The 1,153,433-nt window shown below is 41.1% G+C and overlaps 5 protein-coding genes, 1 non-coding gene and 2 pseudogenes across 7 annotated transcripts; 4 read left to right on the forward strand and 4 right to left on the reverse strand.

Annotated features, from left to right (window-relative positions):
- The first annotated feature begins 103,398 nt into the window (after positions 1 to 103,398).
- On the forward strand, positions 103,399 to 791,997 carry CTNND2 (catenin delta 2). 2 transcript variants are annotated; one of them, XM_087815345.1, is made up of 23 exons: positions 103,399 to 103,598; positions 217,901 to 218,037; positions 351,380 to 351,492; positions 472,663 to 472,697; positions 473,078 to 473,194; positions 487,872 to 488,044; positions 500,920 to 501,484; positions 524,789 to 524,983; positions 537,774 to 538,029; positions 596,885 to 597,017; positions 624,367 to 624,580; positions 658,735 to 658,918; positions 688,314 to 688,431; positions 693,615 to 693,800; positions 707,997 to 708,170; positions 716,569 to 716,643; positions 717,701 to 717,851; positions 750,285 to 750,495; positions 755,335 to 755,419; positions 775,219 to 775,345; positions 779,091 to 779,222; positions 784,692 to 784,765; positions 790,806 to 791,997. In XM_087815345.1, the coding sequence occupies exons 1-23, from the start codon at positions 103,562 to 103,564 to the stop codon at positions 791,064 to 791,066; spliced, it is 3,753 nt and encodes a 1,250-aa protein (XP_087671471.1). In that variant the 5' UTR covers positions 103,399 to 103,561; the 3' UTR covers positions 791,067 to 791,997. The 2 variants fall into 2 exon arrangements, with proteins under 2 accessions (XP_087671471.1, XP_087671472.1); XM_087815346.1 differs by lacking the exons at positions 103,399 to 103,598; positions 217,901 to 218,037; positions 351,380 to 351,492; positions 487,872 to 488,044; positions 500,920 to 501,484 and having other exon boundaries at positions 472,643 to 472,697.
- A 104,199-nt stretch (positions 791,998 to 896,196) lies between these two features.
- On the forward strand, positions 896,197 to 944,801 carry DAP (death associated protein). Its single transcript, XM_087815347.1, has 4 exons — positions 896,197 to 896,368; positions 908,181 to 908,280; positions 941,424 to 941,466; positions 942,822 to 944,801. Exons 1-4 carry the CDS (start codon positions 896,314 to 896,316, stop codon positions 942,933 to 942,935), a joined length of 312 nt encoding a protein of 103 aa, XP_087671473.1. The 5' UTR covers positions 896,197 to 896,313; the 3' UTR covers positions 942,936 to 944,801.
- A 13,003-nt stretch (positions 944,802 to 957,804) lies between these two features.
- Positions 957,805 to 1,012,291, reverse strand: ANKRD33B (ankyrin repeat domain 33B). Its single transcript, XM_087815059.1, has 4 exons — positions 1,011,926 to 1,012,291; positions 977,320 to 977,449; positions 966,318 to 966,458; positions 957,805 to 958,628 (listed from the first exon to the last, which is right to left on the reverse strand). Exons 1-4 carry the CDS (start codon positions 1,012,289 to 1,012,291, stop codon positions 957,805 to 957,807), a joined length of 1,461 nt encoding a protein of 486 aa, XP_087671185.1.
- On the forward strand, positions 995,037 to 997,728 carry LOC107540529 (proteasome subunit beta type-5 pseudogene; annotated as a pseudogene).
- A 53,222-nt stretch (positions 1,012,292 to 1,065,513) lies between the features above and the next one.
- On the forward strand, positions 1,065,514 to 1,065,941 carry LOC148093443 (small ribosomal subunit protein uS8 pseudogene; annotated as a pseudogene).
- Positions 1,065,942 to 1,067,810: 1,869 nt separating this feature from the next.
- Positions 1,067,811 to 1,083,384, reverse strand: ROPN1L (rhophilin associated tail protein 1 like). Its single transcript, XM_016217322.2, has 6 exons — positions 1,083,322 to 1,083,384; positions 1,082,975 to 1,083,145; positions 1,079,437 to 1,079,560; positions 1,077,961 to 1,078,122; positions 1,070,802 to 1,070,977; positions 1,067,811 to 1,067,990 (listed from the first exon to the last, which is right to left on the reverse strand). Exons 2-6 carry the CDS (start codon positions 1,083,103 to 1,083,105, stop codon positions 1,067,927 to 1,067,929), a joined length of 657 nt encoding a protein of 218 aa, XP_016072808.2. The 5' UTR covers positions 1,083,106 to 1,083,145; positions 1,083,322 to 1,083,384; the 3' UTR covers positions 1,067,811 to 1,067,926.
- Positions 1,083,385 to 1,088,917: 5,533 nt separating this feature from the next.
- On the reverse strand, positions 1,088,918 to 1,150,611 carry MARCHF6 (membrane associated ring-CH-type finger 6). Its single transcript, XM_087815348.1, has 26 exons — positions 1,150,511 to 1,150,611; positions 1,135,900 to 1,135,996; positions 1,135,001 to 1,135,074; positions 1,132,637 to 1,132,780; positions 1,130,128 to 1,130,200; positions 1,125,166 to 1,125,334; positions 1,123,514 to 1,123,703; positions 1,121,583 to 1,121,644; positions 1,120,701 to 1,120,733; positions 1,118,473 to 1,118,524; positions 1,114,857 to 1,114,915; positions 1,113,550 to 1,113,630; positions 1,113,229 to 1,113,297; positions 1,113,075 to 1,113,149; positions 1,112,110 to 1,112,244; positions 1,109,593 to 1,109,712; positions 1,108,776 to 1,108,876; positions 1,107,373 to 1,107,510; positions 1,105,370 to 1,105,574; positions 1,103,591 to 1,103,660; positions 1,100,390 to 1,100,571; positions 1,098,670 to 1,098,804; positions 1,097,899 to 1,097,988; positions 1,095,493 to 1,095,625; positions 1,094,321 to 1,094,456; positions 1,088,918 to 1,091,778 (listed from the first exon to the last, which is right to left on the reverse strand). Exons 1-26 carry the CDS (start codon positions 1,150,527 to 1,150,529, stop codon positions 1,091,688 to 1,091,690), a joined length of 2,733 nt encoding a protein of 910 aa, XP_087671474.1. The 5' UTR covers positions 1,150,530 to 1,150,611; the 3' UTR covers positions 1,088,918 to 1,091,687.
- LOC148093444 (U1 spliceosomal RNA) lies at positions 1,128,330 to 1,128,496 on the reverse strand. The gene has a single exon (XR_015714317.1). It is a non-coding gene; the product is annotated as a U1 spliceosomal RNA (small nuclear RNA).
- Positions 1,150,612 to 1,153,433: the final 2,822 nt, after the last annotated feature.

The following is a 1,153,433-nucleotide window of genomic DNA, read 5'->3' on the forward strand; positions in this document are numbered from 1 at the left end:
GAGAGTCTTGGCAAGGTCCACTTTCCTCTGCCAAGGTTCAGAAGGCATCTCTGCACTGTCTACATGTGTCACATAATTTGTTCTTTACTTAATTCCTGAGCAACTCTAAGAGAAGATATTATTGTCACCATCTGGAACTCTGGGAATCAAACATTTACCAGACTAAGGTCCCCAAGTTGAAAAGTGGCCCAGCCAACACTTCAAACATGTTTTCTGATCCCCTGCTCCCATTTTTATAAGCAAGACAACATTTAATGTGTTGGACGCATTGGCATATGTGAGTTTTGTATACAGAAAAAAAAGTTTTCAAAAATGAGAACTTTAAAGCGTACAATAATTATAGCTTATCAATATTAACATGCTATTAACTCAAATGTAATCTAATGACAACCAGAGAAAATCAGCCAAATCCCAGGCAAAGCAGACAGTCTGCAGTTAGACTGGAGTCTTCTGACTCACCTCCCACAGGAGCCCTTAAAGTAAAAGCAATGTTTCTGTGTCATGATTATTTATTTAGTACCATCTAATTTGTCTTACCCACTTCCTCATCATTTCCCCTCTCTTTAGGTTTATTCCCCCATATAAATGTTTCTTTGGAGATGTGGCTGATAGGGGAATTACACTTAGAAAATAAAAGACTCTAATTAACTATAAATTATTTTGTCCTATAATAAGCCTGGAATCATAAAACCAGCTCTGGGTTATACAAATAAAAGGATTAAAGTGTATGTATGCATAAGTAGTGAGGTGTGAGAGCACCGACTTTAGGTCAAGGACATTTAGCCCGTAACTACACTGAATAGCAAATACTAGGGGAAAACCCAAATGATTAAGTGTATTATATATTTTTTAATGATGGGATGTGATTTTAAGCTTTCCTTTGTAGGAATATATGCCCTTAACATTTGTAAATTATACACCTTCCAGAATCACCATAGCTCATTTCATGTCTGTATTTTAAGAACTTTTTGCCTCCAAGAATCTTTGAATTTTTGAAAATGAGATCAATATGTTTCTGTGGATTAGATCTTCATAATTTATATGTTTTTGATAATTTCTAAGCAAACAAATTCCGCTCTAGGGTAGACATAATGATGAATTTCACATCCCAGAGAATATTAGTAATTTAAGCTCTCTGCACACTGAAGTTCTTTATTGATTTTACTTAACCCTTAGGATTCAATTTAAAATGAAATCTTCAGTTCTAATAGAGATATGGAAAGAATTTTGGAATAAAGGAATCATTGTAGAACATACCCAAAGATAATTTATTTTTTATTTCTCATTTATTTCTTAATTCTCGCATCTAGTATTTCTTCTGTTTTAGGCAGGAATGGGGCCCAGGTGCCATTTTAAGGACCTTGGAAAAATTAGAATGAACGTAGGAAACCCATGCTCTTCCTGAGCTTCAGTCATGATTTCTCTGGGCTTCAGTAATTCTCAAGAAGATGGAAGATCTAAGAAAAGTCAGCACATTTGGGGAGTTCTTAGGCCTGAAGTTATTTCTAGGACAGAAGGGGAGTACCTGTTGATTCCTTGTAATACTGAAATTTATTCTTTGCACGTGGAATCATAATTTCCCCCACAATGCATTGTAGTTATGCTTATTTAACAAGGACTCTATAGTCACTGTTCTAAGTGCTTTATGTATAAGAGCAAGCTTGGTGATCACTTTTTGAAGTAGGCACTACTATATCCCCATTTTACAGATTAAAAACATGAGGAGCAGAGACATTGGGTCATTCATCACCAGGTCATATAGATGGTTAGAATAAAATCCAGGCATTCTGCCCCTAGAACTTGTGCCCATGACTACTTGTGATGCTAATACAGGTGCAGAATCTTACCTGAGCTTTTGGTGCACAATGTTGTCCACGATATTGGAATGGCCTCTGAATGACCTAAAAATAAAGCATTCTCCATGTTTTAAGAATTTTTAAATTTTACTTAATTTTGCCCCATTTATAAAAGTGATACTTTCTCATCTGCTAAGAATATGGTCATTGGCCCCTCTGTCTTTTTGGACTATAACACTGTCAATCCTCCCATCCTTCATGATGATCAGAGCATGGGAAAAAATGATGCCTGTTCTTCTGCGATGTGTTCAAACTTAATCACTTTGTATTTATTTCTGCCACCCAGTATTCTGTTCATTTTATTTTTCTGTTTGCCAAGTCTCCCTCCATCTATTATGGCTCCCTCTTGTGCAAAAACAACTTTAAATACCAATGCTTAGTTCCTTCTCACTTCAAAAATGATTGATTTTTCCTGACAAAAGTCTGCAACACACCTAGCCTCACCTTTTATTGCTATTCTTAGTGCCAATCCTGGTGAAGACAATACTATACAAAGAAGACTTATCTTTGAGATCCTTCACCCGGACCCAAACTCCAGTTCCAGTGGAAACACAATACTTTAAACATGGTCTTCTTTTCACTGGTCATCCCATCATATCTGTCTGTTGTCTGACCTTTGCAGACCCACTCTTTTTCTAGCATGATCTCAAGCTAATCCAAGAAACTAATCTCATGAATGTGTAAACATTGGTAGAACTTACATCCCTTTCATTCCAGGTAGAGCCTTCCTTCTTTTCTCTATGAATAATTTCATAAATATCTGGTTAGAGAATTCTGACCCACTTTTAAGCATTGTCCTTTTTTTGATGTCTATTTAGTTACTAATTCATAAAAAGTATACATTTAAAATCCCTCTCTATTCTATTTCCAGATTTTATTATGTCTCTCCTGCACTCTTATCATAGTTTTTAACAGATGTTTTAAGGCATTCTAACTCAATCTAACCATCTAATATTTTAACAAATATTTTCAATACCTATTTATGCTCATATCCAAACAAAGTTCTGGTAAAACAAAGTCAAATTGTATATTATTTCTTTCCTTTATAAAGCTTGATGGCCTAATAATGTGTGCTTCTCTATGTGTGTCTGTGAGTGTATGTGTGTGTACATGTATGTTCATCCTTTACCACTGCAGCCATATTAACCTTTTTTTAAAATATGTCTTTATTGACTTCAGAGAGAAGAAGAGAGGAGAGAGAGAGATAGAAACATCAATGATGAGAGAGTCATTGATCCGCTGCTTCCTGCATACCACCCCCCACATTGGGGATCAAGCCCACAACCCCAGGCATGTGCCCTGACCGGGAATCACCTGGATCCTACGTCAGTGCTCAACCACTGAGCCATGCTGGCTGGGCCACATTAACCTTCTTGAAGCATAGATTTGATTATTATATCCCCCTGCTTAAAAACATTAACCCACACGTATGCCATCAACTAATCTTTGACAACACTGCCAAGAATACACAATAGGGGAAATGATAGCCTATTCAATACATAGTGTTTGAAAAACCATACAGCCACATACAAAAGAGTGAAATTGGAACCTTAGCTTACACCTAGCACAGTAATCAAGTCAACATGGATTAAAGACTTAAATGTAAGACCTGAAAGCATAAAACTTCCAGAAGAAAACATAGGTGGGAAAACTCTTTGACAGTGGACTTCACAATGATTGGGTTTGACACAAAAATCACAGGTCACACACAAAAAATAGACAAGGAGGGCTACTTTAAACTAAAATGTTTCTGCACAGCAAAGGAAGTACTCAGCACAGCGAAAAAGGCAACCTACAAAATTGGAGAAAACATTCACAAACTATATACCCAATTAAGGGTTAATATTCAAAATATATAAGGAACTCATACAACTCAATAGCAAGCAAATAAATAAATAAATAAATAAATAAACCTGATTTAAACATGAGCAAAGGATATGAATAGACATTTTTCCAAAACAATGAAAAGACAAACAAATAGCCAAAAGGTGTGTGAAAATGTGCTCCACATCACTAACCATCAGAGAAATGCAAATCAAAACCACAATGAGATTCACCTTACACCTATTAGGATGGCTATTAAGTACAACAGTGTGGTGATTGCTGGGGGGGGGGGGACTGAGGTGAGGTGGAGGAGGGATAAATGTTGATGGACAGAGACTTGACTTGGGGTGATGAAAACACAATACAGTGTACAGATCATGTGCTGTAGAATTGTGCACCTGAAACATGAATAATTTTGTTAACCAGTGTCCCTCCAATAAATTCAATCAAAAGGGGAAAATGACTATTATAAAAAAGTTAAAAGATACGTGTTGTTGAAGATGTAGAGAAAAGGAAACCCTTATACATTGTTGGTGCAACACTTAACTTTTCAGGGAACCTGATTCCGCCAGGGACAGTGAACATGCAGGAGCAGCATTACTGCTGGCATAGGGAGGGGCCCACCTTAACCTGTCCTTTGTCTAATGTTGTCATGTGCCACTTTGTGGGAAGACGGTCAGCAGCTTATCTTTGCATGCAGACACATCTGTGCACGTAAATAAACATATGAACACACACACAGGCCGAACACTTACTTGGACTTTACTTTGGAGCTGAAAGCACTTTACCATTAATCTCTCATTTCTGGGTTGTACCTGGGTAAATCACAAGGATCTCCATACCCCGTGAAAACACTCATGACTCATTAAGAGTATGTGTGTTTTTCTCAACAATTATTATTGTAGTCATTTATATAGATAAACCCATTTGGAAAGATTTCCTTCTTTTTCTTGCGCAATTTTTAAAAATCATTAGCCATCTTTGAAAATAACCAACTAGATGTGTAATTGGAAAGAAAGAAGGATACTCCTAACTCATGTTTCTGAGAATAACAGGCTGGTTGTATTATTTGGTTGTGAAACCAAATGAGTAGTTCCTTGCCGATTCAGTCCAGCCTTTTATGGCTAGCACTAGGGCTGAGAGATAACAAAAACGAAGAGATTTACTCATTAATTTGACCATAAAATCCACAGCATCTTTCCATCCAAGAGAAATTAAACAGCCCAATCTTCCCAATGTATTGGGAAATACTGTGGCTCAGGGACTGAGGTGATTTAATGCAACTGGAATTAAATCTAGGCTACCTGACATTCTTTTGCATCAATAGTTAGTAATGTTTATAAAAGATAATTAAGTACACATTTAGACTGATTCATTTGAATTCCTTTGCTCTGCATAATTATTTCATTGTTTTGTGAGTTTTTTGATGTACATACACTGAGTTTTCTATAAGTGTGATCAGATTTACTCTGCAATCTGCTACCAACATGGTATACAAGACTTGTACTATTTTTCAGTTTTGTAAAATTTACCCAATCATATATGGATAGTGTAATGTCAATGAGATTTTAAAATAGAGACATCTCCTCTCTGAATTTTAAAATATTCTCTCTGTAAAGCAGGAGAAGTTTCATTGTTATAGAGCCAAATGTCTTAGTTATAAATACATTACTAAAATAATTTTAACTGCACAGAGTCACTTAAAAAACAAATTGTGCTTAAAATCCAGTGAATTGTTTACCTTGGAGATGGATAAAGAAATATTGGTGATTGCTTCGTGAAAATTGCAAAGGAAATAAAAACAATTTGAAAAAAATCTAAGTGCACTAAACAAGCACTAAATCAAAAGTTAATTATCAAAATTAATGAAGTGTAGACATATGAATGGAGACGTGTTCTATATACTGGTGGTCCAGTTGCACTGGTTTAGAATGACTTGTGTAAACCTTTAACAATGAAGAAGTTTAAAATGATATATTATTAGTTTCTTATAGATGCTTTAACAGATTACCAAAAATTTGGTGGCTTAAAATCACACAAATTTAGTATGTTACAGTTTCCGAGGCCAGAAGTCTGAACTCAATTTCACTGGGTTAAAGTCAAGGTCTTAGCAGTTGTTGTTCTGTCTAGAGGCTCTAGAGAGGAATCTGGTCTGGTTTCTCCCATTTCTAGTGGCTGCCCACATTCCTTGGCTCCGGCTGCCTCACCACAATCTCTGTTTCCATAGTCATTTGTCTCCTGCCCTGCTGTAGTCAAATCTCCCTCTGGCTCTCTTTAAAGGACCTTGTGATTGCATCTAGAGTCCACTTGGACACTTCAGGATAATCTCATCATCTCAAGAAACCGAATCATATCCCTTTTGTGGTATAGGGTAACAGATTCCAGAGATTAGGATGTGGGTATCTTTGGGGCAATTATTTAGTCTACCACGGAAATGCTGGGATTCTTCCTGATGAACAGGTTAGCAAATGCAGTTAGAATTTTCTTAAATCTCTAGACTAATAAGACATTAAGCCCTGTCTGTCTCCATCAGTTCTCAGAATGGGTAATGTTGGAAAATCTTACCTTAGGTTATGTCAATAATTTATTTAACTTGTACTATCACTAGAAACAAGTTTTGTCTAGAAAATAGATTATTTATCTATGAATCTTTTCCTAGACAAGCCCTTGACAGGGACTTTTAAACTACATTAAGAGAATGCTAACATTGATCCTTAAAGCTATTCATTAGTGAATTCATTATTGGCATGTAACCACCCCCTAATTGAAATTATAAGCCCTAAATGCTGGGCAAAAGTAGCCAAATGATAGCAAAGAATGAGAGATAATCTAGGCTTTGGATAAATAGATCAATGGCAGATGCCTGATTACCTTGCTTTTTTTTAAATTAAAGCATCATCTAATTATATTATTTGATTATGTGGATGGGTGAGAGATAAAAGGCATTTACTCCATATAAATATATACTAAAATGAAGCAAGTATTTGAATAATTGGGAAATTATGTTGAAAATTAATCTTTTTGATAAATATAAAATGTAAATGATTAACTCAAGAGGGAGGGAGGGAGGGAGGGAGGGAGGGAGGGAGGGAGGGAGGGAGGGAGGGAGGGAGGGAGGGAGGAAGGGAGGGAGGGAGGGGAGGGGAGGAAAAAGGAAAGAAGGAAGGAAACTCATGATTATGAAATTAACTAAATTGGAATCCTCCAAAAACACAATTATCTGACTCATTAAAAAATGATGGCATCTTTAATGACTCTAAGCAGCCAAATCCCCAGAGATGAATGCCTTTTTCTACAAGGATGGTAGATGATTCTCTCTACTGACTGAGTATAGAGACATAATTCATAGATTACCCATATGCTATGTTAATTTGGGGTTGAATCCATCCAAAATGTTCAGGTGAATCATTTCTGTGTATTTACTATATGAAACATATGGCTCTATCAACACTGATAAAACAGTCATATCTTTCAGTTATATAATAAAAGGTAAAAATATAACTCTTTCAGATCACTTAAATGTAAAAATTTTTTAGAGTAATAAGTATGGTTCTTTACAATTAGCATTTTCCCCAAGCACAGCACTTTATCAAAATTTGTAGGCATCACATTACTTTAGAGAAAAACAATGGTGAGTCATTTTCTTGCCTACATCTTAAATGTCTGGTTTAGTTCATTGCAATTACCCAGAATGTTCCAAATTACAACAGAAAAGTGTGAGATTTATATCAAAGAAAAACTACCACAATGGTCTCAATGCTCAAAACAATCATTACCAAAAAATATTAATAACATGATAGGTTGTTTTTCAAAACATTCCATTTTGTCTAGCTTAACAAATGAAATATGATTCAAGTCTTTAAATACGGAAAGATCAGACGTAATTATGAGCTCCTATAGTGTTGTAAGCAGAGGTATATTTTACTTATGGCTTTCCTTCATGAACCACCACAAACAACTAAATTCCACACTTTTTAAAGTTTAATTTATTGTTCCTTAAGGTAGGAAAAGGAAAAATGGGACATTTTTTCTCTAAAAATCAACAGCTTCACAATAAATATGAGCTGAATTGTCTTTTCCTCTCTTATTTCCCCCAGGCATGTTGATGAATATTGTAAAGGTGTGTGAAGACGCACCCTGATCTAACTTCCTTCCCCAGAGCTTAGTATATCACCTTCCTGTTATCCTACAGAAATTAGGGTCCCCATGGCTCTTGAGAGCATTAAATTAATTGTTGGTAAAGTACTTAGAAGATCATAAGCCCTTAAGTGCTAACTATTAATTAGTATTTCTATTATAATTATGACCTTGAAAGATGAAAATCGTAGCTCACACAATTAAATATGACTATATGTAGCAGCTATAAACAAACCAAGTGAAGAATCAGATTTTAGACTGAACAAAGATAAAATACGTTACCTAAATGCATTTCATTTTTATCTTGAGAAATAACAAACTATCCTATATGTATAATATGCCTATGTGGTATTTACACCATGTTTATATATACACATATTTCAGCCACGATAATTAATATTTTATCAGATGGTAATTGTCTAAGGACTGAGATAAATTAGCCAAACTATAGCTAAGCCAAATTATAAAAAAAATGGGGTGAAAAACATAAACTGTAACAAACACAAATATTGGTTCACAAAATCATCTCTACAATAATATTATTTCATGATTTTCTGTAGTGGAACTTAAGTTCTGTTTTATAATGATTTTTTTGGACAGTTTTTGAAATTCATTTTTAGAAAGAGAGGGAGGGAGAAGGAGAGAAAGAAAGAAACATCCACATGAGAGTGAAGCATCGATTGGCTGCCTCTCAGGCGCAGTAATTAGCCAGCAAACTCTCTGTGCGTGTTGCGGTGCCCGACCCACCGAGCCACACCCGCCAGGGCTGATCCCTGTCTTTCGTCAATTTATATTCCTCCCATCCTACCCAAGTTCTAAAAGACCTAACAGAAGCAGCCTGCCGCGTCTATGCGGTGCACTTTTCTGTTCGTAACCCTCCAATCTTGGCATATTGGCATATTGGCATATTGACCCTGCTTTCTACCCTCTGGCCTATGAAGGCTTCTTCTGAGCATGCTGGTTCCTGCTGAATATAACTCACCCTTAAGGAGAGGGCAGGGAGCGTTCTGCTCCAGGAATTGCCAGCCCCTCTTTTGTTCATTTATTATTTGTAACAATTACATAAGAATTTGAGAAGAGGCTTGCAAAGAAAAACATCATTGCATTTTCTAATGGTTATTTGTGGGATAAAAATATTAATCATTTTTGTTTGTCTTCCTGTATTCATATATTTATTGAAGTCACTTATTGTTATTATTTTGTGGATTTTCTTGAATTTTATATCACTTATAATTCCATTTTAATATTTGCCTCCGATTTTTCTAACTTCATTAGATTGCTAATATTTTAATACTGTTGAAATAGCTTAATATTTAATAATGTAAATTGAAAAAGTATTCAATATTAGATATCAAGCATCATTTCCTGTTTCTGACCTTAATGGAAATGTTAGTATATTTCAGCACATTTATTAACTACTGTTTTAAGAAAAAAATTAATTTATGATGCACAATTTTGCCTTATAGGACAGTCATCTTGAGAATGTCATGGCAATATTTTTTGAAAGTTATCAGAATTATTTATATTTTTATCCTTATTTGAAAGTTATCAGAATTATTTATATTTTTATCCTTATTTTGAATATATATATATTCATATATATATGAAGAGCTTGCATCACAAACCTTACTTAACAAACTGGTAAAAAATTCTAAGTATTTTACATTTTTTCTATTCATTGTATAGATGCTGTCTAAAATAAAATGTTAATGCTATTCAAAAACGCATGTCTATACCCATTTAGTACATTTCCCTGATTGAGTTCAATTGTACCTTTTCCCGTAAGTGTTTTGCCTTAGGCTTTGTTCCACTTCATGTAAGATTTAATGTGCAAACAAATATACTACCTGTCTAATATTCTGTGCTAAAATGACATGCTTTTTTAGATGGCCTAATTATAGAACTACAGTAATAACCTATAGATAAAAAGAGCCTTTGGGGTCATAAAAATTTACACTATCAAGCCTCTCATTTCAATGCTTCGTAAATGGAAATGTGACACCCTTTGAATTCTGATCATTCTTTCCATAAGTACAGTACAGAAGCAATTTATTCAAATGCACTCCCATAGAATTGCATTTTCAAAACACAACGTGTAAGGAGTTCATAAAGGTAATGCACATTTCAGTGTTAAGCAGTGAGTAACTAGCCAAGATGTAGCCCATTTGGCATTATAAAGCATCGGTGTCTTAAACATGTTAAATTGCTTTCGAGCTGCTTCGGTGGTCTGGAGGATATCTCCCGTGCTAAACCAGTGGGTCTCTAGGGAACAAAACTCTATTCCAAATTCTCCTTTGAATATAAATATGAGGATACTGGCCAAAATAAGATTTCTACGTAAGTAAATTTAGATTATAATTCAAGTCCAAGATTTTTAAATAGTGGTGTTAAAATGGAAATGAATAGTATGCTAAAAGGGTTTTCTGCTCCTACATGTGAAACAATGTAAATTAATTTTCAGGACAAATTACACAATTATTTAATGTATAATATTTATCAAAAATATTTATTGTTTAATTAATGTCTAAATAAGAAAGTTTAAATTCCATTGGTTTGTCCAAATCTATTTTGCCACCTTTATTTCCTTTCCGCTTTGATGTATTCTAGCAAATCTACAATCAATTGGAATACTAATCACCCTGGAACAATTCCCAATAAATTCCTGTCTGTGTTTATTTGCTCCCAATCTTCCCTCCACCAAAAATACTTTTCTCTTTCCCAATATTTGCCAGACTGGCTTTACACAAATGCATTGCATTCATGAATATTATTAACCAATTTTATCAGACTGACTTACTTGCAAACTACTTGAGGTCAAATTTTAGTAAATAGTAGATATATTTTTTAAATGTTATTTTAGAAAATATTAATATGAATTAAGAACTTTATTTCCCCCTAAGACACTCAGGTTCTTTTCACTTACATCATTAGACCCTTTTCTTCTCGCTCTCAGCAGCCCCCCTTTCACTGATGCCAAAATGGTCCATCTCCTAGTCACCCCTGACATTTCCCAAGAGCCCCAGGTCCCCCAGATCCATATGTTTGCTAGGTTGCTGCAGTTCCACTGGCAACACCAAGTTAATTAGCCTAAACCTGAGTTCACTGCTCTCCTCCCATATTATATCTGCTGTTGGTGGTGCCACTCTATTTTTAGTAAACAAACCCCCTAACTTGGAAGCCATTCTATAGTCCCCACCTTTCTACCCTACTTTGTTCACTTCACCACCAAAGCTTCTGCATTTTCCTTCTTGTCTAATTATCTCACATTTATTATTTTTCTTCATTATCACTATTGCCACTGCTTAACTCAGAGCCACAGTATGTTTTTTATGTGACCACAGTAGCCTTTTACCTTCATTTTTATCTTCACTCTACACCAATGTATGCTACAAACTGCTTTTAGTTCAGCCTGTTTCCCAGATGCCAATCTGTCATTTGAGAGATCAGCCTCAATTATTGACTTTCTGTTGTCCTCAGAAAATATTTAACACCGAACTAGTATGCATGGCTCTTTATAATCTGACTTCTCACTTTTGCTAACTGCTTTCACAAACACTCACACATAACTAGTAATTTTCTCATTTTAAAATACAATTTGATAGAAGTTAGAGTACAGCTTAAAAATCATGTTTCTATTCACGGGTATGAAGTACAGACCATCAGTGTTGCTGATTAAGGACAATTCCTCTTCCGTTTAATGTCACAAAGAAATATAGTCAATAAGGTTGGAACTATGTCAACAACAATTAACAACAGTAATCATGATTTTCAGATAAGTGTATGACCCTCTACACATCTTCAGTAGTGAGATAGATGGATGACCTTTCTGGGTCCATACAAACTAAGCGAATGACTGAAATCCCAAAGGTTTCACACCTGACACCACTACTTAGAGCACCTGAGCCTGGAAAACTTCCCAGCAGGCGAAATCTGTCTAGAGACCTGGCACTAGAACAATCTCATTAATGATCTCGTTTAAGTTCAGATTTTGCTCAGGGTAGCTGGAAGAGTAATTCAGCAGTGTTATTTACTTGACAGCTATACAGATGTACTTAGACTAGATATATAGTAAGAAATGTGGGGCAACTTTTACCATTCTGTTCCTTTGGGGTTAGCTCATTTTGATACACTCTTGCTGAAAATATTTAGATAAAGTTATTTATTGAGACCATTCCTCTCTTATCAATATATACAATAGGATTTATATTTTAACCCCATAATACTGGAATGTAAAACCATATAACCTCAAACCATTTTCAAATGATAAAGATACATGCCAAAAGAATGGGGGGGGGGGGGGCTTTGTTACAACCTTAAAATAATAAAGAAAATATATTTACCCTCCACCTGTCTGCAAACAGTGAAAACTATGAGGGAATGACAAAAAAGGGAAACTTATAACCAAAACTACAATATCTATGTAGAGGGACTGCCAAGGGTGTTGACCATATAGTCAAGAGATAGAGGACACAAGAGAAGCTCCCTGGCTTACGGGATGCAGTAAAATCCCGGAGCAGAGAGCTGCCCAGTAGGTGGCCTCATCTTAAGGATAAAAGCGAAGAAGACCTGTTGTTGGAAGCAAGGCCTGTACAGAGAGAATGCTATGTGACCTCCCCTGAACCCTGTTGGATAGCGTGGCGTATTTAGGGAGGCAAGTATGAGCCTGGAAATCTCTGGGCGAGCCAACTTTGCAAACCACAAGGCAAGGAAGACCCCAGGTGGTTGTGCACAGCACTGCACAGCTCATCTCGGTCGGCTGAAGTTTATCAAAGCTAATTCCTTTGCTCACTCAACACATACTTATTTAAATGTGCATTATTTGCCAAGCATTTGTCTTTGGGGTGACAAGAATGAACACAGCAGACCAATATCTCTGCCTCTGTGATCTCTCTGCCCCGCGCCCACCCACCCACCCACACACACAGACACAGACACACTCACATTATACTGGGTTTTAATGAAAGGCTTGGGATCTTTCCACAGGCATTCCTGTACATTCCTGTTCTTTCAATATCTGTTCCCATACGAACTCCTCTCATTTAAATACAAATAATGAAACAGGGAACAGTCTTGAAGCTTATAAATTTAAGGAAAAATTGATACTGAAGAGAAAAAATAAAAATCAAGGTACATTTTAAGGAAAAAGCATACTTTGTCATGGAGCAAACAGGCTCCCTAATCAAATCCCCTGAGTCAAAAAATAATAAAAGTGACCTCTGTAAATAGAATTCAAAACAAAGGCTTAAATAAGAAATTATAAAGCAATATTAAGGGATTTTAAAAATAAGAGGGCAGTACTCAGGAAAGAAGTCTAATTAAAATATAAAACTTTTAGAAAACTGCTAGCCACACTGGAAGAATGACAAGGAGAACAGGTGCTTCATCTGAAAAAGACCCAGCAGAGGAGAGTAAGAAAGTCTGTGAAATGCAAAGAAACACACAAGTAGAATAGATTCAATATATGCTTCACTGATACCCTAAAGATACAATTCAAAGAAACTTGTTTAAAATAAAAGAAGTCTTGACTCCACTAATAGAAAGATGCTCCAATATCTCTCACACAACTGACACACAGTTACCCTTACTGAGTCATATCTCATATTTACCAGATGTCAAAGGTAAAATAAAAATCACTATGAATCAATAAAGTCATTATAAAGAAATATAATAAAAACAAAATAGTTTATGTCATCTTTTTGATGGTCAAGTTTTTGCAGATTCTCTGCCTTGCCGATAACACCTTGGGCGGTTCTCTTGTCTCCAAAAGAAGAAAGTATGTTCATGAAATTAGCGATCACTTGCCATCTTGGATTTGCTCAGCAGGGAAGAGTTCCACAGCTGGAATTAGTAATTGCAGGTCCTCTTCTGACCAGTTTTTGCTGCCATTTCTGTCGCCAGTGTCTGGCAGGACAAAGAGGGGCTGCATGAAACGATATAAGGAACTTGTCGAGATGGTAAAAGGAAAGAGAGCTGCTCAAGAGCAAGTGCTGAATGCAGTAGAGACAAGAAATGACTTAAGACAATCTTCATTGTGTGTGAATTTTTATAATTAAACTGAAAATACTTTACCAAAACAAAGGTTAAAAATCTACAAAGAAATAAAAATCAGGCCGAATCTAAGCTTCTATGCACCATCACGTAGAAGTCATTGTATCACCTACAATGACTTTATTGAAAAATGAGTTTGGTGAATTTTCTATATTTCTAAATCAGAGCTAGAAAACAAAGAATTTGGCAAAAGGCAGATACTTCTAGGCTTTTATCAACTCAAGAACTATGGCTGCCATGAGTAATTTTGTAAAAAACAATTAAGGACAATATTTTCCAAGCAAGGAAATAAGTAGAAATGTGTGTTCATTAACTGGCAGCAAGTCAGATCTACTTAAGTGTGACACTGAGGCATCACTGGGAGAATTATGAATAAAAGACAGAAAGTAGATGTCACACCAATTTAAATATAATAGCATAGCTAAAATAGTTTTCAGACGAAAAAAGGTGAGAAAGTGAGCATGCCAGGCTGTGGCTTTCAGCCCGGCCTGTGTGGCTCATTGGTTGTGAGCGTCATCGCGTACACCTAAAGGTCACCGGTTCGATTCCCTGTTGGGGCACTTGCTTAGGTAGCAGGTTCGATGCCCAGCACGTTGCCGAGGCACCTGGATGGATGTTTCTCTCTCACATTGATGCCTCTCTCCCTCTTTCTCTCTCTCTCTCACCCCCCTCTCTTTAAAAATCAATGAAAATGTCCTCTGGTGAGGATTTTTTTGAAAAAGATTGTGACTTTCTGGCACGAGAACAAAAACAAAACAAAACAATTAAGAGGAACTTACCTACATTGAGCTTGTGCAGCTCAACTAAAGACATTCTCAACCTTGAACCTGTATTGTAAAATGTTCAGAACAGAGTTTTTTGTTATTAATAAGAGAACATGCCTCGCTATTTAATGTTTCTGTCATTTCACACAGCTACGAGACGTGTTTTTTTGGAATATTAAATCCACAATTTTGGGCTTATATTTTATTATTCCTACAGAATATTGCTGCGCACCATCTTTTGCATAAGGTTTGTCCTCTCTTTAAAAAATGCAGCTGTCACATTTTCCTCTCTAAATGTGCATATAATTCTACTGTATTACATATCATGCTGGATTTTGAAATAGATTTAAATTTTTCTCCCCTATTAAATCCATCCATTCTATTCTGTACCTGACACTGATTCAGATGCTGCAGACACAGCAGTGAAGAAGCAAAGTCTCTGCCATCCTGAAACCACATTCTGCTTTCACGTGGCATCCTGTGATACTCCCGTTGGCATCGCAACCCCGGCTCGTTCATGTGAAAAGGGCAGAAGGGGAGACTCTGGAATCCTATCACCTGATGACATAAATGCCAATTGCTCTTCATTGAACTGTTATGTGTCTATGAAAAGGGGAGGGTATCTTTATTTAGTATTTAAACCAGTAACATTATCTATTTATTTAGTATTTATTGTCACCTTATTATATGTCATATATTAAATTCTGTAAACACATGTATAATATTAAATAATAGGGAATATGGATATTTGTGAAATTAAAAGGTACTCTAATACCCCAAAGATGTGTGTGTGTGTGTGTGTGTGTGTGTGTGTGTGTGTGTGTTCTCCAAAGTACTTACACTTAACTGGGTAGAAAAGTTAGGTGTGAAAACATTAAATGATAGAATGCTAAGGTTTATAGCCAACTGTTAAAAACACAATATAGTTGAAAAATACAGGCTTATGACATGAATTTTTTCACTCAATTGCATATTTATTTATTTAGGGATTTTCTGTGGATCCCAAATGCCCTTGTTATACCTCTTCCTCCTGTTTGCCATTTGGTCATTTTATAGTTTCTCAGCTCCTTGAGGATAAGGGGCTTGAAGCACTGGGGACACTTCTTTTCTAACTGCCAGCAGCTCTAGCTAAAGGTTAGCAGGTAGAGACATTTAATATACTGACCAAAATATGACTAGGGAATCACTTGTGAATTTCAGTTCATCCTATTCTCATATCCCATCATCTTGGATAATTAGAGTTAGCTGTGTTTATGTGATCAAGGATTTTGATTGTGTTGTTGGTAAAGTTATTATACAACAAGAGATATATACTAATAGAATTTGAAATTTATTACATATATACTACATTTACTAATTTCTGGAAGTGTGTTTCCTTTACATATATTCTAAAAATATACCAATAGTGTTTAATTGTTCATATTATGTTGAAAACTATGTTTCACAAGATAAAGAGCTGGGAATAACAAATTGTTCATTGAGATGAAGATATAGAAAAGTAAACTACCATTTATTCAACATCCACTTAAATTTTATTTTGCTTCTCCTGGATACCAAGTGCTCTTCTAGGAGGTATGGATACAGCCCTGGATTAGAGATAGTCTCTTTAGTCATAGTTGGGACATTGTGGTGGAAGCAACACATGGACAGATTAGATAAATAATTGATAGATGATAGATGATGATAGATAGATGATAGATAGATAGATAGATAGATAGATAGATAGATAGATAGATAGAGATTATAGATAGATGATAGATAGATAGATAGATAGATAGATAGATAGATAGATAGATAGATAGATAGATAGATGATAGATAGATAGATAGATAGATAGATGATAGATAGATGATAGATGATGATAGATGATAGATAGATAGATGATAGATGATAGATAGATAGATGATAGATAGATAGATAGATAGATAGATAGATAGATAGATAGATAGATAGATAGATAGATGATAGATAGATGATAGATAGATGATAGATGATGATAGATAGATAGATAGATAGATGATAGATAGATGATAGATGATGATAGATGATAGATAGATAGATGATAGATTGATAGATAGATAGATAGATAGATAGATAGATAGATAGATAGATAGATAGATGATAGATAGATGATAGATAGATAGATAGATAGATAGATAGATAGATAGATAGATAGATAGATATAGACAGACAAACAGGCACACCTTTCCTAGAATGTGGCATGTGAGTGAAAAGCAGAAATTCTAAAAGAGATCAGGAAAAACAGTTGCTGTTATCTACATCATGACCACAATTTAAGTAGTTCAAAACAAACTATGGATACCTAAGATATTAATGAATATTAAAATAACCCGTGGTGGGGTAATTAAATATCTAATAAAATTTAATGTACAGGATTAGCTCTTTACACAATAAATGTTTCCTATAGCTATATAAAAATATGCAAAGCCAGAAAAAGCTATTTCTATTTCATTTTATAAAATGTTAATTAGGGGATAAAATGTAGAAGTGATCCAATTATATAGGTTGTTTTCAATTTCTGTGAGTAGAATAAGGGAAACTTAAAAACTTAGAAGAACAAGTGAACTTATACCAAATATGACTGCAGCAAAATTTCAGAATGTCTATTAGGACAAAATACAAAACACTTAACTATTGCTTGCAAGCAAAACTATGATTCCTACTTAGATAATTGTAGCTAACAGTCATGGAACACTCAATATGTCCTAGGTGCTGTGCCATGCTACATGCACCATCTCCTTCAATCTTTCCAGAACATAAGATCGGGTACTATCTTTTCCATATTTTATATGAGAAAATTGAGAATTCATTAGGATTTGTAACTTCCTCATGGGAAAACAACTATTAAGTAGCAGAACAGAAATATTAACCCAGTCAGTCTGACCCAAGATCCACTTACCCATCATGAAATATTATCTAGAGGTAATGCGATTTTATATCCCAGTGAACATCAGCTACTCCAACATTATTAATAGTGCCCTACTTTACTCTCAAAATTGCACAAATTTGGGCCATATATAATATGTTCACCATAACTAGAGATCTTCCTCCAGACCAATGGGTTAATGAAGAACACGTGCCCCTTGGGAAATGGGATTCTGTCTTAAACACTGAGGAATACCACATGCCTAGAACCATGCCTTCTACACAATAACAGCAACACCAACAAAATTGGTTCAATTAACAAGTAACGTCCTTAAAAATAGCCTCAAATTAGAGTAAATAATAAAGTGGATCAAAATTTAGTTTAAACTCATGATTTTAACACTCAACCATAATTCAGTACAAACAATTCTTTGTGTGTGCAGTGCACTTGTGTGTGTGGATATGCATGTTTGTGCACACATGTGTGTTTATATGGGACAGAAGGAATTCAATAAGAAACCGTCCTATTATCTCTTTTAAAATCTACTTTGATACAGGATTATGATTTAATCACCTGGAGTATTAAATGTATTTCAATAATCTTAATTATGGTTTCTCTCAAATGAATGCTGGTTAATATGATTGGCAATGACTTTTAGAATCAAGAGTACTGCCCTTCTGTGTGATGAATTGAGTTTAAATTTCTTAACATAGAATGGATCTTGAACAAAGATGAATAATAAGTGTTAAAGGCTTTTTATTAGAATTCTTTAATAATGGAGAAATTATTTTCTTTACATGCAGAAGCAATACTTTGTGTTCTACTAAAATGTTTTCTAAAACTAAAGGATTTGGGGCTTTTTGTTTTCTTTGACCCTTTATATACATTATAATGAAACCATTCAGAAGAGCTGGGGGCAATAAGAAAAGGAAGTGGCAGAGATTGTTAAATGTAAGGAAAATTAATAAAAGTTCATAATCAGCTCAAATTTTAAGAATTATGTTTCCTTAAAACTGGTAGTGTTGCCTAAACCTAACTAATCTGTTTTAATCTATTAGAATGGTATAAAATTGTCACACCCAGAAATACTACTCTAAGGGCAACTGGCTTTCAATTAAATGCAACAAAATGTCTTCACTCACATCTTTCTCTCTGAGAATTTCATCTAGGATGGTATGAGTCACCTTAAGGAAGCCCATTTAAAATTTAAATAGTAGAGAAATGCTAAGTCTTCTCAAAAACACACACAAAAGAGGAGTGTTTCCCTTTCTGAGTGGCACATCTTTTCCCAGGGGGACTTAAACGGAGAGGCAAGTGTAGGCCAAGCCCAGGATAGGAGCTGACTCATTCAAAAGGCTCCGACGGCCTTGGTTGGTGTTGCTCAAGCGGTTGAGAGCATTTGCCCACACACCAAAGGGTCGTGGGTTCGATTCCCTGTCAGGGGCACATACCTGGGTTGCAGGTTTGATTTCCTCCCTGGCCCCAGGCCTGGCATGTGGGGGCAACCAGCCGATGTGTCTCTCTCACATTGATGTCTCTCTCTCTCCCTCTCTCCCCTTTTTCCCTCTCTCTCTAAAAATCAATGGAAAAAATATCTTTCTGTGAGTATTAACAACAACAACAACAAAAAGCCCAGACACCTTTCTTCTAGACAGTTTGCCTTTATCAAAGGGTGGTGACAAGACGTTCTTCCATTCCTAACAACCGACCCGGAGCATGTGATGTGAGGTGCGCAGTGGGGGAAAACTGGTCAGACAGAACCCAAAGCCTGAAAGCACCTGTGGCATACACAGGGCAACACTCAAAACACGCAGGAGCTGTCTACACCCCCAGCAGTGGGTGCCAGCATGGCCCTGTCTCCAGAATCAACAGTATGTTTCCAGTGCAGGGACTGCCTCCAGGACTTACGGTTGGAAAGGGTAGGAGGGATGGTTCCCAGGAGCAGCAGACAGGATATCCTAGGCCCACAGATATCACTGTGACCTCTCAGGTAAATGAAACGTTGGTTGAAAGAGTTTCTCTGACAATTAATAAAAAGAATACAGGCTTATTTCCATATTGAGAATCAAAGAGTGATTGTGTGTACCTTCTCATGTGGGTTTCAATTTATGTCTAACCACCTGCAGAAGTGTATTGCAAGTTTCATTGCTTGAAAAAGAAGCTGATGACTATCATGTTGAAAATTGGTGCCTGTCTACAGGCTGTTATAAACTAGGCAGTAATATAATGAGTCTGTCACCTAAAGTCATCTATCACCTGTCTCATCATTAAGATAGCTTAATTTTCATAATTGCTAAATTGCATAATCACTTCTCAATGCATAATTATCAAATGGAGTTAAGCATTGCCTAGGCACTGTCTGGATTATCAGCCTCAGGCATTTTGATGCCTTAAAGATGAAGCCACTGGCTGGCTGTGTCAGGCCGGCAGCTGTATGTTTCTAGAAAGAATTAGTAAATTGAACATGTATCATAGATTGCATGGTTTTCTGTGAGCTCCAAATTGGTACATTTTGGTAATTTTACACATCACTTCTTCTTTTCGTGATCATTAAAACCCACTGACATAATCATTCTACAAATCCCTGGAAATCCACAGCTCTCGCCTGCATGAAAATTTAAGTAAACTCATCTTTCAAAAGTTAAAAGGCAGTAATAAAATATGAAACCTATACATCTTTGAAATTTTAGGGATTGTCTGAATATGATTAGTAAAATAGATTTGTGATAATACTATGTTCAAAATATGCACTGTGTCATAAAATAGGCAATTTACTTAAAAGTTATATGGTCCATTTCCTTTAATCATAGGATCACAGAAGACCCTAAGGCTTTAAAGTGTGATGTTAAGACATGACGGTTAATGGCCATTATTTTGCAGGACATCTCTAAGGCCTTACATTTTGAATCTAGACCATCATTTCTTACTAACTTCTGATGCTTTCTGAAGAAGAAAAAATTATTTTCCTCATGATTTATTCTGCCTGTTTAATATACAATTCTAACTCTGAGTTTTTATGAGGGCTTTTTCAGCCATCCATTGGTACAGTGGATGATGAACTGGTTTTTAGACTAACAACTTTTTGTGGCTTTATATAAAATGATTGGGTTCTAGAGTTTTCCATTTGGTAAAATACTGAAATGATGGTCTGTATAAGTTGGTGGGGTTTGGGAGAGATAGCTTAAATTAAAAACATCAATTAAGAAATGCTATAAAAGGCATGCTCTTCCGCAGCATTGTGTGAAACTTCTTACATACCAGTGGATAACATCTGGATGTACCAACCCTAATTAAGCAGACACAGCGGGAAAAGACCCCTTTATTGCTACCCATCTGACACCTGCATATTCCTCATCTAATTATACATACAATGAGAAGGTTCTAGCATTACCAAAACCTACCTCCTAGCATTACCAAAACCCACCTTCACTGCTAAACCTAAGGCAAGTGTGTGAAATGAAAAATCCTATGTATTAAAATGCAGACTCTCAGTTGCCTTGCTTTACTGTAAAGAGTTAGCACTGACTCAGTTTTCTTTAATGCATAAAGATACTCCACATTTTGCATACTAATTTTATTATGTAACTGTCAAATTCAGTATATAACTTTTTATTCAAATGTACATGATGTCTTTTAAGCTTTGAGTTTTAATAAAATAAGAAATAAGGCCAATTATTTTTCCCTTTAGAATGTGTTATCTCTCCTTCAAGAAAATTAGTCCGAAGAGAGCCCACATAACTCTGTACTTGAGGAATATTTCCTGGGGGGGGGGGGGGGGGGGGAAGAGATGTTTTATCTACAAATAAGTTAGTTAACACTAAATTCTTTTCTGTCTTGAATGGTCACATTTCATACCAACATATTACTGTCTCAGAATTGCTGCAGCAGACTCCTGTTTTCTTTTATGATGGAACCTTTTTGTGTCCCGCTGAAATACCTATTCCTATAAATTCTTGTGCAACCTGTCTTAGACTAGTCACTGATCTTAGTTTAATTTAGTATTTGCAAAGAAGAATCTCGTGTCAGAAAGCTAAATAGCCCCTCCTGGCATACCAAGACCCTATCCACTTGAAGAGTTCGCATGTCTGGGACAATATGCCAACATTTGGAAGGCAAATAAATATGAAATCATATCCATAAGGATAGTTTGAGGGCAGTTAATGAGAAAGTATCCCAAGGAAAGTTAGTTTACCAAGTCATCAGAGAATTTGGAGGAGACAATTGAAAGATCAGTAGACAACATCTCCAGGAGCCTTGCACCAGGGGAAACAACTGGTAAGCAGCAAATAAGTCCAGTTGTGTGGGTTAAACAAAGCCATGCAAAGAGAGAATTCAACTGGGCCAGGTCACCTTGAGCTCTCCAACTGCTACTTAGTTGTAGGATACATCCTAAAATGATGCATCTATGTGCACTAGGCGAATCATTTTCATCATATCTACTATTAAAAAGTATTTGACACTGAGCAAGATAACACAGATATTCCTATCTCTAATTAATGATGAAGAAACCAAAGCTCACTCACTTGCCAAGTTTATAAATTCTAGAAACAGAGCTCAAACTCAGTTCTTTGAACTTCAAATGAAGTGCTTTTGCCCTTTACCAAATTGTTCCTTATTTGATAAATTCTGGAAACACAGCTAATTCTTAATGTAGAATTAATTCATTATTGAGATGTCTGTGCTGCCACATTTAATTAACTTCGTGTGTGAGCAGGAAGGAGTGGTAAAATCTTAGAGTGCTGATACTTTTAATTTTTAACTTAGCTGGTGCTTGGGGGGGCCTTAAATTGATTGCCCACAAGACGCAATACCTTGATGTCCAGGGTTAACATTGAGATTGTGATGAAATTAAAGCAGTTTCAGTAATCCAAAGTCTAAACTATGAATTCCTTTTTTTATGATATCTGCTTTTGTTTTGCATTTCCTGGGAAATTTAATATAACCCCAGTAGTTTCTCTGTCAGTTACACATATGTATACATTTGTGATTAATCGAATGTATTTCATTGAATATTCTTATTTTGTATATGAGCTTATTTGTACGGTGACAGTACCGTGTCCTCAGCGTGGCTCAGCAAACTTGCTCAGCCTCAGCCTCCAGCATCTAACCAGATGAAACCGCCGAGGTTATTCCCGGGAACTGAGTGTTGGCTGGCAACGGCCGCCTGCTCTGGGGTGTCCTCTCTCTCACCTGAGAGGCTGCACACTTGTCACATGAGCTCTAGTAGGTTTGTGATTCAGTTTGTGCTGAAAAATTGTATAGGGAAAATTATATAGGAAATTATATAATTTCCAAATTCTTTACATAACCCAATAGCACATATGTATGTGTAAGTTATTCCTTAAGTCTAAATCAGTACTTAGGTACTCTGAGATTATTCAGGTCGTGAAATAACACATTAAGTAGGAAAGGGCGGTAATTCAAAACAAAACTGCTATGATTCTATAAAATCCACTGATCTCTGGGTTTAATAATTGTATGTCCTCTAAGCAAGTGAGAAGTTGTGGAGTAGCCAATCAAAGCACATTTATACTTGCCCTTTTTTTAAAAAAAATTAAAGTGAAACTGTGTTTTTACTCTATCTATTATTCTTTCAATCACTTTTTTGGTGAAATAGCCAGATAATAACTTGCATGCAACTTATACTTTAGAAAACTTTAAATATACTTCTAATTTCATGAGATAAGCTAAATTCTCAAAAGTATCAAACTTATTGATGTTATGTAATGGATGCTTTTTCAAAAAACTGAGAAGTAGCCAGACATGTAATTTGTCATTTTCTTGCTCAAAATTAAAAGTCACATCTTAGGTATATTATACATTTTCTCACTGACATTTTCAAAACACCCTGTGAATTTAGAATATCAAAGCAATCACTCTATATTGCTAACAACTTCATTACTTTTTTAACCTGAATTCTTATTTTTCATGTAAGAAAGACAGTTTAGTGTCTAATAGTTAACATTATTGATAAAAACATTATTGAACACCTGCATTTATTACAAGAGAACATAAATCAGATTCCATTTTAACATATAAATGTGTTAACTTTTGTGGACATTTTATTTTTATGAGTGGACACATAAAATTGGATGTGTTTCAAATATATTCCTTCACTTTTTGTGTGAAAATATGATAAACTGAAACAGTAAATCCATCATTTTCTATGTTTTGAATGATAAAACACTTTGTAGGAGTAGCTGGATGAAAATGTGAGATGTCTAAGTCAATAAACGTTATTTAATAATAATGAAGTTGTAAATATTAATACTTTACTGAATTATAGTTTGTTTTCTTATTACTTTTGTAACTAGTGATTACTTGATTAGACATCCTTTAAACTGGTAATGTTACTTATAAAAATTTATATAACTTTTGTGTCTAAAAAAAATTTTAGAAAAGAAATTGTGTAGCAGAGGAAATACTCAAATCATACCAAATGAAAATGAGATTCCAACCATAAGTTAGAAGAAAGAAAATGTAAAAGTGTGTTTCTTCTGCAAGTTCCTGAACTTTGTGGTTTTACTCCTGCTGGGCAGAAGGCAAATTGACCTAAATTGTACAGGCCCTCCAATTCTGTGTAGCAGAGAAAGGCTTGGAAAAATAAAGTTAGAGAATTATCATTCAATTTCTTGGGGGAACATGCCTTCGATTGCTGTATTTGATTTATTAATATTGACTTTTGGAACAACTTCATAAAGCCACATATTTATTTTGCACATCGAAATAAATGATCCTTTTTTCGGGAGAGGAGAATTTCATTTTAAGTTTTACAGATGGATTGGTATCAAGAAAATATTGAGCTGATAGTTTATAAAATCTACAATGTTAAGCCCTAGAGAAAAGAAGAGTAATTTCCTATCAAGAAGCATGTAAATTAAGGCAACATGAGGAGTGGGAGCAAGAAGTAGCATAGAGACCACTGTCCAGAGATAGAACCTGCTGGACTTTCCTGAATAAATGCAGACACCGTTGTAGGATGAGTGCTGGGAAACCACACGCCTGCACCCATTTTTACATCTGCTCCAGCTTTCTACAGTCCCTTGGCCTCTTTTTATCAGACTTCACATATTCAAACTACTTTCCTCCCAAAATTCCATATGTGAGGTCCAAAATTCAAACCCACCTATAGTACCTATGCCTCTAACAATGTGTGAAATTAAATCACGTGCGGGGAAAAAGTGAAGAAAATAAAGAACTTACACCTTTCCCTCCTTTCCATTCTGCTGTAATAATTGCAAAGGAATCTTCCTTCCAGGAGACCTTTCTGGCTGAAAGTTGCAATGAGGTCAAAATGCGCTCCAGCCGACTTGTCATTTCCTCTGAGTAAACATCACCTCTGGGCCTTTCAGCCGTAATTCCCGCTCCTTGGCCTTTGCTGGCTGAGGAGAGATCATCTTCTGGTCTTACATAATCAATCACCAAAATGGCCAAAGTGTCAACATATTAAGACTAGGAAGATAGTGCAGTTTACCAAGAAACACAAGAAGCAGCAAAGAGAAGGAATGGGAAAGCGAAGGAGAGGTTGGAAATGTGAAGGGAAGGCATGACTGTTGAGTGTTCTTGGAGCAGACTCAGAGCAGGAGGGGGTCCGGGTGTAGGGAGCCAGGTTCAGAGCTCGGGGGCCCTGTGCAGTGAGCCTCGGTGACACTCTCATTCACCAGAGAGCTAACATTTGCCTTAAATCAGCAGAAAGATGCCTGTCTGCTTGTGTGGGACAAAGAAGCCGCCTCCTTTAGATTTCTCTAAGAACATACAATGATATGTTAGGCTCTTGGTTCTTCGATATCTTTTATTTTTTTTAGAATTGATAACGTTTGCATTTGATATAAATAAGGGTAGTGATTTTTTAAAAAGATCTCAAGTTTTGGCTGGGTGGCTCAGTTGGTTGCGGTGTAGTCCCATACACCAAATGGTTGTGGGTTCGATTCCAGGGCAGGGCAAATACCTAGGTTGTGGGTTCGATCACTGACTGGGGTGCATGCGACAGTGTCGACCTTAAAATTTGTTCTCTAAATCTGTTCAAGTCCATGTTACCATTACTTCAGTTTAATTGTACTTTATAATTTTATGGGAAAGTTCTCATTAAAATATTAATACTGAACAACAAATAGTTGGTACTTCCAGATTTCTCATTTGGCCAAGTTCAATTTCAGTCATAATGGGAGTCAGTGAAGCACCGTTACTGAGAGTCTCAAAATCCTGAAGTGCACTGAGCAGAAGCTTGACAAAGGAGAAACAGCAATAAAAAATTCAGATGCTTGAAAAGCTACAATACAACTTTCATTAATTAGAAGTTTAAATGATGTCATTAAAACCTTGGGATACATTCTTCATAATTTATAACTAGTTAATAATGCACTAAACTATTATGTTATACCAGATACACATATCTGCCACAAACAAGTGCCTACTAAGGCAATTAATGCTAAATTCACACTATTGGTAAGGCAGTGTGCTGTACCAGTAATGATTATAAGATAATATAATAAATATCATTTGCTAGTTTCTAGTCTAAGCACTTCATATATGAATTCACAATGATAACTCTGAAGTAGGTAATATTAGTATCCTCTCTTTTCAGATGAGAAATTGAAGTTTGAAGAGTTTAATTTGCTTGTCTAAAGTCACTTAGCTATCACGTTTCCAGGATTGGATTCCAAGTGTCTGGTTTCCAAGTCCAAGCTACTACAATGTCTCATTGTGCCTAGACTACTTATTTTTCTATTCAAAAAGGTTAATTAATTCTGCTATCCTTTATTCATATAACAAATTAAAATACAAATTAAAGTTTTGGAAGAGATTATTTTGATGGTATCTCTCAATAATGATATTTTCTTTCTGAGAGGAATTGATATAATTAATTTTAAGAGTTTTGGATGATAATTATTCACATAAATATAATTTAAATTTAGAGAGCTAAATCTCATAGATTACAAGTTTATTCATGAGATTTCTTGTTAATACTGAATCAATATTCCTTTTCTCATCTAAATCAGCATATTATAATGGCAGTTGCAGATATTCATTTATTCAAGAGTATTACTGAATATTTTTTATGTACCAACATAATTTCTAGGAATATCCAGCTGGATTGGACAATGAATCTTTAGATATATAGATGGAGGGTAAAGGACTTACTGAGAATTTAGAGGAAAAGATAAATATATCAGTGCTTTGTAATTCACAAATTGTTTGCCATAAAAATTAGACAAACATATTTGAAATGTTTCACTTTCATTTCTCAATAACAACAGAAAGTCATGCAATGAGACTTCAGAATGCAGGGGTTTGAAGCGGCATCTCATGTCCTCCAATGGGTGACACTTTCAGCTCTCCTGACAAAATAATACAACTATAATTGTTTCAAAAGATGCTCCTCAGTCTAGTTATTTATAATGATCCTTGTGAAATTCAAGAATTCTTTAAAAAAGTGCACAATGAATATTTTTATCAAATATTAACTTCAAACTATATCAATCTAACATAAAATAACTACACTTCTATGACTTTCCTTACAGCATTTTGTTCCTGTTGGTTGGTTGCTTTTCTTACTACTAATACTACCAAGAGTTTGAACTAAACAGTAGACCAATGCAAACAAACAAAAAAATTCCAGTGTGCACCCAAAGTATTTGCTGCAGCTAACTCTACGGTTTAAAAATAAATAATAAATAAATAAATAAATAAATAAATAAATAAATAAATAAATAAATAAATAAAAAGAGTTTAAAAATAAGTGCCTGTGATTTCTCATCTTGTGCCCAAGCTACAAAAAACAAGACAGCGTGGAGTGCAAGAACTGCTCTGAACTGGGACAAAATGACTCTCAAGTCACTTTCTCTTGAATAATTTACTTTTCTGCTAAGTTAAGCATAGCAAAATCAACATTTCTTCATCTTTTCTCTGGAGCAGACCAGTTCCTAGAGCTCTCACAAATGTCTTTAAAAACAAAAAGCAGGAAAAAAACATTGGGGCAAACCTGTATAAAACTACACAGCTTATCTGTGATTTGATGGGATTAACACACAAGGCAAGTAAATCTCTCAATGAAACTTTCCAAACTCATAAACTTGGTTTATAGGGAGTCAGAAAAAATAGTAGAACAATCACCCAAATGAATAAAAAATTGAGTGTTATAAATACTAGGAAGGAAAAATGTCTGGGATCATAAGTGCTTATAAAATGGGTTCCCCCTGTCCTGAGGTATTTGGGAAGGATGTCCCTCTGAAAGGGATATTAGATGAGGGAACTGAAAGATGAGGTTATTTACTTGCTTTGACCAATATGACACTATAAATATGCTGTACACCTTTCCCTGGATATGTCACAGCGTTGCTGCAGTAGGGTGCCTACTGGTGTAATTTCAGGGTTTAAGGCGATGCATATTTTTCAGTTACTAGATTTTGCCAAGTGATTTTCCAGAGTGTATTCCAATTTATCTTAACATTTCCACAATGCATTTTACATTTCTACAATCATTCCCATGGTTCCACATCCTCATTAATTCTTGATATTATCTATTTTTTTATTTTTGGCCAATATGATAAACATGAAATGATGTTTTCTTACGGCTGCTTCTCCCTGAGTACCTCTGCATCTGAGAATCTTTCATATGTTCATTGGCCATCTTATATTCTATCCTTTAAATTCCTTGTTCATTTTTGTCTCTTATTTTCTTTTTAAGTTATTATATTTTTATTTTTATTTGACCCTTTCTATCTTATGAATATTGTTTATTGTGTTGATGTTTTGCAGTGACAACTCTGGTTCCCAAATTAATTCTACTCCATATGTAATGTTGTTTCAGACTTTCTAATTCCATGTCATTAACAACAAAAAATTTACCAAACAAATTCCAAAGTTTTCTGTTCTGTATTTTTTCTTTTTGTCTTTACAATATTTTACCCTAAATGTATATGTGACTGAAGCTATAGACTATTCAAAAGTTGCATAGATTAGTTCTGTATTTTTCTTTTTTAAACAGCTTTATTGAGAGATAATTTACATACCACAAAATTTCTTCGTTTTATATGTCCAACTCAATAATTTGTATTAAATTACAGAATTGCACAATTACCATCACAACCCAATTATGGAATATTTTCATCATTCTAAAAATAAACTTTATGGGGAGAAAAGGGGACATCTGTAATATTTTGAACAAAAAAAGTAAATAAATAAACTTCATGAGTATTTGTGTCCATTCCCACTCCCAACTCCAACCCCAGGTAACCAAAAATCTACCTTTGCTCTCTATGCTTATTCTGAACTAGAACAAAAGTCAACTCTATGAAGAAAAATATATTTACTAAATATTAATATTTTAAATGCATGACATCAAATAAATTAATTATAAACAAAATTGTCGAATCACTTAAAAATTATGATACAGCAAAATATGTGCTTTATTATTAATGTATTAAATAACAAAGCTTAGTATTGGCTCTAATAACTACCATAATTTTAAAGCAATGATGAACATTAATGGTAATTTTCATATTACAACATGTATGATATAAAAGAAAGATTTTTACTGGTAATAAAAATCTCATAATTCTTATGATGGTTTTCTACTTACAATAATAATTGAAGGAAATGCTAAATTACAGAAAAGGACATATGTATTTTCTGTCCATGTTCAATGTAGATCTCGTAAGTTATCTCCATGGCAACACTGTGGGCCCTAAATAAAGAATTCCAGTTTTAGAGAAAGAAAAGACAGTTTGATATGGTTCAGTCATTGAATATGACTGTGTGTGTGCGTGTGCATGTACATGCACACATGTGCACATAACATGAAATACACAATGGATACCAAGGCTAAAAACATTGAGGAAACAATATCCTGAAGGGTCTGATTCCAATAAGAAGGATTCAAGATTTTAACCAAAAGATCATAGAAAACAGTTATAAGCTACTGCGTATAGTAAAGTCATGGTAGTTTCTTTCTTTTTAGAAAGTTCTCTACATGTTCAAAAGCCCCTGGGAAGCTCAGTAGGTGATATTTTCTCCAGGTAAAAATATAAAGCATTTTCATCGCACCCCCTAGCAGTCATTTGTCTTTTAAAAGAAACTGATACAATTAATAGTCCAGTCTCTTAGGAAGTTCAATAAATATAGCTCTACTTATGATAGGACTTTATTGGATTGACATATTTCAAAAAAATTTTTAGTAAAATATTCTAGCAGGGGAAAAATCCTCACCAAAAACCACCTATGAGCATCCACTTTCAGGTTAGAGAAATTACTTAATCAAAAAAAAGTCAACAAAATCTATTTTCAGAGAAGAATCATGGCCACACTATCAGGTGCTTCTTTGCTCTAGTTGGAGGACGTCTATGTTGCATCCTCAGTTTTCACAAGAGGGTGTCAATACTACCTTAGTTCAACTAATTTTTAAAAATTCGTTGAGTACCTATCAAGTCCATAGAATATCATTATATGTCCCTATAAAGGGACTATGATATAGAAATGACTGCTATTCTGTATCTTCTAAAAGTTTGGTTGAGATAAATGTATATGAATATATATTAATATGATGTGCAAGATTAATAAAGACATGAACTTCCTTAGATTTTACATCATTGAAACTACATAGAAAAATATGTTGTGTGTTATATGCCACCTTTCAATGTTCTCACAGAAGATGCTGATCATAAATTCTTTCAGTTTGTTCCAAATCAATTTTTAAATTTACTAATAAAATGAATTATACTGTTCAATAGTTATTCAATATTACTTACAGTTTATGTTTATGAGCACACTGATATTGGTACTGAACATTTGTCTTTTAGATTAAAAGGTAATAACATAATCAGGGATGGTATTAATTTCTAAAACCTCTGCCCTACGTTGAAACAGAGTAAGGAGAAAAGGAGAAGTTCACTTCGCAGGCCCTCACTGATCGCTTACAGAAAGTATAACTAAAAGCAACCAATGTTCTATCACCATCCAAATATGAACTGACCATAAAGAACTAAAGTTATGAACAAAATAAAGGTATAAATGAAAGATATTATTATTCTCATCCAGCCTCCTAAGCACCAACTCAAATAAAAAATTCTTGAAATTAATTCCAAACTGGCTTTAATTTAATCATCATGTACGTAGTTTATTATACAAGGTACCAGTTATCTTTCATATCTTTAAGCCCCAAAAGGATGGAAGAATATCACATTCAAACCAAAGAATGTATTTGTTCAAAATGGGAATATAAAGAAGTAAAAATGTCTATACAAAGATGCCAAAGATTTTCATATTTTATGATAATATTTCTCAGCCTCTTCAGCTTAAAAAAATATCAGGGTAATGAAATTTGAATTGTTTGTTTTATATATATTCTCTACCAAGCTACTCTTAAGTAATTAGAAATCCATTAATAAATAAGATTTTTCTTCACCCAGTAGAGGGCAGTGCTACATATGGAAACCAATACATTAACTAAGTTCTTCCACAGTTTGTGAAAGAATGACCCCATTAACTTTTGTGCCTAGAATGACTTAATTTTGCTTCTTGAAACATAGAATCAAATCCAAAGGAATTAAGTGGCAATAGCAATATAAAGAATTAAAATGTGTACATAGCTAAGCAATAACTACAAAGCTGGGCAGCACTGATAACACTAATTTTATTTTTAATATGAGTTATAAAGGTGTTTTCAAATAACGGGTCAAATAGATATGAACACAAGTCATAAATTTGACAGTTCTTCAAAATTAATATTCAAGAGTACTACAAAATATGTAAATTATCTTTGTTTTCCTCCTGCTTACTAGAATTAAGACGGGCAAAGTCCTTGAAGACTAATGTTCTGAATGAATCATAATTTGGTAAGATGTAAATTCCAGCTATTGAAGTTCTTACTACATTTGGATCTCCACAATGAGTGATTCATTCTTTCAAATCAAAAATCCCAAATTCATGATCTAGTTTTACTTCACTATGTCTCTTGTGATGACATCAACATCCTAACATCAAAAATTGAAGTAATATTTCCTGACAAACCTCCTTCTCAAAGATATAGAAATAAAAACAAGATATTTTTTAGCCTCTGCACATCTTACTTTAATAATCCAGGAGCTGCAATATCTGTGTCTGATCCTCAGGGGAAAATAAAATCTAGTCTTTTCTACTATATATAGTTTCATTTATTTTTACTCAGTATAAATATCAAACCAGCTCTTAAATATTGCTACTGATTTGTCATACAACTTTGATACATCTTGTGTATAATGTTTACCTTTAAACATTTCCACCGTATTTCTTTACTAAAATTATTCTTTAAAAAATTATTTTATTTTTTATTTGTAAACTTTATTCTGGATGCTTAGTTTTTACACTGACCTCTTTTCAGACTTTAAGTTTAAGAAGAAGGAATTTTACCTTCTTTATTTTTGTAAAGTGCTTAGAAATATTTGATGATGATGATGATGATGATGACCATGAAGCCTCCATGGGATTTGTTCTCTAGTCCATTATTTACTCCAGATCTCACAGCTGATACATGGGAGTGCAAAGACTTGAACCCAGGCAGTGTCTGGCTCCAGAGCCCAGGGAGTTAACCACCATGCTATTTGCCTCCTTAGTCCATTACTTAAATCTCAACTAAGTGGAATATCTGAAGAAAAGAGTTCATTAACATGAGCGTGATTTCAACATCCCCAACTAATTTATGTTGCAGCACCTCGGTCAACACTGCCGTATGCTTCCTCTCCTATTGAAGCGCTCTGCAGGCAGGAGAAGAAATTGGTCATTTGACGGAAAATTATTATTCAAAATAGTTACTTAAAAAACATACTGTCTACCAGAATCTCCAGGAACCAACTATAAAATATTTTATGTTTAATTATTTGACCTGAAAAATATGAACCCAAATTATTCTGCTATCATAAAGAATTCATTGGCATAACTATTAAATGAAGAGGAAAGAAGCTAATGTGAATGAGGGAAAACTATCTCGTGACAGTGAAATGCTCTTAGTTTAGTTCTAAATGCTGCCACTTAGCTGAATTAACCTCAGTTCTTATGTCATTTAATTGGTGGCAGCATTATTTGCCTTGGAAGATTGATGCTGGCGTTACAGGCAAGGGGCTAGGGAGCACCTATCTTACTGGACAGGCTGTGCTTGTTGCTTAGTAAATGCTAATGACTCTTATTAGCCCTGCAAATCACTCTTGGTTTGGTGTTGGGCAAATTATTGACTTCACTGAATCTCTTCTGCAACCCTCAAATTGGAATAATAATACCCACCTCTCTTACCAAGGAGTGTTGTTCATTTGAAAAGAGGTAATAAATGAGTAAGTGTGAAAACACTTTGCAAGTGATAAAAGTGCAGCATAAATATTAGGATATATCAGTAATTGGGAATATATGCAGGAATTAAACCGGCATAAGAAAAGCTCTTTTGCATACTCCATCATCTGGAGAAATTGTGCAGGGAGATTATTTCCGATGAAAAGTTTACATTGGTTTGTAGAGCGCAGGTTATTATTTATAGCACTGTTAGAATTTTTGTTTGTTTTGTGGAAATCATGTTTACATGTTTCAGACTTTTGCCTGAATGCTGATGGATTGATTTAATGGGTCAGAACTAACCGTGTTGATAATGTGCTTAAAGTGCAAGACTCCCAAGATGCATTTACAATTACCTTTTTAAAATAAATTTTATTTTATGAAGAGGCAAGTTCCTTATTTTCATTCAAGAAAAATTTCGTTATGACATTTTACTCATAAGAAAACCCTGGTCAATATTACAAGGATTTTATATTCAGAATTACTGTATAGATCTATTACTTGGGAGTTTCTTAAGGAACTAAGGACATGGATGCCTTAAGCCTATTGTCTCCGAAGAAAGCCATGCATGTGGGAAAATTCTATCTTAGGTCCCCCTGTGAGGGTCATTGCATCATCAAGAGCTAAGACCTTCTGAGGACCATGGTAGAAGGAAGGTGTTGAAAAGCCTTTAGAGCTGCTCTTAGTTCCTCTCCCCACAGACAGCCATGGCTCCCGTGTCCTCCAAATGCCCATTCACTCTGTCTGCCTCAGAGGACAGGAAAAGACTATTTCTATGCTCGCACAAGCATTACTAGTAGTTATGAGAATATTGGTAACATCTAATTATCTGCCCACTAGTTTATCTACGATTCCCCAACCTCCTAAACACATGCACTTCTCGAATTAACATTTAGATAGAGATAGATAATTTGAAACCTATGGAATTGTCAAGCCAAAAACTTTATTTTTATCTTGTAATTGGTAGTGACTAATCCCTCTAATGGTCCATATTCATAAGAACAAATGGAGTATGTGAGAGGTATGCTCTGATGAGAAAATGCCCTAGCCAATGATAACTTTAGAGACCTGATGTTTCAACTGGTTGGTCAATATACACATGAGTGAACATCATTTCCCATGGTAAGTCCAGCTGCCAAATAAATCAGAGCACTGTAATTTAATACACACATATTTTATAGTTTTCCCTCTTTCATACCTACAAATTCTCTTTTGTCCGTTCCCAAAACATACCATGCTACTTTCTACCACAGGCCCTTTTCACATCCTATTTGATCAACCAGGTCAGGTTCCTCTCCGATGGGCTGTCATAAAACTGAGCCCCTTTCCCTGTCTGTAAACCCATACCGTGTGACTGTTACGTCTATCAATGTCTTTCCCACGTGAAAAGCGGGGCTGGTGTCTATTTTCTCATTACTGTGCCTAGGGACCCTTGCACAGCATTGTGTTCACAGTAGACGCCCAGTAATTATTGCTGGATAAATGAAGTTGAGAGGTGTAAGCAATTTAAGCAGAGAAGCAGGCATTCAATTTTGTAAGACTTTTGGATTATTGTGTCTCATTTTAAAAAGCAAAAGATATTATGGGACTGGCTTATGGTGAGACTGTAGGAAAGAGAAAGAAAACCTGAGAAAAATGAGGTATCAGCATCCCTTAGATGCTGTGGGCAGCGGCATCAAATGACACAAAGCGATGGGAGACTATGGCAACTGAGGGGGGCTAACAATGTGGCAAAATTAAGTACCTTCTGCTGAGAATTTTCAAAACAGCATCTGGAACAGAAAGTACATGGAAAGTTGCTCCTTGAAAAGTGAGAGGCGATTTTGGAGTATTAATGGATCCCTGCACATTAGAGAAGACGGTAGCAGAGGGTGATTATGAAGGACAGATGATAAAATAACACTTGCCAGAGGATCCTTGCTACTGTGAAGTCAGGGACTTTTTCTCATACAGCTAAACAGGTGCTTGTTTAGTGGATGTTTTAACCAATTGAAAATAATATCATGATTACGCCTGAACAATATAGAACAAAACAACCATAGAATGTAACCTGTGGAAAGTCGGCTAGTTCAATCCCCACTTGTTATGGTAAGAAAACTCGGAGCCAGAGAGCTCAGTGTTTCCTTCCAGGTAACCAAGCACTTTAAGGGCAGAAATGGGACTAGAACAAAGGTCAACTTTTTCCACCCCATTTTACAAAGGCTTATTAGCATTAGTGTAATATATGCTTTCAGCATGTGATAAGGGAATGCAAAGTGAAATGCCCTTGTTCTACAAAAACTGCTTCTACTAATTAAATCATAATTAGTTAAAACCATGTAATTCTATTTAATTTTGATGATACGATATGTCTTTATTCTTAAGCAGAAAGAGGGCTTCTATAGTTATGCATACATTTTTCACTTGGTAGGTGTCCAAGTATAGCTCTTTGCAAGTTATGTCCCATATAGGCTAAGAATAATGTCTGGGTATTTGTTTCAGAATAGAAGCAGTTCCAGACTAATGTGATAAATGGCACTCCCCCAACTCCACCCATAATGATTCCACTTTGGTTATACAGTCAGCTCCAAGACTAGATGGAGCCCAGCATGTCTATCTTAATGCACTTTAAATCTGTGACATTCAGAATTTCAGGGATGGAAATACATTTGCTTCTTTGTGCTTTAATTCATAAGCATAATGGTAAATTCTAACTCATTTGTTTCATTTTATTTATTTGAGCAGTAGTTGAATGGCAACGTCCAGGAGGTGCAAAATATTAAAATAGGAGCCATAGGGAAAACAAAAGTGTGTGCGTGCGTGTGTGTGCATGTATATGATATAGTCCTGGTGTCCAAATTGTCTTATACTCCAGTAAGGGAGAATGCCATGCTATATATTTTTACCCATTTAAAAAATTTATTTATATGTTCTTGAAACCCACGTAGATATTGTTGCTATGCTAAGTATAAGTATAAAATTGTTATTACGTAGCCAGCTAAAAATTCCATAACAGTACAATTACATTATTAATGGTCATAATTAAATTATTCCTTTTCAATATTTTCTTCCACTACAATAATGTTTTCAAATAGAATCACAGAAATAATTTTAAATGGTGAGGATTAGATTCTAAAGAATATAAAAAAGAACAATAAAAAAATTCCAAAATTCCTTTCACAGGTCCGTACTTTTTTTAAAAAAAATATCTTTATTGTTGAAAGTAATACTAATGTGCCCTTTTTTCCCCAATTGATCCCCTCCACCCTGCACCCATTTCCCCAGGCTTTAACCACACTATTGTCTGTGTCCATGGGTTATGCATATACGCACATAAATTCTTAGGTTAATCTCTCCCCACCCACCCACCTCTGCCTTCCCTCTGAGATTCATCAGTCTGTTCCATGCTTCTATGCCTCTGGATCTATTTTGTTCATTGGTTTATTTTGTTCATTAGATTTCACATATGCGTAAGATCTTGTGATACTTGTCTTTCTCTGACTGGATTATTTCACTGAGCATAATACTCTCCAGGTCCCACCATGTTGTCTCATAGGGTAAGGGATCCTTCATTTTTACAGCTGCATAGTGTTCCATGGTGTAAATGTCTGAGAAGATGCTTGATGTGATTTCAGTCTTCTTGAACTTGTAGAGACTTGTTTGTGTCCTAACATGTGGTCTATCTTTGAGAATGTCCCATGTGTACATGAGGAGATTTTATATTCTGCAGCTTTGGGGTGAAATGTTCTATAAATGTCATTTAAATCCATCTGATCTAGTGTGTCATTTAGAGTCACTGTTTCCTTGTTGATTTTTTGTCTGGAAGATTTATCCAGTAAAGTCAATGGGGTGTTAAATTCCCCTATTATGACTGTATTGCTATCTCTCCTTTAAAGTCCTCCAGAGGTTGTTTTTTTCTTCAGCCTTCATGATTCTGTTGTCCTGAGGTGGTTCTCTTGTAAAAGCATATATTGGTCTTGTTTTCTTATCCATTCAGCTACTTTATGCCCTTTGATTGGAGAATTTAATCCATTTATATTTAAGGTTATTATTGATGGGTACTTATCTATTGCCATTTAATTTCTTTATGCCTATGTTTCTCATTCTCTCTATTTCAACTTCTTACAGCCGTCCCTTAACATTTCTTGCAATGCTGGTTTGGTAATAATAAGCTCCTTTAGCCTTTTTTTGTCTGGGAAGCTCTTTATTTCACCATCTGTTTTTAATGATAGCCTTGCTGGATAGCGGAGTCTTGGCTTCAGATCCTTGCTTTGCATTACCTTGAATACTTCATGCCATTACCTTCTGGACTGTAGAGTTTCTGATGAGAAATCAGCTGACAGCCTTATGGGAGCTCCTTTGTAGGTAACATTGCTTTTCTCTAGCTTCCTTTAAGATTCTCTGTCTTGAATTTTTGGCATTTTAATTATGATGTGTCTGTCTGGTGTGGGGCCCTTTGGGTTCTTCTTGCTTGGGGCTCCCTGTGCCTCCCGAACTTGTGTGACTTTTTCTTGACCTGGTTAGGGAAGTTTTCTGCCATCATTTCTTCAAACAGGTTCTCTAACCTTTGCTTACTTTCTAGGTTTTATGGCACTCCTATGATGTGAATATTGTTACATTGCATGTTATCCCACAACTCCCTTAAACTGCCCTCCTGTTTTTAAATTGTTTTTTCTTTTTGGTTCTCTGGTTGAATGATTTTTCTACATTTTCTTCTAATTCACTGACCCAATCTTCAGCTTTCTCTAATCTGCTGTTTATTTCTTCCAATGTTGTGGGTTTTTTTTTTAAATTTCTACTATGCCATTCTTAATTTCTTTCATAGTTTCCATTTCTTTTTTCATGCTATTGAGCATCCTTATGATCAGTATTCTGAACTCTATATCTGATAGATTGCTTATCTCTATTTCACTTAGCTCTTCTTCTGGAGAATTCTTTTGTTCTTTCATTTGAGGCTTGTTTTTTGTTTCCCCATTTTGATGGCCTGTTTGGGTTTGTGTCTATGTATTCGGTAAATCTGCTAGGACTCTCAGTCTTTTGGGAGGGTCTCTGGTGTAGGCCAATGTCAGATGCAGTTTGTGACTGGCCTTGAGTACCCTGTTTGAAGTTTTCCACACTCCACAGCTTGTGGGTCCCTCTACTGGGGCTGGGTGTGTTTGGACAGGATCCAGATACGCACCAAGGTCTGTTTTTCCAAGCCCTGGGTCCAGAAGCAAATCAGGCAAAGACTCAAAGCACCCAGAGGCTGACTGTTGTTTAATCTCTTAATGAGCCTCAGGCTGTAGAAACTCCACTGGGTGGGGCAGCTGATAGTTATCAGTCTCTTAACAGCCTCAATCTATAGAAACTCCACAGGGTGGGAGGAGAGGTTTTCCAACAGGGTGTGGCAATTGCTTCCCCTCTCCCTCCCAGGCAAAAGCTGCTTGGAAGGTAAATGTCTGCCTGGGAAAGGCGTCCTCTGCAGTATGGAGGAATTACTCAGCACAGGAATCCAGATGGCTCCCTCTGAGCTCTATTCCCACTTCCAGCAATCCAGGACTCTCCTCACTGGCTCTAGTCCACTCTGCCCTCCCTCAGTGGAGCACAAGGTAAGTGGCTGAACATGAAGCTTTGTGTGTTGGCTCTTTAGAGGTGTGCCTGCATTTCTAGCCATCTCTCCCTGGCAGACAAACGCGGCTGCTTTTCACAGCCAGATGTTATGTGGGCACCTTTCTCAGTTCTGGTGCCCTGGACTGGGATGCCCAATCTGGGGTTTAGGCCCCAGAGTCCTCTGTGGGAACCCCCACAGCTGAGATATCCCTCAGGACCTTCAGCTGCTGCCTGTGGGAGCCCAGCCAGCCCTCTCACGCCTCCACACTTCCTACCAGTCTCTATGAGGTCTCCACTTTTCTCTTTGGTTATGGGGGTGCTCTCCAGCTCATCTTCAGTTGCAGTTGATTATTCAGGATGTTTTTCTATATTTTAGTTGTAATTCCAGTTTGGTCCTGGGAGAGTGTCAGTGTAACTTCCACTCAGTCGCCGCTATCTTTAGATCCATCCTTTTAAACGTTGTTGTTTGCAAAACATATGTTTTCCACAGTTTCAAATAAATCTTTCCAGACAACCCAGAACTATTTCATTATCTGCAGTTGGAATAAGCATTATTATAGCACCCTGAAATGTACCATCCTGTGGGTCAAAGCTATGGCTGCGAAATGGTTTCTTATTTTCACCAAGTCCATGGGGTAATAGCGGGGGCTGGTGTTGAGGAATCACTGGCAGTGATGAAGAGCTCTGCAAACATTTGCTGACTGTGACAGAGGCTTTGTCCAAAAAAAAGAATATTTGACTTTGGTTAGAGATGGGTTGGCAAGAACTCAACTCTGAACTAGCAGCCCATGGATATTCATTAATTTTAATTGAATGAATTGAATGTCCAGTCTAGATACAATTTTTCAAGCCCAATTAATAAGGTACTTAAGGTGTTGGCAAAAGTCACTGCAAGGCTTCTAGCTATAATTTTAAGAATTTGAAAGATGGGCAAGATGCCTACGAATTATACAGGAGTCAGTGCAGTAATTCTGGTTGGTGGCAGGGAGGGGAATGATGCTGTGTGCACTAGAAAGCTCAATTTACTTATGTACTTGTACACAAACAATTTAAATAAGTATGTCAGTTTTAAAACACCTGGATGAGAGCGGTGTTAGGGAGCAAACAATGCTGCTCAAAGAAAGAAAAAGACATCCGATTTATTGTATTTCTCCCTGTGGATAGGAGCCAAAATTAACATCTTGTGCTGGGAATTTAATAAAATTAAATTTTAGGAGAGAATTTAATAAGAACTGGAAGGCCAAGTGTTAAAAGTTATGTTTTATCTTCTCAAGTATTATCTGACTTGTTAAGAATATTTATAAATTTTCTTCCTTTAGCAAAATTTTAATGTTTTCTCACCTAAATGGACCATCGCTTATGTTGAATCATCACAGTCCAGGCCACATTGTCCTGAAAGACTGACTGAATACACTGTGGCAACCATTTTTAAAACTTGTATCACAATACATGCCAAGGCTACATGTCATTCTACCCAAAATAAATACCTTCACCCTGATCTTTACAGTGTTCTTGCATGCAGAGCAGTGTTGGTTTTGCTAAGTTCATTCTAAAGAAGAGAAACTTCTCTGGGGAAAGGAGGGGCAGTCACTGCGGTGAGTTCAGGAAGATTCAGAGCTAAATGCTGCAGGTGAGGGATTGATCCGGAGCAGATGCGATGAGGGTTTGTCGAGAAAGAAGCTGGAAAGACAGAGCCGGTGCCGAATGAGAGGCTGATGCACTGTGTCAAGTCCACCAGGCAGCAGGAAGCTGTGAAGGGCAGGTCGGGTCAGCTGCTGAGACTGGCAGGTCAGGGTGCTGTGTGTGCAAGTCCGGGTGGACATGTGGGACTCAAGTGGAGAGTGGTGTGTGTGCAACAAAGACTGTGAATAGTGGGAGGGTACAGAGTGATTGTTTTATGTTGCCCCGGCTCCGGGCGTTAGGGTAGAGTTAATGATCTAGGAGACCCTCAGAGGACAGACAGAAACAGAGGCAAACAGAAGTGAAAATGTTCACTATTAACTTATGGATTATGCATATTATATTAATATATATTACTGTATGTTGTTATAGTAATATATTTCACATATGGAGAGACAGAGATAGAGACAGAACCTGCTGTGCACATAGTGATGTGTTAGATTTTGATCACTTAGAAATAAAAGCCTACATTTCCAATGTGTATGTCTGAGATTGAATCTAATTATAATCCCTTTGAGAATGAAAGCGAGGCAGTGTGTAATGAGCTCAGTCCTGTGGAGCTGGCCTGACCCGAACAGGGGGACATATTCAGAGGAGACCAAGTGTCTCTGGGACTCAGAGGGAGGGGGGCAGCCCCCCCTCTGAAAGGGACTGAGCACAAGGTCTGGAATCCTTTCTGATTTCCCTCCTCTCAACAGCTCCCCTTAGCTCCATGTATTTAATCTTCTTTATCGGGGCTTGCTTCTATTTTTCCTGCCATATGGAAGAGAGAACAAATGTTTTCTCCAAACCTCAAGACGCAGACGAAGTAAGTGCCGAAGAAACACCGCTCAGCTGAGCTCAGTCTAGTCAGCTCTGCACAGGGCTGGGTCCAGGGCATAAAACACTGCGTAGCCTCTGCTGTGTGGGAGGAGAGAATTTAATAAAAACCGGAAGGTCAAGTTTTAAAAGTTATGTTTTTATATGTATCTCGCCTGTTATAAATTTGGTTCAGAAGTTGATATGTCTGGATTATGAAGTCATATGTAGAAGTGAAGGGGTCAAACGCTGCTCAGAAACTTGTGGTACCTGGGGTGAGGGGACACTGTCAACTGCCACACTATTAGGGACACAGCTGCAAAGTTGCAGGATCACTAAAACGGATCATTATAGACATCTCTATCTGGGGGTGTTCCTTTTCTGTTTTTCCTGAGTGTAGACTCCTGATTTCTGCTGTTTGAGAAAGGACTGGATCTGGAGGACTGTGGGCTAGATTTCTTTACTCCAATTTCTCCTCCAGGTACTGGTGTTATTACTGTCTCTTGTATCTGGCACCTGCCAGCCCTGAGCTGCCTGGGGAGCCAGAGGGACTGGGATTAGCAAGGCTGTCAACTCCTTCCTGCTCTGCACCCAGCTTTCTCCACCATGCTTTGTAAGTGACCCCTCACTGCACACCTTCCTCCTGCCCAAAGAAGAGTCATATTGCTCTTCTGCTCATGTGCCACTCCCAGGCCCTTTCCTGTCATTGGGAGATGATACCTAGTTTACACCTTGACTGTCATTTTAACAGCATTTCAGGTAGTGCTCTGGGTCCCAGCTATCAATCACTAAAGACACAAAGGACTCCTGTCCTTTGTACTCACAACTATAGTTTATTACCACACAAAGAATGCACAACAGCACCAGAAAAGGCGGGGGAAAATGTTGGAGGAAGTCATCAAGAAGACACTGGACCCTGAGCTGGACCCCAAATATCATAGACTCCTCTCCCCCACCTGTCCTTACAATGTGTGCTCTGCCCACAGTTCCCGCAGTGGGGGCCATTTTCAAGGTCACAGCCTCAAGGGAGCAGAGTGTTGTGAGACCATCTGGACAGTATACATGAGTGAACTCAGTTAAGGCCTCAATATAAACTTTTAAGATTCTGGTTGTTGGATGTAGAGATCTATACATCTTGTGGTTGCCCAAAACAAGCTTCATCAGTAAGTCTCGGGCTGCTGCTCCCTAGGGAACTAGGGGTGAGGGTTGGGGTCCTCTCTGGACTGCAGTGTCCTCTGGCCTTGGCCTGGGAAGGGCAGTGCAGGAGCCAGCTGCTAGCGGACAGCACAGGCCTGGGTGCCAGCTGGGTCCCGACAGGCATCGCCCTCTCATGCAGGAGGCTTCTGAAACCTGCCCCTCTGGACCTGGAGTGGTCTCACTCTTCCTTCACTCTTCTTGCCCTCCACACACACGGACAGTTTCAGATTTCACCCAGGAAATCCCAAGGTTTGCTAACCAACAGAAACCGCAGACAGATGCTGTAGATATGCACACGCAGGATCCCTGTGTCCTCTCCCCTCCAGCATGAAACATGTCCCACCAAGTGTGTTTTTTCCAGCAGCGAAAACGCAGCAGCACCTTTGCACTGTTTCTTTCTGCACAGAGAAGTCAGTTCAAGAATCAGAGCACAGGGAATTTTATTGGGAGCTGGTCATGTAGACACCCTCTGCCACATGCACACTGTAAATCACATCATTTGGACAAACAAACTGGGCACAAGAAACAAACTTATCAGTTAGGAACAGAGAGGACATTCTGAGAAACAGGTTCCCAGAGGCCAGCCACAGGCCAGCCCTGCAAAAGGACCCTCTAAAGTTCAATACTGCTATGTTAACTCTTTCCGGCACAGGAGATAAAGAGAGGCAAATATATAAGGAAACAATATTGGTAAAAAACTAAAAACCCTTTTGGTCTAGGCAGCCACTCAAAAGGGAGGTTTATGCTACAATAAATTCATGCTAAAACCCATGCTTCAGGTAATAAATAATACTGGAAGCCAGAGAAGTCTGTAATTATTTTTTCTTTGGCCAGCTGAGTTAAATCTCAGGTTTTTATTTGGATTTTGAAGCATGGGTGGAGGGTAAGTGAATTTAGGAAAGCCTAAAACTGCATGAATTAGCATGTAAGTTTCTAAATAAATGTTCATTATGAGGCAAAAAATAAAAGCACCTATTTCTCTAGAAATGGAATCACATTAGGAACCATATGGAGGTAAGAATTTACAGGTACAATAGTGGACAATGTTGAGCAATAAATGTCAGCATTCTGCTATTAGCCAAGAGAAGTATGGAGCTTTTTTCAGGAGAGGGGCATGATGCGATTGATATTATTGGTAGAGAAGCATCTGTGGCTGGACCCTATGATTGTTCTTCTTGGTGGTTCTGAACATGCGCAGCCACCTGAGCTAAGGCTGTTAAGAATTAAAAGGTAAAGTATTATTCTTTTTTCTTTTTTTTTAATTTAATTTTTATTTTTGTTTAAAGTATTACAGATGTCCCTTTTTCTCCCCAATGCCCCGTTCCCCCCACGTTCCTTCCCCCTCCCCAGTCCCTCTCCCCACCATTGTCCGTGTCCTTGGGTTGTGCATATATACATATAAATTCTTTGGTTACTCTTTCCCCCTCCACCCACCTGCCCTCCTCCATCCCTCTGACATTCGTCAGTCTCATCTATGCTTCCATGTCATTGAATCTATTCTGCTCATCAGTTTATTAAGTTCTTTAGATTCCACGTATAAGCGAGATCATGTGATATTTGTCTTTCGCTGCCTGGCTTATTTCACTTAGCATAATATTCTCCAGGACCATCCATACTGTCCAAAAGGGTACGAGATTCTCTTCTTTACAGCTGCATAGTATTCCATGGTGTGAATGTCCCACAGCTTTTTGATCCACTTATCTACTGATGGGCACTTGGGCTGTTTCCAGATCTTAGCTATTGTAAACTGTGCTGCTATGAACATCGGGGTACATATATCCTTTCTGATGAATGTTTCAGGATTCTTAGGATACATTCCTAGGAGTGGAATCACTGGGTCAAACGGCAGCTCCATTTTTAATTTTTTGAGGAACTTCCATACTGTTTTCCACAGTGGTTGCACCAGTCTGCATTCCCACCGGCAGTGCACTAGGTCCCCTCTCCACACCCTCGCCAGCACCTGTAGTTTGTTGATTTGTTGATGGTGCCATTCTGACAGGTGTGAGGTGATACCTCATTGTGGTTTTGATTTGCATCTCTCTGATGATTAGCATTTTCTCATGTGTCTCTTGGCCATCCGGAGAACTGTCTATTTAAGTCCTTTGCCCATTTCTTAATTGGGTTGTTTGTCCTCTTGCTGAGTGCTATGAGTTCTTTGTACACTTTGGAGATTAGCCCCTTATCAGATTCATCCTTGGCAAATATGTTTTCCCAGACCGTGGGGTTCCTTTGTATTTTGAGGCTGTTTTCTTTTGCTGTGCAGAAGCTTTTTAGTTTGATGTAGTCCCATATGTTTATTTTTTCCTTTGTTTCTCTCGCCCTAGGAGTTGTATCAATGAAAAGTCCACTACATGGGACGTCTGTGACTTTACTGCCTGTTTTCTTCCAGGATTTTTATGGTTTCGTGACTCACATTTAAGTCTTTTATCCATTTTGAGTTTATTTTTGTGTATGGTGAAAGTTGGTGGTCTAGTTTCATTCTTTTGCATGTATCTGTCCAATTTTATTCTAACTTCGATGCTAGAATGAAAGTATGCATTAAAATAACTGACTGTAACTATGGGGTTGGGGGAGGGAAGAAAGTGATTGAAGGTAAAAAGGGAGTTTGAAGGAATGACAATCAGAGAACGGTCCAAATTTTGGTTCTAAGCTCCCTAACTGCTCGTTTAACTCTAGGTTCAACATTTTCACTTCTAACGTTGATAAATGAGCAAACAAAATCTGGTATATCCACAGACTGGAGAATTAGTTGGCAATAAAAAAATGAGGTACTGGTAGATGCTACAACGTGGATGAACCTAACTGCTCGTTTAATCCTCGTGGTTATTGAAGAGGAGATATCCTCCAGCAGGAAAACTCTCCCTGTAGTTATGGTGATGGAGCATTCTCCCAGCCCGTCTCATGCGCCAGGGCACGACTGCTAACCCGAGCCCTTCGAAGGCTCGCAGTGCTGCCCCCCACAGCAGCCTCATGCGAGCCGAGCCCACGCAAACCCCCCCCCAACAGCCGCAGTTCTGCAGCACCAAGTGGGACCCAGTGCGACGCTCAGGTCACCCGACTTAGTTAATGAGGAAACCTCAAGGGACTGGCAGTCAGCTTGGTCTTCCCTGATCACCCACAATTACAACTTCTCCCAGATCACCCTCTGATGCTGCTAGACAGCGACAGTCCCGGGTTGTGTTCTTTGGTGAAGGATTGGGCTATAGGTTAAACGAATCTACCCATTGATAGTTAGCTTTATTTTATATCATTTTTAATGATTTTTATATTATAATATATATTTTTAAAATATGTTTTTACTGATTTCAGAGAGGGGAAGGGAGAGGGAGAGAGAGAGAGAAACATCAATGATGAGAGTCATCGATCGGCTGCCTCCTGCACGCCCCCACTGGGGACCGAGCCCGCAACCCGGGCATGTGCCCTGACGGGGAATCGAACCCCCATTGCCTGGATCCTAGGTCGATGCTCAACCTCTGAGCCACGCCGGCCAGGCTATAATAATTTTTAAAATGTATCCAAGAGAACGTGATTACTTCCCTTGAAAGTGGGATCCATACTTTTTCTACCAAGGTTACCAATCACTCTTTACCTGTCCCCTCCTAGGTGTACCCTACCCTTGCTCTGGGGCTATGCCCAGAGGGGCCTCTGACCATGTCTCTAGATGGGACTACTAATCTCAGGGTAGGAAATTCAGGGTACAGAAGAAAAAGCTACACAAAGTCACAGGCAAACCCAGATTGTGGTAAAATTTATAGCTCAAACAATCTGATTTCTTCTAACCCATAAACTGCAGGATAAATAAAATTAAAAAGGTAAATACTGGGAAAGGAAAAACAAAACTATTTTATTTGCAGATAAAATGACTCCCTACATAAGAAATCCGAGACTCTATCTACCAAGTATTATGAATGATGGGGGCTGGAGAGAATATCAATAGAAAAGTGGTAATTCTCTTCAAAGTAATAAACAGAATCTAATTAAAAATGCCCTCTTCTCATAGCAACAAAAGTACAGTGTTCATAGGAAGAAATAAAATGGAAAATTGGCCAAGGATTCTAGATAATAACTTTCAAAAGACCAGAAAAGAGAAGTTGTTTAGTCAGAGGTTAGATTCAATTGTTTATTTTATTTTTATTATTTTTATATTTTTTACATTTAATTTATCTTTATTGTTGAAAGTATTACAGTCCCCCCCCCTTTTTTTTCAATTTTCTTTAAAACAAAACTCAAAATGTGTTCTGTGGGTTGAAAGCAGTTTTGACTCAGGTCTGACATAAAATTTGAAGAGTGAGCTGTAAACGGAGTATGAATATTCAGAAGCTCTCAGCTGGCCCAGATACTTCTAAGGGAAGCAAGTGGGTGGGTTTGCCTGTCAGGCACTGAAATATACTACAGATCTGTAGTCCAGAGAGGAACAAATGATAACAGAGTGCGGGAAGGAAACATGCAGTGCAGAAACCATGAGAGACCCAGCATTTTCAGTACACAAGGGTGCTGAGGCCTATATAAAAAACAATGCTGAGGTGATTTGATGGACATTTTAGGTTTATTTCATTTTTTTGGTGTTATAATAGTGCTGCTTATGAACAATTGTGTGCATGGACATATGTAATAAGTTATTTTGGTTATGCACTTGGGAATGGAATTGTTGGGTCATATAACTCTGTTCAACATTTTTACTTCTGATGTTGATAAATGAGTAAACAAGATCTGGTATATCCGCAGTCTGGAGAATTATTTGGCAATAAAAAAATGAGGCACTGGTAGATACTACAACGTGAATGAACCTGAATGAACCTTAAAAACACTGTCCTCTGTGGAAAAAAGCCAGTCACAAAAGACTACATGGTGTGTGATCCCTTTTACATGGCACCCTTGCATGGCAAATCCTTAGGGACAGAATACACAGCAGTGGTTCTGAGGGGCTGAGGGGGTGGGCGATGGAGAGTGACTACTAGTGAGCATCAGGTTTATTTGGGGGTGTTGGGAATGTTCTGAAATCAGAGCGGTGACTGCACAAGTCTGTGCATGTGCAAAAATCCCCACCAAACTGTACGTTTTTCAAAGGCAATTTGAGGTTATGTTAATTTCTTAGAAGCCGGAATAAGAAGAATATTATCCCTGTGGAATTTTTAGACACAGAGTGGGGCGTCTTTATCTTTTCATTTATTGAATTGTCCATTTTAGAATTAGCACTCTCTGAACTGAGATAAATTTGATTTGGAGATGAATGAGTCAAAGTCAAGTGAAAGAAATTGGAACTTTTAAACGATATGCAAACTTTAAATTATAAAACGATGATATTACCCATTTTTTAAAACTATCATTTTATGTTCCTTTCATGTTATTGTACTTTTAGATTATGAATAAGGCTAACAAACCAAGGAAAAATACTAACTATATCTCAACAGAAAGAAAAAGGAGTATTCTGTGCTGATTGTAAATTGCTAATTATAACACAGTCGTCCTTTATAATCATGCAAATTCTAGTTTTTATTAATTAATATTGGACAGATTCTGCTCACTTTGATATATTAGAATGTTTTGAACAAGGATGATCTGCTCACTGCACTTTTTTTTTTAAGCTAGCATAAGGAAGAAATTTAAAATAGATTACCACTTCATCTTTGTAAGTTGTAAATAAAATTCGACACAGGATAACTGTATTGCTGGAACTAAACAAATGACACGTTAAATAGGTTGGGATTGTCTTTGGAGTGATTTATGAATATGCTTAGAGATAACTGGGATGTTTTCAACATGAGTGCATTGTATAAAAATAATAGGATATACAGTTATAAAAAACAAAACCACCGTCAAGGTTTACTACATTTAAATTCCCTTTTGAAACCATAATTTTCATAGTTGTTTAATTTTTGTATATAGTTAAAAAAGTTTAGTGATGCTCCCACCATGTTTTATTGACTTTGGATTTTTAAAAAAATAATTTCTAATTGGTGGATGTTACAATCAACAGAATTATTTATTTATTTATTTAATGTTGCTTTTTTTTTTTTTTTTTTTTTTTTATTTGCTTCTGTTTGTTGTGCCCTTGAGGGTCCCATTGATAGTCCAAGTTTCATTCTGTTTTAAAGCATCCACTTAGTGCATACATTATATTTGACTAATATGTTGGCTTGGGTAAAAATAAATATTTCCACCTCTATTTTGTGTTAGCTGGATAAAAAATTGGGGGAGGGGAGTCATACATTTTCCCCTCAGAATTTTAAACATTATTATTTTTTCACACCTAAAATTGCTGAGTGGAAATCCTTTTATGATGAAAAACAAAGCACCACAAAAACAAAAATATCTTCTAGAAACAAAGAAACTTTCTTACTGATGAAAAACATTACAGCTTATATTATACTTAATAATTGCAAAGAACAAGGAGACCAAAATAAATTTAATAAAAGATGTGCTAGAACCCTACGGAGAAGATTATCAAACTTTATTGAATGATATTAAGGAAAGCCTAAATAAACAGAAAGCTAATTTCTCAAGATTGTTTCATTCTTTGCATAAAATGAGGAGGGGTTTGCATTCCCAAATGCTCAGCCTGCTGCTTCTTCTAGGACATTTTGCTCGGCTGGTGCTGAAGGGCTATCTATTCCAGGATGAAGGAAATTGACACAAGGACTTAAAAAAAAAAAAAAAAAAAGGTACAGTCTCAGTCAAACTTGCATAGTATGATTTTTAAAAATTATGAAGTGAATTGCTAAAACACAAATTTTTATTTTTGATGATTTAAAGAGCCCCTGCATTTAATACCTCCACCTCCTCCAGCAGGCTGGGTTACGACCTGGGCATGTTAGAAGCATGACAGTTTAGGAATAGTGACTAGGTTCTGTCCTGCTGCACCGGGACAGGCTCCACTGAGGGCAAGAACCCTTTCGTATTTGCCCAGCAAAGAATAGGTGCTAAATAAAAGGATGTTAAAAAAAAAAAAAGTCCTAGATTGTATCTCTGTCTTAACAACTACATATGTGAGTTAATTACCAAATATGCAGATTTAAATGTTCTCATTTGTAAGATGGGGTCACTGATCCTGCTGTCCCCACACTGCAGCTTGGGTTCAAGAAATGAGATCATATGTGAAGGTGAGCTGTAGACGGCCAGTCACTCCCCACAGGCAGAGGCCGGGTATTATCCATTGTAATCTTTGTTATTTATTTATTATTTATTCTTTTAACCCTCACCCAGAGATATGGGTTTTTTTATTGATTAGAGGGGGAGAGAGAGAAACATGCATGTGAGAGAGAAACATGGGTTGGTTGCCTCCCGTATGCACCCAAGCAGGGCATCAAACCTGCATCCTGGGCATGTGCCCTGGCCTGGACTTGAACATGCAGCCCTTCGGTGCACAAGACAATGAGCCACACCAGCCATGGCTTGTACCTCATTTTACAAGTTTATTAGTGTTGGTTTTATTGCTGTTGATGACATGCACTCCAGTGATTAAAACTTACATAACCATTTCACTTGGTTTTTTACAAATGATTCTTTTCAATGTAAATCACCTCTAAACTTTTTAAAATATCATGTATGTTCTGATTCCCTCCTCTTGTGATTTCCCAAGGGTGACACATTTAAAAAGACATACAGTGGCACGCTGGACAATATCACAACATGCCAGACACTATCCTGACAGGCAGCGGCAGGCCAGACGTTCCGGCGACGTGCCTGACAATAGAGAGACCGCGAACAGGACAGGGCAGGTGGGGGGAGATGGACTCAGCACAGGACACTGACACAGCGCAGTTAGGGGGCAAGCAGAAGGGGCGGTTGCTCAAAGGGTGGCATTAGGCATTTATACGCAATCGGGATTTTTAAATCATTTTTTATTTTCAGTTAGAGTTGACCTACATCATTATATTAGTTTTTAAGCTTTAAAAGTGAAGCAGAAGGAAGGGAACTGGGAAGGGAGAATGGGGCAGGGGCTCAGTTTATCTCCATTCACCAAAGAAACACACTGTTCAGCCACCTGAGAAGTGGAGGGTGAGCCTGACTACATAGCCCTCAAATACTACGAGCAAGTGCCAAGGCAGTCAGGTCTAGGCGTTGATGTCGCGACAGGCTAAAAAGGCACCCTGATTCCACCATCAGCCTGGGCTCCTGTCGCACACCTACAGGCAGGACAGCGTGGCCATACCCAGCGACACGGCCATGCCCCTGAGGGTAATAGCAATGAGGGGGAAAACATTCACATTATAGTCTGGGATGGAAACAGCCTAATTGGTTTTTAACCCAATATTCATTTATTTACGTTATATTTACTGTATCAATGCATAGCAAAAAGTTTGTAAGGAAAAGCACAAAAAATGTTGCAGGATCATGTATCAATAAAAATGTACAAAAATAAATTAGGAAAAGGTACAACAGCAGGAGTGAAGGGCCATTGATGAAATGGTATAGACGATCAGAGTTTTGCCTTCTGTATTTAGTAATTCATAAATTATTATATAAAGACCATCAGATGTTTGTGCTGGTTCTGAGTCTTGAAATTTCACTGCTACAGAGGAACTTGGAGCATGTTCTAGAAGATATCGACATCTTTATTTTCATGAACCACTAACTAAAATATTCCATTTCTTCAGTTACCAACATGGGCAACAAACCGCAATGGTATCAATAGTACTTGTGACTGTCACAAATAGAAGTCACAGATATTTTCATATCCTACTGTGGACATCAGGCATCTCAAAATATCATTATGTTGAAATTTCAAAACTTATTAGACACAGTTTTTAGGCCTTGATACTTAATTCATTAATAGTGAAGCGCACATATTGCTGAACAGCAAAGTCTTACATAATAGTTTGACACTGGTATTTACAGTGCTCCTTTTGTAATCTTACGTATTTTGTGGATTTCATTACATTAGTTTGAGAAAAGTCCATAGGCTTTGTAAACTTCTCAATGGAGCCTATGAGACGTATATTTTTTAAATGATTAAGAGCCCCTGCCTTGGAGGATATCGAATTCTCTGCCCACCCTCTATGGCCTTCCTACTCCAAGGGGTGACCAGCAGCGTCCGCATCACCTGGTAACTTAGAAACGCAGAACCTCCAGCCCCAGCCCAAAACTACTCAAGCAGAATCTGCACTTCACCAATATCCTTTGGTGATTTTTCACTGTATTATTCTGTAATATTAACATATTTCCTATAGTAGGACCCCGTTTAGTACATATACACTTTTTGTGACATTACTTAAAAAAATTTTTTTTTTTTATATCTTTATTGATTTCAGAGAGAGGAAAGGAGAGGGAGAGAGAGACAGAAACATCAATGATGAGAGAGGCATTGATCGAGCCCACAATCTGGGCATGTGCCCTGACCGGGAATCGAACCCTGATCACCTGGATCCTAGGTCAACGCTCAACTGCTGAGCCTCGCCCGGCCGGGCTTACCTTTAAATATTAGTCAATTTACCAGCATCAAAATGAAGGAAGGATGGGAGGGAGGGAGGGAAAAGAAATACCCATTCTACTGCCTATAAACAATGGACTTTCTGGATTTAATTAGAAACAGACACTATTTATCTAAAGTAATTATTATATTAAATCCATGTAGGCAATAATCTTTCTAGGTCCCAAAAGATAAGACTCTGGAATTACCCCCCAAAAAGTAAATGCCTCTTGCTTCTTTTTAGCCCTGTTTTGGAATTTAAAAATCTATGAAAATATGTGTTTATCTTGGAGGCAGGGAAGGAGGAAGGAGAAATGTCACCAGGGAACACTGCGAGCATGTGATGAGCAATAGCATCTATATTTAAGGCTTGTGCTATGAGAAACAAGAAAGGAAAGAGATGACTAAAGGAAAGCAGGCACTGGCATATTACTACACTTTATTTACCACCTAGTTGTGAAATTTAAACAGATATTTTAATATATGCATTAGCTTAAAGGGTGCTGAGAAAATAGTGGTAATACCTACTTTGATTTTTCAAAGAACTCCAAAATAATGCTGAACTTTCAGAATTCCAAGTTCTTAAAGTAAATGATGCAATATCTTTCTTTGAAAGTTTTGACTCAGTAATTTCCTGCCAAAAACCTTTTTAGCAGTACTGCCTTCCAAGAATATAAATAAAATGATTAAGCACAGAATACCTTCAAAATGTGAGATAAGGCTGCATGCTTATGTAATGACACTTTCTGCAATGAAATTAAATGTGCAGTTTTTATGATTCCTTTCAGCAATATTTATTGACTACAATGTCAAAATTCTGAGCGGTTTATTAAGAAATGAGCGGGCGAGCAAACACTAATGCAGCAACTTTCACTTTTTAATTCCATTGATTAAAGTTTAAAGAGCGATATTCAGCCAGTTGTTTTTTTAAATACCCCCCAACACACACACACCCATACTATTTACCAGTAGACCTAAGTGAGGGTTATTTTTTTCTAACTGCAAATGTAGCATAGGAAAGAGTATATTATACTTTTAAAAGAACATTTTTCCTAAGAGAACCATAATTTATCACACCAGAGCCTAACGCGAACTTTTTCTTCTAAGAAAAAGTGAAAAATACAGCTGAAAGGGATGAAAGAGACTCATTTGCAAAATAGAATTAAATATTTATTGCCAATTTTACTATCAGAAGAACAGCTGCTTAAATAAACATAAACAATGAGTGAATTTAGTTAGTTCTTTCCAGGGGAGAGAATTCAAGATTCATTGTCACAGGAAACGGGCTTGCATTAAACAGGGGCACTTGGAAGCTGGACACTGATACAAAAATCACTGATCTCAGGGAAGCAATAGTTACCCAGGTGCCAAGAGCGATCGCAACAGCGGCCTCTTTCCCACCTCATGGTGGTACCCTATGCCCTCAGGCCTGGGAAGTTTCTAACTGCCATCTGGAACTCCTCTCTCAACCCCTGCTCCTACCTTCCCAGCACACAATTTTACATCTTTTCCTTTACAATTGTTTTGCTGTAATTTGTTGAATATTTACTGTTTTCGAGATTTTGAAACTCATGGGGACACAAGGCAAGTAACATCTGTGCTTGTGGTGGGACATGCTGATGTGCTGTGGAGACTTCCCATCAAGAGAGGACATTTTCCACAGCTGGTGTTTGGCAAAGACATTGAGCTGAGCGCCACTTCAGGGATTGCCTCAGCTACAGGAAGCCTTCTGTCCCAAGACCTGGGCCTTTGTGTGCTGGTTCTTAATTCAAAGAAAGACTCATGTGGCTGGGCTAGAAAGTCTTGGCCATTGCATCCAACCTGGAACTGCTCCCCAGGCCACTGCAGCTCCAGAGCCCCCATGGGAGTTGCCAAGATTCTGCCAGTCTCCAGGCACCTTCACCTTTCCCTTTGCCCAGCCCTACTTGCTTCCCTTGCCATGGGTGACTCTGAACCCCAGGGAACTCCCTCATATGCACCTTGCAGCTTTGCCAACTCCTTTGTCTCAGAACCTGCTTTCTGCGGACCCCACTGAGGCACCGCTGCTTTGGAAAACCAAATAGGCAAGAGTGGTCTTTGTTCCTTTTTTTTTTTTTCCTTTCTTCTATTAAATTCTCTCTGTCTAGAAGTCTATTATTTCAGATTATTTCAGTTAGCTGCCAATTTAGTTGATGGTTAAGCAACTCCCAAAAGTGCATTTTAATAAAGAGCTTTTTGATGATGACATTGCCTTGACAACCCAAAGGAATGAAGCAAAAAAAAAATTATGGGAAAAGAGGCAGGGGTTAATATTTTAACCCAGTCGACTTCATAGCATCAGGCCAATGACATCATTAAGGAACAACTGGTTTAAATGCTAGAAAAGCCAATGCCCAGGGGTTCTCTGACCTCAAAATTAACCCCCATGGAACCGGCCAAAAGCACTGTATTAGAGCACAAAGCAGCACCCCCATGGATCCTTGAGGATCACTGGGGGATCCTCTTGTCTTTCTCCTTATGTTTTTCTAAAACATCTCACCACCCTCGCCTCTTCCAAAACCACTTAGGAGGATGTTCTAGTGCCTGTTTGGAAATGTTAATAGATCACAGATGCTTGAATGCTTGCTGGCTTTTCCAGAATTGTCATCGGGAATTTATATGCCTTACATAAATCATACAAAATTACAGAAACAATTTTGGATTTGTTAAAGAGCTTTTCAGTATTTCTAATCTGTCTAAACTCTCCTTAAATCCATGAACACACTGACAGATCTGTTTAAACCCCAGTCCTGGGTACCCGCGAGTCAGCCGTTAAAGCAAACTCACCCTCAACTACTCTTTCGCTTGTCTTTGTATTTCCGACCTGGAGGCAGCAGGAGTGCAGGGAAACCGAATTTCCTTCTGAACCCAAACACTTTTCTGTTGCACGGTGTTCCCTTTGCTTTTGTCTTTTTACTTTTTCTCCCATCTTTTCTCTGTCCTTCCACTTCTTTCCCACAGGCAGAGCTGGGGGGAGCTGGAACGCAAAGCAGCAGACCAAGGCTTTTTCATAACCAGTTGCATTTACACACCTAGAGACAAGGGACATGTGCTTGCCCACCGACCACACATATTGCAAGTTCCTAACTCAGTTAGTGGGTGCACAGGTGGGTCCTAAGTATAGCCACAGTCCCCAAAGATTTGCCTCTTGAAATTGGTTGCATAAACAAGGTCTCTAGCACACTGCTTTATACCAGGACTGCTGAAATATATAAAGAGCTGGAACTGGTAAAAATACTTGCAGGTGTTTGTAAGCGATGGCATCACAGTAGTGAAAAGAAGAAATCACTGTATTAAGGTTAACTTACAGTACACTGGGTTGTGTGTGCAGCCTCTCTGTAATCTGGTATAAAATTCAAATACAGCCAATTCACAGAACCATTTTTTTACACCATCTGACACCTGAATTATGCATATTATTTTTTAGCAATATAATTAGTTTTATTTCTTGCTAATATAAAGAGATGATAACAAAATTGTATTTTTTATTTCTTGAGAATTCATGGATAATATTTAGTAATGGATTTAAATAATTGTTGGAATTTTAATAACCCATGTGACAGCAGCAGTAGAATATTTTATACATTTATGTATATACTTAATGCACAGTTTATGCACCTATCTTTATTAAGTAATAAAGCTTTTTTTTTTTTAAATCTTTATTGATTTCAGAGAGAGGAAAGGAGGGGGAGAGAGAGAGACAGAAACATCAATGATGAGAGAGTCATTGATCGAGCCCACAACCCCGGCATGTGCCCTGACCGGGAATCGAACCCCGACCGCCTGGATCCTAGGTCGACGCTCAACCGCTGAGCCACGCCCGGCCGGGCTAAGTAATAAAGCTTAAATGCCATAGATGTTTAGGACTTGGTTTGTAATTTCAAACTGATATCTATCCAGTTATTTTTACTCATAGTAAAACATTTACTTTAGTGTAGAGTCAACCCCAGTATGTTATAAACTATCATTGGAATACTCATCCTCTTTTATAAAAATTCACTCTTGTGAATAATTAGCGTGTTAGACACTACTGGATACCATAATGAAAAAATACAAAGGCTAGAAGGCCGAGTATTTTATAAATAAACTCTCTACAGGGCCTTAAAAATGTCTCTCCCACTTCATCTTTTTTCTTGCAAGATCAAATATTCTCATCAGCACAAGCTAAAATTTTAATGCACTAAATGAGTTCTAAGTTCCCTTGGTTGCTTCCAAAAATATCATTATTCCAGTGCATTCGTTTCAGTCTATTTTGGAATATTCTAAATATCTATCGCTTCTCAGACCTATAAATAACATATATGAAATACAGCCGTTTGTATTCAGTATGTTATGTGATAAATGTATACCATATATAAACTCTTCAGCAAAAAGTGCCGTTACATGGAATAAAATGTTTTGTCATATTGTAAAAATAGTTATGATTCTTTTATTTTTATATTGGAAATAAATGCTAATATTGCTTTATATGCCAAAGCAATAGAAATTCATTACATTTAACCATCTAATTTTTCATTCAATATTTGTTAAAGCTCTGAGTTTTTTATACTGACTAATAAGTGAGTCGGTAGATTTCTTTCTAAGTCTTCTCATAACCTTGAAAAATATAAGTGGCATATATATCACTGAGGCCACTTAACTTTCAAAAGTATACCTAACAGATGTTTTTAAAGAAATTTATGCTATGACCACTTTTCAACTTAAAGTAGGAACTATTCCCTTTTATGTGGCAAAAGAAATGAAGTAATTTATTGAATTAATTCAACATAAATAAAAATTCTGATTTTACTTGAAATGTCAAAACTCCAAAAAGTAAGATACTTTTTTTTTTCATGGCTATTTCATTTGGAGATGGTTTCCCAAAAATAATCAGTCAGACATACATAGTAACATAGGAAAGTATGTCGCATACCTTTAAAATAGTATTCTTAGTGACTTTAGAGGTAATTGTATTAATTTTACTTAGTCCTTGACATAATTCTTACTATTAGTAGAATCTTTGCTATAGAAGAAGTGAGTCTTATCTACTCTCAAGTTAAAATTAATGTGCAGAAAAATTAATCCGAAAAATACTGAAGAAAGTTTTGAGGTCTTTTGTTGGAATAAGAGTCAGGAACAATCCCAAGCGGACTTGATTAAAGCCCAACTAAATCCAAATGACGATGGTACTAATATCTGGGCTTGTGTGGTCCAGCGAGGGGTGGGTAGTGAGAGGCTGAGCAAGCAGAATGGCTGATACAATCACAAAAGCACACTTTTTGTTATTCTGTTTACTGTCTCCCCCTGCCCATCTGAGATGTGTGCCTAGCATATGGTTTCCTTCTGCTGGTGGGTGAGAGCGCAGCTGGGCCCTGTGGTGATGTATCCATTGTTGGAAGTAGATCTTTCTACAGTCACTTTCCATTGTCAGTAGTCTCTATTCCATAACTAGAAGATCATTCATTCCAGCACCTTAATAAGCCCAGTAGCACAGGGAAGCTTTACATCTTCTCCCACCCCAGAAATGAGCCTGGCTTCAGGCTAAAAAAAGTCTTGGGACAGGGAAGGTGCGGGCTGTATTTAAGTCATCTTCTTTGCCTCTCCCTCCCCTCACGCCTGTCCTCAGCTTGTGGTCCATTCAGACCCCAGAAGATCTCTTGACTTGGGTGGTTTCGTCTTTATTTCAAGTGATCATCTCTCTATTCCAGGGGCTGTTTAGGTCTTTCCACAACCCTCTACAATCCAGGCTGCAGCTTGAGTGTGTTGTCAGTCCTTAGACTCCTGTTTTTCTAGGAGTCTCTATTTTAAAGAAGGTTAGACATTATCATATGCAAAGTATTAGCCCCATGAATAGCTGCCTCACTGGATTTGAGGAGAGAGAACTGCAAGGAGCAGGAGAGGGTGGCTCATGGCACAGCTGCTCTGAATATCTCTTTATAAAATCCCCACCCTCCACCATTCTAAATATACATGTATATACATACTAAGCACAGGTATTCAAGTGTCCTGGGACATATCTATTTGTTTTTAATAATAATATCTCCCTACAGTGACTTGTATCTCATACACTTTGGGGTCTAATATATTTTTTATTTAACCCAAGCCAAAAATAAAACAAGAAGAGACCATGTCCAATTTACTATATCAGTTATCTATTACCATAATAAAGCTGCAATACAAACCACCAAAAATCTCTAGAGCTTATTATCATAATTATGTTCTCATTTATGTGTGCAAGCTGGCTGGGGTTTGCATGATTTGGGCTGGGCTCCTCGGGGGCTTGTCTCTAAGCTCCAGGCCAAGTCTGTCCCATGTGGCTCCCATAGTCTCAGGACCAGAGGACCAGCTGGAGCATGTTCTTGGCATGACCATGGCAAAAATGCAGGGAAACAGCCCAATACACAAAGCATATTTCAATCTTCACTTTTGTAATGTTTTCAAACATTCAGTTGGCCAAAGAAAGTCTTAAGTGAGGAATTACAGCACACCCACCTCTAATCAGAGGAAAGCAGAGTCACATGGAAAAAGATAAAGGGAGGGATAAAGTACTGTAGACAGCAATTCAACCTACAAGTAGTCTCTGAAAATTGTGATAAAGTCAGAAGATTCAAGTCAGTATCCAATGTCACTGAGTGATACTCATGGTTGCTGTCTTCGGAGAGGAAGAAAAAAAAAAATTAAGAGGTTGAGGTATTCTAATACTATCCTCATAGTTTTCCATGATATTATCATGAATGAAAATGAAAATCCTGCTTTACAAATTACTCTGCTATATTTTCATTTTGAATTCCATTTCTTTCCTGTCTTAAATTTTACTCTCTACATGATGTCCCTTAGAACTTGTGTTCCAATTTATAGCAACTTACTGTGTTAATGTTTTATCTTGGAATGTAAGAACATAGTATCTATCAAGTTCAGAATATAATTAAAATACTGTTTCCTACATGTAATTATTTTTTGGCCTCTAACCACTCATTCAGGATACTATTTGTCTTTTCTAAATATCCTTTGTCTTTTCCTTGTATCTTTTATACATACTTTAATTAGGTACTATTTTAAGTCCTGGGCTCAATCATTATGTTATCACACTGCATAGTTTAGATCATTAATTTTTTTCAATTCTATTCCATTGCCTCCTTACATGTAATTTATAGGTGACAATTAAAGCTCCACAGAGTGTTGAAAGACTATGCACTTGACCCTAGATCAATATGTATTTTTTTAAAAATATGTTTAGTTTTATTAACTTTTAGCTTGAAATCAATTTAGACTTACAAATCAGTTGCAAAGATAATACAGAGATTTCCTAAAAATATTTTACTCAGATTCCACTCATGTAACAGCTTACATTCATGATATAATGATTAAAAATATGAAATAAACATTGACACAACATTACTATCTAAACTGTTGAGCTTATTCAGATTCCCCCAGATTTTCCACAAATGTCCTTCTGTTTCAGAATTCAAGGCTGGATATCACATTGCATTTAGTTGTCCTTTCCTCTTGGTCTTCTCCAATCTGTGACAGTTCCTGAGACATTCCTCGGTGTTATCAACTGCTACTCATTGTCAGGAGCCTGAAACTAAACTCTATTGTGTGATTTTTATACTTTTGGATTTAGAACTTGGCTGTTGGCTAAAAATTCCACATAGATATTCACTCAACCACTTCATCCAACCTGTGACAGTTATTTTTCATATCTGAGCTTTTCTTTCATTGCATTGTTTGCTCACTGGCTTGAGAATATGCAAAATTGGTCCCATAGAATATCATATTTGTTTTTCAGCAGCTATCCTACTTTTCATTTCCCAAGTCAGCCCAACAACTAAAAACAAAACAAGCAAACAAATTATTCCCCTATAGAACCAAGAATACATAGTCCTTTGATAAATTCCAGAAGTTTTCATTTCTTTGATCCCAGAAAAGTTTGTTTACTTGTTTTGCTTTTTCCTGTATTTTGAGTTGCCAATGGCCTTATCTTACTCTCTAAAGGCAGTCCTACTGCATGAAATATGTAGATAATGATAATTTTCCTTCTAACTATCTACTGGCCATTGCTCTCTTCGTGTTAATAGTGGGAAAGATTTTCTTCTTAAAGATATTTTCTTTTACTTTTCTTTTGACATATATATGAGTCAATGTATTATGATGATTAGATTTAGCTAAAGATAAATGAGTGGAAATCATGTTTTATTTCTAACTTATGATACATGATGGGATTTTAATTATACAGCACTTATTTAGTTTCTAATTTAATTAAACTAGGAACCACATTCAGATTCAGTTTATTTGAAAACAATACCATTTATTTATATATTTACCTTAGAGTTTTCTTTTTAAGTTTTATTTTCCATATTATTTTTGCATACACATCAATATGATTTTACTTTCCCATACAGATAACAGAAGATCTGAGCCAAGAAATACATATATCTCCCTCTCTGCCTGTCACCTCTCTGCTACTTTCCAAGGCTTATGAGGAGCTATACTAGCAAGTTTGTCATGTGTCACTTTTCAGTTGCCTTTTAAAATGTAGCACCATTTTCTGCATTGGCTCTTAACTGTTAAGACATTACACAATATAGGCAAGTTCCTCCAATGTAAAACTCTTGCTTCCACATCCAGTTTAAATCAGCAGTGTCAGGTGTGAGGGCCAGTGCTTGGTCCAGATAAGAAGAAAGAGGGAAATAAATGTGAAAATCAACCATTCTGTATTAAGCCATAGCTTGACTCAATCATAAGAGTTATACTTACATCCCAAAGCACACTTGGCAAAATATAATTATCTGTTACTCTTTCTAGGATCTCCCTTTCCATAGTCTCAGTCCAACAGAGTCCTGAATTATTTGCAAAATGGAAGATTTAGATCTATGGTGTGACAGTAATTTAAAGATCTTATTTTGCTTCTCAGAGTCCCCAAAGCCTATATAATTCATGCATGTATTTAAATGAGTCTACAGTCATCATTAAGTTATCATCCTTTCAAAGCCATAAACTTATATATTATCACGCTTGGGTGGAAGATAGGAAGTAATTTGGAAAGCATTATAAGAAAGATAAAATAAATCAGCTCGCCTCTGTAACATCAGCATGTTGTCCTGGCAATTTCTCCCCAAACTTCATGTGATCTCCTAGCATTTAATGACTCACTATATGCATCAAGGTCTTCCCTGACATGTGGCACCAAAATTTTGGGTAATTCCCATATCTAAAATCATCAGACCTACATAGTATTAATGTTTTATAGATCTTACAGGAAACCATGGGAAGAGTACAATTACTATGATAAAAATAAGAATATAGGGGAAAATGTCATCACACAGACATTAGATAAGGAAATACAAAGTGATATCCAACTCTAATACCTTACTAGTTGGAATATTATAACTCTAAACTTCTGAGGCTAACAAAGGACTCTCAGAAGAATGTTACAACCCAATTAAATCGTCAGATGCTGACTGTTCTCAGAAACAACACCAGTCAATGATCGCACTGTCCAGGAGACAGTGATACAGAAGTGACAAACACTGGGTGGTTTTCAGAGGTTAGTGAATTCCACTGGCAACACTTTAGCATATATATTAAAGTTCCATCTTACTCCTGATTGGGGAAAAAAAAAAAACAGAGCAGTGCAAGACAGAGGAAAGAGAAAAGGTAGCCTCTGGAGAAGAGAGGTATAAAAATATAAAGAGGAAGGGGGGTTGGTGGAAGCTGGTAAAAATGAATAGAGCCATGGAGCTAAGCAATAACACAGAAAGATAGTGAATTTTGATATATCATATTTTGGCCAGCGATGGAAGTTGGCTTACTGAGGAAGAGATGAAGATGGCCTTGGGGAGTAATAAAAGCAAATAAGCAGGGAAAGAAAATGTGCTGTGTATAGGCTCATAGTTTGGAGCCTGAGTTTAATTTTTTAAAAGTCAGGTTTCATAGGACATAGACGTACAGAAGCAAGTAAAAATAAAATTTTGTAACGTACAGTTGAGTGTATCCGAAAGTCTGCAACTCTGCTACTCTGTTTTATTTTTTTTTTATTAAATCCAATCTCAAGTTAGATATAATTCTAGACCTCACTACACAACACAAATTTTTAAAGGAAAAAACTAAAACTACCCCTCAGCATTTTCAGGAAGACTTAGGAAAAGTATGTAAAGACACCGTGTAGCTACTCTTATTAATAATGCCGATAAACCTGAAGAGAAATGCATGATGAATTATCCACTTGCTTTGGTTCAGTACTGTCAGGAAATAAAATGTGTGGGCCTTCGTAAGAGAGAACCACCACCGTTTGTGTTCGGACTGCCAGCTGTCCATCCCTGAAGCACAGCAGACATCCCTATCTCTGCTGTACGATTCCTACGTCCCTACCCCGTTCCTCATCCCCAGGCTCCACATCCAACCTAAAGACATTTTCTTATCCGGTCTTCTGTGCTGACAACTACATTTCCACTCCCATTGCATTTCTGATTTCAGGCTTGGAGCATCCAGCTCTTTCTTGATGCTCTGCATTGATAATATTGGCCAGGCACTGTGTGAGTACATGATAAATATTTATTCCCATTCAGAGAGCGTGACAGGGACCAGTATTCTTGTACCACCTGCCACCAGACAGAAAGAACCTCCTTTACAGAATAATTTTTTAAATGTTCATCGTCCACCTGAACTTTGAGTCATTATACAAATTCGTATGCAATTTTCCATCACATTGTAAGTCAAAGGTCAAAAGCCACGTTTGTCCTTCACGATACATCATGGATATTATTCCATTTTGTAGAGAATTTATTTTCTTATCACCTATGTAAGTTATCCATTGCTGCATAACAAATCGCCGTAAGTCTCAGCAGCTCCAAGCAACAAATATTTCTTATAGCATAGGATCTGTGGCTCAGGAGTCTGGGCGCAGGTTATCTGAATCCAGTGGCTCAGGCTCTTTCAAGGCTGCAGTCAAGGTGTCAGCGGGGGCTGCAGTGCCTTCCGAAGGCTCAGCTGGGGGAGGAGCCGCTTCTAAGCTCAGGCACGTGGTGGAAGGCAAATTCATTTTCTTTTGGGTTTTGGACTAAGTGTCCTAGTTTGTCACCGACTGTTGATTGAAGGTCTTCCTCTTTGTCTGTGGGACGCTAAATAGGGAAAGCCACAACCTGGCAACTACCTTCCATTCGAATGAGTAATTAAATGAACAAGACAGGTGTGCAAGATGTCGCTTTATAACCTAATCCCAGAAGAAACACGCTACTCTTTTTTCCATATTCTGATTGTTAGAAGCAAGTCACTAGGTCCAGTTCACACCTGAGGTGAGAAGATTACATGAGGGCATGAACATTAGATGATGGAGATCTTGGAGGCCATCTCAGGGGCTGCCTACCACATCATATTAATCGCTGATGCCCCAAAGCCACTAGTAGACAAAAACAAAAACTGAAATGACCTAATGACTCTGGCCTGTGTAAGTTCCTCCTCTTTGAGTATGGGTAGAACCTGTGAATGTAGTGAAATGCAAATCCAGTGATTATGTCCCATTACCTGACAGCTGACTGTAAGAAAGGGAGGTTATCTGCAAGGACCTATCTGAATCACAAGCCCTTTCATAGCAGAGCATTTTCTGCATTTGGTGGCAGAAGAGGAAGTCAGAGAGTGTAGACATTTGAGAGAAATTCAAAAAACAAAGGGGGATTATTTATTGTTGACTTTGAAGATGAAGGGGCCACATGGAAAGAGAGAGAACAGCCCCTAAGACCTGGGAGAAACCCCAGGCTTACAGCCATCAAGTGAGCAAGGATCGCTGTCCTACAGCCACAGGGAAGTGAATTCTTTCAACAACAAGAATGAGCTTTGAAGCAGGTACTTCCCCGGAGCCTCCAGATGAAAACTTAACTCAGCCAACACCTTGATTTCAACCTTGAGATACCTGCAGAGGAGAACAGACTCACAACGTGCGGGATTTCTGACTTACAGAATGGGAGGTGATAAATGGGTGTTGCTTTAAGCCACTTAGTTTGTGGTAATTACTGTGCAGCAACAAAAAAGAATATACCCGGGTAACAAATGCTAGGTTTCTGAGGCAAACTCTCCGTAGAGAGTCTCTGGTGTTAAGGCCATTTTATACAAACAAAAACATTTGGGGAGTAGTTCTGTCTTTTTGGATTTTTTAAGTTATATTTAATAGTATGTATTACTAATACAGACATGCGTATATGCATATACATACAAGCATTAATGCATATATATACACATATACAACAATAGACTCAATATCTTCTATAAATAAATGTATATTTAATTTTTTAAATTAATCTCTGAATATTGCTTTCTCATTTATTGCAGCCAGGCCATACCCCCAAGCTTGTAGCTAATAATCTCAATCAGTATCTCTCTAGTTTTGTGGGTGGTTGACAGCAAGCTCAAAAATATTTTCATGATAATACTAAGACTTTAGTTACTTTCTTCACTCTCATTCTCTCAAAAGTACATGGTAGTTTTCCCTAAGCTACATAAGGTGTGATATCACAGCAGGTTGGATGCAGAAGCAGCTATGACAATCCAGGTATTTTCTATTTAGGAAGACAACCTTAAAGAGATTTTAAAAATTAAAACAATGCCACTCTTCTAGCTAAATATCTCACTTTCTTTTTTCTTTGCATGTATCCACATTTGTCTTTTATATCAGTTAAATTTTCAGAGAAATGTATTTTAGACAGAAGATTTTGAATGTTGTTCAAAAATAACATTTTTACAGAATTGCTTTGACAAATAATTAGATTTGAAATGTACATTAAAGTTTCAGACTAGCAGTTGCTGCCTAGCAGACTTTTTTAAGGCAATAGAGCACAAGAAAATTTCACAGATGACAAATCTAAAAGTTCTTAACTTTTTTCATCTAACAGTCTATTGTAGGTACAAGGGAAAGTGGATGACATATTTTGAGCAGTGGAAAGTTTTTCAGAACATGGGATTTTCAATTATTTTTTATCTAAAATTCCACCTTAAGGTGGAAGAAAGATTTCAACACCGTTTTTCCTGAGAGTTTGAATATGTGAGTTGGATGCTCAAATGTGAAAGTAATTCACTAATGACATTTACATAAATTTTTTAAAAAAGATAATCCCCTCAAAATTCTAGATTTCCAAACTAAAGCATACAAATTAGTTAGAAGCATTGTATCGATGTTAATTTCCTGGTTTTACTCATTTTACTATGGTTAGATAAGATTTTTGAACATTTGGGAAGACTAGGTGAAGGCTACAAGGGAAGTCTTTGCGTTATTTTTTAAACTTTATTTGAAATTATTTCACAATGTACTTTCTTTTGGAACTAGGTAAGAATAAGCAGAGAGAAAAATGAAATGAAGGTAAATGCAAACAAATAAAAGTTAAACATGATGAAATAGACTATTCTAACCAGTGGGGGAAATTAGTTCATGGGGTTTAGAAAATGCACTTGCTGTTTAGAAAGGAAAAAAAGATTAATTACTACCAGATTTAAATGCGTAAAATTCACTGTGATTATAAGAAGTATTTAGAATGTGAGGTAGACAGGCCTTTCTGAGCAGGACAAAGAAATGAGAAAGGAAAACAGAGACTATGGAAAACAAAGTTTATTGACAGACTATTAGAAAAAACAAAGTAAGACAATTGAAGATAAATACAAGGCTAAAGGCTGTGAATAGGTAGATCCAAAAGAATAAAGGACTTAATCCCCCCCAGGCTGTCACCCTAGCCAGGCCCAGGTGCAGTGAGTACAGGGGGACGGAGGCTTGGGGGGAGGTAGGAGAGGGTAAAGAGAAGATAAATGGTGATGGAAGGAAACTTGATTTGGTGCAGTGAGCACACAATACAATATACACATGATGTATTATAGAACTGAATCCCTGAAACCTATATAATGTTATTAACCAATGTCACCCCAACAAATTCAATTAAAAAAAATAAAACTTCACAGAAAAAAAATGAATATAGCAAATAAATTTATGAAACGACATCCAAATGCACTCCTAGTTAAATAAATGCAAAGTAAAATAACATCAACAGGCTAGTTTTAGGAATCGAATTGGCCAAGATTTAAAAAGATGTGTAAGTTGCAGTGTGGGGGAGCTGCTGGGAATGAGACCATCCCTTAAGTGATCGATGGGTCTGTCAACAGCAGTGACCATTTCGGAGGGCAATTTGGGAGTATCTAGCAGAATTTTAATGCACATACTCTTTATTTTAATAATTTCCTGGCTGAAAATGTACAATATTTTCTCCTCTCGGCAGGCCCCTAAGGGTGTTTATTTTCCGATAGCAGAAACTCCATGAGCAAAAGGATTGTCTGTTTATACCTTGCCAAATCCTAGAACCAGAGATCAACATTTTATGGAACCAATGAATCAATGGACGGATCAATCCATCAACTGTAGCATGTTCGTATAGCAAAGGCTCAAAACAAATGCCTATGAAATAATCTAAGGAAACTTACATAATATCATGCATTGGTTTTGGTTATTTTTTTAAGGAGAAAGATGTGTGCATCGTCAAGTTAAATGCAGAGCCATCTATTAACCTACTGAAAACGCTTTACTCAACAGTGTGCCATCAACATCTTCTGTTTTCGTTTCCCTGTCCCTTCAATGTATAAAGTGGGTGATTTCTTCCCCAGGTTTTGCATGAACATTTGAGTAGGTCTTCATGACTTCTCCAGTCACTCACAAATAATCAGAAGGCCTCAGGTCATTTTCAGACCAGTGACTTTGTTTCTGAATTAAAACCCCCAATCAAAAGTCATACTGAGCTAATTTCACGCCTCTTTCCCACTTTGCTCCCCTCTCTCCCAGCCTGGGGAGTATGTGTGTGGGGGGGGGGTGGGGAGGGGGGTGCAGGAGAGGGGGCAAGTGTGGCGCTTCTCCTTTTCCCAGCCCCACACCCTGAGATACCTTCTGCCTCTCCCCACCTCCATCCCAGCGTCCGAAAGGGCCACACTCGCTCCTATTGATCAAGGAAAAGAGACAACCAGCTGCCTCCTCGTAGAACTAAATCTTGGTCCAGAGTAAAGTGCAGAGTGAAGTTTATTTGGGGCGCTGTAAAAAACCAGACATTAAAAGTGACGTAAGACTTGCCGTGGGCTCCTGAAATACCTGGGGTCTCATCTGGATCAGTTCTTTTCAAGCTCTTTCGCTTCCTTCAGGCTCAGTCCAGTTAAAACAGTTGTTAAATGTAACGTATGTAGCCAGTGTTGATAGACGAAAAGGCATTTCAGCAATAATCCATATAATAATTTAAAGACTTGAGAAGGGCTAGCAAAAACACTTTTAAATGTAAATTTCTTAATTATTAATAAATTAATTATTCTAAAATACAGGTTTTGCTTTTTAAGGTAATAATAAGCATCATGCTCTATATGAATTTTTAATTTATGTATTGTATTTTGATAAGGATTTTATAAAAATAAAGGACATTTTTATAGTACTACGCATTTATAGTTGGCACTGTGCCTACTGGACATTGCTACAGAAGGAAGTGTAGGATGGCATGTTTCTGAAAATCTATTTCCAGCAGCACTGCAATAATAGACAAACACAGTGTGTCTGAAGCTCTTCCTTCTTGTGGACAGTCCCAGCCTACACATCACCTCTGTGCACAACCGGCGACGAGGGCAGAGACTAAGTAGATATTTTTAATTACATTTAATTTTAATGTTTTTCATTTATAGTATGCCTAGCAACTAAGGGCCACAGAGTCAATTAATTAATAAAATGAATGATTGATTTTACATCGTAAGCAAGCACGTACCTTGGTAAAATATTTAGCAGAAGGATCAAAATATAAAACAACATAAAGTTAAGCAATATACAGATCCTTTTAAAATAAATGCATGACTTTTATGTAATTTCCAAAGTTTGTACAATGAATATATATGGCTTCATTCTATGGATAACATTTCCAAACATTAGCCCTAATATATGAGAGATAGAGGCGACCACAAAGCCAACACCCCTTCTAGAAAAAAGTATTACTAGATGAAAACAGTAAACCCAACTTCTAATTCAATAGGCCTTAGTGTCTCAATGAAAAAAAGAATACTTCCTACATGAATGTTACATAGAAGTCCTATTTCTAGCAATGTCGCAGGTGACATACTCAGAAAATCCTTTCCTGAAGTGCTGGAGGCTATATTCAAATGTGATGCTAGTCCGGCCTGCGTGGCTCAGCAGTTGAGCTTCGACCTAGGATCCAGGTGATCGGGGTTCGATTCCCAGTCAGGGCACATGCCCGGGTTGCGGGCTCCATCCCCAGTCGGGGGCGTGCAGGAGGCAGCCGATCAATGACTCTCATCATTGATGTTTCTCTCTCTCTCTCCCTCTCCTTTTCTCTCTCTGAAATCAATAGATATAAAAAAAACAACCCACAAATGTGATATTAAATTAACTGCAGAGCTAAAGAAGTAGGATAACTATCACGTACCCCAAATTCATAGGAAACTGGGAACGAGAAGGAGAAGCCTGAGTGTGGTGTTGCTGCGGCCTCTCTGTGCCTATAACGAAAAGGCTGGAATTCGAATTGCCTGGGAACAGAGGTGACATAGCCATGGGCGTGCCAAACTGGGACTTGGACCTGTAACTCCACATAAAGCTGGTTTAGTACTTTCCTTGAAAGGATGGGTTTTAGGGAGAAAAAGTTACCCTTTCAGAAAGGGAGATAAGACGTTTTTCTAAGTCTATGTAGAAAAACAAAATAGAGTCTCCCCTGAGACCTCCTCCCCAAACCACTCTCTCTCGCCTCAATCTGGACCCTGATGGAGGTTAGCAACGCTCCGAGTGCTCTGAGCGACAAACAGGTCCTTCTTGGAGGGACACAGTCAAGTCTGGCCACGCTGATCCCCACAGCTGAACCCCACTGCATATAAGATCACAATAAAAAATAAATTTAAAAAGCGAAAGAAAATAAACCATTAGGGAGAATCTATAGAAATAATAAAGAACAGAGCCAGATACCCCCCCACACACACACAAACTTCAGGTGATGATATTTTTCAGATGAAAAATGTAAAATGTTTTAAAAAATCTGAAAGAATGGGAAAAGAATACTATCTTAGTGGAGCGGTGAGGATTGAGCAATGTTTGCTCAATTGGAGTGACTTGAGTCACCCCAGCACCAAGTCTAAAGTCCAAAGTTTCATCCAAATAGCAACTAAATCAGGTGTGGGTGAGACTCAAGTTATTCATCCTCAAGCAAAATTTCTCCCCAGCTGTGGACCTGGAAAGCCAGACAGGTTATGTGCTTCCAGAAATGCAACGGTGGGACGGGCAGAAAACATGAGATACTCTCTCCCCCAAAGGGAGAAAGAGGAAAGCAGGAAAGGGCGATGGGGCCCCAGCAAGTCCAAAGCCCGGCAAAGAGAATTTCTTTGAGAGCTTGAAAGCTCAAGACTAAACCTCTTTGGTTCAGTGCTCCGTCCTCCAGGCCCAGGGGGTGGCAGGACCTCCCCCACAGCTCTGAAGGGCTGCCCTGTCCCTTCAGCTTGAGGTGCCAGCCCTGAGCCTCAGTGAGGGCCTTGGCCCTGAGCACAGGGTGAGGGCACCTGGCCCATCCAACCCCAAACCGGGAGGCAGCCCCACACTTTGAAACCAGGAGGGACCGGCCCCGCCTTTATGCCAGCGCAGGGAATGGCCTGAGATCTGGGAGCGGGCTAAGGCCTCGGTCCTGCTCTGCAGAGCAGCTGGCAGCCCAGCTGACCCAGGGGCCTGCCCCGGGGGATCCGAGAGTCCAGCAGCCCTTTAGGTTTTCTCCCACGTTCTCTCTTCTCTTTCGTCCCAGACGGCAGTGTCTCTGTCGATACGGTCACATCTCTGTCCCTGGTGTTTGCTGAGAACAACATAAATATGAAGAAATACTTTATCTTCAAATGTTTTAGAAGTCACTATAATTTTCATTATGACTTATTTTTTTCTAATAAAAGACAATAATCTCTTGTCCTTTTTCCATGGATATTCAGACATTAAAACAGTAAAATTATTTCATTGTAAACAGCATTGAATATTACTAAAATCAAGCTCTACTCCAGCTACTGGAAAGAAAATAAGCCATGATTTTGACAATTGTAAAATAAGAATGTATATTTTCCTGGTAACAAATTAATAATTATAAATTAGTGCCATTTTGTGTGCAAAATGATATAATTGAGTATAATTTTTATTCACATCTATGAATTATATAAATATTGATTATTTATACACTATCTAAATTTGAAATTTAAAGTAACATGAGACGTAAACCTGAAAGATATTAATTAAATTATATAATATTCAGTTGAGCATACATTCATGGTTTTTTAGCCACACATGGTAAATAAAAATCTGTTTCTCTAAAATCAGTAAAACGCCAATAAAATGATGAGCTATATTCCCAATTAGCAGTGATTCAGCAATATATCTGAAAGCAAATTGGTAAATTATTAACTTTGTTTTTAAATATGTATGTGACATTTTCTCAAATTAGTAGATAGAGAAATGAGAATCAACTTACAGTATAGGTTATTATAGCTCTATGGACTTACTGTTACATTCTACTTTATTACATTTAGTCTCAATTTCAAAAATTTTGAAAATACTTAGTTTTGATAATATATGTTCACTTTTATCTTTTGCAATAAAGTATGTATTATTCCAAATTTATTCATGTAACATTTACCATGTTCCACCTTAAAACAGTTAATAAATTAAAAGTTTTTTAATTATCTTTAAAACTTGGGACAAATAATATCCAGCAGAATATTTCCTCATCACTAAACATTTACTAAGCATGTTATATAGTTTTCAATATGTAAAAAAATTGCTGTGCAAATTACTTTTAGACTGTTAAATGTTTAGACCTGTTTATCTCCAGTATAAAACTGTAACCTCTTCAAAACATGAAGGATAAGAACTTCCAGTTAATTTTGTAACTAAAGACACTTCCACTCTTTTCTCTGAAACAAAGGAGAGCAATTAAGAGCCTGCAGAGTAGGAGAGGAAGAGGAGAGCCTATAATCGGTGTAACTAGGAAACACTATTAATTTTTAATATTGAAGAAGTCCTCCCAGCGCCCAGTGGGAACAGGGTAAGAGAGCAGGCCACAGGGGCACAGTGACCTCACCTCTCAATTTCTGTCCCTGGAGACTGTGGAGCAAAGCCTGCGGGCAGGTGGTCTCTGTCGCAGCTCACGGACTCTAAGCAGGAGCTGGGGAACGAGGGGTGGAATGAGAAACAGAAAGATATTGCACTTTTACCAAAAAAAAAAAAAAAAGGCTACTGACATAGCCATGTGGAGAGGGAGCTGGGTTTCCGCGCTGGTCATTTGGGTTAGCTGGAGAGGAGAAATGTTCCACCGACCCCGAGATACCAGAGCGAGAGAGAGAAAGAAAGAGAGACTGACTGTGTTGCACAGTGAGCCAAAAAAATAACTCTTTCTTTCTGGACTAAATTCAAATCTACTAATGCAATTAATCATATTTACACATTAAATAGGAAAAAAAACCTCATGAAAAGAATAATAATAAACCCCTCAGGAGAGGTGGGAAAAGTACTTGGAAATGTTCAGCACATTTATGATAAGTTGCAGGGGAAGACACTAGGATAGTTCCTTTCAAGGATAAGTGTATTCATTGAAAATCTGCAGCAACTCCATACTAAATGGGAAAATAGCAGCATTTATTTGAAAGTCAGGAACCAAACACAGGTGACCACTTGGACCAACAGTGACAACATAAAAACATGACAAAGACTATTCTGTACAAGACAAAAATGATAAAATGTCTGAGATGCAAGGAAAAAGGAAGCGATCGTTGTTCAAAGAAAATATGTTTATTTAGGAGAGTATCAGATACAAACTGCATTAGGAAATTATTAGAGACAAAATTCATATATTTCAACAGTGTTGCTGGTTGCAAGACTAATATGTAAAAATAGGTAGCTTTTGATGAAACAACTATAACAATTAGAACATTATTCAATAAAATAAAAATCTCATTTTGATAGCAAAATGAACTAGAGGTACCTAAGTGTAAATCTTAACAAATGATGCATAAAATTTCCGTGAAAGAAATGATAAAGTCTACGTGTAAAGATGACTATGACATCAGGATTTATACTCTTGTATTCTGTGTTCTTAGAATTAGAATATGTGCATTTAAAAACCACACTGCGTACCTTGAGCTAGATTTTAAGTATCTACTTATGCCAATATCCAAACATTTTAAGATTGAAAATAGTCCCTAATTTTAGTCCCAGGTTCACATTCCTGAATATCCCCAGATCAGATTGACAGTTCCTCCTGTAATGTCGGCTTTATCTACAGCATACATGCGGGGCATCCACCATTCTGTGGTCCCCCTTCCTCTTTACATTTTGCCTTTGCCATTTGGCAGTTTGGCTACTGCTCCCAACCTGCTCTCTGAACTTCTGTCTCCAAGCCAAATTCCACACTTAATGAGCAAAACTTCCCAAGTCCTAAATACTTAAGCTTCAAAGACCATTTGCAGGAAAAACATGTAAAGAGAGGATTAACCATTGGATTAAAAGCACAGGATTTAAAGGTGGCCTTTTTAAAGGGACAATGCTTTGGATGGGTAATGCGACTCCAGGCCAATAAATATTTTTGGAGTGCTTCCTGTTGAAAGGAAGTAAGAAATTCTCCACCTCTGCCCAGTATAATCTTTTTAAATGCATTATTTTTAAGTCACCATTGATTATTATTATTTTTTTAAACTAAACTTGCCCATGTGTAGGCAAAGACAGCTACATCACCTGCTACTTGGCTGATGGCATTTGTAAGCTATATCTTGAATTCAGAGATGTTAAAATTGAAAACACGCACACAAACATACACTTCGTCTTAAAATCTACAGAAATATAGTTACTCCCAAATTTGTTCAACCAAAAAATCATGGGGGAAAAATCCCTTACTTTTTATTTATTTATTTATTTTATTATTTTTTTATTTTTAAAGTTTATCTTTATTGTTGAAAATATTACAGATGTCACCTTTTTACCCCCATTGATCCCCTCCACCCTGCATCCACCCCACTCCCAGGTCTTTACCAATATCTGTGTCCTTGGGTTATGCATATAAGCATATAAGTTCTTTGATTAATCTCTCCCCACCCTCTCCCCCCTCCCCACCTTCCCTCTGAAATCCCTCAGTCTGTTCCCTGCTTCTATGTCTCTGGGCCCATTTTCTTCGTCAGTTTATTTTGTTTATTTCACTCCACATATAAGTGAGATCCCGTGGTACTTGTCCTTCTCTGATTGGCTTATTTCACTTAGCATAATACTTTCTAGTTCCCTCCATGCTGTGCCAAAGGATAAAAGATTCTTTTTTATAGCTGCGTAGTACTCCATGGTGTCAATGTCCCACAGCTTTTTTATCCACTCATCTACTGCTGGGCACTTGGGCTGTTTCCAGATCTTAGCTATTATGAATTGCACTGCTATGAACATAGGTGTACTTATATTCTTTCTGATTAGTGTTTCAGGATTCTTAGGATATATTGCTAGAAGTGGGATCACTGGGTCAAATGGCAGGTCAATTTTTAATTTTTTGAGGAAACTCCACACTGCTTTCCATAGTGGCTGCACCAGTCTGCATTCCCACCAGCAGTGTACTAGGGGGCCCTTTTCTCCACACCCCCGCCAGCGCTTGTTGTTCATTGATTTGTTGATGGCAGCCATTCTGACAGGTGTGAAGTGATACCTCATTGTGATTTTTAAATTTAATTTCTTGTGTAAATATTTATTTGTTTATGTTTCATGGAAATCAAGGTGTGTTTATTCGTAAAATACTGCAAGAAAAACTCATGCATCTGGATACAGAACTGTGATGTTCTTAGGTCCAAATCAACTTGGACTAAAAATATCTATTATAACATTAAAATATATAAAATAAAATCAATCCCAAGATTGCCATCCATATTCATTTTGCTATTTAATTCATCTCCTCTAAATTATTAAGCTGTTTAGAGGGCCAATTTCAGCTAACAGAAGGCTTTGGAGGTGATGAAGGACAGATAAAACCCCATGAGGCCCCTTCACCAACAGGACTCTCTGAGGTCTGCAAACCAGTCACATAGGGCCTCTCTCCTGAGAGAATTGTTCTTCAGCTGCTCTTCCTGCTATCCCTTCCAAAATTTCTTATCTAAATTAACTAGAGAAATGCATCCTCTAGTGAAGTGGCTAATACTAAACAATAAGGAACAATAAAAGTGGAAATAAATGAACTATAAAGAAAAAAACAGTAATATGTGTGTGCTTTGAGACCAGTGATGCCTCCAGTCTTTAATAGTCTGTTAAATGTTTTAATGAAAATCCAGGAACTCATTTATTGGAAGTGGGTTTTTACAGGTTTACATACTTGTAATTCTGTCAAAAGCAAAATTAATGAGTTTCAACTAAAACACCATGTAAACTAGAAAATAAAGTTTATATGTTCATACATGTATTGACACACTTGAACACGAATAGTTTTTTATGTGAAGGGAGTGTGGAAATTTAGCATGTGGTTAGGCAGAATATTTTCAAATGATCTCACACTAGTTTGGAGCACCTTGGAAGGGATTGTCATTTAGAGTTAGAGTGATTTTCTTGTTTTTAGAAGAGAACAGATTCACTCTTTACCCTCATTGCAGCTAATATTTCTGCACAAATAGGTCTGTAAAGCAATGAGAGGGCTCTAACAAAATTCTTCCAAAAATGTGACTATTCAGGAAAGTGTTCCAATAATTGACTTTTTTTTCCTTCATAAATTACATTTTAAGACTCCTTTGTCATCTTCCACCAGTGGTGCCTAATGTGCTTCCACCCTAAATAACAGGGTGCCAGTGTGGCGAAGAGTTCATTAGTCTCAAATGCTCTTGCTCAAAATTTACAAATGGTATAATAGCATTACTAATTGCTTATGTTCGGTTTTCTTAATCATGTGAATATTATTTTTGAAGCCATGAAAAATAAAACTTCTTCATAAATAATTTACTTTTTTTTCACATAGGTAACCTCAAATGATAGTGAGAGCTAAGTGTACATAAAAGGTGCATAACCTACAAATACTTCTGGTCAATTTACATTTACTCAGTTGGTTTAGAGTCCTCTGATTTGATTTTTAATTTAGAGAAAATGTTGGATTTCAAGAAAATAAATAAACATGATTCCCTTGAGATAAGCTGATACCCACGACATATTCTACTCTATTTGTTACGTCTGACTTTTCTTTTCCACAAGAGAAAGTATTTGTTTCTAATTTTCCACATGTAGGGAGTATTTACAAGCTCACAAATGACTTTTACTTCCCTTGTTTTATGTTTTTTGTTCACTCTTTCCCAACTGATGGGGCCCAATGCATGGTATGTTAAGGCTGTTGGTCATGACACCCCCTGCTGCAGGCAGGGTTGGTGCGGGTGCGTGTGACTTTTTAACTACAGCACAAAGAAAACATTCAAAAATATTTTAATGAATTATAAATCTTAAAATTCAAAACATTCATATCCCAGAAATCTAAAAACAGTGGCCCTCAAGTATAGCACCAGCTATCTAAAGGAGTTGGCCATGGTGTGCAAACGTCAAAAGGAAATGAAAACAATTACAGTCAAATGGAAGGGACATTAAAAGGTGATGAAAATTTATACCTATAGGTGATTCTAGAGAAAATAAATCTTGTGGAGATGCTTTAATCATCAGTCTTGATGAATATTGTGATGATTCTTCAATAACCTTTCATATGAAAAATGTGAAGGAAAACTTTGATTCAAACTGTTTTAAAAATTAGATGATTAGTATTATCATCTAATATATTATTTCATGGACCACTCATTAATCTTTTCATGTGCGGAATTACATTTAAAAAAACCTAGAATTTTTTAAAAGTCCTAAAACTGTTATATTATTTGCAAAGACCTTAAAAATTCTAGTCATTAAACATGCTAGTCTTCTACTTGGTCTAAATAAAATGGTATCATAAACCTAAACAGAGATATTATTATTTTAATAAGACAGACATTTTCGTAACAGCAGTATTGAGAACCATATAGAAGTAAACAAATAAATGATTCTCATGGATGAGCAGAGATTGAAATTGAGAGATTATAATGAGAAATTAAAGTCCATGGAGAGAGGGTTATTCGTATATTTTGAAATTTGGAGTAATAATATATTGTGTTTTGGTGATATTACAGAGAAAGACACTTCTAATAAGTTTACATCTTTACAATTTAAAGTAAAAAATTATGGTTGTCATAGGGAAGGGGTGGGAATTAAAAAAAATAAAATCTACATTAAGATACCACTTCTCATCTGCCAGCAAAAAATCAAAAGTCTGACAACAGATTCTGTGGACAATGCTTTAGGGAAATAGGCATGTATTGCTTGTGCAAGTGAAACATGGTACACATTAAAAAAAGAGATATAAAATAAATTTTAAAACTCCACCTATAAAAAAATTATTATGCAGAAGACCTATAAAATATGCCCAAATGATAACTAAAATGTTAGTGTGCCCAGCTCTCTGGGGTAAAGTGACCTGCTCCCCCCAAGCCTAATTAGCACTACTGTGTTCAAATTCCTGTGGCAGCTCTTCCAATTCTTGTCCTTCTGCCTGATGCTCTACGTGACTGGCTGGCATCTCTGAAAATTTAGAGTTCCTTTCACAACTCAAAAACAGAAATCAATTTATTGACACACAGCAAGGAGTGCCTCCTTCAGGCCCCCCAAACTTAGCTGCTTCAGTGATTACCAGTTAACTGATCTTTTCTCCTCTGTGGAAAACCAGCCTAAATCTACCGTTTTCTCTCAGGAAGCTATAGTGAGAAATGCTCTTCTCTCTATGGAAGCACATATTTTTAGCCAGTCTTCTGAAAAAGATTTTAAGTGTAAAAGCCCCCATTATTTCAAGTATACAGTTAATTCTCTCAATAATTTTATTTAAATCAAACCTTAGAAATATTCTCCTCACAAGGTACTTTTAAAATACCTTGTTTCTAAGAAAGATTTTAAGGGGGAGAGGAAACTATCCACAGGAGTATACAACTTGGATTTTTAGTGTTTTCTTTCATGTTTCTTTTGTGGAAAGAAATGAAACGGCGGCCGTAGAGAGTTGTTCTATCGAGAGTTGGGGTGTGAGATTTATACGTTTGTTTCATCCCTTTGAGCAGTGGCAATAGAGGAAAAGTTATCAAAAACTTCCTTGTGCATGGTTTCATGTGAGAGAATTTAATCTGAGTACCAGATAGCATCAGGCTCGCAAGAGTCTAGACATTTCTGCCCCACGGCTGTTTTTAAGCAATTTCCCCTTTTCCTGTCAATAAAATTTGGCACATAGTTCTACATGCTCCCTTAATAAAAAAGGGGGATGGGTAAATGGAAAGCCATTCTCCCATCTAATTAGACGTCAAAGGTAAAATCGCCAAGACAAATCAAGTTCTGACTTCCATGTAGAAGCTGATGACATATTTTACATGGAAGTTTCGTGTTACTCAGACTCTCTTCATCAAAGTTATATATGTCACAAAAAATCATGGATTGGATTTGTTTGCTTTTCTGTGAATTATCTAAGTCCTGATATTTTCCTTTATAGAAACATGTGAGCATTATCAGTATTGCAATTTCTCCTTTAATGATATTGTGGGAAAAACAGTTTTCGTTCCATGATTTCTGCTAAGAGGAAATAACACAATGGAGCTGCACCAAGAGCCATATGTGAAATACATGAGTAACTTTTCAGAAATGACTCCAGCTGTAATGTTTCGGATGTTTTAAATACGGCCCTTAAACAGAAAATGTTCTTTACATCCAAAGACAAAATGTCTCTGATATTTGTTTAATAGTTCTACTTGTTTATTTCAATAGCAGATTGAGGTTTTCTAAGAAATGTCCTTTTAGCTGATGATGTAACTTAAATTATGTGCTATCAGCTTTTTATTTTATTTATTAAAACAAATTCATACCCACACACCATCCTTGAAGATTTGTGGGCAGAAATACTGCCCTCAAAATGCTGCCCTAAAACAATTATTTTATTGTTAGAAAAACTGAAACATAAAGATACCAAATGACCTGCATTTGTACTAACAGACACTTCTACAACAATGTTCACTTTATAGTTCAATGGTAATGGCTGTTGCCAATGAAATACTTGCTATTTTGGTATTTTTGCTAAGTTGGTAATTATTAATTAGAAGAGTCATAATAATTTGTTTCATGTCATTTGTTTTTTGTGTTTTGTTTCAAAGTATTTCACAAACGTCCTCGAAATGAAAATGTCGATTGTCTAATGTCAGAGATGGAAAAAATGCAACAATAACTAAAGATGCAAGTCAGAAATACAACTTAGATCTCTCAAAAAGAAATGTAATTCTAAGCTACCTATAAGATAGTGTCACTGTCCATAAAATTATTTTTCTGTTTAACATCTTCACTTATCAGATTTGCTTTCAGTGGAATGTGCCATGTTTGTTAAGGTTGCACGCAATAATAGATACAAATACCATTAAGATAAACATTGATTCTGTCTCACTGATTTATTTCATAACTCCTGCTTATGTGAGCCAGACCATGCAATCTTTCTTTAAATTAAAAATTTAAGTCCACCAAACACACTGACCCTTCATGAATACCAGCATGACATTAAATAGAATTCATGGGGTTGTTTCATGATATTGTCAGTGTTCATAAAGTAGCACATATGACAGGAGGTTACAGGATCTAAAATTAATAATCGGCAATCAGTTCAAAACCATACTTAGATTCCCAGGTGTAATGGTGCAATATCGTCTGACTCCAGTTCCTGAAAGGATTAGGACACATTTGCAGCAATTAAACAACACTCCCTTTTAGCTCATGAAAGGGCGAAAATCTATTTTTGCAATCAACTGCAATTACTGGTCCATTACCCCCTTTCCCTCTGAGGACTGCATATGATCTTGGACCTCCTTAAACACATGTGCTCCCAACACTTCAGCCTTGAGGAAACAGCCATCAAAATGTAAAGACTGCTCCGCAGTGGCCAATCGTGAGATAAAGATGGAGCGTTCAAGCCAGGTGGCCGCAGAATGTTCGAGTAAATAAGCCAAGCTAATACAACAATTCTGAAAATGCCCATCATAAAATATATAAGCAAACATATACTGACTGTATTAGTATAAATTGTATTTGGAGAGTTGTGAGAAGAGTCACGAGAATTAAGATTTGGCATTTCAAACGCAGAAAGCGGAGGGAGTACCTATCATGTGCGGAGGGAGTACCTATCATGTGTGGAGGGGGTACCTATCATGTGCAGAGCACCACTGGGTGCTGGCGCTGCCGTCATCTCAAAGTGAAAAGCAGAACTCTGCCTGTCACGAGATTTAGTGAGGAGGCCCGACAGGTAATGGCTTCAAGGTGAGATGTGACTAACATCCCATAAGTGGTACAAGCCATGCTGGACAGTTATAGCCTCTTAAATCACTCCTGCCGGGAGTAGCCAGGGAACATTTAGTAAAAAAAGGAACATTTCATCTGATTTTTATCCTTTCTGGGGGAACCTCAAATTTATCTGGGCAAGTTAAATTTATGCCAATGCATTTTCTGTTCCAGGGCAGGGTGGAAAGGCATCCCTAAGATCTGTACACCTCTGTCTCAGGATAGTATGAAAGAGTAGAGAGATATTAACGGTAGGAAACATGCATAGCTACAATTCTCGAGCCAGTAAGTGGTAAATAACAGGGAATCCTTTGGTTCTGACAGAGCTGAAGATTGTTCTGTTCCCTGATGTGCTAAACTACTTGACCTTCCTTGGGACAAAGCAAGAATGATTTGAGGTTCAATGGCTTAGAGCCACTTCTTACCTCTAGGAGAAGGGACTGCGTTTTCATAAAAGAAATGGAGCCACCTGGGTAAGTGCTGGCTGAGTTCATCTGAGTCATAGCCATTTCCTCATTTCCTGGAATGTGATTCCGTTGGTTAAAAATTCCCAAGATGGGAAAACAATCTGAGATATCACAGCTATGCATTTTGTTTTTACCCAAGAACTTCCTCTCCAGATATTGATCTGCTGGTTTCTCATCTCTCCCTGGAGCCAGCTTGGTTAAAAATCATTACAGGGCACAGTAACAATGGTTTCCAGCGCACAGGAGAAAGCAAATGTTGTTAGGAAGGCAAAAAATTTCTTATTTTCAATGTAATAGCAAGCTTACCCATTCATTTATGAGTTAATATTCTGGTTAGTCCAGGTTTACTTAAACAACCCTTTGGAACATTTCCTTCGTACTAAATTAAAGAAGAAAGGAGATGGGTTAGTCTTGCATACATATTTTGTTTATGCCAAAGTAAAACCCAGATCTCATCAGAAAGGTTCTAAAGTGATGCCTTGAAGCCTCTTTCTTACCAAACTTTCCACAGTAAACAAGTTTTAACTTCATTCTGAACTCAGGTCAGGAAGAAACTCATGTCTTACACCTGCTTTATTCTCTCTTTGTCACTGCCAAGTCATAGTTATTTTTTACAATTTTAATTACTAATGTTTCTCACATTGAATGCAAAATATTTAAATTTGAATCACAGGTACAAATTATTGCACCACTTAATTTATAGTTTATTCAAACTATACTCAGATTCTCTATTATCTAACTAGATTAAGATGCACCCTCTGTTGTCGAAAACTTTTCTGAAGTTATTTCTTCTCACCAGCATGCTGTTTTTTCTCATTCCTGTGTAGAAAATCCAAGATTCATCTCAAATCCAAGCCCTGGTCAACATCTTCATTATAAAAATGAAGCGATGTGATACCAGAGCATATGACTTTGCCACAATTGTAACATTTATCAAAGTTTGCATTTTGCCACTGCCATTGCATTTTTTTATGATTTCTACAAAAATATTTGTTTATTGACTCAATTATTCAGTCTGCTGTTTAATAAATGCCATCGAGTATTCTAAATTCTGCAAAGAAGAACAGATGACACCGACATGGACATGCCACTCATAAATCTTTCTGTTCCACGCGAAAGGGGGGACAGTTGCTCAGATATCTTTGGCGTGGAACTGAGCATATAAAGGAACATGAGAGGCCCAGGTGAAGAGTTATAGCAGCTACCAACAGGAAAAGGGAGCGTGAGAAGAAGGCGATGCTGAGAGCAGGGTTCCACAGGGCTGGGAAGTTGACAGGGAGCTCATAAAAGGGAAAAATGACTGTCAGGTGAAGACTTACTAATTACAATGAAAGATAAACTGGAGTCAGACACATTTCTGCCCTATAAACCTAGCATAATAATATTTAAAACCTATTGTATTTTTACTAATAAATTAAATTTAAATATGGGTTTATAACACAATTATCATGTTAACATTGAAATTTTATTTATTAAAGTAAGCCTGAGGATTGATACTATGCAGCGTGCATTAAATAAGTGCAAATGTTTCCCATTTATTTATTTATTGTTCGCTGGTATTAAAGATTGCAAAAATCTATTATGAAAGGTATTGTGTCACCTAGTACTCATTTTCAATCATTGTGACTACTTTTACCAAATTATATTGAAACGATAACATTGAATAAAAGCTGAAAATAATTTCATGCGAAAAATCAATTTAATAACTGTCATAGTTTTATAAACCTTGGTTTTGTATTCATGTTAATAATAAAAGTCTGTGTCAAAGATTTCCTTTGTTTACAATAATCCGATTTGCTGTAGGATTGAGAGCAAAAGTACAACACTAACATTTATCATTTGTTCCAAGTGTTCCTTTTGATTATGTTGCTTTTTTGGTAATTTATATTAATAGAAATAATATTGAATTTCAACAGTTTTTATTGTTTTTTTTTACTAGTTGGATTTTTAAAATCTAACCCAAAAGCATATTTTAGTCTATTTTAAAAGCATTCCCTCACTTAATAATTTTTAAAAAAATTAATAAATGTGATCTAACTTTCATTTTATACCAAGATCAAGTTCAAATATATGTATGTAAAGTATGATCTTTCAGATTCCCACAAAGTTATGAACACTTTGAAACCCTTACTCCCAAGCCAATTTATATGGAAAGGCAATCGAAGCCAATAAACACATTAAGAGCTTGTAAATAATTCCTTGATAATGAAGGGAATAATATTATTGATAACTTTTAAAACCACTTAAAGGGCACTTTATATAAAACACTTTTCAAAGCATTCCACTGTACTGAATCTTCATAGCATGATGTGATCAGGTCAGTACTATTGCTGTCCTTAGTAGGAAAAGGAAACCTAGGTCCAGCAAGATTTTTGTTTTAATAAGTTGACCATGGTCATGCAGCTGCTCTACATAGTCAAGCTAATTTCAGCCTGAATAATTTGTATTAAGGGTAATACCTATTATATCTATTGTAAAGCACAATTATCTATATAATTCAATTTGAGCTTCACACAAAAACCATACATTAGACAAGGTATTATAAACATTAGAAAGATCAGATTCAGTTTCAATAAGTTTGTCATCCACAGGTATTAAGAGACTCATGCAGAATTAGACTGTCATCTCTTTGTAGACTAGTTCATTTTAGGTCAAAAGAAAATATCCTGATGGAATGGGATTTAAAAAATTGGTATTTATACACTTTTTACCACCTACTTAGTGCTGATGACCCTGGACTTTCATCTTTTTCTGAAATTCACTCAATTTCCTTATTATTAAAAAACGAAGCAAAACAAAACAAAACAAAAAACCAACACTGAAATAGATAATTTCTAAAGTTATTTATCAGTGGCAAAACCTTTCTATTTGCATTAATATCTATAAAATATTTTTATAAATAGTAGCTAACTGCTAGGTAATTTCTGATCATGCTACACCTAATGAGGAAAATAACTTTATTCTTTTAACTATAGAATATTAATGCATCTAATTTGCTTTCAACAGCACCTGCTACATATGAAACACAAAATATAATTTAATTGTAATATTAACTTCCTATAAGTGTATTAAAATGCTTTAGACTTCAACATAAAATCTCCTGACACAGGAGGGGAGTTTTCCTTTTAATTATAAATTGCCCATCTGACTTCCCATTGTCCAAGAGAACCATTAAACATAGTGAAAATATCGTATCGAAACAATTTTTAAATAATAGTTGATATAAAGCCATGAACTTTTCCAAACTTGTTACATAGCTTGTTTATGGAGCACCTTTCATTCCCTGTCTCAAGGCCTCATATTAAAAATTCCCAGCTGCCTCTTACCCAGGAGATGACAACGCATGCACAGGTCAAGGCTCCACTTGGGAGAGTCTGGACCCCTATTTGTCAGTGTTCCCTGGGAAGATGCTCACTGAAGAATGGAAGGGAAGAGGTGATTTAAGGGAATCATCGTTTTCTAGTTATAGATACCAACAGGATTTTAATACAGGCCCCTTGAAATGTACTGTTGAAGCCCTGGTGTTATAATTGTTTTTAAAAAACAGCTTTTAGATTCCAAGATGACAGCAGATTGAGTGGAAGCTACCCTGCCACTCTCCCAGGACCAAACTGGAATTACAACTAAAATATAGAAAAAACATCTTGAATAATCAACTGCAATTGAAGACGAGCTGGAGAGCACCGCAATAACCAAGGAGGAAAAGTGGAGACGGCATACAGATGGGTAGGAAATGTGGACATGAGAGGGCTGGCTGGGCTCCCACAGGCAGCAGCTGAAGGTCCAAAGGGATAGCTCAGCTGTGGGGGTTCCCACTGAGGACTCTGGGGCCTAAACCACAAGCTGGGCTTCCCAGCCCAGAGCATCAGAACAGAAAGGTGCCCACATACCATCTGGCTGCCAGGTTTCTGTCTGCCAGGGAGACATGGCTGGAAATGCAGGCACCCTCTTAAAAGACAAAAGCAAAAGTTTCGTGTGCAACCACTCGCCTTGGGCTCCAGCAGAGGGAGGGCAGAGTGGACTGCAGCTGTGTGAGGAGAGTCTAGGGTGGTGGGCTCTGGAGACAGGGATCAGAGGGCACTCCTCTGGATTCCTGTGTCTAGTCAGTCCCCCATACTGCACAGGACATCTTTCACAGGCAGTCATTTACCTTTCAAGCAGCTTTTGCCTGAGGGGGAAGCAACTGCCCTACCCTGTTGAAAAACCCTTCAACCCACCCTCTGGAGTTTCTACAGCCTGAGGCTCATTAAGAGACTTAATAACAATTAGCCTCTGGGTGCTTTGAGTCTTTGACTGATTTCCTTCTGGACCCAGGGCCTGGAAAAGCAGACCTTGGTGCGCATCTGGGTCCTCTCCAAACACACCCAGCCCCAGCAAAGGGAACCACAAGCCATAGAGTTTGGAAAACTTCATACAGGGTACTCAAGGCCGGTCACAAATAGTATCTGACATTGGCCTGCACCAGAGATTATCCAAAAGCCTGGGAGTCCTAGTAGATCTACCTAATATATCAAAACAAATCTAAACAGGCTGCCAAAATGGGGAGGCAAAAAACAAACCCCAAATGAAAGAACAGAATTCTCCAGAAGAGCTAAATGAAATGGAGATAAGCAAACTATCAGATACAGAGTTCATAATACTCATCATAAGGATGCTCAACAGCATGAGAAAAGAAATGGAAACTATGAAGGAAATTAAGAATGACAGTAGAAATTAAAAAAAAAACACACACACATTGGAAGGAATAAACAACAGATTAGGGGAAGCTGAGGATCATATCAGTGAATTAGAAGACAGAGCAGAAAAAATCAATCAGAGAACCAAAAAGAAAAAACTATTTGAAAACAGGAGGACAGTGTAAGGGAGCTGTGGGACAACATCAAATGTAACAACATTTTCATCATAGGAGTGCCAGAAAATCTAGAAAGTAAGCAAGGTTAATAGAACCTGTTTGAAGAAATGATGGCAGAAAACTTCCCTAACCAGGTCAAGAAAAAGTCACACAAGTTCGGGAGGCACAGAGAGCCCCAAGCAAGAAGAAACCAAGGAAGCCCACACCCAGACACATCATAATTAAAATGCCAAAAATTCAAGACAAAAAGAGAATCTTCAAGGCAGCAAGAGAAAAACAATGTTTCCTACAAAGGAGTTTCCATAAGGCTGTCAGCTGATTTTTCATCAGAAACTCTATAGGAGAGAGGGAATGACATGAAGTATTCAAGATAATGAAAAGCAAGGATCTGAAACCAAGACTACTCTATCCAGCAAGGCTATCATTAAAAATAGATGGTGAAATAAAGAGCTTCCCAGACCAAAAAAAAAAAGACCAAAGGAGTTTATCACCACCACACCAGCATTGTAAGAAATGTTAAAGGGACTGCTGTAATAAGAAGGTGAAATAGAAAGAAACAGAAACATAGGCATAATGAAATTAAATGGCAATAGATAAGTACCTATCAATAATAATTTTAAATATAAATGGATTAAATTCTCCAATCAAAGGGCATGGGGTAACTGAATGGATAAGAAAATGGCCCAAATATATGCTGTCTATAAGAGAACTACCTCAGAACAAAAGACTCATGAAGGCTGAAATAAAAAACAATCGCTGGAGGACTTTAAAGGAGAAATTGATGGCAATACAGTAATAGTAGGGGACTTTAACACCCACTAACTTTACTGGAGAGATCTTCCAGACAAAAAATCAACAAGGAAACAGTGATTCTAAATGACACATGAGATCAGATGGATTTAATTGACATTTATAGAACATTTCACCCCAAAGCTACAGAATAGGCATTCTCCTCAAGTGCACATGGGACATTCTCAAAAATAGACCACATATTGGAATACAAAACAAGCCTCTACAAGTTCAAGAAGACTGAAATCATATCAAGCATCTTCTCAAACATTTACACCATAGAATACTATGCAGCTGTAAAAACGAAGGATTCTTTACCCTATGAGACAGCATGGTGGGACCTGGAGAGTATTATGCTAAGTGAAATAATCCAGTCAGAGAATGACAAGCATCACACAATCTTACTCATATGTGGAATCTAATGAAAAAAATAAACCAAAGAACAAAATAGATCCAGAGACATAGAAGCATGGAACAGGCTGACGAATCTCAGAGGGATGGCAGGGGTGGATGGATGAGGGGGGAGAGATTATCCTAAGAATTTATATGCATATATGCATAATCCATGGACACAGGCAATAGTGTGGTGAAGGCTTGGGAGGATGGGTGCAAGGGGGAGGGGATCGATGGGGGAAACGGGGGACATTTGTAATACTTTCAACAGTAAAGATAAGTTAGAAAAATAATAATAAAATAAAAAACAGCTTTTGATAGGCACTTGTGTTGCTTCCATATCTTGGCTATTGTAAATAATGCTGTAATAAATATAGGGGTGCATATATTCTTTCAAATTAGTGTTTTGGGTTTCTTCAGATATGTACCCAGAAGTGAAATCACTAGCTCATAAAAAAGTTGTGGTACATATATACAATGGAATATTACTCAGCCAGAAAAGAAAGTGAAATCTTGCCATTTGCAACAGCATGGATGGACCTAGAGAATATTATGCTAAGTGAAATAAGTCAGTCAAAGAAAGACAAATACCATATGATTTCACTTATTGTGGAATCCAAAGAACAAAATAAACAAACAAAATTGAAACAGACTTATAGACACAGAGAACAGACTCATGGTTAGAGTAGAGAGAATTTGGGGGCCTGGGTGAAAAGGTGAAGGGATTAAGAAGTAGAAATTGATAGTTACACAATAGTCATGGGGATGTAAAGTTTAGCATAGGGAATATAGTCAATAATATTGTCATAATTAGGTATGGTGCCAGGTGGGTCCTAGAAATTTTGGAGGGCACACTTTGTAAAGTACATGATGGTTTAACCACTATGTTGCACACCTGAAACTGATACAAAATAATATTGAATGTAAACTGTAATTGAAAATAAAATTTTAAGAACAAAAAATGAAAATAAATACCTTAAATGCTTTATTGAGATATAATTGACAAACAATAAGATATAATCATTTAAAGTATATGGATCAATAGTTTTTAGTATATTCGGAGAATTTCATCACCTCAGAGAAACCCTTTACGATCATCCCTTCCCCACCCTTCCCTGCATCTGAGTCCCCAGACTTAGGCATTCACTGGTCTACTTTCTGTCTAGATAGATTTCCCTGTTCTCCCCATTTCAAATAAATGGAATCATGCAACATGTGGTCTTTTGTGTCTGGCTTGTTTTACTTAGCAGGTTTTCATAATTTGTCCATGGTGTAGCATGTATCAGTACCTTATTTCTTTTTATTGCTGAATAATGTTCTGTTGTATGTACGTCTGATATTTTGCTTGTCAGCTGATGGACTTTGGGTTGTTCCCACTTCATAGCTGTTATGAGTAAGGCCACGATAAATATTTGTACACAGGTTTTTGTGTGGACAAAAACTTGTTTGGGATACTGAAGATTGGTCCTCTTATCTAGAGTCCTAGACCTACAGGTTGCTAGATCATAGGGTAACTCTATGACCACATATTGCACACAAGAAATCTGTGTGTGTGTGTTCTGTGGCGGGGGGATAGTATCCATGGATGTGATAGGCTGTTTGTTTTATGAGATGAAAGAAAAAGAAGAGAAATTACTCAATGGACATTAAATGTGAATATCGTCTCAGACTTTAACGACAAATGTGTTCATTTTGTATTTCTTTACCCACAAAATAAACATATAGATATGGTATTTATAGTTGTGATATGTTTTAAAATATTGTTAAAAGTACGATTCCTAACTTGACTCTGTCATCTAAATATCCAATGCCTAAATTCCACTAATTACTTATTCTAGTGAACATCAAAACGTCATGGCATTGAAGTCTTCTTCATTCTCTTATATTATACGAGCCTTTGATATCAAACAATAATTATGCCATTGTTTCTTCAACCAGCTGGCAATCCATTCCTGGTCGCATGCTTCGTTGGATGAGAAAGACCAGCCTGCCCACTGACTGCAGAATGAGCGGGAGTAGCCTCAGGTTCCTTTAGCCCCAGAGTGGACGTGGTGAAGCAAAGCCCAAGGGAGGGAGAACACACCTTAGTGTCAGTTTATCCATCATTGCTCGACAAGCAGAGGAGAAGGAGTACCTGGAGAGTGGAACGTGGTAAGATGACCTTTGAGGAGCTAGTAAGGTGAGTTAGTATGTTAATAAATTCACTATTTCAGAGAGCAGATCAATAAACAAATTATATAACAATGCCATTCAATGGGAATTTCCAGCAGCATTAGCCAGGCTTTCAAAAGATAAGCTCCTCTTTTAAATCCTTTCACTTACCTGTTAGTTGAAAATGCAAATCCAAGTCACTGATGGTTTTCATTTTGCCTCCTCTCTCCTACGGTGGGCTTCAAAACCCTGTTTCTGTTCACCATCCACTTTAACTCTATTTTCCTCTTTTAACCTCCAATCCACATTTTTCTGGTTATTTTTACATTATATGGAAATAGAATTCATGAGTTCTAAGTATGAGAAAATTATGCTTGGAAGAAAAACTTATATTTCTTCCATATATGAAAGATCATTGATCCAATTGCCCAGTGATTCTGAAGAGCCTGAAAAGACACCTGTATCAGTCGCCTTGGGATGTTATAACAATACCACAGGCTAAATGGCTCAAGCAACAAACATTTATTTTCTCACAGTTCTGGAGATTGTGGTCCCAGATCATGGTCCAGAGGAGCCTGTTTCTCGCGACAACTCTCTTCCTGACTTATATCTTCTTGCAGTGCATTTTTATGGCCTTTTTTCTGTTCATGTGCAGGTATGGATGCACACACGAGAGAGAAAGAGAGAGAGAGAGAGAGAGAGAGAGACACTGATGCCATTGATCCGTTGCCTCCCAAACACAACCAGGGCTGGACCTGCAACCTGAATATGTGCCCTGACTGGGGATCGAACACATGACCCGTCGGTGGTGCAGGGATGATGCTCCAACCAACTGAGCCACATGAGCTGGAGCGATTCATAGTATTATAATTATTCATAGGTGCAGGATATGATTAAGGTTTGAAGAGTGATGTTTCTTTAAAAGAATTTTGTAGAAAAGTGTGAGGAGAATTAGTGATTAGTAGAAAATGCGTAAAGCTTTTTGTATTTCGCTCTGTTTTGTTTTTCAATTCTGACAAACCCAGAGTATAAGTTTTCCAGCCCAGAGAGAAATGAAAACAACAACAGGTCATGTTTCAGAATCCCTCTCACCGTGAAGTTGAAAGGCACGCACCACCTATGATCCTGATTATTCTGAGTATTGAACCCTCACTCCCAGCGCGCAGTGCTGTACACAGATTCCTCATTTCCTTCGCTCAACAGGCAAAGGAACTTTTTAAGATTCCAGGAACAAAATCATAAATACATGGAGCATAATGCTAAAAATATGAAATATATATAATAGTCAAAATGCAGGATTTTCCTGAAGACATCAAAAAACACTTTTCCAAAGAGGGGGAAATAGAACATTGGCCTGGATCTGAAAGAAGCATAGGTGTTGGCCCAGGCAACCATGTAGCATAGAGGAGACACTAAGTTGAATTCTATACAAAGAGAAGTGATTTTTTAAAAAGGACACAGGAAATTGTGACCCCAAAATGCAAAATCTGATAGGAAAATCTTATTCGGAACATCATACTTCATGGTAGAATTTTAGAAGTATTACAATTCAGTGCAATGGCTTTTTAAAAAGTGTGTGAGATTAAGACACCAAACAGTGATTATTTGTTGACAATACAGTTGCCTACTTAGAAAATCCAAAGGAAAAATCCACAAACTATTAGAAGTACTGAGATAATTTAGCCAGGTTGCTGCCTCATGCTGTTACTTTGTGATTCGTGGTGCTGGGTAACATTCCTTCTCCTAACTCTAATCCTCCCTCAATTCACTATTTCCTCTCCTCACCACATTATCTGGAAGATAAAGCTTAATTTTCCATATAGATTTTTATTTGGGTATCACCATTACTCTAACTTTCTGTATATCAGGAAACCATTTGTGGGAGTTATGACTCCATTTTCCTCTTATATGGAAGTGAAATTATCATGCCCTAACTTATAAAGATATGTGTGTCATTTACTTGACTTTCCCAACAGTTTCTACCTTGTCTCTTATGCCAGATACATTGAACAGGGTTCCCCTTCGGGACCACAGCTCTGCAAATTCTGCATTTTACTGCATTTGGGGAAGGAAATACTCTAGTTAAGGTTCAACTTGACCGAACGGAAGCAGGTCTCCACTCAGTGGGCAGTACTGTCCCCCTCCCAATAGGCTTGGTTCTAATCTCATGGTTTTATCAGAATGTTCCAACCAGGAGAATGTCAGGCTAGACTTTGGCTATTTAAGAATAATCAATAATCTTATATAAAATATCATACTCAGTCTCTAACACCCAGTAGTGTCCTAGCTTGTTTCAGGAGTCCCAGATTGCTCCCTGTGCATGAAGTTCAGAACCCTTGTCTCTTTCGGTAGGGTTTAGTGACCAACAACAGAGAAAACACAATTAGATTTGTGTACAGCATATTTTCATATGCACTGTCTTTGTTTACTGGGGCTGCCTAACAAAGTACCACCGGTTGGGGGGGCCCTAAACAACAGAAATGTATTTTATCACAATTCTGGAGGCTGGAAGTCTGAGATCAAGATGTCAGCAAGGTGTAGTCTTCCAGGGCCTTCTCCTTGGCTTGAGATGGTCATCTTCTCCCTGTGTCTTCCCATGGTCTTTCCCTGCTTGCGTCTGTGTCCTAATCTCCTCTTCTTGTAAGGACACTAGTCCTGTTGGATTGAGGTTCATCCTAATGACCTCATTTTAGTTGTAATTACCTCTTTAAAGACCCTATCTCCAAAAACACTCACTAGGGGTTTGGACTTCAACATATGAATGGGGGGGGGGGGGGGCGGCGCAATTCACCAAGTAAACATCTCACAAAATATCTGTATTTTACATGAAATTGTCATAGGTTGTTTTGTGTTGACTGATTCCTATGCATTCTGCAGACTTCAAATTCTGGTCTCCTGAATGTTTCCCAGCATGTTTTGCTCCCGATCTCTCAAAAGAACCAACAGTGATTACAGATCTCACTATGCCCAAGGCACAGCTAATGTATTATAAGTACTTTGTCTTGAGGATGGTCCTCAATGACCCTTCAGCACTTCCATCTAATTTGCTAAACTGAATTTGGCTTCAAGTTTCAAAGTTTGATGCTTTGGGGACATTTAAATTCAGATAAATCACCATATGAATTTGTTATGCTTTTATACTTATATTTATTTATCCTGACAAGAAATACAAGGTCTGGGTCATAAACAGAGCAACCTTCCTGCTGGTTCCCCTTGCCCCAGTTCCCCCTGGGGCAATTCAATATTGGCTGATATCACTTGCACATGCAAGAGAATAACCTCAAAGTCATGAAATTCAGAACCTATATGGGGTGGCTATCTTATTGCATCTTTCCAGAGATAGAGAGAGAAAGAGAGAGAGAGGCTTTGACAATACAAAATTTCTATCTTCCCAGAAATGCTTTCTATTCAACCATTGTTTGACCCAGGTTGCCAGTAACTTTTGCTCAGAAAGCCCTGACTATGCTGAAACATGTGAGGATTCATGGAGAATTCTCTCCAAGCAGAAACATCTCCCCTTCTTACCACCAGCCGCTGACCATGATTGGAAACATTGGAAAGTATTGCAGTAGGACCACCTTATTGAACCCAAGGATGATTCCAGCGTTTCTGCCATCACTGCTTTTGCCCACATATAGTCAGTTTAGGTTACGTTGTTTCCTGACAAAAGGAAGAATTTTGGGTTCTAATTCAGTGCCATAACACAACATGCAGAACTAACATAGCTACCGTCTTTGTCAGTTTGGGCTACTATCATGAATGACCTTGGTCTGGGTGGCTTAAATGACTAACACTTCTCACAGTTCTGGAGTCTGGAAGTCCAAGATGAGGGTGCCAGCATGGTTGTGTTCTTAGTGAGTACCGTCTTCTTGGTTTATAGATGGTGATCTTCCCACTGTGTCCTCACAATGAAGAAAAAGAGCAAGCTCTCTGCCCTCTTCTTATAAGGCTCTAGTCCCATTCAGGAGGACTCCACCTTTGTGACTTGATGACCTCCCAAAGGCTCCATTTCCTAATACCATTCCATTGGGATTAGGGTTTCAACAGGAATTTTTTCCAGCTTTATTGAGATATATAATTGCCTCCCCTATATGCAGGGGGATATGTTCCTAGACCCCCAGTGGATGCCTAAAACCACAGATAGAACCAAACCCTACATATAGATACATACTATGTTTGTCTTATACATACACTTTACAGCTTTTTTTCGACATATCCAAATTGCAAGTATTATTACTCTTTGCTTTGGGCCATTACGTAAAGTAAGGGTTACTTGAACACAAGCACTGCCAACTGGGACGGTTGCTCTGACAACAAAGCTGGCTACAAAGTGACTGATGGGCAGGGAGCGTCTGTAATGTGGACATGCTGGAAGAAGGGGTGACTCGCGTCCCAGGCCAGGCAGCTTGAGGTTTCACCTCACTACTCAGAACAGCATGCAACTCAAAACTGCTGAATTGTTTATCTCTGGAATTTTCCATTTAATATTTTTTTCACCACAATTAACTGTAGGTAACTGAATCCATACAAAGTGAGACTGCAGATAAAGGGAGGCTTCTCTACTTGTCACACGGACTTGTTCATGCCATTGTTTTCACCTAAGGGAAGAGCTTCATGTTCCCCTCTACAGAATTGCATTTTGTTAATGTTAGACCATTGCACTCATCTCCTGGAATATGTTTTGATGTTTTGTGTTGACCTTCAATTCTTTAACTTTCTTTTCTTCCATGTCCAAAGGTTTTCTGTGCCTTTATTATGTTTATCAGTTGATAGTATGACACATGGCAAGGCCACTTACAAACTACTGAATGGCCTCTTTTCAGGTTGATGTCTGTCCCTTAAATAAACCTAGAAATCCATTTCACAAAATTATTCTTCTCAGTATTTTCCATTCTTTTTTCGGGGCGGGGGGGGGACCTGGAAGTTTTTTGCAAAATATTTTATTATATGTCCTGTAAAAATAAAGACAGTCGAGCTCTAAGGAAGTCTACTGAATTCTACCTGTGCAGGGTCTGTGTTACAAAAGGCGAAAGGAATCTTGACAGTGTGTGTGTGTGTTTAGCTTGAAAGCAGAGGCACTCGAGTAACCCATATAGATAAGATAAACTCTTGCTTGGTAATGGCTAAGTGCTCAGAGACCAGGGTCATTAATATGGGGCAAGAGGCACTATAATGATACCTGAGACTATCATGGTATCAAAGTGCATTAACATTTATATTATTGCTCTGAGTTACCAAGGAAAGGTTTAGCTGTATTTCCCATGCTCTGCTTAATAAACAGAAAATGAGTCCTTCACAAACACTGTACATAAACTAGAGGAAGGTTTGAATGCTTTTCAGAATCTTGACATATATTGCAAACTAACCACTAAAACTCCTATGATGATGTGTATTTCATTAGCATTTCTCCATTCCAACCGACTGACTATTATATGTGAAAAAGACTTAGCAAATTTGATCGGGAAATATTGACATTGCAATGCTGTTTAAATGGTTATGTCTATTATTACTAAACTTATTTCTATGATTTCATGTTTCATATTTTATGTGTTTTTACGTACTTACATTTAGGTATTATAATTATTCCATAACCACATGCACAATCAGTAATTTTAATATTAAATCAAGATATAGCTTATTTATAAGTTAAAAAGAATAAAATAGCAAACTTCATTTACTCAACAGTCAGCTCAGGAATGGGCACATGAAGATGGCCATGGGAAGCTCCCTGGGTAAACCAGTAGTCTCCACCTGGGACACTTTAACTCCTGCTGGCACCATTCAGTTTAAGAAGATCCCTTACCACACGGTAAACTTTTATATGTACTCTTCCCCTAAAATGTATGTCCCCCATCACATTCTGTGATAGCAGAGTTTCCTCCCTTACTCCCCTTTCAAAATTTCTTCCTTTACCAACCTTATTAATAAAGACACGTCACTGTCACTCAGCAATCCTAATCTTTTTATCATGGTAGAATGTCCCTCCCGAACTCAGTAAATTTTCTTGTCTTGAAGTTTACTTTATCTGACATTAATATAGACACACTAGCATCCTTTTGCTTGTTTTTGCACGGTAGATCTTTCCCCATTCTTTACTTTCAATATATTTGTGCCTTTTCATTTAGCCTCTAGGAGGCATCATACACTAGAACCTTCTGTGTTATTTACACTGTCAATATCTGTCTTTTAAATGTCTAAATTATTAACGTTTAACATAATTATGAATAAGGCTGGATTCAGACCTACCAATTTATTCCATTTTTCTGATTGTCCCTTCTTTTCAGTTCCTCTCTTTTGCCTTGCCGGCCTTGCTTTGGGTTGCTTGAATATTTTTAATATTATAATTTAATTTGTCTATTATTTTTCGAACAATATCTCCTTGTATTATTTGTATTGTATGTTGCTAGAGGACATAATGCACCCCCTCAATGAAGTTACAGAAGACTTGCCACTATACGAGTCCCTTTACCTTACTGCCAATTGACATATATGCACAGTTGCTCAGTGTTGTATTCATGTGTATGAGAGATCACACCAGAAAATGTTTAAAATTTTGCTTTTAACAGTCATAAATACTATATGTAACCAAACTTAAGAGAAGAATATTTTATATTTATCTAGATACTTACTATTTCTGTTGCTCTTCCTTACTTCCTAAAGTTCCAAGTTTTCCTCTGGTATCATTCCCAATCAAATGAAGAACTTCGCTGAAGGGTATTTTCAATGGACTTCAAATTCTGTGTTGATGTTCTTTTTTTTCCTGCCCAGTGAAACCACTTCTCTGGTTTGCCTGCTATAGAAATGCACCAGACCCCAGACGTTTTTCCTAGGAAGAAAGCCCGTGTAAAAGTAGGGCACCCTTTGCATGCCCCCTCTCTCAAGGAGAGCAGCCTCACATTGGCGGCTGTCCAATGCCTGCAACTTACTGCAGTTATATATTGTGTACTAGACATAATAGGTTTTATAAATATTGTTTTAGTTGCATCTCACAGGTTTTGATACACATATATTGTCTATCTTTTATGTGAAAGTAATTAAACTTTCTTAGGTAGATTTCTATTGAAGCAGTATAGGTCAAGTTCATAACAGGAAGACATTTTTTATTTTCCATATCTTCTCAGTTACTAGTTTCTGACTTAATTCCACTGTTGTCTGAGAATATGTTCTGAATGATTCTAGTCATTTTACACTTGTGAGTTGTTTCATAACCCAGCATATGATTGATCTTGTCAAATGTTACATGTGCACTTTATAATAATTTGTATGTAATGGGTTAAACAAAATTTATTAATAGAATTAATTTCAATTATTATATTTTTAAGTTCTGAAATTCCTAATGGATTGTTTCTCATAGATTCCAGTTCTGTGGTGAATTTCTTCATCTTTTCATGTTTTCTTTTTTCTCTATCATTTCCTACATTCCTATTTTCTTTTGAACATATTGGTCACTGTTATTTTAAATATCTTGTCTGCTAATTCCAGTATCTGGTTGTAATTCTATTATATGTTTGTTGATTGGTTATTGGCCATTTGCTCCTTTACTTGCATAATAAATGTTACTGATGCTGGAGACTCTATATTAAATAATTGTGGGAGTTTTCGTCTGTTAGGGAGATTGGATGACCTACTCACCTCCAATCCAGTCAGGGACTCATTTGAGTTGAGCTGGAGCCACTGTATTGATAAATGTTCACATACCTCTGTTTTCCCAGCTCTCAGAGAGCAGCCTCCTAGGGATTTCAACTGAGAATCTGATATATTTCCCAAGGCCACTGTCTCTGGAAAGTCCTGAATGTAAAGACTCTTCTCTTTCTCTTCTGCACAGCAAGACTGTTAAAGTTATATTCTGATTTTCAAAGGCTTTTTTAAAAAAAAAAACACTTTTTAGTCCTTTGTGGCTTCAGAAACCAGCAAATTTTGGAAGAGAAATCCAGCAATTTTCAGCCTCAGTCTGTTTCTCTCTTCTCACTGGGATCTTGATCAGGTTTTAATTTGAAGCCCTATGAGAGCAGCAAAACCTCTAGTGACATCTGTCTCAAACAGGAAAGTCTCAACACTCAGTCTCTTTCATTGCATCTCGAGTTGGCAAAGGTTCCCAGGAAAAAAGCAGCTATACAGCATCAGTTCAACCTCTAAATCTCCTCTGTGTGGAATCTTGGGTCATCTGTTTTTTCTGTGTATCAACAGATTCTGATACTTTAGAGAAATATCTTTGCATTTTTATTCAAGAATTCTAATTAATTTCAGTAGAAATGTGGGGCTGCCACAAGTCATTCCATCTTACCCAGAAACAGAAGTTTGGTACATTTCTCAATTGGGATGTTTATTGTTTCCAAGAATTTGAAAAAACAATCTTGATTGAACCTTTATTATCATGGAAGGAATCACTTAATTGCAGCCAAAGTGTATAAATAGAAAATTGGTTACACAAAGAATAACCTAACCTTAGAACAGAAAATTGTCGTAAAAAATGGAATGGGAAAATCACAGAAATAGACTTTTAACCAAATGAAAGAATGCACATTTGTAGACTACAATTAATCCAAAATGCTTTAGTTCCAGATCATGAGATAATAAATTTCCCCCGCATAATTTTCTGAATTTTCAAATTTATTTGTGATGAGAGTTTCTTACTTTCATAAGCAAAAGTAAATATTTAACAAAATGCTTATAAAAACTTAATGTTCCATTATTTGGAAATTTCTTTAAAAGTTCTTACCCCTAACAATTCTGCAAGGGTGAAACATGTATATAAAATAAAATTTGACTGCAAGAAATATAAAATATAACTAGCCATCTACATATTCCATGTACACAGAAAAATTCTTAGACAATATGGGAACTATTTGATAATATCATTATGAACAGAAAAATAAAATGATAAATTGTAATTAACAGCCAATTAAAGCATATACAGAGCTATATCATCCTGAAATATAATAAATAGGGAAGCCAGTTGACTCTGGTATGCATGTTATGCATTTTTAAGTTCCTAAAATTTTATTTTATTTTATTATTAATTTATTTTAATATATCTTTATTGATTTCAGAGAGAGGAAAGGAGAGGGAGAGAGAGAGAGATAGATAGAAACATCAATGATGAGAAAGTCATTGATCGAGCCCGCAAACCGGGCATGTGCCCTGACTGGGAATCGAACCCCGATCGCCTGGATCCCAGGTTGACGCTCAACCGCTGAGCCACGCCTGGCCAGGCAAGTTCCTAAAATTTAGCAATAATACAACCAGTTTGCAAAATGATGATCAGTGTAAACTCTCTTCATTAGAGAGTTTGGTACATTTAGTCTGCAAGATATAATTATCTGCATGGGGGAGAAATTCAGTTAATGCTTACTAGGAAATAATAGCTATGAAAAGTATTCATTGGCAATGTTGGCATCACCTCTCTGTTTTGATGACTGAGCAAGACACAGTGCAATCAGATAATAACTGTGCTTTGGTACCATGGCTAAACCAGCAGAATTAAAGGGGCATTTTATTGATTTATTTTTTTAAATATATCTGTATTGATTTCAGAGAGAAGAAAGGAGAGGGAGAGAGAGAGATAGAAACATCAATGATAAGAGAGTCATTGATGGAGCCTGCAACCCGGGCATGTGCCCTGACCGGGAATCAAACCCCGATCGCCTGGATCCTAGGTCGACGCTCAACCGCTGAGCCACGCCCTGCCGGGCAAAGGGGCATTTTAATGGCATCACTAATATTAGCCATAATTTATTAGTTGTTCATTACATACAAGACATAATTCCATTTGTTTTCCATAGTGTGATTGATTCACTCAGTTCACACAACAATCTAAGATATAAGATTTTGCATATTTTATAGGAAATAAAAATAGAAGCTTAATGAGTAAGCTGACTTCAGAATGTGCACCATTTCCTGGAAAACACTGAGGAGACCAGTGACTGAAAATGAGTTATTCATTTTGGGAGATAGTAAAAATCATGAGTGATGGAGGGTGGACTCATGCGAAACTTCAAACATGATTTCATTTACTGGTCCATGACAAAAATCTCTTGTCATTCACTTTGTTATCTTCTAACACACGTGATTTCAGACTATATTCATGTATTCATTTCATTGAAAAAAATCTTTAAAATTTTTTCTAGAAAATATAAAACAAAAGAATAAAGTGATACAGCTGTAGTGAGCAGCGGAAAGAGATTATAGGATATATACAGCAGAGATTACATTTGGCTGCACATAACAGAAACCAACCACCATGGCTTCACCAAATAAAGGTTAAGTCTTCTCAATAATAAAAAGCTCAGGGAGCAGAAGTCCCAAGCTGGTACAGGGACTCCAGGAAAATTTCAGAATTTTGGGCTCGTTCTCTCTTAGGCTCAGCCACTTTTGGTCTATGGCTCTCATTTTCAGGGGCAATTCACAGTTGCAATGTGGCAGGTCCAAGTCCAGCCTGCAGTCTGCATTTCAGACTGTGGGAAGGAAGGACCACGCAGCAGCAGGGGCTCCCCTTTTACACAAACAAACTGCTCTCTGAACACTCATGAGACATTCGTGTGTCGCTGACTGATTACCTGTAGCAGCAAGACAGGCTGGGAATTGTCGTGTTATAGTTGGTCACAGGCCTCTCTATAGAAAGGAAGGCAGATATTGGGAAGGCAACCAGCAGTGATTTGGGCCTACCGCAGTGTGTTGGCTTAATCAGAAGAGAGAATTGGAAAAGTGGAAGGTAAGTGAATCTAAAAGGCCAAATCAAAATTCTAAAGCAAAACAACACAATAAGATGGTGACACGGACAAATGTTTAGGATTAACGGGAAAAGCTGAATCTGAGGGTATAAGACTGAGGAAGAATTAGCACCAATTTGTAGATTTATCCTGTGTACACAGGCCAGTTTTGAGGCCTGCCTATGTAATTTAATCAATTGCTATTTTTTTGCAGACTACCCGATAAGTGGTGAGGTCAAGGCTTGTTGAAGATCCCAGCTTTTGTTCCTGGAGCTACAGTAAATATTATCATAATAGATTATATTAATTTTCTTAAGTGAATCACTTTGGTATTTTATTCTCAAGGCTATTGAAACCCAGTGCCTCATTTTTGTAGCAGATACCGTATAATGCTCGCTTTGCTATCCTGAAAAGAAATTCACAGATAGTAACTGATTTTTAAGGACCTACACAATACCCCTACAAAAATATAAAGAAGAGATAAAAGGAGAGACACCTAAAATATTATGTTTTTCTTTGTGTAAATATGGGGTCACCACTTCGCTAGCAGAGCTAACCAAGTACTCATATACTTGCCCACGTACATAGTATCACCCAAAGGCAATGGCTACAAAAACAGGCTGATATAGGAGCGTTCTTTGGGTCGGTTGTATAATACTGGTGATGTTGCTCTTAACATTATGAACAAACCTGGGTCAATTTCTGAACAAACTGATGTTACATCTTTCTGAAATTTATATCTTAGCGGCATTCCTGCAAAATTCAGTGTATATTAAAACTGTGCAGAAATGTTTCTTGCGTATATGTAAAATGCAGTAATGTAACCTTAGATATTAGTGAACAGGTTCTTAATAACCATGGATGATGGCTGAGAGCCTTCCAAAGCCCTGAAGCATACAGGCAACTTTTCCTCCCGTGGGACTGTCCTACATGCTGCAGAATGTTTAGAATATGTGGTTTGTGACCATGGAATCCTAGTGACAATAAGAAAATATCCTCGCACACATTTCTAAAATGCTTCCTGAGGAGGCAGTGTCCCTTACATTAAGAACCATTGACCTAGATGTTTGGTGCAAAAACCAAAATTTTGTTGGTGAAATTTTTATAGCATATCAACTGTCCATGAAAATTGAACTACAAAGTCTAGATGAACCTTCATAAAAAGTCTCTGCTCCACTCCTTGGATCTCATTTTTATGCAGTTTCTCTTTCCTATTCTTGTCTGTAGACATCAAGCCAGTCAATTTGGGGAGTCAACACCTTCATCCACTAGAAGCCCATTAACTCTGTAAGCTTTGCTGATAAATCATAGCATAGAGTTTATTTTTCCTTCTGCCAATGCCTGTTATTGAGATTCTGTGCCAACCTCACACTCCATTATTTGATGTCTTCTTTATATGTATATGCGATTCATCAATGTCTGTCAACCCAGACTTCTGACCCCACTGTCCAATTCTGATCAATAATGTCCCTTCCTCTCCTTGCTTTGCCTCCGCACATTAGGTCCTATTTCCTCACCATGTTGCCTCTGCCCCGGCATAAAAAGCAAAAGTCCTTGAAGAATAAAAATCATGGAAGAAAAGGGATTGAATAAAAGAATCGTTAACACCATACAGCACATAGACAATTAGAAAGAAATGAGGTATCGGGGTGGTTACCCCCTCGGTGAGCTCTCTTTTCTTCCATCACCCAAGAATCCCAACTTACAATTAAACCCCACAAGGGCAGGGATTTGGTCTTATCTACTGTTTGCTATTGACTCTCCAAATTTAACCCAGGGTCTGAAGCCCAATAAACATTTGCTGGTGAATGAATAAAGGAATGAATGATACCATCATTTGAGCAGTAGCTGTACTAAAAATTTTTGTGTGAAAGCATGAAGTTTTTAATCAAATAGTGAAATGACCCACACATTGATCTTAATATGCTTAATTCAAATTAGTGAAGTACCTGGAAAGTCTTTAAAAACAGAGTGAAGCCCTCTAGTATGAAATAAAAACCTTTTATGGCCAACAACAGTGTTTATTAGCCCCCCAATATATATGCATATACATGCATAATTATTATGACACTACTGGGTTAATATTCTAGAAACTTTGATTTAAAATTTAAGTTGTATATTCTAAGGGAGTGTCATTACTCCCCTTACTTAGATGTGGGCCAGCAACAATGATCACTAACATAGTTTAATATCCCAACCTGAGAAATTTCCATTTGTTTATCAGTGGGTCATTCACATCAAGCATTTCAGAAATATTACCTTCTTTTTGAACTTCACCAATATGATGCAGCACTATATTTACGTTGCTTTGAATTGAACAAGGGTGCACTCTCCTAAAATTGGTATTTTTTAAACTATAAAACATAATACATAAATTTATAAAAATATTTTGATTATGGGGTTTTATTCCTAAAATTAAGTAAAACTTCCACATAAAAATATATTTGCTTCAAATTTTGGAAAGTTATTTGAAAAATCGAGACATACAGGCCTTTGTAGTTGTGATTTCTGTATCACATAACTGTATTGGTACATACACAGAAGAAACAAAAAAGATTTCTCAATTAGCATTGAGATCTATAATTTTAAAATAATAGGCTAATAATTTCCTGGTCTCAGTGAACTGGGGAATTCAGAACATTCCTTTTTACAGGAACTATCAGAAGCAGGAGGCAAAAGATGGCAGCAGTGAGTCATTCCAAGGTCTAACAGTACACATGATCTTTTTACTTTAATTTTTCGATATTATCTTACTGTGCATTTAATAATATCTTAAGTTACAGATTATTTTAGAAGAACAGAAACCACAAATGTCCCAGTGAAATCAGGCACAGGGCAAAATAAATCAAAGTAGTCCTGGGCATTACTGATTTCCTTAAATACCCACCTCACCCTCCCTCTAAAAAAGTCTACAGGGACTGGCTATGGGTCATTTTTAAGGACTGCAATCAGAAAACTGGGTGTGTCGTGGCTCATCTCAAAAATAACTCTAAAAGAACTTTAGAAAACAAGTTTATTTACTTAGCATAAAAGACATATGCTTTCTGTGTGTAGAATCTATGCACCTACTTCTAATTTAATCCTAAGTGTAACTGACTCCCGTGCAAATGACTTCATGAGTTAAAACATGCAAAGAGGAGGTTTTTTGTTTTTTATTCTGATTGAAGCTAAGGTGGGAACAGAGAGCATCCTTTAAAATGTAATGTGGCCTAATGGGTACAGTGCTGCTAATCCATCTCGTACCAAGTACTCCACAGTAATCGAACTGCCTTTCTGACAACTAAAATAACAAATATAGTGCAACCCCTGCTGGAAAATGGCCCTGCAGTGTCTTTGCTCACAGGAATCGGGGCTGTTTCAACGTGGAGCTGGATTTCAAACTTGGAGGCAGGCTGGAGAACTACTTTGGGAGGTGAGACCAAGCCCTGCTATCAAAAGCCCTGGTGTAATCTGCTGCTCCTTGCTTTTACCTATTTAACCTGTCTGAAAGTTTCCTCCTTTGCTCCTACTTCAAATTATATTTTAACTTACTTCAAAGTATAATGAAGAATAGCCCTGAATACATATTCAAGTCATGTGACTGTTGAAGAATGTTTTCTGACAGGGGAAGCACTTTGCTGCTGAGACTCAGCCCCCAAGTCCCTCTGATACCCATTTCCTGTATTCTGTCTGCTTTCCCGGGTCTAGAACCCAGCTCTGGGGGTGTAGGGTAGGGGGACAGGGGGGTGGCGTTGTGGAGACATCACAACCCGGGCAGTCTCGGCCCTCCAGGATGAGGGACAGTGAGCCGTGAGCTCATCAGGAGGCCCCTGCCTTGGGCCCTGGGCCGGCTGCGCTCTGCAGGGTGAAGGCGCAGGTGAAGGCCCTGAGGCCTTCCTTGGCACACGGCATGGGGCTTGTTTCCTAACGAGACTTTCGCCCTTCACTGCGGTGACCCCACTCTCTGTATTTCACAGCAAGGGAGGCATGGAGACGTCCCGATGGAGTCGGTGAGCTGCCGAACCATGAGATGATGGAGAAAACCCGCCTGAAGATGAAGAAAACGGCACAGGGCGCATAGAGAGGCTATGGGAAAAGAGCAAGGGGAGGGCTCCATTTTCGCCCCGAGAAGGGAAGGGGGGTGGCAGAGGAGGTGCGGGAGCAGAAAGAGGGGCGGGCGCGGAGGAGGGGGAGCCCATGGCTGCAACCTGTTCCAGTTCCAGACTAGACGGGGGGCTTTGTTGCCGAAAGTTTACATCCATTCCAGATTGAAAACCAGGGGGACTTGGTTTAGGGAGAAAGTCTTCCCACCTGCGAGTAGCATGTGTCACCTAAGCCCTGGAGGTGACCTCCGCGGAAGACTGCGGCTGGGTGCCCTGCCTTCTCTGATCTAGAACCACAGGACGGGGGGCACCGTCTGGGCCAGCGGCAGGCACAGTCACGAGCTATTGGAGGGCCCCTCCGCCCCGGCCCCTTTGTTTGCAGGGTGACAGCTGCTCCCCACAATCAGCCGAGAGCCACGCGGATGAGGGCGCGGCGGTCAGCGCGGGTCCCGGGCCTCCCGCGCCGCCCGCGCCCGCCGGCTCTCCAGCATCCCCGCGCGTCAGGCCGCGCGCGCTCCCAGGGAGGCTCGGGCCGCTCCCAGCCGCGTCCTCCGCCCCTCTCCGTGCCGCCGCCGCTGCTGCCGCGAAAACCAGGAGAAGTGGAGCGCGCGCGGCGAGGCGCTGCGCTCTGGCGGCGGCACTGGGCATGCTCGGCGCCCGGGGCAGGCTCGCGCGGCGGGGCGGACGCGTCCTCACTCGCCGGGCGCCCGAGCCGGCCGCCGAGGCTTAGGTGGAGGCTGAGGCTGCGGCGCGCCGCGGGAGGAGCCTCGCCCTCGGCGGCGGCCGCACAGGTGGCGCGGGCCGCGCGCGGGGCGCAGCTCGGGAGCGCTCGGCGCCGGGCGCCGCGTTGGCTCCAGGCTCGCGCCCGCGGCGGCAGCCGGCCGAGCGGAGCGCCGGGCGCGGCGGCGGCGGCGGCGGCGGCGGCTCTTTCAGCCCGGCCGGCGGCGGCGGCGGCGCACGGAGCCCGGACGCGCCCGCGGGAGCCTCGCGTCCGCGGAGCCCGCGCAGCCCGCCGAGCCGGGCAGGGGGCGCTGCGCTCGCCGCGCTCGGAGGGGCGGCCGGGCCGGGCGCCGCGCACTCGCGTCGGGAGCCGCCTCTCCCTCGCGGCGCTCGCCCCGCGCCCCGCCGGCATCCCTCGTCCCGCGGCCGCGCTCAGACAACAAAAGCGGAGGATGCTGCAGTTGGGCAAGGTCAGGACCTTGCCCTGAAGCCGGGCCGCGGCGCGCACGCCTTCCCGCCGACTGAGGAGCTGCCTCTGGTGCGGGTGCATGTTCGCCAGGAAGCAGTCGGGCGCCGCGCCGTTCGGTGAGTGGCCCGCGCGGGGCGGCCGGGGCCGGGCGCGTCCCCCGCGCCGCCCGCTCGCCCTCCGCCTCCTCGCCGCCGGTGGGGGCTGGTCCTCGGCTCCCGGCCGGCTGGCGGCGGCGGCGCGGTCCCGCCAGCCCCGGGAGGACCGCGACCGCCCCGGGCCCCCTCTGGGAAGACGCTGCGCCTGGAGTGGGGCCGGGGCCAGTGCGTTCCCGGAGCGGCGAGCCAGCGGCTTCTCCGCGCGCTCCCCTCCCTGCCGCCCACCTGCCCCGAGGAGGCGTCGATCGGGCACCGCCAGCGATACCCCTCCCTGCCGCCCCAGAACATACCCGCTGCATGTATGACGTCCCTGAGACAGAGGCGGCGGCGGGTGGGGGTGGGGAGGGCTTCCCTCCAGGCTTTTGCCCTTACGTTCAATGTCATTACGATGTTTGGCTAGAACAACATGGAAATACTTAGTCACAAGCATCCATGGCCGCGTCCTCCGTCTCCCGCCGCCCGCCGGACCCGCCGCCCGGGGGTCTGTATCTAGCGGTTCCCGAGCGAGCCCTTTCCGCTCGGTTCACGGGTTTCGGGGGCTCTGCGCGCTGACAATAGATCGCGAGGCTCGGGGGAGCGCCGCCCGACACGCGGCTGGGGGAGCGGCGGCCGCGTGCGGGGGACGATGCGACGCGCGGGTGACCCGTGATGAGCGGCCGGGAGGGCTGCGGCTCCCGCGCGCCCACCTGCCTCCGCTCGGGCGTGTAATGTGTTCCCATCGATCGCTGCTCGGCGGCTCGGAGCCACTACGCTCAGAATTAAGTCATTGGATGTGGTGCAGCCTCCCTGGTCTGTGTGGTAGGAAAGCAGTCTCAGGGATTGTTGGGGTGTGTGTGTGGGGGGGGGGGGGGGGTTCCCACAAAAGACAGTTACTTCCAAAATGCCTGAAGTTGTGTTTGGCTGTACATGTGGGGGCGATGAAGGGTGTGGAAAGCGAGGAGCAGGTTGTGGCTCCGAGGGGTTTAACCCCCTTGCGTGCTTCGGTTGAACTGATCCGGTTTGCTTTGGCTTTGAGAGCTGTTGTTAACATGCACGCCTGATGTTAGCAAGTGACTGTGTCGGTGTAAGAAAAGGGATACGTTGTACACACAGTCCTGGGCCTGGCATGCATAGGTTTTCACTTTTAGGAACTATGTGACGAATTCGAAAGGCTGGGAATTTTCTGCAACGACTTCCATGGAAATAGGGAGGTGCTGAAACTGCCTAAGTTCCCTCCTTGTGCATCCCTGCACGAGTAGCTTGGGCTCGGGCTGGGAGTCCACTTCTTCTCTCTGCTGTTACTAATTCACCGACAGGATTAAAAGGCTTTGGAGCTGTACCACTTCTAAAATCCCACGAAGTGTCTGATATGACCAGTATGGAATTGCAGGGATGAAACTGCAGGATTCTGGGGACTTGCTCTCGGAGAGGGGTGGGCATCCTCAAATACGGACTCGCTGCTTTCAACTGCTATAAAATCCCTTTGCCACATGCAGAATCCATTTTCACCGTTTTCGGGAGAATGCTAAGTGGCATCCTTAGTGGTCTGTGGGTTACAGGATCCCAGGGCTTGAATGAAGATGACTGCATTTGGAGTCTGATGGTGAGATTTGGGAGGCCTATAATTACACTGCTAACGAGTCTCAGCACTGCAGGAAGATTAGGAAGGTCTACAGAGCTTGAGTTAAGTGGGCAGTGTGATTAGGTTTTGCCAGTGCTGCTTGGTTTCACCTTCCTCACATCCAGAGAACTTTAAAGAGCACTTTGAACGCGCTGTTTCACTCAGTGCATTGTTTTAATATAAAATTTCTTTCAAAAACAAGCAATATGTGAAGTAGACGTTCGCCTTGTTCTCTTTTCTCCTTCTGAGTCTACTGTTACAGTTTTAAACACGATTCTTAAGACTAGCAGATATGGGTCTGTGCCTATAGGTGCAGACAGAGAGCAGCCGAGAGGCATGGGGAAAATGACACATATTGTATATGTGAGTTCAGTGTTATGTTGTGGATTGAAAATGGTAGTACCCAATTGAATGGCAATTGTGGTAAATACGTGAGGTTGTTGCTCTAATAAAATTATCACAGTCTTGTGGAAAGGACTTATTTAATTTGTTGTATGTTTGTATAGTTGTATAACGTAATCATTATAGATGTCACTAATGTTTTCTTTGTAATAAAAGTCATGCACTGTCAAATTACAGCCTTTCCATCAACTTCCCTTCTTTCACAGTAGAATACAGGCCAGTTCCTTCTCCCAGTGAAATGATTCATCAGAGAGAAAAGTGACATTCAAATGATATTAGTTGGAAAATGCAATTTATATTTTTATTAAATAATTTCTAAGGATAATATCACTTTTGTAATGACCTTTAAAATTAAAAATGAAGCGATACTATTCTGAAATATAACATTACTTTTGACATATAATTGAACATGCAGTGCTCTTCCTGAAAATGTTAAAGAACTTGCTAGTTACTGTTGTGCTTTATCAAAGTTCAATTTTGTGTCGCATGCATGGGTGTGGAATTGGTGGAGAGTGCTCCAGAGTCATTTTATCAGGTTGTCCTTATGTAAGAAACATTAAACTTCCATTTAAGATAATTTATTGTAATTTTTACATAAAGTCAGGTAGACTTTGTATGAACCAATATATCTGGATGTAACAGGCCAGTTGAACTAAAATAGGAACTGTTGGGAAGTAAGTGTTCTTTTATTTTCTTTTACTGATGACTAACCATAAGATAAGGAACACCCACTTATGCTTGTTGCTTTGTGAAAGTTATTTTCACTTCACAAGTGGGGAACTGGTTATGCTAGTATCACTCTTTCTAAAAGTTTCAACTTCTAAGTACAGATTGGTTGGGGGGCCTTTCACCTGAACACTGTTTCAGAGGATAAATAGACACCAGGAGAAAATGGGCAGATACCTTTAAATCCAGTACTTCTGTGGAAGATGCGGTACCATGGGCCTTTGCTGACTGGTTTCAAGTTAGAAGTACGCGTTCTAGCCCAGTTCTTCCGCTGGTTCCCATGATGGTTTCCTTCATTCATATTGCGAAAGTGTCCTTGGGGCCACCGTTCTTTGATGGTTTTGTGATAAGCATTACGTAGGTATGGGTGGAAAGTTAATTTGAGTGGGAATAGTTCGTGATACTTGTTGCTGGCTTCAAGTTTATCTGATTATGTGCCAAAGCAACAGCTTTTTATATTAATGTAAAATATTAAACGTGTCATAGATAAATAGTTTCTATCACATTGTCTGCCAATCTAGCTTACTGATTAAATAAACTGCCTGGCTGGGTTTAATGAATCCAATTATAGTCACAAACAGTACTTTCAACACAGGAAACTCAAAGAAGTATTTTATCATACTGTGCTTTTAGTCCATTAAAAATGTTAAGACTGATAACAAAAATGTGCAGTCTTGACACCTCCAGTTGTTTATCTTTTGATCACATAGCAGTTAAGTGTAATTTCAAGCTCCGTATCATGGTTAATTGATTTGTAGGAAATGTCTTAGCTATATTAGAATATCGAAGTTATACTCTGTATCAATTAGTTTTTGACAAATTGGAAAAAATGACTAAATAAGTGAAACAGTGCTTCCTAGAAGATCACCATCTTAGACAAATATGCACCTGTATCCCTTGATGAGCTTTTTGAAAAGCTGTCTGTAAAAGGAATTACATATAAAGATAGTCCTTATTCAATTAATCATCATTTCAAGTCACAAATATATTTCTAGAGAAAGAGCTCAGCTCTGCCCTACTGTGCATATATATATAATATTGTAAAATATATATAAATATTGGAATACATATAAGTGCTTTGGATTCTTCTTCACGTAGGTGCCAAGATGTGGAGAGAGTACTGGCTTTGGATAGATCCTAGCTCTGTCTTTTCTTAACTCAGCTCTGGGCCATTTATGTGATGCTCAGATTTTTGTATAGTATTTTAGCTATAAAATGGACACAAAATGACAGAAAATCTCAAAAGATAGGTTTTGGGATAAAGCAAGTGAGTATATAAGTGGCTTGTAAATTGTAAACATTTGTAGAAACACGAGATATGTATCTACATTTTAAGATGGATACTATGCTTCATTTATGTATTATAAAAATATGTTATATAGGCCACTGCTCTCCAACAAAGGCTACTAACTGGATATATTCTCATCCTGTTCTTATTGTAATGTTACTTTATTATGTAGATTTGCATGTAAAATGTATTGAATTTTCTACTCTACAATATAACAGTCCTTTATGTATATAACAGTTAAGGTAAAAGAGAAGTAAATTTTATCTCCCAGCACCCTTATTAAGAGGGTGGTGGTGGGTGGGACGGGATTAACAAAGAATTTATATGCACATACAAATAGCACCTGGACAGACAATAGCTCAGGAAAGGCCTGGGGACAGGGTGGGGGTGGAGAGGAGGGAGACCTCTGTAATACTGTCAATAATAAAGATAAATTTAAAAAAGATTCTAATCTAATAGAAATGGCAGAACTTTGATACTCTTTTTTTTTTTTTTTTTTTTTTAATCCTCACTCAAGGATATGTTTCCATTGATTTTAGAGAGAGAGACAAAGAGGGGGGGCATCAGTGTGAGAGAGAAATATCAATTAGTTGCTTCTGGCACAACACCCTAACCTGGATTGAACCTGCAGCCTAGGTATGTGCCCTGAGTGGAAATCAGACCCACCACCTTTGGATATAAGGGATGACACTCCAACCAACTGAGTCACCTGGCCAGGGCAGAACTTTGATACTGATTAAGATTACATCTTCTACAAAAATCTATATTGTACAAAGGATATTATAGACAATTTAATAAGCATCACTCTTAGTGAGGTCAAATGTTAAATATCTGCTCTATCACCACAGGACGTGTGTTCCATCGTACTATCATTGTAACAAAGAAAAGGAACCTTAAATAGCTAATTTTATTACATAAATAGAAGGCCCCCAGCATCCTGCTCCACTCTACCCCACTTCCAATTAAAATCAATTTCTTGGGGGGAAAAAGTGTGTGCATTGGTACTTTTTTGAAAATAAGTGGTCATTTTCAAATGTCATTTCACTCTTAGTAGCTTCAGTGAAATACTCAACTCCTCTGGGTTTGATTATGTCCAGCTCCTGCAAGGAAGAGCTCTGATCTTCAGCAACGTGATTTTATGATAATAACACTTGGGTGGATCTTAGAATTTGTTATAGAATGTGACCTGTGTAACAGGAGACTAATTTATCTTCAGTCAGAAAAACATTTTGACAATAAATGTGGTTACTTATATTCAAATTTATGTGTTGCTGTGGGAACCACCAATTATATGTTACCAGAGTAAAATACATGTTATAATAAAAGAAAGACCTTTCTGGTTTTTTGGATAACATAGGCAGGTGAGCCAATTGTGTTTTGTTAAATAATATAAGTGTCAAAATTACTACAAGTTTTGAATGATACGGAACAGACTAGTAAATGGGTTGTTTGGTTTATTGCATTAGATTAGGGAAATAGTTAATTCTGTCATTAAAATTAGTAAGTCCATTTGTCTTGCATAGGTTAGGGTTGGAGTTTTCTCATTAATGACAGTTTTTCCTTAATGTGGTTATCACAACTGTCCTTAGACATTTGATCAAATAGATATGCATTAAGAAAAATGCGTTTGGCATACAGGTTTTATATAATTTGTTCTTTTGGTTTAGGAGCCTCTTCATAATCTTCTCATACTTGTTGTAATCTTTTCTCACTTAAATATGCAACAACATAAACCGCAGAAAGGTATATAGTTACCTTAAATCATAAAATGTGCAGAAATGTGGATGGTTTGGTATGTTTAAGGATCTCAATAAATATCACCCCCACTAACCCTCCCAGGTTTTGAAAAAGTTGGCATATTGGAAGAAAAAAATATAAAGGAGTGGCCACCAGAGGTGAAATGTTAGTTTTGATTAGATGCAGGTTGGTGTGAGGCCAGATGACACCCCAGGACCTTGGCCTTCCCTCCCCACAGGGACAGAGCTGCTCTGGGCCCTCGAGCCCAAGCCTTGCTCCCTCGAGGCAGGGAGAGCCCCCGAGGGAGCAGGAAGAGCAGCCACCCTGCTTCCCTCATTCTGCAGAGGCCGGGAAAGTGCAGGGCTGGAGAGAGGCCAGAAGTGCTGTCAGTTAAGTTCCCTTCACCTGGAAGGAAGCATCACAAGTAGGGACGTGTTCCTCCTGACATGGTGAATACGGAATTCTAGCTCTGGAATTCCGGATGTAAGAGCTTTCACAGTATTTTGCTTAGTACTTGAGCTCTTTAAATATTTCATGGTATTTTGACTCTATATCAGGAATTATCAGGGGAGTGTCTAATGCCCAGGCTGATTTATAGAGAGTATGGTCCATGAAATCCAGCTGATTTATGTATTGCCAGCTTTAAAATAACTCACTCCCAGTATTTCTTCCTCACTCCCCATGCTAGATTTTGACTGCCAGTCATTGGATGGCTTTGGAAGTGGTGAGAATTGGGTGTAAAAAGAGCAAAGTCTAAATCTTACTTCCTAAACCACAGTACACGGTGACCTGTGCTGGCGTTTAGGCACAGCGTTTTCTCTCTCAATGTCAACAATCAGGGTTTGGCTGTCGTTTCATGTTTTAACTTTTAATAGGAGCAATCATGGACACTGTCAATAAAGAAGAAAAAACTGAATTTCCAAATAGACAGGATGTTTTATTTGACGCCGAGCATGACTACTCAACCTAAAAAAACCTCACTTCTTAAAATAAATTTTATTCTTCCCTCTCAAATATTTTATTTGGGCTTTCAAACATTAGAGTAACATAGCAGTTATTACCTTCAGTATCACAGAATAATTTAATTTCCAGGAAGAGCAACTTCTTTGGCAGCAAACCAAGTCTCCCAAACATAAAGGAGCCAAAATCCAGTCTCTCCTCTCTAACACAGTCCTCACGGGTGCTGAGCATGGTTTCTGGAGAGTCCCTGCATGAGGAGGTGGAGGAATTCTCCAGAAAGTCACACAGGTGTAACGGGCCATCTCAGAGACAGTAGAAACCATGTCACATTCGCCCAGGACTTCAGGTGGTGCAGGAAGCCGAGGGCACATCCCGTGTGTCTGAGATTGTCTGGCTGGAGTTCGGCCGGAAAGGCTAATGTGAAAGCGATAGTAGGTGCCTAGACATATCATGGCACCTCTATCCAAAGAAGTGTTGTGCAGCTATGAATTATCTTCTCAAAGAATAATTGTATGGGACGTATTTGTGGTACTGAAGGTTAAGAAGAAAGTCAAGGCAGGAAACTGTACCGCATGTGAAACCCAGAGCACATAGCCGCACCCGCACGGACACAGAGCAGCGCTTTCACTGCAGGCTTTCAAGCGGCTTGTTCCTTTCATATTACATTTTCATCAAATATATCATAGTTGGATATCTCATACACAGAAAAAAGCATGCCTTTGAATTTCTGAAAATAATACTATATATTTGCTTTGGGATGAATTTCATTAATGATCTGGATGCCTGCCATGGAGTGCATCTTCCCCATACTCAAATCAGTGCCATCCCTAGGTTTTCTTTCTTAATTTGAGATGGGCTGAGTATGTTTAGCAAGCTGGTGTCTTCTTGAGAACTCAACGGCACACGAGTGAAATATTCTTTTTTCAAAAAAAATTTGTTTTTTCTGTTTTCAGAAGTAATGCATACTCATTAAAAATTTGAAAATATAGAAATGATAAAAATGAATTAAAGTTCATGCATGAACTCAAGCCCCAGAAATGACTCTATTTTTATCATCAGAAATGCTGACTCTACATTTAGCATTTAAAAGATTTATCATATTCTGTTTTGTTACTTTTTTAACGTGTAAGAGGGCTTTTCATTGGTATTCATTTTTAGTGTCTGTTTTTCATACCTTTGTAACATCTTTTACTTAAATAGCTTGCTGTTCTGGGATATTGATGACATTTTCATTTTTTTGTCAGTATATACAATGCTGTGATTAAAGCTAAGTAGTTTTCAGCAGGTTATTTCTCTAGGTTAATTCCAAGAACTCAGTATTTTCAAGGCTGTTGATACATGTTGTCAAATTGTCCTTCAGAAAGGTTATATAATTTATATTTCTTTCAGCAAGGTAGGCGTATGCCAATTTTCCCACAATTTCGACAGCACTGGGTATTATAATTAAAAAAACAAACTCAAGCAACAAATTCAAATTAGATAGGGGGGAAAGCGTGTTTTCCTGTGACTTAATTTGCACTGAGGTTAAATATTACTTAAGTTCACGAGGCATTCCCAATTCTTTCGTGAATTGTCTCCATATTTCTCAACTGGTTTATTTGCCTTGATATTGATTTGTATTATTTGTCTATAGTAATTACATTAGCATTTGCCATGTTTTATCAACTTATTCCTCATTTTATTAATTTATATTTTAAAGCATAATTTTAAAGCCTGCCTGTAGTATATCATTTTCCTAGGGACGGCCTTCTTGGATGGAGCATTCTGTAGTTCCCTGATTTTGTGGGTCATACACAAAGGAGAGAGAGAGAAACATTGATGAGAGAGCGAACATCTTACATCTTTCAGCTGCTTCCCCCACGACAGTGGAGCCAATGGTAGAGGGAATATTTGTATGATACAAATATGAATATTTGTATTCATATTTGTATCACAGATTCATATTTGTATCACAGCTTGATTGAGTTCCTGTATCAACTTTTCCATATTTTTTAAGCAAGTGGTTAAATTACTACTGTCATTGTTGGTAGAGGGAAAGTAATAATTCCTGTGTCTTCAGGTTGTTATGAGGACAGATTAAGAGTCAGTGTGGTGATGGTGGTGGGGGACGGGGTAGAGGTGGAGATGGGTATATGAGGGATAAATGGTGATGGAAGAAAATAAGACAAAATAAAGAAAAAAAGAGAGACTCTGCCCTAAAATACATAGCAGAGAACCCAGTGTATTAGTGGACTGAAAACACCTTAGCTGCTTGTACTGTTAAATAATCAAGATGACATACCTTTTTCTCTAATTCTGACCTTTGCTTTCCCCACATGAAGCATAATTGTGCACCTGCACAGGCTTAGGGACCTCTGTGTGAGACGAAGGTGTTTGCAACAGTCTGGGGCTCACAGGTGGAAACTTTTTGTGCATTGTACTCACTTCGCTGTGTGGCCTCTGGTCATGTCCAACCTTCTCTCTGTGTTTTAAATTCATTGAGAACAGTAAGTTAGGATGCTGTTCTTAAGCAAATGTATGCTTTTCTATATCATACACATAGGTAGATATAAACATGCATCATATATCCAATGGACATCTTCACACAGGACCAAGCTTCTCCCCACCCCCACCCCATATTGGAATCTGTCTTCTTTTTCCTGTGGCCCTAAAATCCTAGGTCAATAATTAGCACGTAGTAAATATACTCAGCTCATCATTGTGAGCTCTGTGTGCAATTTTGCTCTCATTGTCAAAAATGGTTCACCAACTAAGATTTGCTTGTTTACTTTGGGCTTGTTTTGGGTTCTTGCCTCTGCCTCTCTCTGGAGGGAGCATGAGATTAGGATTCTGAGTTCTGGGATCTAAATTGTGCTTGGTACCAGCTTTTTCTTGGGGCCTTGCATCTGCGCCTATGTTGTCTTTTGTTCATTGAGATCAAAATTCACAATTTTTGTGTGTGAATGGGATGTGATAATTCACATGAAAATACTTTGGAGGCATAATCATGATGAGCATTTAAATATAAAATATATTCCTTGGGACTTACGATTTGCTCCAAAAATAGGGTGTTTTTAAAAGATTTTTTAATTGATTCTTAGAGAGGAAGGGAAAAGGAGAGAGAGAGAAACACTGATGTGAGAGCGAACATCTTACATCTTTCAGCTGCCTCCCACACGACCCCTACTGGGGATCGAGCCCACAACCCAGGCATGTGCCCTGACCGAGAATGGAACCAGTGGCCTCTTGGTTCATGAGTTGATGCTCAACCACAACTGAGCCACACCAGCCAGGGCTATTTTATTTTATTTTATTTTATTTTTTTGGTATGAGTTGGAGTCAAAGCTTTTCTTGTCTGTAAAACTAAATCTCTGAACTCCATTACTAAGTGGTTGTAAAATAGCCCATGGTTGTAAAGCTCTGCCATTGGGTGTTGCCCATAGGAAGCATTTTCCTTTATCCGTTGGTGGAATATGTCCTATTATTTCTTTATACCACTTCAAAAATTATGTCCTACCAAACAGGATCAAAAAAGGTCCTTCTGATTTTTTGTTTCCTTTTTTGGAGATATTAGCTATTTAAAATGGGAGTGGGATGAAGCCCTATTGTTCCTCAGAGATTGAAGTCTGTATGAATGTCCCCAGAATATTATTTTCCCTCCTGGTGGGCTGCTGAGTCTGGCACCTGGAAGGCTTTATCAGAACAGTTTTAGAAGTGTGAACCGTCACTGGCTCCCATTTTTTGAGCATATTTCCTTAAATACTTTGAACGGAATTTCAGAGAATTCTGATCACTACAGCTACAGCCTGCCAATAGAAAGAAGTCATGTGTAAGTCATGAAAATAATCTTTTTTTCGTTTCTATCTCACAACTTTTGAAGAAAGCACAGAAGGGACATTAATATCCCTCACTGCATATGTCTCTCTTTTTAAAAAAAAAATATCTTTATTGTTGGAAGTATTACAGACGTCCCCTTTTTTCTTAATATAGTAGTGTTAGGCACTCAGGAGATGCTAATCATGGGTTTGCTCTCTGTTTATAGGAGTTTCAGATACAGTTGTTTTTTCTAATAAACCTAAAATCTTCTTTCTGTGGCTGAGGGCGTGTTGTGTGATAAATCGTATCATGATTCCATAGTTCTGTTTTCAGCAGTTGAGAAGATTCATGGGGCCCCTTAGCTTGTACATGTGAACCCCAGAAAGAAATAGCGTGAAGGGAGAGGCGCAGGAGGATGGCAGGGGGAAATTGACACTTGCTTGGGTGGCAGGTGACAACCCTTCTGCCTCGTCAGATACAGGCTGTGGGCACAGAAGACTCTTCTGCTGAGTCTGATAGAGACTCTGGGAGTCTGATTAACGCCTAGTGAAAAGTGTGGAAATTTTAAGTGAGAAGAAGCTGGTAGCTTGAATTAGTTTCGGCAACAAAACTTTTTTAATGGGCTGGTTGATCGCTCATTGACTAATCCATTCACTCATAAGCTGGGCTGAAGATAAGTTTTAAATAGTAGCAAACAGCATGCTTCTCCAGAGCTTGAAAATCCGGCCGCATCCGAGTGGCCTAGCCGTTTCCCCTAGTTGAAGGGTAGCTAGCTGCTCCTGTCCTTGTCAAACTAGGATTTCAAACCCGGATGATGGCCATTGCCCATCACAGGTCTCAAATTCTTTCCTTTCTCCTATGTGTCTACTCTATTCAAATGAATCAATTGCTGCTAGGACTCAAGCTCTGTTCTCACTGTACCCAAACACTTTACACGTACACAGTGCAATATGTGAGTGTATGTGCCTTCTTCCTGGTGGCCTGGCAGATTATGGATTTTACAGGGGTGCAGTTATACAGACAGAATGGCAGGTGACACACAGACGCAAGCAGGAGAGCAGGGAGACAGCCGATAAAGTGCCAGCTGGACTTGAACAGGGTGCGGGAGGAAACATGAGCGAAGTTATTCCTTTGAGTTTCATAGCATGCTAGTCGTGGCACCTGTCTGCCCATATCTTATCTTTTGAAAGTGAGGATCAGAATCTTGAAAGCAACATAACAGATATTTGAGCCCATAGTAGTAGTTGCCATGTCTAGATATCCTGAGAAGCTCCTTAGGTGATGTTCACCCGAGTTTAAACACACGTGCTATTTCTCTTACGTATTCACCGTTCTAGCTAATTGAAGTGTGGCAGGTCCAGGATTTGGTGGCTGGATGCATTTTTCAGTTCCCGCCCAAAGAAGATGCTCTTTTCCAGTTTCTGTCCGTGTCCTTTATGCTTACACAGCTCTGTTGGCTGCCCATGGACTTTCCTTCTTTTTACTTTTTAGATGGAATTGCTTGGTGATTTACAGGGGAAAATCCTATTTCTTATTTATAACTTACTAGGTTTCGATTAGCGTGCCGGCGCTTTATGTTAAATAGCTGCCCATATACTGTAGGAGTAATTTAAATTTTCCTGCTGAATAGCTTTTGTATAAGTAGAGCATTATTACCTGTACATTCCCTGCTAATGTATCTTCAGAGATAGATATTGCTGATTGTATGGCAACAGGTAGGGCTGCTTCTACATCCAGTACAAGGCACTGAGAGGGGCAGTCAAGGCAGGTGGGCCATCCCTGTATGTGCACATGGTACTCAACCCTTTGCACGTGGAAAAGTTTGCTGTCATCATCAAGAAGCTAAGCTGCCTGTGCATAGTAAGCTAAAAATATAGTGGCAATGTGAGCTTTCAGGTGTTGCGATATGCAGATGTGTGATGTTATACGGAATATCATTATGTCAGCAGAATTTATGAAGCTGTTTGTGGATCACCAGGAGAAGATGATGGAACATTACGACAGCAGGTCTATAGACTGCTCTGTAGCACTGAGTGGATAATTGAGTACCATGCTGTGGGGCATAAATACTACCTAAATCCAAATGTAGGAACATGCCATGTTCCCCTCAGGCACAGAAGTTAGGGAAAACATGTCCAGTGGCTTGTCTGTGGTGATGGTGCAACCTGACTTTGGAAGGGAATGAAAACACCGTAAGAAACTGTCTTAGCTCAGGTTGCCATAACTATATACCACAGACTGGGAGCTTAGACAACAGATATTTATTTATCACTATTCTCTAGCCTGGGAAGTCTAAGACCAAGGTGCCTGCTGATGTGGTTCCTGGTGAGAGCCTTCTCCCTGTTTCCCTACCCCCTTCCCTCCCTCCCTCTCTCCCTCCCCCCCTCCCTCCCTCTTTCTCATAGGGCCACCAATCCCCTCATGAAGGCCTCATCTGACATAATTTAACTGTAATTACCTCTACAGTCCCCCATCTCCTATTTGAAGATTGGTCATTAAAATGCATTTAAAATTCATCTATACTGATGTACAAATAGGAACTCACATACCTGGCTTCTGAATGCCCATGTAAAATAAAATTTTAATACACAATGATCATTGAATCATATCACAGAATATGTTGAAATGGGAAGATGGAAGACATAATCTGTCACTGATTGAATGTCAGAGGTCAGAGTGATTAGTTAACAAGCTGGTGCATTTCCATGTGCAGATCGGATAGAATGCTTCCACCTATCAAGTCAGCTGTTGCTTCATTTCCTGGCGTCCTCAAGTATAGCACATTGTTTTTCAAAGGCTGATTGTCTCATAGTAAATGAAATACAAATATGCCAGGAATTTTGCTGCAGGAGGATATTAAACTTACTTTTAGAATAAAAAATAGAGCTGTACAAAGTTTAGGTTTTCATGGAACAGTAATTATCATCTTAAAGGAAAGTAGTGGACTATAAAACAAAGGGAAATGTTGATTTAAATGGGAACTTTCTGGATTTTTTAAAATCAACATTATCTTAAGAGAAAATATTGGTAAAAATAGGGAAAAGTGTGAAAAATATCTTATTTAATGATCAGAAATAAATTTATTTTCTCAAGGTGAATTTATAGTACACTTCCCATTATGTTTAAATTGAAGATGTTATCTATGATTTCGAATATTGCCAACTGAAAGAAAAGTTAATTATTTGGAGTTACTACAAAATTATCCAAATGCCACACTTGACATAAGACCTTGAATGATATATGTTGGAAATTTTGTTACTTGTTTTATAAGGAGTAAATATTAGTGCATCAGGGATATGTAATTTTTTAATAGCTACATAATAAAATATCAGAAGCCAATTTATGTGGCTTCAAGAGCAGTATTTTAGTAATTGCATATTTACTTTTATTTCATCTCATACAGGAAATGTCAGAGCTAATATAATCAGGAAAGAAGTATTTGCTTTTATAAACTTTCGTATTTCACATTTGGACACTGCTTTCAAAAAAATCCCATCCCCTTCTTTTAAATCCCATTTTGATTTAAATTAGCTATGTCATTAGTCAAATTATGTTTTTGGATTATAAAGCCTCCACACAGAAAATTCTTGCAGTTAGTGAACTAGTGTCGTTAGATTGGGGAGGTTCCTCTTACCTAACAAGACTATTTTAAGTTGGTTCCTTTGATGCTTAATATGTTTTCACTTAGTAACAATTTGGATTAAATTGTTTATTTCCTGGAGCACTGCATTGGCTACATATTTCAGCCTCTTAAACTTTGAATCTCTCTGTAAATCATCACTGACACAGGTTAGTCTTAGAGAGCAGTTTGGAGGTTTGTCACTGAAAATGTCATCTGTGTCCTCCCAGATGCTGGTCACCCCGTGAGCTCAGCGGAAGGTGGCATTTTGGCCCCTTGTCACCATACTCACCTGCACTGTTGATGTTCAGCACAGTGTATAGTAACTTCAGCTTTGGGCTCTGAGTCTTATGCAAAGAAAGAAATGGGAACCACACTTGATAGTTTACCAAGAGTGGTACACTTTTTGAAAAGTCTTTCATTTACAAGTCATTCTGGGAAATTGAAAAATATAGATCCAGGCCTACACAGCTATGTTGCTGAGAGTGTTGATTGGGACCATTTGAAATTGCTAACTTGCAACTAACTGCTTTTGACCTACAAAAATGGCAATTTAAATCTAATCATTAATCTCATTAATTGAGGAGCTAATTAATAATTGCAAAATTACATCTGTACTTTTCCCCTGAAATTCATGAGTTAGTGGGCTAATAACAAATAAGAGATTCAAATTCTCTGGTGTTTCTAGTACTATGGGACACGTGCCAACTCTTGGGTCATGGGGGAAATCATAGATTGGATTAAGGTTGGCAAGGCTGGAAAGAATTAACGTAAGTCCCTGAGACACTTAAAGAACTGTCAGCTGGCATGTTGGCCCTGGGCAGTGGGATGCGGGCTGTGACTCTGTGTCACTGGTAGCTGCTCTCCTTATCTGCATCAGTGATTCTCTGTCCTGTTTTCTTCACCTAGCTCTAGACTTGTAACTTTGGTCTTTAAGCTACATAGAATTCACTTAAAGGACAAATAAATGTAATGTTCTGATATTTTCATGAAACTCGTTTTTTCTACTTTAAAATGTCATATGTTCATTGTAAATGATATTAGAACCCATATTGGAATGTAATTCATTTATATGATTGAAGCTCCAGAGTCTTGGCCAGATGTTTACTTTAGACTGCATGTGCTGGTAATGCTAAATTGGAGTCATTAAAATATAATTCAGTTTCCAAGAATATAAGTAAGCAATTCATTAAAAGTGTCCATTAAAAAATCTAGTTTATACCCTTGATATTATGTGTTAAAAATGGCAGTTGATGTTTGTGACTTCCTCCTAAAAACCTGGAGCCCAGTCAGTCATGAGAAGAACATGAGGCAAATCCTAAATAAGGGGCATTCTACAAAATATCTGATCAGCACTTTTCAGAACTTCTCAGGTCACGAAAAATAAGGGAAGTCTGAGAAACGGCCAGAGCTCAGAGGAGCTCCAGGAGACATGAGGATGCATGTAGTGTGTCCCTTAGGTGGGATCCTGGAACAGACAAAGGACTCCAGGGAAAAGTGAAGTAAATCTGAAAACAGCGCGGCCTTTATTTAATAATAATGTATTGATACTGTTTCATTAATGGTAACAAATATATTTTACTCATATAAGATGTTCGTAATAAGGGAAATTGGGTGTGAGGTATATGGGACTACTCTCCCTCATTTTTGCAATTTTTTTGTAAAACTAAAACTATACGAAAAGATAAAGGTCATTTTTCAAATTTAATTTTTAACACTAGAAGTTTTTTAAATGTTTGCTCAAAGTTTTCAGAGATCTCAGTAAAGGAGAGGGCATATAAGTTTGATGTTAATAAGCTCGAATGGTTATTAAATTGATTTGTTAATAAATAGCATGTCAGCATTAACTATTTTTTTTTTTTATCATCCATCTCCGGGATTTATGATTAAGGTAGGGGAAGGGGTATTATTTTCTCAAAATCACAAAAAAGCAGTAAAAGAGAAAACCCACTTTATTTTGGCTGAACGAAGGCTTACAGTCGTAAGATATGAAAAACTCAGAATTTGCAAAATTGCTCACTTAATGCATTTTGTTTCATGTCTGGGTTTTAGGGAAGTAAAAAACATTTCCATCAGCTGTTTTGAAAATATTTTAACAAATAAGTGGGACCCTTTATCTTCTTCCATTTACAACCCCCCAAAAAACATCATTAGTTTTTATTTTATGAATCATCTTAACTGACTCATAAGCGCCTAGCCACTGGCCAGCTTGCACAACCTGAGCTACCCTCAGATGCACCCATGGTTTCTAGATTCAGCAAGTGAAAATACAGGACACCTAGTTAAATTCGAATCGCAGATAAACAGTAGTTCTTATTTTTTCCGTGTAAGTATGCCCCAGTATTACAAAGGACACATACTGAAAAAATTTTGGTTGTTTTTCTGCAGTTCACATCCTGTTGGGCCTACTCAGGCAGAGTCTCTTGGACACTATAGGCCCTGCAGTTTTCTCACGTTAATAATAATAATAATGATAATAGTTGGCGAGCCTTTATTGTATGTCATAGAATGTCGGTCACGCCTTATCTGTGGTAGAACGCTGCCTTCTTGATATATTAATTCTTCAACATCATTATTCTTAAATGCCACTTTCTTGCACTAAAACTGCTAGTCTTAATCTCAGCCCAAAGTGAACTCTTAAAATTTTATTCTCTATTTACTATGGAGTATTTCACAAATTGTCCTTTATATTAATCATCTGCTAATTTGTCAGACTGTGACCTTGAATAGAAAACCTGTCATAATTCTCTAGGTGCCTCATACAAATGAGCGTAATGTCTGAATTACAGTATTTTATGGTTGAACGAGGAGGTTGTCTATCCACTGGGATAAGCTAGATTACGCTGCTTTAACAAACAGCTCCCAAATTTCAGCAGTCCTTGCATTCCTCTCGCTATGATCTTTCCTTTTCCATCCTAAGCCCTTCCTTTATTTCACTGTTCCTAGCTTTAATAAACGTCCTCTCAGAATAAAAATGAAATCAGAAAGTGTAGAAGTTGGTCTGTCTTCAGCGCGGGCTGGCGGAAGGTGGGAATGGAAGCTTGGACGATACTAGTCTCTGGGACCCAGGCTGATGTTAGCCTCCCACACCTTAGTGCATCCTTCCCAGATCACGGAGGTAGGGAAAGGGAAGCGGAAAGCTGGGTCACCTGTCACTCAGTCCTGTCCCAGGAAGCAGAGTGAATTATGCGGCCATGCTCCACTTCAGAGGGAGAGGGAAGCCCCATCCTGCCGCATGCTTAGAGGTCGGGAAGGACGGGACCCCGGCGGACAGCCCTAAACGCATCACAGAGAAGTGTTGGCCGGCCCTTTGCACGGGGGTTGGACAGCTTGCATATATACTTTCACTAGGAGTTCGCCTTGGCGAGCCTACGGGGCTATCAGTGGACCCAACTTGCTTCAGAAGTAGTGTACAAAAAATAAAAACAGGATTTTGTATCCATGTAGGAAGAGATGAATAGCAAAGTCTCAGTAGCACAGAACGAAGCGTGAATGGCTCTCAGATAAAGTGGTTGCACACTCCAGAGGCATCTTGCTGGCTTTCGATATTTCCATGAGAATGAACTTTACTGGAAATGCTGTCCCCAGATGTTAAGAGAAGAACCCATCTTCCCTGTATAGACTCACGCACGTGCATGCACATGTAGCATCTTTTAAATAAACCCGAAGACCTGATAGCCTTGCATTTGGCGGACGCAGTGCGCGTCACATCCAGAGACACCTGCCAGTTTTAAACGTCCCTCTTTGGCATCTCAGACACTCCCTTGTTCCCTTCGTCTGCTCGTTGACATCCGAGGACCTCGGGAGCCGGCTCTGCAGCCAGGTCGGGCCGCTGCGCTTGGCATTTGCCTCTCCATCGCTTCCTGCGGACACCGTCTCCATGGAAACCGCAGGCTGCTCTGCAGGCAGCTCTGCTGCGCCAGGCTGCTGGCGCTGGCAGAGGCAATCAGAGAGTGAGGAGGCCTTGAAGAGCCCTGGAAAAAGCTTCCAGTGTAATTGCCGAGACAGAAATGAAAAATGTTATTAATTTGAGACATCCAGGCTAGCGGCGGAACTCCCCGGAGGCCGCATCTCTCCTAGCACCTTGCAGATGTGGCCCTGCCTCACCCGCGCCTGCCTGCTCCCTAGGGGGGCAGCTTGTTCTCTCCTGGGGTGTGAGAAGTTTGGGGGAGGGCGGCACGGAGGCTGGGCGGGAGAGAGCCTCGGCTGGGCAGCTGCCTACGCGCCGTGGCGCTTAGGAAATAATATCTGAAAGAAAACACAGACGCCGAGTTTTGGGGTTAGTGCATCTCAGGCTGCAAACTTCAGCTCAGGGTCCTGGAAATAACTCCCAGTCACTTTTGCAGGTGCACAAGCTGCAGGGGAGTTTTCTCCTGTAATCGCAGGCATTGTGATTTTTAGATCTGGGTGCTGGGACACTGCCAAACATTTGCTTCCCCTGCACTCTCTATGCACTGACCTTCCCCGAGATGGGAATAAACAGAAGTACAGGTGCCGTTTGTTTCTTGGGCTCCTCTGAACCCTGCCTAACATGGACCTGACCTTCTCTCTGGGGAGCTCATCCCAGGGAAAGGTGAGTGGGGTTTTACAAGAAATAGCACATAGTGGCGAGGCGAGGGCGCACGGAAGACAGGGAAGAAATTCTTTAGGGAACAGAACCGAGGAAAATATTTATACTAGAGTACTTTAAAACTCTGTTATACCATGTTTGTTCATACACACTAATGTAGTTTTTGATTGGATTTATTGGGGTGACATTGGTTCCCAAAACCATATAGGTTTCAAGTGTATGACTCAATGAAACATCATCGGCACACTGCGTCACCCGCCCATCGCCCCAAGCAAAGCCCCTTTCTGTCCCCGTCTTTCCCCACTAATGCAGTTTTTCAAATATAAAATGAAAAACAATTCAGAAAAGATACAACCACAGCTCTGACTGTGTTTTTGATGGCTTCCAAAATTTCTGTTCCTTTTGTGTTCCTCTTTCTTAGTGTGTATGAAATTAAGTTATTCTGTAAGGTGCTTTTAAAAGAAGAAAGCATGAAAAAAGAAGCTTCTGCATTTCTTTTCTTATAGAAAAGATGTATTTATTTGATTCTGTCAAACAGAAAGTCTCACAGTTCTGCGTGCCGCTCTTTGGTGCTTACATATGTTTAGTTGTTCAGTGGATTTATATATAGTTGTATAGAATTTGATGTCCGTAGTTTGAAATTGTGTTTTTTCTTCCCTTTGTACCATAGCACTTCTCCCAAACAAAACAAGCATTAGTCCTTCCCATTTTGATTCTCTCATGTCTTTGAATTTAAGATCAGCAATACTTTCCAACAGAATACGATGATGATGATTATTTTTCTTGAAAGTGAGGAATTTTTGTTTCAAACTTATTTTCCAGCTGTGAACTGGGCAGTAATATGAAGTACAAACTTCTCAATAATAGGTACCTTAGACATTGGGGAATATTTCCAAGCATACTCAACTATTAGTAATACTGAGAGTTAAAAATTACTTCCTTATCTTTTGAAAGTTGCTTCTTTTGCAGATTAAATATGGATAATTTATTATATGCTTGATTTATAAGGATAGTTCAAAATTACTTTCAAAAGTTAACTTTGAGATATCATAATAAATTTTAGAAAATGATTATAACAATACCAATTAAAACAGCAAATGGTAAAACTCAAAGAATATAGCCAGTGTAGTACATAGAGATTAATATTTAGCATTTAATGCATATATTGGGAGACAATAATAACTGATAATTAATGACTCATGTGTTCATCTCAAGAAATTAGACAAAAAGGGAGGCAACAGAGTAAAATGAAAGGAAGCAGATAAAAGCCAGCTGTTACAATATGCATCTAAAGTCATTCCTAAGAATACGAGCATGATTTAGTCATAGAAATTTGTTTTCTCAGTCACAGATGACATCAGCATTTACAGCAGAGAGAATTTAATGTAGGGTATTGGTTATATAGTTGAGAGAAAAGCTGAGAATTCAAACAAGAGAGCAAAGAAGTAACTGAGGAACAACACAAAGAATTATGTGGTCCCAAAATGTCAGTAGTGCTGAGACTGAGAAATGGCCTCAAGAATCCTAGCTCTGGATTTTTCCAGTGGGAGAGACCCATCCAGCAGGTTATAGAGCCATGGATGGGATGCAGCAACTGCCAGAGAGGCTGTGGGAGATGAGAGGAGGGAGAGCAATACTCTGCAGTCTTCTCCTACACAGCCTATCGCCTATTGCCAGGGACTCTGGTTGGCTGAACTCGGAAGCTTGGGGCTACAGATGCACAGAAAACTGCCTCCAAGGCAACTCCATGAAACAGGACAGAACTGGAAAGGTAGAGGGTGGTTCTGAGGACACAAAGAGGGGGCCAGCCAATGGTTACTATAATTTCCCCACAGTAACAGATGGAGAGAAATAAATGGTCATTTCAATCAGTGTTTTAAATTTTTCAATAAATTTCAATACTAGGTCATAATTAATAATTCTTAGTAAACTAGGAATTAAAGAGAATATTCTGAACCCAACTAATACTGAATATCTAGGTTTATAGTGCCATTTTAATCATGAAACAAAAGAATATGCTTTCTCACCACTTCTGTGTTCTCGCCACTTTTCCTCAGCCATCGCAATAAGATAAGAAAAGACAGAAGAAACAAAGAATTGGAAAAGAAGAAAAATGTTTAAAAATATCTTCAGATAACATAAATGTTTACATATAAATCCTAAAGGAATTTTAGGATTAACTATCAAAACTATAAGGGGATTTCAGCGTGTGTTCTGGATCAAATATCAGCATGTTCAATATGGCTTGTTTCTTTCATGCTTGAGTTATAGTGACAATTTAATTTACTTTTAAAAGTTAACTTAGAGACACCATAATAAACTTTAGAAAATGTTTACAACTCAAGGTCAACTAAAATGGTAAAGGTACAAAGCAAAACAACGCTAGCTTTGAGTATTTGTTTCAATCCATAGCATTATTAAATGCTTACAAATATATGGTATGTTTTTAAGATAATCTTTTATCAAAATCACACTCTTGGGCTATTTCTCTCAGCTTCACTTTCTATGTAAAGTTATCTTATTATTTTGTTTAAATATGTATATGCTTTTAAATGATATGTATATGTGTGCTGAGAATCAATTTGTTGAAGAAATATGATTATATTAATTTTAGCTGTATGATTGTGTTAAACTTGTAGACTTGTAGAAGTAGAATTCTTCTCTGTGAAATGCATTTGTGACCCAAGTCACCTTGTTGAAAGATTATAATATAACCTCTCATATATATATATGTGTGTGTGTATATATATGTATATGTATATATATTTACTTTTATATATATATATATATATATATATATATATACATATATATACAATCATAAACATGACATAGTTTTCCCAGGGGAATAGAGCTGACCATTGAGCTCTAGCAGCAAATAAGAAGATGCTATATTTTTAGTTCCATCCAATCTTTTAAAATTGTTTTAGAATGGAGAGGTGACTTATATGCAATATGTTTATTTTGATTTAAATTTTTGATTAGATGATAAACTCATAGAGAGTCAATGAAATCTCCTTGTGACCTAATTCACATTGAAAGATAAACATATAGCAGTTAGTGAGAAGAAACCTTAGCTTTCCCAGGATAAGTCTCTGTCCATGCCCTGGTCATGGGAGCAAGTGCACCACAGTTCACTGTTTGCCGGCTTCTTGCTTGGTTTGGAAAAGGTGGTCATGGATTAGAGTAACTGTTTCCATGTTAAAGTGTCAATTCAGGTCATTTCAGGTAGCATCTTGATATTAATTAACTTCTAAATACTTGTGGATGAGTGTGCTCTTCCTCACACATTATAAACATTTTGGAACTACCCTTTGGTTTTTGTTTATTGCATATGAGTTTTGAACAAATAGGCAAGAGATCATTGAATAACTATTGAGGAATGAATAGATTTTCTGCAGAAAATATCTAGAAATTATCAAATCAAATCATACTACTTCTTTACCCACCCCCTCTAAAAAATGTTTAATCATTTCTCCTTCCCAATAATAAACCAGGAAAATTTCCAGTGAAAATTCTTACTATTGCCATTGACCTTTATTCTTATTTGACTTCAAGTCTCATAAGTTGTGAAGACTGGTTTCATTTTAAATTACTAAGACATTAACCACATTGCAAGGAAGCAGCAACTATTCCATGGAGATCACTCAGAGACACAAATTGAGCCTCTAGAGGGTGCCAGAAAGTCTATCTTTGGTACAGTTTATGAGAACTTGGTAAATTGTCAGTTCAGCTTCTAAAGATTTCACAGTATTTTCTCTTTAAAAAAATATGGACTGTTACAAATTAGATAGTTCTAAAAGAAGTTAAATGGTAAACAGAAAGGAGGGCATCCATGAATTAAGCCTTCATTGAATATATTTTGTAGATTTGCTTCAAAGTAATACAGAGAATGAGCTAGTTCAAAGTAGGTCACTGGTTATGAAACCAAAGCTACAATCAAATGACTAACTTAGCCTAGTCAGGTTACTTCATATTGTCACATTCACTCTACTTGTGGGTTTGAGAATAAAGACTATTATTTGGTCATAAACTTTAGAAATATTACTTTGACATTGATAAGCTTGGTTAATTATTTCAAATTATAGTGGGCTTACCACTGCTTATATATTCTATGCAATATGAATATTTTTGATGAAAAGTGAACATTTTTAATGTTAAAATATTTTCTTCCCCGAAGGCAATATATATAGATATTTTGTGATATATGTATCACAAAGAACACTTTGTGAGATTGAGTGGTCAGATTCTAGTGACTCAGCATTTCCATTTTGATATTGACCTTAGATAATCTATAGGAACTTGGGCATCATATTTAACTTTTCTGAGCCTCAGATTCCTTCTCTAAAATGGGGAGGGGGTTACAGCCTCTAAGATTAAGTACTATTTATAGTCTGATAAGAACCAATTTTCTTGTTCATAGCCAGCCATCTTCTTGCTGTACCCTCACATGGCAGAAGAGGTGAGGTAGTTCCCTGGGGTTTCTTTTATAAGCCCATTTCATGAAGGCTCCACCATCATATAATCACCTCCAAAAGGCCCAACCTCTAAATATTATCATATTGGGGCTAGGATTTCAACACATGCGTTTTTAGGGGACACAAACATTCAGTCCATTATTGTTGGCTTACATGGCAGCCTCATTTCTGAGTCTCCACCAAAGGTTAATTTTCTGTAAGTCGATGTGACAAACTTAGGTCTCGAGCAGTCAGTAGTAAATTTGGCCTCTGTATCTGACTTGGAATTTGTGGAAGTTTCCCTCCTGGCACTGACTTTCATTGTCCTCCCAGTTCTTGCCCCAGCAGATCCTGGGCCAATTCCCCAGGACAGGATGCTGCAGAGGGGTAGCTGTTAGCAGACAGAGAGATACGAAGATGACAGGTTTTCTTGCTCTGCTTTGTCTAAGCCAGTCTAGCACTTGATGCATTTTTAACACATCCTTTTCATAGGAGATTGAGCTAAGGGAACTTTTAATTTATCATCCAGTTTATTGAATTCAGAGAACTTTGCAAAAGCATGTTCATGGTTAGCAGATCTGGGTCTCCAATATTTTTGCCTGCACAGCGAAGTCATGAGAGTCACTGTCTTTCCATTTCAATGGCGGTACTGGCCACCAAGCTCAGCCAGCTTTCAGGTGGAGCAGGGTTTCTCTCCCTCAGCACTGTTGGCATTATGGGCCGGATAACTCTTGCTTGTGGGGAGCAGTCCTTCAGGCCCTCTATGTGAGGCCACTTGATCGGCGCAGTGGACTCCAGCATGGCCACTTTCCACTCACAGTCAATCTGTGTGTGGGTATTTGCACAGTGGTTATCATGTCCCAGCAAGGTCTCCCCAACATTCTAAAGGCAGGCATCCTGGGGTTTTCATCCTAACATCGATTAGCTGCTGTGTGATCATAAATATCAAAGGCAGTCTCCATCCTGATAGTCTGTTCATGCTGCTCCAGTTCTGCCCAGTTGGTTTTTCCTGGCTGATTAAAGATGAGACCCTGTACATGGTACTGACTCTGGTGGTTCAGAAAGACTCTGATGTGAGTCAAATCAGGAAATGAGAAATTTTAGATGTCCAGAACTACTTGGGTTCTACTTCTGTTCTTAATATATTCTTCTGACTTATAAATAGATTATTTTCTTAAGTCACAGTATAAGTTGGCAATGCTCTGATCTGTGAAAGTTCTTGGCTTAGGATCACAGCTTTGCAGCTGACTTGCTGTGTGATTCAGGAGTCCATGTCTGACTGTCTGATACTCACACAGGCTTATTGAGTGTAGATGTTGAATGAATGAATAACTCACGAGTCTCCCTGTCTGTCACTAAGGGAAAAAGGTGATTGGTCTTCCAAGTTACTCTCAGTTCTAATACACAATAATTCTAAAAATGAGGATTGTTTGTCTCTCAAATAGTTATCTCCAAGTTTTCTGCCAGTGTGACAGAGCATCCTGTTAATGGAACAGAGCTGCCCGACTTCACGGATGCGAGAGTCTTCAACAACTCATTAAGGTTCTGATTGGCTGATTATAATAATCTGCGGTCCTCTTCTTCGCCTGTAATATTTTTCGGTGATTTTGTGTTTTCTTCCCACAAATAAAAACAAAAGCAGCAATTACTTATTGCCTCAAATAATTATTGAATTTTTTTTCTTTTCTGAAATCAATCCAAAGTCTGAGCAAAGGGCAATTTTCCTGGCTAGAATTAACATGATGTAAAATTAGCACTGCAGCTTCTAGCAAGTTCATGCTTCTCTGGAATAACAACTTGTTGAAACCATCCCAGGATTCACCATATATTCTGCACTAGGCAGCCAGCTGCATCTCCTAGGCAAGGTCATTTGGCCTTGGCAGCCCAGGAGGCATTAAACTGCGAGCTTGAATCAGCATCATGTGGTATTACATACAGACTTGTGATGTTGAAAGGAGGCTAGGTAGAAAAATTTAATGCTGGATCATGCATTTGTCACAATGATAGATGTGCTTGCAGATACCCAGAAAAATTGTTACAGCTTATCTGCTGCTCCTGATAAGGTGTCAGGGAAGCAGTGACTTAGAGTGAGTTCATGATGACTGGAATCATATATCGATTGGGACCACACAGAATAGCACACAGTTATTGATCATTCTTAGGATTCTAAGAGAGACCTAATGGCACGTGATCCCTCTCTCTCCCTGTGCATTTTGCATGAGCAGTAGTGCAGCTTGTTATCAGGCCAGCACAGGAAAGATTATTCCATTATGGCCAGAGCTCTTTTATTTGTTCATAGGGAAACTGCAGTATGATATCCATGATAAACATTTATTGAGCACTTAGGGTGTGCCAGGCACTGTGCTCCACACATTATATACAAAATCTCCTTAACTTCTCCCAATGGGTCTCTGAGATGGATTTATTTTTTAATTTCCTGTATCATAGATGTCATCTAGGGCCTCCTGATTTTCATAGATGGTTTACCTTGGCTGTACTCCCATTTATATGACCATTGAGCCATGAGTGTCTTCCACTGTATAGTCCTTGATAGTTTTCTTGCTCAAGCTTCCCTGTGACCAGGCCCTGTGCCCTCACATACTGTATCAGTTATAACTGATTAAATTAGTTTTCTATTGCTGCTGTAACAAATTACTCTATCTTTAGTTGCTTAAACAACACAAATCTATTGTCTTACAGTTCTTTAGGTTAGAAGTCCAGCATGGGTCCCACTTAGCTGAAATCAAGGTTTCAGAAAGGTCTGTGTTCCTTTCCGGAGGTTCTAGGATGTATCCATTTTTTGTCTCTTTCAGTGTCTAGAGGCTCCCACATTCTTTGGCTTGGGGACCCATCATCCGTCTTCAAAACCAGTGACACCTGGTTGACTCCTCATATCACATCTGCTTGACCTCTTCCTCTGCCTCCTCTGTTCACTTTTCAGGACCCTTGTGAGTTGCTTGGGATAATCCAGGATGATTTCCCTATTTCAACATCAGCTGGTTAGCAACCTTTATTCTATCTGCAACCTCAACTCCCTTTTGCATGTAACGTGAAATATTCACAGGTTCCCAGATTCAGGATGTAGACATCCCTGAGGGGTATCTCTGCCTTCCATAGTGGTTCTCTGTTCATAAGCTATTTTCAATTATATCAGGAGTTTCTTCAGTTTATTGAAGGCTAAAGAAGTTGATGATTATACCACTTCTCTGCACCTTTCTTTCATTTTCCTTTTTCTCAAGAGTTATTGGCAAACTTCCCTCCTTTCTCTTCCCATCTCAAGCCTCTTGAAATCTCCCTCTGCCAGTAACAGATGGACTATAAAAAAACCAAACGAACCGAAGCAAAACAAAAGGGAACTTTAGAACAATAGAGTATTATTCCTGAAAGGAACCTTAGTGAATATGGCTTTCTCCATCTCCTGTTAGCCCCATTTATAGATTACTAACAACAGCAACAACAACAACTGTTCCTTTACAGGTTAGTAACTCACCATAGACCAGGGGTTTTCATCTGTGGATGATTTTGCCTCCATGGGATACTTGGCACTGACTGGAGACTTGCTCATCACAACTAGGGGAGGATGGGTAGTGATGCTACTGGCATCTAGTCTGTAGAGTTAAGGGGCGCTTCTGTCATCTTTCAGTGCACAGGAGAGCCCCACAACGAAGAGTTATCTGTCCCTAATGTCAGCAGCCTCATGGTTGAGAAGATCTGCTGAAGACGATACGGCTACAGGGTAGAACCAGGAAAGTCGGCCTGAGTGCCAGTCCCAGCTCTGCAGAGAGCCAGGCAGGGGCTGAGACTAGTAAGTAGAGCTATCATCCTGGATAAGCAAGATGACACTTTTGGGTAAACTTTTCACTTTCCTTGGTTGTAAGATTCTATGCATTTGTTTTACATGAGTCCTATTCAGAGAATTTGTAAGCATCCAAATGCAATCTCTCACTTGTGTTTGGCTTCCACATTTCTTGGTGTACAATAATGATTTCTCCTAAAAAACTGCAGAATCCATTTGAAGAAGAGGCGTCACTTGTCTCCCTTTAAAATTAAATGATGATTTGACACTGTGAGTTAAGCCTTTTTTTTCTTGACTTGGATTTCAGCGAAGACCCTTGCTGGTGGCATCCCTGAGTCAGCTCGTAGCTCCCCTCTCTCGTTTTGGAGGTGTGTGTTTCTGTGTTTGATGGAGACAGATCAAACCAGGGAATAATTAGGAAGTGGAGGTGCTGACCTGAGCAGTGAAATAAAAAGTTGCAAGTATTTTATGATCCAGTTGTGATGAATAAATAGAGAAGGCTCAAACCATGGAGGAACCTAGTTTGTTTTAGATGGACCACAAATTAGACCTTAGATAAGAATATGTTAGCCCTGGGTATACATCTTCTGATCTCAAATACCTACCATGCCTATTTCATAGAGGATGGCGGAGGGAGTTCGAGACTTTGGAGATATGAAACCATCCCTTTGTCTCAGACAGCTGTAAATCAGACTATTCTTCATTGTGTGTCAACTTCTATAGAAAAATATGATTATAATATTCTCAAATTTAGGCAGAAGTGGTGTTTTGGTAGAAGAAGCAAAGTATGGATGGGAATTACAATTTTATGCTGCTTATGTACTTAAAGCACATTGATATTTACCTAGATATTGTTAAGTTGAGCTTCTAGGGCTCAGATTTTTTTATTTTCATAAAAATCAGCATAGAAAGAAAGCTTCTCTCCCCTCCTGCTTTGCCCATGTAACACGTATGCAAGCACCTGTTGTCCTAATAATTGAATTTACTGCTGGAAGTTATTAATGATTTCATTGTCCTAGTAGCATCTTTCCATGTAATGCTTTTATCAATCAAAACTAATTGGCTTGGAAGCTAGGGCAGCTGTTGTGCATGGGATCCCATCGTGATATATCTGGCCCCATAATTTTATTTATTCCCATTAAGTAAAATCCTTTGCAATCCACAGCCCTCAAGTTCTGAAAGATAATAGTTTTCAGGATGTATTATTTATGCTAAGGAACAGCAATTTCTAGGCAATCAACAGTTTTATTATTGAATATCTATTTGCATAACACTGTGTTGGGTACCACAGAAAATGTACATTAACATTAATATATGATTTATTTGGTTTAAGAGAAAACTTTCAACTGTATTAGGAAATCGTGATTTAAACACATTAATCTTTTCGTATAAGTTTAAGGGTAAAATGAAATGTGAGAAAACAGAGTTGCTAAAGCAGGGAGCCCTAGGCAGTATAGAGCCTCCAGATCCTATCTGAGCTGCATAACTAAGTCTTGAAGTCTGACCAGCCTTTATATTTTATTTTAGCCCTGATTTTTCTGTTGTACTAGATATGGAAGACTGTTTTTATCTTGTGTCTTGAGATAATATTCACTCTATTTTATTCATATTCTATTTTCATATTCAATTTAATTTTGCCCTTATTTGTATTACCTTATTTCTATTCAAAAATGGATTGGCAATAAATATGAAGGAGTTTGAGAAATGTCAGAAGCTAAAAATGGGAGAGATGGTCATGTGCCAAAGGAAATATATTGAAGCAATACCAAGAAACAATATTCTAATCATTGTGATGAAATGAAGACTCCTTTTTGAGGGAAGGGTAGTAACTCTTCAAAATGTCATCTGTTTAGGATTATAAGGTAACACATTAAAATTTCTCTTTTGGTACTCATGCTAAGAAGTGTGTCATTTTTATCAGTTTTCAAGTGCCATACTGTAGAAATGCACTTTGGGGGTGGGCTCTTTGAATAGATAGAATATAAGTTTATTTCAAAACTGTAGTGCTTTTAAAGTATGAAAAGGTCACATTAGTGAATACTTTGATGGATTCCATGATTATTAAGGAAACTTCTACAAAATTTGACCAGCTGTCCTTAAAATACTAAAGCAAACATGAATTATTGTAGCAAGTACCATCATACTTACTAGTTTCTTGTGATTAAAGCAGAACAGTCTTTGAGAAAAGTTTCATAGCAACTGGTTCATATTTATATGATATAAATGTAGATATCTGTTTAAATCGGCATTTAGAAAAAAAAGTGTTGACTTTTATTTTCCATTTAATCCCATCTCACCCTAGAATAGAAGGTGATAAAAGCTATGGGGAAAAACAGAGCTAAGTTAGAAGGATAGGTATGAAAAGACAGGATGAACTATTTGAAATTCAAAACAGGGTGGTCAGGGTAGGCTACACTGAGGAGGGGTCTGCTGAGCTAAAGCTTCAAGAAGATGGGGCAGTTAGCCTTGGATACCTGGGAGAGGAGCTAGGAAACAGGCGAGGAGGCCCCTAGGTATGAGAATGCCTCATATTCTCGAGTTATAACACGGAAGCTAATTGTGGCTGGAGCACAGGGGCATATACCATAGGCGATGAAGTCATGACGTTAGAGTGGTAATGGGGGACAAATCCCGTGTTTTGTGGACCGCTGGGAGGGCACTTTGGCTTTCACTGTGCAGAGTTTTGAGAAGATACATGATTCCAGTCCACATTTTAAAAGGATTCTCTGATTGCCCTGCCAGATTGTGTGCAGGTGAGGGTGGAAGCTGGGGCTCAGATGGGAGGCTATTGTAGGGATCCACACAAGAGATGCTGGACTGAACAATGCTACAGAGATGGTGATCATGTTTTGGATATGTTCTGAAGGTCAAAGGGTTTGCTGACAAATTGGACAGTAGTGTTAGAAACAGAGGGACAAAAGATGACTCCAAGTTGTTGACGTAGCAACTGGAAGGATAGAGTTGCCATCCATTGAGGGGAGAGAGTGAAGTTTGGCGGGGGGGTTCAGCAGATCACTTTTGTTCTGTTAGGATGTTGCAGCTATGTTGTGTTATGTGTCAGCAGTTTATTAGCCATTGAAGTGGAGGTGTCTGGAGCTGAGCAGAGAGGGCTGAATGGGACTCTAAAATGTGAAAGCGTGTAGTTGGTAATCATATTATATACACATCAAAGTGGACAACGTATGTGTTGAGAATTGTGTTGGAGTCTGTTTTCAAGTTATTTTCTATGGTGTACAATGCAGAGGGCAGTAACAGGAAGAACATTCCAGTACCTTTTGGGAAACTATCCTTTAACAATGCTATTTAATTGTGATTTGCCACAGAGAGATTTCTGAAGACACGATCTTTGCCCTTTAGCAACAAAAGGAAACCTTATGTTTTATGGGGAGAAAAATTTTACTGCAGTAGTAAGATATGGATGATGATTCAGGCAGACTCTGTGCCATGCTCCGTACTTACAGCACCTACAGAGATGTAGAGTTTGACAGGAGATCTTGGAGAAGTGGGGATTTCCCGGTCTTCTTCAAAAACTCTGAAATTTAAATGCCATGTCACAGTAGCTGAGGCCACTGCTTGAACTAAAGTCAGTGAAAAGTTCTAATTTGTATCTAAATCAACTGGTTTAGCTTATTTATAAATGTGTTATGAAGTAAATTATAGCATGTGTTTAAAAGATGGACAACCAACCCAGCTTTGGCTTCCATAGGACGTAATTGTTTCCAGTGGTAAAGTTCTGTGCATGTTTTAAATTTTTCCTCTTTTTTAACTGCAATAGAGCTTATGCATATCATAGAATTTTAGATAGGATTACTGGAAACCCAATAAAGATGCTAAAAAGGTATAATTTACAGATGAGCTTAAAAGTACTTAGCTCTAATAGAGAATTGGTTATTAGCCTCTTTGTTAAAACATCATTGATTATGCATCTCTTGAAATGTTACAAAATACGATGTTATTAAAACAATAGCATTCACAACTATGCTTTCAGATTTACTAAGAAGGGAGTTGGCCAGCAAAAGAGATAACAGAATTGACCAGTGGTTGAAACATTAGTAAATCTGCAGAAAGTCATTGCATGGAGGGAAGGGTAAGTGCTGTTTTGCTTAGAATATGTACTGCTTCTCAGCAGAGGAACTGAACACGAGATTGAAATATTTTTATAGCCAGTGGGCCTTGGTTATAAAACATCCCTATTTAAAAACAGGAACTTAAAAAATATTACAAATACACCATCAATACATTCATATTCTCTAAGCATTTACTTTATAATATGTAATGAAATCACTTGCCAGTTAATTCCAGTGTGAGCAAGCAGGTATAATAGAGTAAGAACACTGCTTGAAAAATAAGCTTTAGAGTCAGAATTGCTTGCAAGAAGTAGCAATTTTCTCATTCTCGGTACTTCTGCAATTTCTGTTTTCATGGGAAAGTGAAGTGGAGGCGCTGAAATACTCATCGAGTCGCTGTTCCTTTGGCATTTCCTCGCAGATTAGAAACCCAGGACATGCGACGTGGGCTCCAGCCTCTGAATGAATTTTCACTTCAAATTTACTGTCCAACAAAGTTGTTGAGTTTTTACATTTTATGTTGTAGCACGATCAGATCGAACCATCGGTATTTTAGAGATTTAACCTGGTTGGTTGTGATTCATGAGACGAACCAACATGTGATTGGCATTTGTATAAAAATAGAGCAACAGTTCAAAATAGATTATTTTCTTTTCTTGTTGTGACAGTTCTGTGCATATATGGCAATTTAAAGACTCGAGAAAATCTACCGTCTGTGTCTGGTACTATCTACACTGCACTTTGCTGTGGTAAGAGCAGTTACTGAGGACAGAGTGCTTAATACAAAATAGATAAGCTACCAGCTGTCAGGGTGCTGGGTCTTATGGGAGAGATGTGCTGCTGAGGGAAAGGCTAAGAGAGAAGAAGTCAGGATGCTGGGAGAGGGAATATTGGCACAGAGGCTATAATGTGTGAGGTGCACATGAGTGACAGAGACGTAAGTGGGTCTAAGAGATGAACACTAATTATCAAGGGACAGAGAGTTATGGAGAAGGGGGTATGTAAAGACTGGGACAAGAATAAAGTTTGGACCCTTCCCTGAATTGAAAGAAGGCCAGTGAGAAGCAGGATGGTGACCAGTAGAGGCCCTCAAGGTCCATGTAGAGATTCAAGGGCTAGATCATGCAAGACCTGAGAGTCCTCTTTTTTCTAAGAACTGAGGATTCGTTCTTTCTGTATTAATTTCATGATCACTGGGTCTGAGGATTGATGAAAAGGTGTTTTAATTATTATTGTCATTGCTATTGTCATTGACATTGTTTAGTGTATCCTGTTTCGTTTTGTTTTTCCAGACTTGTCTCCCTGTGAAGATGTGCATGTGGAATTTGACTTGGGTGGAGATAGAGCAAATTGCAGTCCCAGGCACTGTGTGTTCAGTATAATACATATGGCACAGAAATGAACTGCTTCCATCATTCACAGGAAAGAGATGTCAGTGAAAGGAGAGCAAGGGTTCCATACAGGATGGAGCGTGGGCTGCATCTTAGCAGACAGTCCTGAAGGAGATGCTGTTGTAGTGGTTCTGAGTGTCGCCTGGGGTTAGGCTGGATTCCGATATATTAGCTTTGCAAACTTGGAGACCCTCTAAGTCTTAGTTGTGAAACAGGGACCATCACTGAGCTACTTCATTAGGTTTAAAAATAAATAATACAGTACATGTAAAGCATGTCACCTGGGGGTGGCATATCTAACTAAGCTGGCTGAAATAGGAGCTGTTATTGTTGCTGCTCCTCCCACTTTTTTGTTGTTATTTGATTAAATTAGTAACAAGTAGGGTGGGCGGGCACAGAGTAATTAATGCTTTGGAACTACAAATATGCACCAATGATAAATCCATAAACTGGATACAGGATTCACGTTGAGCAGCACTAGAAGGTACAATTAGAAAAATAGGACAAATATTGGTGTTTTATTTCTTATATTATAAACTAACATTGCAAATGGCAAGTAGAAGCAATTCTGAGTATATTCACTTAGCAAACACTTCAAATTTCCCATGTCACCCAACCCTCCACTCCTTCGCTGCACTCCTACCAATTGGGTGTTGACTACCTGTAAAATGTGGGTATCTCTTTGTGTGCATCCATACTGACATCATTATCCAGAGGGACTCAGTAAAACTGGCCATGCCCCTATTCATGTTCTTAGACAGTCCAGGGTTGTTTTAGAAAATGATTGGGAAGGCTTATAGGGATGCACTGGTAACAAGGAACATTGAATTAAAGCTGAAGGGGAAAGTGTAGAAGATAACCATGAGCAAATCTAGTGTAAAGTGATTTTCAAAGGAGTACAGGGCTGGGTTTGAGCCCCATCATTTAACTTTATTCAACCACAATCGTTTTGTGGGAGTAAGTCCAACACCAAGAGCATGCTGTAAGGAGACCCAGACTTGTGTGGGCTCCAAGCAGGTCTTCCTGAGGACCCCACAGTGTCCATGCCCCCCATCAGGAAATTTCTCTCCCCTTCAGCCTTGTGCTGGCCATGAGCAGCCTTTGTCAGACTTTTGTGGATCCGGGTGGAAGATTTGTGTTGAAATCATGTTACATTTGTTTCCTTCCTTTTACTACATGCTATGCCCCTTTTCAAAACATATAAGAGAGCAGGCAGGCATAATCCCCCATCTATGGAAATGATATTTTTTCTTTAATAGCATAGGTAGTCAGTGATTAAATATGTGCATTTGTAGCTTAGTTCCCAATTTGTTAAATATGACATTAAGTAGGTTAACCCATACTTAATGTGTATTAGCTCTTGTGCTTATGGACCCCAAAGATCAAAGATACCCTTATGAGTCAGGAGCTTTTTACATTACTCTGGATGCAGATGATAAGATTTACATTACTCATTAGAATACAAGTACATTCATTAGCAAAGGGTGGTTGGATCATATGAGCCTCCTGCTTACACCCTCCCACCAGTCCCATGCACTAGGAAGAGCATCTCTACCATGGTCAGCAAGGACATGCCCCTTTGACCACTGTACCTCAAGCCCCCTTCTCACATAGACCGGGCGTGTCCTTGCCTCAGTGCCTTTGCATCTGCCACATGTGCCTTCCTAAATGTTTGGACAGAGCTTCATACCTTGATACAGCTGCCTCATCCTAATCATTCTGCTCCTTATTATGAGGTTTTCTCCACAGGGAGGCCCATTCTGTATCTGTTTTCTTACATAAGATTTAAATGAATCATATGAGAGTAAATAACATTGAAATATGAAAACAGGGTTTTTTTAATTATTATTTAAAAATGAACTTTAGAATTTAGGAATCTTGGCCTGATGTCAGTATAATAGGAATGGTTTTCAGGTACAGATAGCTAATGAAGGATGTGGAATTTTTTAAAAGCTACATTTTCAAATCAACTAATTGGCCATTGATATGTCTTTATCACTGACTAATTTTAACTATTTAGGAGTTTGGGAATTTGTTAAATATGAGAATAAACATAATCTTATGTCATATTAAAGGAATCTCCATAACCATATGTCTATTTGGGTTTGAGTCTCTAAAGTGCAGTGATTGTGATTTCGTTTCTGTGAGAGTGACTGGTCATATACAGCTCAGTTCATCCTGTCCAGATATAGATTTCAATCATGTTACATATAGCTCAGCTTCAGCCACGTTATCAGTAAATGCATCATACCCCATGTACCTGCTGAAGGAAGATTATCTCTATCTCTATCTATCTATCTATCTATCTATCTATCTATCTATCTATCTATCTATCTATCTATCTATCATCCATCTATCCATCCATCTATCTATCATCATCTATCTATCTATCTATCTATCTATCTATCTATCTATCTATCTATCTATCTATCTATCTATCTATCTATCTATCTATCTATCATCTATCTATATCTATCTATCTATCTATCTATCTATCTATCTATCTATCTATCTATCTATCTATCATCTATCTATATATCTATCTATCTATCTATCTATCTATCTATCTATCTATCTATATCTATCATCTATCTATCTATCTAATATATCATCTATCTATATCTATCTATCATCTATCTATCTATCTATCTATCTATCTATCTATCTATCTATCATCTATCTATCATCTATCTATCTATCTATCTATCTATCATCATCTATCATCTATCATCTATCTATATCTATCATCTATCTATCTATATCTATCTATCATCTATCTATCATCTATCATCTATCATCATCATCTATCTTTATCTATCTATCACCTATCCCCCCCACATACACATCCACACACACATCCACACACACACATATATATATGTATGTATATATTTTAGTTTTAAACCTAGGGCCATATTTGACTCACCTGTTAATTCATCCTGCAGATCTGGTCACAGATGCCCCTGTCCATTCTGTCCTAAGTACGCTTACTCCAGTTTCATGCTCATCGCTTCTCTTTTCCACATAGTTGTCTGTCCTTCCAGCCTCTGTGTAGCCTCTTTCCTCTCTGAGGCTCAAATTCTTGCTAAGTCATCACCCTGAGCTGAGTTTGGTGGATATAGAGAAATGCAACCTTTCTCTAAAACTTTCAACAATTCTGTACCAAAAAAATAATAAAGACCAAACTCCTCACAGTGACACTCATGTCCCAATTACATGCCCAGCTTTCTTCTTTCACAACATCCCCTGTTACCTCCTTCCCTCTGGCCATGCCTGACCAACTGCTGTTGAGATCCTTCCTTGCATAGTTAACCTCCCAGAACTATACTTAGCTGCTTCTCCGTGGTGACAGCAGGCCCTGCATTTGGCTTCCTGTTTTTGGTCGTCTTTCCAGGTCTCAATACCTCCTGATTTGATAAACTCCCAGGGAGCAAGCCTCGTGTTTTATTCTCACTGTCTCCCCCAGTTAATAGCATGGTGGCTGACACATAGTTATTGCTGGGTAGATACTTGTGAGTTGAAGATTGTGTCCTGCCAAACACAGTGCAATTTACCAATGAATACTGTATTTACTCAGTGTTTTCTAGGATGTTTTCTTGCAGCCAAACCTTATAAAGTAGTCACTCAGACAAAGCAGTAATGAGTCAAGTTTGCTTCTCCATCAGTGTCTTTTTCTCTTGGGAGTTGATGGCGCAGGACAGTGGTTCTCAGACTTTGGTTCATTTCCCCGGCACTTGGGGGTTTGTTGTAACTCACACTGGGGAGTCCCAGACCAACAGTTTCTGACTCGTTAGTTTGGCTGAGGTCCAAGAAGGTGCATGTCTAACAGGTGTCCAGGGGATGTGGTTGCTGCTGTGCCAGAACCCCACTGAGAGAACCTCAGGTTCAGGGGGAACAGGAATTGCTTGGCACTCTGTCCTGAAGTTACTGAATCAGAGAGTGCACACTCTGTGGATAATCAGATCATGTATATTTCATATGCCCCCATGGTTTTAGAGTTGCTTTGTTCCCCGCCTCCGCTCCCCTGGCCTTTACCTAATTGGCAGGGAACATGCTTCAACCTACTGAATGCATATTGGAACATTGCTTTTGTTTGTTTCCCCACACTTGGTTGCCTAAAAGAATTTCTGTTGAGCGCAGATCTTCTAAGTGCTTCCCAGGTGGTAGCTCTGTTAATCCTTACAATATTTCTAGGGGTTGACTCCATTTTCCCAATGAGGGGAGGTTAGGCATTACACAGTAAAGGTAGGTGAACCAGGGGTCAAACCCGGGCACCCCACCACCTCCTTTGGTTTCTCTGTAGGTAAAAAGAGCTGCTGTTGTCCTTGTTTCAGCCTGTGGCTTGATGCCTTCCCCACAAATCCTTTTGGCATCTCCTGTTAATCCCTGGTTTAAGGTGCCTTCTGGGAGTCACTGGATTTCTACGCTTGAGTGCAAAAACCCAAGGAACCATCACTCTAAGAAAGTGTGTCTTAATCAGATTTATTTTGGTCTGTGAGTGCAGCTGCACTTTACAATTACAGTATATTTTTACCACTTGCTTTATAAAAAATGACAGCACACGGCAAATGGCCCAGTTCAGGAGAAAAGAGTGGCTCCTCTAATCATGTGATCTCGCACTTTTGAATTTATAGTTTTTTGTGCATCATCATATTTGGTTTTAAACATAAAAGCAATAACAAAAAACTGTGAGACATTGTCCTGATTTCACAGAGAAGGAGCTGAGTCTCAGGGAGGTTGAAGAAATTATTCAAGGCCAGATCATAACGCAGAATCCAGGCTCAGCTTGAGGTTTTTAATTCTCAGTTCAGTGTGGATTTCCCTTCATATTAGGAACTTACATTACAATGAAGTATGTATTATCTGTAAAATCTAGGGGAAATTTTGCAAATATTGAGTACAATTTTTAAGCTAGATTTTTGAATATTCATCTATTCAACAAATGTTTACTGAGCCACTCCTTTGAACCAGGTACTCTTCTAGGTGCTTGGAATATATTATGAACAAAACACGGAGACACCTATTAATGTGGAGTTTACACTGCAATGGTGGGAGATGGACAATAAGCAGTAAACATAAATCTGTGAACTGCATTATATGTTAGAAGCCAACAAGTTTTGCAGAACACAAAAGCGAAGTAGAACAGGGCAAGGGAGAAGGGAGAGCAGATGAGGGGATGTCATTGAAATTTTACTTTGGGTAGTTAGGCAGAAGTGGCAGTTAACCAAGAGGCAGAGGAGGTGAGGGAGTGGACCACTAACCTATCTGGGGGAAGACTGGCCTAAGCTCTGAGAGCAGCAGGTGTAAAGGGCCATGTATGGGAGTGTGCCTGGAAAATAGCAGGAAGGGTGATGTGGCAATATGTTTCCAAAAAGGGGAACATATTAGGGAACTGAGGCTCAGCCAGGTTTTCCAGGGCCTTGCATACCATTAAAAGTGCTGAGCTAAGGCAAGACGATCCGATGTAGACTTAGATCCGTCTGGTGGCCCTGTTGAGAATAGACTGTAGAGAAGCAATGGTGGAAGCAGGGAGAGCAGTTAGGAGACTTTGTCATAAGCCGTGTGGGTAAAGATGGGGTTCAGACTAGGGAGAGGGAACAGTGCTTGTAGCAAGAGGTGCCTGAATTCTAGATATATCTGTGCCACAGAGGCACTCAGTGACCTGATGGGCTATGTGTAGGGAACAAGCTGAGTCAGGAATGACTCCCAAGATTTTGACCCGAGCAGCTGTGAAGGATGGATTTGGCTTCAAATGAGAAGAATGTAGCTGGAGCAGGCTGGAGAGGTGAATAAGCTTGAGAAAGCAGTGTTTAGTCCAGAAGGCTTCTTGGGGACCGGAACAGACACATCTCCCAAGAAGACATAGGAATGGCCAACAGATATATGAAAAGATGTTCAACTTCACTAGCTCTCAGTGAAATAAAAATACGTGGTGATGGAAGGTGATTTGACTTTGGGTGATGGGAACACAATGCGATATACAGATTGTGTATCATAGAAATGTACTCTTTAAACCTATATGATCATATTAACCAATGCCACTCCAATAAACTTAATTTAAAAAAAGAGGGTCTCTTGGGCATCCAGGTGTCAGTGCTGAGTCAGCAGGGAGACGGGAGTCTGGATGCCTTCATATTTATCAGCATGTGCATGTTATTTAAAGCCACCAGACTGGATGAGATCCCCAAGGAAGTGAGTGTAAAGATAGAAGAGGGCACAGGGCCACTGAGCTCTGGTGCAAGTCCTATGCGGAGGTCAGGGAGAGGAAGAAACGGCAGAAGGAGAGGAGAGGCCAGTGAAGAGGGAGGAAAACCAGCCGAGTGTGATGTCCATGAAGCCAAACAGGACCGGGCAAGACCTTGGTTGTGATGAAGACTGCAATGCTGTGGTAGCTAAAGGAACCAGGCCTGAGAACTGGCCGTGAGTTTGGCACAGGTATGGTCACTGGGGATACAGAGAAAAGCAGTTGTCATGGGGTGGCAGGAGTAAAAGCCTGAATGGAGTGTTTTCCATAGAATGGGAGCCACAAGGGGAGGTTGGGGAACGTGGATTCTTCGCAGAAATTTGCTCTGTAAAGTAGTAAGTAAACCAGATTTGAGCTGCTTTGATTAGGTTTCCCTAATTCCATTCTTTGGGGGACATTCAAAAAGACAAAAAAACACCACCACCACAAAAAACAAAAAAAAACACTGAAAGAGAGACACAGAGAAACAGCTAAAACAAAGACAGGAGAAAGAAAGGAGAGACACAACTGAATGAATGACTCAGAGAGAGCACCGGGGCACCGCTGCGAAAGTGCACATGTTAAGGGCAGACACATTATGAAATCTGTTCATTTCCAGCCTCGTCTTTTCTTTCTGATGAATAATTAATTGGCTCTTCTGTGAACAAGTGCCTCAAATACACGTTTTTAGCCCTCCATTACATTTCTTACCTTAGATTTCAGATATTGCAATTTCAAAATCTAGAAAAGCCTATTTTCTAACACCATTTAAATAAAATTTTGAGGTTTTAAAATTGTAAATGTACAGTAGCTTTTCCCTAGATGTGTGTGGGTGTACTCAGGACTGTGTGCATCACCCCTAGCGTCGTTTCTTCAGCTAGCCTCCTTTCAGGAGAGGGGGCTGTCGGCTGTTTCCTTTTCATGCCCATGTTGACTCAAATATGTTTTCTCACAATATCTTCCTCAGTTCTCTGCTGATTCTTGCTGTTGCTCTTTAATGCCATTGGACCATGACTTAGTTTCAAGACAGGAAAATAATGGTTCAGGATAACACTGATCATGTTTTGTGTATTATTACTGAACAAAGATCCCACTATTGTTTTTTCTTTTTTCTTTTTTTAAATATATCTTTATTGATTTCAGAGAGGAAAGGAGAGGGAGAGAGAGAAACATCAATGATGAGAGAGTCATGGGTTGGCTGCCTCCTGCACACCCCCGACTGGGGATCGAGCCCGCAACCCGGGCATGTGCCCCGACCGGGAATCGAACCCCAATCGCCTGGATCCTAGGTTGACGCTCAACCGCTGAGCCACGCCCGGCCGGGCCCACTATTGTTTTTTTCTAATTTGAAGAATATACCTTTCTTTGTAGCCTCCTCTGGACTTTAAAAATCACCTTTGATTGTAATGAATAGCTTTTCTGTGAGCATTTTGAGGTCAGTTGCTGGGGGAACTACTCCGGCTGAGCACAGCGCCATTGACCACAATGGACACTAAGAAACATGAAATTAATAACTGAAAGGTAATGAATCATCAGGAGGAAAGAGGGAAAAAACAGTGAGTGACATTGGGTAGGGTTAAGAATGGAGCAAGGTTAAGATATATAAGCTGATTTTTAAGGGAGAACAGACCGCGATGGAGTGGGAAACAAAGCATGTGGCTGACTTGAGCTGGAAGGAGAAACTCCACCATGACTGTTTGACTGGAAAGCCTGCTCAGGCCAAACCTTCCACTGGTCCTCTCTGGCCAGCGTGGAATGCACTCAGCTGCCCTCTGCCCTAACCAGCCTGTCTTCTGCTGACCGAAATGGAAATAGCTTATTCTGGCTATGTCTTTGGATCTCAAGACTTAGATTTTTGAGATTATTTTTACTATCAGCACGTTATGGAACATATGTGTTTACCAAAATCACAAATGGAATTATCCAGTGCCAAAGTGGAGACTTGGCAGCAAAACGTAGGCCAAGCACAGTCCCAGAATTCGGAACTCAGTTTCTCCTTGACTTGGTACCACAGGCAGGACAGCTCTGTGAGGAGGTCCTGCACGCACTCTGTGGAATGACTTGAAAATCGACCCTGTGTTGATCAACAGGGCAGCACAAAGCCAGCTGCTTCTGTTGACTGCGGGGGGGTGGAGGTGGGGTGAAACCAGTCACCATTGGGCCCCAGAGCGGTGTCAGGGAATATTTTTAAGAAATAACTATAAGAAAACAGCGTCATTTCTTTCAGTCATACAGAGTAAAGACTTTTCTCCTGAAAGGTAGACTTTAAGCCAGTATCTTTTGGGTGGCATTTAAATATCATTCAAATAAATGAATCCACTCCATGATAACACTCCGTGCTAAACCATATGTGCAGAAATTCTGCTATAGTTTAATCTTAAAGATGTACATTGTTATTGGTAAATGTATTAGCGTTCTCCTGAGCAGCAGATCTCGTAAAGCAGAGAGAGAGAGGGAGGGGAGGGAGAGAAAGATGACAGAATATGAGAGAATTCATTTTAAGGAATTGGCTCATGAGATTATGGAGACTAACAAATCTAAAATCTGTAAGGCAGGCCGGCAGACTGGAAATTTAGGTAAGAGTTGATGTTTCTGTCTTACTCCATTTGGACTGCTATAACAAAATACCACAGACTGCATAGCTTATAACAACAGACATTTATTTCTCACAGTTCCCGGAAGCCAGAGGTCTCAGATCAAGGCATCAGCATTGTCGGGTGAGAGCCATCTCCCCAGTCTCTGACTTGCACACTTCTTGCTGTGTCCTCACATGGTGTGTGGGGCAAGGGAGCTCTCTCAGGTCCCTTTTATAAGGACATTACTCTCATCCATGAGGGCTTTGTCTTCATGACCTGATTATCTTCCACAGGCCCACCTCTTAATGCCTTCATATTGGGGGTTAGGATTCCAACATGAGAAATTTGGGGGGATGCAAATATTGAGACCATAGCTGTTGTAGTCTTAAGCCCAAAAACCTGCATGGCAAGTTAGCAGGCTGGGTTCTCAGGATGGATTTCTGTGGTGTAGTCCTGAAACTGAATTCCTTCTTTTTGGGACACCTCAGCCTTTTCTCCTAAGGCCTTCAGCTGATTGGGTGAGGCCCCCCCCACACACACACATTATAGAGGTAATCTGCTTTACTTAAAGTCAACTGACTGTAAATGTCCATCACATCCACAGATACCTTCACAACGACGTTTATACCAATGCTGGACCAAAGAACTGTGCAATGTAGCCTAGCCTATTTGACACTTAAAATTAACCACAGTAAATAGGGAATTTAAGGTATTTATTTTCTTTTTTAAAAAAATAATGTTTAAAGACATTTATCTCTGATAATATGAAAGAGTATTACATTTACTTCAAATAGAAACTTCTGTTCTTCATTAATGAGATGCAAATGTGGGTGAATGAAATACTGTGATCTTGGATTTTCACTCCAGGTATTATTATCTCTGTTGGTGCTCAGTAGTAGATGGATTTGAAAACAAATGAACAAACTAATTACCATTACTTTGAGAAAAATTATGTTTTTATATTAATAATATTGGCTTCTTCCTCATTCCCCAATCTTGTTTCTTCTGTCAGTTTAAAATGTACAGTAGGGATAATAATATTCATAAAATACATAAAGCTGTATATTTGGATTAAATAATGTGAATGAGTCCATGCTTTCTATATAAATGAGCTGATTGTTAGTAGCGATTTTATTGCCAATCTTTTACCTTAGAATTTCATATCTAGGGAATATATTTGTCTTTACAAAACAAGTATGTTTATAATTTTTAATTTGATACAAAATTTAAGCCTATTTTTTCCATTTATGTTTTCCATTACCTTAGAGTTTTGGGCAAAGTGGAGTGAAACATCTTTTATGTTGCTACTCTCTTGTCTTTGGATGTGGAGTTTAAATAAGAATTCTGCATTAGCACCTTGGCTCACCTGTGTCTTTATCTGCCTTTCTCCCAGCTGCCCCCTGTGTTTTAAAGCATATGTCTTCTAGCCAGACTTCTGCAGAAAAAGAGATGTGTGTGACACTGGCCTAGACTTGGCTTTTCCAACCCTGCGAGGCTCATGGTTTTCTGACTTGGACATTCTGGGTTGCTGGACATGGATAGAACATGGCCCTGGGGTCATAAGTTTAGTTTCTTCTCTGTTTCCCTCTGTACTAGTCTGTACATCAGATTTCCTGGAAGGACTTCACTAAAGGCTCTGAGAAGCATCTGGCACGCCCCATCAAGTCGTCTGAACCTCCAGCCCCAGGTCTGAAGCTGCCTTGCTAACATAGTCAAGAGTTTGATAGCTGTCTTGCTAGCAGAGAGTGATTATCTTCCTTTTCAGTCAAGGATAAAACATCTTAATCTGTAAGCTCTCCACCCAGATCAACCAACCAGGTCTGAGCATGGCAGTGACTGCTGGGGCTGGATTTCTGATTAGGTGGGACTCTCTTTGCAAATCATGGAAAACCAACTTAATGTGCCTTAATGGGAAACTAATGGGATTTATTGACTCTCAAGTGAAAGTTCTAAAGGTTTGCCTAGGTCCAGGCGCTCTACTCATGACACGTGTCCCTCTCTTTCCATCTCTTAATTCTGCTTTCTTCTTTATTATATTTGGCAGGCTCTTTTCACATAGTGCCAATTGCCAATGGGAGTTTCCATTTTACATTCCAGGAGTTGAGCCGTGCTAGGAAAGAGTATGCCTTTCCCCGATGGTTCTAGAAGACTAACGACTGACTCTGCTTGGTCCCGTTTAAGTCTCATGGGCATCATGCTGACCAAGAGGATGCAATGTTCTGACTGAGCAGACTTGGGTCGGAATTCTCCTCACACTCCCCGCGCACCGCATGTACCATATGACGCCCCCAGTCAGTGCCTGGATTCATTGCAGGTGGAGACAGGGACAGAAGCGGTTGGTGACAGAAGCTTTGGGTGTGGAAGACATGGCCTGAGCAAACGGTGGAAAGCACAGCACGGCGCAGGACTGGGACAGCTCAGTACTCAGAGCAGATGTGGAAGGGTGACCCGGCAATGAGAGAGAAAGGAGGCCGGGAGAGGAAGGGTGACAAACCAGCAGGAAGGGGCGGCCCTTGAAGCCAAGAGAAAGCGTTTCAAGGGGAGCATTTTGGGAATGTCTGAATTCTAAACAATGGCCAGGAGACGCGTAGAAAGAATGAAAATGTGTGTATTGGGTTTAGTGGCACGGTGCCCAACAGTGTCATCAGCAGAAGTCACCCTGGTGAAGTGGTGTCAGGGGAAGCCCGACAGGAGTGGGCTGAACAGGAGTTCACACCCTGTGTGTATATCAGTGTTTATGAACACGGACACGATGACATTTGTTGTTGGCAAGAATAAGGATGGGCTTCTGTACATTAATAAGCATTTATGCAAAGCAAAGGCGATCTGTCTATAGGAAGTAAGGCTTGGCATTGTGTGAATAAAGGCAGAGTAAAATTGAGTCATCCTATGACACAGAAAATTCAAAAAGATCTACACCCTACTGGTCCTAAACTTGTGGTGTGAGTGGTAACTTATTTTCCTAAGCATCATCATCAAACACACTATATTGATGCTGTTAATTTGAATTTTATTTATTTAACAATAGTTTATGTTTTTTTATAACTTTAAAATTTATAAAAATGTGTAATTTATGTAAACTTAAGGATTTTTTAGCCTAGTTGTATATCTATGTTAAAGTAACTTTACAATAAATTAATTTAAAACTGGATGTCCTTTTTTTTCCCTTGAAAGATACATCCTTTAGATTAGGTTTTGGGGGTTTTCTACCATAGGACCTAGCAGTGTTTGAACACAGGAAACAGTTTGGTAAATAGCTTACCATTCATTTTTGAACAAAATAAATTAAAAGTAGAAAGATAGATGGCAAAAATTTACCTTGCATAGGATGAAATCTGTGAAAATTATGTGTGGAAGTGTGGAAAAATCCTAATGACTATAAGATTCTTACTGGTATCTTAACATATATTAAAGATTCACATAAAGAACTTGTTTACAGAATTCTAAATCAGTGTTTATCATAATTACTATTATTATGAAAATATTTTAATATACTATTTAACAATATAACCCACAAGTAATTATTTAAGGAAGATATCTGTGGATATGTTGGCATAATTGTGCTTTTCATTTAAAAGTTTCTGTATCGTTTTCCACATTGTTTATTTCCAGTCACCCCTTAAAAACACAGCAACTTTGCCATCTGCACAGCATGAGGCAGAAATTTGATAAATAGTTCTTGACATGTTGAAATGTCATTTTACTGGTATTTTCCCCAAGCTGATGACATATGGCATATTTCTAATTTTTATACTAGGATTTCCTTTTTAGTCAGTGACATATATTTGTGTGTTTTTAAATCGCAAAATTCCTCAAGTAGAACTGTTAAAAAAACAACTGCTTTTTATTTTTTGCTTTTTATATAAACCTATTTCTGTTTTTAATTTTTAGTTTTTAACATTTTATTAAGCATGTCCACCAGTTTGCTTCTGTATTTTGAATTAGACAGGGTGGGGCAAAAGTAGGTTTACAGTTGTTTGTATGAAAACATAATACAATAATTAATAAATAATAATACAAAAATCTGTTTCAACTACTCACAACTGTAAACTTACTTTTGTCGCACCCTGTACTTTTCTGTATTACCCAATCACTCATTCTCATTCATTCACTCATTTAAAAATCATGATGGTTTATGGTCCTAATGAGCTAGACTGTGTTTTAGGGACTGGGGATATGTCAGTGGAAAAATGAAAGTTTCTTTTTCCAAAGGGCTTATGTTTTAGACAGTCTGATTTAATTTAGATGCTCTGTCTGTGCTTTTCTAAATGCAGACAAAGTACAGTTTTTAGGGATCTGAACATTAAATGTAGTCATGGACACCTCTTGAAAGATCTTTTCCTAGTTTTGATATTTTATTGATTTTATTTGGATTTAAACGTTTCATGTTTGTATCAAGTCGTAGGTTGTCTTGATTACTCTTTTAGTTTGCTAGGTTTGTTGTAACAAACTACCACAGACTGAATGGCTTAAATGACAGAAATGTATTATTTCACACTTCTGGAGGCCAGAAGTTCTAGCTCCAGATGTCCTATTGAAGGCTGGGAGGGGGAATCTGTTTTGCAAGCACCAGCATCTATGGTTGCTGGCAACCGTTAGTGGTCCTTGGCTTCTATTGAATCACCCAGACTCTGTGTTCACATGGCATTCTCCCTGTGTGTATGTCACCTCTTTAAATGCTGTTCCTGTGTGAAGGCACCGGTCACATTGGATTAGAGGCTCACTGTCCTTCAGTAGAACATCATCTTGACTAATTACATCTGCAAAGATTCTGTTTTTCAAATGAAGTCACATTCTGAGATTCTGAGGGTCAGGACTTCAACACATGAATTTGGGGGAGATGCAATTGCACCCATAATAGCCACTGTGGGGTAGATGAAAATTATTTGTTTGCTTAGTAAATATTTATTATATACCTACTAAACTGTAGCACTGTGTAAGGGATAAGTGATAAAGTTATTGGAATAAGTGATACAAAATTATTATTATTTTTTAAACCACATGTTAAGGCCCTGATTTTATAAATCTGACTGACAGGTCAAACTCAAAATGGTGGTAAGACCAGTGTTGACATCCCTGAATGTTCCATGTATTAAAGTTGATGACAGAAAGCTGCTGTCCACTTTGGAACTGCTCTCCTAGCACAGTCCTCAGCCATGAGGCCACTGGAGAGTCAGGCCCTTTGCATGTCACATTAGGTGATACAGTTCAGGGCATATCCCAGCTCCTGTTCACTGAGGCCATAGCTCCCTGGGTGTCCAGTCAGTTAGAGGATAAGTCCTTGATCCTTGATCCTAGCCTTCCTGCTGCTCCTTATAGAAGCCTAGTCACATGCAGATTTGACCCTGACACTGCTCATGAGTCTTGACTAAGGACACTAACAAGACTTCCCACACATAGGGTTTACTCTTATAAAAGTAGCTTCCTACGTGAATATAGTGATTAACAAGAAAAAGGACCTAGCTTTGAGATATTTTAAAATCCATCAATGTGTTAAAAACCTGGCAACAGGATAAACATGGCATCTCTGAGAGGTGAGATTCAAGTAAATAACAGGTACTCCCTGAATGCATCAGTTCCACAATGAAAAACAAAATGATATGGATATTCTGGGCTATCCCGCTTTACACCATAACAGATTTCCCAATTTGCAGAGTGAGTGAAATAATTATTGCTTTCATTTTAATGGGAATCTGCAAGTGCAAATCCTAATTTGCTTCAGGAGTTGCATTATTAGACTTTAAAATCTGGCAAGGAGTGGTGTGTGTGTGTGCATGCACGCATGTATATGAGCCTGTGCATGCATGTGTGTGTATGTGTGTGTATGCACATGCACACTCATGTATTTCAGCCTATCTATCACTTACTTAGAAGTACTCATAATGCATTCAAGATAGATGGCTTTATAAATTTTAAAAAGCCTTTGGGGAGCTATTACATATCCTTCTTAGGAATATGTATTAAAATATTTCTGTAAGGATATTCATTCTTAAATACACCTAGGTTTTTTATGGGAAAATATGGATTTTCTTTGGTTAAATAGGAAATTCCCTGTTTTCCCTTCCATTTACAAAATACTATGCAAAGTGGAAAGGTAAAGCTGGGAGTCATGGAAGCACAGCAGCCAATACCCTCATTAAGCACAGAGCAAACTAAAATCTCAATAATATGACCATGATGAGAACAAGGATTCAGCCTGAATTATTTTGAATCTAAATGAGACAGCAGTGTTTGAACCCCTCTGGGCCACTGAAATTTCATGATTTGAAGATAGATCCAACTACTCTTAAGGTTCTCTCTGCCAGATCAAATAACATAATTTTTTTTTCTTCCCTTTAAAACCCTGGTTCTATTAAAACCAAAACCAAATAAACAATCCTTGAAAACATTTACTTTTTGAGATTTCATTGATCCCTATAGGGTCAGAGTCAATCTCTTAGGACCATAAATGTTTAGCATTTTTAATGGGCATTTAGAAGATGAACTACTTAGAGCTAGTGAGGTAGGAGCCAGCATTTAGTAGCTTTATCTTGGAATCAAGACATGGTACTTATTTTCTTTGGTATTATCTTCAGTATCATCATGGTGAGATAGATATTGCTTGCTCAACTGTTGTCAGTCCTGATTAAATTTTGTTGAGATCAGGCTAATGGAGACAGGGAGGCTTTGTTTACTTATTTTTCCCCCTGCAATACTCAAGCAGGCTGGCTGGGAAGCTTGACAGTCTTGGCAATATTTGTTCTAATAGATGATATGTAATTTATCCATGAAGATGTTTAGCAAGGGTAAGTGGCACCCTCAAGAAAATATGCATCTGCAAGCATGAATGTCAGTTCCTCTGATCATGTGTCTGCCTGGATTTCCACCATTCATTCTCTAAAGAGAAAATGAAATGTTGTGATTCTTTTCTGGAGGAAAAGAGAGTGCATTGGAGACTGCTCATGAGGCAGTGCTTGTTACAGGTTTTTATAGGTCATTAGGTTTTCTTGTTACTTTTTCATTGCCATATTTTCAGATTACTTTGTAAGACAAGAAATCCAACCTTTTCATGTCTCTCAGACTCAGTGATGACTTTGTGGGACTGATGACATTCCCTGCTGGGCAACTTTGGAAAACAAGTTAAGATTCTTTACCTGCCCTCATATGACACTAAGGCCTGGTTCCAGTGCTTGGCTCTGGACTGTGCTAGGTTAAGGTTTCTTCCATACAATGGCTCTCCGTATGTTTGAAAAGAACTGCCATGCCTACTCCTGGTGATCTCTAAAGCAGCACTTCCCAGTCAAAATAAAACAAGAACCACACAGGTAATTAAAATTTTTACAGTAACCATGTTAAAAAATGTGAATAGAATCAGGTGAAATTAATTTTAGTAACAGATTTGAGTTAAACGAACACATCCAATTGCAACATGTTCAAACATATTGAAAATAAAATTATTGCCTGACGTGGCTCAGTGATTGAGTGTTGACCTGTGAACCTGGAGATCACAGTTCGGTTCCCATTCAGGCCACATGTCCAGGTTTCCGGCTGGATCCCCAGTGGGGGGCGTGCAGGAGGCAGCCGATCAATGACTCTCTCTCATCATTGCTGTTTCTATGGTGGGGGTGGTAGGCAAAATGGTGAAGGGGCTCAAAAGGTACAGAGTTCTGTTATAAAATGAATAGGTCATAGGGATGTGAAAAAAAAAAAAAAGGAAGAAAGATTGGGTCTATTGCACAGCAGTGTTTTCTAAACAGCCTCCTTAGATTCCGAAGAGAGCAGACGTTGCCTCTAGAGGGGAAATGTTCACAAGGGAATGCAGCGTAGTGATAGGCGGGCACCCTGGTTCCAGGATGGGGGGGGGGGGGTCTTTAGATAAGCTAATGGGGCAGCCTCTTCACTGTGACGCTTTCTTTGAATGGAAGGCCTCAGAGTCAGAGGGCTTCAGAGCGTGTCGTTCTATTAAATGCCATTCCAGTCCAATTCTTAATTTTACAGAGCAGGGAACTTGGACATAAAGAGGTTACATGATTTTTCCAGGGAAAGCAGGGCAGTTTCTAGACAAGCTGTAATGTCTAATGTCACCTCTGCTGAAATGTCACCACCCCAGAGAGCCATTCCCTGCCAGGGCCACTCTGCACACCTTGCCCCGCTTCATTTTTCTTTCTTACCACTACCACTTAGCTATTTGTTTCCTGTCCAACTCAGCCTCTAGAAATGGGAGCTCCAAGAGAACAGCCATTTCGTGTTTTAACTCTTTTCTTCTGGGTGCCTGGCACAAGAGGGTATGGCCAGTAAGTATTTTTACTGACTTAATCAATTTAAGGCTTAAATTCAGTGATCCATATTTTGAGTTTAATTAATTCTTTAACTGCGGTGATTTATGGGGTATGGGGTGTTGCAATGTCTCTAGTTTTTGGTTTTATTTTTGTGTTGTTACAGTTGATATTTTGTCTGGGATTAGTTAATTGCTGATCTGGGAGTTAAATGTCCTGAAAGGCTGGTGGTAATGCTATAGGGAATGGCATGAGAAAAAGGGGTTTCTAAAACAGGCTCGTGAGAAACGAGAGGGAGAAAATTGCATGGTGGAAGGTTATTTTTTTCATTCATTGTTGTTTGTTGTGAGGAAATGATTCCTTGACCATTTGTAGAAAATTGGGTGATTTGTACAGTAGGTTTCTCAGATCTGAAATGGAACAGATATGATCAGGCTTAGAGGTTTATGGTGAGAGTTAAATGAAATAATTCATAGCGGGCACTCATGATGGTGTTTAAAATACCATTTCTTATATTAATACCATTAACATGAAAATATGATTTAAACACATATTTTGCGTAATCAATTCCTCTATTATATTGGAAACATTTTTATACCTTGTCAGTGGCTGCCTGTTAGGATAGGTATGGACATTTAGAAAATTGGAGTTTCTAAATCACCTTAATCCATTACACATGGGCAGGCAGATTTGGGGTGTTTCTTGTTTTAAAGTTGAGTACGCCATTTACCAATATAACTGCCTATTAAATAAATTGATAATTTCCCCTTGTCCATACCGCCCACTGAAAATTAACCTCAGAATGCTAACTCTGAAGACTCTTTGTCCTAAAGACCTGGGAGTCCTATGCACAGGCACTCACTGTACGTAAAGAACATGAAGTAACGCAGAGTTGTCTGGATGGATTCAGTTTGCCGTGTTCAGTCCAGATGTGTATGTCTTACCGTTGAGTCCAAGTCACAGACAATAACGTTTACTTCACTGAAAAATGTACAGCTGATAGTGCGTGGTATTGTTTTGACTCTTCAGGTCACGAGGCTTCTCATTTCTCTGGGTGCAGTTCATAAATAAAAAATAAAATCGCCCACTAACCTGTGATAATTAATTTTGAGGGACACGAATCTTTTCACAATGCTTTTTAAAAATGATCTTCAACACATGGTAGTAAACAATGAGTATTTCATAAAGAAATATTATTTCTGCTGTTTTAAGCAACTTTGTTGAGAGATTTTGTATTGATCCAGTTTCTTTAGGAAAGACATGCATTGTATATCTGTGGGTGATTTTGTTTTGTTTTTGGTTTTTTCGAGTTCTGATTACCTCAGCAGAGTACTTACATGTAGTTATGGTAGTTATGAATTTTTTCCTACTAATCAAAAATATTGCAGTAATTTTAATAACATTTTAATTAAAATACCAGAATTTTTAGAGATTAACTTTCCCAGTGGAGATTATTTAAAATAGAAGAGTTGACTTTAATATTCAAAGAATGATCACTTATATTTAAAATGCCTCTTTGTGGCAGTTGTAAAACATATCCATAAATTTAATTATCTTTCCCTTGAATATAGACTAGCTTTAGTGACTTAATTCTAACAGGATGCAACAGACTTGTGACTGCCTAGGCTAGGTCATAAAGTGCTGAGCCATTTCCATAGGCTCTCTCTGTCTCTGTCTGTCTCTCTGTCTCTCTGGAGACACTCAACCATTAGAGCCCCGAGCCCACCTGTAAGAAATCTAATTATTGTGAAGACAGGATCTTGGAGAGACCTGGTGAACAGGCCACATAGGGACTGAGAGAGGTGTGCAAGGATCCCACTTATTCCAGCCCCCAGTTGTTTGTGTCTCCTTATTTCAGGCATTAGACATGTGAGATGCCTGTAGCCCAGTCACTAATGATCTGATTGCAACTACATGAAAGATCCCCAACAAACCTCACTTTGCTGAGCCCAAGTAACCCTTGGAACCATGATAGAAAGCAATACACACACACACACGTATGTATGTATGTATATGTATGTGTGTGTGTGTGTGTGTGTGTGTGTGTATATATATATATATATATATACACATATAATCATTTTTTTAATTGTCTTGTTTTATACCACTGAGTGTGGGGCAGTTTGTCACAGAAATGGAAATCTCAGGAACACTATATTTTCTAAAAGGTTCTCATGATGAACCTGAGTTTGGTGACACAAGTCAAGAAGTGCAAAACTGGAATGGGGTCCCTGCCTCACCTTTTATCACTTCTGGAAGGAAAGACTTCAGTTCTCTAGGAAATCAGATACTAGGTCAGCTGGAAGGAATGGCATCACAAGAAGCATAAGTGAATCCCAGGAGTTGTGATGTGCAGTGGAAGCAAAAGGGCGGAGCTGTGGAGAATTAGGGGGGAATATATGAGCTATGAGGCTCCATCTGGGATGTTGGGAAGGGCAGGTTCTCTAAGAAAGGAACATGGAAATAGAAAGGAAAGAAAGCACAAAGAACATGCGTGGTGTTTTCAGAACAGAAGCTGTGTGTGAAGTTCGTTGTCCCAGCACAGTGAGAGACCAGAGTCAGTGATGAATGTCTGGCGGTACTTCACAGCTCAAGGCGATGAGTTTGTCATAGGGTAGTGGCTGTTCTGATGGAGAAGGGTAGAGGGCCTGGAAATATTAATAACATCGTAAGTATATCTATTTAACTGTTTTCAGAATGGATTTCTTCTCAAAGTATGACACAAAAATCCAATAACCAACCACTATTTTGTGGATATTTGTGACCAGAAGTTTTATACATTATTTCCTTACTCTAGATGATGCTCGTGAGCCTTTGGGGTGAAAGAACAGATTAAAGAAAAGATTCAGAAACCTTTGAGCTGGGAAAAACAAAAACAAAAACTTCAGAGCTCTTGTCCAAAGTAGCTGATTAGACCTCAAAGGTACTCACAATAAAAAAGCTGAGAAACATACAGATCCAGTTACTGAAAACCAACAGCTGGGGCAGTGGCTTAACCGTCCAGCTATCCACTGAGATTCCAGATTGCCACCTCTTCAGTGACCAGTCCTTGACTAGTATTCCCTGCCTTATCATACTCTGTAAAACAAAAAATAAAGAATTGCTAAAAATTTCATAAAAGCATGGAAGTCATGAGGTCTTATCAATTCCGTTCCTCAGATTTTGACTACTGGCAATAATGTATATTTGTATACATTTAATGTGTATTTATAGTTCGTAAAGTATTGTAGAAAGAAGCCAAGCTCAGAAGGTTACATCTTCATTTATATGATATTTACGCAAGGATAGAACTCTAAGTGATAGAGCACACATCAGTGGTTGCCAGTACTTAAAGGTGAGAGGAAGATAGACTGTAAGGGGACTGGGAGTATTTTGGGTGCCAGATATGTTCTATGTCTTTAGTGTGGTGGTGGTTACATGAATTTATGCATGTGTTAAAATTCATAGAACTGTACATAAAAAGTTAATTTTACTGTCTGTTAATTTAAACATAAAAATTTTTAAATGTGAAACCTAAAAGTAAGGGAGAAAATGGACTCTTGGTAAAAGCTAAACAAAAACTTACTCCATGGAGAGGATAAGGGTGCCTGGGTGGGGGTATCCACAAAGTGAATTTCCAAAATTCTTCCTGGACTTACAAAAATGGAATGTCGTGGACAGATAGATAGATAGATAGATAAATAGGTAGGGATATGTGTGTCTATATATGCTATATGTATGTGTATACATACCTATAAATGCATATATGTATACGTATTTATAGTTGGATTACAGTTGATGAAAATGGTGCTACTTCGAAAATATAAAATTTTACAATCAGTATTAGAAACGTATCATAACTTCTGAGATGTATCATATCATGCTTCTGAGATGATCACATGGTTTCTCTGTTGTTCCCTGGGAATGGATCTGTGGCATGAACTGCCCTGTATTACCTGAGAAATAATCAGATAAAAATTCTACACTAACCAGGAATGACATACAAAGAGGAAGTGCTGCCGAAGTTCTAGCCACTGGTGTGATTTTACTTCTGCCTAAGTACACAGCTTTCTTCACCAGTTTCTATCTTAAATATTAGATTAAGTTAATTTAATTTAAATGGGCCCCTATTAGATATCCTGTCAGAACAATTGGTTGGAAAGGAATTGTTTTAAACAGGTAAATTAATTTATCTTCCAGTGGTGGTGTTATCTTTTTATTATTATCAATTACCGTTATTAAACTGCCATTTGTTACGATCAGTGCATAGTATGTATTGAGTGGGTTCTGGGAGTACTGGAGCTTCATCTGAGAGCCAGGAGGCGCAGGGAGGCCACTGATGGGGGGCGGACACTGACACAGGGTAGGATGAGCCGAGAGCCCGCACAGAGAGAGCAGGAGAGAGCACTCAGCATAGTTTTATGCTTTTCTTTCTTCATGCTTCTACTTGAAAATGCTCTTTAGTCCTATGTTTCCTATAAGGGATCTCACCTTGAAAGGGGGCAACTTGAAAGGCACGTGCAATTAGGAGATTGGGAAGGTCTTGTATTTGTAGTTCCGGTTCCTCCAATGAGGGAGGCAGGATTTTTTACTCTGTGATGTAATAAAAGATCATTCATAACTGTATCCAATGCAGGCCCTGTAGGGTACAAGTGTTCATGTACATATCCCATTAACTGAGTGCTTTCAGATCACCTTTGATCTTACTTAGAAATCAACATGGTAGAATGACTTGTTTTAACTTCTCATGTTATCCAGGGAAGAAAAATCAGAATGCACAGGAAGAAAGTCTGTCTGTCCATGGCTGTGTTTGCACGTGTTGTGGAGAAAAGTAAACATGGGTGCGGTGGCAGAGAGAAGCAGAGGGAAAGACCATGATGTCATTTTGTAAAGCATTTTTTCTTTTTTCAAATGCATAGGTTTACTAAAGGGCATGTCTTATTTTTGCAAGCATTTGATGGTGCAAGTAATAAGAGTATTAGTTCTTTGTCATTGGGTGTGTGCCTTCATTTTATTCCTTAAATTTCTCTTTTCTTAGATTTCACCCACTCCCTGGCTGCTCCAAGACACACGACTCCCACACCTCCTGGGCTCACCTGCCTCTCCCACAAATGTTTAATTTGTCATGACATTAGTTCTTTGATTCTGTCATATGGTTAACATTTTTCAGAATCCAGGTTTGTTCAGGATGCTTTGAGGGTTTGGTGTATCAATACACAATTTCAGAGAGATGTGTTTTGGACATACCTTCTCCCAACCTGTGGCTTGTCTTTGTTTTCATGACAGTACATTTCAAGGAGCAGAACTTTTATATTTTAGTGACATTCTGTTTGTTAATTTTTTCTCTCGGATGACTCACACCTTTTGTGAGCATGAAGTCCTTGCATAACTCAGGGTTACAAAGAGTTTCTCATATTTTTTTCTAAAATTTTTACACGTTGTTTTACATTAGGTCTGAGATCCCTTTAAGTTGATTTGTTTTTGTATATGGTGTGAGATTCTTTTTATGCATATTTTCACAAATATGTCCAGTTCTGGTATCAATTGTTGGGAAGACTTTCCTATGTCCAGTGAATTGTGTTCACACATTTGTTAAAAAGCAGTTGACTCCCATATATGAGGGAGCATATTTCTAAACTCTTTTCTTCCCTCATTCATCACGTACATACTTATGTCAAAGGCACTGCCTTGATTACTCTAGCTTCATATTAGGCCTTTATTGAGGTGGCATAAGTCTTTCAACTTTATTCTTATTTTTTTTCAAAAAAATAATTCTTTTGGTCCTCTCTTTACAATGTAAAATGTAGTTAACTTGTCAATTTCTACAGAAATGACTGCTGTAATTTTGATTAGGATTGCATTGATAATTTGGATACATCTTAATAATGTGGAGTCTTTCAATCCAGGAACAAAATACATACCTTTTCTTTATTTTCTCACGTGTAGCTCTTTAGCGCTTCTCATTTTAATTAATGTTTTACTTCTGAACATAATTCTCATTAATTTGGTTCAATATGTATTTGAATTGTTGACACAAGTACTAAAATTATGCTCAGAATATAGATTTAAGGCAATCAGAATTAAATATAAATTATCAATGGTTAGAATAATTGAATCATTTTAACATAGCAATATTAAGTATATTATTATTGTTTTGTAAAACAAAAAAACCAAACATTTAGCAGCTAATGTTATGTAGCATAAAGAACAGTTGATCTGTAATCAGAAGAACTCAGTTTGAGTCTCATAAGGACTTTATAAGATAAAATTCATTAGTAGCTCTCAATTGCTGAAAGCTGAATTTGTCAAATGACATTTTTCATTTAAACATTTGCTATTATTAGCATAATTATGTAAGTAGGTATATGATGACAGTATTTTCTCCAAGTTTAATATGTAGAGTAAGTAAAATAATATAGGTGAATGTTCTACATTGATGCCGATTTTAAGCAACATTACATTTTAATTTATTGGCACAGAAACTTCACATTTCTCTGTGGTTTTGAATTAATTTAAATTTACTTATTTTCATTTCATTCTTGGCAGTCTTCATGTCATTTCTGCATCTGGCTGTATATCACTCCTTAGTGAAATCTGTCCTCTCTTAATGAGCCTACATTTTGTAGAGATTTTGATTTTTAGATATAATTTGCCGATATAACTCTTTTAGCAGGTAGGATCCTGGCGTCCACAAAATTCTCATTAATGAAAATCCTACAAAATCAATGGAGAGCTTAAAAATAAGTCCTTCAAATAGTATTTACTTTTTATAATATAAATCTGTTAAATCAGCCCTGGGCAATAATAATTTAGTTCCAGTTTATTGTAATAATGAAAATACCAACTCACTAATCATGCTCAGAAATCTTCAGTATAAGTCTATACTGTAGCCTCACAACCAGAATTGCATTGTTATCTCTGCAGTACTTTTATTTGATATTTTATTTTAATCAAGTGGAGAAAGCCTTGTATTTGGGTGACTTTGCGGTGACCTTCACTGAGTGAGACATGGGCATTTCCAGCAAGATCCCATTAAAACTGCAGCTTGGATCTGATTCATAGTAGCTTAGTGTTAACCGTCAGTGGCTTTTCCTTTGCTGTGTAGCTCTCTCCCTTTTCAGCTGGCTGGGTGCCATTCACTTGGCTTTTCCAGTGTACTGTGGAGCTCTTCATCTCACCAGCCCATGTGCTGTCACCATTACTTGCAAACTTTAAGCACACTTTGGACAGACCTGCCTTACTGTCACAGAACTATTTAAGTTAGCAACCTATTACAGTGTTCATACATCTGTCAGTGAATTCCCCCACACGGACGTGAACTGCCATCATCTACCACACGTTTTAGTTAAATGTGTGTCCACTGGGAACTCAATGTTCTGCAGTGTCAAGATATCTTCACTACTTATATGTGAGATTTCTGATTGAGCTGCATAGGTACACAAAAATGCATTCTGTTTGGCCCGGCCAGGTGTGGCTCAGCGCTTGAGCATCGACCTAGGAACCAGGAGATCACAGTTCAATTCCTCAGGGCACGTGCCCCGGTTTCTGGCTCGATCCCCAGCAGGGGGCGTGTAGGAGGCAGCCGATCAATGACTCTGTCATCATTGATGTTTCTCTCTCTATCTCTCTCCCTTCCTCTCTCTGAAATCAATAAAAAAATATTTTTAAAAAAATGCATTTTGTTTCAAAGTATACACACATTGAATACTCATTTTAAATCTGCATTAGCATGATTTAAAATGTTTTAGGTACCACCTGATTGGATTTTCAAATATTTGACTTTCATCATTGTTAAAAAGGCATGCGATGGAAAATAATAGATTATATAAAATATAGTACATAGGTGATGAAAACATGTTAGCAATAAGTAAGCAAGCATAAATTTTAACAGTCCAAAAATTAACATAATTAGTTAATTCTGTTAGGAATTTTATGGTAGCTATAATAGATTATACTTCTCAAATAATTATGCTATTACACAATTTACCTGGAGCAGTGAGGGCGCCCATCAATGACTTGTGGTAAAGCATGAAAATGATAGCTTCATATTATAGCCTTGTTAACATTTCTATTAAAATACTTATGAAAAGTGTTTGTTCTAGAAAAGATGTGGACTATTTTAGAAAGTAGATGCTGACTTAAAGGAAATATATGTATCACTAAAAATATTAGTTGCTAGGGAAATATTTGGATATGTATATGAATTCATTCAAAACCCAATTAAGAGAAGAACTAGTTGAATACGCTTCTGTAACAAGTAGTAGGGAGGTGAGAGTTATTCAAGCTTTTAAAATAATAAATTAACAGAGAACATTTCAGGTTGGGAAGACATTCCAGGGTTTGGGTGGCTGAAGAATGTAGTACAAGTAAGATTCTAAAAAAGCCCAATTATATGGCTTCATGAAGGTGTATATCTGAGTATGTGTGTAGATATGTGTGTACGTGGGGAGGTGGTAGTTCAGATTGCTTTGGTTTCATAAAGCAGGTGAAAAAAAAATTAAATAACCATGGAAATTTATTTGACATATCTGAAAAAGTTAATGGTATAATGGGCTTCAGGCATGATTTGATCAGGGCTCCATAACATGCCTATGTGATTGCCTTCACTTTGTCTTCTCCTAAGAGGAAGCTTGATCCCAGGTTATCTTCTAGTATCATAAAACAAAGGCTGCAATAGTTGTGGGTGTCACATTTCTAAATACATCACCCAGAGAAAGGAATCTTTTTCTTCTCCAAATGAAAGTGCTCAACTTCACTCTTATTTTCCTGTCTTTAGGTTTTGCCCACATCTGAGGTCAGTAGAATGACCTGCTTGGATTATCTTAGGTTTGGGATACCTGCCCATCCCTATCCCAAGTTTTGTTTCAAGGTAACAAAGGTAGTTCAGTGAGATACCCAGGGCTACTGAAAAATGACTAGAAAGGGAATAAATGCTGGGGCAAACCCCACAGTGTCTGCTATTGGGGAGACTGTGTAAATGTGTAACAGGAAGCTGGAAGGATAAATAGGGGCCATGTCATGTCAGCCTCAGGGTAGTTTCCAGGCTTATAGTTGTAAAGGACAGAACAGATTTCGACCTATTTCTAAACAACTTCTTAACTAAAGAGTATGCTTTGCACAGAATTAAACATATTTTACTATAACCTAAGAATAAAAATAGAGCTAGAATATCAAGGATTGCAAACACAGAGTAATGATAATGATACGTGTTTGTAATTAATATAATTAATTTGGTTCCTGCCCCTCTCGTGACTTCTCTTCTTTATTCATGTCAGTGGTCTCATCTTGATCCACTCCATATAAAAGAGAACTATCTCACCCAGCAATTCCAATTCACTTTCTCTGTTTGATTTCCCCGACATGACTGGACATCTGTCATGTACTAATTTTATTTCTGTTTAGTGTTTATTTCTTTTGTCTAGAATGAAGCTCCATGAGAGCAGAGATTTTGGACTGTTTTAAACATTGAATTGGAATCACTATTTCATTTGGTAGGTGTTTAATAAATACTTGATGGATACATTACCATATATCCTTATGTTATAGTAGCACTAAAAGTTTATGAAAATGGCATCTTACTAAAGATTTTTAAAGAATGTATTGACTAGAAAAGAACATACCTTTCTCACATATCTTTCTCAGGACACCATGTCTGATGCTGTTCCTTACCTAACTTTCCTCTGTCCAGCCAAGGGCAGTGTATTAGTTAGCTCAGGCTGCAATAACAAAATACCACAGGCAGGGTAGCTTAAACAACAGTTATATTTTGTCACAGTTCTGGAGTCTAGAAGTCCAAGATCAAGGTTCTAGTCAATTCAGTTTCTGGTGAGGGCTCCCTCCCTCCCTCCCTCCCTCCCTCCCTCCCTCCCTCCCTCCCTCCCTCCCTCCCTCCCTCCCTTCCTCCCTTCCTTCCTCCCTCCCTCCCTCCCTTCCTCCCTTCCTTCCTGATGGCCACCTTCTTGCTATGTCCTCACAAGGTCCCATTCTTACGACCTCATTTAACCTTTATTACTTCTTTCCTCCAAATACATCCACACTGGGGGGTTAGGGCTTCAACATACAACTTTAGTGCAGGGAGTGGAGATGGGAACAAATATTCAGTCCATAACAGACAGCTTACCTGTAGGTCCATTGTCTAGAAGGTAGTTGGGCTACTAAGCCTTAAATTATAGAATGACAGTGGAACTTAATATCATGTGATTTTACTGAACAGATACTCCCATTATTGAAATTGGGGATTCTTGAATAGTTTTTCCTTTATCTATAAATGACAAAATGAAAATAAATCAGAAGCTTAAATCACCTTTAAGCACTAAGCAATGCATAGTATAAATTGAGGGCTTCAGTTGGACCCTGTCTCATACAAATTGATGTCAGGTGCATCTGGCTTTTAAATGCACAAAATGGAATTTTTGGCCACTTACATTTTGACTTATGCAAAAAAGCACTTCTGATGGCCTATTAGATTTATTTGTGTTAATACATCATCTTATTTCATGGCAGTCCTTTAAAAAATCCAATCTAGGATCAGTCAGTTGTATAACATGTGCACTCAGTCAGGGAAGTCAAGATGGCAGTGCATTGGCCAGATATAATCAGTGATGGTACTGACCCATTGAACTGAGCACTGGAGTTAGTGTTTCAAGTTCCCAAGGCAATACTTAACCACTTTCTCAGTATTTAATACTGTCTACTGAGTTCTCAATTAAGCACCAGTGTTAGGCTATGGAGAGAGCATGGCATTTGGGGTTGGAAGGCCAAGATCAGATTTGAGCTCTACTGCAAATTGTGTGAGGAGGTTTGCACAAATTATGATCAGGTCAGTTCCATCAGGCTCAATTTCCTCAGTATCTCTTACACACCCCAAGTGCACCTGCTTCCTAGGAAACCCAATAAATATTTGTTGGCTGAAAACTCCTCATATACTTCGAGTAATGTTTCTTCAATGCAAACTTTTCATTTTTAAGATAATTTCTTATGGCTTAAATTGTAATGAGCATATCTAACTCATAACACAAACTATAGTCAAGTTCAGATGATCTGTATAAAATATAATATTATGGGTATAGATATAGGAAACATTTTAACTGTTGAACATCATAAAGTATATCTTTCTTTAAAAATAGGTCCATAAGTCCTGACTCCAGGTGTTAACTAATTTACCCTAGGATTTGAAACTCACATTTAAGGTGATATGATAACACTTAATTAGTTGATTGGAGAGGTTCATTGCTTTTCATTTTAACCAGTAGCATACCACACACACACACACACACATACACACACACACACCCCAGTAATTTGGTTGCTCTCCAAATTATAATCGTGCTGTATGCTAAGCATTAGAAACAAAGTTGTTTTTCACGTTAATGAATTTTCTGACACAATACGATTGATGTAATTGCAAATTATATTTTATAGTAAGTGGAAAATATGCTCATTTTTAATTTAGAAATCAACATTTGTTAAAAGTAGTAATCTACGTTTTAAAATGTAATGCAATGCACATTTACTTTTCAAAACATTGCTTGAGGCAGTTGTTTGACATTTCTTATAATTTATCAGATTGCATTTTAAGATTAAGCTGAAAAATTAATTTGTTATAGTAAATCTTTAAAAAAATTATGAATATTTTCCCAAACGCCACAACCATCTTTAATGAAGGCCTTTCTTTGTTTTCATCATCAGCGTCACAGTTATTGTTAATTGCTTTTTAAGCTTATGTCATAATCTTAGCAATTTAACTTCAATTAACATGGTAGCTCAGATGGCATCTTTAGCAAATGCTTGGAAATGTACATCACACCATCTAAATCTACTGCGCTTGATACCAGATACAGGCTTTCTTTATAAAACATAGCATATTATATGCAAATATTTCATATATTCAAGAATATGAAGTTCAACTTGGGTACATCTCGTCTTACATTTAGTTCTTGTATTTAGGATGCCAAGTTTTTCTTTGCACATGGTTTTCTCAATATTTAAAGCGTAGGGTATTATCAGCTTCCATGCTTTTGCTTAAGAGACTGACACTTTCTTTGATCCACTTACAGGATCATTAAGGCCAGCATCTGTAGCTGATGAATCTCTCAAGCTCTGCTTTTCCATTGAGAACTGGTGCAAACCCACCCTCCCGATGCACTGACTTTTTACAATAAGGCTCCAGGGACCTCCCTCACACCCTGCACTCTTTTAATTGTTATTGACTGGACTATGCATTTGACAGATACTGTGAATTGTTGCTTACAGTTGTTTTTTTTGGTTCTATCCAACTAAATCGTGAGCCTCCTAAGAGCTATGTCCCGTTCCTGTGTCTTGGTATAGAATGAAGCGTTACCTCCTCACTGTACACCTGTGATAAATCCATATTTGGTCACGCTAAGTAAGCATCTCTTGATGTTGGAGATCTGTGAGTCCATCCAGCCTCAGTTAGCCCTTTCCCTGGCACCACACATGAACTTCTACCGTGATTCACTATTTCTTTATCATACATTAGATTAATTTTTAAGGGTATCTGATAAAGGTGAATAAATTCAGAGTTAGGTAATTAAATTATGGGCATGTTCCTTGATTTATGATATAACCCTCTCAATATATGGGCTAAGAAAAGAGGACTACGTTAGAATCCTACCAATTTATTGTGACATATTTTTTTTTTGGAGCTTGGAAATCTGTAACAGTCGCTCAAAATTTATCTTTTATATTCTATTGTGTGAGTATGGCTTTACACCACTGTGAAAGTGATATAATTATATGGAATGCTAGAATGAACAGCACATTCATAATTCAGTTCCTAGACTTAAAATCAGGATGCCATAGTTAAAAACCTGGTTATGAAAACCTGGTCTAGATTCCCATCCTGATTGCAGGAAAGCTTGTGCTTTCATGTTTTACATAAACATTTGGAATTCAGCTCAGTGCTCAACCTGCACCCTTCCTAGGGAGTTGCATTCTGGGAATCTTCTTTCCCTGATAATCACAGATTGAAGTCTCCCCAAGCAGTCTCCGTGGTGACAGCTGTGACACCCTTCCCTGCTTATGGGACTTGCACCATCAGTGGATCAAGTTAATGTCCATAGCATCTTCTTGAATGATTTATTGGCAATCAGAAATACTCTCATCTCCATTTTCGACATCTTTTGTGATAATACATAGAATGGATTTTATTTATAACCACGGATCTTCTGGTCACATAAATACGGTGGTGAAATGTGCTGTTCATTTCATTATAACTTAGTCGTGCTGAAAGGTTTTTAAACCATGGCCCCATGTTTTGATGGACTGGAATGGATAAGTAAAGAAGGTTAAAATTATTTTAAAGGAGTCTCGGCATCAGAGTTAGCATGTTTAGATGACTGTTCAGAGGACAAAGAGTGTGGCGTGTGCAAGTCCTCAGTGCCTGACCTGCAGTTTGCATGTGTACAGAACGGCTCTGCAGATTGAAAGCTCTGCCATGTGTTCATGGAAAAGTCACTGGTGGCCAAATTGGGGCTGGACTGACACCATGTCTGCAGTCATGGCTCATCCCAGTTAATGGGACTATTCCTATTTTTGCCTTAGAAATATCATGTTTGGTTACAAATACCACCCCAGATGCTGCTGGTAGATGAATCTTTCTAAATCCACAAGAATTTAAAAATAGGAACATATGCAATGCTGAGGATTTAGATCACCAGCTGAGGAGCCTGAAGAAGATAAGGGTTCATTGTTTTTATTAAGAAGACGATGAGGTCATGGTCAGGCATAGAGAAATGTTGCTATGCTTAGGAAAAGGTTGGTTCATGTTGCTAACCTGCAGGCAATGGCTGCGATTTATGTTTTTGTTGGTGGTGGTGCCTGTAATAGAGAGATGATGGAAACCAGATGCAGGTGAGTCCAAGGTGGTGGGCAGACCAGCTAGAAGGGGGAAACTCTTTAATTAGGAGCTGTCTGGCTGTAACAGATGAACGTCTGGCAGCCATGAAAAGCACCACAGAACAGTTGGCATGAAACTGCTTGAAAGCCCAGAGCTACAGAAAAGCCCTGGGAGGATCTGATTCTACATTAAAGAATTCCCAGTGAAAGTTAGGGTTGGTTTAAGTGATAATGGATCTTAGTACCCATTGAGCTGCATTGTTATTGCCTGTTAATGTCTCTGTGCCCCCTCTAGACTGAGGGGGTACATCTATATTGTTGAGGGAGGGGTTCTCAGCTCCAGGCACATGGCCTGCCAGGTGGTGAGTGTTCATTAAATATTCGGCAATAAGTGAATGAAGTGTGTGTAGTTATGCCTCAGTGACTGTACGTCTGTCTGCACATTATGTTTCAAATCTATGATGTTGAATGTGTGGTAGAGGCAGAGAGAGGAAGAAAGGGGCCACGTGCTTTCAGAATCCCTGTGGATGGAGAAGTGGGACTTATTTTCAACTATGGGCCTCATGCCATCCCGTCCAAATTCTATTAAATCACAGTCCCCTCCATATGATGAGGATTTGCCTATTTTTCTTTATACCAAACTGGAAAATCAGAGTGACAACCATGTGAGCAAACAGCACATAACTTACTCAAATACAATCATGAATAATACAATTAATTTATAGGCTTAGCAGTTCAGATATTAATGGCCATTTTAATATATATGTCATAGAAAACCATGGCATGCATTTCATCTGAGCTAAGTAAGCCTATGGGAACATGCATGGGTGGTCGTGGTGCATGCAAATTGCAGACAAAGTTCCAAGGAGAAATGTCTAGTGTTTTACAATTGGCTTTGCCACATCTTTCATGGTCACACAGCTAACAATTCTCAAGTTATATTAGAGATTAAGTCTACATTTTCCAAGGTTGCCAAAAAACTGCACCATGTAGATCTCAACTATGAACTGTGGACTTGGTGACGTTGGTACCATATTTGCTGACGTAATGCTGGGGACCATTAATGGCAAAAGAAACAGAGGCTTATGAACATTATTTAAATTTAAAAGCCTAATGAATGCAGGGATTTAAAGTTATGATATTAGTACCAAATACTGGGAAGCAGATGATAGTAAGGATGGTTTAAATGAGCTAAATTTTCATTTATTAAAGTAGGAAGTCAAAAGACAATGTCTAATTTGATACGCAAGCATTCCTGATACATTATTTAGAAATGTGGAAATAACCATTAGGAGAAGCACAAATAGGAAAATGTTAACATCACCAGCACTGAGTGAGGAACTGAATGTGGAAATGAGGAGGAAGAAAACAGTTGGTTTACAAAATAAATCCTACTGAACATTTAACATTGAAGGTGTATGTATATTGTCTTAATCATATGAAACTTCAAAGGTGACATGAGCATTGGCTTAATATATCAAATTGATTTAGGATTTTTAATATTTTATTACAAGTTAGTGCCTATTTCTTAGTAATTTGAGAAATACAGAAAAGCATGAAAAGAAAAGCCACCTCTGAACCATCCTGTCAAAGGTAATTGCTACTAGCAGTGCAGTGTCTATCCTAGCAAACACCCCCCCCCCCCCAACCCCCACAAAGATTCCTTAGTACGAATGAAATTAGGAGGGCAATTACCGATCATCTTTTTAAGGGATGATTTCTTCACCATTGTAAACATGATCATAATGATGCCTGGTGCTTGTCTTTGTCATGGTCGGTATCCTTATGTGGTTTATGTATGTTCATCCCTTTTATTTCCCTGTGCCCCACGAGATAAGTGCTTTCACACTCTCCATGTTAGAAATGATGTAACCAGAACCCAGAGTGTTAAGAACTTAATCAGGACCCATTGCTAGTGAGTGAGCGGCAGACTTGGGGAAGGAGCCCTGGATGTGAATAAATAGGAGTAACAAAAGCTCATCCATGACGTTTTGATTGAATATGTTCTGCCTTATGAAATGTAAATGAGATACTAAGATGCCTTTGATCTTAAAATTCCTTCAGGTACTCACTCAGAGTATGATGTAGACTCTGGCTATCGGTTCCTATTGCTTTTCTTTGCTTTAAATTGTTAGAGGTATGCTGTACTTTTTATTTTTTTATTTTTACTTTTGTGAAATTTAAAGATTGTGAAGATTGGTTTATTGTAAAAGCAATTCAAGAATCCCCAGCTAAAATCTTATCCAAATGCTCCCCAGAACAACCAAGAAGCCTTGAAACACTTTTGCATTAGGAACAAGGCCATATAACAAGAACGGCCACCTTGAAGCTGTGATTAAACTCGGAAGAGAAAGGACCCTCAGGTCCCCTCAGGTCAATACAGGGGGTATGACAAGGTCAGAGCGCTGTGTCTGTCAGGCACCAGAGCTGCTGCAACATTGAGGTATCACTGGGCAAGTGAAAGTCGAGGGGAAATGAAGAACTCCATAGTCTTATTTTGTGGGTGTATTTAAGAGATTGAAATTTCAGGAACAACTGCCTTTAATGACAGCAAGATGCAAGATAAGTCTTTATTGAAGAAAAAGGTTATAAAGTTTCCCATCAAAGTCCCACTAAATCTTCACAACCGCCCCTCTCCCTTATCTGGAGCTGCTCTGCTGATATATAAGATACTATCTTCATTTTCAGCTTACTGGCAGATTGTAGGCACTCCTTCCAAGTAGCTTTGATCTTCTGCACATTAAAAACCCGACATACTACATCCACATACTCAATTATGCATTCTAGGTAGAATTTCATTATTGCTCTAAAAAATAATCGATGCATCTGCACAGTGGCCATTTTCTCCCAGACTTAATTCAAGATTTAATCTTTCTGCTGTTTTCCTAATAAAAGCCTTAGAGTCAATTATTATGAGTGACCCACCTATGAATCACTATACACAACACAGTGATTGCATTTTTTGAGCACTGAAAATACTTAATATAAAACTTCTTACTTCCAACTTTTTGCACTCCTCTAAATTGCAGTGTCAAAATACTTATCTTTTGTAATTAGAAAAAAATGTCTGTCTTCCCAAGCTGAGGCTTTTGATAGCAGTTTTAGACTTGCTTCTACTCCTGTATACTGAGAATTGACCCTGGACAGTATGATACTGTAGGGTCATGCTTTAGCTGGTAAAATGATCAGATTAATAAGTGTATATTGGCAGTTGAATCTAGCAAAGAAGTAGAATTGCGATTACACTTTTATTTTTACAGGAAGAGATATAACTAGAGTATATGTCTACAGGAGTACTGATGGTTTCCAAAGAATATTTTTTAAAGGGGAAATATGAGCATGAATCAACTCTTCAGTATAAGCTATGAAGTAATAGTTGGTTGCGAATTACAGTGGCACCAGGTAGCACTTCTGTGATTAAGGGCCTCCCGGTATTTCTAGGGTAAACCCTTATTTTCAAGGGTTTATAACAGGCCTGCGATCTCTTTTTTGAGGTATAATGTATTTTTAACAAATACATTACAAATACAGAAAAGCTAGTACAGAGAGTTTCCATATTCCCCACAACTGGTTCCCCCTATTATTCATATCTTGTATTCATATGGCATATTTATTACAATTGAAGAGTCGGTATTGATTCATTATTATGAACTGAAGTCTGCACTTTATGCTGATTTCCGTAGGATTTACCGAATGCCCTTTCCTATTCCAGGATTGCGTTTAAGATACCACATTACATTTAGGCTCCTCTGGGCTGTGGGCATTGCTCCAGCTTCTTTTGTTTTTGTGAACTGTGGCAGTTTTGTGGAGTGCTGGTCAGGTATTTTGTAGGATGCCCTTCTCCTGATGTTTTCCTCACGTGTCGGCTAACTTCAGTGTGCATGTTCATGTGACTTCTCATTGGTGACATTGACCGATCACCTGGCTGAGGTGGGGTCTGTCATGTTCCTCCGCTGGGAAGTGACTCTCTCCCCCTCTCTGGCCTCTGCTGGTCAGTGTGGTCAGCCCGTCCTCGGAGACGAGGAGCCCTGCTGTACTCATTGTGAGGCTGGTGTATCTATAGGAATTCATGGAATTCTTCCGAATGGGGAATTTGCCTTTTATCCCGTTTACTTATGCATTTAATCCTTTGTTTATATTATGATGAACACCTGGATATTTTACACTGGGTTATAATCCAATACTATTTTGCTTATTTTGTTGCTCAAATTGTTTCAGCTTTGGTCAAAGTGGCTCCCACATCCCCTTGGGATACCCCTACTTTTTTTTTTTTTTTTATCTTTTTAGTACTTTCTTACTTTCTGGCGCTACAAGGCACTCCAGACTCATTTGTATTTCCCCTGTCACTGTCCTAATATCAGCCATTCTTTAAAGCACTCTGATCCCTTTTATTGAAGCAGTGTTAGAAACCAACAGTACTAGGTTTGCTCATTGCTACAGGGCTGCCCTTGTCTTTAGGGCCTCTCAGCTGACAGAGCAAGGTAATGTATGTGGGTATACTACCCTGAGTAATAGAATTCTCTATAAATGTTTCGTAGGCTGTGTATATACATCTATCTAAATGTTTCTATATGTAGCCGTCTCTGTCTGTATGAAGCTATACATGAGTTCGTTTGATGTCTCCAACTCTAGTCCCTTACCATATGGATCATTCTAGCTTCCTCCTCTTGCTTATGTAATTCCCCACTCGAATATGAGAAATCTGGTTCAAACCATCTGCACCATTTACCTAACTGTTCTATTTCAGTTTACACGTATAGCAGGAGCAGAATTGTTCATCTGTACCCTGCGGAAAAGAAAACTTGAATGGCTTGTTTTCCCCTTAGTCTTGCAGACGCCACTCATCTCCAGAGTTACTGAGGTCACCGTCTCTTTACCCCCGTGCTTCAGCGAGATGAGTTCACACAGTTGTAACAGTTACCCTGCTTTGTCATAGTCTGCATTCCATCCCAGATTCCTTATCTCCTAAATTACTTCTGAAATTTGCATAGGAGCCTCACTGTTTGTGCTGTGAAGTTCTGTGGGTTTTGAAAAATGCATAATGTAATATCCATCATTACAGTTTTATGTGGAATCGTTTTCTCACTCTGAAATATCCCCTGTGCTTCGCTCCCCATTCCTTTTTTTTCTAGCTCCCAAACTCTGGCAAACCACTGATCTTTTTATGGTCTCTATAGTTTTGCCTTTCCTAGAATATCAGGGAGTTGGAATCAGACAGTATGTAGCCTTTTTAAACTGGCTTCTTTTGTTTAACAATAGGCTTTTAAGAACCATCCATGTCTTTTTATGGCATGATAGCTCTTTTTTCCCCCCCACTCTGAATAGTATTCCATTGTGTAGATATACCTCAGCTTATTCATTCACCTACTGAGGCAAATCTTGGTTTTTTCCAATTTTGGTAATAATGTATAAAGCTCCTATAAACATTCACATGCAGGTTTTATTTCCCCAGGTTTATTGAGATAAAATTGACATGCAGCATTGTGGAGGTTTAACGTCTACAATGTGATTGGGACACATGGTCTTCCATCACATTCCCATCAACAATGAATGAGACTTACTGTTGTTCTTTACCCTCAACAGCATTGGTATGGTCAGGTTTTTAACAAAGTCATTCTAATAGATACCTAGTGGTTATTTCATTGTTTCAAGGTGTAATGAATTTTTATAAAGAAGCCATGATTTCTACTTGAAATAGCGTCTACTGAGAAGTCCCTGCATCGGTCTTTGCAAATCTTCCTCCAGAAAGTATGGAGACGGAAAAACTCGTATGAATCCTCAGAATAAAGACCAGGAGTTAGAATTTAGTAACTTTTTTTTTTTCCTGGTTAGATTAGAGCAGAAAAATGAGTTAGAAAAGAAAAACAAACACAGCAATATAGCAAGAACAGATGTGGGGAGGAGCGGACACCGGCCATAAAATGTAGATACGTAGGAGGAGTGGCATAAAATTGTATCTCCCTTTGAAACAGAAAGAGAAGCAGGCTGTAGAATAGGAAACCCACTCCTCACACTGGACAGTGACAGCCTGCAAAACCCCAGGAGAAGAGCTGTGTAAGTCATATGGCAGGAAAAGCGTTAATTTCCCTAATATTTCACTAGCCTTAAATTCAGTGGCTCTTGTCTTTCTTTCACCCCATTCATTGAATCACTAAGAAGTCCTATTGAGTCCACCTCTGAAACTAATTTATGTCACCCAGTCATAAATGGGTAATAATAAACCAGCCTGCTGTATTCAGTCTTGTATACTTCTGATCGATTATTTTCATTGAAACCAAAATAATCTGTTAAAAACACAAAATTAAGTATCTCCATAGCTCCTCTTCCTCTGAATGTTGAATTATTTAATTTTGTTAAAAGCCTTGCATGAGCTCATTCCTTCTTAATAAACCTTTTATACATCAAGATTCCCTCTTCCTTCTCTTTCTGCTCTAGGGATCTTGAAGTGTGTCAAGGTCTCTGATGTTTGCTGTTTTAGAGCAGATCTGGGACACTGGACTAGAAGTTTGTGAGAACAAACATTGCATTTATTACCCATTGTTCATACATAGTGTTCAGAGTTTATTAGTTGAATGGATACATATCCGATAAAATGGGTTTCATTATCATGCAATTAATAATTAAAATTATATTATCCAAGAAGGTAATAGTAGGAACTTTTTAAATAAATTAGGATAGAACCATGTAGTGGACAACTCTGTACAATTAAAATCATGTTTGGGTTGCATCCAAACTGGTATAATATTTATCCTGTAGCAAACAATAAATAAAGCTGCATTATATAGTATGATTCCAATGTCAGACACATATGTACATAGAGAGGAGTTTGGAAAAAAATGTATCAAAACATTAACATCTCATGAATTTCAGGATTATTTTTGTGTGTGTGCTTTTTCTATATTTTCCAAATATCTTATAATTTTCAAAATTCATTGTAAAATATATTTTTGTTATTTAGATCACTCTTTCAACTCAAAACAATGGATTATTGTTTAGTGATTTGCTATTGTAGTGTTACTTTTTAAAAAAATAAGTTTTTATTGATTTCAGAGAGAGGAAGGGAGAGGGAGATAGAGATAGAAGCATCAATGATGAGTGTCCTTGATCAGCTGCCTCCTGCAAGCTGCCTGCTGGGGATCGAGCCCGCAACCCGGGCTGGTGCCCTCGAACCATGACCCCCAGGTTCATGGGTCACTACTCAGCCACTGAGCCACGCTGGCCTGGCAATTGTAGTGTTACTTTTAACTTTGACAGTAGTTATTGTGAAATAGTTATTGGTGTTATATTTATGCAAAAACCAAAACCTAAACCAAACCAAACAAAAAACAATTGCCGGCTATTGCGATTCCCCAATTACTTACCTGGAATGTACCAGCCATTCTCATTTCAAATGCTGTGAGGTACCATGTCCCCCTAGAAGCACTGCAAAAATGGAAACTATAATTACTGAATTATCTTGTACAAGAAAAAGCTAGCACTGACTTTAAGCATCTCTGTGCCTACTCAAATTAGGTCATTTACAACTGAACAAAAGCCCAGGTTTTGTTTTCTGAGCCAGTGTGTTGGCTCAGAAAATAAAACCACTGTGCGAACTTACACAACAGCTCCGTGCTTAACTGGTACCTCTCAGCTACGAAGGCGTTTTGCCAGCGCGCTGTTTATTTAACTCAGGGAACCACAGCAACAAAAGACTATATTCATTTTGGGAGATAAAAGTTTAAAAGATCATTGTGGAAGAACACAGCGGAAAGTGTCCAAACCATGTTTATTCCTCTAGGAAATTAGCTTCTTGCATACCTTTTTCTTTTTTTTCCTATGTATTTTTAAATGTTTCAAAATTTATTTATTTTTTTAGCACCAATAGATTTAAAGAACACCCTCATGAGAAACAGTCACGAAACACTGCGCACCTGCTTATTTGGTAATTGGTATGTTACGACTGGTGCCCTCGAACCATGACCCCCAGGTTCATGGGTCAACACTCAGCCACTGAGCCACGCTGGCCTGACAATTGTAGTGTTACTTTTAACTTTGACAGTAGTTATTGTCAAATAACTACTGTCACTTTCAGCGTTTTCTGAAAGTGAGGAAAGTATGAGAAGGGAATTCCAAAATGTACTTTTATGATTTATAAATACTGTAAAGTATCTACTACTGTACCTTTAGGCTTCAAATATAATACTTAACTTTAAATAAGAATGATCCAATTTCTCATTAGCTGAAGATACTATGACAAAGGCTATTATTCTCCTAAAAGGAACTGTTTCTGCCTGGTGATCTCACTTGATTCCATTTTTATCAATCATTATTACACGTATGCAGAAGAGTCAGGTGAAATATTGTTATTAAAGCTTCTTTAGTGGACTGATGGTCATGCCATTTTCTCAGTTGTCACCTGAATACCCAGCAAAGCGTCTGGCACACAGTAGGATCACAGCAAATGTCTGACACACGGATGAATAAATTAAGGAATTTATGCTGATCGTCTTTCCTTATTTAGTAAGCTATGTATATCATCAGGCCCAATGACATGCTTAGTGTGTATTATGTGGTCCCATGACGATGATACTGAGTGTATCACATCTACATTGAATTTAGAATTACACGTCTCCAGGTGTTTTTGTCATTAAGCACTTCGAGCCACACGGACAGCAGCCAGTGTGAGGGGCCCGGGTATCTGTATGCGGTGCCTCGCTGAATCGTCTTGGCCTTCAGCTCCCCTCGAGAGCTCTGCATCTGCTAGTAGGTGCTACACGGGGAAAGGCAAAACTGATACTCTGGGACATCAGTCATTATGTGAAGATTTAAATTCTACTCAACACTCAGCGTCGATTTGTATCAGGCTTTTCCACATGCTTTATTTCATTTAGTTGTCACCATATGTTACTGTATGGACTGAAAGTTTGCTTTCAATCTTTTAACAATATATTGCTTTTAAAAATCTTTTTTTGAGGATGAGATTATTTTTCTGCGGCAATGGATTTCTAAAATATAAGCCTTTTTGAAAATACGTTGTCCAGTTTATCAGGAATAACTATCATACATTTAAGACTTCTTCTGATGGATTTTATTGAAGCAAAGGCTTTTCAAAAATTTTGTCTCTTCCTCTGAGTTATTCTCTAAAATCCTATGCTTTAAAATAAATTGCTTATTCAGATTCTTCTGGGTAAAAATCATTGATATTCTAACCTACTCATTTGCCATTTGAACCAGCATCCACAATTATGTTGCCCATTTGTTAGTGATATTCTAATTAGTGTACCTATTTAAGATGTATTGTTTCCTGAAAATATTGAATTGTAAATATGATTTTCTATTTAATTGAACACATTAGGATAATATATTTCATAATTCATATTACCTAGAAATTCTCCCTTGAAATGGTTTTGCATTATAATTCAAATTTAAAAATAAATGCTAGCACTGCACTGAAGATTTTACAACGAAATAAATTGAGGTTTATAGAGGTTAACTTACTCAAAGAACACTCAGAAAGGAGAAATATTGAAAAGGCAAGATTTTGTCTCAGGTGTTTCCAGTTTCTGAAACAGGATTCTTATCTCTGTGAATGAAACTGCCAGTTACCTGCCCTAAATTCTGCAGATGGAAATAATGATGATTTATGCCATGAGAGAGACAAACATTTTCTAACCATGATTTATACTACTTTATATGCCAAATAGAATGCATCCAGTATGTTTTAATTCCAAGCCTTTTATTTTATTTTTTTCATGTTAACTTTCTTTTGAATACTTGTTCTACTATATTTGTGGAAAACATCATTAAAATGTGTGGTGGTACTTCACACACACACAAGCACACATGCACACATATCAGTTAGAATATAAATGCATATATATTTATATTATAAATGCATATATATTTTAAATATAAATGCATATGATTCTATGCATTTATATTTAGATTATTTGGGTAAATAATGCAGAAACATAAGTTTAGAGATGAGTTTCTTGAGTGTAAAATTTTATACTGAATGTTTAATTTAGGGTAGGATGTTTACAAGTGATTATTAAATAAAATATTTATGCGTTTTTATCTTTGGTCATAAATTTTTCTATTTCAACCATGCCATGGAAACCTAAATCTTGAGCTACATTCAAAATGAAAGAAAAACTACTCCCTCTTATTGTGCCCCATTTTGGTCACCCTGGCTCTGGGTGGGGGGGCAGGACCCTACTCCAGCTTGTGAGACGTGGCCAGGTGCAAGGCTATGAGGATGACAGCAATGCAGTGTCCCTAATGCCCTGGGTCTGCAATCAGATGACTTGAACTGCAGTGATCCATGATCTTTTTTTTTTCTTTCCAGTTTAGGTGAATGTAAGATCCTTTTAAATACCTCTTCACAGTTGTTTCATCAAAAGAACTCATTTAAGAAAAATATTTGCACCCAGCTGGGCATGACTCAGCAGTTGAGCGTCGACCTAGGATCCAAGCGATCGGGGTTCGATTCCCGGTCAGGGCACATGCCCGGGTTGCGGGCTCGATTCCCTATGACTCTCTCATCATTGATGTTTCTATCTCTCTCTCCCCGTCTTCCTTCTTCTCTCTGAACTTAATAAAGATGTACTTTAAAAAACATATATATATTTGCCTTTTTCACCCAGCTTCTTAACCCCCCTCTCTGACAGCTGTCAGTCTGTTCTCTGTATCTGTGAGCCTATTTCTGTTTTCTTTGTTAGTTTATTTTGTTCATTAGATTCCACATATAAGCAAAATCATCTGGTGTTTGTCTTTCTCTGACTGGCTTACTACACTTAGCATAATACTCTCGAGGCCCATCCATGCAGGTGCGAATGGTCAGATTTCCTTCTTATGGCCGAGTCGTACTCCACTGTGTACATGCAACGCAGCTTTTTACCCACTCATCTGCTGATGGGCACTTGGGCTGCATATAAAAAGATGCTCAGTGTCGCTCATCATCAGAGAGATGCATATTAAAACCACAATGAGATATCACTTCACACCTGTCAGAATGGTTATTGTCAATCAATCAACAAGTGTTGACAAGGGTGCAGAGAAAAGGGAACCCTTGTGCACTGTTGTTGGGAATGCAGATTGGTGTACCACCATGGAAAACAGTATGGAGTTACTTTAAAATATTAAAAATGGAGCTGCCTTGTGACCCAGCAATTCCACTTCTAGGAACATATCTAAAGAAGCCCAAAACAATAATTCGAAAATATATATATACCCCTGTGTTCACCGCAGTGTTATTTACAACAGCCAAACTATTTTTCTAAGTTTAGCTCAGCTTCTTTTTCAACAGACTGGTATAAAAATATAAACCCAGTGCTTGTATTAAAATACATTGAGAAATGATAGTGCAAAGTAACTTCATTTGACTTTTTTGCTCATGCAAACAAGTATTAATATTGAAACAGTATTAATGTTGAAAGCTTAACTGTGAATAAAAATGGCTAGACCCTGATATTGGGCTGTTGAAAGCACAGCCTCTCCAAGGTGGGGTGTTTGATGTGTTGTTGACCTGCAGCCAGGTAGACAGGCTTCCCTGTTGTCAGCAGGTGAGGGTGGAAGACACAGCAGAACAAGCTTTACACCTTTTACAGTATTTCTAATCAGTCAATTTAAAATAACTATATGTCATGAGTATTGAAGTCCAGGTAAAACTAATACTATTTCTACAAAAATTCCCTCACAGGAAATAAATCTAGGAATAATTCTCGTGTTAGAAGAAAAATATTTGCAAGTAATTTCATAGGTATATAGAGCCAGTAGAACTGGCTGATGGATTGAATATAGATTGTTAGGGTCACTGTGACAAAATAGCACAAAGTAGTTGGCTTCAAACAACAGACATTTATTTTCTCAGGGTTCTGGAGGCCAAGTCTGAAACCCAGGTGTCAGCAGGGCTGTGCTCCCTCTGAAGCCTGAGCGGAGGATCTGTTCTAGGCCTTTCCTGAGCTTCTGGTGGTAGTTCTTTGTCTGGTGGCAGCATAAATTCAGTGATCACATAACATTCTCCCTGTGTGCATGTCTGTGTCCAATTTCTCCTTTTCATAAAGATCCCAGTCATATTTGATTGGAGCTCACCCTACTCTAATATGACTGCAACTAATGACATCTACAGTGACACTATTTCCAAATAAGGCCACATTTGGACACTTGGGTTAGGACCTCAGCATATGAATTGGGGTACACAATTTAACCCATAACTGATGCTGAATGTGAAAATAAGAAAAAACTCAAGAATGAGCCCATGTTTTTTGAACTGAGCAGTCAGAGAAATGGAATTGCCATTTACTGAGAAGGGGAAGACTGAGGGGATCAGGGGGTGGGAAAAATCAGGTGTGGGGCCCCAGAAAGATTGATTTTGAGAGGCTCATGTGAAAAGTGTAGGTTTAGAGTTAGGATCAGGGGTCCCAGAAACAATTTTTTTAAAAAAAATGCACCCTCATTAATCATGGTATGTATTAAAGAGTTCTGTATATATGTGGACTGTTTTTTCCCCCTAACCAAATTTAGCTTATGCATTTTATCCCTGAGTTAGTTTATAATTTCAAGTCTTTGTTGGCAAGAGTTTGCTGGCTGTGAATGGGCCTTGGCAAGGAAGCTTTCCTTAGGGCACGCGGAAATGGAGCAGAATCGAAGCATTGTGCGGTGCTAGAATATTTTTCTTTCAAGAGGACATTGCTGTTTTATTGGTGGAAGTAACCATGGAATTTGGTAATTAAAAGAAAGAATAAGTAAAACTCTAGGCGACCAGAAGTGAGAATTTTATAAAAAGCCATGTCAAGCATGAATAATATCTTGAACACTCTATTCATTGGCTTTGATATGCTTCCTCTTAGACCCCTGCTGTAATCATATTTAAGTTTCTGAAAGCTTTCACGCTTGCACAAAAAGACACAGGAAGAAGTCTCTCCGGATGCTTTTTCCCCCCCTTTTACAGTAACATACATACCATGTGATAACACAATATTTACTCATTGATTCATTGAGTTGAACAATATTTTTGGATTATTTGAAAATGGAAAGCAAAACATAAGGTTCAGAACTAATTTAATAGTAACAGCTTTGTGCTAAGAATCATTAAGGATGGATTTTTCAATTATAACATATTTAGACAGTTAAAAATATATGTGCATATATGTTTTTAAGAAAATTGGACCTTGGCATCTAAATCAATCAGCATTGCCTGATAATTTTGGGGGGTAGAACATTGCAATAATTATCATCAGCCCATCCTTACTGTGTAATTAGAGCATTGGGTTTGGCAGCAGTTCTCTCATTTAAACTGATTATCATCAGAGAATGAAAAATTTGAGACCGCCTGGTCTGGAGAAGAGAAAAGAGAATTGATGGTGAGAAATTCTGGTGCCATTCCCAGAGTTAGAATAGCTCCATCATCTGACTTGGAGAGCAAGTCAATTAATTCTATTTGTAGAATATTAAATGCAGTCACCCACTTTCCTGGCGTGACATCCACATCTTTGATTTTGTTTGACCAGAGTGAAAGCAGAATGGCAGCCTTTTGTTTGCCTAGAGTCTCTGATCAGATAATGGTAATGATCAGGTTAGTTTTAGTCATCAGTCAGAAAATGAGGGTGATGACGAAGATGAGATCCAAAGATTGAAGCTGGCACTATCTAAGAAAGATTATAGATCTGAAAGTTTGGCGTTAATGAATTGAGAGCGTAAATGTGAGTTACAAGGCAAGAAAGAGCCTCAGTGCCCAAGATGCTTTTTTATCTTTTGTGATAAAGTTACATTGGAGAATGTGGCCTGTCTAGTGTCACTTTGCCCCAAGGAATTGTGTATCTATGGCAATGTGTGGTAAACATATTCTTATCAAATATAGTCTCGCAGTTACAGCTATTACCCAAAGAAGAGCATCCTATGTGATGTTAGTAACTCTTTACCACGATTAGTCATTATGGTGTAAATGGCGGTTTTCTCTGTTCCTTTCAGCCATTATGGGCATTAAATACGAAATGGATGACAAAATAAAGTAAGGAGAAATTTGACCATATCAATCACTTAATCGTCTGGAGAGAGAAAAAACTGTCTTCATAACTAAGCTTAAAAGTCAAAGGACCTACAAATTGAGGCAACAGTGAGATACCATTGTGCACCTATAAGAAAGACCAAATCTCAGAATACTAACACCACCCCTTGCTGGTGAAGAGGTGGGGCCAAATCACCCCTATTTTGTTGCTGATGGGAATGCAAAGTGATGCAGCCACTTTGGAAGATGGTTTGGCAGTTTCTTACAAAACTAAACGTACTCTTAGCATATGACCCTTCGGCTGTGCTCTTTGGTGTTTGCCAAAAGGGGTTGGCAATGTATGCTCACACAAAACCTGCATGCAGACATTTATAGCAGCTTTGTTCATAATTTCTCCAAAATGGAAGCAAGCAAGCTGCCTTCAGTAAGTGAATGGATAAGCTGTAGTACATGCAGACAGTGGAATATTATTCAGGGCTCAAAAGAAATCTAGTGTGAAAAGGCAGGGAGGAAACTTAAACACAGATTGCTACGTGAAAGAAGCCGATCTGAAAAGGCAATATACTGTCTGATTCTAATTATGTGACAGTGTGGAAAAGACAAAACTATGGGAACAGTAAAAGGATCAGTGATTTCCAGGGTGCCTGGGGGGGGGGGGGAGGGCATGTTAAATAGTTCAGGGGATTCTTAGGGCAGTGAAACTATTTTGTATGACATGCATTATACATTTGTCCAATCCCATAGAATGTACACCACCAAGAGTGAACCACAATGTAATCTGTGGACTTCGATTATAATGTGTCAGTGTAGATGATTGTGACCAATGTATAACTCTGGTGGGAGATTATTGATACTGGGGGAGACTGTGCGTATGGAGGGCAGAAGATGTATGGGGAATCTCTATGCCTTCTCGTCACTTTTGCTGTGAACCTTAAACTGCTCTAAAAATTTAACTATGGACTGAAACAGGGCCTCTGCTTGTTCTCTACGTCAGATATCCTTATTTGTAGGACAGTGATCATCAGGGGGATGATATGGAATTCTTTAATGCAATAATGTGCCCCAAGACTGTTTATTGCCCTCAGTTTTTTCAGTTTAAATGGTTTTATGGAACATGTTCTTTTAATATCACAGAAATTTGATGATACTTTGTAATGGCTACTAAGGTTAAGAAATTGTATTAGATATTTACAGGTTAAACTTGCAGATGTTAAAAGTTGCAAACTGCAGATTTGCCTAAGAAAACTATTCCTAATTTTTCTCAATTTTTCTGTGATGATAGGTGGCTGCCAACAATATGCTACATATTTTTTAAAAAGTAGGTATTTCCAGGTGGCCTTTAAGAGAGAGAGTAAGGTAACTGCTTTTATAAATGCATTATGCTCTGAAAAGAACATTTTGAATGTTTGGATGAGTTTGGAATTGTTTAAAGAATTGTTATGTGATCTTGTAGCTGAAATCACATCAGCCACCATGTATTTTTTTCATCTTTGCTCATTTAACAACACCAAGGAAAACAAATGTACACATTTTTTTATTATTCAAACAGTTTTATTGGTATTTGGACCCATCTGTTCAAAAATAGAAACACAAAACAACTGGAGAGTTGGATGACAGGAATGGATATAAGAAAATTACAACCTCAAGTACAACAAAATATACCTTAATGATAATTAACTTTAGTCAATTATAAGTGTAACTGATCAGTCCCCTGCAAAAAGGAGCACCCCTCCTCTGACTGCTGCAGGGGTTCAGCTCTCACTCTGCTACCTGCTTCAAGACTAATTCCTAATAATTCTGTGCTCTCTTCCAAAAGCTCCCTTTTCCTCTCCTTGCCTCTCGTACTCATGCTTCTCCCGCTGTGGCTGACTTTATGGAAGCTGTTGGGAGGGCACTGCGGTCCTGCGCGTAAGTGCGGTGCAGGGAGCTGTGTGAGAGCAGCAGTGGTCGCCTGTCGGGGCTTCAGTGTCTCCTTTCCTGCACACGTGCTCTAGGATGAAATCATTAACTTTTCATGAAGTTTCTTTCATTCATTCAAGTTTTCAAACATTAACACCTATAGGGTACTAGCAAAACTAAGTTCAACAAAATATAGTTTCTTCTGTCAAAGAACCAGCAAGCTAGGGCGGAAGACAGTTACCTAGAACACAGTCAGCACAGAGATGGGGAGAGACTGGAGGTCATACGGCTCATCTGCCCAGCCAGGAGGAGAAAGACATGAAGGAAAGCTTCCAGGAGAAGTAGGCTTAGCCAGGAAGCAGCAGGATGTTCTAGAGACCAGCAAAGGCGGGCAGTAAAAACTGAGTTTAGTTTTGAGGGGAAATTTCTGCAGTTTGCTTTTTTCTGGTGGGAAGCTGGGCAGCAGCTGATGAAATCTCTTGGTTTTACAAAATTTTCATCACTAAATTATAAATCTTGTTCTTATCCCTGGGTGTGTATCAAAATTGTCTGGGACTCAACCCTAATACTCCTGAGTCACAGACTTCAGGCGGGGGACCCAGGCACTGGGTGTTTTACAAGATGGGTTCATTCGGAGGGTCTGAGTTTGTAGGGTGTGTGTATTTAATGCTCTTTTGGTATAGCAAGGCCATCCTCCATTGACACTCATCGATCTCAGCAGATATTCATGGCATCCTAAGTTAGTTGCTTGCAGGCCTTGGTCTTTACTCAAGTTGAACGCAGTCCTGTTATAAACTGGAACAGAGTGCTAAGGATACTTAACATGGTGTTGAGCATAAAGTTCTTAGGCTGATTTAATGTGCAGAAATAACTTTCATAGCTAAACCGTCAAAGTCCTGAATACCACACTAAGTTGTTTAAAATTTGAATTGTTTAAAAAGGCAGATCATCAAACTGAGCAAAACCAACTAGAGTTAAATTTAGATGTGACCATTCATGTAATGACTTCAGGTTTGAAATCTCTGGGAAATTTTGAAAAATAGCCTTTGAACAAGAGAAATATTATTGGATTTTTAAAAGCATATCTTCTTTTGTATTTGTTGGGAAATCAGTCATTAATTTATAGAATTCACTTAATATTAAGTATTAATATCTGTACACTTCTGTGTAAAAGTGCATTAAAATTAATATCTGTGCACTTCTGTGTAGAAGTGCATTAAAAATTGAACACATTCTCAATAGGAGTGGGAATGCCCCCCTCAACTAAATGCAACTGTATTTTAGAATTGCTTTCGCCTTTCTTATTTAAATTCCCAAAATAGCTGTATAAAATGATCTTCCTAGACATAATCCTTCCTAATCCATCTTAAATTTAGAATTCGGATTGTTAGACACACACACACGCACACACACACGCGCGCACACATTACACACACACAGCCCTGTAAATAAGTGGTGGGAATTTGTACAAAGTCCAATTAATTTTAATAGAAAGCACAGAAATTCAGATGGAATTTTAATAATCCTTCATGTTAATTAAAAATTTTAAAATGATTCAAATCCAGCCTACTAAAAAATACAAAGTCAACTTTACAAATGTTCTATGTAATTAGATGGATGGCAGATAAGATTAGAATAGTCCTAACTCGAGACCTATTTCGTAGCATGGCTGTGGTGGCTGCATGGTGGCATATTAACAAGTCCCTGGAAACATGGCTGAGATATAGGATTTGATAAATCAACAATTATATTTATTACTAATAAATATGATTTATGTTCACTCTCAAATCTTTTTCTAAGTCACTAATGTAGTTGGAAACCTTCAATATAACTTATTACGAGCAGACGGTTCAGTCTAGGTGTACATATGCATAACAATTTTGCTTAGGTCTATTTAACCAGAAAATTGTGTAAAGATACCACTGTTTAAGTTAAGAAAATGTATTCATATTAATGAAGACTTGCGTTAAAAGAAATTTCAGGGTCTTTTATAATTTGTCCACAGTTGCATAGCTCAGAAGTCCTACATCAGGGGTGTGGGATCCTTGTAACCAAAGCCTGTCACAGACACAGAGCTGATTTCATCTCTGAGGACATCTGAGCTGTTGCTATGATGTGACTTTATTGTTTAAGCAATTTTGCATCTTTGTGGAGGCCAAGCATTAGGAAGGTAAAGATTCCCTTTCCCCAACATTTTCATGATCTGAACTTTGGCCCCTCAACTCAATTCCAGTATTTAGAAAAAATGAAACTCTTGTGCAATAATAAAATAAAATGTCAGTAAACCCTAAAATATCATTGGGTATCATAAATTTAGTGTATTAGCACAGTGAGATCTTTGGAAATTGAAGATAAATGCTAATTTATGAAAGTTATTAAGGAAAAACATGCCAAACTTAGAAGGAGAGAGATCTTGAGGAAAACTTTATTTTTTTACTTCAGTTCAATTTCTTTAGGCCAAAATAAACTAATTTACATCAATGGTCCTAGGATAGTTTCACATTGCCTCTGTTACTTTGCTTTTGTTCTAACATCTGAACTATAGGGAAAAAGTGAATTTTCAACATCACTTACTTTCATAACATCTCTCTGAAAAATCAGTAGCATTTATTTTTGTGTGTTAGGTACCGAGGGAGTCAAGGTGTGATGCTTTATTTATAACCACCGCAGTGATTTATTGGACAGAGAGCACCCTGGGAAGCTGCATCACTTTAAAAAGTGTTAATAAATTAATAGAGTAATGGAAAAAGGTCTCCAGGAAATATGCAAATTGAAGACTTCCCTTAGGAGAGGGTTGTCTTACACTCTACTTTTCTAAAATGCAATCATGACAGCTGTAGAAGTGGCTTGTGATTCCTGAGAAAGAAAGAGCAGCCTCTGGCCTGGCTGCTGGCCCGGTGCCCAGGGCTCCGCCTGGGTGCTCACCGGGTGCTCATCAGCACTCCCAGGATGGGTGCTCTGCTTAGGGAGCGTCAGGCAGGCCAGGCTCAGCAGTGATCTGGGCACCCTGGAGATGCCCCAGGGAGCACAGTGGCTGAGGGTGACAGCTGTGGGACATCCATTCCTGACTGTCAGCTTGAGAGGCTGTTCATGCTGCAGGGGCAGTTTCCTTCCCTGCCTGGTAGCTGAGAACCAGGGAGGGGCTGAAGTTCAGACACCCTGACCCGTTACCGGCGTGCCCTCCTTCCTCTATGGACAGAGTTCTCCCCTCTTGAGAAAGTTGGGAGAGATGCTAGTAGCCCATCCCTAAAATTCAACCATGGCACTTCCTTCTGCGAGTAAATTCTATACTGGTTGTTAGGGACTTTTTCACTATCTAACCAGCAAGCTTGGGATACTATTATATGTTCTCTTTTGCAGTTTCCTTTTAATTACATTAGCAATATGTTCTTAGCATATTTTCATTTCACTCTTTCTTTTGAGTGAAATTATTTGTTAAGTAATTTAGATTATTTTTGTAGAACACACATTAAGCAACCAAATCATATTTTATTCACTTTCAAGTGAAACTGAACTTAAAAGAATAGCTTTTAATATTTGATGTTCAAGTGACTGAACAGTATTTTAAAATGGTTATCTTGTTTTTTGAATATATCTTTATTGATTTCAGAGAGAGGAAAGGAGAGGGAGAGAGAGAGATAGAAACATCAATGATGAGAGAGTCATTGATCGGCTGCAGCCTGCAACCCGGGCATGTGCCCTGACCGGGAATCGAACCCTGATCGCCTGGATCCTAGGTCGATGCTTAACCGCTGAGCCACGCCCGGCCGGGCTAAAATGGTTATCTTGTTAAAAATCATGATGATTAGCCTTTCTCTACTTCATCGTTATTTATGATATTTCTCTTAAACATCTTTACTTGTCCTACTTCCAAAGAGTTGGCTTGTAAAATAATTAGTATTTTTGACCAACACTAGCCTCTTTTAGGTATATGTGAATACTATAATATTGGCACACATTAATTATGGTTCACTGTACTATAATTCTCAAAATACACTGTAACTCCTTTGCATTTTGTTGTGAGAAAAAACTATGCATAAAATATTGTGATTAGAGAAACAACTATAAATAACCAGGAGAAATTTTTCATTTGTAATGTGTGTGTGCATATGGGCAAGTCTAAACATACATGTTGTCACTTAATTTGCATTAACATTGGAAGAAAATTGTGGTACAAATTATCCCTATATTCATTGTATACATCAAGCTGCATATCAAGTACCACAAAGTTAGCAGCTTGAAGCAGCACTCATCTATTTTCTGACAATTTCCATAGGCCCGTGTTCCAGGCACTGCTTAGCCAGTCCTTCGCTCAGCATGTCACCAGGCTCAAGTGAGGGCACTGACCAGGCTGCAGTCTCATCTGCAAGTTCAACAATGAAATGACCCACTTTCAAGGGCTTTCAGATTGTTGGCAGAACTCAGTTCCATTTGGCTGTAGGATTTAGGAGTCTAGCTTCTTCAAAGCTAACAGAGAAAGACAATCTGCGCCTTAAAGCCTCTCATCTCCAGACCTGCTTTTTATTTTAAAGACTGACTTAAAGTTATTTACGATAGCCTTATATTACATGCTTAAATGATCTCTCTAATAGACCTGCTTAAAGAGCGCGCCTGGTTAGGTCAGCCCTACCAGGGTCATATTCCTTTTGATGAGCTATAAGTCAGTTGGTTAGAGGCCTTAAAAAAAAAATCCTTTTGCCTTGGCCATATAATGTAGCCTAGTTAGTGGAGTGTCATCCATTATATTTACAAGTTTTGCCCACTCCAAAGAGGAGGGAATAACAAAAGGACATGGATAATTGGAGGTCATTTTAGAGTTCTGAACTACCATGTCCCCAAAAACCCAGAAAAACCTCCCAATTCTGTTATCACTGGCATTCTTTGAGTCACTAGTATATGATAGAACCTCTGTTATTTTCACTTAATAAGCTCTTAAAAGCAAGTTATTTTTCACAAAATTTTAAATGTTACGTATCTTTCATTTGTCTTTTTTCCCAATGTCCGGTTGACATTCATGAGCGTTTGTTTGATTTCCTGTGTGCTTTTGAGTAGGTCAGCTATTATCATTTTGCCATAGCTTATGTCGTTTTCAACGAGGGGACACTAATCTTCACAGTATCAAGTGTGTGCTTGTCCACTGATTCCAAATGGAGAGTCTGCTTATCCCAGTGGCTTGTTGGGCACTCTCTCAATACCAGAAGGCCTGCTGCTCGCCCTTCGCTGGGGGAATTGGAGTCAAGAAGGCTTGTCTCCACTCCTGTCTGTCCCCGTTGTGTTATCACAGACAGGTAATTTAGCTGAATGGCATCTAAACCAATGGAATAGGAGGGCGAAGTGCAAGACTGTTAACATTTAAATGAAAGCTATGGTAAATTCTGGAATTAAAAGATAGCTGTTGGATTAGTATGGTAAAAAATTGTTCTGCTCTCCTATTTCAGTTTTGTTTTTCTAATTCCCCTCCCTCTTTCAGCTAACTGAGATAGAGGTCAGAGGATGTGCATATGTCACATACCATGCGTGAGGATGATGCATGCGGGCTTTGGATCTGAGGCCCAGACCCAAAAAGGCCTGTTCTGCCATGAAAAGATGGGAGACTGAGTGTATATTATGTTTTGTGTTTTAAAAAAGGGAGTAAGGGCTATATCAATTTTATCAGGTTTTAATTTATTTTTATTTTTTTGCTTTAACTGTTTTTGGGGGTTTTCTTGGAAATATTTTAACAAACTTTCATATTTTAGAATAGTTTTAGATTTATAGGATTATTGTGAAAATAGTACAGAGAGCTTCCATATGCCTTACACTTAATTTTCCATATTATTAATATCTTACATTCCTGTATTACATTTGTCATAATTATTGAACCTCTATTGATGTATTACTACTAATTAAAGTCCATAGTTTATTCACATTTCTTCAGTGTTTTTCTATTGTTCGTTTTCTGTGCCAGGATCCCATTTCTGTGCCAAGAGACCGTGTTGCATTTAGTAGTTCTGTCTCAGGCTCCTCTGGGCTGTGCGGTTTTTCTGACCGTCCTTATTTTTGATGACCTTGTCAGTTTTGAGGAGTACTGGTCAGGTGTTTTTTAGAATATTTTTCTACTGGGGTTTGTCTGATGTTTTCTTCATGATTAGACTGGGGTTTATGGGTTTTGGAAGAAACACCCCAGAGATAACCTGCCATTCCCATCACATCATATTAAGGATGTGTACTGTCAACATGACTTATCTCTGTTGATGTTGACCTTGCTCCCCTGGCTGAGGTTGCTGCTCAGAATCACTTGGATAACTGACCAATCACATCCTTGGATCTGGAGATTTTGATTCTAAAATTAAAAGATACAGCTGGCAGGTGGTTGGTACAGGTAGTTCATGGGCTGGCATGCAGCAACCTCTGTCTTTGGGCTCTGAAATTCTTTTCTTCTGGTCCCATCTTAGAACCAAATACCAGGTGCCGAAATGTATAAATTTATGTCATAGACCAGTGGTATATCAGAATCACCTAGGAGAGCTAATAAAGAACACATGGGGCCTAGGGTCATGGAAAGAGCCAGGGCCTGGGCGTTTGTATTTTTCACCAAGTTTTTCAGGTGAATTCTGATATGACTGATATTTGAGAACTAAAAATAAAAATGTTGGATGCAGGATAACTTTTCTGTGGGTGATTCGTGTTGTTTTTTGCTAACAAGCATCCAATTTCCTAATAGGCACAGTCCCTAACACTTATTAGGGATACTTGCCCTTCCCAATTTTATGGTGGCCTCTGTCCAAGATTCAGGAGCAAAGCTTTGACCCATGCCTGGCCAATAAACCAACTCCATTTTCCTGGTCTCACACCTTGATCCATGGCTGGAAACATGATTCAAATCAACCTCAGTCACTGGAGTGAAACATATGATTGGGAAATAGGAATGTAAACCTTGCATCTAGCAAACTCAGTGTATTGAATGCTGACATATGAAATGCCAAGGTCAACTAGATTCAAGAGTGTTTTGTAATCAATGGTCAATGAACTGATTATCTAGTCATGGGCAATATGCTGTCTTTGGATGAATGATAGATGAGTATTGTTAAAGTAACTGAGTACAAAGACCCTGTTTATTGAAGAGAAAGTTGATTCATTTGTAGCTGAAAGGCAAATTCACATGTCAGGGATGAGGCTTGACATTTTGCTCAGGTGAAGGTCAATTATGGTAATTTATTTAAACAATTCATTAAGTATATTAAAACAAAGTAAATGAAAGTGAGAATGTGCTTATACAATTAATTTTTTGAAATGACAAAATTATACCATACCTATATGTCTCAAGTATTACATATTTGTTGAGACTTTCTTAACGAAGATGAATACTATTTAACAAATAATCATCCTGTAGATTATTCTTTTTGAAAAACTGGGTTTTGTCTATTGCTTTCATTGAAAGCACTGATAGCCAGTAGTACAACTTGCCTAATTATTTATTGTAGGATGCTTCCTAGGTCTCAACTATTTTGATCACTATTATCAAAGACTTGTAACTACAGAATGTTTAAAAGTATTTCCTCTGGTGTGCAAGGTTATGCCTTTTTTTTAAAGGAACATGCTGTTTTTGTTTGCTACATGATTAATTTGGGAATGACTCCCTGGGATAAAGCATCATGTAATAGCTATAATCAGATATATTTTATGTGGAATTCCCAGATCAGTCATTCATCAGCTGTTTGTGATGTTGAGTATGTTAATTAATCTTTCTAAGGCTCAGTTTTCCTATCTATAAAGTAATTGGCATTTCAATATTACATTTCTGATTCTGTGGATAAAAATAATATATGCAATACGCCTAGCATGCAGTGCATATTCGAATAATGGTGCCTATTTTAGACTCTCCTAGATGGCATCTGTTACTTTTTTCCATCTCCTTCCCTACAGAAACACTAGTATTCTCAGCAGAGACTTATGATTAGGAATTCAATTAACAAAATATTCTTTAAAAGGCATTGTTGGTAGATATCCTATGGAAGTTGACAATTTTGTTTTTAACATTTTTTGCCTTTCTTACTAGCCAATGAGGTTGAAGTCTTTGCCCTCTGCACCCAAACCCTTTCTTCTGTATCATCATTACCACAGCAAAACCAAGACTCAGATGCCCTCCTATCTCCAGGTGTATTTTTTTTTTTATCTGACAGTGATTTTATTATTTATTTATTTATTATTTTTCCATTACTTTATCCCCTCTGTGCTTTCTTCCACCTCCTCTCACCCTCCCCAGGTGTACTTGATTCCTAAGGCTGCCGTAACAAATTACCACAAATTAAAACAATAGAAATTTATTCGCCTAAATCAGGATGTCAGAAGGGCCAGCCATGCTTCCTCCAGAAGCTCCAAGGAGACCCCTTCCTTGCCCTCTCTGGCTCTAGCAGGTTGCCAGCAAGCCTTGGCATTCCTTGGCTTGTGGCAGCATATGCTGATCTCTGCCTCTATCACCACGCGGACAGCTTCCTTGCATGTGTGTCTGTGTCCAAATTGCCCTCTTTTTATAAGAACACCAATCATTGGATTAGCTCTACCCTAGTTCAATATGACCTCTTCTTAATCCGTTTACATCTACAATAACCTTATTTACAAATAAGGTCTCATTTGTAGGTTCTGGGTGAACATACATTTTGGGGGACATGATTCAAGCCAGTACACCAAGGCTACAGACATATGCATGCTTCATCCCTAGTCCCTTCTGGAAACCAGGGCTTTTCTCATGCTTTGCCTCTTTGACTCCTCTGCAATCAGCAGCACCCGTCAGAACAACCCACAGCCCTCCATGCGATTCTCTAGGAAGGGAAGGAGCCAAGCTCTCCTTGAGATATTTTCCATGTCAACCCATTAGGTAAAATGTCACAGCTGTAAGTCCTCCATGGGGAGATATTGTCCTTGAGAAAGTGTTAAGTTGAATAGCAAGAGAGTAGTGGAGGGACTGGTGACAGTTACTGGATGGTCACCATTGTGATAACCTAAACGCTCCAGGCTTATCCCATCTCAGGATGCAGGGTGGGGGCAAAAGTAGGTTTACAGTAGTTTATATGGAAAAATAATACAATAACTAATAAATAATAGTATAACAATAAACTGTTTCCTGTACTCACAACTGTGAACCTACCCTGTAGTATTAAGTGTTATTTCCACTGTACAAGCTCCTGCCACTGAAACATGGCAGAGGAGATTTTTCTGTCCAGTTTTCTCCAACTCGAACATCCACGTTCTTTTCTGTTCTCCAGGAACTTAGGCTATTTCTGTTTCTCTTCTGCTTCACTGCCCACTGGGTTTTTACCATCTTTTCTTGCATGAGTGCAGAATGGTGGAGTCTTCTGAGAAGACCATGTGACACAAACTGTACTCTCGTCGCTCCTTGAGAACGGGATGTGGCATCCACACATTGGCTTGTGGCCCAAGACACATGTCCCCTGCGTGCTCTTTCTCTGTCTTTGATGAAAACCTGTTCTGAATATTTGTTAAAAGTCAGACAAGATGTACATTTTGAAGGACAGAAGCAAAACTAGGGTGGCTTGAAGAAGTGAGGAGCTGGTGACTACCTTGCCAGCTGAACAGTGTGGAGGGTGGGACATCGCCAGCATTGGAAGACAGTTGGGAACTGTCCCTTCTACCTGCAGAAACGCCCGATTAGCCAGACTGCATGCTAGTTTGGCTGTTTGGATTAAGGACCACAGCCATTTTTATTTGAATCCTTTAACAAAGTTGTACTAATTAAATAGTATCAATGAGGTAACAGAAAATTGAGTGGTAGTCTACAGTTGAAAAAATATATCCTTTAGATCAAGGCTGAGATGTATTTTTTCCATTTTGCGAATGAAAATGTAAATGGCTCTAACAATCAGCAGGGCTAACATAAAAACCAGTGTTTCAGACAAAAGCCAGTATTGTTTTTTTTCTCTATCAACAAATAAGCAAATTGATTTAGGCTTGAAATATATTCCAGTGGAGTATTCTGTATATTTACTGAATAATAAATGACACAGTAATTTTAAGGTTTAGCCAGGGCTTTTTAAACTACTACTAGAATTTCCTTCAGCTCAACATTATTTGATAACCAGTTTCCATCCTACAGATTAATGTACTAATTAATCTCTTCTTGTTTGACAACATGTTCAGTTCAGTATTTTATCTCCTCTAACAAATTGTTCAGAACAGCAAGTGCAAAATTTAAAAGATAATGTCTATGGATCAACCCTATTGTTCATTCTCTTATTATAAAAAATAGAATTTAATGGCTTCTACATGATGATTTCCTTTTAGAATTGATTGGGTATAAATTTGCATGTTTTTTCATGTGCTTTTTTGTTAGATTCTGATATATGAAAACTAGTTGTAAATCAAAAACAGAATTATTAGCATTCTGTTCTTAAATAGCTTCTGGGGCTAAGGCTAAGCTTGGCATAATTAAATCTGCATCACAATAATTTCCAAATTAATTGGCTATATTATTCATTAAATAAAAATTCACTGTTTTGAGGAATGTTATTAATATTGCACAAAATATGAAAGCTAAAAATAACAGTTTTACTGCTTGAAAAAAAATCATTGCATTTGTGTGGGCTTACAGACATGTTTAAATTTACACGCGGCTGGGTTTTTTTCCTGTCGCATTTTAAATGCATTAATGAACCCTAGCATATTATTGAGAGGAAGTTGGGGTTTTCAGTCGCCTCCACTGGTATTTGAGATTGATTTCATGGTGGGCAGTCATCGCTCAGCACAGAAAGCTCCCTCTGTGATAGTGTCAATCCAGCTTTTCCCCATGACACTATTTAATTTTTTTCAGATTCTATCATCACAAACCTGAGTTAGGATGAGTCATTCTGAGAACTTCTATTTGAAAAGGTAGAAGATGAATTCATATGACACATATTTTACCCCCTTGAACTATATTCTAATACAATATTTTCAAATTGTCCAAGTTTTCAGGCTCCCCGATTCCTGCTTTAACAGAAGAATTTTGCCTTTTATCTGTTGGGCTTTGTGTGAACAAAGGATTCAGTGGCAAGAAGATCAGACAGCTATTGTGTGCTCTCTGTAATTGAAAGGGGCTTAAAACCTTTTAAAGAAAAGGACCACTGTGCGCTTTATATTTTACTCTTTATAGCAAAGTCCTTCACCATTTAGGGTTCGTAGTCCTCTTTGAGAACTTATATAACTGTTGAGATGTCTTAGTGAAATTCACAAATGCAGAGGCACCCAACTATCCAGAGGCAACTTAAAATACTCCAAGTCTACTGTAAGCCCTTGGACCCCAGGTTAAGAACTGTTATCTTATGTAAATTTTAGACCGTTGTTATGAATACCACCAGAAAACCTGAGACAAAAAAGCCCTACAACTTGACTTTATAGTCTTCATCAAAATAAATTCAGGAGAGGTGTAATTTTCAGTCTAAAAATAAAACTACACAAATAGTTCAGAGAAAATATAAGTATTTATAAAATGTCAGAAAAGCATGGGCAGAAATACTAAGAAAAAAAGTCCAAGACTGAGTCAAGCTTAAAATGTCACATTTCTAAACGGCGAAACCATTGTGAAATGCGCTGCGTATGACATTCATATGCTAGTTAGAGCATTGGCTTCTCACCTATGTAAGGAGCGGTCTGTTAAGGAAAATCCTGTCCCACAGCAGAAACATGGGCAAGACCATAAATGTGCAAACCGTGAAGTCAGGAATAAAAATGGTAAAAGCAGGGATATATTTATATTCTCTCCTGATCGGAGCTATTAGGTACCTTTTTGTTCTTCAGATAACAAACGTGACGGAAGAACCCTGGTATCCAGCGTGGCCTCCTGAAGTGCCTACTGAGCCCATAGATTGACCATCCTGCCTGGAGCCAGATTCTCCAGTATGTTCCGAAGCCCCTGAAGTGGTACAGGGCTTGAGGCAATAATCCCACCCCAAGGAGTTTATTTAAGAAAATGGACAAAGCAAGCAGAGATATCTATGGAGCCTCTTTTAATAGTGGAAAATTGGAGACAAGTTAAATATTTAAAACAGCAGATGGAATGGGTAACTTATAGTGCATCAGCTAATCAGATATAATGAAGTCTTTAAAATGACGCTGAATAAGTTATTGCTGGTATAGAAGGGGGTCAGTGGAAGATATTGTTGAAGACGCCATGTTATAAAGTAACATAGAATTTTATTTGTAAGTATGTGTGTGTTGAAAATATCATATACATATATATATAAACATTTTAATATTGGTTTTCTCTAAATGATGGTGTTTTAAGTATTTTATCTTTATTCCTTTTAAAATATATTGCTTATCTGTATTTTGTTTTATGCTACAGCCCTGCATTAATGGGATAAATTTAAAACTGAAGAAACTTTATATCAAATTCTAGAAATAATGCTGAAAATGTGGATCTGTGAAAATTGTACATATTTCCAGGATGATAAAAAGTCTGTATCTCTTTCCTTTTTATCTTGTAAAAGCTTCCAATATCACATATAAATGTGAATCTGTAATTTCATAGGTATATTCATATGTAGTGATATTATAAGTACATTAATGGGAATATTTAATTCTGATAGGATCCAACTCTCATACATGTTTAAGGAAAGAAGTGGTTCATATTTTATTCGTAAGGATACAGTTGTGTCTTCCATAACCCAAGAGGAACATGGCTGAGTCTCAGGAAATAAATGAAGCCGGTCATCTCCATGGTCCTTTCTGGGCACTTGCTGGCTCTAGGGGAGGGATTTAGCTTTGTATAAAAGCATGTCAACCCCTTCCGACTCCTCCCGGATCATGGGGCACACAGGGATAACTCCCTGCTTATATCAGGAACAGTCCAACCGAATTAAAAATGCGTCTACCGTATTGAAGCCTTTTCTTTTTCATAACCGTTGGTAAACTAAATCTGAGTCTTCACCAGCATTTCAAGACTTTTTATATATTCTAGTTATGTTTACATCATGTAATATTAGTTCAGTACTGAGGATTCCAATTAAAAATAATAAGTTGCTGGCTTAGCTGGGTAGCTCAGTTGGATGGAGAGTCATCTTGATATTCCAAGGTTGCGGGTTCAGTCCCCAGTCAGGGAACATACAAGGAACAACAAATTGACGTTTCTCTCTTTCTCTCTCTTTGTCTCTCTCAAATCAATAAATGAAAAATGAAAAATGAAAGAATAATAAGTTGCTATCAAAATCCATGAGTAGCAGGTCTGTGCTTTGAAAAGTATGGAGATTTGGTTTCAGTGCTTTTTCTGTGTCTCTCTAAGTCTGTGATGCTGGTGAGATCTCCTAAGCTCCAGGGTGTCTCTGTTTCTTCTCTAATATGTGACTGGGGCTTCTCCTTTCTGAAGCCTCTCTAGAGACTGAAAGCATAGGCTATTCTTAAAAATTGAACCTATCCTGGTAGCTGACTTGAATAGTTCTTTCTCACAGGCTGATTATATTCCTTTAAATTTATTAGCTATTTCAAATTTCATAAGCTCCCCCAGAATTCTAGCAGAATATAGTCCTAAATAATAGAAAGTTATTAAACTTGGAATTAGACTGCCAACGTATTTTCAAATTGAATGTTTAATTTCATAATTGGAAAATGATAACATCTGCCTGCAGAAAATCAGTGGGGCTGGAAAACAAATTATTTGTCAACAGTGTTGGTACAGAAAAAGTATACATCTTTATGAATGGCCAAATTATCTTATTTTTGGAATTTGAAAATATAATTACCATTCATTTATAAGGTAATGATTTTAGTTTAATTCCTTATCCTGGGGCATGTAATTTGTGTGTGTGAGTTTACACATATATGCTGTCCACTCTGCAGCATCTCTAGGTACTATTTCCTTTGATGTTTAAACTTTTATTGATGTAATTCAGATGCTAGGCAATCAAGTATCTACTCAGTGCTGTAGGTAAATGGATACTATATAAATGATTAGCAAAATAAATTGCCACTTTTAAGCTCTAGAAGAATTCTGTTTTACTGTATTTTAATATTTATGTATAACATACACTTTAAGTACCTTGTATGAATTATTCAAAGACCATATTAAGCTAAGCTCCTTTATGGATTTAGTTGGGCAGCCATAAACGTGAAAGGATTGTCTTCCATTCATATGCCGTTACTGTGGCTCCTTGTCACTGTAAGTGTCCATATCACTTCCTGTTCGTCCTGTTGGAACCAGGCGGCGTCAGCCTTCAGAGAGACACCCTGGAGTTCCCACCACTGGGCCCCACAAAGTTACCATGGAAACAGCCTCACTGCAGTGTCTGTGCCTGGGGTTTGAAAGAGAGGTACAGGGCAGGTGGTCCCTGAAGTCACCCAGCACTAGATCCTTGAAGGAAATCCAGAACTTGTCAATTAGATTTTCTGTTGTGCTGCCTAGAATTCCACATTTTTACCAAGGTATCCAGGAGATTCTGCTGCGTCTTGAAGGTTGAGACCCACTGACTTGATTCAGAGGGGAAAGGCATCCATTATACAGTATATGGAAGTCAAAGGAAAAGAAAAATATCTTCTTTCCCCTTTAAGAGAAATTGGCTTTATTATGTTAGCCGAGTGAGCTGCTTCCTGCAGAAGCAAATCCGGGCAGAATGACTCCTTGCAGCATTCCCTCACGGAGTTCTCCAAGCCTCTGAAAGGCAGAGAAGGACCTGGGATCCTGAAGACGTGGGCTCAGTGTCCTTAGGGACAGTCTGCTTCTCTTGGGAGCATCTCAGTGATTTCTCTCTGGCACTGGTTTGTCCTTAGAAATGCCTGCAGGTCAGGTTTGTCAGGCAGCTTGAGATAGTTTGTGTTTGTGAGCGGCAGGTGCTAGTTGCTGAGCACACTGAATGCTCAGTCAGGCAGCTAGGTTCTGGGTCTCCTGAGTCACTCATTGGTTATGTGAACTTTGGAAATTCTTAGGGTTCCGCATGTCTTGGCTCTTTACTAACATCCTGACCGAGGGGGAGGCTCTTTGGGTTCTGGGTGGCCCTCTCCGCCCCTGATTTAGTCCATGTCTATGCTATAGCACTGTGCTTGTCAGAAGGACCGTAGACTAACTGAGAGTCCACAGAAAACTTGGACCATTCAGTTTTCCAAAGCGTCGTGCAAGAGCTTTTTCATGCTTAAAAAAGAATCGGTATGACCAGGCATGTCAGCCTGCATTTTGGATTATTAATAGAAATGAAGGAGTCTGTTATTTCAACCTAGAATTTTTATATTTTTGTTAAGAATTTAGTGAAATGTTATTATTGAAGTAGTATCTTAACTGACCAATAAAATGGCGAGTTATTATGCATAATATTTGCATGTCACATATTTTTCTTCGTACTTAATTTGACAAATATTACCCAAAGAATACACAGTGAAGTAGCCAGGGCCACAACAGAGACTCTGTCCACAGAACTCACAGCGCTGTTTATCAGATGTTTGCCACGTAACAAGCTGCTTCAAGAGGCCTTCACTCCTTCACAAGCAGCATCCACAGTTGGTCAGTGGGAGACTCAGGCAGACTCAGGAAGAACTGTGCCGTGTGGCAGTCGCCTTGATATGCATCCTCCAGGAGTCCATTGTCTATGTGCTGACAGAGAGACTGAAAACGTTATGTTGCAGGTTTACCAAAAGACAGCAAGATAGAAATGGGCATTCATCTGACTCATCCTGCAGAGGGGACGTAATTATTGTGCGTGGCTCACTTTTAAATCATATCTTGAGTGTTCCATCTGCTTAGTGGTCTTTTGTTTTCGAGGTGCTCAGGCGTGAGCTATGAATTTCTGGGAGTGGAATTGGAGAAATTCAGTGGGTGTGTAGGAACAGATGGAGATATAGGCAGAGCACACACGCGCACTCACACCTGCAGTCACATTGCACCTTAGTAATGAACAGACATTGTGTAGGCAGTGGTTTTCCTGCCAGTCAAGGCCGCAGTGCTGGTATTGAGGCTGCCGTATGCAGCTGGACAGGTTGTACACCGCACAACTCTAGGGGACATTATTCATCTATACCTGTGCTCCTCCAGTGTGCTTACGATCTTGTTACAGTGCTAATTCCATTCAACTTCTGGGTGATAGCCAGTGCTGCTGTGTACTGACCACACTGAGTAGCAAGCACCCAGATATCAATGTGGACGCTGCCCCCTAGAGTTGTGTAGTGGAGCAGCTCTGGGCTCAAGTTAGGCTGTCAGTGAAATGCCACACTCCTGGCCACAACTGTGTGTTACGTTGATTGGCCAGTTTCTTGGCTCTTCTCACCTCTAGAGTCTATAACTGTGAATACTCTAACTCACAAACATTACCCTGGAATACAGGGTGTATTTGAGAATTATATTAACATACTTTAAAAACGAGGAAAGGAGAAGAGAAATAGAACACATCAGTCCCTGGGTAACAAAACTAAATAGCTTTTCTTCATGACGTGTGTGGAGCTCAGGACAATTCCCTGGTCTGAACTGAGGGTCAGTGAAGTGTCCAGCAGGCTACCCATTCTGAACATCAATAGCTTCAAGCTGCCAACACTAATATTATTGTAACTTGCATTATTCCTACGCAGTGCTTTTTACTTATCTATAGGACTTGCATTCACTCAGCCAGCCAATGACAGGTTGAATACACAAGTATATGTGAATAATTTATTACTGGAATGTGATTTAATTATTCAGTTTAAATTTAATGGGAAATTAATAATCATCTGTAACTTGAGTTCTCGTTACAGGAGTGAAACAGTTAAAATGCCTGGTATATATGCTATGGGCTTTCCCAGTATTAAATTATATAGTGCTGGCCTTATGATATGTCTTTTAGAAAATCCAAGGCTTTGTTTTCTATCTCTTTGTGACCATAGTTATCAAGAAATCATGCAAAATCCACAATGTATAATGGATCTATTCTGATGCAATGAACAGATAACACTTTACTATTTTAATAATAGTTTTAATTGAAATATTTTAATAAATATTGTAATAATTCATTATTAATAGATTATTTAAGTCACGCTCTGACCCTAAGTAGTTTTGAATCACTTTGACAATCCCACAATCCCGTGTCTGTCAAATTAGCTACTTGATGCTATTTCCTGGCATCTCTCATCTTTGCCCTACTGTTACCTCCTTATTTGAGCCATTTGCACACAGATGATGAGAAGAGCCTCTGTTGCAAGTCCTATACTTTTTAAAAAATAATTTTTAGGCTGCATTTAGAACAAGAAATTTGAGATGTTAAAATCTGATTCTGAAGGTCATTACCATGTGCATGAAATCTTTTAATTCATCACTAGGTTCTTTGGGCTATCTAAAGAGAGCAAATTCAAAAGTGTGGACACAAGACCCACCCTCTCTGGCCTAGACCTCCCTTTCTTTCCTTCACAACTTCTAGGGTTCTTTCCTTCAGGCCTTTGCTCCAGTTTTCTGATCCATTTGGCAGCCGTATTGTTTGTGTTACTGCCTCAGACCAGCACACATGCTCCCTGTGACTGGAACTCACCTGTCCTCCACCCTCCTGCTGTTGGCTTCTGCCTGTCCTGCAGGACTCTGCTTGGCATCCTGTTCCCCAGGCAAGCTCCTGACCTCGCTGTCCCTGCCTGACTCTGACAGAACATCAGTCTCACTGTAGCCACTGTCTGTTCATCTGCACTACCTGTCCCCCAATCCCCCCACCCCTGCCCTGTGACTTGACTCCTATGCCTGTATTCCATGTGCTCGGTGCATAAAAGAGGGGCTTCATGCACACCTGTTGTGTGAGTAAATGGAAGGAAAAAGGAGAGGGAGGGAGGGAGGGAGGGAGGGAAGCCCTACCTGAAGGGAGATTTAGTGACTCACTTCTTGAGAATAGATCTTACAATATTTAGAGTACCCTACAGCCAAAAGAATCTTGACAGATTTACAGTCTGAGTTTGTGCCAGTGAGATGACATCCTTTGCTTTATATCTGGACATATTTTTCTTGGTATAACTTTTATCCCCACGAACTGGATCTGGCTACGAGATTCTACGCACTCTGTAGTAGATGCTGCTTTTCTTGTTCACTTCTTGATCAGTAGCACCTAGCACAGTGTCTGATCCTTGGAAAATAATTTTTTTTAATAGCACAGTGAAACAAATGCATCTGTACAACTAGTGGAAGTAGCTGACTGAATGAACTGTATGAGTTAAGGTCATCGGTTACAGTCTAAGAACCACAAATTTGCTTCAGGGGAAAAGGTGTTTGTTGGAACAATAGGAGATGACCATGAAAGAAAAGGAAATGTCCAAAAGCCACGGTTTAGGAGGGACAGGACCCAGGGGAACTCCAAAGATATAAGTTACAGGGACTAGTAATCAGTGACTACCGGGTGTCCCCTTCGGCAGAATCAAATTCAACTGTTTTCATCCCTTGCATTGCTTTCCTTAAACTTCAGATCCCAGGGGAAACCAGTCCATAAGAGACATGATCATGATTGGCTAGGAAGACATGGTGTGTTAGTTTCCTATCTCTACTCTAACACATTATGGCACATTCAGTGGCTGAAAACAACATAAAATTTATTGTTTTGTAATTCTAGAGGTCAGGAGTCTAAAATGGATCTCACTAAGCTAGAATCAAGGTGTTGATACCTTTATGGCTCCTGGAAGATCTAGAGATGAATCCATTTCCTTGCCTTTTCCAACTTCTAGAGGTTGCCCAAATTCCTTTGGCTCATGACTCCCTTCCATCTTCAAAACCAGCAACTGCATCGCTCATCTTCTGTTGTCACATCTCTTTCTCTGACTCTGACCCGATTGCCTCCCTCTTCCAGTGATAAGGATCCTTGTCACTATATTGGGCCACCTGGATAACCCAGGATAATCTTCCCAGTTCAGGATAGCCAATTAGGGACATTACTTCCATCTGTACCAATTCCCCTTTGTCATGTAATGTCACATATTTATCAGTTCTAGGGATTGGAGTATGGACATCTTTGAGGACCATTATTCTGCCTGCCACAGGTGGAAATTCTAGATTGTGAGGCCAAGAAACTTCATGCACCCTAAGATGGATAACATAACTCATTTTAGAAAGCCAAGGTTCAACAAACAAAAGCAGAGAGAAGGGCTACTGATCAGACAAAAACAATAGATTTCCACTGCACATGTTGAAGTTCTCTTTTCATGTTTAGCACTAAAAGTTGCATTCTAAAGATGTTTCACCATGCAGTGAGGATGTGTGAAGTCAGATGAATGGATTTGCCAATATAAAATGTTTGACATAGTATTCAAGCAAGCTACTACCTCCTTCCTCCTTGCTCTCTTTGAAAACTCTTGTAATGCCAACTGCCCAAGTTTGGCAGACGATTAAAGCCAAGCCAGTGTCGTGTTTTTTTTCCTACAAAAGAGTTACCCTAGTCAGTTGACCCATAGGCAGGTTAAAAAACTACTACAGAATAGGTTACCATACTACAATGAAATGGTCTAAATGATTTTTAGTCAGTTACCTTGCTTTCATAGGATTGGGTTGGCTTGAGTAACTGGGGAGAGTGTAATAGCTCTGAATGAAAGTATGTTTCTCCCATTTGTGTTGCCTTTCACAAGCTTTTCTGACAGCAGGTGGAAATGGGGTTCTGTACCTTAGATTAACAACAGTTGTCCAGGCAAGATTCAATTGATGAATTCTCCTTCTTTTGTACAGTTAAATGTGTGATTTCAGATTCAAACCCACAGAGAAGCAGGAGAAAAGAGGACACTGGTCAGTGTTTGGTGTTGACTGGCCCTTGCAGAAGATGTACTTCCTGTCTGGAGTTGCTCCTGGCCATTCAAAGACAGCTAATTCATTATGCCCTAGATTAAACTCACAAGGTCATGGCAAAGTCCAGGAAAAAAGCAAGCGAAGAAGATATATGTTTGAACACTGTACTTTATCTTAAAGCATGCTCTCATTTGGAAATTGTAATGCACCTTTATTTCGTCTTTCATTTACTTTTTGAAATAATTCCTTTTTGGATCATTTCATATCTTGAATAAGGAAGTGTTTCATATTACACATAAGAGGGCTGTCCAGTGCCAGGTTCTTTCTTTTGGTTCATTGTGCAGGATTGGAAGCTTGCTCTAGACATTACAGTATGTATCTAATAGCCAAAACTTACGGTTTTATTCTCTGCTCTATTAAAGATGTAGAGTATGACCTTGAAAATGTTATTTAATTCCTTTATGCCTCATTACCCTCCCATTTATAAAATGTATCTGCAGAGAGTCCTTGCTCTCCTTAAGGGCTGCTCCTGGGCTTCTGTAGATTTGCTCTGTGCCAGGAAGGAACAGAATGGTTGTCATTGTAGAGGACTCGAGGCTTGATGAAGTGAAATTGAGATTTTACCTAGTTTTACCAACAAACATATTTTTCATATTTAAAGGGTCAATTTATTTTACAAATAACTAAACACTAAGTATAATAGAAATCACACATATATGTGGATAACAGGTTTTCTTCTTACTAATTCAGCCAATACTACTTGTTCTACGTGATTCAGTCCTTCAATTTTTTAGTTCCCACTTTCTTCTAATCATGATAGAGTCCAGTTCTCTAAAATTTCCTAATGTGTAAACTAATGTGGTCGATTTAAATTTTGAATTGGAAGTTTTCTTGGTGACCAATATATAAGCTACACTTTTTTTAGGGGGCGTGCTCAGGGTATAGAATAATGTACATAGGAGACTTTGGTTTTAGATCCTGTGCATGTCTAAATGGCAACTAGATGAGGTCTTAGCGAAGCAGAGTGACTCTAATAACTTGAATTTAATGATGTAGCTGTGTGATATGATACAAGTTTAAATGTGTAAAATTAAATTCATTGCTTTATTATTCAGTTTTCTCTAGGTACCTATACAATGAGTAGATGTATATGACCTTGAAATAAAATCTACAAGTTAATTTAAGATTAATATTCTTCACCCTGTTATCTGTTCAATTTGTTCAGTGTATCAGTGGAACTTTAATCCTGTGCTCAAAGTTCAGAGAGATTAAAAAAAAGTTAACTGAGAGACGTTTTTTCTCAATTGTGCAAATTATATGTGTGCTACACAGAAGTTAGATAATGATTTTCCAATAAGATGATGTGTAGATTTGTTATTCTAAATTGAAATTCAGTCACTTGAACAATTTAAATTTGGCCTCATTCTCAGAGTAATTACTGTTTCATAAAAGCAGTCTATCAGACGGATTGCCTCATGCAGATGCCACCTACAGACACAAATCACAGGGGAGCAGAGGCAGGATCTGGTGAAACAAAAGGTTCTTTCTAAACTGGCCATCGTTTTCTTTGGTGGAATTGTTGACGTCAACAAGTACCGGTAGCCACTTGTTTCTTAATTAAATTAATACATGAGTAATTGATCTGGTAAGTAAATGATTCAAGCCAAACAAATGCTCATACAATGAAAAGACCAATTAAGTAATCACATAACAGACAGAATAGGTTAAACATTACAGTTCACTTAACAATCATTCGTGCATTCATTCACTATATAAATATTGAGGAACTGACTGGTTAAAAAAAATAGAAAGATAGGAAAAGAAAACACAAAAAAACACTTTCAACCAAAAGATAAGGACCAGTCAGTAAAGCTAAATCATTTAAAATTAGGGAATCATTAAAAAAATACATGAAAGATACATTCATTTGACTTTTGACTTGATTGTACCTGTGTTCACTAATTTTATAGGATGTAGGTAATTTATGTAATATGAGCCTGCCCATAAGAGTGCCAGATAAACATTCTTGCAGACCCGACCCTCATCCTGGTCTCCCCTCATTGCATTCTTTACGATTTCTAATTTCCATTTCTTTAAAGTGAGTAAGGAATCTAAGATACTTGTGAAGCACTTTGAAGGAAGAATCCTTCTAGATGTTTATAAATTTTCCCTAGCCTCTTGTAGTTATCTATAATTAATTCCACGGCATTTTTAAATGGGCTATCTTAAAGGGGTTTCCCCAAAGCATTCATAAAGAAACAAAAAACTCTTATTCTTGATGCAATTACGTCTCTTTGGTTTGCACATGTTTAATTAAATAATATAGTTATAGGTTAAACTGGAATGAATGGATTTGGCTGTAACACGGCTAGCTCCTGGAAAGCTGCTCTGTAACTAGGGAGGGCCGGAGAGCCCCAGGAAGCTGTGGAGTGGACAGCTGACCGCAGGTGCAGTCGGGGCCAGTCACTACCAAATGGAGCCAGTTAAAAGCGCTTCTAGAAAGTATGCTGGTCATTGTGCTAGGCACTGGGACACCAAAATAATAAGTCCTCTAAACACAGTCCGACTTGTAAACTTTCCATCTTTCCAACAAAGGTCCACACTTCAGCTCCAATGTCCATATTTATTATCTTCCCCCAGATCACCTGCTAAGTGAGAGGAGACCATATCCCATTTATTTCTATATCCACTATCCAATGCCTAGTTGTGGACCTAGCTCACACTGTGGCCCGTGCATTATTTTTAAATTAACAAACTCTTTCAAAGTTGGTGTCAGCATTGAGGGATTCTATAATTAAGACAGTATGGTGATTGAGAACCAGAGGCGGTATGGCTTTAAAGAATAGCTCTTCCCTTGGTACCTTAGGGAAGTTAACTTCTCTGGACCCAGTTTAATCATCTGGGAAATGGGGATAGTAATAGATGTGCAGCCTAGAGTTTCGTATTATTGCGCCAGTACTGGTGCAAAGTTTAGAAGAATGCCTATTGCAGAGTAAATACATGCTAATATTATTGTTTTGCCTTGTAACAATAGTTTTTCAGTTGTAACTTAGAAAGGTAGATATAACTGCATAGCTATTTAAATATAACTGCATAGCTACTTCCTCATTTGAGTAAGAATATGGTTAAGTTGTTTAGGGTACCTATTAGGACTGGTATGACAATTGTATGCATTTTTATTACTTTTTCATCTAAGAACTATAGAAATTAATAGATAGGGAATTTGATTATATAGGAAAGACAAATATAAGGGAAAAATTTTGTAGTTGGTTATTTATAGTTTTTCTAACCAACATCTGTATACCTTGTGTTTACATAATTGAGATTTTAAATAAATATTTTAAATAAATATCTTTGGGTAGTATTTCCTTAACAGCCTTGGGCATTTGTATTTAAAAAAATCAATCTCAAATGCTTGCAACTATGCTTTTAATAACCTCTACATGTTAATAAGGTTTTCACATTCACTAGAAATTAAAAACATTTTTCCCCCTTTTTGAAAAAAATGTCATTCTTGATTGAAATTTCATCTACCAATCATCTTTTGGGGGTAGTAAAAAGATTGACATAAAGAGAGACATAAAAAGATAGATTACAATCAGGTTTACTCTTAGGCCTCTCCCTTCAGAAAGACCAATAACACCACCAAAATATTGCCACATAAAAAGTATGAACTTTTTACCTAATTGGCAAAAACTTTATTTTTCTCTTTGGACCTAATGCCACAATTCTTTTTTATAAGGGGTAGGCTTATTTTCTTTAATTTTTTAAAAACACTTGAAGTCTTATTATCAACTAATTTTATAACAACTACATATTAAAATTTTTGACATTTTGTTCAGGAATAATTTGTGCATTAGAGATTGGCCATTGCTGATCGCGAGGGATATTATAAATATTTAGGGAAAAGAGAAAGAAGAGAGGAGAAAGAGATGTTGGAAAGAGACTTGTCCTCATACACAGAATACTTTAAATGTGAAAGAAATTATTTTTAAAAATGCAGTGGATAAATGGTACAAGTGAATTTTAAAATGTTAACTATTATCATTTTGCATCAGGAATATAATGTGTCATAACCAAACGTATTTATTTATATCTGAGATTTAAAATATGTGATTGCATAGAATACTGGAAACATATAGAGAAATTTCTTCAAACAATTTTGGTCACATTTGCCTTTGGAGATTTGAACAAGCTTCGCCTCATAGAAGATAATGGAATTCATACACATTAAAAAATGTCAGCATCATGATGACTTAAAAAGATGACATTCTATCTTCAAGATTTAGGTTTATCTAAAACTATGAAAAAAGGTTTTCCCCCATACTGATGAATATTTGTTTTACAATTATATTTTAATGAGTAAAAAAAAAATATTGCATCCAAACCTTGAGAATATTGAAGGCTAATCAAAATGATATATGAGAAGATGTCAGATAGTTGGCTTAAAATCCATGACCACTGTTGACTTCTGACTTCTGACACTGAATTTGCTGTTCATTTTTATTTTTTTGTTCTCATTATTATTCTTTTATGAAAGAAAGTTTCTAATAATTACTTTATGCATTTGATGTGAGAGTCAGAAAATTTTCATCTGTAATCTCAGTAAAGTTTAAAAAAAATGCTATAAGAGAAACATAACAACACTCACCTGAAAAGTATAGAGTGGAAGATGGCATATTTTCCTGTGGTTGGACTTAGTGTTTTGTCTGATGTATAGGTTAAAATGTCATTTATGGGCAGAGGCACTGATAGACATTTTTTCCAAGGAAAACATGTAAGTAGCCAAATACATGAAAAGGTGCTTAGCATGCTAATCATAAGGGAAATGCAAATAAAAATCATATAACCTCATACCTGTTAGAATGGCTGTCATAAAAACGACAAGAGGTAAGTGTTGGCAAGAGTGTGGAGAAAAGGGAACCCTCATACACTGTTTTTGGGGATGTAATTTGGTGCAGCCACTATGGAAAACAGCATGGAGGTTCATAAAAAAATTGAAAATAGAACTACCATATGATCCAGCTATTTGACTTCTGGGTATATAGTCTAAGAAAATGTAATCAGCATATTGAAGAGGTATCTGCACCCCCATGTTCATTGCAGCATTATCCACAGTAGCCAAGATATAAAAGCAACCTAAGTGTCCATCAGCGGATGAGTGGTTAAAGAAGAGTGGTATATATACATATGCAGTGGAATATTATTCAACCATGGTAAAAAAGGAAATCCTGCTACTTGTGACTACATGGATGGACCTTGAAGGCATCATGCTAAGTAAAATAAATCATACAGAGAAAAACACACACTGTATGATCTCACAGATATGTAGGATCTAAAAAAGCCAAATTCATAAAAACAAAGACTAGAAAACCCAAAAACAAATCGGCAAAAACTAGTTTAGGGATTGATAATCTCTTTTCATAATATTTAATCATTCATCCATTTAAAATTATTTATTGATCAAATACCAGGATATTTGAACACCCAAAGTGTAATATTTAATGAACATATGTACAGAAAAATAAGAGGTACTTTGCTGCATAGCCTTCACAAGTACAATAAAACGTCTTGTGCAGATATAATTTAGATTTTACTTGCTAAGCAAAGAAATTGTGGGTTGTAACAAGCTAATTATATCACTTAAAATTTCAAAATTTCTTGTCTCTGGGTAAAAAACGTCGACATATCTTGGCAACTATCAAAAATTATTCTGGCCCTCACTCAGTTTTGGCTTTATTCTTGTTCTTTTAAAGCCAGTAGAAATATTTATTTTAAAAAGTTTCCAAGTCATTGGAAGTTGTTTAAGAGTAGGAAACTCTGCGTTATCTGATTAAATGTAAAGCGCTGCCGTTCCCCTGTTGTGGTGGGTTGTGCGTATTGGCTAAGGCTGTGGACATTATAGTGTGAGATTTTGTTCCTGAGTGCCCATTGGTAGTAATTCTGGGGTCAGGGAAAGACTGGCTGAGCTCCAGTATCTTGAGAAATTGTGAAGTGGCAGGCACATATTTAGAATCAATATGAAGGGCAAATTGCCATAATCTGAGTAGATACTTTCAAGTACTATGAAATGAGGACATGGTGCAGGCCAGTGTGTGGCTGGCACTGGGGACTTTTTGTCTAATAGATTGTGTCAGTCAGAGTTGGACTTCACAATAGTTAAACTGTGGACTGGCTTGAGTGCATTTTTTTTTTTTTTTTTTTTGGTACCAGACTTTATTGTGTCAGGCTATGATTAGCAGAGGAATATAAAAGGGAAAACTGAATATTTATATAAACTATTATTAGGAAGAATACTTTGGAAGACAGGTTGCTTTTCATTTATAAGCTAAAAAGCTTTGTTCGGTGTCTCACACAGACACGATATAGGAGATGGATGGCAAGGCTTTAGAAGCTGTGGGAAGGGAGACTCCAGTGCCAGGCACATTTGGCAGTGACAGTGTGTTCCGGGCAGTTGCTGTGTGTGAATGCACTGGATTAGAGGCCGTATGAAGCATGCTTCTCTGAAGTTCCAGCCAAAAGAATAGTCAGTCTACCACTGGGCCTCGTTATTATAGAATGAATTCCAGTTGCCCTTCCTGTTCCCAGAGAGTAAAGTGCATGGTATTGTGCCCGTGTCAATTTCTGCTCAACTTCCTATCATCGTGATGGATCTCTAATTGCAGCATCTAAGACTTTATTTCTCTGGCATAAGAAGAAATGTTCCTGTGGCTTACTGAACTCATGAAATCAGCTGTTAAAACATATTCATGGGATCTGGGGGAGCCTGGGTGGTAACTGATTCCAGAGTTGGGTCACCGTCTTTTTAAATTTTAGTCAAGATGAGCCCTGAAATTGTATACTGTTATTATCATAGTCATTCATTTCATCCAGATATATTCCCACCGGAAATGTAGACACATGTGTAGTTAGTAAAATTATACATGGTTTGGCTACTTTAATATTATATATTACCCAAACTGATTAATTTGAATATTTCTGTTTTATAAACTTGGGAATATTTACAGGACTTTTATATACCAGTCACTGTTGTAAGTGTAAAATATCATGATAATTTTAAGTAGAGCTGATGATGAATTATAAATGTTCCTTCATTATAAATTATTCAATAAGCATTTAATGATGCCATCTCTTTACCAGGCACTATTCTAGGCACTGCGGTTATAGATACAAACAAAACAGTTCATGTGCTCAAAGAATTCATAACTAATTAGGAGACATAATGTAAAATATATGATGTTTCCATAAATCTAAGATAGTGGGTGGTACACCATTGATGTAATACTTTTAGTTGCAGGTGACAGAAAATCCATCCCAAATGGTGTAAAGGAAAAGGGTACAACAGTCACATTAAGAAGCATCATAATTTCAGAAACAATAAAAGATATTTTTAAATCCCAAAAGAGATTGCAACTTGCAATGCTTGAGGAAGTTTCAAGTTATAGGAGTAACGGTGAGATGGAAGGGATTTGTATTGTGGAATTGATCAAAAAGGCTGCAGAGAAGAAGAAATGCATGTATGGGACATGAGAAAGGAAGAGTTTGACAGCCAAGCAAGTCTCGGAGATGATAAGAGCCTCCAGGGAGGGAACTCTGACTCAGTAAGATGTGTTGGGACCACATGGAGGTTGGTGTATCTGTGCTGTAAGGTGTGAGGGGAGGAGCGACGGGACTTGAGAGTGGAGTTTATGTGGCCCTAAGTCTGTAGTGATATTTAGGTTGGTCCCATTTTCTTCAACAATTCACAGCTCTTGCAGTGACACAAAATGGGTTTCCTGACCTTCCGTGTAAGTAGGTTCAACCTGCTAACATTCCCACTTCTCTGAACACACAGAACAACCATCCTCTTGTGCTTGACATGTGAACACACACTCAGATCCCATAGCTGTCCCCCTGCCATCATATCTCGCACCCCAGCAACAAGGAACTTGTGCCTCTGCCGCCATGACTAGCATCTCAGGCTCCCCCTCGACTTCTCCGGTGGGGTGGGACATTCCCCCGCTTCCTGGCTTTGAGGCCGGGCTGGCACTGCTGTGGTTGCATATTCCAGATGCGGCTCGGTGCTGCTGCTTCCCATCCACGCACAGTGCTCTTCATGAATTTTCCAAGATTCCCTTTGCAAGCTGTCAAGTCCCAGAAGCCCCAGAGACCACTTGATTGATGGCTCTACCTTAGAAGCCAAGAACCCGGGGTGTCCCTGCTCGGGCAGGACTAAGGCAAAAACCTTGTACTAATCCTATGCTTTCAGAAAGCAACTTTCTTGAGTCTAAATAAATAGGTGTCATTTCAAATGCCGTTTAGAGAAATGCTCCTAATGCAAAGCCCATTTTACTTATGTTACATGCTCTGCTAAGCAACCATTATTGATTTTACACTAATAGTCCATACATTAACTCAACAAACATTTATTAACTGGCTGCTATATATTAGATAGTGAGCTAGGTGTGGGAAACTGAACACAGACTGAGACAGATTGAGTTGCTGCCCTAATTGTATTGAGTTATGACAACCATTAATTATTATATTGTTTACATTATTAGGAAAAGCTATAATTTTTAATTTCTCTTTGAAAGGAAGAAACAAGGACTGATATATTTTTATGTGAGCAGAGAATGATACTGTGCCATTTTTTCTTGGTAGTGACATGCTAGTTACAGTACAGAATAACAGTTTTGGTGACCAGAGTGATTGCACAAATGAGGTATTCAATATTGTTGTTCATGTCACTAATTTATAGTAATCTGCACAGCCTCTGCACCCTAATATTAATTATAATAAGGTGTTTATGCTTATTTAATTTTCCATAATCGTGGTCTTTTAAATGTCACCAGTGGAGTGGTGGGTTGTAAAAATACAATATGTTAAAGTATTCTATTTTAATACATTAAATTGCATATGTACATAGATATTTAATGGCATAAAATAAAATAAAATAATATGCATTATTCTCTTGGGGGTGAAGTGATGATGAATTATGCCTAACAATGGGAGTAAAACTAAAGGTCAGTCTATTGTGCTAATATTTCTGTTTTAGAAAATAGGTTTGAGAACTGGGAGGGGGATTGTCTGGAAGGGGATGGGACACAGTAGAGCAGATAAGGCTAGGTGTGGCAGATAAGGGGCTTGCTTGTTGGTTTGGTGTGAGGGACAGGAAACCAAGGAAGTTAACACCAGAGAGTCTTCATTTGAAGCTATCAGCTAAAGGTAAGGGAAGAAAAGAAGAGTTCTAGATGTTTCTAGCAAATGTAAAGTAAAAGATAAAAGGGGAACTGCCTGCAGATAAGAGAAAAAATAACATTTGACAAGCAGTGTTTAGAAATCCTCAATCTTTACATTCCCCCATTTACATCAGAGTGTAGTTTCTGCCTAGAGCTGCTATCAGCTGCCCATATGTTAACAGCATAGACAAGTCATGGATAAGATATATGTTGGGTTGTAGGTTTACTGGCCAGATCACCTTCCCCTGCCCCAAATCTGTTCCAACACCGACAGTGTTGACATCTTGACTGATGGCCAGTTACTCAGACCAAATCCTGGAATCATCTGGACTCCTTTTTGTTTGCCTCAGATAACACATGCAAGCCTCACAGCTCTCCTTTTAAATTACATTCATAATCTGACTACTTCTCCCAATCTCTCTTGCCCAAGATTAAAGTTACAGATAGAAGATTACATTAAAGGGTTGACTATTTGGTATAGATCAAGGCCATCAACAGAACTTCCTGCATTGATGGAAAGTTTTACATTTTCACTGTTCAGCATTTTAGCCACTGACCACGTATGGCTATTGGGTACTGGAAATGTACATAGTGCAACTAATGAACTGTTTAATGTTAATATTTAAACAGCCACATGATGCTAGGGGCTACCACATTGGACAGTGCAAGCTTAGCTAAGGAAATATCTACTGAATCCCACAGTATGGCAGGAATTTAGAAATTCTGGAATGCGAAGCAGTTAGGACCTGCTAGTTTGTGAGGGGAAAAAAATAGGTGAGTGCGACAACAGAGTGTGAGGGCCTTGGGAGTGACCGAATGAGAAGACTTGAAACAGCAAGAGGCCATTGGGTTATAGGCGCGGGTAGCTCGAAAGGAGCAAAGACCGTATCATGGCCAAAGGAACTTGTTCTCGAGTCAAAGGAGGGAGGTGAAGTAATGATGGCACTAGAACGCTGGGTGAGTCCCTGAGCTGGACGATCGTGTGACACAGGCGTCCATCAGGTATTTTGTTGAAGATCGCTATATCCTGGTGCGAAAGTCACCAGCTGCTGGACAGAAATGGCTAAAGAATGAACAAATTTGAATCATTTAATATAAGTAAGACTTTTGCTTTCTGTGGGATGGAAGTCGGTAAAGTATAACCTGGAATGTGGTCCTTGATTTGGGAGCAAGAGAGTTTGGCCTTCCAAAACACAGATAAGACTTTAACATGTTGCAAGTAGAATGTAAATTTATAGTACTCATGTTTCAGAAGTATAAGTTCAGAATATTCACTTGAACCTCATAAAAATCTGATTACATGCGAATGCAAGAGGTCAAATGGAAAAGGAGGCTGACTGCGTGCAGGCGACCTCCCTTTGCTATCACGATATTATTGTAACCCCAGCCCAACTTTCTGAATTTCTTTGTTGTACCCCCACGAAAGTGGTAGTAATGTGGGTGTTGTCCAGACAGCTCTGTGTCCTCCAGGCTTATTTTACACCAGCGGGCACGTCCTTTCCTGAGCTTTGATGTATGCAGGTTGCTGATTTGAAGTGGCACAGGCCTTTTCCTGACGCCTGCAGTTTATGTCCAATGTCGGTGTCAATAGAAAGCTGTTCTAAATAGTGCCACCCTGCTACTATCATCAGGTACCAACCCTCTCATGCCACCACCTGGGGCAGTTAAAGGAATAACACTGAGAAGAATCGAACCCTGGCCATACCAGACTCTTTGGGCAGCCATAACAAGATCTCATAGACTAGGTGGCTTAAACGACAGAAATGTCTTTTCTCACAGTTCTGGAGGCTGGAAGTCCATGACCAGCAGGGCACATTTATGGTGAGAGCCCTCTTCCTGGCAGCCACCTGTTCTCTGTGTCCGCACATGGCCAGAGAGACCTCTTGTCTCTTCTTCTTGGAAGGACAGCAGGCCTGTGGGATTAGGACCTCACCCTATGATCTCATTTCACCTTCGTTACCTCCCCAAAGGCCCCATCTACAAATATAGCCACATTGGGGATTAGAGCTTCAACATCAACGTATGTGTTTGGGGGTGGGTAGAGGTGGAGGTGGGCATGAGTGGCCAGGAGTTGAGCCCACATGCTCATGCGTGTGAGGGCATAGGACAGCATTACTCGGGTCCAGGAACTGCTATTTTTTTGTTCTGTATTTTCTAGACCTAGAGCTTGTTAGTATCAAGTTCCACTAGAGAATTACCCACGCACCCCCCCCCAAATTGACACTGTTCTTCCCTTGTTGTCTCCTTTCCTCATGTCGACAGTGGTTCTGTCTAAAACACAGTTTGCGTATTTGTGGATTACCATTCGACTATAGATAGAAAGACAGGAATTATATAAAGAATATGAAGATGTGTTGTATGCAGGACGGGAAATACGTAGGTGTTGTATGTGGGAAAGTGTTCACTGTACTCGTCAAGTAAAAACAAAATCAAAGGGATGGATTTTTCTGTATCGAGTTGGTGAAAGCAGACACAGGATTGTAAATGCCAGTGTTGTTACTGAGGTGCGGAGGGGACAGCAGGGCAGTTTGCTTTGGGTTTTGGCTCCCAAAAGTCTGAAATATACACAGCTCCCTCATCCCATCAACACCAAGTCTAGGAATTTATCTATTAAAAATATTATAAATGGAAAAGTGGGATAAAAATTGCAAACAAAGATAGAGAAATTACGATGCCTATGGTTATTGAATACTATTTGTTACATTACTACACTGTAGAATAATTTTTGTTGACATAAGAAGTAGTTCATGATATGTTGCTGAGAAAACGTTTTTAAAATAAAAACCATTGGCCCTGGTCTGTTTGGCTCAGTGGTTAGAGCGTTGGCCCTCGGACCGAAGGGTCCTGGTTTTGATTCTGACCAAGGACAGGTACCTGGGTTGCAGGCTCGATCCCCGGGGCAGGTCGGGTCACATGCAGGAGGCAACCAATGGATGTCCCCCCCTCCCCGCCCTTCCACTCTCTCTGAGAAAGCAATGGAAAAATATCCTCAGGTGAGGACTACAAACAAACAAATAAAATAAAAACCATTGCATTGAGACCCCATTACGTGAAACTTCCTATGCAGAATGAGCCATATCAGAAAGTAAATGTATCAGAAAAACCTGGACCAAAATATCAAAGTACTTATACAGTCTGGGAGGGTGGGTTTACTGCTGATTGCTCTTACGCTGCTTTTTTTTTTTTTTTTTTTTTATCTCCCTACATTTTCAGATTTAGCATAGATTAACTACTAATTTTTAGCATATTAGCTCTAATTAGAATTAAAATACTTAACCATAGGCTGTGAAGTCAGGAGGCTCCTTTATACCCACCATTAGGCGACCCAGGGCTTGGCCCTGGCAGTCTTTTCACGCCTCCCTCTTTTTCCTGGGCTCTGAGATAAGAAGATTGGGAGTGGAGGTTCACAGCCTTCACCATCCGTACACAGTGAAGGCCAGTGGTTCAATTAAATCTGAATGTTAAAAATTATGAACCATGAAAATTATTCCAAGCCATTTTTATTCAGCCACAGAGGGTGCCTTGGGTCACGGTAGCTCTGTATGGGGGGGATAAGCCTTATGGATTTCACTTCTCTTTCTGTTACTGCCATAAGGAGAAAGGAGGGTAGCTAAGCAGACTAAATTATTATTTATATTCTGAGGGTCAGAATTGTCAAGTGCCTAAGGATATACCTTGATTCATTGCCTATAAATCACATATTTTGTTATGACAGGTCACTGTCACACTTTTAAGACTTACATTTTATATAAATTGGCGTGCAGAGTAGCATTTAGGAGGCAGTACAGGTTATGAAAAATAGGTTGATGCCTCAAAGAACACTAAAATAGGAATAAAAAGGGAGAAAACCTGGGTTCTAGGCCCACTTACGTTACCTAATAACTTTGGGACCTTACACAATTTCCTTGCCAAAATATATGTTGATAATAATACTGGCCCAGAGCCTGGATTCACATAGGCCCAGGAAAATTTAGAAAGCACAAAAGTTAGAAGAGTAATTTAAAACATGTGACACTCCTCCTTTCTCAGCTTTAGGCTGTCTCTAGGTAGAGTCCCCTTTGGCAGCCGCTGGCATGGCTGTAGGTGCAGATCGCCAGGGGTGGATGTTCCATTGTCCACAGGCGACTGCGCACAAGAATTGCCATCTTCCTTTATTTTTATTATCTGCTCCTGCCCCCTTCCTTTGTCCCTCAAACCTCTCCTGAACATAAGGTCATGACTTTCAGGCTATTTTACCTAGGTATAGCATTTGTTCATCTGTTTTTCCTATCCTTATAATTATGAAACTTGATCAAATAAAAAAAAAGTGAAAGCGAGTTGAATACACTAATGTATTTTATTATTGTCTTCTTGGTCCCACCACCAAGATTTAAGATAATTACTTAAATCTGTTTGTTTCTTCCTATTAGCATCAATCACCTAAAATACTTTCAACATTTTAGCCATGGTTGCATTTTACTGATCATATTTAATTGTATCCTTACTCTTTTCTCAAATTCTGCTTACTGTCCCCAAATGCTCCCATATATTTTGTTTGTAACAGACTAATCTTTCCAGTGCTGTTCCAATCCCTATTGATAATGGTAACAGGAACTTCCAAAAAATAAAAACAAGTTAAAATTAAGTGGGAATCTCCCATTCCAAATTAGATGACCACTTATTATATATTTGTAGACATAAGAAAAGGCCAAACCTATAGAGAATTTTATAAGAGTTTATTTGAGCCAAACTGACCACATATGCTGGGGTGCAAGACCTCAAATGCTCCAAAGAATAAGTTTTAGAGCTTCTTTATGCGTTCGAAATTAAAGAGTGACATAAGGAAAATTGGAGAAACCAAGACGAGGATTGAATTACAGGAGAGCTAACAAGATTATGTATTCTCTTGAGGGTTAATACTCTCTTCAAGGGGTAGTACTTCTGGTATTCAAAGGCATGTTAACCTATGTGCACAAGAACAATGGACAGGGCTGGCTTAAAACCTTTCACTAACGTTATTGGCTTGGGGCGTGACTATCCCCCATGCCTAGTTAGGAATTTATGATCAGATTACACTGTGAGTTTACTTTCCATAGGATTCCTTTTTTTTCTGTACATGTACTTTAAGGAAAATTCGTATTGGATCCCTTTGAGTTTGGATATCCCTAAATTACTAACTAAATATATCTAAGAATATAGTGTTAGGGCAGCTATGAAAATTATGGCACTTAGTGTAAAACCCAGGATGCGCAGACACAGTATACAATAAAATAAGAAATGCCTTATAACATTCACAGAGCACTGGTTCCTGGAGGGACATGAAATTTGGTAGCTTTAGGTAAGAAAATAACCTTAACTTACTCCCAGCCTTTTATTTGAATAGTGATTTTGTAATGCCTTGGTAAAAAAATACCGTGAGTTAATTATTATTCCCTCTGCTGACAAGCATTGCTAGATAATATATATAACAAATATTTTGGTCTTATTTATTTGAGTAGGGCAAACGCAATGGAACACAATTATGTTTTGGGATCCTGTTTTTAACCTTTACATGTGTGTCTGCTCATGAACTGCACCAGTGTTATGAATTTCTCCTTTCTTTCATGCATGAACTCAGGCAAAACAGACTGCGGCAAATGAGCTTTGCCAGATTTAAGGGGATTTTGTTTGCTGTCAATCACAGAGCAAGAACTTGGTATATATTTGTGGAGTTGGCTAGTTATTTACTATATTTTACAACCAACCAAGTTTCTTATGTTAATTGTGGTATTTCTTAATTACTTCAAAATTACTGACCATTTATTTTCTGTGATTTCTGTGTAAAGGAGAATCTAACAGATTTTCTTTTTTAGCAGGAAATATACCAATGCCCAAGTAATAAATTTACCTAACACAGATGTGCAAAGGTGGTTCCACTAGCTTCTTTTTAAACTCAGTACTTCTTTATATCTTTACTCTGTCTTGTAATCTTACTTTCATTTTCCTTCCCCCATTTATCTCAAAGTCAAAACACAAAGTTTTGCCCCTGTGGATTTGGCTGGGGATGCTATAGGAGAAACACTTCTATTTACTGTTTCCCCTTCTACCAGTATGTCATGAGCTTTCTCTGTAGTTCATAGTTTTCATTTTGCCAACATGTATGGCTTAGAGTTGCCTGATAGTTGTGTCTGTTGACAGTGACAACATCAGATTGCATTGAGCATCTCCTCTTCATTGCAGGAGCTATGCCTGTCCCTGACCAGCCTTCGTCAGCCTCAGAGAAGACCAGCTCCCTGAGTCCTGGCCTAACCACCTCCAATGGGGATGGCTCAGAAACAGAAACCACCTCCGCCATCCTTGCCTCGGTCAAAGAACAGGTAGAAACATTCCGCTTTCCTGACATACTTATGGGGACATTAAAAAAAAAAAGTTCTTTCCTGAGGAACAATGATGATTGGAAAAAACCCATGATTTACTAGTGGATTGTTGGTATTTATTATCAAATTAATATTAAGATGATTATGATTGCTTTTGACTCCATATTTTTATTCATAATTTAGGCAGATAGTCTTGAAATAATAGCCCATAGGACAAAAAATAAAAACTTTGCAGTCAAACTTACATATAGATGAAGTTCTAGCAGATTCGGTGATGCACCTGTTTTAATACTATTAAATGCACAAAGTCAAATAATTGGTCTTTAGAAAATATGGAGTCTAATAAACTGTTAAAATGTATCCACTGGCTGAAACATTAGTACATGTACAGCAGGTGAATGAGATGTCGCATCAACGCGAAGTGTTTCTGAGATGATGGATCTGTAAGAATGCGTTACAGAACTTTCCCTTTAAAACTAATCAATGTTTTGAATGTTTTCTCCTCCAGCATTAGTTTGCCATAAAAATGGATAAATAAATAAAATCTGGTCTTAGATCTAAACAGTTTCTTAAAAGTCATGTTTCTTGTAAATAAAAGGTAGTAAGTAATGAAAGCTGGAAAGTCAGTATTTTTTATTCACTTCTTCTAGCACGTGCTAGGATATAAATGGATATTTTTATTGAAAAAGCACCCTGTGTTTGGATTATATGATTAGGGATGTCGAATTAACAGCAACAGTGGTGAGAGCGACATCACTTACCTGCTTTCAGGAACATCTCAACAGAGCAATAGTCTGAATGGGGCAATGAAGGACAGTTACTCTACTGAAAAAAAACCTCTAGTTTTTTGTTTGTTGGTTTGTTTTTTATAACGAGGGACTAATTTAGGTAAAAGTAGGAAACCACCTTGATGGTCAAGCTGTCAATAGAGAAGCTGAAGGAAGAGCCGTTGACAGAAGGGATCAATGATGCTATTAATCAAAAGTGTGCCACCAGGTTGGGAAGTGTGCAGCTAAGTAGGTACCCAAAAGAAAGTTGAATAACTTGATTGGATCGTCTAGTTTGTGGAAATGTAAGAGGAGATTGGGTTGAGGTATAGGCTGTATTGCTTGATTAGTTTGCTTCCAAGTGACAACTTGGGTGAATTTTCTGATTATTTTTAAGGAGCAGTGGAAAAGGAGAGCAAACGTTCATGCCACTCGTATCCATACACAGGATACTGCTTTGTTATGGTTGGGTTATGTCATGGTTTCTTATTTTGGTATGATTTGGAAGCCCCGCTAAGCCACTAAATTTAGAGTAATGACAAAATATAAAACACAAGGCATAAATTTAACAAGAAAACTCCCAGACCCGTCTGATGAAAGCTATAACATTTTGTTAAAGGACATAAAGTGATACAGAATAAATGGTCCTGTGTGGAAAACCTTGATATCGTAACATTACCCTCTCCCAAATCAATATATAACATGTAGGCAGTTGTAATTCAGAAGCTATGGCTGATGGTTCATTTGTTTGGCAGACTGGATCAGACTATTTTAAAGATTACGTGGAAGCACAAATATATAAGAGTCCAAGGAAATTTTTGATAAGAGAGATTTTCACTTTACCAAATATACCAGTCACAGTAGTGTCCAACTGCCTCACCATAGAAAGAATGATCTCTTTGTGGAATATAACTGAGGGTTCAGAACAGATTCAAATATATATAGGGGTTATATGTATTTAAAGTATTTTCATTTATTACAAAGCAGTGGTTTAGATGGTGCTAACATAATTGGCTAACCATCTGGAAGAAAATTGAAGCCCTTAACTCACAATGTATGCAGAAATAAATCTCAAAGGTAAGCGATGTATCCATATAAATTAAACTATAAACATATTAGTAGAAACATTGGGAAGATATTTATAAATTACAGGTGGGAGAGGAAACTAAGAAACCACACATGAACTGTTGATGCAGGTTGGCAAAAGGAACACCAAGAGTAATAAAAAACAAAGGAAAATGGCATGAAAAGTTGAAAAATGGGCCAAGAGAAAATATGTGCCACAAATAGGACAGTGCTGATATCATTAATATTGTAAGATTTCCCAATGTTGATGAGAAAAAGAGAAATGAAAGAATAGAAAACTAGGCAAAAAATGTGAATGAGCAATTCACAGAAGAAAAATGCAAATAACCAACGAGTGGTTTTCACCCTAATGTACTAATCAGGGACATAAAATTCAAAACGAATTTATGGCTTTCCTTAATCTACCAAATAATAAACATTGAAAAGTAGTATATATTGTAAGCGAGCTAAGAGTCAAGGTTTGAGGAAATTCACATTCTCTTACATTCCAAATGGGAATGTGCATTGCTGCAATGTTTTTGTAAAATGATATTTTACTATGAATTGGCATTTAAAACATTCACTAGCCTTTGAATTGTCATTTTTGGACATGTTTTATAAAAACGAGTCACCTAGAACAAAAGATTTTTATGCATAGGAGTATTTGTTGTAAAATTATTTGGAATAGAAAAATATGAAACAATATTGATTGATGAAGAATAAAAAAATGATATATATCTTTTATGTAAAATCCTTCATATAAAAGATATATACTTTCTATGAGGTTATTAATAAAAATGAATTGGAGCCACACATCTACACTTTGAAAAAATTCACGAGGATTTTAGAAAGGAAATAACATAGTATTGTATTGCCCTATTTTAAAAACATAGTATGTTTTGTTTGTACGTGTTTATGAGCTTCTACAAAAGAATAGAAGGAGATCACTCAGACTATTAGCATTGGTTACCATATGTGTTTTCAATTAGATGGAGGTGGGAGTGGGCAGAGGACATAGAGAATTAGGGAGAGAAACAACAATGGAGAAAAGAGTTGGGAGACTGGAATATATACTAGTTGGATAAGAGAAACTATTCCTTTAGCTGAAATAGTGACGTCTGCAGTTGAGAGAGTGGATAAGCTGCTTAAAGCAAAAATACATTTCAGGCAATAAAATGGACTCTCCAACTCCTCGGTGGGAATTTAATAAAAATTTGTTGTGAAAAGTATTTTTTTCTAGTAATTAAAATGTTTATGTTTGGACAGCAAAGGTATGAGGTTCTTTGTGGTAGATAAGTAATGTGAGGAGAAATGACAGTGTGTCCTGGGAAACTGAGACAGAGCAACTTGAAACACCCAAATCCGAGGTGTGGGCGTCAGCCCCTGTGAGTGGCGGCTGCCCCTTCACAGGCAGAAATCAACAAGCGGCCACGTCCGTAGACTTTGTTGGTGTGCCCCAATACAAACCACCACTCTCTTCCTTTACTGGGTTTTTTTTTGTCCTAAATCATTTGTAAAGTTTCCATCTTCTCTTTTTCTCAGATATAGACTATCATCTTTGGAGTTAAAGCTAAGTTAAATATATTTTTAAAAGAGATAAGCCAAGGTTAAGGAAAAGTGACTTTGCAAATTAATACCGTCTATGATTCTTAATGGTTATATGCATCATATATTTATAAATCTGTTCACTTAAAGAATACTGTTTACCTGGTCCTCTTAGGTACTAATGAGAACTAGCTTTCTTGAGTAAAAATCCTATTTATTAATTTAGGGAATTTCAAGTAAAATTTTTCTTGGCATCATCCTTTTGTACTACTGTAGTCCTGTCTCCTCGGAGGTTAGTTTTGCAGGACGAAATCATCTTTGTTCATAACAAGCATGTATCCTGAGCTGACTGACATGTAATAGGTTACATAATTGATTTGCTCATTCATTAAACATACAGAGCAACTTATGTAGGCAGAGCAAGAAAAAGGATTATAAAAGGAATGTATATATAAAGAAAACTGATGGAGTTGATTGGAATAAGTTGCTAATGAGACTAAGAACACACTTATTCCAGTAAGTTCTTAGGCAGATAGTTAACAATGCATGGGAATAAATTTAGTTTACCACCATACAATAAAACTTAAGTCATGCAAACCCTAGGCCATGAAATGCATCCCACATAGTGTTGTATGGCAGGACTAAGATATTTGTAAATTGAGCCTTACTATCTTTGAATTCAGCAGCTCTGGATTGCTCAGTGAAGAGCTGTTCATTGATTTTTTTCTTTGTTCTAATTTCCCATTTTGATTACTTTTTAACTGGTGAATTTTACACCATTATATCAACAGAAATAGAACCATGCATTCTGCTACACTCTGTGGGTAATTTCCTGTGTTTGAACCATCTCATTTCTAACAGTTCCTAAGTCTCTCCTCCTATGGGGCTTTAGGAGAGAGACACCAGTCCCCATTTCCTGTCCTGTAAGTGAATGTCCTTCACCAGAAGAGGGGGGGACAGAGGTGGGGTATGCGATAATCCCGGTTAGATTATTTGTATAAATAACTGAGAAAGTTGATGGATAACCATTTATCACAGATATGGAGGCTAAAGGGGTGAGACAAGTTGAGGGATTTATTTTTAAGGACAGGAGATACCCTTACGATGGCAGTGACGGAGAAGAAGAGAAATGAATGATGCTTGGGAAAGCAGGGATGATTTCAGGGGAAAAGTCACTGAGTAGGTGAGAGTGAACAGGATCCAGTACACCAGTGAAGGGAATGATATTTAGAACAATGATCATTCATTCATGAGAGCAGGAGAGATGCAAAGTACATGGTCACAGGTAGACTGATTACTCGGTACTGGGAATGTATGGTATTTCTCTTCCACTATCAGCAGATAGGCATAGGGGCCTGTTTGGAGTCTGTGGAGAGCTGGGCTGAGCCAAGGTGAAGAGGCGGAGGCAATGAAGGTGAGGGACACAGGAGAGTGATTATAATGATGGATCTTGAAATGACATTGATTGGAAAGGGATATAGACAGAAAAATTGATAAATTGATAGGGACAGTGGATTCACAGAGTGAATACATGCAGATGGTGGTAGCTGGAGAGCCTTGGGCTTCACATCAAGAATTTGAAAGTAATTATAGAATGTCAAGACCTGGGTTATGACCCTGGGAGATGAGACCAAATCAAGAAATGAGAGAGAAAGCTTTTTGTGGGCTGTGTGAAAGCCAGTGTGAGGATGATGACAGGGCAGTGGTGGTGAGAGTAACAGTGGCTCCGATCACCCATCAGGGCCGAGACCTTAAGTAGCCTCATGAGTGGGTTAAGTACAAACACACTTGCTTGTGATTGGTCTGGAAGTAGACATCCTGATCTTCATTTGTGTGTTTACACTCTTTCAAAAATTCTTATAATGTTGGACAAGAATTTACATTCTTTCATGCTGTGAAACATTGGTCTTTGTACTTTATCTTAAATAAATATGTGTACTACTTTATTCTTAAGAAAACCATGACTTCCCTAAAAATATACTTGTTTCAAAATAATATTTCTCTTCCTTCAGTTGATCAGTGTTTCATTTGATCACCAGTTCTTCCAAAATTAGCATCTAATGGGTCTTCATACATAAGCTAGAAAAATTACTGGGGCATTTTTAAAATCTTGAGGTTTTCTCTGGTTCATTGATATTTGTAAATTATTATGGCACAGGTAAATGTTTGTAATAATTCTACCAGCCAAGTATATTTAATAATGAATAGATTAAATAGCAAATATCTGGGCATATAACACTGTATGTAAATGTGTCTAATCATTGCATTTATTCAATTGTGTTTATTGGGTGTCTACTGTAAGCCTGAAACTGTTCTTCCTCTGGGTGATACATGGATTTAGAGTTTGCCTTAAAGCAGTTAGCAATGGAGTTAAAACTAAACATAACAAACATATAAAAAGTGCCATAAACTCTTTAAAAACTGTACATAAAAGCTGAAGAAAACTCACTAGTCCTTAAATGATCAAACTCCAAGTAATTTATACTGATAAAAACATTCCTTAAAATTGACAGCACTTATAACCACAGACGCACTATTGCTACAGTAATTTCTCTTGTTCTTTAAATCCCGCAAAGATTGTAAATCATACTCTTGATTTTAGAGGAACTTTTTAGTACCATTATTTAGGATATTGATGCTTGCTAGGTGGTAAAGCAGAAGTCCTCCTGCTTTTAATCATTTTTATTATTACACTTACTACAGGAAAGCAAGAGGAAAGGCATTGCTGAGCCTTCACTATTGGCAAAACTGTCGCACCAAGTACTTTGCATATGTTGTGTCATAAGAAGGCACTAAACATATAAAAAAAAATGCATCTTACATAAAAATCTAATGAAATCTTGATCTTTTGCATGGACTCAAGTGAGACAAGCATGCCTTTAATTCTATTTAGCTTCTACATTTATAATTTTTAAAATGCATTAGCTCTGTATAACAAGAGGAAAGGAACATGCTATAAAAAGCTTCCTTAATTAGTATTCCTCCAGTGCCACATATCACTGCAAAATCTTTCAGCTTTATTAGTGTTACCATAATGTGCAGCAACAGTTTCTGATAAAGAAATGAGGAAAATGACCTATGACTATTAATCAATTTCCAGACTATATTTTGGAAAGCATCTTATGAAAGTAATGACAGAATTATCATTCATGAAAAAAGGAAATTAAAACACCTTTAAGAAAGGTCAAGAAGATAGAGAAGGATTATGAACAGAGACTAGTGAACTTTATATTCATTTAGTCAGAGAAGAAAAGAATTACACACATCATAATGCCACAAGTTGAACTTTTTCCATGTATCAAAATTACAATGAGAATTACTTCATTGATGACTTTTGAACTTGTTTCAAGCCACAAGTACATTGAAAATATTTTAAGAAAAACATAATTTTCCCTAATTTTTATTACTGAAACATAGACTATATTAGGAGCAGTCATTGTTGGTTTCAAGATGGATTGAGATATGAAGGCACAAGGTAGAACTACAGTTAGAAGCTGTAGAACTGGGTCCTGGTAAATAACATAGTTCATAACAAGGAAGGGACAGAGCCAGTAAAGCTCAGAAAGCCTCGTGAGTATCACAGGCACAGGTCGGTGGGCAGGGGTAGATAGACTGACCAGACTGGGTGCTGAGACATCCAGCAGGGCAAAGAAAGCCAGGTGGTTTATGTTGAGTTATGGAGTTCCAAGTAGGAAGATTGATGAGGCTTGCTGGGTTTGAAGTGGATCTATTTCTTTGTAGATCTTTTTGCATCACAAAAATGATGGTTGAAACTAGAGATCAAGGAAAAACAAGGGTCATAAACCACTTGTATAAGATCTTGGGAATTAATTTAAGAGTTTAGTCATGAGTGAATAATTCTGGAAATGTGGTAGATCATCTTCTTTCCTCCCAACCCTCATACTCCCTTTTGTGTTCTCTGTTCTTGCTGGTAAATTATTTTAACTTTTCTCCTAAAACATAATTTTTCCCTTAAAATTTTAGTTTGTAACTGTTCTTAAAACATATATGTCTTATCTATCTTTTTAATCAGCCCAAGCTCTCTATTAAGAATTAATTTCCTGTCTGCTGTTTCTCCTTTAAAGGTATTTCTTGTTGGGTTTTTAGGGGACTAGAGACTATGATGGGAAAAGTAAAAATAGGCTAAGTGTTTATATGCTAAGTTAGAAGGTAAGCTTTTAATATATGGGGGTTTGTAACATGACATTAGAGTGCATTTCTAATGCCTCTTTCATAACTATCATTAGAACTCATAGTTCAGTACTTACATGTGAAATCATATTGAATATTTTAAATGTGGCATTTTAATATTTTTATGAATTTTTCATTATAAAATAATTCATACTCATTGTAGAAAAGTTTAAAATCTCAGAAAGGAATGAAATTGGGCATGTTATTTAGAATAATACTGGAACTAGAGATTGTTGCAAAGATTCAGGGATATTTCCTTCTCAGATTTTTATATTACTATATAATCATTTGTATAATGTTATATTTTCCTTTATAAATATTTATATTTTATATATTTAACATTATATCAAGGGTAGTTTTTAATATCATTAAATATTATTTTTAAACATTTTTCTGATAGCTATGAACAGTGATTCACTGTGAATTAATTAATATTGCAATGTTATCTAAATTTTCCATCTTTGTTGATCTCTTAGGCAGATTTGATTTTCTCAAAATGAAAAAAAAAAATTACATGTCATACTTCCTGGTACATAAATCATTGGGTCAACTTTGACAGAAGCTGCCTGGAGCAAAGTTTTGAGAAAGAGTTTAAAGACCCTTACAAACTCACCAGGAAAATATGTCCTACTTAATTGCTGATAAGAGCCACAGGCAGGATGTAGAAAGCAGGCGCTCCTGGGTATAACAGTCAGTATCCTGTATATGGTTTGCATAGAGTAAGAAATTAACAAACAGAATATTCTAGAGGGAGTAAATGGGGAAAACATGTTCACTATTCAGAGAAACTAAACCAAATATGGTAGGAATTATCAAAGAACAAGAAACAATGTTAAATAGTATCTCAACATAACAAAAACAGTTTTTAACAGGACAGATACTAAATTTCTTTACAATCTATATCTTTTTACAAAATATATATTTACACATTTCTATAAGATCTATATGTAAAACATTTAATCAGATATATAATGATTTTTTTCTTTAATTATTTTGTGTAATATTTTCCATTTGTGGTCAAAGAAACTGATGATTTAAAAAAAAAATCAATTTACCTACCTAATGCCATATAGGAAATTGCTGTACAATTGAAAAGTTAGATGGTTTTACTCTGAATCTAGCACTCTTTTCATTATATTACATTGTCTCATAATTTATATATAAAGTGGGTTTATGATACATTTATTATATTATCTTTTTCTAAAGAGAAAAATTTCTCTATGATCAAGGTTTTTGCTCATTTCAAGTTAAATGGTTCCCCTGCCTGTCTAGGTCTTGTTTAACTTAGAAAAAGGAGGTGTGTAACTTTACATCAATTTGATCTGCCATATATTTTTGGAGTCTGAAAGAATTGTTAATGAGTCTAAACAAAAAGAATTCAAGGAGCTCATACACCTCACTGTTAATGTCTGCAGAGAAGATGTGCTAGGAAGGGAGTTCTGTGGGTTAAATCCGCAGCGTTGCTTTGGCCAGCATTCCTGTTCCTGAGAGTCGGTGGCTTGGCTGGAAGTTATCTCCAGCCTGCATCAGGGCCACAGGTACACAGGCCGCCCTCATCCATCATGTTCAAGTTGCTCTTGCTCAGCTGCAGTCTTTAAAGGAATGTGCTCTGAAGGGGCCAGCTATGGGCCCCTTCCATAGAAGAGTGGAGATCAGCACCCTGTTCTTGACTAATGACAAGTTCTGACTTTCGCACTCTACTCATGGCCTCCGGAAACAACAATAAATAGCTCTGTTCACCAAGTCCAAGTATGTAGTTATCTGGGGATGTCTTTTGCAGCTTGCACATCCTGGAAGGTCTGCTGGATGAAGTTATGTACACAGTTAAAACTAAGAATGACACAGAAGCCCATCTGAGGTGACTCCACAGTTGTTTTAGGCAAGTACAGGCAATTCCATGCATATTTTGAGATTGCCGTCTCTTTTGCTCTGGGAAGTAGAGCTCTGAGATATCAACCCAGGGTGTTTAAATTTGAGTTGAGTTGTAGTTTCTAAAGTACAGTTGTAGCCCCTGTTAGCCTGTACCATCCTGACCATCTGAACAGAGGAGAAGCCCCCATGCAAACAAAAAATCAGCTTTGGACCCAACCCGCCTATCAGCTAACACAGACCCTTTTCATAAATAATACCATGAGCTCCACTACTTGTCAGACACCTGAATTTGCTTGCTGTAGACATCTTGTCAAAAGCCAGAGGAAATTTATTTTTAAAATTAATAATCAAGAGTCTAAATCCTCTGAATTTGAGCACTCAGTTTATATCAGGAACAACACTGCAGCCCTGCCCTGGAACACCTCCCAACGACTCAGCCTTAATGATGATGTAGTTATGTGATGACTCTACCTTTGTGGGGACAGAAGATAGGAAATGACCATACTGGGAACTTTTCTGGATTGTGTGGAAACCTGACACTGAAAACCTTTCCCTCGCTGTGACTTGATTTAAGAGAAGTGAAATGTTTTAGTCCTCGGTATATAGCACTGCTATCACTACTACTAACAATGAGCAAATATAATATACTCTTCTGAAAAACACCGAAACTTAGTGAATTATTTATGGAGTGGGGTTGTGGCCAGGGGAGCCTCCTAACATTTGGTTGCCAGCCCCTAGAGCAGCCCCGGACACAAACAACAGGTTCCATGTATTTGTAGTGGGGGTGTGAGTTTATGAGTTAACTTACTGTGTTTTCCTATTTTATTTTAGTTCAGAAGTAAAGGCTTTGCTTAATTGTGATAAAAATCCTTAGTTTAGTTGTGTGGAGCAAGGGTCTCATCGCTACTGTTATATTGAGCATATTCTTCTGCCCTTATTTTAATGGTCGTATTGGATCTCTGTCTAACCCTGGGAGCTACCTTCACATGGTTTCAGAATTAGCCCATTTACATTGATGAATCCTAGGCCCCCAAATTGCAGTTTCCTCTGTAAACAACCTGAATCGAAGCTCATTTAATTGGAATGAGGTATTTTCAGCTCAAAATGAGGTACATTAGCTTAAACCTATCCTTCATTAATAAAATATATAGGCCAGTGTCTTTGCAAACTAAACTGTGTGCCTTATTTTAGCAAAAGGAACAAAATAAACAACTGCCATGTTAGCACATGAATCACCAACTTCACAGAAAAACACACAAATACCCAATCCTTTGTGTTTATATGCAATTGTGCCAAATATTTGTTGAATATCTTTTTCAATAATTTTTAACTACCCTTTGAAAACATACTGTTTCTCTGAGTATTGAACAGTCCAACTGTTTGCTTACTATTTGTTTATCTTGTATTTCCCTTGTATTTGGGATTTTTTTACATAGTTTTACTTTATTTATATTTGTGAGTATGTAGAACCATCTGAACTCCCAGCTGACACCAGCACCAACTTGCCCACATTTCCAATGAGTCATCTTGAGCCCAGCCCCTGGTCAAGTGGCCCCAACTGATGCCATAGGGAGGAAAGAATCTGTCTTCACTGTTAGTTGTAGATTGATAACCAAAATAAACCATTATTATAGTTTTAAGCCAGTAAGTTTTGAGGTAATTTGCTGCATCAAAGTTGATAACTAACTTACTCGTTTTAACATGTTTATAAAAGTCAGTTGTATTAGACCATCCCTATAGTTTTTTCTACTACTGTCATGATTCTATATATCCTGAAGTAACTTTTAAAAACCAGCTTATTGAAATATACCTCCCACACCATACACTTCACCCAATTCTATGGTTTCCAGTATATTCACAGAATTGTGCAACCATCACCATGATCTAATTTTGAAAACTTTTATCCCCACAAAAAGGAACTGCCCATTCCCTTCTCCCCAAACTCCACAGTCCTAGGAAAAAGCTAATATACTTCCTGTCTCTATAGATTTTCTTAATGTGGATGTTTCTTATAAATGGAATTGTGAAATGTGGTCTTTTGTGAATGGCTTGTTTCACTTATCATAATGTTTCAGGCTTCATCCATGTGGTAGCATGCATCATTAGTTCATTCCTTTTTATTTCCAAATAATATGCCATTATATTGCTACATCTTATTTCATTATCCATTTATCTCTTGATGGCCTTTTGGGCTGTTTCTACTTTGGGGCTACTAGGAATGATGTTATTATAAATAGTTGTGTACGAGTTTTTGTGTGGACATTGTCTTTATTTCCCTTGGGCAAATACCTAGGAATAGAAATGCTGGGTCATGTGATCATTCTGGGCTGCACATTTTGAGAAACTGCCAAACTGTTTTGCAAAGATGATGCACCTATAAGTGTTTCAATTTTGTCACATCTTTGCCAATACTTACTATTGTCTATCTCTTTTAGTATAGCCATCATAATGGGCTGAGGTAATCTTTTGAAATGGACTGTTAAACCAGAGCAAAAGGAGACATACCAAAAATCCTATGGCAAATTGATAACATCCTAAAAAAATATTTAAACATTACATTTAAAAATATTTATCATTATATTTACATTGTAGGTAAAATAAGCTCCCTACCCTGAGTTGTTATAAGCTTCAGCATTCCTGGTCCAGCCTACCCATAGCTGTAAAGAGTCTAGAAGCCAAATTATAAAGGGTAGAGCAGAAGTAGGCTAACAGTTGTTCATGGGGAAAAGAATACAATAATTAATAAATAAGAATATAAGAATAAACTCTGTTTCATGTACTCACAGCTGTAATTGCCCCACCCTGTATACGTTTCAGATGGAATAACCAATGATGTTTGGCTTGCAAATTGTGGTGGGAGGTGGGACGGGTGGGTAGGATGGGAAGGGGAGCTGAAGGAGATGTCTTCAAATGCTTGCTATGGAAAAGAAGGCGCGAACTTCTATCGGTCAGCTGTTGGACAAATGAGAAGGGAATTGGGTAGGATAAAGAATCAGACTTTGGAGGAGGCAGCTTTCAGATTTGTGTCAGACATGATTCCTGGTTGCAAACTTAGCTTCAAGCAGAAATGGAATAACGGAAAGACTTAAATAATTCACAAAATATTTGGAAGGTCCGAATAGCCAGGCTTGGGGTTCATATTGCTAAGGACATTGGCCAGTTTTATTCAAAGTCTACTTTGGGAATGGGTTTCAAAGGTGGGAATTTTCAAAAGTGGAAGAAACATTTTCAAAGATGCTAAATGCTAGCAAATGACAAATTTAGAAAACTATAGCTGGTTCCTGCTATCTCTTCAGGAAATAAGCCGTGATCAATAGCAGACCTTTGACCAGTGGGTGGCAGCACAAGAAATGTACAGTGGCCACCTGTAACTGGTCACTTGTGGTCCCTGCAACCCCGGGTGGTGCTGGGGCGCCTTTGCTGCATCCATTGCCATTCCTTCCATATCATATTTAAAAATATTATTCTTTTCTCTCTAGGTTATGAAACTAGAAGATGAAAAAAGTTAGGAAGGATAGTGCTTAGTATTACCTAACTTCTCCCCACCCAGCCCCCCTCAAATCAGAGCTGCCCATCAATTTAAAGAAATAGTGAACTTGTAGTCATTAGAATTCAGCAAGGAAATCTGAATGATTATCTGTAGGGACTGACATTGGATAGAGGTTTAACTAAATGAACTCAGATCTCCTCCAAATGTTAAATATTTTTGAAGCCTAGCATTCAACTTGTTAGTAAGGGAAATCTGATTATTAGCGTTCCATCCCTAAATATAAATATTAAAAATTATTTTTAATATTGGCAAATTTTAAATACAGGGTGGGACAAAAGTAGGTTTACAGTTGTGAGTACACAAAACACAGTTTATTCTTGAATTCTTATTTAATTAATAATTATTTAATTATTTAATTAAGTATTTAATTATTTTCCACACGAACAACTGTAAGCCTACTTTTGCCCCACCTTAGAAATTTATGAAAATTTCTTATACCTATTTAGATTCTTTTCTTGGTGGTCTGAGATATTCATAATTTCTAAATGTTTGGTATCTGTGAATAGACCAGTATCATATGTAGTATTAGAAACTATTGCCTCCATATGAACCCAGTTAAAGACTTGAGCTAAGACATTTGATGAACCTTTGATAATTAGGGAAATCTTTGGCATTCTTGGGCTGAAAACATTTCTTCCAGTTAAAATTTTAGAGCTTCTGCCATGACACAAAGTAAACTAGTAGTGGCTCCTGAAGGAAAAATGTGTCCTCATGTTTTAAGGATTTATTTTTAAATTGATATGAGGTTTAGGCCAATATTGAACATGGTGGGAAATGTAATATATTTGGGATTGGTAGATTTTATTCCAGTTACTCCGGTATTTTCTTACTGAATAGCTTTGGTTAAAGTAACATCTCCCAGAAAATGAGTTTGGTTATCTAATAAAGTAAAGACAATCAGATCTGAGTTATGATGGAATGTATGCAAATTAGAATACAGATTGTACAAATACATTAGTAAGTTAGTTTAATACAATCCTATGGAAATCTATGCTCCTTAATTAGTTTATATTGGCTTGATGAATTGTTCTTCATTGGTCTTTCTTAGAAAATTAAACATATATGCAACCTTAAACTCAGGATGGTTTCATGAAACCCAAAGGTAAATCTAGGCTTTTTTTTCCAGTTTGGAAATTGGGAGATAGGAAGGGGATATTTGGCTGAGATAAAACAATAATATATTAGCCTTTAGAATTTTATTTGTCAGATTCTTACATGAGATGATCTATAAATATAATGTTGAAGAGAGAATGTGGGAGGTGTTTTGAAGCTCCTTGATTACACTTAACTATGTTAAATTTCAACTTTCTGGGAGAATATGTAGATCATTTTTTCTCACTTTTCTTAATTAAACTCTTCATAGAGAAATAAAGGAATATGTGTCTAGAAAATCAGGGCATTTGTGTTGTGGTGATTTAAAATCCTCTGAAATCACAAGTGTGTAGGCAAGTCCCCTAACATACCAATGTCTGACATCAGAAGTCTGGGGGGAAGCAAAAAAAGCAAGTTGCCTTCTTGTCTTGTTCTGTACATGGGACAGTTGAATTTGCGAGAAGAGGAGATAGTTCCTGCAGAAGAGTGAGCTTAATAGTGACTATAGTGAAACTCATTTTATACTTTTCCCAAAAATCTCTATTTGATAATCAAATTCCTAGTATCCAGACTTCATTCCTTACCAATTTCCTAACTTGATGGTTATTCAATTTTAGGTTGAATGAATGCATGAATACTTAAATGAATAAATGTTAGGAATTGTAAACAGAGAAAATATAAGTAAATGAAATTTAATACATTTAGAGTCAAGAGTTGTAAGAGAGAAGAATATTTCAGTAGCAATAATACCTTACATTTAATTTTAAAATGATTTAACCCATGTAAATCATATCCCTTATTTACAATACTGTGATGTCCCTGGGTATTTCCTTGAATTTTCCCTTTTTGATACAAAGTGCACAAAGGAATGAGTGATAAACTGTATTTTTTTCTTGTTAACACCCCTCATTTATGATTTCATTATTTAAACTAGCCCATTAGCTGTGTGCATAACTAAATTGCCCTTCTCTCTCTTTTGTTGCTGGGATTTACATTTTTTTAAGTGTTATGACTTTATATAATGTAATGTCACTTCAGGCCTGGTACAAAGGAATCCAGAGTGTACCCTGAGAGACAAGACCCCTTGGGGGTGGCTGCCAGGCTCACCCTAAGCCCCTTCTCTTTGTACAGACCCAGACACCCAGTGTTTGTGCTGGCCACAGAGAATTGATGGCCTCAGAGTGGTGTAAATATCGGCATATTTCTCAGTCTTTTAGTCTCAGCAGAGTTTTTTGAGTGAAGTCTGATAGTCTAGCATGTGAAGGTTGGGTAACTGGGGGCCTTGTTTTCTGCCCAGTGAAGCAGTCTACAATGGTTGGCTGTTCAACTTTTTGAGAAATTCATTGAGATTTCCCAATATCCTCCCAATAAATTATTTTTTTGTTGTTTGTTTTTTGTCATTGTTTTTTGCTAAACTAGTTCATTTTGAGTATCTGTCACAACCAAATGTGTCCTAGCTAAATCATGTATTTGGGACTTTATGAGTAAGCTTTTTAAAGGTTGACCTATGACTTTTCCTTTTCTAAAGACACATACAAGATGCTTTAAAAAAGCTATGAATGAGTTGAAGCATTATAGGATATTGACTCCTGGCAAAACCGTCAAGAACTGAATTTCTAAAGAGCAGATAGAGAAATCTGCTTTCCACATGTTGTGATTCGGACATTGTTGTTGGTTATAGGATCTCCTTAGGTGAAAAGACTTGATTGACTAATTAGAGAGTACTGGAATTAACTATTAAGTCAATTATTTGTGAATACTTATTAAGAAGTCATCACAAGGAGCCTGCCAGAGTTCACTAAGAAGAAACTATTACAACTTATTTTCTGCCCCCTTTTTTTAAATTACTGTACAGATAAGAGCTGTGACAACCTGAAGATGTAACACTTTGTGATTTCACTAGTCTTTGGCAGTCTCTGGGGATGATATTCTTGTATAAATGAGTAAATAAGGAGTGTGCCTGATAGTACAGTTCACATCTGCAGTGGTCAAGAGAAAATAAACCCTTGCCCAGAGAGTGTTGGATATTAAATTGGGGCTTTTTTTTGGTCTTTTTATAATCAGTCTGCCTGGACACAGGCAGTAGAGGGAAATTCAATCTAAGAAACCCTGCCTCCCCAAAACTTAACATATTTTATTTTTACGTAGCTACTGCTGTTGCCCTTAGTAATAATAATAACAGCTAAAAATTATATACCACAATACAAATAAGTTTTCATTCTTTATCTTCCTGAATTCCTACAACTTACATGTAAAGGAAGTTGTATGATCCTCATGTTAAAACGAAGATGAGACCAAGAGAGATTTTACAACCTGCTTAGGGTTTATCAAATTTCAGAGTGGGATACAAACCTAAATTTCTTGCCTTTAAAGTGAGTTTGCTTCCACACTACTCTATGAATTTATATGAACGAAGTTCACAACCAAGGCTACAAATGTTATGCTCTGTAACTAGTCGAATAAGGTATTGTAGAGAAAAAAGAGAACTTCTGGCAGTGACCTCCAGAAAATCGTATTTTCCTAGAAATTAGTCATTATCCCTGGGAAGAGCAAAGCGTTTAAAGATTGTCGAGGCGTTTGCTTCTGTCTCTGGAAGATGGGCTCCAGTCCCTCTCGGCTGGCGCCTTCTCCCTCCCCACTGCCACTTGGAGCCACCAGAGCTCTCCACCGGCTCACCCACCCCCTTTGTTTGCAGATCCAATCGGCACAAAATCTTCCAAGTTCTCTTTAGAAATAAATTAAGCCATCACTCACAGCAAACATACACTCCTCATGCAACAAAATTGAACATGGAGTAATTTACAGTTAAACGAATGCTTAACTGGCTGGTAAAGCTGCAGTCTTGTTACAGACGCGACAGGACTGGGTGTGACACGGAGTCCTGGGGGCCCGGCCCCCTCTGCCATCCCCTAGGAGGGCGGGAGGTGAGGTTTTGTGGACTTGTTCAAGCCACTCATTTTAGTCTTCAGTTCATCACAAATTTGCTTGTATTTTTGTACCCTAACAAAGATTCAGAATTATAGATTATGTTAAATTTTATTTCTTTTGATTAAAATGGAGCTGATTTTTAAATATTCTAATGATACTGAGGTTGTTGGTGTAGAGTCTTATCTTCCTGATGAAATTACTAGGAAATAACAGTTCTGTGTTTGTGCTTCTTTTTATTTCTTATTGGCTGGGTGCTAAATATCTCTACAGAGAGTAAGTTTATAAGCCTTTATAATAATAATCGTAATAATAACACAATGACAGCATATGATGTTGGGGAAATACTCCATTCATCTTTATTTTTCTTATCCTAAAATAAGAAAATAAAATGCTAAGTATATTTACTATTTCTGTCTAGTCCTAGTCAGTATTACTTTTCCTAGGAAGAAATAAATATGTTCTCACTTTTTTCCTTCTTTTACTCAATCTGCAACACTATGTACATACCATTTTTGCAGCAAATGGGATTATAACATTTTTTTAAAATTTATCTTAAGCATGGCTCCAAGACTCATATAGAAGACTTTATCATCAAGAAATAACCCTTCTGTTACATGCTGCTGTTCAGTACCATTTCCCCATTTTCACTATGACATATAATTAATTTAAAAAATAGCATTATAAAAACTTTCCTTTTCAAACTAGCATATTTTTTTAAAAATTACTTTAAGCCATCAAGTATAGTGATTGTGGGATGCTCCTAAACTTCAGTTTTAGGAATGGCTTTTTTAATGTTATTTTACTCTCTGTTTTCTGTATGGAAAGGAGAATAAAATTATATCCCAAATTTATTTTTAAAATATTATTTAAATTATACCATTTGCTCCGCATTAATTGTTAAATGAGTTTCAAATAGATAAGAGAATTTACATTTCATTAAACTTTGACCTTTATTAGTACTCTGATATTATTATTTAAATTAGCCTCATAAATTATTTTTATCTTAACATTGCTCTGTGTGCTTTAGTGAATTGAAAACAAACACTGAAAACATTCGAACATTTTCTTGATGTCTTGGTGTTGTTAGTGGGGATAGTAAATTCACTGAGTTTCACCCACAATTATTGAAGCAAAGTCTATGAAACTTCAGATAGAAGGGCCTATATCCCAGAAAATCTCTGAGAGTTCTTGGTTTAATATATTCCCAAAAGTGATTTTTTTTTAAAGACATCTACCACTTTGTCATAAAAAAATGTAGTGAAAGCATTTAGCTGAGTGAGCTCAGGGACCCTGAAACTTTCTCAAGTAGTAATTATAGAATAAAAGGTCAATGCATTTTTCTCCCAGTTGATATTTAAAAAGTGATAGTTTGTATGTGCATAGGTCTTTACATTTTTCTGACTACTTCTGCAAACATTTTTTTTATTTAACCTTGCACTACATAATGTGGATCGCAGGGGACATTTAGTTAATTTTACACCACAGGTAAAGAAACTGGGGAAGCAGAGGGCTTAAGTGTCTTCTCCAACATTACACAAATTATAAGCACCAGATCCAAGATTACAAGTCATGTTTGAATTTCTAGTAATAATAGTCATAACTGAAAGTCACTGGGGACTTACTCTGAGCCAAGCACCTGTACTGCACACATTATCTTATTTAATCCTGCTCACATAGAAGCATATATGATTGCAATGCCCATCTGATATATGAGTAAACTGAGACTTAATGCGATAAGTTGCCTAATGCCATCTGGATAGTGTGTGGCAAAGAATGAATGCTTAAGATGTGAAGTTACTCATAACTGAAAGTGTTATAAAATATATTTTTATTACAGTATTTAAATTCTCTATGCATCAGTTTCCATATCTGTTCATGTATCATTAATAATATTGTCTACCTTAAGAGGGTTGTGAGAATTTCAGAGTTAATTAAGCCAATTGGTATTAAGCCAACTGAAACTATCAAATACATTTCCACATAAAAGTGGCAAGTAACAAGAGTGTCTCACAGGTTAAAAATAGGACCATGCCAACTACATTACAAACAATGTCATCAAAATAGGATGGGTCATTGGTGAGAAGAATGTGAATCTCAGTGACACCCCTTTGAAGGTGACAAGTCGTATCTGTGTGGAGTGACAGGTGATCAAAACTTGTTTTCCTTTATACGTTTGCTTCAAGTTAATTGGCAAGGAATCAGGTTGCCCTGGATTCTGTTTGGCCGTGACAAAGAATAAAAGAGTAGTTTAGCAGAAGTGTTAATGTTTAGGTTAGCTCAACCCTAACCTTCTCCTGTGCGCTGACAGTGTTGCCCAATGTTCTCCTGCACCTCAGCTGCAGCTGCAGGACCAGGGAGCAGGCTAGGTATTCAGTGAGACTGGATACATAGAGTTAAAGTTTATGACTGATCTTCATCAATTGCTTCTTCCTTGACCTGCCCTTGAGAACTTGTGTTAATAAACAATGAAGGACAAGTTTAGACATCCTTCTTGTTGTTTTTGCTATGTCTGAGATCAGTTTGCAGGGAAACTATTTAGGCTTCTTTCACAACTGTTTAACCAACAACTGCATTTTCTTTAACTTCCAAGTAGTATTTCATATATCATATATACACAGTCTTGGATTCATGTCTCAAAGCTGGAGAATAAATTCCTTTAGAAGTAGGGAAGTCTCCACCCAGCTAAAATTAGACATAATCCCTGTATCTCTCCAGATTTATCGGGCTGTGAATTTGAGACGTCTGTTGTGGAGCATTGCAAGAGACATGCTAAATGCGATCATTCACAGCATGTAGGAAAGGGTACCACAAATTAGGTATACAACATGGTCTTAAGAAAATTTATTCATTTGTTCATTCAACTATATATAGATTTATCCAGTCAACAAACATTTATCAAGCTATTGTATGCCATGACTGGGAAAATTAATGAAAAATTGTACTGTTTCAAAAAGTTTAAATATTAGAGCAGGAGAGTATGTAATGACTGTCAAAATTGTAGGATGAAAGTCATAGCAGATGTGCTGTATGACAACATAGAAAGGGAAATAAATGGTGAGTCCTAGTCTGATAGTTGAGAAGAGAGAGCCATCATGGAATCTGGGTCTTGATGACTTGTAGAAGCAAAAAGTAAGGGAACACCAGCGACAGAGTAGCCCAGGTGCCTTCCTAATTTGTTTCTTCTCTAGTTGCCACCCAGACCATAGAGATTTCCTCTTCTCTATGGGTTTGCTGAAATCAAAGAAATAATCCTAGCCATACTATCAGAGAGGATTATTACTTTTACCTATAAGTGGGCCTGTTACAACAATAAATCCATATGTGTCACTGATGGATAATGTTCCCCTTGAAGTTGGTTGACTCTGAAAGTTTCCCCAAATAACCCTCTCTCTTTCTCACTGGCGAGTCGTTAAGGCTGCAGTTTCCAGCCTCCAGAACAGAGCCACTGCTGTGAGCTCAGAGACGGGTGATCTAAGGATAAAGTCTGTAGTCCCCAGACAGCAAGCAATTGCTCTGAAGTTGCCAGCAGACATGGGGAAAGGGGGGGGGGGGGGGGTTGCTGTCTGCATCAGGAGAAATTCTGGGACCAGTGTTGAATGGTGTCACTGCAGGCATGAGGATCAGAGATGAGATTACCCAGGAATAGGGGGCTTAGAACCACCATTCATTTTGTATCTCAGCTTTCTGGGTCATCCTCTCTGTCACTCCAAATTGAAAACTGGACCATTTTCTTAGTGATAATGAAAGACAGTGTGTTCAAACAGAGAGAGTTTTGATTCTGTTCTGTAGAGAGTGGAAAATCACATTAGGAGGTGGTAGTGGTTGTTAAGGCAATACTGGTTGTGTTTTAAAATAGGGCGGTGTTATAATCAGATAATCCTTTGAGAAAAAATGGCCCCAGCAGTCTTGTTGAGAATCAAATTGAGAAGTTAAGAAATTTTTCAAAACTCCGGGAAAGAGAAAATGGTAGCTTAACCCCAGGAGGAAGCCTGGGGAATGGACAAGATATGAGATAGCTGGGTGACAGGATTTGGTCCCTGGTTGAATGTTGACAGTCACAGGCAGGAGTCAGTGCATCTTTCTAGACTAAACCTTCATGTGACTTAGGAAATGGAGACAAAGCAAAGCAGTGTTTTTGACTACACCACACCTAAGGCCTCCCCCGGAAATAGTCACCTCTCCTTTGCCTGCACCTCTCTTGGAACTTTTAGTAATCTCTAACTCATATTAGAATTATCTGTGTGTGTCTTTTCTCCCTAACTTCACTGAAAGATCCCTACGGGTTTAGGTTAATCTCTAAAATGAAAAGGGTTTTATATCCCATGTATCACAGACTACATTGCACTCATGGATTGCAAGTGAAGCACTGCAGGCATTTGCCTAAAAAGGTACCTCTTGGTAATAATCTACCAATATGATTTTTATAGTATCTTTATTGAATTTTCTTTAACTGGGCATATTTTCTATTTATAAAATATACTTAGATGCAAGTTTCACTATAGTATGTTTTAGGTAACAAAACATGAGTTTAATATTAAAATATAGCTCTTTATAAAATAACTCTGTATGAAAAAGATTCCAATCTTGTATTTACTGACAACATCAATTGCATTCTTTTTGCATAATCTGGATACTTTGCTACCATTTCAGAAATGATGGAAGCAATTCTCTCTGAGCTGTGCTTTTTGCTTTCTGCATAACTTAGAACTTTGTGCGTTGTTTCTGCAGTTCATCATATGTTCTTAGTAAACAGGAAAAAATAAAATAACTCAGAAAGCGCTTGGCATTATTGTGTACAATTTTAGAGTACAGCATTAGCTCATCAACTTATTTTATCTGACATTTTGACAAGTATCTTAATAGAGCAGAGAAAAGAGAAGGTTTTACGTGATTAAATTGTACTAAGAAACACACACACATCATGTCACGGTGCACTTGAGACTTTTCCTAGAATCGGTAATCACCGAGTAAGAGGCAATTCACTCCCCTCTGTAACTGGGCCTGGGAGCTAACTGTAGCTGCTAACGTCCTCAAAGAGTACTGGCTACGAAAGCACTGTGAACTCCTAGGTCTGCCGGACCTGCACATTGGCCAAGTTCAACTACCTCTCCCTTTCCCATCTCTGTTCTAAAAATAGAAGAGATGATTTTATCTTTCTGTGTCTTCTGTATCCTGGTGTGCCCCGAGTTATAGATCTGACAAATAAAAGCAGAAACCAACTGGGTTTTGTGAGACAGTTCTCGCTTTCCTGAAAATGCTCAGTGCACTGTGCTTCCCCATGGTCCCTGCCTCAAAAATGGACCGATGCCCAGAACTACAGTAGCAGCTCATGGCCCTGAGCTGGCCAGCGATGCACCCGGAGGGGGAAGCATCAAGGAAGGTGGAGCCTGGGTCTCAGCACCCTGAACTACACCATGAAGTCCTGGACTGATCACCTCGAGACTCACCATGCAAGAAAAATAAACCTAGTTTCAGATGTTGTTATTCAGATTGTACAGATGGACATCCTAGCAGTTACACTAGTATGTAAAGGAAAGAGGCACTGTTGGTGCTGTTATAATTATTAGAGGTACCCGAATCTCTCTAATGTCTAGAGAGAACCCCTATTAAACCCTTTGCCGAAGGATGTAAACTTTTCTTAGGTAAAGCCGTTCACTGTAGGAGTATTTTCAGCCCCCTTAAGTAATGATTAGTGGCTCCCTTTAAAGGGCGAGGCACATTTATACTATTCTACAGCTGATTACTCTTCACTGGACATTTTTATTTTTTACCACTGATGAATCTACTCAACTGTGCCTTAGGTTTAAAATGTCACCTTTTAAAACAGATTTTTAATCATGTCAGTGTATCTCGCCTAAACATACAGGAGCTACAGTTTAAGGATAACACCTCTGAAGAAGATTCTAGGAAGAAGGACCTGTAATTCTAGAAATGCAGTGAACGCTGCCCTGAATGTGTTGAGAAGAAATAACTCACCAGGTGTAGAAGGGATACTGATAGATTTATTTATTTTATTTTATTTATTTTTGTTGTTAATCCTCATGTGGGATATTTTTTCCATTGATTTTTTTTTTTTGGAGAGAGAGTAGAAGAGAGGGAAAGAGGGGGAAGGAGAGAGAAACATCGATGTGAGAGAGACACATAGATTGGTTGCTTCCCAGAGGTACCCCAACAGGGACGAGGGATTGAATCTGAAAGCCAGGTACGTGCCCTTGACCAGGAATTCAACCAGTGACCCTTTGGTATGCAGACTGACACTCTACCCACTGAGCCATGCAGGCCAGGGCCTGAGAGATTTATTTTAAGCCACAGAGACTCCATCTGTCAAAATCTCAACAAGAACATGTCAACAAATGTGGGAAACAAAACAATAGCCTACAGACTGGAAACATTCAATATACATCTCAGTCTTCAACAAAGGTGATGCCCAGTGGTGCAGTAACTATAGGACCATTGTTCTAATTTCCCACACAAGTGAAGTCTTGCTCAAGGTGATGCAGCAAAGGCTTCTACCCTGCATGGAGCAAGAAATGCTGGATGTTCAAGCTGGATTCAGAAAAAAGGCACTGGAGATCTAATTGTGAGCATCTGCTGAATATTGGGAGTGCTCCGGAGAATTTCAGAAGGTTAGTCTACATTTTATAGACGACAGTAAAGACTTTGTGTGGATCATGAAAAGCTACGAGTTGCTCTGAAAGAAGCAGGCATGCCTCAGCAATTGCTTATCCTGACGCATAACCTGCACTGTGAAAAGGAAGCGGTTGTCAGGACAGAATATGGAAAGACAGAAGGTTTCCTATGGGCAAAGGTGTCAGACAAGGGTGCATTTTATTTCCCTATTTAATCTGTATGTAGAACATTTTGTGACAAAAACTGGGCTAGGCTCGGGAAGTAGGAGTGAAAATTGGTGGAAAAAATATTAATAACTTAGAAGATATGGAGAAGTCGCCATCTTGCAGAAAGTAGCAATGACCTGAAAAGACATGATGAAAGTGAAAGAAGAAAGTGTGAAAGCAGGGCTGCATCTGAACACCAAGAAGACAAAAATCATGACCAGAGAAGAAACGCACAACTTTAACATAGACAATGAAAAACTGAAATTGTTAAAGATTTTAGCTACCTTGATTCAGTTATCAGTTCAAATGGAGACTCAGCCAAGAAATCAAGAGAAGGCTGAGACTCTGATGAGCAGCAATGGAAGAATTAGGAAAGACACCAAGAGCAAAGATGTGTTATTGGAGACTAAGGCTAAGATCATCCGCAGTCTCATATTCCCAGTTACTATGTACAGGTGCTAAAGCTGGACAGCAAAGAAGGCTGATAGGGGAAAAAAATAGATTCATTTGAAATACGGTATTGGAGGAGAGCTCTACAAATACCCTAGACCACCAGAAAAATGAACAAGTGTGTTCCTAGAAAAAATTAAGCCTGGAACATCGCTGGAGGCCAGAATGGCAGAGCTGCAGCTGTCCTACTTCAGGCACGTCATGAGAAGTCAGGGTTCTTTGGAAAAGGCAATTATGCTGAGAAAAATAGAAAGCAGCAGGAAAAGAGGAAGACCAGATACGGGATGGATTGACTCCATGCAAGAAGCCACAGGCATGAGCCTATGGGACCTGAACAGGGCTGCTGAGGACAGGATGTTGTAGAAATCGCTCATTCATAAGGTCACCGGGAGTTGGAGCCAACTCAGTGTCATGTAACACACAGGTTGAAAAATCCCACCTTTTAAAAAATATTTTTGAACATGTTAATGTATTTTCTCTGAAAATGTATGAGTTACCATTTAGTGTCATAACTAATGTCCTAGAATTAACAAAATGCAGAAATTTAGAGTTGAAAGGTTCTTAAAAATATTTAACTTTCTTTGAAGATGTAGAAATGAAGGCTTCACAAGGTTAATGAAAGTCAGACAGTGAGAGTTATCTACAATGGAGACATTGAAGACCTTCAAGGCTTTTTTGAAGCTTTTCTTCTTTCTGGGGAACAGGGGAAATTTAATTTATGGATTTTGTAATCATAAGTTGTTGCTATTCTAAAATATTACTTATAACATGTTATTTCCATAACAGAGAGAGTAGGAAGAAAACATTTCTATTTCTATTTAGGTTTTATCTAAAAAATAATCGAACTTTTAACATTTACTCTGAACTGTGGCAGTCACTGTCCTTTGTTCCTGGTTTGGGCATGGTGGATTGTCACGCATCATCTGTTGTAGGCTTTAAAAAAAAAAAAATCTCCCTTGACTACAAAGGCTGGTAAAAAAAACATTTTCCAAACTCCTTTTCATTTTGACTTTTGGATTTGTTTGAGGCTTTTACCAGTTGGATCACTTGCATGAGATTAAGAAGACAGAAATGAGATGGGGTCATCCTTCTGCCTCTGAATGGAAATTGGGGGAATTTTGTTCAGGAACATTATTAGGTTTGTGCATATCAAGGGGAGGATGGTTCTAGAAGGCCTGCTCTGTTTCTGAAGTTACAAATTGTCCAAATTCACAGTGATGGAATATTTAGTTTTCACCTTTTTACTGTAGTAGCTACCCTGGTGAGCAAGTTCAGAACTAAAAAGTAGCTGGCTACTAATACACGCAATGTCTGGGTGAATCTCAAAAGCATTATGTTAAGTGAAAGAAGACAGACATAAGAGGACACATAGTATATAATTCCACTTATAAGATAATCACAAAAAAAACTCAAACTATGGGCAGATATCATGTCATTGGATGCCTGGGGTCAGGGGAGGGGCTTGATGACAAAGGGGCAGGAGGATACTCTTGGGGTGATAAAATTATTCTATATCTTTTTTGTCATGGTGCTTACACACTTGCAGACTTTTGTCTAAATTTGTTAAACTTTATACGTAAGAAGGGTAAATTTTACTGAATGTAAAATTTGCCTCTGTAAACTAAACTTTTTAAAAATGTTTGGAGAATTGTGGTCTTGGTAAGTCTACCTCTCACCTGTCCATGTTTTAATGTCATGGTTCAGACCACACCAAGGGAAATGGTTTTGTTTTGGGCCTAAAACAACACACATTATTTCACAATTTCTGTGGGTCTGAAGTCCAGGCACTGTTTATCTAGGTTCTCTGCTCAGGATCCACATGGCTGCAATCCAAGTGTGGGCTGGGCCAGGTTTTCGTCTGAAAGCTACCCGAGGAGGAATCTGCTTACATGTTCACTCCAGTTGTTGGCAGAATTTATTTCCTTGCACCTTTAGGTCTGAGGGCCCAGGCTACTTGTTGGTTAGAAGCTGGAGGCTGCCCTTAGCTCTTAGAGGCAGTCTTGGTTCCACGAGGTTGCCCACAGTTCCCAGCCATCTGGGCTTTCCCAATGCGGCTACTTACCTCATCAAGCCAGCAGGAGAGCCTCTCCAGTGGGTTTGTCAGCAGGATGGAGTCTTAGGTGATGTAGCGTAATCACAGGTATGACATCCCTTCGTTTTGCCATATTCTGTTCCTTAGAAGCAAGTCACAGCTCCCGCCTACACTTGAGGCGAGGATAACACAAGGTTGTGAATGCCAGGAGACAGACATACGTATGTGTATGCTGGGAGAGAGGGGACCTAAAATCTGCACCGCAGTCAGGAAGACAATGTAGGGGAACTTGCTGGTTATTGTAGGGGAGCAGTTCAAGGCACGGTGGGAACAGGTGGGAAAATGGGGGAAGTTGGGAGGAGTGGGAGCTGGGTCAGGGGCAGGGAATTGCTGAGCATGTGAGGATGAGGGTTTGCCAGGGGGTGGATATTACAAAGGTTCAGATTTGACACTACATTGCAGTACTTCCCTGGAGAGAGATTCATTCTCTCCAGAGGCCAGCTCAACTCAGAAATTGTTTTTAAATGATAATTTAAGAGAATCAAAATATATCTATATGAATAAAGTAGAGAGTTGAAGTTTCACATTCCTTCCTCTAGCTCACCCCTCAGATATCTACCTGTTATGTTTTCAGAGGTCTCATCCCAAATATCACTTTATTTATATGCCTATATACATATATTTTTGCATTCATGGGATCTGGCTCTATATATGGCTTTGCAGCTTATTGAGTTGTTTCCCTCATCTGCCTTTTGCCTTTTCCATTTTATATAACTTATTTTTCTTTGTCTAGTAATTATTCTTGTTATTCCTGTTTGAGGCGAGGACGGGCTCAATGTGGGCTCAGGCATGGAAATGGGGGTAGGTCGTTGGGGCTGGCGCGCTCCTCAGAGGTGGTCTGTTCCCACGTGCACAATCCGAAGCATCCTCAGACTAGGGGCAGAGGAGTGGCGTGTGCCCCTCAATAGTTTGATCGACTATTTGGAGATAACTTATTCCTGTACTATTGACAAATGTCAGTTCTTCAAATGCCTGTAGCTGTTTTCTTTCTTTACTTTCTGACTTCATCTTCAGTTTCTCTAGTTTAGTTATCAGAAAATAGATCATTGGTTGAGACACTGAGGATTCTCTCACTTAATTGCAGAGAAATCTGCCTTCTGCTCGAGCTCTGGAAAGAAACACATTGGCCTTGGTTATCCTCATTTGAGTTTCACTGGGTTTGCATTCATGCTGTAGATATTTTCCATTTTTTCTTATTGTGATTACATTAATTATTTTCTTTAATTCCAGCACATTTCAGGGAAGGAGGCCAAGGAAATATACTTTTCTCAGGCAGCTTTCCCCTTTTAACTATGAGCCACAACTAAACTGCAACAGCTATATCATAATTAGGCTGGACAGAGATTCCAACAAGCTGAGTGTATACTTATTTAGATTGTAAGCTTAAGTGTATTTGTCTTGTTGTGGGTTAAAGTTTGGAACGCATCCCTTAGAGCCGATATAAATGGATTCTCTAGGACTAAAGCATTCAGTTCTAAACCTAAGTGACCTCCACTCGCGTTTGCTGTCACCTGGGCACCGGAACTTGAGCTGCATCCCAATGCTCAGGGCTTGGGTCCAGATCCCTGTGTGATGGCGGTGCCTTCAGCACTTGACCATGTGAGAACTGAGAGGCACTCACTCATATTTTCATCAGGCGGATGTTAAAGTTAACCATCTGCTATTCTCCGTCATCTGTTCCTTGACCTAAGTGAAAAATGGTACGTGTCACTTCAGCCCTCATTAGGTAGGCATCAGTATTCCGACGCGGCTTCGTAATTAATCTTCATGTAGTGAGTGTCAGCCAAGGCCACGCGTGGAATTGTTCTGAACTGTGAGCTGTCTTCACACCTTTGTAGGTGGTCCTTTGAGGTCAAGCTTGAACAAGATTGATAGGACGAGCACCACTGAGGACTCTTGGATAATTAATTTCAAAGGAGTTTGACTACATCTAGTCTTCTGGTCATTGCGATTAAAACAACATATTCACATTTTGGTTCAAAAGTAATTTTTTCCTTCTTTTATATCCTCTTTATGAAAGATGCAAAAATTGTAGGAGGCCTTGAGATAAAGGTTCTAGTACACGTACTAAGATGCTATATAAAGATTCCACGAGAACCTCTCAGACAAGAGATGGTTCTTTCAGTTTCTCCTCCAGGATAATCACTCCCTGCTTTTCCTAGTTCAGTTTCTAATTGATTCTGATCAAAGACATTTGATTCTGATCAAAATATTTTGTATCTTTATTCCAAATTATAATTATTTGGCAAATATATAAATACCTAGGTAAACAATTTAAACCCAGTTTTTTAAAAAACTATCCTCAGACACAAAAGACTGAAAGTCACATGTTTATTTATTTACTAAATACCCCTTAAGAAGCTGTCTGCTCCCTGAGGGTAGAGACAATGTGTTTTTTATTTTTTCCCCTCTAAATCCTTGAAACAACTAGAGAAATACTTTGAGCATAGCATTTGCTCAATAAACATTACAGTGAGAGATAAGATGATATTATCAAGATATACTTAATGTTGGCAGTAGATGTAACTCTGTAGTGACAGTGCCCATTGGCCTGTGGAGCCTGTGAGTGCTTCTGTGTTACACTCTGACTCTACAAAACGCAGTTAAAAGCAAGGTAGGAGCGTGTAGCTTTCAATACATAGCACGGTCCATGTGCCACTCAGGTTTTCTGATTGTAAGAACACTGTCTTCCTCCTGGGAAAATCCACCAAATAGATTGAACATTTATGGTTAATTGCACTCTCCTGAGTCAAAGGTAGCAAAAGTGTAGCCTAGATATATATACTGTATTATATATTTTTTGTTTGAACCATATTAAGATTTTAAAAAAATCAGTTGTTAACTATATAGTTTTTATTTCTTTTGAAAATTTGGAAGATTAAACGATATTATTCTTGGGAAAGATGGACTAGAGCAGAGTTGGTGTTACCCCCTTTGAATGTGGCTTGCAGATTGTATGAAACTCTAGCCCCAGTCAGCCCACTGCACTCATCTTTACTACTTGTTTGATTCTGTAGGAATTTGCTCCTTTGGCCCCTGAATGCTTCATGCTAGAAATTCCGTGTCAGGTTTTCTCTGTTGTCATGTTTGAGGGTGACATGTACACATCTGCGCATCAGGGAACTTGGTCACTAAAGTTGCCATGATCGGATACCCAGCCTCTCCTCAACTTAAGCTGGGAGCTTGGTTCTCTGGTGCATGGTAGGGTCAGAAGTCAGGACTGATTTGCAGCATCTGCAGAGACTAGAGCAAGGGTAAATTGAAAAAAGCATCTCAGGAAAAGGGGACTCAGTACCTCTGATTAGAGACAGAGAGAAATGGAGTTGGTGACCTCATTGTTTTTGAAGCGTGCCCAAGGGAAGCCCTCCCTATAGGAAAGGGGGTGCGTTCTCATCTAGGCAGAAAAGCCAGACAAGATCTTCTCAGATTTCCACCCCCAGGATTCAATGTAATAAACAGCCCTGTCCTTGCAAGCCTGTGACATGTAGTTGTCTTAGTGATTGTCTGTGGAAGGAGGAAGAGAAGATGAGTGATACTGGTGGGTGGAAAGAAGAATTAAATAATATGGAAGAAGACCAGACCTGGGCCAAGGACAATGAGGCATCATGTTGGCAGGAAATACGCTGCAGCAAGTGCTGTCTGAATACCCCCTTCACGTATTCCATTTAAGTCTTGGGCTGTGCATTGGAGAAACTGACATGTAGATGTGAATCTGAAGTTAATTTTAAACAGTGTCCGTCAAAGCAGGGAAATAAAGCGGGAGCTACCATCAGATGCTGAAGGGTTGACAGCTGTAGTAGCTATCCCTTACCACAGTGATGCTGTGTAACAAACAACCACAAGCCTCAGTGATATGCAAGAGGAAGCAGGTATCACTCACAGCCCAGTTCTGCTGATCTGGGCTGTACTCCCTCGTGTGTCTGAGGTCAGCTGGGTGTCAGCTGGGACAACTGGATACCCAGGTTCTGCTCACTGTGTTTCATCCCTCCCTAGGCTTGTCCTTGTATATTCTCATAACAGTGAGAGAGAGGACACACCTAACTGCACAAGTGCTTTTTATGCCTTTGCTTGTGTCATTTTTGCCATTACCAGTTACGGGGTCAAGCCCAGAGACAGAGTGAGAGGACACTGCAAAACAATTCTTACTAAACCCTTGTTGAGTTAAACCACTAAGATTTTTAGGGTGTTTTTTTACTGCAGCATAACCTAGCCTACTTTGACCGATAAAGCCATGAAATATTTTCTGGCATAATTTTTGTGTCACAGATGACAAATTATACAAATGACAGATAGTTATGGCCATACATTTTCCAAGGTTTTAGAACAGAAATTCTATACTTACACCGTAGGGGGCTTATATACTTTATCGGGGGTTATAATACTTCTTTATTATACTTTCTTATAATTTCATTCTTATCTGCATGTATAAGTATATATGTTTGTGAATTTTAATGGACGGATTGTTACAGTAGATGGAGTGGATACAATTGCATCCCCATACGTTATCATCGCATATACAACCGCATAGGAGACTCATCCACGATAATTCTCTCTCTCTCAATATAATTCCAGCAGGCTCGCGTAAAGTAAAGTAAATATAAATACTGAGTGCATAAAAATCCTTTGAGGTGTCTGTATAATCACTTTGTCGAAGACGCCTATTGACTGAATTTGCTGCTGTCATTAGGCTGTCAGTTGAGTTCCATTTGGACTCACTTATACGTCCCCTGCTTTTCCCTTGGCCTTCAGCTACCCATTCCCCTTCTGGCAGCAGCCTGGTGGGACTGCAGCCACTGGCTCTGCATTGCATCCAGGGAGGGAATTCTCCACATGGAGGGCTTCCAGGTGATGGTGGAGTGCTGGGGGCTCCTCTTAGGAGCTTTCCTGATGGGAACTTCAGTCTTACTAAAGCAGGAATAGACACTCAGAAAGCCTGTTGCACCTTCAAATAAAGAGGAGAAATCCCCACCCCTGAGTGGACATGTGTCAGAGAAAGGATGCCAGCCCCAGAGGATGGCACAACATACAACTTTACAGTGCAGGCTGGAAGCTCGCAAATGTTCATCACTGTGTGGCAGATTTTCACTATCGGTCGTTACCCATTCACACTTAGTAAGACCAAATAGGAGTTTGACTCTTTAAGTCCTTCATCCCATAGTAAACATTAAGTCCTGTAAGGTCAGGGCCCATCACCTTCAATGATTAAGTCTTTGAATCAAAAATTAACTTTCAGTAGATATATTGATGTGATATTGTACGTGCACACACACATTTAAAACCCAACATATAAGTGATCTGGACAAAAGCTCCGAGATCAGTGAAGTGGAGCTGCTTCTACAAAGCACCCCGTTTCCTCTGCTATAAAAGAGTGAGGCTGGGCCAGAGAGAAGCCACTCTTTAGGAATTGGATTAAATTTGTAGTCTGGTCCATTGTATTCATTCCATGCTCATTTTTAGAATTTCTAACTTCATAAAGAAATAATTAAAATTTTTCTGAAGCAGATATTTTTGTTTTGGAAAAATGCTCATGGGCTGTACGTAGGTCCTTGTGGCAAGAGCTTGAAGAGAGAGCAGTAGGAGAATTGGGCCTAAGTATTTTTTGGAGGCTCCTCCTTCTCTTCTCGTTTCTGAAATACTCGTTTCATCTTGGCCCCTTTCTGTTCCTCTCACTGTACCTTGGTACCTGAAGGATAACATTCCTTCTCCTTGTTTTCACTTGCATTGCTGAAAATTTGCAGAAGTGTTACCCAGCACTCTCTTCATTGATTTAGACTTTTTCGCTCAAGTGCTTGCTCCCCAAGGGTAACTTAAACTTAGCACCCCTGTGACTAGTGCCATTTTTCCTTTTTCTCCAACCTTCTCCTCTTGTCACCCTTACTCGGAGTTCCCAGATGACTCAGTCGTCCTGCCACTTCCCAAGAAACAGCCCAGGGGCTGTGCCACGCTCCTTTCTTCATTGCACACAGCCGATTAGTTACCAAGTCCCGAGTCTCCTCTTACCTCTTGGACACCTGCTCCCCTCCATCCCTCCCTCCACTTAGTTTATGCTTTATGACTTCCACTCCTCCACTTTGTCTCCCAGTGGGCTCTTGGCCTTTACTCTGATTTGTTCCAGCCTCGTCACGCGATGTCAGAGCAATGTTTTTGAAATGTAAGCCTGGCCATATTGTCTCAATGCTTAATAGTAAGATTGAGTGTAACAAACCTATTCCACACATATTTACTTGAAATTTGTTAACAGAATTTGTGGCAATTTTAAACAGGTTGCTCTTTTAAAAGAATAATTACATACTTCTAAATAGTGCATAAGTCAAGAAGAAATCTCAAGAGAAATTTAAAAATATTTTTAACTAAATGAAAATGAAAACAATGTATCAAAATTTGTGGAATTCAGCAAAAGCAGTGACTAGATGTAAATGTATGGCATGCGATGCATATATTAAAAAAGAAGAATGGTCCAAAATCAATAATCTAAGTTTCCATCTTAGGAAAGTATAAAAACAGGGAAATTAAATCAAAGTAAGCAGAGGAAAATAAATAATAAGAATTAGAGCAGAAATCAATGAAATTAGAAGCAGGAAATCAATGTAGAAAATCAGTGAAACCAAAAACTGCTTGTTTTTTTAAAGATCAATAACATCGATAAGCCTTTAGCCAGGATAACTAAGAAAATAAGAGAGAGGACACAAATTAGTAATATCAGAAGTGGAAGAGGGGACATCACTATAGATCCTATGGAAATTAAAAAGATAATAAAGGAATATTATGAACAAGTCTGTGCCCAGAAATTTGACAACATAGATGAAATGGACCAATTTCTTGAAAGATAAATCTGTCAAAACTCAGTCAAGAAGAAATGATGATCTGAATAGCCATATATCTGTGAAAGAATGTAATCAATAATTAATAACATTAAAAACAGAAAAACCCTGGCCCATGTTGGTTCAGTGGTGAATTCCACCAAAGTTCTAAGGAAGAAACTTTACCAGTTCTCTACAATCTCTTTCAGAGGCTAGAGTCAAAGGGAATACTTTCTAACTCATTCTGCGAGGCCAGCATTACCCAAATACCATCATTAGACAAACACATTGCAAGAAAGGCAAACGGACCAATATCTCTCATGAACATAGATACAAATATCCTCAACAAAATATTAGCAAGTTGAATTAGAAAAGTATGTAAATAATTAAACACCACGACCAAGCGTGATCCATCCCATGCATGCAAGGCTAGTTCATGATCAATTAATGTAACCCGTCACATCAACAGACTGCAAAAGTCACATGATCATATCAATAAATGCAGAAAAAGCATTTGACAAAATCCAACACTCATCCATGATGAGAATTAAGTGTAAACTAGGAATAGGAGGGAACTTTCTCAAAATGGTAGAAATTATCTACAGAAATTTACAGCTCACATCATACTTGATGGTGAGAAACTTGAAGCTTCCCCACTAAGATCAGGAACAAGACAGAGATGTCCCGTTCCACAAGTGTTTTTTAACATCCTACTGGAAGCCTTTGCCTGTTAGACATGCTCTGTTTGGAATGCTGACCTTTTTTCATGGATGCATCTTTCCCGTCCTTCAGGCTTTGATTTAAATTATCCCAACTAAGACAGGCCTTCCTTCACAGCCCACCTGAGTAACCCTCACTCTCCACCCAGAGTTCCTCTACCACACCTGGAAGTACAGAGGTTAAGAGCACAGACTGGCCTCAGATTGCCCAGGTTAAAATCCAAAACCACCACTTTAAGGTTATATTACATCAAGAGATTCATTACCCCTCTATCTCTGAGTTTCCTCATCTGAAAGGTAGAGCTAATATTATCAAGTATAACTTACCTGCTAAGGTTGTGGTTTTGGGTTTTAAATGGGTTGAGATATGTCATGCATAAAGGACAGTGCCTGGCACATAGAAATGACTATGTTAGTGATTACTATAGTATCTTAATGTTATCTTATAAAATAGAGAGGAATGTTTAATACAGTTTAATTGTGTATTATTTATTTCCTCTTCTATAATAACACTGTCAGGGCAGGAACCATAGCTGCCTTTTATAACCACTATGGCCCCAGCTATTCCTGGCACATGAGAGAACCTCAGGAAATATTTTCTCAAAGAACTGTGAATTCAAGTTAGACTTTTGCAAATTAAATTAAACTGTATTGCTAAGACAGAGTGCTTTTTTGTGTTTTTTGTTTGTTTGTTTTTGTGGGGGGTTTTGGCAATGTATGACAGCTGCTAATGGGGGGAATTGGGTGAGGCTTAGCCACTTCCAGCCTCTATATAGCAGCTAAAAGTGAAAGCAGTTCTCAGAACAAAGCCTGCCGTGGTGGTGGGCATTTTTAGGGCAAGCATTAATCCTCAAGGAGACACAAAAGAGTTTGTCCAGTTGTCTATGAGATCAGAGAGAATCCTTTTCAGCATAGCTTATCTTCATTGGGTGCACCGGCACAACCATAGAGGTTGTTAAATACTAGTCCTTCATGCCAGTTGGTATATAATTCCTGTCCTGGTTCCCAGAGTGCCTGTGACAGCCTTTAGGGTCTGCAGGAGGTCAACTTGAAGGCCCCCCCAAAAAAGTTAAAACCTGGCACTTGAATGCCATTAATTTCAACAATGGCAGCTCATTTCTAACATCTGTTGTGATGCTAACAAGCCACCAATTTCAACCATGCAAATTTATTGTGATGCAGATTATTAAAATATCTGCTGTTGATTAGCTGTAAAGTAGCCTCCCCCTGGAGGAAGGAACTTCAGCTTGGGAAGGGAGTTGACGGGTCCTGGAGCAGGAAGTCCTCACTAGGCCAACTGGTCACCTTTCAGTGTGGCCTTGACCAGGACTGCAAAGTGCAGCCTGGGCGCTAAATCCCGCCCACTGCCTGATTTTCTAGGGCCCGGGAGCTAAGAATTATTTTCACATTTTTAAATAATTGGAAAATATTCAAAAATAATAATATTCTGGTGTGAAAATTATGTAAAACTCAACTTTTAGCATCTACACATTTTTATTGGAACATGGAATGCTTATTTGTTTCCTCACTGTGTGTCACAGCTGTGGTATTGCCCTGATGGAGAAGACTACTGGGACAGGGACCTTATGACCCACAAATCTGAAAATATTTACTATTTGTCCCTTTATGGAGAGTTTGTTGATCCTGGCTTTAACTAAAATGTGGACAGTGTCACACTATCCATGCTCAGTATTTTAAATTATAGGTATCCATTAAAAAGTATAAAAATATTTATAGTAAATGTGGTAAATGCTTAAATAATTCATCCATTACAAGTGATGTGAACTGTCTTGTGAGATTGTTTAATGACACTGGACAATACTTATGCATTAAATATTTATAACAATGCAAGACTAAATATAAAATATGACCACAGTGTTAATATTTAATATATGTATATGTAACATTACATATATTTACAATGAGAAAGAGGTGGAACAGGTTAAGGGACAATGGATGATACTTTTCTGTATTGCCTAAATAAACCTATATTTATTCTAAAAAAAAACTTGCATCAGTTTCGTGGTTTTTAAAATATATGTATCTTTTGATTTCAGGGAGAGGAAGGGAGAGGGAGAAAGAGAGAAACATCAGTGATGAGAGAGTCATTGATCGGCTGCCTCCCGCACGCCCCTCACTGGGGACTGAACCAGCAACCCGGGCATGTGCCCTGAGTGGGAATTGAACCTCGATCTCCAGGATCCTAGGTCGATGCTCAACCGCTGAGCCATGCCGGCCGGGCAGCTTGCATCAGTTTTAAAATAACAATATGGAATAATATAGAGCATCAAACTTATGCCAAGTCTACATAAAAGGAAGAGTGAAATAGTCCTCCTTAGTGAATTAAACATGAACATGCCATTATTATGGAATGAAAATATTCCATTACTCTCAGGAGATAAAAAAACATCATTATAATACATAAACAGGAAAACATCACTTAATTGGTCCTATTTATCCATCCCATTATAAAAGAAAAAAAGAGAGAAATGGTGGGTGCTCTTTCCCTAGATCTTAATGATTCTGTGGGGGATAATTTTACTCCGGAGCTTCAATGGGATCGGAAGGCCTAATCCAATATGCAGGACACAGAGCTGTCAAGACAAAAATCTTTTCCCCTCACAGCTTGCCACTGAGCAATAGCTTGGATAGATTATGATGGGTGTTCACTTCCTCTGAGACCAGTTTCTAGACACTCGTCATGAACAATAAGCAGTGTGACAGGATGCGACAGAATTGGCATTTCTGGTAACATCCTATATAAACGGCTTCCTCCTTTGTGCGATCTCTCTTTTTCAGGCTACCTCTTCCTGGTCTGACCTTTTTATGGTTACAACCTGCCTGCAGTCCTGCAGCTCCAGAGCCCAGTAATGTTCACTTAAGGCCATACTTCTTTAGGTAACATCTTTCACAGTGAACTGCTGAATACATTATTTTTGGAGACTACTCTACCATGTATATTTAAGGTGACAAGCAAAGTTGTGAGGTGCTAAGTCCTATTTTGTTTCCATTGGACTGCAAATCTCCAAAAACACTCGATTTTCCTATTCAGCCAGCACTGATTGGGTGTTTACTGCTTGAAAAGCTGTACTCAAGATACTGCTGAACAGAGGGAGAGGGAGCTGGGGAAGGTAAACAGAATTAGAAAGTGTAATCCTTACGTATTTTATATTCTCTCGGATAAACAGGCAATCCTCATTATTTGCAGATTCTATATTTGTGAATTTGCCTACTTGCTAAATTTTATTGGGAGCCCCAAAATCAATATTCACATTTCCTTGGCAGTCATTCACATGACTTAAACAGAGTGGTGATAAATTTTAGTCACTGGACATGCACATTTCCAGCTGAGGTTAAACAAGGTGACGCTTTACCTTCTGGGTCCAGCTCTCCCAGTATAAACAAGTGTTCTTTTTGCAGTGTACTTTGTGATCTTTTTTTTCACCTTTGGATTTTTTTTGTATTGGCGATTTTGGTATTTAAAATGGCCCCAAGCATAGTGCTTAAGTGCTGTGTAATGTGCCCCAATGAAGCAAGGCTGTGATTTGCCTTAAATGGAACATACGTGTATTTAGTAAGCTTCATTCAGGCTTGAATTAGAGTGCTGTTGGCTGTGGGTTCAATCTTAATGAATCAAAAATATGTATTAAGCCCGGCCAGGCATGGCTCAGCGGTTGAGCATCGGCCTAGGATCCAGGTGATCAGGGTTCGATTCCCGGTCAGGGCACACGCCCAGGTTGTGGGCTCGGTCAGTGACTCTCTCATCATTGATGTTTCTAGCTCTCTCTCCTTTCCTCTGTCTGAAACCAATAAAGATATATTAAAAATATATATATTAAAAAGAAAAGTATTAAATAAGTGCCTTTAAAGAGAAACATGCATGAAACAAGGTTATGTGTTGATAGGTTGATGACCTAACCCTTTACTTTCCCTGTGAGCAGGTTCATTTTTTCACTAACTCAGGGCTCACATTGACTGTGTTGAACATAACTACTGTGAATTATGAGAATCTACTCTATTATGTTTAGGCTGGAACTTTAAGGAAAATTCTTGGGATAATTACTGATAATAATAGCTATTCATTTATTCAACAAGTATGAAAGCACAGTTTGTGGTGAGAAGACCTGTGGAGTCCCTTGTTCCTTTGAACTTCGTTTCAGTTCTCTGTGTTACTGGAAACATAAGGAAGTGCTTGAGGACCATGCAGTGTTCACTAAGTATGCTTTTTTATTAGTTTGTAATATTGTTTGATAGTTTTTTTGCTATTTTCCTGTTTAGTTGTACATTTAAGCTGCTGCATAAATATTTGTCAACAGTTACATGGTTCAGAAGCCCTGTGCCAGTGGCTGATACATGGGATGCCGCTCCCTTCCAGCTAACTCCTGGCACAGATTTTATTTCCCCATCAAAATGCAGTTTTCTCTGACTTTGTCACTTTCACTTAAGTCACTTTACAAATGTGACAATTTGAAAATTTCCAAACTTGGAATGATAACCTTTTCAAACTCCTACTCAGGTTATTGCGTTTAAAAGAAACAGATGCCTGATGTTTGGCTAGTGCTAAATACTCCCAACTTTGTGTAAGGAGGAGGAAGATGGTGATTCATTCATAGTGTCCATTTGCTACCCCAGACTCCACGCCCGGGATCGTAGTGCTGCTATGACAAAGAAACCGTCGCTGTATTGCAGTTACTCTATTCAAAAGCAATGATAGGATCAGTCAGCCTCCTATTAAGTTGGAGGAAGTAAATTTCCTTACTTTCGCTTTCCAGGTAATTTGATGTAACTTATCCTTCATTTCTTTATGATCACATACTCTTACAGCTTCTTTCGTCAAATGTCACAATATCATCATAATAGAATATGGAAGTGGTATTGCCGAATACAATACCTTTTTTACTATTTCTGCAATACAGGATTATTAGCTGCATGAAACAGTAGCATGGTATATGTAGGAAAATAGTAAGTTTCAATCTTTTCTACAATGGCATTTGCAGATTGATTTACTCAAAAGTGACATTAAGATGGGAATGGGTGTGGAGTGTGATTCCGTTTCATGCGCCTATATAACTATTTACATGATAGAAAAATTTAATATTTATTTGGTAATTATAGTAAAATCTTAATGAAATAGCAACACAGTTATCTGCAGGTATACGTGGAGATTTTTATTTTCTCTGACCTTCACAGAACACATCATCGTGTTTAATATTCTACCATATTATTTGTAACAGATCTTTAAAATATAAATTGTTATCTTTATTTGAAAAAAATTTGAGTCCCAGGATTGAAATAAGTAAGCATGTCTAAGATCTCATGTGTAGTAAATGCAGAGTCTCTCCTGGGTCCAAGCACCATGTTCATTAGTCTTTGCTGTTCTACTTCATATGTTACAGATGTTAACACTATGTTAGCATTAGAATTTGATGAAATTGCAATGTAATAAAACAGTGATATGGAGCATAGATGCCATAGGTAGTGATTTTGGTGTAAATACTGTTCACTCAAGCCACCTTGGCAGCACTTCTTGTTTTGTGGTTCTCACCATCTCATCAAAAGGGTGATTCCATCTGTGATTAGAGAGTGTAGAAGGGAATTATTTCCTGCTTATGTTCTACCCTGTCACTCCCCAGTCTTGCTTCATTGTCTCAATCTCTGGTAAGATTTTCTGCGGACATCTGCTCACCCTGCTGCAGCCTAATCAGATGCGGATGCTCCACCCACTGCGCTCTCTGGGCTGGGAGAAGCCACGCTGTTCCTGGCAAGCAGCAGGGTCCTCCCCACAGGGCAGCTTTCCCAGGTTCTAAGCCTGAGTCTGCCACTGGCTGCTCCTGATGTTGGGCCTCAATTTCCTTACTTGGAAAATGGAGATACTTAAATCTGAAAAGCAAAGCATTATATTGGAGACAGATTTAGATAACGCATGCAAGAACTCTAAAAATGAAACAAAATGATTTTAGCAAAGTAGCCTAGCATCTCTGAACCTTATTGCTGAAAGTACTGAAACTTCAAACATGATGTCAGTGGAAGGCATGTGTTTGCTGCCCATCGTTTTTCTCAGAATCTGATGCAGTGTGCTCAGCTTGCTGTGGCGTGGACACTTTTTGTTGATCTGAAAGTATATTGCTTACTTTTCATTTCTTCAACATTTTTTTATTCATTTTTTGAACCATTTCTGCATGCTCAGCACCCCACGATCACAGGGGATACTGAGATGAATACCTGAGCCTGTTCAGCTGGGGAACTGGGAGGGCTGCTGTAATAAGTACCGTGATGTAATAAGTGCCAATAAGCTGCCCTATGGGAGCAGAGACAAAGGGCTTCTGACTCACCTTGGAAGGTTTGGGTAAAATTTCACAGAAAGTGAAATAGCCTAAGTGATAATAGCCAGCAATAGAGTAAAAACCAACATCCTTAAAGTGAACCCCAACCTACAATACAATCTATTTATACACGACTTTGCTCTCTGATTTCATTCTGACACTCACCCAGGCACACTAGGCTTCAGCCTCACTGGTCTCCCTGATAATCCCCAAACTCTCCAGGCGCGTTCCCACTCAGTGCTCTTCCTCTGCCAGAATTCCTTGCCCAGATGTCCACGCGACTCACTTCTCACCTCCTTTGCTTCTTTGGTCAAATGCCACTTTCTCAATAAGATCTTCCCTACCTCCCCTATTTAACATGACACCCCTGGCCAGCTTACTTCAGTTTATTTCATGGGAGTTTTTACTTTCATCATACTGTATAATACATTTGTCAATTGTTAAAATTGTCTATCTCCACTGGAACTTGTGCTCTGTGAGGGATGAGGTTTCCCCTCTTGTTCTGTTAAGCAGTATTAGCTCTCAGCATTGGGCCCTGAAAGTATTAGCCATGCATGAGCCAAGCACTGCGGGAAGCTTCAAGTGCATTGTCTCATCTCATCCATGCAGCTAAGCTCTGAGTTGGGTCCCATCGCCTCCTCCATGTTATAGCAGAAACTACCACCTGACGAGGTGTGGTAGCTTGCCCAGGCCTCAGCTGCTGAGTGGTAGGCGTAGGTTTTCAATCTAGACTGCTGCTAGAGTGCTTCATCTCTACCCTTGAGTTTAGATAGGAAAGAGATCACGGTGTTTTGGGGCATGGAAATAGCTTCCTGTGATGGTGTGATGGCTATGGGGAGGGAGGGCCCAGAATCCAGGTTGTGCAGTGGGCAGGAGGCCAGTGATAAAGGCCCAGTGTTGGCTCTATGCTGCTCTTTGGCTTTTATGTGTGAGTTATTGAAGAATGGTAAACGGGGTGATATGATGGAACTTGTGTTTTAGGATGACCACTCTGGCTCTGGTATGAAGAATACACGGGAAGGAATCAGTGTTGAGTTTGGGAAGACAGGTAGGAGGTTATCAGAGTAGTCCAGGCAAAAAATTGACAAAGAACTTAACTAGGTGAATGCCAGTGGAAATGGAGAGAGAGGGTGAATTTAAAAGACTTTTTAAAGGCAAAATGGACTGAACTGTGATAAAAGATAGAAGGCATGTGAAAGTCTTAGATGACACGTTTCTAGGAGGGACAGGATGTGAAAAGTTCCATTTTCTTCTTGACAAAGTTTCTACTTTTCTCTATATTAAAAAAATTACTGTATTTTATGTAATGCATATTATTATATAATATTAAATATTATATATTCCTTTCAATAACCATATTGTTAAATATTTTAATGTGCTAACATTTAGTCATGTATTACCCTCACACAATTCATTAGTGAGAGCTGACACCTATCTGGAGATTACAAATGCTCCTGGAAGAGCCCTAGAGTCCCTTGAATATGGCAAATACATATATATATACACACACACATATATATATAGTTTATTCATTAGTAATAGTATTATCATCATTATATAATTTTAAAACACACCCTCCCCCACCAACTAGCAGCTCACCCCTCCAAAAGATTGCTTTCCTAACTCTGCCTGGAAAAGAAAAATCCTAATTATGAAGACAGGCTGCTGATGATAGTAAATGCAGTAGCCTGCTGTTGGCAGGTTCTCTCGCCATGTCTAGCAAAGTTATTCATGATCTCTTGTTACATGCTTTGCTTTTGTAACACAGGAGAATTTTCAGAATGCAATGCTTCTGGGGAGTTGTTTTTATTTAATGCACTAAGCTTATTTACATAGTGGATGTAAATGTTAAGGGGACTTCTTATTAGAGAATATGAGATTTAAGGATTTCATCTCTGATCTTCATTGACTTAACTCTCAACTACAGAAAATAACTCCCATGTAGGTTTGATGTGTGGGCATAACATGACACAGTGTTTGTAGAGTTTTGGAGAACAGAGATTGATAATATCACAAGTGTTCATTAAATTGCAATTAGTTATAATAAGACTGGTATTATCATTTAAATGATTATCGTATTAATTATTGATGTAATTTAACCTAGAAAAACCTTCAGTGTCTACATGCAAAGCTTGCTGTCTTTAGAGTTTATATATTAAGAAGTGAAAGGTTTAATTTAAGAGTGTAATCTTTGTGTGCTAAAGTAAGCCATAATTAGAAGAAATTGCTTTGTTTGAATTAATTCTTACATCCCAAACCCCAAATCTGTGTTGCAGTCACTAGTATTCCATTCTGATCCTGGTTTGATTTTTTTACATGCAATCAAATATTGCCAGGCACTTCAATAACCAGAAAGTTCTAGTAATTTTAAATTTGTTGTAAGAAAGTCATAAGACATGAGACTGTGAACTGCCTGGGAGCTTACGATGGCTGCCATTTTGCTTTCACTTTTTTAAAAAAAGTTGAGCCAGTTTTGGCTCAACATGGGTTCTTTAGATCACTTTGGTCCCCATGATTCCCTTAGTTCTTATGCTCATCAATGTCACACACACACTTCATTTTCTTCCCCTTATTTGAATGTGTGACTCCAAGTATATACGATACAAAGAAAATGCCTTAAGCGTCACTGTAGTATTGCTATTTCTGTAGATTATCCTCTGGTTTTTGTAATAATCTACTCTTTTAAAAATAATAATCCACTTATGCTGACCCATGTGGAATTGGTATTAGCCTTTTTTAGACCCAGGAAATGGCAGTTTTATTAGGTTCCATCATTATTGAGATGAAGGTAATAAGTTAAAAAATATTAGTCTAATGATAGTTTCATGAGGACAATGAGGTCGTCATTCACCAAGGAAGAGGGGAGCCTTAGTGGATCGTTCTTTGTTCTTATTTGACTATAGATGTAGGAAGGATTCTAAAGACGGAAGTTAAAGGAGTTTCAGAAATGGAGTTAAATAAGGAGATAATTCACATAAAACTCTCGAGAAGTAGGGATGAGATGCCTTCTCATACTGATTGTCCAAGCACAGTGAGTGTAGGAATAATCGGCAGATCACTTAGGAGGACCCCAGTAACAAAGCAGCGCAGTACTTTTCTACTTCGTGACATCAAGCCTTTGTAGCCCCCTTGATTGTGTTTTAACTCATTATTTATAATAAGCCTAATATGTTATTCCTTCTTTTTGTCTTTATGTAGTTTGTGGTTTTTATACTGGGGTTTTCCAGTCTTCATTCTGTCCTGTTCAGATGACCTACTTAATAGAATCAAAACTGTAAATGTACAAAAGAGTTGTTAGTTACTCCTCCCCTATCCTTGGTCAGCCAGGCAAACACCACTGTGGTTGTGAAGCCATCTTGATGTTCATAATTAGAAAGAACCTTTCTGGGGGGGTGGTTCTCATATCTAAGAAAGTGCAGGCTCTAAGATCACAGCTTTTCTCTGAAATCAAAATTGCCATGAAAAGCCTACCATTCCTTGGGACATAGGAACGTGGGTCAATGTGAGCCAATCAAACCAACAAAACCAAGCAAACCAAGGCAATGTTCCTTTGCCAGCTCTTTGCCCCAGAGGTGGCACAGCTGCAGAAATCTTTTCACAGTGCCTGTCTCTTCCCTGAAATCTTGCAACCCTAGTACTTTTACTGTGGCAACCGTTTAGAACCAGTGAGAACTCAGAATTTATTTCCTCTGAACCCTTCATGCTACACATGAGGATGTGGAGACAAAGGCAGAATATAGTGACTTGGAGCTTCGACCTAGTCTGTCGCTCAATCATCATGATGGAAATACACCGTCATGCTGCCTGGAGCTCTGTGCTGTTTCTCCGTGGGGTTTCAACAGAGATTTCTGATTTGCCCTCTGTGATTTCAACTGGCTTTTTGAAGGAGAGAGATTGGAAACTCATTGTTGCTGATTAGGGCCATCTGTTCCCTGGACCATTTTAACCATGACATTTCCACTTCCCGGTGTATATTTACCTCTAACTAAAAGTTTAAGAAGATATGCATTCATTCTCTCTCTGAGCACTTTATAAAGAGCAGTCTTCTAAGAAAGAAAAGGAAAATACTAATTATTGGTGAAGTGCCATGAAATGCAAAGACAGTCTTCAATAATTACAGGACCATTACCTTAGGTTGTGCTATGAACCATTAAAAAAAAGGTAAATCTTGGTTTGAGGGGAAAATCATCTTTATACTGGATTATGAGTATTATATTGATGACTTTACCATGGATTATAAATCCAAGTTCATATATTTGACTTAGGAGAAAGTAAATATTAAATGCAAGTGAAACCTGTATGTTTTCTGCTGCTTTTTGATAAGAGTTTGTGCAATGCTGAGAATACTTAAAATTGTTTTGGTGAATTTTAAACACCTCATTGGAGTTTACATTCTGACATGGAAGCTTAATATTCTGGTTAAAGCACTGCATTTAAATGACTATTTAAATGTCTTGAGGCTCCCCTGTGTGTCTGTGGATTTCTAAGTGATGTGCAGAAATGACTTAGAGATAACCCAGATGCATAAAAGTTAGCAGGACAAACCGGCCCATAAACACACAAGTGGCATTATAAATCAGTGCATGACTGGCAAATAAACGCTGTTCTAAGAAATTTAATAGCCATCCTTATTTAATTGTTACGCTTTCCACAGATGTAGTTTGTATATTCTCACTCTCTCCCTTTCTTTTTCTCTTGTCTGTAGGTGTCTATTTCTGTGATGTTTTAAGTGGCAGGATTGTTTCCCTTAGTTTTTAATCGCATTCTGAACAGCAGACGGCATGCTAACATATTGAGCGTTTTGGCCTCGTTATTTGCTGCATTTCTAAGAACAAGGACTCTTTGATTTACCTGCACTTAACACAGCTTTTGATGCATTTTAGTTGCTAATAATTTCAGTGGTGCCATTAGTACAGTAACTGTCCCCTTCTACTGTTCACCTTCTGTTTGTTGTGGAGCGTGTGGGAATTTACATAGCCCCAAGCCTGTTGACCTTTATGAATATAGCGAAAGGATTATTAAGAAAGAAATTAAAAGACAACCTTATATTTTTCTTTAAATTTATACATAGGAATGTCCGTTCGGTGTACATTCTACAGCATCTTTTTATTTCAAACACACTTAGCATTCGAGTAGACATGCTCACATTTTTATGAGTGTGTCCAGATGTCATTGGCATACTGTGCAAATAGCTCTGAGTAAATTGTGTCTGGATCACCTATGGAATGTCGCATGTTAGGGTACAAGAGCAGTCCTCAGCACCTGGGTCTGCCTCTGTCACCTTACTTCCATCTGTTGGTTTCTGATCAGTATTGTCCGCAGCCCAGGAGAAGTGCCCAGGGCTCAGGTACAGAGAATAGCTTCAGTGTAAAGATCTGCGTTCCTGGGAAGAGAATATGAAACTGCCATATGTTAAACCAGAGCGCAACCTCACATATCTTCTTTATAGAAACCAGAGAGAATTCGGATGCTACATAACTTTGTGCTATTACTCAACGGCAGGGAGTTACAGATAGGCTGTGGGCTGTTTCCAGGTCCCTGGGGGCAGACAAGCAGTGCTCTTACCTGTACAGAAGGACAGCAAGCTGTTCCAGTCACTGCATATGTGGGCAGTTTGTATGCTTCTTACTATATTGTGATAATTGCTTCAAAGGGTGGCCAAGGGAATGCCGCTGAGAAAAATTAACTCTTTCCTGAGAGGTCAGTGGGATTTCATAACAGGTAATTAGTAAACTTGCAGGTAGCTGGCAAGATCAGCCTTTCTGATGGGTTTAAGCGGATTTGTTTTCAGGAATTAAGCTTAAAATTATAGCGTGCATCTGCATGGAATGGTCAGTATAATTACCTTGTGATAAATGTCTCTGTAATTAAGATTACTGTGTAGTAATAAAAAGTGTTGTCTTGTACTAATAAATTAGTCTTTACTTTCTGTTGTGTGTTTTCTCCTGTCATTAACTTTACCCACTGGAAATGGAAAGAGAATGTTTTGTTACCTCAAGAGCCAGGAGGGCCCTTTAGCAGGTATGTGGCAGAAACCCTGTGAAATAGGTAGCAGGGTCACATTCGTTTACAAAGCTAATCCAATGCTGTGTGGTACCAGTTATATGTGGAATCTAAAAAATGATGAACTCTTAGAAACAAAGACAAAAACGGTGGCTACCAGAGGCTGAGTGGTAAGAGAAAATGGGAGATGCTGGTCAAGGAGTAAAGACTTCCAACAAGATGGGTAAGTTCTGGGGGCCTCAGAGCAGCATAGTGCGTATACATAATGATGCTGTAATACATGCTTTAAAGACACTAAGACAGTAGATGTTAAATGTTCTCCTCGCAAAAAGAAATGGAAATTATGTGATGTCAATACAGATGTTAGTTAACACTGCGGTAGTAACCCTTCTGCAATATTTGGGCGTATCGAATCAGCACCTAATACGCCTTAAACTTACTCAGTGTTATGAGTCAGTTATATTTCAATAAAGCGAGCAGGGGGAAAACAAAGCAAACCAAGAAAGGAGAAAGTAAACGGAAAGGGCAGGACTTAGATGTCAATGTGGACGCCGCTTTTGACTTTAAAAAAGTAAAAATTTTTATTAAGTTCCTAAGACTTTACTCTGCAATCACTTAGAGTCATTCATTTGAGTCTCAGCTGGATCTGGTCGTGCTCCCTTTTTCCTTCATCTCCAGACCCTGTTCTTATAATAACAGTGTCCTGTACAGCTGAGCAGCCCATCTTTGTTGAAGTACTTGCCTGGTTCAGTACAAATATTCCTCTTCTCTAGGTGTCCTCTTACTCTCCTGGCTACTCCTTCGGTTTTCTTTACCAGCTTATTGTTTCCTCCCCAGCATTAAATGTGGGACAGGATAGGGCTCAGCTGACCTCTCTCCCTGAGCAGTGACGGGAGCGTGGGTGGGCATTATTTCTGGAAGGACCGATCAGAGTCCCTCCGTGGAATGTGGGTATAAGGATGCTGGGAAACTACAGCCCCTCTGCTGGAGGATGAATGTTTTGTGCCCTCCCCAAAATTCATATGCTGAAATCTAATCCTCAATGAGATCAGATTTGGAGATGAAGACTTTGGGAGGTGAGAGGGCCGTGAGGATGGAGCTCTTATGAATGGGATTAGTGCCCTTATAAAGAGACGGCAGAGAGAGCCCTCACCCCATCTACCATGTGAGGACACAGTGTGAAGGCTGCTATCTGTGAACTAGGAAGCAGCCCTACCAGACACTGGCTCTGCCAGCACCTTGGTTTTGGACATCTCAACCTCCAGAACTGTGAGAAATATATTTGTTCTGTTTATAAGCCACCCAGTCTATGGTATTTTGGTATAGCAGTGTGAATGGATGATGTAACCCCCTAATCATTGGTGTCCGTCTTGCTATTGTGTGGACTATATGTGTCTGTCAACGTGACAAGCACAGGGCCCTCAAGAAAAGAATGGTAGTGAGGGATTGATGGAAAGAAGGATCACGCACACCTCTCTCCTTGGTTCCTGGAGACATCTGTGCCACAAAAGCACATACCCTGGCCTTCTCACTTATAGGCGCCAGCAAATTTTATCTTCCTTAAATTAAGCTATAACTTGCTTTAGTCTTAGCACAGTACATTAAAGTAGTGTTTGTTACTTTTTGCTAAAGGAAGAATAGCCTTACTCTCTGTTCACGATCTGCATGGCTTGCATTATTTTAGCCCGATTAATTCATGGGGTGATGCAAAGATGCAGAACCTCATGTTAAACTTAATCCACTGCTCATATCAATGGTGACTGGTGCCAGAGGGCTTTGCCTGAATAACGTTTAATTTCCGAACCCAGGCTGATGGTTGTCACAGCATTAACTAATCTTCCTAATTTCATTTGAAATCTTTCAAAGACTGCCCCCCATCTGCATGGTGGCAGCCTGAGCTGTCTAGATGAAAGATGGCTGGCTGGGTGGGGAGTTTCACTTTAACTCTTGACGCAGCAGGTGGATAGCTGTAGCCACTCTGTTAATGGAAAATGCAGTCCTGAAGTTCCGAAGTCACGTATCTTTTTGTTAAGCTGTTGCTGTTTGAATGGTAAATTAAAGCATGTTTCTATCATGTTGGCATCCAGAGGATTGATCCGATACATTAGTTGTCTAAAATACCTACCTAGATTATTTTTCTGATAGTGAAAGGAATTCTGACGTTATATATATGCTTACTCCCTCTGCCAAGTAAATGTTTAATTGCTTATTGTCAGTTCTGGTCTGATATTTGTTATTCTCTAAAGGTCGATGGTAGAGTGGGTATTTTTCCTGCTATGATGAAGGAAATTTTCCCCACTTTTTTGAGTTCACTACCTATTTATGGGACAATGGACCAGAATGATACTTTGAAAAGGCAGAAAATAAGGACAGAAGTACATTTCCAACATTGTAAGACTACTGCAGTGCTCTGCTCAAAATCTCAGGTTAACTTGACCTTTGCCACAAATCCGTACTTCCGGTTAGAAATGCCAGTGATGTCATTAGATAAGCACGGATGAAATCTAGGGCTTTTGTGAGGAAACTACACACACTGATGGTCAAAACAGAATTCACTTGTTCATTCCTTTTCACGTTGTTAACAGCAACTGGGAAAATACAAACTTGAATTCAAGGGTTTGTATAAGACCATGTGTACATTTTTGAATTACCCCCATTTCTTTTGTGTTTTTTAAAAATATCTTTATTGATTTCAGAGAGAGGAAGGGAGAGGGAGAGAGAGAGATAGAAACATCAATGATGAGAGTCATTGATCGGCTGCCTCCCGCACGCCCCCGACCGGTGATCGAGCCCGCAACCCGGTCATGTGCCCTGACCAGGAATCGAACCCTGATCTCCTGGATCCTAGGTCAATGCCCAACCGCTGAGCCACCCCCGGCCGGGCACCCACATTTCTTAAATACATTATTATACATCAGAGGTTTAAATATTTCTACTCCAAGCCATATCCTTTTCCACCTCTTACTAAGTCTTCATAGGGAATGGCAATCACTGTAATAGCCTGTCTGATATCTCTTTACTGGGAAACCACTTAGAACCAGACAGTAACCATAGACTCCATCGGGCAAGCCAGGAGAGAAAGGAAGATTGGCTTACAATGCAAGCAGCGAATTGAGAATGAGATCATTTTGAGAAAGTGACACGTTTGATATACTTAAAATGTACTGCTAATACATTAACTTACACAGAAGGGAAACAATGTTAATCGAAATAGTATGTATCATAAGAACCATTCTGGGACTAAGAATCAGAAGCCAAGAAAAATACTAGAAAACCTCAACCGAACATAAAACATAGTTTATTGACACCAAAGGGAATGGTTTAATCATTCGGGATGAAAAGTTTCTCAGCATGGAAGAACGAAATGGCTCTGAGAGGTTTGGAAGATGCCTGTGTCGTTTTCTTTCGCTTTTGTGAGCATCCAAAGACTGTAAGGACAGCTCGGTTTTCTCACTGCTGTTCTCCAACTGGGGAGATTTCCATCACTCACAAGGACTCACCCATTGTGTCCGTTGGGAGCTGCTGCCCACTGCGTTTAATCACTGAATTTCGCCGCGCTCTTCGCCCCCGGGGCTCCTGTCCCGTGAATTGGGCCCACACGCCCAGGGTTGACCGGGCCGAGGCTGTGCGGCACTCGTCCTGCTGCTGCATTTCCTGACTCTAAGAATGCCTCACCTCTTTTCTCAGCATCTGTGACCCAGTTGAAAGTAAGAAAACTGGCGATAATATTAAGCGACGATGTAGGATTTCTTACCACATCTAATAAGGCCCTTGTCTTTAGAAAGCAAGGCACTAAATAAAGCTCCCCTATACCTGAGAGGCAAGAGAAAAAAAAGAGAAATTACATGTAAGCAATTGAAAAAGGGTTTATATGCTGCGTAGGACTTCTATTCTTTTAAAAATTGGTATTTAGTGAACATATGAGTGTTTCATTCACAGGGAAAAGTTCTCATTGGGGAGGGGTGTGGTTACACAGAGGCCCGAGAGGAGGTGGGGGTGGGGGGAATCGGAGCTGGCCCCCCAGTTTCTCTGTGACCACTCACGCTCCCCCCTTTCCCAGCGCCGTCCTAGCCGGCAGCACTCGAAATGTCTCTGCTCACCTGGCAGACACAGGCCCTGTTCAGATCAGCCTCTGTTGGCTGCCTCAGTGGATGTTTCAAAAACGGGCTATCAGAAGGCTACACTTTATTTCACCCTGCTTGGCCTGTTTCCCATCCCCGGGGGGAGCATGGTGATCAGGGGCTCTCCCCCCTCCCCGCCTCTTCCTCCTCCCCCTCCTTCTTCATCATCTTCTCTTTCTTTTTTCTTTTTAGCAAATGCTGTGCCTTCTTCAGTACTCTGTCTTACAGAATAGTTCTATCTACAGTATTACTCTGAATATTTGAATCAACTCAAAAGTCCTGCCTTCCCTAAGTAGCTTACAAAGCACCTAATGAAACTTGGTACATGTTGTATCCAATCAGCTCTTTGATACTCACTATCATTTTGGAAGGCAGTGGATAATTTCATTAAGAAAAACACTCTAGCTTGGCCCACATGGCTCAGCGGTTGAGCATCAACCTAGGATCCAGGAGACTGCGGTTCGATTCCCGGTCAGGGCACATGCCCGGGTTGCGGGCTCGATCCCCAGTTGGGGGTGTGCAGGAGGCAGCTGATCAATGGCTCTCATCATTGATGTTTCTCTCTCTTTCCCTCTCCCTTCCTCTCTCTGAAATCAATAAAGATATATTTTTAAAAAAAGGAACTGCCTTAAAAAAAATAAAAAAATAATAAATAAAGAAAATAAAGAAAGAAAAATGCTCTAGATAGCATTTTACTTTAACATCTAGTGATATACCTTATGTTTGACATGAGAGAAAAAAAGGACATTCAAAAGAGCCAACATATAAACTAACCAAACTATATAGTTGTTTTGGACCCAAAAATTCACTACATCTACTCATTTTAATTTTCAGATAACTTTTTCTTGTAATTACACACTTACATCTATTTCCTAACCTCTGCAGATAAATATGGCTTCCTTTTGTAAAAATGGGGGTAAATATGCCTGAGTTTGGTCAAAATGGTTTAAATTGAATTGATCTTCCTCACATCTTGAACTTCTCCAGTCATAACTGTGGATTGGGGTGATGCACAGATCGATAGCCCCACCCCAGGCCAACACCTGGGATGGGCCACTGCCCCTTTTTGTGGTTCTGATTTAGAACTTATGTTGATCAATGGCAGAGCCTTTAGCTAACATCAAGTTACAAATATTTTTTTTTGGTTTTGTATCTCATTTTCTCTCTTACCTGAAGGTAAGTCCTGCCTGAAGTGTCACTTCACTTCTGATGTCCAAATCAGCTAATTTCCTGATATTAAGTGTGTAAATCAGCATGCTGATATCACTGGAATGCTCAGTGCTCTCAGCTTGAGGCCAGTGCAGAACTTCCCAGACAATAAAACACCATCCTTAGAATGAGATTTTAAAATATGAGAAAAAGAAGGTTAGACTGAATTCCCAAACATAAAGCAACAACGTCTCAACTTCATTTTAACTCATAAAAACCAAAGCATCTGAAAAATTATTTACTGTAATTTGAAATGTCTTAGCTCAATGTTTGAAGCAGCTTTTTATAAATAAAAAAAGATTGCAAAATCCACAAACATACATTTGAATACAGTGGCATTTATATCTGTATCCCTATATATAGTGAGAGCTACATCTATAAATATATGGAGAGAAAAATATATAGTGAGATAACTACAGGCTGTAAAAATCAACAGCAGATAGCTTCTTTCCTCCTGCTGCTCCTTACTTGGGTGGGAAAACTATATTGATCCCACCTAAGCTACAGAGTTTCTGGAAAATTCAAAAGAGTGATGTGTTCCCAACATGGAGGTCCTGGATTTCGTGATTGTATACCTGTCAGTATTGAAATGATCAACAAAAACATTAGAGGAGATTGAGCATTACTTGCATCCCAAATTTGTGGACTTCCCATCAGCTTCATGGAAATCAGATTCTCTCCACGGGAACTGAGGAAACCATTCACTTTACATTACAAAGGAGTCCTTCAGACTCTCGGGTGCTTTTCGTTTTTGCATAGTACAGAAGCGGCCATGCGACAAGCTTTGCCTCTACTACTCTTGCAAAAACAGAACAATTCCAGTGATGAAGCACAATTAGTTCCATTTTCTGTTCACATTACAGTGCACTTTTATTTTTATCCAAACAAATTTCTCCATCTTAATCTTCTAAAAACTTTTTTTAAAATTTTGTAATTTCTGACTATTGAAACGATTCCGTGTAAGAAAACTCTTTGTAAAACTTCTTTTCTGAAGGATGTGTTGATCTTTCTAGGCAAAGCAATTCTTTCTATGGTCTTTGTCCTGTTCTTAAAGTACTTGCTCCATTCTGGGTTTGTAAGGTTTGGTTTCCCCTCTGAGTTGATGCAAACCTGCTGACTTCAGATGTTCCTTCTGGGAAGACGGAGACCAGGGTGTGTAGCTCAGCCAGGCCGTGAGGGTCAGATTGCAACCTCTCATGCCCAAGGGGAGCTATGATTTTAATCTCAGGTTGCAAATTGTCTATGTGCTTTTATCCCCCTAAAGCTTATGTTTGGGAGTTAAGTCTCGTTTTTTTGTCTCCACCCTTCTGTAATACAAATTCAGTTTGTTTGAGGTAAATTTAATAATCATATGGCCACAAGCTCAGATCTTTGGAAATTGTTTATATTTCTCAGCTCATAATACATATGATTCCTAAGTGGTGACTAAGAAAAATATGCTTCATTTTGTTTTCTTCTGACATATTTTAGCTGTCACATCTTAAGCATGTCACTGTACGTGTGAAGTAGAAACTGGTACATTTGGAAGGATGAAAGCCAAGGGATTCCCGCAAGGTGAGGCGGGCAAGGCTGAGGGCAGTGACTGCCAAGAACCCTCACTCGTCATTTAGCAGGTCTCTGAACTCACATCTTACTCAGTTCTCAATTCTACATCCATTTTAAGATAGAGGAAAGAAGAGGAATTGATACTTCATTTAATATGTGTGAAATTATATAAATCTGCCATTCTGGAAAGTTTAAACTATCCAGGAAATAGCCACGCTGGATGCAATATCCATATAGCATTAAAATATAAAACCAAATTATACCACCTGCAAAGAGAGAAAGCCCTTTTGTCATTTAGTCTATTTTCCTCTCAAGTGAGATCCCTAAAGACAGCAAAATTGTGTCTGAGGAAATGTAGTAAGAATTACACGCAGGTCTCAGGAGTTCTGTCTTATTAAGTAACAGGCTTTGTGCTAGAACTAGATGCCATGCAGAGCAATTTATATCAACCTTTAGAACAGTTCTATAATACAGGTGTCATTTCCCCAGTTCCACAATAAAACAACCAGTTGGAATGCCTTGCTCACTGTCTCCTAGCTGCTCAGCAGCCGAGCTGAGATTTGCAGGCTGGGCTCCCAGCCGGCCTGGGTACTCAGCACCGTGTCTGTGATTTACACGTTTCACTGCTGAGCTCTAGACGGACACACACTCTGCACCAGTCAGAAATATGTACCCGGTTATCTGTGAGCTCACCCAGGACTTCAGTTATTCAGAGGAAATCTGTTTGGGAGAAATTTACTTAAATTTATCCTCACACTTATCACCTAAAGAGGACCGGCACCTTGATAGGAGAAAACCGGGTGACACCAAACGTAACCATTTCAGGGATTTCTCATTCAAAGGAGCCATTCCTTTATCAGGGGCTTCTTTCTTCAAAGCGATCACTTCACAATGCAGTTAATTTGCTTTCATTCTATAATCACATGCTTCATACTTCATTCCCTGAACATACTTCATAGTTCATTCAGTGCAGAATAGAAAACTAAGTCGTCACCCAGTTTTCCCCCGTCGGTGTCCATGGGGGGAAGTAGGAAGTCAACTAAATTGAGCTGATAATGTGGAGGAAACTAATCTCAGCCACCTGAGACTCAGGAAATGAGCAAATGTTTTCCTGTGATAAATTATTTTAATACATCATGAGTTTATGTTATGGAATTTAAAATAAGCTATCTATTTTGATTTTTAAAGTCTCCATAATACAATCAGGCCTGAAAAATTCCTCTTTTTTTTTTTCATTGTTTCTCAAAGTATGACACAGAAGCAATTTTCTTTGCAAATGCTGTTTTGCTAATAATATGGTATGTGCACACATGTTTGATAGACATATGACATTTTGAATAAAGATATCAACGTTGGCAACCAATTTCTGTTATTATGGAACAGCATTTTCATTAGCAGCTTCAACTGAAGCATTCGGATCTGAATGAATTTCCAGACTAAACCTTTTTAATTAACTCCTCTGTCGCTCTGAAATATGTTGGCAGCTAATGGAATTTGAAGATGGGGTAGCATCTGGTCTTAGGATGGTTTCTACCTCCTTGGCTCGCTAAGAAATGCTCCTTTGGAGTGTTGCCAATCAAATCCCTTCTACCATCATTAAAATTAATTCCACAAACTAATATAATTCAAGGACATAATAACTTAAGTTACTTAATGTTATTAGCCATGAATGCATTGGTAAAAATAAAGAATATCTTTAAACACTGTTATTATGCATATCTTAACATTGTATAATCATCATCTAATTCTTCCTATGTCCAATTCTGAACCCCTTCTGGATTATTTTATTAGAAATAATCTTACATTTATATAGAGTCTTTGAGTTGAATGCACATGTTTTACCATTGTGTGTGAGTTTTAAATTAGGCTTTATTAGTCTCCCATTCCTAAGACTGCATTAGAATATAGTATTTGAAAATGATAGTTGGTCAAGAAGGATTGTTCTTCTGTTTTCACTGAAAACACATACATTTTATATACACATGGAGGAGTTTATGGAGGAGTACCTCATAGGTCATGGTTTTTCTGGTTGTTATTGTAAACAAAAAGACCATTTGATTTGCCAGCAATAGATATCTCTTCTTTCAGGAATATCTCTATACTACTCATTAATCACCTTAATAATTTGACTCTGTTTTCCACTGCATACAGCGACAAGATGTATATGTTAAAATATTAATTGCAGATAGGAATGGAAACTTAAGTTCATGGTTGACTATTTCCTCTTTAATGGGAAATGCGATTCTCTTTTCACTGTAGATCAATATGTAGATAAGTAGAGAACATTAGGATAATATAATTTTTATTAGAAGTTTACATTTCAAATCAATTATGTAGATATGTTTTCAACAATGACATGGTCATTTTAGCTCTAGAAAGTCCAAATGCACAGAAGGCTATCTGAATGACTGGGTGGGTACTATGCTTGATTGAGGCTTGCCTTTACTAAGACCCATATTTAAGGCATTTCTTTGACATGAAAATTTAAAATATAATTAGGAACCATTTGGTGCCTTCCTCACTTCCATAACTTCCTTTAACTCATTACTTAATGCAGTCTTAGCTTTGACATAATTCTCTGGTGCTTTTCCTCTCAAATAAGTGCAGACTGGAAATATTTTGTCTACTTTATTTATTTGCTGGTGGCTTTTGTCTAAGCAGTTGTCTGATAATCGTATTTAAGCTTGTAGAATGAATTAAAGTAAAAGCTTTAGTTTACTTTTTCCATTATTTACATCAATTAGGACTTACTCTTTACTTTGAATTTATTTCTGTCTCTGGAAAGCAGTAAGGAAAAGAAAAAGTACCTATTTCCATCTCTGAGGCAGAAACCTAAACTTTTTTCTTATTTGGTCTTTCCAATCAGAAAGAAGCAATTGCTTTTTAAAGAGAAGGAAAATAGCTCTCTTTCCATTTTTCCACTGTATCCACAGTGGCTCTCTCAATGGCCTGGCAAAGATAAAATTGCCAGAAGCTTTAGATATGTACTTTTATGAAACTCATTGTCTTCACATTTTTAACATCACACCAGAATAATTTCAAGATGATTTACTCAGGTTTTGGAAAAGCAAATTTTAAGAAATATAAACTTCTGAAGAAATAACACTAAAGGAAATTCACAAGATTAAAAAAGGTTGGTATTTGAAATGTCTTCATTTAACAAATTAGGAGCTAAGTTTCTAAAGTGTCCAAGAGGGAGTTAGTAAAAACTGAGAATTGTAGTTTTGGTTCTGCTACTTTTTCAGGGCAAACTTTTGCAGTTTCCTTACCTTTCTGAACCTCAGATTTTTATCTCTCGCTTGAGTGATTTCTAAGATGCCCTCCAAGTAATATATTAGGATTTATGTGGCAAAATAAAGAGCTTCTTGCCTTTGCTTAGCACACTTTTCAAATCTAGAGGTTCCTGCTCATGTCTAACTCCTTACTATAATTATAACCTATCACTTAAAAAATCTTTGATTTTCTAGTAACTTGTGTAACAAGTGGTTTCTTTGGGATTGGTAAAACAACCAACCAACCAAAAAACAATCACCATACATTTGCATTTCAATCCCTATGAGCTTAATTTTCAGATAAATGGGACTGACGTTTCTTTATATTTTCCTCTTAGTTTATATATTTTTTGGGTAAAAAGTTGTCATTGTTAGTAAATAAATGTTATTTGAATATTTCTGTCATGCAGTAGTTGGCTACCCTTATTTCAGATATTTAGCTACATTTTCAACTGCCACTAACATTCTTCCTTTAAATTTTCCATTTGTTTTTCCCCCAAGATTTTTAAATTAAATGTTTCCTTTTTCCCCTTTTTATTAAATTTATTGGGGTATCAGTGGTTAACAAAATTATATAAGTTACAAGTGCACAATTCCACAAAACATCATCTGTATATTGTATTGTATGTTCACCACCCTAAGTCAAGTCTCCTTCCATCATCATTTGTCCCCTCCAATACCCTCCTCCACCTCCACCCCCTGGTGATCACCACATTGTTGTTTGTGTCCATGAGTTTCCATCAGAGAAAGACAAGTACCATATGATTTCACTCATATGTGGAATTAAATGAACAAAGTGAACTACCAAGCAAAATAGAGACAAATTCATAGATAGAGAGTAGGCTGACAACTGTCGGGGTGGGGACCCAGTGTGTGTGGGGGGTGAGGGATTGAGTATATTTTGTTTCTAATGATATTAATTTTGCATATATTTGTGTGTTTTAACTTTATTTTACTTTTATTATCACCTGGATAATTTTGTGTCATTACAACCAAAACAGTTTTAAGATTTAATATGTCAGCTTGGGACACACACATATGCACTAACACTCAAACTAGATTAATAGTTTAAATATGCAAATGTTTAATAGTCCCAGACAATGTATGAATAATTGAAACAATGTAAATATTACCATCTTCTATTTCTCAATTTGGATTTTTTCCCAAATTCTCTCTTATACTAACAACCCATTTCCCTTCCTTATATAACTCACTTATCTCCTACATATATTCAGATATCCTCAAATTTCTATACAGGACTCAGTCCTCTCAAGAGGCTCTAGACCCGTATTTTTAGCTGTTTATTGTCATTTCATCTGGGTGGTCTCCTTTTTCAACATATGTTTTCTTGGCAACCCTCACACTTAAAACGATAGAGTGATATAATTGTTCCTGAAATCAGCTACTCTTCTCCAAATCCCTTATTTCTCGTGATTGTCCTCCCCTCTTATCCCCAAATCCGGGAGGCTTCAAACCTTTGACTGATCTTTGACTTATACTTGCCTCGCACTGCACTAACCCAGCAGCAGACCTTCCTAACACGCCTTCCTTCTGTCCTTGCATTAACTTCCCCGGTGCTCCATCTTCCTTCTTGACCTTGCCACCTCAGGTGGCAGCATCTTGACTAGTCTCTCTATGCAGAGGTCATCCCATTGCCATTCACTGTCCGATTAAAATTCCTCAAGTACAGACTGCTGATTCCGTCTCATCAGCTCAGAATTCTTCAAAACCTTCCCTTTGCCAGTCTCATGAAGACTCTTTATTGGCAGCTAAAGAAGTCCAAAAGATTCCGTCCAATTTTTCACTACTTCAGTACGATTACCCAGTATTCTAACTTGGTTAGTGTTTACTGTCCCCCTGAAAGTGTTCATTAATGTTAGTTAGATACTATTACTGCAATAGTAACGGTTACTCTCAACTTGCATTTGACTGGAATTATGTTTCTGGCCATAAAGAAGTAGCTGGTAGAAGATGGACACTTCTGACATAAGTAACTATGACGCTGAATAAACCTAGGAGGCACTTGTTTTCAGGCTTTGGAAAACAGCACGTGCAGGCCTTGACTCTTGAGAGAAAAGCAGCGTATGAGGAGTCCAGCTTTCTGCCTAGGAGTCATTTCCCAACACTGACACAGGGAGGAGAGGTAGAGGTCTCCCTAAATTAAGGAGCAGATAGAGTTCGGTGCTTCTGAAGAAACTAGAATTTGAGCTACAGGTATCAGTGAACAGGAGACGTAAAATTTCCATGGGGAGGTCCCTCAGGGCCTTGGCTGAGTGCTCATGCACAGAATGAGTCACCAAAAGTCTCAGGTAGAAGGGCTCATGGAAAACTATTAACTTACTGTTACTGGTTTACTAAAATGGAAAACTATTAACTTACTGTTACTGGTTTACTAAAATGGATACAACTCAGGAGCAACCAAATGGAAGAGATGCCTAGGGTAAGGTCCTGGGGGGAGAGGAGTGCACGGAGATTTTACGCCTTCTCTGGGCACACCGCTCTCCCAGCGCCTCCATGTGTTTGCCAACTGGGAAGCTCTCTGAACCCAATCACTTAGGGGGTCAGAAGGTCTTATGGAGGTTATATGGCATAGGCGTCCTTGAGTGAATCAGTGGCTGCTGGTGCTAACTCAGCCACCAGCTCCTCTTCCTCCCCTGCCCTCAGCTGGGGCGACACTTCCAAGTTTATAATAAAGGCTTGGTCTTTCCACCAACCAGCCCCATCCTTGTTTCAGGAACATCCTTGTTTCTGTGATGATGGAAATCAGATACTGGTGGAGCACTGAGTACAAAGGGGTGTGAGGAAACTTTTAGAGGAGATCGAAGTGTTCTGTATCTTGATTTGGGTGTGAATTACCTGCTTGTATGAATATGTGTGTGTATATATATAGAGAGAGAATGAGAGAGAAAGAACCTTATCAAGTTGTATACTTTTATGTATTTCACTGTAGGCATATTTTATCTAACATTTTCAAAAGTAACTACTTCAATAAATTCCATTTGAACTGGAGAAAAAAAGCCAAAGAATAAGAAAAAATTACCTTTGAACTTCACCTCTTCTGCTTTTTGGTTTACTTTATTATTTTAATTTATTTTCTCCTACTTAAATCTTATCAGTCTCCCAACCCTGTTTCAGATGACCTCTCGAAGAATTGCACTAGATAGAGATGCATTTACATAGCAAGTGCCAGCAAATATTGTGCCTTACAGTTATCCGTGTAAATGATATACCTGCAGATATAAATGTAACACTGCCTACGGCAAATAATATACCCGATCATTCAAGAAAATAATGATTGAACCAAGCATTAGGCTGCAAAATCTAAGAAGGAAAGTTACTGTCTTGGTCTTCAAGGCTATTTTTGTTTTGAGTTATTTTGTTCACTAAATGAATCTGTTATTAGAATTTAACCTTCAACATTTATTTGACAAATATGGAAATATTACCTAAGACACTCACTAAAATATTACCAGGCATTAAAGATAACAACGATGTCCAATAAACTGTGACTCATGACTTCAAGGTCTCACAGACAATGTCCAAATCAAGAAACTGAGTAAGTAACTTATAAAAATTCAGCCAAGTGCCAAATGTTACATAAGGCTAAAGGAAGCAGCCTAAGGAAATGCCCTGGAGGGGGGCCTTTAACTAGAGATCTGAAGAAAGAATATTGGGTTCAACCTTACAACCTCACAATATTGCTGAGATTCCATCATTTTTGACCTGCAGAAATGCTGGTTACCTATGGCTCAGGCTAATATCTACAAGAGCAATGTTTCTGGCAAGAGGAGGACATGTGGAAAGGCCCCAAAGGAAAACCAAATTGTGATGTATTCAAAGAACTGAACAATTCAGTTCAGCTCCAGAAAGACTAACCTCTAGGGTGAGAGTTGAAACTGGAGCAACATACAAGGTAAAAATTATAGAATCAGACACCCAATATTTCAGAATGGCAATGACATGAGAGAAATATGAGGGGTGGGGAGAAAGAGAGAGTGACAGAGAGACAGAGCCCAAACACAACAAAGGATGACTCTGATCAAAGCTGCATTTGGTCTTCACATTCCTAAGCAAGGTATTTTGGAGGGGCCACTACACCTGTTGGGGAGAGTCTGCTCACGCACTACAAGTCTTTGTCCCATGTTCTCTGTTTCAGTCCTGGCTGTAGAGCTGTTTGCCAGCTGCTACTCTTGCATTAATATACCTGCTAACTCTGGAAAGCGATAATGCACTAGAAAGCATGAGAATTATGCTTGGATGTGTATAGTCCACACCCAAGCTTATTCTTCTACAGGTATTAAGGGTTCATTCTAAATAGCATCTCCTATGTTCAGAATATTTGCAACAAAACAGCCTACTATTTGTGTACAGTCGACTGAAATGAATGTTTTAACTCTTTATTAAAGTTTTAAGTGATTCTTAAATGCTATCTGGTTATACTAACCATCTTATGATAATATTTAATTCATTATAGATCTCTGAATTCCTTTCATTATCTATTGTGCACTACATAAAAAATGTGACTTGTTTTTATTACACGGATCTTCAACATATAAAATCTCAAATTCTGTAACTCTCTTTGAAACACATTTTAGCAGCCAATAATGCTAATTGTCAGGAAATGCATTCGTATAGCGCAGTGTAAATTTTTAATTCACTCATTTGTCACTTCCTCCCGCCAGCACTTCGCCGTCATTTGTGGAGAGCTCACATGCTGAGTGCACAGAGCTGGAGGGCTTAAGGGACTTTCAGACATTGACTGTGCTGTGTTTAGGGCTTTGACAAAGATGAGGGATGTCAGGCTTATCAGTTCAGTGAGTTTCCCACGGAATGCAGCAACACGCAGTAGCACAGGGAGACAGGAAATAGGGCTTTCCAATGATGGATCCTGTTCATTTGTTGGTTGTCAGTAACTTGACTTGACTCCATTTGATCAGCTCTCAGATGGCAGATGAACCCAGAATGCTTCACCACCATGGAGCAACTGTCATGTTCCTGATGTTCCGACCACTTTCCTTAATTCAAGTTTCTTTATTTCTTCTCTTTGCTCTTGGTCTAGACCTCCTCCCCCCAGTGATCTATTCAATGTCATATGTGGAAGGTTAGGTGGACCAGACTCATGTAGTAGAGCCATGTTTATGTACACACAACAAATATCCATACAAGACATTTTCAGTAAAAATGTGTTATTCTCACGGGGTGAAAAAGGTATAATAACCCAAGTTTCACAATCTTTATAAAACTTGAAGAGGAAGCTTACTGTAAGTTGTGGATATAGACACTCAGAAAATATTTATTGTGGAGCTAATAAAAATAGATGAATGTAGTAGTTTTTGAAAAATAAAAATTTTACTTTAGTAATAAACAACCTTTTCCTGGACGATGATTTTGGGGACATGATTTTTAGCTTCATTAAAGACAGTTATGCAAATGTATTTGACAGAAGTCATAGAGTTAAGAAATGACCCAGGTTTTTGTCATTTAAAATGTAAAGCATTAAATTTATGAGCATTTGAAAGTTATGTGCAAAAGGCTTATAAATGATTTAAAAATATTTCAGTTAGTGTCACAATTAAATAAAGGCATTTAAAATGTACTTGTAAAAATATATTTGAAATATGAAGAATTGCTTTCATACTGTCTGTCCTTAGACTGTCATTAATTTGGTGACTAAATGTCAGAGTCACTGTCGCTACTTAAATTATTGCCCCATTTCATAAAATCTGAGACATGTTTAAGTTAGCACACACCGCTATTTTATTACCACTAAGAGAGAAAGGATGGAAAGAAGAAAAAAAGGAACAAGGGAGGGAAGGGAGGAAGGAAGGGAAAGGAGGGAAGGAGTAAAGGGGAGAGGAAGGAAAGGAAGGAAGGAAGGGAAAGGGGAAGGGGAAGGGGAAGGGGAAGGGGAAGGGGAAGGGGAAGGGGGGAGGGAAGAGCCAGGTAGAATACAAAACTTTTTTGTTATTTAAAATCTTCATTTTATACCTATTAAAAAAGTTCTTTTAAACTCATCTAGATATAGATTTTTCTTTATTGTATATTATTATTATACATTCTTAAAAAATGAAAACACAAGTTTATTAAAGTGGCTAAGTATTCCCAAAACTTTGCCACAGTTTTTCTCTTCTGACTCACATTTGGTGCTGTGTCATCAGCATCTCAGCTTTTCACACACCACCATCCTTGGTGACGTCGAAGTGGCGAGGGTGCAGCGCAGTTTAAGAAGTGTTTCACAGTCTCCTCTGTGACTGTCTTTCGACCTGTTGTGACACATTATGCAAGTCTTGTTTTCTTGACCTCACCAGAATATGTCACTGGAAGGTTTTCAAACAACAGCCGGAATTAAAGCTCCATCCTCAAAGTCCTTTACGAGTTTTTTGTGCCCGCCACCCAAAGTCAGCTCATCTTCCACCGGCATATATTTGACCCCTTTGCCCTTTACTACCCCTCCCTTAGGTGGTGGGCTCACAGTGCAATATACGGAACATGTATCACGGAAATGTACACCTGAAACCTACATTATCTTAGTAACCAGTGGATTGGTCTTGATGAGGGCTATCGTGCCCAGATCTCCCACTGCAGTGACTGTATAGACAGATAAGAAAACCAGGACGAGTGGAAGCTGGAGTTCTGGATCATCTGAAAAACCCAGGAGGGTAAAAGTGGGTGTGTAACTTCGATTTCCTTCAGATAACATCTTGATTCCTGCTGAATGAAGAGCCAAGTTTTTCCTGAAAAGTAGAGCTGAATAGAAAAGAGAAACAAAGAGGAGAAAGAGGCATATGTGGCCCTTCGAAGTTAATAACAGCGATTCTTAAAGTAGGGCCCCCAAACCAGGAGCAGCGGGAACACGTGAGACGTCCTTAGAGATACAGATTCTCCAGCCCCGTCACTGACTTTCTGAGGTGAGGGCCTCAGTTTGGAAATTAACCAGCCCTCCGCGTGATCTTCATGCGTGCGAAATGGTGAGACCCAGTGGTAGAGAAAACATATAATAATCATTGTATTGGCTAAGGTTCAGCCCTTGGTGGTGGTGTTGATGTAGAACTGAAATATAAATTATGCCCACAGAAGAAGGTCTGAAACACGGAAGCAAGAAAAGTGGGACAGAGCACAGAGTGCCTTGTTACGATTCTAAGAATTACAGGAAGGATCAAGGAGATTGCTTGGCATTGCACATAGTGCCACTTAAATCTTAGTATTAATTTTTTTTTTTTTTACATTTTCAATCTTTTCTAGGCATCATCCCAAAGTAAATACCCATTGAATTGATGAGTTGAAATAAATCTTAAAATGTATCTATAAGACTGATGCAATATACAGGTGATGTAGTATAGAACTGTACACTTGAAACCTATATAATTTTATTAACTAGTGTCACCCCAATGAATTTAATAAAGTTTTTGAAAAGGAAAAAAAAAAGAATTTTTTGAATGAAATGTGGAGGGGCCAGTTTCCTACACATGCAGGGCTTGCGGACTGTGACATGACCACCATCTGCCTGGAAGGGATTGTAGGAAGCTGATTTCAAGGATGGCAAAATGTGAGAAACTGTGCCTCTCAGAATTATTGGAATGCGCTATTTTATCATTCACCTCTTTTCGTGTTATTATTGAGCTTATGTAGTTAATTCAAAGATAGTAATTGTGTGTGTTATGGGGCTCTGCTTTAAAGCTCAGCGGGTGGTTGAAAGCTTGAAGGCTTTGCCTTATTTCGATTTCCACCTTTCAAGAGTCAGTAGGAGCAAAAGTTATCTCTTGAGATAGGGAGCTAGGGGGTTTGTTGGCGGTGACTTCACAATGTCAGTTTGGAATAACCTCTGTGGTAGTGACTGGGACAGAGAATCCGGGCAACAAACAGCCTTGAACAGATACTGTGAAGACCAAAAATGTGGTCGGTGTAGTCTCTCCAGCCTGCATTAGTATGGAATTTTTCTCTGGTCATGCTCAGCATAGAGTATAGAAGCAGAGATCAAAGGTAGGGAGGTTTTATAGAGAAAGCTTTGAAGGAAAGTCTCCAAAGGCCAACACTGCTCTTGCTTTCTTGAGTGATAGATAAGATCACTGCAAAGGATGACATTGCAGACAGAACTATGCAAAAAGCAGAGGCGTAAAATCACTTACGGGTTTTATTTCTGGGTAACGTGCATGTGAATTAAAACTGGAAAAAAATCAAACAAAAAAACATACATACATAGAGATTAAAAGATCCGGCTTCATCTTGCTCCACATGTTGGTCTTCTCTGACTGCAGTTTGTACTCCATGCGGATTGATAGGTGTCAGTCTTTTGCATAATTACATCTAAGTTCTAAAATCCATAAAAAACCCTGGAATAGAATACTTAGAGCTACTTTAAATCCTAAATGATTTATTTTTAACTAAATTAGAGAATAATCCGCCTCAAGTACAGCCTTTACAATCCTGATACAGAAATAAGTGAAAGATCGTTGACTCAGTACCTCCCATAGTAAAAACCAAATGAGTGTATGTCATCGTCATCAAAAGAAAAAGAAAAAACCTGGGAACCTTGAGACACATCAGTGCCATTTCAGTTACTGACACCACAAATGCATGTGTGTGTGTGTGTGTGTGTGCGCGCTTCGTGGGTAACCTTACAAGAAATACATGAAAGCTGCTTAGGATTGCTTCTGGTCCATTCGGGTGGGTTTCATTAGACTCCTAAGCCCTGAATGAAAATAGTCAATGCATGTAGCCAAGCTTTCTGCCGTTCGAATTGTCACTTATTTCAATAAAATCCACATGGCTTTGAGCTGAACAATGCATGTCTTCTTTAAAAATGACGCATTACATAATATCAGGGAATACTTTGAAGTGAACTTGAAGGATTAATCATGACAGGAAAAAGAGAAATAAAGCCTTTCTCACACTTCTCCCTTTTTATTCACAATTACTAGTATTATATCCATATTGTGGAAAGCAGAGTTCTGCTTGGTGATGCGCATCTCAGTTGAATGTGGGTAGCCTGTTTTGCTGGATGTGGAAGAGCTCTGACACCCTTTAGTAATAGAAGATCCAGGAAATTATAACCAGTAGCTGACAATATCAGAATCTCAGAGCCCAGTGTTTCCCTAACAGGTTAGGCATTTACCCACCTGATCAAAACTAATAGCAGAAGCTCTCTTACTGTTAAAAGCTAGAGACATTTCCAGTAAAGGGGAATATGGGACACATATGTCTAATGAAATATTTATTTAAAATTGTTCAGAAAGTGCTAACCAAAACATTTTTTTAAAAGAATATAAAATGATAATTTTGGATACTGAGAAACAAAACCTAGGTATATTTTTATGACCTCCCTAAATAACCCAGGATAATCGACCAACAAAAAAATTGGAATTTATAACTTTTTAACAGGGTAGCAAGATAATATTAAAAAATGCTTTCCTGTAGACTAGTGGGAACAAGAGAGAAATGGAATTAAAAGTTCCTATTCTCAAATAATAATATATGAATAGGTAGAAACATACTTTCTCCATGATTTGAGAGGTAGTCTGAGAGCTCAGTGACCAACTGTCATGGGTTCTGAGGCGAGACAGTGTACAGAAATCCAGGCTTTGCCGCTCACTGGCTCTGTGATATGAAGTCATTTCAAATTTAAAGAGACACCTCTTTGCCTTGGTACTTTGTGAAAACAAAATAATAATGTCAATGACGTAGGGTTGTGGTGAGAATTAGTTAATATTTGTAAAGCTTTAAATGATGTCTACAATGTATTACTCTATAAATGTTTGTTATATTAACAATATAATGTTTTAATGAAAAATATAAACAAATAATTGGATGAAGAATCATCATAATATACAGGAAGGCTTAGTATTTAGCACTCTCAGTTCTCCCCCCAAGAAACCTATAGATTTATCCCAAATTTGAGCCCAATCTCAACAAGAGATTTTTGTTTTGTTTTGTTAGTTTTGTAGGATGGAGATAGTGTATTATAATCACATTGGGTACAAGTTTCAGAATCAGGCAGCCTGGGTCTCTCACTTAATGGTTCCAGTCTTCATTCTCTGAACTTCACATGATTAAATCAGATTATCTGTGTCTATAAAGTCCTAAGTAATATCATTCCTGACTCATAGAAAGCAATTGTTAAATTATAGTTGGCTGTTATTGTTAAGATTTGCAACAAGATTATTAAAAATAAGAGGAAGTGGGTGGGAGGACTGAGGGGAGAGGTGATGACGGGGATGGTTCTCTGGATGTGGGGACATGCGATCCTCTACAGCACTTAGCGCAGTGTGGCCCAGGCTCAGCAGTGAAAGGTGAGTGGAGTTGGCGATGAAGTATAAAACAGATGACAACGATAACACACAGTAGCACATAGAAGTCTGTTTTATATCTGCACTCCTTGAAGCATTTTGCACAGAAATTAACCATAACCCTGAAAGACAGTGACTGTGGTTACCCCTGAACTACAGAGGCAAAGGGACGTTAAATGACCTTCCAAGAGTATTGGCCTGGAGTTGAATCTGGGCAGCTGGTTCTAGAGTCCACACTATTCTCAATGGCAGTGGGAGATTTTACTATTTAGCAGAGTTGAAATTTTAGATCACTGGGAAATATTCGAAGAGTTCATTAAACAGTGCTAGGGTAATTTAGCCAACTAGAAAAATATATATATCCTTATTTCTAGGAATATAAATTCCAGATCAATGAAAAATTTCAATATGCTAAATAAATCTAAATAAACCTGAGGGAAGACTTTTCAAAGCGTAGCAATGTGTAAAGCCAAACCCAGATGGATCTACAGGTTCCTCTTTTCTGAAAAAATGGTTGAGTCAGTGGCTTCATTTGCACCATTTAGCAAGACTTGATGAGCTTGGTGTAGGGGCTTTTGAGGAAGATATCTGGGCAACCATCCCTGAAAAGTGACAGCTGAGACCTGGAGATTAACAGGGCGGGCACACAGCCTAGCTTTGGTGACCTACATGTGAAGAGGGAACCCAGGCAGATTATATTCTGTTCAGTTCATCTCAGTAATAGAAGCGCCTGCAGAGTGCACTGTGCTAAGTAAGGATTGTAAATTCAGTAGTGGGAAAATAAGCAGTGTTTTCTCTGTCCTCATGGAGCCAGTTTACAGTCAACTGGGAGACAGAGGTAATTGTATAAAAATGATGATACAGTTGCTAAGCACATGGTAGAAGTCAGAGGGCCCTGATACAGAGTTAGCATTTACAGAAGGCTTCCCAGACAAAACACCATCTAGGCTAAGACCTAAAAGTTAAGTAAAATGTAGCCAAGACCCCCTGCTCCTGTTCCCATGTCTGTGAGCAGGATTATAGTCCATCGGGAGGCGGAGGGAGAAACCGGGGCTCGCACTTCTCAGGAACAGGCTGCTGAGCAACTAGAAGTGTAGGCTCAGAAGCAAGAGCAAGAGCTCGGCCGGGTTTTCTCTTCGCTTATGTTTTCATAAAACCAGAAGCCTTTTAAAAAATACATTTCTGGGCATGATCCTCATTTGATTGTTACCGTTGTTAGAATTAACCATTATAGTTGTTAATACATCCAGCCAAGCCCTTGCTCCTGATTCCGAGCCTAATACACGCTCCAGAGGTTCAAAGCAAGAATATAAATTAATTTGTTGCCATGCATATTACGTAAAGTGACAGTTCCGTATCTGTGTCCTATATCTGGCATGACACGTTCCTATCGGCCTTTAAAATCCTATTATCTAGGTTGTTTTCACTTATTCTTATTGATCCATTTATTGATTCAGTTATTAATGAAACTGTCCCACGGTGGAGAAAACAGCCAAAGTAATAAAGGCAGCCTCTGGACTAAGTGAGTGGACTGGGCTTCCGTGCACTGAATATTTAAGAAACAAAATCGGGGTTGCCTGATCACTGGACTGCCTGTGGAATGGGTCACTTCGTAGCATTCCCTCCTCTGTGCAAAAACTCATTCCGAATAATTATCATGCACCTGAGGAATAACTTCCTGAAGAAAAGATGAAAATGAAATTTTCTTTGATTATACCTTGTATGTATCTTCGGGCTGATAAAGACAAACAAACAGATATTACAGTACGAGAAAGGAAATAAGCAATGGCTTAATAGTCCTTAGTACATTAGTGTATTTTTGGAGGGAAATTAGACAAAAACATTACTTTTCGGCATCTCACAGTAATGCGTAATAACATTGCAGTTTAATAAGAGGTTACAATTATAAAAGATGAATAACAATTAATTTTTTTATTTGGAAGTTGTAATTGAAAACAAGTAAAGTATTATATGTATGGACTAAAATTTACATGCCTATACACAGCATTACAGCTTGCAGTCTGCAGTCTCTTTTGCTGTTTCAAATTTGAAATGCAAGTAAAAGGCCCCATGCGTATACAGAGTGTAACTCAAGGCCTGCTTCTTTGTTACAGTCACTGCACTCTCCTGACTTCCACTCTGAAGTCGGGACTCTGGTTCCACAGGGGACTGGAGACACTGACTGCAAGCTCAAGCGAGCTGGACCACCGCAAACGTCCTCCAGAAACGAGTGCCGGTAGCTGGGTCGGCAGGTTTCGGGGGGCGGGTGACTGTATAGCAGGAAGTTGTATTATATATATTACATACAATTGAAATTTCACAGTAACCACAACAATTAATTAGAACTTAGACCAAGAGAGACTTTAGGGATTGAGCAGTATTTTATCTGTGACATGACTTAAGAGTTGAACATTGTGTGAAAGAAAAGCAGGAGAGTTTCCACTTGGTTTCTTACTATCCTTAAATTCTCCAAGGACCAAGGGTACCCTTATTGCCTGCGCCCGGGTGCCCTGCCCTCAGTGCCCCACCTCTGGGCACCCTGCTCCCTCTCCCTTTAAGACCTGGCAGTGACAACTGGTCTGCCAGCACTCAGCCCTCCGTCACTTTCCCCAGCTTCACCGCCTGGCTTGTGTGCACCGTGGTTTGTTCCACCACAGGGCTTTTGCATCGCTCCTTTGTCTGCCCAGAGATCTCATCCCTCAGCAATCCACGGGGCTGGCTCCCTCACCTCCTTCAACTCTCTGCCCAGTGTCCCCTTCTCAAGGACACCACTTTGGCTACACTGCTTTCCTTTGCAGCCTTCCTATCCCTCACAGTTTACTAATCTTTTTAAAAATACATAATTACCAGCTTCCAACAGAATATGTAATTTGTAGATTTATTATAATAATCATTTTCTGCCTCCTGCTGCTAGAGCCTAAGTTCTGTGAGGACAGAGGCTTCTGCGTGTCATCACTGAGACAGCCAGACACCTGGCAGTACCTGGCGTGAATGGCGCTCAGTCAATAGTCCTGGAACAGCTACACCTAGAGTTTTACTGTGTGTCACGGGGGTGCAGAGCTTTCAAAACTTTGCATCTTTTTTTTTTTTTTTTTACTTTTGAAAAACAACTTCCCAATTTTCCCATGTCAAGCTTGTACAGTTTAGTATCCCTGGAGAACACACACAGTTACCCTCAGCCCCGAGGGAGAAGTGTGGTTATGTTTGCGCCACAGGGGAAGGCTACTGGTATGCAGTGGAACCAGTGAGCAGCTTTATCATCTTAAACAGATGAATTGTTTGATATTACCTAAAGGAATTCTTTCAATAAGCTTGTGAGCGAGGCGAAAAAATAAAATAAAGAATTCCTTTTCCTCTTTTTCTGTGAAGGGAATAGATGCTAAAATAGATTAAATGACTTTTCCTCTGGGACATGGAGAGTCGTAGTAGAAGGAGGTGGGAGTGCAGTTTATCTTGTTTCTGGACCAGTGATGTTTCTGGTTTTCATACTTAACTCCTGCATTGCACACATTAGAGCAAAAGGCCTGATTGGATTAAAAGGTTCCTGCTTGATGTTTTTATACTGTTAAAGAAACAAAATGATTCAATAACTTTACAGGGAATCACAAAAGGGGAGGATGGCTCACCTTTTCTAAAATCCTGCACTTGGCGAGGGGTCTTGAATGCATGCAGGGGACCTTTAGAAGAACTTCTGTCCAACACTGTGAACTCACCCCGTGTCTCATAGTAAACCCCGGATTTTGTTGTTGTTGTTAATGAACGCTACACTCAGTAAAAGTGAAATGCTTTTAAGGTATGCTCTTAATGTGTGTGTCCCTGGCATGAGCCATTCCTTTGATCAGCAGAATTGATTGGGCCCATAATTCCTTTTTCACACCATTAATTGGCAGAGGTTGTTGGGCTCATTACTCCTTCAGGAGCTCGGTCCAAGAGAACAGCTTTGATGAAATAAAATGACTGTTTTTGACTCAACAGTGTCTGAGTAGCTCGGCAGCCTTAAAAATGTAAATATTAAATATGACAATAGAAATTGCTGACAGAGTGATTTCCTTACTATGTACCAAACCCTGTGCTCTGCCTTTCACACGTCACAGATCTCATACCACAATCGGCACAAGCATTTGAAGAGGAAGGTATGGCCCTTTCCTTCAGTTGTTGGGGATCCTGGGCATGGGGGATTTGCAGCCCTTAATAAGTGGGGGTTGTTGAACCCAGATATGTGTTACTCCAAGTGCTTCTTTTTTTTTAAAAAAAAAAAAAGTCTTTATTGATTTCAGAGAGAGGAAGGGAGAGAAAGATAGAAACATCAACGATGAGAGAGTCATTGATCGGCTGCCTCCTGCACGCCCCCAACTGGGGATCGAGCCCACAACCCGGGCATGTGCCCTGACCAGGAATTGAACAGCGATCGCCTGGATCCGAGGTCGATGCTCAACCGCTGAGCCACGCCGGCTTGGCCAAATGCCATCTTTTAATTATTAGTCACAGTTATAAAGCTACACATTGTTCCCTTGATAGCTTAACACTATGTTTATAGATATCTACATAAAAATAAATGACAGAGATTTGAACTTCGTCTGTGGCAACCCTAAGGAATTATTCATTGCTGAGAACATGTTCAGAGTTTTCAAAGCTGCCACATCATGGTGATTCTGTTCATCAAGTGAATCTTAACTGTTAATATAATTAGCGATGAAAAGAGACAGTCTGTGACTCCATATAATTTATGTGCATAATAAAGCCACCATTGGCATTGAATTACTTATTTTTTTCCTTCTGTTTTGCAATTTGCTCTCAAGAATTGCTCATTAAATGTTGTTTTTTCCCCTTTTACATACTGAAGAAACCATCATATCACTAAAGCAGTAAGATAATGTGAGGAAAGCATGTGTCTTTTACATGATTTCTGAATGAAGATTTCTGAGAATTTATTCCCAGGCCTACACTTGGTTTGACCTTGCAACATTCTATGACACCCAAGAGATTGTTCTGTACTTTCATGTGTAAGGAATTTCATCAGCAAGATTCTCCTTGGGCATGGACTTGATAAGAGTTTGCTCTTGTTGAGGTTCCATAGGGTTTCCAGTCAACTTTCACTGTCAAGGTAGAACTGCGTTCTGTATTTTGTTGAAACAACATGTACCTTAGGTAATAAATAATTCAAGATTCTGTTGAGAGAGATCTTATTTTAACCAGTTCTTCTTTAGTTTCCATGCTGAGAAAGGGAAAATGTACCCTGTGAAAACTTGGGTCTATTAAATAATCTGAGGAAAAATAGGTCCTCTAGTTAAATAATTTGTGAAAATGGTACATATAAGAGCTCTTTCTGGGAGATTCTTAAGGTGCATTAGCTTATTAGAGTTCCCAATGCATTTAAGTTTGCCCTACATAGAGTTTTCCATTCTGTTTAACAATGGATTTTTTTGTATGTAGCAGTTACTAATATACAGTGGAATTCGTGGTAATAATAATATTGTATTCGAGACTGGGTGCTATAACAGTTAAGCACTGGGTGCTTAACTTAAACTCTTATTTAAGTTAAGAATATTCTTTTGGGCTATAGGACAGATGAACTTTTAGAACACTTAAGGCTTGCCTAAGTGTTGTATAATCAGGGCTTCTCAAACCCGACTGTCCTAAGTGTTGTATAATCAGGGCTTCTCAAATCCGACTGTCCACATGAATCACCTGATGGTCTTACTAATATAAATTGATTCTGTAGGTCTGTAATGGGGCTCAAGTTTCTAATAAGCTCTTAGAGAAGGCCAAAGCTTCCAGGAAGAAGGCAACACTCTGAGTAACAAGAATTTAGATCAGGTTTCTCACCCTTGGCACTATTGACATTTTGTGCTGGATAATTCTTTGTTGCGTATGATGTCCTGTGCATTTTAGCATGTTCAGTTGCATTACTGGTCTCTACCCATTAGATGACTATATGGCACTAGGCAGCACCTCTGCAACCCAGTTTTGACTACTAAAAATGTATCCAGACTTGCCAAATGCCCCTTGGAGCCAGAATCAGTCTTGTTTGAAAACCACCAATTAAAATGGTTTGTATTGAGATGACCTGTCTCTTTGATTTCTGAAATTCCTTCTCAGCTTTGATGAAAATGATTGACCAGAACCAGAAGGATATTTAAATTGTCACAAATCATGGATTTTTTTTTCTTAAAAAGCAGTAAGAAAATAGCCTGTTCCAAAATCGGGGTTATTGGAAAGTAGTGGATGCCCATGGTTCTATTCAATTTATAGGGGTAGTTGCTGTGCACTTACTGACGTTTTTCCAGCAAACATATTTATAACTCAAAGGGACTTTCTCGAACCAGAGGGTGAAATGGAGTTCAGAGAATTTAAGGGCTCATGCAGAGCCAGCAAGGAAAATGAAGGCATCCAGTCTATTACTGGAGTACCAGTTATTTCTTACACTAATGCTAATGACCCTTGCTATTTTTTTAAGTAAAAGTAGAATTAAGGCATAAAAATGTTCGCAAACATAAAATAAAATAACAAGAATAAATGTTGCGAGCTTTCTGAGGAGCTGAGTTCTCTAGTGAGAGAGCCAGGGGCAGAATGCTTGGGAACGGAGCACTCAGTCAGGAGGCATGTGCACTGTAGCTCCCTGTGCAAGAGGCTAACTCCAGCCAGGTGGACACAAGCCCTTGCTTTCCCGAGAGGCCGCTGGTGGCAGGAAGATGCTACTCCCTCATCTGGCTCAACTAATCTAGAGTTCTAAGCATGTATTAACAAAACTTTCATAAATCTAAAACTCATTTATTTGACTTAAGCAAAAAGAGGCTATTATCTTTTCTCATTAAAAGCAAAGACTTGGGAGACGAGTCCTTTGCATTAAATTTTACATTTGACTTGTTATATGGTATTACTTTTCTTAAACAGATTAAACGTATGTCCAATTTATATTACTTCCAGGGCCCCAGTGGCTTTATCGATAAAGTGAAGGCTTTCGATTAGATGATCACTTTGATCTCCTTCAGGTACAAGGTAGCATGTTTCAGTAATTCTAGAATAGGTTTTGAATGGGGGGAGGAGAAACCAAGGCGGGTTTGAAATGAATCATAAATAATAATTTTAAAAACATAAATGTTTATATTTTACAGTTAGTTTTTGCTGAACAGATTGATGGGCTGGTTCTTAGGGTGTCTTTTTATGTTGTTAACAACATTTCAAGGTCATTATCATCATTTTCAAAATGAGCACCAAGGCGTTTATGTGAGTTAGAAATTGGTACCTGGGATGTTGTGTGTGTCAGCTTAACTTTTAGTAGCATTATTCTGAGGCTAACGAAATGAGGTTCTGTACTAGGACATTTGAGAAACAAATGAGAAGCAATTCCAGAAAGAATAATTTGACATAAAATTTTGCAAGAAAGGGAACTGGGAGAAAATTAACCACAAGGTGTATTGATTTGCAAATTCTCAAGATGAAAATATTTCTAAAGTACATTATGTTTGAGCAAAATCCAACGTCCCAACTGGTTTGAGGTATTTGTACTGATTTTTTTCAAGGGAGCTGTTAGCAAGACTGTCTTTTAATACATCTGTGCAGCCCATTAACTGGCAGGAACTCAGTCTACTCGGGAGCATACAATTTCCCTCTATTATTTAAAAAAAACTCACTGGGCTTTTACAAATAGAAAACATTAAATAAATATCTTCCAAGATCATAACTGTATTATGAAGGTGGTAATTTTCTTTTAAAATCTCACAGCTACTAAGTGAAATGGTTGTCTTGTCATTGGGAAATTGACATCTGTCTGTGTAGTAACTCCTTTTACTTTAGGTAACCTTTTTTTTTAAAGCTTTTCTGGATCATGATATTATTTATTCCTAGTACAATCCACCTGCACCTTGGAACCCAGAGAAATAAATTCTAAAGCATAAAAGCCCATGTGAGGAATTGCCTCCAACTTCTAAGGGAAGGTCATTGCGTAAAATTTATGTGGTCTCCACTGCTCTTTTTTCATGCTCCATTCAACACCAGCGTGCAGGTCTTAAGTTTGCTCTCCGCGTGTATTGATAAATAGATCTGCTCCAAATGGTTGCACTCCAGCTGGTTGTCAGGATGACACACTTTATAATGTTTCAGAAGCGTCTTCCAGATTTGAGCATTGGACCTGATTTCCTTTGATTAACAGCGTTCCATTTTTTCAGGCAGTGGATGGAGGTAGCTGGCTTGCCAAGTTGTATGGGAAACTGGGAAATAATTGAGAGGGAATAGAAATTCTCACCGATGGTGGTCTGCACTTTTGTAACTGCCTGTTATTAGTGTATATTAGTCATTTGTACAAGTTTCCATCCCCCGAGTGTACATTTTGTTTCCAGTAAAAGTTTTATTCCTTACTTACTGAGGACATGATGTCTCTGCTATCACTAGGATCTGGATGGATAGAGCAAAGCACTATATATACTGCTTCACAAAATTGCTTCCTAATTTAACAGATACTTTATTCCAGAATGGGAGAAAAGGGAAGAAAAGCTTATATTTCCTGTAGAATGACCCTGGGGTGAGAATAGATTTGAGATTGGCTGTAGTTACATCTACAAAATATTCTATAGCAAACCTATAAACTGATTGTGCGTGTGTTTAATTTCCATTGGGAGTATGATATATGTGCTAAATGGGATAGGATGGAATAGGTTGCTTTCCTCCCATCTACTGTCTTGGTGCTGTTTTTGTCAAATATGTTATATTTATATATGCTATAGGAGCAGTATTACAATGATATACATACTGTTTTATGCCATAGCTTTTCAAGTCAATTAAGGGAAGCTGAAGAAGAAATATGCATTTACACTGCCTTTTATAAGTACATAATTACCTTGACTGGTTTTTTTTTTTTTTTTTTTTTTTTTTTTTTTTATGGTGATTTGAATTAATGTCCGCTGTCCCATAGTTTTCAGCCAGAAGAACTTTCCTTAGTATTTCTTGTAAGATGGAGGTGCTAGCAATCAACCTCTTAGTTTCTGTTTATTTGAGAGTGTATTTACTTCACCTTCAGTTTTGAAAAATGGGTTTGATGAATATAAAGTTCTTGGTTGACAGTTTATTTTCTTTTAGTGCGTTGAATATTTCATCCTACTCTTCTTCTCGCTTGTGTTGTTTTTGTTAAGAAGTCAGCGGATAGCTTTTGGTGTTCCCTTGTAAATATGGAGTCACTTTTCTCCTGCTGCTTTCAAGATTTCCCATTGTCTTTTCTTTTAACATGTTTTCTGGGTGTAAACTTTGTGTTTATCTTACTTGAAATTTATTGAGCTTCTGGGGTGTGTAGATTAATGTTTTCCATTGAATTTGGGAAGTTTACAGTCATATATTTTACATTTTTCAAAATTACAGTAGATTTTCTCTAAATATCTAGAGAAACTCTATTTTGTCCAAAAGTAAAACCGGTATCATTGTAAGTTACCTGTATTCTCTTAAGTCATATTACATATAATATTATTGAAATAATAACATGTTCCAAAAATGATAAACCATTCTGCCCCCGAGATCTCAAAAAGAAAAATTTCAAAAACATGTTCTATAATGTTTAGATATAGGAGGGTGTCCTTTTGTACCTACATAAAAGTGATTCTTAAGGACATTATTTGGACAGTACCGTTTTCAGTATACCAATTTTATTTGATGAGGTACTTCTAATCCTTTCAGCTCATATTTTATTAAAAATTACTCACCTTCAGTCTTAAAGCATGTTACATTACTAGGTATTAATTTAACATAAAATTCCATTTTCTGTGTTACTTTTGCTCTTTAATTTTCAAGCAGCCTACCATGGAACAAAGGATGTTTCTGTATCCTCAGTTGGCTTACATATGATCTTCTGTTTGAAACAAGGCATGAAGGTGAATGCACGAGTAAAGTCTACCTTCTAGGAAATTTGTCCAGAAATAGAAACATCAAAACTGCCTTTTTCACTGAAATTTATATTTGGGTGGTTTTTATGGGCTCACAAAATTTTTTAGAGCTTAAACAGACCTTCAACAATATCTTGTCCATTCACTTTATTTTAGAAATGAAAAGACTGTGTCTTGGCATCAGATTTTAGTTGTAGAAAACCCTGAAATTTAAACTTTTCCAGATATGAAAAATAAACATTTATTCATAGGAGTAAATATGTTGAAGAGAGTCTAATAAATGACTATGTATGGATGTTTTTGTGGTAACTTAACAACATGTTCCCTAATCTAGTTTGAATATTATTAGTAACTTAATGTATTTTTTCTATGTTATAAAATACAGAATAGAATGTTTTCTTTAAACAGATATGTTATCTTCAATATATATTTAAATAGTAAGGCCTGTCTTTGTCAAATAATAATAACTATTTCATAGTAATAAAATCTGTGTATTCTTGTTCAAGAAAAGACAAACACACCATGACTGCAGAGGAGACCAGAAAGAATTTCCAAGAAATATGTGATGACCTTGATATGTGATCAAAGTAGCATAACTTGCTAAGAATCTTACTTTTCTATGGGAAGGGCATATAAAACTTCAGATATTTTGAAGACCTAAATATGAAGATAGTCCTAAAAAATGTATAGAATAAAGTATTGGCAAATATATTAATGACATCAAGATAGGAAAAGCTTTTGTGAACAAGTTGTTTTTTCAAAAAAGCCAAAATCATAAGGAAAAAACATTCACATTATAAGTCTATATCAGAATTAATATTTCTGCTCAGGGGAGGCCAACATGGAAAGTAAAGAGATGCGTGAAATAGGTGACTGGGAGAAATCGTGTTTATTTACAAGCAGAGAATTAGTAACAAAATTTTAAGGAGACAATATAAATAAAACTTAAAAAGGAAGAGCTTATTCTTTTAGAAAAATGGGTAAAGCACATAACTGGACAAGTTGTGGAAGTAGAAACCGGAAACCCTTCTTAGTAACTTGTGCATGACATTTAAGGAAAATATTACCTCTTTATACCAGTGAGTTTGGCAAGAGAAGACTCTACCAAGCGCTGTCCAGAATAGAATGGGGGACACAGCACCCCGCCAGGCTCCTGGTTGGCTCGAGTACTTCCAGTGCCGCTGCGAGCCGTGGGAACTAAGTGGATGCCAGTCAGTCTGCATGTTGCCCATCTACTAATGCAGCAAGCCACCCTGGCATGCATCAGGGACAGGCTCCTGGCTCCCAAGGAGACCTGTGTGGCAGGCACACATCACAGCATTGTTCGGTGGCAGAGAGTGGCAAAGCTCTCAGGAGGAATGGATAAGCGAAGTGCGGCCCATGGATAACTCTGCATCAGCCCAGAGTGATGAACTGAATTTCTATATAGGCAGAGGGACTCAGAAGCATAATATGGGGTGAAAAAACTAGGGAACAGAATTAGAATTAGAAGACACAATATCTACTTTTCAAAGATAAACATATAAGTAGATAACCATATAGAGATGGGATTAGAAGAACATATATTAATACACTGGTGAGTTACTATGGCGACTGAATTGAGGATGGAAGGTGAAGGGGAGGATGACTGAAACAAACAAAAGCAAATATTAAATAAAAAAAGAGTGACCTTCCATAGAGCAACAATAAGAGTTTCAGTGGGGTGAAATACACAGATTTCAATTTTTTTCTCCTATTAAAAAATGAGATATTTTAACTTACAGTTGATTATAATTAGCTCTTTTCTCAACAATTAAATTAAGCATGGTATATTATGTCCTGTTTGATTTGGGGAGCAAATATATTTTAAAATAGAAATCAAACAAGTGCTCAGATTTAAGCAATGTGCAACTACAAATAAAACACACAGTGGATGACACTATAAATGGGTAAAATGGCCAGTGGTAACTCAGTGCTTGATGGTCTCCCCTAATTGCTGCCAGTTTTTATTTGATGAGTTCAAACTGCTCTGTTTCAGAAGTGGAAATACTTAGATTCTTTTCTAAACAAATACCATTATCACTCTTAGAGATCTGAGAACTCCGGGGAATTTTAAGGAGATGCCAGGGACTCCTGGGCCACCTGTGGAGAACAGCTGTTGTATTGCTCCCCGAACAGATCTGGCCCATCTCCTTCTGTTTTCACTGGCTTCAGGCTTATTGACTCTCATGAGTTTTTTTACTTTTCAGGATTAGGCAATGGGAATATAGCTAATGTTCAGGAATTCAAAGAGATGCTTAATGTGCATTTTTAAAAATATTGACAGGGAACATAGTTTTTGCATCTAACTTTAATAGTTTCATGCTAACTAGGTCATTGATAAATACAGAATTATAGCTACTTAGAGTAGGAAGGAAACTTTGTGGTCACCTGATCAAATCTACTGGCCTGGACCAGCTCCCTGAACTTACATCATCCACCTTCCAAAGAAATGCTCTTCTGCATAGAGGAATCTCCCATCTCACAAAATAGCCTGTTCTATTTTCAGACACTTGCAGTTGTTAAATCATTTTTCCCATCAGCTTTTCTCCCACTTTCTGGAGCCATGCCAAAAAGTAAAATTCAATTTGCAAATAACAGTTCTCCAGACATTTCAAGATATCAGCCCTGTCCTTCCAAGTCTTCTCAAAACTCGTAATCACTCCTTCTTTTATGGACTCTTTACCACCCTAAAGATGCTGTCATTTCAACAACCGTAAATTTTTAATAAGTAGAAAAAGTGGTGAAGAATCATAAACCCCTTAGTTTGGACTTAACACACCTACCAATGCAGTGTAAGGTCTTACTGATATTTTTAGGGACCAAGTCATACCTACACCTCCTCCAATCAATTAGTGTAGTGTGTTGGGCAAGAGCATGGCTTTAGCCCCAGAGAGCCCAGGATCTGACTCCATGTTGTGTTGCATATTATCTGTATGACCTTGAGTAGGTTACTTAAGCCCTCCCAGTTGCCAGTGACTTCATCTTTTACTTGGGGATTTGGATATCACTACCTTGTATTGAGCTAAATGATACCTGTAAAATGCTTAACACTTAAACTAACACAGAACAAATGCTTAATAAATATTTCCTATTAATTTATGATCTTCTATGCATGTTATTAAGCTTCAGTGTGTTCATCCCAGACTATAAAATATTTTCACCTGAAATTAGGACTTTTTATTTTTTCTGTTTAAATTTCATCTTTTAGGATTTAATTTATTGTTCCAGCATAATGAAAACTTATTGAATTCCTCTGTCATCTGAATAATAGCTACCCCTATGCAAATCACAAATTTAATAAGAAAGGCAGTTGGGTGCTTTAAGATAACATCCTTTCATTTGAAATGGTAAATACTATTTTCACGTTGTCATTAAGTATCTATGTATACCTACTGTTACCCATAGTGAATTTTTTTTCATTTTGTCTGCAGGACTTCATCTACAGCCTTCCTCAAATATTTGTTGATATGTTAATGCAGGCAAACATTATGTTATATTAAGGATCGTGTTCAAGTAGAGGAGGGTGGTGTTAAAACAAATTTTTACAAGCCCTATGATGCACAAGTAGTAAAATGACAGAATAGAGAAAATCTGTTCTGTGGAACTACTGAGCAGCTGCCAGGGACTCTACCTGGATTAACTTTGATCTGCTATGCAGAGCTGGTGACTTCTGGATAGGTCATAAAGAATGAGCAGATATGATGAGAGTTAGAAGGGCATTCCAGGATACAGTGGTCCTCCCTTATCCTCGGTTTCACTTCTCATGGCTTCAGTTTTCCTTGGTCAACTGTGATCCAAATATTAAATGGAAAATTCCAGAAATAAACAATTTATAAGTTTTAAACTGTACAGCTCTCTGAGTAGTGTGATGAAATCTTGAGCCATCCCACTCCTTTCCCCCTGGTACTTGAATCATCCCTTTGTTGAGAGTGTTCACACTGTGTATGCTCCCTACCCACTAGTCACTTAGTAACCATCTCAGTTAATCAGATTGACTGTCTCAATATCACTGTACTTGTGTTCAAGTAACCCTTATATTACTTAATAATGTCCCCAAAGTGCAAGAGCAGTGATGCTGGTAATTTGGATATGTCAAAGAGAAGTCATCAAGCGTATGTATGTCTAGGAAAAAACATATATAGGCTTCTGTACTGTCTGTGATTTCAGACATCCACTGGGCGTCTTGAAATGTATCCCCAGTGGATAAGGGGGGACTACTGTACGAAGAACAGCCTTCTCAAGTCCAGAAGCATTATTTCCACAGATTTTCCTAGTTCTCCCAGTGCTAATAAATCTATCAAAAAGACAAAAGATCTGTCTTATGGGACTTGTTCTTGATGACCCAATTTTGGAACCTAGTGGTCATCAGTAATTTTTCAAATGCTTTCCAAACATCTCTGCAAATTAACTCAAATTTTATTCACCATCTGTGCTCTACCTGGCAGCTAAAATAGATGAAACCTGAAACCGGCTTAGCAGAAATAGTGAAAGAGCTCCCAGCACACCAAGTAAGGAGAAAGATACACACTTTTGCAAGATTTTTACAACTTAGATTAAATACCAATGGGCTAGTTCTTCAGTGTTGTGTGTGTGTAAAACCCTTTCCATACTTTTACTTTCCTATTTGCATATAAAGTTTAATGTATAGTCTAGAGTACATACTTCATTTTGTAAAAAGCATGAACCAGTGAATCTGGTGTGTGGAATATGGGGTGTCATAGCTTCCTATATCTGAGGTAGTGGTAAACTCACTGTCTTAGCTCTGCTAAAGAGAGAACATTCATTACACAGCCACAGCCACCAGAGACAAAGTTGGAGAGTTTAGCAAAATGGAAAACACATTCCAAGACCCAGCCACTTAATGACTTAAGTGACTTAAATACCCCGACTCTTCAAGTTGTGATGGTTGAACATAATTTTGTAATTAGCAATGTGTATGTTTCTAATATGGTAGTGTTTTATATAATTTCAATCAATTATGTAAATGTCTTACCGGTATGCCTATATTTTAGTTTTTACCTCATTACTAAATATCACACATGCTATAGTGTTCACTTTTAAGACAATGCAATTACAAACTTTAAATGAGATAATCAGGAGGCCATAACAAGCAATCAGTCTGAAATATGCAATCAAATGAAATAAGAGGTAAACAGCGCTGAGTGTTTGTTGTGACGTAGACAGGTGGTGTCACCATGTAACAAAAGACTTGGGTGGAAAAAACATGTCCTTTTGCTTCACTTGCAAAGAAAACCTTCATAGCCAATTTGTTGTTGGAATTTAGTTGGGTTGTACTTCCATTATGGCCTCAAGGTTTATTTTACATCAGGGATCTGATATATAGTAGTTCCCCTTATCTGCTTGGGATATGTTCAAAGACCACCAGTGGATGGCCTGAAACCACAGGTAATACCAAACCCTATATCATCTATCTATCTATCTATCTATCTATCTATCTATCTATCTATCTATCTATCTATCTATCTGTCTGTCTGTCTGTCTGTCTGTCTGTCTGTCTGTCTATCTATCTATCATCATCTATCTATCTATCATCTATCTATCATCTATCTATCTATATCTATCATCTATCTAATCATCTATCATCTATATATCTATCTATTTACCTATCTACCTGTCTATATGGTTGTTTTCTCCTACAGGTGTGTACTTTATGGCAACTTTTTGGCATATCCAAATTACCAGCATCACTACTCTTACACTTTGGGGTCATTAATAAATAATGTAAGGGTAACGTGACACAGTGCTGCCACACCAGCACAATTGATCTGATAACTGAGATGACTGCTGAGTGACTAATGGGTGGTAGCATCTACTTGGAGTTTCTAGACAAAGGGATGGTTCACATACCAGGTGGACAGAGTTGGAGAACAAGAAATTTTATCACACTATTCAGAATGGTGCATAATTGAAAATTTATGCATTGTTTATTTCTAAAATTTTTATTTAATGCTTTTGGACTGAGCTTGGCCTCAGCTAAGTGAAACCATTGAAAGGGAAACCGCAGATAACGGGACCACTGTATCTAGTACTTTGTACTAAGTTTTTGAAAGAAGATACCACCATTCTATACCGGTCAGAAGATTTTTTTTTTTCATTTAGAGTTCTGGTCATCACTTGGCTTCACGTTATTTCTGTATTATTAGGTTTTGGCTTTGCATTTATATTTTTTTATGACTTCTTGGATCACCCATTACTTCATGCCATGAGCATCTTTGACTCAAAGTGTCATTTGTAGAGCTCGTATGAAATAACTGATGTTCTTGGAATTGTGTCTACAACAAAAGTCATATATATGGTAGTGGAGGCGGGTGTCTTGTACTGATCTAAGAGTTACATGCCATTCATGGTTGGATTTTTGTGAGATCCATTTTGACCACTCAGCATTTTTGTATTGTATCTAGGATAGTGTCATTCAAAGCAGTGGGCTGGTAGCAAAAAAAATCCCCAAATGGGATCAGTTTATCTTATTTCAAAAGTTCCTTTGGATGGTTAGTTGATTCCTATGGCAGAAGCTTCCTCAAATGAAGAGAGCTTGGGAAAGATATACTGACTCAGAGCTTAGATGAGAACAGTTTTTCCTGCCATGGTGTCATAAGCAAGACCCTGAACACTAAAGATAGAAACCTAGAGGTTCTGGTTCTTCAAGCAGAACCATCAAGAGATGGACGCCAATATTAGAGATTGGTAAGGTCCCATTGTAAAGCTTAAACCATCTTATTCCTGAGGTTATCCTCTCACCAGTCTTCTCACCATCCTCACTGTGCTCGTCCTTCCGCATGATCACAGAATTCTCAACCACCCCCCACACCCTCGCCTGTGGGCGTGCTGCTGATGTTCACTCGGCATGGGGGTGAGCCTGTTGATTCCCAGGGGGCCAGCACACTCATCTTCATCTCATTCTGTGCTTTGGCTGAATTTTAAATCTGAGGCTCAGTACTTCGAGGGGACCAATTCCTGGTCCTCCTAATATTTTCATTTCTTTCCTCTCCATAGTATATTGCTGAAAGAAGTTGCATTTTTTCCATATTGTCCTCCATTGGCAGTAGCTGACTGACTAGAGGATACATCCACCAAGGAGAATGTAGATGATCATGTTTATGTTCACACTAATGATGGTTTCGCTCAGAATGCATTAAACTGAGCTCCTTGTACTCCTCTGGAATATATAGTTGGAGTGAAAAGAATATGCTTGTAATTTTAAAGTTTAATTTATAGTTTGTATCTAACCTCTGTGGCAAACACCAATGCTGTTCAGTTGTTTTGCTGGCTTAATTTAGGTATAATTACAAATCATAAAACTGACCACTTTTAAGAGTATAATTCAATGAGTTTGACAAATGTAGTCGGTCATGTAACCACCACCTGGATCATGAAAGGAAACCTTCCCATCATCCTGGAAAGTTCCCTTGTGCCCCTTTGAAATCAACTCCTTCTTCCCTACATCCCCTTACCTCTGGCAACGACTGATCTATGTTCAATCACTGTAGTTGTGTTTTTCCTAGAATTCCATATAAACAGAGTAGTCAGTCTTTTGTGTCTGATTTCTTTTAGTTAGCATAATACTTTTGAGATTCATTCATGTTACTGAGTATATCAGTACTGTATTTGTTTTTTATTTTTTGACTAGCATTTTATTGTATTTATCCAATCACCAGCTGTTTCTATTTTTTGTGATTATGAATAAAGTTGTTATGAACTTCCAAGTACAAGACTTAGTATGGGCATATGTTCATCCTCTTGTGAAGATATGTAGAGATAGAATGGCTAAGTTATATGTATGATTTTTTAAGGAAACCATCAAACTGGGCCCCCCCCAAGTGCCTCTCTCCTTTGCTTTCCTTGGCGGTGGGAGGTTCAGATGCTCCACATTCTCACCAACAATTGGTTTTATCAATTTTTTCTGTTTTAGCATTTCTAAGAGTTGTAGTGGTATCTCATTGTGTTTTTAATTTACATTTCTCCAGTGACTAAATAATCATTTTATATGCATATTTTATCATCTGTATAGCTTACATTTTGAAGTGCTCATTTAAATTATCTGCCCATCTTTTTGAGTCTTTATTATTATTATTATTACTGTTATTATTAGTCCTTTATAAAAGTTTCATACATTTTGGAGACAAGTCCTATATTTGAGGTGTTTTTTTGCATATATGTTCTTCCAGTTTGTGGCTCTTCTTTTCATTTTTTTAACAACGGTTTGTAATTTTGATGAATTTTAATACATGCATATTTTCATTGTTTATTTCATGTATGTTATTTTAAAGAAACCTTTATCTAACCCAGAATCACAAATATTTTCTCATATTTTTTTAGAAGTTTTATAGGCTCTACATTTAAATCTATGATTGATTTAAAGTTAATTTTCGTAATGGTGTGAAATAAGGGTCAGGTAGCAATGTATTTTTTATGCTGTATTTTTCAATTAAAGCTGACATACAATATTATAGTTTCAGGTGAGAAATGTACTATTTTTATTTTATGTTTTTGTGTATGGTTCCCTAAACATTTCAGCATAATTTATTGAAACTTTATTCTTTCCCCCATTGAAATTGGGTGACCCTTTGTTGACAATTGACCATGTATATGCAACATTCTATTACTAGTTTTAGAAAAAAATGTTTTCCCTTGATCATTCTAACAGGAAGGGTGGTGGGCTGAATTTTTGAGGACTGATTCCCATCCCTATGAAGACTAAAAGCAAGAAACAAAGGACATACTGATTCATGGCTATTTTGTGAAATGTCAGTGATTGAATATTCTTATCTCACTTTATGCAGTAACACTTTCAGCCATGTGGTTATTTTTCTGTGTGCATTTTGTTGACATTACTGTAATTTTGGTTTTCTGTTGTTGCTGTTGTTGTTGCTGGATTTTTGTTTATTTTTGTTTTACAGATAGTTGCTTCTAAAATATAAACCACAACTTGTAGTAGATTGCGTGCAGTTTTAAGTAATGCACCTGACATAGAGTAGACTCTAGATAATTATCCATTAAATGAATGCACAACTGACAGATACAGTTTTTACAATGTTAGTTATATCATTGAATTTTATTTTGGAATTGATTTTCGTTTTTGTCAAACATTTAAATGCCTCTCATTATGGGGAGGGAAATGGGCTATCATTATGAAAGATCCTAAAGTTAAATTCCTTTGACTTGAGATGGATCCATTTTTTATAAGCCCAAATTACAAAAAAAATACTTTTAAAAAGAAATTACTCTTAATAAATATAAATTTTTTTCTGATTATTACTGCTCTATATCTTTCAAGTCTTGTTTTAATTTTGAATTTGAAATTACATCTGTTTAACAAAAATCACATCTGAAATTAAATCTGTTTAACAAAATACAACCTACAGAGTATGTATATCTAGAATGATTATTGTCACTGAATAAAATGACATCATTGTCACCAAGTCTTAGAAGGAATTCCATGTTATTTTATGGAAATGAAACAGCAAGGTTACTTTTTTATATTTTTACTCATCTGTAGAACTGCATTTCACATGTGTGTCTTTTTTTTTTCTAGACAAGCCTGATGAGTTATTTTGTGAGCTATTGATGTGAGCTGCTTCTTTAGAATAAAGGTGATGGCCTGAGAGTTCTCATATTTCTGAGTGTTCAGTCTGAGTCAAGAAATAATCTTTTTTAATCCTAAGTATTGCTAACATAGTATTCCTTTGTACCATTCCTACCTAATTTATCAGAAGATTATATTCTAAATATATATGCTTTATGTTACTTACATTTTCTTTCATTCTCCTGAACACCAAGGTTTTTTGTTTGTTTGAGTTCATTACTGAACCAAATTCCTATTAAAATTTATTCATATCACATACACACAAACACACACACTTAGGAATTAAACACAATTTTATAGCAAGCAAGGTCATCTAGTTCTAAACTGGTGGGAATTAAGCAATATATTTGCCTTTTGTCAGCTTAAGTGCTAGCTCCTCAAAAGACTTTGCTAGGCCAGATCTTTCTATTCTAGTTCACGGTGACTTAAAGGCTTTCTCCATGCATTTATTCAAATATGTAATTTTAAAACTGTATGTAATTGTTATTTTCGGTCTCTTCTAATAAAATACAAGCTTCAATAAGGTAGGAACCATTTCTGTCTTTGTGGTTTTATATGCTCTTCACATAGAATTGTGCCAAACACATTGTAGAGTTAAAAAAAGGTATTAATGAGTGGATTAAAAACAAAGATATGTCAACTCTCTGGCCTCTAGAATCTTTTTCAGGAAAACAGAGAGAAAACAGACTCACCCTGAGCATCCAGTGAGATCTACTCTAATATATACATGTGTATTTTTAATCCTCACTGGAGGACACGCTTAGAGAGAGGACAGGAGAGAGAGGCATTGGTCCGTATGCCCCGACCAGGACCAGGGAACCTGCAACCCAGGAACAGCCCTGACCGGGAATCGATCTCGAAACTTTTGTGGTGCGCGGGACTGTGCTCTACCAACTGGGCCCCTGCGGCGGCTCCGGTGGGGCCTGTTCCAAAGCCCTCAGCACTTTATGGCAGGCTGCATCCCTTCATTGCACACTTCTTCACCAGCTTATAGTGGGAATAAAAATAACCTAGTGCAGATTCGTGGATGCATGCATCTCCTGATTAGGCATCTCCCCCGCAAGAGAAGGGCCAGTCCGCCTGGAGGGTGCAAGTCTCGCCCATTGTGCGGGGAAGGAGTATCCGCGGGGAGCTTTCAGACCAGCGGCGCAATTTAAGTGCCACCCCTCATCCAGCGGGAGCAGTTTGCCCGTAAATGTTCTTATGGTGCCAAAAAAGCCTCTCATTTCATTAATGTTACTCTGAAGGACATAGTCATAGTAGACTAAGAATATCAGCAATGAACAAAAAGGTTTTATGAAGTGGAAATCTTACATGTTTGAGAGTAAAATGGCTATTTTAATCATTCTGAAGGTAACGTGAAAGATATTAGTTATTTGCTGGTTGGCTTTTTATCCCTTCAGGGTTTTTTTCTCCCTTGATATAACTGTCTCAACTTCAGTCTGAATGTAAATAAATGCTTCAGAAGACATTGTTGTATGAAGGTGGGAAAGTTCTGGGATCCCTGCCATTTCGGGGACAGTTCTTCCCCTGTAAAGGGCATTGAAAGGTTAAGGTCGGAGGGGCTCAGGCCGGCTAAATAGCCATCTCAGACGGTGAATAAAGAAAAATTGAATTTATTTAAGGGGATATCCAAAGGGAAGGGCTACACAGCACTGAGCCAAAGGGTACTGGGCCCATGAAGGCAGCAAATATACTTAGGACGGTCAAACAAGGAAGGTGGATAGAAGTAACAGGAGAGCCTGGCTGGGCTGCTCTGGCCCTCTGAGGAGTCAGGGAGGGGAGGGGCCCTGGAGACAGGTTCAGGGGTAGGCCTGGGATGGCCTTTCGCTGCCCATTGCTCCCCTGGCTGCAAGTCTTGTGGGGTCCCCTCGGAAGGAAGAAGAGGGAAGTAGATGGCACTGGCTTTCTCCCCTGGGGAAGGATGTGCACTGGGTCCTTTCTCCTGAGCTTTTTTATCTCTTTCTTGTAGGTGGAAATGTTAGGGAAGGTCTCAGGGGAGGGTCTCAATAGAATATTCATCAGCTCTCCAGGTGCGCTCTTTCAGGGTCCTGGTCTCTACTGATGGGTCAGTGCCAGGGCAGGGGTCATTAGTCAATGTCGCTGGTCCTGAGGCAGCCGTGCCGCCACTTGTCTGGTTTTGCTGCTTTTCTGGGCCTAGAGCTGAAATACTACTGGGGCCTAGATGTTATCTTTAGGGAGGAAACATACTCAGGGGTCTAAACCGCATGACCAGCGATATGCTGGGGAGGACAGGTTACCTGGGGACAAGGTTCCTGTTTTCCCAGTTTTGCCCCTTGCTAGGCATCTGGGGCTTTCTGCCCTAATGAGTTTCTGTACCTGGCCCATTGTCCTTGCTCCGCTCATGTCTGTCTAACCGGCATGTTTTTCTAGAACGCACTGGGCAGAGCTGAAGTCAATATCATCATTTTAGCCATTTTAACTGCATGGCTAGTCTAATCAATGGTGCCATTTAGGATGATTGAAATAAAACCAAATCAACAAAACCTGTTCAATTTATGAGCCAACATGAATACAATTGTGACCTCTATTTTGACAGGGGCTCTTTACAAGAAAATAGTCCAAACTATCCTGTATATTATCATTATTGTGTTTACTGCAAAGTTCCTTAGATGTATTTGCTTTCTATTGATGTTTTCTGTTAAGCTGGCTAGTCTTTTATCTCCAATCGATGGTATATTCATCATGTTTTATGTTGGTAAGAAAATAAGTTCATTTAATTTTTGGTCTTCATTTGAAGTAAATCTTCACTTGGGAGATAGAACCTATGTAATATAAATTCCTATAAAAATTATAATTTTAAAGTATATTGAGAGCTTGTGGAACAAATTACACGATTCTTTACCAAAATTTTATGTTAGGTAATTATTGGCAAGTCTGCAAATAGGCACGGGTGTTGTTCCGTTCTATAAGTAAGCGTAATGATTTAAACTCTGTATTCGGGGCCCAGGCACTCATATTTAGAGACTGTTGGATTTTAAAGGATCCATTGAACAAATTTGTATTTAGTTTTATTTTTGAGTCATTTACCATCTCTGGGATTTGACTAACCCTGGGAGGGGCAGTCTCTCCAAGGTCAGCAAGACCCTAAGACATCAAAGCATCAGAAGTACAGAAAATATGAAGTGATGATTAATGCACCCGTGAAATATGACATTTTTGAGAATGACAAATGTAATGATAGAAGCTGCTATTTAAGAAGTATTTATTTAAGACAGGAGATTTTAAAAATCTAGGACTGCAAAGGGTCGTTAACATTTTCTTTTTGTTGACATTGATATATGTTATCTTAAACATTTTTCAAAAGCATATTCAAAAGCAAATTTAAAACTCAATGTTTAGCTTCAAATCCAACGTAATATAAACTGTAGATGAGCTTTGCCACCAATTATAGTGCCCAGACAAGAAATGAAGCATGCCTTGTAAGAATAGAAATGTAAACAAAACTAAGAAATATGACAGTAACTTCAAAATTCAAATAATAATATGACTCGTGATTTTTCTTCTGTGAAATATCCAAATATCCTCCAATACATATGCCCATTCCCTAAGTACCAACAGATGGCACCAGTAGTTAATGGAGAAGGGTTATGACTCTTGCTGAGGTAAGTGCAGGAATCGGAGATTTTCAGCTACTTCTGCAGCATTAAGAAACTGGGATATTTTGAAAACGTCATTTTTATGTACTGACCTGAGCCAAAATGCTTCCACCTTCAGTTTGCAATGTTTATCTAAACTCTGCTGTCATGGAAACATTAAAATTTCTTAATTGTGCCCCACGTCCAAGGTGCACTGGTTCTGATCAGCAGAAACTCCTGCAGCTGGGGTTAAAAAAGGCTGAATATTGAATAACCCCCCAGGACCACAAGTCAGCTGTACTTTCAGGTGACCCACAGAGCAAGGCAAAGGAGGAACTACGCTGGGAATATATTTTGAGTTGTTTTCATATCTAAGATTCTTAAGTTTGTAGCGCTTAATAACAAAAGTCATACACCAGAAAACCCCGAAAAGAAGACATTGGCTTTTAAAATTGACTGTCTACTAATTTTGCAAAATTTTTATTTAGATTCATACATCTCCTGATGTTATATAATTTACTAAAAATATTGGAGATAAACATAGTTTCCAGTTAATCAATACTACGTTTACTAAAATTTATTTTCAGCAAAAAAAAAAGAACTTTTGAGAGATAAAATAATGCACTGTTCAAATGAGTAGGTAAATGATGCCGGTTATATGTCAAGGCTCATCTAATTCATGAACGATTGCTTGAATGGTAGTCATAATGTATCTGTTTGTTTTTAAACTGGAATAGCCATAAGGATTTGAGTATGGAAAAAGGCTATTGTTAACTGTGCAACTGAATGAGAATTTTTTCTTACTACTATATCAGGTGGTCAGAAGTATGGAAAAGGTGAGATGACTTAAGCAATAATTTTACCAAATACCTTTATTATCATTTAACTCCAAAATCTATGAGGGGGGTTGTGTATAGATATAGGTATGGTGAATGATGTGTTGCCAAGATGTTTCTTGGAAAGAATTAGCGGTGTATTGTCAGCAATGTGTTAAGGAGAGAAGTAACCAGAAGCTTTTTGCTTTTGAATCCGAACTGGAACCAAACTAACATAACGCTATGTATAGTCTTATTAATCTCACTAAATGTGAGTTATTGTGTGTATTTTTGTAGAAACCATAATGTGTTGATTCAGTGTGTTTCTCCAGATTCCACAGTATAGTATAGTAATCTAGTTATATATATAGTAGTATAGTAATATAGCATTCAGAAACTCATCTAGCCCCAAGTGTTTTGTATAGGGGTTGTCAAAGAGCATGCTTTGACATTTTCAAATGATGTGAAATGAACATAAAAACTCAAGCAACTGGTGTGGTCAGATATGATAGGGTTTAAGCAGAGAGGGACAGGAAAGAAGGTCAAAGTATAGAGCAGGTTGTCAAAGTGCTATAAAAAAGATAGGCGTTAATTCAGCAAGCCAAACAGAATAAAGGAGAAAAAATGTTTAGCAACATAGGAGGAGCTATATTAGCCATAATTTTATAGTCTATTATAATAATTATTTAAGTTCTACTAAGGTTAGTTTCCCTATCCATAAAATGGGGGCAGCCATACTACTTTACCACTCTGAGTTGTTCCCATGTGCCAAGGGTCAGAAACCTTTGTCTGGCATAATAGTTAAAGGTTCTATATCCCTCCTTCCTTTCTGGAAATTTACAGTGTCTATCAGCATATCAGTGGGACTGAGAACATGTAACCAAGACCCTTGTTTAACTTTGGCCCAGTGTATGCCAGAATTCTTTTTCCTAAACACTTGTGGAAATATTGTTCCACAGAAGACTTTTTTAGAAATGGCTCATGTTTTTTAGCATACCAATATTACACAGGGATGAAGGTCATGAGCCATAAAAAGGCTAGCATAACAGCTGCTCAGTAAATGTTTGTTGAGTGATTACATGAAAAAAATATCAAAGTACGGAACAGTATACATGTCATAAATGATGAATGAATGATGGGTGAGCTAAAAAAAGGTAGAGTAGAAGGTAAAACGTAACTCAAGCTTGGGGACTATGATATCAAGTGCCTTGTGGGTGTTAGATGAGATGAGAATGAAATGGTACCAGGGGCCCAGCTAGTGAGAAACGCCCAGGAATTTCTCTCCTGGGTAGAGAAATAATGAATTGAAGATGGTATCACTAGAGGTAAATGGAGGATCGTATTTGACAGACACTCTTGAACTTGGAAATAAATGTAGGAGGCGAATGAACAAGAAGAGTTGGGGCTAACATTGTGGTTTTGAACCTGGATGACAGGAAGAATGTAATGTTGTAAACCAAGGTTTTGACAAACTTTTTGTCAAAATACTCAAACTTTATCAACTGACATGTATTTGTTTTTCTCTGCACAAATACATGTATATTTTCAATATAGTCTGGCAAGTCATTATGGATGCAAAGACATAAGGCTGAAAGGAGTTGATAAATCTAATAAAGTGGAAATGGGGATTTTGTTGATAAGTCAGAGTAAGAGACTGAGCAGCAACAGTTACTGTACTCTGGTCAGTTGATATTAAGCTACAGATATGTACTATTATGGAAACACAGATTAAGTTCAGTCATAACTCTTATCCTACCAAGCCTATGGAGAAGAGGGGAGCTGGTGGAAAAGATGTAACTCAGGCACTGAAATTTCATTAGGAAACAGCCTAATTCCATGGTCTGCTCACATATGGTCTCTGGGAAATGTGTGCACACCGATATTTAATTAAACCCAGACAATAAATTGCCTGAAATAGAAAGATCAAATTAATATATAAAAACTAAATTCAGGCCTTATCAATTATGATGGCTTTGAATGCCCTGGTTGGGCCTCAGGTTTGGCTAGCTCCTTAGGTCCTAGCAGTGGTTCATCACTGGGATTTTCTATATCTTGGTGGTTTGGGTGATATTTTCTAATAATTTTGAAGGAAGCTTCAGGATTTGCTTACATCTTTCATAAATGTCTTAAGAAATTTTAATAAGAAGGACTTTTAAAAGATTATTTTAATTTAAGCTTCAGCAAGTGGCGTAGACATATATACACACATGTCTTCACTGTTGTGGGGGAAAAAGGAAGTCAATCCATAATTTCACTGCTGATACAGTACTTTAAACAGGATAATTGCTATCTAAATGCCATCTTGACATTAAAATAAAAACAACTTCAAAGCAAAATGGTTTTGATTAAGAAATTTTGACATTGGCAATAATTTATTAGAAAATGTGACAAAGAAGCAGATGGTAACACACTTCATGTGTATCTCATTGACAACATTATTCAGTTCAAAGGGGAAAGTGTGTGCTCAAGAGCTGAAGACATGCCCAGGACAGGAATTTTATGACTATTAAATATGGGAATTAATGGGAGCTATTGTTAACAACCCCTAGAAAAGACTGAAAGTTTTTATATTTGTTTTTGTTTTTAGCAGTAGGTAACACCTTGGTCTTGTTAAGAAATATAACCTCTTAAAGCCATACTTTCTATGAAGAGTCTTTCTTTACATTTAAATTTACTGTATAACACATATCTTGAAAAAAAAGGAAGGTGCAAAGCTGGAATTCAGTGTATCTTGGCATAGATTGATTTGTTTAGGTTATTAGTAATTTAATTATATTTCAGGGATACTGAATTGCTTAGTACTATTTTAAGACGATTAACTATTACTTCTGATAATTTCTGGTTTCCATAAAGACAAAACTTCCAACTAAGAAGGCATGAATAATAATATACTGGAATATAGGGATTATAATCAAGCAAAAAATTTTGCTTTCAAAAGTTTCTTTTGTAAAATCACATCTCTTATTACCCAAAGTCAACCCCACTGAAGGGAAAGGACACAATGCGCGCTCTCTGGTGTTTGGGATTTCCTATCAGACTGCTCATCTGTATATATATTGTTAGGTTTAAAGCACTCTACTTGTCACCTTTTGTGACTTTCCCTTGGAGTCTAGTTCTTTTGAATACCTAATATTGGGATTTTATGTCAGTAGAAATGAAAAGGATATGTTTTGCTTTTAGGGAGAATTATTTCCTGATCACTTATTTTTCTTAGGAACACAGTTAGGAATAACTTACAGTCCTTGCCCTCCAAGAACTCAGAGTCTGAAGAGGGTTGGCAGTCAGAGACAAATGTTTATCAGACACTGGAGTGAGAGTTGGAAAAGAACATCTGCCAGGTGAGCTGAGCACATGTTGTTCTCTCTTTGTGGGAGGAGCAAGGGAAGCTTCCTATGGCAGTTGACCCCTGAACTACAGATGAGCAAAGGTTTGCCAAGGTGGCAATGGAGTGGTGATTGGTAGGTGATTGGAAAGAACCATACTGTGAAAGGCTGCAAAGCAGGGATGAGTGTTTATGTGAGTGATACTGTTATTGTAAAGACTAGCTGGGAGCTCAGGGCCTGTGTGCTGACCAGGGTGCAGGAAGAGAATATCTGGGCGAGGTGTCCACCTCATCTTTTCTGGATTCAAGAAGACCTTTATCATTGCATCCTGATTGTATTGACTGAAAACACCAAGACTCCATGATTAAGGGCAGATGAACAATGATGGTCCTAAATCTTGCTTCACATGAAATACTTGTAAATTCTACTTGTAGAAATTTTGTCCAGAAAGAATTTTTCTACCAACTTAGACCTTAGATTTGTATCTCAGCTTTTGGTTCTCAATTACAGTCTACCTCTAATCTATTTGCCTTAGATAGAATGTCTTCTCACTTTAGCAGACAAGAGCTTCCTTTGATAGTTTGCAGCAGTGTTTTTTCCCTAGACGTATATGCAGCTAAATTTCAACAGTCTAGCCAAATATGTAATATATCACTCATATGAGAAATATGAAGTTATCATACTTCTTTGAGATAAATAGAACTCTGAATATTTTTGTATTGACATATTTTTGCTATGATTGATTTGGGCAACGTTCATGGTAATGTTCTGTCGCTTAAAAGTTATGGACCATCAGCTAGAAACCAAAGGGTTTGCTTTTATAAGCAGAGGAAGAAAAGTGGCTTATTGGATGGTGGGTACTCTGGGCTGAGAGTAAAATTCAAGAAGACCCTCTGGCATAAAAATTTAGTGGCTTGTAAACCTGGGAAATTCAGGTCCCTTCTCTGAGCCTCAGTTTCTCACTTCTGAATGGGAATGCTATTGTTCTCATACATGCCTTAAGGAGTGTGATGAATATCACATCAGGCTTATCTTTTAAGTATTTTGGAATGTTCAGCTATTTTTTGTAAATAAATTCAACAACTTTTCATCTGAACAGTTTGAACTCTTTAGTATTTTAAAATACAGTGCACAAAACAAGATGAATGTCATTTCCTTGGTGGTACAAACCAAATGTTTGTCCTTTCCAGCCTCACAAGGAATGCCTTGTTTTGCTTGGGTTCCATTTATGAAAGGCATTGCTTTCCTCGGGTTAGATGGGCATTATGCAGCTCCACTCCAGTGGGATGGCCCTGTAACTGTCCTCTGTGCATTTAGAGGGAATTCAAAGTACTGAAAGCTAAAATCAAACTTTGTGTCTGGATGTAGTCATAAAACTCTTTGTCATGGACACTTACATTGTTATCATAAATCAACATAACAAATACTAGGACTCAAACCAAATTGCTGTCAAATAAATCAGTTCTAAATTTCTCTTCGTGTTTAAAGGAGGTCATTGTGTAAGTTAAAAGATTCTCAATGTGATTTTGTTAGTAAGAAATTATAATGATGAAAGGTTAATAGAGTCTGGCCAAGTAAAGAAAGTTTATTATCACTGAGTTGTGAGGTCATGATCCCAACCTTGGGTGTGAAGATGGGGGGCTCTCATGTTCAAACCTCCCCTTGGAAGTTCACCTTAAACCTCAAGACACCTGGGTTCAGGCCAGGGTTTGTCTAGATACATCTTCCCAGGACTCCAACACCATCAGATTGACAGACAAAGCATTCATTTCTTCCTCTCGTAACACTGGTCAGTGTTGGGCATTATCAGTCTCTACTAGACCAAAAAATAAGTTTTGAAATTTTGTCCATTATTGGTATTTATAAAATATACTATTGTTCTCCCAAAAGATCAAAAAATGTCTTTCTTTCATTAACAGCAAACAGCACCAGATATTAGACCTCGGTCCTTGAGTTCTGGCTAAGAAAGAATTCAGAGTCAAGACTCAAATACAAGCAAAAGTTTATTTAGAAGGTCACAGAGATAGAAGAATTAAGCCACAGAAAAAGAGAGCCAGCTGGGCTGCATGGACTCAGGAAACAAGTTCCGGAGGCCGAAGAAGGGCCTTTGGAGCTTAGGAGAAAAAAAGGCAAAGAAAACATGCCTGGGGGAAGGAAAGAGGGAAAGGCACTGGTGTACTCTTGAGAGAGACCCATACTGGGTCCTTCCTCTTAAGAGCTTTTATCTGGAGGTCTCAGTGGAGAAGCTCAATAGAATTTTCATCAGCTTTCCAGGTATGTCTCTTCAGGGTCTTGGCCACCACTGGTTGGTTGGTGCCAGGGCAGGGGATCAAAAAGAAAAAATAGCTTCATGTTTTGTGAAAAGTAAATGGAAACTAAACCATACTGACTTACTGAGGGAGACAAACAATAAATATGTAAGAAAAAAAACAATAACCAAAGATAAAAAAACAAGTGTGGAATACATATAATTTTAGGTAGTGGCCTATGGTAGGAAGAAAATAAAAAGCATGGGACAATGAAATTGAGAGTGAGTTGGGGGTGTGTGTGGCAAGATTAGCTGTGGTAAGGGTTCTCTGGTCCAGAAGCCCTTCTATGTTTTTGTTCGCAAGGCCTAGTCGTTCCATTTACAGAGATGAGAAAATATTTGGAGTAATAGGATGGGGATAGTGGGATAATGGAAAGTTCTATTCTGGATATGTGAACTTAGAGATGTAAATAAATACTCAGTGGGCCTGTGAAGTAGGTGGCTGCCTAGCTGTGTGTGGAGCTCAGTCGGGAGGGCAGAGCTGGGATGAAAGCATTGGGAATCATCAGCATACAGATGACGTTTAATGCCTTGGGTCTGGACCAGATAACATTGTATTAATTTCATCTTTCCACTCTCATGCTCTCCGCGTTTCTATGAATCATTGTTTTCTAGGATTTAACAGGACTCTTTATAGCTTCCATTGCTCTGGGTAGGTCCACATTACGTTCAGCATAATACATAAAGTTGGCAGCTTCTATTTTTAGGTTTGTGGCAAATTGTTGACAAAATTTACAAGTGCTATATTTTATAAGAGTATTTTTTCCCGGAATCTTTTTTTATGGTTGTTAATGAGTTTGAGAGTCCCGTATTATGCTAGTGTCAACCTCAAGCACATTTCTTGTTTGGGGCCTAATTAGGTACAGTAGTCTTCCCTTATCAGAGGGGGGTAGGTTCCAAGAACCCCCAGCGGATCCCTGAAACCACAGATAGTATCAAACCCCAAATATACTGCTCTTTCTTGTACACTCATAACTGTGATAAAGTTTAATGTATGAATTAGGCATAGTAAGAAATTAACACAACTAGTAATAAAATAGAATAAATATAGCCATATACTATAACAAAAGTTATGTGATTGTGGTCTCTCTCCCTCTCCCTCCCTCTCTCTCTTCCTCTCTCTCTCTCTCAAAATATCTTATGGTACTGTATGCATGGCTTGAATATAATGGACATAGGGATGAGTCACGTCCCACGCAGGACAGACTGGGGTAATGTGAGACTATCAGAGGACTCAGAATGGCGTGCAATTTAAAACTTATGAATTGTTTATTTCTGGAACTTTCCATTTAGTATTTTCAGACTGTGGTTTACCACAGGTAACTGAAACAAGAATATGGACCTCGGGTGAGGGGAGGACTCTTTTTTAATTTTCCTTATGGCAGAAGGCATGCGCCCTTTGAAGTTGGAGGGTATTTATCAAACCTGCCTCCTTCATAGATATTCAAGTCAGTTTCTGAGTTTCTCCCACTTAGAATGTGGATAGTTTGACATTTGTAATGTGTCTAAGTTAAATAAACCAGTACTTGAGTGAACACAGGAATGTCTTGGAGAAGTGGTTTCATAACTAAGACTGTTGAGCAGCTTTCTTTCCATAATTTTTATGGGGTATTAATATTTGAATAATAGTGACTTATGTCAATTGAATTGCAGTAGATTTTAATATCATCTAACAAAATAACCTTAACTTCTGAGTGACTTTATAATGTTTGATAATATGTTCGCTGTTTCTTAAAAAACTGAATAATTGTATGATTACTGTTGCAATTATCTTTTTTTCTCTTTTTGGGCACTGAGGAGATAGGGTTAGATTTAGGGCTAGTGCTAGGGATAGGGTTAGGTCTATGCCCAGGGATAGGGTCCGGGTTAGGGATAGGTATAGATTTAGGGGAAGGACTAGCGCTAGGCTTAGGGTTAGTGTTAGGGACAGGGTTAGATTTAGGGTCCTATTGCAATTATTTTTAATAGATCATCTTTCTTGGCATAGGTTCATCTATTTTATTTACTTCAAATAGCTGATAATATTATATACGTCACCTATGGAGACTGTATTGCTCAAAATATTTCTGCGTACCGGCCTCAGTGGTCAGTGTCACAGTATTATGTGTGTGAGTTAGCTACGGCTACTGTAACAAAGTACCATGAGCTGGGTGGGTTAAACAAAAAACTTTCTTGTTTCTCAGTTCTGGAAGCTAAACATCAAAGATTGAGGTGTGATCCCTTCTGAGGCTGTGACAGGCAGTCTGTTTCATGCCCTCCCCTGGCTTCTGGTGGTTTGCTGGCCATCTTTGGTGTTCCTTGGCTTACAGACATATCACCCTCATCTCTGCCTTATCTTCAGAGATGGTTTATCTCTGTGCTTGTCTATCCAAATTTCCCCTTTTCCTGAGGACACCAGTCATTTTGGATTAGGGACCATCCTAATGACCCCATTTTATCCTGATTACTTCCCTGAAGACCCTGTCTCCCATTATAATCATATTGACATGTTCTGGGAATTAGGATGCCAGTATATCTTTTTGAGAGAATACAGTTCTACCCATAAAAATGCGTATTCTCCTGTCCTTCCTAACATTTCTGATTTCCCTTAGACATTATTAATGAACAGATCCTGAGGATGTTCTCTCTTTACCTAGATGTCTAGTCATAGAAGCACACATGTAGCCTGATTTATGTGTTTATGACACATTTATGAAGCTGATTTACATCTCCAGCCCTGACCACTCTTCTGAGCTTCAAATTTATATTTTCACCTGCCTTTTAGTCACCTCCAAATGGAATAATGATAGATATCTCAAGCTTAATATGTTCAAAACAAATTTTTATTTTCTCTTTCCTTCCTCAAATGTTTTTCTATCATTTTTTTCCATCTCAATAAATGTTCCCTTTGTTCCCCTAAACTCCATTGAAAAAGCTAAGTCATCCTGACAGGTCTCTTTCAAAGCCTTATTCCCTTTGAATACCCGTCCCGTTGCGGTATTAGTTTTGTATTGCTGCTGTGACAAATCACCACAACTCAGTGGCTTAGAGCAACACACATGTATTTATCTCACTGCCTCAGAAGGCCGACATGGGTCTCACTGGGCTAAAAGCAAGGTATCAGCAAGTCTGTATTCCTTTTTGGAGGCTCTGGGGGAGAATCTGCTTCCAAGTTTATTCAGGTCGTTGGGCACATTCAGTGCCATGCAGTCCCTGGGTTGAAACTTCCATTCCTTTGCTGGCTGGTGTCTGTGAATCATCCTCAGCTTCCAGAGTTCACCTGTGCTCCTTGGCACATGGCTTTCTCTCTTCATTTTCAAAGCCATGGCTTCTAAGCTTGCTGACCTCCTCTCTGTCTGTCTGTCTCGAGCCAGAGAAAATTCTGGGTGCTTAAGAGCTCATGTAACTAAGTTGGGCCAAACCTGGATAACCCAGCATAGCCTCCAGATTTTTAGGTTGACTTGTGTGTAACCTCAAGTCCATTTTCAGGGTCTCTTCACAGTAACACTTACTTGAATGCTTGGTGGGATAATCAGAGCACAGGAATTCGGGGTGGAGGAGGGCACGTCTCTAGAGTTCCCGTCACAACTGTCCTGTTACCGTATCCCGTTAGCTCCGTTTCAGGACACGCGCGTTTTTCTTCCACCGCTGCATTCCGATGGCCAGGCAGCGCCACCGCCTCAGCTTACTGCCTTACCCTCCTCTCTGATCGCTCTCTTGCATGATTTCTATGAATGGGGTTTTCTCACATCCAAACAGAACTATTTGTTCGTAGCTTGTGTTGTTCCAGACAGTTCCTTGGTAAATTTAGCATGGTCTATTAAGTTGATTTTTCTAAAAACAGTCCCTCACAGATTGTGTCACGTAGATCTCTCCCATCGCTTCCTTTTAAATAAAATCCAAACCTTGAAATGATCCACAAGGTCCTGGTAAGTCCTGCGAAGGCTTGCCCGCCTCGCCAGACATCCTGTTTCCTTCGTAGTGTTTTGCACCGTGAGAAGCCAGCGTTTCCATTGAGTGAGGATGCCAAGTGCCTGTGACTCCATCGGGATGGGAGGCCCTCGCCCTCAGCGCCAGACCTCCAGCTCCTGCAACGCATCGGTGTGGCCGTCATTCTGCACGTTTACACTGCTGTAGAGCTTAAATTACTTTCTCATGTAGACATTTATTTCATAGCTCGTGCGTGTCTGCTGTGAGGGTGTCACTGCTGGGTGCACTTCCCAATGAGGGGTTCCCCTAGAAACGGTGCCGAGTATAAATATGTATCAGGCAAGCCCTCCACCCCACAGAACTTGCAGCTTTAATCTCCTTGCAGCTCTATCACCTTTCTCTGAGCTAGGCTGGCTGTGTAAATGTTACTCTGATTTTGCAAAGAAAGGGACTTTATTTACAAGTTGAGTGGCTTCCCCAAGGAAACCTGGCCCTGTCACTAGAACTCAGAGCAGTGTTCCTACGCCCGACTCCTTTCTGAATCGCAGCAGCGTTGGACTGTATCCCAGCGTCCTTGAACACAGGTGTGGTTCAGGTTGAATGCCTGTACTTAGAATCTATTTGGGAAACTGGAATCGACAACTTCCATATTTATTGCCAAAGTAGGTGGCCACCTTTTTAACATACTAAATGCAGATGAAAGTTTGTTCAGGACGTTTATGCAGCTGTGATGTTACTCATGCTGATGGTGAGCACGTTGCATTTGGAGGTGAGGGTGTGAAGACTCAACAGTTTGTTTGGTTGTTAAGTATGTGTTGTGAAGTACCCTCCTCTAAATGCCTCGTTACTCTGGAATAGGGTAGAGAAAAGCCCAAGGGACATTTTTACTTTTAAATTACCAAATGATTAATATAGGTTGTATTTATCAAAATAGTTTAATAAATCCTTCACAGTGTTGCAGTGCTCGGGATCTATCCACCCATTGATTTTAGGCTGCCACTGGCACGGGAGAGTTCTAGGACAAGGAGTGTTTCAATCTACCATTATGCATCAGAATTATTAGCTTAAAAAGTGAAAAGCAGTGTTCTAGAGTATTGATCTTTTTCTGGTAAATATTTAATGAGAAAGTGGAACTGTGTCGTGGTTTCTGTCTTTTTCAAACCTGGGGTTGTAAGGTTATTCCATCAGTGCCCCCCCCTCCGGCTCAGCCTGTCACTCTTCCATCTGGACAGACACTGGGTGAGATGCTCTTGTCTCCATGGCCAAAGGGCAGTGCCCTGGTTTCTTGCTGTGACTGCCCAGAAAGTGTGTGAACAGGGCTATGGAATGCCGTCATGCTTACTGCGCACACTGACACTTGTCCATGAGGAACTTGCCTGAAAAGTAATATTCATTTGTGTTGCTTTGGGTTCTCGAATCTTCCCAGATGGCAAAAACCACGGAGCTATTGTTGGTACCAAAAGTGAAATAAAAAATACTTCTAATTTTCTCTACCTATAATTTTCTAATTATGATAATATTAATATTGAAGTGGTGGTACTAATGCATTGTTCTGAGCCGTTCTCGGTGTTAAAAATAAAATTATTATTATTATGGTGGTTAAGTTACAGTAATAAAATAGATAAAAAAGAAATTCTGTCAATTTCCACAAGAGAAACTGAGTAGCATAGTGGCGTAGTGCTTCGTGCCCCTTTATTATTAAAGGGCCTTAATTACCACTCCCTTGGAGGAGTGGCCCTGCCTGCCTGAGCCTTGGGAACAAAGGGTAATAGGAACAGGCCACCTTTTCCCATTTGGCAAAACCGCCCAGAGAGCTGGGTGGGGAGAGAAGGGTTGAAGGGTTCAGTGCTTTCTTTAACGAGTATTACCTCAGTATATTTTAATATTTGCCTGAGTAATTTTTTGTAATTAGTTTGGTAATTTAACTTACCAAGTAAGAATTTTGATACAAATTAGCTCTCTGTTATTAAATTTAGAATAGCTTTCTGGTTTTAGATATTAATATCTAATTAAGTGACTATTAAGATCAAAAGTGATAATTTATATAAAATCATTTTGTAAACTGTAAGGCAATAGATATGTTTATGTGGTTATTATTATGATATATTTTCTCATTTAGAAAAGCATGAGTTATTAAAATCTTAATGACTCATGAGAAGTGAACAATTAAATATTAACAATTAAATCTAATGAAATAATTTCAATAAACTCACAATGACCAAGGATATTCAGACAGATCACATTAGAATTTAGAAACCTAAGTTTTACTTTTAATGACTTGAATTCAATCTGTTCCAATTATTTATGGTTTATTACGTTGTCACTTCCATTCAGGGAAATTTTCTGCACAAGGGAATAAAATTCATATTAGAGCAATATACCATTTTCTATAGCATTGTAAGAGGGAGCCTGAAAAATGGACCATAGTGGTAGAGGACCATTTCAGTTAAGTCATAAACAGAAAAAAAGATGAAAATTTTGCTGTGGAAAAAGGAAGCAAAATATATATGAGACTAGCTTTCCTTTAGTTGTCATATCATGTGTTGCTCAGGATTATATGCCTGTGAAATGCATGCATGTGTGTTCTTGTTCATACATGTATCGATACAAATACATAGCCACATAATTCACTTTCTTTTGTTTCAGTGATGAAATATTCTCAGGTATTTCTGCATCCACATATAGTATTACTACAATAGTGTATATCACTCATAAAGAAATGCCCTTGTTGCTTTACAAAAGTTGAATTCCTGTGTTTGTTAGATTTAGAATTCTTTAGTCTTTCATTTAATTCAGCTATTTATCTGTGAGCTTTCATTCTGCCCAGTAGACAGCCCTCATGGATGCTTTCATATTATTGTTCCTATTGCCTGTTTATCACCAATACTCTCATTACCTCCGACTTCTGTGCTATTACTGCTGGGCTAATTGCTGGCATTTCTTTCCAGATAAAACCTTTCATTACCAACACCATTGTCTGGAAGTGTTCTTCCCAATAATTTTGAAATACTATTTCCTGCACTAGTCTTTATTTTAAAAGATATGTGCACATACATTGGTTCAAATGTTGACATATTTTTTTTCAACTTAGAAAAATAAAATCTACAATGGACTTAATGTATTCATAGAAAATATTTGGTAGATGTTATACATAGATTTTTTTTTTATAGCTGTAGGATGATCTAAATCTCACCTAGAATTTAAATATCAGCAAATACTTTTCACACACAGATCCAAAAAACAATGGGCTCCCATATTGATATATTAATATTAATGTAAATATGTAATCTTCTTAGTAGATAAACACCTCAGTGATTGTCCTGGACATCTAACAATATCAAATGAGGGAAATGATGATGATTGATGGAGAAGTGGACGTTGTAGTCATGTGTTTTAATTGTAGGTCATTAAGCTCAGTTTTGTATTTATATCTGTGCTTCATAATTGGATAACAAACATTTATGGTCCCAATATTTGGGATTTCCTGAAAGTAGGTACACTGATGCATTTTGAACTACTTCTTCATTTTGACATTTCTCAGCATGTAATTCAAGTATCAATTTGATGGTAATAGAATGCCATCAGAATATCAGAAGAAACTTGTATACCTTTGATGTTCCATGTTACAGTAAGACCCTCAAGAAAATGGATAGCTACTTCCATGTACCAGTTCTTATGAAAATAATAACTATGTGCCTGTGAACCCCAGTGGAATGTCTAGACTATATTTCATTCATCCCCTTTCTATTGCCTTGATCCATCACTGACTTGTCTTCTCAGGCATAAATGTCCCTTTGATCCACAATGACCTCATAGATAAGCAGTTTCCAAACTTTTTGGATTTAGGAACTAGCAAAAATAAAACAAAAAGCAAATACAACAACAACCAAAAGACTGAAATATTTTTCCAGGCATGGATATTACATTTGGGAGGAAATACTATATTTGGTAAAAACTGGTGGCAAGTTTAAGATTTCATTCACAAATGGGGTTAATGGGGAAAAAACAAAAACAAAAATGTTATTAAATAAGTATAACAATATGTTGTTGAACTTCTACAAAAATGTTTCAGAAGACACAAGCTTCCACAAAGATGTATTAGAAATAAACTACCTATTTGAGATAAAATTTGCTGTGATAGTTAACTTCTCTCCTTCAGCACTTTTCTCTCTTTTAGTTTTCCAGGACATTGCTGGGGCATCCTGATCTATTCAAGCTGGTTGACCCATACATTTTTGTTGTTATATACATTGTACTTACTTTTGATGTTTATGAGCCAGTCCTTAATTAATATTAACTTTAGTGAATATTAAAGTTTTACATTTGCACTTACTGGTGAAATGTTTTAGTTAAGCCAGTACTTTTCATAAATTATCATGGTAACTGAAGTTCAGCATTTTCAGCTCTTGGTCTTAAGAGACTGTAAAAGTAATAGCCATTTCCTCTCTCCCCTCCACCTGTAAATCTTACCATAGGAGGTTTAGTGAAAGGGAAAGTGATTTGTGTTTCCTTTCATTTAAGGAAGTGCAACTAAATCATCCAAATGTAAGCAGATAAAGGATTTTTAAATCTTTGTATACAGTATGGACCTTAAATGACCTTTAAAATGATAAGCAAAACCATAGTTGGTGAAGGATTACTTAGTAGGTAGAGTGGAGGGGAAACAGTTTTGGGATGCTGGCCCCTCTAGGAACCCAGCTGATTCTTAGGGCTGGAATTACTCATCAGAATTTTTGCCCTTGAGCAGGGGAACAGAGGCAGACTGTCTGATTTTACATAGTTGTGCAAACTCCATAAAAACATGATGTGGTTTTTAGGCATGATTCCTAGAAAACAAACTTAAAACCTCGTAAATGATTATAGGCACGTCTAGTGGTTCAGAACATAGTTCTGAAGTCAAACCGCCCAAGTTCAAATTCAGGTTTCACTACTTACAATCTGTGCTACTTGGGGCAAATTATTTAATCTCTCTGAATCTCTTTCCCTATCTATAAATGAGATAAAAACTCGCTCCATTTGGATATGGTAAAATTTCACACTATGCTTAAGCTGCCTTTTTAGTAAAACACAAAAGACACCTATTCCTTATCACATGAGGGTGTGGACAAAGGCATTTCAGGGGTGTGGCAAGTGAGTTCTTGTTACCGATGGTGAGTTCCCTACCCAATATAATGCCATCTCTCTAATCGTCATTATTGTTTTCAGATTCTCCAGTCTAGAGGGGAATTGAGGAAGATCACATTATTGGTAGAGGCCAAACTGTGAACTTAGAACAAAAAAAGGTAACAGCAGAAATCTACAGAGCCGAGTGTTAAATTTTCATCAGTCCATCAGATGACAAGAGTAGTTGCAAAAATGCCAAGGAACCATTTCATTCCAGGTGGGCTACAGTTAGGAAGAGAGCAATGTCCTTCTTTAGCAGAATTTTTTAAACTTAATTTTTATTTTTATTTAGGAGATTTTAAGAGGTATAAGCACAGCCTATAGATATCCAAACAAACACTAGTTTCAAATATGCAATATCAATTCTAGAACCATCTTAAGTTGTATCATAGAGACAAGGCCTCCATCTTTTGGGGACCATATTTGGGAAATGTTGATAAATAGAGGTGTTTTCCAAACATCTTGTAGAAAAGACTTCAAAATTCTCAACAGAGAACGTAACATTATGAAAAATGATAAGGCACTGCGCTTGTTGTGATTCACATCTGTTTAATATACAGTTACAGAGTCTGCAAGCACAGCCCTTTTATTAAAGTTCAACTTGGACTTGTTAAGCTAGTTCCCTGCCCTGCTCCACATACATCCAATCCCAGCATAGGACAGAGAACAAACTCAGAGATTATCCTCAGGCATTCAAGAAGAAATGGAACAAATATACTATAATTCATAAAATATTGCTAACCAAATATTTAAATACTGCTATCAGTTTAAAAAAATGTTGACAAACAAAAAGCATAAAGAGAGCGGTAGAATCTAGAGTTATGGGAATGCCAGCCTCATGGAGCCTGGCCCTCTGCCTGTCACCCCAGTCTTCCATGATGGAGTACCAGCAGCCACTGTCCTTTATAACTTCCTAAGACACAAGTTACATCTTGAAAATAAGAGGACAATGTTCCAGACTAAATGTAAGAAATTGTGATGCTACCCAAGGAGAACCTATCCGACAGGGAATCATTACACCAAAATATTGACGTAGCTACGATTGGACGTATTGAAATGTCTCACATTTTTCAGAATTTACTCCTGTTTGTTTTAAATGCACCCCTGTGATTTTTTTTGAACCTTAGTATATATATATGTTGTGGGATGTTTTTGCAAAGAAATATTTTTAAAGTGTTCTCTTTGGCTAGTGGTTTAGCCAAACACATTGTGGGAAGAACTTAAAATGCTTAGTCATGTGCGCTTCCTTATTGGTATTCCTGGCGTGTCTCAGCCTAGGGCCGTGGCATAATACCTAAGTCCCAAAGACACAGGGCCCACTTTGTTTTGACAGAGTATCATTCATGATCGCCACTTCACATAAATGTTAAAGAATATCAAATAAAGACATGAGCTAATTATGCAAAGAACTGAAACAAATGCTTCTCTTAATAGTGTGAGATTAAGATGCAATATTTTTAGTAGTCAGATAAAATGAGTTATCTCTTCAAAGATAGTGTGTTCAGTATGGGACTGAGATATAGAGAGGGGTAAAATATGATAGACACTTCCCATCTGAGTTCTGCCATAAGGAAACTCTCCTTTCTAATTTAAAATTGTGCATTTGGCCAAGGCATGTGAGTGTGTGTGTGTGTGTATGTGTGTGAGAGAGAGAGACAGAGAGAGACAGAGAACTTTAAAAATGTGTATCTGCATTTGTTGTTATTAATATTATTTGGAAAGTGCATATTTTTGTAGTAAAACTGATGCATTGTGGCATTTTAAGGGTATTCCATAGAGCAGATGTGTTTCAACCTCTGATGAACTAATGCATTTTACGAATTGTGTCCTAAATTCACTCTCTAGCAATCATTGCCTTCATGCATTTGGTAACTGGGGATTCCTGCCTTCGAGCTTTGTTTATGCCAAAAATACACACTCACATGCATTTCACGGATTGATAATTTACACCGTCAGGAAAGGCAAGGGGTTTGCTGAACTGTTACCGCACGGTCAACTACACATCCTATTTGAGAATCCAAGGGTGCTTTGAATGCAGTGAAATTCATTTCACGCCAGGGTAGAGCACTGCCCCCGAAATCCTTTGGTCGTCTTAATCTGTCATTGCATGAGCTTTAACTTAAGGCACAGAGTGAATGAAAGCTTGTGACTTGCCCTGTGTAAAAAGTCCCAAGTAAGAATTTTATACTCTGATAGGGCAAGTCATAACCAAAATACATTTTATTAATGGGATTTAGTATAGCCTACACTCCTAGTTACGGGGTTCAAATTTACACCGGTTCTAGAATAAGTGCTAATGTGTGCTGCCATATATTTCCATAAGTACCAGGTGTCCTATTTCTGAGGGTATGCGACACCAGATCATGCTTGGCGGCAGGCAGCACAGGGGTTCAGTTTTATCCGAGGAGAGTAGCTGTCACTACCAGGGCTCGCGGCAAAAGTCCAGCATTGTTTGTTTCACTTCCTTCCTCCTGCTTTTCTCTTCTTCTTTCCTCTCCCACGGCCTACAATCCATTCTCGCCGTGGACAGCAGAGATAACTGCGGACTACAAATGAAAAGCTGAGCTGGCCCTAAAAATATTACTCCTTGCAGCTATTTAATTGCAAAAGAATCTGCGCTGGAGCTTCACTGTGCCCCTTGGAAGGCAGACTCGGTAATTTGGCTGTCAATCATTTGTAATTTTATACCTTCGAGTCTGGAGGGATAATAAATAGAATTACAGAGTTTTACACTGGAATGCTGATTCTTAGAAAATGAAAAGCCAAAATTTTAGGAGAGGCAAGTCTTTAAAAAATAGCTTGTAAAGATCGAGTTTTATTAAAATAACAAATCTAAACTTTTCACATTAAACTTATTTGGAAATCATTCTAAAGTTGGTCACTTATTTATAGTGTTAAAGCTTTCTACATTAGTGCTACTTATCTTTCTATCTTGCTGTCCCTGTTAGTAGATAAAAATGGCCAGTACATTAAATGCATTTTTTATTTATTTTTAAATTTTCCCCCAGCAATTAGATTATTTGTCCAAAAGGACCACAACATAGTGAATTATTTTAGAATTGATGATGCCACGCCAATAGTGATTTCTTCATACTTTAGTACTACTCGTACTTTGTAAGACTTAAAAATTCTTGTGGTGTTTTTTTTTTAAACAAAATTGATAAGGATATTGCTGAAAACCTCTGAAGTTAAAATGGTATATATTTATTTTTAAATCAAGAACATTAGTAGGTAAATCTAGGATTGTAAATAATTTAGAGTTTATTTTTTAAGTGTAACATACATATGGAAAAGGGCATACATCAGGTATGTAGCTTGCTTAAGATTATGTGTGTAAAGACTCAGCCATAATAACTGCATTTGGTTATTGGTTTATTTTCTTTGCTGAATAGAATTGCATTTTGCGCACGTACCATACTATCATCCATTGTCATCACTGGGCGTGTCTGTAGTGTCCAGTGGGGCTGATATGAATATTGCTGGTATGAGCATCACAGGAGACATCTTCTGGTGTACTTATGTGCACATTTCTGTGGGGTGATGTCTAGGAGCAGAATTGCTGAGACAGAGTATGCATATGAAGAGCTTTAAAAGAGATTGACAAACATCAGATTTCTTTTGCCATTGTACATTCCCACTCACAGTTCATAAAAATTCTGGGAACACCCAATACGTGCTAATATTTGACATTGTTTCTTCTCTCTCTTTTTTATTTTAACTATTCTGATGGGTATATTTTGACATCCCGTGGCAGTTTAAACTTGCATATTCTCTTATGAGTAATGAAGCTGATCATCTTTGCATTTGTTTATTGGATGTCACACAATATTCAGTTCCTTCTCATTCTTTGCTAGAAACACTAAATGGAATCAAAAATGCAAGAAATTGGAAATCCAATTTTATTTACAATAATACTAAGAGCAGAATCATCAGCAACAAACTCATCAAACGGAGTTATACAGAGTTTAAACATCACTTTTCAGATATCATACAGTGTACAAATTTAGTTAAAACAAAAATAAGGAGGAAAGAGGGAAAGATGGAAAGGAGGGAGGCAGAGAGAGAGAGGAGGGAGGCAGGGAGGGAGGCAGGGAGGGAGGGAGGGGCTATGACTCTCAGTCCTTCCCTGAACCCTGAGCTCTGAGGACAGGAGGGGACGGGGGAGACAAGAAGCCCACAAGGATGAGCTCCAACAAGAGGAAGTAGTGTGGAGCAGGTGTTACAAGAACTGCATTTTTCGTTTCTACTTCCTTCACACTCAGCACCCCTCTCCTCCTCAATCTATTATTAAGCAAAAGTCAGGCCAAGATAAAGTTGTCATAATTCAAAAATAAGTAATTAACAGAAGGGTATAAATATAAGACAGTGAGTTGACATTAAAAAATAGTAAAAAACAAAGAAATCAGAAAGGGGAGAAAGTAACATGACAATAATATACAAAAGGCACAGACAGGAAAACTCCAGAAAAATAAAATTACTCCCAAGTAACATAAGAAGAAGTTAGCCATATACTACTTTTATATATATATATATATATATATATATATATATATATATATATATATATATATATATATAGCTTAAAGGCATTTAAGATAATGAAACAAACATTGACTCTAAGACAAAAGAAGCATCAGGGACTAACAGGGGGCTGGCAGTGCTCATGGGAAAGTGGGGACAGATGAAGCCATTGCTGGAACAAAGTCCTATCGGAAGCATCCAGAAGGACAGCTAATGCAGAAGTAGAGAGGGCTGCTGTGAGGAAGTAAAACAGAAGACAACAAAAGGACATGAAAACAAATAAAAAGAAGGTAGTAGATATAGAAGAGAGAATGGATCTAATGCATGGGTGGTGGTGATTCTCACCTGGAAAAGTAATTTTCCTAAAAGAGTAATATCAGCCTGGCTTTTGAATTCTCTCCCTCACTTTTCAGTGCCAGAAGGGTCTGAATGATTTATTTGTAAATACTGTGTAATTGACTGAGTAGGGCCATGAGTTGGCCAACCCTAAGGTGGGCTGTGTTTCTGGAGGCACCATGAGCATCCCTTTCTGGGTGGATCAAGTATCCTGGGGTTGTGGATCAGGGATATTTTCCTACCTTGCAGGCAACAGAAAATCTTATCAAATATGCACTGACAGGAAATACAAGGTGCCCAAGAGCCTTTCTTGCATAATCATCTTTAAAATGATATTGGCTCAAGTAGGGCCTAGATCAAAGTGCATGATTTCAATCTAGACGTGCAGCTGTATTAAAGGAGAGTGGGACTGGCATTGGGAGGTATGTACTGTTTGAATTTTTAATAAAAGCTTGTATTGTTTTAAACATAACCAAAACCTAATTGTTAAAGTCTCCTTGTTATTATTTGAGCTAATACTTTTAGGATACTTTTCAAATGACAGCTAGTAATGCTTCTTTTCAACATCATCAAATGTTATGAAGAAAATATTTCTTCAATAAGATATCTTATTAATACTTATAATAACCTAATTACTTTGGGGGGTTGTCACTGTTTTAAAAAGCTTGCCCCAGGTCACCTAATTATAAAATGTGGATCTGGGGAGCACTTGGTACACAGTTCAAGAAAACAGTTCTAAAATACTTTGCTGAATTTATGTTTTTAGAAGTCATAGTTAAAAGAGAGGATCAGGTAAAAGACTCAGAAGTTGATTGAGGTACTAGAATAGCTGGGGTGGCCAGGGTCGATATCACTGTTAAAGTTTAGCTTCAAAGTCAGCATCTAGACAGTTTCTCTCCTCTGTGAGCCTTTTGTTGGTTAGATTTTGCCACATTCTATCTTTTTGAATTACAATGTCATTTCAAAAAATTGAAATAATTTCAGCAAAATGGTGTTTGTCACACCGTCGGTCTTTGAGATAAAAACAAGACTAGTTTTGACTATGAACTTCAAACAATTTTGAATCTATTTCCTGCTTTTGAGTTCACCAAGGAAAAAAAGTCTTGTTTCAGTTTGGGGAAAATTTTGTAATCTTGTGGGATTTCTTTTTTTTTTTTAACTGTTGAGATAGAGCTAAGGATCCAGATACAAATTTAGGGCAAAGGAATGGAAGATTAGAAAACTAGAATTTGCTAGGCAGGCTAGTGGGAGGGTCCTTTTGTGATGAAATGTTGCATAAATAATGCCAATGGGGGTCTAAATCCACTGTTGCCATGGAGACCTTTGTGCCTGGCTGAACTCCATTCTTTTCTCTTTTAAGAAGGCAACCAGTAGGCTTGTGGTAGCTCCGATGCTTCTCGCTTTGCTTTCCCTTAAACTGGTTGCAAGTGCAAGCAGAAATTAAACTATGATAATTCGGCGTCCTGACTTGTTCCAGGCTGTTCTTCCAGTCCTTTCGTGATTTGGGGGCTCCTCCGGGGTCCCCTGAGCCCTGGCGCGGGGTAGGAGCAGGTGGGAGAGGAGTGGAACCGCCGGCACCACTGCCTGGGCCGCAGGGACAAAGTCACCCGCCTCTTTGCGACTAGTCGACTTGTTTGCCTAGACTACAGTTTTGAAGTATTTAAGGACCGTTTGTTTCCAAAGGTAAAAGAGAAAAAGTGAAAACGAAACATGTCTTTTTGTTTCAATCCTTTCATTATAAATGTTGTTTTTGTGATGCTTTTAGCTAAAGTTTTAAAACTGCAGGTTGAGCATTCTGTGTAGAAAACATGGGTGGGATTGATTTCTGGCCTCACGCTTGTCAGTTTGCTCAGTGCATTAATGTTGAAATTGTAAATGCAGGATAACCGAATTAAAGGGAAAGCAGTCATGTGGATCCACGTGCCATTTCCTATCAACTAACCCTCATAACTGCTTAATAATTGTTTTAGTAAAACTTAGTTTGTCATAGATATATCCTCTCGATTTTATGAAAGTTATGATCATCCATGTAAATAGCCATTTATAATTATTAAGTAATTAAAAGTTGATTTGGAAACTGTAGGCCTTTTTTCTCACTCGGTACACAATTAAATGAATAACCTCATCTAGAAATAAATTATTCATTGAGAGTAAAGGCATAAAAATCCCCCGACCAGTGTCACCGTGTAAAGTCACTGCCAAGATTCAATGTTGGACAGCTAACTTGTTGCATTGACTTCCCATTCTTAGAGAGATTAGTTGGTTCTCAATTATGAGCTTTATATTAGAAATAGAATACAGTACAATAATTGTGTGTTTTGATGATTTTAAATGGTGCAGGTGTAAATGGGATGTACATCTCATAATTATAGAGAACCTTCACCGTATAAGTTTTTCTAGATTGCTTTTATTCAGATATCTCAATGAGAAAATCATTGACCAAAAGTTATGACTTCATAGATATCAACTGTGTCGCCTTCAGAGTTAACAATATTTGTGATTTATGCTCAACAGATTAAAAAAACAAATTGACTTCAAAACTTCAGGAAACTTGTGATTATAAAGATTACAATCTCTGGGAATGGTATATTTTATTGTTATGTATTTGTACGATAGGTGCATATTGGAGAATTATAGGCAATATGGAATGCCTGGAAAGTTTTTAGGATTTTATCCCTTGAGTGTTTACAAATGGATGACAAAGGACAGAATAATTTTCAACCTAATTATGACAAGCACAAGATAAAATTTCTACTTGATTAAAATTATTTGAAATTTGAATGACTTCATAACTCATATACTAAGTACAAATAATGACCATGTTGACATAAAGAAATGATTTATTTTTATCAGAAGCATACCACGTTTTAGAATTTTAATTGCCTAGCATGAATATGATTTATTTTAAAAAGATACTAACAAGGAATCTCTCACTTATTTTCTGGGAGTACCTCTTAGTAAATATTTTATTTCAATTAATTAGAAGTTACAAGTTTATGTTAATCCTATTAAGGCTCGGAGACCTTTTCATTTTTTATGGATGAAAGTAAACCTTAATGGTATAGATTGAAAACTTTGACCTTTGAAAGTATTTTTCATGCATGACTGTTATTTATTATACTGCCAAAATATAATGGTAATGACTGTAGAGCTCTACTTTAGGAGCTCATACCTTGTGTATCATCAATGTAATGGGTTCAAGAGACATTACATCTTCATAAACTATTGGGTAAATTATCATGCATATGATTCAAATAAAGAATTTTGTTCTTTAAATAAAAGGTTAACTAGATAGCCCATTACCCCCACATTACCAGATATAAATATTTTATGTGGGTAGGAAATTTAAACTTTTTTCAAGTTGTTCTTTGTTTGTTTTTTAATTTAGTATGTATGTCATGTGGGTACATCCAAAGGTTCTTCAGGTTGTATTCTAACACGTAAGCAGAAAATCAGAGAAAATTTGACTTAAAAGAAATATGCATTTTAGAGATTTCCAAATGCCTCACTGCAAAATCCTTTCTGGGCTATTTTCCTCACAAGTTTTACGCACACAGTTAAAAATATAGTTTCAATTGTTTAAAAATATATTTACCCAGAAAATCTCAAATTGGGTTCCACTTCAGCTGATTATATTGTCAAGTTGCAGAATTATAGCTAAAAGGCTAATCAAAAGTTTTAGTTGGCATGGTTTAGGTATAAAAATTTGTGTTTGTGTTTTTACAAGTGGCTTACTAACTTGGAAATTTTGATTTAGCGTCCTCTTTTATAGTTTTATAATTCTTATATTTTGCAATGCCTTATATTCAGCAAATTTTTTTGAGTCCTTCCTATGTGCTAAACATTGTATGAGGTGTGGTGTACAAAAATAGAACAGTATTCCCCAGGGTCCAAGCGCTAAAAAACCTGGTGGGGATGCAGATGTGAGAGCTAGTGACTGTAATGCAGTAAAATAATTGCTGTAACTGGGGCTTGGCCAAGGAGAGCGTGAGACAATGCTCTAGTTTATACAGTGTATTGAAATATGTTTATATGCTCCTCCCAACCTAACCAAGAAGAAGAAAGGTTAAGAGACTTGCATGAAATAACTGTTAATGAAAGACTTTGAAGATTATTTCCAGGTGGTAGCCAGAGAAATCTCATGAAAATGTAAATCCTATCCTGTTACTACTTTGTGCAGAGAACCTACAAGCGCCTTTGTGATCTGCAGCTCTGTCTATCCCACATCTCCTAAGAGCCTTCCTTCCCTCTTGTTCCCTTTGCTCCATCATACAAAACCCCTTGTTTCTAGAACATGATCCCAGGACATGGCCTTTGTATTTGCCATTTACCTCTGCTTAAAACACTACCTCACCTCCCCCAAGCCCAGCCCAGAGATACGCAGGCCTCCCTCCTTCATTTCTTTATGATTTTGGCTCCCATGTCACTTGTCAGTGAGTTCATTCTTGGTCACCCAACTTAAATCATCTCCCCCTTCATTTTTTCCTGCATTATTTTCTTCCATTGCCTCTACCTTGGATGGTGCTTTGTCTAATCATTAGTCTACTTTGTTTAACATCTTTTTTCTCCACTAGAATGTAAACTCCATGAGGGCAGGAATTTTTTTGGTCAAATACAAATAACAGATTTATACTTGCTTATATACGAACACTCTTAGCTCAGTCCACTGTATTATCACAGAATAGGAGTTAAGAATTTCTCTCCTCTGTCACGGTCTGTGACAATAGATGGACTGTTAGGGAGAAGACCCACTGTCTTCTCCACTCTTATCACTCTCTAGCTGTAGAAACTTGACCAATGCCTTCAGCTTCTATAGCTGTCTGTTGCCTCCACCATAAAAGGTATGCCTGTTACTGTAACACCCTAGCTCAGAATATCCATATCAGACTTAGCTTGAGCAGCTGTTAGAAATGCAGCTTCCTTCTCACTGTCTCAAAGGCTAGAGTTGGACATCTACATTTTTAATGGGTTCCCTAGAGGACTGCTAGACCCATCGGCCTTTGAAAACCAACTGTCTGATTTTACAGATGCAGAACTGGCTGTGAGGTAGGAGGACGGACAAGTTCAAGGGTGATCTGAGAGTTCTCTACAGACAGTTGGTAGCCGGATAGGGATTGGAGCAGCCCTGTCTGCTGCACTGGAGACTCATGCAGGTGTCAGGTGCAAGGTGATAAGAGATTAAAGGGGTCAGTGGAACACAATTAATCTCAATCTTGTATTATTCCAGTCCTACTTTCTGCCATGCTGTATCTGTGCATGCCCTCATAAGATAAAGAGAGAGGGAGGGAAGTAGACCAAGGGAAGGTACTGTTAGCCTGGGTACAAGAACAGGCCATTTAGTACAAGAAGGTGAATGCTAGGACACATGGGTCAAGGTCTAATCTTCTGATGTCTTCCTCAGTCCTCAGTCTACTTCTTCATTCCCTCTCCACAGCTTTCATTTGCTGCCATTGTGTTGCTTGTTTTATTTGTGCAGCATTTTTATCCTATCTCATAAGTCTATGGATGCTAATGTTTCCAAAACATCTCATAAGGATGTTTTAAATTAAGTGGTGTAACCACATAGTTATTAGTACATCATAATTTACTGAGCTTCTACCCAGCCCCTGTTCTAAAAGCCAGGAAGAAAGAGATCTAAAGCCAGTGCCTTCAGGGAGCTGTCACTGCAGTAAGGACCAGAAGATAAATCAATGACTATTATTGCTCTCATTCCTCTCCCAAAATAACAACAATCTGGGAGTAGAGTGTGTTATGGTGACATAGAGGCTCCTAATGACACCAGACAAGTTTGTCACTATCAATGTTCTGTAAGCTGGACAACATTCTTATCACCCTGTTTGCAGATAACATTGAGGTTTGGGCGAAACTTTGAGAATATGTGAGTTTTTAGTGGAGACAAAGTTCTTAGTGTATTTAACCGGGTATGAAACAGGCCCCTTAGCTGTGGTGTCGTGGGTAAAACAAGGGCCTGTAGTTTTCCCCCACTTAGTTTTATAGGTTCCCAGTGCGTTCCAATTGTAGGATCTAAAGAAAATGTGGACATGCTTTGTGCAGACTTCCTCTCCATAAGAACAGTGACGTTCAAAGCTCTGTGGTTCAGGTGCAGTGTGATGTCATTTATAAAGTGCATGGTGACTCCCCTTTCCATATATAGAACATGTAACACCGGTCAAGACGATTAGTGGATGGTCCTGTGTTGTAGACCTTTATTTTTTTGGTAATGTGTTACTCTTAGAACAATGTGAATTCACTTCTTTTGAAGGCAGAACTATAAAGGGGCTTAAAGTTAGAAGATGACCGGGCTGCACTGAGGAATGCAGCCAAGTTTCATAAAGTTCAGTGCTGGAATTACGCTCCTTGCTTAATGCTGTCACTAGAAGATTGGTCAATGCAAGGGCGGTTCTAAGAGATGCAGTTGAGTGGCTCTTGCCTTCAAATACCTTCTTTCTTGGCTGCTGTTTTTGACTTTGGGTTTCCTGGTTTGTTCGCTTGTTTGTTTCCTTACTGGGGTAACATATTTTGAGAAAGAGTTCTGGTATTAACTTTACTTCATTACATTTTCTTTTCCCTTGGATGTCCCCAAAGAGCTTTGAGGTGGCTCAGCCTAGTCACTTAATCCCTCTGCACCTCAGTTTCTGACCTGCAAAATTAAAGGCTTCAGCTCTGTGATCCCCTCCAAATGAAGTGAACAGGATTTTGTTATTTCTTCTGTAGGGTTTCCCAGTGTGACTTAGGGGTACACAGTTTAGCTTTGCAGCGGAGCAGACCGGCTAGGGTGCGGCCTCACCTGGGTCCCTGCGCTAGCCTATGTGGGTCTCTCCCCCAGGGTCTCCAGCCTGTGCTAATTCCACTCCTCTATCAGTAAGTCTTTTAAGCCAGAACATCTATTATGTGCTCATTTACTTGTACACGATAGCAATATACCACTATACAAAAGTTTATATTTTATAAAATATAATAAAAATCTCATTTTTAATAGTGAGAACAGTAAATGTAAAGATAAGTCAAACTTTACTTCCCCTACGCCAGTGGGTTATCTGAGAGACCTCTGCTGTCCTAACCGAACTGCCCAGCTCAGCACAATGTGGGGAAGTTAACAAATAATTGAGATTCAAACCTGAGATATGAGAAATAAGTACATTTGTTAAGCTCCATCATCTGTTCTTATGAATCTCTCTGTCTTGATTCTAACCAGATCTAGGGATCGTTGATAAAGATGATCACGTAATCATGACTATTCATCATTTGTAAAATGAGTGCCTAATAGGCACCAGCCATTCTGATTGGCCCAGAAGTGGGGCCAGTAAGACAATGTTGACTTCATGGTGCATCACATGTAGTTACTAGAAGACAAACCAAGGCTTTGCTTATCTTTGCATGCCGATGACATGAATTTGGCATGTGTTAATACATCTCTTTGGATCCACTCTTTAGATTATTATAAACATAAAAAAGAGTCTGTAGTGAAAGAGCATTGAGGTAGGTACTTTCTATTAAAACTGTAATCAAAGAATTGGGCTAAAGTCTTCAAAGCAAGTTTATGGAATTTTCAGACTATCCAAAGCTAAGAAAATTACATGTGGGTGATATTAAGGTTCCAAGAAAAACCTGAGGTTAAAAGCAAAAAGTTAAAATTTAGGATCCATCCAGTCTTGTCCATACATTCAAAGGTGTCAGCTGCAGAGGTGTATTGTGTATGGATACATGGTTCAACAGCAGTTTGGGAAAAAGGTGCTAGAGGTTTACCTAAATTCATGTTTCATTTATGGCAACTATTGAACAAGGTTAAGAAAGCTAACCCAACCCGAGGCTATACTGATGGAAGTTCTGTTTCAATGCTACAAGTCATTCTTAAAAGTACTTGACACTTTTCAGACTGTGTGGAATAGTGTATGAAATGTTGGGTATTTTGATTAAAGTTTATGGGGGGGAATCAACAAATGAGATATGGTCAGAGGAGTGGCCAGAATGAGGAGACCCCTACAGACAATGCTGAGGCCTCTGAACTGCCCCTGTTGAGATCACAAAAATGAAGATGTGGTTTTAGATATTGGGTGGTATATTATGTCATTGAAAAGCATCATTGTAATGCTTTGGTTAATCAGAAGACACAACTGTAAGAGAAGTCAGAGTCAGAATCAATGATTAGATTTTTATAAGAAGGACTATTACGGTTTTGACAACCAGAGTGGTCCTTCAGTGAAATGGTGTGCATCTGAGTTTGAGGGGTTGTCCCCCTAGCTCTCAGGCAGAGACTGTCAGAGCAGAGAGGTGGACTCTTCAAGGGGGGCTGACGATGAATGAAATGACCTTCCAGATCCCATCCACAGATGAAATTGCAAGATTTTCAAGGCTTAGGAACTAGATTGATTAGAGTGAGATGCAGTGTGGGTGTTTAAAAATCTAGAAAACCTATCATGATACTGGCAGCTCCATTTTTCTGCATGCAAAAGTTTCTGGAGATAGGAGGAGGGGGTTCAGTTTTGAAAACACTGCCCAAGTGCTTCATGCACACCCATTGTTTAAGGTAGAACCAGAATAGGAAAGTTAAATTATTCATATAAATATTTATTCATCCTATACCTAAAACTCCATGGAAGTACCTTAAATCACATCTTGGATGTTTGTTCCTTTATCTTAGCAACCAGTTAACCATGGGTGATTTATTCCTCTATTTCCTCATATGTAAAACAGAAATAATGATTATTATAATAGTGATACTATTAATATTATTTCCTGAGTCCCTAAGGGTATCCACTCCACCATGGGAAGAGAAGGAGGACAGTGTTTTATAAGGGGAAAATGGCCTAAGTTTATTAAAAGAGAGAGGTTCTCTGTGTTGAGTTTAGTAGGATACAATTCAAGTCATTTAGCTTAGCTAAATACAAGTTCTACAATATTTATTAGATATACATATCTTGTTGGCTATTTAATTTCTGATTAGATTATTGGTTTTCCAACTAGAATAGCAAAGGGAAATTGTTTGGGAGAAAATTGGCCTAATATGTACAAAACAGCTGCTGGAATCCTGAGCAGCTTGCTGCCCAGCTCTGCAGCCATGGGGGCTGACGGTGATCAGCTCTGCCCTCTATCAGGTAATACTGCAGCTGACGGAAATTACAGTCTCTCATTTCAGGGGACATGAGGATAATTTGGTTGTTCCTAAGAAGGCATAAACAAAATATTGGCTAAGCTCAGACAGATGTTAAGGTTATACTCTGCACATGAATTCATGTACTGGAATTCACTTTAATGGAGTCGAGCTTATGGTGTAAGATCTTGGAGCTCATTATAACTAAGTTGTTATGGGCTGCTAATTTGCTGGAAGCTGCTGTATCATGAGCTAGCCCAACTGCCTTGATGGGTCTCCTGGTAGTTAATATGGATTAAATGTGAATCTTTTATTTTTTCCCCTGTGGTCTCACATAATGATGTTAGCTTGTCTACAGTGTGACAAATTCAGTGTACCAGGAACATCTGGTACACTATTCTTTATGAGAGAAAAGAAGCTTGCAAACTTGATAATGCTCACCCATTAAGGCACTTCTACGTATTGGGGAGATGTAGAAGGATGACGACCAGAGAAGCAATTTATTGGTCACAGTTCATTTTGCTTCGACATGCAGAAACTCTTTCGGCAGTGGTATGATCATCAGTGCTACGTTCCAACAGGCTCTCGTTGGATGCAGATATGGATATACGCCTTGTTAAGCTGTATGCAGTTCATTCCCAGACGAGGGGTTTCAAAACGGAAAAAAAAAAAAAAATAGAAGGAAAGGAAACTAAAACCTTCACGAAACTTGAAGATTGGTATAAATTCATTCCTTTGAAGTTGATCTGAGAACGGGTCACTCTAAAATGTTCAAGTCGTGAAGCCACTTGAATGAACAGGGTATTTTTTAATTGAATGTGTAAGGTTATAAGAAATGAAAAGTGGAATCAAATACTGCTATCCCATTTTGATTTTCTCGAGTTGATATAAGAACGTTTATGTTCACAGATGAAACAAAGGAGTTGGCATGTATGTGACATTCATATACCTTATCAAGAATAGGAAGGTCCCCGGGATGGCTGTCACTGTGTTATTGTCTCTGCCATACCACCAGATGAGTAATCTTGAGTTACTCACGTAACCTCTCTGATTGCCAGTTTCCTCATCTTTACACAAATGAATTATATTTCATATACTAAATTTTTCATTGGGTCATTTGAAGATAAAATAGATAATACAACTATTTTATAGAAGTAGGAAAGCCATTATATTCTTAGGGTACAGTTATAATAATAACTCCCTCTTATCTGATGTCAGCCCTCTGGTAACCTAAGTTCCCTGAACAGTAGATGTAGCAGTAGCAATTAAAAACCACTCTGGAGGCAATGAGGAAGGGGAGTTCTGAAAGGTACACACACGAAATAATCACCAGGAAGAAATGTCAACATTATAAATGAAGCAGAAGAGAAATGAGACTGTTTCTTTGGTTGTAGGCACTGATAGCTGTCTGTGTTCACAGTCAGAGGATTTACTCTGTTCACCTAATTATGAAAAGCTGTGCAGTTCACAATGACATTTAGGGACAGGCAAACAAATATCCTGGCAGTGTAATATCCTTGTAATGTAGTACAAGATCCACTGTTGACCACATGTCAAAAAACAGTTAAGGCTCTAGCCAGTGTGGCTTAGTTGCTTGGGTGTTGTCCGGGGCACGGAAAGGTTGCTGGTTGGATTCCCAGTCAGGGCACATGCCTGGGTTGTGGGCTCGATTTCCCAGTAGGGGGCCTGCAGGAGGCAGCCAATTGATGTTTCACTCTCACATCAACGTTTATCTCTCTCTCACTCTCCCTTCTTCTCCCTCTAAAAATTAAAAAAACAGCTAAGTTTTATTAACTATTTTCTTAATAAAACAAATGACTTCAGTGAAATGTCAAAGGTTTTCTTACTTGGAGTATAGAAATAGATGAGATGATGCATCACATTCAATAACTGAGGAAAATCAGTTCATTGTTGAATAGTAATCTTTAACTTAAGTCACAACTTCCAGTCTAATTTGCCTGATGTTCAACCCGGCTCTACACTCCAACCAAACTGAGCTCTAATTACCTTGTGAAACAACACATGCACACATTCAGTATTTGCCTAATTCAGCGCCTTACCTCATGTTGTTTCTTCCCTCTGTAATGCTTTCCCTCCACCCTTTCACATGGTGAAATAGCCAGCTCTCATTGTACATCCCTGATACTTCCTTCAGCATGTGCCATTGTCCCCGATTTCGTTGTCCTCCCCACCCCTTCTATCTTCCCTAACTTGACGTCATCTTTTAAACTCACTTATATCTCTCTCATCACAATTTTGCATTTTACTTTGTATTCTATTAATGGTGCACAGATTTCCACTCATTTACTACCAACAGGATCTGTATTAGTCAGTGTTCTCTGAAGAAAAAGAATTGATAGGATATATAGAGATATATAGAAAGAGATTTATTATGAGGGGTTGGGTCTGGCAACTGTGGAGGGTGAGAAGTTCTACAGTCTGCCATCTGTAATCTAGAGGCCCAGAAAAGCTGCTGGTGTAGTTTCAGGCCAAACACAAAGACCTGAGAACTAGGGGAGCCAAGGCACAGAGAACCATGAGTGCCGATGCCTGGAGGCAGGAGAAGATGGATGTCTCTGCTCAAGCAGAGAGAGCAATTTGCCTTTCCTCTGCCTTTTCCTCTATGCAGGCCTTTAAGGAATTGGATGGTGCCCACCAGCATTGCTGAAGGTGATCTTCTTTATTCAGTCTACTGGTACAAATGTTAATCTCTTCCTGAAACATTCTCACAGGCACACCGAGAAATAATGTTTTACCAGCTATCTGAGTATCTCTTAGCTCAGTCAAGTGGACACACAAAATTAACCATCACAGGATTCATAGCTGAACTAATTTTGTACCATGTCTTTTCTGTCTGTCATTCAGCATCTTGCAGAATGCTTTCCACTTAATATCTGTTGCCTTACTGTTGTCTTATTCATTCATTCCCTAAATGTTTATTTGGCACCTACCGTGTGGTGGGCACTACAGATTCGGATGAAAAAGATAGCATTGTCCTTGCCTTTAAATCAAACATAATAACTCCAAAAATAATTGTGACTTGTGGTTTGCTGCAAGGCAAGTAAGCATGGATGGCTCAATCTTCACCTGTGGTTTCTGTTAGTGAGAAGATGGTATTCCTTTTTCATTTCATTTACATTCCAGAGAAATTTGATATTGTAGTACTGAAAGCAGCAATATCAGAAGAGCAAAAATTAAGCAGAAAGTCACCATTCTTTTGGGGAATAATTTTGATTTCTAAGGATTTAGTGAGAGAGTGCTCTGGGAATTTAGGGACCCCTGAAGAAACTTGAGACATATTCTAGTCCTGAAATACTGATAGATGCTCAGTTGTCAAAGAGCTACCAGTAAAATGTGTTAGCAAATTTTATGTTAGAAACAAAGAAAATCATGGGAAAATTGATTACTCTGCCATGCAAATGATATAGCACAAATGTATAGGAAAATGTCACCTTTACAATTGACTTTTTTTTTTTTTAAATGTGGATTTCATGAGCCTAGAGTTTTGGTACTTTCTTTTGCCAAATGACTTATTATAAATATATGTACCATAGTAACATAGGTAAGGAGGTTGGAACACAATGCCTCCGCATTCTCATTGCCTTCATTGGGCATATCTGAATTTGGCAGTGCCCCATAAAATTAAGGATCATTATTACAAAAGCATATTTCAGTTATAGTGTGAACTTGAAGAGTACAATGAGTGTAATTATTCCTGTGCTTGAACATAATAATTCCAGTATTTTATTCATAGGAAGGCAAGGAAAACTAAAATAAGTGTGTGTGAAATAATAAACTATAGTCATTCCTCATTAAGGAAATTTGTGTTATTTTAACTGTAATTTTCCTGGTTTTATAGCCTCTCTTATAACAGTGAGAAAAAAGAGTTATAGTGTTTTGAGACAGTGGGGTTCTCAAGAGTTAGTTTGATTAGACTTCCTAGTTCTAGTCCCAGCTCACCTTTGGGGAAGCTACTTAAACTCTTTAGGTGTGAAGTATCTCAGACAATAAAATCCTACCTGATTGGGTCTGTAAGAGGAATGAGTAAGTTAAAGTATGTAAAGTACTTAGAAGAATATATGATACATGCTAAGTAAATACTTAACATATCAATTTCCATTATTGTGTGCTATTGTCACAAATAGTCATTCCCAAGCAGTTATGGATATAAACATCACAGGTAGAATTTTTTTTCAAAATGTACCTATCAGGGCCCCATTACCTATAACATTTCATTCTGTAGTTCTGGATTATGTACCAGGGGCATTAAAATGAGTTTGAGAGATTATCATGATGTAGCCAAGAGTCACTAATGTAATAGCATCGCTAAATTCTTTATCAAATCTAATGGCTTTTTAAAAAATATATCTTTATTGATTTCAGAGAGGAAGGGAGAGGGAGAGAGATAGAAACATCAATGATGAGAGAGTCATTGATCCGCTGCCTCGTGCACGCCACTCACTGAGGATCAAGCCAGCAAACCCAGGCATGTATCCTGACCGGGAATCGAACCGTGATCTCCTGGATCATAGGTCAAGGCTCAACTGCTGAGCCACGCAGGCCAGGCAGACCTAATGGGTTTTTGTATCATCTTAAGCTACCAGGGAATGTTACCTACTCTATCACGTGGAGTCTTTGTCTCATTTAGATGAATTAAATAAACTATAGTAAATGTGTTTTATTTGGATAACAAGGCATTTGCCAGGATAAAATGGCAGAGCCAAGCAAATGGAGTCCTACAGCTTGAAGGATTGAGTCAGAAAGACTTGTTTTGTTATATTTTTATTTTATTGAAACTGCTCTGGAAAGGGGCCTATGATTCCACGTCAGGGGGCTGATTCCTGTCATCTTCTATCTTGCCAGGCGACCCAGGATGACATTGCGGTTGTTTAAAATATTTACCTGTCAGTTCTGTGAACTTTCGCAGAGCGCTCTTTGCCACCGTTTTTGACTCCGCAGTGAGGCCTGCGTAGCTGCACAGCTGACATTGAGTTGTTCAGTCCCATCTCGACATCGTGGCTTGTTCTTTCCAGATTTGTTGGACACTTCGCTGTAGGCTTCCTGTTATTACCCTGTCACTTGTGCCACCTTCCCCTCGCATTTGGCTTCCCTTCATGTCTCAGCGGTATGAAATTAACACTACCAGGAGGTTGTGGTTGTGAAGCCAACTCATCCATGTTAAATGGGAATGAAAGGCACTGTGAGGAAAAAATGCCACCCGGGATCAAGCCCTTGATGAGTGCAGGCATGAGGTACACCAGGGGGCAAATTCCATCTCCCCAGTGGGAAACTGGTCTTTCACCCTTTATGCAGAGCCATGAGCCAGAGGCCAGAGAACCACAGCCCTAGGTTCTGATCCTCTCCCAGGTAGAGGGACATCTGAGGACATCATTTAAACAACAATACCAACCGTAGTTCACGTCGTAATAAAACACGTGGAAACATTTGAGTAGTCATTTAGCTCCAGTGTTGCAAGCACAGTCACAAAGTCAGATTCCCTAAAATCTTTGAATCTTAGAGCCTGCAGTCATAGCAGAAATGATCGTCCATCGTCTCATTTTACACAGAACGGTGTTGCTAATGGTGCTTCTAAGAACAAGGTCTTAGAACCTGATGTGGGATATGGTTTTGCTTGGAGGGAAAGTAGGAGGGCCAACCTGTGTAACTTAGAGTGTTCTAGCTCAGGGCACTCGCAGCTGCTACGAAGGCCAGGGGCATTTTAGGTTCACTCTTACTCAGGTATGCACTCCTTTCTCTGTGGTTTCCAAGTTCTTTTTGAAAATGACTTGACCTCCAAATAAAGAAGGTGAATTGGACCCTTACATTAACCCCAGCACCCTCCACAAAATGGCAATGAGACTTTTTAAATGGGATGACCCCATAAACCTAGAGAATGGGTGAATAAAGAACTATATTTCATCAAGCTTGAAAGGGATAAACTATTAGAATTACTTTGTACTACGAAGAAAGCAGCGATGCTTTTTAAGCTATCACATGTAAGTCATCACAGTTCAAGAGAGAGTAAACCCAGAGATGTTAAATATTAAAAAAAAAAAAAAAAATCTTAGAACTGATAAAAGAAAATCTTAGAACAGATCAGTTTTAGAACTGACAAAATATGGAAAATAATGTGCTAAATAATTTATGACACCCAAGAAAATGGAGTTGTAAGCAGAAGAAGTAAACACATGGGCCAGTTTATAAGGAACATCTTCCAAGGTTTGTAGGTGTGGCTGTGAGGCATGAAGCACACCTAGAAGCAGGAGATTAGCTGAAAATCTGTTTAAATAGCAGTTTGACCCCCAAGTTGCTGACCCCACCGTACACAGCTGGTTGACTGTTTTTTCTCCACACTGTCAAGACTAGAGGTTTATTCTCTGGATGGGATGAAATTAGCTTCTCAACTCCAGGAAGTGGGGTGTTGCAAGTTGAGAGTGGGGAAAAGTGAAATTTTACTTACTACATTTTGAACAACCCCCCCGCCCCTGGCCTCTGCTCTACACAGTTTTTAAAATAGGGGCGACCAAATGGAAAAGGGGCAGCCAAATGTTTACACTTAAACCTGGAGCTTGGGAGAGTCTCCTCTGGGAGCTTTGCATGTGCACACCTAGTGATTCTCCTGCAAGGGCACAGCTAACAAGGCCCATTTATGCTGAGAGTCTGACAGCCCTCAAACCCTCTCCCCCTGCCCCCCAAATAAAAGCAGACTGCCAGGGAACTTAGATGTTTCAAAATGCCTATTACATGAAAGATAGTTTCTAAACAAACGAAATCTTTATAAAATAGTTACTGTGCTGAGAGAAGGAAACAATAACATCATTGAGAGAGAAAAGAGATGGTTTCACATCTATAAAATAAATACTGGAATGATAAAAGAAATATTCAGAGGTCTTAGAGATCAAAAGTATAACAACAACAGTGAACCACTTGCTAGAGATCTATATGATTAAATAGAGGAAACTTTCCAGAAAATAAAGCAAAACATAAAGAGACTGGAAACTAGAAGAGAAAAAAAGATTAAAGGAAGAAAGTTAGAGAACTGAAGCGGATTTTGGCGTCCAAATGATAAGTTAAAGGAAAAACAGTAATAAGAAAAATTGAAAGCAAAGGAAAGAAAAGTATGAATTTTCTTTTCACTAGAATAGGCTAGGATTGAGCAACATAACTTTCCCGATTGGAAGGTCCCACCAAATGTCCAGAAAATGTTTAAAAATAGATTTATATCAAGACACATCACAATTAAATTTTAGAACACTGGGGACCAATAGAAGACACTACACGTTTTATGGGAGGAAGTAAAATCAGATTTCATACAAAAATAATAAAAACTCAGGACGTTTCACGCTTCTCAGCAGCGGCACTGGAAGGCAGAAAATAACGACTGTGTATCTCAAAGCCCCGAGAGGATGTTATTTCCAACCTAGAATTCTGTTTCTATACCGAGCCATAGAACTACATGTGAGAGTAGAATAAAAACATAACTGACATACAAAGCCTCAAAAAGCTGCCTCCCATCCAGTCTCTCTCTGAAAAGGTATTTTCACTATAAAAAGAAATACAGGAAAGTGAAGACAACAGGTCCCGCGAAGAGGGAAACCACATAGGAGGAACAGAAAATGGCATGGAGGTGAAGGGAGGCCCCCGGTGACAGCTGTGAAGAGAGGCCAGGTGAGAGCCGATTGGAAGGCGCCAGAAGCGGCTCCCTCAGGAGATGAAATTGGCGTATTTCTGGTGTTTATGTTGAGAGAAGTTTATACAAATTGAAGGAAATTTTTGGTTGGATTCATGATAAGTACAAAGACAACTGAACAGATCAATAATAACAAAAAAGGCAAGCTACTCACATGGGAAAAACAAAATATTGTATGTTGATGTTAAAGAAATGATGCAGTAAAGCATTTCCATCGTGATACTGTTCTACCTGAAATTGCAAGCCATCTACATGGGGAACGTGGGGGGAGAGGGGAAATGTGTACGTGCATGGTGGCAGATGGGAAAGTGGGGCTGAATGCACGTCTTCCATGGTGGGGATCCAGCGGGTGAGGCCTGTAACTAACAACTCAGGGAATAGTAATATTAGAAAGTTAGTAGGGATATGGAAATACAAATCAGAAAATGCAGTTGAAAGCACTTGCCTCTGGAGAAGAGACAACGAGAAGGAAGGGACTCTGCTGTTTTTCAAATACACTTGAGAAATATCGGACCCATTTCAATTTGTGTATGTACAGTGGGATTTGAAAACAACTAGGACAGTTTTCCTTTATAGAGTTAGACATATAAATGACTGTGATATAAATATTTTACGTATATTTATATATTTTATAGTATATATATATGATTAGACATACACTGATTCAAAAGGAAAAAGCAAAGCAGAGGAAATTCAAACAAGACATCACCTAGACAAAAATCTTTAACAATTCTTTCAAGTAGGGATCACACATCTTTATTCTCACAATTGATTAGAGTAATGAATTCTGAGAATAACATGATGAGGAGGACTTTTCATAGAACTACTGATTTTTTTAAATTTTCGAGAAGTATTCTCACATGCCATTGAGATCTTGGATTACCTTCTTTGAAAAAGATTATTGCATAACCAACAACTTGGCCATCCCATTCCAAGGAGCTGTGACACCCGGACTGTGGGCCACTCACTGATAAACAAACATTTACCTAACTCCAATTAAATATCAGGCGCTTCGCTTACAGATAAAATGATAAGGTTGGACTCATCTCTTCTTTAAGCGGTTTACAATCTAGGAGGACTACACATGCTTGAACAGATAATCGTAATAAAATACGTAAAGTACAAGAACAGAGGTGTAAGTTGATTACCATTGGATCACAAATAATGGCATTGTACACACTTGAGAAGTCATGAGAATGGTGGGCCTTCTATTGCTCATCGATAGAGTTTCCTTTCTCATTTAACTTAACTCAGCAGGAGGAAGGACTTTTCCGTGAGACCTCATCGTGGAGGAGCCTGGAGTCCTCCCTACAGTGGGTAAACCTGGGAAGTCCCATGCCCTTTGCTCGGCCCTGTCACGCCTCTCACTGCTCTGCTCACCTACATGAACACTTTGCTCAGGACCCCTCCCTTGTGTCTGAGTGGGTGCTGGCCTCAATACTCCCTTTTTCTCTGGGAGGAGAGGTTCACAAAGAAGCATGGATGCCCGAGCATGTGGAGTCCACGCAGTCTCAGGATGTGTTGTGGGCCCACTTTCCCATTTTGTCCTGCTGACGTGGACAGTTTGAATCTTGTCCTTGGAGTCCAGCAATCAGAGGCACAGCTGTAGAAATCCTGGTGTCTCCCACTGTCTAGCATCTCATCCATCTTCTCCATTCTCCACTTTTGCCCAGTCTCTTCCCCACCTTCTCATAATAGTGAAATCATGGCAAGTCTATTTTTACGTAATTCACTCTTTATTCTGAGGTTTTATATTTTTTCAAGTCCAGCTTGTATGATCCTAACTGATGCTGTTCCATAATGTTAAACTAAGTATTATTTATTTGAGGAATTAATGGAACTGTGAGTGTTTTCTGATTTAGTTTTCATACTGAGTTAGCTAAGCCTTTGTAAGAGAGTTACATGCTTTTATCCATTTAAAAATATTTAATAAACAATTTAATTAAGCCAAATTAATTATTAATTTAGTCTACTTAGGACAAAGTTAGAAAACTGTATAATTTTTCCTTATGATCCTAATGTATTATGTGACTCAGTGTGCTATTCTAGGAGAGACAGTCATTTAAATCTGGCTCTTCATAAATTTTAATGAGCTTTGGCATCATATATTTGCTGCTTTTATAAATTTTTATGATCTCTGAAACAAGACAATTTCTACATGATGAGGAGATTTAGGTCTAACACTACTTTGCATTTTCCTCGGCCTTCCTTCACTACAGGATGTCCTCTCTAACCCAGCCACTGTTCTTGATTCCCGTGAACTCTCAATTTCTCTGGACAGTTTCTGGATCACATTTTTGGGTATTTTAAAAGCAATTTTATTTAAGTATACTTGATACACCAAAAAACTTGCATATATTTAATGTATGCAATTTGATAAGTTCAGATATATACCTTCATAATCATCACCATAAGCAAGGCTAATCCTTTCACCTTAATTACCCTAACATTTTTGTAAAGTGGGGGGGGGGGGGAAAGGACCCTAGAAAATAGCTGTTTTAAGATGTTCACACAAGGTAACAAAGAAAAAGCACTTAGCTCAGTGCACATGCATTTATTTAAGAGATATTGATTAAGCACCTACTATGTGCCAGGACCACTCTAGACACTATATACAGTAAAAACCAAGCAAGAAAAATTTCTGCCATATACACCATCCTAGTAATTAAGCACTCAATAGTCAGCACTCAATAAACATTTTAGTCTATGATTTTATTATGGTTTGTGTTATTATATTAATAAAATATAGCATTTTAGATGAAGAAGAGAAATTTCCTTGTTCCTTAAGGACCTGCCATTTACTGTGTACTCTTTAGGGAGGCTCAGAGGGATAACCCACTTAATTGCTTGCTTGTTTCACATACACAATGACAAAGTAAGCATCTATTGAATGGACATTTTTAAAAGGCACATTGATTCAGTTTCCTTAATAAAGAAAATGTCAATTCAATTAAAAAGTCATCAGACAAATAAGAGAAACAACCCAAAGGTAGCCTCAATTTTTAGTACTGTAAAAACGTAAGTACTTAGCTAGTTACCTATTCATTTAGTGCGAATTTTTAAATAAGGTGGAAAATATGCTTTTAAATATCAAGCATAGAGGGAAAATTGTTAATTCTTAAAAACCTGCAACTTTCAGCAAAGATACAGTAACAGGACCTGGAAATACCTTCCACGTGAAACAGCAACAAAAAACATACAGAAGATATAAACCACCAGTTTTCGAGACCTGAACTTTAGGCATTGAAGGATGGAAATTCCTTAGAGGCACCAAGCAAATACCCTGAGCCCTGCCGCTGTCCCGGTTTCCTGCCTTGAGAGAGTTTCCTCGGGACAGCATAGAAGGGGGACCCAGGCAGGGCCCAGAGCCTCCCTGAGGTGTGGAGGCAGCACCGAGAGTCCGGGAAGGTGCCGGTGGGAAGGCTGGGCTTTGCAGGGCAAGACAGAAGACAGGCTAGTGCTGCTCTGAGAACCCGGAGACCTGCAGAGGGTCGCCTTGTCCTCTTCAGTAGGGAACCGGGCCGCCCCTGTGCATAAGGAAGCCGCCAGGGACAGGGAAAGAACCAGCGGACAGAATGGGAGGAAATCCCACCTGCTGCTCACACCAAGGCCAGGACACGTATCCGCACCCAGCAGCCGCTGGACAGAGCCGTAGTTCACAGGGTGCCCAGCAGGGTACCCAGAAGGTGCTGCCTGGGCCGCGTAATTAGCCCGACTCCAAACGCTGCTCGGTTGCCCACACCAATCAATACGAGACTCAAGTGTGTCAAATTGCGTCCAAGTAACTGCCCCAGAACAGAGTTTATGATGTTTGTAGGAATATGAAGGTAACCAGAACATAACAAGGTAAAATTAAAAGTGATCTGTGTTCAAAGATCACCATGTGTGCAGACGAGCAGAGAAAGGGTCCATACAAGGAAGAAAATCAGTTGAAACTGACACAGATGCTAGATCAGGACATTTAAACAGTTTTTATGTGTGTGTTCTATGTGTTCAAAGAGTTAAACAGAGAGGGAAGATATAAAAAATTCTCAAATGAAACTTCTGGAGATGTTTGATTCGCCTGGGGTAAAAATACATTCAGTCGGATGGGTGGCAGATTCAACATTGCAGAAGGAAAGGTTGGTTAACGCAGAGACACCAATAGAAATTATTCTAAATGAAACACAAAGGGAAAGATAAAGAATTTTAAAATGGGAAAGTAATTCATGAGCTGTGGGACAATTCCAAGTGGTCTAATATACACTGAATGTAGTCACAAGAAGAAGAGATAGTGGGGGAGAGAAAGAATTTTTTGAAGAGGTAATGGCTAAAAATGTTTAAGATTTGAGGGAAACCATAAATCCACACATTGAAGAAGCCCAGTGAACCCCAAGCATAAGAAACAAGAAAACTCCAAGGAACATGAAAACCAAGTGGTTCAGCACCAGTAGAGAAAAATCTTAAAAGGAGTCAGAGAAAATAGACATGTAGAGAAGTAAACAAAGATAAATAATACCATAGATTTTTTTGATAAGAAACAATGGAGCAAAATTGTCTTTAAAAATGAGGGCCAATAAAGACTCCTGCGAACCATGTCAAGCTGGAGGAAATACTGAGGGAAGTGGTTCAGACAGAAGGAAATGATGCCAGATGGAAATGCAGACCCATACAAAGTGATGAGGAGCACTGGGAATTGTGACTGTATTTAAAAGGCAGCCTGCAAAAGAAAAACTGTCCTGTCACCTCCCACCCATAAGACTGAAGTGGAGAAAGTATGTAGTGAGGTCACAGCCTTGAGCAGACACAGCCACAGACGGTGTCTGCCCAGCAGAAGCCGAGAAGGGTTTTGAGTCCCGACTCAGAACGCTGCGCTGTCTTGCAGTGTTGGGCTATTTTAACAAATGCAAACGTGCAGCCCATTAAAGTCCTTTAAAGAATACCAATAGTGAATTATCGATAGTCCTCAGCTATTATGTTTTTAAGGTGTTATCAAGTCAGAGGTAAAAGTTGGTTTCCTGTTCTACACAGAAATTTAAGATGATATGTTATAAAACCTGGGAATGAAAAATCTTCTAGAACCTGCATATTGTTTGTGGAAAGAAACTGACCAAAAAAAGAGCAGAACTTGAAGGGAGAAGGGAAGCCTAGCCGCACAAAAAAGCTCAGCGGAGGTCTTGGTGTTCATTCTTTACAAATGATCTTTGGTGTCCCTTTGGATATATGAGAATAAAAGTTTGATCTCACACAACAGCATGCTTCCTAAGTTTTAGCACCCTAAGGGAAAAGTTGAGCTGTCGTATGGAGAGTGTCTCTTACATAGATCCCCTAAATAGTGTAAAAATATATATATCTTACAGAAAAGAGCAAGGATATTTTTAATACATATAGAGGACACAATATATCCTGCTTTTTAAAGGTCTCACCCATGAGTGTCCCAGGGTAGTGAGTAAAAATAACTCATGTTTTCTGGAAAGACAAACCCTTGCAGTGCTGGGAGTTTCAGTTTTCCAAACTGACCCCAACCCTACGTTTCAGTATTTTTCAACACTCGTGTTTTCCACTCACCAAAACGTTTCTGGGCAGATAGTTTACTTTTAAAAAGAAGTTAAATGTGGTGTTGTAAAAACATTTCTTGAAATGTTTAGTTAAAACACATGATTTGCTATGATTATATTTACTTAAAAATGGAAGTGTATGGCAAAGTCTAAAGACTAAAATATGGTACAAAGCCCAGTAGTTGGAACAGCTAAGATTCTTGACGTGCTCACTGAATCATTTTTCAATAACGTTAATCCCTGGACAGTGGGTTTCGGGCCGCTTTGTAGAACCATTCTTCATTGGTTTAATTGGCTGTTTTTTAAAATGATATAGCAGAATCTCAAAGGTTATTCCCTTAGTAACTACCCTGTGTGGAGTCAGTATCCTTGCATTCTGCTGAAATCTAAAGCATAAAGCGGTGTAGGTTTAAGCGTTACCTTTCTTCAGTCTGCAGTGTGTAACTAATATGGGGATCAAATTAGTATAGTGAGGCCACCTGAAGGCCGATAGGAAATAAACACTATATTCCTAAAAAAATTAAATGTTTCACTTTTGGTATCTGGGGGGTGCTGGTCGTCCGCCAAACATAGCAAAGGCTACTTTCCATGGACAGTGTCTCGTTTAGTCCTTATGAAAAGAGCATTGTAAGTCCATTTTATAGATGATAAAATTGATCTGCAGATTAAATAACTTATTCAAGGCCCTGCGGCTAAGGGGCCCCAGGCCTGGGATGCAAACTCGGGTCTCTGCGAACTGCAAACCCTTCTTGGATTCCGCATCAACACTCTCCTTTCTCAAATTTCACATCTTCGTAAATCAGATTTTTCCCCTGGACCATCCTGCCGTTTGGGTCTGAATCCCTCTTTTTATGTAGATGATGGAATTAATCTCTCCGGTGGTTTTCTTTCAGGAATTACAGTTCGAAAGACTGACTCGCGAGCTGGAGGCAGAACGCCAAATCGTGGCGAGCCAGCTGGAGAGATGCAAGCTGGGGTCGGAGACGGGCAGCATGAGCAGCATCAGGTACTGGGCCCCCCCATCCCGCCCATCCCCCCCCCCCCCCCCCCCCCGGGGTCTGCGCCCTCAGGGGCCGGGGAAGCTCAGCTGGGCTGTTATCTTCTCCTTGCAAAGCCAGGAGCGGAGCTGAACGTGCACTCAGACGCCGGGAAAGAATTGTAACTGACCTGATTTAAGATGCTCAAAAGATGCCCGAAATAGCCTGATTTGTACTTGAAACTCCTTTAGCCAAATTAATCCCTGCCCTGAATGCAAATGATGCGTAATTTTACACAAAAGAAGGCTTTTAGTTCAGTCAGGTTGACTGAAATCAGGAGATGCCGTATCAGTCTCCCAGTTTTTCTTTTCTAAAAATGATTCAGAGCTGCAGGTTCTGGAAATGAAAGAGACAACATTGTGATGTAACCTATATTGTTTGCTAATATATGGTGCGAAATAGTAAAATCGGTCCTCCCGCGTTAACCACGCATTCAATTGCCACGTGTAAAAAACTTTTCAGATCCATAGATAGAATGGTTATTCAGTTAGAGATTAGTTTAGAAATATCTAAAAATAAAACAAAACAAAATATAGTCAATTGGCCACAAACTAAATTACACACCTAAGACCTTGTTTTTTATATTTAAAAATAAAGTGTGAGTGAGCGTGTGTGTGAAATAAACATACATAAAGCTCTAGAAGTCAACTTTCATTTCTCAGAAATGCATTGTACTTTTCCTGTCATCTTGTTCTATGCTGTTTTTGGTACTCCATTTTAGGGAAGTGTCTTGGTTAAGGAAACAAGTTACTGCTGCAAATCAACGGCAGCATTATAGTAACTTAACACAGTAGCTGATTGCTTTTCATGCATGCGAGAGGTAGAGGCAGAGAATGCTTGTCAGGGAGCTGCTTCCTTGCTTCCCCTCTATGCCCTGAGCAAGGACCCAGCTTCTGTCTTGAGGGCTCCTGTGGCCTCCTTGTCAAACACATCGCTGCACCCACACCCCGTTGGTGAGCACCAGTCACATGGTGTCTCTCCTAGATGGGAGTGGGGTGGGGATTCCTAGTGTTGGGGTCTACACCCACTCCGCTTAGGAAGCAGGAGCTTGAGTTCGGTGAGCGCTTAGCTACCTGCTGCCACAAAAGAATTAAAACATCATCGTTTCCATTGCTCTAAAGCATTTATCGTCGCAGAGTAGGTTTGTAGTTGGAATGTTTCATTTTGGAGGCACCTGGCATTAGTCTTTTAACATTGTTCTTGGCTTCCTGGAACAGTGGTAAACCTTTAAATAGAAATCATTGCAACTCTTCTTGTTGGACTAGGTCACTTGGAAGGATATCTTTTTCTATTGCAAAGCCGTATTTGGAGTACGTGGAAGCATATCCACTTCCATAGGACTTCGGGGGTAAGAAGCAGAAAGTAGGTAAATTGTGATCTCTTAAGTGCATCACAGACTTGTCTGAACACCCAAATTAGCAGAAGCATGGTGGACAAGAAAAGGGAAAAGTCATTTGTGTCCACTTGAAATTGTGTTCGGAGGGTTGACTGGAAGGTGGAAGGTCGTGATCTAAGGTAGGGAGGAAAATAACATTTATAAGTATGTGTGTGTGTTAGTACCTGTACTGAAGAGCTGGCTGTCCTTGCTGACCACCTCCTCAGAAGCAAAGCCTGTTTTCTGGGCTCATAAGCCCCACTGAATTAGCATCTATCTGGCTCTGAAACCCGTTGTTTACTGATTGGTCAGATTACCTGTTGAATGCATACTCCTGGTTTTTCTGTGGGATATTTTTGCATACTGTACATCTTTTATGTTGTTTCACCCACCCCCAGTCCCTGGTGGGAGCAGGTCTGGGGGACCATGTTGTGTCCTGTACCTCAATCCCAACTTCTGATCGGATCAGAAATGAATGTCTAACCCAAGGGCAATCTGTGCAGTAACAAGCCTGTAAGAAATTGGGCTCCTGTTCCTGTGAAATCAGTGACCCCAAGTCTGTGACATCCAGTGGTGAGCGCTAGGGGATGGTGCCCTGTGGTTTGTGTGCTAGTGGAGGAATCTGGGGACAGAGAGCAGTCCCACAGACAGAGAACATATTGTTCCTGAATGTCAAAGAGAGCACTTTGGTTATCACTAGGACTGGCTGCAGGTGTCGCATCTATGATATTTCCTTTTAAATTCTTTAACCCCCCACCCCACTTGATTTGAGTTGATTTCTTTTCTGGGGTCCAAAGTATCTTGGATAGAACACGTCAGTGAGCTACCAAAGTAGACAGAAAAAATTACCCATGACAGTGTTCAGTTCTTCACGCTGCATCTGGTGTCCTTAGCTCACAGCTCATAGTGCATTATCAGGCATTCTGGTTAAATGTGTACCAAGGAATAGGGTAGGTACAGCCGATACTGCCAAATTATTTCCTCCACCGTATACCTCTATAATATTCGGACTTCATCAAGCCTACTTATTTTGTATTTTGGAAATCTCTAATGTTTGAATCTGCATTTGAATAGTACAGGCAATTTACTGATATTTCACGGGAGAAATTCCAATGCATAGCTTCCATTGTGTGTTGTTTTTCTTTTTTCTTTCTTTTTTTTTTTTTTTGGCCATAACCTAGTTGTTTGCTCAGCTTCAGACATATGCCTTTGGAAATTCAAGTCTTTATTAAGGGTGATAGACTAACCTAGTTAGCACATCAAAAGGGATGTTTAAAAATTAAAAAAAAAAAGAAAAGAATATAAACAATGTTTGAAAAAGGAGGGTAGGTAAAGAAGTCTGATAATTTAAATGCTTCATACTTTGTAGAGGTGTTAGGGAGGGGTAAGAGTTTCATAGAAAAAATAAAGTCAAATACTTTTCAGGCTTTTTATATAAATGGTAAAAATGATCATTATAGTTTGGTTTTCCTCTGCCTTCATTGGTGATAGGACATTGCTTCATCTGATTCCTGAGACCTCATTCTTGGTCATCACACTGACAGTCTAAACTGATGGAAAAATGTTATTAGTGTGCATTTATGACTGTCAACTTTATAATAGTCAATCAAATAAAAAATGACAACACTGAGGATTTGGAGAAGGGAGAATCTGGATCCGGTGTTGCCGAATATCAGCTTCTGCATCCAAGTATTGAGGGTAGAACCACAAGTAGGACCATCGTGAGCTCTTAAACGCTTCTCAGACTTTTCCGAGCATCCAAATGCATACCGTAGCTTCCAGAATTCGGATCATTTAGTGGTCGTCTAAGTGTTACCATTCTTCTAAAAAGAAATTACTGATGCTCTCACTGCAGCTAAAATTTCACTATTTCTTCCTATTTCGACTTTCTTCACTCTACTTCCAGCCCAAACCTTTCGAAGCTGTTAGAATATTCTCCCTTCTGCAACCAGTCTGGTTGCATACCTTCTCCCTGATTGCTCGGAACCATTTAGACCTGAGGCTACATTATTTATGCTGATGGTGCCCTTTATTTAGGGTCATGATCCAGTCCCTCTTGCTAGCAGCCCACTCCAACCCTCTCACCATTTGTGATGACTTGGCTCACACCTGTCCCTCAAGCAAAGGCTTATCCACGAGGTCTTGGTCTAGCAACCCTATGAGCCATTTATTCCCTCTCAGGCTGGGACCCCAGAGTTGGTTTTATAAGTTCAGTTGTCTAAGGACCTTCCTGTGTCCATGCCTTTGTCATACTCTGCACAGACCCCGGTAACAATATTCTGACTCATCCCTCTGATTGCAGTCTGCACAAACCTGTCCTCCCTGTGGTGGGAGTTTGATCTGTATATTTATAAATCAGAACCATGTCTATGAAGGACCTTCCTTTCCCACTTCTGCAACTCCATAAATACACCACTCTTTCCCAGTTGGTGCCTATGATTGAGTGATCCCTTCCATCTAGAATACCCTCCCCTTTTTTCCTGGTCCCCTCCTCCTATGATTCTAGATACTCGGCTGAGGGCGCACACCCTTCTGAAGGCCTTCTTGACCAGTCCAGACTGGGGCAGGTGCCCCTTTCTTGGGAGTCGTTAGAACTTAACAAAGCACCGGGGATGAGACTCTGTTGACCCTACTAGAGGTTCCTTGACACAGAATATTTTAACCTTCAGTCAAAGGATGTGTAGAGATTCCGCAAGTGCTACTGAAAATTTAAGGACAACAAAATTGATGTCTACTTATACCCCTTGATTCTCATGGGCACCAAAAACATAATGGGAGAGAAATAGATTCAAATCACAGTTGGACCTATCTTATAAACTCCTCCTAAAGAAGACCTGACTCTTGAAAGACTTGATGGTGATGATGATGATGATGATGATGACACAACAATGATGAAGACGATGAGGATGGCAGTGGTCTAGAGCTCAGAGATGAAGGAAGTCAGAAATTCAATGCTAGAGAAATTTGACGTCACATGATAAAGTCTTCCCTGCTGGTGTGGGTAGCAGTGCACATGGCTCCTAGGGTCTGAGAATGACCCCAACTTACAGCCAGCAAAGAGAAGGGGACCTCAGTCCTATAACCAAAAGGAATTGAATTTATTTCACAACCTGAATGAATTTGGAAGATTATTCCCTAGAACCTCCAGACAGGAAAGTAACCCAGGGCAAACTCCAGTGATAACCTTGCAAGACACTGAACTTTACAAAACTTACAAAACTGTAAGTTAAAAAAATGGACATTGTTTTAATGTTTGAAGCTTCTCGGTTGATAGTAATTGGTTATGCAATAATGGAGAATTAATACAGTGCTTTTCATTAGGTTGTATTAGATGCACAGGGCTAGGCAAAAGCAGGTTTGCAGTTGTTTGGAAAATAATACAGTAACAAATAATAATACAAGAATAAACTCTGTGTTTCGCATACTCACAACTGTAAACCTACTATTGCCTCACCTGTATATTATAGCAAGTTGAATTATGAAAGTTTTTTATTAAAGAAAATAAATTTTACTCTGTGACTATCTGTATCCCATTGGAAAGTTTAATTTATATGACCAACTTTATTTTTCATGCATATACACATGCCTTTGGATTTACATTTTAAAACAATATGCGGTGTTGATTCTAAGAAGCGGAGGTATTTGAATGTGGAAGGGGGTCGTTATTTCATGTAGAAGAAGGACAACTAAACAAAGCAATCATTTAACCTCACTACTTTTATAACGTGGATGCCCAAGACTCTGATTGGATTATGTAATTTTAAAATGACAAGATGTAATATATACATGAAAATATCTTGCTCTTTCTTTCCCACAGATGAGCTATGGAATTTTTTGCAAGCACGTTTCCACAAATATATCTGCCATATTTCAGCAAGTGGAATACAAAAGGAATTAATGTTACAAATGTTATCAAAGGTCGTTCTCTTCATTAACTAAGTTCCGTGAGCCCAGGTGCCAACAATTCTATAAATAGTGTACAGATCTTTTTCATAGCTGCAAAGAACCCAGGCTTATTTTAGAGAAAATATGGACTTCTGGTTAAATTAGTTAGTGGCGAAGAAACGTAAGTCACGTAGTTCCATACATTTATGTCACAATGAAATGTATATATTTAAAAGAATGGCCTCTGAACTCTCTTAAGGAAATAAATCATACATGAATATAATTGTTTCTCAAAATCAGGCATTTTGTGCATTTGTAAAATTTTTCTATAGGATACGGTATTTTAAAAAGTAGATACTGACATGTATTCTTTTTAAACACGGAAGGAATAAGTAGATCCAAATATTTTATTTTGAAAACCAGACATCTTAGATGATTAATTACTTTGAAAAGTTTTGGTGTTTTAATTTTTTATTATGTTGGTGTTTATACATATACACACATTTCCAAACACAGCCATCTAGTCAAAGGCTAAAAATCACTCACAGTCAGAATTCTAGGTTCTTACCACCAGTGAATATATGATTACCAGTTAAAAAAAAAAAAGAAAGAAAGAAAGAAAGAAAGAAAGAAGTCACTTTCAATTGCATTATTTTTTAATTTAATTTTTATTAAATACATTTTTTATATTAGAATTAGAGAATAACTGTTCGTTCCCATGATCATTTCTCATGTGGTCAAAATATCACTCTTCCAACAAAGTCATACTGATTTATTTAAATGAGACATTTAGTTTATTGAACTGACAATCAGAATTAACAGTGCAGTGATATTTGTGAAGTCATTTAGAATGTCTGCTTCATTATAAAAACAAGAAAAAAAAACAAAATATAAAGACTATGGACATATTTTCACATTGTTCTCTGCATTGCCAACTTTGTTATTTTGAAACAAGTGTTTTTCTCGTTTCCTTCCCATCTAAATTCCAGAGCAGACACCTTCCTCAAGGATATTCCTAGTTTTCTTAAGTCCCTTCATGAACCCCTGTTCTTCTTATCTTAACCCATGTCCCACCATCTTTCCCTATTATCTATCTATCATCTATCTATCTATCTATCTATCTATCTATCTATCTATCTATCTATCTATCTATCTATCTATCATCTATCTATCATCTATCTCTATCTATCTATCTATCTATCTATCTATCTATCTATCTATCTATCTATCTATCTATCTATCTATCTATCTATCTATCTATCTATCATCTATCTATATCTATCTATCTATCTATCTATCTATCTATCTATCTATCTATCTATCATCTATCTATCTATCTATCTATCATCTATCTATCATCTATCTATATCTATCTATCTATCTATCTATCTATCTATCTATCTATCTATCTATCTATCTATCATCTATCTATCTATCTATCTATCATCTATCTATCATCTATCTATCTATCATCATCTATCATCTATCTATCTATCATCTATCTATCATCTATCTATCTATCTATCTATCTATCTATCTATCTATCTATCTATCTATCATCTATCATCTATCTATCATCTATCTATCTCTGTCTGTCTGTCTGACTATCTATTTTTTCAGTTTCCTGGCCTCTCATAGCTTGCTTTTAATGATATTTTTATTTTAGGGTTTCCTATTACAGTTTTTCCCTTTCCCTACATAAATCAGGAGGAATATTCTAGAATACTTTCTGGGCCCTCAGGGTTCACGTTCATGCTTCCCAGCACCGTCACATTTCTGCTCAGGTCTCCACTCAGATCTCTTTCTCGTTCGGAGAGAGCCAGACCATTTACATTTGTTGCTTGTTTAACTGGGAAGCACTTATTTCTCTCGTCTTCTTTTGTTCTCCCAGTTGTCAGGCCTCTGAGCCTTTCCCACTCTGCCTAGAGTCCGAGGTCACCGTGCTGAGCCACCGCCATAGTACCCTAGTGTCCTTCAAACTCCTAATCCTGTAGCAGAATTTACAACCCGGCTCAAAGCTGCTGCCTTCTCACCCACAGTGAGCCCGGGTCGGCGCTGCCCTCTTCCGTTTTCTCCACTGCTCTCTAATTCCTCAGGCGCAGAGACTGGGAGTGTATGCCCAGGAATGGCCAGCACGCAACTGCTCAGTCAACACTGAATGAATAAGTATACAGTACTTTATTCCTATTCTATTCTCACTGCTATTGTTTCAGAAAATTCATTATATGTTATATTAACCTGTAAATATTTCCATCTCTCTATAGTCCAGAATATTTATCTTTCATATATGACACATATATAATAAATTATAATTCATATCAAATATTATATATTCCTGTGACCAAGCGAGATCAGAATATTATGTGCCACTATTTATTCTAATTAGTTTTCTTTTAAAAATGGCCCCCAGACACCAGGGCCTGTTGGTTTGATGCACTCTGTGTGTGGAGCTGTGGTTGACCTAGTCTCATACTGTCACTCTGATCTTAAGAAGATGATGATAATAGTGATAACAATAGCAATAATAGTGATAAATTAATAATTACAGTGGTAGTATTTATCAAGCGATTTCCACAGGCCAGGCACAACATTAATTGGCTTATATAGATCATGCCATTTACTCCTAATGAACCCTGTGAGTTACATCTTATTATTTAATATTATAGATGTAGTGACCAGACATTGATTTTTGACCCTAGGCATCTTTATTTCCCCAGCACACACGCTAAGATGCCTCACCACAATGCTATTGTTCAGTCTTAAATCGTGTCTAGAATTATGTTGTAAATAACCATCTAAATAACCCCAGTTCATTTTCGCGCTGGGGATACGAACATTTTTGGACTAATTTTTTGCTGCTTCTTTCTCTTTCACCTCACATCCCGATAATTACAGTTATTTTGAAGTTCTTTATCTGAATATGTTTATGAGATTCCTTCTTATACAATTAAGGTAAAGGGTGTTAATAGTATACACTATCACTACTTTTAAATGCATCCAGAGCAAGTATTCAGTATTCTCTTGCAAATGGCCAATAAACAAATTATACTAATACTTATGTCTATAAAATGTTAATTATCCTATTGTCTAAGTCTCTCCAGGCTGCTATAAAAGAGTACTATAAGTTGGGTGACTTATAAACAACATAAATTTATTTCTCACATTTCTGGTGGCAAGGAAGTCCAAGGTCATGGCACAGGAAAAGGTGGTGTCTGCTGAGAGCCTGCTTCCAGGTTCACAGGTTTTGTGAAGTGTCCTCACATAGTGGAAGGGTTTAGGGTGCACTGTAGGGTGTCTTTTATAAGGGTACTGATTCCATTCATGAGGGCTCCATCATCATGTCTTAATCACCTCCCAGAGACCCACCTCCTAACAACATCACATTGGGATTAGGTATCACTGTAAAGCGTGTGGATTCAGTGGACAGCACATGTTAAACACATTGTTCTAGGTTTCGGTGGGTTAACGAATAGTCAGTGTCTGGAGAGTTTGATGTGGGTCTTGAAAAAGATTGAATGCTTGTACTCATTTGGTATATGTCTTATACTAACTACTAAATCAACTCTTCTGCATCAATTTTGAAGCCTGACTGTTTTCCAAAATCACACCTTATGTAAAAAACTAATACTAATTTTACAAATAACAACCGTCGTACCAAATATTACTTTGAGGTTTTGCATTATGGAACAGGTATTTTAGGAAAACCAACTCTAATATATTTTGAAATTCAATATTCTGGTTTATAGAGAACTGAATTTTTATAAATTTAATTAGTCCATAAGATTCTTCATATTTTTTCTCATCCTGAGAACATTTTTAACTTAGAGATATGAAAGGTGAAGTTTGAGTTTCATCAGCTAGAGGTAAATATCATTATTGTGTTTCTGTGGTATTGCCAGGCTTTGCTGATGTCTCTGAATTTCATTTTTCTCATCTACACAAATGGGAATAATCTCCTCTGTAACTTTGTGAAGATTAAATGCAAAATGTAAGTAACCGTTTTCACACTGTTACTAGCAAATCATATCCATTTTTCCTTCCTGAATAATATAAAGATCATCTTTTCATTGAAGTCTCTTTCTTAATATTTCTGTGAAAGATTGGAAAATGATCCTCCCTCTATGGGCTGAAATGAGGTATCGGGATAGCACCGCATTGTCATGATGTAGATGAACAGCCACATGGCGCCACGGGACGCGCCTCTCTACCCACTGCTGGAGCTGCAGGCGACGCCTTCGCTGTTGCATAATTGTCAAAAGACTTCATATTTGTTTGTTCCTTTTTACTTATTTCAGAGGATTGGTAACCAGGGACATTGCAACCGACAAAATAGCAACGGGCACCTGAGTCGCTCAGGAGAGAGAACTTGAGCCGCCAGCACTGGGCGAGGAGAGCTTGCTGTGCCCCGTGAACGTCGCGTGTCCCAGTGAATAATGTGGAATGGCGGCGGGGGGAGAGCAGGGGAGCGTTTTTATAAGCGAGAGGGATCATGGTATGGCGTCAACACACTCAGGGTGTCACTTGGGGCGAGTCATTTGGGGTTTCTGGGCCTCAATTTTCTCATCTTAAAATAGGAAAAGATGGGTGTCTAGGTTTGTCTAGCTCTGCTCTCGAGCTCTTCTTCATCTCAATCAAATCTTTCGTTATAGGCAGCAAGTCACATCTGAATGTTTCAGTGCGGGGACATTATTTGAAATTAAGTAACATGTCAAAGTGATTAAGAAATGAGGATAGCAGGACATTACCAAATAGATTTGGCGCCTCAGTGGAAGGCAGATCGGTGTCAATATATGTATATGTGTAAATAGTTTGTTTTTTTTTACATGGAAATCTCCAGTTAGGTCAAGGCATGGACTTCATATTTGGGGAAGCACGGTCTAAAAGAAGTTTGTAAGTATGATGTCCACTGCCTCAGATGGTCTAGATGTTTTTTCTAGTTTGACTAAATCCTGGGGTAAAGCTAGGGAACAGGAACAGAGTGTTTCACATTGAGAAATCACGTGCAGTGGGCCTCTTAAGAAATAACCACCGGTCCCACTTAAAGAATGTTCTGAAGTACTTCTAGGGGTCCAGCATGCCAGTCAGCACTCCTGGGCTTCATGCATGAATTCAGTGCGGCTCCTGGCCTCCAGGGGTTCATTGCCAAACACAGAGAGAGACATCTAAGCTTGGAAAGCATGATAAAATTCCTTGGTGACGTGAAGAGGACAGGAAGTCATGCCAGGGATGGTGTCACAGACAGGTATTTGTGTGTCAATGAAGTGAAATACTGTCAGGGAATGAAATAGGACAAAGGCACTGCTTAGAGGGGAGAGGGAAAGTCAGGAAGACAAGAGTCTGTTTGGAAGCAGTGTGAGTGGAATAGCAACCCCAGGGGCAGAGTGGTGTTGAATGAAGTTACGGACAGACGTAACCATTCTGTGAGCAGCTCTAGGGGTCAAGCCAGAGACCTGGAGACTCTGGGTTTTGTTGACTGGGCAGTAGAACATGGAAGATGATTTTACCCAAGGAAGTGATGAAATCAGCTCTGCTCCTGCCAGCTGTGTGGAGAATGGATTGAAGCTTGTGGAGGCTGGTGACAGCGCAAATGAGAGATGGTAGCTCTTGTCCAGGAGGTAGGTCAGAAAACTTCAACCAAGGTCCCAAGCTCTTACAGTGGTTTCAGAGTTAGAGTTGGCAGGGTCTGGGGACTTACTTGTATCAAAGAGACAACGTAGGGTTGCAAAATTATTTATTTCAAAAAAATTACACATTTGGTAAGCTAGGCTAACACTATGAGCTTAGCTTCCATCACAAGCATTGCCCATTTGCAACAAGGAACCGTTGATTTTTTTATTTCATGTATGTGAATGTATTCAAATTCCCTTTTATCCAGGAGGAACCATCATAGAATTTTAAATGTAAGAGATTGCTGCATTAGCAGCAGGCAGCAAAGATGTTGCCTAATTTGTTGACAGTAAAGCTGTATTCATAAGTCCCAGCCTTCTCCAACATCTGTTTGCTTAGTACCTCAAGAGCTGAGGAAGTTTAAAAATCCTCACACATTGTTGCTTAGTCTTACGCACTAACTCAAGAATGTAACTCTCAGCAAGATTTTATTGGAAAGCTCTATCCAAGGGATTGACTGCCAGTTTTACTCAAAACTTAGCAATTAACCTTCTGTCTCTAATGTGTAAGTGCTGGTCTCCACCTGTGGAAAACTCACTGTCATTGTGACACTCTTCATTTAAGGAGAAGTTTCATTCTGTCTTTTGGGAGGCACATATTGCCTGCCATGTCATAAATGCCCAGTGCGCACTGAAGGAGGGCATTCGTCTTAATGCTGCCTTTAGGATGTGACTTTACCTAGTAGGCATGTGAACAAGATCTTTTCCTTGTTGAAACTGCTCCCTTTAGCGTCTCTAATTTTAGGAAGTGGCACAGGGTGCTGTTTATGACATTGGAGTTTGGGGCCTTTAAGTTTTAGATTCCAACTCAGATCTGCTCCTTGCTATCTGTGTGACACTGGTCCTCCAGAAACTCCACGTATCTGCCTGTAAGTTAGGAAGATAGTACTTACCTTAGAGGCTCATTGTGAGATGTGCATGTGAAAATGTGTTTACAACAAATAACAGCGTTTGTCTCTGAGAAAATATTTGATGTATATGAGCCAGTCCTCTTCCTAATTAATTAATTGATGAATTGCCATGACCATTATAGTTATTACTTACCTGTCCCATGCACAAGGAGATAGGAAATGCCCTCATCTTCACAGAGAGATGTTGTTTTATACCTTTTCTTCTTTTTTCTTTTATTTAGTGGCTGGCTATGACAACATCAAGCGAACTGAAGACAGAGTTTCTAACTCTTGGCATTCTCTGCCAGGGAACACCACAGTAAAGAGATGTTCTTAAATTAATGGGTGAACAATATGTATGTAATAATATAGTCATGATTCACTGAAGCATCACCCTGTTTAAGACCCTGTCTCATCAGTGCAAAAACTGGATTTGCCCTCAAGTGGATAGTTGCTCAAGGTCACTGTAATTTTGAGTGGCTGTGTCCTACTATTAATGTTTCATTTAATACCTTTGTAACCTGGTACTAGAAACAAATTTTACAAACGAGATGAAAGTGGGCTAAGAGGATCTCAACATTATTTAAACATTTGAATGGTTAGCATTTTTAAAGCTGCGGAGACTTTGATGGATCTTGGAAGCTAATGGCTTCCCTCTGGAACTTGTGTCTAAATGACGTCTGCCTGTTCAGTTCCTAATTCAGAGAAGAGCTGCCCATGTCCTTGTGAATGGGTTGCTGGGGTCAGCAAAACAAGGAAAAATCAATAGGTACTTGGGTTTATAAAGTCCCCCCTTATGAGTGGAAGGAGTGGAAGACCTCATTAATCCACCATTCATTCATTCATTCATTCATTCAACACATGTAGATCATGGACCAACTATGTGTGTGTAATAGACACTAGGAGTACAGTTCTGAATGAGGAAAGTAAATTTCCTGCCCTCGTGTCATCTTAATGCTGCCCTTTAGGATGTGACTTTACCTAGTAGGGATGTGAACAAGATCTTTTCCTTGTTGAAACTGCTCTCTTTAGTGTCTCTAACAGGATGTTATAATCAAGTTAACCTTCATGTGCATGATCAATCACTTAATACTAAGGACACAGCAAATGCAGGATCAAAATTCAAGAGAGAGAATTGAATGAGTTCAATTCTATTTAATCTACCCTTTGGGGTAAGGACACAAGTGTATTTTAAGCTTAAATCTGACCATTTCAAATAGTTATTATATTTGGCTAATGAACTAGCATTCCAGAGGGAAAAAATCAATCAGAACTTAGTTTCGTGTGCACTTATGGAGTCTGAACAAAGGAATTATAAACTAATGAAGAAATGAAGCTCCATAGAATATTTGAAAGTTTTAAAAGAAATATTAAAAACTACAAAATAAGGGAATTTTAAGAAGTAAGTTATAAAAGAGATGGCAGTGTTCCTGCCAGGGGATTGGCTGCACCATTTTTCACAGAAGATTTAACTCGCATTATTATTCCCAGGGAGAATCCCTTCATTTTCAGTTAGAAAAGTACAGAACCAAATAAAACTCTGAGATGCTAATGGAATACAGTGATAGAATAAGATACTTCCAAATAAAAGTATTCTATCAAGCCCAGCCAGGCATGGCTCAGCAGTTGAGCATCGACCTAGGATCCAGGAGATCATGGTTCGATTCCCAGTCAGGGCACATGCCCGGGTTGTGGGCTCGATCCCCAGTCGGGGACGTGCAGGAGGCAGCCGATCAATGACTCTCTCATCATTGATGTTTCTACCTCTCTCTCTCTCCCTCTCCTTTCCTCTCTGAAGTCAATAAAGATATATTTTTAAAAAAAGGCTTCTATTAAAATGGACTGATAGCCTATTTTTTAAATGCTATCATTTATTAATAGAGCTTTATTAATGAAGGAAAAAATTAAGATTATTCTATATAAGCAATTTTTCAAAACAAGTCTTTTATTTTAAGATAGTGGCATTCAAGTATTACATGGTCTATGATATATACAATGGAGAATGTGTGGTATTTTTACATGTGTGGTTTAAAAGCAATGCTATAGCCCTGCTGAGGAATAGAATTTGGTCAGTAGTCGGAGACTCTTCTCTGCCCTTCCCTCATGGTGTCTCTAACTAACTCAGAGGTAAGCTCTCAACTGAATATCGTTGAGATATTATTCTTTCCCTTAGATTTCTTTATGTTTCTCCAAACGTATGCACCCAGATATGCAAGATATTATTTGGTTTTTCTGTTTTTGACTCGTGCATGATTAGGTTACATAGTCTTTGCAACATGCTTCTTTAAAACTCAACTGTAATGTTTTTCAGGTCTTTTTGTGTGTTGCTATAGGTGCTTGTAGATTATGCATTTTTTTCTTTTTTTTTCTTTTTTGCTGATGCTTCCTAGTTTATCATGTGAGTATGCCAAATGCATTTATCTTTTCTCCTGAGAAGAACTTTGCAGACTTTGCAGGTTTTGCTTTTAGAAACATATGGTGTGGGACATAATTATGCGGGAGCCCTCGTGAGGGGGTACAAGTATCTCTCTTGGGTGTGCACGGAAAAGTACTGGCTGTCTTGTAGGACTGGAGTATCTTCAACTCCTCTCTAATGCCAAAAAGCTTTCAAAAGTAGCAGTACAAACTTACATTCCCATCAGCAGTGAACAATCTTTTTCTCCATATACTCAGCAAAACTTGCTCTTTCCAAAGTATATGTTGGGGCTGTTATAGCAAATATGGTGGGTTTGATGTTTGCGTTTCCCTGACTTCTGCACTAATAGCACTTTTATAAATTTATTAAATACTCATTTTTATTCTTCCATTAAATGCCTATTTATGTCTGTACATTTCTCTATTGGTGCTTTTCTGGTTATTTTAATTCTCAATAAATTTGGATACTAATATTTTATTAGTTGAATGTTATAACCATCTTCTTCAGTTTGCTGTTTCATTTTTTGATGAAGTCCTCTGATGAATGGAAGTGCTTATTTTAGTGTTGTTAAATTGATCAGCCTGTTCTCTTTAAGATTGATGCTTTTGGAATCTTGTTTAAGAAATCTTACCTACTAAAACAACATTAAAACATTTTCCCATGTTTTAATAATTGCAAAGTTATACCTTTTTACATTAAATTCTTTAATTCATTTGTAATTGACCCTTTTTTATTGACCTAGCATAAGGCAAAGATTTCATTTTCTTCTTTCCCATGTAAATAAATGATTTGTCCTAATACCAGCTGTTGAGCAGATTGCCATTTGTCCCATAAGCGGTAATGTCATCTCTGCCATGTATCAAATTTCCACATTATGTGTGTTCTACTTCTGGGAAATTGGGGGAGAATTGCAGCTTGACTATTCTGAGTCTTCCTATTTATGGACTTGCTGTCAGCCCACTTAATTTAATTATGCCTTTCAATGATGTATGTACATTTTTCTTAAAGGCCATGCACTGTTCTTTGTTTCATTCATTCTTAGGCTCCTTGGAGTTTTTGTTGATCTTGGAAGTGCTATCTTTTTTATAAGGTGCATCTGCTAAGACTTTCTTTTTTATATAAAAATGCAATCGATTTTTATATATTGATCTCATAGCAAGCAAACTTGCTAAACTCTTTCATTACTTCTGTAATTTGTTCATAGAATCCAACAGGATTTTTGTATGAATGGTCTGTGAAGATTATGGTATTTTGTCTTTTAAAATTTTCTATCCTTTGTTTTGTTTTCTTTTAATACTGGTAAGAAGTGGGATAGAGTGGGTCATCTTTTTTATTTAATGGAATTCCTTTCATCTTTAGCACTATAAAAACTGCTCTAAGGTTATTTTTAAGGTTATTGAGATATAATTCCTGTATCACTCAATTCATGCATTTAAAGTGCTAAAGCATTGTTTTTAGTATATTTATATAGTCTTGCAACCACTGCCACAATCAAATTTAGAACATTTTCACCACCCCAAAAAGAAGTTCCATCCCCTTCCCAGCCTTCTCTGGGCATTTCATATAAATGGAATCATGCAATATGAGGTCTTTTATGATTGGCTCCTTTCACTTATCATGTTTTCAAAGTTCACCCATGTTGAACCATGTATCAATGCTTCATTTATTTTCATTGCCTACTAATATTCCTTTTTACGGATATACCACTGTTTGTTTATCCATTAACCTGTTGTTAAACACTAGGTTGTTTCCTATCTTGGACTATTACGAATAGTGATGCTTTGGACATTCACATGCAAGTGTTTATGTGCATATATTTTTATTTCTATTGGATATAGAACTACAAGTGGAATTGCTGGATCACTTGCTTAATGTAGTTTTTTTATAGGTTTATTTTCTCTAGCTAAGGTCATTCTTTTTCATTGCTAATTTGCTAAGTGTTTCATCACAAAGAACTATTAAGTTTTAGTTGTTACAGGTTTCAATAGCTCATTGCTTTTTGTGGCTGAGTAGTATTCCATTGTATGGATATACCACCATTTGTATATCCCATTCAATGAATGAGTAAAAACACAACCAAATAAAGCAAAACCAGCCAATAGAAAGCCCTCAAACTATCTAGTTGTTACAAACAGGTATTATACAGTCATATAGGGCTTTTGTTTCTAATTATTCACACACACACACACAGATACTGATTTATCTCTATCTTCTGTCCTGAACCCCGCTGTCCTGCGAGAGCTTCCTTAAATCATGGAATACCTATATATGTATATGGGGAATAATTACCTGAGTGAACAGCACAGCTTATCGCTTTTATGATCAATTCCTATTATATTTCAACATATAGAAACATTTCTACAGCCTGGAATGCTTACAGACTTAACCTACATAGAAGGTGATAAGAGGACCTGCCCACTTGTCTGTCTCTGAATCGTTTTCAAAGTTAGACCTGAGAAGAATCAGTGATGTTAGCTGCAGTTGAATGATCAGACTGATAGGCAGACGTTCATTCCACTTACTTCCAATACCTGCTTATGACCCCAGAGCACAGTTAGAGGGTGCATGCATGTGTTTGTTGAGTTCTACAGATGCCAAACAATCACAAATCTTGCTTATTCTGAAATTTTTTGTGAAGCTCCCATGTTAATAAATGACAGTACTGGGATTCAGAAATGAAGTTCGGGGAGAGCCTGTGGCACCCCCCCCAGATGTTTAGCTTCTCTTTCCCTGCTGAGGGTTTTGCAGGACCCAAAGCAATCAGAGGCAGGGTGGCGCATTATTAAGGTTTTGTGATCTACCGGAAGAGGCGTGGCGTTTCGATTTACACACAATGAATGAGTGGAAATGGAAGCCGCTCTCTTTCATACGTTTACTGGAAAATTGCTTGAGTTGAGTTGTATAGCAAAATTGTCATTTTGTTCAAAAGTATAATTTTAATAACTTGACTGGATTATATGCCTTCTTGAGCTTCTTATTGCATACATAAGACTTTCACCAACTTCCCATTATTTAAATAAGATAATATATGCAAAATGATTTTTAAATGGTAAAGTATGATGTAAATGAAAGTTGTTGTGGATAGTAATAAAATATTTTGCAAGACTGCTATATATTACCAATTTATGTTGGCAGCTGTAGCCATCAAATTGTTTATTTTAACACTAAACAAAGTGAACACAGAATTATCATTCTGAGAGTTTACTCAGATAGTGAGCAAACAATCTGCAATGCTAAAAGGATATTTGAAATAATGAATAGAGTCAGTCTTTTATTTTACATTTTCTATCTATTTTTTTCCCCTCAAAAGAAGATTATTTTTACCAGACAGTAAGTTTCTACAGCATGATATAGGGCAAGGAGTTAGAATTGGACACAATTCATTACTGATTGTGAGTCTTGACTGATGCTCAGATTTGAGAGTATCCTCTTGAATTTCCTTTGCAGCAACCCCTCCCTCAGAGCTCAGGCTCTGGGCTGATAGAGCCATTTAAATTACAACAAACATTCTCAACAAGGGGCAGTGATGTCCCCAAGGGGGCAAAACTTGTTTTTTCTGTTGGGGAGGGCAAAAAATCCTTAGATGTTATAGTGGTCTGTGGTCTTCCGAAGGCCACAGTTCATAAACAGATGTGTAGTATATCTGTGGTGTTAAAATTGCATTGGAGGTGGGGGTAGGGGTGGAGATTGAGGGGAAAAATGTCTAAAAAGACTTCTTGAGGGGTCAGTAGTGGGGAAAAGGGTAGAAAAATAAAGCTCTGAGAACTAGAGATTTGTCGCATATAGAACTCAACTGCTGGGGTCTGATATGCATTTGGATTCATATGCCTTGAGAAAAATTTATTTTAGTCAAATAATAGAATCAATTTACTATAGGTGTAATATCCAAATGTTCCCTTATCAAAACTAAAACTATTTCCTGTCTGTTATCTCTAACCCTTCAGAGAAAAATGCAAGCATATTTGTAATTCTCTAAGGCTAAAGGCTTTGTTATGCTTTTTCCCTGATCCCTAAACTCCTGTTACTAAATTAAATTTGGGAAGTGTGCTCTGTTTTTTGATATCCTTTTATGGAGGTGGCCACAGTTTGAGGAAATCAAAGTCAGAAATGGAATGGGCATACTTTCCTAATTGGGGTGTGGCGACTCTGGAATATAACTTTTACTTTAAGTGACTTTTTTATGGTTACTTACCATTATCCTAGAAACTAGTGCCAAGCTACTATAAGTAATAGTCAAGTGTGGTCCAAGAATGTTTTACAGGAACGGTTCTCTAGCCTGGCTCAGGGAGTCTGATTTCACTAGTCTGAAGAGGAGCTTTTAAGGTGCCCCAGGTGACTTCCCTCATGCAGCCAAGGGCCTTGGCCTCCTCTTTGAGTTTTTGAATAGCCTCTCTCCTTCATTAAAGATGCCCAGTGCTGTACACACTGGGCTTTGGATCAGACCAACGGCTTTGTATTCCGTAGTCTAGTCCTTGGTCTCTATGGAAGTGCTGGACTCTGATTCTATAAGAGACTAGTTTATGGCATTTGTCATTTTTGAAATAATAATAATAGCTGATATCTATTGAAACCTTGCCTGTTTTAAGCACTTTTTCACGAGTTACCTTATCTACTTCTCATACCAAACTATGAGGTAAGTATAAACTATTATTTCCATTTTCAGGTAGGGGTAAACCAGTAGGAAAGAATTACCTTGGGAGTTGAACATGGGCATTATTACCACAGGTCCGGGTAATAACCGTTTTCTCTGCTTCGTCTGGGATTCTCAATGACTCTTGCAAATAATTATAAAGCACTTACTCACAAGGAGCAAGGGGTTCTGTAAGATACAAAGGTGAAGGGAAATAGGTGAGGCCCTCAGAGGACCCATCCTCAGCAGCCTAATGGAGAGGAATAGGTCATAAAGAGCTATGCCAGCAATGTGAGAGTGTCCCAAAGAGGGACTCTGGAGGAGGCAGAGATTTCTTGCAGCTGAAGTGAGCAGCAACCATAGGTATGAATTCAGTTCCTTTTAAACTGGAGCCATGTGATATGGTGTGTAGATCTGTAGAAATATTAGGTCAAATATATGAAATTTACAATAACTGTCCATTAGACCTTTAGCTCTAGCAATTTCATATGGTTCAACCTATGAGAGAGGACAATTGCAATAGAGAGAAGAGCACATGACAGTGCCACAAATGTCCCTGTGAATACTGATCACTGGGAGAAGGGCTGTGCATTCCACTGGCCGTTGGAGTCATCCATGACCTGCTAATTGCATCAGTATTACATGGAGGCAACTCTTGCAACTGAATGACTTGCTCATCTAGGCCATGGATCTGTACCAACGATTCCTCAATGAGCGGCAACACGGAGTGTCTCCAGTATCACTAAGCCACTTGTAAATGACAAGTTAAAATAAGTGATTGGAAGACAGGTGCAGGCATGCTTTGTTCGGGCTGAGAGAGCTTAGCTTCAGGGGATGTGGGAAAAACTTACTGAACTGATCCATAGGGTAGACCAAGGGCTGGGCCCTGGGCCTCAGAGACAGGTGAGCTCTCCCAAGGCACCAGTCACCGGGAAGGGGTAAGAACTCAAGTGTGGATGCACTCTATAGTCAACCAGAGTTACCTTCTAAGTCAAAGAACAATCTTCTCGTGTACACAATGTTTGAGGAATCCCATGCCTCACATTTGCCATGGGATGCACCTGCAGAGAGCAACCCTGACGTGTTCATCTTCAAATCCCCCCACATCTGAGAGTAGGACATCAAGATGCATTTTACACTTACAAGTTGAGTTGACCTGAAATATACACCACACAGCTAGAAAGCAACAAATTAATATTAATGGCAATACTTTTAATCTTAATAACAATAACTTAGGGATTATTTATGGCTTTTGTTGACTCCATTTAACTGTTATTATAAAAAGCCAGGTGAAAAATCTTATCAGCCTACTGGAAAACTACGTAGAATTGTAAGAACTTTGTCATTAAAAACAACATCCTGTGAATTATTGGAGAGCCCTACAAAACAGAAGGCATCGGCCTTAGTGTTCCCAGCCAGCCTGATTAGAAAAGAGCTCTTCATAAAAGAATAAATAACAAGGCACGAAGCCCTAGACTACTTCCATTTCTCTTTATTAAGAATCTGTATCTCGAGTCGAATGTTACTGAGTAATGATGGAACATACAGAATAAAGTTGTTCAGCTGCCACATTACGTACTGGGTTTCTTAGCATCTAGAAAATGTTAAGAAATTAGCAGAAGTAGCAGCATCAATGGTGGGGATTATTCTTTGTAATTAAGATCAGAAAGAAAATTGTTATAATAAATAACTCTGTTTCCCCTGTTTATACAGCATCCCTTACTTTGATGCGGTAAGAATACTCTTAAGGATAGTGGCTCTTGGTTCAAAATCCATGAATTTTCCTTCCTTTTCCCCACTCTTCCAATAGGTGAAAATCCTAACTTGTAAACTATTCCAAAAAATTGGAAACTGAGTCTGTCTAATTCTTATGGAATTCGAGTCTGTGCTCAATCTGCTAGTCCTAGGGAAGGAAGTGGTTTACGGACACACTGCCCCTTTGCTCTTTGGAATGAGCCAGTATGAGCATGGGTAAAATCTGCTCCAAAATGCTGCTCAAGCAGGAAGAGTTTCTTCAGGTTTAGGCCATGGTGAACCCACCAGATGGCAGATGGGCTCTTGAGTTCCTTCAGGATATTCTAGGAATATTGTGGGTGAATGCAGAGTCTTAAATTAGTGATTGATGAGCTCGAAAGTAGCACTTACTATTCAACACTATATTATATTATTTTACCAGAGAATATAAAGAATAAATATTTATACAAGTTTATGAATATGTATTTTAAACAGTTTTCTTTACCTCATTTGTATAAAGGATGTTAAAATATGCTTTTAATAATCTTATTTACTAAAGCTAATACCATGCTTTAAGGCTATACCCCACCCTTCTTCTTGCTCTTGGGAGGAGTGCTCCCTTCTGAACCCCATGCTACAAGAGTGCCCATTCCCCTGACCTCAGCGTGAGTATCTTCATCATTTGGTCATTACTTTCCTTTCTCCCCTCAAAATAGAATAAAAGGAAAATAAAAACTTTAAGATAACTATTTACTCTCTGTCTGTAGGATACTAATGTCCAACTCAAAAGAATCATCTGATATCTGAGAATGAATTTTCAAAACTATGAGCTGTACAATGTATATAAATTGGATTCAGTCCCATAATGTTTTTGATTAAAGTTTTAGTGCCAATATTTATACTTAATTTTATATCAAGTTATATCATAACAAAATGGGTAATTTCTACATTATTTTTCAGATATTTAACTTATTAACCTGAGGACAAATTGTGCTTCAGAATACCGGAGTGTCATAAAGATCATGAACTCATGTTCAGGATACCTGGGTCATCTTTAAGTAGTGCTTTATAGCTATTAACCACCCTTTCCCTCACCACCTCAAATTAATTCATACAAAAGACAAAACCAGAAACCATTGTGAATGCTTTATGTGTAAAAGGGGTCAATGGCATATTCTGCCTTTATCCCAATGGTTTGCAAACTTGAGAGTGCATCACAGTGACCTGGAAAGCTTATTAAAGACTAATTGCTGTCCCCTTTCTGCCCACCCCTTCAGTTTCTGATTCAGTTGGCCTTGGATCAGGGCCAGGAATTTGTATTTCTGAGTTCCCAGGTGATGCTGATACTGCAGGTCAGGGGACCACACTTTTAGAAACACTGCTCTAAATTATTAAATGTATTTCAAAATTATAAAAGCTGGTATTTATTGAGTGCTTACTCTAGATCAAGGGGTCTTTTAAGCATTTCACTGTAGAATTGCATTTAATTCTTACAACAAGCCCATGAGGGTGATTCTGGACTTAGCCCTATTTTACAGATGAGGAAATAGAAGGTGACAGAGTTCTTGATGTTTTCCTAAGTCACCCAACCAGGAAGGGGTAGACCTGGGATCTGAACTCAGGAGTGGAGGTCCAGAGCTCATGCTTGCAACATCAGGGGGAAAAAATGCCTTTCTAAGTCAACTCTTACAAATTTTTACTAATTGCATAACTTTGTCACTGCACATTTTTTGTATTTCACCAATTCCATATTTCTGAGATATATTGAGCATGGAAATACCATATTTTTATAATATTCTGTGAGATTAAAGATGCAGTAATGCTTTTCATTTTCTTCCATCTGTATGTACTCAAGAAATAACAAAGGAAAAGCTGCCATGCCCGGCCAGTGTGCCTCAGTGGTTGAGCATCAACCCAGTAGCCAAGAGGTCACAGTTCGATTCCTGGTCAGGGCACATGCAGGGGTTACAGGCTCGATCCCCAGTAGGGAGTGGGCAGGAGGCAGCCAATCAATGATGTTTCTCTCTCATCAGTGGTTCTCTCTCTCCCCCTCTCTCTTCCTCTCTCTCTAAAAATCAAAATTTAAAAGATTTTTTAAAAAAAATAAAAAGCTGCCTCTTACAAGATTACGCTTGTCAGAAATGCTCATGTTTTAATGGAGAGTGGAGAAAGCACGGCAAGAAATTTCACACTCAGCATGATACTACCTATGGGGAAAATTATGTGTAGGAAACAAACAACTTGCACACACAAGAGGACATTCTGTATGGGCATTTGCAGCACACTTTATGCTGTATTGCAGGCTGTTTCTTTGACAAGACAGTGTAGTTGATAAAGTGAGAAAGTGAATCATTTTATTAGAATTCCTTTTGCATTTTAAATTACTGCAGATTAATTAATGTTCCGTAAGAAGCAAATGCTGTTGTTTTTATTTTTTAAGTGTTTTAACAACAAAGGTAGAGCAGAACTATTGGGTCGTCACAAAAGTCTTTAAGAAAAAACTAGCTTAGGTGTTTCTCAGAATATTTAGCTCACAAACAGGTCCCCATACTCCAGTGTGTTTTATGCTAGTAACAACTCTAAAGAGGGAGACATCACTCCCAGTTTTAGACGAGGAACCTGAGGCTTAGATTTTAAATGCATGCTTGCAGATCCCAGGGCAGAGTCTCAGCCCTGGGATCTGCCCTGGGATCTCTGCCCCTGGGAGTTACACTCTCCCGCAAGCTTCCTTCCAGGAAGATGGGACTCTAGAGCCTGCACCAGGCCTGGGAAACTCTGGGAGTCCATAGTCATATGCAACAACCTTGCGGTTTTCAGTTTTTCCACAAGATGTTCTTATTCATCAAAATAATTCAAGGGGGTAAAATCATTTTCAGAATAGAAACAATATAAAAATGGAGGGAGAAATGCTATTTTTGTATCCCTGCCATTTGAGAAGGAAAGGATGGATGTCGATTTTTGACGTGGGGAGTTGCTGAGGAGGAGAACTGTTTGCTTAAGATGATCCTGTAAGTCACCGCTGTACAGAATCCACCGTGCTCTGAATACATTTATTCTGGCCAACAGGGAATGCAGGGAGCTCTCAGTAATGATCGGCAAGCTTCTCCCTCTACAGTCTAGATCGCTAGGCCCTGGCTTCTCAGAGCATCAGGCCCAGGAACATAATCACCTGGCAGCTTGTTTGATATCCAGCATCTCAAGGCCCTGGGGTAATTTGAGTACCTATCAGGATCTGAAGGAAGCTGCCCTGAGCGCCCCTCTAATTGTAATACGTGTGTTTCCATGTAGCCAAAGAGATGGAGCTGCTTTAAATGAGGATGTTGATGTGGGAGGTTTGCTCAGAAAGGAAGTTCATGGGCCACCAGGGAGAGAGGGGTTGTGCTGGATGCCAAGGCTTAGCTGGGGCCAGGTTACCCTGTGCTTTCAGGCTCCAGCTGGACCACTGTGGTGCGGTTAAGGCCAAAGGGTGCTCACTTCACTGCCCAAAATCTGGGCAGCTTTTTTTTCATGATTCCCAGTGGAGTCTGCTGGGAAAGCATTTTCTCCCTGGGGTAGCTGTGGCTACCAAGTTTCACCCCAGGGGGAAGGAGAGATGATGTCAAGTCCCTAGAGGAACCATTCTTGAGTATGATTTACTTAATAGAGCTGTTGAGGGCCATTAACTGATGACTCGGAAATACAAGCAGAGCCTATCATGTTGTTTCCTGTTAAAGATGCTTATCTGTTAAGGCACTCAGTCTCGAATTTATGCAAGAATTATTGTGCATTCAGTGTTTTTAGAGAAGACGGCTGGCCCCTTCTACGCATGGCTGCGAGCTCTTCTGGGCTCCTCTTGGCACCTTTTCCCCTCTCAGCCCCCTGGGGCTGCCACTGCATGTGAACACTCGTGGCTGGTGTTAAAGTTTCTAATTGCCTTATCATTTTATGAAGAGGCTGTAATTGCTCACATAATTTCCTCTATTCCTCAGGATCTCAGACTCCTTTTATGCAAAGTGACTAGTGCGAGTGCTTTCCCCTCCCCGCCCCCTTTCTTCCTGTCGGTGGAAGAGTAACCAGCGCACCTTGGGTAGGGTAGGAAATCTCGCTTCAGCATTTAATGGAAAACTGTATTCCAGCAAATACTGCTTCAAGTTTATTTCCTGAGCTAGCACATGCCTATTTACTCCAAGCCCTCCCCCCTTTTTTTATTTTCTTGAGCCTATAGAAATCATTGGAAATGGCAGAACAAAATATTTTTAGACACAGTGCTTTTCTTACTTCCCATGAATTTCACTGATTTCATAACATATTTTAAATAGTTCTGGTCTCTGTAGACTGATCGCCCCAACTCGCATATGTACGTACAACACACAGAGTATATCACACATCACTTAGCATGTCTTGCAATAATGTTACTGGACTTTACTTAGCAGACAAGCCAAATCAATGATCAAAATATTTGTTAAATGACACTTATTGTAAAATTTGGTGAAAACAGCATAATAGAAATATCTATGTGCAGTATATCAACTATGTAAACTATTCATAGACAGGAAGCCTCCAAAAGTATATATCAAAATGATGAATGTTATCTTTGGGTAGTTTTTATTTTATTCTTTACTCTTTCTATTTTATTTTATTCTTTACTCTGAGTTGTCCTATTTTAATAATATTTACTACCTTATAGTAATTATCCCCATGGCATTGGCTCACCCTTACTCTTTGAATTTACCCCGGGGGCCACTATCCCGTGCTGTCCCCCATTTCTTTATCTGTCACCTGCATAGTTTTAATTAATTAATTTAGTTGCCTCTTGTTTGCTTTTGTTTGAACACTTGACACTTTGTCATGGCCCTACTCCCATTTTCCTGGGCTAGCCTTGCTTTTTTTGGAGACAATTGCATCGTCCGCTCCAGCTGACCACACTGGATTAAACACTTTCATTAATTCAGAATAAGCAATTCTAATAAGGTATGGACATTTTCTATCACTGCTCTCCCACCGGTGGAGTACACCACTAACAATGCTTATGTCTACAGTATGTTATTCTCATTGCCTGCAGGAGAGAAAGTCTTGTGTTCTATTGTTCCTGAGTAGTTTATTTTAAAACTACATCACTGTTAACAGGGTGCTTATCTGTGTGTGTTTGTAAGTTAACATTATTTTCCATCCGAAGGATGGATAATTAACAGGTGAGAACCTGAGTTAGGAGTCCATACTCTCAGAATGGTCACTGGGCCCTTCAGAAAGGGGTACCAAGATCCATCCCAGTGGGCTTTGCCAATCAAAAGGAGTGATGGAGACATGTTGTCATGGATGAGATGGGCAATGTCAAGACATAGATGTGGTTCGAAATGTTGCCAAGGCCCTACTTCGTGTGGGGTCAGATTCTGGAAAATCTTGCATTCTAGGACTTTGATAGTGGTGCTTATGGTTTGAGGTCAGATGCCCTGTGGGCCCCACATCTCCCCAGCTCCAGGGGACTCAGTCTTGGAGATTGGCCATTCCTGCCAGGGAGATGCTGCTGTGTCCATTTGGGAGCGAACCTTCCTCTCTCCTGGAAAGTTCTGTCCCCAGCGCCTGAAAACAGAGAGAGGGACTCCCCCCAAGCCACAGACATAGGCTGTGTGACTTTTGTGTCCACTTGGCCAAATTAGATCCAAAACTGTATTCTTTTAAACCACGTGATGGATGTAGGGACAGAATTATTCACCTGTCACCCATTCCTCACCATCTGAGGATATTGACATTTACCAAAAGAAGCCTTCAGTTGGTATATTATGAGCCATTCTGGAATCCCCATCTCACATTTGTTTTCCAGATGGAATTATACTGACTGCTTTAATAATGCAAACTCTGCGGTGGGCACTTGGAGAGTTAAAACCAAAGGAACTATTGTATGCAAGGAGAATCTAGGATGCCCATTTGATAGAAACATTTTGGTATTCACCACAATGCTGAGGATAGGATACAGTATAGCTTAAAGCTCAGGAAAAAGTACAGCTTAAAAAAGTAATCTTATGGCATACAGTGTGTAATTTTCAAGATAAATTGCTATTTCTAAATAATATAGGAATGATGGAGTTATCAGTACAAAAGGATTTTGATAATTCTCTTCTAGATACCTAAGTGCATATTGTTCTGAGTAATTTTAAAGATGATAAACCAGGGAAATATCTTTCAAATCCATGATTTTAGATTGTTTGAAAAATACCATTAATCTCTTCCTAGCCCTTTTTTATGAAAATATTTCTAAATCTATTTGAAATTTTGCTCTGAATAAAGCTTAAACTAGCTGCATAATCTTGGGTTAACTCTGAAGCCCTCATTCATATTCATGGCTTTGCTAGAGATACAGTAAATCCATCGCCTGCTCTGTATTTAGGAGACTGCAAAACCAGTTTCCAAACTAAGCTTTATTTGATTATGCTCCTGTGAGGATATTACTTTTTGTTTGTTTGTTTTTTATTTATTTTACTTATTTATTTTATTTTTTGATATTGCTTTTTATTGAATCCTTTTTTCCCCCCTGTGAGTTTCTCTTGAGCTCCAAAGCAGAGTTAAAAATAGATCAGAGCTGGCTCGAGTGATGTAGAACCATAGTGTGTATTTCTTATTTATGAGCTATAGAAGAATTTTCTTTCTCTTTTGTCTCCTTTTCTGAATATCTACAAATAACATATACCTCATGGAACGAAGACTCTGGCTTTACAGAGCATTTGATTTTTTAACAGAAACGAAATAAATCAGTTTACTAGCATTCCCAAGCATAATAACATCTTTGCTTAAAAAATTCTGTGCTTTTTACAAATGGATAGTCTTTTGAGCTGAGCTTTGTTCCCTCATTAGGCAGGTGCTCATAATGAACATTCCCGCTTTCACTTGGGAAGCCCACTCAGAAGGATGGAAACACTGCTGCCTTTGGGTCAGCCTGGATTTCCACTTCCTTTCGGTCAGGTCAGCAACACTCACCCTCCCAGATCCCTCAGCCGGTGAACACGAACTTGGCCAAGCTGCCTTGTTTTCAGCATTGCCCTTTCCTGCAAGCACCCATCTGCCCAGGCTAGCACAGCATGATCCTGGGGTTTCTCTTCCCAAATATTTCCATCACCCCACGGATGTCAGCACATGCCTTCTGACTCCTTTCAGAGAACCAGAAACTTGAGTGTGTCCTCTGAAGAAGAACACATAAACTGCCAATCCCAGAAAGCTCTGCTCAGTCCCACAGCAGCTGGGGCCACCTTGCTTCTGATAGTGACAAGCAGCCTTATGTCCCCCACTGAAATTAGGGCAGAGAGGGATTAATTCGAGGAAATGCCGCCATACCTGTCTGCCTTCTGTTCAGCGGGGATGGCAGTGCGCATTTCTTGCGTGGTTCTGGTCCAGACTGGCCCAGATGTCCAGCTGGGAAGGACCAGCACGTTCGATTCTCCTTGGCCATCTTCCCTGATGCAGTCTCCGGTTGGAGAGGGCGAGGCTGGCATCAGGGTGAAGTGGACGTTTGGGACAGAGTTCCCTTGAGGGCTCAGAAGTCCCGGTCACCAGCCCTAAATCCTACACCTCCCTCTCAGTGGTTTCAAAGAGACCTTGTTTCCCATTCCAGTCAGGGCTGCCCCGATCCTTCTGATATATTTCAATTAGTTTGACTTTCTAAAATCTCTAATAAGATGGAGAACTAACTCCCAAATAGATAAAATAAGCAATTTCATTTTTTAAGTGATCTATCGGAAACAATAATTATTTCATGGGTCGCTGTGTTTTACGTGATGGACTCAAAGTAAGGGCACAAATGCAGAGGGTTCCAGAACACCTCGGCGGGGCCCCCGCAGGCGTGACTTGATTGCCGGGGAGGCCTCCTTGATGGACGAGGCTGTCATTTGACACCATGTTCAGTCGCAGGGGTAACAGTGTGTTCATTGTCTCTGAGCCCTGTGTGAGACGTCTGGGCTTAGGGACTGACTGTGAAAATGACACTGATTGAGAAGTCCTCCGGGAGCCTTGGATGCGCCTCTCTTTGTATGTGCGCGTATGCTGCATGAGGTGGGTTTTGTTTGTTTTTAAATTGAACCTGTTAATATTGTTGTTGTATCCTTCTAGTTTATTTACTTCTCGAGAGAAATCTGTCCATATCTGTTTCAAAAAAACACTCTAGAATTGTAACACATCTCAGGGTCCAAATCTTAAACTCTGCCATTACCTAGACGACACCTTCGGGTTCCATTAGGGTGACAATCATCATGCAGATGTTTATTGTGCGTCTCGGAGTCCACTGTCCTCTGTTAAGTGCCCTGGGAGAAATGAAGCATCAGATCACCCTCTCTTCTTTAAGAGGGTAAAGTTCAGAAGACAGGTTTGTATGAAAGGTTAAATCTAGTGACACAGTAGCCTAGAAGAGTGTCATCCAGTGACAGTTCTTGGGGAGCAACTGTCATGGGAGGAGCAGATCATAAAGCCCCCGAGATACATACCAGAATGCCCTAGAAGGAGAAGTGGGTGGGACAGCCATCGACTCGGCCTGTGCTGCCGTCGATCGAAGGGAAACGGGCACAGAACAGGAAGCTGACCTGCAGCGGCTGGAGACGGGGACAGGGCCGGAGCCGCGAGCCCGACCCACTCGCAGGGGCGTTGGAAGGAGGGCGACAGTCGTGCAGGCTCGCAGGCGGCCTTGCCGGGACCTGGTGGCGGCTTGCCGGGTGCCAGTGTGACTGGTCATCGGCCATGAGTCTCTAGGCCCTTTCACACACGAGTCCTGATGGCGGGCCTGGGTGCAGGCGCGTGAGTCCTGCTGGCACAGCTGAGTGTGGCCTCTGGCACCAGACTGCCTGAGCTCCAGGCCCACCTCTGCCACTTAGAGGCTCAGTGATTTGGAACATGACATCCCACTTTCATGCATCTTAGTTTTCTCTTTTTTTGTATTTTTTTACTGTGGTAAATTATAGATAGCAACATTTACTATTTTTAAGTGTACAGTTCAGTGCCATTAAGTATAATCACAGGATTTTGCAACCATCACTACTGTTCATTCTGGTTTTTCATCTTCCCAAACTGAAACTCTGTGCCTTCAAATAATGACTTCCATCCCCTAGTCTTTACTTTCTAGCTCTATGAATTTGACTCTCTTAGGTGCCTCATGTAAATGCAATTTTGTAATAACCTTTTGTGTCTGACTTACTTCACTTAGCATGTTGTCTTCAGGGTCCATCCATGTTGTCGCATGTGTCATAATTGTATTCCTGTTTACTACTCCACTGTGCAGATGTACCCCATTTGTTTAACCACCCATCCATCAGGGGACACTTTGGTTGTTTCTATCTTCTGGCTACTGTAAATATCGCTGCTGTGAACACCGGTGTACAAGTATCAGTTTGAGTCCCTGCTTTCAGTTCTTTCGGGAATGTACCTGGAAGAGGAAATTGCTGGTTCAAATGGTATTTCTTCGCTTAACTTTGCACCTTAGTTTCTTATGTATGAACGGGGAATAATGGTAGTTCCTAGTGAAGAGGATTGTGAGAATTAAACGTTGGTGCATATGAAGCGTTTAGACATGTTAGAGGAGAACTGGCATATGGCGAGCTGGTGGATTTTACCTGAAGACACAGCCTTGCAGAGTCTATGTGGGGAGCACCGGGAGATGGAGTCTGAGCATCAGCACTTTTACCAGCAAGGCAGCATGCCTTCCTAAATTCTTTGGAAAATCAAATATGATTTCTTTTTTAATGTGGAAGTTTTATGCATAGTATAAAAAGACAGTGTACTCGTCTGTGCAGCCTGTGAGGTTAACTGGGCAACATCCCGTGTGTTGAGGAAAACCTCCTGGTGAAGGAGGCTATTTGGGGACGTTTTTCCTGCTAATAATTCAACAACTATTGATAACTGATCATTCAATAACCAGTTCTCCTTGCTAATTGTTCTCTGAGTGCTGTGGGTTGGGCTAAGAATGAACTGTCCTTAGATGCGTTCCTCCAGCTGGACCTTTGGCCCTCGCTAAAGAGCACTAACGCCCTCTACAGTGTATTTATCATGCGTTGTTAGTACCATGGATGCGTTTGCTCACTTTCACTGGGGAAAGGTCACATTATAATAAAAACAAAACCACGTTCAGCTTCTATAGCCAACTTGCTTTTGTAAATCCGTTAAAATTAAATATTCTGTTTAAAGTCCTAGTGTCAAATAATATACAAAGCATCTTGAGAATGGTATGGATCAATGATCATAGCATCCAAAGGACTCCAGTAAAAGGACATTATAGGCTTCTTTTTTTTTTTTAAATTTCTGCTTCCTTTACACGATGGGAACGAATGTACATTTTGTAAAATGAATTGATTATACAAACAATTTGATGTATGATACAAGTTCTAGTGTATATTGCCATTGGAAAATGTTCCTACTTCACTTATTTTGTTACAGGCAATAATTTTATTGAAGTGTGTAGGTGCTTTGCTGAAAAAAGAAAAAAGTGGACTTTTTTAGAGAGAGATACTTGAGAAGGAGCAGACAGAGCTCTTCAACCCCTATTGTCCGATCTCACCAATCTTCAAATTGCCTACAATCCTTTTGGAGAAGGCTTTGTTGGGGAAAGACTGTGAACCTAGGGCTCTCCATGCCTGGCATGTCGCTGTCAGTGCCCTCTCCAGGACCACCACTAAAGCAACAAGGACTTGAATGCCCCTTCACTGGTTCTTCTAAACCCAAAACAACAATAAACATCCTCTGTTTACTGATTCTTGAAGTTCTGTTAGCCAAAGGACAAAAGCTTTTCATTCTGCAACTTACAAGAATACTTTCAGCTGAATGTGTTAATGTGTTTGTGTGGAAGTCAGGGAGTAATAAGTCAGAGAAACCATTAAAACGGCTCTGTTTTGTTAGGAGGTGAAAGAGCAGGCATTGTGACAGGGCTGAATTGGAGGGGGAGTCAGGCGGAGGGGGCGTGAGAAGGTGGAGACCAAGGTTGGAGTTCCGAACGTGTGGGATGCCAGGCAGTGAAGGGATTGGATAGTCCAGCACAGGGCTTTACAGCTTCTCCTGCCTGTAGTCTTACCTTCAACTGAGACAGTTGCAAAAGGAGCTGGCCCTTAAGGGATATTTTCCTGAACAAGCATTTCTGTCCATCATGATTTATGAGGATCACTTTTTAAACACGGTTGAACTTGTATAACCAGGGGATTAATTAGCTAAAGAATCAGTGTGACAATAACAGAGATAAAGCACCAGGACCCAGGGCCTTGGGTAGAGGCCTGGCTTTTGCTCAGGTGGTGCATGGTGACAGGGAAATGAGAGATGCAGGCAATCTGTGTCCCCCATTTACAGCAAGGAGAGGTCAGCAGTGCTGACCCTGTTCAGAAAGGTCTGATCAAGAGCGGAAGTGAGCAGACCTGGCTGAGAAGGGTGAGCAGGATTTGGATATGTTTAAAAGAAGCATTTCAGCTGGGGGTGGGGGGAGACACAGAGAGAGAGGGAGGATGGATCTTTTCAGACACCAGTGAATGGACCAATCCATTCTTCTCAATGCATTCAATTTGTTGATGACCTGTCACTATTGTGTATTTACCCAAAGTTCCTCTCTCAAGATGTGTGGACTCCAGCCTGTGGCAAACTGCACCTGAACAGTCACTAAACCTGTGGTCACTTAACCAATGTCCCTATGCAGGGTTGAGATTATCTTGGTATAGAGTTATAAAATACAAATATAGGATTAAAGATTTTGTTCTGAATATTGGCATGTAGGATTGTTAATTGTGGAGGGACTTGATGGTTATGCAACTCTATGTATTTATGTTTTCTGGAAAATTATTTTTAAAGGTACAGAAACAACTCCAAATCAGAAACCGTAAGAATTTTCAAACAAAATCATATGTGATTTGAAAACACCAGTATTACACATACTTCTACATATTTCTACAGATATTGGAGAATGACTTGCTATAGACCTGGAACAGATCTTGGAGAAAAACCTAATATTTATTCTTCATAATTGTATTGGATATTAAGTCTTGAACAGGGCCGGTAGTTGTGGATTAAGTGTGAAATTAGTACCAGTTATGGACTTTTAAAAAAATCTACATATTCAATAGCAAGTGATATGTGGAAGCCAGGCCATTGCATGTAATCATGCCAAACGGTCCCACTATAACTTTTACATATCAGTAATATTGGACAATATATGTTGAAATTTCCTACATTTCCTTTAGAAACTTAATTTTTAAAGTAATTAAAATGTATGCGTGCTTCTGTTAGATTTTTCTTCTGCTCAGAAATTTACTCTTCTTTTTTAATCATCCAAGAATGGCGCCTGTGTTTATTTGGAATAACAGGATTTAATTAGTCCTGAGTAATGCAATCTGATACCTGCTATGGCCCTTCTGCCACCTTGCTATGGGCAGGCTGTGATTAGAGTGAACGGAACATACTGGTTTACGATGTCTTTGGACTGCGTGAGGGATTTTCATTCATGTGGAGAAGGTGCTGGCTGGCTGCAGCAAATCAGCATTGTGAATAGTGATTGGATATTGTCTCCCTGAGATAGACTGGATGGAATGTTGGATTCTAACGTGGAAAGTGGAGTTGATTGTAGTCTGCGGCACTGTTTCTGGAAGATGATGCTAACAAAACCCCAGATTGTAATGATGGGGTTATTCTTGGAAACTTAGAATTGTATAACTGGGAGAGAATTGACAGGTTTCTGAGGAAAACGGAGTCCTGGATGTAAGGTGACTGATCCAAAAATCATAGGGCTATCCAGTGAGAATTTTGGGACTTCCAGTCCAGGGCTCTTTCCACTCAACCACTTGGCACAGAGATTGAATAGTAAATTGTACCTCTATCATGTCAATCATGCAAAATAGATGATCTTTATTCCAACATGCACAGACTTAAACATCTTTTTAAGTGATAACAGTAAGTAGATTATGCTGTATTTAGTACTTACTTATTTGCTATTTAATTTTTTTAATTCATCTATTCTTTGATGCCAGACTTAATAGCTGATGGTCAGGCAGTGTGCCTGCCTGATTTGAGATGGACCTTTCTTCACTGCGCTTTAACATTACCATGGGAAGCTGGTCCCATCCCGCTGGTTAGACTGTGTAGGTTACAGCAGCGTTCTTCATACGTGTAATTTGTTATCAGCAAAGAACAAGAAAGGAGGGCTTATAAATTATTCTTACTGAAAGCGCACTTAGTGTCACTTGTCATCGTAATGACTATGTAGCTCTCGGCATCATGTGATGGGTTGTTTGTGATGGGCTGTGCGCCCTCCAAGGAGCATCTGTTGCGTTTGCTGTCCCTAACACCGTGCCCAGCCCGGAGGAATGCAACACGCTCTGCCCCGGTGGAACTGCAAAAGTGGAAAGTACGTGACCGACACTCGATGTACATTTACTAAATGCTTAATTCCTTCCAGTGTGCGAGGACCAGAATATGAATGATGTGTGGCAGGCTATTTGGAAGAATGTTAAGGAAATTCAAAGTAAATGGGTTGATAATGCATTCGTGTAATAGTGATGGTAGCGAATACAATGATTAATGCACATGCATTGAGCACTTACTATGGGGCAAGCATTGCGTAAAATATTTTGCCTGGATTATTTCATTCAATCTTCAGAACAATTCTTTAAGGAAGAGCTATTATTATTCCTTCATGAGAACAGTAAGGAAATAGAGCCTTAAATAAATTACATAAATTGCCCAAGAATAAGCAAGGAAGGCTCATTTAGAGAAAAGAATCCTCTGATATGTGCCTTGATGGTCAGATATGACCATCACTTGGCTTTGCAATTGTTAAGGGAGGGTGCACAATTGAAAGAGCTATTGAAAAGTAAATAGCATTTAAACATGTATGGCTACTTTAATTTTGGAAGAAAAAAAGAAGCACAACACCTTTGAGTATGTCATTTTTCTGGATGCCCAATTTTCCTTTGATATTAATGTTTATTTCTAACTACTAGTAAGCACATCATCTGGTTGAACATTCAGATTACTCCTCTACTTCTCCATGAATTAAAATAGGAAATATAGAAAATAGGAAAACAATGAAAATTGCATTAAGCAAACTATAAACCAAATAGCACAAAGCAATAATTTATTTCTATTTGTTTCTTTAGGTTCATATAATCACACTTCCCCATTGTGAAATGTAAATTGTTACCATCATTAGCATTTCTTCCGAACAGAAATCCTGACTATATTAAGCCTATTTACTGCAGACTGCTAGGTTCTGAGCTCTGACATATGGTAGATGAAATAACACAGCTTCCCCACAAAAGCTGCTGAGGATCAGCTGGAGGTTGAGAGAGGGGGCTGCCCATCTGACTGAGGAAAGCAGGAGGCACGGTACTTGATGAGCTGTCACTGGATGAAGGCAGCCACAACTAGGAGGCCACTCTTTAAGGTCATTTTAGACAGCATTATACAGGACTGAAAGGAAATTAAATAAGGCCTTGGAGAGTCCTATGGGCAACAGCTTTCTATGACTGAATTCACGCCTGAGGCTAAAGCGTGGGCTTTTCAGAAACACCTGTAAAAGGGATCCTGCTACTACAAGCTTAACCACTTTAGGCCTAGAACAAGCCTCGCTCTGCCTCCATGATTTCGGGGATCCCTGCTTAATGAGAGGGTGGTTAAATTCAGCATGACTTAATTCCCCAGTTGAAGATTTACTTTCATAATAGGTATCACAGACTGACCTGGCCCTTCTCTTTATTCTAGGTTTATCTTAAGAGTCAGCGCTGAAAGATAGTGATAACACTTGGAGTCAACAATCATAATGCAGATTGGCCTAGGAAGTGGGATACAGTGGGTTGCAGACTGCAGAGGAAACCAGCCCAAGCTTTGTCAGAAAAGAGAGCCCAAAAATAGATATTCTATAGTCACTCCTTACCCAGGTCAAGTCAGTTTTTCCAGAAAGAAGGGTTACAGTTTGCACCAGTACCACACCCCCTCCCTCCCTCCCCTCCCTCCCTCCCATTCATCATTCATCTACCCATCATCCAATCTTGGTTGCAGAAAACATTGAATACTTCCTATGTGTCATGATTCATGGAGCTAACATACTACTGTGGGGAGACAATAAACCAGTAAGCAAGGAAATAAAATCCAGATAATTTCAAACTGCAGCTTGTGTCTACCTCTGTAAGTGCAGATGTAGAAGCCAAGTTGCCTGTGGCTTAGGACTGATAAACACCCTAATACTTATCAGTTGAGTAGAAGGAAAGAACCCACAAAAGAGTATGAAAAGTAATCCATAAAAGCCTGTAAGTCACAGCGACCACAAAGAAAGGATTTCAAGGAGGAGCCTGCCGGGCTTGTTCGGTGCTGCTCAGAAGATGTGTGAGATGAGTTAAGACTAGTAACTGTTGGATGTGTTAAAATGGAAGCCATTGGTAATCTTGCCAAGATCCATTTCAGTGAAATGGTAGGCAGGAAAGTTCCAGTAAAGTAAGTGAATAGTAGCAAAAGAAGGGGAAGCTTTTCTGAAAAGTTTCCCTGTAAAAAGTAGCATTAAATGGTTGCTGTTAGGAATGTAACAGTCAAGTGTGTGGTGTATAAAATTAGGCTGAGCTGAACTCTGGCTCCAGTGTTCGCCAGCCATGTTAGAATGGACCTGTTGCTTGGCCTTACTGAGCCTCAGCTACTTCATCTATAAAATGAATTTAATACTTATTAAGGAAAGACACATGGGACTAATTTTTTTTTATTTTTTATTTTTGCTTTCCACATAGTTATATGTGAATGTGTGTTTGGGGGTAAGCAGAGGGCATGGGGGGGGGGAAGGAAGAATCAGTAGATTTCTTTGTGGAGAGTAAAATTATATTATCTTAAAATTACTTCTATAATATTATTACTTAAATTAGTATTACCTATCCTAGAGAGAAGAAGTTAGACGTGTTGAGAATTACTTTAACTTGCTTTTGTATGCAGGTAATTCAGTTTCGGTAAGGATAGAAGTAAAGAGTTAGCTTTTATATATTTCTTCTTAGATTTATTAATAAGTTTATGTTTGGAGTAGTTAGTAGATGTAAAATTAAGGAAGATTTAATTAAGCCAGTGACTTAAAGTATAAGAGGATAATTGAATGATGTGAGTGCATTTTGTGCTGGGTCTTTAGCAGTGTGTACTTCACATATCTCATATGCGATTTATGCACAGTGGTCAAAGGGTGCTTATTCAGAGAGTAGAACTTCCTGATATCTGAAATATTGAACCTCCTTGTGATATCGGAAAGTAATTATAATACACTTGCCCCAGAAACATCTATTTCCTTTGCAGGATTTATTTTAGGTGGTAAGAACAATGCACATCAACAGGGCAATAGTTATCACCATTAGTAACTACAGTTATTGTATTTACTTCAGAGGGTAGTGCCTCTAAATATATCTGGTTTTAAATTTGTAGCACATTTTTGAGGCAGGAATGTTAAAAAGAAAATCCCCACTTTCCAAATGGAAAGGCTAAGGTTACTTGGTGTGATCATTTGGAAGTAGACGAATGATTTAGAGTTGGGCCTTCCGATGACCAGTGTGCTAGTTTTCTAGCAAAGCATCAGAGTACTTAGATCGATACTTTGCAAACAAGAAAACATCAAACACAGCTCACACCATGTGCAAATAGCTGGTCTTCATTCTGAATACTTTCTGTTGGCAGCCAAAACATCTCTGGCTCAATGTGTCCAGCTCTTTAATGAGTGGAAATGAGTATTTTAGCTGTAGGTACACATTCCTATATGCCAAAAAAGAAGTGGCTCTGTGGCTGTAAAGGTGATGTGTTTAATAACAGCTTTGTTGAGATAAGTTCACATGCAATAGTATGCACACATTAAAATATACACCTCAGTGAATCTTAGTATGTTCACACACTTGTGCAGTTGTCACCACTTTCTAATATTAAAGCATTTCCATTAACAATCCCCCAAATCCTGTACCCATTATCTGTTGCTCCCTAGTCTCCTCTCCTCTGCTGGCCATTAATCTGCTCTTTGTCTTACATATTTGCCTGTTCTGGACCTTTCATATAAATGGAGTCATACAGTGTGTGACCTTTTGTAACTGGCTTCTTTAACTTAGCATAATGTTTTCAAGGTTCATTCATTTTGTAACATATTGGTACTTTAATCCTGTCTATGCCTGAATAACATTCTGTTGCATGGATATAACATATGATTTATCTAATCATCAATCGATGGGCGATCGATTTGTTTCCACTTTTTGGCTATTCTGAATAATGTTACAACAACATTTATATGCAAGTTTTATGTGAAGATATGCTTGCATTATCATGACTGCATATCTAGAAGTGGAATTGTGCTTTATTTGGTAACTCTGTCTTTAGTAATTTGAGGAAATGTAAGAATGTTTTCCAAAATGATAGCATCATTTTTTTATTCCAATAGCAATGGGTGAGGGTTCAGATTTCTCAACATTCTTGTCAGCTCTTGATAGTGTCTGTCTTTTAATTTTATTTTAACCATCCTGGTAGTTGTGAAGCAGTATCTCACTGTGCTTTTGATTTGCATTTCCCAAATGACTAATGATATTGAGGAGTTTTTCATTTGCTTATTGGCCATTCGTACATCTTTTTTGTAGAAATGTCTACTAGATCCTGTGCACATTTTGAAATTAGGTTGTCTTTATATTGCTGAGTTGCAAATGTTTCCTCCCATTCTGTGATTTATCATTTCACATTCTTAGTGGTTCTCTTTGAAGAACAAGTGTTTTTAATTTTGTTGAAGACTAATTAATCTGATTTTATATTTTGTTGCTTATGTGTTTGGTGTCATATCTAAGAAACCATTGCCTAACCCAAGATTATTAAGATTTATTCCTGTGTTTTCTTCTAAGAGTTTTATAGTTTTAGTTCTTATATGTAGGTCTGTGATATATTTTGAGTTAACCTTTGTATGTGTTGTGAGTTTAGATATCCAACTTGAAGGATTTATTTCTGGATTCTCAACTGTATTCCATTGATGTACACATATTGTCATGATCACTGCAGCTTTTTAGTATGTTTTGACATTGGAAAGTATGAGTTTTCCACATTTGTTCTTCGTTTTCAATATTGTGTGGCTATTTCATGTCCTTGCATTTTTGTATGAATTTTAGGATTAGCTTGTCAATTTCTATAAAAAAGAAAAAGGGCTGAGTTTTTGATAGACATTGTGTTGCATCTATAGATTAATTTGAGTATTGCCAATTTAACAATATTCAAATTTCCAATACATCATCATGGACGGCCTATACATTTATTTACATCTTTTTTGTTTTCTTTCAGCATTTTTTTTTCATTTTCACAGTATAAGTTTTGCACTTCTTTTGTTAAATGTATTCCTAGGTAATTTATTTTTGGTACTCTTCTAAGTGGGATTTTGTTCTCAATTTCATTTTCAGATTGTCTATTGCTAGTGTATAGAAATGCAAATGAATTTTTTATATTGATCCTGTGTCCTGTAACCCTGCTGAACCTGACTATTGGTTTTAAAAGTTGTTTTATGAATTCTTAAGATTTTATTTTTGGAAGATCATATCATCTATAAACAGAAAGTTTTACTTCTTCTTTTCTAATTTGAATACCTTTTATGCCTTTTTCTTGCGTAATTGCCTTGGCCGAGATCTCCATTTCCATGTTGAGTAGAAATGGCAATAATGAACATCTTTTGGCTTGTTTCTAAATTTAGAGATTATAATTTAAAATGTCATTACTTATAATTAGCTATATTGGCAGTGACTTTGAAAATTCAGTTACTCTTATTCACTTTCTTGTTTAATAATAATGAAACTATTGTGCTTAATAAGTCAAGTAAATATTCTTGCATGAATTGAACTACTAACAAGTTTTCTATTGACTATATTAAAATATTTTATCATAGAGTTCAAACTATTTTAGAGCCTTTTAACAGAAAACTGTACCTTTGAATATTTAGATTTTCCATGTAATTAAAATATGCACTTCTGCTGAAATTCAAACATAAATTTGTTATTTTAAAGCCCAATGTGGTGCTATGTTCATAAAAAGACATACTTTGTAGTATTGTAAAAACCATGTAATTACATATTTGTGGTTTGCTTTTATGTCCAGGATTACCAGTTACAAAGAAATTCAAGGGTACTCTATGGTATAGAATAAAGTCTACCTCAACTTAATCACCCCTTGATTATAAGATGCTGAAGCCTCCTAGCAATAAATTAAATAACTATATGCACTTGTATGTGTTACCTAGTAAAATGGAGCCCCTGCTGGTTAGGATACACCATGAATTCGATCTCATCTGAGACTATTCCTTTCTTTTCACGTTGCATTTCTGTGGGCTTGTCAGCAGAAAGAGGCTAGTAGCTTCATTTTGTCTGCAGGGTTTCACATCATTAACCTTCCAGTGTCATTTTTATTATACAAGGAAAATAAATGGACTAATATTTGAGGAAAATCACTGTGGTATTCCCCATGCTGAGAAAATGCACTTTCAGAGTGTGATGACCATGATGCTTCCGCAAAGAAAAGCACCCCCTTTTGTTAGAGAATTGGGTTTGTTGGTGCGAATTAATGGGATGCATGGTTTTTGCTTGCTTGTTTGTCTGCCCTGCCTTTAAGGAAGTTTGGTTGATTTCACATTCCCATTATGGGATACAGATGTTAGAGCACATTCCTTTCATTATGGCAATGTGAAAAGTATGTGAATATATCCTATAGAAATATCACTGCGTGTGATTCTTTGAGGGGGTGTGTGTGTTTGCTTCTTAGGCAGAAGTAAGGTCAGAATCTAAGCAAATGCGTACTTTAGAGTTTGTTTTAATATTTCCTGTGCATATGCCTTAAATACCAACTTCTGTGTGTAACTGTCACTGCACATTGGTGCAGCTTTGCTGTTTGAGGTCACACCATGACATTTAAAAATGAGAAAAATTTTATACTGTAGACAGTTTAGAGGACAGTAAAATAAGCTTGACAGCTGATCACCCTTGAAATGTATTGTGCAATTATATAGAGGAAAAATCATTTTTAAGTATTTGTATTATGTTCATACTCTTAAACATATTAGTAGCTCAAAACCCATCATGCGAACACAGCCAGCTCTCAGAGGAAGAACATAACCATCTTCTTTCTAGAACAAGAAATATTTATACACATCAATTTATAAGGCTGGATTGTCTTACCTATATAGCCAAGCAGTAGGTTTTATCTCAAATACTTTAATACATGGTGGGCAAAAGTAGGTTTAGAGTTGTTCATATGGAAAAAGACTTGCAGATGAGAGAAATAATAATACAAGATTAAACTCTGTTTTGTGCACTCACAACTGTAAACCTATATTTGCCCACCCCTGTATGTATCAGTCAAAACATATAGCTAACTACTGGTTGATATTTCAAATGATTTCTTTATTATAAATACATGGAAATGGAGTTGCTGGATTAAAGGAATGTTTTTCTTTAGTGCACTTGATACTTATACGTACTTTATGTTGTCTTAAAATATAGTTGTTAAAATATATCTCTCCCTCTTTAGATTATTGAATTATGTGTCTCTGGATCAAGCACGTTAGATAGTATGGATTTAATAAATGCCTGTTAAATGAGTGGTTCATTTAGTTAGGCACATGTGGGAATTAAGACATACTTGAAGAGGTTTTTAAAACTATAGAATTGAATTGCTAGAAAATCAAATTCAAGATAGTTAAATAATTTATACATATTTGGTGATCTTCCGTTACACATTTTTACCTATCTTCTATCTTTTTTTTAATAGAGACCACTTTTAATAGTTAAAGCCATCATTTTTAAAGTGAAATGATGAGATGCAGAAAAGTTGTGTGAGGATAGGAACACGAGAACATAAGCAAATGGTAGTCTTTTCTCTGTCACATGGACTAAACATTTTGCAGCCTATCTCATGAAGCAGATGTGAGAAGACTCAGGAATAACAGACATGGCCCCCGCATCCAGGCTTTCACTGTTAATTAGTGGAGACCAGGTTGTGGTGTTAGGTTATGCTTTCAGGGGCATGTGTTCAGGGAAGAGGAAAAGGAGAGGGTATTCTGGTGGTTGAGTCCTGCAGCTCATTGATGGGATACGGGGAGCCATGAGTCATGGGCACAGCTAGACTCCCCTTGACACTGGTCTGCACATGTCACTTGTACCCACCCCTGGGTGCTTGGAAATGGGGTCCCTGTGCAGACTAATGGCTTTGTGGGGGAAAATCACACACACACACACAAAAACAGCCATGAAAATGATGTGGGCCGTGATTAGGAGTGGGTGAGTTAGTGCCACCTTCAGGAAGATCTGGCATGAAGTATGGGAGAGTTTTGTGCTTCAGAGAAAGAATGAAGTCAAGAGAGGAATGATTTGGGATTAGTATGAAAATACTAGTATGGACCTGTGCACTTGAGAGATTATGTGGTTTGAGCGCTTTTTTTTTTTATCTCCTGCTGATTTTGGTCAAAGCCAACGTAATTAATTACCTGTCCAGGTTGTCTCGCCCATTCTTGTCATTAGCCTTGCTTTCAGCAGAAATCAGGGACTGGAAGAGTCATTCCTCCTTCCCTTGGAGCCCTGTGTCAGCCGGTAATCACTTCCTGTGCCTACCCGAAGAGGGCGATGAAAGGTGAAGACCACATTAGTAAAACGGAATATGGAAGGATGAGTAGTGTGTCAGATACAGAAAGGAGAAAGTGACTTTAAGTCTATGTGATAGTGACACAAATACATGAAATCTGGGTGGGATACACCCTGTGGACAGGGGTAAAGGTGCCTGGGAATTTATGCTGGTGAAATAATTACAATCAAGGCCCAAAGACATTTGTTTTAATTTTACTCTTTGGGAACTTGATAGCAGAATTTTAGCCTTAAAAAATAATTTAATGGAGGCACTAACTGCTTAGATTTGATTTAAGAAAATAATCCCAGCAGCAATGTGTACAGAGACAGGCTGAGGCACAAAAGGCAGAATTTACAGGATTTGGGGACGGGGTCAGTCATATAAATCACAGGGCTCAATTCAAAATAAAATTGTGGGAGTTTTGTTCAAAAATTGTTATGAATTTTAACATAACAACAGCAGAGCATTAAGACAAGCATAGGCGTCTTCTAAGTGAGGGCCCTGTGAGACTGCACAGGTCATGTGCCCACAAGGCTGGCCCTAATTGGGAAATGAGTGGGAAGTGAAATAAATGCAGGACACTTGTGGGTTTATATTTAAATGAATGAACATGCAGTTATCCCATTAAATGAGAATGGAACTCAGAAAGAAAATCTGCTTCATGAGAATGCAAAGTAGATTTGTCTTGATGATTTTGAACTGACTGCAAAGAAAATTTTGGATGATGCCCTGCAGCAGTCAGAAACATGAATCTGGAGCTCAGAAGAGAGGTGAAATCTTGACTAAAGAGCTGAGCATTAGCAATATACAGGTGGTATATGATACCCTCAGGAAAAGTATGTAGAATGAGAGTGCACATGACCAAGGACAGAGCCCACTGGAAACCAGAATTCAAAACCGGGGAGAATTTCTTATGATGTCTTTTCATCTCAGTGTCCCAGCCTCAAGCTCAGTGCTTGGCATATAAAGAAGAAATTAATGGGCAGGAGAAAGATGAAAGATGAAATAATTATTTGGGACAAGGTGCAAGTTTTCACTGCAGTTCTAGAAATCAGGTGATCCATCTTATACATGTCCCCAAATGGACTTGTTCATAACCCTCTAGATTTGAGGAAAACTGAATGGCACAGGAACTCCTGGAAGTTGGGGCTTCTGGGTTTCTATCTTGACTCCCTGCTCACTAACCTTTGCAGCTTACCCTTTCTTCTTGACACGCTCGTGGTTCTCGTGTAGGATTCCTGCTATCTCTAATCTTCCCTACAGCACAGCTCTGGACCAATTATTCTAATTTTCCTACACATCCCAGGTTAAAACTTTGCTTTTGATCTTTGCCTACTACAGATAGAAACCAAATAGAATGATATGTCTGTGACTCATTAAATGTTAGATACTTTTTCTTAGAAAAGTGAAATGACCTTTAACATTTTCTGAGAAAACATGATGGAAATGCTGAGAAGAATGATTCCTTTAAAGAATAGCTCCAATCAGCTCTCAGCAGGACAACGTGAAATGCCACAGGGCTTTTACTGTGCATGGCCTTATTATCATAAAGTTCACATCCTTGGACATAGTACCACATTATCAAAGTTTCCTGTTTTATCATGTAGAAACTCTGCTATGTGCTCCTTTTTCATGATACGCTGATGAAAGCTAAAGATAGAATTTCTATGCAAATGCATTTAAATGAGCCTATTTACTTTTTAATTACTTTGGTTTCTTACATAATTTTTTAAACATTTTTAAAATATGTTTTTATTGATTTCAAAGAGAGGAAGGGAGAGGGAGAGAGAGATAGAAACATCAATGATGAGTTATTGATGGGCTGCCTCCTGCACACCCCCTACTGGGGACCTAGCCCACAACCGGAACATGTGCCCTGATGGGGAACGGAACCTTCAGCTCCTGGTTCATGGGTCAACCACTGAGCCACGCAGGCTCGCCCTTACATAATTTTAATGCCAGTCACATATATGTGCAATTAGAGAGTCCTAGTAATAATAAAAGAGAAGTACAAACTTAGGGTATTCATTTATGCAAACATAACCACAAAGTTGTTGTAAATGATATGTAAACAAACTCGATTTATCTCCATTCTTTAACCCTCACCCTTTTCTTACTTTTTTCCATTATTTACTTTCTTTTCTATTTTTCCCCCAAAAGTCTATTAGATGGGAGAATCAGGGGCAATGAATGTAAAGCTGTTTCATATCAGGTAAATGTTAGAAAACATTCTATGGGATGGCTTTTTAAATAATTTTTTTAATAGTTCCATGTGTGTAATTTCTGGCATTCTCTATCTGTTTTATGAGCACCTTTTATAAATATAGTTGCCTGTATTTACAGAGAATCGTTCCCATTAGCCAATAAAACTCCTATCTGTAATCGATGCCTTAGGGAAGCAGGCAGAATGCCAACTGGAATTACTGTGAATGTGGTCTTTTCTATTAACTCTTAGTTATTTGATCTTTGTAGTACGCTTTTTTTATTTTAAAGCAGTTGATGGGTTTTTGTCTTAAAAAACATCAAAAGATATCAATAAGTTACCTATCTATGTCAAAGGCAAGTCATATAAATGTCATATTAAAGTCACCCCAATTTTGTGATTTTTCTAAGTGATTCTCTTCAAATCTTGCATTAATATTACCTGTTCTGTAGTTTTATGACACGTTGGAAACTGTGCTGCATGCTGGAAAATATTTTTATGTTACATTAATTTTTTTCTAACTCTAAACATTTTTTATTTCCACACGAATATTTAAACTTTTTCAGAGTGCAACATAAAAGAGATTATTTCACTTTATAATGTGTTGATATATGGTGTTTGGGGCTCCATTAAAGAAAACCAATTTTCTCTTTCGCATTATCATATCAGAAACAGAAGGAAAGGCTTCCCTCTCTGCTACTCTATCTGTTGTTTCCACCTGAAATCTCAGGAACAAGGTAATTGTTTGCTTAGCAGACCATCAACATAAATGCAAGGTCCCACTTCAGCCCGAAGCTTATTTAAATGCATATGTGGAAGAGACAATTTTGGCTACAAAACAGACTCCTAGTTTTACCCCTCAGAAAAGCAAATAAACAAAATTCTCCTGACCTCAGGAGAGACCAGCTATTACCAGCAGCTGAATCATTGTCTTAGGATAACTCCTCAGAGATAGTAGAATATTATTTTATATATTAAAGTAATTCTAAATCCTAACAGCCATAACATAAGGGGCCTAAAGACAAAGAGATGTAGTAAATAATGCCACCTCCCTTCATAGCTAACTCTGACAAAATAAAATGTCAGTGCTTTGTATGCCCAATGCATCCTGGCAGAAGACTTACCTATCATTTGCTGGAGGTGAGCCCACTCAGAGTAACCCTAAGTATTTCTGAGCATTGCATGTGGGGTCTCTGGGCGGGGGCTGTTGAATGTGTACTCCATTACTTGCGATGGGGAGAAAAAATTTTATTATGCCCTTCTAGGTTCTTCTGGCCAGTCTAATAATTAAATTAACATAAGAGATTAACAGGAGAAAATCAGGTTTTATTATGTATGAATGAGGGCCCCACAAAGACAATGGCACCTAAAGACAAGTCAAGAAATTGAGGCTTATATGCCATCTTGAGCTAAGGAATGGGGTGAGGGCCTGGGGCTTCAAAGGACAGGATGGTTATTCACAGGACAATAAAAACAGATGTATAGTAATTAGTTGCTTGTCCTTCCATACAAGCTAGGACATTTATATTAAAAGTTACCTTTGGAAGTAGCTCTCTTTCTGAGCCACACCCCCATCTAAATTTTTTAAGGTAGTTAAGGGAGAGGTAGAAGTTTTTCTTGAGTCCGATGGGTCTTGATTGCATTCTGCTCAAAATAGTTTGGCAATCTAATCCATGTTATGTGGAACCAAACTCTGTCCAATTTCTAGTCATAGATTTGCCTTTAATGAGAGTTCAGGAGAGGAGCAGACTCTTGTTACCCACTTTCACTCCCACCCCCATCTGAGAAATGTTTGGAGTAATTGTGGACATCTCTCAAACACAGACATAGAGTGCTTTCATGTTTCTGCATAGGCATAATCTGGCTAAAAATATGCCCAATGCAAACTACTAAATAACACTTAATGTCCTCAGCTGAAGCACCTGCTGGGTTCATAGTAACATCTGTATGACTAAAAGGGCTCCCCAAAGTAATATCCTCACCCCGAGGAGGAAGTCTACTGTAAAGTCAAACTCCATTTGTCAGTACCAAATGCAGGACCAGCAATATTTAAAATAGCACATTCTGGCTTCAAAAATTCCAAGATCCTTTCCCCAGCAAGCCCCCATCATGATGGGACCAGAACACCATTAATTAGCTCAAGATATTAGTCAACCATGGCAGGAAAATGACTACATTTTCCAAAAACTTGTCTGCCAGGTATGAATCAGCCATTTTGGGGGTTCTAGGACAATTTTCAGGATAAAGAATAAGTTATTTTCCAACTTGCAGTATAGTCATTTAGATAGAATCAAGCCCTCATTCTTTCAAGCAGTCATTCCACAAATATTTCAACACTGATGGACTGTGCTTGGGATTTTAATGGCAGAAGAAGCTAGACATAGTTAACATAAAAATAGTTTCTATCCTTTAAGCACTCAAGTGCCCCAGTGGTGGAAAGAATCAGATGTTTAATGCATAATGAGGTGATAAATATTTTTAAAAGGTGTGAAATAAATCATGGTGAAAGAAGCGTCAGGGTAGGTTGAAGATGGCTTGAGGAAGCCTGCTGTCTCATGTGAGTATAAATAGGTAAAAGTTCTCTAGTTAGCACCAGGCTGACTTCATGGTACATTGGGATGCATAAAGGGAACAGGTAGAAATAGAGAATCTAAACATCATATATATCCCTATACTCTAATGAGGCATTGAATGCTTACTAAAACCTGGGCACACATGATAGGATAGTTAGACCATTCTTCTGCAGGGATCTTCTTATTTTTCTTTTTTAAATTTATCTTTATTGTTGAAAGTATTACAAATGTCCCCTTCTTTTCCCCATTGATCCCCTCCACCCTGCATCCACCCCACCCCCAGGCCTTCCCCATACCAATGTCTGTGTCCATAGGTTATGCATATATGCATATATGTTCTTTGATTAATCTCTCCCCACCCACTACCCCACCCCTACCTTCCCTCTGAGATACCTCAATCTGTTCCATGCTTCTATGCCTTTGGATCTGTTCTGTTCATCAGTTTATTTTGTTTATTATATTCCACATATGAGTGAGATCATGTGGTACTTGTCTTTCTCTGCCTGGCTTATTTCGCTTATCATAATACTCTTCAGTTCCATCCATGCTGGGCCAAAGGATAAGAGATCCTTCTTTTTTACAGCTGCATAATATTCCCTGGTGTAAATGTACCACAGCTTTTGCCCAAGTGCCCATCAGTAGATGAGTGGATACAAAAGGGATCTCTTTTTAATTAGACTTTTGATGCCGCTTTTCTACATTGCTTTTGGTAAAAAAATCATCTAAACATTGCTTTTTTTTTTTTTCTCAGAGTGGCTTTCTAACCTGATTGTCCCTCATTATACATGAGAGAGATTATTCCCTAACATCAGGCTGTTTCCTCGCTCACCAGAGACTTATGTAGGTTAACAGGCGGTAAGGGGAAATGATGTCAAGTTCCAGGAGAGAATTTGGTCTCTGGGAATTTGGGTTGGCACAATGTGTTAGTCCTAGGAGTGTGGTTTGTGGAAGCAAGGGGATGCATGTAAAGGAAAAGCCAAGTAACAGTGCCAGGTGGGCCATCACCAGCACATGCACCTGAGGGCCTATAGAGAGGAAGAGCCTCTCAGAAACCCACAGGACTGAATATCCTGAGTTAGTGAATGATCAAAGTGGAGAGATGGAGGAACACAGAATAACTCTCTTGAGTCTGCCTCCAACAGGGATATGTGAATAATATGGCACAGAGTGAGCCGAAGTCAGCTCACACGAAGTCTGAGCTTGGTTTTTCAACCAAAAAGTTTACTTAAGTCATGACAAATTTATAATAGATAATAAATAAGCCAATGTTGGCTAACAACTTCGGGGATTTATTTTATATGATTCAGAAAAATGCATGTTTCCTGCCACATATTTCACAACACATTCCAAAATACCATTTCTCATAATTAGATTTATATATAGTAGAATATATTCATGCATTTATTCATTTTTTTTCAACCCACCCACTGCTGTAGTAAGGAGAGTCAAGGTAAGAAAAATCCTCAATGCACATACAGTCTATTTGAAGAGAGAGATGCTAGATAGATATAGGTGTGTACAGATATATATCTATATATATTATTAAACATGGTAAAATATGTGTTTTATCATAGTTTTGAAGAAATATGGAGAAGGCACTCTTAATTCCATCAGGTAGCGATGGGCCTTGAAATAGAAGTAGGACTTTTATGGTCAGAAACAAGAGAAGAATCTCTTTTACACCAAGGGAATACAGTGGCTGGAGTGCTGGAAATGTGAAAAAGTGCTGTGGACAGGGAATCACGGTACCTGCCTCCCTGTACCTGGGGGAGGAGATTGGAGAGGTGGGTTGAGGTCAGACCAGTCAGTGCTTAGTAGCTGGATTGATTCTTCAGGGAGTAAAGAACCATTGTAAGTTTCTGGGCCATTTAAAGACATAATTATAAGGCACATAATTGGCAACCATATAAAGGTGTTTTAGAAGCAAAAGGAACTATTATGGGCTAGTACTTTGCAAGGCAATTCATGTGCAGTAACCCAGTGAGGGGCCTACTGCAGGGGATCAGATGAGAGATGATGAGGGCTGACGAAGGCTGGTGACTGTGTGAAAAGAAAGATCACAGCTCAGCTTTAAGACTTAATTTGTAGATTTTGGGGTGAGGAGGTGGCAGGATTTGACAACTGATTGGATGTGAGGATTAAGAAGGAAGTAAAAGTGATTCAGAAATTGATTACTAGTCTCTGTGCCTAAAGCTGTGATAATTCTGTTACTGGTGTTGGGCACAGAGCAGAAACACTTTTTGAATTTAAGGTAATGGATTGAGTTTTGGATAAATTTGAGGTGACATCAGAGCATCCATATCTAGCAAGCACTTGAAGCTACCACTTACATAGGGCTTGCTGTGTTTTGGACTTTGCTAAGCCCTTGATATGCATCATATTGTTTATGATATAATGTTTATCATTTTATTATCATTGCTTATATTTTATCACCTCTGTTTCTTAAATATAGGTAAATAGTTTTAATTAAGTAACGTTCCCAAAGCCACACAACTTGCTAGTATTGGAGACAAAGTCTGACCCCGTGGCCCTCCCTTCTGGTCACTGCCCAGTATAGTGTCCGAATATGTAGATTTGGAGCATGGAAGAGGTCAAGGTTACAGTATAACTTTGGAGGTCAGTCATTTACTCACAGCTTTTACTGCACTCCTGCCGGTGGCCAAGTACAGTGCTCTGAGACGGGACCCAGGCACTACTGGCACCACCCTACAGAAGAGCTGAAATAATGTGCTAGAATTTAAGGAGTTGTGGGCCACAGAGAGAGAATTCGTGAAAGCACAGGGTCTTGAGTTGGGCCAATGAACATACACAGAAGAAGAGGAAAAATAAGTAGTCAGAGAAATAGGAGAAAACCAAATCCAGTTAGCACAGAAACCAAGGAAAGGGGGTGTGCCAGTCCTGGAGAAAATAACTTGATGAGAGAAGATTGTGAAGAGCTGTTGACTTTTATAATTTGAGGGTAATGACATACATTCAGAAAACAAGCTGGTGGTGAATTTTTGAGGGGTTGTAAAGTGCCCACATGGAGAAATAAGGAGACTAATATTTTGAGAATTTGGAGCATGAAGGAAAACACAGAAATGGGAGTTTGTCTCAAAGGAGAAGCCAGACTGAGAAGAGGGTTTGGTTTTTGTTTTCTGCCTCAGACTTTGTGGCTTTCTGACTCCACAACCTAAAAAATGGAGACAGTAAGGCAAAATGGAAGTGCTCTGTTCTTGTAAAGCCAACAATGGTTGGTAGATGATCAGGCAATTGAAAAAGCTGGTTTAGCCCTTGCCAGGTGGTTCATTGTCCTGTACACCAAAAGGTTGTGGGTTCAACTTCCAGTCAATGCACATACCTAGTTTGATCTCCAGTCAAGGCTCATAAGGGAGGCAACTGATCTATGTTCCTCTCACATGGATGTTTCCCTCTCTCTCTCTCTCTCTCTCTCTCTCTCTCTCTCTCTCTCTCCTTCCCTCCCTGTAAAATCAATAAACATATCCTCATGTGAGGATTAAAAAAAAAAGATGCTGGTTTCAAACAGAAAATCATAATGATGATACATTCATACGTGAAGCATTTTATTTTAACATAAACCGTGCAAATGTTGGTTCCTTTGCTACTTTGTGCTGAGCTGCACCTTTCCTTCACACATGGGCCTGCTGACTGCACTCCCTTCCCGCACATCCTGTGCGGTACAAACCTCACACCTGCTCCAGCCTCTGCCCCTTCCAGGGATCGTAGAGTTACTTGTGAAGCAACTTGAACACAGAGACCTTCTTGACTGATTTTTAAAAAATCTTATTATTCTTTTTATCTTTTGCCATTTTTTTCAACAATTTTTGATAATGAATTTCTAGAGCATTCAACCTACTTTTTATAGAAACATCAGCTTTCTTTTACAGAAATATTTATGCTATCACACAGGCCTCCAGCTGCATCCAGGTGGGAGTTGCCCAAGGCAGCAGAGGGGAGGGCCATGGAGAGGACATGGCCTTTGGGCAAAAAGAGGGCCAATTGTGGACTCTATGGGTGGAAGTTTAGCTGGATCATTTTAGAAAGAATTCCACTCAAGGAACCTGCCAGGAGCAGCAAAAGAAGGTGCAGGGGCACTGCTAAGTGCTAGTGCTGGGTTTGGGTAAATCTGAGCAGAGCGACACCTGAGAGGTGTTGTCCGGTCCCATGCCCAGGCACTGGCCTTCAGATGTTCCCTGTGGAACAAGGGAAAGAGTCAGCTCTCAGCAACTAACCAGGGAACATCAAAGCCAGGCTATGATACTGCTCCTCAGATAAGACCCCTCCATCCCCAACACTCACCGCTCACTAAGCTGACCATTGACCTTGAAGGAGTGGGCCGCCCCAGCCAGCAAGCTCAGGATATGAAGGGAAAGAAATACTCGGCAAGCAAGTCAGCAAGAGGTCAAATTGGAGATCTCCACTGGAGTGACAGAGGCTTCTGACTGAAGCAGGTCCCAGCTGGGGAAGGGTCCCAAAGAAGTGTTATATAGACTTTGGCATTTTGACTCACAAAAGAGATTAGACATTTTAATAACTGATATTATCTTGTTTTATGATTAATAGTGACCCGAGGACTTCTAAAATTATGATTTGAATAATTAACATAAAAATAAGTGTAAGAGGATGAATGAGTCTAAAGATAAGAAGCGGAAACAGAATAAGGGGAGGGAGACAAGACCACCTGCCTTGCTCTTAGGACACATGAAGGTCTGGGGCTTGTGAGGAGGGCTTCCACGGCTCAGGTCTGTTGAGGACAAGAGCTGTGCCTTTTTCGTCCTGTTCTGCGGTGGTAGTTTCCTTTGAACTTGTAGCCACAGTGCTTTAGCAAGCTGTTTCACGACAGAATGAATGATCAGATAAGCCCTGCCTTCCCTAAGTGACTCTGCTAGAGTCCTCTGCTTTCTAGGAGCTTCAAAATATGCTTGAGAAGGACAGAAAGTTAAACAGGAAAATTCAATGATAGAGATATTACCAGGAAGTTGTTGATTAATTGCAAATTAAGAGGCTGTGACAGCTGGCATGCTTATGTTCTGCCAAATGCAATCCTTATATCCGGGTTCATTAGGTTTTGTCTATATAAGTAATAATAACAATCCTCAGTTTTCTCTGAGTAGCAGATTTTGACTCTACCTGAGAGAATATAAAAAAAAAAATCAATTCTATTTATGTTCTTCAGATAAGATCATAGTCTACTCTGAGATGCATTTAACATTGCATACTTTACAGCCTGATGTTCAATATATTTTTTAGGATATGGAGCTATTGGAATAATGAGCTGGTCGATAGGCGCAGTGACAGGCTGGTGATAATTGTGTGCAGTGCTCATCTTTCTTACAGCAGTAAGAGAGGAACCGACTAAGATACTTAATTTGCCCTCTCACATTGTGTTCCGAGTCTTCAGCCTTTTGACTGGCTGTTTTTGTTATTGCTGTTTATTTTCGATGATCAGGTGTTAAGCACCAGATAAGAGCAAGGCTCTCCAGAAGCTGAGATGGTCTGTGACAGCAAATAGGCAGCAGTCTTCTTACTCTGTTTCCCGTTCAGAGAATTTTCTGCTTTCTCTTGGGATCCGTTGTAGAGGCTTTTGTTCACCTCAATCCAGAGACTGCGTATTTATTTTAATAACTTATGTACAGCTATTTTGAGTGGTCAATGAGGTTTATTTTGATTCAATTTCAGCCAGTATTCGAGACCTTGCCATTTGTTAGGGATTGTGCCAGAGGCTTCCACGCACGTGTCTCAGTGTAAGATGTGGAACATGTGTTGCTACAACTTACCTGCTCTCCTGACTAGGACAGATGCAGGAAAGGGAGAGCCCCTTTGTGTCAGGAAAGGCCTGTTTCTTAGGAGAGAAGTAATTCCACGAAATAATGAAGCAACTCATCTTACAGAAGACCTGAGGGAAGTTTGGATTGAAAGATAATATATTTTCCATTGATCCCACTCTCCGCAGAGTGAGAGGATTCTCATAGACTCTTGCTTCCTTTTTACATTAAACATTCTAATTTCTAGGTTTTTAGGGCATCACAGGATGAAAGAACAAATTCAGTGATAAGTACAAGGAAGTTACTGGCCAGACCCAGAATGTGGGAGAGGCTTGAAGAAAAATCAACACAGAACTCCTTTTTAAAAACAAATCAATAAAAAGAGAAATAAGGAAGGGGCTATTAAATAGAAGAGGTTAAGAGATGTAACAGACGAGTTAAATATGCAAAATATTTTGCATTCTGATTTGAACAAACCAATGTAAAAAATTCTTCAAAGCAAGAAGGATTTTAGTGTGAATTTGGTAGATGATATGAGGGATTTTTCTTAATCGGCCTGGGAATTTCTACTAATTGGGATGGCATATGGTGGCCATTTAGGGATGCACAATGTGATTTCCAGGGATGAAATAGTAGGATGCCTTGGATTTGTTTATAAAATATTTCAGCCAAAAAAGTGATAAGAGGCGAATAGATGAAAGGGTGTGACCAAAATGTTGAAAGTTATTGAGATCCAGTGATAGATATACAGGGTGGGGCAAGAGTAGGTTTATAGCTGTTTGTATGGAAAATAATACAATAATTAATAAATAATAATACAAGAATAAACTCTGTGTTTTGCATACTCACAAATGTAAACCTACTTTTGCCCCACCCTGTATTGAAGCTTAGTAAACATCTCCCTAAATACTTATGAATATTTTAAATAAGCCAGGAGCAAGCTGATAAATAGTAATCCAGCAATAGCCGGGCCTCTCACTATGCCTTCTCCTGCCACTGAGCCTGTACAGCAGTGAGAAAGGATTAGATGAGTAGGGTAGGAGTAATGATTTCATCTAGAATGAAGACAAGATCAGAACTCTTATTCTGGTGACCATGAATTCATAAGGTATTCATAAATGGTTTGCTGAATGGTCTGAATTCCCTGTATGTGTTTACCAAATTCTGATTTGAATTTTTTCTGGGAAGGTATTACAGAGCTTTCGCTAGATCCTCAAAGGCATTCATGACCCACAAAATTTGAGTTAGACTAGATTACAGGAGTTCTGAAATCTTTTCAGCTCTAAAAATGCTATAAACCCATATATCTAAGAACAAGAAATATAATTGTCCTATTTTAAGAATTCCCAGCACAGTGGGAAAGTCTCTAGATTTCATGAACTCTGCATTTTAATGTATTTAAATTCTTAGGATATTAGAATGTTTAAAAGCCATCAGATATATTTTTTAAAAGTCACATCTTAATCTTAAGACTGGTTTAGCCATTAACACAGTGGCCACATACATCAATGCAATTTTCTGTCTTTTTAGATGTCTTTCAATGTCACCCTGGAATCTGTGCAGTGAAACCTCACTATTAAAAGACCTGCTTCAGAACAGAAACAGACACATAGATACAGAGAACATTTTGACGATTACGGGACAGAAGAGGTGTTGGGGGACTGGGTGAAAAAGGTGAAGGGATTAAGAAAAAACAAATTGGTTGTTACAGAACAGTCATGAGAATGTAAAGTACAGCACAGGGAGTATAGCCAATAATATTCTAACAGCTATGTTTGGTGTCAGATGGGTATGAGTTTTATAGGGAGGATCACTTAGTAAGTTATGTAATGTCTATCACTGGGGTGTACACCTGAAACTAATATGAATACTGTGTGTAAACTGTAATTGAAAAATTAAAAAGGATTTAAAAACTGAAAAAATACCTGTTTTTAAAGAGAAAAAGAACCCTTAAGAAGTGGAAAGCATTATAGCAACATAAAAATCCCCCAACTATACACAAGGGAGCAAGGTAATAGCTTTAAGTGCCAGCATCTGATTGGGTTTCCCTAAGCTGGAAACTGAGATCACATATGTGCTAGCAGCTCAACGCATTTCTCTTGTGCCATTACATTTTACTGCTATCCTACCTTTGTTTGGAGTAAAATAATGTTGCAGACAATCTGAGATATTCTGTATAACACCTTTATAATGAAGCCCAGAGCAGTGCATTCCGTAATATAAGCCTGGTTTAATTCACAAGGTCATGGCCTAACTCGCCGTCATGTAGTGTTGTTAGAATTAAGGATCTTGGTTTGCATGATGCTTAGCCTCTTAGCCTTAATTTCCCTGTTTCTCCTTCTATTGTCGTGTGATGAGCCAGAGCATGACAAAGGTGTGTGTTTGCTGTGTGTATATGTGTTTGTAAGTGCACTTGTGCATATGGGGGTAGGCAATGAAGCCCATCTTTAATGTTAAAGCTTTGTGTTCCCTATTGCTGTAGCACAGTTGCATAATAAGCCACCCCAAATCTCAGTGCCCCATAATTCTAAGCATTTATTTAAACACTCAGCTTTGTGCACATCGCTAATGAACTAGAGTTTGCCAGTTTTTTACTCTGCAACTCTGATTCATGCATTTTTTCTGACTGGCTTTGCCTACAAGCAGCAAGCAAGGCTCAGTCCAGTTTGATATGAAGTCATCTGGGCCCAGGATGAGGGACATGCGCTTCTCCCAGTGGGTGACCAGGACTTCTGATGCTCACTCAGACCACATACTCTCCGATCCCATTGGCTGAACCAGGTCAGCTGACCAAGCCTATTTCACCACAGTAGGGAGGGGAAGAATACAGATTTGCTGGAAGATAATCCAATTTATCCAAAACCGTTTCCTTACAATATTATACAAGAATGTCATTAATCATTTTTGCTTAATTTATGGATAATTTCTGACTTAAAAACACCAGATTTATGGGTGACTCACACATACAAATCAAGGTCCAATAACCAAAGCTCCCAGATCCGGTGTGGGCCACCTGTCTTTCATTTCCTAATATAAATTTCTCTACCCTTTCAAGATAATCCTCCTCTCACCCCTGTCTATTTTTACAAAGACTCCTTTGCCATTCTTCTTTCACTCTTGACTTCCAGCAGTTCTTTTAGTTCTTTAAAATGCACCGTGCTCTTTTGTGCCTCAGGAACTTTGCACATACAACCCCCTCTAATCTACCCATAATCCTTTTCGCCATAGATGTCTCCTTATCCTTCCTGTCTCCACTTAAGTGTTACCCCCGCAGTGGTCTTCACTGGCCACCTAATTGAATAGAGCCCCCTGTTATGCTCAGAGCACCCTACTCCTCCTTTCATATCCCATCATCATTCCTGTTTACGTAACTCCTTATGTAATCACATCCACCTTTCACATAAGACCAAAAGTGTCCTTGATGCAGAAGTGACATCTTTGTTCCCCTTTGCATTGGAAGCACCCAGCCTGGTATTCAAAAAGATAGTTGTCAAATGAATGAGTGAAAATAATTAGAACCCTGGAGGGGGAATTCCTTCGTTTTAAATGTACCATGTTTATGAGTTTGGAGACACACAGGCAGACAGGCATGACGGGCAGCCCAGCCCGTGGCTGACTAGGCCGCGCCTTCTCCCAGCGCCTGACTGCGTGTGGCCACCTCTGCGCTCCCCGCTCTCACCGCGCACCTGAGGAGCAGTGGGAAAGCAGAGTTCCCGGCTGAGCGCAGTCACCTCCAGGATTCCAGGCTGGACGCGCCTCTCCTCCCCGAGCGGGCCGCTCCCACGCACATGCCGAATCGCCCACCTTTAGAGTCCTCGGCACACTGCCGGCTCACTGGAGTCCAGAGGGCGCTTCGTTGCTGTAGTCGAGTCATTTAGTGAGTGGCGTGCGAAACCAATGGTCAGGTGTAACACCGTTTCTGTGGGAAAAAGAACTTGGAATTCAAAACAACTGGCAGATTAAGGGCTTTTGGAATATACTACGTAAACAGAGGATTCTTTTCCTGGGAGTTCTGTTTATCGACAATAATGAGGGGTTCCATGTCCCCCATCGTTACAGAGAACTCCCCCAAGTTCATCACATAGATGTGTAGTATTTTATCTAAGCTCCTGACTTGGGGGCAGGAGGTGGGAACTCTGAAAACCCTGAGTGCATTTTCTGATGGAATGACACAGAGCCAGTGCTACTTCCCCGGAAGAGCCCTATTTTCTACATCCTGTGCCTAAAGAACGGCTCTACCTGTACTAGCCCCATGAAGAAATCTTACAATCAAATGACAATGATCTGAATCACTTGTAAGATGGGAACAAGATGTGACAGTTCTGACATGAACTGCTTGATAATCGGGGTGCCGGCAACTTGCCCAACAGAGAAATAAGACAGCTGAAGCTGCCCTGGTGGTTCTGAAAGCTATTTGTTCCCAGTGGTCCTGAGGTTAACACACACAGTTTCATGGCCTCCACTATTTTCTCATGCCTTACAACAACAGCGATAGATAAATAAACTTACAAAAGCCTTGACAGGCTATCCCATGGTGCTATTTTATCCAGATAGGGGAAGACAGATGAGGCATTCTGGGGATTGTTTAATGTAGCATTCTCAATTCGGAATAATCATGATAAAGGGTGCTGAGTAAGTTAATTAGGAGGGGCCATGAGGCAGGATATGGGATGAAGATAGCAGAGAAATTGCAATAATATTATAGGAAATGACTTGAGATACCACTGGCCACATGGTCCCTGTTGGGGAAGACGCATCTTTGGGGCCATTGGGTTGAGGCTATGTGCAGTAGATGTGTCTGGGAGAATGGTGAGAGGAGGCAGAGAGGGATCTAGGGAATAGCTCTGTGTCTCCTCACCCTCTTCAGTCCTCTGCAAGGGAGCCTGGAGTCTGAACTTGGGTGAATTCCTATTGCACAAGTCACCTAAGGACTGAGTTGCATGACTTGATCTGTAAGGGATGGGAGAGAGATGAGCAGGAAGCTAGAAGTCCAAGAGCCAGGGATGAAAGTCCTGCCCTCCTTCCTGGAATATGCAATATCCAGTGAGGGCCGGGGGCAGTCACCCACCCACGTGCAATGAAAGGCTCCAAAGTACCATGTTGTAGACCTCAAGAGACAGCGATGGTCTCAGCTTATATATGGGTTTTACACTGAAGGTCAGTTCAGGGTTAATGCTAGTATAAAAACCTGGGTTATATCTCAGTTTCCTTGAGTCCTTTGGACTTAGCCCGTGGCTCACTTGGGCCATTATTACTTAGGTTGCAGGTGCATTTTGGAAATCCTTTAAATCTTTGGCATGTGAAATCACTGATTTGAATAATTATTTCAAAGGAATGGAAGAAATACTATACATATCAGCAATTCTATTGAAGTCCTTAAGACACCTGTCCAGTTTTTAAAGTGAAATAATTGGCATTTGGTATATCCTGATTAATATTTCAATTCATTAAAGTATTTTGATGAGTAATACAGATAATTATTTGACTCAAAAAGTTTCCAGTTTCAAGTCAGAGTCAGTTAAATAAGTCGTTAAAAAATTATAAGCCTACTCTTATTATAATTATTGATCAGAAAGCAATTGCAGGAACTACAGTAGGTAATTTATTTCCTTAGGGTCATCAGTTCCTTCAACTCTAATGCAATTTATATTCTTAAGGATGAAAGAAATTTTAAAGAACTTCTAAGAAATGCAGAGAAGAGAAATTTGACCCCTACTATATTTAGAGAGTGGGATTAGTAAAATACATTCGCAAATACGAGAAATAATCAATGATGAAATGAGACATTGAGTCTAACTAGAATGCCGAGAACAGAATGTGTAAGTGATCTTTTCTTGTCTTTTGCTCAATACAATAAATATTACTTTTTATTGCCTCGATTGGTATCATAGGCATAGTATTAAATATGCCTGACCTCAATAAAATATGGAACATTTCTCCATTTCTGAAATGGAACTTTTCTATTGCTATATTAACATTTGAAAAAATCACTTCATATCATTGAGTCTTTCTGAAACCTATCAAAAATAGTGGGAGCCATCTAAATAAGAGATGCTAACATAATGGAATTGCCTACAATTCTGATACATTCACGGTCGCTTCACTGAGCATTTCTCGTGACTTTGCAAGCTTGCAGCAATGAGTGTGTGCTTCATGGAAGAGCAACCGAAAGGTGGCAGCATCTCTTTGAAAATTATTTATATTTATTTCATGCCAACATTTTCTTTTAAATACTACTCACCCCTAGTTGAACCATGTTATAATGGGCATTTATACATTAGAAAGCTCCCTTTCTTTGCAAAAAAGATGAATACAGTGAAAGGATTGAGCTTCAAAAAATGTTTGCTTCCAATGAAAAAGGAGATTTGTCCTCTTTAGCTAAATGGTCCACCATGTAAGATGATATAGCAGCACACCCACTCCTCTTTCAGAGTCAGAAATTATTCATAGGATCACCTAATCATTAGCAATTATTTATTCCTGGAAGGTTTAGAACCTTGTTTGTGAGGATATTATGAAAACTAATATATTCTTAAGTACCACAAAGAGATCTTTTATTCCAGAGGGATGTGAATTGAATTAACAATCCTTTAAATCTAAATATTTTTAAGCATAAATTCTACCAATTTTTTTCATGAAAAGCTTTTAAGTCACTGTGACATTTGACACCTCTTTAATATTATGCATGTTAAAATTGTTTTAAAAAATATTTCAGACATTCCTAAATCTAACTTATTTCAACTACCAATCTACATTTACTCTAGATTAACGTTTTGGGAATCCTTAACCATTTCATATACTGAAAGCTTATAGAGAAAAAAAATCAGAATTTTTCTTAAAACAATAGTTTCCTCTTCTGAAAAAAAGTGTTACATAAAACCTTATTGACCCAGATAAAATAAAGTCTGAAGATTGGCATTACATTTAATGAAATTTTATTATGAGCACTTATAGTTAACCTAAATTAAGCTCAGTAAGGCAATAGCTTGTGTCAGTCTTTCTTTGGTAAATATATCTATATTTATGTTTATAGCTATATCTATTTATATATTTTTACATCTGAATTTTAGATAGATATAAATGACTTCTAGGCAATTAGATTGTCAGCTCCCTTAAAGCAACTATATGATAATTTTCTATATTTGCACATCTAGATGTTTAGAGAATGAAGATGCCATTCTCTATAAGATTGTAATAAATTGTAACCTTAGCATGTCTCTTTGAGGAATTAAATGACAAAAGTATACAGTGATAAGTAGCCTTAAAGATCAGAGGTTTCACATCTGTTTAAAGTTCAGAGATCTTCACATACGTTTTGATCTTCCTCAGAAGTGCAGTCCCTAACTCAGCCCGCATGGATGGAGTTTTAAGTTGCTTGGGTGTGGAGCCTAGAATCCCACCTCCTTCCCCTGTACCCCAGTCACCCTGAGAGACCTGAAACCAGGGAATTCTGCAGATCCCAGGCTAAAAGGCACTGATGCAGTTCAAGGCCTTTACCCTCTGTTTTTCAAATGGCCAGACAGGATTGGATCATCTAAATGACTAGGTCAAAGCCATGAAGATCATTAAACCAAACCCAGTAAATTGAATAATTGTATCAATAAAAACATATATTTCCTTTTACTATGTGTTAGTCCATTTTTTCACCAACAAATAAGCAAACAGTGCTGGTTGGAGAAAGAGAAAGTTTAGCTATAGATATAGGTATTGGCATATAGACATAGATATAGGTATCTAAAAATCAATTCACGGAAATCAAATACATTTTCTGATATTTACGCATACTTATAAACATGTGTAGGACACACCCACGCCACTGTCCTAGCACCAAGGCATTGAGAATTGAAGAATGGACAGCCTCTTCCAAAGGGAGGAGTCCTCCTCTGCAAACTAACTTGTCATGTGTTAGTAGCACTAGATTAGCACTGAAACCTCTTGGAACCTTGAAGACCTTTTCTGAGAAAAAGCAATTAAAATACCTGTTTATCTAACATAGATGGTGGGTGTGTAGATCATGTGGAATAACACTTGCAAGTGTGTTTTGCTCACGTAAAGCGATAGATATATGGATGTGTGCAAGATAATGTGTTATGAGATTTGGGGTAAATAGCCAAGTGCTATACCCAGTTTCCATTTCACACCCAAAGATGTCCAACAGCTCATTTCATGATTCAAAGGTTATGATCATTTTTTGACAGCTGCCCTCGTTCTTTTGAAAATATTTTTGCTAAGCAAGCTCTCATGCATGAAGCAGCAGCGTGTTGGTGACAGCAGAGTGTCTAGAGAGAACCAAATGTTCGATGGTAATTAGAAAGAATTTGTCATGAATGGCTGCTGAGTCGCTGGATTCTGTCTAAAATATGTTATTTAAAACATTGACTAGGGTATCTGCTTGGAAATCAGACTTGTCACTTTAGCGTCTTTGCATTTTGGCATCTGTGACTGCTTCAAGGGTCCTCTGCTCTGACGGGGAACCAAAGCGCTTGCAAAGAAGGGGGTGTTTTGTGATGACTGTTGAGGGGCGTCTTCAGTCTTTCCAGAGCATTCATGTAGAAGTGGCATCTGCTTTTCTTAGTAGGGTGCTCTGGGCCTCTGTCCTAGGATGCAGGGCGGGGATAAGATTGTGGACTCTGGCCCGGTCGGGCGTGGCTCAGTGGTTGAGCATCGACCTGGGATCCAGGCGATCAGGGTTCAGTTTCCTGTCGGGGCACATGCCCGGGTTGTGGGTTCGATCAATGCCTCTCTCATCATTGATGTTTCTGTCTCTCTGTCTCCCTCTCCTTTCCTCTCTCTGAAATTATTAAAGATATATTAAAAAAAAAAAAAAAAAAGATTGTGGACTCTGGAGCTGGACTGGCTGGGTTGGAATCTTAGCTCTGCTTCTTCCTAGCTCGGGGAACTTAAATAAGCTCTTTAACTTTTCTATGTCTTAGTTTGCTCTCCCATAAATTGGGGATGGTACTAATAATATGCCTACCTCCTGGTGTGGTTGAGAGCATTGGTGGAGATCATGTATGGAAGCACTTGGAATAGTGCCTGGTGCCCAGTAGGTGACAGTTAACTGTTTGCACTTGTTCGCTAACCGGCGGTCCACCCCATCACACATTCCAAAGTGGAGGCCGCACCCAGGGACCCGGAGGTGGCCGTGCATCGTGGAAGGAGCACAGTATCAGGACGGGTGGGTCCCAGGTAGTCAGCATGGTCATAATTGGGTATATGTGGAATTTAAAAAGCTGCAGGCCTTCTCAAAATTCACTCTTTCTACCTTTTCAAAAATCTGGAAATTAATATTACATTCATCTTTCTTTCTGATGTCTTCAAAATGCCTGCAGTTTCCATCATAAACATAGTTCCTGTTTTTATTTGTGTCTTCTTTGGCATATTTTATTTCAAGAAGGAAGTTGACTAGAAATTATTTAAGACTTCTGATCGCCTGTGGTCATGCATCCCGGTGTGTTTATTCACACTTACGAGTGTAAGGTTGCAGATTATCTAAGCAACGAAAAAACAAAATGAAAGCACAGAGCGTGTGTGTCCGTACCCGCATTTGTGCTTTGTTTCTTTTGGCCAACATTTGTTGTTAGGTGCAAAATTGGAATATAAAATTAAGAATGAAAAGGCTGAAGATAGTTAAGTAATCCTCAGTAAATGTGTCTGTTATTTTGGGGCTCTTTCAGATCTTTTAGTTAGCGCCTAGGCCCTGTTTGCCTACGAGAAAATATGGGATAAATATGCATTTAATTTCCAAAGCAATGAGTAGGTTGAAAGTTATGGAGGTTCAGTCTGTATTTGTTGTAATGTTTATGTTTTATAAATAACACATCAAGGATAAAACTCAATATATTTCTCAAAATGTATTATCATTTTCCTTCAATAGATCAAAAGCCCAATTGTGAACCTTTTTTTTTATTCTTTGTAAATATCTGGCCTGAAAACTGCATGCATCATTATTTTTTCATATGGAAAGTTTGAAAATCTTATAGACTGGAGTTTTAAAAATTGTTGTTGTACGGTCTCTGTGTCAAAATATTACCACAATAAAGATACGAAGGGAGACTGGGCAGAGGTATAGGTTTTGCTTTATTTTGAGGTTTGCCTCATGTCAGGAACGTTATGCACCATCAGTGTGGGCTGAGGCTGATACTGGCCTTTCTAGAATATGAATCTGGGCTGTTACTAGAGCAGGTGAAACCAGGAGGCATTGGAATAGACATAATAAACTTAGAACAAAATTTGCAGAAACTGCCTCGTATGCATTCAGTAAATTGTCATTTCACACACAGCTGTGCCTGCAGATGATAAAATTGCTTTCCTAATAACAAATCTAGTTTTAAAAAAACTATAAATAAAATGAATAACAATTGAATGTGTGTTAGGACACCTCAGTGAGCCCGCACAGAGAGTAAAATGCAAATGTAAAAGTTATGTGGGCAGCTGTGTGCCAATCGCTGACTGCATTATTGCTCATTAACTTTGTTCTCTTTTGCATATTTGGTTACATTACCCAGAATGCACCTCCCAGCTCATTCTGCTCTCATTTCCCTGGGAGGAAGCAGAACTGCGTGTTGAAAAGCTGCTTTTTCACATGTTTATTTCTATTCAGTGACTTTCAGAACACATTTATTGAATTTATAAAAAGAAAATGAGTTGACAGCATAAAAATTCAAATGGATTGCCTAACCCAGCCATATTTTTACAGCCTATACATTTTATTTAGAAAAGTGACGGAGAGGTATCTCTGTAGTTTGAGATGCAAGGGTATGTGGAAGATGTGAACAGAAGCTTCACAGAGGAGAAGAAAGGGTGGCAAATAAGCGCTTGGGAAGATGTCCAGCATCATGCACCGGGGGCGTGCAAATGAAGAGCATAAGAACCTCCGCCTACTCATCAGAGTGGCTGGAATTTAATGACAAACATTTTGATCAGCCCTGACAGCACCAGTTTGTGGCCACAGTGCAGAGGCATTGGAACTCTGATCCACTGCTGAAAGGAAAACAAAATGCTAGACTCCCAGAAGAGTTCAGCAGTTTCTTATAAAGTTAAGTGTAACAACACTTACCAGATAATCCAGAATTAAACTTCTGGGTATTTACCCTAGAGAAATGGAAACTTACGTTTATAACACAACTACATATGCACCTTCACGCTCACTTTGTGACAGTGAGATGCTGGCGACGAGCCACATGTCTCTGCCTGGTGAATGTTTAAAGTAACTGCAGTAGAACCAAACCAGGAAATATTATTCAGCAGCGTAGAACAAACTGTGACACAAGCAGCCACTTCAGTGACCCTCCGGACATTTGCTGAGTGAGGAGGACGTGGCATTAGCAAAGACAGTCATGAGGGAAAACAGAGCGGCGATTGCCAGTGGTCTTGGGTGGGGAGGGTATCTAAAGGGATTGCACGAGGGAGGTTTTTTAGGGCGATTGGACTGTTCTCTGTCCTGACTGTGCTGCTGTTCACATGAATCTATTTATGTGTTAAAATTCACAAAACTATACACTGCAAGGAAAAAGACTAATTTTATTATATGATCATTTAAAACTATTTTTTAAAATCATAGGTTGGCCTGTGTCTAAGGTGCTTAAGAAGCTAAATTCAAATATGGAAAAGATCAAATCAATAGTGATTTCAAAACCTTTAAAATCTGTAAGGAAATTATATTTTAGTGAGCAGGCTCACTATAGGCTTTGTGAAATAGAAATACCCGCATCTCAGGCCGCACTTTCTGCATGGGGGAGTGAGGTGCTTCCATGTGGGATAGTCGAACATTTCCATGTTAACAGTTATAGATTTATTTCAGTGGATACTTAAAAAACACAAACAGCATGCCAAGCCACATGGATAGTGTTGCTTAACAGTAGTCTAACTGTAAAAGTGATGGAATAATGTAAAACCATTTAAAGAAATTACATCAATAATGGGTGATTCCAGTATAGTCAAGAAAATTATTCAAGTTTAAGAAATACTGAGCAGGTCAGTATTTTCTGAGATAACCAGCTTTTTTTAGATCATACACAGTAGAAAAGAAAAGGTTATAAAGAAAAGGTGTAGTCAGATTTTTAAGTTACAGTAAAAATAGTAGTTTGTTTCTTTAAAAAGAAGAAAACATTATACGGAGAATTTCCATTGTTTAAAAATAACTGTGTGTGCAGGTGTTATAAAGTAGACTCTAAAGTGCCAAACATGCAAGAGAAAACTAGTTTTACATTTTACAGAATAAAAACTAATACTATAGGTAAAATGAGATTCAAATAAATATTTTGTCTCAGTTTATTTCAAATTATTTCTGACTTGACCATTTCTACCCTAGGTTCTGTGTTCAATTATGGATGTTTCAATAAAGAAAAGAAAGCCTTATTAACATACAAATGAACAAAAATACGTAACTTTTTTGTGTGTGTATTTTACCGAGCCAAGTGAAGTATTGTTTTTATGGGAACTTAAGTATGGACATTAAAAAGAATTGAGCAATTTTACATATTGTCCAGGGCTTTGGGTTATTACTATGTATGTCACCTGCTTCCAAATAAACTATGGATGTTATAAACGATATTTAGACTATTAATAAGCAAGCAGGAAGAAAACATAGTCCATCAGCAGTTGATCATTTATATTAAATTTCAAATTATTTGGTACACAGCCTTGGTAGGATTTTCTCAAGTTAGAGATGAAAAAAGGGCAGTTTCATATTGTAATATTGCTGTGAAGACTGTTTGGGTTTGGACTCACCGGAGAGGAACTGGTGATGGCTGTCCAATTGCTCTTTTCTCAGTGAGTCTTTTGTTCCCCCTTTACCCCCACCCCACTTTTGTTGCCCTTCTTCCTCTCTCCTTCCTCTCCCTTCCCCTTTCAGTCCCTCCCTCCCTCCATCCCTCCCGCCCTTGCTGTGTCTGTCCTTCCATCGTATTTCCTGCCTCCCTTCCCCCCAGAGGACCCCTTTCTGGATCAGAGGACACACACAGTTTGCGCAGCTACTGACAGGCTGGGCCCTGGAAGGTTTTGCCGAGTCAACCAGCATTGTGAGTGAGAGTCTCCTGCACCCCCTGCCCTGCAGGTGAACGCTGGGCATTCCCATCAATGTGCTCTCGTATAAACTTGCATTTGCCGGATCACTACTGAGAGCAAGCACATTTCCTTCTGTTTTTAAGCAATTTCTATTTCTTCTCCTTTAGTGAGCTGCCTACTTGCATATTTTGACCACTTTTTATTGGGCTTGTATCTTTTTCCTTTTGATTAACTGGGCTTTCTTTTATACTATTTTTATTAACTTTTTTAAAATGTATTTTTCTCTTTTTCACCTTGTTACCCCCTTTACCCATTTTTTTCCACTTACCTCTGACAACTGCTAATCCCTTCACCTCTGACAACTGCTAATCTGTTTCTGTATCTATGAGCTTGTATTTTTTGTGTTTTGATCTACATAAAACAGAGATCATATGGCATTTGTCTTTCTCTCTCTGACTCATTTCATTTAGCATAATGCCCTCGAGGTCCATGCACATTGTCACAGGGGTGTGCCGCCATGCTGACCCAGGCTGATCTGGTTTCCAGTCCTATGCCTGTTTGATATTGCCATGCTCATGTTCTCCCCCTCGAGGCACTTGTATTAACAATCTAGTTTTCCTTCCCCAAGGTCTGCCTCGCAGTGAAAGTTCTACTCTAAGACACGTCTTTCTTCTAAGTCTGTTTTCTGCCCCACTTTGTAATCTTCCTATGCTCCTGGGAGTTGGCTTCCCTTAAACCTTTACTGCGCACTTTGTTTTCTGTACCAGAAAACATTTATTTGCCAGATATTCACTGAGAATTGACACATGCCAAGAACATGCATTACTCAACCATAAGGAACAAGATCCCTTCTCTTGTGGGGAACCACAGGCTCTGCACATAAGTGAAACAGGACAGCTATAGGCAGTGAGAGTGATGGCCAGTGTGGAAAATCAGAAGTTACATGCTCCATCTAACGGCATACAAATTTCCTCTTTTAAAACACCGATCAGCACAATGAACCAAGCCTGCCAATTGGGCCCACTCCAACTCTAAATGCCATCTGTTCTCTGCCAACTGCCAAATATCTATCTCCAGCTCAGAATTCTCCTTTGAACTCCAACCAGCCCAGAATTCTCTCTTGAACTGGAAACTCTCATGGCCGCTTGGATATCTAATAGGCACCTCACATTCATCATGCCCAGAAGTGAATTTTGATCTCACCCATCACAAACCTGTTCTTTCTGCACCCTCTTCTCCAAGTCAGAAAATAATAATTCCACACCTCTAGTTGCTCAGATATGAAAACTCGGTGCTTGTCTTTGATCTCAGTTTTTATCACCTTGAGTATCTAATTCAATTGAACCCAATTGAATTGGCTCTAACTTCAAAAATTATCCAGAATTCAGATCATTCTTTTTGCCCATCCACAGCCACCTTTGTCCCAACCACCACTGTCCTCCACCTATTTCCAAGTTTGTTTCTCTGCAGACTCACCTCAGTGGCGGCTAGAGGGAGCCCATAAACATAACTCGAGCCTCTTTGACCCACGTCTCTCTGGTTTCCCATGTCAGAGAGAAGCGATATAGCTTACGGTGGCCTTAAAGACTACATACACCATCTGCTTTCTCCCTCTTCTCATTACCCCGTTTCTCCCACCTCACCTGCACTCAGAGCACCCCCACCCCTTTGGTCCCAGCACTTTGGTCTCCTGGCTGATAGTGAGTCATTTAGACAAGCTCCAGCATCAGGGACTTCACATTCACTAGAACCCTCCCCCACCGCTGCTAATTACCCATTCACGCCCTCACACCCTTCAAGACTTTGTTCAAATGGCACCTTCTCAACATTTTCTGTACCCAAACTAAAGTGGCATCCGCTCACGCCAGGCAGCCTCTGTCCCCCATCCCTACTTCATTTTTCTCTCCTGCACTCTGCTCTCACTATTTCACGTGTGTCTGTGTTTTGGCACCTTCTCCCCCGGAATGTTAGCACCTTGAGGGCAAGATTTTTGATGCTTTTACTCACCGCTGCATTCCCATCACCTAGGACAATGTCTGACACATGAAAAGCACTCACTAATTCCTCATTTAACGAATGGATAAGTGAATGCATTCAGGAAGGTTTCTATTCACTGAACTTTGAATATTCCTGGGGTCAGTTCTCAGAATACTTGCCATTCAAATGTTGTGTGGGGGAAGAGGGACATTTCACAAAGGAGCCTTGCTCTCCAGACCCCTGACCACGCAGGCCTAATATGGGGTTACAATCCCCAAGCTGAGGAGCTGCCAAAAAGATGCAATGTACAGTAATATGCAGAAGAAAGGCCCTGGGAAACTGCACAGAGCCAATTCCTGCTGTGTCGAGGTCAGGGCCACGGAGGCCAGAGGATACCCACATTCATGTATGACTCTGGGCTTCAGTGATGAGCGAGGGTTAGACTTCACAATACCTTTTGAACTGGTACAAAGACCTGTTCCTCAGACCCAGAGAGGCGATGGCAGGGGTCAGGCACTTCCCTCACCCCCTGAGGCTGTGTGCTATTCTCTCCCCTCATAGCCAAAAGGCTGCATAGGAATGCAGAAAGAAACAACAGAATTTAAAACATTCCAAGCAGTGCATTCTCAGGCTTGCACAGGCTGCTCATGTCAGTGACTCCGGTGCTGGTCTGTCTCAGCCAGCGACTTTCCAACATCCTGGGACTGCGAAAGGAAAAACCTTATAACCCGGCCCGGTCCACTATTATTGCTGTTATCTTAATGCTGGCTGCCAGAGTAAGACAAACGAGGAACTCCCCTAAGCCTTGAAACTTAAGGGGAGTCAGGTATCACAGTTAATGAAGACAAATACTAGTTTTAGGCAATACTTTTAAAAACCCTAATTAAGGCAAACAGCATCTGATGAGTAAGACATGGAGATTTTAAATAAAGACAGGCATTTCGTGTTTTACAACCCTGCATTAACAGGTACCTATGGGTTACCTCGTTCCACAGTCAGCTACACTGGCTGCCTGGTGGATATCTGAGGGTTCACGGTGACAAGCAAAAGACTGGGCGGCATGGGGCTGTGTAGTCATGCAATTTGATTGTAGAACCACTTTTCCATCGGTTCAAACATGAGGGGGTATCTGGATGAGGGGATAAAAGGGACATTTCTCCTTCTGCATGGGTTCTAACATGACTCAACATAGCACTGCTGGTTGACTGCCCACAGCATTTATTTCCCACATTCCTGGTTGGAAAAACGGCCCTAGTTCCTGGCCTGCCTCCCTCAGGTCTCTGGCTTCTGCCAGCCTGGGGAGTTCCCCTGACATCAACACTGTCCCCTCCCACCTGTCTTCCAGACGGACCACCCCCCACACCAGGAAAGCAGCTGGCCGCGTGGGGCTCTGTGCCACTCTTTATTTTCCAAGTTTTATGAAATAGGATCAACCTTTCTGACTATACATATACATATATGTATACATATAAACACACACACACATATTTTTGAATCATAGAGAAGGGGCCTTATATTTTGGGTGTAGTTAACAGAAACTTGTCTAAGTAGTTCCATCACGATGAAGAACTGTTACTCAATCGACAGTAGACATATCCTGTGAGTCTCAAGGGGGTTGTCAGTGTTCCTCATCTGAGCCCCTACCTTACATCATGGCCATAGCCCATGGGAGAAGAACATTCGATAATCAGTTCCTTAAAATAATAGCATAGGAGATACAAACTCAATGCGGCCTTTGCTCTGCTGGTGGAAATCTTAAATCAGGACCAGGTCATTACCCTGCCCAAGGGTGCTCAGAGTGGCATCCGTGAATTCAGATTCCAAGTTTGTTTCCCCCTCTGGTGTTTAATGTAATGGAAGATCTTCTAGGATTTTTTTTTTTTTTAATATGTTTTTATTTATTTCGGAGAGGGAAAGAGAGAGAGATAGAAACATCAATGATGAGAAAGTCATTGATTGGCTGCCTCCTGCACAATCCCCCCCCACCCCAGGGTTGAGCATGCAACCCCGGTATGTGCCCTGACAGGATCGAAACACGATTTCCTGGATCATAGGTAGATGCTCAATCACTGAGCCATGCTGGCTGGGCCCTCTAGGATTTTTCAAATGCCATTGTTGTTAAATTTGTTATGACAATGACGAGATTTTAAGTGAGGTAGACATGGAGCATAGTGTCTCCTTCTAACATCTCCTAGCCTTAGATTTAATCGTGTGTGCGTTTTTAATTTTCAGATTTAAACTTAGCAGATCGACTGTGTTAAGCAGTTCCAAGTTCACAATTAATTGCAGTGGTGACGACTAGCGTTGCTTTCAGGGATCAGGAGTGCTCAGAGACCTGTGCGAATTTCAAAGGAGCATGGAATAAAATGCGTAATTAGCATAGGCCAGTGGTTAGTTCAGCTTCTCAAGGGGAACCACAGCATATACCTTTGGGAGGAAATCAAGCAGCAGCAACCTGCTTCGTTTAAGAAGATCTTAAAAGAAAGGCTGTTTTCTCTGGTTCAAATAAATGAACAGATGTGGCTGGTATGATGCGTTTTGACAAAGTGCTCCAAAGATACGGTGCTTAAAAGACTGAAAAGCCACCGTTCCAGCAATTTCCATCTTCTAAGAGCCACACGGCCAGATTTCACAGGTCTCACGCAGGAAATGAAAGCAGTTTATGAAAGTGCAAGGGACATGGGCAATTTTGGTGTCACAGGTAAAATGCAGGATTTTACATTCAATCAGCTGTGTTACAAAAACTACTTTTTATAAAATAGAGATCAAATTCAGAGGTTCCCCAAGCACAGCAAAGGCAGTGGGCCCATGATAGAGTGGCTACAAGTTGATAAAATAGGATGGGAGAAATTTAAAATAACTTTCAGTCTCCTATGAAATAGAAGAAAAATATATACACATATATTTATGTATCTCTCCATCCATAAATATGAAAAAGGAAGTTGAGTTGAGAGTCTAGAAAAGCAGATCATGAAAAGTAATTATAGTGGACATGTGAAAAACAGAAAAGTTAATTTTTACTGAAGTTATATTGGTTTTTTGACTGATAAAAGTCTATCACCCCAAACGGGTTGATGTAGGGTCATATCTCACTGCTTGACATCAATCACATTTATTTGCTGGATCTTAAATCCCTAAAAATTAGACAGCACAGCAATATAAGGATCACTTGCCAATGGGTCTTCATTTATACAATGTTTTCTTCTTTGTCCCCACCCAAATGTTCTAAGGAAAGTGAAAGCCACGACCCAGTGAGAAGAAATTCCTCATAGACCATTGTAATCATAGTGGAAAGATAAATTTGTAAGGTGGGGCTTTGTGGTAGTGTCAGGATAGGCAATGTCTATTTAACTCATCAGCGTTTTTCCTTGGGTTGAGTCTACCTTCCTAACAGGTGTGTCTCTACTCTGTCCAAGATTATCCTCATATGGTTAAGTTGTTAAAAAAAGTAAAAAAATAAAAAACTTGCCTTTCGCCAAGTTGGGCATGGCTTAGCAGTTGAGCATCGACCTAGGATCCAGGAGATCATGGTTCGATTCCCGGTCAGGGCACATGCCTGGGTTGCAGGCTCAATTCCCAGTTGGGGGCGTGCAGGAGGCAGCCGATCAGTGACTCATCATTGTTGTTTCTATCTCTCTCTCCCTCTCCCTTCCTGTCTCTGAAATCAAAAGATATATTTAAAAAAAGAAAAAAGAAAAAAACTTGCCTTTCAAAAAATAGGTCCTATAGAGGTGAGAGTTGTTAATGCTTTGTGACAGTTAATTATCATGATAATTGTGGTTTAAATCACAACCTGCTAATAAAACAATAGGACATAAAAGACTTGCTTATAAAGCTGTGAGAGTGAGTTCATAAAATAGTCATTGAACATGGTCTCATTCTTCGTGACATTCAACTTATTCCAGTCAAGGCAGGAAAAAAAAACATGACTGGGGGCCAATTATTTCATTAGTCAAATATTTTTAATTGTTAACCCCACAGGGTTCTATGTTAAAATGAGACCCTTCTATAAAAAGGGGGAATTTTCATGGCAGGCCCTTCAACATTAACTAGGACTCATTCCATTCCTATACAGTATTGTAACTTGGAAGGAAAAAGCGGGCACAGAAATAAATGATAACACAACTATTACTTTAACAGTACACCATTGCATATGATTATTTTTAATTATAAATAGTGTGAAAACCTTACATTTGTATAGCACTTTATATTTTTAATGCATTTTGGGCTACACATTAATTCTAATACTAATCATGTGAGTTGAGTATATATTTCTTGCTCTACCCAGAAATAACACCTTCTGGATATATCCCATTACTGGATAGGAAATGAATGTTATTATTTACAGGAAAAAGAATCTTGTGGGAAGCTGTTATAGGAAAGATTGCTGGGTGTGTGGGTGTGTAGAGTTTTTAATATGTGATGGTGGTATGGAATCAGCTGCATTTATGTTCAGTTTTGCCTCTGCCTGCCAGTAGGATCACTGGGAGGTTTCCTTACCTATCTGAGCCCTCCATTGCCTTATGTAAAAAACATAAGTAATAATATTTATCTTGCATTATTATTGAGAAGTTTGAATGAATTTGCATGTAACTCACGTAGCACATTGCCTGGCACCTGGTAAATTGTCTAAGTAATAACTCTTATTGTCAGTTATAGCTGAGCACAGAATGGTCAAGTGGGAATTTAAAGACATTCAGAAATTCTAAAAGTCATTAATAATGTAAGACTATTGATAGAGTTACAAGTCCTTAAGTGGATTTTCCAAGTTAATTAGTTTTCCGAATCATCTGGTTTGAGTCCAGTCATGCTTAACAACAGGAAGTAATCTATTTCTTTTATTTGTGTGAATACAGGACATAAGATACCCAAAGCAGTCCTGAATTTAAATATAGGAGGTCGAAGAATATAAAGGCTTCATGGTGCCAGCCTCCACTTTTCTTTATCAGTTGACTGTGCACCATTACAATGTCCACTATTAGATTTTTGTGTCTCAGGCTCTCAGTTTCCCTCACTAGCATTGGAAATCTTAACATATCTGAGTTTGGACATTCCTCCTGTCTTGATTGGAGTTTACTCTTTATATATGTGGCTTCCCTAAATTCCTTGAGAGCAAGAGTCTAGCCAAGTGTTTTATACACTAAAATTAGGCACATGATAAATCTTGTTGGACACAAACTGATTCAAAATAATGTACTAGAATTTTTTATATCATTAGTTGTTCATTTGTAGGTTATAAGATGGATAGAAGGGGAATAAGAATTAGTCCATCACTGTTCCTTGAGTGTCCAGAATCCTAAATTTAATTTCTGACAATATGGCTTCTTGAGCAAGCTATGACAAGTCATTGAATCTCTTGGTCTTCCTAGACAAAAAATGAAAAAACAAAAGCAAAAGAACCACTCATCAATTCTACATTCTTTCACTTTCTGCCAATATTTGGTATAGCTCACAGGCTATGCCCATGAAATAAAGCTTGTGAGCCAAATTGTTTGGTTTGCAGTGTAAAGATAGAATGGTGATAATACCTGAGATTTGCATAATTTCTAACCTCTACTTTAAAGCCTTTCCATAGAGATCAGGTTGGGGGTTTAGAAAATTCTCCCTATGGAAGCAGCATGACTTTGCTGGTCACATCTCAGTTTTGCTAGGCAAACACAAGATGTCACAGGACCATGTCTCTAACATCAGAGCCAATGTGGGACAGGTGTACACAGTGCGGGCATTGTAGACACTTCAGGGGCACCATGGAAGATAATTTGTAATAATAATGACATAGGCTACTTGCTGAACCAATGGGACTCAATCTAAGGGGCTTGGTTTGAATGCATGTAATGAATTCAAGAGCAAGAAATTGCAGTTATCATGGCCTTTAAAATACTTTAAAAGAAAATAATTTTTTATACCCAATATTCACAATGGTGCTTCAAGCCAAACCATGATTTTTGAGCACGCACATGCTATGGCCGCTTCTGCCTTGGTGCTGTCTTTTTGATTAGCCTTCCAAGAAAACCTCTAGTTCCCAGTTCTCTTTTGAAAGCTACCCAATGTTCAAGGCCAAGGTTAAATACTATTTCCTCCAAGGTGCTTTTTTGTTTCTCATGTCTTGACCAATTTCTGTCTTAGTCTGTTGTAACAAAAATGCCATAGACTGGGTGGCTTATGAACAACAGAAATTTATTTCTCACAGTTCTGGAGGTTATAAGTCCAAAATCAAGGTGCCAGCATGGTCGGATTCTGGTGAGTGTTTTCTTCAGGGTTTCAGACTGCTGATAAGTGGCAGAGGGCAGAGAGAGAAAGCAAGTTAAGGGCACTAATCCCATTCATGAGAGTTCCACCCTCATGACTCCATCTAATCCTAATGACCTCCCAAAGGCCCACCATCACTGGTGTGTGTGGGAGTAGGGCAAGTATTTTTCTCTTCTTTTGTATTGTAATATTCAAGTGATTTTTATGTGCCCCTTGGATAGATTGGAAGTGCCTTAGTAAGTTTTGCTTATTTGGGGGAGAGGAGAGAGGACACAATACCTTCCCCAATACGTTGAGTAGGGATTAATAATTAATAGAATTGTTAAATAAATAATTATCTAAGTTAATAATTAATTGAAGTCTTAACCATACATATTGTGTTGCATTTTTTTTTCCAATTTCACATAGCCAGAATGCAAAAATCTGCAGTTACCAAGGTTCAGAGTTTTGTCTCTATGTAAACCAAGTCATCATATACAGATATTTCTCATTTACGACCCTCTGCTCCAAACAGCATAGATGCTATTCTTAAGGCTCTAGTTTGCTGCTTACCAAGGAAGAAAGAGCCCTTTAATCCCAGGAAGACTTGCTCATATGCTCATGCAGGAGCTTAAGAATATAAGAGAGATCAGGGGTATGTTCAGACTTGTTTCACTAGGACTGCGTGACTCCTTTGCACTCTGAAGGTTATGCTCAGCACCCCTATTGGAATAGCAGTGGGTCCTGCAGAGACGCTCACGAAATACTCTGATCTCAGACCTTGTCCTGCTATTTCTGATCCCGCTTTGCTAACTTTCTTCTCAGGTCCTCACTCATCCTTGGGGTTTCCACAGTACTTTGTGCAGATATCTGCTATGTCCTTTCCTTAGCACTGCAGGACAGGTTTTGCACTGTCCCCTTACAGGAACATCTTCCTGGGCTTGGTGATAGAGCCATTTCCCCCTGTTGGTGAGCGTAGTAGTGAAATCGTCCTCAGCAGCTGAGGGCAAACCTGCTGGGGCTCCGTCCCCCTGTGCTGGAAGCCGCTGCAATGCTGCGCCACCCGGAATTCCGAACTGGGCCGATGCCCTGCGGATGCCGGGGGTTACTCAAGTCTTTATTGCTTGGTGGAGGGAAAGCTTATTGCTTTCAGTAAACCGCATGGATCGTCAGTATCAGCATTGGGCTAGAAGATGCCACAGTCGCCGTTGCTTCTGCCTGATCTGGCATTTGCTCCCCTGCCTCTTTCCCACCCTTGGCCTGCCTAGGCTGAGTGCCATAAAATCTTTGAGGACGTAATTGTCATTCATTCTCACTAAGCCAGGTACTCAAGGATCTGGGTAGAAAATGAATCCCATAACTTTAGCCCTTGAGGTCTGGCAATTCCTTTTCTGTTTTCTGTTGAAGATTTTGACCTGCCACTAAATTTTGAATACAGGTAACACTGCTGAAATGTAATCAGTAGTGGTCTCTCATCATAGACGAGACTAGCGCACATTTTGTTTTATCCATTTTACTCTCTGTACTGAACTCGATGTCACGTAATTGCTGGTCAGTCTAACACTTTCATACTGTACATCTTTCCAAATTAGAAAATATGCTGTAATATAAAAATCAATAGCAGTCCTAATTACCTGTAAGAACGTGTTAGAAAATGTAACTACACAATCTCAAATTTAGTAGCAGCAAAACTGTGACATTCTTGGAAGTTCTTTAACCAAAAATGTTTAGAATCTAAATGCAGAAATGATACAAGTATAATCAATTGAGAGACTTTATAAAACACTGAACACTGAAAAGATGTAAGTCCTTACAAAATACACGTAGGTTGAATAAAATTTCAGTTAAAAACAATTCATTAGAGATGAGGCAAGAATATAGAAAAGAAAAATTGATCCAAAGGTTATCTGGAAAAATCAATGGGTGAAGCTAAAAAAAATTTAAAAAAATGAGAGGTAAATTGTTACTCCAATTATAAAAGCAAAAAACTTAAATAATTAGCACAATCCTGGTGCTAAGAACCTGATTCAAAGCAATGGCAAAGCACAAGGGAATCTACGGAAATATATTATTGCTGGTTTCCCATCAGCTGGAAAGTAAGAACACATTCGTAGGGGTTCTATTAAGTTCAGTGTCTTTCATCAATCATAAGGATTAAACGAGAATCTAACCTAAAAAAACTATCAGGATAAGTCCTTATATAAAGTGAAAGCCTCACACAGTGACATCTTTTGCTTCCTTAGCTCATAAATATAAAAGCAAGAAGTTAAAGCAAGTTCGGGGAATAACTTTGTGTATTTTAATGCTATGTTCTGAAAATTGAAAGCTGAATTGTTTTGCATATGGTAACAGGAAGGACAAGTGGACTTGCTAGCCTGTGTTATCGACAAAATGGAATCACATATAGATTTGTTCAACCTAACAATTTTAATATTTTTATTGATTTCATGGAGAGGGAGGGAGAGGGAGAGGGAGACAGAAACATCGATAAGAGTCATTGATCAATTGGCTGCCTCCTGCACGCCCCCTGCTGGGGATCGAGCCTGCCACCCGGGCATGTGCCCTGACCCGGAATCGAACCACAATCTCCTGGATCATAGGTTGATGCTCAACTGCTGAGCCACACCCACCAAGCAACAATTTTAATATTTAAATAGTACCACATTCCACTACTTTCTGGCTTTACTTTGAAAACTATGTTAAATTCTACCTAATTTCTATTCTTCTTGACAGTGTTATTTTTCTCTTTGGCCTTGGTAACTCCTACTTTGAAATTAAGTCTTTACAGTGACAGGTACTTCCCATATCAATTTTTCTCAGAATGATTTTGGCACAATATTTAATGGACCAGCTTTTGGCCTTTGTAGAATGATCTGTCTGAGCTTTCTTTAAAGCCACAGTCAATATGCATCTGTCAGATAGGGAAGGACACACAAATTGGTCTCATGTACTCCCGATTTGTTTAGCATTACCTGTTGGTAAATACCTTTATCTAAAGCACTATTTTTCCCCCTGGAATTTGATATTTACAGACATTGATAACATCACTCACTGTGCTTTAAGGACAGTAAGAAACAATGCATTCTGAGTATAATCAGTCCTTGTTTCTCCTTGCTAAAGGGAAAAAACTGGCGAACAACTTTTAATTTTAGTAGAAAACATTCAAATGTGTTAAATTTTATTTCTTAGACTATAAAATATATATTAAAATGGCATAAAAAATAAGCGAAGAGCTAGAAAATACATTAAACTTTGTACCATGTAGTCGTTAGAATAGAAGGATTTAGAAACTGAGAAATCTAGCCTGGCTCTGCCCATACTAGTGGTGTAATTTGGGGAGATTTTTTGAGGCAGACAAATCTCAGTTGTTAAGGGTATAAGTATCTACCACATCAGAATGTTATGAACATTAAATGAGTTAAAGAATCCAAGTGCTTAGCATAGGGCCTTGCAAAAAAAAAAAAATGTCAGCCCACAGTACCAGGGAACTATTATTGTTTTTATGCTTTTGTTCAGATAAAGACAATAAATCTCCTATTCCTCATAGAGAACGTTCCATCTATGCTGTCACAAAGCCACTGGATAAGCTGAGGCTTTGAGTCTGGCTAATAAAAATTACTGATCATTGAAGTAGACACCTCATTGACTTCACCTTCTTTCTCCCCATCCTCCTAATAATGGAATATAGCATAATAGTAGAAATGCAGGTTTTCTCTCTAGGCACCCTGGGTTCAAATCCCTACCCTCCAACTTACTTAGGAGCTGTGCAAGTTTGAACGAGCTTCAGTTTTTTGTCCATAAAATGAAGGTAATCATCTTGGCTACTTCCCAGAGCTACACTGAGGATGTGTAATAAAAATGTCAGTTAATCGTGTTGTTTGATTTTTTCCTGTAAGCAGGGGAAACCATAGCTCTGGTGGGCTCTATAGCATGCCAGTGGTCATGCAGTGGTAAAGATTTTATCCAGATGTCTGAGATCAAAGTCCTTGCCCTTTTCTCTGTGCTTTGTTAGTTCTCCTGGGTTCAGTGTTACAGGGGACATGAACGTGCGGTAGATTAAACAAATTAAAATGGGTAATTGGGAAGAACCCACAGGGAGGTTCGATTTTGAAAGACAAATAAAATATGGATAAAGGGATAGGGGAAAACATAAGCCCACTGAACTATAACTTATATAATTATGGTTTTTATTAGGACCTGCATTGAGTATAATAAATATTCATGAGTGGTTAGACAAATAACCCAGCAAGCAGACTAGGGTCTGTTCTCAGATGTTGGTTCTTAAGAGGATTTAATGGTCTTGGCATCATAAATCACAAGCTAGAGGAAGAGTGGGTTAGTGAATGGAGAAAAATTAGTTTTATCTCAATACTAAACTGTATAATTTCATAATTTAGAGCAATATGTTGGCGACTATGAGAAAGAGAAATATTTCTTAGGCAAAATACCCAAAAGAGGAGGGAAAAGTCCACCATGGTCATTTTCAAGTTTAAAATGAAATGTTGGAAAAAGTTTACAAAAGAAAGGAAAATAGTCTAATTAAGTATTTAAAACACTAAAAAAAAAAATCTTTGAGAAAGTCATGAGAGGAAATCTAAGAAGGTAGAGCATTTTCCCAGGAACTGGCCTTAAAGTGTGGCTGTGGTTTTCTGGTGTCACCCAGACAACACTTAGTGGCTGTCATTTGTCAGCCACCACAATGTGATAATTTCTGTCTGTAACAATCAGTGTCAGTTGATTGACTGACTTCTGTGAACATGAATCCAGGTTTCGGTGCCCTGTTGCTCCAATAAATGCAGCAGCTTTACACCTTTCTGGCTGGAAGTGAATTAAGAGGATCCTGGGTTTAGTGTGCTTCCTTCAATATTGATTTATTAGACTTCCAACAACATGGCTAACTGAGTGATGTTGGCTGGTCTTCTTTCTGTATATGATAAACTGTTAGAAATCATCAATAAAATATAACCAAAACACATTTAATACATAGCTTATTATCTTCAGGGGGGGAAAGGGAAACCTCCAGAAACCAGAAATGGAGAAATCAAAGCATGCAACTTAAACTCAAGGCTTTAAGATCCAGATATAATCCAAGAAGAGAGAGGACCAGATGCTAAAGGCCTACTGCTATAGACTCAAAGTGTCCCCCCAAAATTCATATATTTAAAAAACCTAACCCCCAATATGGTGGTACTTGGGGATGGGGCTTTGGGAAGTGATTAGGTCATGAGGGTGGAGCCCTCATGAATAGGATTAATGCCCTTATAAATAAGGCCCCAGAGCGATCTGGAACCACTCTGTCCTGTGAGGACACAGCGGAAAGCCAGCCCTCTACTACTCACCAGAATCGGGCAATGCTGGCCCCCTGATCTGGGACTTCCAGCCTCCAGAACTATGAGAAATAAATTTCTGTTGTTTATAAGCCACCCATTGTATGGTACTATAGAAAGACACTATTTTAGGCTGAAGAAGGAGCTAGAAGAGGCTGTACAATGCCTGGCAACTGGAAGGGCAGCCCCGACTGTGGAAGGAGCTAGGAATTCCTGCCCAGTGGTTTAGGATCAACAGAGCAGTTTGATTACTCAGTGCCCTGGGTGGGGAAACCTTTCTCCCTTACGAAACCCGGACACCTCTGAAGGTAGGGCCTGAAATTATTCCATGTATGTTGTGTAGAAACTTGAACTGAAATGATGAAGCTGAAGACTTGTCTAAACTGAGGACCCCACCCCAGGCAAATGTCACATTTTTCTGGAGAGCCCCTCCACAAAGCAGATCACCCAAGAATTCCACAGAAAATAAGAGAAGACCCCACAGAAAATGACCTCATAAAATAGAAATGTAAAGTGACAAGAGGAATGAGTCGCCGTGAAGGAGTCTCCATTTTCAACAAACAGAGTGATTAGCAGCCCAGGGATTAGAGTTACTAGAGGGAGCTGAAAGAAACAATAATTATAATAAGAGACTATAAAATTTGAAAAAGGACCATATAGAATTCCTAGCAGTGAACAAGTAGGTATAGTCACTCATATTAAAGCCTCATGGGAATGTTTGAGTAACCCAAGTATATCCGTACACTCCTTGGACACCTCAGGATGGTGGTGAAGAGCCTGAGGAGCTTCTAGAACACTGTCCCCAGAGTGTGCTCTGAAAGCTCGCTGTTCTGGTGAATCATCACTCCCTGTGGTTTACACCATGGAACCACTGAGAGAGCTTCATTCTCTCCCCACATTTTTATCTTGAGTGAGTTTATTTTGTTTGAAAAGTACCTCATAATCCTCTTTTTCTCACCTGAAGTGTCGTATCGGATTTATTATTCGTCTTAATGATCTGCTATTTTATGATCACACAATGGAAAAAAATCACGTTTCTCCTTTCTCCTTCAACTCCATTGGCCTCAAGACCTGATTGACTTAGGGACTCAGGTTCTGAAGGATCAAATTACCTATCAGGTTGCTCGGATCCCCTGTTCATGGGCCGGGGGCACCCTGACCCCAGGGTACCTGGCATCCTGGAAATACCTGCATAGAATGGTCTCCTGTTAATGTCAGTTGTGCCTCGAGCCTCACTCTTCCTGCTGCCTTTGCCATATCTTGGTGTAGGCTTGAGTAATGATTGTAGTTCAGCATTTTACAATGAGACGATCTTAACTCTCGAATTTGAATTAATAAAAGAAGAAGAAGAAGAAACTTACAAATATTTCAGTTAAAAGAGGAAGACTAGCACAGCATCGCTAAAAGTTAACATTATTTTTTCCTATTCTTTTTATAAACTAAATTTAAAGGGAGGAAATTTTTTTCTCTCTTTGCCCCATAAAAGTAGTATGTATGTATTAGCTGATTAGAGACACTTATTAAAAGTTTGCATATCTAAAAAAAGGGAAGTTATTCACACAATACAACTAATTGGGCAGAATTCACTGGGACTAAATCCCCAGTAATTGCTGCTTAAATAACATTAGAATTTTTATAAGTACAAAGATACCCCCCAGGAGCTCTAACACTTTTTTATTTCAAAAGTCTAGCCAAAATGTAATTATTTGTTTTCCTACTTACTTATTTTTATACATACATACACACGGAAGTAACATTCAAATTATATTTCAAAGCCAGAACATGTTACGGATTATTTACCATCATGAATGTTCTGGGTAGGGTCCAGAACCAGCCCACCTTAGAGAACAGGAGCTGACATGGTTGGCACTCAGCCCAGAGACACTCACAAAAGTCAGGACCCTCCTCGGCCTTGACCATGTACTAGGACATGGCCCCAACAGTGGAGGAGGGGAGAGGGCATCTCAGGGCCGGATCATTGCGAAGAAAGCCAGGACGAGAGAAGGTGGGGAGTGAAGGAGGGCGTGATCACATGGTCTAGCTGGCTTGTCATGTCCAAGACAGGGACAGGCAAGTCTGGGGAGCTTAGCTCTCCTCACCCTCTTGATGGAGCCCATAGCCTGAGCTGGCTCTACTGACACTTTCTGCCCATTTGAGCCACAGCGAGGACTTGGTTTCTGCCTGTGCCCGTGTATGGCTTCCATGAGTAACCTGTGAGCAATGTCACCCTTGGGCCTGGGCATCTGAGCCCTGGCTTGGGCTCTGTTGCCTTCACTGTGTCTAGCCCCCTCTCTCTTCTAGACCACACTCAGCATACCTGGTACCCTGGAAAGACTGGCATAGCACAGTTTCCTTTCCTTGTAAATTATACCTGTAGAACATCTCTGCTGCAGTTCATGTGTGTGCAGAAACCTGACCATCAGGTACATCATTTCCCTCAAAAATGAGTTTGTCACAAGAAACTGACAAGGTAATAGAGGGGAGGGCACGTGGATAGGAAGGCACCTGTCACTTTTCTACAGATTCTTACAGAATCAGCACTAACTGGGGCCTTGGAAATGCTGTCATCTCATCAGTATCTCAGGAGTCTGGAGATAGGTATGCTCTACAACAAGTAATTTCTTGATAGTCATTTTTAGAGGCAAGATTTCTTTAAGTGCTTCAGATCAAACTAGAAGGGGGTAGCTGGCAATATTTACCCCTGGAAAACGAAGAGAAAGGAGATCCAATTTTCTTTATTGTTCTTAGGATATACACTTAAATCTGTAGACTTTTCTCCAAATGTGATGTGTCATAATCTAGTATTGATTTGATTGTAGAATTTGGAAGGCTTTAGCTAGTCTGTTTGTCGTATTTTGTCAGTTATTTTCCAGAGACAATGGAATTGAAGGAACTCACTGGTAAACTGATAGTTGAGAGTCAGGACACAGATAAAAGGGCTAGAACTCAAGTGTAATCAGTAGTTCTTCAAATGAGGTGAATGGCTGTAGGACAAAACAGCCTCTTGTTAAAAATTGTTTTATTTTTTAAACTAGAAAAAAAATTTCATAATCAGTTTTTAGTGGTACCCCTAGTCTGTTTCCATAAAGTCTGGAAAGGTTATCCCCAAGTGGCCATCTGCGCTTGTGGACTGGCGTTGACTATGGACTCCGGCCGCACTCTGCTGTGAGTAGGCCCCTCTGCACTGGGGCAGCACCCACATTTTTATATGAAATTCCAAGAAATAACAACAAACTCCAGATGGTTTCGGCCATCTTCTCGCCAGTATTTTTGGAGAGGCGAAACCAGACCAGCCTGCTAAATTTATTTAATTGCCTTAATTGGGTTTGATATTTTCAGGGTCTGTACCATTTTGGAAGGAGAAGCAGGTGTTGTGAGATAGCTGTGAGTTTTTCAGGAGCTGCTGCTGAAGTAATTACGGACCAGGAGCCACACAGTCAGAGGGGATCTCTCGAGTCAGTTCGGCAAAAATAAAGGTGACCAGAAAGCTGCCTCACTTCTGTTTGTCTGTTTAATCTGTGCATTTCAGAATTGATACACAGACCATGTGAGGATACCCAGGTGCACAGTTGCTGCATTTATTATATTTCAAATACTTATCATTTGCTTAAACATGCATATCTGTCCACAGTAATGGAGAGCAACCATTAACTGTACTCACTTTGTCAAAGTAGCAACACAGACTGGGAGAGAATTCAAACAAAGGACAGCCTAGCTCTGGATATTTTGTATTGTTCCAAGAAAAACTGAATGAGTATGTGTAGTCAAAAACTGAGGTTTTTTAGAAAATGTTTATTACAGCTTAATGGGAAAGCTATGCAGATTAATAACACTGTGAACAGTAACTATGTGAAATTATAGAATAGTTTTAGTAGTTTTAACATAATTATTTAAGAAAAATATGCTCTCTGGAAGACAAACAGTTACAATGATTCTGAGTCTAAAAAAGGTATTTTGGGCACTAGAAGAAATATCCTTTCAGCTGGCGATAACAAAGTGTGCAAGGAGAGATCATTTTGGGATCTCTAACTGTACTCAAGGTAACTGAAGAAGGTATTTCCTCTTTCATATTGTTAGGAATTCTCAGTAAACATGGTCAGAATGACTGAACACCTACATCGAAGCCATGATTGAATATTCCTAGAATTGTAGTTAATAAAGTATCTGAGTCACTCTGGGCTCTTTTTCTCTCTCAAGCCCCATCTTCTGCCCAGTAGCCCCCCTCAGTTCACTTTCACAATCCAGCCGGGATCAAGCACTTCTCGCCACCTCCTTGCCTGCCTGTCCGCTGCCCCGCTGAACTTGAATAGTTGCTGTGGCCCCGTCACTGGCCTTTTCAGGTTGAGTTCCCAACAGTCTGTTCTCAACAAGAGTCAGCGTGATCCTTAAAAGCTTAAGTCAGCATTTCACTCCCTAGTTCAAATAATTCCTCTGGCCTTTCAGGATGCTCAGGGTAAATGTCAGTCTCCGCAGTGACTGAGCCCATCTTCTGGTGCTCCGGCCCTCCCCAGGCTGCAGGTGCACTGCCCTAAGGGTGCTCTGTCCCCTCCCCTCAGGGACACTGGAGATGCCCCCCCAGCTGCCTGGGACCCTCTTCTCACATTGCATCACCTGCGAGCTGTCATCACCTGCTCAGTGAAGACCTTCCAGCGCTGTATTTAGAACTGAACCTTTGACACTGTGTATTTCTGTTTTTGTTATCACTTTCTCACATACTATACATTTATTTACTTATTTGTTTTGTTTACTATCTTCCTTAAGTATAATTGAAGGAATTTTTTAATTGTTTGGTTAACTGTCGAATTCCCCAGTGCCTGTACGGGCCTAAGCATGTTGTAGGGAATCAATAAATATCTGATGAGTGAATGAAAAAATCCAGCATACTTACAATTTAGTTTCTTAATCATTCACTTATATAATCTCAAAAGTGAGTTTTACTTGTCAACCACTAGTTAACAAAAGTTAACAGAAAATAATTAATTAAAGTTGCTTCTAAACTAACATTGATTTTGGCAATCTCTGTAGAGCTTGCCTCACCAATCAGTTGAGGATGGAAAAGAAAATTGGAAATCTGTCTCTCATTTATATGTAAAATCATATTTATAAAGAATACTGACCTGATAGCCAAAGCTTAGCTGGTCCTGTAACTCACAAACACCTGTCTCCTTTACCCAGTGCTTTATAATTCATGTATAAAAAATGAAGGGCAACAACAATGAAGTAACAAGCAATTGAGTCAGTGTTTTCCCTTTGCATGACAAAGGGAGAAAGGGATTTCTAAAAATCCACACATGCTTTCTCAGGTCTCTAGTACAGCCATGGCCAGGAGTTTGTGCCCGGAATTAACCCTGGTAGAGAGCAGGTCAGAAGTTGGGAGGGTGGAGATTGATGCTCCGAGGTGCCCTCCTCTCTAACATACTAGGATCAAATAACCACAAGTGGTTCCTGAAAACACGTAACAGAACCATGTTCCCATTATGCACCTGTTTATAAGCCTGAGCAAGCCAATGACTGAGGTCTCTTATGTCAATTTATTACTAAAACACAAGTGTGAGATAAAAAAGGAGTTGTACAAAAAGCCAAAACAGCCAAAGGATAAGACCCTTTATGGATTTATAGATATTTACATAACTGTGTAATTTAAGGAATAGATAGGTAGATCCCCTTATAAGTATATTTTCAAGTTTTGTGCATAGTTAACATGAGAAATAGCCCCATTAATGTTCCATATACCAAAAATAAGATTATTATTTGAATGTGTTTTCTAACTTGGCCAGAAGCAATATAATATAATTACAGTACACTTGAAATGAAATGTTAAAGCAGGAGCATTTAAATTGGCAAAGCTATTATGTTGGACTTGTGCGATTAATCTTTGAGAGGAACAGCAAACAGATTTTTAATGAGGTTTAAATGTAGGACTAAGATTGATGGATATTCCACACTTGGCATCAAGACTGAGGAGGCTGCCAATGCAGGGAAGGAGGGCATCACACAGAGTCCGCCTGGGACAGAGGCAGTCTCTGGATGGTTAATTTTGTCGTCCTTTGGCTTGTTTTCTTACACTGTGATCGTTTATTTGCTGTAGACCAAAGTTAAGAAACACATAGATTGCAATTGTAGCAGCTCATTTCTTTGTTGACATCTGTAATTATTTACACAAAACACTGCATCACATAAAAGTTAGCTGTTTTCCAAGATCCCATTAATGGAGTTTATTTCTCATTTATATTTCTAACTTTAATTTTAATTATTTTGCTTCAGTTTTTGTTGACATTTTTCTAATCATAGCCTATTTCAATATCATATTATTCTGAAAAATTTAAATATTTATTTCATAAATGCACTTGTATTATCCCAAGACTAGAGCCTGGTCACAAATAGTGACCATTGTCCACCACCATGCCAGGAAATGGCCAGTGAAGAACAGGGCAGCCAGGAGGCACCAAGGCCAGGAGTCAAGCTGAGAAGAGATGTCTGGCAGGTGTCAGGGCTTTGCATTAGATCAAATAAAAAGTGAATGCTAAGAAGCCAGGCCATGCCTGGAGGAAAGGAGGCAGATCACCTGAGTCCTCTGCCTCATGTAAGAATAACCTAGACTCTAAAATTAGAACTGCAATCTCTCTAGGCCTCAGCTTTTGGTTCTTGGTGAGAAATTATGCCCTCTGTTTGGTACAAGTGGACACAACTTAGAGAAGTGTGTTTAGATATCAGTGAGCAGAGGGGTGATCATTCATAAGTGAGAACAAATCTCTGACCTTCTTTGGAGGCCTCGAAACCACCTGCTGTGGTCGAGCGTTTGTGCCTGCCTCCCCAAAGTCCGTATGCTAAAATCCTAACCCCAATGTGATAGCATTAGGAATCGGAGTCTTTGGGAGGATACTTAGGTCATGAGGGTAGAACGCTCATGAATGGGATTAGTGCTCTTATAAAAGAGGCCCCAGAGCTCCCTCACCCCTTTCACCTTGTGAGGATACATTGAGAAGTCTGAGACCCTGAAGAGGTTCCTTACGCAACTATGCTGGCACCCTGATCTCAGACTTCCAGCCTCCAGAACTGTGAGAAACAAATTTCTGTTGTTTATAAGACATATTGTCTATGATTATTTTTTGTATAGCAGCCAGAATGGACTAAGACACCACCATGCCCTGGTCACCGCCTGGGGTGTCAGTCACTTCCTACCATTGTTTTCCTCTGTCACCTTTTGTTAATTCAGTTCAGACCACAGGACTCAATATAACCTGGGTATCAATAATGAAACAACCATACTAATATCACTTTATTCTTGGGTAAACTTTTAAGCTTTACCCAGAATTTATGTAGATGTTACACAGCATCTCTTAGAAGCAATGACTAAATTCTTATTTCGTATCTAAAATTATTTCTTGGAAAATAATTTCCCCAAGCCTTGAGTGCAAACATTTGAATTTTTTAAAAAGTCACTCAGTTTTTCCTTATTTATAAGGAGTGTTGGCTCAACTATGCAAAAATTAATTCCATCTTTGAAACTCTCAGTGATTTTATAATATTTGTTTATTAGAGTTAGAACATGCTTAGGGTGAGTGAGGTCAACCACATTGAGGAGATAGGGGTCACAAATTCACAGGACCTGTTGTCTCCGGCTAGTCCACCCCAAGAAAAAGTCAGCCACAGAGTTCTTGAAGCTAGACTACCTTGAGACACACCTGGTTCTAAGAGCTGAGAGGTTCGTGAACAATCTCGGATTAAATCCTAGTGGGCCTACTCTCACCTGGCCTGTTTCGCACTCCTTGGGTTTATTTTTACATTTAGTCTCAGGTGCTTGAGAAAGGTTTGGGTTTGGACTGAGTCCGGGACTGTTACGCCTCCTGTGCTGTGTCTGCAAATCCCAGTTCACGTGCGGATGTGATTCCACTTATTTACCTATTTGTGTACATTCACCCAACACATCCTTAGTGACACTTCTAGTCCATACGCTTCTAGGGGCTTCCGATTCAGCAGTAAACAGAGTTGATCAAGTCTCTGCCTTTGTGAAGTCCCCACTTAGAGGGAGGAGAAAGAAAACAACGAAGCATAAAGAACAACGGAGATGAAAGCAGGGGAGAGTGGAGGGGGGTGCTAGGGACAGAGGAGACGGCTAAGGTAGCATGTGAGCAGAACCCCACAGGAAGAAGAGATGGGGTGTGGGCCTTTTCTGAAGGAAAAGTGCCAGGACTAGCAAGTGATAGCAAGTAAGTAGCCTGAGCGAGGGCCGGAGCCAGGAGCAGGTAGAAACATCCAGAGGGGCCATCTCTGGGGGCAGAACATTAATCAGTTAATGGGGACAGCATAGTAGAAAGTGCATGTTTTGGGTTCTCCTATCCAAACACATTTCTCAATATTAAAGTACAAGTGAAATTTAGCAATTCAACATTTAGGCTATTTCAATTGTAAATTGAATTCAGATTTTGGCCGGGCGGTTAAAGAAACAGATATTTCCTCCACCAAATTGCTTCCTTAGGTCATCCATTCTCTATTCCTTCTTAGAGGGTTGTTTCCTGAGATTGCACATGCTCTGAGCGAGGTGGGCGCCTCCAGCAGGCTGCAGGTGAGGAGCGCCGTGGTCTCACCTGTCCAAAGGTGCCTTCTGGCTGTATTTATAGAATGGACTGCTGGGGACAGAATGCACTAGAAGCAGGGCCATTAAATCTGTTCTCAAAAAGACCCAAAAGTTCTGTCCATTCCAGTTGTGTGATCTTGTCGTTTGAGAAAGGTTCACCTTCATCAAAATTCTAAGCATGAATTCTACAATATAAGAATGTCGTTTCACCAGATTATTTGAGGTATGAACCCGTGGGCCCCTTACCTGTTCTCAGACCACAAGATTTGTGAGAGGTGAGGAAAAGAATGGTGTAGAATCTGAATACATTTGCAGGTACCTGCAACATGGTATTGACCTAAATGTATAAGCAAAGTCATAAACTATGAAACAGAAATATAACATTGACTAAGGGCACTCTGGCAGGTGTACACATAACACCTTCCACTTAGGTTTAGGGTGATATCAGAAAGCATTCATTTTGTAGTTTTAAGTGAAGTATCTCTTAGTATCTTTCTGTAAGTTCTGGTATTTGTGATATGTGGAGCAGAGGTGCATTTGTTGTCTTGTAGAGAAATAAAAGATCTGGAAGCATTTTCCGCCCTGAGAGCACAGGTATTTAGTAGAGTTTTGCTCAGGAAGCACATGAAAGTGGCACCGCTTTAAGTCTAACACCTTGTTGTTTCTCTTCTGGGCTTTTAAAAAGTACAAAAAAAGATGAATATCTTTATTTTTCAAAATATTGTCCTTAATAAGACAAAGCAATGCCTTTTCATTGACTTGCCAAGTAGAACTCTTAATGGTGTGGTTTGCGTACTTAAGGTGCTACTTCTCTTTCTACATAAAGAGACAAATTTAAGACTGACACATTGTTTACAGAGATGAGATTTAAATGAAAATCTAGGACTCTGGTTATCACATTTTTATCACCAGAGTTATTTTTATCACCAGCAGCCTTTATTTCTTCCTTGTAACAAATCTTTGAGGTAGACCAGCACTATCATCTCTACTGGATAAAGTGAGACGGAACAGTGAAGGCAGCTCATCCCCTAATAATTGGGTGAAGAGCTAGTTTTGGGAATCTAGGAACCCAGTGGTTTTCCATTATGCACGCGAATCACTAAATCCAAATGATCGTTGCAAAAGTCACATTCTTGGAATTGTGCACTCTAGTAATATGTTTAACCTGGTGTCATATCACATTCATTATCCTCTCCCCAGCCAAAGTCTCAGATCTGATCTCCTGGATTTAGGTGAAGGTAAAATAAAAATAAGACAAGTAAAAGTTAGGAACAGGAGAACCAGCATTAAACAAAGTAAAACCCACTGGTTTGCAGCGGGAACTATAAGAAACGTTTTCTGTGTGTTGATGTGCCTGTGATTTTCCAAGAGGACAGTGGAACCTACATAGTGTTTCCCAAATGCACATGGCCCTGTCAGGGAGCAGCTGTTCATGTCCTGCAGAATCCTGTTCCCCTGGCCCCAGCCAGAGAAATAACGAACTAGGAGGCAGGATTTGCTCTCTCTGGTTCCTTCCCAAACATTTTACACATGCCTGCTCAGATTCTGAAGTTTTCGTTAAGGGAATTTCACATCCAAAGATCTGCCCAGAAGTCTCGCACCCATGATGCTAATATGGAAATGTTCTTCAGGACAACTCAGCCCTCCTCATATTTTGTGGGCCACATTGTTCCCAGTTTTGTCATGTGACTCAGAATTCAACAGCTCTGTGGGACTTAGCTCCTATCCCTGGATGTATAAACTCTACCATCCATGCTTCCACATTGGGTTATAGAACAGCTGTCATACAACTTACCCATTAGGTTTTACAAAGATACTCTCTCCTTCTCTTACAAATCCACAGTCGCATCTTTGAGCTTTGAAGTCAGCAAATTCTCAGGGATTTCCTTGAGTATATACATTGATGAAGACTGGAGAGAATGAAGGGGTCAGAGATTGAAGGGCTTAATAAAATGCTACTTATTGAGCACTAACTAAATAATGCCAAACTGTTCGGCTCTTTACATGTATTAACTCATTTAAACTTAACAGCTCTTTTAAGTACATGCTCTTATCATGACATGAAAACTTACTCAGCTAATAAATTACAGAACTGGAATGGGACTGAAGTCCAGGGATCAGACTCCAGAGCCCATGCCAGTAACACTGTGCAGTTAGCGTGATTGCTGTTTCTAAGGGAGTCAGGAATTTAAGGGGCTTACAATCAGAGAGATGACAATGGACTCCAGTAGGCAGCTGAAATGGGCTGGAAGCAGATGTCCCTGCAGTGGAGATGGGCAAGGACCTAAAGGGCATGTTTTGGGGTCTTGGAGTCATCCATGATGATGGCAAGAATCTGTTCTGAGGGTTGGTGCGAAGTGTAGCATGTGTGTAAATGGAGAGGTGACCCAAAATGCCTGTATTGGGGAATGAAGCAGGGCCCTTAGGAGCTACAAATACCTTACCTCTTCTTTACCAATGAAGAATCACTGAGTATTTCGATTTCTTAGGAAGATAAAGTGGAAAGAATGCTGACTGTGGGATCTACTGTCCTAGCGCCACCACTAACTAGGTCTTCGACCTGAAACAAAGGATGTTAGCAATTTTGATCTTAAAAATGTGGATAATGCTACCTAGGGTGTCACACAAATTAATGTGACAACATTTCAATTGTCATGCAAATATAATGTGGTGAATTAACATTATTTCTCCATTGTGGAGCTGATATGTATCTAGCAATCCTGCTTCTAGAAGATTTTGCATTTTAAGATTATCTGTACAAAATAGTTTCTAGACCTTTACTCTGGATACTAGTTTTGGAAAAGATAATATATAATAAAATTTTTAATTAATAGAACATATTTAAGGTTGCCCCCTCCGGGTGTTGGGGTGGAAATGTAGATGTATGCAACTAAAGGCACAAGAAGAATTTTCTCTACTCACATGAGGTATAGCTCTCTGCTGGGTCATGGCACCTGTGTCTAGACACTGGTGTCAGACCATAAATCTGCATGACTTCCAGTTCCTATAAATAGACTATCAAGCAAAGCTGCAGGATTTCCCTAAAGTGAGGGTCTGTTACACACTCACCATGCCCTGTTTTGCACAGCAAGCATGCAGAACAAGCATACTTGTCCATGGGTGAAAAAAACCAACACTGTCTCCTTGATGCAGGGAGAAAAACCAAACACAATCCTTCTTCCCTTGGGACACATCAAGAAGTAGCAGAACCCATTAAAATCTATTGCCCTGGTGATTGAATTAGATTCTAAATGAGTGATGGTAATGTGTGCTTTGGCCCAAGTGGGTAAAGACTAAAATATAATTTGCTGTCTTGTGGATGCTCTACTGTGCAAAGACTAATTCATAATAGTGGATGAAAAGTCTCGATGCCTTTAATTGTATTAATTTAGTAGCATTCATTCTCCTGGCACATGAGAGGTTTCATTTTTCCAAAATAAATAAATAAATAATAGATAGATAGATACATAAATAAAAGTTCCCATTGCCAGTGGGGAAGGCTTATGCTGACAGATCTAATAGCATAAGTAATCTTCTGTTGTTTCTCAAAGGCGCCTGCCTGAGCGTGCCGTCTTGGTTTGGATGGAAAGCCAAATGCCAAACTCCTATTATGTATGATCACTTTAACTCTGAGCAGAACAAACCTTCCTTGATAAGCATTAGTTACCATTATTTAAAGTAAAAAGTCACCTTTTCTCATGCCCTTGTTTTCTCTCCTCTTGGAAATATATGATCACTCCTTGAATGACAAAATGATTGATTTTTTTCAACCAACACATCAAGAACTGAAAAGCAAAAAGGAGGAAGGAAGGAGGTAATGATTCCCACAGAACTTTCTAGGCCGTCTCTGGAAAGAGACTTGAAAGGTCACCTCTTGCTATTTAATTTGAAATTCCCGGTGGATTCTTGGAAATCTAAGTTAAGGTCTGCTGCATCATGAGAGCGTAGGGTGGGCCCCCTCTGTGGCAGGCATTGTGCTTCACACAAATATACGTGGTTTGGGTGAATTCTTTCCACTAACAGTGGGAGGATCGTGGTCATAATGTGTGTACCCTGTGGTAAAGTGAGCAAGAGAAAAACCAGAAGAGGTCTAAAAATCAGTATTATTATTGCTGTACCTGGTGAAACAAACAGGGTTCTTTGCCCCAGGCTTCGCCAGCTTTGAAATCCACTTCGAGAGCATTTTTCAGTGTCCCACTTGGCTTTTTTTACTGCCGACGTTCTAGTGGTTTAAAGGACCTGACACCAAGTGTTCTTCCTAACCCTACCAAAAATAAAAACAAAAACAAACAAAAACAGAAGCTGATACCTATCTCCTTTAGCTTAGGCCTAGCACAAGTTAAGTTCTTCCGACTTAAGTGTCATGATGAAAAATGGGAGTTACATTATTTACCAGCTTTCAGTTTCCAAATACTAAGAAAATTTCCCTTCTTTGTAAGAAAGAATCTAAAAGATTACTCTTCTCAAAAAAAACACACACACAAACAAACACCAAAACTTTCTGTTGTAGATGTTCTGTTACATTGTATCTTAAGAGTGTTGAATATGGAGATATCAGAAGATTTCTCTAAACAAAGAATACGTTTGATTTGCATATATATGAATTGATTTAGAGTCTATAACAATGAAATAAACATTATGTTAATCATGTTTTATTTATTATATCTTTTTAAGTACAACCTAAATGCCATCTAAGATGTGTTTTGGAGAGTATGGAGAGGAACAAATTCAATACTTCCCATCTAAACAATTCATTCTCGAGCTCCTTTTAAACAGATGAAAGCCTATTATGTGTGACCACTGATAAGGTAAATTTTTATTTATAACAGTAGTCCACAGGCGAGTGAGTCCCAGTTCTCCATAAAGCAATCCTCTTTCTATTTATTAAAAAAGTTACCTCTCATTATATAGTAAATGACTTTCAAGCAGAGTGCTACCAACTGGCAGAAACAAATGATCTTCAGAAGGGAGAGAGCAAGCGTGTGTGGAAGAATAAAAGGAGCCATGTCATCTCTTTACCTGATGTAAAACAAAATACCTGGGCACACAAATGCATTTGGAGTTTGTTTTTAATGGGGTTTTCTTTTTTGGGGGGGACAGGGTGCGTCGTAGCTCGTAATACTGGGTCCTGTGTCCTTTCAGTATATTATAACCAGAATACAGCCTGGCACCGACGGAAAACTCTTAACTATTTGTCATCAGTCATTCTCAGGCTACCTGATTTTATGAGTGTAGCCCTTTTGGTTCAAACTGCACATGATTTACCATAAGCCAGGCCAAATTTCCCAGTGCTTAGAGCCTTGCAGGACAGAGGGAAAGAAATTATGATTAGGTCTCAATAAAGCTGGAAATGACATCGTTCCACATTCTTGGAGAAGCGGCCTTTCTCCAAAGGGAGTTAAAATGTTTGGTAAACTTTGGGACAGCTTGTAGTGCTGTGGCAGCTGATGTCATGGCTTTTCATTTTAAGAGTCAGCTGTGATATTAGCTGTCACCGTTCCTGGCTCACTGGCTCCCGAAGGTGTTGAAGATTTTCTAGGAGGGTAGTTGTGTCTAAGCAAGAAGCCCTGTGTTAGGAGGGAGGCTTAGTAGAGAGCGCACAAGATTCGAAGCCACTGAGATCTGGGTTTAAACTTCAGCTTTTTTTGGAACTGCCCAGCTCTGGTGAGTCACTTGGATCCCCTACTGTGTAAAGTGGAGGTGATGACACTTGCCTCTCAGGGTAGTTGACAGAGTCCTTTTTTATGTAACACACCTGAAACACAGGGACTCATCCTCGGTGGCTGCTGATGAGTAGGATGTAAGATTTTTCTCCAGGAATTTCTTCAACCTAAACTTGATCAGTGTAATATATATGATGATAGATTTCAAACAGATGCACTTCGAACAAATATTTACACACATTCCGTGTGTTTCAAATTATAAAATTCTTCAAATTTTCATTTATATGAACTATTGCAAAAGAAGTTTAGGTTTTGTGCCTGAGCTTCTTTTCTTCCTGAAACCAGTCCATATTGTATAAATTACTGGATACTGGTCAAAATGTTTGTTGGTATAACAAGCTACAGAGAATAAATAGGTAGAAAGAATAGAATCCCAAACAGCCTCATGTCAGTCAGCATCTAGCTGCATTTTGCTTTTTGGAAAGTTATGCATTAGATGTTGTTATCTAATGGCATTCATTACTGAAACCCTAAACAAAGTTACTGGTGTCAGCTGATTTGAACTGTAGAAAGTGAATTTCCAATGGGTGCAGCAACTTTACAACAATTTCCCAGCGACTCCCTATGTATCAGTGTCTCCATTCACATATATTTTTTTTTTGGGGGGGGGGGGATTCTATAGTAAAATTGTTTAAATTATATGACTTAAAATATTTGCATTTCTGAAAAACTTGAGACTTCCTGGCATTTCAAAAAGATTTAAATCATATTAGTTTGGGGGAGGGGGGTTAGAAAAACCATAAAATTTTATTTTTATTTTGGTGTATACTTTCCCATAGCAACTCAGTTTCCCTTGGTACAGCATGAAACACATTTCTATTTATCAATATATTCTCTTCATTAATTCAGACTTGCAATAAAACAGTATCAGCCATAGTAGTTGAAAGACTAGGATACAAAAAGCAAATATTGAATTTCATTTTCTCTTTTTATTGATGTTCTATAGTCTGGCTTTTCATCCTGTTTATACCAGCATTGGGTACTTAGCCCAGGAGGCTGTAACATGTAACATCATTAAAATGAGCTAATCCATTATTTTTAAAGTTTCTTCCTGAAGCATGTTTAGCCTTAAAATGTACAATTAAGCCTGGGATTATCCTTGTAATCACCATGGAAAGTATCACTAGTGGGGCAAACAGCAGAGGAAAGCAATTTTGGGGATGCTATGGTTGCCAGTTGTATTAATTTGGATATAAATAACTGCGGGATAATGCTAAGTAGAAAGAGATGCCATTATGTTCATTTTTTAAATGAAAGAATGTGTTATTCACATATACTGTTCAGTCTCAATAAGACTTAATCAGTTTTCTGTTTTGAATTTAAAATAAGCATATTATAGGTTTATGCAAACATTAGACCTTTAATGTGTGAAGGTTATAAATAAAAATAATGTTGAAAATGACTTATGATAAATAACATACCATTAGGATTTGGTAGTTTTGTCAGATGTTATTATAATATTACCATTCCTAAGATCATTATGATGGAAAGTTTTAAAGAATACAAAGCATGTATGTGTCTTCGGCATGTAGAGTTTAGGGAGAGGAATTACACTCTACTTGGTGTGTTTCTAAAGCCCCTTGTTCTAGCTGTGACTCTGTGCCTAAGTTAGGGCGGTGTTGTGAGAATATAATGCCTCCAGCCTTCAGCTTTTATATTAAATATAGCGATTGCATTAGACAAGCTACAAAGCCCTTTTTCTTTCTTATTTTTTGGAGGGGGAGTTTTTTTCTTTAAATTAAATTTACTGGGGTGACAGCGGTTAATAAGATTATATAGGCTTCCGGTATACAATTCTGGGATACATCATCTGTATATTGCATTGTGTGCCAACCACCAAAGGAAATCTTTACTGACCAGCATAAGAGCGTTTATATTCAAGACTGTGATTGTTATCCTTAAGGTATATTTCTAATTCAGAAATGCGTAGGTACCATATGTATAAGCCTAACCTGTGTTACTCAGGAAACTCTGGTCTAAAGTTAATATTTTTGACCTTTTTAAAAACTTTCTATAAACCACAGAAATTTCACAACAATAAAGTAGTCCTCTGTATTAAAGACCACTCCTATATTGCCTTCTTATGTCTGCCCTAAATGACATCTTCTGGCTCTGAGAATATTGTATTTAAAAGAAGCTAGACATTCGAAATGAGGATAATGGATTGTTAGTATTATTAATAAGGGAAGAGTATTCACAGGTAAGAACAGAAAAATACAAAAACCCTAATGGAAAGGTGTGCGAAGAACATGAACTTATCATTACCAAGAAAGGAGTAAATATTTACAAGATGTATGAAAGAGGAGTCAAACTTGTTGAAAATCAAAGAAACCAAAATTTGTAAAAGTGTTATAGACTGAATGTTTGTGTCCCCCCGAAATTCATAGATTGGAATCCTAACTCCCAATGGGATGGTCTGAGGAGGTGGAGCCTTTAGGAGGTCATGAGAGTGGAGCCTTCCTGGGTGGAATTAGTGCCCTCGCAGAAGGGACCCCAGAGAGCTCTCCAGCTCTGTGTGCCATGGGAGGGTCTAAGAAAATGCGCCTCTGCAGGCAGGACGAGGGGTCTCTTCAGAACCAGACCATACTGGTACCCTGATCTCGGATTTCCAGCTTCCAGAACTGTGAGAAATAAATTTCTGCAGTTTATAACCCACCAAGTGTATGATATTCTGACTAAGACAAGAAGATGCACCACTTTTATCTACAAAATTGAGAAATACATATTTTGTAATACTCGTTGCTAACTTGGGTGCAATATGATTCGCCCCACAACACTCATAAGCTGCAGGTAGAGAGAGAAAACTCAAGTTTTCTTTTAAAAAGTGGCAATATGTATGGTACCTTTAAAATGGTTACAGCCACTGACCACTTAGTTCAACTTGCAGAAATCAATCCTAGGAATATTAAAGAAAGGCTATACACAAAAGTTTAGATATAATAAAAAATAAACAAAGTTAACTCTCTGATAAAAGGTGAATAATGAAGAAATGATGCCTGGCTGGCATGGCTCAGTGGTTGAGCATGGACCTAGGATCTAGGAGATCACTGTTCGATTCCCAGTCAGGGCACATGCCCGGGTTGTGGGCTCGATCCCCAGTTGGGGATGTGCAGAAGGCAGCTGATCAATGACTCTCATCATTGATGTTTCTCTTTCTCTCTCCCTCTCCCTTCCTCTCTCTTAAATCAATGAAGATATATTTTTTTAAAAAAGAAAGAAATCATGGTGCCTCCATTGGTTAAAGCATTATGCAGCCCTTAATTTTTAATGTGATGATATAGGAAAACTATGAACAATAATGTTAAGAGACAGTACCACATGTGCCAATTATAATACCCACAGGAAAAACACAGTACCTCTGGTTAAGGTGTATATTAATATAATGTTATATTTATAGCTCTTAGTTATAGATTGCGGTTAATTTTAATCTTAAATATAAATATATTGTTCCTAAAATTTTAACAGTGCAAATATGGATTTGATAATCTGGAGGAAAAAAAAGGAAACAACCTAAAAATATTTACTAATATTGATAATCAGCACATTATTTTATTTTATTTTTTTGTCCAAAGACAAATAAACTTGTCCATAAAATGGCTCCTTTGGAACATATTTTTAAGTTTGAAATTAGCCTTTCTCTAGAAACTCATGTTTGTCTTGAAGCTTTGATAATACAAGCTGTGAAGAAGCCTGCTGTGGGCTGGACATTAGTGGAACAAACCTGGGGACCTGCTGGCTTCACTTTCCTGTGCTAATATATTAGATGAATAGATGTGATAATTGACAACACAATTCTCTCCAACAGTGTCAGTCATTTTTAAGAGCTTTCAGTTTTGCCCATTGGCCCCATCACTGGAGGCATGACTGATCCATTGCAGAGCACAGCACTCTGGCCCTAGAACTGTTTAGGCTGACATGTGCAATAATGTCTCCTATGGATTTTATGATAAAACTTGCCAACTGCGCCTTTGACTTACTCAGGTTGGATGTAGGAAAGTCTCTTGCTAGTGAAATTGATGACACATGACACAGAAACGTAAAAAGCAACGCGTTTTATAAAAATGATGCCTAGCTTGGGAGAGCCATTGAGCCACGATCAGCAGAAAGCAAGGAATGTGGTCATGAGAAGATGCGCGGCTCATTACAGACAAGCCAGCTCTTTGCTAAGTCTGAGAAGGGCTCTTTTATCACTCGGCTTATGCTAATTCTATAAAAGGGAGGCTTCTTTCCAAATTTCTCAGAATAAAACTGTAGCAGATCATACTTTCTGGCAACTGTAAAGATGGTGAATTCCTTGGAATGACACTCTATTCAGTGGATCCAATGAAAACTGTCTTATGTTCAGTCAACCTTTACTGAGTGTGTGGGTGCCAGCCGGATACGAGTAAACCAGATAGAAACTATCTTCCCTCTGGAGGAGAGTATATTCTAGACAGTAGGTAACTAGCAATAAGTAATAAAATTCCATATAGAACCAAGGGACATCTGAAAAAGAGTAATAATACCATATCAGGAAGCTTTCAGATGTAACAGAGAAGCCAATACAATGAATTAATTTAGTATCTCATTTCTCTAGCAGAAACCGTCGAGGCTGATTGTCACTCAGTAGAGTCAGTAGGGACCAGATGCTTGCAGAGTCTGCTCCCCTGTGCTTTGTGTTTCCTTTATCCTATGAATGTGCAACTCCTGCCTTCACTCTGTGGTCCTCAGATGTCTCTGGCCCCTGTAAGACCACCTGCTGTTTGTCCCTGTTAGATGGGGGAGACCAGCTTCTTGATGAAGGGCCCATCCAAATCTCATTGACATCTGAATGGCCAGTAACAATGTGGTGTTTGGCTGGGATAATGAAGTCTCATGTTTATTGACAAAGCCTAAAGATGCTAATTCTTCCAGGAATTCACTATTCATTTGAAACAGTTGATCAATTAATTTGCTTTCAAATACACAGACAATGAAATGTTAGTGAGACAAAGCACAGATTTCTCTTACAAACAATCAGTTAGCTTTTCCTGGTGACTGTTTCTGAACTGAGTTAAAGCCAATATCCGCACCACTGGAGGAGAGTAATTAATCACTTTATTTATCCGTATGTGTAAATGAAATGGTGCCATTGTTAAGCAGCCAATAAACAGTTGGTGTCAGTGGAATAAATGGATTAAGTGGAAGGAAGCTGATGTTTATCCAGTGCACATTTTTTGTTATGCCCACCCAATAAGGTTGATATTATAATGCTGTCTTGGGAAAGAAACCTGAAACTCACAGGATATTTAAAAATCTCAAGTTTAGGCATGAGAAATGACAGATTGACTTTGAACCTAATTTCATGCGGTTTCCAAGTGAAAAATGTTTCCCCTGTAGTACAGTTTTCTCCTTGTTTAGAGTACTGGTAAATATCATGTTTGGTTTAGTTTTTTTTAAGAGTAACAGTATATAACTTAAGGGAATGTAAAGGCAAGTAAGAAAATAGAACATCAAAATAGCAAAATAAAGATAAAAATTTGGAAGAGAATTTTTAAGTAGAGCATTTCAGTTAATCTATAGCTGCCTGCACATGTTTAGATAAAGACAAGTGTGTGTGTGTGTGTGTGTGTGTGTGTGTGTATTTGGAGAAGAGAGTCAATGCCTGGATTCCTTGGTATAGAAGTGTCCTGCATTGTATACCAACGCCATGGTACCAGTGTATTTTCATTGGGTCACATCGATGGCTTTTCTTCAGATGTACTTGTGGGAAAATGCAGATATAAACCAATATGCTGTTTGACGATTGTAATCCCATATAATGGAATGTATTTTCCCCTCACTATCATGCGATTCAAGTCCCTTTCTATCCTTAAACTTCAGAAATGATTTAGGTTCAAAGCCAGAGCACTATGCACCAGTGCATATCTCTATATATATCTATAAACTGTTCAGTGCAACAATGAATAGTGAAAAAAATCTCAATACGCAGTCTGTTTTAATAGCATACAAATGTTCTGTTTCTACATTCTATTAAATAGAAGTACTAGTGCCTAAATAGAAGGCACCTGTTTGGTAGTATTTAGTACCTTTTCATGCTATTTCTTAGATGCTCTAGTGGAATATTGCATGGATATCTCTTCATTAAAATAAAGAAAAATTGAGCTATTGGTAAATAAAAGATGAGGTTGATAAGGTTTTTACACTCAGAATCTAGATACAAATTTGAGATACTATAATCATAAAACCATAAAAGATTTAATAATTATGGCACTATGTCAGATGCTTACCTGTAAGCACTATTATAAAGACAGACAATAACCCACTGAATAATTCCAGTTGCTCTCTTGGTAAATTAAGTTGAAATTGACCAGAACCAAAAAACTTAACCCTTTTATCCATAAATATATAGTGTTTTAATATTTAGGAGAATCGCTTTTATAGTTCTGTTGGGGAAAATAAGGATAACAAAAAGCAGATTTATTGTGTGTTTTATAAAAGGCAGAGTGTTTTTTCCAACATTCTAATCTGTTTGGATTTAACCTATGTATAGTTTATGGATCTTAAATATTCGTCTGTGCCCTACAATTAGGAAGTTGATTTATTGAGAATCTCCAGTTAGCCTTTGATTGTGTAATTAAATCTTAATATTAAATTCAGATATTTTTTAAGGCCTTATATTATACTTGAACTTTTGTCAGACTAGCTGTAAACAGTGTTTTTGGGAAAGGAATTTGTAAAATTAATCAGAACACTTAAATAGTTTCATTGTTTATCCCTACACTGCCACCTCTAGAAATCTGTTCAAAGAAAACAACCAGTTTTATAAAGATACTTATTACAGCAATATGCACACTTATACATATTTAATAATATACATACAACTTATTTAAATAAATATGTAACCAAAAGAAATTGGAAATAAGCTAAATGATCAAAAATAAGGTAATGTGAAATACTGTAGTACATCCATAGTGGCCTTGTGTGTAGCCATTATGAATTATTTGTTCAAGGAATTAAAAAAACTGGAAGAAATGCTTACAAACAGTGGCATGAGAAAAAGTAGTATGACTTTAATTTTCTAAAATAATAAAATTTTTAAAAAATATGTTAATGTGTAACAGTGGAAGAAAATGCAAAGTTTACAATGATTATCTCTTACATGTGGTATTAAAAATAATTTTAATTGTGAAACTTTACTGAATTTCTAAATTTTCACCATAAATATGAATTACTTTTATTCTTAAAAAATCTTAAGAAGTAATCAGGAGAAAATAGGTTAAAACGCACATAAAAGAATGTCACCCTGAACAAGTTTGGGGAAAAACTAGATTAGAAAGCTACACAGGCCTATTTGCTACTGCAATTTTATGTCAGATATTTAAAGATGAAAAAAAACATAAGGCAATTAGGGCCCAGAATTATGCTAATGGAAGCACATATTGGTGAAAATATCTGGTTAATAGTCACATTAACTGATGATTAAGGGAGAAGACAGTTTGACTGATGTACTTTCCCCCAGAGGCAGTAATGGAGCTGAGATACTGCCCAGCAGCAGCCCGAGTACAGTTGGAGATGGCTCCCATGCCTGTTGGAGACTTGAACAATTTTCTTTCTTTTAATTGTAAATATAACATTCAATAATAAAATGGCTGGTTAAAAAAATCAATATAATTGCAATACATTATATTTTCATCTCTTCAGATGAACAACAATATATTCTTTAAATCCAAAATTCTGTCTTCCTGGCAACTCTAGATATTTTCTACATAGTTTATATTTTTTTCATGAAAGACACTCATGCATTGATAAATATATATTCTCCCTCTACGTGATTATATTCATGTTATATTTGAGTTTGCATATGAATGTGTACAGTATATAAGGGCTAAAATATACTTTGACAAGTTCATAGATAATAGAGCATTATGAATAACTTTATTTTTGCTTTCTCTGGAAGTTAACTTTTGAAGGAACTATATCTATTTGTAAATTAAATTTTCCAAAAATATACTTATTTATCATAAATATGTAAAAATATACATATTGGCACCCTAATGTATCCTAGCATTAAATACCAGTACTTATATTTTATAATGCTGGTATTGTGAGTATTCCCAAATAGTAGTTGCAAGTCAAAGTACATTTTAGTCTTCTCAGTTTCTGAATATAAGGCTAGGTTATTTCCCAGTATTTCTCATTTGGGGATTCTCTGAAGTCAACATGTTCTCATCCAATGATAGTACATAAGAATTTGAAAATACATTTTATTTGATCAGAGATTTTCATAGGACTTCCAATACTCTCAAGGTAAATTGCCTGTCTTATTAAATAATTTTTCAAAACCCACACACTAGGATCATAGCATATCACAGGTAAAGCCCTATGCTGCCAGTTGACCAAGAAAGTAGAAATTAAGCTTGAGGAGGGTAAAAACCTACATCATTTCTTTGAAAGTCTGAGATGAGATGAAGCATGGATCACAGAGAATTTTGATGCAGTGAACCTAGTTCCACCATGGACTAGAGTAAGTTGGAAAGCCACTACTTAGCATACATTAAAATTAATGAGAGAATATGTAGAGATGAAGGGAAATATGTCAGATTGAACAAAGAACCATCTCAGTGATGTTTTTACTTGAATATTAACAATGGTGTCTTTGAATTTCTTGTTAATTACAGTGAGGAGACCCCATTCCTGGATTGCCCAGAACAGCCTGGTTTATGCCAGACTCCCCCCCCCCTCCAGATTTTCTCTTTAAAAAATTGTCCTAGTTAGGACCAGAAATCAAACTATTTAGGTGGAGCTATTCATATGTATTTATCTCATCTTCTGCCTCAGAGTCAGTCCATTATTAAGAAATTAAAAGAATAAAAGAGAAGGAATGTTTGACTTTCACTTCTTTGCTAACGAGGGTGCCACAGAGCTTCTGAATAACTTATTGTCAGAAGACCTACTCTTTGCAAGTATTACAGTCTATGGGGACCCCACCCCCACCCCCACCTTCCACAAGTAATCTGTGCAGTCTAGGCCTTTCTCTAAGGGGAGTGATTTGATGCCAAGTCAAGCATACCTAATGGTGACTGGAGAAGCGTTGTATGGCTTGGCCTTCTAGTTCAACACTGTGAATGCGGGACTGGTGGCAGAGACCTGAGAAATGCACGCCTTGGGCCCCAGTCATGGCTGGCGCAAGAATTGAGACCTCATTTTTGAGCTGGCTGCCCTCTCTGCCAGGTAAATAAATTCCATATGAGGAAAGAGGCGTGTCTGCTGCTAGTTGTGGGTACATGCCAATCATGGTGGTGTGATGTACATCTCAAATCACTAGATCATCCATTCAAGGCTATATTAAGTCATTGAACATGTATAACTTTTAGACGTAACCACTTTTGAGTAGTATGTTCCCTTGCTCCGGGGAAAGGAATAAAGTATAAAGAGAAAGAATTAAGTGCATGTTAGACTTTCCATCAAAGAAGCAAGTCCCTTAAGCAGGACTCTGAGCTGTATCTCTTGCAAAGATAAAATTGAAGCATGTCTTTTGGAAAGAACTCAATCATGTTTCTTTTCTAAATGCTGATTAAAGCATCTGATCTCAACTGGGCTATGTAATGAGGACTCAGTGATAATGCAGAGAAATTGCTTGTATTGTGTGTGAGACTATCCAAGTGTTCTCCCTTGATAAACCATGGATCACTGAGATCAACTCCTGTGTTCATTCTTGGCAATTTGCTGCTTTTTATATTGCTTATATGTTAGAACTCAGAACTCTTTCTCAAACGTGATTGTGAAATTAGGTATACATTTCTAACATAGGGCCATGTGCTTTTATCAGCACCATGTGCAATTCATATATTAGGTCTCAGAAATTCACTAGCTCTTCCTGGAGCGTTTCCCAGTCAGCTCATCCTGCGCTTCCATGTGGATTCTGTACTCACAGTGGCGCCACCTTATATGTTCACCACTGAATCCGCAGCCTCCAGAAGAGTACTTGGTACATTGTGGACACTCATACCTATTTGATTGATTGAATAAATGAATGAATGAATGAATGTATGAAATGAGAAACATGATTAAATGTACTTTTGTAGTTATATATTCTCCATGAGGTCGCACTTATTGTACTGAAAGTAGTTTGAAGATGAAGACCCAGTTTGCCCATCCAGTCCAACAATAAGCAGATGGCTATTTTGTGTACCTTTGAGATCCTTGTAACATTCCTCCCTGACTAAAACTCTTATCAGCATCAGTTATGGTCAGACTTTGGGGTCTTCCTCCATGTCGTCATACACACTGCCCACACTCTCTGAGATTGCTGAGTTGAGATGCCACGTAACAGCCTATTCTGAACCTGTGGGGAACTACAGGTGACCTCAGAAGAGGCCCAGCCACCCCTAAGCTTATGGCGCATATGTGAAGGTGCTTGTGGGAATTTCTTCCCACCACCTTCTTTGATCAGTCCATTCTATTACTCAGAAAACTCCAGCGGCCCCCAAGTCCTTCCAGAATAAATGGCAAGTATGGACATTTGGGGTTTCTCACAAACTGGCCCCAGTTTATCAGCTGAGACATCTCCTACTACACCCCTTCACTTCCTTCTCACCTCCTTTGCTTCAGGCATACCAGGATTTTGTCTGTGCCCCAAATGTACCCTTCGAGTTCACACACGTCTTTATTCAGACTGCAAAGCTCTCACTCGCTGCACCCAGTCCCAGTTGTGATCATACTCCCACTATTTGTTTATAAAAAATCCGCCCATGCTGTGCAGCCCGGCTCCCACATCGTCTCTCCTTTCACATTTCTGCCATGTCCTCCTTCATGTGCAACACCTCCCAACACCGTACTTCGGATGCTGTCAGGTCTTAGACTTGATTCCCCCGCCAGCCTATCCTACCCTTGCTGCTGAATCACAAACACCTGGAGGGCAGGAGTGCTGTGTGTTTTCTGTCCCTCCAGTCCCTGGCACAGTGGTGGGCACAGATTGGACACATTAAGATGATGCTTGATGATCTGAACTCTTATTTGTAGCCTCTTTGGAGAACACTCTTTCAAGGGAAAGGTGTAAATCGTAAATCCAACTTGATTTCTTATACAAGGAATTGAGAATTGCTGTCATAAATTCACAGGACGTGTAATTGGCTCAGTCTTAAAGGGGCTAAGATACATAATACTAATTCAGTCCATTGTACCCTTGCATAGATCAACAAGTCCATTATTGGATTTTTTTCAGTGCTTCAGTATTTCCTGTTGGTACTCCATACCATTTCTTACGAAGTGATGAGTTTTTTCCAAAATATTAGGAAAATACATCGCTTCAGACTTGGGTAGCTTCAGTGAAGTAGGCTAGCTCATATTTTAAGTATTCATCATTTCCACTTATAAGTTACTATTTTAAAGCATGACTGATGAACTAATAAATAAAATACAATAATGTTAATTAATGGACGTGCCCTAGTTATTTACTTTTCATTACTTTTATCTTTTAATTCATAAGGGACTCAATATCAGGGAATCAAAAGAGCTTAAAAACAGTCAAAAGCAATTTTGAAAGTGTCACCAAAAAATAATAGTTGAAGTTTTGTTATTTTATTTTCTAAATAGAATTGGTACGTTTTAACCCCTACTTTGAAATGAAAGGATGAATGATTTACAGTTTTTTTATTCTTTTGTTTAACATCTTTGGAAAGGCATTGACCATTGCAGTCTGCTGAATTCTAGATAAATAAAAAGGGGGAACAGGAAAAATATTTTGAAATATTGTGCCCAACGAGTAACAAGGCCCTGTTGCTAAATATAATCCATATAATCTGATATTTTCTCCCTTCTCCTATCAAATAAGATTTGCCAGTTGTGACTTTATGAGATTCTGGATTTAGCCCTTCTAATTGAGGCATTGCTTTAATAAAATATGCCAGACTCCAGACCATTCACTTCTCTTTGATTACTTCCAGGGATGATGGTGAGCTTCCTCCAGGTATAACAGTCAACCCAGGCAGCTCTAATTATAGAAAGGTCTTTATAATGAGTGGATTTTTCTCTCCTTCACCTGTTGCCTACTAGTCCTATCCCGCAAGTTCACCAACAGAGTGTGCTCCTGGAAGACAGGAGCTATGTCTTGGTTCTCCCGCCTCACCAGCACCTACTCAGAGCTCAGTAAAGACCGTGTGGACAAGCTCTTCACATATTGGAAGGCACTTAACCCCCTGCCAGGTCTTCTTTCTCCTACTCCAGCTCTCTCAACACTTCTCTTACTGTAGTCCTGACTACTATACAGGGATACTAAAATTCCCATTTTTAAGCTCTTAAGGGGAGGGAGACATGACTATTTAACACCCAGTGAATTTGAAAGCAAGACTTTTGGCTCCAAAGCAAATCCTAACCCGAAAAACATCCTGTAAAAAAGTCTTTAAATAATAAGAGCTAAGCCCCTAAAGTCACTTGAAGTGTATGACTTGAAGCAATAAGGTTGTCACACTAGCTGAATGTAGAATGTACTGTCTGCAGCCAATATGCACATTATAAATGTTGTAAAAGCTGTGATGTGAAGGTGTAAAATAATTCAGTTATGAGTAGTCTTCAAATACAAAGAAGAGGAGTTGGCAAACTAGGGCCCCAGGCTGGGTCCCGCCTGCTGTCGTCTTTGTTAATAAAGTTTTATAGGGACACAGCCAGGCCATTTGTTTAGGTGCGTCTGTGGCAGCTACTGCCCTGCAACACCAGAGCTGAGCAGCCACAATAGAGCCCGTATGGCCCACAGAGCCTCAAACCTCTGGCCCCTTACAGAAAACATGTGTCTACCCCTGACTAGAATATCATCCAAAACAGACATTCTTCTCATAGCGCTAAGTGTCTTGCATAGCTCTGTAATAAAATATGATATTTCATTTTGAGTTAGTGCTATAGAAAACCAAGCAAGCATTTTGTTGGTTACTGTCTGTGTTCCAGTTATGTCCCCTGTATTTTCTCCACAGTTCCCCAGTGAGGTTACATTATGTAATGTCTTTACTTGGGGAATTTGCTTTTTTCCTTTCAGATGCACCACACATGTCTGAGTCAGAAATATGGAATTCATTTTTTCCCAATTGCTAATACTGGAGATAATTCTTTTCCGACATTCAATTATGAAAAAAATTTAAACGTACAGAAGAGTTGGAAAGAATTTTGCCTTGGACATTCAAATATCCACCACCTCCACCTACATCCTACCACTAAGAGTTTAATATACTTGATTTATCACATATTTATTCACCCATCCAAATGCCATTTGTTATGTAACAAATGCTATAGGTTAAATAACAAATGTTATTTGTTGCTACATTTTGAAAATGCCACACATATCAGTACTCTTTCCCCCTAAGTACTTCAATATACATATCAATAATGGAGTTTGATGCTTATTTCCAGTTCCTATTTTTTGAAATATAATGTTACATACAAGGAAATGCACAAATCCTAAGTGTACCATTCATCAAGTTTTAACAAATAAACACAAATGTGTAACGCAAACCTCTGTAAAGATATGGAACCTTGCCATCACCCCAAGAAGTTGATTCATGCCCCTCTCCAGCAAATCCCCACCCTACTCTGTCAAAGGCAATTACTGCTCCGTTTTGTTTCCCCCACCGTAGATTAGTCTTGCCTGTTAGAGAATTCCACTGTACATGGAACCAGCAGTATGTGTTATTTATGCATAGAGCAAGAGAGGCATGTCTTCCCTGACTCTGGGGAAATCAGTTTATTCTGTTTTAAGCCCCATGTCAACATTTTACTCTTTTTCCAGAGAGAGAGGGGGATTGTGTGTGCGTGCGTGTGTGTGTGTGTGTGTGGTTTAATTTTAACTCATAATAGTAAAAAAAGTCACTTTATTTTTTAGCGAAAATGCAGATCAACCCCACCACTTATAAATAAAATGAAAATTGCATTTGTTTTCCTGGTTTTCTCTTTCTGAATAGGAGAAGAGATGAAAGAAAACCTCTCCTCCAGTTGGGGTATCATTTTCTCCTTGCATGAGAATGACCTGTGTTTTGAGGGGTATGATAACCTGCTTTCCAGAGACTCTTTAATCATTTCACTTTTTTGATGCTTTTGGAAAATCTATACAAATGGCAAAGTCTAGTTTCCGTAGCAAATTTTCTGTGAGAAGGGCTCATTAGGGTAATTTATCGGGGGCTCGTGTGACTAAAAATGGGTCCAATAGGGACTTAAACCAACACCATCAGCTCATTTCATTTAGACCATTAAGCACATTAGGTGATGAGGGTTTTGTCAGTTCCTCTCTAGCCAGATTAAACCAACAAATTAAAAATGAAGGATGCCCTCGCTGCCCGAGAAATTCCTGAGCTTCATCACCGCTCCCTCTGGGGTCCTGCTTTGCCCTGTTGCCTTAAACCAACATGTAGCCATCAGAAGCAGATCAGGGACATGCTAATAACAACTGCCACTGATGGCTTCTGATTTATCTTTGTTTAATTGTCTCCAATTAGAAACCACTAGGAACACATCATAGAACATTTATAAGTGAAAATAATGTTTCGTTTAGCAGGAAGCTTGAGCGAACGGGCTTAATTAAGGGGAAGAAAATTAGTTTGTTCAAGTCTATAGGATAAGCAGAATTTAACGTGTGAAAAAAGAGACTACTAGATATTGGCATAAAATGTAGTGTTTACTTGAAAAGGATGGGTTTTCCCTACGTATGTGAAACCACATAGTTGTCTGACCATCATGCTGTGTGGCTGAAACTACTACAAAATAGTATTGTATGTAGAAAAAAGTAGAGCTGTTCCTAGGTCAGATTGAAAATAAAAAACTATATTGTCCCTTTTCGTCACAGTGCAATTCAGAGGAAGACAAAGTTCAGCAAAATAAATAAAGGTCACATTTGCAGTATGAACTGGAAATCCTGCCTCACGCTAACTGCACCGATCTTCATTCGTGAACAAATGTTTCAGGAGTACTAGGCACAGAGCTCATACTGTGCAGTGCAAAGATGAATGCTGTTTGGTCTCTGTCCCCAAGTAGCTCACAGCCTGGCAAAGACAAATATTAAAAAACAAACCATCATAGCATGTTTTGATCGATGATAAAGCTGCTCTGGGGTCTCAGAGGATGCAGAGCCTCGGTCAGCCTGGGCACCTAAGTCAGGCAGCAGAGACTGGGTCCTCCAGGAGGCCAAGGAGGTCCTCGCAGACCAAGCACACTCTGCAGAGGAGCTTGGGTTTGATCTCACAGGCAATGGGAAACCACCGAAGGCTCTTGAACCGGGGGTTTCCAGGATCAGATCTCTGCTTTAGGATGCTGATTTCAGTGACATGGGGGATAACTGACTGCAGCAAGAAAATGCTGCAGGCATGAAAAATAAGCGGGAGGCTGCTGGGTGGTGAATCAGGGAGAGGTAGAGAAGGACTGGCCCATGTTCTGTGCCTGAGACCTTCATCTACGGCATCATTTAATCTCCCAAAGGCGAGCTGATGTAACTCAAGTTCAGAGTTGGCTACAAAATCTGCCATGCCCAGTGCAAAATGAAAATATAAACTTGTTCAAAAGGCAGGGGCAGGGAAAGTGCCATTAAAAGTACTCAAAAGATACTAAAGCTTTTTCTTCCTTTTATAGCTTCTCTTTCGACTTGTCACGATGTATTTTCATTTACTATAAAATGTCATTCTAAGTAAGTAAAAATTAAAATTTTAAATTATTGACATGAATTTCACCATTTATCTTTATATTGTGCAATGCCAGATTTAAATGCAAATACAGGAGCATTTACTTATACACAGATTGAAATTAGGCAATTCATATTCCATAACCCATATATGCATATGTATTTCCTTCTTACCAGAACAGTGAAAACACTGCACACATCTACCTCAACTGTTTTTATTTCACTTCTCAATATGCACATATTCTACCAGCATTTCCTTACTGAAGATAAGGAAAGACTGGAAAAAAAAAAAATAGAACTGTGGGTACCCATATCTTTCCCCTTCCTTCTTGGTCATCATTTCCAGCGTAAGTAGTTGACCAACATAGTGGAGTAACATGAGTAAGAAAGGATATGATAGAATATCATTCATGAGTTTTAGACCATAAGCAAATTCTGGTTTGAAGAGAAAGCATAGCTTTTGTGGGCTGTCAGCACTCCTGCTTATTCTGTCATAAACATAACACGTCTACCTCTTACCCGCCTTGAGTCTTGCTCAGCTCCCACAGTACATCATGGGTCCTGCAGGACAAAGAACAGAGGACATGCATATTGTGCATATCTTCACCACTCGTGCACATGTTCCAGTATCTCATTGAATTTCACTTGCAAAAGTAGTTCAGAGGCAGAGTTACTGAATTTCAAGATGGCAACAGTAGATCATGCAAGCTTGGGGCCCTCTAGGTGTGGGGCAGTTGCAATTTGGGGACAACCACAGGTCTCCGTCCCATGAAGCCCACCCTGATAATGTTATCTCGGTACGTACAAGAGCTCTGAGAAGAGAGAGGGCACACGACTTTGTATGCGTTCCTCTCAGGCAGTAATGAAGCTGTGATGGTGATAAAAAATTATTCAGTGATACTTGTTAAAGAACGTTAAGGCAGTCTTTATTCATGAGGGGCTACTACAATGTGGTTTCGTAGTAGGGGAGAGAGATTGGGCTCAACTCCAAACACAAGGACCAGTGGGAATTTATAGCCAAGGAGCAGGGCGGGGGCAGTGGATGGGAAATTACTAAGCAGAAGCATCAGGAGAAAGGGAGGATTCTGGCTAAACCAACCTAACAGGATTCTTGAAGACAAGCCAAGATGATTAGACATCTCCTGGGGGATGATAGAGAATTAAGAACATGATCAGATATCCAGAGTTAACAGATATGGAGTGGGGGGGGGGGGGGGGCTCTGGTTAAGCTGACTTAGAAAGATTCTTGCTAAAACTGGACTCTGCAAGGCTGGACCTAAGCAAAAAGAGAGCTTAGAAGGGCCTAACAAAAATGTGATCAAGGAGGGAATCTTTGTCCATGGGGAAAATGAACTCCTGTCCTCAAGACCCAGAGCTTTTTCTGTCACCAGACCACAGATGACAAAAAGTTCCAACCACAGCATTTACGGGGAGAAGACTTCAAAGGACATTTACAAGGGAGAATGGATGGGGTAGATGCTGAGGGTCTCAAGGTGATTTTGCAGAAGGTATGCTTTTAAATATCTTAAGAACATTCATAGATAATTTCTTTTGTAGATTTTTAAATGATTTTATACATTTGGCTGCAGTATAATTGTTTAGTGAGGCCTCGCATTCAAATCCTCATTTTTTTCATGAAGTGAGGACTTCAGGACAAGCACAGCCTCCCTGCGATGGTGAGATGGGGAGAGCATGAGGCAGACCCAGCTGTTCAGTTTCCAATATCAGATATTAAATGTTGGAAAGAAAGTGATATTTTTAATGTAATATTTTTCTACTGCAATAAATATGGGGGGAAAAAGATAGTTGTAATCAAGTAGACCAGTTCCCAGGAGTTAGGATAGTGGGGAGGGGTCCTGGAAGCAGATGGCCCGGGCCATAGCTCCCCTGTGAATTAGCAAGAGCATATCTGCCAGGCGAAAGCATAACTTTAATGAACATGCTTCCAGAGAGCCAATGGATATCATGTGAAGTCTCCTGGACTCAGATAGACTGCATTAAGACTTGTACTTTGTCCTGGTACTGTAAGCCAAAATACCGTGTTTAATTTTCCTTGGAAACATATGGCAATGCAAGTGCATTCAGGGGTCTGATGAGCTTAGATATAATGGATGAGTTTTCATTCAGAAACTCCACAGTTTCTTGCATCTGATTGGCAGGGGGCAGTGTGGTTGGTGTATTATGTTCCAGGGCTAATGCCTTCATTCACAGGACAAAGCAGCGGGGAGCCCAGGTGGTGTCACCTGAGCTCTGGCTGTTAAGACCGTAGAACAAAAAGGGTAATTAGAAGGGAGCACTGGTTTCTTTTCTTTTTTCCCCCTTCCTTCTCCTTTCATTCCTTCCTTTACTTTTATTCTACTATTCCCAGTCTTTTAAAAATTCTAGTTTAATTATTACGGGAAATAAGTGAGGGGCATATTGCATGTAGGAAAACCAGTTCAGGGAAAAGAAAGCAAAGCATAGCAAACCATACCTTCTTATTTTTTTAGCTTTTTATTTTGAAATGATTATAGACTCATACATAGGAAGTTGCCAAATGAAATACTTGGAGAAGTTTCCTATAACCTCCTGTAACTTCTCCCAATTCTTACAATGGAAACATCAGGCATAAATATTTTGTACAATATCAAACCCAGGAAATCGACATTAGTACAATCCACAATCCACAGATTTCCCCAGTTTTACATGCACTTCTTTGTGTTTGTGTGTGTGTGTGTGTGTGTGTGTGTTTCTATGCAATTTTATCACATAAGTAGCTTTGTATAACCACCTCCCCAGCAAGACTGCCCCATCACTGCAGGCCCTCACATTACCCCTTTATAGCCACACCCACACTCCCGAAGCCCAGGCAGCCACTAACCTATTCCCCAGGTCTATAATTTTGTTACTTCAAGAATGTTCTATATCCTTTGCAGTCAGCATAATTCCCGTGAGATCCCTCCACGTTGTTGCTTGTTGCATATGTCAATAATTCATTTCTCTTTATTGCTGCATACGTCTCCCTCACATGGAGGTATCAGCTTATTTAACCATTCACCTATTGCAAGACATTTGCTTTTTCTGGTTGTTGGCAATTAGGAATAGATTGCTATGAACATTTGGGCACCCATTAAACATTTAAACTGAACCTTCAAATTGTTTATAAACCACTACTGCTCAGAAGGAAGTGAAGATATATAATACCATGAGAATTGTTTGTGAATATTGCATGGTTTCTGCTCTATAAGGACACTAAAATTGAAATTTATTTTTAAAATCATTTGTTAGTATTCAAAGTCACAAATCAAAAGATCAGTTTTCTCTTTCCTTTGAAACAGAAATGGATATTTGCATAAATTTCCATTAACTATCTATGAGGTGTCAGCTTCACTTATATTAATAAAATCGTATCAATTTCAGTCAAATTCAATACCATAATAGCACACTTATGAAACAAGAGCAGATGAAAGAAAAGCTGTGAGTGAATTGGTGTGTTGTAGAGGAACAGAAGAGTGAGGTACACACATACACATACATAAACACGCTTCTTACATGTGCACACACACACATCATCACAAGAAGCCAGGGAAACATAAACTTGACATCCCTTTTTGCCCAGAGATGTCTCCAAGGTTAAGGAGCTCCCTTCATTGATAGGACCATAATAACAGGGACAATTCTGGGATATTAAATACAGAAGACTGAAACTTGGAACATCTGAGAACCTTAATATAGATGCCACCTCTGACAGCAAACACACCAACTGCTCTTCTCCTGCCTAAGAAATCAGCTGTGGATGATCAGATTGCAAAGTGCAGTGAGCTCTCTCTCCGCCTCAGGATCGGTGAATGAAGTGATCAGATTAATCCAAGGTCTAACCATGAGGTGTCATGAACATTGGTGGAAATCATTAATATAACAATATAGAATGCACTTGGCACATAAACCCTAGGAACAATTCCATTTTTGATAGTTTGAAAGCATTTCAGAACATCGTAGGATCTTGGAGTCAATTGAGGAGCAGTATTCCTGGTCATCTGCAATTGTAATTCACCACATTCCAATTTATGCAGTGCTCACAGACAAAGGTATTTTGGCATTTATTGACTAATGTGGCCGCCACTCAGAAACATTGCTTCAACTGCTGTAAAATTCTAGGGTACTATATTAGCAGTTAAAAAAACAACACCCAGCCCATGCATGAGAAGTCTCCCAGAAAACTGGAGCAAGCTATACCATGGGAATTTTCTAATGTATAATTCACCATTTGTTCCTTCTTCTGATATTAAATTTCATATATAATATGTCCCTTGTAATGTAAGTACAATCAACTCCAGAACGATTAAAGCCCTTGAAGCAGAGACTTGAATGCATGTCTTTCCCATGCTAAGCTTGGCTTTTGTGTAGATTTCCGGTGATTGAGCCTAGGGCTTAATTCTTTGTTTGCTGGAAACTGGAGTATGTATTTTGAAGGAGCGAAAACAAAACAGAATTCATGCTCACTCTACCTTGTTCAGCTCTAGCTGGCCAGCTCACAAACCTGACAGTGTGGCGTGTTCTGTGATAAACATTGGAACCGTGTGTGTCCAGGCTACGGCGGGGAAGCCCGTACTCTCTGCGGTATCAGTTGCCTGGATAATTTGTCCAACTCCAACAAAATTAGTTTAGAATGTGAATTTCCTCTGCCTCAAACTAAAAAGAAAATTCATAATAGCAATTTCGGTCTGATTTATTTTCTTCCAAGGTTTTGAAAATAGCAAGTGGTCTTTAAGGTTTTACTAAGGCAAGACCCATAACAGTTGCAAGGAGAAGCATCCTGTGTAGGACTGATTAGAAAACGAATGCTTTAAAAGGAAATCATCTTTCTTTGAAAATCACAGACAGTCTTTTTTTTCTTCCCCAGTTTAGTGTGGGAAAATAGACAATTTCAATTCTGTGAAGCCTGTAACATATTTTCGTGATAATATTTATTGGCCCCAAACACAGGCAAAGATATTTTGGCATTTATTGTCTAATGTGGCCGGCGTTCAGAAACATTGCTTCAACTGCCATAAAATTCTGGGGTACTGTATAAGCAGTTAAAAAAAGAATACCTAGCCCATGCATGAGAAGTCTCCCAGAAAACTACAGAGGGAGATATAACATGGGAATTAAATTTCATATATAATACGGTGAATTAATTCCATGCTGTTGACCTTTTGGACTTTTAGTCCTACGAGCTGGCTGCTCTCTCAGGCCTCTGTTCCTCTGCCTGTGATAACGAAAGCTCTGACTTTTTTTCCTTTCAAACCTCATATGTTCCCAGCACTGATGTTTGGGTTTTACATACATTACACACTTAACTTTCACATGATTCCCAGGGGGGATTGTACTAATATCCTCATTTTTAAAATGGGGAAACTGAGGCCTAGAGAGAGTATGTGATGTGCTCAAGGTACCATGGCCCAGTGTGCAGTAACGTCTTGAACACACCGCTTCATGCCACGATCCTCTAGTTCCGTGGCCTTTCTTAGCCATGCCCCTACTGGATTGCAAGTCCCAGGCAGCTGGCTCTATGTCTCTCTGCTTTGTATGTGAAAAGCCACAGGGAGCTGTCACCAAGAGTTTATGGTAACTGTTTTACCATTTTCTCCAGGACTGGTTGTGACCAACAGACTAGCCATAGATCCCACCATACTGGGGTATTTTCTTAAGGTCCACTGTTCCCATTTCTCCATGTCTGTCCCCTTTTGTCCCTCCCACAGTGGCCTCAGTGTATTCCAAGGGATGGAATAGGTTAGAATAAGCGTAACCTATAAGCCATATAAACCATTTAACAATATGTAATAATTGCTTCCACACTTGGTCAGAATGTGCCAGGCCCTGAAAGCCTGATAAGTTACTTGATATAAAATAACTTATTTAAACCTCCAATGTCTGCACTGAGGACCAGAATTACAGTAGCTTTCCCAAAGGGGCCTAGACTGCAAGAAGCAGAGCCGGCCTCCAGCCTCGGCGCCTGACTCCCAGGCCCACGCGCTTCCCCACTGCACAGCGTCTCCCAGTTTTGGAGCTTTGTGCTATCGCTGTCGCCGTCCACTGTCGCCCTGTCAACATTTTTATAATAGCTGTAAAATTATATTTTTGATGAAAATAGTTCAAGTAGAAAGATGTATCACCTCAGGAGGGAGGGAGGGAGGGAGGGAGGGCCTAACTTTGTGGTAGAAATATTACAGCATCCGTGTAGAAATGTCCCTGTAGGTATCTGCGGTGCCACAGGCAGTGGGCGGCAGGGGACCAGTCCCGCGGGAGGTGCTGGAGGAGGCAGGGCTCTCCCGGCCCGCGCTAGGGACAGGACACCGAGCTCACGTTCAAGGGCAGCCACAGCCTGAAGCGCAGCCCCACCCACGCCACTCTCACGGTTGTTACTGAATATGTTACATTTGCACAGTGTTTGGGACTTTTGACCAAGGGCATTTTATTCTGTGACCGATGCCTGTCCGTGTGATGTGGCTGTATGCAAAAGCGTATCCTAAAATACACTTTATGTCCGAATACAATTTGGGGTCACGTGGATATCATAAACACTAGGTTTTTTGTTCCTGTAGGCTGGAATCAAACAGTTCAGAGGCACAGTACTTCACAATAGTTCCTCCGGCTTAGGTTTCAGGTGCGTTGCTTAACTTAAAAGCAAACTAGCAAAAACTACTCAAGAGTCCCTTACCTTTATTTCATGTTGAAAGATAACTGTGAGCAGTTGTACCCCACATGACACAGTGTGAGGATTGATGCTTTGGGCACCAAAAAGTTGAAAAAGGAAATAAAATATATTTGAGTGGGTTCATAACAAATAGCTATAAAAATTGTGTGTTTTTGTGCCTTTTTTGACCTTAAGAAACTCTCTGAACTTTCCTATATATATTTCTATTAAAAATGGCCTGGAGGTGGGCGAGGAGACTGTCATGCTGGAAAGGATGAGGGTGAAATTCACACCTAAATCAAAGGTTATTCTTCGGTTTAAAGTAGCCCCTGCCCCCCGCCCCTCGTCCTGCTCAGAACTTGAAAGCCTTTGGTGGGTGGATTACTTAGGATGCTCAAGGTTGTCAAACTTGAAACGCAGTAAAAGTGATACTGTCGCTTTTCTCACGTACAAAATGGAGGAAAAATAGTTATATCTCTAAAGCACATATATAGATATGTTATATATTTCAGAATTGTTTTGCATCATCTCAATTTCAGCTGTGACTGATTCTAACAATGATGAGACTGTTGCGTAAAACTGAATCAAAGATTTATCTAAGCCTTTAACTAAATGTGTTTTTAAGTGTAAGAATCATAATATTTGTGTTCCAGGTATCCAAAGTATTCTTAATGTTAACATTTTGTCCTGCTTTTTTATTAAATGTATTGGGGTGACGTTGGTTAATAAAATTATTTTGGTTTCTATTATACAGATTCTACAATACATCATCCTAACTTTTCACAGTAGATACACAGTGAAATTTCCTTTTCACCCCTCCTCACACTCCTTCCTCTTTGCCTCCCTCAGAGGCCACCACCGTCGTGAACGTGGGTGTGTCTTTTTAATCCATATGCTCGTAACCCTTCTTTATTCAGGCAGCACATGTCTTATGTGCAATTTGCACTTTCTGCTCTATATTATGTTTCTGAGAATTACCTGTGTTGATGCATGCGCAGTAACTGGCTAACTTATTTTAACTGATGAATAGTATTTAATCTACATGTATGTCATACCTGATAGGTAGTCGTATGAGTACATTTTTTGATTCCCATATTGATGATCACTTAGATTGCCTCCACTGTTTTGTTGCTGTGGCCACGGTGGCATGAACAGCCCTGGGCAGTCTCCCGGGCACAGGCACATGGGTTTCCCTGGAGGCTCGACCTCGAAGCAGACTGCGGGGTGGTTGAGACATTACCGGGCGTTGTCCCATAGCTCACCCAAGGGTTGCACTAATTTGCTCCCCCACGGACAATCTTATTTCCCAACTCGTCCCTGACACTGAGTACTGTCAGGCTTTCTAATTGTTTGACAGCCTGTAGAGTATAAAGAGGTATCTTTTGTTTATTTTATCTTCCTCTAGTTCCTAATAGGGTTCAGTATCTTCTAATGTGTTTGGTAGCCATACATTCTTGATTTTTTTTCTACTATGCTTCAACTATGCATATATTTGTTGACCTCTCTTCTATTTGGGCTTTTAATCTCAATCTCATTGATTTGTAGGAGCTATTTATATGTTCTGGAAACTAACCCTTTGCATAATATATGCATTGCAGATATCTTTTCCTAGGATGTGACTTGTTTTACAACTTAGTTTCTGGTGTTTATATTTTAGTTTTTATCACAAAGGAGTTTAATTTTGATGCAGCCAAATGTGTGGATAGAATGACAGTTCAGAATGTGACCTTAGTACCAGATGGCCAGGGTCATAATCCTGGCTCTACTACTTGCTGGCTGTACAACCTCCAGCAAGGTGCTTAACCTGTTGTTACCTCAATTTCATTATCTGTAAAATTGGAAAGTATTACTTCTCTGAAAAGTTTTGGCATGAAGATCAACTATAAATCTGTTAGAATATTGCCTGGTATAAAGTGAGAGCTATATAAGCGTTAGCTATTAAAATTGGTCCTTTCTGGATATTGTTTTTTAAACTCTTTCCTAACATCACTGATTTATGTACATATTTAGGTATATGTTTAAAGGTTAAATGGTACTTGTGATAGTCTTTGTTATACATTTTTCTCATGATAATTGGGTTCAGGAACTTACGCATAGCTATGGTTAAATACATTTGGAATGATCTAAATTGCATTTATATTTTTCCTTTCAATGTTTTCTATTTCAATAAATAGCATTTTGGTAATGGAAGCCAACTTTATTTCCTGAAATTGAACATGGGTGTAGTTACAACAGCTTTAAAAGATGACTTTTATGTTATATTAAATTGAATTATATTATTGGGAGAAAGTTCCCCATGAGTAATTCCTAAACATCTGAAATAAGAGTGCTGGAGACACAGGCATAATCCATGTTTATCGAATGAATAAATAGTCTGTTTGCTTTTTAAAAAATCATCCACCTCAGAGCAGTTTTTAAGAGATGGAATTAACACATAAAATATGCAATTGCACACAATCCCCTCACAGAGAGAGTAAAGTGTGCGTTCAGAGGAAATAAAGTCCAAACCAGGTTTCTCTTGGGACTTCCGTTTTCTGCAATCATTCATATTTTTAATGCGTTTTAACTGTACTAAAGGAATCAAGAAGCCATTTAAGTGATTAATGTTCTTTGCCCCAAAGGAAGGCACTTCTGCTCTGAGAGGATAGTTTCATAGTAACTGCCAGTGGTATTTTTTCAATCGTAATAAAAATGTTTCTTCTTGCTTCTGTTGCATCATAAAATAGAACCACCTTTGAAAGAGATGAACAGAAAGTAAGTGTTATGTAACAGTGCCATGTGTAGCCCTGCAAGTGAAATCGCCCATTATTATAGATGAGGCTACATCTCAAAGGATGGGCGCAGCTATGGTGCCACCTGATCTGTGCTGGAGTGACCAGGACATCTCCTCCCAGCTCTGTGTGTGGATGTGAAAAGAGAGAACAGGAGATGCCTTATGAACTCAAATAGTTGCACATATTTGTATTACTCAGTGTGACACTTATTCTATGGAAACGAGCAACCCTCCAGCACTGGCTTTCACACACAGCGGCCTGTTCCTTCCCCGTGCTTTGTCTTGTCTGCGTTGGCAGAAACCTTTCTTCCTCGGGGACCCCTCTCAGCACAGGTCTTCACAAGGAGTAGGAGCATGAGGGTCTCATTCCTGCCTTTCCCTGCCGGGGGCAGGAGGTGACACTTGGCCCTGCTCACAGACGTTCCCATGACCCATCTCTGTGCCAGGGGGCGGGAAGCGTGGTCTTCATTGTGCCCGCGAGGAGAGGAGCGGGGCCTTTGGTGAGCCCTGGGGGGAGCGTGCAGTGACTTGTGCACTCTCACTGCTTCAGGCGGGAAGTAACCTTAGTGTGTCACCCTCCGTAGATTTAGACTGGGAGGTAGGAATGTGAGCTTTGGAGTTGAGCAGATTCCTTTAATCCCCTAACGAGTTCCTTATGATCTGTGTGGCCAAGTTATTCAGCATCAATAAGCCTGTTAATTCTCCATCTACCAAAATAAATGTGTGATTGTTGTGAATTAGCAGAGCCCTGGCATACAGTAAGGACTCAGTAAAGGGTCGTACTGGTAAGAGGAACATAGTAGTAAATCCTGAAGGATATAACAGATCGTATCAGGAAAATATTGGGTCAGTCTCCTGGGGCCACCATAACAAATTACCACAGTTGAGTGGCCTAAGAAAAAAGAAACATTTTGTCCCAGTTTGGGAGGCCAGATGTTCAAAGTCAAGGTATGTCGATAGGACTGTGAGTGCTATGAAGGCTCCAGGGCTGGATCCTTTCTTACCTCTTCAAGGTCCCAAGGGCCCCAGGCATTCCTTGGCTGTGGAGGCGTAACTCCAGCCTCTGCTTCCATCCCCCCACGGCCTCCCCTGGGTCTCTCTCCTCTTCTGTCTCTCATAAGGACACTTGTCATTGGATTTAGGGCTATCTCACCTGAAGATCTTTAATTACATCTGGAAAATCCTTTTTTCCAATAGCAATCCTCAGTTTCTAGGGATTTGATGTGGACATATCTTTTTGGGGAGAGGGACAACATTACACCTGCTACAGATATGAAAGCATTTTCTATTTCTATATTAACACCACTTATTAAATGAACATGCTCTGCAGTTTTAAAAATATTGATTATAGGATTACATTTCTGTTTTTAGTGCAAAATTTTGTAGTTAGATATTACTGCTATATAATGCTACATCTTTTTGATGCAAGAAAAATTTGCGTTGGACTGAATTTGTAATGTTATCATTTCATGTAGCTCTCATCACTGAAAAACCATTTTCAAGTTTGCTCAAATGTATTGGCATCAGAGCAAGATACCCTGTAAAAGTCATATGTTTCTTAAGGGACTACTCTTATATTCATGTGTATCAATCATGGCTTTTCTGAATGCTGATTTATACCAGAATTCCCTTTTCCCCTGTAAATGTATTCAGAAGCCATCTCTAAGGTATAGGTTAGAGTTATAAAACCTTCTTGCTGTTGTGAAACTGATGAGCTATTCATAGAAGCTACTTGATCACAGTCAAAGATACAGTGAAATAAGTGTAGAAAATCATTCTGAAAGTGATGCCTGTCAACAATTGGCATCTAGATTTCTTAATTATTAACATATTAAAAAGGGAATATCAGAAGTATTTGCACGTATAATGAAAATTGTTTTTATTTAGACACTTTAAATTTATTTGTATCCTTAATCATTCAAAGTGAATCTATGTTGCCTACATAGATGCACTCTGCACAATATCTTTGGCATATCATGTATATAAACAAGCCTTTCTGCTAGGATCATTTTATAAGATGAATGTATAAAGTGAGAATTTGGGACCTGTATGTTCAATGGTGGTAAAGTGTTATAAATTTTAATTACTTAATGTCAGCCATAATAATCAACTGAAAGGAACAGCTCATCTGATATGTCTAGAAGAAGGTATAGGTTCATTGTATCTTCTTTGTAATGAAAAAAGGGAGTTATTTCTTTCTTAGACTACCTCACAAGGTCTACTTGAAACAATTCACTTATATTTTAAAAGAACTAAAATTGGGTAGCAATGCATGTATGTGAAACTATTATAAGGAACAACTGTAATAGGTTCGTCTTTGTAAAAATTGAGCTGTTCTTCTGAAATTTACTGGACAATGCCCATGTATAACATCAAATGGATTAAAGTTAAGATTGTATCACAATGGGGTCTCTCTTCTCAGTAAGAAATGAAAGGAAGTACCTTTAATGGAGCCACCATTACTACCCTAACGTGCCTTTGTGTCTTGTGTCTTGTGGTCTAGGTTCCCTTCGTTTCTAATCGATGCATTATACCTATGTATTCTCTTTTTTACAGTTCAGCAGAAGAGCAGTTTCACTGGCAATCACAAGGTAAAGTACGGCTTCTTGATGAACACTTACTACATGTATCTCTATAGATTAATTTCCTCGTGAAGTTTAGAGACTTATGAAAATGAGTATGACAACACCATGACAATCAAATTTGATGAAGTTGTTGTGAAAGCTCACAATTTCATGGGAGTTAAGTTCTCACGATCTCCTAGTCACTTTGGGTTCTTCATGGATACATGGAATTGGCTGGCCTTAGCGTTTAATACTGGTGGACTGAAGGTTACACTGAGATTTCTAGTGAGAACTTCATAGACGTCCTATGTTAGGTTAGGAGACTTTTGATTTTTAAGTAAGTGCTTTAAGCTTTAATACTAACATTATTACATGTTTGTTTACACTTTAAAATACTGTAATTTCAGATGGTCAAAAAGATATCGAAGATGAACTCACAACAGGCCTGGAGCTGGTGGACTCCTGTATTAGATCCCTGCAGGAATCAGGAATACTTGACCCACAGGATTACTCAACAGGTGAAAGTAAGTCACATGACCATGATACCTGAAGACAATTAAAAGAGTATTATGCCATTATTTTTCTGATATAATTAATATCATGAGAGATATCTAATAAGACTTCTCGATATGTTTATACTTGTTTTACCCATTTAGCTCCACTCTCATCTGCTCCCTTCCTGCATTTCCCCTCCCCAACTCACATTAGATTGTAAACGCTCTTAAATCAGTAATTGGCATTTAAATTTTTTACCAATTCTCTGATGTCCTTTTTGGCATCATACGAGCACATTGTATGAACACATCATATATGTTTTTAATCAACACAATGTCTACTTTAAAATTAATTGGCAATGCTTTACTCATGTTCACTATTGTTGGCAGAAATTTTAAACAGTACGGCAATTATGTAACAAAGTGGGAGACATTGATGTAATATATGCGGTACTATTTAGTGCCATTATAGTACTATGCAAAAACCTTTTACACTTCTATATTTAGCAATCTCATATTGCTATCTTAATCTCAAAAGAGCATTTAAGGATTCCTTTACCTCCACTTAATTACATATTTTTCAACCAGAGTGGATGAGACTTAAAAGTGCTGAGTTGAAATGAGCCTCACTTCAATAAATCACAAAATTTTCTTGATTTATTTCAATGAAATCCCATAAAAAGCTAAAAAATTAAATCATTAAAACATGCATTATCTTGATAATTTCTACATTAGAAATCAGTGGAGCATTTATTCCTTCACTTATAAAAATAAAATTTCCTTGAATACTCACCAAGTTTGCTATAGAAAAGGAAGATATAAGAATAAAATAATATACTGATCTTGAAACCATTTAATTTACATATTAGGCTATTTTCTCTATAATCTTTATAATACCACTACTCGTAGGGCAGTATCATCATGAAAATCCAGATTTATTTACATCCATATGCACCCCCTCAGTAAAACTCCTAAAGTAAGACGCATGATTTGTAATATCCTTGATCTCTCTATTTTATACTTTAAAAAGTAGGGTTGTTACCTCTTCTCTCTGAGTCAATAAATATGTTTCTCTTATGGGGTAGAACTATATTTAATTACTGTTTGACATACATGTATTCAACTCTCCCTTTATTAGAGAGTAGGGAAAACAGAGATAAAATAGTGTCTTGAGTGGGGGTATAATATTGGATATCATTTTTGACATAATAATACACATATTTGATTATGAGGTTAGGAAGGGGGATAACTTTTAATACATGGAAAATATAGAAAAAATAAGGAGGAGTAAAAGGAGAGGCAAACAGGTTAACGATCAGCTCTACCAATCTAGCTCTGCAAGAAGGCACAATGGATTCTTCTTTGAAAACAATGAAAACTCAAGTTTGTAGTAAACAAAGATAAAATAGTGATGTGATGCTTATGAGACACTAATATCGGTGAAGCAAATGTTGAAATTAAAGGAATAGGCACATGGGCGACAGCTAATATGAGGAACAGAGCGAGTGGGGGTGGGAGGGAAAGGTGAGGTGAATTGGAATTCCATGCGGAAGCACTAAGCATGGTCAAAAAGGAACTATTTGGCAACAGAACTTACAAAGATGCGATAAACTCATACTAAAATCTAGTGAACATGTATGCACCAAACTACATGGCCTATGCATAATAAAACAAACGATTTTAAAAATTATTAAAAAGTTGATGAAAATATTGTGAATATTTCAATGCATGTTAATCAGAATCTGGCTGACTACTAGAGGAAAAAGCCACAGAAATTTGGAATAAGTAATTAACAAATTAATGTATTAAATAAATTTAAAAACATATTCATTGAGTGATAATATATATTTGTTATGTATGTCCAAGGAATACTTACAAAAATTGATCTTCTACCACACGGTAAAGACAATCCTAAAAACTAAAAAGTGTAGAAAGGCCACATTTTTAAATAATAATTCAGTAAAATTAAAAGTAAATAATAAAAAAATAAGCAAAAATATAATCATATTCAAATTAAGAAACAGGATTTTGGACCTGCTGAATCAGAATCGGGTCACTGCTGAATTTTTGTTTTTCAGAAAGATTAGTTGTGTTATTATGTACTAGGTTACCTGTCTGAGGACTCCTAGGATTTTCGTTGATTGTCCTTTTTATAAGCCTGTGCTTCCTTGTTTGAAGATAGGAGAGAAAGAAGGCAAAACCATCAACAGCAGCAGCGAAAGAAAACAGCAGGTGATGAAAGTGCCACCTAAAAGTTTGACGCCAAAGGATCTGAACCACAGTGAAATGCGAAAGATTGTTGTCCATAAGAAATATTTGTTCATAACCTTTCAGAGTCAGTTTGAGAAGAATTAATAGAGTAAAATTTAGGAAATTAATTTTAAAGTATCGAGTAAGTAACTAACATTTTTGGGATTAACTGTTGCTAATTTTAAGTACTTATAAAATAAAATCCCAGTTGTTTGTATCTGGGTTGGTTCAGAATGGAAATAGATTTCTACCCAAAAGAATTGAACGGAAGAAAATTTAATTAAGGTACCATTTACAAAGGAGTGGGCATGATTAAGGGAACAAGCAGTGCCTGCTGAGGTACCCAGGGAACAGCAACAGACAAGCCCTTGCCACCCTCAGTCCTGAAGGAAAAGTGTAGGGAAGGTACCAGCAGAGCCAAGAGGCCTGGCAGGAGCAGAGGCATGTGTCTAAAGTCTCTCCTCCCGCCTCTCATGTCCGTTATGTGACAGCCAGTGGCCAAGTCCAATCATAAAACACATCCCAGGGAACCTTGTGATACACTCTCTGTGGGGTAAAGAGCAGAGAATGAATGGGGGGGGGAGGCAATAATCACAACATTCTACCAAAAATTAGGATGCGATACCGTGTTTATAGCCTTGATATATAAATTCAACACACAGATATGTAGTGGCTCTTTGACACAGTTCATCTAATTATCACGAGCCCATCAGATTCTGCTAGTCCCTTGATTTCCTGATTATTCAATCAATGGACTCATTAGCTAGAACAGACATGAAATAGCTGCTGTGAAATTGGACCTGGCACGCTGCCCTTGAGAGCCCGCCTCCTAGTCCTAACTCACAAGAGACGACAGCACCAAATACAGCTTGAAAAAGCTCTAAATGCCAACCGATCTCCACCCCTAAGAATACAGGGGGCCTGGCTGGGCGTGGCTCGGCGGTTGAGCATTGACCTAGGATCCAGGCGATCAGGGTTCGATTCCCGGTCAGGGCACAGGCCCGGGTTGCGGGCTCAATCAGTGACTCTCTCATCATTGATGTTTCTCTCTCTCTCTCTCCCTCTCCTTTCCTCTCTCTGAAATCAATAAAGGTATATTTAAAATAAAATAAAAGAAAAGAATACAGGGGGAATATAGGGCACTTAATTTGTTGTGTTTAAAAGCTTTTGTTATTTTTCTTTCCAAGATCTGATTAAAATAAAATCTGGGTCTTAGTCAACCCATCTTCGTGTCCCTTAGGCTGGGGATAACTGTCGTACTGTACTTACTGCAGTGCCATGCAGTTACCAGTGTTCTCCAACACGTGGCATTTTTTAAAAAGTGCCATCCTAAACAGTATGTAAATCATGTATACAACCGTAGCCTCCCGCCACTAGTTTGTGACTGCTGGCTGTGTAATTTCAATTCTAGCAAATATGTGTCACAGGGTCACTTGGAGAATTGCTGTTGCTTTGCTGGGGAAAAAAAAAAGTTACTGACAGAAGCTCGGGGCCATTAGCACCTCACATAATATACAGCTTGACCCTAACTGCTATGGACAAAGTACCCTATTTAATCCATGCATCCTTGAAGAAATAAACTCAGAGATGAGGGTGATTATATCTTAGCCCCAAATTAACAAAAATGTGTCAGTCAAAATCAGAAATAGAATGGACAACTTGGGGGGAAATGACTTATATGTTTATAGAGATTGATAATTGATTTAAATATTATATTTTGAAATAGTAATTATTTCTTTCTGTAATAAATTGAAGTTCCACCGTATTCTAGAAAATACCAGTATCCGGTGGCAAGAAAATTTTAGGAGCTTAATATATTCTGAATGTTATGGCAAAGAAAGGAATGTTATCTCTTTCTGAGTTTTCAAATCAGAATATATTTTAAAAAATCAAGAATCAATCATATAAGGTACCATCCTGAGCAGATGAAATCCAAATAAAACAATCATAAGCAGTTTGACAAAGTGAATATATTATTTACTCTTGATTTACAGTCATTCATTTTCATTTAGTCACTGTGAATATACTTAATCCTGTGTGGCTAGAGAATTGTTGAGAGATCAGGTTATTAAAATGCTTTAAATATAATTCCATATATATTTTACGCAATAAAATAAAGGTGAGAGACATCCTTGTTAAGTGAATATTTGTGTAATTCCTAGGAAGCCTGGCATCAAAGGATGCAGAAGTGGTTTAGGAGGGTGAGGTTTTTATAATAATTAAGCAAATCAAAATGAGAAATATATTCATCGTGTCACTTACAATATTGATCTCATGCTCAGGGAAAGAGGACTGACTTGTTAGATTTTCTACTGTGGTGGCAACTAGGTCCTTACTTAGACCTGACAGGGTGGAGAGCTTCTGGGTGGGGGTACAAGGTAGCCTCTCCTTCCCTTGGAGCCAGAAGACTTGGATTCAAGTCCTACTGCTCCCCTCACTTGACCTGGTGAGAGCCGTCACCAGGACTCTGGAGACCCTGAGTCATTTACTAGAAGCATTTATTCAGGTTAGGAGAATTCATCGTCAGATGGCCCGTTCCCAGTGAAATCACGTCATCATATTCCTTTTGGTCCCAGTTTTGAAATACTAATGAGACCATCCCCTTTCCAGAAGTTGGTTGTTGTTCCAAGTCTAAAATTGTCTTTAGATAGCAAATGAGTCCAGTGTCTGTAGATACCAGATTCGCTCACACCCACTTCTGCCACTGCCTTTGGTTTTCTAGAACCAGTGGGGAGTTAGCAGCTGCAGAAGTGGAAGGTGTGAGCAAAAGTCAAGAAAAAACACCCAGGTGTCGCTCAGGGTGTCATTCGGTCCTCCAGGGACCTGCGATTATCTTTCTTTCCAGATACTCTCACTGCCTGTGTTTTTAGCTAATGTTCCATTTCCTTTTCTTTGATTTTCTTCTAACACATAGATGTTTAAGAAGCATGTTATACCTTCTCCAAAGAGGTCGCCAGCTCAGCACACCTGGGAACAGAAGGGATAGACAAAGACATAATCGACCAGGCGCTCCTTATCTGTTCCCCAAGCAGGAGAGAGCAGTGTGGCGTCTCATTAAAAACATCGCTCTTCACCTTATGGAGACGTGTTGTGGGATCCCCCAGAAGTTAAAACACTGAAACTGCCTCTCATCAAGCAATAAGTCACTTCAACAGCTACTGATGAGATCAAATCTTAATATACTGGGGTTTTATTATGTCATTATAGGCATAGGTGGTGCTGTAGTCATTCATTTTTTACGTATATGTACTAAGCACTTATTAACAGCGGCACAGGAGCCTCTGCCTTGTGGCGTTTACCATCCAGTCAGAAAAGTCTGCGATCAAGCCGCCTAAATACTGTAAGTTCAAGTAGATGAGCCCGACAAGCAGTGGCAAAGCAGGGAAGGGGCGGGATAGGGTTCACCGAGCGTATTTGGGAATCCTGGGGGTCCCTGAGACCCTTTCAGGGGCTCTGGAAGGCACCAGTTTTCACAGTGATCCTGCAGCATTTGCCTTACCGTGCTGGTCCCCAGCGAGCGTGGGGTGAGATGGGGGTGTCCCAGGACGAGGGCTCCATGGGGAGTGATGGGGTCATTGCTCTGATGGCTCGTGGAGCCTGGTCAGTGTAGCTCTTGTCTTCAATGTTTCCCAGTTTCAATACAGTAAACAGCATTCTATATCAGCCATAGAAATAAAAGCTCAGTAATTTTTAAGAGTGTGAAAGCTTATGAGACAGGAAAGTTTGAGAACCTCTCTGGTTTTGAGAGAATGGTCAGAGGGCCAGGAAGCCTCCCGCTGAGACAGGGGTTTGATCAGGGGCCTGAGTAAGTGGCACAGGCAAGCCGTGCAGTGTCGGAGAAGAGAGTTCTGGCAAATCAAAGGCTGGTCTTAATGCTGGCATAATTTCTTAATAAATTACAGCATTTTCAGGAGATAGATTTTAAATTTAGCTTTCTTCTAAATTTATTTGTATTAATTTTCATTTCTTTACATAATTATTGATAATGAGAAATAGGAACCTATTATCTTTTGACTATTAATTTATAAAGAAATACATATAATGCTTTTTGTCTCTGTGCTACATTCCTTTTTTTAAGTCATATGAATATAAACCTTTATAAGGATACACTTAGAGATTGGATCGAGCTATAAAAAATACCATTCTATGATCATACATGTCATATATATCATGTCAGATCCCATGCACAAAACATTCTTGAACTGTACATTTTAAGCTAAAGAGGTACAGTTGAATTTTAGTTTCTGCTCATGTCCCTCCATTGTACACAGATGTAAAGAGCTAAGTTATTGCATAGTGTGAACGCTTTACCAATGCTCAATTTTCCATGTACAGTCAAACTTGAAAAAGCAAACTAATTAAGCCAATAACATTGGTTGAATCTGAATCCGTTTTAAAAACTCTATTTCTGGGACCATTACAGTTTTAATTTTCAATAAAGCATTATACATTGAAAGCAGCTGACCACATGAAATCAATATTCTAGGGAGAGACTTAGTTTAGAAATGAAGTTTAAAATCACACCTGCCCATAGAACAACCCCATCGCTCTAAGGTTCTTGGCATAACAAGCTTTTCCCTTAGTTAATTTTAGAAATGGTAGATGGTTCAACCACTGTTTTCAGGGAACTCCTCAGCAAAACTCACATTATGAGCTTTTTAAGGTACTAATGAAGATTAAGAGAAAAGAACCAGTTTATCACCACTAGCTACTTTTTATTCCCAGTAAGTTTGTAAATTGACAGGTTCATCCAAAACCAAGAAAGAAGAAACTGCTGCTATAAATGAAACTTATTAGTAAGGTAATTTAAACAAAAGTCAATATTTTTACTCCTTAGAGTTCACTTGCAGTTAGATATGACTAAAGTGCTTTGAGCTTGATTTAAATCAATTTGATAATCTTACAAAGAATTGGCAGTTTTTCTCATTGATTTTGTCATTTATAACAGCTCTTTTGTACATATATATATATATATATATATATATATATATATATAATTTCCACCCCCTCTTTCCTTTATTCTCACTTAATACTTTGTATGAAAAGATTTCCCTTTCACTTTATTTGATCTTGCTCTAACAATTTACTCTCATTTAAAATAAAGTAACGCTTAACCTCCAAATCATTCTTAATCTTCCACAAAGGATTGATAGCAAGAGGGTGGGAATGAACGCAGATTCTGCCTGTTACAGATACATGTGAATCTTTTGGCACTATTTTTCAAGAGCTACATAAAAATTTTATATCATTTTGAAAGAATCAATTTAACCTAAGAGTAATTATGGAATGTTTCTAAACTTCCTGACAAAGGTAAGTCTAAAGGAAGCTGCCACTGTCAGGTGTCCAGTTCTCAGTGCGCCTGTCTAAATTTGTAGGTTGATTTTCCTGTGACTGTCCTGACTTAACAGGCTCATAGAACACCCATGCGCACCTGTTCCAGACCTCGCCCAGCTCTCGTAGCTGTTTATTTTAGTACATTCTTGTTACTAACACTTTTCTTTTAATGGGAAAATGCTCCCTTGGAATTAAATTGATAACTACCCTTTAGAGACCTAGTTTTTTATTCATGTGGCTTCAGCTTCCAATACTGATGACTTTGAGAGTTACAACTCTGTCCTAAAATTTCATTTACACATAACCAAACTTTGATCTTGGAAACTGTTTAAGTCCTAGAAAGATTAAGTTTGTCACATTATGTTAGAGCCAATATTAAAATCAAGCCCAGAGGAGGTATCTAACTACATAAATTCCCACCATCTCCTCCAAGTAATTTAAAAATGAAGCCCATCCTTCCCCAAAATACGGAGTCGTCAACACACACACCTCCTGCCAATCTTTCCCTTGGGAAGGCCACGTGGGAGTTTCTGCTTTTCCAGTCCCGCTTAGTGAATATTTGTTGCATTCTTGGGCAGATGTTCAACTGAAGCAGACTAGAATTAGCAACTCCCAATAAATCACCTTAAAACTTGTAGAAAGAGAATATATGTGGCTGATTGTGACAGGGCAGGACTGTCTGCTAGGTTTTCAGGGAAGGACTCGCTCTGCACTCCGGGAAACCCCTGGGCACCCATCGGAGTGTTGGCGGTAATATTATCCTTCCAGTGGTCAGCTGAAAAGTGTCCAGTCATTTTTGGCTCTTCTTTACTTCCCGTCTACTTGGTCACTAAATCCCCATGAGCTTTTCTTTGAAAATACCTCTTAAATGAGCAACTTTCTCTCCCTTCCTAGTGTAGCCTTTACCCCAGTTAAGATTTCTTCAATTACTGCAGGTTTCCTTTCTCCGCACTGCAAAGCCCTGGCCCTAGTCTCTCCAGTATCTAAACACAGAGTCCTGCTGTCTTCACCATAAATGTTCAGAATCTCTGCTCTCATTCTATTCCTCTCCTTCTAGATGTGTAATACTGTACAAAATCCCTCTGCTAAACAATTAAAATTCCTTAGTCTGGTCTGTTCAGAGGGTTAAGGTAGCATGAAGGTATAGGATTAATATTCCCTGGACAATCAGACAGCAGGGTAAGCTGCATGGGGGAGGTGACATTTAAATAGCACTTTAAGAATAAATTTTGAGCCTGGCTGGCATGGTTCAACGGTTGAGCATCAACCTAGGATCCAGGAGATTGTGGTTCAATTCCCAGTCAGGGCACATGCCCGGGTTGTGGGCTTGATCCCCAGTAGGGGGCGTGCAGGAGGCAGCAGATCAATGATTCTCTCTCATCAGTGATGTTTCTCTCTCTCTCTCCCTCCCTCTCTCAGAAATCAATAAAAATATATTTAAAAAAACAAAAGAATAAGTTTTGAGGTTGACAGAGAATGGAATTTAGGCTGAGAGAACAGAGAGAACTTGGTCTTTCTTATCTCTTGGCCCTGACACTAGGTTTTGTTAGGTTTTGTTTTTAATTTCAAGCAGGCCATTTTAATGATCTATGCCTTGAATATCTCATTTATAAAATGAAAGCTCATGGGGTATTGAAAGAAAGCACTAAGTGATATATGGGACAGTACTGTCATAAGGTTTTCAGGACAAACAAATTCCAATCAAGGTTTTATTATTCTCAGACCATGTGGCTATGTAATTAAGTAATTAGATAATAATACTAATAACTGGCATTTATAGAGCAGTTTATATTTTTCTAAGCACTTGCACATCCATTATCTCATTAGGTGCTCAAATTGCAGAGATGAAATTTGTAGACAGAAAGATGAAGTGATTAAGAACAAGCACTCTGAAGCCAGGCTGCCTTGCCAGCACAAAGACCCACCACCAACTCTGTGGTCTCAGTTAGTGGCACCTCCAGGTCTGTCACCATAAGTGGGGATGGTACCTTCCTCACTGGAGTCTAGTTAAGATGCAATGGGTTAATAGACCTAAAGTGCCCAGGGCAGTCCCTGGAACTTAGGAAGTGTGCAGTGAAGGTTAGCTGGTATTATCATCATCATCATCATCATCATCTGTGCTTTTACAAACTGAAGGTGGACTAGAGCCCGAGACTGCTGAATTCTAGCGCTGGATCTTTTTGCAACACACACTCCATTGACACGATTGTGACCTAAATAATGACATGGACATGCCACATTGTAGGCCTCTGGCCTTCTCTGTATTATTGCAAAGAAGGTAGTTTAGTTAAGATTTCCTGTATTCTGGAGCTGATGTTCATCTAAGAGACAAGAATTAGTAATTCCAGATGAAGTCTCTTTAAACCTGTGCAAACAAAATGAGTACACATGATTATGAAAACCCTAAAATATCTAGTTCATTTAAGGAGAAACTGCCTATATATTGTAGTGTGTGCTAATGCCACCTATATGTGAGTCTGAACTTTCATACAGAATATTAACATGGCAACCCTTCCTACTGATGTGGACCGCATGTTTCCCCGAGCCAACACCTGGAATCTCAAAGGGGAGGTTCCTCGGGGAAGTCCCACAGTCTGAGGGGTAGAGATTTCTCCTGCAAACAAGCTGACTTCTATGTAGGGATGCATTTCTCAACCTTGAATGTTGATATGTGTATATGACCTAAATAGTGCTTTGATGTTAAATGACAACAACTTCTGGACGTGGAGATAGGAGATGAAGACCCAAGTCCCATCTTCATTTTACCAAGCCCGTGACACTGGCTGACCTCTTGACCTCTCCACACCTCTAATTATACTTCTAATAATAAGGGAAAAAATACAAGGGCAATATTTTTCACAGGTTGCTATGTGATTTGTAGTCAATTCATATATTTGAAAACATAATAAAATATTGGTGTTACACTCAAGGTGCTTTGCTCCAGGTGTCTTTCTAGGATCAGTGGCAGATTCCATGTCCCTCATCTCTATAGTACCCTCAGAATTTCTCCCCTCTTTCCAGCTGGGACCAGTGTGTCTTGGTCATATCAAGGACACATACTCTCTTGAGTTTTATCAGTTTACCAGAAAATCATTTCACTTCCTCTTCCTAACCCCAAGGCTGAGTCATTGTGAGCAGATACCTGAGCTCAGCTTTGTCCCACAATGGGGAAGATTCAGAAAGATCAAAGAAGTCAATGTCCTGGAAGTATACATACAGAGTGTGTCTTCTGCTCTTTGTGATCTCAGAGGACACTATGACCCACTGTTCCTCATAGCTGAAGTTTTTCTGGAGCAGTTAACTGCACTGAAGGCAAGATTCCATTTCCCTGGTTGGAATTTTAAGTCAGTCTCTTCCTCTCTTCCCACCACCGTAAGAAGTACTCTTACATTGCCCCCATTGCCTTACAGATACACACTGTGTCCTCAAGACTGCAGCCTAATTTTACCACTAGCCCAAGCAAGACTTGATGGAAAGCCATAAGTTTTGGAGAAAAAAAATCATGATTTAAAGCCAAAAACAATAAATGCTTTTGAAATCTATGGAAAATTGGTACTTTCTACCTCAACGCACAGTAATGTTAGTAAAGCTAATCGAGTGTTAGTTATATGTAAATTTTACTTCTATTATAAAGTAATTAAGAATTGTTCTATAATATTAGCTTTTTCCATATTCTTATAGCCGTGCCTTCTAAAATTGGAATGAATAAAGGCTGTTGATTTGAAACCTAGTGAACAGTGGAAAAATTATTCTAAAATGCACACAGTGTTGTGTCTATTGTCCTGACTATTTCATCCTTGACAGGTGATATGTCATTGTTGTAGTATTATGATGCATTGCTCATTATTGCAATTACTTTTGTCAGAGTACATCTAGGTTTTATGTTTGAGATGTGTGAACAAAGTAATGAGATGGAGAATTTTGGTTTGTTTTCATTGAGTCTTGATTGAATACATGACTGATTGTATAAAATACGAGCAAATCTGGTTATTTCATGATGTATATTTCAGGAGCACATAAATCATATATATATATATATTTTAAATATGTTTTTATTGATTTCAGAGAGGAAGGGAGAGGGAGAGAAAGATAGAAACATCGATGAGAGAGAAACATCAATGGGCTGCCTCCTGCACACCCCCTACTGGGATTGAGCCAGCAACCTGGGCATGTGTCTAACCAGGAATCGAACCAGTGACCTCCCGGTGCATGGGACACCACTCAACCAAACAAGCCACGTGGGCCAAGCATAAATCATATTTTTATTTGAAATCCCTTTTAAATGGGATTTTCAGTTGTCATCTTAAGATCCTACATGGAGAACGTGTACGTTTCTGGAGCTAATTTTGTGAAACAATTACAAAATTGTTTAACTTGCTAACTATATCTGTAATGAAGTTCACCAGAGTTAAGTTACATAATCTTTTTAGAAGGCAAATAACCAGGACATGCAACTCTTTCGCTTTATAGATTATATTAAACTATTTATATGAGCTTAAAGATTTTATTTTATTCCATTTTATTGACATTTCCAAAGGTCTGTGCACTATTGTATCTGTTTCAACTTTCATTGCCCTGGAGGTGCTTTGTCATGGGGGAGGGGAAGTGGCAAGGCTTGGGCAGAGTGCCCCGAGAGAAATAGCCAAGGAAAGTCTAGTGGGAAGCCACCTGTTGTCAGGTACAATGGTGACCACTAACCTTAAAGGGCCTTAGCTCTCCAAGCATACCTCACTCTCTCCCATTGAGTTGTGACCTTCGGGAGGGTAGGGACCAAGGAGAAAGCCCTTGGCCACAATTCATCACTGTCCTCTCAGTGCCTACCTCTTCCTCCTGCTCCTGGCAGTTAGCCCCCATCCATCCATGCCCCCATCAAGTGGGCACCCTTTCCCTTCCAGAAGTTCTCCCAGATCTCAGGCTGCCTATCCCCTGGGCCTCAGAGACCACCAGTTGGCTCTGTCTCCCTGCCTGACAGGTCCCACATCAGCACTGGGAACAATATGTTCCTGGCACCCAGAATGAAACTGAGATGTGCACACCCCATAGAAGCATCATATAGCCAGGGATAAGGCCCATAATACAATCAGCATGGATTAGATGATTTTTTGCAGGCTATTGCAGACCTTGCCATCTAGAATGTACTGTTTTCTTGGGACTCTGTTTTCTAAATTAAAAGAAAAAAGATTACAATTGTACTTTTGTTATGCCCTTCATGATGAAATTGGGGCTGGATGGAAACATTTTTATTTTCTTGCTTGACTTTTTTCCAGGAACTGTAGAGATTCCAAAACACCAAGTATTTACCTCTGTTAGTTAATTGGCTTATTATTCAATATCCAATGATGAAAAAGTATTTTTGTACTGTTTAGAACTTCCATCGGGGTATCAGAGGGAAGGGGAAGGTCTTACATGGTAAAAATTATGTGAACAAATGTTTTTAAGAGTAGACACATTATTTTATAAAAGTAAGGCGTATATCACATCAAATCTGCGGTCTCAGTTAAAAAGAAAGAAAGAAGGATCTTGAAATTTGCTTACACTTATTAGAAATAATGCTATTGGCCCTGGCTGGTGTGGCTCAGTGTTTAGAGCATCGTCCTGCGCACCAAAGGGTCGTGGGTTTGATTCCTGGTTAAGGGCAGCACCTGGGTTGCAAGTTTGATCCCTGGCCCCCAGTCAAGGCACGTGCAGGGGACAACCGACTGATGTTTCTCTCTTACATTGATGTTTCTCTCTCTCTCTCCCTCCCTCCCTCTCTTCCATCTTCTACTCTCTCTAAAATCAATGGAACCCGGCCGAGCATGGCTCAGCGGTTGAGCGTTCACCTAGGATCCAGGCGATCGGGGTCAGGGCACGTGCCCGGGTTGTGGGCTCGATCAGTGACTCTCTCATCATTGATGTTTCTCTCTCTCTCTCTCCATCTCCTTTCCTCTCTCTGAAATCAATACAGATATATTTAAAAATAAAAAAATAAAATCAATGGGAAAATATCCTTAGGTGATGATTAACATACATACATACATACATACATACATACATACATACATAATAAATAAATAAATAAATAAATATATAAATAAATAGAAAAGAAATGATAGTATTGTCTAAAACAGCCAAAGAGAGAGACAGAGGATGGGATACTGATTGTGCCAGAGTCCGTGTGTATATAATTGCCTTCCATCCAAAAGGAAGTAACTGCTCTGTGGTTAGGATAACAGGGGAAGGCTTATGTTGCGAAGCCCTCTGCTCCGCAGCTCCCTCTACTTACTCCCATCCCTGCTCAAATATACACAATGAAAACGGCGAGCACCCTTCCACTCCTCCGTACGTCTTTTAATTCCCAAAGTGACTATGAAATTCGATCAAAGGAATTCTGCCTAAAAAGAAATTGAGCGAACTCTTGCAAGGACCCCATCTATGTAAAATGCAGGAAAATACTTTTGCAAAGTATAATTGAATGATAAAGCCAGGAACTTATTCCCTCTTTTCCATCCCTTGCACTGTCTCCACGTTAACGTCACCAGTTGTAACACTGTGCCCTGTCTTTGTTCTCCTGCCGTGCACAGCTGTGATGGCAAAGATTACTAGGCATCAGGGACCCTGGAGACCAGGGTGAATTCTACAGTGAAGGAAGAGCTATTAATATTTTAAACAATGTCAACCCTTCAGGGCTTGAGGTATTATATCACTATTTATATGATAGAACCTGTTACTATTTGGAAGGTTTCGAGGGTTTTAGCAGCCTGATAATTAAGTAGGAGATATAATTATATTAATGCAATTAACATGTAATAAAAGGTGGACTTTTAAATGTTCCTGATATTGTCTGATACAAAAATAACTCCTGATTAGATAATTTGTCTCATAAGAAATGTCTATGTAGGTCAGGATGAGATCATTTGAAAAATATATACTCTTTTGAGAACTCCTAAACCTAAAAAAAAAAAAAAAATCTCATTTAAGAGCCAGAGTCAAATTATATGGTCATTTTAGTTCTCAGAATTCAAAGCATAGATGGCTGGAATCGTGCGCGTGTGATAATTCTAGGCTACTCTCAATAAATAATACATGTCATTTCTGCTTCACTGAGGCTGTCACTTACTGCTCTAAATGACTTTCAATGCAGGGCCCAGCCTGCTCTCCCAGAGTGCACTTCAGCTCAATTCCAAACCTGAAGGGTCCTTCCAGTATCCAGCCAGCTACCATAGCAACCAGACCCTGGCCCTGGGTGAGACAGCCCCATCGCAGCTCCCGGCCCGCAGCACACAAGCCCGAGGTGCTGGCCAGAGCTTCAGCCAGGTATGTGTGGGGATGGGGCCCTCTGCTGTGTTGGTCTGTGGGCTCCAAGGGAACAGGCCAGGAGCAGAGCTGTGAGAAGGCCACAGCAGTCCCTCCTGCCTTTCTGTGGCATGTCCCACAACTTCCTTACATGTCTTTAGTGCTGTGAGTGAAGGAAATGAATAATAAAATCCCATTACGGAGTAACACTGAATTGTAAACATGCTTTCATTAGGAAGGTCTGTGAGTTGCTCCTGCTATATTTATACTCTATTCATGTCTCTGTGTGGATATGCGAATGTGTCGTTACTCTTTCTGTGTCTATATGAGATATAAATATGGCATACATTCTGATTTTCTGTGTGCACCTGGAACAATTTTTATTCTCCTAAAAACATGAAATTATTCTTTGGGGTTACTCATATAAAGAAACATACTATCAGTGCATAATCATGTATGTAGAACTAGTCTGAAGATAATTATGATTTGTTCAGGAGTAGTTACGCTTTGTCAAGGTTGATTTTGGAATGTGCCCTTAGTTGTTTCCTTAAGGTGTATACTTGTTCTTATAGTTTCACAGCACAGACTTATTAGCTGCCCTTCAAACCAGCTCCAGATTAGTGGCCATTAGAAGTGGCTAGTAATCTGAGTGTTTCTGTTTTGTTTTGTTTTTTCACAAAAGACGTAAATGTTGTGATAGATCGATGGATGGATGGATGGATGGATGGATGGATGGATGGATGGATGGATGGATGGATGGATGAGTAAGTGGATAACTAGCTAAATATTTTTGTTTTGATAACTTTAGTGTTCAAGCTATATTTGATCAACCTAGCAGGTTTAACATATTGGAGGGCTATCTTGTTTTAAGCTGTTTTGAATTTCTTTTCAGTGGCTCAAGGCCCTTTTAATCTCTTGCTCCTGAAATGAAGAGCCCACAGCTCCAAAAGCAACCTCTTCAGCTGACTGACTAGATTAATGCCATCTTTTCTGCATTTATTGGGAAATACATCTGCTACCTGACCCACCACTGACTCCTGTAATAACCAAACCCTTCTTTGTCACCAGTTTCTTATCATTATCCATCCATGTGTTTTTCCAACTAAACTGAAGGCTGCTTGAGGGCAGGACCATTTTCATCTTAATCAGCAGCCCCTGGCTGTCCACACAACTCCCAAGGAATGTCTGCAGATAGATAGGAGGCAGGACCAGTTAGAATGTCATAGTATAGTCACCATGAGATGCCTGTTTGAGGTGACATGGACATAAATGAAGCCAAAGCTCCAGTCTCAGTGCCTCACAATTATTATATTATTGCCTAACAATATATTTAAAAAATGATTGCTTTCTTTAAGCAAAACCCTTGTCCATCATTGGCTTCATAACTTTTACCTGATGATGCAGAGCTATAGGATTTGTGGATAAAAGGGTGGTAAATAAAAGACTTACTGAGAGGAAAGGCCTGTCCCTTATTTCTTTATATGAGTAACCCCAAAGAATAATTTTATGTTCTTTAGGAGAATAAAAAGTTGCTGTTTAATTTTTTGGAAACAAGTGGGATACAGCCCTTTTTATTTTATTTATTTATTTTTAATATATCTTTATTGATTTCAGAGAGAGGAAAGAAGAGGGAGAGAGAGAGAGAAACATCAATGATGAGAGAGTCATTGATCGGCTGCCTCCTGCACACCCCTGGCTGGGGATGGAGCCCGCAACCTGGACATGTGCCCTGACCAGGAATCTAGCCCCAATCGCCTGGATCCTAGGTCAGCGATCAACCACTGAGCCACGCCCGGCCAGGCCAGCCCTTTTAATACTGATATCCAGCCATAAGAGGCTACTTTCAGAAATAAGCACATTTTTATACTCAAATTAACCTAGAAAGCTATGAACTTAGCTTTTACCGGTCCTTATAACTTCTAAGACATGTAGCTAGTAAAACAGTAAAGTTTTACCTTCTTTTATTTTTATCTTGAACTCATATATTACCTGTGATTGGCTTTTTCTCAAAAATATCTAAGACCCCTGTAATTTGAGTTGAAAACATTGAACCATTTTTAAAAAAATCAGTATTTCCATATAGCTGAGCATCATGGAAAATGGAAATCAGTATAAAATGAAAAATCAGTTAACTTATCAACTTACTGTGAGCATCTTGTAAGCCCGTTCACACATAGCTATGCAATAACTAACTGGTTAGTCAAAACTTTCTTGTAAAATTAATAGCTACCCTTTATTGAACACCCAGAAATAATCTGTTCTACATACATCCTCATATTTGATCCCTGCAAAAGGGATTACTATCTACATTTTAAAGACCTGGAAATTAAGCTCATCACATTTAGAGAAGTTGTCACACCCCATTTTAAGGCAGCAACTGTAAGAAATAGGAAGAGAATCTTTACTGAATTGAAATCTGATCATTCTAGGAGAGTGTTTCATAGGTTTTATTGTATATATTGATCACTTCAATCAAAAATCTAGAATCTGAACCTATTAAGAGGTGTATAAATATGGGCAAGCAATGTAGGGTTGTATGTGCTTCAATGTTGAGGGAGCTCCCCCTCGTGGGAGTCAATTCTGTCTTCCACTAACTGCCATGGAGTAAAATGGTAGAAGCTCTAAAATGACAAGATGGGGCCTCACATTAAAAGTCTGCTTTAAAGTTTAATCAGGAAGTACAACTGAGTTGCAAAGATATCAGAGCTCTGTATTTGAAGTTATCAGGGTTATAGTTTGAAGGCATCTATGAATGTGCATATTCAAGGTGATAAGTTGGAGGCAAAGGTGATTGGCAATACTCATTTACCTGGCAGGTGGGTAGGAGAAAATCTGGATACTCAAACCAGGGAGCTGTTCTAATTCACTTGATTCGTAGGAGCGAGGCTGTTGGTGGCTATCTGAATCCTGTTTATTTTAGCTTAGTGGTGGATGGATATCGGTCCCACAATTCACTTTCAGCTTTACTGTGCTGCAGTATGAAAGGCATGTTTTATTGAGCATCCCATAGGACCTGTGACTTTAAAACTGTCAGAGAAATGCTGAACAAATAAGCCGATATTTTCACTCAGCAGTTAGCATTACACCTTGAAAATGGGGAGGCTATAGCCCATTCTGGTAGCATCTCCTTTGTAGGATTTTCATGGGACTCTCCTATTCCAGTGCTTTCATGGAGCCCTGTGACACATCCTTTCCAATATTCTGACTGGTGTTAAAGTTCATTCCCCCAAGGCTAGGTTAACTCAGAATGTCCTGTGGTCCTAAAGTTCCAAAGCAGGCTAGTAAAGTTCAAAATATGGCTGCAGCTGCCAGACCAAGTTAATAAGGTCAGTAATCAGCAGAAAACCATTTCATGCTTTGGCCTTAAAGAGAATGTGTAATTCTAAAACAAAGCAAGTCATTTTCACTCTCAGTGATTTTCTCTGTCCTTCATAAATCACATTGGAATGTAATTTCAAAGCAATATCACAAATGTTCAAAGAGTCTAATTTCAATTCTTTAAAGTCTAGTTTATTGAAGATAATCAGTGTCCGAGTGATCAACACCGGGCTGTACGCCAAGCCCTGGTGATACACAAGACTAGCCTTCATTGCCCCACTGTAACTGTCTGAATAAAACTGTGAGTCACGAAAATTGTCATAAAACACGAGTTCTCTTACATCTCCCTGACTAAAATCCTTAAAAGTCATTCTCCGTAGACTCTCGGATGAGCTCGTGGGGCTGGACTGGAGGAAAGAGAGTATAAGATCTTCCCAAGGACCCCAAGGCCTTTCTTGGAAGTAGCATGAGTCCATGCAGTCACTGTTTCCCTGCTCTCAGCCCTCTGCTCAGCTGCCCTGCAGGCCCTGCCCAGCCTCTAACAGGCTGCAGTTAGCCCTGCAGGCCCCCCTTCCTCCCCCCAGCCAGCCTTGCCCTGCGTGGGGCTGTTTTGCTGCGCCTCAGTCAAAGCAGAGCTAGTCTTTGGGCTATTCTGTGTCTTTGGGCTATTCCTGACAGCACTCAGGGTGTTTATTGTGTGCCTACTACGTGCCATGAGCTGATGTATCTGCTTGGAATGAAATAGTAAAGAAAATAGGTCCCTATCCTCAAAGAATTATTCTAGAATCAGTGAGAGGGACTCGGAAAATCAACACAGTGAGCAAGTCAGTCGCATAGTTTGTTGGAAGACGATAATTTCTACGAGGGGGAAATGAGTGCGGACCAGGATGAGTGGGATCCAAAGTGCAGGATGGGGCCTGTGGAGAAGGTAACCTTTGGGCAACGGCATGAGAAGAGGGAGGCAGCTGTGTGGTGGCTGCTGGGGGACAGCAGATGCATGTGGGTGAGGTGGCCTGAGGTGGTCAAGGTTGTTAAAATGGGGTGCAGGAACGGTGAGGGGATGGGAGACCCAGTGGATCACTGCATGGATCTTGTGTTTTACTCAGATTGAAATGAGGAGCCAGTAGGGAATGTTAAGCAGAGACACAACATGACCTGATGTATATACTGAAAGCTTCATTCTGTCATATCACATAAAATACCCTACACAGTAAGGTGCATGTAAGCCGGTTTCTTCCCAGCAGATCGCCTTGCTGTGCAAGAGTGGAAACCTGCAAAATTAATCTCCATATCTCAAGTAAGTGGCCCAGGGTTCACCAAATGCGCATCAGGTTGCCCCAGCCCCGGTCTTCTTCTTTCTAATCACACTGCGAAAGGCTGCGGGCGGTGAGACGTTAAGGGGGTTGGCTGTCCTCCAGGCTCTGTCTGCTTCCACTCACATAGTTTCCTACGGATTATATGACATGCTGAATGTAAAACTTCTGGCACAAAGCACTCTAAAAATGTTGGTTTCTTCCCATGTCCAAACACAAAGTAGTCTCACCAAGCATTCCGTACTTTGAAGAAACAAAGTATGCAAGATGAAAGAAAGTACTACAGGAACCTAAAGTTTTTAAAACCACTTTCATGTTCTGCATCAGAACTGAAGTGAGAGAATGCACATTCTCAGTCCCAGGGAAATGCCTGCTTGCTGCAGGAAGTTAAGAACTGTGATAGTTCTGTAAAATAAAACTGAACAAGAGTAGAGACTCTAGAAACGCAACAAGCTTTTTCAAGAAGCAAAATGCCCATTTCTTTTTGATCCGGCCTATCTAATGTTGCACTGATTTCTGTGTCTTACAAGTTCTCATTTATGCTACATCATAATTATAAATATGCTGTCTGCTCACTTCTGCCAGAGGCTGATGTGTTCGTTGAGTTTGGAACACTGCTGATTGGAGCACTCTCAGGTCTGGCAGATGCGAAGGTCAAGGGAATGGAGAGAACTCTGGATGGTGGCCTGGTGGACACAGAGACCCACACAGTGCAAAGGAAGAGCAAATCCCCAATAAACACCTGTTTATGGATCACTGAATGATAGGGGTTGTACAGACATCACTCCAGGTTGCTTAATTATAGTAGAAGTTGTTTACTTGTAAGGAGAAAAATCACTAATGAACTTGGAAAACACAGAATTGCAGAGATATGTTTAGTGTACATTATGCAGCATTTAGAGGAGAAATCATGTCACTTTGTATATTTTCCTTGGCATATTTTTGAGAAATCCGCAGTTTACTTGCTTTTGAGAGAGTGTTTGGATGCCTACCTACTGGAACTCCTTTCTCATTGATCTTTTTTAAAATCTCCCTCCCTTTCCTCTTCCCAGTATAGATATATTGAATCTGGCTTTAATAATCGAAACCTTTCTCATGGCAAGGAGGCCGCGCGTGCATTTTACTGCAACATTTCCTGCTCTGAGCAAATATTTGGGTTATTGAAGTCATACCAAATGAGCATCTTGCTGAAATAAAAGTTTTATGTAGTGTAGTTTTGCCAAAGCTCGTGTTTTTGAGAAAGAGTTGCCATCAAGAAATTCCTCCTCATATATTCTCAGAGATGAATTTATATGACACTTATGTCATTGTTTTATTTTCTTCTTTTAAATGTTCTTCCACTGGCAGACCCTATTAATGACCATACAGATACTTTTCAGAATATTCATTCATAATGATCTTAATTGTATTTTTATTAAAGGGCGGTCAGAGGGAAGGAAAAACCACCCAGGATGCAAAAACTTACAACACCCTGTTTCCTGGGAAAATGGATCCACTACCACCTCCGCCCTGCTGCAGTGACAGGGACAGTGTGGTTTGCAAGATCTCTCCCACACACTCTCTGCTTCTCTTTCATAATTTTGGGACCATCATGCAAAGAGAAAGCACTGAGGGTGGTCCCCATTATTATGTCCAAGATCATAGCTCTCATGGTTCTTTGATTTAAGATGTTCTCATCAGAAGAAAGAATTCCTTCCAAGTGCCTTTGTTTTTCAGTTACTCAACTTTACTTTGCTCCAGGCACGTTCGATGTTAGCACAGTGTCACCACCGGTAACCCAGCTCTTCTACCCTCACCCCAGCAGTGGTGACTCCAGGGACAGCGCGTGAACTGTGAGCAGAGCTGCCTCTTTACTTTGTTTCATGTTTTTACCAAAACCAGCGCTCCTCCAGGGAACTGCTGTACAAGGCACTTGATGATTTTGCTTGGCTCTTTCCAAAATCAAAGGTTTCTTACAGTCTCAGGGTTTTTTATGTCGGGAATTATTTTAAAGAGTGGCATTCCTTCTGAAGACAATTTCAAGAGAGAAGTAAGATTTGGGGAGCAATGACGGTGGTCAAGTGCATTTACTTCATCCCAGGGAGTAGGTTTAAGGGCACAAAACTGATGTGGGGATGGAGATTCATTTTGACTGCATTATGTTACAGGACATTTCATGCGATACCTAAGTGAGGCTGTTTACATTGTGCAGTTGCTGATTTCTTGTTTCCAAGTTATGAGAGTAAATGCCTTTGTTCATAAGCATGTGCGAGCCTAATGCCCGATACAAACTCAGCCTAGGAAAGTTCAACAAACCCTCAGACATTTTAATCAGCACACGGAGCTGACATTACTAAATCATGTTACCAGTTTGTTCTGGTTTAGAAGTGGATTTCTTCAAAGGTATTATCTTAAAGCCATATCCTGGTTTTTAGAATTTAAGTTTTTCAGGCTTTTTGACTTGTCGAAAGAATAGTCTTCAGTCCTTGTTTTTACTTTTACTGCCCGTCACCATTTAATTCCCTCCGCCTTTGCACTCCCTCCAACGCCCTGCCCATTGCTTCCTCACCAAACCCAGTGCCATGTCCCTGTGCCGAGGCTCTTCTGTGGCCCTGGCCCTGGCCCTGTTGCTCTGCCTTCCTCTGAACCTGCTCACCAGCTTTGCCTCTCAAGACACTGTTTTGCCAGGACCATTGTTCTAGCAGTGACTTTAGTCACCACAGCCAGAACCATCTACAAAGGGAAGACACCATGAATTATTAGGTTCGTGATCTGATAGTAATTCCAAAAAATGACAAGTGATAAATAGGGCTGATGGGAACAAGATGCTTACCCCAAGTCATTAAGCTCCCTTCTGGAAAGCCACAGGGACTCTGGGTCTCCAACCCTGACACTGTGGGCCTGGCTGCCTAGCACTCTGGGCAAATATGCTTCTGACCCAGAGTTAGGGGCCTGCTGACAATTCCCGGAAACTTGGCAGGTCTAAATGCATCCTCACGAGGACTGCTGGTAAGTCATGGACCTGCTTTCTGAATGCAGTTTTGCTCAGTGATGTGAGCATACATAATTTGCAGTCAAGATTTCTTAGAGTCCAAACTATCAAGGCTCTTGTTAACTGGCTGCAAGCAGTGGTTTTTGTTTTGTTGTTTTGTTTTTTCACTGCCAAATTCCCAAAGAATGAGGAATACGTAAGTTTTCAAGTTCAGAGAATTTTTCCTCTATCACTCCATGCCATCCCTACCCCCTTTACAGAAGATACATGTGAAGGCATCCGGAAACAACTCAGCTCTATGTCAAGGGCTGATGCCACATTCCGGTCGAAGAGCGCCCAACTTTCAGGGGCTCAAACTCTCAGAAAAGAACAGTGTTATGATTGTGAGCTGCATAGTATTCTTTACAAACAAAAATACAACAACGACAGAGCTCCGAAGTAATGTCAAGGTGAAATACTCCACATATGAGGATTGCAGGGAGGCCTTCAAAAACATCTCATTTGCACATGGAACATAGTAAATGTTTAGTGGTTTATTGACTTAATGAGCGAATTCATGCATGGAACTTGACTGCTGCCACTTACTGGGAATACTGTAAATATTGTGTCAGTTTCCATTTCCATATTTTCCACTACACTTTGAAAATGCATCCGCCCTTAAACACTCCTATAAAATAGGTATAAACACACTCACTCCACAGTTACACAGGAGGACGCAGCATACCTAGTGCGCACATGCAAACACAGGCAAACAATATAAAAATCACAACTGTAGTATGTCCAAAGTCTGACCCATCTGAAACTTACATGTAAACTATAAAATAGTTATATATTTTAAAATATATAAATAAGAGGTCTGTTGAGTTATGTGTATTGCTCATGTCTCATTAAAACACAACTACTTTTTTAAAAATTTGAGATGTAATCTACATAAGGCATTCATAGAAATTGGAAGTAATCGTTTTCATTTTTCTCTTTTTTTTTTTCCAATGTATCTTTATTGATTTCAGAAAGAGGTAAGGAGGGGGAGAGAGAGAGATAGAAACATCAATGATGAGAGAGTCATCGATCGAGCCTGCAACCTGGGCATGTGCCCCGACCGGGAATCAAACCCCGATCTCCTGGATCCTAGGCCTTTGCTCAACTGCTGAGCCACGCCCGGCTGGGCTCATTTTTCTCTTGATGAAGTTCCCATAATAGGAAGCAAGAAAGGAATGACATTTAACGTGCACAGCTCCGCTCGTCAGAGGCTATTCTGTCAGGGCATCTGTCTGCCAATGTTCTACTTGTCAATTTCACATAGATGGGGCTCCATTTGGAGGGGTGGGAATGACAAACTAGCCCTTCAAAGAGCTGACAATGAAAACACCAACAGGAACTGATCCTGTCACTAGCCCATACTGTGTTCCAGAACAGACTGGGGGCCCAATCTTCTCCAAATAGATCAAAGAATTCTCATATCATTATTTTTCTTTTAAAGGTCTCGCCATCAAAGCAATTAGTATTTCAGTTGTTATTGCTTGTACACACACACACACCCCAAATATCCTGAGGGAAGAAGGATATGGTAGTCTTTTTTATTTTTAAGTGAAGTTTTGCAATTCTAACTTTAAAATTAGATTTACAGTTTAATAGTGGTAACATACTTTTAAGGTAGAATTGAGCCTCCACAAAAGTAAAGTGGATGCAATTCTATGTGTTGAAATGTGTTTTTATTATTTTTAGTCCAATGACCTAGGTAGCAATATACCATCCTGTGAAATGTGCAGTAGGCTTGAAGTGCAGCCTTTTGTATCCCTAACTGGCTAAGAATTGCTAAATGAAATTACACAATGGAACAAAACATAAACACAAGAATGGAAACAAGCTCCCCAAAGATTACTGTTTTTGTTCACTTGATGCTAAAAACATATTTCTCAATTTAGCCAAAGAACTATTCTTAGACACAAATTACTCCATAGGCCATTGAATGGAATATAATACCCCTGGATTATTTATTGTAAACTGCAGAAGGGCTTATACAACTATGCAGTCCAGTAAGGTAGCCACAAGCCATGTTTGCCTATTTAAATTCAACTTAATTCAAATTATTTAAATGTGTGTTAAGATCCAGGGCACATTTCAAGTCCCCAATAGGCCACTGAGTCTGTTGGCTACCATATTAGACAGTGAAGATTTTAAACATTTCCACCATGAACAATATCAATCTGAAAGAGTATATAAAATTGTATTGGTTATGTTTTTTTCTTTTTCATGTAAGAAAATTATTGGTTAAATTTCACCAAGACATTACAATGTTTAGAAATATTTTTGATTGGCTGCTATGGGCTGTCAAAATTTCTGGAGCTAGTGTGGCCGTTCTCAAAACTTCTGCAGATTTGGGTCCATTAAACAAACCTTATTAGACAATAGTATTCAGCAGAGTTAGCATTACTGAGTTCCAACAAATTTTAAAAGTTCCAAAAGAGTTTTTAAAATATTTAAATATTAGAATACTATATAATAGTTATACTTTAGTATTTCTTTTAGATACTTTAGCATTTATTGTATTAGAAATTATGCTACTTGGTAATAGCAACATTAATGTCTTCTAGGGTTATTATTAATATCATATATGCAAACCATAAGGAAAAGTATGTGTTCTTTCGTAAGCAGGGGGCTCTCCTTACACTCTCTGGGATTCTTTCTCCTTGTGCTCCTGTGGGAAGACATTACAGAAATTCCTGTCTGAGGCTTTTCTGTCCCTTGCCAGCTAGGTCCTATGCTGCTGAATGTTGCTCAGGTCCAGGGACAGCTTCAGAGGAAAAGTGAAGGAAGGAGGTGACTGTCTGCACCTTACAAGTGGTTTTCAGACCAGCAGCATCTGCTCCCCAGGAGACTGTTAGAAATGCAGACACTCAGGCCCACTCCAGACCCCTGCATCACAATCTCTTCTAGATCAGTGGCTTGCAAATTTTAGGAAACATCACAGTCACCTTGAGAACACACACCCTTGGACCCTTCCCTTGGAGTTTCTGACCCAGTGAAGGTGGGGTGACGTTGGTGCTAATCTGGATGTTAGCTGCTGGAACAAGGACCGCACTTGGAAAACCACTGCTCTAGGGATAACTCATTCTCACAATGCATTCCGCATTGGAATCACCTGGTGAGCTTCCAAAAAGCCTGACTATTGAGGCCGCCTCCAGAGGTTCTGAGTTAAATGGCTGGTATGCAGCATGGGTACTGAGACTTCTTCAAAAGCTCCCGTGGCGATTATAACTTGCAGCCGGTTTGCGAAGCCCATTCTGTACATTTCATGCTCAGAACTTCTACCAGGAGAAAGCAACACCGAATCTAAGCACCCCCATGACTCTGGATGCTGCTAGAATATATCTCTGGGGTCCAGGGCAAGCACGGCAGTTCTGTGCATTTTCTCCACCATCCTCAGCACATAACAGCCCTCATTGCTCTGCGGTGTTAGAGGAGAACCAGAACTGAACAGTGAACTGGTAAATACAGATTTTATTCGGAAATAAACCATTGCAATGGGGGGAAGAGTCCTCAATATAGACTGGGTTCAATTCCGAATACAACAATAAGAAGCGGGACTTTATAGCTGAGGACCAGGGTGGGGTCAGTGGGCAGAACATTACTAAGAGGAAACATCGGGGGGGTTGGGCTAAACTCGCCCAACAGGAGTCTTGCTGAAGGCAGGCCTGGGCCATGAGACGTCACCTGGAGGATGGTGGCGGGTAAGGAACTCCATCAGATGTGAAGGGTGATCAGACATGGAGAGTGGGGATTCTGGCTGAATGGACTTAGCAGGATTCTTGCTAAAACTGTACAGTGCAGAGATGAGCTCCGAAACCCAAAATCCAGGGCCTACTTCAAAATAGTTCAGAGGGGCCTGACTAGAGTTTGGTCAAGGAGACAGTCTTTGTCAGTCGGGAGGGAGGGAAAGAGAGAGAGAGAGACAGACATACATACAAATATATAAAATATGTTCATTATATATAAATAAATACACACACACCCTCAAATGGAGAATGTCTTTCCATGGTTTGATTCCCTGTCTTTCCAGGCTGCTCTTAATAGAGGATTTTGATGTTGCTCAATTGACCCCTCAGATTTTCGCATGAACCTGGCATCCTAGATAAACTTTGGGATGCTGTAGATGTGCGTTTGGCAGTACCCCGTCTGTTATTTGCCAATTACCATTCCGAAACGGGTGGAGAGGCATAACCGAAACTTTCTATGGATAGCATCTGCTCAGTCTCTCTCCCCTTCCCTTCACTCATCAGCTCCCTCCTCCCCACCTAGTTCTCATTCCTAATTTCAAAACCTTCCTTCCCAGCTCCTCTCTCTCCACACATAAACCTGCCCCCTTTCACACCAGCCAGCTCTCGGAAACCTTTCCGCTCCTGGGGGGAAGCCTGGGCGAATCCAGACCTCCTGCCCAGAAGTGGTTGACAATGTAGTGTTTTCATTCGAATGCAAATTTGTCTCTGGATAAGATTCAGGGAAAGTGCTTTTCCCCGCCTACTGTCTCCACCCCAGCTCTCCTTGTCTTTTGTGTTCTTGTAAATAAATGAGAGGCAACTGGCTTTCAATTTGAAGACACAGCTGCAGGGGGCTCTTAAAAGCGAGCTAGAGAGAGAGATGCTGAAGATTTGGAGCTGAGCATTAAAATCCAGAAAAGGGAGGTTTTTTCAGTCTTTTCATTTTCACTTGCTCTGATTCCTCTAGAAATGCTTTTTTTAAAAAAAAATAACACTGAAAGACCAAGTGTATTTATTCCAAAGTAATATTTCCCCCTCCTTTTTAACTTTTCTTGCCCCAAACGCAGAATCAACACAGCGGTAGCACAGAATAAACTCTAGGAAGTATGTTCATTCTTGATGTTCTCCAGATAAGTGTACAGCTTGGCCAGTTTTGGTGGTAGAAACCGTATCCAGTGAAATGACCGTGGGGGGGGGGGGGGATTTAATGCCTGAATTTCTCATTAAAACTAATAGATCCTGATTGCCATCAAGCTCACGGTGGCCTTTTAAAATCCTTAAGTGACTAATGCGATGCCCCTGCAATGCCAGAAGCAGCCACGTAAGCAGAACACTGTCCCCCTTGCCAGCCGGCCTTTGCTAGTTGGGGGTCTCTTTCCGCCCGAGAAACACCTGCCGAGAGCCGGCGGGCGTCCGCGCCCGGATCCCACGCGCCGTTGCGCGCTCGGGCGGCGGGGCGCCCGCTCCCCCCTCGCGGGCCGGGCGGGGCCCGAGCTTCCCCCGCTAAGCGCGTGTTCTCTGCTCTCCCGCGCACAGGGCGCCACGAGCCGCGCGGGGCACCTGCCGGGGCCCGAGCCCGCGCCGCCGCCGCCGCCGCCGCGGGAGCCGTTCGCGCCCAGCCTGGGCAGCGCCTTCCACCTGCCGGACGCGCCGCCCGCCGCCGCCGCCGCCGCCGCGCTCTACTACTCGAGCTCCACGCTGCCCGCGCCGCCGCGCGGGGGCTCCCCGCTGGCCGCCCCGCAGGGCGGCTCGCCCACCAAGCTGCAGCGCGGCGGCTCGGCCCCCGAGGGCGCCGCCTACGCCGCCCCGCGCGGCTCCTCGCCCAAGCAGTCGCCCAGCCGCCTGGCCAAGTCCTACAGCACCAGCTCGCCCATCAACATCGTCGTGTCCTCGGCCGGCCTCTCCCCGATCCGCGTGACCTCGCCCCCCACCGTGCAGTCCACCATCTCCTCCTCGCCCATCCACCAGCTGAGCTCCACCATCGGCACGTACGCCACCCTGTCGCCCACCAAGCGCCTGGTCCACGCGTCCGACCAGTACGGCAAGCACTCGCAGGAGCTGTATGCCACCGCCACCCTCCAGAGGCCGGGCAGCCTGGCAGGTAAAGGGCTCGCAGCCGCCCTCCCGCCCCGGGCGGGCTGGCTGCCGGGCAGGGTGGAGAAAGACTCCAGCTGGGCGGGTCTGTGGGCCGGGGCCTCGCAGCCGCAGGGGGTCCCTAGGCTATGGGAGTTTCAAAACTAAAATATGTCACTTGTTTTCTTTAAAGTCATGCAACCTCTCAAACTCTAAGTCTTCCCCCATCCGAAGATTTAAACCTTCGTAAAATTAAGTCAGATTTAACGAAGTATCCCATAGACCTGTTGATTGTATCCAGAAAAAGACCAAAGCAAGTGTATTTCTGTGATTACCTGTAGTTGTCTACACTTAGTTGTAGAAGAAAGTAATGGGTTTTCCCCAAAGGAGACGTTCAAGTGACAGATTTCAATAGCAGTGAAACAAGTAACTAATGATAAATTTTGTGAAATGTTACTACTTTGTTGTACCTGGTATTTATTGTGTTTTGTCTAAATTTAGTCACTGGGAAAAGTAAAGGACCCCCCCACACCTGTCATTGGATTTACAGAGATTCCAACAGTGGGGGAAAAGTAACAATATTGAAGTCCCTTGAACTTGTTGCCTGTTTATTATAGGGACAGAGGGGCTGGGCTGGACTAGGGTTGGGAGAAGAAACCTGCTTTTCTCTGCAGATACAGAGGAGGTGACATGTCTGTGTTTGGTCACTTTGTCCATCAAACAACAAGTCCAAGCTGGTGACTCTGCTCATAGTACCATATGTTCAGCTAAACAAGACACAATGATTGAAAGACTAATGTGTTGTCTCCTAAAACACCTGAGAACTAACCCGGATTTACTGGCAACTCTTTTCTTCTTATGGAAATATTAGGTCACTCTAGTAACAGGTGCCACTCTCATAGGTTTCCTTTCTTGACATAAATAGTTGACTGTGAAGATAAATAGGATAAAAGAGGAACTTGTTGCATACACGAGGCAGGTGTCCAAGGGCGTCTTTCATTCCCCAGTGTAAATTGCTGGAGAGGACTGCCTGACATAACAGGGTGCAGGCTGGAATTCACTGCACCCAAATTCTGCTAGGTATGTTTACTGAAATGAAAATAGTTTTCTCTCTCACTCACTCCTCTCTATAGAATTTTGGAGGTAGACCGTTATTAATGCTAATCAAGTACCAGGACCAAAAGGTCTGTATGGCAGGCACTGAGAGGCACTCTGGTTGGAAGAGAGCGCTAGGAGACATGTATGGAAACTTTGTTTTATAAGTTTACAAATTACTAGATCATGTCAAAGAGTGGGGAACTGGCAGAGCTTTTGGGAGACTAAGGCACCATGACACTCTTCCTGGCCACCACAGAGAAGTGGAAACTGAGACCCAAAGAGTCCAGGTGACTTGCTAAAGGTCCTTTTATTACGTACACAGACCTGGGGAAAGAACCAGAGGTCTTAGCTTCCAGCTCTGTCCCACTGGTTGTACCTGTTATACTTGTACATGTTCCAACTGAGTCATTTTAGTAACAGTAGAGTGTGGTCCGGTGGAGAGGTTGGGGGTATGCCAGTGGTGCAGGGATGGAGCCCCATAGCTCCTTATATCATTGAATTTAGGAAGCCACTGTGAAAGTAAGCATGTTGTGATACCTGCTCCCACTCTAGTATCTAGAGTGTATGTTTCTGAGGTTTGATGTGTGTGTTGGGGGAGGCCTGGGGGGTATAAAAGGTTTTGGCCAGAAAGAGAACTGCAGTTGGTCAGCACAATCCCTTGTGCCTCTACTTCCCTCCCCGTTTCCATCTATTCCTCTCATTCTCTGACCATATTTCATTTTTGCTACCTGGTGGGGGGGGAGGGGAATCAACTTACCAATTAACAATTTTAATTTTAGAGCTACACTGAACACTTTTAATGCTTGAATTACTTTGTTTAAAATGCATGCTTTTAGATGTTCATTTAAAGATTCTTTTCATGCAAACTGCTGGCGATTTTTGGTTTAAAATTACAAGGCATGGCAAAAGTAGACTGTTTATATAGAAAACAACACAATAATAAATAGTAGTACAAGAATAAACTGGTTTTTGTACTCACAACTGTCAACCTCCATTTGCCCCACCTTGTATTTTATAACTCCACATAAATACTCAGGTTGCACAAGATCATATGCCCCATTTAGAAATTAGAAAACTATGGCCCAGGAGAGGTGCGGGGACAGACTCTAACGAGAGGTCAGGAATATTGGAGCTTTTGGACTCCATGTCTAAATCTGGGTGCCTGATACCATTCCAGGTGTTGTAAACTTTGGAGCCACCTAGTTTGCTAATTGAAAGTACCATTAAAGTCAAGACCAAAAAATAGCTTTTGGATTTTCAAGGTTGTGATTTTGGAGATTTGTCACTGATAAGTAGGATGTGTGAATATGGGCTGATAGTGACTTTCACTTTTGAATGAATGAATTAATTCAATAATTATTTATTAAGCACCTCTGATTTACTGGCAGTGATTTAGAGCTTAGGGACACAGTAGTGATCAATATCAACCAATACCTCTGGCCTCGTTTCAAAGACAGAAAACCATCAACGTAAATATTTTTGATGGAGTGGCCAGGGAAAGCCCTAATTGGAAGGTAACTTTGGAGTCAGTCATGAAGGAAGACAGGGAGCTGGCTGTATGAATATCTAGGGGAAGGGCATTCTGAACAGAAGGAACAGAAGTGCAAGGCTGGTGAATAGAGATGTGTCTGATATCTTTGCAGAACAGCCAGAAGACCATTGGGGGGTGGAGAGGAGAGAAGGAGGGCAGAGAAATGGCATGAGGTCAGTGAAGTCACCAGCAAGGGAGGGTCTTGTATGTCTTGATGAGGACTTGGGGATGTTAGCTGTGCCGTGGGAGCCATTGAAGATTTCAGCAGAGGAGGGGCATAATCTGACTTAGTTTATAACAGTGTCACCCTGGGTGCTCTGTGGAGAATACATTGTAGGGGGTCAAGGGCAAAAGCATGAATACCAGCTGGGAGGTTATTGCAGTAATCTAAGCAAGAGATGATTATGGCGTGGGCCAGGATGGTAGCATTGAAGGTTATGAACAGTAGTGCAATTCTGGATGTATATATATGGTAGAGCCGACTGGATTCTGTCATGAGCTAGGTGATGATGAGAAGAGAAAGGGGACACAAGGCTGCCACTGACCCAACAACCAGAAGAATAGAGTCATCACCAACCGAGGTGGGCTGTGCTGCAGAGGGATCTGGTCAGGTTTGGGGACAGTGTTGGTAAATAATAAGATCTTGGTTTTGGACATGGGATATCTGTCAATCAGAATCAAAATGCACACGTGAAGTAGACAGTTGGGTATGCAAGTCAGTTCAGGGGCGACTCTCAAGCTGGAGATAAAAAGTAGGGAATGGAGTCATCCTCAGGTAGATGGTATTTAAGACCATGAGTTTAGAAGAAATTACCTAGGAAGGAAGGAAGCAAAGAAGAGGTCCAAGGACTGAGCTCTGATGCCTCCCACAAAAGTAGAGGTCTGGGAGTTGAGAAGAAACCAACAAATGAAAGAGAGAAGCTGGAAGCATAGGTCAGTATCATTTTTTAGAAGCCAAGAGAACAGCTTGTCTCAAGGTAGATCTATAAACTAAACTATAGAGTTAAAAAGTCAAGACAAAGGAAAACCGTTCGATGACATTGGTTTAGTAGAGTGTACTCATTGGTGACTTTGAAAAAGTAGTTTCAGTGAAGGGTAGTGGGAAAATCTTACCGGAAGGGGAGGGGGGTCCAAGAGACAGTGGCAGGAGAAAAACCAGGGACCAAAACCTGCATTATGTTTTCAAGAAGTGGTTCTTGTTTGGCTGCAAATACTTCCAAAAATGTAGACGCTCTATGTGAGGATTTTAGATCATCAGTTGTGTGGGCACCTGGTAAGGAACACACGTCCACATGTTCCATTAGATCTCCCGATGGCCTAGCTTCCTAAAGCCCTCCCAGAGGTCTGAGTCCCACCTCTCTGGGAAAACACCACACTTCAGATTAAACCTGGAACAGTATAATTTGTCAGCTGTTAAGTCATCAGAGTCCAAAGTTCTCTTAGAATGTTTTTTCTTTCTGTCATCTTTTTAATTCCATGTCTTTTCATGCTATAGTGGTGCCTGAGTGGAAACCCAGCTCTGCCTTGTCAGAGGGCCCTAACCTTAGGTGAATTACCTGCCTGCTTGAAAGTGTTCCTTCATCTAGGTTTTCACAATAATATTTATCTACCATCATAAGTTCTGACATAAATAAGGAAAGGTATATAAAATACTAGGGCACTGGCCAGCTCAATAAAAGATAACTCGTGTTACTTGATAATACTTACCACAATAACTTGGATGTGCGAGGAAGAAGTCATTTGTTTTTGCTTCAGATACAAAGCATGTCTTTTGAGTCCCAAAACATGCCACTGTCTGTGTCGGGCATACAAAGATGAGTGAGGGATAACCCTTGCCCTCAAGAGACCTAGCTGGTGAAGGGTATAAGAATGGACAGTTTGAAGCCCAGTGCTGGGTGAGGCAGGTTGATTACTATGGGAGCATGCCAGAGGGGCATGTTACAGTGGGGATCAGATGTGTGCTGTGAATGCCTTCTTAATGCCCTGGCTCCAGAGCTAAGCAGTATAGATGGAACTAGTAAGAAAAGGTAGCTGGAACAAAGTCAAAGAGTAGAGAAGGGGTGTGGTGAGGGCTGCGGGGTGGGTAGAGATAGATGATCAGCAGATCAGGCTTTCTTGAGCCAGAAATGAGTGGTGGAGGCAGGGGTGGAGATGAGTGGTAAAGGGCTTGTAGTTTCATCCCTCCAGCAGTGGGCTGACCAGATCAGACTGGCAAGCTAGAAACTTGGGGCCTGTGTTGGGGGAAGGGCGTTTCAATGAAAAAAATAGTCAGGGAAACAGATATAGTTATTAAAATTTCACCCACTTCTTTTGAAATGTAACATTCAAAAGTAATCACTCATAAATAGTACAGGAAGAAGGCTAGATAAATGACATAAGTAGTTTTAACATTTTTCTCCTGACAAATAGGTTGCTTGATTTTATTTTGTATAATTTAAAAGTTAAATGTACTCATTTTGTTCGTGATGAATAAAATTAGGGTAAAAAAAAACATATTGTGATATAAAGCTTTTGCAAATGCCAGGCATTGTGCCAGCCACTTTGCAAACTGTATCTCATGTTGTCTCCCGCAACTTAATGAGTTAGGTACAATTTTCACTCCCTTTCTACAGATTCAAAAACTGAGGCTTATCAGTGATAAGTTTTCTTGCCCAAAGTAACGTGGCTGGAAATGTCAGAGATGTGATTTGAATCTAGATTACTCTGAGTCCATCTTCTCTGTACTCTTAAGTATATATGATATGTGGTAGAGGTAGCATATTTTGTGTTATTGAAGAAAACTACAAAGAATATAAAAATGCACTATAAGTTTTCAAGTTTTGTAAATGACCAGTGATTTTACAGAAAGCAAAAGTGCCTCAAAAACTTGTGATCATTCCGTTGAACTTTACAGTGCCAACTTTGGTTCACTTTTGTAAGGAAAATAACATGATCCTTTCATCTGGTTGAGAGCAAAATTAATCCTGTTAAAAACAGAAATCTGAATTGTAAATATGCATTAAAGTTAAGTCAAACATCATGAGCACATTTTGAGGCAAATATGAAATGGATTAAATGTAGATTCTTAACCAACAATTGCAAAAAAAAAAATTGGCCTAATATGGAGAGGAATTTAGTCAAGGCATGTCCACCTTGTACCCCCGCCAGATGGACATAAAACTCAATATTTTTAGTGGATCACATACTATAAACCCCAAATTTCACATATTTGGAGATTTCAGATCCATTTCCTGACTCACTAATACTTCCAGGTGCACCTGTTATAGGAAAGAAAAAGAAAAAAGCTTAATCCTAGATAAAAGCTTTGCGATCTCTGCTGGCAGGTTCTCAAAGGAAACATGAGGTCTCCTCAGATAATGAGCCCGTCTGTTTCACACACAGCACTTGAGATGTGGTCAGAATGCAACGTGATACCTGGCTGCCGCTCCTTTTTCAAATTGTATTTCCTGAAGGGGATCTTTACCTGCAGGGGACAAACATTTGACCAGTTCTAGTGAACCTCCTGCCCACCCATAAGTAAAAAATAAAATAAAATAAAATAAAATAAAATAAAATAAAATAAAATAAAATAAAATAAAATAAAATAAAATAATCATAGTTTAGATTTACTAGTTAGAATGTGATCAGCCAGTGAAATCAATCAACACTTTATTTTTCTTTCAAAGATTGTTAAAGCTGACTCTCCACTGGAATTGCCTGGTTTTCTAGCTAGACCCCTCCCCCAACCTCTGCAGCTCTATGACATTCCTCCCTGGCTGTGCCCCTCAGCCCCAGCCCCCTCCTCAGATGATCTTGGCCTGGGAGCCCGGCCCAGGCCATCTTCTCCATCAGTAAGCTTGACAAGTGCAGGTCTGACCCTTTCCTGCTTCCACCATCAAAGGCTTCAGCCTTTTGCCCCTAGAATTTTGGGACCCCACTTCATCGCAGAGAAGCCTCCTCCGAGTTGTCCCATGGAAGCCCCCTGTCTCCAGGAAGGTGGACATTGAAACCTCTTCAGCACACCTCCTCTGCGCCTGCTGACCCTTGTCTAACAGCCTCCATCTGCTTAGCGATGCAGAACCCCCAGAAAAGTCCACAAGGCTTTCCTCTGACAGCCACTTTATGCAGCGTCTCATCCCACTTACGCTGGTATCTGATTTCTGTCCAGTTGTGTTTGGGTCAGACTGCAGCAGCGAAAGGCTGTTTTAACATCCCGCTACTGTAAGCTGGTGACTGCTTCTGAAAGTCAGTATCTGGGATGCTAGGTGGCCCCAAAGGCCTTCCTGATGTCTTCCTTTTATGTTGATTCACAGAAATTAATACCTCCCCTTCCCTGCCTACCACATGGCAGCCTTGCTCGTTGAAATGAGGTTTACGGGTTTCTGTTTTGTTCTGTTTTTTTTGGTAGGAATATGGCATCTTTATGTAGAATTCTATCAAAGCTTCTGCACTGTTACTGATACATGATTTTGATCATGTTTAACTAGGACATGTAAATTTAAAAATGATACTGTGTCTTGGACAAGAGTTCAAGATGGCATGCTCTGACCACTCATTTGTCTCCCCTATATCTCAGAACCCCTGAAAAATAACATGCAGAATTACAATAGAGAATGACATTATAGAAGAGACAAGAACACAGAGGCCAGGGGGTAGGAGTCACCAACAAGCAAACCTTTTTAGGAATTTTCTAGAAAGCAAAGCAGATAGAACTGATAAGCAATTAAAAATTCCAAAGTTTCTCCCAAGAATCTGCTCTGTCAGCACAGCAGAGGTGGCCTGGTGGTCTTTGATGAGTTCTTGGACCGGGCCCCAGGGTCAGAGTTGAGCTGAGGGGTTGGGGAGAGAGGAGAGGCCTGAAGATGAAGGGATCCATTGAAAGTCAGGGCTTGAGGCATTTCTGAGTTGGCTGCCGCCTCCCACTCACGTCCCCTGTCACCTACCAAGCTGTGGCCACGTAGCCCGTGCCTACTCTAAGGTGAGGAACAGGAGTGGGCATTGAAGACACGGAACAAACTGCCTGAGAAACTAGACTTTGGTTATAGCTGCCCGTGGCCTAGATATGATTTATTTCATACAGGTCTGTGGGGCAACGAGCTGGCAGGGGGCTCAGAACTGCCCCCGACCTGCTCTTTCTGAAGACAAGTGCCAGCCTGGGTGCCTTACCCTCCAAACTCTTACGTAATGGGAAACAGTTCTACAGTGTTCAGAAATGGGAAACTCTTCTGTTTAGACTGTAGACCAAGAGGCTGCCGCTGGGTTTTTCTTTCTCAAATATAATAAATTATCAAGGATTACTGAGGAATTGGGGAGAATTAGAAGCATTAAAAAATGGAAAAATGAACAGTCAGCAGAAACAGAAATAATTTACAGGCTAAAAGAGATGAAAAGAAACAAGCAGTAACTTCAGGTGAAGTACTAAGAAGGATTTAAGAAGATCTTGTGTTTATTAAGTGAGAACTGGAGAATATGTGAAAGGATCAGAGATCAAGAAAATCTTTCTAGGCCACAAAAATAGAGCTACCCAAATTAATGATTTGATAGAAGGACTGAAAGATAGCCAAGGAAATCACTGGGAAAGGAGAACATAAAAGAGGGAAGACAGAAATCAGCAGAATAATTCAGTAAGAGCCTTGAAGGCCAAATCCAGGACATCGAAGGTATTACTAGAGTCTCAGAAAGAGACTGGGGAGAGGCGAGTTACCAGTGAAGTAACAGAGGAAAATTCCTCAGAGCTGACAGACCTGTGCCCTCATAGGAAACACCCTATGTTTGGAATAAAAAATAATTCATAGTCTTCATCATGAAATTTTAAAGCACCCACATAAAAAGACCCCAGTGCCCTTGGGGAGAAATAAGACGCCACCTGACTTGCAGTAGTGATGCTGGATGCTAAGAACAGCCCAGTGATGCTCTCAGAGTTCTGGGGTAACATCATTTTCAACCTACATATTTTAGGTTGAAACATGTAGCCAAATTGTCCATCATCATAAAGCGAGGACCAAATATGTTCAGACTTGCAAGAATTCATAAAATATATCTCCTTTGTACCCTTCCCTAGAAAGTTACAGCACTTGAGGACGCATTCCGGCTGAGGGCATAAAACTAGAGAAATATGGTACCCAGAAAATAATGGACAACTAGAATGACGTCCCAAGGCAATGAAGAGAAGTCTCAGAAGGGGGGAAAGTGGATAGCTGGGCAGCGGGCTAGCAAGCGAGGAAAGATGGGACTCAACACAAAAACCCCATACTTATGTAGGCATAAGTCCCAAAGGATCTAGGTCATTTCAGTATCTAAGGACGGAACAATTAAATGAGTAAGAACAATGAAATTAATTGTAAATGAAGAAGAAAGAATCGTGTTGCGTTCCATTGAATTCCACAAATACAAGAGGCTGTGATTACGAGCATGGACTTAGGGGCTAAACAGACATGGGTACATATTCTTGGTTCCATTACTTACTGGACACACACCTGTAAACAACAGAGGCCAAAGCTCCTGTTTTCTTGGAGGTAGTGATCTGATTCAGATAAGATACTTAGGTCCTGAGAAGAGTCACAGGGAGAAAGACTAAGGGAAGTAGGGCTGTCAGAGGGATGGGGGGGCCAAGAAGCTCTGGATGATAAAGAGTCAATTGAGCAGGGACCTGAAGCAAAGAGGGAGGGAGCCATGTGCGAATCTGGGGAAGAATGCCCCAGGCAGAGGGAACAGCTAGTGCAGGGGTCCTGAGGTGAAGTCATTCTTGGCCTGTTTGGGGAGCAAAATGGGGCTTCTCTGAGATAGTTTGTATATGTTACAGTGCAGATAACAATATACAGAGTCATTACAAAGATCATATGAGACTGAGATCATGTCTACCAATTATTTATTATTGTGTCCACACATTAAAAGCAATAAATTATAACTGCTGTTACCATGGAGACTCATAATGTAAGCCAAGATCTGTTGGGAATTCAGGTAAGATAGAAGTAATGAGGGGAGGGGGTTTTGCTTGATTGGAGGGAGGTTGGGAGTGACATCAGTTCAGAAGCAGCTTGTGATACTGTGTAGTTAGGAAATGAGCTAATGAGAGAAGACAAAGGGCTGTGGGAGGCACATCCAGGCAGGAGACCCAGGAAGGGGTTCTGGACAAGCAGCATTTGAGGTTAGGTTTAACCAAGTACAACTGTGACATGTGCAAATGTGAGAAGAGGGTTAGCTTGGGAGGGACCTGTTCCCTAGAAGTTACGAATCAGTGTCCAGTGGTGCCATGAGTCCTGGTAGGTTCAGGGCAGAGACTGGGGCTTTGGGGATGTGCATGAGATTAAGTCTGCATGTGGTCTGAGGGTTGCTCTCCTGAACTGACTTGAGGGGGTGTGACCACATTCAGGAGGCACTGCAGAAATAGTAAAGGTTTTCCTGAGTAGAGATTTTTAACCATTTAAAAAAGGGGGGGGGGCATTGAGCTTTTTCTTTGAAAGAATTCTCTAGAAGGCCTCTAAGCTTCTTTTCACTTGGGGTTAGAATCCCATTGTATGTAGAAGAATATCTGAAACATTAGAGATCGGAGGCAAGATGAGAGTGTGTGAGAAGAAATTAACGGGACTAGTTCTGGGTCCCCGTAAATGGACCACCTCACAGGCTATTATTCCCTTTTCCCTCGCTGAGAAACCGGCCAGGAATGTGCAGCCCATTGATTTGCTGGCACTGAACTCTGAGAATCTGTTGTCTTTAGTGCTGCAGGTGAAACAGATGAGTGGTAGGAACAGGAGTCTACGGGAAACTGTCTTTAGATGTAATATCGAATCAGAGAAGGAAATGATAGGATGGGAAGAGACAGACACAGAGACATGCAACCCTGTGTTTCTTGGCCACCTGGACTGTGCCTTCCTAGCTGGGTCCTCAGCACCTCTCAAAGGGGAAAGTCTGCCTGATGTCTGACCCCACAGTATGGGTTTCTCCCACTCTTCAGGCTCCTTGCCTCTGAACTTAAAGTCAATAGAGTGTTGAGGTTCAATATCCTTGGGTCTCTTGTCGGTGCTTATGCATTTTAGGTCACAGTGTTAGTTAATTTGGGCAAACAGGCCTCTTTGGTAGCTACTCACTTTAAATGTTAACATCAGTTCCATGATTATAGTTAATTAGTATTTCTGCCATAATTATGAGACTTTTCAATGTTTTTTAAATTATTTTTTCAATTATAGTTTACATTCAATATTATTTTGTATTAGTTTCAGATGTACAGCATAGTGGTTAGACAATCATGTACTTTACTGAGTGTCCCCCCCCAATATTTCAAGTACCCACCTGGCCCCATACATAGGTATTACGATATTATTGACTGTATTCCCTATGCTATACTTTACATTTCTGTGACTATTCTGCAACTACTAATTTGTACTTCTTAATCCCTTCACCCTTTCACCCAGCCACCCAACCCCACGCCCCTCTGGCAGTCATCAGCCTGTTCTCTGTGTCTGTGAGTCTGTTTCTATTCTGTTTGTTTGTTTATTTTGTTCTTTAGATTTCACATATAAGTGAAATCATATGGTATTTGTCCTTCTCTGTCTGACTTACTTCACTTAGCATAATACCTTGTAGGTCCAGCCATGATGTCAAAAAGGTAGGATTCCATTCTTTCTTTATGGCTGAGTAGTATTCCATTGTGTATATGTACCACAGCTTTTTTATCCACTCATCTGTTGGTGGACACTTGGGTTGCTTCCATAGCTTGGCTATTGTAAATAATGCTGCAGTGGACTTGGGGGTGGATATATTCTTTCAAATTAGTATTTTGGGGGTTTTTAAAATACATTCCCAGAAGTAGAATCACTGGGTCATAAGGCAAGTCAATTTTTAATTTTTGAGGAACCTCCCACTGTTTTCTACAGGGGCTACAGCAACCTGCATTCCCACCAATAGCACACCGGGGTTCCCTTTTCTCCACACCTTTACCACTTGTTTGTTGATTTATTTATGGGAGCCATTCTAACAGTGTGAGGTGATATCTCATTGTGGTTTTGAATTGCATCTCTCTGATGATTAGTGATGCTGGGCAACTTTTCATATATCTATTGGCCATTTCTATGTCTTCTTTGGAAAAGTGTCTCTTCAGGTCTTCTGCCCACTTTTTAATTGGGTGGTTTATTTTTATTGTGTTGAGTTGTCCGAGTTTTTATATATTTTGGATACACCTTACCAGATGTATCACTGGCGAATATCTTCTTACATTCCATAGGTTGTCTTTTCAGTTCATTGATTGTTCCCCTTGCTATGCAAAAACTTTTTAGTTTGATGTAGTCCTATTTATTTTCGTTTGTTTGTTTCCCTTACTTCAGAAGATATATCAGAAAAAATTTTGCTAAGAGAAGTGTCTGAGATTTTACTGCCTATGTTTTCCTCTAGGAGCTTTATGTTTTTAGGTCTTACATTTAAGCCTTTGATCCATTTTGAGTTTATTCTTGTAATTTACATTTCTGTGATTAGTCTGTAACTACTAATTTGTACTTCTTAATCCCTTCACCCTTTTCATTATTTTCAAAGCACCATTTATTGAATAGACTATCTTTGTCCCATTGTATGTTCTTGCTTTTGTTGTCATAGATTAATTGACCACATAGATGTTAGTTTATTTCCAGGCTATTTTGTTCCATTGGTCTATGTTACCATGCTGCTTTGATTACTATAGCCTGTTAGTATAGTTTGATATCACATAGTGTGATACCCCCCACTTTGTTCTTACTTTTCAAGATTTTTGTGTTTCTATACAAATTTTTGAATTATTTCTTCTCATTCTGTGAAATGTACCATTGGTATTTTGATAGGAATTGCATTGACTCTATAGATTGCTTTGGGTAGTATGGACATTTTAATGATATGAATTCTTCTTTTCCATGAGCACAGTATATGCTTCCACTTATTAGTATCTTCTTTGATTTCTTTCTTCAATGTCTTATAATGAGTATAGGTCTTTTACCTCTTTAATTAAATTTGTTTCTAGGTATTTTATTTTTTGATGCAATTGTAAATGAGATTTTTTATTTTTAGTTTTCTGATAGTTCATTATTGGTGTATAAAAATTCAACTGATTTCTGAATATTAATTTTGTATCCTGAGGCTTTTAAACATTTTAAAAAATTTTATCAAAGTACCTAGGATTGTATGGAGACCAACTGTTTTAGCAGATGTACAAATAACCTTAAATAATTAATAGCAAAATTAGTCAAAATGGAGTTAATTTGCAACCAAGCCTGCACTAAAATCCATCCTACCACTATATTTCACCAAGGTGCACCTTGTAATTTTTATTACAAAATTTTTTGTCATATATTTAGTCCACATTACACAGAATGTATATATTTTATATACTACATATAATTTTTGTTTATTATATATTATAAATATATGACAAAAATTATATACACACCCATATATACATATGTATACATACACATATGTAGGTGTATAGATATAGATCTATATACAGGGTGGTGCAGCAGTAGGTTTAGAGTTGTTCATATGGAGAATAATACAGTAATAAATAATAACACAAGAATGAACTGTTTCATGTACTCACAACTGTAAACCTAATTTTGCCCCATACTGTATATATACAGGGTATCCCCCAAAAAATATATACACTGCTAAAAGCTGATAGCTCAATTGATGTTTCTTTCTTTTCAGACTTAACCCATTGGAATTAATAATTATTCAAAGTGTGTGTACATTTTTGGGGGACATCACTAACAGCATAATCATACCATACCAACTGGTGGTTTAATAGTAACTTTTTGGATAAAGACAACAGATGAAAAATGGGGTGGGAGAATTATAACTATATATGGTCTCGTTGTTGGTGCATTGCACGAAGAAATTAGGTTTTAATAAATGTAACTGGTATTCCAATAATAATGACTTATATATAATTCAGTTACTGATTGGATTTAAAATACACACACACATATTAAAGCTTTAACCAGGCAAGAATCAAGGAGAATTTTTAGTTGTCTCAGAACTGTTTATTACACAACATAATTCCTCTTTTCTCAAACTCTTTTTTTCAATGCCAAATATTATGTTGAGTAAAATAATACAAATTTAACAAAGAATTGATATAAAGAATTTATAAAATGTGAATAGAGAAAACAACTAATCTATAAAGCAGCTTACTTGCCACTTTCCCCCAGTAAATCACATGGAGGGTTAATGGTGTCTTGTTCTTCTGAGATCACCACCAGGGCCACTGCTGGGCATCCGTCAGTGAAATATACAAAGCGGTGGAAAAGCGATACAGGGAGGGTACACTTTAAGTTTGCATTTCAGAAGCCAGACATCTGAGTTTGGAAAGGAACTCTGTGCAGCCTGTCTATGATATATCTGATTCAATCTCCGTGAGAAGACCTGTGTTTATGATGCAGAGATGCAAAACATCTTAGTTCACATATTTTTCAAAATATTTGAACCTCTATTTGGAGAAAACAGCATACTGAAGCCTAGTGTTGTCTGATAAAACCCTTCTCCATGTCCAAACATTGAGAATATCATCCGGCCCTTTGATGGGCAAAAACCACATACACAAGAACAAAACCTTAGCTTCAGTTCCTACAGCAGTCAGCACCTCTGAAAGCAGGATGGGGACTTCTGGCCCCTTGAAGCTGAAGCCTGTCTGTCTATCCTGCTTTGCATCTCAATATAAAAAAATAGATGGGTCCGGAGCACCTTGTTCCAGATTCCTCCCATGGAAATATCCATAATTATCCATAGCAATTAGGTCTGGAAGCCAGACTCCAGATGCACTGTTCCGGTATTTCACTGATGGATGGGATCTTGAGAAGCAGCTGTGGAGAAATAAAATGACACTCGTTGAATTTTATTCACCTTGTTGATAAAGAAGAGTATCTGTGAATATGAGACTGGCCATTAAAAGCTCTGCTAAGTGACTAAAGCACCGAATCATGAATTGCTCTGCGCCAGCCTTTGATTGGGACAGTAAGATCGGGGTGAGCCAAGCTCCTGGTTCATCCCACCCAGGGTCCTGCCACAGCTGCTCTCAGGGAGGAGATGGGTTTGGGAGCAAATTTTAAATAGGAGGCCATTCCCAGGTAAAAATTAACACTCACAGATTGAATTTTTTTACAGGTTTATGTCAAAAGGTTTTAATTACAAGTCTACCATCAAATTATGTTGCCCTTCTATACAAAAATATATTACAATTCAAAATTACCCCCCTCCAATTTCTGATTCTGCCCAGTATCAGCTGAGGATTTGGGGTGCCTCGGTTGAGCCTTTCTGAGAGTCCTTTCACCAGCTTCATCAGGACTGTCTCTCACTTGAGTGGTTGTGGTGCTGCTGAAGTTATTTTTAGAATGACTCCTAAGAGTTCACAGAACACAGGATTGTCACCGCAAGGACCCCCCTCCCGACTGATACAAGCAGACATTGTCACACATTGCCCGAGAACTTAAAATCACAGAACCTCAGGCCGTTCCCCAAACCTACTGAGTCAGAACCTGAATTTTAATCGGGACCCGAATGCATGTGGCATTTTGAGAAACACTGGAATACATGGCTGGTATGTTCAGAGCTACTCTCTATCTCCCTTGAGACAGAAAGCCAAAAGCAGGTACCGGGGACAGGTACCGAGCCACCACGGCTTACCTAGTGCGTTTCACTGGTACCTACCTGTACCACCTTGGACACGTAGGTTTCTGTAACTGGGAGCCGTCCCTGAGAGCTGACACGGCACACCCTTCATGCACTGGGGATGCAGGGCCACGTGACCTTTGACTGAAAATAAAAATGGAAATGGCCCATCCTGGGAATGCAAAGATCCCAGACACCACAGAGCTCATTATACTCCATTACCACCATCTCATTACTCTCCGCATGCTTGCCTGTCACAGAAGGAGCCGAACAAAAGAAGCCTGTTTTTCCAGCAGCTTGGGGAGAAATCTTGTGGTTTGAGAGAAAATATAAGAACAAGGGGTGCAGGCTTTTATAAACAATAAGGTCCTATGGACACACTTAACTGCTGTATCCTGCCCAGTGATTTTGGTCTTTAAATTATTCTTACTGGAAAGTATGTGACTCCCAATAGATTATAGTATTCATTTGGTAAAAGGTGTGGTGAGGCTTCATAATTACATTAAGGTATATTGGAAACGCCATCAAGAAAGTTTCAGGAACAAATCTTTCTGTGTTTTGTAATTTGTTAGAGACTGTGTGAGCACTTGAGTTACTTGTGATAGCGGCAGAGCTGTATTACCTTAGTATATAGCATGTGAAAATCTAGGATTTACCAAATAAATGAAACAGGAGGGCAGTTTTTACCTTCCAAAATAAACTCATCATAGATTATTTTACATCATCAGATGGCCTGCTACAGTGGTATTATTAGGCTTCAGTGCAGTTTTGTTAAATACATGTGAATAAATAATCTCCCTTCTAAACATCAGCCTGAAATATGGCTCATAGCCTATATGGAAAATGTGTCTCTATATTCTAACATTGATAACAACATGAGATAAGATGTCAAAATGATTCAGTGAATTAATGATCACTTGCAAATGAAACTTAGTTCATGTACTTTACTCAGGATAGGCAGGATATTTTTGGATCTTTTAAAGACTAAAATTAATTTCTGAATTAGCATAGGAGTAGAAAGCAGATTTTGGAAGTTTGATTTGAGTTGAAAGCAAAAATCAAGAATAAAACAAATAAATATTGTGGAGAGGTATTCCTCAGATCTAAGATGTAATAGTCTCAGCAGTTAGCACATATTTATACTATAATAATGTTAACCAAAATTATATTACCTTTTGTATTTCTGAAAGTGCTTATTTGTTGATGTCATATTTCTCCCTCAAGTTTAATGATAACATATAACAAACCAGACTTTTTAAGAGGCTCAAAATCCACAAAATAACTACCTTAAAGCCATAAACATCACAGAGAGAAAGCTACCTAACTGCACAGGCCATGCTTCCTGGCCATGTTGCTTACTGATGGGCAGAGAACGTACCCCTGAAATCAGTAAGGGAAGAGTTACAGGGGATGGGGGTGGTTGCTAGGGGGAAATCTGCTTCTTTTCCGGGTTCCACACTTCGCTATAAAAGTTTAATTTTGCCCTCAAAGATGTAATTTTGCTAATAAATATTAGTGCATGAACTTTGCACAACTTTTTAAAAACCTGAATTCCTATATTTTACTTTGGGCTTTCCTTCATAGCACAAGAAATTTATAGCTCTTTTTCCAAAGACAGCTCTTTATCTCAGTAATGAGAGTGCTTATCTCTGCCACCTGTTCACAAAGGCCTTACGCCGAGCTGGCTGAGCCTGACCGCTATGTCATTAAGGCCCTTCTCTTTCCGTTCCTTTGCAAATGAGCATTTGAAACTGGCTCCCAAATTTGAAGTAAACAGATCAATTGCATTTGGTCTTTAAGAACCTAATATTGATATTTCCAAATGAAAGCAGGCAAAAATATATGTCTTTGCATGCAGAGCAGGTTAATTTGCATTAAATTAGACAATAAATTATATAGTATAGATATAAAGGAATGTAAATGGGTCATAATGAAAAACGGAATGAATTTGTTTCATTCTGTTCAGTAATTTGACATAACATGGTGGTAAATGACATTATTTGAAGAAAGCGAGAAGTGATAAATTGAGAGTTGTAACACATTAGACATTTCTTTCTTTCTTTTAAATATGCCTGTCTCCTCTCTGTTGTGGACAGGGCGGCTCTTCTGATTTCTCCTCTGATTAGGAAGCCGTGGGGGTGCCCATTAAAAGTACAGTGCCGCTCCCCCTCGGGTGGACTGAGCCCAATTATTTTGGAAGTGGCATTTCAACGAGTCCCCCAGATGATTCTTTGGGGGAATAAGCAAAGATTTGAGGATTAATCATGTTCTAAGGAATGAACATTCTAATGCAAATGTCTATATTTATCCTCAAGCTGACTCTTTAGTCGTGAAATTCTCATGAGTTTGTGTGTGATCTTCTGTTGTGTATTTCAAACCCTTTTGATAAAAATGTAGTTACTTTGATAGTGAAATTTTGAGCTAAGAAAATATCTGTTCAATTCTTACAATCAACTCAGTATGAACTCGGTTCTTTTAGAACATGATATGGATTAAATAAGTACTAATAAAATCACTTCTATAAATATTATGAAATGAATCTCTACAGAGGGCCTTTGCTCTGGCTACTAATTCCCTCTGACTGAGAAAGAAGAATCGTCCCACTGTGGCTCCTTCTCTGACCTTATGAAGTTTTCTGCTGAAATGTCAGATGCTCAGAAGGAAGTGCTTGACCCCCCTCCCATCAAAACAATATATCCCCCAACACCTTGCCTACTCTCCCTTACCCTACTTAAGTTTTCTCCAGCCTTTCTTTCTGTACCTGCCTGAATGTGACCACTTACTTATATCCAAGGCCAGACACCTGGTCTGTCTTGAGCACCAGGGTGTCCGCAACTCCTAGAAGTTGCCCTGACACTCAATAAATATGTATTGAATGAATGAATATATTGATCAATAGGAATTAACTAGTACATATAAATGATACATCTAGTATCTAGCACATAGATATTTATTTGCAAATCAGCCTAAAAAATGATAAATGTTTCCTGTTGCTGGTCAAATGACAACAGAGCCTGTTGGATTCTCTGCCCAAGTGAAAATGCGGTGTCCAGGATGGGACAAGGCACTGGGGGATACTTCAGCCCTTTCAGCTTCATAGTTATTTTCTGTGTCAACAGCTCCCTGCAGGTCTGTTGCAGGCTTCCTACTAGATTAGTAAATGTCAATTTACAGGTTTAATTTATGCCATATCCCTTTCTAAAAAGGATTCTACCTTTTCTTGGTCATTTTAATATTTCTTTCCCTTTTAGATTTAATTCATTCCTGCATTCTTTGCAATTATCCATTGCAAAGAAACCCTAATATTGTTTATTTAAGAAAATAAAAATAGAAGTGTAAGATTTACATTTTGCAATATTTTACAAAATTTCTGTCATTACAATATTTCAAAATTAAATCCATGTTGTTTCTGATACTTTGATCATTTTTGTTAAGATATGTTTGTTTTTCTCCCAGTCAAAAGATGTATTTTCATGAAATAAGATAATTTGATTCTGAAGTTGAACGACGTGAGAATACCTGTCGTGGGCTCTTGTACACATGTGTTCATTTTTATGTGTGACCGCTCCCATCTCAGTCCTCCCACAGCCTCATGCCCATTCAAATGCATGTATTACTCTCGCATTTTCACACTGAGGAACCCGGGGCTCAGAGAAGCTCAGTGGCTTCCCTTGATTCACCTAACTGGTTAGACACAGATCTGGAGCCCAGAGCATGTCTTCTTATTTCAGGTTATTTGAGCAAAATTGACTCAAGAAACAACAGTAGAATTACTACTTAGGTGCTATTTCTTTTTACTTCAAGCTGTTGAACATTATGCATCCACACTCCTAAAGCCCCGTTTTATGTGCAGAATTTGATGGTGAGCCACGATCTCTAGCTTCTGCATAGGATGTGCTCTTTCTTGTAAGCGGTGGTGCTGGTGTGAAGGTGCCTGCACAGAAGCAGGGGATATCAGAGGCCCAGTGTCCTCTCCAGTGCCCCAGTCTGCCCACCCCTCTTTGTCCCTGGAGCTTATACCTCTTTCAGTGCCACAGAACTAAGCCCTTTTCTCTCTCCTCCCACCACCAGTGCCACAGCTCAGAGGCCAGGGGATGCTTTGGTTCTGAGCCAGCTTATCCGTTCCAGTCAGCCCTAGCAGCAGTGAGCGGGTGACCAACCTTTTATGACAAATGGTAGCTCTTTTACAGCAGCTGTCGCAGGCCTGGTCCTACAGGAATTTGTAGGTTCTGCCTAGTCCTCCAGGGCTCCTGGACCTGCAGCAGGTGTGGCTGTCACAGAGCACCCGTGGGGCTATTACAGTCCCCTTTGGCCCTCCAGAGTCACAACCTCTCTCAGCCTGCACGCCGACCATTCATGTTCCGGACGTGAGTCCTCAAACCCATTAATTTCAGAATCACGTTACAGATGAAAATTGGCAGTGCCCGAACTGTCTTGACCCAGACTTTGTGAAGGGGAGAAGTAGGAAAAGAAAAATGATATGATAGCATCAAAAGGCTGACATTGGATGATGTAAGGGGTGTTGGGGAAGTGGGTCATAAAGTGCTATGTAGACACGGGTACTGTACCTGCATGAACTCTGCAATGCAGGGAAGCCTTTGCTGCGGTTGGTCTGGTTTGTGGGGCCTGCTTTCCCTTTTCTCTCTGACCCCCTGGTGTTTCCATTGCACTGGTCACACTGCAGTTCTCAACCCTCATCTTGGTCAAGGCGAGGCTCTCGGAATTGTGTTCCACCATCATAATTGTCCTGGACATCTGGGACATTTTGGGCAAAGTCAGTTTCTCCAGCCTTTTTTCTTGTGATAACATCGTTCCAGTTCCTTTCAAAGACATAAATGCTTACTAATGGTATTCTGAGTCCAGAATGCTGAGGACTCATTGTCAAATAGACTGTAATGTGGAAGAAAATTACTACTAAACAAAAGTTCATTATCTTTGACTCGGCAAATATATACACCACCTCAAGAATTTTTGGAGCACATTCCTAGAAGAGGTTGTGTGAGAATTATTTTCTTGAAATTGCCCAAAATAAAGTAAGTCTTGTTAGTACGGATCTTTCTTGAGCATGAGTGGTAGAGAGCATGAATTCCAGAACTTGCACTTTTGACCTTTGACTCCTTGTCTCTCTGCTTTGTCCAAGTTCTCTCTGTTTCTCTTGCCAATTACTGTGCCCACCCATGAGCAACTGAAAGGATCACAATGGATGAAAAGGAGTATAAACAATGCTCCTTTTAGAAAGCCTTGTCTCATTCAGTGCTATGCATAATACTTAAAAATGCAAATGTATTTTGCACAAATGTTTCCATAGGGAAACACTATGAACTTATAGTTTTATCAAAAACATGCTAATAAAAATATATACTATACTATTCAAATATTTAATAATTCTATTATTATATATTTTTTCTTTTATATATATGTTTTTATTCATTTCAGAGAGAGGAAGAGAGAGGGAGAGAGAGAGATGGAAACATCAACATTGAGAGAGTCATTGATTGGCTGCCTCCTGCACGCCCCCTACTGGCGATTGAGTCCAAAACCCAGGCATGTGCCCCGACCCGGAATCCAACCGTGACCTCCTGGTTCATGGGTCAGCACTCAACCACTGACACACCAGCCAGTCTATTACAATTTTTCTTAATATTAGCATAGGGTAATTGTGATATCCATAAAGGTAGAGCTTAAGATTCTTGTCCCTTGCCTAGGACTGTTAGTCATTAATTTCTGGTTAATGGTATGCTAATAAAAATCTCCTAATGCCCAGTAAATGCTTAGAATAAGAGGATTTTTCACACACGCCCTCAGATCATATCACCACTTAAAAGGCCAGCAGACCCTTTCATTCCTTATCATTAGATGTTTTTAGAGACTTCTAGAATCAAAGAACAGTGATAAAATTACATATCTAACTCTACCAGTGATGAATAATGTTCATTCCACTATAAAATGTTTGGATATACAATTAACCCTTGAATAACACAGGTTTGAACTATGCAGGTCTACTTACATGTAGTTTTTTCCATCTTGTAAACAGACAACATGAACTTATGGTATTTTACATGTATTTTCTCTTATGATTTTCTTAGTAACATTTTTTTCTCTAGCTTATTTTATTGTAAGGATACAGTATGTAGTATATGAAAACATATAAAATCTGTGTCAATTGACTATGTTATTGATAAGGCTTCCAGTCAGCATTAGGCTATCAGTAGCTAAGTTTTGGGAAGTCAAAAGTTACACAGGGATTTTGGACTGCATGTGGGGTTAGTGCCCCTAACCCATACATTGTTCAATGATCAATTGTAATGACTGTTTTCTTGGTTTTAGACTTGTAAGTTCTTGCCAATACTATTAAACCCTCCAGAAGTAGGAAGAATTGACAGCAGAAACTCAAGGAGTATCATAATTAAAATATATTCTTGGAAAATATCAACATAAGATAATATTCAGTATGATGTTGGCATGTGAACAGTCAGACGCAATGAATCTAATTATGCAGAGCAGTTATTTTGGACCTATCATTCATCTGAACGCTCTCTAAATCAAGATTGAATTAATTACTAGCAAAGGGAAAGGTAAGGAACTTGCCTTCCCTCAAAACAGTCAGTGATTTTTATTAACATGGAATTCATAGAATTCTCTGTGCTGCTCCAATTGTTCAGAAATCCTCATGTTTCTGTGTTGTTTTTTTAATTAAGTAGCCTGTGTACAATATATCAGTAAAGCATTTACCTATTGGCAATTTCAAAACTTTCGAATGGCTTTTCTCTCAAACATACTAGACAAGAATATTCAAATCCTGTGCTTGGGTGATCCTGAAGAAGCAGACTAATCATTGATCATCAAAGCTATTGGCTTTAAAGTGGCCCCAAGCAAGGGACTTTGACTAGCAGAACAGAGGTAAAGCTGTCCACAAGTACCATCAAAATTAAGGAATTCCAACACCCTGTTGCTGCAGGCTTGAATGGAGAGCTCAGAATTGGGGCTGTTCCAAGGCAGTTGCAGTTAAATCCCAGCGTGCCATGTGGGTCTGAGCTCTGGAGATTGAGCTGAAGGGTGTTTCCTAAAGTCAGCTGCAGCTCAGTTGGTCCTGTGTGTTCTCTACTCACCACCATTAGATAACCATTTCTCCTTGCTGCCCATGTCCTCCATTGTCCTAGGTGTTCCTTACCCCATCCGCCTCAATGGAGGGGCTTCTCCTGGCACTTCTGTTCCTGTGATTCTGGCTGTTATCAATGACAAAATATCGGCTCTCAATCAACGCCTTCTTTTCCTTGTGTCAACCCAGCCTCTTAGCGCTCATAAAGCTTTATTTCCCCATGTGCAGAGGTTCTCTGGTCCACAGCATGGCTTCAAAGCCACACCTCTTCCCCTACAATGCAACGAAATGAAACATAGTGACTCACAACTACTACAAGGCGAGTGCTGTGTAGCCTCGATGTATAAATTAAACCAGTTATGACAACCGTGTACCTCTTCAGAGGAAGGTATACTAAATGCAGATGCTTCGATTTGGAGGGTAAGAGTTAAGCAAAATATAACTTAAAAAACATTTTTTTAAAATCTGTTTCTCTTAGGCACTTAGGTTGTTGTAAGTCTGAACATTTTGGTTCTTTCATTGTCCAGGGAAAAACTGCTGATGGGAACAAATTCTAGTTCACTTCTCAGAAACAGCATAAAGATGGCCTGCCATCGTGGCTTATTCATTGGCTCCTGACTTTAATAATTTGATGCAAAATTTAAGGTGCAAGGCCTGGGGAATGATAAGAGGTTTTTAGGTTTGACTGTCTGCCTGATCCCCTTAGTGAGCAAGCCAAGCGACATTCGTTAGCCTGAGAACACTGATGTTTCAGTGGCCTGTTCAGTGTGGATTTATCTCAGAATCACTGTCCTTATAGGGAGATCAGGTTTGGGAGCAAAGCTAGGCAGCTGGGTGATGCCGATAAGCTGATTAGCTTGACATTTCTGTCATTCCATGTTATTCATTTGATATTCTGCAGATTTCAACATTTTTGTCCAAAAGAAATTCAAATATGTCTTTGATGAAACAAGTTCTATTTGAATGTTAGTTGGGCCTTCATGTCTCTTATTTTCTTTCAGCTGGGTCCCGGGCCTCATACAGCAGCCAGCACGGCCACCTGGGCCCGGAGCTGAGGGCCCTGCAGTCCCCAGAGCACCACATAGACCCTATCTATGAAGACCGAGTCTATCAGAAGCCCCCTATGAGGAGTCTCAGCCAGAGCCAGGGGGACCCTCTGCCGCCAGCACACACCGGCACCTACCGCACGAGCACAGGTGTGTATTCGGGACCCACTCGGGCCTGTCCAAGGTGGGGGCGTGCTTGGTATTTTCCGTAACACTCCCTCGTGAAAGGAGGCGTGTGTGTGTGTTTGTGTGCATGCATGCGCATTCATGTGTGCGTGTGTGTCCTCTCTCCTTACAAGCGTTATGACCCGCTTCTATCATAAATGCTTGTGACGATGATGGAAACCAAACCTAAGTCCAGTTTACCTCCCCGAGTACGCTGTAAGGGAAAGAAGTGCCATGAAGGTTGTAAGCTTATTTTGTCAAATGGGCAAATAGAAGGCAGCAGGACTAATTTCTCATTCATCATTATTAATGTATGTAATGAATATAAGTACTCCAAGAAAACACAGTCATTACATGGGACATAAAAGGCATATGCCTAGTTCTGGTAAGTGGTTTTTTTTATGATATAGTCTGTCTATTTGGCAAGCTTGGGGAAACAATGTATTTACTAAAAATGTAGCATGCTTTGTAAGGAAAACTGGAATTTACTTCATACACACTATTAGACTGAATTATATGAAATTATTGTTTAAAGATTGGATATTGGCCATTGCACATGGTTCGATCAGCTGTATAACACTCCTGGATTAAATATATATTTTGAATTGAACACCAGCAGAGGCTGCAAGAAGAAAGACACGTATTTTCCCAGAACGTGCAGCCATTTGCAAAATAATTGGTCAAATGTCATGACTAAATGTGCCGGAGAACACTTATCTTAACTATAAAATAGATATAATTAAGATGTTGAAAATTGCACTTATTATAAAGCCACGCATTGCTGAGTAATCTTAGGAAATATTCTGTAGCTGATTTGCCGGAGAGCAGCGCTCTCTCCTTCCTTTCTAGTGACACACGTTTCCCTGAACTGGACTGCGGCGTGGGAAAGTGGGATTCTGGCCTAGAACTGGGCACACAGGGCTCTGTGTCCTCAGACTGTTGCAGCTCGCAGTTACCACGAAGTAGAGCATAGCCATTTTGTTAACTGCATTACGATACTAAATTACATGTTTTGAAATCCAGTCAAGCTAAGTTGCTGTTATGGTTGATTATGGATATTTACATTTCAGTATTTTTACTTTATCATAGGAAAAAAAGCACAAAATATACTTTATTTTATTTTTGACATCGTAAATATCATCCAGTGTTACTAATACATATCTTGGTTTAGATGAGAAAGAATACCTATTTATTCTTTGGTCAGAATCTCTCTCACCTTCAGCCTGTTAAATCTGCACCTGTCTGAGGTTGGGCTATACAGCACTTAGTTTGTTGCATATTATTAACTAAGGTAATTTTAATTTTATGCATCCCTTATAAAAGACAGAGATAACCTCAGAGATGTTCAGTATCTAGTTTGAACAAAAACTGACAACGAAAGGATTATGTTCCTCTCTGTTTTATATTCATTTGCTCTTAGACTTATTTCATTAATAAACTTCTGGAGGTTAATGAAAAATTAGCTACAATAAGGCATAATACTTTATTCATCTATGTCACATTAAAGACAGGGAAAGACATTCACACTTCTAAAAAATAAACAGAACTAGAGATTTTTCTAAGGCAGGGGTTGGCAAACTGTAGCTCCTGTAGTTACCTGTCTCAGTAACACTCGTGAGCTAAGCATGATTATTACATTTTTAAATGGTTTACAATCAAAAGATAGAATCTATTTTGTGATATTTAAAATGTATATGAAATCCACATTTGAGAATTCATAAATAAAGTTATTGGGATACGGCCACGCCCATTCACTTAGTATCAGCTATAGCTGCTTTCCCTCTGCAGCGGCCACGATGAGTAGTTGTGACAGAGACCAGATGGTAAAGCTGAGAATATTTATTTACTGGCACTTTACAGAAAAAGTTTGCTGTCCTCCGCTCTCAGCCATCGATGGAGAGCCATGCTGATTGAATGAACGAGTGTTATTCTTTGGTCCCTCCTGTGAGGGGAGGCAGCAGGGCAGTGTCCTCTAAGTGCTTCAAAAGAAAAGCCTGTTTGCCTGGGCTTTTTCCAGTAACAGTAATCTGTGCCCTGGCAGAGATCTGCTGAGCTTGTGACATCCAGCTGTCAAAGATCCCATGCCAGCCTGCACCATGGAACTTGAGACACTTTGGAGGAAATATGCTGACTTTCTGCAACACTAGGGAAATTCCCAGAAGTGTGCGGGTGGTCTCTTGGGATGACAGGTGGGGAGAACCATCTCTCTCCATCTCCTGAGCATAAAGCCATGAGTTGTCACCCACCCCGGTTACTCCTATTTCTACACTTAATTCACTTCATTTAAAATCCTACACTTTCCTAGCTAACCCTGCAACTCCAGGAGCTATCAGAACCCACATATTTGAGAAAATGCCTGTAAGAGGGTATATATCTTTTACTCATAAATTATGTACATATGATATAATATTATCAGATTATATCTAGTAAAAGCCAAGATTAAAAATTGATATAAAGAAACATTATAGGATTGCTTTCCCATATCCAGGAGGACATTTTTCACATCCCCTGTGTTGTGTTGCACACAACCCCACACTAGAGTCACTGGTACAGACATTTAAGAGGCTCCAGGGCCAGAGCAAGTGCCCTAAATCTTTGGGAAAAGAGCACATGTTCTTATGGGGCCTATCAGAGTTGAAGTGTTCAGGAGCCACTGGCTTTTGGCTCAGCTTGGTGGCCAAGTGACTTGAGCAACCAGTCTTATTTCTTTGCCCTTAAGTAGCAGGCTACTGGCTGGAGTTCCTCCAGTTTAATTCCTGAAGCATTTCCAGATGATATCAGGGAGAGCGGGGCTGGGGAATCGAAGGCCAGTCACCCCTCTTCAAGAGGTCAGCCCTTGGGAATGAAGACAGGTACCTGCTTAAACAATTAGGGAATCACTAGATGGTACCATAGCATCAAGCAGGTGAGACCGAATGGCAAAGTATATAGCACGCCACTACCTTCAGGACTGTTCAAAATGCTTTGAATATATTTACAAATCCCCAAACCACCCACTTTACAGATCGGAATACTGAGGCACAGAGACGTTGAGTAAGCTGCCCAAGGTCACACTGGTTGTATAGAGCCAGTCTTCAAAGTTCACACCCAGGCAGTCTTGTCTTAGAACCTGGGCTCTTAAGAGTCACCTTGGTTGACTGACCCTACACTTGTAAAAATCATCATTTAAAACCAAAATAAATATGGATTAATTCTCCTCTATAGAGCTTCGGGATTTTCTATATGCTGTTATTCAAATAGTATCTGTTAAAGACATGCCATGTGCTAGATACACTGGGAGGTTCAAGGACGCATCACTCTTGGCTCTGTGGCCACTCTCCTCTCCCTGCCCTGGGCTAACCCCATCCCTGGGCCTCCTTTGCCCCAAACACCACAAGGGCTTTCCTGAGTAATAGACAATTCTAGAGTGAGAGATACACAAGGGCATGACTGCACAGGAAAGACCAGGAAACAATTATAAATCTTAAAGATGAAATGTGAAAGCTCCCTAAACTTCCCACCAAAGGGGATTTCTCAGTGTTGCTTCTTAGGCTCAAACAGCCAGCATCTTTTTCCACCCATCCTCTCTGTCTTTCTCCCCCGTCTCTCCTTTTCTGCTACCATCCTAAGCCACTCACCCCTGTGACATTATAAAGGCTGATACAAACCTCCGACTCTAACTCAGATTAGGAGCACAGTCTTACTTTGGGTATTCAGAAGATGTTCTCTAGGCTTCCCTAAATTAAATCTCCCTAACCATACTGATGGAGACCTTACATATGTGCATTTATATACATTTAAGTAATGTAAGAGGATCAGGGTGCACAAATCCTGCTTCTCACCTCTTTCATTCCAGGCTTATGGATGGTGAAACATACGAATAAGTTAATAGAATTTAAGTCAGCTGAACAGGCCACGGCTATGCCAGAGAACGTGGTCTAAAGAGGGTCTTCTGCACCCCACCCCAGACCTAATTCAAACACCTCAGGCTCAGGCATCCCAGCCACTGCAGGACAAAAACCGCAGACCTCTTCTCCACCCAGGCCCAGCAAAGGGAGACAGCCTCCCTGGGCCCAGATGTGCTCTTAGTGAAGAGGCAGAGAGAAGGCCGAGCAGCTGCCCCCGTGCCCCAGGGTAGAAGCCAGCATCGCAGCCCCAGAGATCAGAGGTCTGGCAGCCTAAGAGAAGGTAAAATCCACTTGATTCAGGTAAAACCACTGAATCTGCAGTGGTCCGTGGTCAAGAGGGCTCCCCGAACAGTGCCATTTCGCCAGACATGACAGCCACTCCTTTCTTGGGGAGCCTGTAAATGAGGGGAGAGGGGCAGAGACGGAGGCTGCCATCCGCGCTCTCTGGGCAGGGAGGCAGAACTGTGCGGACGGCCGCAGGGAAAGCAGGCCCGCGAGTAGGACTGTGGTGTGAAGTTGCCCACCTGCTTTTGTAGGACAACCAGCTAACATCTCACATGATGAAGATTTAAAGAGGCACACTCTTCCCTGGGGTGTCTGTTTAAATAAAACATACATTTCATCTGGGATAGGCTTCTCAAAACCAGAGTTTATATCATGAGTACAGCCAGACCAGGAATGTGTCAGCCTCACGGATTTGCTTATGGTGAAGTCTATTAAAGCAGAAACTAAATAATACAAATTTTTATTTCAAACTCAAGACACATCGATGACTGTCAACTTAGGAGCCCTTTGATTAACATAAACGCTTGACTCTAACAACCCCCCAAACACATCTTTCTCAACTAGTGAGAATGGCCAGTGTCGGCTGCACTGACAGACACGTGCATTTCCTGTTAGATAAATGTGATTCTAAGTGAGTGGAGAAAACGAGCTTTCTGTGATAAAAATGTCAGCTTGTAATAAAGAATGAACTATCATAGACACATTGCAAGGAGAAAACATGCTGAATATCTTTCCGAGGTTGACAAGTATTGCAGAATGAAAAGAAAAAATGTGGTGAAAATATTTGCACGTGCGGGCAGAGTATTTTAAAAAATCTTAACTCTGCAGTAATCGCCTGTGCTTAATAAAGTTATAGGAGGATCACATAGGACCTTCATATTCATAAATTTTATTACTATTCTTCAAAGATACATAAATAGCATTTTCAATTAAAATCGCTTGAGTTTATAAAAATGTAGATTATTAGCAGTTTATTATTTATGAGATGATATTACTTCAAACTGTAAAAGTGATTGCTTCTCAGCAAGTCAGATTAGGTCCTTCATAACTTCTTAGTTAAAATTTTTCCCTTTTTTATCTAAAAAGACAGGGACACATTATTACCCAGTTGGAAATGTTTAATAATCCCAATGATAAATAACGTCTTAAAGCGAGGAAGAGCTTCCAGATGCTTACCTATATCAACTCACTTAAAGTGATGTAAATAAAAAATCTAATTATAGCTGAATGAAGACAGGGTGTTTGCTAGTAGAACAGTTCATAGTAAAATTCAGAAATATCAACATCAACTCCAATAATAATGACTCCATTACTACTAAAAATTCTGCATTAAATGCCACTTCCCACAAATGTAATAATATCTGACATTAAAAGGTTATCTTAAATTTAACCTTGAATATTTTTCCATTGAGTTTAGAATGGATCAACCTGTGCAGAGTGCAGAAAGCTGGAACACTTTTACAATTAAGTTCTAAAGGACAATACTCTTAGAATTGTAGTGGATTGGATACTAAAGGTCCCTAATTCCTAAAGTAATAGACTCGAACCCTCTTGAAGAGTGTGTTGGCCTTGTTGTTGGACCCACAGTCACCTAAGCCACCTTTATTTTCTGAGCTTGCAGAGTGAATACATATTATTTAACTAGCTTATTGCATGCGTAATTTGTATTTATGTAACATGTAAATGTTTTTTATGTTTCTGTATTTTTTGTATATAGAAATACACCTAAAACAAAGATAAATAATACAAAAACAGAAACTTCTTTCTTCCTTTTGTTGAACTCTACTTTATATATCCCCCCTGAGTTTCTTCATGTGCCAGACTCTTGTATTTTATTCTGCTCTTTTTTCCCCTCTCTCAGTAAATGCCTGTAACCATCTCTCATCATCAGAGTACCTGGAGAATGTTTGATTTCATTAAAAAGGATCTCTCTTCCCCTCTCAAATATTCACATAAAACATATCTCTCTTCTTTTTCTTACACACCAGACCTTCACTTGTGTAGCTCTATGGGAAACAGATAATTTCATGAACAACGTAGAAGTGGGGTGACATATCAAGTCACCTGCTGAAGACGCTACTTCTGATATCTCCTCAAAGAGACCACTATGATGGTTCATTGAGCTCTAAGAGCTTAGTCAGGGAGAAGGGTTGTTTGCAGGGCAGGTGAGGAGAGGAGTGTTCACAGAGCTGATGAAGCACCTTCCACTTCAGATGTTTGCCACAAGAAGCTTCAGTTGAATAGAGAAATCCTACAAGGGCGATTTGGTCAACTGAGCTCTAAAACTCAACAAAGAAAAAAGGTATAACAGAACAGGAATTAAGGGAAATACTGCATTAAAAGAAAGTCTTCCAATAGTGTGACCAACACCCGCTTATCCATGCTAATAGAGACTGTGGTTTGGGTCTGCACAGGCTGGCCAGAAAGGGGAGTTTCATCTTTATGTGTCGAAGTCATTTTTTTTATGTCATGCTTAAAAATACAAGGCAGTATATTGTTACATTACTAACTGTTAGATTGAGATCTGTTAGAGTCTCACACATTTCTTTTCTATCCGATCATATAACCTGTTCTTACTGTAGTGTATATTTCTCGCCATTTGTATTGCTACTTTACATTTTCATTGCATTGATCGGTCTCTAATTTATTTCGATTTGGAAATACCAACTTGAATTCTGATTTTATCTTTTGAAATTCTCATCAGCTATCATATTTATTGTGGCCTAACAGACATTGAACCTATGGATTCAGGAATGATACTTCTAAAGGGCCATGCCACAGATGTGATTGTGATTTCTAGTATGATCTTTCTCAAAGTTGTTTACTGATCTTAGATTTCATAGCCCACCCTCTTTTTTCTTAATATAGTGATATCACTTTTTAAACTAAGACTCAAAACACTTTAAAGTGAAGTTAACTATATGTATTTCCATTTTTTGATTTTCATAGAAATGAACAAAATTAGGTTCTGTGTAAAGAATTTTTGTATATTTTCCTGCATATCTCAAATTCAACTTAATGTGAAATGGCATAGATTAGTTAACACATCAATTTGTAACATTTTTTAATATAATAGGTTACTAATTCATATTATAAACCCATCTCTTCTCTGTACCTCCAGTAGACATGTCACTTATTTTTAGCCCTCACATCATTTTCTAAGTTTTCCAAGACGTTACGTAATTCAGTGACATGAATCTTTAAAGTTTTAAACTCGATCCAGTTTGCAGTGGTGGTTGTGAGCATAAACTCAGGAAGCAGAGTGCAAGGGCTTGAGTTCCTTCTCTACCGGATCTCAGGCAAAATTGGGCCAGTCACATAATCTCTCTGTGCCTCAGTTTCCCATCCAAAAGTGAGAATGAGGTGTCTGCTCTCTTTTAGGGTTGTTGAAACAAAAGTGGGAAGGGTCTTTCACCCCAGTGTGATATCTTCCTGTTTTATCGTTTTATTTTTTTTACTTTAAATATTTTTTTAATGCTTTAATTATAGTTCACATGCAATATTGTATTAGTTCCTGGTGTACAACCCAGTGATGTTGTATAACTTATTAAGTAATCACCCCAATAAACCTGGTACCCATCTGACATCATACATAGTTATCACAATGCTATTGACTCTATTCCCTCATGCTGTAATTTACATCCCTGTGACTACCCTGTAACTACCAATTTGTACTTCTTAATCCCTGCACCTTTTTCACCCATCTCCCCATCTCCTTCCCATCTGGCAACTGTCGAAATATTCTCTGTATCTATGAGTCTGTTTCTGTTCTCCTTTTTTAAAATTTTTATTTCATTTTTAGATTCCACATGTAAGTGAAACCATGTGGTATTTGTTTTCCTCCGTCTGACTTATTTCACTCAGCACAATACCTTCTAGGTCCATCCATGTTGTCACAAATGGCAAGATTTCATTCTTTTTTATGGCTGAGTCATATGCCATTGTATTTATGCACAGCTTCCTCTTTATCCGATCATCTGTTGATGGGCGCTTAGGTTGCTTCCATATCTTGGCTATTGTAAATAATGCTGCAGTGAATAGAGGGATGTATATGTCTTTTTTGATTTAGTGTTTTGGGTTTCTTCATATAAATACCCAGAAGTAGACTTGCTGGGTACTTTGTCTCTTGTTATATAGCCTTTGTTTTAAAGTCTATTTTGTCTGGTATAAGTATTGCTACCCCAGTTTTAATTTGTTTGTTTCCATTTTTATGAAATATCTTTTTCCATCCCTTTACTTTAGTCTGTGTGTGTCTGTCTATGTGAAGTGAGTCTCTTATAGACAGCATATGTAAGGATCTTGTTTGTTATCAGACCTTTTTTTTTTTTTTTCAGCTATCAATCTAATCTTTTATTCAAACATTGATGGATAATTGGTAAAGACAATTGGATAGTTAGTAGGGAACCGAATATTCACAAAACATCCTACAGATTACTTATTAAATATGTTGAACAAACATTTTCTCCAGTGATGAGACAGATTGGTATTGTGCGATTCCTAATGTCATAGAGAAGTACACAGCAGCATCTATATGGTTGTCTTGCCAAAATATTTTAACTTTAATTATGAGAAAACAATCGGACAAAGCAGCATTTAATTCACTTTCATTTAAAATCACTGTTGATAGATACTATTTATTGCCATTTTGTTATTCATATTTTTTACCTTTTTTCTTCTTGTTGTTGTTAAAGAAGATCCCTTAACATTGCTTGTAATACTGGTTTGATGGTGATTAACTCCTTTATTTTTCCTTGTCTGGTAAGCTCTTTATCCGTCTGTCTATTCTAAATGATAACTTTGCTCTAAAGAGTAATCTTGGTTATAGGTCCTTGCTTTTCTTCATTTTGCATATTTCATGCCAGTCCCTTCTGGCCTTCAAAGTTTCTGTTGAAAATCAGTTGACATTCTTTTGGGAGTTCCCTTGTAGATAACTACCTGATTTTATCTTGCAGCTTTTAAAATTATTTTTTTGTCTTTAACCTTTTGCATTATGATGTGTCTTGTTAGGGGCTTTGTTAGGTTCATCTTGTTTAGGACACTCTGTGCTTTCTGGACTTGTATGTCCATTTCATTCACCAGGTTAGGAAGTTTTCATTATTTTTCACGTATGTTTACTATTTTTTGCTCGCTCTCTTCTCCTTCCGGTATCCCCATGATGTGAATGTTTGTACAATTGAAGTTGTTCCAGCAGCTCCTTATACTATCCTCATTTTTTTGGATTATTTTTTTATTTTTGATGTTCTGATTGGGTATTTTCTGCTTCCTTATCTTCCAAATCTCTGATTTGATCATCTGCTTTATCTACTGCACTGTTTATTTCTTATAATGTATACATCATTTTAGTTAGTGTATTCTTCATTTCTAACTGGTTATTTTTTATGTTTTTTTTCTTTGTTGAAATTCTCACTGAGCTCATCTACTCTTCCCCTAAGTTCATTGAGCATCCTTATAACCAGTGTTTTGAACTCTGCTTCTAGTAGATTGCTTGTCTCTGTTTTGTTTCGTTTAGCTCTTTTTCTGTAGTTTTGTTCTGTTCTGCATTTGGGACATGCTTCTTTGTATACTCATTTTGGCTGCCTCCCAGTGCTTGTTTTATGTATTAGGTAGAGCTACTACATCTCCCAGTCTTGTTAGAGTAGCCTTATGTAGTAGATGTCCTGTAGGGTCCAGTGACACAGCCTCCCTGATCACCCAAGCTGGGCACTCCAGGCATGCCCCCCATGTGTGTAGTGTACATCCTTCGTTGTAGTTGAGCCTTGATCACTGTTGGCACCTCAGTGGGACAGATTTACCCTTAGGCCAATTGGCTGCCAAGAACAGCTACTGCCACTGTGGAGGATCAGCTTGCAGGGGCCCACCTGTGAAGCAGGGCTTACTTCAGCAAGACTCTGGTGCCTGCTGAGCCCGCCCCTTGAGTGTGTCCCTTGTAGAAGATGTTGGGTTGTGCTTCAAGTGGTGTGAAGCTGTCCACCATCACCCCTATTCTAATATCAGTTGATTGTAAATGGTAATAATTATAATAGTTCAGTTGTTTAACATTTTCTATATATTAGGTTTTTAATGCTTTTCATGCATTTAAAGCACACAGCAGTCTCATGCTGCCATTTTCTTCTCTTCATTTTATAATCAGGAAACTAGAGCTTAGAGATCTCTGTTAACTTATCCAATGCTAAGAATTGACAAAGAGGCCAATGTGAACCCAATTTTCCCTAACTTCAGCAGCAAAGCTCTGAATAAATTCCATGATATTTTCCCCCAAATGGCTAAAGTAAAATGCAAATATGAGCCTAATGATATTCATAAATTTTCTTTTACCTTTTCTTCCTCCCCGTATTCTCTGTTTCTGCCTAATTAACTGTGTTTCACATGCTATTTTCACGTTTTGACCCAATCTGCCTTATAGTCTCCATCATTGTTTGTCTGCTGCTAGGAGTGCTTTTCTTAAACTCCTCTCATTATAGTCTCCTTTAATTTATGTTTCTTTGAGAGTTTTTTGGCATGGCTTGTCAGGTTGTTCACCATATGTGTTCTGTTGTTTATGTTTTAATTTTGTTAACAATTGTGTTTCTTTAGATTTCAATGTTACTTTCTAATTCTGCCATTTTTTCCTCCTTCCTATTAATCATTGTATTTCTTGTATTAGTAATTAATAATTTGGCATAGAAACGGATATCTAATCTCAGTTATCATTTGCAGCAGTCTTGCGTGTAGATATTTAGTTTCCTAAATGAAAATACGCATTTATCTGAAAAATGTCAAGTGTACTTGGTCTTCTCCTTTTTGCCCTTGATTTGCTGGTTAGCTTATCATGACTCTTTTAGAAAAGAAATTTTGTTTACCTTTGTGCATTTGTTCTTCTAAGAGCAAGGTTATCCCTGATCTAAGTTTTAAACCCCTTTCACCATAATACGAAGCACATTGTTGGTAAACTTTTTAAACATGATTGTAAATGACTTGTTTGTAGTATTTTAGAAAAAATATAAATCCTCCAGAAATTGCATAAAGACATAAAACAGATTTTCTGGTTATAAACTTAATGTTTATTAGCCTAATCTGATCATTATGAAACTTAATCTGTCAGACCAAACCTTGCCATTTCAAAGGACAGATCCTCTGGGAATGTACACACTTTCTGTTTAGAAAGTTGTTCTTAAATATTTTTCTAGTTTTCACCGTGTCATAGTACCTATTTCCGTAATTTTTGTGATTATAAGATTAAGTGTTAAAAGCTCGTTGGAAATAAGAAGTGCTGAACTCTCAGTTAAAAATCAGTTCTCAGTATTAGAATGTGTTCCTCCAGTTCACTCTGTGACTCTTTTGTCATTCCTACATGATTTCCTTAACTTCTTTTAACAATTGTTTTCTCGATGTGACATAATTTCTTTTGTCATTTAATATAAGAGACATGGCAGATGTCATTTAATATAAGAGAAGATAAAATAAACTCTATTATCATCCATAAAGAAGCTCAGCAAGTCAAAGTTATGGGGTGTGATTTATAATTGGAACCTAATGCCATATAGAACATCCATGATAGAAGTGGGCATACTAGACACTGGCTATACTCTGGCCATATTATGATCTACAAGGCCAGGAAGTAAATATACTACCTAAAACTGATCATGGCTAATAATTGTTGCAGTAGGTGATAGCTGGTCATATTCTATTAATATGAAAGATGCTGCTTTCACTGTATAGATCAACTAAAACCTTAGGTGTCAAATTTTTTGAGATCCAGAAAGTCTCAAAAAATCACAACATGATACCAACAGAAAAGAATCTAGGAAGGAAACAAAAAATTGAAATTCAATTTGGAAATAGTTATACTGATTTTAGTAACTGGTGTGAAATCTTCTCAAAATAATTTCGACACATCAAAAAGATGCAAATGCTCTGGGAAAGCCAAGTAAGCTCATTATTTTGTTTGGGTTACATTGGGCTGGTCTTCACCTTCTCCTGCACCCCCACCCTTCTCCTGATGTATCAGTAACTGTGACAGCTTTGGTTGAAAAGAGGTCTATGAAAATCTTTTGTGAGTTACTTGACAGGAGCTAGAGCAGTCCTACATTTACAGCTCTAGTGCTAATTAGGGAAACACAAGCCCCACCTCCACTCCATGCATGCATTTCCTCACTTTTCCTTAAATTTTTAATTCAGGAAAATCAACTGCGTTACTAAGTTTATTTTACACCCTTAATAAACTTAATGTAACATCACATGAACAGTTTCTGAATTTTCTCAACATGAACACTAATTAATTGTCCATGACTCCCTATTAAATGTTCCCTGTATATATACTGGGTTTTGGTTTTGCACAGAGTTTACCTCAGATTAACAAATCTTCCCTTGGATATTGGTAAGCAATAAACAGACGGCAGATGCATTTTCCCCTCGAGCTGAGAGTTTTATTTCTGAAATCGCATGCTAATTATCATCACTGGATAACATTAATATATTGGTTCAGATATGACCAATTAATTTTTTTTATTCTTTCAAACCCTTGTTTTTTTATGTGTGTAATTTTTCCCCCTGCCTAGACCTGGTTAACTGTTTCTGTGAGCAGGTCCTCAATTTTTTACTTTGTCCCTACTTTCCTGTCCTAGCCCCATCTTCCCCTGGTGTCGACTCCGTCCCCTTGCAGCGCACAGGCAGCCAGCATGGCCCACCGAATGCTGCCACGGCCACCTTCCAGAGGGCCAGCTACGCCGCAGGCCCAGCCTCCAATTACGCCGACCCCTACCGACAGCTACAGTATTGCCCCTCTGTTGAGTCTCCGTACAGCAAATCCGGCCCTACCCTCCCGCCCGAAGGCACCTTGGCCAGATCCCCGTCCATTGATAGCATTCAGAAAGATCCCAGGTGGGTACAAAGCTTTTTCTTTTTCCTACATATGTCCAAAAAGGCTTTCTAACCAGGCATTGTACAGCATTACTTTTTCCTACATCACATTATCCACCATTCACGTCATGAGCTAAGTATTAAAGGGTTGACTTTGGTTGGGTTGTATAATCTTTGGTCTGTGTTGGAACACGGGACACTTGGTCATGGATCCCTAGTATCTTCTGTGGTTTAGGAGCAGATAGTACAGATGATCTTTGGATCAGAACACTGGTAGGTGCTTGAGGTTTCAGCTATTTGATAAGGTCTGAAACAGCTCTCTCTTTAATGCAAAGGAAAATGGGGATTGGGGATGATCTCATTTGCCTTCAAGTATCATGGACTAGGTATTTTACTGTTTCAGTGGACACATGCTTTGTCACTGGGCATGTTTCTGTTTATCAGCGTGTAAAGTGGTCCATATACCCTGCTAAACTAAAAATAGAAAAACTTAGTCCATAGTATCATTATTTTTCTGTGTCTGAAAGGAAACATGAGGTTAAAGTTGTTTGGGCATTGATAAGAACTTGAACATAATGTATTTAAGAAATTGTTAGGTTGAGATGTGTTTTCTTTGGCTTTCTTTTTTTCAACGGTGGCAAGGGATTTAGTGATGCTCTACTTCTGAAGTTGGAATTGAATTCCTGCAGAATTAAATAATGTTTTATTCATAGCCATTTGATTTATGCTGATAGAGTCCCATAAATATATATCTACATCTGTGAATACAGTAGACTTGTCAGATTTCTGGTATTTCTGTGTAGCAGGGCATGTGACTTGACTCGGGTGCCATACTTGAAATTCGTCTCCAGGAATTTTCTCTGATGGAGCACAAAAGTGCATAAGTACTCTGTTGAGGGGGTTGCATAGATTATTTTCTTAAAAGAAATCACTCTTGCAAACATAAAGGTAGAATGTGATTATTTTATGGTATTCTTTGAGATAGCTTCCTTAGCACAATTCCACCCCCATGGAGGGTTTGGTTCATGTTATATGTTATATTGGGTAGAACATCCATTGTAAAAGTGAACTGTAATAAATGTTTATTTCACTGTTAACTACTAGAAATGAGATATACTTACATTTATACTGTGCAGCATCCTGCATGTTCAGGTTTTCAATCTCAACAGCAATCTCTATAGTATTGGTCCTGAAATTGGTCCCCAGTCTTTAATACGTTCTGGTCATGTGTGGAAAGAATATAGAATATTCTTCAGATGGCAGTTCAACAGTTTTTAAATAAATTTTCCTGACATGCAACTGAAAACATATAGAAATAGAGTAATAGTAAGCTCTTAAAAAATGCTAAGTCGAATATTGAATTGGCGTTGCTTTATTTAACATTGCATATTTAAATTGAGGATAAATGTTTTATCTCCAATGGGAAGGTTTTGAATTTTCATATTAAGGGAATTTGACTTAATAAGAAACCAAATTTATGTTTCTCTAGCTACAGATAAGCTACTTTATTTTCTACTGCGAGCTAAATGCATTTTATTTTACTAAGTGGCATATCCTTTCCATTTTATATTGCTGTCACTTTTATAGCCTTTTTTCCTCTTTCAGTATATTGTCATGGCTCTTAGCTTTTCAAGTTATGGATTATGTCATTTATATTTATTGGGTGCACACTATCAGCCAAAAAAGAGAAACACCAATAAGAAATGTTAGAATGAATAAGAAATGTTAGAATGAATAAGAGAATGTTGGCCACTCATCTTTTGTACGTGTAAAATGTATATGCAGATTAGCGTTATATGAATTACAGATTCACTCCATTACTTTCAAGAATGCTAGGCACTGGCCTTAATAATGTGTTCATTCTGAAAAGGAAAAGCATACCACCATTCTAAGCCCAGCTGCACAAGCAAAACAGACAGAAGCAAACCTAGAACCAGAACTGGATTGCTGTGACTTAACAGAAAAGGAACTAATGCCCTGGCATCATGCAGAATGGATGGGGTATAAAGTACCATAAGGCCTTGCTTGTAAAGAGCTTTCTTAAAATAAAGGACTATATTGAACTGTTCAGATTTCATTGCGAGACATCCCCAATCTAAAATTCAAGTCCAAAACCTAATACTTTTTTTATGGCAAGAGTTTTGCATCATCCTGCAAATAATGAATTTTAATTTTCCCCAAGTGACTATTACTAGAACTAATATGTTTAACTTCTAGGGTTCAAAATTATGTATTTTGGCATCATGGCTTATGATTTAAACTTTTTCAGTCTTTGGACTTTGTTGAGGTCTTATACATGTTTGAAAAGAGAATGTTAGTTTTATTTATAATTACATACCAGGAAATCTAAGCCTCTTGACTGTTAGAAGCATATCTTCATAGCACAGCTCTCAGAGCACTTTTGCTTACATCTTTGTTGCAATTTTCCTTTATGGGAGAAGCTAATATCTCCATATGCCGTGCCTTAAATAAAGGAGAACCGGAGTGTATGCAGCTAAAATCCACACTTTTAGGGCCCTGTGGCACATATTGGCATCAACGTTTTTATTTCCTTATAAAAAATAAAAAGAAGGAAACACTCGCATCTTTTATGTTTTTGGAGGATGGCAGTACCAGGTATCTGTGTATAGGAGCCGGGAAGGAAATGATGCAAATCGTCTAAGTAGATCTAGTCTCTCTGACAGCTGTGTATTGGATCTGCGGCCTTTGTTTTTTATTTCTTGCTCTTTTCTAATATCTGCCTTATTTCTCTCATTGCAGACCAGTGTCTTTTCTCTCTTACAGAGTTTTAGTATTATTCAGTGAGAAGTTTTCAAATTGTGCATGTTAAAATTAGAATTTGAAATCAATCTGCCATCCTCATCGATTAGAAATTAGAATACTGGTTGCCAGGGGACAGGAGGAGTGGGCATGGGGAATTAGAGTTTCAGTTTGGGAAGATGAAAAAGTTCTGGACAGAGACGGTGGTTTTGGTTGCTTAGCAATGCTAGTGGACCTAATGCCAGTGAACTGTTCACTTAAAAAATGGTTAAAATAGTAACTTTATGTTATGCGTATGTTGCCTCAATTTAAAAAAAAAAAAAAAGGCAAAGAAAGGAAAACAGAAAAGAGCCATCTAAAAGCTGTTCAGGCTCTGCTCTTACAGACAGCAGCCAAAGTCAGATGGAGGAGCAGCAGATGAGGGTCACTGTGACAAAGAATGAGCAGAAGTGGCTCCATGGATCCTGAGCATGACCCTTTGCAAAGCAGTTCCTTCTGCTACTTTGTGGGCAGCTCCAAAGCCCAGATTTTAAGGAGAACATGCACAGTGTCTTGGCCCATTTATTATTTGCCAAATGTATTACCTAAGTAAGTTCTGTAATCTCTTGCCCACATTTTCTTATGATTAAATAAATAAAATATTACAATAATATATTAGCTAATATATTCACTATTAGACTCAGTTAAAATAATGCTAAATAGCTTTTTAAAGTTGATGGCACAACATTATTTTATAGGATGAAAATACTAACACTGTTTGAGAAATAGTACTGTGTGGTGATCAGTTTTAAATATATTCATTCTTTTAGTCAGCAGAGATTTATTGAGTACCTAGAACCACTAGGCACTGTTCTGGACACTAGAAATTTTGGGATAGGCGAGATGAGATAGGAATATTAACTAGGAAATAATCTCATTTAAAATCATATAAACTTTAAAATAAATCAAATTTTAACTGAAACTATCTGCCACAGTTTTATTAAAAATTGCTCTTAGTAACTGATTACACCAGCTACCACATAATTCTGTTTTAATAACTACAGAGGCTCCTGCTGTGCTTTTTGCTTTCGGAGCCAAAGTTCTGTTTCGTGACTTCTACGGGGTAATTTCCCCTCACACGGAATATGAAGGCAGCAACTCATCCCTCAAAGGCCCTAAATCAGACAGCCTCCACCCAGAACAAAGGAGGCAGGCAGGAAATACCACATCCCATCTCTCCCAGGAGCCAGCAGACACCTATCCCTATCTCTACGCCTCAAAGAGGTCTGCTGTATGTCAAGCCAGGCTATTCTATATTAGAAAAGAGCTCATTAAGATAAGTGGCAATTAACATCTATACCACAGTAGAAGTGCTTCTGACATTAAGGAAGAAAATATAAAACATGGGCTCCTTTAGATAAACTGAAATGCTTCTACAGGGGGCCTTCCAAGATATTTGCTGTGCTTTGTTTTGAAGATTACGGAAACATTAACAGATTTAAATTTAGCCAAAGTAAGCCTGAAAGTAATAGTCAATACTGCTAGTATTGTAAAAGTAGCCGTTAGAAACACAAACACTGGACTTGTCTGCTAAGCAGTGTGCATACTGGACACAGGTACACACACACGCACATGCACACACAGGCTTGACCTGCTCTGCTTAAGTAACCATGACCCCTTGATGATGATAGATTTACATTTGTATCCATTAGAAAGGAAAAGAGTTTGTTTGATTACCCTGCCCTGTTGCTTTAATAAAAATTAAGGCAATACATGCAACATGTAACAGGACCTTCTGTGCGTGTCATTGAAGCCCATACCATCTACTGAAGCACTTGTATGTGATGTGTCACATTAGCTCATTCCCTGTAATAAGCACTTACAAATTGCGAGGAATAAAAACGCACCCTGGTCCTCAGTCAATAGGAGCTTGTTGTACGTTTCCAGAGGGGTATGAAAGGGACAGGAAGCCGCCGCAGCAGCCTGGCCAGGCCGTCTCATTGAAAACCAGATCACGGGCCTGGGCACAAAGGCTGCTTTGGGGCCATGGCAGGAACTCCGAGCGCGGCGCTGAGAAGTGAGCATTTGTGGTGTGGGGTGTCTCTGCCTCTGCCCCCTGCTCCCCTCTAACCACCTCCTCCTCGCCGTCTTCTCTCTTAGCACTGACTGCCAGGGCCGCTGTTGCCCCGGCTCTGCCCTGTCCTCTTTGCACCTCTCCTGTCCCGTGTCACTCTACAGTGCCTGAATTCGAGCTTGCTCAAGATTGCTGCTAGGACTGGATTGTGTCTCCCCAAATGCATGTGCTCAGGGCCCAGTCTCCAGGACCTTAGAATGTAACCATATCTGGAGAGAAGGTCTTTAAAGAGGTGATTAAGTTAAAATGAGGCCAGCAGGCTGAGGCCCTAATCAAATGTGACTGGTGTCCTTATAAGAGAAAAGGCCATGTGAGGACACAGGGGGAAGGCAGCCATCTGCTAGCCAAGGAGAGAGGCCTCAGGAGAAACCAAACTTGCTGGCACCTTAATGTTGAACTTTTAGCCTCCAGAACTGTGAGAAAACAAATTTCCAGCCTATGGCATTTTGTTATGGCGGCCCTAGCAGACTGACAAATACAAGAGGCTATGCTTGGAGCCATGAGTGGGCATTCAGGATAAAACATGCTGGACAGAGCTCACCCCTCAGGCAGAGCTACCTTTGGATCAATGGGAACCCGGAGGCGGCATTCTAGATCCTCAAAGGAGGGCCTTTGGGGTGTGTCACACATGCTCAGAAGACCTTGGGTGAGGCCGTTTAGCTGGCCAACCATTTGCTCATATAGATATGGCTTTGCCGAAGAAGAACTTTGTGTATTGTTTAAAATACAACGTGCCAGTCAACATACACACATTTACCCTCTCTATATTTGAAAAGATTTGTGGTATATGAGCAGGGTTCTTTGGAAAGCACGATAACGCTGGGAAAAATAGAAGGCTGCAGGAAAAAAGGAAGACCAGATATGAGATGGACTGACAACATAAAAGAAGCCATGGACATGAGTCTACAGGCGCTGAGCAGGGCTGTTGAGGACAGGACATTGTGGACATCACTCGTTCATAGGGCCGTCAGGAGTCAGAGCCGACTCAAAGGCGTGTAACAGCATCAGGTCATAGAAAATGAAATCACAAAAAAATGAAGAGCAGTTTTTACTAATTTCACACATAAATCATTAAGCATCTGAACAAATCACCCTGATATAATAAACCCCTAGTGCTTTGGTAAATTGGATCTACCCACTTATGAAAATGGAACAGTTTCTACAAAACAAGAATCACTCTCATTTCATTCCTTCGGATCACCTGACATTTGCAGTCGTAGAGTTTTCCTTTTTTTTATCAAAAGTCTGAATTTGGGAAGCCAGCTGTTCAATATAATTGATAATGCAATCAACAAAATTTAAACTCACTTTTTAAAATGTTGCAGTGTGGATTTTTCGAAGCATAATTCATTTTTTAAAATTTCTCACAGTATATATTATCTTTATTTTGCAGTAATTATAATGTATGTTTATTATGTTGCAACTTTATTTTATTCGCATCATATGACATAGCAGTCTTTTCGGTCAAAATATGTAGACTGACTTTATTCATTTAACCACTACATCCATTATATGGATGTCACACCATTTACTTAAATATTCCCTCATACACTGCTTTTATGTGGCCTTTTCTGGGAACTCTTTGCTTTGATTATTTATTATCCAAGTATCATAGTTTATGAGATGGAGCTATTCCCTTTAAAACTGTCAAAATTTTCAACTTGCCTTTTAAAGATTCCCAGCAATTCCTTCACCTTCCCTGTCCCCAGCCAAACCCTCCTAATGTCTCTATTTTCTCCTGTTGAGCCTTTCTCAGCTAGCCGAGGTCTAATCTGCCCTTACCTGCGTGCCCTTGACCCCCATCAGACCCAATGTAATGCACAGCCACATCCAGTCATTCCTGATTAACTTCAGCCCGCAGCATCCTGCTCTAACCTGGGCCCCTTCAGCATGGACTAGGCACTTGGTGCTGTGTTGTGATTCAGCACTGACTTGTGGGTGCCTGTATATGCCCCTTACAGCTTAGATGGGTGCTCATCACCTCACCAGCAAGGCCATTCTCTGCAGCCAAAGCACATCCCAAGGGGTGCCTCGGACTCATCTTACAACTTGGAGCCTTTAGAATGCAGAATCTTAGGCCCCAGCCCAGACCTGCTGCCCAGAATCTGCATTTTAACAGCATCCCATGTTGATTCATTTTGCATTAAAGTTTAAGAAGCTCTGGTCTGCAGATCATTGTTACCCAACCATTTTCTTTTGCATCACTAATAAAAGACCTTAATATTTCTTCCGCAACATAAAAGTCAAATATAGAAATTTTCGTACTGACTTGTCTTATTCTAGCAAAAAATAACATTTGTATGTAGATACATAAACTAATTTTTAAAACCCCACATCCATCTCATCAAGGGATGCATTTTCAGTAAAGTTATATTTTATGTTTCATTATGGCGTATCAAAATGTGTATGCTTTAATAATCATACCTATGATGATAACTGAAACCAAAAGAAAAAATTTAAGTAATATCTACAAAGGAAATAAGGAGATCTGCATATGTATGGATGAGTTTATATATTCTTTTAATGAAATACCAAGGCGCTGCCTTTCATCTCCTCTATGATTATTTTAAAGGGAAAAAAAAATCCATGGAGGTTCCTTCAACAACTGAGATTGCTTCATAGTCTGAATTTTATTGGGTCGAGCTCTGAGCCTTTTATTAAGACTGCAGAGGAAAATAAAACTTCTGAAGAGTTCCATTAGGCTTGACCTTTGAACCGGTTTCTCAGAAGTGAGAAAGGAAACGCCGAATGTAGTTTCTCTTAAGCACCAGTGCAGGCAAAGAGCGTTAGTGCTTGCGCCTCAGACTTTGATTTCCATTTAAGGCTTTCACTCTTTAGAAAAAGGGGATACTGTTTTAGGTTGAAAGCTGGAAAAATTAAACTTGGCCTTGAGTTTTCTGAGAAATCAGCACCCGTTTCTTAGCAAATTTCAGAAGCAAAACTATTTTAGCCACAAAACTAGCGGTTTCTTTTTAATTTATCTTTATTGTTGAAAGTATTACAGATTTCCCCCCCCACACACACATTGACTCTCTCATCTCCACTCCCGCCCCCTCCCCAGGTCTTCAATTAATACACAGCAAATCAGGATGTCTGGAGTCCCATCTAAACAATGGGCCAACTATACTTTTTCCCATCCTGTTACCCTCTCCATGGTCAATGGCACACTGTCCGGCAATGGCAGGCTGCCCTCAGGCTGAGAAGCCTTGGGCATTTCATCTTTTCAAGAAAGCCCAAATTCTTCTCTGCCAGTAACCTGACATGCCCCCAACCCCGTCAGGAGTGACACCATTTATTTTTTTCATCATTATTAGAAAAAGAGAAGGGAAATATTCTCAAATAGTTCCTGGTTGCTAATGCAAGTAGAGAGCATGCTTTCTTTCAGCTATCATTGCAATTGATGGGAAAGACTCTTTGGTTAAGTTTCAATGAGAAAAAAAGAAAGCATGTGATTCCTTTCTGATATATGCCCTTCAAGGTTTTCTCTGCTGCATTTCAGCTGGTAATATTGGAGAGTATGTAGGCTGTGATTTAGAGAACGTCTTCAGCATCAAGGAAACATGCTGCATGTTGCTGTTGCACAACAGGAGTTAAGTCTAATGGGACACTGTCACCTGTATGGTGTGGGCATTATTCTTTATTAGTTTTCTTTTTTTGGATCATTTTGGTATTTGGCATATGAACGTAAGAAAAGGTCCTCTGGGTTTGTCCAGAGTCCCTTCTGCTCCCTTCAGCAGCCCCAGGCACTGGAGTCAACTCAGACTATAGTCAGAAAACTTGAAGACTGTGCCAGTCACATTCCAAGAACCCAACATCAATCCCAGGCTGGCCCACCTATCACCTAGCACCTGGCCTTTCCTAGGTTGCCAGTTTCCATCTTGTCCCCAACTTCTAGTGACCAGAAGAGGGCATGCTTCCCTGGGCCCCATCTTCAAAACACAGCACCTCAGCTCAGCACCCCTAAGGCAAGGTGCTTACTCTGCTCTCGTGAGTCTTCTTGCCTGAGGGCTGGAATCCTGCCCTGGGCTAGGACCTCGCTCCTTACTGGTCAGAATCCCTTGCTGCCATCTGCTTACCTGGAGGCATCACCTGCCCAGCTTGTACCAACGCCAGGCTCCTTTCCTGAGTGCCATTTTTGCATCTATTGGATAATTGTCCCAGACACCTCAAAAGCGTTATATCTCATCTCTTAAGACCCTAAATCTGCTCGGCTTCCTCGAATCTGTGCCCTGTGCAGCGCTCCTGCTTCTTAAACTAAAACTCTTGACAGAGCCTTCAAGTTCTCGTTTTCACAAATCACAAAACCCTTCATGACTTTATCTCAGAAATATGTCACTCATCCTGACTTATCCCCAGCCCCGCGGCCCGCTCTTCCCTTAACGCAAACCCTTATCACCACTTACCCCGCGAGGTGCCCAGCTCCCGCCTGCCCCCGCTGACCCCGCGCTCTCAGGCCCAGGCATCCTCAGCGCAGCCACCGAGAACCCCGGCTTCAAAACTAGCTTGATCGCGCCATTCCCCTCCTTTTTAGTTTTTCAAAAAACATATTTTTATTGATTTCAGAGAGAGGAAGGGAGAGGGAGAGATAGAAACAACCATGATGAGACTCATTGATCAGCTGCCTCCTGCACGCCCCCGCCTGGGGATGGAGCCCGCAACCCGGGCATGTGTCCTGACCGGGAATCAGACGTGATCTCCTGGATCCTAGGTCGATGCTCGACCGCTGAGCCACGCCGGCCGGGTGCCATTCCCCTTCTCAGTAACTTCTACTCGTGCTCTGTTGCCTACAGAATAAAATACAAACCCACACTCTGAAATAACGGACTTCACAGCTTTGCGCCTTGGGTCTCCCGCCCCACCTCTGCCTTCCCTCCATGTGGTCCAGCTGCCACCCCAGGGGCTGCCGCGCCCCTGCCAGCGCCTGTAATCTTCTCATGCCCTGCTCTCAAATTCAGATCCTTCCCTTTCAAGGAGGAGCTCTGTTGCTTCTCCCTGGGCTCCCCCTGGAGGGTCTGCAGAAACCTGCACGTCCATCTAAAGAAGGGAAGGGCAGGGAGAAAGGGAAAGAGAAGTGGAACAGAGCCCACAGCATTTGAGAAATCTTGACATAAAAAAAGTGAGTGGGACCTTGGCAGGTGCCTATTCTCTCCCTCCCTCTCTCTCCCTCTCTCTCCCTCTCTCTCCCTCTCTCTCTCTCTCCCTCTCTCTCCCTCTCTCTCCCTCTCTCTCCCTCTCTCTCTCTCTCTCTCGCTCTCTCTCTCTCTCTCTCTCTCTCTCTCTTTCTCACACACACACACACACACACACACACACACACGAGTTTGATTATGGAGACTAGAGACCAATATGTTTGACATGTATCTTTTAAGGAAAAAAATTCAGGAAAATATGAATAAAATTGTTTGTTAGCACATTGCAAAGAAAGTGATTACCATCATATTTTTACTGAGATTGAGTAATGGCAAGCTAATGTCATTTAGGTTTTTAATGAAGTTATTAAATTTAGACATTAGGGGCTATTCATAGATATGATATATATTTATTTCAAAAAAAGCCCTTGAAAAAGCCCCTTACGTTGTTGTAAAGAAGATTACACACTGGTTGATGACCAGTCAGATAATTCAAGAGTTGACATTATATTCTTTAAATGACCACTGCCTCCTATGGGAATTTATTTCTTGCCCCTTCCTGAGTCCCTTTACTGCCGGTACAGGTGATGTTATAGCTTCTTTATACTTCACTTTTATTAATCTTTCATTTGAAATGTTCATAGATTTTAACAATAGAATAATGTAGAGAAAGGCTGAGTCTCCTCTCTGAATTAACCATGCTGAGGAAGGCCGTTCTGGGTCATAGTTGACAGAGAGACCTTTGTGACACATTTATTTCTAGTGGAGAAGAAAACCAAGTGATGATTTTAAAGTCTTTGGCTCTAAAGAGAAGTTTCTTGGTCGCCTGGCATCTTTGAATGCTAACCTGGAGATAAGAAAGAAGTTAACATGAAGTGTGACACACTTGGATGGACCGTGAAATGAAGGTGTCAGCCGTGAACCTTGTTAGTTGCTCTCAGTGAGCTGTCAGGATGTGATGTTTCCTTCTCTGGGGCAGAGCTCAAAGATGGGGGACAGTTTCATTCCACTTCCTTTCAGAATGGTGCCACTGGGGGGAAGGGCTGTGCAAAGTGACTCACCTAGTCGCATGCTCCCCTGGGATGGCAGAGTGATTCGTGACCTGTCTCCACTAGTCTGTCTTCATAGATCATGTGAGTCACTGACTTCCCAGACACTTTGAATTTAAGAGTTAGAGGGGAGGGGGGGATCAGAAATATATCACATGTGCCAAAGTGGTGTCTCGTCTCAGTGACATAAACTAACTGAGCTGTGGACACAATTGTTGACAAATGAATCACATCTGCTCCCAGAACTGAAGATCATGTTACTTTTTCTCTATAAACTCTGAGGTTACATGAATTTCTTTTAAGAATATGCCCTGTAACCTTCCCCATAGTGTATGTGTCTCCATACACACAGTAGGGCCACATATGAGCTTTTTAAAAGTTATTTAATTCCTTAAAAACCATACATGGGCTTTGTCACCTTCCAAAGCAGAGCACCCATACTTTGATGGAAACTTAGTTTGACTTTAAATGTAAGTTTTCTTCTATACTGTATATATTTTAAGTCTCTTATTTGTAATAAAATACTTTTTTATCCTATGTCAAAACAAAAAGAGCTTATGCTGTATATGAATTTAAGAGGCCACTGAAAATACATGTTATTGAGCGATTTCATAAAATATTGAAAACATGAATTATTCCAATGTAACTCTGCTGCTTTTTTATGTAGAAAAATAATGCTTCTATGAAACTCTCATGTGGGATATTGCATTTATGTCACTAATCTTTTTGGAGGCAATTCATAAATGCTTATTATATAATATCATGCAAATATGCCTTCATTATGTCAACAGAGATTCTCTGCAGCAAATGCTGTGATAACATTAGAATTCTAGAGACGAGTAAAATGGATCTTGTCTTCAAGAAACTATGGGGTGTCTGCGGGAAAGTGACAGTTTCAGTCCTATGAAAATGCTAAGCCTTTGGCGTCTGAGTAGAGCATTTAATGAGAACGAGAGGTGGGGAAGGCTTTCCAGAGCAAACTGCATGGAGAAGAGGCATTTCTAAGTCAGACTCATGATGATGCGAGAGGAAAAGTGTGATGTGTGTAGGGAGCTAAAGGAATCCAGCGTGGAGCTGCTGATGTATGGGGGGGGGGGGGGGGCAGCACTGGACTCTCCGGGGGTGTAGTGTGCGTGCTTTGCCTTGTTCTGAAGGGCTTGGAGCTGAGAGATGGCGTGATTAGATGTCTATTGTATCTTAATCAAGGCCACAGACGGTGGGAGAAAATAGAACTGGACCTAGGAAGCTGGCCTCTGCTTTGGAGTCAGACATGGGAGGCAGTGCTGTGAGCCGAGCTTCCACGTTCAAAACTCTCTCGACAGATGACCGCGTCTTGACCAGATACTTGTTCAGTGTGTGTAGTGGGGTGGGGGGGAGGTGTCTGTATTTCTCCAATGTTTTTGAAACAAGCCAATCTGCTCCCTCGCGTGTTTCCCATTTTTCTTTTTCAACTGTGTTACTTTCCATTTTTTATGAACGTCTCAGAATTCCAACTTTACATTTTTATTGCATCATTATTAAAATGTCCCCTGTTGATACAGCCATACGATAGGATGGCTTTTGCAGTGAAGACAGGACTTTCTTAAATGGCAGCATGGGCAGGCACGTTGGAGAAGGGTGCAGTGTTAGCAGTAAATCAGAGCGATTTGTTCCTGGCTTGAGGGCTGCGTTTTGAGCCTTGAAACTTGTGTCCATTTACCACCGTCACCTGGCAGAGCAGGGACCTGAACCCTGAGCGACGGGCCCGCATCCGCGGTGTAGCATGAGTGGGTGTTCCGTGGAGTATTGATTTCATATCATCATCTTTCCTATCATACACAACACCTGCAAATGACAAAAAGAGGGAAGTAAATACCTTTCCCATGTTTTAATGCTAGAAAAGCACTGTTTTGTAAAATTTTATCCATTATTTCAACTTTTCTGATAGCTTAAACTGTTTTAATTCTCTTTTGCTGGTGGAGGATCTATTTCTATTTTAGTTTTATGTTACATGTATTAGAAAGAGGGTAAACCCGATTTTTAGAATCTTTGCTAAGTTCTGAATTTATTTGAGGAAAAAAGGGCAATGTGTATGAATTTTTAACATGGAAGACAGCTTGCTATTTATCAAGCTGGAAAATGGGTTGTATAAAACTATGTTAAGTTCTGTTTCTTTCATCTTAAGAATTGGTGTCACTTTTTAGACGTTTTGAAGATTACTGAGAATTTTTTTTAGCTTTGTTTGATGATGCCTTTTTCTCCAAGTCTTGGACTGAGTAAATGTTTAGTATTCTCTACTATTTTCTCACTGACAGATGTTTTTTAAAGCCATAGCTTAGTTGCTGGTTTGTTTGAGGGCATCAATATCTAGATAAACAAAAATCTAGTGAGAAAAAGTAAAGTAAAAACTGAAGCTACTTATTTGAGTGAAAGTAAAATATATTAATATTCCCAAAGAACTCTTTTCTTATCAAAACCTGTCGACTGTCAACTGAATTTATAAACACTAAAAAAAAGTGTTACACAAAATGTGTCTGAACATCGATGGATTTCCTTCAGATACTCGCTTCTCTTGTAAGTGGACTGCGGCAGTGGATGTGACTTAGCCGTGCCCGTGACCAACAAGCTCGGGTACAGGCTCCGGGTGGGGTGGTACAAACACTCAGCATCATTTCCATTTCACTGTGATTAGTGTCCAGACAGCGGGTCAGTGCCTGTGCGTGTCCAGCTCCTGTTTCTGAGGCTGCGGGAAATAGGAAATACAGTCTTCAGTTCAGAGTAAAATAGGATATGTTAAAATATGCTCATTATCAAAGAAAATCCAAAAATGAAAAACGGAATATCACTGTGAACTTATTCTGTGATTTGTCACCCCCCAAAAAATTTGTAAATGACTTGACAGGATTATTTTAAATTGTATGTTTGTGGAATATGCATTTTAATTTACAAATAGTTATGTTGTGTATTCTTAAAGATATCAATATTCCACAAAATCATGGTGTAGGTAGTTAACTTCCTTCATTCAACAGATACTGCCTGGCATCAACCAGGGCCCTGGCACTGTTCCAGGTATTGGAAAACAGACACAGTTTCTGTTCTGTTGGAACTTACACAGTAGTGAGTGGGGAAAAAACAACAACACATTAAACAAAGAAATACAACCACAAGCAGACAGAATGTTCTGAAGAAAATAAAGCAAGATAAGGAGCTGTAGGGTGAAGAGGGATGCTACTTTATACATGGGGTAAGGAAAAGCCTTTCTGTGCAAGTGACATTTGAATAGAGACCCAAATAAGAGATGTCACCCAGCAGAGATATCTGGGAGAAGAATCTGAACTGGATGGACTTGGAGGTGCAAAGGCCCTGAGGCCCAAACCCGCTTGGTATATGTGCACAAAAGGATAGTGAAGGTGGAACCCACAGGATTTGCTGATGAATTGAATTTGTGGTTTCAGAAAAAAGAGGAGGCAAGTGGTTTTGTCCTGAGTGCTGGGAAGAACAGGAATCCCATTTCCCGGGATGGGAAATTCCAGAAGATAAGCAGGTTGGGAGGCAGGAAGAGAGGGAGGTGGACACAGTTTGGGGCTTACCCATTTTGAGATACAATTTTATATCAAAGTGGAGAGGTAGGAAACCCAGGAGAGTGCCATGTTCCAGAAGGCGAGAGAAGACCGTGGCTAAAGAAAGGATGTGATCCTGAGCTCCAGGCGCTGCTGAGGACTGCGAATTAACCGTTGAATTTCACATTGCGAGGTTTGCAGGTCTGGGGAGTGTGGTGCTAAAACCCTGGTTTACTGGATTCACCAGAATATGGGAAAGAAGCTGAAAGGTCAGGCAGGAATCAGAAAGTAGGAATTCAGGGGGAATGAATCTGGGGTTATTTTTATGCTGCTGTGCGGGACGCCCCGGACAAAGGTGCTCAGCAGACGCCACCCCCTGAGAGTCAGCCAGGGTGAGTAGGAACTGAGACATCAGAGCCCCAGAAAGGGGCTGGTGGCTGCTCCCATTTGGAATTCTGGGAGGACCCATCCTCCTGGGAACCAGCACCAGGCAGGTGAGTTGAAGCAGCGTGACATGGTGGGGCATTCATTTCCCCTCAGCCTGAGGATTCCAGATGGTTCCACAGGATTTCTGCAGAAGGGCTCGGAACATGAAGGGCTTGGAAGAGGGTCTCGGGACCAGGGAGGCTGAGAAGGGCGTGGGTCTTGTTGCTGGAGCGCCGATGACCTTGGCCTGAGCACTGTGTGCTTCCTGCCAGTGACCCAGGGCTTGCTGGGCCAGGAGAGGGAAGACGCTGAGCAGTGGGAGGATTTTCCCCTTCGTGATGACTGAGCAGCAGACGTGCCTGAAGAGTTGACTATTTTTTGCTCATTCCCCCCAGTCATGGACATGGACAATAGTGTGGTGATTGTGGGGAGCAGGGACGGGGGTGGATGGAGGTGGAAGAGCGCATAGAGGGATAAATGGGGATGGAAAAAATAATAAAATAATAAAAAAGAGTTGACTCTAAGTAGAAAAGCATTAGCTTCTGAACAGGATGGAAGAAAGTGTCAGGCCCCAGCAAACATAGGCTCTGGAGCAAATGAGAGTTTTAGAGGGCAGAGAAGGCAGTCACATTTCTGCACCGACGATTCGTGATGTTTCCATTTCAGCCTGCTCCAGCGGGGTGTGGTAAGGGCGCGGGCTGGAGACCAGAGGCACCAGGGTCCTGTGCTTCTCTACAGAGAGAGTGGAGTCGAAATGGACTTTAATGGTGTTTTGAATTGGAGATAAAGGAATTGGGGAAGGGTCAAATGCCAAGCAAAATTCATTTAGAAAATACACAGAGTATGTGAAAAAAGCCAGCTGTCTAGGGCAATGTGGGAGGCTTTGAGTGTGGATAAGTGGGTAAGTGTGCGTGTGTGTGTGTCAGAGGGTAAAAGGGAGATGAGAGGGGAGTCTGCTGTGACAAGTCACAGGGGGAAGTCAGAGAAAGGGGACAGGTGAGTCTGTATCCCATGGGTCGCTTCCGCATGAAGAGCTGTGCAGCCCGGCCGGGCGTGGCTCAGCGATTGAGCATCGACCTAGGATCCAGGAGATCGGGGTTCGATTCCCAGTCAGGGCACATGCCCGGGTTGCGGGCTGCAGCCGATCCATGACTCTCTCATCATTGATGTTTCTATCTCTCTCTCTCCCTCTCCCTTCCTCTCCCTGAAATCAATAAAGATACATTTAAAAAAAAAAAAAAAGCCGTGCAGCCTTTGTTTCTGAAAGTAAAGGACAACTCCCCAGGCGTTATGAACAAGGACTGACAGATTCAGAACTGAGTTGTAGGAAAATAAAAGTGATTATAACGTGTAGGATGGAGCGAAAGGATGGATCCTCAAGCTGTCACCAAAGATAACTTTGGGGATTTAAACCTTAGAAAACAATGTTATAAATAGAAGCAATGAAGGCAGAAGGAGGAATTAAGTTTGAGGGAAGGTAAGGATTCACTTTAGATGTGTCAGATGTGATACAGCAGTTCAGTCAATCAGCAGAGATGTTTTGAACACCTCCTAGGCGCCAGGCCTGGCCCCGCACTTTAGTTGTAATGAACTAGGTACTGAAAGCATTCGGGTTCCACGAGAGCAGGAGCCTATTAGGGTCCAGCTGGTCTTTTCTGTCTAGCCATTGCCTAGGACAAGACCTCACCCATTGGAAGGGCTCAAATATTTGTTAATAAATGAAGACACATACAAACAGACTGTGGCACATCCCAACGGAAAGATCTGAGCCATTAAAAATGTTGCCTGGGTTTGCATCCATATTAATTGCTTCAGATTACTTTTGCCTTGAATGAAGCTAAAATTACTTTTCAAAATAAAAACAAAACCAAAATGTATTTAAAAAATTAACGTAGACTTCATATCGCAGGTAGTCTATGGCTAATTTGGAATTTGTGATTCATGGAGCCTGGGGAGAATGGAACCTACATTCCCTAAATCAGATTTGGTAAACTACAGCCTGCAGATCAGATCTGGCCCACAGCCTGTGTTGTAAATAAAGTTTTATTGTCACAAAGTCATGCTTTATTGTTTATGTGTACTACTTTTGCACTACAACAGAGGAGCTGAGTAATTGTGAGACATTGTCCTGCAAAGCCTAAAAATAGTTACTGTCTGCCACTATTCAGAAAAAGTTTGCTGACTCCTTCTAAACCAGTATGTGAAAAGTTAAGAGTAGGTTTATAAATGCAATAGATTGACAGCTTGCTTCCAAAAAAGAAATTGTAATTGTAATCCAAGCAGAGAGTAATATGGCTTAGGCATACAATTTAAAAACTAATTATACAACATTTCTACATCTAGGAATTAAAGCAAGGCTTTTAATAGGCAGCACTATGAATCCAATTTAATGAATGTACTTAGTAATAAATCTCCTGTATTCTGAAAATTATTTTTATAATTCACACTTTTTATGTAGTTAAACCAAACGACTGATGTTTTCTTATGGAACCATAATTTTTTTCCTAGAAAATTCTTAGCGAACACCAGTTAGAATGAATATAAATTGATCTCATTACACAATGAGTTAATATAATATAAATTATTATTAGTGAGAACATATTTAAAAATATAGGTCCTTGGCTGATGTGGCTCAGTTGGTTGAGTGTCTTCCTGTGTACTGAGAGGTCACTGGTTTGATTCTGGTCAGGGCACGTGCCTGGGTTGTGGGCTCGTTCCCCAGTAGGGAGCATGCAGGAGGCAGCTAATCAATGTTTCTCACTCATTGATGTTCCTCTCTCCCTTCCTCTCTCTAAAATTAATGAAAACATATCTTTAAATATACGTGTGTGTGTGTATATGTGTGTGTGTGTGTGTGTGTGTGTGTGTATATATATATATATATATATATATATATATATAACCTGCTCAGCCATTGGGTTTCCCTCAACCCCTTGGCCCACAGATTTTTTTTTAAATATATCTTTATTGATTTCAGAGAGAGGAAAGGAGAGGGAGAGAGAGAGATAGAAACATCAGTGATGAGAGAGTCATTGAGCTGCTGCAGCCCGCAACCCAGGCATGTGCCCTGACTGGGAATCAAACCCCGATCGCCTGGATCCTAGGTCAGTGCTCAACTGCTGAGCCACGCCTGGCTGGGCCCGCAGATTTTTTTTTTACAGCAGCACATCCACACAAAAGCCATCTCACATGGTCTGCCTCATGCTGGCAATAAGGAGGCTTCCCTTTCACCAGGTTGTCTCAGCAATCAGACACTTTACTTTGTGCTCCATGCCCATTAACATGTGAGAACACACGCTCACACACACACCCCTTTGTGGTTTGGGTGTTATCTGAAGGGCATAGACCTCTGATCTATGCTCATTTCATTACTGCCTCAAAAGCAGAGAAAGAAGGGAAAAAACACTGTGAAAAGAATTATGATCACCATAAAGATTAATTTGACCTTGAGGACTGATACATGACTCTGGAGGCAATTCAGAGAAAAAGCTTAGAGGTCATGCTCTGAGAAAAGCAGCTCATTTAACTAGTACATGGCCTCCTGAAGGGACCACTGTAAAGGACACCTCCGTGTGCACCGCCTGCAGGCTGCAGAGGGGACCTGCACTCAGGCCTTGAGCCTTCTCCCAGCGTGGCATACAAGGGGAACAGAGTCCACTGAAGGCAGCAGTCCTCAGTTCCGAGGCAAAATGTGGGAGCCAACACAAAGGACAGAAGACTGGATTTTATGAATTTAAGATCAAACTTGGTTCTCTGTGCCTTTCCAGCTGGGCACAATGCAAGCCAAACCTTTGAGGCATTTTTGGCATTTTGATTCAGCAACATGGTAAAATATCAAAGCATCCAACAGTCCTGTGCGTATGTGGATATGAAAGCAACCCATACATTTTAAAGATAGCTGTGTCTTGCATAACAGGCCCAAGGTGAACCTGTGCGTTCTGAAAAGATAGCAGATCAAGAAAGCGAAATTCTCTCTGTTTCCAAGGCAACCAAATGACAACTAGCTTGATTCTTAATCCAGTGGATGGTGTGATAATTCTGGCCCATTTCAATTAGAAAATGGCTGTAGGGAAACAGACATCCCTCTATCCATCCCATGGTGTCCCAAGGAGCCTATTTTTCAAATAGTTTTTCTAAAAGATGCCCCAACAACATTGATGGAAGCAGCATTTAGCTTCTGATCTATTGAGAAAAACAAAGGCAGAAAAATATAGAAATGATGTGATGACTATATATAACGTTACCATACTAGTTGTATGGGATTGATTCCAAAGCCTTCTTTAACTGGCTTATATGTTGTTGGAAAATATGCTAAGTGAGGAAAAAGGAGAGAGAATGATGAATTCACACTGGAGAATCAGAAAGGCTGTAGATCAGTATTTTCCACCAAGGCTGGAAGGATGAGTAGAATTTGGAGGCAAAGAAGTAGGGATGCAGCCCCACAGACATGGAGTAAAGGAGCCATGGTGGCAGCAGAGGGTCTATTTAAGGAATGCTACATAACTACGGTGGCTTGAGGCAGTGATGGGAAAGAGGGCAGGGAGGGGGGAGAGACTGTTGAGGTTTGATGATGATCATCCTAGGAGACTTGGGTGTTACTTGCAGGCAGAGTGATATCAGACTGAAGTATAGAAAGAAATCGAAGAGCAGGATGGGTAAAAGAAGGGAGAGGTGAGGCACAGAGACCATTTTTTAATTCACATAGAAATATTTACTGAGAACAACCATCTGCTCAGCTCTACCCTCCAACTAGATCGTGAATCCATTCCTCTTCAGCCACACCTCCATGTCACTTCTCTGAGCTGACAGGACCTCCACCTGTACTTCTGTCACAGCCTCCTAATGTTATTTAACAGAAAGAGTCCATCCACCCGGCACTAACAGAGCCAAACACCAAACTCAGAGGATTGCAGTGGAGAAGTGTTGCCTATTTTATTATGAATGGTGCTACCCAGGAGAACAGGAAGCTAATGCCCAAAAGCCCGAAGTCCCCTATGGCGTGTAGGTTACAGATTATATCGGGCAAAATCACAAGACTCCTTCGCTTAGGGGGCTCAGGGCCGTGCTGGGAGTTGATTGGTTGGAGGTGAGATAAGGGTAATTACTTAGGTCAAGATGTTATCTTCAGCCATGCTCAACCACTGGTGCTTCCCTCAACCCCTTGGTCCATACAAAAGCTGTTTCACATGGTCCATCTCATGCTGGGAATCAGGAAGCTTCCCTTCCAAGTTGCCTGCAGGTATCGGACCCTTTGCTTTATGCTCTGAGCCCAGAGAATGTAACCATTAGTCAGGTCCAGGCTTCAGTCTTCTGCTGCCTCGGGGGTTGCTGATTATCTGGGAAAAGGCTAGGTCTTGTGTGCTTTGAATGGATCTTTCACTTATGTGTAGGGCTCGCATATATTGCTCTGAGTTTGCAGATATTCTAAATGTTGACATATTTCATGATATGATTTATTTTTATAGTCACTTTAAGACATCGCATATATTGGTGTTCCCAACACTCTCAGCAGAAAGTCTTTAAGAACTGGAAGTTCAAACTTTTTCATTGGCAACAGATATGGTGAGTTATTTCCCTTGAGGTGAGAAGCCCACTCTGTCCATTGTTATCCATGAGAAAATGCCTGCAGATAACCAAGACTAAATAACCATAGTTTGTCTGTCAGTCTTTCCTTCAAGTAAAATTAGTGTCCTGTGAAAAATGCAGCTGGTTCATTTCACAACTCAACACACAGTAAGTGCTTTTCCAGGCATGGACCTTGATAAAGCAGAAGTGGTTTTATGTGAGTTTTCCATTTTCTCACCCAGAATATTAATAAGATGTGCAGTCAAGGGTCAAGATTTAGTAAAAATTAATCATTTTTACCACTACATCAAGGGCATTCTTAATTGGAAAAGGAATTTTTTTTTCCTACGAGTGTGTGACAGTGAGGAATGTAAGTTTGGTGTCACTGTCATGATTCCTGCTCTGGCACCTGCAGTTTCACCCATCATTGCTTCTGTAGCTTCAGTGCAAATGTCAACAAAGCTGAAAGGACAACTAGCATCTAAAAACTTCCTATCTCAGAGAGAGGAAGGGAGAAGGAGAGAGAGAAACATCAGTGATGAGCGTTATTGATCGGCTGCCTCCTGCACGCCCCCTACTGGGGATCGAGCCCGAAACCCTGGCATGTGCCCTGACCAGAAATCAAACCTTGATCTCCTGGATCATAGGTCAGTGCTCAACCACTGAGCCACGCCGGCCAAGCTAGCATCTTAATATCATTATGAAAATAGTCTTAACCTTGTAATGTCTGAAAGGAGTCCAGGGGTTCCTGGACCAGACTTTGAGAATTGCTGCTCTAGATTAGCCCTGGTCTGTGACGGTTCAATGACTGCTTCCAACACAAGGAAAATGTAATAGAGCAGCTCACTCTTCTGCCCTAGAATATACCATTTTTTAAAAAATAGAACACATTCTGTTGAGTAGTGTTTACCTGTGGTTAACACTTACGGAAAGGCTGTTATGTTCTGTGTTCTGGGGCGTACATCATGCTTTGAAATAGCAAGTAATGTTTGGGTTGTTGATTGCTTTTTCATTCGGATGCACACTACTTATTAAGAATAAATATATACTTCGAAATGTGTTCAGAATTTAATTTTCATTATTTATGCACAGCGTGATGCTACAATTTTAATTCCTTTTAGCAGTAGTAAAATTATGCTGGCATTATAAAAGAAACAGTAAAAAGTATGCAGCCAAGCATGTTAGATTTGTTTATGCGTCATTTTATTTTAAATAACACATCAGATAAATTAGATAAAAATAATGTCCGCTTTGGGACCTTTTTGTGAATATGGCCTTATCTAAAATAAAATGAATTCTTCAAGTTTCTTTCTCCAAGGAGACCTTAAGGAATATCTAAGTAGAAACTCTATGGTATAGTGCACTGGGATTGTGTGAGGGCCACCCAGGTGACCTTGTCCCAGTCTGGAAAGGGGTCAGAGGAGGTTCTCCAGAGTCTTGGAGTAGAGTGATTGTGAACTTGGGTTTTGGAATCACAGACATTTCGGTTTGCTCTGTCTTTGTTATCTGGGTGACCATGGCCTTTGTTTTCACAGCTGTAGAATGGGGCAATGCTTGTATGAACCCCTAACTCTAGATAGCTCTGTGCTATGAGCATTCAGTGACTAAGTCTATAGAGGGTTTTAGCCAATTGGCAAGTACCTAGTGTATTAGTTTGCCAGGGCTGAAAAAGCGAAGTGCCACAAACTGAGTGGTTTAAACAATATTAAAAATATTGTCTCACAACTCTGGAGGCTGCAAGTCTGAGATCAAGGTGTTGGCAAGTTCACACTCCTTAACGTGCTAAAGGATCTGTTCCAGGCCTCTCCAGTAGCTTCTGATAGTTTCACGGCTGGTGGCGGCATAACTGTAATCATAAAATTCTTTGTAAGGCTGAAAGAACATTTATCATCATTTCATCTCCTTTTCATTATTTTGCCAAATAAAACAAGAAGCCACAGATAGGGATGGCTCCTTCGAGTACCTAGGAAGACTAGTCTACACTAGTGATTTTTAAACCGCATTTTGCAACCTATTTGTAAGGGTTGTGAAATCACTTTTGTAAAACATATTGAGTGTTAAAAGACAGAGAAAGAATGAATATGACAGAGTGGAAGATGTCGGGCTGCATCCCATGTAGTAAGAATACAATTTTATGACCTTTTTGTTCATTTATATATTCAGTAAGTAAATATCTAATAAATATAGATATAGATATGTATATGTGCACATGTACACATGCTCTGTTAAGCGAAATGTATTTCTACGTTTGCAAGGAAAAAAGTGGGGGAACAGTGGTGGTCTGGACACTGTGACCAGAGTCCCAGCAGAAGTGAGGTTGGTCGGCTGCCCACTCAGCTCCTTGGGAAAGGCCGGGGTCCCTTCGGGAGTCCAGGCTGGTGCTCGGGCCTTCCCTTACCGCGCAGGCTCCCTGCTGACTTCCCCCCGCCCTCCCGCAGGCTGCCTCCTCCCCCTGACCATCCGCACCTCACCCTGCAGCCTGGAGAGCTGGGCTTGGTGATCTCTTCTCTAGCTCTGTCCTAAGTTTGGACCCTAAAAGCAGAACCTGAGGCTAGAACTTGGGTGCAGGTCATGTATTTAAGAGGTGATCCCAGAAAGAAGGGGGAGGCAGGGAAGGAGTGAAAAATAAACCTAAGGGTTCATCCTCAAGGGCACAGCCACAGGCACCGAGTGAGGGGTCATCCACCGGTCCCAAGAAGCGTGCAGAATGCCTGCTCTCGTGGTCCAGGGAGGGGGTGAATGAGCCTCGGTGTCGCGGGTTCCCCGGGGGCATTAACTTCCCTGCACTTTTCAGCTCCTCCTGCCTGTCGCCAGGTGGGTCGCCATGGTTCTGGTGAAGGTCCTAGGCCGAAAGCTACAGGACCATGGTAGGTACTCAGGTGTCCATCTTGCTCACAGGACAACGTCCCATCTAGTGGAGTAACAAAGGCAGGAGTGGAATCAGGATCCAGAGCCCTAACAGCCTGCTATGTCCCCCATTGTCACCACCACAGATTTTAGTTTAAAAATTTCCTGGTGTAATCTTCATCTACTAGAGTAATTTATCTGATATCTCCTCAAGTGTCCACGTTTTGTAGTAGAGAAAATTGTATTTACAAGGGAAAAATATTTGTTTTCTGCGTAGAAAAAAACATCTTTTCTTCTCATTTGAATTATTTATTTTTCTTTGAAGACCACTGAACATAAAAGTTCATTTACATCGGCTTCTCATCACTGATCATTGGGGAACCCAGGAGAACAGGCAGCCCGGAGATTAAGTGTGCTAATGAGAGGGAGGGCGAGTGGCCAGGGCTCCAGTCCTCCCGCAGCAGAGGCCCACGTCCACGGGCTCCTCCAGGGCACACACACGTCAGGCTTGTCTGCCTGAAAACGAGGGAGATTTAGTGCCTTAGGACCAGCCTTTGCTTTTGATTAGGTTTCAGCATTTTTTTTCTTCCCTGGGTAGAATTTAGAAGTGGTGAAATCCTAATTAGAGGCCTTTCAGAGTTATAAGCAGATCTGCGCCGTGCACGGTTCTCCAGAGCTCAACCCTTAGCCGCACGTTGGCTCCCTGATTGCGCGCACACGTGGAGAAGGGCAGTCCCCTTCGTCCTCACGAGCCGCTGTGTTGCCTGGGGCCCATGGCGAACTAGGGTCTTGCACCCATGTCTGTGGTGGGTGGAAAAATAAGCGCTTTTGCCATCCGATTGGATACCTGGTCATCAAAATAAGGGCCTGCTTCTGGAGGTACCAGGCCCCCGTCCCATTCTGTCATCTTCCTGCACCCTGAGGATCACCACTTAGGAGCCTGAAACCAGTTGTTCCTTTTCTATAACCTAAGGGCCTTTCCTGCCTTGCAAATTTATTTGCAAATAAAAGAGAACTTTCAACACCTGATGGCTTCAAGCCCAATCAGGATCTCATTCCTTCTTCTCTTTCCAGCCCCCTTTTATATGAATGCCCCCCTACCCCAAGGCAAACTCCAGCCATAGGCAGTGGATAAACCTCTTCCCCCAGTAAACCTCTCTCTCATTTAGGAGCTTTTAGGCAGGCATGCTGTTTCTCTATGCGAAATGCCTTCACACCACCCATTTGTCAATCCTCATGTTGTTTAGGGCTGTGCTCAAATGCTGTCTCTTCCAGGAAGCCATCCTTGGTTCTCAGCCTGGATGAGATGTCCCATCATAGCACGACACTTTCTGGTTTACTGCTTCTGTCCCTGCCAGGCAGCATCCTGCTTTAAGGCAGGGTCTGTGTCTTTCTTAGTGGTAGCTCCAGAACCTAGCCCAGATCCAGGCAGGTAATATGGACTGAAATGGAAATGTGCATGCTGTTTTGCTTGGGTTTCCACATTTAGCAGCAACTGGAGTTACAATATCCTGCACGCCCCCAAAGAGCCCTTGTATCCTATAGCAGAGAAGTTGCTGGGATTTTCATATATATTTTTCATTGTACCAATCTCATGCAATCACCCTGAAATATGACTAATATCCAAAGTGTCCTATCCACTGTTCCCTATTCCTTTAAAAAAAAAACTAGTCTGGCCCTGGGTGGGTAGCTCAGTTAGTGATAGCATCATCCTGATATGCCAAGGTTGAGGGTTCAATCCCTGGTCAGGGCAGGTGTAAGAATCAAGCAATGAATGCATAAATAAGTGGAATAACAAATTGATGTTTCTTCTCTCTCTCTCTCTCTCTCAAAAAAAAAACAAAAAAACTAGTTCTTAACTCTTTGTCCCTTGCTGCTTCTAGGTTCTTTTATTTCCATAATGAGCATTCATACTTTACCTCTGTGGTCCCGTAAATACTAAGCTGTCTTCATTCATTTGCCCAGTGCTTATGCCAGGCAGAACTTGATATGTCAAAAGATCCATGTACAAGCCCTCCGTATAGGTTTGTGATAAAGTTAATAAGCATCTGATGGCTAGCAGCCTAAATAATAATTAACACACAGGTACACTCATACAACACACAAAAAAGACTGATTTACATCACAGGGATTTTAATTAGAATTTTATTAGCATAATTGACATGGTGTTAAAATTAATTTGCAATTGTTTTTCCCAAGTCATCTTTAAAGAAATTACTTGAGTGTACACTGGAAAGCAGTCTATGAGCCATTTCTGTACAAAAAGAATATGAATGTATATATGTAGATGATTTTCAATACGTCAGGGTCATTTAGTGTTTGTGTTTCTTTTGGAATAATGATCTCATAGGATTTTAACTATACAGCAGGCGGTTCCCATGCCACATCACCTTAAAATATTAGTATACTATTTCATGCAAAAAGAAAAATAACCTGCAGCCATGGACCTGTCTACAGCACATAATAGCTCAGAATGCATTGAATAATTTAAGTGTCATACCTGAGTGATGTCTGACATGGTCCAGAAGCTAGTACAGCATATTTTTCTCTAATTCATAATAAAAAGCACACATTGTAAATTATAATACACATCAGAATATAAATTATTTTCTGTTACAAAATAAAAATAAGATGACAGCTCAGGAGAATGGGTAATATGTATTTATTGTATCAACTGAGTGATGTGGAGTTTTTATTCACACTTCACTACAGTTTTCCGATCTGGTCGAGTGATTCAAGTTATAATTGAGGGAAAACAACGCATCTTCTTCCTAAGCTAGAAAGCGGGGTATATCCACTTTCTTGAACAATGAGGCTCACTTTAAAGGCAACTCTCAGAATTGTCTAAGTCTGTCCCTCAGCACTTCCTACATGTTAGTACAGTGTTTAAACCATCCTTACAGCTGTGCAGGTTGCATATGGACCAGCATGTGTGCATCCTGAGGATTGAGCAGGTCACCACCTTGCACTGCTCTGGGGATGCCATTCATATATGTATGTGTCCATAAACTGCTGTGTGTGTTTTAAACATTTACATCATCAGCATCTCTATTAGTCAGATTTTTCCAAAGAAACAAAACCAACAGGAAGTAAAAATAAAGGAGAGATTTCTTGCAGGAAATGGCTCATGAAATTGTGAAGTGTTGGCAAGTCCAAAATCTGCAGGGTCAGCCGGCAGACCAGAGACTCAGGAAAGAGTTGTGGTTCGATTCTGAAGGCTATCGCTTCCCAGAATGTCGGTCTTTTCCTCTTCAGGCCTGCAGTTGATTTTATGAGACCCACCCACATTATGGAGGGCAATCTGCTTTATTTAAAATCTACTGATATAAATGTTAATCTCATCTAAAAAAATACCTTCACAGAAACATCTAGAATGTGGTTCAACCAAATATCTGAGTATTGAGGCCTAGCTAAGTGGATACGAAAAGTTAACCATAACAGCTTCATAACAAAGATAAAAAAGTAATACTTTGTATTAAATTTACTCATGGTTCATTGTTCTATAAATATTAAATTTACTTATGAAAACCTAATTTTTATTGCTATTAATATATCCGAAAAGGAGATATAAATTATACCCACATGGGTGACCTAAGTAAAGGTTAATTCCAAGTGCCCACAGAGAGACACCACAGTCCTCAGTGAACCAAGGCCACAACATTCATCTTGATGGGGGCTTGGACCTTGTAAGAGCCACTTTTCAAAAGCTGCTTTTAAAAGAATGCTTTTTGAAAAGACACATCATCCTCTGTCCCCTTACACCCCTAAAACCAGGTATTTCTTTCTAGGAGGGAGAGTATATCAGTGCTCAACTCTCTTGAGTCTTCCAAGTAAGTATACTTTCTATGGGCATTAAAACAATATTTTTAGTGCAGTGAAAATGAACTATATGACACCATAATAATGAATACATGCCATTATACACTTGTCCAAACCCACAGAAGGTACAACACCAAGAGTGAAACTTACTGTAAACTGTGACTGTGGGTAATAAGAACGTGTCAACATAGATTCATCAGTTGTAACAAATGTCCCACTCTGGTGGAGGACATTGATAATGGGGGAGGCTGTGCATGTGTGGGGGCTGGAGGTATTGTGGGGGCCTCTGTACCTTCCTTTCAGTTTTCTATGAACCTAAAATGGCTCTTTAAAAAAGTTTGTTACATAAACAAAAACAAAAAATTTAGTATATGCTTAGCCTCTGCTTCATGACAGTCACTCTACTGGGTGTGGGGTAGAAAGGTGAGAAACATAGGCAGGAGGCTTCAGTTGCCTCCTTTTGACCACCCAAGGACGTTGGCTGATGACACTGATAGGGCCTGAGCTCCCTACCCCATAACCCTCCCACCCACTGAGTCCCCAGTTGACAGCCAACCACACCAACTTACCAACTGTGATAGCGAACCACCTGGAGAGAGGATTCTCCAGCCCGGCCCAGTCTCCCCACACCTGTGGCAGAAATGAGCTCACCCTGCTGAGCCCTGCCCAAACTAGATTTGCTGTTTCAAGCTACTAAATTTGGAAGAAATATGTTAGGGACTATATTATAGGTTGGAATGTGTCACCCCAAAATTCATGTTTGAAGCCTTAACCCTGGTACCTCAGAATGTGACTGTATTTGGGCATAGAGTCTTTAAAGGGGTGGTTAAGTTTAAGGTCATAAGAATAGCCCTAATCCAATATGACTAGTGACCTTTATAAGAAGAAGAAATTAGAACAGAAAAGACACACCAGGGATTCTGATGCACAGAAGAAAGACCATGTGAGGACACAGTGAGAAGATGGCCACCTGCAAGCAAAGGAGAGAGGCCTCAGAAGAAGCCAAACCTGCTGACACCTTGATCTTGGGCTTCCAGCCTCCAGAACTGTGAGAAAACAAATATCTATCTATTGTTTAAGCCACCCAGTTTGTGGTATTTTGGCTGCCCTGGCAAACTAATACATTTGATGGGAAAATAGATTCAGTCTCCAAGTGTTGACTTCATTCTGTATAATCCTTTAGATTTTTTACTCTTATCATTCATTGTCTTTTGCTCTGTGAAATACTGTTTCCTGGGATTGTCTAATTTCAGTAGCACTAAGCTGACACCTTTCATGGGATAACAGTATTAGTCAGTTAAAGGAGCTTTTTATAAAAGCTGATGGATTTCATGAACGACTAAAGCATGGCTTACCCAAACCATTTTTAGTCAGCAGTGTAAAGACGCATGACCTTTCCTGTCACTTGCTGAACTTCTCTCTTCTGGAATTTACTGGGCTCGTGTAATTATTCCTGAAAGGTGAAGAAAGCATTTCCCTGAGGAGCAAAGAGCTGCCATTGAAAGGCCAAAAAGATGAAATGTTTGAAACAATACTTTTTTTCCATCAACTAGCTACATGTTCATTAATTCTGATTTATCTTTGGCTCTTCCTCTGAGGGAGACGAGGCGGCTTCGAATGGATTAAGCATGACACTGGCATGATCTCACCGAGCTCCGAGGTGGATTGCTCTGGCTGCTTGTTTGAAAGTAGATTCAAGGGGGCAAGATTCGGAGGAGGGAGACTAGTGAGGAGGCCGTCGTAGTAACCTGGGGTAGAGATGAGGGTGGCTTGGGCTGTCGTGGTATAAGGCTGGAAGGACGGAGTGGTCAGATTACAGATATATTTTGAAGGTGGAGGAGACAGACTTTGTTGACATGTATCAGTGTAAGCTCTAGACCCAGTCCACTGCATAATTGATGTTGTCATTTGAGATGCCAAAGATGGTGAGAGGAACAGTTCTGGTGGTGATGTCCCAGTCGCAGTTTGCTTATGTTAAATCTGAAATGTCACAGACACCTGAGTGGGGAATCACAGAGGCACAGATAGCCAAATCTGGAAGACAGGAGCTCAGGATTGGCAGTATAAGATCTAGAAGCATTTGTATACTGTAGAGTCAAGCAACCATACATTCTCATATGCCCAAAACAATCCACTTTATTCCCTTTTTCCGCATTGTAATAACTTACATCACCCCATTCCATTCTCAGAAGTGCGCCAGCTTGGGCAACAAATTATATTGTCACCTTAGTCTGCACCCATGATTGAAGTCATGAGATGATATGACAGCTCCATGAGGTCAAGAGTGCCACCTCTGGTACAAGATGCCTGGGTTTGAATCCTGCTTCTGCTGTTGCTAGCTATGTGACCTTGAGTCACTTACTCCTGTCTTTGTGCCTCAGTTTCCCTTCAGTAAAGTGGGGATGATATTAACACCTACCTCATAAGGTTATATGAGGATTAAACTGTGTGATTTATGCATAAAGCACTTGTAGGAGGCCCTGTTGGGGACACCTGCTCTCACTCTTGTCTTACCCTGTGGGCATCTACCAGCTCTCCACCAACCCTACGCCATAATGAGATTGCTAAAGGTAGTGAAACCCTCCAGGGATAAAGTATCCATTAAGCCCAAAATGTACTGTTCTTTTCCAATTGAAAGATTTTTGAGGTGAGCATTAGCTGATGACAAAGAAATAGTTACTGATTTTTTAGAACTTTCTTGTATCTGTTTTCTAGACCTGCCTCATTCTTTGGCCTTGAAAAACAAGTCTCTGTTTAACAAAAATCTTTGCTTGGATGAAAACCATTATTTTCATAGAACCTTAGGAGCAAAAATAAGCTATAAAATATTACACAAGGAGAAGATAACCATTTATTATTAGACTTTATTATTTGAGTTTATAATTTATTTCCAGATAGATCATATTTAATTTAATCTGTGTGGCAAAACCACATTAAATAAACCTTCACTAAATCTTGTTCCAGGGAACTTTTTAACATATTTTGCTATTGTCATTTTTTTTTATCAACTCGCTTTTTGTGGAAGTTGTTTTATTTGTTTCTACTTGTTTGTTTTCTAATTCCTCTCCAAACTGTGTTTTTAATTTGATATTGAGCGCTTGTTTTCCTACCTTGGGCTTGCCTAACATTTATACTGATGAGTCTCACTGTGAAATGAGAACTTAATAAGATGGTAGTTTCATAAGAAAATGCTACTAGTTATTGGTAAAGCAGACATATAATCAACAAAAATTTAATAAGGGCCCAAATTGCCACATGTGCGTAAACCCAAAGGTCTTAAGAACAAGGCTTTGATTAATATACGTCGTGTGAAAACTAAGATTTCCATTTAAGTTGTAAAATATTGCCTGTAGGATAGGGAGCACCATCAGTGATTGAACCAGTAAAATATGCCTTGGTTCACCCCCTCGTTAACATGAGAACGAGTGCTGAATATTGATGGAGGTTTGCCGGTTAAGGTTTTTGGTTAAATGTGTTCCAAGAGAAGTGTTGGTGGTGGGAGAGAGTGGGAGAATGAAGCAGGAGCAGGCAAGGTGTAAAACATGGTAAAAATTAAAAGCAGAAAGCATGTAACTATTCCCCTGAAAATCCATGGAGTCATTCAAATTGTGCTTTTCCAGTACTAAATTTTAAAACCTTAATATTCCATAGAGCAAACCATCTTTTGGGGGATCTAACTATGTATTAGGATAGAGTAAAAATTTTCTTCTATTGGAAAATATACACAGAGGGGACTGTGCCACGCTGCTTCATGTCAACCCAAAAACAAATTAGAATTTCTTAAATGCAATGAGCATGAGGCTGTGCTCAATAATACCATTTATCTGGGCCCAGAAGTGGCGGTTATTCAGAACGCAGTTGCCGTTGCGAGAGACAGGAATTACTGGTTTTACTGAGATGCTTATGAAGTAGAATGTCTCCCACTGCAGCTCTGTGCACCCTTCCATGACATCGTGGGAATTAAGTGAAAAGCAATTTCATTGAACCAAAAGCCCAATTTTCCTTTGAGCTTATGGCTCTTAATAAAACAAAAGTAAAGTTACTTATAACAGAGGCATCTGAGTTTCTTATGTAAGAGAGGACTCCTCCTCAGAGAAACAGCTTTTCCTAGAACCAAGGAGACAGTTTTGTACCTGGAACACAGGAGGGGCTCCTGCATGTAGTTACTGATACACCTGGTGCATATGCCACCTGTGAGTGGTGAAAGTTGCAGCCAGATCAGTGTCTCGGTTGACAGGTATCTACATTAACAACAATTTAAAAGTGACACTAATTAATGCATGGGTCAGCAAGCTTTCTATAAAGGTTCAGATAGCATTTTAGGCTTTGTGGACCAAGAGGCAAATCAAGAGTAGTTTGTCGATACTTATATAACAGGAGAGGAAACAAATTTCCACAAAATTATTAATGAAATCCAAAATATAAAAAAATGTTAATAATGATTGTTTTGTAATACAGGTCTATCAGTAAGAATAGGGTTATTTGAGGGAAATAACATTTTGCCTAATTGGTGTTCAAAGTTAGTATTTCCTGGCACCAAATCTATTGTAAATGTTTATCTGTAAAAACTGGTTTTTGCCCACGGGCCATACAAAAACAGAAGGTGGCCCAGATTTGAGCCAGGGGCTGACCCTGCTCTAACGTGGTATTGACTTTATGTTCTCATGGGTATAATGCTAGCATTCTTCTCTAAAATGTAAAAGGAGATACTTTGCCAAAATATGTTTTAGTAAGGTAACCCTTTGAATCTAAGTGATTAAAATTAATTTCTATAATATTTTTATAAGATCCATGCATTCTGTCTCAGAGATAAAATTCAGGAGTCCATGGCCTGATTGCATTAATACAATTTTCTTTTCCAACTGGGGTCCACCCATCAGTGAGTAGTAACATCAATGTAGAGGGTTTGGACCAGCATTTAAAAGATTGAGTAAAATAGAATAGAAAGAATGGAATAGAATAGTTAAATTTCCCATAGTACTGAAAGCTTGATATTATTAGTGTTTTGGAAAAGGGGTGTCAGACTTGTGTGTATGAGTGTGCATATGCATGTCTAAGATCTCTTTTTATTATGAGTCTTGATGTAAAATATATGCAAAACACTGAGAAGTATTTACCTTTTTCCAAAATAACGAATTTTTTAAAAAAATATACTAGATGCTGACAGAGGAACAATATTATCAAACATCTCCAGCTATTTGATGCTAATAAATTGTGTCATAGTTGATGAGTGTAAAATAAATGGAGTGGGTAACAAGTGGCGTTTTGCACGTAGATGGTGAGTGATCAGATAAAGAAATGGCATGATTTTGTCAGAAAATGATCTCACATTGCAGTGTTTTCTGAATTAATCCACAAATTTGAGTGCAAAATAATCTGAACTCTTTCTCTGTTTATTTCACAGGAATTGGTATTTTAAAAATTATAACTGCATATCTTTATTAGAAAATGGGCATTATAGTTGTAGAGAAACATATTTTTGTAATATTTTAGTTTTCATCTGCAAACAGCTTTACATGGTATTTTACACAACTTGACACTTTCCTAAAGAGTTTTCTCCTTCTGTTAAGTGGGATGGTTCCTATCTCAGAGTGAAGTCTTTTCTCTGTGTCGTTTTATTTCAATCTCCCTTTCACTTCTCATTCAGCCAGCCCTTGGTAGGGATGCACTTGGTAATTGGAGCCAAATTTGCAGGTGACATGAGATACTCAAAGGGACAACATGATCTGCCCCCATGGATCATCTAAGCCCAGTGTTCCCTCTTCATTTGAATATAAAATATGTCATAAGGTCATTGGTGCCCACCTGAAAATTGAGATTAGTGTCTAAATAAAACTGGGCAATATTATTAACATCACTGTTATTCTCATCATCTTCATGTGTCTCTGAAAAAGGTATCATATGTGCATGTAGGAATGGAAGGGGGAAAATGGTGAGTAAACCAGGAATTTAAATAAAATTAAAATCACAAAAGAAAGCTCTTTTCTCCCTCAGTCTAATGTAGCCTTTAAAGCTAAGTATTACCCAAATTATCAAACGATATTTTATATGCACGATACTGTATATGTGATGAGTGGGTATGCCTGGTTATCTGGTTCTCATTTATTAATATATACATATACCTATTTATATACTTGTATACACATAAACTGCTGATTATGAGCCCTTAGTGAGTAGTAAAATACTTTAATTGGCCATGAACAGTGTTTTGAAAATAATTGAATGGAATAGAACAGAGTAGACTCTAATAGAACAGAAAAGAACCTATCAAAATACACCTACCTAAGTGTGGATACCTCTTTTCCCACTACATTATGTATACATTTATGAGTGTGCTTTGCTGTGTGTGAACTGAGTTGCACTGTTAATATTTCATATTGTGGCTCATTGTTAAACAATTTTGAGAAATAGTTTTTAAAGTCCTAGTGACAACAACGATGAGCATGTTCCTTTTATTCTCTCACATATTTTATATTTTATTGCCAAGTGCCAATTCATAATAATTAGTAGGTTACTTCCTAGAAATGCATTGTACAATTTAATTTGGATAAATATTTTAACGTGTGGTTCCAAATGGCATTTAATCAAACTATTGTTTGTTTAGCTCTTTCTGTCTGCTGGTTGTTGTAGCTTTCTTATTGGCTATTTTAAGCTTTCTTGTAATAAGAAGGCTAAGGAGTGGGTTGCAGTAGTCCAATAATGCCAACCAAAGAATTAAGAGATGTAGCCTAGAAGGGTAATGTTGAACCCTGGGCCCTGGGACAGGGACCCTTGGCAGCCTGGTTGTGTTGTGCAGGTTTGAAAGGGGGATGGGAGAGAAGCCTGTTTTGGGGGGAAGGGTATAGCAGATGGCATTCTGACTCTGAAGCCAGAGAGCTTGGTTCTCTAAGTATAATGGGAGAAAAGAGCTTGATCCTTTCTAAACTGGCTTCTAATGACACCATGTGTTGAAGCAGCGGTCCCCCTGTTTTTTATGAACATCACATATAATCTATTGTCTTGCTATTGAATAAAAATCAGTCCAGCCAGAAATCTGACACTGCAGAAGCATGAGAATTCTCACAGTCCAAATATTACAGTTGCTGGATCCCCCCCCCCATTGTTTTCCTTTGAATAGGATTAGAACTGTGTACCTGACAGGTTGTGTGTTGTTATGTGTGGCATTTCACCAATCATCATTAGCCAATGCATATGAACTCCATATAAATGCATTACCTTAGTGTGGGTCTGTGGATATATCAATTAGGAGTTGCTTGTTAGAAGTTTAGAAATAACGTAGAGAAGAATCCTACCATGCTTTCGCTTCTTGTTTGTGAGAAGAAAAGAAAAAAAGAGCCCTACATTGGGGAAGTTCTTCTAGCAGGAATAATTTCTATTTAATTCCAACAGTAATATAAAGTGAATCGGAGGTTTAGATACAAATTTCATGTAAGCTCACCGTGAAGATTTTGTTTACATCTTGGAATTCAGAAGTGGTGAAACATTATGTTTGTGAATGTCAGTGGTTTATAAATGTGGAAGCTTTTGAAAAATAATTGTTATGTGATTGTTTCCAAGGTTAACATTTCATGCAACTCAAGGTTCCATGTTTTATCACTTTTAATCACTAGTGTAGTTTTTGTATTCTGTCGCTCGTAAGCAGACATGTAACTTTCTGAGCGTTTCTGCTCTGGCTGATGTAACGTGAATGTGAATGTGAATGTTGATGATGTCCTGCTTGTTCCGTGGGGGAGGGCTCACTCCTGTAAAAATCATTCTGCAGGGTTCCAAAGTGCAAGTCTAGAGAGGAACTCTGGCAGCAATTGCAAAAAGAGGCACCTTTTTTGTAAGTATTTACATTTATGCCAAACGTATATTGTGAACTTGTGTACATGTAGTCTTTGTTGAGGCCAGAGCCCTGGCTCCTTTATATGGAACATGTAACTCGGCGTCACGTTATCTGAGCCTGTTACAGAGCTACCCATTAAGTAGTGCTGTGGTCCAGTGAATGTGAAGTATAGGCACACCATACTTTTTTTTTATGTTGTATTGTTTGTTTTTGTTTTGTTTTTATTTTAGAAACAGAGGAAGGGAGAGGGAGAGAGAGAAACATTGGTGAGAGAGAAACATCGGTGAGAGAGAAACATCAATTGGCTGCTTCCCACATGGCCCCCACTGGGGATCAAGCCCACAACCCAAGCGTGTGCCCTGACCTGGAATCGAACCGGTAGCCTCTTGGTGTATGGAACGATACTCAACCCACCGAGCCACACTGGCTGGGCTCAACATACTTTTTTTTAATCCATATTGCTCACCATTAGGGAAATCCTATTTCAGAAGCAAAGAAACTTATAATTGTGAAATAAATACAAATTTAAGTAACTGTTCACAGGCACATGACCTCTAAATGTTTGAAAAGTGACTATGAAAAAATACAGATTGTGATGACATAAGTGAGCCTTCATTATATAACTTTGATTCCATTTAGTATAAATAGTGCGATGATGCTTTACTTGCATTTTTTGTGTTACTTTTCAGTTGGACTTTTGGTGATTGAGAAAGTAAATAGGTACTTTACTGAAATGACTCTTTAAGCTCACTCAGGGTTTGTTTAAAAGCAGGCATTGTTTCTAATATACATCTGGAAAAGAAATGTGGAAATATCTGAGAGAGAGCAAGCATGTGTTCTGTGTCATGGAACCACCTGGATTTTCCAGAAATGATGCTGATGTCACACATGTCTGGAAATCCGCACTTCAGGCAAGGACCCTGAGCGACGCCTCCTGCCATCGGCACTTCTCATGAGAAGCAGGGTTTTCTTGGGTTTCGCCACTAGTGGTTTGATCCGTCAGCGTCCTTGGTGGTTTTCTTATTTTAAGTTTTTCTGCACAAGAACAACATGTTCTCACTCCCCTCAAGCCTCATCTTATTCCTTGTATGAAACTGTCACCTGTCTTCACTGTCGTGAGCTCAGAGGAAGCGGGAGTGCTTGGTGAGAGTGCTAACATCAAAAACATTGGCAAACCCTTTTGGGTGAAGTCATTTTAATCATTAAATGTCCGTGTAAAATATACTGAGTTACTAAAGCTGAAGGTTTCCCTTTAAATGAGACAATTTGGTTATGACTAGGACAAATTTGCAATAATTGCAAAATGTGTGCAATGCCATTAAGTCACACTGAGGTATTAGCCATTTCATTGCCAGGCCTAAAGCAGGGTGGCTCCCTCTTCTTGTTCACTGGTCTCCGGAGAGGGAGCTTCCGAGGGGGGACCAAGTTGCTTAGGGTCTTCCAAGTTAATGAAAGTCTCCTAAAGGTCTCATTTATCTGGATGCCAGTTAATAACTGATGACATCTGGTTGAGGCACTCAAATGGCCATCCCCTAGGGATACAGGTCCGAAATAAACCGTGGAGGTGTTTTCACACCTCAGACTAGACATTTGCGGACTGATGAGGTCAAACCCCAGCCACGTAGCACGATCGACAAATCAGTCAACACCCGGCCCTGGGTAATCGCGGAGGCTGAGTCCTCTGCTGTTCATGCCCTTTGTGGACCATGGTGGTTGGGAGATTCCATCAGATCCCCTCCTTGAGAGGCGGGCCCTCCCCAAAATCATCATTCATCGAAAGTAGGCTGCATATCATCTCTACATTTGTGGCAACCCAGGAGTAGGAGGCATTTGTCTCTCCTTATGATGTTCCCTGGAAGAAGAGTTCCACATGGGGAGCCAAGCCATGACGGCAGCTCCTTTATTAAAATATGTGCAGCGGAAATTATGCTAATTAAGCTGCAGTGTAATTATAGACTAGAAAGCTTCTTTGCACTCTGAATTAAATTGTTGTAGATAAATGTGCATTAACTTAATAGTGTGCCGCTAATTGTGAAAGGGAGAGGGGGAGGGAGGTCGGCGGTTCCAGGATGTTTCAGAGGGGCTGCTATCCCGGACAGACACTCCCATCAAAGCCCAGGTAACCCTGGGACGAGAATTCTTCCAGAATTTTCCTCTGATTTTCAATCCTACGATTAAAATAGCCGCCAGTGACTAATTAACCCAGTAGCTTTATTTGTCTCTGGCATTTACTACAGCAGAGAGTTAAATGTGGTGGCACTTTGCAGCTTTATGTCCTATTCCAACTATATTTGTGGACTTAATTCTTTGTTCTTTATTTATGCTTTCATGTGCATTTATGATAATTACAAAAATGAGGTAAGGCTCTATCATCCCAAAGTGATTTTGCCATGCTCAGCGAGAGATGTATCCTGGGAAATAAATGCTTTTCACTTAGAATTTTTCAAAGCTCAAATGGTAGTCATATGCCTTTTGTTCCAAAGCTATCAATTCAGAGGATCTGAGCAATATCATCATCATTCTGTGGTTACATGGAGAAAAGGTTAGTTATTTAATCCTTTCAGCTAAAGACTTCTAATACCTGTCAGTAGGTGGGTTTCCTGTGTTCATTGATCAAAGTCACCTGAGCCAGCTAAATGACAGGTATCCTTTTTTAAAAAAAAAACTTTGAGAATGCATACAGGAATGCAGAGTGATTTTTCAACTAATTTTGGCAAATTTAATGTTCACTTGTCGTCTGAGCAGAATGGCTTGACAGCCAATTGAACAGTACTAGAGAATTCAGAGAAATAAAGATCCAGTAAAGCACTAGGTGTTAAACAGACGTGATGTAGAGAGGTCCCTTACAGAGGGTGTGACTGTCCCATAAAAGAATGTGACATGATGTAGAGAGGTCCCTTACAGAAGGTATGACAGTTCAGTAAAAGCGGCTTGTTTTGTGGGATGTCACAACTCACTCTTTCTGTGTTTCCAGGGAACTTGTAAAAATCCCTTTCATTGGTTTTTTCAGCTGGAAAACCAACAAAAATATTGAGATGTGCATCAAGCTTTTACTGCTCCCCTAAGTTTCTATTGTCTTACGTATAGATTAGTTCAGACACTAACAATCAATAGCCCTGGATTTTAATTAAAATCTTCTAAATCTTTTCTGACGTATATGTATGTTCTTTACAACATTTATAGAGATTTCCCTTTTGACTTAATAAAATTCAGCTTGTCTGTGTTTTGCTTCTAACATGTCATTACATTTCTTTTGCCAAGGTAGTTTGGCCCAAGATTTTCAGCTTTCAGCCTCACTTCCCTCACCTGTGAACATAACATAAAAACATAATGTACTTTCTCAAAGGATTATAGCAGGGGTTAGCAAACTATACCCATGGGCTAAATTCAGCCCACCACCTATTTTTGTAAACAAAGTTTTATTAGAACATAGTCACGCCCAGTTTTACTTTTCATCTGTGGCTGCTTTTGAGCTATCGCTGCAGACTTGAGTAGTTGCAACAGAGCCTGTATGGCCAACAAAGCCTAAAATATTTCTTTCCTATCCCTTAACAGAAAAGGTTTGCTGTCCCCTAGATTAGAATATTAAATTTATATGTTTGTGTACATATGCATATGTATGTAGCATGTGTATAAAAGTGTCAGCATAATGCTTGACACATTGACAGCACTCAATATTTGTTCACAGCTTTACATGTTATTTTGTTAAATGCAGTTTTACTTTGTCATTAGAAAATTGGTTGTGAAGAAGATTATTAATGAGATACCATTAAGCCCTCAAACACAATTAAAATATTTTTCTTTGAAAGTATTTTCTAAAGTAAAGGCTTTGTTTATAATTTAAACAGATGTTGCTTATAAGAAAATATATCATGACACTTTCCCTAATGTATCAGTTCCCTAGAGCTGCCATTAAAAATCAGCACCAACTTGGGTGGCTTATAATAACAGAAATGTTTCGTCTCAGTTCTGGAGGCTAGAAGTCTGAGATCAGGGTGTCAGCAGAGCCACGCTCTCTCTGAAGGCTCTAGGGAGGTCCTTCCTTGCCCCTTCCTAGCTTCTGAGGGTTGCAGCCCTTGGCGCTCCTTGCCTTGTGAGTGCACCATTCCAGTCCCTGCCTCTGCAGTCACATAGTGTCTCCCTGACTGACAGCAATGTGCTTTTTCTAGGAACAGTTTCTGAAAGACCTGTTGTTGAAAGGAGTTGGAGGGATCAAGAAAATCAGTCTGTGAATATAAAATGTGCCTATGAAACCTGTGACACCTTTCATAGGTGAACCGTGATTTAAATAACTAACACGGAATACATTTACCACACCTAGATTTCTTGGTTAACTTAGACCTTTGACATAACACTTTTTACCTTACATAGCTTTCTAACATTGCTGGACTAGGGAGTCACTGAGCTGTTTTGTGGTATATAATTTTAGTATTTCAGCTTTAAGTAGTCTTTCAGGAAAGAAAATTGTGGGCCCATTCACGTGCAGATATAGCTACAAAATCCATTAGATTCCACACTTTCCCTTTTTCTCCCCCATTTATTAATGCTAGCTGTAGGTTGAAAAGACTAAAGCCCACTGGCCTCCGTGTGGGTGGAGCCCAGGAGGGTTTGCGCTTGGAGTGTCCCACCCTCCAGAGCCTGAGAAACAAATGGCCCATGGTTAGTTCGGCAGGATCCCAAGTGGCTGCTCTCATATCTGAGCCAGAGGCCAAGTACAAATGCTAACTGACTCTGTCCTCGGGAGAGTTAACTGCCTCTTCAGCTGGTGGATTTTATAACTGAGTATTTGTCAGTCTCCACTGCAAACTGCCAACGCGGACACTGGGTAGCTTGCCAGATCCTAAGCACAGTGTCAGCATGTAACACATTGCAGAATATTCTCTCAGCAGGCTCTGGAGGAAGGAAATCCCAGCATAGAGGCTCAAGCCTGCCCCCTTGTCTTACTTTGGGGCAACACCAAGAGACATGGCCTGGATCCATAAAAGGCTAAGAGTGACCGCACATCTGCGGCCCCATTTCTAATACTTACTGGGTCATTTTGCCTCCATATTTAGACTTTAATTTTAATTTTTTATTAGATGAAATCACCCTAAATCCCTTCTAGGCCAAGGCGAAGTATAAGTACATACATGCACGTGCATGACTGTGGCATGTTTCATGCTGAAAATGTCAACCCCTGCCTGCATCAACCTGCATATGGAACCAGACCCATCCCTCCAACATGTGTGAGCCGATGTCACTTAAAATCTTCACAGTCCCGCCATCAGACTGGCTGTAATTAGGGGTATGTCAGAATCGATTTAATAACCATTATACGGATTAATTCTTTACCCACTAACTCATCTATTGTATTTCCCAACAACACGAAATTTAATGTTACTTCCTTAATGGTTGCCAGTAACATTATTAACTTTTTTCTCACCTTTTTTTTTTTTAGAACATTGACAGTCCTGTTTTTTACACGTAAAAACTTCCAAATTACATGATACCTAAAATTATTTTTATATTATAAAAAAATAATTGTTTTGTATTCTCATTTGATTTTCACTTGAGAAACAATTTAAAAGTAACACTTTAAAAGTGTCATAATTTCATCCATTACAATGATAATTTGTTATTTAATAGCATCTTATGAGCCAGCCCTCCCAAAGGTCTAACCACCAGGAGGAGTCGTTCTGTCCTTTTAACCTCTCTGCGTGAGTGAGCGTCTGTCTGCCTAGCACGGTTGTACGCCTGCTCTGTTTCTTCTGATTCTCCTCTTCACTTTCTTTTCTCTTTTAATAACTTAGAAGGGTATCCTAGTGTTATTAATTTACATTAAATTAGTTCAACAAGTAGTATCATTTCAATCTAGACCATAAACATTATTATCTTAGAATGAGAGAAGTAGATAAGCTATTTCTGAGCTTAGTGAAATAGATTATATTACAAGACATTTGTTAAGGGATTTATTCTCTCCTTAATCTTTTATTTTTTTATTAAATTAGTTGGGGTGACATTGGTTAATAAGATCATATAGATTTAAAGTGTAGATTTCTATGAGACATGATCTGTATATTGCATTGTGTGCCCACCGCCCACAGTCAAATCATCTTCCATCACCATATATGTGGCCCCTTTACCCTTTACTACCTACCCCCCCACACTCCTAGCTATAGCACTATGGCAATAAACATTAGAGCACATTGCTCAAGGAAGGGTCATCTCAGCTTGTAATGGAACAGCTTGATGTAGCAAATGCCATACAGAGAGTCACAGATAAGTTGGAGAAGTGAAGTAGTATCTAAATATCTACATTTTAGGACAATTTCCAAGTAGCTTTAAAGAGTGTCTTGTATTCTTTTATGAGATGGTCAGGTGTGACCACACGAGGAGACAGGAGAGGCTCAGGAAAATGAAGTTCATTATACTCACAAGCCCTGGGGACAAGAGGCCTGGCACACCACGTGGCCACATGGCAGACACCAGAGTGGTCAGGAGGCAGAAGACAGGAGGAGCAAGTTGGCACTTGGGCCACCGCCTTTGTTGGAGTCTCTGTGGGAAAGGCAAGGCAGGATGGGGTGTACAGTGTAGGATTGGCTAGTTTGAATAATTTCAGTGGGCTCTAAACTGTAGGGATGGTCCCTGGTTGCCTGGCCCCTAGCCCTGGGATAATCAAGGCAGAGGACAGTCTGTGGGGTGGGGAGAGGAGGGGAGGCCTGGATGGGTTAGTTTGCATATCAAAGTCATTCTACTAGCTGGACGCCTTGCCCTCTCTAAGATTTGGCTAGCCCCTTAGAGAGATTTGGGCAGTCTCTTCCCAGCCACAGAGGTTTTTTTAAGATGTCAAAAAAATCACAATGCGTAGAAAATTAAAAATATATTCAACACAGTGTGTTTGCCCCTTTAAACATATTAGTGGAAAAGCGCAGGAGATGAACTCCCCTCTGTGCCCACAGTCTTAATGCAGATGAGCTAAATTCTTTCCACTCTGGGGTTCTCAACAACAGATTTATGTTCTTTCTAGATCCTATATTTCTATCGGTGGGAAAGATTTTCACAAAAGACTCTGTTTGGACACATTACGTTCTCTTCTAAATAGCTTTAAAATTCTTGTTATGTGGATGTTTTCATTTAGTGGCATAAAAAGTATTCTTGGTTGAAACTGTCCACATAAGAAATGTCCAAATCTGTAAAGAATTTTTATAGGAGTTTGAGTTTATTTGAGCCACACATGCCAGGAAGCAAGATTTCAAATGCTCTGGCAAATGAGTTTTGCAGTTCTTTTTATATACATTTGTAATTAAGGAAGGAAGATAGGAATATTAGGGGAGAAAGCAAAGTGGGGAAATCTCTATGATTGGATTACAGGATGTTAACAGGATCTCGAGTTCCTTTGAGGTGGTTTCTCAGGGGTCTGAAAAACAGGATTACTCAAGACATTCCAAAGGTGTCGTAACCTAGAAGCACAAGAACAATGGACGAGGCTTGCTTAAGGCAGAGATAAACCTTTTATAGGCTGGGGGCTGGACTACCCACCACGACCTGCCCAGTTAGGAATTTATGATCAGATCACCCTGGAAGGTTACTTTCAATCAGATATCTTGCAGAGCCCCTTTTTCCAAAACAAATAAACAAATGTAAGATGCTTTAAGAATGGTGTAGCAAAAGTTATTTCTACATGCTATAATTATCTATTCCCATATAACAAGCCACCTCAAAACTTAGTGGCTTAAAACAACAGTGCACCGTGACCTCTTGGTTCTCTGGGCACATTGGAATTAGCTGGGAGATTCCACTTGTATTGTGGGAGAGGAAGAAATTTTCTCTACCCTTTAGGTTCTTTTAACTGGTCACATAATTAAATCTACGTCAGACAGATTAATAAGAGAAAATAACCAAATTAAATTATGTATGTATGTATGGGAACCCCAGATATATGAGAGAGTTAATGACCCCCACATACAGGAGAGGTTCAGAGACAGAAAGGTAAAGTGAGGCATATGTGACGTCCTGAGCTAAGGATGAGGGAAGAGGTCTGAAGCTTCAGAGGGGAGGAGAGTAATTCTCAGATCTGTAAGAAGAGCAGATGTTCAGTAATTAGATGTTTGCCCTGTCTTATAAGTAGGTCATAAAAAGTTACCTCTGGTGATAAGCCTTATTATGAGTGAGGCCCCTAATTTAAATTCTTCTAGGTAGTTAAGGGAGGGACAGAAGTTTCTCCTGAATCCTCAGGGTCTCCTTTGTCTTCAGCTCAAAATAACCCACATGCCAAACAAGCACATATTGGGGAGGCCCATTTGAACCCCCTCAGTATCCCCATCAGGATGTGGTAAGAGGTTGGTGGACTGCAGTCATCTAATAGCCTCTCCGGGCTGGACGTTGTAGGGAGTAACAGTAATTTCCCTTCCCTTCTTAGTTATTGGCTAGGTCACTCCCCCACCATGATAAAAGACAGATAAACAAGCAAAAAAAATCAAACAAGTTTATTAACGTGTATACCTGATGTATACTTGGGAGACACCCAGAAAAGTAAGTAACTCTCTGAGAATGGCCCAAGACACCACTTAAGTAGTGTTTTCAGCTGAAGACAAAAAAGATGATGGGGTTAGGGGTGGCAGAGAGGGTAGCCAGCTATGGAAAGGTAGCGGGAACAGCATGGGAAACAAGGGTGAGGCTTGTTATGCTGATTTAAGTACATGCCTTCTCCATTGCTGAGATTCTACTAATTGAGTCCCTAATACAACTGGGAGACACTTTACAAATGGAGATTTCCTATAAAAATGTAAATTTCCCTTCCAAAAGGGTAACTTCTACTCCATTGTCAGAGCTTGTCCTACCTGTAGTTTCTCAGACACAATCAGCTCAAAATAATCCTCATGCCAAAGGTGGTGCACTCTCACGCAGGCAGTTGAAGCCAGTTGACCGGAACACCTGATCCATGTGGCTTGGGCTTCTCACAGCCTAGGAGCTGGGATTTAGGAGGGACTGTCCAGGAGCGAACACCCCAAAGACTGATGTGGAAGCTAATAGGCTTCTTCTGACTTGGCCTCAGAGCCACATTCTATTAGTGCGAGCAGATCACGGTCCAGCCCAGATCCATGGGAGGGACTCCACCTGCTGATGCGAGGAAGGAGCCGGCAGCTCCTTGACTTCCTGCCACACTAAATGTAGCCACCATTCCGGATCTGAGAGAGAGAATTCTTGTTTTCTCTACATATAAACATTACACGTACACACACATTTAGAGAGAAAATTTAAGAAATTGTCTCATGATTGTGGGGTTACTGAGTCTGAAATCTGTAGAGCAGGTCAGTGGGCTGGAAACTCAGGCAGGAGTTGAGACTGCAGTTCTCAGATACAATTTCTTTTGGAAACCTCAGTTTTTACTCTAATTGCATGAGGCCCAGACATATTATTGAGGGTGATCTTTACATAAAGTCAGCTGATTAGGGATATTAACCATATCTATAAATACTTTCAAGGCAACACCTAGATTAGTGTTGATTAAATAAGTGGGTAGTGTGGCCTAGCCAAGTTTACATATGAAACTGGCCACCACAATGTCTATAAAAGAGATAATCTGGTTCATAGAGTGCAGATGGATGTGTAGCAGGAGAAAGACTCATGAATCTTCTCATTGGCCAGTCTTTTTTATCGGAGGGAAATCAGAAATAACAAAATAAAAAGAAGTAATGGAAAGGTTATAGAGAAGGTGCAGATCTTTTCTGTTTAAATGAAATTTGCTCAAAACTTCTGAAATCTAAAAATTGATATGCTATTTTAAATGACTTGAGATTCGTGGAGTTGTCTAAAATTATTTTTCTTACCTACCCAAACTGAAGAAGCGTGACTGCGTTTTGCCTTGATGGTGATGAAGGTTATCTTCCGTCTTTCTCTAGCTTTATCTCAGATGCAATGACCTCCTTCCACTCCAAAGATGAAAGAACTACCGTGTTTTTTGAAACCTCTTCGATTAAAATAAACAACAACAATTAAAAACCTTTTTGGTGCAAAAGTGAAAAGAGTACACAAAATCGAAACTTACTAAGTTTGGGTTGAGGAATTGCAACGTGGAAGTCTTTCTTGGTTTTCGTAAGGTTTTTCTGTGTGACCTTGAATAATCACCTGCCTAATTGGTGCCTGAGCATACACTTGTTTTGCAAGGTTGACAAGTTAAAGCTTTAAGGGTTTGGGGTGAGCAGATGGAAGCCACTGTGTTTCAGGGGAGAGAGAGGTAAAGAGAACAGGGTCTGAGCCAGCCCCTCCAAATGCCCACAGTTTTGCCAGCTTTGCAGTGTCTGGACCGTGTGTCTGTCACCTTCCTCGCCTGTGGACGATGCAGCATATGCCAGGTTCCCTGATGGGAAGGGTTTTGCGCTGCTGTGATGTCTGGGGTTTATTAGAGGAAATCCATTAAACCTAAGGTACGAGGCAGCCTTCCTGCCCTCACAGTGCCCATGGAAGCAGCACAGGAGCATCTGACTATCAGCAAAGTCTAAGGTAGGCCACTCACCAGGTCAGGCAAAGAGCACTATTCACCCAAGGGATGTAACAACTGAAAATGCTGCCCTGGCCAGGTGACATCTTTGGTTGGCCAGTGGCCCATACACCAAAAGGGTGTGGATTCCATTCCCAGTCTGGGCTCATACCCAGGTTGTAGGTTGGATCCCTGGTTGGGGTGTGCATAGGAGGCAACCAATTGACATTTCTCTCTCACATTGATGTTTCTCTCTCTTTCTCTCTCTCTCTGTCTCTCTCTCTCCCCCCTTCCTCTCTCTAAAATCAATGAAAACATATCCTCAAGTGAAGATAAAAAATAGATGATGATGATAGATAGATAGATAGATAGATAGATAGATAGATAGATAGATAGATAGATGATAGATAGATAGATAGATGATAGATGATTGATAGATGATAGATAGATAGATGATGATGATGAAGAAGAAGATGATAGATAGATAGATAGATAGATAGATAGATAGATAGATAGATAGATAGATAGATAGATAGATGATAGATAGATGATAGATAGATAGATATTAAAAAAACAAAATGCTACCCCAGCTCCATTCCTTGATGGAAGCAGGTCTGGAGGGTCTCACGATGATGTGAAAGTACATGAGAAGAGTTATTTAATACAGGGACCTACAGACACCTTTCCTTGCAATTATGTGCAGACTGCCAAGCTGCCTGTAAGGAACCTGCATAAAACAGCCATTCATTCCCCAACAGGTTGTGTTTGAGCTCTAACAAGGCCTGGTGTGCCATAGAAGGCCTGCCAGACATCAGGCTGCACTAGGGTGGCTAATGAACTGGAATTTAGCCACTCCACCTGCCACCTTGTGACAGGTGGTTCCCTGTGACTCATGCCAGACTGACGGCTACTCATCCACTTTGCTGCCTGAGCCAAAGGGAACAAGAGGTGACCACTGTACACCCTCCTCAGCTCTTCCCTCCATGTCCACAGCTGCAGACCAGAACCCACTGAAATGCAGTAAAGGAAACCTGCTCTACCTCTTGGCAGCATTATCAGCAGGAAAGGAGTAAGTGGAGGCCCAGGCATTATGCCCAGAGCGGGTTGGTTTCTATGACCTTTCTCTGGTAGCATCAAATATCTTCCTTACAGTGGAGGGGGTGATTTTGCCCCCCTCCACTCTCAGAGGGATGGTTGGCAGTATCTGGAGACATTTTTGGTTGTTATAACTGGAAGGGATGCTGTTAGCATCTGTTGGTAGAGGCCAGGGTTGTTGCTAAATATCTTACAATGCAGTGAAGCCCCCACTTTCCCCAACCAGGAATCGTCTGACCCAACACCTGTGGTGCCAAGGCTGAGAGTCCCTGTCTTACTCCTGTTCCTGCTCTCTCCTAAGTCCACGCTCAGCCTCCCAGAGGAGGCCCGGGGCCCAGATCACACTGTTCACTGCCTCGTGGACACTCAGGAGATACTCAGTGAATGAATGAGTGCATCGGGGAGGTGTGATAAGCAAGGGAGCAAGTAACTACTAAGTTACCACTTACATGATATGTGCACATCTGTCCTTGTTAGTGTTTTCATCTTGGAAATATTTTTATCTTGCAATGTTTCGTGTGTTCATTGAGTGCCTACTCTATATAAGCTAGCATGTAGCACCAGGAGATTTAGAATTCGTTAAAAATAGCACAACTCCTGCTCCCTGGCATTTACTTCTCTAGTTGGGAGAAAACTGTCATACTGTCATTAACCAATTACGCTGAGAAGTGTAAACTTTCAGTGCGACAAGTGCTGCAAATTCTCTGTCACCACATGAGAAACTAGGGAAATTTCTGTGGTGTCAAGAACTAGACGGCATTTCCTCCAGACTGGTGTGACTCTCTAGGTCAGAATATCAAGATGGTATTTTGAGTATCTGTGTTAATATACCAATATCACCTGTGGGTACTACAACTTCTTTGTCATCAGGGAAGGGCTTTAGCAGGTGCCAGATGCCTGAGCACCTGAGCAGACTAGCATTTGCCCAACAGATGGGAAGTGGGCCAGGTTGGCAGTGGAGGTGACACTGTTAGGCCCTGTGGGAAACTACAAAAGCACAGCTGGGGGAGGAGACCAGACCACCTATGGGGGCCATTTTGAGCAAAGTGACAGAGCACATGTGGAGAGATCCTAGAAGGCCAGGCAGATGCTCTGGTTTGCCTTTAGCAGCGTTGCAGTGGTGGTGACATGCAGGGAAAACAGGCTTCCAGCCCCGAGTGAGGGAGCCTGTTAGAAAACATCACAGTTTGCAAAGCACAAGATAAAGAGGCCATGGGCCGTGGCTCCCGCAACGGGATCATGCTGGAATTGAATTTACAGTTCTTGTGTCTGACTGCATGCTGCTCGTTCAGAGGGAGAGAGGAGCTTAAAACCACTCTTATTTGCAGTCATATTTTCCCTCCAACAGTTAATGAAGAAATAGTCTCCTATAAATATTTGTGTTTTCCTAAGACAACAATGACTGCCCTCCCTTCATCTTCATCTGATTAGATGGATCTTTTATGTTCTTGGCAACTTTATGGATTTTGCATTTCAGAGAAAATGAGGCAAGACTCAATTTTTACTTGTTATAATGCTATGATGATTTTAGTTCTAAGAGTCTTTTTCTAAAATATTTAATGATTCCCCAGCTGCTAAACAAAGACAAAAAATGCTAGGATCCAAAGACACTGTTTTTGTCACACACTTGCCTGCCTGATGTTCTGGTTGGGTTGTGTGGAAATCCAGCAAGTACCAAGTCTGCTATCTGGGAAGGGTGTTCTCAATTAATTGGAGGCCCAACTATAGTGGAGAGGAGCCCAGACCGGGGGTGCTTGCTGCAGCTGGGATGGCTAGTGTCTTCCATAAAGTAAGGTTTGGTTCTGTTCCCCACCTCCACTCCAAGTTTCCTTCCCTGCTTCTATTTAACCACAAAAAAAGTATGAAATCGCACAATAGGCAATACTCTTAAAGCCTCAAATATTGCTGAGACTTAGAACATAAGTAGGTCAAGGCATATTTAGAAAAACTCTTAGGTGGCACACACATATATAATAGGGGATGAACGGAAGATGTTTAAAACTTATCCCTAAACTTTTAGCTCTGGCATCATCCAGAATACAAGTTTTAAATAACAATAACAACGTAAACCACTCAGGGCTACTCTGAGGCTGAAGAGACTCCCCTGAATTCTCAGTGTTTTTCACCTTAAGTTGTGCGTTCTGCACTTTATGTCTGGACTATTGAAATGGGCTCAATAGTTCAATCAATCATAATTATTTTCAGATATGCAAAGGAAAATAGTACCTGCTTCTCCTAGCTCAGAGAAATATTTCATAGGTCTTACATATTTCCGTTTGAAGTTATAAAAACAAACTTTCTTGAACAGATCTTCTGCTTTCTTATTTTCACATCCACTGACATAGAACAAGCCTGAACACTCTCATAACTGGAGGAAATGCGCATTTCCTGTAACCTAGTGGAAGAAGCTGGCTTTGAGATCTTGCCGCTGAGCATAGTCTGTACTCTGATACCTATTGAAGTGACAGTCAAACACTCCCTGAAAATCACTAGAAAATTTGAGTGTGCTCAACTCTATTGTGCACAATAGGAAAGCGTTCTTTGCACTAACTGATTAAATTCCTCCTTTGTGCCCACAAATTCCAACTTTCTCAACCATCCCTGAGAGCCACAGCCATGGGAGGAGTACGCTCTGCTCCATGTGACCAGCATAAGCTATGGACTCCTTAAAACCCAAGGTGACTCTTGGGGCTTCCTTTCACCAACTTTGGGCAAGTCACTTAAACTCTCTGAACCCCAGTCTCCTCATCTAAAGTAAAGATCATTATAGACCCTACTGCAAAGAGTCACTGGGAAGAGAACTACAATTTTTGATCACTCCAGTGCAGTCAACCCTAGAAAAAGGTGCTTGTTGCCTTCACCTGAGAGCAGAGCTTTCACGTCACTGAGTTCATTTGCTTTCTGTGGCTCTCATGTTTCTCACGTGGTTTCTTGTTCTGCCCTGTAAGTCCATAGAGCCCAACAAAGACCCTGGAGAAAGGCAGGAAGTAGGTATAAGTAAGTCCTTCAAAATCAAATGCAAGAGTGAAAACTTTAACTGCAATTTGAGACAGTGAAGAGCATGCCGAATATAATAAGTTTTTGCAGTAATGCCACTGATGTGGTATTTTTGTCGTGAGCATTGAAGGATTCCATTGTATATATATAGATGCTCTTGCTAAGGTTAAAGGAAAAGGCAATTTTAAATGTTGGTATCTTCCCCAAAACCTTCCATAAGCATCTTCTCAATACATAAAGAGCCATTAAGGAATGTTATGATTTAGGTCTTTAAAAGTCATAAATTATGCATTTCAAATATTCATCAAAGGAAAAATTGTTACCCATGAGGAAGAATATTTTCTGAAATTACAAGTATTTATGTTTCATTGAACTCATTGACTGTGCCACCTAATTGAAATTCTAAATTTAAATCTCAAATATAAATTTTCTATTCCTATATAAATGAGTTCCCCTTTTCCCAATACTTCTTCATTCTGCTAAACTCTTTATTTAGGTTTAGATCACAGCTACTAGAAGGACCTTCATTTACCCCTGTTTCCAAACTGTGTTCCAAAGTGCCCCAGACAACACAGCAAACTCAGGGGGCCTCCTCAGGATAGTGTCAGTTGTCAAGGGGAACACAACTTCTGTGGGACCAACGGAAGCATGAGCTTAAATTAGTTCAGTGTCAGAATTCAGTTGTGTCACATGTCTTTCGATGTCATAACTTTGCAAGAGCTTTCTGTCATAGAAAGCAAAGACCGCTGAAAATCAGTATGAGAGGAACTGAAGAGAGCAATGTCTGATTCCAAGGTTGAGAAGTTGTGCGGGGCCCCCAAAACACAAACTTGTTAGGACATAGATGATTCCTAAGCGGTTTGCACCTGACTACCTAATAAATGGAACTGCCAGGTGTATCTGTTGGCCCAGGGGCACAGATATGGAATTTTCCACTATAATGGCATACAGCTGGCCTGTTTATACACTTTTCACCCATAATCTGGAAGGACTACTAATAAATATTCATTGTTGGTTATTTTACTCAAAATGAAAGGCGAATATATCCTCTATATTTTATATTTAGAAACACCCAGACACCAGAAATGGAGGCAAATTAATAGTTTTATAGCAATGAAATATGGTAAAAGAAAATACCTGTGGATAAAATATCTGAAAATCTTACAGATGACCCTGTGAGCCAGTACACAGGGCTCTGCAGTTATATAAAGTCCAGCTCCACCCATTTATTGTGTTCAGTCACTTCTCACAAAGAAAAAATAAATCTGTGCGACAATTAGTTATTGAATTAGCCCTCTTAAAAGCCAAATGATTTCTTTCCTTGTGGCTTTAGTTTGTTGCTGTGAAGACAGAATGGAAAATGTTTGTCTAATGAATAAAAAATCTTTAGTGAGGAAACCATATTCTTAGTTAGTGAAAAAGATAAAAGAAATAATGTATGCTTTTCGTATTTGCATAAATAAAACTATATTTATCTACAAAACGATATTTATCTACCACTTGCTCATTTCCCATAATCAGACCTATTCCATTTGCCCTGTTCTCCCATCTTTCCCATTTTGAATTATAAAGATCTTTGGCAGCAATAACAGAAAATATCTTTAAACTCATTGCAAACTTTTCAATTAAGTTTCAGATTAATCACAGACACTCTAACTGAGAGGTTACACAAAGGTAATAAAAGCCTAGTCTGAGACTTTATCAATGGGTAGAAATTAAAGGTAATTGGATACGATTATCTTGAAATGAATACCTGCTTTTTTTGTTACTGCACATTATAAAGAAGCTTGCTAATGTATTCAGTTGCACAGATATGGAATTTTCCAGTATAATGGCATACAGCTGGCCTGTTCATACACCTTTCACCCATAATCTGGAAGGACTACTAATAAATATTCATTGTTGGTTATTTTACTCAAAATGAAAGGTGAATATATCCTCTATATTTTATATTTAGAAACACCCAGACACCAGAAATGGAGGCAAATTAATAGTTTTATAGCAATGAAATATGGTAAAAGAAAATACCTATGGATAAAATATTTTTTTGCATTTAATGTGTAGTAATGAGAAATAATTGTGAATGGCCACTTGGACACTCTAATTCTTTTTATCTAATATTAAGAGGTGTGCCCAAATATTCATAGCTTCTTCATAATTTCTTTAAGGGAAAAGTCAAACAAGAAACCTAGACAGATGTGTTTTGACATGGGCACTGGTAACTATAGACCGAACTAAATATTCATAGTGTGTGTTTGTTTGTTTAACTTTTCTAGCAACTAAGCAGCAAACCCACAAATGCCTTCTTCCATCCCTACTGCATTTCAGGTAACAACGACAAAAAAAAAAAAAAAAGCTAAGAACATAATGAAGTCACTAATCAGTAGTTACAAGTGTCATACCCGTCGACGGTGCAGAGAAAGTTAGTCTGGCTTCATGGAGACACCCATGCTTCTTCCCTTCCCTTTCCTTTCATTCTTGGTGTTTTGGCATCATGCTGACAAAGCTTAAGGACACCATTTCATCCCCAGCACGGCGCTTGCACAGAGGCAGCCAGTCCTGCAGGCTTCCCTCTCCCTCCGGCCCGGGCCTCCCACTGGCGGGACAGAGAAGAGTAGCCCAGCGGCCGGGAGCTCGCCAGGCAGCCGCCGGGGCCCCGGGTTCTGCTTTTAAGCATAAACAGTTTCATAAACAACATCACACAGGGCATCACACTCTGATGATGGTAGATCAAGACAAAACCAAGGTCCCTCCGTAATTACGTCTGAGCGCAGGCAAAAACGAATGTTGTGTGAAGCACAGAACTGGTGAAAGTAGCCACCCGCCCTGGGTAATGGGGACGACTTGTTTCTCCACCACGTTTAACCCTTGCTCTGTTCTTCCCTCCTTCTAGAGAAGGGGGGGGGGGAATAATGGTGATGGGAGAAAAAGAAGAAAAAATAAAATAAAAAATATGTATATTTTTAAAAAGACTATTTAAGGTACCCAGTCACAGGATTTCCTGCACATCCTGGTAGCAGCCAGTTCAGAACGAAGCCCTGCTCCCTTGAATGTGCCCCAAAGCACCTAACACAAGCCCCAGTTCTAGGCTAGTCTAACATCGTCTTACTGAAATGCCTCAGAGTCCCACGGCATGGACTTTCTTTTCTTGTTAGGAGCAGTAAGTCCAGCTTTGTTCACCCACGGATGAGACCCTGGTGGTCTTGGCTGGAAGAGATTGGCATGGGTAGCAATTGGATTTTTGAAGTATACTCTTCCTGAATATCACCCCCTTGCACCACGTGACCCTATGTCCATTAAAAATTAATCCATAAAACCATAAGAATAAATGCTCTTGCCTGGCCGGCGTGGCTCTGCAGTTGAACATCGACCTAGGATCCAGGAGATCCCAGTTCGATTCCCAGTCAGGGCACATGCCCAGGTTGCGGGCTCCATCCCCAGCAGGGGGCCTGCAGGAGGCAGCCAACCAATGACTCTCTCATCATTGATGTTTCTGTCTCTCCCTCCTTTCCTCTCTCTCTGAAATCAATAAAAATATTTTTTTAATTAAAAAGAATAAGTATTCTCTTCCTTCTTAGATAACATGTATTTTATATTAGATAATCCTGCTCCCACATCATTGCCTACAACAAACCAAACAGGAACCAAAGTTTTCAACTAGAGGCTGGATGCATGCAGAGCAGACAAATGATGAGAAATCTTGGCTCAGTGTAACTTTGAATAAGCTTTGAATCTAGATGGTTGACCATCAGGTTCCATGTAGTGACTTGCTTGTGACCTTGGTCAAGTCACTAAACCGTTTACCTGACTTCTCACTCTACACAGTAAGCATGCCGAATGCTGGGTAAGGTGACTCCCTGTTCTACAGTGTAAAGAATATCAAATAAAATGCATATGCTAAAGCTATCTTAAACACCTTTCTCATGTGGTACCTTTCTAGACCATATTTTGTTTGATTTTATTGAGACTTTCTTTAAAGGAAGTACCTCTGCTCAAAGTTGTCTGAATACAGTTGGGTTATGATTCTTTGGAGAACTAAGGTGACAAAGCTGAAATTGTGTATCTGAAACATGCTACAAAACATTTGTAGGACTAAAATCAACCATGGATATCACTAAGTAATTGCTATCACCAAGACTGGACTCTGGTTAGCAATCAGCCCTCACAACATACATTGTAAAGATACTGTCAGGTGCGTGGGACAGGTTCTCACTTCCAGAAACATAGAGCCATGTGTGGAATCTTAAGAAACAGTGTTCTTGCATTTAGAATGCATCTGCTATATAATCGTGGCTTCTCTTAGAAGTTCCGAATATTTTCAGAAACAGAATCATTAAAAGCACTATTTTTATTTTTTCACAGAGAAGTGTCAAGTGATACGGTTACCTAATTTATAAGAAAGTGTGCTCCAGTCTGTGATTTATACACAGTATATTTCCAGTCCGTTATTTAACATTGCTCCTTTTTATGTACATACTGTATGTGTACACACACATGCACACACACACACACACACACACTAAAATTTCTGAGGGTGACCATGGCCTTTCTCCCCTTTTCTCAAATTCTTGCTCTAATCCTGAGCCAAAATCCTGATCTTCTTCTGACATCACTGTTGCTTATACAAACCTGAATCGTGCCCCCCTAACCCGGATCTTGGCCACAAAATCCCTCTTCTTGCTCTCACTCAAGGTTCACAGGTCCAGTTGACTTTCGAAGAAGCATGATGGTCAGTTAACTTTAAAATAGGTACATAGTCATAGAATATAAACGTTTTCCATAAAGTCATTATGGCTTACAGGGTAAAGTTTATGGCTGATAATTTGTTGTTTTTTCCTGTGGGCTCTTATCAGCAAACAGAGCCTGTTAGGATTTCCAAGACAATTGAATTCTTACATGTATGAGATTAGTTTTTTATTGTGGAGTATATTTTTATTGAACAAGTCTAGTCTAGTGTAAATAAATAAATAAATAAATAGTATTTTAAAGTTAATTAATACCAAATAGGCATTAAAAAAACAATTGATAATATTATTTGTAATCTAATAGCCTTTAAGAATATTTAGGTTTTCAATAGAAGCAGAAATTCACTGGTACTTAAACTACATGTGATTTATTTTATTTATTTATTTTAATATGTCTCTATTGATTTCAGATAAAGGAAGGGAGAGGGAGAGAGATAGAAACATCAGTGATGAGAGATAGAAACATCATTGATCAGCTGCCTCCTGCACGCCCCCTACTGAGGATAGAGCCCACAACCTGGGCATGTGCCCTGACCGGGAATCGAACTGGGATCTCGTGGATCCTAGGTCAATGCTCAACCTCTGAGCTACGCCCAGCCGGGCAAACTACATACGATTTAAAATGATAAGTAATAGCATAAATTTTGGCTAATCATTTTACATTATTTTCCCTTTCCACTCCTAATAAATTGAAGTCAGAGAAGTCCATTGCTTGGCCGAGATTAATTTAAGGTACCCAGTACCCATAATCATTTAGAAATAACCAATTTCTAATTATTTTACTATTTCTCTCCACTTCAGCAGAAAACTTGCTAGTTGAAATTCTTCTTTCTTATTCTGAAGTAATAGATGCCAATCCCCAAAAACGGGGTCCTAGTGAGACCAACCCACCCACTGGCCCCAGGTTGGGCCTGAGAGATGAGATAGAGCTTTGGGGAGACGAGTAGAGGGTGCCTATCAGAGGGATTCACGGAGCTTCTCTTTCCCCGCACATTCATATGCCACCCATCGGAAATCCTACTGACTCTGCCTTGAATGCATCCAGACTCCCTTGCCTCTCAGCATCCTCTGCTGGGCCACAGCCAGTCTTCCCCCGCTGGTCTTCTCACCTGGAGCGAGCACACCCGTCTCGATGCTTGTCACTGCTCACCTTTCCGAAACATTCCCTCTACCTGCCATTACCTTTAGGTGTCTGCTCCAAGGTCACCCTCTCAGTGAGGTCTTTCATAGCCACTACATTTACAGCTACAACCCCCACACTACACGCACCTCACTGCTTCTAATGCTTATGATGCAGTTTGGGGAGTTACATCTCAAAATGTTAAGCTTGAAGAAAGCCGTTTCTTTCTAAAAACTAACAACTGAGCTTGCTTTCTAGACAGTTGTAATTCTAAGTGTAACTGTTTATATAAAAGCACAGGATGTTTTTAAATGGGATTAACCATCTAGGGCAGCTTTTTGTTTTGGTTGCAAACTCTTTACAACTGAGGATTAAGACATTCAGTTTCCACATGTTTATCATTGAATAGGTTCTCGTTGGTCAACAAAAATTAAAATATCTCTATTTTTTCATTACAAAAAATCCTTTAACATTTTTATGACTACTACCTCTGTACCCCTTAGCCCTATCAACAAAACCAAATCAAAGGCCACCTCATGGTTCTGGATGTAAAAATTAAAGCTAGTATGGTCTTTAAAACTTTTTGTTAAGAGTTTCAAAGTTTACAAATGAATGAGATTTTCATAAGTCTAAATATTGGCCTTACAGCCCTGCCCCCAATGGAAATGATCAATGTGAGCAGCTCCCCTCTGCCGGAAAGCTTTGCCCAAAATCACTTTTTGGATTCCTGAAGGCTCTGGCTGTCCGGGGCTCTTTTCGGTGCAGAAGTGAATGTGATACAGTGTTGTGACAGTGCATCAGCTTTTTTGTGTCAGTGCCAGCATAACACAGGAACGAATCTCACACTGTTTGCTGTTTAGCTCTGCGCTGAGCACATTGTAGTTTTAACAACCCAGATAGTCCCTATAAGAGTGAGGATTTAGTCACAATATTGTTGGTCTGTGTGACAAGTTCTAATGGAGAAAAGGTTACATTTGCATATTCTCCAGTTCCATTAACATTTCTAAAGTGAAGCCCAGTAACAAATGAGATAGGAGTTTGGCATCTTTAGGAAATCTTAGATTGTTCTCATCTCTGACTCTTTTCTTCTTCATCTAGGTACATTAAATTCTTGACATTTCTTGAGGGCCCACACTGTGTGCCAGACAGTGCTCTAAGGGGTTCTTATATATTATCTCTAATCATCCCAATACTCCAAGGTAGGAATCATTATCTCACTGTGACTGATGGACTCAATGAACATGTATTCAGAGAAAACCTCGCATTCCAGGAGTAGAGATTCTGCAGCAAAAAAGACTTCTGAGTTTTTGAATTGCTGACAAGACCTTCCTTACCCAAATATTATTTTTAAAAATCCATACCCCAAAATGGATTTGACTTTTTTGTTGTTGACACTATTACAGATATCCCCCATTTTGCCCCCTTTGACCATCTCCCCCTAGCCTCCACCACCCCTCCCCTGGCCTTCACCACTCTGTTGTCTGTTTCCATAATAACCTTTCTTTTGACCTATGATTGAGGAGCTTGGATCCCTTCTTTGATCCTTTGGAGTGTCCATCTGTTCTGTCTGAGTTTGCGGGGGGCGGGGGTGTATACATCCACACAAGCGCATTTGCATGCATGTGAGCAGGGACTGTTCCCCTAGAGGTCTTGTGCAAAGATGTTCTTGATGTTTGCCATATAAACCTAATAGAACCATTCAGTCTGGTTAATAAAACAGGCTGAAATGAATTCTTTACTGCTCACTTTCCAATGCACAAGCTTACCTGAATTCATCCTAGCCATCCAGTGTCTTTACATGGCACTTCTCATTTTAATTTACAGGTATTCTGTAGATTTTTTAAAAACTTGTGCAAAGAATGTAATTTTAGGAGGCTGCTGTTTAAAGAAGAGGGACTGTGCTCTCTCGCTATTGCAGAGGTGGTTTAGAATCATGCAACAAAAGGAAATTAAATTAAAAAGGAAGATAGGCTTCCTGTGTTTTAATCCATAATTGTCCTCTACTGTGATCACGTAGCCAAGAAAAAGTCAATAGTTTATCTGTTATCAGCAATCACTTAATTATGTTTTGTAGCAAATGCATTCCTATACTATATGCGTCCTTTTGTAAATGCGTGTGTGCCTAACATTTTAGGTATGTTTATTAAGTACTCAGTGCATATTAAATTGAATGCTTTATATTTCCAATAAAAGCTAAGCCAGTTCTAAAGGAACCGTAATTCAAGTGTCTTCAGCAGCTGTAAGGGAGACGCCAGCGTGTTCCAAGATTGGCTTGGCAGTCTCTGCGAGTTGTGAGAAAGGAAAGATAAAGGGAACAGGTTAGAATCTACGAGGAAACTGTAACCTTTGTCTGTTCCTTTTTCCCTCTCATTTTTCATGACGCTTATGCTCAGATGACAGCCCTGACCTGGCATCAGTAGGATGTATGCTTTCGAGTTGTTTCCCCAGGAGCAGAGCGGCCGTTGCGAAGCCTTCCCATTTCTCTCCCTCACCATCCTTCAGATAAACAGTGCGCTTTTGTGGCTCGTGGGGTCAGGTTTTTTATCTGTGGCCTCAGAGGTTGCTTTTTTATTTCTCTGTTTAAAAAATTGGCTTCCCGTTACATGAATAGAATCCGAACAGTTGGCCTCTTAGCTTGATATTGTAACTGGTTGAACTGATTGACGTCATAAAAAATATTTATTTGTGGAATGGTGCAGTCAGCCTTATGTTTTAGAAGGGATTTAAATATCTTAAGGCGTATTTCTTTAAGTTAAATAAATAGCCAGCTTCTTGGTGTATCTAAGACAGAAAAAGAAGACTACAGGAAAAGACTGTACAATGCATTAAAGTTATCATCATCATGTGAATGCTCTTAACTCTTCAAATAAATAATTTCCTTCATAAAATCTCTTTGTTGGTACACTTTTATCCCCAGAGAATCATTTTAAAGAAGAGATAATAACAATAATGATAACCATAAAAATAATAATGACATTAATTACTATTGGACCCATTCGGTCATGTTTTCTCTTTTCTGATAATTTAGCTAAATACTCTATAGGAATCAGCCTGTTGTAATAATATATTAGAAAAGAAATGTGACCTTATAAATTATCCTCTTAAGCCCAAATGAAAAGTGCATATATTAACAAAATCAGGCACCAAGTTGTCATTTTTTTCATAATTTTCATAAACGTAACTTTAGTTGATACAGGTAAGATGATATATGTATACACGCTCTCACATGTGTACAAACCATTGACTTAAGGAAACCTTTTTAAGTGGGTTCGTGTGTAAGAAAACCAGAACATTCGCTTGTGAAATATACTCATGTAAAGTGAACTGAAGGTTGACGGTGTGGCAGGATGTATCTCTCATGTTCTCCCGCCTTCCTTTTGTTCAGAGAATTTGGATGGAGAGACCCAGAACTGCCTGAAGTGATTCAGATGTTGCAGCATCAGTTTCCCTCGGTCCAGTCCAACGCCGCCGCCTATTTACAGCACCTCTGCTTTGGAGACAATAAAATTAAAGCCGAGGTAAGCGCTGTCGGATTCTCCAATGGCCAGGGCCAGATTCGTCATCATTGAGGTTTTTAGAGGAATATTACAGGGGGAAAGAAATAAGAAAACTAAAGTTTGAAAACTTTGATCCATAGACAAGACTGAAACAGCACTTTCCATCTCATTAATTGTCATGCCTATCACACGTTCTCCTATTTTAATATTTGAATACTGGGAAATAGAGGGCCCAGGACACACGCGCCAGTGTTAAGAGAGCAAGATTGTAATGGAAATACATTGGGTGTGATTGCCTTTCTCTTCCCAATTCCAGCTCTGGAGTTGTTTCTGCCTCTAACGCCTAAGGAAATACAAAGCATCTTATGTTGGCTTCTCAATTCACAACACGATTACTACACTCAATCTATGTTATCATCTATCCTTCCTGGAAAACTCGTTGATAGGATGGGAACTTCAGCCAATAAGCCAGCTTTGAGTTATAACCAAGAACTCTGAGCCATTCACAAAAGTACCAGTGGGTATAATAATATATGTCCCATAAAAGAGACTATAGTCTGAGTCCACCATGTAAACAATTGTTAATATGCTTTGTGTTTTGGAAATATGTTAAAGGGCATAAATTGTGGTGTGTGATATTTCAGGAAAATCACAGTGGTCAGCACAGCTAACTCTGATCTTTTAGACAAGGGGCAAGCATTTGCATATAAGCAGCTGAGTGATCATTTTTTTAAAAAGATTTTATAAGTTATGGATGTAATTGCCTGCATCCATAGCATGTAAGCAATTTTCAAGATGAGTCTAAATTAGTTTCAGAGTGGAAAGACATTTGAAGATAGAATTGCCATTTATTACAGGCTTTGCTTGCTTGCATTGGCTAGCCCTAGTCTAGCAGCTTTTCATTTTTTTCTGACTTTTCCACTGGGACTCAAAGGACTGGTCCATGCTCATTCTTATCAGAAAAGTCATATTTCTTTGTGGAATAAATGTAGTGGAGTTGTTCTCAACCAGACGTGCTATTGCCCAAGGAATGTTTAACATCTAGAGATTTTTTTTTTTTTTGGTCACAATTGGAAAGGGTTGTTGTGGTGGTGCCATTAGCATCCAGTGGGTAATGGGCAGGGATGCTCCAAGGCATCCCATAATCACAGGACAGCCCCCACCACAGAGAGTTATCCAGCCCCAGAAGCCAGCAGTACCAAAGTTGAGATCAAGAAAAATATTGTCCATCTAAGATAAATTTGAAATGTCAAAACATGCCACCGATTAAAATGACCTACAAATAAATTAAACTTATGTGGCTACTGTCCCAAATGGAAATTGTCTTAATCATTCTCTGTTTTTAATACAAAACAACATGGCCTTTCAAAATGAAGGACAGATTCTGCTGAAGGGACCACATACCATTATTTTTTGTTTTTGTTTTTTTTAAATATATCTTTATTGGTTTCAGAGAGAGGAAAGGAGATGGAGAGAGAGATGTAGAAACATCAATGATGAGAGTCAATGATCGAGCCCGCAACCCGGGCATGTGCCCTGACCAGGAATCAAACCCCAATCACCTGGATCCTAGGTCGACGCTCAACCGCCGAGCCACGCCCGGCCAGGCTACCATTATTTTTTGAAGGTTACAACTGTGAAGGTGTCTCTAAGGGTCAAGAAAGCGTTTTATCCCATTTTTGGTATAACGTTGGTTCAAGAGGTTGTGTTACCCCCACAACAGCAGGATGCCCCCCATCTTGAACTTTGGTCTGATGTCAAGACTAATGACAGGACACACATACCACGAGGGTATGAAAGAGTGGGTTACTCACATAACAAGGCTTAGTGGGGTGAACAGCATGGCTCCCAAGTTGGACCAAACATGGCTTGAGAGAGCAGAAGAGGAGGCCGGCTTGGGATTTCACGGTAGTTGTGGGGGGCGGGGGGTGAGCGGGGTGAGGGTCCCACATGTGGACAGGGACTGGCGGGGTTTGAGGTCCCTGCTGATACCACAGGAGGAAACTCCCGAGCTTTCTTAGCGGCTTGCTCAGATATGGGCAGAAGAGGAGAGGGAGAGTGGGGCTTAAAAGCTGTCAGAAGCCAAACATCAAAAACTGGAGTCAGAGTCTCTTACAGGGAGTCACGCTGTCAGGCAATACAGACATCAGGGCCTGAGGAAGCTCAGGCGCCAGCCGACTGGCTCTGCTGCACCATCCATGGAGCGGCCTTGAAGCCTCGCAGCAGCGGTGCAGCCTGACAGCTGGCTGCAGACGTGTGTGGGCTGCAGGAGCGCCCCCAGTGCCCTGCGGCGGACACGAGGGGATGCAGCGCAGCAGTGACCGGCGCACACACCGGTGTCAGACACATGCGTCTTCTGATGACACTGCCCTGCTCGGCAGCTGTGTCTCCTTGAACGGCCTGCTTCAATCCAAGTTCACTAGACCAGGAGGAAAACAGACAGGGCTTTGGTCTGCTGACTTAGGGAAGTGAATTCGCAGCTTCGTTTCAATAAGATCAGGCATCATCTTGAACAGAACTGAATTTCTAGGCTTCCGTATGTGAACGCCGTGCAAAGTACTGTAATAAGGAATGGGAAAGGCATCATTTATGACCTTGCAAGCCTCTTTTTTTATCTTTAAAAGGGAGCTGCTGATATCCCTATTGTAGAGTCTGTAGGGACTAAATAATGTATGCAAACTGCTTAGTGGTAACACACTCATTCGTTCAGACTCTTTTTCGGCCCGTTAAGACACTTAGGTTCCTGTTTTAGCTGATGAGTGTGTGTGTAAGTCTTTGAGGACATATGCTTAGTTTTTTATTTTGCTCTGGAGGTTTCCTGCATTGCCACTCATTGCTTGGAAATTCTTCCAACAGCTGGCACTGGAAGCAGCGGTTCAAATGATGGGTGTCAGTCCTCAGCTCCACCCCTACAGGCTCCAAACCCTGCCAGGACCTCGTGACCATATCCCCCTGGTACCTGGGAGTCTGGAATGAGAAGAAAGGAAAGGGTGATATAGGGCACAGCCCCATACCAAGTTGACAAAATGGGATGGAAGTTAGTAAGATCCAAAGGAACACGGCAAGTGCAAAAGGCCTAAATAATATACAAGATAAGCCTTCTGGAGTTTCCCTTTCTCCTTCAGTGCATACATACACACGCACACACACATGTGTAATCTCTGATAAAGAGATTGCATAGACCTGGTCTGTTCTGTCATCTTAACTCAGGGCCCAAATCATTAGTAATAATCCTCTCTTTGTGACAGATGACTGGGTGTCATGTTTTCACATACAAGCATTTATTTTTGTAATTACCTGTTGTCCAAATACTAATCTTGCAGGCACTAGCCTTTCCAAATTTTCTCAGTTTTCTAGTCTTTCTATGGCATTTTATTCTATTGATTTAGCTCTTCAGTCTACATTTCATTATGGGTATTGACTTTGTTCACACAATGGATAGGCCATTGGGAAAAAAGCAGAATTAAATCTCCTATATGTGGAGGGTCATATATCATCCATTTCTTGTCCCTTATTACAGTACTTTGTACAGTTTTCACATAATGAAACCTAGAAATTCAGTTTTGTTCAGAATGATGCCAGAGCTTACTAGGAACAAAGCTGAGAATTCACTGCCATAGATCAGCAGAACAAACAAAGCTTCATTCATAAGTTTTCCCACTGCCCTCGTGAACTTGGATTTGAGGCAGGCATCAGAGAGGTGGGACTGAGGGGAGAGGACCCAGTGTGGTCAGTTCGGAACCACCAGTGACTGAGGTAGAGTCTGCAGTCCTCTGGGTGCCCTGACCCAAGGTAGAACATTCCGTCATAAATACTTTGAAGATCAGTGAGTGTCCAAAAATTGGGATAGGAGGGTATCATACAAACAAGAATTCACAGCCAGACTGAGATCAGAAGAAAAGCAATTAAGGAAAAATTAAAACAAGTGGGGAAGGAGGAAGCAGAAGGAGAGGGTCTGGGTCATTGCCACAAACACAACAAGTCTGTGCAGCTCATTTGTATGAGCTAATGAGTGTCTGATACGTAGGTGGGCCTTTCTACTAATTTCAAAGGCAGAGCTGTGATTGGCACCAATGGATGTCAGTAATGTTTGAACTGTGTTTGCCATACTCCTGAATTGTTGGGACTGTCGCAATAAACTGAGCTTTAGATAATCTAGAGAGTCATTAGACATGAAAACTTGCTCATGTGTATATACTACAAGCATTTTTTTAGAAGATGCCTAAATGTTGATAACTTTTTAGTATTTTCCGTAAGTCCTTTCTTCATTCTATCTGGAAACTCTTCTTCAGTTGGGAATATTAAGAACATCCCAGTGATTTGAGGATAAAGCGAGGTGCCTGCCATGGGTTTCAGTGATTTGAGTTTATTCGTGCTCCTCCCTCCTGCATCTCCTCCGGTTTCTTCTCCTGCACACAAAGGAGCAGGCGTGCAGCCAGGCTCCCATAGTCACACCCAGGCAGCCATACACAAATGGGAGCGTGTGTGCACATGTGTATGCTGCAGGGTGGCACCCAAGGTAATGTCACCTAAAGATTTAAAAACAGATTTGCCCCTTTTTAGATGACAAGAATGGATTATTTTTAAATTTTCAAATATTTTAATATATTTTATCATATATTTAAAAATTAAATTAAAGTTTTAAATTGATATAATAAAATTTAAACTTAAATTTTCAAATAGTTTTAAAATGTAATTTTTAAACATAAGACCATCCACTTAAATAGCATGCCTTTAAAAAAAACAACTTTTTTATTTGATGTTACACGTGGGAAGGACTGACTCGTATTTACTTCTGTATGATGGAAATGACTGGTGACCACCACTGATGAAGACTTGATTTATTTTTTGGCCTGATTCCCTCTTTTTATAAGAAAAATTAGCTTCATCTATCAAATATGCAACCAAAGTATCCCAAGTGTTTGAAGGTCTTATACAGTAAACGTATGCAGTTCAAAGATAAGAACAATTTATCTAGGAAACCAGTGCTAATTTTATTTCCTAACTTCTAACAAACCCCTTCTTATTTGCCTTACCATCCTAATTCTAATAAAGCACATTTTTGTTTTCAAAGAAATGGAATTTTCAATTCTAGTGGGAAAAAGTTTATCAACAGCCTGTTTTGTGTTACTAGGAGACTCAGATATTAATAATGTACAGATACCTTGAAGGAATCCACAACCTCCTGCACAGACAGTGTGCAAACAGGGCCTCATCACACCACGTGTTAAGCACCGTGGAAGAGCAGGTCCCCAGCCTATGACAGTGCTTGCCACAGCTTAAAACCCAGACTCATGGAGTCAGAGCAAGCTTCCTGCTTCCTCTGTGATTATGACACAGAATTTTAAATTAGAAGTTTCCAGAAAAACATAGCCTAAGCTATACTCACTTAGAATTGTTGGGAGAGGGCTCAGGTCTATGGGTATCAGTCCTTTGGGGTGGTTTGTGTGTGTGTGTGTGTGTGTATCTCCATATACTTCCAATATATTTGTACCATTTACACAAATTTTTTTTTTTCTAACGTGGAGTTATCCTTCTTTGGTCATGTTAACTAAAACATAGAAATTAACTCCTATGTATAAAAATATGCATACCTTCCCCCCCACACACTTTTTAGAACATTCCATAAGTGTAAAAAAATTCAGACTTGTTTCTGTCCACTACACTTAAAGTGCTTCATAATTTTTATTTTATTCTTGGTTCTTTCCACCTCATATAGTTCAAGAGAAGGTGCTATCCATCTTTGCAGCTGATTATCTTTGAACCATTCCTCCTCCTTCCTTCATCATAAATTGTTCAACGTTTTATGCAGAGGAGTCCGTGTTAGTTACTAGATGTCGGTAGACAGTATACTGTCGAGCTTGCAGTGTGGGCTCTGGAGCCAGGCTGCCTGCCTTCGAACCCTGGCTGCTCTACTCTTTCTCACTTTCTGATCTTGGGCAAGTTTCTTTACCTCTCTGAGCCTCAGTTTCCCAAACTGTAAAATGGCAGGAGAATCCACATGACTTCAGAGAGAACACACATAGGCTGCCAGCCAGAGTGGGTGGTTAAGAAGTGTGGGTTATTGGCCTGGCCGGTTTGGCTCAGCGGTTAGAACGTTGGCCTGCAGACTGAAAGGTCCCGGGTTCGATTCCCACCAAGGCACGTACCTCGGTTGCAGGCTCATTTCCGGCCCTGGTCAGGGGGCATGTGGGAGGCAACCAATCAGTGTGTGTCTTTCACATAGATGTTTCTCCCTCTCTCTCCCCCTTCCACTGTCTCTGAAAAAGCAATGGAAAAAATATCCTCAGGCGAGGGTTAAAAAGAAAAGAAAAAATGTGGGTTATTGTCAGTATATGTCGCAAATGTAAATTAAGGAAATCTCTTCCTAACAGTTAAATGTAAAACCAGTCTTGTAGTGTTATAGACTGAATGTGTGTACATATCTGCTTTACTTGCACTGTTCATCATTCATATTTTGAAATCTGTTATCACCTATAGGACGCACTGGAAGCACGCGTCATATGAGGCTCTATGCTGAGCCACTGTTGAAAAAAGTAGACTCAACCACTGGAATCAAAGAATCATTCACACATGCAACATAAAAGGACACACAAACATGTCCAAATGCTTCATACACTGATGTCGTGAGAATGTGGAATTAATGAATATATTCATTCAACAGACACCCATTGAGCAGCTGTAAAGTTCCAGGCTCTTTTCTTGGCACTGATGATACAGCAGCGAGCAAACTAGACCCAGATCACTAGGGGGAGGCAGCACTAAACAAGTTAACTCCTAAATCTATCATATGTCAGATGGCATTAGTGGCCCTGAAGGAAAAACAGCACAGTAATGGGGGTGGGGGTGGGGATCCCCTGCTGTTTTACATAAGGTGGGTCCGGAGAGTCATCTCTGAGAAACGGTGTTTGAGCAGGACAGGAAGGCGGTGAGAGAGGCCCATAGAGTGAGCTCTCAGGAGGAGAGTTCCCATGCACAGAGCAAACAACCAAGGGGGGAACAGGGGGAGCTTGTCTGCACTCCAGTTTTCTGGGGTTGCTGTGACAAAGTACCACATTGGGTGGCTTGAAACAACAGAAATTTACTCTTCCATAGTTCTGGGGGCCAGAAGTCCAAATCGAGGTATCAGCAGGGCCAGGATCCCACAGAGACTGACAGAATGCTCCCTAGCCTCTTCCTAGCTTCTGGTGTGGCCCTCAGTCCTTGGCTCATAGACACATCGCTACAGTCTCTGACATCGCATGGCCTGCTCCTCTCTCTGTGTCCCTGTCTCTCCTCTTTTTATAAGGACACCGGTCATTTTAGAGTTGGGTCTACCCTAGTGACCTGATATTAATATGATTACATCTGCAGAGACCCTGTTTCCAAGTAAGTTCATATTCGTAAGTACCTGGGGTTAGGATATCAACATATCTCCAAGGAGGGCACACCTCAGCTCATTAAGGAGTAACCAGGAGCAGTGACGAGGTGGGTGCCCAGGGCTGGGTTGTGTAAGCTCTGCGGGCCAGAGGCCTTATCTTCAGAGAAGAGCAGTCGGGCCTGTTTTTTGGCCGGGTGGTTTGGAAAATAGCACATTTTGAGAAAGAATGCCTAGGGAGATTTTGAAATCCATTAAATGGTCGAAGGAGAGGGTAATGATGATAGGAAAGAAGATGAGGAGGAGCCATGAAGGGGAAGGGGAATTTATAAATTAGGTGGGCAGGATTAACCCAGAAAATATAAAAGTGTTTGCTTTTGGGAAGACACCAAAAAAGGAAGGCAGGTTACCTCCTGGTAACCCCTTGTGGTGATCTCAGAATGATTGAGAGAGTGCGATAAAAACAGAGTGGCTGGGACCTGAGGGAGATGTGGGTAGTGCGTGAGAGGACCTGAAAGGACACTGATACAAAGGACAAAGACTTCAGATGGGAGAATCTGCGCATGTGGGAGGGGATTTGACTGAGAACCCTCTAGGGCAAGGCTGGGGAGAAGTGACCAGAAGCAAGGAGGCAGATGAGCAGAAGGAGGCTCCTGGGAGGTAGGCACTAGGAAAGGAGCTGACCCGTGTCTGCACTCGGGACACAGCTGGGTGACAAGTAACAGGTGTGCAGAAAGAAAATAGAAAGAAGGCAGTGACTTTCACAAACAGAGCTATAGGATCTATTTCCAGAATCATATAGGATCTCAAGTTTAAACGCAGAGTGAGGCTGCCCACTGGGGCAGCAGAGAGCCACCTGGCTGCGCCACTTCTATGGCCATTGGCCGGTCTGGCAGAGAAAACCAGCGGTCAGAGACGACCGTGGGGCCTGACTTTGTGTGAGGGATCATCTCTTCTCCTCCCTCCCACTCCCCGTAGCATAGGAGAAAGAGGGAAGAAGGGGGGGAGAGCCCACGAGGGGGCCGGGACGCACATCCAACCTGCAGCAGGAGGGGGTGCCATAGGTGGGGAGAGGGCGAGGACTGAGGTGGTCAGGTGGACAGGCCTCATTCTTTGTCACTGGAATGAGAACATTTTAATAACCCAAAGCGGATGAAAGTTAAGCAGTTGGACTCCTGTTGTGTTGAAACATAGGACTCAGGCAGGGGGAGTCCTGAGGGAAACCTCCAGGTGCAGAAGGCTCTCTTTTCACAACAGTGATAAGTCAGAGAGCTGTCCCCAAAAACAGGTTCATGGCTCCGGAAAATGGTGTAGCAGGCATTTTGCTAAACTCTGTGACGTTTACCTTGCTGGGTTTGCTAAAATTCATGCTGAGCTATTTTAACTTTATTTCTTCTCTGGGCTCTGCTCTCTTGTTTCAGTGGGTTATCTTTCTATCTCCTCACCCCCCAGAAATGGTTTGTATCCCTTCCAGTAACTAACAAAAGAAACAAAGCACCTACCTAAATGTCGGTCCGTTCTCATTTGCCTCACAAGTAGAAGACCAGCTCTGACCTAGTGGCTCCTCTCCACAGTTTTTTCTTGGCACGTTTCTGAATGAGATGCCTGTGTCATATTTTTCAAAAGACCTGTACCTGAGGAGCTAATCCCTCCTTCAGGGCTGTAGTCCCAGTTGATATCCAACCTGAACTTCTTCAGCTAGCGTTTGCAGTCGCTCCCTTTTCTCCAGTCACCAAAGAAGAGGCATCTTGTTTATCTGTCTTTTGCTCTTCCCTTCCAAAGAGTCTTCATGTTTTCCTGGCACACAGACCACAGAGAACATTTTGTCAGAGTTCTGATAGAAATCACGCAAAGAGCCTCCACACATAGATTATAATGCGCTCCTCCCTTTCTGTGGTTTCACGGCAGTTCTGTGCCTTGCAGTAGTTCCGCAGCCCCTCTCACTAATCCACCCTTAAGTAAATGGTCTTGCACTCACACCTCTTGCTCCTCTGACCATTTTTCTAACTCCTCCAGTGTTACTGTTCCACTTCACTCTGGATTCACTTTCAGACCTCAGCCTGATGGCTCTTACAGATGTGTTGATGGCCATGCTCCCTGTGTGTGTTCCTGGAGCCAGATTCCATGGAGGACTGGAGCCGTCCTGACTTGAACTAGAGCCTCAATGGACTTATTTAAGTGCATGTAGATCTCTAGCCAAGCCACACTCCTGTCATTCAAAGTCAGATTCTTATTGCAAGAAACGTGTCTCTATTCCAAAACTATCCCATGGATGTTTTGACGTGTCTCTTTCCTACTAGGTGCACTTCACCATTGCAGAGGATTTTAAAATGTTTCATGTAAAGCTGTAGTTGGTCATTACAGGATGACTATTCTTTTTTGGTAGCTCTAGTGCACAGTTTAACCAAACCTCTACTGTAAGTGAAAGGAAAAAGAATCTATTTTGTTAAGAGTGCTTCAAATTTCAAATTGCTCTCTGCATTTGCAATCCTTCTTAATTAACTTGCCTCTTGAATTCAGAGTAAAGCGTTAAGTAGGCATTAACTTTTATTTATATTAATTTTATGTTCGGAACAATTTCTGCATTGCTTTTGGATCTATGCAGGCTGTCTTCAATTTCCAAAGACTTTTTGAAAGAAATAACCTTATAGGCTGTCTTTAATTTCCAAAGATTTTTTTGAAAGAAAGAATCTTACCATTGAAAATGTGTTTTCCCTGAAGACAGTGGTACATAAAGAGACCAGGTTTCCTAGGACAGCTCACAAAAGCCTCATTAAATCAAAACATCCCTGAACTATAGCAGTGGTGAAACTTCAGCAGATAATCCAGAAAATCTTGCATCTCAAATTCCTTAATCTATCACAGCAGCCAAATCCTTTTTGCTGTGTAAGGTAATATATTTACAGGTTTCAGGGATTTGGATGTGGACATCCCCAGGGCAGAGGAACTATTCCACCTGCCACAGAAGTCCTTGTCCATTGAAAAGAAACACTTAAATAACTTGGAATTTTAAAAATCAGAATTGATGTTTTCTGTCCCCTGTAAGGTCCTAGAAAATTTTGAGTATTTATGCTTCACTTCAGTGCTTTGAAAAAGACCTTGATGGATGCTACGAATGAGATGAGGCACAGTAATCTTGGGAAAAGATTTTGATTCAACTCATGTAATGATGGAAGGAGCAGATAGAAGTGGGAGAAATCATCACGTGACACAGGTCAAGAAAAGCAACCAGGTAACCCCACTATATGTGGGGAGGGCTGGTTACTCTTATAACCCTCCCAGCAGGAGAGTTGAGGCCACACTGAGGCTTGTTTGATTGGCAAGATGCTGGGAAATGGTCATTTCTGGGATTACTCAATGTGATTTTACCTGGCCATTGTACTAAAGAATTAGAGGATATTTGGAGGGAAAATGGAGAGGTAGCTGTTTAAAAAGAAAGGTAATTTTTCATACCCACTGGCCCAGGCATAGTACATGTACAGGCTATAGTGAATGCGCACTCCTATAACATGCAAAAGGAACAGACAGGGTGAAAAATGGTGTCATAAGCCAGCTGGGATTGTGTAAATGAAGTGAGAGCCCGTTGGCCAGCCAAAACCCCAAATTCTCAAAACTACTACAAAGATTGCTTTCCTGGGGAGGTACTGGCGATGCCTGAAATAACGATGGTCCCCTGGCTCACAACACCTCATTCAAAAGTAGTTAGCTTTTCTGGGTTACTTTATAGATGATCATGTCCGAATAGAATGGCTCTCGCTGTGGCTTTGACAGTATCCAATACAGTTCAGGCTAATAAAGAAGCTCGACAGGTACCAGGGATTTCAGTGCTGTCATTGATCAGGAAAATTCAGGGGTTTTTTTAATCCCAATCTCTGAGGAAAAGTCAGTCACTACTTACCTCTACCTGAGAGACCATACGATCTATTTTAACAGTTTTTACACAAGGGTATGTTAATTCCCTTACCTGTAGCTAGAAATTCCTGTGAAGAGACTCAAATTTACTGATGATAAAAGATACTGCAATATACAACTTTGATGATCAGTAATTACTGGGCTTGCAGAAGAGCAGGGTGACAGAATTGGAACTAGCATGACTCACGAGAAGGTGAGACTGGCTTGTAACTTCTACAGATAAGGGCGGACCCAACAGGGAAAATGTGAAGAATCGGGATATTTCTCAACTGATGGAAAACATGTCCCTGATGCCACCCTGAATGAATAAGAAACATAGTACTTGGTGGAACTTTTTGGGTCCAGAAATAGTCACTATTTTTTTGGCAAGGGCTTTCCCAAGCCTCTGCTTGCCTGGCGTATGCTGACGTCTGCTTCCAGCCAGTCGCGCGGCGGGCCCGCTGTAAGAGCGCGTGGTAAAGGGCGTTGATGCACATCGATGTTTCTCTCTCTCTCTGTCTCTCCCTTCCACTCTCTCTGAAAAGCAATGGAAAATGTATCCTCGGGTGAGAATTAAAAAAAAAAAGAAAGAAACTAGGCAAGGAGCAGCACCCTGTCCTTGGCACGTCCTTGTGGAGAGCAGACCCTGAAATGAGAGCGCCGTGGCCTGAGCAGACTTCAGCTCGGTCAGGTGTGCAGGTACAGCCACATACCTGCTCCTGCAGGCAAGAATAAGCTGGCGGGTAAGGCGGGAGGTGATCGATGCTTGGCTTCTAGACCTAAATACCACCCAGATAACCCAGGATAAAGCCTTTAAGGTACCTGGTAGGCAGCCTTAATTCCATCTGCGGCCTGAATTCTCCTGTGCCATGTACTGTACTTATCTGCAGGTTTGGGGACTAGGGCATGGACGTTCTTGGGGTGGTCGGTGGCATTAATCTGCCTATACAACCTGTTGGAGGGAGGCAAATTCTTGCTCAGCACTTAGGGGCCCTGGAAGCACGCCTCAGACTAAAGGATGCCTCATACCACTTGCTCTGTGGGGCCGCCTGCCTCCAGATAAGGTTCTGGAACTGGCCCACTCACAGACCGTTTTCCCCTTGACTAGGTTGGCTTGATCACACCAGTTTGCTCCATCTTGAGGACCACGTGGTCTCAAAAGCTAGTTCATTAATCATATGTTGGTCAAGTGCCAACTGTAGTTATGAAAATCCCCTTTGGAAAATTTCAGAGCAAATCATGATTTCCTTAATTTTTTCATTCAGATTTGCCATTTTCTCACCTCTATAAACATGGATATCTATATTAGTAAATACCTCAAAATGTTTTGTATGTCTCGGAGTTTCCAAAGCTAACATTTTCCCCCTTTTTGCTAGTTCCCCAGGCTCTAGATTTAATTTTTCTACAATAAACGCCCTAAAAAAAAGAATAAATAGATAATTTGTTTTGAAATTTAGATTTTTTCATTTTAATGTCTTACCCCTGAAGGCAACAGCAGAATATGAAGGTTGTGAATTATGAATAATCTTTCTTACTGTCCTGACATCTATCTCTTTACCATTTAGCCCAGCTCACCTAATGGAAATTGAGTGTTCAACCATGAACTGGGGCACTACACTAGTTCCCATGCTTTCACATATTTTTTGCATTAAGGAAATCAAGATATCTACATATCTATAATTAGCTAAGATATTCAGATTGGCTCCTGTAAACAAGATGCAGGTGTGCGTGCAGCAGAAGCATTTTGTACATAGTGTTGGCTTCTCTCTTAGAAAAATTAGTCTGTCTCCATGAAATGAAGAGAGAAAGCTCTAAGAAAAACATTGTTAATATGTGCATGTTTGCTGGGCCAGTGTCACTGTGATCACAGTTTTATAATACTCCATGTGAACAGCAGGAAAAAGAGCGATTCCGATTATAGTACATGCAGGATTTAAAAACAGAACAGAACAGAATTCTTCTCTGAATCCCCACTTCATTATTATTCCTCTGTATTGACCAGCCTCCTAAAGCTGAGAGTGTAACCATTGCTTTTCTTCTAAACTGGAGGGAAAAACTTCACTCAGCAACAAAATAACATATTTGAAAATTCTTAAAGAATTAAAAATGCAAATCAGGACATTTAGGTATCTGATTTTTTTAAAGGCATAATTAGAAAATCAATAAAGACAGAAAATAAGGAAACTTGACTTTTTTTAGCTGGGATTTTATACATTGAAGATATTTTAGAACAGTTTATTAATAAACTGTGCTGAGAGCTAACATCTGACAGTGGAGTAAAACCAGAGCATTTGTGATTTATAACTGGGGCTCCCGCCCTCCAATCTATTGCACTCCAGGACTGAAGAACCTTGAACAGAAGTTATTAATTTAGAGAAATAATCTTCTCAGCTTCTGTGGCTACTTTAATTATCGGAAGGTAGACTACCTACAGGGGAGGTTCTTTGAACCCACAAGTGGTGGATTATAAGAAAAAAATTAATACTACAAAATTTAAGTTGGAGGAACAGAATGAATAATTGAAGGAATAGAATGAATCCCATTTTGGTGGAAGGAGGAGGAGGAGACATTTCTGAATTACTTTCTATTTAAAATATATTAATTAATATTTATACATATACATTTATTATATAATATATTGTTACACTATAATATATGTGTATATAACATGATAGACATGTGCGATCCAGTGCCACCAACTTACCAGAATTACTAGAAGAGTTGTTAGGCCGTCGGAATCTCTGAGCTAACTGTTTATCCTGATAATAGAGTCTGGAATAAAGTCCCCTTCTCCACTGAGATGGCACTTGGCTTAGGACGCACCGCACTGTACTCGCTGGGATTCCTTGGAACATGAGTTTTCACCTCGGAGGTCGCAGGCGCACCCATCAGTGTGTGTTCTTACTGTACCAAGTTCAGGTGCCGTCTGAGCGCTCCGCTTGGGCTGAGGCCAGCGCGAAGAGGCAGTGAGAGTGAGCCAGCTGAGCGGCCTCCAGAGTGACCCGTATTTCAGGACGCAGCGTTGCGGACAAATCCCTAGCAACAGCTTGCTTTGCGTTCAAGATGAACGCTCGAGAAAATAAGGTTGACGTGTTCCAGCTTGTGGATCCTCAGGGGAGCCGGTCACAGTGGTTGAATCCGCCGGGGGGCCTGGGCGGAGGAGCTCACGGCTTTCCCTTTGCTCGGTCTCTCGGATGCCCCGCACCCTGCGCTCTGGCTCTGGGGCCAGAGCCAACCAGGAATCACAAGGTGGCCTTCTGCAGTCACCTTGCTGGGGCTCAGAGCACAGAGCTGTCAGAATAAGAAAGTCAAAAGTAATTTAAACAAACGATCGAGAGATGTGGGAAACCCTACGTGCATGCTGAAGCGCTAGCCATAAATTCCCGAAGGCAGGCAAATGGTGAGAAGGCTTCCCAGCTAAGGTGTACTTCTGTACGACCCATAATGCCTTCTGTGTACTGTCTCTCCAAGAATTCTCTTGCCACAACTTCCCATGTCCGTCCTCTGCTCAGAAAGCACGGGCCTCCATGTCCTGACACCTCAAGTAGTTTCTTATTTCCATGGTTTTCAGTGCCAGCCCCAATTTGGTCTTTTCCTGGCCCCTACAGCACTCTCTGCGTCCTGCCTCTGCCAGGCCTCCATGCAGGCAGATGCCCTTGCCCACAAGCCTCCCAGAGTATCCAGCCTCCCACTGCTTCTACCTTTGGGTCCCTACAGTCTCTTGTCCACAGCAGTCTTTAAACAAGTGTGTTAGGGCAACTCATGTTCCCACATTCCTCAGGGTAAACCCAATGCCCTGACAGTGGCTGGAAGCCCCCAGCTGCAGCCCAGCACCGCCTCCCATTTGCTCTCATCCCTCCCCTCCTTGCCCCTGCTCCAGCCACACTGGCCTCCTGTTTCTCCCTCGGGACCCGTGTCACCCCTTTACGTATTTGGCCTCTGCTCAGATACCCTCTGACCATGGTGCCCTGACCACCCCCCCGCCGCATCTTTCCTCACCCTCTGTCCTTCGCTGCTCTGTCTTCTTTATGGTTCTTATCACAGGGGAGGACCCGGGTTTTGAGGGTCTTCGGCTTGTGTAATTTAGCAAACCCTCTTTAAGGAGCAGACCAACAAATTATAACTAGAAAGTCGCTAGGGCTTCCTCCGCATAAAGCTACCTCTCCTCTTCACCATTAGCACGACCTATTGGCTTCTTTCCTGGTCTCTTTACTTAATCTCTGACTTCTCCGCAGTGCAGGGGCTTGGTCCATCTCACCCACCTCCGAACCTGAGCAGACTGGGCCCTCCATAAACGTTGGTCAAATATGGGACTGTCGAGTTCATACAAAAATGTGAGCTTTGGGATATTCTTAGGCTTCTCATAGTCATTCTGAGATGTTTTAATAATTTTCAAATAGTTATCTATCTATCTTAGAGGGCTTGTGTTTCCAAAACTTATGCAGTGCTCATCTAAAATTCTCATGAGATGTTGAACAATACGTAAATTTAGCCTCGCCACCCACAGATATGTTAGATTGTGTATTTTTTCAATGAAGCGGCACAAGATCAGATTAGTAATTGTTCATCTGAAGGCAGACACTAATACTCAAGGGAGATGATTAATTCATTATTTTAAAAAATAACAGAATTTGAAGAGCATTTGTTTTCCGTTGCTCTTATATCTTGATTTAAATTTTCTATATAAAATTATTCAGTTTTATGCTGGCCTCGTGTGTGTAGACAGGACGGGATAAAAGAGAGAGAAAAGGAAGTGAAAATCTGAATGAATGCTGCGTTAGATGAAGAGGTCTCCTAACTTCATGAAGAGGTATCCTAAGTAACTTCAGTATGTCCGTGCGATGCCCGTGAGGATGTATTAAACTTATATTTAAACGTCTAAGATCATTATAACCAGGCTATTAAAAGCTGAAACAAAACCTTGTCTCCATTTTTGTTTGGGTACAGGACTCCTTCATCCTTGAATCATATAGATACTCACTTCAATTATTTTTGTCTTTAGTTGGCATATTTAGTTTTTAAATTCTTGGAATGTGCACAGTGTATGGTCAGCTTCCTTAAAAGCTTTTCCTGTAATTCAATCCTTCGACATTAGTTTGTGATTCTTCTTTTTATCACATTAACTTCTAAATACACTAGGCTCTATTTCTTGTCATCTGTTTTATTCTACTGAGTCATTTGACTCCTGGATCACTATCACAATGTTTTAATTACCAAGGGTTTATGTAATATTTACATATGAGATGCAATAATCCCCCCTTTTATTTTTCTTCATCAAAGTATTCTTTGTTTTTATTGCTTGCTTAAGATTCCAGATGAAAGAATCATTTTGTCGCATTTGAAATTAATCTCTTTTGAATTTGATGAAAACTGTGTTCAAACTATAAATTTTGGAGAATCCCTAACCTTTTCAGTGTCCACTTTTTTTCATTCATAAACAAGGAGGTGTTTCATTATATTTATGACTGGTTTTGTTTGCATTGCTCAGTAAAAGATTCTAATTTTATTCAAGGAGATTCTGCATGACTTGGGTGCAGAGTTTACTCAAAAATTCAACCTCACTAGTAACAAGGAAAATGCAGATTAAAACTAAAAGGAGATATCATCTTTCATTCAATATAAAATAAGTCAACAATGCCAAGTGTGGTGAAGGAGACTCTTACTGTCTCCCAGTGGGGAGTAAATCAATACCAGCTTTTGGGCCACATCATGTGGTTGAATCCATACAAAATCCAGACAATCCTAAGTGTTTATTCTAGAGAAACCCTTTCACTGTGCACACAGATGTACATGGCACCATTGCTTGTGTAAGCAGATCATTGGAAACAACCAAACACCTACCAACGTGAGACTAGAAGAAACTGTTGTTGGCACTACAAAGAAATACTTCCCAGTAATAAAAGTGAATGCCCAGGTGCTGTGACTATTGACTTGGATAAGTATCGCCAGTGTAACGCTGTGTGATAAAAGCAAGTGAGAAAAAGTACATACAGCCTGATACCACCCACATATGTCTAAAAATGCAAGCTACACTAGGGACGGTTGGAAATAAATACCTACAACATGACACACTGCTGTGTAGGGGCTTGGAGCACAGATCTGAGCATGGGTTTGAGTCTTGACCCTGCGCCTGCTGCTGTGGGACACTGCCCGTCATATCTCTGTCTCAGTTTCATCATCTCTGAAGTAAGGATAGAACCTTTTCATCTATCATGTTCACTGCCAATGCTTTCCCCACTGTCTCGCGCTACTTCCATTTGTTTCTAATGTGTGTGTGTATCATTCTTTTCATTATGACTTCTGGCTCTGTTACCCATCTTAGGTCTTTCTATCCCAATAATATGTAAATACTCACTGATTCATTTTCCTAGAACTTGTTTGTTTTGGTTCACATTTTAATTTCTAATCCATGTGGAATTTGTGTAAATGTGAAGATATTAAATGTTATTTACCCCCTCAACGGTGAGCCTGTTTTCACCAATTCTAGGTAATGAATCCCCACAGCTTCACGACTATTTCCTGAAGTCTCTTAGATAACTGGGCCTTCTCTGGGCTTTTTCTTCCTTCCATTGTTTGTGCTGGTTCTCCGGCCGTTGTCATATTGTTCTATTTATCTGTGCTTTAGGGTATGTTCAGCCTTTCATTCTTCTCTATTTTTTCTGTGATTTTCCCCCCATGTTTATTGTTCTATATGAACTTTAGAGTCATTATGTTCAAAAACAACTTTAAAATATGTTGGGTTTTAAATTGGAACTGCTTCAATTATTAAATGAATAAGAGGACAACAGAAATCTTTACAATATTGCATTTCCTCGTACAGGAACATGGTATACTTCCACATTTATTCACATCTGCTTTTTTGTATCTAAGTAAGTTTATGCAACTTTTTTAATACAGAAACTATTCAATTCTTATGTTTATTTTCTTAGTATTTTGTGTACCATGTTGCTATTTCAAATGAAATATTTCTATATTAAAATTCTGATTATTTTTAGTATATAACTAAGGTATGGATACTCATATTCATAAGGAAGCTTTTCATTTTTTATATTTTTATTTTATATTTTATCGAATTCTCCTATTATTAATTCTGAAAGATTTTCAGTAGATTTTGATAAGTGTGTCTTTTTTCTAGTAGATTTAACTCCTTATTTGGGTTTTGTGCCATACTCTATTGACACATCCACAACGAAGTTAAGCAATTAGGATAATAACTATGTCTTCATGTTATTCTAGATTTAAGTGAGGATCATTTTAATGTTAAATTGCGTAGGTGCCATAGTAGTTACAGATTTCCTATGAGCCATGTTTAAGTGCAAGTTCAAACAGCCTACTCAGTGTGAAATAAGTACTCCCAACCAGAAACAAAGGCAATGGCAGATGGAGCCCAGACGAGCATCTAACCAAGGCCCCGATGGACAGACCCTTCCTTGGTCAGCTGTCCAGCCCACAGGAAAGAAGCCAAAAGGATCAGGCTCTGGAGAAGTGGGAGGGAGAAAGTGTGTCAGCCTTGACATCCAGAGGTGTCTTTAAATACACCATCCACCTTTGTTGACTGGATATTTATTTTAGGCTATAGTGCTAACTATATTTATTGATGTAAATAACTCAAGATAAAGAGTCCTTGCATGTATTTTCATGAAACATCAAATAGAGTCAGTTCCTACTGTCAAATAGAGTGTGTGTCTGCTTGAACAGACTGCGTGTGCAGACCCGCAGGAGATCGGATAGTACCCAGAGAGGGAGAGAAATTAGAGGTGGGCCTTGAACCTGGGAGCATGATCTTGGCAGGAGATATTCACCCCACTCACACATGATACTTTCTTCTAGATAATTCAAGGCCAGCAGTTTGGGGCTCGGGGCTCTTTCTGCTGAGTGTGATCTGGGAATGACTTAGGTACTTACTAAACTGATTGCATCCACACCTTATAACTTAAGAGAAAACCATGGGATTTTAATATCACTCAATACCTAAGGTGGAAACAGAAAGCAAACTTTTGAGTTCAGTTTGGAGCACAGTGAGGGAGATTTGTATTGGAGGCATTCTTTCTAATTCTCAGTACTTCAAGATTTTGTATTCTCTACCTACAAGGACTGCTCAGAACTTATGCCAGGCAGTGGAAACTGCTAGACATCGGGAACACGTTGAGTGTGTCTGAAAGATGTCTTTAGAAAAGGAATTTGTGGAGTCACTTGAAATTCTTGTTTAAAAAAGAAAAGGAAAGGAAAGAGGGGGCCTTTCCCGAGTGCTCTTACAGGTAACGAACCTCATGCTTGGCGTGTGGCAGTGCTGAGCACCCAGGAGTGTCTGTGGAGTGTCAGCTCCAGCCCCCAGATGGACACTTTGACCTCCATGCTGGCTTCATTGCTGGGCAGCTAGATTTCCAACAGAGAGCCTGATTTGACTCCCTGCTGTTCATCCACTTGGACCTGACTGTATTTCATTCTGAGACAGGGGACTGTCTAGGAAGCTTCACTGCTTGTGATTCCAGTTAGCAAGAGGGGAATGGAAAGGGCAGGACTGTGGTATAGGTAATTTGTGCGGCGTGTTTCAGGTGCTTTGTTCCTTTTAAAGCATCTTGTGAAATGCATCGCTGGGTGCATTTTACATTCTGACCAACTTGCAGGGCTTTTCCTAGCTTCTACCTTTAGCTCTTTAAGTGATGGGATCATGATGGTGAAGAGAACTTGAAAGTTTGAAATGTGGTAAAATAGGTCATTTCAGAGACTTTCATGGGAAATAGCTTTCTCTAACCAGAGTTATGGACAGGAACTATTATTAATACATGACTAGTACAATATCAGCTACTTCACTAAAATTGAGGATAATAAAAAAAGAAGGAAATGTTCAGATTCTCCCCTTCCAGCTGTTCATTTTGTTCTAAGCTAATGCAGTCCCCTCTGTGATGGCCTTCAGTGACAGCTGGAGGCTTGTTCAGTGGGTGGGAGCTGAATTTGGAAATCTGTACAGGGTGACAGAGATTCTAGGAGCGTGGGGGACTACAGATTGGAAAAATAAGGGAAATCAAATAACAATACTAATGTATTTTCAGACTTTTTAATCTTTCCATATGAGTCTCAAAAACCAAATAGCTTTCAGCTAAACACAGATAGAGATGAAACCAAAGCACCTAAACATCCTTCATCATGGCCATGAGTAGCATCTGGGAAAATCCACATGAGACTAGAACCTTCTGGGTCGTTTAACTTGTTGCTGGTTATATTTTTTGCTACTAGTTGCATTTTTGTCTATTTATTAGAAGCTAATTTGTTAATAAAATCAAAACATGGCCCTTCTCTCTTTTTGCCTAATGATTCTCTCTATATTTCAGAAAAATACTTGCATTTTTTTCAGCAACTAGTATTATAAATACATTCTTTATATTATCTCATTAGTTATATACAAGCTGGGATTAATTATCTATTAGGTAATTATAGTTTACGTACGAAATAAAATTTATGAAGTTATAACTCTAAATTATATGCCTTTCACTAACTCTGTTCTAACGTCAGTATATTGTTAATTCACATGTTGACCAGATAATAAGGCGGTTAGGAATACCCTTTGCCCAGCCCGGTGGCTCAGTTGGTTGGGGTGTCGTCCCATACACCAAAAAGTTTGTGGGTTGCAGGTTCAATCCCTGGTCTGGGTGCATCAGGAGGAAACTGATCGATATTTCTCTCTCTCTCTTTCTCTCTCTCCCTCTCTCTCTAAAATAATAAACATATCCAAGAAAAGAATATCCTTTAACTAGTTGATACAGTGGGTAGTTTCTTGACAAATAATATTTATTGAGTTTTTTGTTAAACAGTTCACATGTGAAATTTCATTTAATCTTGAAAACAACCCTAGGAGACAGGTTCACGTTTTGTTCATGTTTTTCAGACATATAACTAACTTGGTGAGGGGATGCAGGTTTTAAGAAAAGGAGGAATTATTTGAACCCAGTTGCTGAGGCTTCCAAGCCAGCACCCCCAAACACTGCGCTACACCCCCTCTCTAAAACATAACTTAAAAAGAAACATAATCCATCTTGGTTTACCTATTGAAAGGAGAAAATAGATCATTTTGCACAACTATAGAGAGTTATTTTCTCAGAATTGTCAAAAATAATTTCTACCGTAAAACTAAACACGATTTGGGTCTTTATGTATTGTGCTTCTCTTTTATTCAGAGGCAACTACCTGCACATACATCAATTCAAATTGTATGGAAACATTGATTATTTAACTGGATTTACTGTAAGGGCAAGGGATGGGATTCAGGGAGGTAAAATATGCATTTTACAAACGGATCCCTTTGCAGTTTCTACATTAATGTTGAAAAGTGAGATTCAGTTACCTCTGGTTAAGCCCCTGATTGTGGAGCCAGAAACTTTGTATCTTGTAGTAACTTTTTAAGCAGAAAAAGTTATTTAACTTTTAAACATTAATCGGAAATATAAATATATATATATATATATATATATATCTTTTATTTTTTTAACCCAACACTAATGAAGAATAACAGTTAATTGGAAATTTATTAAAATCACTGAGTTCAAGGTACTTTTTTTAGTCTGCTTTCTGTAAGCCATTTCTCACACATCATGATTTGGTTGGTCATAAATATCTAGAGTAAGAGAAGTACTGTATGTTATTAGTCCTGCAGACTGTTATTTAAATTTACTTTGGTCCAGGCTAGTTTCTTTTAGCACTAAACCAGAAGCCCAAAGATATATCCATTTTGCTTAAGACCAAGTAGATCCTTGAGAGGTATGGAAATGTCTACCCAGGACCTTAACTCTTTGAAGTCCTTACCTCACCTACCAATAGGTTAACAAAAGGCTACTCCAGCCTCTTCTGTCTTCTTCCCTCAGCTCCACCCCCTGCCCCTTTCAGATGTGGCACTTATTGCTGTGACCACCTACAGCCCAGGCCTTCAGGGTCTCACTCTCCTCAGAGCAACTCTTCATAATGTTTTTCTAACTGAAGACAGATACCCCCCAAGAGGAATTCTGTTTCTTGTTAAAGTAAGTTTTAACCCGCTATCTCTCAATGTCATCATTATAATTTTATGAAGACTGCCATGAACTTACAAACACTGCTGTAATTGGGCATGTTCTAAATTATTCACTCATATTGATATCAAGTTAATGATAATATCTAATTCATCAGTAAATATACTTTATCCTCAATACATGCAGATAATGTTAACAGTTAGAAGTCCCATAAGTGGTAAGGCTTCATTTTTTGTGGTGGGTGATATTATATTACTTGCATTTTTCTTGTATTTAATTGAATTGTCTATTTGTTTTCTGATTTTAAAAGTTTACATATATTTTGCCTCGTAATGAAAGGATACAGAAGAAAACCATTGCATCCTCCTCTTGAATGATGTTTTAGATATATTTGCTTCTAGAGTTTACATTGTAAAAGCACTTTAAAACAATGGTTTTTATAGCAAACATGTGGAAGCCAATTTCCTTCCCCCTCAGTACAAACTGGGTGAGCTTCAGTGATTCTGTGCACGCATATCCCAGCCTTTTCCCCCAGAGACTTTCTGCATCAGGGTTAAGAATGTCCTCTCTATAAACAACCAGAAAGGACAGACAGTAGGGCAAAGTTTTGCTTTGATTGGTTAATCCATTTTTTACATTTTTCCTAGGAATGGGATCCATCAGTCCCCCATCTTCCTCTCTCTCTGCCTAAATCCTTAAAGTTCACGGCTAAGCAGAGAAATAAATGCAAGCTATTGATATAAGAACAATTTACTAAAGTGGACAATCTATCAGAGAAGCATACAGTAAATAAATTAGTAAATGAATTTAAGGCTGTCTACTAAGGTTATGTATGAAGAACCCTTTCCAGTCATTCCCTGAGCCTGTCAAGTTCAGGAAAGTAGCCAATATAAGATTTGTTCATTTCAAATCCAATTCAAGCGACACTTCCCTATGTGTATCTCAACATTGATTTCTTTATCCAATCATTTGTATCAGTGTAAATCAATCTTAATCAAACAGTCTTTAAAAAGAAGAACACACAATGAGATACCACTATAAACTATTAGAATGCCCCAAATCCTGAACACCGACAAAGCCAAGTGCTGACAAGGATATGAAGCAACATAAACTCTCGCTCATTGGTGGTGGGAATGCAGAATGGTGCAGCCACTTTGGAAGACAGTTTGGCAGTTTCTTACAAAACTAAGCACACCCTTACTGTAAAACCCAGCAATTGTGCTCCCTGGTATTTACCCAAAGAAGTTGAAAACTTTGGTCTATACAAAGCAGCTTTATGCATAATTGTCCAAACTTGAAAGCAACCGAGATGTTCTTTAGTAGGTAAATGGATGAATAAACTGTGCTACATCCAGACAGTGGAATATCATTGAGCACTAAAAAGAAATGAGCTAGCTCTCAAGATAGTAAATGTGTATGTATCATTAGGTGAAAGAAGCCAATCTGTAAAGGCTACATACTTTATGATTTCAACTATGTGACATTCTGGAAAAGGCAAAACCGTGGAGGGAGTAAAAAGATTAGTGGTTTCCAGCAGTTAGAGAGGAGAGAGGGAGAGGTGACTAGGCAGAGCACGGAGCATTTAGGATCATGAAACTATTCTGTATGACACTATAATGATGGATACATGCCATTGTACACTTGTCAAGACTCCTAGAATGTACAATACAAGGAGTGAACCCTAAGTTAAATTATGTACTTTGGGTGATAATGATGTGCCAATGCAGGTTCTTCAGTTAGAACACATGTACCCTCTGGTGGGGGGACACTGATAATGGGGGAGGCTGTGCATGCATGAGGACAGGGGTGTATAAGAATTCTGCACTTTTTGCTGTTTCACTGTGAACATAAAACTGCTCTAAAAAATGATGTCTATTTAAAAATAATTTAAAAAAGAGAGAGAAGGAAACTGCCCCATTCTTCCATTCACCTGATACATGTTTACTAACTTACTGCCGTATGACCCACTCTCCTAGTGCACTTAATTTTGTTATATTTTACATATATTAGATACACAGCATTTTATTGGTTTGTTTTAATAATATTAAACCTAGAATCGTTTAAGGTTTGATTTGAAGAAGTCTGCATGATAACGCTTGGGGAGTCGGGGAAGAGGGCAGACTCCCTGAAAGGATAGTCTGTGGGCTAAAGCAAGGGCCCGCCTCCTGCGTGGGGAGTGACCCACTGAAGGGACAAATGGAAGAGAGAACGCTTGCCGTTCAGTGGGAGAGGGAGTAAAGGTGCCATTTCAAAGAGTAGAATTTCCCCTGATAACTTTTCAAAGAGAAGTTGTACTTTATTAATGTTTAAACTAGGCTTGGAGTTTTATAGGGGTTTAAGGTTAGATAACAAAGAAACCAGAAGAATGGGTGCGAGGAAAAGTCGAAGGGAGGAAGGATCCAGGAGAAAAGCAGAGGGGAAGTGAGGGGTGCTGAGCTCAGGCCCCTCCACAGCCCCCAGACACCCTGTAAGTGTAAAGGCCCCGTAATTGAATTGGAAGCCCCCTCGGGACTCCCCTCTCGTCCTGCTCGGAAAGGGGAGGTGGCAGGAGGAGGGGGAAGAACCAAGGGCCTGACCTTTGCATTTCACACCCGTGAAAGTTTAAATGTCAGCTCTGACTGCTGTTTGGCCTCAGAAAACTGAAGGATTATCACATTCTTAGATAAAATTCAACCCAAGAAAACAAAAGTTTTTAATATTGATGATCTGGTGACACCTCCCCCCCCAAAATAAAGCAGCAGAAAGAAAAGTTTATTGTCTTATTTGTGGTCTCTAAGTGGGTTAAAATAGAACTTAAGATTTTGCCACAAATTTGGATATATGGCATTAATTAGGGTCACATTGGATACATTGTGTTCTCATTATACCATTAAGAATTTATATTGCATCTGTTTTTAATTCATTTTCCCTTTTAATGCTTTGCAATAACATTTTAATAGCTTGATCCATTATGTTGTATGAATGAGAAATATATTATCATAAGTTAAGAATATTAACTATAATAAATAGTATAGCTAATACATATATATAAATATATAGATAAAATAGATTTACCATACCATCTGTTTTTAGTATATAACCAATTGGTTAACTGTAAGAATGGCTTTACTACCTCTTTTTAATGGTTTCATCATTATTAAAATAACTCACCCCTGAGAATGTTTGAGTAAAGCACACATGTACAGATACACACATAGAGAAAATGACATTCATAGTTTAACCTTTTCGTACAAGGGGAATATCCCTCCTGAAGTATAATAAAGCTGATGCTATTACCCAGATGTATGTCCAAGACACATGTACACCGTGGTACACACTTCCATCCCTCTTGAATGGGTGCCAAGCAGGCCCTGGGTAAAACTGTAAATTGGGAAAAAGTTGTTTTCTGATCCTTTCTCTCTGTTTAAAAGTGACCCAACAATCCCTTTAGTCACCTTCCCTGGGTGCGGTCCCCACCACAGGCTGTGCAGGCACCTCAGGGAAATTCCCTGAACAACCCATGTCCTCCCTCTCCCTTCCCTGTTTCTGTTGCCATAGGACGTAAACTATGTGAAACATCCCATTCATGTTTCTCACAGACTTAGAGTCTGTGAGTTCTAAGTGTTGCAACTTTTTGTGTTTTTAGTTTGTGTATAGATGAAAATGATTCCTACAGGTGTATTCTGAATCATCAGATGGCCCATCTTGTAGGAGTGACACATGCTCTCCGTGTGGGAAAGTCTGCTGTAGCCCCCAGAGATATCCTTACCTGTCACCAAAGATCTGTTATTTCCTTTAAATCGGAGAAATACTACTGTAACAAGTAATATACTCTCCTCCTAATTTACTCAACAAATATTTATTAAACATCTCCTCTGTGCCCAGCCTTGCACTTGCGATAGGAATGGAGTTTTATCAGTAAATAAAACTAAGAGACTTGCCCTCCAAGAACATACTTCTAGCAGAAGACAGACAGTAACAATAACCATAATAATGAAGTTAGATCGTAAGTGCTATAAAGAATTCTGTAGCGGATTAAGATAAAACAGGAATGCTGGGGAGGCCGTATGGTTCAGACTGCAGTTTTAAAGTGTGGTTGGAGTAGCTACATCGAGAAAGTGGAATTTGGGCACCTTTGAAAGATTTGGAGGATTGAGCCATGTGCCCCCCACATCTGTGGGATGAATGAGTTTTCTGTAATAAGAAAACTAAGTAGGAAAGGTCTCATATTATATTCTTTCATGCCAAGTTGTAATTCTTCAATCCCTGAGGGAGGTTGAAGTTAAAAAAAGAAAACAGTATTACTGAATGAATTGTGTTATTTTTTTCATATAAATGCAGAAATATTCAAATGCAGCTTTGCTAATAAAAACTCCTCAAAATGTTTTGTATGTTAACTAGCCAATTTGTTTGCTTTAAGTTTTAAAATTGGTCTAACCATTAAAGGATAACACAATCTGGAAACATACTGCAATGTGTGTTTTTTCCATTCACTTATCAAAAAATCAAAATGTTCTTTGGGTGAAAGAACACCAAAATTGATTTTGTTGTTGTTAAGCAAATACCTAAGTTAAGGATAACATACCCAGGTCTTAGTGTTCTGGCTAGCTCTCATGGAGAGAGACTTTATTTTCCAAGTTTTCTTAGATGAAAATCCTTGTATTAAATCCTCTGGTTTCTCATTTAGCTCTTGTTCCTTTGAAATATTGGGAGCATTTCCCTATTAAGCATAATTTTAACATTTTGCACATCAGTTCTGCAGCCCTTTAAGACACAGGTTAAATGTGATGTCTTAGGAGTGAGAAGCATTCTCTTGATTCTCCAACTGCTTCCTGCCCTGAGTATGTGGCATATTTTTATAGAGAGATGTGTCTGAGAAACCCATTAGAAAGTTAAAATCACCTTTCCAAAATTCCATAGCTTGAAAAGAAATGCATTTGAATTTTTATCAGTAGGATATTAAAGGAAGTAAATGCAATAAAATCTAATGAGAACGCATTTGTTTTCTTTTTTGTTTCTGTGCCTCAATTTTAATAGTTCAGTGCAATTAATTGTAGCAACTACTTCACATGAAAAAACTGTTTTGATTTAAGTACTGAAAGCTTCCTGTCTGAGGCCCAAAGTGTGTCCTGTGCTCTTTCAGATAAGGAGACAAGGAGGCATCCAGCTCCTGGTGGACCTGCTGGATCATCGGATGACAGAAGTCCACCGTAGTGCCTGCGGAGCCTTGAGAAACCTGGTGTACGGGAAGGCCAACGATGACAACAAGATTGCGCTGAAGAACTGCGGCGGCATCCCGGCGTTGGTCAGGCTACTCCGCAAGACCACCGACCTGGAGATCCGGGAGCTGGTCACAGGTTAGAGCCTCACTAACAGCGTGGCTGACTCTCAAGATCGGTTTCCGTTCTCTAGCATGGTAGCAAATGTGCTACCAAGTAACGTGGACCAGGCCTCTCCGGGGCTAACAACGTAGGCAGCTCCAGGAGGTGTTTGCAAATGGTAAAACAAGCAAGTAAGAGCATATTAAATGTAACACACATGGGTTGATCAAATTAAATCATTAGAATCCAATAAACATAACCCTCACTAAAATTCTTTGACCATTTTCAGTCTTTGTCATTGGATTTAGATGTAGTTCAGCATCTTAAAGTACCCACAGGCCATCATTAGAATGGCATTAACAATGAAAAAGAGCATGGTATCTGAGTTATTGCTAATAAGGTATATATTCTGGTTTATATTATAGTTAAAAACAGAGAGCTTATTGTACTTAACAGTTAATTTCTGTTATAAAATATTCCTATGAAGTCACAAGGATCCATGGTATTACATATTAAGGAACTTTTCAGTAGTGAACATGAGAGAAAGGCTTTTCCTAAACATAGAACTTTTGAGTTTGTAAAACAGAGAAAACTGTAGTAACCACGTCTTAGAGCCATCAGGATTAATGAGTGAGCACATGTAAAGCATTTAACACGTGCCTTTCTGGGGATACATATGGACACAGTAAGCATTAGACATTCGTTATCATCTCTCGCTTTTTAGATGTGCAGTTTTACTTGTTGGAGTGCTAACAACGTTGGTGTCCTCAATATGGGATTTCAGGTAGCTCTTCTTGATTATATACATTGCTGTTCTAGGTGATATTTGGTTTGGGGTTCATCAAAGTACCCCATTCAAGCAAGTGTTTTGGGCCATGAATGGATTGAAAGGTTGGCTTTCATGAACAGATCTTTTAATTATCCAGAACTCTGCTAACCTGACAAACACGTCCACAGTTTGGAAACTGAATTAGGTAAGCAGCAAGGGATTCGATGGCTCTAGAACATGGAGCAGAGTGCAAGGGTGAAGAGTCTTGATTCACTTCTGTTGTGACAAGCCCCCCCCAAAATTCTTTTGGGAATTAGGTTAGATGTTCATGAATAAATTAAATAAAGCAGTGATTTAAAAGTAACAGATATTACTTCCTTTGTAACTCTTCAGTGGAACTAATACAGAATTCAGCAAAGGGTGATGACTGAGGACATTAAGGAGCCCCACTAGGGCACAGGAGTTTTTCGGCTGCCTTTCTCCTTCCTGCGTGTTAGCAAGTGCATGAAAACAAATGTCCTGAAAAATTACAAGAGGATAATACATTTTGAATTCCTCTCTAGATATTTGCAAACTAGGATATTTTGTAAACAAATATTCAAAGGAACCATTTTAGTGATTTAAAAAAAATCAAGCATGTTTACAATCAGACATTAGATTAGATCTAGGTTATATATCCAGAAGACTAGAGTGTCAAATTATAAGCAATAAAAGACTAAAAGAAAGAAATGGTCTTGCAGAGCTTTAAATTATTTACTGAGTATTCCTTGGCAAACTGTTTGAACAATAATAAAATGTTAAAATTGAAGTATTTACATACATTTACATTCAGCGCAAACATGCATGCTTAAAAAAACAGCTGCCTGTTTGCACTGCATATCTATTCACAGCAGAATAGATACTGCCTGTTAGGCCTGGCAATAAATAATTTTCTTCCTATGCCATAATTACTGTGAGATGATGATCAGAATTTTATTAAAATCCAGTTGAAGCCATTATATGCTAGCCATTACTTGAAATGCTCCGAAGCAAATAAACTTTGATTAGAAATGCTGCATGTCCTTTGGGCTTGACTAATATAATTTTCCTCTCTGTAAATATGGAAATAATCAACCTAAATTTTGAAATGCCCAACTAAAGATTTCAGAGTGCTTTACAAATCATAATAAAACAGGTTTTATTGAACCATAAAACTTAATAAATAAGTTTTATTTCAGTTAGAAGCAAGTGTCCTTAAGATTTCTACTTCTCCAAGAGCGGAGTGTATTCTTTGATCTTAGGCTTCGCAGACCCAAATAGGCTTTCCTTTTAATGAAGGAGACAGACCTCAGTTTAACTCTTTTCCTTAATAGTATTAGGTCAGTTGACTTAATGCCTAGTCTCCAAAGGGCTCTGTTATAAGTTAAATTATGTTCCCCCCAAAGTCATAGATTGAAGTGCTAACCCATAGTCCCTCAAAATGTGACTCAGATGTAATTAGTTAAGTTAGGATACTAGAGTAGGGTGAACCCAAAATCAGATAAGGCCGATGTCCTCGTGAAAAGGGAGATTTGAACACAGATACATACAGGGCAAAGGCCATGTGAAGATGAAGGCAGGGATCGAAATGATGCTTCTAAGCAAGCAAGGAACACCAAAGACTGCACACAAACCATCAGAAGCTCAGAGAGGTGCATGGAACAGATTCTCCTCACAGCCCTGAGAAGGAGCCAACCCTGGTGACCCTGTGATCTTGGCCTTGGAGCCTCCAGAACTGTGAGACAAGGAAGTTCTGTTATTTGACTCATTCAGCCTGTGGTACTTTGTTATAGCAGCTCCGTGAAACTAATACAGACCTAAGTCCAGACTGTCACCCTCCTTTCCCCAGAAGTGAACGAACACATTTACTAGTGAGGGAAATAAAGCAATGCAAATAAGTGTGAAAGCATGAGGCTTTATAAGTGTTGCTGTGTTTAAAATAAGCGGGTCCCTATTGGCCTGACTTCTTAATGCATCTTCTTAAAGCAACTCCTTGTGAAGGATTGGAAGCAGCAAGCCTGATAATTAAATGCATTGTCTTCTTTTAATTTTTCAATCAAAGTAATAGATATATGTAGTCAAAAAATAAAATGGTATAAAAATGCTTATAATGAAAACACCAGTCCCCTGCCTCATCTGCCCTCTCAGATCCCTCAGAGGCATTCGGCCTTAACTTATGCTTTGTGTTCCTTTGGTTTTTAGTTTTCTCATGGTTTTTCCATGTCTTGAAATAATTTGCTTCTTTTTTACTCTATGTAAATCAATTACCATAGGCTTTTCATACTGACTTCCTATTATGATGGAGGAGGGTTTTTTTTCATTTTCATCACTCATGTCTTCCTCTTCTTACCAGAATGGTGAGATCATTATCTTTGCAAATTTAATCAGTAACTTTAAAGTCTCCATTTTTTTCCATCTAACACAGATATTATCTCTTATCACTCATTTGTAAGATAAGGGTATTAGTGTTCCTGTGTTTTCACCCTTCACATTCACAACCTGTCATCTTGCTTGACTTTTACATTATCAGGGTTGACTATATTTGCCATCTCTTCTGTGACCATAGTCAGTCTTCCAAGGTTTTCTATAGCTTGATTCAAGGACTCGAAAGCCAGAGATCAGCCTTTGCCTCATTATAGTAGAAGAGCAGATCCATGTGGGACTCAGCAGTCACATTTTCCCCCAGTGAGTCTAATGCGATACCTGTCAAAAAAGTACATTTCTAGCATCGTATCTGAATGGATCCTCCATCAGCTATGATGCCCATCAACTCAGCTTTGTCCATGATTTCAATCATCATCAGTTCCAAAGAATCTCACCGCCAGAATCTTCTGTTTATAACAGATTTGGATGATTCCTCTCTACACCCTGCTGCACAGCTCTCCTGATTTGGAACTTCTATCTCTTAGATTCCATGCCCTCCTCTTTCTTGGTTTACTCTCTTATAGTTTCTTTAAAAAGGTGCTTAGAAGATGAAATTCTAAAAGTGTCAATATTAAATCTTTATACATGACTGATATTGGATGTGGATGGATAGACAATTATTTTTCTAGTAATATTTTTGGTAACTTAATTTTAATCTTATACTATAAAAGTCCGTGATGATATATCTAGGTCTGTGCCTTTAAAAAAAAAAAAAAGTCGTTGGTATCAGACACTTCCAATTTAAAGAGTCCCGGCTTCAGTGTTAGAAAATTGTCTTGTTATTTTGTTAAAAATTTGCTCATTTCCTCTGTCCCCTCTTTCTGGAATTATTATTTGTTAGATTTTTAACCTCTTGGATTTTTTTCACTCTGTTATACTTTGTTATATAATTTGGAGCCCTTTGCCTTTTTTTAATCATACATTCTGAGAGATTTTTCCAGTATTCAACATTTCCCTCAACTTATCTATAAGGGATTTGGGGGGGCAGGGATCTAGGGAGATATCATCATCATCATCATCATTAGTTTAGTTCTAAGAACTCTGCGTTATTTTTTGGTAGCCTCTGTTCTTATTTTATGAATATAAACTATTCTTCAGTTTCTCTAAGAATGTTATTTAGAACTAAGGTTTGTTTGTCTCTTTATCATGAATCATTTCACTTTTCTCTGGTGTCATTTTTTTCAACTTGTTCTGATAGGAGTCTTTCTCACTGTTTTTGCAAGTTTACTTTCAAGGTGTAGGCCCTCTCAGTTCTTGCCTCATTTTTAAGACAAGAGACATAGAGAGTTTGAAGTCTGTACACGTTGGCGAAGCTTGTTAACTGTGAGCTCAACTCCAGGTGAGCAGGCAGGAGTGAGCTGTGTAATGATGAGTCCTTGAAGTATCCTAATAAGGAAGACTCTTCTCTAATGCTCAGATACCCACAGTAACTTTTTAATTCTCCCCCAGTGCAGTCAACCTCTTTCAAAATATTCTTCTGAGTGTTGTGTTTATTTATTTGGAGGAAGGAGTCGTTATTTTCTGGCAGTGGGGTGTGCTCTCCACTGAGGCAGAGATAGAGAGTGAGAAGGCAGACTATTGTTTTCTTCAATCAGTCACCCTCCAATAGTCTCCCTTCTCATTTCTACATACCACGTACCTGCCTTCTCTAAGCATGAGCCTTTCCTAGGGTTCCACTAGGACAGCCAGCCACCTCGCTGGGCCATCAGGACAGAGTCGCCTCTCTGCATATACTGGGCCATGCTGGCTTCCCCTCAGTTTTACCTGCCAACTCACCTCCATCTGTTTTTGCATCTTGCAGAAATGTGATGAAGTTTTTCATCTACTGAATTACTCCTTCCATTCACCTCTTTATTCCATTATGTCCCTAATAAGGAATACATTCCCTGCGTGAGTTCCGAACAGTTTGATAAGACAGAGTGTAAATATTACTAAGTATTACGTCTATGGCTCATAGAAGCCAGGTTGGAGGCATTGCTCTAGGTTTGTTAGCCAAGTATAGGCTTACTATTTCAGAGTCTTGGGTGTAACATTAATGAAACACCCTTCATGGAATGAAACGTTGGAACAGAGAAGCATTTTCCTCATTAACATCCTCTAGCCTGTCGTTCTCTCTTTTCCCATTTGTTATGATCACGAGAGGCCTGGCTCACCTCTCCAAAGCTGGAACTGAGCAGTTGTCAAGATAGCCTTTCCTCCATCTTCATGGGGCTTTTTGGTGATGACCTGAGAGTCCTGGTGGGCATGTTCTGTATTATACCAAGAGGTGCTGAAGTGGATCGAATAGCACCTTATCTAAAGTCCAGGGTCAATGTATTCCCAAAATTTAAAATTAAATCCCAAATATATTTCTTACCCCACATGTCCAACGTGGCATATCAGAGGCTCTGCAAAAAGATTAAACACCATCAGAAAGATATAAGCTAATAGAGACACACAAGTAGTGAAGCACCAGCAATGTGGAGATGCTTCTGATTTTAATGTCAGCCCCACCAAATATCAAATTTCCAAGGAGGAATTAAAAACCAAAGTCTAAATCCACTTTCCTGTTGAAGTCCAAAGACATTAAAGTTCAAAGGAATTACAGTCTAAAAAATCAATATCTCTCACCATTGTGTGTTTAAGTTCAAAGTCCACAATTCTTAAGTTAACTAAAGTGCAAAAACCACTTTTCCCAACTGCTTTATTCTGCACAGTCCTCACCAGAAGGATTCTCCATGCCTCTTGGGGCCTGGTTTCTTCAGAAAGTGGGGCCGCCTCACACTGGAATTGGTGCCATACTTTCAGGGCCTCAAAAGATACATTATTTCAGCGTCAACTCCCACTGAATTCACTGTTCAAGGGCATTCATGAGCCCTGGCCCATGCCCATCGCCTTTAGTTAATAAGCCATCCCAAACCCTAAGAGCAGATACCCTAGATACAGGGTCCCCAGACACCAGTCCTAGCTGAGGCCATGGCAGCCACTCAGTGAAGCCTGCATGGGTGACCTATTGCCGCTACAACAAATTCCCACACATTTAGCTGCTTAAAAAAAAAAGCAAATTAATTTTCTTCCAGTTCTGGAGGTTAGAAATCCAACACCAGTCTCACTGGGCTACAATCAAGATGTCAACAGAGCTGTGTTCCTTTCTGGGCACGTTAATGGAGAGCCCTTGCCTTTTTCAGCTTCTAGAAGCTACCCACATTCCTTGACTTGTGACCCACTTCCACTGTCTTCAAGACCAGCAGCATTGCATCTCTGATAAATCTTCCACAGTCATATTTCCCTCAGACTGCTGCCAGGAATGGTTCTCTGCTTTTAAGGAGCCGTGGGATTAGGTTGGGTTCACCTAGATAATTCAGAATAATCTCAGGATAATCTCCCCATGTCAGGATCCTTAAATTACATCTTCAAAGTTAATTTTGCCCTATAAGGCAACATATCAGCAGGTTCTGAAGATTAGGATGGGGACATTTTTGGAGGACCACTATTCCATCTACCAGAGTATCAGAGGGAAGTCGAGTAAATGGAGATCTCCTTGGATTTAGTCAGTCAGGTGAGGCCAGGCTGATGGTGCCGGGCTTCCAGGTCTACAATTTATGAACTTACATTGAATCAGGAGAAAGAATCCCAGGAAAATGTTAATTTTGGTATTATGCATTTACCAGTTGAAGGGAAGATGAGTCCATCCATGCATATTATCTGCTCTTTGGGAAAACAGAATTGTAAACATTGCTGTCATCTTGTAACATTTAGAGGCTGGCAGCCTCTTTGCTGCATGGAGGGTGTGACACGCCTTCCACTATCACTTGTTAACAGGCATCCCTCCATGCTGTGTTACAACAGCTATTTCTCTGCTTTGTACTGTGAAATCATGAGATCACCTGTCCCTATAAAGGATGCAGAATCACCTCAACAGATTCCCTAACTAAAGCTGCGGTTGGTGTGGAAACCTGTGTATCCAGGAGCACCTGTGCTCCATGCTCCTCAGGTCACAGTCTGCTTGTTCACGCTCAGGCCCTGAGATCCTCATCTTTCTGTCCCCTCTTTTCATTGCTATGATGGGATGAGTGTCTGCTATGTGGCACTGAGTAGCGGCTTAGAATACAGGGGTGAACACCCAGGTACCTTCTAGCTGTAGATCATCCCTAGAGTACTCTTCCTAATGGCCAAGGTGGTGCCTGTGTTCCAGGGAGCCAGATGGAGAAAGAAAGAAAGGGCACAGTTGGGAGGGGTCTTGGGTTTCAGTTAATTTATATAAAAAGAAGTGAACTATGTGAAGACGTTAAATACAATATCAATATCCATTAGCAGAGCCATTATGGAATGTTTCATGCCTAAAACTCAGAGCCCTGCCCTCATGGAGGCTGTGCTGTGGTGAATAAGACAAAAAATAAACCTGTCATTTCAGGGAGTGGCCAGTGGTGTGATGACAAATGAAGCAGGCTAAGGAGATGAGAAAGTGATGGGACTGGAACTCAGCTTAAATAAATGAAAAGACCCAAATAACAGGGTGTTAACTTGGATGGGAGTTTCTTTCTCTCTCCTGTAAATGAAGTATGGAGATTAGTGTTCCAGGGTGATATTGCCTCTGTCCCATAGTCTTCAGTAACCCAGCCTCCTTCCAGTGACAGATCACCCTTCCCCAGGGCATAGCTCTCTTACTAATGACCAAGATGGTGGCACCTGTGTTCTAGTGAGCAAGGCATTTTGATATAAAATGTTTTTAAGGGGGTGGTAGTTTGCTCTAGTTTATGATTTGATAAGATACTGACTTGTTGACTGTGTCTCTCAGTTTGTGACCCTTCTTTACTCCAACTTCCAGTGAGTAGGACACCTGTAGATGTCTCTAGAACTGGTATGTCACATTATTTCCTGCCTTTTATATTCTTATTGTTCCCCAAAGTGCCTAACCTGAGAGTGTTCTCTGCATTCTTGTATCCTAAGAAAGGATTAACAAACATTCCTGAACACTCACCACTTATCAGTCATTGTGCTGGGTGCCCTGAATGCACCCAGTGGTTCCCTGTGGCCAGATTTAAAGGAGGGTGCTCAGTGTCAAAGCTGTTGTGTGATGCATTCCCTAGACCTATTTCCATAGCCTGTCTGCCTTACACAATGATTTTCCAATTCCCCCTAACCAAATATAGAGTTCTGGGCCCCAAATCTCTATAGTAATCGCCTGGGAATCCACATCTTTACCAAGGCCCTCTGACCATGAATGTTTGAAGAAACTCACTTTCTGCTTCCTCCGGGACAGCGGTAACCATGGTGGGCCATCTGGGGGGAGGGGGGAGGGGTTAGGAGGCATGGACGTGTTTTGAAAGATGCCAAAATAAGTCGTTGCTGATAGCAGCAGAATTATCCAAAAAATGTGCCTCACTTATCATTTTTGCATGTTAGAATGAATTTAAGGTTACCTCGTAGTCACGCATGCTTGCTTGCATGAGCGAGAAAGAGTGGAGTGACTTCCAGCAAATGTAGCAGAAGTTGCGTGGAACAGTCCCTAACCCAGCCAGCGGTGAGCAAGTTATCGATGGGACTGTTCCCTGGGTTGAAGCGGGCAACTCTCATAGTCTTCTCTTCCCGACAATCCCTTTGGGGTTTCATCAGAGCCTCAGTGTACCCATCCGGGCATCTTAAATGTGGTGCCATCAGGCTGCCTTCATTTTCATCTCCACGATCACTGGTGCTGGTGCCGTGAAGCGTGCCTGTGCTTGCCTGCAGTTAAGTTCAGAGTGTGCCCAAAGTTGTAAAGGTTCAAAGGGAAGTATCGCCAAGAGCATTTTGTTCTGTTTTATTTGCCCAATGGAAACGTGCAGTGCGTTTTACTCCTTAGGTCTGACAATGCACAACCCATTTGCAGCTCTACTTTGTGACTCGCTAGTTACAAGTTAATTAGGAACACTTTTCCCTAATTACGTTTGAGGGTTTGCTCTATTTGCTCTACAATTATCACAAAAATTACATTAACCAGCATTAACAAACGCAACACGGAAATCCCCGCTGGATCCTGGAGGAGAGGGGAGAATTAGAGAATGTCAGCATCTCCTGCCCGACACCTGGTTTCCTTTCCAGCAGATGTTTTTATTTGTTATTCCTGATGAAATGTTCAAAATAGACTTCCTTCCTGGCTGTCCCTTAAAGGATGAAACTTCAGCTTTGTTTGTTTCGCTCAGTGACTCTCCCTTCCAGTGGGCTGCCCATCATGACTGATGGTGTATTTGCCATCACAGCAGCCGTGTGCCAGTAGCTAGGCGTCCTTAGCAGCTGGCTTTTGTGCCCACCTTCTTTCTTTCCTGTGCTCTCCACTCTGTGTCTGAGCGACACTGTGTAAGGTGGAGTGGACGATGTAAATATAAAAATGATGTAGGCATGAGTTCTGTCCCCAAGGAGCTGTCAGTGAAGTGGGAGAGAGGATGCACATGAATAATTGTTCTACAAAGTAAGCACTGAGAAAGGGCCAGGAGAGCTCAGGGAAGAGACTTCCCACTGGAGGGCAGGAATGACTTAAAGAAGAAAGTCACCTGTGTAATGGTTTTAAAGGTGGACATGAGTCTGGCTTTCAGGCGATGGCAGCAAGACAGTGATTCATGAGTGAAGAGAGCAGTGGGGGTAAGGTCCCCGTACATCCTCAGAATCACTGCTCCTCTCATTAGGATGAATTTGGTTGCGTTATTCTTACGCACGTGTGGCTGAGCGTGTGCACACCTGCACACACCCTCACACGGAGTAGGCCCCTTCTCAGTGTTACTGTTTCCACCTTCCTTGCATCAAGGTTAAGGCTGAGTGCTTCAAACAGTTCTACTCTCTCTCCGTCCGTATTTGCCTTTTAATCTAATATCCTTCTGGAAGCCAGCGCCTTGGGGGAAGGGAACCCTGAGGAAGGTGGTTTGGTTTGTAATTCTCTACACAACTTGGTTTGCTTCACACAGATATTGGCAGAGATGCTCCCAGGGTCAGCACTGTTCTCTTTGATGAGAGAAAACTGGCAAATACTATTAATTTGTTGTGTAAATGACAGTCGTCCAACTTAGAATTTGGGAATTTTTTTCAAATAACTGTTTTTAAAACATGGAAACTTGAACATAAAATTATTCAGTGCTTCACATACAGCAGTCCCAGGACAAACACATGTAGTGCTTAAAGTAATGGTACTTGTTAGCCAAAAGAGCCACTCGCCCTACGTATCATTTGGCTTTCATGAATGTTGGATTTTTGTTTTTGAGAAAATGGATTTTAATTCATTAACTCAATTCCATTTTCAAGGGGCATGCCCATCTGTCCACAAATATAGTTTCTGAAGCTTGTCTTCAAAGTTATTTAGCTAAAAGCAAACACGAGTGTGCGCTCTGGTGGGGTTTCCAGATACAGGTGGCTCCCGGCTTACGATGGTTCAACTTATGATTTTTCGACTCTTTGATGGTGTGAAAGTTATATGCATTCACAGGAGACTATACTTTGAGTTTTGAATTTTGATCTTTCCCAGGCCAGCTCTATGTGGTAGGTAGTCTCGTGATGCTGGGCAGCAGCAGGGATCCGCAGCTGCAGTCAGCGTGTGACCCTGAGGATGAACATGTCCTCTACAGTGGACCGTGTTGCCAGTATTATTTGGATATTGTGTTCTGAATACATTTAAGGTAGGCTAGGCTAAGCTCTGAGGTTTGTTAGGTTACATGTACTAAGTGCACTTTTGACTTAGGTTATTTTCAACTTAGGATGGGTTTATCAGGACATAACCCCATCATAAGTCAAACAACAGGTGCATATTTATTATTTAACCGTATTTGATATTCATTAGTATCAGAAGCAAAAAGACGACTTCCATTCCTCACATTTTATGTTAAGAGATTTTTTTTTAAGATGAAAAAACATTGTCCTTCATCTTTTATTCTTCGTTCTAAAATTCTTTCCCTCTAAATTGAGCGAGAGGTAGTAATATGCTTGGAAATCTAAGGCTGAGAAATGGGGATTCCAAGCAGCCAAGAAACAGGTTTATTAATCCAAAGAGGTCTTGGATATTAACTGCAGCAGTTTTTGCTTTGTCCTAGTTCTTTATTTGCTCTTGAAGTGCTTTCCTAGTCTGGATGGAGTAGATGTTTAATTTTATATTGGTTCCAAGCATGCCCAGGGCAATGAAGGAAAAGAGAGAGTTAAAAAGAGAGAAGAAAGCTGAATACAATTGTATTTCTCTGGCCGTGGAGCCTCAGCTTCAGGCTACTTTCCCAGATAGAGGGTGAAGGAGATGCCTTCCTCTTTGCTCTTGTCCCTGGAGGTGTTTGCTGGTATGTGTGATCACTTATGCTTGCTGGACCACGGACCACGAGCCTGCATTAAGGACATTTATAGGCAGGATGGTGTTAATTTGCTTTACCTTCCATGTCACTTTCAGGAGACTTCCTAATGCCTTGTTAAATGAACAGGAAGTAGAAATTTGTGTTTAACACACAGTTGTGGTTATGCGATGAACACGGATCATTTAGGATTTTCAATCAGTTTGTCAATTTAATAATCTTCTGCAAAACTGCCCTTGCTATTAACTTGGCTATTGGAGTGTGTAAACACAGATGTGAATTTTTATTGTCATCTATAAACTTCACATTGATCATGACTAAGTTTTTATTTTTTAATCTTCACCGAAGAACATGCTTAGAGAGAGAGGAAGGGGGGTAGAGAGAGAGAGAGAGAGAGACATCAATCAGTTGTGTGTCCCAACCAGGGATCGAACCTGCAACCCAGGAACGTGCCCTGAAAAGGAATCGAACCTTTCAGTGCACAGGATGACCCTCAACCAACTGAGCCACTCTGGCCAGGCTTGACTAGGTATTTTTAACTTGAACCTGATGAAAATGGGATTGAAAAGAAATAAATGATCATATGATTCCAGGATGAGAACTCTCCCAAAAGCAAACCCCCAGTCTGATTAATAAACCACACAGTTCTTGAAAGGAAAGGAATACCTCTTTGCAGTTTGCTGATGAACCTTCAAACACCAGGGTCTTATTAAAAGTCCTTTTACCTCCAGGGAGTCCCCTTGCCATGTCTAGGTAGCTTTGCTAAAGCTTCCATTAGGGCTGTGATGTAATATAACACTATTTGAGTTGCTATGGAAACAGCTATATCTATGCAAATTACTTTTTAAAAAATTATTAGGCCACAGAAAATCTGTCTGACATGAAATTTGCAAAGCCTCCAGCCCACAGCTGCTCGACATTGTGTCTCCCCTCTAACTGTTCTCAATTTCTTTCTTTTTTTACTTTATTAAAAAAATTTTCTTTAAAAATTAAATATATTCAGGTAACATTGGTTAATAACATTATATAAGTTTCAAGTGTACAATTCTGTAATACATCATCTGCATATTGCTTTGTGTGTTCACCACCCAAAGTCTAGTCTTCCTTTACCAATTTGTCCCCTTTACCCCCTTCTACATGCTCCCATCCCCCTTCCCCCCTGGTAACCACCATACTGGTGTCTGTGTCTATGAGTTTGTTTTGATCGTTGGTTTCTGTTTTATATTACAATTATGAGTAAAATTATATGGTTTTTGCCCTTTCCTATCTGAATTATTTCACTTAGCATAATACTCTTAAGGTCCATGCAGGTTGTTGCAAATGGTGTCATTCGTTTTTATGCCTGAGTAGTATTCCATTGCATAGATGTATCACCTCTTCTTTATCCAATTGTCCATCGAAGGACATTTAGGTTGTGTTCATGTCTTGGATACCGTGAATAATGCTGCAATGAACGTAAGATATATATATCTTTATAAATGAATGTTTTCAATTTTGGGGGATTGGTACCCAGAACAGGGATAGCTGGGTCATGTATGACCCAATTTCTTTTGCTGTATCTGTTTTATGCAAATACTGCTGAATCCTTGGGAGAGAGCACCAGCAGTAGAGTTGAAGGAGGTAAGTTGAGGGCAGTCACATGCATTCAGAGTTTTGAGGGCATCTGTGGGCTGTGGAAATATAAATTTCCTACAGGTGGATGGGGGAAGAAAGAGACTAAAGTTAAGGAAAATAATCTACTTAAAATGCCAACTATCTCCCATTCACCCCTCTCCTCTGAAAAATAAAAGGCAGTAGCATGCACACCCACACACAGGTGTACACATGCACGCATAGGCATACGCACAGAGGCATGCACACCCACACACAGGTGTACACATGCACGCATAGGCATGCGCACAGAGGCATGCACACCCACACACAGGTGTACACATGCACGCATAGGCATGCGCACAGAGGCATGCACACCCACACACAGGTGTACACATGCACGCATAGGCATGCGCACAGAGGCATGCACACCCACACACAGGTGTACACATGCACGCATAGGCATGCGCACAGAGGCATGCACACCCACACACAGGTGTACACATGCACGCATAGGCATGCGCACAGAGGCATGCACACCCACACACAGGTGTACACATGCACGCATAGGCATGCACACAGAGACATGCACATGCCTGCATGCACACACACAGAGGCATGCACACCCACACACAGGTGTACACATGCATGCATAGGCATACACACAGAGGCATGCACACACACACACAAGCATTCCTGTGCCATGCAGGCATGCACACAGAGACATGCACATGCCTGCATGCACACACACAGAGACATGCTTACACACCCGCATCATTCAGGGAGCCCCTGGATTTGTAGCACATTTATGTCCCTCACACAGTCCTGTCTGCCACTCTGCCAGGTGCATTCTGCATTAGAACTGCTATTCCCAGCCTTCTTTGTATATCTGTTTTACACTCTGGGCCTAGCATGAACCTCCACAGTGCTTCCACAAGGCTTTGCAGCCCCCCCCGCTGGTTGCCACTACTCCCCTGAGCATGGCGTGCACTGCTCTGCTGGTTGTCACAGCCTCACCTGCTGCTCCCTGAGCAAAGTGCCCCCACAGGTGTCTGCCCTGAACCCCCAAGGGGAAGTTTCCAGCCCAGAAAGGGAAAATGGCCTGCTGCCCTTTGCATTACAGTGTGTTCTGGAGTCCCTTAACAGTGCTGCTGATTCCCCAGGCATTACAAAAAATAGTTGTTTTCCATCGTTACCTGGTACCTTTCTGATTGCTGGGCTGGGGACACATTCAAGTCATGGCTCCCACTATGGCCCTTGAGGCCACGCTCCCCATTACTGCATCCTGCTCACGGTACCTGGTGTCTGGTTTTCACTCACATCAGTTCTCTCCTTGGAAAATTTCCTGCACCATTTGTCAGTCACTGCCTAGCTCTCCTCCGTCCTCAGACACATGTAGGTCCCCACCAGGCACAGGGCAGGGGCTCTTCCCCAGACCACCTCCTGGGCCCACATCCTAACAGACTCTGCCAGCCTGTGTCTGCAGGCTTCCAGGAGTCCCAGTCCTGTCCGAGCTCAGCAGAGGACAGAAGCGTCCGCTCAGATGCAACCCGGCATCCCCGCTGCACAGGAACCCTTCGTAGTTGCTAGTTCCATCCTTATGAAGGATGGTCCTCTGAGGAGCCAGCTCACTTTCCATGTTTGCTGGGGAGTAGCGGGACCAACAGAGTCCTGCCCAGCTGAGCCCTTGGGCAGAGATGGAGAAGGGACTCGTGTCACCTGCCTGAGGGTCAGGGACATTGATGGATCCTTCCACCTCCTGCAGGCGCCAGGAAGCAGAGGTTCCCTGATGTGTCCGGCACACAAGCAGCATTTATGCTTCAGTGTGTAAAGTTTAAAAGTGAGTTCTCAACCAGTCCCAGTTATCTTTTTTCTTTCAGTGCTTTAAATATTAAGTTAGAATTCTGCCTTCACAATAAATGTGTTACAGTTTAAGCTCACATTAGCCTACTTTCTTTGCTAGTTACATAAGTCATGGTCTGTGCTCAGCCTTCTTTCCATGGTCAGTGTTGTAAATTATTTCCTCAAAGAGCAGAGTCCTTAATTCATCATTCCCAGCAGGGAAAGTGTGTCACTGTCTCTACCCCTACATTGGGATGAGAAGGGAACAATAAAAGGCTAACATCACATGTCCCAAACCTAGACTTCTTCTTTGCTTAAACAGAATCAAGTTGGAATACAAATACATGCTTTCCCCATGGCAACTAGATAGATAGATAGACAGACAGATATTATCTAGGTTCACCTATTCTGGGAATAATTTAAGCCTTATTGGGAATGTGTAAATTAAGTGAAATGTCCTCAGACCTCAAACTTACTAACTTTTAGGAATGGAGGTCAGAATATAATTTTTTAAAACCACATCTCCTATAACAAAACATCTCTCTGTGAAAAGAATTAGAGGTATTATAGAATGTCTATGTTTGTAAATACATATATTTAAGGCAAAGTTCATATTTTAAAAGATAGTCTTGTTTTAGGGAATGGAGTACAGTGTACTGCTTTGATCTTTAAAAAATGTCCTGTGATTTATGTTAAAATGTTTCCATCTAGGAAAATCTGACCATCTGAAATTAAGAAAAAGTAATCAAGCTATGCGAAATTGCTTATTACCAAATAGACCAACTCCATAATTGTAAAACATATGAGTCATCTGTCTGGGCTAATTTTAATTAAGAATCTTGAATTGCCCGGCCGAGCGTGGCTCAGCGGTTGAGCGTCGACCTAGGATCCAGGCGATCGGGGTTCGATTCCCGGTCAGGGCACACGCCCGGGTTGCGGGCTCGATCAATGACTCTCTCATCATTGGTGTTTCTATCTCTCTCTCCCTCTGCTGCCCTCTCTCTGAAACCAATAAAGATATATAAAAATTTTTTAAAAAGAAAGAATCTTGAATTTATGAACTATTATTGTTGTGTAATCTCAAAAAGAGCAGTAAGACATAGTTGTGTCTTTCTTTTTTTAAAGAGATAGGTCTTGCTAAAGGCTAAATTTAAATAAGATCCAAATATATTTTAATAAATTAATAACAATTATATTTTTTCCAGGTTGAAAGGATTAAATGTTGTGATTCCTCTCATTCTAATTCATTTTAACAACAAAAATCTATATACTATAAATTTCTAATTTTGTACACACTTTTAAAAATAGTAGAATTCTGCTAGGTTTTACTGACTTCTCTCATCTCAGATATTCCCGGCTTCCTCGTCTGCCCCTCCCGTCATTTCACCTGTACAGTCTCCCACCGTGAGGTGTTAGTAATCACAGTCCCCTCCCCTGTTGCTATGACAGACTTGCCATTCACACCCCAAAGCAGAGATGGGCTGTTTCGCCCTCCGCTGTGGACATTAATCCACAAGCTCCCTGAGGGCGGAGACAGGGTCATGGTCATCTCTGTATCCATGATGCTCCACTCAGCACATAGTTGGAGCGCTGTGAATCCTCCTGGATAATTCGTTGGAATCTCCTTATTAAGCTGCATATCTAAGTCTCAGCCATAGTCGTCACCTAATAACCACTGTTCTGTCCTTTTAGCTCCCTGAGCGGAGGGTTGGGACAGTGGCAGACTCGCTCCTCTTCACTGACTGCTCGTTTGTCTGGCTTCATAGTGGAGCTTGCTGTGTGAGTTGTCAGGGTGATGGTGTTAACGTCTCCGCAGCAACACCGGGATACTGTTGCAAGGGTTGGAATGGGCAATGGGAGATCTCAATTCCATCTCAAACAAAATCACAGCTTGAATTCTAGGCCATCATTTTGTGTTTTTCAACTCTTGCTTTTCTGCTTTATTACCTTCGCCACCACCTCTACAACCCCTAACCACGAACATCTCTACTACCTCCACCACCATCATCACCACCACCACCATCATCACCATCATCACCACCACCACCACCACCATCATCACCACCACCACCACCAGCATCACCATCTATCACCACCACCACCATCACCATCATCACCACCAGCATCACCATCTATCACCACCACCACCATCACCATCATCACCACCACCACCACCACCACCATCATCACCATCATCACCACCACCACCACCACCATCATCACCACCACCACCACCATCACCACCATCACCATCATCACCACCACCACCACCACCATCATCACCACCACCACCACCATCACCACCATCACCATCATCACCACCAGCATCACCATCATCACCACCACCACCATCATCACCACCACCACCACCATCACCATCATCACCGCTACCATACCAGTAGTTACTAAGGATTAATGTATATATATATTTATCTGATATAAACAATATGACATAGTTTTTAAATTAATTGATACATATTTTCCTGTAGTGGAATTGAGGATACCTCCATCTAATGATACGATTTTATCATTGCAAACCATAATTCATCCAAAGAAATAATCGATAATGCTATTTAATTATTGCCATAAAGAGCAACTCAATAGCAAATGTTTCAAAGGTTTCCTCTGCAAGGTATTTTTCAGAACTTGAATGGATGATATAAACATTTCATACAGTTTCAGGAGGGCATACTATATATCTAATAGCTCTGAGCAAAATCAAAAGAATGATACCCCTCAAAATCTCACTTCCCGTAAATATATTTTTTAACTTCCAGGAGATGATAGGTAAAAGCTGTTCTTAAGCATTTGCAATGCATATATTTTGTACACATATTCGTGTGTGTATTTTGATTAATATTTTGTTGCAAAACTCGAATCTCAAATAAGTAGTACCATAGATCCTTGAATATATGAAGAATTTTTAGCCTGGTTTGGGATAAATAGAGGTGGTAAGAACAGCAATGTTATTGTGGTATTTCAAGCTGGAAACAATGTGGTAATTTAAGCTAGAAATAATGCATCTGAGTCATTATTTAGGATGGACTCTGTTATTTAATAGAGTCCAATTAGGATGATGGTACCAATCCTGAGTTCCCACTGTTGCAGGCTGGGCTTCACAGAGTGGTATGGAGAGGGGTATAAATTACTCGCTCAGTAAGTGGGAGCTCATTTCATGAGTGAATTCATCCTGCTTTTCAGTCACATCAATGCTGCTGCCCTCAACCTACGAACACAATACAATGGATATATTTAGTCAAGTGGGTGTCTAGAGCTATGCCCTTGGACTCTGGCAACAGAGAAATGAGTTTGCCATTGAAACAGTGCGCAAATGTTAATATCCATTGTCAACAGTGTGTATGTATTTTGACTACAGGTTCCCAAAGCCTTTTTACATGTTCTATTTATAACTGTTGAAGCTTGCTCCCACCAGGGCACAAGGTAGAACAGTATGGCAGTGGGAAACTATAACAAAGACAGATGTCACCTGGATTTTTAAAAGAATTAGTAATAGGAAACAAATGAATTAAAAGATGCCATTAAAAGTGAAAGTGGTTGGGGGCTGGGTGAAAAAAGTCAAAGGGATTAATTAAGAGAGATACATGTATCTCACAGCACACGTAGACATTGGCAACAGCATGGTGCTGGCCGGGGGAAGGGGGGAGGGAGGCAGGAGAGGGCAAAAGAGGGTCTGAACTGAGACAGAAAGGGACTTTGCTTTGGGTAATCACGTGCAGCATACAGGTGATGTTTTGTTGAGTTGTGCACTTCAAACCTGTATGGTTTTGTTAAGCAACGTCACCCCAATAAACTCCATTTTTTAAAAGTGCAACGTCGGGGTCAGTAGACTAAGGGTTATAAAAAGTAGAGATTAGAAATAAGAAAAGTAAATGGTGACTGTGGGCATCAGTGCTGCTTCTGATACCTCCTGAGCCCCTCAGGGTCTTCTCGGCTTGCAGCTGTTAGTAGCTTTCTTTGTGTGTTTAGTTCTAGTAGCTTTCTTTGTGTGCTTAGTTCCTCCATGGCCCAACTGGGAAATAAAGTAACAAAACATATGAACTGGCTTTTCAGAAAACACCAGCAATCCGCCAGAATGCTTATAAGAAGTTTAATTAAGAGGAGCGCCAGTGGGAAAGAGACAGTGCCTGGGCTCAGGTCTCTGAAGGTGAAGCTGACCGCTGGCCTGCAGTGCTGGGCGGGGGGCCGCCAAACGGGCACTGCCGGCGACAGGGTCGGGGTCCTGCCTTCCTGGAGAGCATCTGGCAGTCTGCCTCACTGTTTAAAATGTGCAAACTCTTCTTCCAGCAATTCAGGTTTCAGGGATTTGTATTGAGGAGCTATTTTTAAAAATCTTCAGAGCAAACGAGTTATTATATATGGAAAGTGTTTAAAACATCGCCCAGTAAGAGCCAACGTCTGGAAAAAAACCTAATGTCCATCAGTATACAGCTGGATGAAAACAGCTCATCAACAAGAACACTACCAGGCATTAAAAATTACGATGCAGCTCGACATTTGCTGATACCAAAATATATCCATGACATATATTGAATGCAAAGAGCCAGTTAGCCAGCATGTGCTGTGGGTCTATTTCTGTAAAGTGACTGCGTGAAGCAGTTTCCCCAAATCGGATTATCTCTGGGCGGATGTTCTACATTATCCTTTACCCTTTTTTAATAGACTGATGATTTTAAGGTCACCATGTGTTAATGCTATGATCAGAAAATATAATACTATTATTATCCTAGAAAACTTTAAAATATATAACAACATGCATTTCAGGGTGGGGGTCAGAGCTTAACATATGATAAAAGTTAACTATAATGTAAAAGGGAGTTTATTTTATATGCTATATATTCATACAGAGAAATCGCTAATGTCAAGAAATAGACACTTTCTGAAATTTGGCCTGAAATAAACAAAGCGTAGAAACTTCAAAGTGTTGGCAGAATGACTCAGTGAAAGTCGCCTTCAGTTCTCAGGAAATAATGTATTTTTATACTAACCTAAGGGTTAGTCAACAGACAAATGCACTACATGTGTTCTGCACATTCGACAATATTTCTACAAGTCATTTTATTCGTTCTGTAATTTTACCGGAAGAAGAAGTGCCAATTGTCACCTAGCGTTTGAATAAGCAAGATTGTCACGTTTCCTAAAGTACTTTCTGAAAACCCTATTACACTTTACATTCCCATCATAATAGAGGCTCTGTCATCACGCCTGCTTTGCTGCGCTCGGGTTATGTTGCAAATGCTTTGATTCGGGAAATACCTAGAATAAGTGATTTTATTCCCTCGCGTCATTTGTTCTGCTTATAGTCACTGACTACGTGCCATAATGATCAGCCAAATAATTCGTTTTCACTTATCCTCAATCACCCAATGATGGGCCTGAAACAGATGCTATTAAGTGGGAACGGCGGCTCGGCTTTTCATTAGTGACCATAATAGAAGGAGAACTTGAACGTTCAGGTTACCTGTGATATATTTATATATATTAAAAAACCTCAGCAACTAACAGAAGAGGCATCAGCTCAGACTCAGGAAGAGTCATGTTTCCCAAGGTTAACAGTTTGTGTAGCTAAAATTTTTATAGTGCTTTTCTTCTTTATGCCAAGCTGCCTTCTCCACCAGACTCTAGATGTAGGCGTGCTTAGGACCCGCCCTGGGCATTCAGATTTTTATTTAAACTCTAATTCTGTGACTTTCATCCAGTCCTGCAGCTTTAAATACCATCTAAATGCGGAGGGCTCTAAATTTGTATCCCTAATGCTGTGCCCCAGAGTCCTGCGCCCGGCTGCCTCTTGGCATCTCATTGGCTGTCTCACTGGCATCTGGAAGTTCACACATCCGAACCCCAGTGCACATTCCCGCCAGGCCCTCCCACCTCTGTCGTTCAGGGCCAGGCATCTCCATTCCCCCCACCACCACTCTACACCTAGTCCATCTGCCGGGCCAGACATTGTGCATCAGACTTGACCACTTCCATCTCTGCTGACCCGATTATTTCTCCCCTGGTCTGCTCACTTCTCTCATTTCAGCCCATTTTCTACTAAAAGCTCCCAGACTGCTATCTTTAAAAATCAATGAAATGTCTTTTTGGGGTGATGTAAATGTTTTGGAGCTAGATAGACATGATGGTCGCACATCATTGGCAATATACTAAATGTCACTGATTTGTATGTGTTAAAATGGTTAATTGCGTGTTATACAAATTTCATTGTTATTCAAAAAAAGATTTTAAAAAGTTACCCTAGTAATTGAGTGACCAGTTGGGGATTTATCTTGTTTATGTTTTAGTGCTGTGGCTGTGCCAGGGAGGAATGAAGCATTATAAAACATGTTATGACAGTTACCTGCCTAATGACGTCCCTCTGTACTTACAGATAAAAAGGAAACTTTTTAGCATGTGCCCCTGCTTACACAGCCTATTCAGGGTTTCAGAAGGACACATGGGCACACTCCGCTAAGAATCTGGAGAGAGTTTAATGAAGGACCGCTTTCCCAAGGTGTGGGCAGAGCTAAGGGACTGAGCCTGCATGGTCAGGCAGCTGGTAACTGTCATCAGTGAAAACAGCGGAAGAAAACGGTATTTCCAGAGCCCAGGAGATCAGGAGAGCGGGTGCTCTCACCACAGAGGTATCAGCCCAACAGGTGTAACTAATGTGGAGCCTGGGGAGCAGAAGCATCCCAGCTCTCTCTCCTCCTGCCCTCTCCTCTCCCACCAGTTCCTCCATTGGCTGAACCCAACTGCAAACTGGAGGGCTTGAGTGTCTGGAAGATTCAGCACAGGGCATAGTTTTTTTTCCAAGAGCAATGGGAGTCCACTCTACACTTAGTGTTAGCCATCATAATGCAGTAGAAATGCCTTGGATTTATAATGGAACATCACTTTTCCTGTCTAAACAACTAGAAACAAAAGCACAGGGGTTTCTCTTGAGTCTGAAGCTAGGAGAATGTCTATAATCCACTCTCTTCTTGAAGTCCTAATGTCATTTATACAGTTCTTGCTGAAAATTCAGCTAAGAGTGGAGGGTAGGGTGACCATTATACTACCCAAACACTGTCTAGCCATACAGACCTTCCTTGAATTTTTCTAAATAGGTCATTCTCTCTGCCTGATTTGACTTTTGCAAGAGCTTTTGACATCCTGATCTCAGTAGCCCAACTAAAGCTCCTTGGGGCGGGAGACCACTGCTGACCCTTTTTCACCAGTGTCTCCCCGGCTGTGCAGAGGAACTGCACCAAAATTGTCCAGGGTTTATGGAATTAAATTCTTAAGTGACTTGCTCATGCTAAGAATGGAAATAGTTCTGCTAGACAATGAATATTGTGTCGAATGAATGAATGAATGAATGATCAAATAAATGAACACATAAAGGACTGAATGAAGTTGTTGCATCATGATGACATTAAAGTACAAAGATCTCCAATTATGAAGCTCACTAGTCACTTTCCTTTGGTCATAACAGATAGTTTTTCTGTGTTCGTCAGAACAAGTCACCGTGGGAGAAGCTGACTTAAATTTGCCAGGGCTAAGATATAAGAACTTCCACTGGTTCTTCACTCTGGCTAATTAAAAAAAAATACTGGTGTCAGGGCCCACTGCAGACCACTTACATCAGAATTTACAGAAATGGAGCCTGTGCAGAGGTATTTTTCTTAATTTCCCCATGGCTGATAGGATAATCTAGTGTAAAATGATGACTGTCCAAATGATAAGTATCCTTTTGATTGTTGAGAAGTGTATTTTTTATTCAATTAACATTTTAGGGAGCATCTACTCTACAACTGGACCTGTGGACATTAGCACTATCGCCTGTTACCTATTCATATCTGCAAGCCTTTGCTCTCTCTGGATGCCTCAGTGCTTCACTCCCATTCCCTGGCTAATTCTTCTCATCCCTCAAGGGCCAACCAAAGACCCTCTTGTCCCACCAAAGACCCCCTTGTCCCATATGGCCTCCTGTGATCTCCTCCATTGGTGATCTTTTGTTACCTGAATGTCATGGCACATCATCTCTAACAGTTAATGGATTCTGTCATATACATCCCTATACTATAAATTTTATCTTTCATTACACAAAGACATGTTTTATCTCCCCGAGTAGATTCTCCTTAATTTTCTATATATTACCCAGAGTGCCTAGCAATACTTTGTTTTCATAGGCACTCACAAAATATCTGCTGAAAATTTAAAACCATAAAAATGGCACAAGGAAAGGGAAGTTTCCCTAAATCTCTGATTTGGGTAACAGATTAGCCTGGGGAATATGAGGGGAAGAAAATATGCAAAACAAATGTTCACATTTGGAGTTGTTATGAAAATGAAACTCAGAAATATAACTTTGAGAATGATCACCAGAGATTATAGTTGAATCTTCATGCTCTTATCTACTGTTGTCATATTTTCCATGAAAAATAAACCTCTGAATAGACTGTCTCTAAGAGACAAGATAATTTGGAGTGTGAGAGCCTGTATTTATATCCCAGCTTTGTCTCTCTTGTTTGTTACCTGTCCTTGGGAGTTTTGTAACCTCTTAAATCTTTAATCATGAATCTGTAAAATGAACTCAATGGCAGCACCTTTCTCCCAGGGTTGGGGTAGGGATTTAGTAAAACAGTGCATGTGACACAGTAATAACTCAGTAAATGAGGATTATGATCACCATTGGTTTTATTATAGCAGAGTGACAGAATCAGGCAATTTTGACTTAACCGAAAATAAGACCTAGTTTGGAAATCAGTGTGGTGGCTAGAGGAAGAATTTAGTCTTAAAATTACCCTGCATCTCAAACTGGTTTTTCTTCAGCATTTTCTATGGAAGATTATGGCTGTATATTTTTTTAATCGAGGTCAGCAGAATTAAATATTTGCAAGAAAAATGTATTTGTAAAAGGTGTTTCAAAACTGAATGTTCTTCGTTCTATGAATTCAAATGTCTTGAAATTTATCAAGCTACCTGACCTGGGGTTGAAAAGAGACTGGCAACAGATGACAATCAGAACATTCTCCTGTGCTCACGTACACTGAGCTTCAAAGGACTGCCAGGCACGTCCGCTCCCTCCAAGTTCACGTAGCAAATTCACGTGCCTGATGTTTGCCTGATTGTTCACATGTGTCCTAGTTAGACTCTTGCCTGACCTTCATTTTCACATACAAGGGAAAGGCCATTGCATGAGTGGCTCAGCATCCCTATGTCTCAGTTTTCTCATCTGGAATGGAAGGGTGGAAGCTTTACATGGGTTAATGCATGCAAGGTGATTAGCAGAGATCCCAGTGCACAAGAACTCATCCCAAAGATGTTACATATTTTGGGATTTTTTTTCCCCAGTGTGATCTCATTTTGGATTCCCAGTGAAGATTTGAGGTTCTCGATCCAACAACTTCATTCATTCATTTGTTTATTCATTGGATTGTTCATCCATTCAGTAAGCCCCTAGGTGAGGACCGAGTGAGCACCTCAGACTCTGGTTCCCAGCTGTCACTCTTCGCCCTGCCACCATGTCTTCATCAAGGCTGCTTTTCTTTGAGAGCCATAGGGACCGAGGGTACACTTTAAAATGGCCCCCGTACAGAAGAGTGTCCCCAGCTGTCCTCTTTTCAGGGGTTCTTAGCTAAGGGTGCTCCAACAAATTTAGTTTTAGTCCTGATGGTGACTCCCATGGGAGGAATGAGGAGAATGCGCTACCTGGAGCCTAAGGAAGAAACCCCCAAGGGGAGCCCTCCCTGTCTCCATACAAGGTTACACATGGGCCTCCTCCCCTCAGCCCATCCAGAGGTCCGCAGTGGCAGCTTGAGCCCTATGAGAAGTGTGTGGGCTGTGTACCTTCTGGGTTATAGTACTTACTAGAGCTGCAAACAGCTTAATGCCCATTATTGCTCACACTAAGTCATGATTATGGTCAACGGATGCCCTGCAGGTTCAGGCACTTGCCAGGCTCTGTGTTTACCAGAGATGAAGCTAGCTATTGACTAATAATTCACGTGATTGGTCACCTGCCAGCTCCCTCAAAGACCACCAGGAAAACCTGTAGATCTAGCTAAGTATTAGACTTAAGTAGGGGAGCACTACCTTGAAAGAGACAGTGGTGTTAGTAGGAAAAACTGGGCAGGGTATTTATAAGGCCATGGGTCCTTGGCTGGGTGATTTTAAGGTGGGTATTGCAATGTAGGAAACCTTTGGGATGCAACAGAGTTTATAACGTACTAGCTGTGGATCCGTGGAACGGTGAGGCAGGAGATTTGACATGCGTTCTGATGAACAGGCTTACTTTTGGGAAGCAAGCTGATTAATTCACAGTCTGAACTTCAGAGGCAGGTGTTTCCTGGAGCAAACAGGTTAGTTTGTCCCAGTGTCATTTAACCCAGGGCCAGAAACTATGGTGGCTTCACCTTTCATGCTTATTTGTTTAAAATCATCAGATAATGGGAATGTTTGTCTTTGAATCTCTATCTATGTCTCTCCCTACTCCCACCAATCATTTATGAAAGGAGCAAACTTAAGTTACTTTACTTAATACATATAATTCAGGAGGCACAAAACTACAGAGAAACACAACCAAAGTATAAGCAAATCATTTTTATTAGCACATATGAGAATATGACAATTTTCAGATCAGAGGATATAACCTTTAACTTCAGTCACTTTTAGGAAGTTTCCATATATTATAAAACTCAATGTGGTGCTTTGGTGACATTTTTTCAAGGTTCTGGAATGCCCAAGGTCATTGAGGAAGACTGTAGTTTCAAGCAAACCCAATTTTATCTTCCTAACTGTTGATCTCCTGGGAATTGAGAAATACAGAATCCCATGTTTCATTTATAAAATGCTGTGGTCAAACACAAACCCGTGACTTTCACACATGGTTACTATTCGACACTGACATCTCAGTAGGGGAGGGAAAAAAAGTTTTCCTCTCCCCATCTCAGGTTCTCCAGCTGGGGTCCAGGCACAAATTAACACGAGAAAAACAAGTTCATTGGCACGTTCATCGCTCATACACGGGGGTACCCAGTCAAGAGTCACCCAGAGTTGTGGCTGGATTTAGGCTTGTATGTCACTTGAAGCTAGTTATGGGAAGGCAGCTGGAAAGTATGGTAAATAGGTTGTTTAGTAACGTTTGTTATGCAGATTTAAGTCAAGAAAGAGAGACACCCTCTGGGTTGCTTAGTTGTTTGGAGCATCATCCTGATACCCCAAGGTTGAGGGTTCCATCCCTGGTCAGGGCACATAGAAGAGTCAACAAATGAATGCATAAATAAATAGAAACACAAATCTCTGTCTCTCCCTCTCCTCTCCCTCTCTCTGTCCATTCCTCTCTCTCTAAAATCACAAATAAAATTGTTTTTAATTGTACAAAAGGACAACTTGTACCCTGTTTTTAGAGCTTTTCCTGCCTCTGTTAGCTCAAAATTACCCATGAACTAGAGGCATATTTGGGGGTGGCTGGTACCCTTCACATGCAAATTGATTTTAATACAATTTGTTTTTTTAAAAATTACCATGGGACAAGCTTTCTCTCTAAGATAAGAACTGAGTTGCCTTGTTTGGATTGAAACAAGCCTTGTTTCTCATAACTGCAATCTGGCCTGATAGCCTGTATTATAAGAATTTGAAAGAAAAATTCTAATGAAACTAGAATCTTCAGGCTCCAATTTAGAATGGAAGAGCGATCAGGGACACACCTGAGTTTTGATTCTTCAAAAAAAAGTCATCCTCTTTTGTCTATAAATTTACCTAGTTTTAAATTAAATTCACTTGGGCCCTGAAAACAACAGTGAAGACCATTTTTTTAAGTACTAATAAAAAGTGTAAGCGACTATGAGCCTCTTGCTTATACTAATCTGTACCAGCCTCGTCTAAACTCCTGATGTTTGCCGCCTCTGCTAAAATTTGAGTATCAGAGCATCGTGGGACCAGTTTTGGCTTTGGAACAAGGCAGCATCTCAACATGGCTGTATCTTGTAACAGAGCTGTGTAAAAATTTCAAGAATTGAAGTGTCTCATGGAGGCCCAAATTCAAATTCAGCATAAACCAGAATTTGTCTGGTGTGTTAACAAAGATCTGATTTGCTTTCCAATGTAAAGACCAACTCACTCTTCATCCATTCTGGAGTTAACCAGCTTCTGTCTGTATGTCTAGTGGGGTGACAGTTTACAGTTATTGACTGTGACGATCCAATTCTCCTCCAGCTTACTCCACACATTTGTCCAGCCCTAAAGCACTTTCATAGCCATCTCAGTGAGACTCTCAATTTAGGAGGATTCAGTGAGTCAGATTCCAAAAGGACTGACCTTCGCCTAAGTCCCAGGGTCACTGCAGTTTCCTCCTCTGGAATATTGAAGCGGAGAACTCAGAGGTCATTGGTTCTGCGCAGCGCATCCCTTGCCCATCTTAGGCTCTGCAGCTGGGGTCCTGCAGCTCAGACAGGCAAAAGACAACGCGAGAAAAACAGGCAGAAGTTCATGGGCACGTTCATCGCTCATACACAGGGAGCACCCAGGGAGAGTCACCCAGAGCAGTCGTCAATAAAGCTTTCCAGGAAACCCTGTCTTCCTGGGAGGTTCTCAGAAGTTCTTTTCCTCGCAGCACCCCAAGAACTACACTTCCACTGATAACAGAATGATGGATATTGTGACAGAGCCTTAATGGATTTTATCAATAGAACATCAGTATTTCTAGCATGTATGTCAGGAAAATAAAGTCTATGTTAAAATCTGAAGCTTTGTCTTACTTTTGTAAACCTTCCCTAGAGAGCAATTCATTCTTTGACAAAAGTGATCCCACCACAATTTAAAATAAATCTAAATTAAGACCACTTATCCAGTCTGTGCTATGCAAATATTTTCTCCCATCCCATACGTTGCCTTTTCATTTTGCTGGTTGTTTCTTTTGCAGGGCAGAAGCTTTTTAATTCAATGTAGTTCCACTTGTTGATCTTGCTTTGAACTATCCATTATTGTATCAACATTTTGGTGAACTTTATCATCAAATCAAGATCAACAGTTTTATTTTTAAAAACATTAAATCAGTATAGTGTGTGAATCTTTTTGAAGTTATCACATACACCATCTGGAAAGGTTCTCAAAACAATCCTAATTTACAATCGCACTTTGAGTATCATGACTTCTCAGGGACAGGCTGGGAGTATTTATGTGATGCATTCAAATACACATGCACACACACACATGCACACACACATAAACACAGGTGCAAACACGTCTGTTCACAGTACACATTTCCACGTGCCCATACCTATACTTGTGAATACACTTGCACGTATGCATGAGTGCACACTCATGCTTACATGCATATACTTACATGTACACTCACAAGCATATGCATATGTATCCATTCACTGTGCACATGTGCACACATGCACTTTGCATGAGTTCAGGATGTCATGGGCCTCCATATTTTGATAAGTTGCACTCTACCCACCCCTGACTCAAGGTGTAAATGGGTGGGAATGTAGAAGGTGGTGATGGGCATCCCCTAAGTCCCATCCCACTCCCACCCCCAACCAGGGCTGACCTGGACTTTTTAAAAAATAAACGTGCATGTCCCCATTCTTCTCTCCCTTCCCCAGGTTCACAAACTTCCACTTTCAGAGGAAAATAAATGATAGATTTGTTTAAAATAAATCTTCATGTATACATTAAGTTAATTTTTAATTAATTTAAAAATTTTTTAAACATTGATTTAAAATGAATTCAACCCAACTTTTCTTTGGTTTGAGCTTCACCCATGTTCAGGGATTTACTTTTAGGTCTAAAGATTAATAGCAACTGAGAGGGTCATAGGAAAGTCTTGCATAGCCACAGGCAATGCTTGATTTTACCGTGAGTTAAGACTTGCAATTATTAAAATACTTCCTTTTGTCAATCTGAGTTTCTTTTTTTCTTGATAATCTGCATCTCTTTTTAGGAAAAAAAAAACCACAATCACCCTCTATTAAAACAAAGTAAAGAAGCCAATAAAAGTAATTAAGATTTTATTAAAGAAATTTTAATAAACCAATTACTGCTCATGAATATGGATAATCTCAAGGAAAAGAGCCACCCTGTGCCTGAAATTAAAATAAACTATATTTGAAATAATTAGTTATTTAAATGTCTTCTCAACTAAACCTACTGTCAGAATTATATTTGGAAACAGTAATAATTTTATACTGATAAAGGATAGCTATTGAATACATATAATTTAAGGAAAGATGCCATAAAACAATTTTATTAGAGATTGTAATCTGGAAGATATTAGCGTATTTTCATCAGGTAAATTAAAATTTGCTAGTGACCATCAACCAAAATGCTAAAACATTTTTATTTTACTTCCAGATAAGAATAAATGGGGTAGCTTGCTATGCCTGCTGAATACCACTGTGAATTCAATTTATTTCACAGTTTTTCCACGAATTGGTTTTTTGTATTGCCTTGGCTAATTTGAATTATGAGGGAGTTAATATAAGAAAATTACCCAAATGAAGCACTGGAGATAAGCCTTCTAATGCTAAACTGATTAATGCCGTTTAGTGATATAATTTTTTTCTACTAGCTAAATGTAGAATTTCTGTAGAGTCAAGGGTTATAACCCATTGAAATGACATTTTTGTATTCCTATTTGGATTTATTTGTAACATTACATCTTGCATCTACTATTTTATTCTTTCAAATTGTTACTTCATTTTGCCAGTACTATCATACTTAAAGGATGTTTGATGCTAGGAGCACGACATCCTATAAGGTTCATGTTATCCATTTGTTAATTCTTGTACTTACTTGCATCTATTTGCTGAGCACCTACTGTGTGACAGAGCATGGTCCATGTGCTGTATGTGTTCTGTATGCTGTGAGCGCTCGGACAGGGTCCTTGCTTTCATTTCATGGCTGGGACCTTGTGAGGAAGGACAGTGAGTGAATGACAGAAAATCAGGTGATGAAAAGGCAGAGGAAGTATGTGTTAGTGATGAGGTCTCTGCTGAAAATTAAACTAGGAAGTCTGGTAGCAAGTGTCTGGGACAGTACTTTAGACTCATCCAGAAAAGTTTCTCTGAGTTTGGCACGTTGAAGGTGCCAGGTGAGCAGTAAGAAGGGTCAACCTTGGAAAGTCCTGGAGGGGAATGTTCGGGAAATAGAGCATCGAGCCCAGGAGGTCTGTGTTACGAAGGAGCTTGTGTGATCAAGGAGAGGAAATGAGGCCCTGATGGCTAGAGCGTGATGCCTAGAGTCACGGTAATGGAAGGGCCATGAGGGCATTCGCTGGTGCGCCCACTGCATGGAACAGAACCTGCCGCGCAGCAGGTCCTTAGTGTGCACGGAGTGAACAAAGGGGCGATGAAAGGATCTGATCGAAGGTAAATTTAGAGGTTTAGGGAAAGGCCTGATCATGAAGCTACAATTAGAGGTTTAATTTTATTTTAAGCGTGACAGAATACTTTAAGAGGATGTGTGGTATACTGAATAATGGCCCCCTGAGGACGTCCTAATTCTCAGATTCTGTGAATGTTTTCTTACATAGTAAAAGGGAACTTGCACGTGGGATCAAGTGAAGGATCTTGAGATGAGGAGGTTGTCCTGGGTTATCCAGGTGGGCTCAGTGTAATCACAAGTGTCCTTATAACAGGATCAGGATCAGAGAAGGAGACTGATAATAGATGCTGAGGTCAAAGCAATGCCAACCTCAAGCCAAGGAACCCAGGCAGCCTTTAGAAGCTTATAAAGACAAGGGCACCCTCCCTTAGTGCCTCCGGAAGGAGCGCAGCCCTGCTGTTCCATTTTAGACTCAGACCTCCAGGATGGTACGATAGTAAATCTGTGTTGTTTTAAGCCACTACACTTGTGGTAACTTGTTACAGCAGCAATGGGAAACTAATACAGGATTATTCCAAATTAAAGAAAGTGTTTAGCCATGTATAACTTGCAAACATGAAGAAGGATACATTTTTAAAAGTTAGAAATCGTTTGCAATCTAAATTAAATTTATTTTAAATTTAGTTACACAGTTGACTGTAACTGTGTAACTGTTGGCTGGAGGCCTCAGTTCTTAGCCACATGGGCCCATCCACAGGGCTGCTTTGGGTTTTCACAGCACGACAACAGGCTTCCTTCAGTCAGGCCATTTGAGACAGCCTGGAGGATGCCACAGTACCTTTTGTATGACCTAGTCTCAGAAGCCACTCACAGCCACCTCCACCATATTCTGTTGCTCAGAGTGAATCACTCATTCCATTTGAAAGGAATGTCAGAAATGTTTGGGTATTTAGACCAGCACAGAAGAAAGAGATATGAGTGAAGACAAATTTGAGCAAAACACCTATTTCTTGTTTGTTCACAGAGAATGTCTAATTATGTTCATTTTTGTCCTAATCTCCTAATCTCTCTCCCTTTGGCCAGGACTAATGGCCTGTGTGTGTGTCTTCAGCAAGACAGATGTGGAGTTCCCAGCTGTTTCCCACTTTTGACTCCTACCAGACATGTCTACCTTTATCTCAAATGTCCCCAGAGGCTGCTGATTATACACTCAAGCTTATCTCTGGTGTCCACATAATCTAACCAAGATTCAAAGTTTTGAGGGCCCCCTGCAACTAGTTTGCTGAATTCTGCCACATGACATCCACTTTGCCAAGTCCTCATCGAAACAGAGGTGGAAAGGCTGCCTGGGATCAGAGACCCATTATAGTTCTCATAGGCGCAGGAAGCACTGTGCGCTGCAGATAGAAATTAAGATGGAAAGTTCGGAGGTGTGGGTCAGGCATTCGGATAAGTTCATTGGAATGTGAAGCACAGATGGAGCCAGCCGGGAAGGTGGAATGAATGTGAACCAGGAAACATCTGTGCCAGCACAATTCTGAATTGGGTTACACTAATTAATGAATTAATGAGAAAGGAAAGGAGAGAAAAGCCCAATAAAGACTTACTTTGGATCCCATCTTCTTTTCCAACTTTTCTCTTGTAAGATATTAGATTAGGCCTTCACTTTTTTTTTTTTTTTTAATTTTCCCCTCTTCTGACCTCTTTTCTGATTGTTAGGAAACAGTAAAAATTACAGTATTATCATAAAATGCCTTTATATTCTTTAAATTTGTTGCATGTAAAAATACAAAAGTTTCTTTTACTATTTAGTTTTTAGAGGAAGTATGCTTTATAGCACAGCATGTCAACAATATTGTAAAACATTTACAAACCTCAATTTTCATGCATTGGTATTTTTAAATCAGGATTTGGGAATGAAAAAAGAATTTCTTTTTGTTTCTGTATGTTTGCATTGTATAGTTAGAAGAACAGACTCAGCCTTGTTAATGTGATGTTTTACAGTTATCCTCAAATTGTAGGGTAGATATTAATTTCATTTTAATGTAATTTTTAAAACTGAAAAGCTAATTATTTTACTTAAAAAAAGAATATTTTTGTGAGACTGCAAATGAACAAAGGTAATCATTTTGATTACCCAAAATTTCATAAAACATTTCTTAATGGGTTGAATAAAGAAACAGGTTCATATATTGTTTAAAACAAAATAAATGTGCATGATAATATTTCTAGTATCTCAAATCAGTCCAAATCCCAATATATTTTTTAGCACCTTCTGTGCACTGTTGAGAATTTTTCGTATGCTCAGCTCTTCCCTATAGGACAAAGCAGCCATAGACAATATGTAAATGAACAGGCATGACTGTGTTCCCATAAAACTTTATTTACAAAAGACAGGCAGGCCAGAATTGCCCTCAAGCCAGCCCCCTATGCTAAAGGATTGACTGGTACATACAAGGCACTATTTTGTTTCCTTTGCATTTACTTAACTAAAATGCCCAGCAGATGTTACTTTGAAAAATGGTTGGATGAGTTTGTCTCTAAAGTCACATTTTTGTAGAATTGATCTAAAACTGTTAACTACTTTAGTTGTTAACAGTCTAACATTATTGACTTTCAGTTTAGTGTTATTAATGTGCTTTGATAGTTCAATGTGCGCACTCAAGGAACCAGCGAAGCAAATTTCAGAAATATATGGTCTGTTCATTATGAGTAGAAAAAGTACAATCTCATGTTTAAAATTATTGAAAACTTATTAAACAAGTAAGTTCAAAGTTGTGTTCCTGAAGGCAACCATGCTTTTTATCCCCAGTATCTGCAATGATGATGCCTGTTAGATTAGTCTGGAGGGAGAATGCAGTCTTTTTATAGGAAAATGGAATAGCACTTTCTGTGTCTTTTACCTAAATGTAAACTGTTTTGAACAACAAAAAGAATAATTATTTTGAAGGCATTTTCAAATGATATTATAATATATACATATATATATATGCAGTACCTATGACCTTTTCTAAGATTAATCTCATTTTAAAGTCTCTTTAAAAAATATTTGGAAGCCTGAAACATTTCTTCTGTCCAAAAATGTTTTCTTTGGCTCTGCCTTCATCATTACTGTTATACTCTGTCCTTGGCAGACACGCCCTCCGCTTTCTACTGCTCTTTGTCGTTATATAAGAAATAACAATCTGTAGGTCCTCCTTGAGCACTGCTTTCAGAGAAAAGCTGACAAAACTGTCACAAGTGACAGGAAATTTAAATTTCTTGTTGAGCCTTTTGTCATCAGACCTGATTCAGGATTCTCATAAGGTCCTTTGTGATGGTGGCCGGTTCCCCATGGAAGCTAAGTGAATCGAATAGACCACGTGTGCATAGGGAGGCCTTAGATAAAACTAGCATGGCCTAGTAGCCCATTTCAGACAACTTTCACTGCTCTTTGGTCTTGGTTAGAATTCGGGTACCTGGGTCCATTGTATTGGAATCTCAGTTCAGTCAGATCTCTCATCCTTGGTTGGTCTCCATGATGAAACAAAGATAATCATGTCACAGTTCTTCTGCCCACTTGTCAGACATTCACAACATTCTTTTTAAAAAAACGTATTTTTAATGAATTCAGAAAGAGGAAACATCAATGATGAGAGAGAATCATCAATTGGCTGCCTCCTGCACGCCCCCTACTGGGGACCAAGCCTGCAGCCCAGACGTGTGTCCTGACAGGGAATCAACCCGCGATCTCCTAGTTCATGGGTCGAGGCTCAGCTACTGAGCCACAGCAGCCGGGCTTCACAAAACTCTTTTAATGGGTTCACATAGATGTTCTAAAATTAAAGGTGTGCTCTAGGACACGTGCTCACAGTATCTTAATCCCTCTGCTCGTGCTGTTAACCTGATTAGGGACACGGTTTTGAGATGAAAAAAACAATGCCCATCCAAAAGCTCTGTTTGTGTCTATCTTGCAGGAGTCCTTTGGAACCTCTCATCCTGTGATGCTCTCAAAATGCCAATCATACAAGACACCCTGGCGGTGTTGACCAACGCCGTGATTATTCCCCATTCGGGCTGGGAAAATTCACCTCTTCAGGACGACCGAAAAATACAACTGCATTCCTCACAGGTGCTGCGAAATGCCACTGGATGCCTAAGGTGAGTCCTATGTCATTGCCACCTCCTGCTGTTCTCATACGCTCTCTCTGTTTCTGTAACTGTAATTACTGTTTTCCTAAAGATCAGAATGTATGGAAAGATGACTGTTGATATGGCAGTGGAGTATGAGAAGTTAGTAAAAACATTTCTAATGAGGTACTGAAGAGGTCTAGGCATCTCCCACTATCCTGTACCTGCACCAGTATTCAACTTATTTAACATGTTTTCTTAGGTCTTGGGCAAAAAATAAACATTTTCATTTCAACCAAAAATAGTTCATTTTCTATGATTTTCTCTGGATAGGAAAACAGAATTTTCCAGTAATTTCTTATGACATATCATGTACATAGAATACCTCGGCTGGCCAGTTGGTTGGGGGAGGGTCCATGACAGATGCATAAGGATGTGGTTAACTGTTGCCAGTAGCTTTTTTTAAATTTTCTCTGTGATTGCAAGAACCTATAATTCTTAGAATAGCACTTTAATAAGGCCTGTTGTATGAATTTTTTTAAATAATAAATGTGCTGTGATTTTCTCCCAATGCACTTTCACAAAAATCATTTCCCAGAAACCTCTCAAGATATCTTTGAATCATCCTTATGTTTGTTTAATTTTTGCTCTTAGAAAAAAAATCGTAATAATCAAGTTTTTCCAAACTCCAGAAACTATACTCCCAAGGATCTTGCATTGTGGACCAGAGTTGGAAATCTCTGCTGGATAAAGTTAATGATGGGGTGGGTGCAAAAGGTGCCTAAAATACCTAAGTCAAATAACCTATATTTCAAAAGTAAAATGTACAGGATTGCTTTTGCCAGGCTGCCTCAGAGCTGCCATTTCTCCTACAGTCGATTGGTTTCTAGGTGCAAAAACCCGTCTCTACTGAGAAGGAACAGAATCACCTTGGTGACATTAATAATAATTACCTCATGAATATTAATAACGGCGCTTTCAGCCTCTAGTCTTGAGAGGGATGTGTGTGCTTGTGTGAAGTCTGCATGCATAAAGGGGGATAAAGAGAGTCTGTCTCCATAAACATCGATGTGCATTCATGGGCAGGAATAGGAAATCCTCTGACGATTTTGTTTCCCCTCAAGGTCACAAAATAATGATCTTTTGACACGGTTTCTCTGGATAGGCTCCATCAAAAGCCAAATGTACAGTTCTCCAAACCCCCTGTTGAGCCATCTATTTTATAATCTCTTAAAGTCTATTACCTTCCTGAAGCCTCCTGTGTCAGCATAAGAAATCAAACTCTCCCAAAGCTAAAACTGTGGGCACTCTATCCCTTTATACCTGATTTTTCTATTTTAGTTATTTGCAACTATTAAAATAATTTTTTCCTGCAGAGCATCTTTCACTTGTAAAGACTGCCATCGTGCCTAACAAAGATCATGGAAGGAAGTCTCTTAGAATCAACTGTAGAAGTACAGTCAACAAAAACCCGCTTAGCTCCATCAGTTAAAATCCGCCCTGAATAATATAGTACCAAAATTACATATGCATAATGTTTGAGCTAAGGACGTAGGCCACTGCCATTGTGAGCATACATTCAGTATCATTAGATGAAAAGTCAGATGAAGAGCTAGACCAGTGTGGGTTCATGGGTCCCTTTTGTAGGTCATCTGGCTGAGCTTGGGTCTGGGATGTGACCTAGAACAGAGAGATCAGAGTGGGATGGCTGTCCACTCCTCTCCATTCATACACAAGTGCTGCTTCTGCTGCTGGCTGGGAGTGACCACATCATAGGAAGCAAAAACAGGACATCGGATTTAGAAGGGTTTCATAGAACCGCATTGAGTTTCCTTCATCCAGACACAACCAGGTGTAGGGTTTTCCCACTTTTCTTAGTTTAACACATGAGCAGCAAAGCCAAACACACCAGTGTACAGTGACTATTTCACTCTTCCTTAATTTAATGTCTGCCCTTCTACAGAAAGAAATATAATTTTCCCTCTCTTATATGAAGGTGTTCAGAAGGCTAGCCTGGGAGAGGGTGACTAAATTAGCCAGTATGGTCAAAAAAGTCTTCAAGAATCAGGGGATATTGGGGCCAAACCGAGAAAGAACTTCACTAGTCAATACAGTGGGAGAGCACTGTGGCCAGAAAGAGTGGCAGGCAGGTTCTGACACAGAGAGGGGGGATCCAGGATCTGTAGGTGGCCTGGGACCCTAGGGGCCTTCAGGAAATGCAGTTGGCATGGTTGTTCCATTCCAAGTGACGAAGGGCCTTCAAAGCAGAAGTAAGGAACATTGACCCAAGTCTATAGGAGTAGAAAGCTATGGTGAATCTTGACCAAGAGAACACAATGGTCAGCTGTGTGTGGGAGCAGTTATGCAAGACAGAGTAGGGGCAGGTGGGGAGAAGTGACAGAGTGGGGCTGTGAATTTACCAGGAATACCCTGTATGCCTGATTTTTAAGATACATCCTGTGGACAATAGTGAATATCAATGTTTTGTTCCACTTGATTAAATTTAACTGTCACTGATCTGTAGCTTTGTACTATTTCTATAGGTCTTTACATGAAATACGCCTAACCTACCAAACATCATAGCTTAGCCTAGCCCACCTTCAGCATGCTCAGGACATTTACGTTAGCCTACCACTAGGCAGTTATCTTGAGTTTCATCTCAAGAGTAATTGCTTTTTTATTCTTTCTCACTAGAAGCAAGAGACACAGATGGGAATTTTGTAGACATGATGGGATGCAAAATCACAAAATACAATTTCTAAAAAATGCTACCCACACTGTACACTGTAGAGTATCTGTTGTTTACCCTGGTGATTGCGGAGTTGGAGCTGTGGCTCACTGCTGCTGCCCAGCATCACGAGAGAGGTTGTGTACCGCATGCCACAAATTCAAAATTTGAAGTACAGTTTTGATTGAATGCATATAGCTTTTGCACCAACATAAAGTCAAAATATCATAAATTAGAACATTGTAAGTCGGGACTGTCAGTACATTGTTTATTCTTGAATTTATTATACGTTCAATTGCACATGTCTAGCAAATTATGAAGCCAGTACTTGCACCCACACCCTGACTCCTGATCCAGACTATCCCCACTACACCCCACAGAAGGGAAAAGATGTTATGAGATGGGATGCACAGCTCCCTGCTGTCCCACAGCCTACGAATGGACAGCACTCTTCATGTTAGTTGCTTTAATTTGCTTCTTGACATTTACTGAGCAGCATCCACTCACTCAGCATACCTTTTGCCTTTGATTGCCCCTGTCTTCTCCCTCCCCCTCCTTGCCCCTGTCTTCTCCCTCCTCCCTTCCCTTCTGCTATCCTAAGGCCTCAAGTATGGAGTGGGCAGGCGTCCAGGTTAGTCATGTACCCCATGGGCAAGTCTTTCTCTCCAGTAATGTCTTAATTCTCAATTTAGACAATCAGAGCAATGGTTTTTGGGGGTTTTTTTTAAGATAAGACTATATTTTAAGGCATATCCTAGATAAAAATGTTGCCATTATTTGTCCAGTACTCAGATTCCTTCATTCCTTTACTGATGACTTAACATGAGTTGATAATTTTGGCTTGTTTTTTGTAACTGTAGATTCAAGACTATATAAAGAAAATGTGTAAATATTTTAATATGTAAAAGAATATATGTAATATATATTTGCAATAATATGCAAAAGAAAGTGAAACTTTTCATAGGATAGTATTGCCTAACCCAGTGTGAGTCACAACGCCAATAGAAAGAGCTTATGGTAGGTAAAAGTAGATTTATCCAATCATTATCGGAAATCATTACTCTTGTTTTTGGTTCCTAGCAGGATTCAAACTTGTTTATGTTATTTTAGGGTGGGAAGATGAGGTTAAGGATTTAAGCATTTACTATTCTAAAGTAGATCGCCTTTTGAATTTTCAGAAAAAAATAAAGTTATAAATGCAAATTTTACCACTTCTAAAAGCTTACCAGAGTACAATGTAAATTAAAAAATAGGCCAGAGCCTTACTTAGTAAGCTAAAACCTGTAACACTAACACTGTACAGCCTTCAGACAATTCGGCACATTCTTTTGTCCAGTTTCTCAATCTTTCTGTTTGATAGTAGATGTTGTACCAACATCGGTGGTAGTGGCAGATCCCCCAGGCCTGGAGCACAAGGCATGCTCATGGGGACATTCTAAAGGGAAGCACCTTTTGCTTTTGCCTTCTCTAAGAAGGCATGGGCCGGGTCGGTGTGGCTCAGTGGCTGAGTGTCATCCCATGCACCAAGAGGTCGCCAGTTCGACTCCCAATTAGGACACGTGCCTGGGTTGCAGGCTCGATCCCTTTCTGTCTCTCCCTCCCTCTCCCTTCCTCTCTCTCTAAAAATCAATAAAAACATATTTTTTAAAAATTAAAAAGGCAGAGTACATTTTCATAGGAAGATGTCTTATGTTGACTGGGCAAAAATTGAAGCACATGAAATATAAAATGAAAAGTTAATGCCCCTGGGCCTTTTCCCTTCAAAATTCATTTTGTTGTAGTAAGTGAAGTTTTTCAAAAGCAGATCTATCTATTTGTTCCTGAAGTGTCTCTCTGTCACTGAGGAAACAGGGTAGAAATGCAAAAAATATTTTAAAAATCTCTTAAATTTTGTTGGAGGAGCATGTTGATAAAATGGTGGTGGCTAGATTGTAGGATTCAGGAAGCAATGTCAGATGAGGACAGTGGGCCTTCGAGTGGCCAGGGGGGGGGGGGGGGGAAGAGGTGCTGGGCGGGGAGTTCTCAGGGGGTGGGGCTCATCTCCACAGACTTTCTTTCACCCACACCCTCCCCTGCCCCAGCCCAGACCCTCACTAATACCATCATCCTCATTTCTTTCCCCTTCCTAAATTTTGTCTTTTGCTCCAATTCTGCCTGATTAGAACTTTAGTTGTTAGTAAAAGTTATTTTAAAGCATTCCCTAAAATAAATGTGCTAACAGTTAGAAAGGCATAGGACGTGGAGTGCATGAAGTGGTCGTGATAGTCTTTTCTCCCTTCACTTTGTGACCAAGGGGCCCTCCAGGGAAACGCTTTCCTGTGGCCTCAGCCAGGCAATTCAGACTTGGAAATAGAGTCAGTTTCCTACTCATGAGTGTTTCATTGCACAATGTGTCATTGAATACTTCCCTTAACCTTTGACTAGAATAATCATCACCTCCAACCAAGCACTTGTGTTAACAAGCCATAGCCTGAATGCTGCTCAGTACAGGTTAGCCTGGCTCAGCCTGTGGACAAGCTTATCTTGGCTGAAGTCACTGTAGTGGGTCAAATAACTGTTCCCTCAAAATTTATGTCCAGCAGGAACCTCAGCATGTGACCATATTTGGAATTAAGCCCTTTGCAAGCATAATTATTTCAGTGGAGATGAGGTCATATTGAATTAGGGTGACCATAAATCCAATGAAAGGCACCCTTATAAGAAGGGAACACACAGAGATGCATGGAGGAGGCCATATGAGGACACAGGCAGAGATTGGAGTGATGCAGCCACAAGGTAAGGAGCTCCAAGGATTGCGGAAAGCTCCTAGAAACTAGGAAAAGGCAAAGAAGGATTTTTCTCTAGAGCCTTCACAAGGAGTGTGGCCCTGCTGACACCTTGGTTTTGGACTTCTAACCTCCAGAACTATGAGAGAATAAACTTCTGTTGTTTTCAGCCACCCAGTTTCTGGCAGCCTAGGGATCTAATATAGTCCCCCTAGTAAGTAACCCAGAGGGGACCTGCAAAGCCAGGGGGCCACTGGAGAACACAGCACAGAACCAAAAAAAGGGTAAATACTCTAAGAAGCTGCCTGTCCCCAAACAGTGGCCACACACTGCAGTGGCCCCAGATAGGGGCTGGTTTTCTCCACGCACAAGACCATTCCCCTCCGTAGCTCAGGTGCAAAGCAAGACATCACTTATAGCAAGGATCAGGCTCTGTAACCAGACATGGCCGCCCCAGCTGGAGAAAGTTCAAATCCCAGCTCCTCCCCTGGTGGCTGTGAAATTAGCATCCCCATGTGTGGATCCGATTTGTGTTTCCTGCTCCTGTGGATGAGCCTCCCCGACTTTGAACTAGCTTCTGAAGGCTGCATGGATTTGTTTGATACAACAGAGGGCTAGAAGTCATTGTAGGGTCTCATGCTGGGCATGTGACAGGACACCAGTATCATTTAAGGAAGCTGGCTCCAGCAGCTGGATATGGAATGGATGCTTTCTCAATTTAATGTGAAACATGACCGTGTTGCCCAATTACAGTATCACAAATCAATATTGTGAAGATCCCTGTCACGCCATGATCATCACTTTAGAGAGAACTGTAGGGGAAGCCCTTGCTGAGCCCCCTTTGCATGTTTTAATCTCCCAGCTCAATAAGGCAGCTCAGCTCCCCTTTACTGAATCGCTGGATTCCATTTAGTCATGCGTACTTAGGACTTTATCTCTAGCTGAAGTATTTGCATAAGGCGGGCTTTGCTGACTTCCACAGCTCATTTCCTGCTGCTGTTGAGTCATTTATTTATTTTTATTATTCTATTCCCATTTCAGCATCTTGTCCTGAAGGACAGCATACAACCCTAATTTTTTCCATCGATCTTTATGTACACGAGGATGTTACTAAGCCTGCCAAAGGAGCTGCACTGCGCCTTTGCTTATGAATACAATTGAACCCACACCCTCAATTAGTCATTTTAACCCATATAATGGATGAGTGCTTGGTCCCCTGGAGCCACTAATTCCAGAGTGACCTTGAGAAAACACTGTCACAAAGTAATACTAGTGATAATCACTCTGGCTGGAAAGCCCCGAGGACACGTATTTTATGGGGTTCATCGTGCATTAACCATAGGTAAGAGGAATTAGTATTGTTTTTACGTTATGTTCAGTTGGTTTCCAGTATTATTCACCTAAGAAGAATCTTTTTTAAAAAGTATTTTTTAAGTCTTATCCAATGAGCTCTCTGGAGTTATGCCAGCCTTGTGTGGCAGCTGAATTGAACACTCTTATCCAGGTCCTTCAAAAGGGAATGGCCTCGTGTGTGTGGATGCTCTGAACAGAGGAGACCCCTTACCCCACTCACACCCATTTTCCCACACCTGGTCCAAAAGCAGAAGATGCTCCTCGCCCAAGCAGTTCTCCATGTCTGAGCAGTGCGTCTATTATGGAAGCAAAGTGAATGTTTCTGGGGGTCATAACTCAGCAATGAAGATCTTCAAAGGAAGGGAACAGAGTTTGAGAGAGCAGAAGGAGTAGGGAGTCTTAGGACCCATCAGAGAGGATGGATGGGCTCCCCCTCAGCAACTCCACTGTTGATGAGGGCTCTGACCTCCCATGGTGCACTGCTCTAGCTCACTTCTTCCCACCCAAACAGAATGACGTGATGGCTTATACTGAATTCATTTGTTAGGGCTATCATAGAAAAACACCACAGATGGGATGACTTGAACAACAGAATTGTATTGTCTCACAGTTCTGGTGGGTAGATGTCTGAGATCAAGATGTAAGCAGGGCTGATTCTCAGAGGCCTCTCTCATTGGCTTGTCGACAGTCACCTTCTCACTGTCCTCACATGGTCTTCCCTCTGTGCATCTCTGTCCGAATCTTATCTTCTTATAAGGACACCTGTTATGTTGGATTAGGCCCATGCTAAAGACCTCCTTTATCTTAATTACCTCTTTAAAGACACTGTTTCCTAATATAGTCACATCCTGAGGTAATGGCATTTAGGACCTTGACATAGGAATTGGGGGGAGGAGGGACACAATTTAGGCCATAACAGTACTATAATAGTTCGCTTTCACCATTTGTTTTCACTTTGGGAAATATTTTTTTAAAACTTACAGCATTCTTGTAACATCATGGTGACCAGTATGAGGCATATTTTGATTTATTATATAGTAGAAACCAAAACTTTACTTATTCCCTAATTTTAGCTATTGTTAATTTTTAATCTCTTTATTTTCAAGTAGAAGTGATACTTCCTTTTCTTACCTCCAAGGAACGGTAGTCACTAATGGAACTTAAAGAAATTCTCTATACAACAACATAAGAATTATAAAGGCCAACTAATAAATTTGTTTTTGAATTGGGGTTTGCATAGTTACCTGTGTTAAAGTCTTGTAGTTTGATGAAATCAATAATGATTTAACAATAAAGGAAGGCTCTTAGAAAATCTCTATTCATATTTCTCTTAAAATCTAAACAGTGAATGTATTTGAAGTGATCTTGCATTTGGAATCAGATCTTCATTTGAGCCCCAAATTTGATACATCTTGAGGGAAACTGGGCTATATTACCTTGGCCTTAAGTTCTTGGGCTATAAGTAAGAGGTTTGGCCTACATGTCCCTGATTAGATATAAAAGAAAATGTAAAGCATGGTTAGAGTATTCATTAGCTGATCCCAAGTGTTCTGTTACTTGGGATCCCCAATTGAGGACACCCAAAGTGAGGCATCGCCCTTGAGCACCACAGGTATAGAGCCTGGCCTTTGGCCTTACCTGGTCATAAAATGGACCTTGAAGCTACAATACCATCAGGAGGAAATTAGCTTTAGTTTAGCATTATTATAATGCTCTGCTTCTTTAATAGGTGTGCTGTTCACTGCAATTGTCTCAGTAATCTAGTAAGGTAGGAGTTTCTGTTCCATTTTAGAGATCAAGAAGCTAATGCTTATAAGGATAAGAGTAATTTGCCCCAAGTCATATAGCAAGTAAGAGAAGGAAGGATGATATAAATGTGTGATTATGTGATGCCAAGCTGGGTTCCTCCCATTCTACCATGTTCCATTAGACAGAGACAAGAAGCAGCCCAAGAACACATGTGTTTATTTACGCTGAGGACAGGATGGTGGCTCAGATCAGATCCTATGAGAAGCAGACACCAAGAGAGAATTAGCAATCGATGCAAGATATTAAATTAGGGCAACACTCGACAGGAAAAATGGAAGGGAGCCAGAGGAACTGGTAGAACTCTCAAACCATGATGCAGGTCTGACCCCAAGTGAAGGAAGGGAGGGAGGGGTGGGGAAAGGAGGAGAAAGAAGGTGAGGGGATGAGAAGGGAAGGTTGGGTGAAAATGTCTTAGACTCCAAGGATGTTCATCAAGACCACTGGAGAGTTCTTGAGCCCAAGCTGTCCTTCCAAGGAGTCCCTTGTCCCCCAGGACTGAGTTGCCTTATCACTGCTCTCGAGCTCAGTCACTGGCTGAGAACCTCCATGGGAAATGAGGCCTTGGCATGAAGGCAGATACAGTGACAGATTTTGGGCTCAGCAGCAGAACCATCAGTCAGTGACACTCCTACACTCAGAGATTTGAGTGGGTGCATTTTCATGGACAATCCATAAGCCTACTCTTTCAACAGCACTGTCATTCTCTGTAGGCTAACTATTAAAAATCACATTATAATCAGAAAGTTGCTTGTTGGTATCCAAATAATAGGAGTTATATTTACTGAAAGATTTATTCTCTCAACATTTATTCAAGTCCTTGCTGTATGCTCAGACCTGTGGTAGGCATGAAGGTTATGATGAAGAGCAAATGGACACAGTCTGTGGAGTTTGCTGTCAAAAGTAACGCATAATGTCATTAAGACAACTTAATATACCATAAGTCCCATTAGGCTGCCCCAAGACTGGACAAGCTGGAGTGTATTTTTCCTAAATAATGCCTCCATAGGAAATATGCTTTTTTCAGTATTTTCATGGCTGACCAACTCCCTCTTACTGATACATTAATTCTTTACACATAAAAAGCTTTTTTACCTTTACTTGGTTCACTGCTACATCTCGTAGCCCTGAAGCTTTCTATCTCTTCAAGATTTTTCATTTCTCTTATCGTTTCTATTAGGAATAGTCTGAAAAAACAAACTTTTATTTTCAATTCTTTGAGAAGACCTTTCTATTCCCCAACAGGACTATCTATAATTTCGCAAAGTTCTTCCTGGCAGTTATGTTCAATTAAATAGTAATTGGTATCATTTCTCCCCAAGCATTATTTTGTTTCCCTAAGCAAGAAAAAGTGAGAGTATAATGATTCACCTAAAATATAAATGATTAATATAAAATATCCCATCATTCTATTCCTTAAGTTTCCATCACTTATTTCTGCAAAATTTGATCTATTTAATTATGAAAATTTGCAGGATCTAACTAAAACTTGTTTTAAATTATTTATCCTATAATTTGGTTGCAAATATGGGCTGCTTTTAAAAGGACAAGCAAATATTAAATTTTATCTTTTCAATATGAGTAGTCATTTTCCTATTAAAATATGAATATTCAAATATTTCCATTAGTATGAACAAATTACTTCCTTTGATAAAAGATTAAATGAAAAAGCTTAGTTAATTCCCAGTTGGTACACAATGGTGTTTAATATTTATCCCAATAAAACATTGGTTTGTAGGATGTTAACTCCCTGATAAACAAAAACCAAATTTTAAGAGATGGTTTATCCTTAAAATCCTTCATAATTTCTTGATATTAAAAATATAATTTTTCCTCCTGCTGCCTCCCAAATTATATTACATTGCATCAGAAATAGCATCCCTGGAGAAGAAGCAAAGAAACAAGTTTATTAACCATAAATTGAGGAAGAAAGAACTCACCGAGCAGTTTCATTTACTGCTTACATACTAAACCTCTCCGGTATTTTAACACATCTGTTTTCATACCATTTCTCCTCTCCCTTTCCAAAGTGGCACTTATTTGAAAATAAAGAGAGCCAGCATTTACCAGAGTTGGGACAAACCAACCAAGGAGATGAGTACAACTCATAAAAGAATAAGCAGAGCAGGCATGGAGGCTAGCCCATGTTCACTAACATTAAATGAAGATCTCCCCCTTGCAGCTATGGTTGCTCTTGGAGGAAAAAGAAACATAACCAGTGAGAGCCACAAATAACATTTTTCAGAGACACCAATTCAGAGACTGTGCCTCCTGCCCATCCTATGCATGCAGATTCTGTTACCTGCCTCATTCTCTTTTTCTTGAGTCTGGTTGTTCCTCACTTAACCAAGCATTTTTGAAATAAGTTCTATTTCTTCCTTAGTTGACCAAGAAAATTTGAAATAAAAGAGTAGAAAAGGTTCAGTGTGTCATGCCAGTCTCACGGACCACTTTCTTGGGTTAATGACTTCCTGGTGTCATGCAGAGATGTCCATGACTGTTCACTTAAGGGCATTTGACAGACCACTGTGGGGGAAGGCTGAGTGAGACACCTGATTCCCTGGTTTCTCTCCATGCCTTTGGGAGCTGTGATAGGGAGGAATGAGAAATGAGGTCTCTGAATATGGAGAGCTATGGCAGCATGAGGGTCATAGGAAGAAGAGGTACAGGTGGGGTGAATGGGAGAATGTGCTTGATTTCCTGCTCTGCATCTTGCAGCTCCCAGTGGCCTCCCTGTGATGGGATCTTCATCATCTCATAGAATTTCTCATCTCATTGCTCATTCTGGAAACTGAGAATTGGGGAAGTTACTGAAAGTAGAACTTATTCCTTCGTTTTTGTAAGAAAATTCTTGTTCTGAACTGGCAGAAGCTTCTGGAAGTACCAACTAAAATGTTTTCCTTAAGCAGAGAAGAGCCAAAGAGAGGACGGCTCTGCTCAGATTTTATGCATGGTCTACATTCTTTCCTCTTGAAAGGTTTGAGCAAAAGGAGCAACAGTAATAACAGGTGCTAACGGATTGGCAACCTTCAACACTGGATTTTTAAAACATTCTGTTTTCCTGCCTGTGTTGGAAATTCATTTTCAGTCTGGTAAGTAAAAGGACAGACATGCCAGGACTTCAGATTAACCTTACGTCCTTCATTATTGTCCCATAGAGGAACAAATACATCATTATTTCCCATTAGCAAGCACTCAACCAGCAAAGAAGATGCTGTGCCGTGGATGTACTAACCGGAGCTAATGAATCCTAACAACTAATTACATTTCTCTTAAGGTAACTTAGGACCAGAGAGTAGCTATGTTAGCACAAAGATTTTATGTGCGAATGGCAATACCCAGGAAGAAGCCAGCTGATTAATCACCCCCCCATAATTCTCCATAATAGTCCTGTCTGGACTTTTGTATTCAGACTATTGTTCTTGCCTGGGTTACATTCAGCCCTGACCTTATTTGAGACCAACAATGTAACTGGTAATTGCAGACTAATTTATATAAACAAACAAGGGCCCTGCTAAATGAAAGCACTGTCACCGTGATTGCTCTAAGAGCTCTAAGAGCTCTCTATTCTGTACAAGTTTGTGGGTCAAGTGGTTGGAACCAATGAAGCTTAATGCAAAAAAATAATTATTTCAAGTAAGAAAAAGCATTATGTCTTTTGAAGGCTGCCAGGAAGCATGGCTGTGGTCTGTCTCATGGAGTGCATTCCCTCATGTTTTAGAAGAAAAGGGTTTGGGGCCTTTGCTCAGAGTCACAATAGGACCTGAAGGGCAGTAAGTCCCCTTAGCATGTATGAAAGCAGTGCTGATAAGTCTCTTTCTAGAACACAAAGGAACTTTATTTACTTATCCTCTCCTGATAGCAAACATAACTCAGTGTCATTTGTCCTTGACCCCTGTCACTCTTAAGCAGCAGAAATACATGAAGAGGCCAGTGCTGCTTGAATAAGATGGAGCAGAGTGTCCTCAGCCGGGACCTGCAGGAACAGGCTCACAAAGGAACTTATACTGGGGTCTGTTACGATTTTCCAGGGCTCATTCCTATTTGAAGGGAGATGATTGAGACAAATGATCTTACTTTTTCCTCTCAAGCACCCAGCCAGAATCCCCTTCGAGTTTAAAATAGATCTTTGCGCATCCTCCTACAGAGCCCACAGGGGACAACAGCTCAGAAAGGCACAGCTGCGTGGGGACAGGAATACCATTGGAGAAAAAGAGCCTCTCACCTCTCACACCTCTTTCTTTAGAAACTTTTTTACACTCCAAGGGCTTTAATTCAAGTGTAGCCAAAGGTCAAGAAGCACAAGGAACCACGGAAATAAGATTAGCCCAGCCATGTGTCAGTCCAATCAGCAGCACAAATGTGTCCCTCTACCCAGTGGGCACCTTCAACTTGAACTTCAGCATGACTACCCACCTCCTCAGTATTTCTTTCTCTATCTTTCATTTTTAAAAAGTTCAGATGAAATACACATAACATAAAAGTAACCATTTAAAAGTGAACCATGTTGCAGCATTTAGTACATTCACAACATAGTGCAACCTCCTCTATCTAGTTCCAACATATTCTCATCACCCCAAAAGGAAACTTTGTACCCACTAAGTAGTTGTTCCCCATCATCCCTCCTGCAAGCTCTGGCAATCACCAGCCTTTTTTCTGTCTTTGTGAGTTTATGTACTTTGAATATTTCATTTAAATGGAATCATGCAATGTATGGTCTTTGGTGACCAGCTTCTTCACTTAGCACAATGTTTTCATTGTGTAGCATGTGTTAGTAGTCCATTCCTTTCTGGAGGGAAACAGTATTCCATTGTATGGATATACTACATTTTGTGTATCCATTCACTTATAGATGGACATTTAGGCTGTACCCATCCTTTGGATGTTGTGACTGATGCTGCTGTTGACATTCATATACGTGTATTTGGTTAAGTACCTGTTTTCTGTTCTTTGGAGTATACACTTAGGAATACAATTTCTGCATCAGATGGTACCTCTGTGTCTAACTTTTTGAGGAACAGTCAACCTATTTTCTATAACCCTTCTTTACCTATTTTATGTCTGTCCATCTCCATTACATTTTCTGGCCCAGACTATTCTCTTTTTCTCACATTATTTGCCTTTTGTCTTTTCATTCCATAGAATTTTTCTCTCCAACTTCTGAATTATTAAGGCCATTTGTCTTTATATCCCTCTGCATGAGTGCTTAAAAGAAAGAGACTATGTGAATATTACAGTTTTTATTTTATTATTTTTTATTTTTTTAATTTATCTTTATTGTTGAAAGTATTTCAGGTGTCCCATTTCCACGCCCCCCCCAATTGTACAGTTTTTATTTTAAAACTCAGGTCTGCTATCAACTCATTGCAACTATGTGGACAAAGCTGGCCAGACCCTCCAAGTCTCCAGTCCCGTGCTGGGCCCTCTGCCCTCACTGTTTGCAGTACTGGCCTCCTTTTTGTTGCTCTATACACTGAGAATTTTTCTAGCTCAGGATCTTCACACGTGACTCCCAGTGCCAGGAGGACTATATTCTCTCCTCTGTATATCTCAGCTTAAATGTCTCCTATTCAGAGAGACCTTCTTCAACACCCTCCCCTCCCATATAAATTAGGCCTTTCCTAATGCCTTTTCAAAGCATTCTGGACTTTTGATCAGATCTTCCAAGAGTTTGGAGTGATGTCCTTGCCTGTGTGCTTATGCATTTAAAGCCAGTTGCTCCCCATGCTACATTCTTATCTGCATGAGAATCATAATAGATTTCCAAACCCTAGAACAACATCGGTTACCTGGTAGACCCTTGATAAATAGCTCTTAACTGAATGAATCAATCAGTGAACGGCCCTTCTCTTGCTGCTTTGCTGGCTAATAACTGTCGTGTACTAATTTTCACCAAAGTAATGAACCTTTTAACTCTCCTGGGTACTCATAAAATCTTCCCAGTTGCAGAGCTAGCATTACTTGCATGATCACTAGTTTTTGCATGAGGTTAATTTCTCAGAGCCCCATACCTACTGTTTCCCAGTGTCTGGTGTGGGTGTTTGTGATATTTCTACTAGATAAAATGAACATGTCAGTTTTACCAAACAGCAGAATATCTTTCTCTTGGACAGTTTTCTCTGGCCTGGTTAGTACATTTTGTCCTTGGAGTTTGCTCATATTGCCCTTGATTCTTATGATACTGAATTCCTCATCCATCTCAAGTGAAGGAAGCTGTTGGTCTATCAGCTTATCAGCACAGTTAAATAAGCAAAAATAAACTCACTATAGTGCTTTACGATCAAGGATCTCTTTAATACCTCTAATCATCACTTAATTCTCATGACAGCTTTATAAAGGACAGATTACTACGTTTTTTCCAATTTTAAATACGAAGAAACTGAAACTGGAGAGGCTGAACAATTTGTCCTAGAGCTCATGGTGGAAAGTGAACCAAGGTTCAAACCTGTGCTTTCAGAATCCAAATAGAATGCTTCCCTATGATGTCATTGCTTTGGAGTTGGCCTGTTAGCACTAAACAGTGAAGCCTGTCTTCCCTGCTTGTTAATAATTAGAACAGCCATAACCATCTCATCATCTTCTCCTTGGTCAAGAAATAAATCAACAGCTTAGAGAAAATAGATGGTGTCTCTTATTCCGCAGAAACATATATTCAATTTCTAGGATGTGCTCAGAACTCTGCTAGGTACCAGAGGAACAAAAATTAATGAGACATGATAGTTATAGCCTAAAAGGTAGAAGGGAATCTGAGCCATGGTGCATAATGTATGCACTTTGTGCCTTAAAAAAAAAAAAAAAGTCCACAAAGAATTTCTGGAAGGCCTCTGCATGAAGGAGTCATAAATTCCACTTGAAGACTCCAGGAAGATGGCCCAGAGGCTTCAATGGGATGAGGGAGGTTTGCAGGGGAAGGGGCAGAGGAAATGTGTGGCCCACACCCAAAGATCCACGTGCATGTTTGGGGATGAGCAAGTGTGGCTGGCCAGGGCATGGCTGGAAGGGAGGGACCTGAGAGGGAAAGGTCTCCCGGGAGCTGATTGTCAAGAGTATTGGGTGGAGGGAGGATAATATAGGGGAGATGAATGGTGGTGGACGGATACCTGACGGGGTGAACACACAATGCAGTGTACAGATGATGTGTTGCAGAATTGTGCAACTGAAACCTATATAATTTTATTAACCCATGTCACCCCAATAGATTCAATAAAATGGGGGGGGAAAGAGTGTTGGGGGAAAAGGGTCAATTCGAGGAAGTTTCTTTATCTTTGTAGGCCATGGAAGCTTGGTAAGCAGGTGGAGACACCATGTCCCCTATGCCGTAGAGACACAGCCATGCCCACGGGTCACAGAGCAGACAGAGGGCACATGGAATCCTTGGCAGAACCGGCTGTGTTTGCTGAGCCCACACTGTGTCCCAGCATCACACTAGGAGCTGCAGATGCTCTGTCTTTGCCAAGACTGTGATGCTGTATGGGATGTCACTGTGAGTGCAAAATCCAAACCAAGAAGAGCTGGCGTTCAAATCCAGATCTGACTGGAAATCACAAGTTGCATGATCTTAGATGATGGAATTAGCCTCTCCAGCCTCAGTTTCTCCACCTGTAAATAGGGATGGTAGTGGTGATGCAGGGCTGGAACAAGGATGAGGCAGATGAGAAACTGAGCTGTGCAGGGTTGGATCCCGCCTTTATTCAAAATTTTCATATTTTGTTTATAATGGATTTTTCTATTAATTTTGATAAAAAATATTACATTAAAATATTATCTAGCACAATAATTGAAGGTTCTTAACACTACTGAACAACTATACACTGAAAATGGTTAAGGTAGCAAATGTTATGTACATTTTACAATTTAAAAGTGTATATCATTTACGATAATTAGTTTTATGGCACCACCTTCCATTTTGCACTAAGTGAAGGTCTCTCTTACCTCACCCCCATGCTGGCCCTGAGGTCATGCACATAAATTGATTGACCCAGGGCCTGGCCCACAGGAAACTCCCTTTAGCTGATGGCAGCTGAGTCTGGACCACTGCCTTTCTGCAGCCACCGTGCTATTGTAAGGAGTGTCTTGAGAGCTGCTGGGAATGATCACAGCAGAGTTAGGGGCTAAGCCTTGGCTCCCCTTATGCACCTTGGATATCAGATCCTACAGACATCTCTTTCCTTGGGAAAATCTGCCCACCATCACTGGCTAGATATCCCAGTGAAACAACCTGTTTGTCACTTTGATCCTGCCTCTCAGGGAAGGAGCAGGGAGGCAGTCCCTTGAGAGAAACGCCCCTTTCTACCACCTGAAAGACACCTGGTGTTCCCTAAGACCTCCTCCTCTGCTTCCATTTAGCCCAAAAGGATAAGCCCCAGGGTTTCAACATCTCATATGTCAGTTACCCGCAGTAGCCCTTACCCTGTCTCATTCAACCCCTCCTATCCCAGACACAAGGAAGGTACCCCAAAAGAAAGCCATAGCCAACACATCCCAGTGGGGAGAACTGGGCCTCTGTCTGGCAGCCTGGAGTTGGACGAGAGGCAGTGGGACCTCTGGTCACTTCTTCAACCTTCTTGAACTGTCACAGGCTTCTCCAAGCCTCTATTGCCTCTTAGATGCCTCCATGCAGGCTTATGTTAGAATATGAGGGCCTGATAAACATAACTCTTTCTACCCAAGTTCATAACCAATTGGAAAATTAGACAAAGTAAACTGATGAATGGACGAAAGCCAAATAGTCGTTACCACTGAGAACACCAAGTGTAGATCATGGCTTCTTATCTGCAGCCAAAAGGCAGGCTAAGGATCTGCTCATGGAACTGTCTTGCCAGTGCAGACCTTGGGCCTGCACTATGGAAACGTCGGGATCTGTAAAGCTGACAACCCACCCCATACCACAGCCCCCCACAGTCCCAGGGAGGCCTGTTGATGGATTAGCTCCATCAGGTGAGAAATCTCAACCAGTGGATGGCAGAGCTTTCTCACCTGCCAGCCAGACAATTCGCTCTCCCTATTGGGGGTATTACTGTTTAAAATTGTATGCTCCCCCAAATTCATATACTGAAGTCTGAACCCCCAGTATGTTAGAACATGACTTTATTTGGAAATAGGGTCACTGTTGATGTACTGAGTTTTCATGAGGTTATTAGGGTGGACTCTAATCGAAGATGACTGGCGTCCCTCTTAAAAGGGGAAGTTTGCACACAGACACACACTGGGAGAACACCACATGAAAATAAAGACAGAGATGGATGATGCTTCTGCAAGCCAGGGAATGCCAGAGATTATCAACAGTCCACCAGAAGCCAGGGGAGAGCATGGAACAGACTCTCCCTCACAGCCTAAGAAGGAACCAGCCTGCTGACACCATGGTCCTGCACTTCTGCCCTCCAGAATTGAGAGAACTCGTTTCTGTTGTTTAAGTCACTCAACCATAGTGCTCTGTTACAGCAGCCTGAGCAGACAAATCTAGGGAGAAAGCCTGCAAGAAGGGGAGGGGAAGTTCTAGAGAGTGCCATGGAAAAAAGAAGACAGGCAAAGAGGTTCATCTCCCCCAAAAGCAACTGGGGCATTAGTTCAGTTAATGTAACAGTTTTCTGTGTACTGTTCAAGGTTCTTTACATGTATTGTTCTCATCTCTCTCTTGCTCAGCTACATACATGCCCGGGTGAGCAGATGTTAAGGGGAAAGAGGAGGTGTGACTGTAGGTCTGGCTCCTATGTACTTCATAGACTTCATCTTGTCTCATCCTCCCAAAACATTAGCCCGCTTTACAGATGGAGAAACTGAGGGTCAGAGAGGTTAAATGTGTTGCTGAAGGTCAGGCAGGTAATAACAAAGTTGAAATTTGACACCAAAGCTTTTATCTTCCCCTAGACTATCTTTTGGAGTATAAAATACTTCCGTTCTCTACAAATGAATGTCAATATTCTAAATGATACACTACACAAATCAGGACCTGCCAAGGTAGGGCTGTGGTGGAATTTCTGGATTTCTGGTGTATTTCTACTGTTCATCTCTTTCCCCCAAGCTCTCCACGAAGTCCTATTGCCTTCAACTTCATAGTCTCTTGCTTGAAATTCTTTAGACATGCTTGAGATACGAATGTCACCTGGTCTGTCCCTGAACTTTCAATGGAATAGAACTAGAGGGGGAGAAGGCAGTAGGAGGCTATTCAGTTGCTGGCTTTCAGTTTGATTTCCTTTCTATAGCTAGAGTACATTAGCATTGATGTCACTTAGTCCTTTTGTCTACTTTCCATTCTAGCCAGTTATCATCTATTTGACAAGCAAAGAAATCAATTAAAAGCAGCCATACATATTTAGTCACAGACCAAAACTGGCCCTGGGTGGAGACGTGGAACCACTGAGGGCTGCCTGCTGCCAGCCTGGGCTCCTGAGTGTAGATGCAGCTGGCCAGGGCACCTGTCTGCTTTCTCCTAATTTAATTGGAGTTTGTCCTCACTTTGTCAGCCTGCATGGCTGCCCATTCTTCCCACAACTTGCCTTCTTGCAGGCCAGTTGCCCAGCCTCCAGCCTCTCCCCAAAGCAGCTTGACGCTCTGTGACCTGAGTGAGGAATTCTGGTGGGAAGTAAGCAGGTAATATAAGTGGGGTGAGAATTATGAAAGGGAACCTGGAGTGAGCATAGAACCAATGGACGTAACCTGCTCAGGGGAACAGGCAAAACCTTCTTGTGAAAAATATATGGAAGATGAGTAGGAGTTGGCCAAGTGCAGAGGAAAGAAGAGTGTCTCAGGCATGTGCCATGGGCAGGACCTTGAGTTTGACTGAGAGAAATGGAAGGTCTTGGAATGGAGGACTCTCGTTCTGATGTGCATTTTAGAAGAATCACAGAGCTTTCCTGGGAGGTGGGGAGAATGAGGGCAGAAGCAGAGAGACCCGTTAAGAGATAGGAGATAGTGGTGGTATGGACCTGGCAGTGGCCATGGCTGGTGATCCTGGAGATGCTTTGAATGTGCCTGGAGCTGACTGGACATGCCGACTATTGGATATAGGTGTGAGGGAGAGACAGGAGTCGGGATGAAGGACAACATACTTATAGGGCAAGTTGATCAACCTTCCTTGTGTACAAGAAAATAGCCTTTAGGGAAACCCGCAAAGCAGGTTCCAGTTAGCACTGCGCTAGGGTCTCTGTGGTAATGGAAATTCAGAATTAAAACCAAACAAGAAAAAGTTAACCAACAGGAGTATGGAAGTGTCTCCACCCACCCACTCTGATGCAGACAGATGGAAAGTGGGAGTGAGACTGTGACTGGCTGGCTCATAACTCATAACCCACAGCCTACCCACCTCACTGCCCTATGAGTGGCCAGTGCTCATAGGACGGTACCAGTCACAAGCACACTATCCTTGAGCTATGTCCATGTGGGAAAAAGAGAGGACTTGCTCTAAGACTTGCCAATGGAATGAACTGATACTACATATTTGATTTTTAGTACATGCTGTAATGGTGAGTACTTGTGTTTGTAATAGTATATGGTGCTTCTTGGATAATTTTAGGGAAATATTGGACTAAGTGAAGCCATTGATCCCTGGGTCTACTGGTCTAATAACTGGTGCATTTGTATAGTGTATAAGGATCCTCTCCCTGCTTCCCTTTTGTACAAAAATGGAATCATTCCACTGTCTTTTCTGTAACTGTTCTTTCTTTCCTGATTAAAGGATCTCCAAAACCTTTGCATATCAGCACGTATAAAAAGGTTGCTATTAAGAGTAATTGTATTAAGTTGAGCATTAGAAAAACCTTTTGTTTCTGGATTATGATTTCTGGATTATTTTTATGGTGCATTGCTGCCTTGACATTTTTGCCATGAAGTCGTTTTCTTCAGTTTGTGCCAGAGTTTCGCCAACCATTATCATTTACAGAGAGCCGTGAGGCCAGAACGACATATGCGCCCTGGGCCCGTGGGGGAGGGCACGGGCCTTCTCTTCTGTTTTCCAGTTATTCTCAGGGTGGCCACTGAGCTGGTTCAGTGAACAGTTTTTAAATAAAACCTTGCCCCTTGCTCAACCTCAAGACAGTGACACAAGTACCGTAACAGGTGAGAATCCCTTTGGTTGTAGCCCTTACTTAGCGTGTCGAGGGGAGACAATGAAATGCAGCTCTTCATGGCCAACTTGTGACCTGTTTTTAATGAAGCTCTGTGACTCCTCAAAGTGTCTTTGGTCTGTGACCTTTCCATGCAGCATTGTGCTTCTTGGATTTTTGAAGCATTGCTCCCCTCACAAGTAAAGCAGCGAAAGGAAACTGTGCACCCAGCAGTGCAGTTATCCTCTACGCATGTTGAGTGCCAGCCATTCGGTGGCAGTAAACCAAGAAAAGTCACTCTTAGGTTACCTGGAGCTGGTGAGAAACTCACTCAGGTTACCATTCCTGCAACAGGAGGCATCTAAAAATTCTGACGACAGCATCTTATCATTCAGAGCATCTAAAATGCCTCCATCGGAAGATACAGAAAGTTTATCTAAAAGTTTCAAAATTCTTCAGCAGAAACGCTAAAATGAACTTTTATGAACAATGTCATGGTAGGTTTATCTTTCTGTCTTAAGTGGACATGTGAATATAGTCATTTTTCACAGCTACTGGAACAAATCACCACAAACCTAGTGGGTTCAACAGCTCAAGATGCGTATCTCAGAACCGTGTAGGGCAGAAGTCCCGGGGGCAGGGCTGGTTTCTGAGCTTGAAGTCTCCCTTGTCCAAAATCAAGGTGTCTGCTGGGGACCCTTCTCAGGAAGCTCTGGGCAGAACCTGCTTCCTGGCTCATTCAGGTTGTTAGACACATTCTGTTCCCAGTGTTTGTAGATTGAGGGCTTCATTTGCTGGCTGCAGGCTGCCGGCTGCTGGCTGCTGGCTGGGAGTTGCCCTCAGCTCCAGAGGCTGCCACATGCTCTGGTTCCCGGTCACCTTCCTCAAAAACAGCAATGCCAGTCCCTCTTCCTCTGCAGCCACGTCTGTCAGACTGACTCCCCTGCCTTCCTCTTCACTTCGAGGGGCTCATGAGGTGACACTGGGCCCGGCAGAATAATTCAGGATTATCTCCCTATCCAGCTGACTGGTAACCTCAATTCCGTCTGCAAAGCCCCTTCACAGCAGTGCCTAGGTTAGTGTTTGATTGGACCGCCAGGGGGCAGGAATCTTGTGGGGACATCTTTCAAATCCGAGTCCTGACAATAATGGAGGCAGACAGTTCATCTGCATAAGTGCGACAGTGGCCTTGATTTTAAAAGGCAAAGGCTCTTAGAACTGCCCTGATACCGACGTTTCCAACATTGTGCCAGAATTGCTATTGAGGCCAGCGCATTAACTGGAAGGACCACACTGAGGCTCCTCTTACAGAGCCAACCCCTGCTTGCTTTCAAGAAGTCAGAAATTTCTCCCAAAAATGTAAAATACATTTTAATAATTACAATTGAATGTATACTTTCTCCCTTCCAGGAAAAAAAAAAAAATGAGAAGGACAAATGATCTTAGTTTTACTGTGTTTTCTGTACATATCTTTCCTTATACGAAGTATATTTGTATTCTTATGATTTCTCCCCTTTTTCCCACCCACCACCCCTACCCTAGATATTTTCATCCTAAAACAAGATGGCAGGAGGGTGGTCTACAGACGCCTTCACTGTCTTAATTAATCTTTCACTAAACAAAGATTGGCTCTGTTCCTCTGTTTCACCCAGCCAGAACTACACAATAACCTCTGACCAGATTACCTGAAGTCTGGGTTTTCTTTGGCCCAAAAAAAGACTACCAAGTGAGTCATCAAAACTTCCAAATTTATGAGATAGCAGTTAGGAGAGATGGGTAATCTAAGAGATTAAAGGAAATGTGGTTTTTATTTTTGATCATTTCCTTCCCATTTGGACATGGGGCTTAAATTGTTTTGATGCAGGGACTATTTTAGCATTGTTGCCACAAATTTAAGAGGACTTTTTCCAAGAAAGAAATTTAAGGAGCCCGGACAGGCGTGGCTCAGCAGTTGAGCGTCGACCTAGGATCCAGGTGATTGGGGTTCAATTCCTGGTCAGGGCACATGCCAGGGTTGTGGGCTCGATCCCCTGCAGGAGGCGTGCAGGAGGCAGCCGATCAATGACTGTCTCATCGTTGATGTTTCTATCTCTCTCTCTTCCCTCTCCTTTCCTCTCTCTGAAATCAATAAAGATATATTCAAGAAAAAACAAAAGAGCAAAGAGGGATGGGACGGATACCAAGCAGGCAGCTGGCCGGGAACAGCAGAGCGACTGGGGCTCTCTCTCCCTCCTTCCCTCCCTGGTGGCTGCCTGTTCTAACCACTCAGCCCTTCCACGCTGGGCAAGGTTCATGGGTGGTTAACGTGACAGTGAACCAGAATAAACCCATCTGGGAAGGCCTGGAAATTGCACAGAGTATAATGGGGTAGAAGAGAGGGGATAGGACACAGAGCTAATGCAGTTGTTTCCTCTGAAGACATTTTCTCGATTGTTCTTACTGGTGTCTAGTAAGGTCTCAGTGAGCACTCAAAGCAATCATGAAAATAAGAAACGCACCTCGAGGAAACATCACCTAGATAAGTGAGCTTTTAACAGATTCCCAGCTTCAATAAGTCTTTGAAGTATGATTTGTTAAAAGTTCCTGCAAGTAAATAAATTGAAAGATTACATGACCACATGTGGAGAATTAGGTGATGAATTGAAATCAGAGTTGGAGGGGTGGTTTGAGTAATAGCTATTAATAACCCAGAACATAAGGCCAAGTCTTGAAATTCTTCAAACCCACAATCTGACATTTAGAAGACAAGTGGGCAATTACCTATAATCCCTTGATTAGTCAGTTTTGTTCTCCTACCTCTTAGAAGACGGAGGATTCAAAGTACGAGGAATTGGAGGGCCTCGGTGTTGCTCATTTTTATTTAGCCACGCTGCCTGTTTTCCTGGAAGCTGCCTGCTCGGTGAAGCGAATATTGAATTTCTGTTTTGCAGTGTTTCCTAGCATATTAATTTATTATATGTATTTCATATGTACATTAGGTTGTGCCTGGTTAATAAGAAATAATTTGGTTTAGCCAAGAAGGAAGAAAACATAGGTTTCTATTCATTTTTAAACTGAAGTCGCATTTTGACCCATGACGTTTTCTTTCTGCTGCTGTTGCATCTGTATTAGGGCCATGGCCGGGGAATGGATTTGTTTCTAGGGGAACGCTTGCTACAGAGGTGGTGGGTGGCAATGGGTGAGCTGGATGGGAAGTCCACTTGCGGAGCAGACGTGCCAGGTTGGATGTGGCAGCTCCCAATGTGAGATGCACCCCGATTCTGAGTCAGCACAGTTGAAAGGAGACCCCACCACAAATGTGCCAGAGTGAAATGTTTTAGACGTTAATGAAACACAGGGCAGGGGGAGGGCGGCCAGGGCACTGGGCCCCATGGCAATGCTCTAAGCTTGAGATATGGTCTGGTAACTCGAGGCGCTGTGAGTACAGCTCATTCCCCGCGTACAAGTTAGGAAACGACAACTGTGGATGGTCAGGGAGCACAAAGAGCCACCAGCACAATTAAGTTCAGTTAACGGTGTTAGCCACACAGCATTCGCTCTTTTTTCCCTGTAATTTAGCCCAATGGGAAACTTTCAGCAGACATTTCATAGAGCAGTTAACTCTGTGGCATCCATCAATTTTAATTGGAATCGTGTAGCTAAAACCCTGGGTAGTACTTGAAAGCGATAGGGTGTCTTTCAACACAGGTATTCCTGGTTCCGCTCTCGGCTTCTCTGGAACAATGTGCCCTAATGCAGAGCTGACTCTGGAAGACACGGATCTGTGCAGATCTAAACAGGGCCGGTGTTGACTAGTCGATGCAAGAGGAGCTCCTCCATCTGTCTACTGGTTTCCGTTTATGAGTGCAGGAGGGTGTCAGGATGGGGCTACCGATCAGAGGACAGCACACGGCCGCGTTCACTGCCGGCCCCACGAGGTAGCTGATCTTTAGGCCCCTGGAGCATCCTGTCCCTGCAGCTCAGCAAAGTAATTACCAAGGCATCACTGTCCCAATTTATAGAGAAATTACCTTCCTTGGGAGAAGACAGTAAGTTGCATAGCAAGAATCTAAACGGCAAGACTGCTGATCTTAAAAAGGAAAGAAAAGGAGAAATTTATTCCTCTGGAAATTGTTCTGGACTTGGCTGTAATGACGGACCCGTTTTAAAAACACAAATGTCCTGCCCAGGCCAGTGTGACTCAGTTGCTTGGACTTCATCCTGTGCACTGAAAGGTTGCTGGTTAGATTCCCTGTCAAGACACATGCAAGAGGCAGCCGATTGATGTTACACTCTCACATCAGTGTTTCTCTCTCTCTCTCTCCCTTCCTCACTCTATAAAAATCAATAAACTATTCTTTAAAAAATTATTTTAAAAACACAAATATCAAGAGAGAAGTCAAGAGCCTTTCAAGTAAATTCAGTCTTCTGTTATTTATACCCAATAAAACTTTCCAGGGGTGTAGCTAATCAATACTGGTCACCGCACTGGGTCCTTAAGGGTGGTGTTTCAGATGATGTTCCAGAAAGTCCCTCAAAGTAATGAGGCCATAATACAGACTTCACTCCAGCAGAGCTAGGAAACTGCCTGGTCCTCTCCCTTGTGTCCAGTGTCCTCCCCTCCCACATCATAGGATACCAACAGCTGCAGTTCCTATTCACTGGAAGCTGTGAAGACTGAGGTTTTTAGGGGCCTCTTCTGCCTGAAAGAGGACTGGCCGAAGTGCAAGATGTCAACCAGGCAAGAGAGCAATCTGGACCAAGCTGATAGCCACATATTTAGTGGCACTCATGTGACTTAATCAGATTAGCAATGGGACAAACAAAGCAGTGCATCATCACATCTCATCAATGTTCCTTGCATAGTTGAGGGAAGATGCTTCATAAGCCACACCCCTCCTCAACACACATGCCCCTAGGAAGGATTTTTAATTTTCTTATACATGTGACAGATTTGTTCTGAGAGAGAAGGGGCTTTGGGTACAATTTCTGAGTCTAGGGGGGAGAAGCAGGGGGTGGGACTCAGGGACTCTCTTACCACTTTTTCCTACTGGGAAGTTAGATCTTCCCTGTCCCAGGGATCCTGTCAGGAAGGAGGGTTCACCACCCCAAGGCAGAAGCTGTAACACTTCACATAGAAGTGTTGTCGGTATTTGCCCAGTTGTAGTATCTAAGGAATCGAGGGATTTTGTTTATATTTTCTAGTTGATCATCTAGAAATACCTTCTAAAAACTTGTATGAACCCACTGTAGATAAGCAGTTTTCAGGGAAGGAGTGGCTTGTGAAATATTTAGGGATGATGTTGAGAAAAGTTCCATTTACCCTTGAATAAAACAAGCTTTGTATTTGTTTCCTATTGCTACAGTGACAAATTACCACAGACTTAGTGACTTAGAACAAAACAGATTTATTGTGCTGCAGCTTCTGTCGGTTACAAATTAGACATCAGTCTCATCAGTTTAAAATCAAGGTGTCAACAGAGTTGTGTTTCTTACTAATGGTTCCTGGGAGAATCTGGTTCCAAGCTCCTTCAGGTTGTGACCAGGATCCAGTTCCTGTGGCTGTAGGACTGAGGTCTCTGTTTCCTTGACAATGGTGAAATATAAAAATAAATTGTTTCAATTTTATCTATTAAATAAAAAGTATATAGAATCTACTTTGAGCAGAAATTTCCAAATGATCTATCTACTGACATTTCAATACAGATTATAAAGATTATTTCTAAGGGATAGGTGTTATACCATCATTGTGGTTTTTATAAATAACCTACAAGTATTTGTTTCAATGTCACATTAATGCATAGAATTTTGCTGTACCAGTTTCTAGCCAGATGTGGAAATCCCCTCCTCAAGGGGGACAGAGGGTGGTCTAAGTCCAAGGAGAGGATGGAACTCTGTGGGTTGAACATTGGCTCTTTGTTGAACATGAAAGACCATAATTACAACTAACTGTGCAGTGACCAACACACAGTGTTATTGCCTTTTTAAAAAATTTTTAAACAGTGAAGCATGCACAGTATGGTACATCTTGTGTTTGGGAAGAAAGGGAGAAAAAGAAGGCCCTCCTTTCCTCCAGAATGAAAAACCAAAGGTACTGATGCTGTGTTTCGCTCATTCAGGAATAGTTGAGTAAGAGTGGAAACCCAACCCCAAAGGCTTGTAGGACACTGCACCCCACTGAAAAAGAGGCATGTGCATGTATCACTCTGTTTAAAAATTTATATTGATTTTCATCCTACCTGCAGACACTGCAGTAACTCCATCCTACCTGCTGTATCGTAGAGAGGTGTGTGTGTGTGTGTCCCAGTCATTTCCCCTGTAGGGACCCTAACTTATAAGTCTTTGTCATTTCTCAATATCTTAAATATGTTAATATAATAGCCAGTTAATAACTTTTTTTAATTTCAGAGGAGACTAGACTGGAATAGAACAGAAATTAAAATAAAGAAAAATGCTTAGATTAATATTGACAACTTATAATGTTGACAAAGTTGTTAATTCCTGATCTTTCCAATTGGTTCATTGGTTGGCCCTACCCATTTATTGATTACCAGTAAAGATAGGCTGATGATTATAAAGTTTATTTGTGTGAATCAAGAGGCAGCCCACCCCCGTGGCAAAGCTACTCAAAAGAAAGACTGAGCGTTCATGGGTGCAAGAAGAATATAGAGAATTTCAGACCAGGGTGTTCATGAGCTGTCCTATGAAGTCTCTCAAGTCTAAATTCTATCACTCTTTCTTTGGAGATATGACCTCATCAAAGTACAAAGAGGCAAGATTTAAGATACAACCACTGCCGTCCAGCAATCTTCTGGCCAAAGAGGTCTGATTGGAATTTTTGAACAAACCTATTTCTATAACAGCCTCAAAGTTCTTCCTGGTGAAAATCACTTCAAGGAGAATTGCCTAAAAGTTCTCTCTTACAGAAGACATTGACCTGGTTTAGAATAATACCAGGATATATCTTACCACTTTTTCCCACTGGGAAGTTAGATCTTCCCTGCCCTAGGGATCCTGTCAGGAAGGAGGGTTCACCACCCCAAAGCAGAAGCTGTAACACTTCACATAAAAGTGCTGTCAATATTTGCCCAGTTGTAGTATCTAAGGAGCCGAGGGATTTTGTTTATATTTTAAGATCAGTAAATGCCAAAAATACTAATTTGAATTGAATAACCTTTCCCAGTATTACATTAAAATGCTGATAGATCCTATTTAATACATGTTCTGCAGAACTTTTTAGATATCAAAGGAAACATTTATGTTCAGTTGCATTTATGTTAATTCCTTAAAAAAAGCACCTAGTCCATCTATGTCGTGCATCAGGCCCTTGCTTTCTTCTTTACAGACCTGGGCTGCTTCTAGCTTCTCCACTTGCTGCCCTATCCATGGTTAGGAGACCAAGAACACTTTTATAGGTGGCTTTGGACAACGGCTCTGAGCCTCAGTTTTCTCATCTATAAAATAGAATGAAGTGTAACAGTGACGGATGTTGTGAAAATGAAATGCGAATTTGTGTGTCAATTACAGTGTGGGAGTGGAGAGTCACCCCATTCAACTTCTCCTGTAGGCTCTATCCGAGGCCACAGATTCTTGGGATCTGCCACGTGGCTGCCTGGGGCTCTCAACAAAGGGCATTACCCTCCCCAACCAAACCTCCCCCTAGACTAGAACTAGAGCGGTAGAAATTCTCAACACCAGCACCCCCAAATATGCAAATTCCCCAACTCCACCAGAGACCCCAGGGTGGGGCCCAGCAATCTACATGAACAGGTCCTCCAGGTGCTCCTGCTGGTAGCCAGCGTTGGAGAGCCATTGCCTAACCTAGATCATTCTCTTCCTTCCCCACGGCTTCTAAATTCTTTCAGTCCCTTTGTCCTTTCCTTCCCCAAACCCACCTCCAGAATCCCTCCCAGAGGCTGTGGTATTGGTAAGTCAGTCACTGCAGAAATTCTCAACTGGAACCCAATCCTATCCATGGTTAGGAGACCAAGAACACTCTTATAGGTGGTGGAGTACCTAAAAGCATTCCAAAGGTTCATCTTTGACTAGGGTAATCTGATGCTTTTTATAGGTCTGGCGACTAGGATTGTCTCATGTTTTTTATATCTCTCTGCTTCCTAGCTGCATTTCATTACAACTGGCTCCTTCTCTTGGCTCTATTCCATGTACTGGCATGTGCCAGTACAGGAAGGAGTTTGCTTAATTCCTGCCTTCAAAAGGTGCCATGGGCATCCCCATGGCTAAATTTTCACAGGAATCCCTCACTATGTTCTTAGAATAAATTTTTAGTTTACTCTGGCTGGACCAAAGTAGGTATATTTTTTAGGCAGTTTTTCAGTAAGTTGGAAGTTCTGTCTTTGAAAAATGTTTCACACTTCCCAAAGAAGAATCCTTTGAACCAAAGAGCTTCTGATTCCTTCATCGATGGTAAAGGAAGTAAGCTTTGAAGACTTCCTGAAAGTTTCCCACACTCAGTGGTCATGGGACACTGACAGATCACAAGTTCCAGTTCTGCACTCTTCATTTCTCTAGTTGCATTACAGATATCTGTGACTTTCCCAGTTCTAGGATGCATTTGATGAATTAGTAGAACTGGTTGAAGCCATCCCTACTCAGTAAAACTATATTTTTTATAAACATTCTGATAAGGCAAGCAAAGTATATTCTTTGAAACTAAGAGAGGAGGCGTGTTAGGAAGAGCATTCTCTTGGTGACCACCTTGAAGGTTGCTAATGGGTCCTTTTGCTTTGCAGGAATGTTAGTTCGGCCGGAGAGGAGGCCCGCAGGAGGATGCGGGAATGTGAGGGGCTCACGGATGCCCTGCTCTTCGTAATCCAGTCTGCGCTGGGGAGCAGTGAGATCGACAGCAAGGTTTGTTGTATTCACATAGACTAAGCTCCTTAGACAGTAAAGATGCCCAAAGGACTAAGCAATGACTGACACCAGTAGAGAGCTGTTTAATACTTTCACTCTGAAATATATCTTGATCTCTCTGTATGAATCCAACATTTCCTACTCTAAGCCCAGCTTAGAACTAGACACTTAACTCTTGATTAGCAATGGGTAGAAATGTAGATTGTTCTAAGTTACTCAAACCACACATGTTCAAACACACACACAAAACAGATGAGTGTGCAAGTATTTGCATGCTACATTAACCACAAGCGTCTAGCTTTATTTTATGAAATCAACTTTCAAAAGAAAGAGAAATGTTAAAACTACCTGAGATTTGAATAATCCTATATTCCTATAAGTTAGCATTTTAACAATTGTTAATTGTATCAAATGCCATTTAAAAGTGCCAGATGAAATCTAAGTAAATGCCATCAACACGTTAATCATCCGTGTCTATGCAGTTTTAGTTCACAAATCAAAATAGAACTGGGTGGGCTTTTCCAGTGTTTGAATTATTTTTGTTTTGTCTTTTGGTTAGTTTTTATCCACTCCAAATATAAATTTGTAATTTCATAATATCCTGATATAAACACAGACTTCACCGGCGCTTTTTAAGTAATATGTGTGATAAGTGTGGTCCTTAGTAAGAGTTTCTCAAGAGCCCCACTATTGACATTTGGGCTGATTAATTCTTTGTGGTGGGGGAGATGGTCCGGAGCACTGTAGGACATTAAGCAGCATCTCTGGCCTTTACTCACCAGATGCCAGTAGCATCCTCCCCTTATCCCCGCTTGTGTTACAAACAAAAATGTCTCCAGACATTGCCACATTTGGTCCCATGGGAGGCAGAACTGGCCCTGATTATGAACCACAGCATTAATCCCATGGTTTTCAATGCTGACTCAACAGAATTGCCTTCGGAGCATTTAATGAACACATGTGCCTAGACCCCACCACAGCTTTCTGCATCTAAGTATCTAACTCTGGTCTCTGATTTATGTACCTTTAAAAATTTACCAGTGATTTGAAGTGCATCTTGGATTGAGAGCCCGCCTTAGTAGATGCAACTTTGAATGGGCTCTAAGTGGGAATATGGTATAATGTAAGTTAGTTGTGAAGTCAGATAAAGAACAAATAATAGTGATTTTATCCATTTAGTTACTAACTGGCATGGGGGTGATTTAACAGAGTGCTTCTCAACATAACTTCACATTAGGGTGACTGAGAAATTTAGAAATTTAGAAAATGCCTGAGCCCTACTCCCTAAGTTTAGGACCGATAGTGTCTCCTGGGACTCCAGCCCTTGGAGTACTTGTTCACTCCATTTATGAACACTGCTTATCATCTTAGGACTGCCACTCAGTTATGGTTGCATATCCGTTTCCAAGACAAAATACGATGTAATAAAGATTTAATTATCCCCTCTTGTAAACATGCCATTTTAGATCTTTTAATATCATTGACAGGAATATTGAGTCCCTACAGAAGCACCCAGTCAGGATGTCTCAAGTATTTACAGATACCTGTTAACATCATAGACATGTGATTTTAAAGAAAAATAGGCAATTCACCGAAGGCAATTCACCGAAGCCCCAATGCCAGGATCTCAATATACAAATCAGTAACGACTAAGGCATTGGGACACTAAGCCTCTTACCATAATAAGGACCAAAAGAATTCTAATACAGTCTGAGCCTTGCAGTTGAAAATAGAAAGTCAACGGCCTCTTGCCTTGGCCAAGCCCCACGCCACCATTGCTGGTGGGGACAGCAGCCTTCAGGAGTATGTTCAAAACCAGAGTGCTGTGAGATGCACACACCTTTTTTCTGGCGAATCAGATGATGAGACTCCTGAAACTCTTGGAAGACTGTTGCGATTCTCTTAAATTCCATATTTTCTCCCAAAAAAGGAAATTGGAATAATTGGGAGAATAAACTACCTAAAATTTGAATAAGCAGATATTCCTGATGGAGTAGCCAGAGCACTGGAATTGGTACAGGGCGTGTTGGTGGGTAAGCCATCCCTACCTCCCACTGGCCAGTGACCTCAGCGCTGTGACAAGGGGGATCATCAGAGCTGCTGAGAAGATCAGATGTGATCAGTTGTCCCGCAGTGCGTTGCTGGTCCGATTATGCTATTGAGTTTTGCCATATTATTATCATTGTCCCATAGTTTCCCACTCATCCCTCTGCTTGGCCACCTCTGAGCTTTCACAATGACAAGTTAGAGGAGAGAAAAAAATGAATACACGTTCTCTTGACGGCCGGCGAAGTTAATGAACAAAAGAGCCTGGATTTCATGCGCACTATCAGCCCGGCTCCTGTAATTGGGACAGTTTGTTGAATGGGTAACATATGGTAGAGCAGTCTCTGGACAACTTCCAAATTAGCTGTTTCTAATAGAAAATAAGGAGTCAAAATGACCCTGGTGACCAAAAGGAACTGCTAAAAGCACTGTTGACAGCAACGGATGTCAAAGCAAAACCACCAGCTGCTGCACGCCTTCTGCTGGTGTCCCCAAGAAAGGCAGTGGCTGTCTTGTTTTTCTTTTATTTTAGCTGTCCCTTTAGAGAAAAGCACTTGAATTGTAACCCTCCTGAATCAAACTAAACGAGAGAGAGAGAGAGAGAGAGAGAGAGAGAGAGAGAGAGAGAGAGAGAGAGAGAGAGAGAGAGAGAGGAGAGAGAAGAGAGAGAGGGAGAGAGAGGGAGGAAAGATTGAGCCCCTGTGACCTCAGAGAGAGAGAGAGGAGAGAGATTGAGCCCCTGTGACCTCCCTTGCCCCCCGGATCTCTCTACCCACCTTCTCTCTCCCCTCCCCATCCCCAAGTTCTCTCTCCCGGTCCAGCCTCTCCCCAAATCACCGCCTGGCCACAGGCCCCTGATAAAGCCCTTCCCGAAGCTGCCGCAGATGCATGCAGATGTATGCAGATGTACTCTCCAGTTGTCATTTGTTAAACAGAAGCCCCGAGATGCCCCGGGGAAGACGAACAGGAAGAAGAGAAAGAAGTGTATTCTCCCAAGTCTTTGATGTAAGGAGAATCAGTTTGAGCTGATTTGAAAATCGTTCTGACTTAATGCCTCAACATTTTCCTTGCGGGGAGGGCCTCTCCTCTCTTTCATGCATCGTCCGGTGTTTACCTGCTTTCATGCTGGTGCCTTTTTTTTTTTATGCTGAGAGAATGCTTGAAATAGAAAATCAAGTTGACTCAAAGCCTGTGGGATTAGCAGCCAGGAAACCTTGAAAAGCCGGCAAGAAAGCCTTCACTAAGATGGCAAAGGCTCCGAAGACAGATCCTGAAAACCAGTTTCCCTGGTTGATTTTCATACCCCCCCAGTCAAGTCAAAGACATACTACCTCTGACCAGATTTCAGCCATAGAGGGGAGCAGTGCAGACTCCGGACCCTGGTGCCCCCCTTTCGGCCCAAACCCAGAACTAGAGAGAAGGGGCACAGTCTGCTGTGAGTTACCAGCAGCTTCGGATCTTGCTGCCTTCACCTATAAAAGGAACCAAGTTCTTTGCCTGAACTGTGGCTGCCACACAGTAGGTGCCTGAAGAATGATTAAATAACACTTCAGTTCTATTATTTTCCACCATTATTTTGTTCTTTTTTTATATTGGGTATTTTTTCCCTCGGCCCACAGTTCCTCAAACCCAGAACAAAAGTCAAAAGGTTGATGCCTTGGGCTAAATATGCCCCCACCCCCAAATTCATAAATTGAAACCTAATCTCCAGTGTTTGGTGGTGGGGCCTTTGGGAGGAAGTAGAATCACAGAGAGGTTTAGCTCTGTGCACACAGCAAGGTCACAGCTCCTTAAACGGCAGAGCCAGGACTCAGATGCAGACCAACCAGCTCCAGGCCGCATGCCCTGGACCTCCCCTCAGTGCTGTTCCACCATGGGTCCCCCAGGCCTCGTGTAGCCTTTACTGGGTGCCAGGCACTCTTCCCAGTATGTGCACAAAGGGTCTGTTTCCTGCTGCTGCTGTAACAAATGGCCACAAGCATGATGACTTAAAAACACAAATTTATTATCTTACCATTTAGGTCAGGAGTCCAAAATGAGTCTTGTTGGGCTAAAATCAATTTGTTGACAGGGCTGTGATCCTTCTGGAGGTTCCAGGGGAGAAGCTGTTTCCTTGCCTTTTACAGCTTCTAGAGGCTGCAGGCATTCCTTGGCTCGTGGCCCCTTCCACCATCCCTACAGCCAGCAGTGGCAGGTCATGTCCCTCTCACATCACTTCACTCTAACTCCTCTGCCTCCCTTTTTCACTTACAGGAGACTCATGATTGCATGGGTCCCCCAGGATAACCCAGGATCATCTCCCCATCTCAAGGTCATCTGATTGGCAACCTTAATTCCATCTGCCACCTCAATCCCCCCATCACATAACCTAACATGTTCACAGGCCCCAGAGATGCAGATGCAGACATCTTGAAGGGACATTATTCTGCCTACCACACTTACATCCTCTGGCTCACCTAATCCACACAGCAAACTGAAACGTGGGTATAATTATGACCATCTTACGGAGGAGATTATGGAGCCATGGAGATGTTGGGTGCCTTGTCCAGGTCACACAGGCAATATTCAGAGACCTGGTGTTCTACAGGTGTCCAGCTCTACAGCATGTGTCCTCGACCACTGTTTAACCTCCATGCTAAGAAAATAGGAATATCAGCCATCTCAGAGAAAATCAGTAGCTTGGTAATATGCCTCCAGGTGATGGTAGCCCCTGGCTCTCCTGGGACAACTCTAGTTTGCACCTCCTGCCCCTTTTACTTCCAGAAAGTGCCCTTGTGTCTGGTAAATATTAGTGCCACCCTCCCAGAGCTGATGGAAATCTGATTATCCATGCTTTTGGTGATTCTGAGCCCCAGTCCCCAGGTGTCTGTAAATGGACAACACCTGGGACCTCTTGTGGTTGTAGGTTCTTTCCCACTCCAAGGGTTTGTCAGTCAACAGTGACAGCTTTTATAGAAGAATCTATTTTTTATAACTAGTATCTTCATGGGGAGAAAGGAGCTTAGGACCTTTCTAAGCTTCTCAAACTGCGCCCAAGGAGACATGTGTACGAGGACACTGGTTGCTTTTCTGGGTGGAGTGCTGGTTAGTGTTCACTCATCCCTCCTCTGTTTCCTTTTTCCTGGGCCCTGCAGACCGTTGAAAACTGTGTGTGCATTTTAAGGAACCTCTCGTACCGGCTGGCGGCGGAAACGTCTCAGGGACAGCACATGGGCACGGATGAGCTGGACGGGCTGCTCTGTGGGGAGGCCGGTGGCAAGGATGCCGAGAGCTCCGGATGCTGGGGAAAGAAAAAGAAGAAAAAGAAGTCCCAAGACCAGGTGACGCGGGCGCCTCGCAGCTGCATGCAGCCACCCCCTCCCTAATTGCAGCACTTAGATGTCGTCGGCTGTGTAGGTACAGGGTCGCATCAGCACGGGGCACCGTCGCTGACGCGTCCTCGATTTTCCTGTGGGAGGGTCACAGCTGAGGCAGTGGGACGTTAAATGCCCCCCCCGTCCTGTGGGCCGAGATGGGGAATTTCAAAAACAGAAAGAGCCACTCGGGCCCCGGGCGGACTGTAAGGTGCCAGCTCATAGAGTGACCCAGGCGCCGCTGCTTCCCCACGTGGATTCGCACATTGACAGGGGCCCGGTGGGGTCCAGGTGCAGTGACAAGCAGGTGGTGGTTCAGATGCACGAAATAGGTGTGGTCTGGGAAAGGGAGCTGAGGAGAGATGCCCGAAGCTTCAGCACCTGTTGCACCCCACATTCTGACATGTTGGGGCATGCAGTCTTGCACTTACTGGGGAAAATGGGGTGGCAAACTGAGACTCAGTCCTTCCAGCAGAGTGACATCAGAAGCTTGGCTTTGGGGGCAGTTCCCATGAATTAGAAAGCCAGACAGCTGGAGAGGCCTCTGCAAAATGAACGGCCTTTATCTTGAGCAGCTGTAAGTAGGTTGCCCTGAAGAGAAGCAAGGCCAGTAGGCTTGGTGGAATCACAGCAGCCTCTGTCCCTCTCCCAGGAGCCTCTGGGAGGCTGCGCCCCTCCCCCACCGACCCCCCAGGTAAGGGAGTAATGTAAAGAAATGCCCATCCTGCTACTGACCAGACACCCCTGACACCAGGTTCCCCCCATCTCCCCTGGGCACTGTGGTCATGTGTCCACCTTCCCCTGGACATTGTGATCACATGTCCAACTTTCCCCTGGCCACGGTACTCATATCCCAGCTGCCAAGGGTTATACAGACTCAAGATCTGACTGTCCTTGAGCTCAGATGACAGAAAATGGAACAGAACCCACAACACTCTCTCTTGCTAGGTTAACAATCAAAATAAATATGCCAAGTATGTTTAGATCATGGCGCACCATTTTTAAACTATTTTGGAAATCATTTCACCTTGAGTAAGGGTTAAAGGAACTGTTTTATTAAGAGTACAGATTGATGGGAATGCATTTTTAAATAGAATCCCAAAATTTGACTTGAATGCATCAGCGTTAGCATTTTTATAGGTTGCAGTTCTCTAGCTGTTTGGGGGCCCTGAGGGCTGCCCCAGGTACTTCTACAACTAGACCTGAATGTTCCGGTTTAAACGCTCCTGTAGTTTAGGAGACAGCGAGCCGCTCCTTTGATGACGATCCTCTGCTCTCAGGACTAGATTTCCAGCCCCGCCTTTTCTGCTGTTGCGGGTCAGTGCATGAGTCTTCCATCTTCTCCCTGAATCCGAGGAGCCTTGTAGAAGGACTGAGCTGTGCTTCTTCATTCAGCCACTTACAGCCGTCCCACTAGGGGAATAAATGGTCAGCCAGCAGGTATTTATTAAACATCTACCATGTGACAGGCATTACACTAAGTGATTTCAGATACCTCAGTTCTCCTACTTGTACTTAAGGGAGCCAGGTCATTATGGGTTCTGAACATTTTTAATATCAAATAAACTAAACATGGCCTAACAAAGGCATAGTGGTTCTTCTCATGGTTTCCTGCTGCAGGACCTTGATCCCAGGGGGCCCAGTCCCTGCTCTGCTTTATTCTGGAAACTGAACAGGCACAATCATGATTGAAATGTGCGCAGGAATCTGATTCTTCCCCATCTGCCTGGTGATCATAATCCTGGGGGCCCTCGTACCACCTAAGGACTCAGAACCTCTGGATAGGCCCCGACAACTTCACAAGGCAGATTTGGGAAATCGCCTTAATACAATTTTTGCCTTAACTAAAAGTACTTCAAACTGAGACTGCAGTCATTCTGATTTCAAGGTTTTCTCTCTAGTACGTTGCTTGGATTCTAAAGTGCTTCCTTCTGATGTCCCTAGTGCCTGTCACTGGTGTCTCATTTAGCAAGACTTTGCCCAGAACCCTGACCCCTTCTCCACCTTTGCCAAGGTGTACTCACCTGGCTTGCAGGTGACGGATGAGATTAGGAGTTGTCTGGGTCCAGAGGAATCAGAGGTTGGAAAAGAATGTCCTAGACTTTACCCCAAAATAGAGCCCTACTTTCAAGCAGTTAGCTGCATCGTGAAACTTTATGGTGAGCAACTCTCTAGGCTTGGAGAGCTGTCCTTTGAACCATATTTTATCACATCAATGAGCTCTTTCCTGAGTTGAGTAAAGTGAAGTGATTAATTTTATGATTTTTGTCAGTCTAAATGCAAATGTATATGGTTCGTTTGTCTCATTTTTTCTTACACTATTCTTTAAGAAAAAAGAAGTTTAAGTTTTGCTGAAATTACTGTGAGTTAAATACAGTGGATGTTGTTGTTTATAAGGAAGCTTCAAAGTTAGGGTTCCAACCAAGTGATCAGTTTTTAAAAGCCTTTTTAACTGGGTTCTCTATAATACAAAACCAGTTTGAAGTGCCCAAAACTGAAGTATCAGACCTAACGAGGATGTAAATGGGTAACAATTATGCCTTTTTGAAAAGTCATTTGGGTACGTTTCGTCAAGTTCAACATATTTAAAGACAGTCAAAAATAAAATCTCTTTTGCCTTTAAAGACCAATGGAAGGGAGTAGAAGCGGAAGGGCCCAGATGTGAGAGGAGAGCTGTGAGAGGAGAGTGCAGGCAGGACCTAAGATGAGCTGAAGGAGGGGAGCAGGAGACCAGGAGACCGCTGGCAAATCCTGGGGCCTCCTGGCCTGGTGGCCAGGCCCAGGGAGAGAAGTGAATCAAGATAGCGCCACCTGCTGGGAAAGATTGGCATTTGAACCAGCCTGAGGGTCTCAGCAGAAAAAAGTGCTTCACCCTGAGGATTTCCTCCAGGGGTTTGCACTTGGGGAAAGTAGGCCACCATTCCAGCAAAGGGGTCAAGGAGTCTACAGAAATTAAAGGCTCTCTGCTTCAAGTGAGAGATGGAGCCAAGCCCCGAGTCAGCACTGTCAACAGGTCGCAGCAAGGTGAGAAATGGGTGTTGTTCCCAGGCCTCTCTGGGACATCCATCTTTGCCAACAACCAGATCAGCAGGTTACTTTCGGAGCCTGTAAAGTGATTTAACCCATCTAGAAGCTTCTAGAGAGTTCTAGTTTTACAGTTTTAAAGATGGTCGGATATCAACCATCCCCTGGGATCTCTAGGGCTTAAAAAGTCAAGTTTAAAAAAAATTTGTAGTGATTCGAGAAAATATATAATACAAAGTGAAGTGAAGTAAGAAATACAAAAGTAGGTGCGTGCACAGGTACAGATAAGATGTATATTAAACCTGGCCAGTTTTGTAAAATATGCGACATATGCAAATATAAAATATATGCATGTACAAAAAAAGTATGTGTTTCTAGAAAAAGTGCAGTAACATCAAAGATAGAAGATTGTGATTGATTCTTTTTGTGCTTATCCATTATTAATTTTCTACAATGGACCTTACATTTGTAATCTTTTCAAACACCATTTAAAAAATAATATTTATAAAGGCACTAACTGCTCTAAGTCAATGTTTGCTTTTAAGAATGTATAAGGTCCTTCTTTTAAATTTAAGATGCCTCAGAGAAAGGCACAGGGGCTTTGTAAAATGAAAAGTTATCTAATCCATAACAAAGACGTCCCAGGACATAGGAGCTAAAGATTTTACCAGGAAGCAAAAGTGATGAAAATCATTGGTTTAATGATTGCCTCTGGAGCTTTCTGTATTCCAAAAATTTATGTTGACTCCTCCCTTTGGCACTGATATTCTATACCTAAGGAAAATGCTATAATATTCTTTAGGTCATATTTAGTTATAATAAAAATCTCAAAAACATTTTCTTTTAGATCCCTGGTAGGGATAATTCAAGAAAATATGTGATACAAAGATATGCTTCATTCATACTTTATTTCAAAAATGGTTGCTGTTGAAATGTACTGAAATTATCAGACTATGAGCCGCTGTGTGTGACGTACTTGACAATTCTGTGCACCATGTTCTGGTCCAAAAGGGCTTTGCAAATTCATTGAGTCTGTGTTCAGAGCCTACTGCTGAATTATAATAAATTGCTAGTTTCTCTAGCTCTTTTTGGGCAGAACTCCCGCCAAAGCAGTCTGCGTGTCAGGTGCCAAGAAGCACATCTCACCTGGAAAGGTGCTCACTGCCTAGCAGGGCTTCGTGCCAGCCGCCTAGGACAGCAGCGCAGGGGTAGCAATCCAGAGATTCAGGTTTGGGTCCAGGGAAACAGAAATAGACAAAATTGATTTATTTACTTTCCCACATTTTGTAGAAATAAACATTTTTCCATTTTGTTTTTCAATTTGGTATATGGCCAAGGCTCCTGCAATGGGGCCCTGGGATTGATGGTGCTCAGACATGGATTAGATGCTGGCTGCTCTTCAGAGCAGACCTGGGTCTTCAAGACCCACTCAATGTGAACTTGACAGTGTAAAATACAGAACAAGGGAAGTGCCCTAGAATTCAAAATTTCTCTTTTCCTCTTGCATATCATCCGTGAATTTTTTGATTCACACAATATATATCCATCTACATGGGTGAAGCTTTGACCCATCAGAATTCAAAGGTGATTCTGATCCAGGCCTGTTCTGTGGTGGACTGTCTCTCCTGATCGCCTCTGTTCCACAGTTCACTGAGTCATGGTCAGTTTAGAAGCAAATGCTATTATTCTTTTCCACCTTGTTCTTACATTATAGATGCCGTATGCATAGCTAGCAGCAAGTGTCACTTATGACATCACCATGGTACTTTATATAGAAAAGCAAGAGCCGTATGCCTCCGTAAAACCTTTGTTAACTTGAAAATGAAAGGGCCTTTCCAGATGAGAGGCAAACAAGCCTTTATTTGAAATCGGTAAGAATAACTATTTGGGAATCATTGATTCCAAACGAAGCCCAAATAGTGTTCCGATTAGGACACAAAGGCAATGGGTGTTTATGAGAAAGGGAAGGGGGACAATGACATCAGTAGAGGAAAGCGTTTCTGTTGGCGCAGATAACATAGCATAGTGATGCTCATTGTAAACGATGTTTTTAATTTCACCCTGTTAATCATCAGTCCGGTAGTTATAATAACTGCCCTCTCGTTACCTTGGCAAACAGTTCTTCGGGACACAGTGTTGTGCTATGCCCAGTTGAAGGTTATTTTGTCCTGTTTCTAACATTCCAAGTTTGAGGTATAGGACCTGTAAGGCAGCTCCTCCTGCATGGCAGCTCCAGCATCATTTGTAAGCGGCTCCATTTATAGTATTGTTTGTGCCTTCGGTGTCCCCTTATTTTTTCCATGATAATAGACACATCTTGGCAGAGCCTCGAAGGCTTTTCCCTGCACGCATCCCTGGCTCAGGCCAGCCTCCAGGCTTTCGCTCACGCTGCTCCTCTGGCTGGCCTTCCCTTCCTCTTCTTCCGCTACTTGGAAAATTATCCTATAAAACCAAATAAAACATCATCTCCACCGTTTCAAGACTTCCTCAAGTAAAAAAATCACTCTCTAGCCTACTTCCAGACAAAAAAATCACTCTCTAGCCTACTCCTTACTTCAGACAAAATGGAAGCTACTTATAAATATAAACATAGGTACATATGCACACATAACATGTAAATATTATGTGAATAAAATAGCAATAATCTACAAGGAGAAAATAATATACATACCTCCACCATCTCCCACCCCTCCCAGAAAGAGCCACAGTTGCAATTTATACCTGGACATATATCCTTTCAGGTCTTTTTCTCTCTCCATATTTAGGCGCAGCTTTGCTTAACCCTTCACAATCCATTTGTACTACCCTGGTTAGAGTGTGAGCGTGGGGCCCTATCAGACAGCCAAGTGCATAGGCTCTTAGACGAGGTAAGTGAAGGTCGGCGCCGCAGCAGCCCTGCTCTGCAGTCTCCAGAGGCTCCTTGGATCTGTCACGTCTCCTCTTTAAGATGCTCCCTCCTCCTCAGGGCCCAAGAAGGCTCTTCACGTGTGTAGTTCAGGAGCAGAAATGGGCCAGACAAGGCAGGGGAGAGTGCCCTTTCTTTTGGGGTCCAACCGAACGTTACTTATGTCACTGTTGTTCAATCCCCTTTGGTCTCTATGGATTACATTAGCTGCAAGAAAGGCTGGGAAGTGTAGTGTTTGTGTGGGGCAACCACCACCTCAGGGCATTTTCTTAAAAGCGGTGCAGTGTACATTAAGGGGGTACAGTGCATGCTAGGGTGCCATGCCCACTAAAGGAGTGAAAGGCACACTTAGAGGGTGCAGTGAGAGCTCTCCATCCCTGTGATGAAAGACGTTTTATTGTAGAAATTGTTTAGAATCATCTGCACATAGTAATAAAAGAGACCCACTTTGATTCATTTTACTGTGTGCAAATACTCTACAAACAGGGCGGCCCCTCGTTACCTGCCCCCGGGTAACTGCACCCGCTGCCACCCTGGCGCATCACTGAAGGTGGGAACAGGCGTGGGTGCAACACCCACTCTCTCACTCTGCACACAGTTGTAGGACAGTTTACCCCGACTCGGGGTGACCCCTTTCCTTGCCTGTAAATAGCTGTTCATACTGGAATGTGGCAGGGCTGCCAAGAGTTCCAGTGTATCCCTGAGCCGCGATGTGCGAACCAATCCCCAACTATGAGAAAGTTGGAGTGCTTCTAAATTTCAACTAATGTAAACTGTCACAGACATCTGGGTACTTAAATCTCACCTACACCCTTAATCACTTCTCAAGCATAAATCCTTAAACGTGAAATATCTAGCAAATGGATGTTTTTAAGGCTGATACATCGGCCAACGTTTACCTTAATCACTCTAGGTACCAGGGCGAGTTGAAACACACTCCGATCTGATTTATCAGCGCCTGATGGAGCCGTCCGTCATGGCGTTCTTGATGCCTTGCCTAATATCACAGGTTGTTTTTCTTCCTTCCAGACAGTTTTCATTTTCTTAATTAGTAACCATCCTTTTTTTTTCTTTTGCTGCTTAATACCATTTCCTTTCTCACCATCTGCTGATGTCAGCTGCTGCTCATGCCTCACGACCGGTTCCAGTAGAGTCTCACTCACCATATGCCGGGAGCTTGGTGAGTCAAGACATGGTATTTACTGTCCCCAAAGCAGCAAGTCGCAGGAGCCTGCAAAGATTGTGGCTGCGCATTTCCATGCGGTGGCTCCTCTGCCGCGCCCAGGAATGAACGAGACCCCTCTGCTGCTTCTGCATCATGTGAAACATATCCTATCACCTAGAATTGCTGCTCTTCTAACTTCAATGAGTTTGCAGACTTAAAACTATTTTGGGGGTCTCATTTGGTTTCCTTATTTACATTTTACCATGCAGTGCTCCACCCATTAATAAATGCTGTCTGTCTTGTACTACTAGACCATGGCTTCTCAGCCTGCACTGTTGACATTTTAAGCTGGATAATTCTATGTTGTGGGGTTTTTCCTGTGCATTGTAGGCTGTTGAGCAGCATCCGTGGTCTCTACCCAGTAGATGCCAATAGCGCTCCCCCCACCCCCAGATGTGACAACCAAAAATGTCTCCAGACATTGCCATCTGTCCCCTTAGGTGGTAAAATCATTCCAGTTGACTGTATTAGATTATCTTTGAGGGACATATCATCAAAGATGTAAACAAAGGAGACTTCGAGATTACCTGAAGGAGGTCACGGACAGAACCCCCTCTAAAAGGCAGGTGATGGAGAGGTCATGGCCCAAGTGGATGGGAAGTCAGGAGCAGGGAGAATCCTAGGTGAGCATTCCTGGCGTTCCAGTTGGTTTCATCATGATGACTTGGGGAAGGGGCAGGTGAGCCCCGTGATGCGGACCAGCCCTGATAGCACTCCTCCTTGGGGCACAGCACAGGGGCCTGGTTGTGCCAGTGTCTGGAGTAGGCAACACTACCAGCCTCCCCCCCACCTCTTCCTTAGGGAACGGTGTACCCACATGGCCCCTTCGCAAAGCTATCTCTGAATTTTTTTCTTCTGAAGCCTTTGTTCAGAAAACACATACCCTGCCTCTGCTTTCATACAGGTTTCTAATCTTGCAAATGCAAACCCCCTCCTGTCTTCTGCAAGGCCAGCCTGGAGACAACATGTGCCACATAAATACAGCTAATTGGCCATCCTCTCACCTGCATCTTTCTCTGCTCTTTGCACAGCAGCACCCCCCTGCAGCTAACATCTCCTGAACAGCTCCTAGGGGAATTCAGACACCTGAGCTACCCTTTCCCTTGAAATCCCCAACAGTCAACACAAAAATCATTATTTATTCTGGCTTTTTACAGTTGCTTGGAGTTTTTTAATAACCATAACTTCTATTCCCCATCTCCCTTCCCCCACCCCCTCCAAAAAAGCTGGAAGTGATAATGAAACACTATAAAGGCAAAATCAATTAGTCACTGCTGTTCAGACCAAGTCGAGCAAAAATGGCAAACAGCACATGGACTTGTGTTTAGGTCATTGCTTTTTAAAGTACTTAGTACTGGTTTTGGCCTAATTAGGCCAAACCCTGCATGTGAGAAATATCCCCTGACAGCTTACCTCCTTAGGACCATGTTAGGCCATCTTTTCTTTGTGACGTGTGGCTTCACCTGGGAGGAAAGAGTGGGATTTAAAATCACAGTGCTTCCTAGGACTGCAGAGCCACTCCCTGTATCTTGCAGTATCACAGGACTATGGTTTGTTTCACTGAAACCCCTGAAGAATAAAAGCCTGCCCATGTGTATTAACTGCAAGGCCCCCTCCACGGCAGAGAAATCTAGGCAATAGAGATGAATTAGGCTTTCTGTTTGTGTTTCAAGGATACAGCTCATCAGTAAAAGTAAAAGCTCTGTTCTTTATATGGACTTAAGTGGTCGTGACCTATGCAAGTGGGAGCAGTGTGTTTTAGCATTTCTCCTGAAATGTAAAGCCTTCCTGTTTGCACCTCCAAGGTGCCCAGCCCTGTGCATTGGAGATGGAGACTGGGGCAGGTGTGTGCTCCTTCACGGGGCGGAGCTGCGGTCCTCTTGGTAATTCTCATTCAACAGGGGCTTTGATGAATGTGACCGTCCCAGTGGTCTCGTGAGCTTCCATCCCTTAAAGAACCTCATTTACGAAGTCTCATTGTCAAGTGTTTAGACATCTTTACTTTCTAGTTTTTGAACTTTCTGATTTTTATCCCTAAGTCACATCTTTCTCTTTCTATAAGGAGCAAATGGCTTCCACTATTCCATCCTCAAGCCAACTAAGATAGAAATCTTTTAAATAGAATTTAAGCCCTAGAGGGAAGCAAAAGTATTAAAAGCAAATCAAAGGAAAGCTTTTTTTCTTTTCTTTTTTAACCCACACATTGAACACGTCCCCACACCTATGGGGTTTTCTTCCTAAGCAGACATTTCTTGCAGTGTCTGTCTCCAGCGTGTCTGTCTCCCTTTGCCTGCCTGGGACCACATCAGAAAGTATTGTGTCCAAATTTCAGCAGCCCCCTGGCTTCTAAATCAGGGGCATGCTCTTCTCTTTTTTAAAAAATGTTTGAGCATTACCTTCTTGGAGAAATAATTTATATTTTCAATTTCATACAAGTTTTGAAAGTGAGTGATATAAAGTGTTCACTGATTTGATTATTGGCTCCAGTCATGCAGTCATGCGTTTAAAGTCAGTGAGAAAAGTACTGATAGTCTGTTCCTGAGTGTGGCACTATTTGGGAAGACAAATCAGTCTGTTGCTTTGCTCTGTGACCTACTGGCAACGTAATCCTGCCGTGCGCTTTCTTTGGTTTGCTGCCAACCTGCCCCCAGGGGAGCGCCATGGCAGAAAAGTCATGGTGCAGCGAGGGGCCCTCCCAATACCAAGTTTTCTTAGTCTTCGCTATGGTTACTGTCCTAGCCAGCTGGGCCTGCTATAACAAAATACCGTAGACTGGGCGGCCTAAACAACACACATTCGTTTATCCCAGTTCTGGAGGCTGGAAGTCGAGATCGAGGGACCAGCAGTGTCTGTTGAGGCCTTTTTCCTAGTTCACAGATGGTCACCTTCTTACTGTGTTCTTATAGGCAGGAAGGGAAAACTTGGTCCCTTCATCTCATGACAAGGACACTAGTCCTATCATGGGGGCTTCACCCTCCAACCTCATCTAAACCTAATCACCTCCCAAAATCCCCACCTCCAAACACCATCATGTTGGAGATTAGGGCCTTGATGTGACTCTTGGGCAGGTGCTAGCAGTCAGTCCATAGTGTTATCCATAAAACATCTCAAAGCTCTCTATTACCTGCTTAATCTGTAGCTTCATGAACTTTAAATACATGTGTAATATTCTAAATTCCTATAATCAAGAGAATGAATAAGAGGAACTTTAAAGCTAAAAATATATTCTGTTATTTTTTTCCTATTTAACAACATAGGAATGACTTAAACAAGATATCATTTGAACATTTAAAAATCAAGAGTTGCTAGAAATGTGGCAAATTTTATTTGTTGGAATGTAACAAATGAAAATCAGAAATGTGCGCAAAATTGAGGAGCGTTTATTTAACTATCAAGTGTGAAGAGTGAACTATGAGAAGAAAGGGATATTGTCACTGAAAATTTACCCCAAGCTGGAGTAAAACTTCTTACAATCACAAGTGCCTTTCTCCTTTCTCTTTTGCACTCCCTTCATCTCAGCATGATATTTAAATTTAAACCTGATATATTGAGATATATAAACACACAGTTATATGTTGTTGTGTAAGTGGGTGTGTGTGTATGTCAGATGGCTTGGCAATAATGCAGATAATATAATCAAAAATACTCTGCTAGCATTTCCCTTGTTGGTTTTTTGGAAATACTTTGACCCCTTGGTTGTGCCCTGTCTTTATTACATAGAAACTTCTCTCTCCTGACTTGATATTATTTTCATATTTCAAGCTCTTAAGGAATTTTGATAATATGCCCTCAAGGTATAGTCCAAAGTAAGCAGTTTGCATCAGGCTTATTAATTTAGTCTTGTGTTCTTAGGTCCAAATAGCTGAATGATTAGTATACTGACCGTGGTAAAGATTTAGCCACTGCTTGCCTTCAGTCCATGGGTCTGTTTTGTAGAAATTTTATGATAGATACATTGTGTTTACGTTTATAAATGACATTTCCTTTTTAGTAAAACAGTGGCATAGCCTGTGATTTCTCGTGGCTCCTCGCTCTAGAAGAATGTTAGCAGTAAAAGTTTCCATGTGCAGAGCTGTTTCATGACTTTAGACCGATCCTGATGTCACCATCACCCTATAGTCCTGTTATGTTGATTATCTAGGCAACATAACATCAAATGTTAGCACAGCTCTTAAAACTTTTGTTCTTTTTATGAGTGATGAAAATAAATTTCTTAATGGGTAACTGATACTTATTTCCCTATTAATTCAAAAGTTTGAATAAAGTACCCAGATAAAGGCCAGATACACTGACTGATTTGAAACAGTTTTTTTTCTTCAGTATTGACAGGCAGGGGTGCCACCAACATTATGAAATAGAGAATCGCCTTGAACTCCATCTCTACCTGCCATCAAAGATTATCCATATCATACCAGTTTTCCTTTTATTGTCTTCAGATTCTCTATGTAACCATAAAGAAAGGATTATAATCACGCCTGGCCAGCATGGATCAGTGGTTGAGCATCGACCCATGAACCAGGAGGTCAGGGTTTGATCGCTGGTCAGAGCACATGCCCAGGTTTCGAGTTCGATCCCCAGTAGGGGGCATGCAGGTGGCAGCCGATGGATGACTCTGTCATCATTGATGTTTCTATCTCTATCTCCCTCTCCCTTCCTCTCTCTGAAATCAATAAAAAAATATATATTTTAAAAAAAGAAAAGATTGTAATAAAAGGTATCTAAGAGCTGCATAGATCGCATGTCAGAGCAGAAGGATTTGTCTGCTGATTTAGCCGTTTATCCTGTTTTATTGCACAGAAGTTAGGAAAGGAGAACAAGATGGAACCCAGCAAACGACCCAGCTGCCTTTTGCTCTTAGTACAGTTCGGCTTTCACATGTAATGAGCGTGCAAATACTGAATACCTTTCGCCACCGCTGTGTTAGCTCTTCCATGAGAGGGAAATTTCATCCATGCTGAGTTCTGAATTTCATAGTCTGGTTTGTCTCAGTATTATTAAATCTTTGTATGAAAATGAGACCTTAAAAGATAGAAGGAGATGACAAAATAAAAAATAAACCCAAGTAAAATAATTTTCCTATTGCATGGGCAGATAGATTGAGTACCCCAAGCTGGTGTCCTCCGAGAAGTCAATATCACCCCGGCTGCATCATTGATGTCAGCAAGCCTACAGAACGACAGTGCTCTTTGCCTCGCGCTGTCTTTCTATCCAGTGGAGTGGGCCAGTCTCAAATAATGGACCAGGTGCAATGTGACAAGGCTGGTTCACTTTCAGTTTTTTTAAAATGTATTTAAAAGACGTGCTGTTTTCATTGATAGGCTGTACACAGATGCAGAGTCATCTTTGAATGGTTTAGAAGTCACTTTGGTTGGGAAAAAAAACAACACAAGAAGATTCCCACATTGAGTGTTCTTGTTAGAAAGTTGAAATTGAGTGACACTCTCATTGAAAATGACCTCTAATGGGATGTCCAACAGCCATCTGTGGGATGTCACTCATCTCTGAGACTTAGCCTTGACTTAAACTAAGCTGTGTCATAAGTGAGAAAAAGAAAGCTTGACTTTTCAGGGTTGGGTTTTTTGGTGTTTTTTTGGAAAGTAAATGATGAAATTCTTGAAATTATTTGTGACAGTGAAATAACTTCACACTCTCTCTATCAACACTTCCATTTTTATGTTACAAGGATATGAAGTAAGCCTATATTTTCTTCCAGTAAAATTTTCAGAACTTACACAGATTCTGAAATATAGTCGTGGTTTTGTAGTCATACATACATGTATATATACACACATGCACATATATATGTACATGAAATACCTGTGAGAAAGCTTAGTATATGACATTCAGACTACCTTTATTTTAAGAAACCCTTAATAAACACAAATAAAGCAGTTAAAGAACTTAGTACTTTCACCCTAAAAGTAAGGTAATTTTGTTTTTCTGTGATCCTCCTCAAAAGCGAATCCAGGACTATTTTTTCTATGTGTACAGTTTGCTTCATTTCTCCCCTCATATACTCATTGCCTTTATTTTTCACAAAAGACAAAGGCTATGTATGAGCAAATATCAGAATCAATTTACAGTTTTTAGTATTTTTAGTAAAAGTAATAGAACAGAAAATTTGAAATGTAAAAAAATGAAAAACATAAACAGTTTATTAATAAGTTTTTATTATCATTACGTGTTTTTTATGATGTATTTTACGTGCTATAAAGCACAAACCCCATGTCAGTTTGTATCCTGCTTTGTTCAGTTCACTTTTATTATAATCATTGCCCAAGTTGCTACAAGGTCTTCAAAACGATTCTTTTTAATGGATGGCCTACTGATACTCCTTTGGCAATAAGCCATAAATTCTAAATTATTTGTAATTAATTTTCATTTATACATTCTTCTGCTATTAGATTCAATCCAAAGCAAACTTAACTGCCAGAACTGCTGTAAGATCTAGTGTGCCTATACTATGTCAATGCACCTAATAAGCCACAGCAGTTTTCTCATAGTTCATGCTGTCATTTGAAGCCCATAGATAGAATGATAGTGCTCAAAATCAAACAAACGTGTTTCACAAGTTATGTAGGAATTTATCAGAGTTCACACTTATGCAAAGGAAGCAAAGGCATTTGATTGTTGTGACTATGTTATGTCAATAGCATGCTAACTATAAAATATGCCTCCTTGATGTTTAGCCTCCCTGCCCAATCAAAGTCAACCCATCTCTTCTCCTTCCTTCCTATAGCAATGACCTAGAATTGTTCTCAGGAGGCTTATCCATCCTATTGCCAGTTATGTCCATGCTCCAACCCCCTCCACTCTCCAGCGTAAGCTCCCAGTGGGCAGGATTGGCTCTCCTGTTTTTGGAAGGCTATTGTATTACCCTACATGCAGGACATACTCACCAGACGTTGTGACACCCTGCTTTTGTTATCATCGGTAACATTTGCAGAGGGCAGTATTGGGAAGTGTAATGATGTTACAGATGTTTACTCTCTCATTTTTCTTCCTCCAGTGGGATGGAGTAGGACCTCTTCCAGACTGTGCAGAACCACCAAAAGGGATCCAGATGCTGTGGCACCCATCAATAGTCAAACCCTACCTCACACTGCTCTCTGAGTGCTCAAATGCAGACACGCTGGAAGGGGCAGCAGGCGCCCTACAGAACTTGGCTGCAGGGAGCTGGAAGGTATGACTAGTTCGTTACCATAAAAAAGAAGCCTGGGATTATAAGCACGACCTTAGAAAGTCACAGAAGTCCAGTTTTGAGAAATGTAGTTCTACTGACGTTTTTGAGAATGTCAAAGAAAGACCAGTTACATTGAACTGTTGGACTTAGGAAAGGTATTCCTTTGAAAAATTCTTCTTCAGGGCTCAGAGGTCCTTGAAGATCAGTACAAAACACAGATGGGTAGATGTAATTGTAATCATTGAAAATGCTGAGAGATGCTTTCCATTCTACTTGTGTAGCTGAGTTACTTTGTTTTCAGAGGAGATTGTGACATGCCGATGCTCTTTGAAGCACTGTTGTTGACTGTTAAGGGAGCTAATACCCAAACGTCCTGTATAAAGACCCATTGAGTTGTTATAATGTTGTAGGTGGTCCTGTTCCCAGAAGAAAAGAACCTCTTGAATTTTTAAATTACTGGCTTACAGAGAAGAGTATTATTGCTAGTTATCTTTGGCAAAAATGTTAAAGTAAAATATATGATTGGGAATATTAGAATCCTTATAAACACACACCATCCCGGATTGGTTTTCATGGAAAATTTCCATGACCCTCATTTTGGGTAGAAAGGGATTCACCATAGCAAAGAATTCTTGAGTTTGATCACTAATCATACGTGAGCTAACATGCTTTATTGCATAAAAAAGTGTAACCTCTTAGATGAATGAGCACATATGAGGGAAAATATCAAGAGAGGAAGTATAGATGTCTGCCATCCATTTTCCATTAATTTAATATTAAAGCCTGGGTTTAGAATATGAGAAATCACTCCTTCTTTTAACATGTTCTTTAAATCAGTGTTAATATAGGCACATACTACAGATAATTCTCAGAAGCTCAGTGCCATAGACACCACACGTACTAGCCTCAGCCTTGTCTTGCAGCCACACCCTCTCTTCTTATTATATCTTCCAACGTCTGCCTTCTTGTCACCCCTCTCTCTCTTTCTCTCTTTGTCTCTATGTGTGTGTGTGTGTGTGTGTGTGTGTGTGTGTGTGTGTGTGTGTGTGTGTGTGATCCTTTGTTTCCATTGCTACAGTCTCAGCAGTAGCACTGCCTTCTTTCTCCGGTATGACATCCCAACTTTTGGGGCCCAGTCCCTGACAGTATTTCCCAGGATCTGGCTATTGATGCCTGGGCAGGCCCACCCTTTTTGAGAGTCTTAGGAATGAACATATTGTCCTTTCTTCCCCTGCTCATAGGCATCCCTAATGTTGTACTAAAAGAATTCAGTCTGGGCCAGGGGAAGTGAAGTTGTCAGATGAAGTTGTCACTTGCTTTCAACCATAGAAAAGTTTCAAAAGCAGAGTCATACCAGGCAGAATTCTAGAGAATAGTCTTGTATGAATAGGAAAGAGATAATGGAAATAATTTCCTTGAACTGACCCTTAGATCTTATCTCCCTCTAAATTTAGGAGGCTTTGACTCAAATTACAATTCAAACCTAGACTCTCCCTCTTTTGAGCTTTGTGGCCCTGGGCAAATTATGGCAGCTCATTATGTTCTCATATGTGTCATCTTTAAACAGAGAAGACTGTGGCTGCTTCACATCACATCATGTAAGCCAATCAGGACACTGGATGCAAAGATGAGAGCAGGATATCATTGGCCAAGTGCTTGTCAGTTTACATAGACGGGAGCACTTAGTTGCTGCTCCACCCAGCTCCCCTGAGTTGGAGGACTGACTAGATGGGCATGGGAAAGTAGGCTCTGGCCTGAGGGCATCCATTTGACCTGAAACACAACTCCATCTAGATGGTAGCAAATCAACTATGCCATCTTGAACTATGATGTTTTAGTGAATTATTATTTTCTCTAAGAAATGCTTGGGTTCTTAAAACAATTTAAAATGGAGACATATCTTTGAGGTCTAGAGGATTTTAAGTGTAAGACTACAACCTCTGCTCTGAAAGTTAAATTCTGTATTTCACATATTCAAAAAGTTAATTGGAACCATGGAAACATATTAAAGATGCAAATAAAACTGCTAAAGTTACTGTACAATGTTTGGAACAAAAAATACATGGAAATGGGAATTAACAGCATATTAGACAATGCAGAAGAAAAGATTAGTGAACTGGAAAACAGCAGTGGTAACTATACAAAATGAAACACAGAGAAAAAAGAAAAAAAAAATGTACAGTGGCCTGTTGTATGTGTAATTGCTGTCCCCAAATGAAGGGAGAGATAAAGGAAGAAGAAAGCAGAAAAAAATTATTTGAAAAATTAATGGTTGAAAATTTTTCAAATTTAATGAAAAACATAAACTCACAAATTCAAGCCACTTAAGTGACCCCAAGCACAAGAAATATCAAGAAACTGTATCAAGGTATATCATAATCAGATTGCTCAAAATCAGTAGTAAAGAGAAAATCTTAAAAGCAGCCAGAGACAAAAAGACATGTTATGTACTAAGAACTGCACCACATGTAAACTCCAAAATTAAGGATCATTGTCACCAATTATTCGTTTATAAATAGCAGTCTCTGCTGACCTACTAAGAATGTCCTGTAGAAAGGAATGTGGTCTGTAAACCCTTTAAGGACAGAATCCAAGTCCCATTTATCTCTTTGTATCCCACTGTTCAGCCCTGTGATAGAAAGGAGTTATGGGAAAGTTATAACCTTTTCCATTCCCAAACTCATCTGTGCTTTGCAGCTGTAGATTTTGATAGCATTTCCCAACCCCATAGTTCCCAAAGGGTTGAACTTTCTATTTAAATGATCAGGCTCTCTATCTCAGAGGTAACCAGGTCAGCTGGGAGAGCTGCGGAGGTATGCCTGGGTCGATAGGTGTTTGGAATAAGAAAATGCTGAGATTAAAAATTTTATACCATTTTGATATTCAAAAATTCTCTTCTACTTTGGATTATAAAATAAGAATTATGGATGAAGTATGATACAAATTTTCAATATTTCCTGGCAGTAACTATCTTGCTGACTGTGTTTAGTGCATAAACCTGCCCATTAGTTCAGCACAGTTATCCCCAGTGTGAAATTTATCCCCACATATTGAGAAGACATTTATTTGGTAATTTTTTCTATTACTCATAGAGTAGAGACTAATAATGAGGCAAAAGGGTCTGGGGCAGATGAAGTCAACATCACAAAAATTATTCTGCATTTTCAACAGAGTTTAACAACTATGACCATCAGATTTCCCAGTCCACATCAGATTTCAAGCAGCAGATTAAAAAATGCAAAGAGTGCCTCTTCTAAACAGGCATACTGATCTGCCGTAAAAAGAGAGTAAATACTCTGATGGCAAAGAGAAAAGACAGAAGAATTAGAAAAGGTAACTACAAGGATGCAAGAGAGAGAAACTGTCAGAGGCCGTTCAGTGTCTTGGCCGTTGTATATACCCTAATAACTGATAATCAAGAAAATGCTTAATTATTACTAATAATTTTAAAAGAAAGCATTTTAAAAAGATTTACTTCCCAATGACTGAAGTAAAACTTTGACTCTCAGAATGTCAACCTTACTTATGAGAAGCATTTGCCTTCCTAATTCTGTAACTTTAGACAAATGGGATGGTCCTCAGGCAGAGCAAGGGACTGCTAAGGAATATTTGTGTGTAGTTAAAAATATATATACTTGCATAAGAGCTTTCTTATCAAAATGTAAATGCACAGCATGCATAAAAGCTGATCACATTTATTCATTTACCACATTAAATAGCAAGGGAGTACATGGGAAAAGATGATAATCCATAGGGGTGATTTGGGAAAATAGTCATAAGCCAAACACTGATAAACTGTTAGAATGTTTAGAAGACTGAGAACAACCTGTACAAAAAATAAATTCTTACTTTTAAAAAAGATTCAATTTAATAAAAAAATCTTGATTAAGTAAAAGATTAATTTAGGATACACAATAGCATCAAGTTTCATATGTGTTACTATCTGAAATGAATAGTTCCAAGAATGTGATTTTATAGCAACTGTTGAAATTTAGTGACTTTTTTTAGTGTCCTTAACTTTTTATGACCCAAACAAAAGCAGAAATGTGAAGGTAAAACACCAGAATTTTGCATAGAGATGGCTTTTTATAGACCTCATCATCTGAAACAATAATTACTCTTTATAGGGAGATCGTGCACACTCTTTTTATGTGACAAATTCACTAGCAAACTAGATCTTCCTAATGACCTAAATGCTTTTTAAACTTTAAAACCCTCATTACTTGGTTTATGAGCATCAGAAAAACATAATAGCAGTATGGCAGAAGCAAAGTGATAAATGTCTTCATAGCCAACATGGAATTCAGTTACCTTTTCCTCATTTACAGTACAGTGACATTTTTGTCACAGAATAATAAAACAAGTGGATATAGTAGGATAAAGATTTGCAAAAATGTGACCTAATGTACTTTGAACTCCCACTTATGCATTATTTCTATTGTAATTGAACTTTGTGAAAACTCAGGATTTCAACTATAGAAGTACATCTGTAGTTGCTATTAAACCAAACAGTTTAGACATCTCTGTTTAGTCAACTTTCCCCCTAAAATGTGACAATTCTCAAGACTGTATTATCTTGTTATTTACTTTTAAAATAAGATAGACTAAATAGATACTTGGCTATTAACCTGTTAATATTTAATGAGCTAACATGATAGCAACATAGATGTAATGAAGAGGAAACAGAATCTTCTGCCACGTGGCCCAAATGAATAAAAAATAAGAGAATGAGAAATTTGAGACTTTTCCCTAGAGACAGGGTCAACAGCCTTGAGAAAGACACTGAATTTAGCATCAGTTAGTGTATCATACAAGTGAACCAGGGCAGATTAGTGGAGTGCAACATCATGGTTTGCCATCTAAGACAAAGAGAATTGGCTTTGTCCTAGTTAATGGTATGATATAAAGTATAAAGTTTAAATGAAAAGAAACAAAATTTTGAAAGATTGTAATGAAAATGGGGCGTGAAGCATGATGCCTAATGGGTTAGAAATCGGGCCAGAATAAAGACAAAGGTTATCTGAGGACTCTGCCCAATCATCCTGCTCCTGGAGACAACACACTCAGTTGACCAGCCTGACACACGACAAGGATGGATGGGCCCAACCTAGGGAGAAGGAGATGGAGAGGATCAGGCTCATAACCAAGTCATTGGCCCTAAGCACACATGACTTAGTGATTTCTTATCCATAAAACCTAAGTTAGACAGCAAGGGCTGCACCTGTCTTATAACGTTCATCATAAAAAAAAATATTATGTTTAGAAAGATTCATGTTCCATCAAAAATTGCTGATCCTTGCGATAGCCTAAGAGTTGGCATGGGGGGGGGGGTACTTACTGCTGTTGGTTTAGTGAATGCTTCCTCTGTGTCACTTTTACTTGACCTTGACCTTCTTTATTTGTTCTTACTACAAAAGAATACCTAAATACTTTTTCCCCAGGAAAATCTCCCACTTGGACATTCATATTTTCAGAATCACATGAAGAGATGCAGTAACACATAGTCTCTGCATTAACCTGACTTACATTCTGAAAATACAAACAGAAGACATTTTAAATATGCAATAGCTGCCATTCCTTTAACTAAAAATTTTATTTAATTGATTTTTGCTTTACTAACATAAGGGAATTCTTCACTAGTCCTCTGGATTAGAGATACCTCTTTTCAAAATAGATTTTAAAAACAAAACTATATAATCCTGTAATGTAGCTCTGAATTTAAAGACCTGACACCTGAATCTTATGTCCATTGCAAAGGAACCCCACCATCTGAAGGGCTTTGTGCTAACACTGCCCATCCCCGTTGTTTCATAAATCTTCATCCTCTTGCTGCTGCCAACCAGAGCTGTTCTACAGCTGGATGAACTTGGTAATTCAGATACAATCCACACTGGAGAAAATAATGGAGACATGCAGCAGAAGCCACATGGTTTCTGATTTTATTATTTTTTTGGCGGGGGGCTACTTTCTGACCTCTTATCATGAGAACGAGATACCTTCGTAAGTAACATGGCACTGTAAATTAATTCCGAACAAATTTCAGAACCTCACTCAATCTGTACTAAATTCATTACAATGTATTACTTCACAGCTGTAGGACTTGCTGGCCCTGTGACACTACAAGGTGCTGAAATCCTTCTGAAAGATGAAATTGTGTTAGGAAGAATTTGGCTTGAAAAATGGGACTTTTCTTTACCCTATCAATAGAAAAAGTGGGGAAATGGCTAATTCAATAATGGAAGTCAATGGGAAAACAATCACATAACAAAACCATTTAATCACAGAGTATACTTTTAAAGCAAGAGACCTTTTAACGTGTAGAGGATCAGGAGGAAGAGAAGGAACAGCATTTACTATTTGGAATTGTTTTTCTATCACATGCAAATGGAGGCAGTCCTTTCCTGACACAAACAAGGCCATTCTCTATGTGATTCCAGTTATACACTTCTCAACTTCTTGTATGAGGTTCGCTAAATCCAGGCAAGTTGCCCTCAAGGTTAGATTGGAATGTCCAGGACCTCCATTGACAGTACTCAAAGGTCCATGCTTGATTTCTTCCTTCCCTGTACAAACATGCTCAGTGCACAGTGCTCTCATTCTGCCCAAAGAATTCTCCTCAACTACAATGGGTTGATGTTACATGTTTCTCTCTTGTTTATGTTTTTATGCCATTGGTACTCTTACTTTTGTTTAGATTACAAAACTCTTGGCAACCCATACACCTTTCTAACCACCACAGGGCCTGCTGTGATTCCAAGGCGATTCACTTCTCTTTTGGAAAGCTCTTTAGGAACCTTGTGGTTCTGTGCTGAGTGTACCTGGGAAACATTCCTCATTTCCCAACAACTCTGTCTGTATGGGGCCTTTCTCCTTTCCACCTCTGCCTGGTGTTTTACTCCTTGGTGGGTTACACTTTGGTTACACATGGCCTCTGAGACTGGTCCATCGGTTGGCTGCCGCTTAAAAAGCACACTACCACATATCTTTGCATGTCAAGAAAACTGGTAGAAACTTGCAACATTTTTGGAGTGAAATGTAAACAGTTTATTCTGAGTTGTCTTATACTAAAGTAATATTGGGAATTTTCCATACACACACAAACATATGCACAACTAAAAGTTTCAAAATAAAATTTATTTTTTATGCAGCAATAGCAATAATATGAGTTCAAATCTGTTGTCTGTTATCCCCTTTCACTTAGGGAACACATACCACGGTTGACCATTTTATCATACTGAAAAGGTGTATTGCAACTCATCCATATGTTGGGCCATGTATAGCCTTTTATTTTGACTCTCAAATCAGTTCCCAACAAAGCCAAAGGACTCTCCTTATTTTCCAAACACCAAATCATCTTTCCATCCAACATGGGAAGGATGTAATAGCTGGACTTCTAAGAAGATAAAGTCATAGCCTTCCCTTCTTGGCTCATTTCAAATATGGTCAAGTTCTTCTCTGTCAGTGTTTGGAAGGATGGAGGGGAGGTCAAGGAAGTGTGGGAGACTGAGCACAGAGGATTAGGGGAGAGATAATGAGATTACTGGTGGGGGAGGGAAAGTTGTCAGCATCATAAAGAGATGCAGATTTGGAGTAAGAGGACTGGGGGTCAGGGGCATAGTTTACTTAACACTTTTGTGTCTAGATTTCCTCATCTATAAAATAATACTAATACCACATCCCAGAGGCTTGGGGAATTAGAAGAGGTCACTAATGTACAAACCGCATCCTGAGCTGGAATGAGGTGGTACCGGGACAGAGTCCATCTCTAGGACCCATACATCAGCCTGCCCAAGTTCCCACTGTCTCTCAAAAGATCCAGAATATCTCCCCAGTATAAACTCTATTGTTGATGGTCATCTCACAATTGGCAAACAATGATCCCACACTCTGATTTCCATTTTCTTCCTTTCTCTAGCTTCCCTCCTTAGCTTTAAGGACGAACCCAACAATGCATGCGTGGCCTAAGCTCAGGTTTCCCATCTTTCCTGGGCCCTGGAGACCAGAGATTTATAGGTAGTGGAGGAGGTAGATGAAAATCATGTCTCAGCATGTCAAATTGCAAGTGAAATTTCCAGTGGACAGGAAGGAAGTTTTGTACTGTGTTTACCGAGCACCTCCCTCCAAATTCCAAGGAACAGCTTCCAAACCTGGATGTTTTTCCATGTCTAAAACTCCCGGACCATCCATTTCTCTGCTCCCTGAGAGCAGGGCTGTGAAATAGTTCACTGCAATCAAGAGATGCTTTAGTAATTCTGCTTCCCATCCCCTCAGGGTTCCTAGAGTGGGGGCAAGAGAAAAGTTTATGGTATGAGTTGATGGTGATAAGAAACTGTGAATGTGACTTCTAACTTAGGATGGGATGAAGTTGTGTGTGTTTTTAATCTCATATTTCATGCAGGGCTGGGCTGAGGATGTGGCAGGCATGGCGTATGCCCTACGTTCACTGCCAGAGGGGGCTCCCTGCCTGCCACAGGTGAGAGCCAGCTCTGGGGTGTCTGCCCCAAGGGGAAGGGGGGTGGAGGGGCCCGGCGGGGGAGGGATGGGGACTTTGTGTCACCTTGGTGGTCCCTAGGAGGACTCAACCACAGAGTCCAAAACTTCCTGTCGTGAATGGCATTTTCTTACATCATAAATGAAATTGCTACCAATTAAACCCTTATATGGGTTGATTTTTTATAGTGCACCTCTTCTCTGGAACACCATACAAGAGTATAAAGTGTATATGCAAATGTCAGGAATCTGGGCCTCCCTGTGAAATGAGTTGAAATGAATCTGTGAAATGAGTTGGAATGCTTTATCATTCTGATATTGCAAGTACATTTCAATAGTCAGATTAGGTGTGTTCCATTAAGATCAACAGTCACCAACCCAAAACAAATTGTGTATCTTATTTTATAAATTAGACAGGATACAATAAACACAATACATTTTTATCTAAATGTGTGGGGTTTTTTACGTTTATAATTTTTACTATTGATTTTCAATGTCATATTTATCTCTCCTCACCCCTACCTTTTTCTGACTTATTTAGTCTTTATTATTCAGCAAACAACTTGTTGGTGATATGTTTGGCTACTCATTTCCATGCCCTACCTCCAAATTAAATCTCTGTTTTTAAAACAATCACCCACACTCAATCTTTTGTCATTTTCTACTTTTTCCAGAGTTCATTTTTTTATTCCCCCTAATGTCAGTAGCCAGCCCTTCCTGCCCCAAGCCTTCCCATCTCAAGGCATCACACCAATGGCTACAAATGGCTTTCCAATCTAAGTAAAGAAAACGCTGGTACCAGAGGAGCAAAGTGTGGTTAACTGACTCACCCTAAAACCTTTATCGTATGTTGAAGGCAAAAAATAAAGTTAAAACGCTTAAATACATGTCTAACCTATTCAACCTATTCTGTAACTAGGTCTTGATAATTCAACCTTTTTGGTTCCTGCAAACGACAGTCTGAAAACCCGAACGTGCTACTTGCTCACAGGGTTTTCCTCCTGCGCGTCTAAGGCCTTTGCCTCCCGTCTTTTTCGCAGTGGTCAGTGTACATCCGAGCCGCCGTCCGGAAGGAGAAAGGCCTGCCCATCCTCGTGGAGCTGCTCCGGATAGACAACGACCGCGTGGTGTGCGCCGTGGCCACGGCGCTCCGCAACATGGCCCTGGACGTCCGAAATAAGGAGCTCATTGGTATGTTCTGTCCGATTCATAGAGTCCCTGTTTATAAAAACGAGAATATTTCCCGGTGGGGTCCACGTGGTTGAATCCACATGCAGAACATATGTGCATGCAGAAGTAGTGCATTTATTAGGGGCTGCGTTTTTCCCCGGTTCTCCTAGTTTAAATCCAAGGACCTGATTTCTCTTTCAGAATTCATAGGAAAATGTGATGTTTGTTAGCATTTCTTATCCCCGCAAATTACAAACGACCACAATGCTCAGCACTGGATACCATCTTCCCATCCTTTAAATTCCTGTAGAGTTCTTTGTTTGCTTCCCACATGGTGAGCAGGGATTGTAATGGGATCCACACCACTTTGCTTCTCCTCTCGATTTTTTAATTTATTTTGGATGAGACCATACTGACTCTTTAATCCTATTGTTTAGAGAATCCTCTTTCTTGAATTTGGTATTTAAGAAACAGGAAGGATCTTTTATTAATAAACATTAAAAAGGTCATACGTTCATCTAGATATTCAGCAAATATATATCCATGAACTACAATGTTCCAGGCCTGTTCTAGGCCCAGAGATTATTTCATCAATGAGCAAAACAGACAGGAAGTCTTACCCTTGTGGAGTTTACCTTCAGGAGAGGGGATATGTACAATAAACAAAATCCACACATGAATCCCATTGTGTGTTAGGGACGTTCTGTGGGGAGGAATGGATCTGGGTAAAAAGGACAATAATTGGTGAGGTTGCCAATTTTTTAATTGTAGTGAAGTTCCCAGAACATAAAATTAACCATTTTAAAGTATACCACTTTGGTGGCATTATTTTCGCAGTGTTGCACAAACAACACTGCGTCATCACTGGATTCCAAAACATGTTCATCATCCTAAGGACTATCCTGTACCCGCTGAGCGGTCACCCTCCTTCCCCCTCCTCGCAGCTGCGGCACTCACCAGTGTGTTCTGTTTCTGTGGATTTTCCTATTCGGGAAGTTTCGTGCAAATGGAATTATGTAATATATGAGGTTATGTGTTTGGCTTCTTTCACTTAGCATAAGGAGTTGTGATTTTAAATGGGAGGTCGAGGTCAAGAGAGGAGTTGTTGGGAAGGTAACATTTGAGCCTATACTTGAAGGAGGTGAGAGTGAGACGTGGATATTTGGGGGAAAGAACATGTAAGTCGAAGGAGCTGCCTTTGCAGAAGGCCCCCTAGAAGGGGAGCTGGAAGCAAGCCAGAGGGTTCAGGGCCTTCAAGGGACCTCGTGTGCCTGGGACAGAGTCAGTGGTAGGAGCCCAGGCTGGAGAGGACTCCTGGTTCCTCCCTCCATAGGTGGGAAGATGTGTAGGCCAAGGCTGGTTGATGCCTAGAGAACTAATGAACCACAGGAACCTACCTGGGAAGAGGCACAAGTCTTCCACAGACCATGGTCCTAATATAGGCATCTGGGATCAAAGAGATCATTCCAAAGGGTCATTGGTCAGTCAGTGCAGCAGGAAGCCTGGCAAGCCTGAATGCAGGTAACAGGCGTCAATGGAGGTCAAGCAGGGAGCTAGGCCACCCACTGTGCCAAGGGTTCAGAGTATATAGCCTCTGGGGATCTGGGAGAAAGCAGGTGAGTGCACAAAGGGGCAAGATTTCATTTCTGGGGCAGTTGTAATACTAGGTTTGGAACCAAATTTCATACACAAATTTTACACAGATACATGAGTCCACTTTTGCTATTCAAATTCCTGAGCGTAGGCCCTTTGCATTTTTTTTCCTGCCATATCACAGTAGTCATCATATCTTCCAATAAAAAACAAAGTTTTTGCAGGTCACCAGCCATGTACTTATTCACAAGAAAACCAGACTTCAAAATTGGTATCTAATACATCAAATTATTTGTTATACTTGCATGAAGCAAACACAGTTTGATATTTATGTTTAATTTGAATTTAATTTAAATACTTGTGGATTTTGTAAAGTATTGAAACTAGGCCATTAGCTCAAAAGGTCAGAATATTCTCTCCCCGTCTACTCTTCTTTTCCTTACATAGTTGTTTCTGATAAAATCCCGCTGTTCCTCTAGAAAAATGGAGGGAAAATCAATAGCTAATCAGTGTGTACTGCCTGGATACTCACTACTTGATATTGTAAGTTTGAGTGTTTTATTTCTTTTGGTGGATTAAAATATTACAAAATAGGGAACTATTAATTGGTTTTCTAGCTTCTAGGCATCCCTCCTTTCTCAGAAGCCAGTTATCTAGCACTCTGTCGGGGGCAGGAACATTTGGAGCTCCATATTGCCCACATTAAATTAAGCATTTACTATTAAATGTCACCAGACAGGAAATGAAGCCAATCAATTAAAAATAGAAGTGACAATATCTAAGTCACAGGCTTTATGGAATTAATAACTTTTTTCTTGAATGAGAAAAGGAATTAACAACAAAAAGCGCACCATTATATTCTATCTAGGAGAAAGGAAATGTGAGCTTTGATAATTCTTTTACTTTAGATATTCTGTCAAAGTAGTGATTTTTATAGAAAAATGCTACATAGAATTTATATATTGAAAAGAAAGTTGCAATGACTTTGAACCAAGAACAAAAACAATAAACTTCTATATCTTCTCTTTTCTACCAAATCTCACTCAAAGCTTTGGTGACTTGATATAACTTCATGGTGTTGAAGATCATCTATATCCTGACAACTCCAAATAGATATCTCTGGCATGAATCCCACATCTCCGTGCCTAACATCTGCACTGGATGTCTGACAGGCATCTCAAGTAGAACATCTCCAGACCCGAGTTCTTTATCTTCTCCCCAAACCTGACCCTTCCATAGTCTTCCCTACAACAGCGAATAGCCATTTGTCCTTGCAGTGGTCCAGGCCAGGCACCTTGCAGTCCCCTTTGACTCCTCACCCTTAGATCCAATCCATCAACAAATCTCATCTTCCTTCTGTATTTTCTCAGAATCTGTCACTTCTCACCTTCATTGCTTTTTTCCCCAACCTCCTATCGCCTCTCACCAGGATTATTACCATGGCCATCTACCTGTCTCCATGCTCCTACTCTCACCCCCTACAGTCTACTCTCAATGCAGAAACCAGGGTGTTCCTGTTAAAACCTTAGAACATGTCATTTCTGCAATGAAAAGCCCCAGTAGTTCCTCATCTCTCTCAGTGTAAAATGAAGGCTTTTAAGGAAAATACAACTCTGCATGATACAACTCTCTGTTCCCCCTCTAACCTCACCCTCTCACCCCTCGCTGTCACTAACTTGGCTGAGGCCACTGGGTCACTATGGTTCCCTTATGACATGAGTACAATCCATCCTGCCTCAGGGCCTTTGAACTTGCTGTTCCCTCCATCTAGACTCCTCTTTCTCCAGGTATCTATGCGCCTCAGTTCTTACCCCACTCAGGTCTTTACTCAAGTGCCAATTTCCCAACAGAACCTTTTCTGGCCTCCATATTTAAAATTCTACCCCCAACTCCTTTTCTGCTTTATTTTTTCCCACAGTACTGGTCACCTTCTAATATACAACATATTATTTACTTATCTTGTTACCTGTCCATCTCCCCACTAGAATGGAAGCCCGTTAAGGGCAGGAAGTTCTGTCTCATTTGTTCAGTGATGTAACCCATGTACCTAGAAGAGCACTTGATCCACAGTGGGAACATCATAAATATTTGCCGAATGACTGAACTAAAATTTTTCCTGTCTTACCATCATTTTGAAATGAATTCCAAATCAGCAAATTAAGTAGGCAAATTACATAAAACATCAACTGAAGGAAAGGAGTTTATACCAGTGAAGGAAATCATCGAAACACCAGTTCATTTTCCTACTGAAGTTTACCAGATGTACGCAGACACTCGGGCTTTCAGGAGGAACCCAGGTCCTCCCATCACTGGCTCTGGGGTTTCACTTTAAATCACATCTCTTCTTAGGTCATTCTTTTAGTTTGGGGTGGGGGAGGAGCAGCTACCACACCCGGGTTAGCGAATGGCTTATCTTCTTGGACTCCATTATCAAGAAAACTCCAGATAAGCTGTTGAACAATCATCACCCTACCTCACCAGCTCTAATGAGGGTCATATAGTGGCACTAAGAGGAATGTCACACTCTCTGCCTCTCCTGTGTCTTCCGACTTTGCCTGTTCCCATGATTCTGTGCATGTCGCAGCTATTGGGTGGGCGGTGAGTCTATAGATAGATCCTTGTGTACTGAGTGACTTGGCGCAGTTGTACAGCTTAATGCATATCCATACTTTTTTTTGCAACCTTCTGAAAATATTAATTATCCTTCTGAATAAAGTGTCATCTCATCATCAGAAAGGGGTTTTTTTTGTTGTTTGTTTTTAAATTAATGGTAATAATTAGCTTCAGTAAAAAGAGCTAACAATATTGTATCATTTTAACCAATTTAGCAAAATGCCACCCATTTCAGCAAGTTGACAGTTCCTGATGAAGATGGCAGATATTTATTTTAGCCAAATCCCCACCCTTTCTGCCAACAAAACAAACAAAACTCCAATAAAATTTATTTAAAAACCTTAAAGCACGTATAAACAATAGAGAGGAGAAATATCTAACACTCTCCGAGCATTGGTCGATAACCTATGGCTGCCCATCCATGGAAAATCATCCTAAAGAGAGCAGTTTCATCCTGTGTGCTGTTTTGTGCATTTGCAGACAGCATAGACAATCAGAAGACTGTATCAAAGTAGCTACAAAGTAGAACACGGACACCACACGTACACTTTCCCAATATGTAAGATGATCTGTTCCCTGAATGCCTTGGCATCACCCTGGAGGTGCTCTCCATGCTCCCCCCAAACTGCCCCTTATCTCTAACTGTGCTTTTCATGAATTCTCCAGCCACACCAGTGTCTGTACCATCATTCCCGCTCACAAACCTCTGCCCCAGCTGTTTCTTCCTAGCTCTTTACTCACTGACCCCCACCCACCACCAATGCCCAGCTCCAGATGGCCTTCCCGCTGAAGGTTGCTCTTTGAACTCAGAGTGGAGATGGGTAGCATCCACTTGATACGAAATCTTTCCATTCGTCTTAGATTTCCATTGTGCAGTTTCATTCTTGTTTTGTGTTTTACTTTTATGTGCATGCATCACAACTCCTCCCAATGACCGAATAGGCAGGAACCTGGTGCCCTATTTATTTTCATGTCCTACAGTGCCCAGCACATGGCTCTACTTGGATGCCTGTTCAGTACTTTTGTGCCATAATAATTCACTGGTGGGTGAATAACAAGGGTTGATTATTCTGAAGGATGGATCTAGAGGAGGTTTGGGGAACCCCAAATAAAGCGAGGAAGGCATGGCGGGGTGTCTGTTTCCGCCACAGCGTCCAGGGAGGAGAGGAAAGGTGGACAGCTTAGATATTCACTGAAATCCAGGACTACTCACACTCACTTGTTCTGCTGCCACATTGGAAGAGCTTCGAGACTGGGTAGGAAATAGTAATGCTTTTTTTCTGTGTGCCTCGATCTTTGCCAAAGACTGGCAGAGCTGCTGCACCCTGCAGGTGGTATCAGCAAAGCTAGCTGAGCACCCTCCCTTCACTTCCCTGGGTGCTGGCTGCTTGCCACACTTTCTCTCAGGCGAGCCAGGGCTGGGATGCTGGAAGCATCCTCCCCACTCTCGAAGCCCCTCCCTGGACTACAGAGAAGGACCTTCCCCTGCCACATAGGCCTGGCCCCTCCCCAGTTTGCCACAATCCTTTCTCTTCAGCCTCTCTGCTTTGTATGACCCTCTCCCTGTCTCTATTCTCAGTTGGATGGTTGAGTCACCACATTTGGAAGGAACTATAAGAATCCTTCTTTGATGCTTCCACACATTCATATTATCTGACCCATTCTTCGCATTTGCCTAACCTTTTCACATCGACAGCTAGCTGAGCCTCTGTCCAGACAAGACCTTCTCGATCCAGTCCAGCCTCAAAGGGAGAACCAGAGAGAACCTGACCACTCTCTGGGGTCAGGGAGGGCCGTTTTCTAGGAGAGTCTGCTGGCTCCCAAACACAGCTACCCCAGGAGAGACGAAAGAGAGAGGAGATCCAAATCTCTAGGTGTACTTAGCAGTGCCCATTTCGTACTTTCCCGTATTAATGATCCATGAACAAGATAAGGGTGATTTTTGACCTGGGAGTTAGTTATGATTTAAGCAGTAAGTCCGGTGCCATTTGTCTCCCCTCACATGGTTTTCAGATCACCCCTTTCATTCATTCTGGGGAGTACGGGGGCTGGAGGGAGTAGAGGGGATTCCCAGCTCCTTGCTGCACTCTGCTTTAAATATTCAGATGAAAGATTTCATCTGGCCATTCTCTAGACGGGGATTGCTGGTTATCCTTAAAGGGCAATGTTCTTTCATAAATTAATTATATTGTTTTTAAGTAAATATAAATGATTAGTCTTAAAGTGAAAATAAAGACTGAATAAATAAATAAAAATAATGTCAGTAGAATGGCAGTCACTCCTCTTTCCCACCCCTATCCCCCGTGCCAGATCTTTATTTAGTGATAAGTTTTTTCTTTGGAGAACTGGAGGGGAAAGCCTTCATTGTATCTACACTGTCCTGAATGTTACATTTCTTTGTAAGCATTTTCTCTTTTTTTATATATATATATTTTTCAATTACAGTTGATGTACAATATTATATTAGTTTCAGGTGTACACCCAGTGATTAGACATTTATATAACTTGAAATGATCACCCTGATAAGCCTAGTACGCGCCTGGCACCATAGGTAGTTATTACAATATTATTGACTGTATTCCCTGTGCTGTCCTTCACATCCCCATGACTGTTCTGTAACTAACAATTTGTGCTTCTTAATCCCTTCACCCATCCCTGCAACCCCCTCCCACCTGGCAACTGACAAAATGTTCTCTGTAGCTATGAGTCTGTTTCTGCTCTGCTTGTTCATTTATTTTGTTTCTTAGATTCCACATGTAAGTGAAGTCATCTGGCATTTGTCTTCCTCTGTCTGACTTGCCTCACTTAGCACAGCACCCTTAGGTCCATCCACGTTGTTGCAGATGCAAGATTTCATTCTTTCTGTGGTTAAATCATACACCATTGTATATATTCCCTAAGCATTCTTTTGCATTTAGCGATCCCCCAGCGGCATACCCACGGAATTCTAGACCTGTAAATGCTGATCTTCATCCAGACTTCGGGGTACATTTTTACCCAGTTCTCTAGTCATAAGAGCATTTTCTCTGGGGAATGAAGATATACCTAAAGCTGGGTATCTGTCTTCATGAAGCAGCATTTCAAATGCTACTCAGATCATTTCTCAAAGTTTCTGCAGCCTAGGATTGAGACGTATTCTGGTCACCATCCTCTGGGCGCTCAGAATGCTGCTCTACACCCAGTGTCTCCCAGCAAACCCAGGGAATGGAGGGCTCTAGAAATGCATGGCACACCCATCAGTTAAAATATGTATGAGAGTGTGTGTGTCTATGTGTGTGTTGTTATTGTCCCATCTCGTGCCAGTGCAGGGCCCCTGGCATGCAGCACCCCATTCTAGAGGCAGGCCTCTCCCAGGCCGCTCATCACGCAGCACCACGGGCACCTGCTCTGCCTGCCTTGTTGACCCTGGGGAAGCTGTCCCACCTGAGCCCAGGGACAGCCGGAGGTTCTGGAACCCTTCTCGTTGCAGCCCGGGGACGCTGTGTGTTTTTATTCCTGGGAACTGAAAGCTTCACTTTATTAATTCAATTTGAGGACATTTTGGTGACATGCCTTCTCTGCTTTTCGAAACATGTTTCTTCGGACCCTAGCAGATGTTGTTTTAATTAAAACACATGCAGTTTCAATTAGTGTTTTAAAAAGGACCGTGGTTTCCCAGACAAGGTGATGCGTCAAGCACTCTTTGCCCTCTCACTCCAGTAACTGGATTTCACAACCAAATCGTGGGCAGTGGCAAAGCTGAGTGCTCTCCCCAGAACATGGTACCTTCAGACTAAGTGCCTGTGTTCTCACGCTTATCTCCCAGACCCAGGAACCTAACCTCATGAATGCTGCCTCCCTTTCCCACGCAGCCATGGGCTTCTCATTAATTAACTTCAGGCACCTGTTGGGGAATTTTGGTGGCTGGGTCTGGCAGATAAAAATTCCTTGGAAAGGGGACTTGTAAATAAATCAAACAGCCAATAATTATTTTATTAAACGAGACAATGACTCACCCCTTGGAAGTACTCCATGTGGGGAGCAGGCAAAGCTGAAAGATTTCCAGCGTTTTCAGATTCAGGGCCTCTGCTTGAAGACCTCAGAAAACGAGAGAGAGAGAGAGAGAGAAAAAAACCCCACTTACCTTAATTTAACTTTTAGGTATTCATTTTACGGCTGGCCAAACAGTTTCAGAATAAAAGCTTTAGGGAAGAGAATGCGTGAGAAATGAAATGGCTCTTCTCAAATACCCCAAATCTTGAGAATCTAAAAATAGAAAAGAGGTTTTTAGCAGGCTGTTTTTAAATTGTATTCCTTCTGCGTGTTGACTGCCATCTTTTCCCTTTGCCAAACAAAGTTTTAATCATGTGGGAAGAAATTGTTCTTTTTACTCCCTGATACTAAAAATACTGGATTAGAAAATAATGGAAAAGTTTACAGATGAATACTCTTAGCTGCTTAGGCTTACGTTTGGCTGTATCTGTTATGCTGGATCATGAGGAATTACAGAGCAGGGAAGGATGGCCGTATTTGGGGGTTCTGCTAAAAAATGGGGGTAGGCTGATGCCATAAACTGAATGGGCCAGCGGTTCTGCCCTGGAGGACACCTGAGGCAGTCAGCGGAGAACAAGGACAGAGCCAACCCTAGGCGAGAGGCCAGGGTCCCAGGAGGCAGAGGGAGGCCTGGAGGCCAGCCCCCTCGCACCTCTGCGGCCGGGAGACAGGACCCAGGGGGCAGAGGGAGGCCTGGAGGCCAGCCCCCTCGCACCTCTGCAGCCGGGAGACAGGACCCAGGGGGCAGAGGGAGGCCTGGAGGCCAGCCCCCTCGCACCTCTGCAGCCGGGAGACAGGACCCAGGGGGCAGAGGGAGGCCTGGAGGCCAGCCCCCTCGCACCTCTGCAGCCGGGAGACAGGACCCAGGGGGCAGAGGGAAGCCTGGAGGCCAGCCCCCTCGCACCTCTGCAGCTGGGAGACAGGACCCAGGGGGCAGAGGGAGGCCTGGAGGCCAGCCCCCTAGCACCTCTACAGCTGGGGGCCAGGACCCAGGGGGCAGAGGGAGGCCTGGAGGCCAGCCCCCTCGCACCTCTGCGGCCGGGAGACAGGACCCAGGGGGCTGGCCTGCGAAATGGCACAAGCAGCAAGAGCAGATTGTGCTCCCAGAGAAGCCCGTCTGTTCAGCCAGACTGGAGTCAAAGAGGCAGGAGGAGAGAGGGGTAGAATCAGGGAGTTCTTGACAGCACCTATCGAAATGCCTTTCAAGAAACTTAGTGGAAACTCTGAGATTCCTTCTTTTATAACTAAGACACTTACTTCCTCCTTGTGTTATTGTACGTAATAGCTAATTGCAAACAAGATATATACAAATAAAAACTTCTTTTTAAAATATTTTATGGCATTAGACTTTAAATTAAAATTGTCTTATGGATTAAGTTATTACTATAGTTATTAGTAGGATACAGTTGATCAAAATAGCATATGTATCATACATCTTGATTAAAATTTTAAATATAAAAATTAATATTGTATTGGAAATGTATTCCTTAGATGGATGAGCCCTTTTATCCCAATCAATTAATATAGTCAAAAAGGATTATTACTTAGTGCTTGAATGAACATGATTCTGTATCATTCATTTCTCAGTTTTTTGGTTTTATAGGTTTAAATACTGAGAAACATCATTCACATATATAAGCTGAAGGAAATAGATCTTTCCTTGTAGTGACAGCACTTGATTCTTTAAAGTTATGCATTTTATTTCCTCATCTCTTTGGGATCCATTAGCAGAAGTTATTTTTAATTATCTACCAAATGATACCTTGATTAGGATCTCCTTCAATGTTGGAGAAAATAAAGAATTAGAAACCACCTTACTAAAAAAAATTTTTAAAAAAGATGAACTGCCCATTATTACAGTTGCTCCCCTCTCAGCCCAGACACTAGCACTTCTCAGAGCCTTGGGGTTGGACTCAGAGGTCGATTTCCATTCAGGAGCAGGGAAGGGCTTGCCTTGGTTTTGCACAGTCAGAGAAGGGAGGCCAGGAAAGTGCACATGGGAGTGTTTTCACGCAGGTCAGTTTTCTTTTCAGACTGCATGGGAAAATTGAGGATCTAAGAATGGATTCCCTTAAAACCCCAAGCCCTGCATCCCTGTGACAAGTCTACATGTAGCCCCAGGGCACATAGGAACCAGTCTGGAGACCACTGCCCCAGGGCAGCCTGACAAGCTGTGACCCTTGCGTTGCTCCCACGTGCCAGTGGTTGATGTTAGAAGAACGTGCTTCTCCGATGAACTTGCTATATTCTTACACATTCTTGCTATATTCTTGAGCTGCCACTCCCCAGACAGAGCTTTCCACATGGAGAAAAGCAGCCAACTGCGTGGTAAGAAACACTAGGCAAGATTTAAGGATTACATTTGAATCTTATTAAGACTACAGTATGAATTTTATGCTAGATCATAATTTCTTATCTACATGTAAAATATCATTTTGAGGACAATGAGTAGAGTATTTAAAAGTTTCCAGGAAATAATTAAATATAAAGAAGTCCAGCTTTCAGACTAGAAGTTCCACAATTCAGTTCTCATACCATAAAAATCTAATGTGATTATTTAATACAGTTGCCAAGATATTGTAATTAGAAATGATTGGATATTTTACACGTTTAGCATAATTTTCTTCTTGTCTATCAACTTCCAAGGTGTGAAATTATTTCATTCATTCATTTGACCAATATTTACTGAGTGCCTACTATGTGCCAGTCTCAGGAGATCATCAAAGTATCTATTTCCTGGTGGTAATGGTCTGGTGGTGGAAAGTTTCAATAAGAAGAAACTATTTACTTTCTGCTTTGGATATGAATAAAATAGCTTTAGGGATTAGAAAGTGACAAGGGGAGGAGAATCTTGAATGTGTTGGTCAGGAAAGGCCTCTCTGAGGACGTAACGTTGAGCAATCCTAAGTGATGGAGTGAGAGACTTTAGGCAGATATTAAACCATCTGGATACAGAGCTTTCTAGGCACATGGAGCAGCAAGAGCAAAATCCCCAGTGCAGGAGGGAGCCTAGCATGTGGCAGAAACAGTGACAACGCCAATGCTGAGGCCAGTGGAGGAGAAGGGAAAGGCTGGAGATCGTGACGGTGAGTGAGAGATGCCTTAAACCTGGATAAGGACCCTGAAGGATTTGGGTAGGAAGAGCATTGGGATTTACATTACTTCAAGTCCTCTCTGGCTGCTGGTTGGAGTATTAGATTACAGGGAAGCAGGAAGGCCAGGGAGGGCTTGATTTGAGAAGTCTGAGGAGACCACACTGTGCTGGACCACAGCTGCTGCAGAAGAGTGGGGAAAGTATTTTGAAGCAGGACTTGCTGATGGATAGAGTACAAATTGCTGTAACTAGGAACCTGACAGAGGAGACAGGCTGGTAGAAGCCAGAGTTCGGTTTTCAACAGAAAGTTTGAAATATCTATTAGACATGAAAGGGGAGATGCCCAGCAGGAAGTTGGAAATATTGTTTTGAATCTCAGGGCTGATATATTAATCTGTGTATTATCGGGGGGAAAAAGATACTTAAAGTCATGGTCCAATTGTTTTAATTCTCTAAACACAGAAACAGCTACCGAAAGCCTAATCTTAAATTAAAATGCCTAGCCACAGGTAGACAAGCATTTCTTGGCTCATTAACCAAAGATAGGTTTCTTACATAATTTTCCTCTTCTTAATTTTTTTCCCTTTGAATAAAGCGGACAAGAGACAATGTTGTTTCTTTGTTTGAATGCTACTGGAAAATAAGAAGACCAAATATGTTGAAATAATTTGAGAATTATCTGTAGGTCACCTTGTGAAGCACTTTTAGATTTGTCTTGTTTAGTATAGAAAAGAGCAACTTATGCACACAATACAGTTGGGGCATCTTGCCTGTTGGCCACCCCAGGAAGAGGTATGGTGTGGGGATGGGGTGGGAAGAGGGCCAGTCAGTTGAGACTGATAAACAGTCTAGATTTCCACCCACTGGTCTAGACCCTTGTTGGATATTATTTATTTTACTTTTATTTCCTAAGTCTCATTATTTGCCATGGTCACGCTTTACTACTGAAATTTTTATCTGTCAGGTAATTTGTGTGTGTGTGTAGTCATCCCTTCTTATAGAGCTTCAGGGAATAGATGAATTTCTGTGAACAGGACAGCATACCTACTCATTCTGTCTTGTTCAGTTTTCCATGTGGCAGAAATTGTTTTAGGGGTCTATGCATGAAGTTCCAGGTAATTTACCCATGGAATATATTATAATGAAAATAAATGGAAATGCTTCTTTGCTAGTACATTTATAAACACGGCAGGGGTAGCTACCTCCCCTTGACACTACTCATACAGATGCTCTGATAGTGAACTTATCTTCCGTTTTTCAGCTGTGTGCAGGTCTTGGCAGGAGACTTTGTCAAACATTTAGAAGTGAGAATAGCCTGCGGTGAGGCAAATGCTTCAGGAGATATAAATCTAATTGATAGAGGACCCTTAGAGGCACCTTGTAGTCAAGCTCGCCTTATTTTGCAGGAAAAAATATTTTGCTTCCTCCTCTGTTTTCAATCCTAGGTAAGGCTCCTCAAAATAACAATTCTATTTCTATTTCTATTTATAGGTGTGGATACAGATATAAGTATAGATATAGGTATTGGAAGCAGAGAGTTTCTGTAATATTCTTTCTTATATATTGAATGCTTTTTTCATTTGAGTTTTAGTTGGCTATGAATTAATGATTTTCTTAATCTTACATATAACTGGATCCCTGTATGCCACCAGCGTTTTTATAAGCAATGTGATTTTTGTCACAAGACATTTTTAGAGATTTATGTGACTCGCGTGAAACAGAAAATCATGGTGGGTCTGCTTTCAAATTCCCAACAAATTTTTTATGGTTTTTTTTGCTCATAACTGAGACCAGCTCTGTAATATTGATGATCCACACAACCTACCCCATTAATCAATCAATATACCCCCTGTTAGCTTCCTGTTTCCTCTAGTTTCCTAGCTACTCTGTCAACGAAGTCATTTTCTGGTTTTGATAGCCCTGGTTTTGAAATCAGTCCTCAGACAGCTGTCCTGTACTTAGAAGCATTTGAATTAGAGGAAGGATATGGCAAAGGCATATGACTTTCTATAATGCAGATTAAAGGACAGGCATAATTATATAGAGAGACATATGTCAACAGCAATAGAGCACAAGGCAGGGATTCCATACACAGTAATTAAGTGTGATGTGCTCACTAGCATGTAATCAACTTCAAAAATACTTAGAATGACACATGCCTGGACCTGACCCCAAACCACCTGAGTCTGGGTCTCTGGCATGGAGCCTGAGCATCTCTGTTTCCGAAGCTTTGCAGGTGATTCTGATACACAGTCAGGGTTGGGCATCATGTATATTGTGTTGTGCTTGTTCTTACTAGATCAACCATTTCCTCTCATGAATGCATACTGCCTTTTTCATTCTTACTGGGATACTTCTTACTGAGCTTTAAATTATTATTTACAAAGGGTATTAACACCTTCAAAAGACTCAAGTGCCATTTAGATTGTGCAATGAACTCATGAATGTAAAATACATAAGCAACTTGGAGGGGAAACAATGTCATTATTTTGAAATAAGTTATGTGAACTATATCAGGCTCTGTTAGACACTAAAAATAGGAATGAAACAATTTTTCCCAGATTCATTTAAATTCATGTATTCTGCATCTCGCTTGTCAATATTTCTTCAGTAATGATTTAAGTTAATTCAGTCAGTGAACATTAACTGAGTGATTACCATATTCAAGGCATCATGCTAGGTGCTATGATTCAATGGCAGGTGTTTATTTAGATTCTCAGAAGAAGATTCGCAAATAGAGTTTGTTGTGAAGGACCTATTCTCAGAAATGAGAGCTGTTATTCAAACATTTAATTTTGACTCATACATGTACTTAGCAAAGATCTGAGTGTCCAGGGTCCCAGCATGGAACTCAGTCCTCATGAGTGGGTGTAGCTAAGACCCCCCACTACATGTAGGCTGTGAATATGGGAGCTGACTTATTCCTGCAGCCAGGAAACCAGCTCACACCCAACTTTATATTGCAGGTTAACCCCCCTCCATCACCTCTGTCTTCAGCACACACAGATAACCCACCTTGAGTCGATCCTGTGTAGCCATGTGACTTGTGGCACTCCCTACTGTGGTTTCTGTCACACATCACTGTCCACCACAATCTCAAACGTAGGTCAATAGCTGTTCAACTCATTCTTTGCTCTTCCCTACATGTGTTTTCTCTCCCTAAAGCCAAAGTCCACTTAGTCCACAGCACCACCAAGCATAGCTTTCCTCTCAAACAACCCATCACCGGCTACCTTGAGTCATGCATGTCCTGGCACACCCAGCTCCTGGCTTCATATTGTTGAGATGAAAACTTTTCTTCACCAACTTAGGTCCTAGTGATGTAGTGATGGGGGTGGGGGTGAGAATTATTGACAAAAGACAAATTAACAGGGAGAAAAACAAAGTTTATCCATGTGCCTACAGGATGCTCAATAACCTGAGTAATTCACTGAATAGCTAGGAGTAATGGTTTATATATCAGCTTAATAGGGAGCAGTGGGAGATAGGGCTTTGAAGGGACACATATGGAAGGTATGGCAGTTTCTATCAAGTTTATTTATGTGATTTCTCATCCCAGTGCTAATGGTCAATTTCCTTCTTGGCTGGAAGTTCCCCAGAGAAAGGACTTACGGCATCTTCCTTTTCAGAAGCTCTGCCTTTAGTCAGATAAGGAAAGCTCAGAAAAGTCTCCTCTCTGCGTCGGCTGTGTCTCCAGTGCCCCTATTTTAAAGTCATCTTCAAGCCATTCTGTTGAGTCCCTTCACCCACTCAGGAGTATTTGTTTAGCTTTATTTATGGCTACAGCTCCTATGTCCTTGACCCTACTTTCTCAGGCCCTTTTACTTTTTTCTTTCCTCAAGCCTGTGCCATAAAAGAAATCATTTTATATACCTTGAGCCTGTGGTATAAGAGAAATTATTTAGGCCTTGCTGGACCTCAAGCAAGAATTCACAGTACAGGTGAGAAATCTGCCCCTTCGCATCACTAAGCTTCAGCAAGGCAAATAACAGCCATGAAGCCCATGCACTGTTCTCAGAAAGCATGTCAAGGCTCTCATTCTGCTGCTTGACATCAGAGAGTATATTAGAAGGAAAAAAAACACAGAAATAAACAGGCAGTATTTTAGAGGATGGAAATGTAGCTGCTCTTTGAATGCATATAAATAGAACCGTCTGGGCCCACTTTGTGTGGGGCAAACAGCTCTTCATGAGAATATTATTATAATACAGAAAAATCAGTGATACCCTGACAAAAGGCCCTGAGTCATCCAGAAAGTGTTTAATTACGTTGACTATATAGCAAGCCTTCAACTTTTACACTGAAAATGCTCCAGAACTTCAGTGACAATGTGCCAGGCAAAAGGCAAGTGCTCTGTCGAGGAAAAGCTGGAGATGTGAGTCAAGGAGTCGGGAGGCAAGGACTGGGATTTGCTGTGAGGTTGGGGGCTGAGAGGCGAGACGAGGGGGCCAGACTCTGAGTTGGGATTTGCAGGGAACCACTGACAAGGTAACAGGAAGTGTGTTTTTCACCCTGCCCTTGGTACTTTGATAACCCTTTCAGTATATTTTCCCCTTGTTTACCTTTCTCTCTTGATGGGTGTGTTGTGCATTTTCTAGCTTGGATCCCTTAAACTATTTGCCTTCCTTGTGCCTTTGTTTCTTTAAGTATGAAATAGAGATAATGATAGTGTTGACCTCCTAGGACTATCCTGGAAAATAAAGACACACAGAAGACTTAGAACAATACTTGGGACATGGCGGGCCCTGAGTTGATGTTCATTGCTGTGGTTACTCTCATGCCCCAGAGTAATAGTGGCAGTACTAGTTCTAATACTAGTTCTAGTAAAAGTTTTTTACTTGCTTCTGCTCCTTCCTAGATTGCTCTTGGTTCAGGGGAGGCCTCTGTTCTGTGAGGAAGAGATTAAAAACTTTCAGCGTAGGATTTAAAGTTATCCCCAGCTTACTGTGATGAGGCCTTTTTTCCCAAATCATATTTCTCACTTTATTGCAGGCACACATCTTTTTTTTTATGAAGATGCTTAACTTTTCCCAATAAGAAATGTACTCCTGTCTCCAAGATTCTCTTTGTGGGCATCATATCACTAGTCTTCCAAGAAGCCCACTGGTAAATACTAGAACAGTGGGGGAAGGTGTTGGCAATAAAGAGCTATCTGCAAATGACACGAGTAGCTGGAATCCCAAGGACCTATAATTATATGCTACACATGTGTAGAGTTTGATAAAAAGAGAGAGCCTGTTCTATTATTCCTTAATTTTAAGAGGAAAAAACTGTCAAGAACTCTCGGCTTTAATTACTGAAACAAGCTCGCCTGAGACCAATTCAGACACATGAACGCGAACTAGAAGACCAAATACATTTTGTGACCCAGAGCATGTACACTCTCCACAGGGTTCTGTCTTTCTGGGTAAGCGTGTCTCCCTTTGATATGCCACTAACGCTGCACTGTCTAAATGGTGTTCCCCAAAAAGGGCCAGTTCGTGGTGTCTTCAGTACACCATAAAGAATCTCAGGAAAAAAGTACATTTTTAGGCAAATCCTTTGAGATAATTCTCAGGAAGGATTTGAGTGCATTATCCAGTGTAGGTGAATTCCTTCTTGTATTGAATATGCTTTGCTTTATACTAAAGAGCTCAGCCTCTTCCTACAGACATTGAAATTCATCTATTTCACTCGTGGCACCATTTTAAGCTTTTTTTTAACCCCCTCTGGAACTTCTCTGATAAGCTTGCCTCCACTTACAAAAACATCAAAGCCTTGAAAGAAATTCTTAGAGGAGAGGAAAGAAAAGCACCTTCGGTTTAAGTTTCAAATGAGACCAAATTGATTAGTCATCTGAGAGTAAGTTGGCCTGTTGGTGAGCTTACAGCAAGGCCTCTTCTTATTCTGATTTATCTCTGAGACTTTCCATAAATTGCCTGCTTTCAGTCCTCTTTCCGAATGGCCAATTCAATCTGAAAGGAAGCCAACCACTGCCCTATTTAAGTCTTGTTTATTCTAAATTATAAGAAAGAAAGTAACTCATGGGAAAAGAGCATTATAGGCACAGACCAAAAAAATAATGCCTTCTTAATTAACATATACAAACCTTAAGTGCTACGCAATGATTTTTATAGCATATCTAATGAAGGGCAAGCGCAAAAGGCTTGTTGCCTCACGTGCCCTTGAATGGGTTCAGAACAAGCCTCCCCAGAAAGTGCCACTTCAGTATATGGATTATTTTGAGTTAATGACAGTTGAAGCCCAAAGGATTCAGGAAGAGCGTTTACCTCCTTCCTAACTGCCTAACAAAATTTAGAAAGAGGGCACAGCCCAGGAAGAGAGCTATTACCAGAGATAACTACAAAGAATATGGGCAGGGTGTGGGGAGCTCAGCAGGGCCTGTTTGTCCACAGCCCTCTCTGTGTCCCCTTGTCTCCGCATGGCATGACAAACATTTGTATACCAATCATTTGCTTCACCCATCTCCCTGTAAATTGTCTTCCTCCCCTGTAAAGTCACAGACTCCTAATCCCTTCTCCTTAGCTCAGGATGGCATAAGCCTCAGTTGCCTGACTGCTTGTGGTTCTCATATGCTTATGGGGCCCCTGTACATATGTAATTAAATTTGTTTTTTTCCTGTTAATTTTTCTCATGTAAGTTTGTTAGAACAACCTAGAAGGGTAGAGGAAAAATTCTTCCTCCCTGACAGCCTTCTCAACTTCAGTTTCTAGTAGGAAAACAGTGGTTCCTGTGAAGCCTAATGCTGGCTCCCCACATGGCCTGTTACTAAAACAAAGCTGTATTTATTGCTCACCATGGCAAGGGACAGCGCCATTCAAGAGAGCTTTGTCAGTGTCTTGAGTGAGGGGACATCAGATTTTATTGAGAACTTGATCTGCTTTAAGACAGTTTCAGGAGTGATAGGAGCAGGAATTCAAAGTCATAGGGTACAAATGGGTGGTTCATTCGTTCTACTAAAGACTTGATGGGCCTTTCCACAAATTTCTACATTGAACAATCAAGTTACTTGCTGGGCAAGAATCTCCTGGAATAGGAGGTGCTGGTCATGAAGACAGTGAGATAATAAAGTGATGTTAATGAAGACAGGAGGCTGTGCTGTGTCCTTGCTGTCCAAGCTGTGTGCATGCAGGAAGGGATGGTGGGGAGTTGGGAGTGGGGGGTGGGGGTTTCAGTTCTCCAAGGCCTGCAAGGAGACATGCATCTCCAGAAATGTTCTCTTTCATCATGGACAGGTAGACTGATGACATTGCGAGGAAATAGAGGTTCAAGTAATACAAAGCTATCAATTACCGCAATTTGCTTTTATTTAATTTTAACAGCATTTGGCTCTAGTGTCTCCACCTCTGCACCCACACTCAAGTACTACCTCCCAAGTTGGCATGGAAAGTATGACGGGGGATCTCTGCTCTCAGGGAGTGGGTCCTTCCACTGGAGATGAGCACCAGCCGATTTGAAACCACACTTACATATCCACAGACGTTTGTATTACAGTGCATCCTCTAAGGGCTGTGGGAATTCCCAGAAAATAAACATAACTGAGTGACATGCTGATTAAATACATAGCTTTAAGTTGTGAATAAATAATAAGTTAAAGTTGAGTATTTTTAAAGGAAAATTTAGTTTGAAGTTTCTTCTCCGTTGATTTAGGACACAAGTCTGATCATGTCACTCCTGTTTGTCTTTCGAATACATCCAAAGTCAGCAAAATCTCAGACTATCAGTAAATATTTGTTGAAAGAACAAACAGTTGGTTTTCACACTTTAAATTCATAGAGAGCAGATATTACAGGATCTATATCTATAAAAAATCTAATTCTAAAAAGGTGAAGGGAAATATCTCAATTTTCATAAAAAGAATGTTTTGCAATTCTGATTTCTCAGTTATTAGAAAATTTTCATATACCCTACAAACTTCTTTATTAATGTCAAATATCTGTATTTTTCTGTTTCTTCTTTCTTACTGTCGGTAGACATGCCAAGAGACGTTCCAAATGTGTGAGATTGCACCAGCGGCTCATGATGTGGTCACAGCTCCTGTCAGGGCCAAGGTTCTGGTCAATTCATCTCCACTCCCACTACCAAGATTAGTGGCATTAACCAGGAGACACCTCTCCAGTTTCCACATGCTTGTTGCCCTGGCCAAATTTCAGTATGGCTGATTGCTTGTCCTCCATCCAGAATTCTCTTCAACTTCAATTAACTCTTATACCTGCATGTTCTACTCTTTGTGAGTGCCCACTGCTGCTCTTAACCACCACCCAGGTGCTGTGCACCATCCTAGAGATGGCAGCATTTTTAAGTGAAGAGCCTGGTTGAGACCCTAGAGAAAGCCACTAGCCAATCTGGGCAGCTTCCTTAAGACTGTACATGTTCTCATGCTGGACCATGGGCGGGTGGTGTGGGTATAAACAGAGACCAACCAAATGAGAAAGACAGAGGCTGTCTATTCTGAGCTTCCTATAGCAGGGGAGTCGGCCACCATCTCTTGTGTTTGGCAGAGACTCATAGGCAGGCAGAGGAGTGGGGAAGCTCCGCAGCAGGGAACAGGGAAGGCTCAGGGCTGCCCTGAGGGGAGCCTGCTGGCCTGGGGAAGCAGGCCGAGGGCTAACGAGAAGCAGGGAGTCCTGTGGGATTGGTAAGGGGAGCACATTTGGCTTTCTCTGGTTGGTCCTAAATTGGTTCCTAAATTAGGGAAGATTCCAGTTATTAATCAAGTCCTGGCCATTCGGGGCCAATTTTTACAGAAGTTGCTAAGCTTCCTGGATTGTCACTAGAGATAGCAATCGGGCTTCCTGCAAGTCTGATTCACACCAGGCTGGCTTCCTGGGTTTCTAGTAGGTAGACGGTTGGTTTCCTGGGCAGGTTGCTGAAGGTTTTGGATCAAAATTCTGCTTTTACACAGGGTCTGACATCTGTATATTCGGTCTCCCAGTAGGGATACCTGTGAAAGTTATAATATAACAGAGCTCTCTGATTCTAAAATACACTTTATTTTAAATGGGTTTTTAGTTAACAGTTGTAATAAAACTAAAAACTAAACATAGCCAGGCAGTGAATTATTGGAGTGAATTACCTACTGCAGATTTTTCTCCCGTCAGTGTTAGATATCTAGGCTAGTCTATGGCAGCGGGCACTAATTAGAAAAGAAAACATTGCAGAAATATAAGAACCAGGGAGTTAGCCAATGAGAAAGATACAACATGACTTGGTGTCTCATTGGATCTATTTTCCACTGGGACCTGAGTTGATGGATACCTGAGTGTGTCTCTTTCAAGGAAATATTCACAAGCTCTAGGTCTAAAGGTCTAGGAACCAGCAGATCAGAGTGGAGACAGAACATGACTTGAAAGAGGGAAGAAATCTATCAGATTGGTAAGGAGGAAAGAAGAAAGAACATCCCGTTAGAACTCCATAGGCTAAATAATTGTATGGTCTAAACTATTGAAATAACAGATTGCTAAGACTGGATTATTGAAGTAGTCCTTTTATTCAACTCACAGACTTTTTCACTGAACATTTATTAGGTGCCACTATGAGCTTAGAGCTGGAAATCTCCATTATTATTTGTTAACAGTTGTCTGCAACCTCACAGGGAAAACAGTACATATCTTTACTAAGAGAATGAATAGCTTGTGTCTTACAAATTTAGTACTTAACTAAAATGACTACCAGGAGATAAAAATGACAAGATATTACCTCCTTATGGAAAGAGCACTCTCTGTGTTACTTTTGCACAGTGGTATTATTGAAACCAATTACTTGTTGATCACATACCATGCACAAGGGACTGGGTCGGTGTCTGGAAAATAGAAAGTATTTCCAAGCCTGGAGGAATTTCAACAAGACTGTAGATAAGGGATAGACACATAGGCCTGCAGTGCATCAGTAGATGGTAAACGCACCTCCTAGTATAAACTCAAGGACTGCCAGGGTCTCCTTGGGGAGGGTGCTGTTTCCTTGCTGCTGGTGAGCAAGGAAGTTATCATAACACATTCAGCAAGTCTTACATTTTCATTTGTCAGGTTGAAAGTTAATACACTGTCCATGCCAGTGCATGTTTAGACATTTATTGTTTTCTGCGTGCATGTTCCCACCATTGCACTCTGAAGACAAGCGAGAGGGGAGATTTGACAAGCAATTTGTATTATGTCAGTTACACCAACTCGCATCCCTCCTCTGCCCCTCTAATCACACAAAAGCCTCCTGAAGCCCACGAGGCGTGAAGTTCCCAGGGCTTACGAGGTTACTGAGGCAAAGTGAGAAGAACAGAGTAGATGTGAGGAGACCTTAGCAAAAAGAATCTCCCCTTCAGCTCCTTGACACGACTGTCCTATGACTTTCAGAAAGTGATTGACCTCACCATTTCTAGTAGCTACCTGGTGTCATGAGGTGAATATTTATGTCTTCCCCCAAAATGTATATGGCAAAGCCCTAACCCCTGATGTGATGGTAGTTGGAGGTGGCGCCTTTGAAAGGTGACCCTTATGAGAGTTCCCCTTATAAGAAGAGGAAGAGAGAGAGACTTTTCTCTCCATATACATGCAACAGGGAAGGCCACATGAGCACGCACAGAAAGAGCTGTCTACAAGCCTGGAACACCAGGGACCTAGTCCACCGGCGTCTTGATCTTGGATTTCCAGCCTCTAGATCTGTGAGAATCAAATGCCTGTTGGTTAAGCCACACAGGCAGTGGTATTTGGTTATAGCAGCCCAAGCGAAGACTTCTAATCTCTCCTTACTGTGACTCTCTAGGGCAGTGACTCTCAACAAGGGGCATTTTGCCCCCCAGAGGATATTTGGCAATTCTGGAGATGATTTTTCTCATCACACACAGTGTGGGTGGTGGACTTGCTACTGGCATGTAGTGGGCAGAGACCAGGGATGCTGCAAACCACCCCACAGTGTTCAGGACAGCCCCCCACAGTGAAGCAGGATCCAACCCAAAATATCAAGAGTGCCAAAGTTGAGGAGACCTGCCCTGGATCCTGTGCAGATATCTCTCAAGAAGCCCTGGAAACCTGACCAACCCCACCTCCCCCAACGGCTTTATTCTTTCCTATCTCTTTCTAATAATTCTGAAAATCATCACATTTAGGAAACCCATCAAAGCAACACTCTTGGTGGGCGATGAAATTAGCTGTAAACAGCACAGGTGTGACCCTCCATACAAATGATCGCACTGTGTCCTCTCATCTGTGCTTGAGTCACCCTCCCCCCCGTCAGCTCACCAGGGGAGCGGTGTGGGTGGGTGAGTTCCAGCAGCTCAGGGGGTCTGACTGGGGTGGATGACTGCACATGAGAGGATGGCCCAGAAACACTTCTGAGGCCACTTCTTTCCAAACCATTTATCTCTCTCTCTACACAGACCCTCTGGTTTCCCAGGCAACCAAATGCATTACTGAAAGGTTTGCATGCAAGATTTTATGGTGAAAATAAAACAACATAACATTAAATTTAGGACTAACATTAGAGATCTTCAAATCTCTGAAAACAAGTACCTCTACTTGGAGAATGTAGCTTATACTTCAGTTTTAAATTCTATCTTGGGATGCTGACGTGTTTGCAGTGGTTGGGTTTGGGTGGAGTTCTGGTTGGTTGGTTGGTTGGTTGGTTGGTTTGTTCATAGCTACTTTTTAGAAGTAGAGATTGGAGGAGACTCATTTAGTGCAACAGAACCTTACTTTGCTAATATACATTGTAAATCTCTGAGCTGGGTGTCAAGGGCAGCATTTCCCACACTTAGGCTACAGTGAAACCCTTGTTAGAATACAGCATCTTATAGAACCAATATCCCAAGTATCTGAGATCTGTCACAGAGATGGGTAACAGCAGCAGGAGGATAATGTGGATGCAGTTCTCATTGAAGGGCTATTGCTGCATCTTCTTGCATTCTGTAGTCAAAGAGCCCATGTAAATTGCTTATGGATTTATCAGTAAACATAAGGTTATCAGATGTCATCCTGTCCTCAGTTGATATTACTGCTGGAAAGATCAGTTGTATACAGAAGCTAACTAGACACAACTTTGGTGAATGTCTATAGAGTGAGTGGAAAAATGACTCACAGGGTGGGTGTCCTGTAGGTGGTCAAGATTACACTCGTGAAAAGAGCTCAGAGGAGGAGTGAAGAGGGCTGAGTTGGAGAGAGGAGTTTCTGGCCAAGAGGCTCACAGAAATGTACCAGGAGACAGCTCTGAGACCTTACACGCCTCATTTACTCTCTTTGGACTGCATTCGTCTTCTATGTAGATCAGAAATTGCACCTGCCTTTTTTATACCCTTAGGGAGTTTCAAAGCAGCAACTGAAACAATAGATGTGACTTTTCTTGAAAAAGTTAAACCACTCTGTAATGTAATCTGTGAGTAGACACATGAAGAAAACTTAGAGCTGATTCCCTTTCTGTGCCCTTTAGCGAGACTATGGTTTTGACAGTGAGATAGATCAATGAGAAAGCAAGAGTAAGGGAATGCAGTGGTATAAGTCACCCTTAGACTGTGTGCATTACTCCGTGTGTTACTCTCATCCCAGCGTGCTGATATCAGGTCAGAGGACTAACTTCGAATTCTGTTCCTGACAACAAACTTTTCTTACAGAGATACTGATCTCATCTTGTCTCAGACACTCTGCTGTCTCCTGTAATGCTTGTCCTAGGCGAGTTCTTGGGTCTTTGTTAGTTAGTAGGCTTGACTAAAAAATAAAAACCTTCCTAGGTTTCCCCTCTGAAACTAGAATCAGCATCTAAATTTTTACCTTCATTTCCTTTCTGCTAAAATTAGGCAATGAATTGAGATAATATATTTTTTCTATCATGCTTATTATTTAATCAAATTATTTAAATCCTTTTAAAATGTATTATATCAGTCCATTGCCTGCCTCATTTTCAATATTTCTCAAATATCAGTTTATTTCTGTTTCAAAAAGGTGCTGCAGCAAACCTGTTAATTAACTGCCATTTTCCTTTTGCGATTGACTCTTATACAAATTAAATACGCAGAGGTTAGCCTCCTTCCTGTCCATATTTCTCTTCATTACCTTCTTTCTTCACAACTCGACATTGTGGGAGTTTCTCAGCATCTAATTCTGTGAAATCCTCTGGATAAAGTCTCAAGGTGCCAAAAATACAATTCCTTTTGTCTGTCAAACATATGAAATAGGTTATTTATTTGAAGGTAATAACTCTTGAAAGAATTGCCTACCATATATTGTAAACCTGTAAGATTCTGCTTTATATGATTTCCATTTGGAAGGTCGAGTTACTGTCGGAATCATTGTCTCAGGCCAACTGCTTACCAATCCTGGCATGTGAAATAGGTTCCTCTATGTGTTATAGGCTGTGCGTGGTTTTGTTTTTTTAAGTCATAAAGTTAACAGAAAAAAAGCATAAGGAACTTTAGTGTTTCTTCTAGAATTTGACCTAACCTCTGCAGACAGCAACCACTGATCCTGGGCTCCCATGGATCCCGACGTCTTACTCTGCCTTTTTTCCCTCTTCTTCTCTTTCTCTCTCTATTTAGATAAACTTTAATCAATTAAAGCCAATGGCATATACATAAGAGAAGGTTCATTATTTAAAAAAAAAAAAAAAAAATTGGTGCATCTCATTAAAATTTATTCTACTCCAGCAGGAGCAGAGGGGTGTGGAGGTGAACAGGTCCCATTCTGGGAGCGAGGGACTGGCAAGACTAGACCAGAGGGTCGGTGTCACCACAACCACTTTCCAATCTGTGAAAGGACGACCTGAAGACAAAAGCATCAGCAGAATGGGGTTTTTAACCTACAAATTGTTGCAAGGGAGCCAAACTTAAGAAATCGACAAACAGCATTTTTTTTCACAAGATAATCATATCATCCATCACCTCTTGGTATTGCAGATGTCGGAGATAAAGTTGATTTGGGGGTCAGTAACTGACGGGAATGACCCAGGAATTCATTATTTGGGACTAGGCCTAGAAGGGCAATCCTTTATTTTTCTTTTTTCTTTCTTTGATTTGCTTCCCTGGGCTGATCTATAGTGTGTTCTGCTCTCCTGACTCTGGGCTGTGTCACACATGTGATATGCACACAGTCGTGACGGAGGCAGAACAAGTGCCAGTTTTCCTTCCCGGCCCCTCCCAGGGCTGACGCCCTGCCCCTGAGATGCAGGTTGAACCACAGACGTCTGTCTAGGCCTGTTCTTATTTGTGACTACCCACTTAATGGTTTTACCTTGTTTCACCAGTTGTGCAGACATAGGTATAGCCAGCCGCGTGGATTCATTCGCAAAGACTTCTTTGTGCGGTTATCAAAACTAGAGCTATATGATAATAAACCTTGAGGGTTTGTTTTGTTGGTATAGCTCCTAAGATTGTAGTTTTGGTGCCTTTATGGAGCAGAAGTATTTTGTTCCCTTTCGCCAAGACTGTCAGCCACTTCTCTCAGGCGTCACCTCCGTCACCTGTAATTCAGAGATGATTCCATCCCTCTGAGCTCCGACTTTTCGGTGTTACCGGCCACGCGGCCTGTGGAACTGGGTTCCTCGAGCCATGCAGCACAGGCCAAGTCAGTGTCCTGGTGGATGTCAGAGCATGAGGTCCACACAGGACATACACTGTTTTTTAATAGGCTTGTCCTGCCTAATTAAATTATATTTTCCTTTAAATGTGGCATCTCTGGCATGGATAAAGATTTGACTTTTTTCATTGTTCTGTTAGAAAGGAGAACAGATTCTAATTCAGTCTATGAAAGCCCATGGTCAAAGAAAGTAAACATTATTCAAGGCATTTTCTATATTATTTAACTCCTCTTGTAAGTGTACAGGCAAGACCAACCAACATGTGTTGTTATATTTACAGGATTATTATTATTAACCTTTCCCGATCATGTATCATATCTATTTTAAGACGTTTCAAAGGATTTCCTTTTTCCTTTTTCAGAGGGCCAATTAGAATAAGATTCCATTTAAAAGAGTGTTTTATTCTAGTTTTGATAACCATGACTTATTAAATCAAGCATTAAAGGCAGAGGAAATAGAAGGAACAAGGTTTTTATAACGTAGCCAATTCAAAATAGTAGGTTAACCACATTTAAATTTGTATTCTTTCGTCTAGGTGATTAATCTTTGTTCTGTTACTACTGGATTAGTTAGCAGTCCAGATTCTCAGGGTGAATAAGTTCTGGAAATTGGATTCAACCCCTTGGTCATCTGCAGTATTCATATGTGGTAATGCTACCAGATTTACGGGGTGCCCGTAACCAATGACCTATTTTCTGTAGCGTCAAATGTCGCGTACCTGTTGGAGTTCTTTAATCAGGCTGTTTTGATGTTTCTTCCAGCAGACCCCAATTACTGACCTGTGGCTCTGGCAGGGGTCTTGAGGTGAGCCCGAGAGAAAATCAGAAGCCACCTATTGATGATAAGGCTGAATAGCTCTGAGCACTTACTCATCCCAATCAATAATAGCACAACTGAGACAAGTTTAGTTTTAGAAGGAGTTAGCTGATGACTGCCATGAAAGTAAGTACCTATTATGGACAGTGAGGGCCCTGAAAAACCTCGAGGAGCGTTTCATTTACTCCACAAAGAGTGTGTTAGGATTACCGCCGCGTAAAAAGGCTCTTTTAAACCTAGAAATGGATGCTTTCCTTTGAAAACTTGCCCATCAGTATGCCATTCTTTAACATGAAAGGAAGCGTGCTTCTAAGCAAACAGAAAGGTTCATAATTCCCGGAGCAGAATCATAGAACTTGTCGTAATTAAGTGGAGGTTGAACTTCTCTTTTATTCATTTGCCAGGTCTTTCCATATCGGAGGCTTGATAAACAGGACAGCTCTCACAGTAGTATTAAACCAAATAAAACCAACAGAATGCCAAGCATACCTAATTAGTTCTTGGACATTTATTTCATCAAGTGAGGAAACTCTTTGATGTTACCCAGCAGCAGTCTGAGAACCCCCAAAGATGGTTTAGATGTAAAAGACACTTTTAAGCCCAGCTGGTGTTGCTCAGGGGTTGAGCATCAACCCATGAACCTGGAGGTCACGGCTCGATTCCCGGTCAGGGCACATGCCTGGGGTTGTGGGCTCGATTCCCAGTAGGGGGCGTGCAGGAGGCAGCCGATCAATGACTCTCTCATCATTGATGTTTAATAATAATGGACAAGTTGGATTTGTATTTCACTTTTTCACACAAAGAAAAACATGCACATCTAGTAAACATCATATGGAAGCCCCATCGGAGAAAAGCAGCTCATTAGGTTTGTGAAAGCAAAGTAGTTATCTGGCCCTGCCTTCACTTGGAATCAGTGTCCTTCCCATTGTCCACCGTCATGGAATCACACGTTATAAAAGAAAGCACGTTCTCCCAGAGATGAAAGCAAAGAAAACACAACTCACCATCACCACTAACAAACAGGTCACTCTGTTTTGCTCAAGTTCCCATTAGAAATGAATCCTTGGGCCATTTCTTCTAAGTTGTTAGTCTCTAATAAAAATAACTTCACTTCTGACTTTTGCAGTACTGACATGAGAGGACTATGGGAGTTATTATAATTGTGTAAAAAAAAACAAACACCTACTGTTTGCATCAATGATAGATGTACTGCAACCTTGTAACTTTGCCACCCTTTCCTCCTGCGTGTGTGTATAAAGGATTGCAAGTAAACGTTGCAAGTCAAAATGATTTCCTCTTTATAATGTTTCTTTCTGGGAGCCTCCTGTGTGGAGTAGTTGGGCGTATGAAGGTGCCCAGATAGACTCAGGAGACCTAGCAAACTGTCATCCGAAATGGGCACTCCTTGCTGAGCTCCTGTACCGACAAAAGCTGGTGGGAATCTCATGATGGGTAACAGCTTTGCTCTTGCTGACGACTTCTGCTTCCGTGTTGTTTGCTTATGACTGACTCTCTTTCTATATCTATTCCAGAACTAAGCCTGTTTCTGGTATTGACTTCCACACGGCTTCCCCTTTGGTGGCGGCAATATTGAGTAGTGGCTTTATGGTCTAACCACCTGCACTCTGTAAGGTAGCGACCACAGACAAGTCACTCGAGTCCCTGCCTACACCGATTATTATCCTTTGGATCATTGATAGAGTCCCCCATAGAGCTGGCCTTTGTGATGCACCATTGTAAACTCAAATCTCTCAAACCAACTTTAGAGAAAAGATTTTTTTTTTTAAAGTCAGCTGGAATGCCAGCAGCCCTGAATCAGGGACACCACCACTCCTCTGTCCTGAAATCTTACCCCCTCTTAGCTTCCCTGTTTCTGGAGCTGCTAAAAATGACCTGTGAATTTTTGCTCAGATGTTCTTAATTTACTTTTTTCTTCAATTTTAAGTTGTGTTCAAATACACATAACATAAACTTACCATCTCACCCATTTTAAGTGTACAGTTTAGTGACAGTAAGTAAAATCAATCTGTGCCACCATCACCACTTCCAGCTCCAGAACCCTTCATCTCGCAAAGCTGAAACTCTAGGCCTTTAAACATTAACTCCCTGCTCCCAGCCCCTAACAACCAACACTCAACTTCCTATCTCTATGATTTCCACTACTCAAAATACCTCATATAAGTGGGACCATACAGTATATGTCTTTATGTGACTAATCATTTTGTTTAGCATAATATCAAGCTTCATCCATATTGTCACATATCAGAATTTCCCTTTTAAGTCTAAATATTCCATTGTGTGGATAGACCACATTTTGCTTATCCATTCACCTGCTGATGGATACTTGAGTTGCTTCCTCATTTTAGCTATTTTAATGCTACCGTGAACATGGGTGTGCAGATATCCTTTCACTTTCAAACTATGTGTCTTTGGCTATAAAGTGAGTCTCTTGTAGACAGCATATAGTTGAATCATGTGATTTTTTTTAAAATCTATTCTGCTGATCTCTGTCTTTTGATTGGAGGGTTTAATCTATTTGTATATATTTTTAATTTTTATTTTATTATTTTTAATTTATTTTTGAGAGGAGAGGGGGAGAGAAACATTGTTGTTCCACTTGTTGACGCATTCATTGGTTGTTTCTTATATGTGCCCTGACCGGGGATCAAACCTGCAACCTTGGCGTATCAAGATGACATTCCAACAAGTGTAGCTTTTTTACTCTTTCTATTGTTTAGAAACTTAGGGGACAAAGAAAATATGGGACATAGAACAATTATAGGCACAAGCTACCTTGAGTTGTAATGCTTATAATTGCAATAGAAGTTCAGAGAGACAGCTTCATTGTCAAGAAAAAGACTATCTGTTTCTTCCACCTTCAGTGTCATTATTCTGAAACTTCCTTCTTGATGCATAAGAATCTCCTTTGTAAAATATCTTGTGGTTCCCCTGATCTATGGGAGAAATCGTAGACGTCTGCTTCCCATACAACCCAGTCCGGCCGGATTTCTCTGAACTCCTGTCATTGGCAGGCCACTCGAGGTCACTTGTGGCTGTAATTCTCCTATGTTCCTTTTTTTCTCCCTACCCCTCCCCCTACCAATAAGCCTCAAAGCTTCTAAACACAAGAAAAAGCTAAAAAACTATTCTTGCCACCCAAATTTCACATGAAGATAGGTAATTCAAGGGTGAAACGATGGCTTTTCTCAGCAGCATAATGCAAGTCTAAAACAACTGTATGTCCTGCCCTTAAAAGAATTAACAGATTTTGCTCAGCGGTCTTCTGCCCTTTGGGATAATTTTACTTGATTTGTTTCTCCACTTGGATGGTCAAAATATAGACTAAAATGTATCCCTCCAAATAGGCTAATAAATAGACTAAATGAAAACTCTTCAGCTGCCTAGTAAAATGTCAGTGAACTATATTGGAAATAATAGAAGTGAAATCATTCCAATGGGTTTCCTCGACAGGTTGTGGAAGGTTATATATGGCAGTGACTCCTGCTGTTTTCCAGGCCGTGGAGCACAGGAAAATGATAGTGTTTACCCAGCACGCTGGGGCCGTTCTGGAGGAAGTGACTCTCTCTGCCACCCGAATGTTACAGGGACACCTTGTATCTCATTAAGAGCTCAACTGGTTAGAAAGCCGGGCAGGATGAAACCACATCTTCAAATCTATCTGCTGTCACTTAAAAAAATGACAGTAACAACAAAAATTTTTTAATGCTGTAGCCAAACCATCTCCCTCTCCTTATTGTTGCTTTCAACCTTGGCAATGTCCAAGGTCACAAAACCAGTCTTCCCTTCCCTATGCCGTCAGGAGCGTGAATGCCCCTGTGTATATAATAATTGAAATAGTTTTCTGATGCTTTTCTCTATCACTTCCCTTATCAAGAAAAAGAAAAGAGAACCCACCCATCTTTAGCTCCTGTGGAACTCAGGTTTGTCTTACAATGGCTTGTGGGGGTAAATGAACTGATTAACTCACCAGCATGCTGAGCTCAACAAAATAAACCATTAGCCAGAGTTGAGTGAGATTTAATGATAAATAGATAAAGCAAGTTGCTCAGAGGACTGCCCCTGTACAAAGGATCCTCTCCAAACTATTTTAAGTGCTGTCATTAGAAAATAAATATGCTGCACTTAGGGGTTTTCAGGCAGACCGTTCTGTTGCACATTTCTCAGCTCTCAAAAGTGAATGAAGACATTTTCTTATCTCAGTAATTTAGACATCAGCATTTTTTGTCCAAGCTAAAATAAGCCACCTATACATAGATAGGACAAGAGCAGATACCAAAATTACAAGGGCCTGTGTTTTATTTTTTCCTGCCTGGAATGAAGATATTGTTGCTTCCTCCCAAGGGGTTCCTTTTCCTACCCCCAGGCACCAAGCACAAGAGAATTAAACAGCTAAAAGAGGCTATCCCTTACAGACATGTGAGAAGGGAAATATTTCAAATAGTTTTTAGGTGTTAGCTAAATATGTCTAATGGGGAATGGAAGACAAGGAAGGGATTTAACTTTGGACACGGGCCATCTGAAAAATTCAAGCACGGCCAGCTTTGCTACAGGCCCTCATTTACTTAGTTCCAGAAGAAAAAGAATGGAACAGAACTGGCAGCTTCAGGTGGGATCAATTAATTGTCTTGCAGGGGTATTGGTAATGCCTAAAGCACTTTGTAAACTAGAAGCACTCCATAAAGATGTTACTATAAGCACCTCTATCATTGGGAGTAGCAAGATCAATAATGATAAAGCAAAGTAAGGAAGCAAAGTTGAATTTTATTTTATTTTCACATGAAGGAAAATGTCAAGTTAGGAAGTGTTATAGGGTAGAACCAAACAATGAAACCCTATCCTGGAGAAGAGCAGGTTATCCAGTTCTCTAGTTCAAAGGGCACCTAGTTATATATTATTTGTAAAGCTTCTCTCCCTCACTTTAAGTGTTTCTCTTTGCTTCATAGAGGCCAGAACACAAGTAACATATATGATCATGCTCTCCACATATTTGTGATTTGACTCTTGTTAAATAATACAAGTCCCACCCTAGCGCCCATCAAAGCATTTTTGAGGTTATGTGTTAAAATTCCCATATGGCCCGGCCGGGCGTGGCTCGGCAGTTGAGCGTCGACCTAGGATCCAGGCGATTGGGGTTCGATTCCCGGTCAGGGCACATGCCTGGGTTGTGGGCTTGATCAGTGACTCTCATCATTGATGTTTCTATCCCTCTCTCTCTCCCTCTCCTTTCCTCTCTCTGAAATCAACAAAGATATATTATAAAAAAAAAAAAAAAAAAGAATTCCCGTATGTTTTCTTGACTCCTCTGAATGCCAAGTAGGAAGCTCCTGATCGTTAACATCTATCAATGCCTACATCCTCAGTAATCCTTTTGTGTTAAATGCTTTCCACATACTTACTGACTTGATCTTTACAACAATCTTGTGAGATATATACCATCATTCTTCTTGCTTTACAGATGTGAAAAGCTGAGGCTTAGAGGCAATGAAATAACAGGCCCACAGGTTCATTCCCACGTCCACCTAGAACCCAAGACCACGCTTTCGTCATGAGGAAATACTGTGTTCTCTGTATGTGTTCACAGTTACCCCATGGAGACTAGTCAGTGATGAGAAACAGACGATACTGCATTAATCTTGCCTCTTGGGGTTTTTTCTCCCCTGCACCTACCTCTCCCTTCGCCTTCTTCCTCCATTTCGACCTCATTTCAACTCTTCCCTTTATTTTTTCCAAAGGCAAATACGCCATGCGAGACCTGGTCCACAGGCTTCCGGGCGGAAACAACAGCAACAGTGCAGCAAGCAAGGCCATGTCGGATGACACAGTGACAGCTGTCTGCTGCACCCTACACGAAGTGATCACCAAGAACATGGAGAACGCCAAGGCCTTACGGGATGCTGGCGGCATCGAGAAGTTGGTTGGCATCTCCAAAAGCAAAGGAGATAAGTAAGTCAGATGGTGACTTCATATCACCATAGAATCGGCATTGGTAGAATGGCTCCAAGTGTGCCCAATGGCCTTGGTCATGGGTAACACTGTTGCATGTCACTGAAAAGCATTTGTCTCTGATAATCAAGAGAACAAAAACAGCAAATGGTTTCCAGTCTTCCTACCCCACAGTGAAGGCTGGTCTCACTGGTAATTTCAATTTGATTAATAAGTCATGACTTGGTTGACTACTGTGATATTGGTAAGGTAGACTTGACAGTTCAGCGTGCATACACGAGAATGTTCCTCCAGCATGGAAGAGACAGCCAGCCTAACCTGGATACATGCAGGTATTCTGTGGTGGTGGTTCCTCTGGGGTTTAGGTCCAAGTGTTATGATGTAACTCCGTCCTTTTGCTCTTTGCCTCTTCAGCTCTTCAGGGCCAGTAGGGGGAGAAAACAGTGTGATGGAGTCAGAGAGAACTCAGTGCTAACCCAGCACCCTCCCTTGCTAGCTGTGCATTTGGGGCAAAGTATTGAATTTAATATGTCGCTCTGCCTACTGTCCAATCTAAAACTGGGAAGGAGTTGTCCTAATATATATCCTGGAAAAAATGATAATAACTTCTTAAGAGAATAAACAGGTAGAGGGGATAGTGGTGAGGAAGGAAGACATTTATGCAAATGGAAAGAAGAGAGGTGAGACTTCATGTAAAAGCAACTACAGCACCACAAATAGGGATGTCCCCAGCTTGATTTCAGAATCAGTGCTATCTTACTGTATGTGACTGAAAAATATCATCACGAGCCAGAGAGCCAGTGGATCAGAGCTGTCAATTGTACAGGAACATTCACTAAACTTAATTAAATTTTGCTTCCTGGAAGTTCCTCAATGGAATCAAATAAGATTAAAAGGGTAAACCTTTTGTTACCAAGGGCCTATTTCTCCACTTTTCATCCCCTGACCCTCTCCCCCTTCCTTTACATCCAAATGCTAATAATTTATCTTTTGTTATTAAATGCTGTGAGAGATACACTTTGAGACTTTTTGAAAATTCTCTCATTATTTCATTTAATTCAGGATATTACCATTGTATTCTAAAAGAAGTTTCAGGGCTTCTGTTTAAGTACCCTGAGACCTCCAAATAGTTCCAATCAACAATTCAGTACTAGAATTGGAATAATTTTCCACATCAAATAGAGAAGCCCCATTAGACTCGGGTAATAATTGTGCAGTGTAGATAGTTGGCTTGAATTATACCTTATGATATCGTACTTACAATAAAATGCTATTCTACATAGGCAGGAAGCCACATGGTTTTGTGACAAGATGCTTTTATCAGTCCCATGGTTAAAGAAAATTATTTGGTGAATCTAATTTTAAAAATCTTTTGAGGAAACCATTTATGAAATAGTGTGTATCCACATTGCCAATCCAGAAAATGGCCCTATTAGGTCTTCATTGTTAATGGGAAGTTGCTTTCACTACAGATGATCTCATAAATGTTCTTTAATGGAATGAAATTTCTTTATGGAATTTCACTTCTTGCATCTCAGTGTTCCTTTATCTTTCTTTTTCAGTGTTAACAGTCTGGACTTATGTGTTAATAAGAAATGTTGAACTGAGTTGAGTCAAGCATTTTCCAGGTTATAGTCAGTTTCATCCATTCTTTCATGGAATTTACCTCTTTTTTATATAGTGACTAATTTGGGGATCAAAACAGGTTTCTATAGCTTCAGATATCCTGATCCGCACCTATATTTGGTTATTACCTCTCACTGCTCTTAAAATGAATCCAGAAAAGTTTCTCTGAATCTTAGCACTAAACTTACTGTTCATCATTCAACTCTATCATGACAACAGTCAGTGAGACCTCCCCATGGCCTTCTAGACACGTTTTAATAAGATAGAAATTCTTTATTGAAAATAAAATTGTTGAACTCGGGGGTGATTTTATCATTGGAAAGCAGAGGAATATCAATTTACTCTAGCTAATCAATAAAATGCTTGCAAATCTGTCCTCCTTAAGTTGTCCTTTAAAAAGCATTTATAGAAATAAACTTGATTCAAACCTGATTTTTAAATTTGAGATAGCATGGGAAAACACAGGTAAAATACAGGCCTAGCTATGGTTCTCCATTTTACATATCTATAAGTTTTATTTCTAAATATTTACAGGCTTAAACGTGGGTGATATTAATGAGTCACACGGTCAAGGTGCCAATCACAATCTGTCTGAACTGCACAACACACCATGTCTTGTTAACACAACCACTGGAAGCAGTGGTCTGGGTTCCTGCTGCTGGAATGGTTGTGTTGAACACCCACGATCAATTGAACCCACTGAAATCTTCAGCCACCCCTCATTTCACAACTCCGGTGAAGATCAGGCTGCATAATTGTTAATGACTCTTACAGGAGTTGTACACTTGCCATTTTGAAGTCTTGATAACCTGTATTATTCTGTTCACATCACTTTAAACACCCATTATGGACATTCTGTCACATCCATCTCTTTTAAAAGTACATTTTTTTTCTAATTTTAACAGTTATGTAGGAAATAGTGTTGAATGTGCCACTGTATTTTGTCATAAGACGGAAAAGCCATTAACAGTCTCAACTGTTACTTGTCAGTAAGGAAGTGTGTATCATGGCTGAGGTTATAATCACTTGTCACATTAAAAACACTCAATTGTTCAAGTCCTTCAGTCAATAGTTATAGTTCTTCAAGTAGAAGTTGCTATGGTACCAGTTCAGTGGATGGATTAAAGTTAAAGGCTAAAAGAAAGCAATGTTTCTTTGACCTTCGCATGTTATTATAACACTGAGCTTGTATTGGCATTTTAATTGAGAGGTTAAAACCTGCTATCATTACACATTCACAGTCTCTATTTTGTAACGAAGCAAGAAGTAGAAACAAAAAATTGTCAGAGGAATTTTTGCATAGGTAATACATATATTTCAACTACATTATCACTACCTGAATATTAATATATGTTTCTCTAGAGTTGGATTATTGTAGTGGATAAATATCTAGCTAACAACGATAAAACACTGCAAAACACAGCATTTTATCTTTGTTCAGCATTGATTGGGTAAGATTAAAATGTACCTATATTTGTATCCACAAAAAGATCTAAAATTCCCTGCCTTTAAGTCAAAGGGATTTAATATTACATTTAGAGTGTGGTACTGGCATAAATCATGAAATCATTTAGCAGGCATCTATTTTAGTAAAAAGAAAATACATCTGTTACTTGAATATAATTCATCTCTCATAGAGAAAAATAATTTGAAATTTATAAAAACTCTATATTTTTTTTCTTTTAAAAGCATGTGATATAACTAATAGATTTCCTAACACAGCCTGAATTCCAGCTCAGTTATAATAATAGTAAGAGTGATTGTTACTGTTACCAGAAAATAAATGGCTGAAGAAACCTTAACCTTAGTTGGTCTAAATTACAAAAGTGAAAATCCAAGGAAATAGCACACATTTAATTGACCATGTATTATCATCCCATAATTTCATTACAAAATGCTTGTCCTCGCAGCATCCATTTACTCTGCTTCTCAATTCCAACCTCGACCTGATCCCATCTAACCTTATCTGCTCACTTTCTATTTCAAAGGCCATTTTATTTCAAAGGCATTTTTGTTCTTGATTCAGATCTTTTCTCTCAGGGTATGTGTGGGCCATTACATCATGGACCAGCTTCAGGTCTTCCCACTGGAGTCCTCAGGAATGGTTATATCCTGTGCAGCTCCAGGAGTCACCATCCAGATAGACCAGGGTTGGCAACCTATGGCCCATGGGCCAGATCCCGCCCACCATCTGCCTTTGCAAATTGCACTTGATTGGAACACAGCCACGTCATTTGTTTATGTATTATTTATGACTCCTCTCATGCTACAATGGCAGAGTTGAGGAGCTGTGACCAAGACCAATGGCCCCCAAAGCAAAAAATATTTATTAGAGCACCCTTTATAGAAAAAGTGTGCCAGCTCCTGACATGGGCACAGGGTCCATGGCAGATGCTAGATTTGGGCAGCTGGTTGTGGAACCAGCCTGGTAGAATGAAGAGTCCAAAGGCAATTAGTAGTTTCCCCTCACCTCTAGTCTAAGTGAAGTCCAAGAATTTCATAGAATTATGTCAACACAGATTTATTGATCTAGTATCTGTTTTGTGATGCAGACTGGCACTGAACCAAAAGGTAAAATATTTAGTCATAGCTTCATAGGCTTTTCAAAGCCATGACTCAAAATAATGGTCAGAACCACTAGTCAAAAGGCTTATGTGACTTGACTTTCTCACTATGGCCCAGAGGGTGGAACGTTAACTGCATGAAGGGTTTTCCTTATAGATGCTTCTCTCTTCCTCTGGGCACCTGTGAGAGCGTGTGTGGCAGATGCCAGGCTCTTGTCTGGGCATCAGCAGCAGGCGGAGAGCAAGGCCCTGCAGCCCGCAGGCGTGTGGAGCCAACACTGGCTACGCTGTCCCAGTGACACTGAGCGCCACTGTCCCTCTTATGCGCGGGTTGCACGGCACTGCCCTTAACACCCCTGGGCCTGGCCCGTCCTCGCCACTCTCTCTTCTGTTCTCTTCTGCAGTCAGATGCTAGCCTTGCATCCTGACCCTTCTGTTTGCATTTTGAACGTTCTCTGCCACATTGTGATTGCTCCTGTCTGTGTCCCTCGGGGTGTGTGGATGAGAATGGGGTTGGGGACCGGTGACCTCTCCCTTGAGCTCCGCAGGCTGAGCGGAGCAGCCAGGAAGCCAGGAGGTTGATTCTCGCCACTGGCCGACAGGTTGGAGCCCACTCACCATCACGCCTGTCCTGTCTTTTCTTTACCAGACATTCTCCAAAAGTGGTCAAGGCCGCATCTCAGGTCCTAAACAGCATGTGGCAGTACCGAGACCTGAGGAGTCTCTACAAAAAGGTAAGGTTTGCTTTACCGCCTCGGCTCACGAGCGATACACAGGCCCTCAGCCCAAAGACACACTATTGGGTCCTAACAAGATGCATCCTAGATGTAGGGGGCACTTGTCCAACAGTCTGAGTAAGTGAAACAGGAGAATTGATGATGACGCAGGAGAAATAGTCACTCAGCGTCCCCTGAGCATACACTGAGAGCCATGCACTTTCCGGTTGGACAGGCCTGCACTCATAGGGCCTCACCCTAGATCTTCTTATAGGAAAGAAAATAAGCTTGTTTTTCTGAGCTTCCATATTTTTTGATCAACTAAAAATTAATGAACTCAGGGATTTTTGCAAAGAAAAAAAAGAACCAACAAGCATCAACAAGTAATTGCAGAGAGGAGACAGAAAGAAATAGAAAAAGCAATTCAGGAAGTCCAGGAACACTGAGGGGAAGGCCCCGCAGCCTAGCCTGTGTTCCCGGCCCGACCCTCACCGGGTTCCTGCAAGGAGTGAAGGGGCTGCCAGTCCTGCCAACAGCCGGCCACAGAGCATGATGAGGCTGAGCGTTCAGTGCCCTCGCTCAAGGTAGGCAGGAGTTTTTAGCATACATTGCAAAGGAGTCTTCCTCCCCCAAATGGTTTAAAAATAAAGCCTGAAGACAAAAATGTCACATCTAGAAACTGGGATTCTATGCCTCACTTCCAAGTACTGCTAATAAGGTCTGCATAACTTCTCTTTTTCGGTTAGGAGGGGAGAATTCTTCAACAGCGGTTCCCAGAAGTTGTTGTTTAGTTGTTACCAGACCAGCAAACATGGGTAGTTTGAATGATTGGTGACCGCGTGATAGATTTGAGTTAATAAACAGGAGTGGGGATTCGGAACGCATAAACAGGGCTGGAGGAGAAGCATGGGCTTCCACCAGCAACTGCCCGAGGTGCCTCCTTGCGGCCCCCCGGCTGCCTGCCTGGAGGAGGAGAGGGAGCCCAGGCCTCTGCCTTCCTCCCCAGCCCGCCAGGCCTAGGCTGGGGGTGACCGGCAGCAGCAAGAAGCTACATCAGGGGAAGCAAAACCCATCATTGTGCCAGAGGGAAAATTGGTCTTTTTCTAAGCCAATGGGAAAATGTAAATATTTAATAACTGGTTCTACTAACTGATAGTCTATTTCTAAATCTTCTTAAGGCCTTCCTATCTCCCTTAACTGTTGATACTTTGCACTTCAAGTTTATGAAGTATGTATTTCTCTTTCAAGATTTTCTTAGTCCCTAAAAGGAAGTATATTTAAGTTGAAACAGAGATTGCAAAATCCAGCGTGAGAGGAGCATTCTAGATTAATTATACCCTCTCCTATGTATTCTGCATCTTAGGATAAGCCCTTCCTCTCACATGGTGTGGGTTCCATTTTGTTTTACCTGAAATTCACATCCCAGCACCACTATTAGGGTCCTTCACGGCCTCCCCCAGCAGCCGCCTGAATTCTCTCGCAGGGCAGGACCCTTCAGCCAAACAGGCAGCGGGACGTGAAAAACTTGCCATAAATTAGAAAGGAGCCAGTCATTCTAAATCAGTGGTTCCATGAAGCTCTGTGAATTATTAGTGCCTCAAATACACTCCCCTTTACGTCCGATACTTGGCTGAAATGCTCCTTCTCCTATGTGCACTGGAGGGAAAATGCTTCGGGAGACTCTGCAAGTTCTTTGTTGTTGAGTAGTATGAGTTTTCCCTCCTAGTGTTTGTCTTTGTCGGCGGTAGGGCTCAAAAAGTATCATTGTCTTTCTGTTTCCATGAAAAAAAACCAGAATGCGTTGACAGGAATTTAATGGAGCTAAAACTTAAAAGTCAAAGATGGTTTAAAATGTGTTTCATGTGAGGAGATTTGAGAAGCAGGAGCTGGAGAAACTGTTGGCGATGTTTTTAATTGACCCATGATTAGAAAGGATTGAGAACGAGCTGATGGTAATAATTTTCAGATTACGCGGTGGTGAAATGAAATGAGGACCTCTGTGCTCAGTATCATAAGTGCTGCTAATAGCAAAGTACAAAATTCAAAATGTTTCTTTTGGAAAAGTCCGTTCACGAGGAAGCCAAATTCATTCATCCTCGTGAATTGTGTTTAATCGGTGGGGGAATGGATTTCCCTTTTGTTCTTCATTGACAGTTTTCATATCATTGAAAAAAATGACCCATATCTTTTAATTATCTGTGCTTCAGATCTATTTATTAAACACCTAATACAGGCTTAGAACAGGCAGAGTTCCAGAGAAAACCTAAGACCTGGGATGCATCTACTGTGGGTACAAATGAAATATGGAACAATTATTGGCAACTTTATTTGGTTTGGAATTATATACCAGAGATTTTAAGGGATGAATTAAGGGTGGGAAAATCATCGAGCAAAATCTTGAAAAACTCACGGAGTTTGAGTAAATTAGGAGAAAAGAGGTAAGGGCATTATGTATAAGAGGTAAAACGTGAGTAAAGAGATGAAATTTGAAATAAAAATGGCAGATCTGTGGGGCAGAATTAAAGACCCATCTGTCACTGGCTTATTTCTTCCTAGAACCGAGGCAAGGAGGCTAGCATCTCATTTTATTAGCTCAACTCCTTTATTTTACTTAAAGATACATTTGATGCATCAGAATGTGGGTGTGTTGACCAATACAAAATTATGTTCGATTTCTTTGAGCCAGACCTTCAACTTCAGGGAGGCCTGGACTTCTGGTTCCTCCCCGAAGGAAAGCAAGTTCAGAAGAATGTTATCACATGCAGTCTAAATAATGCATCACTTTAAAAACTAAATAAATAAGCCAGTCCTCACATTTAGATAACCGCAAATAGAACTTTCAAATGCCTTTATCGCCTGTATCATTGCAAAAGATGTTTTCTAAAGGAAAATATAAGCCCTAGGAGCAGACTTGGTATGGGGATAAAAGAGACTCAGGAAGTGAAAAGTCCTTGACCTTTTTGAACCTTGGTACTTTTATAAAGATCAGGGTCACTGACATAATGGAGTGTTTATGTTTGAATATGGTGGGAACTGTTGGGACAGCTGGTTTTGGAAAAAAGCAGATGAATCTGGGGGTGGTGGACATAGAATTATAAAATTATGGAAACATGGCTTACAAATCCTTACGTAGTACCTTAATAACCTGTACATCTCTAAGGAATAGTTGTATCGGTCTAAACACAAGCATTCTAGCAGAGAGACTCAAAAGTTCAGAAGCTCAAGCTGCACAGGTATCTCTTTCCATCTCATGGTACCTGGTTAGGCAGGTGGCCCGGACCAACATGTGGTCCTGGGATCCGTCCTGTTGCTTTGCCTGGCACCAGGGCGCTGTCCTTGCCTGCGTGGGCAAAGCTCCCTAGCCCTTCCCCGCCTCGTTCCAGCCCATAGGAATGGAGGAGAAGTGATGTCCTCTTAAGCAAGTGATACAAACGTCGTCAAACTCCTGCTCTCATCCCAGGACCAAGAACTCAGCCATCCTGTGCCACCCTGCGCTGAGGGAGCCATCGAAGGGCAAATGGGCAGCTAGGCCAGACCGTTGTGGCAGGAGGAAGGTAGTTATTGTACCAGAGGAAGAAAGGCAGTATCTTCTCAAGGAGTCATTTCATTTTGTTCAAATACCTTTACTGTGAGCTGCAATTACTATCTAACGAGGCATATTATTCCATTTAGGGTGGCTGTGGTTATGCGGCACCTCTAACTTGTGTTAAGCAAAACTCTGTATCTGCAACGTCTGCCCTCCAGCACCGTTCGGCAAAAGTCAAATGTCTCTCCCCTCTAAAAGCCTTCCCGTTTTCGACACTAGCCACCTGTCCCCATGAGCTCGTCCCTTCCCAGGCCAGACATGTTCAGTTCTAATACACCAGCGTTGCTGTGGCCTTTACCATCGCTGTCACTTTTCCCCACGTGCATGCAGGTTGGTCAGCGTGCTTTCTGCGGTGTAGCGTCCAAAATGTATCTGCCCCTCCAAGTGTATTTGAAGCAGAAGAAAGAGTGAGATTTTGCTTCCCTGGTGCTGAGATCCCAACTGCCAGCGAAGCTAGGGAGCGAATTAGTGCCCGAGAGGCTCATTTTACTACTTGGTGAAGTACAAAGAGCACAGCACTAGAGCCAAATGGCCAGAGATTAAAGGCACAGCCTGCCACTGACAGGCAGGGTGAGCTTGGGCACGTTTTCTTGAGCCTCTTTGCCATCAGTGCAGAATTGACTTTGGGCAGCCCTGTGGCCCTCTCCCCCTGAGAGGCAGGGTGAGCTTGGGCACGTTTTCTTGAGCCTCTTTGCCATCAGTGCAGAATTGACTTTGGGCAGCCCTGTGGCCCTCTCCGCCTGAGAGGCAGCGAGGAGACCTCCGATTCACCAGGCCTCTTGGTCAGGGCTCGGAGATGTGCTGGGCTTGTTCTGTCTCCAGTGTTCCAAAGCTGGTGAGCAGCCCTTCCTGACAGTCTCCAGATGACTAAATAACCTCTTAAAATGGTCTATGGCAGTTCTCATACCTGGCAGAATGCTTTCTCCAGACTGCTGGTCATGACTGCAGAGCCCTAGATGTTTGTATACCAGAGTCCAGAACTTTCCTGAACCCTTGTTTCATGGAACCTTCACATCCTTTCATGGAGACTGCAGGCATCTCTCCATCAGTCCAATCCCAGTCCCTTGAGTTTCTCATCCACGAAGTAAACAGCATAACAGCAGCTTCCCCAGATCACTGTCCCCAGTGCGACAGCCGTCATCAAAGAGCTCTGTAAACTGGAGAGGCACATACCAGTGAGATCACTGCTGTCAATTCTAAAGCATTTGTTCATGCTGTTTGGCTGACAGACGCTCCCTGCCATCCTGTCCACAGGCAGCTGGACATGTGGGTCCAAGAAGTTCATTTTGTCTTCACCATCATTATCATCATTCACTGCCACCTACATTTTCACAGCTCTCTTTCCCTCGGTTCCTCAACCTTTCTCCTCCCAGCCCCTAGATGCCTTATCCAGTGTCCTCTCCCACGGTCATCTCTCCAGCAGCTGTGCCTGCCAAGGGTATTTGCATTGTAAACAGTCCCAGAAGGAAGGATCTTGCACAGTGGGGTTTAGGTAAAACAAATTAGGTTTTATAGGAAGGCTATTAATGATGATGAGAGCTACTTTGGTTTTAGAAGTGGTTTGAATGGTTTTATTTTATTTTAGTGCTGAATTTGTGGACAATACGGCGGGTCAGGTATGCTGCAGACTAATGTTGGCTTGAGGACCGTGGAGAAGTCTGGGGTTGGGATATGTCGATGTGAGTTCCAGCCCCATAAACAGCATGCCATGTTTTCCCGAGAAAAAGCCATGCCAATAATTGTTCCATATTTCATTTTCACCCACAGTAGCTGCGTCCCGGGTCTTATGTTTTCTCTGGAACTCTGCCTGATTAAATTAGTCCTCAGAGCCATGCCTTTCAGTGGCTCCCACTGCCCTCAGGACAGAGTCCAAACATCTTAACACACCTTAGCACATGAGACCTTTCGGGAACAGCCTCAGCCCAGCTCCCTAGCCCGTGCCCGCTCTCCGCCTGCCCTGGCCCCCCGGTGCACCTGACTTCAGTGTTCTCAGCTCAGCACCCCCTCCACTTTCCACAAGGCTGTACTCCGTTCTCTACCCTACTTGCCCATCTAAACCTTCCTCATTTCCTCCACATTTTTTATATCACCTTCCCTGAAAAACATCTCCCTGACCTCTTCCTCAAATCTGCATTAAGGTCATTTCTTACTAGTCTGAAATAATTATAGGGCAAATTAATTTGAATGAATAAAAAATTTTAATTCAAACTTTTAAAGAATGACTTTTAAGCATCATGAATAGCTGGAGCCTACTGCTGGAAGTGTTGCAGCATTAAGTGCTATAATATTTAATATCTAGATAAGATTTATTTGTACTTTTATAGAAAACCACTTTCGTTCTTGGTTCAAATATTAATTGTGGGAGGATTTCCATTAGGAACTTACATTAGAAGTCATTTCATCATAGACATTGCAGTGAGACTTGCCTCCAACTTGAGTGCAATTAATATCAACTCCTAATGAATAGAATTCTGAATGAAGGGGCAGCATAAATGTATGTCCTAAAATATACAAATGCTGCTTGAAAGAGGCTGCATTACTCTTTGGTAGAAAATACAAATGAAGTAAAGAAATAAGTGAAATAAATCATCTCTATATCTTTGGCAAACATAAAGTAGATGGTTTTTAACTTTTTTTTAAATTGCAGTTCTCATTTTACTTGAACTGCTTTGATTTCCCTGATTCCCAAAGTCCTAAAGTCTGCTTTTGGCCACCAGTGTCAGTGAAGGCTTTCATTGTAACCTCAGCTTAACGACAAGGAAAATCAAACTTTATCCACTCCCCAGACAATACTGACCACTGTTTTATTGCTCTTCATGACACATTAGGTTCAAGACCAATTCCATGGAGCTTCCTGAATACAAACTCAGTAACAAGCCTTGGTTTTAAAATTCACGTGGCACATTTTGCTTCCAAGTGTTATTTATTTAGCAGTCACTTAAAATGTTAGTTTGTTTATCAGTTGCACTCAGAATCAAACAAGATATAACACATAGTTTTTAGGCTTTGGATCAAAATCTTTCTTCAATTATAGTAAAACAGTACTATGTTAATGTTTAATCATTAATAATGCAAACAAGATCTTCATGTTTTCTCTCAAGTTGGGACATAATAAATTCTTATTAAAGGATTACAGCTAGCGTGCCTGAATGTTTTTTGGGCTAGTGATCAGTTCCTGCCTGGTTGTGGTTGGCCCCCAGGCCAAGCTGCCAGCAGAAGATTCCCCTGTCAGCTCCCATGGCATTAGTTTTGTGTGGGACTCATTTCTAGATTCCTGGAGTGAACACACCAGGTCAACACAGCAGCTCCTCATTACTCCCCAATTTCCACCTGCCCAGCAAAGCCCCCTGCAAACTCCAGGCAACCTTGGAGGGTTCCTAGGAAAGCCACAATGAACCATCCCTGTGATGCTACGGGATCATGGCAGCTGATCTATAGCAATTCCCAGGGCAATTGATCTCCGGGAAATCATGGAGTTCCAGGTACATTGAACCTGCCGTGTCCTCTGAAGCACAGGCACGTCCAGCGATGGAGAGGAAGAAGTAGAGAAAGCCTAGGGCACTGTGATGAAAATGCCTCTGAGCATGGGCACTGAAAGAAGGCCATGGGAACTGAGGGGACGCCACCTCTGTCCTTTCAGTCCCTTGACAAGAAAACATGCCGAGCCCTTAAGACAGACCCTACGAAGTTGCCGTGGAAATGGACAGGGCAGTCCCTGCTGTCAGGTGGGAGGAGACGACCCTTCCAGTGTTTAGCTATGATACTGAGCCTCATTACTTTGCTCTAAGTATTTCAAAGGCTTCAGAGGGAACACCTGTTCAGCCTCTCTGAGTCATTAAAATCCTTAGTTCATAGAGGCAGGGATCAAACCAAAGACAGACCAAGTGCCAGAGCCCAACTCTTGTTGATAGTCAGCAGGGTGAGGAGCCAGACGTATTTCGCACCCCGGTATCCGTGGCCCGAGTTTCTCAGCTGCGTTCCTGCAGTGCACGCGCCCTGCCCCCCGCTGAGTGCAATAGCAGCGCCTTGCCACAGTGAGCTGGGGTCCTAGAGAAGGCCAGGCTTCCTGTGCCTGAAACTGCTAAGGCCGCGTTTCTCCAGACACAGAGCCTGCATCCCCTACTGCTATGTGGAAGAGAGAAACAAACAGAAAACTAATCTTTAAACGTCCTTCCTTTTGTTGTCGGGAAACAGACTCTCAGGCCGCACGTGCCATTCTGCCAGTAAATACTGAGCCAGGACAGGAGAGGAGCCGTGCCCTTCACGGCCTGCCTCACTCAGGGCTCGTTGCTTACTGCCGCTGGAGTCATGGCGTTGGCTTCGGCCACCACAGCACTCACAAAAAACAAGAGATCAATAAGTAATTATGGATAGGTGACGGATGCCAGCAGATGTCCTCGAATGTCCAAGCCATAGTGGGGGAGTGGACACAGCCCTCGAGTTGTCCTTCACTGCTTTCAGGACACTGGCCACTGGCCGGTGATGAGCCCACAGTCCTGCTTTCTGCAAACTGGAGTTCTGGGCTCATGCTTAACAGCCCTTCATCACCCTCACCTGCTGGACATTTCATCATCAAAACGGGATTCCAGTAAGAGCTGGGAAGATATTTTGAAATACTGTCAAGAAAAATAAAAGCACAACGCAGTCAAAATTTTAAATTTTGATCTTTAAGTCTTACAGTGAGAGGAGCGAGAAATACTTTAATATTCTCATTAGCATGTTACCATTTTGAGAATTAATAGATTTTACTTTGCAGTATCTGAGATGATAGAAAAGCAGTGAATCCTCTGTAGAAATAAATGGAACTACTTAATGTAGAACTGTCATTTTATCGAGGAAATTACTTATCGGGGATTTATTAACCTTTCTGCTCTGCCAGAAAATTCTTCACAAAGAAATGACTGGAAGGACGGAAGACCTTCTGGCCAGATTCCAAAACAACCCCAAGTCTAGTGTCATCAAGACTTACAATTTTAGCTTCTCAAGTTCTTTCTTTTTTAAACCACTTGATGTCAAGTTGGGGGAGAAAGGGAAAGGAGGAGGTTAACTCAGCCATGATACTGTCTCCTCCACAATTCTAGGCATTTGCTCTCGGATGTTGTATTGACAAATGAGGTCTTCCTTCATGAGGTTCCCTGACCTCTCTAAGACAATTCTCAGACACTCATCATGTGAAATCTGTCCAAAAACAGGCACAAATGGGAACAGAAGCAAAAATCAATTGTGGAAAAGTGGAAATCGATGCCCATGGCAGCTGCTAAACAAGAAGTGACTAAGTTATAGCTGTTGGTGGGACAGATCCCCAAGTCAGGGGAGTCCTGCTGAGCAGTGCCCAAACTAAACGTTTCCTCTGTGCTTTACTCCTTCCTGAGGCTTTACCCATGACATTTTAAATCAAAACCTACAGAAATACCCCAGAGATGAAAGGCAGGGGAAAGGGATTAGATCGGGAACTAGAAAACTCCCTCTGTTTAATGTCAATTTACTGCCATTCTCGTTATTTAACTCAAACCTGGCCCTCCTTTCTCAGTGGATCCCAGTAGATGGGATGATGTTATGTCTATGAGAGTCTTAATTTGCTTGGACGGAAAGGGCCTGGTCAGTTTCTTCTCTTTCCATCTCCATCTCTTCCCCCTCTCATAAGCTGTCCCTTCCTGTGTCCCAATGCCCCCCACCCACCAGGCTGTACAGGGAAGGGGGAGGAGAGAAGAGGGGAGGGGAAGGGAGGGGAGGGGAGGGGAGGGGAGGGGAGCCTGACCAGTGGGGTTGTAGCCTGGCGTTGGTCCACTCTGCCAATGGGTGATGCCCAGGCTCTAGCTCCTCTTGTGGGGCAGTGGTGTGTTTGTCAGTGATGCCAGCCCCTGACTGAGGACCCCTGGCAGGACTTGACCTCCACCGGCTAACCGCCCTGAACTCTCCAGCAGCCTCAGGCTTCTTTTCCTCCATTCTGCATAGCCCAGAGTGGATACAGATTTTGTGCCCCGCAGCTTAGGTCATTTTGAAAGCCCTGTTTAAGAAGAGTACACTTTAGGAATATAAAATTCAGTACAGGCCTCGAAAGGGGCTGATGTGGTGGACAGACCTAAAACTTAAGCTTCCTGAGCTCCATGATCAGTCTGTACCTGGCACTGAGTCTATGTATCACCCTGCTCAAGTCACTGAAGATACCAGTCCCTGCAACTGCAGCCCCAGACTCTAGAGAGCCCGTGGGCAAGCTGAGCAAGTAGTTCACTAACTGGGCTCCGGTGGGGGAGGGTGGGGAATGCTCCAGAACTCTGTTTTGTCCTACACCTTCACAGCTGTGAAGGGGTGGCCTAGGGCTCTATTTAGCGGAGTGGGACAATGGGGCATCTTTTATTCTCTGCCTCATTCCTCTGCCAAAATGGAGACCATGGGGGGAAAGCACATGAACATCCTGTGGCATGTAATTTAATCATCTGCAAGGTGTCCACAGTTCTAACTAATTATGTCTGGTAAACCCAAAATAAACACGGCTTTTAAAAAGTTAGAAATGTACTGCTCTCTGCATTAGTTTCCTCCTGCTGCATGAATCAATTATGACAAACTTAGTGGCTTAAAAAACACATTCATGACCTCACAGTTCTACAAATCAAAAGTCCAGAATGGGTTTCACTGGGCTAAAAAAGTGTTGGCATGGACATGCTCCCTCTGGAAGCTCACCGGAGAATCCATTTTTCCTTGCCTTGTTCAGCTTCTAGAAGCTGCCACTCTCTTTGGTCAGTGGCCTCTCCCTCCATCACCTAAGCCAGCAGCCTAGGATCTTTCAGTCTCTCTCTCTGCTTCCATGGTCACCTCACCTTCCCTGAGACCCTCCACATCTCTCTTAAAAGAGCTCTTGTGGTTACATTGGACCCAGTTAGATAATTCACAATAATCTCCCCCTTTCAAAATCTCTAACTTAATCACATCTGCAAAGTCCCTTTTGCCATGAAGGTAGCATATTCACAGGTTCTGGGGATTAGGACAAGGACATCTTCGGGAGGCCATTATTCAGCCGACCACACCCTCTCACATTAGAGTCTGAGTACAGGGGTCCCAGTCTGTTATCGCACCACCCAGACCAGGGTCTTGGGCCCTCGCTCAGCGCTTCCACTTCCAGAGTGTTGCCCTCACCTGCATTCTCTACAGGAGCCCTTAGTCTGTCCACATCCCAGGAATTCGGAATGGAAAGGGCCAGGGAAGGACATGCTTCTGCTTTTTAGGAGCAGGCCTTTGGAAATACTTCCAGACCTTAGTGGCACAGCCAAATCTCCCTGCAAGGGAGGCTGAGAAATGGGCACAACTGAAAAGCAGAGTTTCCATTACAAAGTGGAGAAATGAATGGAAAGGCTACCGAGATGTTTGCACCCACACATCCATGTGGTGTACACACCAACACCAATTCTCCTTCTGATATCTCTGCCCATTTTCTATAAGAGCCACTTTCTTGAGAGCCCACAGTGCTTCCATGAATTGAAATGCTTCTACAATAATTACCAGTTGGCTTCAATTTTGAAAACTATTCCAGTCCTGTGAGAAGGGCCAGCCCAGTGGGAAAAGAGGAAGGACTGTAAGTTTCCAGACTCCTTTTTGTAGCTCCAGCAATACCAGGAACATTGATAGAACCCAAGGGAAGAAGTGGGGACGGCACAAGATGTGGAGACAGCTCAGTGCTGCTTCATGTTGCTCCTTGCCCTGTCATAGCATGGTGCCCGTGGCAGGCTGTCAGCAGTCCCCGTGATGAAGCTGAGGACCTCACAGTGCCCATGCTCTCCACTGAGAGCCAGATGACAGATTTGTGACTAGTACAATATGTAGCATCAAAAATATGAAATAAAATACATATCAGCTGGGAATCCACTTTACCATCTTCAATCTATTTTCCTTTAAGCATTCAGGATACACTTATAAATTTGGATCTAACCTTGTCAGTCCCCTGATTAAAACTCTTCAGTAGCTTCCAGTTCTCTTACAATCAGTTTGCCTCAGCAGCACTGGCCTCCCAGATCTTCCTTGTTCTTCCTTGGAGGCATAATGCTGTGCCAGCCTCAGAGTCATTGCACCACATGGGCACAGATTGATTCCTCAGTCAGAAATAAATGCTTTCCCTCTCTCCCACCAACCCTGGCTGCTTCCATCTCAGTATAACTGTCACTTCCTCAAGGAAACCTACCTGACTCTCTCCAACTCTAGGGCTAGTAAAAATTGCTCATAATAGCCTGTACTTTTCCTTCATGGCTCTCACTACAAATGTGATGTGATCATTTTTAAATGTCAATCTCCTGCTCAGGAGCCATGCCTACCTCTTTCCCTGTTCTTGCCTTTGTGTCTAGCATAGTATGAGCTACTTATTAATGCTTATTAAATAAATGCAATGGTGTAGCTACCCCAGAGTTTAAGCTTCGCAGAGGGTGATTCACTGACTCTGCTTCCATTCCCATGGTCTGAAGCATTTAAAATGGGGTGGAATGTGGAGACCTTGATGTTAGGACCCAGGGTAAGACTTGAACTTATTGAGTGCTGTTGCTTATCTAGGTAAAATACCTGGCTTTTCAAATGTCGAAATGACTTTTAGACCAGAAGCCAGACATTTGGATCAGCAAACCTGAAAACTGGACTTTGCTCAGTTTTACCCTGAATTTAACTTTGCAACCCTGCTTGGAACACAAAGGTCATTGATAAAGACCGTTCACGACAGATCTTTGTTTTAAGACCTCAAAAGTGATGCCAGGAAAAGAGAGGACTAATCTGGTCTTATTTCAATTTTTTGAGTGGGTTTTCTGCATTGCCTTGGTACCAGTTAACTACTAATAGTTAACAATGTTACACTTTCTTCAACCAAATTATATAACTTTACAACTTGTCAAATCTTCCTCTTGATATTGGTTCTTTAGAATTAGGCCAATGCAGTAAATTGAATTTATGAAGTGGATTTACTCGGTATTTGCTTTCAAAATATGGTACTGCTGAAGATTCTTATCCTTATATATACTGTAACTTTAAGTATCTAAACCAATTTAATTAAATCTTATTAAGAACACCAAAGCCAAAACAAACTAGTGAAAGCAACTGTTATGTAATCAAGGTGGTATTTATTTCTGCAACAAACTGCAGATACTCCCTTTTGGCCCTTACAATATAGTTTAAATGTTTAACTCTAATAGCTTTTGGAATTGTTGATGGAATTAGTTTTAATGACTCTTTAACAAACAGTTTGCCTTAAAAATAGATGGAAGCTTATTTCATTACATGAAGAAGAACTGAGATTTCATTTACATGTAAAACCTGGCTGGGCCTTCAACCACACAGACTATGAATATTCTAGGTCCTTTTTCTCTATATTTTTGAAGTAAGAACATCCAAACCTATAGAAAATTGTATAAGAGTTTATTTGAGCCAAACTAAGGACATGCCCAGGAACAAGATCTCAACAGACTGAGTAAATGCTCAAGAGAATGGCAGTCTCTTGGTTCTTTTTATACATTTAGAATCAGAGGGAACATAGGGAAGATTACATGAAATCCATTAGTGATAAATTTAGGAGACAGAGAAAGCAAGATCCCTTGAGGGTGATTATTCCTTTGAGGGGTTCTGAAAAAGAGAATTATTCTGGCATTTCAAAGGTGTGTTAACCCAGATACATAAGAACAATGGACAAGGCTTGCTTAAGGCAAAGATTGACCTTTTACCAGGAAAGTTGTAGGCCTAAGGCATGACTACCTATCATGAAATGCCCAGTTAGGAATTTATGATTAAATCACCCCATGAAGCTGGCTGGCATGACTTAGTGGTTGAGCATTGACCTATGATCTAGAGATCAAGGTTCGATTCCCACTCAGGGCACATTCCTGGGTTGCAGCTTGATCCCCTGTAGGGGGCGGGCAGGAAGCAGCCGATCAATGACTCTCTCATCATTGATGTTTCTACTCTCTCCCTCTCCCTTTCTCTCTCTGAAATCAATAAAAACATATTTTTTTAAATAAATAAATAAATCACCCTGCGAGGATACTTTTGGCCCCTGACCTTGTCACATGTATTGCAGAGTTCCTTTTCATTCACAATAAAATACCTTTTATTGAAATGAGGATGTATGTATAGCTACCACTAATTTGCAATCTTTTCTTTCTCTGCTTCACGTGATTATATTAATAGGTTTATTCCATTTAAAAATGACTGGAAAACTGGTATAGTTTTGAGCAATCAAATTTCTCATGAGTGAATAGTAACATCTTAGCTGGGTACCATTTTCAGTGCATGGCAACAATTCGTGCCTTGACTGTCATTTGAAAGATAGGTCCTTGATGAAGAACTGCTGTTAGTGAATGCAGATAACAAGCTGTAAGTGTCCTAAGCTGAATGAGTAGATGAACAAGGGTGGCTAAAGGCCCAAAGGGTTTTCACCACACTTGCTTTACATCTCAAGTCACTCAAAGCAAAGTAGAATTGACAAGCTTTATGGCTGCGAGCTCTCAAGAACAGCTAAAGCAAAAAACTTGTGTTTGTTACTTCAGAGCCAAATAGCCTCTGTATACCTACTGAGAGATCCTTGTTCAGAGACCAGACAAATCTTATCAGATGCAGAATTTCCAGAGCTGTTTTTAAAAGGGAGAAAAAACGCCAGTGACCTTGCACTAACAGCATGTTAGTACATACTTTGAGTTCTGACTGATATGCCCAGTTTCCACTAGTCTCCATTTTCATGGTTAATTATTTATTAAAGTTTTTGTCTGAGTCACAAATGCCACTTATCATTAGAAAAGATTTGTTAAATCTAAATTCGAAGTTTAGAAGATGAAACTTACAAAACATGCTCTGGAACCAGATCTATAAGTGGGAACATCCCTGTCAGAGCTGTGACATTCACTCGCACTGTCTCCCTCCACTCCACTGTTGACTGTTCTCTAAAATGGGCCTTCTTCCAGAGGTCAGAGGTCACAATAGAAGCAATGTGAAAGTCCATGTCCTGTTCATCTCATCTGAAGCCCATTAATGAGGATTTGGTATTTAACCTCCTTTCTTTCTCCCTAATCACCAGATCCTCCAAACAGCCCTCGAGATGTTTACAATTCCTTGTCACCTTTTCTCTCCAAATGGAACAGCTCCTCTTCTTTCCTTCCTCCCCAGCTGGCAGTGCCCCTCATCCCAGCTCTGATTCTACATTTGGTGGAGGAGAGGTGCGCTCCAGAGCTTAGCTGGCTCACAGGATGTTCTGGGCAGTCAGGGAGGAGGAAGTCTGTGAACACTCCCACCTTCTCAGTGTCATTCACCCCTAAATACTCTCCACACCTGCCGGCATGCACTGTCCCTTGCTCCAGCCACCACTGTTCCCTGCCCAGTAACATTCCCTTGCAGAAACCAGCCCCTTCCGTCTGGTGGGCACATTCCAGAAGTAGGCATGTGCTCCAGTGCCCAACCCTAAAAAACACTGGAGCACATCTAGTAAGACATCGATGTGCTCTCCTTTTTTCCTGGCTCCCCTCCTTAGGTTTGTGCTTGGGGAGATCTCTGTGTTCGCTGTGGACAGGTGCATGATTTTCTGAACTGCAGGATGCGGGGAACAGTAGAGGTGAGGCAGGGGTGGCTGGCAAAGTCGTGCTCTGAGAGCTGTGAAAGGAATCAGCTGCAGTCCTGAAGCAGATGTGCCCAGGTATAATGATGCTTCAGAATTGTTTACAAGATTGGTTAAAGGGGAGGCAATTTTACATACCTCACACTGAAACATGGGCAGCTAAGAAAAATTCATTTTAAATGGAGTAGGCAGCCATGGGCCTTTTTTTTTTTTTTTTTTTTTTGGTACCATTTTACCTAAACTAACACTGCCTTCAGCGTAGCTGTAAGTGTGTCATAAAAACGAATATGCCAACCAGAAAATGACACTGATGAGATTGCTCTAAGCTAAAATTTTTTAAAGATCATAAAGCTCTGATAACCTTCATTTGTTATAGAATAATAAAGTATAAGAACTTAGAGGCTAGCAGTAAAGCCCATGACATTGGTCAGCATTTCATTTTACAGTAATTAACATAGTCATCTGGAATCACTGGATCCTGCTAGCATATATTAGGCACCCCTGCATCGCAGGGTCTATGCTAGGACCCAGGGCTCCAGAATTCAACAAGGCCGCAGCACTGCCTCCCAGCTGGGGAGCCGGACAGGATTGCAACGTTTCTGTACTGTGATGTCATAGCATTTGTTTGCAGCAGAGGGGAAAAAATAATGCCAAATACCATCGCTCAAAGCTCCTCCAAAGCTCTGGGGCATAACTCATTTAGCAATAGTGGTTTAATGAACCTGTAGTGCCTGCCTCCTGTTTCCCTAGCACAAAACTGGGCAGAAGTTAGATCGGACTGGTATAAAAAGGGAAGGTGCTGTGCCAGGCCGTGGAGCTGACTGATCTGAGGTATAGACATGTGAAATTGAATCACATAGCCAGTGAGTAGCAGTTAATCGGGTGTGATTGGGGCTCAGTGTGTGTGTGGCCCCTCTCTGCCCTGAGGTTGGGGCCTAATTTTGTTCCGGTGAAAGTCAACCTTAAGAATGCCTTATCTGACATCCCCAAATGAAGTCGGTGACTGTAGGGCCTCCTAGGATTTGGCACTTTAAAAATGTATTCTATATCCCTGTTAGTCACTGCTGCTTGTGCGTAGAAATGCCAAGCCAGCGGTTCCAGCCATGCTGTTCATTAACATCACCTGGGGGCTTTGAAAAACACCAGTGGCCAGGCCCGACTCAGAACAGTTTAAACAGAATCTCAGGGCCGGTGGCCAAGACATTACTATTTTTAAAACTCCCCAAGCTGACTAAGTCATGTTGACCTTTATCTATGGAAAAGCAACTGACAAGAGCTTACCAGTAATTATGAGACTAGCATATACTGGAGAGAAGAGCTGACTCCTGACAGCTTGCTCATTTCACCTCTCTATTGACAGAGACCCAAGGCGAACAGTTTTGAGCCTTGACAAACAGCTCTAGCTCATCCTTTGCACACAAACCTAACTAATGCATGTGCTGATCTTAATTGAAACTCGTACACAATTTCCAGAATAAGAAGCTGTGGGGTGGGTACATGTTATCCACACCTCACATAAACCAGTCTGAAAACCACTTCCTTAGTCGTATCATCTGCAGTCTATTAGTGGAAGTCTCTCCAGTAACAGTTTTCTTAAAGCTGATTACAGGATGGTCAAAAATATAAAATGGAGACTGTTATAAATTTAGGGACACTTCAAAATACTCAAGGGGAAGATCCATAAGAACTAAGAGCGACCACCGCGTAGACATACCATGAAGACCAATGGCCATGAGGCTGTGAAGAACGTTACTTCATTCTCAGCATTCTGGACCATTGAACGTACAGTGTGGATGCTGGTAGCTTTGGGGAATGGTACAGAGTCATAAAGAAACACATCAGGCGCTTTAGCACAGAAGCTGAACTGGCAGAAGGACAGTAAAAGGGTAAGATAAAGAAAATCAGATTATTCCTTGTGGCGATTTAGAGTTCAATGACTTTGAACTGCCCTTTTCTTTTGGATTTCTATTTCAGTATACTTGGAACAATTTAACAGCCTCAAGTTTTAAGTTTAATGCATTCAAAATAAAAACCAATCTGAGGCGCAGATATCATATCACATTTTGACAGCTTGGTGGGGTGTTGAGCTGAAGGGCACAACTTCTGGGTCATTCTACTGGAAGTGACCTGTAGACGTTGAAAGAGTTCCTACCGTCCATGTTAAGGACTAACGGCCCTTCCCTGATCACTTTGGCTACTCTTCATTCTGTTTCTCTTCCCTGCGCTGTTTTTCATCTAACCCCTAGAAGCCAAAGGGTTGATGCAAAAGGGAACTATGGGTAAGCACCCAGTAAAGTAGAACTCAGGAAAACGCCTCTGGTTACAATGAGTTAAGACTTCAAGAAGAAAAAGTAGTAATCAGAGAGAGAAATAATGATTTTAAAAGCTGCATGCCCAAGTAGTATGTGTTTATGTGAACCACTTTTAAGCCTTTCTGAGTGACCATAGGAAGTAAATGAATAATAAATTGATTGCAAGCTGTCTAGGTAACAAGCATTCCATGGCTATTTGGGTAAAGGAAGTGTCAGCTTAGCAATAACTTTTTCTTCTTTAGAAAGCAAAACATGTTTTCCAGTTGAATGATGAAAAATTTCACGCAGTAAAAAGATGTGGAAGGGCAGGACATTTATCCTCAACATAACTGATTATTCCGCATAACTAAAAGGGGTGTTAATTGATCTGTATCCTGGCCTTGAGCATCCACGTTACACTGTTTTCCAGGACATTTGGAAGTAGGTACCACCGTCACGATCAGAACCGTAAGGTCCCTTGTAGGCATTGCTGAATGTAGTCATGTTAGAGCTCTTTGTTTCGGTCATTGCGTCGCACCTTTCACTCTGCATCTGTGAGTGAGAGGAAGATGCAGATGGGGAAGGAACCAGAGCTCCTCTTCTTGGGCCTCCAGGGGCTCCTAAGCTGCGGCTCAGGAAACTGCTCTAATCAAGAGCCTTGGTTGGGTTACCGCTCTGCCCTGTTCCCTAAGCTCCTCCTCTCCCAGCTCCATTCAGAGCTTCTGTGCCCACATGCACACCATCGCTGGCCATGTGCAGGGGGCTCTGACTCAGGGATGGCATCCTCAGTGCCTCTAACACACTCCTCGTCCTCTGGTATCTGCCAATCCCATCCCCCATAGACAAGCTACCGGCAAGATCACATTACTGTCGTGCGTTAGCATTCTCAGAATTGGGTCTTATGAAGGATTTGAAAGCTTTTGGGTTGTGTCCTTAGAAGAGTGCCTTCCTTCATATATAGTTTTATTATTACTTCCACGTTCTTGACATTTCCAGAGATGTAAGTACTTATGTGGTCCCATAGCAATCTAAGCATCATGAAATCTGAACTGCTGAGCAAAACACAGCTCCAAAAACCTGCACAGGACAGCAGTGCTCAGTAATCCACTGATATTTCGCCAATAATACCAAGCCTAGGGTTGTGTTGCATCTATATCTAGTTGTGTCCTTCAGCCTTCGAAGAGATCAGGTATTAGCCGATATTCTTTCATATCGTAAAGTACCCTGCTCACCTTTAATGACCTATGCGATATTATTACTTATTCATGACCAAAGTGGCCACACTTCTGACAAACAATTTTCTGAGCCACTACATATAATCTTAAAGTATATCCCACTGGGTCCCTTAAATGTATAAATACTTTCATAAAAAGAAAAGGCTAAAAGTTGAAAATGGTTGCCTCTGTGAAGCAGGAATTGGGGGTGGGGCAGGTGTCTGCTTTTCTTTGTTAGACTGCCAGTGCTATTTGACAGATTACTCTGACAGAAATAAACTTGACTTAAAACAGAAAAAAGACTGGAAGGAAATACCATGACACCCTATCAGGACATCTTAAGGAAGGTGGGGGGAATTAGTGGCTATTTTTATTTTCTTTATGCTTTCTAAATTCATAAAAGTATGCATAATGTATTTATGTGGGTTTTTAATGAAAAATAGTATATATGCTTTTCATGTAGTAAGTAGATATTAGAAGGCTTACTGGAGGGTTAATTTGGTATGATGCATTTTGGATATGCTCTAAATTGAAAAATATAATTTCTGGGGGAAACAGAGAACATATGAGTCTAGGCACGATTACTCAGCTGAAGGCGTGAAGACTCAGAGTGAATACATGCTAAAGTCCTCAAGCGGGTGGCAATTGGGCATTGGTGGCAGGGAAGGGAGTTCAAAACAATGTAAGGGAGATAAACCAGGAGGGAGGATGCTGCTGGGCACCTGGTGCTGTGAACAAAAGTGTAAACACTTTGGGAAGGTTGTTGAAAAGAGGGCCGGATAAGAGTTGGAACCAGCGAGGCCAAGAACCAACAGTATCAGGGCCATTCCACATTCTGAGTTTGAGTGCTGGTATTTTCATTTAAATAAAAGCTTCTGGCCAAAGCTAGTTTGTCAAGAGACCATTTATTCCACATTTGGGAAGGAAAGCAAGCACTAAAAGCTGGCCCTCCCATGTCAGCCTGTCTGGAGGGAACAGGAGGTGGGTCCCAATTCACACTCATCTCTGTTAACCTTGACGATGGCACCGAGCTCCATGATCTCATCTGACAGACTGTAGAAATGTTTTACAAATTTAAATGCTCGGAAGTTGGAAATGTCAGGAAGTGAAGAATCACTCTGCCTTCTCCGCTTAATAAGAGCGTGCTGTGTTTGCAGGATGGATGGTCACAGTATCACTTTGTAGCCTCATCTTCAACCATCGAGAGGGATCGGCAAAGGCCCTACTCTTCCTCCCGCACGCCCTCCATCTCCCCGGTGCGCGTGTCTCCCAACAACCGCTCAGGTAAGAGACACCCAGAGCCAGCCGAGCCTGATTTCCCCCCTCCCTGGCCCCTTAGCTGACCCCACAGAGAGGAGAGGCAGCCCCATCCCAACGTTTGCTGGAAATAGCAAAGGACTGTTTTCTTTTTATTACAGTGGGACTGTGTGTGACACAGATTCAGAACAAATCTCGAACAGGTTTCTAAAAATCTCTAACAGGTGTCGTGTCATGAAATGCATGTCGCAGACCCACATTCAGTGAGGAGCAAAGATAAAGAAAACTGCCAGGTGTTTGCAGTCAGCGTTTTCCAGGGATGTTTTTCCAACTTGAAATAGTTTGGGTTGCATTTTATTAATTATAATTGGAATAACACAGTAGGGTAGAGAGGACGTGCTAGCTCTTCATTTAGAAGGACATACATTTGGACTCCATCAATGAGGATTTCATTACTATTCCATATCTGATTAGCTTTTTATTATTACCTTTAAACCAGTGGATAAATCATTGATAAATTCTTGTTACAACCAACCATCACTTTTAAGTCATGTATGTTGTTCTGATTTTGTTACCTTCTCATTGCTTAACTTTTGAACGAAATTCTCTTATTTACTTGTAGAGAGACTTTACTTTCACGCCCTTCGGCAGTCATGTCATATAATGCCAAAGATTAGAGAAAGAAATTAAAGGCAAAATGTAAGCACATTGGTCAGTATATACGTGGCATAGGTCTTGTTGTGGTTTTACTCAAAGTATATGTTTTTAAAATTTTCCTTTGGATTTCTGCATTTTGGTTTTTGTTCTGAGAAGGATGGATAAATAATTTTATGTGCATACACATACTCATGCACACACACACACACACACACCTGCACAGGCCTCTATTTAAGAAAGTTTCTCCGTGCTCTTCGCTGCCCTCTCACTGCTGAAGAAATATTTTCTGGAACTGCAACTCAGAGGGCATGACCGAGAGCATGCCCCAGCAGAGGCCCCTCTGTCCTTGAGAACGTTTGTCATAAAACTTTGCCCCACACAGTACTGTCAAGATGATGAGGAAAATCAGAAATGAATGGGAAATATGTGACTGAAATACATGACCCTCTCCCAGCCCTATGAAAGCTTATTTTTTTCAGTGTGGTCTTACTGCTTGTAACATTTAGTCCCACACTAGATGAGTCAGGACCCCATTCTGTGTGACTGGAGGAACTTCGCTTGTCTCAGAAGCATGGAGATCGCCTTTTATGCATTATTTTCATAATCCTTAAAAAGTTAAAGAGAAATGAGTCTGGCAAGCACAAGGATGGTGTCTTTTTAAAAGCTCCAATTACTAAGAACCAATCAATGTTAGGATGATGAAATGATATAATACATTGGAAAGTTCTGGGAGGAGCAGCAGCACTCTATCAGGGTGTTAACATCACAGCCACTTAGCTAAGGTGCTACCTGGTGTTTCCCAGGAAAGGCACATCAAAGACACCTAATAAACACTTGTTTGTGTGATAGGATTTTTCCCAGAGCATCCCCTAGGGTTACAGGAGACCACTGTGCATGAGGTCTCAGGAGATAATTACACACTTGATGTAGTTTAATAAACACCACCATCTGTGCAACATTAGATTCTAATTTTGAAAGCGTTGGTCAAGAGGCTCCAAAATGTCCTCTCTTCATGATTGCCTGGCAGTGACTAATAAAAGGCTAGCCTTGATGCAGAAAGACCTAGAAGCAAAGGAGCAAGAGGAGAAAAGGGACTGTCCCCGGGAAGAAGGCTGGAGCACAGAGGAGAGGGGCAGTGGGTGGAGGAGGTGAGCGGGACACAGGGCAGGGTGCTCTGGGAACACACAGCACCTGGACAGTCTGGCTGAGTGACATGGAGCAGACATGGTTTGCTTCCCTGTCTTCCCATTGGCTTTACACCCAGAGGTTCTGGTCCAGCTGGCTTTGGGTGGAACTCAGCATGTGTATTTTTAAAAGTATTCCAAGTAGTTAATTCTGATGGACAGCCAGGATTGGCAACCTCATAGAGTTTCAGGAGCTGAGCAGGGAGTCTCGATTTTATTTTAATAGGTTTGAGAAGTGGGTGGGAGCTTAATGGGAGATAGGAAGCGATGGAAAGGCCCCTTTGCTTACCATCCTAGAACACCCGGCCTCTCATTCTGGTTTATCTGCCCGTCCATTTCCTCGCCTGACTGAGGGCTCCTCTGGTTCAGAAAGTGTGATGCATTCATGTTTCTGTCACCCAGTGTCTAGAACAGGGATTTTCACATAGAAGATACAAAGGTTCAGACAGTGAAAAGAGGGATATGTTCAGGGATCAAGCTTACCCAGTGGGCTGGAACTGAGGGTGTGAGTAATAAGCTGCAGGGTAAACTGAAGCTTGATTGGGGAGGAGCTTGGACACTAACCAAGTAAAGAGGGCTTTATCCTAAAAATCAAAGTTCCCAGAGTTCTCTAGCCTTAATAATCGCCAAGTCTGCTTGTTACATATGCATTCCTAGGCCCATCCCCTGAAAATTCAGACTCAAAAGGTCCAGGACTGAGTCCTGGAATCCTTAAGTTCTCAGGTGAGTCTCAAGATTAGATGAGCTTCTGAAGCATTGCCCCGAGCACAGGAAGCTGGGGGAGGCTTTGAGGCAGAACAGTACTATGCTGAGCTCATACCAGTTAGAGGCAACTGACTAAGCTCCAGCTATGAGTGGCATCTTGAGGAGCATGGAGGCCAATGTGAGGGCAACCACAGGGTGGGGTGCATGGCTAGCTACCTCGTTGTCAGCATACACAGGTATTATTTTACATCTTGCATCACATCTCTGCATTGACAGAGCTGTTTAGTTCTTCCCAGTTCATCCCATCTCTCGAGAAAACTAAACTTCTTTGTTTGCTTCCTTACCTCCAAGTTCAGCCTTATCTGTGTTCTGGGACCAGTTTGTTAAAGAATCATGGGGACTTCTCTCATTACAGCCCATCATTGTAGAAATAGAGACACAAAGGAATGGCAGGGCTCACTCCCCAGGTTCCAACAGGGCTCACTCCCTGGGGTCCAACAGTCAGGGAGGTCCAAGGTGCAAGGTGTGGGTGAAAGATTGTTGGGGTCATTCATCAAAAGAGCTGGAGCAGGACACCCCACCGGGAAGAAGGAGCTGTCCTCATACCCTGCCCCCAGCGCACCCCAGCAGGCTGGTCTTTGCTGGTTGGATTATTTTGGCCCCACAGATTATTATCCTGTGTGGAGAGTTGCCTCCTCTGCCTTCCTTTAGGGGAGTTTCTGATGACTTGGTATTTAAGTAAAACTGCATTTATTTTAATCAGAGATTCTTCAATATCAGTAATAGCTCTTCTGAAACACATCTAATTTTTTAAAAAGGGAGGGAGGTGGAAGAAAAGAAGGAAAGAAAGGAGGAAGAGAGGGTGGGAGGGAATGAGAAGAAAGAGAGAGAAAGAAACCAAGACCTATCTCGTTCTTAAAACTGCCCCATACGCCTTGGGTAGGTCATGCTCCCACCATGATGTCTCTAATAAAGATGGCCCCAGGATATATAGTCCTTACTTACTTGCCTTCAAGCCATGTGTCCCCTTAGCTACAAAGCACCAGGTGACACAGGGTAAGGGAATGGGTAAAGGCAGGAGCCAAAGAACAAGAAAATCAACAGGTCCATGCACACATGTTGACATGTGTTGAGTCAGGTGTATTTATGACCTTAACTGTGTGTGTGAAACGCTGTCCATGCTGTGGAATGACTCAGAAAGCTGTCCTTTTCATTTCTTTAAGTAGCAAGTGCCCCAGCTTCACCTCGGGAAATGATCAGCCTCAAAGAAAGGAAAACGGACTATGAGTCCACTGGCAGCAATGCCACTTACCACGGGACTAAAGGAGAACACGCTTCCAGGAAAGACACCATGACAGGTGAGCTCAGCTTCGTGCATTTCCCCCTCGGAGCTGGCGACTGGGTCTGGGACAGGGCAGGGGGCAGGGACATCGGGCTTCAAGCTGTGCTTGACAGCTCAGCAGGACTGAGAGCTAGCGGGTCCCTGGAGAGCTTGACAGTGACCGCCCCCAGGAGCTGGAGAGATTAAGCGAGGGGTGCAAAGACTTAGCGTCTTATTCCTGAAAATAGCTAAGAGAAGATGTCCTCTGCACGCGCTCCCCTCGGCCTTGCTTCACCTACCCGTTCCTCTCACTTGCCCAGCTCTTAATATTCTCTCCGATTAGAGAGACGAGTCGCTGTAGCTTTCTTCTTAGTTGGCATATCAAGCTTTGCCCGTTAGGAGTGGAGAGAGGGCAAGAAAAGGAGGGGAGGGGAGGGGAGGGGAGGGGAGGGGAGGGGAGGGGAGGGGAGGGGAGGGGAGGGGAGGGGAGGGGAGGGGAGGGGAGGGGAGGGGAGGGGAGGGGAGGGGAGGGGAGAGACGGGGAGAGACGGGGAGAGACGGGGAAGGCAGCAAAGGTAGAGAATTTCAGGGAAACCCACAGAACTTCTGCTGAGACCCTTTCTTCTCTTACCTTGAAACCAAACTCCCAGTGTGATTCATTAGAACGGTGACCACCGTTTCCCTAAGGACAAATCGATCTTCTATGTTGCTCGTCCTTCACTGCCCGGATCACCCGGTGCCTCTCCTTTCTCACCAGCTGGGACTCTGTGGAGGCCAAAATGGGGCCCTTCCCCACCCCTCCAGTGTGCCCTGCCCAGCCTGTTTAATAACCAGACTTGGCTCAGCCCTCCTTTTATCTGTAGGACTCCATGGGCGGGGTTCGCCTTTCATACTCGCCATCCCCTCTAGGCTCTCCACACACCTCCCTCTGCCCCAGTGCCCCTCCTCCAAAGACTTGGAGACGTTGATGTAGAGGGTTATGCCTTGGAAACAACTGCCAAAGTCATCAGGATCTCTAAAAACTCACACCCTTCTTTGCCACATGAATATAGAGATGGGTCCTTTAATAGAACAGGGCCAGACTGGGCCAGTCATTAAACTGGAGTGGGAAGAGCACAGCCCTAAACGCACACTGAGGCCCTCTTATCAGAAAATTTTTAAAAGCATGGGGTGCATTTCTCTAATATTATTTAGGTGTAGACCTGTAGGGAAGCAGAACAGACAAATTGGTGATTTATGAAGATTTAATGGTCAATGTGTTTCCCCCAGAGGCGGTGTTTGCGTGATAATTCTGCACACTGCATAGAGCGAGGCATAGTAAACAGCGGCCCATGATCCCCTCTCCTAGGTCAGCACTCGGCCTCCACATACAGACCCTACAAGGGAACGTCTCGCCCTCACCCCTGAAACGTCTCCCGAATGGGAGAACTGAGCTCATTACGTAGGACATACCTTATTATTCTCATTCACTGGCTTTTTTCACCATCAATGTCACCGCAGTTGTCAATGAGCATGAGCAAAGAAAGTTGTGAATTTAGATGCTGAGTCCCTAGAGTCAACACATTCAGCAGAGAATCTAATTTGTCCTGATTACTCCAGAGTGATAGTGACACCGAATCCACCGGACCCATTCATTTTGTGATTAGCCACCTCACTGGCAGTCTGGGGTGATAAATTGAGATTATAATTACAAGAAAAATTGTGAAACTGACTGCATTGTTATTTAAGTTTAACTTTTCTCTTTAACTTTCTTGCCCAGTGGAATCATTCAAAAGGTTTTTAAATGTGGGTGTTTATGTTGAAATAGTTCCAATGGTACATGATCATGCCCTGCACACATAATAAAATAAAAATAAAATCTAATGTGTTTCTGATGTTTTTAGTGTCCCTAGAAAACGACAGGAATCTTGACAACTCCAGTATTAAGATATATGTAAATTTTCAAACTTCTATAGAGGCTTAAACAGCTTTGCTCTAATTTATTTAAAAATGCAATTTAATACTACACCATCAATCATGTAGCAAGCCTGGAAGAACGTTGAGATCTTTATTGAATGATACATTTATACAGGAAGGTTCCCTTTAAGCCAACAAGTACTGTGTAAAAGATAGTTATTATCACATTGATGGTAGTGGTGATGATGGTGATGATGGTGATGGTGATGGTGGTGGTGATGGTGGTGGTGGTGGAGGTGGAGGTGGTGACGTGCAGTGATGGTGGTGGTGATGATGGTGATGGTGGTGATGTTTATGGTGATGGTGGTGCAGTGATGATGGTAGTGGTGATGATGGTGATGGTGAAAGTGGTGGTGTGCAGTGATGGTGGTGATGGTGATGGTGGAGGTGGAGGTGATTGATGGTGGTGGTGGTCATGGTGGTAGAGGTGGAGGTGATGGTGATGGTGGTGTGCAGTGATGGTGGTGGTGATGGTGATGGTGGAGGTGATGGTGATGGTGGTGATGCGCAGTGATGGTGGTGGTGACAGAAGATGTGGTGATGGAGGAGTATTGGTAATTAGGGTGGTGGAGATAATGGTGTTGTGGTGAGACTGGTGGTGGCATTTGCCACTTTCTATAGTGGTATGAATAAGTCCCCAGCCAAGCCGAGTGAGAGCCAACAAATCATATAGGAATGGAAAGGATGAATTGCTGACCCCCTCCCTGCAACACTTTAGCAAGTTCTCATCATTCCAGCATTTACTTGCAGATCAGATTTCTTGTGACCTCCACATCAAGAGCAGTACTTTTTCTCATTCACCGATAAATCCAGGGGACACTTAAAATTCATTGCATTGAAAAATATCTGAAAAACTGCCACTTCCTTGTTTCTAAGGCATCAGAGGGTGTCCTACTGTTTCCCCCAAAGGAAGTGTTCCCTCTGCTGTGGGAAAACCATGGGAAGCTTCACCCTCAAACTGCAATATGGCAAAGCTTAAAGTGAAAGCTGTTCCTTGCCTGGGTTATAATCTCCTCTACTAGGTCCTAGAAATACAGACCCATTTAGGCTTTTCTTCCAGGCCTCCCTCCACCACCCACCTTTGCTGGATTCATTTTCTAGCCTAGATGGAGTCTCTTAAAATGTCTCTGTCTTTAGTGTTTCTTTGCCACTGAGGAGACCTCTGAAAGCCAAAGTCGGCTGTTCATTCAGGCGTGCAGGACTGATAGCTTTGTCTGGTGGTCATAACTCCCTGGGGACATTACGTATTCAGAGGCACGCATCACAGGAGGGCTGTGCAATCCTGGCAGCTACACAGCCTGACTTGAAAATTCACCAGGGGATTTTGCCCCTACCCTAAGCTTCCCAAATGCCTTTACATCAAATGGTCTATTCTGTTTTTGTCAGTGTCTCTCTTATGCCTTTTGAAGCCATTCTAATCTTTAATATATTGATTCAGTTGGAAATTGGGGCCCATAAAAAAAGGAAAGGCATTTTCCTATGAGTCTACCCTGAGCTCCACATACAGGGGCAGAGCATTCATGAAGACCGTGCTTCATGTGTCTGCAAAGACCACAGGTTCAATCTCAGCTACACAGTCTCTTCTAAACAGGTGAAGTGGCGGAAGAGCAGGAGGAGAAATCTGCCAGCAGGGACAGCTTTAGCTTAGAAAAGCCACAAATATGACAGGGAGGGAGGCCAAAGCTATAAGTGCATGGTCTACCAAATAATATTGCATTTTATTCTAGCAAGGGGAAAAATGTTTGCTTTATTCTTGAAGTGACATTTTCCATCATATTACAGCTCTGAAGGCAGGTTTTCTTAGGTTCATTCATTCATTCATTCATTCATTCAACAAATAAAGCACTCATCCATCGAGGCCAGGCACTGTCCCAGATGCTGGGGATACCTTCAAAGGTGTCAGCTCACGGAGCTTCTGCTCTCATAAGCAAAGGCAGGTAATACGCAAGGTGAACAACAGAACAAGCTCACCAACAAAGTAATAGCACATGGTGTTGGGCATGATGAAGAAAATAAATGGTAATGAGATAGAGGATGCCAGCTGGGCAGGGTTACTTTAATTGACAAGGTCAAGGAGGAGACGTTTGTGCCAAAACTTAACCGCCAGCAGGAAGAGGCAGTCCAGAGTCTGGGGGAAGGGAGTTCCAGCAGCATGGATCAGCAAGTACAACATCCCTGAAGCAAAATAGACTTGGCAGGCTTGAGCAAGGAAAGCGGGCCAGCATAGCTAGGGCTCCCTGAACAAGGGAAGAAGATTGGGAGACGCTTCAGAAAATTAGGCAGAGGCCAGATTGCTCGGAGCCTCATAGACCATAAGGAGCTTGGCTTTTACCATAATCCAATTTGTCTAACAAGATGATTGCTCAGCTCTTGGGAACAGGATGGACAGAGGATCAGGTTTGGGCAGAGTGGAAGCTGGGCCCTCAAGGGGGATTCTGTAGCATCAGTCCAGGCAAGGGATGGTGACTTTCATGGTCATACAGAGACGGGAGTGGTGTGTGTTCAACCAGAGTCTATCTGAGTGGTGTTTAAAGTTGAAAATAGGCTCTCAGCCCTATTTTACTTGTCAAGTAAAATTTCCCAAGAGGGGTTTTATTGTACAGCTATTATGTGCTTTTTAGTAATAATCACAGGTGAGATGACAGGTCATACTGACTGGCCTGTCTCTATGACAGAAGAGATGGTGTGTCATCCTATTTCATTATCCCATAGATACTGGAAGCAAAAGATAAGCCCTTCTTTATTTCTAGACTGTTTTATACCCCAAAGAAACTCTACAAAAAACATTTCAAATACTTGATTTAATCATGACTTTATAGTTTCTATGAAGGGAGTGGTGTCCCGGGCCCTTGCTCTGGGCATATGACGTGAGCCTCAAGGGTTCCCAGTGAGGAAGTGGGCAAATGAGTACCCTACCCAGGCCTTTGGAAGCTGCTGGTAACTGGGAGAGACTTCCCTTCCTTTTAACTAGACCTCAGGCTGATCTCAGGACAGTGGGGGGCTCCAGTCTGTCTAACAGGATGCCACAGCCACAGCCACGCAGACACGCAGGGCACTCACAGGTGGTGCTTCCCGCCTGGCCTTCCGGCCTTCGAGAAGTGAACAGTCTGAAACATGACCCAGCACTTCTGTGAACTCAAATTAGAAATTTCATTCTTGTCACTCTCCTGCTAAAAACTAAGGTGCTGGTACAGATTCCGGCATGCTTCAGTGCAAGTGACAAGCCTTTATTATCTGCCAGTTTCCACCAGAAAAGAAGGCCATAAAACTTGCAAAATGACCATCTGTTTGCCGCACCTGCTCTGACCCTGTCTGCTATCTGAACGTTATTGCAGGAGGCTGACATGCTATGAGGATTTTATGGAAGAACTCTGCTTCTTTCTTAATATTTGTATGCAAAGTGAGGTGTTCAGGGCCAGAGAATGTCTTCCACTTGGAAGGGTCCACGGAAAACCAAGCTTGTTAGGGCAAGAACTTGCCTCGATAACATTAGTTCTCCATTCGAAATCTCGCTCTCTTTGCTAATACGTTTGTTTCCCTTTGCTTTCAGCTCAAAATACTGGAATTTCAACTTTGTATAGGAATTCATATGGTGCGCCCACTGAAGACATCAAACATAACCAGGTAAAAGAGATACAGAACGTTGGTAGTTAACCTATCTCACATGGATAAAGAACAGTAATAAAAGAAAGTATGGTTCCCTGCTGTTCTTCCTCAGACATCAGCCAGCATCCATGTGGCTGGTGGAAGTCCCTAGAACAGCCTGAGATTTGGAAAGCCTTAGATTTCACCACAGCCACACACTTTGTTTTGTGGTAGAATGCAAGTTTCCTACTATGATGCAAAACTAAAAGGAAAGAAGGCAAGCCCCAGGGACACAAGTGTAAGATGCTGGTTACTAGACAAATTGTCTAATTATTAGGCAGGGAATTAAGTAGCTCCTATAACCCAGCCAACTCTCATTCAGAAGAAAGCATTCATTATGAGTAATAGTTACTGATAAGATAGACATATCAGCTTCAATATGAACAACTAAATAGAATACATTTTAAAGTACCTTGCAACTGAAAGTTTAGTTGAAGGACCAGCAGCCCAGCATCACAGGGAGCTTGTTAGAAATGCAGAGGATGTTCTTCTGTGTCCCAACCCCCAACCAAGAGGTCATTTACATCAGACTCACATTTTATCAAGATGTCCGGGTGATTTTGGGGTCTATTCAGATTTAAGGAGCTGATCTAACTTTGTGTGTATGTGTTTTTTCTGGCAAACATTCATCGAAGCCCCTTTTCTCCATGGTTCTATGGGGACTATAAAAGCCAAAAGGGACAGCCCCTGCCCCTTCATTGATGGGAAAATTCATACTTTTCTCCCCTCTTTGGTGGTCATCTTGGAAAGAATGGTATTCCTTGTAGCTGTTGGCTACTAATACCCATTGCTGGAACTAGCTTCTTGCTGAGGCTCTAGATTCCTCTCATGCATCAGGAAATTTGAGCTGAAAGGATGAAGCTGACACCTGTTTGCTTGATCACAGTGTCCAGATGAAAGCCAACGTGGAAGGGCAGTGGGCTGTTTTGAACATTTCTCAACACCCAGCAGGGCAGCATCTCTAAAAAGGAAAGCGACCCCCTTCTAGCAGGTAGAATGTCCTGGGCAGGACCATTTCTAAGGGAAGAAGTAGGAGGACATGAGAAGTATCTCCTAGACCTGAAATTATTTTTTGCTCTAATCAACCATCAACAGTAGAAATGAGAGTAGGTAGAGGAGTTATCCTTTTGCCCTCAATTTTCCAGTTCATGCACAGCCACTCCTGAAACATCTGGTGTTGTTTGCAACCCCTGATGACTGCCCGGACCCTCCAGGCTGCCTGACACATTGCTAGCATCTACTCGGCCTCCCTCGGTTCTAGTTGTTGCTAAAAGCAAAAAATCCAGTGAATAAATTGAATAAATAAGTCGGGGTATGGGCTCTAGAGGAGAGATCACCAGGGATTGCTTCCAATTATTCACATGTCAACATGCCTGCCTAAGCATAGCAGAAAATAGAAACAAAATGTACTGGAAATGCCAACTCTGTTTATGGAAAGCAATCCTTTTTCCTTTAGCAAATATCAGGGACTGTGAGTAAACTGTTCCCAGCTTTTAAAGATATTTGTAGGATGTAATAGGACCCTGATTTGCATCCAAGAGAAGACTGGTCTTTAAGTTAGGTAGCTCAAGAGAAGTTTGTCACCAGAATCAGCTTATTCTGTACCAGCCCTTCTCTCATGGAATTTTGCTATTGTTGGCAATGAAGAAATGCCCTGCTGTGGCCCAGAGGTCCTCGGCATCTTACTGTGTGGCTGTAGGAGGTTCCAAAGGACTACTTGCAATCTAGATTTAGAGGACAGTCCATAATGGTTCTAGGGGCACATTCTTTTCACCTAAGCCTCTTCTGAGCACTTAAACAAATTAGAATTAATGTGCCAATGTGGCATCTCTACTGCAAGAGAGAGCACAGCCTACTGTGGCCTTTTCCACAGGGTGCCCCAGAATGTACTCCTCTCAGCCTCTGTGTGAACATCAAGGCCACAGTGTCTCAGGTGAATGCTGCTAAAACCCAGCAGGGGTGCATACCAAGCCCTGCACCACTTGTCAGCCCAGGGAAGATGCTGTCAGCAGGCCATTGGCAGAGCTGAGTCCTGTGGCCATAGCTTAATGTGATCATTACTCCCTGAGCAGGTCCAGCAAAGGGAAGGAGGCAATTAGATTGTTATGCCATTCTAGTATCAAGAAACATTTTAAAATGTCAACCAAAGAAAATTGTTGTTTTTCCTTAAAAATTTTCAAGGAGATCATTATGACACGTCAGTGAACTTGAGAAGAGAATAAGGTGTTTTACTTATTTCAGACTTTGTTACTGGAATAAACATTGGCTGTACCTGCAGTGCCCATTTGGGAACTGAATTAAGTTTCACCTTCCTAACCATTTGAAAGGAGAGACAGTCTGGCTCTCTTCCAGTTGGGTGGGTCTAGAGACCACCTCATAGACCTCATTCACAATTTGGATTCTCTGGCCACGTGGGCATGGCAGACATTCCAGATGGAATGTTCTTATTTGGGGAACTTTCCTGAGCCAAAAGTGACCTCACGATCTCTCAGCTGGTAAAAATCCAGCTTGAACGATTTAACCAGGAGGGATGCTCTGGGTTCATTCAGTTGCAGTGTCAAAGCTTGTCCTCTGCTGAGCATTCTAGGCTCCTGAGTGTCCTAGTCACCAGCCAGGCTTCAAGAGCTTCACAGAGGTGGCTGGACAGCGACTCATCTCAGAGAAGAAGTGATTCCCTAATGGAAACTGGTTTCAGGTTGATCCATGAAATAAGGCAAAAAACAATGAGCTGAGAATGGGCAACAGCAATGCATGGACCAGTGAGGTAGGGGGCTGGGCAACAGCTGTGACCCAGGCTTTCCATGACTCAGAGGAAAAAGAGCCAGGCTGCCACTCAGCTGTGACTTCCCCATGTGACTGCCTGGAACTCCAGTCTCATTTTTCAGTGAATTCCAAGCTTCTAGGAAAAATAACCATTAATGTGAAATAAGGTTTGTGATCCTTGGTTTTTATGTTTGGAGTCAACAGGTTACAGGGATCATTTTAAGGGTTAACTACTCAAACACTCCAAAAATTCTCCTGAACTTCTAGCAATCCATTCCATCCTTATAAAGAAAAGTAGCATACTGAGGTGTATATATCCAGATAGCAACAGAATTTTTGTTCATAAACTAGAAACAAAGGGATTTGGTGTTTTGATTCAAATTATTACTGATGACAACAGAACAGCATCTGGAGTTCCTACTTGGTTTCCTCAGTCTCACTGCCAAGTGGGCAGGACAGAAAAAATTGTCCCCAGAAATGAGGAAATTGACATTCCAGGTGGATAAGGTTTGCCTTTGGTCACCCAGCTAGGAAGAGGTAAAGACTCTAACGCCCTTCTCCTGCCTTCTTATCCCGTTTTCCCTGCTCTATACCAATGATTCTCTAATTTGAGCATGAGTCAGACACGAGGGAGGGAGGGAGGGAGGGAGGGAGGGAGGGAGGGAGGGAGGGAGGGAGGGAGGGAGGGAGGGAGGGAGGGGATATAGAGAGATATAAACATACATGCATACATATATGTTTATGACTATTTGAAAATTAAACAAAGAAGACTCTGTTAAATATTGAATATAGTGCCCACTGAAATAGGAACACAGTAAATTCTAGTTCCCTTCTGGTATAATCTTTTCAAACCCCCCAGTCCTAACCCTTCATGTGCTCAATGCTTGGGTGGCAGCACAGTGTTGGAGTGGTGAAGCTCAACATCAGCACACAGCTCTTCAAAGAACAGAGTGCGCCTTAGCTTGTCCAAGTCACTTGGTAGACCTGGTCTTAGCAACATTTAATTGTACATGTTGCAGATCAGTTCCAAATGTCCTCTCATAGCCAGGCTCTTAGGCTAACAAAAGTCTGCGGCCTGTGCACTTGCACAGGTAGACAGAAACCTCATTCATTCCGCCACCCCTCACTGGAAGTGGGGCAGGTCCTGGACGGCAGCTGTGATGAAGCTCACCCTTCTTTGAAGAACAGGTTGATTACTAGTATAAATCAATTACATATAAGAGGGAGTTTCATGTACTTGAGAGAAGAGTTATGTGCAGGCCATTAGAAGCATTCATTTACACACAACGTGCTAATTACAAATCATTATCTATTAACTAAGACCAATTTCTAGAGGATGTTTCCATGCTGAACCTTAGTTAAATTAATGGGGAATTACTGAATTGGCTTGAAAGTGATGAAACTGTGTTTCTTTAAGAGTGTTTTATCATTCACACCAGGCCTCCTCCCTGATTATTGCACATGAGCAGAGCTTCGTGCATGCCTGTGTGCACTGGCTGTGGGGCTGGCCCTCTCCCCACGCCTTGGGAGGCTTTGCTCACTTCAGGGGCATGGTCTTGGAAAGGGACCCCAGAAGGGAAGGGGATAGCTAGACACCCCCCCCACACACACACACACACACAAATGCTAATTACCAGCCTGTGCACACACCAAGCAGAGGGAACTAATTCTTGACTTCAGATATCTTGAAGGCTCCTGTGATACCTTTAACCTTTAAGGTCCCCTAAATCAGACAAGAGTGCAAACAAGGAGCAGTGGGCTGGGGACACCAGGCAATTCTGAAGCTCCTTCCCCACTAACCAAAGGCTTCAGAATTCCATAGCTTTCTCAAGTTCCATCAGGTCTTAATTGAACCAAGTTAGAAACATTTTGGTCCTCCAGAGCATATAATATTTGGAGTGGATTCTCTCTTTTCATTATGTGCTTTTCTGTGTATCTTTCTAAAGCTGTTGCATCTGGTCACGTAGGCAGGTGTGATGGAATGGCCCCACTACCAGGAAGCCTGTTCCTCCTGAGAAGTACTGATCACAGACCTCTGCCCTGGCAGGAGGATGCCTGAGTGATCATGAGACCTTGTACATCTCCACTGTCTCTTTGTCTGGGGTTGCCACACCTACGTATAACAGAGAAAATGCAGGGAGGAGGAAAATCAGCTACCGTGCCCTATAGCGTCTCGTGTATACCTCTAACTTAAAAAGCTTATCTAGTAAAATGCTTTAGCTGCTGTGGCAATATGGCAGTTCCTCAAGAAGTTAAACAGGCCTGGCTGGGCGTGGCTCAGCGGTTGAGCACCACCCGGGATCCAGGAGATTGAGGTTCGATTCCCAGTCAGGCCACATGCCCAGGTTGCAGGCTTGATCCCCAGTTGGGGGCGTGCAGGAGGCAGCCGATCAGTGACTCGTTCACCACTGATGTTTCTCTCTCTCTCCCTCTCTCTGAAATCAACAAAGATATATTTTTTAAAAAGTTAAACAGAATCACCACAAGATCCAGCAATTCCATTTCTAGGTACCAAAAAAACTTGAAAGAAAGGATTCAGACAGATACTGGTACACGTGTTCATTGCAGCACTATTCACAATAGTCCAAAGATGGAAACAACCCAAGTGTCCATCCACAGGTGACGGGATAAACAAAGGTGGCATCTCCATCCCTGGAATACTCCTCAGCCTTAAAACAGAAGGAAATCCTGTCACATGCTACATCATGGATGAACTTTAAGGGCATTATGCCTAGTGAAAGAAGCCAGGCACAAAAGGACAACTAGTATATGAGTCCACTTTTATGAGGTATCTAGGTATTGAAATTCATAGAGACAGAAAGTAGAATGGTAGTGGCCATGGGTTAGGGGAGGGGGGAGGGGGAGTTATGCTTAGTGGGGACAGAGTTTCGGTTGGGGGTGATGAAAGTTCAGGAAATGGATGGTGGTGATGGTTGTACAACACTGTGAATGTACTTAATGCCACTGAATTATACACTTAAAAATGGTTAAAATGCTAAATTTCATGTTAAGTATATTTTACCCCAATAATAATTTTTCAGAAAAGATGATCTAGAATGGTAGCATGTGGACCCTGTAACCAATTCTTTTTTAAAGAAGGGAAATCAGTAGTTGGCGGTATTGGGGACATGCCTTGCTGGTGAATGCTGGGTAACTCACAGCCTTGACTTTGAGGAAGGGCAGAGTGCCTTGACCATGGAGGAGGCTGGATCAGGGAGAAACGAACTAACCCAGGTGGGTCTTCTCTCCCGTGCAGGTTTCAGCACAGCCAGTCCCCCAGGAGCCCAGCAGAAAAGATTACGAGACCTACCAGCCGTTTCAGAATGCCACGAGAAATTACGACGAGTCCTTCTTCGAGGACCAGGTCCACCACCGCCCTCCAGCCAGCGAGTACACCATGCACCTGGGCCTCAAGTCCACCGGCAACTATGTCGACTTCTACTCGGCTGCCCGGCCCTACAGCGAACTGAACTATGAAACGAGCCACTACCCCGCCTCGCCCGACTCCTGGGTGTGAGGCGGGCGGCACCAGGCGCTCCGGGAACAGTGCATGTGCATGCATACCACGAGACATTGCTTTTTTTTCATTTCTTCCCTGCAAATTTAGTTCGCTAAAGCCTGTTCCGTAGGAAGGCTGTGATAACCGGTAAGGAAACCTTGAGAGCTATTTTAGACAGCTAAGTGAGTCGGAAGGTAACTTGGACGTCAATAGAGAGCTAAAGCGACCCTAAAGCTGGCATCGCGGGACACCTTTCTAGCGCCAGCTGTAGGGCATGAGAAGTGCTGTGCAAGGAATGTGGCTGCAGAAGGCACAGCAGGTGGCCGGGCGGGGCCGGGGACGCGAAGGTGATAAGCACAGAGGCAGGCAGCGAGGGTCACACGCTTCAGAGGGACGGCTTCTCACGCTTTCTTTACTCTCGTCATCCGTTGTGATTCTAGGCTTCCGGTTGCATTGGGTTCCTCTGTACAGCAAGGTGTTTCTTGCCTTTTGTTAATGCATTGTTGTAAAGTATTTGATGTACATTACAGATTAAAGAAGAGAAGCGCGTTGTGTATATTACACCGATGCCGCAGTGTTTCCTCATCTATGGTTCTAAATATTGCTTCAATCTCAGACTTTTGAAAGATGTATGGATTTCCAGTTCTTCTTTTCTTTTCTTTCTCTCAGTATGTTTTAACAAAACAGAACAAAACAAAAAAATGGGAAAAAAAGGAATATTTAGCAGTATTGTTCGTTCTGATATGTGAACTTGTTTGTGGCAACTAAGCAAGGCATTCAGCAGTTTCTGACAATTAACACACATCATTCCACACTCCTTGTCAACAAAGTGCTTTTTCACTGCCTAAAATTTTAGATGTAGATATTTGAAATAGATTTTTTTCATTTATACCAATTTTCTTTATGATGATACAGTGTTAAAAGAAAATAAATTACAATTGATCTGTCATCCATATTTGCTAAGAATGTCTATTTCCAAGGACCTATCTTACAAAATACACATTCTTGCTCGTGCGTCTGTGCGTGTGTGGGTGTGTGTATGTCCACGTGTGCATAAAAACGACCTGTGTGAGATTTTATTTTGACAGAAGCGATTTCATTGCTGTTCATCTTGTACAAACTTTGTTTTTGGTTTTTAGTGTAAATGTACATCAGTTTGTTCCTTTCGTACTCTATCTATTCTTCTGACCATCTAGTGACTCAGGATATTAGGCCAGTTGAAGTGAAGTTATAGGATTTTCACACATTCACACATTCTCGGATACCAACTCTTTCTACAGGTCCATTTCCCTCCATGTTTTATGCCCTCAGAACACGATAAACCATGGCCAACTCAATAATTTCACTTTGGGGCCAATTACTTGAAGTATCCACAGAAAATGTAAACTGCTCGCCTTATTACTCCCCAAACGTTTTTGTTCATGTGGCAGGGAGCAGTAGACAATGATGGGTTAGAGTATTAAAACTGAACTTGAAGCGAATGTTAGGATAGTGGTTAACAGAGCTAAGAATTAAGACTAACCATTTAAAAGAACACGGGCTGTGGGTAAATTAGCTTTGCTCTTTAGATGCAAGTGACTGAGGCCAATAGGTGCCTAGTAAATGTTAACTGTTCTTGGAAAAAATAAAAAATTAAATAACAAAAGAAATTGGCTGCCATCTTCCTTTAAAACTTGTTCCCCTTCACTCTCCAGAGTTTAATTCAGCTCAAAGTCTAAAATCACTGTTTCCTCCAAATTTAAAAGCAACCAAAAGATTCTTTGGTTCATGCATATTTTTGTGAATGAAAAGCTAATTTCCAGAATACAGCAGTTGACAGAAATTTCCATATGAATTGTACTACAAATTACCTACACGCTGGACCCTGTTGGGCTGTTTACTATAGGACTCTACGTTTCTGGATTCCCTCCCAGGAATGCTTCAGTCTCTAGAGAAAGAGATAAATATGTAGCATCAAGCACAATGTTTCTACTTCATCCTTGTCATAGAATGAAATAGCGAAGTTCATTGTGGTAGAGATTGTGGTATAGACGTTACTGTCAATAACCGAATAGCTGGTTTACCTTGTCCAAAATTAACAATAGGACATGTTCCCTAGTTTGAGTTGTGGAGAGGGAAATTAATGCATGTGTTAAAAATTCCCTCTCCTGGCAGGAACTTCACATTTCCTTTATGATTCTGAGTGTGTGCATGCCTTACATTTGCAACCCTTGAAGGCCAGGATGTCTCTGCTGCCTGTGATACTTTGCGAGCATTGTGCCAGGCTGGGATGGACTAATTCAGCCTGGAGCCTTTGGCATCAGAGGTAGAGGTAGAAGAAACATAAGTACATAATTACTGCCTTCTCTGAGCCACAACTCCCAGCCCACACCTCCTGAGGAACTCATTGACATCAGTCCCTACGTCCTGCTGAAGACAAAGAGCACCTAAGAGCATTTGTGGCAAATGACACATTGCTACAAATGAATAGCTCCAGCTTCCAATTGCCAGATGTCCAAGGACAGGTGCTATAGTGGGTTGGCAAACAACTGCTTTACTGGCCCAGACCCATTCATGAGCTCCATTAGGGAAATATCCCAACCAGATATTCTGTTCACTCAAGACTTAAGATCGGAAGGACAGCCTTACTTACTTGCTCAAGAAATTGTAACTCTTAAAAAAAAAAGGCTCTTGGAGATAACAGACCTGGTGCCAGAGTGTGCTTGTGGCATCAAGTGTGCTGTTAGGACCTGGGAAGAAATGGCTGCTCAACTATGTTATGAAATGGGCACGAATGGACCCAGAAAATTATATTTTTAAATGGTTCTATTTTGTTTTAGACTGCTCTAGAGATGCCTAAAAAGTCAGAGTGGAGACTGGCAGTCCCTTTTAGGTAGAGGTTCATTGGGAGTTCAAAGTCACTAGCTCAGTTACTAGGTTATTGTAAGCAACTTTATGCAATTAATTTTGACCTTAGTAAAAGTTGAGATAGCTGACTAGATTATAGCTGACTAAGTGGTAAAGAGAACAGATATTTTAAAAAATAATAGGACTAGAGCAAGAACTCTTCATATTTGTTAATGTGTAAACATAGATAGTATTTCATTGAGGTTGCCAGATTCAGCAAATAAAAATGCTAGACAGTTAAAATTAAATTTTAGTGAAACAGCCCATATTTTAAAAATATAAGTATGTCCCATGCAATATTGGAACATTTTCACACTAGAAATTATTTTTATTGTTTTCTAAAATCCAAATTTAACTCAAATTTTCCTGTATTTTACCTGGCAGCCCTTCAGTTAACCTATATTTTTGCATTATTTTTCTAAGCAGTAATGCTTTATAGAAAAAGTAAAAATCAATTCAAGAATTCATTACTTGATTAGCCTCAGTTATCATACTACACTCAGCCAAAAGGCCGAGAAGCAATTCAATTAACGTAGATGTGGCATATATGGTGGAAATATGGGGGTAGGACCCAGAAGCCCTGATTGGGTAAGCTAGGTAACTTCTGGATCTCTCTTTCCCTGTTGGTAAATTGGGGGAAATAATGCCATCTGGCAGTTTTTGTGAAGATCAGATGACTTTTATGACCAGTGTTATACTGGTGAACATTTAACAACTGACTCAAAGAAAAAAACTCTTGGTTTATAGCATTTGCCAATTTCTGTGCTGTCAGTGCACACACCATTTTCAAGCTACCAATATGATGTTAGTGATTCAGCATTAGAAGTGATGCTCAGTAACAGACCAATATTCTCTTTCCAGGATACAGATAAAATAGACATAAATAACTTCAAGAGCATAGGTAATAGTAAAATGCAGTGAAATAATTAGGTTGTGATGGGTTCTGAGTATTTGTTACCTTTATTTTCACTATAATTCCTTTCATTGTAAGTTTATATAATTTAATACTTAATCATGGCTGCATTTAACAACCAGCTTGCAAATTTCTGGAAACTTAACAATCAGCACTTGCAAGCTGATAAAGGCCAGCACTAGCCTTTGTAAACTGCCATACAAATGTGTAATTAAGATTCACTCATTCGACCCACATTTACAGAAGTTATCCTGTAAAAGGAACAATACAGAAATTCTTGGAAAACACATATAACAAGGAAAACAGTGCTGTTTATAAACACTGGTAGCTTTCTAAGGTGGCAGGTCAGGTCCATGTGAAGGAAACTGTTTTCTAAGGGGTAGAGGGTAGTGCTGGCCGTCACCCACTGAGCCCAGAATAGCCCAAAGCAGGGGAAGGCAGCCATACAAATGACCTATACTGCATATTTTATTTTAGAAAAATGAAGAAGCAGAACACTGGTTGCAAACTTGGTTGTGTTGAGGCCATGGTTCCTTTGTCCCAACAGTAATGTTGCACAGTTGCTTCTGGCAGCTTCAAGTAAAACCCTGGTATGTATTAGTTTCCTATGGCCATTATAACAAATTGTCACCAATATAATGGCTTAAAAAGCCAGAAATTGAGTAGCTCTGTAGGTCAGACATCTAAGATGGGCCAGCAGAGTTGTGTTCCTTCGGGGCTTTAGGGGAGAATTTGCTTCTTTCATCTTTCCAGTTTCTACAGGCCACCTGTATTCATTGGAACCATATTTAAGGCCAGCAAGGTAGCATCTTCAATCGAATCTCTCCCCCACTCCTTCAGCCTCCTGCTTCCCCCTTTTCTCTCATAAGGACCCATGTAATACATTGACAATCTCCCCATCTCAAGCTCCTTAGTGTAATCACACCTGCAAAGTCAGTTTTGCCAGGTAAGGTAACGTGTTCACCAGGCCTGGGGATTAGGATGTGGACATCTTGGGGGGGGGGGGACCTCCATTCTGTCTACCATGTCTGGCTTTTGCTATAGCATTATCATAGAGTCCAGGCAAAAAACAGTCTTAAAATAGTTTTTTGCTCTATCTATATCTAACTTCCTAGAATAAGGCCCTAAAATAACCTAGCTTATATTAAATTCTTTTGGGGGTGAGAATAAAACTCATTTTTTCCTATAGTAGTACTCTTCAAGAGTCTCTGAACAGGTGGCAATTTTCATACATATTTCTGATTAAAATTTTTTCCTAAATTTATTTATGTTGATAATATTTATGCATCTTGAGGTTGGGGCAAGAAAAGATTAAATACACATGAAACAAAAGGAATAGGAAGTGGAAGGAATATGTGTAACAAAAGGTCAAGTGTTTGAAAATTTTTTCAATTTTATTGAGGTATAATTGACACATGAGATTGTAGGATATTTAAAGTGTACAATGTGGTCATTTGATATACGAATACATTGTGAAAGCATTCCCCCATCCAGTTAACTAGCATAGCTTAGGTTAAACTCTGCTCAATAACTGGAATTACAATCATAATGCGGGTCCTTCTATTTTTAAATCTCATACAAAGAAATTGGTTTCTTTGGCAGAGGTGGATGGAAGTTCCCAGTATGGGTGGGAGTCAAAGTATAAATGTCCAGAGGGGACACCTGAAGACTGAGACTCTCTAAGGGAAGGCGGTGAGAAGCTGTTCTCATAGTGCCCCAGCTAATCCCACCCCCTCACCATTCACAGTGGCCCACACCTTCTGAATTGAGTCACGATTCTGAGGTCTCATTCTGGCTTTGCCTCATGGCCCTGCCACCTCATGTCTCATCACTTCCTTGAAAGACAGTCATAACTTTCAGAGATAGAGAAATGTGTCAACAAAGAAGGGCACATGCTTTGCTCAGTCAGCACCAAAGTGTGGAACAGATTGTTTAGGGCTGAAATATGACCCCCAAATCCACCTATTGAAGCCCTAATCCCCAGTTTTGAAGATAGGATTGTTTAAAAGGTTATGAAGTCAAATAAGGTCATTAGGGACAACCCTAGTCCAGTAGGACTGCTGTTCTTAAAACAGGAAAAGCTTAGATAGAACACGGGCATGCACAGAGGAAAGATGATGTGAAGACATAGGGAGATGAAAACCTACAAGCCAAGAAGAGAAGCCTCAGAATAAACCAGCTCTGCTTACACCATGATCTAGAAATCCCAGCCTCCAGAACTGTGAGGAAATAGAAATAGATTTCTGTTGTTTAAGCCACCTGGTCTGTGCTACTTTATTACGGCAGCCAAAGTAGCCACATAAAATTGTATTTAAAGCACTGATGACCACCCATCTTGAGGCCATTTAGAAGACATCAGAAAGATCCCAGCCTCCAAACTGGGCTTTATGATGCTCCCCCAAACATCACAGCCTGACGCAGCCCATGTCCTTGCTGAGAAAATAGGCCAGTGAGGTCACTGATGCTCCCCACCCACTGCCCAGGTGAGTGCCGAGTGGATGGCATCCCTGTCTCTTCCCTTCCCTTTCCACTCCACCTCTGTGCTAAGCTTTCCATTAGGTCTCAGCCCTCTTTTAAAAATCATGTCTTTCCTGGTGATCCCATGAGCTTCGTGAAATTTCTCTCTAGTCTCATTTGGGGTACAGAAATTCAGCAATCTGATCAATGTGATAAAGAATATACTTTTTAAAATGTGGTAACAAAGTGCCTTAACTTTGTGAACTGAGTTGAATAGTGTCCCCAAAATTCATGTTCATCTGAAGCTCTTAATGTAACCTTATTTAAAAGTAGGGTCTTCGAAGATGTAATCAAAGTAAGGATCAAGATGACGTCAAATGAAATTAGGAATCCAATAAGCATGTCCTTTTAAAAGAAACACAGAGAAGAAGGCCAGGTGAAGATGCAGACAGAGATTAGAGTGATGCACCCACAAGCCAAAGAATGCCTATAGCCTCAAAACTTAAGGAGACGTGAAATAAATTCTTCCTCAGAGCATCCAGAAGGAACCAACCCTACCAACACCTAGATTTCTAACTCTAGCCTCCGGAACCATGAGAGAATATGTTTCTGTTGTTTTGAGGCATTCAGTTTGGGTAATTTGTTACAGCAGCCGTGGAAAACTAATACCCTTTGTTTAAGTAAGATTATATATAATTTTAATAAAGAGTCTGGCGTCATCCTTGATCTTTCACTGCTGACTTCTTTTAAGCCTCACTCCCCCTTCCACTTTGGCCCTGAATGTGGAGAGATTGCTAAGAAGACCTGAGTTCATGTCCTTTTTGGTGGCAGCAGGAAACTTAAACCACCCAGACTAGGGAACTTTTCCACAGTCCCACCCTTTAGCCACTTATTATAAAGCCCCAAACTCACTCCCTCTACTCTGCTCAAGTCAACCTGGACCTGCTTGTGCCCTCCCAGCTCTTCAGAAAGTCCCTGAGAAACAAGCCTTCTCTCAAATTCTCTGGTGCATAGAGAATCATCAGCCTCAATATCTGAACCAAATTTGAATGGGGCTGCTTGCTGTTTGCACAGAGGACTCTACAACACTACCAGACGGAGGAGGCTCCTCTGGGGAGACACCAGTGTTGAATGATGCAATCTACAGAATCCAGCAGGACCCTAAATCTCTTCCTCCAGCACCTAGACCATCAACAGAACTCCCTCTTTCCTCCAAGTTCCTGAAATTCCAGAGGTCTCTAAGACAAGCTGCCATCAGAAAGAGCCAGCAGGGACTTTGACAACCTCGTCAATCAGCACCACAGATTTGGTGTCATCTTACTTCAGCTTAACCCAATTTTTCTCAGGTTTGACAAGGTTGACTTAATTAGCAAGCAGATGAGGGCAGCGCCATTACATTAAAAAAAAAGAAAAAGAAAAACTGTGAATCTACTCTGTGACTAAGCATTTCTCAGCATTTCTGTTTTGCTTCCAACTTTTGCTTGCCGCAGGACCCACACCTGGCATGTACCTCCTCAGGCCAGATGCTAAATTAAGTTTAAAGACATTTGAGATGTTCATTATTGATCAGGGTTTTGGCACCTGGAGGGAGAATTAAAGAAGCAGCAGCTGGGGTGTTAAACGTACTGTCTCTAAGCTGGGAGCCACCAAGAAGAACAAGTAAACTTTTTAGGTCAGCACGCCCTTGATGTAGCACAGTTGGTTGCCCTGCACTCGAAGCAGAGATGATGAAGGAAAGCGGTGCTCTCAGTGGCTCAATAGCTTCATGCATGGAAGGCAGGAGTAGCTGCCCGGTAGAGTCTTCACATTAAACACTAATAAGAAATCTATAAAGATGTGAGAATGTCTCTCTCCAGGACGGCATCTGTCCCAATACTTTGGTTGCACAGGAGTGAAAACCTGACCCAGACTGCAGTTAGCAAGATGGAATTAATTTACTATGCAAATGAAAAGTCCAGAGGCCAGCAGGCTTCAGGCATGGCTAGATTCAGGAGCCAGATAAAGTCATCACGAGCCTATTTCTCTCCATCTCTCAATTCCATCTCCAGCTGTCCTGGCTGTAATATCCAGGTGCAGATGTAATAAAATCACCAGAAAGTTTGTCATCTCAGCTTAAATCCATTAAGCAAGAATAACTCCAAGAAGCATCAGCCAAAGCTTCAGGGCATCTCATTAGTCGTTATGGGGTCACATGCTCATCCCTGAATGAGTTATTATACTGGAGGAATGGAAAGCTCTGAAGACACAAACTTTGAAAAATTATTTGTGTACCAAAGACCACACAAGGGGCTTTGCTGTGCATTTCTTAAATTGACTTTTTAAAATCCTGACATTAAAAAATATATTTTTAAATATTTTTAAATATTTGTTCTTAGGGCCAGAGAAAGATAGGCTCAGAGAGGTAAAATAACAGGGAACCTGACAGGGAACCGAACCCTGATCGCCTGGATCCTTGTCTAAGGTCACACAGTAAGTCGTGGGAATTGAAGAGTTTTGCTGGCCTTTGGACTCATACACTTTACTTATGGTGAGGCTTAGGGGCCATCTAGTCCAAAGCAGAATCAAGTTTACAGCATCCCTGACAAATATTCCCCGAGATGTTCACAACCTTCCAGAAACACACACCAAATTAAGACAACCTAATCTAATAAAGTAGCGAGAAATTTCCCTCTTGCACCTATTGAACTTGCACCTATCCACCCTGGTTGGTCCTTTCCCTAGGTCTCTTGGACACTGAGCCTGATTAATTCAGCCTAAGTTTTCTTTTAGTTTGTTCAATAGTCACATCACACTCTTGAACAGCCTATGCTCAATGAACTAAAACTCTAGGTCGGTTTTGTTTTGGAGGGTTTTGTTTGTTTTTGGTTTTGGAGGTATGAGTTATCCTCTGTTTTTGCATCTATGCATTTGATCTTTTCAATTGCACTTGGACTTCATCGCATTTGTTTCAACCCTGCATGATGCTGCAGGCCTTCGTTAAGGCGCAATGTTAAGGCGAGAGAGCCTGTTCAGGGCTGTGGAAACCCAGGCAACTTTTCAGAGTCTAACAATTTGACCAGCGGAGAACATGGGTCAACTTGCTGTTTGCAGCCTAGAGGAGCCAGGTGCTCCTTGGCTTGTAAAGTATCTTCCAGATTTTACCCATCTCGGTGGACAGGTCATAGAGGTGTTAGCAACACGTTCTTAATGTTGTCACAGTTACTCTGCCCTTTATGAGGTGGCCTTCTAAACTTGCACTCTCTAACTACCTAATAAGTAACCTCGAGGGCCTCAGTTTCCCCTATTGGCAAAATAAGAGTGTTATACTAGATGGATTTCTTTTTTTTTTTTAAATATATCTTTATTGATTTCAGAGAGAGGAAAGGAGAGGGAGAGAGAGGCAGAAATGTCAATGATGAGAGTCATTGATCGAGCCCGCAACCCGGGCATGTGCCCTGACAGGGAACCGAACCCTGATCGCCTGGATCCTAGGTAGACGCTCAACAACTGAGCCACGCCCGGCCGGGCTAGATGGATTTCTAAGGTTCCTGATATCTACAGTTTTGCTTCTCATGCAACAAAAAGCTCAACAAAGCTTTCACTTCTTATAATGGCTTGGTTTTGACTTTAGATGCTATTTTTAAAGCACCCTCAATTTCCTGCCAGGATAAGCAGCAGCTAGTTCAATGTCTCACCTCTTACGTTCATCGCCCGTTCATTTATTTGCTTGTTGATTTTTTAATTCTCTTTCACCCCTTTCACAGGTTTGCACAACACGGTAGCTTCTTGCCTGTCAGTAAAAACCTCACAAGGTTACTCGTGGTTACGATGTGCCACTCAGATATTTGCAGGTATATCTCTACCCTAAAGAATTCTCACCAGAAAGTCCAAGTGATAGGTTTTCAATTACAAGCCAGGAATAGGTTATTTTCTGTTTAAAAGACAAAGAGTTAATGCTACTTTATTAAAACGGCATTTCCTGTCTTCCATGACCACTTCTTGCCTAGCTGACTCCTGGGAACTGCTCTTTCTGCGGGCCTCTTAGCTCAGTAGACGCACTAACGAGCCTATCAGGATGCCCGCGACCAGCCACCACCACCCATGCTGCTTGGAAAGCGTGAGCATTTATCCATAAAACTGCCCTCGACTCTGCACCATGCCAAGTGCGCTCGTCTTTCAAAAGAATGAATTACAAGTGTAGTGGGGACATGTTTAGCTTAGGCACATAAAGGAATGAGAAGTTATAAAATTAATGAAACCAGATGCTGTTTCCAAGTCTCCTATTAGAGTGAACCATTTGTCAACTGAATACATCCTATACCTTAATTACAAATGTCCATCCATGCAAATGTTGATGAAGCCTGGAAACTTATTCAGAAAATAAATGACTTACAGTGCTGACACAGGCCATTAAAATATCCAATAACAATCACCAGACTAAGAGGAGATTTTATTTCAAACAGAAAAATTAATACAGCTGACAAGAGTGAGAGATAAAATCCAGACTAAATAATACCTTCCCTTTTTTCAGGTCTTCGGCATTCCTCCATGACATACACAGATGGCATATAAGTAAGGACTCTGATCTACTTGGAAGAAGCTATTTGAATTTAGCTTTTCTTTAATTGATAAAGTCATGTTCAATTTTTCATGTGCTTCTTTGATGATAATCTGCTACTCCATCATAATAACACAACCAAGACAATGAGTTTTCCAAATAAGAGTAGCTGACTCTGGCTGATAAGAGAGAAGAAGGTGGTATTTACAAGGAGGGCTAGTGAAACAGAATTGAGGTTAGGGCTCGAGCACAATGCCTAAAACCCGGCCGCAGAGCTGCCAGAGGAGGAACTGGTGCTCCTGCAGCTACCTCTGGGCACAGAGGAAAGCCCCAAGTCGCCCAGGTGCCCTGAGGCTGCACCAGGGAGGGATCTGTGCAGCCACCTGCTCTGAGACTGAATTTTGCTCGAACTTCCTTCTTCAAATCATTCACTTCCCAACTGAAATATCACAAGGCAGAGGGTGGTGGGCTGGACCTAGGTGACCTATCTGCATTGATGCCTCAAAGATAGCCCAGGACCCAAATGCTGCAGTCTGTCTTGGGAGGGCTGGACTTAGACATGACAATACTCACTAAGGCTTCCTCAGGGATTAAAATTACATGTAACCATTGCCTTTCATCAGAGAAGCAGGAGAAACAGTGACAGAGACATCCAAGAGTCAGAACTCTGTAGCCAACGAGATTCCCGTTTCCTCTGTCTAGTCCCACGTGTTCTCCTTAGGTAGGACCTCACTCCCAGACAGATGCAACAGATTCAGGGCCCAGAAAGAGTAGCAGAGGCCAGGTTTACCCTCCCACTGTAAATACCTGGAAGACTGGACAAAATACATGCAACAAGGGTTTGGACAAAGGGCTGCATGGGATTGTAGTCCATGAAAGGAAATAAACAAGATGAGCCTGGCAATTTCACCAGCACACCCTGGGGACAGGGAGAGGGACAGAGGCTGGTGGGATTGAGGAGAGCTAGAAGTGTGGGAAGGCAAAGAGGCTCAAATTTGTAGGATGGATACAGGAAAGAGGGAAGCTGCACTGAGTTAAGTTGGACAAGACCCCTCTCCAGTTGATCCTGAAAAGTTCTTTCCCTGAAACATCTCTCACATCAATGTTTGTTTCTCTCTCCCCCTCCCTTCCTCCTTTCCACTCTCTCTAAAAATCAATGAAAAAAATATCCTCTTGTGAAGATTAACAACAATCAAAAGTCCTTCTAATGGAGGTACCAGCTGAGTCACTTTACTCCTTCACTTTGTGCCGATTCTCCCCAAATGCTTTACTGCCTGCTCATCACTGGGGAAGAGAGCTCATTTTCAAAAATTCCTTTTACAGGGGAAGTTGTCTCAGATCATTCCTGGTTCTGTAAACACTATGATAGGAAATAGTGAATAACATTAGATAAGTTACTTGAGGTGTTTTGCTTTCATTCATGTGCATTATGAATTTCCAAGGTCAATGTGCATTATGACCCTGGCAACCGAATGTATCTTCCACGTGGCAACTACTACCTGCTAGGAAACTTGTTTTAAGGAATTCTACCTAAAGCATTGTGTTTCAGCCATCCAGAGAGAATAACGGAATGTGGATCCTTTGCAGGAACTAGGTTATCAGATTTGTGGTAACTGGAAGGAATTTGATGACATTGCTCTCAAGAAAAGATCTTCAAAGTTTCATGGAAGATGCTGGAAGACAGTAGAAGGGTAAGGAGGGAAAGCCCAGGTGAGGCTCTGCGTCAGGGGCCTTTGAAGAGCCTGGGAGCTGGGTAGTAACGTTGGGACCTGGTGAAGGGGAAGTAGGGTGAGCAAAGGGTCAGAAAGAGCAGGAAAGGGAGGCATGCGAACACTTCACGCCATGCTCAGAACAAACCTTGCGAACAACAGATGAATGGAGATTTACTTATTCAATAAAAAATTATTGATAATAGGATAAGCATCTGTCAGTTTGGATTTAAACGACTTTAAAAAACATTTATAACAGAATTCTTTCTCCCTCCAAGAAAAACTCTTGTCACAGAGTTGGTGCTTTCAAACAATCACTGTGGGAAGAAACTCCCCCACTATCAAGCTTTTGCATGATTTTGAAAGTGATTATCCTTAAAGTGGACCAGAGCACTTATATTGTTTTCTAAAAGATGGCAAAGCAAGAAGGATAACTGAGAAGCCAACTAATTTATAAACAAACTTGCAGTTACACAATTTGCTATAGCTTTTTCAATATACTCTAGGACTCATTTATGTCTGTTGGAGTTTTAACTTATTTTGGTTGTACTTGTAACATAAAATATGCTACTTGAACAGATGAGACTTTTAAACATAAAAAAAATCAATAAAATGCATTTGCTCTGGGGTAGCGATGGAGACGTGGAGTTATGCTACTTATCACGCCAGCTGCCGAGCGCACAATGGGGCATTTTTCAGGCTGCCAGGATCCCTTGTGTCCTCCCCTATCTTGTCTCATAAGTCATCCAGAATTGAGAGCTCGTGTTATCAAGTACAGGCTGTATATTCCCTTGACATATTAAAGGTATATAATCATTACTCCTGCTTCAGCCCTTTAAAAATGACTGCATAAGGGTAGGAGAGGGGATAGCGGGATATATGGCGACAGAAGGAGACTTGATTTGGGGTGGTGAACACACAATACAATAAACGGATGATATATATAGAATTGTACACCTGAAACCTATGTAATTTTATTGACCAATGTCACCCCAATAAATTCAATTAAAAATGACTGAGTAAGAATAGGGCATGTGCAAAGAAGAAGGCAGAAGAGGGGAGACATGAGAATATACTTGGCTTCTAGAAGCTAGAAAAGGGGGGACAATGAATTCTCTCCTAAAGCCTCCAAAAGGAACACATTTCTTCCCTGTAAGACTCATCACAGGCTTCTGATCTCCAGACCTGTAAGATCATAAATTCGAATTGTTTTCAGCCACTAAGCTTGTGGTGATTTGTTGTAGCAGCGACAGGAAACTAAAACGGACTCTGTTCCATCTGGGCTCACTAGACCTCCTCTCATGCCTGCCCATTTTAATTAATAATTCACCTAGATGATGTTAAAACACACTAAGTAATCGCAGAAAATAGTTTTACATGTATATTTCAAATTTTATTTAATTCACTCTGCTTATGTTAAATACCTTTAAAGGACAAGTTTTCTAAAAGCAATGAAACTATTTTTCAAATAAGGCAGCTTCTCAAGTCAGTTCTCTATCCAAAAACAGCAGGTTTCAAAGATGAAGTCAACATTACACAGTGTTTTAAAATGCCCAATGAGAGAGAAAACTTTATAACAATTAGTAAAATTTGTGTGAGGCTCCTTTCTCATTGGAAAGAGATTTTCTTGCTATGTTCACATAAACCTGTTTTATTTTAGCATATAGTTTTGTTATTTCATTCCTGCTGGGTCTAAAAGTGAACCAACTAGCAGACAGAGTTGGAATCTTGGGAGGGCAACCAGCCATTTTCCAGATAAGTTGTCAGTCAACTTACCAATGAATTTGTCAATATATATTCATCATTTCCCATAGAGAGGTTACATAAATGCAAAGAAATAAAAGAATGGTACCTGTTCTCAAGGAGTTCGCAATGTATAATCAGAATTCCCCCAACATACTAAAACTAAGGACAAAGAAAAGGTTACAAGAGAATTGACACCTGGAAAAACTGGCTTAAGGGTCACTCAAAAAAGACAAGTGCTGAGGAATAAAGTCGTATCAGAGTGACAGAATCCTTCATGAACTTGTGTGAAAACAAGTACAATGTTAAGCAATGATTGAGACAAGTTAGCTTGTACCCCTAAATTAGAAGAGATTTTAAGCAAAGTAAAGATCTAAAAAAATTGCGATTTAGTACTTTGGTTAATTTCCTTGGGCTCATTCTCCATTTTACTCAAATTATTGATCAGAAATTCTATGAGGAAGTAACACCAATAAAAGTGACATCTAGTGTATGAAGTGAGTGTCGTATAAGACTCTATAAAGTCATAAATAAACCTTACGTGAAGTCTTCTCAAATCATCCCCTAAAACTACTAGGCGTCTCTTTGACACAAGGTCTCTCCTATTATAGACCACTGAAAATGTCCCCTTTTTTTCCCACTGTTTCCTGACTTACAAGCTATTGTCAGCCTTGAGATCTTTATTTCCTCTGACATAAGCATTTACCGAACAATATCTCAACGTACATAAAGTTTGTAGAGACAAAAAAAGGAACCCTAAAGCACTGTGGGTACTGATACAGGTTCGATGGTTTAACTGTTTCTCATTTAGTGGAGAAAAGCTCACAAACCTTCCACCCTCCCAGGGCATTTTCCAAACTCCAATAAGCACTGGGATGTCAAAGCCACTTCTTTTATCCAGTTGGTAACCTTACACATAAGAATAGAAGAGTTCGGACATTAAAGTGCCATTAAGATCCCTTTGGTTGTAAGATTCCCACCGGCTCAGCAAATCGGGGCTAATTAATGCGTCTTAAATGTGAAAGAGGGTATCCTGAAGTTGCTTATAGGAAGGTCTTGCACAGTTAAAAAAATGGAAGTCAACAGTGAGACAGTGGACAACTTTAACTTAATTAAAAAACAGCTTCTGGTGAGAACAGCAACATGTACTCAGAACTGCTGATATAGAAACAGTGAAATACCTGAAGTAGCCTGACAGATTAAACAATCAAAGCCCTTAGCAATTCTGCCTCCTTCCTCTCTACCATCACAGGATTGCTCTGTGCTGCTCTTAAAAAGAAAAAAGAAAGGAAAGAATGTGACCCCATGAAAATGAGTTTTTGTAGGAGGGGTGACCAGGAAAAGGACCTATGATGAAAACTGAGGCAGATCAGAGAGAACGCAGTTCAGTTTCTTTCCAACCAGCAATCTCTTCAGTCTCCCATGGCCCCAAGAGAGATCTGTCTTCTCTTCCATTCCATTGCTTTCTGATCTCCACTTTTGTACTGATCTGTCCCTTAATTCACTTTTCATTCCCTTTCCTCTTCTATCGCTGTTTGTGATAAAAATTGGAAGGTTGGGCCTAGCTGGTGTGGCTCAGAGGTTGAGCATCGACTTATGATCCAGGCGATTGCTATTCAATTCCCCGTAAGAGCACATGCCCGGGTTTCGGGCTCGATCCCCCCAGTGGGAGGCAGCCAATCAATGATTCTCTCTCATCATTGATGTTTCTGTCTCTCTCTCCCTTGTACTCTTTGAAATCAATAAAAACATATTTTTTAAAAATTAGAAGGTTGAGAGATGGGTTCAGAGGTAAATTATTGTGGCTTTTCCCATATTTGATGCTGCCTTGTGAGGAATAGTAACAGTTGGAGTCAGTGTTCTCATAGGAGCAATACTGTCTTAGTATACTTGAAGTAAATTGCCCTTTGAATTGAAATTAGGTTGAATGTACAAAAACAGTTCAAAAGACATTTGAAAATTATGTCAAATTTTCTTTATAAGATACCTCATTTAGTTAAGCAAGGTGAGCTTATAGGTTTGGGAGAATATACAATCCTTGTGCAATCTGGAGGTTGCTAAAGGAGTTTTGATCTCTCTCTAGCCCCTGAGCCTCCTGTAGACCTCCCCTGTCTCCCCTCTGTGGGGCTCAGAACTATTTCAAAGAGCCACACAAGAGTCCATGTTGAAACCCATCCAAGGAGCCAACACCCTTCTATCCTATTTCCTCTTCCAGAATCTAGAAAGATAGTGCATCCTAGAAGGCCTGTCCTTCCACGGTCTACATCCCCAAAGCCAGCACACCAGATCAGTAAGTATATAGAGATAGATGACCTTGAATGCCTAAGCTCAGGTGTTCAGGCACTGTGACAGTTTTTCTGCATCTGACCTCATTTCGATGCAAAGCACCCCTCAGTTCCTGATGGGTGGTGGTGGAAGAGGCCTCAGCCTTCAGGCTGCAGAACATCACTTTTCTCCCCTGCCCATCTTGGACAAGTGGAATCAGAGGCAAGAGTAAGAGTGGGAGTGAAGAAAACCACTCCGTGTCTAGTCCTGTTGGTTCATGCCCTTTCCAGGTCATCAGTGAGTTAAGCAGAGCCTGCCAAGACTAGATTGAGGTTTCTAAAGCAAAGCAGTCTAACCCTGACTCCATCTTGAGGGATGGTCCAGCGCAGCTTTGACCACTGGTGAAAACTGATGCTACAAAGGGGAAGGAGATGCTAGGAGTAGAAAAAGACCTATGCCTCCCACTATGCTAAAAGACAAAATATGATGAACAATATGTGCCAGGAGAATAATGAAAATGATAAGTATCCATTTCCACCCCCTAATTAGTTAGTAATTAAAACTGCCTTCAAGTAACTGTAAGACTAACAATTGTAGAGCTGCGACTTCACCTGGAAGTAATATGTTGATGAGTGTTTCACTCCTGGCTGTTGAAATAAAATAATGAAAAATCTCATTATTCACAAAGCTTCTAGCAATATCCCAACATATTAATTTCAAAAGTTCATTCTCAAAAACCTTATTTTATTGGATGTTGTGTGAGGCTCCATAAAAGGCTCATAAGAAATGGAATAATAGGGCTGGAAAATATCTAAGAAGTCATGAGGTCCATCCCCTTTCCTTCAGTAAGACCCATTTTAGTCTTTGTGCATGCAGGGTTGGACTCCGTGTGATTTTAAAGATCTTTAGAGGAGAGCGCACCTCAACTCTCTCCCAGCACTCATAGTTAGGACAGTATTTCTCGCATCAAAGTCAAGCCCAACCATCTCTTTTGGCCCAACCCTCTTTGGTTTAGGCACTGTAACTGGTCATGAAAACTCCAAATGCTACCAGACTAGGGCCATTCATTATTGTGTATGTGAGACATTCACTAGGATTCAGTAAAATTCCACTACAACAAGGTTCAGAATCAGAGAGACTACAGTCCACGCCTTAGCTTCTGGAACATAAAAGTTCAAGAATAGCCTCAATTGTAAAACCATAACATCCATCCGAACGTCAGTGGTGTCCAGAGCCTCAGTGGGGATTGGTAAACTTCAGTCTACCACACTGGAATTATTGATCCCCAAAGAGTGAAGGAGAACATCATGGAGGCTGATGGCTGATGAACAAATCTCAAGATAGGAGACTAACAGTCAACTCTGAGGATAAAGTCTCCAAAGACAGAAACAACAGGCAGGTAGGTCTCCTCTTCCCCTCTCCTAGTTTTACTGTCCTAACCATCTCCGTTGATGTCCATTGGAGATATTTCTAAGTAGCTCCAGAGAAGCATTCTCCTTTGATGAACCAACTCCACTCTGTTAAAAAATATATATACAAAGAAGATCTCTTTAAATTTAGCCTAAACTCTCATAACTTCATGTTATGATTTCTTTGTCACCTGAAATTAAAGAATCAATAATACATTCCATTGCCCTAGTTGGTAGTCACAGATCTTATCTTCAATTCATACAGAAAATCTCCTCCAGCATATTTTAAAGTCAGCTTTGATAGTTTGCTGTGCGATTTGCAAAAAAGATGTTTTTTTTAGCTCACAATTGTTTTTGCCTTGGTTAAAACTTTTATTGCATCTCCCCTGCATCATTACAGGCTCTCCCACACTGCTCACTCAGTTCACACGCTGGCCAGTTCCTCTCCTCCCTGTAACACACCAGACTGAGTGGCCGCCCTGCTCAGTCCTTTATTAGCTCTGCCCAGACTGGGGGAGGAAGTTGAACTACCTTACAGAGTTCTTAATCCCCTTGTTCACACCATTCCAATCCTACCATCCTCCCCTCTCCCCCCTTTCTCCAGCTGCACCAAACACTGACCATTGCTCTAGAGGTCATGATAGTCCTGGTCTCCAGTCCTTTTCAGATGCTGTAACCTCTGCCTGGAATTCTCTTTCTTGAACTTGAAGCCTTGGATTAACCATCCTCTTCTCCAGGGATCTACCCTCCACCATGATGCTTCCTGACACCATGTCAGACACCCAGAGAAATGATGAGACTCGAATGGCACCAAGTAATGAATAGATTGAGAGGTCACCAAAGGATTTTCTTGGCCACTCCAAAGGTGGGGAGATCAATGCCATGGTACCTCTCCAACCTGGCATTAGCACACCCGCTGAGAAACCCTGCTCCACTAGGTGCTCATCATATGTAGGTCTGCTCCTCCCGTATTATTGAACTCATCCCACAAAATGAAGATGTTTAATTATCTACTACAGGTAAGTAAGACAAGTGGTATTGTTCTGTAGATTCCATGAAGGCAGGGGCTGTGGCCTTTGCAGGCACCACAGTGACCCCAGCACAGTGTCTAGTGTATTGTTGGCTCTTGGTGTGTGTTGACTGCTTGGCCAGGATAAACAAATGTTAACAAGCAATCTGGCACTGTCCCTTTGCACTGATGTGTAACTGCACATTTATGTGACAGAGGGACAAACTAAAAGAGCAAAACCTGTGGCTGATTGCCTTTGTGATTGACTCAAACCAACTGCTCTCCTTGCTGCTATACTGGAGCTGGAAGAATTCTAAAGGTCAACAGAGAATGCATAAATGGCATTTTTTCTACACTGTTAATATGAGAGTGATCCCCTCTATGGAAGAGTTGATTTTGTTCCTCCTTTTTTCTATTCAACAGACTCAACTGAATTTGAAGAATCTTCTGTAAATTGCCAGAGCTGGTTGCGATGAAGGTTTTTCTTGGACTACCAAGCAGCCAAGCAATTCCAGAGCCCTCCTTGGCACATCCATTTCTGCCTAGGAGCCTGTGACCAGCATCTCATGAAGAATTAAAAATTGAAATATAGTACCATATAGTTACACAAAAATAGCATCATGTTCTGTCTCATTTGTACTGCCAAAAACTACTCTTTGTATCTTAAGTACCCCTGACGACATAGTCTTACTATACTGTCCTCATTTCAACATCAACCCATTTTTCCTGAGAGGCTTAATTTAAGAGTTAATATCAAGAAATGTGATGGAGTTCCATGCAGCTTAAGCACATCTGAAAAACAAAACTGAGAAGAGTTTGTCAAAAACAATGTTTTCAGAAGAGACAGAGGCTTAATTTTTTTTACTTACCTTGAACTGAACACTATTTTGAGATAAAAATTAGACTCACTTTGCTGCAGGCCATGCAGCAAATGCAAGCAAAAGCTCTCCTGGCAGCCCCACGGCAGACCTGAGACCCCACCACCCATCACTTCTGTGGGTTGTCATCACCACTCTCCTCTTCATACTGAGGTGAATTTAGGTAGGACAAAAATAGGCAAGTAAAGCTGCCAGTCATTTTAATTCTTCATTTTTTCGGAATAGAATATTTTTCTTGGTCTTTTAAAAACCACATGCCCAGTCACTTGGAATCCCTTCATTAATGGGAGGTATTAGGTCTAATCCATTTGCCATTTTAAAGCACTAACTTCTGTTCATTTAAAAGCCTGCTCTCATGGTAAGACTAACACCTACACCTCTCAATACTTTTATTTAGCTCAAACTCCTAACTTGAGTTACACGAGTCGTTTTTATTATGTCACCATAATTTATTTGAGAACAAAGCCCATGTTGTATTCAAAAGATTAATATATGCTACAGCATTTTTAGGATCTAAAGAAAAATACAAGTATTAGCTACATTTATCATCCCTTCAACACCTAATGCACAGCAAAGCCTCAATAAATGTCTGTTAAATGAACTTAAATGTGAACAAACAGGAAAGAAACACAGGGAAATATTTCATGAGAATGATAATCGATCCAATATACAGAATCCCCCAGAATTGCTGATCCTACGGTTTGGTCCAAAAGGACTCCTGAGACTGGATGTACCCCTGAGTCAATGTGGCTGTGGTCCCTCAGGGTCATCTGGTGCTGGCCTACAGTTGTATCAGTGCTCAAGTCTCCAAAAAGAAAATTGGCTGCAGGAGGTGTTAGTGAGCAATGAGATCTTACTGAAGACTCCACGGGGAGCCTGAGGCCATCCCATCAGACACTGCGGGTGAGCTCTTCCCGTCCTCCCAGCCCCACCAGACGCGCCTGCTGCAGCCTGACTGCCTCCTGCTCTTGATTCAACGCCGTCACCAGAGAGGTCAAAGGCAGTGACACTGAAGACGCTTATCGAAAAGAGAGCTTTCCAAATTCGGGACAGGAAAAACAAAGAGGTAAGGAGAGAAAAGAGGAACAAAAAGGATATATCACATCATGGATCTAACAATGAATAGCTCCCATCTCACCTTTCCTACCAAAATATAATTTTATTTCCTTTCCCACCACACTGCCCTAGCTGTGTTAGTATGCAGAAAGTGTGGGCTTCTAAAAATACTTAGTCCAGAAACAAGCTGTTTCTCAAATGCAGGTTTAATTTTATTTAAGTCGGTGGTTCTCAAAATGTGGTCCTCAGACCAACAGAACCAACATCATGTGGGAATTTATTTTAAAAATAAATTGTCCAGTTCCACCTCAAACCTATTGAATCAGAATTCCATGTTTGAATAAACCCTCTGCGTGATTCTGATGCAAATTCAAATGTGAGAACCAAGGTTGAAGTTAACAGGTTTTAAAAAGGTGATCAACTTATCCAGACCCACCTGTTGAGGTTTGTCAATCAGTGTGAACTTAACTGACCGAACCTCCTATCCTGGTAAAAGTAGAGGGCACCTCATGAACAGGGAGCTGTAACTGCATCAGGCAAAGTCTAAGAAACGGAGATGAAAGAATGGAAGAAAATGAGGGGCAGGGGAGGAGAAAAGGGAGCTTAGCTTATGGGGGGGGATATAAAACTAGCATTAAAGCAGATCAGGACAAAATGTAAATGGGACCTAAGGCAGACACCCTGGAGACTCACTAGACATCCGCATGTCCCTCAGGGGTCTGGACCTGGTCTATGGGCTGTGAGCAGAAAGCCCACTTCTGGGTGGACACGTGTGACCCTCTAGCTAGCTCCTCTCTGATGCAGCAATCTAGGGGGCCATGGGTTAAGGTGGCAGAGCTGCAAGATGGAAGCAACCGGGTCACTGAGGATCCAGAGCAAAAGCTTCCCTGGAAAGTCACTTGATTCCCAGTGGCCTTGATCAGAGCAAGAAACAAACCTTGATGTTGTTCAGGCACTGAGATTACAGGGGTTACTTTGCTGTTGCAGCCTCGCCTCACCTCGCCTAGCCTAACTAACAGTACCCAAGGGAATTGAATAAATAAAAAGCATGTTAGCCTAAAGCAAGATAAGAGGCAAAGCCTGTCTTTGGCTACGAGTTGTGAGTAAGGACTGATTGAGAACCCCACTGGCCCCGTGTAACCAGGCACAACATAGGAGAACATGTCATGACTGAAACAATATTAAAATGCTTTTAAAGAATCCTCACCTAGAATGGAACGGGTAAGTAAAACAAAGGATCATTTTTAAAATTGTTTGTGGTTTTCTCTGTGGTTGAGTCTAAAGATATGCCCACCACAAACAAGAGCCTCCTTCAGTGCAGGCTTGGGGAGAAGCTCAGACCTCTCTGTTTTGTTTTTCCTCTTATTCCAGAAATCGGCATAAAGACAGATACCTGTTGAGAGTAAGAGAAACCAGAAAGTCTCAACTCGTACCCCAAAGAAAGCAATGTGTTAACAATACGGTAGGAAATACCGCAGTGGAAAAGCAAGTTTAACTTTTCCAGCCTCTCTGATTCCAGTGGGCATCTACAAATACAAGTAAGCCAACTCACTCTACTTTCAGCTACCTGGCAGCTTTTCCAATAATCAGATTATTTCTTATACAGAAGATGCCTATAAAACTTTCTTTCCACTATCTGTCAGCCCAATTATCACAATATGTGAAAGTAAAACATGGTAAAGCTGAATTATTTTTCAGGAGATCTGAAGAAATTTGTATGCTCCAGATTTCCCTCTTATGATATTATTTGTGCCCCATCTGATGCCCTTTTTAAGCTGGGATTACACACCATCCTGGGTCAGCATGAACTGTCAGTGTTGGTGATGTGGCATAATACAGTCAGGGCAGGTGAAAATGCTCAATGACCCCAGTTCGGAAAACACAATGGGTGCTAAGTGATCATGGATGAGGGCCATGTTCTGAAAAAGTCTCCATGTGTAAACATTAAGTAGAACAAAAAAACTCCCCGGGGGGGAAAAAAGAAACCATAAAAAAGATTTCAAAAAAAAAAAAAGCCAGAGGATTTCAAAAACAGAGAACAAAAGCCAGCCAATGACTAATTCCGTCCCCCACCCCCACCCCGCCCAGCCTTCCCCCCAACCAAGGAGTCAGCCAAGGACTGAATTGAAACTAAAAGACTGAAGCTATAAACTCCTTGGGCCCCATTAGATGAGTGGGACAATGTGGCAGAGGTATTTCACACATCGTAAGGATGACCTCAGATCCAACCTTGCTCTTTGATGCCTACTCTAGGTGTGTGTTTTTGAGATCCCAAGTAGTTGCCTAGAAGACCAGGTATCTCCCTGGCAAGAAGAATCCCTTCCAATGTGTCCACAAATTCTGTTGGGTTCTGGGTACCACTGGCAAGACATGTGCAATCTCTAAGACTTAGAGTACAGGGTAGAGAGAAAGGGTGGAAAGACTGGAGTGACTTGTTCCCACATTTGACCACTGTACCCTCTTTTCATGGGTCTTTGCTTTTACAGTATGATCTTTAGCACACAGATTGGGGAGGAAATCAGAAATCTGAATAAATGATAAGAACTTTCATTGAAATAACCAGCAGACAAATAAGAGAGATGATCAGGAATTTCTGGTCTACTCATTTAAATCCACCAATTTGTGCTGAAATGCATCCTTTGGAGCCATATTTCATTTCCTCCATAGTCTTAAACCTTTTGGCTCATTTTCAAGTGTTATATGAATTTCTGAAAGAGCCATTTTATAAAGAACCTTTTATATGTTATTGTTCCACTATATCATATTATGGCCACAGTGTTGATTTTTTACTAGAAACTGTCAGAAAAATATATGCTTGTATCTTCTCTTAAAATTTGTGAAGTTGAGCTGGATGAGTTTGGGGGTGCTTAACAGTTTGAAAAGCAATACTGATAATAGCAATAAATTGTCAAACTCGTGAACCTAATTAAAGTCAACAGAATGAAAAACGGGGCCCTTATGCCATCTCGTAGCTTGGGGCCTATAAAATATCAAACTATGATACTTGTTGTGATGAAGGCATTCACTTTGTGAGTATATTTATAGTTCAATCTGTCCCACTTTTCTTTCATCATCCCTGGAGTTAAAGAAAGGGGAGAAACACACCTAAATTATAGCTTCACAGTTTGGATATGCTTTTCCTGTGCTTTCCTTGTGGACTCTTGGGATCTCTCTAGTTAAAGAGAATGAGGTACGGGGACAGATACTCAATCACTTTGTGCCATATGGACAAACAGAAACTCAATAGAAAAATAGATGCCAAAGACCTGTGGACAAGCCACACATATGGCTCTGGTCATTTTCTACGTGTTGGCTTCAGCTCTTCATTTACAATGACCCTATCTCTTATGCCCTTTTATCTGGGTTCTTTTTTCTGCAAGCATTCGGTTATTAAAGGTTTATGTAGGTGTTTCGAGGATAACTAGTGAGTGAGCAAGCTAAATTAGTGAGCACTGGGGAAGGTTAATTGACCAAGTTCAAAGGAAAGGGAAAGTAGCAGTCTATTTGAGCGTCAGGAAAAGAGACAAACAATCCTGGCCTTTGTCCCTACAACCAATACCCTTCTTCTTTGTCTCACTGAAATGTAATCAAAGACACTTTCCAGCACTTGGGTTTCTGATGCCCTAAGCTGAGTAATTCAAGGGCTTCTGATTGCTTATTCTTGTAATTTTTTCTAATTACCAGTCTCTTCTTTGTCTTCTATTTGAATTTGTTTCTTCTGTATACCTGAGCTGAACACGTCATCCATTTAAAATGCTCTTTTGTAAACTCAGGTGTCAATCACATGTGAGTGAGTAGGGTCTCTGAATAAGTTTTCCTGGAGTTTCTAAATAATAATCCTTGACATTTGAATAGCAGGTTGCAGTTTGTAAGGTACTTTCACACCCAATATGTTATTTGATTTTCACTATAACCATATGAAATAGACAAGGGAGCCATCGGAGAAAGTGAGGTTAAGGAAGGTTTGTGGCTGCTTAATGTTTCCTATTCCTGGTGCTCTTTCTGCTATGCCAGCCTCCCAACATAATAAGGCAGAATTGTCTGACCATTTGTCAGCTGTTGTTTATTAATATCTTGTTGAAGGCCTAGGATCAGAGACAGGGTAACTTATAAATTACTATATATCCCCAATCTTTTTTAGCTTTCTCTGAAACTAAAAGAACTTTTATTTTTGGTAATGGATGAGATTTTTAATGCAAGTAAAAAATTAATTTAAGCTTGTATTGAATTAAAAACACACACAAACATGGTTAGAGTCAGTTATCTGTGAAATGACCCATTTCATCCGTGCTTCACCTACCTCTAAAAAAGTCATTGCCCTCATAAAAATTCAGTGGGCTCCCTCCATGCTCTTCCCATTGTCACTGGCAGAACGCTCAGAATCTGCTCATACTCAATGTGCTCCATTTTCACCAAAAAGCAGTTCCTATAGATAATTAAAACCTAGGAGAAAGGAACACACTCTACTGTGCTTCCTGTTCTGCTTATCAACTACCTTTCACTGCTCCTACCTGGGGTGGCAGACGTACAAAGCCTGCTCATCAAGCCAGGGATGAGAGCAAATATATTTGTATCCAAAACAAGAGCCAAAGAGACCACATCAGGGTAAGACCACTAACAGGGTGAGCTGCCAAATGGATAAATAAAAGCTCCAACTCTCCAAAAGAACAATTGTTCAAGTACAGAATAAGAACACATGAATCCACAGGAGTAAGTGAGGGGGAAAATCTGAGGTTTCTAGTCAACAGTGAAATCACAGTAAGAGGCAGCTCCCTGTGAGCCAACACAAAGGCAAGTGTTCTTTCCTAATATCACTTGTCCAACCTATACTTGAGGACTCGGTTCACTTGTTTCTCAATTACAATTTACAATCAATATTATTTTTTATTAGTTTCAGTTATAGAGCATAATGGTTGGACAATCATATGCTTTACCAAGTGTTCCCCTAATATTTCCGGTACCCACCTGGCCCCATATATAGTTATTACACTATTATTGACTATATTTCCTATGTGTGCTTTACATCCCATGACCATGTTGTAACTACCAATCTGTACTTCTCAATCCCCGCACCTTTTAATCCAGTCCCTCAAACCCTCTTCTGTCTGACAACCATTAGCCTGTTCTCTGTATGAATCTACTTCTGTTTTGTTTGTTAGCTTATATTGTTTAGATTCCACATATAAGTAAAATAGTATGATATTTGTCTTTCTCTGACTGATTGATTTCACTTAGCACAGTACCCTCCAGGTCCATCCATGCTGCCACAAATGGTAAGATTTTGTTCTTTTATGGCTGGGTACTTGGGTTGCTTCCATAGTTTAGCTATTGTAAATAATGCTGCAATGAACATAGGGATGCATATATTCTTTCGAATTAGTGTTTTGGTTTCTTTGAATATATACCCAGAAATGGAATTGCTGGGTCATAAGGCAGTTACATTTTTAATTTTTTGAGGAAACTCCATACTGTTTTCCATAGTGGTTGCACCAGCCTGCATTCCCACCAACAGTGCACTGGGGTTCCCTTTCTCCACACCCTCGCCAACAGTTGTTGTTTGTTGATTTATTGATGGGAGCCATCTGACAGCTGTGAGGTGATATCTCATTGTGGTTTTAATTTGCATTTCTCTGAGAATTAGTGTGGTGAATTCTTTTCACATGTCTATTGGCCAATCTGTATGTCCTCTTTAGAGAATTCTCTATTCAGGGAGGACTGGGTTCACTTTTAGATGCACTTTTTAGGAGCAGTACAGACAAGACAGGAGACATTCAGGGAAAGAACCAATAAGATCATTCAGACCATGACAGGCATGTTGAGGATTAAATAAATATTAATGAGTGGTGCACGGGAGTAAATATGAAGAACTGAGGAAGGAATTGGGCCTGCTCATTCTGGTTAATACAGACTTGGGAAACTCGATGAAGGATGGTGCACTCAGGTCCTCTGAGAAGTTGATGCCAAGGCAAGCATAACATGCAAGGATTTTATTAGGGGAAGTCTCTTTGGACCCATTCCAATGTTTGTTTTTTCCAGTATTACTGAGCAATTAACTCAGTTCTGACTCTATCTACCTGGAGATAATATCTAATCCCACAGGTTAAGTGCTCAGCTCTACAAGACTCCCCCATTTCAGAGGCCTATTGCAAGCCCAGGTTGCCACCTGTCCTTTTGATCAATGGGCTATATAGTTCAATCCTTCTTCAGTGTCAAGTAATTTATTAGAGTAGTTCACAGAACTCAGAGAAACATTTTACTTACTAGATTACCAATTTATTATGAAGGGATATAACTCAGAAACAGCCAGATGGAAAAGATACATAGGGCAAGGTATGGGGAAAGACTGTGGAGCTTTCATGCCCTCTCAGAGCGTGCCGCACTCCCTAAATCTCCAACCTAGAAGCACTCCAAGCCCCATCCTTTTGGGGTTTTATGGAGGCTTCATTACATAGGCATGGTTGATTAAATTATTGGCATTGGTGATTGAACTCAATCTCCAGTCCCTCTTCCCTCCAGGAGGTCACAGGTTAAGACTGCAAGTTCTAGCCCTCTAATCATATGGTTGGCTCCACAGGCACCCAGACCCCATCCTTAGGTGACCTAGGAGCATTCCAAAAGTTGCCCCATAAACATAACAAAACACATCATTTAGTAAATTTCAAGGACTTTAGGTGCTCTGTGCCAGGAATAGGGACTTAGGACCAATACATAGTTTTATTAATATAAACCACACTATATACACCTTGGGAAAAGGCCCTTCAAGAGGCCTTTTCCTATCACCCCTTATTCCACCTGGATGTCCCAGCACCACATCAAGGTTAGCATAACACCAATCAAATGTTACTCCATTATGTCCTTATTGTGGAACAGAGTGAATCTATAACCCCTGGTAGTCTGAGTTTGGAATACAAAATTTTTCTTAGTCCGGTATTTTATATGAACATTTCATGCTCCTAAGGTATTTGTGACTGTAATAGAATAACAATGTATTTTTCCCAATCTTTGATCAAAATGAACTCCCCAGAAATTTCGGGCAGATTTATCTGTAACTTCTGTGGCATATGTCTCCACACAGTGCTAAGGGATGATGGCAATGTTCTGAAAATTGGGGGGGGAAGCATGAAAATTGGAAAACTCACTTCTCTATCTTCTTTTCTCTAGTCCCAATTTCTCTATATGACAGTTTCCTCTGTTACAACTCAAGTCATCAGTGCCTCGTCTCCCTTCTTTCCAGCCCCCTCCTGGGTCTCAGCCTCCTGCCTTGAAGGCTGTCCCTCTGCCCATTCCTCATGACTGTCTCTCAACCATATGAATTCTAAATACTTTCCAATATAACAATTCTTGTTACTCCACTCCTTCTAGGCAATAGAATTTTCCTTTGGGATTTACCCTGTGCACCACAGTTATGTTACTAACACTTGCATTTATCAGCCTTGATAAAAATCAACAATGACCCAGTAATCAGGAGTTTGCATATGTCCAAAGGTTTTCGGACTGACTCTTATGTCCAAGATTTCCTCTCAAAACATACTTTTCTTTATTCTGAAATAATCAGATTTGTTGTTATTATGACTGTGCAGTATGTGCTAAGGGCTACATGCCATGAGTGATAAGAAGGTGAGTAAGACAGGAACTTAAACTAAACTAATGCCATAACACACACACACACACACACAGAGATAACTGATTTAAGATGAAAATAATCAGTACTTTAGGAGAGGGAAAGCATCAGACCAATAAGGTTCCAAAAGGGAGATCATATCTGTGGCTCTGAGGATGGCGGTGAGCTCTGGGAGGGATATAGTATTTTGAATATGCTTTGAAGGGTGACTAAGATGTGGGCAGACAAAAATTTGAAAAGAGGACCAGTGTGGCCAATAACATTAAAGTATAAAAGTGTATATGTAGAGTAATGAATTCTACAGTCCAGGTGGGCTGAATAGAGAACCTGAAGCACAGCAGTGAGGAACAAATTTAGGGAAGCAGGTTGGGGCCACGTCCCAAAGAGCCCCACACTTGTCTTCTAATGAAGGAGACCAGTGGCCAGCATGTTCATTCCCAGCCCAGAGGCTTTGTTGAAACCATGCCCAGGATGCCCTCTGTCTCCCGCTGCTGACTTTGGACCTTACAGTGCTTTCTAACTACTCCAACAAATGCTCCACTGCAGCCATCAGTGCCATGTGTTCAACCAGCCTGGGCTGCCCTGTCACTTACTTGGACAATCACTCAGTCTCTGAGCTTCAGTTTTCTTATCTGTGAAATGTAACCGAATCTTCCATCTGGGGTTGTGAGCTTCAAATGAGATAATTGTGCTCAATTAAAATAAATGGAAGCTATTATTTTCAGGAGTGATATTAAAAAATATTTGACAACCAGAGTAGCACAGGCACTAATCAGTCAGAAAGAACATCAGCCATAAAGAACCTGAAATGTCTGTCGCAGTGCGTCCCAGACGAAGTCAGCCCAGGCTGCTAATGCTATCGTCATCATCATCATCATCAGTATGTACCAACCCATCACATCTCCTTATTTCTCTAGGCTCCCAGTAAACTTCTTTATAGTTTAGCAGCTAAATTACTATTAGATTAAAAAAAAAAGTATGAAGCCCATGAGGAGAAATCATGTCTTACACAGCTTTGTATTTTCTAAAACATTGGTATCATGTTTGGAAATATTTATCCATTAGCTCAAGCCAAGGGAGATTCTCTTCCACAAACACTCTTGGTGTTTCCATATTTGCCCATGTCAAGTCCTCAGTATTTGCCAAAAGAGAAAACAAGTTCAAAATGCACATGAAAGTGTTTGTTAAAAAAAAAAAAAAAAAAAAAAAGCACATATCTTTAAGCCAGCATCATCACTTCTGGACATTATCTGTTGGAATTAAAAAGTTGATATACAGGAATGTAGGCAAATAGGTGATCATTGCAACTTTGTCTGAAATGGCAAACTAGGGACATATTCCTAAAACCTGAATGACTCAGGGTCCTCTGGAACCTCCCTGCAGTGGGCTTCTATGCAACTGTTAAGGATGAGGTCATCTGAGGTCATCAACACATATATTCCAAGGATGCTGCCTCAGCCAGCTCAGTCAGCTGTAGCAGAATGCCATAGAAGGTGGCTTAGACAACAAACATTGACTTCTCAGAGCCTAGAGGCTGAAGGTCTGTGGTCAGGGTGCCAGCATGGTGAGGTTCTTGGAAAAAGCCCTCTTCCTGGTTCACATACCTTCTGTGTCCTCACATGTTGGAAAGAGAATGCTATGGTCCCATCATGGGGGCTCCACCCTCACGATCTCATCCAAACCTACTTACCTACCAAATGCTATCACATTGGGGATTGGGGCTTCAACATATAATTTTTAGGAGGACAACACCATTCAGTCCATAGGACATGGCTATGATGTGGTCAAGTGCAAAAAGCAAATTAATGAATGCCATGTTTAGTATGATGTGGGAAACATAAGAAGGTTATGCCCACGTGTTTGTATGACCAGAGAAAAGATTACAGGGGGAAAAATGCATCGAATTGTTGATGATGATTATATCAGGGGTAGAGTCAGAAGGGGCTATGGGAACATTTTTAATTTGACTTCAGGCTCTTCTGTAGTGTTTGAACTTTTACTAGGAGCATGTATTACTTTTGAATTTTCCATAACTGACTTAAAACACACACACATGAACCTATAATCCACAACTATGCTGCTCATTCCCAGCTAGTATGCAATTCCAATATATTCCACCCTGGGGATTTGGTCTCTTGAGAATGTGCTTCTTAAAGAGCAGCAGCTGAATAATGTCTATGCTCCGAGTACCATGGGGGGGGGGGGGGGCAGTAGATGTCTCATCCTCATGCCTGCATAGGAAGGTGCCCTGTGATTCCAGTCCTGAGGTGGCTCACCCTGTCCAGGATAGAGCTAGTAAGCGGGCTGCAGAGCCTGGAGGTACACTGCACATCTCAAGAGAAGTTCCCTCTAGAAGATGAGAGAAAATGATGAGGAATACCGAAGTAATCACGACCTTCCCAACAAGAGGGACATAGGTCATTGCAGTGGGTGAACCATCCTATTTAGATTCACAACTGAGTAATGATTGGAAATGGTTAGCCACATAATTACAATGTGTGGGTTCCTGGATGATGAATTAGATGCAGTGGCTTCATTTTCTGTATGTCCTACTTAAAGCCACATTGCTCGTAATAGAGCCCCTTAGAAATGAATTACACTGTGCACCTGAGACTGGAAAAATAGATTACACTGAAAATGAATCCAAAAAAATCCACTTTTTTCCTCTGACTGATCTTGCCAACATTTTAAAACTTGTATTCATATTGGGCTCTTGAAGTACTCTTGGTCTAAACTCAAAATATAGGCCACAAATCATAGTATAAAACCCTCTTAGGGAACTGAATTCTTTTTGAGTGTGAGTACAGATCCACAGAACTAAAGTGATCTTCAGAGGATATCTGTAGAATCACCTCATCCCAACAACCACTGGATCTTCAGGCACAGTCACCCTTCAGAAACACAGCTAGCCAATCTTCTCCTTCTCCTTTCCTTTTTAGATTTTTAATTGTGGTAAAACACACATAATATAAAACTTACCATTTTATGTGTACAGATCATAATGTTAAGTATATTCATATTGTTGGACAACCAATCTCCAGGATTTTTTTATCTTGCTAAACTGAAACTCTGTACTTGTTAAACTATAGCTCCTCATTTCCCCTCCCCACCCCAGCCCATGACAACCACCATTCTACTTTCTGTTTCTATGAGTTTTACTGCTCTAGATACCTTATCTAAGTGGATTCATACAATATTTTGTCCTTGCTTATTTCACTGAGCATAATGTCTTCAAGGTTTATCCATGTAGTAGCATGTATCAGAATTTTTTTCCTTTCTGAAGTTGAAAAATACTCCATTGTATGTCTAGACCACCTTTTATTTATCCATTCATCCACTGATGGACACCTGGGTTGATTCCACCTTTTGCCCATTGTGAGTCGTGCTATGAACATGGTATACTAATATCTCTTTGAGACCCTGCTTTCAATTCTTTTGGATAAATACCCAGAAGTGAAATGGGCTCAATCACATAATTCTATTTTTAATTTTTAGAGAAACTTCCATACTGTTTTCCAAACCTTCTTCTTTCCTTTTAATTAAATTAGATTTGTGTTGTATTTTGGCAGTGAAACTTATATATTCTCATGGCAAAAGCTGTCAAAAGTGGAAAGTGAATATGACTGTTAATCCCTCTACCCAGCAAAAACTAATGTTACTGTAGCACATTGCCTTCAGATTTTACATATTTTCCCAGTTTATTACCTGATTTCTTGTAGTCAAAATATTTTAAAAGAAAATAAATACCGTAACTAACAGCCACCAAAGAAGTTTCCCAGGTGATTCTGATAGGCAGCCAGGCTTGAGAAAAATGAGTAGGTAGACTGTCCATGATGCCAGCTAAGGCCAGCCCACACTGGTCCTCTCGCTGCTCCAGGATGGGGCTCCCAACATCAGCAATTTTCCTCTCTCTACCTGACCACTCCCATCAGTATGACTTAAACATCCTGCTATTTCTCCCATCTCCCCTTCCCCCCAAACACTTTCCTTCACTCACTCTTATCTCTAGATCTGTCTCATTTCTCTGCTTCTTTTCATAAGGAAACTCATTAAAAGAACTGTCGACTCTTTCTCCTCTCCCTCTCTCACTGCAATAAGACTTTCCTCACCTCCTCTCTGGGGAGGTTGCCCTTGTCCAGTGACTTCGTGGTGGCAAATCCAGTAGTCTGCCTCAGTCCTTCCCTTAATTACATCTTTTAGCACAAAGTCATCTCTCCCTCCCTGAGTCACTTCCTCCACTTGGAATCCAGGTTGCTATTCTCTCTTGGTTTTTCTCTTCTCACAGACCCATCCCTATGTCTCAGCTGATTGTGTGTGTTCCTCCACGTCTCCCAGACCTGGTCCAGACACATGAGCACCATTGTTGACCATCAAACATGTCAGGCTTAATCCTGCCCCTGGTCTTTGCACCAGCTGTTCCCTCTTCCCAGAGCACCCTTCCCTCGGGCAACCATCCCACTTTCTACAGGTCTCCTCTTACCTCCCCAGTGACTCTCTATTATCCCTCCCCTGGATCTGTTTTCCCTCTGGCACCAGCTGCTTGTTCCCATCTGTCTTTCCCCTCTAGAAAGTGAGCCCCAGGTAAGCTTTAGTTTTGTCCACTTTTTGCGGTATCCTCTGTTCCCACAAAGGCGATAGAGTAAGTGCATAATAGTTGTTGTCCACACACACTTTGTAAGGAAAACTATGCCAACATAGCTTGGGATTCATTATTTTAAAAAATAGTGCTTAATTACCATTATATTTTAAATTTGGTTAAAAATAAAATACACAATTTCTCAAAACTTTTAGGTTCTTAGGTTTTATGACTTTAAGATAAAGTTATAAAATACCATTATTTTTTTTCTCACTTGTAATCCAAAATTGTTGTGCCCATTCAGCTGCAATAGTTTATCCGCATTCAGGCCACTAGTAGGTCAGGTCCACCGTCTTGGGACAATTCATGGGCAATGAGCTTAGTGGCAACTATGCAGTGATGATTTTTTCATGTAACGGCATTTTTACTTCTCATCATTATATTTGGGGGCCACTTTTACATTAACTGGCCTGTCAAAATAATGCATATTAGATCACAATTAAAAGGGACACTTAAAAATCATAACTGACATTCATAATGCATGTGCTTTATACAATATACTATACTCTTCTAAGTGCTTTATGTACCTCGTTTATTCATACATACATCACGTTCTTTAATTCCTACTAAAACATTAAAATCCTACTACGGTCCTATCCTCATTTTATAGGTGAGGACAGCATGAGACAGATAAGTTAAGTAACTTGACCAAGGCCAAATAACTCCTGAGTAGCAACCTCAGGCTCTAAGTTCCATGATTTTAACCACCACACAGTAGACCTTGCACAATGAGTCATCAAATAATGGTTCATCTTGGGGAAAATCATAACACAAGTTGACAAGAAAAAAACCATAAGTCTATTTTTAAGTCCTTTGTAAACAATTTAGTTTAAAGAAAACACCCATCAAAGAAAATTAAATTATATGAGGATGTTATTGGTTTTACAGTTTAGTTCATATATAATTCAGAAATATGTCATGCTATAATCTCAAGAAATGTATACTTAGTTTTAAGTTTGTATTTAAATAGCTTTATAACAGAAGTTTGTCAACACTGGAAGGTCAAATTGTTTTTATAGGGTCCATCTATCTCAAGTTTAAGGATACCGTGGTATAACATTTCTTATCTAGCTCACTCACTTTGGCACTTACAAAGTCTCTCCTGCTCTAAGGCCCAGTAGAATTCCTTTTCTTCTCACAAACCTTGGCCCTAAAATAATATGGAAGAACACATTACCCATGCTCTAGGGCAGACTCCCAGAGTGTTGGATTTCAGTTGTCCTCACTGACCCTCTCAGTACTTTTCTTTGCCTTTTGATTTACTTCCTTAGACTACGTATGTGTCCATCTCCTCAACAAAATGTTCACCTTAGCGAGGACAGGGACAATGCTCTCCTTACCCGTTCACTACCTCCAGGCAGCACAACCATGTTCTGCACGTAGCAGGTGCCCAGTGAATGTCTATTAGTTAACAAGAGCCCAACTCAAGACCAAGGCCACTCTGTATTGTTAATTCATCTGTTCATGTTTTTCACAGCATTTTGGGGGTTGGGGTGAGTTCTGTAGCCTCATGGTAATATCTTCACCAAGACCCACATGGTCCAAGCTTGAATGCCCAGAAGATCAAGAGCTCACTGTAGGGTGAGCCTGCACACTTGTGATAGTCATCTTGGATGGTTAAGAAGCCCCTCCTGAGACTATACTGGAAAATCTGCCCTTTTGCCCCATTTAGCCCTGTTCCACTCTCTGCTGTGGACGGATTTGAACACATTCTACCCAACAATTCAGGGAAACGCTCATGATAGGTGTTTTTAATCTCCATTTCTCTGAGAAAACTGAGGCTCAGAGACTGTCAAATATTTTCCCAAGGTCACTCAGCTAGTGAGAATAAGAGTAGGAATGGTGTCAAATATTTCAGTGTGAACTTGGCCATCTAGATTGGAAGCTACTAGAAGATAAGAACCATGTCTCAAATATATTTCACCCTCCTTACCTCTTGGTTGGTTCATGGTAGATTTAAAATAAGTGCTGAATAGCTAAGATCTGGAAATAGCTCAAGTGCCCATCAATAAAGAATGGATAAAAAAAACTGTGATATATTTATACAGTGGAATACTATGCAGCTGTAAAAAAAGAATATCTTACCCTTTGAGACAGAATGGAGGGACCTGAAGAGTATTATGCTAAGTGAAATTAGCAAGACAGAGAAAGACAAATATTACATGATCTCACTTTTATGTGGAATCCAATGAACAAAATAAACTGATAAACAAAATAGACCCAGAGACATAGAAGCATGGAACAGACTGATGTATAGCAGAGAGAAAAGGTGGGGGAGATTAACCAAAAAACTTATATGCATCTATGCACAACCCATGGACAGAGACAATAGTATAGTGAAAGCCTGTGGAGGGGGTGGAGGAGGAGGGGGGAGGAGGCCAATGAACCCATACCCTTGACCGTGAACACTCTCAGGGCCGTACCTATGACTTAGTTACCCATATCAGGCTCCATACCAGATATGTGGGTAAGTGAAGTAAGCTGGGAGTGGTCAAGCACATGAACCCGTTGGACTCTGTGGGGGCCATTTGTAACCTCTGACCAAGACTTCATTGTTGGGACTCTTGAGAGACTGAAATGAGAAGACTGAGAAGTTCTCTGTCTTAAAAGAGATGCCAACTGGAATCCATACTCCTGAGGCAATGCAGTCTTTTGTTGCAGGGTAACCACCCCCAAACTTCTCTTGGTTATACAAACACAAAGCATGTGGACAGAGCAGATTGCAAATGGTCCTGAGCTAGGTGGTAGCTGACCTGACAACCAACAGAGACTGGGAAACATCTAAAAAATTCCTAAGGCTTCCTACATATACTTGGAGGAAAAAAAAAGGATTTTCATGCAACTGAGCAGGATGAGGGTTCAAGTGATGATAATTTGAAAAACATATGTAGTCTAGTGAGACCTGTACATGCAGGAATATCTGTATCTGTAGCACGCAACAGATTGCTTGCCAGATAGGAGACATCCAGTAAGTGTTTACAGCACTAAATGGACCTGCAGTTCCCCAGGCTAGTGACTTGGCAACTAGTCATTACATTAAACCTAGACCTGGGGGCTTCCTGAACAGGCTATGCAGTTGAGCAAGCTTTTGTGGATTCAGGATCAAGCAATGTGGCACTAATTCAGGATCATCAGAAGGGAATTAATGCCTTACCCATTTGGTTGAACTTATTCAATACAACCTGCCCACCCCTCAAAAGTGAGGACCCAACCCTTGACTCCTATGTGCATTTATAAAATAAAGAGTGTCCAGATTTACTCCCTTTCTAGTCTTCTAAATTTATCTCCTTCATTTACTGAGCAGCTCACTTCATTTGCAATAAGGTCAGAAATGTCTAAAAACATCTTGAGTGAATTTACCTCTCTAGCAAATGAAGGGAAGGACATTTTCTTTGACTTGTTTTTCCTCTCTTTTCTCGGTTTTCCAGCGCAGTAGCACACAGACAGCAGAGATTTCCTAACTTATTAACGTGCATCTGAGGTATGACAAATCATATGGCGAAGGCACAAATACACACAAATATCAGTTAACCAATTGCTCAGTTTTTCTTTTGCCTCATTTAATTCAGTTGCTCCTCCCACTACTAACCTGCAAGGCCTGTAGGTGGGGCCCTATACAGCAAGAAGGCACAAAGCAAGCAAGCACTGACTCAAAGAGAAAAGTCAGGTTTTATTGGAATTAACACCTTTTTCTTACCCTGATCTACTTTTAAAGTGGCTTCTTTCATTTTCTTTCTTGTTTAAGAATAAAACATGCAATTGAACTAAATCAGAGCAGTATTAACGATCACATCTGAGAATTCTAGACTCTAGCTGAAGCTGGGGCTGATCCCACCTGCTGCTCTTATCTCTTTTATTCAATGGTAAATCCAACTCTTTAAGTTCCTTTCTGCAAAAACTCCTTTTATCTTGCTTCGTAAAAGAATATCATTAGCACATTTTGTCTTTCTCTTAGAACGTTACTGAGTGTTAGGCATAGCAAAAGGAACTCTGTAATCAGCCACAGTCTCTGAATTATTCAGAGGGGAATGAAATCACCAAAACAATCCTTGACCCCAGGAAGGAAACAACAGGCAGCCTGAGCTGAGTTGGAGAAGGGAGTCTGGTGGTTAAATTTCCCTGAGTCATAAACAAATCAATGATCCTCCATTAAAGATGAAAAGATCCTACCGTTCTCCAAACTTCATTGGGAAAGAAAACATTACAGCCTCTTTTCTTGATTTTCAATGGGCCATTTAAACACACAGAGACAGCAGGGAAACGTTGTTTACCAAGGCACCGTCCACCGTCCACGTGCAGCTGACATCCATTGGTCCAAGGCCAGGTGGCATCTCAGCATTGATCACAGTTTGCAAGGCTTCTATTCCCCCCTCTACTTCCACTCATTCCATCTCCACTCAAAGAATTCTACAATCAGTGGCTTCAGAGAAACCCCTCCATGTGTGGAGAACATCTCAGCCCATTTCTGGGATGAACAGATGACCCTGAACAAGCCCTCAGCTGTGGGCAAAGGCCATGGGGTGGTGCTGTGTCCTGGTCCTTTCTTCCCTGGTCACATCCAATTTTCCAGACCTCACCTACTGGCCAATTAAGGAATTAAACCTCTGATGTGGTGGGCAGAGTAATTTTTGTTCTTATACTACATGACTGTAAAAAAGGATCTCTTACCTTTTGTGATAACATGGATGGACCTGGAGGTCATTAGGCTAAGTGAAATAAGCCAGTCAGAGAAAGACAAGTACCACATGATCTCACTCATATGTGGAATCTAATGAACAAAATAAACTGATGAGCAAAAAAGAACTAGAGGAACAGACTGACAGCTGTCAGAGGGGGGTGAGTGGGGTAAAGCTAAAAAAAGAACTTATACGTATGAAAGTCTTATGACAGTATCAGCTTTTAAGTTTTGTGGCAGATAAGTTTTGTATAACATCCTAGGGGAAGCCCGATTCTACTGTAATCAAGTACTCAAAAGCACACTATTTACTTGTTATCTATAAAAAATATGTAACATTTTGTTGCTGCAAAACAAATTTTTTTAAAAATACAGATTTTATCACATAAGTAAAATTCTCCCCTCAACCATCTGTTCCTAATCTCATTCTCCAGAGATAACCATTGCTAACTAGGAATGGGCTTTCAATGAAAAAAATGAAATTGCCTTAAATCGAGACTGTCCCCTAACTTTGGGTTGCTTGGGAAGTAAAAGAAGATGTCGCGATGCAGTTGTTAACTCACCACCTTCTTGTCTCGCCTTCATGCTTAGCACCACGGGGTCAGTTTCAGGCGGTTTTGCCGGAATCGTACACATGGCTCAGCAGTGGTTTTGCCCAAATCATACACATACTCTGGTTGAAATCATTCACCCTCATACTTTGGTTCCTACATGCTGCAGCTCCCAGCCCATGCCTTGCCTCCCTACTGGATAGATATGTCTCTCTAGATGTGCCATTGACAACTCAGATACATCTTGAGACAGAAGCAATCATCAGCCCGCTTCCCCCCACCCCATTTATGCTTCATCATGCCTCTGTCTACCCAAGTTACTGAGCCAGAAAAGCAAAAATCATCCCAGGCTCTACCCTCCTGGACCCACTCCCCACACTATTCATCACCAAGCCCCGAGGATTTTCCTTTCTAAACTTCTTTTAAATCCATGCTGCCTCCCACTGAACTGATTGATAGCCTCGTCTCTTCTCAGCCAGACTACAGCTGTCCTGCCAACTTTATTTCCACAATACATCTCAAATTAGCTTTATTCCCCACGTTTCCAGTCCACCGCCTCATCCCTGCCAGCGGCAACTGAACCAGCTGCCCAATAGGTTTCCCTGCTCCCTGTCTTGCTTTGCAGAGGAGCCAGGATCAACCCAACTTATCCTTTTGGTGTCAGAATAAATGTCACTCCCTTAAGGAAGACTTCCCTTGCCCACCATGGAACTAAAGCCCCTCCCTCTATATTTGCTTACATGGAATTTCATTAATCGCACTTACTACCATTTGTAAATATTTATTTAATTTCTTGTCTATTTCTTTAAACCCAACTCTCCCATTTAATTGTAAACTGTTTTGGTCAGTAGCACCTACCCTATCACATCCAAAAGATATTTGTTGAATGAATGAATGAATGAATGAATGAATGAATGAATGAATGAATGAATGAACGGCATTTTCTAACTGGTTTCTGTCTCTTGGCCAGTTTAACTGTTATTTCATTCTTGAGCTAAACAGGACTTTCTAAGTTGCATGTATGATCTCTGCTGCTTAAAAGTTTTAGCAAGAATCAATTCAAGCTCTTCTATGCTATTTGCCATTTCCCAGGCACAGCTCATGCCATTCGGTACCCCTGCACTAATCCACACCCCACAACTGCCCCTTCTCAGATGGGCTGTGCTCTCTCGGAATCTGCCTCCTCCTTCGTCAGGTCTCACTCATCCTGTCCTGCTCTACGAGCCTCCCTCAGTTCTTCAAACACTGCACCCTGGTGCTGCTTCTACTTAGATTAAATTGAGGTGTGTGTTTTTTCTTTAAGCAGCTATGTTACTCCCACTAGTTTATATATTCCTTGAGGACAAGAACCATTCCTTTTTATATTTCCAGTACTTTCCAGTGTGCGTAGAGAACAGTGGCTGCTCAACTTGATTAATGAGGCAATACTCACAATTAACACGGTACAGCAAAGGCGGCAACAGCCAGGGCAGACCCGTCAGACAGGCTGGCAGGAAACACTGGTCACCCACGTGGACATGTGCTGGCCAAATACCAGCTGGGGTCTGTTGAATCTATGAATGAATGAATGAATGAATGAATGAATGAATGAATGAATGAATGAAACTGAAAACCCTCCTTCCTGTGCTTATTCTCTGCACTTCTCCCCAGGACCAACAGCCTCTCTCTGACAGGCTCGAGTTCCCTCCCTCTAACCAGCATCCCCACAGTGGCGGCTCGAGAAAGCTCCCGCAGCCCGGCAGTCAGCACCAGGCTCGAACAGCCCTGCCTGCGTGCCTGTTTAGCTGTAATCACAGCATTTGATGCCATTTGTCTTGAGAGGGTTCCTTTGAAATGCATTCATGCCCCACACGGAGTTACCACAGTTCAGCTGCAGTGATTTATTGTTTGGGGACCAGTTATCAGAACTTCTTGTCAATTCTGCTCTATTTTGCTGAGGGGGAAAGAAAGATGTATTTTGAACAAAGCAAGTCCAGGACACAGCACCTGCAGGGAATAAGCTGATGAAGGAGAGATAGAAGGCGCATTGACAGCCCTCGTGGGGGTTGGAAACCTCACCAGATGAACTGGACCCAACCTGCCTCGAGACAACCATGACTGTCTGTGGCCAGCCCTGCGCCGTGGGCCGCATCGGCTGAGTACATGCTCTCTCCCCATGTGCACGCCGTGTCAACAGGCCAGAGTAGCATTTTACCTTTTTCTCTCTTCTTTTTGCTCAGCTCAGCCAATGGCCCTGCTGTCAATGTGGTACTCTGTTCCCATCTCCAGGAAAGGATCAGTTCTAATCTCCAGCCCCGACTCCCCGCTACACCCCAGCCCCACAAATCCCTGGACTCGATGGCATTTCCATTCCAGAGCACCGAGGAGGGGTGTGTTTGTCACACACCGACAAACAGTACATTGTGTCAGGTGGTGACAAGTGATATATTTGATGTTTGAGATATGTCACAGCACAGGTGCCAAGTCAAGCCACATAAATTTAAAATGGGATTCTGTAATAAACTCATGAGATTGCTAATAATTCAGCCAATGCTGGCCCAGTGAGCTGGGTGGTGAGGTCTGATGAGTTAACATCGCGGTGTCTGACCTTCTGCAATCCAATTTGACGCCTGAATTGGATTTGATCCCCTTGGCAGGAAGGAGAGAAAGTTGAATAGAGAGTGGTAGTCAAAAAATTAGGCCTTGCTAGGTCTGCTTAGACCATGGGCCTTTTGCATCTAAAGCTGTCTTCCCAGCGATCCAAAGAAATCCACACATACAGCAGGCATCACCACCCCCAGTTTACAGACTGACAACATGGGGTCCTGACGTTTGGGGAACACACCCACACTCAACCAGAACATCAGGGAGAGTGAACAATGGGGCTGCAGATGCCCAGGTCCTGCCCCAAACTTCTTTCCACTGAATCACATTGCTTCTTAATAAAATGGGTGCAGGTCTTCTAAAATAGTAAAAAGAATAACAGTAACTAACAGTCATAACACCTCTGTGCTCAGCATTGTTCTAAGTATTTATGTGCATTAACTTCCTTAAACCTCTCAACAAATCTGTACAGTAGATTCTACTTTACCCCCATTCTACAGATGAGCAAACTGAGGCAACAAGAGGTTATTCAACTTATGAGTGTCATAAGTCCAGTGGTAGACTGAACTTTGAAACTAGGCAGGTTTTCTCCTGGGTCTGGGCTCTGCGTACGACACCATAGAACCTTAAACAAAAATTGGTGCTAGGCATCCCAGCTGCAAGTTCAATCAATCCTACCTATTCCAGAATTTCCTGGCACCGTTTCCCAGGATGAGCCCTGGGAACTGATCCTTATCATTAACCCCTGACAGTTTGAGGCCAAATGGTCTGGTTGATGTAATTGTCCACCTGGCCTGAGGGAAAGGAACTGAGTCCCTTCAGATCTTGGTTCTGGATACCTACAAGGGTGACCTTTGGGGAGGTTGCTGCAATCAGATGGAAGGAAAGAGGTCATTCCTTAAAGGCAAGCTTTGAGAACTTAGGGATAATATTTGCAATTTATTTTGCTTCTGCCTAGCTGAGGAATCATGGGTTGTCTGTTATAATTTTATTTTTAATGTTTATGTGAAGAGGTGTCCTTCCCCCAGCCTCCCAGCATGGCATTATTTCTTCTATGCCTTCTAATTCCTGAGGAAGCCCTGGGTTGAGCTGTGTGCTTGTTATCCAGGATTTATTAATAGCTACCTCTGTCCAACAACATGCTGTTGCTCCTCCAATGTGAATAGGAGGAGAGCAAAGAACATAGTATTCTTTTGGGTTAAAAAAATAAATACAAAGACAATGTGTGGGAAGTGTGGCAAATCAGTTAAGGAAGGGAGAATGTCAGGTGTGTTACATGGCCTCCTAGAAAAATAAATAAGGCTGCCACCAAGCATGAACACCACCTCTGCCCTTTAAGAGAGACTGCACTTTCAGAAATTTTTCAGCTACTCATTTTGTGATAGGAGGTGAAGTCTAGAAATACACATTCTGTTCTGTACCATTTGTGGTAATCATGGATTTCAAAATAGAATCAAGACATGGGGTTGTGGGCTGTTGGCAGGTACCGGAGCAGTCTGAGAGAAGGAGCTGGCACAGTCACACACTAGGAGCCCCCAGGCGCCTCTGTGGTTTATAGAGATGAGCAAACTGGGCTGGAGAGATCAGTAACCCAGGGTTCCTCGCCAGCATATGGGCCCTGCTGCCCTGACTCAGATGCAATGTTTAAGTGAATAAATAGGCAGCATCAATGACAGTATTTAGTATTTAATAACAGCATTGCTGGTGTGGTACTAGGCTGGATGGAGAGAGATTTTGGAGTTAGGGGGGTTGCCTAGGTCAACAAAATCATACTTCACTGCCTCACTGTCAATTATATTTTCAGTACAGAAATGAAAGTGAAAAACACAAAGTTGTTTTTTATTAATGAGAATTTCCCAACTTGTTCCTAAAGGAGTTTCACTTAACTCTTATTTCCATTTAAAATGAATGGATGGCTAAAATGTTACCCATACTTCATCTTATCCCATACCCAGCAGATACCAAAGTTTCCTGAATTTCTACTTCCTGCTGCCCAGGGCCACTGAGAGACAGGGGAAAGGGTGAATATAAACACACACAGAATTACATCCAGAAATGGTCATGATGTCCCCATGATGTGACCATCTACACCTCATAGATAAACTGCTTAGTGGAAAAGAGTGAAGCTCTTCAGGCCTGTCAGGCATCCCTCTGTACTGCCCCAAACACCATGGCTGAGGTGTCCAACTTAACCCACTCCTGAAGGTCCTGGGGCTTGTTAATCGGGATAAGGAGGTTTTTGTTTTCTAGGATGGTTGCTGATGAGTTAGCTAATGTGTTCTCTGTGATTGGTTTGCCTATAAAGAGCTAATTACCTCCCCAGTCTCCTGGAGTTGTGGTCCTTGAACTTCAGGACAAATCAGAAGGACCATCAAGCTGGTTCACCTATGGGCTCCCAAGCCCCGCTTCCAGACCTGTGGAAACAGGTCCTCTTAGGGTGGGGCTCAGACATTGGCATTTTATGTAAATTTTCCAGTCAATTGCTTGTGTCATCAAGATTGGGGACCACGGACATGAAGGGGTGCATTGTACTAAGGGAGTAATTGTGCTAAGTGTAGGTTAAGTGAAAGAAAGGAGAATAAGGCCGATAGTAACACAGCTGTTCCAGTATTCTCATGCTGTTTCAATGGCACCACGTTTACCATCCACTTACTTTCAACCTATCTATAGTTTTATATTTAAAGTACATCATGCTTTTGAGAGATTGGGTTTTGCTTTTATCTTCATTCTGACAACCTCTGCCTCTTAATTGGAGTGTTTAGTTCATTTACATTTAGTATACTTTTTGATAAGATAGAATTCAGGTCTACCATTTTGCTATGCTTTCTGCTTGTCCCATCTGTTTTTTGGTTCCTCTATTCCTTCTTTCTTATTGTGGTTGGTATTAATTGAATACTTTTTAGAACTCTCTGCATTATGGTCATGCATGCCATCCCTGATTCCCTGTCACCCTCACTGTCTCTGGTTTCCTGATTCTTACCATTCATTAGCTTGAGCCATAAAGTAAATCAGATTCCCAGAATTGGGGAGATTTACACTTTATATGACCTAGTTATTATTGTGGAAAGTATTACAGAACCTTCCCCATCTCCTTCTCCTCTTTTCCCATTCATCCCAACTTTCTCTGGAGACTTCCACTTAAAGAGCACAAGGGTAGAGTATCTACAGTCATGGTTTTTAATTGGGGACAATCCCCTCCCCACTCAAGTGACATTTGGCTATTTCTAGAGGCATTTTTGGTTGTCAATCATGGGGAAGAAGTGGATAAAAGCCAGGGATGCTGCTAAACATACTACAATGAACCCTGACAGCCCCCTCTCACAACAATGAATTATTTCGAGCCAAAATATTAATAGTGTCCAGGTTGAGAAACCTTGGTTTACAGGTAAGGACGATGGGCTGCAGGGGCCTCAGGCCTATGGCTTCTCACCCTGGACACAGCTAGGGGACAGAGGAGATTGTGTGAAACCTTGAGCTCTAGTCCAAGGCACCAGTCACTGACTATGACCACTGGACCCCATCCGCAAAGAGTTTTCTCACATCCCAGATTGGCTAGTTGATCTGCTCTTATCAAAATAAACCAGATATGAGGAAGGGCTAAAAGCATGAAAAACAAAAATTCCCAAGAGACCAAAGATGGCAAAAAAGGGGGGTGGGGGAATGAATGTTATTTGCAAAGTCCATAAACCCAGCAGGTACACTGTAGCTATGCAAGACCATTAGCCCATGAAAAATTAATTCTAGTTTGCATTCAGTGGTAACTGACATTTAAAAAAAAAAAGACGAGCAATTTCGAGAGGCATCATCCTGGCCCGTGCCAGCTGTTTGACTATCTGGGGGAAGGCACTGTCAATCACTAAGCCTGCGAAGCAGAAAAACAGTAATTTCAGAGAGCTTGCAAATCACCCAAACAGCAGCCTGTTTTCAGTTCTTCTTTCCATTTAAAAGCATTTGAGAATCAGCTAGATGGAAAGCACTCCTCTGAAAATCTGAAGATAGAAGGTTTATTGGTTTTCTTCAGACCCAAAGAGGGAAAATAAGGTTGTGGCCACAAAGAAAATGAAGTGTGCATTTCTCTCACTCCACATCTAATGAATGGAACAGTCAGAGAGTCAGCCTCCATTGAGGAGAGAGAAATGAGCTGCACATCACTTGATTTACGGGCTGTAAGTAATGGGTGCCAGAGTCAGAGAAAGGAGCCCTGATTCCTCAACAAATAAAAACACCTGTCTTCTAGTGAAAATGTGTATGTGTGTTAACACAGGCTGAAATTACTGCTACAGAGGCGGGACCTTTTATTCATAGCAACCAGGAGCATCCAATTGCCACATGGAGTGTGGAAATTAGCAGGGGGGAAGCTCCAGTTCTACTCTGAGCCGGGACCTTTCTGGCTTGACAAGTGTTAACAGGAGCCAGCAAATGTTTTACGAGGACCATGGTGGTTAAGGTGTCACCATTTGAGTTAGAGCTCAAGCCCCTTCCTATAAAGAAAATTTCAAAGCAGAGTCAAAAACTCTTTTGTGCTCTTTTTATCTCCATGATGGAGTGCCCCTAGGGAAGATCTCTGAGTGAGAAACCACTGGGAGTTTGTTGTTTTTCTGTGTCCGAGTGCTTGTTTCCCTTTTTGAAGCTTTTTGTTCTCATTCCATCTTACCACAGTCCGTTTGTTCTTGAGACTACAAAAAAAAGGTAATTGAATATCAGTTTGGTGGTAAAATATCCATGATTCTGATCATTTATTACCATCCTAAAGCTAAAATCAGTGGGTATAACAGCATCCCGTTGATTGCTCTGACCCAGGCACCACTGCACTGATTCTGGGTGTTCTCTAGTTCAGAAGAAACAGGGCCTAGAATTCCTGAATTTTTAATCCAAAATTCAAACTGAACATTCCTCAGCTCCCCCTTGGTTAAGAGGGCAAGTGACCAGAGCTGGTTCTAAGGATGGGTTCTTTCAATCCAACATAAAACCTGACATGAGCCCTGGCCAGGTGGCTCAGTTGGTTGGAGCATTGTCCCATACACCACAAGGCTGTAGGTTCAATTCCCAGTCAGGGCACATACCCCAGTTGTGGGTTCAATCCTTGGTTGGGTGCTTACAGGAGGCAACCTATCAATGTTTCTCTCTCACTTCAATGTTTCTCTCTCTCTCCCTTCCTCTATCTCTAAAATCAATTTTAAAAAAAATATTTCCTCAGGCAAGGATTAAAAAACAAACCTGACATGGGATGGAGAGCCATATTCTGGAGGTGTTTTCTGGAATAGGCTGTCTACCCTGTGGCCTTGGAACCAAATGAAATCAATCTGATCCATGCAAAGGTCAAATCAGGGCTTAGGCACATATAGGGTTTAGATAAATATTTCTTCCGTGCATAGATGGAAGGAGTGTTGGATGAATGAAAAATAAGCAGATGGATGGGCCAGCAGCTACATGAAAAATAGGGAGATGGCTAAATGAGAGGGTGGCCGAAGATAGGAAAGCAAAAATGGGCCAATAGCATGGTTCCATCATTAAGGGAACACAGACAAGAGTGCTTAATACCATCCGGCAGAAGACAATACAAAGGACTTCAAGATAAAGCCATTACAAGTTATCAGAAGGAGATCCTTAGCAGAAAGAAGGGTTTGGAGCTTTTGAAAAAGGACCAATAGGAGAAAAAGCACAGTTGAAGGTATTGTCAGAGACTGATGAGTGCTCCACGGTGGCAAAGGACAAGGGTAATGAGAGATGGGATTTGTACAGGAAAGGACTATGTACCAGCTACTTCCGTCGCTACTTGAATAGATGCTGTTGATTTTACCCCTCAGCACAACCATATTGTCACTGAAATACTGTCCCACTGGATTTTGCATTTCCTTCTGTTGGAAGGAAAGCTTTTCCTATATCAAATTATGTTTGAATGGTTGGGGGGCTGCAAATTAATTAACAGGCAAATTAACTGAATGCACGCAGGAGCAATCTAGGAGTGGTGCCCTGAGCTGCTAGGGGGGAAAGGTTTATAAGCCAGTTTAATGGGACTCAGGAAGGGAGAGGAGTTTATAGCTTCAGTGGGAAGTATGGAAGGTTCTAACAAGGCTTTTAAAGATCAAGAAGACTTGCATGGCCTGGGATCCTTGTGGGGTGAAATACCTCTCTACTCAGAGAAAGCTGGGGAGAATTTAAGGTTCAGGCTGTTGAGTCCTCAGGTTTTTGTTATCAGAGCTGCATTATGCCATAAACTCTCTTTCTATTCATTTCTGTTTGGGACCTAAGGGGTATCCACAAAGAATGATTAGTGGGTTCCTTGGAATGTTCCCCAAGCAAACAGCAAACCCACCATCAGCAGACCAGTCACTACAAATGATTCCAATTGCTCCCAAAAACCAGACCTGGGGGTTATTTTTACACTGCACGCTTGTTAGAAATCACCAAATAAGAGGAGACTGGGGTGGCAATATTTATTTTCTCAACTTTTCAAGTATCAGGTCATTCCTTCCATTCTGCCAGAACCTCAGGGAAGAACATCTGTCAGGAGCAAGTGACAAAAATCCCCAAACAACCACAATGTCTTTCCATATTTGTCTCACTTAACCTCAACTCATCAGCTTTTTCGAGTACATCAGCCAGCAGGTGCAGCTGTGACATTACGCTGAAGGCACATGACACAGATCCTGTTTAGCGTCTATTTAAAAGGATGCCCCATCCGGCAGGTGTGTGGGCTTGTCTGTTCAGATGACGCAGCTTTGCACAGCCTGGAGATGGCGGTGTCGTCCTGTCCCTCATGTTTCGACAGCTTCCCTGGTTGCAGGCTTGCTTGATTCCAGAGAGGGGAACGTCAGTGTTGCTTCCATTTTCAGCTGAAAACAAAAAGAAGTTCTGACTCAAACCCGAGTTGTCCTCTCCTCACCCTGATCATGCCCCGCTCTGCCCATGTGAAAGCGGGTATCTTTTCTGATCCAAACATTTGGAAACATGAAGCGAGTGTTTAGGGTAATTCTCAGTAATCTGACCCCAACATTAGGGGCATAACATCCCGAGGCATCCTACCTGGGCGGGGGCTTCCAATGCCCCCAAAGGCATCAGACCTTCCTTTGCTTCTCTTCTCCCTGTCCCAAAGCAGGTCACTCCCAGTTGCCTCCATTGCTGCCTCCACACCCGCCATGCCCTTAATCTAAGATGAAATATTTATTGAGCAACTGCTTTGAGTAAGAGCAGGCCTCGACCTCCTGCAGAGCTGCGCTTTCCGCTTGAAAGACAAGACAAGCACCTTTGAAATATTTAGTAATGAGACAAAGGCCAAAACAAGTGCTTCAGAAATAATAGCAGCCGTTGGTTCAGAGAAGAGGAAGATCAATAAGGCTGACAGGATTAGGAGAGGCTTTCTAGCAGGTATCAGAGGAGGGATACACTTTCTAGAGACCAAAAGCAGGGGAAAGACACAGGGAACAAGCCAAGATGAAAATAAGCAGATGGGGTTTTGAAACCTGCTTGGAGAACCATCAAGGTTATCTTAAGCGAGGGAGAAATATTCTGGGACTTCACAGGAGGAGAGATGCTGTGGAAACAGTCCGACACCCACTGGAGGAGGCCCCTTACTTACTGACAGAGGCCCACCCCTCATTTCTCTCCAGCAGAACCTCTCACAGGACATTCTCCTCCAAAGTTGTTACTAGATGATTTCCTCCAAAGATCTAGAAAAAGGATCTGGGAATCTAACTAGGATTAACTTAAGCACTTCATCTTACTGAGGAACTCAAAGTAACTCTCACAGCATATCCCGGCCAAAACAGAATTATTCTAATGATGCTCATGTGCTGAAGGGCACTCAGATGAGAGAAAGGTCACACTGTTTATTTTTCCTAAATCAAATTACATCTAGTTAGACAGAATAGAGGGTCTAGAAACAGGCCCACAGATAGGTGTTCATTTCATTGACAGAGGTAATGTTGCAGTCACAAGGAAAAGATGGTCCTTTTCGTAAGTGGTGTAGGGTCAGTTGGATAGTTATATTTTCAGAAATGAATCTTACCCTCTCGCATCATACACAAAAGCGAATTCCAGGTAGTTACATACCTAGAAGATCAGATAAGAGGATATCAGTCCGGCCTTGGAACAGGTAAAGGTTTCATAAAATAATACAACAGCACAGTGACAATGAAGAAGTTTCATAAACAGGAATTAATTAAATTAAGAGCTTTGGTTCATTAAAAGGCACCATTAAGAGAGTGAATGTGAACTCACAGAGGGAGATCATTTTCAATGTGTATGGCTAATAAAGAAGTTGTACCCAGAATATGTAAAGAACTGCTTCAAGGCAGTAAGAATAAGACAGAAAAACCAACAGCACCATAAGAAAAGGCAGCTTATTCATTCAGAGGATAACCAAGTGGCCAGGGAACACAAGAAGAGTCACTCAGATGCATTAGTGATCAGGTAAATGCTAATGAAAGCTCAATGAGATACTACAACACATCCGTCAGAGTGGCTAATGGGGAAGATTCAGTGCCATGTGTTAGCAAGAATATGGAACAACCATGTTCTCGCACAGTGCTGGCAGAAGAGTAACTTTATACAGCCTCTTCTGAAAACTGTTTGACATGATTTGCTAAAGCTGACCATCCACAAATCCCATGACCGAAACATTCCAATTACTCCCAGTATTTGCCAAAAAGAAACAAAAACATGTTCATACAAAGATTTATTTTCAAACTGTATAGCAGCATTATTTATAATAGCCAAAACCTGGAAACAAATGTCTACTAACAGGAGAAAAAATAATGTATAGGGAAAGAAATACACATACGATGATGTAGATTACATTGTAATTGCAAAGAGAATTCTGGAAATAATCTAAATGTTTACTTTTCTTTTAAATGTTTAAATTATGGTACATCCATTCAATGGACTACTTACTACACAATGGTTAAAAAAAATAAGATAAAATTGGATGTATTGACCAGGAAAGAGGGCCAAGACAAAGTACCTGGAAAGTTCAAGAACAGAACAACATGTACAGCATTTTTCATTCATGTTGAAAATATATACCATATATGTGAAAACTTTCTGGAAGGGCACCCAGAAAACAGGTAACTATGGTGAGCTCTGCGGAAGGGTCTGGGGCTGGAGTAGGTGACCAACAGCCACTGAGGCCAAACTAGTCTGGAGTGAAAGCCCCCTCACTTTTCTTTATGTACCTTTTGTACTGCTTAAATTTTTTTTTATCATGAGCATATTATTTTCTTAGTTTAAAATTTTTAATTAAATAAAATGTAAAGGTCTCTATAATTACTTTTTTTTAAAAAAAAAAAAAAAAGGTCACAGTGGTAATCCTGATCAAATTTAATATTTTGAGTTCCAAGATGTGGTAAACTAAATAATGGCCCCAATGATATGCAACTCTTAATCCCTGGAACCTGTGAATGTCATCTTCTATGAAGAAAAGTGACTGCAGATGGGATTAAGTTAAGGATCTTGAGATGGGGATATCATTTGGATTTGCTGAGTGAGCTCTAAAGATAATCAGTGTCCTTCTGAGAGGAAGGCGAGGAAATAACCGACGCCTGGACTAGAGTGACGCTCTTTGAAGGTGGAGACAGGAGCCACAAGGCCACAGGCAGAGGGGTTAGAGGTGGCCACTAGAAACCGGAAAAGGCAAGGAAACAAATTCTCCCCTAGAGGAGCCTCGAGAGATCCTGCCCACACTTGATTTCAACCTGCTGAAACCCATTTCAGACTTCCAGCCTCTGAAACTGTAAGACAATACATTTGCATCACTTTAAGCCACCGAGTCTGTGATAATTTGTTATAACATTCATAGCATAAGATAAGATTTTCAAGTGCTAGAAATAAAAAAGTCCACTCTTTCTAAACGTGGCTGTGTAGGCAGAGCCTTGCCACACGGAGAATCGGAGCGTCTGATGTAAACCAAACTCACAAGGTCCGGATACTGCTAGATTGTGTTGCCCATTCTCCTGTGATGGGGATTTATTTCTCTGGCTCATTACCTTCACCACTGACATTCACTGGATGCTTGGTGCAAAGTTTTGGAATTCAAAGATTGAATTCTGCAGCTGAATACAATTTCTCTGCTTGGAAAACAATCCAACACAGGCTCAAAAATCAGCACATACACACTGCGACTCAAGATCAAACTTTGGCCAGTGTCTGTGACGGGTTAGATCATTAACAAATATAGGTCTTAATAAGGCTATTTTTTAATATTAACTAAAGTCACCTTTGTGTTCAGACTGAAATCTTATATTATTACCATATTCACTACAAGTTAATGAAAAATAAGTAGCAGAATCTTCAGATACGTGGGACGTAAGCAGTTGCACGTTACTAAAATTACTCTGCGTCTGGCAGTATAGATCATTTTGAGGATTACTAATCATTGTCCAGTTTGTGATACTAACCCTAGGTGACCTTTCACCCTAACATAAAGTTGTCCAGAGATGCAATACCTACTTACATTTATTCAAAACATTGTCTCAGGTGTAGCTGCTGAGGGGAAGGATGCATAAACACACTAGGATTATCCTACCAACTTAGTTCGTAGATTCTCCTTTTAAAGTATCATGTTTTAACCTCACTTGTTAAAAAGTTAAATCCAGGAAAGGGAGCAGCTTAAAAAGCCAGACTCTCTAGTGCTGAATTCTTACCATTTTCTCAGTGATTGGTTTTCAAGTTCTCTCTCTCTCTCTCCCTCTCTCATGGGTATTTTAGTATTTGCAAATGTCTCCCTAAATGAGGAGAGAACATGTGAGTCTCCAGGGTGCCCCCTCTGGAAAGGCTCTGATTTTTATAAAAGGGAAGCAGAGGGGTCTCTGTAAGGCAGGGTTAAAGTAGGGAGAAGTCTGTCAAGAAATCACTCCACCAACACTTATGACACCCACCGTCAGGATCAGAACACATGTGTTGGAAAGGTTTGTGCGAGAGTTTTAATTTTCATGCAGCTTCCACAGATGCAACACAGCTCCTTCTCCTGCATCCTTTCGCCTTCTTAGGTCTTTACTGTCCTTGCCTCCAGCTCAAGACATCTCAACTCAGGCTAAATCCCCATAAGGGGCCCTCTAACATCATCTGCATTTTCAGAGACCAGTCTCCCTCTGCAGACAGCATGGAATGGGGTCAATAAAACAGCAGCAACAATAACACTTGTATCCTGGCCTCAGGAACACTCTCTGCTTAACATGCCCCAATAAGCACTTTTTGGATCTATTTTTGACAGGGAGAAGCATTTTTTAAATAGTTCCCTAATGTAGAGGGTTATATCCAGAAGGCAGAGGAGGGGGAGAAGAAACTGAACCGGGGAGAAAGCTGTGTTGAGATGAAGAGAGCTGTTGTTAATGTTGACTCCCGTTTTCCCATTCAGTTCAGATGGGCATTGCTAGGGGGGAGTCCCATGTACACTGGGGGGATTCCCCAACACCCCTGAACTGTTGACCCTTGACACCTTCACGGCAAAGGCTCTCAAAACAACCCCAACCCTCTGATCTGGCTCTGGTCTGTCACCCCCACTCCTCCCGCTTTCACACCCATGTCTACACGGAGTTCTTTCCAGACAACACACTCAAAGAAATCATTTAAACCCCACTTCCAAAAGACTACATTTTTTTAAACCCCATTTTCCCCAAAGATTTCCTTTTCCTTCCCTGTTCCCAGCCCTAACGTATTGTTCGTATGTTTGCCTAATGAGAGTACCTAACATTTATTAAGCTCTGATTATATGCTAGTCACTGTGCTAGAGCAATATCTCTTTCTTTTCCACCACCCAGCACTGGAGGCATAATTATCTCCTTTTTGCATCTGAGAAAACTGAGACTTATGGGATTAAATTTGCTCAAAGGCAGACAGTTTGCAACTGAATGGCCAGCACCTGTGTTCTGAAACTATGCGCCTTTAACAGCCTCGCCTACAGCAGGTAAGCAGTGCCCCAGAATGGCTTGTATGGAAGAGTTTATAGACCTGTGCTGCCAATTGATTTTTTAAATTTTTATAGAATTTTTGTAAGTTCTCTTCTGAATTCACACTAAACAAATTGTAACGCTTTAGTTAAATTCAAGATAGGAAGAGAGGGAAGTGAGGGAGGGAGGGGAGAGAAAGGGAGGAAAGGAGGGAGAGAGGGAGAGAGGAAGGGTGGGGGAGTTTAGAGTAATTGTGATTTTAAACCCAGGGAAATTCTGTAAAGGGCCCGAGTTTCTACCCACCTTCACCTAAAATGGGTCACTAATTCTGATGATCATTCCTCGTAATACACTAATAAAAGGAGAATCATCCGTTGTGGGTTTTCCCATTGACCTTACATCTCTGAAGCGGAGGCTGTCGACTTGCCAGAGGATCTATTTTTTATGGCTCACTGAGCCTGGGGCAAATGGACTAGAGCGAAGAAGAGCATTAAATCAAGGCCGTGGCCGACCTGCAACCGCCTTAGGATGCTCCGTGAGTGTTGAAAGGCTCCAGAAGGACAAGATGCTCTATCTGAGCCTGGCCCCGATCTCCAAGGGCCAGAGCCAAAAGGTAAAACAACTATCGGAGAGGAGGAGTTCCTGATTTACCACTGTTTTTTGTATATCCACAGCATGAAAAAAGCTGCTTTGAAGAAATTGGTTTGGGGAGTAGTTAGGAGGTGAGTTTATAAAACAAAGAACTCTGATAGAAAGCAGAGTGGAAGGATACAAGCTCCGAAAAATCTCCAGAGGGCCAAGTGAGAGCCATGAATCAAAGAAAGTAGAGGAATAATTTGTCACGTAGATATTTAAGCATCTCTTTCCGTTGGCACCGCGCCACTTTTCCCCTCACTGGAGCCACAGAATGTCACTCAGGGTGCTGACGACAGGGGAAGGAGGAAGTGATGCTGAGAAAGCTTTTCCAAGGCCTGCTTTGAAAAACAATTATAAATGGAAAGCGTGATATAATTGTTAACATAGTAAAACACTTTACAAAGTATTTTCACATGTAGTATAGATTCATTTGACCTGGCACTTAAGATTTCTGACGCCCTCAGCTGTTGCAGCCCCTCCCAGAGTTTCTCTTTGGATATATACTGTCTGAGGTGGGTTCTCCCGGGACACCCCAAGCCAAAGATTAAGCCCAGTGATTCCCTGAGGTGGGCATGATGCTGGTAGGGCCAGTCAGGCAGAAACAGAAGCCAAGCAAGGGGGCAATTTCAGGAGAAATCTCAGACTCAACCTGATTCCAAGAGGGGCTCTGGAGTGCACATTGTACTGCAGGGTTGGTCCCACCTTTCAGCAAAGGAGACTGGTTTTTGTACAAGGAGCCATCCTTGTGGGAGGTGAGGGCAGCTTAAACATGCCAGGAACTCCTGACTTTGTTTATGGAGAAGGAAGGCAGATGCCAGGGGGCAGTCATCTAAAGGTCACTGATCAGCCTTAGCTGTGAAGGACGAGATTGCTGGCAATGGGATCACTGAGCTGGATAGAGGTCCTCGCTGCCACAGAACTCCTGTCATCCCTCAAAACCCTGTCCAAGCGTTAGTGACACATTCCCTGACAGCTGGTAACCCAACTGGGAAACCTCCTCTTTCAGTCTCTTCCTTTACCTGTAATATCCTTCTAGAGTAGCATTTGTCATTACAAGGGAAGGACTCTTTCCCCAAGAGCCAATGGGGCTCCTGATTAATAAGTTTGATCCCAGGGAACAGATATTAACACATCTCTCCAAGACCCTAATTATCCCCAGGGAGGCAGTGGGGAAACGCTAGCCCACCAGCTGTGGTTTGCTAATGTAGCCATTTACTAAATGACTGCCAGCTACAGTCAAGTTTGTTTGCCAAGTCATTCTTCAGAAGACCCAGAGAGAACCATAGGAACAAATTCCTAAGGAAACTTGATTTCACATAACAAAGAGCATTGTTCAGAAAATAACACATTATGCATCAAGACTCTTATAAAGAAAGTTTCTCAAAAACCTGCGCTTCTCTTATGTTTATAGATAATTGTGTAGTGATAGTATCCATTGTGAGGATGCTCCAGGGATGTTGGGGTTTTCTAAAGAATATAAAACAGCAAAGATTAAAGCCACATCACGGTCAAGAAAATTTTTTCCCTTTCGCCCCACATTTAGGTGTATAATCCACTGATGTTCTAAGAGAAACACATTTAGCAAATAATCCTGGCCTCTGAAGAATTTCTTTTCAATTATATCAGGCAAGTTCACAGATGTGTGTTACAAGGCACATAGAAAAGAAAAGATCAATTCTACTGCTGAGAGGGAGTCTGGGTCAATTTTATAGATTCACACTCACATGAAATCCACATAGGTACAAATTTGGGGAAAGACTAGTTAAAAGAAAAATCATATTATCAAAATAAATTAAATTGCTCTCTGTTTACAGTTCGATAAATGGAAAATATTCTAGGTCCCTTTACCCAAATCGATTTCCTCGGCGTCTTACAGAAGCTGCCATGGGATTCTAGTATACTTTATTTTTTTGTTGTTGTTCACAACATAATAAGCTTCTTTTTATTTTTTTTCTTTACATTGTTGGATCATATTACTTTCATTTTTCATGGATCAATACTGAAGAATTTCAATAATTTAGAATTATATAAGAGCCACCAATGGATTCGTTGAAAAGAACTCAATTCACAGTTTGAATGAACTATTTATCATTGAGTAATTACTTAAGAATAACTCTATACAGCAAAATACAAATCATGGACTTATAAACCATCATATCCACAGTGTAAATTCAGCATTAATTGCCAACTGCACCTTTCTAACTCATCTATAAAACTCTAGCGTGGAGGAATGAGTTCCTCAGGAAAGGAAGTAAAGACTGGCGGCCAAACTTTCCACTTTTGTTCATCAAGATTCCAGTCGATTTTGCTTGAACAAGCTGTTTCATTCGATTTGCACTGACTAACTTTAGCCCAATCACTGAAAACTTGTAGTTCGGGGATCTGGGTTTTAACTGTGTTCATAATGTACCTGGAAGGCCACTGGGGAAACTGCACACAGGATGTTTCCCATGCACTGCTGACACAGGAAGGCTTCGGACAGCACACCGCTCAGAAACTTCTCTCTCAAACCGACCTCCTTTGTATCTTCTTTTTCCCCTTAGAGTGTGTTTCTCACTATTTCCTTTTTCTGTCAATATTTATGTAGATGTTCACGATACCCTTACCTCTCTCAAGGTACTGCTTCTCTCTAAGGCTCTAACATGAAAACAGAATTTCAGTCAAAGCTGTGATGTTTTTATCTTCCCTCTATTTGTAGCAAGGAAGGGACTTGCTATCAAATTTATCAAAGTGCCAAAAACTCAGTAATCAAGATAAATAATGTCCTAATGCAATTTTTTGAAAAGTAAAAATGAATATTAAAAAAGACCTCATGATGAATAAAATATTAAAACTTTAATAACAGCCTAACATGCCTCACCCAGTCCCTACCCTGTTAGGGGCTCTGTGGTGGTCAGAAGTGGCCATCAGTTCCTCCAGAAACATGGTGGGATTGGGCTGCCTGGCTCCCTGGTGGACATGGGGCAGCAAACTGGAGAGAGGAGGTGCTGGGACACTAGCTGGATGTTGGAAAAATGGAACCAGAGACACCAACTTAAGTGACAGAGAAATAGTACTGAAGAGCAAAAGAAAGCCTTACTGTCATGTCAAGGATTGGAGTCATCACATTTCAATGACCATTTCAGTCAAAATGAACTGTAGGAAGATCCTCTCCATGACCTCCAACACCCTACTTCTACAGATGTTCCTTATAACTTATAACAGATTTCAGGAACATTTGGGGGATCTTCTAAGGTTTAAGCCTTAGAAGAACTACCTGCTCAAAGAAATAAAAAGCCCAAGTATCTGTGTTCACTACCCTGAGAACCTACTATGTGGGCCTCTCACAATTGTCCATGTAGGAAACCATGGTCATCCTCTGAAGTCTCATTCCTCGGAGCTTCTGCTACCAGTGTACCCAATCATCTTCTGAGATCCCACCAGGAGTCCCCAAAGGAACCCAGTAAATAATTTTTTTAAAAAAAGCAAAAACCTTCCTTCCCAGCCCTTGGAATGTAGATCATGCTGTTCAGCATTGCCTGTCCACCTGGGCACTTGCTATGATATTGTTTGATAACTGTAAGAGCAGCAGTGTATGACTGGGGACCTACTGAGACGCACAAAAATGAAAAGTTCCTCTCAGGAGGTTCTGCCGAGGAATTAAACTCATGCTGTTTACGTTGTAGTTTGGGGACCAGTTTGGCATGCTAACATGTGTTTTTTGTGCAGCTCAAGCAAGTCGAGGCACCTCTCAAGTTTGGGGGAAGGCCCACAAGGTGTCCTTGTGCGTGAGGGATTAAAAAACTCCAGGAAAGGAACTCAAGCTTGTGGAAAAGAGAGCCAGGGGATAAAGGCTGGATTAATGGCTCCGTAGGAAAAGTGAGCATGATCGTGTGAAACTGGTCTCTGTAACTCTACGTGCCCCTTAACCCGGGTCCCTGTAGGCTCATGCCTGAGTCCTGGATGGAGGACTGCAATAAAGGGCAAGTGAAATATAAACGAGCTATTTCATCAATATCTCCCTACAACAATAAGAGCATAAGGCAGCAGCTCTTAAATATTTCTGCTTAGTAAAAGATGCCATCAACAAAGAACAGAGGCAGATGGCTCACTCAAAGAAGATAGTTTCACTGTATAAAACAACAAGGGATTAATGTGTAGAATAAACAAAGAAGTTCTTTAAATTTTTTTTTTAAAAAAGCTAATAGTTGGTTTGCAAAAAGGGGAGGCACCAATAACCAACAAGTACATGCAGAGATGCTGAGTCATTAGCAATGGAGAAGAAAACAAAGTGGCGATGGAAAACCAACGCCAGAATGGCAGAAAAATGGAAAGGAAGACCTTCCCCGATGTTGGAGAGGATGCGTGAAGACAGGTGTGTTGCTCTGGGCTGATGCAGTGCCTGGGGAGCAGTGGGTAGGGTTCTGCGAAGCTACGTCTGAACATGCCTGGGGCTCAGGACCCATCCCGACTGTCCATTCAGAGAAATCACCGCACGCGTCCCAGGGGCCACGTACAAGGATGTCCAATAAGGTCTTGCCAGTGGCCACGCAGAAGAAGAGGCGATCTTACCTGGGGAGGTGGCTAGTTAAGTGTGGTGGCACACACTGTGAAATGCACTCATGGCAGAAAGAAGGGACAGTTCTTTAAAGAACTTATTGAAAGCAGACTGGTGAGTGAACTGAGAGCATGAGGGATGGGCCTTGGGCCGACAGGGCTACATGGGAAGGGAGAGAAAGGCTGCAAGTTCATAGAGTAACACCCTTCAAGTGTCTAACCCCCCCCCCCCACACACAGACAACACTGCACATTCTATGTGATACCATCTTAGTCTGGGCTCCTAGAAGCAGAGCCTGAAACAAGAGTCAGATGTACGTGATGCTTTGAGAGGGGGCTTTCAGGAGAGAGGGGGCAAGGAAACAGGACAGGCAGAGGAAGATGCTCACCTGGGGTGGGCTGGGGACAGCCTCGGAAGATCCGCAGGGGCTCTGGGCATTAACCCACCGTGAGGCGGGGCTGACCCTCTGTATCCTTCATCCACCAGCCATTGGGACTGCCGCCACCCCGCGGGGGGTGAGTCTCAGCCGGGAAGCTCCCTGCAGTGAGTGGCCGTCACCATCCTGGCCCGGGGCAGAGGAGCTGTCAGCAGCCACCAGCGGCCGGGGATCAGGTACAGCACCGGGAAGGGGTGCGGGTAGGGTGCCATTAGCATCTCCTGCAGACACGCTTATTGAGCAGGTTGGGGGGACCTATGACGGACGAGGAGATGGAAAGAGGGCAGGCGGAGCGAGAGCGGCATCTGACAGAGTGACAGTGGGAATGCCGCAAATGGGAATGCGATTAACTCACGTAAGAGCGGAAGCCGCACACGGGCACGGGATGGACTGGCGCCTGGCGTACCCCTAGAATCTTTATGAGGGAGAGAAGGGTGGGCACCCTGCCACCTGCTGGCACGCGGCACGGCCCGCTGTAGGCGGCACGGAGGTGGTGTCTCCAGGCCTGGGTCTGTCTGTGAACAAAGAGCAGGGCGTCCAGTCCCCTCTCTGCGAAGCAGAATATCTGTAGTCACAGACATGATCAGAGGTGAGTGGAGCACCCAGGGCAGAGAAGGTTCAAACCTTCCTTCCGTGTCATTGACCCGGAAAAGGCAGAGCCAGGCGACATGCTGGACTTGGCTGGGGGGGAAGGCTGGAAACAGTCAGCCCCAGAGGGTCAGGAACTGCGCATACAAAGCAGACTGCTGCAGGATAGAGGGAAAAGCTCACATCGTGCGTGTGTGCATGCATGTGTGCGTGTGTGCGTGCGTGTGTGCGTGCGAGTGTGCGTGCGTGTGTGCTGGGCTGGGGTGGGGCTATCTTGGCCTTTGTATTGGAAGCTGCTGCTGGTGGTGGCGGCTCTGTCTTGCACAGATAAAGCACTCAACAAGCCCGTGACCAAATGAATGTGCAGACACGTACACTCTTGCACACACACGCATGCACACATTTAGGTGCACACAAGAAAATGGCCTGCTCCTCTTCTCTGAGTCAAGCTTTGTCTCCTTTGCCATTAGAATGGCTTGGGGGATCCTTCTGTCTCTTAGAGACTTTAGGGTAAAAAACTCCTGGGGGCTTCTGCCCACAGTTGTTCACTCTTCCAGCTTAGCACAGGCCAAGGCCCAGAAACCAACCTTGGCAAACACACCAGCCTGGCTTTTTCAACCCTCAGCCCATCACACAGATTCTTTCCATTCTTTGCCAAACCTCAAAAATCTCACATGAAATTAATTTCCACAAACCTCTCTTGGCAGGCTTGCCCTCTGGGGTCATCAGGCTTGCCAGACCCCACCAGATCCCATCAATAGCGTAACTTAGGCCAGCAAGCCTCATGGTGTGGTCCTTGGAACAGGAGAAGCAGTGCCAGAGAGCTTGTCAGAAATGCTAGTTCTCAGGCTCCACCTAGGCTCACTGAATCAGAATCTCTGGAGTTAGGCCCAGGAAGCTGTGTTTAAATGAGTTCTAGAGGTTAAGAATCCCTGCCTAGGTCATGCCTTACCCAGGGCGATGGACAGAGCCAGGAAAAGAGTATCCACCCTCTGGGAGTCAAAATCTAGTGTCTCAGTCTGCTTCCCGGGAAGCCAAGCTTGAAACGGGGCAGAGTGGGACTGGAGTGCTACACTCAGGACTGGGGAAGGGGAAAGCAGGACTGGCTGGAGGACACAGGTAGAATTCTCAGAGAGGAGAGGAAATCTGGGCTGTCAACAGCCCAGACTCAGAGCAGCCTGGGAACCAGTGCAATAAAGGGACTGAGCTGGAAACATCCTCCCTGGATCCTTGCAAAGTCACAGCCCTCAGGATATCCAGCCCTAGCACTGAGGAGAGATGCATGGGGTAGGAGGGAGGTTTCTGGATGTATTACTTTCCCAGGGCTGCTATAAAGTGACACAAACTGGGTGCTTTAAATGACAGAAACTTACTCTCTCACAGTTCTGTAGGCCAGAGTCCACAATCAACGTGTCTGTAGGGCCGTGTTCCCTGTGAAATATCCAGAGGAGGATCCTTCCTGCTTCTTCCTAGTTTTTGGTGGCTTCGCACAATCCTTGGTATTTCTGGATCGTAGACACATCAGTCCAGTCTCTGTCACCATCATCACATGGCCTTCCCTTTGTGTGTCTGTGTCCATGAATGCCCTCTCCATTTCCTATGAGAACACTAGTCATAGAGTTTAAAGGTCACCCTGCTGTAGTATCATCTCATCTGATCACTAACTACTTACATCTGCAAGGACTCTCTTTCCAAACAAAGCCACCTTCACAGGTACCAAGGGCTAGGTCGTCCGCTGACCTTTTGGGGACACAATTTAACCCTTGACACTGAGGATGGCAGAGTGCCACAGAGGTCACTACACCCCAAGCCAACTCACCAGGGGACTCAATGTCAGTTCCTTAGTATTTTCTATAAGAAAATACTAAGGCGAACTCCCAGAGGCTAACAGAACAGCAAACACCCAGGGACCAGCTGGCCTAAAGAAAATGAGCATTCACACAGCCCAGAAAGTTCCTTTTCAGGTTGTGCTTCTCAGTACAGTAGGTGTAGCTTGGCCCTTGCAAGGGTGTCCAAAGGCCAGCAGACAGTAGCCCATGACTATCCCGTGCCCACAGGGGGAACCAGACTGGGTGCTTTCAGTGGCTGGAGGAACAGCCAGGTCTCACTGTCCCACAGCACTTTCCATTCCAGTAATTCTGTTTCATAGTTTTGTATTTTGCCCCACAGCACTTCCTCCCCTAAAACCACACAGTAGGGCCTCAGGGAGGATCTGGCCCCAAAGAGGCAGCCAGAATTAGTCTCAGAACTCTCCTACAGGGGGCTCTGGGGTGAACTTCTGGGAGTTGGGGTAGAGATGTGGTCTTGGAAACCACAATTTTCTGTTGAATTGCTGGACAGGTGAGAGAGGACAGTGTTTTTGTCATTATTTCAAGTAATATCAAGAGCCAGACTGGGGGCACATGGGGTGGTTCTTGTAGCATAGATATGGGAACAGAGCTGGGTTAGGGCCATGGGATGCTGAGATCCCTATCCCCTGGTGTCCCTCACTCCTGCAGGATGTGGGGGACTCCAGGGCCCCCAAATGTTGCAGCGGGATGCCAAGAAGAGCTGAGACTTAAGAGCTGGTGCACCTGTCAGGGAAATAACTGTGCTATGCGGCCAGGTACTATGTGGGCAGCCCAAGCTGGGGACTAGATAGATGGAGGGTGTGGCTGAGTTCTAGGAGCTGAGCTGAGAGCTGGGTGTGGAGAGGGCCAGCCGTAATGACTACCCAGTTCCAGTGAGTCAATCAGAGGTCCCCAGTACGGTCAGAGGCTGGCTCTCAGACCAGACATATTGCCTCCTGGCCACACCCACTAGGACATAGATTGCCCCCAGAGGAAAGGTTAGGGGTGAAGGGATTAGGAATCCTGAATTAACTAAGTATTTCCCAAAAAGAAACTGTGTTTTAAACCAGGACTGACAGAATTGCCTTGAATCAGCAAGATTAAGTTCTCTGCCATTAGCAGAAATGAGGGCTTCTGAGCTAAATTAAGCTCAATTATAAAACAATAAAGAAAGTTACATTTCTGCATACAGGAGTTTTATGGTTATGAAATTTGTACCCATCATACAAGAACTGTAATTGCAATTCAAGGCAATATGTGATACATGCCATATCAATTGTAGAAGCAAAGTGTTTTATGATTTCAAAGAAAGGAGGACATGTGCTTACTGGAGTTTTAGAACCTGTCTCTGTAACTCAGCCCTTCCATCTTATGGCTTACCTGACACCTTTCCTCAAACCCAACTTCCCCTAACTGTGTTACTTATGATTCTTGCTTCTGCAAGTGACAAAACCCCTGACTCAAATCAATAAGAAAAGGAAAGGGAATTTATCTGCTCACAAAACTGACCTATCCAGAAGGAGCTCTTCCTTCAGGTGTGGTTTGATCCAGGCTCAAATGATTTCATTAGGAAGGAGCTTCTGTCTCTGGACTTCTCAGTTCTGCTTCCTTGGTGCTCAGTCTTTGCTCCAGACCCAAGTGCTCTTGAGATGTCTGCCACAATTCCAGCCCCATTATCTTTCCATATGCATGCTTCCCTGATAAGAGCAAAAGCTTTCTAATTGAATCTCCTTAGCTGCGAAGGATGGAATTTCTGTCCTGTGACATCAGGAAGCCAATCACTCTGGTCAGAAGGATGGAAGTTGGTTGGTCTACACATGAAGTCATTGTGTAAACTTGACCCCAAATGCATCCTTGAAGAATGCTGGGGCAATGGCTCTACAGAGCAAGAGGAGGGTGCTGGGGCAGAAACAACAAGTGTGTAGTGTTCTGTCTCTGATTATGGCACACAGTTTAGTCACTTTTTCTTCCAAGACAGACAGATTGTTCCTGGGGCTAGCAGACTCCATTTGTTTTCCACCCCAGACTTATGAGCACAGATGAGCTATTCCGATTAGTTCATCTCATTGGTCCAAGTAATATAAACCTGTTTCCCTATTTCTGTTAGTCCATTTGGGTTGTTATAGCAAAATACTTTGTGCCAAGCTCAGTCAGAATAACGCCTTACTCAGAATAAATAGCTCATTTAACCCTCAAAACACTCCATTAAGCAGACAATAATTTGTAAATGGAAATGTTTTTATTCCCCAACAATATTTTAAAAGTCTTTGAGCCTATGTTCTGTTGGGGTGGTAGATGGGGGAGCAACGAGCTGAGCCTTGGATATGGTAGGCACAGGATAAGTGTTACGTGACAAACTTACCAGTGGAAGAAAACTTTCTTCGTCTTCACCATCCCTTTTTCTCTACGGCTTTTTATAAAATTTTCAAATACACAGAAAAGTGTAAAAAATAGTACAAGATCTAAATTCTAAGCTCAAGAATATATATACGTGTGTGTGCGCGTGTGTGTTTGCTGAATCACTTGAAAGTAAGTTGATGACATACTGACATTTCATCCCTAAGATGCAGCATGCACATCTTAAAATGAGGGCAATCTCATACATAACCACAACACTGTTATCACAGCTGAGAAAATTAACAGTAAAATTGAATATGCTTGCCTTTTCCCTCCATCGCTATTTGACCAATAAAAATGCAATAAAAGAAAACATTTTGCATTTGTGTTCTAACAATCTAATGTTCCATACCCTTTGGTTATCTGTAAATGCTACAAGTTAGTTTTTCTTCTTTCTTGGAAAGCCTTTGCTCCTTTTATGGGGAGAGACAATTTTTTAAAAAATACTTCGAAGGTTAAAACTCACTTTCTTAATAATGTAAATGTGAACATTCTCCTGGCATAATTGGGGAAACTAAGGCTAAACATTATAGATAAATAGTTTCAGCCTCAATGGGTTAGAACTCTGGATGTTTCCCAAAAAATTCCAGTTAAATTTAGAGCTAATCAATAATTCAGAGATGCAACCTCCAACCAGAGGATTTCACAGTTTAATGAACAAGAAACCATATGTAGGTCCAAAATGAAACAGTTAATAGATGGGACTTCAACCTCCATTTTCAAGAGTGTGCACTAGCCAAGGATCCAATTACATGAGTGAGCTAGTGACAGATTATGGCTTTCATTTCCGATTTATGGGGGGGGGGGAAATCACTATTTTTGCTGACTACAGAAAACTGTAACTTTAAAAATCTTGAAAAAAATAATGACAGAATATATAAACCCCTATGTTCGTTGCAGCATTATTTACAATAGCCAAGGTCTGGACGCAGCCCAAGTGCCCATCAGTAGATGAGTGGATAAAAAAGCTGTGATACTTGTACACCATGGAATGCTACTCAGCTGTAAAAAGAAGGAAATCTTACTTTTTGCAACAGCATGGATGGATCTGGAGAGTATTATGCTAAGTGAAATTAGGTGAAAAAGGTGAAGGGATTAAGCAAAAAAAAACAAAAAAAAACCTCATAGACACAGACGACAGTATGATGACTGCCAGAGGGAAAGGGGAATATGGGGAGGTAGAAGAAGGGAAAGGGGAAATAAATGGTGATGGAAGGAGACTTGACTTGGGGTGCTGAACACACAGTACAATATACAAATGGTGTATTATAGAATTGTACACCTGAAACCTATATGCTTTTATTAACCACTGTCACCCCAATATATGCAATAAAAAAGAAATTAAAAATAGCATGCAAACTTTGCTTCATATTTATTTCCTTCAACCCGATTAGTGTTTCAAGACTTCTCATGTTGGTGTAGTTTTCTAACACTAGGTTTTCCCCACGTATTTGGTTGTATTTGGTTCAGTTGCCTGACTATTTTGTTGTGAATGTTGGGGCATTTTTTATTACTTGGACCATAATGAGTAATGTTAGCCTGCCTATGATGGGGGTGGTGTTTGCTTCTTCAGTGTCAGGTTTGGGACCATGCTTGGTCATTCCAGGCTCTTGTGAATAGAGGAAAATGTTATGTAATACACAAGAATACAAATAACCAAGAAATATTCAGTAACCTTATTGTGTTAACATTCAGAGAAATCATTTCTACTTTCATGGAGAAACTGAACTATTAATGAGAGCAAGAGGTGTTCCTGAAGGAAATAATGATCTTTGCTAAAAAGCCATCACAAGATGTGAAAGTTAGGAAATAGCAACTAGATTTAAAATTGATTTAAAATATCTAATGTGAAACCAGGCTGCTGTGGTTGAGCTGTGTCCCTCCAAAAGGCCACGTTGAAACCCCAAGCCCTAGGATCTCAGAATGTGATCTTTTTGGGAAATAGGGTCTTTATAGAGGTAATTGAGTAAAAATGAGGTCATTAAGGTGGTGTCCTTATAAAAAGAGGAAATTTAGACACAGTCACATGCCCAGGGAGAATGCCACGTGAAGACAAAAGCAGAGATCACAGTGATCCTTTTACAAGTCAAGGAATGTCAGAGATTTACAGCAAACCACCAGAAGCTTAGAGAGAGGCATGGAACAGATTCTGACAGCCACCTCCTAAGGAACCAGGCCTGCTGACATCTTGGTGTCAGACTTCTGGCCTCCAGAAGTGTGAAAGGATAAATGCCTGTCGTTTAAGCCCCTCCAGCTGTGGTATTCTGTTACTGCAGCCCTATGAGACCAATACCCAGGCCAAGTTCTTGAGATGATGCGTGTGTGTGTGTGTGTGTGTGTGTCCTCAGTGACTAAGTTACAACTAATGTCAGTATAAAATTTCCTTCAGGGAACTAAATAGTATTCCCTATATTTACTTACAGAGTCTTTTCTCTTGAGTTCTTTTGGCTTTATTTAAAATCAAATCAAGTGGATATCCACATGAAAATTTAGTGAGAGAACACAAGTGATTAGCTGTGACCACTGAAATCTCAGCAATGATTACATCTTTCTCCTTTGGGCGGTGAAGTGGAATATTCTTGGTCTGCTCCACGTCTCACCTCAGAAACATTCCTGAACCACAGTAGAATCTCTACTCTGGTCATATGGTGTGCATAAAACTGACCATGACTTCTAGATAGCCCCAGGGATGGCCAGTAAGAGTTTTCCACTTCTCTGGTCATTTGATTGGTTCAGCAGTGAGCATATAACACAAGCTACACCAATCAGCTCATTCCCCAGAACTTACCAGAATGATCAGAAAAATGCTCCATTATCAGGTATTAGAAATCCTAAGGTCAGTGCAGACTTCTATTCTGGGATGGAAGTCTCACTGAAAGTTATGAAGACAAGCTGGGAGGAGATACAGGGTCAGTCAAAATTCTTATTCCCTGATAAACTCTACCTGTAATCAGAAATATTCTTTGGAATTTTCATAGTGTGAGCCAAAATCTTCTCTTTTGTACTTTAAGCCAGTTTGAGTTGGGTATTTGACACTTGTAATAAAAAGTGTCTTGCCCTGGCCAGTTTGGCTCAGTGGTTAGAGCGTCGGCCTGGGTTTGATTCTGGCCAAGGGCACATACGTACCTAGGTTGCAGGCTTGATCCCCGGCCCCAGGTGGGGCAAGTGCAGGAGGCATCCAATCGATGTTTCTCCCTCTCTCTCTCTCCCCTCCACTCTCTCTGAAAAAGCAACGGAAAAAATATCCTCGGTGAGAATTTTAAAAAAAGACCCCCAAAAAAGTCTTAATTCTCCTACAAATTGTAGTCTTGACTCACTTTTTGCCCCCTCGTGGCCTATGGAAGCCTTGGGTTGGTCCTGTGCTGGAACTTTCTGGAGCATAGTGAGCCCTCAGTAAGAGCTGACTGCATTTTTTATCGTGCATTGTCAGAATAAAATTGATGTCCAAATTAAACAAAATGACGCTAGGAGGTTTCCTGTATAACGTGGGAAGTTCACAGCCTGTTCACCAACATCACTGTGGCAGGTTGTGTTTCAACACAATTGCCTGTCTTTCCCCTGAGAGGTGGCACCTGTGTTTCCTCCCAGTGAAGCTGGCTGAGCCTGGGGACTGCTCCGACCGAGACAAAATGATTCTCTGTGACCCCAAGGCTAGGTCATGTGAAGAATGTCCCTGTCACCTGGCACTGTCTCAGATGTTTGCCCTTGGAGCCCGGTTACCACTCTGTGAAGGAGGCCAACAAGGAGACGCCTGCGTGGAGAGGAGCCAGGCTCCCAGCCTCTGGCCGGCATCACCCACCAGACATGTGAGGGAACAGGCTGCAGACGGTCCCAGCCTTCGAGACTTCAGACGTCACGGAGCAGGGACGAACTGTGGCCGCTGGGCCTCATCTGAATCCCTGACTCACTTAGTACATGAGCATGACAAATGGTTGCTTTACACCACTGAGCTTTAGGGTAGGTTATCACATAGCCACGGTGAGGTCATTTGCAATGTGAAGAATTCCCTTCCCTGTATGTTTCCCGTCAGGGTGGGCCACAGCAGAGATTCTCCTGGAAGGTTTGGAGGGTGGCAGCCATTTGTAGCTGGCACCCCTTGTTGCTGATCTGAGGGCTCTTTGGCCTGAGGCAGCCCTGGGCCTGCATCTGCTATTTTGGGCTAGTATGTGTTTAGCTCCATGATGAAGGGCCAGACTTCTTCAGGACGCCTCTATCACCACTAAGGTCAGAGGCGACAGGAACTGACACGTGATGGGATCTAGGCTGTGCTGTGGGTACCAGCTTGACAGTGGCCCCTTCTGGTTTATAAGCATCCTGACTGCTGCTCAGTGGACCAAGCTCCAGCATCAGCCTCTGGGACCACAGCTTTACAGAAGCTGCTGAGCCGGCTCCCACAACAGCCTGAGGTCAAATCCTTGTCTACAATATAAAATATATTTTATATAATATATAACTCTTCATTATATAATAAAATATATAAAACATAATATAAAAAGTATAATATATATGGTATCTGGCATAAGATAAATGACATATAATATGTAATATTTTACATGTACATATACTGACATGCACATACATATATACACACATGTGTATACATCTCCCACATTCTGCTTCTTTGATTGAACTTTGACAGATACACATAGGACTTAATAGCCAGGCTTTCTTCTTCTGCTTTCACTTTATCACCCTCCCATTTGTCATTCAGTGTTGTGGAGCCGCTTGCCTCTGGTTATCATTGCTCACAGCATCCTGCACCTATTCCCTGTTTACATTAGTGTTGCTGCGGTCCTCACTGATTTGCAAATCTGAATGCATTTTGATGATGTAAATAACCTTTGAGTGCAAGCTGTGTCTGAGAAAATTTTTCCCAAATATATAAAAATAGATTTATATCCAAATTGACCCTACAGATATTCACGTTAAGGAAAAAGCTCACTTCCTTTTTTATCATTCCTTGGATGACCCTTTATTTATAATTATAATATTGTAATAAAATAATAAAGCCCACACAATGGAATATTATGCAGCATTGAAAACAAACATTCTATAACATGTATGAGCAGAAGAAGTCAGACAGAAGAAATTTCATTTATAAAAACTATGAAAACAGACAAAGCCAACATATGTCATTAGAAGTGAGGCGAGCAGTTACCTTTTGAAAGAGTGGTGAACTGAGAGGGGACATGAGGTTAGTTCTGAAGGGCTGGAAACTTCCTGTTTCTTGCTCAGGCCCTGAACACATGGGCATGGGCCATTGTTAAAAACTTACTGCATGGATTTTTTTCTGTATGCAGAGTACACTTCAAGAAAACATTTTTCTTTCTTAAGTTGGAATAAGAAAATAACACGCATATAAAAACAGTACAGAACTTAGCACAGAAGGAGGTGCTAAGTTCACTGTCTTGAAGTTGCATTAGAATTCTGTCTAATAAAGAACAAATTCAAATAAAAGACTGTTCACAAATGCTAGGACAGCTTTAAAATGGTAAACAGTGAGAAGGGAGACCACTCATTTGGCTTCGCTAGTCATTACAGAGACCAAAACCCAGACACCCCTGAAAGGACCGAGTGAGTGAGACAACAGAGATCACTCTGAGCTCTGGAGGTCAGGGAGGAACCCTGCATTGGCAAATTACATGACCCCAGGCAAGTTGTAAATTCTCAGTTTCCTCATCTATCAAATGAGGCTAAAAATACCTACCAAACAGGCTTGTTTTGGGGATCAAATGAGAGTGTGGGAGTTTGTTTGCCAAGTGCAAGGCCCTACACAAATGAAACTATCAGCTTTGAGTGGCGGTTTTCTTTTTTCATCATTTTATGTAAACCAGCCACAAAAATAATGTTACTCCTGGCCACAGTGAGGCTACAGTCTGAATACAGGGGTGCACTGTTATACTTCAAGTGAAAATTATACATCCAGAGCAAATCAGTGCCAGAAACTGAAATGCTGTTTCCTTGTTTATTAAACTTTTATCTACAACACAGGGTCTAAGAATTCAAGGCAACACCATTTTAATTCAGAATGGTCCTTCATAATCCTTCAAAAAAGTAAGAGATCGCCTCATTATCTAGTGTTGTAGGATCAATTTTACTATTTTGCAATTAGCTATTGCTTGCACCTTTCATTTTTATGTGGCACCAAACTCCTATCTGGTCTAATTTTGGATCCACAAATATAAACTTCACATAGCACTTCACTTATCTCTGAAATAAAGTTATTGCTCTAGTTCTAAATTCCTTCCTCCAACACATTACTGTTTGTTGAAATATTAATCTTACTTGGAAAATTGGGATATTAGCTTTCAAGTTCTTTACATTAAAATGCCATTTGTTAATTTGCATTAAATACTTGGGGTGATGGGCCCACTGAGAATTAACTTTGCTTCTAGCTGTTACTAATTATTAACATTTTTTATTCTTGGCCTTCAAGTGTTTGTTTTGATACCCTACTTTTCTAGCTGTTCCAAGTCATAAGTCATCAGTGAGGAAGCAATTAAGCCACCAGATTGTCCTAATGGCATTCATCCTAGGAGATCATTCCTATTATGAACTAGAATTTGTGTTTTAACAACCGGTAAAGATCAATCTGTTTAAATATTGAGAATGAATATACAGACACTTCCTGATGTTGTGTATGGATATCCTGAGTCTTCTGCTTGACTTTGGATTCCTGGCAATGAGGGGAACTGGGCGGATGGAGATGTCTGTTTCTTCCTCAAACACAGACGAATCTTGGGTAAATGTTACAGAATGTTTAAAGTACATAATCAAGTTAAAAAAATAAGGGAAATTTTTCCATGTAGCCAAAAACTAAGAGGGAGCTAGCTCATCAGGACATAATTCTGTGAGATGGACATCCTGGACCTGAGCCCTAACGGCTGAGGGCCACAGTTATAATGTCCATGTTGGGACAGGTGGTGAGGTCTTGGACCCTTGGGAGATAAAGTTAGAGTTCTTAGACCTTGTTGGCTCTACATCAAGTCAGTCCCTTTAAAGATCTTCTGTCTCTATCAAAAAGTTTTTCTGTTATTAGAAATAAGGTAGTATTAGCTACCTATTGATGTGTAACAGATTGCCCCGAAACTTCTCAGCTACTTCTCAGCTTAAAGCATTTATTATCTCACAGTTTCAGTGAGTCAGGTATCTGAATGTGACTTAGCTGGGGTCTCTGAGTCCCCCACAAGTTGCAATCAGGGTGTCAACTGAGGCTGGATCTGCTTCCAAGCTCACTCATGTGACTGTTGGCAGGATTTCGTTCCACATGTGCTGTTGGCCTGAGAACCTCGGATCATTGTTGAATATTGTTCAGAGGTCTGTCACAGCATAGGTGTGGAGTCTAAATTTACACTATCCCAAAAATTTAGAAATCTCAAAAAACAACAACAAATTCCAGACAAGTGGACCCCTGTGGTTACCAGCAGGAGCAAATGCAAAAACCCTCTGCCAGGGCCCATCTATAACTCAGGACACATGTGTCTCCCACAGAAAGAAAGAAATCTCCACTAAAGATGAGCTCATTATCAAAAATTAAAAAACAGCAGAGGAAATGATTCACCAGAATGGTGAGTCAGCCATCACAAAACCAGAGGAAAAGAAAGAACAGAAGTAGCATAGTCAAGGGCTTGAAAGATTAGAGAAACAAAGTACGTGTTTAAAATGACGGAAAGATAAAAGAAAATAATCATAATGAAAGAATAAGAAAACATGGGGGAAAGAGACATATTTTTTCTAACAGGTAAAACAGAACATCTAGAAGAGCAAACTATGCCCGTTAAAATGAAAAATTTAAACAGTAAATTAGACAAAATTGATGACAGAGTTATCCAACTGATGGCTCTTGATCTGAACAAATTATCCAGAATGCAGAATGGAGAGATAAAGAGGTATCTTTTTAAAACGAGGTTTCTAGTTAAACATGGCACCTTTAACATAAACATTTATTACTCCTCTTTCCTGAAAATTCCACCAAAGTGATAGTGGTAAAAAAATAAAAGTGAAATTAAAAAGGCAGAGACCCAAAAGAACAAATGGAATGGGAGAGGAGAGATGCAGTAATAAAACATTAGTAATAAATAATTTTCCCAGAGAAAGCTCAAACTTAAGCCAACAAAGACAAACCTTAAAGCCAGACGATTTATGCTGGCACATCTGAGAGCAAGGGTGTGCAGAGAATTCTAAATAGAACTGGCTGGAAAACAGTGAGTGAAGGCTGGGTCCAGTTCCCCTCTCATCCCTACCAGAAAATGTTCTGGAGAAGTTGAACCAGAGGGAGTCTGGATTCAGCAAACCCCAGGGAAACTTTAGGCAAGGACCATGCTAAGAACTGAGGGGGTACTTGAAGTTGTGCACACTGCAAGATGAGCCACTGCGCCTTCCTGCATTTGACTCTGAGAACATTAGCAGCCAAGATCCACCTCCCTGGTTGAGCCACTGCTCTGGCCCTCAACATAACCCTAACCCTAGGTCCAATCCCAACCCTAACCGTCTCTCTAACCCTAGCCCTCAACATAACCCTAACGCTAGGTCCAATCCCAACACTAACCATCTCTCTAACCCTAGCCGTCAATATAACCCTAATCCTAGGCCCAATCCCAACCCTAACCGTCTCTCTAACCCTAGCCCTCAACATAACCCTAACGCTAGGTCCAATCCCAACACTAACCATCTCTCTAACCCTAGCCGTCAATATAACCCTAATCCTAGGCCCAATCCCAACACTAACCATCTCTCTAACCCTAGCCGTCAATATAACCCTAATCCTAGGCCCAATCCCAACCCTAACCGTCTCTCTAACCCTAGCCCTCAACATAACCCTAATGCTAGGTCCAATCCCAACCCTAAGCGTCTCTCTAACCCAAGCCCTCAACATAACCCTAACCCTAGGTCCAATCCCAACCCTAACTGTCTCTCTAACCCTAACCCTCAACATAACCCTAACCTAGGTCCAATCCCAACCCTAAGCGTCTCTCTAACCCTAGCCCTCAACATAACCCTAACCCTAGGTCCAATCCCAACCCCAACCATCTCTCTAACCCTAGCCCTCAACCTAACCCTAAGCCTAGGTCCAATGCAAACCCTAACCGTTTCTCTAACCCTCGCCCTCAACATAACCCTAACCCTAGGTCCAATCCCAACCCAACCGTCTCTCTAACCCCAGACTAACTGCTACAGCCCTCTCCTTGAGCCGGCAGAACAGAGGTCAGGAAATGGGCTCAGGGATCAGGACCATGGCCTCTGTGGTCTGCACAGGACTCTGAGTCTCTCTACACCTCTGTCTTCCCAACTGAATAAGCTTTAAAATTAAAATGAAAGCCAATTGGGTAGGACCTGAGGATTTACCACCTCTGAAATTACATTATTCCCAAATACATGGAAATGTTATTGAGGGTGGACACCCAAAAGTGGTGTGTTTCTCAGGCACAAATTGGAGCTCCCTACTCCACCAGGACCCCGGTTTGATGGACTTCTTGAAATGGCCCCATAAAGGGAGCTCCTGGAATGAATGGTCAGTGAAGACTGAGGGCAGCTGCTCTTCCTCTCATTTGCAGTCCAGCGAATGGCCACCCATCTACTCTCTAACACACTATCAATTTACTAAATATACTGCGGCACCCAGAGGACTATAGAGCAATAAACAGTATTCTAACCTAGATTATACTTCAAGAAGGAAGAGAATTCTAGGGAATTCCCAAAACAGAACCATTTTTCTTTGCTTGAAATAATTAGATATCTCATTTCTTAAGAACATGTGTTATTTAAAAAATTAATTTGTTTTCTAAAATAGAATCTGGGTTAAATTTAATCATTTTCAACAGACATTTGAGATTCTCAAAGAATAAATATGTAGGGTCCACTTATGCTGTACCTGATATTTGTACAGCACTTGTAAGCCTACGGTCATGTTTTGGTTTCTGCATGTGATTTTCACAACACTGTGAGTTCAATGGCTATTTGGGCTGTTATCATTCTTAGATGAAGAGATCTAGGCTAATTGCCTCGGATTACATGACCAAACAGCACCGAGATGAACTCCACCGTGGGATTCTACATCCATCATGCAACCAAGTGACTATGTGGACAGGAGAAGCATTTTCTCCATAGGCTCCATGGCAGTCAGGTTCTGCTACTCAACAGAGACAGGAGGAAATGAGAAGCTTGGGAAAAGTTGGAAAGAAAAGTGGAGCCTAACAGAAAAATCTCAAAAAAAAAAAAGCATAGGGAAGACAAGGCAGAACCCAATTGTTCAGACAAAATCAGAATTTTTAAAAAATTCCAGCTAGAATCAATATTCCCAAATTCATCAATTTAGGCAACAACTAAAGTACTAAAAACTCGAACATTTGCAAATGGGGCCACATTCTGCCCATGGAGGAGTTACAGACGCTGGACCTTGGGGAAATTCACAGGGAGAGGTAGAATTAGGGGACAGCTGAGGAGGCTGCTCCCCAATCCTTTGTTAAGGCTTCCCCACTCATTGCACTCCCCCCTCATTCCTGCTCTTACCCTCTGTGTAGAGTTTTGGTAGGGACTATGGCCCATGGTTTTCATTTCACCCTCCTGGACATTGGGAACAGTGTGTTGCAATGGAAAGAATCCAGATAGCAAATCAGGATACCTGGTCCTAGACCCACTTCTGCCACTGACCAGCTGGATGACCCTTGGCAATGCATTAACCTCTGGGGCTCATGATCCTCCTTAGTAGAATGACTGTGCTGAACTTTAAGGTCACTGTTTTGCCTTGAACTTCAATAAACCAGTCCAGATGAAAAGAAAATAGGTAAATCCCTAAAGCTTAACTAAGATCCTTAGAATCTCTAGCTTTTCTTTTCTGTCCAGGCTGTGCCATAACTTTATCCCCATTAGGTAGGATAGGGTCTGATTCCATCACCTGGACTTTGTCAAAAAACCTTTTATACCAAACCTATTCTCTCCCATAATACTTACATAGCAAGCCTTTGAGTCTACAGTTGTCCAGATGAACGAAGTTTCAGCCAAAGCCAAGATAGAGATTTGATGTGGAACCAGAATGTCCTTTCAGCTCTTGCTAAGCTTTGTCTTGTGGGTAATCTGGCTGGAGTCATTTCAGGAAGTCTGCTATGTTGGGTCAAAAGAGGAAATATGGAGGATTGCCTGCTCTCCCCCTTCCCTGCCCTCCATTCTCTTAATCTCATTTCTTTCCAAAAAGAGGCCTGAAACAATAGGACATGTGGGCAGTGTTCTGGGGACCTGAACACATGAAGAAGCTCTTTGCCGTTGGAGCCTGAACTGAAAAATACATCATCCCTGGGTCCACCCATTTGAGAGTCCACATGCAGGAGCCAGGCTTGTGTAGAGTGTTCTATTGCAGACAAGTAAAAGTTGCTGCAAGGTAAACCTGACATACTATACCTAAGAGTTATCTGGGCTTCACAGTAACTAGGAATAAACAATAAGAAGTCCATGGTTTAGCTGCATTTGTTTTGGGACTTTTCACTTTGCTGGCCCTCTGGTTTCTCCAGTTAACAATTTTCCCTGCTTTTTTGCACTATTACTTCTCGCCCACACACAATCCTATTCCTCCAAACACACTCAGGGAATTAGCTCTGTGCAACCGGAGTTTCCTTTTCCTGAAAATCAGCTTCCCCTGCTCCATGAGATTTCCTGGGTTCTGTCCTGGACCCCCAAGCCTCAGCCTTCACATGCCCAGATCCTCACATCCTTCCTCTTCATTCTCTTACCTGGAGCATCCCTAACTGCCACCAGTGTTCAGGGCTCCACTACCAGCAGAGCGAGTGTTGGCTTGACTAGGTGAATGAAAAGGAAATCATGACTCTCAGGAGAGGGAGAGACAGAAAGGCCTCAGACACTTAGAGATGCAGAATGCTGATCTCCTGACCCTTTCAGGGCTACTCCACTTTATCTTATGTCTCTCATTTTTCTTCTGAGCACAACGGCTGAAAGTAAACTGAGAAAATGTAAGATATATAACATGAAGTGAAAACACCTGAATAAGTACCAAGAGGAACTGAGACTCCACCTCTAGAATCTGAGGATTCCTTTGAAAACTGTTTCTCACAGATGTTCTCATAGACCCAGCGGTTTAGCCACACCGTGACATTTAACGCACCCCTCACTGTGTTCACCCACAGAGGTAAGAGAGAAAGGGGGATACAGGTTCATGACCCAGGGCAAGGTAGATTGATGTGCAGGAAAACCAGCAAGTCAGAAAAAAGAAGGGAGCTGAATTTCAGAAAGAAGTTTTCTCCACTAAAGAGTCAAGTAATCAGGTCTAGGTTCCCTTGTTCTGTATCATCTTGACACCTGCAGTGACAAAGGTGTCTACAGATGCTGCAGGTTGTGACCAACAGAAATTTCTAAATAACCAGCAAACAAGACTTCCTCCAAACACAAGGTTCTTCCTCCTGTGACAAATAGAATTTCAGTGTATCCACTCATATAGCAGCAGAAAAGGGGAAGAAGAGAGAAAGAGAAACTGAACAGCCAAGAAACACAATGCACGCTTCAATGCTTTAAAATAAAGCAAAAATATTCACTCCATGCATTAATCGAGGGGAGGAACGGCCGCATGCAACTTCCCAGAGAAGCAGCCATGGTTACTGCACTTTGGAAAGCAGGAGCGGAGGGGCAGTGTGGCTTCAGATAACTGCAATTTAAGTCAAACAACAGCTTAATAGAGTGTCAGCAGCTCCCTCACAGTTTTCAAACAGATGGGCTCTGCTACCTGGGAGGAAGGAATTTTTAGACGCACTGTGATTTGGAGAGTCTATCATCGCCCTTCACTGACTCATTAAAACTCCAAAAAGCATGAATGATGATAAAATTGCCCTTTCGCTTCAGAAACGTGCTGTATGTCCCATGTGGTCAACAGCATCAGACCGTTGTCAAGTTATGATACAGAGAATGGACATTTATAAATTTGCGAACTTTGAATACGATTTTGGCGAAAGTATTTTAGAATCTTATCTTTTTGTGAGCAAGTACCCAGGGTGCTTGTGAGGTGGCTCACATTTTTAAGTTCAGACCAATGAATCATATATTATGTGTATGCATGTGTGTGCATGTGCGTGCATGCTTATGCATGTGTGTATGCATGTGTGATTTCAGCTATGCAATGGATAGATTTCCATCCTGCCACAGATGGGTGAGCAGTTTGCTCAGGTTTGTTCAGAACTTTCCCCGTTTTAGCATTGGAAATTTTCAGTTCCCTGGGAAATTCCTCAAACCTAGGCAAACCAAGACAGTTAATTACCCTAGCCACAGGAGCCTTAGCCTCAGTGCTTTCAGATGCTACAATAAATTATAGCAGAGTCTTTTTTTCTTTCCCTTTTCCAACTTTATTGAGATATTATTGTCACAACACTGGGTAAGTTTAAGGTGTATAGGGTGTTGGTTTGGCACATTCATATACTGCAATATGATCACCACCATAGCATTAGCTAACTCCTCTATTACATCACATAGTTACCATTTCCTTTTTGGGGTGGGAATATTTAAGGTGTATCTCTTAGCAACTCTCAAGTATGTAACACAGTATTGCTATCCATCTGCATTTGATCCCCAGAACCTATTTATCACCTAACTGGAAGTTTGTACTTTTTGACCAACATCTCCCCATTTCCTCCACCCCTCTGCCCCTGGTAACCACCAATCTACTCTGTCTCTATGAGTGTGGCTTTTTTAGATTCTACATATAAGTGATATCATATAGTATTTGCCTCTCTGTGTCTGACTTATTTCACTTAGCATAATGTCTTCTAGGACCATCCGTGTTACCTTCAAAAAGTTAAAAATCGAACTACCAAAGATCCAGCAATTCCACTCCTAGGTACATATCCAAAGGAAATGAAAACAGGATATCAAGGAGGCATCTGCATGCCCACGTTTATCACAGCATTATTCACAGTAGAGCCTTTTTACTTGGTAAAAGACCCTGGTACCTTGAAGAGCCATGAGAACCCATTTCTCCCCTGATTCTAACATAAGACACTGGCATCTGACTTACTTTCCACTTGGAACCGGAAATCAAACCATGGAAGATGAAAAATGGAATTCATAAAACCTGCCCCACAAAGAAACTTAGGAGTTAACAAGACTTCCAGTTGTTCTTTCCGTGTAAGAAGCTTTGATAAGATTCCCTCAAGAAAGTGGAAGCAACCCTGCCAATTTGGGAGACCTAGGTTCTTGTCCTGGTACTGCTCTGAGTAGCTATGTAACCTTGGGTAAGTCACTTCACCTACGTGGTTGATCAGCCAACAGTTTGACCAGCCAACGGGTGGGTTGGGCTGGCTTTCTCCTTCCAGATATCCGACTCTCTTTCCCTTTCCCACCTGCATGGCGTTAACCCCACTTCTCTCTAATAAGCTTCATAAGCTTGTGGGTCTCAGACATTGGGCAACATGAGGCAATAACATTAGGACATTTTTCTTCAGGCTACTGATATGTTTCCATACAGATGATAAGGTTAGTGAACCACGGTTTTCTAGAGCATTTATTCACCTAATAATGAAAATTAACATCTCCCCCCAAACTCTGACACCAATTAGAATTTCTGCCACATGGAAGGAAGTTACCAAATGACACTGCACCTTTCTGTGTAATTACTAAAGAAAAGAGAGCACTATGGCATCACTTAAACAAACAAGTAAATAGTAAGGCTTTATGTGATAGAGGAAACTATGCTGCAGTTATAACCTGTCTCCTTCAAATAGAAGGGCACACATTTTTATTATAACGTTATATACCCCTTCCCACTAAAATTTGATCTCTCTCTCTTTTTTTTTTTTTTTTTGCTATTAATCCCATGATGGTATTTTATTTAAAAATTAAGCTCTTATCACACCAACATAGAAATAAATTAAGACTACATTGCATTCATTGCAGCTCATTATCAAAGTTGCAGATTCTAACACAACAAAGTTTTGTCCCAGCCTGAAAGACAAACCAAATTCACATCCTTCATCTTTACTTTTTAACTCTGGCAGGTACTGTCACCAAGCTCAATTCTTTCTAGCACCACACCTCTCTACTAAAGGAGGAGTAGGGCAGTAATAATTATTTAAAAGAGTTATGCAGAAAAGAGAAATTTACCAAACAATTTCCTGCTTCTTGGTGAAAACCTCATCCTGGGCCATAGTGTATCCTGAGCCAGTGGCTTGATTTCTGATTTAACGGTGAGGTGTTTCTTAGCTTCTTCATCACATCTGCATCCATTTTCACAACAACTGAACAAATGCAATTAGTGAGCCAAGTGATGGTTTTCTTAAAAAATTGGGGACACTTTCTTAGACTCTAATGTGTAAGGATGCTGGCTGCAGCTCCTTCCAGCCAGGCTCTTCTCCTTCTGGCAGTGTACCCAGACAGCAAGCGACACCGGGGCCTGGAGGACTAGTTGAGACTTTAGGGCACGGGGAGAGAGTCAGGGCCTCACTGCCATTTCTCGATTGTGAACTCTGCCTGGGAGGAAAGGAATGAACACACTGGTGCACACCCACCAGGTGCTGGGCGTTGCACTGATGCTCCTATTGCCTTACGCCAGCATTCTAGAACTGCGCTTCCAGCGGAGCGGACGCCTCATCCCTCCTCACCACTGTGTCCCGAGTACCCGTGGGAGGCTGCGTGCTCTTTGGTAGAATAAAGTCAGTTAATACAGCAGTCATATCTGCAGTCTTATTTCTGAAACTCACACTACTATTGCTTATTTTGTAGCCCAGAGAAACCTGCCCAGACAACTTTTCTTAAAAAATTTAAAGTAACTTTTTAAAAAATCTTTTCTATCTTTCTTGGCTCCCTGGAGGGAAAAAGTTCACTATTACTAAGTAGAGTTTCCATACAAATAAATCAAAATTTCCTAATTGTAATGACATCTAATACTGAATCTCAGAGAACTTCTAGGGTCTGGAAATTTGATCAGTAAAGAAACTATAGTTCCTTGGAAAACTCCCTCTTTGGTAGGCTTATCACAACAAAATACTCAAATAGGAAAGCAAAAGGTGTAAATATGAACCCCCTGCACCATCAGCTTCCCAAAGGAGGGGGGTGGATGCTGGTTTCATAGCACCTGGCATGTAACAGGCTGTTAATAAGCATTTATTCATTGGATGGATGGATGGATGGATGGATGGATGGATGGATGGATGGATGGATGGATGGATGGATGACTTGCATCACCATGTAAGAAGCTATGATAAGCAAAGGACTATAGAACATTGAAGACCAACTATAAGAAACCAGTGTGAAGAACTGGCTAACAGAACACATTATCTGAGAACAAGTTAGCTAAAATGGAGGTCATTGTTTATTTCCTGGAGGGGTCATGATTTATTCTGATCTGTAGAGCCAGAGAGATTGTGCATGTTCACAGAGAGCAGAGAGGCAAACTTAGGCAGAATACAGATGGGCTTTCTAAACTGGGATATTTTAAGAGCTAAAGAGCCCCAAGTATTGCTCTGTTGGCTTCCCACTGTGGACCTAGCAAGACCCAAATAAAGCTCATGTGGGTTACCTAGAAAATTAGATGACTTCGTGAATCATTTATTGGCGATTGCACAGCCCATGGACAGACTGCAGCAGAGATAGACCCCCCAAGTCCTTGTAGTCTCAGTTTATACCCAGAGCTAGTTCTCCTAAAACATGACACCTTCCTGAGTCTCCAACCCAAAGGCCAAGTGTACGACTGATAGACTCAAGTCCTGAAAATACCTAATACAGTGGCCAAAGGTAAACAGAACAGTCATTTGACTCAACACTCTCCCTTTAGCCTTGTCACATCTCCTACTTAAAGTGAGAGGGCAGATTCTGTATTGAACATTTCTTCCCACTGCCTTAGAAGCCCCCCATGTCCAATAATAGTTGGGAGGGGAAGGTGGCCCAGGAATCGCCTTGCTTTGACTAACGCTCTGTCACAGCGGCTCAGCTGAGACAGAACTGCTGAGCTGGTTTTTACTTTGCCTCAGGTGTCACTGGCGACAGTCAGTTGAGCAGAGATTGCTGAATCTTTATTCCTGGCAATGAGGCGAGAAATAGCAAGTGCACAGCTGGGTTTTCTGATCACAGGTTGGGTTTGCAAGGCTTAGGGTAGGGAAGGGAGGGAGTCATCTTTTAATGTGCCAACTGAACAGTCAAGCTGGAAATCAAAATCCATAAAATCGAAAAGGGAATCTCATATTCTGTCTGCTTCCACTTCTCAGGTGGGGCTGTTCTTTAAAAAGAAATAACAATTTTCTTTCAGATGTTTAAATGAAACAAGTGACTACTCGCCAAAAGTAAAAGTCATTGGATTTAAATAATTTAAATACGAACCCTGCCTTCTCTTTAGAGCTTGTCTATAAACTGCTTCAGGGTAGAGACCCTGTTCTCCACTTCTTTTACTCCCCACGGTATAAGTTCTGGTGCGATGCACACAGCAGGGAGTGAATAAATATTTTTAGTATGAGTGAAATGATACATACCTAACAGCATAACTTCCCAACAAGCAGAAAATGTACAGGCCTGAAAGGAGGCATAAAAGACATACATAGAATAAAAATTTTGCAACCAATATATTTGGAAGGAAATAACCCTAGTAAGATAGAGCAAGGACTTTAGAATAAGAGGACCTGGGTTCAACTCTTGTCTCCACCACCTTCTCTCTGTGCCACCATCAGGAAATTAGTCCATTTCTTGATCCTAAATTACTGACTTTTTAGGGTTGTCATGATCCTGTGACAACATAGCCAGAGTATGTCAATCCTCTGCTCTACGACCTCCCTCCAAATAAAAGCCACTATCCTTACAAGAACATTCTCCCCAGTCTGGCCCCAACCTCTACTTTTGAGAGGAGTAGAGCCAAACTAGTTCCTATATATTTGATTGACTGATTGATTTCACTTATGTTCTATCTTTGTCCTAGAATGTAAGCTCAATGAGGCTGAGAATTCATACACTTTATCCACAGCACAATGCCTTTGTAGAGAGAAGTGCTTTTCCAGAATTAATCTGTGCTAAGATTTAGTGTTTAACAGCCATGATTAGTGCTGTTTTGGACTTGTCCACCCAAGAGCCTACTGCATTTGAAAAGAAGATGCCAGAGGAGCCAATGGTTACAACTAAAATGGCTCAAGTCTGGTGCTTGCTGGTCAGGTTTAAGGCAGAGTGGAGGCTGGTGGCCCCCTGCCCGGATCCTCTTTGCCACCTGCTGGTTGGTGCAGCCACCCCCCAGCTGCTGAAAGACGTCAGCTGGTGTTATGGGTTGAATTGTGCTCCATGACACCCACAAAAAAATATGAATATGTTGAAATCCTAACCCTCAGTAACTCATATTGTGACTTTATTTGAAAATAAGGTCATTGCCAATGTCATAGGTTAAGAAGAGGTCATTAGGCTGGGCCCTAATCCAATATGATTGATGTCCTTACTAAAAAGGGGAATGTGGACACAGACACACATAGAAGACGATGCGAAGAACACAGGGAGAAGGAGGCCATCTACAGGCCAAGGAGAGAGGCTGATACAGGTCTTTCCTCACATCCCTCAGAAGGAACCAACTCTGCTGTCAGCTCGACCTTGGACTTATGGCACTAGGACTGTGAAATAGTAAATTTCTGTTGTTGAAACCCCCAGTCTGTGTAGTTTGTTATGACAGTTTGAGCAAACTAAGACAGTGGTCCCCCCTTATCCACGGTTTCGCTTTCCTTGGTTTCAGTTACCCACTGTCAGTCTCAGTCTGAAAATATTAAATGGAAAATTCCAGAAATAAACAATTCATAAATTTTAAATTGAACAATGGTCTGAGTAGTGTGTTGATGAAATGTCATGCCGTTCTGCTCTGTACCACCTGGGACACTTAGTTTGGCACTTAGTAGCCCTCTCAGTCATCAGATCAGTTATCAGAGAGAGAGAGAGAGAGACACCACATTCATATAATTTTTATTACAGTGCATTATAATTGTCCTATTTTATTGTTGTTGTTGTTACTCTCTTATTGTGCCTAATTTGTAAATTAAACTTTATCATAGGTATGTATGGATAGGAAAAAATATGGTATATGTAGGGATTGGCACAATCTGCGGTTTCAGGCATCCCCTGGGGGCCTTGGAACATTTGCCCCATGGATAATGGGGGGCTGCTGTGCCCCTTTCTCCTGGGCATTCTTCTTATTCTAGTGAAAGTTACTCCACTCTCACTCGACCCGAAGGCCAGTGATGAATGACCAAACATGGAAATACAAAAGGGACCCACTGTGTTGTGTGAGTCATGCTCCAGACCAAAGCAGAGCCCACCCCCCTGCTTAGCTCCTCCATGCACACCCCCATCCCATCCTCTCCTGATGCTGGGAGCACTTTCTCAATAAACCCCTTGTACAAACTTTCCTGCCTTAGTCTTTGCTTCTGGGAATCTCAATTTAAGACAGTCCACATCTGAGTAAGAAAGTATCTGGGTGGGTGGAGACCTTCCTGGGTCCCACCATCCCTTCCCCACACAGAGAGGCAGGTCCTAACTTCACCCCCATCTCCATGTCTCCAGCTGGATGTCCTTCCTCCCTGAGAGTTCATGGCTTTGACAGCTGGGACACTGGGGCACCCCAGGTAGCCAACGCCAGCAGGCAGGCTAGAGGGACATGAAGTCCCCTCCTCTCCAGTGAGCAGCAAGGCAGAGCCCCAGGGACACCAGCAATTTTATTCTCCCATGAATTTTTATGCCGCTGCAGTGCCTCCCTCCCCTTTTACACAGCTCCTCAACGCATTTTAATGTGCCCCTGTGCTGGGAATCATTATAGAACCCATTCAAGTCCTTGTCAGAAAGCCTCCCTAATGTGACAGAAGTGGGGGGGAGAGAAAGGGAGAAAAAATCTTACTGTTTTAAGATTCACTAGAAGGAAAATCTACCTGTCTCCCCACTAGATTTTGCATTGCTAACAGTTTCATCACTCCATTCTCTTGTGCAGCAATGAGAAGAAAGGTGGTTTTTTCCATATTTTGTGGATGTTTTAAGGAAGAGGTAGTATTTTTGTGTTTTGATTTTTTGGGGGGTTGTTTGTTTTGTTTTGTTTTACCTCTGATTGGGTTCCTCACCCTAATGACAGCCCAGAGGGCAAATGGGAAGGGAGAGATCCTATAAATCATTTTGTCTTTGATCATGTTTCAGCAGGTCTGGGTACAACTCATTAATGCTTTGCACTTGTTTGCCCAGCAGATGGTTTTAAGGGTGTGCGTTTGCGCTGGGAAGCCTGCGCCTGGCGAAACTGCTGCCCACCCTCTCCCAAAGCATCCCAAAGGCAGCCAAATTCAGAGTACAAGGCTTCCGAAGCCCCTCGGTGGGCCAGCTCTCCAAGGCAAAGCTTCTGTGGAGGTGTCTCCAGGGATCAAATGTTTTCCCTTCAGAAAATATTCCAGAATATTCCTCCAAAGTAGCTTATATTTTAAAATGTAGCTGCAAAAGCACAGAAGTAGTTAAGTCTTCCATTCTGGGTTTCTCCCACCCAGGGTTACACATCTTCTTCTGGGTCACCCCAGAACTGACACACTTTTCATCCATCTTTCCTATTTTTTATGGACATTGTTTTTTGTTTTGTTTTGCCCTGTTTTTTATCCTATTTTTCAATCTGGCCTGTCATTTTAGTTCCATTCTCATCTTTGTGACAACGTACCTACCACTTGTCTAACCATCTTTGATTGAAGATGGAAAGGTGAGCAAGACGTAGAATTTTACAGGACAACCAGGAACGCACCTACATAGAATGTGGAGCACAATAAATGCCCATCATCAGGACTTTACACTGATGCAGGGGAGGGGAAGAGCAAGCCCACCCATGTCACTGCAGGTTTGGGAGAGCTCGTGGCTTTATGAGGTAGGTGGCATTCGGGCAGGGTTTGAGGAATGGACGTGATCTCTATAGTTAGAAATGGAAGGGGCATGGTATGGGAATGCAAAAATATTTTCCATGAAGGGAACACCTGTGCAGAGGCAGAGGCCTGGAAATACAGGCCATGCTCACTGTCTGCAAATCAGGCCAGTATGAGTACATAAGCTGTGAAGACAGTAAGGCTAGGTTAGCAGCAGATCATAAGGTCCCATAAAGGCCTGGGAGAAAAATTCTGCCTTAATGGTAAGAAACTAGATGCAATTATAAGGTTTTGAACAAACGGGTGATTTGATTATAGGTGGTCTGTGCTAGTTTGCTAGGGCTTTCATAGTAACGGACCAGAGACTGGGTGGCTTAAACAATAGAAATTTATTTCTCACAGTTCTGGAGGCCAGAAGTTCAAGATCAAGGTGTTCACAGGGTTGATATCTTCTGAGACCTCTCCCTGTAGCCTCTCTCTAGCCCCAGATGGATGTCTGCTCCCTGTGTTTCTTCACAAGGTCTTCCTTGTAGGCACATCTCTGTGTCCTAATTTACTCTTCTTATAAAGACACCAATCATATTGGATTAGGGCCCATTTAATCACTTCATGTTAACTTAGTCACCTCTTTAAAGACCCTATGTCCAAATATAGTCACATTCTGAGGTACTAAGGTTAGTACTTCAATCATTAAAGAGACAGAGATAGAACAGAGCAGGAAGGCAGTTGAATCTGGGAGGCCAGTGGAAACCGCCCCAATGGGACCAGTGAGAAGCAATGAGTGGACAGGAAATGAGGACTTGAGATTTTGTAAAGATGGATACTTAGAACATGGCATTGATGGATGTTGGGGATATAAGGGGGAGAGCTAAAGATAGCCCCATAACTCTCCTTGAGCCAGCTTGAAACTGACATGAACCTTTGTGTATAATAGCTCATCAATTAATAAGGAAAGAAGGAAGGAATGGAAGAGTGGAAGAGATGATTTGGGCATAGACTAGGGTGGAAGGAAATTTGCTTTTAACAGTACTTTTGTATTGCTTGAATTTTTAAAAAATTCTGTGTGCCAATTTAAAGAATCAAAAATCAAAATAAATAATTTTGGAACTTCAAAGGCTTTCCTTTTGAGGTTGGCTTTTCATATTATTGAACTCTCTTTCTGTCCCCTGGGGATGTATGTTCAGGATACCAACTGAGAAAACAACACAGGGAAGAAATTACAATGGCCTAAGGTGAATTCAACCACTAAAAAAGAAGTTGAAGTTCACTAGAACTATGGCAAAACAGTTATTTAGAGAGAGCAATCTGATATAAGAAGAATTAGCCTTGGACTTTTCCAAGGAGATTCAATTACTAAAGGTCCCTCCTACTTCACCTCAAATATCTCTTTACAAGGGGGCTTCAGGCTGTTGAGATGATAGCCAGGGAGTGCTTAGCATCCTACCTAGTGCGGAGTGCCTGCCCAGTACGTGCTAGCTATCATCACGGCACTGACAACATCCTGTCTGCTATGTGTCACTTTTTGAGAAGCCTGGGTCTATGGGTCACATGAACAAAGCGATGCAGTTCTTGGTGGATGCTCTGACAGCTCTTCCTTTCCTTACTTACCAATAAAATTCCAATTGTGTTCAGGGATTTGAAGGCCTTGTGTTTCTGGGGACCAGATTGTCCCTCAAGCCACAGGATGAATCTTGATTGGTCTAAGCCAGTCACTGCCATTTCACTCCCCTGTGGGTGACTGATTTAAGCTTGGGAAGGGGCTGCAGTCATGGTCAAGGGCAATGGGAAGTATAATCTGCTGTGAAATATCTGGGAAATTATCCTCCACTCTTCAAAAGAGACAGATATGCTGTCATCTGTGTGGTATGCCTGAACTTGTAGAAGCCATCTTCGAACCACGAGAGAAGTCAGCCTAAAAGGAGGAACCAAGTCACCAAGGATAGCAGGGAAGGGAAGTGGGATGAATTGAGTACTAGACATTTTGTTGAGCTACTGATTTGATCAATCCTGGTACTGCCTCATCTCAGGATTTCTCATTAAAGGGGTAATAATTACCTCAATCTTGTTAGCTTGTCTGTTACTTATAGCCAAAAGCACCCTAATCCGTATAAACTCTCTTTGGTTCATATGAGAAAGTTTGGCTCCCCTTCACCTGGTGCATCTCTCACTGTTTTCTTCACCCGGAGTCAGGGTAGAGTTTCAAGGTCCCTGTGCAAAGCCCTGTAGCCCAGCACTCTCCAAGCCAGAGCACATTACATACCCCTGAAGCATCTCCTCCTTGGAAGATCCTGGAAAAACAAGTAAAATTTCCTGGTAGCCAAAGCCCACACATTTTCCCTTGACTCCCTCCCAAGCTGAGCCTTTTGTTTTGCAGTGAGAGCATCACTTTTCCCTGGACTCCCTCCAATGTTTTCAGCATCCTGGTGTTCCTGTTTCTAAACCCTAATGCAGAATTCCAACTGTGGGCCCATCAGCTTTCCCCAGGCTATTTTCTCTGTGTTTGCCAGGCCTTTTCTCTGATATGAGTCACAGTGCTTTTCCTACTTTATCTGCTGGTAAAGAAAGGCGTCAGCCTCGCAGCCCTGGGCTGTCTGCCAGTCTTCCCAGATCTAATCTCCCCTGCTGGATGTAAAATGGTAGCAATCGTCACAATGCCTCACATCGCACAACAGAGTCTCGATCGTTTACAGTGCATCTCCACACATGCCGCCTAATTTAGTCCTTGCAATGAGGTATGGGATAAGCAGAGCAGACAAAATTATTCCTATTTTGCAGAAGAAGAAATACGTTTAGAGACGACGACTGGTTGGGTCAAGGTCAAACAGCAGACAGCAGGCACAGGTAGGAAACAAATCCAGAATGAGGCAGAGTTTCTCTCCATCTAATTCAGTTCACTCCACACGCAAGTACTCAGTCTTGCCTCTGTGCTCAGCACTTTGGGGTTCACCTGGGGCGACTGTGAGGGTAAGGACTGCTGTAAACACCGCTGCTTAAAGAAGTAGCAGTTCAGATAGATGCCAGACAGCAGCGCCTGGAGTAGAGTCGCCCCTCGCTTTATATTTGTTGTGTGAATCTAATGTGGTTCCAGGAATTTCATAGACTCTGTCCTTCCTTCCACTAGCAAGAACCCCTTTGGTTTGTCCTTTCTTGGACTCTATAATGGGAAATAAAAGGCAGGTAGTAGAGGGCGTTCAGTTCTATGAGGCAGACGGATACACGGGCTTAGCACGTAGAGTGAAGGCCAACGGGGCATGGAGAGGAGAGGCACGTGGGAAGGGGGGCTCAGAATGGTGCAACCAGGGCTTATTTGATGATCTGAATAAAAACTAAAAATATTACCTAGGTTTACCACTCACTGTGCTCCAGGTGTATCAATTAGCTATTGATGAGTGGGGGGGAAAATGCTTCAAAAGCTAGTGCCTTAAAACCACAACCACGTATCATTTCTGAGTTGGTTGGATGGTTCTGAAGACCAGAGCTGGGCTCGGTGTCCTCGGCTTGTCATGCTCACAAGCCTAATTAGCAGGCGGGGTGGCTGAGGACGGGCTGGTCTAGGATGGCCTTGGCTCTACGGCACGCTCTTTCATCCTCAAATATGCCAGCCTAGGCATGTTCTCATGGCAGAGCTGAGAAGCCTGAGAGGAGCAGAAGCGCACGGAGTTTCTGGAGACCCAGGCTCAGACTTGCCACACTATCACGTCCAATGCAGTTTGTGGGCCAATGCAAGTCACGGGGCGGCCCACACCCAGCAGCGGGGAAATAGATGTCACCTCTTGATAATCAGAGCTGCAAAGTCACTTGATACAGGGCTTGGAAAGAGGGAAGGGTGGAGAATGGGGGCCCATTACAGGTATAGAATTTTGAGGACTGAGAGAAAACCATTAGTAAGATTGTCTTGCTCTTCCATGTGGAAAATAACTCTAGGCTGGCTCTATGACCTGTGGATGCTCACTGAGTAGGACACGGGAAAAGCATCATTTTAGTCTTCTTTGATGATTACGAGGTCAAGGGGATGGTTTTGCATGAGAAAGGGTAGCTAGCAGTCTATACACCTAACAAATGAAATTGTAGATCAAGGACAATGGGTGACTTTAGTCAAGATCAGGGCTGTTAGCACCACCTGGGACAGTGCCATTTGGGAGGTTGGATCACTCACCATATCCAGATGTGTCTCATACTCGCCCCATAAAGAGGACTTCACACACTGTGTTGAACACAGTCTGCATAACACCTGAAAGTAAGGAAAACTCCGCGATGTGTTACTGAGTTTTATTCAGCATGCTTTTGAGAACTCTGATTGACAGAGCAGGTGCCAGGTGCCTCTGAGACGTACTGCATGAGAACACCTCTCCTTCTGAAGCAAAGACAGAAAGAACCTTTCTTCTATACTTTGTGTGACACAAAAGGAACATCATTATTTCCAAGCTGGCTCCTGAGAGCCGTAGAATATTTTAAGGCTTTACATTCTTCTATTTAAAACCAAAACGCACTGTTAGAAAATACAATATCGGAAATATATTACCTTGCATATATTTTTGTAATTATCTAAATACTAATAGTCAAATTTTTATGAGTGCTAAAGACGAGGATGACTTACCACTTTTTAATAGTAAACAGTTGGGATAAATATAGACATCTCTCAATGAATCCAATCGTGGGGATAGTTCTATTATGAAGGATATTTTTATGATTAAGAACTGCTACCTTTAGAACAAATGTCGCTAGGGGAGAGATGTGGAATCAGCCTGGAATCCCTGCTAACAATCAAAAATTTATGAAAATCATTAACTTGTAAAATCTGAGCATATTCCCTTTTACTGGCAAGCAGCAGAGCAACAGCCATGCTCAAGCAAGCAGTTCCCATTAAGAAAAGGGATATAACTGAGGCCTGTTTGATCAGTGCTGAGGTTAGACCCCTTGAAGAAGCCTGCTCTGGGAGAGGAAGCCGCCGAAGACAGTCAAACAGGTGAGCCATCAACACCCTGCTGTTTAGGTCTGTTTGCTTTAAAAATCTCCCTCTAGCCCTGCCATAGTTTTGTAAGTCTGGGGTCTGTTGGGAGAACAGGAGGCCCCCATCCCAGCAGTGACAGGTTTTCAGGACACTGCTCTGAAGCCTGCACTTACATAGTCCCACACCGCCATTGTGCACCTGGGACATTTTTGCATCTGTCCACTTCTGCAGCTCCTCCTGGTGGCTCACAGCAATGGTCACCTGTCGTCTTTCAAAGGATTCTCATGCAGCCACCACCTCCACCCTCAGCAGGGCCCAGTCTGCACCCTCAAGCGGAGGGAAGAGTACAGGACAGGCCTGATCTCGCCTGGTTAAGCCTGAAGTCCACCCTCAACAAATCTCTACTCTCTCCGCTTTAGTTCCCCCAGAACAGAACAAGGCAAAACCAGAAAAGTGGGTGTTCCTGCTGCGCATCACTACCAGAACCAATAAGTAAAGACAAGGATTGAATCTTTATGGGCACTTTATTCAGATGGCAGATCATGTACCTTAAAAAGACCATCTTACATCTCAGCTCAAGAGACCCTTTTTGAAATGAGAAGAAAAGTGTAGGTAAAGGGTTTGGAATTCAGGAGCAAATAGGTAAGGGGCTTGGAATTCAGGGGAAAGTTAATCAGATAAAAGCTGCAGTCCGGTGATTTTCCGAGTTCCTTCATTTGCTGACTGGCAGTTCTGCATCTGGGCTTCAGACTTCCTCTCCCTGGAGCACAAGGACTCAGATACCATCTTGGTTGTTTGCAGTCCTCCTGGGGCCCAAGGGTTGAATTGCTTGTGGGTTTCCTGAAATCAGGGCAGGTCCAGTCATACATTCCAGTCCCTGAAACAATAGCTTTCTCCATGCATTAATTACCAAGCCTATTAGCTACGTATCTTAAGCTAAATTTGTTAACTTCTTGAGCTCCCCATCAAAGGGGCTGGATCCAGGGAAGAGCACCTTCCTCCAGCTTCCTTGCTGAGTCTGAATATGGGGCATCCCCTAGATCCAGCTAAGTCAGGGGCGTGGAGCACAGTGAGAGGTAAAGATCCCACAGCGGAGTAGCCCCTGCGATAATGGATCCTACACCAAGACCCTCACCTGGCCTGGAAAGGTAGCAGTTTTATGGTTACATTTGAGATTTTATTGGTTGAGGAGACGATCACGTTCGAAATCACAGAAACTGGCAAATAAACTGGCAAATAAACTGAACAATTGCTTCTGCCCTCAGCCTGAATAAGTGTGGCTGGGAGCCTGCAATGTTGGATTCCAATTCTGCTTCTGCTTCTGCCGCTTGCTGGCTGTGAGAACTGGGACAAGTTACTTCAGGTTTTGAAACCTCAGTCTACCCAGCACTGAAATGAGAATTTGAAGGGCCTATCCCAGTGGATCCTTGTGAGGTCTGGAGCAGCTATTATGTATAAGATTGTGGAACAATGTAGGGAAACCATAAGCACCTGTAAAGCAGGAGCAGCCCAGCCTCAGGGCACAAAGAGACTGTGGTCCCACCCACTTCTCTAACTCTGGGTAGTGAGTCAGGCCTCCACCCATAATAGCCTAAGCAGTAGCTACGGAGGCCAGACAAAAACCAAGAGCTGGACAAAGGCTCAGGTCCTTGAGGTCAGCCTAAGTTTTTTTTTGGTGAGGAAGAAGGGAATGCCAGAAAACCCAAGAGACGCCTGAGGCCCTGACATGTGGCCAGGGCATACACAACCCCCGCCCACACCGCCAGACAGGCAGCGCTAGCTCTCCCTCCTTCCTCATCCCTGCCAGCCTTCCTGAACGTTAGGGTTAATGGATAGGAAGGAACAGAGGACAGGGAAGGGGAAGGACGTGACCGGAGTTCTGATCTTTGTATTCTGCTGGAGAGCCATTCCTCCCTCTCACAGGCCATGCATGGCTCTGAGTGGCTATTTGCCCCTTTGCCCGGGCTAATGAATGTCCGGCCAAGTCTGATGGGCTCAGGTAGGAGAGAAAAACACGAGAGGAGGAAAGACAAGCTGTGCAGGAGAGCAGGGGCTGCTGTGGGTACTTGCTGCAGGAGCTTCAGGGTGTACGTGCACACACACAGGCACATGCATGAATGAACACACAGGCACACACATGCACACACAGGTTCTCACATACACAGGTGCACATGCACACACACACACGCAAGTACAACAGCTACAACTCCCAGCTGAGTGATGGCAGAGGTGCTGTCAGCAGGAATGTCCAGCTTGCTCATCCATTGGTGAAGCTCCAGACTAGATTTCAGGACAATGACTTTCTGTCCGACATTTGTAGCCTGTCTTCTAGGGTTTGTGTCATTGAGATTTGACACCACAAACACTGGAGAGCTGTAAATGTTTAACAATGGGCTCTCTGGGTTAGGGTTGGTGGGGAGGCCCTGATTTGTAGGGCTTACCAATTTCCATGGTATAAATATTCTCACAGGGTCGATTTTAAGCCACCAACATGATGTCTCTGAAAGAGAAGTTGGGAAAAGACATTGACAATCAGGTCTCATGAGAGCACTGGCCAATTCAGGTCCTAGGGAGTCACAAGTCATGTGACTTACACGAGTGGCTTTCTCAGTTAAAAGACCATTGACACCAAACCCCAATAAGAAACAGAACTGACACCGCCCCAGCTCCTAGCCCAAAAGGATTTGTTTAGATGACAGTATTTACTCAATGAAAACCAGGGAGAAATCTTAGGAAGAAGAAACTTCCTTCTGACTTTTCGCAAAATGTATAGTTAACAAATGTAGTTTTTTTTTTTCTGTTCAAAAATTGGCAGAATAAATATTACTGGGTAAACTCTGAGAGACATGACCTCATAAAATTTTTGTTTATTTTGCTTGGGTTTGGTTTAAAGTAATTTCAAACAGCCTTATGTCACAATAAGTAAGCAAAGAACTTACTAGAAATGCACCCCAATCTAAGTGAGGCCAGTGGGGAAGGATTCTCTGCCTCGTATGTGTAGGACAGTTTTGCATGAAGGATTAAGGGTCATTGAACTCTCAGGAATGACGTCTGGGGTGGGCAGAAGCAAACTTTGCGTCCTAAGAAATCACTAAGTCCTCTGCAAGCCACAGCCTTGTACCATTGTTCTGCAAAACCCTAGTCAAACAACTTTTTTCATTCCTCTGCTTTCGCCCGGTTGTTTGCAGCTCACATTTTATTAGGTTTTCTGAATGTAAACCTGAGATGACTCCCAATGCAAACAGAGAAAGTGTCTGTTACAGTCCATTTGAAAAAGTGCCCACTGGAGTAGGGGAAGAGAAAGCACATTTCTGTATTTATCCAAAGGCAATGGAGCCTCAAATGATAAGTTAAGATTATAATATTCTTGAGGGAAGCAAAATTTTCAATTACAATATAAACTCTACAATTGGTTATCTCTATCCCATTAAGAGAGAGTCCCAGCCGAATGAACTAAACATACTCCAGATAGAAAAGGTCCTTTACAGAACAGCCAGGGAAACAAGCCAAAGAGGGTAGAAAAGTAAAACATCTCCTCCTGACAGTAACCCCCAAACAGAAAGCTATAAAGCTACGAGAAACATGGGTTCGGCATCTCATCCTCGAGAAGTTCATTAGTGAAGCCATGGGACTCTCAGAGCCCAGGTTCACAAGACACAGGTTTCAGGACTCACCTAGACAACAGAACTCAGACAGGTGAACTTCCAGCCACATTCCCACCTCAGGAACGTGGAGGGGTCAGGACCAAACCCAAGTCCTCCAGTTCCAAGATCAAGGCTCTTTCCACCAGGTCAGGAGGCTGTGGGGAATAGCACATTAGCAAAGCATTCTTTCTATAGCATTTCTTTAAAAAATAACTTGCCCCTTGGGAATTTGAAAGAGACAAGCATTCTATTCTCTGCACGTTCTAGAAACTGGGACCTTTGATGAACTGAGGTGAATCTGCTTTTCCGGGAAGCGGGGATAGAACAGGGGTAGAGAAAGATGCAGCCTCATGTTCACCAGGAGGCTGAGGTGTAAAGATCCCAGGTTCTTCGAGTTGATTGCTCCTGCCACCATTTTGGAACTGTGCAATCTTTGGCAAGTTACTTAACTTCTCTGAATCTCAGTTGTCCTCATTTGAAAAATGGAAATAAGAAGTATCATCATATGTAATAGGCATCACGGCTGAAAGTATTCAATGAGGTAGATTAACCAGGCATGTGGAGAAGGCTCAGTGGGTGTCTGGCTATGATTTCTGCATTTTGTTGATCCAAAGATGCACTTCTCCCCACATTTTAACATTTCTTCAGATCATCTGATAGCCTAAGGCCTCCTAGCATTGTGTCAAATTTTAATGGCACGTCTTAACAACCAATGGAGTCTTGGTTTTATAAAATATGGTGTTGTAATTATCAGTACAATTATCATCAGAGAGATCTGATCAGGAAATAATTATGAGCCTGCTTCCGCGAGCTGTGGACAATAGCAGCCTTATTATTTTATAACAGCACGACACGGATTTCCCGACTGGAAGACTCTCCAGGGAGCCTCCGTGCAGCGGCTGAGATGGATGAATGTTGCCTTCTAGCAGTAATGGACTTCCTATAGATCTGTCTTACTTTAAGCAATCTCAAGATGTAAAACTCTAGATTTCTATTTAAAAAATTAATTAGGAGGTAATACTTTGAAATAGAAGACCCTAACAAAAGCATCCATTGAGCGGTGTTTCTCAACCTTTTTTTTAATCATTGCCCTCACTCCCACCCCCCAACAAGCCTTTTTAGACATTTATGCCCTAATCACTCCCCAAAGAAATTTTAATATTAAACACATACTGTATATCTACTTATATATTATTTATATATCAATGCTTTAGACATAAAAAGCCGTATAAATGATGTATAAAAGAGTATGGTATTTTTTACCCCCTTGAGTATAATATCACCGCATTTGAGAATGCATATTTTAGAGACAGATCTTGAAGGGCATTTGAAATACTATATGACAACAAATTTTTGTTTCCACTCAATTTTTTCATGATGTGTCAACTATGAAAAAGAGGAAACACAAGTAGCTTATTTGATAAAATGTCCCTGGTGGGGTGTCCCTTCCATGTTCATTACCAGCTGCTGTCTTTCTACTTGCTTTTTAGACCAGGCTACTGAGCAACACACCAGGAAGGTGGGACACCTGCGAGCCAGATTTGACTCTGAAACTGAATAAAACTTGCCTCGAAGTTAAGTAGGCCTTTTTTTATGTGCATAAGTATTATCTACCCCATGACAAGTAGGCACGGATGACAAGTAGTTATTGTGGGGTTATTTCTCCAACATGTGCACAAGGAGAATGTACTAAGATGTTAACTGCACCATTGTCATAGTGTGAAATTGGATAATGTGTGGACATTTCTTGATAAGTAAATAGATAAATAAAACACGGTATAGTCCCAAAATCAAGTCCTACATAGCAGCTACAGGAAATGAACTGGACCTATGTTTTACTTGAGTGAAAAAAACAAGTTGCAAAGTAATATACTGTATATTATAAACATATATTATGCAATAATAATTTATTTACATATGGATAGCCCGAAACTATTTATGTAAAATTTTAAAGTGCACAGTGCAATACTGTATTGCTTATGGAGACATAAATTTTGTAAATAGTATTAAAACACAAATACCAAATTCATAAGTGTTGACAGCTGGGTGGGAAGAGGGGAAACAGGATTGATGATGGGAGGGCAAAAGGTGCTTGGACTTAATTGCTTAATCGCTTTATCACTTTTAAAAATGTGAATTTGAAGTAGATGTGATAAAATGTTAATGACTGAGAGTTAAATAGAGTCCATATTGACAATCATGATCCAAGTAGAGAATGTATGACCTGTGGATTCTCCTGTTGCCTATAATCACATTATAAATTGTGTGACTATCGAATCAGTAGGATGAGGGCAGTAAGACCTGAAATTGCCTGAAATCTTTCCTTTGCCATCCTAATGATGAATTTCTACCTAATCACCTACAACAGTGGTGCCATTCATTTCTTTTGTTAATGACACAACAAAAGAACTGGGCTGACCATGAAAACCCCATCTGTTTTGGGGACATAGGTAATGTAAATGAAAGAAAAAGCTCATAATAATAACTATTAAATCTGAAATGAAGGTAGAGGAAGAGGCTTGGTCATGAGGGTTTTTCAAATCTGAATCCTAGAAACATAGTCAGGAAAGTCGCAAGTTCAAAGAAGTTTGATGAAACGTACACTACAATGACCATAGTCAACACTCTTCTATGGTGTACCTGAATGTTGTTAAGAGAACAGAGTCTAAGAGTTCTCATCGCAAGGGAAAAAGTTAGTTTTTCTTTTTTTTTTTCCTTTTTGGTACCTATATGAGATGATGGATGTTAACTAAACATATCGTAGTAATCACTTTACAATATATGTAAGTCAAATCATTATGCACATTAAATTTATACAGTGCTGGATGTCAATGATATCTCAATGAACTGCCAAAAAAAGAGTTTGGTGGAACCTTTTCACTCATAATTTACCCACATAACCAAGGAAATATATTATTTCAAGCAATAGGCTGAAGGCTCTTAGTGTTTACCTTTCATATCATCATTTACACCGCATTTCAGAAATTCAAACATTCAAATCCACTGTGCCCCAAATTCAGATTTTCTTACTCTTTAAAGGTGGGCAATAGTGGGCAAGAGTCAGCAGCCCCAGAGGCAGCATCAGAACTGACCCCAGGGAAGAAGGCATAGCTATCTCCATGCCTTTCTCCTGACTTGCTTGGGAATCTGTAATCAGACTCCTTCCTGTCCTCCTGGGACCACACAGAAAGTTATTTGTAATCACAGCACACGGATACACATCATCAGTCAACGTCTTCCCCCCAGCTGTGATCAAAAATTAATTTAAAGAGATTTAGCTTTAAAAGGGACATTGATGTGATGTTCATAAATCAATGAGCTAAATATTAGCCCTCATAAGTGTTATAAAATCAGCTAATGATCCTTTCTGCAGTGAACACAATTCTTAATCATTAATGCCATTATGTACGGCTTCTCTTAAAAGGCTCAGCCAATGCATCTCAACATGCAACAATCACTTTCTAATAAGGAGATATTAGGAATCAAAAGCTACTGTAGCTTTTGACTTCCTGGTAGGCTACAGTTCCTTAAAAATGAGAAGAAAAAATTATATGCTCAGTGGTTTTTAAAGTTTGGCATGAATCAGAATCACAGCTTGCTAGGCCCTACCCCAGAGTCTCTGATTGTATAGACATATGATAGAATGAGAACTTGCATTTTTTTAAAATATGTTTTATTGATTTTAGAGAGAGAGGAAGGGAAAGGGAGAGGGAGAAACATCTATGTGAGAGAGAAACATTGATTGGCTGCCTCCTACATGTCCCCTACTAGGGATCGAGTCCACAGCATGGGTATGTGCCCTGATCCAGAATTGAACCGGTGACCTTTTGATGCATGTGATGACACTCAACCAACTGAACCACACTGGCCAGGGCAGAATTTGCATTTCTTTACAAGGTTGCAGGTGATGCAGATGCCACTGATCCAGAGACCACACTTTGAGAACCATTGTTCTGGTGAAGGAGTCTGCACACTTTTGGTAAAGGGACAAATAATAAAAGTTTAGCTCAGCAGCCCATATCATATCTGTTGCAGCAATTCAGCTCTGCCACTATAGCATGAAAGCAGCCATAGATGACAGGCAGATGCACGTGGCAGTTTCAATAAAACTTCATTGCACAGCAGGTGGTGGGCTGGACTTGGTTGGTGCACACACAGTTGGCCCACTCCTGCTCCAGAGGATAGCAACTCTCACCACCAGCCTTGCCCTAGCTCCCAAGGCATGCACAATATCTGAAGGGATTAGGCATGTGCAAGACAATCACTCCCCACCCCAAGTTTCCCCCTGAAGGATCTTGCCTGCCCATGAAGAGGGAGCAAGAAATGCCATGAAACCTGAATTTTATCTTTTAAAATGTGTCCCAAGGAATTCTGTGTAGCATTTCTGTAGAAACAGCACACATATGAACATCCTAAAGATTCAGAAACTGGGGAATTAGCCAGCATTTCAGTTTCTTTTAGAGGAGAATATCAGAAGCCTGCTTCTGTCACTTGCCAACATGCAGTTTTGGCCTTCAGTAGACCAGAAGGTAAGCACTCAGAAAGCTGAGACTTTATCTTCAACTTCTAGAAAAGTGCCTGGCATAGGGTAGAACCTCAAAAAGCTTTGTTCATTGAAATGAAGTCTATAAAATCAATAAACCCCTTGCTAGTCTTAAGATTTCTAGATTTACCCTCGGATCCTGGCAGCCAACTGTGACTTCCTCTTCCTTCCACTACAACCCTGGGTTGTAGGACAAGACAGAGGCTCCAGGAGGAAGGTTCAGGGCCAACATAAGTCCACCAGGACCACCTCACATGAGTAGATGGTAAAGACAGGGTTCCTTTCCATCTCTCAGTTACAGTAGCAGCACCAGCTTGCTCCCTGGAATCTCAAGGACCACTCAGTTCTCCAGCCAGCTCAGTGAAAGTTGGGGAAATAAGGAATGAACATCAGGGAGCCTGGGTAAAAGCAGAGCACCTAGGGCAGTTTGTGGAGAGGCCTGCAGGGAACGTTGGCTCTGATGGGACAGAGCAGACTATAGTATCAGAAAGGCCAGCAAGGTAGAATCAGAAAGGGGGTGGCCAGGGGAGAAGGGGAGGGGAAACCAAAATTTCCTGCTGTGTCGTGAATCCAATAGAGGTATTGCTTTTTATTTATGTACAGTTTGCAAGTGTGCAAGAAGAAAAACTAGACTGGGAAGGTCTGAGAAGCTTCTGACAAGCAAGATAATTTACATAAGATATATAATCTATGGTGGTGAGTTAATTTAATACAAGGCCAGTGAGGTCATTTTGCAGCTTAAGTCATTAACAGTCAGCACTATTTATGAACTAATGCTACTCCCTACAAAGGGTAGGTTTTATACCTGATGCAATTCTCTTAACTGTATTTTACAACTTGGAGTTACACAAGGAATGGGGTTAAAGGATTACATTCCCAATGAGAAAACAAGAGACAACAGGAGTGTGCTCATCTCTTGACATCAAATTTTGGAAAAAGCTGACAGAACAGATCAGTAACATTTTACAATAAATAACAGAGATAGTCAAATTTAATGTTACTTGAGGTCTTCTCATACTGATTACTCAATTAACAGGGCTCCTCATTTAGCTTACTGGGTTGTAAATGTTCTATCCATTTCACTGTACTTATCAGCACCCAGAAGGGTCAGTTAGAGCATAGCATCTGAATTAAAGATTGAAGCCCTAGGATATTTCACGCTTCTGAATCAGATTTTCAATGGAGATCCAGGGGAGTGAAAACAGTTGTAGCTGAGGGCATTAGGGTTCTCCAGAGAAGCAGAACCAATTATAGATAGATAAGTGGATGGATGGATGGATGGATGGATGGATGGATGGATGGATGGATGGATGGATGGATGGATGACAGTCATGATGATGATAGATGGTAGATAGATGATAGATAGATGGATAGATAGATAGATAGATAGATAGATAGATAGATGATAGATAGATAGATAGATAGATAGATAGATAGATAGATAGATAGATAGATAGATAGAATCTACAGAGAGACAAAGAGATTTATTTTAAGGAATTGGCTCATGCATTTACACAGACTGGAAAGTCCAAAATCTGCAGGGTAGGCCAGCAGGCTGGAACCCAGGCAAGAGTTAGTTTGAGTCTGAAGGAATTCTGCTCTCAGAATTCTCTTTCTCCAGGAGTTCAGACTTTTTCTATTAAGGCCTCAGCTAATTGGATAAGGCCCATCATGGAGGGTAACCACTTTACTCGAAGTCCACTGACTTAAATGTTAATCTCATCCAAAAGACACCTTCACAGAAACATCAAGAATAATGTTTGACCAAATATTGGGGCACGGTGTCCTAGCCAAGTCAACACATAAGATAAACCGTCATGGGGAGTCACACTGTGACAGCGAGCTAGAGAGAGAAGGTCAGTTACTGGTGTTTCCCTCCTTCCTGAGGCTGCAGGAGCCCTCCCTTAATTCTGTGAGCTCCTCCCGTATTTTGCAAATATTCCAGTAGATACTGAGAGTTCTCTACTCGGTCTAAAAAGGAAAAAGAGAGGAGAGAAGGAGTGGGAGGGAAGGAGAAAACATCCTTAAGTGACAGGGAGCAGTAAATAAGCCAAACCCCACCCTATCCAGGCCTGGCCTGTTACTCTCCCGTATTTGTGGGAGCAATGTCACATCAAGTTTTACCTTTCCCACGGACCCTGCAAGGAATTGCTTGAGTATAACTTCTCTTTACCCAGATGCTCCACGGCTCTTTGTTAAGGGGATGAATGGTCACGTCGTAAGCCTCCAGCAAGCTGCTGAAGCTTGTATATTTTCCTTTACCTTTTCCATGGCCAAAGGCAGTTTTTTAGTTTATGTCAGTGAAAAAGCCCTGAAGGGTGCCACAGAAGGCTCCTCCAAACCTGAAGGATGGGCCTGGGATTTCTTCTCATCTGAATTAACAGCAACTGTGTTTCCCAAGCTTGAACCTTTTCTAAAACTTGAGCAAGAACAAAATGGGCTCTCTTCAGCCAGACCTTAAACCAGGACCTCCTGGTCCTCCGTGACCTTTCCATGCTCATCTGGCCCTCAAGTCAGGCCCACGAGTCACTGCTTTGGGCACGTGGGCCACTGTCTCCTACCTCCAAGCTCCCCCCCTGCTCTTCATCTACACGGAACACCCTCCTCCTGCTTCCTGCTCAACCTTCAAGGCTCAAGTCCATACTCCCCCTCCCTTGAAACCTGTTCATTTTCACATTCCTAAAGAGCCTTTGGGAAAATTTTAAAGGGAAAGAGGTAAAATAATGTTCTAGTACCACTGAATCCTGGATAGATTCTTTAAAAAAAAAAAAAATAACAAAAATGTGTTGTTTTTCAATTTCAGATGACTCCTTTGAGATGATTTTATCTTTCTGAAAGCCTCTTATTCTTGATGTTTTTGTCATGTTTATGTTTTATGCTTACAGCAATTCATATACTCTTGTAAGAAATTTTATACAAGGAGATAAATGCTAAGACATAATATTGAATAACTACTCGAATCCATCATACGATCGGTATTATTGCCTCCACAATGGGATTCTAATCAGTGTGGAAGTAGCCTGCACAAGGTCCAATAATGACTCAGCAAAAGAGCTAGGATAAAATGATCTCTACCCCACCCCCATTTCTCTGCTAAAACACACTTTTTATAAATAACACATAGCGTTTGCAATTCTTTAGGAAATCAGTAGTGACGGTTGTAATACTCTCATCTTTCTTTGCAGTTTCTAACTTCCAGATAAAGATAAGATGAATATTTTCCCACAATTTAGGCTGGTTATATTTTTCTTCAAATACCCTTAGCTTAAGAATTGCTAACCTATGTGATAAACTTGACCTCCATGTCCTTTATGAGGTGTTGAGTTTCTTTTTAAAAATGCCTCAAAGTGCTCCTCAGTTACCCTGTGACTGACTGACAAGGTGAAGCCCAGTGAAACCCAAAGGATTCCTCGTGTGTGTGTGTGTGTGTGCCCACGCATGTGCACACAAGACGTGTGATATTCCATCATTTCTATTTGACTTCGGGACATGCGTATCCTGTTCAAATGTTGTAAGTCTATGTGTGGCTGTTAAATAAGTTATATTTACTACGACATTACTTAAAACTTCCATAACATAATAAGAAATAACCTGAGTGTTACCAAGCCAAGTCAAGAATGACTGCTGCCCTCCCTTTCTGAGCAGTATCAACAATGGGGGAGAATTTTGTGTTGTTAATAGGAATATAAAAATTCTTATCCATCAGAAAACAGCACAAGAGAACAGAACATATGGGCCAGGCTGGAATAGGAAAGCAATGTTCATCACTGGGGTTATTTTAATAAGCCATGGACCAATGTGTGTATTTCATGAATGTTGATGAAAACTCCCTTTGCAGTAATAACAGTACATTCTATAATATACTGTGGTTTACAAAGCACTTCCAAATGTGCAGCTGGGATGGTGGAGAAAGCTGGTTCTCTCTGGTCTCCCACACTGGCTAGCAGACCCTGTGCATGCCTTTTCACAGGCTCCGTTCCTCCATCGGTGAAAGCAGAGGAGCCCTGGTATCTCAGGATCTCATGGAGAGTAAATGGGATGTTGCAGACGGTAGGAGCTTATATTCAGCACTTAGTCGGTCCTGAGTTCTCATACCAGCCCTGAAGGAAGTTAGGTAAGGAAACTGAGGCTCAGAAAGCTTTAGTTATGTGGTCAAGGTTACAAAATATACACATGGGAAAGAGAACCTGCATTTTCAGCTGCTTCTTTGAATACTTTTTCCAGTCCTTACAGCATTCACATTAAGTAGTAGCTTAAATTCAGCACCATGCTTTTCAGCCCATTTGGGATTATAAAACAGCCTACATAGAGAAGAAGGGGAAATGGCTCCCAAAACTGTACTTAGAAGGCAGCCAACAGTGGGGAAAATGGGATCGGGACTTGGAAATCCATCTTCTGGTCTCAGAAGTTGTGTCCCACATAAGTCCAATTCTTTTTTCTCCCTTTTATTTGTTTTCTTTTGTTTTTCTTGGTAAAATGAGTTAACCTGCCTTGCTTTCAGAGTTATAGTGAGCTTCAAATAAGATTATTCACTCAGCAACTCTGATACTATCTATTGAGTGTGTACGTCTGAATAGAAAGCTTCCAATGGGTGGTGCCTGACATTTATCCTCAGCGTCTAGGACTGGTGGGGCCAGACACACACCACCACCACCACCACCACCACCCCCACACACGCATATATACACACAAACATGCTCGCAAGTGAAAGTAAATGTTAGGAGTTGTGGCCGTCTGTATTAATGCTATCTACATACTAGGTACCGTATTTTTCATTCTCTGTCCTTATTTGCTGCTCTCACATTAGGGAACAGTTGTGAGAAATTAAATGTATCCGTGCTCCAGAATTGTGGGGGAGAACATCTACTGAATGTTTCTTCTGTGCCCCCTCTGGTTTTGGTTGCTGTGAACACAATGGGCAAGATGGACAAGGTCTCTCCCCTAGTGGGGCTGACATTCAACCAGTGCTAGTCAGAGAAGAAAGACAGTAACGCCAAGATGATAGATGAGGAATTCCAGATGAAGGTCAAGTGCTGTGAAGACACAGTGATCGGAGTCTAGTGCCTGGGCTGGCTTCTTCAGATTTGGTGGTCAGAGTAGGTCCTTTTAAAGGCTGATTCCAGAATGAGGAGTTAACCACGCAAGAATCTGGGGAGACAGTTCCAGACAGAGGGAATGGATGATGCTAAGACTCAAAGGGAAGAATCAGCTTGTCACCCTCAGGAACATCAGGAAGGCCATTATGGCCAGAGGAGCCATGAGACATGAGCTCCTCGAGGCAGGCAGGGCCCCACCATGCAGGACCTGGTAGGCCACTGGTGTCAGGAAGTGCATTTGGCTGCATGTAAAGACCAACCACAGGGAGTTAATCTAATAGGAGTTTGTTTTCCACATAACAGAACAGCCTCAAGGTGGGGCCTACTGTTCTTCAGAGCCTCCACAGAACCTCAAAATCCCACCAGCCTCTGAACTTTCTGCTCTGTCACCTTTAGCATATGGCTTTCATGCCTTTGGTTGCCTGGTGGTTGCAATGATTGCTCTGCCTTCTGCCTGAAGTCAAGGTGGTATAAATAATGAATAATAAACATGAAGAAGGAGGATCCTCATACCCAGGATGCAAAATTTCCTCAGATATCTCCTGACAAACTTCAACTTACATTTCAATGGCCAGAACTGTGTCACTTAGCCACCCCTAGCTGCAAAGGAGACAGGGAAATACGGGGGTTTTTTCAAGCTACATTCTTTAAACAACAGTATTTTCTTCAGTAGGAATGTTACACAGGTGCTATACACTGTAATGAGATGTTTGAAATGTATTCTAGATGGGAAGGTATTTGTGGGTTGGTGGGTGAATTAGGAGTTCTGCTTTGAACTTGTAAAACTAAGCATGGCTGTTACACCAGTGTCCCCATCACTATAGTCCCAGAACAGGTCTCAGGCAAAGATACTGGTCCTCTCGTGCCTCAGGGCAGCCCAGGGGTATTGGGGCCACCAGGGCCTTTGGATAGCTTGGCTCCTTTCTCAGAAAGCTCCTTCTTTTATCCTAAGGTTCCCTAGCAATACCGTATGTTATTAAGTAGAGGATGCCATCACTCGTAACATGCAACTTTATGTGCCACTGGGGAAAAATACTGCCAAATAAACAATAACACAATGTTTTCTAACATAGAATTTTTACTTTATACTTCTTAGAAATAGTTCTTTTAGACTTATTAAGACATGACTTTTTAACCATACAGCGCTATTGCACATAGATTAAATAATATTCGTAAGATTAATTGCTTAGGTATTCTTAAAGCTGCTTTCCATTCAGAATCCAGGTCAGTGTCTGTAAATTTTCTTGCTCTGCCCCTTCAAGAATGTTGGTCATGCAGTGTCTCTTAAGAGTGTCCCACTATTGACTTCAGGATTTTTTTCCAAGCTGTTGTACCTGTAAGTTTTTATGTGAGTGCAAAACAGTGATGATTGTTATCATTACTGTCACCTGGCCAACAGCTTTCCTGCCACTAATAATATCTAAATGTGAGAGGAAAAGTCCAAGATCAATGCATGGTATGTCCATTTCTATGTGCACCTTGATGCAGGTCGGCAAAGCTGTATTAGACACCCAGGTGGAGAGGTCAGGGGGGTGGGTTTGACGTGAGTCTGGAGCTTGGGCTTGGGGCAGGGATATTGAAAGGGGTTTGAGGATTTGGCATCCATAAGCATTTGGATGACAGTCATACCCACAGGTCTGCACGTGACGCCTGAAGCAAAGTCTAAACAGAGAAGAGGGCTGGTGTTGAGCCTTGGGATACTCAAAGGTTCAGAAATCTAGACCAGGAGCCAACCAGCCGGACTGAGAGTCAGCAGCCAAGGGAGCTCCAACACTGGGTGTCAAGGTGGTTACGGGGCATCCCTGAAACTAAGGAGGTGGGGGACAGCCAGCTGGGTCAAATGCTGCTGAGGTCCAGTGGCAGGCGGGTGGAAGGTGCCCACTGGATTGGATAGCACGGAGGTCACGAGCCACCCTGACAGCCTGTGTCCCTGGTTGGGGCCGCTTCCGTGCAGCTACCGGGATGGCAGCCAGGCGGGCTGGACTAGGCTGAGGAGGAGAGGACGGGGCGTGTCCACCTCTCTGGGCAGCGGCACTGCCAAAGGTCCAGCAAGAGGGGCAGTTGTGTTTCCTCTTCTAAAGACATTAGGCTCGTTTGAACGCTAATCCAGCAGCACGAGACTGTGGGGTCAGGAAAGGGTAACTGTAGTTGCAGAGTGCTTGACAGGGCGAAAAGGTATGCGATCCAGGGCAGGCGGGCAAAGCGCTGAGGACAGAATCACCACCCGTCAGGACAGGAGGCCGGCAGAGGGAGGGGAGGGGAGGGGCCCGCCCGTCGCCCTCCGAGAGCCGTTCAGGCTTCCCGGCCTCACGGCGCCGCCCTCCTCACTTTCAACAAACCCCTGCTCTCCTCAGGCCCTGGTGGGTCCCACCTGGGGTCTCAACTCCGCATCTAATCAGTCGCCCCAAGTGTGAGCTGCGCGTGGACACCTGGCAGTCGGGCCCTGACCACGTACCTCAGGCCCCGAGGCGGCCGCTATGGCGGCTCAGCATCCCCGCCGCTGAAACCGTGCACCAGCGGGGCTGCTTGAGCCCGGCCCAGGAAGCAGCCACCCTCTCCCTGCAGGGCGCTTTCAACCTCCCGCGACCGCCTCGCCCGCCCCGGCCCCCACCTCTCCTGACCGCGAGCTCCCCGCCCTCCGTCCCTTCCCTCCTCCCGGCCTCCCTCCCTCCACCTCCGCCCGCGGCCACAACTTCCAGCGTGGCGCTGCCGACTGCGCAGGCTCAGTCCACCGGGCGCTCCGAAGCCGGCGGGGCGGGCCGGGCGCAGTGACGTCAACGCGCAGGCGCGCGCGGGCAGGGTTCCGCCACGTCGGCGCGCAGCGGCCGCGCCCCCTCCGACGGCTGCGCTCGGCCCCGCGGCGAGCGGCCCCAGCACCCCACGCGCGCTCCTGCCTCGCTGCGCGCACGTCCTCCCGGCCCGCGAACCCGCCGTCGCCGCAGCTGCCGCCCCAGCCGCCCCGGTCGCACCATGTCTTCGCCTCTCGAGGAGAAGCCGGAGACGAAAGCTGGACACCCGCCCGCCGGTACTGACTCGTTTCCACTTTCTCTCCACTCGCGGGTCCCGAGGGCGGGCTCGAACCCGCGGTTGCGGGCGCGGAGCGGGCAGGCCCGGCGCGCTGCCCGGGCGCGAGGCGCGGGGACTTGTTAACCAGCCTGGGACCTGTCCGCTCGCGGGGTTTTCGGTTAAACGGCCCCGCGTTTGGCGAAACCCATTTCTTTACGCGGAAGGAAACATCCCCAGCCTGTGTCAGTTGCGTGCAAATTAGAATGACTTGAATAAGCCCAGTGGCACAACTTGCAAAAAAAAAAAAAAATGGAGGTGGTGAGCACTTAACGTACAGATGTTTTGGAAAAACGAGTACCCGACACAATTAAAAGTCAGCGTTTTTAATGACAGCGTGGTGACTAATTGTCAGCTGACAACATTTCATACTGAAAAAAGAACCAAAAGAATCATTACTTACTTAGTATGATTTTTTCCCCCTGTTTCTTTCACATCCAGCTTTTTCTCAAAAGTGGCGGGGGGGGGGGGGGGGGGGGGAGGAGGGGGTTGCGTGTTTGGATTTTTTTGGTGTGTGTTTTTTTCAAATTCTAAATTCTGAGCCAAGGAAGTTAAATCCAGGAAAAAGAGCCACCTTTCGTAGAAGATCTGAATCTGAGCTGTCCCCGCCGCCTCCCCGCCTTCTGAGGACAGTTCCTGTTTGCTCCTTCCCTCTGTTCCAGCTGGTCAGTTTCCATTTCTGCTCACCTTTGGAATGACAGCACATACATATGGAAGGACACTGGGGGAGAATGAAAGGCGCCTGGGTCCTAGAAGCCGAGTCCCCTCGACCTGTGGGGTTCTCTTAGGGTCTTGGTTGCACACGTCAGTGCTATAAACTCAGTCTCCTGGTGACAGAAGCCTCCGGGAACGTGCCGCTTTGTGTGGCACACTAGCCTGGACTAGGGAAGAAAATGGCTAACAGACGCCTGGGGACTTGGGTAACATGGGATTTTAGAAAGTAGGTCCACTGTCGTGGAAAATAGGCCTTGGGGGCCTTTGTGTTGCATTAGTTTTGAAAAAAGAAGGAGATTTCCTTTAAAGATAACCTGACCTTTAATTTCTACGTCTGTGGGCCCATGCCCAGCTGCCTGAGGACCTGAGCGGCACTGCAGGAAGGAACACCTTTCTTAGGCTCCCCTGTCCTGGGGTAGTGAAGGGCAGTAAAGCATATATGTTGGAATGATACCAAATCAAAGTAGTAGTAACTCAAATTGCATATAGAGACATACCCATATGGAGATTTTTACGATAGCAGACATGAACTGTGCATATTAACACTCTGGGAGAAATTCCATGAAGGACTTTGGTTTTCTTTGAATTGTAAACAGCTAGGCTTTGTGAATTACAAATGAAATAGCTTATCTGTGCTAGAAGAGAGTGGAGCAAACTTACTTGTGCTGGTGTAGCAGTGAACTTGGGTTCTAAGTTTTGAGAACAGTCACATCTCTAGGGTTCAGTTTTTCGAATCTATGAAGTGGGAGATTTGGGCCAGATGATCTGGGGGTGTCGTAGAGCGGGGCTACCTTTGCCACTGTAACTCTCACTGGAATTCCATCCCTTCCATTTACCAGGATCCCAAGTTCAAGGGCTGTTAATTCCAAGGATAAACTCTTCAAGTGACTTCAAGACAGGCCCTTTTTCCTTTGGGGTCCCAATCCTGCAGGAGCTGCTTAAGGAAATGTCATTGTCATTCCCGATTTTCCAAAGTCAGCCATACTTGCCCAGAGTTGGAGGTAGAACTGGCATCCTGATCCAGAGGTACAAGTTAGAAAGGGGCTTTTTGTCAATTGCAGTATTTTCCTCATAGCAGTGCCCCTCAGATCCACTTCCCCTGTGGAATAGAGGCCCCTAAGGGAAAGCTTTCTTAGCAGACAGCTGAGGGTATTTGGGTATTCTTGTTTACTCTGGCATGGCCAGAGAGTAGGCCTTTCTGCAGAGCTGATGTTTAAAATTGAAAGGAAAAAAAAGGCAACTCACTATAATAAAGGATAATCATCAAGGGTAGCCAAGAGCACAGTTCATAAATCAAAATAACAGCCTTGAAAACTTTGGGAACACAGACATGTGCTTAAATCCTCAATTAGAAACAATAAAATTCTCTTTCGTGACTATCTTCATGTTCTTTTGTGTTTGCTCGTTATTGCTGTCTGAGCCAGGTAGCCTGTGCATTCCCACAAAATAATCTGTCTCCTCATCACACTTACCTCTACCTGTCTGCCTCTCTTCTTCTTGCTTCCAGGGTTGGGCCTTATTGATAACTTTATCCCCAGGGGCTGGCACAGTGCCTGGCACAAAATACTCAATAAATAGCTCCTGAGTGAGTTTCTTCAGAGCCTCTTAGCGCCTCTCACTTCCCCACAGCATATGGGGCCTGCAGTGTTCTCTACTTCTGCACTGTCTTCACTGTGCAGTAGTGATGCAGGTTTGACTCTCAGCCAGTTTAGGTAGCATCATAACAGTGCAAGTGGTAACTAACACTTGCTGAGTGTTACAGTGTGCCTGGTGTAGTGGAGGGAAAATAATTTTCTCTCCACCCTTCTAGGTTCCTGGCTGAGACACCCCTCCCCAGTCCCCATAATAGAAGCAGATTAATAAGAGAAAAACAAACAAGTTTAATAACAGGAATACCTCTGTACATGGGAGAGACCCAGGAAAACTGAGTAACTCCCCCAAATGGCCCAAGCCACCACCTTAAATACCAACTTCAACTAAAGACAAAAGAAAAACGTTGGGGAGTGGGGAGCCAGTTATAGGAGGTTTCCGGGAAAAGCCAGGTAAGCCAGGGTAAGGTTATTGTACAGATTTAAGGTTCTCTTGGGATTTAGTAATCGTTCCCTTCCTATTACAGAGAGGGAGACACAAGTGGAAATTTCCATTATAAATGTAAACCTCCCATACAAAATGGCAGCTTCTCAGTTTTCTGAACTTTTCCTTGTCTGCTGTTTCTTAATCAGCTCAAAATAACCATATGCCAAAGAGGCGCATTTTGAGGTAGCATATTCTGCTCCCCTTCACTGGCATGGGTTTTAAGCCCTTGGTTCTTATTTACTCATGTAACTAGCTGTCACCTTACAGTTGGGATCAAGGGGACGACTCCTTTCTAAACACTGGCCAGACCTTTTCGTGTGTCTCCTTTCAGAGGTGGCAAGTTCAGGAGGACCAGCCCGTAAGCCCTTTGCCTCTTGGAACCTCAGCAGCCCTTCTCGACAAGGGGCTCCATCGCTCGCCATGTGTCTCCTCCCAAGGAGTGGGATTAATGAGGCTCTTCACACGAGCTTCTGCAGATGTGAAGGACGGGCTGTGCAAATACAGGGCACATTACTGATGAGTGGGGATGGCACTGGAACTACGTCCTGGCCATGTGCTGTCAGCCAGTCCTCGGTGAAAGTAATCAAGTCAGTGATCTCAGACCTCTCTACTGCTCTCAACTACAGATACCTGCAGAAAAGTGGAGTGAGACTGCTTGTTCTGTGAGAGTTACTGCAAATACAGATTAGCAGTGTAGAATTAGTGAAGTTGTGTTCCGTCTAATAGTGCTAGGGTGCCTCTGCAGAAGGAGGACCTAATTATAAGCCTCATGATTACTCATTTCTGCCAGTCTTTGTAAGTTGGTGGCAGTGATGTGGCTAACATCTCTGTTAAATACACTTTGCTGGCCCCGGTCCTCTCCATTTCCCAGGGGAACCAGAGCCATGTGTCAGTAAAGTTCTCATAAATATAATATGGGATAGTGTTGAGCATTAATATCTTTACTTATGGCTATGAAAAGTAGGCTTCACATCCCTTCCAGAACTGAGTCAAATGGAAATAGAAAACAATTGCATTTTTTGAAAGTAAAATGAGAAATAGATCACTTTAATTTTTTTACTAATTTTAGAATAATTCTTTGTTATAGTAATCAATCAGACAGGAGTAAAGATGCATTTAAAAGGTTGTGGATGATAATTCTTCCTGAATTATCTTCTGCAGAAAGGTTTTTATATCTTTGAGGCCACTCTTTTGCTAGAAATGGAAGACTAATTAGTGTTAACCCTATGGCCACAGGCTTGATAAGCATGCCCTCAGTGTCCTCAGCCCAATCACTGATCAGTGATTGAGGATACAGGAAAGAGGTTTGCCTTTGCTCTGACCATGCCAAGAAAAAAGAGAGACCCTTTAGTCACTGCATTTTTTTCAAAAGCTTCCGGTCAGGGTGGACTGGAGCATTTCTAACCTGTGTTTTAGACTCTCTTGTGTTCTCTAGTTCCCTCTCTCCTGTGCATGCCCTTTTTCAAACAATGCCCAGTACATTCTTACTTGGTTTTTGAATGCTTCCCCCTTCCCAACTTAGAAATCTTTTTGTTTCTATAGGGAATATTCACTTCTGGATACAATACTATATTAGTTAGTTATACTCGCCATTTTAACAAATAACCCAAAAAGTCAATGGCTGAACAAGTCAGGGTTTCTTTCTTTCTCAGGTGGCACCTTCAATATGTCCCAGGGCAGAGGCCCGGGCCCCTCCTGCCACATAACTCTGCCATCTCTGCATGGTCCCTGCAGAGAGGACAGCAAGTATAGAACGGCCTGTGAGTGGCATGAGTCACTATTAGTCTCCTATGGCTGCGGTAGCAAAGCACAATAAACAGAGGCTAAGTAGAACAGCTTTATTATCTTACAGTTCTCGAGGTGAAAAGTCCAAAATGGGTCTCACCAGGCTAAAATCAAGGTGTCTGCAGGGTTGGTTCCTTCTGAAAGCTCAAGAGAAGAATCCGTTTTCTTGCCTTGTCAGCTTCCAAAGGCTGCCCTACCCTTGGTGTGTGGCCCCTTCCTCCATCCTCAGAGCCAGCAGTGGCTGGTCAAGTCTTTCTCATGTCACATGCTCTGACCCTGATTCTTCTGCCCCCTCTCACATTTCAGGACCCTTTTGATGATAGTGGGTTCACCTAGATAATCCAAAATAATATTATTTTAGGGTCAGCTGGTTAGCAACCTTAATTCTCCCTTGCCATGGAGCCCAGCACATTCACAGGTCCCAGGGACTTGGGTCTGGACATCTTTGGGGTGGAGGACATCACACTGCCTACCACGGGCTCTTTTCTTCCTACTTGGCCACCACCCAGGTAAATGGCCTCTGCAAGGGAGGCTGGGACTGGGATGGGTGAACACCTCACCAGTCCTCAGGGCCAGGCCTCTCCAGAGCATGTCTAGGCATGGATCTGTCCTGGCTCTGAACTTCGTCTGCCTCTGGAAGTGAGTAGGTCTGCCCCTGTGAGATGACATGGCCTCCTGCCTTAACAAGCTCTGATTCCAAGTGCAGAGCAGCAGTCCCCTTCCTTCATCCTCAGCTCCCGAGGCACGAACTGTAGGGTACAAGTTTAAGAATTTGTCCAGGGCTCGTTTTTTAGCCCAAGCCATTCCACTCGCCGCCTATGGACCTGAAAGCCCGTCAGGCCTCCACGCGGTCATTCTCGGGCAGGGCTTTCCTTGGGTTCCCTATAACACATGAGTGAAATTTTTGCTTGCCTAGGGGTCTCCCCTCTCCTGGTACAGCCATTTCTCTTCACTGAGATGGACCTTTGCCCTTATCCCACATCATTTCACGGGTCCCAGGGTGGCCAGCTCCCTTTCCCCTTTGCTTAGCTGCCACTGCGTGGATCTACCAGAGATGATTAGGTTTACTTCTGCACTATAGCTCTGGTGTTTTCTGTTTTGTTCTCACCTGAACAGTCCTCAACTGTTAGGTGGATTGGCCTTCCTTTGCATGACATTCCAGTAGCTCCTCTCAGGCGGGAATGAAGACGGCATACACTTACGCCAGCACCTGAAGTCAGTGCTTTTGGGACATTTGTGTGAATTAACAGCCCCTTCCACTCTCTGCTAGAACGCACATCCTGGTTCGTGGGGTGCTTAGAGTTATGAGCGACCCTGGGGAGACCCCTCTCATCCCCCTGCCATCTTCCAGTGGTGTGTCTTTCTAGCCTGTTGAGCATGAGTAGAGAGCAAGCTATGACTTCCTCTCACAGCAAGCATCCTGACACCTGAGGGGATGCCCAGCCATGGGAGAATATGTAGTCAGTTGCTTCCTCATTATTTCTTACCCAGCCGAGTCTGACTGTGGAGGCTGCTTCCTTCATTCCCTTTGCCCGTTGGGCAGCAAGCTGCCCCACTGAGAACTTTTAACATCAAAGGCATCTTCTTTCCCCACCTGGGTGGTAGAGTACCCAGAACCTGCCCACAGGCCATCACTTTGTGTTTCTCTGAGGAGCAATGATGTTCTGTTTCCTGGAAGGTCTGAGCAAGGAAAGGCCTGCAGGGTGGGATTCAGGGCACTGGCTGCTGGAGTCAAATTCAGCTCTGCAATCCCTGATTGTGTGACTGGGGCCACTGGCTTCCCCATCTTCATGCGTGGGGACCTACTCCATAGGGTTACTGTGAAGTGTGAGGACACGTGGCTAGTGGCTAGAACAGTGCCTGGCACACAGTGAGATGAAGGCAGCAAAGTTAGAGTTATCCAGGATCTCCGATTCTCCAGAAACTTCCTTACTAAGATGGTGCTGACGACTGTCCTGGCAAGGGTTAGCTGACCATATCAGTGGAGAGCCAGGTGGGGAGCACTCTATAAAGTGTCACTCCCCCACAGCCCCATGAGTCGTAGTAGCATCCTCATTTTACATATGAGAAAACGGCAATGAAGAGACATTGACACACCAGGGACTCGAAGACTGAAGGTCTCTCCAAGTATTAGATACCAACTGTTAAAACCCATGTAATAAGAGTAGATGACAGTTGAGCATTTATTTGCCTTTTGCCAGGACCCATTGGAGGTGTTTCACGTGTGCTATTTCATTTAGTCCTCAATGAACCCCTTGAGGCCGGGGGAGAGCATTGTCACCCTTTCTTCATAGACAGAGGACCCTGTAGCACAAAGAGAGTGAGCAACCCACCCAGACACATGCATGCACATGAGCACGCAAGCACACAAGCAGAGCTGGGATTGGAACCCAGGAGTCTGGCTCAGGGCTCCATGCCCTGAGCCCCTGCATGGCACTTCTGCTCAGAGGAAGCTTGTTGTTTACATTCAAGGCTCTCGTTTGAATAGCAACCACGACAAAAATCCAAGAGTTTTTCTAATGTCTCTCATAAAAAAAACTTGTATTTGCAAATATTCCACAAAGATTTCTGCAAGAATAATTCTGCTTTTGTATTTTCACAAAGGAACAGTTCTAGTGACAACGATAAAACAATCCCAATAAACATGTGCTGTCACATTTTTTGGCAGGGTTGCAAGTTAAAACAAATCAGCCTCAGCCTTGAGTTATTATTATTATTGCCACTTTTTATGGCCGCATTAATTACCACACACACCGTGAGGGATGGAGGAAGTTAATTGATTTTATAAACTAAAAGGAAGGGCTAGTGCAGAGTGACTGAACTCTGCCATGGGGACTTATTTCAACAGAGCAGTGGACAGGCTGCTCCTCAAGAGCTTCAGGTGACTATTATTTCGAATGTCACCTTCACATGCATTGTGTTTTCTTTGTAGTCACTTGCACAGCCCTTTTCTCTTTTAGTTTATAGAAAACATCTGTGAGTTAGTTTTAAAGTTTTATGTCTGCAAAGTTGAAATGATTCAGAGATCATTTTTAAATGGGCAACTGTATTAGTTTGCTCAGGCTGCTATAACAAAATACCAAGATTGGGTGACTTAAACAACAGACATTTATTTTCTCACAGTTCTGGAGGCTAGAAGTCCAAGATAAAGGTGCTGGTGGGTCTGGTTTCTCCTGGGGCCTCTCTCCTTGGCTTGCAGACCGCCACCTTCTCACTATATCCTCATGGGACCTTTCCTCTGTGTACCTGCATCCCTTTCTCTTTTCTCCTTCTTATAAGAACAACAGTGCCATTAGATTAGGGCCCCACCTCACAGCCTTTTTTTAACCTAGTCACCTCTCTAAAGGCCCTATCTCCAAATACAGTCACATTCTGAGGTTATGGGGGTTGGGGCTTCAATATAGGAATTTGGAGAGACCACAGTTCAGCCCATAACAGCACTCTTAATCAACTTCTATTGGACATGGGATAGGGGTGGGATAGATAGGGGAGAAAAATGAATTTTTAAAAAAATTTAGTGGGACACTTCTTCTAGCCTCCTTTGGCAAAATAAAAATATATATTTCAATAGAGTGGTAAATTATCTTAAACGTACTACAGAATTTTATTTTCAGTCTCCATTTCTTAAGGTTTGGCATACTACATAACTGGGAAATTTTGATAAGCCACCTGCAAATGGTATTTTTGTTTTCTTTAATCTGAGCCCAAAGTGAGGGAAATCCCCTAAAGTGAGGGAACCACACCCAAAAAAGAAACGGAAGTTTATAACAATATGAACCTTGGTCCCACATGAGGCAGAGAGTGACATGATGTCTCTTCGTTTTCTTATAAGTACACCAGTCATACTGGGCTAGGGCCCCCCCAACAGCCTCACTTAACCCAAGACCCCAGCAGAAAGCTGGGTGCTCAGAGGCCAAACCCATGGAGAAAGGGTGGAGAAATGAAATATGGCCAGGGGATGGTGAGAAAGCTGCCCTGCTTCAGCCCATGCCTGGATGGAGAAAGCATCCTTGAGAATTTGTGAATGCGAGCCTGCCTTTGCATGGGCTCTAGGTTCAAATTCACACTGGCAATCCCTGAGGAATCTGACAGGCAAAGGGTTTCCAGGCTCCTGTACTCCTGGCCCGACAGTGCACCTGTAGCATCTCTCCAAAAGGATGCTGCCTGCACGCCTGGCCCCAGAGGATCCCCACAGATAAAGCCCCGCCGGAAACAAGCTCATAATCCAGTCACCCAACAAGAGAGTCAGCAGACAAACAGGAGGTTAGACTCCCAAGGACCTCAGGTAATGAAATAATTGGATAGACAACTATAAGACAAGTATGTCTAAAATGATTAAATATATAAAAGAATTAAAACATGAGAAATGAATAAAACCCTGCTTAGCCTTTTTCTAATGGATACTGCTACGTAATGTTGTCCATGAAACAGGCATGGTCAGCTTCCCAAGGCCGGGGCCGGCCAACTCTCCCAGGGAGACTGAAAACTAATAACCTCGAAGCATGTGGGCCGGAGGGGGTATTTCACATCCTTTTTCCTGTTCTTAGAATCCGAAAGTCATTTGTTCTGGACTTTCCTAATGCAGCAGGGTCCAACCGGATTTGAAATGCCAGAGGACATGGCCTAACAAGGGGACTGTGTTGTGATGGGAGCTGAACCGTGACAGAACACTGGGAGTGACTGTCCCCTGGAGGGGGGTGAGGCGTGCTGAGTCTGAGTGCAGCTGACGTGGCTCTACTTTCTACCATGGACTCACCTGTGCCAAGACCACCAAATGCCTCTGTCTTAGCCATTTGGGCTGCTGTAACAGACTACCAGACTGGTGGCTTATAAACAGCAGTTTTTCAGGTTGCAAGTCCCAGATTGAGGTACCAGCACATTTGGTGTCTAGTGAGGGTTGGTTTCCTGGTACCTAGACAACTGTCTTCTCTGTGTTCTCACATGGTGGAAGGGGCAAGGAAGCTCTCTGGGGTCTCCTTATAAGGGCTCCACCCTCATGACCTAATCACCTCCCAGAGGCCCCACCTCTAAACACCATCACATTGAGGGTTAGGATTTCAACAGCCTCTCTTCTCATTTAAACTTCTAGATCTTAGGATGCTGCTCTCCTCCCCTTTTTGCAGATGAAACAGCAAGGCTTTGAGGGGATGTCTGAGACCACATAGCTGAGCACATGGAGGAGCTTGCTGACCACAAAGCATGTGCTAGTGACCACATGAGGCTGGTTTTTTGGATATAAGGCCACCATTAACTCTCTCCTGTGGAACAATGTAGTCCTAACGGATGATAACCTGAATTACTGGGATGGGGGAATAAAAGTTCTGTGGTCAAATACATTTGGGAAAGATGGCACAATCTGTACCCCTCATAGAGCTTCATAACGCATGCTAAAGGGCGAGAAAACCTGGCTTCAAGAAACCTATTTAATTCTGTTTAACTTAGCATTTCTCACATTTAACAGATCCTAGAGTCCGCATTTTTTGTTTTTTCTTGCAAAACAGTATTAATATATTAGCTCTTGAGGAAATAGAGATCGAACTACAATAAGATACCACTTCTGACCCACTAGTATGGCTGTAGTGTAAAAGATACGTGATAACCAGTGTTGGTGAGCATGTGGAAAAAATAGAACCCTCAAGCTGGTTGGAATAGAAAATGAGTTTCTCAAAATGGTAAACATAGAGTTACTGTGTGACCCAGCTAGTCCACCACTAGGTATATACCCAAGAAAATGAAGGTGTGTGTTCATGTATCCACACAGAAACTTGTACGCAAGTTGTTCATGGTTGCATCATTTTTAACAGCCAAAGAGTAGAAACAACCTAAATGTCCATCAACAGATGAATGGATGAATTAAACGCAGTCTACCCATGCAATGGAATACTATTCAGTCATCAAAAGGAATGGAGTACTGACACATGCCACAACATGGATGAACCTTGAAAACATTATGTCAAGTGAAAGAAGCCAGCCACCAAAGGCCACATATTTTGTGATTTCATTTATGTCAAATGTCCAGAATAGGCAAATCCAGATGACTGGTTGCTAGGGGAGAGGAAGGATTAGGGAGTGACCATCCGTGATTTTGGGTTTGGAGTGATGAAAATGTTCTCAAGTTGATTGTGTCGATGGTTGTACAACTCTGAATACACTTAAACACCGTTGAATTGAACGCTCTAAACAGGTGAACCATATTGTATGTGAATTATATGTCAAGGCTGTTTTAAAAAACTAAATTGCATCTGCCAGCACTTAGGCGTCACAGCACAGTTTGGGAAGGGCTGCAGCAGATGTCTTGGCTACCACCTTAGCAGCCTCAGTGACCATGACACAGCAACTGTCCCATGTCACCTGCTGCTGATCACCCCATCAGAAGCATCGTTGGAGACAAGTACTGTATGAATTCACTTACATGTGGAATCTAAAAACAAAACTAATGAACAAACGAAATGAAACAGAAACAAACTCATAGATACAGAGAACAAACTGATGGTCGCCAAAGGGGAGAGGGTAGGGGGTGGACAGCAGGGGGCAAGGGGATTGAGAAATACAAAATTCCAGTTATAAAATAAGTCAGGGATGTAAAGTGCAGCACAGGGAATGTAGTCAATAATATTGTAAGAATATTGTAATATTGTGACAATATTGTAATATTGTAAGATGATCACTAGATTTATCATGGTGACCACTTTGTATAAAGCTTATAAATGTTGAATCACTATGATGTACACCTGAAATTAACATAATATTGTGTGTCAACTATAATTGAAAAATAAAACATAATGCAGGGCTATTCAGAATGTTTTTAAAAAGCATCCTCAGCATTTGAGAAAACATCATAGGGCAGGGATTCAGTGAAACCTTGTTGCATGAAGAAGACTTTGCAAACCCTAAAGCAAGCAGCCACTTTGTCCAATGGTTTGTACTCTGGTTACACTACTTCTCTTGTGAAATACTTATGAGACCAAAAACAAACAAGAGCCATGGGAATTTCTAAGTGGATCTGGAGTAAGAAGCACTGTGTACCGTATCATATTGACTCTTCCCCCAACAACACTAACCTATTAATCACTGTTGATGCCAGGTTATCTGGACTAACTTGTGGCCATGGAGCAACCAAAACATTTCCAGCTAGTTCCCCTAGTCCTCTGGCTGATCCATTTCCACACTGATCATACTCTCCTTCCTTTTCCTTCTAGTGAAAGCCGGTGGAATGCGAATCGTGCAGAAACACCCGCATACTGGAGACACCAAAGAAGAGAAAGACAAAGACGACGAAGAATGGGAGACTGAGCCCAGGTAGGAGAGTGCTGGTGGATCTCGGGCATGACGCGCAAATAACCACTATTCAGTTAAACATAAGTGTGTGTTCTCTGCTCTGAGCTGCTGGTAACTCCTGAGCTGTTTTGGGTTCCTGCTGTGTATTTTTCCTTTTCTAATCAGTGAGGTGGGGGTTCTGTTCTCAGACAGGGGAGAAACGAGGTATCTAGAACATGCCCTCTTTCCTGACTGTGTCTGAGCATGTGCTGTTGATCTGTGGGCAGTAGCTTGGAGACCTTTAAAAATGCCACACAGTTGAATCTCTGGGGTGGGCCTGTGTTCTATGCAGTCAGGGTAGAGAAATATTGGTTTTATTTTTTTATTATTTTTAAATATGTCTTTATTGATTTCAGAGAGAGGAAGGGAGGGGAAGAGAGAGATAGAACATCATTGATTGGCTGCCTCCTGCATGCCCCTACTGGGGATCGAGCCCACAACCCGGACATGTGCCCTGACTGGGAGTCGAACCTAGATCTCCTGAATCATAGGTCGATGCTCAACCACTGAGTGATGCCAGGTGGGCGAGAACTATTGGTTTTGAAAATATCCACAAGCATCTGGGCTTTCCCAGTTCTTCAGCCAAATCAAGATTCAGCATGGCCACACCCAGGTGTCCTTAAATGACACCTCTGTCCCCAGCCCCCTGGGTCCTGAACAACTCTTCTCCCTGCATTTCCCCATCTTGTTCATTAACTGTTTTCCTCAGAGGTTCTGATGTCAATTTAGTTCAAGGACCTTGGTACCAATCCATTTCCTCCTGCCTCATAATACAAACATGCGCCACAAATGCACACGCCTCCCTGAGCTTGTTCAAATAGAATGTGAACCCTGAGCTTTCTACCTTACCTCCTCCCTAGATGGTGTTTCTACCAGAGGAGGAAAATGTAGAAAGGGTATGGAAAGCAGCTAACCTGTATTTCTGTGGATCGGGCACATTATTTAATTTCAGTCTGGTAGTCCTTAATAGGAGATGCTATTCTCCTGATCTATGCATGTGGAACTCAAGTCCAGAGAGACTATAAACTTGCCCATGTTGTGTGCCTAGCAAGTTAATGGGGCAGGAATTTAAACCCCAGTCTAACAGGGTCCAGAGCACGCCAGGCTTCCAATTGGAATTTTCCCACAAGCTTGTGCCCCTGAAAAGGACGTGCATGTTCTTGGTGGCCAGCATTCTAGCAGCAGCGGCTGGGTCCAGAGGCCTCACTCTTAGCCGCAAGGCTGTGCCTGCCACTTGTGTGCCTTTATATGCTGAATGCTTCACATAGCGTTTAAAGCTCACACCATAGAATTGACATGACTATGACCATGAGAGAGATGAAGAAACCAAGGCTTAGGAGGCTCTCCGGCCCAAGGATACATAGCTAGTCAGCGGCTAGGCCAGGATTCAGCCTTGAGTCTGTCTTGACTTGGACACCCCTGCCTCTAATACGCTACAAAAGTCCCCTGAATTGGCAGAGTATTTCTAGGCTCAACACAGACTATAAATCTGGATCCCCCTATAAAATAAATGAATTGATTCTGGGGTTGCCCATAACTGTTTCCATATTCCTCCAGCCCATAATCCTACCCACGCGGCCTCACCACCAGTGGATGGTCTGATTACCAGTGTAAAACAAGGTTTCCGGTGACCAAGAATACTTCACAGATGGAAAGGCCTATCTTTTTTACAGAATTTATCAAACATTTAATTATTCTCTTGGAAATGTCATGGTGTGTGACTTCCACATCCACATTACTCTAATCCTGAGATTTATATGTTTTTGTGTTTGTATTCAAGTGTTTTCTGGATATGAAAGTATGTGCATGATCTCAGGTACCAGTTTCCTCCCTTGCAAAACACATTGCTTTCCTTCCCAAAGTTTTTTCAACTGGCTTTATGTTTCTGACTTGTCTCTGGTGGCTTCCTTCCTCATTAATCTGATAATCAAGCACTGATTACAGGGGAAATGAACAACTAGAGCATTTAAAAGGTGGTTATGTGACCAAAAATACCAAAAACCACAACTCTTGCTTGTAATTATTTTTATTGCAAATATTTATATTACTCTTAATCCCTTTAATCTTATAAGTTTTCAGAGATTTACAAATAATTTCCTGTGTTTTCAAATTGTTTTGAGTGCTACATTTTTAAAGAAGGGGAGGGGGTATAGCAGAAATTTGAAAATGTTGCTCCAGAATTTCTGTCCAGCTGAGTTTCAGTTACCTGTGTCTCTTCATATCCAAGAAGAGCAATAGGCTTCACTGTTATTAACTAATCCTTTCCTGAGAGGCTGCTAGTTTCTGCTTATACCAGTGTTAACTTGAGCCTCTGAAGGTTTGTTGTGCAGGAATCTTTTTAAGCTACTTGTCCATTCTGTAAAAGTTTACATTCCTTCATAATACATTTGAGCACAGTTTTAGGTGCTTGGGATAGATCAAGGATAAAAGTAGAGAATTTAATTCACTACCCCATTAGCCAGACAGTGTCATATAAATGTTGCCAGACACTGGAATCAACTGAAGGGGCACAGTGCCCTGTAGGTGGTAACCCCACTCCTTCCTCCAGAGCCCTGAGGACCATGAGGCAGACAAGCAAAACAGTCCATATAGTAAATAGTGATAAAACTTAATTCATTTGGTTTTGTCTTGTGAGATGAAAAATAAATGTAAATGGATGAGATTTGCATGTTCATCTCATTTGCCCAAGTCACCACCTTCGTTCTTCATTGCTCAGTTGTGGCTCCAGTGCCAGTTTTCCTTTGTGTGTAGTGTAAGTTAAATATTTCCTCTAAGACCTGCGGCTGTGTGTGCATTAGGATGATCCATATGAACACAACCATGTGCATTTTAAGAAGTTTTTCCCAGAACCGCCCAGTGAACACAACATATGACCAGACACCCTGTGTCCTAGACATCGTGGGCATTAGCCTTGCCAGGAACCCAGAATCTGAGTTCGCCTTTCACAAAGGTGGGCACCAGAGGAAGGCACAAGTCTGACAGGTAGCGAATCAGAGGCTCGCTGCTCCACCAAGGGAGGGAGCATATGGGCCTCCATATGTCACAGGAGCCAGGCTGGACACCTTTTAGTTTGGGAGGGAGGAGGAAAGTGCTGAAGGCCCAGCTTTTCTCCAGAGCCCAGGCTGCTGGTAACTGGCTTGGAGGCAGTGTTGGCACAACATCTGGTTCCTGAACAGATGTGGAAATCAGGTGTGATTGATGAGCTTCTGAGCACCCCATTCCTGCTCCCTCTCCCCTGGCCTCGAGCCTCCTTACAAGACTCTCACGCTCCCCTCCACACTGGGAGAGCTCCTCTTATCAGATGGAAAGAGGCGAGGAAGGAAATGGAGCTATCAATTTTCCCCTCCAGACTCTGCTCTGTGAGTCAGCCTGGCAGCAGCCTCTGCAACAGATGACTCCTTTGTTTTTATGGTGTTACTCAAAGGGTTGCACTATTTATCAGCAGTGTTTCCTTATTACATAAATATGTGAACTGAATTTAAATCAACTCTCCAGTGCTTGGATTTTATAGAATGAAACACGTGATAACTTCATAGAATAATGCTACGTATAAGAACAACTACATAGAAACAAGAGCCCTTTATTGAGTTTATTACATTACAATTACTATGCCTGAAAATTTTAAACCCTCTATTTAAATGAACTCCATTGACTTCAACTGTTTCAGAATGCAGAGCATTCGGAAAATGCAGTACTAGTCCCCCCCCCCCCTTATCTGCAGGGGACACGTTCCAAGACCCCCAGTGGATGCCTGAAACTGCAGATAGTACCCAACTCTATAGACACTATGTTTTTTCCTCTACAGCCTTAAAAAGCTTAATTTATGGGTACAGTAAGAGATTAACAGCAATAACTAATAATAAAATAGAACAATTATAATATAATGTAATAAAAGTTGTGTGAATGGCTTTGGGGCCATTATTAAGTAAAATAAGAGTGACTTATACACAAGCACTGTGACACCACCTCAGTCGACCTGATAAGTGGGGTGGCTGCTAAGTGACTAACGGGTGGGAGCATCTACAGCATACAGCACGAAGACACTGGACACAGGGATGGTTCACATCCCAGGGGGAAACAGGTGGGGCAAAACACCTGATGGGTAGAGAGCCACAAAAATTTTTGTGTTAAAAAGAAGTCTTTGACCCCTTGTGGGTATAGCTCCAAAAGAACTGAAAGAGAGATCTCAAAGAGATATTTTTAACTAAGATAAAATTTTCTTAAAGGTGAGTCCATACAGGCACCATCAGAACTCCCCCATTCTCCTAGTAGATTTTTATGGAACAGAGCGTTTTTGTGCCCCAATAATTTTTTCAAATGGCAGCCTTTAGCTGATTTCCCAGGGCACACACATCCCAGTGTTCCACTTCCCTGCTCGTGGCCATTCATTTATTCACCCGGTATCTAAAAGCACCTACTGTGTGCCAGGCATGCTGCGCCACATTTGGGACACAGTGAACAAAACCCAATCCCTCTTCTCACAGAGCTTACAGTCAGGTGAGGGCACCAGATGATGCACACATAGACAATTGAATACATGTATATGCTGCACAAGTAGAGTTAGCAGTGCGTGAAGAAAAACAAAGCAGGAAAAGGGACTGGAGTGTTCCTCATCTTCTAGGAAACCACACATGGAGGACAGCCCAACAGAATGTCCTTAACCCCCGTTGATGCAGCCAAGGCCCTCTGCTGAGTGAGTGGCCTGAGGCATTCACAGTGGGGAAGAGAGGAAATGAAGGAGAATGCTGGGGCTGGGGCTGCTGTCATGGGCACCCTTGTCAGACAGTCCTCACGAGCCCACAAGTGTGTTTAAGTTTGCTTAGTCATGCTCATGCTGATCACCAGGAGAACCAAGCACTTTTTCTCCACTGTTGACATGGGGTCACTGGAAAGATGAGTTTTCTACTGAGGGGAAGCCAGAGTAGGATCTGTGTGGAAATGGCTTCAAGAATTATGGTCAAGCCTGAGGCTAAGGATTTTGTAAGGCACAATCATTATGGGTTGTTCGGGAAGGTGGTAGGCTGTGGCTTCCCTGGCATTCTGCAGAGCAGTGCCATACAGGGAGGGCTGCAAGGCACTGGAGAAAAAAGTGTGTCTGGGGTCTTACAAGAATTTGTCCAAACAGTTGGACTACTGCTACTAACCTTTTATTCTGGATAACTTGGAATTTATATGTCAAGACTAAAGATTAAAAGTGTGAGAGTGAAGATTATAAAAGACAACTGTTAAGTGTTCCTTTGTAGCAGGTTCTCTCAATGTGGTGATGAAATTTAGAGCATCTTGGGCCAGTCTAACTGAATGTAGAGAAGTAATTGCTGTTTACTCTTTTGGGGGCATCGTGGGAGGTGGGAAATGAAGGGAAGGGAAGGAAAGCTAAGATGATAGAGTAGAAATATGCAAGTTCGGATGTGGGCACCTATTTTCGAAGGTAGCAGTTGAGTATAAAGTTTGTTTGATTATAGGAGTGCTAATTGGTTCCATTTATTTAACAACATTCCCTCCTTTAGAACAGCTTGACTTCTGCAGCTAAGGTTAACTTTTGCTACACATGAGTTCAGTAAAGCAGACACTCTATTGGAGAAAGGGTTGTTGATATACTGCAGTATTGGTAAGTTCTGTGGGTTGAGGGAAAAAGTAGGACAATTAACAACATGAATGTTGTTAATTAACATGCTGTTTAATTAACAAGGAGAAGTTGAGACCCTCTGATAGGCAGACATATGGGAGACTCGACTGGTGGATGGGCACTTTGGAAAAGGCAGAGCAAATGTGCTGATGCTGGAGGGACGGCTGGCTGGGCCTCTGTCCCCTGCCGTGTGCTCTCCATGTTCCCCCCTCATCACTTACTCTTTGGCATAAGGGCTCCATGTGGAGGATATCTCTCCATGTGGGTCATGGCCAAAAACTCCTATCTTCAGGCAACATATGTTCCTCCTGGTTTGCAATTAATTTCAACCTAGGAGTTTGATGAGTATATCCATTTACCTGGACTTACTGGCAGGACAGTTTTCTAAATAATACTCATGGACCAATTAGATTATAAATCAGTAGCACTGCTTTAATTTCTTGAACCCAGAATCTACCACTCTGTACATCAATTTATATCTCATTTCCCTGAAACTCTGAAAAATAAGTCAAAGAAATGGAGTGTTGGTCCATTGGAGGTCTCCATTGCTGTGTTTTCTGCCTGTCCCTGTACTAAGTCTGAATCCTTTCCCCAATGTTTTAAGTAACTCTATATGTATGTTCGAAAAAAAAAAAAAAATAGCAGTGATAATTAAAAACCTAATACAGACTGTGAAAATAAATGTCAGATTCCTATAAAGTACAGCATAGGGAATATAGTCAATAATATTGTACTAACTATGTATGGTGCCAGGTGGATACTGGAAATACCGTGGGGAACACTTTTTAAAGTATATGATTGTCCAACCACTATGTTATACACCTGAAACTAATATAAAATGATATTGCATATAAACTGTAATTGAAAAATAAAATTAAAAAAATAAATGAGAATAAATAAGTAAAAAAGAAGAAAAACATCAAATTCCCAATAAAAAGAATATGAACAAACAATTCACAAGAGTAATTAAATACTTGTAAACAAATATTATTAGTAAACAAATACAGAATAAAATTTTACTTTCTAATGTCCAAAAAAAGGTAAACTAAAACTGCCTCAATGTTATGTTTTATTGCCTGTTCATTATATATTGATTGGATATCTCAAACTATGTTTTTTAAAATGTTTCACATTGCCTACAGATTTGAATGCATCATTTTCTTTCCCCAAACTTTGATCTCCTGGCTTTTTTATCTCATTGTTTTTCCCAGCTTTATTGAACTATTATTGAACATATAACATATGTAAGTTTAAGGTGTACAGACATCATGGTGTGATACACATATATACTGAGAAATGGTCAGCCCAGCAGGGCCAGTTAACACCTCCATCCCCTCACGTAATTAACGTTTCTTATGATGATAGCAGTGAAGATTCACTCTCTCAAAAACTTGCAAGTATGTAATACAGTATTGTTCCTTATCTGTACATTAGATCTCCAGAACTCATTCATCTTACACCTGGAAGTTTCTGCCCTTTAACCAGCGTCTCCCCATTTCCCCCATGCCCCAGCCACTGGCAGCCACCATTCTACTCTATTTCTATGGGTTCAGCATTTTTAGATTCCACATATTGTATGTGAGAATTTACAATAGTTGTCTTTCTCTGTCTGACATATTTCACTTAGCATAAGCCCCTCAAGGTCCATTTCTGTTGTTACAAAAGTCAAATTTTCCATCTTTTTATGGCTGAGTAGTAGTCCACTGTATAGATATACCACATTTTCTCCATCCATTCATCCATTGATAGACACTTCGGTTGTTTCCATGTGTTGTCTGTTGTAAATAATGTTGCAGTGAATGTGGGGGTGCATATCTCTTCAAGATAGTGATTTTATTTTTTTCAGATATAATTCAGAAGTGGGATTGCTAGATCACATGCTGGTTCTGCTTTAAATTGAGGAACCTCCAGACTGTTTTTCACAGTGGCCAAACCAATTTCCATCCCCACCAGCATTGTACAGGGAATCCCTTTTCTCCACATCCTTGCCAACACTTGTTATTTCTTGTCTTTTTTATAATAACCATTCTAACAGGTGTGAGGTATATCTTATTGTGGTTGTGATCAGCATTTCCCTCGTGGTTAATAATGTTGAGCACCTTTTCATATTACCTGTTGGCCATTTGTATTGTTTTCTGTTGTTGTTTTTAAGTTGTATGAGTTCTTTGTATTTGGATACTAACTCTTATCAAATATATGACTTGCAAATATTTTCTTTCACTTATAGGTTGCTGTTTCACTTTGTTAATTATTTGCTGTGCAAAAGCTTTTTAGTTTGATGTGGTCTCACTTGTTTATTTTTGCTTGGTTGCTTGCACTTTTGATGTCATAGCTAAAGAATTATTGTTAAGACCATTGTCAAGGAGCTTTTCCCCTATGTTTTCTTCTAGAAGTTTTATAGTTTGGGTCTTACATTTTAAGTCTTTAATCCATTTTGAATTAATATTTGTGAGTGGTGTAAGATAGGGGCACAATTTCATTCTCTTGTGTGTGAATATCCAACTTTCCCAGCATCATTTTTTGAACAAACTACTTTTTCCCCATTGAGTGTAGTTGACAATAGATGCAGAGGTTTATTTCTGGGCTCTCCATTCTGTTCCATTGGTCTGTGTGTCTGTTTTTATGTCAGTGCCTTACTGTTTTGATTATAATAGCTTTATAATATAGCTTGAAATTAGGAAATGTGATACCTCTAACTTTGTTCTTCTTTCTCAGAATTGCTGTGGCTATTCGGGGTCTTTTGTGGTTCTATACCAATTTTAGGATTTTGTTTTCTATTTCTGTAAAAAGTGTCATTGGAATTTTGATAAGGATTACATTGAATCTGTGGATCACATTGGGTAGTACGAACATTTTAACAATATTAATTATTCTGATCTAGGAACATGAGATATCTTTCCAATTATTTGTGCATTCTTTAATTTCCTTTATCAGTGTTTTATTGTTTTCAAATCTTCCACCTCCTAAATTTATTCCCAAGTATTTTATTATTTTTTATGCTATTGAAAATACACTCAGATACTTTGTTACTGTATAGAAATATAACTGACATCTGTATGTTGTGTTTTTAGCCTACGTCTTTACTGAATTCATTTATCAGTTCTGATTTTTTTGGTGGAGCCTTTAGGATTTTCTAAGATCATATCATCTACAAACAGAGCAGTTTTTTTTTCTTCCTTTCTAACTTAGATGTCTGTTGTTTTCTTGCCTAATTGCTCTGGCTAGGACTTCCAGGACTATGTTGAATGGGAGTTTTGAGAACAATACCCTTGTCTTGTTCCTGATCTTAGCAGGAAAGATTTCAGCCTTTCACCATTGAGTATTATGTTAGCTGTGGGTTTGTCCCAGAGGTCTTGTATCTTCTATGCACTCATAAATGCATACACTCTCCCTCTCTCTCTCACATACACACACACACACACACACAGTGGGAAGCTAACTGGTTAGTTGCCGAGTAAGGTAAAACCTCAGATCCTTCACAGTTTCCATTTTAACAAGGGCCATGAAGAGAAGAAGGGTGGACAGTGATGTGACTTACCCAATGGTGCTTAGCTAAGCAGAAGTGGCTGAGCAGCATCCAGGACAGTCTTGGTCCCCTGAGTCCTGGGGCCACACCTTTACCATCCCATGGTCCATTTCATCCCAGTGACTGAAGAGTGTGCAGAGCCTCCCTGATTTTAATGCACTTGCACTTTGCTCTAGGGAATCTTGTCAAAATGCAGATTTTGTATCAGCAGGTCTGAGGTGGGGCCTGAGACTGCATTTCCCAAGGCTCCCAGGGGCTGTGGTGCTTGCTCCTACCACACTTTGAGTAGCTAGACACTATCCAAGTCTCTGTAATGCTAACTAAGTCTATTTGCTTCTCTAAAATCGGTCAACAGTATGTAAAAGGTAGAAAATGTTATATAGATAATTTACCCTCTAGCTATTGGTAAGTAATTATAACTTCTTAACTGACCACCATATTTGTAAGTACTCCAGAGAGGAGGACAGGGACAGTTTAAGTGAGAACTGTCCTTAGGGCAGGAGTGAACAGTTTTTTCATGGCACTTTAATCTGTTTTGAAAGTGTCTGTCATTCAGCCTTTGAGTTTATGATCATGTCTCCTCTCAGTTGGCCTTGGGAATGAGAAATTTGGAAGATTGTCCCTGCTATCAAGCAAGCAATTCCGCCTCATTCAGAAAGTCTAGCAGCCAAATAATGACAAACACAAGCCACCGTTAGACCAGGTGCTTAGTATATAGTCTTATTTCACCTTCACAGCCTTCAACAGAGGCGATGGACCCTCAGTTTATGGATGAGGAAATCTGCTGAGAAAGGCTATCAGGCCCAAGGTCATTCTGATTGGAACTGATAGAAGTTGGCTTTGAATCCTGTCTATCTGGTTCTGAAGACTCTTGCCACTCTGCTGCCCACTGCTTATGTTCTGCAACCAGCCTTCTTTTCCCAAAGAGTTGGGGAGAAATTATGGAAAAGAGAGCCTAAAATTTCGGTTTTGAATTTTAAAGTTCAGAGACATATTTTCTGCACTAGGATTGTATTACTAGATACTGGTTTCCATCCAAGCTCATTTAAGATAGAAGAGTTTCTGTGAGTTTCCTTCTACCCCAGTTATCAGCTCCACTTTTCGGTCTTACAAGGCACTGTGTTGGAGTAGCTCTGCAGTGGCATGGGTGCTGGGGGCATCCCCACCATCACCAGTACTCCCAACTTCCTGAATAATGGCATCCACTACTCCCGCAAGTCCTCAGATCTCTGTGGCAGGAGTCACAGAGCCAAAATGACTCTCCCCTCGGGAATCACCAGGCCCAGTGTGTGGGAGACACAGAGGACAAAGACAGGGTCCAACTCAGTTTCAGGAGCCATAGGTTGGGGATTGCCAAAATCAGCTGCAAAGAAAGGAAATCAGGCCAGAAAAGTACAATAAGAGGAAGTTGGCATCAGTATAAAACCAATGACTCATGGCTACTAAATTCATTGGGACTTCAAGTGGAAAAAAGAATGTCTTAAATGGGAAGGGTGGTCCCTCCTGGGCACAAAACAAATACTGTTAAAGAAGGGAAGAGTCTGTTTTCATTTTGCCAGAGGTTCCGAACGAACGTGATTATACATAGAAACAAATGCAAACCCTTTCCAACTCTGGAGAGGCTGAACCTGTGGGGTGGGTTTGTATGAGAGATGCTTTTGTTGCCTTTGTTGGGTCTGAGAGGAGCTGGAGAGGAGAGAGGCTCAAGTCAGCAAGTGTCCACTAAATACCCACCTCTTCTCCTGAGAGGAGGGAATCTGCCCTGAGCATCTTCTAGGCCTGTAGAGCTCATGACTTTGTGCCCAGATGGCTGTCATCCTGATGAGAGGCATTGGAAACCCAGGCCTGGGGGTGAGCATGAGGGCTCCCCGCTCTGAGTCACTGCGTCGATGTCCCTTAGGGGACTGGGAATCAGAAAGGAGAGTGTTTTCCCTTAAAGCTTGAGTTTGACTCAACTCAGTCCAGGCTTTTTGTCTGTTTATCTGTTAAGTTTCTTAGCTTTCTTTTTCATCCTAGACCATATTTATGACTACAAAATCAAACAATTTAGGTATCCATCATCCCCAAGAATCAGCCTTCCATTGCTGACCTGAAATGTGGGTAAAGCAGCTTAGCGTAGGAAAGTGCCGAGCTGGGGGTAGAGCGGGCCCTGCGTGAGTCCTGGTTCATGGCTCCTGGCCTGTCTCCTCATATGTAGCGTGCGATTTGTAGCCAAGACTATTTCTCTGAATGATTTAAAAGCACACTTGAATTAATAACAGTCACACAGTTACATAGTTCCTGTTATATAGCTGGAACATTGCTCGACCGTAGAGATGCTGACAAAACATAGGTGAGTCCCAGGGGAGATGGCTCCATCCTCACTGAGGCTGTCTGCATTCCTTGGTGGTAGAGTGTTCCTGGGTGGGTGATTATAAGACATCTCAGGCTTAAACAAGATCAAATTCTGTGCTTTTCATTCTTTTTAAAGTTTTTCCCTGGCCAGGTGGCTCAGTTGGTTGGAGCATCCTCCCGTATACCAAAAGGTTGTGGGTTCAATTCCTGGTCTGGCTCACAGAGGAAGCAACCAATTGATGTTTCTCTCCCACATAAATGCTTCTCCCTCTCTCTCTCTCTCTCCCTCTCATCAATAAAAATGTATCCTCAAGTGAGGATTAAAAAAAGCTTTTTAAAGCTTTTACTAAGAATTACTGTGTGAGATTTTAGGATAGCTCAAGACAGTGGACAGCCTGCATGCTGTGGCTTATATGCCCTTATTTTTCAAATCCTTTTGAATTTTTTCCTTTATTTTTTTTTCCTGGTTTTACTTTTGTGGTACTAATTGCAGCTTTTCTTGGCATTAGAAGTATGAAATCTAGTTATCAAGATGTTACATTATGATATATTTATTTCTTTAAAGATTTAATAACAAGATTTCATGATAGGTCTAATCACTGCTGTCACTTTGAAGTAGTGATGAGTGTAAACATTTCAAAATACCTGCAACAATGATAATGCAATATAAAACTGTTTCCTTGTGTGTCTTGGTTGCCTCAGGTACTGCTAATGCAACTGTGATTTGTTGCCTGAATCCCAAAGGCAAGATGTTACTAAATATCAGTTAGGCCCAGCCGGGCGTGGCTCAGTGGTTGAGCGTCGACCTAGTATCCAGGCGATCGGGGTTCGATTCCCTGTCAGGGCACATGCCCGGCGGGCTGCGGGCTCGATCCCCAGTTGGGGGCGTGCAGGAGGCAGCCGATCAATGACTCTCTCATCATTGATGTTTCTATCTCTCTCTCTCTCCTTTCCTCTCTCTGAAATCAATAAAGATATATTTAAAATAAATAAATAACTAAATATCAGTTAGACATGCATGAAAATAAAGTTGCAGTGTTGGTTGGTTTGTTTTTTCCCTCGTCTAGCTCATGGGTACCCTGATTTCTGTTTGCAGGCCCCTCAAGTTAAGAACCCTCATCCTATTCCTCTGAGAGCCGTATGATATCAAACATAATGTCTAAATGTGTGTCAGTTTCACTCTGATTTTCCATTACATCACATCACTTTTCAAGGGTCTGGATTCCAGTGTGATTCTCATGCTTCTAAACTCCACATGGCCTCCAATGTGGAAAGAACACACAGATTAGTGAAAGTGATGCGATTGCAAGTCTGCATGGCTCCCAGTCCTAATTCCCCTTTTCATTTTTCACATGTAACAGGAACACACATGGGCAGAAGAGGCGATTCCCTTCCTACAGTGTCTTTTCCCTGATGCTCAGCCCTCAGACCTCTCTGTGCTTTTTCCACTCACTTTTCTTAGAGAACTTGCATGTCTTCCTGCCTTAGTCACCGCCCCAGCAAGCGCTCTGCTCCTGTCCAGAAAACACAAAGGCTGCCCTCTGGCTGCAGGGACAGCACCAAAGGGTGCTCAGCTTTATCTCACCTCTGCAGTGGGAAGGGGTGCAGGGAGCACAGAGTTTGGGGCAGAAACCTTGGGTTTCAGTCCCAGCTTTGTGACTTACTGCCTTTGAGATTGTGGGAAAAACTTAATTTTTTAGAGCCTCAGCTTCATGGAATGAAATAGGGGCAAAAATAATCCCTCAGAGGCTGAAAAGACACCGACTTTGTACAAGGTAAGGCCCAAAGCTGCTCTGCCATTTTGGCTACATACCTGCAACACCCTGAGCCTCAGTTTCCCATCTTGGAGACGAGGCAGTAATATCTCATTCAGAGGATTTAATATGATAAAGGCTGGTTAAGGCTTCTGCATGGTGCCTGGTGGGTAGCAGACCCTCGGGACATCAGCTCGCTCTGCTCTATGTATGGCCTTAGGACCGAGTCATTTCAGATGGACCTGGGGAGAGGAAGGGAGACAGTTTTAACAGTGGGTGTGGGTGTGGGTGTGGGTGTGCGCGCACACGTGTGAATTAAGATTAAAAGTGTTTCCTTGTGTATTTTAGCCACCTCCACATGTGGTAGTGATTTTTCCCTAATCTGTTTCAGAAGGTGGAGGTGGCTGGACCCCGGGGTGGGGCTGGCCCTGTCCCCCAGAGCACTGCCGCCTCCGAGCACAGCCCTATCCTCAGCCTTGATTATCACGTCAGCATCTCCTAGGGGTGGGTGAAACAGATTGGCAGCCTGGCCCCCAGAGTTTCTGGTGGGGTGGGCCCATTTCCAGCCAGTTCCCAGGTAAACTGAGGCTGCTATGTGGGAACCACACACTGAGCACTTCCCTAAAGTCTATGAGAGAGACATTGATAAATTGTGTTTAGCACAGACAGCCACTCTCCCCTTTTGAGGCTTCCTTGGGGACATGTTACAACTAGCTCAGTGTCAGCTTATTTTACATCGGCCACATTTTCAATGCCACTGTGAGATGTGGGAGCATTTCTAAAGCCTGCTTTCTAGCATGTCTATGAAGTACTCTCTGATAAAGAGTCCTGTGGTAAGAGAAGCCTGGCACACACCCTCCTGTGGCCCCCTCCGGGGAGTTCCCAGTGCAGCCTGTGACCTGGACAGGGAGGCCGTGCCTCAGAGAAAGCCACACAATCCTATGTAACCCAGCATTTGCCAAGCCCCTCCGCAGCCCTCTGCCCAGCGCACAGGAAGTTCATTAACACCCCTGGGCGAGGAGGTGATGTGGTACCTGCAGTGCTGGGATATCTTTAACACCTCACTTTCCTACCTCAGGCCTCTCGAGGTACTTCTGCTGTCTGCCATGCCAAGTAATCGGCCTGGCTCGTTACATGAGGGTGTGCACGTATCTGAATAGCAACCCTAAGAGAACTTACACAGTATAAACTCACGCGGTAGCCCTTCAGTGTGTTCTCATTCTAGGGAGTGGTAGCGTGACACACTTTTTAAAATTCAGAATTATAAAATATTTGTAAAGAAATGTGGTGATGTTACTTTTGTGACCATACTGTCACTCAGACTTGTCTAACGAGAGGGTGGCCAGTAAAATTCCTCATAAAGGAGACATGATTCAATGCAAACATAAAAATTATTTGTAATAAACGTACCAACACCAATAGTTTGTATAATATTTTCATTGTAGGGTGTTTGGGGTTTCCTCCCAAAAGCTTATTTTCTTAAGCGGCTTTAATATACTTTCTACCATATTTATGTTGCTATGTTCTCCTTTCTCCTAAGGAACATAAACTTTAAATTAGTGAAATCTAACTAAAAAGGTTTTCATCCTTTGGAAAATTATTCACCCAATAACAGACACCAGCCACCCTCCAGTGCCCTACATATCTGCCCAGAGGACATCTGATCGTGGTCAGAGCCTTACTTAACTGTTTGTCTCTAAACCCCTCCTGGACTGACCTGCAGTGTAGGAGTTGGCCTGCAGAGCCCGATGGTGGCTTTCATGCCCTGTTTCTGATTACAGAGAGAAGTGGCAGCTCAGGAAAGTTTATTGTTTACTGTTTTCTTAACGTTAGGTTAGTTAGGGTTAGGGTTTTTCCAAACTGTACATTGTGGCCCGTAGGTGGGTCATAAAAGTCGGTTCAGAGACCAACATTACTTTTAATGGAATAGAACCGAGCAGAATATATTGCAGTGTGTCCCAGGGTGTAAGAGTCAGAATTGTTTGTTCTAGGTGTGTCTTTATGTGTCTGTGTATCTGTATGTCTGTGTGCATGCACTGAGTCACCATGTTAAATGACCCAAGTTTTTATTGTGGCTCATGGTCAAAATGTGGGAAAGCCATTTGGTAGGAAATATTTTAAGCAGTTTCAGAGTACAGAAGAATTACTAAATTAAGATTAAGCTTTTCCCCCTTAAAGTTACACTTTGGCCTTACCCACCCCCAAGGCACTTCTGTGCTCTGGCCTCGCCCTCAGTAATCTGCCTCTAACTGTAGAGAGTGGCAGCCGCGCTCCAGTTGGCATCCCCATGAAACTTCCTTGCACTGTTCAAGGGCGACTCAGTTCTCAGGGTGTCATCCAGTTCTTAGGACTGAATAAGAGTTGGAGCCCCTTGGAGGTAGTGGCGGCTCAAGGTAGCGATGGCACCAGACTGGTGCAATTAGTGGAGATTTAGCCCAAGCGAGAAGGGGCTGTGAGTGGCGCTGGTGCCTCCAGTGCCATATGCCAGCAGCATTCTACCCACTTTGATCAGCACTGGATACCATATTAAGTATTTTGAATATTAAACTTGAAATTATTCAGGTGCATCCCAGAGCACTGCTGTTGAGAGGACAGAAACAGCCCTGGTCCCTTCTCTGTGGCCCCTGCCCCACTATGTGTCATGTGCTCATGTTTCTGAAATTCCACTGGATAGATGTCCATCTGTGCCCAGCAAACTGCTCACCTTCCAGAGCTCAGCCAAAACCTCACTGGTCCTGCTCATCCCTCTGCTGTACATACTCCTCCAGCGCCATGTCCTCTCCCATAACAGCTCTTTGCCTAAACATAGGCCTTCGATGAATTTCTCATCACTTGTTTCACACTGGGCCCTAGCTGCCTCAGACAGCTACAGGCTGGCCAGCTGCCTCAAAGACAGACCACTGGCTTCTCTTTAAAGCTGATCCCCTCTGACTTCTCCATGTGGGGTTGGGACTTAGCCTGCTCTCATTGCATCTTAGAGTTGTGGGGATCCAGATCGGGAAAGGAGAAGTCACTTGGTGAAGGTTATGTGGTTAGGGGAAGACAGGTTTGCACTGTTCCTGAAGAACAGAGTACTTTACATGCATTGGGGTTCCCTGGCACACTGACCTCTCAATGCTCCAAGCCTCACCTGCTTTCTCCACACCTGTCCTCTGATCTATGGTGCAGGGTTTGCATGCACACAGCTGTCAACCTCTTAGGTGCAACTTAATGTATTAAATTCAGACAAGCATTTCATGACCCTGGGTACTATTGTTAAGTTAGTAAAAGTTTGTCTTTGATAAAAATCCCCTCATAATTTTGCCTTACACACTGTTTCAAGAAATCCCTCCTAGTAAAATGTTTCTCAACTACCTAGTCATTGATTAGTAAAGTGAGTTAGTCTTAACAAGTCTGTCTGTCTGTATCTGATTTTCTTATAAACCAAACATTTGGGTAAGTTCACAAAATTGTGCCATAGCTACAAAAGGTTTGGACTTTGAAAAGCATTAGCTGCGCCCAGCCGGGCGTAGCTCAGCGGTTGAGCGTCGACCTGGGATCCAGGCGATCAGGGTTCGATTCCCGGTCAGGGCACATGCCCGGGTTGTGGGCTCACAGCCGATCAATGACTCTCATCATTGATGTTTCTCTCTCTCTCTCCTTCTCCTTTCCTCTCTCTGAAATCAATAAAGATATTTAAAAAAAAGAAAAAGAAAAAAGCATTAGCTGCTATTAGGGGCCCAGGCTTGTGAGTTTGGATCCTGGTTTCCCCTTACTAGCTGTGTAGCCTTGGGCAACTTACAAAACCTCTCTGTGCCTAAGCATCCTCATCTGTAAATTGCAATTGATGGTCAGGCTGTCGTGAAGGTTGCATGAGTTTGTTGCACCTAGAATAGTTCCTGGCACCGAGTAAGAGTATTAGCTCTTATTAGAGTATGTTTGTTATTACTCTGTATCTCCTTATTTTACAGTCAGAAACCTAGAACTTAAAGGAATCCTCAAACTCTGTAAGAGGATGTCCCTGGTTGTTATAGAATGTTTAAGACCCAGTGTGTTAGGAGCTCACCTCAGCTCCCCAGTCCAGAATTTGGAGGTTACAGTGGTGACTCCTGTCACACCTGATAACACATGATTGGGAAATGCTTTGTTTCTAGGGATGGCACAGGACTTCAAGGGCAGTAATTGCCCAAATGAATGTCACTGTTATGGCTCATGGAACTAATGTTCCATCAAGGACACTTGGTCCAGCTCTTTCACCTGACTGAGGATTTCATAATTTCTAGAATTTCCCAACATGTAAGTGCATCAAACAGTTCCACAGAAATCAGCACTCAAAGGCATGAGTCCACTGTACTTGTAAAGCTGCCGCTCTCCCCTCGTGACTCTCCTCGTGAAAGGTTATACTGAACTGCAAAGGAGCATGAGAGTCTTAGACCAAAGTTCCCCTTTCTCCAAAAACGCCCATGGTCCACCAGGCTTTGCACAGGCCGTGCCTGTGCTGGTGAGGGCATTGGGCCCTAGGTGGGTGTTCCTGCCTCACCAGGAATGACAAGGCATTGACAGTGTGACCAGTTCACAGCCTTGCTCACAGGCGGCAGTGGTGAGCGCAGGCTGTGGAGCCAGTGGCTCCCGGTGACGGGCGGAGGCAGAGCAGGAGGAGAGTGGAAAAGTGATCCCTGGACAGCGCCTCCTGGTAATTCACTGTGATTTCCCTTCCAGCCATCGAGGTAAAGCGCTGTCCAGATGGATCAGCCGCTTCCAACTCAATGTAAAATCTGGAACACAATTGAAACTGCCTTTTCTTCCATCAGTGCCCCAGAATGTGTCGATGCTGGTGGGCTCTGACCCAAAGGGTTCCATGTGCAAACACACTTAGTAACATGGGTTAAACGAAGTTAATCTGGTTTCCTTACGGTGTCTCAGGGCCCTCATACACTGAGGGGCATTTGAACCTCCAGAAGAGGATCCAAGCAGCAGTGCTTCCGGAACTCATTGGACTGCGGTTACTCAGATCACGTTGCAGGGCTAGAGTTTGGGTGGAACGGATTTTGGGGCCACAGTCCTGAGGATTGTGCCTCTGGCAGATGTAAGGAGGACAGTTTGCCAGAGAATTTGAGGATCCTGGTTCCTGTGCTGACTCCACTTCCTCCCAGCCCATGACCACAGGCGACAGGGCAGTCTCTGTCCCTGAGCTGCGGCCTGTGTCTGCCTGCCCCGCACTCGTGGAGAAGGTCACCGGAACCTGGACAAATGGCCCTGAAATCGGGACGCCTGCAAGTGTAAGACACGGCTGTTAGTACCCAGCCCTCTTAACCCAGGAAGGCTGAGGGGAGCCCACAACTGGGAAGACATTCCGTTTGCCTTTGTTTTCTTTTGTCTTGCCAAAGGTTTTGTCTAAATGCATGAATCAAATTCTACTCTGTACAGATAAATGGACAGAGCCGACCGCAGCATCGCTGTAATCCCAGAGTAATGCCTAGGACTCGTCTTGCACCTTGACAGCTGTACTGTCCTGTTTAGTCCAAATCCATTTCTTTCTTGGTGTTGGACAGAGCTGTAGTCAGAGCCTTGGAGGAGGCAGGAAGAAAAAAGTGCCCGAGTGTCCCCAGGGCAAGCCATGCCCAATCCAGAGGGCTCGGAAAAGTGCAAAGGCTTTCATATTTTCCTGCTAAAACCCATAAACTGGCAAAAATTGAACTGATGTGAGGCTATTTTAGTCCTTACTTATGCTGCTTAGTGAAATCTGTACATTTTGCTGTGCAAAACATTAATGGGTTTGAATATGGGGTGCTGCCCCACACCCCTCTGGGGGTGTCCATTGCTTTTGTAATATTTGAGAAAACCAGCATTCAGAAACCTTTCTAACCCCAAGGGTTCCAGGTGAGAGGTCAGGGCTCTTATGGAAACTCAGGCACACATGAAGGTAAATGTCACCCTCACTGGCCCAGAGGTTTGAGGAACAGGCTGTTCTGTTACTGGGTTCAGAGGAGAAGTTGCCTCACCCTGTGACTGCTAATCACTGCCCTGGCACCTGGCGGGAAGCCTCATGGTTGCTGCAGAGCCCCTCCTGCCTCCTTCCTCCCAGAGACAAGCCAGTGCCTGGCCCATCGCACCCTGGGGCCTGCTCTCTCCTCCACCAGGGCCGCAGAAGGCTCCCAGGCTGCCAGTAAAGGAGCGATTGGCATGCACCTGGGAAGCTAACTACCGCCAAAAGCCAGCAGTATTTTATGAGCCTTAGCAATCTTGTTGTACCAGTCCATTATGAATTATTGAATTAGCACTGTATACTTATAGCAACATCTTAATAGTTTAATAATTTACTCATCCCTATGGATCCTTTGGGATATTTCTTTAAATTGTTAGGGAAAAGAGTCCTTTCAGAACATTTAACCTCACTGGGGTATTCCAGTACTCTGTGATGCTTCCTGAATTTCTGAATCCCACCTACCTATTCCTAGGTCTGAAGTGCCTAGTTGGCAGCAAATTGACCAGCCTACCTGGGGCCCAGTGCTTACCTCCCCTTCCCGGGCTCCAGGGCCAACTACGCTCTAGAAACCAGCCAGCCCTAAGATTCGGGATCTGACATTTAGTGTCCCACACTGGGTTGCATGGATTATGAGACAGTATAGGGACCTAAGCATCATTCATATAGTTTCTAAGGGGAAACAAATCCTGTGTCTAAACAGGAGACCGCCCTGCTTTTGGAGCACTCTTCCTTGTGAGGTGTGGCCTGCTGCGCTCGAGGGGGTCATTCTCTGCCCTCCAAGCCCTGTCCTCACTTGTGCTCTTAGGTGCTTGTGTTACATGGACGTAAATGAAGCAGCCCTGTTTCCTCATGTTCACCTGCAGATGACCAAAGCCGGGAATCAGGGATAGCCACAGGTAAAGAGAAGGAAGTTTCTAATAAAAGACCTGGATCCCCCAGGTATTGAGAATCCAGCTGAAGAGGCAAAGCATGATACACTGTCTGTGTTTATCTTCCCCAAGCTCCGGAGGAAATGCCTTGAACATTAAGGTCCCTTTTGTGTTGAGTTGTTTTTTTATCATGAGTGAAGTCACGCTTTATTTTAAAAAAGGGGGGGGGCATCGGCTTCTTCATCAGGTTGGCTGCCTTTGAGCCTGGGCCTCAGTCTGGTCACCTTTACTTTTGGAACCATTCAGATATGTAGGGAAATATGGCAAGAGTCCTGCAGAGAAATCCAGCCCTTATTGGTAGCTTCCAGGAATTGCAAGCAGTTAGAGAAGGTTGATGGGGTTTGTTGCCTGTTAAGTTTGTTAACTCAGACTCTCGAAAGTGGTTTTAATAAGGCCTCCTCCCTTTCTCCTTAACATTTAAGGTTCAATTTGTGGTTCCATCACCATTTGCGTTTGACGTGAGACAATCGGAAGAAGTACATCTTAGCCTGATCTCTCTCTTAATAGGGAGAAAAACTGTTTACTAGCTTTCAAGGTCAGTCTGGCCAACAATGGAGACAAGCCCGTGGGCTTGGGAACTCCAGGTTATCTCCCATCACCAGCAGATCCTGCCCAGCCAGATTGGCAGGTAACAAAAGTGAATCCACATATCTCTGATCACTCCTTTGCAAGCCTTTGAGGCTCTCCATGCACAAGGAGTGACCAGCATTTCTAAGACGCGAGCCATAAACCACCCCAGTTAATCACCTGGGTTCATTCACTCCCTGCACAGACTGTGCTGGTAATGCCCACTCAGTGGCGTTTGCTGAGCCTCTCAGTGTTCCAGACACTATGCCAGGTGCTGCTAACACAACAAATTCAGCCATCGACCTTGACCTTGAAGGGGAGGTAGGTGTGCAAGAGCCTGCACATAGTGTGATAAGTGGGAAGTTCTTGTGGAAACACAGCTGGGGAAGTCAGTTCAGGCCACAGAGTCGGGGAAAGAGAACACATGGGCTCCCTCTGAGCTGGCGCTTACTGACTGGCTAAGCATAAGGCTGTACCAGACAGAGGGAGTACCAGCATTTCTCCTCTGCAAGATGAAACTCTAGGAACCCCAGGAACAGTGGGGATCATTCTAGAATCCTGTGTCTCAGCTTGGAGTGACTGCTCTGTGTGTAAGCTGGTGTGCTTTTGAGAATGAAAGGAGGCACTGTTAGTAATTATATAGAGACCGGGGCCTAAACTCTGATGGTCCTCAAGGAGTCAGGGACACATGACCATCCCAGGGTAACTGGTCAGAGAAGAGGCAGCAGGGGTTGACTTTTTTTTTTTGGCCCAGGAAAGGGTAGGAAGACAAATACGATGCCGTCGGCTGCTGCAATGATTTTTGAAGCCTGCAATGCAGAAAATGTTTGTACTTGTGTCACCAATTCTAGTTTTAGGACTCCACCACAACCCTGTAACTGAACCATAAGGATGATGGCTTTTCTTTATATTCAAATCAGCACCTTTTTGAGGCACATGCCGAGGAAAAGTAACAGATTGCCTCTTGAGTTTAAGAACTCCTGTTCAGGGTTCATGATAGAACTTCTTTTAAGACTGTTCCCAGCTAGCACTCCCACTCCATCTCCACCTGCCTCTCTCAGACAAGCAGCAGAGGTGCAGATGATTTTTATCCAGGTGCTTCTTTCTCCTACCTCATTTGAAATGCTGCATTCTTGGTTTCCTAGAGAAAGCCTCCTAGCAAAGGGAGACTGTGCATCCACTTGCCCCAGGCAGACTTCGTGCCTCAGACCTTTCCAGGTTTCCTCCTGGGTGTCACTGTTCCTTGGGGTCCTTCCCTCTGGTCTTCAAGGTGACAGCTCAGTAATCAGCTGCTTTAACCTGGGGGATGGAACAGTGCGAGCACAGGTGATTGACACCCACTTCTCCAGAGCAGGGGCCACAATGTGGTGAAGTTTTCTGGAATAGTTCTGGTTTCAAATATTCCTTCCCCTTGTCCACACAAGGACATCTGTTTGTCAGGCAGTGTATCTGGTTCTGGATAACAAAATACAAAACAATAGGCTTATCTTACCTCCTTCATGTGACCCAGAGAAGCAAGGGTCCTGAGTCCATTAGCAAAGACCTTGAGTCTGTCCTAAGTCCCAGTCCACCCTGCGGAGCCCAGCACCCTCATTCACTTAGGCTCCAGGAGGGCATTCCCTTCTGCATTGGTCATGCTGGCTCTCCAATACCCAGCCCTGTGGCTGGCATCAGCGGTTGCTCAGTAAATATTTATTCCATTCACAGGCACAGGCACGGTGTCGACATGCAGGGATCCACATATACGGACCCGCCATGCTCCGGGCATTTGTGCTGCCCTGGATCTTAGCTGTGCCAGTCGAATTCCCCAACCAGAACCAACTCTTCAACTGAGATGTTTTCCTCTTCCAGTCTAACAAAACACTCCCTGCAGGGCCAATAGGTAATAAAAGGAAGAAAAAGGCCCCCAGTTCCTCCTTTCCCCCAACCTCACCTGGCATTCTGAACCATTTACATTTATTGTGGTGTTTACCACTGTAGTTGACCCTGGAGGTTCTCACACTCCTACACTTCCCATCACTCTTAGACTAAATGGGCCTTAGGTATGGACTTACTTGCCCACCCACATGGAAGAAGGGAGGCTCTGGTGTGAGGGTCTGTTCGTGCGTGCCATCCAAAGTGAGAACTATGAAATACCAGCTCTCCTTTGATTTCTTAAACATTAAGTTTATATTTAGTCCTAACATTCCTCAAAGCATGTCATGTCCATCCTGCTGAGAGCTCAGCCCAGGATGTCTACTCCTGGTCCCCCACTTTGTGGCCATGGCCATGGGACAGTCTCTCCAGATGCATAGGGAAACCTCAGGTTGCTCCGTGTTCAGTCTTTCCCAAGGCCCACGCAAGGTACACATGTGGTCCTTGAGTGTGGCCTTAGGTTACAGATGGAAGCCATCCTCCAGACACAGAGATGAGCTTCTCTGCTCTTTTTTTCACAAGTATAACCACCATCCTGTGGATGTGGATGTGGATGTGGATGTGGCCTGGGCGAATCTGCTCAGTTTACATGCTGACCTCTCAGTTCTCTCCTGAGCCACACCCTGTATGTGCAGAGTGCCTCGAAGGTGGCACTTGCTTATCTTCCTCGAATTCCTGTGAGCTGCAAAGGGGTAATTAGTTCCTCGTCTCAGGGAAGGACACTGAGGTTCAGAGTCCAGCTGTAGCGCCCATGGCCACCTGGTTCTCAGAATGCATGTTGTCTGTGGCCCTGTTCCCTCTCAGTCCCAAGAAACTGCCTCACCACCATTGGTTTATCTGCCTGGCCTTTAATTAACAGGTGATCTGTTATTAAAAGCAGATTATCTGCCTGTCCCCTAAGGAAGCAGACACCCAAAGGGAACATTTGGCAGGAAGGCATGGTGATGAGCGTGCTGGGCATGGGGCCTGGTGCGGCCGCCTTGGAAGCTCCCTTACCTTGTGCTCCTGCTCTGCTGTTCTTCACTTGCCAAGTTCACAGAGTCTTGGGTTCTCTGCATGACATCAGGAGCAACCCTGGGATAATTCACATCCCCAACAGAGGATCCGCCTATGGCAGTTCTTCCTGTCGATAAGGACCTGCTCGGTTTTCTTGTGGTTGCCACAAACCCTGGCCACGTTGAAACACAGACCATTTGTCTCTGTTTTCCGTGTTAGCTTCTCGCAGACCTCGCTGGCCTCTGGGACCAGCTCTCTGATGTCTCTTGTCTTCACCTCACCCCTAACCCAGAACCCAGTACAGTGGGTGAATGCCAAGTGTTTGTTAGTGGAGCGGAGGAAGGGGATGACAGTGGTGAGGAGTGGGGTCAAGTGTGCCTGCAGCCACTGAACAGGGAGAAAGCAGGAGGCCCTCCAGATGTAACAAAATGCTTCCTAGTTTTGAGGCATGCTTGGCACTTAATAGCTGTTGATATATGGTGAACAAATAAATGAAACCAACTAATAAACAAATAAACCCTGGGGCCCTTAGTATTAATTTTCCCAGGAAGTGACCTGGTCATTGGAGAAGATCGGAGCATCTGACTATTCAGTACAGTGAATGAAGACTTGAATCAGTGCTCATGGTGCCTTTGTCACAGCCTCGAGTGACTGGTGTTAGTCTGCAGCACAGTCTGTCCTGTTGTATCCCATGCTGTCCGAATATTCTGAAGTGCCTGCTCTGAACCTGGGGTGGGGGTGGAGTTCTTGGATTGAATGGAAGTCGTCCTACCTCACTGGCTAGTTTAAGAAGTAGAATTGGTAGTGGGTTTTGTTTTCTACATACTTGACTTGGCTCCTCTCTTTCTTTTAATTCCCAGAAAAGGCAAGAGGGTGTAGTGTGATCTGAGGAGGGTCCACAGCCAGGCAGCAGCTGAATTTACAAATCTGGGGACCACTGAGAGGGCAGCTTGCCATGTCTGCCTGGCTGGCTGGGGAGGGACTGTGGCTATCAGATGACTAAATCCCTCCCTCCCGTGAGTTTGGAGGGTGGATTAAGAGTGTAATTACTGATGAATCCCACACCAGAGAAATCCAGATGCTCTTGTCAATCATTCCAGGTGCTTGACTTTAACCTAAGCTGTGTAGTCCTCCCAGGACTTTGGACTTTTGCTAGATGCAAAGCTCCCTAAGAGGGACCCCACTGAAAGTCCTTGAGAGCAAATTAAATCTGGCATCTCTCCTCTTTTATTGCTGGATTCTCCACAAACCCATCCCAGCGGACACTGGTCCCATTTAAGGTCAGCCACCTGGACTTGCAGAGATAGAAGTAGACCCAGACCAGATAATTTGTAATTTGATTTAATATTAACATGTACTTCTTTGTAATAGGAATTCTATTAGCAGTTGTCAGATTTTTTTCTACTTACACAATCATTTTCCTTTTTTAAAGCTGTCATACATGTTCTCTAGAAATACATCCTTTGTACTTTGAACCAAGGACACCCTCCTCCCCAAAATCAACCCATTGTAAGACATGATCTTTGGCCCTGCAGACAACCCACTAGATTTGGTTTCACAATATAGATGATAAATACATTGATATTGTAGCACCTGTCTGATCAGCATTAACTATTCACTGGCACTTTCTTTTTAATTGAAATTCGAGAGGAAGACACTGAAACAAATGTGTTCAAAGATAGGACAGTTTTAAGTGTAAATGCTACTTACTGAAATGGAGTAACATTTAGAATTTCTAATACATATATGGCAGTTACACAGGTTGTCTGATAATTATACACAGCGTTTGTGAGCTACATGGGAGAACAGAGGCTTTCCCTGCTGTAAGGAACTCACTGTGAACAGGCACTTCCCAGGCTCAGCCTAGAAGCCTCTCCGAATATCACCAAGTATTGCCTGATTTTAGCGTATTTTGAGCTGGCCCACCTACAGCCACTGTCTTCCAACAGTGTAGCTTTGGACCTAACCAGCAGGCAGGATGGTTTTTGTTTTTGTTTTTTCCCATCATCTTCTACATTGCCACATGGTAAAAGCGCACGCACACACAAACATATTAATTTTTTTAAAGCTTAGCCCTTTCCTGTAATGATAACCTACATTCTTCCTAAGAGGTATCTTTTCAGGAACTTTTAGCAACGTAAAGGAGGCCGTCAGTTTTATTGCCCTACACAGTTTTCTGGGAGTGGGGTGGGCATGGGTCCACATTCTTTGGCACTGGGATGACCTTTTCTCTCTGTAATGCCCTCAAATCCTGCCCCGTGGTGCTGTCTGTGTTAGAACAGGGATGAGGAAACTTAAGGTGGACACCCGGTCATTCCCTAAAGAAGCTCTGAGAGGCCGCAGAATTCTCTAGTCTTTAAAAAAAGACAAGAATTCTTACATTACACTTTAGAAGACAAAATAGCTACTTCTGTACTGCCCTTATATAGGCATTTAATTCAGTACTTATTACAACTAAGTGTGATTTTGTCAGTGGAGGTAGCATTCTAAGCACAGTGCATCCTGTTTAGTTTCACTGAACTCCCAACTGTTCCATGAAATAGGGGTTGTTCCCATTTTACAGATGGACACTGAGGCTCAGACAGGCCACTCATCTCTGGAACAGACTTAGAACAGCCTGGACTAAGTTTTTGCCCTGAAGTCACACAGCCAGGTCTGAATAAGGGAGCAGAGAAAGCCATCGCTGACCCTGACGACGGGTTCAGTCCTTTGTTACAAGACCAGTTTGAACACGAGCTCAGATGTTCTCCCCAGGAGAGTACCTTTCTTTGCTCATGCCCTTAAAAGAAATATTATAAACTGTGTACCAAATCTAGAAGGAATTGGGGTCCAAGTTATTTTCTTGGATTTAGAATGTAAAGCACTTGAGTTGTGTTTTATTTACCTTTAGTCAGACTCACTGGGCAATTACATATTCCTTAGGGGAAAAGGGGACAGACACACTTTTCCTAAGGTGCCAGCAGCCCCTGCCCACAGAGAACGCCAGCACTCATTATCCTCAGCGTGCGAGCTCTGCCAGCCCAAGAGCCACCAGTAAAAGGACCCGCAGTGCCATCTTGTGGGAAAGCTCTCAGCTCTGAAATCGGCTGGAGAAGAGAAACAACCTTGACTGTCAAACTTGGGAGAATGACATTGCGAAGAAATGTGTGGAGGCAGTCGAGTGAGATGTTCCTCTCTGGTCACCAGTCACGCTAATTATTATTTCCGTGTCTAGAAAATTAATAACCCAAATAAATGAACACCAAGCCAGAAAGCTGTTGCAGGAACTAAAATGGCTAGAAAGGATTTGCTTTTCATCTATTCACTAGGAAACGTATTTAAAATCACCGCAGGTGGGAAGATATTTTTCCGTGAATTGCATGAAAACCCAAAACCACAGGTTTAAAGCAAAGTCAAAAAAATAGTAGCAGAATCTGCTTCTAGGTTAGGGCTCTATCCTTTCAGAGGGAGGGTCCGAAAGAGGATGGCTTTTCCCAGGTATTCATCATGTGAACCAGGCCACACCCCAAATCACCCACCCCCATATTGTAAGAGAAGAGGCCCCCTTAGACCTCATTGACTTTGTGCTAACAAAAGCAAGTTAAATCGCACCCTGTCCTTCCTTGTCCTAGCATTGTGCCCCTCTTCCTGTCACACTTGTGTGTACACGTGCATGCACATGCACTCAGCTTAAACTTCACCTTTGGGGATCTGCGTTGTCTCCCCTTTATGTATTAGGGCCCCCGAGTATCCTGAGTATATTTTAGCAGAGCACCCTGCTCATTTCTTTCCTGGCACCCGTTTAAAATTTTACATGTCAGCGCTGCCCCCCCCCCCCCCGACTCCTACACTGGAGTGAGCTTGCTGAGGACAGTGGCACTGCCGCTGCTCCCTCTCCGGCTATAGGAGGAGCTCGGTCACCACTGTCAAGCCCTGTGGGTGACATTGCACCTCCTCCAGGCACAGGGAAGCCCTTCGCCATAAGCCCGTCAGTGGCTGGATGCACTGTGTTTCCATTCGTGGGGCTGGATTTGGGCGAATCAGCTGCCTCCCCATCCCCTGTGGCCGTGCACAGATTCCCTGAAGGCTGCACAGTCTGGGGGCAGCACAGTGCCCCTAGTGAGCAGGCTGCAGGTTAAATGGGGTGCTTCTGTCTTGGGTGTCAGAAGAGACAGGCCCCTTCTCACGGAACTGTGAGCTGCCTGTTGGAAAATGAAATCGAGACTCTGACACAGCTCTCTGGCCCTGATTGTGCTCCCTGACTCACAGGCAATGTGGACTATTAGGGAGATTTTTAGGGGAAAATCCCTTTCTGAGAACTCATGTGCTTTCTTACCAAGAGGAAAGGGGGTGTCATATAATGACCACCTACTAGGTCCCCATGTAGCCTTTTCTGGACACCTCAGTGCTACTGATAACCATGTGGGAGGGAAGGGGGACTAGCCAAGGTCAATTTAGACTGCTCAGAGCTGGGCAGAAAGCGTCAGTCACATTGCCCAGGGCCTGCACTGACAGCCCAGGTTGTAAAGTCTTAGGACAAACAAAAATGCCAAGTTCTGTGATGCCAGTAATTTTTCTACTGATTACATGTTGGACTGGTAGTGTTTTAGGTATGTTGAGTTGAATAACATATATTGACATATATTTCAATAATTGCTGTTTTAGAGTTCAGGGGACATTTATAAATATGAATTCCGTTTCTCAGCCCTGAGGATTTCCATTTAAAGATGAGATCGTCAAATTGGTCCTGAGGACATCTGCCTTCCCCCAGGGCCAGGCATTCACAGATCATTTTCTGGCATTTTAATCCAGCCTGTCTGGAATGTCAATAAGGCATAAACCTTATCTGTCGAGGAAATTTACATAATAAATTATAGGAAATGTTTGTTCAGGACAGATGACCCTAGTAAGACTTTGGCATGGTCCTTAACAGGGGAACCCTGGAAACCTGCGTGGATCAAACACTCGGGCCATTCAGGCCAGGTGTGACGAAGCTGCAGTTTCCATTGATGTACAGAAAGTGTTACCTAGCTCTAATCCCCACTAATTCTGCCTCACTCGTAGTTTCTTTAATTTTAAATAAGTGTGGTTTTTAAAACGAGAGGCCTGAGGATGGGGGAGGGCAGGAGCGATATTTTTCACTCTGTTTCCTGAGAGAAAGTAATGTTGCATCTTTAAAACAACAGCTGTCAGAATGATTTTCATCAGATTAAATAAATCCTCAAAGCCGCGATCACAGTTTCTAGAATCTTGGAAATGTAGGTTATGCTTTGCATGGAGCCCTAATGGAATTTAAGATACGCATGTTTTTGCAAACACAGCTTTGCAAGCAGACGCTTTACCAGGGTTTCTTGTTTGTGAATTTGGGTTTAAGCTACCGTAGCTCAAGGAGTTGAGAGTTCTTACTGTGTAAACGTAATAAATGTTTATCAATTTGAGATGCTATTAATTGTAAATGGAAAAGGCAGTGAGCTCAGGGCCCTTGGCCAAGCCGATGGAAACGTGCGCTGCAGCACACACTCCTCCAGAGTGAGAGCCGTGTGGAAACAGGCATCACTGTCAGTGTTACACAAGAAGCCAGCTGCCTGTCTGCTACTCACTGGGGCTGCCCTGACCCTCTCCATGGGTTACAGCCTCTTCAGTTTTAGAGAAGAGAAGACAACTTTGGGGTGAGGGGAGTTTGTGTCATAAAGACCTTGAATGAACGATCAGTACAGATTGATATTCATTATTTCCTGATGCAGAGAAGCTTATTAAATGTATGTGCTAAATCTAAACCACAGTGAGATACCACTTCACATGCATTAGAATGACTACCATCAAAAAGACAATAACAAGTGTAAGTGGGGATGTGAGACATCGAAACCCTGCTCATTGCTGGTGGGAGTCTGAAATGGTGAGAATGCCATGGAAATCAGCATGGCGGCTCCTCAGATTAAACATAGGACTAACACATGGTCCAGCAATTCCACTCTGAGGTCCTCTGGAAGAATTGAAAGCAGGGTCTCAGATACTGGCACACCCATGTACAGAGCCATTAATCACAATAGTCCAAAAGACGGAAACAACTCAGGTGTCCACCGCAGATGAACAGATAAACAAAGTGTGGTCTATCCACACAATGGAATACTACTCAGCCTTACAAAAGCAAGGAAATTCTGGCATATGCCACAATATGGATGAACCTTGAAGACACTATGCTCAGTGAAATAAGCCAGACACAAAAGGACAATCATTGTGTTATTCCACTTATATGAGGTACTAGACTAGTTGAATTCTCAGGACAAAAAGAACAGCAGTTACCAGGGTTTATTGTTTATGAGGTAGAGTTTCTGTTAAGGGTGATGAAAAAGTTCTGGAAATGGATTGTGGTGATGGTTGTATAACAATATGAATGTACTTAATGGCACCGAATTGTACAGTTTAAAATGGCTTAAACAGTAAATTTTTTTAAAATGTTAATTAGTTGCTGAGCTAGCTGGGGTTTGAAGCAAACTTGGAAAGGAGGAGGGAGTTTGTACTCTGTAGGAAGGTCATTTAGCAGAGCTAACATAGGCTGGAGTCTCCCCTCCAGTGTGGATGAGACTTTGCAGGTACAGCACAATTCTTTTATGTTGTTTTAAAAAAATACAAAAATGGTGCGTTCTTGCAGCAAGAACCTCTTCTCCGACATGCTGGATCCACAGGGCTATTTCCTTTACTCTGAGTCCAACAGGATTTTCTCTAGTATACTGTCCTTTGATGAGCAGAATCCAAAAACCCCTCCAAACTCAATAGCTTAAGTACTGACGAGTCAGAGCGTGGGGTCAAGCGAGGAGAGTCATACTCGAGTCAAGACCTAGAACCCAGCCTTGTTGCGTTTAACATAGTAAACACCCAGAGCTGGAGTGGGGAGGGTCACCTCTGAGGCACACTGAGGCCGTCGGGTGAAAGTGTGATTCCTGATGACAGGGTTCTGAGGTCTGGAGACCCTTTCTCCACGCACACAGAGGGGAACAGGTGCTGGGAACAGACCACTGTGGTGGCCACTGCAGGCTGGTGTTCTGCCTGCAACAGGACCACCTCTTCTCCCAGGAGCCAGCCGCACCACCTCCTTAGAGCATAATCTGCTAATTTAGTTACAATTATTTATAGTTCAGTTCTGTGCATAACTGTGTGTGTTTTATACACATAGTAACATAGAATTAGAAGTGATTTTAGCTTTCTTTGCTTGTCTGCTTTTCAACAATACATTGAACATTGTGTGTGTGTGTATATGTAGAGAGAGGATATATATTTTATATATGTGTGTGTGTGTGTATATATGTATACACACATGTATAAAATGACCCAAGCTTCCTCCGCCAGCCTTCAGGGCTCACTGTGGGGAGGAGCTCATCTCTATTGTGTATCTCTTCTGACCAGATTCACTCTCTACCTCGCTGGCTAGGAGGGAGTGTCTCTGTTTCTGCCTTCAGAGCCCAGACTTAGGTTACAAAACCAATAAAAAGTGGAGATGATGGAAGTGGTCATGCACTCCTACAGATGGCTGGGCCTTAGTAGAAGGTGATGCTGTGTAATTAGTTGTCAGAACAGAACTATCCCTATTTCAGGCTCCTCCTATATTTTTAAAGGAACATTCAACAGTGAAGAAATGTTTGTGCTACCACTTCCATATTTATTTCCAAAACATTTATACCATATGAGAATCCAGAACACCTTTCCCAAGCTTTGGATGCAAAACGCTCAGCATGAGTACCCTGGCGGACTTCCCCTGTGGGTGCTGTGGGGCAGTCCCTGAAGGTATGTTTCGATGCAAACAAATCCAGACATTCTACAAGAGGGGTTTACCCTTGAGCTGAGCTCATTCACCTCTGCCTGGCCATTGATCCTGTGGCCAAATCATATTTGTGTAGAAGGAAAAAATCCAAGTCAGTTAACCACACAACAAATGCTAAATAAAACCATGGTCAAGCGGGGACGTTTCTGTGCTGCTCAGGAAGACGAGGTTTCTTAATCTCATGGAGTAACAGAAGTTACTTGGGGGAATTTTGGGTGTTTGTGCTCAACTCTTTGGGATTTAAACAGCAACCTTTCTGAACACGGGACTTTTGCCTGCAGCAACACAAGCTAAGGCAAGCAGTTGCCTTGGAAGGACCAGCAGCAGAGCTGGCGGGAGGCAAGTGGGGCAGCTCACGAATGGGTCCCATTCTTTCTGCCCAGCAGGACCAGCCTTGAGCACATCTGCCTGCCTCCTCAAGCTGCCCCGTCACACTCTCCCTGCCGGGCTGGCCTTACCACCTGCCGCTCCCAGGTTTCCTTACCTCTGCTCAGGCTATTGTGGAAATGTGTGCCCTTGTGTACTGCTTAGCACTGTACATTCTGACATTTTAAAACTATGACGTGCAGCCATTTAAAAATGCATAGAAGAGCATATAATAACATGGAGGTATAGAAAGCAGATTACAAAACAGTATGACTCTTTTGTAAGAAAAACAAAAGAAATTTAATAAAACGAGAGTGTCCACCTATCCATAGACTGGAAGGATAGCCAACATGTTAACAGTGAGAGCTCCAGGTGGTAGAACTACAGGTGATTGTAACATGTTTTGGTTTGTCTGTTTCTCAACAATGAACATGTCTTACTTTGGTCCTGTGTCCATCCCCTCAGTTTTGGTGACAGTGGGCAAGCTCAGTATGATATAAGATGTTAAAAATGACCATAGCTTCAGAAGGACCTTACATTTCTACTATTTGGCGTCCCATTGGGGCCAGGAGCTTCGCATTGGCTCTGGGAGCTCACCCGTTAGAAGCTGTTGGAAGCCATGGGCTCCACAAGACTTGTGGAAGGGGACCCTCAGCCTACAGGACAGGGAGTTAGTCTCTGAGTTCATCCAGTGTGACCTGATTTACTGCTTCAAGAAGTGTCTATGTCTGTAATCTCCTGAAACCAAAACCACTGGGCTTGCCCATAGTTACAAACTGAGGATGAGCCAAAGAACAAAAACAAAAAGAAAGTGCTTTCCAGCAACTCACCTGCTGTTGCTACAATCTGTTTTCCTCTCTCACCCTTTGCCTGACCTCACCTGGGGATGCAGGGGAAGGGGGGGCGGTTTCCACAGGTATCCTGAGCCCAGCTGCCAGCTGCTGGTTGTGACGAAATAATACTGAGGAAGAGACTTGCTTCCTTCTTCCTCGTCCCTCCTCAGCCATTGCTTATTCCCCTCCCTTAAAACTAACCTCATCCGCCCAGCCAGGCATGTCTCAGAGGTTGAGCATCGACCTAGGATCCAGGCGATCGGGGTTTGATTCCCGGTCAGGGCACATGCCCGGGTCGTGGGCTCGATCCCCAGTGGGGGGCGTGCGGGAGGCAGCTGATCAATGACTGTCTCATCATGGATGCTCCTATCTCTCTCTCCCTCTCCCTTCCTCTCTCTGAAATCAATAAAGATATACTTAAAAAACAACAAACTAACCTCACCCACCCTGTCAGCGCCTGCCACAGTCCCCTTTTGAGTTGTTCTGCTAAATCTTCTTTTCCCCTCTTGTCTTGCAGTCCACCGAAACCCACTGTGTTCATCTCTGGTGTCATCGCCCGGGTAAGAGCCTTCATCACACAGGCCTCAGCATGCGGTCTTTGGGTCCCTTGTGTCTTTGCTTTGTCATCTCCTGTCCATGGAGCATATAGTGAGGAATTAGGAAGTGTGACGACATGGAGCACACAGCGGGAGCGGAGCAGCTGCCTCTCCTCTTCCCTCACCTGTCTCCCTTCTCTTTAGACTCCTCGGCGGGGTCACAGCTACCCATGGGCCAAGTGCCTCTGGAAGACCTGTGAGCTGAGAATTTTTACATTTTTAAATGGTTGAAAAAAGTTTAAATAAGAATTCTGTGTCTTGACATGTGAAAAGTATATGCAATTCAGACTTCAGTGGGCATGGGTGAAGTTTTTGTGGCACACAGCCACGCCCAGCAAGTATGCATCACCTGTGACTGCTTTCAGGCTGCAGTGGCTGAACCGAATATTTGAGGCAGAGAGTATGAGTCTCAACGCCTGAAATATTTACTCTCTGACATGACAGAAAATGCTTGCCAACCCCTGGACTAAACTCAAGGGTGTTCATCATACTCTTTACATTTCAAGAGCCCCCTCTTGTGGTGAGACCCAGCATTTTGTAACTACGGACCTCCCAACAGCTAACTCCCTTTGTGAGGGGGATGCACTAACACCACCCACTTTTCTGTGGCTCACAGTACATCTGAGGACTTAGCATATGGTGTGCAAAAAAATGTCACTGCCAGGGACAGCTCACCACAGCCATCCAGAGATGCTGGGACAGACAAGTGGCACATTTACTACTTGTGAGAAAATTAAATGCAGACACAAATTCGAGGTCAAGCATGGCCAGTTGGCTCAGCCAGAGCAGCCATGCTCCAGCCTGCCCAGGGTGGATGGGCCCTGCTCCTATTACACAGGCACAGTTGGCACACAGTGATTTTCCCTGAAAACAGCCAGTACCTTCTCCGAGTCTCGGCAGATCGAGTCAGGTGCTATCTCACACTTTAGCCCTGCCCTGTGTTTCCTTCCTAGCTCTCAGCTGTGGCGGCAAATCTGAATTTAAGACCTTGGATTTGGTTCTGTGTGGCCCCTAGTTCAAAAGATTATAAGAGCAGTTCTAGCAGAAGAAAGACCCAAACACACTTAGTTCCCAGTGAGTCACATGGTGTGGGGACAGAGACAGCGAGCATCCTCACCTGGGTGGTACCTGGCCCTCCGTGCCCCTTAGCTCCCCAGAGAGCTTCAGGACTCCCACAGCCCCAGGAGATAGGCTTCTCCCTGCCCATTCCATCACCTGTGCTGCAGGGACACGGTGAACCCGGGTTGGGGCCTTGCTCCTGCACAAACCCAGCTATTCAGTGTTGATGAACCCAGACTTTCCTTCTATGTCTCCCACAGGGTGACAAAGACTTCCCCCCGGCGGCTGCCCAGGTGGCTCACCAGAAGCCCCATGCCTCCATAGACAAGCATTCATCCCCAAGAACCCAGCACATCCAGCAGCCTCGCAAGTGACCAGCGAGGACCAGCACCCTCCCCAGCCGTGCCTGGTTCCCGGCATTTGGTATTTCCCCAGCAAAGTGAACTGCATTTTCTTCCAAACACTTTTCCACTGGGAAATCTAAGGCAAAGCAAAGCACCCTTTCTTTGCCTTACATTTCCATATTGAAGCTAGAAACAGACCCCAAACCTTGTCCCCAGGGAGTCCTGTTCAGTGACTGAAGGTCACTGTGCCATTAGCAGAACTTGCTGAGCCCTGAGCAAAATGAAGTTGCTCAGGGTTTAACTTTAGATCTGTTTCAGCCATTGGCTACAATTCTTGCCCGTGGTCCCTAAAACAAGAGGGCACAAATTTGGGAGGGTTAGAGTAGGATTAGGGGGAAAACTCAATCATTTCATGCTTTTTAGTACTAGGGCATTAAAATCTTCAAACCCACAGGAGCATTAGAAATGCAGCTGTTAATTACAGGGATGGGTTTCAGAAAGAGCAGAAAGACTTAAAACAGACCACAGAAACCCTGAATGTCACTCCCTGTGTGACAAGGGGTCCCTGTGCAGGGTGACACCAGGCAGTACCAGGACAATGAAAGAAAAGCTTGCATCTCTAAAATGGCTCTTTTATTCCAGGAGTCATCTTGCTGAAAAATTAGAATGTAGGTCGTTTGCCCAAAGATAGTACTTCTGGAATGAGATCTCAGGGTGGGTCCCAAGTCCGGCACTGCCTTGCCATTGAGACAGGCTATGCCAGAGAAATTGAGGCAGACCTGCATTTGTCATTACTCACCTCTGTAGCAGTTTTGAGTTATGGAAGTGATCACTGACCACGTAGATGTATAGCAATTCTGGAACTCCACAGCAAGAGCATAGAATGCCTCGAGGGAGAATTGAATACATAGAGAACCAGGCCAAAACCTGCCCTTTGTCTCCCTGGGAAAGCTAGAAATACCACAGCCCATTTGAGCTAGAAAAGCCTCTTGTCAATCAGTCCAACTGTCCAGAATTCCTTCTGCCTGAGTGCACAGTTGCCTGGCCCACGTTCACTTGGGCACATCAGATGGTCCCATTTCTGCACGCGTTTCCTTCCCAGAGCCACCCTAGACTGCTCTCTGGCTCTCGGCTGTGGAGTGCCCTACTTTTCTGAAAAGCCAAAGGGCTCCTTCACTGAGATGTTCAGATCTTCCCAAGCAGATGCTCTTGGAGAGGGCACGGCCCCTACCGCCCCACTGGCCAACAGTGGCTTTTGCCGCAGGCTAGCACTGTGCTGTGAGCAGCGTGCACCCCACCATCCTCTCGATACCGTTATCAAATCCATGGCTGCGACTGGTAGAAGTGGCGCAGACCTAGTCAGGCCCACCTTGCCCTCCCCCGAGGGAGAAGCACCACGCTGGCATTCTGAAGGCAGTGTTTGGTTTCCTGCCCCACTGACTTGAGGAAGCTGGCGTCTAACCTTCAAGGTACCATATGATCACATCTGGTATTTCTCAATTTCTGAGAGGTTGGTATACACTGAGGCTGGCTTTTGGAAAGGTACACTTGGTGGGCAGCACTGTGGTGAGACACACAGAGCAAGCAGCTCCCCACCCCCACCTCCCAGAGTTGGCATCTCAGAAGGGATGCTGAGAGCAGGCAGCTCTAGGTCAGGCCTGTGCAGACCATTGCACCCTCCGCTACAGAAATTCAGATGCGTTGTTGACACTTGGTTTTGCAGCCAGGAGCGCCATGCTGTTTCCCAGGGGGCGTATTTCGTGTACTTGTAGCTGCATCTGGCTTGTACCTGTGGGCTCCAGGTCATTGAAAGTATAATGTTTTCCTGAATGAGTGTATCAATTGTTAACTTCAAGAATAATACTGATTATAATAAAGCCCCTGCATTTCTTCTCATGGTTTGCTTTTTCTTACATTTCAGAGATTTTTCTTTTACATTTTACTAGGGTTGCCAGATGGTTTCTATAGAAACACAGACATTCATGCATGATGGGTATTTTCACAAACTGTTTCACAGACACAAAGTCAAACTATTGGACATGTGGCACCTCGAGTCTAATCATCTACTTTAAAATGTCCTAAAATGGAAAGGCTTAAGGCAGTTGATTAAAGCATCTTATTTGGGCCTAGCAGCTGGCCCTGTGCTGGGGGTCCTTTGGGAGCAGACTTAGGAAGGAATTACTAGCAGGAAGCTCAGGGTCGCTCTGAGCAGCTTTTGACAAGACGTTTGCTTTTCTCTAAAGGTCTCCTGTAACCTGTATGAGTAGAATACAAAAATAATCACAACTATTCAAACTTGAGGTCACAGATCACAGAATCAAATCCCAGCTTTGGGCTGGGAGGTCCCTCATTGGCCAGGCGAGGACCTGGGATGTGATGTGATCTGGAATGTGACTCCTGTGCACGCGAGCACATGCCCGAAGCAGAGCAGTACTGCTGCCTGTCGGTCCCAGTTCTTTCCACAAGCTCGGTGTGGATGCACATGAGCCCAGGGAGCAAAACTGGTCAGGGCTGCGGGAGGGTCTGGTGGGGGGGAGACTCTGCCAGACCCAGCAGGTTTTTAATTAATTAATTATTTTGAAAACATCTGCCACCTGCCCCGGCACCGTGGCGCTCTTCTGCTGTTCTGCAGCTTTTTCCAACTTCACATCTGCTGTGCTGCTTAAATGCTTCTTCTTACAAACCCAAAGTAAACCTTTTCCCCCCCAAGACCTGGCATCCTGCTGGCCTCTGCAGTATCAAAACAAAACAAAACAAAACCAGGCATTGCGTAACCCTCCCAGGACGCGTCTATACCATATGTTCCTGAAAAACAGGCTGAGTGGGTGGTGACAGTTAACCAGGAAACTTTGAGTACTTGGATTTCTCTCTTCTGTAGTTGTATTAGCCAGGGTTCTCCAGAGAAACAGCCAATAGGATGTGAATAGTAGGTAAGGTAGGTAGGTAGGTAGATAGGTATTTGTTTTAAGGAACTGGCTCACGTGATTCTGGAAGCTGGCAAGTCCCAAATCTACAGGGTGGGCCAGCAAGCTGGAGACCCAGAGAAGAGCCAGTGTTGCAATTCAAGTCCAAAGGCATCTACTGACAGAATTCCCTCTTACTCGGAAACAGGGACAGGATCAGGTCAGTCTTTGTTCTATTAAAGGCCATCAGCTGATTTGATGAGGTCCAGCCACATTATGGAGGGCACTGTACCTCACTCAAAGCCCACTGATTTAAATATAAATGTCAACCAAAAACACCCTCACAGAAACATCCAGAATAATGTTTGACCAACTATCTGGGCACTGGCCTAGCCAAGTTGACACATGAAATGAACAAATCATCACATGAGTTCATCGATGCTCATTTTTCTTGAGACCTTCAAAGCATCTGGGATCTGTTTTCACTTTGACCACGTTGAAGCATCCAAACGTCTCGACATTTTGTCTGACGTTAAACTTCCTCTTCCAAACAGACTTTCTAAAATTCAATTAAGGGAGGGCGCTTAAGACGAGAAAATAAAATTTTTCTCATCTTCCCCTTTAATCCTAAATATTATTATAAATCCAACTGCTGTGCTTTCAAAAAATCCAATTTGTCACCTGGAAAAGACCCAGCACGATAGGACATAATGAACTGATATAATCTGGGGGATTTGGAACTCTACCCAGAAGCCCTGAATGAGCTTTTTGATTGCATTTCCGCATTGTCATCCGCGCTGCCAAGGGTCACCTAAAAGAGAGAGCCCGACTTTTTGTAGCACAAAGGCTGTTTCTGTACAAATTGCCAGAAACTGACTTGTGTCATTCTTTAACTAGCGATGGTTTGAGAACATGGACTGTGCTTAGAGTTCTGATAACGAAGTTCATCATCTCTAGAACAGTCTTCCCACCTGGGGGCGGTGTTGCCCTCAGAGGACATTTGGCAATGTCTGGAGACATCTTTGGTTGTCACAACTGAGGGTTTGGGAGGGATGCTAGTGAGTAGCATCTAGGGAGCAAAGGCCAAGGATGCTGCTAAAAACCTGACAATCCACAGGACAGCCCCCACCACAAGGTATTATCCAATCCGAATGTCAGCAGTGCCGAGGCTCAGAAACCCTAATGACCCTGTTCTAGAAGTCCATACTTACCATATTGCAGCTAAACTATTAAAGGCCAATTCCCCTCCTGCTGGAATCTTGAAAATAAAACAATATATGTGTTCCAGTGGCAAGGATACCCAGTGGAAGCAGCTAAGGCTCAAGCTGTGTCCGCTTTTCAGTCCCTGGAGCAGAAAATAGCAAATTGCTCTGATGCAGATTTGCTCCTGGATGCAGTGGAAGTTTCCAGATAAAGCAAGCCTTTTCCTGCAGGGAGGCATGCGACGCACCTACAGCATCAGGGTTGTTTTCTCAGTCACCGATACAAAGAAGAGCAGAGATAAATGCCTCTCGGTGGCTTCCCGAGCACGCTCACCTAGACAGGCCTGCCAGGCACCCAGGTTTTTGTCTCATTCCCAAAAGAAGGTCTGGAAGCCTCTTTCCAAACGATTAAAGCCTGTTTTCCAAAATGAACCATGTGTCTAAAGCTGATTAACCCAACTCCACGGAGTGAAGAGCAAAAGAGGAAAATGGGCCCCTCTCTGCAGAGCGAGCAGCTAAGCGCGAGGGGGAGGCCAGGGCGTCAGCTCACCTGGCATCCCTGCCCCCTGGCACGGCCCCCTCCCGCAGCTCCCCTCCACAAGCCCCCCTTTCCATCCCAGGAGGAGGAATGAGAGGCCAGCTGTGACCTCTCCACTGCCTGGAGCGCAGGCTGGAGATTCTCGCATCTTCCTTCCCCTCGGACACTGGGGGTGTTGGATGCAGCTTTTGGCTGCAGCATATACAACTAGGTGACGTCACACGGGACAAAGCACAGAGCATGAGAGGGAGCAAAGGTCTGCGGAAGTCACGAGCTTAGCGTACAATTCCTACCTTCAGTGTCAGTGATGCCTCTGCCTCGGTGTCGGGGTGGAGACCCGGGCTCAGTCACCTGAAAAGCGCTGTTTCCGGGGCCGTCGCTCGCTGGGGAAGGCCCGTGTGACTACAGAAGTGGTTCGGGCTCAGTGATCCCCACTTCCGGTTAGGCCAAGTGAACGGCTATCAGATGTTGTGTCACACCGGAACCGAACAGGCAAACCGGAAACCAGGGCAGGGTGAGAAACGCACATCCTGACCTGTGTCACCTCTCAGAGGGTCTGAGAACGGGCCTCTTAGGCGGCTCCGCCCTAGGCTCGGGAGACGCGATGGGCTCCCCCTCGGGGCTGCCCTTCTGCTGATCGGGGCTGGAAAGACCTTGACCCCGTCAGTCTGGGTCACTGCTCCTGGCGCTGAGGACATCACCGCAGCTAAGCCAGCACAGATGACAGAGTTCACTAAAGCGTGACCGCAGTGCAGCCCCGGGGCCAGGAGCGGGCACCTCTCCACCTGCGGAAGGCCCGGTGTGGGCCAAGGCGCTCGCCAGACCGGGGTGGCACGGGGCCGGGGGCGGAAGGCTCCGCCCGGCTGTCCCTGGGGAGACTCCCTAGTGGAGGGCGCTGCAACTCGGCTCTTTGAAACACGCGTGTCCTCATCACCACTGCAGCCGTGTTGCGCTGATCTCTCTCCCGTGACGGTCGCTGGGGTTCTTGAGAGGCATTCCTGATCACCTGGAGGGCATGGAAGCAGAGAAGAGCTGACAGTCCCCTAAGGACTGTCACTCAAGGTGGTGAGCACGGAGCCTGTGCCCAGAGCGGGCCCCAGCCTCTCCCTGTCCCGCACCAGCACAGACAGGGTGTGCAGCACTCATTCAGAGGCCTCTTCTTCAAAGAAACGCGTACGACTGCCAGGATCACAGAGAAAACATGTAGCAAAGCCAGGCCTGGACCCGTCTGTCTGTCTGTCTCCAAAGACCTTTCCCCACGCAGCTCAGAAGATGTGTATTGTCGTTTGGTTTAATTAAGCTAGCCAAGCATCCACTTCCCCGTATGCTTTTCTGGGAGAAGAGCCAGGCTGAGTCTAATAAAGCGGAGTATCTTCCACACTGTGTTTCCACCGAGCTGATTTAGCTGGTTTCCATTGTCATTTAATGTCCTGCTCGGCAAACACCAACGCCTTCATCAACACGGCCTAATCGGCAACGTCCTGAGAGCCATTTGGTAGTAAGACAGCCACCGCCACCCCCTCGGCCAGTGGGAAGCAGCCGGTGGTGGGGCAGTTTTCTGGCTCCCGGGCTGACCGACTGAGGAGGCAGATCACAGCCCAGGAGAGCTTTGGGCCTCCTCCCACTGCCGCTCCTCTCCAGGAACAGAGCTCGGCCCCGGGAATGGCCTCTGGACACCTCAATTGTCCAGTGTGGGATGTCCTGTGTTCGGCCACCCCCTTAGCCCCAGGGCAAGAATCCCTCCATCAGTGAGGTAGATGAGAGGCCATCAAAACTAGGAAGCAATGGGATTTTCAGGAGATGGGGCTGCAGGAAGGAGAGCAGGAGGAAGGGTCACGAAAGCCGAGCTCTTGGCTCGAGCACCTGGGCAGATGGTGAGGCCATGCGCCTGATGAGGAAACTGAAAACAAAGCAACAGAAACAGGTTGAGGAGGAAATCGAGGGCCATCTGGAAAGCGGGATGGAGGTGCCTCAAAAAAATCAAAACTAGAACTACCCTATGACCCAGCAGTATCTCAAGGGCCTGAGTCCGGGACCAAAATGAGTGTGTAGAGTTAGGGAAACACCGGCTGGCACTGGGGATGGGGTGGGACAGCGGGCCCAGCCCTGCACAGCAGTGGGAGGGAAAGAGGAAGTGGTTGCCTTTCCCACCCCCAACCTATGACCTCTCACCCCTCAAAGAGCATCATGCACTTCAGCCAAGGGAGGAGGCGGGGATGGGAGCCCCATTCCAATGGGTTTGGCCAAGAAGGAGGTCAAGTTTCCACCTTTCAATGACCACTCAGGACAGTTAGCAGGTTGAAAGTTGGTCCTTTCCAGTGGGCAGCCCAGGGAGAGGAGTCCCTGAACCCTCCTGTCTCTGGTGGCCCACAGAGCAGCCCTATCCAGCTTCCCAACTAGGCTCTTACACTAATAAAGCTTATTTTTTCAATAAGAGTTAATGACAAATTGAAGTCATATCCTTACAGCTGACTTCTTGATAGCCTATTTTTTAAATAACATTTAGAAGTACCAAGGCAGATTTGCCTTGGAGTCATTTATTTTATATTTTATTATTTTTTATTCTTTTATTTTTATATTTTATTTTTTATATATATTTTTAGCCAGGAAAACCTAAGGGAGAGCAGTGACCTGTGAGACCTGGGATCTGGTGACTTTGCTGCAGGGACAATGTGATCCAAGATGGGATGCTGCAGGCAGCTGACAATTTACCTGAACAGTTTGTGCATCAGTTTGTTTTGTCAGCAGACTGGAGGTTTCCAGGCCATTTTTAATGTCCCCACTGCTGGAAGCCAGCCCAGTCACCATCAAGGGAGACAGCAGGAGTGACCTGCTGGGAGCCAGTGACCATGTGAAGGGCAAGGTTGTGCACTATCAGCTGGGGAAATAGACCACCATCCCCCTCCTCCACTTACTTTTCATGTCCCAGTTCTCAGGCTTTTTGAACAGGCCTATCCCTTGTATGTTACCTGCCTATTTACCAGTATTTCCACCCATCACATACACACATCATTTGCTCTTTCACAAACAACAAATACAAATAATCTCCAGTAACAATCTTGACCTAGTTTTTTTTTAAATTTGACTTCTTAGTTAGGGCCTTCCTTAATAATTTTAATTTTTGATTTTTAATGCATCAGACTTCAGATTTCCTAAATGTAGAGAACTTTCCAAATAAATAGGAGCTGTTTGTTTTCAGTCCTATCAAATATAACCTAAATGACGAATCGTGTGTGAATGTAATTTTTCAGAGCTAAGCTAAAAAGAAAAAACAAAGTTTCTATAAATCAGAAGAAAATATAGAAATGTTAATTTGGGGGTAGGAAAAAACTGTCTTAAAGAAATACAAAATGTGAATATTTTTAAAACTTAGTTTGACAAGTTTTAAATCATAAAACTGTTAGATGAGACACTTGAAAGATAAGTGATAAAATGGGAGAAAATAAACACAATGTGTGTCAAAGATCTATGATCCAAAACTTGTAGCAAACTCCTACAAATCAGTAAAAATTACACCCAAAAAATAGAAGAAAAATTGAGAAACAGATATAAATAAGAAAGTTTTATAACAGGAAATAAAAGTAGCCTAAAGACACATGAAAAGATGCTCAACCTTGCCAATAATTGGGGGAAATGAAAATGAAAACGAGATAGTTTTGTTTAACTATCGGATTGGCAAAAATTTAGAAAGTCTGATGAACAGCAAGTGTTGCTGCAGGTGCGAAATGACCTCCTTTGTCCATCGCCAGTGGGCACGTACTCAGCAGCCTCAACACAGCAGGGACCACTGAAATTAAACTGTGTCTTCCCTTCTGCCTGGCAAATTCCACTTTTGCACTCCTGTCTTAGGAAAAGATTCGCTTGTGTACACAAATAGGTAAGTTCAAGGCTCTTCCTGACTTGTACGAAATAAGAAGCAGAAATGCTGTAATAGTCCAACATGAAGAAACGGTCAAACGAGCCGCGATGCACCTCTCCCGAGGAACACTGTGCAGGAATCAGCAAGGTGGAAGGAACTAGAGCATGCTCTCCCCGGCCCGGGCCAAAGAAACGTGTACGCGGCGCCGTCTCATCTGGACTACACCTCACGGGAAGAACACAGAGGAAGGTATTTCCAGAAACACCCACAAGTAATTGGCTGAGGGACTGCCCCAGGGGAGGGTGAGTCACTTTTCCCCTGAGACCCTTTAGTAGTGTTTGGTTGATTTCTCCTGTGTTTGAACATTACTATTTTAGCTGTTAAAAGAAAATTAATTTTTAAATTCCTTAAATAGCTTTCCAGAGTCATGTTCTAAGTAAAGAAACTAAAGACCAACATTTGCATTGCACCATTTAGGTAAAGGAACGCTCGGAAAAACAAAGCTATATTTTTGTTTCGAATTGTGCAAATACTTGGAAACATGACTGAAGGATGCCTATGAAGTGCAATCTGAGAAGAGGTGGCCTGCAAAGAGGTTATTTTAATGAATGAGAAAGTACTCATCGATTACTTGAAACATTTTTAAAATGTTACCTTTGAAAAATAAAGTAAAAGTGTGTCAGAAGGAAAAAGTGCACATTTATTCCGTCAAAATAAGTGACATTAAAAATACTGGTATTTTACATTTTTCATTTTCTAATTTATATACACTTAGGTTTATTCAACTATTACACTATTTTACCATAAGAATGTTTATTCCCCATATTTTTACATTATCACATCTTTTTTCTACACTTTTCAAATATTAAGTATAGAATTTGCTAGAAGTTAAAAAGGAAAGACACATTCTTTCTGTTGAATAATACATCATATTTAACTTAAAGATTATTAACCTTTTAGATATCAAGAACTGAAGCTGCTGGGGTCACATTTATTTGGAGGTCCCAAAATAGCCCTGAGGTCTAAATAGGAAAAGTTCTCCCTTCGAAATAAAGCACTGAAATTTACAGAATTATATCTGTACTCCACATTTTTTAATATCCAGAAACTTATCGGATTTTTAGAAACAACAATGAAAATAGCTTTACATTCAAAAAAACAGAGCTTATACCAAGATGAAACATCACTGGAAACCCGGCACCCTGTGCAGTCTGATCACACACATCCCCAGACCCCCGATAAACGCCAGGCAGGAAGACCTGAATGAACTGAGAGTTAATAAAATAAAATTAGCTGTTCTGGATTCTCTGAATGGGGGTATTACTCAAATTCCTTCGGATGTTCTGAAGGCTCTCAGGGCTGCTGGTAACATTTCTGGGTGTATAGCTTCCTTGTGTGGTTTTCATCAAATTCAACATAGATGTGCAGTTCCAAACGAGCTTCTAGAACGTCTGTTCCCCGAATGGTGTTAAAGTGCTTCCACGTGACCCCCCAAAACTTCACAACGCATCAGGTCAACACAGGCCCTGCTCTACCTGGGATGGCTGGCCCATTCTTGTCTCTCCCCTACATTTTCCTTAAAAATAATACAAAAGTGTCACATTATGATGAAACAATTTCTCTCAAAACCCAAATTGTGCTACCTTTGATCAGGGTATCTAACACTGAGGCAGACTTGGGGAAACCTTGCACTTATAAGGGTTAAATGTGGATTCTATGGTTAGCCTGGTACCAAGTCTCAGAGAAGTCAGCTCCCACCCTGGGGCCACGGGCTGACTGCTCAGCAGAGCTCTCCAAGCAGAGTCCTCTCTGATCAGGGTCCTTTCATGACAAGCGTCAAAGGCCGAGAGATGACCCAGATCCTGCTATAGGACCTTGAGGGGAGCCCCGTAGGAGTCGCCTGGGCAAACATTACCACTGAAGAAAAAGACCTGCATTATGACACACTGGCTGTGTTACAGATCCCATTGGCCAGAGTGCCCCAGTTGGCCTTAGGCTGTCCAGTCCTCCTGAACACACACCATCCAAGCAGGTCACCCTGACATTCTCCAGGAGCCACAGTGAAGCCACAGGAGCAGTCACCTTTGTGAGCATAAAGCCAGGTCTCCTTTCATGTCACACACACGCACACTCACACCTTATCACACACTGCCCACCTTGGCACAGCTTACCGCTGAGGGCTGTCACTGCGCTGCAGGGGCCACACCTGTCAGGCAGGTCTTCTTTCAGGCTGGGTCAGAGCAAGGAAACTGTGTATGCAGCATTGCCATTCACCTGAGTCACTCAAAAATTAGTTCATCAATCCAGCTAGTTGTAGGGTTTTCTAGTTCTTTCAAAAAACAACCTCCAGAGGAATGTCTTTAGCCACTTATTTTAAATGTTTAGGAAGAACCCTGTGAATTCAAGGGCACAGAAGTGAGCACCTATTCAAGTGTTATACAGATGCCCAAAACAAGTTCTAAATGCACTGGGGCGCAAGATCGAGGAGAGAGCAATCTGCGTGTTGGGAAGAACCGTTCTTGTGTTTAGTGCTTTGTGGCTGACAAGCCTGCTGGATGGTTTTCTACCCCGTACAGGTTCTGTCATAAACATGGCTTTGTCGTCTTATAAGGAGCGATTGTGCCTGACCTCCACCTCTCCTTCCCCAGGACACCCTGGCCCTCGTGGCAGTTGCCCAGATGAGACAGGGCTAACTTGAGCCTGCTGCACGGGAAACTGAGGCCCAAGTCCACAGGGCCAGGGCCCTGAAGCTGTGTGTGTGGAATACCTCAGGTGGGTGCAGAATCCAAACAGCTCCCCACCATGGACAGAAAGGGTGCTGAGCATGTTCGAATTTCCCAACACTGTAAACAAGAAAAAGTGCTAGTGTTTTGTCATGTAAAGGACTGGTTGTGACTAGGAGCTTCCAATAGTTTGTGATAAATCTTAATACTACCAGGAACAACCATGTTGTATTAAAATGGAAAAATGAGCGAACGTGAATCTCCAGGTGAACCCGGGGAAAGGAAAACACCGAAGAGCAGGGCTGTAACTCAGCTCCCAGAGCAAACGGAGCGAAATCATGAAAAGGCCGTCTTCTCTCCCTGTGTGCGGGAAGGCGGAAGGCAGCGCTCCTGCCAGAGGCTGCAGACACCAATCAGACCCACTCTGTAGTCTTGGCTCATTTATTTACCTCTCAGGGGTGCCTTCTTCGTAACTCAGTGCCCACGATTCTTCCCTGGGGACAGCAGGCTTCCCTTCCCTCGCAGGACCAGGGTCTGGCCGCACCCCATGCAATTCAGGTTCACAGACAGCAGCCTCGTCTCCGCGCTCGCTGGGCCTCCAGAGACCTGCTCGCCCCGACAGCAGAAGGGGGTGGGCAGAGGCAGCCTGGGACGGTCCCTCTGGCCCACAAGGCCCATTTTCCAGCAGACGTCATGAAATGTACCCTTTTCGGCAAAATGAGCCTCGAGTCTTAGGAGGGCCCGCCGTTGAGATGACGGAGGTATTGCAATTTCCCGTCTTCATATTCCTGAGGCGTCTCATGCTGCCTGTTGCGGGGAGCATCGGAAAGCAAAGGCCCTGATGCTACGCGCCGCGTTTCCCTAGTGCAGCCAAAGCCGTGGAGGTGCGGTCTCTGAACATCAGGCCACTCCGCATGACCTCCCCTCTTTTCCCTCCCTCCCAGCACAAGCATGGTGCCAGACTAGGGGTCTCATACTCGGTCCCCACGAGCACATAGAAAACTGAGTCCTTTCCCACCCCACACTCCAATAGCAGATGGGGAGGAGCCCGTTCCAGAGGTCAAAGCACGAATGGCCCGTCTGTGTTATCACAGCCCCTGCTACTCACACAGCGGGTGAGTTTCTTTTTTCAAATACAAAGGTTCAAATCCACAGAGGCCACTGAGAGGTGCTGAAATGACTCCATGTCCACCCCAGAGTCATTTCAGGCTCCAGGGTCCTGGGTTTCCAATAACCAGGAAATCTCGACCGAGGGGCAACCCCCAGGCATCTCCCTGGAAAACAGCAGCAATAACGTCTTCGATACATTTCTTCTGTCTAGTTTGATCATAGTTCACACAAACCTAAAAAGTATTAAAATATAATTCAAATTTGCCCCTATGTTTATATATAAATCCCTGAGAAGGTACCTGTCAACTTGAAATTTACTATTTATAGTTAATAAACATTAGGGGTGCAAGCAGACACCAGACCCTCCCCCCTCTGTACATTAAGCAGGGGTGGGTTGTCATCTGTTGGGAGAGAAACCTAGGGTTCCCTCCCTATAAGGGGGGGGGTGCGAGAATTCTAAACCACCGCAGAGAAATCTAGCCTTGGCTCACTGTTGGGGCTTTGGTGGTCATGACGCGGTCCTTCAGCAGGGATGGACGCCACGTTGCCTCTCTTAACGGCCTTGCTTTTCTGCCCATTTTAGACCTCAGAGTGGTGGGGCTAGGAATCAGCCAAACTTGGAGAAGAAATGGGCAGAGGGTGAAAAGATAAGTGAGGCAAAAAGAGGAGGTGAAGGGAAGGCAGGGAACGAATGTGACAGAGCCAAGAAAAGATGTGAAAATCAGAAGGGGCCATCAGTGCCCCTGACCCTGACCCTGGAGGACAGGGGCAGGGAATGACCCCTGAGTAAGATAATGCAGCCCTCCCATTCAAAGCAACAAATATATATAAACACAAAAAATGATCTTAAAGGAATCCAGATCAGACCGGCAGGGAGACCACTCCCACCTTGGGGACCAGCCCTCATCCTGTCCAAGGGGACTTGGCCAATCCCAGCTCTTAGGCAGAAGGCTGACCTGCAGCCAGCTACTAGCAGTGATGCTCAAAGTGGGCCCGCCCTCTGTGCCATTCTTCTCGTGCCTTTCTGGGATGAGGGAGGGACTCACTACAATCTGGCTTTCAAAGTTGAATTATCACCACACCTATCCCTCGTCAGTTCAGATGCAATGTGCAATATGGAGGGTTTTCGAGAGGGTGACACCCCTGACTGCCCAATGCCTCACGGTGCTGAGTGGGAGGGAACAGAGAGAGGCCAGTGCCACCCCACCCACAGCATGGGACAGCCGGGCTCTGGTCCCGATGCAGCAAGGAGCACCATCTGACCTGTGAAGGAAAGAGCTTCTAACTCGGTCTGTAATATTTTTAACCTATAGCTCCCAAGCAGGATGCTATTTAAATAAAGTGCTGTAAGGATGTCAGTAGTGCATATGTGATACGTACTCTACAACCCAGATGGCCAGAGATTCATGAGAATTTCTCAGTCCTTTGCAGATTAAAAAAAAAAAAAAGTATGGACAGAAAACACCCTCTGAGAGTTCAGGGCCCAGGGAGAGTCACATCCATGCTCAGCCAACGTTCCCACACCCTGGAAATTCCACAGAGTCCGTGAGGGTAAAGTGAACATCGGGGCAGCTAGCAAGGAAAAGGAAAGGAAGCCCACCCAGGGGACCTCTGGAACTGGGCCTGGGGGAGGCAGCCGCCCGGCCCTCTCCAGGGGCGTTTGCCTAAAACAAGGCTGCTTCACAGTCAGCTCTAATCCCTGTTTCCCTAACAATCACCCCTCTCCCCATCTCAGTGGTCTTCCCTCTGGGTTCCTTATCTTTCTGCATCTTTTTTACATTTTAACAACATCTGAATTCAATTTATCCAAGAGCACATAGGACTTAATTTTGCATTTCTAATAATAATAATGTATTAGATTTGCCCCGTTTATCCCCTGCTTAAAATGAGTGTAGTTCTAGCAATGACCCCGTGATTCTCCAGGCACGGATTCACACTCTGAGGACAGGGTTTTCGCCACTGTTGTTACCGTGTAAGAGCTTAAAAAATGATGCGAGGAACCCCGAGGCTGCTCACTTGGTCATTTTGCTGTAAAAAGGTCTCTATCAAATAGAAACACATGCTTGGCATCAGTCCAATCAGCAGGAATATACGGGGCTCCCTGCGTCCCCACAAGGAGAAGGAACGGTGAGACCAAACCCTGACAGCAAAAAAAAAGGAGAATTTCACAAATTCCGTAGGAAACCGTAGAGATGCCACAAGGCGTTCCTGCTGGGAACAGTATTTTAAACAAAGGGGCTTCAGATAAAAGCATTAAAACTGTTTTGAATACAAACAGCCCGCCCCGGTCAAACGCCGCAGATTTGGTCATGATTAGAATACAAAACGGTACAGAAAAGGCCCTTTGACAAATTGGTCTTCAAAGTGCCCCGAGGTTCCAGAGGCAGGCTTCCCCGCAAACCGGCCGGCGCTCGGCCCGGCTCCCTCCCGCGCGCAGCCCGAGCCCACGCGGCCGCTTTCTGGGGCCCCGGGGGCGCTGTCCGGGCGCGGAGGGCGGGAGGGGCGCCCCCTGGCGGGCGCGGCGGCCAGGGCCTCCCGCAGCCGCGCCCCGCGCCCCGCGCCCCTCACGTCCGCTTCCTCCAGGGCGCCGCCCGCCGCTCCCTCCGCGCCTTGGCCGCCCGCTGCTTCTCCGCCTCCTCCGCCTTGCGCTTCTCCTCCTTGGCCTCCTTGTACCGCCACTTGGGGAGCTGCAGGTGGCCGTCGTCCTTGGCGCCGCCCTTGGCGGGCGCGCGCTCGGGCTGGAAGGTGGGCGTGGGCGCCTTGGTGACGCGCACCCGGGGGACGACCGCGGCGGGCCGCACGCTGCTCCCCCGCAGCAGCGGCAGGGACAGCAGGCTGGCCTTCCGCGGGGCGCCCGGCGGCGGGGCGCCCGGGAGGCTGGCCCTCAGGGGCCCCTCCCGGGAGAGGCCCACCGCCTGCGAGGTCCGAAGCTGCTGCTGGGTGCCCTCCACCTTGCCCCCCTCCTGGGCACGTGTGCCGGGGGCCTCCAGGATTTCCTGCACCGCCAGCCGCCTTTTCCCCACGCAGGGGAGGTCCTCGGGGCACACGGTCTGGCAGGCGACGGCCACAGCTGGGCTGTAGAGGCTCGTGGTCATCCTGACCATGCGGTCCAGGACACCCCCGTCCTCCAGGCCCCGGCGCCGGCGGGAGGTGAGCGTGGCGCGCACGAGCTCGGCGAGCCTCTGCAAGCAGCTTTTGGAGCTCGCTGGCTTCGGGACCCCCTCGAAGGGCAGCGGCAGCTCGAGCTTGTACTTCTCCCCAAACTGCTCCGGGCAGGGTCTCTCCAGCAGCCTCTGGATGAGGCGCACCGCCTCGGATCGCCCCGTGTAAGTGGCCCACTCCTGGGGTGACATCCCCCGGTGGGGGTCCCTGGCGTGGACATCTGCCCCTGAAAAACACAGTTATGAGTGGAAGCAACAAGAGCCTTCCCCTCCCACAGGCAGGAGCCAAAATTCAGTGGCATGAAACAAAGGTCAAGCTTCTAAAACCTAATCACAGACTCCACCCCCAGCCAGGCCGATGAACCTGCCTCTGACTGTCACCTGCTGTGTTTACTATTATAAGGCACCCCACCTTTAAGTGCTCCATTTAAGGGCTTCTCTTTCCTAAGTAAAACCACCTGAACTCAGCACCGAAATCTTAGAATATTTGAAGAAATGAGATTTCTTGGCTTCCCAGCAACGGAGAGTTGAAGACAACACAGGTGCTCTGTGAACACTTGACTGACACGGCTAGAATATTCTAAAAATTCTAACAGTACAGGCCTTTGCATCTATTATCTCCCTACCTCACAGATCTCTGTGAGAATGCTACCGTTGTGATATTGCAGAAACGGGAGGCCATCTACCCCTCACACTGGGCGGTTAGTTGATTGTGGCTCTGTCTTTACCAGGCAGTGAGCTTCTCCAGTACAGAGGCCAAGTCTCACTTGCTTTTGTTTCCTCAACACATATCATCCTGGCTGGTAGGAGGCATGCATTTAATAAAGGTTTGTTACAGGATGGATGGTAGTCACTGAGGCCGGGAGACCTGCCTGAGGTCTCAAAGCTGGTAAGAGAGAAGGTCTCCTGACCCTCGGCCCCATGCACTTCCCACCTCCCCACAGGGCAGCCCCTTCCTCAGTGACAGTTTTCTGTGTCAACATGGTCAGGCTCTAGTGCTTGGGGATTTAATCAAACAAAAAGCAGCTGTGCTGTGAAGGTATTTTGTAGGTATGGTTAACATCCACAATCAGTTGACTTGAAGTCAAGGAGACTACCTGAAATAATGTGGGTGGGCCTTGTCCAACGAGCTGACAGTCTTAAAAACAAAAGCTGAATTTCTGGAGAAGACTCTAGCATCAGCTCCTATACAAGTATGTAGCTCGTTGGCTTGCCCTACAGATCTCAAGCTTGCTAACTCCCAAACCATGTAAGCCGATTCCTTAAAACAAATCTCTTTTAATAAAATAAACCTCTTAATATATATCATTCATTGGTTCTGTTTCTCTGGGGAACCCTGACTCCTACATCCTCACAGTCTCACTTACACTAGTCACTTCTTAATAAACCTCCCCCATACCACCCGCTGGCCCCTCCTAATATTTCATAAATTTCAGCTTGGTAGTAAAATAAGAATTAATAAGGAACTGCTGTTCAATTCATCTTGGTCCAATCTCAACCCCATATACAGTTAAAAATCATTCAGGATTTCAAGTCCCATTAGTCATGTTTCCACTGGCAAAGCAATGTGGAGAAGTGGGGCAATTATCTAGTCTGCAAGCTCCCCAGGGGCCAGGCTGGTGGGGGTTTCCATCCCACACAGACCCAGGTGCCTGACACCTGGTGACTGGTCAATAGGTGATGAACTGAGAACAGCAGGGGAGCCCAGCAGCCCCCAGGGGCCCTACGGCCCAGGCAAGTCCAGCTCACCTGATTTCACCTGGCAATGCTTCTAATTCTGTGACGCATTAAAGAACAGCCATACTAAAAGAGTGGTAATTATTTGGAACTGGAAATCAGGATGGAACTCATTAGCTAGAGCACAATTTATAAACGGACTGAAATGAAAAGGGGGCAGTAAAAGTGTCATTGCAAAAATAGATGACACATTAAACCTTAATTAATTGCATGTCACTTAAAAAGGAACAAACTGCAAAATTTAAATCTTAATGAACACTGCTTGAAAGAGACATTTTTCAAATGCTAATGGAAAACTAAAGGAGCAGCTGTCCAAAGTTTAGCACGCCTCTTTCTGTTCCTCTTGCACCTTTGCAAGACAGTCTTGGAAAAACAGACATCTAAAGAACAAAGGCCATTCTGACTATAATAGCCCAAGGATCTGATTCCTGTTATAAATCAGGGAATCACTTCTTAAGAAATTACTGTTAAGGGTGATATTAATGGCCTGGACATAGTGATTAAATCATAAAAGACAAGAACTGATAGTTCACACTTTGTACATACTGTATACCTTTCAGAGAATATGGAAAACTTCCGAAACACTACTGTATCCATCTTCTCCCCATGAGGCTATTGGCCTCCTGGCCTCCTACTCACTGTTGTTTCGCCCAGGGCGCCAGCCAGGCAGACAAGAGTTGGGCTCCTGCCAGGGGGTCCATTTGCTACCATTGTTGAGTGCTGTGAGTTGTCTACACAAAATCCTCTCTTTTATTCAAGGGAGCAACATACTCAGTTCTAAGCAAAGCACCATGATTGGTCTAACCTAGGGTTTCACAACCTTGGCACTATTGACATTTTCAGCCAGATCATTATATGTTGTGGGGGCTGTCCTGTGCACTGTAGGGCTTTTAACAGCATCCCTGGACTCTACCCACCAGATGCCAATGGAATCCCACCAGCTGTGAAAACTAAAAATGTCCTGGACCTTGCCTAATACAATCCTGTTCCCCATCTGAACCCCAAAGAGAAGGCTATTGCATTCTGCTGAAAGAGACCATGTGGCTGGGGCTGCTGCTTTCTGTCTGAAGCATAAATCTGCAGCCTGGAGCTTGATGGCCATACTGCAAACCTGAGGTGACCGGTCAGCAGCTGGGAGAGGAGGTGCGCTAAGTGGACCAGGGGAAGGAACCTGGGTCTGTGATGCCCTCATGGACCAGGGCCAGTTGTGCGTGGTGACTGCCTACCTCAAAACTTCTAGTGAAGTGAGAAAAACATACACCTATCTTCTTTAAACCACAGTCAAGTCAGGGTTTCTGTTCCTCACAGCAAAAACATCCTACACAGGTCCTGAAGGAAAACAAGCTACTTTCCATCACTCATTCTCAGGATGCTTTTCCCAGGGAGTCATGGCAGGTCCATGGGGCCAAGCAGGAGACGGGCAGAGCCCAGGAGCATCACTTTCTTCCCTGTTTCTCCCAGCCCCCATCCCCATGTTATCCACCCTTCAAAGCCCAACTCTATCTCCCTCCTACCCAGAGGCCTTTCTGGTCACACAGGACCCCTGTGGACCAGTCCTTGAAGCTCCCCTCCTGTGCCCCCTCCGACCTGCATCGAGGTATAATCAGTATGACAAGTCGGGATGCAGGGTCACAGGAAAGAGCCCCTGATGGGCATCAGATCATCCAAATTCCAGCCCACAGCACAGGGAGGGGAACTGCTGAAGATTTAATGTGCCCAAGAGCTCCCCTTCCCCAAGGGATGGGAGTTAGAGCAAATATACCCCGGCTTCCCTGGCCTACCCCCGCAAGGCATTCCTGAGATGACCTGTATTATATCTTTCAGAGGTTCTGGGAAGGGCTGGCTCCTCGCAGCCCACAAGGGTCACCAGCTCATCAACACAATGTATTAGCTTTCCAGTTGTCCTGGTCTCATTTCCCTGTCCTTCACACCACTTCCCAAGGTCATCTTCCAGGAAAAGGACTTGCCCCCAAGTCCTTGCCTCTGGGTTTGCTTTCATGGGTACCCAAGCTCAGACATGGCCCTGGGTGCTATGGAATGCCTAGTTTTTAGTCCCTTTTCTGCTTAACAACTTGAAACTATTCCAATTGGGCAAATTCTCAGTTGATGGGAAATTCACGCTTTCCTTATAAACAGAACGAAAGCTCTTAGTGATATCATCCCCTTTGGTTTTTCCAGAAGTACACAGTCAGGGCCAGCCTAGGACGGCACGAACATACGGTCAATGCCATAACGTGGGTGCCTCTGCTCCCAGTTCCTCGAAACAGCCTCCGCACCTTCTGCTCTGCTCCCTGGAATCACAAAAGACTCTGAGTGTCCTGTTTGCTTCCCAGCTATGGCAGCGATGACCACCAGCCCCGGGTGTAAAGCCAGCTCCCGTAAGCAAGTCTGGAACCTGCTGACCTCGCCGAGTTCTGTCTCTTCAGAGACGACAGAGTCCTCCACACAGCTTCCAAGAGCCGTATTTAAATAGGCCTGTCACTTTGGGGCATTAATATTCCACTGAATTAACATGGTTCTGCAGCCTTCCCTGCGATTCCCATCAGCAGAGCTGATGTTACTCCTTGGGAAGTCAGAAACCAAAGAGCCAAGAAATCAGTTTTTCAGAACCTGGTTATAATTTTATTAAAATCCAAGGTTCTGATCTTTCTAACATTATCTTGTTCTGCCTGACATCAGATAAGAGCTGATAAGTGTCTGTAAGTTCTAAACTATTGGAAAAAATATATAGTTTTGAGGCGGGGGGCTGGGGGAGCGAGGGAGATCCAGTTCAATGACTCATTATTTCTAAAAGGAAATGGTTCCTATTGAATATAATGACAACGCAACTCAGACATTCAAACTCAGGAGCAGAAATACACTGCCCTTGACAAAATGAGGGTGAGATGCACATTTTCACCCCAACCATCAATGTGTAATAATGCTGATGCCTTTTGCTTTGAAATGGCCACAGGACGACCATCCTGTGATCAGCTCTCAAGGTACCTTTCACAGCTGTACATAAATGCCAATCCTCGTACCGTTAAAAGCTTTTGCTTTTCCTAATATTGATATATTCAATGGAAAAAGAAGAAAAAAATACTTGTGCAAATTTTAAAAATATCTCAACAAGTATCCTGATTGCTGTCCACCAAATCCAGGGAATACATTCCATCACATTTTGTTTCTTTTAAAACATACATAAGCATCTACTATAAAGGGCAAATGAAACTCTAAACTCCCTTTCCTGGGAATAAAGAACTGAAGCAAACTTAGTAGTAACTCTAGAAAACAAAAACATTCTAGAAGTGAGACACTACAACCAAAGCCTCAGAGGGGGGGCAAAAGCTCCCTGAAAAGGCGCCAGGTTTTTATTTTAAGAAGGAATCTAGGACAAGATGGAAAGAAGAAAGTATGGGGGGGGGGGGCAGGTCTCTTTTCACATTTTCCACCTTTTCCCATTTACACCAGTTACATAAGTGGTTCTCGTTAGGTGGCAACCGTACCACCCTCAAGGGATGTTGGCAATGTCTGGGGACAATTTTGGTTGTCAATCCTGGGGGATGCTACAGTCACCTGTTGTCAGGGGCCAGGGAGGCTGCTGAGCATCCTACAATTCCCAGGACACCCCCAGCCACAATCACCTGGCCCAAAATGTCAATAGTGCCAAGACTAAGAAACCACAAGTTACATGCTTATTGCCTCAATAAGAAAGCTAAAGTGCCTCATCACAAGGATATTTTTCAAAGGGAATAATATTCCACATTTTTTCATTCATTTAACAGATAATTATTGAACACATGAGTTCACCAAAAACAATAATAACAACAACAATAACCAACACTGACTGAAGGCTTCCTCCATTCCAGGCACGAGTCCAAGGGCTTTTCACATGTAAACTCACTTGATCCCCATCAGGACTTACTGCAGTAGCTACTGTCATTCATCTCATTTTATAGAAGGGGAAACTGAGGCTTAGAACATTAGGTGACTGACCGCTGGTACAGACAGGATAAGTGAAGGAACTAGAATTTTAAACCAGGGGTCCTGGCTTCTGAGCACATTCTGTTGACCATTCTGTTCTGACCCCGTAGAGTTCAGGAAAGAACACACTCAAGGTCTGTACTCGTGCGGATTCTTCTAGACTCTAATGGTGCAGGGCTCATGGGGGAGGAGACAGGAAAAGGAGAGTACATAAGACCTAATGCCAAACTTGTTATCCAGATAACTGAGTGGGGGGGGAAACAACATCAGCAATGAACACACTGCCTGTAAGCAGGCCCCTCTCGAGAGAGCCCCCAAAGGTGTTTCTGTAGCCCTGTGAATGTGGAACCATTGCCTGAAACCTCCCCCAGGCCCGGGAGGAAAGCAGAACAACAGCAGAACCCGGGCATTTGCCAGAGAGATTGGAGGGCAGCTGACCCACAAACAAAAGGGTTCAGGATTCAAATTAACTCACTGGGGAAAATGCACAGATGTGACGGACATCACACATTTTTGGTTGAAAAAGTAAACTGCTAACAATCTACACTCCATTATAACTAAATCCAGAGTAAAAGCAGATGAAGCTTCCCCCCAACACAGAAGCACCTTGACTGCCATTTAATCAGGAGCAGCATCTCTCCCTGACACAGGACAGGCAGGGTTTGTCAAAACTGATGTCTCTCTTCCGAAACTATCACTGAGTCAAAAGCACAGCCAATGGGGTTAATTTTAAGTATCATCTTTTTTATTTCCAAGAAAGTTTTCATCTGCGAAGCCTCTGTCTTCATCTACTGAATTTACTCTTCTTACAGCATTCCCTGAAACACTCAGGCTAAAGCAGGAGGGAAAGAACCTAAATCAAGTTGCGAATCTTACAACACAACCTAACCACAAGGAAAACGGACAGGCTCAGGCTGGAGGACACTGCGCAGTGGCCAGTATGGAGACGGCCAAGGCATGGCCAAGACTGAGAAACCGCCACAGGCCAGGGGGAACTGGGGACCCGTGACAACTAAATATGGAAGCCTGGATGGGACCCTGGAACAGAAGGGGGCACTCATGGAAGAACTGGCAAAACGTGATCAAGTCTGGAGTTTGGTGAATAATCACGTACCAGTGTCAGCCTCTCGGTGAGATGCTAACACATGGGGAGACGAGTGAGGGCTGTGTGGGGACTCTGTCCTATCTTTGTCACTTTTCCATGCAACTGACATGATTCCAAAATAAACGTTTATTTTTTAAAAAGTAAGTTGCCTAAACAGAATGACTAGCCTAGGCTGAGGGCTGGAAGAGTTTGGTTGCTGTCCTTGGGATACAAAGATGGGAGGGGAAATGCCACCTCTCCGGGAGCCACAGCACCAAGTGGGATTGGCTGAGCCCAGGGCCAAGAACAAAAAAAGTAAGTTAAAATAATGAAATTAAATAATGTGGACAGCAGCATCTCACACTGATTGAGATGTTAGAGGCTCACCCTGTGCCGGACCCTGGGGTGTACTTTACTCATATTTTCTCATTTAATTCCTAAAATAATCCCATAAGGTTGTGCTAATGATGATCATGATTCCATTTTAGAGTGGGGGCATGCACTAGGGATTAGTCACATGGAATTTAGCTTAGTAATTCATTAAATCTGCGTAGGCTTGGAGAGTTTACAAAGAATTGTCCCATCTCATCCTCAGGGAGGCGAGAAAGAAGCCACCGCTCCGCTCCCATTTCATAAACGGAGACAGGAAGGTTCAGAGATGAAGGCGCTTCCTCCAAAGTCAGACTGAGACCTTCCCACTCTGTGACAACTCACAGGAAAGGGAGCCGCCACACACATCACCATGTGACTCCAACCACCAGCAAGCAGAGATCTAGGATGGCAGCTGGGCTGACCTGCCACCCCTGTGCCCACCTCCAACAGGACAGCCTTGCCATTCAGAGCCAAGACCAGAACGCACACATCTGAGGAAGGACAGAGAGCTCTTCAGTGGGCAAGGGGGGTGTCCTACGGGGGTGACCAGTGCGGTGACGTCCCAGGCCACCCTGAAAGTGGCTGCCTTTCTCAGTTTCACCTCGGCTGATGACAGCCACGAACCTCAAATAAGCTGTTCTTTGATGCACCCACTAGTCTTTTTTCAAAGGACTGATTCATCCCTTCAGCACATACTCTTTAAGGAAGCAAAATCTGCATTTCCCGGTCCCGGGACCACGCCGGACAGGTGGGGACGTACCTGCTAGCATCAGGGCTCGGATGCACTCCGTTCGGCCCTGCATGGCAGCTTTCATCAGGGCCGTGAACCCAAACACGTTCCTCCTTTCAAGGTCAAGGCCAGGGAAGTAGTTCAACAAATAGTTGGTGATGGTGGTATGCCCTGCAAAGAGATTTGCACACATGAATTGACCACACTCCACGAAGGGTGCTCATTCCAGTGAGGTCTTTCCAGAGAGAGAGGAACATCGCAGGGTCACCTCCAGGGCCCACCCGTCGGTGCGTGTGAGTTTGCCCCTCAGACAGCAAGGAAGAATTTGCAGCCACGGCGCTGCTCTCTGCCGGTTCGTTCTTGCTCCCTTCGCCGATGCCCTGGGAGCGCAGCTGTCCCATCACACTGTGAAGGAGGGACGGTGAGTAGCCAGGCTGCGGGGGGTGGCGCCCAGAAATGCTGCGCTAGCCTCAGCAGGCACTGCCGGTCAGGGGAAGGTCCTGGTGCTGTCAGCGCCCAGCACGGACACCGGTGCACAGATGCAAACCCAAGAATGAGTCTCAGGGCCACTTCCCAGGGCTCCCAGGCTTCAGGGAGGAGAAAGACATCTTTGCAGCGGGAAGATAAGCCAGTGCACACTGCCACCCTCTGTTACTGCTCAAAAGTGTCCGTCTCTGTCTCTCATACACACACGCACGATTACACACAGACACACACGCACACACATGCATGTGCAGGGACCCCAGGCAGTGTTGCTACCAAGATCCTCAGCCAGAAACCCAAGCAGGTAAGAATCCTCATTTGAGAATATAGGTTTCTCCCCCTTACCATGTCACAGTCTCCAAAACACCTGATTTTCTGCTCATTCTCACCCCCTGAAGTAGGGGTGAAAAGGAGAACATGAGGAAGGGCACTGGGTAGGTCTGGGATGTGGCAGGAGGGAGGCCTCCTCCTGAGGATGGGCAGCCTGGAGACCTCGGGGTCACCCGATTGCCCTGCAGTTGACAAGGCTGAGTGAGCTGAGGCCCACAGCCAGTGTCACCCAACATTATCTCCACCCACAGCAGCACCCAGGGGGCGGCCCTCCCATCCCACTTCCTTCCTTGTTTCCTTCCTTGGGGGGCTGCTGCCCAAGCAAGATCAAATCCTTCTCATCAACTTCAAGGTTAAAAACAAACAAGGAAGAAATATTAGAGCGGGGACTCTTCCAGAAACATTGCTGTCTGTCTACTATTGACCTCAGCCTATCTCCTGAACTCACTGCAAAAATTAAAAAGTGAAACATGTAGCTTTTCTGGGAGAGGTACACTGACTAATGTGACCCTGTTGTGGGTTAACAAGCCAGCAACAGGTGGGTGCCACCCTCCAGCTCTGTGACTCACAGGTTCCCACAGAACCTGATGCTTTTTGATGCATTTCAGCCACTGGCCCTCCACTGCCATTCACAGTGCCAGGGGAGGGGGTAATGCTAGCAGTCAGGTGCCCTAAGCAGCTTAATTGCTCTAAACTGTGGGGGGGAAGAGTCCTTTGGTCTTAGGTCTGTTGTCCAGTTAAATGCTCTGTGGCACCTGTCAGATTTAGCCAGGGTCCTAGTGAAACAAATTGCAATTGGTTCAGAGCCATTTCTTTAAAGACCTGAAAGAACTTATCTGTCGCAATTTTCAGCACGATGTCCTTTGCACTGATATATTCTAAACACTCTGAACAGGTGGGGAGAGGAAAGACTGAAAATCCACAAAGCAAATGGCCCACTATACAGATCTGTTCTGCGTATTATGGTGAGCTCAGAAAAACCAACATGTGGCCAACACATTCTGACTACAGCTTTCAATAACCCATATATAATCACTCTTGGCTCCCCACCGACTTTCCCAGAATAGCTGAATAATGCCTCTTATACCACAGACAACCTCATACAGTGAAATCAGGGTGGACCTGCTTCTAAGAATGTGTATATATTAACATTTCTTCTTAAAAACCATGACAGTTAACCAAAGGAAGCTTTCCTTTTCTTGGGGGGGGGGGGGGGCTAGAAATGGAATAGAGCACCACCTTCCTTGCATAACAAAACTCAAACATGTACCACAATGAAAAATAGTTTGAGCCTAGTCCGACTTAGAGTAGGGTTTATAGACTAGGATCTCCTAAAGTCCTCAGAAGAAGACCTTTTAAAGGGCAGGCACACCATGCAGACCCCAAGAACATCTTGCCCCCCAATGGTGCTTACCCTGCCTAAGAGAAAGATACAGATGACCCATGGAATAAATCCATGTGAAATACCTTCAGTGGGGTGACTAAACAACAGTGTAGAGAGAGAGCTTAGTACTTAAGAGAGTTGGCTCTGAGAACACCCAAGTCCAAGTCCCCAGTCTGCCACTTAAAATCTGGGTGACGCTGGGAAGGTGAGTCGACTTCACTGAGCCCGTTTCTGCATCTGGAAAATAGGAGGTAATATCAACCTCACAATTGTGAAAATTACAAGAGATGCTATGTTATATAAAAAGTGCCTGATATAATAGACAAATTTCTGGGCAGAAAAATTTCAAATAATTTATGCAGGTGCTATACTTTCAAAGAGGTGAAGCACAACAATGCACTCCTCAACTTGTGGGTTCCCTCCAGAGAGTAGAACATGGAAAGGTGGGAGGGGAGAAAACTTTACAATAGAGAAACCAGCAGACACAACCTCAGCCAGGTGATCAAGGTCAACATCAACAGTGACAAGTCACATTGATAACATGTACTGACAGTCTTTGTTTGACCGAACTTTAGTCAGGCTCCTGAACCTTCTCCTAGGCCCATCAGTACACCTCCCTGTAACATCTAGTTTCAGCAAAAATCCCCCACACTTGATATCTGATCAAGCGCCTCTTCCCCCACCATCCCCAGGTGATGACTGGTCACGCTGACCTGTCTTAAGCAACAATCCTGTTAGGTTGGGTTAGCTAGAATCTCCCTTACCCCTGATGTCTCCTCTTAATTTTCCATCCACTGACTTTCACCCTGCTCCTTGGCTATAAGTCCCCAGTGTTCCTTGTTGTATTTGGAGTTGAACCCAATCTTTCCCCCCATTGCAAAACCCCACTGCAGCGGTCTCTACACCTATCAAGACAATCCTGCATAGGGTCTACCTTACCGTCTGTAACAAATGTCACTGAATATTTTTTTCTTTAACAGTACCCTTGATGCGATGTGATGAGAATAGCCCTTTCCTCTGTGGCCCTCCTCCTCAAAACCAGTAACTCCAGTCTAATCATGAGAAAAACATCAGGAAAATCCCAGTTGAAGGACGTTCTACAAACTACCTGACAAGTACCCCCCAAACTGGCAAAGTCATAAAGTCTGAGAAACTTCATAGCCAAGAGGAGCTATAGCCAAGGGGACGTGACAATTAAATGTGATATGGGATCCTATGTGGCATCCCGGAACAACAACAATAAGGACATTAGGAAAAAACTGAAGAAGCTGGAATAAAGAATGAACTTGAGTTAATAATAAAAATGCATGGATATTGATTCATTCGTTGTGCCAAATGTATCATACTGATGTCAGATCCTATTAACAGGGGAAATGGACACAGTGTTTACGGGACTTCTCTGTATAATCTTTGCAGTTTTTCTGTAAGTCTAAACTATCTAAAAACAAGGTTTATTTTATAAAAGGGAGATTTAGCATGGGGCCACCTGACAAGAATACAAGGTAGAGATGATGACTCTTGGCTGGCTACCAGGTGTGGCTCGCCTCCACACTGTCCCCAAGCTTTCTGATGATGGGGGGGAGCTCACCGGGAGGCTATGAAGGACATGCAATGGACAGAAGATAGTTGCCGGGTCCTTGGAAGAGCAGGACAATGGACAGAAGTGTTTGACTCAGAGTGTTCCTGTAGAAGTGAATAGACAGGTCTCGGTGATTGGCTAAGAGAAAAGAGAAAAGCCAAAGGTGACCCTGGTACCACCACAGTCCTGGTTCCTGGCTCCACTTTGGATGGCCAATGGTGTCTTTGCTGAGAGTGTATGGGGTAGAAATCCATGGTACCCAAGCTTGACTGGATTTTCAACCAGGCCCAACAACACTGCTGTGTTTCCTATTGACTCTCCCTCATTCCCCATGTGAGAAATTTTAAACTTTCCCACTCTTAAGTCACCTACCTCACAACAAACCCCTTTCCCAGGAGATGACACACCTCTTACTTCACAAAAGGAACAGAAAACACAAGAAGGAAACTTCCTCAGCTTTCCCCAGTAACCCCACCAACATGCCACATCCATGAGCAGTCTCTCCTCCTTCCCTCCTACTGAAAAGGGAGGGTGATGCTTTTCCTAAAGATGCCAATCTCTCCTCCCCTCCAGTACTTGTGTTACCTACCAATTACCTCTTCTTTCTGCTCAACCTCTGCTTCCTTGCAAATCCATCAGATTGCATTCATGACCCAAATTCTTTACCTTGCTCTTTTCCATGTGACTTCAAAATTCTCCTGTCAAGAACTAGGACGTTTGCCAGCATGATGCAAGCAGAATCCTGAAGTCCGCTTACTCATCTGGACTCCCTGTCATGTTTGTGCCTCAGCTATCTCCCTAAGAAGGGCATGTCGGGGCTAACTTCACAGTCCCAGGAACAGGACGAGAAATGCATGAGCGAAGCTGCCCCAGACGAAGTGCCCAAGCACCCCCTAGAACAGGGTTCAGCTCACCACAGACACACAAGCAAAAGCAGTCAAGATCTACAGATGCCAGCCCACACACAGATGCCTGAACAATAACCATAGTTTAGAGTCTGGGGTTTGTTTGCTTGTTATACAGCAATATGCTGATATGCATGCTCAACGGTTTCACAACTTAATGTATATATGACTGTCTTAGTCCATTCAGGCTTTATTAACAAACTACCATAGCCTGGGGTGCTTAAACAACAAACATTTCTCACAGTTCTGGAGGCTGGGAAGTTCATGCCAGCAGGTTCATTAAAGGTCTGCTTCGTGGTTCATAAGTGGTCATCTTCTCACTGTGTCCTTCCATGGCAAAAGGGGTGAGGGAGCTCTCTGGAGTCTCTTATAAGGGCACTAATTCTATTCATGAGGGCTCCACCCTCATGACATAGCCACCTCGAAAAAGCCCCACCTGCTAATACCATCACTTGGGTATTCTGGCATAACATATGGATTTTGACCTGAAGGCAACTGAGAAAAAGCAGACACAAGAAAAGCTCCCTGCCCTCTCCCATTTGTCTAAAAGCAGGACATACATTTTTTTTATTTAATTACTTTCCTCACAGTTTTATTGAGATATAATTAACATACAGCACTCTACAAGTTTCAAGCATACAGCATGACTAGACTTAAATATATTGTGAAATAATTACCACAATAAGTTTAGCTAGCATCCATCATCTCATATAGGTACAAAAAGAAGAGAGGGAAAACGTTGTTTTTTAGACACCATCAGCCTGGAGATGGCACCAGAGAAATCTACATAACAAATTTTACTAACTAGCCTTTATCTACCATTAGTTTCCCTTCCATAGTCTGCTGCTTTCTTTTTTCCTGAAATTTCTCCACAAATGTATTGTTCTTCGGTGAAGATGCCATATAAGCTAGAGATCTAAGCCACCTCCTTGAGTTACTGATTTTTCCCTTGGAATCTCCCATGTATGCATGTTTATAGGAGTCTGGTTTTCTCTTGTTAATCTGCCTTTTACTACAGGGGTCTCAGTCAAAAACTCAGAATGGCAGAGGGGAAATTCTTTTCCTCCCCTAAAGCCCTTCTTCATCCTCAGCTCTGGAACCAAAGCCTGTCCACTCTGCTTTGTACTCACTCAACTCTCCTTTTAACTCAGCTGCATGCCATTCTTTCACCAACCTGGTGGCCTTTGCGCATGCCAGCCTCTCTGCCTGGAATATTCTTCCTTCCCTCTTACCCAGCTACCTGATGAGCCATCCCTACTGACGCAAGTTCTGCTCTGGTCCCCCAAAGGTGGATTAGGCAACTGAACCATAATGTCACATAACCCACATTCTCATGTGGCCACCACAGTCCTCAAGAGTCTGCTCATGAGTCCAAAACTTCCAACTCACCACAAGGTCGACAAATATTTATTCAATAAAAAGGTCAAAGGATTCCTACTTCTCCTTTGAAAAAAGTACACTTATCATAAAGGTTGTAAGTTTTCAAGCCATAACCCACATTATCTGAGACTAAAGGCCATCACAATGATTAATTATGATTAATCAAACATTTTACTGGGCTAAGAATCTTGTTTACTCCTTCATTCAAAGAAAGAAAATAGACAATAAACCCATAGTGCTCTAAAAATGGAAAAATGTCACAGAATTTGGGTTGTCTAAAGACTTGGTTGGTTTGACACTCGGTACTCAAAATGTTGTTTTCCAAATGAGGCCAGCAGAGGGAAGTGTTGACTTTGGAAATATCACATCCCACAGGCCCTGCCAGAGAAAACACTGGCCACATCCCGAAGATGAAATGCAGATGGGGAGCTCAGACAGGCCTCCCTCCCAGTCTGTGGGTCTGTGGGTCTGTGGGTCTGTGGGTCTGTGGGTCTGTGGGTCTGTGGGTCTGTGGGGCGAGCAGGTGTCTGACTGAGGAGCAGGGTGAGCCGTTGGCACTGGTCCAGGCTCACTCCTGCCTAGCCAGAGGGCGGGGGCTGGCATTGCAGTGGTCAGTCAGAAGGGCTCCAAAAACTGGAGTTTACAGGAAAGGCAAGGAAATGCTAGGAAACTCCAAAGACTTACCAAGTTCTAACTTCTTAAGTGAAAGAGTAAAAACCAAGAAAAAGGAAAACATTTCAAAATCGTAAAAATCACAGTGATGTCAGACAGAAATTCTGAGCCTGGGTAGTGATAATAAATAAGACAAATAAAATGAAGACACATTTATTCCTGGCTTCTGGCCATGGCATAAATTCTCCTCTGAAGTGAAACCCTCCCCAAACCAGTTCAGAGCCAGGCCTCCCACAGGCAGCCTGAGCTCACCCCTGGCCACCCCGGGAGCCTCACTGCCACGGGGTCCCCCGCAGCAGGAGTAAATAATGCCAGGCTGGCTGGCTCTCGGTACAATTCCTTCAGAAACTTTAAAATAAGTTCAAGAAATAACAAGTTTTCAAGGGTGCATCAAAGATTACTTATACCCAACCGACGACTGTTTTATCACCAGTTCAAAAAGCTCCCTCCGCCTTCTCACTGCGCAGCACTCCTGCCATTTGTTAAAAAGGATCAGGAAACACAACTCCATGCCCGGGACTTACCAGTCACTCCTTTGGTTATCTTACCTTGTATTTCATTCTTGTTAGGGAGGTATGGCAAAAATTGAAATTACTGCCTAAATGAGATTTAGGGATTATTTGAGGATTTGTTGTCATACATTCTCCTTTCTGTTGTAAGGCCTAATACAAATCTGGCTGTATTTTTATTGTGCATTAAGTAGACAAGGAAGTTAGACTTTGCAGAGAATATCTAACAGGCAGATCACGGCGTTTGCATCCTAATTTATTCGCACAGACGCCGAGTGAGTCCCGTAGAAAGCCAGGACTGCCAAGCCTCAGACGTCCAACCCAGTTGCAACAGCAAATAATATTAGCATGTGGTTGTTTGAAGCTTTCCTTAACCACACAGATTCTGCTGGGGCCAGTGTTGTTGACTAGATTGACTAGACCAAGTCAACTGAGGTCATTCGGACGCCCCTGCCAGCCACTTGTTTTGTCTTGGGCCATGTGACCTGGCCATGAGATGTAAGAGAAACTGTGCTGGAGGCTTCTGGAACTGTTTTTCCATCTTAGAGAGCAAAACATGACCGGGATCTGCTCCTCCTTTTTGAGGCCTCTGTGTGTGGCAAAAGGAAGCCATGGTTCTTGGAGCTGCTGGGGCCTTCTTGGGATCATGAGGGAACGGTCAACAGTATTTCTGAGAAGCTGGCCCCAGGTCATGACATCACAGAGCCACCCAATGAAGCAACTCTCCAACTATCGCCTTCAGATGTATGATGTTGCAAGGGAAGGCAATTTCCTCATGTTGAAGCTGTTTCGTTGGGTACTCAGTAAATTGCACCCAAAACATCATAAAAGATCCTAGGCCCTGATGAGACTCAGTCAAACACAACTGCAAAAATAAGAATGTCCATTTGGGATTGGCAAATACTGAAAAATGTTCATGTCCACAGCTGGCAAGAACACCCTTGGGAACTAAGTGGGAAGCTTTTTCTAAGGCCATGTAGCAGCAGCCACGTAAATGTGCACATTTAAAATGTGCACGCCCTATGATGAGTTCTAAGACTCTATCCACGCATTACTTCTCTTTCCTTCTCTGCCCTGCTTTTGCACGACGGGTGACCTCCAAACCCTGCCCTGTTCCTTAACCCAAAGTCTCCGGTGTGGCTCAGCAGGGGACTAGGGTGGAAGTTAACAGAGGGGTGTACTTACTCCAGCCTCCCCATCTACCATCCACCCCAAGGGCCTGCTCACTCAGATGTCAGGTCACAGGCCCTGAGAGGCAGCCCTCTTCCAGGGTAACTCTCTCCAAGGTCCTGCCCCTTAACTCTGCCCCACCCCCTCCACTAATAGTCCGTTGATCAGCTCCTGTTCCCAGTCAGGACCCCACCAGGTACACCCTCCTCAGCAATGTACCCCCCAGACACACATGACTTCCCCTTCCCCATGTGCCCTGGACTTCAAGCTTGGGAGGCAGGAGTAGGTGTGTTTTTGTTCTCTGTGGTAGGCCCAGCATTTGGTGCAGCCGTTGGACATGAAGTAACTGCTAAATAAATATTTGTTTTATAGAAGGATCTTGTGTAAAATGGATGGACCACTGTTTATTGAACTGTCTCACAGATACTGGGCACGGGGATACAGCCATGAACAATCACTCTCAGGAATCTGCCCTGTAAGAAGGAGGTAAATCTTGTGTGTGTCGGTCAACGCAGAAAGATATAGATCTATTAAATAAAAAAATAAATAAAATCACAACCTCAGCAGTATTAACTTCTTATAAATCACAGTGGAAGCACACCCTGTGTTTGAAAGGAGAGGCCTGAAAAGGCTAGTAGCTGGAACTTGGTCAATTTGGGAGAGGGAGCATTGGGAGAATGAACTGGTTTGTTTGTTTTTTTTAATACTTTTACAATGCTTTTTTACAGTAAGCACATATTACTAAACTTCTTTTGAAATTAAGAAACCATCGAATAAATACAACTGGTTATGGAATTGGATTTAAATGAGACATCATCTGATTCTAGCAGCGAAAAGCCTAAACAGGCTCTGGTAGAATAGCACATAAAGGCCAAGAACACACCCTCAGTGGCTTTCCTTTATTGGCGCTTTGATTTAATGATAGCTGTGTCTTTCTGACATCTCATGTGAGTCCATGACTCCCCCGGCTTTAATGTCCACTGAGAGACCCCCCCAAGCCACCATTTAAAACGAGAGCCTCTAAAGAGGGGTCCCCGGACCAGCAGCACCAGTGTCACCTGCAAACTTGTTGAAACGCTCCACACTCCCCATCTGTCTTAGACACAAGCAGTCCTCCAGCCACACCAACCTACGCCATTCCTAAGACGCACCGGGCTCCCTGTTAGCCCTGTGGCTTTGGGATGTATTGGCTGGACCAGCCTGCCTCTGACTTCTTCACCACCCAGCTCAAGCCTCCCTCTTTCACAACCCCTGTCCGAAACCACCAGGCTAGATGGGGTGTCCTCAGCCCATGGCACCCAGGGCACCCTCCATCAGAGCTCCATCCGATGGCTATTTAACTGGAGAATTACTCAAGAACAGAACTGTCCTTGAGTCCCACACCCCTGGTCCCTGACCTGGTTCCTGGCCAGCAGGCGGTGCTGAATGATAGCCCATGGTCACTGCGTGCCTCACAATGTCCATTCACACTCTCGCAGCTCAGGAAGTTGCGCACCTGGGCTTTCAAAGCCCTCTGTGGGGGCAAAGCTTCACACCCTGAAACCTGATGAGGTGAACATGTATCAGCAGAGCCCTGGCCCTTCTCTAAGCTGGGGGCCTTCTCCACCTCACACTCCCTGATTGAAAAGCTGTGTGCACAGGCTGCTTCTCATTTCGGAGGGTGAAACTGCAGACGCTGGCTTTTCCAGCTCCCTGGGCTTCCTGCTCAGTCACCCTCCTGGCTTTGACACAGGAGCCGGTGGTGCAAGACAGGACAGGCAGGTCTGTCTTTGGGGGCAGCAGCAGATGTTTACTTTCCATAATCAGCATGCAGTGTGGTTCAGGGCATTTTCTCCAGCCTCTCGGCCCTGACCGAGTCAGATTCCCAACAACTCCCTACAACGGAGGCTCCCACGCCTGTTCTTTCCAGCTCAGCCAGAAGCAGCTTCTTTGCAATTGAGAAGCTAACGTGATGCAGTGGATGTCATCTTGGAAGCCAAGAATTTGGAAAGCGGTAACAAAACCAGTTAATACCATGGTTGCAAATGAAGTGTGGCCCTGAAGCGACACGCATAGCTGTCATGTTTGTCTCAAAAATGTCTGAGTGCCGTTCTGGAAGAAAGCCGCGGTACACTGGGCAGTGTCATCATAAGTAGCCCTCCTGAGGTGACAAACAGTCCCACCTTGTCACACTGACACATGCCCAGCAAGTAGCTCCTGGCTCTTCCTTACATCTCCAGGCCAAGTGTGTACGTAAATATGTCCACTTTTATACGTTAACTGTCACTAATACATGGTTATGTCTCCCACAAGGATGGGTTGTGATGTTCTAGGACCTAGGGTCTAGGTGAAGTGACAACGAGATTGGACTTCCTACTCAAAAGCTTTGGGGAGTCTCAGGGTTAGATTTGCCTAATACTGAGCTCTGCACTGATGGGTAAACTCTGCACTGTCCCAAAAGCACGGAAAATGTGCTTACACATCTCCCATTGCCCTTTTCTTGTACCTCTTAGCAGCAGAACAAGATTTCTGCTCATTTTTTGTCCTTAAATTAATGTCACGAGCTGAGGTCATGCACTGGGCCCCACACACACCCTCTCTGGCAGCCTGGATTCTGGGGGGAGGAAAAGCTGGGTCTTACCTGCCTGCGCAGCTGTGATTAGGGCCGTGTTCCCCTCGCTGTCCTGCCAGTTGACATCAACGTGGGGACACTCTGCTAAGACCACCACAACATCCACAAAGCCGTGGTAGCAGGCGACAATAAGGCCGGTCTAGAAATAAAGAGAGAAGCTGGTCAGAGAGGCAGAACCCGAGCATCACCACTGTCCCCAGGGGTTGGACCAGCAGCAGAGGGAACAAGGAGGACCCCGAGTCCCGGTTCTCAGTGGCAGTTTAGAGCAAGCCAGCCATCAGTTCATCCTCAAATGTTCATTGAGCACCGACTACGAGTGAGGCATCTTGCCCGGGAAACATCAGAGACCAAGTTCCCCGCCTTCACGGGGGGCACAGGATGGGGGACACTGCAACATAAACTCTAGGCCTAACGTGTAAGTGTGTTAGAATGTACACTAGGCTAAGAGAGGAGACTGAGTGCAGGCAGGTGTAGCTCTGTCCCAAACAGGGTGCTGGGGTGGGCCCACCAGGGAGACGCGGGGGAGATGAGAAGGAGGTAAGGGAACAACTCGAGGGGACAAGGCAGGAAAGGTCCAGGCAGAGGACACGCCTGGCTCTTCCGGGACCAGCCAGGAAGCCATGGAGCAGAGTGAGCAAGGAGGAAGTCAGGAAGCCGAATAGAAAGCTATTCTATCCTGGGAGGCCAGAACAGGATGCTGGGGTCCATGCCAGTGTGACAGGAGTGCTCTGAGCGGTCAGCTGCCACTTGTCTTCATGACTCTGGCTGCTGGGTGGGAAACAGACCCTAGGAGACCAGGATGGAAAGAGAGAGACCAGATGGACAGGGGATGCACATAATAGTAAGTATTTGGTCTTTGCCCCCAGTTCCTGGCTTAGAGTTCCTCCAACCCTTAGAATTCTCTGCTCTTATATGCTAATGAGATGCCTCATGGTGGGTGGGTAGGTTGCTTCAGGATGGGGGCTAGTGTCTAGAAAAACCTTCCACCTGATTAGAGGGTTTTAGCTGGTGCATCTTGGTGCCCCCAACAGGAAGGTGGAAGGGGAGATCCAATTTTTGGCAACCTCCAACCATGGTTTCCCAAGAAAAACTATTACAAAAGACTTATCACAAAGGCAAATATTGTCTACTCGCTGTACCCACAGAAGCCCACTTGCAGATGGTTCCCATGCCGAAGCCACAAATGGTTTGTTTTTTAAATTTTAAGCAAAACATTCATAAAAATAAAGTAATATTATTAAGAAAATATAAGCTACCTACAAATGGAAGCCCCTATATGGAGGTCAGCTAGAAAGTCTAGGCCCTCAAAACACAACCCAACTTTCAAAGTCTGCACACCATAGAAAAGTCAGAGCAACACAAAAAAGAAAAAAAAAGTGAGATGATTCTACTTAAAATTTGTGTTTGTACATCAAAAACCAAAAATAAACGAACCAAAGCCCCATTCGTGCAAGAAGGATGATACAACACCAAGATTCTAATGACATCATTTATTATATTAACAGATTAAAGGGGTGGGGGAGGAAAAAAATGACCATCATCTAAGTGGGTTACAGCTCTCCACACACACACACACACACACACACACACACACGCATTAAGAGTACTATCCTCTGTAGAAGGAATGGGAACAGAGGGCATGTGGTGGTTAATTTTATGTGTCACAGTTTTCAATGTACCCAGATATTTGGTCAAATATCATTCTAGGTGTTTCTGTGAAAGTACTTTTGAGATGAGATTAACATTTAAATCAGTAGATGCTGAGTAAAGCAGATTGTTCTGCCTGATGTGGATAAGCTTCATCCAATCAGCTGAGAATCTGAAAAGAATGGAGCAAGAAGGAATTCTGCCTCTGGGCTTGAGCTGCAGCCCTCCCCTGAGTATCCAGCCTGCCAGCCCACCCTGAAGACTTTGAACTTGCTAAGCCTCCAAAATTGCATGAACCAATTCCTTAAAATAAATCTGTGCACATGTATATCTATAGATATCTACAGTTGGACGTATACACATGCACATCCTATTGGTTCTACTTCTCTGGAGGCCCCTGATTAATACAGGGTAGGTGTGGAAGGAACACTGGAAGGACGATTTTCATTTTTTATTCTCTGTTTCTGTACAGTTAGAATGCTTTAAAACAAAGCTTTATTTACAGGGAACTTACATGACTTTGATTCACAGTGAAGACCAAGTCAGCGAACATGATATTTACATTAATAACATTCTCATTAGGAAACACGGTTTTAGAACCACCATGCAAACGACTGTGAAGAGCAGGGGGGGCGACGGGCAAAAGAAAGGAAAGCAGACAAGGGAAGAGACTGAGGCACCAAGAAGCACACACAAACCCATAGGCAGATGGTACAATACAAGTAATTAGTCCTGATCATCCAGAAGGGAGAGGATATTACCCATGTTCACATGTGCTAAAAAAAACCCAACATTCGTCATATAATTTTTTTAAAGTTCGGAACCAAGAGAGTAAGCTTCAGTTACTTGAAAATCCATTTCTATAAAACATCTTTCTCCGTAATAATACCAGTGACAGGGAGGGGGAAATGTCTATGTGGTTTTATGGAAGAATTTAGGAAATCTAGTCCTCCAAAGATATGCACTGTATTTCTCAAAGGCGGCCAAGCATCACCACCAGCACGAGCACAATTTATCGGACAGAGTGGGTTAAGCATAGTTTCAATCACTCCAACACGGCCACACTTCTCTATGGTCTGAATTCTCCCCAGCGCCAGTCCCTGGCCCGGTTTTCCAGGCCTCCAAGCCTGTGCGTGTGCAGCGGCCTCTGCTTGGGACGCCCTTCCTCCCACCCCAGGGCCTTCAGCAGATAGTCTGCCTGGCACATGTCTGGTCTCCTGCAGGCCTAGGTTCAAGCCCCTTTTTGCCCATTTTCTGATGCTTTCATTGGGCTGCCTGGCACACACCACTCCTCCCTGGAAGGTGAGCACATCTTTTTAACTTTGTTCCCCTGGTGCCTGGTGTCTACAAGACACTGGATAAGCATTTGTTGGATGAATGAAACTCCCCTGAAATGTTTCCATACCACCCACCTCGCACAGGGCTCAACTTACTCTACACTGTGGAGCTGACACATGGTGACATGAGCTTTGAGCTTGTTTATCTGACTTCCATATTCAAGTCAGGAAATTACCTAAGGTCCCAGGGAAACCTCAAAGAAAAGAATTGCCTTTCGTGTGGTATCACTGTAGGTTGACGACAGATCTGAGGCTGAGTAATATACATGCGAAAGCAGCAATCAAATGCAAAGAAACAAAAGTGGGCTCAAGAAGTCCACCCCGAGGAACTCACTTTAGGGACATCAAAAGTATATCAAGAGATCTAAATAAAGATCCACAATTGCAAAAACCTGAGAACAACCCAAATATACATCAAGAGATGACTGGCTAAATACACGCTGAGGGACACTATGTCACCTCCAACAGGGGTGAGGCTGGAATGCAGGCGTTGATGTGAAAAGATCTTTGCCAGATATTAAGTAAAAAAAAATAATAACCGCAGGTCAGAATAGTGTACATGACATGGCCTCTTTTTGTGTGAAATTCTAAAATGTGTGCATGGCTCCTGCAATGGCTTTGTTCACGAAAGATCTTCTATTTTTCTAAAGGGAGATGAAAAATTTTAACTGGCCACCTTCAAGGCACAGAAGAGAGGAGGCTTTAAGGGTTTATTGTATACTTTGGATCTGTCTCAATGTCCTTTTAAGGCACATACATTTTTTCATTATATAAATAAAGTTATTTTGGCAATGGGGTTATAGGTGATATTTATATTTTTATTCATGCTTTTCTGCATCAAATAAAGAAATGTCTAATAAGTTGTTTTAAATTTAAAAAAAGAAGCATTATGAAAGATAAAACGTACACAATATGTTAGGAGAATTCTTACGGAGGCAGGGCTCACTTAGCAGACCTTGGATGAGGGGATAAATTCAGGGTTGTCATGATTCAGAACAATTTCGCTTCAGACTAAATTTTGCATAAAATGTGAATTTTATTATTACTGCAAACCTCTTGTTTGGGTCTGTAATTTTAGATTATCATCTTAGGAAACTTTGTTCAACTACAGTCTGTCTTCAAATCCAGTGTGTGTGTGTGAGAGAGAGAGAGAGATGGGGGGGAGGGAGGGAGGGAGGGGGGGAGGGAGGGAAGGGCTTATCTAATTTTCCCAGGACTGGCAATGGTTTCCACATAGTCATCTTACAAGCATTCACTGATAGGAAAACACAAGGGTTTACTAACAAGTCACCTGAAGGCAGCAATTGTCAATAATGGCATGTTCCTCTCACCATTCATCCACTTAACCTATCTGAAGTGAAGACTGGAATTTTTATGATGGATATACAAAGCTCAACAGAGAGCTTTAAAGAGAGAGAATAGCTAGAAGAGCAAAATACAGGAAAACCAAATGGAACAGAACCCCCTCCCCCTGAGGAAGAGCTCGTGCAGGGGTGTGCGACACAGCAAGGAGCACAGAGCGTGTCTCCACACCACAGACGCCGGTCCTCCAGCCCCAGTCGAGCCCTCAGACCACGGCAACCTCATGAGACTCCGGACTGCCCAGCCCAGCTGCTCCTGAATTCCTGAGCCAGAGACAGTGAGAGAGATTAAGGCAGCATTAGATAATGCAATGAGCCATAAGGACAGACTACTGACAACTCGCTATCGCAGTCTTCTGAAACTCATACATATTAACAGGAAATTTATGTTTCCGTCTTGACAACTGACCCTCAGATTAAGGTTGAGTATGTGCTTATATGAAGAAATACACAATTAAATAAACTGTACTGGCATTTCATTAATAATCAACTACTGTGATAATATGGTAGGAACAGTGAGGTATAATTAATGCCACAAACAGCTAAGGAAATTTCCCCTTTCAGCTTAAACCAGGACTCGCTATATTCTCAGAAGGCATGAGTCCTATGCTACTTTTTCCTTTTTTCAAAAATCTTCTCCTTTTAAAATTAGAATTAAAAAAAGCTAAAGAACATTTTCTACTATATCATCTTATATGATATAGTAACAAAAAAGAGGTATATGAAGAAGTTGAGTCATGAGGAAAGGCTTAATTATAATATAAAATGAAAACCTATATGTTAAAGTAAACAAGTTTATAAAATTATCAACAATGCATAAAAAACTAGGAAGAAATGTGCCAAGATTTCTGTGGTGGCTGATTCTGAATGCTGGTATCATAGGTGACTTTCTTCATACTTTCCTGTAGTAAAAAGTCCCAGTTTTTCTTTTTGTGAACACTGACTTTTATTTAATAATCAAAATTTTTTAAATTTTTAAGGAAGAAAATCCAGATAAAGCTTCCCAGTCTTTTGCTTGTTCAGCTGCATGAAAAGAAGACTACAAGTTTGTAGTTTGGGAAGAAACAACACAAAAAAGATAAAGCTATGCTTATCCTTTCGTGGAAAGAGGCGGAGAGGGCATAAATTTTTAATCAAGTATGTAATCAATAAATGAATAACAAATTGGACCCTTCAGGATCTATAAGTTATAATCAGCTTTATGAATTTCTTGCAGAAACGCCCTGTAAAGTTTCAATAAAGACATCCAAGTTGCCCATTACGTCAGCATCAAAGGTTGAAACCCTTGTTGGACGTTTCACCCACTCTGCCAAGTGTCTCCCACTCCAAGTTCCCATCAGCTGGTCTGCTGCAGGCTCTCAGGCAACAGCGTGTTCCTCTCATATAAATCAAACTCTACAGCTTTTTTCAGGGCAATTTCTTCACAAATGTTGGGTCTATAAGGCACAACTACTAGTTTGTGTCGCAGGGTGTGGCATAAATTAGTATGACCCAATCCAGTGGATAGAGAAATCATTTCCCCAAACAACCTCATTACTGTGTTCTGATTGGTTCAGTGGGGTCCAGGGGCCAGCAGTAGCATCGCCTGAAAATGCATTAGGAATGCAGAACCCTGGGCCCCAGGCCAGACCTGCTGAGTCAGATCCTGCACTTTCACCAGCTCCAGCTGGTCTACAGGGCATGAAGTGTGAGGCATGCCAACTAGCAGGGTGGGCTGTCAGATGGACAATGACAATCAATGGCTGTCACTGTACCTGGGATCCTCAGTTACTCCTCAGAGATGCCAGAAACAGAGCTCAGCTTGCTTTTCTTGTAAACTTTTGCTTTCACTAGTTTTTCTTTTAAGGGGAAGGTACGTCTTCTTTCTTGGCATGCCTGGTCTCTGTAATACAGGTATCATATTCTTACCTAGTTCTGGCCCAGATGCCTACAGCACCCCATCAAATGACAATTAATTGGTCTTGTTTGCCACCAGCTCCCTAATCCTTCACCATGAGTCATCCCTGGTCCCACTGGGGCTAACGGCAGCCTCCTGTCATAGGCTGGGATGGAGGGGTCACAGAGAGTAGGTAAGATCACAAGGCTCTATGGTTTGTATCTGCCTTACAGATTTAGGAATGTTAGCTCTATAATGTGTGTGACAAAACAAACCCAGCGGAAATCAGGTTCCCAGGGCAAGAGGGTCACACTGCTTTCAGAGCCCTCTCTTCACCAACCCATGAGCATTCACCACCATCCAGCTGGCACTGATGGTTGACAGGTACCCATGAGCTGGTGCTGTTGGTCGTCAGGTACCTCGACTGGGTATTGAGAAGACAAAGATGAACTTTGAAACCAGACATCCCCTCCCCATCTGGGGACGGAGACAGGGAAGTAAACAGGTCAGCCAGCCCCGCTCCAGGGGACTGGGGAGAGGAGGACTGGAAACTGGTCCAGTCTGGGGGAGGGGCTGGCCATGACTCAGCTGAGCCTCGTTAGCCAGACCTTAGACAGGAGCCCCAGTGGTGCCGGGAGGGTGGGGATGGCATCCAAGCATCAGACAAACATGTGCAAAGGCTGGGAGCTGATGACAGGTAGGAAAGTAGATCCAGCCGGCTCCTCACACAGGAAGGGATGGGTCATGAAGTCACAGGTTGACACAGAGGGGCTAAGGAGTCTGGATTGTGTCTGAAGCCAGTAGAGAACCACTGAAGGTCTTAAACTGGATACACCATGACCAAATTTTCCTTCTAAAACCCTGCCTTTCTTCTATTTTCAAAATATTTGTTAAATATGGGTGCCCGCACCCCGCCACACACACACACTCAACCTCTTAACTGATTTGACAACTCCTTTCAGGCCTAAGATGAAACTGAAACTGATGTGTGTGTCTGATTCATAGCTGTCAGGGCAGAAGGTTTCAATGTGACATTCCTCGCTTAGAATGTCTGTTCTCCAGGTGTCCATTAACGTCTTCAAACTTGATTTTTTTTTTTTATGTAAAAATTTAAATTATAACCTTTTTCAAATGTGAAGGCTCTTGATATCATTAGTCATCAGGGAATGCAAATTAAACCCACACTGAGATACCACCGCACACCCACCAGAATGACTAAAATTAAAAAGACTGATAATACCTAACGACGGCAAGGGTGTGGAAAACGCGTGTTCCCGGCAGATGGGAGAGTGAAATGAAGCAGCAGTACCGGAAAGCCGCCAGTTTCTGATAAAGTTCAGCACATGCCTGCCTATTACTCAGCAATTCCCCTCGCAGGTATATTCCTGAGAGAAAGAAGTCTATATCCAAATAAAGAGGAGTACAGGAATGCTGGGGTAGCTTTACTCATAACAGCCAAAAGTTACAAACAAACAAATGTTCATCGAGAGACTAGGTAAGAACCCTCTGCCAAACCCAAACTTAGGAATACCATTCGGCAACCACAAAGAACAAAATCCTGACACATGCAACACCAACAGATCTCAAACACAGTACTTTGAGTGAAATAAGCCAGACCCAAAAAAGCACATGCTGTTTGGTTCCATTTAATGAAATCCAAGGCCAGGCAAAGTTAATCTATAGTGAAAAAAAACACAGTGAAGGGGATTTTGGAAAAGGGTATTAGAGAACTTTCTAGGGTAATGGAAACACCATACGTCTTATCTGGGTGATATTTATAGGTGTATATTCATTTGTCAAAATTCATTGAGCTAGACTCTTAAGAGTTGTGTATTTCACCAAATGTACTACTCATCTACTACTGACAGAATAAAAATCAACTTAGCCGAAGGCGTACAAATGACTAATATGAAAAGATGCTCAACATCATTAGTCAAGAGGGAACCCCAAATCTAAACCACAATGAGAAAACACTGCACACCTACAGGAATGTTTATTTTTTTTAAAAAAGCAGATGCCCTGGCCAGGTGGATCAGTTGGTTGGAGCATTGTCCTGTACACCAAGTTGTTATCATTGTAAATGGAGTTCTTAGGGTGCCTCAAGGAAAAGAATTTCCTAAGGCTCCCATGGGAGGATGGGATTTCATGGGAACTTTTATTGATGATGTAAAATTAAGGGGGTTCCCCTCCAATGTCCCATCTCTGTCTAACTCACCATGGAAGAAGTCCAATCTTGTCTCTAGCAGGACCAGAATAAAGGCCACTGCCCAGAATTTCTGCTCCATATTAAAGTCCAGTCCAGCACCTGGCTAGCTTAGCTTGTGTTCCCAGCTGCAGTCCACCGCGTGTGGGATCTGACTAGCCACTGGCCGTGCAGCTGCTTAAGGCCACATGGCTATGGAGAGAGAACAGGCAAACACACAGACAAGTGTGGGTCATGGAGCAAGAGAAAGCAAGAGAGAAGACACTCTTTGGGGATTTTAACCAGGAGTTTCCTCAAACTGATCGATCAACTTTCCAAGATTCCACATGCTTCTGATGAGGACTACCCCCTAGTCAGTGAAGTGTTCCCCAGGCAAGCACCTTCCCTGTGTTACCCCGACTTCACTGCGCATGTGCCCATCTCTCCTTTATTCAATCCTTTCCCCCAGTGATGTGCAGGGAATGGACCAGTGCTTCCCTGGGGAGTGTGAAGCTGTAGCTTCCTGGTGAAGCTGCCCAGGTGACAACGCTTATAATGTCTGGCCTCCCCTTTGCTCTCTTCCTATTATTAATATTAATAAACTAGCTCGTTATGATGATAACAAAGGGGTTGCAGGTTCGATCTCCAGTTGGGGCCCATACAGGAGGCAACTGACTGACATTTTTCTCACATCAATGTTTCTCTCTCTCTCTCTCCCTTCCTCTCTCTCTAAAAAATCAACACATGTCCTTGGGTGAGGATTTGGAAAAAAATGAGAAATTAAAGTGTTGGCAAGAATGTGAAGAAATTAGAACCCTGTGCATTGTCAGTGGGAATGTAAAATGGTGCAACCACTATGGAAAACAATTTGGTGGTTTTTTGGCTCAAAAACCTAAACATAAAATTACCATATGATGCAATAATTACACCAGTAGTTATATACACAAAGCAGTTTAAAGCAGGGACCTGAACAGATATTTGCACACCCACGTATAGCATCAGCATTATTTCTACTAGCCAAAAGGTAGAAACAACCAATGTATCAGTCAACAGAGGAATGGACACACAAAATGGGGTACATGCATACAATGGAATATTATTCCTTTAAAATAAAGAATGAAATTTTGCCACATGCTACAATGTGGATGAACCTTGAAGACACTACGCTAAGTGAGGAAGCCAGACACAAAAGGACAAATATTGTATGATTCCACTTATGTGAAATATGTAGACTAGGCAGATTCATAGAGACAAGAAAGTAGGTTGGAGGTTACTGGGATTAACAGGAGGAGGAATTGAGAAGTTATTGCTTAATGGCTACTGGTTGTTAGGTGATGAAAAAGTTTTAGAACTAGACAGCAGTGATGTTTGTACCACACTGCGAATGTAATGCTCACCACTGAATTGTACGCTGGTTACAATGGTTAAAATGGGGAATTCTATTATATATATTTTACCACATTAAAAAATTCATAATGGAATATGCCAAAACCATTTAGTTCTAAATTTAAATGGACAGATTATATGATATTAGAATTATACCTCAATAAAGCTGTTAAAAATGGGGGGGGGAAAGCATCTTAGTGATACACACATAACAAGGATAGATCTCAAAACCATTACATAGTGTGAAAGAAGTTAAGCACCAGAGCACAAACTGCGTGGCTCCACCAAGGTCCCAGTGCTGGCTACACTAAGCCGTGGGGACAGAAATCTGAGCAGTGGCTGCCTCTGATGGGCAGGGACTAGGTGGAAAGAAGTAAGAGGAAACTCACCATGGTGATAAAATGCTCTCTCTCTTGAGCGGGAATGACTGCACAGGTGTGTGAATTTCTCAAAAATCATCCAGCTGTTTATTTAGAATTTGTGCACGTTACTATATGTAAATTATACTGCAATAAACCACAATTACCATAAAGTGTGGCTTAAAAGCAACAAGGCCTTGATAGGACGCATCAGGTGTGGAAAGAGCAGGGCCATAGTGAGAAACCAATTAAAGGCTCTGATCTGATCAGTCACCAAGTAGAGATAATGCCACTGAGAAAAGTGGTGCTCACAAATGATTAGGCACAATAGACCCAAGGACGTCAGGGTGAGGTCAGAAGAGGCAGTTGGCTTCTGACATGACCCCTAGGAAAATAGCAAAGTCATCTGCCAAGAAAAGAAACACAGCAAGAAGATCCAGTAATCTTGGTAAACAAATGAAGGCCCAGAAATCTAAACCAATTGAAAGGAGAATCACCCGTACACACTAGACAGATTCAACTTGAACCAGAGGCTCATGGTAGAAAGCACAGTTAATTTTAAAGTGTACTGGTGCATATTTAAGTCATTGGGTTGTTTGGTTTGGGGTTGTTTTATTCTGGCTGGCCTCAGTCAAAGGCAATCTTTCCCCCAGGCACACACAAGACAAGATCTCCTTGAGCTCCTCCATGAGTCAGTGAATGCAATTTCTTTTGACCTAGTAACAGAATTGGGGGAGGGGCTTCTCCCGCCCGGCAAGCTACATTGCCTCTCTTCAATTCATCCTGTCAAACCTGCCTGTTCATTAAGAAGGCAAAATGCAGAAAATGGACAGAGATTTCCAGAGGCATAATCACCTAGATGGTGGTGACTAGCAGACCAGACAAAATGTCCAGTTGGGGTGCAGGGATGAACCCAGAAAGATGGCACCGCAGGCAATGATGAACCTCGAAAGATCAGTTTCATCTCTGAAAGCTGCTCAGGGCCTCCCCTCGGTACACCCTGCCCCCTAGAGCCCTCCTTCTGAGAAGGATCCCCTCTGCTCAGGTGTCTCAGCCACAACCCTCTCTCCCTCACCTACCCACTAACTGCCTGTTGTGTGTTGACTTGTGTCCCCAAAGAAGATATGTCCAAGTCTTAATTCCTGGTACTTGTGAATGTGACCTTATCTGGAAACAGTCTTTGCAGATATAATAAGTTAAGGATCTTGAGATGAGGTCATCTTGGAGATTTGAGATACAGACACACAGAAGGGGGAGGCCATATACAGATGGAGGCAGAGGCTGGAGTGATGCAGTCACACACCAAGAACGCCTGAGGCCACCAGAGGCTGGAAGAGGGGAGGAGTATCCTCCCCTCGGGTCTTCAGAGGGAGACATGCCTGCTGTCACCTTGACTTTGAATTTCTAGGCTTTAGAACGGTGAGAGAATAAATTCCTGTTGTTTAAATCACCAAATTTGTGCTAATTTGTCACATCAGCCTTGGAGACTAACACATCCACACTCCAGCACCACACTCACCCCATGTCCTCCAAGCATCTCCCCTCCTGGCCTTCTCCCTCGTCTCCTGCTCAGGATGTCACCCTTGGGTCTGGCCCTCACTCTCCTGCAATAGTAACGAAAGCCTGCACTAGATCACCTGCTTCCTGGCCTCACTCCCTCTGTCCTTCACACTCACGTGCTCTCCCCGATTAGAAATGTCCCTTCCTGCAACTCCCTAGTTACTCCCAGGAAGGAGTGCCAGGGGCCGCCCCTGCCCCCACCCACAGTCTCAGTGGGCATTATGTCATTGAAGCCTGTTGTGTCAATATATCAAAGATCGTTTGATGCATGTGTAAAAATAAGATCCAGCCGTGCTGTGCCCTAAAATACTCAAAATGCTTGCTAATTTGCTTACCTTTAATTCCTCCAGCCACCTGTAGCCTCAACTTTTAATAAATGGAAAAATATAGCTGGTTAGGGAAATGAACGGGATGAACACTCCACAAACAGAGCCCTGCGATACAAACGCTATTCCTTCAAAACAACTAAATGCAACGCAAAAGAAAGAAACCATCTGAGCAGCTACCACCACCAAAGGGCATTCGCTACTGCTCTGCACTGTCTCTAATTCATTCCGGTTTCAGCTATGTTATTTAGAGGTAACGTGCCCCTTTGCTCTTTCCAAAATCAGCAGCATGTAAGTCGATCAAAGGCTCTAAACATCCACCTACAAAATTGTATTGTTGTTTTAATATGGCTTTATTTTTCAGAGCAGTTTTTTTGTTTTGTTTTTTTTAAATATCTTTATTGATTTCAGAGAGAGGAAGGAAGAGGGAGAGAGAGAGAGATAGAAACATCAATGAGGAGAGAGTCATTGATCGAACCCACAACCCGGGCATGTGCCCTGACCGGGAATCGAACCCCGATCGCCTGGATCCTAGGTCGATGCTCAACCGCTAAGCCACGCCCAGCCGGGCTCAGAGCAGTATTAGGTTCACAGAAAAATAGATAAATTGAGTAGAAAGTACAGACATTGCCCCGCCTGCAAAGTTTTAATACGTGAAATGATGTCCAGGGCAAAGTAAGGCCTACGCTATAATCAAATTTCAACAGTAGAACTATAAAAGCTAAGACTAGTCTTTTTTTTTTTAAGAGCATAATGAGCTAATAGATAAAGCTTTACAAAGGGGGGAAAAGGGAGGCAGAGAGAGAGTGACTATATACAATAATATTTAAGAATGCGTTATTACGAAGAAAATGGTAGTCCTAGCACACTAGTTGATTCTTCAACTAACATTAGTTACATTGTGATAGTGATATAAATGTTACCTGTTTTCAACTCTCAGAATCAAACAACAGATAAAGTCAAGATACACATGAGCATCATTACAGAACCTCAAGTTCCACGCCCCTGCCCCATACAACTTCTGCTGTGTGGCCCCAGGCATAAAGTATACCTCCAGAGTCTGCAACTAATAAATCTTGTTATTTCAAAGTTCCCTGATAGTTGCTGCTGAGGTGCATCTCATAATCATACTAAGAACCATAGGGCCAATCCAACCACAACCTTGGCTCTGGCCAGGGCTCACCATAGGTAGTATAGGCCCAGGTGAGTGTCCCAGGCATTTCCAGTCTATAGCATCACTACTGATAAGCTGAGAATACCACAAAATAATAAGGTATTGAAACAACAAATGTGAAAAGTTAATGATATACACAGGATTATTTAAATACAAACAGTAATGTTAAATTCACAACTACAATTTTTTAAACAGATAAAATCAGATAAATTAAAGAAGAAAAGCAAAGAATCAATAAATATATGTGAAAGGTATATAAGTTTACTAGTAAGCAAGGTAGTGAAAATTAAAATATTAATGAGACACCATGTACTTAACAAAAAAGATTATACTTCTGATATTCACAGAAGATTGAGTAATCACTCAATTAGTGGTGTTGGACAAATGCCCTAGCCATATGGAAAACATAAGGTTGGATCTTTACCTCATGTCTCATGCCAAAATGAATCATTAAATATACAGCCATAAAAACACTGGAAGAAAATTTAGATGATTATTTCCATAAACTTGGCTTTAAAAAAGCATTTCGAAGCCTGACAGCAAAGCTAGAAACCATAAAGAAAAAGATATATCTGACTATACAAAAATCTATACCTTCTCAGCAAAACAATAGTATAAACAAAGTAAAAAGACAAATGATAGTAACTTTCACTTTCAGCTATATAAAACTAGCTTTAATCACACCTACTTTTCCACTGAGAGCAAGACTGAATGATTTTTTTTATTAATTTATTTGGAGGCATCAGATTTCCAAGAAAACCAAGACTTGCAGGCCCAATATACTAGAAAGAAGGTAAAAGCCCTGAGATGACCCTCTAGTCTCATCACTTTCCTCCTCATAGTATTGCTGATTCATACAGCTGAAAGACTGAGAAACCAAGCAGAGCACAGTAGATAAAGGTCACAGGCATCAAGCAGTCTATCACAGTCTCAGGGTTAAGAAGGCAAAATTGAAGTTCATGGCCTGCCAGGGCCTATTAAACGTGACACATTTTTTTTAGGAAACCCAAAGGGCTAGTTCCTCTGAGTAAGGTGGAAATAGACCAGACCTTACAGAGACTATAGCCTACCTACTATCATCTGCCCCACTGTCTGCCAGAGGCAAATTAAATCCTCTTTGGAAGAAGATAGCACCATCTAGAGCTACTTCAATTTTTCATATACAATGTCTAGCATTCAAAAAAAATTACCAGACATATGAGGAGATGGACCAAGAGAAAAACAGACAATAGAAAACATCTCCATGAGATACAGATACTAGAGTTATCGGACTCTTCAATAACTGTGATTAATATGTGACAGAAAATAATGACAAATGGAGAATTTTAGCAGAGAACTGGAATCTATAAAGAAGAATCAAATAAAAATTTTAGAAATAAAATACATAAAAACTGAAATTAAAGATTTAAAAACGAGTTAAGAAGCAGACTAGGCTAAAGAGATAATAGGTGAACTGGAAAATGGGTTAACCAAAAATACACAGGCAGAAAAAAAAGATGGAAAAGATAGGGAAAAAAATGAAAGACACATGGAGCATGGTGGAAAGGATCTAATACATGTGAATTTGGTATCACTGAATAGGAAGAAAAGAAGAAAAAGAGGGTGGGACAAAACAATATTTGACAAGATAGTGGCAGAGAATTTTCCCAGACTGACAAAAGATAGCAAGCCATAAATTCAAGAAATTTTACAAACCCCAAACAAGATTTTAAAAATAAATGCACACTGGAAAAAGAACGTGGAACATATGCCAGATAAAGAATATCTTTAGCATATTTAAAACATTCTTAAAACTCAAGAAGAAAATACAGACTAATAAAAAAAAATGGGCAAAGTATATGAAGAAGAAAATTAAAGGAAGAAAAAACTAAATGGTTCATAAACCTGTTATATAAAACATGTAATATGAAACATTACTAATCAAATTCACACATACTAAAGTGAGGTATCATTTTTTGGCCATGAGTTAGAAAAGATTAAAAACAGTGAAAAATAGCCAGCCTTGGAAAAGTGTGGAAGGAAAAGCACTCTAATATCTTGCTAGTAAGCATAAGTAGGTTCACTCTTTCTAGAGGGTAATTTGTTATGAATTATGTCAGGCAAGATAAGTTAGTTTGTGCAGAAGTAACAAGCAATCCCCAATGGCTTATGATAAATGTCTACTTGTTCACTTGATATGTCCATTGCAGGTGGGCTGCAGGTCTTTTCCATGTTGTTTTTCCTCTAGGATTTGGGTTGATGGAGGAACCTCTACCTGGATTATTGTGAGTCTCATCACAGAGGGAAAAGACAATATCGCAAAACACATGCTGGGGCTTAAAACTTATAGCCAAAGTTACACAAGTCACTTCTCATACTGAATTTGCCAGAGAACGTGGCATGGCTAAGTGTGATGCTACAGAGAGAAAACCTACTCCTGCTCCAGAGAGAAGCAGAATTATTTATGAAAATAACAGGACCACCTCATGGATCCAAATTCAAGACCTAACATTCTCCTAATAATTAGATCAATACACATAAACTAGAAATAACCTCAGTGCCGACCAAGAAATCATAAGTTAGCCCAGCTGGCCTGGCTCAGTGGTTGAGCATCAACCTATGAACCAGGAGGTCACAGTTCAATTCTGGTCAGGGCACATGTCTGGGTTGTGGGCTTGATCCCCAGTAGGGGGCGTGCAGGAGGCAGCCGATCAATGATTCTCTCACATCATTGATGTTTCTCTCTCTCTCTCTCTCTCTCCCTCTCCCTTCCTCTGAAATTAATAAAAAGATATATTAAAAAGAAATCATAAGTTAAATAAATGAAAATATCCAGAAAATAGAATATATTGCAGTAATTAAAAATAAAATGATGTGTACTTGCTAACATGAAAAGATGTGCTCAAAAAGTTGTAAAGGAAAAAAGCAAATTACATGTACCATATTATATTAAATGACTCTGAATTTACATCTAAAAATTTAATTATCTCTAAGATAGGTGATTTTTACTTTGGCATTTTACCTTTCTATGTTACCTAAGTATTTTACAGTAAGCAAGCATGACTTTTAATGTTTCAAAGACCAACAAAGCCATTTTAATATTCTCAATAATTAATGTACAGTGTGATGGGGATACAGCAAAACAGGCAATTTCATAGTCTGCTGATGGAAAGAGAAATTAGTACAATCTTCCTAAAAAGCAAGATGGCCTTTAAAATACTTATACTCTTAAATTCAATAATATGCCTTCTAAGAATTAATCTAAAAAGGAATGTTCTGATAAACCAGGACACCCATTCATCAGGCATTATGTCTGCAGCAAAATTTCAGAAACAAGCAAAATGTCCAACAAATGATTAAATGATGATGTATGCAGAAATGGGTTTTGAAAATCAATATTCTAAACACAGAAGTGAGCTCAAAGTGTGCCTGTAAGTGAAAAAAAAGCAGAATCCAAACTATTTACAGGATAAACTTTAGAAATAGGTAAAGAGACTGACATCACATCAAATGCTAACTTCATTACCTCCAGTTACCAGTAGTGTAGCTGTCTTGCTTTTATTTCCTTCTTTGTACTTGCTTCCCTTTTTATTAATTTCAACACCTAAATATTTCTTTTTTTGACAAGGCAGGGCCACATGGGGCCACTTTATTGCAGTTAAATACCTTTCTATTTTTGGTCCATTTTTCCGTAAAAAAATTAAAACACACACATAAATATTTCTATTGGAAGCAAGAAAACAGTATCTACTAGATATTACTGTTCAATGTCAGAGTAAAGGAGTAAGGGTCAGAGGGTGGTGCAATTGTCCACAGGGAAAATCGAGCTCTATCCAGAGGATCTTCACAAATCATTCAAATCAGAAACATTCTGCTTCAGTGAAAACGCCACATGCCCCAACTTCATTGCCCCTTGAAATTCAGCAAGAAAAGATTCGCCCAGCCTCTTAGCAGAGCAGATGCCGCTGCTGAGCCAGGGAACACATGAATAATGTCCTGATAATGGAAAGGCATTGCACAAGGCCTGCATTTGCACTGCTGTTAAGTTAAAAGCTAGAAGCAAATGTGTAATGACCTGGGACACATAAATGTGTTGGAAAAGGGCCACATTTGCACTGGAAAGATCTTTCCCCATTTGAATCTCCACTGACTACAGGAAACTAATAACAATTTCCTAAATTATGCATTAAGATAACGCACAAGAAAAATAAGGCATGACAAAAATTAAGCATGACAAAACTGAAGAGGAGAACCATTCTGTTGGCCTAAATATTTTTATGAACTATATGGAAGAGAGAAAAAAAGTACTAAACACACACACACAGAGACACACACAGAGACACACACACACATGCACACTGAGTTACAGGGCCCCAACGCGCATTGTATTTTTAGTACATCAGATTCAAACAATGATTTCCAACACGGTAAAGAGCCGCTGGCTGTGACACCAGCACCAGCCCTCTTTTGTCCCTCAGAGAGGGCTGTGTTTCTGTATTTCTTATTGTCACATGATAAAAGAAAGACATACTACTCAACATGGCAGGGAGCACAGCTGATGGAGAAACTCCCACGACCCATGTTAATCCAGAATTCAGGGTCTTTATCACAGACTGTGCTGCCAACTGTGAGTTCCTTCGGGGACAGAGCCTCAGGGCTTGTCCTGCAGGAGCCTGGCATGGAGAAGCCATCGGTAAAGATCAGGGAAGGGTGGGCTGATGGAGGAAGGCGGGGCAGGGCCACAGCAGTGCAGCTCAGAGGCGCAGTCCTGTATCTGACCCCAGAACCACGGCTCGGCTTTACACATGGCCCATGTGGTGCCCTCAACACCACGGGGAAACCATCAAACATCACAGGCTAGCACCTCCCCTTCCTCGGGGACACCCCCAAACCGTTATTAGGCAGGCAGGCCACAGAGCTGACAGAGGAAGCCACGAGCACCCCAGGAAGTGCTTTCTAATTCTAGGGGTTTCTCTCAGGGTTTCCTTTCACAAGGGCAAAGCCTCGTGCTCTACAGATTCACAGAACCACATTCTGAAATTTCCCATGTCAGGTGGAAATGCCCACCCACGCGTGAATTCAGAGCTAAAACACTGACGCTTAAGGACACTAGATGAGCAGCCCAAATACGCATCTGTCCAGTGAGGACCTCAGTTTCCAACACTGTGCATCCATGGAATACCTGATGGTTTAGTCACAAGAATACTGGAGAGACATTAATCCAATTAAGTGGAATGTAAGAGGCGGAGGAATTTACCACAACCGCTGCTTAAGAACCTGTGGCCTTAAACGCCTGTCCGCTGGAAAGAGCACCAGTTTCAAGACATTACTAACCCTTTCGCTTCCTAACCCTTTCGCTTCCGAGTGGAACTGGGTATTCTTTGCTTCCCTCTAACTCTCCTTGCCCAAGTCTGTCCTTTCCTCATTAGTGACAGACACCTCTGCCCTCTTCTCCTGCGAACTCCCTCCCTTCATTCTGCTCTAGCCCCTCTGGCCTCCTGGCTGTTCCAGAGCATTCCAGGCACTCTCCCTCATTGCCTTTTGCTCCATCTGGACTGCTCTCCCCGGAACAGCCACACAGCAAGGCAAGACTTCCAGTCCCTCCTGGAGGCCGCCTCCTCAATGAGGAGGGAAATTTCAGCATCAGCCCAACACTGGCGACACCTGCCTGGGCTGCTTCACCACTTCCCCTCGGTGCTGGACACTCCCTCACTGGCTAAGGACTTCACATGTTTTACTCAACCACCTCATTGACTGTTTACTTGAGCAGGAATTTCTATAATGTTCAGCACGAGTGGGTGGTGCAGGGCACAAACTCTCAATAAATATTTGCAAATAAATGGACCCATTAAGCTGAAAAGAAGGCAACTTCATGCAGAATTGAGAGGTGTGTTTAACGCAAATCGTATTCTGTGTTATTTCTTTTTAAAGGAAGAATGGCAGTACAGTGTCTGCTTGAGTGTTACTAGTTAATAAAAATCCCTTTGCAATCAAAACGTATGCACAGTTTTTGGTAGACTGCGCATTGCTCAGTCTTGCCAGGCACGGAATGGGTCACCTCTGACTCCTCATTAGTTTTATTATCAATTAAACTTCCACTGAGCACGTGGTGGCCACCTCCTCTCGACCCCCTGGCTCTGGATAAAGATGAGTGATAAATCATGAAAGGCATACTCTGAAATTCAGAGAGAATGTGTCATGTCCCTTGGGCTAACCTCATATTACATTGTTAAAAGCACAGCTTGTCCTATTATGAGTATTTTCCCAGAGGGAAATACAGTCACATGTTAAGATTCTAGCAACAAATACTCCAAATGAGAAGTGTTTGCAGCACTGGGAACTCTAATTATGGGTTTTTCTCATTTTATGGAATATGAGAGTCTCAGAGGAGCTGGTAGATAAAATTTCCTACTAAGCTGCATAAATTCTTTAACTTTAAAAAACACCTGACAAGACCTGGCGCTGGCCAATGTGTGGGAGAGCTCACTACCGGTTAACAAGCACAGGTTTTTCAGACTCAGGGATCGTTGGACCTGTTGAACCTGTTGGACCTGGGTCCAGGTAGTCCCACTGATGGGCTGAGCCTGGCAGCAGCCACCTGGGGTGCCCCAGAGGAGCCAAGAATCAAAATACCTCATGGAACCACCACCCTGGCCTTCAAGTTTCAATGTGGAGTCATTGTTGCAGCGGACTCCGGGCCAGAGCGGGTGCCTACATTGCCTCCCAGACAATAAAGAAGTTAACAGACATCAACCCCTACCTGCTGGGCACCATGGCTAAGGGGTGCAGCGGACTGCAGCTTCTGGGAGCAGCTATTGGCTCAGCAATGTAGAATCTACAAGCTTCAAAACAAGGAACGCATCTCAGTAGCAGCTGCCTCCAAGCCGCTCTCCACCCCGGTGTATCAGTGTAAAGGCATGAGGCTGCCCACGGGCACCACGGTCATGGCTGGGATAAGTGGCCCCCTGTCCTCCACCACATGGACAGTGAAGGAAGCCGGATCTCAGGGGCCGCCTTCTCTGTAGGTTCTGGCTCTGTGTATATGCACATGCGGTCATGTATCAGGGTTATTCCTATGAGCTAGAGGTGGAACAGGCCTATGATCTGGCCCATCCAGCCACTTACTCGGGGGGTGCGGTCCACCGCTACCACTTCTAAGAATGGCTGGATCTGAGTCTCCAGTGATAACGTAGCTGATCTACATGACAAGTACCGTGGATCTACCCTCTGAGGAGGGTGGATGTAGCTTCTTCTTTCTTGGGGCAATTATTGTTGGTAATATGGGTACAGCTCCCCATTCTATAGTGGAGGGGTCCCCAATTGTACTGATTTCTTTTTAAGCTCTGGTGCTTCAAGCTCTATGTGTCACCAGTTGTTAATGAGCCACTGCAGAGGTGACGATTTGTTTTACCTTCTTGGATGTTAACATTATACTACTCGACCTCAAAATTAATTAATTAATAAGAACGCCTGACAAAACTTTTAGTGAGAAGAGGCAGAAGAGAGCAACCAGGCATGCCAAACACTCTAGGTCCTTCTATGACCTCAGGAATTTCTCCATGTATAAAAGCACTCACATCCACAACTCAAACAATTTTGCTGATTTTATTCTCAGTTTCAGTGATTTTTCAATCAGGGAGGCGATTTTGCCCCAGTCCCCCCACCCAAAGTTACATTTGGCAATGTCTGGAGACATTTTTGGTTTTCACAAGGGGGGATGGGGAGAGTTGCTACTGGCATCTCTTGGGTAGAGACCAGGGATGCTGCTCAACACCCTACAGTGCACAGGACAAATGCCCACAGCAAAGAATTATCCAGCCAACAAACGTTAGTATAGCCAAGGTTGAGAAGTCTCAACAAAATGAAGGCCATTTAGAGAATCCCACAGCCAATATCATAACTAGTGAGGAAACACTGAAAGCCTTTTCTCTAACATCTGGTACACGGCAAGGATGACCACTCTCACCAGTTCCATTCAAAACTATTTTTGACACAGATCAATGGAACAGAATAGAGAGCCCAGAAGTAAACCCAAGAATGTACTGTCAACCAATTTTAGACAAAGGCACCAAGAATACACAATGGGGAAAGGATAGTATCTTCAGTAAATGGTACTGAGAAAAGTATATATCCATATGCAGAAGAATAAAATTGGACCCATATCTTACACTATCCCCAAAAATCAAGTCAAAACAATTAAATGTAAGACCTAAAACTGTATTATTATTTTTAAAATCAAGTATATATAACTAGCAGCAAGACATAATATCCCAATTTTATCCAACAAGCAGGTACAAAACCACCTACTGTGTGCAACAAACTCTACTAGACTGAAGAAAATATAAACAATGATGCTAAGGATCTTTGCTCATAGAGCTTATCAAGTTCAGAGAGAGAGAATATCAAACAATCATTATAAAAACCAGAGAGAAGGAAAGGAGTTTCCTAAACAAGTTGCAAATGGGAGTCCAAAGTCAGAGAAGACATCCAGAGAAGGGCAGAAGAGAAATCCACGGGGAAGGTGACATATGAGACAGGCCAGCAGTAGAGAGAGGGGGAGTGTATGTGTTCCAGGGAGAATAAGGACCTGCCAAGGCTGTGGGGACCGCAAGTCAGCTGGCTTCTGCAACATAGAGGGAAGCAGTAGAAAATCAGGCATTTGGAGCTCTACTGCGGGGGCCTAGAAAGAAGAGTTTTTGAAGATATTGTTGTAATACAAGTCACACGTGTAAAAATAATCCAGAAGTAGTAGCAGGATAGACTGGAAAGCAACCAGATGCCGGAAACCAGACAGGAAGTACAGCATCTGTTTAAGTGAGATATCTCCAAGCTCCAAATTAGAGAGGCAGTGAGACCCCAATGAAAAGTGAGGGGCCATCACCAGAAACTGTCCAGTGTTTGGAAAGTGACAGGATGCAAGAGGTGAGGGAGGCTGGGCCAACTCCAGGGTGACAAATAGGAGCAACTAGAGGCATGGGGGCAACCAGGGTTGGCTCTGTGATTTGCAGCCCCTGCACAAAATGAAAATGCAGGGCGCGCAGGTCAAAATCATTAATTTCAAGGCAGCAACAGCGCAGCATCATGCCAATGGCTGGTGCTTTTCAGCACAGGGCCAGGGGACTGCACAGGTTGCAAACCCACAGAGGCAGCCCTGGAGGCAACAGAAACAATGCCGGAAAGTGTGTGGGAGGGGGTAGCAATGAGCTGTGCCTCTAACGTGTCAGTATGACATGCTGGGAGGTTAGCAGGGGGGACCCTGCACTTGACCTCGAATGCAGGTTCAGGAAAGTGGTTCAGAGCCAAGAGCCAGCATCAGCTGTGCAAGCTGTGGGGCTCCGCCAGCAGGTAATATTCAAGGGAATGTGTGAATCAGGGTTCTCCAGGGAGACAGAACCAACAGGAGATACAGACATAAAGAGCCATTACGGGGCACTTCCCAAGCCCCCTGCCCAAGACCCAGTCAAGGGCAAAACCAGCCAGGCCCTGCAATCAACACAGCTACCCACCCCCACTCCCAAAACACAAGCAGGAGCAGGAACAGAGCCAGGAGGTCAAACAAGCTGCAGGACGCTGACCTCCACCTTCTCTTCAAAACAGAAAGCCAGGACTCCCTAGGAGGAAGAGAAAGCCTCCCAGGTTGAGCTGAACCATTAACCAGAAGATATAAATGCAATCCACCAGAGGGTCTCAAAGGTGAGCTGCATCGGAACCCCTGGAGCGTGTGCTGAACAGAGTGCTGACCCCACCCCAGGGTTTCAGATTCAAGGTCTGGGGTGAGTTCCCAGGTGCCCGCGTAGAGATGCCTAGGACGACCACTGGGCCCAGCGCTCGAGGGGAAATGGGTCAGGCTTAGGGCTTCACACACTGTTTTAAAAACTTAATTCCTTATCATACATTGTAATTTATAGGAAATTTATGGTAAGACACTTGAAGGTAGAACCGGCATGGGTGACACTGTCATGCACGTGGCCGGCAATTCCTGCATTTATTCATTTATTGAGTAAAAGGTCAAGAGAGGTTGACGTGAAGTTACAAAGATCTAGTTCTTTCATAAGAAATCGTGTTATAAATAATGTAAAAAAAAATAGAAAAAGTAGATTTGTGGTTGCTCAGGGCAGGAGGGGCTGGGGGACAGGGGGTGATAGCTGAAGGCAGGCTACAGGGTTCCTTTCTGGGGCCATGAGTGTTCTAAAACCGACGGTGCTGATGCTCACACGTGTCTGTGAATACGCTAAAAACCACTGAACTGCACACTTTAAAAGGGTGAATTGCATGGTATGTAAATTATATAGCAAAACAGCTGTTTTGAAAACATTTGTTTTCCTTTACTTTCCCTTTCAAATTATTTCCTTTTACTTTGCATTTGGGCATTTCCTGTCACTTAGAACTTTAAAGGCTTAAATTAGCTTTCTTCAAAAAAAACTTTTTCTATTTCTAGGCATCCTATGACTACTTTACTTTAATTATTTAATTTTATTCATCTAGACATTTTTAAAAAATCACAGAACAGTAGAATTCCATATTTTTAGAGATGGAGGTCATCTATATGTCAACCCACCCAATTTCCCAGGTACAGCTCTTGGGATTTTTTGAGTGAAAATCATGCACATGTAGTTCTATTCAAATACTGAAAAAGTATATGCCTCTTCTGCAACTGGAAAGGTATTTCAAATACATAATTTTTTATTATGCCTTCAGCATTTGATATTGTTTTGCTATAGACTGAACATCTGTGCCCCACCCCCCAATGCACATGTTGAAATCCTAACCCCAATGTGATGTTAGGAGGTGTGGCCTTTGGGGGTGATTGAGTCATGGAGGTGGAGCCCCCATGATGGGACCACTTTCCCTTTCAAATCACTTCCTTTCACGTTGCATGTGGGGCATTTCCCATCACTTAGAACTTTAAACGCTTAACACTCTCCGGCCATGTGAAGACACTGAGAGATGATGACCATCTATGAACCAGGAAGCCAGCTCTCACCAGACAAGGGATGTCCAAAGCCCTTATCTTAGACTTCTCAACCCTTAGAACTAAGGGAAAGAAATACTTTTCGTTTATAAGCCACCCAGTGTATGGTATTCTGTCATAGCAGCCCGAAAGGACTAAAATATGTTTTAATAGCAAACATTCAGGGAAATCCATTCTTTGGAGGGAAAAGGCCTTTTTCCTTTCTACAGAGGCATTTTTCTAAAGTACCCATGTTATCAATAAGAAAAACAAGCCTCTACGTATTTGCTAAAAACTCTAATGTCAAAATCAAGCCACTTGCAAATCGGTAATCCTGCCAGATGCAAACGAAAGGTTGATATGTTTTTAGTTATTTTCATTGAATTAATATTAGGAAATTAAGTTAATAGCATCTTAAATATTTTTGGATCCAATAAAACTGTTAGTAGTGTCACTGTAAGTCACCGTCTTTAACAAATGAGATGGGGTTTTTTTAATAACTCAGTACACTTGTGCCTCATTCTAAACCAACCCAATGGATTTAGATTTGTTTACACCAAAAAAAATTTTTTAATGACTTCTATTAAAAACAAATTTACCACAGCCTCCCTGGTGCATTTTAAGTGACTAAATGTTTTAGAGAAATGTATTTATTTTGCTTTTCATGTATAGCAGTGGAGACTAAGCCCCCACTCTGGACCCTCCCCCATGGGTCCTCCCTGATCAGGTGCTCCCTGACTTCCACCCCCCTCCACACACACCAAATGTGTCTGTCCTGTGTCTGCTTGAGTGACAGCTCCCCTGTGATAAAAGAGTCCACTCTAAGCAACTAAGGCCAATGCTTCTGTCCCAGTGGGTATGCCCCCAGATGATACAACTCAACAGCTTTCCTCCAAAGCAGGGTTCCAGCTTCTGCTAAAAAAGCAATTCTGTGGTCTGTGGGTCTTTCAGCTTCACTGAGGTGACACTTTGTGTGTGGTCCCAACACAGAAGCAGCCTTCACAGGCAGGGTGACCAACCACCCTGGTTTGCACAGGAGTTTCCCAGGATGCAGGACTCAGTCCTGGGCAGGCTGGAATGAGTGGATGCCCCTATAAGGCCATCACGTGCCTGCGGGAAAAGCCTCCCCACCCATCCCAGTGCATGGAGCATGAGGCTAGTGACCTCAGAGGTGGCCTGTTGCAGCCCACCCTTCAACAGAGGAGGATGGGCAGGTGACAAGACACAACAGTCGCTGGTCCTCTGCTCCATGGTGCCTCTTCTGTCCCTTTTCACTGCAGATGAAACAGGTCCCTCAGCGACCCGGATCCTCTGAAACAGAATGGTGAGAGCTGGGAGAGGCGTCTCCAGGTAACAAAGGGACTCCATGATGCAGGAAAGTGGCTTCGAAATCTCTTCAGCCGAGTCCAACTGTGCCCTGGTGCTGCTGTAAATGGATTTATTTCCCAGAAACCCTCCCATTATCTAACAGCAACGAAAAAAGCCTTACTCACAGTGCCTGCAAAAGGGAGCTATGTCACACCACTATTTTTAGCACATGACTCTTACCCCTGGTGTTTTCAAACACAAAAACTGGAAGGAAGGTCTAGAAGGGAGACATACAAACTGATCTTCCTACAGTAAGAGGGAGGGTCAGGCCCATAGGAATGCCTGGCTTGGCAACATCAAGAAAGGAAATGGAAGCAAACTTGGGAAACCCACTGCACTGCTTGTTTACAGCAAAGCAAGTGACAGAATCTGTCCCAGAAAGTCCCAGGGCGGGCTGGGGCTCTGACTACAGGGCTCTCGTACTCACAGAAAATGTTGAAGGAAAGAAAAAGGCTTGCAAGAGAAGAGGCTTGTGACAATCCCTGGCCTAAGAGCCATCCTTCCCTCCTCAAAATGTTCTCCCTCCTCAACATTCCAGAATCTGGACCTTCTCACCCTCCTCCAAGCCTCAGACCGCTTCCGTTTCTAAGGCAGCATCCTGGCCTCCACCCACTGTAATCAAAGGTGCCCTCAAGATAGGCCAAGATGTGGCCCCAGCACCCTTCTCTGCCCCCTCGCACCTCTCCTCACTCCCTGGCTTCATCCACACCCAGGGCATCAACAGCCACTTTCACTGTAGTCTGAACACTTAACTTGAGATCTAACCTCCCAACACATTTTTATGGTTACAAAAGGTTCCTCACCAAGTGGACATGACGTTTTCTTGATGACTGTTCTTTGGTTAAACATTGGTTTCCGCCTTTTCCCTTGGCTGAAATGGAAACAGCAGTACTGGAAAATCATCTGAGATTAATTCACCCACAGACACAACAGCTCCATTCACTGAGTGCCTATGCTGTGGTGTGGACTGTATATGTAAGTTACTAGTTTATTCCGTCTGGAACTGCTGTGAGGTATTGTTATCCTCATAATAAGTATTCCCATTTTCTAGATGGTAATCTAGAGGAAACTGTGGATCCAAAGATCATGTGACATGTCTGGGATCACCTCAAACCTGCATTAAGTGCTGATTCTGGTCCAGTCTGTCTAGGGAGGAGCCTGGGATCCTGCATTTGGGAAAAGCTCCTGGGTAATGCTTAGTAGCAATGGTTCAAATAGCCAATAATTCTGGCGGGTCCCAGTCCCACATATTAACCAGGTCTGATTCTGCTTTAGTTTCCAAAAGGAGATCTATTCATGATAGTAAGGCTACAGATAAAAGGTAATACATGCATTGTGGTAAAATACGCATAACATACAATTTACCACCTTAACCAGAGTTGCCTTCTGCCCTGGCCAGGTGGCTCAGTTGGTTAGAGCATGGTCCCGATACACTAAGGTTGCCAGTTCAATCCTCAGTCAGGGCACATACAAGAAGCAACCAGTGAATACATAAATAGGCGAAACAACAAATCACTCACTCTCTCCCACCTCCCTCTTTAAAATAAATAAATGTATTTTTTTAAATAGTTGTCTTCCTTCATTTTTATTAAACTTTTGATTTTGAAATAGGGATAGACCCACAGGAAGTTGCCTCCTTCAGCTATCCTCCCCAACACCAACTTCCTGCAAAATTGACAGTACACAAGCATGGCCATGAAATGGGCATTGCTGCAATCCAGAGCTGGTTCAGATGTTACCTCGTGCGTGTGTGTAGTTCTATGCCATTTTAAACCATGTATAGCTCCCTGTAGCCACCTCCACAATCTAGATACAGGGCCGTTGCATCACCACAAGGCCCCCTCCTTTCCTGCTACCCTGTTAGAGTAACTAACACCCACTCCTCTCCCCTAAGCCCTAACCTGGGCAACCTTGAATCTGTTCACCATCTCTACAACTGCATCAGTTCAAGAACGTTACATAAATAGAATCATACAGCAAATAATCCTTTGAGACACACTTTTTTCACTCAGCCTAATTCCCGTCTTCCTTTATTTTTAAACCAACTTCATGCACCGTCCCTGGTCTCAGAAAATGTGCAATTATTAATTTATTTAGCGCCCTTTACTGGGCACCTCCCATGAGCACTGCTTTTGCCTCTGCATCAACCTCCCTCCGGGCCCCCGACTATGCCTCTCAGTTGGACTGTCCCTTGCCAGGTGTGGCCTCTCATTCAAGAGTTAAATCTCAGAAACAGAAACCAGAGACAAATGCTCAATTTTCCATCCCATCACATACCTACTTGGGATCTGAATATTCAGAGCTGACATAACTATACCTTTGGAAGCATACATTTGTCTTACTGTTACTTTGAAATTGCTCTCAAATCCCACCACTCCAATCCAATTTTGCCATCAACCCAACCGTCATTAGGGATTTCATGTCTACCCTAATTTCCATATCTCTGATTTAGTAGAAATAAGCAAAATCCACCTTCAACTGTCTTTCAAATTCAGGAACACCATTTAAAAATAGTCTCTTTCACATTCTTTTATGTACACACACACACACACACACACACTCTGAATGACATCAAGGATTCTTAATATCCTACTTCATCTTAAAATCTAACCCCATTGTCTCTCTCTGTCTCTCACATACACACACACACATCCACCATCATTCCACAAGGCTGTCTAAATTTTCTTTGTTTACATATTTCAATAATTTCTCTACATCCTTCTTATTTCTTTTAAAAAAGGGAATTACATATTGCTTTACATATGTAACTGTTTTGACTTAATTTGTAGAAACCATAGAATACTGTGTGGTTAAGATTTAGAATCTTTGGCCCAAATAGGCTGTAAAGCCAGTCTCAAGAAATATCATAGAATATCACACAGACCATATTCTCTGAATTAGGTTAAAAATTATTTTAATAAAGCTTCAAAATACATATTAAAATTTTTAAACATAATTCTAAATAACTTCTAGGTCAAAAAAAGAGCAAATCATAATGTAAATTAGAACAAAACAATAATAAAATACTACATATCAAAACTTGAAAAGCAGAAGTGGTACTCTGAGAAAAAATTATAGGTAAAATTAACCTCAAAGAAAATAATAATAAAAAGAAAAGCAGAAATTGATGACATAGTGAAAAAAGAAATAGATCCAAAGGAAAAAATGAATAAAATAGATATTTTTGACAATATCTGTCACAAAAGAGAAACAGCACAATTTCAAAACTATAGAAAAACAGGATATGATACAGTTATAGCAGATATTAAAAAGAGAACTATAAAAATGTCATACTATTAACCTTTAAAACTTAGAAAAAATGGGACAGTTTCCTAGAAAAATAAAGGTTATCATAACAGACTTGGGAAGATTTCTCTGAATAATCCTGTAACTCTTAAAGAGTTACTGACCTAAGGCTCTGATAGGAGGGCTTGAATTTCAGTAATTTACAGTCAATTAAATAATATTTATAGCTTTTCCTATATTGTAGCCATATCTACCAGAAGTTGTAATTCAAAATAGCTTTGAATAATAGCCTGCATATTATATTGCTATGAATGTCAGATGAATAAGTGAGATTCCCTATTATTGTTTTAGATTTTTATAACACCTCTCCCATTAGTCTTCCTTTACAAGCATAGGATGGAAAAGAAATCAGATGTTCAAAATCACCCAACCATCCCACCGAATTTCTAGTTAGCCCATTTCTCAAGTGCAGCCAGGAGGCAAAGGTGGAAAGCTCAGAAGCCCCTGGGAGAGACCCATGCAGGTTTAAAGGAGCATTGTGAGTAGTTTCAGGGTCATTCTAGAACCCAGCTCTCCTGATACTCTACATGCCCTCTTCTCTGAGCCCCACTTTCTTCAACTACAAAATGATGGGGGCCAATAACCTCTAAAATCCCTTCCAGCCACAAAATCCAGTGAGAGTGGCTCTTTCAAACTTCTAAAGCCTTCATCCACAAAAACACACAAAAAGCAGCATTTAATGTAACCCTTCCCATTAAAATTAAAAGAAGCCTTTGGGAGCTGGTGCTTGTTGGTGCTAGATGATTGGGACAGGAAAGATCTTGGTACCCCCTACTCAGGTACCTATCTAAAATTTTCCTTAATAAACATAAATTTAAAATAAACACGTATGGTTAGTGAATAACATCCTATACAAATAAAAGCAAATTCACACTTAAGAGGGTAAATCTGGGCTTGGCCTTGTAACTTGCTTCAGCCAAGGTGACACTGAGCCTTATTGGCTCTACCTGCTGTCTAGAAACCCTGCTCCTGCCATGGAGAATGAGCCCAGGCCAGCCTGCTGGAGGAGGGGAGACCACACAGAGCAGTGACCCCAGCCAAGCCCTTCCTGGTCCTGCCATCTGCAGCTGACCCCAGCTGAATCCAAGTCCAGCCAGGATCAGTTGAGCTGGGCCACCCTTAGCAAAATGTTTGCTGTTGTATACATCCATGAGGTTTCAGTTATTTGTTATGCAGCATTGCTGTGGCCGTAGATAACTCATACACTTATATGAAAACACACGGGATATTTTTTATGATCTAATGATGAATATAGGTTATACATTTGCCCAAGCCAGTGGAATGTACAACACCAAGAGTGAACCGCAATACAAACTACGGACTTTGGGTGATAATGATGTGTGGATGTAGATTCACTGATTGTAACAAATGTACCCCTCTGGTGGGAATGTTGATCATGGGGAGGCTGTGCATGTGTGGGGGTGGGGGCATATAGGAAATCTGTGTACTTTCCCCTGACTTTTGTTGTGAAACTAAAACTGCTCTAGAAAAAAATTAAGTCCTTTAAAAAAACAAAACACACATGGGTCTTTCCACTACTGCTGGGCCCAGAGCACCGGGCCACGGTCAGTGGAGGAAGAAGAAGCAGATATCTGTCAGCCTGCCCACCACAAGCCCAGGTTTTGCCAGGCTCACTTCAGCTGACACACTTCTCTGCACCAGCCCCTTGGGCCCCAGTCTCCCTTCTCAACCCTTTCCCTGTGCTTGATGGCCCTCAACATATGTATGGAGGCGTGAGGCCAGAACTCACTTTCTCTACTAATTAGTGAGCACACAGGCCATCAGTACTGAGGCCTGGAAAATGCAGAAAGGCGAGGTATGAGCTCCACACAACTTGGTTCTTATTTTAGGGAAAGGTGAGTCCAAAGTTTATACATCTTCTGTAGCCTTTGAAAAACCACTACCAACAAAAAATTTATCATGTATCTGTCACTATAAAGGTACCGATCACCACTACAAATCAACAAAACATGGAAGCCCCTCAAGAGTAAAGGGAGACACCCCCATCCTGGGTGCATGGTGGGCTTTGCTAGTCGGTAGAGCAAAGGGTGGAGGGGGCCTTTGAAAAATGTCACGGAGACCCTGCAATCTATCCATGCCTGAGAAGAATTACATCAAGAAAGGAGTGCAACATTTTAAATTTAGCGTAATTGGGCCTAATTTGGTTCAAGGGCTGACATTCCAACTGTCCTTCTGAACAATGAAGACGGAACACACACTTCCTTCGGTGGAAGTGCTATCTCCAGAGCCATCACCACCATAAAGGTGAACCTCCAGAGATAATAAGTAGACGAGAAGAATTAAGAAAAAGAATTACAGCAGCTTTCACTGTCCCTAATTCAGAGGGAAGAAAACAACCATAAATCTAAAAGACAGCGAGAGCACACTTCAACTGTCACTGGAGAATTACTTGACAAATATTTATATGTTGCATACTAAATTATGCAATCCTTTTAGAGCAATAACTATTTTAGAAGCAAAATTACGTGCTGAGCCACAACCAATATTCTACCAATCTCAGGAGTCAGGAAAGAACATATTTTCTAAAACAAAACACATGTGATCCTTAGTTACTCAAACCAAACAAAACATCTTCTTAACTGACCAGAGACCAGCAGCTCAACAAACACAGCTCAGAAAACCTTTCGAAGGCTTTAGAGACATTTTTCTTCCCGGAAGCTGGCTGTGGGCTGCACCTGTGAACTGTTCACTCTACAGTTAATGCAATTAACTACCCCTCTACTCTGCCAAAGCTCTAGGGTGTTCTATGAGGTTTTTACTGTTACTAATCATGGTAACCTGTAGACCAGGCCCAAAGGGCTAGTGCCTCAGGGCCTTTGCACTTGCCATTCCCTCTTCCTAGAGTGCTCTCCCCAAGATATCTTCTCTACTTCTTTACTCAAATGTCACTTAGTATTTCTAAAGATATTTTTTACTGACTTTTTTTAGAGAAAGAGGAAGGGAGAGAAAGAAACATGGATTGGCTGCCTCCTGCACACCCCCTACCGGGGATCGAGCATGAAACCTGGGCATGTGCCTTGACCAGGAACTGAACCAGCAGCCTTTCAGCACAGGGACAATGCCCAACCAACAGGCTGGCCCTTCACCACCTGGCCCAGGTCAGCCTCTAGAGTTTAAGCTCCCACATTTCCCTGTTCTGTGCTGCACCACAACCAACCACGCCGCACCTGCCTGTCACTGTCTCCAAAAGTCTCCCCTCACGAGGTTTCCAGGACTGTTCTCAGCTGCTTGCATCCAAGACACTTGTCCCACATATCTTTTCCCATCCTGCCTCTGGACTGGGCACAGCTGACAGAAGATATGTGCTGCCCGGCAGGGCGCGGCTCAGTAGTTGAGCATCGACCTAGGATCCAGGCGATCAGGGTTCGATTCCTGGTCAGGGCACATGCCCAGGGCTCAATCAATGACTCTCTCATCATTGATGTTTCTATCTCTGTCTCCCTTTCCTCTCTCTGAAATCAATAAAGATATATTTTTTAAAAATAAATAAAATAAAAGAAGATATGTGCTTTTACTTGGGAAGTGGTGAGGCCCTGTGCCTTTGGTTTATCTCAGGGGGCAGGGAAGTTCGTCTCTGACTGTGGTCTGGGCTTTAGCATGGAGGAGCTCTCCGAGTTCTTCTCTCCTTAACTAAAAGGCAAGACTGGCTCATCTTTGAGTCTCCTAGAGTACTAACCAGTGCCTTGCACACAGTAGGTCTGCAGTGAACACCTATGCAGTGACTTACTACTCTATTTGCCAGAGGGTCATGCATTTGCACTTTGGCACATTTTCTTCTTTCTGTTTTTCAGGAAGATGGATACAGTTTGAGCAACAGCACCTAGAAGTCATGGGAAAAGCAGAAGCTCTCTCCTGCCCCATTCAGAGCACAGAACACAGGACTTTCTCCTTCTGACCAGGAAGTAAAAGACCCCAAGAGTCCTGAGGTTGGCGGTCATATGTCATTTCTTCATCCCGATTTGGTGCGGAGCAGGTGCAAATCAGAGAAACAAAGGGCTCTCAAGCAAAGAGAAAACCCAAGAGAAAACTCTTTGCCTGGCAGAAGAAAAAACAAAGTGGGGGATGCACTTTTAAGGAGAAGGCAGGTGAGTGAGAAACAGGACAAGATAGTAAACAAGGGCCATGTCCTAGGGCACGTCATGCTCACAGCCCCAGGATGTAGAAGCTGTCCTTAGCCCTATTTACAAGGAGAAAACGGAGGCAGAGAGCCTCTTGGAGGCTGCAGCCAGCCTCTCCTTTCCATTGCTCTCTCCTCACTGTATGCTGAGGGTGGGACTTTCAAAACTGGGTCTGTGAGGCCCAAGCCCCTTGGGAATGGTTTCTGGTTTTCTCAGGTGGTTCCGATGAAGCTATTTTCAAACATTTTTTTTTTTTGACCCCCAAACATAATAAACCTAATGAGCCCAGTGGAGCCTCAGGGTGGGGGCAGGGCGAGCCGGACCCTGCCAGTGGCCCCCACCCCCAGCCCACTGGAGACCCAAGGCTGCGGAGGACATGGGAGAGACCTACTCCACCAGTGTTCTTCCCCATCCTTCTGGGCTCCAGGAAAGAAGTCTCTGATATAAACATCTGTATGTGAAAAATCACCTTGAAAAAGTGAAAGTAGAACTGGAGAAACAGAAGCCCAAAACCCCAGGATGGAGGGCTGGGGTGTGGGCACTGCCTGGTGTCCCAGCAGGACCACCGTGATGCTTCCAGGAGGGCCCCACCTTAGCCCCTCCAGCCCTAGGAAACTTGGGGCCAGAGATGTCTGACACATTACAAGCACAGACCCTTCCCCAAGTTCAAGTTAGACACAGAGGTGTGGCCCTCCCAGCTCCTCCATGCCAAAGCCCTCCCTGCCTCCTGAGATAAATCAAAGGCACAGGGGTCCCAGCAGTTCCCAAGGAAAAGCACATTATCTTCTCTCGGCTGTGGGCTCCTGAGCAAAAACACTGGCATTGCTGGTTTGTGCCAGGCTGAGGCTGCAGCTCTCCCTCGGGACCTGGGGAATGTGACAACCGCGCGGGCCCGCTGCTTGTCCACACAGCACAGACTACCCGGCACCGGGGGTCACTCCGCACATTTTCCCTCCGAGCGCTTGGCGGGCTGTTCTCGGCGAGCCATTCCCCAAGTCTGTGCGCGCTAACTTCTTCTTTCTTTTCTAAACGTTTCTTGCCGGCGCTGAGTGACACGACTAACGGACAGATGCGCTGTGCCCCTCTCCCCCCGCGCCCGCCCTACCAGGTCCCCAGGCCCGGGCGGGGGGGGGGGAGGGAGATGGCACTGGGGCCACCAAGTCGGAGATCACGATGGCCGCGGGGCGCGGGGTGGGGAGAATTAGCAGGGGATCTGGGAAGGAGCCCGAAGGGAAGGGCAGGGGCGGCGCGAGGGGCAGAGGGGGCAACTGGAGCGCCGGGAGGAAGGGGCAGTGCCCCACAGGCCGGGAAAGTGACGGTCGGAGACATCCAGCGACAGGCTTCCAGCCCCAACCCCGGCGCGGGCCCCAGGACTTGAATTAGGAGGGCGCCGGGGCGGAAAACGAGGCCCCGGGACCAGGCGCGCCTCCCGCAGGGCTGTGACCCCGGACAAATCAAAAACTCCTCCCACCCCGGACAAGTCAAACTCCTCCCGCCCCGGCCCGGGACCCGAGGCTCCACGCGCGCCTCACGCCAGGGAGCGAGGAGAAGGCGCTCTTTGCAGTCGTCAGGTCCCCGAGGGGCCCGAGAGGCTCGGGATGCGTGCGGTGGGGGAATGGGAGGCGCGGGGAGGGGCCCCGAGCCCCGCGCAGACGCCCGCTTACCCGGCCGTTGGGGTCGGTCTCCCGCACCTCCTCCACGCGCGGCCCCCGCCGCACCAGCGCCTTCAGCAGCCCCACGTCGTTGGCGCTGGCGGCGCGCAGGAGGGTCGCCGCCTCCGGGATGCCCTCGGGGACTCGCTCCGGGACGCCCTGCCCGCTCCCGGCGCCGTACTCCTCCTCGCTTAGGGCGGGGTAGAAGGAGTCGTCCGAGGCGATGCTGCGGGTGTCGGGCAGACGCGAAAAGTCCTCGTAGTCCTCGTACTCAGCGGGGTCTCCCCCGGCCTTCGTGTCCCGAGGCGGGGACGGCGGCTGCGGAGACACGCAGAGCGCCCCCCCGCCCTCCGGCCCGGGCCCGGCCAGCAGCACCATGCTATCGGCCCGGGCGCGGGCGGAGACGGCGCCTCTGGGCGCGCACCGAGGTCACCGCCCCGTGTCCCTGCGGCTCCAGGAAAGCAGGGCTCTGCGGGCTCCAGGCGCGTGGAAACCGCGCGCGGCGGCTGCGCTGGCGGAGGAAAGTCGCGGGAGGCTGGAGAGAGCCCCTGGGCGCTGGGAGGAGCGCGGGGGCTTTCCGAGCGCGGCGGGCGGACGCCGGAGCGCGCCGGAGGCAGGGGGCGGGGACCGGCGGGAGGGGGCGGGGCCGCCGCGCCCCCGGAGTCCCCGGCCCCGCCGCGGGTTCCACGGAAAAGTTAAGAACCGAGAAGACTTGGTTTCTCCGCACGGCCGGGACCGAGCCCCGGCTGCTTTGCCCGGAGCTGAGAAATGCGGGCGCCGGAGAAGCAGCGGCGGTAACTGAAGAAGCCGAACGCCAGGGCGCGGGCAGGGGGTGCCGCGCGCTCCCTCGGCGCGGGGCGGGGACCGTGGTGCGGTCGAGGGTCGCCGCCGGCCGAGCCTGCGCGCGCGTCGGGAACGTCAAACCCCGAGCCCCGCGCGACCCAGGGCTCCTGGCCTCCAGGAGGGGGGTAGTTTCTTGGGGTCGAACCCATTGGTCACCTCCCCAGGAGTCTGGGCTTCGGGGCCATCTCCAGTCCCAGCGTAAGACCCCGGAACCCCGGAAGCACCCCGGGCACCGAGGACAAGTGGCGGGGGAGGTGAAATCCAAGGGGCGGGGAGCCAGGCCGGGGCGCGCGGCGGACGGCGCCTCTCCGAGCTGAGAGCTCCGCGCTGCCGCGGTGAGGCCCCAACTCCGGGGAGACGGTCCGCGGAGTCCCCAGGTCACGCAGAAGCCGCACCAACTGTGGTCTGCACGTGGATCCTAAAAGACCCACCCGGGAGAGTCGTCCACTAGCCTAAGGGGGGAATGTTTGCGTGAGAAGAGTCTGCGCCAGGCCAGAGCTGTGATGGACCCCCTCCCTCGCCCTGCCCAGTGTCCCCGCGCTTGGAACTGGAAGTGGAGACGGACTGACGGACCGAGGCTCCAGCAGGGAGCCTAGGGCCTGGCTCCTCCCGCCCTCCCCGGCGCTAGGGGTGGGGGTTTGCCGCAGGGAGCCCCCGATCCCCGGGCCAAATCCTCGTGGAAAGGCCGTGCGTGGAGGCGCGGCGGTGAGGGCGCACGCCCAGCCTGCCCTGGGGGTGCTGCATCCTCGACGGGAAGCATTGCGCCAGTCCAGGGGCGATGCGACCGCGGGGGAAACACCCCCCTGCCCTCTCCCGCTCTCCTTCCTCCCCCCCACGCCCTCGGCAGCATGCCCACCAGCTGCCAGCCCTGGGGCCCAGAGTTAAACAGAAGCTGGCCTCTGGGGACAAACTGGAGGAACCCAGGCCTGGGTGGGCAAGCTGAGGGGCACAGCGGGGAAACACCGTCAAAAATACCCCCCACCCCCGGGCGCGGGGCGAGAGCCCGGGAGTGACTGCGAGGCCTCCGGCCTCTGGCTTCCTCGGCGCTGGACCGGCCAGCGTGACGGTCACTCGGGCCTCAGTGTCCCCTGGGCCGGCCGGCAACCTGGCATCCCCGGGGCTCCGGAGGACGGCGATTTTCGGTGAAAACACGACCGTGCCTGAGCGCACCCTGAGCTGGAAGTGAACTTGGGCACCCTCCCTTCCTTCTGTTCTCAGGGCTTTCTTTCGGAAGCCAAAAATAGCCCCAGCCTTGGTTGGCTTTTTATACTTTCTTCCGTAACGGGCCGCGTTTACATAAATTCCCGCTGGGAGTTTCCCCCTTTCAAGGCTGGCCGGCGTTTCCAGAGGCTGGGGATTGACCGGTGGCAGGGCCCCTCCCCCAGGGCGCCTCTGGGCTTGCTGCCCCTCCCCAGCCAGGCGGGGCGCGTGTGGTATAAAGTGGGAGCCTCAGCGGGCAGTGACCCGCCCGGGGTGGGCTGGGGTCCTGGGCGGCTGCAGCCCCGAAGGGGAGCCCTGTAAGCACGGGGCACGAGGCCGCGGAGCTCAGGCCTATCTTCAGAGCGCACCACTTCCCCCTTTTCTTCTTAGACACTTGAGTCCAGATATGGTTTTCTCGTTAAAGACAAACTTCTGAAACAGCCCTCTCCAAGTAAGAGCTAGTGGCTTGTAAGTGATCCGACTCCAAACCCAAGCCGATCATTTTCCTTCTTCAGAAACGCACCTGGTGACCACCCAACCCCCACCCCTCCCAGCGCCCATGACGCCAGAGGCTCAAGAGGCCTCCAGGTCACAACTCTGGCCACCTCCTCCACCACCCCAGGGGGAATTGTACCACAAAGACTACAGAGTTTCAGCCTTGCTGAAAGAACACAAAATCAGGCATATATAGTAAAGGCCACATTTATTCACTGTGTGTACAAAATCTACATAGGAGAAAGTAGTTTATCAAAATTGCCAAATACTCGGGATAACTTTTAAATCAACATTTTGAAAAACTATTTTATCTAAATTTTTTTAGTTTCAACAAACTATTTTAATTTATGATTTTTTAAGGTCTCATACATTTAAAGTCTCAATTACACAGTTTAATTGAAAATTTTGTCTATGGGCCATTTAAAAGATCCACTACTTCAGTTGCATTTCTGGAGCAGCCCACCTAAGTGTACTACCTACAACAGGGGGATCTTTCAAAATTACAAGCAGTGTGTTTGAGGACTGAAAAGTGAACACCCCTGTAGTGCTCACTACCCCCTCCCCCCCAAAAAAAACACACAAAACTTTGTTTAGAAAGCAAAGTGGGAGAGGGGTTCCAAATGGTAGAGCAAACCCAAGCCCACCCCACTATTCATAAAATACCAGGGTCCCACCTCCAGGGCTAGAGTGAGAATTGAATGGGAGAGTGGTTTTAAACCTTTGCTCAACGTTTGGAATTTAGCACACCATAGTGTTTAGCCCACCACAGCATTTTCTTCATTGCCGTATTCAAATGGTAACCAAAGTCTAGATGATGGAGAAAGAACCCCAAGAAATGTATAAAAACTGTCCTAAGGGAAAGAGACATGAATCAATGCAGAGCCATACCATGGATGTTTCATTTTCTCACCCCCACTTTCCCTCAGAAGTCATCTTCAAGGGTGGAGTCTGGAGAAGCTCATTACCTTCTGAGGTTTGCAGCAGGCTCCTCCAGCTCTCCTGACCCCTACAGAAGTGAGTAGGGGATGGGAGTTTTTGCAAATTTTCCGGCATTGATTGCAAAAAGGAGAAGGAACTGAAAGCATCCTGAAGTCATCTACAGAATTGCTAGTCAGGTTACCTTTCTGATCTGCTTAGATATACAAAGACAAATCTCTGTGTGTATTTTTGGATCTCCCCATTAAAGAGATTATCTGCTATTTGGCTCTAATTCAATTCTGTTGACAGCAACTAGATCCCTCCTAGTGTAATCTGAGGACTCTTGCCTTCGTCGTTAAATATTTGGGAGGAGTATATGCACGTGTGCACCTAACTGCCGATTCTGCCTTTTTCCTGCTTTTGATGGGAATTAGCAATAATGGGCTATAACTAGAGAACCCATGTTTACTCCAAGGATAAAATTCCTTGGGTCATCATCTGAATAAAGGTGGTTGGATTGTTAAAGCCAATCTAGGGAACCGCATGAGATGTGAAAAACTGTTGAAAGACCTACCCAAAAGAAGGCTTCTCCGTGACCCTGGTCTCCCATCCCAAGTACAGGGCACCCCTTTTCCCCATCACTGCCCCTTTGTTCAAGCCCCTATAATAGCTCTTATTATCCTGTTTTCCAATAATTTTTTGCAGAATTATCTTCCTTCTTATGTACTGAAAGCTCACCAAACACAACAACCAGGTATTATTAGGGTTTTTTTAATCCCCAGCTTCTGAGTGTCTCACCATCTTGGTTGATCCTCAACAATTCCCTGTTATAAGAAAGAGAAGGCACAGCCTGTTGGACCAGGCCTCAGCTGTGTCTCAGAACTTCTGGATTTATACAACAGCAAGCACAGAGCAGGAACCTGAACTTCCTTTAGCTACTTACACTTCCAAGTCTATGGATCTTCTGGAATTTGTTTTAAAAAACACATCACCAGAGGCAGGAAGACACAGGACCCCAGGGATGTCCAGATTTTGACCATTCATGGTTCCTGTCTTGTGGTGTGTAACCACCATATTCAGACTGCTGGGGGCACAACCCAAGGAGACTCCAGGGCTTGCTCAGTGCTGGTGGTGCTGCTTCTAGGGGAACATCTTGTGAAACAGGAGGGATGGGCGTCGCACACGGCTCTGAGCTGGGCCCATGTGTGTTAAATCCTCCTACCAGCCCCAGGAGCTGCAAGCCTCTTGTCCTCTCCCTGCCCCAACCCTGCTACAGCAATATGGGCTTCTGGGGTGCTGCGCCTGCCACCACATCCTACTTCCAGTCCCCACAGCGACCTCAAGTTTTCTCCCACTACTCTCAAACCCAACTCACCACCCTCCTCAAAAGCCCTCACCTCCTGCTCTACAGCGAGAATGGGCCCCATCTGCTGAGACTGGGATCCCCCTCCTGGCCCCTAGCTGAGTGTTGTCTGCACCCTGACCTTTGTGACTTCTCAGTCTCCGGTGGAAGAAGCCCCCTCCCCTACAGGTAAACCTGGAGCCCTCTTCCCTGGGGACTCTGGATGCCCCCCCTCCAGGATCCTCATGTCATTGTCTGGCACTTGTCCTCTGACATCAGCAACCTCACTGAGATCTCCACCTTAAAGCAGACTCCGATGCTCCAACCCTCCTCCACCTGCCCACACCCCTCCTTGCCTTCACTGTCAAACCTTCTGCAAGAAAGAACTCCTTCAACAATTCCACTTTTCATCCTTCATTTGCTCATTTTTAAAATATATGGGTTGCTTTTTTTAAGTTACAAAAGTAGTGCATGCTTCTTGGACAAACCCCCCAAAAACCCCGAGCCTATAAAGTGAGATGGCCGTGTCTACCCCCCCACCTTCCCTGTTCCTCTGTGAATCACTATAACCTGCTTCTCCATACCCTCCCCACTGCCTCTCCAAGGGTCTGCAGAGGCTTCTTTTCTATTAAATTCAATAGACATCTCCAGCCTTGACCCAAATCCTGAACAGTGACCATCTATAGGAGACACAGATATTGTCACTAGGACTCACCCTGGCTGCCCATATGCTAACCCCCCAGCTCTCCAGTGCAGAGCTGGGAATCCAGGATCCACCACCCCATATTCCACACCCCCAGGGCCCTGAGGCTCCAGGAAGGGGCAGGAGGTGGAATTTCTGCCCACACAGCCTACAGAGGGGCAAGGCTGAAGGCCTGTGAACTAGACTGAACTTCAAGAACAGAGAGCATTCTGGGCTATGCTCTACCACAGCACATGGTCTAGACTATGCTCAGGAAACACTCCTGGATAAATCAATGTAGATGGCTAAGCAATCCCAGCTTTCTCATGATCCTAAATCTAAAGCACCCTCCCCGTCCTACCCAGCCTAGAAGTGATTAGCTCGTAAGTTCTGAAGACCAACCCTGGCACAGAGTTTACAGGAACTATATCCACCCCTTTACAACTCAGACCATGACTGAGACAACAGTTACTCTTTTCAGTGGCACGTTTTTCACACTTGAATATGACTGCCTCTAGTTCCATGCCTGTAGGGGTATAGATTCTCTCAACAATTCACCAGAACATTTTGGCATTCTATTTTTGGACCAAAAATACCCCCAGATGCACAATCAATGTCTCAATATGCACATTTTATCACAGACTTCATCCACAGGATCCTCCCCCGGCCCCCAGTGACTCATGCCCACTTACTCTGCGGTGGCAGCTGGCTTCTGAGCCCCCCTCACCAGACTGCAAAGAGGCTTCAGGCATCATTTCCCCTTTGAGACCTCAGCACACACCTCTTCCTCTCCCATCCTTCACAGACATTCTCCTCGACAGTATTTTTGAAGTAAGTATTAATTTCACAGAGGGATAGAAAAGCATTTCAGCATGGTCCTGCACTGAAAAGCTGGCGGTTACTCTCAGCGACGATCCTGTGCCTGCCCATGTGCTCGTGATTGTCCCTTGAGAGCTGCCAACCACTGAGGCTACAGGCCACTCAAATCAGAAGGTTTGAACAATGCCACTAAACACAACAGGACATCTTTAAAGTTCTCAAATTTAGACAGTGACACAGGAAGAAAACTTCTGTTGAATGGAGCAGCCAAACCAGTCTTAATGACCCAAAACATGAGGTGCTTTGGATGGACAGTGGCTGCTCTTGCCAGCTGGTTGAATGTGTTGGCAGTAGAACTGGAAGAACATATAAAAGTCAATATTTCAACGGGTTTCAACTCTCATTCAAGCCTAATGATGTGTGCACACAGGGGTGCTGGGGTGTAGTCAAGGCTACTCTGATCATTGTTGTCTTGTCACCGTGGACCCCAAAACGAAAGATTTATTTGATGGGAACCCTGAGAAGGAATTTATCTGCTGGGATGCACTCCCGATGGTCAACCGAGGACAGCCTTATTAAATGTTTTAACAAGAGTCTAGTGGACATTTGCGACAGGGTTTCCTGGCACACTCCCTGTACGAGGAAGAACCTCAGAGTGAACTCTTGGCCTCCCAAGCTCTGCCTGCTTGTTTTCACCATCTGAGTCAACCCCTGTAGGGCAGTCCTGGTTTTGTGTCTTTCTACCAACGAACTGAGACCTGCCCCATTCAGTCAGAACTGCACGATTTAAATACATTTTTATAAAAAGGACCTAATTGGAAACCTGGGTGGGAACTTTCACTCTACAAGGTGGCATCCCCTTTGTCTTGGGGGAACACAATTCAAGTTGCTACCTGAATCTCATCTCCCAGGCTGTATCTCCATATGCTTTAGTGTGGAACTGGCAGGAATAAGTCTCACACAGCAGGGGACAGAGGATCACAGCGGTTTGGCTTATAATGTCCCTAGCTCTCTATTACATACAGTGTTTCACTGCTCACCATGACACTCTCCACTCTCTCTTTGATTACCAGATTCTTGGGCCTAAATACCCCTTTCTTAAATTTGTAACCGCGCAGGAACTTCAGTTCTTTAATATGACTTTTTCCTTAATTCAAGCTAGTGCTGTTCAGTCTAATAGCACCACGACATATTGCACATCCATTCCCTTAATCATTAAATCCTTAAGACATCAGGTTCTGGTGAGAGTCAAACTGTCTTAAGAATAAAGCCTCAGGTCTGTTGATCAAAGGAACAGAGTTTCAGTCAAACTGGAGATAACGCCTCAACCTTGGTTGTGTTTCAGTCCCAGGCCCATGAAAGTGGAATGGCCTACCAACCACACCCTCAGGAAACTAGACAGAAGGACACCGTGGCTGACATCAGGACCTGATACAATGATCAACTACTTCCTACCCTGGCCCCAACCTAGCAGTAGAGCCCATGACCCCAACTCCATTAGCACCCATGATTAATGATTTTCCCTGTATACAATCTGCCGCTGTGGGGGCCATCGGGAGCCAAGTCTGAAAGCATTACCTCACCTGTGTCTCCGGACTTGGCGCCATTCCCTTTAATGAACCTCTGCTTTCTTTGCTGCAAACTCCTGTTCCCATTTTATTGGGCTTTGATGCATGCAGGCAAATGGACCTCTTTAGTCCAGTAACAGATTGTCAGAGGAACAAAACCAAATCATTCTCCATCTGGCCAGATCATCTACCCTTGAAAGATTTCTGAACTATATCAGTCTATTTTTTAAGAAGTTTTCCCTAAATCCCAAAAATATCTCAAAATGAACTTAGTTTCTCTCTTCCCCAAACCAAGCCTCCTAGGGCTCTTTGCTTCAGTCATTCTCTCACCACCTCCTTACCTGCCTCCTATCTTTATTTCTCAGACTTGCCCAGCTGGGCGTGGCTCAGTGGTTAAGCCTTGACCTAGGATCCAGGCGATCAGGGTTCGATTCCGGGTCAGGGCACATGCCCGGGTTGTGGGCTGCAGCCGATCAATGACTCTCTCATCATTGATGTTTCTATCTCTCTCTCTCTCCCTCTCATTTTCTCTCTCTGGAATCAATAAAGATATATTAAAAAAAAAAAAATTAAGTATTCATTTAATTCCACCGCATGAATGACGATTATTCTTACCAGCAAAAAGCATGACTATATCCCTACACCATAAAAATCACAAGTGTCCCCCACCCCCATCCAACGTACAAGAGCACAGAGCTCTCGAATAAAGTGTGATTGTGTCTTTGTAAGGACTTTCAATAATGTTTACTTGCCACTTGTTCACCCTTGTGGTCACCTGTGAACATTTGCCACTCAACCATAGCAAGCACTAAAGGGTAAAGAAAAATGTTGGTGTAAATGACCCTTGAAAGAGAGATGGTAGAATTCTACACATCTGGCACTTTTCAGTGAATTTGGAAAAGACTGGCTTTGTTTTGTTCTACCTGAAGGCCCTGCCAGCAGCTTTCTGGACTACACATTTCTCACCAAGATGCAGACTCTTAGTGGATCTGTGCATCTTTTGACCTTGCCCCTAGGCCATGCCAAGTCCCCTAATCCTCCATCCCTTTTATCACCCAGTATCCCATCCCAGTTTCTGTCTTCCTTCCCTTTCTTTGGGTAATTTTATGAGGTCTCACCTAAATTCCTCTCTGCCTCCAGGCCTTACCCCTGACCTCCCATCACTCACAGCCAGCTAACCTCCCCTCTGGGGTCATGCCTATGACTGCACTTCCTGGCACTATCACCCAGGCTACTGAGTACTGCCCCGGAAAATCATGCCTGCTAAAAAAAACTTCCTAAAAATATGGGTGTGGTCTCCACACTCAGGAGTTCTTAGGCCTAGTGAGAATCCTGGTACCTGTTCTGGTTCTCGCCTTCTAGATGCTCACCGCTTGCACCTGCTCCCACCCCATTTGGTCTTAGCAGGCAGTGGTCTACAGGGTTCTTCTCTCTGTGTCCACCCTTCCCTTCTCCAATGTCAGTGGTCCACAGGGCCCTTCTCTCTGTGTCCACCCTTCCCTGGCCATCTCATCTCACCCCTGGCCTTCCTCACACGGAGGGCTCCCGAGATAAGCTCTAAAAGCAGTCAGGCAGCGCCCTGAATAACGCCACCTGGAGGCCCTTTGTTTAAAAGGTTTTAAAAGCTCAGCTCTTTTTAGTTTGGGTAAGATAAATATCCCTCTCTAGGGACAGCAACATCCGCCTTACAGAATTGTAAGAGAAGATTGAGAAAAACAACACATGGGAAAAGTTTAACATAGAACCTGTAACTGAATAAGCACTTGATTAATATTAGCTATTATTATTAATCAGCGCTCAGTAAACATTTGCAGAAGGAAGGCTAAGCCCAGAGTCCCAGCTCTCTTTCTACCCCCAGATATTCCTCTAATCTCTGTATCTGGAGGCTCCAGCCCTACCAAAGGCACCCTGGGAAACCTCTGTCCTAGAGCCCCCCCTCCAACCTCCCACTGCCAGTGAATTCCTGCCTCCACCCACCCACGGTGTGAGGAGGGACCGCTGACTCCAGACCCTCTCCTGCTCTGGAATTCAGGACTGTCACTAGGATTACTCATGGTTCAGGCATTTTTTGTTGGCTCAGGAACTTAACAATTACTCATACCATTGTTTACAAGAAATTCCCCTCGGTCAGGTGACCCACTGGGAAGTGCCCACCCTGTGTGTCCCTCAGGCTTATCACTGAACATTTTAACCCACAGAATGATATCAATGATGACAAGTGTGCCAGGAGATCCCAATCCCCAACAAGCCTTCTTTAGGGATGTTAGTAACCCTCGTCCCCCCTTTCACCCCAATTCATAGGAAACGTGGACTTTTCTTGGCGAGTAGAATAGTGTTTCAGCCACTGTTAAACCTCTTTATGTTTCCATTTCTCTGTAAAGATGGGAAGAGTAGTAGTGTCTTCTTCGTAGTTTGGTTAATGAGGCTCAAATGAGCTCATTTATGTAAATGCTTAAAACAGGCCCGCACCCAATAAGCATTACAGAAGTGTTAGGATTGGCATTACTGTCTCTGTTCTTTAGAAGACAAGCACGTTGTTTCTCCAATTTAACTGGCCTCGTGGATGAGCTGTGGTCTTTATTTGCTCTGTGTAGCCTCCAATTATACCAGATTCCTGAAGAAAGTACCAGTCCCTGACACCCAGGTATCATTCTGAAAGATGAAAAATGGAAACAGTGAGAGATGGAAAAGAGATTAAACAGAGGTGGAGTCAAGATACTCTCCAAGCCTCCAGTGTCACTAGGTGCCACCAAGTGAAGGCATTGGTGGACCCATCTCAGGCCATCTCCAGGATGCCCAGGGCCACTGCCCAGCCTCCCAGCAGCTCTGGCGGCAATGTCGCCTTCCTTGAGCAGGCGACACAACTTCTTTAACACAACCACTGCTAACCCTTCCACACCTGTGGCCATTCTCCAGTTGTGCAGTGGGAACCATCACCTCCCATCTGCCAGCCTTCTTCCCCATGGCCTGGGACAGAAGCACAGGAAAAACAAACATGAGAAAGCTACCAGAACTACACAGACTTCTGCAACCATAGGCCTGATCTGGAGTTGCCAGCACCCTTCCATCACGACACAGCAGCCCCATTGAATTCCTACCCTCAGCAACAAGTGGGGCAAGTTGGTCTCCTAGAACCTCCCCCCCCCCCTCGCCCCACTTACCCCTTCCTGGGGCAGGCCCAATCTTTCCTGCCAGAGTTGCCACCTCCCAACCCTGAAGGTGCAAGAGCCACACAAGGCAAAGCCATGGACATTCCCTAATCTCAAGTGAGTATTCTTATCTGTGAAACCTTCCAGAACCAAAGTCCATTTACAAGACTTCAACCCTTTTTGGGTGAATATCATGAAATACTGAAAAATCTAACTTCAAAAAGCTCCTCAATTAGAACTAGTTCTTAAACACAGCTGGGCTTCTGGTTGTCCCTGGAAGTTGACACATAATATCCCACCAACCTGTGGGATTCCACCAGACTTTCTCCCACAGTTAAATGAAATAGTACTATGCATGTTATCTTCTTACCAGCTCTTTCTACTTAAAAATAAGTTGTAGATATCTTTACTTGGTGTTGTGGGTTGAATTGTGTCCTCTTAAAATGCATATGTTGCAGGCCTAACCCCCAGTGTCTCTGAATGTGACCTTATTTGGAAACAGAGTCATTGCAAATGGAATTAGTTAAAATGAGGTCATACAGGAGTAGGTGAACCTTAATCCATTATGACCAGCGTCCTTTTAAGAGATGAAGAGAGACACACGAGGAGAAGGCCTTATGAAGAGAGGCAGAGGTTGAAGCTGCAAGCAAGGAGCACCAAGGATTGCTGGCCATGCCAGAAGCTGGAAGAGGCATAAGGACCCTCCCCTACAGGTTACAAACAGACTTCTGGCCTCCAGTACATTTCTGTTGTTTGAAGGTACTTGATTTAAGGTACTTTGTCACAGCAGCCCCATCACACTAACGCACACATTAACAAATACAAACCTACATCCTTCTTAGTGGATGTCTAGCACTGAATTGTATAGTCACACTATAATTTATTTAAACAGTCCAGGGCGGATGAGCCCTTCATTTATTTCCAGGGGTCACTACTTTAGACCAAAGTATAGTGCACATCCTTGTGTGTTTTTATATATCTGTGTGTTGTGTGTATATATGTATATATATATGTATGTATGTGTATATATGTGTATATATATGCGTGTGTGTGTGTGTGTGTATATATATCTTGGTCCAAATGTCTCTTTATATCCTTGTAATTATTACTAAAAGTGGAATTATTTGTATACCTTTCAAGGCTTTTGAAAATTTAGACCAAATCACCAAACAAAAAGGGAATACCAAAATTTATAAATAAGAAAAATTTTTAAGAAATGAATTGCTTATTTCTAAAAAATAAGCAATTTAAGGATAGAAACACATGTTCTATCTTAAAACTTTCCCAATTTATAAGAGCTGACTTTCTAACTATCCACATGTCATTATGCCATAGGAAGCAATTATCTAAAATAAAATAAAAAGATTAGGCAGTATGTGAATTCAGAGGTAAAAGAGGAAGAAACTGGGGACAGTAGGAACAGAATTTCAATTACATTGCTTGAAATCATACTGAATAGTGGTTAAACTGGGTCAGCAAGCACTGACTTTTTAAAAGGTGGGAGATGCTGGGGGGTGTTTGGAGGGGAAGAGGGTCAGTTATACCCAACTGTAGCTCACATGGGAGCCATGAGGAAGGTGGGCCTTTGGATGGGGAAAGGTGGGTTGAATTCAGGAGGAAGCATTAGAATCAGGTGCTCAGACCCCAGGTGAAGGCCAACTACTTGGGGTGCAAGACAGAGAACCTAAGAAGACATCTCCTGGGAGTTTGAAGCAGATGATGAGTGGAAGCAGAACTTGCTCAAGACAGCTTTGACCTACTTAAGTGGTTTGCTTGGGGCTGGCCCAGGGCCCATGGAAGGCAAAGGGAATTCCCTTGTGCATTTTTTCCTTCCCTTTTTACTGTTAAAAGATTTTTTTTTTAAAAAGGGAAAATTATGACCCTCACACAGACTTTCAAATGAACTCATGTTAAAGATGTTATTCAACAAATGAAGGAACCAGGTAGCTGTTCCAACTCATTTAAAAGAGAATGTTAAGAACAAACACATTTATAGATCAGGAATATTGAAATGAATGTGCAGATGAAGGCAATACTCGCTTTTCCAGGCGAGAGGGAGAGAAGCCAATTGAACCTCTTCTGAACAGGACAGTAATTGTATGTCTATAAACAAGAACTGGTTTGCATTGCTATCAGTTACTATACTGAATTGGAGAGTGTCCACCAAAAATGCATGTCCACCTGTGAATGGGACCTTGCTTGGAAATAGGGTCTTTGCAGATGTAATCCAGTTAAGAGGAGGTCATCCTTAATTCAATATGACTGCAATCCCTGTAAGAGGGAAATTTGGACACAGAGACAGACACACATGTGGCGACACGGAGGCAACCACCAGAAGCTGGAATAGTGGGGAAGGATTCTCTCCTAGAGGCTTCAGAAAGAGTGTGTTTCTGTTGACGCCTTGATTCCAGACTTCTAGCCTCCAACACCGAGACAATAAATTTCTGTTGTTCTAAGCTGCTTAGTGTGTGGCCCTTAGTTACCACAGCCCTAGGAAACTAACACAGTTACCCACAACTTACTGAGATAGAAATAGCTCAAAGACAATGAAAGACTACAATGGGACAACTGGAAGGTTTTTCTGTAGGTAAACAATGCATAGTTTTCTACTGAAGCACAGGCTTTGACTATAACACATTAGAGTTCCCTACCCCCATCGTCCAGACTTGAGGGTGGGCTGGTTTTTATCTACATGAGTTTGTATGTATTGAATTATAATTCATCACTATAACTCCATTTACATGGATATAGGACCTTTGTGAGCCCTTATTTATAACATTTTGTTTAATAGAGACATGATTCTATATTCTAAACCAGTGATTTTCAACCCATGTGTTGCAAGAATTTTTAAAACATGCAATACCTGACTATTTAGTCAGGGTCACTGACCTCTTTTCCCTTAGATTGTCAAATAAAAAAATGACAACAGCCAACACAACAATAGCTGTCTATTGTGAATGAATCAAAATTGTACCTTTTTTTTTGTCAGATCAACAAAAAATATATTTTTTGGTGTGCTGCAGAATTTTAGTAATTAGTTTATGTGTGCCATGAGATGAAAAAGGTTGAAAATCACTGCTCTAAACAACTGACAAACAGCATTTTAATACACATCTTTATTCATAACCTGAGAACTGCCTATTTAAATATTTTGGTTTTACATTAAGAAAATCAGCATAGATGTGTTTCAGTCTTGCTTCTCTGCGATTCATTGCTAGGTCACCTTCTGTTAAGCACCTCTTAGGAAAGGATTTGGTGGGAGAGGATGGCAGAATACGGGTGGCCGGTGTGTAAGATTTGGCGAAACATTAATTATCCTGATCTAATGTTATATTTGGAAAATTAAAAATACACATTTATTTTATAGTGTAAACTACAGCAGATAAATAACAAGTCCCCTGAATGGTGGGGATAGGCAGAAAATAAAGCAAGAAAGCCTTTAGTGGAAACTTGTATAGTAAGGTAATGCATTTCGTTCCCCTGGGCTATAAAATTTAATTTGTTCTGCTGTGTCCTCCTGCACAGTACATGAGTTTTCCCTTTAAATATAAATATGCACATATTTTTAAAATAATATTGAATGTTATATATCCTGTAATAAAATATAAAAATAGACACCAGGGACTATCTTCTGTCTGTATAGGTTAGCACTTGCCCTGTACCCTGTATAGGTCGCATTAGGCTGTTGTGAAGAAAAATGATTTAAATCTTCTCAGGTGCCATTAACTGGGTTGGAGTTAGGCCAAAGACACAGTGTTTTGAAATCAAAAGTGGTCTCAGCCTTCCGAGTGTCAGACATACCTGGTGCCTGGACCAGCCACCATAGCCTTCATCATTCTACAAGTGTGGGGCCAAGTGCTTATGTCAAAACCACTCATTTTTAGTTACCTTGTTTTCCTTTTTGGGTAGTTAAAATTGGCATCAAAAATTTTTGACAATGTCATATATGGTTTCATGCCAAAAGGATGGAGTGGTATTTGTTTGTTTGTTTCAGTATGTTGGAGTTCCAAAAGTGTTGTGGAATTATGACAGAAATTCTTGATTGAAATGATATTTTAGTCAAAATATTTTAAGAGCACTTTTTGTTTGTTTATATATTTGTTTTTCCTGCAAAGGACAATTTTTTTGTGGCATAAAGGATTGGACAGAATATCAGGAATCTACAAAACGCTGAAGGTTTTGTATGAGTCAGCTTTTCCATCAGCATGATTAAAATGCCAGCAACAAAGGCCAAACTTTCATGATGGAGAAACTCGTGTGAAAATTTGCATTCTGCCAGCTGCCAAAGTTTCCTTTGGAGAAGAGTCTCAAAAAAGTATCAGTTTGTAATTTAAGCCTGTCCAACTTTTCAATCAAATAATGATTAGCTGAATTAGCTTAGGAAAGCAAACTTTAAGTTTTGCACAAAATAATTGATTTAACACCCCTTTTCCCTATCACTTGTGATAAATAAACCAATCGAGAGAATTGAGCCTAATATTTGACTAAGCACATGGCTCAAGATACTGGTGGAAAAGAAGTGTGGTTTTCTCAGGTCTCAGAGATCATCAAGAAAGCTGATGATATTTTAAAAGCCGCGTGAAAATTCTTCAAAGGAAATTGGCCAATGGGAGGAAAATATTAATGGGGTTGTGCCCTGTGACCGCTCCAAAAATGTTGGGCTTTGCAGATACTGAGTGAAAAGTCAAACGAAAACACTCATTTCTGGAACTCGCTTCGCCATGCCTCACCAGCAGCGCCTTTCAAAACTCTGCCTGGGAACTGATAAGAAAAACCTCAACTAATGGTAATCAATGATATGAAAGGCTAAGTGTCAATCCACCCACTTTGCTCTGTGTAAAGATCTGAATGGCGATCAGAAGGTTCTGCTTCCCTGAGGTTTGTTGATTGGCAAAGGGAAATAAATAAACATTTTTACTTGCGGCAAGAGGCAGCCAGGTGTCCTATTTTTGGAAACTAGAAGAAAGACATTTGGCTTTAGACTTCTTAAAATGATCTCTTTCTGCAAAGCTTACCATATTCGACAACTATATTTGAAAGTTTAAATATAAACTTCCCCTTAATAAACATTTAGAACCCAAATTAAATTGCTAACATTGTCTTTTTATACATTTTTTTTTCTATTAAAACTTTCAAGGACAAGGTTCTCTAAATGAATTTCATAGAAAAAGGAAGTGTGCATCCAGTGTACGCACAGCCTGAATTTAGGAACTATTCTCTAGATGGCATGGCTGAAGGATCTCATTTCAGAGCTTATCAAGAAACTGCTTTGTGGCCCAGCCGGGAGTGGCTCAGCGGTGGAGCATCGATGACCGAGAATCCAGGAGATGGTGGTTCAGTTCCCGGTCAGGGCACATGCCCAGGTTGGTGCAGGAGGCAGCCGATCTGTCAGTGACTCTCTCATCACTGATGTTTCTGTCTCTCTCTCCCTCTCTCCTCCTCTCTCTGAAATCACTGAAGATATGTTTTTTCTAAAAAAAGAAACTGCTTTCCCCTAATATTCAGTGTGTGCTGGAAAACATCTCTAAGAAGAAAGTTCACATTTTAGGCTTTTGCCAAAGAAAATTCCAGAAAATCACTGAAGTCCTCGTAGAATGGGCTGCTGGGTGTAGCTGTTGATGGTTCCCCCTTCCAAAGGGTAAGCAGATTTCCCTTGGGGTGCACACCCTCTGCCCTGGGACCACCTCCAGCGCCAGCAGCGGGACTGCAGCTGACCTTGCTGCAGCATAGTGTCCTGGTCACATCGTTGGTCCAGGGGTGACGTTATGACGAAAGCTGGCCAATCAAGTGACCCTCAGACTTCTCCGGGATTTGCAGACAGACCCCTCTGTCTCCTGCCGAATGTGGAGGAGGAAGTGGACGGCTGTGACTTCTGCAGGTCCACAAGGGGAACAGGCCTCAGGGTAAAATCCTCCACGCAAAAGGTGACAGCCAGGGTTCCTGCATCACTACTGAGTCACTGGGTGAAACTTCTGGGGAATCTGCCCACCTCCACATTCAGTTATGGGAGCCCCTGAATCCCCTCTGTCACTGAAGTGGCATTTCTAATGACTTGCCACAGAAGGAATCTTTGCCAAATCTGAATTTGGTGCCAGGAGGTAGGTGTGGCAAATCAAAAAGCCCTAAAATGCTGGCCTACCTGGGGAGCAGTGAGGACACCTTCAACCCAGCTTTGAAACGGGCAATTCTTACTACGTGCTTGCAAAATGATTAGTTAAGCTGTCTCCAATTATGTCTTAGGAAATAGGCCATGTATCCACCAAGACAGTATTAGGGGACTTGGTAGGAAATGTTCTAGAATGTGTTGGCTCATTTTTATAGTTTTTTGTAGAGTTTGAAAAGAAAAAAAACCAACAAGTTGTGTTGAAGGTGGCCCAAGAGGAACCAGAGCCAACAATCCCTGTTAACACAATGGAATCTTAACTGATAAAATCACTTAGGAGAATTTCTAGGTAAAATATCTCACCTTAAAACAAGGGAGAAAGCATTCTCATTGTTATCTCATATTTTCCACATATATTTGATGGTTTCCTTACTGTGGACTTCGAAAACAAAACAGCCCAACAGACCAGATATAGAAAGGGTCATGGTGAGCTCCATCCTGCCTCCTCTTTATAAGGGACAGATGTAAACTTCAAACCCACTCAATGTTTCTATGAGCTGACAATTTTTTAAAATGTATCTTTACAGATAAAAATATCATTTCCCCCTATTGTTACCACTATATGGATTTGGTTTTTTATCATGTTATTTGTAATTCCGCGATAACGTTAAAGAAAAGCAAATAATTTATTTTCTCAAAATGGAGATAGATTTTGAAGTTTGAGAATATTCTGCTGGTGAATCTGGAAGCTGCTGGGATATATTGTCAAAGGGAGCCCAACAAAAATAATTGAAAGACTATAGAACAGTGACATTTGACAGAGAAAGTAAGGAGGAATTTAATTTACCCCCCCAAAAAATCACTTGAACTCCTGTAGAACTTGTCTATTTTGAAAGGCAAGAATAATTGAATTGATTTCCACTTTTCCCTTCTTCCTGCAAAGTTTTCAAAGCGTGTTTTGTCTCATGATGATAATACGTGTACCTTGCCTTTAAGGAGCTCCAGGGAGCTCAGAGCATTTTCCACATGTCATCTCATTAGCCTCAATGCTATCCCCAGATACTTTATGCACATTAGCCTACGTTTGTAAAATGATTGGAACTTGAAATGGAAAGTGACAATGACACCAAATCTCCTACAGATCTTTTCTTAAATGCTGTATGTAAATATTTATAGGGCGCATCAGTCTAGGTTCTTGCTTGCAAACAGCAGAGCTCCCTCCGCAGCTAGTTTAAGCAGAAAAGGGATTTATTAAAAAATATAGAATAGCTCACCAAGATGCCTGGAGAGCCAGAGATTCGAGTTCACAGGCTGGCCACCCCAAACCTCATTGCTGCAGGGGTTTTTTTAATAGACTTTATTTTTAGAACAGTTTTAGATTTATAGAAATACTGAGCAGATAGTACAGAGCATTTATATGTGTTCAGCACCCAGTTTCCCCTGTTATTAATATCTAACATTAGTATGGTACATTTGTTACAAACGACAAACCAAAAAAGATAAATCATTATTAACTTTATTATTATAAAGTCCATAGATTATTCAGAGTTCTTCAGTTTTTATCTACCATTCATTTTCTGTGAAGGATCCCATCCAGGCTTCCACGTTGCATTTAGTTGTCCTGTCTCCTTAGGCTATTCTTGGTTGTGACAGTTTCTCAGGCTCTCCTTGTTTTTAATGACCTTGACAGTTTTGAGGAAAATGTCAGGTATATCGTAGGAGGCTCTTCTGTCAGAATTTGCCTGATGCTTTTCTCATGATTAGATGAGGAGGATGGCTTTGGGGAGGAAGACCATAGAGGAAAATTCTATTTTCATCCCATCTTATCAAGGGTCCACATTATCAACATGACTTACCCCTGCTGATGTTGACCTTGATTGTTTGGTGGAAGTAGCATTTGCCAGGTTTTTCCACTGTAACGTGACTCTTTCCCGTCCCCCCTCCCACCATGCACTGCCAGGCTTATCTAGCCTGTTTCCAGAGCGGCAGGTCAGAGAACGGCCGAGATAATGGGGTGTGATCACTAAGGGCCTCGGGGACCCCTGGTCAGCCCCTGCTGCCTCCTTCCTGACGGGAGGTGAGCATCATATCTCCATCACCGGGCATCCTCCACAGGCTCCTGCACAGTGCCCTGAACACAGCAGGCACTTGATATTTTTAAGGGCTTTGGATGGAATTGAGATTCACCTGATAGTTAATAAAAATCACCCACGGGATACCGGTAGGCGAGTGAGGGTAAAGGCTATAGGAGGGGAGAGTGGCTTGAACACCCACCCACAGGAGTGGCCAGGCCCTAGGGCTCTGACCCTGACCTTGTCCCATTCTGTATTTTAAAAACCTACTTGGCAGAAGCGGATTTAGTCATGTGGGTTTGTTTGTTTTTCTCCAAATGGCAGAGGTTCACCCAGGGCCTTCAAGTTAAGGGGTGGAGTTATTGTCACAGGAGTGTTAAGATGACAGAATCTCCTAAAAGTTCAAGACCATGACATGTGGTTGGGCCAGGCCTTGGCAAAACTGGAACTGAACATCCCATGGGTCTAAGGCATCCTGAGCTGGACTCAGGGCTTGTCTGCTAAAGGGCAGGCCACCTCTGACCGGTCTCTCTGTGGCCATCCACTGTGCTGGCTGCCTTACCCTCTACCCCACGTCCTTGATCTTGGTCTCACATCTTCTACCCACAGATCTGACAAGCCTGTGACCACCATGGCCCGTGCTCTACCTGCAAATGACGCCTTTGACTTTACCTTTTTGCTCCTACCTGATGAATCCTGGAAACCACGACACGGATTGGCCCAGTCCTCTCCTCATCGGTCAAGACTCTCCGTGCCAGTCCCTTTTGCAGGCTACTGTATGGATTTCTCTTGGGATGGGAGTCCAGCCACCCTTCGCCAACTCAGCTGAGGCCCCGAGGGCAGCCAGCAGGGCCTGGGAGTGGGGCAAGTTCCCGAGACATGCCCGGCAGCAGGGTTTAGGCATCAACCAGAACACATGGAAACAGTCTTGCCCTGAAACACGGCCAGGAAGGAATCTCGGACCAGCATGGGGGGACTTGATGAGGTCCTGCCTGCAAATGCCTCGCCTCCAGTCCCAATCCCTCAGTTTTCCTTATGTAAAAGTTACACTCAGGTCAACTTTACTCACCAGAACAAGCTCTTATAAAATTAACCTATGCTAATTGTCAACTGTGTCTCCAGACTGCGTTTTATCAATTTATTTTTAAATGAGTAGCTTTACATGTTGAGGGGGTGGGGGAACCCGAAGCAATCCTGTAGCTAATGTTTACAGTGACTCCTTGGAAGCAGCAGAGTATAGAAAGTAATAAGTTGATTAAATGGCACGAAGCGCAGTGGTGGTTTGGGCTTTTCAGCACCGCGCCTGTGCCTCAGCCTCAGCCTCCCTCACCCCTTTTCCTGCCAGAAGCCTGCAGAGCTATGTGGGTGGCGGGGGAGCGTCTGTTTGTTCCTTTCCACCTTGCACAGCATGTTCTTCTATCAAGTAATTTATTCCCATCTTAGAACTGGGATCATTGTGGGTGCAGCCATGGAGTCAGTGTACTCACTTACTGCTCCCTCCCTGTAAGAGAGAGACCAGGAAAGTGCTGGAGAGGGGCCAGCTGCCCTAGTCAGGGTGGAGACAACAGAGCTCCTGACCCTCACAATCCCTCCACTGGGTGTGTACACACACACACACACACACACACACACACCCCTGACACCCTCTCTCCCAGGATCTTGTGTACAGGATCACAGGCGGTCACCAGGTGGGTCAATGCTTCCTTCTGGGACATCCTGATCACCACCTGTCTGAGCCCTTCTCTGCTAGACTTCCATGTCTGGGCTCTTCCCCTGTAACCACCCTTCCACCTCTTGAAAACTTCCTTAAGTTCATTAGACAATGGAGAATTAAAAAGACTCAGGAGTAGGGGACAGACATGATCTATGCCCTAACTCTTCAGCCCACCCTAGAGCTCCCTCCAACTAGGCCCAGCACCGGCCTCCTCTCCCCTCCCCACCCTTTCCCTCCCACTCCCCTCCTCTCCCTTCTCCTCACCACACCGCTCCAGCCAAACTCCCTGAGTCACAAGCATCTGAACACACCATGTCCCTTCTCCTACCCCTCTGCCTGACATTCCTTTCACCTGGAATTTTCTCCTTCTAGGCTTCGACACCCAAAATTCAATCATCCTCTCAGCCCAGCTCAGGGCTCCAGGACAGACATGGAGGGGGCAGGAAGAGGCTGAGCTCTGGTTTGCAAACAAAAGTAGGACCTTTGGGAAAGACATGGGGTTGCGGGGTGGGGCGGGAGAGCTGTGGGAGGAGCTCCAGCTGGATCCGGGAGGTGGGTGTCGTCACCAAAAGCAGCAGCTTGGAGCCAGAGACCAGCCCCCAGGGTAGCTTGGGCTAGCCCTCCCTTGAGGGGATGGACTTGGCTTCACCCTACAAGCAGCAACCCCCTCCCAGGCCTGGGGGCAGCAGGATTGGGGGCCTAGAGTGCCCAGGAAGAGATTTTGGACTAAAAAGAATTTTCCACTGGGACTGTTGTTTGAGGCCACAGCAAACTCAGAATCCCAGAGGCTGTTTGCTTCCCTCTGTCCCCCTGGAGCCCTGGGTGAGCTGTCACCCTGCTTCTCTGATGAGGACTCATGAGTGAGCTGAGAAAAGCTCAGAACGGGCCGTGTGCAGAGCAAGCTGCATTATATAAGTGTTTGCTTAAAAAGGACAAGGGGGGAAGCGTCAGCGGGATGGGCGCTCCGTGCCTTTCGGTTACGTTGGTGTGGCATGTGGATCTTTAATTAGCAGCGATGCAGCCCTCATCCCTTCCAGTCTCCCCACGTCTGCCACGTGGCTGAGGGGCCCTTCTTCCAGAGGGGGCCCGTGCAGATACAGTGATGGTTACTGGAAGGACTCATTCCTGTGCTGGTCAGGTCTGGGGTGGAAAGACAATAGACCACTCAGGAATTGTGCTTAGTGTGGCCTGATCTAGACTTGGACACGGGCCTCAGTGTTTTTTGTTTGTTTGTTTTAATAATCCCATTCACAGGGAGGTCCTGCAGAACACATTTTAGCAAACTGAAACACATTAGCAATTATTTAAGATCATCGCCAGGTTATGACAAATTGTCAAACATGGCCATTTTCCCTATTGAAAACTCAGTAAGCTCAGAAGTATATTTTCAGGTATTATGGCTAAGTTTGTTTCTCTTAAAGCCTATAAAGTAAAATTAAAATAAAATCTGGTTTGGGTATAAATAATATGTTTAAACTTAAAAAACAAAAACAAACAAACAAAAAAACACATCACTAAGGGAGGGACAGGTGTACTGAGGAAGCCACTCGTCAGAGATGGTGCGGCCCCAACAGGGGCAATCTCGTTGGTCTCCTGCTCTGTGAAGGAAGCCAGACTCTGAAGGTGGTTCAGATGGGGCAGAAAACAGAGCAGGGGCCGTGAGGACTGGGGTGGGGAAGACCACCCTCTAATGGAGATAATTACGCAGGGTTTGGGGAAGTGATGGAGCTGTTCTATAGCTTGATTATGATGGTGATTACATTATTATATACACTTGTCAAAAATCATAGACCAGCATAGGACATATATTATATAATACTATAAATTACACTGTACTATATAAGTATTGTACTATGTCTACTATATATAAATATGTATTATGTATTTATAAATTATACTATGTAATTATTACACCATGTACAATACTATATTATACTCTCACAATTCTATAAATTCTATTATACTGTATAAAGAATAACTAGATTGAACTGAAACATGACATCAGAAGCTGAGGTTGGCCTGACACACAGGGCGGTGCCTTTTCTGAGAGCCAAACACTGTGCTAGGTTCCTGCCCTGGCTCTGTGCCCTCCTGTCCCCACCCTGTGATGGAGCCCTTGCCAGGCCTGTGTCAGAGGGGAAGATGCAGCCTCCAGTCTGGGCCTGGCCAGGGGCAGGACGTCTCACTTCCATCACAGTGAGGTCTGGGAGCGAAGAGCCCCACCGCCCCAGCCCAAAGTTCCTGCTCCTGGTTATGATGATGACAATGAACCCTGGAGTAACCTTGAAGGATCTGCCTGTAATTCTGTGCTCCCACTTCCCCCCTTCCCTCATCACTCGGTCTGTTTCCTCCTGCCCTGAGAGCTTTTCATAATTTCAAAATTTCTCTCAATAGCTGCACACAGGAGTTATGCCCCCAAGGAACTTCCTGGAACTTCTCAGGAAGAAAATAAAGGCCTCTTTATTTTCACAGGGCTCGAGCTACCAGGGGGAATGGTTTGGCTTATGTGTTAATTGTTTTATGATGGGGCAGAAAAACAAGTTCCAGGTGACTCTCAAAAACAAGAAGGAAAAAATGACTACTACATGTTTTCTACCACCAGAGAGGAACTGAAATTGGTCCACCCAGGGCTCTGGATTCTACATAACTCGCTCACATTGGAGCTGAGGAAGCCACACATTTTCTCTTGGGGGGTGTGTGTGTGTGCGCGTGTGTGTGCGTGTGTGTGCGTGTGTGTGCGCGTGTGTGTGTGTGTACCTGTGTGTTCACGCAGCTGCTTTTCAAAGTTGCCTTGCTGGCTGTCTTGCTTTTTAGTGGATTCTAATAAGAAAGCCAGTGCATTTCCTCTTCCTGTCCAGCTTCCACATTCTGAATTTTTGCAGCATGGAGCTGCTTCATCCTCAGATTTCGGCTGCAAGTGAAGTAAGGGAGGATTTGGGATGCTCCGGTGCCTCCTCAGCTTGGCTTCAGGAAAGGCAAAGATTCCCTGTACATCCTGAGCAGGAACTTAGGGAGATTTCCACAGGCCTCCACAGCATAACCCTAGGGGTCCCAGGAAGGCTTCTGACCACAGGTTCTCCACTCGCTGGACTCAGCTTCCAACATGAGCAGATGATGCCCAGGTCCTCCCTGCAGCCTTTTCTGAAATGCAGACACTCCTGGCAAGGAAGTCTCGACTGACACAGGCCCTTGGGCTATTCACCCACTCCACAGCCCCTCTGTCACCACTGGCCCCTCACTGCAGAAGCCCTGGACCCCCCACCCCAGGACAGTAAGAGGGTCCTCTCCTCTCATCTCCTTCTCTCAGTACCTAGACTCCTAAAAGGACGGGGGCATCTCTTTAAAGGCACTGCCCCCCGGCCTGGTAGTGTCTCGGTGGTCCCCTCTGCACCCGAGCTCGGGGCTGGGGCATCTGCGGAAGGAGTGGGAGAGGAAGCTGGAAAAGAGGGTTCACAGGAGAAGAAATGCGTGAGCAAAGCAGACGATTCCACTGACTTCATCATTTTTGTGTAGGAAGAGTTTCTAAAATGGCTTACTCTTAAAAACTAAACAGATCCCAAAGCCTCTGCTTTTTATAGAACATCAGTCCCTGGTTCCAAATTAGCAACCCTTAATCGTCTGCCCGCCTCGTTCTGAAGGGACCATTCAGCTGCTGGGTTAGGGCTTCGTGTCACCTATCATCCCTGACAAGCTGGGGGGAAGGAAAGAGCTGGGGAGGCGGAGACTGAGCCTCAGGGGGGCAGGTGCCCCTTCGCCCACTGTCCCAGGGAAATACCTGCTGAGTTAACAGCTTGTTTCGCATATCTAGGCTTCTTTTCTTTCCCTTTCTTCCTCTTTTGTGCAGTGAGTTGAGGGGATCACCCCTGATGGGGTGCCCTCCACATTGATTAGCAAGGACTCATTTTCCACGCAAATCGGAAGGTCTGTGAAGACGTGGTAAGTGTTCTCAGCAGCTTTGGTGCCTTCCGAGGCTGGGGAGAGAATCTGTCCCACACTCTCCCCTGGCTTCTGGGGACTCGCTGGCCACCTCTGATGTTCCCCAGCATGTGGACGCTCCACCCCAAACTCTATCTTCATCTCCACATGACATTCTCCCTGTGTGTGTCTGTGTCCAAATGTCCCATTTTTGTAAGGACACCAGTCTTACTGGCTGAGGGGCCAACCCTGCTCCAGTAGGGTTGAATTAATTACATCTGCAAAAATCCTATTGCCAAGTAAGGTCATGTTCGGGGGGTTCGGTACTGAGGGATTAGGACTTCAACATGTGAATTTGGGGAGACACAGTTCAACCCACAATGTGGAGCAATCTAGTATTATTTCTGCTGCTGCTGCTTCTGAGGCATGCATTTGAGATAACACCATAAGACACCAGTTTAGACTTGCCCAGCTCTTCCCAGTCCACCAACTGACCAACAGACACACCCTAAATCCAGTCACTTGGCCACGTTACAGCTTGCAGGATTTTTTCTTTTCTTTTCTTTTCTTTTCTTTTCTTTTCTTTTCTTTTCTTTTCTTCTCTTTTCTTTTCTTTGTGTCAATGAAGCTAATTTAAAAGACAGGGTCATGGATATTTAAGACAGGGTCGTGCAATACCTAAGACTCTGACCTTCAGCTATCTTACCACACATTTGCCATGAGAAAGACTGTGGTGGAACCATCCTTGTGTGACTTCATCATAATTCTGCTATAGCCTCTCAAGAAGAGAGGGGATTAAACAGATGGGCCCTTCAGTCTGTTTCTTATGAACACAGCATTAGTTTAATCATGATGAAAATTTCACATCTATTAATGTCTCTTTCAACCATTCCTAATTCTCAGTCTCCCTAAATATTCCAGAGAGCAACACATCAATTTCCATAAGCTAATACAACAAAGAGAAATTCAGGAACCCCGAAAGTTATGAATTTTGCCCCTTACTCTACAAAAGTGCTTCTAAGTTTGGGACTGGGCTCTTCTCTGACAGATACAGATCAAGAACTTGTGACTCAAGTCTAATCAAGCAGGAGGCATGGGGTTAGGCCTGTAGGAGAGATCTGCTCCACCTGCTGTGTGGCTTTGGGCAAATTGCTCAACCTCTCTGAGGCTCATGTTCAAAATATATAAAAGAGAGAGAATAAGACCTCCTTATCAAGGTGGATATGGGAATTAAATGAAATGATCTAGGTAGAGTCTCTTGTACAGCGTGGGCACAGAGCAGACATATGCTAAATACCAGGTTCCTTTCATACACATACACATACACATACACATACACATACACATACACATACACATACACATACACATACACATACACATACACATACACAAACACATACACATACACACACACTGCGCTCATAGAGGCCTTAATAAGCATCTAATCCCCTCCTCCACTACCTATGAGAAGATTTGGCCTCCCAAGCATGAGTTATTTGCAAATTAAACTATTAATATACAATTGCTTTTGTGCATTTTACATAAGAAACTAAAAATTGTTACAACTATTGATTCCAGAATTCTCTCAAGACAAGAACTGTCCACCTCAAAGTTTCATCTATGGCTCCTCCTACCCCGACTGCCTGCCGCACAGCTGTGCTTGCCACGCGCTTGTTGAATGAAGGACTGGCTGCGTGTTGGGTCAGGCTGTGTCTGCTGCTAAGAGCAGAGAGCCTGGCTGCCATAGCAAATAGCCTTGTGGCTCCTGTGGGCTAAGAAGCCCTGAAGTCTGAGATTTCTGACCTGTTTCGGTGGCTGGGCAATGCCTTAGGGGGCCCGGGTCATTCCTGTCCTTTTCAGGTTGGCTCTTCATCCTCAGTTGTTTCCTCTGGGTTTCAAAAGGGCTGCTGCAGCTCTAGACATCATGAAGGGGGAGAAAAGAAGATCATGGCCACATCTGTGCCTTTTATTAGAAAAGCTGAAGGTTTTGCAGTAGCCAGGTGACTTCTGCTTTCATTCAGTGGGGCTCCAGCTGCAAGGAATATTATTTAACTGGGTTGAATGGTGGTTCTTTTCTAATAAGGCGGAGAGGAGAGGTGGATGTCAGGTGGGTTGCTCATGAGTCTGCCATGGAAACTCAGAGTGGCCTGAGTGCAGCCATTTAGGAGAGGCTGGTAGGTAGCCTAATTTGGTGTCTGTGAAAGTGGGAAATAGTCATTATACACACACAAATCTATTCTAATGTATTCATATTTGTTTTTTAAACACTACTTGTGAAAATAAATGAGTTCAATTGGCTTTAAAAAAAAAAAAGAATATGCCTAAATTTGCTCATTTAAATGAAGGCTGTCATGGCTATCTAGGGAAAAAATACTTTTAAATAATCCAGCTGCCTTTGTCCAAGATATCTATGTGGTGCTTACAAAATTCAGGTCAATATTCATGTATGAAAACCAGTTTGGTTGCTTTACAGGCAGCCCTCATTTTCCACCTAAAAATGCCTTGTTTATACAAATTTGATCACTCGCCTCGCTCTCCAGACTCAGCTCTGAGTGACTCAGCTCTTTCTAGAATTCAAATCAACCCTCAGAGTTTGAAGGTTTATTATTATTATTATTATTATTATTATTATTATTAATGGGAATATATTCAAAACAATTTGTCACAAGGTTTGAAAGCAGTTCAGGTGTTAGGGACACTGACATATGCATCTCACCTCACAAGGTGACTCCTTCTGGAGACCTGGGGGTCCTGGAGGCGGTGGACCATTGCGTAACCAGGATGCATCCTCCAGTCTGGAGGAGGCTCCCTGCAGGGGAGGCCCACACTCCCTCAGGAGCAGCAGTCAGAGGGTAAATCGGTGCCTTGAGGCTCGAAATTATTCCCAAATGAAACCTGAAAGAAGTGAGCACTCTTGTCAGCAGGCTGGGTCCTGACAGGCGCCAAGGTGAAAAGTGATGAGCTAAAGTGCCTCCCTGCACAAGCCATGGGGCTCGGCAACGCGGCCCACCTGCTGGCAGGAGCTGCCCGCGCGTGGGGCCCATGGCCAGGTGACATCAGCCATGGTAGCACCCCCGAGAGGCCACGTCTGCCGCTCTCCTGCTGTCTCCAGGGGCATGAGTTTCCTCTGTTACTCCACAGTCGCGTTCTAAGACAATCAGGGCCCCTGGCCCGCACGTGGGGGCCTGCCACTAATGATGGGGAAGGTGGCAGTTGCTGGCCGGGACAGGCAGGTTTAGTTGTTAACGGGGGCAGGCAGCTTTCCTCTGTCCCTTGTTCTGGTCTTTTTCTCCCTTCTTGTAAAAGCTAGGTACTGAGCAAGCATGCGCCTTGCATGGGTGCGTTGGAAGTCACAGCTGCTCCAGGCTGGGAGATTCAAATAGAAAGATTTTAATTAGTCTTCATAACTGCCAGTGCCTCTTATTCAGTTATTTATTCACCCTGATCCCACAAACATTTATTAAGTGCCCACTGTGTGCCAACCTTAGCACAGTGATGCTTAACCATTTGGGAACCGAAGTGATTGCAACATAAATCTCTTTTTTTGGCTGAGCCTCAGAGTGCGGCTGGGGACCTTTGTGGGAACACCATCAAACCCCCCGCCTTTTACAAAGGCAGATGAAATACACAGATTTGCAGCCAGATACGAGTTTGTCATAAGCAGCACTTTCATCACAGGAATTTCAAGGTCTTTAACCCGATTGTAACAGTTCCTTGGTTCAGCAGTTCACATGCCTGAATAACACTTGCCTGGTGCCCGGTGCAGTCAGCCATGAGCAGATGTTAAGGGGACCCTGGCGACGGGGACTGTTGTGATTCCGTAACCAGGAAAGTGAAGCCGGCTCACTCACCCAGGAAGAAAGAGGCCAAGAGAAAAATTAACCTGGGACCTGAGTCATGTGTCCATGTATATTTGTGTGCAGAGAACTGGATTCAGTCCCTCCATCTTGCAAGACATGGAGAGGGTTCTCCTGGCATGAGCGGAGGACCTGGTGCCACCGTGCCCTAGGGAACCATCTTGGTTGTCCTGCCTCCACTTCGTTCTGTGCCACCCCGCCACCCTGCTGCCAGAGACCCTTCTAGATGGACTTTTGATCACAGTCCCTGCCATAGCTTCGCTCCAAATCCCTTACTGATAAACTTCAGGGGGCATCCCTAAGACCTAGCATGCCCTACATGGCCCTTCATTGTCTAAACCTGCTCACTTTCTCAGGGTAATCTCCCACCTGGTCCTAGGGTCATCTTCCTCTACACCCCCCCCCCCCCAAAACACCAACCACTGGCCCAGGCCAGGCTCTCTCCCTCTCCAACTTCTTCACCTACTTGACTTTATCTTCAAGTCCTCCAACTCCTTCCAGTCAAATACAGCATCTTTCTTTATGCCTAAGTTCCCAACTCATGGACAATGGGAGACAGTAACCTGTCTTTCTTCCCCCTGAGGCACTGTGACAAAGAAACAGGATTGCTTTCCAAGTATAAGTGCCCTCCAGACCAGAACAAAATCCTCTGTGATCAAATTTGGGCAGAGGCCTGTGCAAATCAGAAATGATAAAAAAAACTTATAGAGTGCTCCAGTGAGCCAGATACTGTTCATACATTAGCACATTTAATCTTCATAACAACTCACTCAAGTGGGTACTACTATCTCCACTACAAAGATGAAGAACTGAGTGGCACAGAGAGGTTAAGTAACTTTCCTGAGGTCACAGAGCTGGTGGCAGAGACTGGATTTAAACTCAGGCAGCTCTAGAGCTTAGTCTTTTAACCAGACCCCAGAGGGCCTTGCCTCACCAGGAGTCCCCATTCCCAGGCCTCCATCACCCAACAAGCATCATGACACTGGATATGCCCTGCTGTTCCAGTTATCCATGCTGGGTAACAAAGATCCCCACCTTAATGGCATCAAAGAAGACCATTTTATCATGCCCCTGGGTTCTGTGGGTCAGGAATTTGGGCAGGGCAGAGTGGAGATGGTTGAAAGCCTCAGCTGGGAAGACATAAATAGCTTGGGGCTGGGGCCATCTGGAGGCTTCTCTACTCAGCACCTGGGCAGGGATTACTTAAAAGCTGGATTCAGCTGTGTAGGGAGCACCTGCATGTGGCTTGGGCTTCTCCCAGCACGGCAGCTGGGATCTGAGCAGGTGCGTCTTGAGAGGAAACATTCCGAGAGAATTGGGCAGAAGTTTCAGACCTGTTCTGACCTACTCTCAGAAGTTATGTGGCCTCAATTCTGCCAAATCCTATTAATCACAAGTGAGCCACAGGCAGCCCAGGTTCCAGGGGATGGAGAAAGAGACTCCACTTCTTGATGGGGGAGAGAAAGGTCACATTGCAGAAGAGCATGAGGTTTGGGAGGAGGCACTGTGGCCACCTTTGGAAAACACAGTCTGTCACATACCTGCCTAGTCCAATTATAGTCTACCCTCAGGTTCCAAGGTGTTAACTTCTCACTTCTATTATCTTGTCGTCCCGGTGATGGGAAACCACCACTGGTGTGTCACATATGAACAATTTCTGGTGGATTAGGCTACTGGGCACAAAAGTGGGTCCTAATCAGAGAAAGCCCAGCTGCGCCTGACAGTGGCCTCTTCTTTGCATTGTCCTGGTGTCTTTCCTGGTAGTTGGATAATACTGCCTTTCATCAGCTCTGCTCTTCCAATCCAAACCCATTCTCCAATGGCCACTGCTTGGGAATCTTGTTGAGAACACGGATTCCAGGGGCCCTCCCACGAAGTTCAGTTGGATTGGTCTGAAGTTCAGTTGGATTGGGCAGCATTAGTATTTTTCACAGGGTCCCCAGGTATTGTTCATCTGAGTCTGAGGACACCCTTGTTAGATGAAGAGTCTTGTGACCACTGGGCTAGACTACCTTCCATGTCCAGAAGCGAAGCAGGTGAGTCATGCTTTCACTAGTTCATGGACGCAACATACTCTTTCTAAAGAATCTGAGCATCCAGGTTGTTACTTGCCCATAGACCAAGAACAAGTAGCTATTTGTGCTGGGGGTGGGGAATGTACATTAACTTGTTTAGGTACTCTGTTCCTTTGTGGTGGTGAGTAGGGGATGGGCCGAGATGCAGACTTGTTATGTGGCTATAATTCTTTATAATAACTCAAGGAATGAGGTCAGAGGATTTCCCAAAGGACGACTTGCCTTCCAGTGATCCTCCAGAAGGAGAAAGTCCCCTCTAATTCTTTTCCCTGCCCTCAGGCAGTATGGACAGAGCAACTTGTCCTTACAAGTGGTGCTCAAAATATGTACGGTAGCACCTTTATTTTTAAAATGGGAATGCACAAAAGCTTGAATTAGTACCTTTAAATATTTTAGATATTTCTAAAATGCCAACTGTCTGAACCAATCTTTTTTTCCAATTTGGCGTAAAACTCACAAATGCCAAGTTGAAGCCATTTATTCATAACTGAGCGATAAGCCATGACAAGAGAATCCCACACACAGGAAGGGATGGGGCCATAACTCATGTGCGTGAACATGCCCTACTGTTGCAAGACTGTTGGCGTGCCGCTCAGCCTGATAAGAACACCCTCATTGTTTCCTTAGAGCGGCTGCCTATGAGTGACTCAGCTTATTTTCCAGATCAGAAAGAGTTGTGTATTCAAGTGCTAGGCAGGCCACCTCAGAGTGACCAAGGGCCTTGGATCTTGGTTGCAGCTGTCACTGGCTGTGTGGCCTTGAGCAAGTTATATAACCTCCTATCTGTAAAATAGGAGACCGCAGGGATATGTATCCCTGGGTTTGTTCCTGTGAGGGTCGTGAGTTAATGTGGGTGAAATTAACCATCAATCCATGTTTTGCCATGGAAATTACCATTACACAGGTTGTTCAGGGGAATGAGGTCGTATGTCACCACCCATTGAATAATAACCCACAGCATTGCTGCAAAACTCTGTCAGCTTCCGACACCCCACCTTGACCTTGTGTTCACGCAAGCAAGCGCCTGCGCTGAGGGCCCCTCGATCTTCACTCAGTCCGTGCACCCTGGCCTGAGAGAACGTGGCTCTGATCTCCTGGGCAGGAAGGAGTAGTCTTGGTGCCCTGGCCGACCTGGAGGCAGGAAGGGTCATAGCTGGCCTGCTACACGGAGGACACAGTGGAGCCTCTGGGATCTTGAGTTCTTCTGGAAGCTTACTCAGTCTCAGAAGTGGTTTTCTGCTCCTCCTCAGCTTCTTCCAGTAAATAATGCTCTCCTCTCCCTGACACACTCCAGGCCTCAGGGACTGTCAGTTGGTGCCAAGAGGCTGCTTGCTCCATTCCCAGCCCACCTGGCAGGGTTGAGTGACAGCTGAGGGCTGCACTGCCTCCTAGGGGCTGTTTTTTAAATTGAAGTAACATTGGTTTATATCATATAAAGTTTTGGGTGTGCAACATTATAATCTGACACCTGTGTATGCTACATTGTGCTCTCCACCAACAATCTAGTTTACATCTGTCACCATACATTCAGCCCCTTTCCCCATGTCACCTTTCCTCTGCCCCACTTCCCCTAGAGATTCTTTTGTTTTTCTATGTATTATAAATATTTTTATTAAAAGATTTAAAATTATTTTGTATTATAATATGTTAATTTGTTTTATTTTTATTTATTCTTTTATTGATTTTTGGAGAGAGACGAAGGGAGAGAGACAGAGAGAAACATGGACGTGAGAAGGTAACATCAATCAGCTGCCTCCTGCATGCCCCCCACTGGGGATGGAGCCCAAAACCTGGGCATATGCCCTAACTAGGAATCCAACCAGCAACCTTCTGGTGCATGGGACAGTGCCCAACCAACTGAACCACATTGGCCAGGGCTATATTAATTTGTTTTAACTTTTTATTTTTAAATAACGGCAAACTTACAGAAGAATTGCAAGGGTTGTATTTTTAAAATTCCCATACACTCATTATTAATATTTTGCCTTATTTTGCTACATCACCTTTCTACCTTTCTTTCTCTAGATAAATATACATGTTACTTTTTCCCTGGTTCATTTAAGAGTAGGTTGCAGACATCAGGTCCCTTTATCTCTAAATATTCTCACATGCATCTCTTAAGAACAGGAACAGTCTCTCATGTAACCACAGTGCAGTTATCTGAGCCAAATGAATTTACTAATCACCAAATGCCCCAATGATGTCTCTATAGCATGTTTCTCCCAGTCCAGGATCCAAACCTGGATCACACATCATATTGGATTGCCAGTTCTCTTCGGTCTCCTTTAATCTGACATCTTTTTTTTTTTTTTTGTCTTGAGTGACATTGATATTTTTGAAGGGGATACATAAGTTGCTACAAAAGAGTTGTAAGAGAAAAATATAAAAATTCTCATATACCTTCACCCAGATTCCCTGAAGTTTGGGTTTATCTGAGGTTCCGCCTCACTAGACTCCGGTTATGCATTTTTGGTAAGAGTATATACTGAAGTGACTGTCTCAGTGCCTCCCATCTGGAGTCATGATGTCAATTTTGTCCCATTTATTGTAATGTTGACAAGTTTAAATCACATCTTTTCATGTGCTTGTTGGCTATTTGTATATTATCTGTGGGAAAATGTCTATGCAAGTCCTTTGCTCATTTTTAAATTGGGTTGTTTGTCTTATTGAGTTGTAGGAGTTCTCTATATATTCTGGATATTAGACACATCTCAGATATATGATATATTTTCTCCCATTCTGAGTGTTTTTTCACTTTCTTAGTGATACCCTTTTTCATTGTGATGAAGTGCAATTTATCTATTTTTTTCCCCTTGGTTCCTTGTGCTTATGGTGTCATATCTAAAAAAAATTGACAAAGGTTTTCTCATATGTTTTCTTCTAAAAGTTTTGTAGTGTTAGCTCTTACACTTAGATCTTTGACCCACTCTAAGTTAATTTTTGTATCGGTTAAGAGGCAAAATGTATTCCTTCACATGTGGCCATTCATTTGTTTCAGCACCATTTGTTGGAAAGACATTCTTTCTCCCATTGAATGCTCTTGAAAATCAGTTGACATACACACATGGGTTTATTTCTAGACTCTCGATTCTATTCTACTGGTCTGCATGTTTATTCTATGCAAGAACCACACTGTCTTGATTACCATTCTTTAGAGTATGTTTTGAAATAGGAAAGTGTGAATCCTCTTATTTTGATTTTTTTCAAGATTGCTTTGGCTATTCTGGATTGGCCATTCTTTTTTATTATTTTTATCCTCACCTGAGGACATTTTTCCATTGATTTTTAGGGGAGGGAGGAGGGGGAGAGAGAGAAACATCAATGTGAGAGAGACACTTCGATTGGTCACCTCCCAGCTGGGGCAGGGGACGGAGCCTGCAACCGAGGCATGGTGCCCTGGGCTGGGAATTGAACCAGAAACCCTTTGGTCTGCAGGCCGACACGACACTCTACCTGCTGAGCCAAACCAGCCAGGACTGGCCATTCATTTTTGATACAAAGCCGATGCTGGGACTTTCTTTGAATAGCAAGTGTATGTGTAATTGTTCAGTTATTTTACTTTTTAATTGTTTAATTGGTATTTGTGTCTATGATTGTACTCAAGTTTATACATATAAGTAGCTTAAAGATGATATAGATGATAGATAGGCAGATAGATGATAGATAGATGATAGATAGATAGATAGATAGATAGATAGATAGATAGATAGATAGATGATAGATAGATGATAGATAGATAGATAGATAGATAGATAGATAGATAGATAGATAGATAGATATAGATAGATAGATAGATAGATAGATAGATAGATAGATAGATAGATGATAGATAGATAGATAGATAGATAGATAGATAGATAGATAGATAGATAGGATAGGAGATATATAATGTGCTCTGGACTGTGAAACAGAGATGTGCATACATGGAGGGGGTTTACAGGGTTGGAGGATTCTTTGACCCCATTGCTTGCCTGGCTGAGCCAGTAACAAGTAACAGAGGTCTGGGGAAGACCCTCGTGGCTTTGACTCAGTTGTGTAAATTAAACTGAGTGCACAAATCCCAGAGATTCCAAGGGGCAATCAGCCTGAAATTTGTCCTCCAGGGACCTTCACCCTCCCTGTCCCTTTCTGTCCACGCATCATGCTTCCCTGCCACATATTCCAGGGGGTGGACCCCCCCCAAAGGGGATTATGACTCGAACCCCTGTCTTGCCTGTCGCTCTTCTAACCCTTGTTTCTCACAGCTGTCATTCAAACCTGGAAGGGGTTGGGCTGGGGAGTGTGGATGGTCTGGATCTCGGGGTCGGGCAGCAGCCAGCAGGGTTAAAGAGGACCTAGGCTTCATCATTTCCTTTTATGTGTAAGTTTTGGTGATTCGCTAGAATGACTGACAAGACACGATAGGGAGTTGTACTCAGGCTAAGACTTATTACAGCAAAAGGTGCAGAGCAAAAGCAGCAGGAAAAGGTATGCACGGCACCCAGGCTCCCCTTCCGTGCCTCCTCGTCGGAGCCCACACATGTATTTTCTCTGGCAGAAAACTGCAGGGTCATGTATGGAAGGCCCCTGCCCAGGGAAACCCATGCAAGTCTCCGGGTCCAAGGTGTTCATGGGGAGTTGAACGAATAGACACATCCTGCTCTCAATCAGCCATGGCAACCAAAACTCAAGACCCCAGCAGTGAAACCAGGGGCACGTTATCAGTCTTGCCATTTGTGCTGACCCATCCGGGCAGGCTAGTGGGACTTGGTCCGTTGCCCAGGTACACACAACAAAACCATCAATCACTGACATGACAAACCTTCCTCAAGCCACATTCCCAAGGGTTGGCCAGGGGTGGGTCATGCCTCCAGGTTTCCTTGGAGACATTCAAGGAGCAAGCAACCAGACCTTTCTGTACGTTTCACACTGTCTAAGTGGTCATCAGCCTACAGCTGCAGATGCACCTAGATGACTTGGAGAGCCTCAGAAAACCATTTACTGGCCCTTGGGCTTTATTATTGTGGCCCTGGTCAATGTAAAACGGGAGACTAACACAAAAAAGCACATAGATGGCCTGGTTTTAAATCTCTACTATGTGTGTGTGTGTCCTTAAGAAAATTATGTCACCTCTCCAAGCCTAAGGTCTCATGCCTCCTAACCAAGGGAATGTTTGTGAGATTACTATGTTATGTGACATGCCATGTAAGATCTTACTCTTACTAATTGTCACATTTGTCCAACATCTGTCTTTTCTGCTGGCCCCTCTTATCTGAGAGGATCTGGCAATCCTTAATTCCCATTTAAGACTGATTCAAGAATCAGCCCCAAACCCCTTGAGGCCATCTGCTGACTTTTCTTAGAGGATTTCTCTCTGCTAAACTTACCCTACTTGGCACTTTCTCCTTGCACAAAAATCTTTATTCCTTTCTGGAACAGTCTGTAAATCTAGCTCGTCCCATTTATTGGTAATGCATTATGATACTGAAAACAATTCATCTACTGGCAGGGGGTCATTTATTCAGCAAATACTTAGTATATTTCCAGGAACAATGAGAATTAATGTTCAGCAAATATTTAATGGACACGTATCTGTGCAAGCACAGTGTGTGAGTAGGGACAGGCAAGATAGCTAATGACAGATACTGGGGTCCTGCCATGGATATTGCCATCTATCTGCTAAGTAGGGTGACCAACTGTCTTGGTTTGCCCAGGACTAAGAGTTTCCTGGGATGAAGTAATTTCAGCCCTAAAATTGGTAAAATCCTGAACAAACTAGACAGGTTGGTCACAGACAACTGGTCACTGACTACTGACACAGATACTAAGCAATGCGCTTTACTGCTGACTACTCATTTGAATTGTTGTCAGTGCTGGGAGGGAGACACACAGGGTGCTGTGTGACTTCTAACAGAGGGCTGTATATTCAGCTACGCGACCCCACGCAACCCACTGCCTCTGGTGCCCCCAAAGAATTACTCTTGGCACAGACTCTGCGTTCTAGAGCCACCAGAGTCTGGGACCCCAAGGCCCGTTGCTGCTAGAACTGAGGCCAGAGCCTTAACATGCCAAAGCTGGGCGATAATCTAAAACCATGCCCCCCTCCAAGTCTCTCCTCTGAGGCCACTGTCACCATGGGTGCTGCCCTGACTCCCACTTACACCTGGTAAGGTCCCATTGGACCACTCTCCACCACCAGAAATGGGATCCCCTTCCCAAGATGGGTGTCTTGCCCTCTGCTCTACAGACTTGCAGAGGTTCCTCAATGCCCCAAAGACAGAGAAGTTAAGGACCAGGCTTTAGTACAAGGCTCTCTTCTCCAGGAGCCCCCATCGCCCCAACCACCCTGCCAGGCCCCTGGACGCTGCCCTCACGGGGTGCTTGTGAGCCTGTCTAACCCCCTACCCACTTTCCACCCTAACCCTCCTCACATGCCCCAGTCCTGTACACTTTGTAATTTTCCGTATTTTGCAAATTTTCCATAAATGGACTTCTATGTTTTATAATCAAAATATAATTTTATTTTAAATGAACAAACAATAGATTCTCATTTTGCCTAAATATGTACCAGTTGCCTATTTCTACCCCTGGTGTGGCCGTAGCCGTAGAGTCTGAATAACATTGTCCAACCAATTTATTCTGTCTTGAATTATTTATTGTTTTTAGGATGAGCTGAGAAGCTGAGAAATAAAATTAAGATGAGTTTGGGAAATAAAATCTGGACCTCATTTTTCCTTCCTGTCTGCCGCCTGGGCTGTGCCCTGGCTGACTTTCCGGCCGCGCTGTGCTGCGCGGGGCCATCTGCTCCCGGCGCCTCCGCAGCCGGGAAGCCCGCCCTGCTTACACCGGCTTTTCCGCCAGTCCCCGAGCTCAGGACGGAAAACCGGGCTGCTGACTTCACCAGGCCCAGGCTGTTCGCGCAGGCCACCCCGACGGGGGAGGTGCCTGTCCCCACCAGTGCCGCTCAAGGAGTTTGAAAGGACTCCATAGGGCTCTGCTCGGGCGAGTGCCAGGGCCCGGAGAACAGCCGGGGCTGCCGCTGTCCCCCCAGAGCTCTGCCGGCTCTTTCCTCCCGCGGTCGCGGGAGACTCCTAGGAGCCGGGCGCTTGCCCCCCGCCGGAGCTGCGGGGATGAGACGTGGTCCCCCCCGCGAGGGCGTCGGGCCGACGCGGGCGCCGCCCAGGAAGGGCGCGGGCAGCGGGGCTCCCGGGCACCCGAGGGTGCGCCCGCCCGGCTCTCCCACCAGCCGGGACCCCGGGGGCTCCCACCCGAGGGCCCCAGGGAAGGGCTCTGACTGGCCAGCCGGGGTCGGCGGTCTGTTCTGACCCATCAGTGGTGGTCGCATGGGTGGAGTCGTCAAGGTCGTGGTCACTCCCCTGGTACCTCGTGGTTGTGGTAGAAAGAAGCCCATTTCTCAGAAGGTGCATGTTATCCTCAGTAAAAAAAAATAAAAAAATAAAAAATAAAGAGCCATCGCCAAGGCCCACCGCCGCCCTGCTCCAGCAGGGGGAGCCCCTCCGCGGGGAGGGCTGGGGAGCAGGGAGAACCCCCCCCCTCCCCCAGCGCACAGGGCCCCCGCTGACCCCGAGGGAGCGCAAGCGCCTCCCGTTCCCACCCGGGCCCCAGAAAGGCTTCATCCCGGTTTGGAGCCCCGAGGAGCAGTGAAGACAGATGAGGAACTGGCTTCCCAGAGGGGCCTAAAAGTGGGAGATTCTAGTTTATAGGGAGATCTGGTGAGTGGGAGGGGGTGGGAGGGGGGAATGAGGCCCAGTCCTCTCTCTGGAGTATTCAGGAGGTGAGCGCCTTCCAGCCTGCTGAGTTAGCCCTCTGCTTAGGGCGAAAACCGACAAAATCCAAACAAGCCTGTAGCTTAGTTAATAGTCTCGGACCAAGGCTGATTGCCTGGCGTTGAGCACTGTACTATAGTTACGCAAATTGGTAATATTCCATGAAGTGGTAAAGGCTGGATAAACTCCCACCCAAGGGTAGATGAGCCGGAGGGGACAGTCACAGCCAGGATGGAGATGTTACCCCTGCTGAGCAGACTGGGAGAGCTTGTTTTCCTGCCACCTCAGCCCAGCCTGGGTCCCTCTGACCTGCCCCAAGGAGCCTGCCCACTTCCCTCAGCAACCAGTGTGTCCAGCACCGTTCTACCTCTGGGGACCTTGGGCCCCAACCTCCGGAGCCTGTGGTCCTGCGGCAGCTAGAGTGCACCTGGGCCCTCAAATCTCTTCTCCATTGGGGTCGGGGGACATGGGCCTCAGGTCCAGCACCCCTGCCCTTCTCTTCCCTGAGACGCAGACTCAGGGTGCACACAGGAGGCCCCTTAGATTTCCTCCCCCATCGAGCCTCTACTTCCACCTGCCCTCCTGTCCAGAGGGCACTGTTTGCGGTGATACTCTTTCCGGGTGAACCAGGGAGGCAGCCCTCTCAAGACAGAAATACCCACTGGACAGGAGGCAGAAGAATGTGCTCCAACCAGTTAGCTTTGATTTTATTATTATTTTTATGTAATTATGCATTTTATTATAGTTATCATCACTTTTTATTCCACATTCATTTCATGCCCAATATGTGCCAGGCACTGAGCAAGATGAATTATTGAGTTTTGCTGATGAAGCTAAACCAAACCATGAGTTATGTATATATTTTTAAAAACTGTATGAAAACATGGCATAAGGTACCTTCTATAATTAAACGATACAGAAAGACTACTTGGAAGAAGCCAGTGTTGGAACAAGGAAAGGAGGAACCTCCTTGAATGGAAACATCTCGCTCAGATTTCTTCTGCACAGCACCAGTAATTGCTGATGAAACATTTCCATGGTCCCACCTGGATTTAAATACAACCGACCTGTTGCTTTCAGAGCAAATGTCCCAGTGCCCCTGAGACAGAGACGTGAACTTTCTTTGCTCTCTGTTTATAATTTCTGTGAAACAAAGACATAATTGCCTCTTGCAGGTTGGTCTAATGATTCATCTGATGCCTCCAGAGGGAGGCCAACTCTGTTGTCCATGGAGAGGCCGCAGTCTCTCCTGGAGGAGCTGAAGGTGGCCACTGTGGGCGGAGAGGAAAGGACTTGGCGGTGTTGCAATTTTTTTCTTAGAGGCAGTGTTAACTTCTTAGAGTTAGTATTGATTTCCGGGGCTTGGGGCATAAAGACTGGGTCTCAAATCTTATAAACCTGTAATAAACCAGCTTATATGGCAGCCAGGCCCACTGTGTCTTTCCTTCTGGCAGCCACTGCTGACTCTTCCACTAAGGGCCAGTGGGGAGCGCCCCTCCTCCAGTTCTCCACAGGGTTCCTCTGATGCTGAAAACCAGGCTTCGCCCGCTGCGCTCCTGCTGTGAGCAGCCTAAGTCCCTCTGGGGGGCGTCTAACTCACACCTCCAGGACCCTCGTAAAGCCGCTTGCTGGCAGTTTGCTAGCCTTCATCTCCTACTGTCACCCACCGGCTTGTCCATCTGCCGATAGTCAAGGATCCTTTAAAGCATTTGAAGCAAATTAACGGTAAGGAAATGAAAATGTGTTCAGTGCTCTGTGCCAAGCACTGTATCGGGTGTTTTCATATACAGCAATTCACCTGGGCGAGTTACCTGGCCTCTCGGTGCCTGAGTTTCCTATCTGTACAAATAAACCCAATGACACGAATCCGTAACCAGAGGGACTTGTAAAGAAGCCCGGAGGTAACACACAGGTACTCACCACAAGGCTGGGACAGGAGGCGCTCCATAGGTGTGAGCAGCTATTCTCCTCCGCCTCTTCTTCCACAAGGTAGCTGTTGAGCCCATTTCACAGGCAAGAAAATGGAGGGTCAGGGAAATGAAGTGACCCTGCCAAGCACCTCCTGCGGGAACATGGTTTGGCCACCATTCAAACCCGGGCCGGGCTCCTCCTCATCACACCGTCTCTCCTGCCACCAAGAGGCACAAGGCCTTCTGAGACCCAGACATCTTATTACCTCCCTGGTGCATGTTCAATTCTTCCACAAAGACTGGTGGCTTTCAAATGGTTTTGATTGCAAACGTTGCTTAGAAATGTTTTACATCACAACCCACAACAGCTAAGTAGAAGAGCGAAATCAAAGTTTCCCGAAAGAAGACTTTCTCTTACCATGTTCTGTGCACCCTGGTATTTTTCTATTTGGTTCTATTTCATTTTATTTTTAAGAGCTGGTTTGAGCGAGGTCTGGCATGGCAGGTTAAAAACCACTGGCCAGGCAGGTGAGAGAGTGGGTGTCCCCTTTTGAGCAGTGCTGCTCAGATGTGATCCTGAGCACCGGCTCCCCAGCACCAGCTTCTCCCCCCAGGATCCCAGTCCTGAGATGCAGGGTCATGGGGCTCCAGGTGGGGACCAGAGGCAGCTTTAGCAGGAAGCTCATAAAGCCCATCTCCAGGACCCCCATGTGTGCCTGCCAGGCTGGGTCGTCCAGATTCGCTCAGACCATGTCCAAGAACACGTTTCTTTAGGGTTTTATCCATTCAGTGTCCCCTTTACATTGGAGATGCTCCTTTCTGTTTGCATCTTGGTGTTGAAGGGATTAGTTCTACAAAGTAGGGAGACTGGCCGGTGCTTAGTAAGATGGAGAGGAGAACAGAGGAAAGAAGAAATTAAGAAAAATTCCTTCTGGGATGAGTCTTCCTCAGGTGCCATCCTGAGCTGCCAGTCCAGCCGTGGTTCTTCCCAGCCCACTCCTCCTCCTGCCCACGGCCACCCTACACTATCAGCTCCCATTGCTTTTTGGTGTGGCCTGTGTCCGAGCTCTGGCCTGGAGGATGCTTGCGGATGTGATGGGCAATGCTTCCAGGCCTGACCCCGCGGAACTGCCCACGTGGTTTCCATGCTTTTCCCCTCCATGAACTGACGCAGATGAGCTCGGGGACCTTGGAGTCCCACCTGAGAGATGCAAGGGCCTTAGGTCCCCTAATCACTGCTCAAGTGGATCTCACCTATCAGGATCACTCAGTTTGAACTTCACATGAGTGAGAAATAAACTTACATTTAGCTAATCCAGTAAGATAAAGAGATTACTCCAACTAATACATACATGTTCCCTGAATTTATAAACTATCCAAGTTCAAGAGAGTGGAATAGAAGATTCTTAAATGTGGTAAATTTAATTGAGCAAAAAAATTACTTCAAAACAGGGGATACTCTACGTACTGAGTTGAATAATGTCTCCCCAAAGTTCATGCCCCCCTAGGACCTCAGAATAAGACCTTATTTGGAAATAGAGTCTTTGCAGATGTAATGAAGTTAAGATGAGCTCATCTGGAGGGTGGGGCCTGAACCCAACATGACTGGTGTCTTTATGAAAAGAGAGAAATTTGGACACAGTGACACAGACACTCAGAAGAGAAGGCCATGGGAAGACACAGGCAGAGATTGATGTGATGCAGATTAAATCAAAGAACATTAAGGACGGCCAGGGCCACCAGAATTAGAAGAGGGAAGGGAGGATCTTTCTGAGAACCTTCAGAGGGAGTGTGGCTCTGCTAATACCTTCATTTCGGACATCTCGCCTCAAGAACTGTGCCCGAATGAATGTTGTTTTAGGCCACCCGGATTGTGGTACTTTGTTACAGCAGCCACAGTAAACTAATATACTCTGTAATCAAAGCTTCATGTAATTTCAAGAAATTGTACTATTTTTAGCCCAGTTCTGGGCCATGTGCTCTTAGGAAGCCATCACCCTGGGTTTATGCTTCCTGCTGGAGGCTGTGTGCACAGACCCCTCCTCCTCTCAGCCTTCCAGAGAAATCCTCTCGGGACTGGGTTGCCAGGAGACTCCAGGGCAGACAAGCTCTCTGCCAAGGCTGCCAGCCAAGGCCTAATTGCCCTTGAAGACTGTTTGGTTGCCCTCTGCAGTGGTCTGTGTGGTAGGGTGAGACAGGTGGCCTGGAAGATGAACTTCATGAAAGGCCAGACACACTCATCTGCTATTCTTCGCTGTGGCTGCTTCTAGAACCTGACCCAATGGGTGGATGCCCATTAATCAGCCCAGGCCACAGGAAGATGGGTTTCATATCCAAACCTACCGAAAAATGTCTTTTTAGAGTGTTTTGGATTTCAGAGTTTGGAAAAGGAGTTGGACCCCTATATTGTCATCATCATCATGTGAATGATGTAAAGTGTTCTTCTGCAGTTAGAAATCAGATCATTTGCACAAGTTCCAGGCACATTTTTTCAGTATTTGGCAATGTTTCCAACTCTACAGAGACTTGAAAATTGGAAAGGAAATGGAAAGTACCTCCCAGGATTTAAATAAACAGACACTGCAATTCCCACCAAATCACAGGCCACCCTGCCCCAGCGATTTCTGTGAGCAGACCTGACACAGCCACAACACCAGGGCCCCAGAGACTTGCCCAGACACCAGCTGCTTCTCCAGGGACAGAGTCTTCCCCCTGCCCCTGTGCGCGTGCCATGGGCCTGGGGAAGGGAGAACGCCCAGTGGGCAAAAGTGTCAGATTTAGCAGCTGGAAATACAGGACACCTATTCAAAGTGAACTTCAGATCAACAAGGAATAATTTTTTGTGTAAGTCTGTCCCATACAATATTTGGGATGTACTTACACTAAAAATTCATGATGCATCTAGAACATAATTCGTTATCTGGAATCCAAATTTAACTGGATGTCCTGCATTCTACCCAGCAACCCTTCAGTGGATGTGTCTCTAAGACTGGGTGCCAGTGAAGAAGACTCTATACCAACCTGCTTCACAGAGAAGGGAGAGCCCCTGCATGGGGAAGGAAGTAGAGATGTAGAGCCATCTCCAGGGCTGGGAAGCAGAGGTCTTCAACAGTGGGGGCAGCTTCCTCTCTCTCTCTCTCCCTCCCTCTCTCTCTCTCTCACACACACACACACACACTCACACTCTGAGTGCACACTCTCACCTCTGCTTCTTGCCCACCCCATGCCTTGTTTCCAAGCCCCTCTCTGACTCTGGAGTCAACGGCCATCCCTAGCTTCACGGGCATCCTCAGAAGGGCACCTTCTGCTTCTTACTAAGTGGCAGCCCTTGCGGAGCCCAGGTCCACTGTTCTGCACCTTGTATCTCCCACCATCGACATGCCCTGGAGTTCTTCCGAGTGGGTCCATATAGAGCAGCCTCCTTCTTTTGAATGCTGCAGGGAGACAGTGTTAGGCAGGGGTGGTGGGAGAGCATACCGGTTGTTTGAACCCTGATTAGGGGAAGTTCTAATATCTTCCTCTGCACAGTAACAGTGTTGTCCAGCCTCTAGAGAGCGCACATAGCTCCCTGAGGACCACTGCCTTAGAGTACGAGCGGTTGGTCAACCAGGAAGAGCTGACAGGTAGCAGCTCCGGCTGCTCTGCGCCTCCTTTCATCCCCAGCAGGTACCCAGGGGCACCCCACTGAGACTCTAATCAAAGAGTGAGAGGTGATCACCTCCCTTCCCTGCTGGCTCTCCAGAAGTTCTCTGTGTGTCCAGAGGGGGTTTGAGTGGCCCAGAAATCAGACTGTCACAGGCTCAGAGAAGGTCCTCCCATCTGCCTGGCTCCAGCACTCCCATCTCCACCTGTCAGTGAATCACGAGCTGGCCATCTTGGTGGCTTCCACGAGAGCCAGGCGCAACTTCCTCCCCCTCTCATTCAGTCGACTCTACACTCTAAGTCCTCAGGCTCACAGTGAGGTGTGGGGCCCATCACCTGGGGGCTTGCTGGGAAAGCAGAATCTCAGGCCCTGTCCCAGACCTCCTGCATCAGAATCTGCAATCTGTCAGGATCCCTGGGAGAGTCCTGAGCAAGTTTCAGTGAGAAAAGCACTGGTGTAAACCCTAGAATCGTTCCCTTCTCATAAGTTCGGGTCTTTCCTCTTGCATCAGGAGTGTGGACTGCTGGCTCCCTGGGGAAGAGGCAGGGGGGTCGGTTTCTCTTCCTGACACTTAAATCTATTTTGAATTTCAAATAACATTCTAAAACTTGGCTCGGGTTGTTATTCTTATGGAGGGGTGAGGCAGGCATCCATGTGTTTAACAAAGTCGAGAGATGTTTCTCCTGAGTGCATGCAGGCTCTCAGAGCAGCAGACTCAGCCTCCCCAGCAGCCTCAGCCTCCCCAGCAGCCTGCCCAGTAACCTCTAAAACTAATCTGATTCGGGCCCTCCCTGCTGGGAACATCTGTTGTTTATCCACTAGTATCTCTTTCCTGTTCTCTAGAAAAGGCCTCCCACCACCGGAGGAAGACGGCGATTACAGCAAGCTCACCTCTCTCCCTGCGCCCACCCCATGACCCAGGTCATGATTCCTGGCTCCACCCAAAGTCCCATTCTAGTCCTGAGGCCACTTCCCAGAGTCCTTCTACCGCATTCGTTTTTCTGTCTAAACTGGTTTGAATTTGGTTTCTGTTCTTTGCAACTGAAAAAGACCTGACTAACACATTCTCATCTTGAAACCTCTTAATGACTGCCATGCTGGGGGGCAGGGTCACACCCCTCATGGTGGCACTCAGAGACCCTCCCATCTAACTCCAGGTCCTTCACTTCCTCCCATGGAGCCAAGCTCCCACCCTCGGAACTCTTCAAAGGTTCGGGCATCTGATGGGAAATTGCAAGCCCTCTTTTTCCCCCAATATTTCCGTGTCTGCACCTGGACAGCAGCAGTGCCGTGATGTGCATGTCTCCCCTCCCTAGGCTATGAGCATCCTGGAGGGACACTGGGCCCCGTAGCCCTGGGGGCCAATGGATTTTGGAATCACAGAACTTGCTTAGCAAATATTGTGGATAGAACATCCAAACCCAGTATGTGGCTCTTGAACTCCGTGTCTGTGAACACACTGCATCTCAGTGAACATTCGTGAATACACTCAGGAAGGCTCTACGGTGCCTCTATGCCTCAGTCCCCACATCTATGAAAAGGGGAAGCTCATGCTCCCACATCATGGGCTTGTCAGGAGGAGTCCCTGTGCCCATGAAGCCTTCAGGACGGTGCCTGGCAGCCACTGTAAGCCTCTAAGGGCATTTTCTTGGTTACTTACATTTTCTCTCCTCCCCCCAATTCCTCTTCTTTTTTCTCAACTTCTCTTTTATTTCTTCACACCCTTTCCCTGTCTCTCGGCAGAGGCCATTACTAGACACCATGGGCACCCATCCCTGCCACGAAGAAATACTGGGGGCTGCCTATTTGGCAGCTGAGATTTGAAGTGCCCCCCAAATAGGAAGAAACACCCCCACAACCCTGTCCATTCTGCTTGCTTCAGTCCATCCCCGCCCCTCGTCCCCCATTTAGAGCCTATTTCCAGCCAGGTGACCCAGGGCACTGAGGCCCTTATCCTCTAGACATAATCCCCCGTTTATCCCCTGGGCTTGGCAGGCCTAAGACGTGTGACAGAAGCTCAGCAGCTGTGGTGTCCCGGGAATCGGCATAGGGTGCCCCTGGTCCCTGAGTAAGATCTTTCCTTGAAAAGTGTGAAGATGCATTTTCTTCTGCACGGCATCTTTCTGCTCTGACTACTGTATGCTCCAATCACATTCACTTTCTAAATATTAACATAAGAATAGCCGCTGCTACCCTCTGGATTTACTCTGTGAGAAGCAAGGTGAGTCATTAAATTGTCACCCGGGACCCCTGGGTCAGGGCACTGGACGGGGTGGCCCTCCTGCTGGACCCCCAAGGTCAGCAGCAGACAGGACACCTAGAATGTTGCTTTTTCACAGTAGGGTCATTCTGCTGAATCTCACCACACTGAGTATTCAAAATGACACTTAGTGCTGTCACTCAGGAAGGGAAGCCTGCTGCCATCGGGAGAGGCATGAGGCAGAGATGTGGAGGACCTCCCAGTCACATGCTTCTGATATTTTTGCCTGCCCTTATTTCTGTTTCTCTTAGTAACAGAATCCTAATTTTCTTTGGGGAAACCCCCATCCCTGTGTCCATCCAAGGGCGTGAGTGGGACCCAGGTCTAGCCACTCAAAAGGTCCACCTCCCTTCTGCTGTGACCCCCCTGGATGGGTAGGTCCCCAAAGCCAGGCTACAGAGAGGCTCCTGAGGTTACCAGACTTTCAAGTTGAGCTAAGAGATGGAGAAAGGAATGACTTTTTCTGAATGACCAGCTCCAGCCACTCCTAAAGCCGACACCCACTGGCCAGTTCACCTACAGGAGCCAATAAATTATCTGTTTTGCACAACTGGCTAAGCCAGGATTCTTGACCCTGGGAGGTTTAAAACAGCAGGAACTTATTCTTTTACAGTTTGGAGGCCAGAACTTTTACAGTTTGGAATCCAGGTGTCCGCAGGGCTGTGCTCTCTCTGAAAGCTCTAGGTGAGGAGCCTTCCTGCCTCTGCCAGCTCTTGGGGGCTCTGGGTGTTCCTTGGCTTGTGGCCACATCACTCTGATCTCCGCCTCAGTCTTCATCTGGACTTCTCCCTGGTGTATGTGTCTGTTTCCTCTCCTTTTCTTATAAGGTCTTTATTTTAATCCTCAGTCTCCCCAGATCCTTAAACAGCACCGTCCTTCGTCGGAGTAAAATGTATAAAAATTCACAAGCCTTTGTCCTACTTGACACACGGGGGTGCATTAAACTTATCATTTCTTCACTTCATTTCCTTCACTTTTCACTATTGCTTCGTAAGCAAACAGATCCAGGAAACCTTAGCTCAGACTTCTCAAGTCCCAGATGGGTTCTAATTTGCTACGTTGTAGGAAAAAAAATTGTATTCCCTAGCAGATGCACAAGGACTGTGTTGTTCGTCACATCTGCCACCTTCTCACTTTTCAGCATTAGACTTTTTTGCAAGCGCTAAGAATCTTGACTCCAAAAGCAAAAGCAGAACACTGAGCCCAGCTCTCCCACGTGGACAAGCATGCTTTCCTGCTGTAACCGCCGGTGGCTGGGTGACGTGGGGGGGGCCTGGTGGCGCTGGACCGGGCCTGGTGGGCATAGATCATTATGCCCCATCATCCCCTCACTTCTTCCATGTCATGACTGTGGCTGGGCATGACTCTGTATCCCAATGTCCTGTGCACTGCAGCGGGTCACGTGACTGAGTGCACCTTGCTGGGATTTAAATGGAGGCGACAGGCACCACTTCTGAGTCTGAACTTTAAGGCACTGAGTATCCATCTTCCCATGAATTGCAACCACATGGGTGAGGGTGATACCCTAAGTGATGGCAAGGCAACAAGATGGACAGAACCTGGGTCCCTGAATGACCATGTGGAGCAGAACAGCATGTCACCTTGGACCCTCGTGAAAGGACACTTATTTGAAAAGAAGTAAATATCTGTATTCTTTAAGTCACTTTGTCACAGCAGCTTAGCTTGTACCCTAACACAAGGCCATGCAGTCCACTACCTTCAGGTCACAGATGAGGGAACTGAGTAGGTGATCCCCCTAATCCATAATCACCTACAGAACCAGGTCTAGAAACAGCCTCTCACCTCAGTGTCCTGTGCTCTGTCCACTTCACGGGGGCATCATGTGTGCTCATTGGAGACGGGCCCCTGTCACCTCAGTTCTCTGCAGTTCTCTGCTCAGCGCGTGGCACTTGGTGCCCACGTGCTGCTGGGAACAGCGCATCAGTCTGCTTCCAGTCAGAGAGAGAAGCCACACAGGAAGTCACACAGGAAAAGTCTAATGTAGGAATCAGTAACTATAATAGGACTGGCGTGCGAGGAATTGGCTGGTAAGAAGTAAAGGGAACTCTAAAGAACATCTGATACCTGCATAAGGAGCAGCCATGAACCTCAAGGACGGGGATGGTGCACCCAAGGGCTGCGATCCAGGTCTCTCTGGGGAGGGCATGGCTGTGGTTAATGGAATGGCTGAGAAGTGGCTGTGGTGCCGAGCTAGCAGAACTTGCTGGAAATCTGCCCTGGAGGGTGTCGGGAAAAGCTCTTTGTGGAGAGACAGCTCACTGGAGGCACCTTGTTGTGCAACCACAGGGGAATTTGGGGGGAAGCTGCTGGTCACACAAAGCACAGTGAGCAGGCAATTTCCAAGGACATTAGGACACATTTATATGTACACAATGATCCACTTTTGCTCATCTTTTCTCTATTTTCTTTAGAGACTTTCAAACTTTTTAAAACTAATGTGTGATTCATCTAAAAATACAACTCAAAAATACACACCCATTTTTAATATTGGGTCATAAAAAAACATAAAATCAAGGCTCAAGCTCAGTGGTCTCTATTCAGTTACAATTTGGGAAGCCGTTGGTCAGAAACTGCTGCATAACACATTATCACAAACTTAGCACTTAAAATAGTCTACATTCATGATCTCAATGTTTCTGTGGGTCGGGAGGTCAAGCTGAGTCCAGGACGTGGGCTGAGGCTTCGAGCTCATCTGACAGTCAGGGTTCACTTCCAAATCAGCCAGACTGTTGGCAGGATTCAGTTTCTTACAGTCATAAAGCTGAGGTTCCTATTTATTTGCTGGCTCTCAGTTGGAGGTGGCTCTCAACTCCCAGAGGCCACCTATGGGTCTTTGACACTTGGCCCTCTCACAATGACAGCTGAGTTCTTCAAAGCCAGCAGAAAAATCTCTCCCTAGTCTGCTACTGCTGGATCTTACATAAGGTAACACAATCAAGGGTATAACTATCTCATTATATTCACAGGTTTACCCACACTCAAGGACAGGAGATTATACAGAGTGTATATAGCCGGGGCTTAGAATCTTGGAAGCTGTGTCAGAATTCTGCCTGCCACAGAAACTCAGAAAGACTGTGAAAATTAGAAAATTTATCGAGAGCAAACGTATCTTCTTCCCACACTAGAAATATCTCTGATCTTCTAAATGAGCCAAGATTCCCTTGCTAAACTTCCACTTCCACCATCCTCGAAACCTCTCTCCTCACCTCTGGATTCCTTAAAGGGCTTTCTTCTTTGGGATCAATAGAAAGCCAAATCTAGATCTTGTTTTGGATCAAACCAGAGCTCTACTCCATTTTTTATTCCCCTTTGTACGCAGTTTGCAAGAAAAGAGGAAATGGGGTGTATTGATACCTGAGAGTTGCTATAACAAATTACCACAAACTGAGTGGCTTAAAACAACAACAGTTTATTCTCTCATAATTCTGGTGTCAGCCAGGCCATGCTCCCTCTAAGGGCTCTAGTGGAGAGTCCGTCCTTGCCTCTTGCAGCTCTGAGTGGTTGCCAGCAGGCTCCTTGGCTTGTGGAGGCATCACTCCACTCTCTGCCTCCATCTTCATATGGCCTTCTCCCCTGTCTTTGTGTCGATGTCTTAAATTTCCCTTTGTCTTTCTCTTATAAGGACACCAGCCATTGGATTTAGGGCACATCCTAAATCCAAGATCCTTAATTACATCTGCAAAGCCCTTTTTCCAAACAAAGTGCCATTCATAGGTTCAAGGTTAAGACTTGGACATATCTTTTGGAGGGCCACTATTCAACCAATGACATGGGGGAAGGTATTGTGTAGGAGTCCAGTTACATCATTGCAAAGACCCAATATTCTCCCTGACCTTGCAAAGGCTGAGTATAACTAATTTGAGAGCCTAGCTGAGGTGGTGCTGACTTTAGGGCTAGGATCCTAACCTCTCAGGACCCTGCTGCTTGGCTTCTCCTCTGCAGGCCCCCTATTCCCCAGTCTAGTGAGGGTCCTCTACACGGAGGCACCCAACAGAGGGGAACTCGGGTGCACAGTGGCGGCCTCTGCAATCCACTGTGCCATGTTGGACAAGTTACTTAACTTCTCTCTTCCTCAGTTGTCATATTTATAGCATGATGTTAATGACAATAATTCCCACTTTATGGGGTTGCTATGAAGATGAGTTAATATACATAAAGTAGGCAGAATTCTAAGAAAGCCCCCAAATCCCCACCCTGCTGGTGAACAGACTCTCATAAACCACTCTCCTTGAAGTTTGGCATGTATAGGTTGAACCAGATGAAATTTCCTTCTGGGGATGAAAAAATGGAGTCTATCAGTAACTTATGTGTTTCAACAGAATGTAAGTATCATATAATTGTTAGCTACTATTATGTACATCTCTAGACCCGCATATCATTCTTTTGCGTGCATATCATTCCAGAAATAACTTGAGCATTTGCAAGCATGTATATGAATATGTAGAGATACAGGTATGAATCTGCTCACTTGTTTTCACGCAGATGATCGTGTGCTGAATATTTTCCGCTTCTTAGTCCGAAGCATTCCTCTCCTTGCTCAACCCAGCTCCAAGCCCAAGGCAGCTGACCTCTGTATTATGAGGCTTCCTTCCCTCTGGCTTCTTGCTGTGCTGAGCCAACAGGAGGCCCTGGCAGAAGCTCAGAGGGCAGAAGGCAAATGAGAGGGGCTGGTAATTATTCCCCCAGCTGCCTCCCTGTGGGGTCGCGGGAGTGTCTACCCCTCTCCCAAATCCACAGCTTCTGCCAGAGCCCTCCCCCCAGCTCCAGCCATCTCTCTGAACTCCAGCCATCTCTCAGCTCCCCCCTACCCTTTCAGGCCTAAGGTCATAAAGCCCCATACGGCTGGCCCAGAGCCCTACACCTCCCGTGTGGGTTTCCCTTAGCCTCTCCCACACTTGAGTAAAGAGTCTCTTATGAAACCTTCCTCTCAAACACCACGTGAGTGTCCCACACAGGCAGTCTACTCTATATACTTTCCACTTGAAAATCAAGAAATGAATTCTCCCTCTCATTACTGTCCTGTCCCCAGAAGAACAGACGTCCTCTTTGCCTTTCATTAGACTACAGGCTCCCCAGGCTGTGAAGTCAGACTGTTCGTTACTGTTCTCCACTTTCTACCTGAGTGTCTTCACCTGTAAAAGGCAGGTAATAATAGTACCCTGTGTGCCGTTGGTGTGAGAACTGAATGAGCTGTAAAGCCCTCACTACAGGGCCCAGGCTTAACTGATGCTGGATAAATGCATTTTCATCTAAGCCAGAATGTTATTCCAACGCAAACGACCCTGCATAGCCAGGGCACTTTGTGTCGCTGTCTGGCCACCTTGGTCGTGTCCCTGGTAACTCCACTTCAGATTTGGTTCGAGCACGGGGTTGGTGTTTGGGGTGGTGACTAAGTGGAACATATGCCCAGAAGGGAGCCATCCTCTATCCCAGGTCAGCTGGCTCCATCTCAGCACTGAGAAGTAGGGGACCTCTGCTCCATCTTAGTGGGGTCACATACCAACTATCCATGAGGCATCTGGAAAAACCCAGCCATTCATGGAAAGAGGGCAAATTAACACACCAGCACCCATTCAGTTTATTTCACCTGTTGGGTCTTCCGACCTCATGGGCAGCCAGCGCCAGGAAAATGGAACAGACACTAGGAATGTTGTTTGATGTGGGGAGAGTCCAGAGGAACAGAAGTGTGAGGCTAGGTGGGTGGCCTGAGCTCTGGGGAAGGACTGAACCCCCTTAGTTCTGGTTCAGTCCCTCAGAACAGGGGATTAATTATGCTTCTGCAGCCCACCTCCTGGGCCTCTGGTGAGAATCCACTTCAATAACCAAGGAGAACAAATTCTGCAAAACAACATGATGGAGTCAGGATTTTCCTTAGGGAATGTCTGAATGCCTTTCATTTTTTTAAATGCTAAGACTCAGAGCCTCAGGTCTAACAAGTGTTTCAAAGACCTATGAAATGTTTAAGGATTGAAAACCCATCATAGACTGCAAATTACGGAAACAGCAAAATCAAACTTGATGATTAATTTATATAATCATTCATTAATTGTTTCTTTAAAGGTGAAAAATACAGAAGTTGACAAAGAGTTAGGTTGAAAACCAAATAATTTGTCAGTTGCCCCTGCAGGGACAAGGACTTTGGACATGAACTTCAATGGGACAGACAATTCTTAAAGTCATGAGGCCAAGGTCACTATCGGCTGATTAGCATCTTCTGGCTTTTCCAGTCCTGTTTTCCCCCAATTCACTCCCCTGAATCAAGAAAAAGCAGATATTTTCCAAACCCACACCTCACAAATGCCAGGGAATTTTTTTTTTAATGCTCAATCTCCATCATTGTCAAAGTCTATTTTTCAAGTCCCTTTAATTAGAAAAATCTTTGTATCTTGAGGTGCTGAATCCCTGTGGGCCATCCGTCTCCTCTCGGTGTGTGTGCAGGGCTTGGTCCCTCATACCCGAGCCCCTAACAGTCCCATCGGGTCCTAGTGGACCCCACCCCAGTCTCCCTGCAGCAAAGGAGTGTTTCTGCTGGCCTTCCTCTCAAGCTCCTTTGTTCAAACAACCCAGTCACTTGAATGCTTTATTTTATCCAACACATTGACTAGTTAATGATACTTGCAACAAAGCTTGTAGTTATTAAACCATTTGAGTGAGCTCCCCAAAGACAGGTAACAATCCAATTGAAAGCCAAACTTCCTATGGCTCTTTTTAAAAGAAAAACTGGGTCTGAAGGAGAACAAAAATGATTCGACTATGTCACAGGAAGAATCCAACTCAGCATGAGAAAGGAAACGTGTTCTTTTTAATGAGGTGAGGCCCTCTGTCTGAATATTGAAAATCTAGTTGATGGAGAGCAAATTATCCAGTTTGGGCACAGAGCAGCATAGTGCCTTAATTAGGCGCTACAGCAAGATCCTGGAGGCTCCTGACACAAATGGAACAGAAGAGTGCCTCCCCCCTTCTGCTTGATTCATTTCCACCTCCACGGAGCCCAGCCTCTCTGGGTACTTGGGACCACAGTGATGGCAGTCAGCAGAGGGGCAGAGCCTCTGGGCTACAGCTGAGCTGAGTGACCCAGAGGAAGACTCCACAGAAACAGAGCACCAAGATCTCCATGTGGGGTCAGACCTGAAGGGCTGCCTCCGTATCCCTCGCTGGTGTTGACCAAGTGAAATGAATTAGGCAGCTTTGCTAAACTCGAAAATGACAGAGTTTCTCCTATGTAGATCTCTCTGTGCCACCAGAATGGTGCCCATGAATGTCCTCGCTGATGCTCTGAAGAGTATCAACAATGCCAAAGAGAGAGGCAAACGCCAGGTTCTTACTAGGCCGTGCTCCAAAGTCATGATCTGGTTTCCAACTGTGATGATGAAGCCTGGTTACATTGGTGAATTTGAAATCATTGATGACCACAGAGCTGGGGAAATTGTGAACCTCACAGGCAGTTGGACAAGTGCGGAGTCATCAGCCCCAGATTTGAGGTGCAGCTCAAAGATCTAGAAAAATGGCAGAACAGCCTGCTTCCATCCCATCAGCTTGGTTTCACTGTACTGGCAGCCTCCGCAGGCATCATGGACCATGAGGAAGCAAGACGCACACACACGGGAGGGAAGATCCTGGGCTCTTTTTCTGCCCACGTGCAAATAACATGCCTCAATGGACAAAAAAAATAAATGAGTTTTATTCAGAGGTCTTAGGATTTGCAAATCAAAACTACCACCAGGTAACACCCAGAGTAGTCTGAAGAAAAAAGCTGAGGGTTCTTGTAGTAAAAAGCACATCATTGGCAAGAGTCAGTCCTGCTTAGCCTCGGGGTTGGTCTGAGATAGTGATCTTCCAGGTGGCCAGTGGTCTAAATAATGGATGTCAGGTGGTCTGGACACTTGAACACTCTTTCCAAACCCTTCAGAGGGTAATCTACAGGAATTTATATATCCCCAGGCATTGCTGCACAACTGAAAAGTTCAGACTTTTAAGTCCTCAGGCTAAAGCAGAATAAAATCATTTCCTGGTGCTTTGGCACATTTGGTCTGAACCAGTTTTGCCAGCTTGACTGTACAGACTCCACCGTAAGCCAGCTCAGCTCTACCAACTCCATCTGGTTTTCTTCACTCCCTCTTTACCGGGCCAGCATGAAGGGGACAGGAATGGGGTGGACATCCACCTCCAACTCTGCTGATTCAGAGCTGAGGCAAAATATTCTGGAAACGCAGCTTGGATCTATCTGTTGCAATGTATGTTCACCCTCAGAAATAGAATTTGCAAGTCAGCATCCTCCCCCACCCTCCACCCCCCGAGAGATGACATACTGTGTTCAGGTCGCACCAACTAAACAAAGGCCAGTTCATGTTTCTGTCAGTTCTCTGTTTGGACTTTAGGACCCTCACGGGACCTTAAACAAAAATAATTTTGGGGACTACAGTTTTTTTAAGGGAATTCTATTTCCAATTCCATGACAGTCACTCTTAAGATCCGCCTTTTCGCCCGGCCGGGCGTGGCTCAGTGGTTGAGCATCCACTTAGGGTCTAGGAGATCGTGGTTCGATTCCCGGTCAGGGCACGTGCCCAGGTTGCGGGCTCGATCCCCAGCTGGGGGTGTGCAGGAGGCAGCCGATCAATGACTCTCTCATGACTGATGTTTCTCTCTCTCCCTTCCTCTCTCTGAAATCAATAAAAGATATATTTAAAAAAAAAAAAAAAGATCTGCCTTTTGAGACAAGGGACAGACACTAGAGCCTGTTCACCAACGGGGTGGGTACTCGCACGGTGGCACGTATTCCTTCTTCATTCTCTACACCCCCTGCAGACACATGCACAGCCTCCCCGGCTGTCAACATTCCCCACCAGGGAGGTGAATGCCACCACCGATGAACCTGCACCCACACACCACCACCCAGGGTCCACAGTCCCCGCGGACTTGCGTGTTCAAACAAGCTTCTTCGTGGCCTTTATACCTCACAGCTCCTTGCCAGCTAGTTCCATGTTCGTCTTTGGCAACAGTCTAGCACTTGAAGGGCACTCAAGGGGAGAGGGGCAGAACACACGTCACTTCCAGCTTCTGGCTCCACTTTTTGTTCACCCGGGGAGCCCAGCAGACCTCGAGGGTTCCAGGACATCTCTGCACCGTGAAGTCCAGGTCCCGCCTTGGGATCGGGGAGGCTCTCCTAAGTCCTCTGTTCCTTCACTGTCCCATCTGAGGGGAAGCTGCTAATTCACTATATTAATTCTCCCTTTTCTGTCTCCTGATAGGCCAGAGCATCTTCATAAAATGCAAACGCCCTATGTAAAGAGCGCCTGCATCCTGCTGGTCAAGAGTTTCCAATGATTAAAGAAAAGGGCTGCCAGTTTTAAGCTGCCCATCTCCCTCCCTACTCTGTAGCTTCCAAATAGATTGTTTTACTCAAATGGATCATTTACTAGTAGGAGAGATTAGCCTTGAAGGTTCTTACAAGGACACAGTGAAGAGCAATTACTAAATAGGCCCCCCGGACGCACTGGTCACACTCAGTCTCCCTTACCAGAAAAACTCACACAATGTGGGCATGTGGTTAATGACAAGCTGTAATTGATGCCAAGGTTTTAAAAAGCACTTCTGACATTAAAATGTGTTTTTCTCTGTGTTAATGGCATGTCTTCTGAGTTTTCTGTTTGAGGTTTTTTTAAATTTTCCTCTTTAGAACAAAGAAATCCGCAAGTCCTATCATGCCATTCTTTCTAGTGTTTCTAAAATGGAAACAGATAAACACACTTAGTAATTTCTCACAACACACAATACAAATTTTATGAAACAATATGATTTAGTATAATTTAATTTAAATTTAATTTAAATGCAATATAATTTAAAAGTTTTAGCTTCAAAATTAATTATTTATGGTCTCTAATCAATAATTTCTATCTCAAAAATTAAAGCATTGTATTTTTTGTACAAAAATGAGCATTTATTTCTAGGTGAAAAAATCAGTACTATATTTAAAGATTTTTCTTTATTGACAACTTCAGATTTTAGTCACTAGTTAACAAAAGTACCCTTCCATTTAAAAAGTTGGCCAGGTGAAATTCAAAGACTGTCTTAAGTCTATGAAACTTTCGCACTGACAATAGTATCTTTTGGTTTTTCTCTTTATCTACAGATATTTTTATTTCTTAAAAAATGGTGAACATGAGTAAACTTCTGTCAACATCAGTAGATGTGCTGTAAAAACACTGACCTCTGACAACGTTGATTTTCAGTGTCAGTGGGGAAAGTGAGATGTCTTTAGAGCTCATATTTAAAAACAAAAGGGGGCACAAGTTAGTAGTGGTTCTAAGCCGTATTTCACTGTTAAAAGCGACCATCCCTCACAGGTCCAGGGGAGTTACACTGTGGCCGCCTAGAGAAGAGTGGAATGCTGGGGAAAGACACCTGTCACCTGACCCCTTGCTGCCCTCAAGCTGCAGGAGAATGGAGGCCACTGGAGCTCATGTCCACAACTGGGGAAGAACCGTTAACCAAGTGAAGAAAAAATATCTGCGAGCAGAATTTTATTTGGACTTTCACCTTAGTAGAGTCCCGTGGCTTGAGAACATACTTTGCCATGAACACACCAGACCAGGGTCCTTCTGGCAACAAAGAGGGGCTGCTCTAACCTTCCAGGGCCTTCCCAAGCCTCCCAGTAGGTCCTGGCAACGCTACCCCATGGTCACCCCCCAGGAATCTCATCAGCCAGTGCTCCCAGTTGTCTGCCCAGCCAGGAGGAGGAAGCCAGTGCTATCCCAGGGCAGGCAAGTGAAGGGAGCTCTCCATGAGGATGGGGACTGCTCCCACCACTTAAGAGGAGGGAAGTGGCAGAGGGGATGGGCCCCAAGTCAGATGTGGGAGGCTGACAGGTCTGGAGGTAGGATGATGCCAGTCCTCCTCCTGTGGCTTGTCACTGGTGTGAAGGGTGGGCTGGAGGCATTGGTGACATGCTGGGCAGGGTGCAAATGCCTCTGGCAATGCCCTGTGCTGCAGGCTGGGCTGCGTCTGCTGAGGGCCTGGGGGTGGCCCCAGGAAGGCAGGAGTGGCTGTGGGATGGGTGTGGGGTGAGGGGGCTCAGGGAGGACTGAAGGAACCGTGGCTGCAGAGGAAGAGACAAGAGAGAGATCCGAGAGGGCAGTGTTGGGCCATGCAAGGGCCAGACGGTGTCAGGAGTGACATGGAGAGGAACAGAGAACCCGAAGAGTCACAGGGAGTGGTTAGAAAGCTGGTGGATGACAGACTAGAGGAAAGACAGTGGACTATGGAGTCTGGAGGCACAGTCAGGTGGCAGGGGCCTCAGAGGGGATGCGATTTTGAAGGACGGAGCAAAGAGAATGGCTTGGAAGGGACAAGGAGTGAGGGCTGTGGGGGCAACCAGGGTTCTGTAGGGCGGGAAACAAGACAGGAGTTGGTCCTGGGCCCACTCTAGTATCCCAGACGTGGAAGGTTAGGGAGAGTAGGAAGAGACGAACATCTGGGCGGTGATGATGGGCCTGCCAGGTAGGGCTTCTCAGCAGCCCAAGGGGACGTCTCCTCCTAGTCCAGGCCCCAGCCCCGGGCTCTCTCATCCTCACAGCCCTCAAGCCCGCTGGCTGTCTGGGTATCTGTGCGTGTGCTGTCCCCAGGATTGCAACTCCATGGGCCCAGGGTGATCTGATCCATAAACTGCTTCCCTGGCACAGAGTAGGCACTGCATGAACATGTGCTGGGGACATACAGCTTCTAGATGGCAGGTGTGAGGCTTGGGGACAACACTTCACACAGGCACTTGGGGTGGTGGCTCAGGAGGTGCAAGAAGGCCTCGATCAGTCAGTCTCAGTCAGTCTCTCTCTCTCTCTCTCTCTCTCTCCCCCTGCTGAAAGCCTTTGGGAGCCAGGCTCCATCCTGCCTCACCCAGAGCCCCCTCCTCTATAATCACCAGGCTTCCTGGCCCTAAGCTAATGAGGGGCATCGACACCACCCTCAGGGAGCCTCCTCTGCGGAGCCACAATCCCAGGTGGGGGGTGCCACCACTGCTCCCCAGGCTGCTCTTCCTCTGCACCCCCCAGGTAGCAGAGTTTGGGGCACAGTCAACACCCGACAGATGTGTAAGGAACAGAGAATGAACTGTCCATGGCTGCAGTCATGTCCCGCACCTGCAGAAATCCATTTCTGTGTTTCATTGTTGAGGAATGAATTCTTTCTTATTTTCTAACATGCTATTATTTTTAACCATTTGACATACTGTACTTAAGAACTGAGAGAAATTTGGATAAACTTTTCTTAAAGACAGGATAAATGTTCTCCCTTTGAAGTGTGAAGAGAACTGAACTTAACCCCCACACTACCCCAGATCCCCCAGAAGGAAAGCTGCCTCCTGCCATAGCTTCCTTAACGCAACCTGGAGACATCTCATCCCGGTGTGGGAGCCTCTCCCTCCTGTCACAGCAGGGTGAGCTGGGGCCACGGTATCAAAGATGCATCAGAGGTGCAGGGTGAGGGGGAGAAAGCTCCCTCGGGGTCGGTGCGCCCTCGTGCCAGGGAGCGGCTATACTCACATGTTCTCCTTCAGAGAGGTGAGGTAGGATTCCGTGTCGGAAACGGAAAGATCCGAGTCTAGTCTGGACAGGTACTGGTAGACGTAGGAGAAAGTCTTAAAGGGGATTCGCGCAGGACCCCCCTCCGGATCTTGGGTCAGGATCTCGCACAGGTGCTTCATCGCAGTATTCAAGGACTAGAAACATCACAAACAGGGGCAGGGGGGACAATTACTGCTTGAAATTGCTAAAATCAGAAGCAAAGATACCAGCAGAAAAGACACTTGATTATATTTTACAGAAATTCTCCCAAAAGTACAGTATGTTCTTGATCTAAATTAAGAACTGGGTGAATGTATACTTGACATAAAAGGGGGGGTAAGGGGGGATGGAGAGGGTAAATGGGGGAAAAGGGGGACATCTGTAATACTTTCAACAATAAAGATAAATTTTTTTTTAAAAGAATTAAAAAGCAAAGGTCTCATCAGGATGCAAGTGGTCTGAAAATATTTTTAATCCACAGGTTTTATATCAAAATGGGAATGAATTTTTTTTTAAAGAGTCAGTTCTGTAACTGAGCTTTTAAAAAGTCTTTTATTGATTTTAGAGAGAGGAGGGGAGAGGGAGAGAGAGAAACATTAATGAGAATCACTGACCAGCAGCCTCTCGCATGCCCCCCACTGGGGATTGAGCCAGAAACCTAAACATGTGCCCTGACCAGGAATGGAACCAGCGACCTCCCGGTGCATGGGACGATGCTCTACCAACTGACCTCCTTAAAGACACACTTCTTAAGCCAATGTAGAGTCCTCAGTCTCCTTGGACCCTTTGGCTAGGATGAAGCAAACTGTTATCGACTAGAGGTGCCATCTGTGGAAGGGGGTGTTGGCAGGGTCCAGCTGATGCCCACCTGCCCATTGGGCTCTGTACAGGGCCTGCCCTTGCTCTGGCCTTGTCTCAATTCTGGAAAACACAACACCCCCCTCCCCGGCACACTATGCATCTCGCTCATGCTCCCTCCCTCTGCTTGTATCGGTCATTCTCACCCCACCCTGGCAGACATTCTCAACTTTCAGCCCAAATGCCCATCTTCCGGGAAGCCTTCCACCTACACCACTAAGCCTCCAGAGCATGTGACCTGTGCACCCTCCCCTTCAAGCCATTCAAGCCATGACCAAATAAGGAGATGCATTGGGGGTTGGGAGCCATCGCCTGTGTTGAAGACTAGGGCTGGTTTCAGTACTAGAATTGTCCCAACCCTGGTGGCTTCACAAGAGCACCTTGGAGAAGCAGCAGGGTCCAGCCTGCGTACGCAGAGCTTGGCAGCAGAGTGCAGCAGTGGCTCCTGAGACCTGGCTGCTAAATTTCCAGGAGTTTGGTGAGATGGTTGATCATATGTTGGTAGATTGAACTCAGCCATGGAGGTAGCAGTTACACCACATTCATGGGCAAACGCTGCAAACTGGGGCCTTCCTCCCAGGGAAGCTCCTGAGGGAAGACTCTGGGCTGCACTTAGAGCAAGAAGAAAACCAGTGCAATGGGCACGAAGGGCAGTCCCGGGGGAAGCCGCAGGTGGAGGGAAGGTCACACAGACCTGCTGGACTGGAGCAGTGACTCTGGGGACAGCACTCTGACGTCCTCGGGGACATGCAAAGGGCTGGAGCCAGGTCTTTTTTTTAATCTTCACCCGAGGTTATATTTTCTGTTGCTTTTCAGAGAGAATGGAAGGGAGAGAGAGAGACATCAATGTGAGAGAGATACATCGATTGGTTGCCTCCCGCTGGGGACAGAGCCTGCAACCGAGGTACGTGCCCTCAGCCAGAATCGAACCAGAGACCTTTCAGTCCAGGGACCAACACTCTAACCACTGAGCCTAAAAGGCCAGGGCCTTTTCTTAAAAAAAAAAAAAAGCAAAAAACCACACATTATCTGCCAGTTTCTGTGAGTCAGGAGACCAGGCACAGCTTAGCTGGTCCTCCTGTCGGGCTCGTCCAGGTGTGAGCCAGGCCTGGTTTTCGTCCAGAGGCCCCAGTGCTGAGAGAACTGCAGCCTCACTGGGTGTTGGCAGAACTCATCTCCTTGCTGCTGAGGGACTGACGGGCCTCACTTCTGGCTCGTGTTGGCTGGCAGCCACCCTCAGCTCCTAAGGCCGCCTGCAGGTCCTGGACATATGGCCCTCTCACACCATGCAGCTTGTTTCTCCAACACTCCGGGAGCTCAACCATGTTCTCGCAGGAAACATGCGAGAAAATCACCTGTGCTTTCGGCGGGGGGAGCAGAAAAGGCGCAACAGAAGTGAGGCTCTTGCTCAGAATGCACGTCTGAGAGCCCGATGGCATATCCTTTCCTCCTCGGTCATCACGTGAGATGAGGACAGTGGGGCCCAGAGAGGCTGTTACTTGCCTACGGTGAGCCAGCTGGGACCAGAAGCAGGCAGTGCTGACCAGCACATTCCACCTCACTGACCCAGGCAGGGAGTGATGGGCAGACACGCTGCCACATTCCCAGGATTCCAGGCACTGGGCCTAAGGAGATGAAGGCCTGAGAGAGCGGCTCCCCCATGGCCGACAGCTGGGACCCATGCTGGCCGCTGGCCGGCAGGGACGGAATGCTGGGTGTAGAGCAGTCCCCACGATGCTCCAGCGGAAGGGTCCCTTGTTTTCTGCACTTCCCTGAGAGGACCTGGTAAAACTGAAGTGTTGCACAATACATGTTTCTTGCTTGAAACTTTGCCAAGACATTATGTTGGATCTTGCTTTTATATCTGACCCAAGTGGAAGGAGGTCCTGCCGCCAAGTGTGAGAGCCCAGCAAGGACGACAGGAAGCAGCAGCTGGCGAGGAGCAGGCAGATGAGGTCTGTGTTATGGGAGGTATTTAAGGGAAAAATACATCAAAACATTCTAGCATCGATGCCTCCTGCAAACGTGTGATGACAGTGTTAACAGTTCTGACAGTAAGATTTGCAGTAAAGAATTCATAAAGCAACTTGCATGGTTTTGCACTGTGAGTTGTTTCCTATAAACGGATTTCTCAACTCCAAAAAACGGGAGGTAGTCAGGCTTCTTGCTCACTGCCTTGGCAGGCGGCCCCCTCTTCCCTCCTGCCGTGGCGGGTTCACTCTTGGGTACCTAAGCCTTCCCAGGTGGGGGGGACTGGCATGCTCACTTTGTTTTTAGCCAAGCGCTGAGTCTGAGCCCTCATCTGACATGTGAGAAACACGGCGTGGAGGCACCTGTATTTCCTGAGCATCTTCCATGTGCCAGTTCTGTGAAATTTTTCAGTCTCAGAATTTTAGCTGCTATCATGACGACACACAGAGCCACCTCACACACACCCCCCCAAGGGTCCCTTTTATCGAGCATGGAAATAGAAATGAGAACAATACTTTGACCCCTTCAGATAGAATAAGAACAGAGAAGTTCTTGCTTCCTGAGGGGTGGCCTGATGTGCTCAGGAGGCCGACAGACTTAATATCAAACAGTGGAATTAACCCCAATCTCATTTTTAGAAAGCCTGCCAGTCTTTACATCTCATTTTCTTATCCTCACAAGATTTCTCATTTAAAATTCGGTTCTGGGGCTTGCAGGAGGTGAGGTTGGGAGACCCGCATTCTCCAGGTGGCTGGGACACGATCCCAGAGTGAAGCCAGCCTGTTCAGGCCCGCACTGCCCTTGGCATTGCCCAGGAGAGGGATGAAGGGGCCACGATGTCCAGCATCTGCTGACGTGTCGACTGTCCAGTGGAAAGCACACCCCACCTTCTCTCCTCTTCGCCACAGAGGAAGAGACTCAGACCCAGTAATGGGGTAAGTGGTGCTGGGGGCAGGGGAGCCTAGAAACCCAAGAGCAGCCCCTTCTTCTGGGGGAGCAGTTACCAAACACCTCTGGGCTGTAGGCCCTCACTTATGGGGGCAGTTGTATTTTGTCACTGGCCTAGGGGGGTAAAGGAATCTTCTTGGCCATCGCAGAAGAGGCTTCAGAGGCCAAATGGGGAAACCTGAATGGAAGGCAATGGGGAAGACAGGACACTGTCTCCACCACAAGGACAGGTGACACCATCAGTGATCCTAAGCATTAAAGCAGATCAAAATTTTTTTGTTTTGTTTTTTTAAGCATGGGGATCATTTTTTGAGCTTCAAAAAATTGCAAACCAAGTCCCCCATTTCTCACTGACCAAGAAAGTCCATGATGACTTTATAGGAGCATTGATGGTGCTGGTAAAGACACAGGTTGTGACATATATATGTGATCATTTGGCCAGGTGAGCGTACCAGGCACTGGGGAAGGGGAAAGGAATCACTATCACTACTGCACGCACACCTGCACCCGACCTGCCTGGGGCAGCCCATGAGGTCCTTGACCCCCACCTGCGGCTTTCAGCGCAATGACCAGAGCAGAGCTCAGAGCTTGAGGAGATAATAGCGGTCCGCTCCCAGGGCGCAGGACTTTGACCTCTTTTGTGGACTCTGGAATCACCAGCACCCAGAGCAGGGCCCAGCACAAAGCGCTGCTTCATACACATTTATGGAGGAATGAAGGAATGGGCTCTAGTCTTTATAGAGCCTTAAATTCTTTTCATCTGCTGGAGTGACTTTTAAGAGATTTCAGAGCACGGAGAATGTATCAGCCACGCACCAGGCGGGTGCCATGGACGCAGGAGCAGGAAGAGCGCCCACCGTGGAAGCAGAGAGACAAGATTCCAGCTTTACAGAAACCCTCAGCGCAAGAGGCAGCAGTCCTTCTAAACTGCTCATTCACCTCGCTTCGCTTCTCCATTCCCTCCGTTTCAAAGGTGTTTTTTTAAAGCATAAAGATAAATGCTAAGATGCCAAACTACACCAAGAATCGTCTCCTGGAAGTCACAGCTTCAAGTTAGAGCACCTTCAAGCCACCCGCCAACAGGGGACTGTGGCATCAGTAGGCAAATCTCCGCATCCACACGGGAGCTGGCTCCCAGGGCATCCCTGCCCTGCAGCCCGGGCGCCAATGCTGTTAACTGAGGCCCTGCAGCTTGTGGGCCGGGGCAGGCCCAGGCGGAGCCAGCACCCCCCCACCACCCTGAGTCTTGCACACCTGACCCTCGTCCTGGCAGACAGCTGTGGCCATGGCTTCCCACAGCAGGAAGGGGCCCAGAGAGAGGCAAGGCCAGGGCCAACAGCAAACACTCCCGCAGAGGTGGCTTAGTCAAGGGACAGAGCTAGACCCCACATAACCTACCGCAGGAAGAAGAGAGGCTGTGTGCTGTTTCCTGTCCCTTCACGCAGTTTAGAAGCTGAGGCTCCATCCTCAACAACGCCTCCATCTAGCGCCACGCTACAGCTGGATAAGAGCCTCATCTTCCAAAACAGATTCCTATGGTTTTAAATCCAGTGCTTCACTTTCACCAGTAGGAAGATAGAATTACAAAGGTGGATCCCAAAATATGAAATATTCTTTCTCATTATTAAAATCTAAATTTTACAACTAAGTTTAGAGGCACAAACATTAATTAAAACATTAATTCAAATATTCCATATTAACTTTGTATCTTGATTTCACAGAGTTCTAGAGGAACAAAGCTACATGAAATTTTCTCCAGTAATTAAATTTACTCGTCTTGGCCTTCCCTGTAACACCCCACTGAGCCACTCCTCTCCCAGTGACACCTGAGCCGGTCTTTCCTACTTGATCAACCAGGGTCTAGCCCTCAGCATCGTTAGCCCAGGGCTGACCCCCCTCTCTGTGGCTGACAGAAACACAGCCTTTGGGCAGTTACACAACAGAAGCAAACATTAGGCAGCCACCAGCCCGACACCTGAGCTTCCTGGGCTTTCAGGGTTTCTCGCTGGGGCCATTAATGGGCAGTAAACTGCAGTGTCCCCCCACAGTGGGCATTAAACATCAGAGGAGATGATCTGCAGCAGTCTGTAATGATACAGATGAACAAATGCGGAAATCTAATTGGGAATGAAAAAAGATTCCAGAAGATTAACAACAACACAATTATCTTTTCATAAAGATAAAACCAACTGCAATTAAATAAGGTATTTCTCAGGGCCTGTATGTGATAACAGGGAAGGGTGAGATTCAGGAGAGCTGGCTTCAGGTGAGGTAGGTTACTGTCAGTTAGTGATCATGTCAGGTAATATTACATAAAGTACTTTTTAAAAGTCAAAACTGGCCCAGCCAGGCGTGGCTCAGCGGTTGAGCGTCGACCCAGGATCCAGGCGATTGGGGTTGGACTCCCGGTCAGGACACATGCCCAGGTTGCGGCTCGATCCCCAGTCGGGGACACGCAGGAGGCAGCCGATCAATGACTCTCTCATCATTGATGTTTCTATCTCTCTCCCTCCCTCTCCTTCCTTCCCTCTGAAATCAATAAAGGTATATTTAAAATAAAATTAAAATTAAAACTGAATCCGAGAGGCTCAAGCATGGCCCCAAGGTGATTGTGCACCATTAAGTAAGGGATATGAATTATCCGGTTATGTACTCTGGGGTCCAAAGACTGAAGTGAGGGGAAAAAAAAAAATTGCTCATCTCTCAGTAAAGCAAATTCTCTGTTCTCAACCTCCTCTCTTAAGAGCTTAAAGTGGTAACTGTCCCTTCACTCGACCTGTGTCTCACAAATTGACTCAAACACGTGAGCTGAAGAGACTCTGGACTTCCACAGGGAGTCCTGCCAATGTCCTCCCAGCTCCAGCCCCTCCCTCCCACCCCCACCTCCTGGGCACATGAACCTTCTCACCTCAGAAACAGCAGGATCATCTGAATCTTCACTCCTAAGTGCTTGGGTTACATTTTAACATCAGCAAAGCTGTACTGTATCTGTTAGTTACTAATAATAGATTTTAACTAAAGTATAAAATAATTCTGTGCCTCTCTCCACAGATTAGGAAAACAGATATTATCCATTTACCAAATGATGTGTGGTTTAATAAAACCTAAATATATTTCAGTGGTATCCATATGTTTTATCTCCTGTTAACATCTTTTAAATTGAGGTATTAGAAGTATTTAACTTCTGTAAATTAAAATAACTATAAGCCTAAAAATACAATAGGTATCTGAAAAATATTGCTTTTCTGACACAAAGTTACTAAAGTAATGAGTTTTCTTCAGTGACTGAAACCTCTAAGTTATTTCCCAGCCAGGCCTATGATTACACAGAATTATCAATATGCTATTTCTAGGTACGTACCCCACCAAGCATGCTACATCCAAGGGCTAAAAACTTTATCCACTCTATTTTGTGTTCACAAGGATCCAACTGCAAGACAGCTCTGAATTTTTCGATTGGCAGGCACAAATTTTTCCATTTCTGCTCAAGGTCGGCTAATCCCACATATTGCTTGTGGCTACACTGTTTAGAAAACACAGTATAATACAATTTACATAAGTTTTAAAATCCATGAAATACTATAATGCTATGAATACTTGAACATATCTCAAGTACCCTACCCCAAGCAAGGACAGGTAAGCTCTGAATTCAAGGTTCAGTTAGCCCTGTGGAAGGAAGGGTGGACGTGAGCAGCAGAGGGACACACATGCCAGGAGGGGGGCAGGGAGCTTGACAACAATCCTGACAGCAATTTACTTCTTAACTAAGGGCTGTGAAGCAAATATAGCATAGTGTTATAGCTTTAAAAACAGGCATGCCGATGCTGGGCACGTGATCCTCTATTATCTGACTATAAAGCTTTGCAATAAAAAACTAACCTCAATAAATAAAACAAAAACTTTTAAACTCCAACCCCACAAACATGTTAACATGGGAGTTCTACATGGGAGAAATCTTAAAATTAAAAATAAATTTATTTTTTCTACTGTTTTAAAACAGTCTAAGAAAATGGATAACTTCTGCAATCTGCTAGTACTAGGCTGTGTGATGGGCTCTGGCAGCACTCGCATGCCCTTCCCCAAGCTACCCCCTTTCAATGGGTATTTGTTTCCCTGTTAACAGAGAGCCATGGAGAACCCTAGTTTCAGAAATCGATGTATCCGGCACAGAAGCACAGTACTTCCAGATGCATGGTGGGCACTATGTTGTACACCTGAAACTAACATAATATTGTATGGCAACTATAAATTTTTAGTGTATAATGGGGACCAGTCACTTTAAAAATCAAAGTTATGTCATCGGTGTCATTTTCAGCAATACAGCCCAATCACCACGAATGCCAAGCCTCAAGCGGGGTGATGTACTTCCTATTAATTCGTTTTCCTAAAAACGAGCAGGTGGGGCAGGAGAAGACTCGACAAGGGCTGTCTGGGCAGGGCCAGGCCCAGGCTGTCTGGAGGGTTGGAAACTAGCCTCCTGAGGGCAACTGTCACCGCAGCAAGTACAGAGCTTTCATAAACATGTAGTCAAAAATGATTTGCAACCGCTAAGTCTAAAGTGTCATGCTTTCATATTTTTAGACTTTTTTTTCAGCCCAGCAGCATCTAAGCGTCTTAATTTGGTACTTAAAAGACATTACATTTCACTTTTCTACAATCTAATCGTGAACAGCTATTTTGGATTCTTTCAGCTCGAGAAAGGCACCAAACAAACGAGTTCCCCTTTGAGCGAAGCGCAAAGGTTTATGGCAGGGAGCGCAGCTTGCGAGGAGGTTGAGGCGCTGGCTTGGGGCAGGCCGGGCTCCCTCGGGCTCAGCTGGCGGAAACGGCCTCATACCTGCTTGTGCAGCACTTTAAGCAATCCTTGAGTCAGGCCAGTGTCTGTTTTCTGAGTGGCCACGGGCATTTCGATTCTGTCCTTTACAGGAAGTGGATCTCCTCTTGACAAAGCTGAAAAATACCTAAGAACAACGACAGACATATCTGAAGACTCATCAATACACAAAAAGCAAATTAGTAATAATCACTGTGCTTTCTTAAACCACCCCTGAGTCCAACAGTGATTAGGGAGGAGAGCCCTAGAGTCCGGAGGCCCAGGTCAGTCCCGGTTCCTCCACTCAGCTCTCCCACTGAACCCTCTCTGCTGCCTCAGCGTCTCTGTCTGCAAACCGGGGATGACAGTCCCTGTCTTAGGGGTCTTGTGAGTACTGAGCAGACACCACACATGCTGTTCTTATCAAGCAAACATCACGAGTGGTCCTGAAATGTGGCCAGAGGAGCCGGAAGATGAGGGATACAGTATCCAAGGGCAATGTCGTGGTCTAGTCATTCCACTTTAACAGCTGATCTTGGTCTTCCCTTTACTGGGCCTTGCTACTTTTCCAGGGGCTTGAGAGCAGCCATCTCTGCCTATTCAACTCCAAGGCACCCACATCAGGGATGTCCTGTTTGCGCCACTCTGCTAAGTCAGAGGCCGCCCCTCCCCAACCCCCCACTAGTCCTGCCTGGTTTGGTTTTGGGTGGTTTTTTTTCATATTTTTTACCTTAATTGTTCCCTTCTGGGCCCCAAATATTGCTGCTTATATTGAGGGCAAGCAACGGCACAGAAATGTTCTGGGGCAACAAGTCAAGAGGGGGCATACACCCAGCCTCTGGCTGGTGGGGAGGGGGAGGGGTTGACAGACAAGTTCTTCTGCAAAACTTACTCCCCTTTGGGCCAGCATGCCAGAGGTGGCCAGCTTCTGAGCCCCATCAGCGGCACCTCTAACGCCTAACACCACGAGAAAACCAATATATCCAGGAAAAGGAACACTAGATCATCCACCAGGGCCACAGGTAATAATTTAAAAGATATGAGTAACTGGAAACATCTCTGAATAGGTAAGGAAGCATGGAAAGGTTTCTGATAGGCTAAAACAAAACAAATTTGATACCTCACCCCTTTTTTCTCCACCTCTCAAACTCAACTTTGCTTTCATCCTTTTAACACAACTCCAGTCCTGTCTTGTTTATTTAATGGTCTGAGGGAGAGTCAAAATGACGGCAGCAGTGAGTTAAGACAAATGTGAACCTTAAGACCAAAAGCGCCAGGCTGAAGGACGGGTGCTAAGTTCTGCCACATTGTTCCTAATTAAGATTTTCCCCTACTACAGGGGCTTCATTCTTCATAGCCTATCGAACCCATCCCCAAGCTTGACAGAGCCTGTAGAACAGTGGTTCTCAACAGGGGCAAGTAGGGTCCTTCCCCTTCCCAAGAAGGCACTGGCACTTTCCAGAGCTCTTCTGGTTGTCACCGCGGGAGGTGGATGATGTTACTGCCATCTAGTGGGCACAAACCAGGATGCTGCTAAGGATCCTACGGCCCCACCTCCCTCACACACCACCCAAAAGTTGTCCCCTCCATAATGTCAAGTGAGCTGAGGCCTGCATTAGTGGCAAGACTCTGCTAGTTCCCTGGAGGCATATGTGAGTGAAAACGGCCTTTTGGTACTTAACCAATGCTGGCCTCCATCGTGCTGCGTGACGCACAACTGCTCCATGACGCAATAAGGCACAGCTGACTAGCTGCGACACCACAGCACAGCACACAGGTGGGGGGGGGCTGGACCACCTTTGCCGCTGGAAAGCGTCATTTGAAAAGAATGCTAACCTGCATGTCCCCGAGTCTCCCACGGCACACTCGCTCCCATATGCACCCTGGTTTTCCTCTCTGTTCTTATTTTTCATTTTCTTCTTCCTGCCACAGCCCCCGAAAAACCCTCCACCTTGTCTTACCCCATCTCTGCCTACGACATCCTTCAAAGACCAACTCACCTTCTTCTGAATAACACCCTAACAGGTTATCTTCTGAGAGCTGGAACACACTCGACTCCATGACACACACACTGCTTCATGAGCAATGCTTGCTTTTTCTCTTAAACTCTGAAACTGTGCTAGAAATGAGTGGCGTGGAACATTCAGAAAGTTCTCCACTAAGCCTTTTAAATTAAAGTGAAGTTTAAAATAGTTATCTCTAAAGCGTTATCAAATATAATTTAATGTTCCAATAAAAATGATTAAATCTTAGAGTGTTTTCTGGAATACAAATAAATCTTACGAGTCCTGACTATCCTCTGTTTGTCTGTTTGCTTGTTTCCTGACGACCTTCTTTTAGGCTTGAATAATGGTTAAAACCAGGGGCCATGAGTTTTTTGGAAGAACCTTGAGTGGTTATTTCAGAAGCAATTGACTAAAGTGTCTGTCAGAGGCAAGGGGCAGTTAACAAGTAGTAGCTTGTAGGGGAGATTCAGTAGGATATCTAGGTCCTAATCCCGGAATTGTGGGTTGCATTTTGCGTGATAATAGGGACTTTGCCTACGATGTAAGGATTTTGAGATGGGAAAGTTACCCTGTGTTATCTGGATGGGTCCTAAATGCAATCACAAAGGTCCTTAGATGAGGGAGACCGAGGGAGACTTGAAGAAGCCACCCTACTGGCTTTAAAGGCGGAGAGGGGCCAGGAGCCAAACAGGAGGAATGCAGCTCCACAAGCTGGGCAAGGCGAGCACACAGGTGGATTCCCCTTGCAGCCCCCGGCAGAGCAAGGCCTGGCCAACATCTTGACTTAAGCCTGGTGAAATTAATTTTGCACTTCCTGCCACCAGAACTGGTAAGAGAATACATGTCTGTTGTTTAACGACATCAAATTTTATGGGATTTTGTACAGCAGTCATAGGAAACTAATTCACCTTGGAGATATATATATGTATATATATATATAGTTTAGAGGTCAGCAAAATTTTATATGCTAGTTACTAAAACATTTTATTTAAATTTATACTGATTGTTGTGATCATAACATTGAGCTTCCAAGGCTGTTTACCAAAAAAGGGCAAAGCGTTTACCTGTAAAATCAAAAGGTTTTATTAATGGTGTAAGGTCTTTGACCGTAACTTTAGAACTAGGCCTGTCTGCTCCTGGAAGTACAATGTTTGCCGCAAGAAACCGTGAAGGCTCATTCTCTGGGCACCACGCTGGGCCGCGCTCAGCCGCCGCAGCCTCGGGCCGAGGCCCCCAGCACGACTTGGGGGGTTCTGGCTGAGCCCCCCACAATCACTTCACACGTAAAACAGAGGGGCTGCAGTCGCAGCTTCACACTGCACGGGGCGGAAACTTTACACCCGATGCCCTTGCTGTCTAAATCCAGTCTCCCTGCACAGATACCGCCCAACAACGGACCTGTTCCTTGGAGGTGAGCGCGCACCCTGCGGTCGCTCCCGGTCACGGTCAATGGGCGGCGCTGCTCCCAGGCGCTAGGCGTCGCCGCCACGCCGCCAACGCGGAGCCGCGCGGCCTCCCGGCGCCGCCCCCGGCGCCGCCCCGCGCCCCGGGCTTACCCCGCGGACCACTGCAGCACGTCGGCGGGCTGCGTGCGGATCGCCGCCTTGGTGAACTGCTTCAGGATGTCCGGCAGCTCCGGGGGAATGTGGATCTGCTGCGCGCAGAACAAGGTGTCGGGCAGCGGCATCGCTCTCCACAGACCGGGACCCGCTGGGAAGACCGAGGGGCTGCGGGGCAGGAAGGGCGGGCAGTCAGCCTGGGGCCGCCCGCCGCCCCCAGGTTTGGGACGGGGCGGGGGGAACGGGGCCGGAGCAGGCGTCCGGGCGCAGGCCGCTGTCCCCGGTTTGGGAGCGGGTCGAGAGGCGGGTTTCGCCGGTCCGGGGAGGCCCGCGGGTGGTCTTACCCGCTTCTCTCCCGCCTCCTGGCGAAACGAGGGCCAACCGCCCCCGCTAGCGGCCCAGACGCAGCCGCTGGGGAGCGCACGCCGGCGCTATTGTTGCGCTGCAGTATCCAGGCAACCGGGACGCGCGCGGGCCCCGCCCCCTAGCGCCGCGCACGCGCACAAGCCGCGGGCCGAGGGCGGGCCGTCGCCCGTGCGCGTTCGGCAGGCAATGCGCCTGCGCAGTCGACTCGGTCTCCCCCACCCCCCTAAGTTTACCGTTGATAGTTTAGAGCTGCACGAGCTGACCGTTTGGCGTAGAAAAGGGCCTTTTAGATTTGATTTTGGGTGGTGGGCACACAGTGCAATATGCGGATCTTGTAACATGGAAACCCACACCTGCAGCCTATGTAATGGTATTAACCAATGTCACCCTAATAAAAATAAAAAATAAAGCAATATTTTAATAAAAAGAGAAGGGGCCTTTTGATCGCTTTTCCACTGCCGACTGTGAACGGCGAATTCACAGTGGCCGCCCCCCTTTTCCCTGCTCCAGCTACGCGAAGCTCAGGGCCTTAGGGAGGGGGTGGCGGGTCCGCCCACGTTGGAAACGGTTAAAATCGCCGGGCCGACCCGTCCTCCAGCACGAGCCCCCGAAGGAATCTGGCCCCTGCCTCCCTCAGCAGCCTCGCTCATCCTACCGTTTCCCCTTGAGAACTGATTCTTCAGATCGCCGTTTAAAAGCTCAGAGTTTAGACAGCGGGGGATTTCCAGCCAAAAGACTCTAACTTGTTTCCTAACTAAGGCGGGCGCTGAGCCCGGCTGGTTGAGCGCAGGAGAAAATAAGCCTCCTTCGGATGCAGCAGCTCCGGGTGGAGGCGAGAAGGAACTGTTCCCTCCTGGGGGCGCGGACCGGGCAGCAGGCTGGGTGGGGGGCATCCTGGCTGGCACCCCAGCTGCCCCCGACACCCACACTGACCGCAAGAGGCCCCGAGACCACCTCCCCTGGACAGGAAGGTGGAAAACCTGAGCGAGCCGCGTTCAGGGGCCGCCAGTGACAAGCCCTCCTTCCCCCCAAAGGCTTCAAGCCCCAGCCGTGACTCCTCCACACACGGTTTCAAATGAACAGCATCAGCAAAAACTGAAACTAGTCACTGATGACGACGATATGGGAAAACAAGGAATCTCACACTGATGAGAGAGGAGTGTTAATTTGGCACTTTAAATTTTTTCGATGGTTTAGCAATCTTACTTTAAGGAATTTGTCCTACAGAAGTTCTAGCCTGAATATATAAAGTAATATGGACAAAAAATGGTTACTACAGCATACAACAAAGTGGGTTCTTTCAGAAAAGTTAAATCATAGTCTCATCCACAGAATACAAAATTTTAAAATGGGGTGGCTACTTATGTGCCGACATAAAAAAGGTGTTTCAGAAATATAAAGCAAGCACCCTGCGGAGTGTCTGCGGAGCATGTCACTTGCACTGTGATAAAGGGGTCTGTGGATGTATGTTTATATGCAGGCCATGGACTGGAAGCGTATGCTAAACCACTGACTGGTTCTCTCTGGAGAAGGGCACAGGGCTTTCAGGTTTCATTTTAACCATATATAATTTTGATTCTGCTCTACTTAAACAATATTGAATGTCACAAGGGCTGTTTTGGAATACAGGAGTAATTCCCAAAAGCTGTTTTTTAACCTCTGGAGCTTACATCCATGTGAGGGAAAATATGAAAATATCAACAAAATAGGTAAATCCTATAGTACATTAATAAATATGAGAAAAATACAGCAGGAAACAGGAATGCCCCAGTAGCTGCAACTTTAGATAAGCCTAAGAATGACACTTTAGTAAATAAATGAGGTTGGGGAGAGCCTGGATAAACAATATGAAGGCACAGCAAACAAGTGCAAAGGACCCTGAGGTTTAACCTGTTTTAGAGAAAGAGGCTGAAGCCGTAAACACACAGTGTGATGGGTCAGAGAGGGTGTGAACTTGTGAAAAGTTCTGTTCTGACTGATTCTATCTTCTCAGTGAAATAGGAATAAAAGTCATCAGCCAAAAATGAGAAAATAGGAAAGTGGCACTTTGAGAAAAAAAGGTACGAAAGGGTCCAACAGAGCCAATATGAACATAGTATTATTTTTTGAAATCGAAGTACATTTATCATGCAATAAATTGTACAAATTTGAAGAGTACAATTTGGTAAGTTTTGACTTATGTGGACATGTCATACCAGAACCCCATTAAGAGAGTGAACACGTTCATCACCCCCATTTCTTCATGCCCCTTTGAAATCCAAGTTCCTTCTCGACACCCAAACTGATCTTTATTCTATAGACTACTGGAGGTTACTTTGCATTTTCTATAATTTTATATAAATGAAGGCATACAGTACATTTTTGGTCTACTTTCACCCAGCATATTTGGAGCTTTGTACATGTTGCGTATATCAATTGCTTTTCATTGTATTGATAATCACTTATTCATTCACCTGTTGATGGGCACAAGGTTTCCATCTTTGGGCTATTACAAATAAAGGTACTATGAACACTCATGTACAAGTCTTCATATGGACTTACACTTTCTTTTCTTGGTAAATTACTAAGGAGTGGTAAGTACATATTTTAACTTTTAAGAAATGTTCAACTATTTCCCGAAGTAGTTGTACCATTTTATGTTCCCTCCAGCAGAGTATGGGTGGGGCCCCAGTTCCTCTACAACCTCATCAACCCATGGTATTATCAATATTTTCAGTTTTCGCCTTTTTAATAGATGTGGTATCATATTGAGGTTTGAATATGCATTTTCCTGATGACTAATGATGAACAGCTTTGCATGTGCTTCTTTACCATCTGTATACCATCCTTAGTCTTTCTGAATATTTTACCCATTTTTAAAATCGACAAATAGGTTTTCTTACTATAGCATTTTGAGACTTCTTTATCCTGAATGCATGTCCTTTTTCAGAAATGTTTGGCAAATATCTCCTGCCACTCCATGGCTTGTCTTTGTTCTCTAAGCAGTATACTTCAAAGAGCAGGTATTTTCTTTATTTTCAATTTGGATCAAATCCAATTATCAAATTGTTCTTCTATGGACTGCTTTTGCGGTTCTATCTAAATCTGTGATTAACCCAAGGTTGAACATTTTCCTTTTTTTCCTTCTAGAAGTTATACAGTGTGGAGTTTTATACTTGATTATAATCCATATTGAGTTAATTTTTGCACATGTTGATATATGGATCAATTTTTAATTTTTGCATCTGGATGTCCAATTATTCCAGCACCACTTGTTCAGCTTTTGTACCTTTGACAAAAATCAGCTGTCCATATACATGTGGGTCTATTTCTGGACCCTCTATTCTGCTCCATCAGACCAATGGATTTGTGCAGCCAGCAGAAGGGGTTCATCCATTTGGGCAAAAAAAAGTGAATGAATGGGCTTCTTGGCATGAAGCTTCTTGCCCAACACAAGTTACTGGAAGAACAAGCAGCAGAAAGACACAACACTGTTACCTACGTGAAATAAAATTTCAGAAAGATGATTAAACAATGTAAAGTGCAAAAAGGGACCTTCACCAGGTAACTGGCTGTGGACATATGGACGGTTTTAGTGAAGTGTGGGACTGAGTGGAAGTAGACTGCAGGAAGTTGAAAGAGGAATTGTGGAGGTGTTGGGGGAGGGTGCCTGTATATACCAAACAGTAATTAAGGACGTACCTAGGTCATCACAGACTTCCCCCAGGTAGATCCTTCCTCTATGTTGCTCGTGGCATTTTATTCGTCTAATAGAATCTTTTGCTCATTTTTCTGTTCTTTCCCATTCTTAACTGCTCCTCGAAGGCAGACCCCATATGTCATTCAACTATAGTGTTAAGTACAGTGAGGGGAAACAAAACAGACACCAGAACAACATTGGGGGGGGGTAGGCGGGGAGAATGTTACCTCCTCAGACCCTTAATCCACTTTGTGGTATGGGTTCTATGTTTGCAACAAGAAGGGCTGAAACTTCAGGGTGGGATGGGGGTATTAATGGTCCCTTTGTGAGATTCACCATGCAATTTCCTTTGCTGTAAAATTTCAACTTCAGAGATTAAAGATGCTCTATAGTTCAAACTGTATTTCACCTACCACCACATTTAAAATAAAATAAAAATGCACTTGATTAAAAAAATCATAAGGGGGATAAATGGTGATGGATGGAGATTTAGCTTAGGGTGGTGAACAGTACAGAGTACACATGATGCTTTGTAGAACTGTGCACCTGAAACATGCATAATTTTGTTACCATCACCCCCAAGAAATTCAAAAAGGAAAAAACAATCATAGAAAATATTGAACCTAGAAACAAACAAAAATTAGAACCAAAAGGATCTCTTCATACAGAACACTTAGGAGGAAAAAATCCTCATGCAATCCTTTTTTCTGAGACTTAAGGTCAATTACATAAAAACATTTGATTTTACTCTATCCAAATATCCACCTAAAAGAAGCAACCTGGTGAAGCTCTGACATTCCGATCTTATAGCTGAGGCACAGAGGTGGGCAGCACAGATGAGGGGCTTTATTCTTCCTGGTGAAGACAGTCTAATACCACAGTGAGGGGGAGGGGAGGGTGTGGCCTTTGCAACTATCATTTTAAATTTATAATTGGAACAGAGGGGTCGTCATCACACATAACTTGAGTGAATTCTTTTTCTTCCATAATTATGTTAAAAATATCTGCGTTACCTATTGATGCTAATCATACACATTTCTGTAATTTTGTAGCAATCTTACAATGAAGCAAAAACCAATGAAAAAAACTAGGCTACAACTAACATTCACTTTATTCAATTTTGTTCTCTCAATTCAGAAGACAACAAATGGCCACATAAAAAAGGGAGCATTTCAGAATATATACATAAAATTGGTCTGGGTATCTAAGGTGTTCGCTTTAATAGAAAATTGGCGTCCCAAATAACAAAGTGTTCTATTTAGCGTCTATGGTAGTCATGCCCAGGCTTTACAGTCATTACATATTTAAAGTACTGTATTACTTCCATGACTAAAAATGAGGCACTCTTAAGAAACAGGTGGCAACAAAACAGATACATTCTGTCTTATCTTCATGCTGTATTAATGCTGAAATATTGCCAGGGATTATTTGAAAGTAGCCCTTGCTCATGCTGGCTATTAAAAAAAACAAAACACAAGACATAGGGCAGTAAATGGGCTGAAGGGAAAACATCTGAGGGAGCAAATTAAATAAAAAGATCCAAGACAGCTCCAGAAAGTCAGAGAATCCCCATAAATGAGGCTTTTAATAATACTTCAGTGGTAAGGCATTTTATTTTTGTCTTTTTTTTAACTGTGACTCATTAGGTACCATTCTAAAGGACTATTTTAAACATAATCATTTACTTTTACAATGTAAAAACTTATCACAGTACGTAAAGAGCTTAAAATAATCCTGAACTTGAGAATAAGCAGCTAATTTGTGAAGTTTGTGCCAGTGTTCCTATACTGGCGCTACCGTTCTCGTGTGTGAGTGTGTGTGTGTAAATGCAATACAATGAGAAAATATCCAGTGCTTCTTTGTATTGTTTTAAAAAGTCATCATTTCAACCTAAATTCAAGACTTACACTTTAATTGATAGCATTTTGTCAATACAGAAATTACATATCTAAGATCAAATCATTTGAGAAAAAGTTACTTTCTATTACTTGAAAAAGGGCAAGGGGAAAAAAACACAAGACAAGAATCCACAGTAACAACAGTTATATTAAATGTTAAAATAAAAATTACTTTTGTTTACATCTGGAATTGAGATGTCCAATCCCGACTGTTTCTCCAAAGAACTAAACTAACAGGAAAAGATCACCTAAGAACATGTTGTAGCTTTTTTAAAGCTAGCTATACACAAACTTCACATTGGCATTTTTCTTCAGTTTTCATCTCAACTTCGAGTACTCAATAGTTTAAAAACCAAACATAATTTGCTAATAATAAACAACTGCACACCTCATCCTATGGCCATTTGGTAACTGGTCATGTAAAACTAACCCTAAATGTTGATTTGTCTTTACTTTATAAACAGTAAAAGGAAAGCAAAAAGGTCTTCTTTCCTAATTAACTTCCTTGAAGACTATTTTAACCCAATGTAAAATGAAGCAAACTATCATTAAAAATAAATTCTACATGTAGGGCAGCAATACTAGCACTTTATGAACTAGAGATTTTAAATATCTATAAGACAACTGGTTAATAAAATCTTGATGCTACCCACGTAAATAGTTTGCCAGTAGATGCTTTCCTTATGAAAGTACTCATCTTTTTGAAAATAGGACAAAGCGCAACTTAAAACTAGAGGAAGTCATTAAGATAAAGTTATCTGCAAGTGAAATGGAGGGCAACTGCTTGGCCATTCATATATGTAGTTTACAAAATATCTGATAAGATTCATTTAAAATTTTGTAGAATAACAGATTTTAATCTTTTGTGGTATCTGCCTATATCTTTGTCGTAAAACAGATAAATGTTCCAATGACTTTATATCAAGATCTACAAATTCTCTGACAGATTAAAAAAGAAACCTAAACTAATATAATCAAGTTATATGCCAAATTTGATGGTGTATTTCTCTATTCGTATAGACATACAGCATGACAGGTGGCATTATGTTTTAAAATGCTCATTTTTTACAGTCGGACTGTAAATTTCTAAGTGAAGGCAGAGCTCTCAAAGACCTTATTTTAAATACAAGAAAGGCCTACTGCAAAGTGCCAAAAAGTGTAACACTGAATCCTATGTCAAGCTTTTTTTTTTTTTTTTTTTATACTGATGTTTTAAAATAGAGTAAAGTAATTGCTTACCACTTTGGGAAAAACTGTTGAATTATAAAACAACCAGAACATGTTGCTTTAGATTTTGGTAGCTTATGTTTGGCTGACTTTCATATTTTAAAAATCCTCAGATTTGAGTCTATGGGTTTTAATACTATAATGGAAATTCTTGTATGGTTTCTGAAGACGTATGCTGTTCATTTTCTCTGAGAACTTTTAGGTTATTATTATAAAACAAATACTATCCTTACATTAAGCCATGACATTACATGGACAAGTACATTAAATACTTGGATCATGTGCCCAACAGTTTTATTTCTCTCAATTTCTACTTGAAGCTTTGGTTATAAGGGAAACCAAGTTTGTGTGTTCAGTTCTCTGAGATTTTTATAGCACTCCTCTATTAAACTGCCAACTCAGCCAGATTCCTTCTGAACAAATAAAATCAAGTTGGTTTTGTTTGTAGTTTTATTCTGTAAACAAAAAGCTTTGGAAACCTTGGGATTTACTCATGGAAAACTAGGAGAAATGTACTCCCTAATCCTTACCCAATGATGCACTAATCAGCAGGACTGTGTTCTAACCAGTCTTTTCTAATGCTGTCGATCTCAGACTACAAACCACGTCTACATTTAAGGAAGACCTCAATACGTCCTAACTCCAGTAAGATGCAGTGTCATTGGTGATGTTATTCTGTAAGACTTATGACCTTGCGTGACTTTTGGCCACTGCTGCCAAAACAGAAAAAAGGGAGCTGTGTGTGGGAAAAAGGAGGGTGAGAATGAAAATCTTTTGGACTTTTTTCCGTCTAAGTATAGGCATGCCCCTAACAAGCACAGAAACCCAACTCCCAATGCTAATCACTAGGAATATTAAATTATCAAAATTAAAAATAATTTCCTCACCTAGCACAAGATACTATACAATAGTACAAACACAGACACATGAAAAAAATCAGGCAGTAGAAAATGTACAACAGCTTTGGTGTTATACAAAATAACTTCCAAAAACGATTGACAGTGAAGCACAAAGTTCATGTTTTCTTACCACAGACACTCCACTCCTGATTTCTGTTTCCTTTTACGTTCTTGGTAAGGTCTCAGTAGCCAAGACAGAATGGCCAGTTCCCTTAATAAGAACTGCTAGGAACACCATGACATTGTGCTCCAAGAGACAAGTCTCACCTCTGCACTGTGGCTCTGTGGCACGTTTCCTGTCAAAATCACAGCAGGTCCAAAATAAAGTGACAACTAGATTTAATAAATTAATATACATTTGTTTAAAGATGTACAATGCACATTCTGTTTAATCCAAGGTTTTAGGGTATCCAGGAACTTCTATTTACACATATACAGATCTCAGACAGCAGTGATGTCAGAAGATGCAGGAAGGCAGCAACTTAACCTGCTGCTTTCTCCAAATGCTGAGAACACAAGTCAAATACATTTAACTTAAAAACAATGCTGAGAGATCACTGGAGAAAATCTCCAAAGAGAGAAGTCCACAGAAAAGGACACGTAAAGGCAAGGGGAAGGTCAAGGTAGTCGAGACAACCACTTTATTCTTGGGACGACTGTGGAGGTGGCGAAGATGTGCCTTGTTTGCCAGATTTCCGTTCATAGTTCACAAGGCGTTGGCCCACAAGGTACCTAGGATGTAAAAGCAGAGTGGTTACTCTCTTATATGATCTTACATATTAAAATTTTCTTCCAAAAAGCAGTGACACATTTTTAAAAATGCAAATCAGATCACTTCACTTCTACTTCCATGGTTAGTTCGATAGAAGGGGAGTCTAGAATGAACACCTGCCAAAGGCACAAAAGCAGGCACCTTATAGCGAGGGGCAGATGTGTGGGAAGACCTGAGTGGCAAAGGTCAGAAGGCCTCAGATGTGTACAATGGGGCACATGCTCCTGTTTGTAGGTTAGGGCTTCTCATGAACTCATACACTCAGAGGCGCCAGAGGAGGGTAAGGTAGAGTAAACTTATGCAGGAGATTTATCTGTATGCATAGTATTTTATAAAGTAGCTTAGTGGGCAGATCTGAAGAAAAAGACTGGAAATACAATAATCAGAAAGCTGGGTAGGTAGAACCTACCCTACCTTTTCCAGTAGAACCTGAACAGCTCTAGTTCTAAAGGAAAGAAGTTATCAAAGGACAATGATTTCAATGGTATCAAAGGGGAGATGGCAGAGGAGTGAGTGTATGCACATGACAGAAGGTTAGGGGGTTATGGTCCAAGAGCAGAATATGAAGTTTTCCTACTCATGTGACATGCTAACGGGGAGGTTATGGCCAAGAGTGCAGGATGGCAGAGAGAGACAGAAGTAACTGTGGTTGAAATGACAAGACTGGAGTTCTTCCACCAGGAAACTGCATCCCCATGACATGGGCAGGAATTGCCAAAAAGAAGCAGTGATGTCCCTCACTAAATATGAGGAGCTTGACCCCTGGAAGCCAGTGGGTGACAAAACTGATGGCAACAAGCTGGAGGGGACTGGGGTACAAGTGTGCAAGTACCGTACCATTTGGAAGCATCAATACAGATCAAGGAGTGCCCAGTAAGACCTTGCCAAAACAAGTGAAGTGAGAAAACAGACTTTTATCACTGAAACCCTCTCCCCCTTCTTTCACGTTTGACAGAACTCTGTACCCTGACCAACTAAAAGTACACTTGTGTTTTCTACTGTCAGTAAATGCTTTGGAGAAGTCTTGAACAATCTGAATTTCATTCTTAAAAATATTACTCTTGCCTGGCCAGCGTGGCTCAGTGGTTGAGCACTGACCTATGAACCAGGAGATCAGGGTTCGATTCCTAGTCAGAGGACATGCCTGGGTTGTGGGCGCAATCCTTAGCAGGGGCAGTGCAGGAGGCAGCTGATCAATGACGGCTTTCGTCATTGATGATTCTCTCTCTCTCTCCCTTCTCCCTTCCTCTCTCTGAAATCAATAAAAAGATGCATTACAAAAACATATATTACTCTTACAAGTCCCCTCAGAGTAAATAAGGTGAGCATATAATTTGTTGTCCAAACTGGGGGTGCTGTTAATAACAATACAAAGGTAGCATGTATAAACTGGGACTCTCCTGGGCAAACCACCATGTATAGTTATAAATTCACTTTTTTTGCTAGACACCACTGAAGCAGAGTAAGACTCAGCCTTCAGTTAAGGACATGGAAAGTCAAATGGCTGTTATCCACGGAAGCTGTTATCCTTGGCTATCCTCAGTCTCTCAATGAGGTGAGGTCACGGTTTCCTCAAAACAGAGGGCTCGACACTTTTGCATAACCTTGCAGGAGTGGTCAGAGTAACCTAATGGCCCTGGATTGCAAGAAAGGCTCAGGCAACTATTGCTAATTCTTTTTTTTTTTAAAGCTTTTATTTATTTATTTTTTAATATCTCTTTATTGATTTTAGGGAGAGGGAGAGAGAGAGAAACATCAATGATGAGAGAGTCATTGATTGAGCCCGCAACCTGGGCATGTGCCCTGACCAGGAATCGAACCCCGATCGCCTGGATCCTAGGTCAACGCTCAACTGCTGAGCCACGCCTGGCTGGGCTATTGCTAATTCTTAACGTAGGCTTCTTTTTATCTCAAACTAATATATTGTCAGATCAAAGCATTTGAAAACTATGTGAAATGGGCATTAAAAAATCTTCCTCCCCAAACCAGCTTCTCCCAGTCTTTTCATGTATATCAGTGATTTTCAACCTTTTTCATCTCACAGCACATATAAACTAATTACTAAAATTCTGCAGTACACCAAAAAATACATGAAAGTTTCTGCCGATCTGACAAGAAAAATAGGTATAATTTTTATTCATTCACACCAAACGGCTATTGTTATGTTGGCTGTCATTTTTTTATTTGGCAATCTAAGGGAAAAGAGGTCAGTGCCCCTGACTAAATAGTCAGGTACTGTATGTTTCAAAAATTCCTGCAGTACAGTGTTTGAAAATCGTTGATCTCCATAAATGACAACTCCATATTACCAGTTGCTCAGCCCAATAGTGTCTTTGACAACCCTCTCTTTCACACCCTCATCCAATCTGTTACCAAATTCTATTAATTCTACCTCCAGAATCTGAGCAATTTTCCCTCCTGTGATTTATCACATTAGACACAAATATTAACAAATGAGAAGTCTTAACAAGAGTGGCTAGATGAATGGAAGTATAGACTTACTTGTCATTTTTAATATGTTCATAAAGGCGCTTAAACTGGCGGACCTGGAAGGACAAGATCCCCATCAACACCACAACCATCAGTAAGAATGGATAAATCCGCCGGTGGACCAAGTTTTGCATTTCCGCAGTAACACCTATAAAACCAAAAAGGAAAACTCTAAGTGTATATGGAACGGCAGTGAAATAAAAAGATGTCCTTTCACTAAGAAGAGGGGACTGGTTGGTGGTACTTAACTAAAACTTGTTGCATATGAAATGAAGTGAGGCAACAAGTGAGGTCAAACTGGAGCATGAGAAGGAACCTTTGAACTAAGCCTAGGAGCTGGATTATGTTCTAAAGGCCACAGAGGAACCAAAGACAGGCTGTTCACTAAGAAGAAACAATGAGATTCATTGTTTTGAAAGGTCATTGTGGCCGAGCAAGGAAACTAGACAGGAGGCTGTTGATGTTAAACGTGAGAGACGATGTGCAGCTCAGCAAGCAATGGTGAAGGGTGCCAGAAATCAGAGAATGGGTTCCAGAGGTCGTGTCAGTGGGACTTGAAGACCATTCGAGTATGGAGATCAGAGCCTCAGGTAACATGAATGTTCTTCAAGGTTTCTGACTCATGCAACTGGTTGGATGATAGCACTAGTCAGTGTGAGTGAATTCAGAAAAAGATTTGGAGAGAAAAACTTCATGCTTATAATTTTGAACACATGCTGGGTTTAAGGTCCTGTGAGGGTTCTTCAGTGCAAAATTGATCATTTCTAGTTGATGAAGTGTCACAAATTAACATCTCCTCTTGGATTTTCCTTTTATGCTAAAGAACATTTTTAAAATTAATTATAACATGTCCTTAATTTTATAAGTATGTGATCTTAGCACTTCTAATCAGAAGACAACTTGAAGGAAATCTGTTCCTGCCTATTTTGGGGAGAGTGTAAATGTTAATACTTACTCACCTGTCTAGAGAAAAAAACTGTACCAAAGGCTTTATTATGATCCTCTTAATCCTGCTCTGAGTAGTCAAATCTAAGAAAAATGGTTTTTCGAAATCATTGTTTTAGCTGGATTTATATTTACAAATAAAGCATTTGGGGCCAGCCAACCTACAATACCAGAAGTAACAATAATGTAACAATGTCAATAAAGGTGCTCTCTCAAGTTCTCCAGCCAGCATTACTCACCTAGTAGAGGAACAACACCGGATGCAATGACATAAGGTACACACAGGGAAAGCAAGAGAACAGAAATCACAGGCGCTGCCAGTTTACGAATGATATAGTGAAGATCAATGTTTCGGATGCCATTTGCATAAACCTGGAAAATGGGGGGAAATATCAGAACAAGGATACAAAACAATTCCTCCAAGTTAACAGAACAAGATCTACCGAATCCATGCGGCAGAGAGTTGAATCTACCAGCCCCAAAGGATTCAAACTGGTTATTTTTCTAAAGTCAAGGAAAATTCTGGAACACAAACGTAGGAGTGGTGCCCACAAGTTTTTAAAGAAATGCATTTACCTCCTTACACGTTGCAATTAACTCTAAGAGATAAATAAGACACTAATCTAGAATCATAATTATACTAGCCTTGATCTATACAATACCAGATGAAGTCCAATAATATTAGTTTAAGACCACATTAACTTGAAGTAACTTCATAAGTCATCTGTTACTACTTAAGATTGCATTCATTTTATCTGAATATAAAAGACATTATAAACAAAATGTTGAACATATTTCTGAAAAACTTGCATAACTCAAATTTTAACAAACCAAAAGTATTTTATGTAAAAATGTAGTATAAAAGAATTCTACAATGAATATTTTTTAATTTAAAAATGTCCAGAGCATTTTCATAACGTTACCCGGGAAGTTCTACTGGACAGTACTGCAGAGGAAAGAACAGAAGAAAGTGGGAAACCTTGGAAATAGGGGAGATAACGATGGTGCGCAGAGGAGGGTAAAAGGCTAGAGCGCTGTTCGTGTTTCCCAGCACTTCTACCTTACCTAGCCCACAGCCATACCTCATGGTACAACTCACCCCACCCGAGGAGAGGGCCAGAGACAAGGACAAACCGGCTTAACCCCCCACAGGCAGCTTCTGATCCCAAAGAAACCTGGTTACCCCAAAAGCGTCTACAGTCGTACAGAAGGCATCCCAGTGTTTCTCAGCCATTTTAAACTTACACATATGTATGAGGAAAGTGCATCAGAGAGCAAAATATTACAAAGATCAACAATGTTTCACAGCCTCCAGCTGTGACTGAACCCTTATTCTCCATACTCCTTTGCAAGGGCAAAGGAGTCTTACCTGGAGACTCTAGAATGGAGTGGCCCGCACCCCTACCATGAACGGATGGATATGCTGCCATGTACCCCACAATCCACTTCACTTTAGAGAACTTACAGAATAAGCCAGCACTTGAGAGATGCATACAAACTCACAGCAAGTCCCTGGTTCTCTCCATCCCCACAAATCTCCAGCTAAAGGAATTTTTTGACCATTTTCTTGTGCAGATTGGGCTGAAAACTACTGCCTTTATTTCCTATACATCAAAGGGGGGTGTACCTTTACTGCTACAGAACTGTAACACCTTATGTATTTGGCACTGGGTAAGGATAAGAGGATTTTCCACAAGAACATTTTCTAGATAACTGAAACTTAAATAAGTACCACCTGGACGGAATTGCTCAGTGGTTAGAGCACTGGCCCACGAACTAAAGGGTTGCAGGAATTGCTCAGTGGTTAGAGCACTGGCCCACGAAATAAGGGTTGCAGATTCCATTCCTGGTAAAGGGGAAGTATCTGGGTTGCAGGTTCAATCCCTGGCCCCAGTGCAGGAGGCAACAAATTGATGTGTTTCTCTCACATCAGTGTTTCTCTCTCTCTCCTCTCTCTCTTTCCCTCCCTACTCCCTTCTATTCTCTCTAAAAATCAATGGAAAAAATATCCTCAGGTGAGGAAAGATAAATAAATACATACATACATACATAAACTTAAATAAGTGCCAAAATCTGTTATGTTGGCTAATTTGGATAGAAATCTTCCTAAAATGAATTGTGTATTTCCTAATCTTATCAGAATACAGAAACACAATCTCTTTTTCAAGGTTTTATCACCACAATGACCAAATTATCTGATGATTCCACAATATAATAATACTCTTAGGTGCTACATAGCTAGAATATTCCCAAACAGCTCTGCTTTTTTAATCTATTTTTTCTGCCTTTTATTTACTGCCTTGAACAATACCTTTTTTCCTATTACAGGTTTAGAAACCTAAACAACAAGCCTGCATCACAACTCTTGCCGTGAAAAAAGGCACATATGCTAATTTTTGCCTTTACTTTGGATAAGGTTCTAGGTGTTTTAAGCTACTGGATAACCTTCAAAGAAGGGAACTCTTAAGAGTGGATGACGAAAATTCATGGTGATAGAAGAGCAAATTGACTTCTCCTTTTTAAAAAAGGGTTATATATGCTCAGTAAAGAAATATAGAAAACTCAGAAAAGTTGAAAAATGAGTCCCATGAGCTAAACACAATCACTATTACTCCCAGCCTTTTCTGAAAAATGATTTTGCTTACCTGCTCAATCACAGTTTTCAACCACCACTGAGGACCCATCAATGTTATAGCTGCAATGATTTTGGCGTGCAAGACTCCCAGTGCCCAGTCCTAGGTTAATAAAAAATATTTAACAAATTGGTTGTTCTTTTTAGCAATAAACCCAACATAGAGGCTATATAATTTTCTTAATTATTTCATTTCAAAACAGAAGTCCTACAGGATGATTAAAGAGCTTTACAGAAGACTAACAGATGCTGGAAAATACAGGGAATTTTTTTCCTCAACACCTCAAGTTCAATATTTCTATCAAAAATCATTCTTATATCTTTCAGAAATCTACATTATTTTTCCGAGAGAAAGAGGAAAAGTATGAACATTAATGGAGATCTCATGGAGCAAATAAATAAAATAGTGCCATGATTTTATTTCATCAAACCACTCTTAGGCTGTTCTACTGGCTTTAGCTGAGCTGATTATGTCAACATGTGGAGCCACGTTTGGCCTAAAGATCAACACATGTTGGTTTGTATGTTTAAACATTGGTGAAGCCTCAGTGAATAGTGAGTGACATTTTAACCTATAAAATAAGGTCGAAAGGACTTATATAACCTACAAACTTTGAAAGCCATAAATTAAAATGCATTATTTAATCAATTTTACAAAGGTTCCAGAAATAGAAAAAATTAAAGAGTCTTTCTAAACAAACTGCTTAAAATCACTTTAAAAATTAAGGATTTGTCTGATGCCAAATCTGTACAGAAGCATCATGTGCAAAAGACACGCACTTACCTGCCATGGGTAAAAAAGAGGAGTCTGATCCAAGGGAACCCGCAGGGGAGCAACAATAACCAGCTCAAACAGGAGTCCCAGAAGGAGCGGGACAACTCCAGCCAGCAGCACCGCAACTATCAAAGTCTTCATTATCTATTAGGAAACCAGAGGCCATGTCATTAATGAGAGTCAACTCTTCATTCCATTTGGAAGGCTTTTTTTTCTTTGACCTTATGTCTAACAGAATGAATATATTACCTTAAACAACTTACACACACCTTATGCTACATGTTTAAATGAGACTTTAATATATAACTATAAGAGCTCAAGCTATAACAAAAATGTGAATATTACTATGCTTTGCTGCTACAAAATTATAGAAATTTCATTTTATTACATATATTAACTAGGTGGGTGTGCTGTTTTACTCAATCTCATTCTCAGTAATAGGCTTTTGTTTATCCAAGAAAAGCTACTCATTGTCCCAGGCCTCTGATCCAATGATAACCCACCCACAAGCTGACCTATGGGTGGACTGGTATAGGACTCTGCATAGTCCTAATTGAGGTAAATAATCAAGCTGATCCAAGTGGCTCCCTCTAGAACAGTGTGGGCCAACAGAATTTACTATACTAGAAATGTCCTATATCTGTCTTGTCCAGTATGGTAGCCATCAGTCACATGGCTACTGTATTCAACAGTGCAGCTCTAGAATTTGGACAAAGCAGTAAGATGAAAATGAAGTATACACAAAGCGAAAAGAAGAGATGGGATGAAAGAGCCATAATGAAATCTTGACAAAAGAATCAGTCTTTAAAGTGGCCTTGATGTCTGATGACCTCGCTTGTCTTAAGATAGCCTCCGTGAGTACATGTGTTTCAACAACAGAGATAATTATGGTGTGCATGAAGACGCAGTACTTGTTCCTTTAAATGGCAAATTGATATGAAAGATCATCAAATGAAAACTAGAATTAGCTGGTTTCTGTATTTTAAATATAGTTAAGTATCTCATTATCTTATGGGTTAAATAGCAATTAAACCCCTCCCTCCACTCATAATATACAATGAATCTCTTATGTTTTCCTTTCGACATTAATATTAAATGGATATTAAACCTTCACTGAAACCAAAATACAAATTCAGATACAAAACAAGAGTTGGTTATACAAATGAAAGCAGTCACCTAAACATACTTTACCAGTCATGGCCAACATTACAATCAATAAATTGCCACACTTGAACCACTGTCTTACAGCAACATTTTCCCCCACCTTTGTGGCAATTAAGTTCTTTATTGAGAATAAAAATTTCCATTACTTACTACACTTTCACATTAGCCAAGATATTCTCAAATTAGCAATATACTGTGTAATTAAAGGAATCCAATTCATATGAAAAGCACTGACTCAATCCTGAAGTCAAGATTTTACATATTCAAATAGATCAAAAAATCAAATTTTAGAAAAAAATATTAAAGAAAATTTCTATTTAAACAAATACATTTTAAATTCTACAGAATATCTTATTCCTTAAAAATAGAATCAATCTCCAAAATAAGTTTTCTAATTAGAATGAACCAGAAAGCTACTGTCTTCGAGGACTATCACTTATAATTAAAAAAATAACTCTCTTGACACACTAGCAGGATAAAGAAGGTAAAAAGATTTTTTTAAAATAACTAAAAAAATATCCACTAATCCTATCAGACAAGATCAGTCTTTATTAGAAAAACCTACCATGAGGGACCACTCTTTAACCTTCTGGAAGATCACTCTTCGTCCTTGGGGCATCCATGCCACCAGCACTGTCACTGCCCTTATGGTGAGCCAGCAAACATACAGACCACAAGCAGCTGTGTACAGCTCATGAATTTTGGCAGTCCCTGTCCAAAATGACATTAACCAGCGGCCAGCAAATACTGAAAATAGAAAGGCTGATAAATAAGACGCTTGGCTACAAAAAGAGAACTACAATCTTAATGTTAATGTTATTTTATTCATATTTTCAATCATTTTAAAGCAATTAGCCAAAAGTTAGCATATTTTGATATATCATTGTCTTCATTAAAAGCAAACAATCTAAAAAAAAAAAAACCCAAAAACCTCACAAAGTCTAAAGAACACAATTATCTGATTAAAACACAACTAAAAAACAGCTAATCACTGAGGATGCACTCTCCTGTGACATGCATTCTGACTTGCCATGCCAATTACTTGTTCTTTCAGAACTGAAAAAGCTTAAGGGGGTTGTTGTTTTCACTGTTTTTAATCACAAAATGAAATGGTTATGAATATAAGACAAAAGTTAGGGAATTTATTTTCTCTTATTTGTGCTGTCAATACTTATAATATTTAGAAGCACTACAAATAATTTAGAATAATTTTCTTTAAAATGACTTGTTCATCTAGACAGAAAACTAAGCTTATTTTAATAAGAAGTGGGGCACAATAACATTTGAAAACATAACAACCAAAGAATATATTAATTTTCTTGGAAAAAATTAGGATCTAAATATACTGAAACTTAGGAAACAGATTTGAAAGTTGTCTAAATAGCCTCAGATAGTTATTACAAATAAATTCTACAATGTACTCACAGAAAACACCTAACTCTCAGGCAAGATCATTTATTTAGTAATGTTGTTTATATGGTTACTTCTTAACAAGGCTAGAGAGAACAGCTAGACCCAAATTAACAATGCATTTTTCTATGAACTGATTTCTCCTTAATATAGAACTGTTATTTTTGAATACCTAAAAAGGAGTTAGTGGCTGTACTAAGCAATTTCCATATACTATTTCATTAATCCTCCTTACAATCCCTCAATGTAGCTACTACTTCCATTTTGAAGATTAAGGAACCTAGACTCAGCAACAGAAGTTTGCCCAAACAAGGTCACACACGGGTAGAGGCTGAGTCTACATGCTCTTTATCACCAAAACCACATTGTCTCCAATTAAACTAAACCAGTTCAACTGTCAAGTCTTATAGGACATAATGCTGATAAACAACTTTGCAGCCTTACAAATGGCTTGGGTGGGAAGCTAATTTCACCTCTAAAGATAAGTACATGTAAATGTTACATGGTATGAACACGTGCATGTTAATTTGAAGATATAATAATCACCACTGATAATTATGTAAAAATGTCTAGTGTTTATATATATATATATTTCTACTCCAAGATTTTTATTTGTTTTGTTTTAGGTTTTGTTTGATTTTTTAAAATTCAAAGGCCATTTTCTATTCCATATTTCATATACTTCTAGTCAAAAGTGTTTTTGAGAGGACAGGGTTAGGTTTTAGTTTGTACTTATCAACAATTAAACTGCATCTACAAAAAAGTAATCTATGATGGAAAGAGCACCCTCACCACCTTAAATGTGTACTATGACACAGCAATTCTATGATTAAACATAACTGCATTCTTTCCACTAGATGGTGGGACTGGATTAACAGGGAAGTATTTAGTTAAAAATCTTCAATGAAATTAAAAGTACTTTTATTGCCAAATTAAAGTACTAAACTAGGTTTCCCTCTTTTATTAAATTTTTCTTAGTATTTCTGATAAAAACGTGAAAATGGAACATAAAAATGATAAATGTAAAACTGAGCAAAGTTCAAAAACTAAGTTTTCTCAGCAATACGTTTACTACCTTACACTCAATGGTTAATTGTCATTTTAACAGCTGTAATGAGTAGTGAGCTTAAGAGCAAAGTTCTCAAGTCGAAAATTATTGTACAGAAATAGTAAAAGAAAAATCTTTATTTTTACCAGTTTAAGGTAAATCACAATTCCTACAGATTAGAAAATATATATATATATTTAGAAACCTCTCTTGAAATTAAAATTTCCTAATTGCTCCTTCATGGCCTTAGTCCTCATGGGAAAACTTTTTTTTTTTTAAATCTTCACCCAAGGACTTTTTTTCCCCCCACTGCTTTTCAGAGAGTGGAAGAAAGAGAGAAGCATCGATGTGAGAGAGACACATCAGTTGGCTGCCTCCCACATGCACCCCAACTGGGGCCAGGGATGGAGCCTGCAACCAAGGTACATGCACCTGACTGGAATCGAACCTGAGACCCTTCAACCCTGGGGCCGATGCTCTAACCACTGAACCAAACTGGTCAGGGCTCAACTACTTATTAATACAAATTTGATTTATAAAATTATACTGATTGGTATTATAATCAAGACACTACTAACTCAGCATAAATTTATATGCTTTATAAGAGCCCAAAATTATCTTCCACTTAACAATTATTTCAGTGGCTAACACCTATCAGTATAATTAAGAATTTTCTGGCTCTCTATAAACACTAACTGGGAGGGTAGGGGCAGCAAGCTGTTCCTGCTACTTTATCACTGGCTTTGGGCTCCACCCTCATTTACCCTTGACCTCTGGAGATGACAAACTACTATATTCATACACAGCTGCTTGTACGATAAAGAAATTATGTTTAACTGAAATTTAAAGGTGAGTATTTGTGAATACCAGATGATAAAAAGGAAACAGTCTGGCTTCATAAAGGTCTCTAGCAAGAGCATGCAGTGGACTGAAAAGATAATTACATGATGAGAGCAAACATAAATTAACATCAAAAGAGTGGCTTGAAAAAATTACTTAAGCCACACAGATGACTTTTTGAACATCCATATAATAAGACAATGTCCATGAAAACGGAATGGCCACAAGTACTTTACCCCCAAAAATGAATCACAAATTATATCCTGACCTTGTCCCCCTCTACTCCAATACAAAGGAGTTCAATGAGATGGAGAACCCTAAATAGATGAATATCCCATATTCAATCAGAAATGAAGGGAAAACTATTTTAACTTTATATCTGATGGTCACATCTCAGCAAGATATGCCCTTTTAAAACATAGCACCTTTTCATGACCTCATTAGTGGAGAGCTAGGATAAGCTCATACCTGGTAGAGTAAGGCAGATGAGGCTGGCAATCAGTAAGGTTATGCACATGAAGACAATCAACAAAAATATCTGCAAGGCAAAACATGAGAGTGCATAAATGGTTCATATGAGCTCCATGCATTTTATGATACCCTTCAAAGAATCCACACAATTCTCCCAGTAAAAAAAAAAAAAAATGATCTCAATTGGTATTTTTAGGATTCCTTCCATTTTATACAGAAATTTTTATTTTAGATAAAATTACCTATAATTTCAGCCAAAAGGAAAATGAATGTCCATTTTCACACAATCAGATACATCAACAAGTAACAGGTAAATATATTTTTTTATCAGAGAGCACAAAAACAAAATATAATCAGCTTGAATTTTCCCTCGCTGTTAATTAAAAGTTAAAATATTCACTTTTATAAAATCAAATTCTCAAAAACAACTATTCATGATGGGAAAGTTTCTCTCTTAAAAGTAGTGTGCTGCCCAACAAGGGAGCGTGGCCACTGAGCACTTGACATGGGGTCAATGGGCATGAGTAACGGAATTTTAAATTGTATTTAGTGTGTGTGTGTGTTGCCTACAAAAATTTTTTTTTTTTCTTTTTTCAGCTTTATGGAAGTATGGTTGACAAATAAAATTATATTTAAAAACTGTATTCACTTTTAATTAGATTTAAATGTAAATAGCTCCGTACAGCTACTGGTTTCTGTACTAAGAAGATAAAAATGGTACACAGCTCCCTGAGCAGAAAGATAGTGACTATAGCTTGCCTTCTACCAGACAAGCCTTCACAAGCCCATTAGGCAGAGCTCTGGTGGGAAGACTGAAAAGGACAGGTGAGAATGCTCCAAGAGGAGGCTGTGAGGCTTGGTCAGATTTCACTGCTTGAGAAACCCATTAATAATTCTCTCTCTGATCTAGGCCAGAAAGTACTTTTTGCCAATCCAAGAGCCTCATCTCTCCCAGCTCCCTGTTATCTCTCCTGGCTCCCCCCATCTCTCACCACTTGCCTACATACCTCTAAACACATATAATTCCCTGTAGCTTCAAACCTACCAAGTCTCTCCTGCCTCTTGTCCTGACACCTACCTGAAATGCCCTTCCTCCTTTACATCTTTCTCTCTGTCTGGCCTCCTAGCTTTGAAGACTTAGGTCAGGCATTACCTCCATGAAGATTCCTGAACACCTTCCAAAAAATTACTTTGTGGAACAAGGAATGACTAATCATGTAACATGCTACTAATATAGCAAGTGAGATAAGGACCCAAGCCTGACCATAGGATTTAATAACATTGGGGACCTTTGTCAAGAACACTTTTGGTGGTTTGTGGGGAATGTCTCACTCGGACCAAACGTTTTTTTTCTTAACCAATCTGGTCTTCAGTTTCATCAGACGTAAACTGAGATTACCACTCAAGTCTTTAAGTATTTGGACCAGAATTAAATGAGAGAAAAACATTAACCTGCCCACTCCAGTTCCTGATACACAGTTGAAACCTATCAATAATGTTAATTTCTTACTTACTCTAGAGTCTTTTAATCATTCCTTTCAAACAGGATGGAGCAACAGTGCATGGAATCCCAACTCTATGATCTATCTCTAACATTTGATAAACTTACCTGACATTAACATGTTGCAGAATGAGAGGAATAAAACATGAGTTCTTATCAGGACACTGTAAGACATTTACACAGAGGACTACATGCTAACAGCAACAAAAACAGCATCAAAATTTCTTGATAAAATTTGAAAAACCTTGACTTTTGGTTGTCTGTACAGTACCTACCCTGAGTGGAAAATTTAAAGGCCGGCGATAAGGCTGAAAGCCAACAGGCCCTCCCTGCTGGAGTATGGCTTGGTGGGCTGCATGCAGGCCTTCCCCCACCACAGGAATAGCGTTGTTATTTCGAGCATGCTGGTTATTGTTAACTTGTTGGTTTGCACTGTTCTCATTTTCTTCCTGGTCGCCCAATAAATAGGAATGAAGATCCCTATGTAAAAATTACATCAGTGAAAATTCTCACTTCAGCATCAGAGTAAACAGCAAGCATGAGATTTACTTTCTTAATACTAATTATTATTTAGGGTAGAAAATGTACAAATAGATATCTGTATATGGAACTATTACCTCAATTTACTCTAAATGTTGGTGCCCACTTTAAATTAAACCTTTCTAAATTTAATGTTAACATACAGAATATCCCATAAATTCCATTTATTTTCTCTTTTCTTCAGCCAGTATCTGAGAAGAAATCAGTAACTGGAAAAAGAAAAAAAAACTACAATGTACAAGATACTCTATGTGAAGATCTTAAGGAAAAAAACTACTTTTTTTCCTCTCTATAGATGGCTACTGTGTCTGCCATGACATGTATCTCAACTAAAACCTCCAATCCAGAGATCATTTAAGGCAAAAATGAGTTGGGAGGAGGCAGCTCAGGGCAAGGCATAGGGCAAACAGAAAAGCATAGCACAGCCAAATATATGTCACATTAAGGTATCTACAGAATGCCATGTATTTTCTGGGGGGGGGGGGGGGGATGGTTTAAATTGCAAAGATTCGGCTTTTAAAAAAGTATATAACATATAAAGCTTGAAAAAAATACAACACGCTGACTAAATAAATGACCGAAAAAACAAATCTGAGAAGAGCTTATATATTTTTTTAATGCATAAATTCCTTTATTGAAAATATTAGGCTAGCACTGCATTACATATATTCAATATGCATAAATGAAGGGTCACACATTTCTGACTGGACAATACTGTTTTAAATAGAGAACACAGCATCTGGATATGCTCTCACAAATACATACATCATGGACTAAACTAGGTGAGAGTGAACTATATGCAAAATGACTGTTTTGTCTGTTAATAGAATATGGCTGCAAACAGCAGAAATGGTAAACATGATCATCATAAGACATTCCTGATATCTCACACCAACACATTATTTAATGAGCAGATTAAGGTAAACTACCAATATATTTTTCATCAAGAATTCTCAATAGAAGAATTCAGGGGAAAAGCACACCCAGGCTAGAGGCTTAAGGTTTTACAGCATTCATTTAAACTTGCATGTAATGTGAGTGGAATTAAATAACTACTGATCTGACAAAAGGACACTTGGCAATTTGTTTGTTCTCTTTTATAGTCTAAAATAAGAGAATAATATAAAGGAAATATTCTGCCAACTTAAGGCTTACATTGTAAGAACTGTTTTATTTTTCTAAATGCAGTTATATAAATACTACTTCTGTTAATAATTTTTTCTTTCCAAGATCACAGGGGATGTAATTTACAACAGACCGTATGTCAACTTTGGCTACTATTTGAAAATATTTTACATTAGCAATCTTTAGCTTTCATAGAGGTCTAGCTATCAATAATACTGGTTAAATTTTTAACAAGGCTTTATTATTATACTTAACAAAACAGGTTATATTTAACATTTCAGGTTAAGACTTTTAAAATACGAGTATGCTGGTTTGTTTTTAATGCACTAAAAAGAATTTTATTTTTTTACCCTGTGTAATGAAATGAACCTGGGCCACCAGCAAACCTCTATAAGAGGATAAGAACATGTATACATTCTCCAAAAAAGGATGCATAATGATTTTTTAAAAAATTTAATTAAGAATTTTTAGAATTATATATACCTGCAGCTATCACTAAACTCTCTCTTATAAAAACTCATTTTTACTGAGTGGGGCATGGCCCATATTTTTTCAGAAAGTTTACTTACACTGATACATATAATATGCCTATGAGTCACCTCCCTATACTTACAGCAAGTATCCAGCAGTAACAGTCCAGGCTCGCACAAGCCCCTTCAGCCACTGCCGTGTGTGTCCCTGTTCAAGTAATGCTGGCAGGACAACCTGAAGCAGAAGCAGCTCAAGGGACAGTTCACTCACCGGAGCATCACTAAGGCAAATACAAAGAGCCATAACTTATAATGTGCATTCTATTTTCCATTATAAACTATATTATATTAAATATGTAAAGGGCTGACAGCAGAACTCCTTAAAGAGTTGAATGAACCCACTTCACTATCTTTATCACCTCTCCTCCATTCTCTCTAAAGGCCAGCAAGGCTTCCCCCTCTCAAATTCCACAAAACCATTCCTTACAAATGTTACCAATGACCTTTGTGTGGTTAAATCTGATGGTGAGGTCTTAGTCTTCACCTCATTTGCTGTATTAGTAGTATGTTACACGATTGGTCACTCCTTGCTCCTCAACACAACTTTTTTTTAAATATATTTTTATTGATTTTTTTTTTTTTTTAGAGAGAGAGGGAGAGAGAAGGAGAGAGAGAAACATTGATGTGAGAGAGAAACACTGATTGGCTTCCTCCTACACACCCCCTACTGAAGATTGAGCTCACAACCTGGGCGTGTGCCCTGACTTCAGAATCCAACTGGTGATCTCTTGGACCAGGGGACTAGCTCAACCAAATGAGCCACACCAGCCAGGGCTCAACACACCTTCTTAAATGCCGTGGTTCCCCTTCTTCATCCTGATCAGGATATTGTCATGTAGATTACAGAGGAAGGGGGGAAGAACGTTAAGGATGGACTATAAATAGAGAACAAGAGGAAGGTCTCAAGTAGTAAGTGGTAAATGGAGTTGGAGTAGATAAAGTCTTAAAGAATTAAAATTGACAATATTTAAAGACTAATTAGAAGTAAAAGTGAGAAAGAAATACAATTTGCCTGGCAGATTTCTGCTTTAGATGACTGAAGGGGTAATGCAAACCACTGAAAAAGGAGATGTAGGAGGGATGAAAGACTATGTTTCCAGGTGACTTCAGTTTGTAAATCAAAAAGGATTTTCCATCTATAAGCCTTATATCCTATTTTTCATTCATAATTAAATGTGCATCTATGACTATATTCCTTATGATGTGCTTTTCATATAGATGATGCTACTAACACACTATCATTAGGTATGGCAGACATTTCAATGCAAAACAAAGGCAAACTTCATTTGCAGAAAAATAAAAGTCTGTCTTCCTTTGGAAAATGTAACTGCTCAACTAATGTTTATGTGATCCAGAACATGGCAAAATTTAACTCTCAGATAATTTCCAATATCTGTAAGAAATGTATGTTTTAAATATATGTACTCTGAATATCAAATCCCTAACAGAACTAAATTAGTAAAGCTTCCAAATTTCAAAAACTTACCTGTAGAGCATGACATTGTATGGCAGAAAATTAGGCAGCAGACTCTTAATTATACGTATAGGAAGCCAAAGCATCAGAAGGACAATGGAGCCAAACACAATCTGCAGTAAGAAAAAGGGCATGACACCATTGTAAACGACTCCTGTGAGAGATAGGCTGACTTCTGAACATACTCAACCAATACACAACACTATACTCATCCAGGGCCCAGAGTGTTCTCACTCAACACACTATACTTGTATCACTCTGTGTAAAGAATGCATTCCTGAGATGGCTTATCTCTCTCTCTCTCGGACACAAGGGCTCAAACAGGAGAGAGCTGGAACCTCACAGTGAGGGATCAGAATTGTCTGCAACTTAATAAATCACCTGCAATCATTTTAAGACATGACCCATATTAACAGATACAGAAGTTTCTAAAGGGTACATTATTTCTTTTAGAATTTTATTTTGGAAAAATTTAGATTTAACTAGGTAATTTCTTCTTCTAGGTGGAGAAGAGACTTTGAGACCCTCTGTTAACAGTTTAATTTAGAAGCTATTAACAAGTCTCTATTGGTTTAATGCAAATTAATCATAATTCAGAAACTCACAATTTGGCAATCAATTATAATGCTGAAGTAATAGAAGGCATTTTTGTTTCAGTATGCATTTTATTTATTTTATCAAAGTAACCAATAAAACTGCTACTTAACAACTAAGTTCCAAAGGCTTAAACATAAGTTACTAAATCTACTGTACCAGTACCCCTAACCAAAAAAAATACATCTAAAGGGTAGCACACTTTACTTCAAAAACAATAAAAAGATACGCTTACCACTGACAAAATAAATCTTCGAAGATGTCTATAAATGGGCAAATGGATCATTTCTTGTACTGGATTAAAATCTGGATCATTCAAATTCCTTAGAAACCACAAGACACCAGGTCGAAGTACCTGCAAATGTATTTTAAATGCTATACATACTCACCAATATCTTCAAAGCTCTGTATATGAGCTAAAACATTAACAGAAAAGTAAGACCTTAAAATTATTTTGGCATCGCCCAGCCGGCATGGCTCAGTAGTTGAACATCAACCTATGATCCAGGAGATCGAGGTTCAATTCCCCGTCGGGGTGCATGCCCAAGTTGCAGGCTCGATCCCCAGGAGGGGGCATGCAGGAGGCAGTTGATCAATGACTCACCATTGATGTTTCTCTCTTTCCCCTCTCCCTTCCTCTCTCTGAAACCATAATTAATTAATTAATTAATTATGGGACCCAAAAAATTCATATATAGCTTTCCTGGGAAAATAAGTTCCTAAATCAGAATCTTTATGAAAACTATCCTGTAGCTGATATCCTTTGATGCTTTTAATCAGTTAATGAAAAATAAATGTATTAATGGACAATTTGTCATATCTAAATCTCCTAGATGAGAAATATTTTGTTAAATGTTTTTATTGATTTCAGAGAAAGGAAGGGAGAGGCAGAGACAGAAATATCAATGATGAGAGTCACTGACTGGCTGCCTCCTGCATGCCCCCAACTGAGGATCAGCCTGCAACCTGGGCATGTGCCCTCACCGGGAATCGAACCATGATCTCCTGGTTCATAGGTTGATGGTCAATCACTGAGCCATGAAAGTCGGGCAGAAATAAATAATTTTTGAAAACTGCTGGTTAGAACATCATTACAATATGCCAAGGTTGGGGGTTCGACCTCCAGTCAGGGCACATGTAAGAATCAACCAATGAATGGATAAGTAAGTGAAAAAACAAACTGATGTTTCTCTCTCTAAAATCAATAAATAAATAAAAATGAAAACTGTCACTATATTGTATCATCTAGCGAAAGAATTAGGTTGTAATTTATAAATGTCCTAAATAGAAGATCTGATTTCAGTCTTACACTTCCTGAGAATTATTTTATAACAACATTTTAATTAAGAAACCCTACAACTTCTCAGTATATATCTTCATTTTACTACCTATATCTTTTTCCCCCCCTCAGTAGAAATCATCAACTCAAGAGTCTGTGGGTGATGGGGCAATGGATGAGTCTAGGTATTAGTCCTGGTGATGCCAACTCACTGAATTACCCTGTATAAAGCATCTTATCTGCCCAAATTCGATTTCTCCATCTTCTAAACAAGGGGGTTATACTGTATAACTTCTAAGGGTCTATCTAACTCCCAAATACTAGGATTCTGTATCAACAAAAAAACCACATAAATTTTAAAAATTCAGCATACACATTTTATCACTTAATTCAGGTCATGTATAATTATAATTTTTAAAAACACATTAATTTAGTCACAATCACTTGTCTCAAAGAAAGAATACAAGCTTAATTTACAAACAGAATTTATTGAACTTACACTCTATTACTCGGGAGAATATGTTGGCCTCCAACCCCCTCCCCAACTCCTCAAAACTCTCAAAAGGCGAAGTACAAGAATAGCATTAAGCCTCTGTGCTTTTGGATTCCATTAACACTGGATTAGTTGGCCTGCTCCTTCAGGTCCCTGCACATCTCCATCACCACTCTCAAAGCACTCTAAAGGAGTAAGCTGGCTTGTCAATGGCTGTATTCCTTCCCAGGATGCAAAATCAAGGAGAATGGGGTGATATCATGTCTTTGTTTCTCACTTATTATTACCCCAACAGATGGCACAGTGACTAACACAGAGTGAGTATGCAGTAATACTGAAGGAAAGGATGCACAGCAGCAAGTACACTTGCCAGTTTTATACTTCCTAGTGCACCAGAATGACAGAGCCTGAGATGTATACTAATTAAATATTGACCCTACTGTCTGTCTTCAAATCAGTAAAGACTGTATTCCAAAAAAGGGTTAGTAAGGTACCCATCTGGCAAGTGAACTGGAATCATAAAGGACCTTCATTCTATTCTAAGCTTGAGGTGGCCGCTTCAAGACTATTTTATATACTTGATCCTGCAAAACGATAAATTTGGGGTATTTCCAGCATTATATTTCCTTGAATCAAGTCCAAGACAGGCTCAGATCACATAAAAGTCCAAGAATTTGTATTAGAGGATGGCTACATGTAAAATAAGTGCTTTTACTTAATTTTTTCCCCTCAATCTACTCATCTTTCAAATTCGTAACTCATTATAGTCAGAAATACAAAAACTTGTCAATTTTTAAGACAAATGACTGAAAACAGCTTAAAGCAGTTAAGCCAAACTCATATATCAGTTATTTCCTTTTAGAATAAAATAGAGAAAATTATTTAATTAGGAAATCGTAATAACCTTTGAGGTACACCTTATGGTTAAACAAAAGTCTTTTTCATGAATGTATAACATCAGAACTTCCTGTACAACTTACCTCTCTCAGTAAAAGAATGAAGGAGGCAAAGTAGAACACGTACACCATTCCCACCAGCCAGTGCAGAAACATGGTAGTACCTGGAGCTGATTGAAAGCTCAGTTCTCGATCTTTCAGAGTAGCATCAAACATTTCCTAAATCAAAAAAGAACAGGTAAACAAGAGTTGTAGCACCTACATTTGCCAAAAATAACATCTCCATCTTCTGGAAAGTGAATAAAAATCACTATGCATATAAGTTACGATGTTCTAGGATTATAGTTCTCTTAAAACCATTTCATAGCACCACAGAAATATAAATGATATAAGGTTAGACACTATTTCAAAGATGTGTATGTCACTTTAAATTTTTAAATATAAGCAGCAATTCTGATAAACCAATTGTTAAGTAAAAAGAACCATTTTTGGTTAACATAATACCTTCTTTTCCTGGTTACAGGTCTGCATTCATGACAAGTTTTAATAGTAAAGGTATGGGAGAGAATGATATCTCAGAACCAAAGGTAGCTTTTCTACATATAAAATATTTTTGAAAAATAGAAAAATGATTATCACTGACAGCCATTAAAGATTATAATAAAAAATGAGTGTCCTAGTTAGAGCAAATGGTTAGGCTTGAATTTATTATTACAAAGACCAAATTCTTATCAGATTGCTCTTTTGATGTATATAATGTCTTGGCATTATTGTAAAATTTAGGAGAGTAAAGTCAGTAAGAAAATTCTCCACTGGTTATTAGAAAGGTTCCAGTCAAAATACTCTGACATCAGAAATCTGCACAAAGCCTCAAAAAAATCAGGTACTCATGAAAAATTAGCAACATTAAGATTCCACAGAGATACATTCTCAGAAAAAAGCAAGCAATTATCAAATACTGACTTTCCTTTAAAAGAAACCCATTCTAAAGATGTCTTTTCGGAAGCCTTTAAATTATTAGATTGTATGATAATGAATAATAAACTCACCAGGGAACAGATATCCAGCCACCAGCCACAAATGAGAGGGAACACTCCAATTTCTACTACCACTAGCAAAGAGACCTTAAGCAAAAATAAAGGTCATCAATATCACCCAAATGGGGAGAAATTATTTCCAGTTTTAACTTACAACAAGAATTACCTTAACAACAATATAGCAGACTCCCAGCAAGCGACGAGACCTATGAAATTTAACAAGAGTTGCCAAGCCCTACAGCATCTCGTCAAGGAAAAACTGAGCATTTCAAGTTGCAAGAGAACACATAATAATTTAGGAAACATTTAACTTTACTTAGCAGACAGAATTTATTTCATATTTTGTCTGCCCTTATCCTCACTACAAGTGCCTACAACTTTTACTTAGAGGACAAGGCGGGAGAGAAAATAAGTTTTCTCAGTAATAGGAACAACTCTTGGTATGAATAATATTACTAAACACCCAAGTTGCTGCATTAAAGGATACATGACAAATGATCAGTGTTATTGCTAAAAGTATATACCCAACTATGGTTGTGATTAGGCCTTCAAAATGAGATGCTTGAACCTGGAAATAAGAAAAAATAAACTTTAATTGCACCACATGGCCTCCGCCCCAGTTTAACAATGTATTAAACAATTCAAGTAGACTGGAAGTGAACTATCTAGGTAATTTACAACTAGAAAACAACCATAAAATCCCCTTTGGATGATGTCTTTGAAAACCAGATTCTCCCAATGACTTATATATTATGAAAGGTGAGGAAAAATTAAAGAATAACACTTTATTCCAGCACACAAAATAGAGTGAATTAAATTTTACAAAAATCAGAAAAAAGTTGTAATGCAATAGTCCGTACTCTGCTCCATTCTAAAGTAGACTTCCTAAAGTCTGAGCACAAAGCTCTCCACCTGTCCAGTACATCCCAGCCACCTCATTTCCTACCACTAGAAGTGACTGCTTTCCAAATCTGTCCCATTCTCAGCTTACAACAGACAGAACAAGAGTTTAAATAATGCCCATCTTTTTGGTTCCTGAGTTCCAGACAGCAAGTGGGGATAGTTTGGAAAGTCAAAATTTATCAAAGAATTTATCCTAACTTTTCAAGTTCTGGCATTCAACTAGTAAGAATCTGGAGAGCTGTATCAAATATAGAAATACAACTCTCTGTCCTTTCAGAACACTTCAAAATGTGCTCTCTCAGGATTCACATACACAAACTGAACAGAGTATCCAGATATGTCAGCTTTTCCTTAAAAATTAATTCTTTCTGCGCCCCCTAAAACTAGCAGCTTTCCATCCAAATATTCATCCACCTCTGACAATGATAAAATGTCAAAATTAAAGCAAATTCTTTAGAAAACACTACAGCACATCATTCCAAGATCAACTAACCTTTTTTTAAATCTATTGATATATTGTTACTTTTCTAAATGCACTAGGGGGCATCTGACAAAAAGGAAGGGAAGGGCGCAAGGTTCAATGAAACAGGTCATAAGTCAGCCTGCAAGAAAATTTTCCCATAGTATGCCTTTGGCCCACCCAACATGAAGGAATATAGTGCATCATGGGATTTCAGAGCTTATCTTCCTTAGCTGGCAACATAATCTACTACTTGAACCACTGTCAGTTTTCAAAGAAAACAGTAAGACGGTGTTGGATAACTATTCCTTTGTATAAGGCAGATAGAGAAATGAAGTAACTCTTTACAACATTATTAATTACTCAACAAATATCAAGTTTGGGGGGTGGGGGAATCAATGAAAATAAGTTTGTAAAAGTATTATACTCACATGTTCTTCAAATCCCAAACCAACAAGGGAGAAATGACCAATGTGGTAAGGGCAAAATGCTAAAAGGGAGGAAAAAACTCAATGAAAACTTCGAAATCAAAACAATGAACACTCCTAGTACCATCTCCCACTGAAAGGAACCAGGGCTTTTTCAAGAAATGGAACATTCCAGAGCTAAAAATGTATTTCTTGGGACATTCTCTGTAACCAGACAAGAACAAAGTAATCAAGGTCTAATAGGCTAACGGCAAAAGGACCCAGAAACCATTGTGAACAGGGTCTCATGGGCCAAAGAAAAGATATGAGCATCAAAAAGAATAATGACCCAAACTGATGGAAACACAGTAAATACATACAAATCCACAAGTTCATTATACTCCAAAAGTGGTAGGCCAAAATCAAAAGCAACATCACAGAAAACTTTTATCAACAATGAAAGGAGTTAGCTCATCAATTCCTTACCCTGCGAACTGATAATTAAAGGGAAAGCACTGCACATCTGTCCTGCTGCTTCTGTACAAGTTCAAGTTAACAAAATAGCTCTAGCTGGTAGTAAGTTGTTCTTTATAGAAAAGCCAGCCAGTCAGTGTAAAAAATGACAATTTGAAAAGAATCATTTTGCAATGCCTAATAAAATAAATTATTTCAGGCAAGTAGCAAGGGATAATAAAATCGTTAGGCGAAATGTTGATGAAACACTAGATATTTGCATGATACTAAAATGCCCACACATTACTTTCTGACAGTTAAGGGAAAAATGAAACCTACCAATAGAGACTTTAAGATGCTATCACTGAACCGAGAAAGGTGGAGAACCAGACATCATCTGTCTCCTGATATGTCACATTACTAGGCAAAGCACAACCAGTGAAGGATTTGTCCCAAACATATTGAACCTGAATCTAATCAGGCCCTTGGAGACAAAGAAGCAAGGTAGCAGACATCATCAGGGAGTAGAATGTGAGGCACTTACAGGACAGCTGACCTAAGTCTCTTCAACAAATCAATGGCAAAAAGGGGGGGACCAACAGAAGAATATTCTAAATCAAAAGGATTAACAACTAAAAGTAATGTCTGGACCTTATCTGGATCTTCATTCAAACCAACCAACTATAAAATGGCATTTAAGGAGACAATCTAGGAACTTTTAATATGTTGGATTACTAAGAAATATTAAATTCTGGTGATTTTCTAAGGTGTGATAATGACATTATGGTTAAATAAGAAATATCCTTAAGTATTTCATAGTAAGACTTTTTAAAGTCTCTTTTCCTCAAGCCTTTCTTGCCATGTTAATAAAATTTTAATTTGTTCTTAATAATAAAATTTGATTACCTTTTACTTATGTCAAAAGAATGAACAGCACAGATCAGGGAAGGGTGGAGGGGAACTCAATCATTTAGATAAGTGAGAATGAAGCTACAGGAATCTGGCTGCCAAACAGTTTTGATCAAGTATTCTATGGGTAGAAATTTATTTATGGGTTTAAGATCTATTTAGAATTTAGAAATACACAATGTATATTTTACTAATCTATTATGTATATTATAAAGCACAAGAAATTTTTAAATGATAAAAAAAGCAGCACAGATTTTTTTCCTAATTCTCATACCCAACTCTGAGGTCGCTAGGGAAGGCAAACTTTCAAGTTTCAACTCTATTTTTATATGTAAATACTAACCTAAGCATCAGTTGTAACAATCAATTTCTATCCTATTCTGCAGCAACTACTATATAGGTATCCTGAAATTAAGGTCAGTTTCTCAGAATCCCTTCTACTAGAGACAGCAGTGCTATAATGTTGTATTTCTGCAAATTACATGACCACAAGAGTAAAAAAATGCCAGAGAAAAACTGCAGTAGAGCAACCCAAGTAGTAAAGAAGCATGTGTGCTTAATTCCAATGACCATATTCATCTAAAAGGAAAATAATATTTCTTAGAAAGAAAAAAAACTTCTTGTTTCATTTCAAGAGATCCTAAGTTAATGTATGTAAGTTTACTAAGACAAATTTTTTTCATAAGCTTATATAAGTTAGGAGATTGGATTAGAAAGCTACTTAGATAATATTTCCTTTATATAAGTAAATTCACGTTTTAAAAGTGACTTGTTCCTTCGAACATTAATTTAGCATTAAGCTTTTCTTGCAAGAGCAAAGGCTCTACATATAATTTTTTCTCTCAAATAAAACTTGGTAAAGATCAATACAGTTTCACACTCTACATATCAATAATTTTACATATGAAAAATAAATGCAGACTAATCTGCAAATTCTCACCCCCATATGCAAGGGGAAATAACAAAAAATGGGCTTCCTGCTAATTTGTGTCATCTTTTTTACAAGATATTTCATGTCAACAAGTTACCTGTAATTTTCTTTTGCTCTTTACCAAAAATATTCAGAAATTAATTTTTGTCTCATCCTCAATCTACATATTCAGTCTTTTTTTTATTGATTTTTTTTTCAGAGAGAGGAAGGGAGAGGGAGAGAAACATTGATGTGAGAGCAAAACATCATTCGGCTGCTTCCTGCAGGCCCCCTACTGGGGACTGAGCCCACAATCCGGGCATGTGCCCTGACGGAAACAAATCGGGGGCAACCTTTCAGTGTACGGGATGATGCCCAACCAACTGAGCCATACCGGCCAAGGCCATATTCAGTGTCTTTTTGACCACATGGCTTCCTTCCTGTTGAAGACAACTGCTTTCTAGGTTACAAAGTAGTCCACAACACAGAGCAATAACTTGGAATTCAGTGGAAGAACATTGGGAAATCTACCCTTCCCTCCTCAGTAGAACGAAGGGTAACTCACATGCATTAAAGGAAGGAATTTCTCAAAGATCATCCCTATGGAGAGATCTGTAGCCTAAGGTCTCTATAAGAGATCCAAATCATAGCCCAGCCCAACAATAACCTGATTTTATCAAACTCCACCTTCTCTCCCTTGAGAGATGCAGGAATTGAATTCTAAGGTCTTGGTTTTCTTGATTCAGTTTACATTATCTTTCCCAAGGCAGAAAAACCTGTCAACTGCATCTCCTCAGCTCTGCCTTCCTTTCTCTAATTACTTCCAAAGGGAGGGACTTGTGTGTGTTGTCACAGAATTCTCACAGCTGTAGTTGTGAAAGTGTCTGGAAGTGACTTTGCATTTACTGGAATCTGGTTCTAAGGGGAATTCAAACTTGGGAAAGGATCACTGTCTTCCCTAAAGCCTACATCCATTTCTCATGACAGTTCCCAAGCCAGGGTCTCTGGTAAGGCCTTGGTCAGGATTTTGACAGATGGCAGCAAGATCTTTCTACCATAGGGAAGAGCACACAGATAATCAGCAAAAAGTTAATTCCAGAGATGGAATACTGTATATTCTCAAGTCAATCTAAAATCAGCTTCCACAAAGAGACAGAAATGCCCAACAAAAGCAGAGGTGGTAGGTAACTACAGGTTACTGAAGTCACTGTTGCTTAGGAAAGAAGGTATCTGTACCGGATTACTATACAGGATTACTATCTAAAACTGTTCCATATATTCCTGTTTAAAAACAAAACAAAAACCTATATAAGAAGGTTCCTAGAAAACTAAACTACCATAATAAACAAAAGCATAAACACCACTTACCAAAAACAAGAATGAACAGTGTATTTAAAGACACCACCCAGAAGACATGTTCCTAAAGGAAAAGAATATTAATAAAACATATTTAATTCCTATTTGATATATGCTTAGACTACTCCACTTATTTAATTAGAAGACTGAAATTCTCACTCTATAATTGAGATTTCATTTCAAAAAATTATGTACAACTTTAAATTTTTCATTAGATAGCTCATAAAAATAAACCTAATAAAACTCGTTCATAATGTTATGTGTAGGGGAAAAAAAATCAAAGTTAATCCGTAAACATTTCCTCTTCAGAAATTAATAATTCACCCCAAACTACACAGATTCTCATAAATGACTGCCAGATTGCATTAAATCAAATGACACTGAAAAATTCCAAATAGAGAAAAATTTGAAAACTACATTAATTCCCAACATTTTAATGTAAAAATGCACAGTGCTTCTTTCAGTGTCCATTTTGTTCTCATGTCTTCTGCAAGGTCACTTTATCTTGTGTGGTCCCTTGTCTCCCTATGGTGTATTGGCTATCTTTGTTCATGCCCCAGAATACTCATTCTCATTTGGCCATTGATCCACTTCCACAATTATGCATTATCATCTCCAAGGTGACTGCTATCATCTATTCCTCCAGCCATGTCACAAATACTTCAGTCACGCTCCATGCTGACACTAGAAAGACCAATCCCATTTGTCTAGGCCCACCACCTCCTCCCCCATCGAGTTAAATGATTCTTCCAAAAGGGGCCAACATTGTATGATTTTCTTCTTAGAAAGATTAATCCGATCAGGTCCCCAATCTGCTACAATCCAAATGGCAAAAAGAGTGATTAGTTTGTCTAAGAGATGACTGCTACTTTCCTACTCACCATACCACCTCCTATCACTTGAATTTTTTCAGCTTCTCTGCCTTACAGGCTCCCAAATTGTTTGTCCTTACCTCCAATATCTTTTGTGCCTCAACCTCTAAGTTATCTTCTTTAAAAATTCCCTGCTCAAAAACTCCACTAAGAAATATCTAACCAAGGCCCCTTCTGTACCTCTTGTGTCCTATGCACACCTTCTGTCATTGAGTCTTTACCAGATAGTATGCCTCTAAAGTTCCTTACTCACATGTTCATTTCTCTCTACTAACTATAAAGCATCTTTGAGAACAGGGATCCTATTTCATTCATCTCTGAACCTCCCAGTAACTATCACATTAGCTGGCACATGATAGATACTAAAAATATCTTTTCATGAATTAAGTCATCCTATAAAGAGTTTTTCCCAATAATTAGAATGCACTTGAGTTACCACCACTGACTCAATGACTTCTGTCACTCATCTATGAGGGACTGATGAGGTAAGAGATATAAATGAGTATGTAGCCAAATAATACCTTCTATACTGACTGTGATCAAACTTTGATTAGAAGCTCGGTAACATCACTTTCTCACTAATCTGTGAATTACCACCAGATACATTCCTAAGTATAACTACTGACCTCAATTTCCTATTCTGGCTCCCATCTGGAGCCATCCTGAGGAAGAAGCCAACACTGTGGACAGTGGAGGAGACGGACGGGACTTATCTGAGTCTTTGATGACACTGTTGGGGGGCCTCTGGATCAAGCCCTCCTCAAGCTCATCCTTCTTTGGGCTTATGTTATTGTCTTGGTCACTAGGGTTTCTTCTACCTGCAGCCAAAGTTTTCTTAATACCCAAAGCCATTTAAAATCTCAAATGGCAAGTGATTTTATATTATAGAATCTTAAAATAGTATCATTTCTCCTTTAAAGAACAGGTTCTTTGAAGAATTGTTCCTCACCTTTGAGCGGTACTCCTTACTAATAAGGTAAAGATAGGTGGGATTCAGCAAAAAATAGAAACCTATGATGAGGCTAGGGCTATCACTGTGAACATTACAAAGCTGCTCTATTTTCACCAATTCAGGTATTTAAACATCACAAGGTATAACTTTAAAAGACTAACTTCTTAGCTACTATTAATTTTGTATTTCCTTTTCTTTCCTAAAAATCTAGTATTTAATAATTTCTCTTTAAATAGTATTACCTTTATGTTTTGCCAATATTTTCAATACATATAACAAACTTACTTCAACATATCAACTAATCAAAAATCAAAGGACATTTGATCTTTAGTAAAAAGTCAGCACATACTGTAAATCTGAAAACACTGAATCACTAAGACAAATAATTCAATTAAAAACATATTAGCTTTACTTACTAGAAAAACTAGTGATCCATCAAGGCCTAGCATCTAAAATGAATAATAATATGCATTAATTCAAGATAAAACAGGATTTTTAAATTCTATTTATTAAAAAGGCTCATTTTCCTTTCAATATCTTTAAACATAATCCTTACCCACTACTTTCCCATATAGCCTATCATTTTCAGAGTAAAAAACTCCTGTTTATGGGAGTTTTATATTTTGGCTCTCCTTTTATTCCAAATCATGGTTTGAAAGTAAAAAGAAATTCCATCTTGGGCTTCATTCTTACATTAGCTATGGAGTCAGTCAAGACTTCATGATACCACTATATTGTCAACTGGAGCAACAGAATAATACTTAAATTGTTACTTCATTTTTTGAAAGTCCACAATTTCAGGTTAAACATTCCCTAAATAGAGCACAGTTTTTTTTAAACGCCAGAAGATAGAAAAACAGTTATCAGAAGAACTTCACCATTTTTAAAATATTTTCAATACATGCAGGGCCAGGCGTGGCTAAGCAGTTAAGCATCGAAGTATGAACCAGGAGATCTTGGTTTCAATTCCTGGTCAGGGCAAGGACCCGGGTTGCAGGCTGGATCCCCAGTAGGGGGCATGCGGAAGGCAGCCGATTGATGACTCTCTCATCATTACTGTTTCTAGCTCTCTCTCCCTCTCCCTTCCTCTCTCTGAAATAAGTAAAAACGTACAAAATTAAAAAATATATATATATTTTTTCAACACAAACATCACTTAATTTTGTCTAAAAATAAAGTTCTATTAAAGTTTTCATCAAATGTAAGTACAAAATTAGTGTGTACATCTAAATATGCTCAATTTTAAAATGTACTTTAGAATTAAAACACTGATGCTTAATGAATGAAGGCTTACTCACTCTTTCCCATGTAAGCTCTTCTGCAGCTCTGTCCCATTCTAAAGCATTCCAGTTCATGTCATCTGGAAATAAAATTGTAGTTTAAAGATTACTGACATAACTTGAACTATAAATAATAAAATGCACCCTCTTAATTCGGTGTTTTGTAAGCTGTTGTTGAGAAGCTAGACCACATTTAAAATTTTTCTATACAAGCATTTGCTTGTTAGGCAATAAGTATATATACATAAATACAACATATAAAATAAATAAAGTGGTTCTAGTATGTGGTAGTACTAGAAAAGAAAGAAATAGGGTTATGTGAAAGAAATTCAACAGCTCTGAAGAAGGATGACTCCAATGGAACTGAGGAAAGTAAGGAAGGCAGGGGACTAGAATTCTCTGGGTGAGGAAGAGGTAGAAGATATAGTATGAAAGGCAGACAGGAATTAGATCATACAAAAGGAATGTGAAGCCTGGATTTTATTTTGTTCTTCAGTATCATGGAAAAACCACTGAAAGGTTTTTAAAAGCAGGAGAGCAATCCAAATACTATGTGGAGCAAGAATAAAAGAAGGAAGACCAGTTAGAAGCTAATACATTAGACTGAGATAGAAATGGTGGCTAGCACTAAGATAGCAGTAGGCTTCATTCTCAGAGTCTTTGAACAGATACTTGCCTCTCCCTGGCAAGGCCCCATTACACAACTCACTTCTCATCCTTCAGGTCATAGCTCAAATAGCACTTATTCTGAGCTACGGGGGGCATCTTGTTCAAATAAGTCCCCAACAGCATCCTCAGAGCAACCTGCACAATGTTTATCACAATGTGTAACGATAAATTTGCTCACTTAAGTATTCTTCACTTAGACCAGAACCTCCATGAAGGCAAAGCCCTGGTGTGTGAGTGCCTGGCACACAGGATATATTCCGATATTAGCAATGTCAAGTTGACCTAGATACAGTGCAGTGCCTAACAGGAAAACTCTGAGATGGGAAGAGAGTAAAGGAGGCACTGAGCTACTGACAGCTGATTGGGGGGCTCAGTCTTAGATCATCTTTTACATTGTAGTTACAATGGTAGAAAGAGAGAAATCAAGCCCTGACTGGGTAGCTCCAGTTGGTTAGAGCATTGTCCGGATACACCAAGGTTGTGGGTTCAATTCCCTGTCAGTGCACATACAAGAAGCAACCAACAAATGCATAAATAAGTGGAACAACAAATTGATGTGGGTTTTTTTTTTTTTGGGGGGGGGGGTATGTATCTTTATTGATCTCAGAGAGAGGAAAGGAGAGAGAGTGTTGAAACATCAATGATGAGTGAGTCATCATTGGTCAGCTGCCTCCTGCACGCCCCCAACTGGGGATCGAGCCCGCAACCCAGGCATGTGCCCTGACCAGGAATCAAACCTCGATCTCCTGGAGTCTAGGTCAATGCTCAACCACTGAGCCACCCTGGCCGGGCAAAATGATGTTTCTTTTTCTCTCTCCCTCCCTCCCCCGAAAATCAGTAAATAAAATTTTTTTTAAAAAGAGAGAGATATTGATTTCTTTGGATAGCATCTGGTCTACAGTGTACCCTTCAAGAATTCTTTTTTGACAGTAAAAGTACTGGCTCAATAGAATGGCAAAAAAATAAGATAAATCTTTATTAAATTCTTTTTTTTAAAAAACAACTAGGATCTACGCCAACTTACAAATAATTTCTTCCTATCCATCCTACAAAAGTGCTGCATAAACAACCAGGGTTTTAAAACACAAAATGTGCCCTGCTTCATAGAAAAAAAATGTACACACATGTATATCCATACATGCAAGTTTGCCAAAATAACATAAAAAGTTAGAAATATGATTTTAAACCCATTAAATTTTGAAAACTCCAGTCCTTCTCCCCAAGGCAAGCTGGGAATGGACTCAGAGAAGGAGCAGTAGGGACAAGCAAACAGTCATTACCCTGGGCCCCATTGTTGGCATCCGCTGCATCTTCCCCGGCTGCCTCATCTTCCTCCTCATTCTCCTCCTCCTCCTCTTCTGCCTGATCATCCTGGGCCTCAGGGTTCTCCCCCACCACCGCATTCTCAGCTGGTGGGTTGGCAGGCTGGTCAGGGGCAACATTTTCAACACCATTTCCTCCCGCTGGAGCCTAAAATGACAGAAGAGCTCAGACATTTAGCTAATTTGCCTCAGTTTTGCTCTATTTCCAAATCAAGCTCTCCCTTCTTAAAAAAACCAAACTAGGACACAAACACAAACTACTGAAATTCCAAAACACACCTCTCAAAGTCATATTTTCTAAACATTATCTTATTTTGGATCAACTTGGTATATAAGGACATAAACTCACTTCACAGTGTATATATTCATTCAGGATAATTTAGGGATTACCATTTCATAAAGCATTATAGATAATAGGTTAACAATATGGCTATCTTGAATACATCATTCCATACATAATCCTTTAAAAGATAACTCCTGTCTTTAATGACTACCTCAGGGATAAAAATATATTTATTTATGCATCTGTTTGTTTATACATATACAGATATAAAGCTTAATTCTCAGTTATCATTTAAACACTTGAGGAAAACGGCCAATTTCTGCCCTGTAGGTAAGCCTGTCAATATAGACTGTCAGTTCCCACATACATCTTCCTCTGGATCTTCATGAGTACAGCTACCTACCAACCAAAGACGTAGTTGTAGTTAATTAAAACACTCAACTGCCATGGAGTTAATGAAGATTCAAAAAGGACTACATTAAATGCTTCAAAACATGAGATACAATGATAAAAGTATTAATGCTAGATAAGAACAGTATCCTTTCTTTACAGTCTCATTTTTCACATGTGTGGTTTTCAAAGAAGTTGTACTTTTAATTCTGCAGAAAAAAAAATATGGCAGAATTTGATTAAATCAATCTACAAACTGATAAAAGTAGGTCATTACATGAAAAATTAAGTTAATTTTCATTCTTACAATTTTTTCATAACAAAATTTTATGAAGTTTGTGAATTGTTTTCATATGTAACTAATTTTTTGACACTTTCAGCCCCCTAATTTTTCAGCAAGCAAAATACTAAAAATAATTTATGTCGCTTTTCTTAATAGTTCTAGCAAATGCTCTTGCATCTAAGCAGGTCACCTCTCATAAAGAAAAGGTAAAATTGCACATTGTTATGGTGTTCCAGTGTTTCTACTTTTGGTAATGTTCCTGCTGGGAGCAGAGGGAGGGGGGTGGCACACGTTTTACATACAAAGAAACTGATGAGCAAAGAGAATAAGTTGCCTCCTTAATGTTATGTAGCACATCAGAAGCACCTGCAAAAAGTTTGTACCTTAACTTCCAGGCCAGTGTTAAGCAGTTAACCCAGGCAAAAGCGATGGAAGAGCCCTTTAGTATACTTTAATATTGCTCCCAATCTTGCTAGAAAATTAAGAGGCCAAGACACAGCAGCATTCTTTCGATTTTTCACATCTCCCTTAATCTTCTCCCACTCCTTTTCGCTATTCTGCTTTGCAAAGAGGGACTTGGGAAAGCTTGGGACTTAGAGGGTGACAACAACTCTCATATCCTGCCCCAGTAAAAGGAATTTGAGGGGGAGTTACCTCATTTTGGTGGTGTCCAGCAGCATTGAAGGGCGGAGCAGCATGTTCCAACCAAATTGGTGCTCCCCCATGGACGATCTGCTCTCGCAACCACACCAGGCTGATGAATGCGCACAATGTGCAAGTTACCACAAAACAACCCTGCAAACAATCCGCCAATAAGTTGTCCCTAGTAAAAAATTTAAAAATTATATGGAATTACTCCAAAGAACACCTAAGGAAACCAAAGAAACCAAAGATAACAACATTTCATTTTACATTAAAATCTCAGGAAAAAACAGCCAGAAAACTGGTAATTTTCTAGGTGAAAATCAGTTTCTCAAAAATAATTACTTTTGAGGATGGTGAAAATCTGTAAGTTGGTCAAATATACTTACTTATATATTTGTATTTATGTGTTTATGTTATAGTAGACAAAGAATAACATCATAACTACAGAAATTAGCTATCCATCATGGCCTCTCTTTGAATATGGCTTAGAAACGGGAAGGGTGGCAAGCAAAAACTCAAAAGCAGCCAAAACTAGACAAAGACCAAGAATGTATGTAATTTACTAAAGGTTAGTGACTGCCCAATGCTAAGACTTTCCTTGTCCTTATTTTACACACAAGTTTAACAAATATGGTTAGCGCCCGGCCAGGCATGGCTCAGCAGTTGAGTGTCGACCTAGGATCCAGGCGATCAGGGTTCGATTCCCGGTCAGGGCACATACCCAGGTTGCGGGCTGCAGCCGATCAATGACTCTCTCGTCATTGATGTTTCTATCTCTCTCTCCCCCTCTCCCTTCTTCTCTCTGAAATCAATAAAGATATATTTAAAAAAAAAAAAAAATTAAAAAAAAAACACAAAAAAACAAACATGGTTAGCTTATACCTGAGCCCATACAAATGAAGAAAATTAGTGAATCAGAAAGGAGGAAAAGCACCTCCAGAAAGGCCTAATGACAATGTAAAGAAAGGAAGGCCAAAAACTATTCAGTATGTTAAGTATAAGACAAAGAAGTCTGTAACACACTTTAGAAAGCAGATTCACCCTGGCCAGTGTGGCTCAGTTGGTTGGGCATCATCCATGCACCAAAAGATTGCCAGTTCAGTTCTAACTCAGGACACATGCCAAGGGTGGTGGGCTCGATCCCCCCCTGGGGGGGTGCAGGAGGCAGCCAATCGATGTTCTACTCTCACATCAATGTTTCTCTCTCTAAAAATCAATAAAAATATTAAGAAAAAAAAGAAACAAAGAAAGCAGATTCAATTTTGATGCTAACTGAAAGTACACCAAAAGTATACTAGTTCCTTAACAAATTCAGATAGAAAAAGTGTGGTTCCCTTATAATCATACATGAAAATATGTGGAGTATTGTAATACTGAAGAGCTCTTTGTTCTTTTCTTTCTGTAGTCCATGTCTGATTCCAAAATAAGTCAAGGATAACTCAAGAATCTTGGTAGTCTTTGGAAATCCACTATAATAACAGAATGGCTTTTTTCCTCCATGGAAAACCTAAGGAGGGGTCAATTTGGGAGACCTCAGCCTAGTAGCTCCAAACTTAACTGATGTGGCCCTCAGACATTATCTGGAATATACCCTGATCAAAGAAGGAATCATAACCACTCCCTTGCTGTGAAACCCTCCAAACCATTAACCCTCCAAACCATTAGGTTGGGACTAAATTACTCCCTTCTCTACTCCTTCCTTGTCCTCAGCAATAAGAATAACAACTGCTTGTTGCAGATTTTAAGTGACAAACTCTTGGTAGCACTCTTTTCCCTCACACCTTAAATCTGGGCTGGTTTTGTGAATGGCCTGGACCAGAGACGATGTTGCCCATGTTCCAAAGCCTAGAGGAGAGCTTGCTAGCTTTCACTCTCACCCTTTCAAAATGCTTCCCTGAGACATGATGTAAAAAATGCCCTACTAGCCTTCTGGAAGATGAGAGAACACATGGAAGAGAACCGAGGCACTCCAGCTGGGGCCACCTTAGACCATCCAACCCCAGTGAAACACATGAGTAACGAGGCAAGCCCAACAAATAAACTGATCAGCTGAGCCCAGCCCCAATTGTTGACCTCCAGAATTATGAACAAATAAAATGGTTATTGTTTTAAGCCATTAAGTTTTAGGGATAGCATATTTTGAAGCAATCGTTAACTGATATGCTGTTTCTAGAGATGACCTGAAGAACTGAGCTACAGAATACATAGCAGCTGCTATGCTATTAAGAAATTGAAAGTAAAATTTCAAAAATAAAATTAATAATATAGAGAAAATAAAACATTACTCAGAAAAAAAAAGTAGTTTGGTTACAAGTATTTTCAGAAAAAACTGGCTCAATACTTCAAACTGTGAACAGCATCATGGGCTTCTAAAACCAAACCATGTTTATAACTTCTTTAATCTACTCCCACCATGCCTCCAGCAGTCCTCCCATGTGAAAGAGTAGTGTCATAAAGGCAATTCGGTGGCCCACTAACCAATCAAGTCACAGAGAAAAGGGATGCTGGCCAACATAAGGCAAAAAACAGTGAGCTTCCATGGTAATCTTGCTATACTTTAACAGGTACTCAAAATTCACACACAGTTTTTACACAAATTTGTGAATTTAGTCTTTGAATGGCCCACCCAAATCCCTGAGGCATAATCATTCTCATTTTAAAGAACAGGAAATTGGGATTCAGAAAGGTCAATAATTCACCCAAAGTCACTAAAAACTGGCAGATGCAGAAATTTTTTTATTCCAAAGCCAAGGTTCCTTCTGTTACAAACAACCAGCTACTTCATTGCATCACCCCAGTGATAATCTCTGCCAAACAACTGATGTTGAATGGTTCCACCAAGAAGTAAAGGTGGTAGGAAAGTGAAACAGGCACTTTCACTGATATGGCTTCCATAAACACCTACTTTCACATAGCCAAAGCCTACCAATTTAAGCTGTGGTAAATACTAACATATTTACCCATTTAAAACAGAAACCATTACAGAAGTAATATACTTCTGCTTTATTAAGCAACACCAATGGGAACTCAAGTCACCTTTTCTAGACAACTGAGATATTGACTTGCTACTACACTGTACTCTCAAAAACTACAATAATACTTGGAATTTTAGCCCTGAACAAAATGGAACACGACTGCCCTGTTTGAACTGGTGAAATGGTGTTGTTTTTTTCTAGGGGAGGGTCAAACACAGTCCCCCACCACCACAGATTATGCAGTCGAGTTTCCACATTTGGGGAAATCGCAGGGGTCAGCAAATCTGGAATGCAATGGATAAGGTTTTTCCCTTGCTCTGGGAAAACCACCTTCATGATTATGGTTTCTCCCATCAGGCAAGTATGAAATGGTTCTTTTATTGGTTTATAGATGTTAAAATATAACTTCCATAACTCTCAGCAGTCACCCTTGCTTTTTTTTTTGACCACCCTCATCACTACCTCTAATATGCATCTTTGTTTTATATACAATTCTTAGATCAAAGCCAGAGATGAACTATGTCATATACACAGAGACTCAATGAATAAACATCTGAGCCATTTAGGCCTGATTTTTCTTGCTTCTATACTAAGAGTGCGTTCTGGATGGCCGAGATGAAAATCTGATGTCCAAAAATAGGAATGTTATGCAATTTGTTTCTACTGCATCACTTCACTTCACAGAAGGCCTATATTTTTATACAAAGGGTTATCTTTTTACACCATTTCCAGTCTTAGAGGTGTGTTGAATTACTGCTGCTCCTTTTTGTCATGGCCACAGCCGTTAGTGCCCTAATTTCAAGGCCTTGGTAAATCAAAGCTGTTCATCAATAATGAAAACAAAAAACAAGTCTAATGTAAATAAGGTTCAGTTCAAAATCTTTTATGTTATCTACTCCCTACACTGCCAAAGAAACAGACATAACTCGCCTGTTCTATCCAAAAAGAGGTATAACCAGCAAGTAGATGTGTTGCAGATACATCTAATGTTTCTACGTATTTTCAACCATAATTAAAATGACACAAAAAGGAGACTTAAAAGACCTCCTCCTCAATTTATGTCCTATGTAACACGCTTTCCTGTCTCTCCTGTTGCCACATGGCTTATTTTGATGCTGATATACTCTGAATGCTCTTGTTCCACAAGAGAGTCTAACATTGTTCTTTGCCTTTACTGACAAAAGGATCAGAACCCTAAGGGCAGCTGGGCACAAAAGAAGATTTAGCAAATATAATCTTTTGCAGGCTTAATATTCTAATGACTTTGATATAGTTAATCATTTACAGCATTTCTAATTCTGACATCAGTAATGAATAAAACACATCTAATACGTCTTCCCCAAGAAATACGTAATTACAATGCTTAATGTCCACTTAAGATACAGTAAGGGAACAAGTTTTTAGAATTCATACTCTAATAATCATGAGAAACATTTTAAAAATAAATTTGAATTCAAATATCTATATTGCAAAAAACATATTTAAATGAACTTCAGCATATGAACATAGTATATATCCCACAATACATCACAGCCTATTTAACAAGTCATCTCACAGTTACAAGACAGTCCTTTAAGAAAGGTATGTTTTAAAACAGACAGCATTTGTATATATATGTCGGCTACTTCTAGTGTAACTATAACTGCTGAATAAGAGATATAAATTATTATTTGTCCTCAGAATGGAAAAACTTCCCAAATTATAACAAAAGTAAATATGTGGAGAAGCCCTGGCCAGCGTGGCTCAGTTCAGTGGAGCATTGTCCCGTACACTGAAAGGACGTGGGTTAGATTCCTGGTCAGGGCACATACCTAGGTTGCAGGCTTGATCCCTGGCTGCAGCTGGGACACATACAGGAGGCAACCGATCAATGTTTCTCTCTCTTTATCTCTCTTCCATCCCCTCTCTCTAAAAATCAATGAACATGTCCCCAGATGAGGATTAAAAAAAAAATGTGGATTACGCAGCCTTCCACCATCACAAGGTTAGTACTCACGTAGACAGCATGTCCAGTGGCAGTGTCAGTAATGAGCTCACGGAGCCAGTAAACAAGCACTTGTAGATGCGGCCTACCAAAAAAGGGCACAATGGCACACAGTCACAATTCTCGTCATGAATCACACAGTTGTTCAATTAAACAGAGGTAAAGTAGAAATACCATGGATGCCACTAGAATAAACATTTAGTCTTTGCAGGGCTGAATCTCAAAATATTAAATTTAAAAAAAAAAGTTAAGCCCTGGCCAGCGTGGCACAGGGTTAGAGCATCGGCCTGTGGATGGAAGGCTCTCAGGTTTGATTCCCAGCAAAGGGCATGTACCTGGGTTGCAGGTTTGGTCCCCGGCCTTGTTCAGGGTGTGACTAGGAGGCAACCAATCCACGTGTCTCTCTCACATTGATGTTTTTTTTTCTCTCTCCGCCCCCCAACCACCTTCCCTCCCTTCCATTCTCTAAAAAAAAAAAAAAAAAAAAAAAATCAATGAAAAAAAATATCCTCAGGTGAGGATTAACCAAAAAAAAGTCAAGACCCTGGCCAGGAAGTGTGTACCAATGAGCCAAGGCTGTAGGTTGGATCACCAGTCAGGGCACATACAGGAATCAACCAATGAATGCATAAAATGGGTGGAACAGCAGATCAATTTTTGTTCCCTTCTCTCTCTAAAAAATCAAATAAATTTTTAGAATTTTTATGGTCAATCATAAAATAGTGATAGTGAAGAGTAAGTTACTCAAAAATGTTTAAAGTTTAGACTCTGGATTCGCTTGCTTGTTTTTACTAAATGAGCTTAGATGCCTAAAAGAGAAAAAAAATCTAAAATGAAGGTATCTCCAAAATTACAATATGGAGAATTTTTTTAACCCAGAAATTCTAAAATTATTGAGTCTGTTCATGAAATTAAAGGGTTTCAGTTTTGGGAGTACACATTTTTGAAATTAAGAGAACTTTTCAATAGAGTACATGCTCCAATGCCATGAATAGCGGTGGCACCTCTGTTATTAATCAGGTAACGATGCAGGTGTGGATCTAGTTCTGGACTCTGTTTGGTTACCCCTATATTTTTAATGCATAGTTACACTGTATTTTCCTATCTACATCTAGCACATCTATAATCTCCCACAAATAACACAAACAATTTAAAAAGCTCTCATTTCTATCTTCCTCTCACAATGTCTTTCATGTTAAGATCATCTAGAATTTTAGTTCCAGGCTGTTACCTAGAATTATCAATCATTGTAGATTAAGAATAATTACAAATTAGCCATTAGAGGTACTTGTTTCTTTTTCTTTGTAGCTCACTTTCTTTCTCTTTGATTCCTTGCTCATTTTATGCAAGTATATTCTCAAACACGTTTTTCATAGTTTGAGGTGATACACTTTCTCAGCCCTTGGATTATTGAAATGTCTGTATATTGCCCTTCCATCTGATAATAATGTAAGGGTGGATTTTAGGTTCAAAAATTTTGTCAAATTTTGAAGTTTGCCTTCTAGTATTCAATTTGAAATTTCTGCTGTCTTCTAGTTTCAGCAAAATATTTGCTGATTTTAAGTCTGATGTTAGCCTGATTTTTGTTACTTTGTGGGAAAATCTGGAAGCGTAACATCTATATAACACTGTAGTCAGCACTGGAAAACTTTAGAATCTATTTAGGTTTTTGAGTCTCTTTCCTCATGGTCAGCTCTCTGTCTTTCAATCTATAAGATGACTATCATTTCCTCTCCCATTATCTCTTGTACCTTCTATAACTACTTATTAGACAGATACTGAAAGAACTTCATGTAGCCTCTCTCAGTTTTTATCTCATACTCCCTGCTCAATCTTCTAGTTCACTTATTCACTTTTCTACAGTACCTACTCTATTTGGTGTATCTCCCAAGATAATTCATTTTCATAAACAAGTAAGTTTATTTTAAGAAGACATAAGAATATTAATTCTATTCATTCAAAAATGTTGCTTGCATTTAACTAAAAAAAGTCATATCTATATACTCTGGCACAATATACCCCTCTCCATGTCTTTAAAAACAACGAAGAACCCAAAAGGTATCAATTAACGGTTAGTATACCAACCTCCCTAAGAGCCTCCTGTATTTGAAAGATAAACCTCCCAATTATTCAGGGCCATCTTTTATGTGAATGACTTTTAAAACGGGAGGGATCTCAAAAGAACCCATCTTTTACAATCCTTAAAAGCTCTAACAAACTCCAAGGAATAAAATTCAAGTTTTTTCCAACTGTGGTTTGATTTTGCTTTTTCAATTCTTTCATGAACTCTCATTAGCCTCTGTATGCTGTATTTTTCTTTCCCACATTCATTCAAGAAACTGACATGTTAAAAAATACTTCTTAATTCAGGTGAATATTGTTTCCTAAGTGAGACTTTACTAATATATGACATAATAATATCAAATAATTAAATATCAAACAAAAACATGATGCGACATTATAATATTAAATAGTTAAACAATGTTTAACTAACTCCAACCACAGAGGAACGAGTACTCACATGCTGTGAGAGGAACAACTCCCAACCATGCGAAGGCCACAAGTGTATAATGAAACCAATATCGTATTGCAGTGCCAATACTTGTAACCAGTCCAGCAAATATGTCTTGGATTGGAAGCCGTGAAGGCATATCTGGGGAATAAACTATTATAGGAAAAAAGTACATTTAATTTCATGAAGATTAAAAAACAGTTTAATTCATAAATATAAAATAGGCAAGTAAAGTTATCTTAACTTTCAATATTAAATATTTTTCCTATAAGAAAACGAATCAAATACTTATAATAATATCACATTTATGTAGAAGGCAGCAAAAAAGACCTCTGAGCAGGAAAAAGATTCAAGAGAAGTTTGCATCTCCCACTCATGGCCATAAACTTCATGAAAAGCTAATTTACACATATTTTAGCATTCAAACAATATAACTATCTGGTTTCCCAGGTTATACAAGATCAGATAAAGCAAACAGGAGAAAAAGGTGAGGCTGATGACATGTCATCAAGAATAAACCCTCCTTCTAAATACAGGCCTTAGAACTAGTACTCAAAAAAGCACAACAATCTGCAGGTCCATTTTATATGAAGCAGAAACAACTGGCATTTTTTTTTAGCCGCCCACTCCTCATGTTTGGCACAATAATTATTGTGCTAAATGATAAATTCAGGTCTTCTTCTGTAATATGTTGTTCAATACACTCAGAAAAAGAGATTGTACCGTGTTTTAGAAAGATTTCCAATGTAAACCACTGCTCCACCACAGGTATCTCCAAAAGAACATAGAAGAATGCCTCTTTCTCCAGTGAGGCCAAAACAATAATTATCATGTATAAAGTTTTTAAAACAATGTCTATAATTTATGAAAACACTATAACAAAACTGTTTCCAGCTACAAGCATTAAGAAATAAACAATTAACAAACAGCAACTTTTTACAACACACACACACAAAGACCACTTACTTTAAGAAGATATTTGATACACGACAAGTCATTAACCAGTAAATAAGAGTTTTTGAGAAATATAAAGAATACAGCATATGACTATCAAATGAAAACTAAAATTTATTGGCCTCAAAGTAAAAACCTCACAAGTATTTCTAATCAAACTTCATGAAGATATTCTTTAGTCTTACAGTTTGCTATATAACTAAGCTGTTGAGTTTTTATGCCCTACAAAAAATTAAAGACTACGAAAACAACAGAATTGACATTTTCATGGTGATAAATATAAAGCTCCAAAAGTGAAGCTGTAATGAGTTTAATAAACTGTACTCTGGCCCTGGCTGGATAGCTCAGTTGGTTAGGGAGTCCTCCCAATATGCCAAGGTTTCGGGTTTAATCCCCAGTCAGGGCACATACAAGAATCAACCAATGAATGCATAAATAAGCGGAACAAATCAGTGTTTCTCTCCCTCTCTCTCTAAAATCAATAAATAAAAAATAAATTTTACTCATCATATTAAAAAAAAGGAAAACTAATACTAATTTATAGCATTTATACTCAGCAGCTCAAGATACTGAAAAAATAAAAAACAACTACTTAAAACCCAAAAAACCTTTGGAGAAGAAGGGTAATGTACTAGGATCCCAGAATAAAAATTATACTTCAAATTCTTAACAATTTGCCAGTATGGTCCTCTAATTGTTCACAATGAACAACATTAAATATCAATCAATAGGGTACAGGAATTATAAAATACAACTGAAATTTTAAAGACCTGCAAAATATGTACTAGAGGCTTATAAAATATTGAGCTTAAAAAAACCTTATTTTAAAAAGTGAGTTAAAACTTTGTCTTTATTATTATTATTCCAACCTAAAGACTTTTAACTCAAAAGATATCCCAAATTTGAACAGTGTATGATATTTGATAAAATCCGAGGCATCATTATTAATTTTGCTGGGTAAATGTTATTATAGTTTTTTTCTTTTTAAAGGAACCTTTACTTTTTAAAGATACATACTAAAATATGTACTGATGAAATTATAAATAATGCCATTTGCTTTGAAAAGGATGAAGGGGTGGAGAACAAGAGCACAAGTAATGCCATGTAAAGACCATGACTTGAAAATGGGTCAAACTGAGTGATGTGTACGTGTGGGCTCATTATACCTTTGCATACATTTGAACCTGCCCATAATTTAAAAAATAAAAAAAGAAATATCACACAAATAAATATCTCTCTCGTATGTGTGTGTTAAAAGCTGGCATGTATTTTTTTAAATATTTTCTAAAATGCTATAGCAATACTTTCCATTACCATCAAAGACAAATTAATTGAAAATAGTTGTTTTATACTCTTTAAACACTTTCATGTGGCCAGTTTTAGCCCAAAAATGCAGTAAAAACTTATAAATGAACTTACTTGGTGTGAAAGCAAATCTGTGCTTGCATAATTCACAGTATTCTTTTCGACTGTGTTTCAGCCACTGAACTAAGCTGCAATTACAAATACACTCATAAGTACAGTATTTATAACAAGAAAACGTTTAAGGTTTCATTGAAAACTAATGTTCTGTTTTATTAAAACGTTACATTTCATAGAGCTTTTACAATTTTGCCAATTTCAAATTTAAAATATTCCAAACTTTTAATAACAGATGTCTTCTGAGGTAGAGAACCGTAACAGTAAAGATAAAACAATATGTACGCCTACTATTAAAATGGTTAGATTAATTTAAATTGTACTCTCCTCAAAGCTAATCGAATATAAAAGAATTTCCAAACATCAACATCAGTTCTAATACTGGTCTGATTAATACTGCTACCCTGGGGGCTAGGTCTGAATCCTGGTTCTGTCACAAATTTGCTGGCTATGTGACCTAGGACAAGTTAGTTAACCTTTCTATGCTTCAAGTTCCTCATCTGCATAATAATAATAATAACAACTCCACTTCATGGTTTTGTTGTAAGGATTAAATGAGTAAAGACGTGTAAAAGCACTGAGCACTACCTGACACAAAGCATTTCATAATGTAAGCTATAACCATGCCAAGCAAAACTAGAAAACCTTAACACTGCCAATGAATAACATAAGCCCTCCATAGTAGAAATAAACAAAGAGGACTCACATACACCTGGAAAACAATATATCAAATGACATGACATAACAGTAAGGAATATGGGTAATTTCCAAATTTTCACAACAAATGTGTTTTATTTAAATAACTAATTATAGAGAAAGTTCATTCAAACAATCCCCCTTACATATATAGATGACAAAACTGAAGCTCAGACATAAAATTATCTAAAAGAATGACTCACCATTCTTGATGGATAAATTTAATACTGCCAGTACATACACAAGGATGATAAAGAGGTTTCTCAGGTGTTCCTTCTGACCGACATACTCTACATATGTCTGTTAATAAAAAAGAAAATTTGAATTATCTTTGGTTATAATTTTAAAAAAATAACAGACCACCAAAAATTAAAATATTGCATGTTAAAGAACCTATCACTTGGTAAAACATTAATCAACAGCATGGAAAACCAAAAAAGTGTGATTAGTATGATAATCAAATATATATGAGAAACTTAAAATTTTCCTAACATAAAAAAGGTCAATTGTTCCTTTGTATAAGAGCTCTGTAAGTATATCAAACTTGAAAATAACATTTTTATTTTAAACTGTACTCTTCCATAAATAACAAATGCTAAATAGAAATATGCAAAATCAAGTCACCATTAGTGTCCAAACAGTTTAAAGTCCACAGATATCAGAGGGGAGGGAGGAGGGATTGGATAAAAGAAGGTGAAGAGAGTAGCCAAAGAACATATATACATAGCCCACGGACACAGACAACAGAGTGGTGAAGGCCAGGGGAGGAGGGGTGGTGAGGGCTGTGTGGAGGTGGGCAAAGGGGGAGGGTGGGGGACACCTGTAATGGTGTCAACAACAAAACAAAACAAAATAGAAAAAGGATCCAACACCATAAAACTAAAAGTCAAAATAAAAGTTAAAAGTCCCAAGTCCTGTCCCAACAGTTTACACTACAGAAATACACCTAAGGACTTAACATAGTAATAGCAGTGGGCAGCACGGACTTCCCTTTGGCTTTGCCTTGCTTCCACCACAGTGAGAGACACACGTGAGCACACGCGATTTCGGGGGTGGGGGGGGTGGAATTACCCCAACACCAAGAAGATGTCAGAACAGGGAGAGGGGAGCCAGAGTCCACCTTAGGCAAAACCACCGGAGTACAGGGCTACCAGGTCTGCAGCCAAAGGGCAGCAGCTCATCCCTCACCCTCCCAACCACAGCACCAAGTAGCTCTCGGGAACATCGGGCCACCCCTGTTGAGAAAGCGTCTTTTGTCTTCTCGCCAGGGGTGGCCCAATACACACAGGAAGAGTAATCACAACAGATCCATCATTCTCGCTAGCTCCTTAATGTTCCTCCTGCAGGATCACCAACCGAAACCGGTTATCAATAAGCCAGACAAATCACTCCGCAAACGAAAAGCTACCCATGGAAAAGCTGTCCATGCGCCAAACCTGTCCCTGTAAGAGTACGGTGGGGTTCCCCAGACTAAGTCAAATTAAGAGTGGACTCCATTGCCATGCCTTTCAGTTCAGGTTTGGAAACAGATGCCCCCCCAGCTACCACCACTTGATGGACTTTAGTTTACTGGACGCTGCTTGCGGGTCACGGGAATAATACTGGCGCGGTTTGCATAGATCATAGTCAGAGCTACGGGAGATCTGTCTCTCTTCAAACCTCCTTCTTTCACCTTCATCCTTGTTAATTAAAGCATTCTTGGCAAAAAGCTTTCACTCTAGTCCATTGTACACTGGTCTTAGACTCTGAACTCCAGTCATGCAATAGGAACAAACAACCCCGCCATCCTGCCTCTGCGAAGTTCCGACACAGAAAAAATAGAAGCACTAGTATTCCACGATACCCAGCGGCAGCATCCAGGCAGCTCCCGTCTGCTTTGAGCACTCTCATTTTCTCCAAGTGCACACTTCAGCACAAGGAAACTCCACTAAGAGCCAGGAGGGCGAAGAGGCAGGGGGCGGGGACTGCGACCAAGGTTCTCCCCCCTTGCATCGTGCCAGAGATCCAAGCACGACAATTCACACCAAATTCAATACCCTGCACTGAAGCCAAAATAACCCCAGCTGCCAGCACCAGATTTGCCCTGCCATGGATCTTCCTTAAAAGATTTAAAGTGGACTCATTCCAATTACAGGATCTCAAAGGAGTCCAGTATTGTTTTCACCATCGTGAGCTCTCTCCTCCTTCTCCCTCTCCCCCCTCTCCCTCCCTCCCCCTCCCCCCTCCCCCTCCCCCTCCCCCTCCCCCCTCCCCCCCCCCTCTCTCTCTCTCTCTCTCTCTCTCTCTCTCTCTCTCTCTCGTCGCGAGTAGGTAATTTGCGCCTCTGCTGCCTACCTTGATTAGGAGAGTCGATTATCAGGCTCCCTCTATGGAATGGAACCAATCTCTATCACCTGGATGCCCGACTACAGACTTCCACCTAAAGTAGTTGATAGGAACCTGGGACTCTATATCTTGATTATCTAAAATCACCAGAGCCGCTGGTACCTGTGGGCTTGGATTAGTTCTAGAATCACCACAGTTATCCAGGTAGGAGTGGAACAAGCACTCAAAGCCATACCCAACCAGCCACAAGAATTTGGATGCTGGGAGTTAACTTTAGCGACAGGCACATGCTACTACTGCCAAGATTGACAATGTACGGTAGGTTGGGTGCAAATGTGGGTGGGCCAGTCAAACATGTGGGGAAGTGGTTCCACCTTGTCCTGTTTCTCCAGCCAGCTCTCAGGCAGCTGTGGCTGTAGAAAGTAAGAGCACTGCAGCCACAGTGTGGCAAGGTGGAGCACAGTGCACAGGAAGGCAGTGGGACACCTCTGTCACCGGAATTAGAGTCGCCACATAGCCCTCCATAAACAGGTAACCCAGGGGAAACTGCAAATGCAGCTATGTACTGGGGTAGGGCAGGGACTGTCCTTGTTGGCATTCTACTGCCAGCAGGATGAAAGGGCTATACTGAGAGCAATGTGGGTGTGAACCAGATCCCGGTGGGCTCCTCCTATGATGTGGACCCGCACCATGAAGGCGACCCAGCCCCATGAGGCTAGAGGGAATTGTGGCACGAACCCACAGTGGACAGCTTGGGGGGAAGAGGTTGGAGACACTGGATCTCCACTTAGGGGGACTAAGGAACACACTTGAGTATGAGGGGACACAGATTTTCAGAAGACCCCATCCTTCTGAATGACAAATCAACAAACACAAAACTAAGCAAACACAACAAATCTAAATCAAGCCCCCAGGCTCTGCCTAATCAAGTCCAGCTCAGAGAACTGGGAACTCACCCGGCCTCTCCAAGATCAAAACTATTTTCATTTTAACCATAAGACATTGTATGTCTTTTACTGTCATAGTCTTGCCAGTGTACAGTGGAGTTTTCCAGGTGCTACATGAGACAACAGATTGAATGAAGCCATAGATGAAAAGAAATTCAGCTGCTTCCCATTAAACCAGACATTCACGAGGTTTGCAAATAGAAAACAAACCCACTCTTCTCGCCAATATTTTCGGTTTACAAGTTATTTTCATGAAAAAAGTTTATGTTAACACATAATGTGTATGTTAAGTGAATTAATAAATATTTTCAATTTTTGTTTTTTCTTAAATAGAAAATAAAAGCTCTTCTTACTTTTCATGTTTTTAAGAATGTAAAGGGCTCCTGAAACCAAAAGAAGTTCAAGAACTACTGCTCTATAGTAATGGTTCCAATATTTTTTTGCCCTTGGAACCTTTGGGGAAAAAAATCAGAGAATAACTATGGTTCTCTCAAAATACACACATACACAAATTTTTCATTATTTTATCAGGGGCTTCATAAGCCTCCATTGAGCCTATAAAAGGAAAGATAAGGGAACATTAGACATCTGAATCACCTTGCTATAGAACCACAGAAATCTTTTGCATAATTATAAAACAAAATTTTATCAAAATGGAAAATAAGCAACCCTAAATCAAAAACAAATGAATCTATGTATATCAAGCTTAAACACAGAAAACAATTATTTTAGAGACTTTAAAACAGTAATATGATCTATCATACACCCCTAGTAGGCTATATCCTAAGCTAGAAGAAACTGCAAAGAGATTGTGAACAGAATTCAGTAATTATCATATTAATAACACTGAGTCATTTTAAAACTTGGAGGATACAGGCATTAAGCAATATGATGGTCGTGTTGTGGTTATGTGTTTAAGAAGTTATTTTTTAAAATACATACCTACTTACAAATGAAAAGATAGCGTATCTGGGATTTGCTGAAAATACTCCAAAGGGGGGGGAGGGGGGACAGACAGTGAGATGAGAGAATTATCAGACATATGCTTGTATCCATTGAATCTAGATGCCAGTTATATGAAGATTTATTAATTTAGCCTATTTTGTGTTAGAAATTTTACATAAAACTTTTTTAAATAAGCAAAGGTTAAATGTGCAATTTGCAAATATCACAGCTCAACTCTTATTTTACTGACACTACCAAGTCCATTTTATCAATGAAGTTCTTTAGTAAGAAAGTTGAGTATGTGATTTATATAACACACACAAATTTGAAAATTCATGATAACAATTTTCTTATTTCACCAGTCATGTTTTTTAAAATGTGATAAAACTTTCACTGGCTGTATCTTCATCAGGGGAAGAAAATAGAATCAGATTTAAATAACATCTGTCTCAACATTCCTGAAAGCTGCTCAATCAACAACCCAATTCCAATTCAAAACCATTTAATCTAAGTGTCTCAAATATGGAATTTGTTCTAAAGAACAGTATCACAAATCTCTTTTGCAGGACCGACTGTTTTTCCCCACATGATGATGTGGCTAACCGAGTTTTGTTCAAGAGCACTTTATATATGAATGTTCCCCTAAATAGAAACACAAAAATTGTTGGTGTAAATCAACTAGAATGGTGCTAAGCCCTAGCTATAAAATTTTTGTAAGGCAAACATTCGGCTGTGTAGCAGGCCCCAATCCCTGCTTAGACTGTGTCATGGGCATTTCCACACCTTATTAGGGAGCTGGAGACCAGGAAAAGCTGCCAAAGAGAGGCTGCACCTGCTCTTGCTCTATATCCTCAGCTAAATTTCTTTAGCTAATCTGTGTGTAGTCTAGAAGGAATGAAAGCTTCTCCCCTGCCAATCCACATTCCAGCAGAAAAATCTGAAACAAGGCATAAGTTTGCAGAACTAAACATTCATTCTGGAAGGATACGTAAAAAACTATTGCTACCTTTGGTGGATTAGAGTTGAGGGGAAAAAGTCCTTATTTTATATGTGTGATGTCTATAGTATATAACTGTGTAGTACTCTGCTAGTATCTTTTATATTTTTATTTTTTATATGTTTTTATTGATTTCAGAAAGAGGAAGGGAGAGAAGAAAGGGAAACATCAATGAGAAAGTCACTGATTGGCTGCCTCCTTCACGCCCCCTACTGGGTATCAAGCCTGAAACTCAGGCATGTGCCCTGTCCAGAATGGAACCGTGACCTCCTGACCCATGGGTCCACGTTTAATCACTGAGTCACACCGGCTGGGCATATACTGCTTTTAAAATCAATAGTTTCCTATATAGTTATGTTCAAAAACGTGTACAAGGATGTTCATAGCAGCACTATTCATAATAATACCTCCAAAATGGAAACTACCCAAATTGCTCATCAACAGTAAGAATGGATAAATAAATCTTGGTATATTCATACAATACTATATGGCATGAAAATAAACCAAATAAAACAACAAACAACAATTTGGATTTATCACACAAAGAATACCTACTATACAAATCCACATGTAAAAAGTTCAAAAACAGGAAAAACTTAACATATACCATTAGAAATCAGAATAGTGGTTACTCTAGGGGAAGGAGACAGTAAAGACTACACAAGAGGACTGAAGGCTGCAGTGTGTCCTATTCATTCTGCCAGGTACAGCTAAAAACCCAGGACATTATATATAAAACAAACATAAGACTACTCTAAAAGGTAAAGAGAAGACAGACAAGCAAGGGAGCTAGGGACCCAATGGCAGTTAGTTCTCTTGGTTTGTGTTTTGCTTCATATATCCTGGACTGGTGGCAGAGATGGAGAAATTGGCAACCTAGAAACACCAAGAACAACAGAAAAGTTCCCCCTAAAGGTAAGCTCTCTCTAACCGAAGGACCAGGAAAGGTGCAGCCTTGCAAGAGAGAAAATATTTAGACAATAACCATCGCTATACCCCATCCAAACACTACAAAAAAAAACCAAAAAAACAAGGGGGAAAAAACAACGTGGCCCCAACATCACCTCTGTCAGCCAAGGCTGAGTTAAGAGTAGACTTAGATTAGCTAACTCTATTTCAGTTACTGAGACCCAACTAATTATCAAGCAGGTTAATGAGGGAATGAGGAATCAAACCTAACTCCCAATCCAAGAGTATTCCTTTCAACTTTATCTACTTCCTCTCCAACCACCTTGGTTGTGTTATCAAGTTTTCTTGAATTTTTCCCCACAATTTAATGTCAGTATTCTACGTATCTTTACTCTATATCTTTACTCCAACTTTATATTCTCCCAAATACATTGCACTACTGAAATAAGGCTAAAAATAACTAGGTAATATATTAGCTAATTTAAAAGCAGTTTTATGGCCCTGGCTGGATAGTTCAGTTGGTTGGAGTATCTTCCCATCAAAAGGCTGCAGGTTTGATCCCAGTCGGGACACACAGGGGAGGCAACCAATCAATGTTTCTCTCTCACACAGATGTTTCTCTCCATCTCTCTCTCCCTTCCTGTCTCTCTTAAATCAATTAAAAAAACAATCCTTGGGTGAGGATTTTTTTTTAAAAGCAGTTTTATCACTAGTGAAGCTGGACAGTTTCACTTTTTTTTTAAATTTATCTTTATTGTTAAAAGTATTACAAATGTCCCCTTTTTCCTCCCACTGATCCCCTCCACTCTGTACCCCTCCCCCCAGGCCTTCACCACACTATTGTCTGTGTCCATGGGTTATGCATATACGCATATAAATTCTTACGTTACTCTCCCCGTCCCCTGACCCCCACCTTCCCTCTGAGATTCGTCAGTCTGTTCCATGCTTCTATGTCTCTGGATCTATTGTTCATGGGGTTACTTTATTCATTAGATTCCACATATGAGTAAGATCACGTGACACTTGTCTTTCTCTGACTGACTTATTTTGCTTAGCATAATACTCTCCAGGTCCCACCATGCTGTCTCAAAGGGTAAGGGATCCTTTGTTTTTACAGGTGCAGAGTACTCCATGGTGTAAATGTCTAAGAAGATGCTTGATATGATTTTAATCTTCTTGAACTTGTAGAGACTTGTTTTGTGTCCTAATATGTGGTCTATCTTTGAGAATGTCCCATGTGCACTTGAGGAGAATGCCTATTCTGCAGCTTTGGAGTGAATGTTCTGTAAATGTCAATTAAATCCATCTGACCTAGTGTGTCATTTAGAGTCACAGTTTTCTTGTTGATTTTTTGTATGGAAGATCTACTCAGTAAAGTCAGTGGGTGTTAAAGTCCCCTACTATTACTGTACTGCCGTCAATCTCTCCTTTAAAGACCTCCTGTGTGAGTCTTTTGTTCTGAGGTGGCTCTCTTGTAGACAGCATATATTTGGGTCGTTTTCTTATCCATTCAGCTACCCTATGTCTTTTGATTGGGACATTTAATCCCTTTATATTTAAAGTTATTATTGATGAGTACTTATCTATTGCCACTTTATTTCTTTATGCCTATGTTTTTCATTCTATTTCAACTTATTACAGCAGTCCCTTTAACATTTTTTGCAATGCTGGTTTGGTGGTGATAAATTCCTTCAGCCTTTCTTTGTCTGGAAAGCTCTTCATTTCACCATCTCTTTTGAATGACAGTATTGCTGGATAGAGCAGTCTTGGTTTCAGATCCTTGTTTTGCATAACCTTGAATACTTCATGCCATTCTCTTTTGGCCTGTAGAGTTTCTGATGAGAAATCAATTGACAGCCTTATGGGAGCTCCTTTGTAGATAACAGAATGTTTTTCTCTTGCTGCCTTTATGATTCTCTGTCTTGGATTTCTGGCATTTTAATTATGATATGTCTGGGCGTGGGCCTCTTTGGGTTCTTCTTGCTTGGGACTCTCTGTGCCTCCTGAACTTGTGTGACTTTTTCCTTCACCAGGTTAGGGAAGTTTTTTACTATTATTTCTGGAGAATTCTTTTGTTCCTTCATTGGGGGCTTGTTTTTTTGCCTCCCCATTTTGGCTGCCTGTTTAGATTTGTTTCTATGTATTAGGTAGATGTGCTAGGACTCCCAGTCTTTTGGATGGTCTCTGGTGCAGGCCAATGTCAGACGCTGTTTGTGACTGGCCTTGAGTACCCTGTGTGAAGTTTTCCACACTCCACAGCTTCTGGTTTCCTCTGCTGGGGCTGGGTGTGTTTGGACAGGACCAAGATGTGCACCACCACCTGCTTTTCCAAGCGTTGGGTCCAGAAGAAAATCAGGCACAGACTCAGAGTACCCAGAGGCTGTTATTCTGTCTCTTTAGGAGCCTCAGGCTGTAGAAACTCCACCTTCAGCTGCTGCCTGTGGGAGCCCAGTCAGCCCTCTCACACCTCCGTACTTCCCAGCAGTCTCTACGCAGTCTCCAGTTTTCATCCTTGGTTATGAGGGTGCTCCACAGCTAGCCTTCAGTTGCAGTTGGTTATTCAGAGTGGTTTTTCTATATTTTAGTTATAATTCCAGTTTGGTCCTGGGAGAGTGTCAGTGTAGCTTCCACTCAATCCACTGCCATCTTGAATCCCAGTTTCACATTGTATTAAATTCTCTCTTTAAGAATTACTTGTTAAAATCTTTTGTCCAGCTTACTAGTTGAGGTCTTAACAAGAAAACAGTTCAAAAAATAATAATCAGCAAAAGATCTGAACAGGCACTTTATCAAAAGGAGGTATAGAAATGAAAAACTGCTGAAGTCACTAGGGAAATGCAAATTAAATCACAGTAAGATGGCGATGGTTGCACAACATGACTATATTTAATGTCATTGAATGATACACTTAAAATGGTTTGGATGATAAATCTTATGTATATTTTACCACAATCAAAAAAATTTTTAATCACAGTAAGTACCACTACAGACCCTCTTCTACCTCCCCCAAACCCTATTCCTCTCTGGAAATCACCATACTGTTGCCTGTGTCTATGAGGTTTTGTTTTGTTTTGCTTAATCCCTTCACCTTTTTCACCCAACCTCCCAAGCCCCCCTCCACTCTGACAGCTGTCAGCCTGCTCTCTGTATCTATGAGTCTGTTTCTATTTTGTTTATTTTGTTCATGAGATTCCACATATACGTACTTGCCTTTCTCTAACTGGCTTATTTCCCTTAACATAATACTCTCCAGGTCTACCCATGATGTCGCTAAAGGTAAGATTTTCTTTTTTAATTCAAGTTGATTAATTTTTTTAAATTAAAATTTTCAGTTGTATAAATGTACCACTGCTTTTTTATACACTCATCTACTGATGGGCACTTGGACTGCTTCCAAATCTTGGCCATTGTAAATAACACTGCAATGAACACAGGGGTGGCATATATATTTTCGAATTAGTGTTTTGGATTTCTTCCGATATATTCCCTCAAGTGGAATTGCTGTGTCTCCTCCTTATCCACTTGATCTCAAACTTCTAGCCTTCTAGAATTGTGAGAAAATAACTTTCTGCTACTTAAGCCACCCAGTCTGTGGTACTTTGTTATGGCAACCCTTGCAAACTAATACAATGTCCAAAACTGAACTTCTGTCTTCCCATTCACAGTTGATGAAACTACACTAGAAATCAACAATTTTTAAATGCTCCTCTCCCCTGTAACTACATCACCTTATCAATCGCTATTCTATTAATTTACCTTGATCTGTTTCTTCTTTCTCATTCTCTCTATTCCCACTGCCTTAATTTAAATGCCTATACAGGCATACCTCATTTTACTGCACTTTGTTTTATTATGCTTTTTATTGTGCTTCAAATTCAAAGTGAAGGCAAAAACCTCCACCAGCAAAAAGATTACAACTCTCTTTATTGCAAGACTCGCTCTATTGCAGTAGTCTGGAATAGATCCCAAAATATCTCCAAGATATGCCTGTAATATCTTGACTAGCTCACTGAAATAGTATTCTAAAATACAGGCTGAATTAATAATAGTTTCTTCTTTGGGGTCTTACTTCCTGTTCCCTTTTTAAGAACTCTTTCCATTCTACCTGCATTACACTAAAAATAAGCAATCTTCATGTTCTTAGGAGAAGTAAAATCCACTAAAATTAGCCTGTCTGGAAGAGAATACCAGAGTAGCCCCATATGTTTGTTTGTTTGTTTGTTTTGTTAATCCTCACCTGAGGATATTTTTTCCATTGCTTTTCAGAGAGGGAGGGAGGGAGGGAGGAAGGGACGGGAGCAGAGGGAAAGAGGGGTAGAGGAGTAAGGGGTGAGGGAGGGAGAAAGAAGCACTGATGTGAGACACATCCGCCGGTTGCCTCCCGTACACATGTGCCCCGACTGGGGGCGGGGAGCAAACCCTCAACCCACGTATGTACCCTTGACTGAGAATTGAACCCTCGACCCTTCAGTGTGTGAGCTAATGCTCTAACCACTGAACCACACCAGCCAGGGCAAGCCCGGTATTAATCACTCACAGCATTCCAGCCTAGAAGGTATTCAACAATGTAGCAAACAACTTTTGGGATGTCTGCCCAGATCAAGAATGGACATAGCCAGCCATGATTTTATTCTTTTTTTTAACTGAGATATAATTGACATATTACACTAGTTTCAAATGTACAACATAAAGATTTAATATATGTATATATTGTGCAGTAAGTCTAGTTAAATGCATTACCACAGTTACAAATAATTTATCTTGTTCTGAGAACTTTCAAGATCTCTCTTAACTTTCAAATACATAATATAGTATTAGTTATTAACTGTAGTCAACATGCTATACATTATATCCCCAGGATTTATTCATAACTTGAAATCTGTACCTTTGGACATGATTTTTATTCTTATATTATCTTTCTGACTACCAACCAGCCACCTGGATCATAGGTATGCACCTGACCTAAGATGGGCCAATCAGATTCTAGCTCCCAGAAAGTTGGGTTTAAGAGTGGACCAGGAAAGAGGTATATTCAGGAAGTAGCCAATTATCTTGCCTCTGCTCAAAACCCTCGCATGGCTCCCTATCTCACAAAAGCCAGTCAACTAAGTCCTACTTACTCACTCCCCTCCTATACTCCCCACTGGCCCTATGATCTCTCTGACCTCATATTTTACTTACTCTTCCCCCAACTCATTTACTACTAGGCCCTCTTGGTTATTTCTTGAAAATTCCTGACATATTCCCAACTTAAGAGATTTCACATTGGCCATTCACTCTGCCTAGAATGCCTTGCCCACAGAGCATTTATTTGTATGTCTAATTCCCTCTTATTCTTTGCTCCTTCTCAGTGGGCAGGAGACATATTTATGTTTTTTTATATATCTTTATTGATTTCAGAGAGAGGAAGGGAGAGAGAAAGAAACATCAATGATAAGAGAGTCATTGATCAGCTGCCTCATGCACGCCCCCTACTGGGGATCTAGCCTGAAACTCCGGCATATGCCCTGACAAGGAATGGAACCATCTCCTGGATCCTAGGTCCATGCTCAACAGCTAAACCATGGGGCCGAGCAGGAGACATAGTCAAAACTGGAACCCATCCTCATATTCTGGCACTCCTCATTCCTGCCTGATTTACTCCACAGCATTTATAGCCTTCTAGTTATGCCATATAATTTCTTACATGAATTTTTGTTTTTTGGTCTTGGACTTTGTGTATTTTCTTCCCTGACTAGCTCAAGTGCATAAAATAGTGCACCTGGCTTGTAACAGGTGCTCAATAAACATTTGTCAAATAAGTGCTTATCTGCTTGATCATAAGCATGCCAAAGCAGTTAAAGTCGATCTGTGGTGAGAAGAATGAAGCAGACATGTCTGGAAGCAGAGATGAAAGACCATGTGGTTCCAGAAAGACGATAAATAGCTGTCTGATTCTGACAACTTCTCATCCTTCTAACTCATCCAAATCTAAGCCACCTCAAGTTTTCCCATAGTAAATACAGAACACGATCAATTGCAATACACTTTAGCTTCATACCTTCCCAATGACTATGTTTCATAAAGCACAAAGAACAATTGCTTTGGCAATTCATTTAAAAAAAAAACAAAAAACAAAAAACTGCTAAGATTTTTTATTATGTCCTGGTAGCAAAAGGAATAATTTAGCAAAAGGAAAAAAAAAAAATCAGTTCTATGTATTACTGCGCTGAAATGAGAGCACTCTACAGTAGCAAAATGTTTGAGAGTTTCATATATCAATACTAGCTTGCAACATCTATTCCAATAGGGTGGTGCTTTCCTTTTTATTTATTTTTATTTATTTATTTTTTTAATATATCTTTATTGATTTAAAAATATATATATCCTTGAGCAAAGGATAGATTTTTTTTTTTTCCTGAAACTGAAAAATCTCAATGCATAGCAGGACAAGGCTCCTAATCCATGAAATGAGAAAGCTGCATATGTATAATCTCCTCAACTCTGAGGTTCAAAGATTTGATTATGGATAACAGTTTATGTAATACATCTGCATTCATTCAAACATAAGAATGACTCACCCATCCTCTTACTATGGAAATAGATTATAAACCTGTTGATTTTACAAAAATATAATTTAATACACTAAACACTTTAAAGATTTCTCAAACCTAGTAAACAATATGAAAGGCCAAAATCCATCTGGCAAATAATCAATTTTCTAACAAAATTCAGTATTGTTTACTATAAATACAAAACAGTCTTAGCATTATAACATCATATATGGTGCCACTAGAGGCAAGCAAATGCTATTTTTAAAAGAGAGGAGTTACACTGTTTGCATGGTTGATACTTTAGTAGCATTCTTATTCTCTTTGCTCAGGTTAACATTAAAAAGTAGAAAAGTAAACAATATTATGTTTTTAATAAAGTGTGATAAGATTAAAATATTTTTAAATTTTCTTTGTTTAGACATATTTTCCAAGCCTCCTACAGAAAGACTGCTTTTTTTGTAATCAGATAAGAACCCAATTGCATTTTCTTAATTTAAGAAATAATCTATAATTTAGCAAACAGAACAGTTGTTTCCAAGGTTTTTGCATCTTGACTAACATTTTTATCATGAAATTCTCTGTTACCCTCCCTTTCCTTTCAGGATTTTTCCAAGTTCAATTTAAATTAATTTTGAAAATTTCAGAAGATTTCCAATTTAGAATTTTGCAAAAGAAGGCAAGAGAAGTATTAAAATTCATTTTCATTTCATGACCGAGTTTCATAAAACAAATACAAAACAAGATTCTGTCAAACAACTAAGGCATAATAAAAGGAAAACTCTATAATCAGAATATCTAGTTTCAAATCTCTCTCTTACTAGGGTGTGAAACTTGAAAAACCTATTAAAATAACTAAGCCTGAATTTCCAAGTCTATAAAAGATAATACCTACCTACTCCACAGGGCTCTTATGAAGATCAAATGTGAATGCATGTGAGTATGCTTTGTAAACCATCAAGTGTTGCATGCAAATGTTATTACAGTTGAGGTTCTCGTTGACTATCAAAGGAAAGACTTCTTTAAAAGAAGACAGTTCGAGTTCTATCAACTCATGACATATTTAGACAATATCAAACTTTTTATCACTCATTATTGCACGCCATGACAGTGCTCTATGATTTTCATCTAAAACCACCAAAATCGCAATTCATAAGGTTGAAAGGTATTTATCATTTCCCCACGTAAATATACCCAAAACATAAATGTATCTTCACTGATAACCAAAACATCAAGAAACAGCATAATTTAGGAATTTTCTCTATACACTTACTAAATTACTTGACAGACTCTAAAAAGATAAAACTGCTTAAAAATACCCTATCACCTTCTGTATCCGGAGAAGCAAACGCATTTCCATACCCAGACGTTTATGCCTATGTATTCCGTTTACAAGGCTCAGCCTGTTCCAAAACAACCATATCCAAAACACACACACCGAACCCTGCCTGCGTCTCGGTGTCAGGGATTAAATACAAACTACACCAAAACAAAAGAAATCTAAAGAGCCTTCCTCGTCCGAATAACCTCGCTGGACCTTCCTCTTCCTCCTTCAGTAAACACATTCTACTGGGGCAAGCAAACAGGGCCAGGTTTTCAAACAGGGGTCAGTTAAGTTCACTCCACTCGGCCGTCACCTGGCGGGGTATTTTTCGCGAAGTTTCAGAGTCAACAAAGAAGTTTTGTTGCGAGAGGGTAGGGCCAGTGTAGCGATGGGCAAAACGACAGAAAGACAAAACCGAATGAGGGCAGGGTGTGGAAAACGCCCCCACACTCAGCGCAGCCACCACCGCCTAGTCCCCCAGCCCCGGGCCTGGCGGGATCCTGGGGGCGGGGGAGCCGGGCCAGCCGCAGTTCCCGCAGCCCGGACGCCCCCAGCCCCGCAGGGTCGGGACCTCTGCGCGCGCGGGCGGGAAACAGCGGGGGGCGCCGAGGGGTCACCTTCCCCTGCCCGCCGCGGCCCACCGCCCCTCGCGCCGACTGCTCCGCGGGCAAACGGCTCGGGCGCCGGCCCCGCCGCTGTCACCGCGCGCCCGAGCCCCGAGGGGAGGCGCCCCGGCGCGCCGCCCGAGCCCCGCCGCACGCCTCGAGCGCCGCCGACTGGGTGCGGGACGGCCGGAACCCGGGCGTTCGTGCAAGGGCGCGGACGCCGCCGACTTACCTTCCTCGGCGGTGTCCATCTTGTCTGGCGGGGCGGTGGTGACGCAGCCGCGAGGCTCCCGCGGCGGAGGCCAGAGCCTTCTGTCTGGGGCGGGGCGGGGTGGGGGGGGTGAGAGAGGGAGGAGAGAGCGGAGCCGGGCCGGGCTGGGGCTTGTGCTCAGGTGCGAGCGATGAAGCGAGAGGAAGGAGTGAAAGGGAGAGGGAGAGGGAGAGAGGCTGACAGAAAGCGGGCGAGAGCCGGGGAGGGGGAGGGGCTGGGAGGCCGGAGGGGCGAGGCCTGGGCGGGGCGCGGGCCGGAAGGGGCGGGAACGCTCCCAACGACAGGCGCCGTCACTTCCGGCGGAGGCCTGGTGGCGGGGTTCTCCGGCGGTGGGCAGGGGTGGCGGTCTGCGCAAGGAACCGGGCCATGTGGGCCTTGTCCCGATGGCCGTTCTGGGCTGCGGGGCTGTAACCTAAGCAGGAGCTGAACTCCGGTGGCCCTGTCGGGAGGCAGCAGAGACCGGAGGGGGAGAGCAGCGTGAGTTGGCGCCCGCCGGAGGCGGGGAACCCAGCGGGACCTGTGCACCACAGACACCGGGCGTGCTTCAGAATGCCCTGGGCGCGTGTGAAAACGTGGTCCTGCACCCTCATGCCATCCTCCCACCTGCCCGCTCAGATTCTGGCGCTGGGTCTGCAGGGGGCCCAGGAAGGTGTTTTGTTCGGCACCTGGGTAGTTCTGATGCGCCTTGTTGAGGAAGCTCTAAAACAGCAATTTTCAACCTTTTTCATCTCATGTCACACATAAAAGAATTACTAAAATTCTGCAGCACACCGAAAAATATTTTTTTGCAGATCTAACAAAAAAAAGGGGTACTTTTGATTCAGTCACACCTGACGGCTATTGTGTTGGCTGTTGTCATTTTTTTTTATTTGACAATCTAAGGGAAAAGAGGTCAGTGCCCCTGACTAAATAGGTATTGCATGTTTTAAAAATCATTGCAGCCCCAGCCAGGTACCTTAGTTGGTTAGTGTCCTCCTGAAATGCCAAGATGGAGGATTTGATCTCTGTCAGGGCACATGCCAGAGTAAACCAATGAATACACAAATAAGGGGAGTAACTACTCCATGTTCCTCTCTCTACCCCTGCTCTCTCTCCCTCCCCTCCTCTAAAATCAATAAATTTTTAATTCTTGCACACTGGATTTCTCTGCACTAAAATATCTCTGAAATGTGAGAGGAAGTGCTAAAGTATCGCTGAAAGTAAAACAGGTACTAACTTGACCAGGATTCCACCCAGGGAGATCAGTAAACGCCTTAAGGCTGAAACATGAACCTACGAGAAATCAGTTCAGACGCGGACAGGGCTTAGCATCCAGCACCGAGCTGTGGATGCTAACCTGGCCAGAGCTAAACTGCTCTGGCTGATGAAAGGTTGAGCTCTGCCTCCATCAGTAAGCGTGGCTTTTCCTCTAAGTGAATAACTTTAGAGAATACAGATTAGATCCCTGGCCAGTGTGGCTCAGTTGGTTGGAGCATCGTCCTGTACACGGCAAGGTCATGGGCTGGATTCCTGGTCAGGGCACGCAGCCAGGCTTTGGGTTCAGTCCCCGGGAGGAGTGTGTACAGAAGGCAACACATCAATGTTTCTCCCTCACATCGATGTTTCTCTCTCCCTCTCCCTTCCTCTCTAAAATCAATAAAAACATACTGAGTGAAGATTTTTTAAAAAATTCCCAAGGAAGGACAGTTAATTGGTTCAGTGAGGTGCCCATCCCTGAACCAAATGATTTTGCCAAAGAACTAAGACCTGTAAGAGCATGGACACTGCCACTGAACTACATTAGTGAGGTGGAGAAAACATAGCCCATGAAAAGAAGACAAAACAATAGATGTCCATTATATTAGAATTCTCGTTGTTTTGGGCCTATTCAGGTTTTCTGATTCTTTTCGATTCAGTTTTACATGATCTCACTCATATGTGGAATCTAATGAACAAAATAAACTGATGAGCAAAATAGATTAAGAGACATAGAATCATGGAACAGACTGACAAATATCAGGGAAGGTGGGGAAATGGGTGGGAAGAGATTAATCAAAGAACTTATTTGCATATATGCATAACCCACAGACACAGACAACAGTGGGGGGGAAAGGGGACATCTGTAATACTTTCAACAATAAATATAAATTTATAAATAAATAAAAAGAACTGTTTTCAAACAATACCAATATTCCATAGAAATATTTTCATTTGACACACTTTTATGCAACAAAACCAATATTAGAACTGGTACAGAATTTCAATCTGAAAAAAAAAATGTTATTTGATCAAAAGAGATACTTAAAAGTATACCATACACATGTTCCAGCCTCGTGTGTGTGTGTGTGTGTGTGTTTACTGTCTCATGAGGATACTGGGTTTCATATAGCAATAAAATGAACAAGAGGGTATAATTTTTTGAGCACTACCTATAACAATAACAAACAACAATAATTAACCAAATTCCCTGTTCTATCCAATGAACACCAATGGCAATCCTGTGAAATAAATATTGTACCCATTTCACAGATGAGGAATTTGAGACTCACAGCTGATAACTAGCTCTTGACCATACAGGTAAAAGAGGAACCAGAATTAAAGCACAAGTCTGTCCTACTCCAGGGCTCCAACTATTAAGCCTCACCAGTTTGCCATTAGTAGCTACCCTTTTAACACTGCCATTAAACTCTCAACATTTTACTGTGAGCCTGTGTTTATATAGGAAGTTATAACTTTGCAACAGTTGCACAGAATTGCTGCTGAACATAGATGTTAATTAGGCAAAGTGCCTTACTATAAGCTTAAAATTATTAACAAGTTACAGAAGGCAATTTCTGACATTATCTTAATATTAAGCTCTTCCTATTTTCTGTTTCCTTTTCATATTCCCTTTTTTCCTATCTTC

Source organism: Miniopterus natalensis, chromosome 3, assembly GCF_054644295.1.
Source record: "Miniopterus natalensis isolate mMinNat1 chromosome 3, mMinNat1.hap1, whole genome shotgun sequence".
NCBI lineage: Eukaryota > Metazoa > Chordata > Mammalia > Chiroptera > Miniopteridae > Miniopterus > Miniopterus natalensis.

What these genes read in the sequence shown, in the direction of transcription:
- CTNND2 (XM_087815345.1), top strand. Translation starts at nt 103,562, where the DNA reads ATGTTCGCCAGGAAGCAGTCGGGCGCCGCGCCGTTCG. An exon ending in GCAGTGAGATCGACAGCAAG is followed by an intron (nt 688,432 to 693,614) that starts GTTTGTTGTATT and finishes TGGGCCCTGCAG; the next exon opens with ACCGTTGAAAACTGTGTGTG. An exon ending in CAGGAAAGACACCATGACAG is followed by an intron (nt 779,223 to 784,691) that starts GTGAGCTCAGCT and finishes CTTTGCTTTCAG; the next exon opens with CTCAAAATACTGGAATTTCA.
- DAP (XM_087815347.1), top strand. Translation starts at nt 896,314, where the DNA reads ATGTCTTCGCCTCTCGAGGAGAAGCCGGAGACGAAAGCTGGACACCCG. An exon ending in AGCTGGACACCCGCCCGCCG is followed by an intron (nt 896,369 to 908,180) that starts GTACTGACTCGT and finishes TTTTCCTTCTAG; the next exon opens with TGAAAGCCGGTGGAATGCGA. An exon ending in GAATGGGAGACTGAGCCCAG is followed by an intron (nt 908,281 to 941,423) that starts GTAGGAGAGTGC and finishes CTTGTCTTGCAG; the next exon opens with TCCACCGAAACCCACTGTGT.
- ANKRD33B (XM_087815059.1), bottom strand. Translation starts at nt 1,012,291, where the DNA reads ATGGTGCTGCTGGCCGGGCCCGGGCCGGAGGGCGGGGGGGCGCTCTGC. An exon ending in AGACCGACCCCAACGGCCGG is followed by an intron (nt 977,450 to 1,011,925) that starts GTAAGCGGGCGT and finishes CTTTATTTCTAG; the next exon opens with ACCGGCCTTATTGTCGCCTG. An exon ending in AATCACAGCTGCGCAGGCAG is followed by an intron (nt 966,459 to 977,319) that starts GTAAGACCCAGC and finishes ATCTCTTTGCAG; the next exon opens with GGCATACCACCATCACCAAC.
- ROPN1L (XM_016217322.2), bottom strand. Translation starts at nt 1,083,105, where the DNA reads ATGCCGCTGCCCGACACCTTGTTCTGCGCGCAGCAGATCCACATTCCC. An exon ending in GTGCTGCAGTGGTCCGCGGG is followed by an intron (nt 1,079,561 to 1,082,974) that starts GTAAGCCCGGGG and finishes CGTTGTTCTTAG; the next exon opens with GTATTTTTCAGCTTTGTCAA. An exon ending in ACCTCTCTGAAGGAGAACAT is followed by an intron (nt 1,067,991 to 1,070,801) that starts GTGAGTATAGCC and finishes TTTCCATTTTAG; the next exon opens with AAACACTAGAAAGAATGGCA.
- MARCHF6 (XM_087815348.1), bottom strand. An exon ending in GTTTGGGATTTGAAGAACAT is followed by an intron (nt 1,113,631 to 1,114,856) that starts GTGAGTATAATA and finishes TCTTATTTCCAG; the next exon opens with GTTCAAGCATCTCATTTTGA. An exon ending in CTCTTTTTTACCCATGGCAG is followed by an intron (nt 1,097,989 to 1,098,669) that starts GTAAGTGCGTGT and finishes TTATTAACCTAG; the next exon opens with GACTGGGCACTGGGAGTCTT.